Genomic DNA, 1,000,415 nt, shown 5'->3' with positions numbered 1-1,000,415 from the left:
TTGAGTATCCAGGTCTTTATTTTGGCTCAGGTCATGATCTCACGGTCATGAGATTGAGCCCCACCGTCAGGCTTCACACTGGGTGTGGAGACTGCTTGAGATTCTCTCTCTCCCTCTCTCTCTATCCCTCCCCCTCCCCTGCTTGAGCTATCTCTCTCTCAAAAACAAAGAAGGAAGAAAGAAAGAAAAGTAAGTGTTTCACCTCTTAATCCCACCCAGTGATAGTAATCATTGTTCATATATATAGTTCCAAACTTGTCCTATGCATATAAATATATAACTTTTACAAAGTAAAATTATAGTATACCTTCAGTTTTTATTTTTTCATTAAACAATATAAAGTAAATACACCATTTATTGTGGCATTGAATACTCTCTGGCATAACACATCTTAAGAATCATGTAATTAGGGGCACCTGGGAGGCCCAGTCAGTTAAATGTCTGATTTCAGCTCAGGTCATGATCTCATGGTTCATGTGTTTGAGCCCCGCATCAGGTTCTGTGCTGACACACAGAACCTGCTTCAGATTACTGCTTCAGATTCTGTGTCTCCCTTGCTCTCTGCCCCTCCCCCACTTGTTCTCTCTCCCTCCCTCTCTCTCTCTCTCTCTGTCTCTCTCTCTCAAAAATAAACAAACATTAAAAAAAAGTTTTTAAAGAATCATTTAATTAAACCAGCCCCCTATGTTGGGTATTTGGTTATTTTCCAATATTTCCACTGCTATAAAAAAGGTAAAATATTAGCTATTGTAAACTTACAGAATTCGGTGAGCTTTTAAATCACACCTAAGTTCAGATACTAGCACTTGTTTCATCCATTCATTGCACGAATATTTACTGAGAACCTAGTATGTGCTAGTCCCTAGAGATATAAAAGCAAGAAAACAGCTACACTGCCCTACCCGTGGGGCTAGAGGCCAATGTACATTAATCAAATAACATTGAAGGGCCCCACAGAGAAGGGAACAGCCAACAGAGGGGGACAGATCTGGTTCTCAAAGGGTTTCTGAAGAGGCATCTCGGGAAGACACCCTTGGCACAGCACTCTGTCATTCTTGGTAAAGGATGTGGATTGGCCCCTGTATGAACAATGGGTAGCCCTTCACAGTTTACACCCTTAGCTCTATTGATCCACTCGCTGCACCCCCTGAAGAGAACAGAAGATATTGAGCACAGATAAGGAAGTGAATTACCCAGAGTCACCAAGGGCACAGCTGAAATTGAACTCTGGTGTGACTCCTAACCCAGTGTTCTGGGCCACAAATGACACTGCCCTCTATAGACGGGGCTCATCTTTGAAGAACCATGCGGAGATAGAGGCAGAAAACACACAACACTGGACTCTCTGATGCAATAGACACTAGCCACATGTGGCTATTTAAATTTAAATAAATGAAGGGGCACCTGGGTGGCCCAGTCAGTTAAGCGTCTGACTTCGGCTCAGGTCATGATCTCACCGTTCGTGGGTTCAAGCCCCATGTCAGGCTCTGTGCTGACAGCTCAGAGCCTGGAGCCTGCTTCAAGTTCTGTGTCTCCCTCTCTCTCTGCCACTCTCACCTGTTCATGCTTGCTCTCTCTCAAAAATGAATAAACATTAATAAATTAATTAATTAATTTAAATAAATTAAAATTAAATAGGGGTGCCTGGCTGGCTCAGTCAGTACAGCATGTGACTCTTGATCTCAGGGTCATAAGCCCCACGTTGGGGGGAGGAGATTACATCAAATAATTTAATTTAATTTAAAATTTAGTTCCTCAGTTGCATTAGGCATGTTTTAAGTGTTCCATAGCTACATGTGGCTAGTGGCTACCATATTGAACAGCACTGACGTAAAACATTTCTGGGGTGCCCAGCTGCCTCAGTCAGTAGAGCATGCAACTCTTGATCTTGGGGTTGTAAGTTCGAGCCCCCTGTTGGGTGGAGAAATTACTTAAAACTAAAATCTTTTTTAAAAGAATTTAATTACTAAATAAATAAATAAAATATTTCCATCATTGCAGAAAGTCCTATTGGTTAGTGCTGATCTAAAGGAAAAAAAATAACAATAGTATAGTAGTAATAGTAATAATACCTTACTTGTATATTATTTACCAAAGCACTTGCCCTGGGAGATAGAGAGGTCAGTCCGATTTCCCTATGCCTCTCCCTACCATAGGCCAGCTCTACAGAGAGAAGCTGAAGACAGAAAGGTGGCTAGTCATGTTGTTGTGGCTGAGGGGTGGGACATAGGGAATGTTACATCCTTCAACTTCTTGCTGCCATGGTTCTAAATCTACCCACACACCTCCAGTCATTCTCTCCTTCCCCACTTTTACAAAAACCAACTCCTCTCACCAAAGACCAGGTCCTTTTCCTGGGCCTGGATGCTCTTCTTTCCTACCCTCTAAAGAACTTCATTCTTTAATCCACCCCCTCTGTTATGTCAGCCTCTCCCTTCCTTCTGATTCTTTAGATTTTATTGCCCAAATATCTTTTCTATTCTAAGGGAGGATGAAAGGGGAGGGAAGGGGTGGGAAACAAGATTCCCAGGTGATCACATACACCTGACAGTTGAGAAGCATGCCCCAAAATCAGTAGCTACAGATACCAATTGAAGACTTGAAGACCACAGCAGAATTGCTGTCGCTGACATGATTTTTAGAAATGGTGAATAAGGGGCACCTGGGTGGCTTAGTCAGTTAAGCATCCAACTTCATCTCAGGTCATGATCTCATGGTTCGTGCGTTTGAGCCCTGCATCAGGCTCTGCAGTGACAGTTCAGAGCCTGGAGCCTGCTTTGAATTCTGTGTCTCCCTCTCTCTTTGTCCCTCCCCCACTCCTGTGCTCTTGTGCTCTCTCTCTCTCTCTCTCTCTCTCTCTCTCTCTCTCTTTCCCTGTCACAAAAATAAATAAACATTAAAAAAATTAAAAGAAACAGTGAATAACTCTTGGTAGAGTCTGAGCACACCAAGGTATAATCTTCATTCATTTTACATGGTATTTGCCTCCATGGAATATTTTTTTTTTAATTTTTTAATGTTTTCTTTTATTTTTGAGAGAGAGCGATACAGAGTACAAGCAGGGGAGGGGCAGAGAGAGAGAGAGACACAGAATCCGAAGCAAACTCTGGGCCCTGGGCTGTCAGCACAGAGCCTGGCACGGGGCTCAAACTTATGAATCAGGAAATCATGACCTGAGTAGAAACGGACTGAGCCACCTAGGTGCCCCACCTCCCTGGAATATTAAAATCACACTAGAATGTACTTGGTCTCTATGTGAAAGATGGAGTTAGTTGTTAGGCTCAGATCATTGCATATAGGACTTTCACCTACATAAATGTCCAGTGCAACATTCAAAAGCCATATGATACTGTCCATGCAGTACAGGACATTTGGCATTCCTGGCTTCCCCCCCGTAAATGCCATTATGACTACCCATACTCCACCACAGTTGTCTAAAAGCCCAATGTGAGAATGATGGCTCTAGACTCTCATTCAACAGCTTACTCGGACTCAGGGTCTCTATTTGGAAGTCTCAGATGCTACTTGACTGTCCATAACAGCCAGGTCTTTTCCCTAAACCTCAAACCCATTCCCCCCTACTGTTCTCCTTTTCAATTCCCTTATCAAGACTATGGTAGCTACTGATATTGAATGATCAGTAGACTGAAGGTTTCATGTGGGCAGACTGTTTGATTTATTCCATTTGCATGCTTTAGAATGTGCCGGGCATATAGTAGTTAGTTAATAAATATTTATTGAATGACTACCCAGCAAATTTTCCCATTCCCCTTCCTCAGGGAACAAACCCCAAAGAAGACAAGAAAGTAGCAAGGATTCCTGGTCAGGAAGTCCTGGCTTCTTACAGAATTTCTTCCAATATCCCTGATACTTTTATCAGTCAAAGATGCAAAACAGCCCAGAGCTACTGCTTTAACGCTCCCACCAAAGCTGTCTCACAGCAGGGGAGATGGAGACAGCCTCCCTAAGGTCTGGGGATGAAGCCCAAATTCATCAGGCTCAAGTACAAAATTTCTTTGAAGTCTCATGTTTTATCTTTATTACAAAATTTTTTAATGTTTATTTTTTATTTTTGAGAGAGAAGGGGGAGAGAGCATGAGCGGGGAGGGGCAGAGAGAGAGGGAGACACACAGAATCCTAAGCAGGATCTAGCTCTGAGCTGTCAGCACAGAGCCCATTGTGGGGCTCAAACTCATGAACTGCGAGATCATGACCTGAGCCAAAGTCAGACATGTAACCGACTGAGCCATCCAGGCACCTCATGAAGTCTCATGTTTTATCTTTAAAATCCATGCAAATTTTACCTCTTATTCCCATGTTTGTTTTAACATGAAAATAATGTTTCTGATTACTTCTCTTTAGGAGAAAAATTCAAACCCTCTTTTTCCAACTCTTCAAGTAGAAATTCACACTCCATGAAGATGCTCCTGATCTATCCTGTGGCTCTGAGTATTTCCTGGCACACCACCACCTAGCCCTGGTGGCAATTATACTAACAGCCAACATTTATTAAGCACTTATTATATGCCAGGCAGTAAGTATATTAAGCACTTAACATGCATTATGTCTTTAATCCTCACAACAATCCTATCAAGTAGGTACAATTTTCCTCTTAATTTATCATTGGCGAGACTAAGGCTCCAAGAAGGTAAGTCACTGGCACTACATCACAGAGTTGATAAGTTAGAGACCTAGGATTCAACCCGGTGCTCTCAATTAGTATCCTGTCCACCCCAGTTTGAAAAGCAAACTTCTGGACTTTTAGAATACAAAAGCTTTCAGGCAGTGGGAAAGCCCTAAGAAATCACCTAGCCCCAGGGTTTTGCAAAGCAGGGAAAATACGGAGGTGTCTGGATCTCTAGGTGGACACATTTTCAGGGGCCACAAGTTATAGGAGAGGTTTCTAAATGCCTGTCTCAGTTTCAATTACAATCTACAAAAAACAATAAAATAAGCATATTCTGGAGCACTGTGACAGTCACCTTGTAAATGATTCCTGGTACCCCAAATTTAGTGCTCATGTTGGTGTAAAAGTGATTGCCTAAAGTGACAACTGTCATGTTAAATGCAGATACCTTAGATCAGAGGTCAAATTTTCAAGCCAGCAAGAAACTGTCTTCTTTAAAATGGTGATTCTTGGGGCACCTGGGTGGCTCAGTTGGTTAAGCGTCTGACTTCAACTCAGGTCATGATCTCACAGTTCATGGGTTCGAGCCACGCGTCAGGCTCTGTGCTGACGGCTCAGAGCCTGGAGCCTGCTTCAGATTCTGTGCCTCCCTCTCTCTCGGCCCCTCCCCCACTTCTCGAAAATAAAATAAACATTAAAAAAATTTTCAATGGTGATTCTCAAGTAGGTGTAATGTTGTCCCCCCACCCCGCCCCCACACACGTTAGCAATGTCTAGAGACATTTTTAGTTACAACAACTGGCATCCAGTAAGTACATACCAGAGATGCTACCAAATACCCTCAATACACAGGATCACCCCCCATAACAAAGGATTTGTCAGCCCAAAATGTCAATATGCTGCCCAATATGCCCAATATGACATCAGCCCAAATGTCAAATGCTGGGGTGGACAAAGCTTTAAAAGGGTTTCTATAGGATGGGCACCTGGGTGGCCCAGTTGGTTAAGCAGCCAACTTTGGCTCTGGTCATGATCTCACAGTTCATGAATTCAAGCCCTGTGTAGGGCTCTGTGCTGACAGCTCAGAGCCTGGAGCCTGATTCAGATTCTGTGTCTCCTACTCTCTTTCTGTCCCTCCCCCACTTGCGCTCTCTCTCTCTCTCTCTCTCTCTCTCTCTCCCAAAAATAAACAAACATTTAAAAAGGGGGGGGGTTTCTATAGGGGAGAAAATGAACAGAGTGGAAGAGAAAAGATTGGAAGTGAGGCTTCTCTGAATTAGCCTTCTTAGATACCTTTGACTTTGAAATCACATAAGTGATTCATGTAAATATTTAAATTATTAAATCATATAAATTTTTAAATAAGCCCTAAAATGAAAAACAAGCCAAAACGTGGACATGACTTTATAATCAGGTTGATAACATGACCACAGAAGAAAAAAGAATCACTCCAATTGACCCTAAAACAAAGTATTTTTGACCATATATCATTAATGAGATATATTCTAAGGATAAAGTGGGGGGGAGGAATCTTAAACTTTTCTCAATAGTCTTACTGTTAGTAATGATATCAGTGCTGCTACTTTAAAATAGGTGTATCATGGGATAAAACATATTAGCAACAACATCAATGTTGTTAAGATTCAAAATTTGTAGGACAAAAGTGACACAAATGTAATAGCAGAGAAGTAAAAAAAAAAATTTATGATCATTTAAATTGGTAATATCATCATTGCTTGGAAATTTCATAAAAACTGGAGGGTTCTGTTTTTAAAAAAAGTTGAGCATTTATTCTGCCTTTTATTATGAACTAAATTTCAGGTAATCAACAACCCCCAGAGGCTAAGAAAAAGTTCTATACAAAACAATTTCAGCTAATAAATCAGAAGGCATGTTAAAATTAGATCATCGTCATTTTGTAAACCCTAACAATATACCTGATTTAGGCAATGGTCATCAATAGATGGTAAAATTTTCATCAAGGATTGACAGGGAACATGACAAAGAAGAAATAAGGGTGTCACTACCTGAATCCACTAACAAATGTTAGCATTACTAAAGTTACGTGAAAGTACATTCTGTGCCTCCAGGTGAGATGCATTCTAAACTACACAGCATCTCTATTTGGGCCAAAAAGGTTAGACTGAATCCGATGAAGCTTTTAAATAAAACTTACCATCTATAGGAAGTCCAAGGGCTAGAGGAGCAAGTAAATGATACACTATAAAGAAGCAACTGGCTAAATTCAGAACATGTAATCTACAAGACAAGTGGCCCAATTACTTCAATAAATTAATAACACGAAAAAAGAAAAGCTGGCAGTAGGCAGGGGAGGAAGAAGGGATTGTTCTAGATCACAAGTGACTTTAAGAGTTTTAACAACCAGGAATGCCTGACTGGCTCAGTTGGTAGAGCATGTGACTCTTGATCTCAAGGTTGTAAGTTTGAGCCCCATGTTGGATATAGAGATTACTTAAAAATAAAAATCTTTTTGGGGGTGCCCGGGTGGCTCAGTCAGTTAAGTGTCCAACTTCGGCTCAGATCACGATCTCACAATTTGTGAGTTCGAGCCCCGCATCAGGCTCTGTGCTGACGGCTCAGAGCCTGGAGCCTGCTTCAGATTCTCTGTCTCCCTCTCTCTCTCTGCCCTTCCCCCTCTCATGCTCTGTCTCTGTCTCTCAAAAATAAATAAATGTTGAAAAAAAATTTTTAAATAATAAAATATAAATATATTTTAAAGAGCTTTAGGAACAAAATACAAACTGCAATTTGTAAATACAAATACCAAATATATCTCCTTTTGAACAAACTACCAGTGAGAGACATTTTCCAGACAAACATGAAAATTTAGATGTGTACTACATATTAAATGCTATTAAGGAATTATTGTTGATATCATCAGGTGTCATCAGAACCTTGTAATTGTATAATAAAATCTCTCTTTTTAAAACTGCAAACTGAAGCATTTAAGGTAGGGCTGCAAGATAAAATACAATGTTGCACAAAACATACTTATACTAAAAAATTATTTGTTGTTATCCAATTTAACTGAGTGTCCTGTATTGTCATTTACTAAGTCTGGCAACCCTAATTTAGATATGCCATGTTCTAGTAAGGGGGGAAAAAGGTGGGGACAAAAATTAAATACAGTATGGCAAAATGGAAATGATTTATCAAAACTAGATAAAGGGCACATGAAAGTTCACTGTGCTCTCTGCATCTGGGTATGTTTGGAAATTTTTATAAGAAAAGCTTTTTTACATGGAGGAATTAATATATTACTCGGGCTTTAGAAACAACCCAATTCTACCCCAATCACCTTATTCTCAGAAAAGGAAATGAAAGCCCAGGGAGGGGAAGTGATTTGCCAAAAATAAAACGGCAACTGAGTGACAGAGCTGGGACTCAGCTCCAGGTCTCCTGACTCTAAAGATCCAAGCTGTTTCCGTTTCAACCAAGTGGACAAAGGCAGTGCAGGCGTTTCGGGCTGAAAGCTTGGGCAGTCTAGCACCCCTCTCTGAGCCGAAGTGCTCGAGAGGAGGGGCTGGGTTGAGAGAAATGAAATGATGTATATAATAGGAAAGTGTCCAGCTGTAGCACCTATGGGACACGTGCTAGAGTGGTATGTGGTCAGTTCTGAAACATCTCTGAGCATCGTTTCATGTTCCAAAAGGAGTAACTTGGAATTAATAATACTTAATTCCAAGTTGTCGTGAGCAGTAAAATGAAAAGTGCCTAGCACAGTGCCTAGTGTTAGCAAAGATTGATGAAAATGTATGGTATTCTGGTCAGCTCTTTCTGTTTAACAAACCACCCTAAAATTTACCAGCTTAACACAATTTATCATTGTCTCTCATGGTCCTGTAGGTTAACTGGGCTCAGCTGGGTAGTTCTCACTTGGGGTCACTCACACAATTGTACTCAGATGTCAGCAGGGGCTGGATTCATCTGAAGGCTCAATGGGCTGAATGTCCAAGATGGCGCACTCATGTACTTAGCAACAGACACTGATTGTTGGCCGGGGAGCAGCTGAAATGTTAGCTGGACTACCCATATGTAGCCTCTTCATCTATCTTGGGCTTCTCACAGCGATAGCTCTTATAAACTATTAAAGATTTGTTGTAGGACTGGCCCAGAGTCACTTCCCCTGTGTTCAGTTGGTCAAAGTAGTCACAGAACAGACCCTATTCAAGGGAGCAGAGGCATAGACTCAATGGGGGAAGGGGACGCATGCTCTGGGAGGGAAGGAAAGGAATTAATGGCCCATCCAACATGGAGGCCAGCTACCTAGATGGGCATATCAACCCTTCTGGGGCATGTGGAAATATCTTTCCCTTTGTTCACTGCACCATTTAAACCGCTCTCAAATCCACCCCCTTCTCTCTGTCTTCTCTGCCACTCTGAGAGAGTGCTGGCCTCATCTTCCCTCATTCTGTTGTTGGATAATTGTTGCATGCTTCCTGAGAGCTTTCTAGAAGACCAGATAGCCAAGATAAAATGAGCAACTTAGTAAGGTGAAACTACTCACTGGCTCACTGAAACATTTAAAGGAAAGAATTGCCAGGTCCTCTGATTCTGCCACAGCTGGTCACTATGTTCCTTTCCAAAGCTCACTTCTTAAAAACAGGTCACAGAACTCGTCCGTGCTGAGTCCCAGTGAGTTTGGATTTCTTTAAAAATAGCTTGTTCTTCAAGTGCAAAAAATAACATCTGAGACGTTTGTTTAAGTGTGAAACACACCTTTGTCATGACTCAGTACAGGCTGAACGGAAGTTTATTAAACTTTCCAGAAAGAAAAATTTCCTCTTGAACTAAGCAAGCCTGAGAGACGACAGCTCGGGAATGGGGAGGGGAGAGGTGGGAAGAGGCAGGTGGAACAAAAAAAGAAGTAATAGATCTTTCTCATCTCTGAGGTTTTCGCTGCGCTGCGTGAGTTCTTTCCACCTTGAACGACCTTCCTCCTCTAGCCAACCTGATAATGTTCTCCTCCTCCTTGAAGCCTAATTTAAATTTCACCTCTGTGAAGCCTTTTCTGACCCCTCCAGGCAGAGTTACTCCCTCTTTGTTCTCAAAACGCTCTGTACACATCTTTATTAATAGCACATTGTATTGAAGTTGTCAGTTTACAGGTCTGTCTCCCTTCTTAGACTGTGAACTTCTCATCAGCAGGGGCACTGGGTAAGTCACCTGCTAGCCCCTCTGCCTGGCGCCTGGCACAGACAGGTGTTGGGAGAGGCTGTTGATAAGAGATGGCCTCACTGGGACATGCAGTAAGTCCTGAAGGGACTCTTTCATTCCTGTTCTGCTCTCCCGAATGCCTCTCCTGACTCTCTCCACACCCTACTGCAAAGTCTTCCGATCTACCTGCATCTGAGCCCGATCTGAGCCCGTGTGGTCTGCCTCCACACTGGACACAATGGAAGAAGTGTCCTCCCTGCTGCCTTAAGGCCAGCTGCTCCCCCGTGTCCACTGGCTCACGTGCCCTTTGTTCCTTCATTTGTCCCCCTTTCTCCTGCATCATTGATAATTTCCCTTTCTAGTAAACTGCTTCCACAACAGAGAAATACTCCGTACTTTTTCTCAGCTAAATGCACACGCATACACACACACACACACATACAACCTGTCTCTGTGATTATCCTAATTCTTTCCTCAACCCCCTCCACTCTGCTCCATTTAATCTTAAAATCACCAGTGGCTTCCATGTTGCCACATCCAAATGGTTCTTTCTCTGCCTCAGCTTACCTGCCTCCTCGGCAGCACTCAACAGTATAGATCCCCCTCTCTTCTAGAAGCACTCTCTTCCTGGGCTTCCAGGATTCCACACCTCCTCCGTATCTTCCACCTCACTGGCCACTCCTTCTCAGTCTCCTCGGCTGGATGAACCAGTAAATGTCGCAGTGCCCCGGGGCTCAGTCTTCAGCTCTCCACACTGTCAAACTCACTCCCTAAGTGATCCATCCAGTCTCCAGATTTGACGTAACCCTAGATAACACACAGATTTCGATCTGGAACTCCATCCAATGTGGACTCCAGACTCAGTGGCTAACTGCCTACTCAGGTCTAAAAGGTATCTCAAACTTAACATACCTAAAACCAAATGTTTGATTAGTCTCAACTCATTAGTTTCTTCCCCAGGAATACCCCCCTTATCCCAGGGGGGATAAGGTTCCCCCTTATCTCAGTAAATGGCACCACAATTCACCCAGTTGCTCAAGCCAACAGCTCTGGACTTCTCCTTAATCTCTCCTCCCACACCTTATAGCCAATATTTCAGGAAACCTTACTGGCTGTGCCTTCAAAATATACCACTTTCTCCATTCCAAATATTGTCCGAGTAATAACCTCTCAATCAACCCTCCTGCCTTTTCTTTTCTTTAAAAAAATTTTTTTTTCACATGTATTTATTTTTGAGAGACAGAGAGAGACAGAACATGAGCAGGGGAGGGGTAGGGACAGAGGGAGATACAGAATCTGAAGCAGGCTCCAGGCTCGGAGCTGTCAGCACAGAGCCCTACGCGGGGCTCAAACCCGTGAACTGTGAGATCACGACCTGGGCCAAAGTCGAATGCTTAACTGACTGAGCCACCCAGCTGCTCCCCAACCCCTGCTTTTTCAATCTCTTTCAACCCAGTAGCTAGAATGAGCCTTTTGAAAGAAAGCTCAATCTTGCACACAATCTTCCAATGGCCTCTCCCTTTACAACTGAAATAAAAATCCTAAATCTTTATGCTCTACAAAGTCCCACACATTGTGAACCCTGCCTGCCTCTCCTACCTCATCATCTTTTGCTCTCTCCCTCACCCCCTGTGCCCAGCCACATTGGACTGGTTTCAAACATGAAACCTGTTGCTGCCTCAGGGCCTTTGTACTTGCTGATCTCCTCCCAAACTCTAAACATCTGTATGGTTCACTTCACTCAGGTTTCTGCTGCTTTCATTTACCCAAAGAGGCCTTCCCTAACTATTCCATCTGGAAGAGCCCTCTCTAATCCCTTATCCTGCTTTACATTTCTTCATAGCACTTTTGAATTTCACATTATACAGTATATTGATTTGCTTTTTGTGTGCCTCCCTCCCTAGATTGTAAGCTCCACACTAGCAGTACTCTGCCATTGTCTCCCCAATGCCTTGAAAAGTGCCTTCTATAAAGGTAGTGTTCAATAAATATTCATTCAGTGGATATTTACTGAACACTGACTGACTGAATAAATGAATTCACTTTTTTCTGCTGCCCTTGCTTTAGGCCAGGCTTCACCATCTTCCATCTGTGTGGTAGCCTGCAAAATATGGCCACAAACTCATCCTATCAGATGCATCCTCCTTTGCAATGTGACTTTGCCACGCCTCCTATCAAGAGGTAGAGCCCATTTTCCCAGCGCTTGAGTCTGTGCTGACCTTGTGAATTGCTCTAAGAAATGAGGCAGAAGTAACATTACATGACTCCCAAGGCTAGGCCTTAAAAGACCTTGCAGTTTCTACCCTCATTCTCTTAGAATACTGTCCTGAGAGCACCATGCAGAGAAGAAATCAAGGATCAAAGACCATGTTGAAAGAGGTCCAGCTGTTCCAGCTAGGCCAGTCCCCAGCCAAACCACCAACTGAATTCAGCTGCGCGAGTGAGGACAGAGCACAGGTCAGGCCTGAAGAAGAAGTGCCCAGCCAACCTACAGAATCAGGAGAAATAAGAAATCACTGCTCTCAGCCCCTGGATTTGTGGGCTATTTTGTTACCTGGTGTATGGAACCCTCCATGACCCAGCCTCTGCAGATCTCTTCAACCTCATCTGCAAATACACCCTCGGTGGGCTCAGCCCCTGCTGGGAGGAACGGTTCTCATACTCTCTGTACATCAGAACTACCTGGGAAATTGCAAAAATTCTAGTGCTCAGGTTCCTCCCCCAGAGACTCAGATTTAATTGGTCTGAAATGGGACCCAGGCAACAGCATTTTTTAAAAGCTCTCAAGGGGGATGCTAATGTGTAGTCAGGGTTGAGAACCATTGAGCTGTAGGATCTAAAAGTGTATTTTAAAATTGCTGATCTTGCCTTCAAGGAAATTCAAAAGCTTCAAGGAAAGATTAAATTATGCTCAGTGCCCTTTTAGCATTAAGTAAGCAATATTGTGTTCTAAGTTTTGGGAAATTGGTAATAGACTCTATGAGAACATTCTTTAATTATGTGAAATATTGAATTATCAATACTTTATTTCCTCACATTCTAAGACACACCCTTTTGATCTTTCAATGCTTCTGAGGTCAGGCTCCATCTTGTCATTACATGTGTACCCTTAACATTATTTTATTTCACAAAAAACAGTAAGGCTTAGACTAAAGGTGTGTCTTCTGCCAGTGGGGATTATAATCAAGGACACCTCTTTCTGGGACACAGCCTTGTGCCGTGTGCAAAGTGCTATATCCTCTTCGATTCTAATCGATTCTCCCATCAACATCATAAGGCGGGGCTCTTGAGCTTCATTTTATTTATTATAGCTGCTACAATTCATTGGGCATTTACCTTGGGCCAGACACTATTCTAAGTACTTTATAAATACTATCTCATTTAAGCCCCACAGACCCTAAAAGGCGACCACATTTTAGGCACGGGGAAGCTGAGGCCCATCGTCACACAGCTGGGAGGCTTGGGGAATGCAGAGTATTATCCGCAGGGACTCTGAGAATGTCATGGGGTTTTCAGGAGATGGTGCACCTTACTTGTTTCTCAGAATAAAATACAGATGCCTTAAACACAGCATTCAGAGCCTTTTACAATCTGTCCCAGATCTTTATTGCAACGGTAATGAAAAATTCAAAGCCCCCAGGTAGAGAATAGCCATCAGCTGAGAAGAATCCCAGTAGTTAAGGACCTACTGTGTGCCATGCATTTTGCATGTACTATCTGTGATCCTCTGAAGGATTTATTTGCAGGAGACCTGGGTTGGCTTTGCTGCTAAGTGCCTCCTCCCCTTTCTGCTGGATTCTCCATTGGGTATCACTTCTGCCCCCATAGTTTGGTAGCCTCAGTGGGGCTATCAATCAATACGCTCCAGCCTCTCCTGGAGTAGGGGTGTAGGTAAGCCCCATCATACTCCCTAGGGATCTTACCTTGGACAGAGCCATGCACAGTCAGAGAAACTAAGTTGAATCATCCCAGCAACGGGGCCCTGTCAATAATAATAATAATAATAATAATAATAATAATAAGGCATTCCAGACGTTAATTCATTTAATCCTTGATATCTTCTGTATCTTCCCTGTCTAGCAGACGAACTGACCGAGGCAACAAAGCAAAGCCACACAGCCTTTCTGGGCTGAGCTAGGTTCAAGCCCCTATAGCCTGACTCTGGACCGCATGCTTCACCAGAAGTCCATAGCTTCTCAGATACTCTTCTTTAGATTCTGTCCCTTGGGTCTTTTCTTTCTGAGCCCGCCCTTTGTCCTTTTCTCTAAGTCGGTCATTTGCACTGCATTTTCCAATGAACAACTCCTTTTTCACTCAAGAGCCCAAGTAGGTGTCTGTTGCCTCTGACTAAAAAACCCTAATTAAAGTATCATTACTCCTGTTTGAGGTGAGGAGTCAGAAGCTCTTGGAGGTTAAGGAAGTAAAATCACCAGCTAGTCTAGTAAGGATAATAATGGTCATAGTAGCTAGTATTTATTTGAATTATGCAGCGCTGAATGAGTGCTTCCTGCAAGGCATGCTCTGTGCTAGGGGATTTACCTAAAGGCTCTCATTTAAACTTCACAAAAAAACAGATTATGGTTTTTCTCGAGATGTAATACACATACCACAGAATTCATTCTTTGAAGTTTATTTATTTATTTTGAGAGAGAGAGAATCCCAAGCAGGCTCCGTACTGTCAGCCCGACGACGTGGGACTTGAACTCACAAACCATGAGATCACGACCTGAGCCAATATCAAGAGTCAGACACTTAACCAACTGAGCAACCCAGGTGCCCCAAAATTCACTCTCTTTAGTTATATGATTCACTGGTTTTTGGTATATTCACAGAGTTGTGCACTCAGCGCCACTCTCTACTTTCAGAACATGTTTGTCACCCCAAAAAGAAAACCCCCTACTCCTTAACAGCCATTCTCCATCTTCCCTTGGGCCACCACCTAGCTACCCTCCATCTCTATGGGCCCGCCTATTCTGGACATCTCATACAAGTGGAATCCTACACCATGCGAGTGGCTCCTTCCACTCGGTATTATGTTTTCAAGGGTCATTCACGTCGTATTCATGATGTAGCTCATCTTGGCACTTTACTCCCCTTTATTGCTGAATACTAGCCCATTATAGGGGTCTACCACATTTTGCTTATCCTTTCACTCACCGATAGATATTGGGGCTGTTTCCACTTTTTAGCTGTTAGTGAATAATGGCACTATAAATATTTGTGTACAAGTTTTTGTGTGGACATCTGTTTTCCTTTCTCTTGGGTAAACACCTAGGAGTGGAATTACTGGGTCATGTGGTAACTGTATGTTTACCCTTTTGAGGAACCTGGCAGGGCTATTATTATCGTCACATTATAGATCAGGAAATAATGGCCAGAGATGTTAGGGTATTCAGGGCCACAGAGCTAAAAAGTGGTAGCTGGGCTTTGGGTCTGGCCTAGCTGTCACAGGAACAGACATCACTGGGCTCTCTAAGGAAAGCAACTCATTGTTCTAAAAATGATTGCTAACAGTGTGGGATTTTCCAGAAATTTTGACACCTGAGGAACCTAATGCCACCTCAACTCTCAGCAAAATACCCTTTCTTCTTCCTCCTTCCCCTCCTCCCCCTCCTCCTCCTCCTCCTCTTCCTCCTCCTCCTCCTTCTCCTCCACATTCTTTACCATCATTATCATTATTATCAGCTACCATTTGTTGAGTGCCTACTATGTCTGTGGTATTTTATATACTACCTGTTTTAAACTCTAAAACAGATGGGTGCCTGGGTGGCTCAGTCAGTTGAGCGTCCAACTCTTGGTTTCAGCACAGGTCATGATCTCACAGTTCGTGGGTTCAAGCCCCACATCAGACTCTGTGCCAGCAGCATGGAGTCTCCTTGGGGTTCTCTGTCTCCCTCTCTCTTTGTCCCTTCCTCTCTCTCTCTCTCTCTCTCTCTCTCTCTCTCTCTCTCAAAAATAAATAAATAAACATTAAAAAAATAAGCTTTGAAACAGGGAAGCCTAATCGAGTTTTGGGGGTCAGACAACCCTCAGGTTTGTGTCCTGCTCTGCCACTTGGGCAAGCAATATAACCTCTCAGAGCCCTGGTGTTCTTGTCTGTAACATGGGAACAACAGTAGTAACTATTTTACAAATTCATTATGAGGCTCCATGACTTAGCACAGTAGATCAACAAATGCTAGTTTTAGCAAGAGCTTATAAAACCCATCTCCCAGGCAGATTTTCCAGTTGAGAAAACGGAGAGATTTGATGTGGCATTCTCAGGGTCCTGAAGATAGGGGTGGCAAAAATGATGCTTTTTCACCTTTGCTGTTTCTGCTCTTGGACCATCCCTTGCTTTCCCTGCTCCCTCTGTGGACCATTTGCACACCGGGGATTTCTCCATCCAGCCCTTCTTATGAAAACAGAGGAAGGGCAACTTTTGCACTCCCTACTGATTCCTGCTCGCATCCCTTTCCCCTCACATCTGTGTCTCCCAGGACATCTCCCTCCCCAGGAGCTCTGGCTGCACTTCATCTTCTCCGTACCGCTGGCTGGACATGCTCCCGGAGGACAACTTCATGAAGCAGAGAGAGCGGAGGCTCTCTGCCTACACAGTCTTGAGTTCAAATCCAGATCCACCACTTACACAAATAGCTTAATCCCTCGGATCCTCAGCTTCCTCGAACACAAATGGGAAGAATTGTTACACTTTGTGGGATTGATGGGAAGATTTGAGAATGTCTGTGAGGCATCTTGTACAGATGCCTGATGCACCATAGGTACTCAATAAATGTTCATTACCCTGTCTAGCCCGATTCCTCTGCTGCGGTAGCAAGGAGAGGCTGGGGTTTCTATAAGACAAAGCTCGAAGACGGGTTCCACAGGGCTGGGGAAATAGCTTGGCAGCTGGAGTGAGAGCTAGGGAGGATTGGGGGTGGCCTGAGATCAAAGGCTAAATTATGCAGATTATTCCTTTGTTCCTTGTGGTTTGCACTTGCCTTGATGCCTCCTGGGGCGTGAAGAGAGGCAAGCTTACACCATATGCACACAGATACACAAAAGCACGCATGTGCAAACATGCACACAAACCGAGATGCACATGAAATACACCCTACAACACTAACACACACACACACACACACACACACACACACACACGGTCATGGGCACACATGCATGCTCACAAATGCATGTGCATGTACCCAAGTGCATTCTCATCTACATGCTCAGGCAGTCATTCACAAGTTCACATGCCTGTGAACATGTGTAAATGCACAACCACGTGGGTTCATGCAAGCTCAGGCACACGCACGTTCACAACTATAAGACCACACGAGCAAGCACACAAATGCTTATCCACGTGTGTACACTCTCTTTTCAAATCCCCACCTCTAAATAGAAGCATAAGCTGCAGCATATGTGCCTTCCTGCCGTTTGGAGAGAGGAGGCTTCAGAAACACAGCTTTGCAAAATAAGGTAGAGACACTGGCAGGGGTTTCCAAGTACCGGCAGGAAGGTTGAAAGGATAGAGGTTGTCCAGCAGCTGGGTGAAGGGAGACGGAGGACAAGAGGGGTCTCTTAGGGAAAGGACATGACCCCTGAAGTCACCCACCGTTAACCTGAATCCAAATCAATCACAGGTTTGCAGCAGGGGCTCCCAGACTTATTGATGGCTGTTCACAACCAAATAAGGCTTGATATGAACACTTAGTACCTCCAATGGAGTCAGGCATCAGGCACTGTTCCAAACCCTGCATGCGGATTAACTCATTTAATCCTCAACAAAAATAGTCCACAGCAATTATAAGATAGCTATTAATAGTATTACTAGCCTCTTTAATTTCCAGCCTGGGGAAACTGAGGCACAGTACCTGCCCGGCCCAGCTTCTGGCTTGACTCCAACTTCTGAGCACCCCTCTTAACTTGTTTTAATGCCATCTCCAGACTCCCTTGCCCCCTCCTCACTCCTGGGGTCTCTGCCACTCCTTAGCCCTCTGGGCACAGGCTGAGCCTGTGCCCTCACTCATTCATTCATCACCATAGGACATGAATCATTTACTCATACTCATCACATATACCAAAGAAGGCTTATACAGCTTGGAATTGGAGGTGGGGACTGGGGGAGTTCAGGACCTGTCTCCCTGAGAAAGTGACTTCTTTTTTTACAATTTTCTAGAAGTATAATTCATACTCAATAAACTGAACATATATTGAAAATACATGTTTTGGTACATTTTGATATATATTATACCCATAAACCATCACTACAATCAAAATAATAAACCTAACCGTCATCTTCAAAAGTAGAAAATGACTTTTAAGATAAAACATGAGGGGCGCCCGGGTGGCTCAGTCGGTTAAGCGTCTGACTCTTGATTTCAGCTCAGGTCATGGTCTCACGGCTCGTGGGTTCAAGCCCTGCGTGGGGCCCCGTGTTGACCCTGTGGAGCCTGCTTGGGATTCTCTGTGTCCCTCTCTCTCTGCCCCTCCCCTGCTCCCTCTCTGTCTCTCTCTCTTTCTCTCTCTCAAATAAGCATTAAAAAAATTAAACTTGAAGTACAAGTTGCCCAGGTGACAGAGGAGTGGGAAAGGAAATGTTTCAGGGAGAAGGGACCGTTCCAGCTAAAGTTTCTATGGAAAGAAAAAGGAAATTTCAGGTGAGAGAATGAAAGAAAATCTGAATTGCTGAAATGCAGTGTTGGGGGTGGGTGGGTAAGGAGGTCCGACAAAAGGGGGGCAGGAGCGGTTCCAGGAGTCAGATGACAGCAAGCCTGCCCAGGATCCCACCCTTGGTGTCTAGGCTTCTCCAGCCTCCCTGTCCTACTACGTGTCAGCCTGGTCCCCAGGAAAAGGCGAACTGGAAGTGTTTCTTCCATGGATCAGACGAGCAGGGTTCTTGCTCATCCAGGGACCAGGTTGCTGCTTCTGTAGCCTATTTCTGGAGACTAACCTTGCAGAACCCATGGTAGCACTCGCTCTTAGCTTTGAGCCTTCAGGACGGCAGTTAACTGGTGGGTTTTAATACCCATAATCTATTTCAAAATCTGTAAAGATTTTTTACACTTGTTTTGAAAATTATTATTTTGAAGATATTTTAAAATAGCCATAATCCCCACCTACCCAGATATGACCAATATTAGCATTTAGGTGTATATTCTTCTTCTTCCAGACCCTTTATATATACAACATATATCTATAAATATAATATATATAATACAGAAATATATATTTATATACATTTATATATCATATATATAAAACTTGGTCCTTATTTATTTTGAGAGGAGACGAGGGGCAGAGAGAGAGGGAGAGAAAGAATCCCCAGCAGGCTCCATGCTGTGAGTGTGGAGCCTGACATGGGGGCTCGATCCCACAAACCATGAGATCATGACTTGAGCCAAAATCAAGAGTCAGATGCTTAACCAACTGAGCTACCTAAAATTTGTTTTGTTTTTTTTTAAAGGGATCACACCAAGGGAAGGTTTGATCTATATTGAAAACATTTTAAATATGTAATACACATTTCCACATCCATAAATATAGTCTATAACATTACTGTAAATACTCTTTACTAGTATTTTTTTTAATGCTGTGAAAGGCTTTCCTGCTCATAAACTTGTACACAATTCCTTAAGTATGTCTTTAAATTAACTGAGGAATACAATTACAATACAATCTTCTTTTATAATTTTAAGTGTTTATTTTTGAGAGAGAGAAAGACAGGGAGAGACAGAGCACGAGTAGGGGAAGGGCAGAGAGACAGGGGGACACAGAATCTGAAGCAGCTCCAGGCTCTGAGCTGTCAGCACAGAGCCCGACACGGGGCTTGAACCCACGACTGTGAGATCATGACCTGAGGTGAAGTCAGACACTTAACCGACTGAGTCACTCGGGCATCCCTACACATCTTTAAAATCAGGGGCTCTTGGGTGGCTCAGTTGGCTAAGCATCTGACTTCGGCTCAGGTCATGATCTCACAGTTCATGGGTTTGAGCCCCACCTTGGGCCTGGGGCCCACTTCAAGTTCTGTGTTTCCCTCTCTCTCTACCCCTCCCCTGAAAAATAAACAAATAAACATTTAAAAAAATCTTTTTTAATGAACTTTACAGGGGCACCTGGGTGGCTCAGTCGGTTAAGCATCCGACTCCTGATTTTGGCTCAGGTCATGATCTGCTGGCAGCACAGAGCCTGCTTGGGATTCTCTCTCTCTCCCCCTCTCTCTCTCTGCCTCTCCCCTGCTTGCTCCCTCTATCTCTCTCAAGATAAATACATAAATTAAAAAAAAAATAAAACCCACTTTATAGAGAAATTACACATTTGGAAGGATTCTGAGGTAGACTGGCAAATTGTTCTTCAAGAAGCCTGAACCAAATTATACCCAGATCTGCAGCATACAAGTGCTTCTCTTCACGCTGTTGCCAATGCATACTGCGTAACTAGCAGGCTCTTCTTCTAAAGTCGGTCCTTTAAAACATAGGATCACAACAATGCTTTAATTTGCATTTTTAACAATTAGCAAGGTTGAGCCTTTTTTGGGTTTATTAGTTGTGTCATTTCCATTTTCATGGATATCCTTTGCCTTTTTTTTAACACAAAAAATAATTTCATTGCTTTTTCTAATTATTAGAACGCTACATCCTCACTGTGGACAATTTAGAGAATAATAAATATAGGGAAGAAAACAAAATTTAGTGAGATAGCCACAGTTAACCCTACTGTGGATTTTTTTTTTCCAGATAGAGAGGGTTGGAAACAGATCACTATTTAGAAAACCAAAATAGGATCATGTTCTGTATAGCATTATATACTGCTTTTGAATGTATTGCAGAACAGTACTTTTCCTATGTTATTAGGTATTATTTTAAAAACTGGATTTAATATGTGCAAAAATAGAGTTTGACCACAATTAACTTAAAAACTGCCCTAATTTAGACATATACTCTCTTCCACTTTTTTGCTTTCATAAATAACAGAATGATAAACATCTTTATCCTCAAGGGCTTTTCTTTTTTCATTTTTTATTATCTTTAGCATAAATTCCTGGAGGAAAAATGTTTAGATAGAAAGATGCAAAGAATTATTTAAAGGTTTGCCATACATCCTGTCAAACTCTGTTCTGATGCACACTGCCGTTACCATATTAAAAAAGTGACTGTTTACTGACACTCTTGTGAAAGTGGGTTTCAAAATATTAGTGAAACAAGGTGTCTCATTGTTAATTTCAGTCTTGTTCTTTGATTGGAAATGAGACTGAGAGAAACAAGATGGGGATGTCCACTCTTACCACTTTTATTCAACATAGTACTAGAAAAGCTAGCCACAGCAAATAGACAACATGAAGAAATAAAAGGCATCCAAATTGGTAAGGAAGAAGTAACACTTTCACCATTTGCAGATGACATGATGCTATGTATAGAAAACCCTAAAGACTCCACAAAAAAGAATAAAAAACAAAACAAAAAAGTAGAACTGATAAATGAACTCAGTAAAGTTGCAGGATACAAAATCAATGTGAGGAAATCTGTTGGATTTCTACACACTAATAATGAAGAAGCAGAAAGTGAAATCAAGAAAATAATCCCACTCACAATTGCACCAAAAACAATAAAATATCTAGAAATAAACTTAACCAAAGAGGTAAGAGACCTGTACTCTGTAAGCTATAAAACACTGATAAAAGAAATTCAAGGCAACACAAAGAAATGGAAAGACATTCCATGCTCATGGGTTGCAAGAACAAATATTGTTAAAATGTCTATATTACCCAAAGCAATCTACAGATTTAATACAATCCCTATCAAATTCTCACAAAATTCTTCACAGAACTAGAAAAAACCATCCTAAAATTTGTATGGAACCACAGATGACCCCAAATGTCCAAAATATCTTGAAAAAGAAAAACAAAGCTGGAAGTATCACAATTCTAGATTTTCAGTTATATTACAAAGTGGCAGTAATCAAAATAGTGTGGTTCTGGCATAAAAACAGACACATAGATCAATGGAATAGGATAGAAAACGCAGAAATAAACCCACAATTTATATGGTCAATTAATCTTTGACAAAGGAGGAATGAATATACAATGGCAAAAGACAGTCTCTTCAACAAATAGTGTTGGGAAAATTGGACACCCGCTTGTAAAAGATTGAAACTGGAACACTTTCTTACACCATACACAAAAATAAACTCAAAATGGATAAAAGACCTATAGAGGTGAGACCTAAAACCATAAAAACCCTTGATGAGAGCACAGGCAGTAATTTCTCTGACATTGGTCATAGCAACATTTTTCAAGATATGTTTCCTGAGGCAAGGGAAATAAAAGCAAAAATAAACTGTTGAGACTACATAAAAATAAAAAGCTTCTGCACAGCAAAGGAAACAACCAACAAAACTAAAAGGCAACCTATGGAGTGGGAGAAGATATTTGCAAATGACGTAATCTGATAAAGGGTTAGTATCCAAATCTATAAAGAACAGATACAACTCAACACCCAAAAAACAAATCCTTCAATTAAAAAATGGGCAAAAGAACATGAACAGGCATTCTCCAAAGAAGACGTACAGATGGTCAAGAGACACATGAAAAGATGTTCAGCATCGCTCATCATCAGGGAAATGCAAATCAAAACTGCAATAAGATATTACCTCACACTTATCAGAATGGCTAAAATCAAAAACACAAGGCACAAGTGTTGGTGAGGATGTGGAGAAAAAGGAACCCTCATGCACTGTTGGTGGGAATGCAAATTGGTACAGCCATTGTGGAAAACAATATAGAAGTTCCTCAAAAAATTAAAAATAGAACTACCCTACTACCCAGTAATTGCATTACTGGATATTTACCCAAAAATACAAAAACACTAATTCAAAGGGATATATGCACCCTTATGTTTATTGTAGTCATTATCTACAATAGCCAAATTATGGAAGCAGCTCAAGTGTCCATCGACAGAAGAATGGATAAAGAAGATGTGGTACATACATATGTACAGTGGAATATTACTTAGCTGTAAAAAATGTGGGGGGCCGGGCCCCGGTGCCAGGCTGAGACCGGGTCGAGCAATGTTCCCCGTTGACTCAAGCCAACCCGGTGCTTCTCCCTCCCATTCATGTGGGAGACTGGGCCCCGGCGCCAGGCTGAGACTGGGTCGAGCAACGTTCCCTGTTGACTCACGCCAACCCGGTGGTCCCCCTCCCATTCCCCCACTTTCAAGGGCATACGAAAGCCTTGTCAAGGCTGAGAAAGTTAATTCCTGAAGCCTGTGGTCTGCAGGTGTTGGCAGTAATGCTACCTCCCTTTTTCTACCCCGAGTCAGATAGAAACAAACATGGGAATTGTGTTTTGCTAGCAATCTTATCAACAAGGTCTTGTGACCCATCTAGAAAATGCGCAAGAAACACAGAACTAAATGTTTTGGTGGGCAGCAATTATGTGAAACCTGTTTATTCTTAGAATGACCTAACCCATAAGAGTCTGGTTATAAAAGATTGTGTACAGCAACAATAAAGCCGTCACTTGGGCCATCAGCCCAGGGGACCCTCCTGTTCCCAAACTTTCTCTTCTCTCTTTTTTTCTTGCATTCCCCTACCCTCAGGACCCTGACCTCGGTGATTGTCGCACCGGTCGCGACAAAAAAAGAATGAAATTTTGCCATTTGCAACAACATGGATGGAGCTAGAGGGTATAATGCTAAGCAAAGTAAGTCAGCCAGTCAGAGAAAGACAAATGCCATATGATTTCACTCATATGTGGAATTTAAGAAACAAAAATGAGCAAAGGGAAAGAGAGAGAGAGAGAGAGAGAGAGAAACCAAGAAACAGGCCCTTAACTCTAGAGAACAAACTGGTGGTTGCCAGAGAGGAGGGAGTGGAGGGATGGGTGAGAGAGGGGGTGGGGATTGAAGAGTACACTTCTCACGATAAAAAAAAAAAAATTAAAACAAACAAGACTGAGAATGAACTGATCATGAGTCTTCCTTCTCCAATCCAGCTGACGGTGTTGAGGTGGAGAAAGTATGTTCTCTATGCTCAGTATCTTCCTCTGCCACTGGCCATAGAGCTAGGCATGATGTTTTCAAGCCATCTTTGTTACTTACTTAGAATTTTAAAATACTTCTAGTAACATTAATAGCTTTATTTAAAAACCTACTAGTCTTTTCTGCCTCCAGCTTTGCCCTCTTGCAAATCACTCTCCAAATAGCATGAGTGATCTTTCTAGACCAGAGCTCTGATTGTGTCATACTTCGGTCTAAAGCCTTCAATGACTCACTATCGCCTAGAGGATAGAGACCAAGCTCCTTAGCCTGACATTTGAGGGCCTTCATGGTTTTGCCTCAGCCTTTCTTTCCAGCCTCCTCTCCTGTGCATATCCCCCAGACTTCACCTCTTTGACCCACAACTAATCTCTCAGCCACACCAGACCCCAACTTGCTATTTCCCATTCAGATAGATTACCCATACTGTTCCCCCTGTCTAGAATCCTTCTCCCTTCTTCAACTGACAAAGGCCTCCTGGGCCTTTGAGATCCAGACACTGTCCACATTCCTGATTCCCCAAAGAGAGAGAGCTTTGGTCCCACCCCTGTGCCCCCATAACGCAAGGTTTATACCTTGTCACTTGTGGTTCCTCCACTACACTCTGCGTCCTTACAGGCAGGAACTCTGTGCTCACGTCTACCTCTCCAGTGCCCAGACTAGTGCCTGGCAGAGAGTAAAGGCTTCATGCTGAGTCTCTCAGATAATTTAATATTTGATTATAGAGCACACACCCTGACACAAAAACTGTCACTGAAGATGTATAAATTAAAACACAAAACTTCTCATCAAAATGTCTCCTAGGAACAGCTGGGTCAGAGCAGTTGGCTAGCTGCTAAGGTGTTTAATAAAACCCTAGTTAATTAACAAGAAAAAGATTCCTTTGTGGTTTGCTTCGCAGCGGAGGACAGCAAGAAGCTTGTGCCAGAGACGGATCTTGGCCCGCTTCTGCATCCTCTCAGAACTTTTAGAGTTAAGAGACTTACAGGGGAGCCAGGTGCTGTTTCTAACCTAGACCAAGCCACAGAAGGGCTGCCCTAATTCTCCTGAGTTTGGCATCCCCAGCTCTCCACACACTCCTGGAGGATTGGCCGGAGAATAAATTAATTGGTACAATCTCCTCAGAGAGCAATTGGACAGCGTGACAATGTCTAACCACTCTGACCTCGCATCCTACTGCAAGGAACCCACACTATAGAAATACCAGCTCAAGTGCATCAGGGTCTGCATCTGAGGAGGAGCTGTTACTGTGTTGTTCAGGGAAAGAATAAGCAAATGATGCTTTATCCAGGGGCGCCTAGGTGGCGCAGCCAGTTAAGCATCCGACTTCGGCTCAGGTCGAAGTGGGTTTGAGTCCTGCATCAGGCTCTGTGCTGACAGCTCAGAGCCTGGAACCTGCTTCAGATTCTGTGTCTCCCTCTCTCTCTGCCCCTCCCTGGCGTGCTCTCTCTCTCTCTCTCTCTCTCAAAAATAAAGAAACATTTTAAACATTAAAAAAATTATGCTTTATCCAGTGCTAGCATCCAAGCAGATGTTCAAAAGAATAAGGTAGGTGTTTTGTTATGAGATGGCAGCAAAATCCTATACAGGATTCCATTCTACAAAACAGCAACAATAGATTACAACCACAGGGGTGCACACACACACATAGTTTGTAAAGGTAGGGGAGAAGATTAGCAGGTTGCACATCTAATCTCTTGGGGGAGAACCGTGGGGAGGTGAAGGAGTGCTTTCACTTTCACCGTCAAAGCTGTGGGCTGTTTCAATTTTAACAAGCATGTATTAATTTTATAGTTCAGAGGAAGATAAACAAAGCCCTTTACAAAGCTGGCTTCCAACTATCTTTTCAACCTTGACTCATAGGGCCTCCTCATTCCAGGGATGATCGAGTTAGAATAATCACTAACAACTGTAAATTGTGTGTGTGTGTTTAAAGCCAACAATGCACCCTATGTGTTTTGACTGTCACCACAAATCTGTGATAGATACCATTATTAGCCCATCCGTTTCCATCTCAGGAAGCTTGGGTTCATGAGTGCTGGTTTTGAATTTATAAAATTCACGAAGACAAAAATCGCACCCCATGTTCGTGGAAACACTAGAACGGGCACCCTACGTTCTGCTGGTCGGAATATAAATAAGTTCAAGTCCGGGGGGCAATTTGACAATATGTATTAAGATTCTTTAAAGTCTGCATCGTGGTATCCTAGCACTTCCTTTACTAGAAACTTATCCCAAGGACATAATTAAGGATGTACACCGAGTTTCAGCCACAAGGATGTTCATGTAGAAGATGCTTATGATATTGAAAAATTGGGAACCGCTTAAACATCCAAGAATAGAAAATTACTTAAATAAATTATGCGCCATTCATATGAGAGAATACTATCAAGTCATTAAATAGTGGTGAAGAGGTGAAGAAGACTATCTAGTGACAGGGAACGCAGTTCATGCTGCATTTTTAAAAGTAGGTCACAGACAGTATATAGTACATGAGTCCATTTTTGCTTTTTTAAAAAAGAAAAAGAACAGGTATGATGAACATATGCTCATTAAAAGAGGAGGAGGAAACCACACCAAAATGTTAGAACTAGTTACCTCTGGGGAGTGAGGATCCCCAAGACTACCTCCTTTCCTTAATTGTATTTTTACAATTCCCCCTTCCTGCTAAATGTCTTACAACCAAAGTGCATCACTTTGAATAAGACAACATTGTATTAGATTTTATTTTTTTAATGTTTATTTATTTTGAGAGCGGGGGGGGGGCGGAGACAGAGAGAGAGGGAGAGAGAGAGCGAGCAGAAGGGACAGAGAGAGAGGGAGAGAGAGAATCCCAAGCAAGTTCCATGCTGTCAAAGCAGAGCCCGATGTAGGACTCAGTCCCACCAACTGTGAGATCATGACCTGAGCCAAAATCAAGTGTCGGACGCTTAACCAACTGAACCACCCAGGTGGCCCTGTATTACACTTTAAAAAGGAGATTCATCTCCTTGCTCTTTCCCCCTGAAGCAACTTTTGTTGTCCTGCCTTTGTGCCTCTCTCCCTCCCAGATTCCTGCCCTCTCTCTAGATTCCCTGCGAACCCTGCCCATCCTGCAAGGCCTGCTCCTCCAGGAAGCCTGCCATGATCTCAGCAGGCTTCTGGGCTCTCTAGCTCACACTCGGTTTTCTGTCCCACTTGCATGAGATACAAGTGTCATGCGATGCTATCAAACATGCTGGGATGTGGCTCATCAGCCTAGGAAGCTTAAGTCATCTCCAAAGCAACTGCTCAATCCCTGGTCCTTTAAATAGATCTGGCTGCTTACCCAGCAGGTATTTAGGTATCTAAAAGCCCTTGTCTCAGTGCCAACTCCATCCCCTTCACCAGTGCTCTATGTTGCTCCTACACCATCTGATGGAATAGGTGTGAGAGATGAGAAAACGGAGTTTGGGCCAGGTCAAGTCATAGTTCAAGGTCATTTCAGCAGAGCATCAGAGAGGCCTGGGAACTCAGCTGTGAGCAGATCCTGGTCTGGGTGAGGCACTGGATAAACGGGAGGGTCACAAAAGAGGAGAGTCTGGTGTAGGTCAGGAATGGGACAGGGGCCCCACCAGGAAGGCAGAGAAGCAGGGCTGGCCTCCAATCAAGGCAGGAGAAGTGAAAGCTGGGAAAGGAAGCTTCCCAGGGCTTCCTCCCATCCAAAACACCACCCACCTGTCTGGCACGGCACAGCCATTTCTAGATCATACCTGCCACCGTTCCCCTTGGCTTTGGGCTCAGGAACCAAGTGGGGCTATGTCTGCTGACAAGGGTGGAAATGGGGGGCTCAGGGCCTTCTTGTGTCTGGGGTGGGGGTCGAAAAAGCTAGAGCTATCACCGTGTATACCTGCTGGAAAGTGAGCTGCCGTGAGCAGAAGCAACAACTCATACCACTTCTCATCCATTGGGGGCACAACGTAAAACCCAGGTGATTGATCCTGCCTGGGTGCCTCAAGTGACATAATAAATCTGGGCCCCAAAGTCCTTGGCTCAGGTCCTGGCTCTGCCACTAATTGTCCTTGGGACTCTGGCATATCACTTTCCCTCCCGGTGCTTGGGGCTGTGCAATGATGTGTGTGGGAAAGTGTTTTGAGAGCTACAGTCAAGAACAGCTGGTGCAGCCGCTTTGGAAAACAGTCTGGCGGCTCCTCAAAAAGTGAAACACAGAGTTCCCGTGTGACCCAGCAATTGCACTCCTAGGTATCTACCCGAAGAAATGAAAGCATATGTTCACACAAAAACGCGTACCCGAATGTTCATGACAGTATGCTCAGAATAGCCCCAAAGTAGAAACAACCCAAATGTCCATCAGCTGACGAATGAATGAACAAAATATCCTTACAATAGTAGAACGTGATTCAGCCTTAAAAATGAATCAAGGGGCGCCTGGGTGGCTCAGTGGGTTAAGCGTCCAACTCTTGGTTTCAGCTCAGGTCACGATCTCACGGTTCATGAGTTCGAGCCCCACATCAGGCTTTGCGCTGCCGGTGTGCAGCCTGTTTGGGATGCTCTCTCCCTCTCTCTGTCTCTCTCCCTTTCAAAATGAATAAGTAAACTTTAAAAAAAATCATTAAAAAAAAAAGAATCAAGTACTGCTTCCATACTACAACATGTATGAACCTTGAAAACTTTATGCTCAGTGAAAGAAACCAGGCATAAAAAGCCACATATATATGTATGATTACATTTTTAATGTTTATTTATTTATTTTGAGGGAGAGAGAGAGAGAGCAGGAGAGGGGCAGAGAGAGATGGACAGAGAGAGAATCCCAAGCAGCTTCCGCACTGCTGACAGTGGGAGCCTTGTGTGGGGCTCGAACTCACAAACTGTGAGATCATGACCTGAGAGAAAATCAAGAGTCAGATGCTTAATCGATGGAGCCACCCAGGCGCCCCTGTATCATTACATTCCTATAAAATGTCTGGGATTGGCAAATCCATAGAGACAGAAAGTATGTCAGTGATTGCCTGGGGCAGGGGAAGTTGGGGAGAGTGACTGCTAACAGGTACAGAAGTCTCTTTTGGGGTAATAAAAATGTTCTGGAAACAGTGGTGATGGGTGCACAACCTTATGAATATACTAAAAACCATGAAATTGTACACTTTATTTGTTTGTTTATTTTTGAGAGAGAGACAGAGCATGAGCAGGGGAGGGGCAGAGAGAGAGGGAGACACAGAATTCAAAGCAGGCTCCAGGCTCTGAGCTGTCGGCACAGAGCCCGATGCAGGGCTCGAACTCAGAACAGTGAGATCATAACCTGAACCAAAGTCGGACGCTTAACCAACTGAGCCACCCAGGTGCCCCTAAATTGTACCCTTTAAAAGAGAGAACTTTCTGGCATGAGAATTAAAGAAAAAGAAAAAAAGGATAGCTAGCATTTACTTGGTGTTTATTCCTCCAAGCTCTGCATTAAGCTCCTCCTATATTACTTTATTTAATCCTTACAACAAGACTACCAGGGAAGAACTTTCTTATACCTGTAGACAAGGAATTGAAGCAGAGAGAGGTTCAATAACTTGCGAGAGGTTGCACAGCTATGGTGCTAGGCACGTGCAAGTTCATTGGAGACCGCACGTGCCGCCTCTGAGAGCCCACGCCCAGCACTTTGCACCTGTTCACGTGACCAGTCTCACTGTCCATGGAGGCCTGGGGAGCAGACGTCTTATCTGAGGACTCCCTTGCTCAAGGCCTGGATCACAGTCATTTACTGAATGGACGGAGTCTGGTGCTATCTTTGCCCTCTCGGCCGGTTTGCAGAGAAATCGACTTTTCACAAAAGCACAGCATCCGCTGTGACATCTTAAGGCTGCCAGGTGCTGCTTCACACTCACCCTGAGGTTGCTGAGACAGAGGCAAGAACCACCTCAAATCGAGACAAAATGCATTTGTGGTTTTGGAGGAAAGTCGTTAGAAGACAAAGTCTGTCTTCCAAGGCCAAGGTTGCTCCAATTCCGCTTACTTAAAGTAGAAAGAAGATGATCCCTGCCCCGTGAGTCCGAGCCAGCTTGCAGGAAGGAGGGTTTTTTTGCTGAGCATCCACCACTAACCGCAGGAGAGAGCAGACGGGAGACAGTGGGAGCCAAAGCAAACATTCTGAAACCAGAGATAATGAGAGAAGGTAGGAGGAACGGGAACAGGTTTGGAGGCCAAGCAGGAAGCCGGTCCGAGAGGAAGGGTGGGAAGGCAGGAAGTTTTCCACACTTTTATGAAAAGATGGCCCTCCTGAGCTTTGGGAGGAGCCCCCAGGAGCCTGGGTCAGCTGAACAGGGATCCGAACCACAGAGGTCCGGCTGAAACTACTCCCACAGCCTCCTCCTGGGCCTCCCTGACTCCAGCCTTCCCCCTCCACCAAGGTGTCCTTCTCACATACAGATTGCACCATCCCTCTGCTGCTCAAAACCCTCCCACAATGCCCCATTTCCTATAGTTCAGAGACCCCTCCATATAACGCCTTCCAGGCCTCTGTGTCCACGTGCTGGCCCAGCCTTCGTGTCTCTTCTGCCTCCCTTCCCACCTCGCTCTGTGGTACTGCCTCTTGCTCTTCCCTAAATGAACTCTGCCTTTCCCATTTTTTTTTTCCTTTTCAGATATATTGTGCCTTCTCAATTCCTTGAGGGACTGTCTTTTCCACTTTGAGTCACCCTCCGTGTCTAGCTGGTGCTGGCTATGGCCCGAATGCTCACTAATTGCAGCAAGAACTAACCAAGTCACCAAACAGTGGATAACAGGATTCCGGACAATGAACCTGTCTGGTAGGCTCTTACGTAACCTGATGTATTAGGTGGGGTGCCCCAGCAAGCAGACCCAGAGAAAACAACTGGGGTCCAATGAGGCATTTGGGCGGTGAGCACCCACATAGGGTTCTTTCATGAGCAGGTGTCATTCTGAGCGCCTGAGGCCCCATCTCCCCAGAAACTTTGGGGAAATGGGGTGAAACATGGCTTAGAGTTGTTCCACTCCAAGGGGCAAGGGACACTGGGGGTATTTACCTGCCATCTTCCATTTGTCTTGGGTGAGGGCAGATCCCCCCGAGCGTTTACTCCTGGGCATCTGTGGATCTGGAGCCCCACACGCAGGCTCCAGATGAGTGGGAGGGGGTGGAGGGGACAGCTACAGGGGCTGCTAAGTTTGTTAGTCTTCGTCTCAAATGTGGGCCCATTCTCCCAGCCTCTGTGACTTTGCTTATGCTGTTCCCATCCCTGAACTGCCCTCTTCTGGGCCTCTTCTCCACCACCCGGTGAACTAGGACACCTCCTTCACGGCCCAGCCAGATGGTCTCTCTCCAGGAGGCTTCTTCTGACCCACCGTGGAGGAGTCAGTGCCTCTCTCCTACCAGCTCTCATGGCACCAGCCCTGTGTTGTCACCATGTACAGTAACGGCCTGCGGTCCTGCCTGCCTGCCTGCCCATCTGGACTGAGAACCCCATGAGGGGAGGGTCTCATCTGCTTCATCTGTGTCCCTAGAGCACAGCAGTGAGTGAATAATTGAATGAATAGGCAACAGTAATATCAGATAGTTACTGAGTACTTACTGTGTGCCAGACTGTGATTTAAATTCTTCACTCAGGATGACTTACTTAGTCTACACAGCCACCTACCCTAGAGGGAGGTGCTGTTACCATCACCAACTTACAGAGGAGGCATCTGAAGCACAGAGGACTTGAGGAACTTGCCCAAGGCCCCGCAACTCTAGGGACAGAGTAAGGAATGACTGAGGGGCCCCTCCCGGTCCCTCAGGTGCTCCACACCCACCAGGAGCAAGGCCAGGACTGGAGACTGGCAGCTGACCCAGGGCTCCTGGAAGCTGTCTCGGGCTAAGAAAAGGTCTGCTGGAAGGATGGCCAGCGAGGAAAACACACAGGGCTGCAGAGAGGGACCTGGAGCCGGGGAACCTCACCATGTCGTAGATGAGTGAGTTACAGAGGATCAGAGTGTGGGGTCCCACGAGGAGCAGCCGGGGTCAGGCCGTGAGGGTGTCAGGTCAGAGGGCAGTGGCAACAAGAGGTGCTTGTAGCCACACAGCCCCCTAGAGACTTCCCATGTGCTTCTCACCTCACCCCAACGCCATGGCATGGGTTAAATGAGTCTGCCCAAGGTCACAACCAAAGCTGGTACTGGAAATTAGGTGTCTCTGACCCCGAAGGTCACGCTCTTTCCACTGTCCCTAGTTCTCAGTCAAGATAGACCTGGGGGATCAGGCTTTCCTTGAAGGCTGGGGGGGGAGGGAAGGGGAGACAGAGTACCAACATTAAGTAGGGCTCCCAGTCCATACCAGAAAAATCTCAGTGCTTTCTCATCACAACCTTAGAAGAAAATGGTGACCTCTTTCACCATTAAAGAAAGTAAGGCTCAGAGAGGTCAAGCAACTCAGCCAAAGATACACAGCAAGGATGGGGTCCCAGTACAATTAGGCCCCAAAGCATAAAGTCTAGCAGGTAGATAGAAGAAGAGGGCATTGAAGGGATTGTAGAATGGGTTTTGCCAAGATGGATTTGACACTGGACTGTTTACCTACAATCTACTGATCCATATCCCTCATACCCAGAGATCCCGCACAGCAGACAGCCAGCCAACTCATTGCCAGTCTCTGTCAGACATCCGTTCAGAAAGGATGAACATCTCATGGGAATCACAGGGCAGGTTTAGAGAAGACAGTCTTCTAAGTATTATGAGTGAGACTTTGAGCGACAAAGTTAGCTTTTAAGGAATGCTAGGCTTCTCTTTATTACGTTACATGGGTTTGGGATCAATAGGGAATTCAGCATGTAGTTAGGGTGGAATGCACATAACAAAAACCAAAGGTATTTATTTAAAAATTAAACACCAAGGGGCGGCTGGGTGGCTCAGCTGGTTAAGTGTCTGACTTCAGCTCAGGTCATGCATGATCTCATGGTTCATGAGTTTCAGCCTCTCATCGGGCTCCGTGCTGACAGTTAGGAGCCTTCTTGGGATTCTCTTTTTCTCTCTCTCTCTCTGCCCCTTCCCCAAGCATGTATGTGCGCTCGCTCTCTCTCTCTCTCTCTCTCTCTCTCTCTCTCTCTCTCTCTCTCAAAATAAATAAATAAACTTAAAAAAAATTGCCTGGGTGGCTCAGTTGGTTGAGTGTCCAACTTAAGCTCAGGTCATGATCTCACAATTCATGGGTTCAGGCCCCACATGGGGCTCTCTGCTGTCAGCGCAGAGACTGCTTCGGATCCTCTGTCCCCTCTCTCTCTGCACCTCTCCTGCTTGCATTTGCTCTCTCTCTCTCTCAAAAGTAAACGTTACAAAAAAAGCATTAAAAAAAATAAACACCGGAATGCAAACTGGTGCAGCCGCTCTGGAAAACAATGTGGAGGTTCCTCAAAAAATTAAAAATAGACCTACCCTATGACCCAGCAGTAGCACTGCTAGGAATTTACCCAAGGGATACAGGAGTGCTGATGCATAGGGGCACTTGTACCCCAATGTTTATAGCATCACTCTCAACAATAGCCAAATTATGGAAAGAGCCTAAATGTCCATCAACTGATGAATGGACAAAGAAATCGTGGTTTATATACACAATGGAATACTACGTGGCAATGAGAAAGAATGAAATATGGCCTTTTGTAGCAACATGGATGGAACTGGAGAGTGTTATGCTAAGTGAAATAAGTCATACAGAGAAGGACAGATTCCATATGTTTTCACTCCTATGTGGATCCTGAGAAACTTAACAGAAGACCATGGGGGAGGGGAAGAAAAAAAATGGTTAGAGAGGGAGGGAGCCAAAATATAAGAGACTCCTAAAAACTGAGAACAAACTGAGGGTTTATGGGGGTGGGAGGGAGGGGTGGGTGGGTGATGGGTATTGAGGAGGGCACCTGTTGGGATGAGCACTGGGCGTTGTATGGAAACCAATTTGACAATACATTTCATAATAAAAAATAATAATAAAAATTAAAATAAAAATAAAAAAATAAACACCAAAAGTTGCAAGTGTTTTTTGTCTTCACAGTGTTTCCCAAACCCACTCAATTTTTATGATATCACATGATCTGCATAACCCTAATATGGCAGAAGAGTAGGCAGCATTACACTTATTTTTATTAAAACATTTTTTTTAATGTTTTATTTTATATTTGAGAGAGAGACAGACAGACAGACAGAGCATGAGCAGGGGAGGGACAGAGAGACGGAGACAGAATCTGAAACAGGCTCCAGGCTCTGAGCTGTCAGCACAGAGTCCAACGTGGGGCTCAAACCCGTGAGCAGTGAGATCATGACCTGAGCCCAAGTTGGACGCTCAACCAACTGCACCACCCAGGTGCCCCTACACTTTTTATTTTTTAAAATAGCTTTTTTGTTTGAGATATGATTCGCATACCATGTAGCTCACCCATTTAAAGTGTACAATCCATTGGCTTCCGGTACATTCGCAGACTTGTGCAAACATCACCACTATCTAATTCCAGAACATTTTTGAAAATAAACCCTGTACCCATTAGCAGTCATTCCAAATTCCTTCTTTTCCCCGGTCCCTGGCAACCACTAATCTATTTTCTGTCTCGATGGATTTACCTATTCTAGATATTTCATACAAACAGAATCCTATAATATGTAGTGTTACAGGTTGTACTGTGTTCCCTCAAAATTTCCCCTCAAAAGTCAGAGCCCCCAGTACCTTAGAATGCGACCTTATTTGGAAATGGGGTCGTTGCAGATGCAATTAGTTAAGATGAGATCATTAGTGTAGGCCTTAATCCAACATGACTGATGTCCTTATAAAAAGGAGAGATTTGGACTTGGGGGGAAACACTATGTGAAAGTGAGGGTAAGGCTGAGGGCAGTGTTTCTCCAAGTCAAGGAACACCAGTGATTCCAGCAAACCACCAGAAGCTAGGTGAGGGGCATCCAACAGGTTCTCCCTCGTGGCCCTGAGAAGAAATCAACATTGCTGATTCCTTGATCTTGGACTTCCAGCCTCCATAACCATGACACAATACATTTCTGTTATTTAAGCCACCCATTTTGTGGTACTTTGGTACGGCAGTGTACTAACACACATGGTCTTTTGTGACTGGCCTCCTTCACCTAGCGTGTTTCAAGGTTCACCCATATTATAGTAGGTAGCAGTACCTTACCACCTGTTTATGACCAAATAATAGTCCATTGTATGGATTACATCATATGAATATACCACATTTTTTATGTATCTGTTCATTAGTTGAAGGACACTTGGGTTTCATTCCCCATTATATGAAAAACGCTGCTGTGAACACTCATGTACAAGTTTTCGTGTGGATACAGATTTTCGTTTCTCTTGGCTATCTGCCTATATTTCTGTTTTACAGGCGCGGAAACAGGCCTCATGAGGTGACGTGCCCGAAGGTACCAGCTAGAACACGGTCGAACTGCCCCTTTAACCTTGATCTGTTTGAGTTCGAATTCTGAGTTCTTGCAACTGTATTAGGCTCCATATACTCACACTCATGCAGAGACATTCATACATATATGCATCATGCTATAGCAGCACCTGGGTGACTCAGTCGACTAAGGGTTCGACTTCGGCTCAGGTCATGATCTCACAGCTCATGGGTTCGAGACCCACACCAAATGGCCCAAACCTGGCCTTCAGTAGTGGGCACACAACTTCTGTTGATTGCAGTGAGATTTCTGGAAACAAATGCGCTTTACCAGAAGATAGCAGGCAAATCAAGGATGGCTATGTGTAGAGAGCCACATTTGAAATCTGCTCTAACCATCCGGTTACTCGCTGAGGGCAGAGGAAGCTTGCGAAAGCAAAGTCACTTTCGATGGGATTAGTGCAGGAAGATTTGATCTCACCGTTTCTGTGAGTGAGCAGGGTCAGAAGCTATTCTGAGCGGCCTCAAAGGAAAAGCGCCAGAAATCATAAATAAAGAAGAAGTCAAGCATGTCCAGTGGCCATATCAATTGTGACATTCCTAATGAACGTGTGAACATGGCATCTTTCAAGCTGCTGATTCTTTGGAAAAAAAAAAAAAAAAAAAAAGAAAATACCTCGTCCCCAGCAAAAATAGCATTCACCGCAACTGAAACCTAACATAAGGCAAAGTAATTTGGGACAGAAAGAAAGAAGTCACATTTACAGCAGTGCAAGATCCAGCCATTCATTCCACAAATATTTGTTTTTGACGCTCCATGCCTGTCATTCTGTCCCCACCCTTCTCTAGTCCCTCATCCTGCTTCATTTTTTCTCTTACTTGTTTACTGCTACCGGAACAAATATTGTAAGTGTATTGTTTACTTGCTTATTGCCTGTGGTGGTCAATTTTGTGTGTCAACTTGAACTGGGCTCAAAGGTGGCTAGACGTTTGGTCAAATGTTATTCTGGGGGTGGCTGTGACAGTGTTTTTGGGTAAGATTGACATTTGATTCAATAGACTTAGTAAAGCAGATTGCTCTCCCTAAGGTGGGTGGCCCTTTTCCAATCATTAAGGAGATAAGTAGAACAAAAGTACTGAAGAAGAGGGAACTTTACCCTCCTGACTATTGAGCTGGGACATTGGATTCTTCCTACCCTCAATCTGGAACATGCACCGTGGGCTGCCCTGGTTTTCGGGTCTTTGGACTCAGGCTGCAATTAGATCACTGGCTTTCCTGGGCTTCCAGCTTGCCAAACTCAGATCCTGGGACTTCTTAGCCTCCATAACTGCATGAGCTAATTCCTTAGAATAAATCTCTTGATATAGATATATAGATACAGATCTAGATATAAATATCGGTGTAGATAGATCCTGTTGGTTCTGTTTCTCTGGAGAACCCTGACACATTGCCCATCTCCCTACTGAAGTGTGAGCTCTCCCACTTGCCTCACTTCCTGATGATGCCTCCAGCCTCCTCCTTCGTCTGTCTGGTTCTCCTTTCGCCTCTTCCTGTACCATTTCCCACAAACTGGGCATGTCCTTCTCCTGCTTAAAGTCCTGAAGGTTTCCTGTGGGCTACAGAAGGTCGTATAGTGAGAGATGTCCAGGCTCCCTGTTCTTGAGCACCTGACAGCAGGTGGCCACAGATGGAGACACTTTCAGAACCCCTGTCTGACTTAGGTGATCTGATTTGTCTTCAGGTGACCACATGTCTCAGGCCGGCTCACTCTCTAACATCACCCCCTTGGGTGAGAGATCCCCATGGAGATCTTGGAGCACCTGTCAGCCAAGCTGGGCCACTTGCCCCCTTTCCTCCTCACCTTCCTCCAGGAATTCATACCAGCTCAGGCTCACCAAGTAGATCAGCCCTGTCCCTACAGCCTGGTAACAAACTCAGGCATACGCTCAGCTCACTTGCTGGCACACTGTAGGCACTCAAAGACTGCTGGCACACTGTAGGCACTCAAAGACTCGTACTACCTAAATTTGCTTCACAACTGCTTTTTTTTAAATTTCTTTTTTTTTACATTTTATTTATTTTTGATAGAGAGACAGAGCACAAGTGGGAGAGGGGCAGAGAGAGACAACGGAGACACAGAATCTGAAGCAGTCTACAGGCTCCGAGTTGTCAGCACAGAGCCTGATGCGGGGCTCGAACTCACAAACTGCAAGATCATGACCTGAGCCGAAGTCAGACATTTAACCGACTGAGCCACCCAGGTGCCCCCACAACTGTTTTTTTGGGATTGTAATTCACATACCATGAAATTCACTCCTTTAGCTTTTATTATTTTTTTAAAAAAATTTTAAAAATTTATTTATTTTGAGAGAGACAGAGACAGTGTGAGTGGGGAGGAGCAGAGAGAGAGGGAGAGAGAGAGAATCCCAAGAGGGCTCTGCACTGCTAGCACAGAGCCGGACGTGGGGCTTGAACCCTCGGATCGTGACCTGAGCCAAAACCAAGAGTTGGATGCTCAACCAACTGAGCCACATGGATACCCCAAAATTTACCCCTTTAAAGTGCACGATTCAGTGATCTCTTCAGAGTTGTGCAACTATCATTCTTATCTATTTTCAAAACATTTTCATCACCCCCTAAAAACCCTGTACCCATCAGGAGCCCCTCCCCATACCCCCACTTCTCTAGTCCTTGGTAACCATGGATCCACCTTCTGTCTATATGGATTTGCCTATTCTGGAAATTTCATACGAAGAGAATCATACAAATTGTGGTCTTTCATGTCCGTCTTCTTTACCATAATGTTTTCAAGGTTCATCCATGTTCTAGCATATGCATCAATAATTCATTTTCTTATTGCCAGATAATGTTCCATTAAGTGGATATGTCACATTTTATTTATCCATTCCTCATTTGATGGACATTTGGGTTGTTTCTGCTTTGGGTGATTATAAAAATGCTTCTGTGAGTATTTATGTACAAGTTTTCGGGTAGACGTACATGTGGACATGGGTAAATACCTAATAATGGAAATGCTGAGTCATGTGGCAACCGTGTATTTAACTATCTGAAGAAATGCCAAACTTCAAGCGTGGTTGTAGCATTTTACCTTCTCACCAGCAATGTGGGAGGGTCCTAATTTCTCCACATTCTCATCAACACTTGGCATTTTCTGTCTTCTTTGTTGTAGTCATTCTAGTGGGAGTAGCACTTAATATTAATTGTTCGGTCTAGTGTACATTCTGGGTTCAAGAGTCCACCCAGCTTCCCTGTTGCCCATCTTTGACCACACTGGCCCATCTTTGACCCTAGACCTCATACTTGTTTCCACCTAGCAACCCACATCCTTCCCCTGGTTCTATCCCTCACCTTCCTATGCGTGGAGACACCTTTGTCTCTTTGTACCATTGTGATTGCCCCACTCCAAACTAGACAAACATCTAGAACCGTGTAAGGCCACCTGTATGAAGAGCACGCCAGCTATCTGGAGCCTCAGCTCTTAGGAACTAATGTTCTTGGCTACCAAGTCCAATCCACATTGAGCCCAAGTACCCTTTGGGTACTGTCCTTTTAGATACAACAGGGAAGGAGGAGTTAGCTCTGATTTGAGTTGTCCCAAAAAACAGGTAATGATGCATGGTGATAATACTAATATTGGGTAACATTTATTTACTCAGTGCTTACTATGGGCCTGGCACTAGGCTAAGCACTTACACATATGCTCTTTGTTAACCTTTACAGCAATCTCATGAGGAAGTATAGTTACTCCCATTTTACTGATGAGGAAATTCTAGAGAAAGGACAAGTCATTGCTCAAGGCACACATTGCTCAAGGCATGCCAATATTGGAATACAAATCCTGGATTATCCGAGGCAGAATCCGAATGCTTCATTGGTGTGTAGTGTCTCCCTATGCTTCTGCGATGAATTAGGTATGGTCTGGCACCCCACTTCCAGATACCATAATCTGCATCAGTTTCCTATTGCTGCTATAACAAGTTAACAAAACTTCGGGACTTAAAACAACACAGATGTATTATCTTATACTTCTGGAGGGCAGAGTCCCCACTGGGTCTTACTAGGCTAAAATAAAGATGTCAGCAGGGCTGCATTCTTTCTGGAGGCTCTGGGGGAAAATCCACATTCTCATCTTCTCCAACCTCTAGAAGTCACCTGTATTCCTCTGCGTATGGTTCCTTCCTCCATCTTTAAAGCCAGCAATGGCTGCTTGAGTCTTTCTCCCATGTTTCATTTTAACTTCTGTCTCACCTCCTTTGTTCAGTTATAAGGAAGGACCCTTGTGGTCCCATTGGGTACACCCAGATAATCCAGGATAATCTCTCTATCATAAAATCAGTTGATTAACAAACTTAATTCCATGTACTACCTTAATTCTCCTCTGCTATGTAACCTAATATGCTCACTGGTTCCAGAATTAGGACATTAACATCTTTAGAGGCTATTATTCTGCCTACCACAGGTAGCTCAGGGGTTGGATAGAGTGACTGGCATAGATATAAATCCTTTCATCTGAGGGTGGGGGAGGGTCTTAGTAGAAGGAGAATGTGCTGAGTTCCTATGGCCTGAAATCAAAGCTACTCAAGCTAATAATTTCACCTGTCCTTTTCTAGGACTCTTACACCACCTTATTCATGAAACAGTCTTGTCAACGACAACGTACAATCCCTGTATCTTAGGGTTTTGCCACTTCTCCCCCACTGGTTAATATCCAGGATATAAGTGATTTTGGTAATTGCCTCATCTATTGGTGACGGACATGGGGGAAAGACCCCGGGGGACAGAGCTTGTACCAGAGACAGAGATGTCTATAAAGTCTGGATTCTTTCATATTTGTGAGTAGAGGGTCTCAGGATGCCAAGAGCTGTTGAGATAGTACAACACATGTCAGGATGAACAACTCTGAGTTCAGGACAAAGATACAGTGCAAAGCTGACAGATAACGCCTGTCATTAGATATTGTTACAGTTTGGAGGGGGAGCTGAATTTTGGGGAGGAAGGGTTACGAACAGTTGGAATGGAGAAGTTCTGTTCTTTGCCTTTTGATTTTAATAAGCCTTCTAGGATGACCACTTTGGATCTAATAGGACTCTAAGTCTATGGGTCTCTTTTTCACTCAACTCACCCCAGGACCAAAAAGGGCGAAAGCAACCAAATGGGGCTCCAGGTTGTCACAACCCTTAAGTGTCCCGATACATGGAACAACATGGATGAACCTTAAAAACATGCCAAGTGAAAGAAGCCAGTCACAAAAAGCTACATATGGTTTGATCCCATATATATGAAATCTCCAGAATAGGCAAATCTATAGAGACAGAGAGTCGATTCATGATTGCCAGGGGCTGGAGGAATTGAGGGAGAATGATGAGGGACTACTATAGGTATGGGTTCCTTCAGGGGGTGCTGAAAATATTCTGAAATTAGAATTTCAGATTATTCTGATTGTGATTGTTATTGTTGCACAGTTCTGAATGTACCACTGAATTGTATAATTCAAGAGGGTGAATTTTGTGCTATATGCATTATATCTTATTAAAGCTGTTCCTTTCAAAAATGTAAAAGTGTTCCTTTCAAAAGTGTAAAAGGTGTTTTGGGACACAGAAGAGATCTTAGTCAAGCGTGGGCTTTGGGAAAAACTCTTCAGTAGAGATGATGTTATGGCCACGGCTGGACAATGCGTGTCAGACGGTGGAAGATGGGAAGGGCATTCCATGCAGAAGGAACAGCATGGATAAAGACATGGAGGGGTGGGGTGCCTGGGTGGCTCAGTCAGTTAAGCATCCAACTCTTGATTTCAGCTCAGGTCATGATCTTGAAGTTCATGGGTTCGAGTGCTGTGTTGGGCTCTGTGCTGCTGACAGTGTGGAGCCTTCTTAGGATTCTCTCTCTCCCTCTCTCTCTCTCTCTGCCCTTGCCCCACTAGCTCTCTCTCTCTCTCAAAATAAATAAATAAACTAAAAAAACAAAGACATGGAGGGGTGAATAAGTATGGCATCCCAGAGATCCCCTCCTAAGCCCAGTCTGCCTGGACCCAAGGCTTGACAGATGACTGACAGATAGATGAATGGGCAGATGGATGGATGGACAGTGGGTGAATGGATGCAGTGACCACAGAGGGACACATACTCCAATGATCTTATCTAACACTTATCTTAGCCCTTATGAAGCACTTTCTGGATGTTTGGGTCATGTTAGGAATTTAGGGAATGTCAAAGAAGACATTTGCAGTCTATTTGGAGAGAGAGAGTCCCAAGGGCAGAACAAAGGGGTCAGTTGCAAAGCCAAATTACTCTGCTGCTGGGGGACTTCAGGTGAGAGGGACCAATGTTACATTCAAGAGAAAAACAGAGGAACCAGAGAAGGAGCAGAGTCAGAGACATAGAACAGGAAGCAGCATGGGGTACCCTCGCCCCTTAGCTCTGCAGCGAGAAAAGTAGCCCTGGAACAGGCTCTCAGGACACCTCCAAGGCAGCACGCTGTGCAGGGAAGAGTCCCAGCCTGGGACTTGGGAGACCTGGGTGCTTGTCCCCCTTTCTTTGAATTCCTGTGTGACCACGGGCTGGTCACTAACTGTCTCTTTTTTACTTCCTCGGCTATATGTTGATGAATGTGACCTAGAAAGCTTCAAAGGCCCTTCCGTGAGGCTGAGTCGGTGGAGTCTGAGCCGTTAGCAAAGCCAGGGGAGAAACACCGTTTCAAGTCCATGGCGGGCAGTGTGCTAGCGGAAAGGACATAATCCCTGGAGTTCGACGGTTCTGGATTCTTAGCCAGCTGCACCCCTTACTAGTGTCTTGAGCAAGTGCCCTAACTTCACAAGTCTAGCTTCCCTCATTTGCAAAAGCATGTTATTAATGCTTATCTCACAGAGTTGTGAAGATCGAAATCAATTTAAAACTGTATGGACTGTTTCTGAAGCACTCAATATGTCAATTTTTAAAAATGTTAATTCCTGTCCCCCGATCTTAGTTCTGTTTCGTGCACACATTTTAGGTCTTGGTCTGCATTGTCCTCCCTTTTCCCCCTGAGAAGCCACAGTAGCCATATTAATACTACACAACCCTGTTCCCTTGGCTGTAGTTGAGCCAGAGGTGGTCACCTGACCCAAACTGGGCCAGACTGAATTTAGAATTGGGACAGATACCAGTCAGACTCTGCTGGGTGCTTGAGACAGCAAGTGACTCATTTGAGAGTCAAGTTTGCTTGAGGAAACAAGGAGGGAGAGAACAAGGGAGAAGGGGAGGGAAGGAGGAAAAAAGGATTTCTTTATCATATCTTGATTCAATTTGGTCAGCTATTAATCAAGGAGTTGGTCATCTCTGATGAGATATACCTCTGAACTACTCAGGCTGAAGGCAGGTGACATCCTGACTGATGTCACCACATCACAGCAGGGTTCTTCCTGTAGTCTGCCCCGCCCCCAACAGGCACCCCTCTGGGGAAGAGAAGGTTCAAAAGCAGACAAGAGGAAGGCTCCTGCTGAGATGTGCTGACACTGGCCAGAAATCACCTCCGCCTGGCGCCTGGCGGGGCTGGGGCTGAAATGGTGCTGTAAGGCTGCCTTAAGGAATAGAGGACTCAGGTGGTTACTGTTTAGGGATTCCATTGAGGATACCTGTGACAATAAGGGAGATGGGAATCTATGTCACCTGACTGTGTTTTGTGGTGACAAAACCCTGAATGTGCTTCAGGGTCCATTGTTGTTCTAGCGCCCAGGCCACGGGCTGCCATCTGCCAAAACTGTTCTCTGTTTAGGGCCCTTCCCTTGTCTCCTCCACCTCGGCCAGCCTGTTGCTTCCCCTGCCCGTGAACGTCTCTCCCGTACCTTCATTTCATCTCCTGGCTACCACCGTCACTTCCTACTCATTCTTGGCTTCTAGTCACTGCCTTCTCTGTGTCTCTTGGCTTCTGCCCTTGCAAAAACAGAGCGCTGCCTCTCTCTGGAGGCTCACTGTCAAACCCCAAGAGAAAGGTTGTGTTGGCTCCAGTGGTCACTGTGATCTGAGCTGGGGACTGGTCTCTTGCTGTGCCACCTCCAAAGCTGTTGCCACCGTGGAGGGGCTACCTTTATGTCAGGCGCAAACCTTAATCCAGTGTGCGAGGGATGGGTCACACAGGTAGCTTTATTCTAGAAGGGGCAGTGGGTGTGGGAACTCTCAGAGCATAACACATCTCTCCCCAGTACAGATGGAGAAGGAGCAAATGAGGTTGTGAAGGTGGATATGCTTTTGAAAAGTATAATGGGCTGTACTGGCACAAAATATTAATTATTGATAACACTAACAAGGCCATTAGGTCGCTATTTGTGGAAGTTTTGCTTCCCTGGTACTTGTTGGCCAGGAGCCGTGGTTACCAATGGCCATGGTCTTTGATGCCCAAACCCTCTCTGGGGAAGTTGCTAGGACACCCAGCCTCTCCCCGCCTTCTCCCATCAGTGCTGTTCATCTAGAATCCTCCTTACCTGCTTCCCCAGTTCACCGCTGCAGCTCTGGCAGCTCAGGGCTCACAGCTCTCCTTCAGGCTCTCAAAGGGTCCCCAGGTGCTTTCACTTTAGAGCTACTTCCACTGGGAACCTAGAATATTCCAATGGGCTGGGGAATCAGCTTTCTAGTCTTTTCAGCCCTGCCCACAGGGACTTTGGGGAAGGAGGTGTGGCTGTCTTAAAGCCCCCTAGTTCACATATTCTAGCCATTGGGAGAGAAGTCCTCTTCCTCTGTCAAGACCCCAAATTCCAGACAAGGGACCATGACTGATTCAGCTTGGGTCAGATGTTCACACTGGGACAGTCTGCTATAGCCAAGGGCCCCGCAGCACAAACTTGGCTGCCAGGAGTCCACCTCTGTGGCTAGAGAGTGGGCAACAGCGGAGGCGGGGGGGGGGGGGTGGGTTGTTGAGAGCCAAGCAGACACCACTAATGGTACCAGCTAGAGGTCCTCCACACCAAGGACACTGGCATCCATCAGAAGCTGCACTGTGCCTACAGCTCTCTCCTCAACATTGAACTGATGACCCACACTGGCGATGCTCTGCTTCCTTATGGAGCTTCCTGCCCACCTCGGGTTGTCAGAGACAGCCTTTCTCTTCTCCCCTTTTTTCATCTGAGCATTTTTCCTTTATGCCCCAGAGCTGGATTCTCAGGCCCCAAATTCCTTTTAATTGCTTTGGAATCCAAGGAATGAAAGGTGGGGAGGGGGCCAGCTTATCAGACCTTTGGCCCCCAGAGTTCCCAGGCTGATATGTGCCATAGGCTCCTCTTCTCCTACCTCCTAAAAAATATAGATAAATAGATAGATATAGATATAGATATATGTAGATATATCTATATATGTATATGTAGATATATCTATATTTATATCTATACACATAATACTTCTTTTTTGGTAATAGCTTTACTGAGATATAATTCACATACCATACAATTCACTCATTTAAAGTGTACAATTCAATGTTTTTTGTGTATTCTCAACACTTTCCAACATCCCCCCCCCCACCAATCCCCATTAGTGTCACTTTCTCCCCCTAATACCCCCACCTCTGCCCAGCCATAGACAACCCCTCTTCTACATTCTGTCTCTATGTATTTGCCTATGCTGGACATTTCATTCAAGTGGAATCTCATAACATATGATGTTTTATGATTGGCTTCTTTCACTTAAGAAGATTTTCAAGGTTCTGGCCAATAGACACATGAAGAGATGCTCAACATCACTCATCATCACGGAATTGCAAATCAAAACCATAATAAGCTATCACCTCACACCCGTCAGAATGGCTAAAATCAAAAACACAAGAAACAACAAATGTTGGCAAGGATGTGGAGAAAAAGGAACTCTCGTGCACTGTTGGTGGGAACACAAACTGGTGCAGCCGCTCTGGAAAACAGTATGGAAGTTCCTCAAAAAATTAAAAATAGAACTACCCTATGACCCAGCAATTGCACTGGTATTAACCCAAAGAATACAAAAAACACGAATTTGAAAAGATATATGCACCCCTACATTTATTGCAGCATTATTTACAATAGCCAAAATATGGAAGCCACCCAAGTATCCATCGATAGATGAATAAAGAAGATGTAGTGTGTGTGTGTGTGTGTGTGTGTGTGTGTGTGTGTGTGTGTGTGTGTATCATGGAATATTACTCAGCCATAGAAAAGTGAAATCTTGCAATTTGCAGAACATGGATAGATCTAGAAGGTATCATGCTAAATGAAATAAACCAGTCAGAGAAAGACAAATACCATATGATTTCACTCACATGTGTAATTTAAGAAACAAAACAAAACGAAGGAAAAAAGAGACAAAAACCCCCAGAGACTCTTAACTATAAAGAACTGAAAACCAGAGGGGAGGTGGGTGGGGGGATGGGTGAAATAGGTGAAGGGGATTAAGAGTACAATTACCGTGATGGGCACTGAATAATGTATAGAATTGGTAAATCACTATATTGTACACCTGAAACTAATGTAACACTATATGTTAACCATACTGGAATTTAAAAAATAAATCAATTAAAAAAACCCTCAATGTATTAAAATAGGAACCAGGCCAATGTGGCCTGTGGACCATAGTTTGCCAACCCTAAGAATCCTTCTAGCTTCAAAATAGAAAAGGTTTGATGATCTGCCAAAAGAAAGAAGGAAAAAAGACTTTCAAGGTTCAACCATGTGGTAACAGGTACCAGTTTATTTCTTCTCATGGGGGAATCATATTCTGTTGAATGGATGTACCACATTTTATTTATCCATTCACCAGTTGATGGACATTTGGATTGTCTCTACTCTGGGAAATTATGACTAATGCTGCTATGAAGATTCATGTACAAGGTTTTGTGTGGACATGAGTCTTCATTTCTCCTGGGTGTATGGCTAGGAGTGGAGTTGCTGGGTCATACTGTAGCTCTGTGTTCAACTTTTTGAGGACCTGCCAGGTTGTTTTCCAAAGTGGCTGTACCATTTTGTATTCCCATCAGCAATGTATGAGGGCTCCAAGTTCTCTGCACCCTCACTTACACTTGTGATCATTTGTTTTCTTGATTCTAGCCCTGAGTTCTTGCTGTCCATCCTTGAAGGCCTCACTCAGAGGGTCCCTCTGCAGTGATCCCTTCCTCGCTCCCTGGCGTCTTCCTTTGGAGCGCCCCACCTCCCCATCATCATTCCATGTGATGGGGCATTTAAAATTCAAGTGACGCCATGCCAGAGCCTCATGCAGGGGCCAGAGTCAGAACCAGCTCCCCTCTAGCATGTGGTAAGATTTGAAAAGAGATTAAAGAAAGCCCAAGCAAAACCAGATCTCCAGAAGCTGTTGTCACAGGTGGAAGTTTCCATTAGAGGTGCTCTTCTGGGACAAGAGGCTGGCCCTGAGCTTATTCAGGGCTTGACTGGTTGGTCAAACAGAAATTCACTTAACTCCATGTTAGAGATGCTGAGTGTGTGTGTGTGAGGGGGGGACATTCATTCCCCATGGGTCTGGAAACAATACTTCGATTTTTTTTTAAACCATTCTTCATCCTCTTAGTTTGTTTGGTTTAGGTGGGCCTGATCCTAATCCCCAGATCCAGAGGTAATGGCTCACTGTTTGACCAATCACAATGAATGGTTCAGGGTGGTCACATGATCCAAATCTGGGCCAATGAACATTAGCCCTGGGACCTTTACCTGGATGAGCCAGCAAAAACACAGCTCAGCAGAACTAAAAAACAAGAAGCAGATATGCAGAGAAAAAGCAGAAATGGGAGATTGTATGTGTTGGCCTGAGAGAGAGAGAGAGAAATGGAGTCAGAGGAACCTTTCCATTCCTGTGATTTCTGGTTATACTTCCTGCAGTGAATTCCATGCTATCCCCCCTTGCTTTATAATATACCCCATTTGTAGTTGAAATTTAAGATTCAATAATCTTTAGTCAAGATTCATCCAATTTTACATGACAGAAGCTCAAATCAAACCAGCTTAAAAAAGAAAAGGGGGATTTCTGGGCTTATATGATTGGAAGGAAAACTCAAGAGCTGAATCTAAGTGTGGTAGGTTACAGGAACTCAAATGAGATCACCCAGAAACTGTCTTTTTGTTTATGTTGGCTTCATTCTTAGGATTTCCCATGAGGTAGAAAAAACGGTCCCACAGCAACTCCAGGCTGTGTAGGAACCCCTGCAAAAGGGCACCTCTTTCTCAATACTTCAGGAAAATCGAGCTAATTCCCATGAGGCCCCGGATCTGCCACTGCTGGTCATGGCTATACACTTTCAGCCTAATGGGGAGCAGGGTGGGGAGATAGAGAAAGAGGAAGGAAGGGCATATGTTTGTTTAGTATTTACCACCGTGGGGTCACTGTTAGGCCCATTCACAGTCTCAGCTGGCCCCCTTTCAAAGGAGGGTCAATCCTGTTCAAAGAATAAGTCTTTTCTGTGCCTCAGCCCTTCCTGGGCTTACATATGTACAGATGTGCAGTATTTGGGATAATGCCCAAGAAGGATGAATTGTTCTGCGGAGGAGAGTAAGAAGAGAATTTGGAGGGGTTAATAATAATCGTAGTAAAAGGGGCACCTGGGTGGCTCAGTTGGTTGAGCGTCTGACTCTTGATTTCGGCTCAGGTCATGATCTCATGGTTTATGGGTTCAAGCGCCATGTCAGGCTCTGTGCTGACAGCTCAGAGCCTGGAGCCTGCTTCAGATTCTGTCTCCCTGTCTCTCTCTGCCCCTCCCCACTTGTGTTCTCTCTCTCTCTCTCTCTCTCTCTCTCAAAAATAAACACTTAATAATAATAATAATGGTAGTAGTAGTAATGACAAACATCATTGAGCTAACACTGTGCTAAGGGCTTCCCATGAATTGCTTTATGAAATCCTCACCACAAATCCTGTTACCTTCAACTTTTATGATTCTCATAAAAGATAAGCTTGAGGTTCAGAGAGGTTAAGTAATTCTCCTATGATCACACAGCTGATAAGATGCACAGCCAAGCTCACAGAGACAGGCCCTTGCATTGAACCACTGCACTATTTTGCCTTTCAAGGAAGAGACATGCAAACAAGGAAGATAAAGAGCCAGGACTGGCCAGGGAACTGAGTGAGGTCAAAGGGCTCATGAAACTTCCCAGGGGTGGGGTGACCCGAGAACTTTTAAGAACAGGATGTCCAGTGTTCCGTTTGAAGTTGATTTAATTGTAGCACTTGGAACCATCCACCCCACTTCCCTAAATCTCCCTGTGCCTGCCTGCCTTACACACAGATACCTTCCTCCATGGGTTTCTGGTGGAAATAGTGGAAGGTGGCCACTGCATTCCCTGTCTCGGCCAGAGCTGTGTAAAAACGAAACAGCAGGCCTGGGTCAGCTGCCCAATCCAGACACTAAACGAATTTACCAGAAGCCACAGCTCTGATGCAGAGGGGAGTGTGAAGAAACAAACCATTCCAGAACTCTCCAAAGCATATTAAAGATATTTTTGCATTTCCACAGGCTGTGGAATATGGATCTGAACTGGTATTTTTAAAATCGTACGGGACTGGGGGACCCCAGCTGACAAATGGGTTGCCCACAGATGGCCGACTGAGCCTTAGAGAGGCCCTGAACCCTGAGAATATCAGCTCCCATCTGCATCCCTGTGGCTGCAGCCTGGGGCTAGGGTTTGAAGATCCTGACTCCAGTCTGTGTGGCCCAGGTTGGGCATATGTGACAAACATGGGACAGAGACCAGTGCCGGGGGCTCAGTCTCAGACACGGAGCATAAACCCTCGTCAGAACTGGGTGTGAAGACAGACGCAGATGCGCTTGGAAGGCTGAGAGTGCTAGCTTGGTGGGAGGGGTCCCCGGGCCTGGCACGAGGCTGTGTCTGCAGAAGGGGCCCCAACTGGCTCCTGCTCTAAGGAGAGGAGAAGAGAGGGGCAGGGAGCCAGGCAGAACTTGGCGAGAGGCTCCGGAGAGGGAATGAGACCAGGCTGGTAAACTGATGAGGAGAAAGTCTGGAACGTGGGGCCTGAGGGGGAGGGCAGCGCTGGCTGGCCCCGGAGAGCGGCCCAGAGCAGTAGCCGACGCTGGAGGAGGGGGAGGCAGGAAGCGGGGAGGTGAACTTGTCCCGCTGCCCACCTGGGCAGACGCAGGCCATTAGGTTTCCCAGAGCAGCAGAGATGCGTCTTGGCAGCTGCCAGAGGGGGTCTGGCCCGGAGGGTGGCCAGGATCTGGCAGCTGCAGGCTCTTAGGCGAGTTCCTGCAGCTCTTCCTCCGGTTTCCAAAAGTTGGCTTCCCCCAGGCTCCCTTCTCCTCGCTGCCTCTTCTCCTCCTCTCTGCGTTTGCACGTTTGCACCGAGGTTGGAGGCATCCCCCGATGACTCCCAGATTTCTGTCTTCTACCCAAGTTCTCTCCTGAGAGCCCCTGACCTCTTATCCTTCACCCCTGGATATGCCACAGGCTCCCCCAAATTCAGGGCCCAGGCTGAACCCCTCTCTACAGCCCTAGACATGGGGAGCTGGGGGAGGCAAGAGCTCCCTCCTTCACCCCCTTGCTTCCCTTTCCCCACCTCCACCCACAAGGAACTAGACCTCAGGAGTCAGATCCCTGGACTGAGCCATGTTTACCAGCAGGTGGGTGCCAGGAGGAACCCGATGCCTCATGCTGGTGTTCTCCCCTCCTTCCTTCTGGACCCTGTGCTCCACCTCTGCTACCTTCCCAGCCATGCTGTAGAAGTGGTGGGCTAAGTGGGGGCCAGAGGCTTGCTTCTGTTGGCTCCTTCCCCCCTGGAAGGTCATTTGCACGATCCCCTGCCTCACACCCATCCCACTGGGCCCACTTAACAAAGGGATCCTGAGATTTGGGTCTGGCTTTGGAGGAAGCTGGCCTAGGGAGGGCTCGGAGTCAGGCCTGGGAGCAGAAGCCCAACCAATAACACAGTGACCCCGTTTCCCATAAATACGGCTCCCCCAGACCTTGTAGGGAGGGGTGAGTGCAGAGGCAGGTATCCAACCTTCCTGGGTCCCTCGGCCTAGTTCATTCAACAACACCTCACTCCATCCTTATGTCTAATCATCTTTCTCCCTTCAAATCCAATTCCCTTTTGGGGTTCCCTTTGTAAACAGCTTGTTAAGGACTTTCAGCTCATTAGGTTACAGTTATTTTTCTAATAATGGCTACCAACCAACCGGGCCCTGTGAACTCTCCTACCAGTTGGGAGACATGCACCTTTGACAGTTGCTTTGGTCCATTTTTTAGCTTTTAGACCTTTTGGTTATAAAAGAAGGATCAGGGGTGCCTGGGCTGCTCAGTCGGTTAAGCATGCGACTTAGGCTCAGGTCATAAACTCAGTTTGTGCGTTCAATCCCTGAATCAGGCTCTGCACTGACAGTGGGGAGACTGCTTGGGATTCCCTCTATCCTTTTCTCTCTCTCCCTCTCCCTGTCTCTCTCTCTCAAACTTAAAAAAAAAAAAGGTCTCATTCTGGTTAACACCTGATCATTTTTAGGGGCATCTGGCTGGCTCAGTCAGTAGAGCAAGTAACTCGATCTCAGGATCATGAGTTCCAGCCCCATGTTGGGTGTGGAGCCTACTTAAAAAAGAAAAAAAAAAAAAAAACACCTGGTCATTTTAAAACTTCAGGTTCAGATTTGACCCAAAACTTTCTTCTTTTTCCACAAGGTAAGCTAAGCTGGGAGTTCAAGGTAAGCTAAGCTAGGGCCTCAAATTGTGTGTGTGTGTGTGTGTGTGTGTGTGTGTGTGCACGCACAAGAGCACATGCACTTGGGGGAGGGCTGGAGAGGGCAGGGTGGTCTCTGTCACACACACACACACACGCACATGCACACACCTCCAGGTTCACCTCTAGGGTGGAGGTTGGGGGAGAAGGAAGAGGGAAATGGCCGTTCCTCTCGTGACATCTGGCCAGGCTCTGGTTCCCTTGTTGGGAGTCAGGGCTGGGGCGGACTTAGCTCAAAGCCTATAGGTCTGGTGATAGTGGGTGGAGGCTCCCAAAGATCCCACTGACCAGAGACTCAATTCCCGGGCCCTCCCCCAGGCACCGGGGGTCCCTCTCCAGACAAGTCTGCACCTGTCAGCTGGCTCCTCAGCCACATTGCCCCCCCTGCCGAGAGGGCGCCGGGGAGTCTGCAGCCCCCGCTCCCTTTGGCCCTCCACAGACTCTACTCGGCTCAGTCCCTGCTCCTCTCCAGAACCAGGCCCCAGGGCCTTACCCTGGACGTGTGTCCATGTCCCACTCTGGTGACCCTGGGGCAGGTGGCAGCCCATGGCTAAGCGGACATCCAACCAGGGAATGAAGCGTCAGTTTCCCTTTGTGGAAGTCACCCTGAAACTTTGCAAGCAGCTCCCTTGGGCTCCCATTGCTCAGAGATGGGGCGGGAACCACTGCAGGCCCCCCTTTTCCTCTGTAGGGTCCTGAGGGGCAGGGATGAGATCTTTGTGATGGTTCATTCCCTCAAAAGGCAAATTTCTCCAGGCCCCGGTGCTCTCTGGTAACACCTGCCGAACCAGTTTGCCCCACCCCCATCCTGGGGGCACTGAGTCCAGGGTGGCCCTCTCCTCGGAGATCCTGCACTGTTTGGTGACCTCTGGAGCAAAGCTTCCCAACAGGACCCCCCACAGTGCTGACACACCTGCCTGGCAGACAGTGTGCTCCCAGATTCCAAGTCAGGCCCCGGGGAAGCCTGGGAGGCATCCTCAATGCCTTCTTCTTCTCTTCCTGCCCCACAGCATCTGCTCGGTCATCAGACAACCTTCTCTGCTCCCAGTTCAGGGGAGGGGAGAGGTCTTCCTCTCTCACCTGGATGTCGGCACCCCCTCACTGGCTTCCCTGCCACCTCGGCAACCTTCCCGAGACTCCTGAAATGTTAGTCTTTGGTACATCCCTCCTCCTAACATGACTCCCTAACACCTGGAGAAGATTCCAGCTCCTTGGTCCCGCATTCTGGGCCTCTCTCTCTATTTGAACTCCAGCCTTTTCTGCGGCTAAAGTACACCCTGTGCCCATTGCTGAGCCCCTTGTGGCAAATAGGTTTCCTCTAGTGCACAGCTTGACAGCTGGAAGTGACCAGCCCCAGCATTGTGCTGAGGGCTGGCAGGTTGAATCCATGGGAAGGAGAGTGCAATGATCAATTGGTGATGCCTGCCATGGGCCCAGGGGTGACAGGTCTTGCCACTCTATTCCACTTGTACCGAACTGTCCACCTTTTCCCACCTCCACCCTGGGCTCTCCTCCCGCCCCCTCTCCATGGTCCAGGTACCGGGTTATGGCCACCATAAACTCTCCACTTATCCCCAAACTTGCTGCATCCTTGCAAGTGCCATTACCCTGGCCAAGACTCCCTTCTACCTGCCCCTGCATTCATCAAGTCTCTCCTCACTTTTCCATCCTTCTATTGAACTGCGGTGACCTCCCATCTCCGTTTGCTTGGGTTGATGCTGTGCTCCCAGCAGAACTGTTAACAGCGCCCCTTTGCTTTCACACATGTCCCAGTTTGGGATATGAATCGTGTACACTCACTCTGCCTCTAGCACAGGCGATGCTAAAGGCACTCAAGTCAGTTTTAGGTCTGTCTTGTCGGCGCCCAGCAGCCCGGTGTCTGACACAGATCGGGACTGTGGAGCGGAGTGGCACTGAACTGGCAGGAAGAAAGAGACAAAGCAGACAAAGGGGAAAGAGGTGGCCAGTGTCAACTGGCAATTGAGTGGGGGCCCCTTGACCCCAGGGGACCGGTTACCGACTGTGTCGGTGAAGCAGTCAGGGCTTCAGGGGCTTCCGATCAGCCCAGCAGCTCAGGTCTCCGAGGGGAGGGCTGTGATGGAGACACCCGCGGTAGGAGACTATAAAAGTCCCGAGGAAGGCCCAGATACTGCCAGCCCACCAGCCATCGGAAAGTAAGAGTTCTAAAAATACAGCTGGCAGACAGAGAGGAAGTGGGCACAGTGAGGGGGAGGCTGAAGCGCAGCCGTGGCCCTGTCTGCCTGCTCCCCTTTGCCCAGGCCCAGAGGGGGTCCTCCCAGGGCACTGGGGCTGCAGGGTCTTCCAGCTAGAAGTGCTACCGCTGTAAATGTTCCTCCTTCCCTGGACTCTTCCCCCATCCAACTCTTCTTCCCGAAGTTCTTGGCTTAAAGGACACTTCTAGAAAGCCTTCACTGACTCGTCACCTCCTCCCTGCAACCTGGATAGATTAGTTCTGATCTCTCCTCCACAGCTCTGTTAGATCATTACATATGTGATCATCTACCTAACCCCAACGAACCCCCCCCCCCGCCGCCACACACACACACAACTTTGATCAGAGAGGCTGAGAGCAGGGGCTCGAAATCAGGCACCTGGGCTCTAATTCCAGCTGCATCATTTGCAGAGGCTGTGTGACCTTGGGCACATTTTGTACCTCTCTGTGCCTCACCTGTAAAATCTTCCCTTGCCTATAAAATGGAGACAGCTCCAGCAGCCACCTCACTGGGTTGTTATGAGGGTAGTGTGCCTTGAAGCATGTTGAGTGTTTAGAACCTTCCGTGACACATCAGAGTTCCCCTTATTATTAGCATTAGTGCTAGTATTACTCAAGGGCGGGGCCAAATTGATATTCTTATCTCATCCACAGCACCTAGCAAAGTGCCTGGCCTGTTCAATAAGCAACTATCAAATGAACGTGTTTTTATTTATGTATCACCTGGTTCCCAAAAAAGGCTGGAGGCCACATGATGATGCATGTCATGAAAAGTTTGCAAATTTAAAGCACCCTGAAAATGATCATTATTTCTCCTTGACAGTCCAGTCTCTCTGTGTGATAGCTGTGCCTCCGGATGGTGGTCTGCTGCCCGCTAGCTTACACCTGCCGGGACCTGCCTCAGGTAACTTCCGGCCATTGGTCCCAGCTATGCCTTCAAGGCCTCAGCCCCCTCCCCCGCCTTGGCCCAGGAAAACCTCCAAGACACCGCATGATGAAGACGCTCTCAAGTCCTGGATGGACATATGGGTGGGGAGTGGGAGCAGGGGCTGGGTCAGACCTCTGCCTGGCTGCTCCAAGAGGCAGCCCCCCCCGCCCAGGCCTCTGAGGGAAAGTTGGGTGCGTGAGGACAATGGAGCCATGCTTTAGTTAAATCGTTGCTCTTGGTGGAATCCCAGGGAGCCTGAATAATTGACAGTGTGGTCAGCAGCTGACCGCTGACTTCCCAACACGGTGGAAATCGATCTGGTCAACGTTTACTGGCTGGGCCCCCGGAGGCCTGGGGGTCAGAGGTGAGAAATACTGCCCCATCCCGAGTCCTAATCGAGCAGCATGACCGGAGTCAGGCAGACAGTCCATGTGCTCAGTCCTGCCCTCCTCCGAGCCTGTTTCCTTCCCTCTCCTCACAGGCTCTTCACAGAACAGGAGGCGGTATGTACATCAGGAGGAGGGTGCAAACAGTGGGCAGGAGGGGAAGATGATGAGTCTGATTTGGGATGTGTTTGCGTCCAAAGTGCCCACGGCAAAGCCCGGAGGAGAAGGTCCAGTCTCCGGATAATTGCGTCTGGAGCCGATGGGAATGTGCAGCTTGAAGTGGTCCCTGAAGCCACAGGAGGGGAAGGGGCCATCCAGGGGGAGTGCAGAGCGAGGGAAGGAAGCAGTACAGGTACTGAAGGCCACTGATATTTAAGGAATGGCTGTGGGTCCAGGAAGAAGAGACCTCGAGAGGGACAGACAAGGAGCTGCAGGGGAGAAGCAGTGGGGGTGAAGGTCAGAAGGTGGAAGGCTGCCCAGAGGTCGGTGAAGGTCAGGACCTGCTGGATGGAGCCACAAGAAGGCTTAGCAGGGACCGCTGTGGGGGCAGTCGGGGATGAGAGAGGGTGTTGGATGGGATGGAAAGAGAGCCTGATTTTCCTATTAGCAGGGTCTCTAGAGGCAGGGCCATGAGGGGAGCCTAAGAGCACCCACACGTTTGCTCATATAGATGGAGCTCAGGCATCATTAGGAACACTTAGAATTTAGACCTAGATAAGCCACTACTTGTAAAAATCCCAATTAAAAAAAACCTTTTTTTGATGTTTATTTTTTGAGAGAAACAGAGAGCATGGGGGGGAGGGGCAGAGAGAGAAGGGGACAGATGATCCAAAGCAGGCTCTACACTGACAGCACAGAGCCCAATGTGGGGCTCAAACCCATGGACCCGTGAGATCATGGCCTGAGCTGAAGGCAGACGCTTAACCTTGACTGACTGAGCCACCCAGGTGCCCCTAAAAATCCTAATGTTTAATCACTAAATTCTACTCCTGAAACCATTATTACACTATATATTAACTAACTTGGATTTAAATACAATTTAAAAAAAAAACCCAAAACCCTGGGGCTCTGGGTAACTCAGTTGGTTGAGTATCTGGCTTCAGCTCAGGTCACGTTCTTGCATTTCGGTTCATGAGTTTGAGCCCCACACCGGGCTTGCTGCTGTCAGCACAGAGCCTGCTTTGGATTTTACATCCACATCTCTCTCTGCCCCTTTCCTGCTCACACTTTCTCTCTCTCCCTCTCTCTCAAAATAAAGAGGCATGAGAAATAATTTAAAAATCCCAATTTTTAGTCTGATAGTTAAGCCTTTTTCAACCTAGTCTCTGCTGTCTTTTCCAGCCTCTTCCCCCACAGCTGTCATCCAGAAAGCTCCTATTAACCCTTTAAATCCCACTTTGAACATCACCTCCCACCCCATATGATTCCTGACATCTCCCCACGTAGACACACTCACCCTCTCCTCCGTACCTTGTTCATTCATTCATTCTTTCATTCACAGGTGCTGACTGCACACCTACTGTGTGCCAGTCTCTGTGCAGACCCTGGGGATTCAGTGGGAATAAGACAGACAGTGACAAACTACATTTCCAACTAGCTGAGGCCAAAAATGGGGAACTTAAGGAAGCAATGAATAACCATACCTAAATGAATACCAAACCAGCAGGGTCACAACTAAACAAACCATGGGCCAGGATGCAGCCAGCTCCCTCTCCTTCCCTTTCCCCTCCCCTCCCCGCATCCCCCCCCCTTCTCTTTCTTCCTTTCTTCTCTCTCTGTCTCTCTGTCTCTGTCTCTCTCTTTTCAGCCTCTCTGTCCTACTCAATTGGCTTCCCTTACTTTGTGGGAAACTTGACCACTCTCAACTCTGAGCCCCCACAGGGAAGAGTGTAACTGGTGACCCCGAGTTCCACTTTAGAAAACCAACTGCAGAGGGGCACCTGGGTGGCTCAGTCAGTTGAGTGTCCAACTCTTGATTTTGGTTTAAGTCGTGATCCCTGGGTCATGGGATCAAGCCACATGTCCCGCTCCATGCTGAGTATGAAGCCTACTTGAGAGTCTCTCTCTCTCTCTCCCTCTGCCCCTCTCCCCTGCTCATGCTCTCTCTCTCTCAAAAGAAAGGAAAGGAAAAGAAAAAAAGAGAAAGAGAAAGAAGAAGCAAAAGAAAAAGCAACTGCAGAGAAGGGCCTGTCTGGCCTGGCTTGGGTCCAGAGCCCGGCCCTCCCTAACCAGTCAGCTGAAGCTGGAGAGTGGGGTTATGTGACAACATGGCGGCCTCTGCTGGGACCACCTACCTCTAGGGTGGGGAGAGGAGCTGGCCCCAGAAGGAAGTAGGGATCTCTTTCCAGAAAGAATGGCCCCGGGAGGATGGGGTGGTTCTCCAACCCATTAGGGGTCTCATAAAGCAAAGGGGCCTTGCATCATGGAGGAGGGAATCCTGTTACCAGCAGTCCAGGGGGATCCTCACCTTTCTGGCACCCCAGACCCCTTTGGCACTGAGTGAAGACGATGGATCTCTTCTCAGAATAACAGTTTTAAATGCATAAAATACACAGGATTGCAAAGAAAACCAATTATGTTGGTTCTGCTCACAGCCCTCTTGAGAACTTTGGATGTCGAAGGAGTGTGAACAGACAGGTTAATTAGAGATTTGCTCAGAATCTCCTGGAGGAAAGAGCCAGGAGCCTTGGCTTCTCCCTTGAGTGTGGAAGCTGTTAGTCCTGTGTGTGTGTGTGGAGGGGGGGGGGGTGGGATCTGGGATGGCCCTGGGTGAAGCTGGCAGCAAAGGAAATCCTGGAGGGTGTGGGTTGGTGGCCTGGCTCCAGCACGGGCTGCATAAGAAGGGTTCTTAGTAAGAACAGTTAGTAAAAACTGTAAAAACTTAGTTAGTAAGTCAGTTAGTAAAAACTGACTCCAGTTAACCTAAAGGAATTGTCTGGAAAAGTGTCAGGTGGTGCATGCAAGGGAACTGGAGAAACAGGCTTAACGGGAACCCAGAGAGTTAAGGCCCAGCCAAGGTGCCATCTGCCAGCTGGTCCCTGGGGCTCCTGCTGGCACCTTGGGCCATGGAGATGATGTATCACACATCACTAGATGCCATTCTGCTGCAGTGGCCTTTAAAGTTCGACTGGCCCTGTGCCTGTGTCACTGTAAAGATTCAAAGTCCTTGGGGTGCGCCTGGGTGTCTTGGTCCGTTGAGCATCCGACTTTGGCTCAGGTCACTATCTCGCCGTTCCTGAGTTCCAGCCCCGAGTCAGGCTCTGTGCTGACAGCTTGGAGCCTGGAGCCTGGAGCCTGCTTCGGATTCTGCGTCTCCCTCTCTCTCTGCCCCTCCCCTGCTTGTGCTCTTTCTCTGTCTCTCAAACATAATAAATGTTGAAAAAAATTAAAATACAAAACAAAACAAAGTCCTGGGAGGGCACGTCCATTTGGCCACACTCTGGGCCACATGTCCCTATTCTAGCTGACGGGGGTGCAGATATCTGCCCCGATCAGCTTCTGTAATGGGAGGTCCTCTCACCATCTTGGGATCCCCCAAATAGATACTGGTTAACTAAAGTGGCAAATGTGTGCTATAGCTAGTTATTTTCTTTTTTTTAAAGTTCATATATGTATTTTGAGAGAGAGAGAGAGAGAGAGAGAGAGTGTGTGTGTGTGTGTGTGTGTGTGTGTGTGTGTGTGTGAGCTGGGGAGGGGCAGAGAGAATCCCAAGCAGGCTCTGTGCTGCCCGCATGGAGCCCAACAATGCGGGGCTTAAACCCACGAACTCCAAGATCATGACATGAGCTGAAGTCAGACACTTAACCAGCTGAGCCACCCAGATGCCCTGCTATAGGTGGCTCTGAGGGACGTGTGCATACATGCATGTGTGCATGTGCGTGTGCACACACGTGCAGGTGAACTGAGGAGCCAGGCCATCTCTCCAGAGCTGTTCTATTGAGAGCCCAGGCCTGTGGCAGTGTGAAGTGACAGGTGACCTGGGGAGAGAGGCTCCCTCCACCTCCCCTGAAAAGGAAAGACTGCAGAGAATAGGGCCTTTCAGAAAATGAACCAGGCGTTCCAGTTTCTTCTCTGCAGTCTTTTAGAAACAGGGATCGCTGACTCCTTTTGGACTGAATTGGCAAGGACCCCAGCAGTCTCAGACTTATCGTGGGATGGGGTCTCTCTAGAGAGAAGTAAATAGACTTCCAGTGATCAATGGGAGGGAGGGCTCAAAAAGACAAGTCCTTATTCTGAACCTCAGGCTGAGGACATTGGCTGCCTGCACCTGCTACCGCGCCCCACCGCCTCCACGCTGTGAGCCCCAAGAGGGCAGGTCTGCCTTCTTAGCCATCCCTGCCCAGGCAGCTTCTAGCCCAGGGCCAGACACTGAGACCTGGTCCACTACCCACCAGCCTGTGTCTTCTTCCTTCTGAACACACAGCCAGACTACACTTCCCAACCTCATTTGCAGTTAGGTATGGAATATGACTTAGGAATGGCCAATGGAACATGCATAGAAGCAACATGGGCCACTCCCCAGCCTGACATTAATTAAAACAAAAAAAAAGACTCCAGGCACTTGGGTGGCTCAGTTGGTTAAACATGGTTAAACATGGTTAAACATGGCTCAGGTCATGATCTCATGGTTCATGAGTTCAAGCCCCGTGTCGGGCTCTGTGTTGACAGCTTGGAGCCTGGAGCCTGCTTCAGATTCTCTGTCTCCCTCTCTCTCTGCCCCTCTTCCACTCACACTCTGTCTGTCTCTCTCTCCCCAAAATAGATAAGCATTAAAAAATTTTTTTAATTAAAAAAAAACCTGTAAAAATCTGTAAAAATGTGCAATCTTCAGAATTCTTTCCCCATGCAGCTGAAAGTGGATGATTCTGAGGCCCTAGAGGAGAGTGCAGCCACAAGTAAGGAACCTGGGTCCATGAGTCACCATCTAGAAGGCTCATTCATTAACCAGAACACCTGCCATGTGAGCAAGAAAGACAACTCCATTGTGCCACTGAGGTTGAGGGCCTATCTATTACAGCAGCTGGGGCTCACTAATACACTCAGAAAACGGTTGCTGAACAAGTTGTTCTCTGATCTTGGACAAAGGACGGTCCTGGGCCTCAGATTCCTTCACTAGGAGAAGACTAGACCTGGTAATGTCTAGGGACCCTTCCTTCTAAAGAAAGGGAAGATTTAAGCCACGCCCACATATGCTCCTGCACTGGGAGCTGTTCCTGTAAGGACACCCTGGAATGCCTTTCTAGATACTATTTCTCCCAAGCACCCAAAGGAGGACAGCATTCTGGAACCTTGTTTTTAACAGACGTCAGTGTAACAAAAACACACGCTATAGACCAGTAAAATGTGCTGACCAACTCCAGTGACAAAATGTGTTGGTTTATATGTATTTTTATAGTTTACTGGATAATAAAAGGAATTGTATTTTAATCGGGTGCTTTTGCAAATCAGGTGCGGGCCTCCACACGCCTCTCTATGCACCACCAGCACTGCAGGGAAAGGGGAAGAGGCAGTTTTTGTTCTTAGTGCCTTGTGATCCTGTGGGCCTATGTGGCCGTCCTTGTCGCTGTTTTCTCCAGCATCTCCAAGGCTGGCAGGAGGGGGAGTGCGAGGGGAGGACGGGGAACAGCAGAAGTTGTTGTGGAGCTCCCTAGCAGGAGCTGGGGTCCTTCTCCCCTTTCTGATGGGGAGAACAGGCATGGGCTGGGACTTGGTCACGCAGGCCCTTGGACTGTCGTGATGGCTCACACTGTGTGTGCCAGGCACTGCTCTGAATGCTTCACATACGCTAACTCATTTAAACCTCACGATCACCTTTTGTGGGGGCGAGGGCTCATTTTACAGAGAGGGAAACCGGGGCACGGAGAGGTTGAGAACTAGCCCAAGGTCACACAGCTGGTGTGCTCTCACCTGGCCTGGCTTTGGTTCCAGAACTGCCTCTCTCTCGGTGGGGAGAAAGATTTTGATCCTTATCCTAAAAGCCACCAGCAGCAGAGGAGAGGAACAGCCTAGTAAACACAGACTCTAAAGCAGGGGCTCTCACCGGGGCGGAGGGGGATTTTGCCCCCGAGGGGACATATGGCAATGTTCAGAGACATTTTCGAGTGTCACAAGTGAGGAGGATGTGCTACCAGCATCTAGAGGGTAGAGACCAGGGCTAAGACATCCTATAATGCACAGGAGGGCCCCCCACCCCCAAAACAAAGAATTACCTGGCCAAAAAGATGTCAATAGTGCCAAAGCTGAGAGAAATCTGTGCTCAAGTCAGACAGGCCTGCAGCCTCTGCCATTTCCTAGCTGTGTGGCCCTGGGCAACTGACTTCCCCTCTCTGAGCCTTAACATCTTTGGAGAACACTGGGAATGGCAATGAGGAGAGCAAGCCCTGACACATGGGGAGGGCTCAATAAATGCCTCATCTTCCGCTTCCCTGTGCTTCCCCCACCCCTCGCCCTGCCCCAGGCCCCGCCACATGTCTTGAGCAAGAAACAGAGCCCGGCCTTCCACAGTGAGTCTGGGAGAGTTATGAGTTTATATTCCCCTGCTCACTCCTGGCTGTGCCGACGTCCTCAGCTCCTCTAATTACTTATTTAAAGGCTATCGATTCCTTGGCTGCTGCCGGGCGGCCTCGCGGAATTGCAGGTCTCGCAAATAGCTGAAGCACCCGGCAGCCACTGGGGCCTCGGCCTGACATAACCAGGCAGGGGGTTATTTTCGCCGGGGATGCTTGTGAAATATTCATGTGCTGATTTAAATACCGAGGATGTCAGAGCTAGAAAGGGCCACAGAGATCATATCGGCAAAGCTTACCCTGATTCAGAAGAGAATGCAGCTGGATGTGGTTCGGAGGGAGCCGGGCAGAAGCAGAGACCCGTGCACGTAGGTTCAAGACAGATACAAGGCCCCGTGCGCAACGTGGGACCTTGGGCGGGTCGCTTGCCCATTCTGGGCCTTTCAACTGTAGTGAGAAAAAGGGGTTGGTGAGGCTGAACTGAGATGGGTATATAAAAATAAACTCAGCACATAGTAGGCCTGCAAAATCTAATTGCATTTGAAGTCAGCGAACCCGTCTGAGCCTGAATTTCCTCTTCTAGATATTTCCTAGGGTTGTTAAAGCTATATGAGATCACACATGTGATCACCATTTATCAGGCCGGAGGCAAAGTGATAGCTGATAAATTTTAAGTGTGTGTGACTAGCACATATTAGTGCCCAGGTGCTGTGCTAAGTCCCAGGTGCTGTGCTAATTGCTTAACAGGCAATAGTTCTCTGAATCTCCCAACAACCATGGTGAAAGTTGATTTATCGGAGTCCCGGTGGCCGATGTGCTGGTGAACTGACTGTCAGGGGCAGAGTGGGGATGGAAGGGAGGCCGGGGAAATCCTGATTTGTAATATTTGCCAATTTACGTGGTGTCAATACTCCCACCATGGCCCACTCCAAGCTAGCGACATGACGTCACCAAACAGAGTTGCAGTGAGATGTGCACACTGCTGGATGTCTGTTCACAGGTGAGGAAACTGAGGCTCAGAGAGGTTGAGTGATCTGCCCCAGAGAATTGGCTGAAACAGATCTATTCACCCCCTTAAATGTCAGCCCTCACCTGTCTCCCGGGTCAGAGCTGAATGGGGTCACCGAGGCGGACTTGGCCAAGGTCACATATTATGATGGGTCAGCACTAGAACATTCTCCCAGGCCGGGGTTCTTCCCGTCAGGTACTGAGCCAGGCTGGGGGCCCCACGTGACCTCCCCTCCCACCCCGTAGCTTGGTCAGGAAGGTAACGGAACCATACTTTATGGGAGCACCGGCTCTAGGCTGGACCCTGTGTTAGGCGATTGATCCCAGCCAACCTGTGCAGTAGGAATTCTGTCAATTAACAGAGGACACCGACATGCACACAGCTGAAGTGACTTGCCCAAGGCCACAGAGCTGGGATGCTGGAGGACAGGGTTCAAACCCAGGTTCTCCAATGCCTGCAAAGCCCACGTCCCTTCCTCTCTCCCATCTGGCCAGGCCCTCACCCTGAACCACCGGCCTACCGACAGCCTGCTCCTCAGGGGGCCCGGTGTGGAAACCCCACAGGCATTACAGATTAGTTTAAAAACAAAAAAAGAAACACAGTTCTTTTCTCTGTGTCAGGGAGGTATATTGGAATCACCTAGGACTTTTAATAAATCAATCACCACGTCCCATATCAGACATTTGAATCAGGTCTTGGGAAGGAGGTGTGAGGCCCAGGTGGCTCTGGTGGTTAAATACTTTACGGGGAGTAAAGTCCCAGGGAGTCTGATGGGAAGCCTGTCCTGGGAGCCCCTGCCCTGTTTCTTTGTTGCCCTTTGTACCCCTCAGGACAGGCCGACGTGTTAGACCCTAAAGAAGGACCCCCGAGTGTTACTGTTCACGCGGCCCTCGAAGGAGCCAAGAATGTGTTAGCACTGTGTCGTTTCTGGGGCCTGAGATGGACACACATCAGCTTCAGCCTCGTCCTGAATTAGTCCCTCTGCCACAGAACTGACCTCCAAGAGCAAGAGGCCCCAGACAGCCACAGAAAGCAACTTTCTCAGTCCCCTTCCTCGGTAGCCCCTGTCCCACTCATTTTTACTTGCTACATATTTACCAAATGCCTAGTGGGGGCCAAATACTGGGCTGGGGGCTGGGGATACAACAGTGCGCAGGGACATGGTACCAGCCCTGAAATATCACACAGACCCATGGATGCAACTAGATGAAGCAAACTCGCATTCACTACAATCCCGGGAAGAGCCTGGCTTGGTTCAAAAAAATGAGGTACGCTGTGGGAGGCAGAAGGCAAAATGTTGATGTCTTGTTCCTGAAAAGGGAGGAGAGGAAGAGAAGGCAGGGCAGGAGGGAGAGAGGCAGAAGCCAGCAGGTGGAGAAAGCCTGGGGTGAGCTCAGGGAGACGGCTCTGGAGCAGATTCCGGTAGACCCTCCTTTGCGACACCTACAGCAAAGGGCGCGTTGCTTGTGCGTGGTTTGTATGAGGAGCTCAGAGGAGCTTCCACTCTGGGGCCAACATCATGCAGTCCAGGGACCATAAGGAGATGGGGCTGTGGAAAAAAAAAAAAAAAGGTTTCTGCAGAAACGGCAGGGGCAGAAGTCTCTAGCTGGATGAAGAGGGCTCAGGGCCCCAGATGTCATCTGGGTCACATGGTAAGGCAGGCTTTTTATCAAGGAATTGCCCAAATGTGAGGAGGCACAGGAAGGGGAATTGCATGGCCTTAGGAAGTACACCGGGGTTCCCCACATGGTTTGGGGAGAGGCAGATCACAGTTACATTGATGGAACAGTCCTTAGGTGCCATTTTGTGCCACATAAATACTCACCAGCTTTTTGCAAGGTAGCAACTATTATTACACCCATTTTATAGCTGAGGAAATGAAGGCTCAAGGAGTTGATGTGACTTGCCTAAAGACACAAAGCTGTGTGTCACAGAGCCAGGATTTGAATCCAGGTCTTTAGGACTTGAAATGCCATGCTCATAACCCCGAAGCTGTAAAGGCTGCCTCACCTTCTATTTCTCCCTTATTGGAAAGCCCACAGGCCTATGGATAGCGGAAGGGACAGAATTTGCATGCGCACCAGGCCACCCAAAGCCTGCAAGCAAATGTGCATTATCAGGGGCGCCTGGGTGGTTCAGTCGGTTAAGCACCCCACTTCAGCTCAGGTCATGATCTCATGGTTCATGAGCTCGAGCCCTGCCTTGGACTCTGTGCTGACAGCTCAGAACCTGGGGCCTACTTCAGATTCTGTGTCTCCCTCTCTCTCTGCCCCACTCCTGCTTGCACTGTCTCTGTCTCTCAAAAAATGAATAAACATTAAAAGAAAATTAAAAAAAAAAAAAAGAGCATTATCAGTCTAGGTTACAGCTGAGGGACTCCCGGCTCAGAGTAAGGGAACTTGTCCAAGGTCGTAGGTGAGAAACTTGCAGGGCTGGGATTGGAACCCAAGAACCTGGGGCCTTTGCACTGCCCCCCACATCTGTTTGAAGGCAGTGGCCTCCACCTTGACCCAGCCCTTGAGCCCCTGCTACTCTGTCAACTTGGGGGTAGCAGGCAGTCTGGGCTGGGTCTCTAGAGCAGGCCCAAGTCTGGGCCTCAGAGAAAGGTCATCGAGCAGCCCAGGAGCTCACCACCTTCCCAGCCCACAGGGAAATCTTTAAATGGTGTCAGGTTCATTGCCTTTGTGGTAGAAAAAAGAAAAAAGACAAGGCAGAAGTGCAAGGAAGATGGGGCCCAATTCCTGCTTAACTCATCCCGTTTGGCTGAGTCAGCAATGCAGCGAGGCCTCCCTGGCCTCAGAGGAGAATAGCAGGAATCTGCAGATGCGCTGGAATTTCTCCGCACCGGCTGGCATGGGTGGCGATGGTGCCGAGATCAGAGGGGAAATGGGCTGCTGTCGTGATTCTCTGGTTCTAGTTTCTTCCTCTACCCACTCCCACCCTGCTTCTTGCCCATGGCTTTGAAAGGCCACTCGTTTCAGACTTGCACTCGACAGTCTAGAAAGCCCTTACAAAGAGCCCTAAGGTCTCCAAAGTGATTTATGAATTTGAAGTGCCTTTCAGATTATAAAAAGCTAATCTGCAACAGCCTCCTTAATGCGGCAACGTTCACAAAACACTTTGCAAGTCACTGTGTGGAGTACGGTTTGCAACCTCATTTGCAGCCAAAAAGTGCCCGCCTCCCAAGAGAGGACTTTACAGTTTGTAAATCCCAGTCGCACCCCTCGCCTCATTTGAACTGCGGACTGCTCCCCTGTGAAGGCTAATAATAATATCTATCACTTTCGAAGCACTTTACCTATGTTAACACATTGCAGTGGCACGGCAATCGGATGATTGTTATCCCCATTGACAAAGAAGGAGTTCCAGAGGTACAGCGAGACAGTATCACAGGGCTGTAGGTAGCAGAGGCTGGGTTTGAGGCACTGACATTGGATGGGAAGAAGGCAGGTTTTGTGCCCATTTTTCAGATGAGGCAAATAGAGGCCCATTTCTGCCCTGTTCACTGTGTGACCTTGGACAGGACTGTGCACATCTCTTGGCCTCCCTTTTCCTTCTCTACAGAATCAAAGGGATAAGCGCTGCCCTGCTCTCTTCCTAGCTCTGAACAAATGTGAGAGATATGGAAGTGACCAAGGAGGAGGGCCAAGCCCGAGGATACATGGTAACCTCATTCCCTGTGCCACGGCTATTTTTGGCAGGAGTCCACTGAGGCCTGGCTCTGTTCTGCACAGAAGGTCACCTGGAGGCCTCTCCTGAGACCTCCTGTCTCACACACAGGAGAAGGGGGAGTGGGGTAGTTGGGGGAATGGGGCAGGGAACTTCCCCGGGGGCCTGACATAGGGAAGGGAGCTGCAGAGAGGACAGCAGCCTCCCCTTGAGCACCTCTAGTGAAAGGCAGAGAAAAAAATCATGCAGTCCAACCCACAACCCATCGTACAGATGGGGAAACTGAGATCCAGAGAGGGGAGGGACTCACTTATGGTCATGCAAAGGCTTAGATGCAAAAGTGGGACTAGAATTTATTTCTAGGCTCTTCTCATGGCACATGCTGGGAATCTGGCTTTTGATCTAACAACGTCTCAGATCGTTTGTTCATTTATTCATTCATTCATTCTTCCACTTACCCAGTCGGTCAGCCAGTCATTCAACAAACATTTCCTGAGTATGTGTTACATGCCAGACCCTAGAGATAATTGTGGTGAATACAGTCATGGTCCTGGCTCTTGTCAGGGCATCGTCTAGAGCAGTGCTTCCCAGTGGCCAGTGCAGTAGTCGCATGTAGCCGTTGAGAACTTGAAATGTGTCTACTCCAACCTGAGGTGTTGTAAGTATATAAGACACGCTGGATTTTGAACACTTAGTAAGAAAAAAAAGTTAAAAAAAATCTCAACAATTTAAAAAAGCTGGATTACATGAAATGATATTGGAGTCTACTGGGTTAAATAGAACATTAAAATTTGGGGCCCCTGGGTGGCTCAGTTGGTGACATGTCCGACTTTGGCTCAGGTCATGATTTCACGGTTCATGAGTTCAAGTCCCCTCACTGGGCTCACTGCTGTCAGCACAGAGCCTGCTTTGGCTCCTCTGTCCCCCTCCGTCCTTGCCCCTCCCCTGCTCGAACTCTCTCTCTCTCAAAAATAAACACTAAAAAAAACAAAACATTAAAATTAACTTCAGCTGCTTATTTTTTTTTTTAAGTGGCTACTAGAAAATGCAAAGTAAAAATGTCGTAGGTGGGGCATTGTATGGGGCAGCGCCGGTCCGTTGGGAAGGTCTGAAGACGAACAGGGAACCTGCTGGCAGTCTTACCTTTGCCCCCACGCTGGCCAGAGGTGCAGACAGGTTCAGACCGCGCGTGGAAGGCTGGTCCGGACACAGTGAGGGTCCGAGAGACGGGGCCAACTTACTCCCAAGACTTCTCAGTGGGTATCCAGTGCCCTCTGCAGGGGCCCCGGGAGCCCCCTTGCCTCTCTTCCTCCTCCATTTCCTTTCCTGCTCACCCCAGAGCCCAGAGGCCAGCTCCCTTCCACGTCTGTCTCACGCCACCCCAGATTGTCTCTGACAGATCGAAGGCCACTTCACCTGGTGCGGTCATTGCCCGGCCCCGCCCGTGCATCAGAGAGGGGCATTTATGTGACATGGCACCTCCTGAGGGGCCAAGCACTCGGGGGCACCCGCCCTGTGGCCGCGCTGCCCACAGCTTGCCCCGTCTCCGCCCTCACCGGCTGTGGCCGCCACCCCTAACGACCCACCGGGTCACAATGGGGCTTCACAAATCGCAGGGAAAGCACGGGAGGGCCTCAGCTGTGGTGGGAGGTCAGGGGGAGGTGGCACTTGAGCTGAAGCCCCTAGGTAGAGGGACAGCATGCCTGGCAAAGGGAACGGGAGGTACGGAGGCACAGATCTCTGTGGCACAGAGAGCAGGACATGGCGGGAGGTGGGCTCCAGAGAGGGTCAGAGGCCAGAGCACAGGATCTTAAGGGCCTCACTGAGTTTGGTCTTTATCTAGAGGGCACTGGGGAGCCATGGAAGGCATGGAAGCAGGGGAGTGCCTGGAAGCCTAAAGCTCTCTCTGGCCCCGGACGGGGAGTGAGGGAAGCAGAGCCTGAAGCCCGCTTGCTGTTCTTTGGACGGCTGGGGCTGGCCCGTGGCAGGGCTTGCGGGAATCCCAGCTCCACTGCCTCCTCGCTGTGTGACCTTGACCAGACGACCTCCCTCTCTGAATCTGAGTTTCCTCACCTGTGAACTGGGGACGACAGTAGTGATTCTCTGAGGGGGTTTTGGGGTTTGGAGGAAGAATCAGAGACGTACTACTCGTGAAGCTTTTGGCACAAAGTGGGGCCACAAGTGGTTGTCCCCTCTCCTTTCCCTTCCTAGTTCCCACCCCACCTGTCAAACCCCGTGCCCCACTCCTCAGGCAGCAGGAAGCAGGATCCGCGGAATGGTGCTGCACCGTCAGAGTATTTATAGCTGTGTTCTGTCAGCACGTTGTTGTTCAGTTACACATATATTTTTACATTCTCCTCCGTCACACATGGCTTCTCGGTGTGGTTGAGAAGCAGGGGGGTGGGTGGATGCAGAGGGTGGCAGGGGTGGGAGGTGGAGACAGATGGCCCAGGACAGCACCTAGGGACCTGAGGACCCAGCCTGGGTCATTTCTCTCCCAGCTCAGAAACCATCAGTGGCTCCCCACTGCCCTCTGCACAAAGTCCAGACTCCCTCATGGGGCCAGAAGGGGCCCCTCAGGACTCCACGGTGGCATTGTTTTGCCACTTGCTCTCGGCTCCACCCGTCCGAGCAGGGGAAAGGGAGCTGGACTTCACTGCCACTCGGCTCACCAGCTGTGTGACCCAGAGCAAGTCTCTTTACCTTTCTGAGCCAACCCGTGGTTTCCTCTGAGCCGGGGGCACAGCTTCCAAACTCTGGAGCTGCAGTAAGGACTAAACATAAATGTGCCTGGCCGTGGGCAAATAGTCACTGCTACTGGGTGGGCTCCCGTCTCTGGCCTCAGGGCCTTAGAAAGGATGTTTGCTTCCTCTGCCATCCCCACTGAGGGAGGTCCCACAGGCCCACCTCCTCAGGGAGCCCTCGAGGCCTCCACTCCCACGCAGGGCACGCTATCCTCTCTTGGAGGGGGCTGTGACAGGTTTTCACCCCAGATCTTTCTCCTCTAGAAGTGGCCGGCATACTCCTGGCGTGAAGGCTTGCCTGGCCCCGCTCTATTCCCACACTGTCCCCCCGACGAGTGGGCACCGTGTCCCCATTCTACAGATGAGGAAATGGATTCAGGAAGGGAAGTGACTCATACAAGATCTCCAGCCCAGGGCTTTGAACTCAGGGCCCCAGGTCACTGCTCTGGGCAGCTATGAACCCAGTGCCAGATGGACAGTCTGCAGAATAAATGGAAGCAGCCCTTCCCTCGGGTAGGTCTTGGGGCATTTCTCTCAGCCTTGGAGCCCAGCCAGGCCCACCTCTCTGGCCCTGGCCTTCGTGCCCCCAGCCTGAGAGCCCAGGGTCCCCATTCCCATGGGGGGCTTGGGGCTGGCTGCTTGTGCCCCAGCTCTGGCCAGTCAAAGGGGAAGGGGCCGGGGTGAGGGCATTGTTGCTAGGCAACAGCCTGGAAAGACCCCAGGCCATCCTGGGAGCAGAAAAAGCCCTTTTCCTGGGAGCCGGAGGTGGGACAGGTGTAATGGCCTTCACCTCTCCTGCACACCACTGAGACCTACATCTCACCTTGGCTCCCTCTGTCCCTCCTTCAACTCCTTACTTACTTATTTACCTTTGCTCTTATCCATTCACTGGTCGTTACTCACGCTTATCAATGAGTTTGCTGATTTATTTACCTGCTGCTTAGTGAATCACGGCCTTACCCCCTACTAGCCGAGTCTCAGTTTCCCCACCTGTGAAATGGGGCTAATAATCGTATCAACCTCGTAGGGCTGTGCTGATGTGGCACATGGTGAGCACTTAGGATGGTTATTTATTCACGATATTTTCTAAGCACCAGTTGTGGGTGCAGTGTCGTGCGGTGACAGAGGTAAATGAACTCTGTTTAGTGGGAGGGCCAGACAAGACCACAGTGGAGTGAGCATGGGCGCTGCCCATCATATATCCGGATTTCCTCCCACTGTTTGCTGAGCACACTAGGGGAGTTTTTAAGAATATGGGCTGGGATTTGGAAAAAAAAAAAAAAAAAAAGATCACGGGCTGGGATTGAATCCTGACCCTTTACTTGCTAACTCTGTGCTCTTGGGTGACACAGTTAACCTCCCCTGGCTTTGGTTTTGCTGTCTGTAAAATGGGGTCCAGCTGTAAAAATCTTACTGGATCTGGTGAGGACGAAGTGGGGGTCACACATGACCTTCTTGGGGCACACAGCTTTCCACAGTAATCACTACTACTGGTATAGGGTGGGGACCGAACCCCCAGGGTGCTAATGAAACCCCTGAGGACCACAGCTCAGTTTCTCCTCCCTTTTCTCTCCTTGCTCTACCTTCCTGAGTCTGTCTACTATCCCCACCTCCACACGTATGCTCATGCTGTTCCCTTCTCCTGAAATAACTTCTCTTGTGTTTCCTAAAACTCTGATACAGTTCTTGGAGGCTTCAGGCTCCAGCAGGGAAGGCTCACAAAGGAAATCTGGAGGGAGATTTTCAAAAGACCCCCAACCCTCACTTACCTCCCGACTTACCTCCTGCTGCAGCCAAGGAACCCCCATCTGTAGGTGGGCTGGCTGCGGCCTCACCGGGCCAGTTGGCTCCGCTGGGGCATTATTCACCCTTTTCTCACAGCTTCTGTCCCCTGAGGCCAAGCCCATGGGGCTGTCTCAGCAGGTTTCCCGCCCACTAGTTCCCTGGGGCCCAGAGAACACTCCCAAGAGAGACGTCCTTGTTACATCCACTCACGACATCCTGAGCTGCTCTTCCCAGCACTTAGCACAGTGGTGATGCATCCGGGCTTCGTGGGCTGTTTGTTTAACATGTGGCTCCCCTGCCAGCCTGTACACTCCACGAGGGCGGGCTGTGCCCGCTCTGTCCCAAGCACCCAGGCCAGACCTGATCCACAGAGAACGCTCACTGCACAGTTGCGGATGGAGAATGCACGGAAGCGCGGGTGGATGGATATGTGAATGGCTGTAGGAATCAAATAATGGGAACTGGAGGGCCCTGAGAACGGCGGGCTGCCTGAAGCTGGGGCCAGGTCACCTTACACGGGCCCACGGACTGCTCACCACTCTCTTCCTGACTCCTCTGCAGCCCTGGGCACTTGCAGGGACTTGGTGAACAGCTTGTTCAGATGACCCATGGGGCCTAGAAGCCCCTTCTGGATCTTGCTTTGGGAGACCAGTCTCTGCTTGAGCCTAGATCCCACAGAAGCACAGAATGGTCCAGGGTTCGAATGCTGGCTCTGCCATGTCTGAGGCACAAGGCAAGTCATTTCAGCTCTCTGAGCCTCAGCTTCCTCATCTGTAAAGTCGGTCATAATGGAACCTCATGAGGCTGTTCTGAGGAGGCAGTAAGACCATCATGTAGACCCCATGGCACGGTGCCCAGGACACACACTCCTTGCTTGAGAAATGGCAGCTATTAGGATCATTCTTATCATTCTCGGTTCAGATTTGGTTTTTCCGTATAGAAGATCCTGTTCAGTTGTCTCTGAAAAAGCCCTCTCTGGGAAGTGAGATTCTGTGACCCCCCACCTCCTGGCTGACTGGGCTGTTGGTTCATCTTCTCCAGGGAGGTCTGCTCTGGTCCTGTTCTCAGTCTACGCCAGGCTCCAATCTCCTTCAACCTTCCATTTATTATCTCTTACTTCTGCCTTCGGCAATCCTCTGCTTCCCATGGGATACCTGGGCTCAGTGTGGGACGAGAAGCGGAGCTCGGACTGGGGCAGAATGTAGGCTCGGCCCATAAGCGGTACTGAGTACTGGTGACCTGGACTGGGTCCCATTTGAGGCTGAGATTGGGCCCTGTCTGTGACAGATACGTTATGCGGAGTTCCTGGAAACCCGCTGAGCTGGAGGGTTACACACAGGTTTGTCATGGCATGCCCTGGGGAGATACCATGGAAGGAAGGAGGAAGGCAGGACTGGGCAGAGGGAGAGGCTGACCCACAATGAGGCTGCAGCCGAGGCCCCTGTGGAGACCCCTGGGGCTGGGACAGTCCTTCAGGTTGTCCCAATTGGGGCAAGAGAGCTGGGCCTTGGTACCTTCACATGGGTCAGGCACTGGTTCCTGCTGCCCTGGCAGTGGGGGTAACCCAGTGAGCCATCAGCAGTCGATGTTCTGAGCAGCTGGGGTGGGTAATCGGCCCTGGAGCACCCAGTTTCCCCCACAACCAGCCCCGGGCTCTGGCTCAGACCTGGCTTTCAGCCGGATACCGGGGATAGAAGATGAGACACAGGAGACTGAGCATCCCCGCAGGACAGGACCTCTGTCCCCAGCTTCCAGCACAGGGCCTGGCTGGGCAGCACAAGCCTCAGCCACAAATGGAAGAAGAAGGGAACGTGTGAAGTGGGGTGGGCCGATCAGCCTCTCCAGAGGCCCAGAGAGGGTAGGCCACCTAGCTGAGGTCACACAGCTGCTCAGGGCAGAGCCAGGATGGGAACCCAGAACTGGCGGAGTCCAGAGCTTATGTTCTCTTAACAATGCCAGGCCGTGAGCTTATTAGAAAGCAAAGGCTGCGAATGGGAGGAGGAGAGTCCCTCCCCCTAGTTCCCTGAGCAGCCCCAGCACCCGCCAACACTCTGGCAGCCTCTGGCTGGCCCACCAGGACCCATGCCCAGGGGAGGGAGTAGCATCTTGTGGGCGGGGAGCCCTTCTTGGGTAATGAGGCCCAGCCGGCCGTTTGCAGGCCTTACAATGTGAATAATTCATTTGCAACCAAGTCTGGGAATTAGAAACCGTTGCTGGATGATTTATTTAATAGGGGTTGCTTGCTGCTTGGGAGAGGGGAGGACTTTGAGCCCTAAGAGGGAAATGCATGTCTTATAGATGGGCTTAGAGACACTGACAGACCTGGGTTCCAATTCCATCTCTGACTTCTAGCAGCTGTGTGACCTCAAATAAGTGACCGGGACCTCTCTGGGCCTCAGTTTCCTTGGCTGTAAAACAGGGATAATAGTAGAGTTGCTAGAAGGATTAAATGAGTCAGAATTTGGAGAGCCCTTAGAATCATGCCTGGTTCATGGTAAATGCTCAGCAAGAGTTTGGTGAATGAATACGAGAAAGCTTATACATAAATATAGGAACTGACTTACTTGCACATCTGCTTTGTGGCAGGCCCCATGCTTTTAGGTGCACTATCCCACTGCATTCATATAAAGTGAGTATTATTATTACACAACAATTATGGATGAGAAAGTAGAAGCTCAGAAAGGTTAAGGAACCTGCTCAAGCTCACACAGCTAGTCCTGGAAAAGCAGAGATTAGAACCCAGCTGGGTTTCTCTGACTCCAGGGCCCATGCACCTACCCACAGTCTTATACCATAGATCTGGCACACAGCCGGTGCCTAATAAATGTCTTATTTTACTAAAACTTTCCCATTCCCCCCAAAGCGCTGCCACATCCATCATCGAATTTGATTCTAACAACAAACCCGGCAGGTGGTCAGGGAGAATGTGGTCCCTATTTCTCAGATGAGGAAACTGAGGCTCAGAGAAGAATGTGAATTGCTCAGTGGCCCAAGGCCTCAGATGCAACCCAGATCTCTGGAGGCCTCGTAGACATTGTCACAATGTGTAAAACAACAGCACAGCTCTGGGTGTGCCTGCTCATCCCTTAGACTGCACTCCTGGGGGCAGAGGCTTTGTCTATTTGTCTTCGTTTTGCCTGATTCAGAAAATGTTAAGTATCAAATGAATGAATGAAAGAAGGAATCCTAAACCCACATAGTAGCTGAACTCCTCCATCTTTATTCTGCTCCTGTGCCCCCCCCCCCACTAAGGAACACCCACCCACTTACTCCTGTTGGGTGGGGAGAATGTGGGGGCTGAGCTCCCGGCCCCCAGCTGCCTGGGCACTTGCTCTGAATCACTGCCAGCTCTTTCCAGAGGGCGTGGTGTCCTTGGCCTCTTACAGGCCCTTGTCCGTCTCAGATTCCCAGGCCCTTGCAGAGGCATGACAGGGTCTCTGGGACACTCCACGCTGACCTTGGTGCCAGCACAGCCTGGGGGTGAACAAGAGGATATGGCTGTTTAGGCCAGAGTGTTGGCCTGTGGGTCTCATGGGGTGAGAGGTATGCTGTATGTGTGAGCATGTCTGTGAAAGTTTTAGGAGTCTCTGGGTCTGTTGATGCGTGAGTGCTGTGTTTGTAGATGTGTACTGAGGGATGTGTTGGTGGGTTTTTACTTTTTAATTTTAGAAAAAAAAAAGAGCACATGTGAGCAGGGAGGTGGGGGCAGGGAAGTGGTGCAGAGGGAGAGAGAGAATCTTAGGTGGGTGGAGCCTGACGCGGGGCTTGATCCCACGACCCTGGGATCATGACCTGAGCTGAAATCAAGAGTCAGACGCTCAACAGCCAGCCACCCAGGGGCCCCGGAGGGATGTTTTTGCATCTTACGTCTTTCTGTAGATATATGCATGTGTGCCCTGTGTAGGTACCTGGATACATTCGAGGATTCAGATTTGGACTGATGAGATAGTTGTGTGCACAAGCCCCTGTGTGTGTGAATGTGAGTATGTCTGTTTAGGTGTTTGGGTTTTCTGGGGGGGAACTGTGTGGATGTCCGCATACTTCTATGTGAGCATATCTGTGAGTTTGTGGATCTCATATGTATGCAGATATTTGCACGTATGAGTTTTCTTTTAATTTTATTATTTTTGAGAAGGAGACAGAGCACACGTGGGGAAAGGGCAGAGAGAGAGGGAGACACAGAATCCAAAGCAAGCTCTAGGCTCTGAGCTGTCAGCACGGAGCCTGAAACGGGGTTCGAACCCACCAACCGAGACAGCATGACCTGAGCCAAAGTCAGACGCTTAACCAACTGAGCCACCCAGGCGCCCTTGCATATATGAGTTTGGAAAGCATTTCCTGTGTGTTGTGCAGCGGTGTGAGGTGTGTGTGTGGGTGTGTGTGTGAAATGTGTGCAGACAAGCAGCCTTGTACAGAGAGAGGAGACCCAAACTTGAGAGTCAGGAGTCTTTGTTCCAGTTCCAACTTTGCCATATGACCTTGGGTTAGTCCCTGACCCCACCCAAGCCTCAATTTCTCCATGTGGGCAATGAGCGCTATGTTGTCGAAACAGACTTCAGGTTCAGGGTTCTTGGTTCAGCCGAGGAGGCAGCTTGGAGTGAGTTCTGATGGCATTGCGTGTTTTGCTACAGATTATTAAAATCCTGCTGGTATTATTTTGGGGTGGATGTGCTCTTTCCATCAGATTTAAAAGGAAACGGATTTCCTCTTTCAGGATCTCCATTCGTTATTCATTTTTTGTTTTCATAAACTTTAAGAGATTGTACCATTTAGACTCAAGTAGAGAGGCCACTTTTCCAAAAACTGTTCTGCCACTCCCCTCTCTGCAGCTGGAGTGATCCTTTGCAGATGCCAGGCTGTTCTGGCATTGAGCTCTCCTGGCACTGCCTCGCAAGAGGCCTGCTGAAGCCCCCCCACCCTTGCTCTCAGGCAGCATCTGGACTCCCTAATGGTGCCCCCATTCTCCCAGCAGCCTCTGGGCCACTTCCCTGCTGCCTGTACTCCAGCCAACTTGCCCTCTGCCCCATTCCTTAAACCTGCCAGCCTTTCCCTGCCTCCAGGCCTTTGCCTATGGACAGGGGCTCCCCCCCACCCCGCCCCGCCCCACCTGGAATGCTATCTTCTCCACGCCTGGGGGTCCCAGAGGATGCAGGAGGTGGCTCAAGGGATCTTCCCCTCACCCCAGGTTCTTTTAGGAAGAGTCAGGGGGTCTCGTCAAGGTCACTTGCACTATCCTAGTTCAAGAGCCGCTCTGACTTGGGGAGCTCTGGCCCATTTCCATCCCCAGCTGAGGACAGCAGTTCTGGCTGGCATTGGTGATTGGTGTTGCCTCTGACAGTGATGTGAACTCGAGTGGGTTGCTCCCTTTTGCCCCGTGAGAATAGAGGGGGAGGCTCAAGGTAAGACAGGACAGGCTGTCACTGCTGCTTGCCACAGTCCCCAACCTCTGCCCGCCACCTGTTCTCAGCTCAAGAAGTGCCCTTCCCCTCCGGCAAACCCAGTGGCTGGAGGACGGGGCGACCCAAGTCTGTAAGCAGCTGCCCTTGGGCCAGGCCCTGGCGGGCCCCCCAAAGCCCACATCTGAGCAGTGTGGTGTCCTATCCCCTGGGGAAGGGGTGGAAACTGGCAGCTGGCTAGAGAGGGGAGCCTGGCCTATCCTGGAGCTCCCTCTAGTGACTCCAGGGGGGCCTGCAGCCAATCCTGTAGGCTGGGGAGGACTGAGTTTTGGGGGACCACCCTCCCCAAACCATCCTGACTCTTCCCATCTCCACCCTGATCATCGCGGGGTTCACCAAGCGGGAATGCTGCAGTACACGCTGGCCTTCTCTTTCTCAGCCCCAGCAGACCCAAAGGTCTGTTGTTTCTGCCACACAAATGCCCTCCCTTCTCTCCACCCTCGTCCCTGTCCTAATTAGACTTGTGACCTTTCCTGGATTATTTCTACTCTCACCCTCCTATAGTGCATCTTCTACACTCCTCCCAGAGGTTGCAGACCGATCCTCTCATTCCCGTGCTTCAACCCCTCCCATGGCTCCCCAGTGCCCCCAAGGACAAAGCCCAACCTCCTTGGCACCTTATAAGCTCTACATGAACTGTCCTCTGCTGATGCACCAGCCTCACCTCCGATCACAGCCCCTCAGCTCCTGACCTCAGGCCACACTCACCTGCCTGCAGTCCCTGAGGGCACGGTGGCACGGTGCCCTCTCTCACACCTGACCTTTGCCCCCACTGAGTCTTCAGCCAGGTAAGCCTTCTGCCTCCTCTCTACCTGGAAAACTATCCACACCCCAAGGTTCCACCTCCTCTGGGAAACTGCCCTTTGGCGGCTGGCCTCTCTGTCCTTGGGGCTCCCAGCAGGCTCTGAGCGAGTGTCTCCTGGCATTGTCCATGTGTCTGTCCTTCCACTAGATGTGAGTTCCTGGAGGCCGAGGGCTGAATGGCTCTCACCCGCTATGTGTTCTGCCTTAGGATGGTGCGGACCTAAGACTAGACTGGCAACTAAAACAGGTTATGGTCAGTGCTGAGGTCTTCCGGGGAAGCCCAGAGTTCTGTGGGAGCACGGGAGAGGCCCCAACCAAGCCTGGAGGTGACCCAGAACCCAACCCAGCCTGGAGGGGGTGTCAGAACCAGGTTTTAAAGGATTAGCAAGGCCTCAGCACAGCATTGAACCAGGTGGAGGGAGGAGTGGTGGTATTTCCAGGGAGCAGACCCTGGGAGCAAAGACTTGCCAGCAAAAAGCCAACTTGGGGTGTGTGCGTGTGTGTGTGTGTGTGTTCAGTCGGCAGCAAGGAGCAGGGGTTAGGGGAGAGGGCGGGGTTACTGGTACGGGTCTGCAACTGGGGGAAGGTAAGCAGGGAGCTGAATTATGAGGACTTTGGGCATCAGGCTCAGGAATGTGAACTTGTCCTGAGGTAACCGGAAGTCAACAAGCAGGAGACACAATTAGGGATTTGACAAAGTCCTTCTGGCAGTTGCTATAGAACTCGGGGAACTCCTAGGTGCTTTACTGGGGGGATTTTGGGGGTGCTGTCTGCTTTCATTATGACTGGGGGCCACCACCGGCATTTAGTGGGTGGGGCCTGGGGTTCTGGACACCCTGTGACATGCAGAAGAGTCCACACCATGAAGAATGTCCCATATGCCCTTTGACTTCGGAACGTTCTACCAGACATCTAAGTAGAGGAAAAAACACCTGTTTGTGTCTGAGCAAGAGCCCAAGTCTTGCAAATAAATACAGAGCATTTTTGTATGAATATTCTGAATTTCGACATACACTGAAATTGCCAGAAATACAACTCCCATGTAAATTGAGGGAAGATTGCTCTTTATCCTGTTCAGAACCTTACCCTGAGTTGTCACCATTTCGGAAAATTACATACTTAATGTCAACACTACTTATGGTATTTGAGTTGCCAACTTGACATTCTCCTTAACAGTCCACACTTGTGGCTGTCACATTCGGAGGGGCTCTATGTATAGGCAGAAGTGTCTCGTTACTTTACCATGTCTTCTAATGTAGTCGATAAAAGTATTTACAACTTGCAATACACATCCTCTTAAATTACTTTCCTTATTAGTTTAACCAAAACTTGCTTAGCTCTTAATGTGTGCCAGGCACTGTTCTAAGTGTTTCGTGAATAATTAGTAATCCTCATAATATTCTATGCAGCAAAGTGCTGCACAGAAGAAAAAAAGATCCCTCCCCCCCCCCTTCTTTTTTTACTGGAGGGCTAACTGAGGCACAGAGAGGTGAAGTGACTTACCCAAGGTCACACAGCTGGAAAGTGTAGAAGCCACTATTTGAACCAGCATCTGTGCATTTCACCACTAGCCTCTAATGGCTCGTTCTGATATTTCAGTTACGGCATTGGGATGGTTCTCCTTGGGGAACTATATACAAACATATGGCATTTCATTTCAAGGGAATAAAGGGTGATACAAGATATCTGTCCAGGGGGCACTGAAATGGTTAAGACTCACTGGCAGAGAGCTCACAGGTATAAACAGGCTCACCCAGGGAGGGAGGTGTGAGAAGGGTAGGGGGCTGGGAACAGATCCCAATGCACCCCAACATTTTGGGAGGAAAGAGAGCAAGAGAAGGCCAGGAAGGCAGAGGGAAGCCAGGGGAGACGGGGAGACTCCAAGGATGGGGGAGTAGGTGAGAGTGGGGAAGGCCTCTGAGAGATCAGAGAGGTCAGGGCTGAAGGTGGCCCCATGTGGCCACAAAGGGTTACCTTTGAGCAGGTTTGCTCAAAGGAGCAGGGTTACCTGAGCTGGTTTGAGCTGAGGCAGAGGAGGAGGAGGAAGAGGAGGAGGAAGAGGAGGAGGAGGAGGAAATGCCCCGCTCCCCCTCCTCCCTCCCTCTTCTCTCCTGCTGTGCCTCCACTGGCCCCCTCCCAGAAGCCAGAGCGAAGGCAGTCCTCGGGACCAGTGGGGTGGAGGGGAGGAGAGGAGGGATCTGTGTAGAGAGTGGGAGACGGAAGAGTGGACACGGCCCCTGGAGAAGGGAGATGCAGGACCCAAGTGGGGGGATCCAGGGCAGATGTCACCTTGGAGATCGCCTCAGTGGGGAGCAGCCCCGGGCACCATCCCCTCCCCCATCCAGTCCCTGGTGGCAGCAGCCCCCTCCTCACTGTACCCTGAGGTAGATACAATTATCCCAACTTACAGATGGGAAAACTGGGGTCCGGAAGAGTAAAACAGACCAACAAAACTTGCCTAAGGCCACAGGGTAGAACCAGGATTCATACGAAGCAGGGGGGATGCCGAAGCTGGGGCTTTACCGGCATATCTCCCTAGGCTCCAGAGGGGGTGGGTGCCCTCAACCAGGGAGAAGCCAGCAAGTAATTCCTGAGCAGAGTGGAGTGCAGCCACTCAGCCTTGAGTCAAGGATTCAAGGAGTGGAAAGGGCTGGTGTCAGGCCACCCCGAGTTCAAATCCCACCCCTGCACTGACTAGCTAGCTGTGGGACCCCAGCAGCCAATCTCACCTCTTGGAGCCTCCGTTTTCTCATCTGCAAAATGGGGACAATGCTCACCTTGCAGTGCTGTTGAGGGGGTGAAATGAGGTTATGCTGGTTCCCTTTCCCCCTCCTCACACCTGCCCCCCAGGCCGGGAGGATGGGGAAACGGATTCTCCTAAGGGCCCGTCTCTGCAGAGGGGCTGGCCTACTCTCACTGTCTCTTCTCCAGACCCGGACAGGGAGCGGTTTGCCCTGTCTAACCTCCGCCCGCCTGCCATGCCGTGGCTCCTGGCCTCCTCCTTCTCGCTCACGTGGGGCTCCCTGGCCCAGGCTGTTCATTTTCTGCATCCCTCCCTCCCCGTCCACATCCACCCGTCCTCCAGACTTCGCAGGGCACTTCCAGGTCTGGCCACAAGGTGGTGCCCAGCGGCTGCAGGACGCGGGCTGGGGCGCGAACAGGAGTTTGGGCTGGTGTCCTGACCTCAGGGCTCATTGTAAAAGCGTGGATGTTTGTGTCTGTGTATCCAGAGCCCCAGGGGGCTGTGGGAGGCTTGCTGTCCTCCTGTCCGCCTCCTCCCCGGCTGCTTGGATCTCTTAGGAACCTCTGAGACACAGAATAAACAGACGTTGCTCTGCCGCTGCAGCTCATTAAAGAGCTTTACAGGGTGGGAACTTATTTCTGTTTCACAGATTAGGAAACTGAGTCCCAGGGAAGGAAGTCATATGCCGAGGTCACTCTGCTAATCACTGGTAGAGCTGGGTGCAAACTGGGATCTATCCAGCTGTGGGGCCTGTGCTTTTCCCTGCAGAGTTGAGAGGGGCTTGGTGCTGGTGGGGAGCTCCTGGTATCTGTGAGAGGCAGGGAATTTAAATAAAAGTGGTTTGGGAGTGAGGAGGGTCCCAGAGACCAAGGAGCACCTCCCACCCCAGAGGGAACAAGACTCCAGGGTGGGGATGGGGCAGGATGTGGATGAGGGGTCCACCCAGGCCCTCGGCTCCCTCTCTGAGCACTTTGCCAGGGTTGGAGGACCAGCGGGGCCATAGGCCAGGCATGTGGCATGTGATGCCACCACTCTTCTCCCTGCTCTTCTGTGGACCTGCGAGCACAGCGTGAGCTCCCCCAATCAATCAATCAATCAATCAGTCAATCAGTCAGTCAGGTCTGTCTCTCCAGACTGTGCCCTCTGGGTGTCAGGTCACATCCCACAGCCCAGCACAAGGTCTGGGTGGCCAGAGTCCATGGTCGTTGAATTGAGCCAAATGGGGTGCACTGGCAGAGGCCAGTGGCTAGGTTCAGAAAGTCCTTTCAGCAACAGTTTCTTCCTCCCCCGGAGCTGAGTGCAGGGGAGGAAAGAATGGGCTGCTTTTTGATGCTGTAGTGCCTTAGAGATGGCTTGGATTCCCGGGGCCAGGTCCCCCAAAGAACCTCTCCTCTCCATGCAAACATTCCCTTCTCCAGCCGGCAGCAAGCAAACATCAAATGCAGCAAGAGATGGTAAGGTCAGACAACAAGAAGGACTTCCCAGCAGGGGAGAGGGAAAGTTTGCTTAGCTAGAGCTGCCATTCAGTAGAATGGGCTGCCTTGGATTGCAGTGAGTTGCAAACAGCAGAGGCAAAGATTTAGGCCAAGGCGGAGAAACAGAAAAAGTTCAGTTTGGCTGGTGAGGGAGTCAGGGGCCTTATCCTGAGGGCTATGGTATGAGGGGCTGTGTGTGGCAGCGTGGGGCCCCAGGGAGTGAAGGGGAGGGATGGGATTAAGAGACAGTGAGAAGAAGAGCCCCCAGGAGCTGGTGGACTGAGTGTGGGGAGGGGAAGGGGGCTTTGGCCGCAGGGTGGCTGAGGCCTTGTTCAGGTGGGGAGCACTGGGAGGGAACAGGCTGGGTGGGAGGGGCTGGGGCTTCTGAGCAGAGAAGAGGTGTGAGAGGCTGCTGGATGCTCAGGCCTAGGCTGGGGAGGGAGGCCCAGGCTGAGAGGAGATTGGAACAGGGGTCCAGCAGGGTGGGATAACCTAGGACTTGGGAGTAGCTGGCATCATCTGGGGAGAACAGAAATCCCCCCTTCCCCTAGAAGCTGAGGCAGCGGGACCTGAGAGGTGGGAGGAGGGGGGGGTTGGGGGGGCACGGAGATCAGATCCGACTGCAGGGGCCCCTAAGGACTGTCTGGAGCCCTGGGGCCTGGGGAGACAGGGTGGGTCAGACCCCTCCTCTCCAGTCTGTCCCCAGTGGAGCAGCCTGGGAGGGCCTGGGGTGGGGGAGGAGGTGGGAGGAGAGGGAGGGAGGGGCCGGGCCTCTGTCCACGGCATTAGTGCTGGTTGGAGGGAGAGGGGGGTGTGGAGCCAGCCAGGCCGCCTGTTCCCACAGCCGCGAGCTGAGCGTGCTGCCATGGCGCTGGCCAGGCCGGGGACCCTGGCCCCCAGGCCCCCGGCCCCTCTTCTGCTGCAGCTGCTGCTCTTGAGTCCTGCCCTGGCCCTCCTGGGTGGTGAGTTGGGGCACAAGCCTTGGGGGGTGGGGGGCTGGGGGTCTGTCTCCCAAAGCAGACACGCCAGGCCCCGGGGCTCTCTGTGTGGGTGCCAGGATGGACTGCAGGGCTGGGCACAGGCCAAGATGTGGGTGCAGAGGGGTGCGCTGCTGCCGGAACTTGCGTGGAAGAGTGTGCGTCCTGGGACTTGGGGGTTGCTGTGTGGGGTGGGGGTGGGGGGTGGGGCTTTGTGAAGGGATCCTGGGATGGGCTATGCGGCTTGGGAGGGGTGCTGGGGCTGGGAAGTCCTGGGCTGTGAGCGTGGGGGGTTGCAGGTAGTGTGAGCCTCACCCCAGGGTCTACTGTGAGCGTGTGCTGGGCTGTGGGGTGCGAGCCGTGGGTGTGTTAAAGTTGTGAGCTGTCCCGGGTGAGCGGTGAGCCGTTGTCTGAGGCTTTCTGGGTGAGGTGTGCTGTGTCCGAGCACAACTTGTGGGACATAAGCTGTCAAGTGGGTTGAACTGTGTCTTAGCTCTGGACATGGGGACATGGGGACGTGGGGTGGGGGCAGCAGACCCCAGCCCAGTGGATTGCAGTGAAAGGGGAGGAGATCAGGGAAACCCGGCAGCTACCTGCATCCCTCCATTTGTGTATTAGCCTTGCCTGCACTGGGGGGCTGGGGGTGCTCTGGGGCTCCTGGGGGTGGCCAGGCACTCAGGAGCATGTGTGCCCACCGCTGTCCCCTCTTTGGCACTCCCACGCCAAGCTGAAAGGGCTTCCTGAAGCCCGACCCCATTTGCCAAACGGTTTTGCTTTTGTCCGAGCAGATTCATGGATTCACGTGTGCACGCCTGGACTTCTTCCTGGGGGGTCTGGGGGACGCTTTGTCTCGGTCACTATAGCTACAGGGCCAGGCCTGGGAAGTCCCCTGACCCCGCCTCCAGTGCTGGAGGAGGGAGGGGGAGCCAACCTGGGCGGGTGGCCTGGGCCTCACTGCAGTGGGAGGGGAGGCGGTGAGGGGACTCACCCCTCGGACTCTCAGGGTGGGAGGTCAAGCCTCCCCAGGCCCCTGGGGGCTTCCTCCCCATTCACGGGGCCTGCCTCACAAAGGCTTCATCTCCTCCTCTCTGCAGGGCCCCTGGGGAGGACGAGGACCCCATTTTGTAGTGGAGGGCACTAAGGCTCTGGCAGGGATGGGGGCTTACGAGCTGGGCCCGAGGCAAATCTGGGCTCATGAGAGGAGGTGAGGGTCTGCTCTCTGCTCTCTGCACGTGTGAGGGGCATGAAATCCTGGTCTGTGGATCTGCTATCCGTCCCTGCCCTCCAATGTCTGCACTCGCATATGCATGTGCACACAGAAAAATGACAGACTACCTGCAAACACATGCACACGTGAACACACAAATCACACACATGCATGCACACACACACACACACACACACACCTGCACACTGGTGTGGCATGCACAAGGGCACACAGCACCACATGAACAGGTGTCCACACGCACACGCCTGCACACACCAGTGTGCGTGTCGACGTGTGCATTCATGCTGAAATGTATGTTCACGCGAACCCCGAGGCAGAGTCGACACAAAGTAGATGGGTGCTACAGAAAAAACGGACACTGATGTACATGCTCACCTCCGCACAACCCTGCTGGGGTGCCCAGGGGCGGCCTTTCCCACTGTGATTGCTGTGCGGGGGGCCTCCTCTGGGATCCCCAAAGGCTGGGGTGAGGGCACCGTGGGCATGAGCGTTTCTGGATACCAGCACCCGAGGCCTGAGTGCCAGGAGAGGGGCTGGGGATTGTGCCACCTGAAAAGGAGTTTCTATCCCAGAGGGGATGGGGGTTTCTGGAAGCCCTTGGGCCCCTGGCTCCGCTGCTCTTGCTTGCCAGGCCCGGAGCCGAGCCCCTCCACCCTGGGCCCACGCTGCCACAAAAGCCTGGCTGGTTGCTGTGGAGAGGGCCAAGCATCTTGGAGTACAATGGGGCGTGCTGGGCTCTCACATCCCTCCCCACACCCTGGGAGCCCGCTGACAAAGGGACAGCAGTTCAGTCCCCCAAGTCTGGCCCCTCCTCCAACCAGGGGGGGCCGGCGGGCAGACTGTGGGACAGAGGCAGGGGTGGAACGGGGCGCCACACACATGTGAACCAACCTCAAGACTGGCTGGATAGACACCCTCTGCTCCAGGTAAAGGTTCATTGGTCAACCAATAAATATTACCACTGACCGCCACCTGGAAGATGCTGTGCTAATGAACTAACATGATGGGCTTTGTTGTTTTTGTTTTTGTTAAAGATTTTATTTATTTATTTATTTACTTACTTACTTACTTATTATTTTTAAGTAACCTCTACACCCAGCGTGGGGCTCGAACTCACAACCCTGAGATCAAGAGTCGCATGCTCTACCGACGGAGCCAGCCAGGCACACCACAGGATGGACTTTGAATCTCACCATTGCCCTGTGAGGTCGGCTCTCATACCCCCAGTTTACAGAGGAGGAAATGAGGCCCAGAGAGGGTCAGGAACTTGCCCAGAGTCACAAAGCTAGTGTGTGGCAGGGCCTGCATTTCACAGCTGGCTTCAGTGCTAGCCTGTGCAAAGTCACGCCCCTTCTCCGTGCTTCTGCTGAAAGAGGGCAAGCCATGTAGCTCTGAGGGCCATCACAAGAATTTGATGAGAAAACACAGTGGTTCCCCAACTTAGGTTTGACATGGAAGTCCCAGTTTCTAAGCACATTTTAGATGGAGACCACTAATAGTTAACAGTGGCCTGTTTGGGCGGCAGAACCTCACCGAGTCCGTCTGGCCCTCACAGGGGCAGTGTCTCCACGGCCCTAGGGCTCTGAGACCAAAGCCAGTGCCAGGCAGCGGGGAGGCGGTGAGTCCTGACAGCCATCGTTGCCATAACTGTTACCAAAATTATAAATATTTACTCCCTGCCCCCTTTTAGCCTTGGGGGGGTAAACCTTTTTGTAAAAGAGTACTCCAAACTCTCCTGTCTTGTTAGAGTAACTTAGCCCTCTCCTGATGACTCTGAGGCAGTATTTGTATCATATGGTACTGTTATTCAGTCCTGTCCTCGTGGCCTAGTGATATTATTAGATGGACAGTTTTTGCCCCTGTGTCAGAAGCTCCCACATCTTACAAGATCTTGGGCCACTTCTTAGAAATATCCTCTTTCTTGGAGTGCCTGGATGGCTCAGTCGGTTAAGCGTCTGACTTCGGCTTAAGGGCATGATCTCACAGTTCGTGAGTTCAAGCCCCGCATTGGGCTCTCTGCTGTCAGCATGGAGCCCACTTCAGATCCTCTGTATTCTCTGTCTCCCTCTCTCTCTGCCCCTCCCCAACGTGACGGTGCCCTCTCTCTCTCTCTCAAAAGTAAACATTTTTTTTAAGCATTAAAATTTTAAAAAAGAAAATAGAAGAGAAAGAAATTTCCTCTTTCTTGCCTTGTCAAGACAAGAAGCTTCTCAAAATCCACCCATGAGTAAACACTTCCCATGAGTTGTCAGCAGTGATCACTAGGCCTGTTATAAGTGCACGTAAAGTAGGAGTTACTAAGCACTGAGTGAAGGACAGCTCGCTCTGCCCAGGCTGATCCTGGAACCTCTGCACCTGCTCCAGCCTTTAGAGACTTTTTCCAGTGTCTGGGGAAGGTGGGGCGGGAATGCACTAAAATGACAATACATGGCTGGTGATTTGGCATTTGCAAAGTGGGAATTTCACAGGCTTTGGGAGATGTGGACCTTTCAGAAGTCTGGAGATGGCAATCTACTTAGTTTTTTGAGGGATAATTTGGGGCAAGTTTATAACCTCTCCGAGTGGGAAGACAGTTTTCTCACCCGGGGCCCACCTTTCCTGGTTTGAATCAAATGTAATAATGTAATTATAGATGCAACACGTGCACCACAGCCTGGAGCATATAGTACGAGCTCAGTAAATGATTGCTGTTATATTATTATGGTCGTTCTCTCTGGGGAGAGAATTCCCTTCCTGGTGTCGGGATCTGGGCCTTCCGGGGGACAGGGCAGCGGGTCAAAGGGGAGGGGCATGTGTCAGTTAATCCCTCCCCTGCCAGGTCGTCCCAGGCAGCCTGAGAGGTCAGGAAGGATTTGTAAAGATAAGCACAGGCCCCTCGTTGCCCTGGCGACAGGCCACGCCCCCCCAGGCTGGCTCAGGGCCGGCCCCCCTTTGCCCCACTGCCCTCATCTCTCTGCCTCTCAGCCCAGGGCCAGTCTGGCTTTATGGTCTCACTCCTGCAACACAGAGGACCTAAGGTCAGCGGTTCCGTGCCTCGACGTGCAGAGGATTCCCAGGAAGCATGCTGCAGTGCAGATTCCCAGGCCCCAGGCCCCAGAGCTCTGAATCTCCAGGTCTGGAGCAGGGGTCAGAAATCTGTATTCTTAACACAGGCCGGAGGGTCTGGAAACCCCTGGGGTGAAGACCTGAGTTTGGATTCCAGCCTCTTATGGGCTGTGGGACGGTGAAGTCACTTCATCTCAAGCCTCACTTTCCTTAGCTGTAGAACAGGAATAACAGCACCGTCTATCTCCTAAGGTGAACATTAATTAAGATTAATGGGAATGCACAAGAAAGACGGCTGTCTCTCACAGGCAGGCTTTCGGGGCTACTGCATGCCTTTTGGGACAGGCAGCTCCCTCCCTCTCCACCTGGCTCTCACTGGAGGAGCTCCTTCCTCCCCTGTGGCTGGACTGTGTCTCCTGGGGTCATGGGCCACCTGCCCCACGGTGATGCATCACCCGCCCCATTTCCCTCACACACTGTCTCCCCATCCTGGTCCCATCTGCTCTGAAATGGAAGGCTCTGAACTGGGGGCAAAGCCCCAGATCCAGGTGGGGGTCCCTTAGGCCACACGGTAAGGAGCAGCGCCTTGTTGGCATTAAATGAAGGGCCTGCTGGTGCTGGACCCGGAAGCTAGGGCTCCTCAGAGTGGGCGCTATGGTTACTGTCTCCCAGTCCTGGGCTGTGCTGGGTTGACGGACCCTCATCAGAATGGCCACAGCCCTCACCAGGCACCAGGCTTCACGCAGGTCACCTCAGTGGCTCCTCACAACACCCCATGAGGTGGCACTGTTAGAACCCCATAAGCCAGGCCTGTCTGATGCCCAAACTTGTGTCCTTTCCTCAAGGAGCTTGATTCACCCCCACCCCCATCCGGGCATCTTCCCACCTCCCTCAGACCATCTTTCCACCCCCATCAGACCATCTTCCCACCCTCATCAGACAATCTAGCCCTAAAGGACATGGCTCTAAACTGATCAGCCACAGTGGCTGGGGTGGGAAAAAGAAGGATGAGCTTCCCAGAAGCCCCTCAGAGAGACACAGACACGCTGCTCTCACCTACGTGACCTGGCTTGGGAGGGGGGCTGGGGACTGATGCCTCGAGCTGGGGAGGGGCCTGTGGATGCAGGAGTCCTACAGGGTTATGTCCGCCTGCCCCTTGCAACTCGCTTAGCCCTGGGTGGGCACGAGAGCCCCGGTCAGGGAGTGAGGGAGCCCGTGTTGAGCTGTACCAAGTGCTCTGGGCACTCGGGGGTGGGGCTGACAGCCAGGTTCTCTCCCTGGCACCATGGTCCACATCTCCATATCCCTGTCCCCCATCCTGCTGGGCCCTGGCTGGGAAGGGTGGGGGTCGGCCAGTGGACGGCCCTGCCTGGTGGAATGTGGATGACTCTGGAGAGGCTGTTGAGCCTTATCTGGGGGGTGGGGGGGGGTCTTCACCAAGGTGGGGGAAGGGAGGCACAGGGCCTGAAGCTGTTCCAGGCCTGGTTAGTGTCTGGATGACAACCTGGGCAGAGGAGGAGCACCTCTCAGAGCCCCAGGGGGGGGGGGGGGGGCTCCTGCTCGTGGGTGGTTCCTCTCCCCCCATCACTTACTGAGTTCCCACAAGCGAGCAACTGCATACCTGAGGCTTTGAATCCTCCCACATTCTATGAGGCATGCCCTATTATCATCTCTTTTCTGATGGGAGACAGAAGCTCAGTAGGAGAAATGACTTGCTCAAGGTCTTAGAGCTAGTAATTGAGCTGGGATCTGAACCCAGGGCAGTTTTACTTAAAGCCTAAGTTTTTTTTTTGTTCCAAATTTTTATGTAAATTCTACAGTGCAATATCAGTTTCACGCATAGAACTCAGTGATTTGTCAATTACATACAACACCCAGTGCTCATCCCAACAAGTACCCTCAATACCCATCCCCAAACTAGCTCCTCCCCCACCCACCTCCCTCCACCACCCCTCAGTTTGTTCTCTATCATTAAGAGTCTCTTATGGTTTGTTTCCCTCTCCCCCCACCCCCCCTTTCCATATGTTCATCTGTTTTTTTCTTAAATTCCTCATATGAGTGAAATCATGTCAAAGACTAAACTCTTAATCCAGCACTACAGGCTCTCAGGCAGGTGGGGCAGGGGGCGGGAGCTGGCTCTCTCAGTAACTTGGCTTCTAGATCAGCAGGTGACCCTCTAACACGGTGGAGGCAGCACAGTGGCCTGAGCCAGGTGTCTGTCAGCAGGTCTCAATACCTGTCCTGTACCCTGTGACCTTGGCCATGCCAGTGGTCAGGCAGTTGCTGAGGGGAGATACAGTGAGGGCCAGGGATCCCCTGAGAGGTTTCTAGGCCCTAGGGGAAAGAAGAAGGTGGGAAGGAGGGACAGGGAAGGGGCCCAGCTCACAGTCCCTGCCTTTGAAGTCCTTCATCTCCGGTTTCACACGGGGATGGAGCTGCCAGACCCCTAGCAAGAGAGGTGGAGGGGACAGTGGGAGGACACCCCCCCCCCCCCAGGAAACAGAGGAGCCACAGAAGGGAGACCCAGAGCAGACTCCCCTCCCTCCAGGGAGCTGAAACATGTGACAGGCTTGAAGGTCGTCCCAGCGCTAACTTGCTAACTTGCCGTGAGACCTCAGGCAAGAGTCTTTGCTTTCTCTTGAGCCTCAATTTGTTCTTTTGTAAAATGGGCATGACAGAGCCTGCCCCAAAGGGCCCCTGCAGGGAGGGGGTCAGACAGTGGAGCGCAAAGCTCCCAGAGTCAGAGGGTGTCTGCCCTCTAATCCTGCCCGGGTGGGGGTGGGTAGCCAGGCATCCGGGTCCCATTTTTCTGCTACGGAGACCCTCCTGATGCGCGTGGCTTGTAGAGTCCCTGGCCCTCCCTCTATCCTCCTGAAAACAGACAGAGCCATGCTGCTTTCCGGCTTTGGGGTGCGCCTGAGTTGTGGGGAGGGGAACGTCCTGGCTCCCCCCACCCAGCCAACTTTCTCTCTTTGCAGGAACGGTGCCATCGGAGACCCCAAGTGTCTGTGCCTCAGACCCGTGCGCTCCAGGGGCCGAGTGCCAGGCTATGGAGAATGGTGGCTACACCTGTGGGCCCACGGAGCCCCGGGGCTGTGCCAGCCAGCCATGCCACCATGGCGCTCTGTGTGTGCCCCAGGGCCCAGATCCCAATGGCTTCCGCTGCTACTGCGTGCCCGGATTCCAGGGCCCACGCTGTGAGCTGGACATTGACGAGTGTGCATCCCGGCCCTGCCACCACGGGGCTACCTGTCGCAACCTGGCTGATCGCTATGAGTGCCACTGCCCCCTTGGCTATGCAGGTAACAGCCTCAGCCGCCCTGGGAGGAGGTCTGTAATGTCCATCCTGTCCATCCCGTCAGCGGCTCAGGGTGTCAAATCATGAATTCAGCTCCAACTTTAGTGTAGAGACATCCACTCTGGGTCTTGCTACAGAACTGATGCTTCTCGGGCTGACCTGGCAGCTCGGGATGAGAGTACGAACGTGTGAGTGCGCATGGTGCCTGACGTTTAACAGACACCGCACAAATGTTATTTCAGTCCCTTCTAGAGTTCAGTTTGGTGCTGCAGTCTATACCGCAGTGGGGAGCCTGCAGTATAGACACTGCTGGTTCTATGTCAGCCCTGAATTCAGACAACTGTGCTCTGAGGGCAGAAGGCAGTTTCAGGTCACCCCGGAGCAAGGGGTACAGGCCGGAGGGACTGGGTTCCAGGGGAGATGGATCTCGGCACTTTGGAAACGGGTCCCATGTGTCTTTCTCACCACTTGAGAGTCTCGGTGTCTGGAGTATCAGTTGTGTGTGTGGGAGGGAGGTCACGCCAAGGGCCTGTGTGTCTGCCAGCACCTGCGGGATGTCTGGGCTCCCTGAAAGTATTTGTGGGAAACGTAGGTGTGTTAGCAGGTGTGCGTGTGCCAGATGTGCGGTGCTTGGGCGCTTTGGGGGAACACTTTCTGGCTGAGTTGTGGATGTGAGTGGGGGCAGAGTCTGCCATGACTCATTTCTCTCCTCCTCCTTCCGTTCCAAGCCAGGCGGGGGAGGCTGGGATTCCAGGCGGCCAGGGCCTGGCTCCCCCTGGCACAGGGAGGGTGGGAGTAGGACTGGGGTGGGAGGAGTGAGGGGGTCACGGGAAGGAGGGGCCATGCTTTGTGCTCACTGAGCTGGGAAGGGGGGACGTTTCCAGCTGGAACCAGCTCGGCTCCTGGCCCCCCAGAACCAACCCCGTTTAGGGGGCAGGGGGCAGGGCCTCCGGAGTCTACCATGACATGTGGGCTCCCGGATGAACTCAGGCGGCACATCCCCAGACCCTGAAATTCTCCATCTCCCTCTATCTCCACACATCCCCAGTCCCTGGCCAACTGTCTCAGTTTTGGCTCGGACTGAGGGGGTTCCCAGGACCCAGGACTTGCAATTTTCGAAGCAAGATGGTACAGGGGGAGCCAGGAGAGGCTGGTCACTCCAGCATTTCTCGCAGGGGCACGTCCCTCCACCATGGAGACCCTCTCTACACGCTCTTCAAAGCCAGCAGAGTGAGCCTTCTACAGTGTCCACAGCACCGGGTGATTCAGCTGCTTCCAACTTTTAGGATAAGCTCAGATTGGGGGCCCCAATGCCCCAATACCTCCACCCCTGCCTCGCCTCCTCCCCTCTCTCCTTTGCTCCTGCCCCTCCATGCTCCCCTTCCTGAGGGCATCATGCCCCAGCCCTAAGCTACTCCTGACCAGTTCCCCACCCTGGAATCCAGCTGCCATCACAGCCCCATCCCAATGTAGTGCGTGCCACTCATCTTTCAAAAGGCTCTTCTTCCAAGAAGCCTTCCCTGACTCCCAATACCCAAGGCCAAAACCCTGGCTCTTGCTTTTTTGGGATCCAGCACGCTCCCATTGCCGAGTTTATCACAATTAAAAGTCCTCATCTACGTAATACTGGCCCAATCACCGTCTCCCCGGCTAGACCGCTGTGGGCTCAGGAGACAGGGACGTCTGTCTGGTTTCTACCCCATTGCCACTGCTGGCTCAAGAAATACCTGCTCTAGATGAACGGACCAACGGCTTCTCTCCGGAGCCTCAAGTTTCCGCTCCTTGTAACTGTCTGGAGCTGGTTTCAGGGCGGCCTGCCTGGGCCTCTTTCGACCTCCCTCTGGGAGTCCATCCGTCTGTCTGTGTCTTCGGCCCTGTCCAGGGGTGACCTGCGAGACGGAGGTGGACGAGTGTGCCTCGGGGCCCTGCCTGCACGGGGGCTCGTGCCTGGACGGCGTGGGCTCCTACCGCTGCGTGTGCGCGCCGGGCTACGGGGGCGCGAGCTGCCAGCTGGACCTGGACGAGTGCCAGAGCCAGCCGTGCGCGCACGGGGGCCGGTGCCACGACCTGGTCAACGGGTGAGCGGACGGAGGCGTGGGAGGGGGCTGCGCGGGGCGAGAAGGCGGTGGAGGCAGGTGGGCCCCAGGTGCCGTAGGGCTCAGTCCAGGCCGGCCGGGCCTCGCTCCCCGCTCCAGGTTCCGGTGCGACTGCGCGGACACGGGCTACGAGGGCGCGCGCTGCGAGCAGGAGGTGCTGGAGTGCGCGTCGGCTCCCTGTGCGAACAACGCGTCCTGCCTCGAGGGCCTCGGGACCTTCCGCTGCCTCTGCTGGCCAGGTGCGTGCGCGTGCTGGGGCGCACGGGCGCGGCCCCGGGCCGTGGGGCCGGTGTGCGCCTGCGCTCACCTGCCCTCCGAGGGTGCGCGGGTGACTGCAGCTTCTCTGAAGTCAAGGTTTGCAGTAATCTGCCAAATAGGGCTCATCACAGCACCTGCTCCTAGCATTGTTGCGAGGTAGGGAAAGGTGTAATGCGCGTGGAGCCTCGACAGGTGCAAAGTGCTCACTAGTGCTGCTAATAATGGTAACAGGACCCTGTTGAGGGCTGCCACGGTCGTGCCTACCCTCCTCATTGCATCCCTCCCTCACCGTTGGTGCCCCTATTCTGAGTTGTCCCAGCCTGGCCCCGGGTTGGCCTGGCACCAGTGGTGGGGTGCGGCCCGGTGACACCGTGTGATGGGCTGCCCGCGCACGTGTGCCTCCAGGCTACAGTGGCCAGCGGTGCGAGGTGGACGAGGACGAGTGTGCGTCGGGCCCCTGCCAGCATGGGGGACAGTGCCTGCAGCGCTCAGACCCAGCCCTCTACGGAGGCGTCCAGGCTGCCTTCCCCGGCACCTTCAGCTTCCGTCACGCTGAGGGTTTCCTATGCCGCTGCCCTCCGGGCTTTGAGGGTGAGTCCCCCTACACCCTTCCAGGGAAGCAGGTCCCTCGGTGTCCGGATGCAGGCCTGGCCCTGCCACACAGGGTGCCACCTGCCTGAGTCGGCACTTCTTGCCGGGTCTCAGTCTCCATAGCTCTAAAATGGGCCCTTCCAACTCTAGTCTGGTTCTGAGGGCACAGGTGGGAACCGCGGCTGGCCCTCTTGCAGGGGACGAATGTGACGTGGATGTGGACGAGTGTGCCTCACGGCCATGCCTCAGTGGAGGCCGCTGCCAGGACCTGCCCAATGGCTTCCAGTGCCACTGTCCGGATGGCTACACAGGTGCCTGGGGGTGGGCTGGGCTCCGGGGCAGAGCCAGGGCAGAGTTGGTGGGCCTGGGGTGAGAAGGTTCTTCTGGCTGATATGTGGAGGCTGGATTGATGGGGATGACGAGATCAGGAAAGAGGCGGGTGTGGGGGTCCAGGTGACAGCTAAGAGGGGCTGAGTGGGGACTGACCGGGCTTTGGAGGTGAAAGTAGAGGAAACTAATTGGACTGAGAACCCTTAGGAGGGACAGTCTGCCGGCCCTAGGGGTTAGTCCAGGTGTGAGTGGGAGATGTCAGGAATGCTGGCTGCTTCTGCCCTGGGTGATGTTGGGTGAGCCTTGTCCATTCTGAGTCCGGGTGTCTGTGGAGCACCCATAGGGAGGAGCCTGGGTGGGGGTTGGCAGTCCTGGGACTGGGGCCTGGGAAAAGCCAGAGACTGAGGGTCAGGAGTACAATTGTGGCAGCTGGGGCCACGGGTGGCCAAGGCTGTCCGGGAGAATGTGTGCAGTCATGCGCAGAGAGAACTCTAGGCACCTGGCATCCAAGGGCTGGGCAGAAGCCGACGGGCCTGCAGGGAGAGGACGGCAGTTTGGCCAGGACAGAGGAGGTGAAGGGGGGCATCACCACTTGACCTCTGGGGAGCTGCTGCCTATGGGGCAGGAGTTGGGCTGCAGAAAGCCTCTCCCTGCCTTGGGTACCGCAGATGCGTAGACACACAGTTACCCTTGCGCAGATACTGGTGAACCCGAAGAACTCACACGCTCTCTGAGTGTCCCTGCCCCCTCTGGAATGCCTGTGACACTTCCCCCACACCGGCCCACATTCCTGCCTGGGCACACTGCCTCCTCTCCCTGGCAGGTTTCCTGGGCACTGGCTTCCCTGCCCAGGGGAACGAGGTGGTGATTACCGTCCCTCCCACCTCAGCTGCCCAGAGATGCTGGGCTCGATGTCCCCTACCCCCGGGGTGGCCACCACCCCCGGGTGCCCTGAAAGCCCGTCTTCTGTGCCCCGCGGGCCAAGATTCCCAAGTTCTGCCCGGGAGCAGTGGCCTTGCAGGCCCCTGGCACACACTGCCCCCCCCCCCCCCCCAGCACACGCTGCCTCTGAACAGCGTTTCTGTGCATTTCGTTCCCTCCTTGTCACCCCACCCCCGTGAGGTAGGGTTCTTGCACATGAAGTAATGGATGCTTGAGAGAGGGGGTGTCATTTCCCAAGGTTCACCAGCGTCAGCCAAAGCCCAGCTCCTCCCCAAGCTGAGCTCAGCGGACGGGTGACAGGGAGGTCAGGTCTGAGGTCAGGGACGGGGCGGGGGAACCCCACTGTAGGGCTGTGCTGCTTGCCACTGTCCACCCCCATCCTCCCTTTGGGTCGTGCTGGCCTGGGGGAGGCCAGTGCCTGGCATTCCTGAGGCGGTTCTGAAGGAGGCGGCTGGCCAGGCGGGGAGCTCTGCTCCCTGGGCTCAGCACCCACCCACCAGTCTCCGCCATCCATGGGAAAATGCAATGGGGCCGCGGGCTCTGTGGACCTTCCTGGGGGGCCTGTGGCTCCTGGCAGGTATGCAGGGCCTTGGACAGGGTGAGGTGTGGCCGGCTGTCCCCAGGAGGCTGTGGTGTCTGTGGGCTGACTGGGACCAGGATTCAAATCCTGGTGGCTTTTCTGGGCCTGGGCCCCTCCAGCTGGGATATGGGTCGGGTCAAGGGCCAGCCTTGGTTGTTTTATGGAGGCTCTGACTGAGTTGGGGTTGGGCTGTGGTCTCTTGACCCAAACTGGGACCAGAGCACCTCGTGTGGGAGCTCTTGGAGGGGAGGGTGATGTGGCCCCTTCAGCATGGGGCCCTGGGGGCAGAGGGACTGGGGGATGAAGACTGGATGCATTTGCCCACCCCCGCTCCCTCCTCCATCTGGCACTCTGTCCACAAAAGCTGTGCCAGACCCCTTGCTGGGCACCAAGGACGTATTCAGGTCCCTGGAGGAGATCCCAGCTGAGTAAACAGATACTTTCAGTACAGGGTTCTGGGGAGCTGTGTCTGGGGGTGGGCAAGGAGTCGGGAGTGACACAATAGCTTGGGAATCAGAGAAAAAGCCCCTTAGGGGACTGACCCTTTGAATTTGGGCTTTGCAGGGTGAATAGGAGTTTGAAGGCAGGGTCAGTGAGGAGGAGGCGGAGGCATTCCAGGGAACAGTATGAGCAAAGCCCCCAGAGAAATGCTGTCCAGGAAATGCCTGGAGGAACAGGCAGTTGGAGGTGTGTGGGGAGCAGGGTTGAGACTTGAGGGCCTGGGAGGGCCCAGCCCCCGAGGGATGTGGAATGCCAAGGTGAGTGAGTGAACCTTAAGCAGCAGGGGAATCTGGCCGGGCCAGGAGATGGATGGTAGGGGTGGTTGAAGGCAGGCAAAGTAGAGGACGCTAGACTGTGGCCCTCAGAGCTGATGAGGCAGACGGGTGGAGTAGGGGAAAGGTGGGGGGGGCGGGGGGGGACAGAGAGTGCTTAGGGGATTGAATCCACAGGGCATGGAGGCCCACCAGACATGGTAAGGGAAGGGGCATCTTAGATACCAGCCTCCAGGGACTTCAGGAGACCATGAGAAATCTTTTGGGAATTAGGAATTGGTTTGGTTGACAGGTGCTGAGATCCCTGTCCCAAAAGGTGTGTAAGCTCTGCATCAAGATTGTGGTTCTTGCCTTGAGTGCTGAACCTTGGCCTGGTCTCTCCTGAAGGCCTGACGTGTCAGGAAGATGTGGACGAATGCCTGTCGGAGCCCTGCCTCCATGGCGGGACCTGTGATAACACCGTGGCAGGCTATACCTGCTGGTGCCCGGAGACCTGGGGCGGGCACGACTGCTCTGTGCAGCTCACCGGCTGCCAGGGCCACACTTGCCCACCTGCTGCCACCTGCATCCCCATCTTCAAGTCTGGGCTCCATAGCTATGCCTGCCGCTGCCCACCTGGTACCCACGGACCTTTTTGTGGCCAGAACACCACCTTCTCTGTGGTAGCTGGGAGCCCTGTGCGGGCCTCGGTGCCAGCTGGAGGTCCCCCGGGTCTGGCACTGAGGTTTCGCACCACACTACCTGCCGGTGCCTTGGCCACTCGCACTGACACTCAGGACAGCTTGGAGCTGGCACTGGCGGAGGGCACGCTTCAGGCCACACTCTGGAGCCATGGCAATGCCACCGTGCTTCCCCTGGGGCCGCTGGACCTGGCCCTAAATGATGGCCACTGGCACCAAGCCGAGATTTCGCTCCGCCCGGGGGTCCTGGAGCTGCGGCTCTGGCATGAGGACTGCCCTGCCCGGCTGTGTGTGGCTTCCAGTCCTGTGGCCCCAGCTCCTGTGGCTTCCGCGGCCCCGACGCCTGCCAGGTTCTGCTCCGCCCAGCTGGGTGGCGCAGCCTTCGAAGGCTGCCTCCAGGACGTGCGTGTGGACGGTCACCTCCTGCTGCCTGAGGATCTCGGCAAGAATGTCCTCCTGGGCTGCGAGCGCCGTGAACAGTGTCAGCCTCCGCCTTGTGCCCATGGAGGGGCCTGCGTGGACCTGTGGACTCACTTCCACTGCAAATGCCCCCGGCCCTACAGTGGTCCTACATGTGCTGATGGTGAGGAATAAGCCCGGGGGACCCTGGGGCAGACAGTATGCCTTCCCCTCGCTCACAGGCCTCTCACCTGATACCCTCTCTCCCCGCAGAGGTTCCTGCTGCCACCTTTGGCTTGGGGGGCACCCTGAGCTCTGCCTCCTTCTTGCTCCACCAGCTGCCAGGCCCCAACCTCACCGTGTCCTTCCTCCTCCGTACTCGGGAACCTGCTGGCCTGCTGCTCCAACTTGCCAATGACTCAGTAGCTGGGCTAACAGTATTCCTGAGCAAGGGCCAGATCCAGGCTGAGGTGCTGGGCGGGCCCGCTCTGGTGCTCCCTGGGCGCTGGGATGATGGGCTCCGCCACCTGGTGACGCTCAGCTTCGGGCCTGACCAGCTGCAGGGCTTGGGGCAGGAGGTGCACGTGGGTGGGAGGCTCCTCCCTGCGGACGCCCAGCCCTGGGGTGGGCCCTTCCGAGGCTGCCTCCAGGACCTGCGACTCAATGACCTCCACCTCCCATTCTTTCCGCCGCTGCCGGGGAACTCAAGCCAGCCCGGTGAGCTGGGCAGCAGGCAGTCCTGGAACCTCACCATGGGCTGCGTCTCCGAGGACACATGCAGTGTGAGTTCCCTGGGGAAAGGGGTGGGTCCCTTTCTCCAGGGTCTGTCATGCATCACGGGGGGTTAGCATCCCCTTCTACTGGTGAGGAAAATGGCAGGAGGTGAAGCACTGTGTCCAGGTCACCGCTGCTAGAGACTGGATTCACATTATTCTCTCTGGCCCAGCTGCTCTTGCCCTCTCGTGGTCCCCATACCTCCCTCCCCAGTCTTGGTTTGAGACAGACACCCGGGCCCAGGCAGAGGGCTGGCTGAGCCTTTCTGTAGGAGCTACCTGGGGGACAGGGACATCCCTGGGTCCATGAACAAAGCACCAGCCTTGGAATAGACGGAGTGTGAACTCTGGCTCCTCTATTTACTGGCTGGGTGAGTCAGGCAAGTGGCTTCTCCTCTCTGAGCCTCAGTCTGTTGATCTGTAAAATAGGGACAATGGTGACATCCTCTCTAATTGTCTGTGAGGAGTTAATGTGTCTGTAGTGGTTATGGTTATGTAGTGGTGATAGCCCCCAGGCCTGAGCCAATCCCTGCCCTGATTCTTCTTCAGCCTGACCCCTGTCTCAATGGTGGAATGTGTCTCGTCACCTGGAATGACTTCCACTGCACCTGCCCTGTCAACTTCACGGGGCCAACATGTGCCCAGCAGCTGTGGTGTCCTGGCCAGCCCTGCCTCCCGCCTGCCACCTGCGAGGAGGTCCCCGATGGCTTTGTCTGTGAGTGTGTACCGTGGGCAGACCACATGCTGGATCCTGGACACCCAAGCTGAGTTAGAGCCCACTCTTACCCTGAGGGCACATAGTGGACCAGGATGCCAACACCCCCAGCCCAGCATGGTTAGGCCACTGCATGCAGAGGGACAGGTTTTCTGGAGGAAGACAGCATTGACCAGGTTTCCAAGGGCAAGACTGGGCATAGGGGAGGACATTTTAGGGAAGGACAATAGCACCGCAAAGGCCCTGGGGTTTATAAGAACAAGTGAAACATAGTTACAGGTGTAGGGGTGGAGCTATTGCCAGGGGGTCCTTGAAAGCTAGGCCAGGCAGCTCAGGACTTGTTCCCAAGGGTCGTGGGGAGCCATGGGGCCGTTTTAAGCAGGAGAAGGACATGATCAGCATTTTAAAGAGATGACTGCATTTTATTAAAATGCATGATCAGCATTTAAAAATGTGCGTTTAAAAAAGATGCTGGAGTGAATAGCCTCAGTGATGAGACAGAGCCAGTACACTGAGGAGGGAAGGGGGCAGATTTTTTGAGGCATAACTATTGCCTGGTCTGTGACCTGGAGGGTAGGGTGGGCCGTGGTAGGGTAGGGGCAGGTGTCCCCAGCACGACCGGAAGCTGGTTCTCCGAGGTACAGAATTATGAGTGGGTGGAAGCCACAGCCGGAGGGGAGGGTAGTTCCTGGGATTAGATGACAGGCCGGTGTGTGTGACCCCTCGAGATGGGCAGGGGCAGTGGGGACGGCAGGTGTCTCACCCGGGTGCTTGGGCCCGGGTGGAGGCCGCTGGGCCATTCATTCCCTGACGCTCCCTCTCCCCGCAGGTGTGGCCGAAGCCACGTTCCGCGAGGGCCCCGCCGTCGCTTTCAGTGGGCACAACGCGTCGTCGGCGCGCTTGCTCAGCGGCCTCTCGCTGGCCTTCCGCACGCGTGACTCCGAGGCCGCTCTGCTGCGCGCCGCCGCGGGCGCCCACACCGTCTGGCTGGCCGTGCGCAACGGCTCCCTGGCGGCGGGCGTGCGCAGCGGCCGCGGCCAGCCTGGGGCCGTGCTGCCGGCGTCGGGGCCGCGCGTGGCCGATGGAGCCTGGCACCGCGTGCGCCTGGCCATGGAGCGCCCGGAGGCTGCCGCGTCGCGCTGGCTGCTGTGGCTGGACGGTGCGGCGACGCCCGTGGCGCTGCGCGGCCTGGCCGGCGACCTGGGCTTCCTGCGCGGTCCAGGCGCCGCGCTCGTCCAGCTGGCCGAGAACTTCACCGGCTGCCTGGGTCACGTGGCCGTGGGCGGCCTCCCGCTGCCCCTGGCGTCTCCGCGGCCCGGCGCGGCCCCCGGCTCGCGGGAGCACTTCTCGGCCTGGCCCGGGGCTCCGGCCCCGCGCCTCGGCTGCCACGGCGCACGCGTGTGTGTCCCCTCGCCCTGCCTGCACGGCGGCGGCTGCCGGGACCTCTTCGACGCCTTCGCCTGCGCCTGCGGTCCGGGCTGGGAGGGCCCGCGCTGCGAGGCCCGCGCCGACCCGTGTCGCTCGGCGCCCTGTGCTCGAGGCCGCTGCCACTCGCGCCCCGACGGCAGTTTCGAGTGCCGCTGCCCGCCTGGCTTCGTGGGCCCGCGCTGCAGGTGCGGAGGGCCGGCGCGGCCTGGGCTCAAGGGGCCCTGTGGGTTGTCCGGGCGGGTGGGGGTGGGGGTGCGGCCCTCAGGGGTGGGGGGTGGGGCGCCGAAGCCCCCTTGCCCCCCGCCCCGCAGCCGATGCTCTGGTTCTGTGGGCCAGCCACTTCCCTTCTCGGAGCCTCCGTGCCCTCATCTGTGAAATGGGAACAGCGGGCCCCTAGGGTTGCCAGCTAAGACCAGAACAGTTTGAATTTGAGATAAATAACGCTCTCGTCTGGGGGTGCAGGGGGAACACAGGGCTAGGTTTGGAAGAACATCTGGAGGCTTTCCTGCCTAGCTGCCCACCATTCACATTCATGCCCATTAGTCCCCTGAGGATGATGACAGGGGCAGAAGGAGATGGTTGGAAGTTTTGACACTTCCCCCTGTCAGTCTGGTTTTGACTCCCTACTCCGTTCGGAAGCAAGCTTAGGGAGGGTTGTCTGGCCTGACTTCCCCCTTCCCCAGGCTCAAATTTTACGTTTAGGAACATGGTTTTTGTTCCAAGGAGAGTCCTGACATTTCATCAGCTTCTCAAAGGACTCTCTATGTGGGGAGAGGTTCCCATCCAGGGTCTGAAGGTTGTGCACTATGTTGGGGGTGGGGACCACCCTATGCCCCATCCCTTCCACCTCAGACACCACTAAGTCTGTGGCAGGTGGGCCCCGAATTCCACAGCTCAGAACACAGAGGCTCCAGTGGCCTGTTGTAGCCTCAGGGGCTGGGGCCAGGTTCCCCGGATGCTGCCCCCAGCGTAGACATTGTGTTTTCTCCCCAGACTGCCTGTCCTGCCAGAGGCGTGCAGCTTGAACTTCACCTGCCTCAATGGTGGCCCCTGTGAGGGTGGGCCCCGGGCTGCCAACTGCAGCTGCCAGGAGGGCTTTGCTGGCCAGAGGTGGGTCTGGGGGCCGGGGGCCTGGGAGCTGGGCATGGTGGGCCCCTGGATGCCCTCCAACCAGGGCAGGCAAAGTGGGGTGTGGATCCTTGCTCACCATCCCACCCCTCACTGTGATCACAGTGCCAGACAGCCTACCTCTGCCACTCGAGTGCTTTTCTCCTGGGCTTTCCAAGGCCGTCCTCTGTTATGCTGTCACCTGGGGAAGTAGTTGCCTGGTGGTGTTTCTTAGAGCCTCGTCCTCAGCCAGCCTGCCTCGGGTCGCCCAGGGAGACTGGACAGGTGCAAGTTCTGGGCCCACTCCGCAGAGAGGGCATCAGCACACCTGGGCAGCCGCCCTGTGCTTCCGATGGAGCCAGTCATCCTCAGCCATGAGCTGGGGCAGAGGGGGGTGGTGGTGGAGGTCCCAGTATGCTTCAGTCACCTGGCGGGGACAGCCCATGGGGATAGCGGATGGACACCTGTGTATTGGTTGGGGGTGGGGGGAGTGTTGAGAAGCTAAAGCAGATGGGGAAGAAGGCAGCTTCCTCAGCCTTTACCTTCTCTGCTTCCCAGATGTCAGATCCCCTGTGAAGCCAACCCCTGCTTGAACGGGGGCACCTGCCGGGCAGCCGGTGGGGTGTATGAATGTATCTGCAGTGCCAGGTTCTCAGGCCAGTTCTGTGAAGTGGTGGTGAGTGATGCTACAGGGGCTTGGGGGGTGTCCTGTCTTGGACGTTAGCGAGATGATTGGGGGATGGGGGGTGGTGCGGAGAGCATGTACGGCCCACTGTTCCTGGACCAACCCTGTCCTGGGGTACGGACTAGTGGGGAGAGCTTGGGGGGCCCGCCCTCCCTCTGGGGACTGGCAGGGAAACGGCTGGGCACGGCCAAGTCCTATTGGGGATCAAGATTCGGGACCCACAGGATCTTGGAATTCTGGGATTTCAGTTGGCCGATACACGAGCCTGTAATCTCCAGTCGTTTGTGTGCCAGAATTCTAGAGCAGGACGATTTGGAGAGCCCAGGATTCTGAGCCAGAGCTGGCTCTGCTGCCCAAGGCAGCCCGTGACCGCAGGGAGGCTCAGCTGAGGAGGGGCCCAATAGATGGGGCCCAGCAGGCCGCTTGAGCTTAAACCCCCTCCCCACCGAGGGGTAGAACAGGTGCCACAGGCCCAGTGGGCAGTGAGCCCACAGTGGGTGCTAATGGGAGAGACGTAGGCCGGGAGGCCTGGGGAGGAGCCTTGATCTCCACAGGCTTCTGGCAGCCCGGGTCATAAACCCGCAAATCCCCTCTGCTTCTGGGGAATGTTTCCTTTCAAGTTGAGCTTTACGGCCTCTGTCTCCTCCACCTACCCTCCTCCCAGGGCCAAGGGAGGAGATGGCTTTACAGCTCCCCAAGAAGTGCCCAGGGGTGGAGGCTGGTGAGGGCCCACTCGGGGCTGCTATGAATTTTTCTCTACAGCCTTGGATGCCTTTTCTCATTCAGGGCTGGGTACTGGGACTTGGGATGCAGGTCACAATGGGCTGAGAGGCTTCACGGGACAGAGGGAGGGCCGGGGAGTCTGAGACTCTTAGGCTCCAGAATCCAGGAATTTGGTGATTTAGTGGGGGGGGGGGGGGTGGTTAACAATTCCAGGCCCGTAGAATCTTTGATGGTGGCATCCTGGCAGTCTGTGACTGGAGATGGAGAGGTCTTCTGGGCTCCCTAAAGCTCAGTCTCCCTAGCTGGGCAGACCCTGGTGGATTCTGAGCTCCCCATCAGCTAGGTCGGCCTGCCCCCCTCTTCCTGCCCTGCACAGGCCACCTGGCGGGGAGCCTCTCTTACTGCTTCCTGAGAGGCCTCCCACTTTAGAGTTAAGCGTGGTCTCCACAGACACTAAAAAACCAGACCACCCTTTGGGATGGGGAGGGATCAAGTCCCCGTGGCCTCAGACTGGAAGAGTTTACTGCAGGGCGGGGGAGGCCGAGTTGGGAGGCTGGGTGGCAGGGGCCATCTCTGGCCACTAAAGGAAGGGCCTGCAGCTGGAATTCAAGACTGAAGGACGGTGGTGTGGCCACGGCATGGGCACTGGGGGCAGACGGAGGAGACTGCCGTCCTGGCTTGCTAGTCGTGTGGGGGAATCTGGGCAAAGCCCCTGTTTTCTCCTTCAGTACTTACCAAGAGCTACCACGCAGGCCTTGCTCTGGGCACTTGGAATTTACCGGTGAACAAAATAAAGCAAAGATTCCTGTCCTTAGGGACACGAGGGAGTGTCCTCACTCCCCCTTCGTTAGACCACTGTAAGCGTCACGTAAAACCCCACGCACAGGCTCGCACCCTCCTGCTCCCCGGTCTCAGGCCTGGTGACTTGGTCTCTTGCAGAAGAGCCTGCCGCTGCCACTGCCGTTCCCGCTGCTGGAGGTGGCGGTGCCCGCGGCCTGCGCCTGCCTCCTCCTCCTCCTCCTGGGCCTCCTCTCAGGGATCCTGGCGGCCAGGAAGCGCCGCCAGTCAGAGGGCACCTACAGCCCGAGCCAGCAGGAGGTGGCTGGGGCCCGGCTGGAGATGGACAGTGTCCTCAAGGTGCCGCCCGAGGAGAGACTCATCTAGACCTGCCTGGCTGCGGGCTCTGGCACCTGCGAGGTGTGTCTACCGAGGACCCAAGGAAGCCGCTTCCAGGAGCCTGCGGGGAAGTGGCTGGCCTCTTACCAGCCTTGGGGAGCTGCCGGAGAGCCTGAGAGACCTGCTGGGCAAGTGTCACCTTTGCCGGCAGCCCCTGCCTGTGCCCCATTTGTGGACGGGAGAGGGGAGCACCGCGGGAAGCACTCAGGGATGCAGACCGGGGCCTGGCAAGGCCGTGGACGTCTCCATCGGACCTGCCAGCTCTTGCCCCGGCAGGCGGACTGCTGTGCCGGGGAGGGGCACACGCAGGTGCACACGGTGCGTTCAGAAGTGCGTGTGGGCACGTACCTGGGGACTGCTGATCTGCAGATGCCAGTGAGAGTGTTCTGGATGGGGCTCGTGGGCCTGTCCGTGCCTTTGCTGTGGGCGCGCAGGACCGTGTAGTGGGTGCAGGCCCCACAGAGGTGCGGCTGGGCAGCGGGGATACCCTTCGCAGCCCTGGGGCAGGGGCAGTACGTGTTCTCCGGGAGGCCAGGCCAAGGCTTGCCCAGGGACCGAGACCCCCCAGCTCTGGCGTCTTCTCCCATGTCTGAGGCTGTCCCCAACCTGGAGGCAACTGGGAAACCAGAAGGAGGGTGGTCATCGGCCAGCGGCCCCTGGCTCCCAGGACAAATGCTCCTTCTGGCAGCTGTGTGGCAGAGTCGGACCACAGCCAGGGCGGATCTGCGGGAGCAGAGGACGGGCTGCCCCCAGCCGTCCCACCTTGCGGCCTCCGCCTACCTCACGGCGCTGTGGTGAGGATCAGTGGATGACAGCGGGGAAAGAGCCCGGGACGGTGTGCACTACTGGGTTGTTTGGGTCACCCTTTTAGCTTTCAGGAAGGGTTGTCCCTCTGGCTGGAGCCAAGAGAAAGTTGGGGGTGGGCTTTCCCGGGGGCCTGCAAGCGGGCCAGAGGATAAAGGAGCAAAACTTCTGCCTTCCCCCCTCCCCCCCCGCACCAACCCCCACCCCCACCCCCCCGCCCGCCACGTCCCACCTGACCACCTCTGGTTCTCCAGGGCCAGCACTCCCCAGTCACAGCTGCCTGGCGAGGCCACTCCTTCACCTACAGACCAGTCATCTCTCTAAATGGCTGGGGGGCAGGGGGGAGGTGGATTCAGGACTCACAGGAAGTCCTCCGAGTTGTTTGCTGAACTCAGCAAATGTTGGCATGGCCTCTTTGTGTCGGGGCTGGTCCTGCAGACACAGACACAGACACAGAGGAAGAATGTGCTGCTTTCCTTCCAGTCGGTCCCTTCCCTGGTAATGCCATCACACTGATCCCAGAGGAGCACCCGCCCTCCCGGCACCCAGTGCCGGGCCTCCTCCCAGCCCCACGGAGTCCCTTTGTCCCTGACCTGGAGACATGCCCTTCTGTCCCTCCTGTTTCCTTGGCCAGCACCTCCTGTGCCAAGGCCAGGGGACCCCTTCCCAGTTTTAGATTGGCGGTTGACTTTCCCCAGCTCCCCTTGGGGTCTGAGGCAGCTTCCAGAGGCACAGGATCAAATCTGTGGGAGAACCACGTGGTGATGAGGGGTAAGGGAGCATGTGGGCGGCTCAGACTGAGGGGTTCAGCTGAGGCTGGGACAGGAAGGGCCCTGAACGCTAGGGTAAGGGGCTTGATGAGTCCTTATCCTGTAGGAGGTGGGACCTTTCCCCCAACCTTCTCCACTAGGACTCCTGGGAAGGTGGGGGAGGAAACATCTGGTACCAGCACCTTAGCCACAGCTGGTGCTTTGGTTATTTACTTTATTAAATCAGGGATTTGACAAACCTGTGTCCTTTCAGACTCCTAAGACACACGGAACCCCAATAAATAAAAGTGCCACTTTTTGGGGAGCCCTATGTTGTCCTCCTCTCTTGTCCTTTTCAAGGACAGCCCAGGGACGGGGACACGACCAGATGATGGGCACATGAAGGGTGACTGGGTGTGTTTAATACCTACTCTGGGTGCTTGGTCCCAATCTCCCCCAACACAACAGAGGTGTTGGTTTTTAAGGCTCTGCCCTTGCTAATGACCTATCTATGGGGCTGAATTTCCTGCTGTTCCCTTGAACTTGTTCCCTGGAGCGTGGGCACTTTCAACACCACCGGTGACCTGCAGCCCTGCTCCAAGGACTGGCCAGGCCTGGGCATGCCTGTGACTACCCCCTGCCCATGCCCTACTCCAGAGGGAGAAGGACCTGGTCTCAGAGGCTCAAATGGAACAGAGGCTGGGGAGTGGGCCAGGGGTCAAATTCTTCCCTGACTGCTCTGAGCCCTCCCTTTCCCCCAGAGCTTCCTCAGGACACAGGGATACCAACCTTCTCCCCAAGAAGATTTTATTGAACGCACACACAACATTCACCCTTGGGTGCAAATTCAATCCAGCCAGTGAAGAGACAACAATGCTCTCGAGAACATGGAGTGCTCGCCACCAGCCCCCAGCACAGCCGGGGAGACCGACCACGGGGTGGGCTCTGCTTCCCTGGGGCCCCACAGCATCCCTCATCTCACACTTTGTCTCCGACGGGGCTTGGGGGGCCGCCCGGGGTGGGTGGGCGGATCTGGAACCGGTGCGGAAACACCTGAGAATCCTGGAGGTGCCCATGTGCCCAGACACCACGTGGCTCCCTCGCCACCTCAGCGGGCCGAGAACACGCAGAGATTGAGAGAGAGAGAGAGAGGGCTTGCCCAAGGGGCCGTGATCGGCTCAGGAAGGGGCTGTGCGCCAGCAGCTCCTCGCACCTGGTGTCCGAGAAACTCCGGGCCAGCCCTCCCGGCCTCACGGACCCACACAGGGTCCCTCGGACGATGACAAGGCTCCTTGGGGTTCCGGGGGCCTCCAGGAGCCCCCTGGCCCTGTCAGACACCTCTGAGACTGTGTGTCTGACCATTCACAAATAGGAAATGAGAAATCAGGTCAAAATGCTCACAATTTCCTGCATGTCTCAGATGGTTGTTTTCTTAAATGGTTGGGCAGTATTTTAACTCGGTTTATTGAAACTAGTCAATTTTAAGAATCGTCAAATCAATAAAGTAGAAAGGAAAAGATAGATAAAAGAAACAATAACAAAACATTTCAATTTAGCTTTGGTGACGTTGGCCTCAGGAATTTCTACGCTATGTGGGCGGGGGAGGGGGTGGCTCCTGGCCCTTCTCCGGCCTCCAGGCTGCAAGAAGCCAAGTTCATGCACTCCCCCAGGGCCTGGAGAAGGGCTCAGAGCCCCTGCCCATTCCTGAACAGCAGCTGGGACTCTTGCATCAGTCTGTGGCATTCAGCTTGGCTTCCCAGTTGGGATCTGGGTGCCTGCTTCTCAGCTCTTCCCCCGAGGTCCCACGCGACAAGAAGCTGGGCCCCATTTCAGTACATACTAGAGGCAGAGCACAGGACGGCAGCCCCACTCCTCCCGATGCACTGTTTACCTGTTGCTATTTTCTCTTCTACGAATCAAGAGTTGCTGGTGCTCCCAGCCCCCACGCAGGGCTGGCTGCGACTGTGTTTGGCTGTCAGAGGGTTCCCAAGGATCCCTCAGCCCCAAATCCCTCCCAAGCCAGAAACAACTGAAGGCTGGGGTTGGGTGAAGACTCAAGAAAGAAAGAACGAGTGAGGGTATTGCTAGAGAGGGTTGTAAATGCCCTTCCAGGTAGGCAGGCTCTCCAGCCCGGGAGGGGGGCTCCTTACTCCAAACTCCAGACCACATGTGTCTGGTATAGACGAGCTCACACCGAGGCCACCACCGATGCCTGTGCTGGTTCCTGCGGGGGTGTGCAGGGCCGGGCTGCGGCTGGGGCAAGAGAACAGAGCTGGGGAGGGGAGGCCTTGTGGAGCCCTGGGGCTCCCGGCGGGAGGTTTCCAGGGGGACGGTGGGTAGGACTTGGTCTGGGGCAGTCATTCGCCCAGCTGACCTCTTTAGTGCAAAACCTAATCAAGGGTGCAGGGGAGGGGTGATGGCAGGGCTACTGGGGTGGGCGCCCAGGAGCTGGGTCCATTCCCAGGCCAGAACTGGCACCATCTGCTAGCGGCCAGACCTCAGAGATGGGTGGCGTGGAGGGGAAAGAGGGGCGGCAGAGAGGGGACCCATCCCTTCCCACCGGCAGAACCTGGGCGGAAACAGAACAGCAGGGGAAGCGGGGCCGGCCAGCCTCGGAGCACAGCGGTGGGCGGCACAGCGCGTGGCCCGGCTTGCCCTCGCTCTCGGCGCCTGGCTCACTCGAAGGTCTCCCACTGCTTCCTGAGCTGCTCTACTGAGCCTGGGGCCGGGGCCGGGCTCACATCTTGCTTGGTTTTCCGTAACAAATCCTCAAAGGGGTCTCTGGCCTCTTGAGGAGCAGAGGGCTGCAGTGCTGGCTCCAGGCCCTGCGGGGGTCTGGGAGGAAGGAGGGGGGCTTCTCCGGGCCTCAGGGCCAGCTCCTGCTTGGCCTCAGCGGCCCTGGCACTTGAGCGGGCCAGGGGCAATGTTCGGATCCTCGAAGGGGCGACCATTGGGGGGCCCAGGGGCTGCAGGGGACTGGTGTGGGCACCCATGGGCATCTGGCCGAAGAGGTTAGGCATGGAGAGGGCAGACAGGTTGGGCTGAGATCTATGTGGGACACAGAAGCCAGAACTGGACAGCAGGAGGCTGGGGGCAAAAGCTGGCCCCAGGGGAGCAGGAGGGGCCCCAAAAGGCCCGGCTGGTGTGGAGACCAGGGGCATGGCGGGCAGAGCCGCTGGCACGGTTGGCACAAAGGGATTGAGCGATGGCTGTGGAAATGGGGTGGGGGTCCCTGTTGGGGGGAAGCTGAACTGGGGTGTGAATGAGGTGGCTACATTTGGGGCTGAAGGTCCTGGTGGAAGGGTACTGCCTGGCCAGGCTGTGTTAAGTGGGTCCAGGAGGGCCAGCAGGGCGTCACCACTTGTGCCTGCAGCCCCCGGGGCCAGGCTGAGCGGCTGCAGTGGTTCGGTGGGTCCTTGGCGGGCGGCGCTGGGGAGGAGCCCGGGGAACGGGGCTGGACTCAGGGGGGCTCGCCTTTCCCACTCAGCCTGCGGCCGATCTGAGAAGTCCCCGAGGGCGGCGCTGGCCGCCTGAAGTTTGGCCGGGCGGGCAGTGGGGGGCGGAGGCACGATGCCCAACTCGGGGGTCTTCCTGCCCTGAGGCCGGGGGATGGTAATGCTGCCCGGAGTGGGGGTGGGCGCCTCCTCCTTGTCACTGGGGTTCAGGATGCTGTCCTGGGCCGGTGGCCTGCGGGGCAGAGCCAGGGAGCTCCCAAGCAGGGACGAGGGCTTCTCAGGGGAGCTGGCCGGGAGCTTGCTGGGGATGGCCATGTCGTCCTGGCCCAGGCTCCAGAGCTTGTTGTACGGGTGGGTGAGCTTCAAGGCCACTGGCATCCCACGGCTCCTGTCGCTCCTGCTCAGGTCCAGCCTCTGTTGGAGAGAAAGAGGGAGGCAGTGACCAGAGACTGACCTGGACAGACTGGAAGGCAGCACATATCCATCCCCGTGCCCCTCCCGTGTGCCGGGTGGGCGCTGAGACTGGGATCCCAGGCGTGTGGCCGATCAGGTCCCTGGGACTCAGAGCAGCCGGGCCCAGGGCACCAGCAGAGAGCCCGGGTCTGTCCGGACGCCAAGCCCAGGCTTCTCTGTTTCCCTCTTTTCCGACTCCAAGTCAGGCTTTTTTCTCACCGCACAAAGGGATTCCAGAGAAAGCCCTTGTCCTCTTACGTCAGTGTCGCCAAGCAGTTTTAGGAAAATGACTCCATTTATTGACCGTCTACTGGCTGGGCCTTTTTTACTTTTCAAAGCATGTGGGCACTTTTAATCACCTGTGAGCTTGAAGGTGAGTGAGGCACGGGGTCTGAGCAAAGGTTTCTTCCCTGGCTGGCAGGAAAACAGGACTGGGCTCATGTCCCGGCTCTGCCACTCGCAAGCGACACTACCTGGGCGCCACTTCCCCTCTCTTGGCCCAGACTTGGTCCTCAGCGGCAGGGGAACAGGGGACTCCCTGCAGGAGGGTGCGCTCGAATCACTGGACCCACGGGAGCTCTTGTCAGTTCCACAGACCCAGAGACTCAGCAGCCTCCACTTGCAAGTGGGGAGACAGGCGCAGAGAGGGGATGAGACAGATCGGAAGTCGCGATGGCGGATCAGCGGTCCCAAGCAAATAATCCGGAATCCAGGAATTCTGATCCAAAGGTTCTCCAAGGAGACTTGATGGGCACGGGAGCACGCCCACTTGGATCAGGGGTCAAAGCCCCGCCTGGGGGTGGGGCTGGGGGTCCTGGGAGAGTGGAGCACCAGCACACCCCTGCCTGATGCACAAATGGAAGTGAGGGGTGGATTTCCACCAGGTGTAGCAACTTCTACGGTGATCGCTGTGAGGGTGGCTCACTGTCTGGCTGTTGGCCCGGCTGTTGGCCTGCCCGTTGGCCTGCCCGTTGGCCTGCCCGGCAGGGTTTGCAGTCAGACTGACCCTGAGCATCGGCTGAGGACCCTGGAAAAGTCACTGTTTCTCCCTTGGTCTCCTTCGCTGTCACACGGGGGTATCTGCCTCGTGTGTGGAAGGCACCGGCCCTGACAGGTACCCACCCCACCCCGGTATCATACCTGATAGTCAAAGGTTCCTGGCTGCTCCCTCAGGTCTTTGGGGGTCCGAAGGTCCTCCAAGCTCTTGGCCTGGCCCAGTGGCTGCAGTGGGACATCCATGTCCAGGTTGTTGAAGACGTCTTCCAGGAGGTCGATGCTGGCAGCTCGGTCAGGTGGAGCTGGGGCAGGGCCTGTGGGCTCCCGCACTCGCTGCTCTGGGCTCTCTGCCTCGTCACCTTCTGCGCTGTCTGACTCCTTGAGTGTCCGATATGGCTGAGGCCTGGGAGGAGGCAGGGCAGGCTGGATCCTCCTGCCCAGAGCCTCCACGGGAGGAGCCAGCAGCCCCCACCCCCAGGAAGAGTACACCCGGGAGGCCTGGGGACAGGTGAGTGTCCTGGGGTCCCCGTGAGTGCCGGAGTCTGGGCACTGGCAATCTGACAGACCTGGGGCTGAATTTGGGTTCTGTTGTTTATTATGGGACCCTGGGCAAATTGCTTTGGCTCTAATTTGCACTAAGGGGACCCACTTAGTTCCTCTGAAAACCACAGGACCCACCATATGACTGGGGAGGCGGCTTGCAAGCCAGCCAGATGAGGCATGAGGAACGGGATGTGATTAGAAAGGGAACAGGCAGCCTGCCCATTCCTGAGCCCAGTCTCTGCCCTCCCACCTCCCCGTGGCTCATGGGGAACTGAGCTGGGAGACATTCTCCCCCCGGGTAACTACCCAGCATGCCTCAGGACCCTCAGGAATAACTGTCTGGGCCTCAGCCTGTGCTGACCTCTGTTCTAGCTCTGGTCTTGCCATCACTTGCTGTGGGACCTTGGGCAAGTCTCTTAACCTCTCTGAACCTCAGCCTCTTCCCCATTCCAGAGTGTATCTCCCTTGCTGGTGGTGGTGGTGGTTATGTGAACTACCTACCACGGTGCCTGGCAAATGGCAGGCACAGAGGCTGTTAACAGCCTTCTGTACGTTTAACTCAGGCATAGGTGACGAAAGGTTTCTCTAACTTTCCTTTTTCACAAGCCTCAGCCCCCAGGGCACCACTGGGTACATGGAGAACGGTGCCTGGATAAACCCTGACTTGACTCTAGTGAAGACCAGGACAGAGGCTAGGGCTGGCTCTGTCCCCTGTGTCTCAGCAGAAACTGCTCACGGCTCTGGTAAAGTGGGGGAAGGGCGCCACCTGCTGGTCCCAAAGTCACACTTTGCAGGAACCAGGGTAGGGAACCGACAGCAGAGAGAGGGCTCAGCAGTCAGGACTCCATCAGCCTTTAGTATCTTGCTGAAGTTCAGAGAGGCTAAGTAACTCACCCTAGGTCACAGAACAAAAGGTAGCAATGGATGCCGAGTTGTAGAGACTTCAAAAGTTTCCACTGACTCTGAGCCATGTGACCAAGGAATTAAAGACCTTTTAACCAAGCTTGAACACAACCAAGGGGTAAAGAAAAGTCAATGTGCTCCTTACACTTAAGGAAGGAAATAGTATTCTTTAAAAAGAAACCATTTTATTTGGACTTGCGATGGGCCAGTTCCTTGCCTTTCCTGTGTGACTTATTTTTATTTATTTTTACTCCAGTATAGTTAACTTATGAGCCAGTTCCTGTTTAATAACACACACCACACACAAGAACCTCTACTTTTCTTAGGTCATGGCCAAAGGAGTGAGCGCTCTTCACTATTTAAATAATTAAGGCATCAATTAATTTAAAAAGAACGAGACCCCCGCACTCTGTGTTGGGGGGTCCTTGGACATCACTCAGGCAGGGCGTTTTTATCTGCAAGGTGCTTTTGAGTCGATTATGTGGATGAACAGGTCTTATTCCAACGGTTCTACCTTTATTTTAACTAACAGTAGAGATAATAATTGACACATTAGGCCTATGATATTAGAGATATTATTGCTGAGGAGAAGGTTAATTTGTTGAAGTTTTGACAGAAAAATTTTAAAGAGAAAGATTCAAGGTACAGAAAAGGTGGCCTGTGAAACTCGGGCAACACTGACTTAGGCCACCACTTTCTAAGTGAGGACCACGGGAGGGGACTGACTTGCCTGTGGTCACAGGTGAGCTGGTGGCAGAACCCTGCTACCCCAGGGGGCGATGGTAGGAGCAGAAGTGACGGGTTTATCAGGTGCCCTGAGCGGCTCACAGGCCTGGCTCAGGGGAAGGGGCTGGGACGGGTGGAGGGGAAGAATCCCCTCTTCCCTGGGATGGTTTTAATAGCTCACTCCCTAGAGGCCGGTTGTGGCCCCGTGGGTGTTCAGCAAAGGGCAGCTCCCTTCTCTGAAAGGCTCCCATTAAAAACATTACAACTTCGTTAACAAACGCAGACAAAAGCTGTCCCTCTGCTTGAGCCCAGCTGGGAAAAACTTGTGGGTAGAAGGGCAAGAACTGGTAAAGGAGGGGTAACTACCAAAGCTTAACATTGGGCGGTGGCTGGATTGTGGGCGAACCTTCTTTTTTCTTTCCAAGTTGCAATTTATAATTAGCATGAGGCACAGGCTTGATAAACAGCGGTGATATAAATTATCTTAAAGTCAGGCAGATCGATACAACATTTGGATCTGTCAGCAATAACATATATGCTCCATATCAATACGCGTTTTTTCTTTTAAGGTTAAAATCTGACCCTCCGTCTCCGTGGGTCGTTTTCCGAGATGTGCTGAGCTGGAGGAGGACCCAGGCATCCACAACCACTTCCATTAACGGTCAAGTGCAGTCTCCTGGGTAAGGGACAGAGACTCGTGCTCCCATCTCACACCTGTCGGCCCTGCCACCCCCCCGTCACCTCACTCCTCACCACAGAGCCCACGGGGCTGGCAGAATGAACACCCTGGGCAGAGGCACACACGGGGGACACTCACTCACCCTGCGCGGTGGCACAGGGGCACCGGAAGGCAGTGGCTCCAGACAGCCCTCCCCGCACACAAGGGCAAGCAGCACCGGCCCCCTCCCCCACGCGGCCCAGGAGAGTCACCAAGCAGAGCTCAGGGAAATGGAAGAAGGAAGGAGAGACCATTCAAAGGGAGCGGAGAAGAAAAAGCTTTCGGTGAAGCCAGAGCTCGGGCCCTCTTCCCGCTGGCATTCATCGTCAGAGGAGTCTTCGGAGAGGAAGACCGCATAGTGTCGCAAGGGCTTTACCAGGCTGGGGCAGAGGAAGACAAGAGAGAAGAGGCAGTTAGGAGGCACCCTCAGAACTCCATGTGGCCGGTGGGAGGGGGGGGGGTTCTGCGTTCGGCGCCTGGCCCCCGCCTCCCCCTGCCAACCTGGGGTAGAGGCTCCCTGGAGAAGGCCAGAGGGTGCTGGAGGCCTGACCGGTCCCCCAAGGTGAGGAAGCTGGTCCCGAACAGAAAAGAAACCATGAGTTTGCCATAGGTGTCGAGAGCCTTAAACACGGATCCAGCCACCTACGACCTCGCAACCCCACGTCTGTCTAGAAAACCCTAAATGTAGCAAAGAAGGAGACACAAAGACATTCACTGCTGCCATGCTGAGGATATCAAAACACGGGACATCTTAAACTTCCAGCAATAGGAGTCTGCTGGAGTGAATTATGGTACATTTGGCTGAATATTACCCACCCATCAACTATAGTGTGCCTAAGAAAGAAGAATCTAAAAGCCAGGATGCAGAATTGTAATTACACTGCGTTCTCTCGCAGCTACTTACGGGAAAACGCACAGAAAAAAGACTGGAAAGGGAGGTACCTAAATGTCCACAAAGTCTAGCGGGATTAGGGGCGAACTCCCCCCCCACACACTGCCTCTTTTTATTTTTCTGTGTCTTCTACACTTTCTTCAATGTGCATACCTACTTCAATAATCAGGGAAAAATAAAAATAGAAAGTTAAAGAAGAAAGTGAGCCACGTGGAGGGGCACTGGCTAGAAGGCCCTTTTCTGATTAGCGGCTGCTCTCTGGAGTCTCCCTCACATGCCTCTTCAGAGAGTCTTTTTCATCTGTGATGTGGAAATTAAATATTCATTGTTATAAAAAATACATCTCCCTTGTCAGCCACCTGTGAGCTCTACCTCTATAAACACAAACACTACGCAGCCCCGAGAAAGTCCGCGTGGCTGCCATGAATTATACACTGACCAGGGCCCGGGAGAGGTGCGGGCCTGGGAGAGGGGGAGCTGGGCCGGACAGACACGGGGTCACATCTGGGCCCCACAGCTGCTGCTCGGGCCTACACACCGGGCTGGGCATGCTCAGATACCAGTGAGGGGGGCAGAGGTGAAGTTCGGGGGACGATGGAGCAGGAAGCATAGGGGTGCCTGGGTGGGGGGCAGTCTCCTCTCCAACACCCCCAGCCAGAGCTGGCTCCTTTCTCTGCTTTTTTTTTTTTAATTTAATTTAATTAATTTAATTAATTTAATTTAATTAATTTAATTTTTTAAATTTGATTTAATGCTGTCAGAGACAGCACGAGCAGGGGAGGGGCAGAGAGAGAGACAGGCAGACACAGAATCTGAAGCAGGCTCCAGGCTCTGAGCTGTCAGCACAGAGCCCGACGCGAGGCTCGAACCCGTAAACCATGAGATCATGACCGGAGCCAAAGTCGGAGGCTTAACGGACTGAGCCACCTAGGCACCCCTCCTTTCTCTGCTTTCTGATGCAGTTCTTTCCAGCTTTCCTTTCTAAAAGGGCACCGTGTCCATAAGAGTGAATGGGAACCACACCGGAGGGTCCGTGACGGACAGCAGCTATTCCTGGTGGACCAGGAGAGCAGGCTGGGCTGTGATTTGCCATCGCCAGTGCTAAGGCAGTTGTCACCAAGAATATGCTATTCTTTTAAAAGGAGAACCCGGGGCTGGCTCCCAGAGCTGCAGAGCTCCCCGGCACTCGCATACCCAAACCCCCTCACTCCTTGCGTCATCCTGGGAAGTTAGGCAGGCTAAGCGGTTTGTCCTCATACTGAGGTGGAGACCGAGGCTCCCAGAGGGGAAGCCACTTGCCCAGGGCCACATGCAGGAAGGTGGCGGGTCGCTGGGCTCTTCCCCTTGCCCAGGCTGCCTGCCTGGGTGTCAGGGACTTGTCCTTCCCAGACCAGAGATAGCATCAGCCTAGGTGGGGTGTTCTCCTCCGGACTCAGGACAGAGGGCAAGAAGATGTGATTCACAGAAACGAGGCCACCCAGCTCCTGTCACACCCACTGGGACATAAAACAAGGCACAGACGGGCCACCCCACACAGCCACTGGAATCCTGCTCTGATTCACCAACTCAACCTTGTCACTCTCCTGCTGGACACCTGCAAATCTACGACACTGCAGAGCAATTCTGAGGCAGCTGGTTGTGTGGTGAGTAGACCCAGTAAGTGTTAAGAATAATAACATCCAGGTATTCACAGGATGATTTACTCAACTGTTTAAATCCAGCACCGGTCGGCTCTCCTGAGCAGGTGAGGAGGGGTGGAGGGTGGAGAGGAGGGTGGCCTCCTGCTCCACTCTGGGGAGCTCTGGAATGTGCTGGGTGGGCAGGGGTGAGGGCTGCAGGGAGGCAGTGCCCAGCGCCAGCTGCAGGCAGGATAGACACCACGCTGTCCGCCTGAGCCTGTCCACCCCTGCAGCCTCCTCCTGCCGCCCCCCTACACGCCCCGCAGACCTCCCTGACATCTTTTCCTGCTCTGCCTCCTGCACCGACTGAGGTCTTGAAGACTTGGCTCAATGGGCCCTCTAGAAAGTCTCCCTGGAATCCCCAGCTGGAGCTTTCCCCTTAGATGAAGCTAGCTTCCCCTTGGGCTGAATGTTTTAGCACTTCATCCATACCACTTAACCTCTTGCAATTCTCTTTCTAAGTCGAGTTTCTCAAGGGCAGGGGCCTGGCTCCTTCTTCTCTTTATCCCCACATGGGGCACAACATTAGTGCGATGGAGGTTTGCGGTCAAATGTCTGGAAGCCAGTGTGCTGGGGAGATGAGGCAGCTGGGGAGATGGGGCTCCAGAAAGGTGGGAGCCCCAGCACAGCACCTGTCCCTTTCATCAGCTTGGGGCTACGGTATAAAAGTGTCCCCTGAGGTTCCCCATCTATCCTCTGAGACGTTGAGGCTGCAGAGTGGGACCACATTTGGGGGTGAGGGTGTTGGGTACGTAGGAGCAGGCAGGAGTCTTGGAAAAATGTGTAAAATAATATCCACTGTGCCAGGGGCTTTACATGGATTATTTCCACCCCTCCCAACAGCCTAGCAGGGAGGTGTATCACTGTGCTGATTTTACAGAGGATGGGACTCTCATTAGTCCGTCTGTCCGTCTGTCTGTCCGTCCGTCCGTCCGTCCATCCATCCATCCATCCATCCATCCACCCACCCACCCACCCTGCCAGGTAGAGGCACTTCCCGAGTGCTAGGCGAGCACTGGGCATCGCTGTGAAGGAGAGAGAGGCAACCACGTGACCTGGCCAGGGAGTGACAAGCAGAGATTCTAGGCCAGCGCCCTCACTGTCCCGTCAGCCGGGCTGCTGGTAGAGGCGTACGAGGGGACACACACCTCTGCTTAGGTCAACCTGAATGAAGCTCTTTGGTGTCCCTCAAATCCATCCTGAATGCCCTTCCAACACACCCATCCAAGCATGGTCTCCTCCTCTGGCTTCGACCAGAAAGCAGCAATCACAGCTTGGCACGTGAGCCGAATGCCAGGAAGGTCTGGATTCACAGGAGAGCAAGCAGCCTTTGTGCTGGACTGGACCTTGGCTTCACGCAACCCGGCTGCCGTAGTTCACACCCCTGTCAGAGTCCAGGGCCTCCCCACATTGGTGTAGTCGCGTAGCAGGCCTGCGGGGTGAAAGGGGCAGGAGGGAACCACTTTCCCTCTCCAGTCAGCTCTCCCGGCCCGGCCAGGCCAGCCGGGCTGGACAGTGGCTTCCACAAGAGGCCCAGGGTATCTCCGGAACATGCCGTCTGTCTCTCGAGAGTGATGAAAACGCTTGCCAGGTGGCTTGGTCAGATCAGAGTGTTTTCAGGCTTCGGGCCACATGGATGATGATGACGACGCAAGCTAAACGCTGGCCGTACAGTTTCCTTAATTCCTTTATCACGTGCTCACTTGGCAGAGAACGCCAAGGCTCAGAGAGGGCCAGTGGCTTGCCCAGCGTCACACAGCAGCCATAGGTGGAGCCAGGAGTCTGGATCTGTTTGACTCCAAACCACTTTGTGATCCCGCCTCTTCAGTTCTGTGTATCTGAAACAACGCGATAAGGGGCAGGGTGTGCCCCCTTCCACTTTTAATAAAAGGTGAGATTTCAAAATAAACTGATTTAAATTCAGCTGCTCATGTCCTCCTCTGAAACACAGAGTCAGATATTTGTCAGAGATAAAGGATGAATTGTTGAAAATGTCCAGGTTTAAATTTTTTATTAGCTTAAGGCAGAATACGGGGGGGAAAAAAAAGCGTACCTCTTCCCTCATTAACCCAATTCAGCTAGTAGCCTGCAGTCTGCCACCCACCACTCGCCTGGATTTGATTACACACAAAGAGCTGTCTGTGAAAAGGCAGGTCGTGGTGAACTTGGCTACCCAGCGAGGGGCTGCCAGAGTCTTGGCGAGAAAGAAAGGCCCGCTGTCCATCACCATTCAGACCCCATCATCTCCCACGGCTGCTCCCGCCTCTGCCCACCTCATCTCGGAGTTCCCATGCAGATGACTTCCCGAACCCTTTCTAATGTTTGGTTTAACGTGTCGCCAGTTAGCGCACGCGTGTGACAGTGGTGACAGGCGCGGCTGTTCCTTTTTAAATACCATGTCAGAGACACGGCGTCAGGAAGCGGGGACGTGCTCTGTGGCTCTCCGCCGTGCCGGGATCGCATGGGCTTATTTTTTAATGAGGAAGATCTGCATCTCGAGAGTTTTTTTCATGTGTCACATCGCGTGGACAAATCAGCAGCACGTCACGCTGGCCCAAAATGAAATGCTGACAAATGTAGATATTTCAAATTTAATTGACATTTAAATGTACTTGAGATAAGGAAGGGAAAAATCAGCAAGGACTTGGTCTCCAGAGGTAACAAGGGGAGCCGGTGATCATTTTTTAAAGGATCATTTCACTCCAGCACAAAGGATCTTCACTTTGTAAATGGCCGCCCTGGCATCCTTTGATTATAAGGCTCCTGTTGGGCCGATGAGCGGGGACAGGCCCCAGGACAAGGCCAGGTCCTGCCTGCCCAGTAGATGTGCCATTCTGTGCAGCTTCCCATCACCCCCCACTTCCCAGCCAGATGACCTTGGGAAAGTCATTTTACCTCCCTGCACCTCAATATCTTATCTGCAAAATGGGGGTTCTACAGCCCTCCTGATGGTGTTGTCACAAAGTTGAATGAAATTATTCGTAAAGGGCTTGGCCTCATGCCCAGGGATAGTACATACTCAATTACTATCCATATGCCACATTCACCTGCTAACAGACAGAGTCTGGGCATTTTCATCTGGTGTAGGGTCTTCCCTAGGTGTTCAAGGACGAATATAAGGTGGCTCCTGCTTTCAAAGGCTTTCCTGGTCAGGGTTAGTGGTCCCCTAACTGGTTAGGTCAGGGTTAGGTCCCCTAACCTAGAGGGTTCGGGTCAGTTGGGCCTGTGGTAGCACATCACAATTCCCACGCCATGTGTTGGTGGTACAGGGGTGAGCGTAGCTGCCTTCCAGAACTCCCACGCCATCTCTCCATCACCATAACACAGGACCAAGACTCCAGACCACACCCGGGCATACGCATAGATGAAAACAATAGAACAGAGCCCTGAAGCAAGTCAGAGGGTCTTTGGGGGAAACAAGTTGGTGCACAGCCCCCAAGGGAAGCTCCAGAACTGCACTGGAGCTATTCTCTGTGTGACCTGGGTTAAGAGCTAGGACCATTCTCAGGGAGGAAGAACTGGAGACAGATACAGAACCTGCTGGACACTGGATCTTTGCACTCAGTTGTACGTGATGATCTACTCTAAAACAGGAAGACTGAATCACTGCTGTCATGAGTCAAGATCACCAGCAGAGGGTGTTCTTCCTGTCAGGTCAACTGGTCTGGTGGGGATGGGTGGGTGTGAGATCAACTTTTTCTCACCCCACTGGGAACGTGCCCTGCCAGAGGGCAGTGGGGGAGGGGGGTACCCCTGGTTCAGGGTCTCTTGGTTGAGGCTCCATTCGGGAGGTGATGTGGGAGCTGGGCTTCCAATGCTGAGTATGGATGCTGCAGGATGGCCTGGAGGGGTCTCTGGGAGGAGTGGGCACAAGGGGCTTGAGGTCAGGGCAGGAGTTTCAAGAAAAGACTGGCAGGGTTGGTAGGGACCAGGTGGTGGAGGAGGGCCTTGAACCCACAGGAGGACTGAGGTGATGTGCCAGATTAGGGGGTGATGTGAGGACTGGGGAGGGGGCCTTACTGGCTTGGCCTCATCTCTTTCTCTCTTGAGAGGGTTGGCTGTACCCTTTATCTTTCCATTCTTCATCATTCCATCTGTCTGTCAACGTTTATGTTCATTCATTCATCCCTTCTTTTGAAAAATCACTAGTGTCAACTTCACATGTTCCACACCCATCCCCGAGATGCCCTGAGAAGTCCTTCCCAGTCCTTCTCATGGGCAGAGAAGCCCGAACACAGGACCCGGGCTTCACCTTCCCATTCTTCAGGCTCTTTGGTAGAGAGAAGACGGGGGTGGGGACACCATCTACACGTTTCCTACCCAGAAGAGAAACCGTGTAGACTGTAAACAACAAGTAGCCCTCACCCCAAGGACCGCCTCTGCCTGCCCTGAGCCTGAGTCTCCTGTGGGGGCCCTGGGAGCAGTGGTGGAGGACAGGGTGTCTGGTGAGAAAGCAGTGGACGTGGCCATGGGACCCTGCAGACCCAGGTGCACATCCTGGATCTAAGGCCACCATTCCGCCTGTTAGAGCCTTGGTTCCTTCACTGGCTGAACAGGTGAACACACCTGAGCCGTGATGACTTTTGGGGGCAGGTGGGGGGCGGGGAGAGTAGGTTAACCAAGGTGACATGTAGAAGTGCTGGGCCTGAAACAGGCCCTGAGAAAGGGTGACGGGGCTCCTGGAAGAGGGAGGGGCTCAGGAGAGGTGGCGAAACTCTCAAAGGAGGCTGAAAGCAGCAGGTCTTGGGGGTGGGGCACCTTCTCTCCCGGGGGTGCGCTAAAGGCTTGGGTTCTCAGCTGGAACTAACTCTCCCTGTCATGACAGCTCCTGGGAGGGCTCCTTCCCTCTGAGCGGTAGGCAGAAGTGGCTGGGGACAAGGGAGACCTGTGTTTGCCTGGGCCGCTGCGTATCCCTGGGGACTCCTCAGCAGTTCCTTCTTTTCCGGTCTGGGCTCAGGCTCCACATCTGACTTCTGCTGTGTGGCTTTGTCTCCAGGGCCCAGAACCTACTGCTGAAGAGGGGAGGGGGGCCTGAGTGGGGTCAGGGGCCTCTCTCACATTGCTAATTGGGTCTGGGACCCTCTGCTCCAGGGTTTGAACTCTTGGCTGCTCAGGGAGTGGGTCCTGGCAGGCTGCCAGGGGGTCAGTACCGAGACAGCTGTCCCTACCCCTGGGGCCCAGGGCCCAGCTGGCATCTTGGGAGACTTGCTCCTGGGGCTGATGGCAGTTTCTGGCTCTTAGATGGCCTGGGCGGGACAGGTGCTGGTAGCTTCACAGTCACACCCAATCATATTTGGCACACAGTAGGCGCTCTTTCCACATTTGTGGTTAACTGACATCCCTTCCCCATCTCCAGGGTGCTATGAGCTATAAGCCTTCAGTGATTCCCTTGTCCATTCATTCAGTAAATGTCCCCGAGCAGAGCCCTAAGCTAGGCTCCGGTCTGGGAGTTGAAGAGTCAAAGCCAAAGGGCACATGGCCCTTGCCCTGGAGGGGCTCCTAGACCCCTGTGTGTGTGACGTAAAGAGAATACAAGGGGCAGGTCAGTGTGGTATGGGGGGGGGGGCAGCCAGGGGGCTGTGGGCATGGGAGGGAGAGGCAGCTGATGGGGGAGGGCAACAGGGTGGGCATCAGATTGTTGACAGCAGCAGTCCCTGCAGGAGGGGAGACCGCTGTGCCCCGCCAACCTAGCATGCCAGTGTGGCTCCTGTGGGCAGTTTCCCAAATCATGTTCTTTGGGATGTGAACAGGCACTGTGTTTAAAAAAAAAAAAAAGGGGGGGGGGCAGGGGCGCCTGGGCGGCTCAGTTGGCTGAGCATCCGACTCTTGGTTTCGGCTCAGGTTATGATCCCAGGGTCCCTGGTCTTAAGTGTGGAGCCTGTTTGGGGTTCGTTCGTTCTCTGTCATTCCCTCTCTCCCTCTCTCCCCCCCTCTCTCTCTCTCTCTCTCTCTCTCTCTCCCTCTGCCCCTCAGCTCATGCTCTCTAAAAAAAAAAAAAAAGAAGAAGAAAAAGGCAAAAAGTCTTGCCCAGGGTCTCTGGCTGGCAGCTAGTGGGCAAGATGCTGACCCAGGTCTGTCCCTGGCACCAGAGTCCTAGGCCACTGCCCTGGCAACAGTTCACCAACCACACCCCTGGGGCAGCTCTGGGCCTGGGTAGGAGGGAACGGGGCTCTAACCCGCTGTGCTCTGTGGCCAGCACCACCAGGGCTGTGCTGAGCCCTGGTCTTGAGGACATGGCAGGGTGTGGAACATTGTCTTTGGCCAGAGCACGTGTGCACCTGGCCCAAAGAGATACAACTGCAGTGTTCTGAGACCTCGTCTGTGGGTAGAGCTCTCACTAAATGCTTCTGGCAGCTTCCTCTGATCTTATTTTAATCTTCTGGGGCTTTGGGTGCTGGGGTCACGCAGTGCAATTTGGATGATCAGACTCTACAAATTCCAAAGCAGCGGGGGCTGGCCATTTGGTGCACAGACTATGAGCCCAGCCAGCACAGCCTGCGGAATTTCTCCTTGGTCAGAAGGATTCCTGGGGCACCTGGGTGGCTCAGTCGGTTAAGCATCCGACTCTTGGTTTCAGCTCGGGTCATGATCTCATGGTTCGTAAGTTCAAGCCCCGCGTGGGGCTCTGTGCTAACAGTGTGGACCTGCTTGGGATTCATTCTCTCTGTCTCTCTCTCTCTCTCTGCCCCTTCCTCACTCACTTGCACTCTCTAATTAATAAGTAAATAAACAAACAAACAAACTTAAAAAAAGGATTCCTAATGCAGCCACATGCTCCTCTGGGTTCCCCCAGACTCAGATTCGCAGGCAGTCCAGAGTTTTGGTGGGAGTGTAAAGTGGTACAAATCTTTCAGCAAGTTATTTAGCAATTTAGAAATTTGCCTCTATGACTGGGTAAGGGTACAGGGCAGTGACAACCTCTCAGGGTCTCAGCTACTTCTTCTATAATATAGAGCTAATGATACCTTACCCTCACTCCCAAGATTTCTTGCGAGGATGAAATGAAACGGTGTATATAAAGTGCTTGGCCAGCATTAATGGTAGTTGTTAATCATTCCATTCCTTATGACGATATCAGATGAGAAAAGCTTTAAAAGCAGGGGCATTTTTTTCTGGCGTTTCGTGTCTACAGATCCAATCTAGAGCAGTGTACAGATCCAATAGGAGGGGGCGTGGTGAGGCGGCCCACACATGGACGCAAAATGTGATCTTGGCACAGTCACGCACAGCAGGGGTTACAAGGACACGGGCAAGTCCACAGGACGGAATACTGCAAGGACGCTGCAGCTCTACAAGATATATATAGGAAAAAGAGCGGAGGGGAACCTGCAGAAATGCTGGTAGGCAGGGAGGTTCAGAATGATCTTGTCTCTTTTGCCCAACTTCTGGATTGTAAGGTTATGGGGTTATTTTTATAGACAAACAAAATCACTTGAAAAGAGCAGAGGCTGTACAGATCTGGCCAGCGAGGTGAGCAGGGCAATGGCTGGTGGGCCCTCGGTGCCTGAATCCTGACCATTCCTACTCAGTACAATGAAACTTCAAATAAGCGGCCTGCAGCCAGTCAGGACTCCTGTGGGGGTGGTGCCTGGCTCGCCCGCTGGAGGGGAGACAAAGGTGTGCCGTCAAAAGGGTTCAGGCTCTGCAGCTGGTCGGCACGGGGCTCATCTCTGATCTATACTGACTGCAAGCCTCTTCGCCATTAAGGCTCAGAAGACAGCCCTACCCTTCTGGGTTGTCGTGAAGATTAAGCGAGGTGGAGGCTGTACGTGACTCTGTCTGTACCCTCAGCAACTCTGCGAGGGCCACTGCCCGGCCCCCACCACGGGGAACAGATGACGAGCAGCCTGGCCCGCCAGAGGCACCTGGGGACCAGCAGGCCACTCCTCTGTCTGCACACCGAGAGCCATCCTGAGGGGTAGGCGGTACTGAGCCCAGCGCTGCCTTTGAGAGTTTGCCGCCGGCTCCTTCTAAGCGTCACGTTGGATGAGAAATTCTCCGATCCCTGGCAGGCCAAAGGGAAAATAAGTTGGGGCCTGACAGCCATGCACACTGCGGCCGAAATAGCCTTTAACAGGCGGGAGATGGGAAACTCCTCGTGCCCCCCGCAACCCCCACTGTCCTCATTACTCACAGTAACTCATGGTCATACTTAGGTTCGTAACCAAAAAGCTTGATGGTATCGAAGAAGGGGTAGGCCTGTGTTATCAGACGGTCGATCGCACCATTTTCTAGCCCAGAGACCTTCAGCCAGTTCTAGAAGATCTCTCTCTGAGCCTCAGTTTCTCTGTGAGAGGGGAAAGCCACCACCTACCTTTCTCAAGCTTAAGGGATGGTTCAGTAAAGGTCGTAGGCAGAAGCACTCAGGCACCAGGGGACACTGCTTCTTTGCCAGGAAGACGACTGAACGGCTCTAGATCCCAACTTCCAGGAGCCAGACAGAAAGGGTAGCGCGTGGGGCAACTCATCTTAGGACACATTATCACCAAAATGACGAGGGGACCCCGTGGGCGGCAGAGTGTAGCGGAGAGAATGAAATCAAGTAGCATGTGGAGTCCTGGCCCTGCCACCTTCTGACCAGATGACCCCGGGAACACCGGTCAGATGCATTTTCTGAGCCCTAGTTCCCATTCGGTGGAAGAAGAAACAAATACCCGCTGCAGAGGGCCTAGAACACAACAGGCGCTGGGCTGTGCTTGCTGCTAACTGGTCTCTGACCCCCAGCCCGCACTGCCTGACCCCTCCCAGCCCTGGCTCTCACCCTGGGGAATCCTCAGGGCATTCCGGCAGCACGTTCCGAATAATAATGGAAGCAGCTAGTACTTCTGGAGAAGAAATAGTCACTGAATATTAATTAGCTGGTGTTAACTGAAAAACAGAGGGAATGTTTTCCCCAGAAATCTTCCTGAAGTGTTCCTCCAGTTGTCATCAGACGGTTGTCAGGGGCTGGGACACCCACCTTTGCTTCGGAAAGAGCATTTGACATAGGAGAAAATTTCATGTTGGGGAAACGCAAGTCAAAAAAGAATCGGCACGGGGATTCTCTTTAAAGGCCGTCTTTAAAAGGTCCCAAATAGCTCACACCTGGTAGGGTTTTGAAGCTATTTGCTGAATGAATGGATGCATGAATGGACAGATGGACATCATCTGGAAAGAAAGAACTAGAGTCCAACGGGTGGGCCAGCCAGAGAGCTGGCAGCCGATATTCCTGGGCCTTGATGAATTCCAGACTCCGAGCTGCTGCGGGAGGCCAAGGAGACTGTCTTATTGTTAATCAGCTCCATCTTGCCGTCCACAAAGTTAATTATTTAATGGTCTATTTGGAAGTGAGAGTTGGGGCAGAAGCCGGGAGGACGGAACCTCTCGCTCCACTTCAAAGATCTCCTGTCTCTTGCTGCCGTCCGAACCCTCTAAGTTGCCGATGCACTTTGATATTCCCAGCGGAGACAAAGATCCCTGAGTCCAGAAAATCCAGGCCAGATTAAAGGGCCAGGCACCGAGTCCACGTGCCCCACACGGAACCACCGGCAACAAAGGCCCATTAGGATCTGGCTCCTGCCTGCCGGCTTGTCTTCTCGTGTCTCCCAACACAATGCTGACAGATTGGTGGAGCTGCTTTCTTTCCCCCCCAGAACAATATTTTATGAGGAGTCTGTTTTATTAAAATATTTTCCGCTGGATGCTTCCTGTGTTTCAAGAACTTGGTCTTGCCAGCTGGAGCTGATGACAGTTGAGAAAAACACATCCAAGTGCTGTTGTGACATGGCATTTGGAAGTGGAGGAGCACAACGGGGGCGGGGGGGGGGGGGTGGGGGTGGGGAGGTGGGGGGGATGGGTAGGCAGCATGGGAAGAGATGCAGGAAAATACCCTGGTTGCACCAGAAATGTCGCTGGTATTAGGGGAGAACAGCACCCCTCCCCCCACTAAAAAAATACGAACAGAAACTCTTGGAATAACATCCCCAAATGTACTTCTCTACCACCTGCAGGGCTGGAGCTGCCGTGGCGGACAGAGAACCTGCCATTTGCGTTCTATCACTGCCAGTGAACTAGCGCCCGTGTTCCCACTGGTTCATTTCAACCCAAATGCTTCCGGAACAGAAACCTAAAACAAGGCGTATTGCACAAAGAAATGAAAAGTGATACCAGCGCAGTTGGACTAATGACAAGGATGATGGGATGGCCAGACGCTGGCTCTGGGGCATGGACTGAAGAGGCTTCCCCTATCACTGGGCTGGGACAGCAGCGGCGTAAATGAACGAAATCAGGAATTCTAACCTCTAATTGGTGCCCTGGTCACAAAATAGGAAATGGTTTTCAGTAAAACGTGGAGTGTTGCTGGCTCTGGGTGCTCTTGGGCATGCACGGCGACTCTAGGCTTGCATTTCAGTATCTACAGACCCACAACTCTCTATCCCAGCACGGTGTCTAAAAGGTTTAGCCCGGTTTTAAAGACGTGGTTTTAAAGGAAAGTAAACGAATTTCATCTCTTCCTAAGGAGAAATCTTCAGGGTCTGAGGAACTCTGGAGCCATGGAGGACTTTCTCCACACGGGGGCAGTCATAATCCATGCCAGTCAGGGCCAAAACTATTCCTTAAGATTCCCACCGTCCTATTGTGCAGAGGACAAGTTGTACCTACAACCAACTTCAGGACTCCTCTCTTCCACAGTTCGCATAACCAAGCATCTCTCAAGATGTGCGTGCTTGCGCGTGCACACACACACACACACACACACACAGGCCATCTCCCATTGCTTTCTGGGCAAGGTTGTGTAGGCCTAGGTTGGCTGGTTCTGTAACAACACGGTGGCCTCCACCAATGCCATACTGTAAACCAGAAATCCTGGAAGAGCTCAAGTGTGCTGCAACCTGGGTTAGGCCACAGTGGCCATTTCAGAATTTCTTCTTCCTTTTGGCTTCTTTTCTGGCTAGGGCCTGCCATTTCCTTTAGCTTGTTTCCTGACAACTTTTGTGAAGGTAGAGCAGACAGGAGGCACGTTCCTCGCCTCAGCCAAGGGACTTCAGGGTCCCCGGGGCAACAGTTTTGGTTCCCCTAATAAACCCTAGACTGAGAGGCTTTCGTGGACTTTTTCAAAGCATCTCAGGAAGCTGGTGTGTAGCTGCTGAGTTGTCTGGGGACAGCCCCAGGGCTGTGGGCCTTGGGGACAAAGGGAAGCACTCCAGACAGTTCGGGACTTGGGGCCGTGTGCCGCTTTAAGCCTCACATCATCCGGGCAGCTCAATCTCAGGCGTTGCTTGCCCACCTGTCGTCTCCCTCGTCTATCCAGCATCTGTCCTGCACCGATTCTGAGTCAGGCCCTCTGCTGGCTTCCGGGCAGAACACCCAGCGCCTGCCTGCAGAACTCTGGGCCCGAGGGGAAGTGGAAAAGCCAAGCCCTAGTAAAATAAATGCTATGGCACAGGTGAGCAAAAGTACTGACGGGTGTGGGGCGACGGATAAGGACTGTCCTGGGTGTAAAGCCAAGCTTTAGAGACCTCGAGCACCCCAGGCCTAGGAGGGTGGTGGCCCTTGTTAAATGGGTCAGCTCCTTGACCAGGTTCCTAGCTCTCTCCTGCTGACCTTATACCTTTGGCATAAGAAAAGGCCTGGAACCTTCTTCTGAGCCTGTTTGAGTACGCTTTGGGTGTCACCACTCAAAACCCAGCCCAGATGCCTGGCTGGAGGCCTCCGGGGCCTCCCGCCGGCATGAGAACTGCGAGCAAACGCCGATGCGGAAGATCAAGCCTAGCTCCCCGACTGACCTCTTTGTTGAAACACCCGCTCAGGGCTCCAGGAAGCCTTTCAAAGGCCAGGGTTGCAGCGTGGACCCCGCAAAGGCCTGGCCCACTGGGCTCTGGCAGACAGAGGGGAGGCGAGCGACGGGGTACTCACTGCTCGGGGCTTGAGACGGACGTCCTCCGGCCTTCCACCGTGATGTTGCTCTTTGGTCTCTTTACCACATGTGGACGGGGAGGGCGCACCTGCAGCGGGCACAGAGGGAAGTCCCCAAGGAGTGAGTTGGAAAAGCCACACAGGGACATTCCACACATCTAGATGAGCAGCCCCAAAATAAACGTGGAGGCATTTGCATAGTACAGGCTACAAAGCCTCTGCTTCTCGTGAGAACGTGGCACTGAGTGTGCAGCAGATACCCGCACGGGAAATCCGTGGCCTATTTAAGTGGGAAAGGTTCTTCTGAAGAGCTTGGTCTCCTCATCTGCAAGGAGGGGACGGCTCCACCTGCCCCCTCCTTGCGGGGCTGCCGTGGGAGTTCGACCAGACACCCTCCACGCGGGACCGGGATGCGGAGGCCCTCCTTGATGGTAAGTCCCCCCTCGCCTTCTTCTAGAACCCTGAAACTGGTTTCGTACAATGAAAAGGTTTCACTCGGGCTTTATTTCTAGGGTACACGTGCTTATTTCCTTCTTTTTACAACTGAATTACAGGATGCTTATTTTCCTGAGGAGGAACGGGGAATAAAGCAAGTGATAGCCATCACCGAGCACCAATAAAAATCATTTTTCTGTTCCCCAGGTTGTGTCCGTGCAGTCCTCCTGAGCACGGCTCAGCCTGGATGCCACACACCCCGTGGGGCTCCTACATTCACGGGGACCTAGCTTGAGGGTCGGGTCGGTGGTGGGGGTGCGTGACGGGGAAGCATACGGCTTCCTAATCCACAGCTGGCCTGTGGCAACAAGATGTGGGCCCACAGAAAAGGACACCTCCCTCCTCCCCCACCAGAGCCTGTGATGGGAGTTAGGCTAAGAATTTCTAGGTGTCCTTAGAAGGATCCTCGTCTGTTCCAGTCCACGTTACGTGGCTTTAATTTTGGCCCCATCATCTCTGAACACTTCCAGTGCCAGAGAGGGACTGGAGACAGCTAAACCAAGAAAGTCTATCTGTGACTTTTGTTGCCAATAAAAATGCCTGGACGTCCCCATGCAGAGGGCTGGCTCTCTCTCTGCAGATGAAGGGCCAAAGTGGATACAATGCCACAATTTGCTGAGGTCCTCAGACAAGACAAGGAAGAGCACACACATACTCCGTTTATTGCCCCCCCTTTCCTGAGCCCTCTGCTCCCCACCCCCCAGCAATTTGTGGGCAACACAGCACAATGGCTGAGGAACACAGATTACAGAAGTTGGCTGCATGAAAGACAAGTCTTTATAGAGTCTCATCAAGCCCTCAGGTCTCTGCATGTCTGATCTAACCGAAGTTTTTCCTGTGGAGTGGCCAGTCTGATCTCAGCCTTGTTTGGCAAATCAGACACACGGTAACAGCCAAGTGCATTCCACGACACTTGTGGTCTTCCCCCCACCCCATTACCACCCCCCACCCCCTCCACCAGGGTTACTCTGAATGAGGATCCAACCTCCCCCCCACCAGGGTTACTCTGAATGAGGATCCAATGAGATGGTCGCGGGAAAGCACCAGCAAGGAGTCTGGCACCAGCCGGGCTTCCCCGTGACCTTATCAGTAACAAAAAAGAGGAGGAGGGTGGGCTATCTCTGAATTCGAAGATGCCATCCAGGATGACCCTTGCCTAGCATCCTGCTCCGTGTGTAGTGTTACAGTGGTCACTCAGCAAGACTTTGAGGTACAGGTGAATGTTGCTGCTTGGAATCTAAGAAGCGCATAATAACGTTGCTATTATTGTTACCACGGTTATCAGAACCGTGTCTGCTCCGAAGCAGACGTCCAGGCTACGTCCGCTCAAACTCTGAACTGGTTTCCCAGCACAGAGCCAGACTCCTCTCCCTCTCGCTGCTGCTCAGCAGGATCACGGGGTTGGAACGCTCCCCCAGACTGTTCAGCACAAAGGCGGATGTGCAGCGTGGGCTGACGGAGCAGTTCTGCCCTGCCCCAGAGGTCCCGGGGTGGGGGGTTTCGGGAAAGGTCAGATATTAAGGCCTGCCAGCCTGTCCTCTTCGCACACGGCTGCTCCTCGCTACAATAAAGGCGGGTTTGGAATGTGAACTTGTGGCTGAAATGGGGGGATTAAGTTTGTGGCAACTTCAACTGAACTTGCAACGTGGTGAAACATGGGGAAAAAGAACAACAGAGCTAATTAGACGAGCTGAGCTGTCAGAGTGCCGCCGAATGGCTCAGCGCCAACAAACAAAAGGAATGGGTTGGCAATCAGCAGGATCGATGGAGAAGACTGCTTCATTAGGGATGATAAAACAGACAGAGCAGGGAGAGGGGGTGGGGGAGGGGAGCGGGGAGGCAGGGAGGCGGGGGAGGGAGAGGAAGGCACAACAGACCCGGAGACAGTCAGTCACCTGCACAGCTACAGACACACCCAGAGTCACACACACCTGACTGGTGTGGACAAAGCCAGACACAAATTACACTCACAGACAACCATCCAGAGACACGCACGGAGGCCTCCAGGCGCCGGCATTCAGCCTCACAAATACACACTCACGAGAGTCGAAGGTACGTGCACGAATCACACACGGCCACAGACGTTCAGCTGGAGCCGCAACCAGGCACACACACGCGCGCGTGCACACACACACACACACACACACACACACACACACACACAGACAAAATGGTTTAATGAAGCCCGAATCACAAGACGATGCCGACTACTGGCCCGTCAGATTTCAGCGATCACATTGTCTTTGGGGGGTGCTTAGCAGGGGCGGGGGCTGGGGGAGGGGGAAGAAAACACATGCACGCACCACAGCCACCGGCCCCTCCAGTGTTGGGATCCCAGCAGCGCCAGGGGAGAAAATGCTAAACAGGGATTTTGAGCTCTGTTCAAGGGGGACTTGTGGGGAAAGTTGGGAAACCAGCCAATTCCCCACTGGATTTAAAACCTGAGAAATCTAAGTCGGCAGGGTTAAATGTGTATTGAATACAAAAGCACCGAGTACATTTGATTTTAATGGTGAGCAAGAAATAATAAATACAGAGCTTATAAAGTGCTTCACATGCGGCTGGGCACAGCCTGCCTCTCCCCTGCACGCCCCAGCCCACTCCCCCTAGTCCACCAGACACTGGCAAGGCTTTCTTCTGCTCTTTCCTTTCTCTTCTTGTTAAAAAGAAAATCTAAATCCTCTGGTAACATCTGAACTCCAGCCACAGGTGCCTGGCTACAAAGCTTCTTCCAGGAGGGCTGAACGGCTAGCCCCCATGCTCCTGCCACCCCGGGGCCAACGGTCGCACTGCTAACCAGACGTTTGTGGCCAAGTACACGGTAAAGCCCGGCTGGGGGCCAGAGGCTCCTGACAGGAGAGCCGGTCGGGCCATTCTTTGCAAGGCCCTCGAGGGGCCCCGTGTCTCCCAGGGTCACCCGGAGCAACAGCGGTGCATACTGGAAAGGCTTACACGGGTACACTCAGCGGGCAGATTCCGGGGCACGGGGCGCTGCTGGGCCCAGAAAGCACGAGCCTTCCAGGACCCCCAATTTAGTCCCATAGTGACCCTGCTTGGCAGAGGGTGTGTGGGGTGGCAGAAGTGTGGTATACATGCCCACCTCATGCCAGGCACCACACACATGTGATCTCACTACCCTCACCAGGCCGGGGGCTGCTGAACCTATTTTACAGATGATCAAACTAAGGGTCCGAGAATTAAACGTCTTGCCTGAAGTTATACAGTCAGGAATTGCCAACCTGTGATGCAAATCGGGTCAGGCCTCTTCGACTTCCAAGCTCAGGAGAAATGGTTCTGCCAGGCACATTGCCCCGAGGGTACCATAACGCAGGGTGGGCAGAGCCCAGGGTACCGATCCGCTCGCTTCCTACACCAGAGCAGTGGCACAGGAGGGTACTACTCGAGTGTTTCTTGGGGTAACGTTCGCCTTCCCAAGTCCTCAGTTGCCGGTGGGTGTGGCTGGGCCTCCCCCAGTCCACACGGATCCCCACGCTGGTGAGACCGCACAGAATCCACAGGAGCTGTCTCCAATACCTGAGCTTTTCCAGCAGGAGCAGTCCTGTCCCGGATCACGCTTTGCAAGAGAGTCCCTGCCTGCCTTGGATCCCAGGTCTCTACAGGGAATTCTGAGGGCAGCCCTCTGTAGGGCTGGCTGAAGGAGAGGCTGCTTGGTGAGGAGTGTGGAGAGGCAGGCCCGGGCTCCGCGGCCAGCTTGGCCTCTTAGCATCTCTGTGGTCTCGGCTGCCTGCTGGGTAAATAGCTCTGCCTCCTCCAGGCTGTGGTGGGGACACATGAGACCATAATCACACAAGGGCCCAGCACAGTCCTAGGCACGGAAAAGGCGCTCAGTACGTAATTGTTAATTCTCTTCACCTCTGTGTCTTTGCCAAGCCCCAACACTACCCCAGAGATTCCACAGAAAGCCCAGCTCACTGCTAATGATTACTTTTTCTCCATCAAAGGCTCTGGCCCAGTATTTCACACTAAGGCAGATTCCATGGAACTGCAGGTGGAGGGTCCTGGAAGAGCTCAGCATGCCAAAAAGACCAGGGGTTCTAGAGTCTGGTGACCCCTTTCTGCATTTGAGGGACTTGGGTTAGGTTACCAAGCATCAGTTTTCTCATCTCTAAAATGGGCGGAGATGATGTCTACTTCACAGAGCTACTGTGAGGCCCAGCTAGGATTACTTGCTGACTATAAAAAATCCTCGGCAAATGATAGTCACTAAGAAACTGAGTCACTCCTTAGAACTTCTGAGGTTCAGGGGCGCAGGGGTGGCTCAGTCGGTTAAGCGACCGCCTTCGGCACAGGTCATGATCTCCCAGCTTGTGGGTTTGAGCCCTGCGTCTGGGCCTGTGCTGACAGCTCAGAGACGGGAACCCATTTCGGATTCTGTGTCTCTCCCTCTCTCTGCCCCTCCCCTGCTCACACTCTGTTTCTCTCTTTCTCTCTCAAAAACAAACAAACAAACAAACAAACATTAAAAGAAAAAAGGAAGTTCTAAGGTTTAAAAGCCTGTTAAGAGTACGAGCCACTGCTGTGTGGCAGGCACTGTGCTCGGTGCTTTACAAGGATCGTCTATGTTTTCTCTCTCAAGGCCTCTGGGGAATGAGGGCATGTTAGACAGAAGGTGTTTTTTTTTTTTTTTTTAATGTTTATTTATTTTTGAGACAGAGAGAGACAGAGCATGAACAGGGGAGGGTCAGAGAGAGAGGGAGACACAGAATCTGAAGCAGGCTCCAGGCTCTGAGCTGTCAGCACAGAGCCTGATGCGGGGCTTGAACTCATGGACCGTGAGATCATGACCCGAGCCGAAGTCGGACACTCAACCAACTGAGCCACCCAGGTGCCCCCAGAAGGTGTGTTAAAGGGAGAGAGGTGGGGTGCCTGGGTGGCTCAGTTGGTTGAGCGTGCTTTAGGTGAAGGTATCTAAGTCCCCACTGCCCTCGCCCCCCTACCTCCACCCCTGCCCTCTAACTCCTACACACAGGAGGGAAGGGAAGGAAAAGAGCACCACAGAATTTTCCAACATCCGCACAGAGAGCGGCCACCCAATCAATGCTGGGCGTGTGCAAGGATTAAAAACAGACACGGTAGGGCCTGGCCACCTGCACCCCTCGGCTGCCACGTGTCACAAGATCAATTTGGATGTGTGCATTGGAAAAGGGGGAGCAGGGGTTGGGATGTGGGTTTGTGGGGCACTCTGGTCGCAGCTGGATGGGAACCTGACCTCTTGCTGGGCTGCAGGAGCGGTGGCTGCTTTGAACATAGAGACTGCTGCTTTGAGTCTGCTTTGAGACATAGAAACTCTTCTCTTGGTAAACAGGCCTCACCAAACGGTCCTGGCAAGTTTCCACTTTGAAGGAACCCGTTAAAGTGGTTATGCCTCAGCATAGCCCAAGTCTGAGTTTCTAAGGAAAACGGGGCCCCACACCCAATACTTTTCCATGGCATTTGTCTTTAAAAACCTTGGATGGGGGGGCACCTGGGTGGCTCGGTCGGTTAAGCGTCTGACTTCAGCTCAGGTCATGATCTCATGGTTTGCGAGCTAGAGCCCTGCATTGGGGTCCACGCTGGCAGTGCAGAGCCTGCTTGGGATTCTTGCTCTCTCCTCTCTCTGCCCCTCCCCTGATCGTGCTCCCCCCATCCCAAATAAATAAACTTAAAAACAAGAACAAAAACAACTTGGATAGGTCTCTCTGCTTCGCCCACCCCATTCCAAGGTGTCGGTGGGTTTGTCGCCCTGACTTGGGACTTCACTGGGCAAGGTGGAGCTCCACGTGAGGCCTGGAACAGGAGGCCCTGTCTCCATCCGAGCTAGCTCGAGATTCTCTGGGCGTAGCCTCTGCCCTCGCCAAGGGACATCAAACGCATTTCCAAACCAAGAGCAGGCAGGAATGAGACCCCTGCTGCCAGACTTCTGCTTCCTTTGTGAGGAAAGGCAGTTGGAGCTGGGCTTTAAAGCTCACTGGCTAGAAGCAGGAGTCAACCTAGGAGATGTGCTCAAGTGACGCACACACGCACACACAGCAAACACACCACACGGTGGCCCACGGCTACCTACAGCTCTGGCCTACAAGTCGTCAAACTGGTTCGGGGAAAAGGAGACAGAAGCCCAGGAAATGCAAGTTTGGGTTCATGCCACGCAGAGAGGGAAGCTGAAAAACCCAATTCCCGGTTTTGTTTTGCAAGGCAGCTGAGTTCAAACTCCCGAGGTTTAGTCAGGCGGGGAGGACGGCTCAGGCAGTGTTAGGCGGAGGGCAGAACCACTGGCTACTCACGGGCCTCGAGCGCTGTATCTTGGGAGGCGGCGGGCGAGTGGGACGGAGTCTTTGTGGCTGCATTAAAGCGAAACTTAAAACATCAGTACACATGGAGACGGTTTGATGCATTTCCACACACGGCACACGAGAGGACGCACCCAGTCGCCCAAGCCAGACCCCAAGAATCGTCCTCGATGCCTCCCGCTCTCTCACTCCCATGTCAACTGGTCGCCGGACCCTGTGCATGCATTTCTGAGGCCTGGATCACTGTAATCATCTCCCAACAGGATCTCCTCCAGCCATTCTCCACACGGGCCCGGGGGGATCTTCTAAAATGCAATACGACCTTGTTGCACCCCAACCTCGAGACCTCTGCTGCCCTTCCTGCCTCCTTGGGGGACAGCTCAGCAAGGCCGTGGGCTGGCATTCCAAGACCTGGGCTCTCTTGTGCCCCATACAGACCCCTCCCAATCTTCATCCTTGCTCACCAGGCCAGATCCTCAAATGGCCCTGGACTCTCATGCCTCGTTTCCTGCCTGCCCCTTAGGGTCGAATGACCCACCCCATCCTGATCTGCCTGGCAAATAAATGTCTACTTGTCATTCAAGATAGTGGGTCACAGGCTGCCTTCAATGCTCCCTGCTACCTGGGACTTATCACCCGGTGTCTCCCTCCCAGCGCCCCCTCCCCCGCACTATCTTTCAAATGTTCATTTCCTTGAGGGATTCATCCCTGTTCCCTGGGTGGGGGGGGGGGGGGGGATATCTGCAAAATAAATGTCTGATGAACAAATAAAATGGAACAAAACGCTTGGCTTTTGAAATCAGGATTTGAATAAAAACCAAGAGAGCACAGGCTTGTTGGCTGTCTCCTCCGACCCTTTATTTTGAAAGTCAAGCTTTGTCCTTTCAATGGCCTGCGTGCGTAGATGCCCCAGACAGGTGTGGGGGGTGGGCAGGCAGAGGAAGGAAAGGAAGCCTTCACACTAGACCAAACCACGACCCCCTGCAAACCCTGGGAAGCTTCCGGTTGGTTCCTCCCCCTTCACCCAGGAGGTTCACAAAGTCTACACCTGCACTGCTCCCTTCGGCAGCCGATGGCCATGGGTGGCAGGTCTGAATTAAGATGTGCGGTACGTATAAAATACACACTGGCTTTCAGATACTCAGTTAGAAACAAGTATGTAAAGCGTCTAAACAATTTTTTATATTGATTACGTGTTGAAATGAAAGCATTGTGGCTATTTGGTTAAATACCATTACGATTAATTTCGTGTTCCTTTCTACTCTTTCGATGTAGTTACTAAAACATTTTTAGAATTCCACGTGTGACTTGCATGGGAGGCTCCCGCTAGGTTTCTCCTGGACGGTGCGTTAAAGCCTCATTTGGTTGCAGAAATTCTTTGGATACCAGACCTGCCTTGGAGCTCACTCTCTGGACCCAACTCCTGGAGAGTAGGGGCCATGTCTCAGGGGTCCCTGGGTCCCGGCACAGGGTCTGTCAGAGTGGCCCAAGGGGAGAGATGGCAGAGGCACTTGGTAGAGAATTGGGCCCCCTGTAGCACGTCCAGAGCATGTCTGGATGGAGATACACTGAGGCTTTCTGGGCCCTGTGCTGTTTAGCTGGCAGCATGGGCCCAACCGTGCTCACAGACCTGTCCTTGGCTGGAGCCCACCCGGGGGTTGGAAATGCCACCCGGGTGGAAATGCCAGTGAAATGAGCCCGGCAGCCCACTGCACCCTATTTCTTCTCCATCATGTTTACAGGAAAAGTGTGGGGCAAAAGGGAATGGAGCCCCTCAGCCCACACTGATCAAGGGAAAGTAAAAGGACAGGGAGAGGGGTGCCTCCTGCAGTGTGCACAGGCTGCCGCCTCATCCCTCCCCCGCCTCTCCTCGTCACCCCGCCCCCCCCCCCCCCCCCCCCGCCAAGCCCCGCTTCACTTGTTTTTGGCCACTCTACTTCTGGATGACCAGTTCTCCAGCCCACAGTCCTTGCCGCTCATCGCCTCTGACCGAGTCATTGCCACCCTGCAGGCGGGGGTGGCAGAACCCCCAGGAGGCGGCCTCTGGGGTCAGAGAGTCTTGGGCTGAACCCCAGCCCCCCACCCCACCATTTGGATTTCCACAGGCCCATGACATAACCACCTGTGCCTCACTTTCCTCACCTGTAAAAGCAGGTAGTGGATTACCCACCCCAGGGGGCCGTTAGGGAGATTCAGTGAGACATGTTCGCCAAGATCTTCCCACCGTGCCGCCAGCAGACTTTAGCAACCATCACCGTTAGCAGGTCTCTCCCCCTCCAGCCTCTCCCCTCCCCATCCATCTCCACGCTTGTTCCAGAGTGGACTTAAAAAAATATATATATATACACCCAATCGTGTCATTTGCCAGCTTAAATCATCTCAGCGGAAGGCCAGCGTCTCCCAAGGCATCTCCCAGTGCATCCCGGGAGATGCATTGTATGAAGGAAGAAAAGGGGGTTCCCTAGCCTGACACGTCCGGGAAATGCTGCCTACCGCCTCGCTCCTTTTGGAGATTCACAATGCCAGTTAGCACAGCAAAGGCTGCCAAGGCTTGCAGTAAAAAACCCACCTTAGACAGGCAAATCCCTATTAACTTTTTTCTTGTATGTCCTATTTCTCCCAATTTATTTGAACACAGACTCACTTTCCCTATAACAGCTGTTAATCTTCCCTGGAAAACGCTACCTGCAGCGTTCAAAGCCCTCCAGGCACTGGGCACCACCCACAGACCTCTGCTGTCTCCTCCCTGGTGTTTCCCTCCCCCCCCCCCCCCCGCCCACCGCCCCATCCCTCCCCAGCCCCTCTACCCCATCCCACTCGGCTTACCCTCCTGTTCTCCCTGAGTGCTTCAATACTGGTCCCCTTGCCTGAAGCACCTTTTCATTTCCTTGTGTCTCACCCTGGGCGCCTCATATTTGTCCTCTGATGCCTGGCTCAGGTGTCACCGCCCCCAGGAGTCCCTCCCTGCACTTCCCTGCTACCAGTGTATTCACAGCACACAGGGTGTCATTTCTCTGTTTATCCTGGGATCTAGTTGAGTGCTGGTACATAATAGGCGCTCAGCAAAAGATCCTTGGCTTAAAGTTTCTGGCACGTGCAGAGATTTGACAAATGTTCGTTCTCCAGATTTCGTATTTAACTTCTTTCCCTTTGTCACCAGGAAGTGCTGGTCCTTTTGCAACTGAATTTATACATGGTGGGGAGTACGTAGACTCTCGATCACACCCGACCCAGAAGCAGAGTAAGTCAGGGGGATTTAAAGTCACTATGAAAGGGTGATGTGGTACCTATGTTAGGGCCCCACTGCTGGGGTATATGGCACTTCCCACAGGGCCACGCACCAGCGGACACACCACTCCGAGAACTTCCCAAGTCTGCTGGGGTGGGATGGCAGCTGGGGACACAGGCTGGGGAGAGCTGAGTGCCCTGGGGACAATCAGAAGAGGCCACAAGGGTGAGTGGTGGTGATTTGGGTGGGAAGAGGGAGTGAAGAAAGAAGTCGGGGAAGGATAAACTCAACACACCACTTTGCAGAACGTGGCCCCAGTGCGTGGAAGCTGATTCGGGGACTAACTGAACGTGGGGGCAGGGTGGCCTGGGTGGCTCAGTTGGTTAAACATCTGACTCTTGGTTTTGGCTCAAGTCACGATCTCCTAGTTCGCAGGATCGGGCCCTGCGCTGGGCTCTGCGTTGAGGGTGCGCAGCCTGCTTGGGATTCTCTCTCTGCCTCTCTTTTGGCCACGCTCTGATAAGGAAATAAACATTAAAAAGAAAGAAAAGAAAACGGGGGCTCTGGCAGTGGGAGTGGGGGCCCAGGGAGGCTGCAGAGCTGGCCAGGAGCCCTGTCCCCTACTCCCTAAGGGCAGAGACCCGCTCACATTCTTCTCTGCACCGCAGTCCCCAGTCCAGGGCTGGTACCGGCTTGTTCTTCTCTTCGCATGGCCCTAGTGTGAGGAGCATATCTATCTGTGTACAAGGAAACAGACTGCAGCGAGGCAAAGCGACCCGCTCGTGGCCCCAACTGGTACTGGGGAGTCCTGGGAGTGGGTCTCAGGCCTCAACTCTGGAACCAATGTGCTCCCCACCGCTGGAGTAGGTGGAGACAAAACCAGAAGAGCCTTAAATCAGAAGGAGCAGAGCACTGAGAAAGCCAGGTCCGGGCACCTGTGCACAGACATCACGTTGTACGCGGCCCTCAATTCCCTGGCTGGATCAAAATGCGGCTACACTGACTGCTGTTTCTTAAGGGAGTTCAAAAGACTGGGCCTTTGGCAATCTTTTGCTAAGAAGAGTTCCATTCAGCATTTCATCTGGCACTTCCTGAGCTGGGCTAGGGTAGGAGGGATGGTGGGGCTGGAGGTTTTGATCATCAACACATACACCTGTTTTCCTGAAGGTCGTGTCCAATCAGGGAAGCAGATTCATGCTCACAGAGCGGAAGGATTCCTCCTACGTATGTTTGCAGAACAACTGCTTGGGGCCAGGGCCCAGAGACTCAGGAGAGTAAGACACAGTTCCTGTCCTTAAGAAATGTATGGTCTGGTGGCATTTGACCTATCGTAGAAAAACACCTTTCTTAGTTTATAAAGAGTATTTGGGCTAAAACCAAGAGGTATACTTCGAGTTAGAAAGACGTGGGTTCGTGTGTCAGCTCTGCCGTTTTCCAGTTGAGTTCAATACTGGTTCTGCCACTTGGGTGAGTTATTTAACCCAAGTCCCAGTTCACTCTTCCGCAAAATGGAAATAACTCTTGAGTCACACGCACTGGTGTAAGGATGCTACAACAGGAGTGCAGTTGTGGCCTTGGGGGCTTTGGCCCAGCGCCTGATGATGAACAGGACCAGCCAATCCCCTCTACCCCTGTTGGACTGACAAGTCTTCCCAGAAAGGTCCCGTGGATGTGAAGACCTTGGTTTTCCAAGGGAGTGTATTGTCAGCAAGGCACTGTTGAAAGTGACTGGATTTTAATAATAATCTCTCTTATTTATACGATGTGTTTTCCTTTCAAAGCATTTCTGCTTCTCCTCTTTCCTCTGAGACTCCTATCCCTCAGTGAGGCAAGTTAAAGGAGGATCATTTCTCTGCTATAGTGGCAGGAAACAGGAGGCCCAGAGAGGTTAAGGGACTAGTATGAGGTCACACAGCTAGTAGCAGGAACTAAACAAGCAGGTATTCTTAGTGCATTGCACTACAATTGTCAACCCAAATTTCCAAAGTCCTCTGGAATCCCTTCTGATGTGGTTTTTCTAATCCGTCTGCAGACAGAATCTGTTGTTAGAGATCTGTGCCTAGGAGAAAACGTGCATGAGAGAGTGACTCACATCTTCCCCTTCCTTCCTTGAGCATGTCTTTCCAGTGCCTTCCAAAGGAGGTATGAAATTCATTTGTTCATTCATTTAACAAACAGTGCACATCAGTGAAGACGACACAGTCCTGTCCTCCAAGGCCTCCCACTCTGATAGAATGGGTAATGATGCAGGGGGGATAGAGGGGTGTGGAGGTTGTGGAGGTCCACAGGGGGAGCTTCTCTACTGGATAGGGGTGGTAGAGAGTTCGAGTGCATGGTACAGGGGAACTATGGTGGCCCAACATGGCTAGAGCAAGGATAAATGTGAGGACAGGTCAGGCCAGGACCCTGGATGGGCCGGTGGGGTCACATAATATAGGTCCTTGAATATCAGGCTAAGGAGTGTGGCTTTTCTCTTGGGAGCAGTCGGGAGGGATTTAGGTAAGGGGTTGGGGGGACATATCAAAGCCTTGGTGTAGAAGTTGGATGGGAGGAGGAGGATGGGTGGGCTTCTAAGGACAGGCATTCCCCCCCTCTGCCTACCGCCAGCCACAGGGCCCTGCCCAGGCCTCCATGTTGTGAACTCACTGCTCCCGGCCACCTGACTACTGCGCGATGTAAACGTGAGAGAGTAAGCCCGAAAGTGTGATTGACACGGAAGTCCCAGAGAAGAGAGGAACTCTTTGGCCTCTGCCCGGCCCTTGGCGTTTGTATCTGTCAGCCGTGTGAGCCAGGTGAGTATGCTCATTGGCTATGAAGCCCACATTTATGAGGACAGCATCTGATTTGCAGTTAATTTGTTGATGCAGCAAAACACATTGTTTCCAAAAGGTCAGGAGGGGAAGCCGGGTTGGAATATCAACTTAATTACCTGGGCGGCATGGATGAGCGGGTGCCCTGCACAAGGCTCCGGGTGGCAAATGCTTGACTGGAGGCACGGCCCTGGAGCAGAGGGTGCAGTGCGTGCTTGGTGGGGGTCGGGGTGGGGGGGGGCAGCCTGCACAGTAGGCACAGCCAGAGCACGGCCTGCCTGTGTGGTATGGCGTCTAACCAGCTTGCTTGCTTACCGGGGGAATCCTCTGGATGGAAACGAGGGTCATTACCCCATTTCACAGATGAGGGGAAGCAAAGACTTGCCCAGGGCCACATAGGGCAGTGGATGACAGGCCTCCGGAAGAGGGTCAAAGAGCTCATCTGAAGTCAATTGTGGGTCAGGGCGGGGTCCTGTGGTCTAAGTGGGAGGGGCTGGCTGTTTAGGAAGCAAAGCATGGATTTACTCAGTCCCCAAGCGGGACACATCTTGGACTATCCCTTCAACATGCTTCGAGGTCACAATCAGCATCGCCATTTGGCTGCTGGGAATGTAGGGGCAGGAGGGAGTGGAGGGACAGGTGCTACCTAAGGCCACACAGAAGGTGAAATGTCAAAGTCAGTGGGGAGATAGGCCAGACCCCAATCAGAGACTGGTGGCATGACAAGGGAGGCATAAGAACAGAGATGCCGGAGGCCCACGCGATCGATGAGCTTTGTTGAAAGCAGAAGGCTGTGCATACAAAGCTTGGGGTGTGGAGGCGGCCAGGGCCCTCGCACTTCCCCCTTCTGAGGGCTGGAGATAGTGGATGTGCCTGATGGCAGCTGGAGGTCTCGGGTCCTATGTCCGAATGGTGCTCTGAGCTGCCTCTTCCCCGTCAGACTCTGTGTAGCCCATAAGGAAGCTGCCCCAGTGTCCCCAAAGGGGAGGCTGGATAGATGCCTGGGATTTCTCTATCCTAGGGATGTGCTCCAGCCAGGTATGTTGCCAGGAAGGAGAGGGAGAAAGAGAAAATTCACAATAAAACTCTGTCACTGTTTAAGGAGGAAGGAGTTCACCTGGTTAATTTTCCTGGCTAGTAGCCGCATCAATTCTCTGACCTGTGCATGAGACAGCCCTGGTTGGGAGAGGAAGGCAAAGCGTTCTGTGGCTTTACAAAGGGCCTCTGGGCTGAGAGTAGGCCTCCTCTACTCCTCGGGACTGGAAAGCTGCTATTATGCAAGATATGGAAATAAAAGAAGGTTCCTTTTGATATGCCTCCAAAAAGGACCGTACTGGGGCTATATTTTGCGGAGAGCGTCGCCTTTGAAATGCCCAACCAGCTCTTTTGGGCACAGCTCCTACCTGTTTCCTAACTCCTGTCATTACCTGCAGTCCTCTCGTCCACCCTTGAGAGCTGGTCCTGCCTGTGGGAGGATCAAATGCCTGCCTCCGCTTCAGCGTTTCAGCAAGGACAGCTGGAGGGGCTGGGCGCTGGTGTCCCGGGGTACTCGCTCCGTGCCGACAGCGCTGGGCAGGGCCCTGGGCCCCTAGACAGCATTCCGGAACCTTCCAGGCCTGAGCACCTGCAGAGTTACCTCCATGCTCCAGGCTGTAATCTTGGAGGGACGCTCCTTACAAGATGCGGCACAGGGCGGACTTTCTACATCACGGCCGAGGATGAAGTTTCCAACCTGCCCACAGCAGGTGGCAAGGAGGTGCTTGCACATGGGAAAGGGAGGCTGGTGGGGGGCTCTTATCTTGGAGCACCCTGGATGGGCCAGTGTTACTCCAAATATCCCAGTCAGTCCTAAAACTCTGGACAGAGGCTCCATCATGATCCCTGTTCTATAGACGTAGAAACTGAAGCCTCTTGCTGAAACTCACACAACATAGTTAGGAAGTCAGTGAGGCTGGCTGTCGGGCAGAGGAGGGTCTCGACATGCCGTGACTTGCCGTCCCGAGGCATCATCTGTGAGGGGACACTCAGGACCAAAGGTGGTCCTCTGAGAGAAGCCGTGGCACCTGCCACTAGGTCTGTAAGCCATCATCTCCGGAAAGGGGATGCTTAGGTTACGGTCCCCTCAACAGGTCACCTTGCGAGGCCATTCTCTCAGGTTGGTCCCGGGCACTTTCTCCGCAGTGAGTGTGGAGCTGAAAGACATCTCAGCCCGGTCCCGAAGAGCGGTGCGTTCCTCCCTGATGTTGACAGGAGTAGTATTTTGTAGTGGTGCTGGTTAATTTGTAGTGGCATTTGTGGTTTGAAGCCTTGTCAAGATCCCTGATTACCTCCCGTGCAAGGAGCTTGGCTGATGGGGAAGTTCACATGCTGAACAAAAGCGGCGAGGCAGCTGTGAGGAAGGCTGCGAGGGGGCCGGGTGACCCCAGCCGCTTGGGGGACAGAGGCGGGGGTAGAGAGGAGGGCCGGCAGTGGGGTGGGGGAGGGGTGCCTTTTGTTTTTAGTCAGGTGCAGCTGCTCGGTCTGAATAGGTGGCATCCCATTGGTGGCCGGAGGTCGGGCACCAGATGCGGCTGGTGGCTGGGCAGGGAGCTTTGCTGACGCGTACCATTCTCTGCCCAGACAGAAGCAGGAGGCGGGTGCTTCGCTGCTACCTACACCAGGGTAGCCATCGGGGATGCCATCAAGGGTGCCTGGGTGACATTCCCAGGAGGTGGGGGGGTCATGGGGAGGGGCTTCCAGATGTCGGGAGACAGAAGTCCCGCGATATCAACATGGGCTACTGTTTTCTTGGCCCTTGCTACATACCGGGGCCTGTGCTAGGAGCGTTACACGTAAGGCCTCTAATGACATCAACAACCCTGCAGAGAAGGGAAAAATGGGGAAAAATCCCCATTTGGTAGATGAAGAAACTGAGGCCGCATGGCTCAGTGACTTGCCCAGGCCAGACCTCACAGCTAACAGGTGGCAGAGCCAGGATCCAAGCCCAGGTAGGTATGTCTGACTCCAAAGAAGCCCACATTCCTTCCATCAGACCCGATATCCAACTAGCAGAAGGAAGATGCAGAAACGTATCCCCTCAAGGCCGAGGGTGCTCTCCTCTCCCTGGGGAGATCTCCCACACTATCCTTTGAGCTTTTGGCCCTGCTACGTCTGTTCTGACCACACAGAAGCGTTCACCTCTGCAGCCACCTGCATTTCACCGGGCCTGTGTCCTGGCTCGGTGAGGGTTTGCTCAGTGCATTTAAGGGCCAGGGCCAGCTCAGCAAAACCGAGGCTAATTTATCATCTCCGGAATGATGTCCACCCCAAGCAGTACGCCACTAGCAAATTAAAATAAAAATCTTCTCCTGATTTTGCAGTTGTCCAGCTAGAACCGCATGGCATCCTCTGGATAGAGAGCCTGATGTCACGAAAGCCTCTCCACTGCTCTCCCTGGTCCGCTCGCCGCCTAGGGGAGCGGGGCCCAGCCCCACAGACTGTCCTTAGCAGGCTGTCCGAGGCCAGCCCTGCCCCCACCAGCCCCATGACTCACCCCACAACAAGCAGCCCCTTCTGTCTAGCCCCAAACAGACCCCGCCCTGTCCGTCCTGTGCCACCCGTCTTCGCGGTCAAATGCTCATTTCGTGTGCCCGTCTTGCTCTTGCCTCCCCGATGGATCCTTCTCATCCCTCAGGCCCCTGCCCCTTCCCTGGAAGCCACCTGTCTCTTCCTGGCTCTACGGGGCCGGGCTTCTTTCTTCTGTCCCTCTGCTAATGACACTGGGCCCCTCACAGGTGGCACCGCGTCCTGTTCACACCTGGACCACTGGCTCTGGGCACAAGGCCGGCGCGTGGTTAAGTGCAAAGTACTTGCTTGCCCAAGACTGTGGAACCGGGACCAAATGATCAGGGAGGCCATCGCCCAGCATTTGACTCACCCAGACCAACTAGTCATTGTCCCCGGACCCCAGCCGCTATGCCCAGAAGGCCGGCGGCATCTCCGGCATGCTTTTGATCAGGAAAAACTCCCAACCGAGAGGTATCCCGGTCCAACAGGTTGAGCCCCAGGGCCATGCCGAAAAGCTGGAGACTTTTTGAGAGGAATGCGAAAGTGAGAAGCAATACGGTCCCCAGATGTGAAACATCCCCAAGTTTCCCCAGTGTGTCTGTTAAAGAAAGACAGTCAGCTTCAGGAGACAGAGGGTTTTTTTTTTTGTTTTTTTTTTTTTTCCCCCTCCCTCGGAACAAATGGATGGAGGACCTGGTTTTAAAATTCCTGGACCCTGGAATACATTTCTATCTGTGTCAAAGTCTACCCCTCCACCGCCTCAGCAGAGTTTAAAATCCTAGCTAATAGGTTAACAACTGTTTTTCTTCAGCTTCAAATGGAGAATATCAGAAGGCCGGGGGAATATGCGGCTCTCCAATTTGTACGGACTGCACACAGCTCCCTGCAATGTGTGTTTGACAGGACTGACATTTTGTACCGCTGTGAGATGGGAAAACGTGTGACATTTTTATTCATGGTGGCGTACGCCCTTGTAATGATCAGCTCTGGTCGATGTGCTTACCGCAGCAGCCCCAGAGCCCTCGGAGAACAAACAGGAACCCAAGGTGCCAGCAGTTCGACTGCCTTATTAAACACCGCCAGGATCCTAACGAAGACCAACTACTGGAAAATCTCACTGTCAAATCCTCAAGGACATTGTCAGCGCACAGCTAACTGCATATACTTTTCATTTAAAATACTGAAATCCAGCATTGTGCCATTACAAGCGAGGGGAGGGGCGCTCGCTCCAGTGGCCATTCTGTCAGCCGCTTCTTCGGAGCTCCAGATGCTGGAGCCAGATGCCCAGTGGGGTTCACGGCTCGGAAAGGGGCAGCAGAGATGGGGAGCCGACCTTCTGAAAAGCCCAGCCCTACCTTCAGGGCGAAAGGCTGAAGGTTACAGGCCTCGGCTACGCGTCACCCGGAACGTCGACCCACGGGTTCTCTTCGTAAGCTGAAGCGAATCTGCAGAATTTGAAAATCCGCTCCCCTCTCCACCCCCACCCCCACCCCCACCCCAGCCAGCCATCTTCCTGTAGGCACAACCCATTACATCCTGCAACTTGGTGCTAATCAGCCTTCTGTTTGGTGGCAGACCTTAAGACATCTGTAGGAACACAAGGCCGCGGCAGGTTTCAAACCCTGGCAGGAAAGCTGCGTGTCAGGATGCCCACCTGCATCCTCACCACTTGCCTCAATACAAAGGCCTCGAGGTCAGCGGGCAGGAGGACCCCCTCCCTTCCACTGATACACACTGATGGATGGAAGTCAATCACGTGGCCGACCCTCGGAGCTTTTCGGGTTGTTACGCTGGGTGATTTGGTTATGGCTGCATATACTAACATACTGATGTATTTATTTTGTAAATATGTATTATTTATACGGTGCCTCTATTTCCATACTCCAGCCCTGACGCACCAAGGCATGCTCTGCTATTTATTTATGGGGTCCTTGTCGCAACGGGCCTAACAAGACGCCTGTGCGTGGTTCTTGCAGGTTTGCAACAAACCTTAAGTGGTCGGCTAAACAACCGGATGTTCTCCATCCATCACGGGCAGAGGCTTGCATTTTAAGGGGCTGCCCGTAAAGTTTAGCATAATACCGTCCATCATCCTTGGCAGAGATGACCTGGGACACCGGAAAGCTGGCAACCCAGAGAGCAGGAGCCGTAACACTCCACACCCCGGGAAGGGGGAGAGGGTAGAATAAGGTATGGGTAACAGGACCCAGAGAGAGCGGAAAAAGAAAGGCGGCTGGTAGACAGCCTTGGGGCAAAAGCGGGACAGAGAGGGTGGAGGTCACTGTACCCTATTTCCCCCAAGCTGGCCGTTCTGTCCCTCGGCAGAACCTTTCACACTGGGCTACGGAGGGGGATGTCCATTGGGTCTGCACACCCCGACAGATACTCCCACTCTCATGGGCTGTGCCTCAAATCTCATGAGAGCATGTTGGCGGGAGGAAGAGAAGCTCAGCCTGTGTCTAGCCTTGGGTCATTCTAAGGTGAACTTCAATAGCTCTCGCGGAGGGCAGCCAGCCCACCAGCAGGTTGTGTCTCCCGGATCTCTCTCAAACCTTTCCCTCCTCTTCACCCCCATAGGCAGGGTCCTAGGTCAGACTCCCACTAGCTCTTGACTGTGAGTTAAAGGCCTCGTCAGCAGCCTCCCTGCTTCACCCACCTCCCACCCCTTCCCATGTGGCCTAGAAAGTTCCCAGATGCCACTCCCTCAAATACAATCTTCACTGGCTCCCTGACACCCACAAGACGCATTTCAAGCCCCCCGGAGACCTGGGCACTGCCCACCTACGCGGTTTGGCTCCCAGCCCTGCCAATTGCTTCCTGGCCTCTTGCTTCCCCGTGTTGGCCCCCCTCTTCTCTGAAGAGTCAGCTTCTCCTATCCTTACATAGGTCACTCTGCTTCCCTGGAATGCCCTCCTCCTCCGCCTCCACCTAATATACAACTTATCTTTCAAGATGCAGCAGACATGTCACCTCTTCTGAGAAGCCTGCCCTGGTTCGGCCAAACATCTTAGGGCCCCTCTCCAGCCAGTACACTACGTCCAATAGCATTTCTCTCTCCATATGGTTTGGAAAGAATGCCATGAAGGCAGAACCATATCTTATTCCTCTGTGACCCTGGGGCCCTGGACAGGGCTTGCAGCCGATATGCCTCGTTATATGTTGGATAAGTGAAGGAAGGCATTAATGAGGACATAAAAGAACAACTCAGAGTTCTGCCTGGCAAGAAAAAACTCCAAGGCTTCAGGATTTTTACCCCCAAAGACAGAAGGGCGGCAGGGGAAGAAGAATTCTTAGCTGGTCATCATGGCTTGGGCAACTGAAGGTGTCTGGGAGATAGCCCTGGGGCAGAAGCTTCCCTCCCACCCTGCTTCCCCCATCTGTAGAAAGAACAACCCCTTGGCTAGCAGGCCTGGGAAGTGACAGTCTCCTGGGCTTCCTGACTGCTTTATTCCAGCCGGCCTCAAGGCACCATCTTGCCAAGACCCCACCTACTGGCCCTCTGCAAAGATTTTACTGTCTCGTCTCCGGAAAGAGAGTGCAAACAGGGATCCACCTAGAAGGAGTTTGGGACCGGGGCATCCCAGGGAGGGCCGGGATGTACCCGTAACCATGGAACCGGATGGCTGATGGGGAGCAACACCTCAGAAACTCAGTTTCAACGGCTCCCAGGCAATGATAATCCCCGACCACACTTTGCATTTCAAGTGGGATAGAATCAACGATCCCTTGGGAGCAGTCCCTTTTATACGTTCTGTTTTCGTACTTTGATTACATTTTAAAATTCTCTGCAGTATCAACAAACAAACGCACCGCAACACTGCAGAAGACGTGGAACCAAGCAGACTGACGATAAAACCAACGTGGCAAAGCAATAGCTCAAATGAGGGACACGGTCGGGGCGATCCCAGATCCAGTGTGCAGGAGGCTGGCACGCAGCCTTTGCTGCCAAGGTGCCCCAAGGTCAGGGGGCCTGGAGGTAAAGGGAAAAGCAGCTGGGGCTCTGAGTCTGAATCCGTCGTACCAGCCAGGGGATTAGGGTGAGGCCCTTGACCCTACTGAAGAGGAGGGCGGTCTAGACCCCACTGCATCAGTCTGGGTACGATAATGTGAGAAAAGGCAAGCACCCAGTACCCAGGCATTCAGAAGGGCAACATCACTGTTCCTTGTACACTCCTCACTCCATGGTGGTAAGGAATCCGGGACTCTGTAGGTTTATTCTGGGGAGAAAGCCAGGTCCCAAATTCAGGCAGCAGCCATGAGCAGAGGCAGAACAAAGTGCCCTTGACCTCCACGGCCATCCTGTCCACACTGCTGGAGTCTAAACAGGCCCCACGCCGCTGGCAGCTACCACCAGATGCCTCAGGAAACCAGGCAGAAATGACGACGAGAGTTTGACGAGAGGCTCAGAGCGAGGGGAGAGCCTGGTCTCCGGCGTCAGACAGACCTGGTGTGGAATTCTTCCTCTGCCACTTACTGTGTGACCTTGGGCAAGTCGCTTAACCTCTCTGGGACTGGCTTTCTGGAGATAATAATAACTGTATCAATCTTACACGGTTGTTGAGAAGATTAAGTGAGGTGATTTGCCGGTGAGAGGCCCGAATCCCACAGAGTAGGTCCACGTTATAATGAAAACCAACCCAGTCCACCTCACCCGTCCTTATGGTGCCACTGCTCAGTCTGTCATCCCTTCCTTCTCGGCATGGCCAGGTTAATAATTTACCTAGTTCACAGATGTGCTTAGGGATGGACGGGGGACAACATAACAGGCGGTTCCTGGCATAGCACGCTTGTAGCCATGGGGTGGGGACTCCCGGCATGGCCCCTGACACCATTCGAGTCCATTCTCCCAGAGGATCTTGCTGGTGGGAAATAACTTATTTTCAATATTTTATGTTTTATTTCCCCTTCCCTACCGTGATAAACTCCCCACCTTTGGCACAGAGAATTCTAATCTGAGAAAATTCCTCCTCTGGTCTCGCTGAATCAGATTTCCTGCTCTTGTCCTGCTGGGCTCAATATCTCGCTGGCAGGGAGCTGGATTCGGAGCTGCTCCAGCACAAACCTTAAAAGAAATGCTGTTTTTAGGCTCTGGTCAGTCCTCTGGCAAAGAGGCCCCGCTGTCACGCTGCGGAGCGTGCGCAGACTCGGGGGACGCAGGAGGCCTGTCGCTCACGCATGGCACCGCGCACGGGCGTTTCAAAGGGAACACAGGCCCTTCAGAATACCAGCCACCCGTTTTCAGTTTCTCCTGCTCTGCCGAACTGAGCGGCTGCTCGAGGCGTGCACGGAGCTACTCCCACCTTTTCCTGCAATTCTCCACCTTTCACGTACTCACTCAGCACTCGGTCATTCCCCAAACTCTGCCTGGACAAGTCCTCTGTGCCGGGCCTCGTGAGGCTGCCAAGGTCACAGAGCTGAAGCTGATACCGCCCCCGTCTCGGGACAGTGTGTCAGGCATGGGGATGGGGCCGATCCAGAGCAGGGAGGGAAGAGCTCTGCTTGCAGGAGTCAGGGAGGGCTCCTCGGGAAAGAGGGGCTTGAGGGGGGCCCTGAAACGTTGATGGGCTTTTGTCAGGAGGAACAGAGGAGGAAGGACATTCCTTCCTGGCAGTGGACAAAGTAGGAGCTGGTTCACCGAGGGGCTCCCCCCGGCACCCAGCATGGGATCTGGCCTGGAGCAGATACCCAGGAAGAGCAGTGGAATGAACGAGTACAAATTGTGTGCTGGGGACAAGAGGAAAGGATGGGACCCTGTCCAGGTTGGAGGGCACTTAGCAGAGCCTCACAGGGGGAGAAGCACTGGCCTGACGTGGAGGATGGCAGGTACTTCCAGCCCAAAAGGCTCAGCGGTGGGCAGGGGAGCTTGAGAGGGGGGTCATCCCGGCAGAGCCCTGAAGACTGGGTAAGTTCTCCGACCACCAGGTGAGTCTGTGATCCGGGAGGGAAATCCTGGGGAGGGTCCCATATTCTGGAGGGCCAAAGGGGCTGCCTATCTCATTGCTTGCTGATGTTTTCTGATGTCCCTATGCCTCACAGACCAGTTGAGGAGAGCAACATGTGACCCCAGAAATAGAGGGATGTATGGGTACAGTGGGCTGGCGTCCTGGTAGAACTGGGGTGGGGCAGGTTTGGGGGAGGCCAAGGGCAGTGAGAGAAGCTCACGAAACAGGGATGAGGTAAAAGCAGATACCGGGGCGACCAGAACAAAGATGCCGTGTTCTCAGCACAGAGCTGGGGTACAAACCCAAGCTCTAGTCACAAACGACATGGCTTGGAATCCTGACTGTTGCTTCTAAGCTGTGCACCCTGGCTAGGTCTCCATCCTCGCTCTGTCTGGCCCGTCTTCCCCTCTGCAAGGGGAGAGAATACCTGAAACTCCCCCAGGTAGCTGAAAGGATTGTGGGCTAACCTGTGGGTACTGCCGAGCACCGTACCTGGGGTTGGAACACAGTTCTCCGGGTCTCCGCTCAGTGCCCGGCGCGACATGAGCAATTGTCCTCACGCCCCTCCCACAACTGCCCTGAGACCATCCAATGCCTCGCATACAAGAGGTGCTCAAACTGTTGGTAAACTGCTCAAAAGTTCTGGAAGGTGGGTGGTCAGGGAGGGAGCTGACCATCCTCACGTGTGCTGAGTGGAGACCAGGTGCTGTAGCTTAGCCAGCTACATTGCTGTCCGAACCCGGATTTTCTCCTGGCTGCTGACACTTCCCGGCCCTTCCAGGGCGCATCAGGAAATTCACCCCGCAGTGCTGAACTCTCTGGCCTTCTCAAGCTCCCGGTGACGAGACAAATAGCATCTGAGAAGGCTTAATCAGAATTCTCCTGAGTTTTCCACTTGTTATGAATTTCCAGAATCTGAGTTCTCTCTTTGATTGGCAAGGTTCCCCTCCCAAATCGACCATGTGTGCCCAGAGGAGCAAACCCTGGCCTTGTTAACCTTCCATTGGAAAGCTGTCTCTGGGCTAGCCTGGGCTCCTGAAAAAGTGAGTCCGCGTGGAAAGACAGGCCTGCCAGCCACCCTCTCCGGGCAGACCTGACAGACCCACCAGCAATTAGGGGCCTCGCTGCTTTTGGAATGGCAGTGAATGAGTCCCAGCAACTCTGGACAGCCACCCCACCAGGACGGAAGGCAGAGTAGGCTGTGGTCAGGCTGCAGCTGGCACAAAAGCTGGAGTGGAGCCAGAGGGGCTGGAGTGGGGGACCACCACAGCAGCATCGGCCTTCTCACGCACAGGCATGGCTGAGAGAGCAGGAAGAGGGGCGATGGAAAAAGGGGAACCAGGATTTGGAAACAACGGGGACTCTGGACTGTGAAAACACGGCTGACGAATCAGAGCACGAAAATGACTTTGGACTACAGACCACGATGCTCATCGGCTCCCTCCCGTCTGGTGCCTCAACCTGCCCCACAACTTGCCTCTTGTGCTTGCTGTCCTAGTCACATCTGCTCCTTCCGGCGCCATCTCCTGGCCATGCCGCCAGCCCCTCGCCCTCTCTTCCATGAGGCAACCCCTGCTCAGTGGAGGTGTTGGCTTTCCCACCAAGAGCTGTGGGGACACAGGTCAGTCACCAGCGCACACAGGCAGGAAGGCTGCCATTGAGGGGTATGGGTTCTGAGAGCCACGATGATGGTCAGGGCCTGGGCAGCCAGGCTGGCTGGGGGGCCGTGTCAGTGGGTGACCACCAGCTGGCTCTTGCTTCCCCACTGGAGAAATACACGTATTTACCGAGGGCCTATGTGCAGCACTTAGCTGGACAGATAATATCGCACTAAATCCTTACAACAACCTGGGGCATGGGTACTACCATCCCCACGCCCAAGATGGGGAAACTCATTTCACTGAGGTTAGTTAGGAACAGCTAGTTAGTAACAGAGCTGAAATTTAATTCCAGAGCCGCCTGATGCTAAAACCTGTGCTTTGTTCTCTCTACTACCCTGTCCCCCAGCGACCGATTAGCATCTGCCTTTTCAGTAGTTACATTTTGAGGGGTGGGGGGGACGCGGGCTGTGTTTGCTTTTTCTGTCTCTGTGAATGGATGGTATATACGCGTGTGTGTGCACGCATAATATTTTGACCACGCGACTTGAAAGCAAGTTTTAGACATCATGGTTCTTTGCCCCTAAATGTTTCAGTATGCATCTCCTAGGAATAAAGATAGCCCCCCACCAACCATGATATTAACAATAATTCCATCATATCAACTAACATCCTAGTCCATCTTCAAATCTGCCAACTTCCCCAAGAATGTCTTTAAAGCTTAAAAAAAAAAACAAACCCCACCATAATCCAAGTTAAGTTCTTCCTTTGCATTTGGTCATGCAGTTTAGTCTCTTTTATAGACAAAATCTTTGCTTTATGTAATTCAAGGGATGCCAGACTTTTCCTTCCCTTGACTGCTCTCCCTGGCTCCCTTCCTCCCTGGCTCAACCCACCCTGGGAACAGGGGGTACCCCCATTCCTCTGCCTCTTTCCCCTCCCTTCCTTTCCCCAGGCACACGGGACTAGACTTGGGAGCTCATAAAAACACAAAATAAGAGGATCTAAATTCCTATAATACAAAGCTGTTTCCACTTGGAAATAAACCCCTTATTTATGGAAAGTGATTTGGAAGTAGTTTTTGGCCACTAATGGAATATTCATTTTTCTTCTTCACGTGAACAGAATTATAAGCAGAGCAACTGCAATAAAACCAAATGACTGGCTGGACACACCGCAAGTACTTAAACAATAATCAATCAATTATTAATCAATTTAAAAATCCACATCAATAATAAAACGTTAAGATGTTTACGGCACGCCAGTTCAGCGCCAGGTCTTGTGGCAGACTTTCCAGAGGCTCACATTCTCACAGGGGAGGACGCGCATCAAAGAAATAATTACAAGGCTGTGCGAGACGCACGGCGTGTGCCAAGTTCTAGGGTAGCACAGAGACAGGAGCGGCTAACTCTTCCCAGGAGCGGATTTACAAAAGGGTCCTGCTGTGAGGGCAGACAGGTAGACCATGAGGGGCCTTGTGTGCTAAGCCAAGGAAGAAGGGGGAATGTTTGGGGGTGGGGAGGAGCAGGGAGGTGACAAGGCCACTTGTACACGCTTCAAGTGGACCCTGAGAGGCCATGTGGGGTATGTAGTCGGGGGTAAGTCTGCAGGCCAGACGCCAGTCAGGAGACGGTGGGCCAGTCCATCTGAGTGATGACACAGCTTGAACCAAAGCTGTGATGGAGGCCATGGAGAGGAGAGGGACTGAGCAGTGCCCGGGAGGCGGAAGGGAGAGGCTCTGAGGAGGGGGTGAGTGGACCCAGGCTTCTGGAGAGAGAGCGGCCATTCACTGAGGTGGAGACGGAGGTCGAGGAGTGAGTTTGGCGGGGAATGTGTGTGTTCAGACTGCAGGCTTGTGGTTTGAGGCGCCCGGGGATTACGGGAACGTCTGTGGGAGGTGGTTGGGAGGCAATGGCTAACTTGAAAGGAATCGCGGGTGACTTCCAAGCTCAATGGGGCAGAAGGGGTTTCTCAGGGCACTCAGAGCCAACGGTGCTGAGAAGGCAGTCACGGGCTGGGCAGCTTTTCCAGCCTAGTGCGAGACTGGCACTAAATGGCCCAGCTCATGCTTGTCAAGCAAGAGCTCTCCATATGCACAGACGAGCAGGCAACCATATTCCAAGATTTGCTCCCGGGGGTGTATCCAAACCACTCTGTCCCAGATCTCTGGAAGACACGCTAGTGCCTAGTTTGGGCTTCGGTTTAGCCAGCTTTTCAAACTTTATGTTAAAGAGATTTAGAAGCCTCTGCTCAAGTGGGAGAGCAGAGCACCTTTCGATGCGCTTTTGGGGATCTCCAGGTTGGAAGGCAGGCGATCGTGTAGTTTGCAGGACCAATCATCTGGAGGAAACACACGAATGGGGCCCTGGAGGGGGTTTACCATGATGTTTTTGCTGGTGGGGCGGGGGGTGCTGTCCTACTTCTGAGACGCATAGCGTGGCCAGCACGTAAGCAGGACTAGAACCCAGTCACTAGGCTCGTGCGGCCAGTCGGGTCCCGCCAGCCAGGGTGGGGGCCGAGAAACAGAGGTGCCGTTGGCTGCGCGGTGTGAATCAGCTACTAGCTCAAGCACGCGCCTCCCGAGCCTCTTTCCTCATTTGTACAACGGGTGTTGTGCTTTTCTTCCTTACCAGCACCGAGGTGAGAGCACCTAGTGGCCTGTCCACCTTATTAGACACAGGGAGCAAAGCGGTTTCCAGGGTGGTGCTACCTTTGAGGACTTCTCCAAGAAGGGGTCAAGGCAAGGTGTTCTGGCTGAAGGGTGAGCGGAGGACGTGGCTTCTTCACCCCTCCACCGCCACGGAGAGGAGGGAATGTCCATTCCCCCTCCCAGGAAAGAAAAGCGGGGGGGGGGGACCCCTTAGCTTCTCTCTGCACCCCTGCCAGGGGGGAGGAGTGCTTCCCCGGGGGCGGGGGTGTGGAAGAACTGCCCATGAGCTTCGCTCCCTGCACCCTGGCGCCTCCCTCCTGCGGAGCAGCCAGTCGCAGGCGCTGCCCGCAACTGTCCCCCTTCTCCTGTGCGGGGTAGCTCGGTCTTTTTAATTCTGAAGTGAAGTTTTAGCAAGCCCATCTGGCCTCAGGTCTAAAACAGTATTCTCCTTTCAGCCTTATCAGTAAAAAAGCTGGCATGCTTATCTCATTTGACTATCTCCTGGGCCTTATTTCTCAACTATTCCGAACTTGGGAGGGGAAGAAAGAGGTATTTAAAGCCTCTCTAAACCTAAATACTTTCCAAGGTAGGAATGGGCATTGTCAAGTTCTTTGAGGTTTTTGAACTCTTTAAGAGAAAGCACGCATGATCAGGATGCAGGGGCTAACTGAGGATCCATTTGCTTCGCTCTTGTCTGGAACCATCGACACGGCTCCTCAGGAGCGGCCATACGTGCGGTGCGTGCGTCTGCTTTAGGAAACAATCTTAGGAAGCAATCGAATCCTTTGTGAGGTCAGTTTGTTGACAAAACATTTTTTAATTATAGGGCCCAACTTGGGACTGTGGGGAGCGGTCCTCGGGGGGAAGGGGTTGCCTCTGGGGGCCCTGAGAGTGCCCGAAGCTCACCCCACATCGGTGCTCATCACTCAGGGCTGGACTGTCCATTTGCTAGTCTGTCTCCCTCATTACGCCCCACAAGGACTTATTATTGTTTTTTGTACATGGTAGGTCTCAAGACACGGATGAACAGATAGATGCATAAATAAATGGAGGGATGGTCAGAGCCTCAGAGGAGGAAGCTGCAGGGAGGCACAGAGGCAGAGAGCACCTCCTCCCCCCCCCCCCCCCCCCCCCCCCGCAGAGTCGGCTCTGGCCCCGCCCGGCTCCTCGGCTCCTCCTCCTCGAAGGCCTCCCTCTGCCAGCTCCCAGGCACAACCACCCGGGTCCCCCGCAGTGTCCCCACCGACCTCCCCTGGCTGGCCACACGTACTCCTCGAATGTGATAACCGTCTCTACAGTCTCTGGCCCAGATGGAAAGCTAAGCGTCCTCAAAGAATGAGATCCACAGAAACGCACAGCCAAGGCCAACTCTTTCTGAGGTTTGCCTGTACTGTCTGGCTAGTTCAAATTCTTTCGCTGGGACACATTCGCTTTAACAGACACATCAAACAGCTGAAATCCCTGCCTGGTGAGGGAGCCGGAGTGGGCTTCGCAGGTGGACTGTCCTAGGTGCTGGCACTGTGGCCCCGGCCAGGTCCCCCTGGGTCCCCGGGCTTTAGTGCCGGATCCTTAAAATGTGCCTAACGATTCCTTCCTCAAAGGGCGAGGGCACAGATGACACATTTTCCAAAAACAGAATGTGTACTGTCGGGGTCACAGGAGTATTTCAGGTGACGTATGGACGGACACTTAACAAGATTTTTTTGATATGCCTTAGAGAAAAAAACTGGACTGAGACGTCAGACCTGTGATTCTGTCAACGTCATTACTTAGGACGAGGCTAAAGCTGGTACCGACGTCAGGTCTGAGCCTATTTAAAGAAACACAGCAAGTACAAGAATAGCACAGATGGTAGGAGGGTGTGGCCAAAATTTTTGAAGTGGAACTCGAAAGCCTGTTCTTTGAGAATAGAAAGTCCCTAAAATTCCTGCTTGCCAGTAGTAGGCGCTCTAGAAACACCGCGGGTTCCAGTCAGCGGCCCACCAAACCGGGGTGCCTGGAAAAGCACCGAAGGACACCCCAGCCTGGGGGGTGAGGGGCAAAGCCGGAAAGAGTTAAAAGAAAGGGGTCTGCGGTTTCCCCGGCCCATCCCCCCCGCAGCTAATCTGTCACCTAATGAAGAAGCGGCCGGGCCGGCAGCAGTGAGCTGGCTGGCAGTTCACTTACGGCAAACTGATTAAGAATGTTCAACCAACAGCAGACTGTAGACCTTTCCAGAGAAAATAAATAGAGTGTAGACTGTATGCAAATGTGTTTGTCACTTTGACAGCACGTCTCAATTAAGGCATCTCGCGGCTGCGGGTAGGCTCTGTGGCTGCAGCTGTAAGGGAGAGCCCGCTGCATGGCTGATACTTGGGGCTTGACCTTAATCCGCATGCATGCATTAAGAAAAAAAAAATCCTGCCTTCCTGTACACTTGCATAATGCTGGCAGCCACGTGAGGGAAGTGACAAACGGGGAGAAAAAGCCACTTTCATCCTCTCCAGTTTACAGACCTGTGAAGGCACAGACAGTTCTTATTTCAACAGAGTTTGGGGTGGCTTTTTTAATTGTTTATCCCCCACCCGCACACATACACTCTTATTCTGCATTTAGCTGGGAATGACATTAAAGCGTCTCCACTTCTTGCTGAAATGGAAAGAAGGTTTTTCTCCATTTCAAATAGGACCTCCTTTTTTGTGTTTCGAAAATGGAATGTTTAACACCATGAAATCCCTCTCCCCCGCCCCCTCTTTCTCTGTAATGGGCTTCAAACTCCAGCGAGGGGCTCTTTTCATGGGAAGGTTAGTGTGTGCAGGAATGAGGACAAAGGAAAGCAGGAAGCTGGCTCTAGAATGCCACGCTGGCTACAATGGGGGCTGTGCTTTCAGCAAACACCGCCAGGGAAATGGGGTGCAGATGTCTCCAGCAGGGCCTGAGCCCCGGAGGAGGCCGCTCTTGAGGGTGCAAAAGCAACAAACACAATCTGAAGATAAGCATTCAACCAAGGGAGCACTGCCCCCAAGAATGCCTCTTTCTTGTACTACATTTCCATTTTTATCACGTCCCTTTTAAGTGTAAAATCAGGAAAACGGGTGACCCCCCCACAACTTTACAACATATGAACGTATTATCTGAAAATACTGATTACACAGGAAGATTCTTATGTGTCAACAAACTCACCCCTTACAATAATAACCCAAAGCAACCATTTCATTAATTCTCTTCATTCCTAAATAGCTCAATGCCGGTACACAGTAGGCACTTGATAAATAAATGTCTGTTAAAAACAGGACATTTAAAAATGTATCTAGATCCTTTATGTGAGGGAAAAGCAATCATATTTAAGATAAAATAAAAGAGGCTATTTTAATTATGCTCCATCTGATAAATGGCTAAAGAGTCAAGCGATTTAAAAATACATAACCTTGCGAATTCTTGTTACAGTCACATCTTGCTGACAGCCATTTTTCACAAACCAAATAATTATGACTTTTGCTCATCAGGAGAGTCAATTGAAGAGAAATAAGGGAGAGTGCACAATCTATTTCAACTAAAATACAGCCACCGCTTGGAAATAGATTTAAAAATTCCGTTTTTCTACAGAATACAATGTTTTACTTAAGGGGGAAAAAATCAAACAAATAAGACAATTTTTCACATGCTCAGGTCATCAAAAATAGTTGGAGAAAGAATCGCATCTCTAGAATAGTAGCGTGGGTGTTTACTCTGAGAAGCACCACTCCCGATATTGATTTTCAGGAAGTACATTAATAAAGAACTCCTAATTGATTTTTTTTTTAAGACTTCGCTTGTTGCCTTTTATTTGAAGGTGCAAAGAAGGGCCTGGGATGCTAAAGTGTTCTAATGAGATGCTTAGCTAACGGAGGCACCTTAAACGGAGTGCCTTGGAGTGGGGGAGGCGATAGCTGCATTTAATGACTTCATTCAAGAGTTGAGCTAGTTTACCAGCAGAGCCACGCTGTCTCAAAATTTTTGAGAGTTGACCTTAAAAACACGCTTGTAACCAAATAAACGTTCAAAGGTGTGCAAAACTCCACGGAGTTGTTTTGCCAACGAGAGCGGCAGTGGAAAGCCTGTCTGCTGCAGGTGCTATGTATAGCTTCTGCTAAAAAACCAAAGGGCAGGGTACGTACCTGTCCGAAGTGGACAGTGATTGGCCTCCGGTCTTCTCGGAGCTTAGGGTCCTTGGCCTCCACCAGTGGGGACGGCACAGTCTTTGGCGTCTGCTCTTCCATGGTGGGGGCACAGCCATTCTCGGTGATGTCCTGCAGAGAGAAGCCAGTGGAGGTTGGTGTTGGGGTCGCGGCACCTGCTGTGTGCAGATGCTCCCTCCAGGCCCATGGCCAAGGGGCCTGCCCCGGAACACACCCTCTGGGATGTTCAGAGCCCGTTTTCCTCCGGGCGATGGAGGAAGCAGAAGGCTAACTTGGCTCTTTGACTTTTAAGGATTAGAGAAACCCAAATCATACACGTTAAATTACAAAAACCGGGTAACAATTCGTAACAGTGGGGGGAAAGTCTTTTTGTTCTATTACCTTGCACAGCTATTTCCATTTTTACATATTCACTTTGTCCACATGCAGACATTTAAAAATTACTTGCAATCACAGCTCATGCATAATTTTACATTCTATTTTCTCCTACTATATTATAAGCATCTCCACAGTACTAGTCATTTTAATGATAATTTTAATAGATGCATAATATTTCATTGAGTGGCTATATAATAACTTAATAACCCACTCTACTGTTATTGGGCAGTTAGGCTATTCCGTGTGTGTGTGTGTGTGTGTGTGTGTGTGTCTTTCTAAACACCGTAGTGATAAACATTGCAGTTTGTCTTTCTTTTGGATTATTGCTTTTATAGAAATCCCTAGGAATAAAATTACTAAGTCAAAAGATATAAACATTCTAAGCCTTTTTATTCATTCTACCAAATTGCCTTGCAATTTACACCAACTACTGACAATGGATGAGTTATCAGCTTCATGGTACTTGTTAGCCTTATCATTTAAAAAAATGTATTGCTAATTTAAGAGGTGCAAAATTAGACCTCATTGTTGTTTTAATTTGCATACTTTGTTATTTGTGAGTGTGGACGCTTTCTCCACACTTGCTTCCTGATGATGTTACTGTCTGTGAGAATGAGGTGTTTATGCTCTATCTTTCTTAGCCTTTATCTTTCTGGCAAAGAATGACGAGACCGAGACCAGACCCGGGTCTGAGTTAGGATTTTATGACTTGGAGAACACTTAAGGAACCAAAAAGTAATATTTTTAAATTCAGAAATTTACACTGAATTTGGACTTCTGGTGAATGAAGTCAAAGTATAAAGAAAAGAAAAACCCCACTGTGCAAAAGGCAGGGAATGGTTCCTTTGGTTCTTTGGGAGGATGATGGTGCCCACTTGTGCTCTATGGACCATGTATTTTACTCAAGTCATGAACGTTGCTTAGATTCTCATTGGAACAAGGCAGAGAATAAATGTACAAATAAAAAAATTTTAAAAACCCCATTTAAATGATAATAATTTTTTTTTTACCAAGAAAAAATAACTCCCAGTCAGAATGAAATAATAAAGGAAGGGCGCCTGGGTGGTTCAGTTGGTTGGGTATCCAACTTCGCTCAGGTCATGATCTCACAGCTTGTGAGTTCGAGCCCCGCATCAGGCTCTGTGCTGACAGCTTGGAGCCTGGATCCTGCTTCGGATTCCGTCTCTCCCTCTCTCTCTGCCCCTCACCCGCTCATACTCTGTCTCTCGCTCTCTCAAAAATAAATAAACATTAAAAAAAATTTTTTTTAAAAGAATGAAATAATAAAGGAAATTTCCAATTCTTTTCATTGCTAAAACAAAGACATATTTCGGTCAAGACACATGCCTTTAGTACTCATTAAATTCTGCACACAAAAGACTTGACAACTGGTTGCTTTTAACCTAGCCAAATAAAGAGAATGGTGGCCAATGGAACAAAGTGGTCCTCTCTCGGATAATAATGCGTTAAGGAAGAAACACACATAACATTTATTTGTGAGCCTCAATCTCCTCATCTGTAAAATGGGGATATGGTAGGTAGGAGGAGTAAAGGAGATAAAGCAACATAAGTGCGTCTAGAACATTATTACTCAATAATGTCCTATGTACAGCACTTAATAATAATGGCGTACTTACTACTAATAAGGTATAGACTTTATTATAATAAACTCCAGGGATCTATCTATCTATATTCAACCCCACACACTCAGCTGCAGACTCTGGTCCTGCCTGGTGACAACACAGGGAGGTGATGGCCTCTTGGTTTCACAGGAAGGGCTTGCATTAAGTGGCCCCCAAGTCTTAGCTTGGCTGAGGCTGCGTGATGAGAGGCTGCCGACAGCCAATTAGAAAGGGCTCTTTTGGAAAGGGGCTGCCCTAAGGTGCTCAGGTCAAGTGGAACAAAGAGGGGGAGGGGCTCCATCTGCACCAGAAAGTAACAAAGGGCAAAGGGGGCATTCTGGATCCAGGAGGGGTTACTGAGAAGACAGACACAAAGGTTGGGTAAAGCCAAAGAGTAAAAAAAAAAAAAAAAAGAGAGAGAGAGAAAAAGAAAAAATAAATCCACTTTTAGTTCAGGAAAAATATTGTGCGTGTGTGTGAGTGACTGGCTATAAGAAGCAGTAAGGTTACATGGTAAGAAAATATTCACAGTAATAAAATTATAAGATGATAGCCTTTTAAAAAAATATATGTGGTGGTTTGGGGCAAAGTGTCTTAGTTTAAGCTTGTAAGTAAGCACTGTCTTCCAGTTTTGTTTTTACCATCAACTAGCTGATCTTTCCAACCTTTTTGTACCTATTCATTTGTACAACGGGGAGACCACCACCCGCCTGGTGAACTTCAAAGCTACGGGAAGAATGAATTAAAGGAGACAGAACACAAGGGAGCTTGAAAAATGTTACATTCCCGTGCAAACAGAACCTTCGATCTCTATCTCCGGGGAAAAATGGAAAGAGCGCTATCTAAGAGGAGCTCCCTTCGTTGTGTTGAGCGCCCACTATTGGCAGGCACTTTTCCAGACCCTTGACCTTCACCATCGTACTTAGTTTCCACAGCAACCATGAGGTAAACAGGATGATGGCTCTTTTATAGGTGAGGAAACAAGGCTTAAAGAGGGCAACTCACCCAAAGCCACACAAGCTAGAAAGTGGAGGAACCAAGAACTACAGGATTTCTGGCACTTATACTGACATCAACTCATAGCAGCAGCATGCGTGAAGACATCGTGAGCTGAGGAGGTGCTCAAGAGACCGTGAGGTGTGATCCCTGGAAATCCCTACTGTTAACACTGACCTTATGCTGCCGTGCCTCACGGTCTCTTTGCACTTATCTGCTTGTCCCTAAAGACTGCCTTCCTTGGGGTTTGGGTTCTCTGCCCCAGAGCCTGCAATATATAGTAGTACATGCTCTCTAACAAATCTTTGTAAATCGAATTGAACATTTGGAAAGCAAACGTGTCCAATATACAAATGTGCTTGTGTATCAAAAAACAATGCTGCACGTTAATTTTCTTCAGTTAGAAGATCCTGAAGTGCGTAAGACTTCTCACAGTCCCGTGGCTTGCCCCGCTAACTTACTAACTTCTTCACTCTTTCCTGCCGCTGGGGAAGGACAGCTCACTGCTTCCTCCCAGGGAGAGCAGAGCTGGGAGGAGCCCTGGTAAAGAAAGAAATGCGGCCAACTCTGTTGTACCTACTGGCAGAGATCTCACACAGAGTAGAGATCCTGTGATTAAAGAAATTGTGGTCTAAGAACTGAGAAGCTGTCAGCAAAGGGTTTGGGAAAATAGGCACTCCCAAACCCTTCTGGAGGGAATACAAATTGGCAATTTATATCAAAACCTTAAAAGAGGTGCATGCCCTCTGGCCCATTACTTACATTCCTAGAAATTTATCCTAATGAAACAATTAAGAATTCCTGCAACGTTTTACTTATGAGAATACCTGACTAGAAGAAACTGGAACTAACTTAAGTATCCAACAAAGGGACTGACTAATGTATATATGCCCATCAGACAAAATTTTCCGCAGCCACGCAAAACAAGGACGAGCGGAAGAGAGAGACCTTTAGTGGTCTGGGAAATGCTCAGAATATAGTAAGTGAAAATGCAGGTTATAAAACAAGGTCATTTTCTTTTTGCTTGTCTGATTTGTTGAATTGTCTCCAATAAACATGTTTTTTGTTGTTGTTGTTTGTTTGTAAACAGAAGGGGGAAAAAAAAGACTATGGAAATGTCATTTTGAAAAAGCAAAACCAAGAAGCGGACAGGAAGGGTAAATCTGTTCCTTCCTTCCCGAAGGGTCACAGGGGAGGGAGGCACTAGACACAGCTGTAGATCGGAGGCCACCACACGGTGGCGAATCTCTTACCAGGAGCCCTGGGGGCCCTACCAGTTCCCATCTCTTGGTAAAGCCAAGGAGTCAGAAAACAATTCAATTCCCATCACCTTCCCTAAGGGTTTGCTGGAATCAAACAGCATGACTAGGGTCTAACCTCCACCTGTCCGTGGAAGAGGCAGGGACATGTACAGTAAGTCACCGGACAGAGTACCTCTGAGAAGGCAGAAGGCAGAAACCTAGGGGAGGTGGGGGGCGCTGAGTGGCCTTGGGTACAAGCTAGGGAGGGGGCTGGACCCAGAAGGAGCTGAGGACAGGACTTCATGAGGCAGAGATGTAGGTAGAGACTTCCTGGCCCAGGGGTATGTAGAGAGCACAGCCCGGTTAAGGAAGGGCAGGTGACCCGGCGGCTGGGGCATTTCAAGAACCCCCTGGCTGAGGTGGAGGAAGGTTTGAAAAGTCTGAAAGGTTTTAATCAAGAGAGTGACTCAGAGCTGTGGCCTAGAAAAATTGCTCTGGTGGCTGTGTGGATGACCAAAAGGACGGTGACCCCATGTCAGCCATGCTCTCAGGGTATATGCACACGTGGGTGTCTGGGCAGATCGGCTGCTCCGATGTGGGACATGAGGAAACGAATAGGATGAAAATTCCCACTTAATGAGTGGCTACTAAGTGTTGCTGTTGCAAGGCATTACCTCTTCTAATCCTTACAACAATCCAGTAAAAATGAATCCTTCTCCTAGTTATAGATGAGAAAGAACTGGGTTCAGAGAGGTCTAGTAACTTACTCAAGGTCACACAGTTAATATCCTACACAACCGGCTTATCTACCTCAGGAGCTCAACTACCACCCTGTGGCGTCAGGGGTTTAAAGGCGGGTGTGAGGCTGAGCCCTTAATATCTGCGACTCAGATTACTGGTCTCCAAGTTCAGATTCGTGCAGCGCCCTTCTTTTCCAGTCTACCTCACGCCGCAGCAAATGAAAATTAAAATGTGGATATTGATATCGAAACAATATCCAAAGTTGGAAATTTCTGTGAATGAGGCTGCGCCGTTATTTTAATGTGTTGGAGACAGGGAGCTGACAGTTGTGTGATAAGGTGTGAAAATGTCTGTTCTACGCGAGTCTACCTAGATCTGCCTGCCCCACACGCGCTTACTCCCTTCAGTGCACCAGGAGATGTTTGGCCAGAAACTTGAGGCTTCGCTAACCCAGCTGTGAATTTGCTCCTTCCCATCAAAAGCTCTTTATCAACAAGCTCGATTTGTGTCTCCAAGATCAAAGATTTAAAACTTTAAAAAGGGCTGTGAAATGGGCCCATTCGATTCAGTCACTCTAATATGGAAGAAAAAAGGTAATTCTTCAGGGGTTTCCCAGGAGACGACAAAATGACATTCTGATGTGAATATCTTAACGCTCCTTGCAGGTGAGAAGGAGCGTGTGTGCGGCCACTGTTTTCCAAACAGCACTCCGATGCCACCCTCGTGTGACGCTGTAGGAGTGCAATCTGTTGACAGTCACGAGCCCAGCCACACGGCGGCGCTCTTCTGGAGGCCAGGTCTGGTGGGGGCGGGGGGAGATGCTCTGGAGGAAAGCACTACACTCTCTGTTTAGAAAGCGACAGCCGGGAAGCATCTTGGCCATTTCTTCTTCTTCCTAATTTTGAGCTTGACTTCAAAGAAGGCCAAGCTACAGAAGAACTTGACCACCTTGCTGCATTTATCCAGAGAAACATGTTATTATCCATCCTTCTTCTTCTTCTTCTTTTTCTTTTTTTTTTTTTTTTTTTGTTGTTGGGCTGAAGCAGAGCAGGTACGGAATAAAGCCACACTATAGTATCTATTAACAATTATTTGCCAATGGTCACACGGATACCGTGAAAGCTCCTCTTTCAGATGCTTTGAAAATCTGCTGCACAAATGAACAAGGGATGGAAAAGGGGCCCTGTGCAGTCATATTAGAGATGGACCCTCCACACACCATGGTGACCTCTCCGCAGGTCGGCCCCACATTTTCTATTTGCAATTCAAACCCAAGGCGGGAGCGCAGAGGGCAAGATTGGGTTCTTGATTATATCTGCGAGGTCACCATCACTATGCAGAGTTAGAGGAGGCCAGGTGGCAACCCAGTACATTTGAAAATTGGATCTTTGTTGGGAACTGCCTCAATTTCATAGCAGAAACCAAACTTGAGATGTCTGTATTAGACGCATCTGGGGAGCCACACGGATATGTTGCTGTGTGAAGGGGGGTGGGGGGTGGGGGGTGGGGGGGGAGGGGAACAAAAAAAAAAGCCAAGGAAATATTTTCTGCCGCAGTGAGAGAGGTCAGATGAAGCCAAATCCTAAATTAGCTCAAGAAAGGGAGCAGGAGAGCATATCACTGAAGACCAAGTCCTGTCTGCACTGAACAATGCTAGAGTTTCAATTACAAAATAGCTCTTCCAAGAACAACTGCAAAATATCAAGCCTGTAGAAATCTGTAAGACCGAAGGGGGGAAAAGTGAAAATTGAAAAAGGTGCACTAATAGATCTGTCAACAGTCCGATGGTGACAAGCCACATTTCTATAAAATGCCTTCACCATTTGTGTCACCTGAAATGTACTGACACTTTCTATAGAACGTTATCTCCTGAAGCTATTCTTGAAAAGACTGGCAGGGGGAAGAGGAGAAGGGGAGGGAAAAATCTGCTTTAGATACTATCAAGGAGAGGAAGGGGGGGGGGCGGCGTGGAAGGAGCGCGATCTGGATTGTTTAAGTGAAGCTTTGAACAACAACATCACAAAACCGGAGCGGAACCGGTTATTTGCAGAAATGCTACGTATCATAAAAAGGGGATTTTCGGAAGGCCCAGCGCTTCCGTGTACCAGGAGGGAGGCGATGGCCTGCAGAGAGCAGATCCGACCAATAAGGAACATCTGTCCTCGGCCTGAGGAGGGACCCCTTTCTTTACTTACTTCCAGTGGTATTCTAACACCAGCTGAGCCGAGATCAGGTCATCAAGGAGGGAAAATTTGGTGAGAGAACTCCCCCCTCCCTGTCACTCTGTATTTTATCCCACTCAGTTACACGCGGCTGGGGTAGGAGATAAAAAAGTATGTATAGGACTTAACATCCAAGAATTCCACCTGCCGGCCTCTGGCAGGGTGCAACAGTCCACAGTTAAGGTCTATCTGGATTCACACGACAGGAGTTTTATTTCGGGACTTGAATCTTGGCCGTTAAAAATTCACTCTCAGCTGAAACTAGGAATTTAAATGCTTAGTCAGAACAAATTATTTTGCAATTAAAAGAAAGGAATCAATTCCTTTGACCATTGCAAGTTAATGAGAGGTCCTTTCTGACTTCATAAAATTAAAACTGCTTTCAATTTTTTAAAAACTGCCAAGATAGACAAAGGCCCTTGTTCGAGTTGCACACTGGGGGGTGTGGGATAACGAAGTCAAGTGCTCCCAAACATCTTTTGGAAAAGCAAACACTTGTTTTAGACGGGCAGTAAGAAATGCTGTTGTCGTAAGAGCATGGATGCTAGAAATGGACGGGTCTGGAACCTGATCCCACTTCTGTAGGCTCCAGCAGTGTGTCCTTGGGCAAATTCCTTCACCTCCGAACCACAGTCTAGTCTCTTTACACACAAAATAGGAATAATACCCCGCCCCGCGGCTGTTCTAAGGCTTAAATGTAAAAGCCCCCAGCACGGACCATCCTTAGGTAAAGTGGTGACTGAAGGGTGACAACAGTAATACTGATGACATTCATCATAATACAAAAATGCCCTCTGCTATGTTCACCTCCCTGTACAAGGCTAGAGAATCAGGCAGGGGACTCCGGGCCAGCGTGCAGCTGTAGGAGTCATACCATTTTACTGATGGTCCAGGAAGATAATCAAAGTCCTCTCCCTGTCTCCCGAGAGTCTGAAATGGGAACTGCTGGGCTCCTCTTGGTGAACCCACCACTGTGAGGAGAGCCCGCGGCGTCCTCCAGCAACCCACCCTTTGTGCCCTATGTCTGCATGGTGGCCAGGTGCCTGCCGGGATCATGGCAGTCATTTCCCTGGAGATGCTTCTGGGTTTTGGTCATAAGCAGCCCCAGGGCAGAGGTCGGCTGTGGTGCCCAGATGGGGGGCGGGGGGTGGGGGTGGCGCTGAGCCAATTTCGATACAGCCCGGTGAACCCCAGGCCTGGTGGGGTGGGCAAGGGGCAGACTGGCAGTGGGGACTCTGAACTTGCTTGCCTTTGTGGGTTTAAGCCAGTCTTAATGTTATTTGAAGACAGTTTTTTGTCTGTGAATATTTATAACAGTGTGAAAACTCCCGGACAGCTGGTAATGCATTTTGAAGTGTGCTAACAACACTGTATCAAACGGCCCTCTATTGATCACATCATACTTTTTTGTGGCCACGCATTTCATACACGGTGCTTATACATTTTGAATAAGAACTTCAAGTACCTTTTGCTTCAAGCGGTTTTTCACCTCTTTTATTCCCATTTTTGCATGATCTTTTGCCTGCATGAAAAATTAATTTAAGTTAAGATTCCCTCTCTGTTTCCAGCAGGGACTATGCTTGATTTCAATCCGTCGTGAATCACCTTCTCTGATTACTAGAAAAAGGAAGGAAAAATGGGATCATCAAGTCGAAAACATAATGGCTATGAAAACAAATACAATGTTAAGAGGTTAAAAAAAAAAATCCCTTAAAGAGGCTACGGAGATTTTATTTTCTGCATTTTGACGGCACTGATTTCTCCCCCCCTTCCAAAGCCCTTCATCTGCTCTCTATGATTATTTATCTCAGCAGCCCGGTGATAGCCACCAGTAAGTGTCGAGCAGCAGCTTTTGAGGCTGCCAGAATCTGAATATCTATTACATTTCACCAGGGCAGGGCCTCAGGACCAATTTCCTGCCGGGGCTGAATGGCCTGAGCCGACACGTTGCTGGGTGCCCCTAGTGCCGTTCCTTAAATCTCATTTCGGCACACACCCTAGCTTTTATTTTCTGTCGTTTCAGACCTGTGTGGTTCTCTTGGCAGGCCACCCGCCCGGTTAAAATAACTACAGTTTAAGCACGGAAAGGACTAACAAAATTAAAAATGGAAATAAAACAAAACCACCCCAGTTAAGTGGCTCACAGTCAAATTAGCAAGCAAGAGAAACCATGAGAGAAAAAAAAAATACTTGAGGCTTGTAAAAGATGGCACATCGGATCGGGAACTGACGTGTTCTCCTATTTTCTCTCTGCTTGTGGGCATGGGTTTCACAAACAATGCACGTCCTATAGGGCAGTGGTGAGAGAGATTGATGAAGAATTTGGGACAAAAATCAGGGAGTGTGTCCCACCATGAACGGTCTTCAGTAACCAGCAAAGGAGCTGCTTTATTTTGACGTGATAATGGGGATACCCACAGGGAAGGTTTTACCAGAACACTCCGCAGACCACGCCTCCAGGTCCCAGGGACACCGGCACAGAACAGCCAGCATCTTAAGCCACCCAGTCTCTATTTTAGTACAAGCTAAAACCCGTAGCTTCCCATTTCTTGAGGGCAGCAGCTGTGAGCACAAACAGTTCCAATGAAAAACATCACCGACCTGGTCACAAAATATCAACACTACATAATTCTAAGAGCCTCGGAAGCTTTAGGATACAGCCGGCCCCTGATTCACCTCTGCAAGGCAGGGTCAGGTGTATTTAAGGGTTTAGTCATGCTAAGGGACAGATCTGTTTGGATCCTGAGCGCAAGACCCGTACTCACAAACTTATAGACAGTCTTCATAGCTGGGTTCGCCTTTGTTTTCACGGTATTCAGAATGGCTCCGCTTCCTTTCTATAATGAAAACATCAATTGGCAACTTGGACTGAAGAGAACCGTAGGCCAACACCAACAGAAACCTCTTCCCTTTAAACAAGTTAAGCAACATTCCCAGAGCGTGTAATTTAATTAGAGAAACCGGCCTAGATGGTAACTGGTCCTGGGCAAGTAGTTACGGCCATGGTAGAATCACTATGGGTGGTTCTGGGAGAGCAGGGTGCGGATCCAGACACTGATAACCAGGCGCAGGGGGGCCCGGTATTTTGGTTGGCACCAGTCTGCTGGCTGGAAGAAAAGCTCTTCCCAGGCTCTCTGAGGCAAGCTTTCCCCATAGCAATCTACGACTTCTCAAGAAATTCTAGTTTATTTGGCTACCCGGAATCATGTGCCTTCCTTTCCTCACCTTCGTTTTCTGTGTTGTTAGTTTTAATCACTCTGGCAGGCTGCCTCCCTTAACATTGATATCTTGAGAAAAGGAAAGAATGAGTAGCCATCAACATCAATCATGGCTCTCGTACACATCCGACATACCAATTTCTTGGTTTAGGTTCTCTGGGAGAGCGGGGAGAAGAGGAGGAAAGATGGCTTTCCCAGGACACAAAGGAGGCCAAGGGATGGATACGTAGTGCACAGGCTCCAGGTATTTTGTGAGCCCTCGCTGCGGAGGCACCTGTGTTAGCCTTGCAGGATATGGAGTCACGGGAAGGCTGGCCTAAGCCGTCAAGGACCTCCAGTATGGGGGGGGGGGGGGCGTGCCCCAGGGTAAATAGCCGCAGCTGAAGGTCCTGAGGGCCGCACTACCTGTGTGCGCAAGGCTCGTGGAGGCAGCTCATGGTCTGCAAGGTCAGAGAAGGAGTTAAGAGGATGAGGCATTTGGCCTGGTCCATGAGGGATGATGAGGAGCTCACACAGGGGGATAGGATGGGTAAGGGCATTCGAGAGATAGGGAAGAGCACATTAAAAAAAAGTGCAGAGGCTGAAAAGCCATGCGATCCTAGGAAGTGGTCAGTGCATCATGGGAGGAATGGCCAGCGGGGCTGAGGCCAGATGAGGTCAGCTCACGAAGGGCCAGGATATGGAGCCGGCACTCCTGAGGATTTTTAATCAAATGTATCACATAATCTGATTTGTGCTGGTTTGGAAAGATAATTCTAACTGATTCGAACAAAGAGACTGGATCAAGTGGGCATATAAAAGAATAAGATACAGTAATGTAATTATTAGGATTAACACTTAGCACAATTTTTGGTAACAGCCCGTATTAGAAATTTTGAGCTTTAATTAAAAAACATTGCAGTCTGACCCAGAAAGCATTCTGTGTCATCGGACAATATGAAATTTTGACCTGCTCATTTATTCCATACTGCTTTCCAAAATTACTCAGTATCCTATTTCAATGGTCCTTCGGAATATTAAAACTCCTTTTATCAATCAATCAGCAAGTCCTTATTGCTGGTCTGTGATTTGCCAAGTGCAGTGTTTGGCCATACAAGAAGAACAAAAGAGGTCTTTCATTGAGGAATTCCTTACTCTCGGCCAAATGCAGCCACTTCCAAGGGACCTGACTTGGCAGTGGTGTGCTTGGCTCGTAAGCAGAAAAGAACACTTATCACATTATGTTGCAGTTGCCTGTTTACGTGTGCCTCCCCAAGAAGACAGCAAGATCCCCAGGGCAGGGCCTGTGTCTTTCTGCTCCCCACTGTGTCCCCAGCATGGCCTCCGGTACACAGGAAGCCTTCAGCACATGCACACTGATAAACCTGGGCAAAGGCGAGAAGTTGAATTCTTTAGTGGCTTCTGAAGACCTAGGCACCGGGCTTCTAACACAGCCAGAAACTGTTCATAACCACAGTGAGGGGATAAAAAAAATAAATAAAATAAAAAAACCAGTGATTTGTTCTCCACCCTCCTGGGAGCCTTTGCTGTGAAAAACACTGCAGGGCGGCAAGAGGGACACATTTTTGGTTTTCCCACGAAAATGTCCCAATCGTGCTGGTCTGGAAGGAGACGCCCCAGAACACGCTCTAGGATGACAACATCCACTCAACACTCCTGGGCCAGCTTCCTGAGACGAGGAAGCTTCTCCTGGGTCTCCTTGCCCTCACAGAAGGATGCTTCGGACAGACTCCTCCTGCAAGCCTCCACCTGGCACTCGATGGCCTGGCTTTACAAACAGAAGCATCTTCAGCTGAAAGAATGGAGGGCCCAGGCGGGATGACCACCCTGTGGGTGGCAGGGGAGGCAGAGGGCTCCCAGGAGGCTCAGAGGGGCCCGGGTAGCTCCGAGGGGGTGCACACTTACCCGGACTGTGGAGAGCCACTGATGGTAGAGTTTATCGCTGCCTGGGGAAAGAGGAATCAGAGAACGGGTTAATGTCATGTGCCCTCAGGAGTTCCTCCAATTGCTTACAGCGAGCAGGACTTGGAAAGTTCAAAATCTAGAGAAACACGTGAGGCTCCCGTGCTCTACTCCCTGCAGGAGGCAGCCGTGAGTTGCCGCCGCGAGTTTTCTTTCTCAAACTGAGATCTGATCCTATCAGTGCCCTGAGCGCCAACCCAAATCCTCCTCCCCCATTGCCTACTGGATAGAGTTCGGGTGCAACCCCTTAGCAGCCCTGACTCTCTTCTCCAGTCTGGTCTGGACCCCTCCCACATTCAGCTTTTCCATCCCGTACTTGGCATTCCCCGCTTTCTCCATTCCCTCACCAATGCTGTTCCCTTGGAGGCCGCCATTCCCCACTCTCTGTGCCGAGGGACCGGCTCCGATGTCATTTCCTCGCTAAGCCTCTCCCGCCCCTTCCTCTGACCAGCCCTCTAAAACAGGCAACACTCACTCAGAAGTCCACATTCTCTGAAGTTCTGTGAGCCAGCCCAGGGCAGGAACCACAGGGCTGCGTGTCCCCACACTGCTGGACACACACTCAGCCCCCCAACACACCGGGGCAGCGACAGGGAAAGGAAAGGGGGGCGCTGTTGGGGAACTTACTCATTTTATCTGGGGGGGATAAGGAGGTCTTATCACCGGACAGCTTTTCTAGAAGCTCTGAATGACTTGACTGAGTTTAATAACACAGAAAGCCCCGTCTTGTCCTCAGAATTGGCATTCAACTCTGAGAGTGCGGTCTCCTTTGTGAAGCTCTCACGTTAGCATGAGGATTAGTGGAGTCCTAGTCTAAGTGCATGAGAGCCTATTTCTGCTCTTTTTCCCTGCACTGGTTTAATCTGTGTTTGTCTTTAGTTACGCATCTCTTTCTCCCACCAGTAAAAGCTCCTCGAGGGCAAAACCGGGTCCTCGGGTTCTTACTCCATGGGGCTCTGGAAATGTCTATCAGTGTCCACAGACTCGGTTTATTGGGGACTTGCGCTCCCCGTGCAGCACAGGCTGGTCAGGCCTGTAAACGGGGTTTTATAGGTGAGATTCTGCCTGACTCTAGGAGTTGGATTATAAACTCAGTCCAGACCAGACACACACCCAGCAATGAGGGGGCTGACGGCATGAGTACTATGATTTTGCACTTGGTTTTGGCTTCACTGCCAAAGACTAAGGCTTCGGGACTCGGAAAGAAGGCCAGATTGGGATTGGAGAGTCACTAACACCTCTCTGGGCCTCAGATGCCTCCTCCGAAAGAGGAGAGGCCGACCTCTCCAGGTCTAATAGTCTGTGGCGACCGGGCACGCTGTGATGACTGTCACCTTTTAAAGAAATGCCCACTTAGCAGTGAACCTGTGCTAGCATCCTGTCCTGATGGCTGCACGGGCCTTTCCTCATGGACTCTGAGTTAATCTCCACAGGATTCCTGTGAGGTGGGCAGCGTTCTCCTCGGTGCTTAGACGGGGACGCTTCAGCTGAAGAGGGGACATGGCCTGACCAAGTTCTCACCACTTTGCTGGAAGTGGGGGCCCCGATTTGAAGCCAGCTCTTCTAACTCGACATCCTGAGTGCTTTGTGCTGTAGCATGCTGACCACTACACTTAACTAGACTTTGGCCACCCAGGGGAAGCAGGTGACCTCAGGACAGAAGATCTCAGACAGGCCAAGGTACCTCTGTCGTATCAGAAAATGAAGAGGGATTCCTCAAGCATTTCAAGGGTGAAATCAGTCTCTCCCTAACCCCCACTGAAGGGAAAAAGAAGCTAATGTCACTCCTTGCCACGCACACTCTAGTCCCACATAACGGCCCACGGCACGGAAAGGAAAATAAAACGCTTTCTTACCAGCATACTCGCCCATGCTGATCTCCTCTTCAAAAACGTCACTGAAACCTTCGCCAGAATTGAGAAGATCCAGTCTACCATCGATAAACTGTATAAAGAAAGAACAAAAGCGCAACAGCTTATGCAAAGAAACAGAGGGAAAACCATTCAGCTGGGCACCTGAGGGTACAACCAAAGAACCGCTATGTTTCCCAAGACAGGAAAGGGCCTTTGGAACCGTGAGGTTTTTGTTTTGTTTTGTTTTTTAAAGTGAGTTTTCAAAATACTGGCTGCATGTTTATGATAACTTGTGAAATCGAATGGCACATTTGTGAAGGGTCCGTCTGGTCGCTGACCACCCTCTGCACCCACTCCCCCTCCCCAGACCCTGAGCCCTTTCAGGCTGAGCCTCGGTCCATCCAACACGACAGCTGCAGAGAGCCCCGTCGGGGGTCCAGACACGGGCCACCCTCAGGAGGGCCGGTACCTGTTTGAAGAGCTGTAGCTGGATGGCATTCTGCAGGAACTGCCTCATGGCTCCCGAGCGATAATGGGACACAAAGGCTTCTTCACAGAAGGTGATTGGCTCCTCCTGAGAAATGGAGATGGGAGAGGAGGGTTGGAGGCACAGGGCGAAGGCGGTCAGTTCTTAGACTCAGTTAGACACACTTCTCCATCTGCTAATTTATTTAATCCTCGTTTACCTGGCGAAGTGGCTACTGTCATTGAAGGCATTCTATTCTGCGGAAGAGGAGGCGGTTGCAGAGAGGAAAAGCCACCCCCCAAAGTCCCAGAGCTGGTGGGAGGCGGAGCTTCTGAACCCCACCCCTGGCCCCTTCCATAGGAGCCAGCCATATCCCGAGAGCGAGCCGGTGGGATGTGCCTTCCAACGCGATTAATTTCCAAGCTTTTCTCTTCACTTTGGAGAGAATCCTTTCTTCGGGTAGCACCTTGTGCAGATAGAGCCCTGATAGTAAAACTGCCCAGATGCTCTTTGGGAAGCAAGGGGCAGGGGTGGTGGTGGCTGGGCTCTCCTTGCTGGGCCTCCTCTCTCACCCCAGCACCTTTGCAGTCCCTGAGGCCTCGGCCATGGAACACAGTTTGGAAACCATTTACACAGGGCTCTCAACCATTAGCAACTTATAAATTTAAAATATTTACTTATTTACTTTGAAAACGCTTATGAGGGAGAGAGAACGAATATCCCAAGCACACTCCGTGCTCAGCACGGAGCCAGAGGTAGGCTCGATCTCACGACCTCGAGATCGCCACCTGAGCAAAAACCAAGAGCTGGATGCTTAATCAACAGAGCCACCCAGGCGCCCCTAAAATGATTATTTATATTAAAAAGCGGGGATGATGAAAAATAAGATTTACCATCCAGTCAATTGTGTGCTTATGACGTTTAACCCAACTACACTTTATGAGTGAAGAAAATAACACCCTAAGCGGAAGACACAGCCCATCCTTGTAGTCAACACCTCGATCCTTCTTTGAAGGTATCTGGAGTGCTCATCTACTCAGACAAGTCTTTAATTCCAGTGGTGGATCCTCAATTCTGAAAGATCAGACTTTTCTACCTTGAACTGAATTAAAGGGACTCCTCCCTTCACAGACTTGGTGGCAAACACAGAGATGTTTGAAGCTGCACTTTCATCCTGTTTTAATGAGTTGTGTGAGTGTTAAATTTACTGTCTGGTTGCTGTAAATTCCAAGGGTTCCTCCTGCTTCAGTCTAGCCAATATTAGCTCAGCAATTGGGCAGACATTCTACAAAAGGTGCCAGGATGCCCCCCCCCCCCCGCCATTAGGGTGGGGGGAGTGCTTATTTTTATACAGTTAAACCCCACCTAATTTTACAAAGGATTGGAGACAGCCTACACCGGCACCTGAAACAAAGAAAAAAATCAGATCTGAAGAATACGTAAATATATAAAACGTGTTTACTTAGGAAAAGAGTATCTGGATATGCACATCCTGTACATATGGTTCCTAAAACAAAGTTACAAAATTAGCTCTGAGTTTCCTGGCTGCAAAAGCAAGAAGGGAAATGTGCAAACTTTACAATTGTCCATGAGGACAAAAAGCATAGTGGTTCCTCAGGAAAAAGAGCTTTTCATGACACTTGCTACTCTGACATGTATCTACACCTTCCTTGCTGAACAGCTGAGATGGGCTAGTGATAGCAAAGGCCCACCTAACATCCCATCCTTGTGGCCTGCAAGTTCTGCTTCCCATCCTGGGAACCACAGCAGGGCAATGAAGTCCCTCTCCAGGCCATCTCATCCATGAGCAGTGTCACCCATACACGGATGACTCCTGATAATACTGTAGCTTGGCATCCTTCGCTCTAAAACCATATCTGTCTCAATCCCCATCTGGATGGTCCTTTAGCACCTTAAACTCAAAATGGCCAAAACTCTCAATTATAATCCCACCCAGACTTTACCCCAAATCTGTTTCTTTCTAAAACAAATTTTTTTTTAATCTTTACTTTTGAGAGAGAGAGAGCGCGCGCGCGCACGTGAGCAAGGAGAGGCAGAGAGAGGGAGACACAGAATCTGTAGCAGGCACCAGGCTCTGAGCTGTCAGCACAGAGCCTGATGAGGGGCCTGAACCCATAAGCCGTGAGATCATGACCTGAGCTGAAGTAGAACGTTCAAGTGACTAAGCCACCCAGGCGCCCCATGTTTCTTTCTTAAGTTGGCACTGTCCACAGCTACCCATGAACCTATCACACTGCCCAAGTCCTCCTTGGTTTGCCAGGGAAAGGTCTCAAGTTTGTCCCTACTTGCCATCACTGCCTGGCACAGGCCTGCTCACCATGGTGGAGACTGAATTCTATGTCCCCTCCTGTCTACTCCAGTTCTTCAGGATTTCTAAAATGCACGTTAGATCATGCTACTAGCCTACTCAGGAACTGTGACTGCAGAGGGGTTAAACTTCGTGATGATCTGGTTAATGTTCACTTCTTCCACCAGACTATAAGCCTCACGCTGGCAAGAGGGCACCTGTTTCACTCAACATCGCACACTTAGCAGCTCGGGAGTTATGGACACAGGGTCCCGTGTGGGAGAGGAGAGAAACAGTCCTAGCTCCTTAGCTGGGCAGATAAACCCTTCCTAAGCTGAGCCCAGCTTTCTTTTCCAGAGTCCTTTTGTGTCCCTTATTCCTCCCCATACCCCCCCCCCCCCCCCCCGGCAGGTACCTTCTGCTCTAAGTGCATTTCTCCTGATCACATGGCATGTCCTTTTCCACTTGCTTCCTTGCGTTTGCCAGTTCTGTTCCTTGCACCTGGACAATTTTCCTCTTTTTTTAAAAAATTTTTTAAATTTTTAAAAATGTTTTTATTTATTTTTGAAGGAGAGAGAGAGACAGAGCATGAGCAGGGGAGGAGAGAGAGAGAGGGAGACACAGAATCCGAAGCAGGCTCCAGGCCCCGAGCTGTCAGCACAGAGCCCGACACAGGGCTTGAACCCACGAACTGTGAGATCATGACCTGAGCCGAAGTCAGATGCTCAACCGACTGAGCCACCCAGGCGCCCCTGGACTATCTTCCTCTTAAACACAGGCCTCTGTGTGGCAGTCACTCACCCCTGCTCAATCCTCCCACCCTGCCTGGCATACTCCCTGGGTGCTGAGTAATCTTCACTGGTGTCCCTATGACCAGGAGCTAAAGAGGGCAGAGGTCCTGCTGGACTTCGGGCTACACTGCCCAGACACAGTGCAGAGCCCCCCTCTATATCCCCACCTCCACGCCCGCCGCTGCTAGAAGCTCAGGAATGTTGCTTAAAGAACCACAGGATGAGCCTGACCCTGGTTCCTGCCACAGGAGCCCTGTGGTCTTGGTGTGGCTGAGACACCACTTGGCCTGATGGTAAAGAGGTCTCCGATCACGATGCCAGGCGAGTGACACTGGTGTCCAGGGAGCTTAGAGCTCCTTGGAGGAAATGCTCATTGGAGCTGTTAGCATTCACTCCTAGAGCTGTGGCCCAGTATTGCCAGGAAGAAGTCTGCTGAGGGACCAATAAATTCGAGAGAGAGTTTGCAACCAGATTTGTATGTAAGGGTAGCCTGAGGCAGAATTTAGTTGTAGGAGAGCAGAAAGAATCTCAGCTTTATGGAGACATGAACACTTTGGGCCTGTTGCCTACTTACTGGAGGTGACATCCCCCCTGGATCAGATGTCTGCGCCATAAAAATGGACAAAAGGGCACGGATGGGAAAGATTCAGGGAAAATGTGACAATGGGGGCTTTTTCTGTAAAAAGCTTAAAGGACAGCATCAGCAGTGTCAGTTAGACACGGGGACAAATGCTAACATACAGTGTAGAGCTACTGGAGTGGGGTGGGCGGCAAAATGTCCACAGGAGCCAGGAGACGAAAAGGCTAATCCTCCCAGGTAGCAGGCCAGAAACTGTGCGAGAAAGTGGGCACATCTTGGCGGATCCTAAAAGCGTGAACAGAAGTCAGGTAAGCAAATCCCATCTATGTAGAGCAACTGTTTAATTCTAATCCTGGTGAAGAACAGGGACACTGTCACCCCTTGTCCACGTATAGGGGTCTGGCTGGCCACAGGCACAGAGGGCTCACTTCCCTGGAGCTACTCACCATCTAAGGAAATGGTAATCACCACAGTTCACCTAAATCTTTACAGAATAACAGGGAGGGTCACTTGCCCAAGGTCATGAGACCCATAAATGGCAATGGCCTTCAAAGCCCAGCCATCACGCATGAGGTCCACTCCAGGCCCAGGTTGTCTCCGAGGCCCCAGTTCTGTTTGGTCATCTGTAAGAGAGCATGGGACTCCTTCAGGTTGGGACCCCTCATGTTTTCAGGGTCATGAGCTTGACCCTGGTTGCTGCCACAGGAGCCTGTGGTCTCAGTGTGGACAGATGTCCCACGCACCAGCCCCACAGAGATGAACACTCCCAGGGGTAAGCAACCGACCGTGAAGGCTTTCTGTCACAGGTCCAGACCAAGGAAGCTGAACCATTTGCCCCAGCTATTCGGTTCTCCCTCCTGTGGTTGAAAAGGCCACCCCACTCCACTCCCTGCAGCGGAGAGGAGTAAGGGTGGGTGTCTCCTGAAACCCTCCTTTGTAAGAATTGCTGATTTACTTCTCCTGTTATGCTGATTAAACCTTTTGTCTTCTTAGGCGACATTTAGCGATGGGACCACTGGCGGACAGCTACATGAATGCAGGCAAGGCAGACCGTGAGTGTTCAAGCTTAGATCACATTAGTAGAGTTTTCCATCTATGACCCGGAGGACAGTAAAACACAGCTGCTTAACCCTATCAAGGACTTTGGTACCAACAGACAAGTTTTACTCCTGGATTATCTTCTTGACATATGGAACCAATTGAAAACTTCATTACTAATGAATCAATCTTTGTTAACAGGTGAAGTTGGTGATTCCAGAGGTTTTTGAGACTTCTAGAAATAAATGGCTTTTATCCACAGCATTGTGGGTACTGGTGTAAAAATAAAATCCCCTCTTACAGTCTTCTGAGGAGACAACTTTCCTCGTTCTGCTGGTCCATACTTAAAATACTACACTCCTTATTTTCCTGCACAAATTTATCAAAAAATTTTTTTAATTTTTTTTTTTTATGTTTATTTATCTTTGAGACAGAGAGACACAGAGCATGAACAGGGGAGGGTCAGAGAGAGAGGGAGACACAGAATCTGAAACAGGCTCCGGGCTCCGAGCTGTCAGCACAGAGCCCGATGTGGGGCTCGAACCCACGGACCGCAAGATCATGACCTGGGCTGAAGTCGGACACTCAACCGACTGAGCCACCCAGGCGCCCCGATTTATCAAAATTTTATGTGCACATTTACTCTGCAATTCTGAGGGGAAAAAACGAGGCACTCCTTTATGGCCCTTGCTTAAAAAATATATAAATAGTAATTTTGCAAGATTCAGCCATTCAAACATTTAAAAAACACCCACTATGTGCCAGGATCTGTGTTAGAGGAACATAAACATGAATAAAACACATTTCCTGTAAGTAATACTACTATTAGTTGAGGGGTGGGGAGTGGCCGAAGGTGGAGATGATCCAAGAATGGCAGGATGTTATGTTTACAGACATTACTCAAAGTAGCCAAAAAGCCAGAAGCAACCCAAAGGTCTGCAGGTGAATGGATATACGTACAATGAAGTATCATTCAGCCTTAAAAGGGAAAGAATTTCTGGCACATTCCATAATATGTTTGAACCTTTAAAACATCATGTTAAATAAAATAAGCCAAGAACAAACGGACAAATACTGTCTGATTCTACGTATATCTAGAATAGTCAACTTCCTGGGGACAGAAAGTAGAAAGGTGGTTGCCAGAGGCTGGATGGGGAGGGATGGGGGGCTGGTTAACAGGACTTTCCTCTTTGCAAGATGAAAAAAGTTCCAGAAATGGTTGGTGGTGATGGCCGCACAACAATATGAATGTACTTAATGCCACTGAACTGTACATTTAACAATGGTTATTGTGGTGAATTTTATGTTATGTGTGTTTTACTATAATTAGAATTTTTTTAATCTATAAAAGACAGAATGTTTATAATTGTGGAAGCTGGGTAATGGGTATGTGGGAGTTCATTTACTTTGCATAAATTTGAAGTTTTCCATAATAAAAAGTCCAAAAGAAAAGTTCCTATTATCAAGGAATTCCGTCTAGTTCAGGCAACTAAAAACCAACAATACAGTGCGAAAACTGGCGTACCTGAGGGCTGGTTATCTTTGAATACTGCGGGGCGGGCAGGGGGTAAAGGCACTTAAAAAAAAAAACAAACCTTAAAAAAAATTTTTTTTTTTGATCCAGTTAATGTAACACAACACAGTGGAGAGAGAACGTGTCTTGGAATCAGAAAGACCTGGTCTCGATCTGTGACTCTGACCACACTAGTTACGTGATGTCAGGGGACTTTCATCCCTCACCTGTGACACTTAATCAAGCCTGGTCCATCAATGTGGAAGGTGACAACAAATTACAGCAAGTAGGTTTTCCACAAATAACCATTTTCTTTCTTTATTTTTTAATGTTTAATTTTTGAGACAGAGACAGAGCGTGAGTAGGGGACGGACAGAGAGAGAGGGAGACACAGAATCCGAAGCAGGCTCCAGGCTCCAAGCCATTAGCACAGACCCCACGCGGGGCTCGAACTCACGAACCGTGAGATCATGACCTGAGCTGAAGTCAGACGCTCAACCGGACTGAGCCACCCAGGCACCCCAATAACCATTTTCTTAAGGGCAGAGATTGGGTTTTACCAGGGCTGGCAACATAATGTGGGGGACACAGCGCAACAAGAATATGCAGGAAAAAAAAGTGCTGGTAAGTCTATAAGCGCCATGCTAAAATATAAGGCTTTTTCTTTCTTTCATGGTTTCTTTCTAGGCCCATAATGGTGCTTTTTAAGTTTACTATTTAATGTCATTCTATGTAAAGAAAAAATAAAAATTTAAATTATTAGCATGATTGCTAATGTTAGCAATTATTAGCTAATAATATAGCTAATTATTAGCATTATTGCTCAACTTTATATTGTGCAATGTGCCAGTTTTAAATGCTAACATGTGGGATCGTATTTCATAACTCACAAATGCATTTGTGTTTTGTTCTTATCAGCCAGTGGAAATGCTGCACAAAACTAATTAAATGTTTTTATTTCAATTCCTGATATACACACGTTCTACTAACACTCTCTGCCTTCCGCTTACTGATGAGAAAGGAAGAGGAACTATGGTTGCTCCATCTTTTCCTTTCCTTCTTGGTCATCATTTTCACGGTAAGTAGGCGGCTAATACCGCGTGAATGGGAAATGCGATCATTTGAGGTTCTTACAACAGCACTGCCTTCTGCTGGCATTGAAACAAGTTTTAGTTCTAACATAGAACGTGGCTCTCTTGGGGCTGCCGGCGCCCCTCCTTCTCGGTTGTGGACATGACAGCTTTACCTTGTCAGCACTTGGAGTCTTGCCGAACCCCCAGACCCTGTGGGTCCACTGGGACTGTGTGCGTGGGGCTCTGAGAAGTTCTATGTGGCTGGGATGGCAAGACTCCGGGGAGGAAATCTGTACAGGCCTTCTCTGCTCATGCACACGCTCCATCCTGGATGGATGCCCCCTCGGGCTACTTTTACCGAACACAAGTTTGAAGGTAAAATTATTAAGCGTTTCAAGATGGTGGCAGACAAGCATAAAAGTGGGCACAGGCCTGACACTTCTCCCCTTTCCCTTTACGGGATAAATACTCAGTAGGGGCTCTGGAGGTTGACCTCTGTTTGCCATCTGACTTAGTAACAGCAGCCTAGAATAGCTTCAAGCAAGTTTGTGGGCCCATGGAGGTGGGGTTTCTAAACTCGTGCGCAGGACGCTTCCCCAGCTGAATTTTCTGGCTACGACATCCTGTCTACTTCATCCACACACTCCTCTCCTGCCCCAGAGACTCTGGACTGCCCGCCACACCCAACCTCTCCCCGCACACGCACTCCTCTGGCTTCCTTCTTCACTTTACGTCCTCTGAGAACCTTGCCTGATGCCTTCAGGGGGAGAGAAGCCCTCAGTTCCACCCGCCACCTCCACACCAACGCCACCTGGGCCAGCCGACACCCCCAACGCGCTGCAGGCTCCCTGGAGGGCGGGCTACCCTCAGGATCGGGCATGCGGCGTCGGCTGCACGAAGAGGCAGGCAGGGGAGTGGGACGCGGAGCCGGGTTCCAGTCCCGGCTCTGCCCTGTGTGCAAATGATGCAGATGACAGCAGCTCTCAGATCCTCACTCTCCCGCCAGCCTCAGGGCGGGTGCCGGGGGTTACACTGGGAAGGATGCAGTGCTGTGGTCAATTGTGCTCGACGCTGGCCACGCACGGGAATCACCAGGGGTGCCTTTCAAATCCCCATGCCACAGGGCCACGGTTTGTTTTTTTTTTTTAAACAACTTTTTAATGTTTATTTATTTTTGAGAGAGAGAGACAGAGTGCGAGTGGGGGAGGGGCAGAGAGAGAGGGAGACGCAGAATCTGAAGCAGGCTGCAGGTTCTGAGCTGTCAGCGCAGAGCCCGACGTGGGGCTCAAACCCACAAACCGCGAGATCATGACCTGAGCCGAAGTCAGACGCTTAACTGAGTCACCCAGGCACCATTACGAGGCCGCAGTTCCTAAAACTCTCCAGGACTCCAACGTACTCGAGGCGGATAATCACTGCTGTAGGTACAAGAGACTAGCACAGCGCCTAGCCCAATCAACATTCAGTTTTTAAAACGTACGAATGAGGAAAATCGGAAAATCTGGCCCCATCTATCCCCAGCAGTCCCAACGTGGTTGCATCTTGTTTCAATACCTCCACGTTCCTAATAAAACACCCGAGTCCCTGGCTAAAGTGCAGCACAGCCAGGAACCCTGTTCTGAAGTGTGCAAAGGGGGCTTCCACAGCCCCTGGCGGGTAGCTAGTACTACCCCACAGGCCACGCTGGGAATCTCACGCTGAGCCCCCTGCCCAGGGCCATGGTGCCGCTCCCAGAGCTGGGTCCCAGGGGCCGCTCTTCACACGGTCCGCTGTGGCGGCTGCCAAGAAACCAGGGTGAGTTCCCAGCCAACACAGGAAAGGCTTAGCGTGGTGTCTCGCCTAGAGAATGCCGAACCCTTCCTGGAGGCAGAGGAGGAGGGGTGGGGTGGCAGGGTTAGAGTACGATAATTTCAGGTTAGCCACAGCAGCCACGAGTCCAGGAGAAACGGGCCCAGGTCGGCCGAGCTCTCGCCGTGGGCCTACCTGACCCTCACCCTGACCGAATCCTCACCAGAGCTCACAAACGTTTGTACAGGCCTCCCATTCCACAGATGAGGAACGGACGCCCACGCGGGCAAAGTGTTTTTGCTTGAGGTCCTCCCGGGGTGGGTGGGTCCGAACGACTCCCAAGTCCACACACGCTCTCCCCTCACCAAGGTGGGCCTGGCAGGGTGGGTGCGACACGGCTACAGTCGGACGGCTCAGGCTGGCCCGGGCTGAGCCACGGTCTGGGGTGACGGGACCGAGATAGCTTTGTGAACCATTTGTGCGGCGGTCCAGGCACGCCAGGGGCAGACTCCCAGCCTGGGCCCCTGTCACTGTAACAAGCCCTAAACAAAGAATCAATGTGTCCCTGGGAGGCCGCCTCGCCGTTCGGATGACTTAAGTCAGGCGGAATGTGGGTGCCCAACAAGAGCTCCTCTGCTGATTTGCACGGGGCAGGGGCTGCCGGGATGACAGCATTTGCCCGTCCCGGCCAGCCGCTCCGGTATTGACAGAAGCCCCCCCCCACACACTCGCTAGATTACAGTAAAGACATTCAAATCACAGGCGCGTCGGCCCACGCCTGGCTCCTCTGTGCCAGCAGCCCCTTCCTTCTGCATTAACCGAGACAAACAGGGAGAAGTCAGGAAATTCTGATTAGCACGGGAACGGCAGATGAGCGGGGAGGCCTGTGGAAGCTGAGGCACAATGAAGAGGGTCTCCGTGCATACTGGCTTAAGATTTGCTTTCCGTAAGAAATGCAGATGGGAATCGGCTCTACTAGGAAAGCAGGTGCAGTGATTAAAACCAGCTCCTGCTTACTGAGCGCTGCCCCCCGTGCTAGGTGGTTTCACATGCATTATCTCACTTACTGTTCCCGGCAAGCCCACGAGGTTAGGTGGAGGTATGATCTCCATTTCACAGACAAGGATATTGAGGTTCCTGTAGCCGAGTGCAGAGCCAGAGTGGCAAGCAAAGTCACACGATGGCATTTGACCAAGCAGCCGCCCGCGGGGGGTGCTCTAGCAGTTTAAAGAGATAGATCGGAGGGCGGTGAGGAAGAGAGCGGGCTTCGGAGAATCGAGCGTGTTCTGGCTCCACGCTGGGCTTGCGGAAGCCATCTCACCACCTGGAGCCCCTGTCTGCTTCCCAATACGCGGGGAATGATACCTGCCGCGCGCTCTAACCACCCAGTCCCATTATGGTGGCAGGTCCAAGAACGGTGCCCGGCTGGAAGTGAGAGAAAGCTGTTGGCCGTCCCCATGCTGCAGGAGAGAGAAAGCTCCCCTCCCCGGTACGGACCCTGCACCGGACATGCCGAGATCACGGTGTCAAACTCCTGTTCGCTCAGCCATCTTGGCCACACCAGACTTTGCCTGTCACTGAGAGCCAGATTCTGGGTTTAACACAGTGACGGTCACATCCCTAAGTCCCAGGAAAGGAGGTGCTAAACTGATTGGAGAAGAGGGTTTCGGCTTCCTGAGAGCGAGGAGAAGATGACTTCAGGGAGCTTACTGCAGAGACGGTGGCCTTGAAGGCCTGCTGGGTCCCCGGGACAGAAGACAGTGGGCCTGAAAGTGACTGGCAGGAAGGCGTCCTGTAGACGCAGGAAAATGGGGGACTCATGGGTCATGAGGCTAAAGGACATGGAGATAAAACTGAGGAAGCACAAATAAGTCTGTGGGAAGGAAAAATCCCAAGCCTCTGAGGTGAGTGCTGCCCGCCAGTCCCCAGGGCCCTCCGGGTGGTCCTCCGGAGCAGCACTGTCTGCACTCTGAGTTCTCGGGCTCACTCGCTGCTTCACTCAGGATCACCCCTCTCCCAAAGGTCACTGATTCAGGCCCGATCTCTGGTGCCTGGTGGGGGCTCGTGCCCAGGCGGCTTCGGCAGCGAGCTTTTAGCCATGAACGGGTGGCAGCAATGTGAAGGCGAAATAACCCAAGAGGCGTCAAAACACCCAACTCGGCCTTGATTCCTTTTCTTTGCTCAGGCCTCAGTGTCTTCATCTGTAAAATGGGAAGGTACAGAGCTGGGAACGGAGAACGAACTCGAGTGGGAAGGACGGCTCTACTTACTGCATCTGGAATGTGGTGGATAGCCTAAACCCTCTGAGGCCGTTTTCTCATTCATAAAATGGAGGAGATACTTCCCCGCAGGGCTGCGTGGGATCAGCAGGTGATTCACATGAGCTGCTTGGCTCCGGGCTTGACCTCTAGAGGGGCTGAACATTTATCAGTCTTCTGCCCCAAATGACGGTTCTCCCCCCAAAACACGCTTTCAGCCTCGTTTCAGGGCATGGGACGTGCACTGCCTGCCCAGGACACGTGTGGGGGTCGCTGGAGTCAAGACCATGACTCAGAGCAAGGAGAAGAGGCACCACCACCAAAGCTGCCGTCTGCCACCAACCGGGCCCAGCAGGCACAGGCTAACTGTGGTTGAGGGTTGGCCCTGAATAACCCTATTAAGAGAGGCTCTTTTATCCCTCATCTTACAGAGAGAGGGGATGTGACTTGCCCAAGGCCACAGAGCTGGGGAGAGCCAGAACTGTAGTTGAAGTCAATTCTGTCTGACCCCAAAGCCCAGGCAGACTCTTCCCATGACACCCCAAGGCACTCTGAGCATGCTCAGTTGCCCAAACATATTTTTTTTCTCCTTCGGGTTTCTGGGGATTTCAAGATACAGCTGATTTCCCACACAAAAATGTCCTTTTCCACATAGTGCAGCCCCAGTCCAAGGAGTCCGGTATCTCTAGGTGGGGATTATGTGTGGTCGGGGGACTCAAAAGAGGCTCAGTGCAGCCCAGAGCTCCACGAATGGGGAAGCCAGTGAACCTCTGTGAGCATCACTTTCCTCATCTGTAAATTGGGGATATTACCTACGTCCTATTGAGAGTTTTGAAATGATACAGTATTTGTCAAGGTGACACTACTGAGTAGCACACAGCAGGCGCTTAATGGAGGTTGAAGTCCTAACAGCTCTTTCAGATGCCCTGTGGGAGCTGGGTGTTACATTTGTTGGGACCTTTTTTTTTTTTTAGGTTTGTTTATTTTTTTGAGAGAGAGAGGAGAGAGAGAGAGAGAGTAGGGGAGGGGCAGAGAGACAGGGAGAGAGAGACAACCCCAAGCAGGCTCCGTGCTCATGGCACAGTGCTAGATGTGGGGCTCAAACTCACAAAACATGAGATCATGACCTGAGCCAAAGCTGGACGCTTACCCGACTGAGCCACCCAGCCGCCTCTTGTTGGGACCTTCTGTACCTTTCACGCGACAAAAACTTGTGACAGGAGTGCTGAGACGGCACTCCAGGTGGCTCTGTTGGGCGGGGCTGGGGGTGTCCAAGAAAGGCCACATGGGGAAAGAGGTGCCGTAAAAATTGAGGAGCAGGGACTCACTAGATGGAAAAGCAGAGGACAGCGTGAGCAGGAGTGGGGCTGTGACAAGGCCCCGTGACGGGCACAGTGAGGAGCTGGTGTCCTCGGGGCTGGAGGGGCACATCACAGGTGGGACAAGTGAGATCCTGACACTCTCCTTCTTCACTTGGGGGCATCTTCACTGAGAAGCGGGGGATGCCGGACCCCGGAAACACACACATGCTCGGCATATGCCGGGAGCTGCTGCCCGAGCGACCCACCCGGCCCTGAACCAAGCCTCCTGCCGAAGGGGCTTCATTTACTCGGAGCCTTGCCCCTGAAAGCACCCCCTGTAGGCCTGGCCGCTGCAGCGGCCACCACGTCACGCCCCCTTCCCAGCTCCCAGCGCCTGCGCGTCCAGGCGGGGTGCAGAGCTGGAGAGACGTGCTCCGAGCAGCGTGGCCCTGTGCGGCCTGTCAACCGCGCCTCCAAGCCTCCTCAAATGCCCTGCACTCCCGAAACACAGAGCCGGCCGTCCAGACTGCTCGGTGGCTCCCGCCTCCGCACGCGCCGTGCCCTCTGCCAGGAGGGCCTCCTGCTTTCTCAGGCTGCATCCTTCAAGCCTTCAAGCCCTCATCCTTCAAGCCTTAACTTGGGGACGGCTGCCCCGGACGCACCGCCTCGCCTCCCTCCTGCCTGGGCTCGGGATTAGGTGTCCCTGCTCCGGGATCCAGAGCTCCTGTGCTCACCTCCACCCTGGGACTCGCAGCCGTATCTGCACTGCCCGTCTGCCTGTCAGTTCCCTCGCTAGATGGCGGGCTCCTCGACGGTGCGGGCAGCGGCTTATTTGTCTCTGCCATCACCGGTTCCTAGCACTGGGCCCAGGTCAGCGCAGACAATCCCGTGCTTGTTGGATGAATTATTCACCACAGACAAGGCAACAGGAGCATTTCTGAGGAAGAGGCCAACGGGGTGGAGAGCAAGACAGACAGACTGAGGACGGGAAGAAGAGGGCTGGCGGGAGGGAGGAAGGGAGAAGAGAGAGCGCGGTGTGTGCGCGAGGAGGGGCCGAGGAGGGAGGCGGGAGGCCGGGAACACCGTCTAATTAGACCACATGTGCAGAACAGCATCTGGCTCAAAGCACAGCAGTTTCCACCGCTCCTGGAGTTGTCGTGGAGACAACCACATGACCAGCCTGGAGCGGAGACTCAGGGGCAGCAATCCAGATGCACTCGTAACATATTCTGACAGAGAGCAGATGGGCAGCTATTTGCAGGGCCAAAAAATGCCAACTCCGCTCCCCTCCAGACCTGCGTGCCCTCACTGATCATTTTCATCTTGTAAAGTCATTCTCATCTGCCCTGGAACCACCAGTTCCGCCCATGTAGGAATCAGTGTGAAAGCTGCTATTTTTGTAGTTCTCTGACCATCACAACTTCCGGCCTGCTCCTATGGGTGAGGAAATGTCACCGCCTTTAACGGGGGGGGGGGGGGGGGGGGATGCTCGGCGGCTGGGCTCCACTTGCCATCGGCTCCACTCCCCCACCCCTATCTCTTTCTCGATGAAAAGGGTCTAAATTCCTCACTCTTTGGGCCCTACAGAACAGATCCAGACCTGGGAGCAACGTTGTGCGAGTGTGCGGAAAACACGAGCTTTGAGGCGGAGCACTGGCCGGCCAGGTATTCACCTTGGGTATGCACTCGGTCCCTTTGAGCTCAGTTTACTTCTCTGTGAAACGGGCCTCTGTAACACCTACTTTCAGAAGACTATTACAAGGATTAAATAATTACAGAAGATCCCTGAAAATTATTAAACTCTACATACATTTTTTTACTGGGATAAAATTTCTTTACAAACCTCAAAAATTTTAAGTAGAAAGACTTACCAGCAGAGTCCTAGGAAAATGACAAAATCTTAGGCTCCGTATGAAACCATACTTTTTTTTTGCCCACATGTGTGGCAAATGTCTCTCATTAAGGTCTCCGCTGAGGTGAGAAAACACCTCGTGTTGGAGAGTCAAGCTGGGTTTGAATTCTGGCTCTGACACTTAGCGATGTGATCTTGAGCATGTAACTTAAAACTCTGTACAGCCTCAGTTTCTTCATCTACAAAATGGGAATAATCATTCTTATCTCCCGTGAGCTAATTCCACTTGCGAGAATTAATTGGGACGATATATGCAAACTGCCCAGCACGTAGTAGGCACTCGGTAAATGTCAGTTCCATTTTCCTTCTCTATTGGCTGTGTAGTCTTGGGGAAACACTCGTCTTTTCTGAGCCTCAGTGTCCTCTTCCGGAAGAGGAGGGCAAGAGGACCTACCTTGTCATGTTGCTGTTGTGTGGCTTAAAGGGAAGAATGAACATAAAACCAGCCGTGAGCATCCAGCAAGCGACTGTTGCTGTGATCCCCCCTCACCCTTACTGGAGAAATCCTTCACCCTTTTGGGAAAAATCATGTCTTTTATGTGGGTCCAGCCTGGGGCACGGATGCCACACGGTCGCAAGAGAAATGCATTTCATTTCTGATGTTGGGGAAGCAGAGTGAAGGAAGGACCCCGAGCGGAGGTGTGGGTGGCCCTGGGCGCACATCAGGACAGCTGTCCACCCAGGCCCCCTGGCCTGCTGCCCGAGTGCCGTGCAGCAGGCTCGTGCAGGTGCAGGGAGGCTTATTTATAAAGCACGCAGGGCTTCCCGCTGCCGCGTGCTCGCCTGCCATCACAGGTGTGGGGAAGGCCCAGCTAAAAATACTGCTAACGTGGGTTTAATGTCGCCCAGCAGAGACTAATGATTGTTTTAAGTAAATATTAATTATAAGAGTCACCCAGATAGAGTGCTGGAGTTGTGTAAATATTCCCGCATCTACGTATGCAGATGAAGAGACCATTTGGGGGAGACAACTTCTTATACACCTCCTCCAAGGAGTTATTTCATGGCTGGTGGACTCTAAATATTTGGGGGCGACTTGGTTAAACTATCTGGGCAGGGTCTTGATGTGCCTGATATAGGGATTCCCTTATTTGAGAGATGATCTTCTCCAGACCAAATAGCTGATTCAGGTCTGCTGGACCCTTTACATGAGAACTTGTCACAATGGAATGCAGAACCCAGATGTGGTTCAAGGTCCAGCAGTCTGAGACGGTGTTCTGGGTCTAGGGCTTGCTAGCCGTGACCCCTTGGGCATGCTCCCCTCCGTCCCCGAGTCTCAGTTTCCACACCTGTATGGGAAGCTAACTTTGATCAGTGGTTCCTACATCTGGTATCACAAGGAGACTCACCTAGGGAGGTTTTTAATGCAGATTCCTGGGCCACGGTTCAGACCTTTGCAAAGCTGCTTAGATGGTTCTAATGCGTTTGGGAACCTGGGGGGTGGGGGTGGTAGGTATAACAGTAATAAGAGTAACAAACACCTGTGCGTTCTCTGTGCCAGGTACCTAAGCCTTTTACCTACACCCACTCATGTAATCCTCGTTAACAACCCCGAGATGTAGATAATGCTCCTGTCCCACTTTACAAATGGGAGACTGAGGCACAGAAATGTAAGGCGACTTCCCTGGGTTCACACAGGCAGGATTCATCCCGGGTAGTCTGGCTCTGGTCTGTGCCTGACCTAGACTGTATGCACCACAAGGGCAGGGGCTCTGCTCCTCTTTTTCGTCACCATATCCCCGGTGCCCAGGGCAGAATCTTCTGGAGTAGGTAGTGGACATATTCATTAAACACACAGGCACTTTTACATAGGCTGTATCACACACTATCCCAAGGAAGCTGGGATCACATACCTGCATTTTCAGATGAAATCGAGGGCTGGACAGCACATTAAGCAACTTGAGGCCATTTCACAGTGAGGGCGGGACTGGGATTTGAGGCCAAGCCTGGCTCACTCCTTCATCTCCTGCCATAGCCTAGTGGGACATGGTAGCAAATTCCTGGCTCCATGAGATGGATGTAAGGATTAAATGGACATGAGATGCCGTTATAGACTAAATTGCTTTTCAAATCCTTCCGATTGATGGCCTCGGTTTCTCCCAAGGTGGTTAGCTTCAAAGACAAGGGGGCTCAATGAACATTTGTTAACTGACTATAAACATACCAATTGTTACTATGACCCCACATCGTTCTTGGGAAAGAGCAGGTTCTCAGAGTCTTTTATATCCTGGGCTCTTTCACTGGGACATGTGGACAATAACAGTCCTAGGTGAGGCCAAGGCCACCGGTCAGTGCCCCAGATGCTGACTTACTAGAACCTGTACTCATGACCTTTCAGCTCCTGACCTCTGTGCCCCAGGTCCCTTCTGTGATAGACAATGTTAAGAGAGGAGGGTGGGACTGTATCTGACCCAGCAGAACTTGGGACAGACCAAGCCCAGATAACCAAACTCCAACTAGCTCTGCAGAAATCCATTGTGAAAACCCAAACCTCCCTTTTACAGTTGCATTATTGAGTCTTGCCAAGGCTTTTGGACATCGTCAACGGGATGTGCATCCAGGGGATGGGCTGAAGTCTGAAGTCTGTGCCTGGGGGCACCACGGTGGCTGTGACTTCCAGCCATTTCCTTGCCTGAGGCTAGTCCATGAAATAAGGACAGCCCGGTTCCCAGGAAATGGCGGGCTCGTCCTAACACCAAGGCTAGCAGGTGTCTTGTCTTTGGGAATATCAAATCACCACGACTGTCCTCCTTTCCTTGATGATGATGATGATGATGATGATGATAGCAACAATCTACTGAGTGTGTCTGCTATTCATAAAAAGTATTTATTATAATTAGAGATATACATGTTCAATTGTTTAGAGTAAAGGGCTGATATCTGAACTAACTTTAAAATGCAGTGATTAATGGACAGATAAGTCTATACAAAGTGAGCGTAGTAAAATGTTAATGGTACAGTCTAGATGGTAGGCATGAGAATGTTCACTGTAAAACTCCCACAAGGGGACACAGAATATCAGACTTTGGAGGGGCGAGGGTGGTAGCAGGATGTGCTGTTCTGTAGTCAACTTGTCCTAACGAGACTCCAACCATGACACCGTGTCATCTAATTTACTGCTCATCTAGTGACAGGAGGTATTACAAGTGAGTTATAAATGAAAAACAAACTATCATACATCTACTGTGAGCCAGGCACTGTTTAAGCACCGGGCTAGTAATGGCTAAACCAGTCAGGGTCCCTTCCCTGAAAGAGGTGGGGAGATCTCTCTCGCTCTATCACGTGGGCACATACACAAATGTACATGTGACAAGCACATGGAGGCATCTACTCTCTTTTTACAGCTCCAGAAACAAAGCTCTGAAAGGTCAAGGGACTTGCCCAAGACCATGTAATGAGGAGGTGGGGGTGTGGGGTTCACATCCAGGCATGTCTGAGTCTAAGGTCTGGGTTCTTTACTGTTGCCTGCTACCTTTCAAAAGGCCACTACCATCATCAAATCTCATTTGCTTTTTTTTTTTTTTAATATTTATTTTCTATTTCTGAGAGAGAGTGTGTGCATGGGTGGGGGGGTGGGGACAGAGGATCTAAAGTGGGCTCTGCAATGACAGTAGAGAGCCCGATGTGGGGCTTGAACCTACAAACCACAAGATCCTGACCTGAGAAGTCGGATGCTTAACTAACTGAGCCACCCAGGCACCCCAACTCTCATTTGCTCTTGATGAGAGGAGCTACACGGAAGAGCAGCATCCCAAGGTCACTGCCAAATTTCCAGTCCTTCTTTTCAACCTTGCCCCTCATCAGACTAAGTCCCAGCACACCAGCAATTAACAGTTTGCATTCTTTTCCCTTTCACCCAAAGGGAAACCTTTCGGCTTTTAAGGTGGCTTCCCAATCATTACCGCATTTAATCCTCACATGACCCTAAAAGATGGCTCTGGAATTCCCGTGGTAGTTAGCAACCCATTTGAACTGTGACAGGCTGTCTGCTCAGGCCTCCACTTCCCTCTGCCCCAGGGCTCCTGGGGGCTGGTCAGTCTGGAGCATCTGGATGAGAGCTGCCCCGACAGTTCCAGGCCTTTCACTGCCCACTGGGTCTGTCTGCCCCACCAGGACCCCAACGGCCTCTTGCCAATAACTTCTCTACAGGGACCAAAGGATTCTCCCTCTTGTTCTGGTCGTACATCGGGAGCCTCCCACTTCTTCCTTTAGAAAGTAACTGCAGGGTAATCTGTGGTCCGGCCAAACACTTCAAGAGTCAAAACCATTTCAAGAACCCTCGGAAAGAGATTTTACCTAGTAATGATGAGGAGAAGGCAAGTGTCAGCTGAACTCATCTTACTAGCAATTCATTCCCTGTGTCGGGATAGACCAACGCAACACAATACAGCCACAATAAAAGCCAGCTGGTAACTTGGCTATGAGGAACAAAGCTGTTTTAAGAGAAACACGAGATAAGAGATTTTCTGCTGCAGGGCCACCTTCTTTACCTTCTAAAAGCTCTGATCTCCTGAGCCCTCCCTCTGACCTTGTCAGGCTGCCCCGGTTGGTTCGAGGGTCTCCTCATCAACCCCGGACTTTGCTTCTAGGCTCTCTCCACCCAATGTTGTTGCAGCACTACCCCGAGGGATCTTCCCAAAGGGTCCCTCTGACCCCCTGATCACATCACACATGCCTAAAGCCCACACTGTTCCTTGCTGTCTTTGTGGGGGCTCCAAGGCTCTTCGTTGGCCTGCGAGCCCCCCAGAGGCCTCTCCAGCCATATTTCCTAACACCTCCCCCTGCAAACCAGACCCAGACATCTCAGTCACCGCACATTGCCTACAGCTTCGGGTACAGGACACCGTTTCAGACCTTCCTGCTTCTCCCTTTGCCTGGAATGTCCTTTCCTCCCTTCACAAGGCTAACCCCCCAAGCCGTCCCTGTCCCCACGGCCTCCCCACTGTGGAACATCCTCTGGGCTCCCGTGAAACCCGAGCCTGTCTCTACCACATGACATATAGTTACCTGCTTACCCACTGGCCTCCCTCTTGAGGACGTAAGCTCTTTACAGATAGAGAATATCGGTTTGTGATACCTTTCTGAGCACACAGCCTCACGCACAGCGGCACTGACTACCTGCGTGTTGAATGACTGAATGAACTAAGCATCCACAATCTTGTATGGGAGTGAGTCCCAGGAAATGAAGTTGATTTCTGAGAAGTAAAAGAATACCAAGATAGTTCGAAACAGACCTGCGCTATCCCAGAATTCTTCCTGAAGCAGACGGTGTCACAGCAAGGCTGCAATTATAGACGTGTGCACACACATGCACACATTGTTTAAAAAAATTCATAGAATGCACTTAACACTGACTTTTTTTTCCTATTGGAAACCTGTTTACAATCTTGTCCACTGTCAGTCTTAAATGTCACTTTTCAGAGAGATGGCTGCTGCCAGGAGAAATTTATTTTCAAATTGAATCACAGCATGTTCATGCAGAGAAGCGCCTCTTTTGAATCTCCAAATTGGAGGGAATTCAGGGAAGAGAAAGCGAGGTGATTAGAATCTGCAGAGGCTGATTCAGAAGGAAAAATTATGAGGCTAAAATATGCATGGGTGAGCTAAACAGCAGTTATTAGTTGGTGGAGACAGTGAAGGCAGGGTGGCAGCTACCTAGAAACCTACAGGAGCAGCGACGATGCACAGAAAGAAGTGGCAGTGGGGGAGGGGGGAACGAAATGGCGGGGAGAAGCCTCAGCCACAGGAAGCGCACGTTTACCGAATGCCTGCCGGTGCCGGGTGCTACGGAAGATGGCTTCACGCATGTAGCCTCTGCCCCCCTAGGTGTCATTATTCCCACCGTGAAGGTGAAGACACTGTGGGTCTGAGAGGTTAAGAAACCCAAATAAGGAAACGGTAGGTCAGGTTCCGCCAGCCATGCTGCCACCAGCTAGTGACCAAGAAAGGGTTTGCCGTAGGCATCGCTGTCCCGGCTATTTGCCATATGTCGGGGGATCAAGGAAGGCTTCCTGGAGGAGGAACACTTGAACTGAATCTGATTACGCTCCTCTGTCCCTGCTCAGAAAACAGTTGTTAGCTTTTAAGAAAGTGGGTCTCATCTCAGCAAAGCCTCATGAGCAGACCGCCCACCCCCCCCCCCCCCCGCCGCCCCCGGTGTCATGAGGTTTTGAACACGCCTGTCCTCCATGGCGGATTCTGTGCCCCTGCTGAACCAGTGTGGCCGGCACCTGTGAGCAAAGCGAGCTTGGGCCTGTCTGAACCTAGCTATCTCCCCTGGCAACTGGAGCTGATGCCGCCAACCTCAGGGGGACGCCGCCGGGACTGAAAGCACTGGTGTGTGGCATCGGCTCAGTATGTAGGTCACCGTTATGTACGCTGTGCGTTCTATGCACGGTAGCTCATTCCCTTGGTCTGGCAAATGTGTACTCATCCTTCAGGACCCGACTCAAAGGACTCTGCCTTCCCAAGTTTACAGGGTGGTCCTTGCCTTTCGCTCATCGATTCAGCCAGGGTCCTGCTGGGCTCTCACGGTCAGCTACCTGAGGGTAGTAGTCAAGCAACCTCGTGCGGTGCAACTCCCACCTGGGGTAATGGCTTTGAAGGAGTTCCTGCCGCTGGCAGAGCATATGCCAGGGTGCCAAGATCCGGTCTGGCCCGGAGGCAGCAGAAGATGCTCCCGGGGGAGTGATGGGTGTGCTGACAGAGGAAGGCACGCAGGACCTCCCCCAGCCTTGGTGGGGTGGAGGGGCGCAAAGGAGCCGAGAACAGGGCCAAACCAGCTGGGATACAGAAACCGAGGGGCAAGGGTGTGAGTCAGGGCGGGGAGGCAGGCTGGGCCCACATCACGCAGGCCCTTCTAGGCCAAGATGTTTTAAAGCGACGGGGAAGCCCTAAAGCTTGGGGGCGAAGGGGGAGGAGTAGATATTTGCACTTCGGGTCATTCTGGCCCCCGGAATGTGTCTGCCAAAGAGGCACAGTGGAAGCAAGGCGCCCGCTGAGATGCCGCCAGGGGAACGCAGGTGAGAGACGCGGAAGCGAGGGGGCAGGAATGGAAACGGAGGGACTCAAGAGCTATTTCAGGAGGTCAGAGTTGACACGGCCTGGCACGGCCTAGATCTGGCAGACGGACCATCCCCCCTACCAGGCCGAGGGCCCTGGAGAGGCGGGTGGGACCAGGTGAGAGCCCCGGCGCTCCCCTCCTTCCCGAGAGCCCAGCAGAGGCCCCGAGCAGGGGCTGTCGTGCTCACTGCTAAATCCCCGACCCTGAGGGCAGGGCCTGGCACGCAGAAAGTGCTCTCGCACTGCTCACTGTACGGACCAGGGGCTAGCGAGCCGCTCCAAGGCTAGCAGCTGGGCCCTTCTGCCCGGCTGCCTGATGACCCCTCACGGCATCCCCCAGGGACCCAGGGAACAAGCTCCAAGCAGAGCAAAGCGTGTGCCTTGCATGCTTGCCTCTGTGTGCAGACCATCTCTGTCCGGAAAGGATTGCCAGCCCGGTCCCGGGGGTGCTGCCAGGCGCCCCGGTTCCTGTCTGACCGAATGCTTGCACACTCAGTTTGCCAGAGTCTGCCCCGCACTCCATCTGTCACGAAGCAGGCGCCCCGAGTTGATCGGCATCATGTTCCGGGCGGCCGAGGGAGGGCATTCTGGGGTGGCTCGGGCTCTGAGGTGGGACGGGCTGGGCTGAGGATTTCTGCCGTTCACTCTCCGTGGGACCGTGGGAACGTTTTTAGCTCTCCCAGCCTCAGCTTGGCGTTTGTAAAATGGGGATAACACAATCTACCTCACAGAGTTGTCGTGCGGGGCAGATTTTATGCAAAGCACCTGACTCGGGGCCAGACACATGTAATAGAGGCTCGGTGGTTGGGGGCTGTCACTACTGTCCTTGAGACATGGCTTTGTTTTTATAAAAAAAGGTTCATTCTCTCTCTCCTGGGACTATACAGCAAACTGGTTAGTGTCGCCTAGTGCATGTGCTCACTGCATGTAAGCTGTTAGATGTTCTCTTTATTCATCTTAAAGTTCATCTAAATTGGTTAGAGTGACTTGGCTGTGCTGAGTTGGCTGCTCTGGTTTTTGGGAAGCCTGTGTGCCTGTCCTCAGAGTTTCTTACTCAGCATCCAAAGAGCCCATGCCAGGAAACTCTGTTTGCCCTCCAAGACATTTAGTAAGCCCCCATCTAGCAGGCCACACAGTGAAGACAGACAGTTGGACTCCGTGGGCCCATGGGTCTGGGTTTGAATCCCACCCCCCACTACCCAGGGTGGGGCAGCCCAGGGCAACCCTCTCACGCGGGGGCAAAGGCCTGTGGCAAGGACTTGACCCTCAAATCCCAGCGTCCTCTCCTCCATCAGAGCACGAGCAGAGGGAGATCCACCCAGGGATCCCTCCAGCCAGCCCTCACGCACCGTCCCTCCGCTGCCTTAAATCTTTCAGTGGATGTCCTACCTTCAGGCTGGGCGTCCCTCTGTTTGCCAACATTGACCGCAAACCTACTTTAAAAGCTATGCTAGGTCCTGGGGAGGGTGCGGGGACACGGACAGGAAGTCCAAAGTCTTCACCCTGCATCGCAGGGCCTCCTGCTCTGGTCCCGGTCTCCCCTTCCTGCTTTGTTGCCCCATAGCCCGACCCCCGCCCCCCCAACCCTCGACTTAAGCCATACTAAAGGCTGGCAGGTCTGTGGGTGCACGGGGTGTGCTCTCACTTCTGAGTCTTGCTCGGGTTCTTTCTGCTTGGGTAGTCCTTCGATGGTCATCCACCTGCCTGTAACTCCTGCCCGGTCCCAGGCTCACAGCACGAGCTCGAGTCCACCGTGGCCCCCACGGCATGGCGTGGCATGAAACGGAGGCCCTGGGTGAGAGTGGGGAGTACACTGGCCATAGAGGTCAGAACAACTGTCCATGTAGTTTCCTGCCTGTCGTCTCACTAGACTGTGAGCTCCCTGAGGGCAAAAGCTGTGCCTCCGCCATCTAGAGACGACCCATGTGAGTGGCAGAGCCTGGTGTGCTTGAAATGAGCAGCTGTGAGGTCTTGGGGAAATGTGTCTCTTTAAATCAAAAGGCTTCTTGGTGTGGAGAGAGTTAAAATCTGCTCATGCTTATAAACAAGCCCCATCTCCGCTCAGCACTATCACTGGGTGTGAGTCACAAGGCTTAGCAGGTGTGGGCAATAATTAAAGGCTTCAGCAATCTACCTGGGCAAGGTATTTTTGCCTCTTATTCCAAAGAGGAAACTCTCTCTATGGAGAGCAGAGGAGCTCATTAATGAGACTAATTAGGTGTAAAGGGGGTAGAGGCTGGCATCAGCTGCAGCTTGGAGGAGCTAATCATTAAGCTCTGTAATCTCCACCGAACACAAGCAGATCAGGCTCAGGGGCTGCGAGCAGGGCTCCCACACCTGAGTACCTGACCACAGGCTTTGGAGAGGCTGAAGGGCCTTAGCTCTCCCCCCGCCATGCTCCGCCAGGAGACGCACCACAGACGCACCACAGACACAGACACACACACACACACAGACACACACACACACAGACAGCATGGGGTCAGCTTCCAGGGAAAGGAGCCAGACCATCCAAGGAGTGTTCACTTAGTGTTCACTTATCTTTGAGGAGCATGTACCGGAAGCTGCGCATTGGGTTTTTACCACAAGCTTTCCTAAACCTAAGGAATGGATCAAAGGATCTCCTTCTTGGCTTCCACATGTGGAAGATAAAACCCTCATGCCTCAATTTCCAGATTTTCTAGCCACCACGAACGTTTAGCTAGCACTGGGCACATTTCTCTTTCTGGATCTACCTCCTCCCTGGCCTGTGAGCTCAGTGACCCGAGGACAGGGGAGGGATTCCCCCTGGGATCTTCAGTGACCGGCCTCCCAAGAAATCATCAATACGGTGGATGTGCGCGGGGTGGCAGGGAGAGAAGGGATGGAGGGGTTCCGGCACTGCCTCTTTTCTCAGCTCTGTGGTGGCTTTGGTCAAGTCACACACGGGCCCAAATTCCCTCATCTGTAAAAGGAGCATAAGAAAATCACGGCCCAAGAGCATTTTAAAAAAATAATAAATAAACCATTTGTAAAAGTAGTTCACTTACAATTATCGCATGTTTAAAACTCCCGTAAAAGGAGAGAGGGGCGGATCATGACGGAAGGGGGAAAATAATTCCAATACAGCCCCCACACTGGGCTTGAGGTAGCCAAAGGGCAGGGCGTCCTCGGGCAAGGTCACAGGAGCGGAGAGACTTACACCTGGGAAACCGGGATCTGGATGCTGGCGCCAGGGAGGGTCTGCACTGTTTTTGTTTTTTTAATTTTATTTATTTATTTTTTTAATGTTATTTTTGAGAAAGAGAAAAACAGAGTGTGGGTAGGGCAAGGGCAGAGAGAGAGTGGAGACACAGAACCCAAGGCAGGCTCCAGGCTCTCAGCTGTCAGCACAGAGCCCGATGCGGGGCTTGAACTCACAGACCGCGAGATCATGACCTGAGCTGAAGCTGGACGTTTAACCGACTGAGCCACCCAGGCGCCCCTATGTCTGCACTGTTTACAGAGTTCACTTGCCATGGCTTTTGGGCCCTGCCACCAGCCTGCCCAGGAGGCTTCGCATCTCAGCAACATGCCCTCAGAGACTCCTGGGAGGCAGGGAAGGAGGCAGCTTGGCAACCTGTCTCCCCCATGAGATCCACTCCACAGAGCACACCCCACTGATCTTCTACACCTGCAGCCATGTCCAACGGGAGCTCTCAGAAAGTCCTACCAACTGAGCCGCAAGGGTCCAGCTAACAAACTCTGAGGGTCACTTTGCTGGTGATGTCCTCCTTGTCCTTAGAGCCTCAGCTCCGACGCAAGTACCTCGGTGAAGCCCTCCATGATAACTGCTTCTCCCTCTGCCCCACCACTGACCTGCTGTCCGGATGCTTCGTTCCCACATTTGTCTCTTCATTCCCATGTGAACAGAAAGTAGCAAAATCCCCTTTCCCGGCCGGGGTTCATCTTGCCAACCCACACCCAGCCAACGGGTGGGCATGTGACCCTGGCCTGACCAATATAAGGACCCCATCCTCTGGTCACAGTGATTGGTTCAGGGGGGCCCAGATGTGGCCAAGCTGGGCCAAGCAGGCTCCTATGAATGTGCATGCCTCACTTCAAGCTCTGCGGACCACACGGGCCCTCATGCCTCTATCAAAAAGCAAGAGAATGTTTGAAAATAAAAACTGATGGGAAAAGAAGAGCCAAGCAGTGGTCAGTGAGAGATTAGCCAACATCACGGGAGCTCCTGAATCCAGCCTGCTCGTAGTTAAGAGAAGCCTGGGACTTCTCAGTCACATGAGCCAAGAAATTCTCCCTCCTGCCTTTTCTGCCCAAGTTAGGCTGGACTTCTGTCATCTACAACCGAGAGAGGCCAAGCCAGAGTTCAACCAGGTCTAGGGCCGATTCAGTCCGCCCGCAGGTATGTTTTTCTTCCCTCCTCAATCTCACTGCTGCTACTGTCCTAAATTAGAACAGTCTCCATGGTCATTTCTACCCCCCTCCTGTCTTTTCGTTATAAGCCAAAGTCTCAGTTCTTGATATGAGGCAAACAAGGACATGGCAGGGCCCAAGGCTGCTTTCAGATCAATGCCTGTGGCCCCCAAATGGCTCTCCTGGGTGCAGATGTCCTGTGGACACTTTCTGGCCCCACATGCTCCTTATAAAGGCCCCTGTTTGTTTCTCAAAGTTTGTTTGTTTGTTTTTGCCCGAAGATCCCTTAGAACGTTTTCCATCATTTTCTTGGTCTGAACAACAAAAATCACAAAAACATAAATATACACAATTTCCTATAATATCAATAGCTTTCAAATAATTGGGAAAAAGAGGAGGGAGGGGGAACCAAAGATCTGCCCATTGAACAGTATGAAGCACTCTGAAAGCAAATGCTGATATGTTTGCAGCCTTTATGTTGTAACGGATGTATTATAACCCCCTTTTACAGATGTAGAAACTGAGGCTTGAAGAGTGTTAAGTAAGTTGCTTTGTATCACGCTTCTTGGCAAATGCATCCTCCTCCCCTCTCGAGGCCCAGCTCCAGTAGTGTCTCCCACGTGAACTAAAGCCTCTGTCCTGGAATTCCAGCAAAGTCCCCAATTCCTCCAACCAGCGGTTACCACAGGGTATCCCTCCCGTCGGTTACAGGTGCGCCTCTACCATTAGACAAGATCTCAAGGCAGAGACTGGATTTCACTCATCTCCACATTCTATCCACCAGCACAGGGCTTGGCCCAGGGCAGGGTTGCAATGAATGTTTGTTGGAGGAAAGAAATGGATGAGGGAGTCGTGATCTGAACCCTGCTGGTTCAAATGTAAGCCAGCCAGGGCTTCCCCTCCCCCAGCTGCCTCCGTGACTGCCAGCACCTCTGAGCCTCCCTCTTGTTCTCCCCGGAGGGAGTCAGGCTGGGTAGTAGAAGTGGTTACAAGACCAGAGGGAGCACGGACAATGGTAATAAATATGTAAAACCCAGAATTCATTACATCCAGCTGATTCTAAATGCAAAGGACACCACATCTTCTGAGACGGACCCCAATGAAGGAGTCTGGTTTGCAGCGGTTTGAAGAGTGGACCAGAATTGTTTGGTCCGACTCAAGAAATCATGCTCCTCTTGCTGGGCAAGATATTCACAAGGCTCTCCATCCACCACCCCCACCCCCCACAAGCCTGCCTCAGTTTTAGTTCTGTAAGGGACCCTCCCTATGGTCCTGGAGAGGCCTTGTCACCTGATGGTGCTGGACTAGTGACCCTCGTGGCAAGAACTTCAAAATCTTTTATTTATTTGTTCATTTTAGTGTTTATGTATTTTTGAGACACAGCACCAGCGAGGGAAGGGCAGAGAGAGAGGGAGACACAGAATCTGAAGCAGGCTCCAGGCTCTGAGCCGTCAGCACAGAGCCCGATGCGGGGCTCTAACTCACGAACCCGCGAGATCATGACCTGAGCTGAAGTTGGACACCCAACCGACTGAGCCACCTGGGCGCCCCAAGAACTTCAAAGTCTTTAAAGCAGAGGATGTAGTTTTCTTAAAGAGACGGTGTTACAGAGAGATGTCTGCTTACACAAAGTAAGTTCTGTCCTCCCGGAGGGGGGGATGCTTCATAAACTAGAAATAAAGTGAGTGTCCCTCATGCAGTGCACTTGAAAACAGGCACCTTTGTGTGGTGCCTGCCTTCTTTTTCTTCAGCCCCAAAGAAAGGGAGAAAGGGCCTGCCAAGCCACCCAGGAAAAACAGCTAATGCTTACAATTCGGCCAGGCAGGAGGTCTGCAAATGCTCCCCTCTGGCCTCCTACACTCAAAACATTTGTTAGAGTAAAGGCTTCAAAGGTAGAAATGGGAAAAAGATTTTCCCTCTGCCCTATAACAGCTGAGAGAATATCTTTCTGTTCCCTCTGCGATGCATGCGTGCGAGTGCACACGCGCGCGCGCACACACACACACACACACAAACCACGTGCACACAGCTGCAGAAGAGAACCAAAAGTACACGCCTCGCTAGAAAGCAGGGGACTGGGCTTGAGACTGCAGATGAAGGTCACGCCAAACCATGTGATCTAAAGTCAGAGGCTCAATTCCTAGTTCCAAAAAAATATGAAGACTAAAGGAGATTACGACAGAGGGTGTGGGGGGCACCCGGGTGGCTCAGTCGGCTAAGTGTACCGCTCTTGAATTTGGCTCAGGTCATGATCTCACGGTTCATGGGATGGAGCCCCACCTCGGGCTCCACGCTGACAGTGCAGAGCCTGCTTGGGATTCTTCCTCCCTCTCTCTGCCCCTCCCCTGCTCTCACTCTCTCAAAATAAATAAACTTAAAAAAAAAGAAAAGCACACAGTGTGGGTAGAAGTGCTCATTGAACTGCCAGCACCACGGCGGGTACACAAAGGACACGCTCCCATGGACGAATCCTGGCACTTGCTGGATTACACTGACTAGGTCTTCATCATCAACTATGGGAAAGACTTGAGGCCCCTATTCCTCCTCCACTAAGTCTCAAGACTTCTCCCCTGTTGACTCTGCCTTAGCGGCATGAGCTCCAAATAAAGTTCTCCATCTGCCTGTGGTACCGAAGGCCCCGGTTAAATCATGTATTATTATTATTTTTTAACACAAAGGTGAAGTTCAGACCTTACCAGTCATTAACGCTTTAGTGAAAAGGAGTCCATCCATTTGGTGTCTAAAACCAGAAGAAGTCATACCATATTTTGTGTTCCCATTCTTAATAGGGGGGTAAGTCAGCTTGGGGGTGAGACTGGGTGGGAGAAGAGGAGGCTACTTTAGATACAACACAGGCTGGTGTTCATGAGACATCTGGAAAAACCCAGTCTTCGTGTGGGCAGAATGGACAAACATGGGCTGAACAACCACAGCTGGATAATGGGTTTGTAGCTGTTGTTAAAACTGCTGGCCAATGTGCTTGGCGGGCAGTAGAACTCTCTACTTTGTTCTAATCTCGACCAACATCATCGATAGTGACTTAGAAACATAGAAAATGCTGATCAGATCTGTAAAGGAGCTGGTGACAGTAAGGATTAAAAAAATTCTCAGGACACTGGAACCATGGGCTGAAACTAACAAGTTGAGATGTATTTGGGACAAATGTAAATTTCTACACTTAGGTTCAAAAAAATCAACTCTAGATATACTAGTCAAGGCTGACCTGTTTTAAAAGCAGTTTATATGGTAGGTGTAAAAGAGGCAGAATTTTATGTTTGGTATGTGTTCAGCAATGGCCCACGTGTGATACGGTTCAAAAAAAGAATAATGCAACCCGTAACCATTCACAGAAGTAGACAATCTCAGACTGCACTCAAGGGCAGTGGAGTCTAATTGAACAATAAATCGAGTCACATACGTAATTTTAAGTTTACTAAGTAGCACGTGTGGAAAGTAAAAAGAAACGTGGGAAATTCTACACTTGATCTTGGCCAAAAGGCCGAGAAGCAATAGGGAAATTCTAATGTATTATATTTTACCCAGCGTATACAACAATTATAATTCCAACCTGTAATCTATATAGGAAATTATTAATGAGTTTTACATTCTTTTATTCATACTAAGTCTTAGACATCTGGTGTATATTTTACCCTTACGGCACATCTCCACCCGCACTAGCCACATTTCACGCGCTCAGAGGCCAAACACAGACGGCGGCTCCTGTATTGGACATCGTACGGCTAAAGTAAGGTTGAGGGGTCCACTGAGTTCTGTTCTTGTCAGCCACACCTGGAGCATCTGGTGTTCCAGACATTTGAGGTTGGACAATGGCAAAGCATAGCCCTCCAGAGACCAGGTGAAGAACTGGATGAGAAGGCTCAGTCCAAAAGGACTGTGCCCCTCTAGTACCAGTAGAAAAATCACCAACGATACTGACGTTACGTGACTACCAAGGGAAAAAAACAAAAACAAAAACAAAGAACTAGGACCAGTGGATGAAAACTGTAGGAAGATTTTGGCTCTGTAAGAGTAAGTTTCCCCAACATCAGAGGTGTGCCAGCAGAAGCCAGCTGATCCACAAGAGAGTCATACACGCATCAAAGTTGCCTACCAACTCTGCGGTTCAAGGCTTGGAGACACTAAGTACGACCGTCAAGTAAAATGACTGTCTAGCCAACAGACCAGAACATACACACCCAAAGATGTCTTCTCCTTCAAGTAGTCTTCTTGGGAGGGGACAGGTTTATTCTGGCCAAACCTCACAGGCTGCCTGTATAGTTCTGGTTGTGGGAAATAGGGATCGTAGGGCCTTACTTTGTATAGTTCCAGCCCTCAAGGAGCTTGCAAGCAAGTGTCTGCAGTGAACATTCCCAGAGTAATGTTGTCGGCGTGCTGGCCCTCAGCTGACTATGGTGAGCAGAAAGTACTAGAAGGGTCTCTGAGGCCCTCTCCACATAAGACTCTGTGTGAGTGCCCCTCTTGCCATCTCACGGAAAAAGAACACTTCAGTTGCCCTTATGGATTTCCAGGCTGGAGGGGCCTCTGGCTCATCAAAGATCCTGGGAAGCCCAGAGCTCTGCTTTGAAGGTCTCAGTACCCATTCGTCATCTCTACCTGAATGTGCCATGGACACAACAACAGTAACATGTCCCAGACCCGGCTCCTTCTCTGTTACCCCAACCCTCAACTTGTTCCTCTGTGAGTCCAGATTTGGGGGAGCTCGCCATTAAGCTAGTCGGCCCTCTCTGACCTGGGTGCTGGACCTCAAAGCCCTCACGTGGGGGACCTCTCAGGGAAGGACTTCCTTTCCTTTCCCAGATGTTCATGCGGGTCGCTGTGTGTCAGGCTCTGTGCTGGGCACCAGGGACCACCAAGGACGCTAATGAGGATGGGGCTCCTGTCACTGAGGGGCTTGGACATTAGGCAGAGGCTTGCCTGGGCAGAAAGGAGGCCGGAAAGAAGGTGCCCATCCTACCTGGGCTGTCAGGATAAGTGTCACAGAGGAACAGAGGGTGGTAACACTGGTACTAAGCTTGGAAAGCCCGGTTCTGCAGACCCCGCGGGGCGTCTCGCCTACAGAGATGAGCAGGAACGCAAGAGGAAGAGCTGGGGCCTTTGGGAACAAGTGTCTCCACAAGGGGCCTGAGGGTGACGAGAGGAGACCGCGAAGTGAAAAGAGATCGCTGACCAGGTCGTGAAGGTCTCGGATGCCCGGCCAAGGAGTTGAGACACTATCCTGTATGGACCAGGGGACAGAGGAGGGTTTTAAGATCAGATCTGTCAGGAGTAAGTGTACACTTCTTTATTATAAGAATTTTTTTGTCCTGCCTTCATTTTAGTAAAAATGAAGCATTATGGGGCTGGCAAATCACTTCTGCATCCCAAAGACAGTGCGACATGTGATAATGACTGTGAAGCACGGCTAAGCCTGTTAGCAAGAATGACCAGGGAGCGAGAGGCAGGAGTGATGCATTACCCTCCACCATCGTCTCTTTGTTTGAGGATCATTAGGAAGGGAACCATTAGAAAAACGCCAGCCAGGTAATAGGAGGGAAACAGGTCTTGGCAGGGCTGTGTTTCCCATGGAGAAATTAGCAAATAAAATTCAGAGGAGAAAGCGGGGGCTTCTGGGCTCACCCCGTGGGGCTCCTGGGGAATAATGGCACATGTGGCTCCCACCTGAGGAACCCTTGATGAGGCAGCAGACGTGTCCGACATTCTGTGACAGGCTTCGGGTGAGCAGAGCGTCCTTCCCAGGCAGGGCCGTGGTCCCCAGGCCCATCACCCCTGGGGCCCTCTTCCAGGCACCGGGTGATGCACCGGGCATGCATGACGACTAAGGCACCACTTGGTCCCCAGGAAGCTCACACTCCCTGATGTGGTGGTATCCGAGCCTGGAGAGAGGCAGGGCGGGCCTCGCCTCGTCATCCTCATCCCATAACTCTGGGCCATGGCGGGGAGGGATGCCGTTTACTCACACACCCATTCCCTGCTACTTGACTTACACCAGGGTCCTCTTGTCATTGCAATCGTTCAGGAGATCAAGAGCATAAGAGGAGAGGCGACCCACCGGTCAGAATGAAAACCGAGGACTTGGGAACTGCCGTTACGGCAGATGGGGGTTACCCAGGGAGTGGGGCTATCACATCAGCAACTCTCTCTGGCTTCCGGTACCCCCTTATCCAAGAGTCTCCCAGGGCGCCTACCTTAGGCCAGGAGCTAGGGAACACAGAGGAGTAATCACAGCCTGTGCCCTAAGCTGTCCCGTTGGGGCTGGCATTTCTAACCGGGGTATGCATACTTGAAGAAATGTAGCTTGGCCAAGGACCTGATTTCTGGGGGTCAGAGTTGGACACACTGCCTTCAGGGCATCTGAGAAGTGTACCCGGGTGATGAAGAGCTGCCTGAGTTACAGGTGGGAAGGGACAGGGTGTGGAGAGCGACGGAGGAGACAGTAGAGGCCAGGAGACCAGAGGCTGACAGCTTGTACCACCATCACTTCACGAACAGCTTCTGGCCCTCTCTCCTGGTGGCAGTTTGGATAAAAAGCAGACATCTCAGGGGGAAGGAGGGTGGTGATCTGTCTCTGGGACTCTAGGAACAGCCCGCCCCGGTTTCTGGGGAGGTGCCCTCCACCAGAGGTGCTACCTCCTAGGGATACAGAACCGGGCAGGTGGCCAGAGGCTCGTCACATTTCCTGGTAGTGTGGCAGGGATTTTCATGTCACCTTGTATTGCTAGAGGAGATTCCAAAGAGGAGACTGGATCTCCCCCGAGCTTTCCCACTTAGCTGATTCTCACACTGGTTCTCCAAAGGAACCAGGAGCAGTGTGGCATACAGGCCACGGAGTTGGCCTAACTTGAGTCTGACTCTGGATTCTGACACCTACCAGCAGCCAGGGGAACCTGGGCATACGTAACAACGGCATCCTCTTAAATCAAACCTGACCGTCGTGAGGCTGACAGACAGAGCGGGTGCTACCTCCATTTCACAGATGGGAAAAATGAGGCCAAATGACTTTTGGGGGATTTACATGGCTTTTAGGGAGTAAATCTAGGGCTAGAATCCAGGAACCTTATTGCTGAGTTCAAGATTTGTCCACAGCCTCTCGGGAGCATTGGCCAAAGGTGCCTCAAGGTCGCAGAACACACCCTCGAGAGTGCAGCTAAGAATTCCATTCCAGTTTGGTCCTAGATGGATCATTAAGGCAGCTCCTCCCAGTTCAGACCACCCTGCAAGGCAGCCTCTGTCTAGAAGCCCCCGCTCACTTCCTAACTTTGTAGCAAACTCTTACTCGTCTTTCAAGATCAGCCTCTTAGGTTCTCTTCTGAGAAGCCCTCAGGCTTCCCTTCTCTTAAACATCCATCTGTTCCAATCCAGCACCGCCTCATTCTTTCCTTTCCCTTCCCTTCCCCCTCCCTTTCTTTCTTTATGTCTGTCCCTCACAGGACTTGAGGAGCTCAGGGATGAGGGACTGTGCCTGATTCATCTTTTTGTCACCAGCTATCAGCAGTGCTGGACACACGATGGGAGCCAGGTGAATGCTTCGTAAGACTCAGGGGGTTCGGAGAGCTAGAGATACCCCCAGGATGACAAACTTTCATTACCACCAGCACCTCTTCCCTCCATGGGTAGACATTCAGATAGCCCATATGGCTGAGTTATAACCCCACGAGACAAAGGCCACTTTTTCTCCTCAAAGGAAAAATGTAATAAACCATGGGTATTCCACATTGCCACTTTCTCCATTGTGAAAGACCTTTTAGGGTGGGTGGGCGGGTGGGGAGGAGGCAAGATATGAGGTCTGAATGGTCAGAGATTATGATACTTCCTGAAAGAACCCCCAGATCAATACTGAGACAGCGATGCCCCAAATTCCTTTGGAAGGATCTAACCTATTGGTTAAACTTTTGGATTCGTTGGAAGAGAGTCCTGCTCTTAGAGACTCCTCCAGTGTTTGTCCATGTCTTTCTTTCCAACATCCCCCTCTGAGCGGTCTTCATGGCTCATGACTAGTATGGAAAGTAACTCTCCGAGTGTTTTAAAGCACTATTTTTCTATTGTTTTAATGGCCCCAATAAGGGCACCATTGTTCCTTAGCGGTATACACGCTTCATTCTAGTAATTAGCTGTCAGAGAGGACCCGACAGCAGCCTAATGTTGTCCGCTCAAATCATATTAATGAAATGCAATCCACTCAAATGTCCTGAATGCATATCTGTAATTGCATTAAGCAGAGAGACTGGGGACATCAGGATCAAACTTCAGTCTCTGAACACAGCGTTACGATCAAGCACATTAATCCATTATTTCTTCAGAATCTGACAGCCAATTAATATACCAGGCCTTCATACACCAGGCAAAGGATTGATGTCCCTGTCATGATTTTGTTTTTAAAAAAACCATTAAAATGACTGTTTGTACTCAGGGACGTCAAAGTAAATGCTGGGTGTAATGTTTCTAATCAAAATCAATTGCTCAAAGGTGGAAAGGTAAGAAACAAACTTTAGAGGAGCACTGTCAACGCTCCCAAAAAAGGAAATTTAAAGATCTCAAAGTCTCGCTGCTTTCCTCTGGAGCTTTACCCAAAAAAAGTAGCTAAAATTAAGTTCCAGTCAGAGTTCAAAAAACTCCGCTTCATCAAGTGATTCTGAACAGGACACGTTCGGCGCGGGTTCTTTTTTATTTTTCACACAACCAGGTGGTCCTTGTTGAGGATTTCACCGGTATTTACAACTAAGCACATGAACACGCTGAGCGAGACGGCCGGGCCCTGAGTCCTCCCGCTTCCCTCCACAGAACACACTTGGTTAATTACCGAAGCCGCCTTGCACAAACTAGACCTTCTGCCGGACCAGGAAGCAACAATGAGACAAAATACCTCCTCAGGAAATGTGCAGAGCCGCGCAAACGTCCTATGAATCAGCCCCACTTGCAAGTGCGCGCAGGTCAGCGGTGCATCCAGCACCACGATAAAATTTTCATTCGAAGCCGCTATTAGGACGTTGTCCTTCGCATGCTGGGGGGCACCGTTTCGGTGAGGCCGCTCACGCTGGGCTGAAATCCAACTCATTTCGGGTCCAGGACCGGAACGTGCATCCCTAGGTTTCCCAGGATCTGGACCCCGTTTGCTTGTTCCGTGCAGTCTCCCGACCTCTTCTGGGCTGTTCTAGCTACACGGCCACCCGTGCAGCTCGCCTCCATGACAGGTGGAGTGACAACTTTCCTGGGGTGACAACGTTCAACACTGAGTCCCTGCAGCCCCTTTTTGGGCTGGGTTTGGCACGCCCTCCGCGGGGCTCCATAACTTCCGTGCTCCCCTTTACTGGGCAGCTCCTGATGCCGTTTTGGAAGCGTTTTGGGGAGGCTGGCCCCCTTTACTCGAACGTGCGCAGCCAGAGCAGAGGGGTGACTGCTAACGCGGGGCTCGGCACGCGGCAGGGACTCAAGGAAAGCTCGCTGAGTCCGCTGGCATGAGTGTTTTGGAGGCCCTTGATGCGATCTGCTACCGTGCTTCCCTAGACGAGGGCCTACGGGCATTATTCCGATCGTAAAAACAGTACGCTGAATCCATCTTCTGTGGCTAGCCACACAAATATTGTCTGTTTTGAGTTTTAGTTCCGCAGACCCGTCTCCCTCCCACCTAAAAAAACAAAAACAAAAACAAAAAAACCAAAAAACAAAAAACAAAAACTCCACTCCTCAAGTTACATCCCAAACCTTGGGAAATGGGACACGGATTTTATGAGCAGAACCACAGAAGTAGCAGTTGCCTCCTCAAGCCAGACCCCACGCTGGGAGAGGGAAAGGCCATAATTACTGAGCAAGGAGTCCGAAGAATGTACGTGAAGACGGACGTGCTACGGAAAAAAGATGGGTGCGATTTTAGGGTTCGTGTCAGAAAGACACTTTTAATAGAAGAATTTACATGCTGACGCTAAGAGATGGTTTAAATATGTCCAGCCTTGAATGCAATCACCGCGGGGGAATTCTAATTATAAAGAAGGGTTTTGTACAACACGGAAGGGTAGGGAAAGACAAAGGGACACTTGACATTTGCAGAGTCCTTACTCTGTGCACTCGGCACACACTAGCTTTACACACATTTCTCGTTCGCCTCCACGACCGTTCCTGTGAGGCAGGAATTAGTGTCCCTGAAGGGGCTCAGGAAGTAAGGGGACTTGGGCAAGATCACCAGTGCACTGGGCCAGAGCAGAGTCCGAGATCACCAGTGTGCCGGGCAGGAGTGGGGCTGGGAAGTGAAAGTCAGGTCTTTCTTGTTCCGAGCCCATCCTTTCTCTCTCTACCATACTCTGAAAAAGGTCAACAATTTTCCTCTGAGGAAGAGAGCTTTAACTATCAATGAAGCAAAAACACCATTCACAAAATCCCGGAGCTTGGAAGGAGGTACATAGTAAAGATGTGAGCACAGAGGAACGGAGGGAGTCAGGGCTTCGGGGCCCGGGACGCTGGCATTCAACTCCTGGCTCAGCCACGTACGAGGCGCATGGTTTTAGGTAAATCACTAGCCATTTTCAACACCCGGTTTTCTCATCTGGATGACGGGGATAAAACCATACACCAGGAAGGCTTGTGGGGAGGAGCTGAAGTACTTATAATCCGGCATCAGGTACAAGGCAATGGTTGTTTACTGCTCTCACAAGGTACCAGGCAGAGTTCTACTCTCTTTACAAATAGTGACTCAATTCATGCTTACAACAACCCTAAGAGGGGAGAGCCTATTAGCGAGTCGCGTCTTACAGATGAGGAGACAATGTACACGGAGATTAAGGACTTGCCAAGGGCACTCAGAGCTGGCACCGGGACCCTGCAGTTTGCCTCCCAAGCCCACATGCTTCCCCACCACCTCCTCCTGCTTACAGGTTGATGGCGATGGTGGTTCATTCATCCTTCAAGGCTCAGCTCAGTCACTGCTTTAGGCAAATGCTGCTAAGCAACCTCTCCTCTGGCTGAGCTGCTCCCACAGTACTTCTTACCCACAAACACCTCTGACTCCTCTACTCATCTGTGAGCACTTGGCAAGCGGGCCCTGTGCCCCTGTCCTTGTACCCTCAGAGCCCAGCCCAGAGCAAGCATCCTGCCACCACCGAATGAATGGATGAGCAAGGAAGCATGCGATCCCTTCACGCCCGGGCAAACAACACCCCCTCCCCCCCCCCCCCCCCCCCCCCCCGCATTCACTCCAGCCAGTCAGCCCACGTGGGGGGAGGAGGGCGGGCGGGTTTAATTAAAAAGCAGAAAGCCTAATAATTTACTTACTTCTTCCCTAGGTTTCATCATTTGAACGATTTTAAGTGAAGCATGTCACCTGGATACACTAGGGTCTCTAAATGAACAAACATTTGTAAACGCCGCTCAGAGAAGACAGACGTAAAAGGCCTCCACAGGTCACCACATCTCAGGATTCCAATCATGTCAGGCTGGCAGACAGGGTGGGATTAGATTTTTCTTAACAGCAAATCAAGACAACGAGGGCACTGATTTCGAGCTCTGTAGGCATGCTGCTGCTGTTCTTAAGTGGATCATCAACATCCAATCCAAGCGTGAAAAAGAAGCTTGGGCATTTCCCCCTTCGCTGTTTGGCAAACTCCTATTCGTCCTTTAAAACCCATGGCAGACATACCTCCCATGAAGCCTGCCCTTATGTCCCAGATGGAGTTAATTTCTCCCTCTCCTGGGTTACTTCAACAGGTTTCTGTAATTGCACTTAACACATGGCACTGAGAGTTCTCTGTATGGGCATCCCAGCTGACAGCAAGGGCAGAGGCAGGGTTCTGCTCAAGCCTGGGTCTCCAGCTGTGAGCCCGGCGAAAGGCCTGGAGTAGGGGCTTGATAACGTGCGATGTATTTCACGCAACAACTGCTTCACTCAAATCTGGGTTTTGCATCGCCAGTGTCAAGGCAAGGATCGAACCATCGGGCTCAACTCTTAGCCCAGAGCTGGAATTTTGTTGCACCAAAAATAAAGCCCACCCATTTCCTAATATTTTTTTTTAATGTTTATTTTTGAGAGAGAGAGAGAGAGAGAGAGAGAGAATGGGGGAGGGGCAGAGAGAAAGGCCGACACAGAATCTGAAGCAGGCTCCAGGCTCTAAGCTGTCAGCACAGAGCTCGACGCAGGGCTCGAACTCCTGAACCGTGAGATCATAACCTGAGCTGAAGTCAGACGCTTAACCGACTGAGCCACCCAGGTGACCCCCCTAGTATTTCTATAGAGAAACATTTCTGAGCAATTTCTTGAACAACCTCCTCAGAATTATTTAGGGGGAGAAGAGAGCAGCCACACTGAAGTTCAATTCCTGGCTTTGCAATGTCCAGCTATGACTTTGGCTACTTGACAAAAGCCTTAGTTTGCCTGTGGATCAGGCAGGGATAACACCACTTGCTTTATAGGGCTGCTGGGGAGAGTAAATTAAATAACACACAATGCTTTGCACAGTGCCTGGTAGATGGTCAGTGCTTTTAAATGGAGGCTACTTAGGGGAGGCAGGACAGCTCAGTTGTAAAGGCCATGAACTCAGGTTAGTCAGATGGGTTTGAAGCCTGTCAGCCATGGTACATTGGGATAGTCAACCACCCTCTCTACGCTTCTCTTTCCTCATCCAGGTGGAACAGCAGCAGTGCCTTTAGATGGTTTCAAGGAATAATTGGGAGTGTCCGTACAAGTACCTAGCACAGTCCTTGCGCGTAGTAGGCCCTCAAAAATGGCTTCAGGGAGCCACGGAGACTTCAGCATCAGTTTTCACCTCCTGCCTCCAACATCCCAACACCAAGTTCATTCCTGTGCCAGTCACCAAAGTTATCTGTGCGCTCCTGAAAGGCTGCCAGGGAGAGGACTTTAAACGTCAGCATCTGGAGAGCTCCTGTTGGTGGGACTCCTGCAAGGCTCACAAATCAGCGTGGAGAAGGCGTGGCTCGTATCGGGACGGGGTTCTCCTTGAAATGCACCTCAAACAACTCCAAGCGTAACCAGGGGTCTAGTCACCTTCCTGATATCTGTGCCACTGTCCCTGCCATTCTCCCCCAGCTCCACTTCTCTTCCAGGCCAGAATGATCTTTCTAAAATGCAGACCAGATCTTGTATTTCCACTGACCACAGCTCTCCAGCAGAACTCCCCATCTCAAGTTCTCGGTCCTAAAGTTGGCCCCACAGCATCAAGAGGTCTTCTGCTTCAGAAGGGTTCAACAGCCAAAAGACTGAGCAACACTGGGTTAAACCAAGTTTAGCACACATGACTGCTGAGGTGTACGTGTTTATCGTACACTGTCTACTTCTAAAAGGGGAACTAATTCAACTGCATTCCCAGAGTCGCCAAGCCACAGAATCTTTTATATTCAAAGAACGCTCATTACTACCAGTTTGAAAAACATTGAGCACACACCTTAGAATGGAACTTGTAAGAGTTTAAGATTTTTCACAACGCCTTCCTTTCTAGTTTTATTCCTCCCTCGGCCCAAGCCCATGTGCCGATAGTGCAGAACTTACTGCTTTGCCCCCACATTTCTGTGTATCTCTGCCTACAGTGAACACCCATCTCCAACTGGAAAAACTGCATTCACCCTGCAAAGGTCCAGCCAAAATATCCCCGCCTCTGTGACACCTGCCCCTCGTCCCACCTCACCCACCACTCCCTCAGTCCCAGAGTACACTTTTAATAAAGGGCTGACCTCTTTACTTGCTTCTCCTTCCCCTGTCCTCTGCCCAGCAGATAAGCTCGTGGAAGGCAGGGCCACGAATAATTGGCCTCTGTACACCTTGCACTGGGCGTGCACAGGATAGGTGCTCGATTACGCCGAGTCAATGCCCACTGAATGTCAGAAGGAGCCACTGCACGCAAAGTCATAGATTTTTTTTTTTTATTTAACGTGGTTTAAATGCCTTAGGTTTTATAGTCTTAAAGACTTTTTATTTCTCAGAACATAAATCCTTAGCATCTGACTATAAATTCTTAGTGGATTTAAAGCGTCTTGTACTTTCTGCTCTACTGAATGCAGAATCTGAACAAGGCAGAGCCAAGGGGCTTTTCAGGGATCCACTGACCCTGCTCAGTGATTTTAAAGATGAGGAAACGGAAGCCCCGAGATGGGAGGGGCTTGCCCGGGGGCGGGTGCCCTGATGCCCAGGCCACCCTCTTTCCCTTTAGCGTCATGAACTCCACAGCCAAGTCTTCAGAGGTGTAGAGATGACCCATCGGGGTCTTGCAAGCCAGACGCCTCCCTCATGCCCAGCTGAGTGAAGAGAACTTCCCACAATGACACTGAAATGTTCTGCTTGGTAATTATGAACTCAACAGTCATGATGGGCTGCAGCACATATAGAAAAGGCTACAAAAAAGTGACAGCACGACACCAGACCCCCCCCCCCCTCTGCCACCCACCCCCCCAGAAGAGTTGGCTGGTGTTCACTCTTAATGTTAAATGATGAATTCTTTAGACAGTCACATATTTCTTCAAGATAACTCTGAAGGAACTCGGTGATAATTTGGCATCAATATCCAACTTATGTTACCTAACATATTTTAGCAGCTACAACTCCCTGTGTGAGATATTCTATATGGACAGATCTATGGTGATTGGTAAATTACAATATGTACAAGTACAAATGCTTCTAGGAAACGGGGCTTTATGTAAATATGTGATATTTTATATAGAACCCATGCTACCTACATACACAGGTTGCCGTGATAGATGTATCAACAGATAAGCCTTGAAGATGTTTGTCTTTAAAATGACTTGAACTTATTTCTTCTCTAAACAATAGATTGTGAGGTGGGCTTTACAAGTACCCTCTACATCTTGAGGCACGTGGGCAACACAGCTTTAAAAGAGTTAACATATCCCTACCAGAAGTCCTAACAAATTGAATCTTATTTAATTAGATATTGTATTTGGGGGGAAAAAATGAAATAAAATTCTTTCATTAACTAAACCAAACTCCCTTAAAGGCAACAATATGTTCCTCTCTGTCAGGACAGAATGGAATGAAATCTTTATTTTAATTGGGGTCAGACGAGGAGCCATTTGGTTTCAGATGCTTTGTTTATCAGCCCTGAGCTTTATGGCTGAACCGGAACGTGAAATATTCCATTACACAATCGTTCCACTTAAAAGCCCACTTTCCCAATGCTTTTTCATATGCTAAACGCTGTAAATATAGCTCAAACTAGCTTTGAAATTTAGAAATAGCATATTTAGAGACTCCCCAGTGACATGATGATCCCAGATAGCCTTGGGTCAGAGGTGCTATTTCTTCTATTCAGCAACGTGGCTTCCCTTGGACGAGCGCCTTGTGGTCACCAAGAGTGGGCTAGAAATGCCATCTATCGTGCTACTGCCCCTCAGCAGGCAGGAGTATGCCCCCTGTAAATGCCTGAGCTGGAAGGTTCCAGATACGACAGGCACTTATCAAACACCTCCTGCATGCCAGGCTCTGACAGACGACGTAGTATGGTGACCAAGGGCAAGGACTCTGGAGCTAGACCCTCTGCGTCAGAATGACAACCCTAATGCTTACCATCGGTGCGACCTTGGGCAAGTCATTTTCTGCTTCTGCTGTGGTTCTCTCATCCGTACAATAGGAAAAATAATAGTGTCCACTTCACAGGGTTGGTGTGAAGCTAGATGGGTAACGTGTCAAGTGCTTTGAAGAGTGCTTGGCACCGAGTAAGCGTTGTGACCACTATTGTTTTTAATAAATATTTCCACATTTGTCCTCACGACAGTTTACTGAGGTACGGGTGAGTACAGCCCTTTCACAAATGAAGAAATAGGCTCAGAGAGGGTGAGTTATCTGTTCACACAGCCATTTCAACCCAGACATGTCTTCAGTTCAGGCTCTTTTCCACTAAGAGATGTCGCTTCTGGCATAAAACGGAATAAACACCTATTGAAACTTCAGAACCCAGAGATGGCTCCAAATTTCCACATATGCTGAAACGCTTATAATATTTTTGTCTGGGTAACTGGGCAGAGAGGAGTAAGTGTAATCACTACCATTTTCTCTTGCGAGATCCGTAACTTCTGTCCAAAAGGAAATTCCAGTAGATTTTATGATCTCCAAAAAGATGACCTAAGTCATCTGATGTAGCAAATGATTCAAGCACAAAAACTGGCCTCTTTATTATAACGGAGAAGAACAATAGTTACGATTAAGTGTATTAACTCCTTCACTGTGCGTTTATGGGCAAGGCTCTAGGCTGAGAGCCACGCAAGTTGATTCTGTGAGATTAGGATCTTCTCTCCCAAATGGATGAAAGCAGGGAAATATTAACATAGGAAAATAATGTTTTTTTGTCTTAAAATAACTAGTGTTCAGAGAGTCAAAAGACAGTTTTCCATTTCTACAGTGAAATCTCGTTCCATTTTGTTTGGTTTCCCTTAAACTGCGTTCACTCAGAAAACAGCTCTCTTTTTATCTTTCAAGTTCTAACATCAAAATCCATCTAGAGTTTCAGAATTTTTTGTCAAGCGTGTCGGCAATGGGTTAATGATGACATTATCTGACAGTTCCCAAACAGCAGAGGCAAAGAGGGATGGAACTAATCAAGAAAAACATTGCCTCAGTTAGACTTGGCAAACCCAGAGCCAACGTTACACAAGACAAGCCTCCTAAAATGAAACTGGGAAAGTAGCAAAAGTTTTGGCAAAAGGCACATTTTTTTACTTTCATTCTCAGTGAGGACGATAGATTATATTATCTGCACCTGATAGGAAAGAGTTGAATCCCAGTATGTCTTGAAATTTGCATTCACACACGCTTACAGAAGAGAGAGCCATTTTCAAATAAATGCGTCATTCATGGTTTGTAAATTCCAAGACGACACCCATGAAGTTCTCGCTCTACATTTTCCCATCTTCCGTGAGAGGCTCTGTTCTGGGAAATGTAATAAAATGAGCTGTTTCTTGCAACTTCACAGCAGGTATTCTGATTTGATGGTAAATCACTTTTCTTTACTATTTTCACATAATTGTGCCGTGATCCTTTGACACGTTGAAAAAAAGGTAAAGGGATGTCCACATGTATGTAATTCACTAATTGCATTTCTTCAGTGAAGAAAAAATGCTTATGTTAAAGTTATTGATTTTCTTAACCAGAGTTCAAAGCGAAGGTGCCATGAACATCTAAATAAATATCAAGGAAGTGTCAAAGGTAACCAAGGAGGGACCAGGTGAAGTGTGAAGTGTTAATTGTATCTAAAAAAGTATAAAAGAATAGAGGAAAAAGACAGATATACTGAACTTCCAATTATCATAATGTTGCCTTGTTCCTAACACATTTTCAAACTTGAAAAAAAACCCACAGAAGCCAGAGGAATTCAGAGTCGGGGACCCCCGACTGTGGCCTGCATACATCTTACGCTCCGTGTGCACACAGTTCATTTAAATATAAAGCAGAATTACGACTTACATAACGCATATTGACGTCACGATCTACCATTAGCCCTCAGAAGGCGCAGCGAAAGAACCGGACAGGAAATGAAGGAAGGAAACAGATGGGGGGAAGACCGTTTTGCGTCTGTTGGGCTGTGCAGTAGGGATACTGTTTCAAAGGTGAGCAGGGGATGGTTCGCCTGATGATCTTCACGCTCACGCACACACCAGCACATGGAGATAATTTGCAAAAAGAAGGTGCCCGCTGGATAATGAATACACACACGGAATCGCGGACGGGTTCGGCTCTGGGCAAACGTCAGGAGCTTCAGTCTGTCGAAGGCGCTCACCGCTAGACAGCGCACGAGCAAGTACAGCGGCACGGGGAGGGGGTGGGGTGTCTTCTAGGCACCAGTCGGCTGCCTAAACTCGTCTGGACCTCAGTTTCCTTATCTGTAAAGTGGGGATGGCAACACTCACTGGGAAGGGCTGGGGGGGGGAGGCGGATTAGGGGCGCTGCAGCGCAGCATCTCACACGCGGAGGTGCTCGCTCCACAAAGGGACCTGGCAGGGACCGCCCCATCTTCACCACCTTCTTCCCAGCCTTCCCCCCGGGCTGCCGACGGATGGCACACTCCCAGGGAGCGCGCAAGGGTGCCTTCAGTACTCCTGGGTGGCACCAAACAGGCCTCTACAATGTTAGATGAACTGACGAGGGATAAAAACCTTCTGATTCTCCAGCTTCAGGCCCGACTTTCCTCTGAAACTCCAAGGCCTGTCTTCCCAGCACGCTGAGCGCCACCCCTAAGATGACCCACGCGGTCCTCAAACCTGGCACTCCTGTCACTGAAGTCTCTGCCCCGCCACTCAGCCTGTAGGCGTTCCGGGCCTCGGCCAAGAAATCTCCACTCATTCACTCGCTGGGTTCTGTGTTGGCCCCGTCTCCAACTTGCCCGTCTCTGCTCCTCCTCCACTTCTGAGAAGCCACCTACTTCGGATGAAACCACCTGCAAAGTATCTCCAGCTGTCCCTGCCTCCTCGCTCCTTTTTCCTCCTCCTCTCGGGTCAGCAGAGTCGGCCTCTTCAAGGACAGCTCACAAGTCCAGACAAACGTGCCAAGCACCGCGGTCCTCCCCAAGGCCCCAGCAGCACTGCCTGAGGCCCTGAGCCTCCCAGAGTTTCGCTCTCGTGCCTCCTGCCACACTGAGAGCTCCTCATGTTCCCTGCATCTACCCTGGCACTGCATCATTCCGCGGCACTTTCTGCCTTATTAAGCACGCGTCTGCCTGCTGTGTTAGTGAACGGCGGCCACCTGAGATGGGTAGAGTGGGGGGTTGTTATTCCCATCCGACAGGAGAGGAAGTTAAGGGGAGGAGAGTAACCCATGTGAGGTCACACAGCAAAACTGACAGAGTGAGATGCAACCCAGGGCTTGGGACTCCACTTGGCTGGCCTTTCCGAATTTCCCTCCCGGCAGCCAGAAATGCACACACCTCACCTCCAGCTCACATTCCAGCTACTGCTGTCAACTGCTTCCAAGGAGCGTCATGGCCCTGAGGCATTCTCCGATCTGGAGGGGGTGGGGGTGTGTGTGTGTGGGGGGGGGGAAGAGCCTGGGTCCTTTTCACTAAAATAAGCAAAGCTTCCTAACAATAGGAGCATTTTAAAGACGGAACAGTTGCGTCAGAAGAAAGCGAGCTTCCTGGCACGGGAGGTGTGCAAGCAGAGGCTGGAAGGCCTCATGGTGGGGTTGGGGGCGGGCTGTGGAGGATTGTCGTGGAAGAGACTCAAGTGTGGAACAGGTGATAAGATCCCTCTAGTCTTAAGATCCTCAAACGCAAAATACAGATTAGGAAAACAAGGTGAGCCCAGAGCAGGTCAGGAAGCAGGACGCAAAGAAGTCATCTTCTTCCTGTGACTGCCGAACCCTACTCAGCCCGAAGGCCCCATTCGAATATCCCTGCCTCTAGAGAGACTTCCCAGACTCCTTCGCAAGGCAAGAATCCCTCTGCTATGCTTTGTTTCTTTTTTTGTTTTTGTTTTGTTTTTTTAGTTTACTTATTTGAGAGAGAGAGAGAGAGAGAGAGAGAGAGTGAGTAAGCAGGAGAGGGGCAGAGAGAGAGGGGGAGAGTGAGAGAGAATCTCAAGTAGGCTCTGCACCGGCAGCGCAAAGCCCCACATGGGGCTCGAACTCACAAAGCATGAGATCATGGCCAGAGCCCAAAGCCAAGAGTCAGACGCTTAAACGACTGGGTCACCCAGGCGCCCCCTCTGCTATGCTTCTGGCTCTCTGCTAAGAGCCCAGATGTCAGGGGGAGCCAGACCTGACCCCAGTCCCGGCTGTGGCATTAGTAGGGTGGCCTCAGCAAAGCTCCTCTGCCGCTCCGAGCTCAGGTTGCCGCGAGGGTCTGAAAACTAACGTAGGCGAAGAAGTCGGCCCCGTGCCTGGCACGGAGCAAGTGCTCAGGAAGTGGCAGCCATCCCGGCATGGGCAGCTTTGCCGGACAAGCTCATGCTGGGGACAAAGCAGCTGCTCGGCCAACGTCGGCCGACAATGGAAGACACTGACAATTGACCGATGACAGCAGCGGTGGCACCACAGAACACAGCCTGGCTTCTCAGCAGACCTGGGTCTGCTCCTAGGTTGGCCACTTTACGGGCTTGAAACGCTGGGAAAGTCACCTCATCCTTCCAAGCCCCAGTTCTTTCCGTTGAGAAACGGGACCAAAAACTAGTTCTGTGCACCTCCCCCCTTAACAGCGGGCTTTGTGGACCACAGAGCGCCAAGCCATCGGCGACTGCATGACGCAGGGCGAGGCTGGGATGGGGGACAGAAAAGCTGCCGCCCAGCTTGGCTGGGCGGCTCGGGGCTGGCTGCAGTCCAGGGTCCCTGGGCTCTCAAAACAAAACCCCGCAGTTATCAGGGCCTCGTGACTGGAGGGTCTCCACTTCGCTTGTATGTGGAAGCTGTGTGCGGTCAATCACACGGGAAACCAAAATCAGAGAGGAAAATGACAAAGGGAGAGAGAGAGAAGAGTATAGAGGATCCAGTAGGTCAAAGTGTTCCTGGAAAATAAAAGCTCCAAACAAGAACCAGCAGAATGGCAAAAAGGCAAACAGACGATCAAAAGCAGGAGAACAAAATGCAGGACGGGAAGTCAGTGCCAAAGAATTGATTAGTCAAACATATGAATCTCTCATGCTGAAGCAGAAATATCACAGCCCCGGCTCCTCACTGTGGAGCCCTCTCGTCATAATGGGAGCTATGAAGAGGCCGGGGAATAAAGCAACTTTCATTTTTCCTCTGTGAACGCCGAGGGCCAGGCCCCATGAAGACCTCGCCTTGTGCTAGCTTCGGGGGGGAGCGTGGCCCCTGGCCACGGGAGTGGGGTGCGAGTGAATGGGCCGGCACTTGGCTCACTTCACTTGAAAGCTCAGAGGCCTCTATACATACAGATCTCAGGCAAGAACAGCATCCTGGGACGTGGACTTATAGATTCAAATGACAAGAGGTGAGTGTCCTCGGCATCACGGGGACTAGAGTTCCTTCGCTCCTCTTTTCAGCGGCCTTCCTTGCTGCACGGCCCCCTGGCTGTCGCAGCAGCTGGCGACGACAGAGTGCCGCACGGCTCAACAAAGCCGCAGGCAGAAACTTACCAGAAGCGATACAACTGGGAGACTCCCAAATCTGCGGGGTGGCCCCAGAAAGGGTGTACGTAAACTGGGTTGGCAACAATAAAGACCTGTGGGCAGCTTGGAACAGTGGAAGGAGGAGTCGATTCGGAGCCAGCAGATGTTGGTTCTAATACCAGCTCTGCCAATAATGGTTATGTGATCTTGGCTAAAATTATCTCATCCCTCTGAGTCTCGGTTTCCTAAACCGGAAAATGGGGATAATGACACACACCTCAAGAGCTGCTGGGGGGGTGAAGCTAAATGAGATGGGAAGATGCCCGGCAGGGTGTCTGCCTCACAGTTGTTCGGTGTAGGCAATCTGAAGAAGTCATGCTGCCATATTTGAAAACATGTCTGGTATTTCTGGAAACCAGAGAACGAGCTGCATCACTTGTGGCTCTTTTCTGAATGGGCTACAGGAACTTGGATCTTTCAGGTTTATTACCATTGGAATGTCATTCTGAGGTCTGTTTACCTTTTGGCCTTTCTTCTCCAGCGCCCTATGAGGCGGCCCTGGACTGAGCTCCGGATGAAGAGCTCAGGGCAAGTTTCTCTGTCGACTCCTATCCTCAGTGCAGCCCAGGCTTCCTTGTTTACTCCACAGCCACAACAAGAGTCAGCCTGGCACAGGGGAAGGAGCTCAGGCTTTGGGGTCAGAGACTCTGGTTAGAGGCCCAAAACTACCCCTGGCTCGCTGTGGTAGAGGTTGTTTCTCTATACACATTGCATGCATGTGGTACCAGAAATTTCAAGCAGGAAATACTTTTTTTTTTTTTTTTTTTTTTTTTTTAGGGTGAGTCCTACTGGACAGAGGAGATCCAACAAAACTGATACAACCAGAAGATACTCTATAGACTCCAGTGCTACACGATAATTTTCTCAGTCAAGATCTCTACCTCTTTTCCTGGTTGCTAGGAAGCCAATAAGGCCCAGGGTCTAAGGATGTCAGAGCTGGAAGAGTCTCTGGATTTCATCAAGTCCATCTCTTTCTTTTACTGTTGGAGCAAGGGAAGCCCAAAGGGTCAGGCAATTTACCCCCAGGTTACACAAGGAACTGGAAGTATTGGTTGGGGTTGGGGTTGGTGCTGCCCTGCTCTGCCTCTAAAGACAACATACAGAGCCTTGCCCTTGACCACTGGTAGGAAGGGGCTGGTTTGCTGCTTCATGGACAGGATGGGGTGATCAGTACAGCCGGGCTTACTGCTGCCTGGAAGGCTAATGGCCGTGCAGAATAGTGAAACATCTCCCCGCTAAGGATTTTCTGCACTGCCTGCTATAGTGTCTGCTTGAGATAGATCCTGGATGAGAACTCAGAACCTTCCACACCTCCTCACTGTGGCCTTGCCCAACACCTACCCCCAAAGCCTCTATTCTGTAGGATGAAAAAGATAGGAAGGAAACAGTGGGGGTCAAACAGAAGCTATATATATATACATATATACATATACATATGTGTGTACATATATGTATATATGTATATATATGTATATATGTATATATATGTACATGTATAATACTCGAGAAATGCAAGGTCAACAGTCGTTTTATGAATTCCCAGCCTGAAAAAAATATTTGTCATCTGTATCGTAAACAAAGGCATATTAACCCAATACGTAAAAAGTTCCTAAAAATCGAGAAAAAGAATAAATACTCCATAGAAAAATGGACAAGAGAATCCTATAGTTCACAGCACAAGAAACACAAATTACCCTTAAGTGTAAGAAAAGAGATTCAGCCCCGCTTGCAGTAATAGAGCTATATGAAATTTCCCTGAGACATCACTTTGTACCCATCAGATTGGAAATAATCCATAAATTTAGCAACACACTTTACCGGTAAAGCCGCAGGATAAAAGGACAGAATGAAAGAAGATGCAACCCTGTGGAGGGGGATTTGGCAACATCCAGCAGAGTTATATATGCAGTTGCCCTCTGACCCAGCAATCTGACCTACCCCAAACGTATACTTAGGAAAATAGAAAATGATTATATGTAGTAGCTACCTTGTGTGTGTGTGTTTGCGTGTGTGTGTGTGTGTAAGTAATGGAGAGGGGTTAGGAGGGAGTGAAGATCTGGGGTAGAAGGAAGTGGGATGAAAGCCTCGTTTGAATGAACCTTGTTATATATTTAAAATCATGTTGGGGTGCCTGGGTGGCTCAGCTGGTTGAGCATCTGACTCTTGATTTCAGCTCAGGCCATGATCTCACAGTTCGTGAGTTGAAGCCCCACATAGGGCTCTGCGCTGACAGTGTGGAGCCTGCATGGGATTCTCTCTTTCCCTCTCTCTCTCTCTCTCCGCTCCTACCCCACTCGTGCGCATGCTCTCTCCCTCTCAAAAATAAATAAATAAACATTAAAAAAAATCATGTAAAATGTTCACAAGATCAAGGACTCCTAGTTGTAGCCCAGGGGCACTGTAAATGGAAATGTAGATAAGAATGGATGGCAGGGGCGCCTGGGTGGCTCAGTCAGTTAAGCATCTGACTCTTGATTTCAGCTCAGGTCATGATCTCACGGTCATGGGATCAGGCCCCACAATGGGCTCTGTGTGGACAGCATGGAGTCTGCTTGGGATCCTCTCTCCCTCTCTCTCTGATCCTCCCCTGCTTCTGCTGTCTCAATAGGAAAAAAAAAATTACAGACGGTAGTAACAGTTATGGAAAATAATTTAGCAAGTATATTAAGAACCTTAAAAGTATGCTGGTCTTTTAATCTAGTATTGGAACTGCTGGGGGTTTAGTTTAAGGAAAAACTCAAATGCTAAGGAGTCTCTATACAAAATTGTTCAAGCAAAACAATAACAAAAATTTAAATTTTCCTCGGGAGGGGCACAGTTAGGTACATTGTTTCACAACTAGTCAAAGGAATTATACAACTATTTATAAAGACGCTGTCTCTAGGTCGGAGGAAAATCTGTATGAAGAGGGCCACATGAGAAGAGAAGAAAACTGTACGGACTATATGTAAGCTCAATTATGTAAAGAGGCATAAAAACATGCGAAAAGATGCACCAAAATTTAATGCTGGTTGCCTCGGGGTAGTGGGAATGTGAGTGACCTTTTTTCACACGTTCTTCTGCCTTTTTAAAATTTCTGCAGTGAAAACATATTACTTTTATAATCAGAAAAAACAATACACATCATGATTTTTCAGATGTTGTCTCAACCTGGCCCTTCGCCCTGGTGTAAATTTCTATGATTGCTCCTGTTATTATACCAAGAAGATAAACTTTGCAACTGACTGGGTAGCCCTGAGTGGTATTAGGGCTACACCTACGTGGGACGGATTTTAACTAGCAGAAAGGACCCTCTAAGTAGGAACACTCAAAGGCAATTAGTTGGTAACAATATTATAAGTAGAAAAGGAGCCAAATAAATGTTTCCTGGATATCATTAATTTAGTTGTAGAACAGATTCAGAGTTACTCTGATAACCCCATACCGAAGAAGGCACTCATTATAAAGACAGCCGTGTGTTACACAAGGAAATGCAGACACAGACATGGTTCTGCTGTACCCAACGAAGATTCCCACGGAGACAGCACTGCTGAAAATCACCCTTGGAAACAAAAACTCCATCCAGGCAAATGAGCCCAGTGCAACACCGATTGAGTGGTCCCGCCCACCTCTCCCGGAACCCAGCTCCTCTCCTCCCCAGGCTTGGTCTGCATGCTATGACCCAGTGCAGGCCACTTCTTGGAACCTTCTTATTTATAAAGTGGGCATACTAATTTACAAAAAGAAAACTCTGTACACGAGCACAGAGAAGACTGGACGAGAGAGGCATGGGGATGCACTTAGCACAGTGCCTGGCGAGTCTTAGGGACCCCATTTCCCGAAGAACTTTTCCCTCCGTTCCCACTCTCGCCACGAGAGTCCAGGAACCCTCATCTCCTGCCTGGGTGATCACAGGCAGCTTCTAATTGCTCTCCGTGCTTCCATGAAGGCCCCCGCCTCCCAGCAGCCAGCGTGATTTTTTTTTTTTTTTAGAAAGCATACAATTGATCGTGTTACACCTGTTTTAAAAACCCTCACGGCTTTTCACTGACTGAGAATAAAGTCCCAACTCGGTGTGGCCTGTAAGACCTTATGTCATCCAGCCCTGCCTAGATCTCTAACTTCAACTCAGGCCACTTGCCTCTTTGTTCGCTCCATCCTGGGCTCCCCAGTTCCCTTTAGTCCTTCTAAGGTGCTGGGTTACCTCCTTCCCTCTGCCTGGAACATTTTCTCCTCTCACCCAATTCATCCTTCACCTCTTGGGTGAAATGTCAGCTCCAAAAAGACTTCCTTGACCGCCCCGTCTGAAGTAGAATCATGGAAGAACTCGGATGACACGTTTCAAATGATGCGTCTGTCTCCCTGTTTTCTGTACCTATTTTACCAGAATGTACTGTGTTTCTAGTCCCTACTGTTGGCTGCCTCCCCAACCCTCATTCTCTTCCCTCTCTTTCCTAACACAACCCCCAGTTTGTTCATGCCGCCATCCCCCTCTATGAAGACAAGTCATTTAGGTCCTATCCCAGAGGCAGGGGGTGGGTCCTCACAGCCAATCCCAGTGGTCTCATGCCCTTACCAGTGATTGGTCAGGGTATGGGCATGGGACTCAATTCTGCTCAATGACACATGAGAAGTCACCAGGAGAGTTTCGGGCAAAGGTTTTCTGATCTTAAGAGATACCCATCCTTTCCCGGCCTTGAAAGATTGTTGTGAGAAAGTAATGCATTGAAGTGACATAGTCATCTTGAGACCAGGAAGGAAGACTGCCTGATGGCATGACCAACAGGCTGAAGTTACGAGACTCAAGAATAAAAGAACAGAGTTCTTGATATCATCAGTCAATTACTAAAGCAGCCAATCACTGAACTGCCTACCTCTGACCCTCCCATGATTGATCATAAAGGCCACATTCTTTTAATCACACCTGCAGCTGAAAGCTTCTTGGTACAGTATTCTGTTCCTCCATCTGGTGTAGGGTCTAACACATAGTAGGCTCAATAAAACTTATTTGAATGAATGAATCAGTGTTCACTGTAGAGTATTAAGAAAAAAAAAAATCCTGGGGCGCCTGGGTGGCTCAGTCAGTTGAGCGTCTGACTTCGGCTCAGGTCATGATCTCGCAGTTGATGAGTTCGAGCCCCGCGTTGGGCTCTGTGCTGACAGCTTGGAGCCTGGAGCCTGCTTCGGATTCCGTGTCTCCCTCTCTCTCTCTGCCCCTTCCCTGCTCATGCTCTGTCTCTCTCTGTCTCAAAAATAAACATTAAAAAAGAAAAACAATTTAAGAAAAAAAAATCCTGCTGCTAAAGTAGGAGTCATATCATTTCTATGAGACACGTATTCAATTTTTGTTCCTCCTTTTTATGACACCAACTTCATTAAAAGAAAAAGGAAAAAAAACCCGTAAGCACAGTTCTACCATCCTAATGTAGTGCAGAACTGAGCTGTAAAAGTGAAGGTTCTCCTGGAAACACAGGCCCCATGCACTGGGGCAGCTTACAGAATGCAGTTTCCCGGGGGGTACTGGCAGTCCCTCTGTGTGCCGTCTAAGTTTCAAGTAACTTTACACATAGCTCAGGAACAGGAAGAAAAACTTCCCCTTGGTGATTAAGCTTCCCGGAATATTCACAGGAAAAGTTTTCAGTGGATACGGAGTGAGTATCCGTTTCCGAATCAGCCCCAAGGGAGGCCGCCTCTTGGTTACATGGCTTTGCAGTCAGACCTGGATTTGAATCCTGGCTTTGTCACCCCTAGTTGCTGTGACTTTGGGAAAGTGACTTGCCTTCTCTGAGCCTCAGCTTCTCTGTCTATAAAATGGGAACGATATCAAATTCATAGATTTTTGGGGAGGCGTAAGATTAACTGTGGTACTCATATGGTACTGAGCTTGGTATATTGCTAATTCTCAAAAAAAGCTTTAGTTACAGTGAAGCTGCTCCTAGGGCAATCTTTAAGTGTCATGATTCCTTAAAGAAGGGCCTTACAGGTTGAAGGACAGGGGAGGTAGCAGAATGTCACGTGCCACAAGGCAGGTGAGATCTGGATTCCCAGTGTTGCCAAAAGCTGGCCCTCCTCCTGGGAGACGGCGTGGCCCAGTGAAAAGGGCATAGGCCTTGGAGTCAGTCATAGTTGGGGGTCTTATCCCAGCCGTACACTCAATGGCTGTGACCTTGGGTTTGACACCAAATCTCTGCTCTTCAGTTTCTTCATCCGTGACGGGGATCATACCGCCCCCTCCCCCAGCCCAACGTATCAGTGGACTGAGTAGCAGCGTACAAGTGTCTGGGACAGTGCCTGGCACACAGGAGAGCCACAGAACCTGCTAACTCCTGCCTCCGTTCTTCCCAATCACGTTCGGGTTAAAACCAGAAGCTCTCACTACACAGTGAACTGGGTCCCCTGGCAGGAGGGCACAGGAATGGTACCGGTGGCTTGAAAAAGATGACTAAATTGCCCAACAATGGCAACTACATATAATAAACCTATCCCACAAATGTTTTCTTTGGTTTCAAGGCCCTGCTGTGCCTGTATCCTGCCACCCCCTTGAACGTGGGGGTCTGCGCCTCTCGCTCACACAGAGAAAACTGGCAGACCCCTCTCCCCTACTCGGAGCTGCTGCTCGTGCCCTCTGCCCGAGGATGGCAGTGTCACGAGAGCAAGGGAGCTGCACAATGCCCACAGATTTATGAAAATACGCATCTGAAAAAGGGATTGCTGTGCAGAGAGTGGTCGTGTGGGCAGGCCTGGTGCATGGGAGCAATTAGAGCCGGTTTGCAACAACTCAGTGCTGTTCTATTCAACTGCTTAAAGAATTGCCATAGCAACAGCAGCCACACATAGTAAAGTGGCAGCAAGATGGAGCAAACACTTGAAAAAGACTCTCTTGTTAAGCCCCCTCCCCTCCCCAAAAATGAATAAAGGGCCATTTTGTTTCTCTAAAATAGTCTTGCAATCAATGTCCACGCTTCATGCCAAAGTGGGTGACTAGATAGATGCCTACCTTCTTTTCCTTCTTCTTCTTCTCTTCTCTCTCTCTCTCTCTCTCTCTCTCTCTTTTGGTCCTAATAATGATAACAGCAGCTACCTTTTAATGAGCTCCTACTATGTCTTGGGCCTTGCGCTGATGACTTCACTTAATTCCATCAGCTGGCATCTACTGAGTGCAAACTCTATCTGCTCTGGGGACATGAGACATCCCGGATGCTGTCCCCACCTTCAAGGAGCCTGAAGTCTAGTGAGAGAAAGCCATAAGCAAATCTGCTTAGGGGAGGGGGCGGCATCTGAGCCAAGTCTTGAATGAACACTCAGTGGGCATCCACCAAGATGAATAAGAAACTTCCTTTTCCTTCAGAAAACTCACAGTATAGTATGTGTTCCGGGGCGGGGCGGAGGGAAGAAACATGGAGAAAACATGTGAGGCCACATCTAATTGTTAACATATGGAGTCAGGAGACCACAATCGGTAATTTCCTTAACAAAACAGATTTCAGGACGACAATATACCTCCTGTACACGTTACGGCACCAGTAGGCTAGTCCCCAGCCGCAGGCCACATGGTCTGCTCAACACTTCATGTTCCTCGTCCTGTTGAGGCCTTTCTCACCAGAACCATGGGAAGTGATAGTTCTTATTCCATGTGAACAACAGGATATGGAACCAAGGCTAACTAAGTTGTGACTTGCTTTCAGGGTCATACAGCTAAGAAGTTACAGAGTAGTGAACCCAAGACGTCTTGGTAAAACACCCGTAGTGTTTATTTGGTAGGCTGAACGGATTTCAGGCTGACACGTCACTCATTGAAAAGGTCACAGCTTGTTCTTGGAATAGTTGAGCTGAAACTGAAAGATACCTCATACCATTAAATTAACCTACTTCTAATGAAAAGGAGGACTAGTTAAATGGTGGGTGGGGGGGGAAAGAGTGGCAACTCAAAAGAGTGGAAGAGATCTCATACCAGAGATGCTAAGTGGCTGGGCGCCAAGGGCTCTGCTCCTCAGCCTGCCTTGACCCGGAAAAGGCGAACTGCATCCCGGGGTCAGAGTTTAGAATGAATTTACCTGGAAGTACTTCAGTGTATGGGATACTTGTAGAAACTATCTGGGTCTGCTCTATGGAATCAACCTTGCATTCGACAAATTAGAAATTTAGGCCACAAGCTGGAGCTTCTGGGAGGTGATGAAAGCAGGAGCCCGAGACTCCCTAAAAACTAAGGAAATGACAGAGCAGGCCCTTTGCACCTGTAGAAACAGCATGGTGACAGAACGGGTGATCTGAGCATGCAGTCTGAGAGAGAAAGAGAGAAGGATCCGGTGGCGTCTTGGGGATGAAAAGATATGTAAATGGGGAAGTTGACTTGGCAATGAATTGCACCTATCTGAAAGAGGCCACTTATGCTGGGCTTCCGACAGAGGGCACAGAGATGCTGAGAACAGGGTATATATCATACTTGGCACATAGTAGGCATTCATCCAGTAAACAGACTTTGAATGAATAAGTGAATGACATCCCCAACAATACCCTTCGGCAAATACAACAAGAAGATTAAAAAAAACTCAGTGGTGTCTGTGGGGTTAATGGTCAGGCTTACTTCAGGACTGAAACTAGAGTTGATCTAGAAATAAAGGCTGCAAACTCAAAATGTCCTCACGGACCCACAAGGAGCATAATAAATGAGATGAGTGATGGAGCAGGGCGTAAGACAGCAGCGAGTGGTGTAGACAGAGCCGTCACGCCCCGTCTCCGTGTCCTCCTATTTGCAAGCATCCCCCCATAAAGGTTAAAATATAAAATACCACTTGACAAACTACCACCCATAAGTGGGTTTGTTGAATGTGGCCCACAGGCTGCCAGTTTTGACCTCTGACAGAGGAGTGGATGGACCACATTTGTCTTCCTATCAAAAATGCCTCTGCGATTAAGGTCTCAGACTGCCCATGGACAGGGGCCTCGTCTCAGAGAGGGAGTCTGAAGGGCCGTCACTCTGTCATACTGATGAAGCATTTGTACCTTTGGGTCCTTCAGTGCTCAGACGAGCGGATGGCGGTGTGCAACCTCATTACGGAAACTGAGGCGCATAACCAAATGCTTATCTCTGACTTAGCCACCTAGCAGGAGGCAGATGGGGCTTCAACTCAGTATGTGCCCACCTCTGAAAAGCCGGGGATTACTCTTTATTTCAATAACTGGAAGTGGGGAAAGGACAGGGAACAGTCATGAATTTCCCTGAAGCATGCTGGGAAGTAGGTATAATCACTCCATTTTACAGATGATAATACTGAGACTCAGGAAAGGGGGAGACCCATTCAAGGTCACGCTGTGAATGAGCCTCAGAGCCAGGATCTGAAATTAGGCAAGACTTCCTTTCAAACACGTGTTTTATTTCTACAGGGAGACTGGAGATGTCGGTGCAGGAACCCGGCCCAGGAGAGAAGCCCTCTTCTGGGAGAGGTCTCTGTAGGAAGGCTCTTCCCCCACCCTCAGGGCCTGCCATTACGTACGACCTGGCCTCCTGGGTTAAACTCACCCTTGCTGAGGGAGTGGGGGGTTGGCCGAAGGAAAGAGAAGAGCAAGAATTGCGGCCTCCCGTTTTGAGGGCATCCCTGATATATGTGCTAACTGTTTAAACTCCAAGAGAGAAGACACGATTCAAGAGTTCACCTCAACCGCTGTGTACTAACGTAGGTGGTGGGCAAATGCCACACGCCAGAGGGCAGAGAGAAGACTGCTTTAACTGGATCCTTCTCTCTCTGATTGATAACTCACTGAACAATAAGCAGCCCGCATTACGACCCTTCTCCACAGGAGCCACAGGGGAAAAAAATTTGAGACCGTGTTGCAAACCGGACAAAACGAGACAGACCATGGAAAGTCCACTTCCTCTCCACAAGTGGGTAAAGCCCCCAGCATTAGGTCAAAGAAAACCATGAACCTTCCAGGTTCACTCGCCTAGTGTTCTCCACCATTCTCTGTTGAAACCTGCTCCACTCTCCCCAGCCGCTGACCCCTGTTCCTCTTCGTCCTCAACCACTGTCCAACACACACACACACACACACACACACACACACACACACACACACACACACTCTTCACCTGGGTGTCACAAACTAGAGCCATCAGATGAAAGCCCCTCCCCCCTCCACCCCTGTCCTTCCTGGATCTCCACCCCCAGGCTTCCTTCCCCAGTGATGCTCAGGCAGAGGGCCTCTCCCCTGCTCCAAGGCCAACCCACCACTCTGCTTTGCCAAACCCCTTCCATCTCAGCGCCTTGCTTCGTTCTCATTGCATTTCGCTGTGCTCGAGTTTCTTCCGATGTTAAAGAACACACACACACCAACCCTCCTCCCCCAAGTTTTCCCTCATCCCTATAAAACCACATGGGTCTCACCATCTTTCTCTCTGCCTCCTACCAGTCAAACTGCCCACAGAAGCTATCTAATTTCACCCAAGGTTCCCAAGACCTTGTGGCTAAAGCCCACAGGAGATTCTGTCTTTATCTAATTAGCCTCTTCTCAGTGGCTGGACACACATAAGCACTCTCATCCCTTGGCTTTGGTGTGTTATCCTGGTTTTAACCCCTCTCTCTGGATGGACCTTTCCTGGTTCCTCTACTGCCTCCTCTGTCTTTGGTATTTTAGAGACGGATGTTCTCTGGCTTACATTCTCTTTACTTCCTACTTTATACCCTTTCCCCGGTTAATTATTTACCATCCGTATGCTGACATCTCTTAAACTGTGTCTCCATCCTACCCCTCTCTCCTGACCTCATGGAATCATATTCAAAGCTGCCTCACAGGGCGTTTCTTGGTCAGATGTCCACTGACACACTCAACATGAATAAAATTGAACTCCTCGTCCTTCCCAAGCCGGTTCTTCCTCCTTCATCCCAGCGAATGGCCCCACTTAGTCTTGAGGGCCGGTCTTGCTTTACTTTTCTGTCTCCTCTCTGTCCCCTCGGGCACCAAGACCGGTGGATTCCGCCCTTCACGTCTCTCAAGCCCATCCACTTCTTCCATGCCTGTGGTCGCTTCTGCAGGCCAGGTCACCATCCTCTCACCCCTGGATCACATGGTAACCACCTCCCGGGTGGTCTCTGCCTTTATGCTTGTCGTTTCCCTTTGGACACTACCACCACAGCCACCTCTGAAAATGCCTACATATTCATGTAACTTTCCTGCTTCAAAACTCTTCCAGAGCTGCCCCAACTGACATTAGAATTCATCTGAAGCTTCCTGATTTGGCTTATAAGGTCCTCCCTGATCTGACCCAAATCTATCTTTAAATTCCATCCCCTGCCATGCCCTCCCTGGGCCAGTGTCCGCTACTCCCTGTCCTGGGGGCTGCTTGCCCTCCCACTCCTGGCTACCTCTCGCTCACTCCTCAGGTCTCAGCCTGGGTATCACTTCCTCTGGGGCACCTTCCCTCAACCCCGGTTCCTGCTTGGGCACCCCTCCTAAGATCTCCCACATCATCCACTGTTTCCCCTCCAGGGCACTCGCTAGACCATATTATAATTGCCTATTTGCTTGTCATCCTCTCCACTGGTCTGTCTCATTCCTTGTTGCCTATCCAGTGCCCAATCTGCTTACTGACACCTAAGAGGGGCTATTTGTGGTTACAACAATGAATGGACAAATGAGAGAAATCCCAAAGATGCATCTGATAATGAAAAGAAGTTCGAGTTCTGAGTGGACAGTCACAGACTGGTAGAAAAAAAAAATCCACAGATTTGTGGTATGAATCAGCTTCCAACCTTGATTCTGCAACTGATTGACTTTGTGACCTGGGATTGATTATTAAATGTCTTGGAATCTCAGCTCCTCATCTGTAAAACTGGTGTCACTACCTATCTCTCGGGTTGCAGTATTAAATGAGATGGCACATGAAAACTCCTGCCACCATGCAGGGTGCATAATAGGCATCAGAGATGTGTGTGTGTGTTTTTTTTTTAATTAAGTGAAAAAGTCTAATTATTCAAAAAGAACATTTTGAGGCACATGAGAATAGAGCTGGCTGGTAAGACACATGACCAGCACTCCATCTGCAATGATGAAAGAAAGCTAAAGGCAGGAGTCACGAACTCAATATCAAAGCTCTTCTGTGCAAAGGAGAGGATTCCTCCAAAGACGTTAAATCAGAAGAACTAAGTTTCGACACGTTGTTCTCATCACTTTCTTAGCAAGCAGCTGAGAAAGTGAAGCCATTTTTTTTTCCCTCGGGCGGCCTCTCCAGGACGCTGTTCTTGTGGGAAAGCAATATTGTTGGTTCCCTCCAGGACCGGGGATCGCTCGTCAGAAACCAGGGTGCAAAGAAATACCTGTTGGATTTCCTGCTGGAGGCTGATGGTGTCCTCCATCAGGATGGATGTCCCAAGCCGGAGTCCTCGAGAGCATCCTAGCCCACTCGCGTTCCAGCTGGCCCCTCGTTTTTGACAGATTGACTCCACCTCTTCTCACTCTCCTCACATGTGTTCTCTTTGCTCCATTTCCACTGTTTTAGAGTTCTGGGTTGTTTTTCTTCCCAGAGCGATGACAACAGCCTTCTCACCGGTCTCTGCCAGGGTCTCCCCTCCTTCCAGCCAGCTTCCTTGATGCCCCCAGAAATGCAAATGCTCCCTGCTTAAAATCCTCCGCTGTCACTGCCCACAGAAAGACACCCAAATTTCCCACGAAGCAGAGAATTCCACAGACTGGCCCTACCTCTTGGCGATGTCTTTCAAAGACAGCCGTATAATCCAGCCATGCAGAACAGCTGGAGTTTTTTCTAAAGGGTTGCTTTGCTGTCCTCTCAATTTAAAGTAATATTTTGCTTTTGGGAAACTCCTTCAAGACCCATTTCGAGTGAGTATCTCCCCCTGTGGGAAGCCACCCCTAACCTATCTGAGCAGAGCTCATCACGTCTTCTTTTGTGCCGCTCTCTTATCTAGCACGTTTCATTATGCTGCACTGCAACTGCTTTTCGTGTTTGTTTTCCTTATGGGACCGTGAGTTCCCCTGTCAAGTAACAGATGATCAATATAATATTTTTTTTAAATGAGTGAATGACAAATTAATATATGTGTCACCCTCTTCTTTGGCTGTAATGCCCAAGCTGGGTGGTGTGAGCTCCTTCAAAATGTTACCGAACGACTTGAAATAACAACAGATATAATATTACAAAGAAATTTTAAGGGATGTGATTTGCACAGAAAAAAAATTTGTGAGCTTGGACCCTTCCTCCCCGCCCCCCCCCCCCCCCCCAGTGATATTCAACACCCAGCACTCTGTGGGCGCTTAACAAATGTTGAATAATAACAACAATGGACTCTTTTATATTTATAGAATAACATTGTAAACATTTCATCACTTCCCTGTGGTTGAAAAATTCTAAGTTTAACAACATCTGCCCAATAAAACAAAACCAAAATTCTGCCACTGAGAAGAGACAAGTGGTATACAAACAAATCTTGGTAAACAATCTATTTAGACGGCCAAAAGAATGGGAAAGATGGAAATTTGTGTATCATAAAAGACAAAGAGGAATTAAAGTTCTCTTTCTCAGAAACAACTGAGGGTGACGATGGGAAAGAGGCCAAATAAAACTCTTAACCACCTCCCAGGTCTTCCAGCACGTGGCATCCTGCTCAGTCTGGGCTGAAGTCACATTCATCCTCCCAATTACATCCACTCACATGACAGGATAACACAGTGATCTGAAGCGATTTCACTGTTCTGGGGTTTTAACTTTTGGGGATGAACTTATTAAGTCACAGATGATAGAGCCTAGGTCAGAAGTTAGGCAGACCTGGGGTCAAATCCAGGTTCTCTATATTACTAGATATTTTACAATCTCAGGATTTTTTAAGTCACAGAATTAGAAAATGATCACCTATTTTGGAAGATACCTCTGAAGAGTTCAGTCGAACAAAGCAGATCAAGAGGAAAAGAAGAACACGTGAAGGCATGGCTAACAGGTTGGGAAGCTCCAACATATTTATATAAGAGTCTCCAGAATAAAAAACAAAAACAAAGAAACACTGGGCTTGGCAGAGAAGTAATATTTGAAGAGATCATGGCTACAAATATTCCAGAATTGAGAAAATACATGAGCTCTCAGATTGAAAAGACACTATTAGTACCAAGTAGATTAATAAAAATAAACCCGTTCCTAGATATAGTATAGTAAAATTGCAGAACAGAAGATGAAAAAGTTCCTAGAGAGAAAAAATGATATTTTTATAAAAAGAAATAATAGTTGTATTGATAACAGACTTTTCGCCAATAAAAACAGATGAGAAAAGACTAAACTTTAAAGGGCAGCAGGAAAGCTATTAATATATAGTTTCATGCCCAGATAAACTATCCTTTCAAAAGTCATAGCAAAATATATTTTCAGACCTGCAAAGACAAAAATCACCCCAAGGAGAAACAGTAGTGGACACACTGATAAATTATAAAACTAATTACAGTTTTATTGGTAATGTTCTTTTAAAAAGTGAAACTAATATTCTAATAATGATAAGATTTGTACATGGGGGTGTCCAAATAAGTCTAGTAATACAAGAATTCTGTATTATTTAGGAAGAGAATAAAGATGCTAATTTAGAATTGTTAATTTATGTGATTTCCATATATGTAAGTTTATTCTGTTTTTCAGTATTCTGGGCTAGACTCCCAAAAAAAAATCTTCCTGGAAAAGCAAAATGTCTCTCTTTTCCATTTTGTAGATGTAGTCTTCCTATAATATTTTATAAATGCTTGCTTCAAACTCAGCTCATGTTTTAATCTACTCTGTGGAAGGTGTGTTTAGGATCCTCTCCCCCCATCTGCTTTGCTCTTTTCCCCAGATGAGTCCTTTTCCCTTCCCTTTTAATTTCCTTCCTTTTCACATCTGAACTTCAATTAAAAAAATTTTTCCTGGGGTGCCTGGGTGGCTCAGTCCGTTGGGTGTCTGACTCTTGATTTCAGCTCAGGTTGTGATCCCAGGGTCATGGGATCGAGCCCCATGTCCAGTTCTGTGCTGAGTGTGGAGCCTGCTTAAAATTCTCTCTCTGGGGCACCTGGGTGGCTTAGTCATTTAGTGTTTGACTCTTGGTTTCCACTCAGGTCATGATCTCACAGTTTGTGAGTTTGAGCCCTGCACTGGGCTTTCCACTGACAACGTGGAGCCTTCTTGGGACACTCTCTTTCTCGCTCTCTCTCTCTGCCCCACCCCCATGCTCTCTCTCTCTTTCTCTAATAAACTTAAAGAAGATTCTCTCTTCCTCTGCCCCTCTTCCCAACTCAAATGCTCTGTCTCTAAAATTAAAAAACATTCCCCAATACTCTACTCTTTTTTCCCCTTTTAACCTTTTATTTGACATTATTTTGACACAATTTCAGATTTATAGAGAAGTTGCAAGAATGGTATACAGAATTCCCATTTACCCTTCACCTAGATTCCCCAAATATTAACATTTTACCATAATGGCTTTATCCTTCCTCCTTTCCCTTGCATGTACATGTGAACATATACGTACAATTATATATTATAAATACATTTTATCTGCATAAAGCATTTTTTTGAACCATTTGAGAATAAATTTAAGACATGATATCCTACCCCTATATACTTAAGTAGAATCAGTTATGCTACAGTGTAACATACATGCTCCTGAAAAGCACCATGCTTAGGGGCATACTGCTCAAAAACTTCATTGGTGACATGTTAGAAAAAGACCTGAAGTTCACTGTGGAAGTGTGTGTCAGGACCGCAGCATGTGGGCAGACTGTGGCGTGCTGGGAAAAGGATGGAGGGATATAACACTGCTGTGGACAGAACGTGTGGCTCACAACACATGTGGTAAACTGAGGCAGCCAGCAGATACGAGGGGTGTGTGCCGGTGTGCGTTCTGTGTATTCCTACACATCTTGGTTAATCTGGGCACAGTTTTCTGCATTCACCTGGTATTTCTCACGGATGAGATCGTGCATAACCAAATATGAAATTCACATTATGCTGCAACTGTTCCCGAATCTACCAGTTGCATTAGAACAATCTTGTGTTGTCAAAACAGGCATTATAGCAAACTGACTCTGTTTCCTAAAATCAAGAACACATCCACAGTATAATGATCAAAATCAGGAAATTTGACATTGATACAGTAAAAATCTCATCTATGGACTTTATTTGGAATTCACCAATTGTCCCAATGATGTCTTTCCATAGCAAAAGAAAATCCTGGATCATACACTACATGCAGCTCTCTCACTTTCCTTTTATCTAGAATAATTCTTGGGTCTTTCTTTGTTGCAAGACATGAACAGTTTTGAAGAGTACTGGCCAGCTATCTTGTAGAATGTTCCTCAACTCAGGTCAAACCCTCTACTCTTACCTCAAACTATCACTGGTGGCTAAAGCACTAGGAATGCCTAAAATCTTCTGAATGTGATTCAAGTGCGGAGGTGGGGTCTGTAGCTTCTATCATAGCTCTCTTTGAAAACTCATGTGAAATCTGCATCGGGGAACCTAGAAAATAGCAGTTAAAAGAAAATAACTGCCCTGAAAATAAAAATCCCTTCTTTTAAGAGAATTAAAAACTAAAAGACACACAGAAAACCTGCTCACGCCAGAAAGTCATTGGCTTAGCATCACCCAACATGTAGGAAGTACATATTCTCCACTGGCCATTTTCCTAAATCTGACGTTCGGATTAACATTCCAGGAAGGCTGTGGTGACTGACTGGGGAAGGAAGACTGGAAACTGACATTTTCCGAGCATCTACAATGTGGTGATTATACACGTTAGGGTAATATGCACCTCATCCTTCATAACAGCTTCTGAAATTGCTGGTAAGGTTCCACTTTGATAGATAAGGAGACTCCGCCGGGATGGACTCCTGTCTGTTCTCTAAATCTTGCACTCTTTCTCACTGTATCTTCTAAGAATTGCAAGGGTTCTTCCGTGTATTAGTCAACAGGAAAGGAACCAGTAAGTTTGCAGTCTAGGGCGGAAAATGAATCAGAGAAGCAGCATGTGAGATATGGATAAGTAACAGGGAGTGGCGGCCACTGCTTTACCCAGAGGTGGCACTCACCCACGCACGAGTACGTCTAGGGCATTTTATGTGGAAATTGCAGGGCTACAAGTTAATGTTCGGGTGAATTCTCTCATGTCGGCTTCCTCGGTTTCTGCCGTTGCAATGCGTTTCTCCGGCAAAAGGAAGAGCACATTTTCTCCAGAGCCAAGTCCCGTATCTGGATCACAGTTCTACCTCTAACGTGCCACGTGGCTGCAAAGTGCTGAGCTCTGCGTCGAGCACACAGTAGGTACTGAACAGATGTTGTAAAAAAAAAAAAAAGCATTAAAAAATGCTTTTTGGGGCGCCTGGGTGGCTCAGTCGGTTAAGCATCCGACTTCGGCTCAGGTCATGATCTTGCGGTTTGTGATTTTGAGCCCCGCATCGGGCTCTGTGCTGACAGCTCAGAGCCTGGAGCCTGTTTCAGATTCTGTGTCTCTCCATCTCTCGGCCCCTCCCCTGTTCATGCTCTGTGTCTGTCTCTCAATAATAAATAAATGTTAAAAAAAATTTTTTTAATGCTTTTACTCATTTTAGTGGTGGGCTTTTTTTCCCCCAATGGGATTCTTAGCTTGACTAAAAAGAAAATGGCACAAATCCATCTATCCATCCATCCACCAATTCACTCACTTTCCTTAGCACTCCAAGAACAAGGCTAAGGAATCTACAGGAACATTCTGCTATCCTTTGGCATTCTTTTTTTTTTTTTTTTTTTTTTTTTTTTTTTTTTGGTTGAGAGAGAGCGCAAACGGGAGGGACAGAGAGAAAGGGAGACACAGAATCCCAAGCAGGCTCCAGGCTCTGAGCTGTCAGCACAGAGCCCGATGTGGGGGCTCAAACTCACAAACCATGAGGTCATGACCTGAGCCGAAGTTGGATGCTTAACCGACTGAGCCACTATCCTTGGCATTCTGAGGTTTAGAAGAGGACAGTTTTAAATAATAGATAAAAAGAAATGGTGTAATAATACTGTAACTTCTCTACAACAGCGAATTCCTCGTAATTCCTCTAGCTGGCGCCACACTGGAGTCTGACTTTCTCAGATTTTAAAGTTGACTTGCCGTTCTCTGTGCTATAAATGGGTTCAGAAAGATAGACTTCTTGGAATTTTGAGGCTGGTGACCATGATTTGCATGGATGCGTCCTGTGGGGTGTCTGAAGTGTTGGCAACTTGAGAAGAGTCTTCCAGTGAGTCACGTAGTCTTAGAATAGGAGACATGACGAGGCCGCTATGGAGAGGGACCCGGCAGATCATTCTGAGACTTTCTGTTCAAAGCTGCAGGGAGCAATTCATCTGCTGAAAGTATTTCTGAATTCTTTCTTGCTTTTGGCTTTTCTGTGTTTGGTCACCGAAAACCTGGGAGAGAACGTGTACTCACGTTCAGGTTGGGCCACCCCCTCTTTCACAGCCACGAAGGAGATCCACTACCTCAACATACCGGGGGCGGGGGGCGGCCGCATTTTGAGATCCTTTAAGAGGTCTGAAACGTGTTATACTAGAAGGGTCCAGATCTCACAGACTCTGAGCTGGATATTAAACATCATGGTATGAGACTATGGGATTTGGAAATCACTAATACTTTACCTACTTTGTAATTCCACTGAATTTTATTTATCATGCAATTTATATTTATGCACGAAAGACTATATGTAACCTATACTGAGTTGTGCAGCATAATAATAAAATGAGCATCTGTGAACCCACGGCTGAGATTAAGAAAACAGACTGATGTTATCATTGCCTTGTCTTGGTATCCCCTCCACTGCCTCCTCTTGTCCCTCTCCCCATACTCCACAAATTCCTATCCTCAATTCTATGTTTCTCATTCCCATTCTCATTAAAAAAAAAAAAAAAGTTTTAGGGGCGCCTGGGTGGCGCAGTCGGTTAAGCGTCCGACTTCAGCCAGGTCACGATCTCGCGGTCCGTGAGTTCGAGCCCCGCGTCAGGCTCTGGGCTGATGGCTCAGAGCCTGGAGCCTGTTTCCGATTCTGTGTCTCCCTCTCTCTCTGCCCCTCGCCCGTTCATGCTCTGTCTCTCTCTGTCTCAAAAATAAATAAACGTTGAAAAAAAAATTAAAAAAAAAAGTTTTAGCACACATTATGTGGCCTAAATAATAATTAGTTCTACTTACTATTGAGCCTTAAAAATTGGTATCACATTGCAAGTTGCTAAGATTCATCCACGTTGCTGCTTCACTAACTCACTGTTTTTCATGGTGGTATAATAAATACTGCACCATATAGGGGCGCCTGGGTGGCTCAGTCAGTTAAGTGTCTGACTTCAGCTCTGGTCATGATCTTGGTGGTTCGTGGGTTTGAGACCCGCATCAGGCCCTGTGCTGACAGCTCAGAGCCTGGAGCTTGCTTTGGATTCTGTGTGTCTCTCTCTCACACATACTGTCCCTCTCTCTCTCAAAAATAAACAAACATTTTAAAAAATTGGGGAAAAAAACCCTGCATCAAATAAACATACTGTACTTTGCCTGCTATCCTTCAATGGCGTTTGAATTGCTTCCAGTTTTTTTGTCGCTGTGGCAATTTTTGTGCGTGTCTCTTAGCCTAAATGAGCCAGAGTTTCAGTTTTATAAAATTCAGGTACCGATTTTATGCTTCAACCAGCAATATAAGAGCTCCCATGGCTCCACATAGTTACAGACTTCCTAATTTTCGCCAGTTCAGTAGGTGCAAAAAGTGATGGTGGTCTTAATTTCAGTTTCCTTGATTTATTATTATAAAGTTGAGTATATTTTCAGTAAGTTTATGGACCACTGATGTTAATTCTCCTGTATAATGTCTGCTCATACCTTTGCCCTGTTTTAATGTTTCCTGGTTTACAGAAATTCTTTATATACTCTACCAAGGCTCTGTTCAGTTGCAAATATCTTCTTTCAGTCTGTGGCTTGTTATTTTTCACTTGCTTTATAGTATTATCTATTTATTTGTTCAGGATCAAAGTTCTGTTGGATCTTCTCAGAGAAATAAGATTCAAAAACACAAAAAACTGAGGGTGCCTGGGTGGCTCAGTTGGTTGGGCACCTGACTTCGGCTCAGCGGTAATCTCACGGTTTATGAGTTTGAGCCCCACGTCGGGCTCTGTGATGACAGCTCAGAGCCCGGAGCCTGCTTCGGAATCTGTGACTCCCTCTCTCTCTAGCCCTCCCCCGCTCACACTCTGTCTCTGTCTCTCAAAAAATAAATAAATGTTAAAACAAATTAAAAAAAAAAAGACAAAAAACTGGAAGTAGACCAAGAACCTAGAAGAATCCCTGACTCTTCTCTTACCCTCATCCAACCCATTAGCAAGTCCTGTCACCAAATTATACCCCAAATCTGACTACTCCTCTCCATCTCCACTTGGCCACAGGGTCTCTCCCCAATGGTCGGACTCCTTGACCGTTCCCTGACTTCTGACTTCTACTCTGGAGTGCCCACAGCACTTTCTCCACACAGCGGCCCAAACAAGCTTCTTGAACCTTGAACCGGTCATGCTACGTTTCTGCTTAAAGTTCTTCCGCTGGCTTCCACTGTACCTGGCTCAGAATCCAAACTCTTTCCCGAGCCCGAAAGGACGGCGATTCCTTCACGATCTGGCCCTGGCTGCCTCTCTGGCTTTGTCTCCTGGGACTCTGCCCGTGTTTGCTCCACGTCAGCCACACTGCCTTGCACTCTGAGCCTCAAATGGGCCAAACCCACTCCTACCTCCAGTCTCTGTCCTGGTTGTTTGTTCTGCCCAGAACACTCTCATCCCGGGCACCTGTATACCCGTTACCTCCTATCATTCATGTTTTAGTGCAGATGCCCGCTCCTTGGAGAAAAGCACCGAAAAGGAGAGCACCTCCCCTACACCCCTCACACTGATCACTTGCTACCTGTTCTGGTGTTTTCTTTTCTTCACTGTCTGAGATCATATGCTTCCATCTTTTGTTCATGTTTACTACTGGTCCTCCTCCAGTGCAACGTAAGTTCCACAAGGGCACGTCCTACACTTGTGGTGATACATTACCTCCCCCGGACTTCTCAGGAAGAAATGGGAAATCGGAAAGGGGAATTCTGGAAATTTAGTGGTGGTGATAATGGCAGCAGCACAGGTTTTTTGTTTGTTTGCTTGTTTTGTTTTTTTAGTGTCTTCAAATCCCCACCTTTAAAACTAAGGTACAACTAGGTAGTAAAACCTCAAAGGTGCAACACTGATGACAAAACGAGATGAACAGTGGGTCCCAGAATGCAGGCAGGTGAGTGCAAACCATCAACACCGTGAATCTACAGACCTGCTCGGTGCCAGCATCGTCGCTGACAGACAGACACGAGAACAGCTGACAGGATCTTGCAGAAAGCTCGGTGGGCCAGTCTGAGAAAAGTCGGTGAAACTGGGATGGTTCTGACCTCTGCGACAGCAGTGAGCACAAGGGGCCGACAGGAAGAAGGACTGAGCGTTGGATGGGTCCGCCCCAACAAGTCTTAGAAGCCCCTGTGGACACTGGACAAAATGTGTCAGGACCCCGTTTCAAGAAAGGGATCCACGCTGGGGAAAGAAGCTTCTGGGAGTGGAATCAAGAGTGAGCAAAACTGAGCAGGATGGAGACACGAGAGAGGAAGGGAAAAGAAGAGCTACATCAAAGTGGGAGAAGGGAACACAGCCAGAAAAGTTCAGAAAGCAGCTGCAGAATTTTTGAACGCTACCAAAAATGACAGAAGAGGGAGCTCTATGAAGTTAGGAAAGCGTTCTTGAACTCCATCTCATTCTCAAGTCAGGAAAACGAAGTTCACGTAAAAATTAATAACATAAAGGCACTGAGGTCAAATCCTACAGAAAGTTATAAGAAAAAAGAAAGAAATGTCCACAAAAATATACCCTGAACATATGTCTACAAAATAGATTCAAACTGAAATCTGCGGTGTCCAAATGTGCTAAAGACATTAAGAAAATATACAAAGCATCAAAGAGCAACATATATCTGAATCATAAAAACTTAGAAATGAGAAGATAGAATGCAGAAAAGGATTAGAAACAAACTTAGAGGGGATATAAGGGCAAATCAACTGGCCAGATCATGTTTTAACAAAAGAGAAAAATGTTAAAAATAAAAATTAAAGAGAAATTCTATTTCAATAATAATATAAGAAGTTAAAAAAAGAAATAAAGAGAACATTTTTAAGTGAAAAATACTGAAGATAGGCAAGTATGATCAAATACAAGAATAATTGAAACCCCTGAAGAAGAAAAATTAAGAACAGAAGCTAAAGCCTATCATTTGAGAACAATTTTCTTGAAATTAAAAAAGAAAAAAAAAAACTTGAAACTATCTGCTTCACATACATTGTAAGACATTATATCCCTGTAAGACCCAGAATGACCACCCAAGATAGTTTAATAAAATTACTGGACTTTAAAAGAAAAAGAAAAAATCCCTGGCACCTAGTAAAAGAGAACATGAAACTTAAAAAAATTTTTTTGTAATGTTTATTAGAGAGAGAGAGAGAGAGAGAGAGAGAGAGAAACAGAGTGTGAATGGGGGAGGGGCAGAGAGAGAGGGAGACACAGAATCCGAAGCAGGCTCCAGGCTGTCAACTCAGAGTCTGACGCACAGCTCCAGCTCATGAACCGTGAGATCATGACCTGAGCCGAAGTTGGATACTTAACCGACTGAGCCACCCAGGCCCCCCACGAACATATAACTTAACGAATGTTAGGATTATCATCAGACTTTGACAGCAACACTTTCTGTCAGTAGAAAATGGAATAACATATTTAAGATCCTTGAGGTAAGAAAGTATGAGCCAAGGATTTTATATCCAGCCAAACTGACTCATGTGGAAAGGGCACAGGAAAATGATCAATCTTTAATAACAAGAGGGAGTACTTGTTCTCATGAGCCTCTCCTGAGGAATCCACCAGGGAGTGAGCGTCTGATACAACCAAAAATGACTGAAGAGACATCACCATTCAAACTGGTTACTATGACCTGAAGACTAAGACCAGGAGGGCTGAGAGGGAGAGAGAAGGGCAAGTAAAGGCTGAACATTGCAGCAGTGGAAAAACAGTACAACCAGCCAAAAGCTGGGGAGAATAGGGACAGAATATGCAAACAAGGATTAAAAGGTTTTCTGTAATCGTGCTGCTGCTAGCGTTAGTATTGTTTACTGAGGCTGCTGTGTATGAAAACAAATTAGTAATTATGGGATATTCTAATTCTATTATCCACTGTGTCCTTTTGAGAACCAGAATTTTCAGTATGGAAGAAAGGAAATACAAACCTAACAGAGAAGAGGTTAGGAAAAAGTTCTATAGTCTTGAATTTGGATTGGAAGCATCAATATACATACACGTGTGCATGTGCGTGCGTGTGTGCGTGCGTGTGTGTGTGTGTGTGTGTGTCCTAACTCTTCCACTGAAGAGGCCTGGAAACTGACCAGTCAAGGAGCAGCAAGTATACTTAGCACCCAGGTTTTAGTCTTGAGATATTCTTTCCCACTAAAACAAACCCAGGGCTACCTGAAGAAATGTATGATTCCAGGTTTGGGGGTGGGAAATGTCCACGATAAGCCCTGGAACGTCTTGTAATATCAGATAACAAGGGAGCTATCAAAGACTACTAGGATCACGTTTTAAAAAAAAAAAAAAAAAAGTACTCAGGCGCAAACCTGAGTTTGAATTTTATTAATAATAACAATTGTAAGAGACCCCAAACCATCAAATGTTTAAATCCACCAGGTCATAATCTACATATAAAAAAGAACTGGCCCATTTTGAGGGTGTTAGAGAACTAATTCATTATATTAAAACCAGCACATAAAGGGAAAGAACCAAGTATTTATCTTACCTTTGCCATATGAACTGTACCACTGGGTAACAAAATAGTAAATGAGGGAAAATGTCTCTTTGTAAAAATATTCCAGCCAATAAATGAGAATTAAGTGATAAACTTAGAACATCAATCACCATTTTGCAACTCCCAACGAATAAACAGAGGTAGGCTTAAGCATCACTGGCTACTAAGAACACTACAAGAGACACAACAAGACTTTGACATGCTTCTGATCGTCTTGCTAAATACCACCCACAGTCTTGACAAAGGGAGTGAACCATAGTGTATCCAATCTCAGGATCCAGTTGCCAATTAGCAAGAAATACAAAAGACAGAGGAACATGGTGAACAGCACCATGATTATACAACTGGCAAAACCCACCCTGGAAATCTGTAGGTCAGGGGTCTTCAACAGATAAATTGTAATGAAATGAAAGGGGTGGAGGAGGAACATATAAAAGGGAATCAAAAACCATACTTTTTTTTAAAATGGCCAATACTAAATATAGAATCTAGGAATAAACATTTGGGTAATAAAACTATTTTTAAAAAATAGGAAATTTAGGATGGTGGTTACTTTTGGCAAGGGGGAAAGGGCATTCAGGGAAGGGGGTTTCTGTGATGGGTAGTAAAACCTTATTTCTCATCTCAGGCAATGTTAGTCTTATAAAAATTGGTTAAGCTATTTGCGTGATTAAGGCAGTTTTCTTGATCTATTTTACAATACAGTACTTTTTTTTTTAAGCGTATAATATCTATCCAGTGGGAAGAATTGTAAAGATTGAATATCAACATGTCTTTATAAACTGTCACCATGATGAGAATTTTTACCATCGTTTTCATTAAAACACGTATACGGTCTTCACTATGAAAAAGGATACTTCCTATCTACTCTACTGTTTCCTCATAGGATAGAAAGTAGAGAGAACTCAGCTATAAATTAAAGAGTTATTTTTATATAAAAATGAGTATTATTAATGGAGGAGGCTATGCATGCGTGGGAACAGGAGGGATTTGGGAAACCTCGATACCTTCCACTTAATTTTTCTGTGAACATAAAACTGTTCTGAAATATAGTTTACTTTTTAAAAAGCCCAACTAATATGAAGTTCCTTTCATATGCCAGGCACCATGCTGTACTACTTCATTGAATCTTCTAATCCTCTGGGGCAAATAACATTTGTTCTGCCCTTTTACAGATGAGGAAACTGAAGCACAGAGGGCTTAATTAACTTGTTCAAAGTTACATAAATAGAAAAGTGGAACCCAGGTCCAGCTGAATCCTGTGGGCAGGTTCCATACTTGGTCCATCTCTTGGTGCCCAGTACCTACTCATGGAATTCAACTGCCTTACTGAATACTAAAGATCAGGAAACAGAAATTAAGACTACATAAGCTACTACCTGTGACATCACTTTCTGGAAGTAGAGAGAAAAGAGGCAATGAGTTCCTTTGAGCCAGCAGTCACAGGGACCCTCCTCTAGGACAGACTGGTCTGCTCAGAACTAGGGCTTGAGTCCAAGCCGGCAAGATGCTTTCTGCACCAAGATGAAATGTGTTTGGGAAACCAGAGAGATGAAGGAAAAGGCTACATGCGGCTGACAGCAGGGAGTGCAGCAAAAATGTCTTTTGTACCCTTGGAATGCAATGTCACTGCCCCGAAACACTGAATTGTCAAGTCCAGACTGAGAAGCAAAATGTCCGAGTTTATGGTGCTTCACTGAAGCCATCACCAAAGAGGACCAACAGCAGACTGGGACCAGTGACAAAAACATGAGTTCTACAGGCAGACAGACCTGGCCCCCAATCCAGCTCTCTCTCTTATTATAGCATCTACCTCATCCGGGGCTCTCTATCCCCTTCCACGGCTTTCCTTTTATGCACACTTATCGCCACCTGACACATTACATACTTTCATCTTTGTTTCCTGTGTCTGCCTAGAATATAAGGGATTCAGGGGCTGGGACTTTATTTTGTTCACTGTTCTATCTCCAAGCATCTAGAATGCGTCTGGGAGAGTAGGATCTCGGTAATGTTTGTTCCAAGTTGCTGATGTAAATTATTTCAAGTCTCTCTGCTTTAAGTTCCTTAACTATCAATTTGGGGATAATACCATACACGTTTAACCAAGAAGATAAAAATAAAAGGCAAGAAGCACGTGTTCAATAGATGGGCTTCCCCCCCACACTTTTTTTTTTTTTTTTGCTTAACACTCATCAAACGAGGATAAAACTAATGAACTCAGGATAAAAGTTCCCCTTCAAAGGATAATGACCTTTTAAGCTGACAAATGACTTGCTCAGGACAGTCTCAAAACCTGCAGACCATTTTGAAAGGAGGAGAAGAGGAGACTAAAAAGGCATCACAGTGGGAATATGGGCAAAGAAAGTCTTAAGCAAATGGCTTATGAATAATGCCAGTGAGCTGTGACCGACGAGAAGAGGGGGAGCGGAGGCCTGCCAGGTCACATCACCAATAGGGACAGCAAACCAAACACAAATAATCTCCCATTAAGGCTTCCCCCAAATCCTGCCACACCAACGCGCAATGTGGCTGCTGGTGAATTGGACATTCGCTGGATAAAGTGGAAGCTGCCTCCACAGTTTGTTGCGAAGGGCAGAGAACAAGTACTTTACACGTGCCATCTCATTTAATTCTTAAAGTAATTATAGGGGCGCCTGGGGGGCTCAGTCGGTTGTGTCCGACATTGGTTCAGGTCATGACCTCATGGTTCGTGAGTTCGAGCTCCGCATCGGGCTCTGTGCTGACAGCTCAGAGCCTGGAGCCTGCTTCGGATTCTGGGTCTCCCTGTCTCTCTGCCCCTCCCCTGCTTGTTCGTTCGTGCTCTCTCTCTCTCTCTCTCTCTCTCTCTCTCAAAAATAAATAAATACTTAAAAACATTTTTTAAATAGTTTTATGAGGATAGCATTCTTCTGCTCACAAAATAAAAAATCTGTGGTTCAAGAAGGAAGTGATTCCCAAGGTGCAACATCTCTTCAGTGGTCCTTCTCCTGGAATCTCAATTTTCTTTAGCTCGTACTGAATTGGTAACAATAATACACGCAGAGAACCTCTCCAGCACGTGAACGTTCCAGGGCACATTTTTCAAGCTTCCCCCCAATGTCCCCGGGATGTGAATACATTAAGATAAGAAATAAAACACCTACTAGGTAATGACTGCTGCTAATAAAACTTCAGCCAATTCACTGAAGTTCAGAGTGGTCAACTGACATACATGACTTGTGAAACACTCCCGTTAGTTTCACGCTAAGCTCGAAAAGCTGTAAATACCTCGTTCGTATTTCATATAAAACAGGAACCGGCCACGAATATGTCAAGGAGGCCCTGTGGAGGTATCGTTTCAGTGGAGATTCTTTTTCCTATTTCACAACTGAAGAACTAAGGTTCAGAGGGGCAGAATAATTGGCCCAGAGTCGCACAGCTGAGAAGAGGCAGGGTCCAGGTTGGCATCAAGTCCAACTAGAAATCAGGGGTTTTTAACTTTACCAGGTTGTACATTATTTGCCAGGGGTGGGGGTGGGGAGCGTGCTACTACATAGATTATCTGGGTTCTGGTTGCTCCCTGTCTGACCTCGGACCAACTCTCCGCTCTTCGGTTCTATTCTGTGTAGAAGAAGGAAGGCTGATACCCGGGCGCCCAGGTCGGCTGGCTTCCTGCCCATTTGGGCCCATGCGAGGGCCTGTGAGGAGTGATGAGGAGGGGGAGGAGGACAGGAGGGAGAAGCTGAGCTTTTCTCCTCTCTCTCTGCCTGGGTGGGTCATCCAGCAGTGGTTCGCCTCCTCTCTGACTCAGGTGCCCAGTGCCCACACCCAGAGGGTCCAGCTTTAGTCCGGTGACCCTGACCCTCACGCTGGAACTCAGGTACACCACCTCCGTTGTTGCTGATCTCTGGATTACCTCCCTGCCCTGAGTCTCATCTCCTCTATCAGCTGGATGACCATTCCTTTGAATTATTTTCCCTCTTGTAAACATCTGAAGGGGTTTTTGTCATCCTGGATAGATCCTGACTCACACCCTGATCGAGGTGCTGGACTGAGGGGACCAGCTGGCAGCCTGTGATCCTGAACTGAGAGAGTCTAGTGATGGCTGGGCTCTATGTCTCAAGGCCACATGTTGGCCACAAACCTCTGTCTGGCCAGACAAAAAATGCTTTGGAAAAGGAGCACGCTTTTCTCTGAGGTTCACAGCAAAGAGACAGGGGTAAAATGACCACAGTTGGCATCCTAATTCCATGACCTCAGAGTGAGAAAAATTCATCATCAATCATTAGCTACAGAAGTGTTTCCCAAACTGCGGTGAGGATAGTAGATGCGTGGAATGCGAATAGGTATTTTGGTCGGGGAAAGGGTTTTGGAAAAATGCTAGGTTAAACAAAGTTAACCAGATTTCTTTACAGCAAGGCTTCGGTAACGTGCATAGCAAATATCTTAAAGAAAAAAAAAAAGAGTTACAGTATGCGTTGTGCGACAATCCCAAATTTTATGTGATCAGAAAACATAGTATCTTGTGGATCTAATATTTCCAGGAACATTGTTCTAGAAATGCTGGTCTATGGTATTGGTGCAAAGGCTCTTTTGTGACCATCTAGGTCTTTCATGGACTGGACTGACCCCTTCTCCACTTTACCCTGGGTTAACTCTCCTGTCCACGCTCCAGTCAGGCGACAGTCCTCGGCACTCAACCATGCCGTGGAGTTCCAAAGCTCCTCGCCTTTGCGTGAGCTACTCTCTGCCCTGCTCCTGGGGAACTAACTGCTCCTCCTCTCATAGTGCCACATACATGCGTCCGTTCCTGGGAAACTTCCCCTTTGCACCCGGGCGGAGCGATTCACCTTGCATTCGGATGCCTACCACCTCATACGACATTCTACCATCGCAGTTACCACGCCTCAATGCAACTCTCTCTCTGCCCCGCACTGTCTTTAAGCACAGCGATCGAGTCTTAGGCACGGTGTGTGCGAGCCAGTGCCCAGGGCAGGGTGGTTACTGGCCAAGTTTGGGGGGGGGGGGGGGGGCAGGGAAGCGTTGTTTGTCCCAAGAATTTATATTTCTTTTTTTATTTACTTAATTTATCTCTATGCCCAGTGTGGGGCTCAAACTCACAAACCTGAGATTAAGGGCTGCAATGCTCTACCCACTGAGCTAGCTAGGCACCCCCAGTACACCAAGATTTTAAATACTTGTATCATTTTCAGCTAGCAAGGTTGGATTATAATTAAATCTCACATTAAATCAAATAAAAGTTCCATTGTTATGATGCTCCCTCATAAATTAACTTTATATGAATGCAGCTACTTTTATGATGTAAATAACTGATTTTTTAAAAATCCTAAAATCAACGGACTATCAAGAAAGTTCAGCACCCGGATTAACACTGCCATGACAAAACTCACCACTAGGTGTCAGCCCAGGAAAAGAGGAGGGCGGGCTGCCCTTTCAAATGTTTTACTTTTTCATCCAATTATCACCACAAGTATCAAATATTTAAACAACATAATATTAGGCAATTAAAATTATCTATTAAAGGAATGTTTTTTTAAAAGACGTCTAAAATTTTGACATTTCCCCTTTGCAAAAGAATTTATAAACGGTGTTAGTTTAACCTGTATTTTTCAAGAAACATTTGCACAGATTGGAGACATTGACTCCTAAGAGGGAACCAGCTCAGTTTGCTTCTGAAATGCCCTCAAACTGTACGTAACATGGACCATATGGTAATCACCGTTGCGGCAAGTGGTCAGAGGAAAGAGCACGGTTGCTAGAATCAGACAGATGGACGGTCCGAATCCTGGCTCTGCCACTTCTTGAAAAAGTGACATGACCTTTCTTAGCCTTGGTTTCTCATCAGTAAAATGGGGACACTCTCTCCATATGGGGGCTGTAAAAATCAAATAACGGACAGTCTAGCATATAACAAATGCTTTATACTGTTTTCTTTTAAGACTTCAGGTCTTAATGATTTACTTAACAAAGCTATGTTTCAGCTCCCAAACAACTAAGGACATTATAGGTAAGGACTATTATAATGTCACTCCCTCCACAGATAATTATTAAGCCCCTTCTGTGTATCAGGCTCTATGCCAGGGATACATGAGTAATCATGACACTCTGCTGCCTTCCAGAGGTTTCTATTTCTTTGTGAAAGGGCAATGCAAGACTGAATGTGATACAGCCGGGTATTTCTGAGAATACCCACATCCCACAGAAAGTTAGCGTGGATGCATGTCTGGGAGGTGGGGAGAGGGAAATAAATCCACAATGTTATCTTCTAATCATCACAAACACCATAATGTCCTCCAGAGAACAAATCCATCATCACTCTGTCTTAGGTTACTGAGCCACTACTGTGTGCCAGGGGTAGAAGAAAGAATAAGACAGAATCCTGTTCTTAAGCTCACAGTCTGCCTAGTTCATGGAGCCACAGCTCACTGTTGCAGGCTCTAAATTGTCAAATGTTATCACTGCTTGGAAATGGATCAGAAAGGTTTCCTTTTCAGAGTCTCCATAAAAAAGTAAAAGACCCTAAAGTGAGATCATTTGACTTAAAACTCCAATAATAGCAACCACTTCTCTTTGCTGCTGCTTCCACAAAGATACAGTATTGAAAACTGAGTTTATTCCATTAACACACTCACCTCTCGAATGCTCCTAACTAGAACTGAGCATTTACTGCACGTGGCGATTTCGTGCAGGGGGATCTTCTGCAGACCCTAACTGCCTGTGGTTAGCTACCAGGTAGCTGCTGGGTTGTGCCTTTGTTTTACATTTATACATTCACAATATGGTGTTTGTGTCACATTCTTCTTCTCACACTCTAATGGAGCTGCGTTTTGTTTTGCTTTTTAAACTAAGCATCTCTATTATGTAACACTGGAATATGACCACTAGTCTTCCCGATGCACAGCATGGGAAAACAGGTACCATTCATTCATTTGTCCATCTACACATTCAACAAATATTTAATGATCACCTGCTAAATATCAGACTATGTGAGGGACCCCAAGGAGTACAAAATGTGGTCCCGTCCTATAGGAACAAAGTAAGAAAGGAGCCAGGATTATGATAGGAGATCAAGTGGAAGCACAGAACTCTTCCTGGATGGTCTAAGATACACTCGCTGTGGTTTATTTTTTCAAGTATTTTAGGACATACAGGAATTTCATTTTGGTCATATTCAGTGATGTTTTTCGAACTCATTCAGATAAGCTCGGTCATCGTGTTTAAGAGGATTTCCTTCCAGTTCTCATCTTCTTTAACGTAAGGACCTACGTTGTCCTTGGGCAGTCTAGAGCAATGGCTCTCAGGCCAGTGAGCGTTTGTGGTGTGGCTTCAAGATGCCAGCAACATAGGGGTCCCCGCCCTGGGAGGTGGACCGTGGAGATTGGGGCCAATATCGAATGATGGTCATCTTCTCCCAAGAGGCAAGAAACGTTTGAATGAAACAGAAAAAATATTAGCTATATTTTCTCTTGCACATTTAAAGAAAATCGACTCTAATGTATTTCTTAATTTTAAACCCTGGGTACCTACCACCCCCCTATTTGCCTGTAAGTGCTGGTGAGCAATACCATTAATAATTATTTCCTTCAGTATTCACTTGGTATTATGTGTCTTCTTACACATCCTTTATGTAGCATTTGAGATAAAAGCCAAACTTTCAGTTACTTCAAAAGACAGGAATAAATGGGCCGGAATCTCACTGTGTTGTGACTGGTTTCAGGTAATCTGACACTTAAGCAAGAATGGACCCCACTGTTCCAGAAGATGGCATTCTCCTCTTCCTCCTTTACTCCCTTGACCCAGGAATGGTCGTCACTATCATTTAGTTAATATCTACTGTCAGCAGAAACACTGTGCTGTGCTTGACATACATTACTGCTGTTTTTCTCAGCAGTCCTGTAAGGTAGGCATTATTTGCATTTTACAGCTGAGAAAACTGAGGCTCAGAGAAGTTAAGTGGTTTCCAAGGTCATCTTCTGGCAGATGACAGAGCCAGGACAAAAACCCAGGTGGCTCAAGACATCTTCTGTCCATCCCACTCTGCCTCCTCGGCTGCTCAGACCCACAGAGCTACAGTGGTGGTCCCTGGGGTCCCGGAGGTGGTCACACCTCTTCTCTCCCTGCTTCATTCCCAGGGTTGTGATCTCGACCTGGGATGAACACTACACGGAGAAAAAACGGTGACCAGCAAGTCACTAGCCCCTTCTCTAGTCCACTCAAGGTTCCTCTCGTCAATGCATCTGTGTAGCTCAGGACTGTAGGTTTTGGCTTTAATTCCCTATCTGCTTGCCTAAAATAAACTGGAAAAATAAAATCTTTCACCAACTTTTCCTACAGAATATTCATGGGTACATATCCATGCTTCACAAACACACCACTGTCTGCTTAAAGACAGCATGGGCTCTGTGTGGAAAACAATTTGGTGGCTCCTCAAAAATAAAATTATCGTATGACCCAACAATTCCACTCCTAGGTATATACCCAGAAGAACTGAAAACAGGGGCGCCCGCAGATAGATGCACAGGAATGTTCACAGCGTATTCACCATAGCCAAAAGGTGGTAGCCACCCAAGTGTCCATCAACAGAAGGATGGATAAGCAAAATGGGGTATGTACATATATACAGTGGAATATCACTTAGCCTGAAAAAGGGATGAAGGGCTGACACACGTTACAACGTGGACGAACCCTGAAAATGTTATGCTGAGTGAAATAAGCCATACACAGGAGGACAAAATACGGTCTAATTTCACTTACATGATGTATCTAGAATAGGAAAATTCATAAAAAGTAGACAAGAGGTTAGCGAGGGCTGGTGGTTTGGGGGAATGGGGAGCTATTGCTTCCAGGACTCAGAGTTCCTGTTTGGGGTAATGAAAAATGTTGAAAACACATAGTGATGGTGGTTGTACAGTATTGGGACTGTCCCTACCGCCACCGAATGGCATTAGCGATGGTTAAAGTTAAAAAATTTATGTTACGTTTTACCACCAAAAAAAAAAAAAAAAAGGAAGAAAAGAGAAAAGCGTGGGCTTGGAAGACAAGACAGACGTGGGTTCCACGTCCAGCCCTCTACTCCCAAGCTGTGTGGAGAATCTGAGAGTCAGCACAGAGGCGCACACACCGGCCTCTTCCGGGCTTTCTCCTCCCCCACCACCCCCACTTCCCTCACATCCCGACTCTTGTCTTGCAGTACACATTGTTTTGAAGGGTCCTCAAACCTTTTTTTAGCACAAGATGGAGACATAACTTAGTAACACCCTTATATATGTTCTGGGTGCCCTCCGCTCGCCTATGTGGAGAGCAGGCCGCTCACACCACAAAGCGCTCTTCATGCTTCCGCCCCTCCCCGCCCCCCCCCCCTCAGCTGTTAGACGGGGTCAGTGCAAATCTGCTCCTTCCCACGTGGTGACGCGCTGGCACCCCGTCAGGTCCCTGCATCTCACTTGTATTTCTTCTACTCGGGAGCCCTCGAAATGGTGTTTCAGAGCTTTATTCACAAAGATGTTTGGCGCAGTATTAACTATAGCGTTACAAGACTGGAAACGACCTAGAGGTCCGATGTGAGTAGTTCCAGAAATTATGGTAGCTATGCCTGAAGGAATGCTCTGCAGCTATCCAGAAATGCGTGGGAGGTGATGTTAAATGGAAGGGAAACAAACTTCTCACTTAGATTTGACAGCAGCTATGTAGACGCTTTGCAAAATGAAAAAATAATTTAAGAGAATATTACGAAAGGTGGTTGAGGTAGTTGGGCTAGTTCAGTGGGACGGTCGTGATGTTTTAATTTTTCTGGTGTCTAAACATTCTTCTATTTTCTGGCACGCTGAAATAAACACACACACACAGTTGCGCTTTTTCGAAACCATGAGATCAATGGTGTCACTCAACCAGGACACAGATATACGTGGTGTTTTTCCGACCCGTTCCGACACAGCCTCACCCGCTCATGCTTGAAAGCCAGGCTATCAATCTGCTTTCATCTTAACTTCTCCGTCTTTAAGGGTTTTTTTTTAGGTGGATAAATATGACTCAGCAGAATCACGTGCAAAATCAGGGGCTGTAAGGTGGATGATGCCAGCATACCCACAGCTGATCTGGAAGCTGGGCCTCTTGGGCTAGACGAAGCGAGCAGGATGCCTCCCGCATGGCCTCCTGCAGAACATACAACAGTGATGCTCGATCGCTCGGTTCACCGCCTCCACCCCAGCGCCAGCTCCCTGAGGGCAGGGGCTGTGCTCCATTCATGGGGAGGGGGTGCGGGGGGTCTGGCTGGCAGCTGGCCCAGAGAGAGCCGTACCGGCTTGCCGAGTCAACAACTCTCATGGCGCTCCATCTATACCGGCCTTTCGGCAGATGACCGGCCCAGAACAGGAGGCGTCAGTTTTGCTCTCTAACATTTACCAAGACGCGCAGCGGGCCGGAGGGGGGAACGGCTACTTTCAAATGCACTGCCTTAAGATGACTCCACGTGTGAGCTGCGAGAAACTCTGAACAGGAAAAGGGATGAAACGAAAGCACCCAATTCTCTGTTGGAAAGTTCTTTAAAACTGAGGCCACTGTGGTTCGTCTTCCACAGGGAGGGTGGTAGGGTTAGTCTCGTTCAGATTTCGCGATGATATAATTTTAAACAAAGGAGTGTGGCAAAAGTAAGAGTCTTAAAAATTCATTCGTTCGAGGCAAATTCAAGAACCACACTGCTATCACCTATCCTCGAAAAGTTGCAATCTTCCACCAGGCACAGAAAGGATCCTTGGGCCAGCAATTAAAATCATTTGTCTTTCATCCCCTTCTTGCCAAAAAGGACCCCAGCCCTAACTAGTTAATCCCTAACACACACTGCTCCTCCCAGAGTTGCCTGGCAACTGCTAGGAGGCGTGTCAGAGAGCAAGAAAGGCCTAAATAAATGAGCTGGAGCCTGGGCCGCCGCCGCTTGACATGGATAAAGGGGGTTTTTCCGAACGGGGCTGCCTCGCTGCTTGTGGTTCTGTCCTTTAAGTGGAAGAGAGCAAGTTGGCGTGGCCGATACTGTTAAATATCTTGGGCCTTGCGCCTCATATCCTCTGGGTGACTGAAAAATGGGTCCCGTGATCTGCAGACACCCTCCCCTCGGCCAGGTAGCACCAACCTCCAAAGCCTCAGAGACAAGGCAGGATGCGGCGGGTTTGTGTTGAACACCCTGAGCACAATCCTGGCCTCATACACTTCTCTGTTTCTTACTTTCTTTCAACCGTCCTGCCACCTGCTATTCCAGAACATACTCATTGATGCCTGCACTGTGTCATGCCCCGGGCCCAGTGCTGGAAAGGCAGAGACAGAGTCGTTAACACGGAGCATGAGGAAACCAGAACAAAGACAGGCAAGAGGGTGTGGTGGAAGGAACCTGAGTTTTGGAGTCAGGCTGACCTGAGGCTGCCTCCTGGCTCTACTGCTCACCAGGAAGTCACCGGCCAGCTGGGCCTTTGTTCCCGCACCCCCACCCCCCACCCCCGCCCTGTAAAATGGATAGTAAGGGGGCATTTGTAGAGAACTGTTGACATCACAGATGTGGACCGACTTGGAGATGAACCGGGCTCCAGCCTCGTGGGAGGCCGCCGAGCAGGTAGACTTGGCTCTAACTGGACACCCTTGGTGTCTCAGTCTCTGACCCTTGGGAGAAAGACTTCATGGGGGCCCTGAAGAGACACCGCCAGGGAGCCAACGCAGGCCCTCCTGGCCGGCCACAAGCACACGGCAGAAGGCATGGATGGGAGCAGCCTAGCTCTGGCATGTGGCCGGCCTCAGCAGGGGGCTGCCTCCCTCTTCCCTTCCGGGCAGGGGAAAGAAAATGAAGCTCGAGATTCCCCAGCCAGCTGCATTTTGAAATTTTTCCAGTAGGAGAGACAAAAAAAAAAAAAAAAAGGCCAAAGAGTTAAAAGTCTCCAGTGAGCTCTGGGCCCCTCAGCCTGGGGCTCGCCCTCCTCCCAAAGCCAGGGGGGCATCAAGGGGCACAGCAGGAGCTGGCCGCCAAGCAGAGTAGAAAGGAGCACAAGTCTAGTCTGTCATGTCTCGTGTTTTAAAAAACCCAAACGCTGTGACTTTGCGGTGACCCAAGTCCCGCAACTACGCGGGTCGGCCCAGGGTGGGAGGCCGCCACACCGTAGCAGCGTGGTGGTCACCGTGGGCATGCGACAAAGTGGCCATAGCAGACAAGCCACAGGAGCTCCCAGCGGCTGGCTGTGCCCTCCGTCCCGCGGGCTCTCCTCTGCCATCAGCCATGGAATGTTCTCCGCACACAAGGCTGCTGCTTGGGCCCTGTGCTGCAGTCTGCCTCAGAGGCTCTCCCCTCCAGGCTACCGCCTGCTTCTGGCCACCAGCTTTCTCCTCTCCCCTTATGTATCAAAGGCCTCAGTGTACCCCGGTCCTTTGACCGAGTGAATCCACGTCAGGGATTCTGCCTGAGGAAATGATTCAGCCCGTGCACGAAGATTTATATAAAGATGTTCATCACAGTGTGATTTAAAATGGTGAAAGGTTACCGACGATCGAAAGAACCAGCGTTAGGATAATGTGGTGGGCCTCGGAATGGATGGCAGCCTGTGGGAACTTGACACAAGCCTCAGACACTTGCCTTTTTAAAGAGCCCCACAGGTGATTCTGATCCACACCAGGGTTGAGAACCACTGGGGTCATCTGATGCGATATGTGCCACCATTACAAATGATGTTTAAGAAGAGTTTTTATATAATGTGAAAAAATGCTTGCAATATACTAAAGGCATAACCAAATTAACTGGGAACTGTACAGCCTTGCCAGGAATATCTCAACTGTCTGAAAGTGAAAAACCAAAAAAACAATCAGAATGAAACAAAAAGGACCCCCAAACCCTAAAGCCTAGGTAGAAACATGCTAACATGTCTTAATTCCAGACGATGGGATCACGGGTGTTTTCTCATTTCTAGTTCTCTGTTACTTTAAACTTTTTTTTTTTTTTAAACCAAGAACAGGTGCTATTTTTATAACCAGAGAAACAACTAAAAGACAAGTGGCCCCGAGGAGGTCATCCTAACCTCCCTCTCAGCACTGTGCTGACTGCCACCCAAGGCACCATTCCCCACGCCACCCCCATGTGGCCGGTGCTCCCTATCCGTCATCCCTTCTTGGGCTCACATGTGCTTTGCAGTCAATATTTTAATTAATCCCCCAAACAATCTTGCATTGAAAGTGTTGTTATCCCATCTTTCGGATGAGAGGAACTGCCTAGAATTAAATCTATGGTTCAAAAACCATCCAGGTAACATGGTGATGATTCTTGGCCAGAAAATTTTAGGCCCTCTGGCTTCCCTCCCGGCCTTCCAGAAAAAACCTCTTTGGGAGCAGATGAATGGGACAGAAAGCACAACAAATCTGCCATATCTCACTGATTTTAGGACGCAGATTTCTTCACACAGACACACACATCTCTGGAATCTGGATGTGTCTTACAACTGATGGCATCCAATTGTCATCGGCAGCACCCTTTCCTGTTTTGTAATGGTACCTAAAGTAAGGGTGCATTTTACGATCGAACAGCAGCTGAGACTTCACGAAAGATACCATGTTTACAACCAAACTCATTATCCTATCCTCAAAACGCTACTTTTAGCGACTATGTAATATTCTAGCAGATGGATATTTTTAAATTTATTTAACTAGTTGCCTATTCGGAACACTTAGTCTGTTTATGATTTTACCATGATAAATACAGCTACTGGGAACACCTTTGCATTAAGTTTTTTCTTTTTCTACTTATGGGCATCATCATCTTCTCCCAGAAGTCTTGGGAAGCATTTTGACGTTTCTTGCCCCATAATTTTTTATCTTTGCCCTGTATTTTTCACCTTTGTAGACCCATCTAGACATTTCTTCTTCATGGTACCTCTTCCCGGTGTCACCACCAGAGGGCTCTCTTCTGAGTCCCCCTGACGGTCTCCTGGTCCTGCTTCCTGTATTTACTGTTCAAACATATCTGTGCTGAAAAACTAACATTCCCTACGGGGTGAAGTTTACACTTCTAGTCTAGCATCTCAGGCTCTGTCAAATTTGGCTCCGACCTCTCTCCTGCAGCCCCCTCTCCTTACCCAAACTCACAGCCCCAGACAAAGTGGCCGTGAGGGGTACTGCCTCCAAGCCTTTGCTCGCTCAGTTAACTCCACAGCCACCACACCAACGGAGGCTCTTTCTTTTTCCAAACCTAAACCATCAGACCCAGGTCAAGTTTCACCTTCCCTATGAAACGTTTTATGGCTTATTTGATCCTTATAAGCATCTGGGGATGCAGAATGATAGGTATCCTAATCCTCATTTCACAGGTGAAGACACTGAAGTTTAAAGAGATTAAGTGGCTTGTTCAAGGTCGTACCGCTTGGAAGTACACAGCCAGGCTTTGAACTCCAGGGCTTCCGTCCTTAAACCCAATGCCTTTTAGAGCCAAGTGCAAAGTACAACCATAAACTTCTTCTGAGGAGCAACTTGTGCCCAGATCATATATCCAGCAATGCCTACCAAGATTCAACAGCCTTCGGATTCTCGACACATACACGACGATAACGAGATCGTTTTAAAAGTGGAGACACCGCACGTCTGTCAGTTCCCAGCAACACAGGGGAAGGACCGGGCCAGTTATCCCATTCTCCTTCTAAGGATGGGAAGACAGCCAAATTTTTCTTGAATTATACGGGCGCTCAAATCAGCCCTAAACCTGACTGGTTTGGTTGGGCCCGAGGTTAGGACACAGAACGAGAGCTGCCTCGCTTGGAGACCAGGAGGCAGACCTAGAGAATGTGCTTTAACTAAGGGCTTTAGAGGACCTCAAGGAAGTCGTTCACAGGAAGCACGAAGAGAGTGCATCCCTTATGTTACATGACCATGACACTGCCTGAGGCTGAGGCAGCTCAGCAAGTGAGGCCTCAGTGCGAGACGGGAGACAAGGAACAGGAGGCTGGTGGCACGAGGCCGCCGCTCCCTGACCCCCACTTTGCGGACAGTATGTCCTGGGTGAAGGGAAAGCAGGTGTTTGCTCCTATTCTGGGTCTCGCTGAGACACATTACCGAATCAAAGTGGTAAAAAAAAAAATCTTAACATATAACTGTGGCTCATGGGGAAGCATAACCGAGAGTCACTATCAGAGTTTGCACACGAAATGTACCGTCTGACATATACTCACCTGCTGTCATTTAAGACAATAAAATACTACAAGTTAAAACAAAAGACAGAAACAAACAGGCCTGGCCGACAGACAGCGCAGTCTAAGCTGGTCCCTCATCCCCACTCCGACTGGGGTCGGCTGCCATCACCCGCCGGCTCAGGATGAAGGGAACTCTGTGCTCCTGACAGAAAAGGGCTGTCGGCAAGGTTGCCCTCCACGTTCTCTCTTATACAGAGTGACCCAGGTCCTCAAGCCAACTTCTCCATTCTCCTTGGCTAGGAGTAGGCCGGGTAGAGGGGTATTAGATGAAAGCTTCCCACTGAAGCTGGGACAGTGGGTACTTTCTTTGGTTTGACCCGATGTCTTGATATCTCCACAATAACTTCTCACCTCACAGGGCAGGTGGGGGACATGGATGAGGCAACTGAGGCTCAGGAAGGCTGAAGGGCCATGGAGGCGGGTAACACTGTTTCCCAGTCCTCTGCACACTCCACCTTGGCCGCACCTAAGAAGTGAATCCCCAGGACACCTTGCTTTCTCAAGGTGGAGTAGAGTCCCCTTTAAAGGAAAAGGGCACTGGGACAGAGAGGGAAAGCACAGGCTTTGGGACTATCCGGCTCCTCCACTGGTTAGCAAGTCGTGTTGCTTCTCTGAGCCTCAGTTTCCCCATTTGTTAAGTGGAGAGGATCCACAGTGAGAGCAGGTGAGTGTGAGGTCTGGGCACCGTATTTACATGCAGCTGGGGCTACCCGGGAGGGGAGTGATCTTAACAGTCACAGGGGCAGTACGACCTCTTTATGCCAAGAGGTAGGGTGAGGAAAGGGCGCCCTCCTGGCCTCACCACTCTCTCTCACACACACGCACGCATGCACTCTTCTAGGTGAATTCAGCAACCAGATGAAGAGCTGGCTTCTTGTGACCCCTGCGGTACATTTCTCAGCCCTGACCAAACATGGATTTGTAAATGCCAAGAAGCTACTCACCGGCTCAATTTTCAGAGCGTTTCGGTAGCTGCCAAAGAAAGCGGCCTGGGCTTTGAGGAAGGCCCTGGCCACACCATCCCCCGTAGTTGTGGAGACCTTCTTCAGCCGGTTCTTCAGTGAAGAGATCTGGTGACAGAGAGAGAGGAGACACAGGTTGAGGGCAGGGTGGGAGCATGGCCAGCTAAGCCCAACACGCACGGAGCTCCAGCAATTCCCCGGGCGGGGGATGGCTTTCATATCGCCGCTGCTGGGAGGACAAAATTGCATTCAGTATTAGGGTAGGTTCTCCAACTGGAATAGAAGGTCGTTCCTGTTAGAGGGTATCAGATAAGAACAAAAACAAAACCACTTTCTAAGTAGTTTCAATGTACCAGGTAAGTGCTTTCACATCAACTTTCTAATTTAATTCTGTCAACAATCTTGCAAGGAAGGGATTAGTGTTCCTGTTTCACAAGGGGGAAAGAGTCTCAGAGAGGTTAGAATACAGGTCTAGGAACAAATCCAAGAAGTGGTTAATTGGAATATGAATTGAAAGTCTTAGAATCTGAGCCCAAACCACACACATTATCTTGGTGCCAATTCTACTTCCCCTTCAAATTACTTACATATTATTACTTACTTATATATTAGAAATAAATGGCTTATTTAGAACATACAATATATATCTCATACCTCATACTCTATATGTTAAATAAGTATATTAAAAATTGTTTATCAAATGTATACAAATATATGTATAATATAAATTATTATATACTTCATACTCTGAAGAAACAGTAGCAGCTTGTAGATATTTCCTCAAGAGATTTTAAAAAATAGACAAGAAAGCCATGGAACTGGGAAAAGCCGCCAGAAATACTTAGTATATAAATGTAAGCTATAAGGTCTTACATGGTGGCTAGAACTACATTGCAAATTTGACTTAAGGGCCTCCTCGTGGTCAAAGCAAAAAGAGAAACACGAGTTGTGAGATTCTTTGCGTCCATGTATTACAAACAAACCAGCCGAACAAATGAAAACACGTTTTCCTGGAAGTGGGAACTAAAAGAGATTTTTCCCTGTGAATCCTCAATGCGGGAAAGACTGTAATGTGGTGGCTGTTGCCCCCAATGACAGAGACAACATCAAGCTTCCTGGTCTATTTTGAACATGCTTTCCGTCCCCCTCAGGATGCCACACTGTACAACTTCCGGGCACACCATTCACACTGTGTTCCATATGAAAAGTACCCCGGGAACATGGCAATGTGGTAGCCTTGAGTCAATGGTGAGCAGGACCAGACATGGGCCCTGCCCTCATGAAGCTGACATTCCAGTAAGAAAAATACCAATCCGTGTGACCTTGCTACTGTGATGTGTGTATGACAGAGCTGACTAAGGAGGTCAAAGAAGGCTTCCTAGAGGGAATCAGGCTTGAACAGAAATCTAGAGGGTGGGGGCGCCTGGGTGCAGGCTCAGTCGGTTGAGCATCCGACTTTGGCCAGGTTACAATCTCACAGTTCGTGGGTTCCAGCCCCGCATCAGGCTCTGTGCTGACAGCTCAGAGGCTGGAGACTGCTTCGGATTCTGGGTCTCCCTCTCTCTCAAAAATAAACATTTTTTAAAAATTCTAAAAAAAAAGAAAAAAAGAAATCTGGAGGGGGAAGTATAAGTTGGCAAAGAGGGGAAGAAACAGTACCAAACACAGGGGAAAAAACCCGATGGTGAGAAGGAGTTCAGCGAATAGAAAGGACTGTGGGTTCCGTGGAGAGAATGGTGGAGAGTATGACTTAAAATGAGGTGGGGGGCGGGAGGGAGGCAGAGGTCAGAGGTGCTGTGAGTACATTAAGGAGTTTTTTCCTTCTTCTTGAGGGAAATGTAAACCTAATGACAGTTTTTAAGCACACAGGTGACATTTCAGGAAGGTGTATGGGCTTAGATGTAGGACTATGTAATGGCCTGACATTATTCAAGAATAAAATAGAAAAATTAGATGCAGGTGGCCCATGAATCGTCTACAAATTTTAATATGAACGAGTGATGCTCATTTTTCTGGGCATAGGCTCCACAGTTTTCCTCAGATCCCTAAAGGTGCCTGTGAACCTAAAAATATTAAGGATCCCAGATCTGGGATAGATTACATAGACTTTAGAAATGCTCCTAGAACATTATTTCTTATTAACAAGCTTCTCATAAGGGATTTTTTAGTGGTTTATGAAGATATATTTTACATACCATAAAATGCACTCATTTGAAGTATATAGTTCAGCCGTTTTTAGTATAATGACAAGGTTGTAGAACTATCACTATTATCTAATCCCCAAATATTTTTATCACCCCCAAAAGAAACTCATCTTACCGTCAGTTACTTCTCATTCCCGACCAGTCTCCCCCACCTCCCTCCTTCACCCTGTCCTACGTACCCAGTAATTCCCCTTCTTTCTCTATGGATTTGCCTATTCTGGACATTTCACATCAATGGAATCATACAATATGCGGTCTTTTGTGACTGGCTCCCTTCACTTCGCATCACACTCATTATATAAACAAGGTTACTCCATGTTGTAGCACTTATCAATACTTCATTCTCTTTCACAGGTGAATAATATTCCACCATATGGACATACCACATCTTATCTATCCTATGTATTTATCTAAGGAATGGGCACCTGGGTTGTCTCCGCATTTTGGCCATTACGAATAACGCTATGGAGACAGCAGAGATTTTGGAGAAACTGAAGGGATAAAAAAAATCCTCTGTTGCCAGAGCCTATGAAGATGAGCTGGAAGGGCACACGAAGTCATGGAGCGCTGTGCTTGGCACACAGTAAGTCACCATGGAAGGCTTACCGAGCCGAGGGAAAAAAATCCCGTGCTGTTGCTAATGGGGCGTGCTAGGTGTTTGAGCAGTAAACTGAGCGAAGGTCGGGCTACAGCTGATGTCCTTCTCTGGGAAGTCAGAAGCGATGGGAATATTCACAGGGGGGGGGGGGGGTGGTTACCCTCTCTCTGCTTGGAAGTAGGCCAAGGAAAACAGTTTTCCTCTAGAAGGAGTTCTGAGTATGTCTCAACACCTGGGAGTAAATATCCCATTGATGGTGACCTCTCCTGTTCTGGGACACATAAGCCCCGCGCCAGTCGTGAGAGCCCATGAAGAGCAAGGCAGGCCACTCGGCACCCAGGCAGACTCTGTCACGGACTTTCAACTTGAAACAGCAATGTGAAAAAGAAACATGCTTTATTAAAATGTTAAAAAAAAAATGTGTGTGTGTGTATATATATATATACATGTGTATATATATATATATACACATATATATATATGTATATATATATATATATATTGCCCACTTCCCACCCTCCCAGTAACAGAAATGCTGCCTCTCCCAGGGACTAGGGTGACATTTCCATCCTTTGAAATGGTGCACGCCACTGTCACTCTCCTAGCTCCTCAAAGGCCTTGGGCCACCTGTGCTGCAGATTATTCCTCACTTAACCTTCCCCGGCCTTTCCCTTTCATTCGGGAGGTGTTTAATTACCTTGGATTCACAACGCTGCACTTCAGGTGAGCCTCTCCTAATGGCCTCATTATCATTTTACACAAAGAAGTCGTTGCTGATTGTAACTGAGCAAATACGAGTGTGTGCCTTCCCGCCTGCCCCAGCTGGTCTGAAACCAGCCAAGTGGTCCTGGGCTCTCGCTGCCCCCGTGACCACTTAGGCCAAGACTTCGGAAGACCTCTCCTCACCCGGCAACATGGAGAAGCTTCTGTCAGCACTTCCAACTTGGAAACTTCAAGCATATGTGCATCTGATAACCGGTGATAGCATTTTGTCCTTTAAATAAAAGCGAGGGCCGACGAAGGCTTAACATAACCCACAGTCATACATCTAAAACTGAACTTGCCGGGAGTACTCGCGGGGGTTCTGGTCAAATCATGAACATCGGGGTTCGCTGGGCATAATCTGGGGGTGATGGAAATGCTGATGAGGATGGCTTCCTCCTTTAATGAGGTATCGGGAGGAAGACAGAAACAAACAGAAGAGGATACTAAATCGAATGCATCAGCTTCTCCCCCCCCCCCCCCCATCCCATCTTGGTCACTGCAGTGTCACCCAGCTCCTCTTTTCCAGGGCCAGAGGCAGATGTTAGATTCCACACTTCTCCTTCCTCACCCACTACCATCCTCCACCACCCCAAACAGGTCCCAAATCCGCCCTCTCCTCTCCGTGCCCATGACCATGGCACTGTGCCATCCAGCTCCATCCACCCTCTCTGGCCCAGACTGGTGGAGTAGCTTCCTAGACGAGCTCTCGGTCTCCAGTGTCCCCTCAATGCCACCCACCCACAGCTGTCCCAGTAATGTCAGAAACATACGAATCCAGTCACTTCAATCCCTCCGTCAAAATCCTTCAACGCCCCCACCCTTGGCCATCACCACCTGCAGAAAAACATCGCAATGTCTCAAGAGTTGTTGTTGACACTCTGCTCAACTGGCCTCACTTCCCTCAGCCCCACTTAACGTATATTGGACGGGTGGTGAATTACTATCCAGAAGCCTACACCACTGTCCAGCCCATACACATGGTGACTACTCAGACAGTGTGGTCTCTTGTCCCTTCCTGTCCTTTTTGTGAACATCTATGCACCCTCTGAGAGAGCATCCAGATGCCCATAAACGGGGGCCAAGGAAGTAAATTACACCACATCCTCACGATGAAATATTGCATAACTGCTAAGAAGTATGTGATAGTAGTTGAACTGATGTGAAAAGATGTCCACCAAATACTGCCAAGTGGGAGGAAAAATGAAAGTTGCAGAGCAATATATACAGCATGAATCATTTAAAAATTTATATATGCATATACATACATATATGCTTATATATGTAGTAAAAATCTAAAATGCCATGTATCAAACTTTAAGTATGCAGGGATGCTTTTGTTTTCCGTTTTATGCACTTTTGATTGTTTTGATTATCCTTTATTAAAAAGCATATGTTCCTTTTATAATAAAGAATTTAAATGAGGTATTTTTCCTTAATGGTCAAATGAAAGATTGCCCTGGGTTAAGGGAAAAGAGGGAATCCAGATGTCCCCTCATCTGCAAAGCCTTCCCTGACCCCTAAAACAGGGTTAATGACACCCTGCTGAGGCCGCTTGGACCGCAAAGGTGAACTGGGGCTACCACGTCTCCTGCTCGACTGAGTTCCCAGAAGGGCCAGCAGTGCTTGGCTGGTGTAACCATTCCGCCCTTGCTGCTACATAAAGGAACAGGCAAAAGAATGTTTTGATATCCTAAGTGGCATTTCCAGGGGCTGAGCCATTCTGCTTGGAGGAAAGTCTAGGATCACATTCTTCAAGCAGACTGATCACTACAAGAACCTGGTCTCAGTTGGGAAGGACTGGGGGAGAAACAGATACCCACCCATTCCCCTTCTGCAGAAAGCCACCACTTAGATGCAACCAGAACTGCAGGGAAAACGAACCTGCGGATGCTGAAGCAGTTGAGGCGGACAGCCAGCCCAGTCTTAACACTGTAAATGCAACATGTGCAATGACAAAAGCAGGGTTTCCCACCCCACCCCCACCTCCCACCCCTGTACCGTGTTCTTGCTTCACCTGGTCGCTGAAGGCTCTACCTCACAGATCTTGATTTCACCTGCTTCTCTGTCCCCATGCACTCCTCAGGTGGCAGGGTAGCCTGACTCACCAAATTTTAAGATCAGGAACCTGGCTTTCCTACTTTCTTAACCTTTCTGAGCTTCCATTTCCTTTGCTGTAAAATGATGTATCTGCAACCTACTTACGTTGTGAAGATTACAATATAATGGGCGTAAAATGGATAGTGGATGTAGCGGATAGCCTAATTTGCTTTGGTATTCATGCTTCCTCTTACCTGGACTATTGCGACCATCTTTCAATTGGTGACCCTTCTATTTTCACCCTGGTCTCAGACAACCTTTGCGTGAACTTGCCTTTCTAAAACAAGAGGCTACATCATATCACTCCCTTCCTCTAAAATTTTTGATGGCTCCAGTGGTGCTGGGTGGCTCAGTCGGTTAAGCCTCTGACTTCGGCTCAGGTCATGATTTTGTGGTTCTTGAGTTCGAGCCCCATGTTGGGTTCTGTGCTGACAGCTCAGAGTCCGGAGCCTGCTTCAGATTCTGTGTCTCCCTCTCTCTCTGACTCTCCTGTGTTTGCGCTCTGTCTCAGTCTCTCTCAAAAATAAATAAACGTTGGAAACAATTTTTTAATTTTTGGTGGCTCTATAGTGCTCACATAATCAAAGTCCAAATTTCTTAGCACAATATTCAAGGCCTTCTATGGGCCCGGCTCAAGCTCCATTTCCAACGCTGCCTTCTACTGAATTTCAGAGGTCTCCAAAACACCCCTAAGCCTGGGATATTCTTTATCCTATTCTTGAACAAAATCCTTTCATTAAAAAAAAAAAAAGCCCCTTTCTGTGACACCCTCTGTCAGAACAAATACCTCTTTCTTAGGGCACAGTAGCTTACTCCTTCCATTGATCCTAATCTTCGCAGGCCCCATGCTGGAGATGTGCCGGGAACAGGTGCGGATGGCCAGGACCCAGTGCAGGAGAGGTGTCTGTAGTCAGGCTCCCCCAGAAGAGCCACAGGCAGCTTGCTACTACTCCAAAAGGGGCTCTCGGGTGGTATATATCATCATCCTCGTATTCAGCTTTCTGAATAACCAGTATTTTTACATATCTTCTTCCCCACCAGAATGAAGATAACTTATCAGCGCTCAGCAGATAAAGGTTTCTTTTTATTTTATTTTACTTTTTTTAATGTTTACTTATTTTTGAGAGAGAGAGAGACAGACAGACAGTGTGTGAGTGGGGGAAGGTCAGAGAAAGGAGGAGACACAGAACTCGAAGTGGGCTCCAGGCTCCGCGCTGTCAGCACAGAACCCAACGCGGGGCTCGAACTCACGAACTGTGAGATCATGACCTGAGCCGAAGTCGGACGCTTAATCAACGGACCCACCCAGGCGCCCCGGATTTATTTTGTTATTACTCGGTTGCAACTTGTGGGCGGGGAGGCAGGAAGGTGGAGATAAAGACGGCCCACGATTCACCTATCCCCCTCTAAGACGCTCCTATCCGCTTCTGACAGGAAAAGGGATCTACAAAATACTGCCAGACGGGGAAAAACGCAAGTTGCTGAGCAGTATAGATGGCAAAAATCGAAAGCGCCACGTATCAAGCATGAACTATGCAGGGATGCTTTCACTGTCTATTTTATGCACTTCTGATTGTTAGGATCTTTCAGTAGCATCCCCACTGCTTGGAGGATAAAGACTAAAGTCCTAGCCTGGCCTGCAAGGCCCGGGGTGATTGGCCTCAGCCTCTCTCAGATTCGAGGCTCTGCATCCCCTCCATGGCGTCCACCCTCTGGACTCCAGTCACACTGGCCTCCCGTGCACCCCAAGACCTCTGGTGGGCCTGGTCCTCCGGAGTGCTCCCAACACCATGACCCCCTCGCCCACAACCCAGCGCTGTCCAATAGGCCCGTCTGCCAATAATTTATTGCCTGTGTCGTCTGCTGTGGTAGCTGCAACTGAGTGCTCGAAATGCTCCTGGTGTGATTGAGGAACTGAAGTTTTTATTTTATTCCATTGTAATCAATTAAAATTTAAATAGCCACATGCGAACAGTGGCTGCCGTACTGAACAACGACCCGTCATCCTCCAGGTCTCAGCTCAAATATAATCACTTCCTGGGTCTGACCCCTCAGAGTGGACCAAGGTTCCCTGTCACATACTCTCCTTGTACCGTTCCTTCAATGTGAAATGGTGCATGTTGCAACAATCCATAAATGTCTCTTTTCTATTAGGCTGGACGTTCTAGGAAGGCAGGAACCATGACCATCCTCAGGGCTGGCACAACACTTCAAGCAGAGAGTTTTAACAAGTCTGACTCAGGTAGCCTGTGCAAGGGGCCCCACTTCTCGCCTTAACTGCCCAGTGTTAGAAATGAAGTCAAAAGGGGGCGCCTGGGTGGCTCAGTCGGTTAGGCGTCTGACTTCGGCTCAGGTCATGATCTTGTGGTCTGTGAGTTCGAGCCCCACGTTGGGCTCTGTGCTGACAGCTCAGAGCCTGGAGCCTGTTTCAGATTCTGTGTCTCCCTCTCTCTCTGACCCTCCCCTGTTCGTGCTCTGCCTCTCTCTGTCTCAAAAATAAATAAACGTTAAAAAAAAAGAAATGAAGTTAAAAGATTTTTTTGTTTTGCCCAGACATCCAGCAGCACCTGGAAAGAGGCACTAGAATCACACTTTCTTTCTCCCTTTAAAAATGGCCTGTAAGGGGGCTCCTGGGTGGCTCAGTTGGTTAAGCGTCTGACTTCAGCTCAGGTCATGATCTCCTGGTTCAGGAGTTTGAGCCCCATATCGGGCTCTGCGCTGACAGCTCAGAGCCTGGGGCTTGCTTCAGATTCTGTCTCCCTCTCTCTCCGCTCCTCCCTTGCTCACACTCTGTTTCTCTCTCTCAAAAACAAATAAACATTAAAAAACAAAATTTTTTTTTAAATGGCCTGTAAGGACCAAGCCACATTGATTTTTCCTTTCCTGAACAGACTAGATATCAAGGCTGCTATAAGATCCCCCGCGCAATGTCTGGGTCTGGAGAGGAGAGAAGGAGCTATTGCCTTGTTTTCCTATTTTCAGGGACACAGATACATTGGCTCCCTCTACTACCTTCACATGGGCAATGAAAAATGACAGTGTATCTACCAATGCCTTCGTTCTTGCCTCAAATTTGAAGCACAAAGTCTTGATGTGTAAAGGCAATCCCACCCGACTGTCTGAAACCAGGAATTCATTAGGAGAAAGGAAGAGGAATTGGTATTTATCAAGCCCCTGACTAGGTACCAAACACCATGGCAGGTGTTTTCATACCCAGCATTGTATTAAAAACATTACAACTGGGGGCGCCTGGGTGGCTTGGTCGGTTAAGCGTCCGACTTCGGCTCAGGTCATGATCTCATGGTCCGTGAGTTCGAGCCCCGCGTCGGGCTCTGTGCTGACAGCACAGAGCCTGGAGCCTGTTTCAGATTCTGTGTCTCCCTCTCTCTCTGCCCCTCCCCTGTTCATACTCTGTCTCTCTCTGTCTCAAAAATAAATAAACGTTAAAAAAAAAAATTAAAAAAAAAAACAAAACGTTACAACTGGGCTAGACAGGCATGGTTATCCCCACTATATAGATAAGGAAAGTGAGCCACAGCCCCATGTCACATGGCCAGACCAAAGTCAAGCCCAGGTCTGTCTTACTCCAAGTCTGTGCAACTTCATGGATTCTCACTGCTGCCAGGATTTCTTAAGACCAGCAAATTAGATTTGTCCTTGATACTGGTTTATTTCTTCCCCAACTTAAATCTATCTCCATTATTGCTTCCTCTCATTCCTTGTTTTTCTGTTTCTTTCTTGAGAACATGGTTGTACCTTGACCTCAGTTGGCTTTAATTGCTTCTTCTGCATCCCATTTTCCCCTCAAAGATCCTGGTTCTCCATGGGGGAGTGGAGACCGTGCTAGTTACCTGGAGCTCCAAGCAGGAGCTGGCTATGACCCTCGGGGCCCAGGCTGCTGCTCCCCTCTGTCTCTCTCCTGACATCTCACTGGTTGAGCATTAAGTCCGAAAGTTAGAGGCAAGCCTTACAATCTAAGCAGTTTTTGTTAGACAAAAGGATCAATTTTCATTATGTGAATGGCTACTTCACTATACGCTATAATGGCTTTGTTGAGCATCTTAAGAACTATCAAGTCCTTAAAATGCCACTCTTGGAGTAAAAAAGTAGAATTTTGAAACAAAAAGGCCCATTTCCACTATCTGCCTAACAATAGTGCGCCACAGACTAGAGCCCTCCAGCCCCCCAACCTCATGCATTTAATCTAAGTACCCTGGCATTTTAAACTGAAACACAGAAGCAACAACTTTACATTCTTCTACCTATTTGTAATCTTCCTCTTCTTCCAAAAGCCCCCCCCCCTTTTTTTTTTGCCCAGAGGAAGTGAAATTGTCTTTGTTTTCCCTATAAAACAATTTAGCTTTAACACACACACACACACACACACACACACACACACACACACACACACAATTAATGCAGCTGAAAATCCTGCCCAAGCTAAAGGAGGCTACAAGCAAGAGCTGAGCTCTGAGTAAATGTGTATTTATATTATTAGGTGGTCATTCAATAAAGGGATTATTTCTAACCAAATATGTGCATGCAAGTATGCCTATATATATACATGCATCCGGGGAGTATTTTAAAAGAAGGGTTTTATCCCCCATACTTCTGGCAGTTTAGGTTTAAAGGTCAGATTTAAACTATCACCATGTTTCACAATGCAATCTGTGCAGTGCCGCGTAATGAAATGGTTCAGTAAAGGTGCTCGTGGAAATTCTTTTAATTAGGTCTAAGGCTTTTCAGTTGTCAACATGAATAAACCAAGAACCATTCTCTTGCAAACACAAGGCACAAAATACAAATGTAAGTTACCTTTGAAAAAACAGATACACACTTGCAAAAGGGAAGTTATACGTTTTTTTTTTTTACAACATATTTCTCTGCCGATTTTTTTTTTAAATGCCAACATCTTTCAACAACAAAATGGACTGCAAATCAAAAATAAAGGGGTTGGTCTATTTTTAATGAACCAGGACACTAATGCCTGGTTCTAATTTGAAGTATTTGCAGGAAGACTAAAGTTAATCATAACTAAAAATGTTGATCAAGAGATTAATGACGTTCTTCATGGGCAGAAGCCATCTATCCATTTAACTATAATTAATTCTATAGATCAGCGGTATTTCAGTCAGACATGTGAACGTCTCAGAATGACTCCTGCAAATTGAATGATATCTATTAAAAATGTACCAAAAGGCACTTTTGCCCTCACCACCACTATCTGAGACCTAAAAGATGAGTATATCACAGCAGGAACATCATCAAGACTCCTGCCTTTCAAAGCAATGTTGACAAACGAAACTACTCGGACTGGGAATCTTTAGCCATCAGTTCAAAGCTAAATCTAGGGATGGAAATTCTCAAAATGAAAACTGTAAGAACACGGTACCGTTGCTTGGGGAAGTTGGATCATATTCACACTGAGCTCTGATGGAAAAAGCAAAATTAAATAAACAATTCCAAGTACCACCAGCAGCTCAGATTTAGATGGATGGATACAAAGGTGCTTGGTTGCTAAAAGCCAACTGGCTTTTGGACTTGAGGAAGAATGAGGCAACTCAAATGGAAGGACCGCAGCATGTAACATGCACATGTAATGAATCAGTGCGTTGATTGACCAACGAATGAATGTATGTCTAGCAAACCCTGAGCATGAAGGTACCATACCCAAAAGTGTGTTGATTTAGTCTGGGGTCAAATTCTGCTTTAGATGCTGGCTATTTGCTGGTGACTTAACCTCTTCTCTTCATCTATAAAAAAGGGGCAAAATACCCCCCCCCCCCCACCACATTTGTTTCAGAACTGTTACGCAGATTAAATGTCAACATTTTCTGAGCCTCTAGCACAGTGCCTGGCACAGAGTAGGAGCCTCATAGATGGTGACTATTTTTCCATACAACTCCACTCCAAAGCCAAAACAACCCCTAGCCACTACTGTAGCATAAAAATAAAATAGCGGACTCACAATTAACATTTTCTAGGGCATCAATTACTGAAATGTCACTCATTATGCTATGCTAAACCCGGTGGGTTTATTTAGTGACCCAAACCCGGTGTGTATTTGGGAGTTAATGAAGTGCATGGTGTTTACAAAGATAAAAGCGGGATTTGTCTCAGCAACAATCCTGGGCTGGATGGATGTAGATTTCCATGCTCAGGGATGCAGCCAGGCCAGATCCATGGTGGATCACATGGATACATCCCCACAGAGTGAGCTATCTTCCAATGGGATCTGGGCATCTCCACCTCCTCGGGGGAGAAAAAACACAGGAAGGGGGGGGGGGTGGGAAGTGTGTATAATAGATGTGTTTCACAGTGTCCCTGCTGTGATGAACAACTTGATCCACTTACAGTTCCAAACACATGATGCATAAAAGAGCTGACAGAAATTCAATTCTTGCAAAGAAAAGCATCTGCTCTCTAGTGGGAACGGCCAAATATTAAGCAGTTTTAAGGCAGGGCAAAGACCTAGAGGAGCGCACTTCATTATCTGGATAGCCAGAGTAAAGAAATGCAGAGGATTACAAACGGACGAACGAAAAAGTAGCCGAGATTCCAAGCGTTAATTACCCGGAGTACAAGGATTCAAGTTAAATCTTTGTTACGACAAATATTAAACCCAGCTGTGTTTATGTAGCAGTTGTGAAAAAGGAGAAAAAAAGAAACCCGTGTACAATATCTGTGAGCTCTGCCAGTTAATTGAATCCGCTGGCAGCCCTTCCTCTACCACGAGCCAAACATCCTCAAAGATAAAATGTAGCTTTTAAACAGACCTGGGGAAACGGAATCAAGAAATTTCAACCAATAAAACACAACTCTTTACTGGTATAAAAGTAAAGTAAAATTCAGTAATGAAAGGAAGGAAGTCTTTTAAACATTTACTGCATTCCAAAGCTTGGAGTTGCGGTTTATTGCTGAGGTCTCTTCTGATGTCCCACAGTGCCCCTGCTCCAGCATCTTTAATGAAGTCCCATAAACCCCCATAAAATACTTGATTGTTGACAAATCGTACGCACACACTCAGGGCAAAGCCCACTGGGTCAGGATGCTCCTGCCCTCGCTGCATAAAATTTACAAGTCATGGAGTGGACACCGTCAAGGAGAGTGGCCAACACAGAACAGAGTCCTACAGACAAGGACTTAAAAGCATGAGGGATGAATGGTGACAGGTAGACACCTGAAGACATACAAACCAGGAAGCCCAAAGCCCAAACATTCAAGTGTTTCAGATGAGGGGAAGAAAGATGATCTTTCTATCATAAACCTGGTGATAATATTATAGAAAATTTAGAAAAATAGAGGAGAAAAATGTTAACTGATAGCTTTACTATCTTTTGGTTTTTTTTAATGTTTATTTATTTTTGAAGGGGAGAGAGACAGAGCATGAGCAGGGGAGGAGCAGAGAGCGAGGGAGACAAGGAATCCGAAGCAGGCTCCAGGCTCCAAGCTGTCAGCCAGAGCCCAATGCGGGGCTCGAACTCACAAACTGTGAGATCATGACCTGAGCCGAAGTCGGACGCTTAACCGACTTGAGCCACCCAGGTGCCCCACAGCTTTACTATCTTAACACCCTACTGCTGGCAATTTGGGAGATCTTTTAAAAATCTTTTACTTCTGTGTATACGGCTATTTTTCTTCATTGTCTCATAGTAGATGTGTCATTTATTCTGCTTTTTTTCACTAAGTTGCATCTTTAGCATTCCCTGTGTTGCCCACAGTCTCCATAACCATCATTTTTAATGACTTGTAGGGTGCACTCCACTGAATGGCAAACGGATACATTACCTTAATTACTCCTCCTAATTTTGGATATTAAGGTTGCTTCCAACTTTGGTTAACAAAACATCAACACTGCTATTTGGTTAGGTGGCTTTCTCCATTTAGAAGTATTTACCAGATAAAAAATCTTAGAAGTCGAATTATTGAGTCAAAAAAAGAATACACATCTTAACGTCCTATTTAAATATATCATGATATAACAAAGCCTGTTATAAAAGAGCATCACTCAGGCTACAAAAAGCATGGAGTGAAAAAAGGAAAAGAGCAAGCAGACAGTAAAGGCCTCCACATACACGTGCTTACACAAAAGCCTACAAATTTCAGGCCAAAGAATATTAAAAAAAGGGCCCTAACTGAGCCATGGGAAATCTTGTTCCCCAGTAATAAAATGTGGTACGTCCACATCACTGGAAGCCTGGAAGAATTTGAGTTCCCTTTTATCAAGCTTTTTAAAAGCTCTCCAAACCATGTACTGGCCAAGCAGCCTATACTTACTTAATGCTCTTGAAGGAACAAGAGATGTTATTTAAAATTTAGGAGAGAAACAGATGAAGAGTGTTTCGTTAAATGGCTGCGGAGGGAGGGGACATTATGTTTCTGTTCTCAGCATCCACATGGGCTTGAGATAAACATGAAGTCTATAAACGGGCGTGGAAATCAATAAGAGACGTACTATCTTTGCAACATTCCTCCTCTAAAATCCACAGCTGGGGAACAATACAATATTGTCAGTGAGAACGGCAAATCTGCAAGTCTCATGGAACCCAGCAAAATACAATAGCATTAACCTGGTCAATCTGTTTTTCTTTCTTTCTTTTTTTTTTTTAAGGTAGAAAAAAGATAACTGACGTAACATTACAGAAGTTGAGACCAAACTATCTAGGTACCTACTAGAAAGCCAGAACCACCCTACCTCCCAAGTTACCCCTTTCCCCATGTTCATAGATCACATGAAAATCAAGAGTGATGTTCTGAAAGCAACTCGATATTGGAGCCTCCTTTTTAAATTTATTTCCAAGTCCTCTCGTTTTTAAAAATGAACATAAGTCGTAACTGATGTATGATAGAATGCATAGAAAGTACAGCTGGAGGAGTTCTGACAAATGTATGGACCCGTGTAACAACCACCAAAATCAAGACGCAGAATGCTTTCTTCACCCCAAAATGTGCCCTGGTACCCTTGTCAGTCACTCCTTGCCTTCTCCAACCCAGCCCAAGGCAACCACTGATCTGCTTTCATCCACCAAAGACTAGCTTTTGCTCTTCTAGAATTCTATATAAATAAAATCATATAGTATATTCTCTTACATCTGGCTTCTTTTACTCAGGTATTTCAGATTCATCTATGTTGTCGGGCAGATCAGTTGTTTCTTTTTGTTGCTGAGTAGTATTCCATTTTATAAGTATATCACTGTTTATACAATCACCAGGTGAAGGACACCTGGGTTGTTTCAGTTTTTGGCGATTATGAACAAAGCTGCTGAAAACATATACATACAGATATTTGTGTGCACATAAGTTTTAATTTTCTTGGGTGAATACTTAGGAATGAAATAGTTGGTCAAATAGTAAACATATGTTTAACATACACATTTATAAGAACTGTAGTCATTTTATTTGGGTTATACCAGTGGGTATATGGTGGTACACTCATTGTAATATTAACCTGCTCCTTCAAGGAGCATGTTTTTGTGTATTCACTGGCCATTTGAAGATCTTTTACTGTTAAGTGTCTCTTCAAGTTTAACTGGGCTGTCTCCTTATTACAGGGTTTAAGACTTCTTCATATAACCTGCATAAAAACCCATTTTCATATATAGGTAGGGAGAATATTTTCTCTCAGGCTATGGTTTGCCTCTTCATTTTTTCAATGGTGTCTTTTGAAGAGGGTAAGTTTTTACTTTTATTAGATTTGATTGATTGCTTTTGCTTTTATGATGCGTGCCTTCTATGTCTACGAAATCTTTGCCTACCCCAAGCTCATGAAGATTTTCTCCTCTATTTTCTTCTGCTCATTTTATAGTTTTTGCTTCTATATTTACGTCCAGAATCCATTTTGAACTAGAATTTACGTGAGGTAAAAGTAGATTCATTTTGTTTCTGTGTGGATATCCAGTTGCTCTGGTAACATTTGTTGGAAAAACCTATCATCTCTCTATTAAATTACTTTGGCATATTTGTTGGAGATCAGTTGGGCCTAATTCTGAAATATTTGTTCTGTTCTATTGAACTATATATGTACACTTACTGTAATTTTATAGTAAGTCTCGAAAGTAGGCAATGTAAGTCCTACAACTTTGTTCTTTTTCAACATTGTTTTGGCTATTCTAGATCTTTCGCATATTCATATACATTTTAGAATTAGCTTGTCAAGTTTTTTTTTTTTTTTTTAAGCCATCTGGAATTTGGGTAGGGAATATATTGAATCTATAGATCAATTCAGGGAAAATTAACATCTTTAAAATGTGGAGTCTTCCAATCGAAAATATGGAATATCTCTCCATTTGTTTAGGTCTTTTAGGTTTTTTCTCAGAAATATTTTATAGCTTTTAGTATACAAATCTCACATGTTTTGTTAAATTTATTCCTAAATATTTTGTGTGCCATTTTAAATGGCACTTAAAATTTTTCACTTTTCAACTGCTTATCACCACTATATAGAAATATATTTAGCTCTTGTATACTGACCTTATCCTACGTGCTTGCTAAATTAATTTACAAGACTCCTTAGGATCTTCCATACACATGATCATATCTGAAAAAAAGACGATTTTACTTCGTCCTTTTTTTCTTCCTTGTCTTAGCAAGCTGGTTAGAACCACTAGTACATTGCTGAATAGAAATGGGAAGAGCAGACATTCTTTTGGTTGTCATTCTGAGAGGAAAAAGCATTCATTCTTTCATCAGTAAGATGTTAGCTGTAGGTTTTTCCAAGATGCTCTTGATCACAATGAGGAAACCTCGTTTGTAAAGAGCTCTTAACATGAGAGGGGTTGAATTTTTCCTAAAATATGTGGTTCTATGAAGTATTAGCCTTTTTATAGATTGTATTCAATTCGTCAAAATTTTGTTAAAGATTTTTACATCTGTATTTATGAGGCATATTGGCCAGCACTTTTCTTTTCTTGTAGATTCTTCATGTGCTTTTCATGTCAGAGTAATGCTAACCTCCGAAAATAAGGCGGGAGCTGTTCCTTTCCCCTTTATTTTCTCAAAAAGGTTAGTGTAAGGTTGCTATTTGTTCTTCCTTAAATGCATGATAGAATTAACCAAACTATCTGGCACTGGAATTTTCTCTGTGGGAAAGTTTTAATTACAAATTCAAATTTATTTAATAGAAATAGTGCTACTTTTTCTGTTTTCTATTTCTTATTGAGTAACTTTCGGTAATTTGTGTATTCAAAGAATTTGATTATCTAATTTATCAAAATCATAGGCACAGAGTTCTTTATAAAACTCTCTTATTTCCTTTTTAAAAAATATCCTTTTGGGGCACCTGGGTGGCTCAGTCAGTTAAGCATCCAACTTCGGTTCAGGTCATGATCTCACGGTCCGTGGGGTCGAGCCCTGCGTCAGGCTCTGTGCTGACAGCTCAGAGCCTGGAGCCTGCTTCGGATTCTGTGTCTCCCTCTCTCTCTGCCCCTCCGCCACTCATGCTTGCTCGCTCTCTCTCTCTCTCTCACAAAATGAATAAACGTTAAAAAATTTTTTTTAAAGATCCTTTTTATTTTGCAATATTTTTACACTTCCAGAAAAGCTGCAAAGATACTACAGGGAGTACCTATACACTCCACGGTTTGTTTCCCTAATAGATCTTATATTACTAGAGCACATTTGTCAAAACTAACACCAACACCGGCACATTATTAACTAAACTCTAAACCTCATTGTGATTTCACCAATTTTTCCAGTAGTGTTCTTTTTCTATCCCAGTATCCAATCCAGAATTCCACCTTGTATTTAGTTTGTCATTTCTCTTCAGTCTTCTCTGGTCTGTGACAGTTCCTCAGGCTTTCCTATGTTTTTTATGACCTTGACAGCTTTTCAAATTTTATTTTAGGGAAAGAGAGAGACACACATGAATGGGGGAGAGGGAAAGAGAGAGTGAAATTTAGGCAGGCTCCACACTCAAACCTACGACCCTGGGATCATGACCTGAGCCGAAACTAAGAGTCAGACACTCAACCAACTGAGCCACCCAAGGTGCCCCTGGGCTTGACAGTTTTGAAAAGTACTAGTCAGGTATGTTATAAGATGTCCCTCAATTTTCGGTTAACTGAAGTTTTTTGTCATTATTTGGGTTTTTGGAAAGAATGCCTGAGAGGTCATGTATCCTTCTCATCATATCAAGGTTACATAATCTTCACACAACATCACTGGTGACATTAAACTTGATCACTTGAAGAAGTGCTTGACATCTGTCCATTCAAGTTACACTTTCTCCCTTTACAGACTCTGTTTCTTGGAAGTAAGTCCAGCCCCCACTCAAGTGTATGTGTGTTGCAGGGGGTGGGGTGGGGTGGGGTGGGGACGATTAAGCTCCTTCTCCTGAGACGACAATATCTACAGATATTTGGAACTCTTCTATGAGCAACATTTGCCTCTCATCTCCCACCAACTCTCTATTGGCTGGTATTTGCATGGTGTACCTTTCCCATGCTTTTCCTTTTCATCTGGCTGACTCCTTGAGATGAAATTCTTGTGGACAGCATCCCACTGGGTCCTGATTATTTATATAATTACTCTCCTTTAATTGGAATATTTAGACCATGTACATTTAATGCAATAATCAATATAGTGGGTCAATCTCTCATCTTGCTAACTTTTCTACTTGTTCCCTCTGTGTTTGGTTCCATCATCCTTCCCCCTCCCTCTAAATGGTTTGGATCTTCAATATTGGCTTATTGGCTGTACATCTTGTTTTCCCCCTTAGCGGCTCCTCTAAGGTTTACAGTATACATCTTTAACTGACGAGGCTACCTTCAAACAATGTTATACCATTTTACATGGAATTTAAGAATCTGAAAACTATATGCTTCCTTTCTCCATCTACACACTGTCCTCTGTTGTTACCGCTGCCATACATTTCATTTCACTTCTACCCATGTTACAACACACAATACGTTAGTTTTTTTTAATTTAAATACTCAAGTTATCATTTATAGAAATTAAAAATGAAGAAAGAAGTCTAGGGGCACTTAGGTGGCTCAGTTGGTTAAGCGTCCGACTTCGGCTCAGGTCGTGATCTCGCGGTCTGTGGGTTCGAGCCCCCGCGTCCGGCTCTGTGCTGACACCTCAGAGCCTGGAGCCTGCTTCGGATTCTGTGTCTCCCTCTCTCTTTTCACCGCCCCTGCTTGCATTCTGTCTCTCAAAAATGAATAAACGTCAAAAAAATTTTTTTTTGGATACAAAAAATGACGAAAGAAGTCTCTTATATTTACCCACATATTAACTATTTCTGGCACTCTTCCCTCCTTTATTGTTGAAGTTTCTCAATGGTTTCACTTTTCTTTTATCTGAAGAACTTCCTTTAATATTTCTCGTAGTGTTTGCTGACAGTGATTTTTCTCTCACTTTTTTCATCTGAAAAGGTCTTAAATTTTGTCTTCAATTTTGCAGGATATTTTCATCCTGTTGAAGGATATAGATTTCTAGGTTGATAAAAATTTCCCTTCATTACTTTAAAAATGTCATTCCATTACCTTCTGGCTTATGTGGTTTCTTATAAGAAGTCTTCAGTCATTACTTCTTCCTTTTACGTAATGTGTCTTTTTTCTCCAGCTAATGTTAAGCCTTTGTTTTTATCACTGGTTCTGAGTAATTATCATTCTGGGCTCTGGTTTTGTGTGGATCTACTATGCTTGAGGTTCCTTGAGCTTCTTGGAACTCTGAATTTACAATGTTCATCAAAGGTAAAGAAAAATGTTATAATTTCTTTAAATATTTTTTCTTCTGTCTTTCCCCACCTTCCTCTCCCTTCTAGGATGATAGGCATTTTAATCCTCTTGATATTGTGCTATGGGTCCTAGAGGGTCTATTAATCTTTTCCAGTGTTTTCCCTTTCTCTGCCTCACAGTGGGAAGTTTTTATTCCTATGTTTTTAAGTTCATTGATCTTTTATGCTGTGGTGTCTAATATCCTCTTAATCCTATCAATGAAACTTTCATTCCAGGTATTCTGTTTTTCACCTCTACAAGTTCCTTTTCATTCTTTTTATGTTTTCTATTTCTCTTCTCAAATAATTCAGGTCTTCCTTTAAATTCACGAGCATACTGATTTATAATCCTTTACATCTCAAGACCTTTGTCTAATTCCACCATTTCTGAGCTTCTTTACTGATTTTTCTCTTTGTTATGGGCTACATTTCTTCTGATCTCAACACTTCTCATATATTTAAAATAGGTTGCCAGATACTGTGAATGTTACATTGCTGTGTATGGATTTTATTGGCTTTTTTTTTCTTTAAAGTAATCTCTACACCCAACATAGAGTCTGAACTCACAAACCTGAGATCAAGAGTGGATGCTCCAGTGACTGAGTCAGCCAGGTGCCCCTACTGTCTTCTTTTAAAGAGAGTTGTAGTTTATTTTGATGGGAAGTTAAATTCCTTGCATATGAGGTTGAACCTTTCAAGGCCTTTTCTTTTTAAAGAAATAGTTTTAAAACTTTTACTGAAATTTAAATATACAACACACACATAACATTGGTGTTCAGCTTGATGAATGAATTCCTGCCCACGTAACTGGTACTCAGATTAAACAAGAGAGATTATGCTTCTCGAGGCTTGCTTTTAACCTCGGTTAGGGCCAGGCTAAAAGAATCCTTACTCTAGAGCGAACTTAGAGTCCTACCAAGGCATGGTCTCCGGCAGTCTCTAACGACTGTCCTCCTTGAACAGCAAGATCTTACTCTGGCTGGTCAGAGCTTGTGTGAGCGAGAGTCTGTGTGAGCTCCACCCTACACAGGGGCAGGTCAGTCTTTAGCACATTAGTCAAGAGGACTTGAGACAGATTTCTGGAGCTCTTGTGATGAGTGCCTTCTTCCAGTCTGGTACTCTGACCCACAAATTTAAACCATCTCGCCCTTAAGCTCAGCTTTCTGACCCCTCGACTCAGCAAAATTGGTGTGCTTTGCTGGGGACCCCCTCCTGGCACCATGGTCCAGAAATGCCTCAAGGCAAAAAGCCAGGGGAATGGCAGGCCTCACCTCACTTGCTTCCTTTCTCTCAGGAATCGAAGTCCTGCATGGCCTGTTGTCTAATATGTGAAAACCACTGTTTTTTAAAAATTGTCCAGAGTTGTAGTTGTTAACGGTGGGAGGATAAAGCCAGTTCCAATTATTCCATCATGGCTAGAAGCGGGACAGAGGCCTCCTTCAGTAAAATTTCCAGCACGGTTGCCACATTTTGCAAGATTTCATCTACCAAAATAACCCAATCCATGTGTCCCTTCTGCCCTTCTATCTATCTATTCAGTGGATGCTGCATCTCTGGGAAACAAAGATGAATAAAACCTGACTCCTGCCTTTAAAGAAGTCACAATTCACAGGAAAAGCCAGAAGTATACACTCAATTATACTGTTGGGTGAGAAGTAGAATTACACAAGTATAATTACACAATTATACAAGGGGCTGTGAACACAAAGAGAAAGATATAGTGAAATGACCTGTAGAGGTGACGAAAGGTTTTATTTATTTATTTACTTACTTACTTACTTCTTTATTTATTTAAGTAGGCTCCACATCCCATGTGGGGCTTGAACTCATGACCCTGAGATTAAGAGTCACATGCTCTACCAACTGAGCCAGCCAAGTGCTCCAGGGAAGATTTTTATAGTTTTACATTTAGAGTAAGTCTTGAAGATCGAGTAGGAGATTGGCGGGTGGGGCAGGACATTTGGGGCGGGGGGTGGGGGACCATATGCAAAGTTTGAAGTTATAAAATAACATGCAAGGTTTGCAGAACTAGTAACAGTTCCAATTATGTATGGAGTTTGGAGCTGGGAGGGGAGAGAGCTAAAGCTATCAGAAAAACACCCAGGAGAGTCAGAATATGAAAGAGGACCCTGAATGCCATGCTCATTGTAAATATCCATAAATCATCATCCATAATCATCATCACTAACTACCATCTATCACACTCGTAGGATGTATGTTTTACATATGTTACATACATTACCTTCAATTCACACAACAACCTATGAGGAAACTAAGGCTCAGAGAGCCTAAGTAATTTTGATCAAGATCACACGGTTAGTACGTGGAGAAGCCAGGATTGAAACACGCGTCTGTCTGATTTCAAAGCCAACAAAAGGAATTCGCCTCTAAGCTATAGGCACTGGGAGGTAATGGGTTTTTGTTTCGTTTTGGTTTTTTGCTTGTTTGTTTCTGTTTTTTAATTATGTTCATTAATGGAGTAGTTTTAAGAGGGAAATACAGTTAAATTTATTTTTGGAAAGGCTGCTCTGGTGCAAGAGGAGGACAGGCTGGAGTCAGAGGAGCAAGTTCACGGACTGGTGGTTAATGGTGTGGGGAGAAAACGAAGAGCCTGGATTAGGTGGTGGAGGGAGAACGGGAGAAGAGAATTTGACAAACGGCTGAAGAAGCAGAATCTGTCAGACGCCACAAACAAGCACCTCCAACCAAAGGGGAAATTGTGAGGTCAGCTGTGGACATGGCGGTGCCCTGCAAGTCCCGGCTCTGTGCTGAAGGCAAGGGACACGAAGATGCACAGCATGTGGTTTCTTCTCTCAAGGATGTGACAGTTCACACAGCCTTATGGGAGCAAACCTATTCCCCGGAAACACAAATGCCTTATGGACCACATTCCCTATCCATTATTTGGAGTCTTTCATGGCTCTGGAGCCCCATGCTGAACACTGTTGTAGAACGTTCTCAACCCTGCCACAGACCTCGTTTTTGTGTAGGCAGAGGACTTTTAGGGAACATAACTGTCCTCCAACTCTGGCTGCAATGATTAACAACAATTTTATGAAAAACAAATGCAGGTACCATTTATTGAACACTAACAATACGTGAGCACTGTTCTAAGCATTTGAGGAACAAAACCATCTTGTTTATTTGCTACAGCAATCCTAACTACAGGGCTCACACTCCTCCTTCCAACACGGGAGCCTGAGCTCAGAGAGAAAAAAATAACTTGCCTACATTCCTTTGGTTCCCTGAGACCACTGCGACGATCATTTAAAAAGCATCTTGGAATGTGCCATCTTCAGGAAGCCTCTATTTCCGTCTCCCAAATTTTGTCATCCCTGGGCCCTTCTGTGCCTGATTCCTATTTCCCTTGTGACCCCTATTATGCTACATCATGATATATATATCTATATATATAGATATATATATTTATATATTTATATATATATTTTTAACATATCTGTTTCCCCTACTTTCCTCTTTGAAGGAAAGGACTAGATCTATTTCATCTTTGCTGTCTGATGCCCAGCACTGGGCCCGCACACGGCAGATGGGACCAGTCTACCCCACTGTTTCCTAGCTATCTATCAGCCAGTCATTCTGGGCTGTCCCAGGCCCCTGGCCATTCCTAGCATCTGATACCTCAGGCTCACTTACAAAATTCACTCAGGAACTGACAGGTCCATACATATGGCACCCATGGATTAAGGGGAAAGCTTTTCCCTAGGAAGGAACCAGGGTGGAAGCCACATATTCTTTGGACCAATGATTCAAACTATGGTCAGGAGGCCCTGAGATCCCAAGCCCATACCTTGTCCTGACACGAATAGGTAGCCTCATGGTGTCTGGTCCTTTCCTTTTTCCTGCTTCTGCCATCTGTTTGCCTCAGAAGGGGGCGGGGGGCAGGGTACAAGGAGAGGAGGCAGTGTGGGCTTTGGTGCCGTCCAATCTCAGCTCTGCCCCAGCCAGTCATATGACCTATAGCAGGGCATGTGCTCTCTGAGGCTCATCTGCCCTATGTAAAGGAGAGAACACCTACTCCACTGGGCTATAATGCTAACTGCATGCGATCCCTGAATGCAGACGGCCCCTAGAGAGGATGTGGGGCTTGGCAGCTCTCAGGAGAGACAGAGTTGGGTTCACTTCCTGGCTCCTCCTCTTTCTAGCTCTGGGCATGAAGCAGGAATAAGGAAAATGCCTTCCTCAGGGCAGTGTGAAGAGGAAATGAGGGGTCAGTACGAGCTCTTAACATAGAGTTTAGCACATAGGAAGTCAATGAATGGTAGCCATTGTTTAATTAGACTACAAATGGAACACCTTTAAATTTTGTGGGTTTTTTTAATTTTATTTGAGAGAGAGAGAGAGAGAAAGAGAGAGAGAGAGAACGCACGCACAAGAGCAGGGGAGTGGAGCAGAGTGGGGGCGGGAGGTGGGGAAGACAGACTCTTAAGCAGGCTCCACGCACAGCACAGAGCTCAACACAGGGCTCAATCCTGTGACCCCCGGAATCATGACCTGAGCCAAAATCAAGAGTCAGACGCTCAACTGACTGAGCCACCCAGGTGCCCCAGAATATCTTCATGTAGCACAAATGACTTCCCCAAATCTTACACTGAGTTAAGAGTAGGGGAGTTTGAAACCACGTTGCCAGTTGTTCATCAACAAACAGCAGCATCTCTTCCAGACAGCTAACCCCAAAGTGCCACGGGGACCTCCGGCAGGAATGGAGCTCCACCTCCCATGACACAAACCCAGCAGCACAGACCTGATCCCACGTCAGCACATGGGGCCGGGAACATCTACCCCCTTCAGCCTGGAAGTCAGAATAACTTTGTAGATCTTCCAGCAGACAGAGCCATGGAGGTCACACCAGAAACATCAAAACCCTATTTCCCAGTGAGCCCCAGTCCTCCTCATTCCTGTGGACGATGGGGGAGATTGGGTCTGCTTCGCACAGCTGCCCATGAGGCAGCCTGAGTAGCAACGTTGAGACAGGTAGGTGGTCAGGTGTCGGCATGGCAAATGTGGCAGCCGGTTGCTTTTGCTGAAGAGAGCCCACCATCTGTCTAGACGTTAGGTATTTAAGATTTATGGGACAGAGAGCCACATTCAGAGCACTGTCAGCAGGTATCTTGCTACATGGAAAAATGGCTGCTTGATGATGGTCCAGGAAAGACATACAGATCTGAAGTGTCCCATATCGCTCACACAGAAAGCCCTCCGGGGTTGCTCAGGGGAAGCTGTGCTGTCCTCGGGACGCGGCAATATGCTGGACAGGGGACGGCAAGTCCCCGAGGCTCCCACACAAAGAGGAGCTGACTAGACGCTGGGATCACTACACAGCCCCCCAGATGCACGTTATGAGAGCAAAGCAACTAAACAAAATGAACCACCCTCCAACTTTCCTTCACTGAGACAAAGGTGGCAGACGCAGCAGAGAAACAAACTGTAGTTCTTAGGCCAGAGGAAAACCACGACCGTCTCCCCTCCTTTCCGTTCTTGAAAGTCATGTTCATGTCCACTGCCCGAACTCACAGGAGTCAGACCTCAAGAGCTCATTACCCACCACATCATTTGGGAGGCTCTGGAGGTCATCAAAGGGAGTTTCCAGGGTGTTGGTGTCCACGTTGAGGATCACGACATCATCCAGGGCCATGTTTCTGACTTTCTGCAAATAAAAAAATTCCGAAAGAAAAAATAATTGAAGCACCATGAGGACACGGATATTTCTACTGGCCCTCTCCGGGGAAGCGGAATAAGGAAGAACAGTGACATTTGCCAAAGGTTCATTTTGTGGCAGGCCCAATGCTAGGTGGGTCACATCTCTTAGGTCTTTTAACTGTCACAAAAACTCTGGGGGCTCTACAGTCCCCCCCCCCAAGTCCCAGCAGGGGAAAGGGTTTCACAAGAATGAAGATGACTAAGTTAATATGCTCAGGCCACACGGTTAGGAAGAGAGATCTTTACACCTCAACTTTTTTTCTTTTCTTTTCCTTTTTTAACACTAGGAGCTATAGTCTAAAACTCTGGCTGCAGGAATTCTGATGTACAGCTAAGCCCAAATGACACCCTTCAATCTGTCCCCACTCACTTAGCAAAAGCCACTTGCCCATCTCTCTTTTGGATCTTACCATTCTTGGGATGGAATATGGTAGATGGACTGGTGTTACCATGTCAACATTTCCCTTAAACATGGAGTAGGGAGGTCACGCTTTCAGTTGGGTCCCATTTTCCACAGAAACCAGTCAAGGCTCAGAGGCTCTGGCCATGAGCCACTACTCTACTGGCGCAGTAATGGAAAAGATAAGGGAGACGTGCTTATTAGGTGCGCATGTTTGTGCGGGGAAGAAGGGATAGGTAAAATATGGAGAAAGGAAAGGCCCACCCTCTGGGAGCAGCTCTCCATAGTCTGCAGAAGTACAAGATTATGTGTAGCTTGAGTTTTTAATTTTTAATCACACTATTCACCCACTGCTAGAATCCTCCTCCATTTTTCTCCCGCCTACCCACTGCTCCCAATCTCATTCAACCCTCTTCTCCTGTCCAATATCAAAGCTCATTCCTTTAGAGTCTAGAACTTCACAACTGTGTCTTTATCTCACTTGGCCCCAGTTAATTAGGAAGACCTTATCATTTGTGGTCAAAACTGGAACGCTTGTTGGTGTGAAAGAGGGCATAATATGCTAGGGTAGAAGACATCCAATGGGACATACAGTCACCTTACATATATAAGCGATCAATTTATTAGCTACTCTCTGAGGCACCGAATATAACCGTGCAGGTATGTACTGCCCAGGGACGCCCCACCAGCCACCTGGGGCTGAAATCGGCTAAGCCGTGTGTCTGGGTCAGGGGTGGTGGCCGTGGAAGAGAGGAGATAGACGCCTTTTCCTAATTCATCGAAGAGAACTGCACAGCCTAGTGATGGGCCTGGACCATCCCGATGGCTGCTAAACCCCAGGCTCTAGGACATAGCCTGTACCTAAGTAAATGTTTTGAGATTCCTCCCAGCAGGAGGGTGGAGCTGAGCTGGTCAGAAGCCTCCTAGGGTTGAAAAATGGTCCCAGGTGGCAGAGTCCGGGAATCCTTCCACTTAACACACCTAAGAGCCTCAAACTCCTTTTGCTGTTGAGTTTTCCACACCACCAGGGGCTAGCCCGCAAGCCTTTCAATCCATTCGTCAACATGTCCTAAGTGCTCACTATGGGCTAAGAACCACAGAGGAGAGACAAGATTCCCTGCCTACTTACAAGTTTATTCTCCCCTCCAAACATTAATTACAGAGTAAAACTTTTACAGAGTGAAAACTTGGCAGCAAACAGCCTTGATAATAATACAAATCACCAGGGTTTCATAAAGCACAACCCCCATTTTTCAGATGAGAACGTTAAGACTCCTGGTAAACTGTCCGGGGCTCCACTGCCACCTCATTTTTCAGTCCAAAAAGTTTAAGACCTAGCAGTGTGCTGGCAGGAAGTTACAGAAATAGCCTCAACAACAATCTCTTTCACTTATATCACCTGTGGAGCTCACACACATTCTTTCATTGTCAACAACGTAGCTGGAGACAAAGTATCACCATTCCCGTTTGCAGGAATGAGAAACTGAGGCTCAGAGAGGTGAAGTGGCTCGCCCCAGATTATGTGGCTACAGTTTGGCTACCTCATCCGTAAAACTGGTCCAATGACTGTGACCACCGTCCTCTAACCCCTGCCCCCCGGGCTGCTGTGAGGGAGTAGAGGTAATACGTGCGCGGTGCCAGGCACACAGGATTTATAAATAGTGGTTGTTATTATTACTTTCATAATTCACACATATGCTACAGCAAGTCTGAAAGCCGTAGTGCCAATGGCCTAAGGGCAAAAACCGTCTGGCCCCTTCTTGGAGGCTAATGGGCTCTCACCTCAAAGCTGAAACACCAGAAATGGAACTGGAGAAGAGGCCACAAGGAACCCCAAAACTCAGCAGGGGACTCCAGGCCTGGAGGACTGCGCTGAGGGCCACTGCACCCCAGAACTGCCTCTTCTGTCTCATCTGACCTTCTAAAATAGTCCCAAACAGAAGGGGGCAGGGGGCTTGGCCACTGGAGAGAAGCCTCAGGGGCTGAAAGGCCCAGCAAGAGGGATGTTGATTCTGGACCAGAATTGGGCGTTGTTTCTGTGTTCCCAGAGGGGCCCCAGCAGCACAGACCAGCCCTTGTGGGCTCTCCGCGGCCTGGGCTGGAACAGGCTTTTGATTTCTTCCCACTCCTGACTGGAGGGCCTGCCGGTTAAGCTGTGTGGAGTGTTTACTTTTTCAACAATGGCAGCAGGCTGAAGAAGAGGAAAAAACCTGGCCCTTTTTTCTGACTTAGCAGGCCAGGGTCCCCTTAGTAACCAAAATGCCCAAGCACCAGGCTCCAGGCAAGGAGCTGGGTCGGCACAGTTTCCTCTTACAGGACAAAGCTGCCCTCCTGGCAACAAGGCCTCTTCCAAAGAGGCTGGCGTAGACTCAAGGGCCTTCCTGAAGCTCAGTGTTCCCAAGGAAAGAATTGGAGGCCAGCTCAGCCGGATGGTGCCTTATCCCTGAAAGGCTCAAGGAAACAAGAGCAATGAAGAAAGGCCAAACCCTCCCTCGTCAACACACACACACAAAACCAACCCCACAAAACCCTTCAAACTGGGGTGGGGGTGGGAAGAGCTGGTGGAGGAGGAAGCTAGACCATTACTGGGAGCCAGCTCACTGAATCTCACTGAATCCCGACCACGCCAGGAGGCAGATACTACCATCTCCGTGGTAGGGATGAGAAAATAAGGCTTGGAGACGTCAAATAAACTGCCCCAAATCACTTGGCTGGTGAGTGGCAGAGCTGACTTTCGAACCCACTCTGACTCGAAAGCCTCGCTATTTCTGAAGACGTCCCAAATCCAATTGCTCAGATCTCAGAACGAGTATCTGTAGGGCATGAAGCTATATGGATCCTCTCAGGGCCGAGCTTGCTCTTACACACAAAAAAACCACTTGCCTTTTGTATCATAAAAATCACATGGGCCTGTTCAAAAAAAAAAAAATACAGACAAAAAATTTCAAAGAAGGAAAGTACAGTGACGCTCATCCCTCCATTTGGAGATTGCGTTTTGATGTCTCCTTCCATATCCTTTCACCTCAATCCCTACTTTTAAAAATATAGTTAAAATAGTTCTTAATATTTCTTCCCGATTCTCTCTCATTACAATATAGGAATGCTCCACTTCATTAAAAACTTTGTAAAGATCATCGCTAATTGCTACAAAATGTTCCACTTCGTGGAAACAAACTCGACCAAGCCCCTCCCGTTGGCCGTTACCACCAGTTTTTAAATAATTTTTATATATGATATTGTCATGAAATTTGTAGGCATAATGCCTTGGGCTTTAGGACAGGTTCCTAGAAGTGGAATTTCCTTTCCACTGCTTAAAAAGTGTCCCTCTCAAATTCGACTTTGAGGGAGATATCTTTACTTCCAATTATTTTAAAGTCATTTTATCCACAGCTTGTGTTTCCTACTCTAAGTGAAGAAAAATCAGCAAAGACACGAGCAGATGTCAAAATAGTCCTCCAAAAACCCTACCCAATTAAAACACTTACGAGTACCGCGGCACACCGAGACAGCTCTCCGGTAGCTTGTCCCACCAACACGTTCCCTCTCTTTTTAGTTACAACATATGCCAAAGCTCCTGCCAGCTGCAAACCCTCCCCCCACCAGACTCTATAGGCTTTTTCTCAGAATGAAAAAAAAAAAAATACTGACATGCACACCGACTTTCCAAATGGCATTTCTTGCACAGAGAAACACACAAAAATGGCATCCTCCCATAAATATTGTTAATCAAAAATGTCTTTCTCTTTATGCTTTGTCACAGACAGACTCAGCCTGACCCCGGCCTTTCAGGACAGGGGAGGGGAACATCATAGTCGGGAGGTGGTGGGGGCAGCAGAGGGGTTGGGTTCTAACACACAGGCTTCACTTAAAGATTGCCCCCTACCTCCAGGGCTGCCTTAAGGCAATTCACTCAACCTCCAAAATCCTCCAGGTTTTCATCTGTGAAACGGGGATCAAGATAGTACCCCCTCACAGATCTGCTGGGAGGATTGGATAAGCGAATGTACGTGGAAGAGTCGGCAGGATTCCAGGGACACCCGAACAGGCATTCATCAAACAGTGGCTCTCCTGCCTGTCTGTTCCCTTTCCTTTGATGGTTCCTGAGAACTCAGCAAAGCCTGGCCAGCCTCACTGCAGAGGGCCCCGGCTGGCAGTAAGTTTGCCTTTCCCTGTGCTGCCCTGAGGTCATTCCTACAACCAGAATAATATGCCAACCTAGAGTTATTTATAGAAGTATTCAATTCCTCCCCTAGTCCACGGGCTTCTTAGGGTAATAAGACAGAGAACTCTACACTGTCAGCTCCTACTCCAGCACTTGGCCCACAGGAGGCAATTCCTGAACGAATGAATGAATGAATGAATGGACGAACGGGAGGCACCAGAGGCGAGAGGTGAACACAGGATCTGGAAGCCAGTCTGTGAGTTCCAACCCAGCTTTAACACTCACCAGCTGTACAAATGTGGGCATTTCACTCTCTCTGTGCCCCCTGTGTCATCTTCTATATACTGCAGGTGACAACAGTGCCTCCCTCATAAGAATGTGGTAAGGATTAAACGGGTTAACATTTTTTTTTTTAACGTTTACTTATTTTTGAGACAGAGAGAGACAGAGCATGAACGGGGGAGGGGCAGAGAGAGAGGGAGACACAGAATCTGAAACAGGCTCCAGGCTCTGAGCTGTCAGCACAGAGCCCGACGCGGGGCTTGAACCCACGGACCACGAGATCATGACCTGAGCCAAAGTCGGACGCTTAACCGACTGAGCCACCCAGGCGCCCCAACATTTTTAAAGTGGTACAGTGGCACCTGGCACACGAGAAGCTCAAGATAAGTGAGCTTTATTTTGTTAAATAAAAATGAACAATCACTTGGGGCACCTGGCTGGCCCAGCCGGAAGAGCATGTGACTCTTGATCTCAGGGTTGTGAGTTCAATCCCCATGTTGGGTATAGAGTTTACTTAAAAATAAAATCTTTAAAACAACAACAACAACAACAACAATCTTTTGAGGGTGGTGGGAATATTCTATATCTTTACTGTGGTTTATTTTGTTAAATCAAAATGAACAATCACTTGGGGCACCTGGCTGGCCCAGCCGGAAGAGCACGTGACTCTTGATCTCAGGGTTGTGAGTTCAATCCCCATGTTGGGTATAGAGTTTACTTAAAAATAAAATCTTTAAAACAACAACAACAACAACAACAACAACAACAACAACAATCTTTTGAGGGTGGTGGGAATATTCTATATCTTTACTGTGGTGGTGGTGATTTCACAAATGTATGAAACTGTCAAAATTCATTAAATTGTAGGCTTTAAATAGATGGTCTGCACATAAACTATAACCCAATGAAGTTGATAAAAACATTAGTACTATGTCCAGAACAGAGAATAAAATCAGAAAAGATGGCAAAAAATTAATAATGCACGAATGGTGAATGAATGCCATCTGACAAGGTCATTTGTCCCTGCTACATTCAGATTTGCAGCTGAGTTTGGCTCCCTGTTCCTTCTTTTCTTTTGTCTAGCTCAGGAATTTTTTTTTTTAACTTTGCTCTTCCACTCATGACCTCTTAGGATAAACATAAAAATCCAATGCCCCTAGAGATTATAGTATATTTCTCTACATAAAAGTGGAATCTATTTGAGAAACACTCTACCTTTGGTGTTTCCCCTGCAACCAAGACTTTATTGAGCCTCACTTTCTAAAACTGGTGGTCTGAAAACAATGGATTTCCTCCCCTAACATAGAAAGTGGTGACACTAGTTCAAACCACACCAATACCCCCCACAGATGGGGATGATCCTGCCTGTCCAAGGAAGGGATTGGACAACTAGTGACAAAAGTTAGGACCCAACAGAAGCCTGTAAGATGAAAAGCAAGGGTTTGCCCTGGCAGTGTAATCCAGGGGATTCAAAGAGTGGTCAGGAGAATGCGATACTTCCCTGGCCGAGGAAGCTAGGAGCAGGATGTGGAGGAAAGCTGGTCCTAGACATTGAGGAGCAGGGGCCCAGCTCCACTCAGCCTCTTCAGCTGAGCGTTGGGCTGGCTCCCTATCTAGGGTGGAGGTCAGCGAGCCAGCATGCAGTGCATTTTTATTCTTGTCCTTCCAGTAGGACCATTGCCAGGGCAGATCCAGGGCATATATGTCTCTGCCTCTCCAGTGCCCAGCACGGTGCCTGACGCAGGGCAAATGCTCGTGAACCGGAGAGTAAACTAATACTGTGGCTGGACCCACTCTGCTGGGAGGCACGCCTGGAAGCAGATGTCAGTGTAAAGCCCAAATGGACAACGTAAGCCCAAAGTAAGCAAAATGCAATTTGCTCAGGGAAGTGAGAGGGGAATAAGAATAATGATGGCAATGACAATAATTATGTGAAATTATCATGATTAATTAGTGTAGAATTAACTCATAGTTGACACAGGAAGTAAGATAGGAGTTAACACGGTGGTTAAAACCGTGGGCTCCGGAATGAGACGGTCAGATTCAAGCCTTGTCTCTGTGACTGTGTAACCTCCAGCAAGCTCTTTACCTCTGAGCCTCAGTGTTCGTATCTTTAAGATGGGAATACTACCTACCGCACAGACGACCTGTGAGGGTTAAGTGATACAACGTGTGTAAAGAATTAACACAGCACCTGACTGCAGCGGGTGAGCAATACATGGGGGGTGGGGAGGAACAGAAGTGAGTTTCCATCCTTGCAATTTCAAAGTTATGCCAATAAAATAGATTAGAACTGCAAGACTGCGAGAATTTAATTTTTTAAAGCATGTTTATATATTTATTTTTTGAGAGACAGCGAGAGAGAGCAAGCTGAGGAGGAGCAGAGACAGAGGGTGAGAGAAATCCCAAGCAGTCCCTGTGCTGTCAGCACAGAGCCCCATGTGGGGCTCGAGCTCACCAACTGTGAGATCATGACCTGCGCCGAGATCAAGAGTTGGACGCTTGGCCAACGGAGCCACCCAGGTGCCCCAAGACTGTAAGAATGTAAACTGATTTTCAGACCAAAGGCAGAAGCTAGTAAGATTTCAGCCTGATGATTTTGTGCTATTACAATTCAAACCACCACCAATCTAGCGTTCTTTTCCTGGCTTGGTCTCAGGGATATGAGCACATTCTCTGGAGCGCCTGCCTCAGTCTGAATTCCCAACTCTGCCAGTTACAGCTGTGCTACCGCGTGCAAACCCCTTAAGCTCCCTGTGCCTCAGTTTACTCATCTGTTCAATGCGATTCAGACAGGACACCGGGAATAACGGTTACCTTTGGGTCAGAGGGAGAATGACCACAAGAGGACACAAGAGGAGCCTCTGGGGGACTGGTAACGTTGTTTCTCAATCTGGTGGTGGTCGCACGGGTGTACCTGCCTCGTAAACAGAAATCTCGCTGTGCACTTCGGATGAGTGTACTTTGCCCTATCCATTTCATATTTCAATAGTATGTAGACAAAAAGCAAATAACATGGACTTCACTGGATTGTTACGGTGATTAAACGAGTTAACATACGTATAAGTACTTAGGATAATGTTTGGTATATAATAAACACTGGGTGTTTATTATTATTATGAAAAACAAAGTAACAGTAATTACTTTGATAAAAAGGATTCACTCTAGAATGTATTTCACTGTCAGAAAAATCTATCCGTAGGGGCGCCTGGGTGGCTCAGTAGGTTGAGCGTCTGACTCTGGATTTCAGCTCAGGTCATGATCTCCTGGCTCATGGGATCAGGCCGTGCGTGGGGCTCTGCGCTGACAGCACGGAGCCTGCTTGGGATTCTCGCTCTCCCTCTCTCTCTACCCCTCCCCTACTCACACTTTCTCTCTCTCAAAATAAATAAACGTTTCTTAAAAAATTAAAAAAAGAAAATCTATCTGTAAAAGTCGACACCTCCAGGGTACATGTTACTTCTTCAATCTGTCCTGTTGCTTCTCCAGTGAGGATCGAAGCAGCAACGTTATCTGCGTACCTTCCGAGAGACCCCCGTGGTCCTGTGACAGCTCGGTTTGGGGGAGGAGCAGGACCAAGTGGAAGAAGCAGGAGTCATGTGGACTGGGCTTTGGGTTTTATCTTCTTTAATTACTGCAAATGGGACCCAGGGCAGGGAATTTAAATCTCGTTGAACCTCAGGTTCTTCGTTTATAAAATGTGGTTATCACCACATACTTAGCGTTGTGAGAAGATTAAATAACCAGGAAAAAAAAAGAAAAGAAATATTTGTTTGGCAACAGCATGTCCATGTTCCCATCTGACCTGGGCACTGGCCTTGACCACAGGCAGGCCTAATCCCTGCTGCAGTGACCTCTGAGGTCTGCAAGCCTAGTCGCCTCTCCCCAAGGCTGAGGCAGCACCTCTGAGACCAGCAACTAGAGCACCAAGCAAAGGGGACAGGTCCAGACAAGGTCCTTCCTGCAAGGACGTCTTGTTTCAAGATGACGCAGCATCTTCCCGGATCAGAACACAAAATGCTCTGCTTTGGCTCCAAGAAAGTCTAGTCTTTGTCCCTCCGGGAGGGAGGCAAACTGATATGGCTTCTGACACTATGTCTCCCTTAAGCCTGACTGCTCAGCCGCTGTTTTAATTTTGGAAGGTAGCGAATATGGCTCTTCCCTCTTAATAGGGTGTTAATCCAAATGTTATACCACATGATCGATGCTGGGTTCGTGCAGTCCCCTCTTAGGCCAGCCATGTGCCTGACGGGCCAAGCCACAGCTAGGCTGACAGAGGGCCGGCACGGGCCGGGGACTGGGGCGCATGCTCTGCCTCCATCATCGTACAGGCTCTTACAACAACGACGTGAGAGCTGTTAGCTGGTGTGGTCCTCCCACGGCCCAAACCTTTCTGAGTACCATACAATGCAGTGCTCATGACACTCCCGTGGAGAGAAGGAAATTGAGGCTCGGGGAGGAAAAATAGCTGGTCCAAAGTCGTAGGGCTTAGAAGCAGTGGTGTTACACACTGCAAGCAGCTAAACACCAACGCCCAGTTACCCAGTGAATCTTATTAATTGTTCTGCCACTGTTTCAACCAACAAGCATATTGAGCAACTGTAACTTAGCGGAAGTTTGTCAAGCACGTAGCAGAAGAATCAAGCCCTTCATAGCTCGAGGGTTGGCCCAGACTCCGTTAAAATTCCCCAGGGAGAGGGTTTTCTGCAGAATATCATACCCATTTGATGGATGAAGAAACTGAGCCTAAAGAGAGTAAATGGTTTGCCCATGTTCTTACAATGTGGTGTGTGTCAGAGAAAGGATTTGAATCTGGGTTCCACGTGCCAATGTTCTTTCCACTATACAGCACATATAAAATGTGCTCAAATGCATGCGCATATATATGAGCACATAACAAAGAACAGCATGGGAGCTGGTGGCCTCCTAGGAAGAAAGGAAAGAGAAATAAAAGGGAAAGTGGAAAGGACAAGAAGAGGAAAGGCAAACCTTCAGGTACTCTAAACTCTTTATTCCCTCCTGAAATCTCAGATATACACAGAGGCAAGAGTGACATTTTCCTTCCCTTCCTCAGGCCCCAAAGGTCACTGAACTGCCAAGCGGTTGATAAACGCAGTGGTTTTTCTTTGGAGCCAGGAGTCACTGATTTGCTCCTTCCTGCTCCACAAAATTAAAAATCTAAGCCCGACAGTTCAGAGGACCCCTGAAAACACCGCTGGAATTTCCCAGTGTGCTTTAAACAGAAACAGAAGCTTGACAGGGGAGGGAAGTGGTGTAAGCCCCTCATAGGTCAGGCCAAATCCACTCCTCACAAGGTAATAAGCACTGACTCTCATTAACAAGTCCAAGGATTTTCAACCCGGGTCAGCACAGAGCTTTTTCTCCAATGGGCCATTTTTCCTTTCTTGACCATGCATCTCCTGGGCATTCATTCACTCACTCACCCATTCATTCACTCATTCAGTCAGTCATATGTCAGTCGGTCATTCACGTCAACTCCATGCTAGGTTTTAAGGACAGAGAGATAATAAAGCATGATCTCTGAACTGAAGAGGCCCTCGGCCTACCTACGGGACGGCCTGGATAAGGAGTGGTGAGGTAAACTATAACCAAATGGCCTAAGAAAAGGCACAGCCGGGGTGCCTGGGTGGCTCAGTCAGTTAAGTGTCTGACTTCGGCTCAGGTCATCATCTCGCGGTGTGAGAGTCAGAGCCCCACGTCGGGCTCTGTGCTGACAGCTCGGAGCCTGGAGCCTGCTTCCGATTCTGTGTCTCCCGCTCTCTCTGCCCCTCCCCCGCTCGTGCTCTGTCTCTCAAAGATAAACATTAAAGAATTTGAAAGAGAGAGAGAGAGAGAGAGAGAGACAGAAAGAGAGAAAAGAAAAGAAAAGAAAAGAAAAGAAAAGAAAAGAAAAGAAAAGAAAAGAAAAGAAAAGAAAAGAAAAGAAAAGGCACAGCAACGTACAGGGGAAGAGAGCATCTCCATTCACACGGAACTTGCTCGATTTCCTCTGCTGGATGGTCCAGAGCCCAAGGTCAAAAAGTCACGAGGTTGGTGTCCTGGTTCTTCCGCTCACTAGCCAGGTAGCTGCGGGCGCGGCGCTTTACCTCCCTGGGTGTCAGTTTTCTTCCGTGTGACACGGGAGTCACTGTCCTTAGCCTCAGGACTGTCGAGAAGACTAAAGGTTAAGCAGGGCACGTATGTCACAGAGGGCCAGCTAGAAGGCAGGTAGGTGCCGGCAGCCTCTGTGAGAGCCCGGTTCTGCCAGTTCTGGCAGCGCACTGGACAAGCCCGCCCTTGGGCTGGTGGTGTTTTGCCTCCAACTGAAGCACCCTCCCTATGCTGGAGACTCCGCTTTCTCATCTGTGAACAGAAGACGAGGAAGGCCTGTTGCAAAGCACGAACGAGAGACGAAGTGTGGGGCCCTGGGTGAGACGCGAAGACGGCCCGAAGGTCGCCGTCATCATCTCCGTCCCACGAGGCCCGGCTCTTCCACAAAACCTTCCTGATTATTCCTGTCCCACAGCACACTGCCTTCTCAGAGGCCTAAGCGCCAAGCACAGCGGACCACACGGGGCTGGGCCCTCAAAAAACGAAAACGAAAATAAAACTCGTTTAGTGACGTCTCCGTTTCATGCTGCCCCTATCACTTTTCCTTTATTTTCATTAACTTATTTTATTTATTTTAGAGAGCAAGAAGGGGAGTGGGGAAGAAGGGCATGGGACAGGGGGAGGGAGCGGGAGTGTGTGTATGTGGGGAGAATCTTAAGCGAGCTCCATGTTCATCGTGGAGCCCGACACGGGGCTCAATCCCAGGACCCTGGGATCATGATCTGAGCCCAGATCAAGAGTCAGATGCTCAAGTAACTGAGCCACCTAGGTGCCTCTTCTTCTTAGATTTTATTTATTTTTTATTTTTTCCATTTTATTTATTTTAGAAAGAGAGAGAGAAACCAAGTGGGGGAGAGGGGCGGAGGGAGAGAGAGCACTCTGCCTTTAAAATAACTGTTTTGGGGCGCCTGGGTGGCTCAGTCGGTGAAGCATCCGACTTCGGCTCAGGTCATGATCTCACAGTTCCTGAGTTCGGGCCCCAGATCGGGCTCTGTGCTGACAGCTCGGAGCCTGGAGCCTGCTTCGCATTCTGTGTCTCCCCCTCTCTCTCTGCCCCTCCCCCGCCCACTCTCTGTCTCTCTCTGTCTCTCTCTCTCTCAAAAATAAGTAAACATTAAAAAAAGTTTTTTAAATAACTGTTTCAACCTTACTATATCCACAGATACTGCACTAAGGCTTACTACTGTCATCTATAAAGTATAATATAAACACTATTATTTTAAGATACCTTATTTCATCTGATCCTCAGAGCAGTCCCATGGAACAGGCATGATTATTCCCATTTTATAGCACAGAAGACTGAAACTCTTGCACCAGGCCCCGGGGTAACAACAGAGCCAGGACTAGAGCTTGGGGTTGTGCGACCCCAAAGCCCAGTGGTCTCCTTCTCCTGTCTGTGCCGCCCCTTCCACTTTCCTGGCTTAGCAAAGACCGGACAGTGACGAGGTCACATATTTATTTTGTAACCTTCGTGGATAGACTTACCAGAGGCCAGACACCTAACAGCAAACAGACCCTAAAAGTTGGACCAGTATCATGTTCTTCTTTTGTATACACTAAACCACTTCACACAATGAAATAACTGGGTTTGGATTCTGGTCCTGTCATTTTTAGCAATGTGACTTTGGACGGGTCACTTAACCTCTCTGTGCCCAAATTTCATCATCTGTAAAAGGGGGCCACCACTATTGGAACACAGGCTTGCTGTGAAATTAAATAATGTGTGCAATGTGGCTGGCAGTATTTCAAAAACAGCATCCGTCCAATTTGAAACCGTGAAACTTGAATTTAAGAGTTTCACTGGGGGTATAAGGGGATGTTGATTCCCTAGTCCCAAAATGGTTTGGGGTCACCCTCCCATAAAACAGGACCTCATTCCTCCCACACAACTGCCACTTGCCATCATTCATTCATCACTAGGCACAGAAAACCTGGACTCCCATCTCCACCTGCCTTTTATTTGAAATGTCAATTTTTAAAGAGTGGAGAGGTTGGAAACCCAATTTAACAAGCACGCTGAAACATTGTTTATTGCCCCCATAAACATGGCTTAGTGAGAATTACGGACTTAATCAGAGTGAACTTATCTCCCGGTGAAAAGGAACACTTTAAATTTCAGAAATGGCACCTTCACTGTGAAAATCTCTTAACTTTTCAAACAAACTACAGGGGGTCTTAAACATATGGGCAGTAAAGGGGCAGCCATTACTGTGATTTGTCTTGCCCAAGAGCCAAGGAGCCCTAAAGGTCCATAACAACTTTAAGATCTAGCAAAAGTGTTTGGAAAATCATATTCAGGAGACACGTCTCTAAAAACACCCAAATGGTCTGCCGAGTGGGAAGTAATGCCCGTAGAGAGGCTCGGGATGGCCCAAGAGGACGGACCCCGGAGTCATTAGAACAGGGGCTGTTTAATACAGCACTGAGAAAGCAAAGCTTTCCTCCTACGTGTAAGATTAAGCATTCAGCAATACGTAATACTTTGGTGACCTGCTTTTCGGAAAAGAGGTGTTACATAAATCACAAAGGCTGCTAACCGGTCTGTGTGTGCGTGCGTTTAAACCATTCCAGAGGATGAGGTTCTGTGAACCCCAACTTCCCAATGTGAAGCTTCACCAGGGCCGCTCTGATCATTCCAGGGAAGCTTTTCATAAAGACGCCCCATTTTGCAGAGAATGTATCAGCCTGGCTGCCAGAGGCAGGAAAGGCAACAGATATAAAATTTTATTATTTCAATGCCCCAGTAGCAGCCAGGAGGACTTAATGAAATCGCCAAGATTTACAATCTGAAACAGCTATTGCACAGACAGATATGGTTAAGGGAGCTGCGCCCTCTGACCTTTCAACCCTTTGATCCTCACACAGCAGGTGGCCTAGAGCCCCCTCCTGGGCATCTTCCCTCTCTTCCGACACTGCCGAACCTTGATGTGCAATAAGCCTGACCCTACACAGGTGACTCTCACGGTGCTTATCACCAGCAGCTGCTGCTAATGGAATGGCCCAAATCATTTGGCCTCGAGATTCTAGCTCCGAGACGGGGGGGGGGGGGTAGGAGTCGGCTGCTCAGTGTCCAAACGGTGGGTGCCAAAATGATGCTCGATAATTCTGCCCCGAGTCCAGTTGTTTGGCAATGCTTAACGATGTCATTACAAAAAAGCTGTCCTAGAAATGGAACTCTGTCTCCTCCGATTTATACTTTGAGTTAGGGGAGAAAAAAAAAATCACCTTTTAAAAATAAATCACAAATCTCAAAAAAAAAAAAAGAAAATCAACCCCGAAGTCCCAAATGCATCTCTCAGAACTTCCCTAAAACCATGTGCAGCAAATTTATACCAATGAAAATCAAAACAATTTTTGGAAACCTAAAATTGACTGTTTTCAGTTCCATGAAATTTCATTTAAAAAGCCCCATATGCCAAAATGTCCAAATTCTCTTATTTTTAAAAATTGGGATGACTTCCAAACTCATAGCTATCTTTTTCTTCCTTTTTTTTTTTTTCTTCTAAAGCTAGGGATGGGTAATGTGCATATGTACTTATCAAGCTTCATAATTTAACCCATTCGGTCAGTACAAAATATCTGCAATAAAATGCTGAAGAGGCGGGATATAAATTTATTACCATCGAATCATTTAAAAACAATAGATGCCAAAGCTTAACAGGTATTATATTTGGTTAAAGCCATGTCCAGGCCCCTGGGCAGCCCCAGCCTGCGGCTTTTAGTTTCTGTCAGATATTTGTGTCTATGGAGGGAAGAATTTTACGCAGGACACATAAACTACTCTGTGGGATACTGATAGCTTCCAAACACACAAGGAAACTTTAGCGCCACTGTTGATCAGGAAGAGCTCTGAGCCAGTGTTTTACTTCTAACAAATATAATGCGGTGGCCCCACTCTACCTGCAAAGGCCAGAGCTTAGGTCATTAATGTCCGAATCCAAAGGCAAAGAAAAAACTCACTCCTTGTGTAGCCCACATGGCGTAGATCTTATTCAACTTTAAATGCATTTTGAAATCAGCTGAGAATCAAACAATATGTAAAGAGAGGTTTACAGACTCCAATTTTAGTCACACTTTTCTCTATGGGCGTTTAAGTTTAGTACAGAAAGCAGTTTATGGAGAAATCAGTTTAGCAGGGGGGAAAAAAAAGGTACGGTTACTACATCAGAGTTTGACCACTTTGCACAAAATTAGTACTAAGCTATCTTCTTCACAGATGCCTACTAGAAACACTTTATTAATAATAATATCTACCATCCAGTGAGGGTCTACTAACATGCATGGAACGTCAGCCATGTTACTTCTAGCTGTCATCACTTTAAGGCAGGTGTCCCATTTCACAGACGGAGGTGTTAAGGCACACACGCACAGGAGTTCAGTGACTTGCCCGTGTCACACTTAGATAAATGGTGGAGCTGGGATTCAAACTTAGGTTCACTGCCTGCCCCAAAAGCCCATGGTCCACCCATGTCTTCCCCCTAAAAGCAAAAGAATAACACGCAATAATCTGTGCAGAAAATGCCAGATTCCAGCCTGCTCACCTATTGCCACGGCCCATTTAAAGGCCTTCCGAATCAATTATTTTAGGTCATTAAGAGGAAGTTTAATTTGGTTGACAAACACCCCTACTGGGGTGACCTCACATATCAACAACAAATGTCTGATGGTCACAAACTCGGACTGTGAGTCTGTGGAGCATGGTGTTAAACAAAACCACATGTGCCCGGATTCCAAGTGGGATCTGCCTAGGCCAAGGGTACGGCTCTTCAATCATCACGAGACTGGTCTCTGAGCTCCCACAACAGCCCCGCCCCTATTCACTTCCAAGGACTTTAAGAAGTCACCAGTCCCATGTGGCTCTGCTCAGTTAAAAGTGCCTTTGAGTTAATGTCAATTTAGAAAAAGTCACTCACTAAAAAATACAAAAGGAAGCTGAAAAAGAAGGCAGAGTCAAACTTAGGTAGATGCCTTTTAACTAGCTTTAAAGAAGATTTCTCGGTTCTACACAAATATCGATACACATATAGCCCCTTCCATTTATTTGGCACCTACCATGCGTCAGGTACCAATTCCCTCACTTGCTCCTCATTAAAAACTCCCACGAAGTGGGGAACGTACCCATTTTATGAGCGACCTGTCTAAGGCTCAAAGAAGCACCCGACCTCCTGCAAAATCTACACTTCCTTCACGGGGGTGACAACTAGAAACGACAGGGCTCAAGTGCCACGTATACTGGCAGACCTTCACTCAATGGTTGATATCACTGAGTACTTCCAACACGCATCTCTTAAGAAGATAACACAATAATCCTTTTGCACAGAGTGGCCCAACTGTGTGATGCAATGACAACACCCTCCCCGCCTGCCAAACTGACCTCTCAGCTCAACAAAGGAGGTTGTTTAAAGTCATCTGGACTTTAACCAGACGTTAACTAGGGCTAGAATTTGAATCCAGGGCCATCTAACTCTAGAGCCCAAGAGTCCTTTTCACTCCGCCACACGCCCCCCTGCGTGCAGCTCTTTCTCTTAACCTGATAGGATTTTGATTAGTTCAAGCTTTCTCTTAGTAACAGTTTATAAACTAAATTTTCTTTGAAGTCGGTTTTCACATTGCTAAGCGGAACTTACATATAATGACTGGCTAAGTGATGATAGGAAAATTGGCAAACAAGAGCATCAACGATGGTTTCACATTTTCTACTGGGATTCTCCCTCATAAATTACTCAGTTTTTCTAATCTATAACAGAGGCTTATCTCATCTCACAAGAGAACATTTCAGTCACAACAAATTAGACTGAAAATGTACTGACTGCAAGAGATACTTAAATCAGCCAGAATTACTTGTTCCCTTTGATTACATAAATTACTACTAGAGCTTTAAATTGTTTTGTATTAACTAATTCAACATCAGGATAAGTGACATTTAAGAATCGCATTCAGGGGCGCCTGGGCGGCTCAGGCAGTTAAGCATCCGACTCTTGATTTTGGCTCAGGTCATGATTTCACGGTTGTGGGATTGAGCCCTGTGTTGGGCTCAGTGCTGAGCACCAAGCCTGCTTAAGATCCTCTCTCCCTCTCCCTCTGCCCCTCCCCCCAGCCCATGCTCTCTAAAATAAAAAATTCTTTAAAACCTAAAACAATTCAGAAACAAAACAAATCCCACTTATTGTAAATGTAGAAGCCGCTGTGAAGAGGAGAGAGCTTCTGGGGGAAACTCATCAGGCACAGTCCAGGACCTCCTTCGGGCCCCAAGTTGAACGGAGCTTCTGAACGGTCACCCTGAACGCTGCGCGTGTGACAGACTCACATGTGACAATTCTGCCGGATAACAAACAGTATGCTGAGGAAATTCCAGCAAAGCCGAGCTACTGTCTGATTACTTTTTTTCTTTATATAATAAAGCAAGTGCCAGCAAGTGACCTAAACTTTGCTCTTAAGTATAAAGAATCATGTTTGGCGTGGTATTTTTTTTTTTTTTTTACATATAATTTATTGGTGTAGTATTTAAAAAGCCCTTCACATCTGTTATATCACTGAATTCTCACAACTCCTTGAGGGAGCAAATACAATCCTAATTTTACTGACGAGAGAATGACGTTGTGAAGAGGCTAAGTAACCCAGCCCCGGTTACAAGTATAGTCAGAGCCCTTCTCTGGACACACATGAGGCTGCCAGACACGAACTCCCGGGTCCCTTGGCCACCATCCCCCGTCCGTGCATGGCATGGAGGCCACCCGAGAAGGAAAACCTCAGGTGAAGCTGGGCCTCTGCTCAAGACTGAGGCGGGGTTAGGCATGATCCACACGGCCTGAGTAGACGGCACGCAGGGCAGAGTCTCTGGGTCCTCACAACCCCATCGTGGCCGAGGGACTAGACAGAAATTATTTTACCTGAGCCTCAGCTTCCCCATTTGCAAATGTGGATACCCCTTCCTGGCGGAGAGATTCCGAGGAATGCTCCAAAGTGAAAATGGGTAAAGTACCTGGCACCGTGTCCGGTGTTGAGCAAGGACTCAGATGTCCCAACCCTTGGCCTTTCTTGCCAGAGCTCTCCCCGTGAGCCTGCAACTGAAACTCCCAGGTGGAAAGTTTCAGGCAAATATCACCTTCTTACAAAGCAGGACGAGGACTACTCAGCACTAACAAACCTCACCCGGGATTTCTCAACTCCTGTGAGGATACATATACAGGTCCCCACTCCCATCTAGAATAGAATTGTGGCTCCGAGCTCTGCACCAGTCTCAGCTTTAACAAGGGTGAACTACATCTCATTACCCTCTACCTGTGGAGTCCTGCGAAGAAGCAAATGGCACGATGGTGAACAGGAAACACTCCCCACTCATATGAAACTGTTTAAAGATAAATATATATCTTTTAAAAAAATGAATAAAGGATTAAAGGCTTTCTCTGCTGAGGGAAAAAGGGAAAAGAAAGAACTAGTTAAAATTGTGCCTACTCATTTGACAGAAATTCAGATTCTTTGAGATGCAAAGGCAGGGGGGAAGGGTTATTTTTCTTTTCTGTAAATAAGTAAATCCTGTTATTTTGTGTAAAAAGCCGCTACTTACAACTGGGAGCCCCTCTGGCTCCCAGAGACTGAAAGGAGCTCTGCCTTGGCACCCGGGTGTGGCCTCAGGAGCGGTGCCTCAGGGCTGTGCCAAGCACCTGGTGCATCTGCAAAATCAGGTGTCTTTCTAGGAGCTCCCGCCAAGCCTCCCCAGGGAGAGGATGGCGAGAAAGAGAACAGAATGCTGGAAGCCTGGTCTCGTGCCCTCGTGAACCCATCACATGCCTCTTGAAATTGCGACGGTGGCAGAGGTTGCAAGGGGCCGGGGAATTTGGTTTCTGGGTTGCATTCCCCCTGTTCCGACTGCCAGTCTAAATGTCTATCCGCTGGGTGCCTGGGTGGCCCAGTTGGTTGAGCGTCCAACTTCGTCTCAGGTCATGATCTCCAGGTTGGGGAGTTCGAGCCCCACGTCGGGCTCTGTGCTGACAGCCGGGAGCCTGCTTGGGATTCTCTGTCTGTCTGTCTCCCTCCCTCCTTCTCTCTCTCTCTCTCTCTCTCTCTCTCTCTGCCCCTGCCCCGGTCATCACACGCACGCACGCTCTCTCTCTCTCAAATAAACAAACATTTCATGGATTAAAAAATAAATTTATATCCTCAAACTGGGCTGTAGAAAGAATATCGAATTCATGAAAAGTACTTAGAAACGGAGAGGAAAAGACAAAATCTAGTAAAAGCGGTGCTTAAACCCTCCAAGAAAGTCATCGCTGCAAACACCTCGGCCACAGCATGGTAGCAAGGGAGCCGTTCGGAAGCTTGGGTTTGGGATGCCAACACATCTGAATTTTATATATATGGTTGTGGTGTGTAATTTACTTAAGAATTACCTTGATCTTTATAAATATCAATTTACTTTATTAACATGGTTAAGCAGTTTCCAAGCATTTTATATGGAAGGACTGTGTTTCTAATGGCCCAGAAGGAGAAGGCCTGACCATGTCCCTCCCCTATTTACACACTTCAATGGCTCTCCATTGCCCTATAAAGTTCAAACTCTTTAACAAGGCTTACAAGGCCCTGGATGGCCTGGTCCTTGCCTGCCTACCTCAGCTCTGCTCTCTCCCTTCGGCTCTGTGCTCCCGTCACACACTGAGCTACTCCTACTTCCTGGAAAGCTCCATGGTGGTCATTTTAAGTCTTTGCAGATGCTGTTCCCGGTTTCCCTGGCTTCAGCTTAGGTGTTCCCTTCCTGTCAAGGCACAGCCCTCGAGGCTAGATTTGGTGTTTCCCCTACTGGACCCGTGGCCTCCCAAATTCACTGTAATTACTTTCTACTTGCCTGCATCTGCTCTAGACGAAACCCTGTGAAGGCAGGGATTATGTGACGCTCACCATTTCGTACAGAACCCCTAGCAGGATGCAGTAGTTGGTACTCAGAAGGCTCTCAAAACATCACTGTAGAAGGGGACGTGGACCGTGTGCCCGGCACAGACCGGGCACTCACGTATGCTGGACACACACAGGACTCATGTATTTATTTAATCCTTCCCATGATTCTAAAAGATGGGTGCTAACCGCTATTACAGATGAAGAAAGGGAGAGGTAGAGAGACAATGTATCTTGCCCGAAATTACTACAGCAGGACAGTGGTCAAGCAGAGGGTCGAGAGTGCATTCAAATTCTACAAAAGGACCGCTCCCATCCCTGAAAAAGTGTCTCTAGCACCGCAGACCAGGAGAAAATAGGGCGACCACAAACTCTCCTTCCCTAGGTAATGAGGACGATGGCCCTGGTAACCTAAGAGTCTCTGAAACATGCTCCCAAAGCTACCGACTTAACAACGTAAATGGCTTTCAGCCCACTGAGGAAATAAAAACATCAACGGTTGTCGATCTCTGTTGAACTCTTTATGTGCCAGGCACTATGTGAGGCACCCAACAAGCATATCTCACTGGATCTCCCAACAATCCTGTAAGGGAGATGTGGCCACTGTCCTTGTTTCATAGGTAAGACAACAGACGTTAAGAGGTCATTACCTTCCCCAGGATCACGTAAGCAGGAGGTTCGGAGGGCTAAAATCCAGAGTCCACGTTCTAACCACTGCACTTCACTGCCTCTGTGTACAGGTGGGGTAGGATACACAGGCTAACCCGAGCCTCTGTCTGCAACTGTGCCACAGCTATTGCTTCTCCTTCCTCCCTCCTGACCACCGGGATACATGCATACGATATTCTGCCTACATCCCTCGTAGCACTCTGAGGCCTGGACACAAAGCATTGTTTGTGAGGCTTGGAGAGCAAAGTCTTCATTTATCAAAACGGAGAAGCACCATCCACCAGATGTAACCTGGCACCTGCCACCAGACCAGGCACAGAAGAGGGGCGGCAGAAACGTCTCCTGAACTGAACCGAGGTGGAGAGAATGAAAGGAAACAGGCCCTGTGGAATCTGGCCACGTTTCGGTATTTCCTAGCTGCCAGCTAACAAGATCACTCTCTCCAAGAAGAAACTAGGTCCATGCCAATACCCTTGGCTATCCTGCTAACTTACCACTAGCCTCAAATTAATGTTTGCTTAAATGAGAGAAAGAATATAAAAAGGCGGAAGGAGGGGTAAGAATCCGGATTGACTATAAACTTGTCACTTCAGAAGGAAGGCAGACTCTTGAAGGTGACTGGGTTACCATTCAACAAAAAGCAGGGGCACCCTGTTAGAACGGAAGACCAGAATGAGGTCTTTCCCCAAAATAACCTTTTTTTCAAATGAGAACACTAGGTTATAATTTATATTTCCTTTTGTGCAACAAATTTGAGTGTCATAAAAATGGTTAAAAAGTCTTCCTATGGTAGCTTTTTCTAAACTTTTATGAACATCTGCCACATTCATTTGAAGTTTAAAAAATTCTGGCACATATGCAAAGGCATAATAAGGTGCCTATAGCTTTCAAGAAAAAATAACAAGACAGTCAAAAATAAGCCTTTTGCTGAATTGCCAGTAAGAAAACTAGTGTGCGAGAGGAGATGGGCCTTCCCAAGCTCCTTCCTTAAAGAGCTTTCCTTTGGCCCCAGGTACGAGCTCCTCCCCAAGCGTTACAGCCCATGGTGCCTGGAAGAAATCTCAGGGAAGCATTTCTCTCCCTTGAAGAGTATAACAGAACCAGATAAACCCAATCAAAAAGAATGACTAGAGCATTCCGAGTCTGAGCTGAAATCCACGGGAGGAGATTAAGAGACTAAATTCCACGATTTGGTAGTTCACGGCTACCCAACACACCCAGGAAACACGACTTTGCTTGGAAAAGTGGTTTCGCTGGCCTCAAGAATGGGGCAACGACTGATCTGGCTTTTCTTTTACTGCTGATCACACAAGAATTTGGCATGGCAAACCCCTCCCCAACTTCAGTCAAACAGGTCTAAGACTGATCTTGCCCAATGCTTCCTGAACCTTCTCACGTAAAATCCCTCAAAGACTAAGGAAGGAGAGTGGATTTGCACCCATTCACCTAAAGGCAAAACTGTCTCAAGTTTCGGCTTCAGAATTTACGTATATTTTGCATTACATGTTTTACTACCAGAGGTCTTTTCAAAAATTCCTTACGATCATATAAAAAGTAAAAAATTTACTCCACCTTTAAGTAAACTTATGGTGCTGGTTCCCCGGAAACAGTGAGGCTCTGAATGTGTCCTGGAATCCAGTTTTCCAAGCACGCACTCAATCCTTCTTTTCAGAAAGTACGTGCTCGGCGTCCTGCTAGGTGCTGAGGCCACCACATGAATGCAGCACAGTCTTTGTTCTCAAAGAACTCATACTTCTAGGGATGACGGAGAGGACAGAGCAGCAGACAGCTATCATCCGGGGCAAGAAGTACAGTACGTGAAAGATGACAACTGGGGACTTCTGGGAAGAGGTGGAGAAGGGCAAGCTTAGCCGGAGGGAGGGGTGTTGAGGAGGGATGTGGGTGTGCTTATGGATCAGGGAGAGCACTGGCTAGCAAGGGACAGTGAGAGGACAGCAGTGGAGACAGCAGGACATGGGGGAGGGCAGAGAGAGGCTGGAAGGCAGGCTACGGAGGTACGGCGACGAGGCGGAAGGCACCCCACCACGTGTCGGGACTTTGGCCCGAGTTCATGTCCATCTCCCTCTCTCTATGGCCTAGCAAACTGTCCAGAACACAGAGGACTTCATTTTGCTTATCAAAGGAATGAATAAGGCTTCACAGGAATCCAAGAAAGCAAAGAAAAAGGTCATCGAAGGCAGTGAGGAAGGAACAAGTGGAGAGAGATGTCAGAAACCTGGTGACTATTTTGAGAGAAAGAATGAGGAAGAGAGGAGAACTCAGCCATGCTTGGTGTGTCCCACTTTGGTGCCTCTGCGGGCAATGGTGCCACTCACAGACCGGGAACACCAGAAGGTTGTGTGTGTGTGTATGTGTGTGTGTGTGTGCGCGCGCGTACGTATCGCATTGTCTGGGGAAGACTGAGTCTGAGACATCTGTAGTCCATTAGGTGACAATCCATCAGCACTTGAAACTTGGCATCTGAAGTTCAGAGAAAGAGAAGCCAGAGGAAGTTCAGAGCTGAGAGTCACAAATATCACATTGGTAGCTGAAGCAAAAGCCTTATGAGAGATGACTAGAGGGCATGTGGAGAAGAAAAGCAAGCTAAGACTAGAAACGTGGACAATGCTGAAGGTAAAGGGACATGAAAAAGAGTCTGAAAAAGCCTGTACTAGAACAGCCTGGAAGGCAGGAGGAGGGGCCGGAAAGAACTGTGGACTCTGATAGACCAAATGGTCTTTACATTTGTGTCTCAAACTCTGCAGCGACTGGCATGAAAGGTCGGTTAGAAAAGTATTCACTTTCAATTTTTCACACAGGAGCCTTGAATACACCCCTAAACTTGACAAACAAAGGTAAAACACAGAAGAAATCTCTTCAATCTGATCTAAATACACCATCCGAGATCGTCCATAAACTGTGTACTGTATGTGCTCAGGGCTGGGTGACGACAAGGAGGAACTGTTAACAGAATGTAGGAGCCACATGGCCGTCCTGTCAAATTAGAAATTTGAGCAGATTTCTGTGGTCTATTTTGATCAAGATTCTCAATGTCAAACAAACAGGTTTTTCGATAACCAACTTGTTTCATTTTCGTAAGCACAATAGCACAGTGTGCAACAGTTAGTGAAGAAGCAGGTGGTCCTCGTCGACGTGAAATGAAGGCAACAGAAGAAGAGAAGTAGCACTTCCTTTAAGACATGCAAAGCATCATCACAGACGGACAGGGCTCTAGATTTTCCCTCTGGGAGCTCATCTCCTGTGCAAAACAGGCAAGCCCCCCACCTCCCACCCCATTTTGCTCTAGTACAAATTTAAGCTCTCTCTCTCGAGGAGGGAAAAGCTTAAGGTTCATGTCTACAAACCAATGGCACTTACAAAAGCACACAAAAGCCCTTTAAAAGAACTGCTATCTAATTGGTACAGCCATGCAGAAAGCAATCTGGCACCAGATTCCTAGCTTTGACCAAGCATTTCTACTTTGGGGCGGGGGGGGGGGGGGTTCTGTGCTAAAGAAATAAGTCAGGGTGCGGAGAGAGCCTTATGCATAAAGATGTTCACTGAAATGCTATTTATAACAGTGAAAAATGATAAACAACCCAAGTGTCCAACAATTATAGGAAAATGGTTAGGTTGTGGTATATCCAAACAGTGGATGGACAGGCAACAAATTAAAAATTATTCATATTGAGAGTGGATTAACATATGTAGAAATCTCCATGCCATAATATTAAGGGAAACAGACCTAAAACTATATATATAATATGTATACATATATATATCAGTTATGCATATTTATACAAAATATATATTCACAGAATATAGACTAGGAGGAAGAATAATAAAATGCTAATAGTAGTTGAGTCTGAAATAATGGTATCGTGGACACTTTTCAACTTTCTTCTTTATATACCTACCTACTTTTTTATACCATGTTTTTGACAATGAAAAATGTCGTACTGTTACAGTGATTTATAATAAACATCATTTTGAAAAGCAAACAATTTCCCTTCCCTTTCCTCCTGCCTCTCTGAACCTCTCTCCCTCACCCATGAAAACTGACAACCTCCAAGCAAAGCGGAAAAACACTGGAAAGCAGAGCCCAGTGGAAAGGGCCTCTGCCGGATGCTCAGCTCTGTGCACCTGCGAGGGGGCTGAGCATGAGGTGTTGGTTCGACACGCTCCCATGTGCAGAGCTGTGAATCCCGAGACTGTGTCTTTTCCACTGCCGCATAGCAAAACAAAGCCGCGAGTAGAGAGATCTGGGGAGGAAAGGCGCCAACTTACCTCCATTAAACTTAAATGGATTCCTATGAGGTAGGGCATGGGAGCACTGTGAAGAGAAACAGAGACACACAGCTGCTTTAATGTCTGTTGCTTCCGACAGAAAATTACAGATGGTTCACTATTTGGAGAAAAACTGTTTTAATAAACGTATGCACAGTTACATTTCCTTCCACAACAAAAATCTTAATGTGACATTTTGTTCCCAAGCCTAGAAACTTCAGAAGACTTTCAAAACGTGGGCAGCATTAGAGGCAGCATGGGCGGTGTGGGAAGAGCACTGACCTTGGTGTCAATCCCTAAGTAGCCCCATGTGAGCACACAGCCTCAGTTGCCTTATCTTTAAAATGGGATACCGGACTCAAACTGGCAGCTTGTGATCAGAACGAGAGAACATACACGCAAAGCGGTTAGTAGAGTTTGTGGCACAAATGGACACTAGTGACAACAAATCGCCACAGTTACAACAGAAAAAGCAGTTAACAAGGTTGGACGCAAGGTATAATAGGTTTCAAAGAAGACTGATTTTTTTTTTTTTATTTGATGTTTCCTTCTGACCTCAAGAGATGTGATCTAACTGTCCATTCTGACTGGCCTAAGTACATGGGGAACTTCGAGCAAGCTTCCCCTCCCCGACTGCACACACACCACCCAATTCAAAAAGCCCCCTCCGATTGCTTCATTCACAGGGCAATGGTTCCCTAAGTCATCAAATGAGCAGAAGATGAGAACCCAACTCCAAAGCTCTTAAAACCTAGGCACTATGGATTGATCTTCTTTGGTTTCAGGAGCGCGTGTGTGTGTGCGTGGGTGTGTGTGTGTGCAAGCATGCTCGCACACATTGTGTGCATCACATTATGATGCTACTTACCAATAATAAATGTGCTAGGTGTTATGTGAGGAACTGCAAATTCATCTTTCCTAATCCACACCAACAATGGCATCAGGTAGGCCTTATCCCCAGTTGACAGAGGAAAGAATAGCCCCCAGAGAGCTGAAATCACTTGTCTAATGCCACAAAACACAGGAAGCAGCAAACCTGGGGTGGCTCTGAATTTCCTCCTTCTGGGCCACGCTGACTTCATAATACTGAACCTAAAGCCCTGGGACCCACCTCCCATGCATGTATTTCCTGGGGAGTAGGGGACGGCAGTCAAGGAGGAGGAGGAACGGAGTGTCTCTCCAGTATGCGACACATCCTATGAAAGGTCAAGGGTGTTCTGTGGGCGTAGAGGAAAGGTACCTGGCTCCAACCAAGGTGACCAGGCGCCTTCCCTCTGGGGCAGCCAGGAGAGCGGAAGTGCACCTACAAGGATGGCTTTCTTGGGGACAGCGTTGGGAGAACCACAAGGGTAGAAATGAGAAAGGAGAGGGGTGCATCCACTTGAATACTAAGGAGTTTAGGCTTTATTCTGAAAGCAATCGATAGGGAATGAAGGTTTTTAAACATCAGATGTGCATTTTAAAATTGCTCAAACATTTAAAAATAATAGAGGGCACAATTCCCTCATTACCATTCAACAAATAAAATTCTTCAAGCAAAAATCCTTCCCCAGAATATAAAATGTCCTCCTCACTACAGATCTCAGCAGTAATAGATCTTGGGAGCCTGTAAAACAGACTTGAATATTAGCAGCACAGTTTGGGAACTATTCTTCTAGAAGACTTTTTGTGTTTGATAATAGCCAAAGAAAGAATTATGCACACAACTGCACTGAAAGTGGAGTTGTCTTTTCTGTGCTTTCTTCTTCTTCTTCCTCTCTCCTTTTTAAAAAAGGTATCTGCTGTGCACATTCAGCTTCTCTTCGCTTCTAGGGGCAAGGAAATGCCCTGCGATATTTTTTCCCCTTAAACTGTAAACCATTAGTTTAGCTGCCAGTTACACAAATACTCGAACTTCCCAGTGTGCCGGGCTCTGCTGTCCAAGCTTTCTCCAGGGTACGCTGAAATGAATGTGTTTCTAATTAAGTAGCTTCAGGAACACGACAGCTTCAATGTCAAAAATACAAAGTCTGAACCCTGGCAGGAAGTCTTAAGACTGCAAATGTCTCATCTCGTGGAACCTTGCCTAATGTAATGAAAGGAAGCAGGAAGAGAGAATTCCAGAAAAATGGCCACTTATTAATTTGTCCAGCCGCACAGCCTAACACATAGAAGGGAGGAAAAACCCCAATCTGTAACATTTAACCGAATCTTAGCAACTTTTCCAGCTCCTGCATTGACTCATGCAATTGACAAATGACGTGGGGTTTTCATCAGAATTTCAGAATTGAAATTCTAGCCGGTGAGTTAATGTACAGAAAAAGACCATTCAAACAACTGTGAGGAAAAGGTGAAAACAAATACGGAGCAAGTCTCCGTCTACCTCAAGTCTCTTCCCTGAAAAAGAAATGTTTTCTAGAATTTTAAATGCATAGGTTTTAATGCCATGCCCTTTTGTCCTGCAATAAAAATCAACGATAGTTTGAAAGACAGGAACGGTAGTCTTGCAGAAGTGACTGCACGTGCAAAGAGGGACAAAGTGAGACTCACCATTTAGGTATCATTAGGTAGGCATTTTTTTTTTAAGCCCAATAATTTTCCAAAGAGTAATCACGGCCAATCATAGAAGCGCAATTTCTTAGCCAAGTATTCCTAGGGCTGCAGCAGCTCTGTATTTAGAAAATATTGAAAGCACACTTACTCTGAAATCACAGCAGCCTCAGCTTTTGTATAAATGCAAATTTGGACAAATACCTTTTACACTGTCATCATTTGCTTACAAAGCCTCAAATACTTCCCTGAATTGACTGCATTTTCACTAGGCAAAGATACTAATTACAAATTCCAAGTGGGGAGAGGAAAATGGAAGAAAAAAAGAAAAAGAACAGAAAAGAAAAGAAACCCAGAGTCCGCTTAACATCTCAATGTGGCAAATATGTAACTGGGTAATCCTAGGTGGGTCCTGAAAGTTTCTGCTCTCCATAAACCTCAGTAGTTACTGCAGATACTGACTCGTTTTCTTTGGAAATCTTCTTTTCTTTGTCTTTTGATGGTAAGGAGAAATTTAGGGGAGAGGGGATCCCATCACCTGAACGGTACTTTTGTTTTCACGTTTTCCTCACCCAACATTGGCCCACAATAAGGAACATATTTCTATCTTTGAAATTCTAGAGTGCATATGATTTTTCTCTCTCTCTCAAAAATAAACAAACATTAAAAAGGAAAACATTTTTTAACTAACTAACTAACTAACTAACTAAATAAATAGGCAGGCTCTGTTAAGGTGGGAATCCTTCAGGACTACTGCAATAACGCACGAAGTGCCAGGCACAGGAACAGCACGTGGTAGGCTCGGTAACCTATCAAGTCCAGATGGGTTCTCTTTGAGTCCCTGACATGGCAGGTCCCACTGGACCCATTCTCTGAGCGCCCAAAGAATGGTTTGATTGTATCTCAGGAACAAGATACAATCAAACCTCATCTAGTACCTGTCTTCCTTTATTAGGTCCCCAAAAGAACTTGTCCGTTGCTTCTCAAGAACACAGCAATGCAAACATCTGCTCAACAGCAAATGAACAGCATGCTTATCTGCTGTTGGTGCCTTTCAGCATTCGCAGTGACTTTACGTTTTAATGGCGGTTCTAAGTGTGATGTTGAAGCCATTTTAAATGGCATTTAGACGCAACATGTGCAGAACCAATAATGCACATAATTAAAGCGGTGATAATGTTAACAGCTATGACCAAGTTCACACAGAGGCAGGCCATGACAACTGTGTCACAACGACCCTATGGCCGATGGCAACTGTGGGATGCATCGTGCTTCTCCGAATAGCATAACAGGGTACGTCTCTATTAGGCCTTTGTTCTCTGGGAATTACTGCAGTATCTGACTTCATCAGTTACATTCTGGAAGAATAAAAACTATTCTTCCTTCCTTCTTCCCTGCAAAGGGAAGCTGGTGTCAAGGCAGTAACCTTTACCTGAGAGGTATGTTTAATTTGAATCCTACTAAGGGGAAAAAGAACTAATATTTATCGAGCTACTACAACCCAGCTGCTTTTAGGCGTTACTTACACACAGTTCTCAAGACAACACTGCAAGGTAGCACTATTATCCACATTTTCAGACGGGGAAACGGGCTCAGAAAGGTGAAGTAATTTGTCCAACGTCACACAGCTAGTAAACGGTGAACCTGGAACCACAGTTCCAACCTGGGGCTGTCGGATGGCTGTGCCCATGCTGTCTTCCGAAACACACTTGGTACTCAAGCCAAAAGAAGTGCTGATGTCCCAAGGGGGCTACTCACCCAATCCTCCTATGAACTCAGGCCTTTCTTACAGCTGCGTTCTACGCAGGAACTCATTCCCCACACCGCTATGGCTCCCGCAGACTTAGGAATGGTGCTGCGGCCCCGTTCACGATTACGGCACTTCCACAATTTGTTTCATTCCCTTCTCCAGACAACTAGAGCCCTCTTAATTATGTTCCCCTGAGGTGAGTGGCTACTAATTGGAAAAGAGTGAGGTTTAATAAAAGAAGGTTGGCTGCTCAAGACACAAAACAAAGCTTCCCAGGACAAAGGGGGAGGGGCGGGAGGACCCGCGGAGAGGTGGGGGGGCCCCCCCACCCCCAAGTGAGAGACACCTCTTCTTCGACCTCAGGAAGGAATCAGCTACTAGCCCCTGGGGCTGGAGGGGGCGGGGAGGGGGGATGGAAGGTCCACTGCTTTGCTCATCCCCATAAAAATGCAAAGTCAGCACTGGAGTTTGCATGCTGCAGGGCCCAGTGGACCTCTCCGAGGCACACACCTCCTCAATCACATCCCAGACGGACCGGCTACGGGGAGCCCAGGAGTCTTTCCTCAGTCCACTACTTTCAAAGGAAAGGCAAACTCTGAAAGAAGTGTTAATCATTTGAGCTTCTCTTTCTTCTTTGGAAAAGAAACAAAAGCACAAATACAGCTTGCCAAATGGTTTCCAATTCTGCTCTGAAACAGCGGGGCCCGGCATGGGTGGGCAGGTTAAAGGACAAGAGGTGGGAGAAAGGGCTCGAGCGAAGACCTCACAGCACATCTTGTCAGAGAGCGCACACGATCGTAGTTCTGGTCTCCGACGGATGGCGTGCAGGCCGGTATAAGGGCCAGTGTGCACAGGGAGTCGACAACAGCAGCCACCGTTCACCACACGCCCGCCAAGAGCCAGCCAGCATCAGGCTAGGGGCTCACCAGGCATTTTCTCGGCGGCCCCTCGCGGCAGCAGTGTGAGGCAGGCACTACTGCTACTGCCACCATAAAGGTGAAGACGTGAAGGTCATGCAGGTCACACAGCTGGCAAAATGACAGAACAGACCAGAACCCAAGTCTGCTCTGCTGAGACAAGACGTTTCCCAGAAGCCCAGCCTCGGCGAGGCCAGTGGAAGGAGGAGGGGAAGGAGATTAGATCTCTAATCTGCTTTCTGAGGGCCGGTCAGCAGCTGGACCAGGTCTCAGCCGTGTCACATCATGTCCCGTCAACGCCAATCCCCACCTCCCCTCACCAGAGGAATCCTCTTGTTCCCAGCCTGCCTCTGAGCCCTTAGTCATACGGTGTCCCCTGGGCCTCAAGTGCTCTTCCTTCAGGTCCTCCTGAACCTGCGTGCCCATTAAGCACCACTTCTCACAGAACCCCAGTGGTTGCAAACACCTCCCTTCTTAGAGGCTTCTGTGTGGGTTGCCCACTTGGCATAAAGCACAGGTTAATTTGCACAGTTATTCTAGATGGTCAGCCACAGGAGAACCCAACTGTTTCCTGTTTCCCGGAGTCAGAGGGCTGTGCAGGAGGCTTTAGCTACCTTATCTCATTTAATCCCCCAAAGAATCCAATTTATACCATCCATTTTACGGATTAAAAAAAGGATTCTCAGAAACCTGCCCATGGTCACAGTTAATGGTGATTCCAGCTCAAATCCCTCTACTGCAAAGTCTTTTATACCACTCCTGCTAAATATGAACCTCCCTTAACCATTAAGCTAACTTAAAGAAAAAAAAGTCATTGGACAACTGTAATTGAAAAATAAAACAGCAAGTAGATACTCCACAGAATAAATCCATTAGCCTTACTCCCTTAAATGAATTGATACTCTTTTTTTTTGTTCTAAACAAGCTTTAAAGCAGGTTAACACAGCAACAAAAGCAGGAAAGGAAACAGGGGCAAAGGGAAAAATCGCAAGCTGGGGTGAGGTTTCGCACACTGGCTGGGAGGGCCACAAATCTGGCGGTGACACCCCAGCTGCCGACACCCACCCAGGAAAATAAGATCGTAACAGGATTCACGGCGTCAGTAGAGAAAAATAAACTAGCCGCTTAGGAGCTTGAATTTTAAAAAGGCAACTGGGGACAGAAAAGAGACAACTAACATCTGATGGCACATTTATTATGTGCTCAGTGTCTTTCATATGCTGGTCAGTCAACCAACAAATATTACTAGGTGTCAGGCATCACATCGGGCTGGGGACACAGGAGAGAACAGTTCTGGTCCCTGCCTATCTGGAATTTACAGTTAAGAGTAGGCATTAAATAAGCGTATTAGAGTATGTGTATAAAGTGCTATAAGGAAACATACAAGGCGTGGTGGGGCGGACCTCAGATGACCTCACTTCATCGTGGCAGCAGTCTTGAAAGGCTGATCTCCATAATTTACAGAGGAATCTATGGCTCAAACAGATTAAGTGACTCGACAAAGGTCACAGCTGGTAAGAGGCAGAAAATATGGCTTGAAAAGTGGAAGGGGCACAAATGCCATGAGTTAATCAAGGTTCTCTTAGGGGAAAAAGGTATTTAACTTCGTGCCTGGTTTCCACCCCGCCGTCCCTGATTTATGAGCAATAGCCCAGGATGAGGACCCGTGAGAGGACAAGAGCAATCCCAGACCGGGAGAGGAGGCACAGACCGTCCACTTTCATGTGTGCTTGGGTAGCCAGAGCACAGGGCTCACAACAGTGGGGGAGCTGGGTGTGCATGGTTCGGGCGCTAGAGATGGTTTGCTAATGCGACACATGTCTATCGCTGCAGCTGATGCATGAAAGTGGGGAGAGGGGACAGTGCCCTTCTGAGTGGGGCCCCGTGGCTTCCTGGGGTAACCCTGGAAGGGGGGGGAGATGGCTTTCAGAGCTTTAAGCCCCCCGAACCCAACCTAAACGAATACGTGAGCTACAAAGATAACGCCTGGGTGAAAACCTGGAAAGGTCAACATCAAAGCCTGAAGTGGTCCGCCCTTTTGTGCCTCCTCAGTCTACCGGAAGGAGACATACTTGGAAAACATCAAGCAGGGCTCCATGGCTAAGACCGCTGCAGCAGGAGAAGTTAATCACAGAAAAAAAAGGTCAGGAGACAGGGCTCTCTATTGCCCCAGAGAGTTCAATGAGAACCATAACAGCCGGAGCCAGATGCAAAGGGAAATCTCAAGTTGGGATCCACCAACAGCCCGTGAGACTCTCATAGAAATGCAGGAATGAATGAGGGAGGTTTGAAAGAAATGAGGAGAGAAAGAGAGAGCGTGAAAGAGGTTTATGGATAAATCAAAAGAAAGCAAGCCCCTCTCGTCAATGTAAAAATTCAGAATGCAACTAGTAAGTGGGGAAAATTTCTTCTTTTTGTCTTTCCAGGACTAAGATATGTCACGTGTCAAGATGCACGGCATCCAATTACTTCTTAGCCTGGCCTCTCAGTCTTTCAAATATTTAAGGGCGATCACAAACCCACTTTGGTTGAGAGATTATGCTGAGCCTAGCACTGTGCTGGTGGCCCCACGTACTCTCCCTTGTCCCAACAATGGAGAGAGGCAGGGGCACTTGTCCCCAGAGTCCTGCCATGAGGTAACTTCCTCCACTGCTGAGGCATGACGGCACTACTGTGGCTCCTGCTCTATTGGTGTCCAGGAACGTGTCCAGAATCTTTTTGCTATAGAGACCGCTATGCTGTGCCACAGAAGTGCCACAGTCTTCTAAGTACTGGGTCTAAGACAGGCTCCATGTCAGGGAGGAGTGAGGAATCAGACACAGAATGTGTCTCAAGAAATGGAAAGCCAGGCCAAGGCTTGGTCGTATAAGCAGAGGTCAGGGCCAGCTGTGTTCCAGGGAGGCGAGTCAGAAACTGGGGCAAGGGAGGCAAGCTGTGCTGCCCTGTAACACATCAGGCAGCAGGGCGGGGACTGGCAAGGTGGGCCCAGCAGGGCGGGTTCTGCCGCTCAGAGGTATATGTGGCAGCAGAGGGGATGGAGGGCTGCAGGGCGGGTGGGTGAGCCGACAATCCCCACCCCCAACTGCGGAAGGGCCAATCCCGTGGTAAAGGGGCACGATGTCTTCTCTAACCCTGCAAGTCCCTGCCCCGTTGCGGGCACTCAATGCTGAGGCCGGACAAGCTGTTCCGCTGCATCCCTAACGTCTGGGCCAACAGGGGCACCTTGGAGGGGCCAAGTAAAGGGTCTGATGCCAACCACCTACATGGATTGCTCATTTTCACAGGACATTTGCTTTCTGCTGGATATGTTTGTGGAAGGTTAAAAAAAAATGTATGTTTTAAAATAAGGATGAATTACCTTACTAATAATAAAGAATGTATCAAATTTCTAATGGATCCAGGTCAGGATCCATTGATCACTGAGCTCAGGTCATGACCTCGTTTCATGATCTTGGTTCGTGAGTTTGAGCCCCGCGTCGGGCTCCGCGCTGACAGCTCAGAGCCTGGAGCCTGCTTCAGATTCTGTGTCTCCCTCTCTAACCCTCCCCCACTTGTGCTCTCTCAAAAATAAACAAACATTAAAAAATATTTATTAAAAAAAAATTTAATGGACCTGGAAATAGTGGTGATGGTTGCACAACCTTGGGAATATACATAAACCCACTGAATTGTAGAGTTTTAAAAAGGGTAATTTTTGCAGTATATGAATTACATTTTAATTAAAAAAATCAAACGGGGGGGCGCCGGGGTGGCTCAGTTGGTTAAGTGTCCAACTTCGGCTCAGGTCATGATCTCACAGTTTGTGAGTTCGAGCCCCGTGTCAGGCTCTGTGCTGATAGCTCGGAGCCTGGGGCCTACTTCGGATTCTGTATCTCCCTCTCTCTCTGCCCCTCCCCTGCTTGTGCTTTCTCTCTCAAATAAATAAATAAATAAATAAATAAATAAATAAATAAATATTAAAAAATTTTGTTTACATCAAATGGAGAACTTGAACCTATAGAACCTACAGAACCCTACCTTCCTACAGAATCTATAGCATTGATAATACAAAGAGCCCAGTTTCTTCTCTCTGCCATTTTTCCACCAGGAAGACACTTTACTCATAAATTGTCCAAAACTTCCTCCAAAGGCTCTCAGCATTCTCAGTCTTGGGTACTGCTGAAGGAAATGCATGTGCATCTTGACGTAGGGCTCTGATGGTGGAAAGCAAACAAATTTTCAGGTTGTCAGGCTTTTCATGGACAACCATATTTTTAGCTATACTTTGGTGGATGAGGAAACTGAGGCTTGGAGACATTATGTGATTCACCCAAAGTCATATATTCAGGGGGACCAGAGCCAGAATTTGGACCCAAAACTTAACTTGTCTCCTACTCAGCCTCTCTGTTCAAATGTCAGGGTCAAGTTTAGCCAATTCTTACTAAGAGATTTATCTGGAAATCTATAATTTCCTTTTATTCAACCAACACACACAGTGCATTTCCCTGCTTCTTCTATCTGGAACTGAAACCCTGGCCCTTATCCCGTTTCTCCTGCTCCCAGAGGAGCTCCTGGTGTGGTGTTCCACCCTGTCTTGGTGACTTGTTGCTTCTTAGCTTAAAAAAATCTGTTCTCCCATTCTTGCCTGGAGACCTGAGTTCTTTTGTGAAGGACTGTTTTCTCCTACCTTTCTATGCCCAATGCCAACCCAATGGGTTGTAGTAGGCACTCATAAATACTTGCTGCACAATAGAAATGACAGTTTTTGTTCACTTATTGGAATTCAATCTTTAAAATCTTTTTTTTTAACATTTATTTTTGAGAGGCAGAGACAGAGCATGAATGGGGGAGGGGCAGAGAGAGAGGGAAGACACAGAATCCGAAACAGGCTCCAGGATCTGAGCTGTCAGCACAGAGCCCAATGCAGAGCTCGAACTCACGGACCTCGAGATCATGATCTGAGCCGAACTTGAATGCCTAACCAACTTGAGCCACCCAGGAGCCTCTAGAATTCAATCTTTAACAAAACCTACCTATCCCAGGGTTTGGTATATATAGGAGAATTTTAGCCACACCTGTCTACCTAACCTACTCCCATTCTACCTGGGGGTTGTGTATTTCGACTGGATTTTCTTGGGCCATTTATATACATTCGTATTAATAGAACTATAAATACGTATATGTAGTTATTAATAACAAAAAATAGTACGTACTATTTATAGAACACCTGCTTTGTGTCAGTAGTCATTACTATCCATGTTTGGCAGAAGAGAAAGGAGGCTCAGAGAGGTTCAGAGAGGTTCAAGCTAGTGAATGGGGAAGCCAGAACAAAGCCAGGTTTTTCTGTTTCCACCACACCACACTTCATTGATTTTTATTTCTGTCACTAAGAATATCAAGAATCCCACTAACTTGAGAATCAATTTACTCCCTATGCAAAATCTCATGGCATCAATGAAGACAGAGATTCGACTGGACCTAGCTCCGGTCATCCAGAAGTCACTTCATAGCTGTGTCCAGACTGATGCCCTCCACCCACATGGACCGTGCACCCTGGCACATTTCAGACCGTTTGCTAAAAATTCTAGACGGAATGCATGATGCAGCATGTGGGGACCGATTCAGAACATGACAGGCAGCATGGATAAAGGATCTAGAACTGGTATCTCTCACAGAGAATCTGAGCATGCCCAAGCTGAGTGGAAAAACGGCTTACAGAATCCTCTAGAAATGTCAGGAAATAGAATGCATTTTACAAAGACAAATGCAAAATTCACACCTTAATTGTACACATAGGATATAACTTTTTGGTTCAACCGTGTCCTCAGAGAGCATCAGAATTAGCTACTAACGTGGCTCTTGATCTGGCTGGCCCCTGGGGGACAACGTGAACTTGCCCTGATCTGCTCTGGAAATATTTTGTCACAAAGGTGGGTCCACAAGTGTCCAGAATAACCCAAAGACACGATTCAATTTGGGAACTGACTGGAGTCCTTATTTAGGACTACTTCTGAAAGAATAAGGCAGAAAAAGGAATTTATGTGGGAAATACCATGTGGTTTCTATTGGGACCTTTTATTAGCAACATTTAATTAGCATAGTGCCCAGTACACAGTAAGGGCCCTATAAATGTTTTCTGAATGAACAACGTAAGTCTATAATTAGCAAGTTATCAAGGAGCCTACATGAAAAAATTTTTCACCAAATCTTGGTGATGGGTGCAACTTATTCTCTAAAACTTTGGAGGATATTAATAAGGAAAGCTTTAACATGAGGAGGCCTTACATTTCAAGGGCAAGCTCTACCATTTCTTAGCTGTGTCACAGTGGTTGAAATCACTAAACCTCCGTGAGGTTCAATTTCCTAATCCATACAGTGGAGCCAGTACTATTCATTTTATGGCCTGATTTTGAAGATCTGCAATAGTGTTTATAAAGAGTTTGGTACACACTACTCAAGAGATGGTGATTATTATAATGAAAGGAAATGCAGATTCTCATCAGCAAGTTAGTCCTTCTGTCCCAGAAATGGGCAGGCTCTCCCAACACTGGCCAAGGTCAGGGCTGCCATCAGCCAAGGTAGGGGAACATTCTCATTTTCACTTTCAAAGTCAAGAAAATGGTACAGATCTAAAGTAGAAAGGAACCAGCAGCACATGTTTTTAAATATTCATAAGGGCTGGAAATGTCTTACTCCTTTCGTTTTCTCTGCCATCTGCTTTTGTTTCTTTTCTTTTCATTCTTATGCCACAGCTGCAAATGAAAACAACCATACAATAACTCAAGTTAAATAAAAAAAAAAAATCAAAATAAAAACAATCTGAGGGGTAAAAAGAAAAGATGAATTATAAAGTTTTCCCCTGAGCTCACAAAGCAGCAGAAGCAAGAATGTTTGATGTGAGTTAAACCTTCTGGAAACCAAAAATCCATGTCCCATGTTTATAATAACCATGATAAGAACAACCACCATTTACTAAATGGCCTGTGTACCACTGGATGACCAACATCTCTGATTCCTAAAGCTGCTCTTCAAAGTAGGTAAATTAAACCCACTTTACAGAAAAAGATATTGCAGATCAGAGAGATAAAATAGATTTTTAATGGTGACACAGCTAATAAGAGATGAAATTGAGATTTGAACCCAGGTCTGTCCGAATCCAAAGCCTCAGCACTTTCTTTACCACCCTCTCCAAAAATGGGAAGGGAGCTGAAAATTTTAATTTGGGAAATATTCAGGGCAGACTATTTGTACTAAACTGATTATTCAGATAATTAAAATCTGTGATTATACCTCTAATTAAAGTTAACTCAGATAATTGGTTGCTGTATTTGTGAATGTGCAATTAGTCCACATAATTGCAGGGATTTCAGCATCATACTTTCCACACATTCACCACATCCCAGAGCTTTGGGCTCCTGGCCTCTGTTCTACACTAGGCTGCATTAGAGCTCTTGGGGGCTCTGGGCCCAAGCACCATGACTTGCGATACCAACAGCAGGATCTGGACTCAGCCTCATTTAACATGTCTTTGTCCAGAAGTCAATGAACACCTCATCTTCAAGTGCCATGTAAAAAGCTCTTACAGCCTACACTGTTGTCCTGAAAACCCCGAGCAGCATGTACCTGAAGAAAAACTGGCAGCAGTGGTCCTCATGTGTTAATTACACTTTCGAAGTCTATTATGCATAGAAAGGGCACCTGCTGGCAGTGAAAATGACTAGAATCTGCCCTTCCTGTGCAGTGAGTAAATTGAGAGTTCATTTCTACAGGAGATAATAGTTTTCAGATTCCATTTCGTGTATCCCCTGCATGGGGACGTACTTAACATTTAAATCATCTGCAGAGGAACAAACCTCCTTCAAATTTACATGTTTCAAGCTCCTAGCACTTTACTCAAAATGCTAGTTATCCCTGCTGGCTCTTACCACCAAGGATTAAACTCAACAGTGGTGAAAGTCACCGAGCACAATAGAATAAAGTTATTAGCATTGACTCAAATTTCAGGACACTTGTAGTTTCTGACCAAAGCAGTTGGTAGCAGGCTGAAGGTGATCAAATCAAGCCTTGAATGGAGGATCTGTTTTTCCTCTTGGGGTCTTTTATTTCATCATTCTTACATCTTGTAGTTAATAAACAGATACCAACCCCCACTGACCTGCAATCATCCTCTGGTCAAATGTCAAAAAAAGTTCTGTGAAAACAAGAGACCAGGAGAGGGACCGCGATCACATACACAGAAACCTCTAAGATGGAGCCTAATCAAAAAACCCACTCAGGCTCTGAAAAAGACAAGTCTTCACTTGGATTTTGTGGAGTGCAAGGTGGGGGAGACAAGGGCTTAATAGTTTTCATTGTCAAGTCTCCCTCTTAAGGAAGACCTGTTGGCATCATCGCTCTCGGACAGGCCGCTACCACAGCTCATGAGAGGGCTGGCGTTGAGAGAGGAAGTTGGAAAGAGGATCTGGGATCACCTTCCACAGCAAAGAGCAATACAGCCGATAAATCCTTTAAGCAAACAAGAATGGAGGGCTGGAAATAACAACTGGCTAGAATAAGTGATTTTCTTAAAGGGAAACTTGTAAGCTATGGAAACCATACTTTTTCACTGGAGAAACAGAATAAAATAAAACAAAAATCATGCAGCATTCTTCTCCCTCTTCCCCATCACCAGTCCCTGCTAACACCGTGGTGTATGTCCTCTTTGATTTCTGCCTGTGTGTATCTGTGTGTGTCTACATATATCCACAATCATACATCTACATATGTACATATATCCACATTTTTGTGTTTTATATGCACACACGTTTGTTTTTATAAAAATGGAATCATACAGTACACGCTATCTATATTGGAGCAAGTTACTAAACCTCTTGGGGCCTTGGTTTACCTATTTGTGAAATGGAGCTAATAATACCTGCCTTATGGGGTTGCTAGAAGAATTAAGTGACATCACAGACTGGGGCACAGGAGATGTTCAACAATGGCAGCTACTGTTATCGCTTTAACTGACAAAGCATTTTTCTCTGCACGGTTCTGGGAACGTAAGCTGCTAGTTTTAAGCTAGCTGACAATTTAGCCACCAAAGCTTCCCAAATAATGGAAAAAAAAAAGTTGTACTATTTGGGAGGCAGAGGAACTGCAATGACTCTGCCCCCTCCTACCAATACCGTCACTCAGAAGCCCACCAGTGCTCCTATCTGAGGCTCAGCATCAAGACACACGGGGGAGTCTCTTCAGGGATAACCTGAAGGCTTCTTCTTAGAGCACATGCCTGGGCTGAGGTGTGCAGGGGGAGTCTGCAGGTGGGTGGGACCAGAGACACAGGCATAGGGAAGGGACCCATGTCTGTGTGTATGTATGGGTACAGGGGGCCCCCTGTCTGTGTGGGAGTAGGTGACTGACACTATTACATGGTGGGGGGCAGGAGGTGTGCTAAGGAAACTGTGTGAGTCTTAGGGAACACATGTCCCCTTTCTACCTTTTCCATCTACTCCCCTCACCATCCTCCTCCACCTCCCCTGGCTCTGTGTCTTGTCCTCTTCCCCCCTCTCACTCCCCCTACCTCTTTCTTCCTTTCAGAGCGTCACGGTCCTCCTCCACCCAACCCCCCAGTCTTTCACTCAAACAACAATAAACTACTAGATAGCAAACACAGTCCTCTCCTCTGAGATATGTGGCAGAATGGAAAAACCAAGAGAGTTGGTTTAGAAGCTCAAGAGGAAGCGGCAAGTCTAAGCAGAGGGACAGTCCCTTAATTTCTTAAGAGGTGGGAGAAAGGCACAGATAAAAACATTCCCTCGCCCGTTCATGCTCTGTCTCTCTGTCCCAAAAATAAATAAACGTTGAAAAAAAAAAATTAAAAAAAACAAAAAACAAAAAACAAAAAAAACACACCTACCCTGATAAGGTACTTAATGCCCTGCACTGCCCTGGAGAAGGTGACTGATTTTTACTTGATGGCTCTGAGTTACATCTTGGTTGTACACATGACTTGTTGGGATGAGAGCGAGCACAACACATTCAGATTAGGAGTCCTGCGGAATACCTTTAAGCTCCCAGGACAATTTGACTACCTTGACGAACCTTTTCAGTGACAGGATTGCAAAATGGGCTGGAAGAACCCAGCAAGAATTATGACCTGGGCTCAATTTGAACTGATGGCAAGTATCCTAAATCACCTTTTTTTTTTTTTTTTTTAATGTTTATTTATTTTTGAGAGAGAGAGCGTGCGCGCACGTGAGCAGGGGAGGGGCAGAGAGAGGTTAGGGGAGTACCGAGAATCCAAAGCGGGCTCTGCGCTGACATTAGCGAGCCTGACGCGGGCTTGAACTCACAAACCAGGAGATCATGACCTGGGCTGAAGTCAGACACTCAACCAACTGAGCCACCCAGGTGCCCCCTAAATCATCTGTTCTTAAGTGACAGGGCTGTGATCCCTCAATGGGTCCTTTCCTCCTGAAGCTCTTAATTTCTCTCAGGCGGTATTTTTTCCTATACGTGTACAGTGCTCCCTTATCAATGTCTGCTGACTTGAGCTGTCTGGAGACAATGTCTTTAGTAACATTACACCAGAGAAAGAAATTATTCAGAAGAAAAACAGATCCAAATCAGTTACAGACACACACTTTTTTGGTAATCCGTGGAGGACAGATAGTGACAATGTATCTGCAGAAACATTTTGTGAGTGCCTACCATGAGTCAGGTTTTCTACATCATGTCCTTTATTCTGCTGTATCATTTATCTTCATATATTATTTATGGAACAACTTCATTTTACAGATGAGGAGACAAAGGCTCCTTAGGCTGAGCGACTCGCCCAAGGTGACAGAGCGGACTCTAAGGCCGCGTGCCTTCCACTAAAATACATTTCCCCTGAACAGCGAAACTCCCGTCAAAGAAGTGCAGAGGGCTTTGAAGTCTGGCTTGTGCTCCCCAACCACAGGCAGAGCGACTCCTACAGAATGTGCCAGGGTACGGCCGAAACGTGAAGACCTTGGGTACCTCAAGTGTTCTTCTCACCAGTCCCCAGTCCATCTTGGGGGGAAGAAATCACACCACTACTTGGTGCTTTGGTTTCCCCAAAGTGAGAAATGGGAAGTATGATCTACTGCCTTGAACTTTTAAGAATGCCATCACATAGATGAGAACAGTTTGGAAACAAAAGGGCCATGTAATCGCATGGTCGAAAATCCACGTCATTTTCCAGTTACTATTTCTAGTTTAGTCACCAGCTGCATCACAAGTTACAGACCTAACATCCTCATCAGTTCCTAGAGAAGGAACAGCAGAGGACAGGGGGAGTAGCAGCCTTACCAGCAGTAGTCCAACAGGTGTGGAGGAAGGACGGGGATGTACACGTGCTGCCAGAACATGGGATAGAGCATCGCGGCAGACCCGTGGATGCAGGCAGTCAACTGCAACAGAAGCAAATCAAAGAATCAGAGCTAAAAAATCACAGTGAGGGGGCACCCGGGCGGCTCAGTCTTTTAAGTATCCGACTTCAGCTCGGGTCACGATCTTGTGGTTCTTGAGTTCAAACCCCGCATCGGGCTCTCTGCTATCAGCACGGATACTTTGTCCACCCCCCCTCTTCCCCTCCCCCACTCATTCTCTCTTCCTGTGTGCGTGTGTGTGTGTGTGTGTGTGTGTGTGTGTGTGTGTCTTTCTCAAACATTTAAAGAAAATCAAAGTAAGGAGATGCTGTCACTGGAGTTGAGCAATAAAATTAAATACATACTTTTCAACATATTTAAAATTGTAAGCTAATCCAATCACTCTAATTCAAATTTAGTGAGAGCTTGCTTTTCAAAAGAAATCTCCCCCCACCTGCCCCGATTATGAGGCTGATGCACAATGGACAGTAAAAGTTTTAGAAAATGGAGACAAGGGATAAAAGAAAATAAAAGTCTTCACCATCTGAAAATAATTTGACATTTTGGGGTATTACATACATTGGCACTTTTATTTCCTTTTCTAATAAAATTAGGATTACTGTAAATACAGTGCTCGTTTACCTTTTTTTAAGTTTATGTTTATTTGCTGGCATTTTCCCACGTCCTCAAATATTCTTAGGAAACATTATCTTCTAATGACACTCAGTGAATTTCCCAAACTACATTTAACTACTCTCCCACCATTATGTTATATAATCAGATCATGTCCATACTTTTTTTTTTTTTTAATTTATTTATTTGAGACAGAGAGCCTGAGCAGGGGAGGGGCAGAGAGAGAGAGAGGGAGAGAGAGAATCCCAAGCAGACTCCATGCTGTTAGCACAGAGCCTGATGCAGGGCTCAATCCCACGAACCAATGAGATCATGACCTGAGCTGAATCAAGAGTCAGACGCTTAACAGATTGAGCCACTCAGTCTGCCCCATGTCAATACTTTTTATGCACGGTTCCTAAATATAGGATTCAGAGACAAAGGTTATAAATATTTTAAGGCACTTAACTATAATATAATAAATGTAATAATATAATAAAGAATGGAGTCTCTTTGCACTCCACAGCCATGTACTAGAATGTTCTCTCCATACTTCACCAGCACTAAGAACGTAGTCAAGTTAGTAGCTTTGAAAGTGTATCTATCTGGATTTTCTTATTATTCCTCTGATCATGACTAAGGCTTAACCTCTTGTCACTGTTCTTGGTAATATTTCTTAGGTAAATGGTCTGTTCGCATTCTTAGTATTTTGAGCATTAGTATTTTGAAAAAGTAATTTACAAGCAAACACTGGATATACAAAGGATGCTAATCCTTTGTAACATTCCTGAAAATAATTTATCCTTCTGTAATTTCCTTTGCGCTTCTGGGGGAAGAGAAGGCTTAAATAATTACACAGACAAATCTTTTCTTTCGTGATGGTTTCTACTGCTGTTATACTAAGAAAGTCCTCCAAATTCTTCCCCAGTATTTAACTCTTTGATCCATCTGGAATTAATTTAGGTTTAAGGATGGAGGTGAGAATTTATTTTTTCCACATAGTTAATCAATTGCCCCAACACTGTTTATTGACTAATCCTTCCGCTCCGTCTTCTTTTGACATATTCCTTCTTTTTCTTAAGAGCTAGACACATCATCTGAGGATTTGAGAGAATTAAAAATTAGGGACAAAGATATAATGGAATAAAATTGCTACAAAATTCAATATAGAAGGAAAAAACCCAACACCTTTGGAGATATGGCTATGAAGCGACAAAAGCCAACAACACATGTTTCTTTCTGCCTTTCTTCTTTAATGTTTCTTTGGTTTCTGGGAAGCCTGTTCCCATGAGGACTTTGCTTCTTTTGGAAGCTGTTAACTGGCCTTTGCTGACAGAAGGACATTTACGTGGCGAAAGAGTGACGTGCCAAGGCCCAGTTAAAAGAATCCCAGAGGTTAGTGTAACATGAACAGCTTTAAATTGGATATTCTGCTGATGTTTCACAGTTGTGAAAGCTGTGTATTAAATCCAGGGCCGCTACTTTCTCCCCCGCCTCCTTTTCCCTCCAGACCCTGTTCTTTAAATCAGGTACATGTCATGAACAGGAGCTGATCCAGCAAGCTCTCAAGAGCTGTTCCCAGCGACTCCGCCAAGGCTTGTAGATTTAATCCATCCCTTCTCAACCCATTTCAGTAGGATTCCATATAAAGAAGGCTGTCACATTTTACATGACTAATCTCTTCAGGGTTAGAAGAGATGAAAAATCTTTGCTGGTGTCGTATGAATGGAAAATGAACCAACTTCACTCCAACTGCACCCTGAAGTCAGGCTGGAGGGCTACCCTGGCTTTGGGCCCCAGCTCTTCCTGCCCATACTTTAACCAGCTGCCAAAGTACTCATCCTAAAATGCAGGTCCGGTCATGTAACATCCTACTTGGAGTCTTTGGGGGCATGTCTGGAGCAGGCCTGTCTCCATCAACTTTCAGTCTACCTGTAGAGCAGCTCCATGGTCTTTACTGCCTTCTCCAACTTTATCCTTTGAATAAATCATTTCAGACTTAGGAGTAGCTATGTACTCCTTTCCTGGATCTGTGCCCCTAGCAAACTCCTCCTCTTCTGGGTCTCTGCGAAAGCACTACATTCCCCTCACGGCTCTCCTGGGTGTAAGCCCCCATTATTAATGGGACTAGACCTGTCTGCATATTTGTCCTCTCACTGTAAGGCCCAGAAAGACCATGTCTCTCTTCTTCCCCATGTTCTCTCAGTGGCACAGCACAGATGTAGGTGGAAGTTAATGCAATGTTTCTTCCATAAATAAAAAAACAATTCCAACTTAAAATATATTCACAATATAAAGATAGTGGCCTGGCTTTCAACTATCGGACCAACATTTCCATGAGTCTCACAGACTGGGGTATATGACTCAAATTCCAAAAAAATAATGGCAAGCCCAGACACACAAATATGCCACTTTTGGGAAATCGTGTCAATGGATTCATTCATCCATTCATTCAACAAATGTCTATTCTATAACTCTGCAACACATCAAATAAGTAAGTAAAAGCCCTTCAAAATCTATAAGGTGACATACAAACATAAGATGTCCTCATCACGCGAATTCACTTGTAATTCTCTTTGAAAAAGTCATTCAATAGAATGTTCCTGGTTGAGATAGAACTTGATTCCCTGCCTCTCTTTAGCTTAAGTTGGTTTGAGTCAAAATCCTATTTCAAGCAATAAAGTGGCAGAGATCTTAGCTCCAGACAATGTTCTTTTCATGTCTCCTTTTCCTTAAAAAAACAAAAAACAAAAACCCTAAAAGTTAAATGTCAAGATTTTAAAATTACCTATCTCTCATAAAAATCAAACTTTTAAGGTGTTTCATCATCATCTTCATTGGGAGTTTTCTAAAGGCCAAATCTCTGCAATTGAAGTAAAATGCATTTACCCATTTGATTACGAAAACAAACAAACAGGAAAACTGTTTGACTCTTTTCCAAAACACTAAGTGGCAAAACAATGTACATCGTTACTTAGGAATAGTGGTGAGGCAACCACAAGAAAAGTGCTGGGATTTATCAGAGCTTCATCAGAAATAACATTATATCCCATAAATTATCATCAGCCACTTAATTTAAAAACACCTCTAAGGCCAACTCCATTTTTAAAACTAAGGTTCCTAAAAGCCTATGCTCATTCCTTACAGAATACAAAATTTCAAAGTAATGGAAGTATACAATTTGGATTATAGGCAACAAAGGGGCATTGTGAATATTTAATTGAAGTGCAAGTTGAAGAAAATGATCCTATCAAAATCTCACTCAGTGGGAGAATAGAAAGATAGTATGTGTAAAATTTGCCCAAAGTCATTAGTCACAATGAATATTCATCAGAAGCCAATTATCAATCCCATTTAATGACACCCCAAAAGATTTTGCCCTGAAGCAGCTGAATAGTCTAAGACTCCAGACAAAACTAGACAAATTATACAGCCAACAGCCAGTCTAGCCAGGACACAGATTGTAAAGTAAACCACTGGTGGGTTTCTAGACGCACTTTTAGTAAATTCTGTCCTCAATTAAAGGTGCACAAGGTCAGTTCTATCTTGGAGCTTTCTGTATGGCTCCATTAGTTTTCTCTGAGGCAAAGGGAGAGAAAGAAAGAAGGCAATAGGGATAGGACATGGAGAGTGATCAATGATAGAGCTGGAAAAATCAGAGAGAGAGAGAGAGAGAGAGAGAGAGAGAGAGAGAGAGAGAGTGTGTGTAAAGATTCCTAATGGCAGCTCGGCAGTTCAACATGAAACAAAAGTAAGACTCTCTCCATGGAAAGAAAAAAAAAAAAAAAAGGAATCCCAACAATGTTATGTGCCAGGTACCATGTTGGGGATTTTAGGATATTGCAAAGTATTGTTTAAGAAGTGTGCAAGTTTACATACATATACAGTCATCACCACATTTCAGATACGGAAACAGCCTCAAAGGTGAAATAACTTGCCCAAAGCCACACGGCTCATAAGTGACAGAACTGGGACTCACATCCAGGTCTGTCAGGCTGTAATAGCCGCTGTGTTTCCACAACATGTAAGTTAACTAAAAAAATTTCTGAGTGTCTACCCTGTGTCTACACATCATACGGAGGATTCTGAATTAGGCAAGATACTGTTCCTATCAGTATGGCCACGTTATGTAGAAATACATTTGCCGTGCTGTTAGATGACCAAATCATCTGGTAAAGTGCCAATTAACAGAAAATAATCATTTTTAAAACAAACACAGATGTGATAATTTCCTGGGGATTAGTGATACTTAACTAAAGTGTTATACGGTCTTCAATCCACTGGAAATTCTAGACAGTGGCATAATGATTGTTGGTCAAATGGAAAGGCTTATACCCCAATCTGGCACACCTATTTGAAAGCCCGGCTTTCTGTCATGTTCCCTTTCATATACTTCCATGGAGCTTCCATTAACTCTTTTTGATCTGAGCAAGCTGCTTCCTCTCCTGGGTCTCAATTTCACCTACATGGAAAACGAGAAGTTGGACTCTGTAATCTCTGTGCCCTCTTCCAGCTCTGACAATTTCTGATCTAGAGGAACTGCCATCCTTTGACGTGAAGAATGTGCCCCCTTTGCCCCAGCTCACCTTCCTCAGCTATACTGACTAAGCTATGACTAAGTAAAACAGGGTCTGTCTCAAAGCTAGTCTTGCTTTTTCGTGTCTACGGTTATAGGGGTCCACCTGGAATTCATGTGCTACCTCAGAACCACTGCAGCCTTATCACCTGACTGTGGAGGGCACAGCCTTCCTCTGTGCTTGACCTCCAACACTCTGGATATCTCAGAGGTAGATGATCTTAGGAGACCAGGGGCGTGAAACCAAAGATGTGAGTTCCTCAAGGGCAGAGACCACATTGGATTTCCCTTCCTCTTCTCTTACTATGCTGGACACAGAGCAGGTGCTGAGCAAATGCTGGGGAATGTTAGGATGCCTTCAGCTTCACATCATGAGGAACGGCAGTCAAAATTACCACCATTTAACAAATTGTAATTGTAATTGCTTAAGAGATCACAATTGAAGGTGCACATCTCTAAAAGGTATTGAGATTCTGAGTTCCAAAGGCTGACAGACAATCAGATGGGCACAGTCACTCTTCACAGCCTAGAACTCAGGAAAGATCAAACTGACAACTGCTTCATCACGGGGTTAGTCAGAGGCAGCATCTGGATCTCCCCTCTGAAGCCAAACACCAGGAAATTGATTACAAACGAACAAACACAGAGTACAGAAAGAATACCAGATTTCTAACTTTAAAGATAGGTCATTTTTAAGTCGACTCATTTCAACCAAGAACTTTCCAAAGCAGGACAGTTGCAGAAAATGTTGTATGCCTTGTAGAAGTTGTCAGCTCTCTCAGTTTGAGAACTAGATTCTTCTGTGTAATTATAAACCACCTTTGTAGTCATCAGGAAATAAACGGTGCCGTGAATCAAATAGTGTTGTGGATTTCGTTTGTTTTTGATTTTTACTTATTCTCAAATAGAAAACCCACAATGAAATCAACAAAAAGGTTTTTTGCAGGGACTATGAAAGTTAATCTACTCAACCCTTCCAAGGGTATAAGAAAAACCTTTCATTACAAACGGTTCAGCTATGATCACATTGTGTTTACTATATTTAGTGAGGGAAGAGTTGGCTTTTAAGAAACTATCAAAGATGCTTTAACATAAAGACAACTTATAAGGCCTCAGAAATCAAAGACCTTCAGCTGGTCTAGACAGATGCCAGACATGTGCGTGGAAAGAGGGAAAAGAGCAAAGAAAGTCCTGCTTTTCTTAGAAGCCAAAATGTAATGCTTCTTTATTTTATTTTTTTGCAGGGGGTGGAGACAATCTTTCTTCCAGTAGTTTCTCTTTTAGTTGGATGGAACTCATTCTACCTCGTTTCTCCACTATCCTCTGGGGAAAGGAAAAAAAAAAATCCAACCCACCAACATGGAATCAAGCAGAGTGCGTTCCTCTGAGAGCAGGAGCAGCCAGTCAAGAGGAAGCTTTCTCAGGCAATGCCCTGCTTAACTACTTCTGGCTCCCCCCCCCCCTTTTTTTTTTAAGCTATCTACTAGGTAAAGTAATTAGAGTAAGTTATTAGCCAGGACGATAAACTTTTGTGTCAAGATGTGACACTTCAAAATAGCAAAGCAGCTGAAACTGCCAGAGTAAAGCTCTAGCTTCCAAAGCAGGGGCAGAAGCTATGGTATGGTAAACTATTACGCCAATAGGCCCCTAGCACCAAGAGTGAGGAAAGTGAAAGAGAAAAAGGCAAAGTTACATGGGGATTGATAATTCATTTAAACACAGGGACAGCAAGGCGCTGTCTTCCATTCTGTGCCTGATGGACATGAGTAACTACGGAGTCAGGCCACGGCCTGAAGATTCCTCCAACCACGCAACCATTGCCAATGGATCCAAGCTGGCACTCAAAAAGAAATGTGCCGCCTCAATTCTTGGGTAAGTGGGTATTAACAGTTCTTTGAAAATATTCCTAAGCTCTTCATTTATGTTTAGCCAATTTACACTAACGCTCTAATAAAGGATCACATTTTTTAAAAAAGAATGATGGTGTAACTGAACATGGAATCATGAGTACCCATCTCTCAGGTAGCCATACGTGAAGAAACTGAGGAAACCTCAGGTGGTGGGAGTTACTAGATATGAAGGCATGAGGGGGTGGGGAGAATCGCCCCTGTAGCATTTTTTTCAGGCAAATCCAACCTTAGAAAGTACCAGTCAACTCAGATAGATTGAAGCGATGCTCTAGCCACCACGACCACTTCCTCTGTATTCACTACCGCCAAGCACTGTACTAAGTGTTTCTATATACTCATCTCATCTTCATAATACCACTGTAAGGTGGGTAGCCGCAGTGTCCCCACTTTACAGATGAGGAAACTAAGGTGACTACATACTTAAGGAGCTTGTGCAAGGTCACAGAGCTAGTGCCAGAGCTAGGATATGAACTTAGGGAGTCTAGCTCTGGAGCCTGTGCTCTTAGCTCACAGGAAACTGCCTCTGTGCTAGGATCTGTATTAATCTGACAATTACTGAGAATCCACTATGTGTACAAGCCATGCCCTCAAGCAATTCAAAATAGAGAGAGAAAGATCAAAATGCCAACAATCAACTTCAACACAAAGGCATTACGAAAGAGGTGCTATGATAGAGGTTCAAGTGTGTTAGCCTATGAAGAAGGAATCATTAATTCTGCCTGGGGCAAGAATCAGGTCTACTTCAGAGAGAGAGAGACAGAGAGACAGAGAGACAGAGAGAGACAGAGAAATCAGAGCCTGGTAGGATGCAGACAGGAAGCTGCTAGACCTCTCCCTGGGAGCCTGGTCATGTGGTAACACTGGGTCAAGTAAATACAGCAACTTTTTAGGCCACTCAATCTCTATGTAGTCATGCCTGTGGAGACTTGAACAAGAAATGACAATTTAGTCAATGACTAAGTGACTAATGAGAAGTGGGTAGATATGGAAAACCTCATGAGTTGCCATGACTATCCTCTGTTGCCTAGATTCATTCAACATCTACTATTACCGTTTATACAAATTAAATCCTCACAACACTTCCAGGATCTCTACAGCCTTCTTTACTTCTAAAAGTCAAATCAGAGTTGGCTGCGCTTTGGAGCCCACTTACTTCTGCTGACTGGGCGGTATGTAGCCAGCACTGGGCAGCGTGCTTTCATATCTACGACCACTGAATTCTTTCAACAACCCTAACGTGGGTGTTACTACTGCCCCCATTTTTATTTTATCTCTTTAAAGTTTATTTGAGAGAGACAGAGAGAGCTCAGGGTGGGGGCAAGGGCAGAGACAGGGAGAGAGGGAGAATGCTCTGTCCGTGTGGTCAGTGCACAAAGCCTGATGTGGGGCTCAAACCCACAAACCATGAGATCATGACCTGAGCCGAGATCAAGAGTTAAACACTCAACTGAATAAGCCACCCAGGCGCCCCAATACTATCCGCATTTTTAATAGGAAAGGACAGAAAGATTCAGAAAAATCAAGTAAGTGGCCCAAGACCAGATGGGTAGGCAGGATTAAGTACACAGGTAGGAACTGAACATCACCATCCTGATTTGAAGTCTGGTACTCTCTCATCCAGCCCTGCTGTCCTTTTTCTTGGGAAAAGATCACCAGCACGCTGGCTGAATCATCTAGCTGGCAGACTACATAGCTATCAAGATAGCAAAAGAGAAAAAATGTGAGTTTTCATAAGATCTGTAGCAACCCAACAGCACAGCCTAATCTCGCATCGCATCAGGCTCTAGCTCAAAGTGACCACACTTTCAGCCTACAGACACCGCAGGAAATCAGGACTCCTTGTTCTTGCTGACTTAGCACCTGGTAGGTGCTCAAATTTCTTTAACAACATCAATATGACATCTGCCAACATGGGTGCCATTTAGGGCTTTTCAAGCATATTAAGATACCAATGACTTGAATACATTACCCATTAGTGCTTTGGGGTAGAGATTTGGTTCCGAAGAGGCATAATAAAAAATAAGCTATAATCAGTCCTATAACCTAAAGAATATACTATTTCACAAATTGACCACACCACTAAAATAACAAATAAAATTCTCTGCTGTGCTCTCAATGCAATGGCTGGAAAGAAACATCACCTCTCTCTAGGTCTCCTTTATACACACGCACCCCAAATTACAACTGCGGAATGAATGCATCAGCAACCAACATTACTGACAGCTTAAATAGGTTATACTTAGCTGTGTCCTATCCTAGACTCACTAGTGCCAAAATCAAAGCTCTCCTAAAGAGAAACATGGAAACAAAGAATTTTTTAGTGCTAGTCTATACTCACATCTTCTAAACAAACTTAATCGGCCTCCATTATGCAGTCTCAAAATGAAAATTAGTCTAATGAGGCAAAATAACAGTATTCAAAGAAAAAATATTGGTTTTGTCTTAGAGAACAGTCTATTCACTGTTTCCGAATCTGGCTGTGTATCAATCATTTAAGGAACGTTAAAAAAAAAAATAGACTTTTGTGATTTCATGCTAGACCTTACGAACCAGAATGTCTGGAGATGGTGGCCAAAAAACTGAATTTTTAGATGAGTACTCTGGGCCATTTTAACACAAATAACCCACGGATGAGCATTTGGGAATCACTAGCAATCTGAATCCTGTATCTTGTCTAAAGCAGGTGCTTGATGCTTACCAAAGCAATGGGAGCAGAAGCAGGAGAGGTACAGCAAAAACTAGTCAGGGATACCAGGGTTGGTTGAATCACAGCAATTTTTTTTTTTAAATATTTTCTTATTTTTGAAAAAGAGAGCGTGAGCCAGGGAGGGGCAGAGAGAGAGGGAGACACAGAATCCAGCAGGCTCCAGGCTCTGAGCTGTCAGCACAGAGCCTGAAGCAGGGCTTGAACTCAAGAGCCGTGAGATCATGACCTGAAGCCAAGTCAGACGCCTAACCGACTGAGCCACCCCGGCGCCCCAGAATCACAGCAATTTTTCAAGTCTCACAAATTAAACGGTTGATTCTATATTACGTAGCCGCTGTAACATCTCCAGGTTCTTCTTTCTAGTTACAGCTCAACATGAACAGGAGAAAACCAATGCACACGTAATTAAATGAAGAACACAGTTCAAAAAGCAGGTAATTGTATTTACGTTTCAAAACCAGAGAAAAACCCACATAAAGAAAACATACCAATCTTTTCTCTCCTACTTCCTGCCAGTGGAAGTTCCTTTCATTTCTTTCTAAGTTTTTAATATTCTCTGAGCCACAATAAAATTTTATGTGATGAAGATTAGAGAGGCTACGCTGTTTGAGAGTTTGGCTGCAGAGTCTGTATTTCACGCCACTTCATTACATTTTGTTAAGGATTTCCCTCTTCACCAAGAGGATTAGTTTTCTTCTCACTTCTTTGAATACTCTTCTTAGGTTGTGAGTGTGAACTAGGTTAATCTCTCTTTTTTTAACATATAAAAGATGAACAAACAAAATGTTCGATTTTATTTTATTTTTTAAATAGAACACTAAATTTAGTCTTAGAATTCTCTGTTTGGTAAGTTTCCAGTTACAAGGTCTTGGCTTCCCTTGAGCACAGTTTGAAACAAAATAATGCAGTTTGTTCCTACGGCTGGAACATGCAGAGTGGAGTGTGCAGGCAGAGAGGGCCTGGCTCCGGTCCAGTATTTCCAACCTTCTTAAACTGCCACTCTCCTCTCTGCTTCAAGAGCTGCAGATAAGCAAACAGGATTAGTTATTTCTAGGCCAGGAGAGCTAGGAAAGCTTTACACACATCATTCGGGTACCCGTCCCATGCATAGTCAGGAACAGGTAGAGTTCATCAGGAAAGGAGCGAAAATGAAGCCAGGTCTGAAAAAACAGCCTCGTGCACAAACTGGCCCTCTTAGGTGACGAGACCAGGCGGCACCAAGGTAAATGGATGCTGTTAGCGGGGAGTGCGTAGGAGGGGACTGGGGCAAGGTTGGGAAGGTACCCGTCTCTGCACACCTACGACACTCAGTATCACTCACCCACGTCCTCCACCACTACACTTAGGAAGAAACTGACAGGGAGAAGACATTTGGCAGTTTTTCTCCCCTAAATGAGGTACTATCAGAAAAGTAACCATTCTTTTCATAGTTGTGAGTACTACACAAATAATTAGATGTGGAGGCTCAATTAATTAGGTGATGGTCTTGTCACTCAACTGTGCTTCCTTCCTCAGAAATTGTTTTAAAAAACGTCTGCTGAGGGGCGCCTGGGTGGCTCAGTCGGTTAAGCGCCTGACTTCAGCTCAGGTCATGATCTCACGTTTCGTGAGTTCCAGCCCCGCACTGGGCTCTGTGCTGATAGCTTAGAGCCTGGAGCCTGCTTTGGATTCTGTGTCTCCCTCCCTCTCTGACCTTCCCCTGCTCACGTTCTCTCTCTCTCTCTCTCTCTCTCTCTCTCCCAAAAATAAATAAACATTAAAAACAAGTCCGCTGAATAAAACAAACAAATTAATTAATTAAAACAAATAAAATACTTTCCTTTAGAAAGTAAATATGCCTTTGTCATCATTTACTGGATATTCTCGGTTTACAAAACTTCTTGCACTACCCCTAAATTATAGAAGGAGCGATTAGGGCCAAGATGCCCAGGGGCTGACAGGAACTGCAGTAATAGAGGCCTGAAGCCACAGTGAATTGGGGAAGATACCGCCCAGGGACCCACCAAGGCCGCGCTCATGGCTGGGGTGAGGCTAGGGGACGGGTGAATGTAACAACCACAGACACAGTGGGTTCAATCTGAGCAGTGCTCATGGGCGAGTGCGTCAGTTAGAAATTCACGTATCGCCCTTCTTTTTCCCTGGTGCTGGGTGGGGCCGGGCATATAGCAAGTGCTTACAAAATCTGAAATAAAATGTTCTGAATGTGCATTCAAAGGTGATGGGTTTCCATCCCATCTCTGCTGGCAGAGACAAGCATCTTAGACAAGACACTGCAACCTTCCCAGGGCCAGATACTCTCATCTGCAAAGGGAGAAGAGAACCAACCAACTAGCTCCTAGGGTTGCTGCAAAAACTAATGAACACACACACACAGGATTAGCACAATGCCCGGCACATCGTAGGTGGTTGAAAAAGGTTAACTTAGAAGAATTTTAACAGGGTGTGAGGGAGAACTGGGGACCTCCCTTATAAAACACAGGGGTATGAATCTGAATGAGGGCGTTCTACACACTTAGTCCACTGATGCGGTCAACACACCTCTTTGGCAGTCTTGGAACGATTTACAAGCTACACAAGAAGTTCCTCTAATTACTATACAATCAGGGACTTATTTTTTACCCAAACCAGTATTAACCAGCTCCATCAGCCACCTTATCCTTCAGACTGGGCTCAGACTATTTCTTTGGCTCTCTAGGAGAATTCTCAAATTCCCTCAGTGGGAGGATATTTTAACAATGTGCCTCTGGCTCCTTTGACAGTTCCCACGGCTAGGGTTCTGATAATAGTTTGAGGTGACACCCAATAAACATACCTGATCCCCAAGGCAAGCGCTGTGAAGGGACTATGAGTCATTTGTATGTGTCATCCTCCTGGCTGTTTCTCCCTTTCCTGAAGCCACACAGCATCCTAAGGCCCTAAGGTCCTAGGACCTAACCTTGGTCAGTTTACTTCATCTCTCTGAGGGGATGAACCATTCTGTGAAATGGGGATAATACTGATCTTCCAGGACTCTTCTTGGAATTACAGGACACCATGTCCATAAAGGTCTTGTCTTAGACCGACCTGCTATCCATAAGACTTACAAAAAGTAATAAAAAAAAAAGCACCAGGAGTTAAATTCAGATATAAAAATCTGGAAGAAAAATGGGGCCTTTGTGCCAGAAGAGATCACACTGAAGTATTTACATTAGAGAACAAGATTTAGGTAAGCCTTCCCTATTTATCATTTATAAAGGAAAACAATCAATATGCATTAACTGAGCAAAGAGAACAAAAACTCACATTTTTCTTATATAGAGTATCACATTATTGACCAAGAAAAGCCCGAAATGAGTATTACTTGACTCTGAACTAAATATTGCTGGGTTCATCTCTATTGACACAGTCGTCTATATAGAAAATGGCACTCTGGAGTGTTCGACATTTTTCATCTTTCAGATGCTTGATGGTCCTGAGGAGGATCAAGCCTACATCTTATCAAACAAAATTGAGAAAAATGTGGTTTGCCAAGGTAATGATAGGCCACATCTTGGTTTATCAAGAGAGGGCCATCAGAAACCTCAGGCAAGAGGGGCACCTGGGTGGCTCAGTTGGTTAAGCATCCCACTTGGACTCAGGTCATGATCTCATGGTCTGTGAGTTCGAGCCCCGTGTTGGACTCTGTGCTGACAGCTCAGAGCCTGGAGCCTGCTTCAGATTCTGTGTCTCCCTCTCTCTACCCCTCTCCTGCTCATGCTCTGTGTCTCTCTCAAAAACAAATAAACATTAAAAAAAAAAAAAAAGAAGAAGAAACCTCAGGCTATTAAAACAACCTTTGCATTCCCCGTGTCATTGAAAAGACAATGAAAAGTCACTACTAAGGAAATAAAAGGCAACAGTTAGAAAACTTTAGGGGCACCTGGCTGGCTCAGCTGGAACAGCAGGCAACTCTTGGTCTCAGGGTCATGAGTTCAAGCCCTACGTTGGGCACAGAGATTACTTAAGTAAATAAAACTTAAAAAAATAAAACACTTTAAATTCTTAAGTTGGAGAAGTACAAAGGCTTGGATAAAATTGATGTCTGCTCACCTACTGTATCCCTGGAGAAATTACACATCGGGATGCTGTTGACCACATGTGAGATATAAGAAGAACCACCCCCTTCTTCCTAAAGAGGTTTCTACTATGAATCATTAAAATTCAGAAGTTATTTAAAAATCAACTGTTTTTAAACAAAAAGTTTAAGTCAAAGTGATACATGTATATAGCCTTAAAACAAAACTACAAAAAGCTCAAAAAAAAGTCCTTAACCTTAATTCCTAGTATTCACATTCAACACAGTATTTATCTATTTCTAAATAACGATTTCCTAATTTTAAACAGTATTTTACTTCGCATTATAGATGTTATTAACTTCTTATAAATATATATATTTATACGTATAATATATATATTTATACACACACACACACACACACACACTATAGGCCAGACTCCATTCTAAGGACTCTGTAAGCACTAATTCATTTGAATTTTACTTGATATGAGGTCATCGGTGCCCTGAACAAAGTGGTTTCAGTGGAAAGGATGAGGCTAAATCCTAACAGCAGACTGGGGAGAGGGGAGGGGGAGAATTAGACACTTAATAGAAGTAACTCTCAAGGAATTTTGTTCTAAAAGGGAGAATAAAAATGGGATAAAGGGGATGTGGAAGTTTTGTTTTGAAGTTTGGGAGCTATTCCACCATATCAGCAAGCTCCTAAGAATAGCCAATAGAGAAGCAAACAGACACATCAGAGAGGAGCTCAATGTCAGAGGAATTCTCTTAAGGTAGTAAAAGGAACCTGTAGCATCACCTTCCGAATAAGGCATTCTTTGACCATCGACCTAAAAATGCAATGCCTTACCCTTCCCATTCAGTCTCCTTCTTCATTTTGTTATACTCCTTAGTATTAATCATTAGCTACCGTACTATATATTTAACTTAGTTTACTGAAGGTCTACCTACTAGAACGTAAGCTTCGTGAGGACAGGGATTTTTGTCTGTTGTATCCCCACTGCCTTAAAATGGGGCCATGAAAAATACCAGTTGAATGAAGTCAGGTGGATCAGCAGAGTTGAGGGTTGGCCCTCAAGAGAACTGATGGTGTATCCACAACCGAGAAGGCAGAGTGGAGGAACAGGGACCTCAGGAGGTTGATGAGGTATGGTAGCGGCTTCCATTAGACACACACGGAATTTCAGGTGAGAAATCATTTTTCCCCGAGAAGCACCAGATACTGCTGCACCATCTTCTGGGTTCTAGAACTGCCCCTGCCAAATCTCATGCAATTTTAATTCTTAACCTTTGCATAAGAACTGCTTTGTCTCTATCTCTGTGTTGTAACATTTCACTATGAAGGGGCTTGGTATCTTCTTTTTCAACTTTTCAAAAATTCTGAAATATATATACATATAAAATTATGTATATCATATAATCAACGTAAAAAAAATTTTTTTTAAGTTTATTCGCTTTTGAGAGACAGAGTGAGAGTGGGGGAGAGGCAGAGAGAGGGAGACACAGAAACCAAAGCAGGCTCCAGACTCCCAGCTGTCAGCACAGAGCTCAACGCAGGGCTCAAACCCATGAACTGTGAGATCATGACCTGAGCCAAAGTTGGACGCTTAATCGACTGAGCCACTCAGGTGCTCCCATATAATCAACTTTAAAAAAAAAAACAAACTTAAGAATCTGAAATCCAGCACCCTGGCTTCATGGTTGGCAAACTACAGCCTGAAGGCCAAGTCTGTCCTGCCTATTTTTGTAAATAAAGTCTTGCTGGAACACAGGCTCTCCCACTAGTTTACGGATTGTAAACTATAAGGTTGTAGTCCAGTAATTACAAGACGGTTTGGATTACAAAGCCATATTTACTATTGGACGCCTGACAGAATAGTTTGCTGATTCCCTAACCAAGCTCAAGACAGAAAACAATACTGTTGATGTCCCTTGTATGCCTCTTTCTGACTATACTGTTTTCACTCCTTTTGAGGAAACTGCTACCTAAATTTTGTGTTATCATATCTTTTGCCCCCATGCAGTTTGTATGTATCCCTAAGTAATATCCCTTTTAATTTCTCTTACTTGAATTTTATGTGAATGAAACCATACTGTATATTCTTCAGTAGCTTCTTTCACTCAAAAGTCTGTATTAAAGACCTAATCATGTTGGTAGGTTAGTTCTTTTTCAGTGATAACAGGACTCCATTGTATGACTATACCATAATTTATCTGTTCTCTGTTGGTGGTCATGCAGCCTCTGTCCAGGTTTAAAAAACAAAAGCAAAAGACCCAATGCTGCTATGAACACACTTGTACATGAACCCCACTATAAATGACCAATGAGTGTGTGTAGGTAGGTGTATGCACACACACATGCATGCACACGTACACACACACAAACACACACAATTCTACCCAGGGATGGAAGTGCTGAGTTTTGAGTGTATGCAAATAATTGTGCCACATACTTTTCAGAGTAGTTCATGAATTCCCCAATGCAATTTCGATAGAACACTTGACTTTATCAGACATCGCATTTTTGCAAACCTAGTATTTTAATCATTGTAATTTTAATTTGCTTGTCTATGATTACTAAGGCAGTTGAGCATCTTTCCACATATTTTATTAGCCATTTTCTTCTGTGAAATGCCGATTTGTGCTTTTGGCCAATGTTTCCATTGATAGACTTGTCTTCTGCTCTTCAACTGCAGTAGTTCTTTACATATTTCAGATATTAATACTCTGTCAGTTGTTACATATGGCAAATATCTCAACTCCAGCTTGTGATGTATCTTTTCATTCTCTGAATATTTTTTAATGAACAAACTTTCCCAATTTTAATCTTTTCCTTTATACAATGTACATTTTGGATTATTTGGTTAAATTTCTCCCTACTCCAAGATCACAGATATTATTCTATTTTGTCTTCTAGAAGTTTTAAAACTTTGCCTTTCACACTTAAGTCCTTGACGCATTTGAGATTCGGTTTTGCAGAGAGTGTAAGATAGAAATCGTCTCCCTTTTCTTCCCCATGTGGATAATCAATTATTGAAAGCTCCATCCGTTCCCTCAGATTTTACAATGCCACTTCAGTTGTCTATCGAGAGCCCCACACACATGGCCTGTTTCTGCAATGTCGATCCTGTTCCGTCAAGACGATTTGTGTATTCCTGTGCATTACTAGCATCTTAATTACTACAGCCCTACAAAAAATGTTGATAGCGGGTAAAGCAAGTTTCCATGACCCATTCTTTTTCTTCAAGTATGTCTTTGCTCTTCCTTGGACTCTTCTGCATTAATTTTAGAATCAGTTTGCCAAGCACTGTGTAAAATCCTAATGGGATTTTCAATGGAACTGTATGCAATCTATATAGATCATTTTAGAGTGGAATGGCATCTTAAATACATTGTCTTCCTATTCATGAACTTACCATGCTTCTCGGTCTATTGGTGACCTTATGAATCTTCCCTTTTAATATGTTAATGTGGTAAGCTATACGAACAGACTTTTCTAATATTATCAACCTTACATTTCTGGAATAAACCCAACTTAGTTATTATGAATTATATTTTTCATACATTTGCTACCAGTTTCTTTAAAACTATTATGTTTATGACTGAGATTGGCTGATAAACTTTCTTTCCTGTATTATCTCCTGTGTGGCTGCATGTCGAGGTTACACAATTATCACAAGAAAAGGTGGAGTGTATTCCTTCTTTCTAGACTCTCAAGAAGTTTGTCTAAGACTGCAGGGATCTATCTGTTCCTTGAGATGTTTGACAAAACATATCTGTAAAACCATCTGAGTGTTTCAGAAAAAAAGAAATTATATACTGACTCAACTTCTATAAATTAAATGACCTATTCAATTTTTCTTTCTTGATTCAATTTTGATAAATTATGTTTTACTGTCCATTGCACCTTAGTTTTTAAATACGGGCATAACACTGATAATAGTATTTTCTTATTATTTTTAAAAATCTCTGCTTCATCTGCTCTTTGTGCTTGTTGATTTATTCTTGAATTCATTTTAGTTTTGGGAAAGAACAGAAATAGTTTTGTGTGTTTAATCTATTATATTTACCTAAACAAAAAATCACACAGAAGGTACATTCTTCCTTATCTATAAAAAGGAGGCAATACCGGAACCTACCACACACTGTTTTAGTGAGGATTAAATGAGTTAGTAATTGCAAAGTGCTTAGCACAGTGCCTGGCACATATTAAGAGTTCAAAATATCATAATTTTATTATAGGGAATTTAAATTAAATCAATATGATGTCTTTTTGTTCTACTGAAATTTAATACTCCAATATAACAGTAACTGGTTATGGACTACACTTCAAAAAAATTTTTAGTGTTTGTTTATTTTTGAGACAGACAGAGACAGAGCATGTGGTCGGAGTGGGGGGGAGGGCCAGAGAGAGAGGGAGACACAGAATCCAAAGCAGGCTCTAGGCTCTGAGCTGTCAGCACAGGGCTCGAACCCATGAACTGTGAGATCGTGATCTGAGCTGAAGTCGGACACGTAACCGACTGAGTCACCCAGCCACCCCTAATGTTTCTTTATTTTTGAGAGAGGGAGCAGGGCAGGGACATAGAAAGAGGAAGACAGAGAATCCTGAATAGGGTCTGCACTGCCAATGCAGAGCCCAATGCGGGGCTCGAACCCACAAACCATGAGATCATGACCTGAGCCGAAATCAAGAATCAGATGCCAAACCGACTGAGCCAGACAGGCACCCCTGGACTAGACTCTTTCAACTGTACTTCTATTCTTTTTTCATTTTTTTCCCAAAGTTTTATTTAAGTAATTTCTATACCCAACATGGGGCTTGAACTCACGACCCCGAGAGCAACAGTCACATGCTCCTCCGACTGACCCAGCCAGGTGCTCCCTGACCGTACTTTTATTCTCATTGGCCTCATAAAGACACAGCGGCAATCCTCTAGTTCTGAAACTCAGTCTGGGTGTTCAGGTCCTAAGATTATTAACTGCACTCCTACTTTAAAATAAAATGCAAAACAAAGCAAGAGGTCTCCTCTGGGATGTTTTCCCCTTGAGGGCAAGGGCCATGCTTTTCTCACCAAGCATATGCTATGAGCCTGGCACAATGAAAAAACTGTGAGTTCTTGACAAGCAAACAACACCAAAGAAATAATAAAATAATGAAGTTATGATGAAAATCATAAAGAAAACTCTAATAGCCTCACAAAGTTTTCATTATTAGGTGCCTTATAGTAATATGTAAACACTCAACTGATTTTATCCATAGACCCTTCATTAGGGAAACTCTCACTATAAGAAGGTCTTTCTACCCTCTCTAACAGAGAGGTACCTGTTAGGCATTCCACTCCCAGTCAATTTCTGTATGTAAGTTTAACCTCAAAAGAAAAATAATACTATAAAGAGATATTGAACTTCAGTTAATAATAAACATGCTCAATTATTTAGGCGGATGTATACTGATGTCTGCGATTTACTTTAAAATGCGTCATAAAATATGATGGATTGATGGATAGCATGTGGGATGGGCAGGTAAATAAATATGTGCCAAAACAAGCACAGTCAAGTGTTAATGGAAAAACCTAGATTGAATTCTATGGGTGTTTACTGTAAAATGATTTCTACTTTCTGTCTTTGAGAATTTTCCTTATGAAATATAGGGAATGATACAAACTCCTATACTTGGCAAGTTAAAAACAAAAAACTAAAATAAAAATATGAAAAAATGTTTATATTATACATATAGCAAAAGCTATTACAATATAAAAGACCTCATTCCAATTTACTAAAAAACAAAAAACAAGAGTCCTATAAGGTAAATGGGAAAAGACATTAACAAAATATAAACAGAAAACAAACCCATGGAAAATATCCAGTAACCTGTAACCAAAGAGAAATAAAGCAAACCTGCAATACCATTTTATACCTATTTTATTAGCAAAATTAACACACAAATGCATGAACACACACACAATTCTGGCAAGGCTGCAGCAGAAATGGTAACTCATATACAGCTGGCAACATTCACTATAAACAAATACAGCCTGTTTGGCAAGTGGTCTGGCAGTCCCTAAGTCACAGTGTTCATCAAGTGCTTTGACCTGATGGTCTAACTCATTCAAATACGAACTGCATCCGTCCAAAGCAGCCACAAGATGTTCACTGCAGTATTATCTACTAAAGGATTAAACTATGAACAACCTAAATGGCCATCGAGAGAAGAAAGATCTAGGGAATGATGACACATCAATACAATGGAATATGATGCAGACATGTAAAGAGAATGACAATGACGGAAGCTTATGTGAAAATATGCAAAGTGTTCATGACACGACCAAATGGAAGACTATTTATAACTGATTGTGAAGCTATAAGAATAAATGAAACATGCACTGTAAAGAAACATGAATAATTAATGAAAATGACATGTTGAGGGGATTGTGGCTGATTTTCTTCTAAAATTGTCTTTAATCTTTCTGATCCATCTTTCAATTACAGCAATTAAAAAGCCCATCTCATGAGTCTACTCACAGTGCTGAGTTTGCTGCAGATGATGAGAATCCGGCGTTCATACAGCATACTGGCATACAGATGTAACATGTTGTTTACATCCACAGCCACAAAATATTCTGTCAGATTTCTCTAGGAGAAACAAGAAGGGGAGATCGTAGCTTATTTTGTTTGCTCTTGTTACAGGCGGTATCTAAAAAAGCATGTGAAGCAAAAAATCATCAGAAAGTATACTCTCCTCTGCCCCTGTCCTATTCTTTCCACCTGGGAGGCTGAATCCCACTGTGTGTAAAATCATGAAATGCAAAGTTGGAAGAGACTTTAGAGATGAAGCACTTGTGTGTGGTGACTACAGTTTAAGTGAGGTCACAGGCAGCACTGTGTTGCTTTTCTTATCAGTTCCAAAGGGTGAGCAGGACAGGAAGTCTGCAATCTTACAAATGAGGAAACCGAGGCTCAGAGAGGGATGCCAAGATCAAAGAGTCTCATGAGCAATAAAGACAGGACTGCAGCTCCGATCTTCTGACCCCAGATCCTAAGACTTTCCCAATGCACTGCACCATACGCGTAGTCAAGAGAAAGTACCCAAGGACCAAAATGCTTTTGGCACAGAGCCCATTTCCGTCCAACAGATCCCACCCGCAAAGGCTGGGCACGCTCCTCTCTTGTCATCACTGCTGGCGTCCCCCTCCTCCACAGTTTACACTCTCTGAAAGGACTCGGCAGGAATTGGAGCAATTTTGAAGATTTACAATTTCCAGGTATTTCACTCAAAAGGCAAAAAAAATTGCAGACAAGCAGCAAGTGGTGACAAAGCAGTGTTTTAACCAGCTTTTGTCTGTAGCCGGGACTTCATTTCTTTAATTAGTACTCTAGATTGGCCCTCTTTAGGTTTCAGAAAAAATACAATGTGTTTCATTTCTGCAATCCTTTCTATACCCACCTGACCTTAATAATATACATGAATATGTTAATTTCCTCAATGTTACAGGTTTTCAATGCCACACAATATAATCCTCTGAAAATGAAGGGGGTCAGGGAGGTAACACTACTGCCAAGGGGTTGCAATGTATAATGATGAAAGAGCCATAGCCCATAAATTCAAGAAAACCAGGTGGATTTTCCATGCAAAATAGCATAAAGTGCTTTTCAACAATATTACGGGTTGGGAAAAAGAATGGGCACTTATCTTATGATTTATTGTTGTTTGATTGGAATACCAGGTTAACCAGTGACCTTTATAGTGAGTGAATTAACAGTTCCATATACTGACTACCTACCAAGTACCAGGTACTATAGCAGACACTTTGTATGTGTGATCTTACGCACTTTCCACAAAACTCCAATGAGGCATTTCTCCCCCAATATATAAAGTACGTCTGAGAGAGATTCAGTAGCTGGTAGAGTCAGAATTTGGACTCAGATCCAACTACAGAGCCCATATATTTTCCCTTACGTTACATTGACCCACTTAAACATTTTTAAACATCTACAATACACACAGCTTTACATACGTTATTTCATTTGATCTTGAAACCACTCCTTGAACAGGTATTATCGTCTCTACATACAGATAAGAAAACAGAGGCAACAGAGAAAATGAAGTAATATGACCAAGGTTACACACTATGTACATATTCAGTCTTGGGTGAGTTTGTCTCTAAGCCTGTGCTCATCGTTTATATCACCAAAAATTGTAGGTAAAAGTTGTATTCAGGAAAGAGAGCACAGCACAGGAACAGAGCAGGATCAAAGTATGCCTGCTGAAAGAGAAACACTGCTGTTAAGAACTGTTATCCCATTTACTGAGTAATCCTTATGTGCTGGACAACAGGTACTTTACCTGTGTTCTCTCTAATCTTTCTCAACAACGCTGAAAAAGGCAGTTTCATTTCCATTTTACAGATGTAGAAACTGAGGCTCAGGAGGGGTAAGTAGTCTGCAAAGGTCACCCAGCTAGAAAAGGCAGAGCCCAGTTTCAAAACCAGGTCTCCTGAATCTGAAACCCTTGCTCTAACCACCACGCCGACTTGCCTCTTAACAAACTTGAAAAACAAAAACAAGAAAGGCAGTCTCAATGAGTCAACAAGTGCATCTCTTGCCCGGTGGACTGAGGAGTGCTGAGCTGATGATGTCAGGGTGGGGTTTGTTCTGAAGACCGTGACATGGCAGAGCTATTCTCGCAAACAAAAATACAAGGCCCTCAGCTGAGCATTTCAGTAAAATGCTTAACTGCTGATGAATTACATAAATTTTTCTTTTAGGAGAGGATGGAAGTAAAAAGAAAATAGAAATGAGGAGCTTAAAGAAGGCCAGAAAGCCCATTAGCACTTTTGACAGATCCAAAGATAACTCTGAAGCCACCAAAACGTGGCCTCAAGAGTCTGCCAAGAAGCTTCACGCTGGGTAGAAATATGTTACACAGCTTGCCGTCCAAATAAGGAGACACAGCGTCAGAGACAAATCCTGCACCTTATTTTGGTGGGAGAAAAAAAAAAATCATAAGGATACTTTTGTGGATGGGGAAGGAAACATTTCTGAAATAAAAACACCACTTGGTTGAGGCATAACCCCCAGGCCCAATCGGGTTCAGAGGGATTCAGGTGCTTGTTCCAAAAACTCTACACAGGTATGTTAAAAATATGTAACATTTAGCCAAATTCTCTCTAAACTGTCATGTACTTTTTTTGGTATTTCTCATCCCATCTGTGCTGATTACCAAGATATTTGTGTCTAAACAGAAGCTGTCTTTCTTATCTGCTTCCTCCCCTGCCTCTTTCCTTCTGGGAAGCCACCCGCCCAGGCGGGTGGGAGTGGGTGGGAGTGGCGACAGCCCCGGGAACTTCACTCAGCCTTGGGAGCACCTGTGGGGCAGAGCAGGCCATGGGAGCACCTGTGGGGCACAGCAGGCCTTGGGAGCAGCTGCAGGGAACATTTACAGTTTCCACCATGCTTCATCTCTGAAGAACACCCCTTGGAGAAAGGGGTTTTCTCCCTTGTGCCTTAAAGGATCCAATGGCTTAAGCCCCACCAATCCCCAATTTCTCAAACCTGCCATGCCTTTTCTTACCCTCAGGTCTTTACTTCTGTTGTTTCCTCCTCCTAGAATGCTCTTCTCCTCCTTGAGGACACCCATTTACTTTCCAAGACCCAGCTGAGATGTCACCTCCCCCTGGAAGTCTTCCTAGATTCCTCATTTGTCAAGCTCCTCCACTTTGAGCAGGCATGGTGATTGGTCTCTATCTTATAACCACTCAGTTACAAGTAGGTTTCTGTCACTTCACTGAGGTCCCTCTGGGTATAATGACATATCCCATCACCTAGCAGTTTGATGAAAGAATCAATAAGTAGAGAAAGCAGTGACTAAGACTCCTTAGCTGGACTAAGAGGAACACACCAGCCTGGAAGACAGACAAGGTGGTATATTAGGAAGAACACAGCATTGACGTCAGAAAACCTGGGTCTGAGTTGGATGAAGTGATCAATGGTGAAGGGCTCATGGAAAACAAAATTGACACTAGCAACTCACAAAGTCAGATAAAATGGCAGGGGGGTGGGATTGGGACTTGTTTAAGGTGTGTGTGGCTCTATTTATTAAAAGTGTAAAGAAATAGGTGGTTTGTTCATCAGGTAATGGGGGAGGGGCTGCATGCAGAAGCAGGTGTTTATTTCACAGCCAGCTCAATCATGTATGTCTGATGGGTAAGACAAGAGTGTAGGGAATAACGAGAAGAGACGACTTCCATAGCAAGTTGTCCTAGGTCAAGACTGCAGCCAGAATATACCGTGAGCTTATATTTATAAAGGACACAAGGTATACTACTCTCCTAGCACTTTCCTTCAGTGGGACTAAATCTTCAACCTCCCATTTCTGTCTCCTGTAACCAGCCAATCAACAAACGTACTTAACTCCTACTATGTGTTTAGTACCAACCTGGGAGCTGGGCCTGCAGAGATTAAAGGAAAGATGATCCCCATTTCCCAGGAATTTAGCCTGGGGATGGCAATGGCATCAGTATGGTGTGCAAAGTACTGTGGTCCAGGCCGCACACACTCCAGGGCTGCCTGAGAAGGGCAGATTCAACTTTGCTGGACCGATACGGGAGGAAGGCTTGACAGAGGAGAAGATATTAGGTCTGGGCCTCCCACCAACGGTTCACTCAGTGGACACAGGAAGAAGCGTATTCCAGGCAGAGACAGAGGCAAGGAGGAGAGAGGAGCTCTTAGCAGTTCAGTAAAATGAAGAGCAGGGTTTAGAGCAGGGGACATGCTGGGGCAGGGGAACTGGGTGCAGATTCTGTGAGAGCCTAGACTTCCCTTGTGGGTCAGAGGGAGTTGCTGAAGGATCATGATATAATCACATATGTGTTTCGGAAAGATCTTCCTGGAGGTCCTATGGAGGACGCACAGGAGAGGGCAAGCAGGAGGCAGCACAATCAGTTAACAGGCTGGCGCCATATTCCCAGAATGAATGACTACAGCAAAAAAACTATTGAGATGAAAGCTTTGGATATGGATGCGACAGATCTCTGTAAAGTGGAATCACAGGACTTGATAATGAATTAGACCTGAGAAGTGGAGGGGGGAGGAAGAATCTCAGACAACGCTCAGGACTTCCAGGTTACGGAGTACCACACTTGTCCACTTGCCCGGTTTTTTAGAGGGAGAGTCCACTCACTTAATGTGGGATCAGTCCTCCTTGTAAAGAACCATCAATCCTGTCAAGCAAGGTGTTGCCGCTCACCTGGTCTTGGGCCTAGTGTCCTGGATTATAATGCCACCAAGGCTAAGTCTAAATCACCATTCCCTTTATTCCCTGACAATGAATTCTCTGTGTGACTCACCTACTGGGAAGGAAAATCTTGCTTAGAGGAACTATTTCCAGTGTCCAGACTCAGAAGGGTTCAGTTTTCTCAGTGCCAGTACGTTTTTAGGTTTAAGGACATTCTGTTTCCATTCATAGAGCTCAAGCATTATTTCAGTTACATATCAATGATGTGCCTTGTGAGCATTCTCCTATCTGCCTAGCATGCATTATGGGCTTACTCTGTAGGGCTGGGTAGCAGGGATACGAAGCTGACCACTACTTGGGCTGGGAAGGGCTCAGGTCCAAGGAAGGTTTCTAGTCAACAGGGCCAAAACAGCCTTGAAGTTGAGTTTCGGAAAAGGCGTGTGCTGCACAAGCTCCTTAGCCTCTCCAAGCTCCCGTTTCTCATCTCTACAAAGAAATGACGGTAAAGGTCCCTTCCAGCTCTAACCCTCTGTGGCTCTAAATCCAGACAAAGAGGAGGGGAAGGCACCTGACAAACCTCATTTCCCCCAGGAGAAGCCCCATAATAGCTGCTTACTTCTAGCCATCCCTGCTGGCTCCTGTGCCGATCCAGGTGGCTGGGGACTTCAGGCTCACTGTGATCCACGCCCGGGGTTAGGAAGCAGGTGGGGGTTTGGGGGGATGGGCCAAGGATGGGAGGGGATATAGTGGGGCTTAGAGAAAAAGCGTCTTAGGTTCAATACCTTGGGGAAATGAGATAATCCCCAAACCAAAGAACCGACTCTAAGCTGGGTACTCCTTGGAGCCTTCGAAACAGATGCTAATCCGCCCCACGGTCTGTCATTTTATTAGTCTTTGTGACTTTCAGCTTCATACACAGTACACATGATAAAGACTTACTGTACTGTGTCTGGAGGAGGCTTCTAAGGCAAGAGGCTTGGTTTTGCCAGTGGGTCTTATTTCCTGAAATAACTCTTGCTCAGATTATTTTCCCATAACGTAAACCTTTAGAATCCTCAATTGATTTTTTTTTTTTTAAGAATTTAGGTTACTTTAGTTGTGTGGGATTCTTAAAAGGGAATTATAAATTTGCATTCTAAAATAATCTAAGAATTCCACAAACTCACTTAAGCAATCACATCAGAGAAGTATATTATAGGAAAGAAGGCAGGGTTTACCCAGAGGTCAACTTTTATCCCTCCTATGTGAATGGAAAAACCATTAGAATAAACAATTACCTGACAACCCTTAAGAGCAACAATGGAATTCTCTACAATCTCAGTACTTGATAATAGGCCTTCTAGTACCACCTCAACTTTGTTTATTTTTCAAAGTCACGATGAGTTCATAAATCTTTTCTATATCATGGTACATCTTTTGACAAAGTGGAGCCTGGGCAATGTTATATGTAACTGTCCATTCTAAATGCTTTTCCTGCATCATTAACCACTTGGTATGACACTGACCAGATAATTAAGACAGGTTTGTTTAATATCCCAAATGAAGGTCTATATGATTATCCATTAATCAAAAGTAAACTTCAAAACCTGGGTGCTTAAAAAAAAAAAAGTCCCTTACACAGCCAGTTTACAATGTTATTATTACTACCCATACCTATTATTATTGTTCCTGATCTGGGATTTCTTTTTAGTGCAGGTCAATTGTTTAAAATTTATAAAGATGTATGCTCATTTGACTATTGCCTGTATAAAATTCACTCCTACATGTGTTATCTTGATGGAGAAAAACCCTGATGAACAATTACCTAGTGATGCTTTTTCAGTGAAAAGGAAGAAAATATTTCGATGCAGAAATTGCAGGATTAATGAGAATTAACTTCAATAGCGATCTAAAAGTGGAAAGAATTTTCTATGTTTGCTTTTCATTAATGTCTTGCAGACACACTGACCCAAAAGCCAAGTGAGAAGAATTGTTATTTTCCCTTTTCCGCGGGGTGGCTGCATTGCTCACTCATTCACTCAGCCAGCCAGCCAACCATTCAGTCATTCTATAAATATATATTGACAATCTACTATGTTCTAGGTAAAGTGCTAATTACAGAGATGCAGCGACGAAAAAATACTAATCCCTCTCATTCTGGAAGGAGAAATGACATTAAACATGTTCACAAAATTAATGACAGAACTGAAACTGCTGATGAGCAATTTCTTAGAAGGGCGTAGGAAGCCATGGAGCCTAAGGCCCAGGGCTCAGCAGCATCTCAGCACTGGGATCAGATTGACCTGCGTGTGATGCCCGGTTTTAGCATTTATTGGCCGGCTGACTAGGGGCAAGTTACTTCAGGTCTCTGGGCTTCATTTCTTCTTCAGAGCAGGGAGAGCAACCATACCACAAGCTGCTGTGAAGATCCCATGACATAACAAATACTGCCTGAACTGATCCATGGTAGGTGTTATCTCTTTCTTACATTAACCGTTCTCTGAAGCTGTCCAGAGCAACAGGATTCTCTGGCGGCAGAATTAAGTTCCATGTGCCAAAGTCCTTCCATCCTTTTCTTTGCTTATTCTCTTAAGTTCAGTATGCCCCTTAGAGGAGATAGTCAATAAATGTTTACAGAAGCCCCCATGTGGTAGGCACTGGAGTCCTGGACTTCATTCCTGGCACCATTTCTAAGCTTCAAAAATTACGGTGTCAGTGGAAGCTGCTAAGAGACTTGTGTGGTCAGACACACACTCCATGAAAGGAAATGATCTTCACAACCCAGAATGTTAGCAAAAACCCAGAGAAAGACAAGCCCCCAGAAGTAATGTGCCCTAGCCCGTAGCCACAACACAGACCTCAAAAGAGGTTAAGACTAGGATTGTAGGAAAGCAAAGAGAAGAAGGGAAAGAAAAGGACCATCAAAAGCTGTATCTCTCTTGCACCAAGCATTGAACTTGGAACTTTACATTCAATGCTTCATTTGTTCCTCCCATTTTTTTTTTTTTTTTAAATTACATAAGGACACTGAGGCTCTGAGAATATATGTAAGTAGTCCAAGGTCCCCAAGTGGTGGAGCCCAGTGTCTGGCTGTGTCCACAACTCATGTTCCTTCCACTACCGCAGACTATGTCATATTAACAACCCCGTGGTTACTGCTTGTTTCAATCTGCAATGCACCAATTTAGTCATTTTAAATTAATCCTTGAAAAATCACCAAGAGATTAAAATGCAAATTTCAACATGGCTAGAGCTCAGTACTGACTCTATGTCAAAAATCACACAAATTGGTCCTACAAAAGTTCAGATTCTCCTTAGAGGAAAAGCGTTCCTGCTTCACTTCATATTTGAGACATGAAAAATAACTTTTTTCTCTTTCCTCATGAATATCAAAAGCCAACTGCAGGGAGGCAGGCTGGCGTAATGAAAACAAAATGCTTGGTTTCCTTACCAACCTCAGTCACTACACCCCACTTAGGTACAGACCTTGGGCTGGTAACCTCAGGTCTGTGAGCCCCGGGTCCCTACATATAAAATGGGGCTCACGTCTACCTCTCACAGAGGAGCTGTAAGGACTTAAATGGAACCATGTATGTTAGGAGTCTGGCAGATTGTTTTTATTATTCCCGCTTAGAAACAAACAAGGCCAGCCTTTTACCGATTTGCAAAGGAGGATTTAGGGGACAATGGGTCATACACAGGGAATTGGTTCATTAGTGGCAAAACCAGCAGAGGGAATGCAAAAAAAAAAAAAAAAATTTTTTTTAATGGTGGGGGCAGTGCAGACAGGAATTGGAGCTGAGGCTATGAAGAAGACAGGTTTGTTTTTTCCTCCTAACCTATTTCTAACCTTAGTTACAGCAGTTTTGAAAATTAAGAAATTATCAGAACTTTCAAGTACCTTAAATTTAAGTTCTTAAGGAATTCTCAGTCCTTAAAATTAAAAAAAAACTAAAATAATGAACCTCACTTAGGCAATAATTGTTATAACATTATTTATAATAGCAAGACATTAGAGACCATCTAAACGTCTATTAGTAGGAGAGGTACAGTTAAAACACTAGAGGGACTTCCAGTAAAATATGGCAGACTAAACACACATATTTGTCTTTACTTTCTGATACCATCCCTCCCCAATAACCCCCAGGAAAAGTCACAGTGAAAGAATTTTAAAAGACGTAAACCCCAAAGAACAAGAGAAAAGACATTACTGGAAGAGAGAGGTCAAATTTTTAGAAGCCAGAAAGCAGATGTTACTAAAGAAACGGTTCTCAGGCTGGGTCATTCATCCCAAGAGACATGTGGCAATGTCTGGAGACATTTCAGCTGTCACAGCTGGAGAGGTGTGTGCTACCATCATATCACTACATGATCTCAGGAATGCTGCTAACACCCCACAACACACAAGACCATCCCACAGAAGAAAGAATTATCTGGCCCAACGTGCCCACAACACCAATCACAGCACCAACTGAGGTTGAAAAACTCATGGAGGGTGACTTGGAAGCTGACAAAGGGCTGAACACGAAAGCTGGGACAGAGGGACAGGGCGCAAGCTCAAGCCCAATTCAGGCCACAGAACTCCAAAAAGGCTCAGGAATCAGAGACATCCAGAACCTCTGAAGGTTGGAAAAAGGGTGCCAGTGAAAATAAGATTCTTCTCTCTCAAGAGGCTCACTCTGACACCCCTCCAGCAGAAAGGCACTGAACCTTTCTGGAGGCACTGAACCAGAAAATCTTGGGGACACCAGGTATAGTTAAGGACAGAGGATAAAGCACTAAATAAAAAATGGGAGGGGGACTTAAAGAACACATCCTAAATGTTGATATCCCATAACTCACCACCCTCCTCAGCTTCCAGAATGCTGGTAGGTGAAGCTTATGCTCACAGACACAAACAAAACTTACTAGATCTAAAGAAAAGATTTTGATACTGACATTTGAGAGCTCCCCCATAGACCCCCTAAGTAACCAGACCTCTGATCCATCATCTACAATAAAGGCCCCAGGTAACAAGCCCCATTCATGAACACAGACCTTCCACTTAGCTTTTTAGTGCCTCAGTCTAAACAGGGCTGGACAGCCACTTGAAGAAAGCCTCTACAATCAAAGATATAGAACGAAACAGAAGAGAGAAAACATTGAAGAAAAAACATGCAAGAAGAACAATTTTTTAAATCTATACACAATAGTCTCAGACGAGAAAAAAAATATTGCACTCCTAAAACAAGATGCCATTAAACAACAAGTTATTGAACAGAAACAAAAGACTCTTCAATAAGAAGGGAAAGAAAAGGACCATCAAAAGCCGTATCTCTCTTAGACCAAGCATTGAACTTGAAACTTTATAATCAATTCTTCATGATATCAACAATGACAGCAGAAGAAATTCATCAGGGAAGAAAGACTCATTGGAAAAAGGAAAAGGAAAACTAAAAGGGAATGACAGAAAACAGAAAAGAAAATTAGAGGATCAACACCAAAGTTGAACATCCTACCATAGAGGCCCCAGAGAAAAGAGAAATATAAAGAACAATTTTTTCAAAGAAATAATGTGACAACACTTCCCAGCTCTAAAGGACATGAGTTTCTAGACTGAATGAACCCACCAAGTGCCCAGCACAGCAGATGAAAATGAGCCAGAGCAAAGCAAATCGTTGTACAATTTCAGAATACCAGAGACAAATAAAGGATCCTAAAAAATAAATCAGGAATCAGAAAGGCTTACAACTTCCAAGTTTTAACAGGAAAACTAGAAGTCAACACAGTTCCATCTTCAAAATTCTGAAGGCAAACTTCCAACTCATTCCGGAGTAGGATAATCATTCTCAGTGATGGAAAGTTTCAAAATGTTGCCCCCAACATAATACTTTCTGAGGAAACTACTGGAGAATGTTTCACCAGAAGGGAATAAAATAAACAGGAAGATGTGAAATCCAGAAACTCTTAATTGACAAAAAGTTGTACAAGAAAGGAAACGCAATCATAATCGAATGTCTCCTTCCGCATGCTTATTTATAAACATTATGGATTTAAAATTTTTCCTGAAGATAGAGGAAAAATGGGGGAGGGAAAACATGCAAGTGATAAAAAGTTTTTTTTTCTGGGGAGAGAGGGGCTCAGAGATGGTAAAAGACCTAAACTCTCAATTTCCATAAGAAAATTAACAGGTGATATCTGAGACAGAAAAATTAAGAGGTAGCCATATATACACATTGGTTTAAAACACGGACAGAAATACTGCAATTGCTAAAAACTTGAAAGTAGCTGCCTCTGAAAAGTGGAAAGTAAGGAGAATTTGAAATTTTCATCAACAATTATGTGGTACTATATGATTTTTTAAGGCATTAATAGGCATAATTTTCATAAGAATAGTAATACCATTAAATTAAAAAATCATTAAAAAAGGATGAAGTAAATATAAACAGGTTTTAGAATACACTAAACTAAAAAAAGTGAGTTGTAAAACAATATGAATAGTATCACATTTATGTCTTAAAAAAATGTCTACAACACACCCAGGTACTCACACATACGACAGACACTGCACATACATAGAGAAAGGCCTAAAAGGTCTGGAAGGACATACAAACTTGAGGGAGAATGGGACTAGGGGTAGGGGACGGACAACGGTAATTCATTTTCTATATGTACTTCTTACTTGTTCAATGTTTTTTATAACAAAGATATTCTATAACAAATTTTAATGACAAGGGTAGATGTCCATAATACACTGTCATAAAAAAAAAGTTGACATAAAGGTATATATTTGGTATGATCCCCACTGTGTTTATTTTTTTTTAATGTACATTTATTTTTGAGAGAGAGAGAGAGAGAGAGAGAGAGAGAGAGAGAGAGACAGAATTGAAGCAGGCTCCAGGCCCTGAGCTGTCAGCCAGAGCCTAACGCGGAACTTGAACTCAAGAACTGTAAGATAATGACCTGAGCCAAAGTCGGACGCTTAGCCGACTAAGCCACCCAGGTACCCCTCCCCACTATGTTTTTTAAAACGTAGCTTCTAAAACTATTTTTTTTTTAATCAAGAGGACACTTTTATCTCAAAGTATTATCTAATTCCCAACTTAAGTGGCTAGAAATAAACTTGCTATGAATAAAGCAGGAGCAGTGACCTGTGCTCTGGCCAGCCAGACACCTATCTCCCCCCAGCCATCCAGGGTCCTATAGCAACCTTGGGGCTCTAGGCTGCATAGTGTGAAAACTGGTACTATTGTAAAGAGGAAGGGAAGAAAAATTTGGAACGTGACTTTCTCTGAGATATGGGATTACAAGTGATTTTTTCTTTTGCTTTTGTATAATACATATACGTACATACCTTTCCTATGATTTGGAACAGTTTACATAATATCTGCTCCTTAACAAGCCTATACAACCACCTAAAGCTGGCACATTTGTAACAGCAGGGTGTAGAGATGGCCAAAAAATCTTCATTAATCTTTTCAAGTTCTGGTTCTATATTCATATTTCCTGTTTCTTAGGTTGACTTCAATCACTTATATTTTTCTAGAAAATTTTCTACTGCCTGTTCCAAATTTATTGCATAATTTTAATTTTACTTTAGTTTTCTTTTCAAAAATTCAGTTTTTAAAAAGTCTTATTTTTCAATTCTACTTTAACAAAATTTTTTACCTACACCGTAATTCATTTTTCTACTTTGGCTTTTTTATTGCTATTCATTTTCCAGCTTTTTGAGCTAAAAGCCAAGTTCATTACTTTCTAAGTTTCTCATTTATAATAAAGCATTAGAAGCTATCAGTTTCCCCCTGAGGGTAGTTTTAGCTGCATCCGTTGGCTTTTTGTTGTTTGTGTTGTTACCATTAATATCTAAATAATACACAACTTTAATGTTTCATCCTCTTTCACCCAGTCACTATTTCAAGTAGATGATTATTTTTAAATTTTTATTTATCATTAATTTCTAGTCGTATGCATTGCCATAAAAGAGAGTGGCCTGTAAGACTTTGAGTTTCTCTCTTTAAAAGTTTTCAGTGTGATCTGGGACATAATCAATTTTTATAAATGTTTCATAGCATTTGAAAATAATCCTGCGACAAACAGCCTTTTGCTATTTGTCCACAGTAAGACCCTGCTTCTTCTCTTCCACAGGATTTTTCTAGTTCTTTTTTGGGTTCTTCCATTGTCTACTTACTGACTGCTAAGTATCCATAATCATCTCCTTTATGTTGTGGAAATTCCTGAAATTTTCTGGTGCATGGCAGCTCCCTCTGGAACTATATTTTATAGTTCTTTTGTCATTTCCATGGAATTTTTTGAGAAGTGAAAGGTAAAATTGTGAGCTTGAAGTGTAGCATAGCATATGAAGGCTCATCTCTAGAATCAGAAAGACCAATGTTTGAACTCTAATCCTACTACTTCTTGGCTGTAGAATCTTGAACATGTTACTTAAATTCTCAGGGCCTCTGTTTCCATATATAAAATAATAATTATGATAGTTAGCAACTAAGCTTATTAAGAGTGGTAAATGAAAAAATGCAGGTAATCACTGAATACATCATTTGACAGGCAGTAGTACCCAGTAATATTAGCTATTGTTGCTGAAATGGGAATGACAGTCCAAACTTTTTACTACTTAATGTCAAACAAAAAGAAAACAGTGTTTTACACCAGAGCCTGATCATATGGATAATAAATTTTATGGATATATTTGATAGTCCCAACTGACTAAGATGTTTACCTAAGGACAATTCTACAGTCTAATAACTTCATTAATAAAGCATGGTTACTTGACACTTATAATTTATCTGTTTTACAAACATTTAAAAGAATTTCCTTTCTGTGCATCTGAAGTAGTTATAAAGAAATATACCACTTATTCCAGTACTTTAATAATCAAATATATACCCAAAAGAATGAAAAGCAGGGACTTAAACATCTAGACATCTGTACACCAATGTTCACAGCAGCATTATTCACAATGGCCAAAATGTAGAAACAACTCAAGTGTCCATCAATGGATAAACAAAATGGAGAGGGCTGTTATGCCTACAGTGGAATACTACTCAGTCTTAAAGAAGGAAGTTCTGATACATGCTACAACATGGATGAACCACAAAGGCGTGATACTAAATGAAATAAGTAAAACACAAAAGGACAAATATTCTATGGTTCTACTTAAAGGAGATACCTAATCAAATTCATAGAGAGAGAGAGAGACAGACAGACAGACAGACAGACAGAAAAAATAGTGGTTGCCAGGGGATGAGAGGAGAGGGTAAATGGGGAGTTGATTTTTAATGGGTACACAGTTTCAGTTGGGAAAGATGAAAAAGTCTTGGAGATGAATGCTGATGATGACTGCACAACGATGTGAATATATATACACTAATGAAATGTATACACAAAGATGGTTAAAATGGTAAATTAGATATTACATATATTTTGATACAATTTTAAAAAAGTAATCAAGTGCCTACATGGTGGTGAATCTATATTTAATTCAACATAGTATTATTTATTTATTTTTAAATGTTTATTTATTTATGTGTTTATGTATTTATTTATTTTGAGAGAGAGAGAATGAATGAATGAATGAATGAATGAATGAATGAATGAATTCCAGGCAGGTTCCAATGTGGAACCTGGTGCAGGGCTCGATCCCATGAACCATGAGACCACAACCTAAGCCAAAATTAAGAGTCAGACACCCAAACGACTGAGGCACCCAGGTGCCCCTACATAGTACTATTTATAATCAAAGTAAAACATTTTGGAAATATGTCTTAAGGCTAGATACATAATTCATCTTGTTCAGAGGGCAAACATTAACCTCTGCTCCCTCAGACTCAAGTTCACTGCTCCAAACTCTTTAAGAGGTGGGACTGGAGGGGCCTCACACTCATACCCACAAATATTTTCTTTTACTCTCTTAAAAGCGAATATAGAACCATAGTAAAATTGTACTTGAGTAAACCTACCTGAATAAAAAAATCTTTACAGGAAAGTTCTTCATATAGAAGCATTTTCTTTATAAGAGAAAAACTAAAAACCATCTAAATATATGCGATAGGTGATTTTAACTATGTGAAACATACATTCCCAAAAGAATAGAATGAGACATCAACATGTTAATAGGGGATTACCTTTGAGAAGTATGAGGAATGATCCCTCCTTGTCTTTACACTTTCTCTTCCTTTCAAATAGTCTCTATTTGCCTTTGCTTTTGTAATGCATTATTTTTATAATGGGAAAATGTATCCTTTTACTTTATTTTAAAACTAAGTAGGGGCGCCTGGGTGGCTCAGTCAGTTAAGTGTCCAACTTTGGCTCAGGTCATAATCTCATGGTTTGTGAGTCCGAGCCCTGTGTCGGGCTCTGTGCTGACAGCTCAGAGCCTGGAGTCTGCTTTGGATTCTGCGTCTCCCTCTCTCTCTGCCCTTCACCTACTTGTGCTCTGTCTCTCCTTCTCTCAAAATTAAATAAACATTAACAAAAATAAAATAAATTAAGTAAAAACCGAGACGAAAAACTTAACTTTTCTCCCCAAGTACTCACATTTTCAGGTATGCTGGGAAGTTCTCTGGTGTCAGGCACAGTAAAATAAGAATGCTGGAAAAGAAAAGCAAATGCTATTTATTTTTGTAAACATATGCCACAAGCACATTACTCAGAAATCCAGTAAGGGATCTGAAGATAGTTCCTTACTCAATTGAGGAAAGTTTCACTCATAGGAAACGACCACAGAATATTTTCTTTGGATAATGTTGGATTACAGCCAGACATGTTAAATCATCAGTTTGGTAGACGGAATTCTTTTCTATGAGAGATGAACATCTTTAGGAGATATAAATGAACAGCTCAACGAGGTTAAAGGCTAAACTCCCCTACAATGTTTGCACATTTCTGAACACATGAAAGCTGCAGGCTTCATAATTTATTGTTCAATGAGGCAAGTGGACTCAAGGGACCAAGTATCACTAGGTTCACTCAGCAATGGTCTTACCAACCAAACCTGCCATTTCATTTTAGCATCTGAGGTTATATCCATATACAAGCTGCAGGCAAAATCTGCCCCGAAGGCCCAAGTGACGTTAAGGACAGCTCTAACTGAAGGTCTGCTGCACTGAGATCACTACAGATGGCTAACAGTGGAGAATTCTGTCCCCTATGCAGGCTCTGCAAATAAGTCTCCTGACTTCCAGTGTAATCTCCAGTGAAGGGAGTGGGAGACTCAATGGAGCTGAAAGCCTGACCTGTTCAAAGAACTTTCAAGGAGGCATCCCCATGTATGTAACGAGCATATGTCCCTGAGTTAAATGACAACAGGCTGAACTGATGACACCTCTTCTGTGCTACTAAAGACAAGGAGGACAATGGCAAGCAGGACGGGAGAGGCTGGTGCTAGCCAATTAAAAATGGGATTGTGCAAAGGGCAGGAAAGGTCGCAGCAGAGAAGGTCAGCTTAGCCACGGCCAAAGTTCAAACCTGGACCCCCAAGTGACATTTCAGGAAGTCCCTCCCCTCCATTCTTGGATAATTGCAAAATAAGTAGGTCTCAAGAAGAATGGGTTGTATAGACTTCCTGAAATGAAAGGCTGGGTGACAACTGCAATAATGACAACAACAACAATAATAGTATAAGCTACTTGCCTGATATTCAACAGATACTGACTGTTGGATACTGCTACATGGAAGGCTTTATGTCAGGGAGTTGTATAAATGTTATCTCTAATTTCCATAACAAATTTTAAGATGATATTATCTCCATAGTATAAATGGGTAAATTAAGGCTAAGGGCACACAGCTAGCAGGTAACAGAACCAGGAACTGAAACCAGGTCCAGAGAACGAGAGCTATTCTTTTCCCACTGAAACAGATTGCTATACCTACACTTTTTATGAACAAATTATAGCTAAAGCCTCTTGAATTAAAGTAAACTAAAAGGCAGAAACAAAAATTATGAAAAGACCACTTAAAAAAAACACCCCTCTCTGCAAAGCATCATTCCAAAAGCTGCATGTCTGTGCCAAAATACCACCTATGAAGTCTTATAATAGAGACTATGCAGCATGAAAACTAGTTAACAATTGGGGCACCTGGGTGGCTCAGTCAGTTAACTGTCCAACTCTTGATCTTGGCTCAGGTCATGATCCCACATTTGTGAGTTCGAGCCCCTCGAACTGTCAGGCTCTTAGGATTCTCTCTCTCCCTCTCTCTCTGCCCCTCCCCTGCTCACAATCTCTCTCTCTCAAAAATAAATAAATAAACATTTAAAAAAACGCTAGTTAACATCCGATTCAATTTAACAATGAGTTGTAAAATACAAGGTTAAATTTGATGTTATGAGATACCAACTTCTATCACAAACGGCTAGGGGGAGTCCCGGGAAATGTTCAGTAACGGATGTCCACATGGTGATGGAGTGACAAAATAGTGGCCGGCACAGCAAGGGAGAAGGAACAAGGACCACAGAGTCACCATTTAATAGTTACGTGAACTTAGTCAACTTCGCTTGATAGCTCAGAACTTCAGTTTTTGAACCTGTAAATGGGAAACCTGAGGTCTCCTTCAAAACTGTTCTGAAGAATAAACGTTATACACGTGAAGTGCCTAGCATTCCATACATTATATTTTAATAGAAAATTATTACTTCTCGACTGCTAATTTGCATTTGTATTTTTTCCTCAATTGTCTCTACCAGACACACAGAAGTAGTCTCTTCTGGCCAAAGACACAAAGTCTAGGATTGCCATTTTCCCACATTTCAGGTTTTATAAGCTGAATGTGACTAGCCCTTCAAAATCCGAAATGCAACATGGAGAGAATTCCTCCCGAATAGGAAAGAAACAAATATCTGCCTTTACAGATGCAATGGATTGTAAACAGTGAGGCAACGCAATTCCAAAACCAAGTAGTCCCCAGGCTGTCCTTTGAGATTCTGTCTTGCTCCATCACCCATGAAATGCAGCAACCAGAGGAGGTCAGAAACATTCCTAGGAACCACTGGCACGAAACAGCTGCACCTCCTCCCCCCAACAGTTTCTCCTGCCCCTGGGATGGCTTGTCCTTGAGGTCTGGCAGCCACTCAGGGGAAGGAGTGGCCCTTCCTCCCCAGCAGCTGGTGACCCAGCCAGGCTACTCCACAGCTACCTGTCGGATGTCATTACAGACTGAAGCGGAGAGATCAAGCTGCTTGAGGAAAAGGGACAGGGACAAAGGCAAGGTTGCTTAGCTATCTGGCAATGACCCGAACAGGTTTAAAGCTCATTTCTTCATCATCTTTTCCGTGCAGTCTTCCCTTCAAGAATTTCTCTAACAAGGTTCCTTTCCTTCTTCTCTTCTATTAGAATGAACAAAAACCTCTATCAGACCAGTTTCTTCTTTGCTCCCTTTCTTTCAACACTCATGGCCTAGTGGAAAGAACATGGGCTTGGAAGTTAGCCCTGGGTTTGAAAACCCCAGTCTTCTCACTTATTAACCACACAGCCTTGGGTGAGCAAGTACCTTTTTCTCTCTAAGCCTCATCTATGAGACGAGAATGCTACTATCTGTTCTGTAGAGTTGTTTTGAGCATTAGAGATGCATACTTGGCAGAAATTAAGAACTCAACGAAATAGAAGATCTATTATTAGTTATTGGTAGTAATACTGCTTTCAATTTGATCATTAAAAAAACCCTGTGAGATATGTTTTCTTTATGAGGGCAAATACACTAACCACTGAATACCAATGCTGCACCTGGTCCTAGTGAAGCTGAACAACAAAACTTTCTATTATTTCAAAAATAAATCTTCTTATCTACCAGACCGGTCGGTCAGTCTGTCTGTCTGTCGGTCTGTCTGTCTGTCTATCTGTCTAAAGAAAGGCAGACTGCCACATGCAACACCTCATTTGGATGTACCTAGAGCCTTGGAAGCTTAACTACCCCATGTTCTCCTACAAATGGACCTTGAGAGCTTGTTTGGAGATTCTAGCAGGAGAGCACAGCTACTCCTATGCCCTGGACTAAAGAACGATCCTCCTCTATCAGGGGAAGGTCGTGCTCTTCGACCGAAGGCACAGCTTTGGGAGGGACACACATGGAGAGGTGAGGGAGGAAGGGGATGGGCAAAATCAGCTGGATCCTGTGATCAGCGGGGTGACAGATGTCACATCACACATCCAACACAATTTTTTAAACATTCAGATCCCACAACATAGGGAAAATAGCCCCAGGTAATCAGTCAATAGCTGGCCAATGGGTGTCCATCTGAGAATTCTGATGAAGGTGGTGGCAAAGGTTTGACCTGAAGAATCAGAGAACTCCAGTAACTGAAATATGAAAAAGATCCCCTACACCTCTTCTGACATCTTATCCGATCAATGAGGAGCTTGGGACCCACAGGCTAAAGGTTTTAAGATCACCGAGGTCACCGGCAAAACTACAGCTAGACTGAAACTTCCCAGTGTGGAGGGTTTTCAGCTGAGCGCACCACACATCACGTAGCGTGTACTTAAAAGAGTTCAAAGAAACAATCATTCCTGTGGGCCAGGAACCATGCTAGGCTCTCTCCATTCCTGTCCTTGAGGGGCTAGTGGCCGAGACCAGAGAACAGATGTGGTGTGACTAAACACTGCAAAGCGTACAAGATGCTCGGGGCAAAGAAGAAAACCTCGTCTAAGCCTTGTGGAGAGAAGGGAGGCAAGGGGAGGATTTCTCTATAAATAAAATCCAAGGTGAGTTCTGAAGGATAAATGTGGGTTACCTTAGTTAGGAGGAGAGAGGAAGTGTTGAGGGCTCAGGGGCGACAGCATGGGCTTCAGCAAAGGGGCATGCACAGCAATGACGAGAAGGGAAGGAAAGCATGAGGCAGGGGGCTGAGGAGGCGGGAAGGGGCCAGCCATCACACCCCAAGCCCGGCACCTGCCATCCAGGAGATGCTAGTGATGGGATGCCAACCAGGAAGAGGGGAGCCTGGGGACACTTGGGACCCATTCCTCATGGAATCCCAAAGAAAGGGAAGAACTTTAACTCTCTGGCCTGTCTTGAGTCCAGAGGCTTCAGAGGCAGGGCTGGGGAAGGTGCAGACAACAAAAGACGATCCTGTTCGGCTAACTCCATCTTACTGTTAATGATGAAATGGTTTCTCGGCGATTGTTAATTTTCTGCCCCCACTTACCACACTGAGATGAACAGACACTCCTGGGTCAGGAATGGGAAGTTTGTGCAGAGTTTCAAGAAGCTCATTCCACTGATTTTCCTGAAAGAAATAAAAGGCCTAAGTAACAAAAGCAAGGCTGAGCCCTCAGTCAGAGGCCAGCAGGGAGGTCTGGGCACACAGTGAGCTGGAGGCCCTCCTGACAGAGGGGGCTGGGAGGTAGTGGCCGCAGCATAGAAACAGGCTTGATATTCAAGTAGGTTGGACAAAAGACACTGCTTTATGGCTCAATATAAGAGCCAAACAGATCCTCCTACACGAAGTTTGACATTTTCTACTGAGTAAGACACCTACCATGACCGCCTTTTATGGATCATATACCATAAGCTCTCAGCAAACCTACCCTCTCAACTCCATAGCAACAACTTTTAAATGCAAACAATCCCAGCTTACAGGGCGGGGGTGGTTGGGAGAAACAACGACGACACTATAGATCTTGTCTTCATCATCATTACCCTCAATTAATTTTATTGAGTGCTCGCTGGATGTACACAGCAGCATCCAATTATGGAAAGTTAAAATGAACTACATACAACAGCATGCAATATAGTATGGTGGCTGTGCATTTTAATTAGTGAAATTGAGCCACAGAATGAAATACAAAGCAGTACAAATTATTCGATTGAGAACAGATTCACTTTTAAAATGCTCAAAAGAACACTGCTTATAGAATTATGCAAAAGCCATTTCTCCCACTCTGTGGAATTCTCTGTGCTGACAGAATAGTATTAAGCTTGCAGTTCTATCCATTTGTTACCTGTTTGATCCTCACAACTACCCCACTTCACAGATTGAAAACTGAGGCTCCAGAGGGTGCAACAACTTGGCTCAAGTCAGCCAGTTAGTAAGTTGCACAGCCAGGAGCCGCATGCAAGTTTTCTGTGTTCAAGCCCAGAGGCCTCTCCGCTGCTCTATGGCAGTCTTTGGAATAAACTTAAAGGAGAGGGAAAAGAGGATGAGTCAGATCAAAAACCTGTTTCAGGGGCACCTGGGTGGCTCAGTTGGTTAAGCGTCTGACTTCGGCTCAGGTCATGATCTCGCGGTCCGTTGAGTTCAAGCCCCATGTCAGGCTCTGTGCTGACAGCTCACCTGGAGCCTGCTTCGGATTCTGTGTCTCCCTCTCTCTCTGCCCCTCCCCGACTCACACTCTGTCTCTCAAAAATGAATAAATGTTTTTAAAAAATTAAAAAAAAAACCTGTTTCATTCCGAACTCTGATAAATCGTTCCAGTCTCTCACAGATAAATGAATGTGTGCACATGCACACGTTTACTTCTGGTCTGCAAAAAATCTCGAATTTACAGAGTAATTGTAAGACAGCAATTTTTTATTTCCTGAACTATGTACAAGTGAGTTGCTGACATTATGCCCCATCATCCATATGTACAAAGGACATTCTCCTGTATAACCACAATTAATCATCAAAATCAGGAAATTAATATTGATAGAACATTCCCATCTAATCCTCAGATCTCATCAAGTTTTATAAATGTGCCCATAATGTCCTTGGTTAGCAAAATAATCCAATTCAGAATCACATGTTGCCTTTAGTTGTTAGGATTCTCTGGTCTTCATCAGTCTGGAACAGTTTGAGTCTTTCTTAGATTCATAGGCACTTGACAGTGAGTCCAGTCATTCTGTGGAATAACTCTCAATTGTTTGATGTTTTCTATTGATTCAGACTTCAATTTGTTCCATGATTGATGATGTTCCACTTTGATCATTTCATTAATTCATCTGAAGTCTCTATTATGAAGGTACTCATTTTCCCTCTGTGTTTAGCAAGCATTTTGTGGAGTGATACTTTAGGTAAATATCCCATTCCTCATCAAACTTTTAATTTGTCTGTACACACACACACACACACACACACACACACACACGTAAGGACACACAGTTTCCTATTTTACTCAATGACTGCAATCCTTTGCTATTGCTATTTGTTTTGATGCTTGAAATTGTCCCAGATTGGACCAGTGGGAACCTATTATGTCTTTCAAGCTCATTTTTTTGGTCTTTCTGACATGTCCCCATCATGTTTTGAGCATTTCCTTTGAGCACTTTTTGGCACAAAAAGATATTCCAGGCTCATTTTATACTTTCCCTGCTCCAGCCCTGGAATTAAGACATTTCTTCAGAGTTCTGGCTCCTTTTAGTGGAAAATGTTATTAGAAACCACAATTTACACACTAGATGTGCTCACTGCTACTGGGTATTGCTGATCCCAGACTCTCTTAGTGGTTAGAGCCAGAGAATATACCACACACAGAGAGATCCACAATATACACATCTTTATTGATTTCTATATCTACCACATATATCAAAAGCCATAGGGTTCATACTAATGGGTCTAATTCCAATCCAACATAGGAATCCTTCTAGTTTCCTTCCTTTTCATATTTGTAACTAAATTCCACAGAAGTGAACAACCGATCCTATTTTCTTAATATACTTACTAATTTGTATGTAACCTATCTTTTACGGCTGACCCTATCCACCCAGGGGCCCTTCTTGCCCTGCTTGAATATGGCTATCCAGTGCTAGGCCACCACTGTTCACTCTTTCCCAACAAAAAAGCCCTCCCCACCCTGGGTTCCAACCCTCCAGTGCTGGGCCACTGCCGTCTCCTTTCCTTTGTGGATCCCTCTAGATCCTCCCAGCATTCGGATATCTGCTGCCAAGCCACTGCCACCACTATCCCATGTAATGAACCGTTTCCTCCCTCAGGCTCCAACACTCTCAACCAGGCTGCTCTCTGGCTCAGATGCCCTCTTCAACCCCTGCCAACTCTTCCACAGGGATGCCCTCCATGCCCCATCCACAGTCTGATAACCAAAAATAACCAAAAAGGGTCAGCGACCCAGACAGACACCCTCATCATGTAGCTTAGGTTCCAACACTCCACTCTGAGCCATCATGGTCACCAGCCACACCTAAGCCCCCCAGCTGAAGCCTAACTTCCTAGTGACTTTTGGATTTGGGGAGGGGATTCTGTTCTTTTAATAAAAGCTCTTCCTCCCCGTTCTAATCTGATAACCCATGGCTTGCCGACAAGTAAGCCAGTTGTACACAGATTCCCTTTCATCTGTGTCATAATTCCTTTAACCAGAAAGAATTTAACAGAAAGAGTATTAGGTACAGTGGAAACAGACTCCACTAAAACATATCACTGATCTCAACTCTTCACTCCAAGAGGCAGGGTCCTTCCTGGGGCAATGGCCCAGAGGACTGGTACACCAATTTTACAGGGCAATAATCCTATCTTCTCCTATGCATGGGTTGTGCACACCCAATCTTTCCTGTATCACAAGACATGTTTTTAAAAGTCCATTATGTTTTAACTGACTGAAGCATGAATATGGAAGAAAAAAAATTACATGAGCCAGTCTCCAATTCTAAGACTGTTAAGAGCTTACATGTGCTGCCATTCTATTTACTAAAGACATCTTTCAAATTTGAGTGAAAACCTGAATGTTTGAGTGAATTGTGAACAGAAATCGATAAAGAGACCCAAGATGGCTTCTGAATTCATTCATTAAAGAATAAATCACTTCCTGTGTGACAGAATTCCCTGATACCTAAGCACCCTTTCAGAGTCATTTCTATTGGTTATTCCTTCTGTTTACTGTGGCCTCTGGAATATATTGCTGGCGAGTAAATCTAACTTGAAGGAAAGATTTGATTACACACACAATTTCCACTTTTTCTCCAAAACAGCATTTCCTAAAGTATGTTCCAGGCAACACTAGTATCTCAGAATATTATTATTTGTCATGGAATAAAAAGGGTTTGGGGCCAAACAGGATGGGAAGCACTGAGTAACATACATTTCTCCACTGCAGGACCTTCTTAGAACCACCAGGACATGAATCTTAAGGAGACAAAAATGAAACACAACGTTCCCTCTCCCCAACCGCAGTATTACTGAACTATGGCACCTTTTTGCATGGAGCATTTCTCAGAACTAATGTTCTGTAGAAAGTATGAGGGGAAAAAATTTCTGTAGCATTGAATAATAACGTATCACCAATTAAAAAATCTAACGCCACTTACAAAAAGGAATATATAAGAGGTTAGATATATGGACAAACATCCAACTCACTAATAATCAAAGAAATGCAATGAAAACAGTGGGACTATTCACTTATCAGATAAACAGTGAATTCAACCAACGATACTGGTGAGAGCTTGGTGACCAGGCATTCCTGTATGTTGGCAGCAAAGGGTATCTTTTAAGAAACTGGCACAATTCTTTTGGAAAACAGTTTGGCAAATAGTTTTTAAATGTTTATGTGCACTGCCCTTAAAAGGGCCCATCTGGGGGCGCCTGGGTGGCGCAGTCGGTTAAGCGTCCGGCTTCAGCCAGGTCACGATCTCGCGGTCCGTGAGTTCGAGCCCCGCGTCAGGCTCTGGGCTGATGGCTTGGAGCCTGGAGCTTGTTTCCGATTCTGTGTCTCCCTCTCTCTCTGCCCCTCCCCCGTTCATGCTCTGTCTCTCTCTATCCCAAAAATAAATAAAAACGTTGAAAAAAAAATTTTAAAAAATTTAAAAAAATTAAAAAAAAAAAAAGGGCCCATCTGAGATTCTCCTCTTAAGTAAATAATCCAAAATGAAGGAAATGCCTTACATTCAAAGATGCTAATGGCTAATGGCTTACAAGCGGGGGGGGGGGGGGGGGGGAATCCCAAGTAATAAAAACTCCCAACAGTAGGGAAATGCTTCCAAGGTCCATAATAAAATGCCATGCAGCCATGAAAAATATTCACGATGTTTTTACTAGCATGGGGAAATGCTTCTGTCGCTATTGCACCTGAAAACTGTGAGCTATGAAAGTCTAAACACAGCTCCCGTCGACCCTTCACATCCACAGAAGACCTTCAGCCTATCATTTCTTCCAGAAGTACAATAAGGTACAGATAACTTTTTAAGTAATTCCAAGACCCTTAGAGAAGTTACTGAAAGAGCACAACAAAGCCTTATGGAAATGGGAACTTGGGACAGGTGGCTAGGTCACTTGCCAGTTAAGTGTTTTATTCACAGATCCGAGCCCTGCAAGCATGACATGAGCAATTCAAATTCAGCAAAATTATAATTTAATACATGTCATGAACTTTCAGGGCTGCTTGGGAATATCAGATATTGTGAATATTAACTGTGAATGCTACAGGTCTATTTATTTTTTAACTCAAAAAGCAAAGAAAGAAACATCTCCAAATACTAGTGATTCTTATTTTAGGGAGGGCGGTTAGGGGGACATATTAGGAGTGATTTTCTCTTCCTTCCTAGTTCCCGAATTTCCCAAACGTTCTATAATGGGCATGCATTACTTTTTGGTAAACATTTTGGTGACACATAAGGCATGTATTACTTTAATAATCAAAATGTTAAAGTTACTTGCTAAAAAGAATAAAATATAAGGTAAATACCTGGCCTTTTGTCGTGTAATCCGCCAAGATGTTAAGCAGCTTATAAAATACTTCGAACCAAGGGAGATAGCTGTGGAAAGAAGGGCAGAAACACGAACTATTAGTATGCAGGTCAAAAACTTTAACCAGGAGCTAATGCAAGACTGGTAGGTTTCAGATTTTCTTCTACATCCTGAAAGAGGCTTCCCGTCATAGGCTCCTGGAAACACAGACTAGTAGAATGCTAATTATTTCTGGGATTTAAAAAAATTGTCTATGTAAGGTAGAGGATTGAATGTCCATTATAAATTATTCCCATGCCTCAGAGCTAGAACAGGTTCACAGAGAAGAAATTCAAAGCAGACTCTGCTATCAGGAACCATCTCTGAATAGGCCCCCAGGCCTCTCCCACCACACTCGCCCTTTCCAGGAAAGCCTCTAATCAAGTGCCCGTGACTGGACACACACGGACACACAAGCAAACACACAGCACTTTGGTGTCCCAAAGGCCCCACGAGCCCGAAACCAGTCATAACATTAAATCAGACGTCCCACCTGTACCGCACGCCCTCCATACTTACTGCAGGACCAGTTCTAATTCTGTCCCCACTGGCCTCCGCTGGGTCCTCACCATGCTGCTCCTTCACTCTGAGGACAGTCTGGTCCTGACCTGACTCTCCCCTCTGTGGGGCTTCAAGAATGCTCCTTCCAAAATGCACATCTAAGCGGGACGCTGACCCAGCTCCTGCAGTGGTGCCCCATCACTACCGGACTTTTTAGGTTGATGTTGGAGACTCTTCACTGTCAGGTCCTCGACTGCTCTCTGGCTGCCCTCTCCACCTCCCCACATGCACTCTTCTCTCACTGCAGCCTCCCTCTGAGAATGGCCAGGCATCCTGAAACCTGCCCGACCTTGCAGACACTTGGCCCTTCCCTCCCTCTGACCTTCATGGTCTACTCTAGCGGGTTTCCACTCACCCTCCTGATGTTCCCCCTTGCACGTCCCGTTCCCACCCCTGATGCCCTAATTCCCTCTTCTCTGTGCTGCCCCGGTCACATGCATATTCCCGTTATAACATTCCACACGCCATGTGGCACTCAATGGCCTGTCTGTCTTGCTAACACACTGTGCACAAACAGACAGGAAGGATCACATCTTTCTTCACTTTGTCTTTCCAGGGCCAAGCATGGGGCCCAGCGCTTGGTGTTGACTGAACAAACAGAACTATACAAAGACTACGAGCAAAAAGCACGTTAATGTTACAGAATTGTTGTTGAACGATCTCCCCCCCCCCCCGCCCCGCCTCCCAAGAAGTATTGTCACTTCATTGAAATGGCTTTGTTTTCCATAAGAGACTTTTCCAAAGCGACAGAGAGTCAAACGAGGAGAGTGGCGTACCAGGCAAGCTCTTGCTGTCCTGCTCACGTCCGCCCTGCTGAGCTCACAGGGTCTGTTCCTGATAGAGCTGGACGCGCAGAGAGCGCTGATCCTGCCGGCGGAGGGAACTCAGCACCCCGCACAGATTACCAGCTGTACGGCCGAGGGTAATAGATGAAGTGAGAGGCAATCCAGGGGACAGATAAAGTGCACAGTTCTCCATCATTAACGTCTGTCTGAAGCCAGCACATGCTACTGTAAAATTTAAGTAGCTTATCAAAATATACTGATAAGCAACTTAACTTTTCACTTCTATGACAGTATTATCACTTCTGTTAATATGTTTCAATCAGCCCTGGCAGCTGCATATTGACTATTACACAGCAAATGACTGCTGCCACTTTACGCAGCATTTACTTTGGCAGAGCAATGTAAACATTCAAGAGGGATTAGGGAGGAGATAAGTTTCTCCCTTCCTATTCTGTTAAATAAACCTCGGCTGAGTTAAAAGCCATTATAGTGGGAACAATAAATCCCCTCAGACGAAAACTCTTGCCCAGATTAGAGGACTCTTAGTAAACAAATTCAACCAAGGCTTACAATTTTTTTTTTTTTTTATCCCTTGAAAGAAAAAATGCCACTAGTTAAATCCAGCAACTCCAAGTCAGGAAGGAAGGAGGGGAGGAGGGGGGGTGGGTAGGAAAGGAAGAAGAGAAAATATTTTCTCGCAAGGAAACCACGGCCTCAAGTAAATGAGAGAAAAACTGAAGTCATTTTAGGAATGCTTGATGAAGTGATGGGGCAGGCCGGATTCTCTGGGAAGTCAGGACCGCAGTATTCGTGCAAGAGGCTTTTGCCGCTAGGTTCAGCTGATCAACTAGCACGGGCCCTGACCCTCAAGCCTCTACGTGCTCCGCTGCTAGGGGACGTGGCCAGGCAGCACCCAGCTTCTCACGCTGGGCCTCCACCTCACCGAATCAATTCTTCTTGGCTACACTAAGCAGAACCCTCAGTCCTGGGAGGTTTTGCAGTTACCCTGGAGATCAGCCATTTCTTTCTCCCTCTGGCCTGACCGGACACAACTGTTCCCCACATGTTGTCCCCTGTTCACTGACAGATGAATATCCAGTGATGGCAGTGTTAAGGTCTTGAAACCAAAACCCAGCTGTCTTCTTCTTCAAAGGATCTCTCTTTTTCCCTGTTGGGAGGCCAGGGTTCACAGCTGAACTTTATCCAGTGGCGTTTCCTGTATCGCTTCATTAGTGCTGGCACAACGGCTTTGCATGGCCTGCGAGGTTGCAGGTGAGGATATGGAGACCCTCCACTCCATTCTGTGCGTGTCTGTCATCATGGAGTAAACACTACTTCCCGGTCCAGAGACAGGAAACAAACACTCCATTACACTGTTTGTCCCTAGACATCTAAAGCAGTTCCAAACATCCTTGGGCCTGCTCTGCTCGCTACCTTTATGCAACTGCTTGAGTCTGCGATGCAGAGCATCACTGTGCGGTGGGCTCAGTCCAAGGCCAGGGCACAATCGCCAGAGGACAAAGGGTCCCTGCATTCAGGAAGGCCATGGTCCTAGCAGGGAAGAGAGACGTACACAACAAAATAGTTTGGGTAGGGGGAGCTGGAATTCTTTTCCCGGGGCTTTATTCAGCTCCCACTTTGGATCAATTTATAAAGCTATCATAACCAACCAGCAGAGCCTCGATGGGACAAAGCCAAAACAGGACAAGCTCGCTTCCAAGGCACTGGCCATGATCCATGCTTCTCTCACCAAACTGTGGTTCAGGTAACCTTGTCCCTGGGGCTCTGCCGTCACTCCCTGGCCTAACAGTCAAATGGACAACAGGCTCTTGTTTTGTGTGAAGCAATACAGAGCCTTAAACTTGAGAACTCAGGTAGTAGCCGAGTATTCCTACATACACGGCCTCACTGCATGGGGCCATCACAGGCCCTGGTAGGATGTGCAGGGGTAGGTTCCAGAGACCGTGCTTAGAGTCAAATGGCCCACAGTAAAAATCACCTGTAAAAGGTCCTTAAATTACCCCCAACATAGAGCAGACATGGTTTTGTAGACACCAAGTAGCCGGCCTGAGTTTGGGGGACACGGTGAATGAAAACTCTGTTCCAATCTGTCAGCTTGGAGAGCTGCTTACCCTCCGGCTGAACTCAGGAACCAAGTCCAACTGAGGACAGATGACTTACTTTTCTAATCTCGCTCCACTGAATGGACTGTCAGGATAATCGTTCCCACTGTTTTGTGTGTGTACACGTGTCTAAGTGACCTTGTGTAAATGTATGTATGATGGGATTCCACGCCAGTGTCGTTAAGCATTTAGATAGAAAGCCATCACAAATTTGAAAGAGCTCTCCCCACATCTCTTGCTAATAGTTCAGTTCAGAGACATCAGACGAGCCCAAACAAGGCAGGGGTGTGCATGATAGGGAGCAACAGAGGCAGCCACTGACCAAGCTGAGGAAGGTGGCCACCTGAGAGAGCAAAAGCTGTGAGCAGGAGGTCAGAGTTCAAGCGTGAGGAGGAGGGGGAGGAGGAGAGCCTCCTTCAGGGGCAACCCGGCACAGAGTACTGGGGTCTGAGTGGGGTGAGGAGGGTTCCCTGGCAAGGGAAAGCCAGGGCTCCAGCAAGATAAGAAGAGCATCCACACAGAAGGTGGCCTGGCTTGGAATGTCAGCACTCAAGAGGGGGTAAAGATTTAAGTAGGGGCAAAGGCCTGGTACTGGTAGGAAAGCATCTAGGTCAAGAGAAAGAGGTTGGCTAGACTGGTATTGGAACCTAAGAGGAGCGAAAAAAGCATCTGGAAGGCAGTTCAGTGTGGGGTGTCAGAGCCTGACTGGGTAGAAGGGCTTCCATGAAGGGTGGTGAGGCAGAGTCCAAGCAGTCGAGAAGAATGTCTACGGTAGGAGGAGGCGGCAGAGCCTCAGAGGTCAGAGTCCAAACAGAATAGCCCTGCCTAAGATGTCAGAGTCCAAGTGGGGTGAGGAGGGCGGCCACGGAGGAAAGGACCTGCAGCGGAGCGAGTCCGATCAAGTATGTAAATGCATAATGGAAACCATTACTACTATCAGAGAAGAGAGTTACAAATATGGACCAGGAAAAAACAAGAATGAACCTATGGTGTCACGTTGGAATTCGATGAAACTGTGTGAAATCATGGAGACAGATAAAATGGGCAGAAAGACAAATGTATGTGTGTACATAATGTGCATATACACCCTATATGTACATATATTCTCTAGCTCTAGCCACTGAGGGGGCTTGGAAGCAGAGACACCCCAATTACGATGAGCATGCTTCGTGTCCAGGTGTTGGTTTCTAAGGACCATCTGCCACAAAAAGGAACCAGAGCTCCTTGAAGAAATGTCTGACTCCAAGGCTGGGGCTGGGAAATATCTTGTTGTACTAGAAAAAAGGCAGTGCTCAACACATGATCAGGGCATGCCGACAGGACACAAAAGCCAGTTGGGGGAGGGGGGTTCTGGCTGACAAAATCTGTGACAATCTGAGCACCAAAACAAATTATGATAGAAAGAGATAATAGAACAATAAATAAATTAGGAAATCGTGAGTCTGGGCTAATAGGAATAAATGAATTGAAAGTTTGATGAGGATGAGAGAAGATGAGGATATTCACAATACACTTTTGAACTACAAAGGGAAAAAGAAGGAAAAAGCCTGGGAGACATGACCTCAATCAAGTAACGGGACGAACTGAACTGGTGTATCAACTGGCAGAATGCAATGAAACAGGACAGAATACTTCCATCGCGTTCTAGGCACGGAAGGAAGAAAAATCAGATAAATCCAAATCGAGGGACCTTCTACAAGCTAACAGCCAAATGTCAAGTTCACAGAAGTGTAGGAAATGTTGAGGAGCTCTTCCAGAGTAAGACGAGAGAGGCACGAAACTAAATGCAACACGTGATTCTAACTACAGCTTGCGTCTCCACGTATACAGGTGGTCCAAGTGTTACATGGCAGCACTGTATCAAAACCAATACTAATTTTCTGATTGTGATGATTATAATGTAGTTATGTAAAAGAATGTGTCCTTTTTAAAAAATACACGAAGGTATTTGGGGGCTACTGGGTATTATTTTGGCAACATCTCTCAAATGGAGCATTTGTGTTGTATTCACAACTTTTCTGTATGTTATTGTTTCAAAATTGTAATAAAATGGAGAGGAGAGAATCAAAAAGGTCTTTTTGTATCATCAGAAATACTGTAAGTAGGGGCACCTGGGTGGCTCTGCTGGTTAAGTGTCCAGTTTCAGTTCAGGACATGATCTCAGGGTTGGTGAGTTCAAGCCCCGCATCAGGCTCTGCACTGACAGTGTGAAGCCTGCCTGGGATATCCATCCTTCCATCCTTCCATCCTTCCATTCCTTCTTTCCTTCCTTCTCTTTCTTTCTCTCTCAAAATAAACAAACTTTTAAAAAAAAAATAGCATACGTAGACCAATTAGAGTATACAGAATAATAATATGAGCTAGGAAAATAAAAAATCTAAAACCATGGCTATCGGGAGGGGCATGCAATAGAACAGCTGCTTGCAATGGGGGAAGTCAATCCCCAGGGCACAGAGAAGGTTGAGCAACAGCTACGTTTTCCAGAAGTCGTTCTCCATGTATGGGAGGAAGGCTGGCAGGGGCGGGGATAAAGAGCATTAGAGACAGAAAAAAATCTCAAGAGCAATGACTCGCAGGCTTGTCCCTCAGGGCCCGATTGGAGACCTGTGCGCAGCTGGAGGAGCCAGAGAGAAGGGGGTGCTGGCTGCAGGACCCAAGGCAAGGTAGGGGTCAAAAAAGCCAGACTCCAGAGGGCCTGTCACATGCCGAACTGGTGGGCCTCCCCTTCATCCCTTCATTCTGTTATCACTGGGAAACCAAAGCGACAATTAAAGAGAAGTAACAGTCTGAGGACGAGTATTTAGAACTAGGTGGAGAGTGACGGTTTCCCCCTCAGCACGGTCCAGTGGATCTCAGCCTGCCCAGATCATGTCCACTTTGTTACCCGAAAGTCTTTGATAATCTAGTTATATACCTAATTTTTAAGACAATCAAGAGGATGTTTGGGCTCCAATATAAATAATAAAAAGTACTTTATAATAAAATTTTAACATTTAAACACTGATACACCATTATATTAGAAATACAATGAAGTAGCACCTCCCTGAGCACTCTACAGATGCTTTTAACTGACGTCTGGAATGAACTTAACGCTAAAAAGAGTGACACAATTGAATTGAATACGCTTTTCAATTTTTCTCAGTGATTTCCACTGCCTGAGGAGTTCGTAAAACTCCACGTTGGGTACTTGAAGAGAAGAGACATATCCCTCTTTTCCCTGTTTCCTGTCAGATGTTGCCAAGATTCATCGGATGACAAAGCATCCTTTGGTTAAGGCTATCTGGCATTCAGTATCTAAAGTTTTCAAAAAACCACCCCTGGCCCACAATTAAGAAAAAAAAAAAAATGCAGAGCAGGGCGGCATGTGCTGGAGAGAAATAACCCTGGGTCAATCTCAGTTCTGAAACTTTCTAGCTGTGCCGCCTCAGGAAAGCAATCTCTTGAAGACTCGGTTTCTTCTTCCATAAGAAGATATACGCCACCTAACGAATGTAACTGAGGGATGCAGACGCACCCAAGTCTGGTGCCTGGAATCTCTACCTAACGTTCTCGCCCATCTCAGCTTTGAGAAGCTCTTTTTGATTCTGTCTGGGGCAGAGGTGCCTTCAGGACTCTGTACAGGAAATCCTCATGCCCTGCAGTCACGAGAGTGAATAGGAGAGCATGAGCCGTTACGAGAGGAAAAACCAATGATGTGGCCACTTAAACCAGTAAGTCCCCACTCACCCCTTCTGGTTTCACATTGTATCTATCCCTGCTCCTCCGTCAGGGTCTTGGTGGCCAAACATCTACGATAAAATGTAAATAAAACCACAACCATTGCAAAGGATGCAGGATTTCATGAAGCCCTGGTTTAAGATGCTGGCCACGTGCTTGGATTTGAGGAAAGTAACCCACAAATGAAGACGTGGGAGCTTCAGACCAGATAACAAGGGACAAAGAGAAAAGTCAAGAAAAGCAAGGATGGAGGCACCACAGTCACATCAAAAGAAGATGAATTCAATATCAAAAGATTAAGAGAGGCCTTGGGGAAATTGATAAAGTCTTCAAGTACTTTTGGAAAAATGACTTTTTATGACTATGCTGAGAAAGTCAAACATAGAGTGTCATTTTGTCAGAAAAATCACAACCTCTCCCCTAAAAAAACAAACAAACAAAAAAAAACATTGTGGACTCATTACTCTTTCTAAGAAAGAATGTATCATTGGTATAAAAGCTAGGTTTTGCCAAACTCAATTTATTTTCAAAATTTGTGTTTCATTTCTTTCTAGATAAAATCCTAAAGGAAGTTTCCCCTAATTTTTACTATAAAATTTTGGTCCCCACTTAAATAGAGATTTTATTCCCAGAACGTTAGGCCCTCTGGGCTCACCCTACATGCAGAGTCACCATGGTTTATAATGTATGCTTTCTTTTCTTTGTCTTCTCCGTTAGTGTCAATTCCATGAGAGCAGGCATCACGGCTGTGTGTTGACTATTTAATCTCTAAGGTATGCCTGGCACATGTTAGACATTCAGTAAGTCAGAAGTTCCCTTGACAGTTGTAACTCATGACTGCAGTTTCTACTAAGGCCACTGGCACTAGAGTTAACAGTCAATCAACAATTACTGAAAGGCAGGGCATTTGGGTTAGGAAAATGATCCAGAACCAAAAATGACCCCTGCCAGTGGACTGCTGGAGTCTGTGACAAATAATTGGAGTAAAAGTCAAAGTAGATCACGAAGGACCCACAAAGTTACGATTTCTTGCCCTTAGCCCACCCATCTAATACAAGTGAACACCAGCACCTACTTTTTTTTGTTCCGACTTCAAGCACTGTGGGGAAAATGTCACAAAACCAAGCTGATTGTTTCAATTTGGCCACTTAATTTTTCAAGCACAGGTGAGCCTTTAGAATTACTCAAGAATCCTCTGTCAGGCCAAGTTCCCCAAGAGAGTCTGCTCTAAACTTTCCCTTCTTTTACCATCTCTAACCCATTTCTCCGGCTCTTCAGAAGATACTCTGGTCTCCACACTTACCTGCAGAGAAAAGCTCCACCATGAGTTTTCCTCTCTTCCACTTCTAGACTTTTCATGCCTGCCCTCCTAACAGGAGCTGGGAAGTAGAGAAGACCCTAGATCCCAACTACACTGCCTTCTAGAAGACCTATCTTCTTAGCACTCCCATCTGTACACATAACAAAACCACCATGTGTGCCGGTCCACAGTTTTCAAACTACAGCTTTAGCACCAAAGAGTCCACATTCATCCTTATGAGAAAAGCACACCACATCCTCCTGAGCTAACCACATTAAGCTTCAATAAATGCTTTTCTGGAATTTAAAACCGAAGTGACGTTTACAGTCCAAACATCACACGTTTCCAGATCATTCATTCTGCAAATGTGACAGTCAATCGTCCGTCAAACCACACATTTCTCCACACTTACTGAGGCCCATCCAGTAAATGCCTGGCATTGTATCAGGTACACGGGGAAAGAGACCAAGGTCTCAGCATCTGGGGAGCCCACAGTCTAAGGAAGGAAAAGCAGACACATGGGCAGATGACGTCAGCAACACAGGGCCTGTGTGAGGGCAGAGGTGCATAAAGGGAACAGAGGAGAAGTTCTGGGAAGGCTTCCCACAGAAATGACCTTGCTGATCTCTTTTACACAGAGTGCAAAGTCAGAAGACTGACCTGGGTCTGAGTATCACTTCTGTCCCTAGCTGTGGCCTGAGGCATTTTTCCCCCTTCCATGTATAAAATGGGGATACACTACCTACGCTCACACAACTGTTGTGAGGGTGACATACGTGAGGGTGCCTACCACTGTGCCTGGAACGCAGTAATCAATGTTTTTCCCTGCCAAGACCACATCGTAGCGCTAGGAAGATCAGAAGTCAGAGGAACTTGACTAGGGCAACAAACAACCCCCTTTGGGAGATCAAAGCTAGTCTCACTCAATGTGAGCATTCTGCTTTGCTCACAGCTGCTAACGTCGAACTGTAAATTTATTACGGTAGCCAGTTAAGCTCAAAAATCTCTGATTTATGTCCATAATTAGCATCCCATTGTGATACCTACTACATCTATGCAGGAAAATATATCGCATGTACTGAATGAGTAGAAATATTAATTTGCATTAGGAAAAAACACAAAAAGTTCCCATAAAACATCTGTGCTTACATAAATCTACCCAAACACACACTTGGATTTGACTTTGGTAAGAAGGCTCTTTTCTCTCCTGATGGGTATTCAATAATTGTTGCTTTTAGAGAGCAGATCTGCTGTCGTCTTCTCGATGACAGCGTCGCTGTGATTGAGGGAGATTGCTCAGGAGGAAAGCACAGAGGCACTTTTCTGTTATCACCGGTGAAGTGTTGGTAACAGAAGATCTTTGGAGTAATGACACCTGCACTGACAATTGAGTGTAATTCTCAGATATTTTCCATTGAGCCCAGAGAGGGCGAGCGCACAGGCCTTTCATCATTTTCCTAAGAGAGCTTATGATGCAGCCTGCTCCTGTATTCACACACCTACAAGTTTTTTCCCCCCATTCAGAGCATCTTATTCTATGGTTTTAAATTACTACCATAATATAATATAATGGGTTAGGGAGGTTCTAACCAAGGCCCACCTTACAGAATCTTTCATAGACTAAAAGAGAAATACAATGTCTCTACTGAAAAAAAAAAAACCACAGCCAGGAGAAGAAATGGCTACACAAGAAATCCTGTCCTACTTTCAGGAGTAAACAACAAAATTAATGAACCCACTGAGACACCGTTTGATGATATTCTCGTTTCAGAGCGAAGAAGTGGAGAAAGAGGGAAAACATTTACCAAGCTTCAGGAGCTCTGAAGTATCATTCTTTACAACTCTAGAAGATGGATCATCATCCCATTTTACAGGTGAGAAAAACGGAGTCACGGAGAAGTGAAGTGACCTACCTGGGACAACACAGCTACTAAAAGCACAACGCAAGACACAAAACTAGTCCCGTAGGATTTCTGCCCTACCCGCTCCACGCAACACATTATTAATTGCACAGCACGATCCCATGCAATGATCAATCCTGAAATTAGGATTTAGAATTCTTACCTGTGGTTCTCACTGTGATGCCCTGATAAATGAAAGCCTGCCTCCAAAAGTCCCTCTGCTGGAAGTGTTCTGAGCAATCCAACTTTGGCTTCCTCCCAGCCATTCAGCATGTTTTCTTACTCTGCCAGCTCCAGGGACACTAGTCATGTGTCAGCTCTTTATTGCTTTAGGTATTAGTGTACATGTTAGATCCAGAAACACAAATATAAATGGCTGGATTTAAAATGTCTTCGGTGTTTTCAGTTTTTAAGTTTCCAGAGCTTCATGCCAAGACCCAATGCCTCTGCTACCTTAGATCTGGATTTCTAAGAATTTATCTAGACAAATCATGGCCCGGGTCACAGATTCTTAAACAGGCTGTGTTGCCTTTTTAAATTTAGAGTATAAAGCTTTAAATGTATGCTTATGGTGACAATTAAGGAAATGCTGGATTAGACAGTGCATCAGTTTTCCACGAGTAGCACATTTGAGCTCAGGTCCGCCCCTGATCTCTGCTCGAATGCTGTATCATTCCATCGCAAATCTCTCTATAAAAGTGTCTGGCTGTCTCTTAAACCCATTTACGCTCTATGCTTCAATGCCTTTCCTTGGCAACTTTTTCCATATGCTTCACTTCTTTCAGGGCAGTTCTGTCTCAATTCACAGAACAGCACACCAATCACGACAAGCAGGCAGGCAGGTAAAGAAAGGAAGAAGGACAGACAGGCACACGGAGAGAAAGTAGGATGTGAAGGTAGCCGGTCCAATAAAAGTAATGTTTTAAAAGGCAAAGAGATTTTAGGCCCAAAGAAAACCAACCGGGCATCTAACCTCAAGCAATCAGAGAGCCCTGAACTTGAATTTATAACCCAAACACCCTGTACCATATGCAACTTGAGACACACAACTGGTAGTGCTACTGGGGATTTATGACTTATGACTTGTTCATATTTAATTTGTAACCAAACACTTCCCCTTCCTCTTAGCTACCTTAGAACTCTTGATTAACTCTTGTTTTCACAGGTCAGAGGTTAAATAAAGGAAGGGAAGCATTCTGGGGTGAGATTGCCCAGAGCACCACATCCAAGAGTGACCTGTGCAAGGAACATTAAAATAAGTGATAAGACTAGGGATTGTTCGAGACAACTGATGTTCAAAGCCTCCTTTGGGTACAAAGCAGGACCTTACTAAGAGCTAGCAACAAGGACAGACAGGAAACTGCTCTCAAGTTACCTTTTGTGACAGAGCAACTCTCTCACCAAGAGGTCTCTCCCAAGATGTTCTTGGAAATGAGGCTAAAGGTTTTGAGGGAAGGAAAAAGGAATTTGTGCAAGCCTGGCAGCCCTTCCCCTGCTTCATTCTGCCACAGGCCTCTGTCTTGCTCATGGGATTCTCTTACCCTGGAGAAAACCTCTACCGCGATCTCATTTAGCACACATGGGCCAGGCTGAGGGAAGCAGATTTCTTTATACAAAATTAATCACACAGAGACACAGCCACCCCGAACAGGGTAGCATCATCTATCCAACTGCAAGACCCATCTAGATCCAAGAAGCTTTACTGCTGTGCTCCTTATCGTGCACCAAACATAAAAGTAATAATGGTAGAGACCACCAATATTCCAAAATTGCCATGTGTCAAGAGCTTTAGATGCATTTGCCTATTTATTCCTCATAGTAATTCTATTAAACAGGTACCATTAAATCTCCCCAGTAACAAATAAGAAAACTGAAGCACAGACACGGTAAGTAACCCGCTCAGAGTCCCGCAGCCACAAAGCAGATCAGGGTTAAATTCAGGTAGGTGTGTGTGCTTTACTACACCAGCAGGTTCTTTACTGAAAAAAAATCTCTCAGGGAATGGTATCAATGAAATGGCATCAGTGAAATGCCATAGATGACACGTGCACTTGACATTTGATTAGGTGTTTTCAAATTGTCGCAACAGAACAACCATTAAACTCATCTGCTCTGTAGCTAGCTCTCATTCATCCAGTCACTGCCTAATATAAGCCAAGCACTGGGTAGAGGCGAATAAAGGGTAGCCTCCACGCATGCAGGTCCCTGGGTTAGATTTGTATGTGAAACCACTATGGCGTTAGGAATGATCTGACAGAGACAATAAAAACACAACTTGAAAATTATGAGTAGCGGTTGGGCCCCCCTGAGAAGAGGTGAGGTGTGCATTTCCTCATAACCACATAACACAGCCATAGCACGAACCAGTTTCCTCAGGTGAGCCCTTCAACAGGCTGGGCAGACCCCATCCTGAGCCGAGGAGGAGCTGAGGATCCACTAACAGGGAGACTGAGTTGAAACAACACGCCATCAATCACTCTCTGTTTTGTTGCCCTGATTTAAAAACAACAATAAATACAAAAACAACCCTACACCTCCCAGCCGCTCCTTATTTTTTAAATAATATTGGTGCCTATGACTGACTGATTTATTATAAACCTAGAAGAGCAGTCGGCAATGTTACAAAAGCCTAAAACTGGTGGTGTTAAACTCACTCAAAACATGGTAGCTTAGAGGAAGGTGAAGTGTTTGGTTAAAAAAGGCGTAAGTCTTAAATCCCCAGTGACAGTACCAGTTGTGAGTCTTCCTCAAAAGAGTCCCTAAAAACTAATCTTTAGAGAAAGGAGGCTCAAACAGCAAACCTGGAACAAACAGGTTTCTTGGATATAAATTCTTAAACTCACATAGTTTGAAAGAGAGCAGTAAAGTTGTCCTTCAATGAGTAACTACTAAAAGCAGAACATTAAAATGAAGGTCCAAAAATGTACGCATGAATTATTTTTACTGTATTTTCACCAGCATTAAATGTTGTGGCTTAATTTTGGGGGGAATATATTTTAAACAGTAGTTCTTTATTATGTATAATAGCAATACATTCATGCACACACCTAAACATGTGCTAAGAGAATGGTTAAATTAGGTTAAATCCAAGAAACAGAAAATGAGGTTTTAAAATGTCCTTAATGAAAAGAGCCTAAATGTCCATCAACTGATGAATGGATAAAGAAGTTGTGGTTTATATATATAATGGAATACTACTTGGCAATGAGAAAGAACAAAATATGGCCTTTTGTAGCAACATGGATGGAACTGGAGAATGTTATGCTAAGTGAAATAAGTCAGTCAGAGAAAGACAGATACCATATGTTTTCACTCTTATGTGGATCCTGAGAAACTTAACAGAAGACCATAGGGGTGGGGAAGGAGAAAAAAAAAAAGTTACAGAGAGGGAAGGAGGCAAATCGTAAGAGAATCTTAAAAACTGAGAATAAACTGAGGGTTGATGGGGGTGGAAGGGAGGGGAAAGTGGGTGATGGGCATTGAGGATGGCACCTGTTGGGATGAGCACTGGGTGTTGTATGGAAACCAACTTGACAATAAATTTCATATTAAATAAATAAATAAATAAATAAATAAATAAATAAATAAAATCCTTAATGATACAGGAAGATATCCATGACATAATATAGATTGAAAAGAAGCAATGTCCACAACTATGTTTCATAGGTAATCATATACATTCATAGGAAGACTAGAAGATAAATTAACAGTGGTTATTTCCAGGTTATGGAATTTGTAGACAATTTTTGTTTCCTTTTACATTCTTTTCTCCAATTTCTATGGCTTATGTACTAAACATGCAGTGTCTTAAAAATTAGAAAAAAAAAAGTCGGGGCACTTGGATGGCTCAGTCAGTTAAGCCTCCAACTCTTGATTTTGGCTCAGGTCATGATCTCATGGTTCATGAGATCAAGCCCCACGTCAGGCTCTGCGCTGACAGTGTGGAACTTGATTGGGATTCTCTCTCTCTCTCCCTCTCCCTCTGCCCCTTCCTTGCTCTTTCTCTCTCAAAATAAGTAAACTTAAAAAATCTATTAAAAATTAGGAAAAGGTTGTTTCATCTTTTAGTACTCTGTACTGTTCGTAAGGGCAAGTACTGGGGCCCCTGGGTGGCTCAATCGGTTAAATATCCGACTTCAGCTCAGGTCATGATCTCACAGTTCATGGGTTCAAGCCCCATGTTGGGGTCTGTGCTGACAGCTCGGAGCCTGGATCCTGCTTTGGAGTCTGTGTCTCCCTCTCTCTCTGTCCCTCCCCTGCTCATGCTCGCTCGCTCTCTCTCTCTCTCGCTCTCTCAAAAATAAACATTAAAAAAAATTTTAAATAAGTGCAAATACTTGGAAGCAAGCTAAATGTACAGTAGTTCACAATAAATTATGAACTATCCAAATGATGGAGTTATATATTCATTAAAATCAGACTACAGGAAAATATTTTAACAGAAAAATATTTGCAATAGATTTAGATATAAAAGCAGGCTCTGTAATATGTACAAATAGTTTTTCATTTTTGTGTTTTCCTATATTCTCCAAATTTTCTACAATCAATACATATTACTTTTATTAACTTTCAGGAGTCAGATGCCCAACCAACTGAGCCACCCAGGCACCCCTACTGTTATTAACTTCTAAATTAAAAAATAGCCACATGTTCAATTCCTCTCTGCCTACCAACTTCCAAGTCATCTTGCTTGGTGGTAGGGAAATGAATTGTTCAGGGAGTGGAATCAAAAGCCTACCTTCTTATTTCCTTAAGCATGCTTAATAACTATGATGACCCAGTTCCTCAACAGGCTCTCTGGATGAAATGGAAGTTTGCACTCTTTACTGGTCATGCCAGAGTCTGTGCTCTTTCCACTGCACCATGTTTATCAGAGATCTCGGTTCAAGGGAAGGGGTGGTTGGCTAATAAGGTTTTCAGTGACCTTCCTTCATGTGGGAACAGTTAGTCTCAATAAACTCTAGTGGGCCTCAGAAAGTGAGACCCCCTCACTTATCCAAGGCTACCCTAAGTTGAGAAAGGAAAGAAGATTTAGATCGTGAGGCCAAATCTTTAACACCAGGGCATTTATATGAACATTTAGTAAGCATCAATACATGCCAGCCCTGTGCTCAACAGCCAGGATAAATACATGACACAGTGCTGCCTGTCCCCAGGGGACATAGGTCTCTGAGGAGAAGACAGACATGTAAACAGTTCATCACAATGCAACATGAGGATGCTGTGATACAGGTGGGCACCAAGCATTATGGGAACGTGGAAGGAGAGAACATCTTGACTAGACCAGGGTGTCAGCCAAACGAGGAAAGCCAAAGGAGCGCTTCCGTCTGAAGGGAACAAAATTTTTCAGAGGCAGAGACAAGGAACCATAAATGACTTGAGGTAGTTGGATCCCACCTACCGGTGGGGCGAGAGGGTTCTCTGTGTAATGTTTTGTGAAGTGGGGGAGGGGCAGGGAAATCCTGGCAGCAGATGACCCAGAGAAGTCCAGAGAGACCAGCTTATGAGTTTTATGTGTGAGACTAGGGAGTTTAGTTCTTTTCCTGAAAGCAGAGTTTTAAGCAGAGGAGGAATTTGATCAGATTTATCTTTTTATAGGGTATCACTTTAACAGAGTGGAAGTCTGGAAGCAGATAAACTCAAAGGTCTTAAGACCCATGTAGCTGGCCTAAGTCCTCAAGGAAGAAGGAAGTTTCTGAAAGTAAAGGCTTTTGTCAGCGCCCTTTTAATTACTTAAAGAAATTACTAAATGCAATTAAATCCTAGGATTTGGCTCTAGGAGAAGAGCTAAAAAAAAAAAAAATGAGCTCCTTTTAGGCAAAGGATGGCCTAAAGAGGGAGCATTGCTGTGTGACACGGTGGGAGAAGAGGTTGATGTGGACAGCCCAGAACAACAGGTGTGGTTCCCCCACCTACCAAAGGGCCCCCCGAGTTGTTCTTCACCTCTCCAAGCCCACTTTCTTCTACAAAAGGATGCCACTTCCTATTGACCCAACAAGGCAGAACAAATTAAGCAACTCAATAACAAAGTAACGTAAATAATACCAAGCGCCCACTACAGTTCACAGACCATATCAGGTACTCAAAATAGGTAACTCCTGTTACGATTATTGGGTAGAGGAGGTCTACTTGCTCTCTCAGGCCACGGAGTGGTTCTAAGCCGTATTCTGGATTATTCTAAATGTCTTTAAAATGCTAAGGTGCCACAAGCCTATGTATATTCTTCACAGTTACTTTTAAGATTGTATTTGTCACAAAAGAATGGGCTAGGTCAATAGGGATTTTATTAATATTTCTCTACTTGATGCAAGATAAAGATTTCATTTCAAAGACAGAATGAAAGCAAAAGAAAAAAAGGTAGGGATCATAACTGTATCACCAGTATTTTTTTTTCCAATCATTCTTCAATGAATGACTCTTTTCAAAATAACACTGCAAATAATTCCTTGTGCTTTCCTGACTGAAGGAATACCATATATTGTTCCTAATTAAATAAGACTTAACCCTATAAGATTTAGTATGCTATGGTGATATAAAAGATAGCAAAGTAAAGACTACAAGAGCTATCATTAAACAAACAAACATATGGATGTTAACATTTTTACCTTTCACAAATGTTTGAACTTAACTTTTATGGGTAGAAAATAAAGCAGCTTCAGCTAAAGACCAGTTCAGCATACTGAGCCATTTGTGGGATGGGAGTGAAAATATCTAGTACACCTCAGCTATGTTAGGCATCGGACTACACAGTTTCAAGGCCATTATCTCTCCTCACCTCAGCTACATGACACAGGTATCTTCAGCTGCGACTGACAGATTAAGAAATGTAGGTTCAAAGATGCGTAGCAATCACCAAGGTAGTTAAGTAGCAGTCAGGATTTGAAGTAAGGTTTTCCTGTTCCAGAGCTCATAATCCTCTTTTTTTTATAAATCAACTTTGAATTATGGTTTACATATAATAAAACCCATCCATTCCACGTGTGCACTTAGAGGAGTTTTGATAACTCTGCACACAGCTGTGTGCACCACCACAATCAACACATAGAACATTTCCAGGACCCCAAAATGTTTCCTTTTGCCCCATCTAAGTCAACCCTCCTCACCCCGTATGGGGTGTCCACTAATGTATCCCAGGTCCTACCACACTATATTGAGATCATCTGTTTACCACCTCTTCTGACCACCATCTACCTTTTTAAAGTTCGTATCTTTTAAATATCAATTAAAATTCACTCTTTTGGGTATGCAGTCCTATAATTTTATATATGATCTCTTAAGCCACACCATATACTTTAGCCTTGTCCCCAGTGCTGACCAATGAAGGACACATTTTAATAGTAACATATCCCCGTGGGCATGCCCGTGTATCACAATTTCACGGTGTGAGCTATCACTCTATCCCAAGTGAGGAGATATTACAGGAATACCTCCAGTCCACCTAACGTACTAAAACAGTGTAACATTCACAAGCTTCATTAGCTATGTAACTTAACATTAACAGATGACTTGAGATGCATCTCACATGTGAATGAAATAAACCAGTCTGTCTACACTGGGGTGGTAATGTATTGTACCTCCGTATTGTATCATGTCTTCTCCTAGTTAAGAAACCATGCCCAGTCCAGAGGTTTAACTATAGTACTATGGGCGGTGGCAAGGGGTTGCTCCATGATCAGAAAAGGTATAACAAAAGTTCTCTGCCACCTGACCCATGCATGTGACACAAAGGAGGTATAAGAGCAGCCAGCCGTTCTGAACTACTCAACACTCTTATTTTGTAGCAAGAATGGGAGTTAAAACCCAGAGCCACACATTTGCACAGCCAAAAGGACATCCCGACAAACCCAGAAGTAGTTATCTCTGTCCCTAATGCATGGCCCTGCAACCCCCTGGTATTATTCTCTTTTTTCTGCTGTACCTCCTACCAAGAAGAGTGAAAAACAAAACAAAACAAAACAAAACAAAACGAAAAACAACAACAACAAAAAAAACATGGATTCTCTTGTCTGAGAGAATGTAGAGCAGCTGTGGTCTTCAATACTTAGAATTGTCCTGAAACATCAAAAATTTAATTGGATTCCACATGGTATTCCCAGAGTCCTTTACTAACCAGGATTTAAAATAATGCCTGTTTAGCTCCAAACACGATGATCTTTCTGTCTACTGTGTATTTTGACATCTATTCTGACCCCCATTTGCCTTTAGTATTCCATGGCTCATTTGGTCATCAAACATTCATTGACTGGGAGGCTCTTTGCTGGGTCCTGGGGCTAACAGGTACCACAGTCTCTAATTTTAAGGAGCTCAGTGTCCAGAGGGAGAATCAGATGCATAAATCAACAAGTGTAATTACCAAGATAAGTGCTGTGAGAGAAGTATGCACAGGCACCAATTATCTTTCTCATGAGAGCACACACACACACGTGGCAGATGACCAACTCCATCAGATGTGACAGAATTTCCTTAAGCCCTAGGAGGGGTTGTTAATAATCCTAAAATCAAACAGAAATGGTCACACTAGAGGATTCTTTATTTTATAGAAGGACAGTTGAGTAAAAGCTACTGGCGCACAGAATCCAATAGTGACCCCCAAAAAGAGCTCACCTGATTTTTATGAACAATTTTCTTCTTCCTTTTTCTGTTAATATAAAAAACTGGCACCTTTGTCTGGGTTGAGAATGTAAAATCAGGAAATAAAATGGCGAGTCTTACAACTGTGAACTTCAATCAGCTCATTACAAACCAAAGAGACATATTTGAATGCATGTTGCTATATTCATTTACCTATTCTGCCAAGCCATTCAATTACACGATTTCAGATTTTGTACGAAAAATACCACCATGTTTCTTTCAAAAGCTGGTATTTGGAGAAAAGTGATTAGAACAGCATGCTATGATACGTTAATACGGTGGTTTCATTTAATGGACAATGGCAGTTTCTCAAATGCTCTCTGTATTTTAAATTATTGCACTTAGAATTCACGACTACAACATGTCTCAACTTTTTTTCTTTCTGCTGCACAGTGCACTCCACTGCCACTGTGAATACAAACAAAACACATTATCAGAAGGGTTTTATTAGCATCTGTAATCTTAGCAAAAGTCATTCTTTAAAGGTGGGGGTTGTTCAAATCGTGCGAACACTGAAAAGGATAAAGCATCCTAATTGAGGAAAGGGTGAGGAAGGGAGAGAAAAAGCTAAAGCAGGAGAAAAGTCTTAAACCAAAATTTAACATCCCCTTGGAGAGAGAGGGCACAGAAGAGATGGAGTTTATTCTAACCAGAAGCAGCTGCTGCTGTTCGAATTAGGAAGCATTCCTAATGAATCAGCAGTTCTTATAATAAATATACTCCCCTTTGAAATGTGAGGATTCTGCTATGAGTCCTTCTTTTGATATATTTTTTACATGAACTCATTAGATGGAGAAAGACAGGGATCGAGCATGTTCCTTTCTAAATTACGATGGCTATTTTATACATATCATGTCCCCTTAAGGTTACTTAAGGCATATGAAAACAAGAAATAAAAACCACAAAGCTCACCAGGACCCTTTGTGGCTCACTCTAAACAAACTTTTTAAGATGCTACCTAACAGTATGCCTTACCAAATACCTGCCACTACACTAATTTAACCAAGCCCATTAAATTTAAAATGGAAATCAGAGCTAAACAGTGAAAGAGGCATGCCTTATGCATTAAGAGGAATCCCCAAATTCCAACAAGGTAAAGATCTGCTTGTAGAAGAAGTACATTCTGTTCCCCAGATATCCTTCTTGCCATTTTAGGAAGAGAAAAGGAAGAAAGCATGCATATTTATAAACATGCACACATGCATAATTATTTAATCTCCACCTAGGTTCCATATTCCTCTCTTCTTGCACTTAAAAACAATCATCTTTAACAGAGGTTTCTCTAAGCAAAAGTCACCACGGCTCTATTAATATAGACAAAATTTAAAAGTGCATGCTCCCATCAGCAGAAGTGAGTACAAGTGGATGGGCATTATTCTACCTACTAGCTAATCTTCTCCAACTTTTAATTTATCAGGCTTTCTCCTCCTCCTCCTCTTCTGTGGTGGGTTTCTGAGATTCTTGGCGCCTTAGTGCAAATCCCGGGAACTGCAGAAGGAGTTATAGACTGACACCAGGTGTAATGGACAGTTAGAGTTGTCTTTATCTTTCCTCCCCTAACACCAAGGGTGGGTACTTAAGCCTTAAACTTGGAAATGAAAATGAAAGGATATTCTAAATGTAAACACAATCCTTAGGCTGCTTAAAAACAATCTTTTCTATAAACTTAGACGTGACCTCCTATCTCACTTGGGTCTTATGATCTCAAACAACAGGTTAAGAGAATGCAAAGGATAACAGACCTGCAGATGACAGAAGTCAAGAACCAAGAAGATTTAACTCCACCATTACCATGTCATATGGAAGAGGCTGAACTGAGTAACTCCTCAGAGGAAGAAAGACTGGCATCATATGAAAGCGGGATTACCCTGCTTCTTGTACCCTAATGGGGGGGTAGGACCAAGAAGATTTAACTCCACCATTACCATGTCATATGGAAGAGGCTGAACTGAGTAACTCCTCAGAGGAAGAAAGACTGGCATCATATGAAAGCGGGATTACCCTGCTTCTTGTACCCTAATGAGGGGGTAGGACGTGAGGGCGGCAGTGTGTGCACTGGAGAACAAATCAAGGACTCTTGAGATCCTTTTGTTTAGAAGATCAGCATGTGTTTGTTCTACATTCTGAGATATTAGAAAAGTGGGGCTGAGCCTCAGGAAATGTGTGTGAGATCACTTGATAAATGTTAGGGCTATATTTGAATCCAGCTCTCTTTGGATCCAAAGCCAAAACACCATGTTGCCTCCTTAGTGTCTTCCCAATCAAGAATTGGTAAGGTTTGGCTCACTGGGAAACACTCCCTCCTTAGGACACTTCACTTGGTCATAAAGCTATAAACCTAGTGACCTTCTCACAGACAGAAAACAAATCAGAGAAGAGTTAAGTGACTTGACCAGCATGATGTAATTCCATTAAAAAATTTTCTTTAATGTTTATTTATTTCGAAGGAGAAAGAGAGCATGAGCAGGGGAGGGGCAGAAAGAGAGGGAGACACAGAATCTGAAGCAGGCTCCAGGCTGTCAGCACAGAGCCGGACACGGGGCTCAAACTCACAAGCTGTGAGATCATGACATGCTCTGAAGTCAGACGCTTAACCAACTGAGCCACCCGAGCGCCCCTGAAATGTAGACAATGATTTAAACACAAACATACCCAGCTCAGAGCTTCTTATGATGGCAAAAAATTGTAAAGAGAATAAAAATTGGCAGTCTGCTTTTCTCAGGGACTGGAATAAAAGAAATTTGATTATAAATCCAAGCTTCACACATTAGAGACAGGCAAGTTACTTAAACCCTTGGTTTCTTTTTCTTTAAAAATTTTTTTAATGTTTATTTATTTTTGACAGAGAGAGACAGAGAATGAGCGGGGGGAGGGGCAGAGAGAGAGGGAGACACAGAATCCGAAGCAGGCTCCAGGCTCTGAGCTGTCAGCACAGAGCCTGACACGGGGCTCGAACTCACAGACTGTGAGATCATGACCTGAGCCAAAGTCGGATGCTCAACTGACTGAGCCACCCAGGTGTCCCTCTTTTTCTTTAAAATGGAGCTAAATATCTTAAAGTTGTCATAAGGATTCAACAGTAACATTCATGTAACATGCTTAACAGTTCCTAGGTAGCGAGTAACCAATAAATAGCAGCTACTATTACTATTATTAATTTCGACGTGAAGGATCAGTGAGGTATGGAAACACCTTCATGATTTAGCATTATGTGGCCATTAAAATGTCCTTCAGGAAAAAAATGTCCTTCAGAGAGGACACTTTAATATTACAAAAATATGTAAAAAGAGAGTACGATAAAAAAGGTACATGATCTCAAATATGTAAATTTTCAAATACGTACATGTGTACCATATGTATATTACATGTATCATTAGAAAAGATCGGAAAGGAAATACACAACAATTTCTATTTTAGGATGGTGTTAATTATTTTTTGGTTCTGTACTGAAAAGAAGTACATTCATTCATTCAAAAGTCACTTTCATTTTTCCTCTGTAGATCTCCAATTGTTCCATTGACATTTTTTAAAATGGACTATCCTTTCCCCTCCCCACCCATGAATGACTCTGGCACCTTTGTCAAAAACAAACAAACAAACAAACAAACAAACAAACAAACAAACAGATTCTCTATTCTGTTCTACTGATCTGTATGTCCATCTTTGTGCCAATACCACAATGTCTTGATTACGACAGCTTTACAATAAGACCTAAAATCAGGTAATGTGGTTCTTCCAACTTCATTCTTCCTTTTCAAACTTATTTTAGCTAAATCCTTTGCCATATAAATCTCCATACAAATTTTAGAATCAGCTTACTGAATTCTAGAAAAAAAGCCTAGTGGTATTGCACTGCACTCCATAGGTCAACCTGGGAAGAACTGACATCTTTGTAACAGTACTCCAGGGAAAAACCGTATCGATAGGGGGTGTGTGTGTACACACACACACACACACACACACACACACACACACACGGAAAGATTTATTTTAAGGAACTGGTTCAAAATCTCTAGGGCAGGCAGCAGGCTAGAAACTCAGGTAAGAGGAGATATTGCATTCTTGAGTCCAAAATGTGTAGGGTGAGCCAGCGGGCTGTAAACTCAGACAGGATTTCTATGTTTTAGTCCTGAGGCAAAAATCCCTTTTTCTCAAGGAAAGCTCAGTTTTTCCTTTTAAGGACTTTAATTGGATGAGGCCCAACCAAGTACTGGAGCATTATCTCCTTTATTTCAAGTCAACAGATTATAAATGTTAATCACAGCACCACCTAGACTAGCGTCTGACCCAACAACCGGGCACCACAGCATAGCGCAATTGATATGTACAATAAACCATCACGACATCCTGACAACATTGAGTTCTAGAATCCATGAACATGGCTTATCACTTCATTTATGTAGATCTTCTGTGAACATTTCTCAGAAAGGCTTCACACCTTCCGGTGTCCAGGGAATGCAACTATTTTGTTCAATTTACCCCTATTTCATTTTTTTAAAAATTAAGGTTGACACAGAATATATTAAATTTCAGGTGTAAGTATTTCATATTTCAGTGCTACTAGAAAATAGTATGTTATTAATTTCAATTCATAATTTTTAATATCAATTTCCTTACCTCACATCAAATATAAAAGTAATAGAAATAGATCTCTAAATATAAGAGAAAAATCTATGAAACATCTATAATATAGGAGAAAATGTTTGTGTTCTTGGGTCATGCAGAGATTTCATAAAATACACAAAACAAACACGAACCATTAAAGAAACAATTGGGGAAAAACTGGACTCTGAAATTAAGAAAATGTTATGGAAATTTAAGAAAAGCCACAGATTAAGAGAAAATATTTGCAAACCACATATCTAATAAAAGGTTTGTAGCTGAAGTATATAAAGAACCTCTACAACTGAGTAACAGTAAGACAAAGAACCCAACTAATAAATAGTCAATAGATTTGAATAGACATTTCACCAAAGGAAATACATGATATAGTTATCTTCTAGGAAATAAGCACATGAAAAGACTTTCAACATTGTAAGTCATCAAGGAAATGCAAATGAAAACCACAATGAGACACTACCATGATTTTAATAGAATGGCTAAAATGAAAAAGATAATATCAACAGTTGATGAAGTCAAGGAGCAATTGAACGATTATATATTGTTGAAAAATTTGACAGTTTCCTATGAAGTTATTATACTGCAAGACCCAGAAATCATACATTCATACAAAAGCTTAAACATATCACTTTTATTTAGGGTAACCAAAATCTGGAAACAACCCAAATGGCCACCAACGAGGGAATAAACGGAGATATATCCATACAATGGAATACCACTCTGCAATAAAAAGGAACAAACTATTCATATACATAACAACATGGATGAATCACAAAAATGTTAAGGTGCACAAAAGAAGATGGACGTAAAAGAGTACATAATATATGATTCCAGTCACATGAAATCCCAGGACAGACAAAGCTAATCTCTAGTGAAGGAAAACAGGTCTTCAGTTGCCGAGGACCAAAGTTGGGAGGGGATGACTGAGAAGGGGAACGAGGAACTTTTCAGGGTAACAAATGTTGTGTATCTTGACTATGGTAGTAGTTACACAACTGTATACTTTTGTCAAATTTGCTGAACTGTACACTTAAAATCAGCGAATTTGTGCTTGTGTGTGTTTGCATATTGTTAGGTCTTCCATTTTGGCGTACGGAAGATTAGATGTTCGGAAAAACAAATTGCTAATCTGGCAAAAAGGAAATACTCCAGAGAGCAGAAGATGAAATGGAAACAGGAACTCAGGTAAATTAGCAACAAAGCTGGCTTTTACCCTGAAACCCTTTACCAAGCTGTGGGCATTTTGAATTCCCAAATGATGGAGATACAAGGCAGAAGTGAAAAGAGGTAAAGCCTAGAAACCTCCTAAGTATACTACAGCCTAAATTTAGGTGCTTGAGGGCTACATCTTTAGTGTAAAAATTTTTAAATCTGCATAAATTCTGCCAGCAGAAAATGTTCTATTCTGGATGCTCTTGCAGGGTGGAAACAAACATCTCCACTGAGAATTTCAAACTAAAATATGCTCTCACATGGATTTGTAACCCAAATTCACCTACTATGGTCTCATAAAATGGCAAACAGATAATTTATAGGGCAGCATAATTAATTATCAGTACATCTAGGTGACAGAAGCATAAGTGAAATACAGATCTAGTGTAGAGGGACTCAAAATTTAACCAAGGCCTCAAAAATGTCCTACAAATATCACTTTATAGACAACTAAAATAATCAGAAACAATATTAAAAACTGTTCAATATGTTTAAAAAATAAAAGACTGAAAATGAGTACAAAAGACTATAAATAGCCAAGCAGATCTATAAAAGAATAAAATGGAATTTCACAAATCGAAAAAATTAGACACATGTAAAGGTAAAATTAGTGAACTGAAAAATAAACCCAGATATGTTACCCATAACACGGTCTAAATAGACAAAGAGAAAAAAATTACATGTGAAAAAGAAGATAGTCTATGGCCATACCACTCTGAAAGTCTGCAAAAGATATGCAACTAAGAAGAGAGAGTGAAAAAGCCTAACTAACATATTCTAATCAGATTTCTAAAAGAATGTAATAAAAACAATGGAGAAGAGGCAAAAGTCAAAGAAATAATGGCTGATAACATTCCAGAACTTCTGATCCAGATATCCCAAGCAAGAGAAATAAAAGAAATCTATATCAGAGATAAAGCATTGTGAAATTACAGAACTCCAAAGACAAATCAGGAAGATAGAATAAGCAAATTCATTTAAGATCAACAATTAGACACACTAATTTGTGGCAAGTAAATGAAACAAACAAGTAAAAGCAAATCAGAAACACAAAAGAAACTCTTTAACCTAATAAATAACTAATTAAGACCTATCTTACTGGAGGAATGTTAAAATACTCCTTAAGGTCAGACACAGTAAAAAAAATCCACTATCTTTAATTCTACTCAACACTGTATTAGAGATACTGGACAGCACAACTGGACAAAAAAAAAAAAAAATGAAATAAAGGGTATAAAGAAGAGGAAAGAGGGGCGCCTAGGTGGCTCAGTCGCTTTAGCATCTGACTTTTGATTTCGGCTCAGGTCGTGATCACACAGCTCCTGAGACTGAGCCCCAGGTCAGGCTTTGCACCGACAGCACAGAGCCTGCTTGGGATTCTCGATCTCCCTCTCTGTCTGCCCTTCCCCAACTCACATGCACTTGGGCACCCATGTGCGCATTTGCTCGCTCTCTCTCAAAATAAATAAACATTTTTAAAAAGGGAAAGAAGACAAAATAGTCATTTATAAATTACATGAATTTCCATCTGAAACCCAAAAGAACATGGAATAAATAACTAGAGTTAATTAGGTACATGGGCCAAAGATCAAGATATTAAAAACTGAATTGCTAAACAACAGAAAATTAAAGATACATGCCATTGATAAACTCACACACACAAAAAATAAGTTCTTCTGGAAAAAATGACTCAAAGATGTGCAGGACCACTATGGAAGATATGTTTAGATGTTATTAGAAGATATTAAAATGAGACCTAAAAAAACCGACATCACATTCGAAATTGGATAGATTCATTAACATAAAGATGTTAATCCACCACAGACCAATCTACATATTCAATGAAAGTCTAATCAACATCTCAACATGGCTTTTATGAAACTTAGTAACACAAGTCTAAAATGTATATGGACTAAGAAAAGCAAGACATTTTTGAAGAAAAGAAGGTGAGGAAACCTTATCGACAAATATTAAGACTACAGTAACCAACACAACAAAATATTAGCATAGGGATAGACAAAGTAGCTAACAGAATGAAAAACCCGAAATAAGACCTGTAGATAAAGGAAAACTTGATATAGATATATGACGAGGTGGACAATGCAAACCCCTAGGGGAAAGAATGGCTATTCAAAGCACATTACAGGGGCAACTAGATTTCCAAATGGAGAAAAAAAAAATGAAATTGGAATTCAACTGCACAATACCCATAAAAAAGCAATTCCAGGTAGATTAAAAATTTAAATGTGAAAGGCAGAAACTTCAAACATCCAAAAGAAAAATAACCCCAATAATAATACTGAACAAAGATATTTAAAAAATATAACCTAATATCTCTCATGAACAGAGACAAAATTTCTACACTAAATATTCAACAAAGTCCAGTAATATATAAAAAGGATAAAATATTATCAAGTGGTTTAGAACATTTAAAAGCAATTGATTATTTACCATTTTATTTTTTTAAGATTACTTTTTTCAATCTTTAAATGTTTTTATTATTTATTTTGAGAGAGAGAGAGAGAGAGAGAGAGAAAGAATGAGCAGGGGAGGGGCAGACAGACAGAGGGAGAGAGAGAATCTCAAGCAGGCTCTGCGCTGTCAGTGCAGAGCCCAGTTCAGGGCTCAATCCCACAAACTGTGAGATCATGACCTGAGCCAAAAATTAAGAATCAGATGCTTTACCAACTGAGCCACCTGGGTGCCCCTGTAATTTACCATTTTAAAAGAATATAGGAGAAAGACAGGTGTTCATAGCAATAGATGCAGAATAAAAAACAAAGGTCAATACCCATCCATGATAAAAAACAACAACAACAACAACAACAAACACCTCTGTTAACTCGGAATAGAAGGAAGCTTCCTCCCTTTAAGGGTATCTCTAAAAAAAAATCTACAGTTCTTTGTTATACATTATAGTAAAACACTGAAAACAAGATAAAGATATTTGCTCTCACCACTTGTGTTCAACATTCCACATGGCACTGGAGGTCCTACCCAGTGCAATAAGGAAGGAAACAAAAGTTAAAGGCATAAAAATCCAAAAGGAAGAAGTACAACTGTCTCTCTATATATGCAGGATACATGATTGTTTATATGACCTAGAGAATCTAATAAAGTACTATAACGGCTAATAACTAAAATCAACAAGGTCACAGGATACACTGTCAATATACAAAAAAATCAATTACATGTATATCAAACAACTGGCTAATACAATAAAATAAACAATTCTGTTTACAGCACTGTAAAACGAAACAAAACAAAAACCCTAAAATACCTAGGAATAAATGTAATGAAAGACATGTAAGACCTTGAAACTGAAAAGTAAAAAATACCGCTGAAAGAAATTAAAGATATGTATAAATGGAGAGATAGGCCATGTTCATGGATTAAAAGATTCAATACTGTTATGATGTCTTCTCTCTAAACTGAGCAATAGATTCAATAGTTGCAATCAGATGTTTTTGTAGAAACTGCCACACTGATTCTAAAATATACATGGAAATGCAAATGATCTAGAATATCTAAAGCAATCTAGATACCACAGTTGGAGCATATATACTACCGGTCTTCAATAGTCACTTCAAAACTATAGTACTCAAGACTGTGACATAAAGATAAATAAATCCAACAATGGCACAGAATAGACTCACACTTACACAATCATTAAGGCACCAGAGCAACCCAACAGAGAAAACAGTCTTCACAACAAATGATGTGGAAAGACTGGATAAACATATGGAAAGAAAAAAAATGAACACCAAATCCCCACCTCATTCCGGGTACAAAAATTAATTTAGGACAGAGAACAAATTTAAATGCAAAAATTATAAAGTTTCTAGATGAACGCATAAGAGAAAACATAACAGCAACTTGAGGGCAGGCAGAAGTTTTGTAAAGCAGAGCAAATATTGATCATAAAGGGAAAGTATTCACAAACTTCATCAACATAAAAAAAACCCTGTTTATCAAAAGAGGCTATTAAGAAAGCAAGCTCTAGACTGGGAGAAAATACCTGTGAAATATATATATCTGACAAAGGATTGGTATTAAAATATATAAAGAATTTCTACAACTCAATAAAGAAAAAGTCAAAGGTTTAACCAACTTTCTGCACTTGCCAATAAGCACATTAAGGGCTTATTAGTCCCCAGGGAAATGCAAATTAAAACCACAGTGAGATACACCTACCAGAATGACTGAAAATAAAGAGACTGACAACACAAAATATTGGTGCGGATGCCAAACTGGAACTCTCATACATGGGGGGAGTGCAAAATGGTACAACCACCTTAAGAAAAGGCCTGGCAATTTCTTATAAAACTAAATATACAACTATCCTATGACCCAACACTTTTACTTCTTGTATTTCCGAAGGGAAATGAAAATATGTGATCACAGAAAGACTTCTATAAGAGTGTTCATAGCAACGTTGCTCACAATAGTCAAACACTAGAATGACCCAGCCGTCCATCAATAGGAGCAAGGATAAACAAACTGGGACATAATCATATAATGGACAAATATTCATCAATAGATAGCAAAGAACTGTTGATAAACCAACACCACCATGGATATCAAAAACATCACAATGAGGAAAGAATCCTTACACAAAAGAGTACGTGAAGTTTTAGAACAGGGAAAACTCGCCTATGGAAGAAAATAATAAAAGTAGCTTCCTTTGGGGGACAGGTGCAGGGTTTGGCTGTGAAAAACCATGAGGGAACTTTCTGGGGTAATGAGAATGCTCCATATTCTGAGAAGAGCTTGGACCACACAGGTGTATGCATTTGTCAAAACTCACCAAATAGTTGACTTAAGATTTATACATTTCATTGTACGTAACTTTTCTCTAGGAAGGGTGGGGAAAGAATGATAAACAAATACTGAATTCTAGTTAGTAATACATAAGCAGAAGTGTTTAGAGGTGAAGTGTACTAATGTCTGCAACTTCCTCTGAAATGCATAAAAAAGATGTATTGATGGATGGATAGACATGTGGTAGAGCAAGTATAGTAAAATGTTAATTTTAAAATCTAGGTGATGAATATATGAATGTTAAAAGTTGAAGAAAAAAGCACAAAATGAAGTGGGAAATGATAACAGGAAAATCAAGTTTCCTAGGATAATGAGAGCAAATGGAAGGATGAGAAAAAGAGAACTGAAATAGCATGAAACAAGTAAGTCAAGGAAGGGGGATGAGGTATATAAAGGGGTGATTTTAAACACAGGGGTCAGAGAAGGTCTCACTAAGCAGGTGACGTGAATCAGAGGTGAGAGCAAATCATGTCATTATCTGGAAGAACACTGACCAGACGAAACAATGCAGGGGACAATATGTTTGGAGCAGAGTGAGTGAGAGGAAGTGTGAAATGGAATGAAAATAAGGAGAGGTAAATAGGGGACCACATTACCTCGGGCCTTGTACTGTAAAGACGTGGCCTACAAAACAAAACCACTGGAGGATGGGGCCAAGGAGTGGTCTGACAATTTTTTTAGAATCCCTCGAGGTGCTGTGCCTACTGTAGACACTGTCATTCTCTTCTCAAAATTCTAAGGAAAGAATTAAGCCTTAATGCACTGTGGTAATCATTTTATAATATATGCATATATCATTGTATTGTGTGCCTTAATACAATGTTGTATGTCAGTGAAACTGGGGTGGGGGGACGCTTAATGCCTTAAGTATTCCTTTGTATGTAAAGGATTAACTACACTTCTATATATCAAGAATGATACTATTTATGTTCCCTCCTTGAGAGAATTGAGAAAATAGTCATTCAAACCCTTTTCTGCATTGTGGGATCAGATGAGGAATGCTTTTTGAGGAAAGTTGCAGCTAAGAGGTTAAGACTGGGGGTGCCCCGGGCGCCTGGGTGGCACAGTTGGTGAGAGTTCGACTTCGGCTCAGGTCATGATCTCACAATCCATGAGTTCGAGCCCCGCGTCGGGCTCTGTGCTGACAGCTCAGAGCCTGGAGCCTGCTTCGGATTCAGTGTCACTCTCTCTCTCTGCCCCTCCCCTGCTCATGCTTTGTCTCTCTCTGTCTCAAAAATAAATAAAAACATTAATTTTTTTTTTTTTTAAACTGGAGGTGCCTGGGTAGCTCAGCTGGTTGAGCATCCAATTCTTGATTTCAGTTCAGGTCATGATCCCAGGGCCATGGGATCGAGCCCTGAGTTGGACTCCACGCTGAAAGTGGAGCTTGCTTGGGATTCTCTCTCTCTCTCTCTCTCTCTCCCAGTCTGTCCCTCTCCCCAACTCATAGTCTCTCTCTCTCTCTCTCTAAAATAAAATAAAATAATAAATAAAATAAAATAAAATAAAATAAAATAAAATAAAATAAAATAAAATAAAATATAAAAATATTTAAGAGGTTAAAACTGAAAACCAGGAAGCCACTTGTAGTAATCCAGCAAGAAATGGTTATGGCTTGGGCCAGGGTGGTAGCAGTAAGGTGAAGAGAAGTGATTACATCCTTAAGATATACTTGAATAGAAGCGAAAGCTGACCAGGAGACTAGATACAGAATGTGTGAGCAAAAGAGGGAGGTCAAGGACAGCTCTAGGTTTCTGGCATGATCACAAGGCAAGATGGCATTACTATTAAGTAAAATGGGGAAGACTGAGAGAATCAGAAGCTGAATTTTGGATATGCTATAAAAAACTGCCTGTCAAACAGCCAAGCAGAGCTGTAGACAACTGGAATTCACAGGGAAGTCCAGGCTTGAGATTGATGTTTAATTTTAAGAGCTGTCAGATGGTACTTAGAGCCATCACATGACACTGGATGTAATCAGCAGATTAAATACATTTCAAAGAGAAAGAAGTCAGTCCAAGGACTGAGCCCTGGGGCACACAGATGTTGAAAGATTTGAGAGACCATACAAGAATCAGCAAAGGAGACAGAAAAGCCTGGAAAGTAGGAAGAAAACAGGAAAATAGGGTTCCTTGGAGATCAGATGATGAAAGATATCAGAACTTGGTTCAGGGGTGCCTGGGTGGCTTAGTAGGTTAAGCCTCTGACTTCGGCTTGGGTCATGATCTCACAGTTGGGGAGGTGGAGCCCCACATCGGGCTGTCTGCTGTCAGCACAGAGCCCGCTTTGGATCCTGCGTCCTCCTTTCTCTCTTTGCCCCTCCCCCACTTGCGTGTGTGCGCGTGCTCTCTCTCTCCCTCAAAAATAAACATTAAAAAAAAAAATTTGATCCAACAGAGTGATTTCTCACACCCCCTCTAAGATGGGGGAAAACAGCCACACGCTTGTACAATGAGGGGAGAGACAGAGTACAGAGCGAGGTAAGCGATAATATAGAACAGAAAGGGGAGAGGTGATGGAATCACATCTTGAGTAGGCGAGAGCGGATGGAACCTAGCAGATGCGGGTTCTCCTCTTGCCAAGAATCTGGACAGTGCATCCATGAGAGCAGGAGAAAAAGCAGAACTCACAGACAAATGTACAGATGGGTCAGAAGATGTGGTAGCAGCTTCCAGGCTTTCTCTTCTGACCGTCCATAATAGTGTTTGTTACAGCAAAATAACAACAAACAAGTGAAAAACAACTGGAAACAGTCCACGTGTCCCACAGGAATAGTTTTAATGCCAGTGGCCATATTCTTAGGGCAGCAGATTCTCAGGTATTCAATTTATGACACCTTATACATGTTCTGTTCTTTCATATGCATCACATAACACATGTAATAACTATGCATAAAAGTGATATTCTGGATAGAGAAGTGGAATTGAAGGGTTGTCAACTGTACCCTTTTATTAACCTGTATTATCTCAATTACATATATTAACGATTTACCAAGAAAATGTTGATATACTGCTTGCTTAATAGTTTTGGACATCTACATTCTCAGGGTAGAGGGGATTATGGGTCACTTTCTTCAATTTTGGCATGCTCTACATTTACGCGAGAGCCTAAATATATTCATGACAGAAAAAATAAATTTTAAATAACCATATATAAAATATAAGTACATGAAAAACACTAAAAGAATATGTCATAATTGTTGCATGCAGATGGTAGGGTTGTGTGGGTTTTTTTCTTCTATTTTCTTATAGCACCTTCAATTTGCTAGGGGAGTAGGCTGAGCAATGAGCGTATATTGATTATATAATCAGGAGTAAAATTAAGACAAAACAAAACTCCTAGAGCCTTCTGCTTCTTTCCACCTCTTTTAACATACCCAAAACTGAGTTTTGTTTTTAACTGGATTCTAATCTCTTAATAAATGATCACTTGATTTCTTTGTGATGTCATTGGTTTTGACCCTTCATTCTCAGGTATTACATAATAAATGCGTGACCCTGGGTTAAACATATGACTTGAATTTCATTTACAGTTTTGTGATAACTACTTCTGTCTCAGCCTCTTTTGGCTATCAGTAAGTTTCCCACTGTTCCCCTGGAATCAACCTTGAGGCAGCTGGTCAGCATATCAAGAGCTGTCGTTCCACAACCCAGCAGGATGGAAAATGGTCAGATCTGTTCTCTGTCTAAAAGTGGAGATGCCAAGCATTATGCAACCCTATCAGGGGGGAAGGCCTAAGTGGAGTAGACAAGTCTCCTGTCAGCTCAGCGGCCCCTCTGTATGAGGTCTCCTTAATTCCAGGGACTTCTCTTTCCCAGCCCTGCCCCTGCCTCTGGCCCCTCTCTGAGCACCAGTGCCCCCGTTTCCAGGTGAGAAGGTATGTTCTTTGTTCTCATGCCTTTTGGATGGAATTGTTGTAATGATCAAGAACTGACTCACATTGGGATCAACTCTGCTCTAAAGCCTTCTCTGTCTCATTCTCCCCAAAGTGATTTCCCTGGAGTCTCTATGCTTGGCCTGGCACTGCCTCTGCTTTGCTAACTCCTGAACTTGACCTCAGAGGACAAATGTCAGAGGCCTCTTACTCCCTACACCTCTCCCCTGGGCACTTCCCTAGTCCTGTTAAGCGTTCTGCAAATACCCACCTTCCTCTAGCATCAAGGCTTATTTCTACCCCCTTGGTGCATGGCCGCCTCAACAATGGCTACTATCCACCCATATAGGTCAATCTCTACGAGGGTCAATTCTGGCAAATATCCCTACATTATGAACTGTATTTCGGATAGTACCTACTGAAATTTCTCCTAAAACTTGGCCACACTCATGAAAGCTGGAAAATGTATGACAAATTTTCCACTTAGAATTTTTTTTTTTAAGTTTGAGAGAGTGTGCAAGTATGTGAGCAAGGGAGAGGCAGAGAGAGAGAAGGAGAGAATCCCAAGCAGACTCTGCACTGTCAGCACAGTGGCTGGACTGTGGCTCGATCTCACCAACAATGAGATCATGACCTGAGCCAAACCAAGAGTCGGATACTTAACTGACTGAGCCACCCTGGTGCCCCTCCACTTAGGATTTCTAAGGAACTTGAAAAGCCAAAGTTTCCTCAAGCCAAATGATCTAAAAATCACTGGAATAATGGGGAAAATTAATATTTGTTCAGCAACTACTACCTGCCAAACATTTACCTACACAAGCTATTTAATCTGTGTCACAACTCAATGAATTAAGAATTACCATTAAAGAACCCATAGCACTCGGTAGAGCAAGTTTTGAACTCAGGTCTTTCTGATTTCAAGTTAATGCTCTTTTCATCAAACCAACATACTTATGAGCTACCAAAGCATTTGCAAGTTCCTTACCTACCTATGTAAATAATACTCAGATTTATAAACATTTTATATTCGCTAATCAAAAAGCATGCATTTAAAGTTATAAAAACTAAGATAAAGTAATTACAGAGCATTCTGATGCAAGAGTCTTTTGTTTGTCCTGTTCTGTTTTTTATACCACCAACCAAATTTTCTAACAAGGCACCACGTATCATGAGTTTCGACAGCCTTTTTTTCAGTTGCAAGCAACAAACAATCGGGATATCATTATCAGAGTTGGAAAGCCAAATGTGCAAGGTTCAACAAAACTATTGCTCTAGGGAATACTTTCTGGTCACTCACCAGCCAATGAAAGATAACCCCAAAGTGCAACTGCCCTGCATCTAAAAGTACCTTATTTTTTAAAAAATTCAGTATTATAAAAATTTGGTTTGCACTTTTTAAAGTTTTTATTTATTTATTTTGAGAGAGACCAAGAGAGCAGGTGCAGGGGAGGGGCAGGGGGGTGGGGGGGTGGGTGGGTAGGTGGGGAAGCAGGAGGGAGTATCCCAAGCAGGCTCGGCAGTCAGTGCAGATCCAGACATGGGGCTTGAACTCACGAACCGTGAGACCATGACCTGAGCTGAAATCAAGAGTCGGACACTTAACTGACTGAGCTACCCAGGCGTCCCTGGTTTGCACTTTTAGAAAGTTCTGATAATCTTTAAATGTTGCTAGGGACATCCCACCTCCTTGAAAATTATAATATAACTAAAACACCTTGGAAGAGGTTGTTTCCATTCGTCTCCCTCACCTACTGGGATGAGTAATATGTACCTGAGAATGTTCATACAAAAGGGAATAAACAAATATACATCAGTATTAATGATTCCCCTGCTATTGGGAAATATTACCTAAAAACAGAAGTGCATATTTGACTGCGTCCAATACCCTGGCCTCTCAGGAGTTTCAATGACCTGTCATCTTTCTGACCATCTTCTGTACTGTACCTCGGCCACCTTCTGTACTGCACCTTCTGTACATCTTCTGTACATCTTCTGTACTGTACCTTCTCCTTTAGTATCCCTCTGACCTTACCACTCCCAAACCTCTTCTGCCTCTGAAGTCACCAATTCAGAATCCCCAATTCTGAAACCAGTTTCCTGTCCCTGGTGCTTACTCATCTCACAACTGTTACCAGACCATACACCTCCCCATGTGTTAGACCCTTCATTCTTCACTGCTGCCTCACCTAGCTGAGTTCTGTGGTCTATCATGTTTCTTTCCGTTTCATCACATATGCATGGAAACACCTAATTCCTGAATGAATACAGCTAGTTACCTTCTCTGTGCCTACATTTGGGCTGATAAGCATGGTCGGGAAAAAAAATTCCCCACAAACATATTGTGCCTCTAAAAATTCCACACTTCCAGAGTCTACAGTACCAACTAAGCCTTCAACACCATCCAGCAATTCTGTTTTCACCAGTCAGCCTACATAACTATTTTACATCTCCTCCATTCTCCACTCAAACATCTCATCTCCACACACACTCTTCTTCACTCTCAGTGTCTCATCTCACCACCTACTTCACCAAGAAAATAGAAGCTAACAGACAGGAATTGCCTCAACTTTCCAAAAACACATTCATTCAATAAATATTTATTAAACGCCACTGGATGGTTGGGCTCTGGAACCAGATCACCGAGGCCCTTATTCTCTCCCTTGTCCTTTGGGTAAGTCAACCTTTTTGTGCTATTTATTCATTTCTAAATGGGGGATAAGAGTAGCACCAACCTCACAGGACTGCAGGAAAGTCAAATAACATATTTGGAGCATTTAGAATGGTGGGTGGCACAGAGTAAGCATGCCATAAATATCAGCCATTACCACCACCAGGACGGCAGCTACATGGCCAGACATGGGATGTACATGCAAATGTACGTTCGCCTCGTCTTCCTTCCCTTCTGCTAAAACATAGGAAATTGTCTACGTCTCCTTCCATCTCAAGCCAATACCTCCACTCCCCTTCTTTTCACTGGGTTTGGGGCAGGATGAAAACAAAACCACTGCAACAGCCTAATGCGAGAAGCCTCAGAAGCCGAAATACTAGGCCAAAGTCATAAAGCTGTTAAGATATACAGCTTAACTTAGACATCAAGTCCAGCCCTGTAATGGACTTACATACTTACATACTTAAATACTTCCCATCGCATTTAATCTGACAGAATGTTCTACCGAAATACCTCAACTCCTGCTACAGAAGTGAAGCTCAGATGTGACACACGAGAACTTCCCCCAAAGTGAATGTGGGCTTTGAAAGGCCTGAACCTACAAGTATGCATAAAACACTCTAAATTATGGGAGAGGGAGGACTGGATTCTGAAGGTGTTCAGGGAAGGTTTCCTAGCCCACGGGATGCCAACAGGAATACTGTGAACAGAAGTATGCAGAAAATCCCAGGCCGAGAGTTAACAAGGGGCAGGGAATGCCTTGATGGTGAGAAAAAGTTAGAGCTGCTACCGGCAGGAAATCTCCTGGACATGACAAAATCTGTTTAATAAAAAAGGAGAACATATTAAAAACTATTTGGCATGTGGGCTCGAATCAAACAGTACAGCATGAAAGTCTGGAGATCACCTGAGGACTAAAAGCAGCGTCCCTTCAAGTAGGGAGTTAGAGTTCCAACAGCTGTCAAGGAACCCCGATCCTTCAAATACTATTAAAGAGGCGATATAAAAGAACTTTAAGGAGTAACCGTGGAGGTGGCAGATAAGAGATTTCACAATGTTCAGAACACCTGGAATCACTTAAGAGACATCTGTTATCATCTGGGAATCAGAGACTAGAGCACAGGACCACTGGCTCAGGTCAATTCAGAATAGCATTTCCATTTCTTCACAGCAACTGTTCATAGGAGCAGGGCAATGGGTCTTCGGTCTTTTCATCACGGCTTTGCACAAACTCCTTATTATGGCATTTCGAACTACACAGTTTTCCCACAAATCACGGTAAAGACAATGAATACATTTTAAAATTTAAACTAAAGAGAATGAGAACATGAAAAGGCTGGACTCTCCTAAGCATCACAATCTGCCGATATTTCATATATACATTATATTTAATTCTAGCAACAATGAGAGGGGATTAATTTGTTAATTAATTAATTGGTTTTCTCTCGAAACAAGTTTGGAAGTGAAATATCCTGCCCAGGGACACCTAGTTCATAAAAGATGAGCTGAGGTTTGAGTCTAGACATGACTTTGCTGCTCTACTTTTTCATATAGGGAGGGGAGGTTAAAAATAAATCATAAGATGATGTCCCTTTTTAAAGCTAGACCCATGGCTTACAAACAAAAGCTATCCAGAAATTGAAATTTACTTCTGAAATTGCTTAAAAATTAATGTGTATAATTAAAAGCATTCTTGCCTATAGCAGGCACGTTAGAATTGATCAAGTAAGCAAAAGGCAAAGTACGGGCATTATCATATGCTGGAAAACGTACATTTATAGTGGGATCAGCCTGGGCGGCGGTAACCAGTGCCCACCCTCGAATACACCAAAAAAGTCATTCTGGCAGGCTGGGACTGGTGTCCTCTTGAATTTTCACTGAGCCTGCTTGAGTCACAGACATCAGCCCCAGAGGTGTGGGAGGCTGTGCTGGTGACTTCTTCTGGGCCACCTTGTTTACCAGCAGGCTGGGAGGACAAAACCTCTCCGAGCCAGCCCTTCTTGGAGAGGGAGCCAGGAGTGCTGTGGCAGGAGAAAAGCAGCATGCTTTCACACACTATCACATGCCTGTATGTTACCACAACTATAAAAATGGTGAAAACTGGGCTGGGGTAGGGGGGAGAAGGGGAGGGACAGATAAGTTGAAAATGGATTCCCTTCTAGGCTCTAGCTCCGTAAGAAAAGTCTTCAGGTTGGTTGCCAGGAACAAACATTTCTCCGTAACAGATTTCACTGACTTCTTAAAAATTCTTTTTTTTCACTCACTTCTAAAATATATTTTGTTCACAATTTAACTTTCTGGATCGGCAAGAAAAATGAGAATACAAAATTATTGCAAAAAAGTAACTCTGTGGCTTAGAGACCCTGGGGTGGGGCCATATCACATGAGGTTCCAGAACTCCTATAAAAACTGCCTTGGTCAGACCATCCTTTGAGGGACTGGGAGCTACCTCAAGACAGAAAGTGACTCACCCAAATAATGTCCTTCCCTCCTTCCTTCACATAAATGCCTGAATAAGTAGGTACTTAATACATGCTTGGTTAATGAGTAGAATTATTTAGCAAATGACCTAGAGTTGGCTTTCAAATCTCTGGATTTAAAGTAAGCTAAATCTACCCTAAGGTACGAGATTCCAGGGTCATCAACCGTAAGACTGGAGCTCAGGGAAATTAGTGCTGAAGCACTGGATCTTAAAGCCCACAAGAAATGCCCCTGAAGAGCATGACTTGCACTGCCCTGGACCACTCCAGGGAACAGCCTCTTTTAGTATACATGTGCATCTGGCCACTACCTAAAGCACAGCAGAGAAAAAAGCAAGTGTTCATCTATTCCCTTCACAAAGACACCATAAGCAATTCCAGAGGGTGGTGGAAAGGCCCTGCATAAGAACAAGGGAAATTACTTCTCCTGCGATCACTGTTTTTCAGTCAGCATCCTCCCAGATCGCTACTCCTGGGTCAAATTCGATCTGATCAAGTAGAGAGGGGACCCATGGACAACACTTACCTTCAAAGAGGAAAGAACACTTACGATGCTCATTTGCTTTTACAGGTTCCCATACACTAACGGTATTAAGCTCTCATTTTCAGCATTAGCTGCAAGACTGTTCAAAGCCTTGGAGGGGGTTGGGTGGGGGGGCCGAGGCGTCACAGCTGCCGTGAGAGCTGGAGGACCGCTGTGGTCACAGCCCATCAGTTTCTTGCCTGCGGTTTCCTTTCATTCTCAGAGTCAATTTAAATTACTAATAATCAGGAAACCTACATGACAAGACATCTATTAAAGACAACTACTAATAAAATCAAAACTAAATATCAAATCGGATCATGGTAGGACTGGCTCCTGGGTTATAATTTAAGCTTGCATGAAGTGCAAACGAATGCAGTGGAGGCACTGCTCCGAAGAACAAAATTAATTGCCTTTGTGAGTTCTCCCAACTCGCAAAACTCCTTTGGGGAAGTTACTGCTTTGTTAACAAACAGTAGCCACTTAAAATCCCAGATGCTCTTAGTATCACATGCATTCTTGGCGGGATGGAGGCATGAAGAATACATTTTTATGTTAACTTCTCAATAAACCATGCCAACAACTTTAAGACAGGGCCACCCCACTGTAATCACACGAGCCACAAATGCACCATCTAGTTTTTACGTCTGATAAAACAACTCCGGCTTAGTGAGTGAATGCATGTGGCTGCTTTTCACTTCTTACAAAATTAATCGAGAAGCCGCCAGATTAGTCAGGTGACCCAAATACGACTCTCAGATCTGGTCAAATAATCTGGGCAGGCAACACCTTCTCTGGGACTTACTGGTAAACTGGGGGAAAAAGGGGATCTGACACCAACTGTGGCAGTAAAATTTCCTGAGAAACGCCAAGCGTCTGGCTCACCACGGTAGTCCCAGTACTCGTTTGCTGAAAAAATGTATGGAATACATATCATGGGCCAAGTTCTGACCATAGATGTATATAATTCATTCAACCCCTGCAACAATCCTATGGGGGAAAGGATTACCCCCACTTCATAGATAAGGAAAGGGAGTTCAAAAAGAAAGCAAGCCAGCTGTGTAAAATCACACAGCCACCGGGTAGAGTGGGGATTTGAACCTAGGTTTGTGTAACCAAAACCTAACTTCCTTTCGGTGAGAGAAAAATACTACTTCCTTGAAATGGAATTATTTTATTTCACTTACACCACACATGCCCCAAATCATTTCAGTCCATTCAAGTAAAGAGAATATATCATTTTAAATTCCTAAACCCTATTTTAATTTAGGACTTTTACCCCATGTTTACATTTACGGAATTGTGAGTAATAGGGGACGGAACACTGCGGGAGCCCTTGTCCGTCTCCTAGAGGCTGCCTTTTGGCCACTCCATTTCCTCACAGCTTCTGCTGTGAGTTTATTCTCTACCATGCTAATCCATCACTGAGATGCCAAGCAGTGTGTCGTTGGAATGGCCCCTATCCCTCCAGCATGCATGGTCCAAATTTTTGTAAAGCAGCTACAAAGGCAATTTTGGAAACATACAACTCTTCACAGCTCTCCCATCTGGTTTTCACACGGGCTCCTTCCTCCATAAGCCCACAGAAGTCACAGTCAGCTCCTGTTTTCTGGGAAACCAGCAGTCTTTTCATCTTGCTGGGTGTATGTTATGTCTGTCTGTCAGCAAATTGGGAAATGGCCTCCATCCTGACAGATACATTTTGTAAAGCCTTAAAAGCACATACACTAATGTGAAGGAAAAAAAGGAAATTTTTCTGGTTTTGGACTCTGGTTATTTGCTCTTTACGGCTTATGTGTCAAGGGAATGGGATTTCCCAGGTAGATGTACTAATGTAAAATGCATTAGTGTTAAGGTGGGGGCTCCCAATCCAGGGCCAAAGGGTTAATACAAAATGACAGAATTTAATGACTGCTATTATGGTTGCCAGGCAACCAAGAGAAGGTGTGCCATAAAGGCCTAATTAATGAATGAGGTAGCAAGAGTTTCTGTTAAGTTGGTAAGCAGTTCACAGTTCACCATTGGTTGGCTTTGCCCAGATGGTAATACTCTTAAGCTTTCTTAGCTCCACTGAGCAGCAGCAAAATAATGTGATTATAGTTGCAGCTCTGGCTAAAGTTCCGACATCCTTTCCATACTCAGTGCAATTTCTCAAGGCAGTTGAAACGAGAGTCTCCTACCAAGATTCATATCGAGGATTATATGTTTGCATTTGATTCCTCGTACATTCCAGGTTCAGAGGAACACTGGAATGATTATTTTCTGGGCGTGCTTCTGTTGCAGCAACGTTGAGAGTAATCAAAATTTGAGGCCAACGTTGAATTTGAATTAGGGGCTTTGTTGGGGAAAAAAAAAAATGTTTTCAAAGGGGAGTCCAGATGACATTGACAAAGGTCTGCGTTTGGGATGCCCATGACTTGCCAAGGTCTGGACTAGTGCTGGACGTTCACCATCTCAGTTTCCACAGCCCTTTAGGGGTGGAAATCGCAGCCCTCGCTGTATAAGCTAAGGCTCTGGGAGGCGAAGTGCCCCCTCCTCAGCATCACACCCACCGCCAGAATGTGGCTTCAGGTTAGGACACACACCCTGTCCTGACCCCGGGTCCACTCGCTCCACAGGGCACTATGCTGCCACCGCTGTGGATGACAATCATGAGGACAACTGTCCTACAGAGAGTTCTCACTAGGTGTCAAAAACAGAGCTGGTACTCAATATCTACTATTTTATTTGACTTTCATCCTTTTCAACAACCGAGATTTTGCTGGTGTTATTAATTCCCATTCTAAAGAGAAGGAGAGTGAAGCCAAGTTAAGTATTTGCCCAACGTCACAAATCTGTCAATGAGGAAACCAACACTTGAACTCAAGTCTGTGGAGTCAAAGCCTTCCCCCTTTTCACCATGGCACACTGCCTCAGTAACTACCGCAGCTCTTAATTAAAGGCTGGCTCTAATTTAATTTCCATCCTGAAAATGGACAATATACTCAATTACTCTATTCCCTCCATGCCATGATCATCAATTAAATATGTGAACTCTTCTTTAAAGACTGCACCTTCTACATCAAAATGTAACTCAAAATCACCATGTACTCAAACAGGGGAAGGTCCCTGAGAGCAGTGTAATGGATTGACGAGAGGAAAAAAGGTTTTCTTCACCCCCTCAGCTAAGTCTTAAAGAAGACAGAAAACAAGAGGGGCTGGGGACGGGGGGCGGGGAGAGAGAAGGGGCAGCTGTCTCAGATGGCCTGAGCTCCAGGGGAAAATGCTCTTATTCTTTAATGGAAGAAGGTCTGCCCATGCTGAGGGACCAAAGAGGGGGGCCCCAAATGAACAAAGGTAAAGAGAAGAGGAAGAAAGATTGGTCTGAGACCAGCTAAAGTGTTCTCATTAATGGGCCTGCAACTTCAAATGTCATCAAAGTGGAGGACTCAGTTCAGCCTAGCAAAAGATCAGAAGAATTGCCCCTCCGATCCTTTCATTCAGCAAAATACGGTCTTTTGACCAGGCCCAGCAAACAGTACAGACACATGCTCACCTTTCTGTCAGGGCGATTCAAAACACATTCAACCTATTTTCTGACTAATCTTAGTAGAATTAACTTTACCATTCCTTCATGGTTTGGTCCACGATAATTTACAACTCACTCTTACTTATCATTGGCAAGTTTCGGAAGCCAAGATTGGCTTCCTGCTGCCACCCAGGATCTGTGTGCGTTATTTCAGTTCTGTGGTTTGTGAGCGTACACCTGGGAAACACAAGATAGGAGAGTTCAAGCAAAATGGAATGAAAAGACTAAATCGGCCACCTTTGCCCAAAAGAAATGGTGTTCATTCTTCCAACAAACATCTCATGGGCATTTAAGAGACAAAACGCTAGGAATGTAGGTATACAAAACAGGACTTTTCAATTATTAGCCTTCAAGATTTCTAGATCATAAATGATAGTCTTTCCAAGTGTGGAAGTGACGGCCTGTCTCTCACCTTCGACCGCAAGCTTGCTTCCTCGCTCTCCTCTACCCCTCGGCACTAACACAGGTCAGGAAGCGAGGCTTGGGACCCACATCAGCATCTCCACACTGGAGTGAAAAGGATTTTCTCAGACACAAATCCGATTATGTCACTCCCTTACTTAAGATTCCCCAGGTCACTCTTCACTGACTTCAGGTTCAAGTCCAAAAGCCACGACATGGCATGTGAGGTCCTTGCTCTCAGGCTCCCCCTGCCAGAGGCACTCTGCTGGAGGCACAGTTAATGACTTGCCACTAGGCAGAGGCACCTGGCCGTGCCTAGCCGCCTTGCTGCCTGGCCTCTCTGCTGTGTGATTCAGTCTGCCTCTAATGCTCTTTCTATTCCCCATTCCTACCCCTGCTCCCCAATTCCCTGGGTTAAACATGCTCACTTGCCCTGTCAGTCTCAGTTTACTTCCCACCTCCCCCGGGGCTCTCCTCTTTCACGCACTCACCACGTTGAAACTGTTGGCTTGACCACATTCTCCCACAAGAACACCTTGTCTCCGCACTGCTGCTTCGTGTAGAACACAGTAAATGTTTACTGAACTGACGTTTATTGAATGAAGGAATAGACTGTAACACTAACCATATTCTGGTATGATCTTTGTGCCTGCTGCCCTGATTGAAGAAAGAAAGAAAGAAAGAAAGAAAGAAAGAAAGAAAGAAAGAAAGAAAGAAAGAAAGAAAGAAAGAAAGAAAGAAGAGGAAGGAAAGAAAGAGGAAGGAGAGAAAGAGGAAGGAGAGAAAGAGGAAGGAGAGAAAGAGAGAGAGAGAGAGAGAGAAAATTCCAGATTTCCCTTCCTTCTTCTTCTCAAAGGCACTGAACTAGTCTAACCTTTGTAGTCTCAGCAGTAGGCACTCGCTCCCATTTTTAAAGTCAATTGAGTTGCTCCAATTAACCTGCATTTCTCATCCTAACCCCCAGAGTTGGAAACTGAGAACCACAATATAAAACCAGCACCACTCATCAGGGCAGACTGGAAAGAGGGAGGGCCAGGGTCACAGATGTGGAGCATCCAGTCAGGTTCTAAAACCACACACACCTAAACTTTCCTCGTAAGACTTTAGCATGAATTTCATCCTTTAGTGGTACTGAAAAATAAACACTGCCTTCCCAATGCTGGCTCCAGGCCAAATCTGTCTTCAACTTTGGCACTGAGAGTTAACCACCTGGAGTGAGGGGGAGGAGAGGGGAGGAGAAGAAAAAAGTGAGGAGAAGCCGGAGGAGCACAAAATGGCGCAAAAAAAAAAAAAAAAAAAAAAAAAAAAAAAAAAAAAAAATATATATATATATATATATATATATATATATATATATATATATATATTTATGGAGCAAACTTCAGAAGAAAAGCCGGGTTGATTTCAAATGAAAGCTAGGATACAGACAGGAGGTGGCAGCATGGACTTGACGTCTGAGCATCAAAATGCCTGGCCAGGCCTCCCCACCCAGCCTCTCCTTCAAGGCTGGGCCACAGACGCCGGATCATAACCTCTCTGAGCACATGTCTGTCCTCTGAAAAAGGAAGGAGCAACTCACCTCTGTTCATCTACAGGATGCTCTAAGAACAAAAAGACTGAGAGGATTAGCAATTCTTCAAAGAACCAAGCTGTAAAAAAAATTACAAATGATCCCTAAGTGTTCTGAGAGTGGATACAAAATTGTCAAAATGTAAACGTGTCTTCTAATTTTGCCTAATATTCTAAATTGGTTTCTAATGACTCAAGACCACGAAACTGGCTTTACTCTATACCATTTCAGTCTGGTTCAAAAGCCATTAACAAACGCATCATCGGGAAAATTCTCAGCAAAGAGAAACTCAAAGGCAACTCTTCATTCGGTTCCGAAATCTCATTTTCAAGGAGTTCCAAGTTTATAGTATATCATCCCGGCAACTGTAATGCCATTCAGACCGCAATGATAACCAATTATGCCCCAAGCCTCACTAACTATTAAAGCTTTAGATTTAGCTAAAAATGTAGCTGCTGCATATGAAACTGGCTCATGACCCTCATAATATCTTTGCTCAAAAAGTTCCCAATATTAGTGCATAATTGTGAATTAAATGCAAAAATTCAGTGACGTTCAGAGACAACTTACAAAGCCTTTTAAGACACTTAAAAGCTGAATGGCTCAGGTCTTTGATGTGACTGAATGCTTTACAAACCAACTTGGGAAAAGTTTCCTTCGCTCCAGTATGCAAAGTCAGCCGCCCGTGACTCCAGGTTCTAGAGTGTGATTTGGAAGCATTTTAGCATCACACTCCTCATAATTCAAATCCTGGTTTGTGTCTGTCTTTGTATAGGTCATTGTTGGCCAGATGGAAAATATTAAGGAAAAGATATTGCAACGAAACCAGCAGGCTGCGGCACACAGTTGCAAGGTCCCAGCTAAGCTCGCGCAGACCGGCAGGCGGGCTCTGCTCAGCCACAAGCAGGGCCCTGGTGCCTCCTCTCTCTCTGCCCAGCGGCAGGAGGGCCCCAGGCCAGCTGAGAGCGGCCACTGTGCCAAACAGACTGTGCGAGTCTCACTGCTCGGATGCTTCCAGAGAAAGAGGGAGAATCGATGGGCTCCTTTTGTAAACAACTTCTTGTGCTCTCAGGCTGTGACTGACTTCAAAGCTGGCATAACTTAATCCTGTCACAAATTATGCCATGGAAATCTTGAGGCAGTGTTCGTCCCGAGGAAATACCTGTGTGGTCACTTAAAAACTGGATTCTCACAGGTCAACGGCACACGACAAAAGAAAACCGAGGGCAGCTTTTAGCAAGGAAGAAAAACTGCACAGCCAAATAGAACTTCTCCTCACTGTTTAAACCCATTGTCAGTAAAATCTGGCCGGATGTTAGCAAATACAGACCTTAAATACCAAAGTTTCTGTTGCGCTAGGCTACTGCTCTGTCTCCATTAACAGGTCCCGACTCACAGCATTGACTCACCCTCAAACATTTTAGAATAAAAAGTCTTAATTGCTAATAACAATGAAACATTAATAAAGGCTAAGTCTGCAACAGTCATTCTTCTGAAGACTTTATGTGTATTAAATTTCTAGAAAAAGTCATTTTTTTTTTACCAGGAAAAGCTCTCATTTAGAAATGACGTCAGGTAGGTGCATGATCATTATTCCCTTCACACAAAGGCCTAGAATAACTCAATAATAACCTGCCTAAGATTTAACCCAGGGGCTGACTACAAATCCAGATTCTTCCACTCCTCCATGCTGCCTCTCTGCATCATTGGAACAAACTTTAGCCATTCTAAGCATGACTATTTCCGAAATGCACTAGACCATGAAGCCCTTGAGGATAGGGTTTTATTCACAGCTGAATCCCCAGGGCCAGCACAGACCGAGAACGAATGAAGAAAAAAAAAAAAAAACCAAAATGAATGGAGCGAGTAGAAGGAAGTGAAGACAGTAGGAAGAGGCGCCTGAGGCCTTTCCCCCTTGCCCACAAGCAAGCATCCATGCTGGGGAGGGTCAATGAGCATCCAAGTGTCACAGGAGAGAATACAGCACTTGGGTGGCTCTTGGTAACTGGAAAAAAGAAATTAGTGTGTAAAGAGGAAGTCCTGAATATGGTTCCTGGAGCTTTCAGCAGATTTTCAAAGGATTCCCATCACCCCAAAGGTTAGCCCCACAAAGTATTAAAATTGGAGAAGATATATCTTGAGAGAGCAGAGTAGGAAGACCAGGAATCCTGGTGCTGGGGGGTGGGGGGGGGGGGGCTGTGTTCAAGTCATGCCCTCCGGCAGCCACTCCACATTGGTCATGTCACTGCTGACCTTCAGGTCAGTGCTGTCATCTGTAATTTACATAGTTGCCAAAAGAACTAAATCAGACGATGAGTGTTGAAAGCATTAAGGCAGGATACGTCCTCTCTACCTGGTCGCACACCAAGTGCGTATGCTATACAACAATAAACCATGAACAGGAGATGGTACAGAACCACTGAAGGAAATACAATGGAGGTAACAGCTGCTGTTATTTTCCCTGAAACTATTCTCTTCTTAAGTCATCTAAGAGGAAAGATCCGGAAAACACCCTCTTTTTCCAGAGCGTATACTACAAAGCCTCATTCTAAATCAAGCTAAAAGTTAATACACATACTTTAGACAAGATTTTGAGGTAAAAGAAGTTGAGTTGTATTTTCATAGGCATAGCAAAACAAAAGAAATTCTAAAATGCTATGACACCAACTGAAAGAAGGAAACATGGATTCTGTCTCAAAACTAGTCCACAGAGAACCCTTTTCGGATCCTCCCAGATGTATCCTCTGAAGCTTCTGCTTTGACATCATAATTACAAAATGGTGTAAGGGCCATGAAGTCACAAAGAGATGAAGAATCAGAGAACAAACATCAAGAAACAATCTTTTACTCGCTAAAGACCTTAAATGATAGGAAAATACCTTCAGAAAACAAAGATTCTAAGTTAGAGTGAAATTAATGAAAAAGTAGTATTTAATTTTTTAACTATACCATTTGCATTAGCACCTCCTCCCTCAAAAAAGCCAACAACAACAACAACAACAAAAACAGGAAAGAAACATTTAGGTATAAATGTAAGAAAATCTGTATGGGAATTGAATGCTGAAAATCTCCAAATACCAAAGAAAGAAATTAATTCAGTCCTAAATAGATGGAGAGATGTACCGTGTTCATGGAAGACTCAAACATTGTTAAAATGCCAAATCTCACAAACTGATTTGTACATTCAACTCAATATTAATCCAAATCCCAGTGGATTTATGCAATAAGGCAAAGAACTAGAGTAGCAAGCACAATTTTTAAAAAAAAACACAACTAGAAGAACCGTGCTGATTTCAAGACTTACTCTAAAGCTACAGTAATCAAGACAGTATGGTATTGACAGACACAATGACCAGTGAAACAGGATAGAGTTCATAAACAAACCCATCCAAATATAGTTCATTTTGACAAAGGCATAAAGGTAATTCAATAAAGATGAACTTTTCAAAAAATGGTGCTGTAACAACTAGACATCCAGATGCAAAAATCAAAACACCAAAAAATCTCAACCTCATACCCTTAAAAAAAAAAAAAAAAAAAACAACAAACCTCAAAATGGATCACAGATCCAAATGTAAACTATAAAACCACACAAAATTCCCAAAAATAAAACACAGGAGAAAATCTTTGTGGCCTTGAGGAAGGCCAATCGTTCTTAGATGTGACACTAAAAGCATGATCTAAAAAGACTGATGTGTTAATAAACCTTCCCAAGATGATAATCCTTTGCTTTGTGAAATAACCCTGAGAGAATGAATAGACAAGCCACAGAAAGAAAATATTTGCAAATTGTAACTGACAAAAGGTTTGTATCAAGAACACTTTAAAAACTCTTAAAACTTAACAATAGATGAACAAACCAATTTTTTTAAATGGGCAAGACATTTGAATAGACACTACCAAAAATGATACACAGATGGCAAATAAGCCATAAAAAGATGCTGAAAATCACTAGTCATTAAGGAAATGCAAATGAAAGCCACAACAGATCCCACTAACACCTAACAGAATAAAAAGTAAAAAAAAAAAAAAAAAAGTGACAATACCAAATGCTGGTGAAGATGTGGAGCAACTGGAACTCTCATATGTTGCTGGTAGAGATGCAAAATGATGCAGCCATTTTGGGGAAACAGTTTGGCAGTTTCTTGTAAGGTGGAACATAGAGTCAGCATATGACCCAGCAATCCCACTCCTAGATGTTTACCCAAGAGAAACAAAAACTTGTGTTCACACAGAAATCTGTATGCAAATGTATGTAACAGTCTTCTTCATAATCACAAAAACTGGAAACAACCCAAAAGCCCTTCAATAATGAATGGATAAACAAACTGTGGTTACATCCATACAATGGAATGCCTATTCAATGATAAAAAGGAATGAGTCACTGATATGCACACCACATAGATGTATCTCAAACGCATTTTGCTATGTGAAAGAAACCAGTCCCCAAAAGAAACAGATCATATGATTACGTTTTAGTGGCACTTCAGAAAAAGCAAAAATCAGGATGGAGAACAGATCAGTCATCATCGGGGTTAGGAACAGGAGGAGGATTTGACTATAACAGGCAACACAAGGAAATTCGGGAGGGAATTTGGAATTGTCTGCATCTTGACTGCAGTTTAGATATAGGCCTATGCACTTGTCAAACTTTAAAACTGTACATTAAAGAAGTGAATTTTATTGTATGTAAACTGAACAATTTTTAAATTAGTCATAGTATCTACTTTTTAATTTTATTATTATTATTATTTCTAAATTTACAACCAAGTTAGTTAACATATAGCAACAATGATTTCAGGAGTAGATTCCTTAGTGTCCCTTACCCATTTAGCCCATCCCCCCCTCCCATAACCCCTCCAGCAACCCTCTGTTTGTTTTCTATATTTAAGAGTCTCTTACATTTTGTCCCTCTCCCTGCTTTTATATTTCTTATGCTTCCCTTCCCTTATGTTCATCTGTTTTATACCTTAAAGTCCTCATGAGTGAAGTCATATGATATTTGTCTTTCTCTGACTAATTTCGTTTAGCGTAATACCCTCTAGTTCCATCCACATAGCCACAAATGACAAGATTTCATTATTTTTGATTGCCAAGTAATATTCCATTGTATGTATGCATGTGTGTATACATGTATATATAGTGTGTGCGTGTGTGTGTACATACATACACGTATATATACATACACACATGTGCGCGCGCGCACACACACACACACACCTACCACATCTTCTTTATCCATTCATTCATCAATGAACATTTGGGCTCTTTCCATACTTTGGCTATTGTCGATAGCACTGCTATAAACATTGGGGTGCATGTGCCACTTTGAAACAGCACACCTGTATCCTGTGGAAAAATACCTCCTAGTGCAATTGCTGGGTCATAGGGTAGTGCAATTGCTGGGTCATAGGGTAGTGCTATTTTTACTTTTTTGAGGAACCTCCATACTATTTTTCAAAGTGGCTACACCAGTTTGCACTCCCACCAGCGGTGCAAAAGAGATTCTCTTTCTTCACATCCTCCCAACATCTGTTGTTGTCTGAGGTTGTTAATGTTAGCCATTCTGACAGGCATGAGGTGCTATCTCAGTGTGGTTTTGATTTGTATTTCCCTGATAATGAATGATGTGGAGCATTTTTTCACATGTCAGTTGGTCATCTGGATGTCTTCTTTGGAGAAGTGTCTATTCATGTCTTTTGCCCATTTCTTCACTGGGTTATTTGCTTTTTGGGTGTTGAATTTGATTAAGTTCTTTATAGATTTTGGATACTAACCCTTTATCTGATATGTCATTTGCAAATATCGTCTCCCATTCCATCGGTTGCCTTTTAGTTTTGCTGATTGTTTCCTTCGCTGTGCAGAAGATTTTATCTTGATGAGGTCCCAATAGTTCATTTTTGCTTTCGTTTCCCTTGCCTCTGGAGGCGTGTTAAGTAAGAAGTTGCTGCGGCCAAGGTCAAAGAGGTTTTTGCCTTCTTTCTCCTCTACGATTTTGATGGCTTCCTGTCTTACGTTTAGGTCTTTCATCCATTTTGAGTTTATTTTTGTGTATTGGTGTAAGAAAGTGGTACAGGTTCATTTTTCTGCATGTTGCTGTCCAGTTTTCCCAGCACCGTTTGCTGAAGAGACTCTTTATTCCATTAGATATTCTTTCCTGCTTTGTCAAAGATTAGTTGAACATCCTTTTGTGGGTCCATTTTTGGGTTCTTTATTCTGTTTCACTGATCTGAGTGTCTGTTTTTGTGCCAATACCATACTGTCTTGATGATTACAGCTTTGTAATACAGCTTGACGTCCAGGGTTTGTGATTCCTCCAGACTTGGTTTTCTTTTTCAGGATTGCTTTGGCTATTCAGGGTCTTTTCTGGTTCCATACAAATTTTAGGATTGTTTATTCTAGCTCTGTAAAGAATGCTGGTGCTATTTTGAGAGGGATTGCAGTATCTCTTAATTTTAAAAGGAAATAGATTTAAACTTCTCTAATATCCTTATTTGATCAAGTTTGTTTAGAAATGCAGGCTCTAGGGGCACATGGGTGGCTCAATCGGTTAAGCATCCAACTTCGGCTCAGGTCATGATCTAGCAGTGGTTTGTGAGTTCGAGCCCCGAGCCGGGCTCTGTGCCAACAGATCAGAGCCTGGAGCCTGCTTCGGATTCTGTGTCTCCATCTTTCTCTGCCCCTCCCCCACTTGTGCTCTCTTGGTCTCTCTCAAAAATAAATAAACATTAAAAATTTTTAAAAAGAAATGCAGGTTCTAGAATCAGAAGAATCCTGTCATTTTTTTTAGTTGTATCACTTTAGGCAAACTACTTAATCTCTCCAAGTCTCAGTTTCTTCATCTGTACAATGGAGACCATAGCACCCTCTCCTAAGGTCCTTATAAGGATTAAATGAGAAGTGGCAAGTGCATGGAAAGCATTCAGCAAATATCAAGTATTTAATAAATATGAGCTGTTATTGAATTTGTATGCATATTTTAGCAAGTTTTTTAAGTTATGGAAATAAAGGATGTTGCATTCACTCAAAAACCAGAACTACTTTAAGGTTATAAGGCTATATAATATGATACCTGAAAAACCAAAAGAAGTCAGTTCTTCAGAGGAAATTGTTTAAAATACACAGATGACAACCATTTACACAGTCATCTAATATTCTGTGTTTTTCTTAGCAGTGTTCAACATTACAACTGATTGGTTATGTGTCTTCCAATCAGACCCCTGGGCCTCCAGTGGCATATCCAGACCTATAGACACCTAATAATTGTCTCCTTAACCTAACCCCGATAAGTCAGAAAGTATGGGATGGGGGCAACAGAGAAGAGTCGAATGCATACAGGTTTTAGAATCAGATGAGCTAGGTTCAAATACTGACACTATTAGTTAATAACTAACATTAATTTATTAGCTAATAACTAATGTCCAAGGCTCCTTTTCCTCTTCTATAAAATGAAAATACAGTTTCCCTTGCCGGACTGTCGTGAAGACAGAATGGGACCATGTTCATCACCATACCAAGCACTCAGTTCCCAAAAAAAAAAAAAAAGGCTTGCTTCTACCTCTATGGCAAATTTCTATCTCATTCTCTTATATTAACACATCCAAAACATGGCGTGGGAAAAATTTTTAAGTAATAAAAATTAAAAGCCATATTAGATTTCCAGTTGGTCACCAGGTAAAACTTGTATAGGGATCAGTACTACAAAGTTGTATCATGTTATTTTTTTGATACTCATAACAATCCTTTGAAGGACTTATTATATGTCCTTCATATAATGAAGGTATATAAGGTATGTCCTTCATACCTTATATAATGAAGGTTCTCATTATATAGATGAGGAAAAGAAGTCCAGAAAAGTGAGGATATGCTTATGGAGATGTAGCTTAAAAAAACAAAAGCTGGGACTTGAACCTTCTGAGTTTATATTCTTGGCTTTTTTTTTTTTAATGTTTACTTTATTTTTGACAGAGAGAGAGCACGCATGCACATGAGTAGGGGAGGGACAGAGAGAGAGGGAGTTACAGAATCCCAAGCAGGCTCCAGGCTCTGAGATGTCAGCACAGAGCCCAATGTGGGGTTTGAACTCACGAACCGTGAGATCATGACCTGAGCCAAAGTTGGACACTCAACCAACAAGTTAGCCAGGCACCCCTATTCTGGGCTTTTCAACCCAGGAGAATCAAGGAACAAATAAAAAGATACAGCCATCTAAAGGCTCAGTGACCTTCCCAGTATTAACCAGTTGATGAAAATTAAAATAGTCCAATTGCTACTATGATCACTTCTCAATGCTCTACACCTGTCAATCCAGGGAGGCATGCATAGTTACCATTCAGAGTCCCTACTATTTACCAGGCACTCTGCTGATTTGCAAATACCGTCTCAAACAACAACACCTTGAGGCAAATCTTTATGTCTGAATTTCAGAGATGGAGGAAAATGGTTTCAAGCGGTTAGACAACAAAGATCATAAGCTGTCAAGTGGGGGACTGGGAAGCAAACACAAACCCATCTGATTCCAAAGCTCCCGTTCTGCCCACTATACCACAGTGCTCACTTCCGGAAGCTTTAGGATGCTATTATGATTTTTAAATTTCCAAAGGGGCCAACTTCATGATTTCCTTACATCACCTTCACTGCATACACAAGCACTGAATATTCGCCTGAACATCTAGAAATTATCCTTTCAAAATAGTAAGCGTTGAGATGTATTTCCTTTAGAGAAGTTTTTATTATTAACCAAGAATTCAGAATTGCCAAAGCAACATCTACCTTTTAGAAAAATCACTGAAGGCAGTTAGACTGCACCTTCTCCATAGGTACTCAGACCTAGACATGCAGTTCTATTGAGAGGCAAAATTCCTCACAATAAGTAAACACACCAATAGCAATTTTGTCTTAATTGAGGCTGACGGCACGAATAAATGAAAAGAAGGTCTTCAGTAAGTGTTTGAGAACAGGACCTGTGAGCTTGGAAGGGCTAACATTATCATTTCCATTTAACAGAGGGAGAAAAATCCAGCATCTTAACCAAAGTCACACAGCCCATGAGTCTAAGCAGAGTCTAGATCAAAGGTCTTGACTGTTCTTATGCAGTGGTCTTCTCTTACTACATCAGGGTTTCAGGCTAGGTCATGTTATGTTGTTGCAAGGAGAAAGTCCCTTGCTCTCTTCGTTTCCCCAGGGAGAGCTGTCAGGGGGGAAAAGATGATGACAACATAAAGCCACTGTTTCTACCTACTTTAAAAAAAAAATGGATGAGGTCTCATATTTAATGTTCCATCTAAAAGTTACGAAAATGCTAATAATCAAATGCAACTTTAAAAGTTTTAAACACTGCCACACATTAGCAAGAATGTACTAAAATTTCTATAATCCCTCTGATCATGAATCTCAAACACATTCGAATAAGGAAATCATCCAGGAAATGTGCATCACGGCAATAAAGCTCTAATAAGCTCATTGGAACTTAATAAGATGGTGTGATTTAAAAAAAAAAAAAAAAAGATCACAGGGGCACCTGGGTGGCTCGGTCAGTTAAGCGACTGACTCTTGATTTTGGCTCAAGTCATGATCTAGGGGTTCATGAGACCGAGCCCCACATCGGGTTCCATGCTAACAGCGCACACCCTGCTTGAGAGCCTCTCTCTCTGTCCCCTCCCACATGCGCATGCACGTGCTCTATCAAAAACAAATAAATTTTTTTAAAGTTATAGAATATTTGAGTCTTAAGGTATGATGACAACTATGTAGTCCAACTCCTTCATTTTACAGTTGAGGATGATACTGGTCCCATGTCACCTGGCCTATTAGTGCTACATGTATGAAACTCGAACCTGGATATTAAACCTAATCTTTTCTATACATATTAAAATGCTGCCAACGAAGACTGCCTTAATTGATTAAGATCAGTAGCCCCGCATTGGCACTTAAAGTTACAGAATGTCAATATAATTTATTCAGCATTTTTAAGACAATTTTGTTAAAGCCAATGAGGAGACCTAAAGGAGCACAGTAGTTAATCCTGCCTGAGTTAGGATTATAATTATATTAGGTTTGAATTAGTGTTGGCATCTAATATGGAAAACATTTAAAAATTTTTTAATTTAACCTTGAATTGAACTCCGTCCTGAAAGGGCAGCCCACCATATAATTGAGTAATTTGAATGAAATTTCCTAAGAAAACCTAGTTGTGTTTGGAAGAAACATAACAGAAGCAAAGATTTTTGTGTGCATCCCTTGATCTTTAAAATAGGAGTATGTGACAACAGGACATCCTCTCTCCAACCTCTGAAAACAAATTTCTAACCCCACTCTCTTCAGGGGACTTAGCAGCCATTGGAGCACTTCAAAGGGGGCCAAGGGGGCCAACAATGGATTGGTGTAAATTATGAGCAATTCCCATCCTTTGAAAATACTTTGAAAACAATAGTCTTAAAACAAATACACCTGACTTCCAAGTAAGTAAAGAGACTGCCGTTTGGTAGCTGTTATTGAAATTTACCATTTACACTTGAAGCTATTATGTAACCAAAAAACACAAATATCCCTCTGGGAAATTTACATGAGAAAATTCTTTCAAAGACCATATAAAAGAGTCCATGAGTTTAATGATCTTAGCTGAGAAAACTTCCTATAAGAATAAGAAATTGAAGTAAGAGGAACAATACCCAGAATGAAAAGCGCTGAACATATTAACATTTATCAGGGGACTCGTAAACAGCATTTGTTAAAGAGGATTTTAAGATTAATAGCTAAAATGAAATGAAATTTAATACATATTTAACCTAATCTATATGTTTATTTGTTACACAGGATTTCAAAAACAGTCACTAAATGGAACTTACAACCCTAAACAATTGTTTGCGGATTCTCCTTTTACAGAGTAAAAACCTGAAGATAAATAATCATCACAAAACTGCGCATTGCTGACATCTGGGCCAGATTACATCAAACACTGCATTTCTGTTCAACATAGCGCAAGAGAATAAAAAATTTTTTCCCAATTTAAACCTGTCCCTAGAGCCATAAAGAATGAAAATCTGCCGAGTCAACAGCTTCTGGGTTTGTGTGTGCGTACATGTGCATGTGCGTGTGAGTGAGTGGGGGGTGATGTTTTTGTTTGCTTGCTTGCTTTTCATTTTTTGCTTCATGCATTTGCAATACATCTATGTACTTTTCTCTCCCAACCCCCCTACCCCCGCTGCCCCACCATTTGTTGGCTACGTAATGCTCTGAAAACTTGTACTCTGATTTATTATGGAACAAGCCTCATATGCTAAAATGCCAAAAGAATTGGCTCCTGGCTCAGAAACCATTTGAAGGACACCAGTAACTTTTGTTAAGGCTATTGTTTTATAGTTAAATACCATTCACAGCAACTTGAACTGGATGGACCTTTCTGCTATCAAAGAGAGCAATTTAGTGGGTTGCCTGGGATTTGGCTGGCAGGCCATCCTAATATTTATCTGGGGACAACCTTCACCTTTGGCTAGAAAATACTAACACAGAGCTTGAAATTGACCTAAGTAAGGAAAGTAAATACCATGGAAAAGGCTTAATCTGGATTTGCTGTGGCTATTGACGGAAATGATGGAACCCATAAGACTTTGTTATAACATGTTCATGTGTGTGTGCGCGCACACATATGTACAAAAGCAGCTAAAGATACTTAGTATGGCTTTTAGCTAGAATCTAACATTCCAGCCTTTACCTCAGTCTACAAATGTTTTCAAAAATAAAATCTAAAGGACCCAATCTGTTGTCCTCCCATACTCTCAAAAACACTGCCAACCACTCTGACTTTAGTGTTGCTTTTCACTAGCAAAAGGTAGGAGAAAAGGAATTTGTGAATTTTCAGAGCTGACTTAAGTTTTAAGTAATTATCTTGCAGACACTAGGCCAGGCAGTGCAGTTAGGGAGTATGACAGCCTAGCCCAAAACTAGGAGAAGAAGGAGGGAAAAAAACAGGCACACCCTAGGCTTTGTTCCTAAGCTTCGGGATTCCTTATTTTCTCATTAAGAATAAATTCTAAGGCATTTATCATTCCTAAGCTCTACAACTAACTTCCTATACTAAATAAAGATAATCTTCAGATATAATAAAGCTAAAGGGGGGGCGGGGGGCAGACTTTAAAGCATCTGGAGTGACAAATTGAGAAAAGAAATGTGGTAACCCATGGAAAAATCTCAGTCCGGCTTAGATCTGACTTGTAGCTGAAAGTTATCTCAAGTTTTCAGGTCCTACTCTTCTGAGATGATGAACTCATACTATCATTTTTAATGAGAGGCTCATATCTGCCTTTGATGTGTGAAAGACACTCCCAGCTGGAGGAGAGTACAAGAAAGATCTAAAATATTTGCTTCAGCTGCAAAGAGCTATTAATGAAAGTTTAGAAAATGAGGTAGCATTAGAGGGGCAAATCTTTAGAAAAAAAGATGACATACTCTCATCTTATGAACTCTTGGGCGGGGGGCAGGGGGGAGAGGGAATATTCCAGTAAAATGAAATCTGAAAAATAATCTTCCTTTCTCTACACACCAGAATTCCTCACCCTCCTCCACCTTGTCCAGAGCACATTCTTAATCCCCTGATATGTAGGAGACAGAAAATGGGCTTCCTATAATTTGCTATTCACGCAAAACACCAAGAGTGAGACTCACACAATAAATACAGAGGTTATGAAACCCAATGGATTCATCAGCTCAAATGGAGGAGACTTTTAGAATTCTTATAAAGCAACTTTTAAGTGTGTTTAAGAAAGAGATAATTTATAGTGAATTCCCATACGAAGGGGAACTCAACACAAATTTGAAGAATTCTACATAATTCTCTGTACTGCTTAATGTTCTGAGATTACTATCATTTTTTTTTGTCAAAAAAGCAATCAAACATAGAATCTGGCTTTCTTAATCACCTATTAATCTATCTAAATATCTTGTCTAACAACATAATCTATTCTTAGTATGGTAAGCAACCATTAAACAATTTCCACAGTCCACTAAAGACTTTTTTCAATTTAATGCAAGTAATAACTATTTCTTGTATTGACATGTTTATAAAATACTACAAAGTGAAATATGACTCTGATTCACCGTATTACACAAGAGCTGCCTAAGGCAAGAAAGTATATGGAAAAACCATCTACTTCTGTCTTTGGTACAGAAATCTACACAAATTGCAGCATTTAAATTTTCCAATACAAAGTATGAAACACAGACAAAGATGCAATCAGTAATGTCATGAAAAGGGGCTCTGTAACGATTTTCTATGTAGAGTCTGGGACATTTTCAATCATTCTTAGCTGGTCTACAGAGTAACTACATTCCCTGAATGAGCAGTGAGAGTCACAGAGGCAGCAAAGTATTTGAGACCTTTTCATTGGATTCCCTTTGATAGAAGGAAAAGAGAAGCAGATGATGAAAATATAAGTTCCTTTCTGGAAAAAAAAAATCCACATTACTAACTCCCAAATTAGATGTTTTATATAACATTTTTACCTGTATGTTAACAACTTTACAAAGTAGGTCTCATTATCTTTATTTTATAGATATGGAAAATGAGGATCAGAAAAGTGTTCTGATTTGTCACATGGCTAAGAAGTCAGAACTTGAGTCTAGTTCTGACTAAATCTAAAAGCTTTTCTTTAGAACTTTAGGTGACTCAACATGAGAGCATCATCTATCTTCTGTGGGAGGAATAAATGCTCTAAGGTAAGGGTGGTGAGGAAGGGAAACAGAGACTGGGAAATAACTTATTTCACCCACTTTATTCATTCAACAAATACTTACACAGCGTCTTCAGATCAGGTACATGTGAGTGTTCTCTCTTAATTACATCTAAACTCTTGTGAAGTCTCTAGGAAATCATATAATTTCTCTTTCCAGAGTTGTCATGTTCCTAAGGCCTATGTGCCATTGATTCCTAGGCCAACATGACATCCCCTTTTTTCCCCTCACACATGCCTGGCTGAAATCACACCAAATCTCAGCAGCTTTTAGAAGTGATGGGGTTTGCTAGAGCATTTATGTTAAAAATAACAATTTCCACAGCATAATGGAAAAGAAGTATTATTTCCCAACCACCAAAATTTAACAAATGGTTAAGTAGAGGGAGAGAGAGAGAAAGAGAGAGAGAGAGAGACCGATGGATATGACTGTGTATCTCAGGATGACAGCTGATAACTAAGATAGATTCCCTACCCACCATCAACATGTTGCGGTATTAAAATAAATAAACTTTGTAAGCAGAATAACTGTTTCCTCTTTTTATAGGATTAACTTACTCATTTTTCAACGCATTTTATTTGCCTCCCTGTCTTCAAATTCAGATAATGTAGTCTTTGGATTAAAGACAAGAACTAGGAAAAATACTGGTTTTTTTGTTTAATTAAGATGCTGGTTTGCAGAGGCAGCCAATTGTGTAAGGCCTGTTTTTAGGATCCTTTTTGATAGAGAGCTTAACCTCTCCATGCCTCAGTTTCCTCAATAAGTAAAATGAAGAGATACTCTGGCTGCCCCTTCAGCTTCAGTTTTAGAAACTAAAATCTGTCACGTAAAGCTCCTGAGTGGGGGAGGGGTACCGCTCAGCACTAACAATTCTGCAATCTCAGTTGCAAACTCTTACTCTGTATCTGAGCAACACAACACAGATGAAAAGAAGATTAAATCAAGGGTTTGGAGGGGGAGAAGGGAAAAGCTAGGCCTAACACCACTGAAAAGAAAGGGCAGTTTTCTTTTCCTCCCTCATATGGAGAGAGAATCCAGAGTGGTCCCAGCCAGAACACTAGGAAGACATGTCCAATTCAGGCCAGAGTGTGGCTTTTGGAGTGAAGGGGTATCGCAACGCTCTGGAGTTCAGTCTCCCCTGCACATACACAAACACAAGTGCACAGCGCCCCGACGCTGTTTGTCCCCTCGGCCTCAGAGCCCTGCCAGTTGGCAAACCCAAGCCAGGAAGTTGTCAATTCCAATTGCGTTTAAGGCCATGTAGTCCTATTAAAGAAGCCTTGCTGGTTAAGGGGCGTCCTCTGTTTCCAAAGCATGGGAAAAAAAAAAAAAAAAAAAGGCGCTCTGCTTAGATTGGAGCTGGCAACTTTCACTGACTAGAGTTTTCAAGGAGCTATGAATGAGTTTAACAAAGGAGGTCTGTGGCTAGTTTCTGGCTGAAGTCCATGTCAACAGTTTTTAAGGTCACAGGCCACACTAACTAACATTTATTCCCAGCAGACCCTGTTCTAAACACAAGCTGTAAGTAGTACAAATTTGGAATTTCTCTGTAATCCCTTGAGATATTCCTGATCCTTCCACATGTTTCTGCCCAATTAAAAACAATTCTCACTTTGCACCACAAGAGAGGCCGAGCTCAGCGATCTCAGTCCATCCTTAGGGTAGATGAACAAAAACCTGGCAAATCAAAGGGCTCGAGTGGGGAAGGGAAGGAATTCAGCTGGATCACACTGAAAAGTGCAGACAGCTCCCCAGGGGCTCAGTTTGTGAAAGAATAAAACGGGTTATGACAGAGATCCTGAGGCCATAAAAAGCAGGTTTGAGGCACGCATTGGGAATAGGCTCCTAGTCCCTTTACACAAATAAGATAGAAATTTCTGAGAAAATTAAAAGGTCAACTAGGTGACTGGAGAATAGCAAGAATCTATGGGACAGATGCTAACTATCCCGCTGTGAAATTAATACAATCATTTCTCAGTTAAGATGAACTCTAACTCACTTTTAACATTTTTGAATCAAGATGCTTCTTGAAAGCAAGGAAAAGCCATTTTCACATCAACGGCACATTTCATAACTGATGGTCGTTATTTTTTAATTTTTTAACATCCATTTATTTGTTTATTTAATGTTTGTTTATTTCTGAGACAGATAGAGACAGAGCATGAGTGGGGGAGGGGCAGAGAGAGAGGGAGACACAGAATCCATGGTGGGCTCCAGGCTCTGAGCTGTCAGCGCAGAGCCCTATGTGGGGCTCAAACTCAGGAACCGTGTGATCATGACCTGGAGCCAACGTCAGAAGCTTCACCAACTGAGCCACCCACCCAGGTGTCCCTTGATGGTGGTATTTTCAATCTTGCAAGGCAACACAGGAATAAGGACTTTGGATTGAACATCAAAAATCTCACTTAATCCTCACACTGCCATGGGAACTATCTTCTATTCTGCAGACCAGGAAACAGGCTCAAAAAGGTGATATGACCTGCTTACATTCTGATCTAGTAAGTGGTAGAATCAACATTTGAACACAGGTCTTCCTAGGGCTCAAGTCTATACCAAAAACTCAGGGGGAGAAAAAACCCACTACAGCATTAGTCATCCATTGGGTACTTAAAGCACTACTGTTTGTAGCATTCTGTATTTGAAATCATGTGCTATATGATGGTAGATATCATTTTTCCAAGTTAAAAAAAATCTGTAAACTGTGGTACGAAGAACATTTGGATTGGGTATGACGAGAGAGACATAAAAGAAGAAAATTTTTTAAAGACAAAAAAAGAAGAAAATTAGAATCCTCATAATTCTATTACCTAATTATTCTTATTGTTAATACTTTGTTACCAAATCAACCCATCGCTTTTCTAAAAATTTCTTACAAAACACAGATCATACCATAATTCATCTCTTGCTTCTCCTGCATAACATTATGTCGAAAATGTTCTCTAAGTCATTAATCACCAAAAAACCATCATTTTAATGGCTATATTGTAGCTATCGCCTCTCCACAAATGGTTTCTAATTTTTCATTCTACATGCTAATAAGCATCCTCATGCATGTTTCTGTACATATATTCCTGAGTTTTCCTTAGGAACAGAATCTCAAAAGTGGGAATAATTGAAGGGTTTTGAATATATACTGCCAACTGTTTTCTAAGAATGCCGAACCTTTTTATACCCTCAGCCACAAGTTTGTAAATGCCTACCTCATGGCCACCAAGTGTCATCTTTATGTTGACATGACCAGGTTCATGTAGACTTGGTTGTGTACATGCCCACACAAACCACACCTATGCCAAAGACATGTATGTTACAACTGGCCTAACCTTCTAGCAATAACTCTAGCACTGTGTAATACTGGAAGGTGCCAACAACTGCCTTGCCAACATCTTTGCTTATATTAGCTCTAATCCTCACCAAAAGAGTGGATAGGAGGAAATTAAGATTCAAAAAGAGTAAATGGGGCACCCAAAAGCCCACACCCACACTGGCAGCACTAGGATTTAAGCCCTGTACAGACCGCTGACCATGCTCTTAAGGCCCCGCCACCTCATAGCTCATTTTACCTTTCAGGGACGGTTGACCTTCCTCTCACCTCCCCAGGGACTGCCTCCTTCTCTAGGAACGCCTCTTTAGACAATGAGGTCAATGAAGAAGGACAGTTCCTGGATCTCACAGGCTTTGAGAAAGGAAAGAGCATGTTGCATGTCTTTAAAAAGCAGGATGTAAGCAGCAGCGTGGGACTATGGCGACTCTCATACACAGCTGACAGAACCATAAGATTCTAATGCCGCTTTAGAAAACAATTTGGCATTATCCAATAAAATTGAAGATACACATACCCTATGACATAGCCATTCAGCTCCTAGGTTTACACGCCAAAAAACCTAGTGTCTGTACACAGCGAGCTACCTGTTCAAGAATGTTCATTAAAGCCATGAACCAGAAACAGCCCAAATGGACACTTATAATTGCATGCTCAAACACAATGCGGAATGCTAGATAGCAAAGAAAACAAGCTACAACTATAAGCAACAGCATGGTTGAATCTCAAAAGTGTTCAGCAAAAGAAATAAGACTTACCAATTCCAAACTGTAGAATTCATTCATACAGATTTCAAAAACCAGACAAAACTATACCAACATTATTTAGGAATGCATATGCAGCTGAAAAAAATTATTCTGGGGTACAGATTTCTTACAGGAGGATTACATGGATATTTGCTATATAATTATTAGTGTGTACTTAGTGTATGTGTGTGCATATATATAAATATGTATATATTTATGTGTATGTGTGTGTGTGTGTACGTATGTAAACTCAATGCACTTTCCTATTTGCAGGTTATATTTCACAATTTACAAAAGGAAGGCACAAGGTTGTAATTACACATAGTAAATACAATATATAAAGAGCTTTATCAAGTGTTCACTATTTAATCTCCTACCACAATATTCTGAGTTAGTATTATCCTCAATTCACCACTAAAGTAACAGAGACAAAAATGAGTGACAGATAAGTAAAAAACATGTTTATTATAAATGCAATTCTTAAGAAGATTTTTTTTTTTTTTTTAACTCATGCAGCGCAAGTGTTTTCTATCACAACACAGGGACTGAAATCAAGGAAAGGACAAGTTCAGGGAGGAGCTCCACCATATGAAAGTTAAACTACCTCTTCAAATAAAAAGATCTAAAATTATAATACTTGGAGATATATATAACTGGGAAATATTAGTGAATAGTAAAAAAAACAAAAACAAAAACAAAAAAAAACAAAACAAGTATAGTCTCCAGTGGTCAGGAAACATTGGTTATCTTTAATGAGGATGATCAACATTTGGTATACTTTCTTTTTAATTTTTTTTAATGTTTATTTATTTTTGAGAGACAAAGCACAAGCAACAGAGGAACAGAGAGAGAGGGAGACACAGAATCTGAAGCAGGGTCCAGGCTCCGAGCTGTCAGTGCAGAACCCAATGCAGGGCTTGAACCCACAAACCGCAAGATCATGACCTGAGCTGAAGTCAGACGCTTAACAGATTGAGCCACACAGGCGCCTCTAGTATACTCTCTTATACTAATAAAAAGGAGAAAGTACAAACTAAAAATTTCTCTAAAATTGGTATCCAAAATTCATTTTTTTTTTTTTAAGCAGAGGGGACCATAAAAATCCTAACTTAGCAGAACTTAGCAGAATCCTAACTAGACACTAGGAAACATACTTTCCTAGAGTCTTTGGGCTTGGAGTTGTTTTTGCTTGCAGTGGCTTTTTGTTTTTTGCTTTTTATTCCCCCAAAGACTTCTTGCTTTCCTATGGGACTATATTTTAAAAAAAGAAAAAAAAGGAAACCAGTCATTAAGAGCTCAGGCAAAAAAGTACAGGGCACTAAATTTCACCCAACTCCGTTTTCCATCACACTTTTTAAATAAGGTTTTTTTTTTTAATCTCAAGTTTTTTAGAGCCAAGGATTTTTTTGCCGCATTTTGGGCTCATTAATACAAATAAAGAGCTAGTTAAAATACCAGACTGAATAAATGAACAATGGGACAATTAACCCCACATACAAAGCTCCACCCACTTTACTTCAAAGGCATCTGAAATAGAATGGATTAGAAACCCTAAACGATGCCTCTCAGAATTAATTTTATAATAAATATTGCTTTGTGTTATAGATAAGGGATTAAAAAGCTCCAGAGTAGCAGCCTAACACCTGTGAACTGAGTTAAAGGGCAACTGACCTTGGCTGTACTGAAGATTGCCAATAGTTTCATGACCCATGTCTAGGAAATAAAAATCTAGGCAATTTCCACTGCATACTAGAATGCAGAACTTAATTTTGCCTACAATGTTTAAAACTTCCGTACAGTTTTACATAAAGTCTTGAGATATGTGTAATTAGTTCTCATTCAGAATGTGTTGCTATCTAACTTTAAAAGTATTCCCTTTATGCCACATTACTGTTTTTGCCATTCACAAAACAACTCATACTGATGAAAAGGATTAAAGACGTAAATGTACAAAGTGAAATATGGAAAGGAAAAGTAAACTAAGTACATTATTTACCACCTGATTTAATGAACACTTTGACACTATTTCCATACTTTTATGTTCATTGTTTTCAGAAGCTAAGAACTATCTTCCCTATCGAGAATCTGGTAATATCTCACATGTGAAGGCAAAAAGTAGTTGAGGGCTTTTGGGTTGTTTGGGTTGTTTTTACGGAATTACCAAAGTAATTAGCGCAATGACAAATTCACTACAGCAAATGCATTTTTTAAAAGAACATAAGTCTTGACAAAAAATACTTTCTCAGATTTTACTAAGAGCTTTCTTCCCTTGTAAATCAGCCTCACACAAAGTACACAGTCAAAAACATTCCCAGGAAAGAACATTTAACGATATGCAAAGATGCTTACAATATACTAAGTGAAAAGGCTAGGTACAAAGCTCCACCTACAGCATGATCCCATGCAAGGAACAAAACACCTCTAGTCACTATTAGAGTCATGGGATGATAAACTCCTTCTCTTCTGTAAGGTTTTCTAAATTCCTCTAATGAGGAAGTATATCTTCACAGTCTCATAAAACAACATCCTAAAAATCAATGGCTCATAAGTGATTACGAGAATTGTGGCATCTTCAAACTTTAGATGGCACAATGATTTTTCTGTTTGACATGATATAAAGAGGTACACAATTATCTCAGTCTTCTGGAGCTTCTCCACGAGGGACAAATGCTAGGCTTCCCACTGCTTCTAAACTGATCACTGGAAGGGCCAGACAACCTAAATTCAGACTCCTCTTTGTATTCACAAATCTAACTTGCTCTTAAAATAAGAGTGCAGCTTAGATCCAAAGGGCAATTTTAGGTGTGAAGCATATTGAGTTATTTTCCTTTCCACTTCCTGCCCAGTGAAAAGCAAAGATAAGGCTCAAATAAATGCCTTCTGCTTGTTGTTGCTGTTATAGGAAAGTGGTGTGCTTGCAAGGGGAGGGGGTTGGGGGTGGGGGTCCAAAAAAATTGCTGACACTCAAACTCCACCAAAAAGCATCAATTGGCTTCTCCTATAGAATGTTTTCCAACTCCCAAAAAGAGTCCCTCATGTGGAATTCTTAAGACTCTTTCTTTCAGAAGGCAGGCTCAGTTTTACTGGTTTTCCATTCAAACAGACTTTGCATCAGATTTAAACAGAGCGGATCATTTTCTTTACTCTATAATCATATGGTTGGATTGTTCACATAGACTGCAATGATGCTGGCCAAAAGGCAACGTGACTCCTTGATGCTAACTGGAGGTTACGGAGTCTTAAAAAAACTTTAGGTCCAGGTGGCCTTGGCCTTATTCTCCTGAGTTGGAAGAATCATTGCCATATCCTGGACAAACTCTGGACTGGAGTGGGAGTGGGGGGCAAAAGATTGCTATTAGCCAGCTAAAGAACTTGGCACAACAATCTCTCTTCAGGTCTCAGTTTCATTATTTATAAAATGAGGGTGGGCTGTATGTAGTATACTGATTTTTGCAAGCTCACCTCTGAAATCCTGGAGTGGCGGCAAACTACCCATCATGGCTCTTTTAACTAAATATACACAGACAAAAAAACTTTTGAAACTCATAATGGTTGCTCTGGTGGCAAGAAAATAAAATTTGAAACTTTGAATCAGAGCCAAAAGGAAGTTATGAGAAATAAGCCCAAAGCTGTTGAGCGCATGAGCTTTGGGTTGGATTCTGGGTTCCAAACCAAATTCCCTCACTTACTCCTTCCTGGTGAGATCTTGGCCAAGTCACACGGCAACTCTTTCGGTCTCAATCCCTACTTCTCTATAATGGACATAATTTCATCAAGTTGCAATAAGAATGAGAATTATATAAGCCACCTGCCTTATTAAATAAATGCTAACAAATGATCATTCCCACCCCCACCCCTGCTCCTTTCCAAATCCTCTGTAATGAGTTCTCCTGACTTAGTCTATCCATCTACGAAATGGTATAACAACACTAACCGTCAGCAGTAGCTGGTGGAGGTGGCAAGATGAGTGACATATGGGGGAAACTAAGGAAAGAACCAAAGTGCACTCCTGGAGTTCCTACTTAGGGTGGTTTCACTTGCTGCCCTATGGTAAGCTTTGTGATCATTAAGACAAGGAAATGTTCTGCTTTCAAAACAGATCAACAAGGGGCGCCTGGGTGGCTCAGCCGGTTAAGCGGCCGACTTCGGCTCAGGTCATGATCTCGAGGTCCGTGAGTTCGAGCCCCGCGTCGGGCTCTGTGCTGACAGCTCAGAGCCTGGAGCCTGTTTCAGATTCTGTGTCTCCCTCTCTCTGACCCTCCCGCGTTCATGCTCTGTCTCTGTCTCAAAAATAAATAAACGTTAAAAAAAAAAATTCAGAACAGATCAACAAAATACCGTGTCTCTTGTCATTTCCAACTCATTCAGTCCCAAAAGGAGAAATTTCTTGTAGCCAAAGTCTTGAAATTTCAAATACCCACAATGCTGGGCTCAGGTTGCTTGAGGGAAGGCTGAGCCAGGCTGGGGTCCTTTGAAAAGGACCAGGAGGAGAAAAGAAGCTTCCTCCTACAGTGGACAGCCCTGAGGCTGGCCGCTGCTAGAGAAGATACACCTGTCCTTCCAACTGCCCAGCTTCCCAGCCCTCAAACAGCAGGCTCTGCTTGGACAGTAAGAGCAGTTTCGTTTATGTCCCTTTCTTCTCTTCAAAGGTGACTTTTTTTAAAACTGTACAGCTTGTTACTATTGTTGAATTGTGGCTCCCCAGAGGATTATACGTTTCTAAGCATGGAGGCATCTGTGTGGCAATAAAATGTGCAACATTCCCCAACCAGTACATTTTTTTTAATTAAGAAAAAAAAAAAGTTATCACATCCCACAAAATGATGTCCTGATGAACACATTCCCCGTGCAGGCCTTTCAAAATACTGAAGATGTCAGAAAGGGTCCTGAGGCTACTAAACCAGAGCCTTCACAGGACCCAAGCCATGGGTTCAATTCCTGACAGATCCACAACGGGTGGAATTATAATCTGCCATAGCAACTGGGTCTTCTCCCAGCTGACCATTCAGAAGACAACACTGTACCCTACCATACTTTTAAGGGGGAGAAATTAAGAAGAAATCAAACAGCTCCAGAGAGATGGAAACACTTGAAAAGCAGAGGAAAGTTCTCTGTTAAATAGTATGAAAGATCCAGGTTTCCCAAATGGTATTTAAGGCATTGGGAAGAAAGGCTGATTTCTCCCAGAGGGGCCCCAGCTTTGATGCCCAAACTGCCCTCAAACATCAGGCTGTGTAGTTTTGTATAGCAGGGTACCCTCAGGCGAGACAACCATAAATAGCTTAAAACAAGAATAGGAGATTCCATCTGTTTCTGGAATATTTCAGCAGCACCTGCTTTCAAGGTAAAAATCTGGGAGCCGTCCCCACTGCCTTCCTTCCCGACTCCCTTCCCCACCCCCCATACACTTATTTTAAACCAAAGCAGCTAACACACAATCCATCCAAAAGGGCTCTGCCACCGCACCTGCTTAAGGAAAGAGTCCTTTGATTTTTCTCCTGAACTATATGTCTTGTTTTAAAAACACTAGAACAGTTAGGGGGAGAAACCAAAGTTCTTAAAACCACACTATTTTATTACTTCTAGCTTCTTTTTTCTCTGTGAAAACTGAGCTCTTCTGTGTTTATAGTAGAAATGAGTACAATTCAGATGAAAAAGGACGCAATAGTTGTTCCTGCCATTAAGTCAGAAAGTATTCCATAAGGAAGATGGGTTATCACTTAACACAATTAATGTTGAAACACAAGCCCATATGCCAATCTGCATGGAAAGGACAGTAATTCCCCAGCAAGGTCCCAGAAATGTATTTCGTTGTTATAGTTTAAAACAAACAAACAACTAAAGTTGAGGCTTAAAACTTCTCATCTAAATCAGAGTGCTACCCCCAAGGTGATGTGCAGCAACCCTTCTAACACTATCCAGAAAATCCCAAGCATGTGTAAATACCAGTTACATGTATAAAAAGCCACTTTCCTTTTGGTCTATAAACATCCATATTTCTAACGCCTGCCCTATCATCTGAGCATGCTCCATTTGCTATGGGGTAAATCCAAATTCTTGAGCATGTCCCACAAGGGCTTTCCCAACCTGGCCCCAAGACATTTATGGTATCATCCCCTACCATCACATCAGTATTCCATCTTGCTATATCCTTCATTTCTCTGGGCCTTACATGTCAGTTCTCACTGCCTAGAAAGCTCTTCTCCAATTCTCCTCCAGACCAACCCCCAGTGATCCTGTAAGACCTAGTTTAACTGGAAACTGTCAGCAACACTTTCTCTGATTCCAAGCCAGAGATGGGCACTGCCTAATCAGTGACCCCAAAGAACCTCGCACATACATATTTTTGATTTAAATAGCACTTATCACATCATATTTTCCTTGTTTACATAGTCCCTTCCCAAAGACTTAGTGGCTCCTAGGACAGTAAGCGTAGCCGAACCGAAACAGGAGGGGAAGTAACAAAATCAGAGGTGGTCTGGGAACGGTGCACCCAGAAGCATATTAAGTTTTAAATTTGGTAAAGGACCAAAAGTATATATTGTTTTCAGTTTGTAAGACCAACTTTAAGAGTTCAGCTCATCAAAATCTTGAATGATATATGAACATGATATCTGAAAGGTTCTTACAGAGAACTGGGGAGAGATCTTTACCTCTGTATCAAGGGAACTTGAAGTGAATAAAAAGCCAAAGACCAAGTGTTACACATTGTTCACTCCTGGTTTATACTACCTACTAAAATACTCATTAATTGAAGAAAAATCTTACATGTTAAACTAAAAAAAAAATTTAGATCCTGTCTTGATGAAACAAGTTATTTCTTCCCAAAATGTATAATAGGGACTGAACAGTTTGATATAGGTACTAAGGCAGTTACTCAGGGGCGTCTGGGTGGCTCAGTCTGTTAAATGCCCAACTTTGGCTCAGGTCATGATCTTATAGTTCATGGGTTCAAGCCCCACGTCAGGCTCTGTGATAACAGCTCAGAGCCTAGAGCCTGCTTTGGATTCTGTGTCTCCCTCTCTCTCTGTCCCTCCTCCACTGGCTCTGTCTCTGTCTCTCTCAAAAATAAACAAACATTAAAAAAAAAAAAAAAAGCTACTCAAACTTTCTCAAGAGCTTAAATAAGATTCCCACACATAAGAAAATTGTAGAACACAAATATGAACCTGGACCACTTTCTTACACCATATACAAAAATAAACTCAAAATGGATGAAAGACCTAAATGTAAGACAGGAAGCCATCAAAAGCCTCGAGGAGAAAGCAGGCAAAAACCTCTTTGACCTCGGCCGCAGCAACTTCTTACTCAACATGCCTCCAGAGGCAAGGGAAACAAAAGCAAAAATAAACTCATCAAAATAAAAGGCTTCTGCACAGCAAAGGAAACAAACAGCAAAACTAAAAGGCAACTGACAGAATGGGAGAAGATACTTGCAAAGGAAATATCAGATAAAGGGTTAGTATCCAAAATCTATAAAGAACTTATTAAACTCAACACGCAGAAAGCAAATAATCCAGTGAAGAAATGGGCAAAAGACATGAATAGACACTTCTCCAAAGAAGACATCCAGATGGCCAAGCGACACATGAAAAGATGCTCAATATCACTCATCATCAGGAAAATACAAATCAAAACCGCAATGAGATACCACCTCACCCCTGTCGAAATGGCTAACATTAACAACTCAGGCAACAACAGATGTTGGCGAGGATGTGGAGAAAGAGGATCTCTTTTGCATTGTTGGTGGGAATGCAAGCTGGTGCAGCCACTCTGGAAAACAGTATGGAGGTTCCTCAAAAAATTAAAAATAGAACTACCCTACGACCCAGCAATTGCACTACTAGGTATTTATCCAAGGGATACAGGTATGTTGTTTCGAAGGGGCACATGCACCCCCATGTTTATAGCAGCACTATCGACAATAGCCAAAGGATGGAAAGAGCCCAAATGTCCATCGATGGACGAATGGATAAAGAAGATGTGGTATATATATATACAATACAGTATTACTCAACAATCAACAAGAATGAAATCCTGTCATTTGCAACTACATGGATGGAACTAGAGGGTATTATGCTAAGCGAAATTAGTCAGAGAAAGACAAATAGCATATGACTTCACTCATATGAGGACTTTAAGATACAAAACAGATGAACATAAGGGAAGGGAAGCAAAAATAATATAAAAACAGGAAGGGGGACAAAAACATAAGAGACTCTTAAATATGGAGAACAAACAGAAGGTTACTGGAGGGGTGGTGGGAGGGGGGATGGGCTAAACAGGTAAGGGGCATTAAGGAATCTACTCCTGAAATCATTGTTGCACTATATGGTAACTAACTTGGATGTAAATTAAAAAATAATTAATTAAATAAAAAATTTTTGTTAAAAAGCTCCTTTTGGGGCTTCTGGGTGGCTCAGTTGGTTAAGCGACCAGCTTCAGCTCAGGTCACAATCTCACGGTTCATGAGTTCAAGCCTCAAGTCAGGCTCTGTGCTGACAGCTTGGAGCCTGGAGCCTGATTTGGATTCTATGTCTCCCTCTCCCTCTGTTCCTCCCCCACTTGCACTCGGTCTCTCTCTCAAAAATAAATAAAGATTCGAAAAAAATTTAAAAAGCTCCTTTATAAAAAGTAAAAAATTTAATTATTATGTGACATATCTCCCATAATCCACACCCACAAACAACACAGTTTTGGCTTTGAACTCTTATGCTCCTTCTGTTTCTCCACAACCAGAAGTTGGCTATAAATAACATATTTCATTACAGTTTTAGCCTTGATGAAACATGTGCCATTTGGACAAGTCGGAAGTCATGAAAAAAGTATGGTTCTAGGTCACTTTATGATACTTGAAGGATTTCAGAGGTAAATGCTTATACCATAACAGACTCAGCTGGTGCTACCTGAAAATGCTAATTCTGTCTCACATTCCTGGGTTTATAATGAAGAAGGACGAACTTACCCATATCTATTGCTCTCTAGCTGTGCTTTTTTAATTCTTTTAATGTTTATTTTTGAGAGAGAGACAAAGAGAGAGAGAGTGACAGAGAGACAGAGGGGGAGCAAGGGAGGGACAGAGAGAGAGGGAGACACAATCCGAAACAGGCTCCAGGCTCTGAGCTGTCAGCACAGAGCCCAATGCAGGGCTCAAACTCACGAGCCATGAGATCATGACCTGAGCCAAAGTCAGATGCTTAACCGACGGAGCCACCCAGGTACCCCCATCCCCAGCTGTGCTTTTAATCCAGTATTGACTACCATCCAGCAAATAGTTAAATAATATTATGGCGAATCTCAAGGAAAAGTAAAATGCCTAAATATAAAGAACTAGTCAACCGTGGGACAAAATAATGCATTTGAACTTTACAAACCATGGTATTTGTGTTAATGAGACTTGTTCATACCCTAGCACAACTACATTTCTGTCAAGGTTAGCTGGTGACAGAATTAAACCTGTGTTAAAAATAAACACAGGGCTTATTCATCAGGAATTCTTTCCTTCATGAAACAAGTATTACTAAGTGCCTACTATGCATAGCCATTACTCTATACGTTGGGTATATTTGGGAACAAAACAGATAAAAATTCCCAGGCTTCATGGAGCTTATATTCTAGGGGGAAGGAACAGACAACACTTCTAACAATGGACCCAATAACTTATATTGTATGACAGGTCTCTAAGAACCTTTCATTGTGAAATTAAGTTTAAAGTTTCTAATACTGATGGCCTAGTCCTTTACGGACTTTATGGACACAATGCCTGTCATTCAACACTAGATCTCCACAGTGAGATTCAAGAGTACCTCTTGTAACTAACAGAAATAAGTCTGGGAGTATGAACCACATCTCTCTACTACTGTATTTCACACTTTCTCTTGAACTGGTGTCCCATGAGGCCTGTCCTGTCACTCAGAGCCTTCAGTGTCCTATTCTTGCATTCAACTGGAATACATCTCCATGTCTGAAGGCCATGCACACAGTATGTTGGCCAAGGACTGCACTAAGTGCTGGAGATACAAAGTTGCTTAAGACACTATCTTTACCCTTAATGAGTTCATTTTAGAGGAAGAGGAGGAAGAGGTAAAAGGATGATCCAGGCTTATGAGCATGTAACTGAAGTATGCAAAGCATGCTAGGTGCCCCCAGAGGTGAGGATGATTACTTCTGCCTGGAAAGGGCTGCTGTGGGTGGATGGATAAAGGTGTGAAAGCAGAAAGGCCCAGAGACTCATATAGGCCAGGAAGCGCATGAGCTTGGGAGAGCAGTCAGAGAGGGAGCGATCCTAAGAAGCCAAATCCTAGAACAGTGGAGACTATGTCTGCACAAGACACAATCACTGGGAGCTACCCAGCCCTCCCCACCATGAGAAGAAATGGAGAGCACAAGTAGAGGTGGCTCATGAGCACACGAGCTAGAGCACCGGGCACACTGCGAACAGACACTGGACCTCAAGGCACTGGTGAACTAAAGGGAAAGCATCTATGGCTGATGAGGATGTGGAAAAACAGGAACCCTCTTGCACTGTTGGTGGGAATGAAAACTGGGGCAGCCTCTCTGGAAAACAGTGTGGAGGTTCCTCAAAAAGTTAAAAATACAACTACCCTATGACCCAGCAATTGCACTGCTAGGAATTTATCCAAGGATACAGGAGCGCTGATACATAGGGGCACTTGTACCCCAATGTTTATAGCAGCGCTTTCAACAGTGGCCGAATTATGGAAAGAGCCCAAATGTCCATCAACTGATGAAAAGGTAAAGAAGATGTGGTTTATATATACAATGGAATACTACATGGCAATGAGAAAGAATGAAATATGGTCTTTTGTAGCAACGTGGATGGAACTGGAGACTGTTATGCTAAGTGAAATAAGTCAGTCAGAGGAGGACAGGTATATGTTTTCACTTATATGTGGATCTTGAGAAACTTAAGAGAAGATCATGGGGGAGAGGAAGGGGAAAAAATAGTTAGAGGGAGGGAGGCAAAACATAAAAGCCTCTTAGATACAGAGAACAAACTGAGGGTGGATGGAGGGCTGGGGGAGAAGGGAAAATGGGTGATGGGCATTGAGGACGGCACTTGTTGGGATGAGCACTGGGTGTTATATGGAAGTGACTGAACCACGGGAACCTACCCCAGAAACCAAGAGCACACTTTACACACTGTATGTTAGCCAATTTGACAATAAATTACATTAAAAAATAATAATAATAATAAAGGAAAAGCATCTGAAAAAAAAGCAAGGAGATGAAGCATCTCGAAAAGGCAAGGAGACTGAAAATGCTAATAATAGAACCTAGGCCTAAATCGCACCTGCATTCTCCCGGCAGACCTCTCCACTCTCCACTGAACATGCTGCCAACTGGTCACCCAAGGTGAACAGCAGACCCTTCCATTCAAATGCCAGTCTCAATTCAGCAATGTTCCCAAACGAAGGCCACAGGGGGAAGTGGCCCTGTGCATGCTTTTTGCATATGTACAACCTGGGCAAGGGAAATGAGCTTTCCGCCCGCCATGCTGAATACCCGTGAAACGTGTGTCCCAGACTTCATCTGGACTCTATTTTTAACCACAATCACTATCCTCTGGCCCTAGAACATCAATAGTAAGGAGACATTGTGCCGCAGAACCGTCCTATGCTTTATATATAGCATACTACAGCATGATCATACTTCTCCCGTTTGTTCTGGGAACTCCTCTAGGGCAGGGACCAGCTAATAGTAGGCACTCAAGTAAGGGCTGACGAACAAATGAATGAATTAACCCACCAAATTCTTCCCACAGTTCCAAGCTGGGATAACAGAGAGAAAACAGTCCAATTGCTGCTTTTTTTTTCATTCTAAATGATGGCAGCATGAAGGCTAATCAACCAGCTTCTTGTAAGCATGCCATCCATGACCCTACGCACAGACACACAAAGTCAAATACACACTGTTGATGTTTTTACATCAACAGTTTTCCACTCTCAGAAATTTCTTGAGTGAACGAGATAGTGCCAGTTCAGAGTCCCACCAAGCCCCCCAAACATGCACATCCCAGCTTTGAAAGGAAGAAACATCGTAAACCAAAACATTATGCAAAAACAAAAAACAACAACAAAAAAGCCTTTCTGCAAAACTTTAAGAACTTGTCTTAAACCCCCATCTCCTCTAAATGACTACATAAATATCAGCGCCCTAGCCAAGTCTAAAATGCAACGTTAGGCAAAATGGAAGAGAAAACTTTGTTTAAAAAGAAAAAAATAATCCAACATTGCTGAATCAAAATGTAAATCATCATTTACATCAGACGCTAATGCTCCAAGTGGGTAACCCTTGGGCCTGGGCTCCTGAGCCAGCTTGAGAGCAGTTACACACATTTAATCTCACAGAGCATCCGCATTGTACCTCCTTCCCGTGGTCTTTCCAGCGGTTGCCCTCTAGGGCCGAATTACAGACCTTATGCTTGGTGAAGAAGAGAGCTGACTTTGCTGATTAACAACAACAATAACAACATTTGTGCGGAGAAATGTAAACCAGACTGACAGTTATTGAGCAAAGGTACTTCAAAAGTCAGCCCCTCTTTCTCCTATGGTAGGAGTGTGTATGTGTTTGGGGGGCTGGGATGGGAGGTCTTTTCTTGGTGAGGAGAGGAAGAAAGTGCAAAAACTAATGTACCAGAGAACCACTCTTTCTGGAATTCATAGAGTCTGGCCTTTTATCCCTGGGCACAAGCCCAAGACTGGGGACCCGGGTTTTGTCAGGGGCGCCTCCCTGCTGTCCTGCCCGGGGCTGCTCCACACGAGCAGAGAGAGACAGGAGGCAGGCCCCTCTGACACCTACTTAACCGAGGCAGATGGAGAGGAGAGTGTGTGGGATGCCTTTACTTCCCCCTTAGGAGGCGCCCAGCAGGAGCCCACAGAGCCAGCAGCTCCAAAATCGGATTTCCACACATCCTCCCCCTCCTCGCCTCCTCGGAACACACCTTGGCCCTCTGGCAGGAGGAAACAGAGCATTAGGCCAAGTGTGGTTCTGGTGTACAAAGGGGTTTGGAAGACCTAAAGAAGCCTTCTTCCAGGATCCCATACTTTTTTCAAACCTCTAGAGAAGTAGCCCAGTTGGGGAAACAGTTACTCCCTCACTGACCCAGAGAGGGCAAGGGTGTTACTTTGAGGAGGACACAATCAGTGTCTGCAAGACGTCCTGAGCTGCAGACACATACTTTATTAATAATCTTACATACACAAAATGTCCAAGGGAAAGCCTAACAGGCGAATTTCTGACAGCTCCAGATAACAGCGGGACAAACCGAAGCCATGCTGACTCCCCAGCTTCCACAAACTCCACAGAAGCCATGATCCCTTTCCCACCCAAGGGACGTGATGCAAATAAATAAATACAATTATCTGCAGAACTTAGAGTGCAAGAACAACGCTGTGGAGTCCTTCTCCCCGAATGCAGTGACTTGTGGGAAACAGATAGGAAAATAAGGAGAACAGCTGGAAAATTTAATTGCAGAGGAACAACGTGGAGGCTGACATTGTTTCACGGAAGTAGCCAAGAGCCAAAGCCACTCTCCCTTACCTTAAGATACAGAAGCAGCTCTTCGCCCCTGAAGATAAGCGGCAGAACCCGAATCTCTGTTTGCTGTCAATGTCAGTGAGCACGAACGTGAAGTTCTGGCCAACTTGGCTAACTGTGAGGCTGCGGCAAAGACAGAACAAAGGGAAAAACGAATGTGCAGTGAGTTTCTTGAGAAAGTATCTAATCACGACAAGTCGTTGAACCTGTAACATTTCCTTTCTCAGTGAAACTCTTTACAAATGAACTCAAAATGTACACAATTGAAGGGAACAGACTGTGAGCTAGTAAAAAACAAACAAACAAACAAAAAAGATCGCAAGCAGCCCATTCTAGTGACCACCTCACTACCAAAGTAGCTACCAAACCTTCCATTTACGGAGTTCAGGCAGGTAACCCTGTTAATCATCTCATCAAATCCTGAAGATACATCCTATTAACCTCATTTTATACATAGTGACCGCCTCATCACCTCATTGGAGCTCCCATGCCTTCCACAGATTGAGTTCAGGCAGGTAGCCCTGTTAATCATTCCACCGAATCCTGAAAGGAGCATTCTATTAACCTCATTTTATAGACAAGGCCACAGCCTAGGGCAGCACTGCCTAAGGTGCCAGCTGGTTAGCTGCAAAAAGCTGGGTTTTAAACCTAGGCCTTTGTGACGCCAAAGCCTACCCTGCCAGCTTGCTGTTAACGATGTTCACCTGACCATTCCTCTAGTTCAGAAAACAAAATGGCAACAGAACTTAAGCGTCTACTGTGTGCCAGTCAGCAAGCTGGACACTTGATATATTCCATCTCATTTACTCTCCAAACAACCCTGGAATTTAGATGATGTTCCCATTTTACAGGAACGGCAACTATGGTACGGAATAGGCATGTAAGCGAATCATGCTCACAGAGCTTCCAAGGGGAGGAGGTGGAATTCAAGAGGGCAAGGTTAGTTGCTACTGTCCTGAATTCTTGTATCTTTCACAACATTGGGGTTTGGGAGGAACATGTATGTTACAGGACAGAAATACCAAATGTCTTAACAATGCAAGGTGCTAAGAAATGGAAACAGGTTTTAAAGACAAACAGTAAAGAAAAAAAGCCAAAAATTCCTGCATCGACACAAAAATCAGCAAGCCACGCATAAAACATAAAATAGGAAATATGTTTCAAGAGATTAAAAAGCATGTTACTAATCAGATTAATCTAGAAATGTTTCTGGCGTTTGCAAAATGTTTTTAAAACCCCCTTTTTAAAATCAGTTTACCACTTAGCTTGGATTCCTTTTTAAAACCTTAAATATTCCAAGTTCTAATACACAAATCTATGCTACCATAATATTTTAGAATTTGACACTGAATTATTAAACTAACTCATTAACTTACACTGTATTTTACATATATTGTATTTTACAAAATATACTCAAATTGATAAATATTCAAATCAATGCTCTCGCCTGTAATTTATTTTATAAGTTGCCAGCAGAAATGAAAAATCATTCACCAAGCCCCTTCCAAAGGCAGATAGATTTACTGAGTCTTTGGAATAAGATATGTAGTTAATTTTTCAAATATGGATAGCCTTCATTTCTAACACTTCCTTATACAAACCACACAAGAAAATTAAAATGAAAGAGACTTTCAAGGTATCCCAGTACAACAGGGTCAATGGACCCTACCTGGTCATGTTTAAGGAAACAATTCCATCCCCTAGAGGGTGGTTACAGAGTACAAGAAAATAATTCAGAAAGAAAAGAAAGTTTTCCACTCTCCCTTCTTAACTAGGAAGGTGAGCGAAAACAAGGTGGCAATTTAAAAGCAACGTGTAATAAAACAGGTGTAAGTAATGCTACCCCTCCACCTTACACAAGCCAGGAGAAGGAACACATTTCTATAAAAGTTACAGAGCTGTCCAGGGGACACCAAACTCTACCTTCCTATGGCTGTTATGTTTTATCAATAAAGCTTGGATACTGTGTTACTATGGTGATTTAATACTATGTTTTAAAGGGGGATTATATGATTAATTTTAACAAGGTTGAGAACTGAAGATGTGTGAGAAACAGGATTCTAGCTCACATAATTAAAGTGATTGGAGAGAAAAGTGGGCCTCACTGGGGGGAGGAGAAAAAAACTTGAATTATTAAAATATTTAAAGCAACAGGTCACAATGATTTCTAAATTACAAATAAGGTCATGCTTTTGTGACATACTATTATGTGATCATATAAAATGTGACTGTTCATTATTTTAACTCAGGGTGCGATTTCACTTCTAGAATGTTTAAAATGAGGCATCTGAGAAGGAAAGGGTATTGATAGGACTGAATGAAAAGAAAACACCCGGGATCCTTAGGAAAAGGACACAGAATGAACACAACTTGGTTTGTGAAGTGAGTGTCATTAATTTCCCTATTTATCTTTTCACCACCATTAAAAATGCTGAAAATGCTTTTAGCGACATCCTAGGCTCAAAGAAAGATTCATTACTCATTTACTTGGTTCAAATCCCAACTCAATCACTTGCTAACGGGGCCTTCATTTAGCAAGTTACTTAACCTCTAAGCACCTCAGTTTCTTTACCTGGAATAACAATGAGAGACCACTGCTCAACCCAAAGGAGGTTTTGGGAATAAGTGAGGTAAGCATTTACCATAAAGGCCAGTCCATAATAAAAACAATTAATAAGAGAGACGCAAGCTGTCAAGTTACCTACCATCGGAAGGAAAACAAAAATTCATATTAAAATCATGCATTTGCTCAGCATCTTCCTGACGGACTCATTTTTGTAATCCTTACGAGTGGAGAAAGGAAGCCTGCCTTTCTCTCTTCTCAGTTGCATCTTTTCAGTAAAGGACAGTCCTTTGGGAGACCAAGGGAGCTGTTCATGCTTACAGTAATGTAAACGAGTAAAGGGACACAGCTTAGGAAACAACATTTGTTATTCTCAGTTGATTCACCGTTTTTATCCTAACAGGGTAGGGGCGCCTGGGTAGTAGTAGCTCATTCAGTTAGGCATCCAGCTTCAGCTCAGGTCATGATCTCGTGGTTTGTGGGTTTGAGACCTTCATCAAGCTCTGTGCTCATAGCTCAGATTCTGCTTCGGATTCTGTGTCTCCCTCTCTCCGCCCCTCCCCCAATCGTGCGCACTGTCTCTCAAAAATAAGATAAAAAAAATTTAAACACTAATAAAGTACAAGCCACTTAAACAAACAAGCAAAAGGGGTCCTAAAGCAGCAAACTCTCAAATCTCTTCTCCTTGGACAATCTGCAATAAACTAAAAGTTAGGCAAGGGTGCTCAGAGGTTAAGTTGAAGGGTTCTCAATCTCTGAGGAATCTTGTCATTCCCTCTCCACTTGCTGCTGTACTCTGGGAGAGTTTCACTCTTTCTCCATAAAAATGACTTTGGGGAAAGGGTCTGCTTCATTAGACGCTGCAGGGTTTGTGTCTACCTCCAGTATCAGAATCCAGAACTTTTTAACAGGGATCAGAGATTTCACAATGATTAAAACGGGGAGGAACTGCAGAAACCATCTGACTCGAGTCTCTTGCTTTATAAGATGGGAAAACTGAGGCACATGGTCTTTTTGTTTTGTTGGTTTTGTTTTCTCAAGGTATCAGGACTAAAACGAAATTCCAAGCCCCATTCTGCTTCAAAGCCCTCTCCATCCTGCCAGCCTCCACTAAACACGATGAAACCCTTCCCTCACCTCCAGCGTTCAACTCCACTGAAGGAACTCAGGTATGTGAGGGATCCAGATAGTTGTCTTCTCAAACAGACCCACTGCCCACTGAGCAAGGGAAACCAAATTTGAGTATTTCCAGAAATAAGCCCAGGAGACCAGGGCCAACACCACCCTTCACTGCACTTCCCAAGCCTAGATGACTATGGAAAACAAGGGAGAAAAGCAACGAATATTCAAACCAGATGTTAACATTCAGGCTGACTTGGAAATGCCTGTGAACCATTCAAGGCTCCTCCAGCAGCATTTTGCTTAATCTCGAAGTTATTTACAGGTTCAGTGTATAAATGACAGGAAGCATGTCAACAGACAGGGTGATTTCAACCTTCCAGGGAGAGATGGGATTTTCCGTATTATCTCACTTTCAGTTTAGCTGTCCATCTTACATGAGCAACTACTAGACTGCTATCCCGTAAAAAGTGCTCACCATCTGTCCTGCTACAGAGATTCCCAGCTAGCTGGAAAGGAATAAACAAGTGTACCACAAAGCATACAGCTTGTACCAGTGTTTTATGAAACCAAAGTAAGAACAAGGAGGAAAGAAAATGCAAGAAAAGGCAAAGCCCTATTCAGACAAGGAGGTTAGAGACAGCTTCTCAAAGATGACAAAGGACGAGCTGGAGCAATGACTTCAGAAACAGGGGACTGGGTGTTTCAGGCAGAGGAATGAGCAGGGCAAAGATTCTCAGGTGGGAAAGAGCTAGGCATGTTCAAGGATCTCAAAGGACACCAGTGCAGCTAAGATACAGGAGCTAAAGGGAAAGTGGCATGATAGGAAGTTGCTAGATAAAAGCAAAAGCCAGATCATACAGAAAGCCGCATCGGTCATGGTAAAAATTTGGGATTTTTTTTTTTTTTTTTTTTTTTTGTAAAGGTGATGGAAAGCCACTGACAGGTTTTCATCAAGGGAATAACAGTCTAAACCAATTGTAAATGTCACATGGAGAATAGTTTAGGAGAAGGCAGAAGTAGAGGCAGAGAAAATAATCAGGAGGCTACTGGACTAGTCCAGGTGAGACAAGGTAGAGGCTTAACTCATGGTGGGAAGAGTGAAGGTGGGGTCCAGGTGGAGAGTTCCAAATTACAGCCAGCTGGTGTGCATAATGACAGGCTTGCAGATGTACGGAGAGTAAAAAGACAGCAAATTACTCTTTCATGATACAAAACACCAGTTTGGGGGGAGAGCTAAGAGTTCCATTCAGGATATGGTAAGTCTGAGAAACCCTGAGATAGAAATCTCAAGTACGTGGTTGAACGTACTACCTAGGAAATCAGAGGGAAGGTTTGGGTTGGAGCTATAAATTGATGTCGTCTACACCCAGATGTATTTAATGTCACTGTAAAAAATACAAGGTCACTTAGCGAGAGCATTCAGAGAAACAAAAGAGGATCAGGACGAGATTACCCATAGATAAAAGACCATCAAATGATAAGTGGAGAACAGGCAGGAAGGAATGGTCAACTGTACCCATGAATCAAGATGGGACAGAAAAATTGAAGTGAGCGATATACAGGTTGCAGATGCCCTTGATAAGAAAAGCTCGAGGTGAATGACAGAGGCAGAAGAAAGACTGAAGAGGGCTGAGGGGTAAGCTGGAGTGTGTAGCTAACTCTTCCAAGAAGGACAATGAACGGGAACAAGAGGATAGAGAAATAGCAGAACTGGTTTTTAAGCTGCTCTTGATGATTCAACAGAGGCAGAGATTCATGACGCAGGAGCGGGAAGAAACAGGTCTTTGGATTCGAATCCCAGATATGCTGGTCATTAGCTCTGGGAGGGCAGGCAAGTTTGTACCTCTCTGACCCTCACCTACAAAATGAAAATACTTTGCAGAGTGGTTTTGGGGAGCAGAAACAATGTATGCAAAGTAACTAGCATATAGTAGATACAAAGTGAAAATAATCGTTATGAAATTATAAAATTCGAGACATGGAACCTAACGTTCTGTCATCCTCAATTTAATATGGCTCACTAACAATTACCTGTCAAGCACCACTGCAGGGCCCCCCTAGTGCTGCTTTTCCTTTCCTTCTGTGCATACAGGACATCGGGCAGGGATCAAGTTTTATCATACTACCACATCTCAACCTTAAGTTACATGAGCCTCAAAGCTTCCTTCCATAAACCTTTCATCTGCCTAAGACTCAAGTTTCTCACATTCCAAGCTCAAAGATCCAAGTGGCAAGAATGGCATTGACCCAAAATGTCTGGGGACCTAGAGTAGGTTACACACTGCCAGATACAGGGCAATACCTATATCTGCTCGAGAAACTCACCAGATGATTTAGAGAGATCTCTCCTCTCCTTCGCCTACATGAACCTGACAAAGCAAAACTGAATCCTAAACTGGAAAATCAAAACAGTATCAAAACCAGAAGGAACAGAAGAGATCTAATCCAGTCCCCTCATTTTACCCATGAAGAAAACTAAGGCCCTTAGGGGAAACGTCACTTGCCACACATCAGGGACCAAGTCAGTGGCAGAACAAAAAATAAAACCTAGGTCCTCCAGGTTGCTACCCCCAATGATCTGCCCACTAAAGCCCTGCTGCTTCACTGTTGTCACATGCCGTGGACAGTGACCACAAGGCACGAGGAGCAAAACAGAGGTTGCAGATGACCTTGGTAAGAAAAGTCACGGGACAAAACCAAAGACGACAGATAGGGATGAAAGTGGGCCAAACGAATCCGGTTTCACAAAGCAGAATATGATGAATGTATAGACGCAGAATAAGGGCCAAGGTCTGGGCAGGCAGAGACTGACACACTAATCATGCACATTAGTTTCATTTTCTGCCTTAGGTTTCGTTCTCTTCCGTTATTAGAATTTTCTGCTTTTCTACAACAAATATACATTGCTTTGAAAGAAATTTTGACCTTTTTTTGGTATTTCTTTATTTCTTTTTAATTTTTGTAATGTTTATTTTTGAGAGACAGAGAGAGGACGTGTGCACGCGTGCACACAGGGGAGGGGCAGAAAAAGAGGGAGACAGTATCCCAAGCAGGCTCCGTGCTGTCAGCAGAGAGTCTGATGCGGAGCCCGAATCCACAAACTGTAAGATTGTGACCTGAGCCAGAACCAAGAGTCAGACACTTAACCGACTGAGCCACCCAGGTGCCCCTGGTTACTTTATTTCTGGTGTGATGGATCTAATGGAAGTGGTGTGATAGAGAAAAAGTAAGGTGGAATTGGAAGTCAGATAAATGTGGGTTCTGAGAGCTGCTCTACCACTTACTAGGAGTGGGACCTCGGGCAAGGTTTTGAAGCTCTCTGAGCCCGTTTCCTCATATTTGGCATTATGGTGATGGTAAGCTGTCAAATGTGTAAACCTTTAGTGCAGGAGAACACAGCACACTGCCTGGCACATAACAGATACATAACAAAACAGCAAACAGCGTGTGAATCCCATCTGCATCCCTGGTTACATCCTAAACCAACAAACTGCACCTTCCCTTGACCTTTAAAAGATCATGTCATTTCATCCTGTGCTCATGTCATCTGTGTGTACTGGGGTACAGGATGATTTATAGGGCAATCGAACGGTAGCTGACTTGCTGGGTTCTGAAAGAGGAGAAGCACAAACCTGGAAGGAAGGAAGAGCTTTTCCATCCTCCAGCGAGTCTCCTGAGTGCTCCGATTGAAGCAGGTTGCCAGCTACCAAGGGCAAGCAAGTAGCACCACGGTATGAAATGGCACATAAATCTTTTTTCTTCCCTTTTTTAAAAAAAATTTTTTTTAATGTTTATTTTTGAGAGAGAAAGAGAGAGGGGGAGACACAGAATCCGAAACAGGCTCCAGGCTCTGAGCTGTCAGCACAGAGCCTGACATGGGGCTCGAACTCACGAACCGCAAGATCATGACCTGAGCCGAAGCCCAACGTTTAACCGACTAAGCCATTCAACAGGTCACGTCAAGACTTCTTTCCACCAAGAGCCTCAAGTACAGCATAGGGTGGAAATAACTCTGCACTAGGAGTAAGAGTATGTGTTTCTTTCCCAGCTGTGATTGCTTCGTTGTGACCATAAGCAAATCATTTCACCTCTACCAATCCTGGTTTCCCTTCTGTAAAATGGGACGTCTGAACCAGATGAATTTCATCTTGCTCCCACACACTTTCAAGGCCTCCTGTAGCCAGAGCCCAAGCTATCACGGTACACGTCACCCTCTCCCCAACAGGCTCCATCTGCTCTGGCTGAGCAAGCTCTAGGCTCACTCGTGGTTTCTCCTCTGCTTTGCTCTTCAGCACAGATGGGGAGGGAGGCTCTCCCTTCCACTTACCCCCTTCTTACTGTCCTTGCAGACTCAACCCCCGTCTCCCCCACCGTGAGAAGTTTTCTCTGACCATCTCAGTCTTCTCTAACCTCACTGTCCATTTGGAGAGATACTCTTTAACGCGTGCTTGTAATACTTCCTGAACTACACTGAGAAACACATGGTGGGCGGGACCCCAAGTCCAATACCATTTCCATGCCGCCCGACAGAGGGCTACACATTTGGAAACTTCCTTTGCTCTTTTGTAAAAGAGATACCACCATCATCCATCTTTTAGAAGAAACAAATGAAGTACCAGTGTGGACGTGTCTAGCACGCTGACTAGAGTCAATTAAGGGCTCAAATACAAATTTCCTTCCTTTCTGCTCTGTTTGGTGACTGATGCTCCCACAACAATGTTCTAGAAAAATGTATTCATTTGGGAGATGGACATCTACGTTGTGCCAGCAGCCTAAGGGGGCTGTGGGCAAATCCTAACTTCTCTGCAGCTTAGAGTTTGTTCAAATGAGGATAATAGCACCCGTTCTCATCTCTTAGGATAGGAGGATAAAGTGAGGTAACACATGAGAAAGCACTTTCTTTTGAAGAGCCACTGGCATTATTATTTTTCCTAAGTCCTAGTTTCAGAAAGAAAAATCTTAAAACAACACAAGAGACAGTAAGATGTCAATGTTAACGGGTGATTTGATGATGACTGTGAAAATCCCACTCTTGATATAGACTAGAAGTGTCGGAAAGTTGTATTACTGTTCCTTGGGGTAGAAAAGTACAAATACTAAAAAGATTAGGAAGCTTTCTTTTTTGAACGTAATCACCTAGGGCATTACTCATCTCTCATGCTGACATATTTTCTAAAGCAAATGATATCATAAATACATTGGGGGTGGGGGGGTTGTGGGCCTCAGAATCTGGGCATATCCATTCGACAGGGCCAACTGCAAAGTAATAAAAAAAATAGTAACATTAAAACCTTTGTGTTTATTGTAAGTAAACTCCATCATTATTATCTCTTCGGCATTAAAGTATGCAAAGGTTACAAGTGGGGAAAGAGAAAAAAATACAGTCCCCAAAATAAAGTGAGGTGGGTTTTTTTTTTTTATCAATAAAAGTTATCAACACTTACAGGGTGTGGAACATAATGAAACGTAAGAAAGAACCATTATAGGGGCACGTGGGTGGCTCAGTCGACTGAACGTCCAACTCTTCATTTTGGCTCAGGCCATGATCTAACAGTTCATGAGACTGAGCCTGCATTGGGCTCTGGGCTGACAGTGTGGAGCCTACTTGGGATTCTTTCTCTCCCTCTCTCTGCCCCTCCCCCACTCATGCTTTCTCTCTCTCTCTCTCTCTCTCTCTCTCTCTCTCTCTCAAAATAAATAAACAAACATTAAAAAAAGAAGATCCATTATACAAGGCAAGGGTTAAAGCAGATCCATAAAGGGACATGTCTGTCCCAAATCATTCTGTTTAAAAATATGAGAAACCTGATTAGGGGAGAGTGATCTAAAGAGAAGCATTTTAGAAGAAAAAAAATTTTCTAACAACAGAAAAAAAGGTATCAGGGGATTGGTGACCAAAACAAAAAACCTTTAGAACTATTTAAAGACTCTGCTTTCTTTCAAGAATGTAATCACCCAGACAGGTAGGTAAGTAGAGGGGTGTGGTTGCCATGAGAGGAAAAGAGGGGCATACTAGGCTGGATCTAATCACATTGTGCATTTCTTCCAAAGTTCGATTTTAAAGTCAGTTAAGGAATACCTCTCCCAAACTGATCACCACTACAAGAAGTCATGTAAAAACGTGCTCTCTCATTTTTCTTTGTTAGATTCCTAACCACATTTTAACACATTTCAGCTTTAGGGCTCCAGGCCTGGCTGGTTCAGTCACCAAAGGGTGCAACTCTTGATCTCAGGGTCATGAGTTCAAGCCCCATGTTGGGTGTAGAGATTACTTCAAAAAAAAAAAACAAAAAAAAAACTTTAAAAACTTAAAAAACAAAATAAAAAAAAACTGAAATAAAAACATCTCAGTTTTATTAATTTATATAAATATGTCCTTGCCATAATTTGTAATACATTTTATAGACGACTGGAGGAAATTTCATGCATCGCTAATTCATACATATAAATGTGAAGTTTGCATTAAATGTCTCTCAAGAAAACCCTACCTCCTTGCCATTTTAAGAAAGAACAGGATAAAGAAGAGACAAGAGGACTCTCATTACAAAGACTGACCCTCTTAAAACTAAGGCTATTCTGTTTTGAACATGAATCCACTGCTAAAACAACATGGGTACCAGGATTTAAAAAGGCCCAAGTCTGGAAACACTACAATGGCTGATTGGCTTAAAAATAACATGTTAGAACCAGGGAAAATAGTGATTATAAGTAGTTGGCAACATTCCAGTGCTGCTTTTTAGTACTCTTTTTCCTTTTAATACTCTTTTAAACTCCTTTGGCTACCAATTCTCATCTCACACCATTTTCAGGTTGCTGCCAAACAAAGCGGAACGCCCCTCCTACCAAGTGTAGAGAAGACCAAACAGCACACTCCCCACATGCTCTCTAAACCCCCAAAACCCTTCAGACCTGCCTGGTTTGGGCACACTAAAATACAAGACAGAACCTTCCTGAAGGTGGGCCATTGTATAGTTTCCTTAGAACACATTATGGCAGCTATTACTTATAATGATATTTTCTAAAAGCCCTGTCACTGAAAGTGGGCTTTTTAAGGCATAATGTAGGTTGCAAAAATAATGCTTAAACTGTAATGAAACACACAGGAGACATTTCTTGAAAATAAGATTAAGAAGACTGCTTCGACACTTTATTAATATTGTTAGTCAAGTATAGTTTTTATACAGTTAAAAAAAAAGTTCTTCCAAAATTGTTACCATTAACTAATGTTTTTTTTTTCTTAACCCTCGGACTATTCTAATTATCTTGGAGTTCTTATATCGATACCTTTCCAACAGCTTACCAGAACGCAAAATCTAAGGTACTATTCAGATGGTTTTGTATGTTTTTAGTCTAGAAAGCTATAGAAAATGCTTATTTGCCCATAGATGCCATTCTTAGCCACCTAAAACGCAAGATGCTATTTAACAACATGTCTTTTAAATAGCTGAACACCTTTAAACAAGATAGGCCTGTGATCATTTAAATTTTAAGTTGAATCAAGGAAAAACAAAGTCTATATAATATTCATAAGGCCATGGAATAATGCAACATTGCTTAAGTTAAATATATTCATATTTAAGTAAAATTAAATAGCATTGGAATAAATACCAACCATTCTTAATCATGGTTTGAGACTGATAACCAAAATCAAAAATTTAATGCCGTGTGAAAAACATCTCACAGACTGACCAATGCAAAGCTCTAAGCTTTAAACTTTTTGATAGTGTCAATAAAATCCCCAGGAAAGGAGAATATTGCAACTCTCCTTCAAACATAGATGTTTTAAATCTTGGTTAAACAGACAGAATGTTAAGAATGGTGTGGTTTTTATTTTCCATAGCAGGTTTATTGGCACTTTTTTTTCTAGTAAAGTTTGAAAATCTGACACTACCTGTCCACATAGAAGGGGAAACAAAACTTGGTCAAAGTCTGTAGAACTTCCTGTGGAGAGAAAGAGAGATAATTTATACATCTAATGGGACCAATAAATCTAGCATTAACCACGGCACACAATCTAGCAACTTTACCCTAAAGAAAGAGGAGACAGATGAAGAAATATGGGCTTTATCAATTACATGGGAGGAGTACAGGCAGTCAATCATGAGAAATAATAAACATGATCAAACTTCATTAAAAATGAAAAATTAATCAAGAATCACACATGGGCGAGCAGCAGGAGCCGTGCAGGAAAGCTCTGAAGGGAGGGAGGTGGTTGGGTTGCTGAGTGTTAACACCCCTCCAGGGACCATCTCCAGCCTGACCATATGGATCAGAGTGAATAACACCGAGCCACATGGGTTTGGCCTGGCAGGGCCGCTGTTGCTGGCACCGTTTTTGCCTGTTACCTAGGAACAGAGGGGGCCGGGATTAGACAACGCTTCCCTACATCAATAGGCCAAATCGCAAGCAGAAGAGAAAGCCAACTTGACGGTAATTGTCCCTGAACATTGTCAACTACATTTTTTAGAGTTTAAAACTTCATTTACTTACTTTATAAAGAAGCTGCCATCTCTGGCATAGATTTATTTTGTAATCACAACACCAGCAATTTTAAGTATGCACTATTTTCAGTTAAATGTCATTATAGTTGGGCACACTTACCTGCTTGTAATTTGTGAAAATCCGAAGCAAACTACCAGATTAGATACCTTTTTACAAACGTGTACATAAAACCAAACATAATATTTATGGGAAGTGTACAAAAAGGGAATAAAAAGCAGAGCAACATTGTGAAGATTCATAAAGGAGAGGCTTCTGACATTAAGACCACCACTACATAAGACACAATACACTGTGTGTGTGTGTGTGCGTGTGCGTGTGTGTGTGTGTGTGTGTGTGTGTCTTTTCCAAGAGACACATTTCCACATATATGGCATATATACACATAGCTAAACACATATACAAGTAATTAATTATTACTTCCTTCATAAAATTTTCTCTAGCTTGACTTAATTTAACTGCAGACTTGGACAGCCCACAGTTGGTGCTTATCATAAGTTCACAGACCAACGTTATAAATTTTAAAAAAGTATTCCTCTCATGCGTTTGATTTGCTCTTTAACTATTTAAAATCCCAACCTCAAGACAAAATGAAGAACACATTGTTTGGCCATTGAGAAGCTGGTTCAAATTAAAACAAACCTGCCCATTGCAAATCCTAATCCAAGTGATAAATTATAGATCAGTTTACAAATGTAGCACTTTTCTAACCAATAATAATGAATTATCAATGCTAACTGAATTGATGCTTCTCGCTTCATTTATTTTTAAAACCAGTTCTATCATTCAAGAAATAAACCACATCAATCTAATAACCCACTCAATGAAGCAGAAAGCACACTGACTTGCTCTGCCAGGCATGTTCCGCCTACATAATTCAATTGAGCATATCCTATTTTTTAATATCATCTTGGACTGCTACTGTGTATATCGCAGTATTGTTAAGGCATGTCATGAAAGAGTGAAGGCAGAGGAAACTAAAAAATGAAAAAGAGTGGATAAGAATACTTCAGCATGTTCTATGAGGCATCACTGACACATCAGTTAATTCCATAATGTGGCATTCAGAAGTCCATACATATTGTTTTAAAACCAGTCATGTTTAAATGAATTGCAAAAGCTAATTGAGAGTCAGAAAAAATGAGCCATTTCTTAGTGCATAATGTCAGTATCAGGCAAATATTGGGAAAACGGTCACAGAAAACATTCAACGTCTGCGGCCTTAATTCTAAAACATACTCTAACCCACGTATACAAAACTCTTATGATTTACATGCAAAAAAGAAATCCTTGCAAATTCCTTTCCCATCAAGTTCCAGATACCACAAAGCATCTCCTGACTTCAGTATATGTACTGAGCATACTTTAAAACTCAGTACCCGGTGCTCACTCACGGCCAACATCAGCTACAAAGACAGTTATCCTCTCCCCTCAGAAGTGACAGGTGCAGAAGTGCTTCTCTACTCTGTGCTGGAGTGGAGCTGCCAAAAGGCCTCAAGATTTTTGAAAGAAAGGACCCCCATGGCTCCGAGGAAGCATTGTGCCCTACAGCAGAGTCAAAGGAATCTAATATGCCCAACTTATTACTCACTACAATATAGAAACTACTTACCACTTTCTAATGTCAAGAGTAATAACCAACCGTGAACTTGTCTGTCAGATAATATTAGAACAAATATCAAAATACCCAATGTGGGCTGGGTATAACCCACCTCCCAAGAGCTTTCCTTTTACCCAAGAAAGCAGTGATAAGTCTAATTAAGCAATAGGGCAGGAGAAGGGGAGGAGGGAAGGGAATATAGGCAAATGTAGGCACATGTTTGTGCATTACAATATGTTTCTTCATGTTTGTGATATTACAAGAGCTTGATATTCCAATTTAAGTCAAACAAGACAGTGGTGTGCTGTCAGAGGAGAAAACAAAAATGAGCATCTACTCTGTGTTAGGCATATTCACACATTATCTCAATCAGAACTGAAAAATCTACGTCTTAGTTTGGGAAGGGGGAAACAAGCAATGTATCTCATACGTAAAAACTGCTGAAATAGACCAGTTTTCTTAATACTGATTTTTCCCTATATATACACATCTAACTACCGTATCATCCTTTTCCAAAGGAAAAAACGCAATTACCTGAATAGGAAAAGTACCACTCCCTAATAGAGGGGACTTCAAAACCCTGATATAAATATATTTTGAGCATTATATTTATGGCAGAGTGTCTTTCAATGTTAACTCTACTGGCCAAAGTCACTAGGCAGTTTAGCAACCCCTTTTTGCCCTCTCTGTGTCTTTGGCTGGGAACTTTCTTTGTAAATGGTAATCTTCCTGTTTTCTCCCCTTTTTCTCTCGCCTACACAAGCGAGACAACCAGCCTCAGTACAACCTCAACTACTGCCACATAAATCAGATCTTCAAGATGTAGTACGGCTGATGAAATGTAAATGACCTCATTGCTAAGGCAGGGGGTGGGGAAAATCGTGCCAGCTCTCCAGATCAATTCCCAAGTTTATATTTTCACAAATCTTTTTATGTACAGTTTGATTTCTTAACATTTTAATGAGCAAAAAAAGTGCATCTATAGTAGCCAGTCACCACAGTTAAAGTGCAGGGCATGAACTAGATCCCAGGAGAGAACCAGTCCACCATGTCACCGCTGGCTTTAGGACATTCGCCACCTGGTTCCACGTCCCCAGGTTCCAACTCTTTTCATAATCAAAACACTGCTGACATTATAAACCCCAGACGGGTTTTCTAAAATCCTTCCCAATCAATATATCCAACACATAACTTATTGGAGACAACACCGAGCTCATTGATTAAGGTGAGTTCAGTAGCAAAGTTTTCAAAATAAATGAGACAAGAATGCAGCATTCAACCCCTTGTGTCACCAGACAATTTATGAAATAGGCAATTTCTAAAAGGGCTTTTCTTCCTAACAAAATCAACGATACTTCATGTGGGAGGAAAGCAGAGCAGAGGGGGTGGGGAGATGCATGGAGGAGAGACAGTTGCACAAACCTTCAGTTATGCATATATCAAACAGCAGATCGCACAGTATAGGAGAGAAACAACAGCTACAAAGCTCTGCCCACAAGGAGATACCAAGCCTCAGAGTATGAACCAAACACGAAATCAACACACCTAACACTGGATTCACTTGCAAATGGAAATCAGAAAAGAACTCGAGATTCACGTCAGTCTCCTTTGGATTCGTTTCCCCCAGTGTGAATTCTCATCTGGCGAGAAGGCCCATCGAGGGGACTTGCTCCAATCTGGATAAAGTAAATTGAATTTTCGCTGAAACTGACATGTGCTCTTAAAAACCTGGTAAAGTTTACGGGGCGCCTGGGTGGCTCAGTCGGTTAAGGGTCCGACTTCGGCCCAGGTCATGATCTCACGGTTCGTGGGTTCGAGCCCCGTGCTGGGCTCTGTGCTGACAGCTCGGAGCCTGGAGCCTGCTTTGGGTTCTGTGTCTCCCCCTCTCTCTCTGCCCCTCCCCTGCTCATGCTCTGTCTCTGTCTCTCAAAAATAAATAAATGTAAAAAAAAAAAAAAAAACGGTAAAGTTTTTAATTTATAATATTATTCATCATAGAATTCTATCTGGAAGCAAAACTTCGAAGACTACATTTGATGCAGTCAACTGAGATTATGAATAATGAGGCTAACCAGTTCACTCTGAATTTGGGGTGTGGGTGGGGAGATGTACGAGGTCCTGCAACGGCCATCAATTTGGATGTCAATACTTTGTTTTCATTGCTTCACTGAAACCCATAAACAAAAATTAGTTGTATTCAGCAGATGAAAACCACCGACAGTCAGACACAGACATACACACCCCACAAATAAATGCCATCTGAAAGACAAAAGTGCAGGCTGACTATAATGTCCACTGGGGTTATAGAATGCTGGGAGATGAGACACATTTTCAATAGTTCAAAAGGAAAAAGGAAATGTGTGCAGGCAAACATTCAAATAAAGGAAGCAGACAGCTTGAGTAAATGAATGTATATTTTAAAACACGGAGAGCTATAATCAGCCCCTCTTGTAGCTTGCTGAAAGCTCATACAGCGGTTGATAACTTACCTTTGTCCAAAAAGAGTTAAGGAGGGACAGACAGGGAAACAGAGTGGGAGAACGTTTCCTGAGTTTTTTTATATACAATTTATTTGTTCATTTCAAAATATAGACTGTGATGAAAAGATCAGTGGAGCTTAAATTCCTAAAATACTCTATTTCAATGTTTAATTTTTTGTTTTTAATAGCATGAGGGAAATGCTGACCGTCCAAGTCCTGCAATTGAGATGAGTGGCACTGACTTGAAAGAAAAGCCTTTGATTGATGATCTTAAAACTCAAGTTGAAAGTTAAAAACAGAACACACACAAAATCCAAACACGCAAAAAGCTAACAAAATTTCTATTTTAAACCATTTCAGGTTAAAACCAGGGACTCCAAGTAAAAGCTACCAGAGGTTTTAGTGCGTACGACTGAGAAGGGTAAAGCAGAATGGTAACAAGTTTTTAGAGGCCTAATTAGCACCAAGTTCAAGAATGTTGATCAGAAATTTCTAAATATGAAAAGAGGAAATACAATTTTTTTCTTTCTCTGTAAATGTCAAATTAAATCCAAGATCCATATTATACTTACAACCAAACTTTAAAAAAATGTTATTCAGTGAGAAAAATCTTTGCATAAGGGATTTTATAGAAAGGCCTTTCAACCTAAACATAAAAGCCAGGTCAAATTTCTAACAGTGCTGCTCCAATGCTACAGAATCTGCTTCCTTTCCTTGGTATATTTCAATATTTACTCCTACCTTACTCTTTTTTTAAATATAAATGTTAATTTTGAGTTCTACCTATGTTATCATGCTAATTTGTGCAATACCTAATATACACATTCGCTGTTGTCATTCAAAGATAAAATTACAAAAGAGTACAGAAATTCATTATATTCTGTAACATGTATCATATAAATTTTATATCTAAATTATCATGGATAGTAAGTACATCGGTGGAATGCTAACAACAGCAGGAGAGCCACCTCTCTTCTAGAACTACTTTTAAGTACAGAGCTTCAGGAAGTGAAATCCAAAAGTAAAAATACTGGATCTTATTTAAAAAAAAAAAAAACCAACAAAATTTCTCTTTCTATCCCTCTTTTTCTTCAAAAAAATTACTTAAAGTCGTTCCCAAATTACAGTGTTATGTAAAATCCTCTGTTCTAACATTTCATTTTATTAATGTAAAAGCTTATAGCAGAGAGGTGAAAATGAGAGAGCTATATTTTTAAGGTCAGTATTAAACACCAATAAACTTTTTGACACTTGTTTCAAATACTTAGAAGATGGACAAATGATTTGGTTAGAATCTCTTACAGTTAACATTTGGTGGCACTGGTTGGCCCTAACATTATTACTATAAAATATTTTGCCTTGTTTCATTTCCTTAAACATTTTAAGTCCTGTCATCTGAACATTTATGTTATCAATATACCTAAAAGGAAGAAAGAATAGGGAAAATGGGCGAGGAGGGAATACAAGTCAACACCTACCAAAGGAATAGAGTCCCAACAGTAAAACTGCAAACGTGATTTCACTGAAGAAGTAACTGGCCCTCAGGAAGATGCTATTAAAAAAAAAAAAAAAAAAAAGAGCACTGATAGAAATAGTATTTTGTAAGCATATTAAAAGCTGTCAGCTTTTAAATATTTTAAATGCACACAAAAATGTGCACAGATGGGCAACTTTTCTGCTCACATTAGTCTAGAAAAAAAAATCTTTCATTATCAAGCTCAAAGTCCTTGAATTTTTTAAACTTAATTGTGCCTCTATTTCTAAGAATTCACACCCAAAGGCCAAAGCTCTCCTGCCACCAGTCCTTCAAATCTGACTTGGACATTACACGGGAGGAGGCTCCAAGCCTCCCTGAGGTCTCACTCCTTTTACAACACACGAAAAAGCAGTCGATAATGGGCCCATGCTGAATTCACTGCTCTCCACGTCTCCTCTTGGGACACAAGCCTAGCAGATGTGATAAAAACTGTGTCAGAGAAGTGGCTCTAGTTTGTGCCTTAATGACAACTTAAGCCTCTAAACCAATACAACCAAAGGACTAACAGAACTGGCTGTTACCTCTCTCTCCTGCCAATCTTTGAATATCTCTGAACTGAATTAGCACCTCTACCCACAACATCCCCTGCCACCCCACAAAATCTATTCTAATTTTAAAAGATAAATGAATTCAGCAAAACATGTCGGCGGCACAAGTGTCTGGGCTGTGTGTGTGCGTGTGTGTGTGTGTGTGTCCTATAATTAAGCCCTAACACATATTTCGTGTAGTTTATATTTTCTCAAGGTATGATTGTGCATTCAGATGTCTTGAAGGAGTGTCCGATTTCCTCTGATCACCACCCCAGTAACCGTATTAAACACGCACAACTGGTAGACTTGCAGTTTCCAAAGAGTGCCTCCAGGTCCAAAAATTATTTTTAAATGTGTCCAACCGTAGGAAAGACCAGTGATATTCTGAGTTACTGAAACGTTCTGATTATTAAAATGTATACAGAAGAATTGTTAAAACCGGTGGGCAGTTATACTTTTAAACTTGTAAGCACTCTTTGTCTTACCTAATGACACGGTACCAAAAAAATAGATTTAAATGTGTACTTCTGATAACATTTTCTAAATGCTATGATTCGGCCTTCAGATGATAGGCCTTTTTACCCAGTATCTTGAAAGCCTATTCAGTCACAATTGCATACCCACTTAATCAGCAATCATTGTTCTGGGATGCAGGACTTTGTTGTCCAGACAAGCACCAAAACCTTAAAAAAATTTTTTTCAGAACTGGCATAAGAAAAAAGTGATCTCTGTCAGACAAGGACAAATTTATGCAAATCTTTTATAAACATTCACAAACATTTATTTAGCTTTTGAAATGTTGGCCTCATTTGAGAGCATGAAAATGAGGGGGAAGTAGGGAAACGCAAAGGACAGCTTAGAAGCTGGCACACTACATAAATATTCAGAAGGAAGATTATAGGATTCGTGTTAGGCTGTCTTAGGCTTCTCCAAAGTCCACACAGAATAGCAAAGAACAAAACTAACGAGAAGTACAGCAGATGTTAGACAATGCATCAGCCTCTTTCCCTCTCTCACTTGGCTATACTTGGACGCTTTTATATTTTCTTTCAATATGGTTAGGTCATTCAAGGATTCTCCTATAGACTCTGTATTGTGGCTGCAGATCTATAAGCTGGAGGTCTGTCAGCTTTCCAAAAGTTTCCAATGAAAAGGCATTATGCAAATTCTACCTCTCTTACCCTCTTTCAGGGGGGAAAAAAAGCCTCCAGTATGCAGTCATCGGAGTATTGGAAGCCCCAGCCTTCATTTCTGTATAGCTGTGTTTGCCTCAGGGCCACGCTGCTTGTTTTGACAGTGGATCCCCCTAGATAGTTGGGATTAGTCGAGCTTGTTTAGATAAACTTGAAATCAAGGCCTTCTCTAGGTAGACAGCTAGATGTAGCTACCGAGTTTCCAGCTGCCTCCTCCTTTCATCCCCAAACAACTGGAGATTCACAGTAGCTATCACAGCCACAGGCTATGTCACATACATAAGTACAAAATTAAAGGCTGCTAAAAGAAGCCTTTGTAAGTCTTAGTGCTAAAATAAGGAATCTGTACTGCTTGGTTTATACAAATTATTCTAGCACTACCAGTATGGAACTGAAATCATCAGTTAACAAGGCATATTAATCAAGGTTCCCAGCTTCTTTGGATAGGCAGGATCATAGTTTGATAATATATCTAACCTTCTGCTTCTCAGCTCTTGTATGAGAGTAATCGCTTAAAACGTTGAAAAGGAAATAATAGGCTTTATTTATCCAGTGGCAGGAGATGTCAGACGCCATCAACAAACACTGGGAACAGACTATGAAGATCAAAATGTAAATATCAAATCTGCTTTTGAGAGAGAATTATTTAGCAATTGATTAGACAGGGCGTCACTGAACAGTCATCTCCAATTACAGAACGGTTTCAAATCAACTTTTATTTCCCACAACTTGCAGATCCTAATAAAATGGTATCAGGAGGACTTGAGAACTGAGGAAATTTATACTCAGAACAGATCAATGACATCCCACTATACAGACAGAAGGCAGGTGATATGAAACAGTATTGAAATTAAAAAATGTATGCAATTTAAATAATTCTCCAAAATCTAATACTCAAGGATTTCTTTCTTTTGAAGCTAGAGACAGCTCGTCAGAGGGCCAGCAAAATGTAAACAAAGAAAATAATTCCACATATATGTTTTATTTTACTTTACATATCTTGCTCTAACATGTGGATGCCAGTGTTTACCTGAGGCTGGGATAAACTGTAAACACAACAACAGTATCTGAATAGACTTAAACACTTTTCAGATCAATTCTAGAAGATACCATACAATCTTGAAAGCCTCCACCCTCTGACCACACTATCAAGTCACACAAGGCAGTTATCCATCAGTCAAGTGTTGATTGATTGACCAACGAAAACATGTTCTCGTAATTCAACAGCTAAGTCACTATTTAAAAGAAAAGCTTTATGACATGCAAGACATTCTGGAACAACAATCATCAATTTGAGGTTTTCCTAAGGAATTTTTGGTTCATTTCACTTACAACTTACCAAGTAAAGAAGGAGTTGGCAAACTTTTTCTCTAAAGGGCCAGATAGTAAATATTTGGAGGCTCTGCAGGACATTTATGGACTCCATCAAAGATTCTTCTAGGGCTTTTTTTTTTTTTTTTTAAATAACTCTTCATAGGAGCACCTGGGGTGGATCAGTCAGTTGAGTGACTGACTCTTGAATTAGGCTCCGGTCACGATCTCAGTCATGAGATTGAGCCCCACATCGGGCTCCATGCTAAGCTTGGAGTCTGCTCAAGATTCTCTCTTTCCCTCTGCCTCTCTCCCTGCCTTGCACTCTCTCTCTGAAATAAAAATTAAATTAAAAATTAAAAAAAAAAAAACCTCTTCATAAAAGTAAAAACCACCTTAGCTCAAAGGACACACATAAGAGCCACCCCAAGGCAGTACTTGGCCAGGTGGCTGTAGTGTGCCAGGCCCCAATCCAGAAATTTCTGAAAGGTCAAATGGGCATGCCAATCGTATTGGCTCTATGGTGAGCCAACAATTCACACATGGATATTGCTAAATGGCCAAATATCTACTGCATTCCAACATGCTCTCTTTTTAGAAAATTATTTAAAATACAGAAACAGAAACAGGGGCACCTGGGTGGCTCAATCACTTAAGTGTCCGACTCTTGGTTTCATCTCAGGTCATGATCTCATGGTTCATGGGTTTAAGCCCCACATCGGGCTCTGCTTCTGAATCAATCTCTCTCTCTCTCTCTCTCTCTCTCTGCCCTCCCCTGCTCATGCTCTCTCTCTAAACAAAATAAACTTAAAAAAATTGTCAAAAATAAAAAACAAAGAATTACAAACCAACCATATTTCACTATTCAAAATTCACAACTGTTTTTTGGCACAAACCCTTCAGAGAAACAACTTCTTAAATTAACAGTTCACTATTACTACAGGTAAGGTTCAGGGTTTTCTTAACAGATAGACTGATGTTCTCCGGATCATGGACAGCTCTTCAATTTGAGAATTATTTTGTTTACAGTATCACAAAAAGCAGTATTAAAAGAAAAGTCTTTTCTAGCGCTTTACTCGCCACTCATGCAAACAACATGTTACGGACCCAACGTGCTATTAGATATAGAATGTACCAGGGCCTTCTCACCACTTAATTTCTGGCCCTTCTTTCAACTTCTTCCCCTTAAGTGTGTTTTCCAGGATATTATCTTCTTTCTTCTAACTCTGCACTCTCCTCCATTCATAGTCTATTTACACTTTAATTCCAATTATCATTGCTTTGTAAAAGAGTCCGATTCAAATCTTCACTTCCTAGACTACATCTAGCACCAGGCTCTATTCCAACTGCCTTTTGGACATTTCTTTTTCTCTTTTTTTTTAATTAAAAAAAAATTTTTTTTTTAACGTTTATTATCTTGAGAGAGAAAGAGAGAGCAAGCAGGGAAGGGGCAGAGAGAGAGAAACACAGAATCGGAAGCAGGCTCCAGGCTCTGAGCTGTTAGCACAGAGCCCAATGTGGGGCTCAAACCCAAAGACTGCGAGATCATGACCTGAGCTGTAGTGCGCCGCCCAACTGACCGAGCCACCCAGGCGCCCCGCCTTTTGGACATTACTGCCTCATGTCCCCTAAGTACCTTAAGCTTAACATGTTGAAAATCCAGATGCATCATCTAGGTTCCTGGAACCCCACCACTCATTCAGCTCTTTCACCCCATTGAAACAAGAACAGAACTCAGGGCACCACTATTACTCACTGGGGGACAAACGATCCATTTGTGTGACTTAGATTCAACTTATTTGCCATGGTTGTTGAATTTTGAAATAAATCCGTGAAGAGAAGCTTCCAACTCCTTAAAAGCTTCTCCAATGTTAACAAACAAGAAAGGAGACACAAGGGAGCCCCTGGAATCAAGAGCATTTCAGTCATCTTAGAAGAGGAATATTTTTAGAAGATGTATTTTAGAAGAAATATTTCAGTCATCTTAGAAGATGAAAAGGGTTATTTTTCCCTAAGCAAGATAATCTTTTCAAACCGATGTGCTAAAGGCCCCGTCTGTGCGGAGCTCGTGATCTGGTTGGAGAGATGGATGCCTCGCAAAGGTAGAAGGTGACTGTGGCAGGAGCTATGACAGAAGAGAGTGCTCTACGACAGAATGACAGGGCCTGAAATTAGATGGAAGGGTCACGAAAGGCATCTCAGAAAGTGGCATTCTCAGCTGGGATGTTAGGAACAAGGAGGTGTTCACCAAAGATTGGAAGAGGAACAGGGAGAGGCAAGGCAAAAAAAAAAAAAAAAAAAGTAAAAGCATGAGCAGGAGCCACTGAACAAGAATCTGGGCACGTTCAAAGAACTGAAGTCAGCCTAGCATGTTGAAGCAGAGGCAGCAGGGAAAGAGAACGCAAGAAGATGAGGTTGGACGAGGTGGCAGGGGCCAAATCATGAGGGGCCTTACAGGGCATGTTAAGGAGTCTGGACGTTATTCTAGAGCACTGGAAGTCACGAAGAGGGTTTGAATCCTTTACATCCATTTGCATGCTGCTTTCTAACTTTGCTGCCACCCGCCAAGTCTTCCAGATTGTGAGGGGTTCAGAAGCTACCCTCAGTGAGCTCTTCACCTGAGCTCCCACGCCAATCCTACTGCTATCATTCCTAGCATTACAGTGACCATAATCTTAGGACCCTACATTCTTTCAGGACGGTAAAGACACACAATTGGGTGCCTGCCAGGTCCCTGAGAAGGAAGAGGGGCCTCACACAGGAGCCTTAATAATAACCCAGAAGCATGGAGAGGGATTGTAGTTGAAGAGAACAAAAGATGTGTGACAAATTTGAACACAGGATCAGCTTAAATCTCTCTTCAGAACATGCTCCTGATAACCTGTTATTTCTTGAGATTCCCAAAGTCCATTTTCCCGTATACAAAGAAAGCAGACTTCTTACTGCGGTAACCTGTTGTATATCATTGCATCTAAGAAGCCACTGATTGTAAGACTATTATCTTTCAGTACCACTAGGGGAAAAAATGGCCATAAATGATCCACCATCGACTCTAAGATGCATCCCAATTTCAGAGACGTTAAGATGTTAAGATGTGAAAATGTGTGCCTCTTAGAATTGATGGAATACATTTATTTACAGATCTGTCTTTCCCACTAGACTGAGCTAAGAATGCTAGGGATTACACCCACTGCCAGTGTCCAGTGGAGTACCCAGCACAGAGGAAACTTCCAGTGAAAGATGGTCCTGAAAAATGATTGGGTGATACTAAGGGGATTTAGAAGAAAAAACATAGCATTAACTGAGCACTTGTTACTACCAAGCACTGTGCTAACAGCCTACATGTCTTCTTGTTTAACTTTCATAGGAAACTGTGAGACCAAATGGGCCAAAGGAGACCGGAATTTACCGGAGAATCAATATTTATTTTTGATATAGAAAATGAAAGGAATGGAAGAAATGATTAATGTTGGTATAAATGTAGTATCAGTCATTTCTGTCAAAAGCTTACCATCTGTGCCCAATAAACACAAGAATTATGTATATAATTTAGGGGCACCTGGTGGCTCAGTCAGTTAAGTGGCCGACTCTTGGTTTCGGCTCAGGACATGATCTCACCTTTTAAGAGTTCAAGCCCCGCATCTGGCTCTCACTCGTAGTGTGGAGCCTGCTTGGGATATTCTTTCTCTCTTTCTCTCTCTCTCTCTCTCAAAAATAAATAAACATTAAAAAAAAAGAATTATGTATATAATTTAAAGTATCTAATTGACCTATGTAAGTCTCTTCTGATCCAGCCTTCATTATGTTCCTCATATACCAATGGTCATCTGCTCTCTGGAGGGAGTAAAGTGACCAGCGGAAGGAGACTGACAAAGCAGCTAATACACTGCACAACCTGTGCTAGAAGTACAGATGCTCAACGATCCTGCCAGTAATCTTATGTATTATAACGATTATCAACTTCTTACGCGTGAACTGAACTTTGAAAGCAGAATAACATTAGTTTCAGATAGAAGAGTGAAATAACTTGCCTAACTGCAAGTAGACAGTGAATGGACAAGCCAACATTCAAACCCAAGTTCATCTACCCCTGGAGCTTAAGCTCTTCCCACAATTCTCAGCTTGCTGCTTTGCTGACTACAAAGGAGAGTCTCATTCTTGGTCCCTACTTGATTAGGATTCTGTCTCCACAGTTACAAACACTCACACAGCTACACCTTTGCAGTGGTAGCCCTCCACGCCAAATGAAGCTAAAGCCTCTCTCCCACCTCACTTTCCAATTGCAGCAGTGGAGCGAAAGATTCATGTTGTTGGGTCACAGGCCCTTAGGTAGGGGAGTCTCATGTGCCAGCCTGCCCAAGACATCCTGGTCTGCTCATGATTTCTGTGTTATCATGGTGCCCATTTCACTCTCAAAAGTGCCCTAGATGCTATGGTCATCAGAGTCTTAGAGAGAAACCCATGGCTTGTCAGGAGGGTAGTGAAAGAACACACAGCTGTTCTATCTGCCTTGTGATGGGAAACTGGGGAGAGAGGTTAGAATAGTTTTTATCACTTGACTCTAGGCTCTTTATCCACATTAAAAACTTATCTATATTCTAGGACATCATCATCAATTACACGGAAACAGGAAAATCTTCTCTTTGCTTCATTGTCCTCATGCTACATCAGATAATCTTTATCGAACCAGGCTAATCCAGGTGTTGTGTATGTATCATGCCCACTTCTGTCAGTTCTACAAAATTACTACACTTCCCGTTTTAAAGATGAAAAAAAAAATAGGCTGCAAAACTAAAGCCTTTGCCCAACATGACCTTTACAAAGCCAGACCTCATCTAACATGGGCATACCTGCCTTCTACTTTTCCTTGGGCCAAATGTACACACAAAAAGGGGGGGGCACTTAAAATTTGAAGGGGGGATTATTGTTAAGATGGGGCGCACCTGGGTGGGGCTCAGTCAATTAAGCGTCCGACTCTTGATTCTGGCTCAGGTCATGATCTCACAGGTCATCAGATCGAACCCTGTGTTGGGGTCTCTGCTGACAGCTCAGAGCCCACTTGGGATTCTCACTCTCCCTCTAAGCCCCTCCCCCCAGTCACGCTCACTCACTCTCTCTCAAAATAAATAAGTATAATTTTACAAAAGAAAGAAGTGAGACATGAATAATGCAAAGATTTTAGCTGCCATTAAATCTGTTTATTATAACAGATATATTTTAGAAATTTAGAAACACTCAATTTACCAGCGGTTTAGAGCTCTAGAGATGAGAAGTATCTGGGAGGTTGGAAGAGTTCTCTGATAAAAATGATGCTCTCAACAATTTACAGTTTACACTTCTAAAATTAGATGTTACTAAAGAGGCATCCTGTTTGAAATACATTCAAATACAAGAACCTTAAAAGCCTCTGCTAGGTAAGATAGGATTCAATAAATGTGGGTTTTGGTTTGTCCTACCTCATTCAAATTCTGAGCCCAAGATCAGAGTGGGAACGTTATTCAAACAATCATTTATTATTATATAGCAAATATTTGGAATACATATACCCATACACAGTACCAGGTCCTAGAGATATGGATAGGAAGCAAGTAAGATTCCCTGACTTCCTGCCTAGGGGAGGAAGAAGATACACGCATGAAGATACATGCAATAAAGTGTGCTGGGTTTTCTGACAGAAAGTATGGTCAAGGAATAAGGAAGGTACTGTCAGGTTCTACCAAGGGGATGTGGAAGACTCCTCAGAGGTGGTGACATGTGACCTGACTTTTGAGAGATGAGTCAGTATTTATTAGACAAAGTGCCGGGTAAGAATGTTCCAGGAATAAAAGCAACGTGAAACAGTATTATATCACACATTTCACAAGGTTGATATATAAGCAAGTGACTCTGGTCAACTCAATGCTCTTTCAAAGACAATCTTAATTCTTTCATAAATACCATTTCATTTCTACCCACCAATCCCCACTTGCAAATACACACACAGGCACACACCACAGAGTAGTCCAACAGTCTGGGCTTCGTGCTAGTTCACATTTGAAATCTGAAACTGACCAAAGTTGACAGTTTGAAATTATGGTAGCCACAAGACTCTTAACTCTGCTGCATGTAAGTACTTAAAAGATGAAAGCTAACACAATAGTACAAATCACTATATGCAACAAAAAGGGCTAATTCACAAGGACTGTGGGCCCCGTTACTAAATTTCTGGGGTTTTGAACATGGAAAGTCTCAAAACAGATTTCATGATGGAAATGAAATAAATGAAAAATAATTAGTTATTTGAAACCCCTTCATCACCATTACAAGAGTTTCCACATTTTCAGTACGTTTTAGAACATAAATACTCAGAAACGGTTTCTGATTATATCTCTTCATCTCTACTTGACAAAGTACTCTCTCTTCCTTTTACAACTTCTCTAAATTTTGCTCTGGAATAGCACAGGCTTATGAAGGAAAGGTTTTCTAGAATTCTTCTTAGGACCTGTCAAATTCTAGAGGCAAAGCTCATTACATATAACCCTAATACCTGACAAAACAAAAGTACCCAAACCGGGGTAACTGCTACCTTAAATCTGCCCCCTAGAAGGAGGAGGCACTACATAACTATTGGTTATTAGATGCCTGTTCTCATTCTGAGCACTCTTACACATTTCAAAATCACTTAACCCTCACAAAAGTCCTAGGAGGTCTTTACTCTGATTATCTCTAGTTCATAGAGAAGGAAATGACATCCCAAAGAGGTAAATCCCACTAAATGACAGAGCTGGGATTCAAACCCAATCAGTCTAGCTCCAAAGTCCATGCTCTTGATTACCACTGTCATGCACCTGTAGCCTCCTTTCTGGAACCTGGACTCCTTAGCAATTATGTCTGTGTATTACATACTTCATATTCACAATTATTCACGGGCCTATAATTTATCCAATCTGCTGAAAAGAGTCTCTAACATGGACTACAGTCATTCCTATACTTGGAAGAATTCAGATTGACAGACAATAATACAGTGTAAGGAGTCAATGTTCCAAGTGCTCTCCAAGTGCTGAGATGGAATAACTGATCAGTCAGGGCAAATTTCACAGAGGAAGTGATATAAAGCAGGGCAATTAATGCTGAACAGAAGTATACCTGGGGGATACCTGGTGGGAGCTTGAGGAAGGCATTTCAACCATAAAAACAGCTTGGACAAAAACAGAAGTGGGAGAAAGCAAACCATGTTGGGAAACAGTGAGGTGTTCTATGTCTGCTTATAAAGTGAAAAGTGGTAGGACAGCAGGCTGGAGGCTGAGTCAAGGTCAGGCTGTGAAGGGCCTTAAATCCAAGTTAAGAAATTTGGTGTCAATCTTGAAGGCACCAGGGAACCATCAAGAGTTTTGACTAAAGAGAAATGGTGTGATTTGACGTAGGTTTTAGAAAATTATCTTTGGCCATCTTATGGAAGGTAGTGATTATAAGGACATTGGGTTGTAGGCCATTAGGAAGAGTCCACATGAGAGAAGTTGAGAGTTGAATGCAGAGAGAAATGGCACACTAGGGAGACTGGAGAGCACCTTAGGAGGGATAATGAATGAGACTGGATGACTACAGACTTGCCCTATGTGTAACAGACTGGTTACGTGAGGCTAAAGTTAAGACTCAGACTACAACTCTCAAAAACAGCCACAGTCCATTTAGTCATAATCATGGAGTAACTCACCAGAAACAAGACCATCCAATAGTATTCACAGATGTCTAAAATTTAGTGGGGCTTTTTTGGAGCCAGAATAAAACCAGAAGAACACTTCTAATAAGAGTGTGTAAGTAAGGATTGCATAATTACCATTTCCTGGCGTTAGATTCAAGTAAGTAGTAGTACAACGTAGCTGCATAGCCTGGCGCGCTTTCAGAAAGAATAGCTCAGAAAGAATTTGTCTTTTTAATGAGTTCCTTCTATATAACTGTAACAGCTGGGGAGTGACCAAATTGGGAAGAAATCTTCAACTTAAAAGAAAAGCCTTAAGTCAGAAAATGTATCAATTTTTCAATTGAGTTCAGCTACATGTTTAAGGTTTTGAAATACAGTTTTCATTAAGAAGTCAGCCCAACCCTATCCCATTCTTAAATTCACCCTTTTCTGGAAATGGGGGAGGGGGGAAACTCATGATATAGATATGACAGGATAGCTGCTCTTATATACAAGGTGGCTTTCTCTTCAGCACACACTTTAACAAGCATGAATTTTGACATTCATCCAAGGTGATAAATTTGACTTGTAACAACACTGGGAGAAATAAAAGCAACACGTGACAGATTTTTTTTTTTTTTTTAGGATTATTGTTTACCCATCCGTGAACCTATACTCGAAAAAACATTAAAACCAAGACAATCATCAAGAACAGGACACTCTTAAACATATACAAGGAAGCAGATGTTTAATCTGGATTGCATTTATACATCTGCAATCTATCAATGAATCTTTTCAAAATCTGTAATGTGGTCCATCAAAATGGCTACACTGGATGGCAATCGTGGATACTGACGCACTACTTGAAGAAAGCTGCTTCAGCGGGGTGCTCTGTTGCTATTATGCTAAACAATCACCTCCTAGGGTCTAAAGAGATTGAGAGTTTATATCTGTGGATGAGAAAATTATGTTTCCATCTACAGTCCCAGACTGCCAAGTTACTAAGAAATATGGAAACGGACCTTTTTGAGCAAGAGGTGGAAAAATCCATAAATCAACAGTGACTCTTGGAAAAAGCACACATCTAAAACAAACTTAAAAGATGATCTTTAAGGGCAGCTTCAGGACTTTCCACTTGGGTTTCTCTGTACTACTCTGATTAACTTTATTACCTTCTACAGCGTCATAACACAAAGGACAAGAAATTGGAGGAATGTGATTACATGGTGGCATCCCTACCCAAAGGTCCTAGTTTTCAGAGACATCCCCAATTTCTGGTCATGCCATTGTTCTAACAGTCCAACAAAACAACCCCTGTAGCCTACTAGACCATAAGGTCTAGACCCCTACTAGACCCCATTACCCCTGTAGCCTACTAGACACTAAGGTCCTTCAGGGGAAGATGGAATCTACTACTTCTCTCTTCTTTACCTGATACGGTATCTGGCTCACAGTGTGCAGACACTACACTTATCAATCTCTCATTCAATTAATGCATAAAATCAAATCTAGTCTCCCAGTTTCTGCCATCAAAGGCACAAGGGGGAAAAAAAATCAGAAAATGCAGCCACTTATAAGTTAGTCTTTTAAAGGTCGGGTTGTAGAGCCATTTAAAAAAAAAATTTTTTTAACATTGATTTATTTTTGAGGCAGAGAGAGGAAGAGCATGAACAGGGGAGGGTCAGAGAAAGAGGGAGACACAGAATCTGAAATGGGCTCCAGGATCTGAGCTGTCAGCACACAGCCTGACGCGGGGCTCCAACTCACAGACTGCAAGATCATGATCTGAGCCGAAGTTGGATGCTTAACCGACTGAGCCACCCAGGTGCCCCTGTAGAGCCATTTTAAAGTGTGATCTATTTGACCCTTTGGCTGAGATTCAAATGAATCAATATATTCTGTTCCCATGTATATGGTTTCCAGGACCAAACTTGACCTCACCATTTAAAGTGGATCAAATCTGAGCAGATTATATGAGCAGACTGGAAGTATGACAGCACCCACACCTTGGAGAAGAATGGGGGTGGGGGGGAAGGAAGCTCAAGTTTCCAAGACAAATGGGATATACCCAGGTCTGATTCTACTCTTTGTGAGTTTGGTGAAAGCAAGGCCCAAAGTCTCAATTCCAATTTGAAGATTCTACAGCTTAGATAAGTCACTATAGAAAGACTGGCAGAATCCTTCTGGAATCAATGTCACATTTTATGCAAACCAGGCGCACAGCAGTGTGGTTCTCCACCTAACAATAATGAGAAAAATCAAATTGTGTCATTTGTTTTAAATCTTGTGTGAATATTACACATGTATGTCATATTATATAATGTCAGTATGAGACTTCCTTTCACAGTAACAGAAAATTTAGGAGCTGTGGACTATGTCTGTAATTTTCTGTATTATTATACATTATATTGTTACCATACCTGTATTCTTTCAATGAATCAGGGCATGAACAAGTTTTGAATAGAAATGTTTAGTCTCTGGCTTATCAAGATTTAGAAAAAAAAAATAACACAAAAGTTTTTAAACAGGAGCTCACCAAAAGAACTGAAGCCATCACCAACATACAGGTAGTTTAAGTCTTGAGTAAATATTATCTCTGTTGTCTTTCTAATCAGAATCTTCCAAACCATTTACATAGGTTACACTATGAATAATTGTGAGCTTAAAAAATGTTTTCTTTAGAGCATACCTGAAGTATGAACAGATGAAAACTCCATATTTAAGCAATTACACGCAACTCACAAATGCCAATTTCCATCACAATTAGCCTAAGTTATGCAACATATTTTTGTTCCTTTTTAGTATATAGGTGATGTATGTTTTTATAATTTGCTTAACTGCCTATAGTGAAATTTTAAAATCACACAGACCATATAAAACCATAAAAGAAAGGGTACCTTTTTATTTTTCCCAGTGTCCCATGTTTCTACATTGCTTATAGAGCTTGTACAAGAAACACTGTTAGTTTCTATATAAAGATTTCCATAAAATTTTTATAGTTTCTATAAATGCATAAAGATTGTTGGTTTCATTATAACCTCTGTTTCAGTGCCAGTGGAAAGAAAAATTACCTGCAACTCTAAACAGCGAACAATATAAATAGGGTGAGTAAGGGTGCTCAGACCTCTATTCAAAAACCTCTAAGACACTGGCTATATTTCACCAAAATATAGATGAGCACACTGGAGAAGCAACTTCTCGTACACCCCCTCTAAGCACTACTCTTGGAACAAACAGGCTGTAAAAAGTGCAACTGTGAGAACAAATTATTAATTCTTCATGTTTTAGGACAAGAGGTAATCGTATTATAACTAACATGTTTTAAAATGGTATGTGTAATGCCTATTACACTTGACATATTACAAGGCTATTTATGGAAATCTTCTGATAGGTTACCACAGCTTTACTCCAAATTATCCCATAGTACATGTTATAATTACTAAAGGCCCTTTTTAATCTGGAAAAGCATATAATGTTTTGAAACCAAAGATGGGATTTTGATGAGAATGGTTGACCATAATTTGCTAACATGTTAACTATCCTTTCCTCCCTTAATTCAATTAGTATTCATTAAAACTACACTAATCACAATGAATAAAGTTTTACTAATTATTTCCATAATTATGAATGAATACAGTAAACAGAATAATTATAAATCTACTTAATTAACTACAGGCTGTTTCCAATAAAAAAAAAGGTATTCATGTTTTGTATTTTATTTTTAACGCTAGACTGACATGCTGATATCTTTGAGAACCATTTCTAGAAATGAAAAATAATCTTATTGCGATTCTGGTCTTTTTTAACAAATTTTTCTATGGTCCAGGTTTTATTAAGAACTTCATTATCTAAACCTGGAGTGAGAGATTGAAAAGAATGTGGTTTAAGCTACCAAAACCAAAGTAACCAAAAAATCATATCTGTGATTTTGGAATCTTAACACCACCCGCCCCCCCCACCAAAAAAAATTTAGACTACTTCATATTACGCTTAGGGACACAATTTTTTAAATTCCTTAAATACGTTGTTACAAGATTTATTTTTTTAAATGCAGGATTCAAGTCAGGATCCTATCAATGTTGATGTTTTAGTACTTAAACCAGCTAAGCATTAAACAAAAGCAGATGAATAAATAATGTGAACTCTGAGAAGCCCTTGCTTTTGCCTTTTTGGTTTGTTCCTCTATTTTCAAAAATACAGGAATTGCATATGTCTTTCCGGAATTAACAAAGCCTATACTTTCAGGTTTCAAGATAGCAGGCTTACCAGATTTTAAATGAAATATTGAGTGCTACAGTGATTTAATGGTTTTAAACCATAGATGTCGTTGCGGTCTGAGGGTGTCACAGACAACTTAAGGAAGAAAAAAAAAATGGGGCACAGAGAAATCACTTTGTCAGTAATTACAATCAAGAGTCCTAAGATGTGGCTCAGGCTGCTCATTACTTCTTCTTTCTGAATCGAGACCCTTATTTACATTTCAGATTACATTTTTTATGAAACAGTAAGATCTATCAGAGCTGAGAGGAGCGAAATAATGAGGGGAAAACATTTTAATAAAACGTGTTGGGTCTGCATTACTTCCGTGTCAGAAAGAAAGGCTACTTCTGTAGTGATGGATCATTTATTCTGCTTCTAAACGAGAAGCAAAAAGATGAAACTGATGAACTTTTACTGCCCATTTGTCTTTAGCAGACAATTAAGACAGAGAAGATCAAAATGGATTATCATACCACGCAGACAACTGGCCCAACAGTAATACATCTCCGGGACCACAGATTTGTAACTCTCTTTTATCCCTCCCCTTTCTTCTTACTTCTTTTTCCACTCTAAAGGCAGTGCTAGCTTTGTGGCTCAAGGAGAGCCAAAAGGCTGGTCATCATTATTCAGTCACAGATGTCAATCTAACCTCCCTTTTTTCTCAGTTTCTAAAGCAGTGAGCCACAATAATTTGTGACAGATTCTTTTACTGTAAGGTACAAAGAACACACAGAATAAAACATCTAGCAGCAGCAAGTGTCTCTGATCAAGTGTGCTGGTACATGGGAAATACACTATATGTAAAAACAAGCACTGGTAGGTTAGGCGAATGAGGAGGAAAACTGGAGGAGGGAATTTTGTGTGCGTGCGTATGTAGTAACAAGCACTATGCTTTGTGGTGAATTAGCTCCCATATTCCTTACGAATTACATCATAAATGTTTTAATACTAGAAATGTTGTCTAGATCAAGCACATATTCAGCATTTAAGGTTTCTATGGAATAAAACATTTCTAAGAACCCTTTAATATAGCACACCAAGGGGAAAGATAATTTGGTTTAATCCAAAAAATGCTGAGAAGAGGAGGAAAAAATAGAAGATTGGCACCCAACTGATAAAAAGGTAAATAAGAAATATGCAGGTCTCATTCCCTTGACCATCCAATCAACTGTCAAATCTATTTCTGGGAACGTGGAGGTAACTTCCCCAAAAGCAAAGCAGACCTTTCATTCACCCTTCGTTCTCGAGTTATATGTGATAAGGAAGGGAAACCACGTATGCCGAGTTGGAAGAAATGTTAAATAAGACTCTCCTAAGTCTGCATCTAGCCCATGAGTACCGTCCTCCAAATTTTAACATTATGTTAACAGATCTAAACAAAGAAAACAAGTAACTATCCTGTGAATACTTTAAAATAGCTGAAAATCATCATTTTTTAAGGTTCTTACCGTAATTTTAAATTATTCCAACTTCAACATATGAAATACTTGTGATAACATCCATTAACCAAAGTAAAGGGAACTAAGTTCATAACATAATATTTAATCTCTAAACTGAGTTTCACATGCAACAGAAGAGTATTTCTCTATATACACACACATACTATATATATGGGGACTGTACATTCATATGTGTATATACACATATGTGCCTCCCAAACATACAAACATATACTCAGAAAAACAAACATGGGAAGGTAAATACCAAATTGTCATAGTGGTTATCTCTGAGTAAAAACTATAGATGAATTACGTTTGCTTTCTTTTCATTCTTTTTTAAACTTATTGCTGATTTATCCATATTTCCTAAGTATTTTGTCATGAACATACTACCCATGTGATTTTTAAAAGTTACACCAAAAAGAGGAAATAGTCATTTTGGTCAAAAAGTTTCAGATATAGCAAGAAACTATGTTTAAAGGAATAGATGCAGATGTTAACCATGTTATTTTCAGGTTTGTCCCACAAAATTTTCTCTTGTTGGCTAATTCAGAACCTGGGACCACAAAAGTTATTTACCTAGACAAAAGATTTTAGAATAATGATTTTCTTAAGAGCTATGGACTCAAGTCTATTCAGAACCACACTTTGAGATTTTTCACTCTTTAGACATTGTTTGATGAAAAAAATTATTAATAATGAGGTCTTATAATCTTTGGATTGTGCAGTTTAAATCCAATGGGTTCAATCAATCACACAGCAATTTAAGGCAAGATAAAAATGTAACTCTCCTGTTGGAAGACGAAGCAAGGGTTAGAGAAGATTAGTATTTTTAAAATCTCATTCAAGAGTCTTGAGATCACACACAAAGGAAACCATACCAGTTCTCTTGGGTTCTTTTACAATAAAATCTCATTACAAAGCATCTCATTATACTGATTATCCAGTTATATTCCTGGTCACATTATGTCCCCTGTATTCATAAAGATGTCTCAGATACCTTGCCCTCTATATAACAGGCCACATTGCAAAGGTGTTACGACTATTGTACTGGATATTTCTATTCCATTGTACTTATCCTCATTCAAGGACATTTTTTAATAGACAAAATCCAATGGAGGTACTTCAGAAACATGTTTTTATTGTGTACAATATTCTACATGTGAAAGACCTTATAATTGTTTTACTCAGTGTAATCAAGGATGCTTCTATCTTGAAATGGCTTTAAAAAGCATCCCAAATTGCTTATTTGAACTAAAAATGTAAGATGCCCCCCAAAGAGCTATAAAACATCTCTAATATTTCTTAAGATAGACACTGGAATCCAGAATGTATAACCCGGATCTAATTATCAAGAGTAGAGCAACATCACAACTTCAGCGCTATTCTGTGACTAAAATATTTCCTTTCACTTCACTCCATGCTTGCGGGATACAGGAAATTCGAGATGGCAGGGCCAACCAACCAACCTCAACTTTCACTACCATCATTAGAACTAACCTCACCCTGAAGACCGTTCCTGAATGCGTTATCTTCTTCTTGGAGTACTACCATAACACACAGCTTCATAATCTATTTCAAATTCCAGGAAATGTTATAAACTTCCCTCCACATCCTCTCTTTTTTTGTTATGCTGGTTCTTGACTGCTTAAATAGCATTTAAATAAATAAATAAATAAATAAATAAATAAGTAAGTAAGTAAGTTCACAGGCAGCCCAAAAAGGATTTCCTAACGAACTGCAGACTACAGCATACCTCAAAGTAAAAAGTAAAAATTTGTGATAGGTTTTTCTTCCTTACTTTTTGTGCATTTGTTCCTGAAGGTTAACACCCCAAATCTAGCACCAATATTTTCAATCCGATACCTCATCTGTTTTTACTTTTTGTCTTGGGTTCCTAATTGCTATTTCTCTTCCCTCTAAAAATTCATTTATCTCTTTCAGTAAAAAGAACAGTAATAATATGTTGAACAACTCTGAAATAAATTTTGTCATGTAAAAAATTAATTACGCATTCCGAACCTGGTCACTGTAGTCCTCCGGGAATTGCCTCTGCACCTCAGGATCTGTAAATAATTGACAGATAATATTAATTGGCTTTGGATTAGTGAGCAAGCAGAGGATCACACATTAATATTTGATCAGAAGATGATAGCAGCCCTGGCAGGGGATCCAAGGGGGGCAGCTGAGGCTGCTATGTTGATGAGCACAAGGACGGACTCGGCAAGGCACTCCCATTACCCTCCTCCAGAAATATAAAAAAGAAAAATTCTGAAGACCTGATGCTACGGTTAACTTTAGACTATTACCTAATGCAAAAATCTTGCCCGCTGCAAATTGCACTCAATATATTTTTCCAAAGAAAATGAGTCTTAAACCTGGCTTGACTTTTTTTCTCTAATCAGAAGCCTCCTTTTCACAGTTACAGATGTGGGCTTGATAAACCACCTTAAACACCAGTTTCAGATTGCATGCGTGTGTGTGTGTGTGTGTGTGTGTGTGTGTGTGTGTGTGTGTGTGTGTGTGTGTGTTGGCGGGGGTGGGGGGGGGAGTAAGAGAAGAATTCTTTCAAGGAACAAATGCAAAACTCTTTGCTTTTCAAAATAAAATATACCCTTAGCAAAACACTCATGAACTCTTGAAAATACAGATAAAACCAGATGAAGTTTTCTTCAAAACAGAACCAAACAATAGACTTTTGGCTTGGCAGTGCAGACAAAATATCATGAAATGAGATATTATGTTCTACTGAACATAACAAGACTTGCATAGAAACTATAAAAATACATAGGTGAAAACACCTTTTATGACCATCTGTTTAAAATGGAATTACCAAAGGGTTCACTTGATTCCTCAATCATAATTGCAAGATAATCCAATGCCATCGTCTGTAAGTCAATACAGAAGTGTACTAATTAAAAGCTATTAGCACTCCATTTGCTATTGATTAGGAAAACATTCAATCTTTTCTAATAAGAGTAAGACTTGGTTCCTCAGAGACACATTATGGGGGAGTGATAATAATATTACATATTTGAGAAATCACATATCAGTGCAAAGGCTTGTGGAAAAGCATAATATTTGAGGGTCCCCTCGCACATTAATCACAAAATACACTACTCGGTTTTCATAGCTATCTTTTTTTTTCATAACTACCTTTTAAAACATCAATTTACTTCTCGATGAGTGAATCCACATTAAAAGTTAAAACCCTCCAAATCACAACACAACAATGCAGCCAAGAACCTTTCTGCAGCAAAGAATCAAAAAGGGAGAAAACAAAGAGCCTATTCACATACTACATTTAAACCCTAGAAATACCAGTTTTCAAGTCATTCAAGTCAATGGATGTTATTTTTTCAAAACCCAAGACTAGTAACAAAAGCAGGAATATTCAAAAAGGCATACCAAAAAAACAAAGCTTCCACCAATGGGTGATGCAAAAAAGCTGAAACTATTTGTAGACCATTTCAACTCTTCTTGAAGGATCTTCTGGTTGACTTACAAACTGGGGACCAATTTCCTTCTTAACCTTCATCTGCAAGTAGTAGATGGGACAAAGGACCCGTGTAGACTGTGACCAGCAGAATTCTGGAGTGACCCTCTCTGAGGTACTGTGCACGGCTGCCCCAGTAAGCCTGAGGAAGAAGCTGTTGCTTCTCTCCGGCCGGAAGGGCTGAAATCACTCAAGAACTTGGCCCTCTTGGGACAGGAGGCCAGAGGGCGCTAACGGTGTGGGCTGAGCAGCACTAGGTCTACAGGGAAGAATTAGTCAGCAGGATGCAAAGATACAGCCAGATGCCTATCAAACCTCTCAAAGTGTGCTGCTGGTGTGGGGGTGGGGAGAGCTTCCATAAGAGGCAGTGGTTCCAATTCCTAAAACATACGTACGTCACCCTGGTGCAGAAAAAAACTGGCATATTAGGATTTAAAATTTGCGCCCAAAACTGAAACAAAAATGCACTTGTAAGCAAGCCACTGAGGGAAATGGTGAAAAACAAGTTCAGAAAGCCACAAAATAATCTAAGGCTTCTTTTTCTTCCAACTGTCATGTGATTAACACTCTTTAACCAGAAAACCTCATATAGAAATGACTCACATGTACATCTTTAATATCATGTCCTCTTTCTTGCAGTAGTTGATGCTTCTCAGGAACCACAAAAATACTCATGAAAATAAAGATGGCAAAAAACACAAAGACTTATCTTTTTATCACCATTCTCTGAGGGGACAAATGTCAAAAACCAAAATTTGTGATATATTCTTCAAGTTAAAAAATAAGTTTCCTACTCATGGGTGGGAGAAGGAAGGTTTTTACATCCTTGGTCAACTACGTTAATAAGAAACTACATTAATAATTAGAAAATGTATTTTACTCATATATGCAGTCTAGAACTTTAAAACGAGAAGAAAGCATGGATAAAAAGAAAACTCAACTTATTTTAATATACTAACGGTAAAGATGACCATGGAGTGCCAAGATGGAACTCATTCAAATCATGCCATCCTCAACACTGCCTCAGTGGTAGGCATAATCACCATCATCATCAAATTCCTTCAACTGTCCTCAGACTAACCCCAAAGTGAGATGCCCAGAGTTTTACAGAATCACGTTCCAAGAGAATACATGGATTATTATTTACTACGATCCAAGCATAAAGCTTGTGCTTTCCTTTAAGGCCTTGAGGGTCACAAAAGCAAACTTCATGGGTTCTTAACATTCTCTAAAGCAATATTTTTTTTAAAGCAGAATGGGGGCAGATAGGGAGGGCAATGCTTTTTAAAACCCAAAGCCCAACCTACTAAGTCCCATTCAATTAGCTAAAGATCCGATCTGATAAAACACTATGAAAGGAATTTTGTAAAAATTAACAAAAAAGACGAAAATAATTGATTTGCGTTTCCTTAAAATGTCTATTTTGCACAGTAGAGTGAAATCCTCTTTTTTCACATTGAGTCGATCATAATGCCATAATGTCACCAAAATATCGACATTGGAAACATCTGAGTTTAAAAGGTCCAAATACAATCTGCTTTTCTCAAGCAACACAACACCCGCCTTACTAACAGTTTCAGCATGGCACATTGTGCAAAACGTAGCACCCTGCAGTTAAGCAAACCGCCTTTAAATTTTCTGTCTGGCAGCAATCCACTTGCGTGTCTGTATGTTTTTACAAGGACTCTATGTATTTCATTGCATCAGCTGCATTTCTTTGAGTTTTAAATGGTCTGGGAACATTTTATGAAATGTTCTATATCTTTATATGGAAAATAACATACACTGGAAAACTGTGCATCGGTCTAATATTTATATATCTATTTCTTTATCCACCATCCAATACTGTAATTGCTAATGTTCCAAAACACCTTCTCACATTCATACCCTCACCGCCAAATGCAGTGTCACCAAACAGCTAACTTTCAACACAAAAATCTGCAGATCAGAGAACTACCAAGGAAAAAAGCAACAATTTGCTTAGGCAATTGGCAGTAAGAAGAGAAGCATGGGCATATGTCAAGCTTTTTCTCTAAGAATTGTCCCCCTGAAGGAAAATTAAGAACATTCCTTTTCCTTCTCTCTCGGCAACTTTCTCCAGATTTAAGTGGCTGATTCTTAACAAAATTAAAAACTAATTTCATCATCTCTCAGGAAAATACTTTTCGACAAAAAATATATTAAAAATATCTCGCCACAAGACGCATGGTATGGTAGAGTCCATACGTCTCTTAACTACATACACCTCAAAGAGGCAGCTGGCTCTGGGACAAGGCTTTGCATTATGTCCATGTGATGGGCTACTCCCTGCTTCCAGCACCATGGCCCTGCAAGAGGAGGTCTCCACAAAGACACATGGGCACCACTTCCCCTGGAAGCCACCAGAAGCATTTCCATACTTAGGACATTTCACAGCACGGGAATCCCAACAGCACGATCTGATTCAGGCACCGAACATGACCATGCTTAAGAGGCTATGTCTTCACAGCGGGGGGGAAAAAAAAAGTCTCAGAACAAATATGTCTTGATTTTTTTCTTTAAAGAAAGGTTAATTTTCTTCACCCTCAATTGTTCATGTTTTCGAGTCTTCTACCATAACATACTTTAAATCTTTAAGATATACCAGATTGCCACAGGATGTTTAATTAATAGAATAAGAGTTTGGGCAAGACTTGCTGGAACGGTGCTATAAATTATTTTACACAGGCTCCAAAACCTTGAGTTCTGCCTTAGGCTTCAAGTTCCTAGAAAACGTGGTAGACAGATCTTTTACAACAGAAATGCAAAATAATTCATAAAAGTACTGTGGTTATGTATGAGGGCTCATTTGTAGATCAGGAACTAGTATGTGTGCACACACTCACACCTTACCAAGTTATTTGCCTGTTTTTCTCTGTCACACCAAGGACTCCATTTGAAGGGTCAAGGCGTGACACTTTAACTGACTATCGAAAAATACACTGACTTCATTTTTCTATGAAATGTGTAACAACGGCACACTAACCAAATGTCACAATCTTCTAGAGCTGAAGCTCTTTTAGGAAATTTCAGAGAAACTGCAAATGTAGCCGTTAACACGGGAATCTACGTTGCTTTCACTTTTAACATGGTAGGCATCAAGGCAGAAAGCATTACATTTAATGCCCTCTCAGTTTATCCAGTCATTACCTCTAGGATATTTCAGTCAGTAAGAAACAAAACAGTGAACATATTAAAGCTTACAATTATAAAAATCTTCCCTTCAAAAGGTAGCCTTTAAAATTAGCTATAAACGATATAATCTCATTGTTCAATTCCATGTTGTTTAAGGTACCATCTTCCTCTCTCCCACAACCGTAAATGTTAATCCAAGCTGTAATCAGATTTAATTTTCCAGATGAGAAGATGAGAATATGCTGCAAATGGGTAAATAGTCCATTACCCTGCTCTTTCCCTAATGACATTTTCAAATTTTATACACTGAAAATGGTCACTCTCAGAAAGTAGTCTGAGAAGTCATATATTTTGAGGACGAGTTCAATCTTCCCCAAAACGCACTCAGAAATAAACTTTTTTTTTAATCTTCATGAAGAAAAGTTCTTTTTTTTTTTTTTGTATAATGTAGCATTAAAGTTTCTGGACAGTATGAATGCAAACTGGACTGCACTGAAACAGAGCTTTAAGGACACTACCTATTAAACTCATTACTGTTATAAAGAGTCAGTTTCACTTACTTTATATTGCAAAATACCTAAATCATTAGTATAGCATTTTAACTAAATACAATTATTCTACTAAACTATTCCACTTATCATAGTTAAAATTTACTTATTAAAAATAATGTATTTTTGAAAGGAATATTACAAATGTTGTACATAGTTAAAAAAAACCATCAACATGATTTCCTTCTTCTTAACAGTGGAACAAAATAATTTATGTTGTCTTTCCTTTAAAAATGTTTTTAAATTAAAAATTACTTCTTCTCAAAAAATTATTGATTTCAAAATGCAGGTTTTACCCTGAAATTACAAAGGAATATAATTCACTATTATAAAAAGGCATTTCAAAGTCCTTTAAATGAACATTTGGTTTCCATGTAAAAGTGGAATTTCTTAAAAATTATTGTACGTTTTAACTTTTTGCTCTAAAACATAAAGGTGGTAAAACAGAAAACTTTGAGTCATCACTGGTTTTAAAACTATGTATCCAGTCTAGCCTTTTCTCAACACTGGCATTTAAAACACATTCAAATACTACTTAACAGCAGCCAGCTTGATAACACAAGAACAGGTCACTGTCTACACCTACAACAAAAACCCAAACAACATTATTCAGGGAAGGAGAGCACGACCCACCTCAGAAGGGTAAGCAATGGGACCATTCACGTGCCAGATTCCTCCTCAAACTGACAGATTCTGCCTTTCAGACATATCCCGCTCTGATGTGACTATTTATGCATAAACAGCAGACACTGACCTATTGTTTTCAGTTGTTGGACTTATGAATGTAGTACAGTTACCAATTAAGTGAATCAGCAAGTCCTAAATGCATCAACTGTTCTACAAATAATAAGTCCACTGACATTACGCAGTAAAATCTTGGGAGTTTCATCTCTCTTTCTAGGGAAGGGTGATAGATTTTTGACTAGCAAATGCCGCTACTTACCAATCATTTGAAATATTTTTCATAATTAATTCCATCCACAAAAGGTCTAGGAAAACCTGATTCTCAATCAAACTTATGCCACATGAACCCCAAAATCAAACACAAGTCGAATTCCAAAGGGGGCTTTATTTTTTTTTTTAATGTTTGTGTGTGTGTGTGTGTATGTATGTATGTGAGAGAGAGACACAGACAGAGATGGAAAGAGAGAAAGGCAGAGAAGCAGAGAGAGAGGGAGACAGAGAATCCCAAGCAGGCTCTGCACCGTCAGTACAGAGCCCAATGTGGGGCTCGAACCGATAAACTGTGAGAGATCATGACCTGAGCTGAAATCCAGAGTCAGACACTTAACCAACTGAGTCACCTAGGCAACCCCCAAAGGGAGCTTTAAAATGGAAAAAGGGGGTGTACTGGAGAGACGAAAAAAGTCAAGAGAATACGTGCACTTATACTTCTCTTTTTTGCCTGCTGAACATCCTAGTTTTCAACTTTCATTGTTATTTAAATATTTAGGTTCTTAAAAATCAGTTGTAAGTTTGGAACTAATTGCTAAAATCTATCAAACTGATACATATTGATGAAGGTCCTTTTTGGTTTTTTTAACGGTTAAAATCCCAGGTTTCCATTTAACTTCCCTGTAAGTTAGGACTTGTTTTAGCCCCTCTTTTGAATGTGTACCATAAGTGTCCGACTTTTATTCCAATGTGAATAACTATTTCAGACTCAACCTAAATGAAGCTGTGTCCTTTGTGTACTACAAATGTAACATCACTGCATACAGTCTTTTCACAAATAGATAGAACACCTCTATCAGATCCAGGGGGGAAGAGAGAACTTCATCAGTTATTCAAATACAACGACTGACCATGTACCCACTATGTGCCAGGCTCTGTGATAGGAATTTAAAATAAAATTTCTAATTTTATCTTCATAACAAAGCTATGACATTAGGACTATCATAAGTGCATCATCGTTAAAGAAAGCAATAGGTTACCATTTGTCCAAAATTAGAAAATCAGTATTTATTCACGGCATAAATATGCAGAAGTGACTGGCCCAGATGAGGAAGGGGCCAGTCCTTGCTCTCTCAAGGAGTCTACAGTGTAACCCTAGCGGAGAATCCGCAGAATTAAACAATAACCACAGAGCTTGCCAAGTGCTGTGCCAGGATTAGAAGAAGGGCATCGAACCCAATTTTCACAAGGACAGGAAAAGCTTCAGGGAAGAAGTGACAGAGCCAGACGTGGAATCTAGGACCAGACCATGCATGGTTCATCTCGTGCTACCACAGGCCCCCTTGTGAACAGTCCAGGGGACAGGGAGTCAGTATCTGGTGAGGCCAGGGCCCATGTTCTATTTAGCTTGGTCTCCTGCAAAAGGTCTGCCCTGTTACAACTGCTCAACACATATTTTGGCAAAATAGAATAAACAGAACACACTCCTTAAATACCCGCCTCTCTAAATGGATAAAAGGCCAATTTTAAAACATCCCATTGAAAACAAGCCTCTGAACACTACAGGCTTCCTTCCTAAAGACACATTGGCATATAAGTAAGCACACAATAAATATTAGTTGTTGTTTTATTATTAACCCCAGTGGAGAAATAAGCAAGCACTATAAATTAGATGGCTACAGATGTATAGGTATGCCTCAAATTGGAAGTACATGTGTTCCTGAAATAAACTTTTATAAACCCAATTAAAATTTTCCCATTGCCTGCCACTACGTACTTAGAGATGTTATAACTTTATCAGAAACTGCTTTTCTCTTCATCGTCAGTGGTTCGAAAATCCTTAAGCTACAGTTTATTTGCCTCCTGGCATCTGTTTGCTAATGATCTGTAAACATCAAATGCACTAGGGACTCTCCCAGATTTACAGAAACCCTGAGGTGAATCTCTGTATAAATGGAAGGACCTTTCTGCTAATTTCTTTGCGTTCTAAGTTTGCATTCCGGGGTTCAGAAACAGTTCCGTTAAACATTTTTGCAGTAATAATTACAATATTACCTACCAGCTACCATTTACTGAATGCCTATGTATCCCAGTTGTTGCCAGAGATGGTTTATTTTATTATCTTAATTAATCATAACAACAACTCTGCCAGGTAAGTACATGTATCCCTGTTTTATAAATAAGAGAAGTGAGGCTAAGAACAAATTCAGTTAAGAAACAAAGCTGGGATTCAGCATGGATCCATCAGACTCCCAAGAATCCAACAGTGGCTTTCTTTTTTGGCTTTATTTATGTATGTCCTCCTGTGGATCTGTCTTCTAGTTATTATTGTGACTCAACAATAAGAATACATCTGGACAAATAACCAAAACATGTTGTCATGAAATAGGCCTTAGCAGATTATGAATGAGAGCTTTCCAATTTCTCGATTTAAACTCCTTTGCCAAGTTGAGGATATAAATAAAATGACTCCAAAGTAACTAGCACTCAATTCAACTAGTAAATATGATAATTAAAAGATGAATTCCAAGGGGCGCCTGGATGGCTCAGTCGGTTAAGCGTCCGACTCTTGATTTTGGCTCAGGTCACGATCTCGAGGGAGGGATCTGCCCCTCCCCTGCTCAAACTTGCTGGCACTCGCTCTCTCTAGCTCTCAAAATAAATAAACATTAAAAAAAAAAAGAATGAAAAGATGAATTCCGATGAATTTTGAGTATTTTTATAGAGTGGAGGTTATCCTTGGATTATCTACGAAAGAAATTATTTGCTAAACCGAATGAATAAGAACACAGAGAAAATGTTTTCCTACTTGGGAAATGTGTTTCCACTGCCTCTAAACCATACTGAGAACCCCAATGCTAAGGCCAAACTACCACATTAGTACTGATAGAGCTGACACCTCAGCAAGGGATATATACTGTGCCTGTCAACCAGAAGACTTTCTTATAGACAGAATTCTGCCTCTCTTTCCCTGGAAACAAGCTATTGCTGCCTAGTCCTTGTCTGTACCATTAAAGAAGCAGCACCTATATATCCTATACCACTTGTGGGGGGTGGGAGGGTAGCAGAGAGTAAAATATATATATAATTTGCCATTTTAACATTTTTAAGTACACAATCCAGCTACTGAATTACTGTACAACCATCACTATCATCTACTGCCAAAACTTTCTCATATTTCTCTAACTAAAACTCTGAACCCACTAAATAACTTCCAATTTTCCCCCCTCCCCAAAACCCCTAGCAATCACCATTCTACTTTCCGTCTCTAGGTGCCTCATATAAGTGGAATTATACAGTATGTATCCTTGTGTGACTGGCTTATTTCACTCAGCACAAGGTCTTCAAGGCTCATCCATGTTGTGGCCATGTGTCAGAATTTCCCGTTTTCCCCCTGAGTTTATATATTTATTTTGAGAGAGACAGAGATGGCGTGAGCCAGGGAGGGGCAGACAGAGAAGGGAGACAGAGACAACCCCGCTCGAACTCACGAAACTGAGATCATGACCTGAGCAGAAACCAAGAGACAGATGCTTAACCGATTGAGTCACCCAGGCGCCCCTCCCTCCTTTTTAAGGATGAATAATACTCCACTGAATGGGTATACATTTTATTTATCCATTCATCTATCTGTGGACACTTGAGTTTCTTCTAGCTCTGGCTATCGTAAATAATGCTGCTATGAACAGGAGTGTACAAATATTTGTGCAAGTCCCTGTTTTCACTTCTTCTGGATATATACCCAAAACTGGAATGGCTGGATCATTTGACAATTCTGCACTCCATTTTTTTGAGGACCTTTTCCACTTTTAACATCTTTCAAGACCTTTGTGCTGTAAAGCTAGACTTGTCTAGAATCCTTGGCCTGGCCATTAAGACCAAACCACCCAATTTCATCTCTGTTTCTTAAAAATCAATCTCCAAACCTAGCCAGCCTGATCAATTGGCTTTGCCACAAAACGGGACATGCTCTGCTCATCTTTCTCCTCCTCCCACATCCAAATCCGACCCTTCCGGTTCATGCTGTCAGGCAGCACAATCTACAAACATGGCCAACTGTATATTCTTCTATGAATTAACATTCAATTACACTGGCACTTCAAAAAATTAAAAAGACAGAGAACCAGGTCCTCCATCACAAGTGCAATGAATTTGAAGTGTAGCTGGCAAAGGAACAACAAAACTGGCACACTCACTGAAACTCCTTCACTCGCCTTCTGGCACTCCTGGTCAGTGATCAGTAGAATTCTCAATCTCTTCGCACTAAGCTCCCTTCCCACTCTTACGTTCTCACCCTGACCTATTGCTGGCTTCCTCTGGAGCCCTCTCCACTGCCGAATGCTTCCTCTCCATCCTGGAAGCCTCTGTTCCTTGTTTCCACTTCTGGGCCTTTTTCCCTCATCGTCCAAAATTCCAGATTTTAACCTGAGGTCACCAAACTACTCTCCAACTACACTCCCCAACCCCCACTCTGTTCTCATCTACCAGTCCCGGGGTTACTCCTCGTTCCTTGAGTCACACGGATCCTGGTGCACGGACACGGACTCCACTGCCACTCCCACCACAAGTCTTAGTGATTCCACTATGCACACAGACAATCCTTCCGAATCCCTGAATTCTTGATTCCTTGGCCTCCTCCCTGCCAAGGATCTGATCCTCTACCCAATCTCAGCTACTCACTCCCATGGTCATACCCAAACTCTGCAGTTACCAAAAACGGAAAATCCCTCAATAATCAGTTTCCAGCACCTAAGCCTCCAACCATGACCTTCCCTTCCAGTTCAGTCCCTACAGTATTGTCTTCATTCCTCAACCCCACAGGGACACTCTACTAATCTTTTCACTCCCCTTCATCCACCTCAGGTCCACACTATCCTCCTCACCCAGTTTAAATTCTATTTTATAACCATTCTTTTCCATACTTCGACATCTTTATGCCTCCCTTACTTTGTCAACCTTACTTGGCAAAAATCCAATGATCCACCTGCACCCCGGTACCGGCTAGAGAAAAACATCCAACTCTGCTGACTAATCTAGCTTTAAATTTGGATTCTTTACTCTAAGTGAGCTTAGGTAATTATACCACATTCTCCTTAATTCATTCACTCTGTTGTTCTCCACGGTGAGGATTTCATACTTTCTTCTCTCCCCTCAAACCTTCTCCATCCTCAATTGCCACTAATTACCTCGTTTGCCCCTTCACTGAGAAAATTAATCGGAAGAGAACTCCCACAAGCCTCCGCCACGCCTTCTAGCCACGTGAGATCACTGACCCACAGACTCCGCCTTTGTCCTACTGATACGATGAACTGTCTGTGCCCTTGCAAAGGCCCTTCTTCCACTTGTGCACCAGGACCCCATCCCCTCTCGCCAACTCAGACATTGCTCTACCAATTCTATGTTATTAATTTTACCTCTCTACTGGATCTTTCCCATCAGCATGCCAACATGCAGTTATTTCTGCTATGCTTCTTTAAAAGGTCAAGCCCCTGGGGCGCCTGGGTGGCTCAATCAGTTAAGTGTCCAACTCTTAGTCTCAGTTACAGGTCATGATCTCACGGTTTCATGAGTTCAGACCCCACTTTGGGCTCTGTGCTGCTGGTGTGGAGTCTGCTTGGGATTCTCTCTCTCCCTCTCTCTCTGCCCCTCCCCCACTCACATTGTCTCTCTCAAAATAAATAAACGTAAAAAAAAAAAGTGAAAGGGCAAGCTCCCCATAGCTACCACCCCATTTCTTTCACTGTCTTTACAGCCATATACTTCAAGAGTATACTCGCGCTTGCCAATTCCTCTCTTCTCACTCTCTTGGAACCCATGGCAACCAAGCTTCTATGCCCCAGCACTTCTGTAAAACTGCTCCTGTACTAATGACCACACCAACTCACTTCTTACTCCTAACATCAATTATCAGTCCTCCTTCCTCATCTTACCTGGCCTATAAGCACCACTCGACACTCTTCCAGAGCGTCCCTCTGACTCACGGCTTCTCTTTTAAGCTCCTTGCTAACCTCTCCCTGCTGAAGGGCCCCAGACCTCAGTCCTTGGACTTCACTTTTCTTTCTTGATGTCCTCCTTCGCCAGTCTCTTTCAGTCTCATCACGACAAATACAAACATGCACTGTCAACTTTACACTTATTTCTCCAGCTCAGGCCTCTTCCAACTCCAGTCTCATTTATCTCACTGTCTACTCAACATCTCCACTTGGATGCCTTAGCAGACATCTCAAATTTAACATGTCCAACGCCAAGCTCCTGATCCTTCTCCCACATTTCAGATCCAATCTGTCAGCCAATCCTGTCAACTGAATCTTCAAAATAAACTCAAGTTCTGACCATTTCTCTCCATCCCCACCACTATCACTCTGGTCTAAGTCACCATCATTTCCACCTCAACAGTGTCCTAACAAAGGGTTCTCTTGCTCCTGCCTCTGATTCCCTACAGACTGTTCTCAATACAGCAGCCAGAGTAATCCTATCACTTAAGTCAGGTCGTCCTTCACCAGCAACCCTCTGACCTCACTTCTTACTAGCCTGCCCCCGACTCTGTTCCAGCCATACAGATCTCCTTGCCTTTCTGCAAACACGCAAGCCATGCTTCCACTTCACGGCCCTTTCCCTCACTGTTCGCTCTGTGAGATAAATACCCAGGAATGAAGCATGTGTTATCTGTCTTCATTCACAAGTTCCTTTCCCAGCGCTGCCTTGCCCAATCACCTTATTTAAAATTATAATTTCCCTCTCCCCACAATTCCTTGTTCTCTCTCCCGGTCTTATTTTTCTCCTTAGCACATTTTATCATCCAACATACTACATACTTTCTTATTATCTGTTTCCCCCTACTAGTGTGTATGCTTTCTGATGGCAGGGAATTTTGCCTATTTCATTCACTACTATATCCCCAGAACCTGGAATAGGGCCTAGCACATAAATACTGAATGAGTCAAAGAGAATGAAGGAAGAAAGGGAGCATAAATTCAACCACTCCTTCCAGCAAATAATTTGGCAACATGTTTCCTGAGCCCACAATCCATACCCTCGTAATTCCACTTCTCAGAATCTATCCCAAGGTAATACAATTGCTTTTATGTTTTTTCAAACATCATTTCCAAAATTGGGAGTGTTAATAAACTCAAGTGACCCAACACCTATATGCCACCATCAAAATTAGGTTTTGTCTATAATAACATGGGAGAATGCTAACATCACTGCATTAAGAAGAATTAACTCAATGGAATATAAAGATGTATCACACCGTAACAACAACTGCTATTAAAAAAAATTTTTTTTTCAGAAGACACAAAATGGAAACCCAGCAAAACTTCTAGCTATGTGTCTGAGTTGTGGAATTACGGGGTTGTTTTTTTTTTTTTTTTTTGCCTTATTTCCTGAATTTTTCACATTTTTAAACAACGTTCATAATTTAAAAAGAAAAAGAAAAAAGGAGAAAAAAAACTCTGTAAATAAAGGAATATGCTCCTGAGAAATTTGACTTAAACGGCCCACATATAACGTCCCCATCTGCCTCTTCCAGGAATCTACCCCTGATTACTTCAATTCACAATGACTGATTTCCTCTGAGCTTCTGTAATATTTACTGTTTTCGTAGCATCATAAATTATTAACACCTGACTGTGCATCTAATTATTTTACTATCTTAGACTGTTACTTCCCTTGTCTAAGTACTTGTCTTCTTAATAAAATAAGCAGTTCCCAAGGCCAGGACCCACATCTCTCTACCATCTGTACTCTTCCCAAGAATCAAGGCACCATGGCATTCAAGCACAGTGCCAAACACAGAGCAGACTGCCTGCCATAAATGCTTTCTGAATTGAACTCTACTCTGAAATGCCTTTATAAAATTTCCCAAGAAAGATTAATTTAAGGGTGTTTCTCATCAAGTCTCCTCCAAAAGACTTTATGCCCATCCTGCGTCCCATCTGTGAGAGGCACAGACCCGTGTCACTGAAGCTCAACAATTCTGCAAGTATTGTTATCCCCAGAAGACCAGGAGAGGTGACGTCACTGGCTCTTAATCACACAGATGGGCAAATGTAAAAGCCAAGATTCAAACCCATAGATTTAACTCAAAAATCTATAGATTTTAATCATGGTGCATATATAGATTATGCCCCCCACCAGCCTCTTCCAGGAATCTACTACCGCTGACTATAGGTCTTACTCACTGGACTAATACAGCAGAGATTATGAAACTTGGGTGTGCATCAAAATCACCTGAACGGCTTCATTCAGCTTCTGTCTCAGTAAGTCTGGGTGGCACCCAAGAAATTCCATTTCTAACAAGTCCCAAAGTCGTACTGATGTTGCTCGTCTGAGGACAGAGCTCTGAGGATAGCTATTTTACAGACTTGATGAATACCAGCAACGGGTACAACGTTCCTCAGAAAAGGTGAGACAGCTTCAATTCCATCTTTGAGTCTCAGGTCAGGTACTCCTTTCCGTGAAAATTCTCTGGCCTTTCTTTCCCACCACTAGCAGGTTAATTGCCCTTCTCAGGCCTTGATCCCAGTTAACTATAGACTGGCTCACTCTACTTTGAGCATTATGTTACAATTACATTACGTGCGTACACAATGTATTATATAAATCATGTGTTCTATATATTATACGTATATATTACGTTGTTATATGTATATATTACATTGTTACTATTACTATGTTTTGTTTGTTTTGAGAGACAGAGAGCAAGCACCAACAGGGGAGGGGCAGAGAGAGAGAACCTCAAGTAGGCTCTGTGCTAACTGCACAGGGCCTGATGCAGGGCTCGAACTCATAAATTGTGAGATCATGACCCAAGGCGAAATCAGGAGTCAGACGCTTAACCGACTGGGCCCCCAGGCGCCACGTTACTATTACTAACACTATTACTAGTAAGACCCCTACTATAATCTCATTCTATGGGTCCTCTAGTATTATAAAGGCTGGAAAGCTAAAAATTTTATTTCTCTAAGGCCCCTGACACTAGGGTACCAGCTATGATTTGGGCTCCACCAATCAGATCCACTTGGTGAGACCTGAAATCAGAGCACAGGCAAGAAGAGAGCCAGGAGGGAACAAAAAGTTTTTTTTTTTTTTTCTAATGCAGAACTAGCAGGAATGGCATGATGGCTCTGGAGGCAACAAATTTGTTAGACACTTCCTAAGCCCAAGTGGTCAAAGGTGGGAATACCCTGGGGCTGACATTTGGGATAGCAGCTTCCAGAATCTTCCAGCTACCTCTACAGTGTGACTCTGAAAGTCATTCCTGGAGACTCAACTTAAAGCGTATTCCTACACTCAGGATTTCTAATGATTCCGTAAGACTGAATTCTCTGTATTCACTCCTTTTCTGATAGAGTGGTTTCTCTTATCTTCAACTAGACCTTGACTGATACGCTTCCTGTGCATACCTCTGTGCTATTATCACACTGGACAATCTTCCATGTACTTGCTGACTTTCCCTACCTAACCCTACCCTTCTTGAACGTAGAACCACTTTTATTTATCTTTGTGTCTTCTGCACCTAGAACAATATCTGACTCTTAACCCACAATCATTTTCAGTAAGCTTTCAGAAAATTGCAATAACCATTATAACATGAAAAAGATTTAGCACGAATACTAAAGTATCAGACTGGGAATCAGCAGGCCTAGATTCTGCCACTATGTAATCATAAGTAAGTCTTTGAATGTGAATTCTCTGAAACATAAACTGGAAGTGTTGACTAAAAGAGTGTTTTGTACTCTAAAATTCTGTCATCCTATGATCTAAAATCCTCAGACAACTCACTGCTTTGGTAAAACATCCATATCTACGAGTATCCTTTAAAGGAAAATGGCCCTGAGGAAAGCACTTCTTTCTGGTTTTCCCTGTGGCCAACCATCCTACCGAGTTAACAAGACTCTCATAAAAGAAAACAAAATAAAGTCCTTTCAATGAAGTAAAATTTTAAATTTAAGCAGTAGTGGCTAATACTGAAATACCATTCTATATAGGCCCTTTTTACGGATTTAGGAAGTCTGCACACTGAAATATTTATTTTCCATTAAGAAGCAATTAACTCAGGGCACCTGGGTAGCTCAGTTGGTTGAGCATCTGACTTCGGCTCAGGGCATGATCTCACTGCTCGTGAGTTGGAGACCCGTGCCAGGCTCTGCACTGACAGCTCAGAGCCTGGAGCCTGTCTTGGATTTTGTGTCTCCCTCTTCCTTTCTGTCCCTCCCCCGCTTGCGCTGTCTCTCTAGTAAATAAATAAACTTAAAAGAAAAGAAAGAAAAGAAGCAATTAATTCAATAACTGTCCTAAACTAGACCGATACACTTGACATAACAATGAGAATTTTAAAGACTCCTTTCATCCTCTGCTTGGTTCCACGACTTTGCTTCTGTGGTTTCGCCTCATTATCTGGAGGGGTTTCCTCCCTCCTTCCATTACTATAAAACCTGCATTCTATAACGGCCCAGCCTCCATTTCAACCAATAACACTTTGTAGGAGATAACACAAGAATTCTTGGCTTGGAATAATGCTGTGAGATCTCTCCTCCTCCACTTGCATTTCCTCAACAGTCTTAAAAGCACAACTCTCTTCTGGATGAAGTTCACTCAGGGTTTCCCTACGCTCTGGACTCTGCATCCATGCTGAATCACAAGGGAAGGCAAGCTCTGTAGAGCCAGGTGAGGAGCCAGGGCTGGAGAAACAGGACCCACAGGAAATGTGGGCCGGCAGGGGAGAGAAGGGAGCAGTTAAGAGGGCAGCACACAAAACAAGGTGTGTTTTAAGAGGCTGGTACACAAAACAGACCCTATGCAAACCCTATAGTGCCTAAAGCTAACCACTGTCAAAATTCCAGTAAGTTCTTCAAGCTCTTCAAGACCAAATAAACTAGGGTTCTCAGAGAATTAGTCTGTGCTCAGGGCACATTGAGATAAAGGTGTAGCAAAGACAGTTATGGCTCTTCTCTCAGACTTGCTCACACAGTCCCTCACATAGATACCTTTGTATAAACAAGCAAATCATCCCCCAAGAATAGGAATGGGACTTTGTCAGGGTTGACTCTTCCCAGACGCAACAGGGGGCGGGGGTGAGTAACTGAGTTCACAGGATGCAGTAAACTCTGGCTGTGGAGTGTTATCTCAGGAGTGTTGATCAGGCCTTTCTCTCTACACATCCTACTCAGGACGAACCTGCCCCACACCACCATGGCCCTCTCCTAGGACTTACACAGTCCATCTCACCTGATGGAAGACAACCCATATAAGTAGCTTATATGGGTTAGCTCAACATACACAGCCAACTCTAGATCTATTTCTTCTGGAAGCCCCTGGCACCTGCAGGATTATGCAAACGGTGAACAGTAAGGTGATCCCTGTGCCTGACAGGAGAAAGCTGCAGACCCTCAAGGCTAATGAAGTTGTTTGGACACCATCTGGGCAAGATCACTCCAGACTACAACCTGAGAAGCTGGCGTGAACTGGATTTCGACACTTACTCTTCTAGTAATCAGCTGTGTGACTTTGTGTTGGCTACTTAACCTCTCTGGGCTTCGCTTCCTCATCTGTAAAATGGGGATTAAGACAGTATCTGTTTTATAGGGCTGCTATGACATAATAAATGAAATAATGCACTTAAAGAAGTTGAACTAAGGGCCGGCATGTGTAAGCTACCAGTATATATTAGGCATTACTATCATTTTTAATATTTTTCATAATCGTGTGGCAAGCAAAAAAGAGAATGAGCACTGAACTCAGTCCTAAATTAGAATCTTGATTCAACTACTTATCAGCTGTGTGATCCTGCACAAACCTGTTTTTCTGAGCCCCAGGGCCCTGATCTATATATAAATTGGGCATAATAATTATCTGCCTCACAGAATTTTCAAGATTAATAGTGGATGTGAAGCACTTTGAACAGTAGCTGGCACCTAGCAGATGTTTAATACTCGTTTTCCTCCCAAGGCCCCCATTATGCATAAGGCAGATAAAAACACTAAGAAGCTTTGGGGTGCCTGAGTGGCTCAGTCAGTTAGGTGTCCGACTCTTGATTTTTGGCTCAGGTCATGATCTCACAGTTCAGGGGTTCAAGCCCCACATTGGGCTCAGTGCGGAGCCTGCTTGGGATTCATATTCTCTCTCTCTCTCTCTCTCTCTCTCTCTCTGTGTGTGTGTGTGTGTGTGTGTGTGTCTCTGTCTCTTTCTCTCTCTGCCCCTCCCTCACTTGCACTGCCTCTCTTTCTCTCTCTCAAAATTAATAAACTTAAAAAAAAAAAAAAGACACTAAACAGCTTCCAAAGTAGCCAATGATTCAGTTCCTCTCTGCGACAGTCTGCTTACATATGATTGGAGTCTTCACCTCAGTTCTATTTCTGAGCTCTACTTAAAATCCTGACCCTTCCTGGTCAGCCCTGCTGTCTTAGTGCTCCCCTTCCTTTCCTGGTAAGACGTTTGATCTTTTACATTTGTCCTATTATCCTGGTTCAGCCAGACAGGAGCCTTTGCTAACCCAAACTGGGCTCCTAGCCTGTCCTGGCCCTCAGTTGATCACCATTGGCCCTCTCCAAGAAGGTCTAATCTTGAGCAGTAATACGAGGTTGTCAAACTATCCTGATATTGCCTTTCCAAGGTGATAAAAAAGAGTCTTTCAGTGAAGGAGTCATTCACTGAAAAATTATTTTTTATACACCCACTACTGGTAAGCAGCATGTTAGGCACTAAGAGGGCATCAAGAGACATGACCTGTGTTCTCTCCCTCATAAGAGGTAACAAATACTCTGCCAAAGTTGCTCAAGTACAACAGAAATTAGGACAGTTTTGAAAGAAAGGGTCAACAAGGACTCTCATTCCTACTCAGATGAGGGAAGAGAGGTGGCACCCTCTGCCAAAGAAATGTATCTGCTCCCTATCCCACACCAACATAGTCCACAGTTATCTAGGTAGCCAATATTTCCATTTGAGCTTGAATTTGTTCACCTTTCTTGCATGAAGCCTTGACTAGATCCTGTTAAGCGATCGACCTGGCCTTCCTTCCCCTCGCAGACTCCAAAACTGAAAGCATTTCCAAAGGAGATGGGACACCAGGCCCCATACCTTACCACCCTGCAAGATGCCAGAAAAGGGTTGGAAAGAGGTGCTGAAATTTTACAGTCCCATAAGTCCTATCATTGTCTTCCCCTCATCAGGTAAGCAAAGGTTAAAAGTATGGAAAACTTCTGGAGGCCGAAGCATCTGGGGAAAGAAGCACTCTCACGCAGTCAGCAACAGAGAATGTGGTTGGATGGAAAGTAATTAATTATAATTTTTCAGAAGCACAAATAGAATCAATTTTAAATGCCCATGCCTTTTAAATCACCAATTTTACTTCTAGGAAAGCATTTATAGAACTCATGGAAGCCACTGCCTTCTACAAAAAAGTTCATTAGAGTGTTTTTCAAAATACTGTAACTATGAAACCACCCAAATATCAATCAACAGGGAAATGGGTAAATAAATTATGGTAAACCCATGCAACGGAGCCATTAAGAGTGGTTTAGGACGATGTGGAGCAACCAGAACTCATATACTGCTAGAGGAAGAATAAGTTAGACAACCACTTTAGAAGTTTGACAATATTTAGTGAAAGTCACATACACCCACCTCATGACCTAGCAATTCCCTCTTAGATATATACCCAGGAGAACCAAATGTATATGTATACCAAAAGACATGTACAAGAATATTCACTGTAGCTTTATTGCTTATTGTAGCTTTATTATAAAACAAAAGTGTCAATCAACAGAGGGATGAACTGTAGTATATTTACAGTGGAAGACTGTATAGCAGTGAGAAAGAATGAACTATATGCAACATGGGTGAATCTCATAGACATATTTTTGAATAAAACTATATGAGCCCACTTCTATGAAGTTCAAAAATAAGACTAATACTTGGCAATAAAAATCAAATCAGTAGTTGTCTTTGAGGGCAGGAGAAGGGAGGACGCTAAGAGGAAACACAACAGAGCCTTCTGGGGTGCCACACAGGATGTTTCACCCAATCTTTATAGTGAGGTATAACTGACAAACAAAAAACTGTATATATTTAAGGTATACAATTTGATGTTTTGATATTCTTATATGATCACCACAATCCAGCCGCACAACATATCTATCACTTTGCACAGTTACCGTTTTTGTGTGTGGTGAGAACACTTACTGAAGATGTCTCTCTTAGCAAATTTCAAGTACATAATTCAGTATTGTTAACTATAATCACATTGCTGTACTCCAAATGATCTTGATCTAGGTAAGGGTTACAGGACTATATACATTCATGAAGCTATATACTTACTTTCGTGGATTTAACCTCTTTCTAAATCTCAATACATTTTTAAAAATAATAAAGTGATCTGGAACTGAAATGACATGAAAAAGTGTCCTTTTTAATAATTTTTTTTACAGTTTATTTCAGAGAGAAAGAGAGAGAGCGTGCATGCATGTGCACAAGCAGGGGAGGGGCGCAGAGAGGGTGAGAGAGACAGAATCCCAAGCAGTTTCCGTGCTGTCAAGTTTGAAGCCCAATGCAGGGCTTGATCCCACAGACCATGAGTTCGTGACCTGAGCTGAAACCAAGAGTCAGGACACCTAACCAAGTGAGTCACCCAGGCACCCCTTAATAATTTTTAATTGGACCTGGAAATACTTTCATATTGACTGCTACAAAGATTTAATATTAACTTTTTATGGGGTGACTTCAGTACATTTTACACATGGCATAATTCACCAGTTTGAACTGTATACTTCGATGATTATTAGTAAATTTACCAACTTGTGCAACCATCACCATAAATCAGTTTTAGAACATTTTTATCACCCCAATGAAATCCTCATGCCCCTTTACCATTAACCTATTTTCCTACCCTTAATCTGCTCTATCCTTCTAGCTTTGCTTTTTCTGGACATTCACCTAAATACAATCGTACAATACCTGGCCTCTTGTGTCTTGTTTCTTTCACTTGGAGTAATGTTTGGGAAGTGCATCCACGCCGTGGCATATATCAGTAGTTTCTTTATATAGCTGAATACTTTCCCATTATACGAGTCTAACACATTTTATCTATTAATTCACCAACCGATGGGCAGAAACATTAACTTCTGCAACATTTCTATTTACAAATCTAGCTAAAGCACTGCCTCCTACACTCATCCCATTCTCCTCCTTCTAGAGAATCACCATCATCTTGAGGTTAGTGTGCAGCCTTCCTTGTACAAGCCTTGCTTGTACACTGTTAATACACATGAATGCACGCATGGCAAAAATATAGAGTTGTTTTGTGGTTTTAACGTTGACATATCTGGATACTGCCTTTTCAGCTTGCTTTTTCACTCAATTATATTTTTTGAGATTTGTCCAATTTGGATTCATTCGTTTTAATGGCTATAAAATTCTCTGATTACACATAAGTCATAGTTTATCCATTTCCTCTACTGGTGGCCATTTAAGTTTTCAATATTTTTCTATTTAAAAAATGATGCTATGAACATACTGATTATACCTCCTTGTGCATATGTGAGAATTTCCTTACATTATCTACTCAAAAGTGAAACTGCTGGTTCCTAGGGTATGAGCACCTTTCACTCTACTAGGTATTACCAAAAGAGTTACGAGTTTTTGTCCGCCCACATTTTCACCAATACTTGGTATTATTCAACTTTTAAATTTTTCTGCCACTCTCATGTAAGAAATGGTATCTCTTGGCATTGATTGGTATTTCCCTGATTTTTAATGATGCAATCTTTTTATAGGATTATCAACCATTTGGGTTTCTTCTTCTGTGACCTGTTTAATACTTTTTGCCTGTTTTCCTATTTCTTTCTTCCATATGTTCCCTTATGTATTTGGGTCCCAAGCATCACAAAAATTTCCCTTTAATCTGAAATTTTTATTTTGTTTATAGTTTCTTTTGCCATACCAAGGTTTTAAATTTTAGGTGTGGTTACATCAAGTCCTTTCCATCAGGATTTGTGCTTTTTCATATCTTAGTCAAGAAATTCTTTCCTATCTATAACTCTAAAACTATTCTCACATTTTCTTCAAATATTATGAACTTTTCCTTTTTTAATGTAGGTCTTTAATCCAACTGAAATTTATTTTTATGAAGGCTATGAGCAGGCAACTGTTTTTAAGTGGATAGTCAGTTGTTTCTCCAAAATAGCAGAACAGTCTGATCACAGCCATTTACTCCTAATTCCTAAGGGCTCTTGGCAAAGCCCTCCTCATCAAAAAAAAAAATGTTTAAAGAAAGGGTTGGGTATTTTTTAATATCCCTTCAACATGGCAAGCCATAGCTAGGGATATTTGGTAGAACAGAACATACTGGGTCAACTTTTCTTAGACCCAAGAAAAAAAGACCAATATGTCTTTATCCAATAAAAGCACAAGGAATCCAGATACAAAACCATCTAGCAAGTGAAAATACTGGGCAATGAGCAAAGTGGTCAGACATTCCTACCAGCTTTCTTTAACAGTCACGAAATACCAAATTTTAAGAGTTTCATGGGGACACAAACCCCAACTTTTACCTAGCCCTCAAAATCCATAATCTCATGGCTTTCCTTTCTTTTCCAAAGCTTAGATTTAGAAAAGGGTCACTTAAGTAATGTTTATTTCAATAGTTACAACATGAAGAAAAGAGAAATGCTTACTTGCTACTGCTGTAATCATCACTAAACTTCATTCACAGTGATATTCTTAAATAACAAAAATTATTTCACTGGATAGAAATCCTCATAACTACTACTACTTTATAACTACTTGGGAGGCTTTTACATAATTTTACATTTACCATAATAATTTACATAATATAGCTAGTATCAAGCAGTTAAATGTAAATTCCTTGTTCTCTTGAAAAAGGGAAAGAACACCATTTTAAGTTAATGATATGTTTCTGAATATGACACTCCAAGGCATTCTTACAAAGGTATGTAATACGGAGATTGATAATTTACCAAATAAATTCACTGTGATCAATTCTTTTATAAAAATTCACAGGAACTATTAATGAAAGCAAATGTTAATTTAATATTCTTTACCCCTTCCTTCTGCCATCTATTAGAACTTATTGAGAATACAATTTTTAGCAGTATTTCTTTGGAAATGCTATAATGCAACTGCTGTATAATTATCTTTTAGGCTGCAAATTTTCAGCATTCTACCTACTTTATAGTATATTTTACATATACTTAAAAACGTAAACTCAATGGTCAAGGAAACAAAAAAGGTACTCTTTGGCTTAAAAATTCATTAAGCATTATCAATTCAATTAGACACAGTATGAGGTTTTCCTCAAAGCCATACAATAATAATACAAGTTTGTATTGTTCAAATATTCTCATTGTTATACAGGTTGTCACATTTCACTTTTAATAGGAACTGACTCAAAGAGACCTTGGAACAAAAGTATCCTAACCAAGTAGCAGTTCCCAAAGTGTCATGCTAAAAAAACATTACTCTCCAGTTCACACAATTCAAACAATCAAATCAGAGAACAACCACATCTTTATTAAGAGAACAATGCACGTTAGTTTCCTGTGTCCAAGTGATGCTACCTAAAAGATATTTAAACAAGAAAAACCAAAGATGCAATAATTGGAATAATATTAATACTAATAAAATATGTTTAAAGCCAATCAGTTACAGTCTTATTCACTGATATTTGTGTGAGGTTAGCAACAGTTCCAACTTCAGCTGAAAACAAATGAATTAAAATGTCTTACAGGAATTCCTAATGCTGACAATCTTCTTCATTAAAAATATAAAACTAGAAACGATTCAACCCATAAAGACTAAATCCCACTAGAAAAGAAGTGATGTGGTTAGGTAGGAAATTAAAATCTTATTGAAAGTAAAACGATGGAGATAAAATGGTACCTTCATTACAAAGATATCACAAACAGCTGTATTCTTTAAAATTATTCGTTCAAGATATAATTTGCTCTCCTGCAGTGTCAGATGCTAATGCAACCAATTTTATACCATCTAAGCACTGTCTACAGATGCACCTTCTGTTTTTAAATCAGCAGGAACCATTGACCAGCATAAGCAGTATTCCTAACTAGATAATCAGCAAATGTGTAAAGTCTGACATCCCCCTTCCCAAATACACATTTGACCACAGAACTGCTTCAATAAATTTGCGTGACTATAAACAACTGCACACACTGAACAAATCTAATTCATAAAAGGATCAAAAAGTCAGTTATTGCAAACAGCCATCGTGCGGCAGATCAGGAATAACTTCTAGTACCTAAAATGGGGTAACTGTTTAATTAATTAAAAGCATGTTTTCTAAGAAAATTCCTAAAGATACACATTATTATGACCTACCCAATTTCCAAACTGACTTTATTCTCCTTTATTACATAACATCTACCAATATGAAGAGGCTAAAATATATCTATAATTTAGTTGTTCAGGGCAATCTAGCAATCTGTACCAAAAAAACAAAAAACAAACAAACAACACCCACAGGTATTGTAGTAACTCAAAAAGAATAGGAAAACTTACAACAATATATTCAGAGGGTAAGAAGAAAGAAAATGATTATTGAGGACCTGTTTGCCAATGGGCCCCAAACTGACTTCACATTTTCCTTTTTCAATCTTCACAGTCATCCTATGAAATAGGCACAATCATTCTTTATGGAAGAAGAAAGCACATCTCAGAAGTTAACAGACTTCCCCAAGGTTACGCAGCTAAGGGACAAAACCGAGATTGAACCTCAAGTCTGTATGACTTTAAAATCCAAACTGTCATTTGCACCAAGTTCTCCTCACCAAAAACAAACAAACAAACAAACAAAGGATGAAATGGCCTGTATGGACTGGTCTGAGAAATTAAATGCTGTGGATGAAGTTGTGTCTAAGGAGACTTATAATTCCAAATACATATTTTATAAACTTATTTAAATGACCCCCTCTTAAATTGGGAACATTTGATACATCAAAAATCCATGACAAAGATCTGTAACAAAAATCTGTAACAAATATCAGAAAACAATTTAGAGGAATATAAATAATTACCTGGCTCTCTAATACTAACTATCCTCGGGGACCATTAAGTGATTCTTCCCATTAGTCTCTGAATAGAGCCAAACATCATGTTACTTTGAGTTCAAAAAAGACTATAGTTTTCAAAGAGCTTTCACATGTTTTAGCATTCATAAAATCCTCAAAACAATCCAGTGAAAAGATTAAAGGAATATAGCGGATACCTAAACAGGAAAATAAAGAGAGGTATTCTAAACACAGGCAAAAGTAGTCATCAGTCCCAAGCTAACTCTATCCCCCACACCCTCTCAAGGCAAAAACATGGCCACCAGAATAAAAAGTGCAGTAATCCACCAACTGGTCTCTCACTGTGATCCTCCCTTGAGGCTCACACAAGGAGGTGACTTCAGGCAGAACTCCATGGGCTATAGCAAGAGAATATGGCCCTGTTCCATAAATACCCACTCTCTCTACATAAACAACTCCAAGGGTTACTGTCATTTCAGAAATGACAATCAGAGCTTAGATTTTTTTTTTTTAACGTTTATTTCTTTTTGAGAGAGCGAGAGAGACAGAGTGCAAGCGGGGGAGGGGCAGAGAGAGAGAGAGGGAGACACAGAATCCGAAGTAGCTCCAGGCTCTGAGCTGTCGGCACAGAGCCCAACATGGGGCTCGAACCCATAGGCAGTAAGATCATGACTCGAGCCAAAGTCGGACACTTAACCGACTGAGCTACCCTGGTGCCCCAGAGCTTAGATTATTAATGTAGTCACAAAGTAAGTGGCAGACATGAGATTCAGATCCAATCTTTAGCCTTCAAGATTAGAAATTATCCCCAGAAGAACTGCTTTGAAAGATATCTTTATGTCAAATTACAACAGGAAATGAAAATTACAGAGATTTCACTATAAGATTATAAATGATAAACGGCATGTTGGTCCACATGTTGGGAGGGTTGAGGAAGACATGTTTAAAATCTATGTGCAATGCTTTTTTAATATATTGGAATTTTTACATCCAAAGGAGTACTACCCTCACAAAATAATAACCTTATGTTGGCAGTACATTTATTTCAGTTACATTATTTTGAGAGTCCCATTTGGAAACGTCCCTCAGAGACTTTGGAATGTTCATTTACATCTCTCATATTTTCCTCGTTGGGAATATAATGAATACAGTCTTCTGGCATATGATTAGGATTTACATACTAGAGGCCTTAAGAATGTAACAACCCTTTGGGGCACCTGGGTGGCTCAGTCAGTTGAGCGTCCGACTTCGGCTCAGATCATGATCTCACGGTGTGTGGGTCCGAGCCCCACGTCAGGCTCTGGGCTGACAGCTCAGAGCCTGGAGCCTGCTTCGGATTCTGTGTCTCCCTCTCTCTCTCTCTGCCCCTCCCCTGCTCATGCTCTGTCTCGGCCTCTCAAAAATAAAGAAACGTAATAAAAAAAAAAATTAAAAAAAAAAAGAATGTGCCAACCCTTTGACCAGGTAATTCAACTTCTAGAAATATATTCAAATGAAATACTAATAAATGTACATGATGATCACTACCATATTGTTTATAATAACAACACTAGATACCTGACTTATATGGGATTGACTAAATAAAGTATGACACATTAATGTAATGAAATACAATACCTCCATTAAAAATCATATTGTAGAGGGGCGCCTGGGTGGCTCAGTCGGTTGAGGGGCCAACTTTGGCTCAGGTCATGATCTCGCGGTCCGTGAGTTCGAGCCCCGTGTCGGGCTCTATGCTGACAGCTCAGAGCCTGGAGCCTGTTTCAGATTCTGTGTCTCCCTCTCTCTGACCCTCCCCCATTCATGCTCTGTCTCTCTCTGTCTCAAAAATAAATAAACGTTAAAAAAAAAAAATCATATTGTAGAACAGAAGTTCTCAGAGTGTGGTCCCCGGCCCAGCAGAATTGTAACTTAGAAATTTAAAAATACAAGTTCTCAGGCCTACACCACACCTACTTAAATTTTGGGCTTGAGGTCCAGCAAGCTGTGCTTTCACAAGCTCTCCAAGTGACTGTCATGCACACTAAAATTTGAGGACTGTGACAGAATAACATTTGTCACCTACTTACTAAGACCATTTCTTCATCCTAAACTTAAAAATTTTTTTTTTAATGTTTATTTATTTGGGGTGGGGGTGGGGGGTGGTGCAGAGAGAGGGAGACACAGAATCCAAAACAGGTTCCAGGCTCTGAGTGGTGAGCACAGAGCCTGATGTGGTACTCGAACTCACGAACCACGAGATCATGATCTGAGCTGAAGTCATATGCTTAACCAACTGAGTCACCCAGGCACCCCTCCCCATCCTAAATTTTAAAGAGCAGCATTTCTATATGATCCTCTGCCTCCTTTGCTTAAAGTTACACACCATACAAACACACACACACACACGTATCTCATCTTTCACTATGCAAACTCTAACCATCCTAACAGAGTCAAATAATGTTTAAATGAATCTCTAGTAAATCCAAGTTCTTGCCATTTGTCATACAAAATTCAGGAACCAGTTATTACAAAATTAGATAAAGCAGAAGTCCTTACCACTCTAACTCAAGAAATAGATTCAGAGAACAAGAGATGTTTGATATAAATTTGGGGGTATACACACGTGTTAACATATACCAGAATGTTACCAATGATTATACCTAAGAATTGGGAGCAGAAGCTAATTTAGTTTTGTTCTGGTTGCTTCTCTGAGTTTTGTAAATAATCTTCAATGTAGGTAGTCTAAATTGAAACTTCAGAGATCACTCGAAGAAATATATATGTCAACTGTGCAAACTAACTAATACATTATTTAGAGATACCTACATATGTGGTAAGCGATCATGAAAAGCAAGACAATGAAAACAGTGGGGGGAGGAGCAGAGGTTATGCGGGACAGGAGTGAGGGACAAGAGGAGGATAAATTCAGGGAAGGAGCACACAGAGGGCTTGCAGATCTTAGCAATGCTCTGTTTAAACTAATATGGTAGACTATCCTCAGACATGTCCCTCGCCTCTGGCACACGCCACCTCCCCCCCCCAGCCATGGAGCCTGCTGCCGTCTCCTTCAGTCAGGCTGCCTTAGTGACTTGCTCTGAACAACCCAACGCAGCAGAAATTACACAGGTCCACTTTGGGACCTGGGCCTCTGCAGGCTTGGCAGCTTGGAGCTGTTTGCATCCTTTTGGAATCTGGCCGCCATGTATCTCAGGCTGGGCTCCCGAAAGGAGAGGGGCCATGGAGAGAGAAAGGCCCAGTTTGGACCCAGCTGTTCCAGCCACCCAGGTGAAGCATGAGACACAGTTGTGAAGCCATCTTGGACATCGGAGCTCCGAGCTGAATGAGTGGCTCCAGCCAACAACGCATGGAGCAGAAACGCTGAGGTGAGAGCCCAGCCAACCCACAGAAGTGTGAGAAATAGTAAGTCAGTACTGCATCACGTAAGGCAATTTCGAGGTGATTTTGAGAGGCAGTCACAGAGAATGGAAAATAAATTTTTTATTGCTGTTTTTGATATCTTAGAGATGATAAATCATCTTTTGTAGGATAAAAGCTTTAATGTATAAGTTATTTATATCTAAAGTGAATAATGTAATAGCATTTTATATTCAAAATATAACGAAGTTTATTTTCTTGTGGGATTTCAAACACATGGCTGGAACACCACCACGACTGCGGATTATCCAATGTCAGTTTTCCTTGTCATAAGACCAAAAAGAAAAGTACAGACTGATCTTATCTTTTTGTCCAGCATTTTTGTATTTGGGTTACAGCAACTTAGCAAGATGAAGAAGCAAGACATCGGAAAGCATATTTTAGAACAATTTAAATAACACAGGCATCTTCTACACAAAGATGTGAATACTGACTAGCTAAGCCATCTGGAACTAGCAACTTTTTACGAATAGTGTTTTGACAACTTTATCAAATTCCTCCATGCACATCACTCCAGGTAAGTGTTCTACCTCTTCTTCATCTACTTTGGTAATGTATTTTCCCTAAAAATATTCATTTCATCTCAAATTTATCAGAAAAAAGTACACGCAGTATTCTCTCATATGTAAACAGACAGAGACTGAAAAATATACGTTATAAAATAACAGGAACTTACCTGAGTGTTGGGAAAATTTTATATTGCATTTTAAATATCCTATTTCCCAAATTTCCCAAAACAAGTGGCACACTTTTAAAATGAAAAATGTGAAGAGTAAACAAGGAACCACTGTCTGGCTCCTGCTCAGAGAACAGGACCACACCGAGCTCAACAGTCTGCAATGGCTGACAGAGACCAGTCATGAGAAAACCTGAAAACTAAACTCTGTGGCTTGACTGCAATCTTTCCTTATGGGGGGTTAGAGGTAACAATGTGAATTATTTGAGCATTTGCCACTAATCCCTACAAAACAGATTATCTGTGAGGAAGGAGACAATCTATGCTTGCATCAGATTTCCTAAGATCCCCAGAATAATTTTGGTCCATCAAGTCTATAAGAGTTCCAAACAGATGAACAGGACTACTCTCGTGCCTTTTAAAATTCATTGTTGTCTCTAGCTTTGCAGGGAACGGGATCCAGTTCTCAGCCCAACAATCTGCAGAGGACAAGCACACAGAATACACCATCCCAGTGGACACAATAAGGCAGCAGCAACCACAAGCTTCAGCCCTCCTCTTGCTTCCATTATCATAATTTATGCATCCTTGGAGACCTGAGTATAAAACAATGATTAATGCTGCGGAAGCCAACAGCATCAAAGGTTTGGAAGTGACCACTGGCCTTAAAGAAGAAAATCATAGTTCAGTTACACAAATGCTTATCAAACCTGTATTTTAAAAATTCATTGAAAAATGAAATCACTTACCAAGCTACCACAGTCATAACTATTACGGTCTTAATCTTGAAATGCTTTGGTCTCCTTTCGTCTGGGTGTTTCTATGACCATACATATAATCTGGGTTTTTATTTATCTGTACAGCGCTTGATTTTATCAAACTAGTAATACTAGCCTATAAAGTCACTAAGGCAATAAAATTTAATAAGAGCAATACTTTGAGCTATTAGAGAATGCCATTATAACATAATGTTATCATCATCACTATATGGTTTATATAAGACAGATGTCACCGTAATAAATACTAACAATACTGGAGCTATCTTTTCAATACCCTGGACGAGGTCATGGTGCATAACATACAGAAGTAAAAATTACTTTCAAAAAATATGCAGGTTAGAGATAGATAGTTACAGGCTCTATACAAAAGGGAAAAATTAGAAATCCCAGAAGTTTTGGTGATAACATTGATGCCTAAAAAAGATTCCAGGGACTTCAGCAATACTAACAAGTCAGCAAGAGTATATGGAATTACCTTTCTTTAAGAACTGGATAAATTCACATTTAGCTGCCCTAACGTAAACACTGAGTTGCTCAGAAGCTATATACTATATTGTGTTACAGCTGTAATAGTGGCTTCCAAACTTCTTTTGCCCATTAATTACCCACATTAAGAAATATGTTATATCTCCACTTGTACACACATTATGCCCACAGAACAAAAGTTTCAGGAAACAATGCTTTTCCATACTAGATGTTATTTTCTCTGAGAACTGCTATTTAATTTTTTTTTCATTTACTTTAAGATCCACTGAATTGATATCATTACCCACGAGTGGGTCACAACCTAGTTCATTTAAAAACTACCAGCAGGCCTTTTGTGATGCTTAGGACGAAGGGGAAAAAAGAATAATACCACAGACCCACTATGTGCCACCTAATAATATGCAATAAGATACAATTTGTGTCCTAATTCTTACACCAACCCAATAAGTCAGGTCATGTTTAGTCATTTCAACAAATGTAACTTCCTTTCAACAAATTTTGACTGATCGCTTATTCTGTGTTAGGTACTAGTGCTAAAAATCTGGGAATAACCGAGCAATGAACAAACCCATACAGTCTTTGCCCTCAAAAAACTAGATTCCATGGAAGGAAGACCTTAAATGGGAGGTAAGTGTTACAGAGAAAAGCATGGCATGCTATGACGGTACCTAACAGAGAGATCCAACTTAGAAGGAGAGATTTTAAAAGGTTCCCAAAAGAATTATCACAAGAGCACAGACTTCAAGGATGCAAAGGAATCAGGCAGACAAAAGTAGGGAAACGTGGTATGGGTGGAAGGAAGGAACAGTGTTGACGAGAAGCACGCTTGAGACAGGAAGGAATTTGGGTCAAGAGAAGAAATAAAAGAAGGCCAGTGTAACAATCGCTGAGCACAAGGGAAACAAAGCCAGAAGAGCCTGGTGCCAAGCCATGCAGGGTTTCACGGGGCACATTAAGGGCTTTGGACTTTATTCAGGTGTACAAGGAAGCCACTGAAAAGTTTTGGACAAGGACTGGGAGGTAGGGAACAGGATCAGATATGTTTCCCAAAGAGTACTCTAGCTGTTTTGTGGAGAATTAACTGTAAATAGGCAAAGCCTGAAGTAAGTTTAGGTAGGCGGCCACAGCAATCGTTGGAGTGAGAAATGGGAGGGGCTTTGATGCAGGGGATGGCAATGGAAGACAAGTTAGCAGACTTGAGATGAGAGACAGAACTGGACATGAAAGATGAATGAGTGAGCGAGAGGAGAGATGAAGACAGAGAGAATGACTCCCAGGTTTCTGATACAAACAACTCTAAGATGGGAAAGCCGTAGAAGGAGCCAAGTTTGAGGGAAAGATCCTAAGCTCGGTCTAAGATGTCCATAAGGAGAAATTCAAGAGGAGCCTTCAAGTAGACGGTGTGATACCACACACCTAATAAATGTCAGAGACAGACTGGAATCCTGCCAGGTCTACCTGACATCAAAGTTCTCTCACTACACTGAAATGCAGATGAGAATTATGACGGTGATAATGAGGAATACGATACAGCATCAACAGTTACTGAACTTCTACAGTGTGCTAGGTACTCACAACCACAACCATGCTTGGAGTGGTGAGGAACATTGAAGAAGCTGACAAAGGAGCAATACTGGGATTTAAACTCAGATCTAGACATACTGCAGAAGTTATGCTCCTAACCTCTAAACCACAATGACGCTGAAATCCAGAGTGGGACCGCCAAGACCTTTAACTCCCAACCACCTGCCAACAAGATATTTAAAGTTCTATGAAGGCAGGGGCGCCTAAGTGGCTCAGTTGGTTAAGCGTCTGACTTCGGCTCAGGTCGTGATCTCACGGTTCATGAGTTCGGGCCCTGCATCAGGCTCTGTGCTGAGAGCTCAGAGCCCGGAGCCTGCTTCAGATTCTGTGTCTCCCTCTCTCTCTGCCCCTCCTCTCCTCGTGCTCTCTCTAAAATAAACAAACATTAAAAAAAAATTTTTTTTAAATAATAAATAAAGTTCTTTGAAGGCAGAACAGTGCTCAGCTTGGCTCTGTAAATTCTACCACAATGCATCATTAATGGTTTGCTGAATGGAATGTCAAGAAGGCACATTCCCTCGATTTGCTGTTAAATCAAGTTTTAGATTTGGAAAATCACCAAGAGATGGCATATCATTAACTTTTATAGATAATGTATGTAATTTAAATTCAAAACATAAAGGTAACTTCAAAACCGAGAGGGCTACAAAATGAAATAAAAAAGATGTCAAAAATATTCTTCCAGATGTGTTCTTACATGTATCATCCAATTGTTTTCTGATACCGGCATACCCCCCCAATCTACTACTATAAACTTATTTCGTTTCAAAAGAGAAGGTTTTAGCCACCTACCCCAATATAAGATTAAATTAGAAAAATAAAACAGGGGGGCCTGGGTGGCTCAGTCGGTTGAGTGTCTGACTTTGGCTCAGGTCACGAACTGACCTGACCTGGTTTGTGAGTTCAAGCCCCGCGTCGGGCCCTGTGCTGACAGCTCAGAGCCTGGAGCCTGCTTCGGATTCTGTGTCTCCTTCTCTCTCTGCCCCTCCTGCACTTGTGCCCTGTCTCTCAAAAATAAATAAATGTTAAAAAAAAAAAAAAGAACACTAGTATAACTAATCCATCTTTTATATATCTTACTTAAAACTAGAATGAATAAAGTTAGTTCAAAATTAATCTCAAGGCATGTACTATAAAAATTCCTTCTAAGAAAGAAACTTCGGCCCCATTTACCCAATAAATACTGAACATTTTTTAAGTATGCAAGAAACAAGTTTTTGTACTTCAGAGAATCTCAGAAACCACTGAGAGTAAGATGCACCAGTCTATCACTATCCCAAAAGAAAGGAGGGAAAATTAAATTACGGCGCAATGGTTTCTTAAGTAAAAATAACTTCTTCAGTTTTTTAGAACAGAGTTTTTAATCAGACACTACTGTGCATACATAAAACATAAAATATAAGCATGACAAATTAATGAAAGTATTCCTAAAATGTTTCCACATTCAGAGCGCAACTCTTCTGAACCACTTTTCAACTCAGGGTCCTCCATCCAGGTTTTCCACACAGTATGATCCCTTGTTGCCAGGAGCACTTGATAATGCAGCTTTTCTATAACAAAATTAAATGTTTCTCTATGGCCTCTGAGACCTTTTTCCCAAGTTGCTGACACTCATCTCTAATAGATGCTGATCTTGCAAAAGGATGTCAAGAGAAAGTTTTCAGATTAAAATCACGCCTCGTATTACTTTCTCAAATGATCCTGAAAGGTCAGTAGTTGCAGGTGTCCGATCGTACCACCAGGACTCACAGCCAAGTTCTTCCATGCCTACGCAATGACATCACAACAGCTGTCGGGCTTGCAGCAATTATAAGATCCCATCTACTGTAGACGCATCATGATTTCAGACATTAAACTATGGGAGAAAAGCCATCCTAGAACCAGTAAGGTAAACTGGCTTGAATTCTACAAGATCATCCATTTATCATATGAAAGTCTCATCTGGAAAAGAAGATGTGGCTGATTGTAAATTTTGTCCCCGGTTTTCACTGCTCCTTCCTGGAGAGAATTCTGCATCCCTGCCTGTTGGCACATGACTTGCGTGGCCTTCTCTGTGGAAGTCGTGGCCAAAGAAATGTGAATGCAGATTTTGCATCAGACATAAGGTCCAAACAACAACTAGATTCTCTTAGCTGGAGATCTACCAAAAAGTACTTTAAAAATTCCTCTCTTGAATATTACTCGGTGATCAAAAAGAATGAAATCGTGCCATCTGCAACAACGTGGATGGAACCAGAGTGTACTTTGCTAAGCAAAATAAGTCAGAGAAAAATATCATATGATTTCACTCATATGTGGAATTTAGCAAACAAAACAGATGAACACAGGGAAGGAAAGGAAAAATAAGATAAAAACAGAGAGTGAACCAAACCATAAGAGACTCTTTTTTTTATTTTTAATCTTTATTTATTTTTGAGACAGAGAGAGAGTGGGGGAGGAACAGAGAGAGGGAGACACAGAATCCGAAGCAGGCTCCAGGCTCTGAGCTGTCAGCACAGAGCCGGATGCGGAACTTGAACTCACAAACCGCGAGTTCATGTCCTGAGCCGAAATCGGATGCTTAACCACTGAGCCACCCAGGTGCTCCCATAAGAGACTCTTAAATACAGAGAACAAACTGAGGGTTGCTGGAGGGGAGGTGGGTGATGGGCATTAAGGAGGGCACTTGTTAAAATGAGCACTTGGTGTTGTATGTAAGTGATGAATCACTGGGTTCTACTCCTGAAACCAAGTACTACACTGTATGTTAACTAACTTGAATTTAAATAAATTAAAAATGAAACGAAATAAAATACAATGTTTCTGAAAAAAAAATTAAAAGTTCCTCTCTCAAACTGAATGTGATCCCAAGCAGTATGGAAACAGACAACAAAGTACAAAGTACAACTCTAGAAATAATTTAAATGTGACTGAAAGCTGGAAAATAATTTCTGTAATTCTAACACACCCAGGATTAATCACACAGTATGGACTGAAAATTATACAGAGAGATTCAACAAGGAATCAAAGCTTGTAATGTATGACAAATACTTGGAAGATGATTTTTACATTGAAAAATAGCTAAATACTACTCAACTGATTGTGTGGGAGGATTCACACCCAATTATTCATGCATATGAAATTAATTATAGGTTTTCTATAGTCTACATTACATATATACACCCACATAACACTCATCTTCTTTGGACTCGTTTCTCTATCACTTAGATTTCCTGTGTACCTGCCATACAATATCGAGGTACTTGCTATCCTAAAGTTCAAAGTCTGAAAGAGAAGTACGCCTGGAACAGAATTACTTAGTGTCTCAAGGTAACAATTTTGTTGTGACCTTAGACAACTTCATTAACCTATTCAGGCATAGGTTTCCTCATAAGGAAAATGGGGATAAATACCATCTTCCTCAAAGAGCAAATGTTAGGATTAGGATACATTATAACAAACTTAAACCACTGCCCGAATAAAAAGGGCTCCTTTTTAAAAAGCGAGCTGGATTTCCACTCCAGTTAAGGTGAATTAGGATTTAGATCAATGTTCCTATTGAGAAAAAATAGAACAGATGAATAAAATATAAAAAAAGAGCAACTGTTCAAAGGCATCAAAGAATTACCAAAAAAGTAGCAAATTACACTGAGCCGAGATCCCGGAGAAGAAATCTTCAAAAAAAAAAAAAAAAAATTATTCTAGCGTTTGAGGCCACATTTCGCCTAAAGATACAGACTGATTCCAGGAGAGTAGGAGGCTAAAAGCTGATCAGAGTTTTCAAATCACCAACAGGTTAAGAGGACAAAACTGGAATTCAGAGCCTATAAAGGGAAAAAGGTCCCAGGAAGCACATCAGGTTTTGGTTTGGGACCTTAGATAATTACAACTTCTCATGAGAAAGTAAAAAGGAAATAGGTGAACCCTCACAGATCTAAATCCCTGATTGGGAGAGAAAGAAAGATGGCAGACTGCTAATGCTCCTAGCCTCAATGCCAAAAATAAATGTAAATCCTTACCCTAGGCCTTAAAATAGATCTACATTTTTGAATAGCTAATAACTGGTACTCAAAAAATAACCAAGAAAACAAGAAAAGCAAAATGACTGAAAACTAGAGGGTCCAGAGGCAAGAAAAACAGACTCATAAAAGATTCAAATAATGGTGTTAAAAGACACAGACACTAAAATAATGTTGCCTAAGGGTGAAGGGAGGAAGGAAGGAAAGATGGAAGGATTCTGCATAGAATTAGAAACAATAAAAAACAGATTTGAGAACTGGAAACATAATTAAAAACTCAATGGACAAGACCTGAGCCAAAAGAGAGTCAGACACTCAACCAACTGAGCCACCCAGGTGCCCCTCTGGACAAATTTTAACAGTCAAATAAGGTGAAAAGTTAGTCAATTGCTAGATAAACCAGAAGAAAATCTCCAGATTAGGCCAAAATAGACAAGACTGGAAAATAAAAAATAGAGAATAAAAAAATATATGAATTACTATAAATAAGTCTAAATTATATGTAATTGGACCACCGGGTTGGGGGCAGGAGGGGTGCAGCGTGAGGAGAGACTAGGATTACAAGCAATAGTTAGGCAAATAATGGTGAGAAAGGCCCAAAACAGTTGAGAAAAATCCAATCCTAGATTCAAGAAATACTCCAGACTTCAAGCAGGACAAATATAAAGCAACACAACACAAATATAAAGCAAGCACAACTGTTGAAGACAAAAGATGAGGGTTCCTGGGTTGCTCGGTTGGTTGAGCGTCCAACTCTTGATCTTGGCTCAAGTCATGATCCCCGGGTCACGGGATCAAGTCCTGCATCAGACTCCATGCTAAGCTTGGAGGCTCCTTGGCATTCTCTCTCTCTTCCCTCTGCCCCTCTTCTCTCTGCCCCTCTCTCCTGCTTGTGCTCTCTTTAAAATAAAACAAAACAGAAAAACATGAAGAGGAAAACCTTAAGGGCAGCCAGAAAAAAGAAAGAAAATTACCACTGAAGGAACAACAACAAGACTTAAGGCTGACTTTCCAGTAGAAACAATGGAAGCCAGAAGACAATGAGATAATAGTTTTAAGATTCTGGGGGGGAAATAACTGCAGATAACTAGATTTTTATAGCCAATTAAAATATTACAGATGAAGAGGATATTCTGGGGAGGAGGCTGGAGGACAGCAGCTTAATTTTTGAAACTCTGAGTCCTCATATAGGGCTCTCTTCCAGGATACGGCCCTCCACTAAAGGGAAACTGCTGCAGCGGAACCAAAACTGGATAGGAAGTTATAATAAGACAAATCAGAATAAGATTCAGACCGATATCCCTACAGCCAGAAAAACAGGACCATGAGAATCAAAACTGTAACTTTCTATTTCAAACTAGTTAAAATACATTAAGAAAACTGTATAGACATGAAAGAAGACAGAACTGTAAAAGTGTACAAATGAGGTAATAAACTCAGGAAAGAATCAGAATTAGGAAAAAAGGATAGGAAAATGAATCAGAGGAAACACAACCTGAAGAGAAACAGAAGGTAAGGAGAAAGGGGAGTCATTGCCAAAGTAAGTGAAGAAACAGATGAAAAGAATTCAAAATAAAGTAGCAAATATTGAAGAGAGGCAAAGAAAATCAAACGCATGCATAATAAAAGACAAAAAGAACAAAAACAAGGAAATACTAAAACAATTCAAGAAAACTTCTCAAAATTAACAACAACAAAAAAAGACTTGAAATTACATATTGAAAAAGCACACCTAGTCCCGGAGAATACTGACCTAGAACAACCAACCATCACATAGTCTAGTAAAATTACTTGGCTTTGGCTCAAGACGGAATAACGAGAGATAGGATTCACCTCCTGCTGGACCAACAACAACCACAACAATAACACAAAAACAAAAACATGAAACAAGAGTTTTCAGGAAATGAACAAAAGTGGCCCCCTAAAATGGCAAACAAATGGAGTAAGCCTACAACTGCACCAGCTTGCTGCCTATAGAAGGTTTCCAGGCCAATGCACAGGAGGATCCCATCAGATACCTTGAGTTGAAAAGACACAGCTAAGGGTGTAAAGGGAACTCAAAAGTGATTAGAGTTAGCATGGAAGTATACCAAAAAGGAAACAGCTGCACAGAGAACTCTAGAAATCTTTGAAGGCTCCCTTAAGTATTCAGAACCCTGCTGATCTACACATGCACATGAGGAAACTACCCAAAGATGAGGAAAGAATCAATCACCCAAGAGAATTGGAGGGAACAGTGCCCATACTAATACAAGGTCAAGAATAGTGACTGCTCTTCCAGTGAGGCTGGAAAAATACTCATGATTCACTGGGCACCAGGTAGGGTACAAAGAAGGGTCTAGCCTCAGTCCCAGATTAAATGGTGCTTTGGCCCTAACAAATCTTAAGAGTAAGACCCAAAAGGATCAAATTGCTTCCCATTCGAACAGTAAATTACCTATGTCCCAGAACAAAGATCACTAATATTTATAGGAATACAAAAATATCCAGCACTCGACAAGGTAAATTCACTATTTCTGGCATCAAATTAAAGATTATCAGGCCATGCAAAGAAGCAGAAAAATACAAACTAATTCATTATCTTGAAAACTGGTAAAGGGAAAGAAACCACCATTATCCAACCTTTATCATGAAGAGTAACACATTTAGCAAATAGTAAACAAGGGATAGTGTCTCCTTATAAAAGTAGTCCTACTAATAAGTAGATCTAGACAGTGGGCAACAACAGCTGTTAACATAAAAACAGAGGTCACTAGACACTAGATGTCTCCGCATGAAAAAACATGCCACCACCTATGCCTTGACAATGAGATCAAACATAATTCCAATCAAGCCTATGGACCCAACAGCCAATTTGTAGAAAATACAAAGAGAAAGGAACATGTTAAAGTGCACCCTGAGTACACAATCAGCAAAATAGAGACTATGGGAAACTCTATTAGTCACATGACTGGTATTCATTCATCAACAGATAAATATCAATAAAAACAAAGCAATGAAAGGTAAGTTTCTAATGTAGAAGAAATTTAAAGGGACACATTAAAAATCTTTAAATGGGCAAGATTAAACTATGCTCCCTAGGAGGTACGTTCAAGTGATAAAATGATAAAGAAACACAGAAAGTGATTACTGTAGAGTTATGATAGTGATTATTTTAAGAGAAGGAATGAAGATTAGGGTGGGCCATATGAAATGTTATTCAGTCATAAAAAGGAATGCAGTGGTGATAAATGCTGTAACATGGATGAACCTTGAAAACATGCTAAGTGAAAGCGGACAGACACAAAAGGCCACATACCATATGATTCCATTTCCATGAAATGTCCAGAATAGGTGAATCCATAAAGACAAAAAGTAGACTAATAGTTACCAAGGGATGAGGAGAAAGGGAATGGGGAGTAATTGCTAATGGGCATGGGGTTACTTTTTCAAAGATAAAAATATTCTAGAATTAGATAGTGGTGATGATTGTACAACTTGTGAATATACTGCGAAAGCACTGACTAGTACACTTTAAAATGGTGAATTTTGCGGCATCTGGGTGGCTCAGTAGGTTAAGTGTCCGACATTGGCTCAGGTCATGATCTCATGGTCCATGAGTTCAAGCCCCATGTCAGGCTCTGTGCTGACAGCTCAGAGCCCGGAGCTTGCTTCGGATTCTGTGTCTTCCTCTCTCTCTGCCCTCCCCTACTCACGATCTGTCTGTCTCTCTGTCTCTCAAAAATAAACAAACATTTAAAAAAAATTTTTTTAATGGTGAATTTTATAGTATATAAATTGTATCTCGATTTTTAAAATATCAGATGAGGTAAACCTTAAGGCAAAAACCGTTAATAAATATAAAATTCATTTCATAATAAAAGGATCAACTTACTAGGAAGAGATAATTCTAAGTGTACAATGCCAATACCACATAAAATATAAAAAACAAAAATTGGGAGTGCCTGGGTGGTTCGGTTGGTTAAACGTCCAACTCTTGATTTCAGCTCAGATCATGATCTCACAATTGTGAGATCAAGCCCCGCATCTGGCTCCACGTTGAGCATGGAGCATACTTGGAATTTTCTTTCCCTCCCCCCAGCATGTACATGCTGTCTCTCAAAATAAACAACCATTAAAAAAAAGAAAGTTGACAGAACTATAAGCATAAATGAAAAACAACCATAATCACAGAATAAAATTTTAATACACATATCTTCTGCAAGCAACTGAAAGAACAAGAAGACAAAAAATTGGTCAGGGCATAGATAAATGGAAAAACACCTGATCTGATGTAGATAGAACACTGTAAGCACAACCACACAATATACTTTAAAGTACACATGGAACATTTAGAAGAATGTACCAAATTCTGAGCCGAAAAGCAAGTCTCAACAAATTTCACAGAATTAAGTAATATAGAGCAGGGGATCGGCAACACTTTTCTTTGCCCCTGCCGCCCTATCACTCTATACCTCATCGTGTAGATGTGTACACACACACACACACACACACACACACACACACACACACAATTCCAGGTGAGTTACAGACTATATGTGAAAAGTAAAATTAAATGTTAAAACCTCAAGAACATAATATAGGAGAAAATCTTTTAAATCCCCGGAATAGGGAAAGAGTTTTAAAACAGGACACAAAACACGAAGCATAAAGAAAATTATTAATAAATTGGATTTCATGAAAAGTAAAAATTTCTGTTGAGCAAAAGATTTCATCAAAAGTGGAAAGACACGGGGCACCTGGGTGACTCAGTTGGTTAACCATCCGGCTTCGGCTCAGGTCACGATCTCAGGCCCCATATCGGGCTCCACGCTGATGGTGCAGAGCTTGCTTGGGATTCTTTCTCACTCCCTCTCTCTCTACCCCTCCTCCATTTGCGCTTTTCTCTTTCGCTCAAAATAAATGATTTTTTTTTTTTTAAGTGGAAAGATAGAGGGCGCCTGGGTGGCTCAGTCAGTTAAGTGTCTGAGTCTTGATTTCAACTCAGGTCGTCTCATGGTTGTGAGATCCAGCCCCCTGTCAGGCTCCATGCTGAGGGTAGAGCCCACTTAAGATTCTCTCTCTCTCCCTCTGTCCTTCTCCACAGCATGCACTCTCACTCAAAAATATAAAAATAAAATATATTTTTTTTAATTTTAAAAAATGAAAAATGTTTTAAAAAGTGGAAATATAAGCCACAGAATACAAGAGGACTATAACATATATAACCATCAAAGGGCTTATAACCAGAATACACAAAGAAAAAAAAAAGATAGCCAAATAACCAATCGATATATTAAAAGATGTTCAATGTTATTGCTAATCAGGAAAATGAAAACTAAAACCAAAATGAAATACATTATACACTACCCAGAAAAGTTAAAATTGGACAGATACTTTATATTAAGTGTTGGTGAAGATATGGAACAATAGAAACTCTCACACATAGATGGGATGCAAACTGGTTCAACCACATTGGAAAACCGCTGCATTTTATGCTAACGTTAAACATGCACACATATACCACGGCCTAGCAATTTCACTCCTAATTATATTAGCAGAACAGAAATGTGAGTACGTAAGCACCAGATATAGTCACAATAATGACATATGGCTACATTACTCGAAATAGCCCAAACAAGAAAGAAATATTAACGTCTGTTGATAGTGGAATGGATCGATTATGGCATATTCATATAATGGAACACCGTATAGCAATGAATGAAACGAGCAAATCACAGGACCACACAGCAAAGATAATCTCACGAATTTAACGTTTAGCAAAAGAAAACAAAATTCACTCATGACTCTATTTAATGATTCCACTTACAGATATTCAAAAATGGGCAAAAATGATCAATGCTCTTAGAAGATAATGTTTCTCTTTAGAGAGAATGGAAGGGTAGTGATTGGAATGACATGTAAGAATGGTTTGTAAGACCTAAGCAATGTTCTATTTCTTGGCCTGGATGGGAGTTACATGGATCTTTTGACTCTGCGATAGTTCATCAAGTTGTTAAAGTATGCAGGGAGAAAAAAATTAGAATGTGACATGTTTTGTCAGCCAATTTCTTTTCTGAAATCCTCAGGGAAGGGGGAGTATTTCCCCTAATGATCAAATGAGGACCCGATTAATTCTGAATCACTAGGACACACCATGAGGTTAAAAGGCGTAATATAGGATTTCAGAAATGGAGTGGCTGAAAGCCACCATCAGCTTCACCAGCAGTGAAGATTTCCTAATTTGCATCCATGTTTGATTTAACTGGCAGGGCGGGATGCAGAGGGGGCAGGGGAACAGCTCATGTATTTTTTTGCACCTAAGCTTTCAAGTGAGCAAATGAGAGAAATTTACCTTTCAAAATGTTTTAAGAAATCACTTGTACTGACAATCCACATCAGTGGGTCTTAAAACCACAGTTTTAAGCAAAATACAGTTGTTTGTTTCTTATTATCCTTCTTAAAAGAATGAGTGCTTGAATTTTATATCCTTGACACAAACCGAGACCTTCAAAATTCCTTTGCCAAAAGAAAAATAGATGAAAGGAATCTACCTACTCCAAATTTTAGCAAAGCACCCTAAGAATTTGTTCAACATGACATGATAATGAAAGTAGTCATTATTTACTGAGTCTCACCAAGTGCTAGGCACTGGCTAAGCATTTAAGATATTCACTTTATTATAACAACAGCACTACAAGAAAGATCACTTTCCCCATTTTACAGATGAGAACACTGAGGCATAAGGAAGTCAAACAATTTGCATAATTCACACAATCAGTTCTCTAGTTTGGTGTGAAAGATGTTTTCTATTTATATTTTCTGCTTTGTGTCAATTTTTTTTTATCTTGAGATTTGTAAGCCTTAAGTACTATGTAGAGCAGGGAACTGCACATACACGTACAGATATACACACTTAACGATGGTTTTAAAGACGAAAAACTATACTCACGTCTGCAAATCTCCTGTGTATCACTGCACCCGAACAGAGCTTAGGTTTGCTCCAAGAAACAAAACGGACTTCTCAATGATAGCCGAGCAAGCCAAAGCACTGCATATAGTAAGTCCACAAAGCATTAACTGGATTAATTAGCAAGGGATTTGAGAAGCAGCTTGGAGCTAGGAAACCAAAACACTAAATTGTTTAAATACTTTGGCAAAAGATCAAGGTTTCTAGGCAGCACTGGGTCTCCTTCCATCCTTTTCATTCCATGTTTTAACACATTTAACCTGTCTGAGGTACTTTTTCATGAGATATGAATGACATTGTCAAAATACCAAAAAGAAAAGTGAATTAAAAAAATTCTGCAAGCTGTTACCAATTCTGCCAACATGTGAGAGCCCAGGCAACATTAATTACAAATCAATCGCTTAGGACATAAACAGCTCTTATCACTAGTAAACTCTCTCTCTAAAATAACTTGCTTTAGAAAAAAAAACAAAGAAAATGTCTCCTCTATTATACTTGGTGAACTCATCAGGACAAAGAAGTGAAATAAGACAGGAGAAAATGCACCAAATAGCAAACATGAAAAAGGAATCCTAGCTAGCTGAATGTCTGGAATGCTCCAGAGCAGCACTATCATTTAGAAATAACGAAGAGGAAGTGGTCAAGGCAGGGACACTTACTGAATGGGTTTCTGGTTTCCAGGAAGTAAGAATTTTTACAGCGCAACTGATTTTCACAAACACATATGGCAGCAAAATGATAAAAGAAAGCTTTCAACTATACAGTCATGGAAGGAAAACAAAAAAATCTGTTGTCCCTCTGGTTTATGAGGGCCAAGCACACACAGGACCACTCCCCCAGCCCCACCACACAAATATCCAAGCATAATAATAATAAACTCAAAAATCCAACGGCCCTTCCAGAAGTCTGGTTAATCTAAACTCTGCCCACAAACTACTAACTTCCCTCACTCTTTTGTCTTGGATATCAATGTTTTCCTCTTCATTTTCATAAGACATGAGAGAAAATCTAAGTACCTTTCTCCTGTTCCTCCACAACACATTTCATGTACTCCAATGGAGAACACAAAACAAAAAACTAAGCAGAAGAGAATCACTAACTTTCCATCAAAATACATTCTGATTTCCATTAGCTCCATTGGGGTTGCTGTGAATACAGAATATAAAAGTGGGGAGAGCTCCAGCTATGAAGCCTGGCAAAAGCAGTGTGGCTGGGGCAGTTTTCTTCGCCTCCATCAAATGACAAATATGTTCCATGTTGCTGTGATGAGGATTGAAGATCCTATCTGTAAAGTATCCAGCAGTGTGTCTGACACACAGTAGGTGTTAGCAGTTACGATCATGATTTCTTCTAGACTTGTGGCACACTCTAGGTTAAGTTTCAAGGATAATAAAAAGTCTTTGCTGAACCAGAAATTTTACTGACATAAACAAGGCACCGGCAGATTATGGTACTTTGTTAGGTGCCAACTGTGAACAAAATTTACCCCAGTAGGTCCAAGGCACTGCGTCTCCAAAGAGTTCACAACACTCACTCACACACCAATTCTGACTTTCACAAAATAACTGTGAGGAAAGGCTAATGGGCAATGATAGCCCTGGGTTCACTCACATATGAAATAACAGGACTGGAGGAAACCTGGGAGTTAACGGTGTAACCCAGCTCATGCAAATTAGCGGACTATGGGTGTTTCACTCACTAGCCTTGGCTGCCTGTGAGAGAAAAGAAAGTAATACAAATTTATTTTTTCAAATAAAATTATAAAGAAGAAAAAGGTGGCTTAAGAAAAAGAGCTAATATAGTTTTGTGGTTTTTTTTTTATTAAAGGGGGAGAATCTAAAGTACAATTTCCAAAGAAAAGTGACCCAAAAGGTAAAATATATTCTACTTTGAGTCTAAGCTTTTAAATATTTCATATTACAGGATTTTTTTAACTGATTTGACATAATCAATTCATTTCAACTTTGAGAAATGTATTCATTTCAACTTTGAGAAAATACTACTGCAGTATAACAAATTTTTATACAGGTGTACATTACTTTTTTAAAAATAACTTTTAAGGCTGTCTTACAAGTGGTTATTCACATATAAGATTCGCCAGACTTTTGCAAAAGAAGTTCCATTTCTTTTTCACTTGACAGTGACTTATTACAAAAACAGTAACAATGTGAAATTATTTGGAGTATTTATTGCACAAAACACATTACAAGTGTATCTCTGTGATCTTCTCTAGTTCCCTTACTAAACATTTATTAAATACCTACTACGAGTGAGGCACTCTGAATACATCATATCATTAAATTTCTAATGTCATGAAATTCTCAAGAGAACTATGTGAGGCAGACGAGGATAATTCTGTATTATTGGTGAGAAAACGGAGACTCAAAAAGATTAAGTGCCTTGTTCAAGTCAGTTTACTGGCCACTGAAGGGCCAGGATTTAAATTCCAAGCTGAGAACAGAGCCTGTACCTTTTACACAGTGCATGCTGTTTTCTTCCCGTATTACTATGTTTTTGTAATTAAAATAAGCAAAGCAATACACTGCCCCAAAGCATTCAGACACCAGTGTCTCATCACTCAAACAGTCCACAATTAGCACCCCCTTGCTTGCTCCTGAAAGGACTGAGTGTTTTTCAACAAACCAGGTGAAGTTAAAGGAGGAGAAAACAAAACTTCAAAATAGTCTTGTTAGATCACCACAACCCAGAAGCGACTACATTCTCCTGTCCGGGGAGTAAAAATATGGATAAAAACATACATACATATATAGCTTTTCTGAAAACTGAAATACAAAACTATTTTTAAATTATTTTTCAAAACTATGTAATTTCTACAAAGAAAGGCAACAAGCATTAATTCAGGAGGCCTTACCCTATCAGTGCCAATCCTATCCTAAACCTCAAGGTCAAAACCTCTCTTCCTAAAGACCTCCCCCCAAAAAAGGCAGAACTTAAAGTGGAAAATCTGCTCAAAGGTAAAGACCAAGAAAAACAGCATTAATCTACTTTGAATTCACCTAATGTAACTTGGAAGTATAAAATATACAAACCGATGCAACTTCTACATTACTTAACACTCCTCTCTTTACCAATTGGCTATGAGCGAATTTGCATGACAGAAACACATGTGACAAAAACCGTACTAGATCCTTTATTCTTCATACCAAGCCTCTAGGACAGGCCCATTAATAACTGCATTTTACAAATTAAAAAATAAAGAGCTAACTCACACAACCTATCATCACACAGCTTATAAATGGCTATACTTGAACTTATGCTTTTATAGCTGAACTATACTGGAAAAACAAAACAAAACAAAACACCTTGCTCCATCAGAGAAGCTGAACATTCCAGAACACAAATGAACCACTATCCTTAACCGACTGAGCCACCCAGGTGCCCCTGAACCGCTATCCTTAAACAGAGATATCACAGACATCGGTGTATATTTTTGGAGGCAGCGTGGTAGAGTGGGGAAAAAATAGATCTAGAATCAAATCACCAATCCACTACTTAGTGGCTCAATTACCTTAGGACAAGTTACTTAATCTCTCTGTGCCTTTGTTTGCAACAGCTGTAAAAGGGAGACAAGAATTCATACCTTATGGGCTCTAGGAAGAATAAAATACACACACGTGTGTGTTTATATACAGCAAATAGAAACTCAACAAATGTCATATCTGATGTGGAAATGCTGGGGTCTGGAGCAAATGGTCAAGAAAGAATTGAGACCTCTTGAGTGCAAAATGGTGTTTTTATTAAAGCACAGGGACAGGACCTGTGGGCAGAAAGGGCTGTACAGGGGTTGTGAGGGTTGACAGATTATCATATATACTTTCAGGTTGGGAGTGGGTTAGGGACAGCACAAGCCTCCAGGGAATTTAGGAAATAAGATTTCCAGGCCCCTGGGGGGAGGGGGGGGTAGGCTAGCTATTGTTAGGAAAAGGTCATTTATTACTGTTTAGTAAACCCTCAGTCAGGAGACCCTTCAGATGTTTATTAGTGCGCCCTATGCCTAGAAGACGAATGCTAACATATATCTTGGGGGTAGAGATAAAGGAAGTTGCCAAAGGAATTTCTTTATGTTAAAGCAGACTTACAGGATCCTAGGGGGTAGGGATAATGTTAAGCTAAGATTGCCTTTTGCCCTTAGCAAAGTGTCAACATGGAGGCAGCCGAGCTCCCAAAAGGAAGGTCACTCTGCCTGTTTCAAGGACTTGTCAATGGGTTGTAGGTACTAAGGAAATTTAATTTTTTCTTTTGCCTCTGTTTCCCACATCAATATCCACAATCTTTACTACCCCCCTGGAGTTTGCTCCATTTCAAGGCTCAGTTATAAAAGAAGAAAGATGAGGAGATGATGGTTGAAAAGCAAATGCAAAAATCTACTAGTACTTTAATTAGGTCATTAGAAAACTGAAATGTTGACAAGTAGGGAAAGAGCCATATCAAGAGTCATTAGCCGCAATGGACCCAACTCCAACACTGCAAAACTTCCTTGAACTGTATCAGGTACTTCGGCCAACTGTTCAGTGCTGCACACACCTGAAAGGAAAACCCAACTAAGAAGTTTTACTTTTCTTTCTAAACTCGGTTTCTTTGCACAATTGCAGGCAGGATCCAATTAAGGATCTGGACCCTTGAGGAGTCCTACCTCGGAAATGTCATTCCAAAAGAAAATCATTCCATCTGCCCTCAATGGTAACCCCCAAGCCCTGCCACCATTTCCTCAGTCTCCAAACATCACAGATGACTACAAAGTCCATCCGTTTTTATTTACAGGGAAGTCCTCAGCACATTAAGTAGAGACTATCGTTTTTATGTGCACCATCATCCTCACAAAAGGCTGCCCACAGGCAAAGGCCATGTCTTAACGATCCGGTTACATTTCACTCTCCACTCACCCACAGGTGAGGCATGGAAAGGCATGCAGCATGACACCTGGGTGACCACAGGGATCATCCAGGGCCTGAGCTGAGCCACATGCTCTGTGCTGGGAACAAACACAAAAATGTCTGTTAGCCATGGGAAGCCATATGAAAGATCATATAGTCTGCGTGCATCAATGTGAACCGTGTCGTGACAGTAACCAAGGAAGCCGGTGGGGGATGAGAATGAGGAAAGCCACAAAGAAAGAGACAAAGTCACTTGGTCCATGACTTTCCAGTCCTAGTCTGTCCTCAGGAACCCCAGCCGTATTTGGCTTCCTGTTCTTCCCTCTACAACAGATCCCTCCGTTTCCATCCCTGCTCTTCATGAGCTAGTTTTAGTGAAATTCCTCTCCTTGCATTCAAAAAAAGCCTTCACAAGGACATCAGCCCACGGCCTAGCACACAGAAGGGATTCCGTTAAACGCATTTAAAAAACAGAAGCACAAACCTTACCAAATACCTGATGTTAGGTGGGTATTCCTATAATTACAGTTCCCTCGACAGACAGGCCAATTTCCCTTAATCCACTTATCAAATAATTGTTAAGGAAATAAACAGTATTTGACACAACATGACACTTTATTCTAACTTATCATCTAATAATAATTAAGCATTCAAAGCTTACAATGAAAGCACAGCTCCGTAGTTCATATTGTTCTTTTAAATTGAATAATTTGGAATCCTGTGAAGAGTTCCACCTTACAGCATATTCCCTCATTCTTGTGCAAATACAATCTGTCTATCAACATATTAGCATTTCAATCACCCTTGCTTTTTTTCATAACTGGGAGAAGCTGTCTTCATTTATTCCTATGGAGCATCTACCTCCTATGAATTATTTCTAAAGCTAAGCAGTAAAATTGAATTTAAATCCAAGTAAATGAGAAACTGAAACTATTTTCAAAAATAAATGGAGGACCTTGGTTTCAGTTACATACTCCCAAATATTATAAATACACTCTTCAATGATTCATTTTACTTTAAGCTGAGAATAATTTCCTCTGAATTAAGTTGTCAGAATAGTTGGAAACAGGAATTCAACCCCCCACTTCAAGAGTTTTTTGTTATTTATTTTTTTAAAGAATTCTGCATCAATTTATATTCCCAGGGTAAATGCATCCACCATTTTAAGAAAAAAAAATTTTTTTAAGTCCCTGTTAAGCATCCCTTTAAGGCACTGACCATAAATGGTGTAATTTGCCCTGGACATCATTAAAATGTAAAGTTAATGAGGATTCAGCTGAAAACAGAAGGAATGTAACCTATTTTCAGGCAAAAGTTCTAACACAGCAATCAGAGGAAAAAGCTCTTTGATGTTTCTTTGTCTCTTCTCATTAATTTTTTTTGTCTCAAAAAAAAAAGGCTATTTAAACTAAAAAAAAAAAAAAAATACACACACACACACACACACACACACACACACACACACCCCAAAGTTTAAACATGATAATTATAACAGAACTCTAGTGAGGTCATTAGAATTTTTTTTATGACATAAACAAGAGTCAGTCACATATACATGGGGATAACACCACCTACCTGGGAGAGTTGTTAAGGTTTAGATTTTAAGTGAAGTGTGTAGCAGAGTAACTGACACATGGAAGGTATTCACTGTTATTAATTCTCTCCCCTTTTGTCCCTCCCTGGTCCCCAAAGACCCAGTACAGTGCTGGCACAAAAATAGTGCTCAAAGAGTAGCCATTATTATTATCACATATGATGTATTCTTTTTTCCTGCTGAAAAATTCACTATATTAACCCTAACCTTCTTTTCAAGATTTATGCAAGACTCAGCACCTCCTGTCAGTAGGCAGGTGGGGCATTATCCAAATAACCAGCATGGAGTAAACAGTCCCGTGTGACATTTTATCATGTGAAGTGCCTGCACAGGTATAAATATTATATCCTCTCTGGTTTTATTGCCTCATTTTACAATTATACTACTAAAGAGCAAAATAGCATGCAGAATGTTAAGTGGCATTCTGCTGCTTGGAATTTCATCCCAAGGCTCCATTCAGAATAACAAATGTGGGAGCTTTCTCATCTCTGCTCTATTGTGAAGAGAGTCATCACCTTTACTTGAATATATACGAAGGTTTGGCTTTCTGCAACCCATTTTGTGCTAAGTGAAATCTTAAACCAAATGTGATTATTACCAAGAAGGTGTCATTTAGGAAGTCTTATAGTGTTTTCTAGAGAGACCTTTCCATACCCTTTGTTACTGTCATACTAACTCCATAATCCAAGTAAACAAAATCTAATCAGTAATGAGTCTATCCAAGATGATCCACCATGAAGTATCACCAGACCTTGGAATTTCTCTACACCCAAGCAAAATACTGTAAATTCAATAAAGTAATCACAGTTATTCTAAATGTTGAGATCATCAAAATAATATGTGTTTCTCTAGCAATGTTCATTTTAAAAGTATTTCCACATAAGTTAGCTCATTTTCACTGGTTCATTCATTCTGTATTTATTAAATCTTCTTAGTATTCAACACTGGCCATACAGCAGTAAAGAAAACAGAAGGTAATCCTACCCTTACAGACTTGTAGCAGCTTAACTGCAAGCTATGATAAGTGCTACAAGAGCATACAGTGTAAGGAACAAGTTTACTTTGGTGATCTGAAAAGGTTTCCCTGAAGATGTAATGTATGAAGTATGATCTGAAGGAATGGGAGTCACCCAGTGAGAAAAAAAAGGCGGGGGGGGGGGGACTTAAGGATAATGATAGCAACGAAATACCTAGTTTTGGGGGTGTCTGGGTGGCTCAGTAGGTTAAGTGTCCAACTCTTGGTTTTGGCGCAGGTCATGACCTTGTGTTTATGTGAGTTCGAGCCCCGTGCCAGGTTCTGCACTAGTAATGAGGGGCCTGCTTGGGATTCTCTCTCTTCCCGTCTCTCTCTGCCTCTCCCCCACTGGCACTGTCTCTGTCTCTCTCAAAATAAATAAACTTAAAAAAAAAAGAAGAAGAAGAAGAAGAAAGAAATACCTTGCTTTTAAAGACATTTAGGTAGGGGCGCCTGGGTGGCTCAGTTGGTTAAGCGTCCGACTTAGGCTCAGGTCATGAGCTCTCAGTTTGTGGGTTCGAGCCCCTCATCGGGCTCTGTGCTGACAGCTCAGAGCCTGGAGCCTGTTTCAAATTCTGTGTCTCCCTCTCTCTCTGCCCCTCCCCTGCTCACACTCTGTCTCTGTCTCAAAAATAAACATTAAAAAAAAATTTTTTTTAAGACATTTAGGTAAATCAATCAAACTTTTCTTATATATTGAATATGGAGGATGAGTGAGAAGATAGGCGACCAGGACAAAGCTAACAGGTTTCTAGCCAATTATACACTGGATTAAAAAAAAAAAGTGTTGGTCACCAGAAGGGGACCAGATCTTCAATGGGGTTAACCTGATAAAGGGCATCTTCAAAAAACCTACAGCTAATATCATACTTTAGGGTAAAAGATTGAATATTTCCCTTTAGGATAAAAAACAAGACAAGTATATTCACTCCTGCAACTTCTATTCAATATTGTATTGGAGGTTCCAGTCAGGGCAATTAAGGAAGAAATAAAAGTCATCAAGATTGGAAAGCAAGAAGTAAAATTATCTAGGGGCAGCTGGGTGGTTCAGTCGGTTAAGTATCCAACTTTGACTCAGCTCAGGTCAAGAATGTCAGTTCTTGAGTTCTGTGCTGACAGCCCAGAGTCTGGAGCCTGCTTTGGATTCTGTGTCTCCCTGCTTGTGCTGTTTCTCTCTCTCAAAAAAAAAAAAAAAAAAAAAGTAAAATTATCTCTATTCACAGATGACATGATTTTATATAAAGAAAATCCTAAGAAATTCACTAAAAACTATTAGAACTAGTAAACTAGCTCAGCAAAATTGCAGTAGGATAAAGATCAATATACAAAACTGAATTTTTTCTATACACTACCAATGAACGTATGAAAGTGAAATTAAGAAAATTCCACTTACAATAACATCAAAAAGAGTAAGATACATGGGAATAAATTTAACAAGAGAATTTGCAAAACTTCTACTCTGAAAACTACAAAACATTATAGGAAAAAATAACATTATCAGAACAAATTGAAAGACATTCTATGTTCACAGACTGAAAGACTTGATGTTGAGATGGTGATGTTAAGATTCAACTTAATCCTTATCAAAAACCCAGCTGTTTGTTTCTTGCAGAAATTGATAAACTGACCTTAAAGTTCATATGGAAATGCAGGGAACCCAAAATGGCCACAACCACCTTAGAAAAGAACAAACCTGGAAGATTCACACTTCTCAATTTCAACATTTAAAGCTACAGCAATCAAGACAGCACAGTATTTGCATAAGGATGTGAATGGAAGAGTCTAAAAATAAATATTTACAATTGTGCACTGTAACTGCCAATGTTTAACAAAGGAGCCAAGACAATTCAATCAGAAAAAGAACAGTCTTCTCAATAGATAGTTTTTTCTTTTTTAAATTTATTTACTTTGAGAGAGACAGAGATAGTGCAAAGTGAGGGAGGGGCAGATAGAGAGGAGACAGAGAATCCCAAGTATGCTCTGCATGACCAACACAGAGCCCAATGCTGGGCTTGAACTCATGAAACCGCAAAATCATGAATGAGCCAAAACCAAGAGTTGGACACTTAAAAGACTGAGCCACCCCAGTGCTTCTCAACAAATGGTTCTAAGACAACTGGATAGCCACATGCAAAAGAATGAAGTTAGACGTGCTCTTTATACCATACTCAAAAACGAACCCAAAATTGATTATGGACTCAAATGTAAGAAATATAACTATAAAAATCTTAGAAGAAAACATAGGAATAAATCCTTGTAACCTTAGGATGGAAAATGGTTTCTTAGATACAACACCAAAGCACAAACAACAAAACAAAAAATAGATAAGGCATCATCAAAATTAAAAACTTCTGTGCTTCAGAGGGCGCCTGGGTGGCTCAGTAAGTTGAGCTTCCAACTCACGGTTTATGACTCAGGTCGTGATCTCACAGTTTGTGAGATCTAGTCCCTCAGCGCTGTCAGCGCAGTGCCTGCTTGGGATTCTCCCTCTCTATCCCTCTCTGCTTCACATGAACAGACATTTCTCCAAAGAAGACACACAGATGGCCAACAGACACATTAAAAGATGCTCAACATCACTCGTCATCAGGGAAACAAATCAAAAATACAATGAGGTATCACCTCACACCTGTCAGAATGGCTAAAATCAATTAATACAAGAAACAACAGGTGCTGGCAAAGATGTGGAGGAAAGGCACTATTGGTGGGAAGGCAAACTGGTGCAGCCACTGTGGAAAACAGTATGGAGGTTCCTCAGAAAGTTACAAATAGAACTACTGCATGATCCAGCAATCACACTACTGGGTATTTACCCCCCAAAAGACAAAGACACTAATTTGAAAAGATGTATGCACCCTTATGTTTATTTATTGCAGCATGATTTGCAATAGCCAAATTATGGAAGCAGCCCAAGTGTCCTTCAATAGCTGAATGGATAAAGAAGATGTGGTGTATATATATAATGGAATATTACTTAGCCATAAAAAAGCATGAAATCTTGCCATTTGTAACAACATGGATGACACTAGAGAGTATAATGCTAAGTGAAATAAGTCAGCGAGAAGACAAATACCACATGATTTCACTCATATGTGGAATTTAAGAAACAAAACAAATGAATAACGGGGAAAAAAGAGTGAGACAAACCAAGAAACAGACTCATAACTAGAGACGACTGATGGTTATCAGAGGGGAGGTAGGTGGCAGGGTAAACAGTTGTCCCCAGATTACCCACAACTTCTGTCTGGCTTGGCCAAAAGCAAAGGTTCCCTTGACCTCCTCCCCTTTGAACTGGATTATTTGCTAGAGCAGCTCACAGAACTCAGGGAAATACGTTTACCAGTTTATTATAAAATAAAAGGTATGATAATGGAGACAGTGAAATAGAGACATAGGGCAAGGTCTATGAGAGTCCCGAGCACAGTACCTTCCATTCCCATGAAGTTAGGGTATGTAACCCTCCCAGAACATAGATGTCTTCATAAACTGGAGGCTCCCATACTATTTTTGCAGAGGTTTCATCACCTACACTCCATCAATTACTAACTCCATATCCAACCTCATTCTCCTCTCTACAGAATGGAAGTTAGGGTTGAAGATTCCAAGCTTCTAATCATGGCTTGGTCTCAGACCAGCCCCCATCCAGAAGCCATCCAGGAGCTCACTCAGAGTCATCTCATTAAAATAAAAGACACTCCTATTCCCTAGGGAATTCCAAAGGATTTGAAAGCCCTGTGTCAGGAACTGGGGTCAAATCCACATAATAAAATAAAACATGCTCCTAGTGCTCTTATCACTTAGGAAATTACAAAGGTTGTAGGAGGTCTGTGCTGAGAACTATGGTCAAAGACGAAACATGAGAATAAAAGATTCTCCTAGTATCTCTACTTACAAAACTTTTAGGAGGCCTGTGACAGGGACCAGAGGCAGAGACCAATATGTATTATTTCTCATTATTTCAAAGAATGGAAAACGGTGCATCTGCTTTTGAAAAAATTTTGGCAGTTTCTCAAAAGGCTGAAAATAGAATTACCATAAGATCCAATAATTCCACAGCAATACCCAAAGGAATTGAAAGCAAGGACTCAGATACCTATATGTTATTATTCATTGCAGCACGATTCACAACTGCCGAAAGGCAGAAGCCCAGGTATCCATCAACAAATGAATGGATAAACAACATGTGGTATGGACATGCAATGGAATATTATTCAGCCATAAAAAAAAAACCCAAAAACAAAGTTCTGATACATGCTACAACACAGACAAATCTTGAAAACATCATGGTAAGTGAAATAAGCCAGCCACAAAGGATAAACATTGTGTAAATCTGCTCATCTGAATAACCTAGAATAAGCAGATTCAGAGACAGAGTAGATTAGGGGTTATCAGGGGCTGGTGAGAGGGAGAATAATGAGTTACTGCTTCATGGTTACAGAATTTGTGTTTGGGGTGATGAAAAGGTTTTGGTAATAATAGTGATGATGCTTGCACAACAGGGTGAATATAATTAAAGCCACTGAATTGTACACTTAAAATGGCTGACATGGCAAATTTTAGGATAGATATTGCCACAATTTAAATAGATTAATGTAATACACCAAACACCACTGAATGGTACTCCCTACACAGAAGAACTGAATGATATGTGAATTATATATCCCCACAAAGCTGTTAAAAAATAATTAAACACTAAATTGATGGCTTTAACAGCAATTAGACACAGCTGAAAAGAGAACTAGGAAACTGGAAAAAGGAAAAAAAAAGACTGGAAGTGATAGAAAACACAAAATAACATGGTTTAAAATTGTGAAGGAAGGGGTGCCTGGGGGGCTTTGTCATTAGCATCCAACTCTTGATCTCAGCGCCTTCAGTTCAAACCTCATGTTGGGCTCCATGCTGGGAGTGAAGCCTACTTAAAATAATAAATAAAAAAAAAATTGTGAAGGAAAAAGTGAGAAGGAAGGAGAGAGTGGGGAAAGAAATGAGAATCAAATATTAAAAAGGTCTCAGTCCTCAGATTCAAAGAGCTAAATTTTAATCAGGATATTGAGAAGAAAAATCCACTGCCAGACATAGGTGATTGCTAAACTGGATAAGTAGAATGCAAAGTGACTTCGACAGCACCAAGAGAAGCCAGAAGACAATTAAAGGATATCTCCAACGTGCTTAAAGAGGGTAACTATCAATCTTGGGGGGGGGGGGGGGACAAACACAACAATAAACTTTTCAGGTAAACAAAAACTGAGAGATTTGCCAGCAACAAAGGAATATTACTCAAGATAGAATAAAAGTACACCAAGTAGAAAAACTCCAAGACACAGGAAGCCATGAAGAAAAAGGAAAATGGAAAGTATGTGGGTAAATCTAAATAATCGGCTATATAAAAATTAATGTCATATAGGTTTAAAGTAAAATACACCACAATAAAAGCATACAAGCTGGAGAGGAGGGATTAAAGTTTAAACAACATCAGGTCCTTTACATTTTTCAGGAGGAAGGAGAATATGCTAATTAACTTGCTAAGTTACATAAGCAAGCTAAAATTGCTCAGAGACTACATGTTTATTTTAACGAACACCATGGATTCTAAAGGCATGCTATGTGAGTAGTGTAGTACTAGAGTAGATCTACTACTTGATAGCTGTGTGGCCTTGTGCAGATTACATAACCTCTCCATGCCAACTGTTTCCCCACCTGTAAAATCGAGACAATGATACTATCTGTCTCACGGCATTTTAATGAGGATTAAATGAGGTACATACATGTAAAACGCATAGAACAATGTGTTTTACACATTGAACACACAGAATAATAGCTGTTATTATTTTTAGTGTAACTGTTAAAAATATAGAGGGGTGCCTGGGTGGCTCAGTGGGTTAAGCATCCGACTTTGGCTCCAGGTCATGATCTCACTGTGCGTGGGTTCGAGCCCCGTGTTGGGCTCTGTGCTGACAGCTCAGAGCCTACAGCCTGCTTCAGATTCTCTGTCTCCCTCTCTTTCTGCCCCTCTCCCACTCGCACTCTGCCTCTCTCTCAAAAATAAATAAAACATTAAAAAAACACTAAGTTGAAACTATGAGAGAGAACGAAACAATAAAAATGCTTGATTAATCCAAACGAAAGCAAAAAAAGAAGAAAATATGAAACGTAAAAAAGCATTCTCTCAGTGAAAGATACAGATAATCAGACTGAATTGAAGAAGATCCAGCTAGGGGCACCTGGGTGGCTCACTCGGTTAAGCATCCGACTTTGGCCCAGGTCATGATCTCACGGTTCGTGAGTTAAGGCTCCACGTCAGGCTCCGTGCTGACAGCTCAGAGCCTGGAGCCTGGAGCCTGGAGCCTGCTTCAGATTCTGTGTCTCCCTCTCTCTCTGCCCCTCCCTAGCTCACGCTCGCTCTCTGTGTCAAAAATAAATAAACTTAAAAAAAAAATTTTTTTTAAAAGAAGATCCAGCTAAATGTTACTATAAGAGACACATTTCAACACAAGATTGAAAAAATAAGAAAATAAAAGGACAGAAGTGTACAATTTGATGAGTTTTAACCTATTTTTTCACTGATGAAACCATGGCCACATCAATCACTCCCCCAAATTTCCTCCTGCTCTTTTGTAATCTACCCCTCCCCTCTACTCCGCACTACCCATCCCTAGGAGACCACTGATTGTAGATTAGTTTGCACTTTCGACCAGATTATATAAACGGAATCAGAAAGTACGTATTCTTTCTTGTCTGGTTTCTTTCACTCAGCATCACCAGGTTGAGATCCATTCATGTTGCTGAGTGTATCGATACTTTGTTCCTTTTTATTACTTACTAGTATTCTATCACATATGCATATAAGTCAATTTCTTTATCCATTTCTAGCCTCTCCAGATGACAAATGATGTTAAACTTAAAGAAATGGCCTCTGAGCAAAGATCAAATCCAGGGCATTCCTAGGAAAACACTGTCTAAAGATGAAGCTGAAGGAAAAAATTTTAAAGTCTTTGTAAGACCAGTGAAAGATCCAAGGTGCTATTACAGAGAACCATTCAGTCAAACAAGAGGGCTTTTTATAAGATTAAGAGTATAATTCCCTCAGTGGCCTCATCAGAAACCCAAAGCAGAAACAGGCTAATCTCAAAAGACATTTGTGGATATGAATATAACGTGAAGGAGTAAATTCCAAAGATTCAGAGGAGAACCAAGGACTTCACAGAAGTGTGTTGGGAAAGACACTGCCAACTAAAACTAACAAACACAACACAAAATGAAGAAAAAACAAAACAGGCATTGGAATCACCAAACTCTACAGGCAAGAAACAGGCTGCAAAAACTGAGTTACAAACATTCCCTTTTAATTAAAAAATAAAATAAAATATAAAAAGATAACTCAGAATCCAAAAGCCTAGAAGGTGGGACTAAGAGCCCTGAAGAATCATTCTCAGGAGTAGGACTGAGTCTCCATCAAGACATTTCTGATATTTGCCAAACCTTATTTCAGAACTGCTATGGAGCAGGGCCTTCTGAGTGCTCCTGTGTGCCTTCCACTATCCTGCTTCTAGAAGAAAGGTGTCTACAGTAGTCATCCTATGACTGTCTCATCATTATATTTTGGGGTGGGGGAACAGATAACTTCTCTTAGTTTACAAGTTAGGGGGCACCTGGGCAGCTCAGTTGGTTGAGCTTCTGACTTCAGCTCAGGTCATGATCTCACAGTTCTTGAGATCTCAAGCCCTACATCGGGCTCTGTGCTGATGGCTCAGAGCCTGGCGCCTGCTTTGGATTCTGTGTCTCCCTCTCTCTCTGCCCCTCTTCCACTTGTGTTTTGTCTCTGGCTCTCTCTCTCTTTCAAAAATAAACAAACATTGAAAAAATAAATAAATAAAAAATTTTTTTAAAAAAGTTAGAAGGACCTGTGCTTGAGAAGCTGTACTTCAGGAACTGTATCTAAGGTGCCTCATCCCCATCTAGGCCTGATCTAGTTCAGGGGATAGAGGGCTCTGAGCTGAGGCTGTAATGCAATGAAAGAGGGGAGGGGCTTGAGAGATGCTGGGTGTACACAGATTTCCATCACAATAGGGTGGACAATTGTTTGCTCCCTGCTCCCTCTATTAAGCTCCCACAGCACTCTAGCCTATTTCCTTTTTTAAATTATTTTTTTAAATGTTTATTTACTTTGAGGAGGGAAGGGGCAGAGAGAGGGAGAGAGAGAGAATCCCAAGCTGTCAGCACTGAGCCCAATGGGAGGTTCAATCTCATGACTGTGAGACCATGACCTGAGCTGAAATCAAGAGTCAGACACCAGGGTGCCTGGGTGGCTCAGTCGGTTAAGCATCTGACTTGGGCTCATGTCATGATCTCACTGTTCCTGAGTTCGAGCCCCATCTCAGGCTCTGTGCTGACAGCTCAGAGCCTGGAGCCTGCTTCAGATTCTGTGTCTCCCTCTCTCTCTGCCCCTCCCCTGCTCGCACTCTGTCTCAAAAATAAATAAACATTAGAAAAAAGAAATTAAAAAAAGAGTCAGACACCTAACCACCTAACCAACTGAGCCACCCAGGCACCCCTGGGCCTACTTCTAATATACTTATCCCAAATATCTATAGTTACTGGTTTAATGTTCGTTTTCCTCACCAGATTTAAACTCCTTAAAAACAAAGTGTTTTATTTATATCTCCCACACTTACTGGTCCCTCAAATACCTGTTTGAATTACATCAGTCAGTATACGAAGAAAGCCCAGACCGTCAGGGAGTCAGACCATGCAAATCCATGCTGACGGCAATGACACCACATCGTGAGTGCACTTGTGAGTCCCCAGTAAAACATTTTTAGGATCACTAAGCGATTAAAAACAAGAAGGGTCACTTTGTGGACCACAGCAGCATATGCAATATTGAAACGCAGGACTGAGTCTCAAGAACATCCTGAAAACATTGCCCTATGAACTGTATCTTAATAGCCTGACATACTCAAAAATATTGTCTGATCAGAATACAATTGGTTAAGAAAAAAAGTCCCAAAGATGATTATCTTCATTTTAAATTTGACTATAAACAACCAGTGATAGATTATGCACAGGGCAGGGTAGAGATGACTCCCCCAGATGTTGTGTAAGAGAAAAGAGAGGGATAGAAGGAAATACCTCATTTAAAACAACACTTTCATGAAAGGCCCTGAATGGAAGATACTGAAATTATGAGTTCTAGCTAGTTTACTCTGCTAATACTCAGGTTTTCAGGAACAAATTCTTCCGTGAGGGTTTCTAAGAGATTTCTTCCATGACACAATAAGGGCTAATGACAGAGTAAAGAAACCACTCAGTATCACTCTAGGGCAGCACTTAGAGACAGCTTTCTGTCTGGAGATGTCCGCTTCTCCACAGGCTACTGTTCCTCTCTCACTGGGCTGGAAAATTTCTCAGGTTAAGAATCACCTCTTTCAGATACTTATTACAATACACCTGAATGAGCTACTTCTGAAATAAAAATTAAGTATACACCTTCAACTTCAAGTCACTTGTATTATCTGAGCGTACAATCTGCAGGAAAAAAGAAACCCACGGGGACACAAGTATTGGGCAGCAATAACTCAGGCAGGTGGAAGTATTTACAAATCAGTCTTGAATTTGTTACATTATCTCATTTTAAGCCTGATCATTCATAGTACTTTTCTTCTGACAATCAGCCCTCCTAGTCTCTCTGAACAAAATGTTAAGTAGTGAACATTCACTCCAGCCCTGGGCTAACTCTCCTGCCCGTGAACCTGAGACTATTTCTTGATCCCAATCACAACCTTTCTAAAGAACTACTGCAGGGTGCCTGGGTGGCTCAGTCAGTTGAGCATCTGAATTTTAATTTCTGCTCATGGTTCGTGAGATGGAGCCCCATGTCAGGCTCTGTGCTGAGCATAGAGCTTGCTAAATATTCTCTCTCCCTCTCTCTCTCTGCGCCCCATCCCTGCGCGCGCTGTCTCTCTCTCAAAAATAAATAAACAAACAATTATTGTAAATTATAGGACCCTTGAGGTTACAACTCTGCCTAAGAGCAAAAAACTAAATTCAAAAAGCAAAATAAAAAAAAATCCAAAAAGCAAAATCAACCAAAAAACAACGAATTGAACAATTTCACCAATTAGGCAAATGGTTAACAATCTAGGTGAAGTCTGTCTCCCCTCTTCTCTCAGTCAAGCATATCTTTATCAGCTACCTAGATAGTGGCCTACTGCATGCATAGTGATAATAAATGCAATGGATGAGAAACAGAAGGTAATGAGCCAATCTTTGCTACATTCTAAATCTCTTTTTCACCCTGCTAGGAGAAAAAAGGATAAATCCATGGAGATATTCTAGAAGTAAATGTAACTATAGGTAAAACCCCAGTCTAAAGAAATACAATTACAGTGTCCAGTCCTATGTAAATGGGGCTATTTCAAAAGCTTCACAAACAACCGATACTAATATTGCCTTGCTTATTTGGACAAAACAAATCCCACTAACTGAGAAATACTCTAAAACAAGTATTTTTAAATATCTCTTCATTTAGCAAGCTACTTACTGAATAGGGCAATCCTTTGGAAAAGACTTTGGACAATATGGTTCCTGCCCCTAAGTATAATAGGAAAAGACAGTTATAATACAATATGCAGGGTACCAAGAGGAAAGTCATCTTACCAAGTCTGCATGGGGTAAGGGAGAGGGAGAAGTAAGAGAGACAATTAAGGGCAGCCTTCTAGAAGAGGGGGTACCAGAACTGAGTCCTAAAGGACAATGTAAGTATATCAGGAAAATAAGGAGAAAGACAATGGTACACAAAGGAGAAAGCAAGTGCCAAGGCATGGAGGTAGAAGAAATTAAAGTGATTCAGCTAGAGCACAGGTCAATGCCAGGGGTTGGTGAGAAATGAGGGAGAAGAGGTCAGCCAAGTCATGAAGGGCTTTGTATGTCATACTCAGGAGTATTGCCCAGTAGGTAATGGAAAGGCGTTACAGAGTTTAAGCAAGGGACAAGCATGATCATATCTCTTTAATACATACTTCTCACTAACTGCAAGATGGAAGATAGATAGAAATGGCAAAGACTCCAGCCAAGAAAACCAATTAAGTGGCAAAAATCCAAGAAAGAATAAGAAGGGCCAGAACTAAGACAATGGAGTAGGATGACAAAAAAGAAGATAGGAACGAGATCAAGATATTCAACTTCCCCTTTCCCTTCCCCTCTTCCTAGTTGACTATTTAATTCTAAGGGCAAGGGACACATCCACACTTGCAAGAGTAGCCATAGGGGTCCAGAACAGGTTAAGGACGGTACCTACAACAGAAGGCACCTAACATGGGGAGACAGAGTCCAAGCAATATGAGGAGGGTATCCTTGTTGTAGGCACAGGGTGTCAGAACCCAAGAAGAGTAACAAAGGTGTCCATACAGGGGGAGCTGCCCAGTGCTGGAAGTCAGAGCACAAGGAGGGACGAGGCATCCACAGGGAGCAGCTGCCTGATGTGAGGTGTCAGAGCACCTGAGTAAGCTAAAGGGCCATCCATGCACAGTCCGCTTAATATAGGGTGTCAAATCCCAAACGGGATGAAGAGGGCAACATGGAGGGAAGTGGCAGTCATGTATGGGGTCTCAAAACCCAAGAAGAAGAAAGCATGCACAAGGAAGGACCAGCCTGTCATGGGTTGTCAAAGCCCAAGCTGGATGAGGTGGGCATCCAAGCAGCTGAGGCAGAGTAGCATTCAGTATCAGAACCCTTGTGGATAAGGGCATTCGTGCTGGGAAGGGGGTGGTGGCAGCCATGATCGTCATATACCAGAGATTGACAAAATAAGTAGATGTATTAAGTATAACGGGAACCAGGCTGCTTGCTGCCAAAGGAGGAAGTTACAAATATGCAAAGGGAGAAAACTAGAATGAATCTCGTGGTGTTAGATTGAAATTGGAAGTACTGGCACGAACTCACACTTTTCAATATACACAGATGGGTACAGAAATACATACAAATGTAAATGTGTGCGCACATACACGTCACATACTCTCTAGCTCTGTCCACTAAGAAGGCCTACGGGCAGCAAGACCCAAACAGCAATGAGCACACCTACCATCCAGACTTTGGCTCTTAAATAGCCTCCTCCACTAAAAGGAACTGGAACTCCTTGGAGAAATGGCAGAGGTCAGGTCTAAGAAAAGGAAAGTAAAAGATGACCACAGAACATCTTATGCCAGAAAGCAAAGAATGAGGAGGACATGTCAAAAGAGCATAAGAGCTCCTTCAAGCTGGCTCCTGCTGGTCAAAGCTGGAACAGACTGAATAATGCAATGTATTCAAATAATAATGTGAGTAATTCAATAAGAGCCTTGAATTAAAAAAGGAAATGAGTCCAAACTCAAACAAATTGAAAGTGTCATGGAACATCTGTATAATTTCAAAGTACTGTCCTCAAAACATTTGTTAATTACAAAGCAGTAAAGAGTAACTTTTCAATAAAGAAGGCTGGCAAACACGATTTTAATCAAATGATCATCATCAGTAATGGGACAAGTTGAAATTGTCCCATTATCCGATACGAGAACAGCACAACATCACTTCTATGATTTTTCTGCCAAAGATCCTTATTGACCTATATCTAACCATAAGAAAACATCAGACCGACAAAAACAGGAGGCCTGAGAATCTTCAGATATCAAGGTTACGAAAATCAAGGAAAGCTTGAGCACTCTTCCAAGCTGAGACTGAGAGAGAACGAAGACACATAAAACGAAATGCAGTATGTGGTCCTGAACGGAGTCCTTTTGCTTTAAAGAACATTACTGGGACAACCGACAAAACTGTGAGAATTAAGTGGCAGGACTGGATCAGTGTTCGTGTCCTCATTTTGATGGGTATACTGTGGTAATACAGGAGAGTCACCCGGTTCGTGGCAAACACTCACTGAATTATCTGAGGGTGAAGTCTGCAACTCATTCACAAATGGTGCAGGAGAAAACAAGTTCCTTGCAGTGTAATTGTAGCTTTTCTCTAACTCTGAGATTATTTAAAATACTTTTAAAGGCTTTTAAAAACATGAAAAAAAAATACGGAGATTTAATTGGATGTACAGGATGACTTTCAGGTTTCTGGCATGAGCGAGTGAATGGGTATTAATACCATTCAACAAGACCCCAGAACAGAAGGAACAGTTTAGGACTGGCTTTTCAGTTTTGCTTTGCTGGGTGGCCGCGGGGAGAGGGGTGGGGGGTAGAAGCCTGGGAGGACAGATGTGTTGGGGCGGGGGGTGGGGGTGGGGTTGTTAAATTCAATGTGAGTTACCTGTGGCACATCTAGAAGCAGCACTGGCAAAGGATCCAAGCCTGTCACTCGAGAGTCTGGGCCAAAGACACAGACTGGGCAACTATCTATCGGTCTGTAGGTGAAAGGAGAAACCAAGGTAGGACTAAGATCACGCTGGAAGAGTTTACACTCCGCCACATTCTAGAAACAATTTGAGGTATCTTACAAAAATATATATAGTTCAAAGGATAAAAAATACACGTGTAAACTAAGAGGCTAAGAATAAAAGGAGGACACATCAAGCCGGAGATCATAACAGCATACAAAAATGCATAATATCAAAAAAAAATGCATACAAAAATAATAGCTTACCCAAAGAGCTGCATGTAGTTCACAGAACTGGAAGGCAAGAAAGGCTCTAAGGTTCCTGAGCAGCAACCCAAGGAGAAGGCAGAGCAAAGACAAGCCTCTAAATGCTACATGTGAACACCAGTTTACCACAGAGTGTGTGCTTCCTTTGTTAGCATTTACTAACAGTATAAACCTGACATTTTCTTCATGAAAGAAAACAAGGGTATACTGTTTTCTGTTTGCTATCAAAGTGGGCTTATATTTTCACACGGTATGAATAAAACAGTTCTGATGTTCTTTCAGTCATTAAAACACAAATCTATCTATATCCATGAATGCTTGCTCTTCCTTTATAGGACCTGGAATACAGTAAGGATATTCGCAGCAGAAACCAACATTTGCATGGGGTTTATAGTTTGAGAAGCATTTTTATTCACTGCGCATTCTTTCGCTCAGACCTCACACCGTCTAGCGTGACAAGGAACACCAGTACACACCTAATTTTACAGATCAGCAAATCGGCTGAGAGGTCAAATTACTTAATCTAAAATTACATGGCTAATTAGAAGAATTTGGACTGTCGCTCCTGTTTTCTGACTCCACAGTTCGCTCATTCGTTTATTCATCCATCCATTCAAATATTAAGTACCTCTCAGAAAACATGGCCTATTCTGTATTGCTGCTGTGAGAAGCAAAGAAAAGAACACGGCGCTGTTTACAGGGTGAAGCCTATACACGTTAGCTGTTTTCAAAGCATCAGCATCAGATCCCCCCTTTAAAGATACCAGCCTTCTTACATTTTGGGGAAACCAGATAGGACACAGAAATAGAAAACATGCATGCACTTTGCTTGGGACATACTGGAAGATGCCTATTTAGCAGGGAATGAGCTAGCCAAGATGATGCTGGGATAGGCAGGGGATAGATCACTGAAGACCTCATTGGCCCGGCTAACGAGCCTGACTTGAGCTTGTGGGGATAAGAGGACACGGAGAGCTCTAAGAATGGGAATCCTGTGGTCTCAGCTGTGCTTCTGAAAGAGCTCTCAGATGACAGCATTAAATACGGATGTGAAGGAAAGCATAAAGGCCAGTGAGGAGGCTATCATAATAAGCTGGGAAAAAGAGAGTAGATGCCTAAGCTAAACCGAAGGTGGCCACTTAACTTCATGCTAATTTTAATCCGCAACATTATGTTGTCTCTGGTCTCTAACACCCTTGGGGAAACTGAGGCAGCCTGGGAGGCCCTCAGAAAAAGCAAGTTTTAAACAACCTATACAGTCATACTATGGACACCTGCAAAACTAAAACAATCATCCCTGGGATTTTGTTTCCACAATGAATCACACAGCATAATTACCATTCATATTAATCTACAGGGAGCCTACTTTAAAGTCATTAGTTCATTGTTTCTTTTTAATCAGAATGATTCTCATTAATTAAAGTTTTTTTTTATCAGTTACAGAATTCTCTATAGTGAAACAGAACAGCTGACTTCAGATGTATTACGCTTTAAGCAAAAAATAACACTCATTAACAAGATTACCTGTTGTGATTAAATAAATACAAACTGTTTACAAAGTTTGTAAATGAGTACAACAACAGCATAAAAGTAAAACTTACCACTTAGCACAAAACCTTACTTTGTTAACTCTTCAAGCCCATGTACGAAACAGGGCAGTTCCCTCATTTTTCACAGCTTACCATTTCCCCCCGCTGCATTGCCTAATAAACACCTCTACTTCACTCTCTGCAGCTTTAACTTCCTCAATTGTATCTGCTAATAATGCCTAAGCATGTTGAACAAAGCAGCAGCACATGAAAGAAAGCCCGTGTCCTCTGCTTTACAGTGCTCACGTGGCTCAACAGAGTTTCTAATAGTGCATCAGGTCGTAAAAGATGTATATAGTATGAAATCTCTAGATAGCTATTTTGTGACAAACGCATCAATTATATTTACAAAAAGCTCTTAACCAATCTTTAGTAAAGGCTGCAATTAATTTATGGAGCCATGAAAAGTCTACAAAGGGATCAATGATAGTAACAAAAGAGGAAGGAGTTTCATCTGGCCTTAAACTGCTAAGTTCATGTCTACTTTGGTAAGCGGCAGACCACAGACTCTTTATTAAACTTGGAAGGGACCTTAAAGGTAGTCCAGTCAAATGCCTATGCCCCAGCTCCAAGGGTAAAACCCTCCTGGGAGACCCAGCCTGACCAACGCTTATGTTAGCCTATTCTGCTACCTCAATTTATTTAAGAAAAAATCTCCTTCACATATTCAAGTTTCGATTTGGCAGTTAATTTCAGTCTGCAGTTAAAAGGCACTAGCTGTCAGTCAGATCTCTCACCCAGCTCCCTCCTGAAAAGAAAAACTGACAGATCACAGGAGCTTTCTTTTGTAAACCAATTCTGGAACTTTCATGCTTCTTATTTGTTAGGTTAAAGGTTAAATTGCTGACCTGTGCCCTCCTGCTTAGCGGCCTTCCCCTTTTTCTGTAAAGCTTTATTTTGGGGCTGTATTTACATGGATTAGTCCCTTTTCACGCTAAGAAGGAATCTGTTCACAGCCAAAGCCTTAGTTCTGGTTGTACAAAAAGCAGCCACAATTATTCACCACCAGACAATGACCATATTGTGGATTTACAAAAAACCCACCCCAGCCATGGAAAGATCTGTTCTTGCTGCACAAAACAATAGAAGAAAAATCTTATCAAGCATTCAAGAGAAAGCAAACAAAGCAAGCCCACTGTGAACTTGATGAAGATGTCAAGCTCCTTTAAAATATATATATATAAATCAACAAAGAGGGGTTTTCTTGTAAAGTCTTGGGAGTGAGACTTTTTCTACTCTGAGTTTCCCTTTCTGGTTAAACACAGTCAGTAGCAGCAAGACATTGACAGCCAAGACCAGCAAATGCTGCCATTTTCTAAGCATGCTTACAGACACTTTTCTAAATGCACAATGCAAAGAGGCTTTCCTTTCCAAATATGCCCAGTGCAAATGCCAGGCAAATCATTTTCAGGCTGGTCCCTAACTACATAAGCTCTTTCAGCAAAGGCAAAATTCTTGTCCCAATCTCTAAGGAATGAACACAGGTTACCTCCCCAAACCCTGACTAAATTCCTTTAAGGAAAAAAAAAAAAATACACACACACACACACACACACACACACACACACACACACACACAACTGGGTTTAATTAAACTATAGTTCCAACAAGATTTCTTCATCTGACACCTAGGAAGTATTATACACACGCTGTTTCTTTGGGGTGGGTTTGAATGACGGTCCCAAGTTATAGAAACAACCGTTCACTGGGAACATTTTATGTAAGGTGAGGACTTCACAGCTGCTACAAAAGCTAACTCCAGTCCAGGACACAGCTGTCTTAACAAGACATAAGAGCAAATACAAAGAATTTCTCCCACCAACCAGTCTTTTAGGTAGATGGTTCCTATTCTCTTTAAGCTAAAATGACCTAAATCCACCAATGGTCCTCAAGTAAAATAAGAAAATAAAAATCAGTGATAGAAGCATGCATTAAAAATAACCCAAGAATCCCTAAAGTCTAATTTTTTAAAAGAATTTGTACTTTAATCCATGATAGAGCAAAACAGAAGTATTTTTTTTAATCTCAGAAAATGGCTCAATTTAAGGCTTTTTACAAGATGTAGAGTTAGGAAAACATTTCCATCTGTAACAGTTAATCTTTGGCAAAGTCCTCGTCAGCTCTCTGTTCTTCTACCTGCCTCTCCATGTCCCCAACCCTTCTCTGTCCCACACAGCTTAAAAAAAAAAAAAAAAAGGCAATACCAAAGATTTGGTCCCAAAAGTCCATAAACTTGTGAGTAGTATTGTCTTAAAGGGGGCCGAATTTGTATGTGTAATAATAGAGAAATGATTAACAAACTGGAAGAGCTTGAGAGAGCCTTCAAACACTGATCAAAATGTTCATGACAAATAAGGTGTTACTTTCCCATTTAAAATTATACACCAGTCGCAACGACGTCAACTGGAATATTCAAAACTCTGGGGTGGGAATGTGACAGAGGTGATTTTATCTGCTCTATTTCACACTTCCTTTAATATTCTGTCCTTTTTTATGGTATTTTTTAGTGTGGTAATCCGTGCTGTGAAAACAAGGACCATTCTGGCCAGTGGCCCTGCTCAGAGAGCTGTGACAACCACAGAAAGCATTTCCAAGCAATGCCAATGCACATTGTCTCCGAAGTTTGCTTACTTTGAATTAGGAAATTTATGATCCCGGAGAAAATTAGGATGGCACTACAAGGACCAGAACACAAAGTAGGAAGTACTTAAACTCTTCACCAGCTTCTAGGAGGAACGAGATTAGGGCACAAGCTACACTCAACGCTGATTCAAATGTAAATGTTCTGCTTCCTCTCAAACAATGATAAACTCCCTCAGAGTTAATAGTTTCTCCCTAAGAGATTCATCTCTCTTTTCAACTTAGAGGTATGTTTTGGAGAAAAGGAAGAAACACACGGAGGGGCTTAAAGCAAAACCTTTTAAATTCTTTGTCATAAAAGCTGCAGAGTAAACTACATTTCCTTTACTAATCCTTCCAACGCTTGTTAAACTTGAGTGGGCTGACAACTTTGCCACGGCAATCACATTTTGGTTCCTAACAAGTTAAAGAAAAATACTCTGGCTGTACTAAATTGTATTACCATCTTCCTTGAACACCAAGTGAGAATTTATGCTGCCTTCAAAAACTGTTGAAAGAGACACTCCCTAGGGAGAAATAACTTTTGGCACATTGCTCAGAAAGCTAAAGTTACAAAAGCAGGCTAAAATATCTCTTTCACCACACATATTTTCATTCTCTCTCTCTCTCTCTCTCTCTCTTTCTCTCTCTCACATACACACGCTCACTCACTCACCAACACATAAACATGAAAACATGCTATGCCCTCTATAGGAAGCAGAGTATGGGCATAGGATCAGCCTTGGAAGATCCTTACTTTAAAGGCCACATTGTGGAAAACTTCTAAATTAAGTATACGAGGCGGTTTTGTCGTTGTCGTTTTGTTTTTTTTTTTTAACGTAGCTTCTCCATGTTTTTGGAAATACACTAACAAAACTCCACATTGCTTCACCAAATACACACACACAGAAAATTCTTATCGAGTGTTCCAAAGACTAAGTTGTCCGAGCGAGGAAAAATATGGGTGTCCTTTTGTGTCAGTAGGATAAGAGTGGAAAACAATGATTTGATGTGACAGAAGAAAGAAAACTAACAAGGCACTGTTCATTATTTTGCTGTTAGTGTTTGATTCAGTCCGCACAGCAATCTTAAGCATTATCGAACTCCTATTTGCAATCGAGGAGACTCAGCAAAAATGATGAAGAACTTCCTGAAGGCCAGAATGCTATTATTAGTTGTGGCCAAAATTCAGATGCCAAGGCCAGAGCTCCTGCCACTACACCCGCTGCCTCTCCAGGAGGAAAGGGTGGAGAAAGAGCTTTCAGTGAGACAAATTCCCATGATGCCAGACCACCAGGCAGTTTCCCAGGGGTGGCAGAAAAAGCCTAAAATGCAGAAAGTACGGGCTGCCGCTGAGGCCTTGGGTAAATGCCTCATTGTACTCTGGGAAGTCTGATGGACACTCACTAAATGAAGAGGAAAAGGCATTCCTCGCCTAGTGAGCCGAATGTGAGTGCGCCTTCCTTTAAACTTTTCATCCTGAGCACATCTGCTCACAGAAAAGGCAGAAAGAGCTCTTCCAAAAAACTGCTGGACGAAACTAAGACAACTCTTGCTTCTACCATAAATACCCTCCCCTAGTGCTGTCCAAGAATTTCCATTAAAAAACAGAATATAGTGAATTGAACAGCCATTAGCTTACTGGACATGACTTATTAGTCTGCAATGAAACCGCAGAGATTCATCAAAATATCAAGGTTCACAGCAATCAAAGGATCCGATCATCCTCAACTTGGAATTGTGTTAATTCATTTTTCCAACAGATACAGCTACTACTATGCAGCACTCACTGTTCTAGGTGCTTGGGACGTATCAGTGAACCAAATAAAGATCTCTGGTCTTGTAGAACTGCCAGGCTGAGTGTGATTATACAGGGTCTCCTCAAATTGATCATCTGGCTAAAAATCGTATTTTTATTAATTAAAAAAAAGTAGCCCTCCATAGCTTTGCAAATGCTTTGCCTTCTGTCTGGAATCCCCTCCCCAACCCCACCCCACCACCTATCACACCACAGGCTTGTAACCAATATTGCTGGAGGAATGTAGGTTGATATAAAAAGATCTCCCTAAACAAAAAGGAGGAAATATAACAGTGGTCAGCCTTAAATCGCAATTTAAATTGGTCTAGACCTGAGCTTTTATCCTGCATCAGATCCAGAGAAGCCCAAATAAAACCTGAGTCAACTCAATCTCCATTCAGCAAGAGAAAATAGGTCAGCTTGTTCCAGGGTCCACCCCAGGGATTAAGAATTTTTTAAAAACCTAAACCGGACTTGCAGGGGCGGCTGGAGGCAACAGAGAAACCTAGTCAAGCCTCCCAAAGGCCCTGGGCCTGGGCCTTCCTTAGATCCAGTCTTAATGCCCTTCCATCCCGAATACAGAAGGAAAGAACCTACAACAGGAGCAAGTGACATTACCCCAGTTCAGCCCCGCAATGATCCTCAACTTTTAGTGCGAAGAATCAAAACAAACCCAACCTATTTTTCTTTAATGAAAGCTCAAACTGAGAAGTACTCATCCTATGTTTAATTCTTTAACTTTTATTTCTCATTTAACCTTTACAACAACACTAGGAGATACTATTATCATCACCCCATTTTATGGTTTAGGAAACTAAAACAAAGAGAGAGATTACGTAATTTGCCCCAAATCACATAGGGATGGAAGTCGTAAGTGGTGTAACTGAAATCTGAATCCAGATGATCTGATTCTAAAAACCATGCTCTTAGCTAGATTTTGCTGATTATATGTTTGAAATTTGGGGCGGGGGAGGGGGGCGGGGGGAGGCAGGGAAGAAACTCTTATTAACCAAAATATTTGGTAGGAAGAGGGAATAAGGTAAACGTTTTGCTTAGTTGATTTTCTACCTCACTGACAGCCACGATGAAAACATCCTTCACTCCAGTCTTTATAGAAAATCTTTCCCAAATTCTTTTGTCAATTTTCCTTTCATAGAAGTACAATCTAACAAACTAATAAAACTCTTTCCTTTCGTGTTTTAGAACCCAATTCCACCATTCTGAATATCAGTGATGATTACTGCTAAGGACAGAGAATTGAGCTGCATATACATGAACTATACACCAAATTTCAGAAATGGGCTGTTAATTATTAAGTCCCTGATACCAGTTTATTTTCTTGGTATCTGGCTCACCTCACAAAAAGCCAGTTCAAATAAGAAACTCTGGTAACTAGAATTGATCATTGTTTTTGTTAAAGTTTAACATGTAAGTAGAGGGAAAATATATATAAGTTAATCATTTGAAATTATCCAGAGTATGCTTTTCTGGAAACCCAGAGTAAATCCTACATTTTCTGAAAGAGAAAACTGGTCACTCAGTTTTCTTTTCATCAAGTTTCAATCTTCATCCTACTATTATTCTGGTATTTGAATGATTTTTTTTTTTAATGTCTATTTATTTTTGAGAGAGAGGGAGGGAGAGAGAGGGAGAGAGAGAGGGAGAGAGAATACCAAGCAGGCTCCGTGCTGTGAGGACAGAGCCTGACTCAGGGCTCAAACTCACAAACCATGAGATCATGACCTGAGCAGAAATCAAGAGTCAGACACTTAACTGACTAAGCCACCCAGGCGCCCCTTGAACCCTTTCAAAAAGGAATTTAAATTAATTCTATCAGAAGGAAGATTTAATCTCTTAACAAAATCACAATTGCAGGAAGTTTTGTTGTTTGGTTTTGGTTTGGAGTTTAGGTTTTTTGTTTTTCATTTAAGTATAATGTTGAATTAAGTCACTCCAAGAATGCCTAATTTGTACAAGTGTCTATGTTAGACATTTAAATACATATTGTTTCTACTTTACAAAACAACCTGCCAAATAGATATAAGTCCCATTTAAACAATGGCCAAGTTAGAATTCAGTTTAATAACTTCCCCGAGGTCAAACAATTAGTGAGTGGCAGAAGAAATCTGATTTCAAAGCCTACAGTCTTTCCCATTACATTGTTTTTATTACAAATTATCCATGAAGATACTTAATGACATTGTTATAATCTAGACAGCAATTCATCTGCATCTATTTTCTCTTCAAATAAGGCTTTGTGATAGCATAAAATTCTAATGCCTGTGAACACATTAAAGGTAAGAAAACTGTCTTTAAATCAAGCAACTTATTACAGTTTCCTGCTGGGCAAAGCAAGCTCATAGTGAAATCTTCAGTAAAGCTTTCTTTTTCTAATGAAAGCCTCTGAGCACACCGCATGCTTTCAATGTAACATAAAGAAGGAAATGCAAAATGTGTTGTGAAATAATACCAGAGAAGTTCAAAAGCTGGAATACAATTTCCTAAAGGTTTAAAAAAAAAAAAAAGTCTCTTAAGCATTTAAAATATGAGGTCTAGTTCCTGTTTTATAGAGCTTACACTCCACTTTCCAGAGAGTCTAGCACAGTGCTGAACCTAAATGTGAGTGCTCAAAGAATAAGTGATTAAAGAACTCTAAAAATTAGATGGATGATGATAAGATCTCAGTCACAGACTCCTGGGGAATCAGGCTTATGTGGCAATTTTTGAAAAAGCTGAAGACCTATACTTTTAAGCACTGAAACATTTTGGTTGTAAATCTTTCCAAGCTAGATTATACATCTCACTGCTTTTCTGAAAAGAATATTTTGAATAAAACATTTTCTTGATGACTGCAATGGACATCTGTTTTGGCTGCCTAGCATCCATTCTCCCTTCTTCTGCTAACAGCACCAGATTTTCTCTGCAGAACTCCCCTGCCCCACTATCAGGCTACGGAATCCAGGTGGCACTGAACAGGCCCCCACAGACGTACTCCCTCAACACCCAACCAATATTTCAGAGTCCCCACCCAATCTCTTGGTGATTGGTTCACAGATCAGCCTATGATCCAAACTGGGCCTGTCACAGTCAGCCCTGGGACTATGGCACAAAATAATGTAAGACCCTCTTTTTCCACTTGGGTGACTAGACTGATAGAATATAAACTTGGATTTGCCAGTAGCCGTCTCTGGCACTGCCCAGAAATGAACCCAACACACTAGACAGAAAACCAAGAGATAAAGAGGTGACAAATCTCTGAAAATGCAAGTAGATGACCTAGATGTACCAAAACCGAAAGCCAGCTTTACCACTACGCTTCGCGGTACTGAGAAGCAAAAAATCCCCTCCTTTGCTCGAGCCAGATTTCACTGGGTTTCTGCCACTTAAACAAAAAGAATCCTGACTAATACAATGATACAATGTCATCAATGTGATCAATAACCCTGCTGAGCAATCAATATAATAGAAAAATCCTTGGGGCACCTGGGTGGCTCAGTCTGTTGAGCTTCCGACTTCGGCTCAGGTCATGATCTCACGGTCTGTGCATTCGAGCCCCGAGTCGGGCTCTGTGCTGACAGCTCAGAGCCTGGAGCCTGCTGCGGATTCTGTGTCTCCCTCTCTCTCTCTGACCCTCCCCCACTCATGCTCTGTCTCTCTCAGTCTCAAAAATAAATAAACATTTAAAAAAGTTTAAAAGAAAGAAAGAAAAGTCCTCAGGGCAAACCAAAGCACATAGGGCGTAAGTAAAGGGCTTTTCCGTGAATAAAAGATTTAAGTTTAAATGCATGGATTCTGAGAAATCTACTTTGGCTCATCACTTTTATTTACTTCCCATTTTTCAGCTGTGTTAGCTTGATTAACAATTGCTGAATAACAGTTCTATGCAGACATGAACTCTTGACTTAAAAGTAGTATTTTAAAATAAGTTACTTAGGTATACATCTAACAAATGTACAAGAACTACATGAGGAAAACTATAAAACTCTGATGAATGAAATCAAAGAACTAAATAAATGGAGAGAGACTGCACGTCCATGGATAAGACAACTCAATGTCAAGATGTCAGCTCTTTGTAATTTGATCTTAGACTCAACGCAATCACAATCAAAATATCAGCAAGTTATTTTCTGGATACTGACAAACGGACTTGAAAGTTTACATGGAGAGGTAAAAGACCCAGAAGAGTGAACACAATATTAGGGAGAACAAAGTTGGAAGACTGACACTGACTGGCTTCAAGACTTACTATGAAGCTACAGTCACCAACACAAGACGGTATTGGCGAAACAACAGATCAAGAGAGAACCCAGAAAGAGACCCACATATAGTAACTGATCTTTGCCAAAGGAGCAAGTTAGTCCACAAATGATGCTAGAACAGGTGAACATCCACATGCAATCAATTGAATCTACACACAGACCTTCCTTACGCCCTTCACAAAAATTAACTCAAAATGAATCCTAGATCGAGGCACCTGGGTGGCTCAGCCAGCTAAGTGTCCAACTCTTGATTTTGGCTAAGGTCATGATCTCACAGTTTGTGGGATCAAGCCCTGTGTCGGGTTCTGCACTGACAGCACAGAGCCTGCTTGGGATTCTCTCCCTCTCTTTCTGCCCCTCCCCTTTTTGTGCATGCGTGCTCTCTAAAAAACTTTTGAAAGTTTTCCTTAAAAAAATCGTTCATGGGGCGCCTGGGTGGCTCAATAGGTTAAGGGTCCGACTTCCTCTCAAGTCATGATCTCACAGTCGCAGTCTGTGAGTTCAAGCCCCGCGTTGGGCTCTGTGCTGACAGCTGGGAGCCTGGAGCCTGCTTCGGATTCTGTGTCTCTGTCTCTCTCTGCCCCTCCCCCACTTGTGCTCTGTCTCTATCAAAAATAAACATAAAAACGAAAATATTTTTTAAAAAATCATTCATAGATCAAAACATAAAACACACAAGTATAAAACTACTAGAGATAACATAGGCAAAAATCTAGATGACTCCGGGTCAAGGAATTTTAGATATACCACCACAGACATGCTCCATGAAAGAAATAACTGATAATCTAGACTTCTATTAAAATTAGAAACTTCAAAAATAAAAACAAAAATAAAAATAAAATTAGAAACTTCTGCTCTACCAAAGACACTGCCAAGAGAATGAAAAGACAAACCACAAACTTGGAGCAAATATTTGCAAAAGACACATCTGATAATGAACTGTTATCCAAAATATACAAAGAACTCTTAAAACTCAATAAGAGGGGCACCTGGGTAGCTCAGTCGGGTAAGTGACTGACTCTTCATTTTGGCTCAGGTCATGATCTCAGAGTCATGACATCGAGCCCTGCATCAGGCTCCATGATGCGCATGGAGCCTGCTTCAGATTCTCTCTCTCTCCCCCTCTCTCTTCCCCTCCCCTACTCATGCACATGCTCATTCTCTTAAAAAAAACAAACAAAAAAAAACTCAGTAGGAAAACAACCCAATTTTTTAAAGTGAGCCCAACACCTTAACAGACACCTCACCAGAAAAGATATATAGATGGCAAATCAGCATGTGAAAGTTCCATATATGTCATCAGGAGACGCAAATTAAAACAAGATACCAGAGAGCCCAGGTGGCCCAGTCAGTTGGGCGTCTGACTTCGGCTCAGGTCATGATCTCACAGTTTGGGAGTTCAAGCCCCGCATCAGGCTCTGTGCTGACAGCTCTGAGCCTGGAGCCTGCTTCGGTTTCTGTGTCTCCCTCGTTCTCTCTCTGCCCCTCCCCTACTTGCTTGTTTGGTTGCTTGCTTTCTCTCTCTCTCAAAAATGAATACACATTAAAATTTTTTTAAAAAATAAAACAAAACAAAACAAGATACCACTACACATGTATTAGAATGCCCAAAATCTGGAACACCGACAAAACCGAATGCCAGTGAGGATATGGAGAAGTAGAAACTCTTATTCACTGCTGGCAGAATACAAAAGGGTCCAGCTACTTTGAAAGACAGCTGTGGTGGTTTCTTAAAAAAACAAAAACAAAAACAAACAAACAAAAAAACTAAACATACTTTTACCATCCAGCAGTCACACTGGTATTTACCCAAAGAAGTTGAAAATTTACATCCACCCAAACACTTGCACGTGAATGTTTAGAGCACCTTTATTCATAATTGTCAAAACCTGAAAGAACCAAGATGTCTTTCAGTAGGTGAGTGGATAAATACTCTGTAGCACATCCAGACGATGCAGTGTGATTAAGCACTATATAGAAATGAGCTAGGAAGCCATGAAAAGACATGGAGTCACCTTAAATGTGTACTATTGAGGGACAGAAGCCCATCTGAAAAGGCTACATACTGTATAATTCTAGCTATATGACATTCTGGAAAAGGCCAAATCACGGAGACAATAAAAAAGGTCAGCGGTTGCCAGGGTTGGGGGTGCATGAAGGGATAAACAGGCAGAGCACAGAGGATTTGGGGGGCACTGAAAATACTCTGGATGATACTGTAATGATGGGCCCATGTTACTATACATTTCTCTAAAACCACAGAATATACAACACCACGAGTAAACCAGGACATAAACAATGGACTTGGGGTGGTTACGATATGTCAGTGTAGGTTCTTGGATAGTTAACAAATGTCCTGCTTCGGTGGGGCATGTTGACAATGGGTGAGGCTGTGGAAGCCTGGGGTGGGGAATACGGGAAATGTCTGCAACTGCCTCTCAGTTTTGCAGTAAACCTAAACCTTCTCTAAAATAACTTTTAAAACAAATGATAAATAATAGCTCTCATTTACTAAGAATTTTCCATGTCTCATGCTCGGTGCACTCCCATTTGACCTTTCAACTAAATGAAGTAGGTACTATTAAGGCTTCCATTTTATAGTTGACAAAATGAGACTCAAACTGTATTTTGAGGGAACTAAAATCTGTATCAACAAACTTGCTGCTCACACGCATTTTATGGTTTAGTAGATCAATGAACTGCTGTTCCACCTAGAGGGCCAAAGGCCTTACACTGTGAACCACAAATGCAGCACGAATCATACGGCCACAAATTACCAAAAATCCTGAAACTCTCCTACACTGTAATTTACACCCGGATGGCCCCTAAATTGCACACTTTAGGATGAAATCTGGAATCAGCCTCAAATAACTAAATATTAAGAAAATATGTGGCTCAACTTCTGTGACTTTTTAAGAACAGCAATTCAAAGTCATTCTACCTCACCAATTTAGAGCATCAGCATAGTGTAAAAAAAAAAAAAGCATAAGCTTCAAGCAAGCATACATAATTAAGGTAAAACTCAAAATGTAATCTCAGTAAAGAAAGGCAACTTGAGAAGGGATTCAAAGATACAAAATGTTCTATTTCCTAAATTGAGTGGTGGTACGTACATTTTTGTTTATTCTTTAAGCTGTACTCACACATATAATTTGCATGACAGTTTTCATAAACTTGTGTAAAGAACACAGTCAGACTAGACTTCAAATCCCAACTCTTGGGGGGGCATCTGGGTGGCTCAGTTCAGTTGAGCCTCTGACTCGATTTTGGCTCAGGTCACGATCTCACGGTTTGGGAGTTTGAGCCCCACTCCATGCTCACAGTGCAGAGCCTGCTTGAGATTCTCTCTCCCTCTCTCTCTCTCTATCCCTCTCCCACTTACACACGCGTGAGCTCTCTCATAATGAATAAATAAGCTTAAAAATACACACACACCCATTCCAACTCTGTCCTTTGGACAAGTCACTTCTTATTTCTACGCTTTAATTACCCAATACTTATTGAGGGCCTACTATATGCCAGGTACTGTTCTATCTGCTGGAATATACAGATACAAGAAAGTAATTTCTGCCCACGTGGAATGCTACTTTTCTTAGCTATATAATTCAGCTAATACTTTTTACTTCATTAGGTGGTAGGCAAAAACTTTAACACAATGAGCTCAACTAGGCTCAACTATAGTTTAAAGAAATATTCCAACAATACTAAAACATAGGCACATTACGATTCTCAAAGGTACCCCTTTTGAAAATCAGCTTCAAAAGTACACTGAGGGGCGCCTGGGTGACTCATTTGGTTAAGCATCCGACTTCAGCTCAGGTCATGATCTTGAAGTCCGTGAGTTCAAGCCCCATGTCAGGCTCCCTGCTGACAGCTCAGAGCCTGGAGCCTGCTTCAGATTCTGTGTCTCCCTCTCTCTCTACTCCTCCCCTGCTCGTGTTCTGCCGCTCTCTGCCTCTCAAACATAAATTAAAAAAACCATTAAAAAACTAAAAAAAAAAAAGTACAGTGAGATGAGGTTCCACATCTCTAGCCCAAGTAACAGGTTTTCCAACAGGCATGTCAAGTACTTAGGAGTCAGGAAAAATTACAAAGACTTTTAGGGAATCCATATCTTTTGAGTGAGTGGTAATCTGTCCCTACATTACTGCCAATCATGGTTCATACCTTAATACTCCATAAAAATGGACTCACTTTCACCGGAAAATTTAAGAGAAGAACAAGAAAGAAAAGCTAAAGTAATCATGCTGACTCGTTTAAAAAAACAACAAAAAGAAAGAAATCCTTGTACAGCTCATGAATGAAAACTGCCCTTCCCCTGATTTTCTGTACAAGCCTGATTTTTCTTCCCTCCCAATATCTGATGTTTCTAATTACTGCATATGCAGGTATTCTTAGCCAGTACTTTTTGGGACGATGCTACAAGAATGAAGTTAAAATCCTGATTTTACAACTTGGTGGTTGTCCAATCCAAGCAAGCAAATTAACCTTTCTGAGCCTCAGTTTCCTCAAAAATAAGAGCCATCTTATAGGGTTAAGGTGTAACAAAGTAATACTATGAAAAGTCAACTTTTGACTATGAAAAGTCAAATACTATGAAAAGTCAATACTATGAAAAGTCAGTAAAAGTCAGCTTACTTTATCACCACTCTTCAAAAGCTTGCTATGATTACCTTATTACTGAAAAGAAGATAATAAATTTAGCTAGTACCTCTAATAGTATTTTAATCTGAAGTAAAACAACTCTCAAAGGGCTTTTTTTTCCCTCCGCTCCACTTCTAAAGAGACAGCGTAAATTGTTATTTTTCTAAATCAATTTTTTAAAAACATCTAACAAAGTTGATGGGGCGCCTGGGTGGCGCAGTTGGTTAAGCGTCCGACTTCAGCCAGGTCACGATCTCACGGTCCGTGAGCTCGAGCCCCGCGTCAGGCTCTGGGCTGATGGATCAGAGCCTGGAGCCTGTTTCCGATTCTGTGTCTCCCTCTCTCTCTGCCCCTCCCCCGTTCATGCTCTGTCTCTCTCTGTCCCAAAAAAAATAAATAAACGTTGAAAAAAAAAATTTTTTTAAAAACATCTAACAAAGTTGAGTGTCCACTGGGGTCACAGATCTAGGCGAAGTTCGTAGAATTAGGAGTCCTGCAAAGTGAGAGCTCAAATTCAGAATATAACAAATCGGGCTCATTCAATCCCTTCAGTTGGATGAGACTCAGTTTTCTTCAGGATACTGCTGATCCAGAAATGGGAACAGATATTCAAGGGACATTGTAAGGCCAGGGTTTTTGTTGGTTTAACGTTAACGGATTAGAGCTGCAAACTTCAGCTAACCTCCTTCCGAGTTCCCACAAGTGTCTCAACTGGGCCGTCCACTTCTCTTTACCAACCGGCCCCTGGGCTACTGCCTTAGGACACTGGGCGGGGAGCCGACACTGCAGGAAGCCGGTGGGGGCACGAACAGCCTTGGAGAACCTGATGCTGCTGCCAGTCTCCGGGGCCAAGCGGCTGCCCACGCAGTGGCCCAGGGATGCCAGCTGTAAGGAGACACTTGTGTCTGGAATGCATTCCAGAGTTTCAGCATGGCCAGAACCATCTGATCATGGGACCGGCCGGCTCATCCCTCTTGCAAGAGCACCCTCTTCCGAGACCTTCTGTCAGACAGGCTGAACTCAGCTTCGGCAGCTTTCACGGCTCGAGATGGCTCTGTTCGTTTTCCGGGATCCCTGGGTAAAGATGGGCTCTTGAACAAATGCATAAATTGGGAGTACACAAAATGGGACACAGCCAAAGAAGCATAAAAATGAAGAGCAAAGTACATCAAATCTCTACTCGAAATGTTCCAGCTTCTTTTTAAAATCACACACCTAAGTAGCGAGCACTGTACAGAGATGTCTGCCGGCATTATTTACAAGAGAACTCTGGAAACAGTCTAAAGATCCAATTATAAGTTAATATTGTTCATTAACATGATATAATAATTCACAGCAACTGAAAGGATTTTCACAAAACTATACAAATAATTTCAGAAAAAGCTTAATGATTTGGGGGAGATGGCAAGGAAAACACACATACAGCAGGAGTTCGGGGAAAAAGTTTATAGGTGTTATTTATACACACCCACCCACAAAAGAAGACTACAAGGAAATAAGTATACCAAAACATTAACAGTGTTTACCCACTGAGTGAGGATTTTTCTCTAATTTTTCAAAAATGTCTAAATTGTACGCATATTCAAACCCAATCAGAAAACTACTAAAAATTTAAAGAGAAAGAAAAAAAAAAGCAACCACACAAGCTAGGATAATCAGTCAATATGTACTCAAATAACCTGAGAAAATTTTTAGGTTTTTTTTATTTACAATGAGGATATAACATACCACAGTATAAGAAAAATTGTAAGAATGAAACTCCCACAGAAGTTTATAGAACAAAATGTATACTAAATCCTCCAATTAAAGGCCCGTAAAGTAGTTTCAGTGCTTTCTAACCCACCTTCTCACAGCAGGGAATTAATCCCTCTGGGGGATGCAAACAAACTTCAAAGAGAAGATTATGCCCAGACACCAGTACTGTAGAGCATAAGGTTTATACCTAAGTTTGCTCAGATACTTTGGCAGAGATCAGAGATGCAGATCCAAGGAACAAAGACTAATCTTAAGGGAGATTCCTTGTAATCATTTAAAGTGGCAGACAATAATACACTCAATAACATCAGAAAAAGGCAAACATAGTAAGTTTTATTAAAAACAAGAAGATTGTAGAAATAGACAAAGGGTACCTTAAATCAAATACTAAGTGACAGCTTAGTTCCTGGTAATAGCAACTAAGAAGTCTTACAAACTCCCAAAGAAAGCGAGCGGCACCGTGAGTTCGGTTTGTGTTCCCAAACCTTACTGGCACAATGTTTCCAAGGTGTCCCATTCAGTGTCATGGGTCTTGATGCACTAAGTGAAACTGACAGATCACATGTCCCTTCCATGGATGTCATGGGATGCTCTTCAGAGCACAGCACACAGAGAGCTTACGATACATGTCTTTTGTAATGTAGACATGTAATCGAGGGGAAAAGAACTGTTCTTAAAGTTTAGTAATTTTTCTTACTGGCCTTTCTCACATCTGTCATTTGTGTGGGGGAATTTTTTTTTTTTTTTAGGTATGATTTTGAAGTACCTGATCATTTTCTTTTTCTATGATTTTATTTTTGAGTAATCTCTACACCCAGCATGGGGCTCAAACTTACAACCCCAAGATCAAGAGTTACACACTCTACCCAACCAGGCACTCCTAGAAGTAAGTACCTGATCATTTCCTTAAGATGTTTTAAGTAAAGGAGTAGCAGATCCCAGTAATTCATCCTTATTTAGTTTCCCAATTTTTTTTTAAAGTAGGCTCGGGGCGCCTGGGTGGCTCAGTCAGTTGGGCTTCCGACTTCAGCTCAGGTCATGATCTCACAGTCTGTGGGTTTGAGCCCCGCGTCAGGCTCTGTGCTGACAGCTCAGAGCGTGGGGCCTGCTTCAGATTCTGTGTCTCCCTCTCTCTCTGCCCCTCCCCTGCTCATGCACTGTCTCTGTCTCAAAAATAAACAAAAACATTAAAAAAAAAAAAATTTAAGTAGGCTCCATGCCCAGTGTGGGGCTTGAACTCACAACTCTGAGAACAAGAGCTGCATGCTCTAATGACTGAACCAGCCAGGTGTCCCTATTTAGTTTCCCAATTTTTTTTTCTTTTTTTGAAGCAGGGGGGAGCAGAATGAGAGGAAGGGAGAGAATCTTTTTTTTTATGGTTATTTTTGAGAAAAACAGTGACCACACACACACACATGTGCGCTCGTGAGTGGGGGTGAGTCAGAGAGAGGGAGACAGAATCTTAAGCAGGCTCCACGTCCAGTGCGAGCCTGAGCCCTATGTGGGACTCCATCTCACAAACTTGAGATCATGACCTGAGCCGAAATCAAGAGTCAGACACTTACCTGACTGAGCCACCCAGACACCCCCAGTTTCCCAATTTTTAAATCAGCTAGTCACCTAATAGAAAACTAAAATCCTTAATAAAGACTTAAAGGCAAAACTATAAATTTCTTAGAGGAAAACACCTTCATATCTGGAGGGTAGGAAAATATTGATCAACTCTACTACATTAAAATCTAGACGTTCTGATCAAAGGTAACATAAAGAGAGTGAAAAACCATACAGTGGAAGAGGACATTCCTAATACATACAACCAGATAATCGGCATCCATAAGACAAAGATAATCTTATAAATCAATGAGGAAAAGGCAGAAAACTCAGTAAGAAAAATTAGCAAGAGACTTGAACAGGCACCTAAAAAAAAGAAGCTATTCAAGAGGCCAATAAACAAAAGGTGCTTGGTTTCATTAGTCATCAGGAAACTCAAGTAAAAACAACAAGGAGATACTGCTAAAGAACCATAAGCTTGGCAAAAATCAACACATCTAATCGTACGAAGAACTGACAAAGTTGTAGGCCCATAAGGAGTCTCAAACACTGCTGGAGGACGTATAGACTAGCACAATTCTGAAAAACAGTTTAGTATGATCCAGTAATTAAGTATGGTATCCATCCTAAGGAAATATATGTTTAAGTGTGCCAGGATTCATGTACAAGGAAAGATCACAGAAGTATTGCTTCGGCAAATAACAGCAAGTGTTTTCAACAGTGGAATGGATAAAATGGATATAATCCTAACATGCATTGACAGTAACGAAAATGAATGTTGTGCTACACACAACATGAAGGACCCTACAAACCTAGTCTTGAGCAAAAAAGCAAAACTCCACAAAAAATCATCCTATTTCTACAAAATTCAGAAACAGGCACTAAGTTATATTTTTCAAGGAGGTATCCTTATGTTGTAAAACTGGGAACAAAAACAAAGAAATGATTATCCTAAAAGTCAGGATAGTTGTTACTCTGGAGAAAGCAAAGGAGGTACCTCTGGGGTGCCAACCAAACCCACCTCCAACATTTACAGGGCCTCAGCAAGAGTACAAATAGAGGCCCACATACCCCATGGGTAAATATTTAAAAGATATGAAGCAAGCTTACAAACTATTACATAAAATCTGATCTATCTTCCTATCATGACAAACATACCTTTATAATTGCCTGGAAAGACAGACTCATACAGAGAATTTTTGGATTCCTTAGCATTCCATGCAGAAACATGGTGGTACAGAGAGAAACAGCCACTGGCCCACTGCTCATCACCCCCTTCTCCATCCCACACTGCAAAGGACCTCGCACCTCCACTCACAAGTCCAAGCTCCACCCCATACCCTACTCTCCACAAACAGCCACACTTAGGCCATCTCTTGTCTACACCAGCATCCTAGTCCACCCTCAGAAGGACGGACCCTAGGAAAGGGACCTACACAGGCTCTGGAAACAGGCTCAGAGCCATGTGGGCAAGAAATTCTGAGATCCTAGGTACTTAAGTGTGGTCTACCATGGAAGGGTTCAGGTTCTAAGTGGGCATGTCCCATGGGCTCCACAGACTCTCTGCCCCACAGAAGATGGCCAAAGCAAGGCCCACTGAAGCACAGGGCCAGGGAAGACTTCCTCTTGCCAGGAACAATATTTCCTTAGACCCATGCAACATTCTATTTCTTAGCCTGGACAGCAGTAACATGGGCACTGACTTGCTAATTGTTTGTTAAAATGTACATATAAGTTTCATGTACTTCTTGCCACAAATAATGGGAGAGACATCATGTGCATGCTGATCTGATACACAATATCACAAAGAGACCCCTGCCAAAAATCCATAACCTGAATCTAATCATGAGATGATCAGATCCAAATCTAGGGACTTTCTGCAAAACAACAGACCTAACTTCTTCAAAATATGTCTGTCATAAAAGGTAAAGAAAGACTGCAAAACTATTCTTTACTGAAAGAAACTAAATATATGTGAAACTGAATGGACTGCATGATCCTGAATCGGATTCTGGATCAGAAAGGAAAATGCTATAAAGGATACTACTAGGACAACTGATTACATTTAAATATGGACAACTGACATTATATCAACATTAAATTCTCTGATTTCAGTAATTGTACTAGAGTTATGTAAGAAAATTCTTAGGAGATATATGGGGAAGTAGTTAGGGGTAGAGGGTCATTATGTCTGCAACTTATTCTCACATGGCTCAGCAAAAATAATATGTATACACATACAGCGTGTTAAAGCAACTATGACAAAATGGTAACAACTGATGAATCCAAGGAAAGGGCATACGCACTTGACCATTCTTATAACTTTCATTTTTTTTTAATATTTTCATAATAAGTTCTCAAAATACAATAAAGGGTTAAACAAGAAAGACGCTGTCTATGGGAAGAGGAACTAGGTGACTGGGTAAGAGAATTATGATAAAGACTTTACATTTTGCCTATTTTTCCATCATATTGGTACGTTTCGCATTTTGTTCATATTCGAAAAAAATTTCATCTTAACTTCGGGGGGGGGGGAGAAATCCTAGAACATTGCAAGAGGAAATATTAGCAACTGCAGAAATAAGAAAAGGTTTGTCCTTAAATCTGTCAAATCATAGCCATCGTCAAATGGTCACTCTGTAAAGTGAGCCTACCACTCTGTAAAGTAAGCTGCTGAAGGGGCATACCTAATAGCAGATGCAGAATAAGAGGCATAACTTGACATGGATATTAACATTCTACTTCTGGAATGACCACAAATTTGTAACCTGTTTCACAGCCTTCATTCCATAATCCAGAAAGTGAAGCACACAGTTATCTCACTTTTGATATTAAGAGAAATTCATGCATTTTAATATTAGTGACCTTCTGCAAAGCCCTGCAGGTGACATGAAGAGACGTGCCCCACATGGTCACTGCCCTCAACTTAGCAGAGTAAAGAAGACTTGAACCAAAAATCTTGGTTATCCCACACAGTAGCTATGTGATCTTGGGAAGTTATTTGACCAGAGATTCCATTTTCTCGTAGGTATAATGAAGATGCCACCCAGCTACCTTTAGAGGGCCGTTGTAAGGATGGACTATGTAGGTCAAGCACATAGGACAACAGAACAACAGAGACTGAACGAAAGGCAGCTATGTCAGGAGTGTTACAGTCTGACATAATGAAACTGAAAATCTTGCATAGCCAATTAAGAGCATAACTATCACTGGAATCCTGATTATTCCAAGTTTCTAATCCAAGTAAATTCACTCCCCTTAAAACACCAAGTAATATAACACAATCGTCTGTGTGTGTGGACCAAGAGTTGCTCCCTGACTACCTCTGGCAAATGCATCACTCTCTTACTCACTAAGAAAAAGAGCACGAGGTTAGAGGGTTATTTTTTTCTCATTAACCAAGAAAAATTTTAGGTTGAGAAATAATATACTCAGCCTTTGCAAGATACTCTTACTTTATCAAGACCCTGTTTGTCCAGGAATACATGTCCAAATTATTCCAAAAACTAAAGCCAGAGGAGGTACTTCCTTCAACTAATTTCCAACCTTCTTTTACCTGCAGACAAAAAACTTATACTACATTAAATCCATTTCAAACATCTTCCAGTTTAGTGGCCGCAATTGCCCTTTATATTATTTTGTAACCTAATTCTTAGCCTTCCTCATTAGCAAGGTGACAATAGTTCATATTGAACAGCTGACTTCCAGGCATCTGTGAAAGATACAAACCGAAACCCAATGGTTACAATGAAAAGAGCCATGTTTCAAGCCTCTTATAGCAGTGACTCTAAATTGTTCACTGTGCTTATTCTCCATTCCTTGGGATGATGCGGGCACATATAAAAGGAAAAACAACTAAACATAAAGATAAACCACAGTTTGAAATATCTGCATACCCCACATGCACAGCTATCTCACACAATAAACATATCATAATGGAACGTGCAAATACCTGAAAGAGTGCCACCTGTCCTAGGATAGGCCACTTCAACATACACTTCAAACGTGGTCTCTGGGTTCTGCCTACAAAAGAAACAGATCGTGATTACTGACAAGGATTGAGGCAGCGTGGTATAGAACATGTGGGCTATGGTATAAAGCAGACCTTCATCAAAATCATTAGCTCCACAACTTAATAGCTTTAGCCAAGGTCCTCAACTTCTCTGAGCCATGCCCTTCCTCATTTCTAAAATGAAAATACCTAACCAGAAGAATTATTGTGAAACTTAAAACACACAAAAAGTGTCTAGGTTCAATGCCAGGCAAATAACAGGCTAGCCGTTACTATGATTCCATAGGTGTCGTATTTTGAATTTACACAGCTGTATCTCCAAAGCCACAGGTAGAATTCTGAGGAAACTCAAACCCAGGCAACACTAGCACAAAGTAGCTTTCTCACGTATTCCAGGATACAATACATATGATGAAGTCAGCTTGCTTATTTTCACTTAAAGACTGAACCAAGAGAAACAGTACCCTACACCACTAGGCTATTACGAAGACAAGACGCTAATCTAAATAAAAGATACCATTCCTGGGGCACCTGTGTGGCTCAGTCCGTTAAGCGTCCGACTTTGGCTCAGGTCATGATCTCGCGGTTCATGGGCTTGAGACCCACGTCGGGCTCTGTGCTGACAGCTCAGAGCCTGGAGCCTGCTTCGGATTCTGTATCTCCCCCTCTTTCTACCCCTCCCCTGCTCATGCCCTCTCTCAAAAATAAACACTAGAAAAAAAATTTTTCTTAACGTAACATTCCCACAAAGGGGGCTTCACCAGTATCGGCAATGGCAAGCATATGAGTGTTCATTATTATATCCTTTTACCTCTTTATGTCATAAATATTTCATAATAAGTTTGAAAAAGATCACAGCAGTAACAGGATATTAACAGTTGTTAATTCTGAGTGACGAGAACATTGGGTTATATTATCTTTGAATTTTCTCTTTGATTCTGAAACTATAGTAAAAAGGTATTTCCAGATTGAGACACTTGGGTTGCTAAGTGTCCACTCTTGATTTTGGCTCAGGTCATGTTCTCTCACAGTTCGAGAGATAAAGCCTCCGAGCTGCTTGGGATTCTCGCTCCCTGCCCCTCCCCCACTCTTCTCTCTCCCTCCCCCGACCCCCTCCCTCTGTCAAAATAAACAAACATTTAAGGGGCGCCTGGGTGGCTCAGTAGGTGGAACATCCGACTTAAGCTCAGGTCATGATCTCCAGGTCCGTGAGGTCTGAGTTAGAGTTAGAGCCACATCAGGCTCTGTGCTGACAGCAGAGCCTGGAGCCTGTTCTCACTCGCTCTCTGTCTCAAAAATAAACATTTAAAAAAATGATTAAATGAAATTCAGATTGACTAAATTCCAGATTGACTGAAAATCATTCAGAAGAAAATGTTATACTTTTAATTTTTAATGTTTATTTATTTTTGAGAGACAGACAGAGCATGAGTGGGGGGGGGGGGGGCAGAGAGAGAGGGAGACACAGAATCCGAAGCAGGCTCCAGGCTCCGAGCTGTCAGCACAGAGCCCGACATGGGGCTCGAACTCACAAACCGTGAGATCATGACCTGAGCCGAAGCCAGACACTTAACCAACTGAGCCACCCAGGCTCCCCAAAAATGTTATACTTTTAAATGTCTGTAACTGAATTGTATTCTAAACCTGGCAAGGCTCAGAGAAGAAACTGAGTCACCTGGTCAGTTCTAAGGGTTAATTTCAATCAAATAAATACTTTGAATTTGCTCAGTATACTCCACGTTTCAAAATAACTCTCATTCATCTCATTTCAACCTCACTATAATCCTATGAGGGCAGGTGGATCAGTTATTACTATTCTCAACATACAGGTGAGGAACCTGAGGCAAAAAGATTCTATGTGACCTGCCAGTGGTCAGAATTCACCCTCCTGGTGCACAAATTCCGTGCTCCACTGATTCTAAGATGAATTTTCCCCACATTTCCACACCTCTTACAATCTATTGCATCTTACAATGCTAAATGGCAGCATTTTTTTTTCTTTCTTAGAAATACATATAACAGTGCATTTTACAAATAATGGCATCTTAGAAGTAAGAGAACTCTGTTTTGTCGATCAAGGGTCTATTTAGTTGTCTTGTGAAGATCATCACTCCTTCACTAAAGAGAAACTTTAAGATTTTGCTTTAAATAAGTACCTACAGTGAAAAGAGTTGGCTGCTCTAAAGTTCAAGGTATTTAAATACACATTGTCAAACATAGTTTTAGAAGCAGATAGTAAAGCAGACTATTTGAAAAACTGAATAAAACAAAGTAAACTGAAGTTTTAAAAGAGCCTGAAGGAGCGCCTGGGTGGTTCAGTCAGTTAAGCTTCCCACTTTGGCTCAGGTCATGATCTTGTGGTCAAGGAGTTCGAGCCCTGTGTCAGACTCTCTGCTGACAGCTCAGAGCCTGGAGCCTGCTTCAGATTCTGTGTCTCCCTCTCTCTCTGCCCCTCCCCTGCTCATGCTCTCTCTCTCTCTCTCAAAAATAAACAAACATTAAAAAATTTTTTTAAAAAGAGCCTTAAAATTTTTTGTGCTTTTTTCCCTGCAGGAGGGTACAAAAAGCTCTACCAGGTCAGCATCCTACGGCCACCAAATATTTGTGGAAAATGTCATATGGAAACATGCCCTTCATTCAAAGGATCTCAAAGTGGAGTGTTTGATGAAAGAAAAGGAATGTTCTTAGGTCATCTAAAGAACATCAGGAAGATTCCTTCTAAGACCTAAACAAAGTTTTCTTAAGCCTATTTTGCAACTGGCTTTATTTCATCTCAAAATTTCATTTGGAAAATTAAAATAACAAATAATGCGCATAGAAAGGTGTTACATACCAAAGTTTTAAACACTGGAGCTCTGATACACTAACCTGTGCCACTAGCTTGAGGCATTTTGTACAGACCTACTAAGTGAAGAGTGTCCTAACGTTGTCTATACGGTCTCTGCTGCTTCTCCTCCCTTTCTCTAATCCACTTCAACCAGGCTTCTGAACCGACCACAACACTGCAACAACTTGTCACGATTACCAATGACCTCCACATTGCTAAAATGTGCTAAAATGACCAATTCTCAGGGTTTGTCTTAATCTCTCAGCAGCATCTGACACAGGTGATCGATTTTTCCCTACTTGAAACACTTTCTTCTCTTGCCTTCCAAGATATCACTCTCTCTATTGGTTCTCTTCCTACCTTACTGGCTGCTCCGTTACTAATCCCCTTGCATTAGGGTAATGCAAGAGAGGGTAAGCTCTCCTACCCTCGAATTTAGTCCTGGACCTCTCCTGGTCTCCACTCATTACTTAAGATGATCTCATTCAGCCTCATGGCTTTAATTACCATGCAAATACTGACAAGCCCCAAAATCATGTCTCCAACCTTCCCCAACTCCAGACTCCCTTATTCAACTGCCTACTCAACATCCCCACTTGGATAGACATTAGAAGCATTTCTAATTTAACAAATGGTGCTTTTCTTCCTTAAATCCGCATCACCTGAAATCCACCAATTATTCAGACCAAAAAAACCTGCTATCATCTTTGACTCCTCTGTTCAATATACCACAATCATTTACATGTCATAAGCAGCCAATACCGTTGGTTTCATCTTCAAAATATATCCAGAATCTGAATGCTTCTCAGCATCCCAACCCTACTATCCTTGCCATGTCACCATCATCTCACCTCGATGACTATAATACTCTCCTGACTGATCTTGCTTCCCTCTTGCCCTCCTTCAGTCAGATTTCACCTTAGTGGCCAGTAATCCATTTATTGTAAAGGTCAGTTTATGTTAGGCCTGTGCTCAAAACCTCCCCAAAGTGTTCCATATCACACAAAGTCAAAGTCAAGTCTTAGTTCTGGAGATGGATGATGGGGATGGTTGCACAACAAGATGCACATATTTCAAACTACTGAACTGTACACTACAGAAATGGTTAAGATGGTCAATTTTATATGTATTTTATCCTAATTAAAAACAAAACAAAACAAAACAATACAAACCTACAACCCAGCAATTGCACTACTAGGCATTTCTCCACGGGATACAGGTGTGCTGTTTCAAAGATACACATGCACCCCCATGTTTATAGCAGCACTATCGTCAATAGCCACAGTATGGAAAGAGCCCAAATGTCCATTGATGGATGAAATGGATAAAGAAGATGTGGCACATATATACGATGGAGTATTACTCCGCAATCAAAAAGAATGAAATCGTGCCATTTGCAACTACGTGGATGGAACTGGAGGGTATTATACTAAGCAAAATTAGAGAAAGACAAAATCATATGACTTCACTCATACAAGGATTTTAAGAGACAAAACAGATGAACATAAGGAAAGGGAAACAAAAATAATATAAACACAGGGAGGGGGACAAAACAGAAGAGATTCATAAATATGGAGAACTGAGGGTTATGGGAGGGGTTGTGGGAGGGGGGGATGGGCTAAATGGGTAAGGGGTACTAAGGAATCTACCCCTGAAATCATCTAGCATATGTTGCACTATATGCTAACTAATCCGGATGTAAATTTAAAAAAAATAAAAAATAAAACAAGTTAAAATTAAAAAAAAAAAAAATCAAACAAAACTGGGGCACCTGGTGACTCAGTCTTTTGAGTGTCCAATTCCTGATTCCAGCTCAGGTCATGATCCCAAGGGTCCTGGGATCAAGCTATGTGTTGCACTGCACATGGAGTCTGCTTAAGATTCTCCCCCCCTCCTCCTTCCCCACTTACGTGCACATATGTGCACACGCACACTCGCTCTAATAGAAAAGAATTTTTAAAAACTGAGGAGGGGAAAAAAGTCCTTACAAGGGTCTACATGATCTGGCCTCTATCTCTCCAACTTCATTTCATACATTTCCCCTGTGCTCACTGCACTCCAGCCACACTGGCCTTCTTCCAGCTCCTCAAACCACCGAACTCATTCCTATCTACAGTCTTTGCATCGATCTTCATTAGGGTGACCCTTCCTGCCATTCAAAACTCAGCTTCTACTTGACCTCCTCAGAAAGGCCTTCCCCAACACATTCTCTACCATCTAATTTTAATTTTCCACAGCATACCTGTCACAATCTGGATCATTGTCAGTTTCCCTCCTTTGAATGTAAACTGCAGGAGAGCAAGGATTTCATTGATCATACCCACTAGTGTTTCCCAGGTACCTAAGCAGTGCCTGGCACATAATCAGAATCAAACATTAAGTAGAAGGAATGAAGGAAGTACAGACTAGCCTTCCTGGGGTCTGAAAGATTTCAATAAATGACAGAAGTGATTATACACTTCCATGATTGTCAAAATGTGAAAAGAGAGATTTCCAGCCCCCTCCAGAGTTTGGGGACTGCGGGGGGGGGGGGGGGGGGGGCAGGGTAGGACCCAAGCATAAGCATTTCTAACAAGTACCCAAGTATTTGTTTACTAACAGGTAACAGCAACGCTGCTGGACTAGTGATCTCACTCTAATGAACCACTGATCTAGTTAAATGGAACTCTTCTTCCAAATAATTTAGTACATACAACATAAAATAATCCTAAGGTATACCTCAAGAATCCATCATTTCCACAGCGCTTTTGCAATAAAATGATTTCAAAGAAAAGCAGCATTTGTAGAAGCACTGAAGCTTGCTCCTCTTCTCTTCCTATCCATGGTTACTGCCTCATCCTAATGAGTAATAATAAAACTACCTAAGTTTTTCACTCAGTTCAAATAGCTGCCAGAGTTCTTATTACATGGAGCCAAAGATTATGACAGTTTCTTTAAAAAAAAAAAAAAAAAAAGCAAAAAGCTGACTAAAAACACTAAGAACAAATTGGACTATAATTATAAGTTATAGTCATGCTTATCCATGATCACTTACATGTTGCCTTATGGAAGAAGTGGTGACTAATGTTGTGACAAGTTATATAACATACCAACAAATATACATAAGTTATTTTAAGGGCCAGTGAAGCCAATGCAGATGGAAGCATTTTCTACTTCTCTGCAAATCAAAAAAAAAAAATTTTAAAGTGTCTCTTCTAAATGCAAATGGCCAAGAGACTCTTAATATTTTCATTAAGCCTATAAACAACTAAGCCTATAACACTTTCCAGAGAGTCTCTGGGACTACCTTGAGACTGCTTATTTCCTCCATTACTCTTCAAGATGCTCAATATTTTTAACTACTTGGCTAAAGGAACCGAAAATCCTATTTCTGTCCTATTAACACTCACTGCTAATTCAGTACACGTAATGATGCTGAGAATACCATATTCGGAGCCAATTTTCCAATATGGACCCAAGTTTTCCCAGAACACTTCATGATCTAGCTTAACATATTACCATGGAAATGTCCTGGTTCTGCCATGATATCCCACTACTAATTGCCTTACATTCGTATACCTCAATGATCTGGAACCCTGCCCACCTGCCAACCAATATTTTTGCCACCCACCCTGATCTCCTGCAGTCTTGTACCCGAACATCCAGCTGGACAGAACTACTTGCAGCCATCTGAACAAACCATGCTCTGGTTCTCTAATAACATCGTTACTGCACACTTCCACTAGTGACTGTTTCTATGTGCCAGGCGTGATGCTAAGCACTTTGCATGCATTATCTCAGTTAACCTTCAACCACCCTGTACGTGTTGTTGTCCCATTTAAAGAGGAGGTACCGACACTCAGAGGATAAACTAACCACAGTCAAAGCAAGGGAGCAGCTGAATCAACACGGAGCAGCCAAAGGATGATCGAACCACTTTACCATTCGACATTATTCAGGTGCTCTTCTGGGAGGAATAGTCTTTCCGGTCTTTTGCCCTTGACAAATGCACTCATCAAGCCTCGGCTCAGCACTTCCTCTTTTCTGGGAAGCCTTCCTCAATGCCCCATACCCATAACCCAGACTAGGTTAAGAGCCCCTCCTCTACCTTCCCAGGGCTCCCTGTGCTTCCCCCACTCTTGCTGTCCTTACCATATTCCACTCTGATGCAATTACAATTACCCGAGGGGCTTTTTTTCAAAGATTATTTTGAGAGAGCGCGCGCACATGCACACAAGCAGGTAAGGGGCAGAATCCCAAGCAGGCTCCACGCCATCAACACAGAGCCCAACGTGGGACTCAAACTCAAAAACCGTGAGATCATGACCTGAGCCAAGATCAAGAGTTGGATGCTTCCAGGAGCCCCACACGAGGAGCTTTTAGAAGTCCTAATGCCCAGGCCACACCCCAGAACAATTAAATCAGAATCTCCAGGCATCAGTATTTGTCTAAAGCTCCCCCAAATTATTCTAATGGGCAACCAGTGGAGAACCACCCATGTACCTCTAATTAAATATCCATCTTCCCCACTAGACTGGCAGCTCCATGAGGGACCGACTGTCTTCTCATAACCCCAGTCTTACACCTGGCATAGTAAGTGTTTGACGAATGAGTCTTCCTCCAACATCTGACATGTGGTTTCCAACTCCCAATAATTGTTTCTCTCTCTGACAAGAGGTAACTTACTGAACACACTGCTTACACATGACTGTTACTCTTTAGAGATATTTTTCTTTGGAGTCAAAGGTATCAATAAGTCACACCTGCTGACAACAGCCTTGGCTCTTAAATACAGAAAAATGACACACAAACAGCTAAAATGTGTTTGAAAGAAGGGAGGTCTGTTCAGTTCTTGCTTCTGGGAGAATGAAGCCTGAAAGTAAGCCAAGAGAGCATTTCTATTCAATACCACTCTTCTGAACACAATTCTCAGTGATTCACTGGAAGGGCCATGCTCAGTGCTCAGGGCCATGTTCTCAAAATGATTAAGTACACTCAGCTTGAAGTCATGAAACAGACAAAGGCTTTGACAATATTCAGGCAGCAGGAAAGCTTAATGGGTTTTTTTGTTGTTGTTGTTGTTTTAGAGCATCATGCTATTGATCACTCTGCTGGATCATCAGCTTTCAATTAGGATCTACTTTTCTTCAATTACAACGTATTATGAGATTAGGAGAAAAATATAACACTAACTCCTCACAAAATGAATCTTCCCCGCATATGGTAACCATGCTATAATGCTAGGCCCTCATCCCTTCAAGTGTTACTTTGAGCTACAAACTGCAACACAGTGTTAGGGCCCCTCGCCCATTTCACAGCATCAAATCTTCACACACTAGATAGCTACTATCTATCAAGCAAAATAGCAACCTAGTCTAATGATCTGACTTTACCACACTGTTTCTTTAGTTACAGACTTATATGCTGAGGAGGCTAAGGTATATTTCAAAATTCATACCAGTTGAACTGTCTTCAAGTTGACAACATAGTCAAGAGAAACTGTATACGCTTCAGAACATGCTAGCAAACATCACCTACTGAACATTGATTCCTTTAAGCCAGACAAACAAGCAAAAGAGTAGTGTTAATATTTCCAACAAGTCTCCATTTGTTTCAGTGCACTCTGAAATTAAAGCCGTTTTCCAGGCCGAAAATGCTGTATCAAAGGGTGCTTTCTAACCCATAACAAGTTAACACCTCCATAGAAGAATGCAGTCATTGTTGAGACTTGTTAGAAAATGATTAACTTAGTTGTGTAATTATACAAACAAGTCGTTTCAAGATTTTACACTTAACTTTTCATTTCTAATAATGCTCTCAGGATCAGATTAATAAAGATACACAGATCCTGCTGTGCGAGGACTTTCAAAGTTTCACTTTTCCATATATGCCTATGGAAAGATTCTCATGCCACTATGAGCAAAGCAAGCAAATGGAAGAAATTTAGCTGGATTTCAAGAAAAACAGTGCCTGCACACCCCTCAGCCATGTACAATACTCCATACAGTTTTAAGAAATCTCTGCCGTGCTGAGCTGCAGTGTGAAATAGAGTCTTCAACCATATTTATAACATGTGCAAAGATCGTATCTATTTCACAACTGATAAACTTTTGTTCTTAAAAAATACTTAAAAGCCTCCCTTTCCCTAATGTTTCCTCTGCTCTTTCTGAACAGTTTAGTGCTAAAGTTATTACATAGGCAAAGCAAGGTAGATGTCCATGTGGACAATGGCCCAGTGTGGGGTGTCAGAACCTGAACATGGTGAGGAAAATGTCCCTCAAAGACCCTGACAAGGCATGTCAGAACATGAGCAGGGTAGGAGGACATCCATCCTAAGGGATGGCCTCGCAATACAATGCAAAACCCAAGTGGATAAGGAAGACATTCACTCAGGGGGAGCCAGAACTTGAGTGGAGGGAGAAGTGTGTTCACACACAGGGGCAGCCGGGCCAAGGATATTGAAACATAAGTGGAATGAGGAGTGTGCTGCACAGAGGTACATGGGTGTCAGAACCCAAGAGGGTGAGGAGCATGTCCAAGCACAAGGGCACCCTAGAGTGGGGTGTGGAAGCCTGGGTAGGTATAAAGAGGTTGGCCATGTGGGGCTGGGTCAGGCTTGCTCAGCATGATGGAGCATCAGAGTCCAAGCAAGGTACCCACAGGGTAGCAGGGACGGCAGTGGCATTTCAAACCACCAGAGTAGGTGCTGTGATCCCAGGAAAGCAAGGTGAAAGAGGAGAGCATCCACATGGGGTAGGGGTGAAGGGGCAATGTGCCTAACTGGAGCCCAAGACCAGTAAGGAGGGCCTGCTTTCTTACAAGCGAAGTTAACAAGAAACCAGAATTCTGTAGAGTTAGGTTTGAATTGGAAGTATTACTGTGAACTCAAAGTTTTCAATAAATATATCCATAAGGAAATAAAATGTAAATGTAATCTTTTTTTTTTTATAAGGGAAGTTTCTTTTAATGTTTATTTTTGAGACAGACAGAACGAGAGCAGGGGAGGGGCAGAGAGAGAAAAGGAGACACAGAATCTGAAGCAGGCTCCGGGCTGTCCGCACGGAGCCCAATGCGGGGCTCAACTCACGAACAGTGAGATCATCACCTGAGCTGAAGTAGGATGTTTAACCAACTGAGCCACCCAAGAGCCCCTGTAATGTGACTTTTGAACATACACATATTTCCTGGCTCAGCTGGAAGCAGCAACACCCAATAGCAATGAATATACCTAGTACCCAGACATTAAGTTCTAAATACAATTCTTCTCTAAAAGGAACCAGAACTCCTTGGGGAAATAGCCGATTGCAGGGCTGGGGCAGAGAAAGTACAAGATAAGTTTGGAACATCTTATTGTGTCAGAAAGCAAAGAAGTGCTCAAAGAATGATAGGAACTGTCAAAAAGACAAGCTTGAAAAGGTTCCCGCTGGCCAGATCTGGGGTCATTTGAGCATCAAGTTCAATAATGACATTAACAGATTACTAACCCATCAAATAAAATAGGAAAATGAGTCCACATTGGCATAAGTAAGTGAATAAGTTGAAAACTGAATGAGAAACAAAACACATAGTTTCAAAGTACCTTCCCACAAAATACTAATTGCAAGAGGGAAAACAGTACCTTTTCAGTGTAGAAGTTCAGCAAAACCTACCTTAATTAACACGTTAAAGTGATCAACTTAAGTAATGAGACAACCTGTTAGAAAGCAATGGGAAAACTAGCATCATTTCCGTGATATTCCTGCCAAAGATGCTTGACCAGCATCTAATCTTAAGAAACCTCAATCAAATTCAAATTGAGGGATCTTCTAAAAAATATTTGGCCTGTAATCTTTAAAAGTATCAAAGTCATGAAAATCAAGAAAAGACTAAGAGTTCTTCCAGACTGATGGAAACCAAAGAGACATGACAACTAAATGCAATGTGTGATTCTGACCTGGTTTTTTTTTTTGTTTTTTTTTTTTTTTTGCTATAATAAAAAAAATGTTATTGGAATTACTGAAATGTGGATGGGGTCTAAGGATTAGAGTTGTAATGCACTGATGTTAATTTCCTGGTTTTGAGGTTTAGATTGTGGTTTCATAGGAGAATGTCCTTATTTGTAGGAAAAGCCCACTGAATTTTTCAGGGGGCATTAGATCATCACCTCACTTAAAATTGTTTTGATTTGGGTTTTTTTTTTTTAAGTTCTTCATATTGTATTACCAACTTTCTGTTAAGATTTTGGTTGTTTAAAACCAAATAAAAAAACTTAAAAAACCAAGCCAAGGCGGAAAAACTCACAATTCATAGTGCATTGGATAGAAAAGGGTATTACCTTAGGAATGGGGAATAATTGGCCGTAGGTTGATTGTTGCTTCAGTCCCACCTAGCAAATCTTAAAGGCAAGACCCAGAAGGATCAAACTCTTTCAAACTCAACTAATGTAACGTATGAAACAATGTTTTTCAAGATATCAGGCAGCAAAGCACAGCAATCCCTTGAGAGATGCAAAACAAATGAGAAGACCCTTCAATTGCCTCCAATCACTGCCTTAAGGCCAAGATTATTCAGAAAAATAAAAAATACCCCACACCCAACAAAATTAAATACACAATGGCTGGCAGTCAATAAAAAATTACCAGACATGCATAGAATCAGGAAAATACGACCCATAACAAGGAGAAAAATCAACTGAAGACATCCTAGAACTGACACAGATGTTAGAATCAGAAGACAGGACATTCAAACCATTGTTCTAACTGTATTCCAAGCGTTCACAAAATTAAGAGACACAGGAGATTCAAAAAAGACCCAACTGAATTTCTAGAGATAAAAACTACAATGAAAAATCCACCGAATGAGATTAACTGCAGAGTAAACACTGCAAAGGAAAAGATTAGTGAACTTGAAGATCTTTAGAATATACCCAAGATGAAACACACAAGGGGAATGGGGAACAAACTAACAAACCCAAAGCATCACTGACCTATGGAACAACATCACACAGCCTAATATATCAGTAATTGGAATCCCCAAAGGTGGAGAAGAGGCAGAAAACCTATTTTAAGTAAATAATGACCAAGAACTTTCTAAATTTGATGAAAACTATAAAAGCACAAATCCGTAAAGCTCAACAAACCTCAAGCACAAGAAACAGGAAGAAATCTAAGGCACATCATAATCAAATTGTTCAAAATCAGTAATAAAGAGAAAATCTTAAAAGTAGAACAAAAAACACATGTTACATTCACAAGAACAAAGATTAGAATGACAGATTTCTTGTCAGAAGCAAGGCAAATGAGTGAACAGTAGAGCAACATCTTTTAAGTACAGAAAGAAAGAAATTGACAACCTCAAATTCTATTCCCAGAGAATATTTCAAAAGTGAAGGCAAAATAAAGATTTTTCAGACATCACAAATGCTGAAAGAGTTCATCAGCAGCAGACCTACACTACAAGAAATGTTAGAAGTCCTTCAAGCAGAAACAAATGATGCCAGATGGAAATATGGATCTATACCAAGAAATAAAGAGCATCAGAAATGGTACTACAAGAACTATATAAAAAAAAGTCAAATGATCATCTCAATAGATGCAGATGGTTTCACTGGAGAAATCTACCCAACATTTAAAGAATACCAATTCTACCTTTTGCCTCGTTGCACCCAAGAGAGCAAGACATCACCAGCAGCTCTCCTGGAGCCATCCAAGGAAATCTGGCGAGGGTTCTCATCCTTGCCGCATCTACTCAAATTGGCACAGTCTGATCCAGAAATAGGGCCTCATTGTGTGCTGCCAGTGTTTCCGTCATTACACGAAGGATATAAGCTTCATTAAGTTGGGTTAAATGAACTTCCTTGAAGGGTCTTCCAAGATGCCTCCCTTACTACAGATACCCCAGATACTTTAACTGCAGACACCCAAGATACCTACCTTAATAACTCACTGTACATAGAGATACTTTAATGTAAAAACAAACAAACAATTCTTTACAGTATCTTCCAGAAGACAGAAGAATCATTTCAACTCATTTTATGAAGCCAGTATTATTCTAATACCAAAACCAGACAAAGACACTACCAAAAATATAACTTCCACACATACACACAATATAGGTCAATATCCTTCCCAAATACAGACAAAAAAACTCCTTACCAAAATAGTAGCAAATAGTAAATAGAATTCAACAAGATACACCATGACCAAGTGGAGTTTATTCCAACGATGTAAGGCTGGCTCAATATCGATAAATCAGTCAATACAGTCTATCCCATCTTAATAGGCTAAAGAAGAAAAATCACAATTCTATCAATCCACAAAAAGCATTTCATAAAATTTAATACGCATTCATGATAAAAAAAAAATTCAGAAAACTAGGGATAGAGGAGATCTTCCTCAACCTAATAAAGAACCTCTATGAAAAACCTACAGTGAACCTTATACTTAATGGTAAAATACTGAATACCTTCCTTCCAGGATTAGAAACAAGCCAAGGATGTCCACCAACACCACTTCACCATTGTCCTAGACAGTCCAGCCAGGGAAATAAGGCAAGAAAAATTAAAGGCATATGGACTGAAAAGGTCATGTTGTCACGTAGACAACAGGACCATCTATGTAGAAAGGAATTTGGAACTGAAATTAAGATAATTTCATTCTCTCTCTTCCATCTACAACTCTTCCATTTCCATCTAATCTCCTTCTCTTTGAACTCCTTCTCTGATAGTGTTCAAAGCCCAAACCATAGATCTGGATAGCGAAGGATAGGAGACTTCAAAAGCACAAACCAGTGGGGCACCTGGCTGGCTCAGTCAGAAGAGCACATGACTCTTGATACTGGGGTCGTGAGTTCAAGCTCCACGTGGCACGTATAGATTACTAATAATGAAAATAAACTTTTTTAAAAAGAACCATAAAAAAAATCAAGAGGTTTGATTACATAATAATTAAGAGTTTCTGTCCAACAACAGAAAGTTTTACTTTAAATGGAAATATTCTGTCCATTTATGGGGGGGAGGGGATGGGGCAGAAAGAGACAGACCTGGGGAAAAATATCCAGCATCATTCAATTTTAACAGCAACTCATGGAAAACCAAAGTTCTATGGGAATATAGCTTGAAAACTGCTATAAATTCATCCATCACTAAGAAGCAAAATATAGGACTATTCAATTAGAAAAAATACATGGACAAGGATTGAGAATAAGTTGAGTCAGATTCTCTCTCCTAAGAATCCAGAATGAAACCTCAGAGCTAATGTCAGTTATACAACTGTTCTAGAACTTCGGTCAGTGAACTGTTTGAAGAAAATCACCTGAGGAAACTTTTTGAAAATACAGACTCCCAGGTGTCCCAGAGGTTCTGGTTCAGAGGATCTACAGTGCCCCCCCCCCCAAAAAAAATTTTTTTTAAGTTCCCCAGGTGATTCTGGCGCATAGCCAGCCAGGTTTAGGACCCACTTAAATAACAGTGCTTAAAAATGAAAGACTAAGACAGAAAATCCAACACAAGAGTCTGTATGGTCCCTGAGAGACTAGAAAAGCCTAAACACTGTCAGAATGTTTTGAGAACCTAATTGCAGAACCTTAGTTCCCAAGTGAATGTTCAGGAGCATGCAGGCTCTGTGTGACCAGTCATGGACACCCATTCAAGGGTCTGCCATTTCCTTAATATAAAGACTATTAACAGAGAGGAAAACAACTTTAATTTTCCTTATGATTTTCAGCTATGGTGGGTCTCCTTACTCACCCAGGTAAATAATAATACCCGCTTTTAATTTAGAACATCTTTATTTTTCATAGTTTACCTACATCCTAGATTTATGGATAGACGGTTATTAATCACAGCTATTAAAACTTAACAATACAGGAAAGGCATCTTGGAATACCTAATCAGCCCAAGTCCCAATCCTTAGGTACTCTCCGAGAGCTCTAAGATCAATCAGGAGAACAAAAAACAACCCATAGACTCACCGAGTAAACTTTCAGAGCAAAGTCAACATTAAAGCCAAGAATACATACTGCAAAACAGCAAGAGGTAGAAGCAGCAGGACTCCTAGAATGGTGAAAACTGTCTACTTGCCCTGCTTCTGGCAATGAACTGGCTATGCCACTCTGGGCAAGAAATGAGACAACACTGGGCCAAAAGGTCTAAAACACGAGCATGGGGACTGGCTATAGCACAGCTTTAAAGACCTGCCTCTGTAGAATCCAATTTCCCTATCTATAAACAGATCACTAAGATCTTTTCTAGTTCTGACATCTTGTAGCTCTAGCATTCTAAGTCAAAAAGATTTGCATCCGACTTTGGTTCATATCATGATCTCCGGTTCATGGGTTTGAGCCCTGCAAGGGGCTCTTTGCCAGCAGTGTGGAGCCTACTTGGGATTCTCTCTCTCCCTTTTTGTCCCTCCCCTGCTCATGCTCTCTCCCCCTCTCTCAAAATAAATACATTAAAAAAAAAAGATTTTGCAAAATCTTTTTTTGGTAAAATACAAAGTTATGTTTTAATTAACATGAAGGCTCATGATTTTTTATCAAAATATTTAGATTAATACAAATGCTAACTTCCCAACTTTCATAAGTTATTTGTCCTGAATATCAATTCAACGAACAAGTGAAAGATGGTCACTTTTCTAGGGCAGTGGTTTTCAGTGTAGGGCAGACATGTCTCAGAGGCCTTAGGGGGAAGGGAAGAGACCCATCATATAGATCTACTTTTACTGCTTTTTATTCTAAATTTTAAATATTTCTTCTGACACCTTTAAAAAAAAAAGTAGCTCAAAAAGCATATATGCAAACAAACAAACATGTAAGATAGGTTAATTTACAATCCAGTTTACCAGTGAAGAAACTAAGGTACAGATAGGTTCAAGTACCTGTCTGAAGTCACACAATTAGGAAATGAGGAAGCTGGGACCCAGAACCCAGGCATTTTGGCTTCAGAGTCCATGCTCCTAACTACTGTGCTAAGCTCTACATGTCACAACACGGTTTAGTCAATAAAGACAAAAACATAAATCTCCAAGACTCCCAAATGCATTCAAAATAAGATACTGGGGCACCTGGCTGGCTCAGTCAGTTAAACATCCGACTCTTTATTTCAGCTCAGGTCATGATCTCACAGTTCGTGGGATGGAGCCCCACATCAGGCTATGTGCTGACAGTGTGCAACCTGTTTGGCATTCTCTCTCTCCCTCTTTCTTGGCTCCTCCCCAACTTGTATGCCTGTTCTCTTTCGCTCTCAAAATAAATAAAAAAAATAAAAAAAAATAAAAAAAAGAAGGGTACGTGAGTGGCTCAGTCAGTTAAGCAGTCGACTTCAGCTCAGGTCATGATCTCACGGTTCCTAACTTCCAGCCTCAGTCGGACTCTGTGCTGACAGCTCAGAGCCTGGAGCCTGCTTGGGATTCTGGGCCTCCCTCTTGCTCTGCCCCTCCCCAGCTTGCACTCTGTATCTCTCTCTCTCTCTCTCTCTCTCAAAAATAAACATTTAAAAAAATTTTTTTTTAATAATAAAGATACTAATTAACATGACAAGCAAGGTTGTTTCCAATTGAGCCCCAGCCAGACCCTTCAGCTTCTGCCACTACTCACTACCAACACACACACACACACACACACCTCCCATGTTACAGTCACATTCAGCTTCTCATCAGGCCTCAATCGCCCATGCCTTGTATGTACTTACTTTTTATTGAGCTGTTTCAGAAGGGCAGGGAACTGTGCTAAGTATTTTATATACCACACCTCATTTTATCCACATGACGATCCTGTGATGTAGGGAGTGTCTGTGGATTTTACAAACCAGTCTTGTAGATGGGGCGCCTGTGTGGCTCAGTCAGTTAAGCATCTGACTTGAGATTTCAGCTCAGGTGATGATCTCACAGCCATGAGATCAAGCCCTGAGTTGGGCTCTGCACTGGGCATGGGCCTGGGATTCTCCCTCTCCCTCTCCCCCTCCCCTGCTCAAGCTCTTTCTCGTACACATGTACATACATACGTACATACATAAATAAATGCCTCGTAGAAATTAAATAACTTGCCCCAAGGACAAATATCTAGTAAGTAGCAGTGTATGAACTCAGACCCAGGTCTGTTGTTCCTTCAAAGGGTATGTTCTTGATCACAATTTTCCTTCCTAAAATGTCCTCTACCTCCAAACATCCTGTTTATTCAAGATGCATCTAGAACAGTGCTTGGCAAATAATAGGGACTTGAGATTATTTGCTGAATCAATGAATAAATGAACAAATGCCTCCTCCTCCTCTCTGGAGGCTTCTCTGACTCCCTTACAAAACTCAGTTGCTCTCTCCACATTGTCACAAGACCAGTTTCAAAGCTCTATTAAAAGGCTTCCCAGGTGGTATTCCATGCTTTCTACTTTTGTGTACATATTACCCACTAGACTGGAACCTTGTTTCACTTCATCTTTGTATTCTCAGCCTCTAACAAAAGGCCTGGCTTTTAACAAGCACTCAGTAAGTTTGTTAATTGAATGAATTTCCCTGAGGAGAAGGGAGATGAGTAAGAGACTCATGATTCATATTAGAACTTCTTTTTCCTCAAGAAATAAACAACATTCAAAGCTGTGATATACTCAAATGTGTGCTCTATAAATATTTCTAGGTTTCAACTATCATCAGAGGCATCTAAATTTAACTCATTCAACACATATTTATGAATAATCTAAATACATACATATAATGGCTCTTAAGGAGCTTACAACCCAGTCAAGGAGATAAAATATAATCAAATGTAAAGGTATGGGGTGCCTGGTGGCTCAGGCGTCCGACTTCGACTCAGGTCATGATCTCGCGGTTCATGAATTCAAGCCCCGTGTTGGGCTCTGCACTGACAGCTCAGGGCGTGGAACCCGCTTCAGATTCTGTGTCTCCCTCTCTCTCTGCCCCTCCCCTGCTTATGCTCCAACTCTCTCTCAAAAACATTAAACACTAAAAAAAATTTTTTTAACAAAATGTAAACAGTCAAACATGAACTGCCATGAGAAAATACATGACTACGTGTATGCCACATAATTGGTAATAAAATGCTGTGGGCTTGCAAGTTGAAGACCTCATCCTGGCTGAAGGCAATGGGTCCAATTACCTGTGGACAGTCTGCAATGAGGCTATTTACAGTCAGAAGCAAAATGAGGGGGAGAGCAGGGACTTTGCAGTGTGGTCTCCATATAAAAGTGTTTAATTCAATTTTTAAAACCGTCCTTAATCTGACATGTTCTTCCTGCTCTTTGCTGTAAAAATGTCATTTCTTTTCAGAAATAATGATGGGAGATAATCATTTCCATGTGGTTCCACAAAACTTGTTTTTGAGATTTTATTGGTACAAGCATTCCAAGCAGTTGGGAAGTACTGAGCTAGGGCATTCTGTGATGCTTCTCCTGAAGAGGTAGAACTTGAAGTGAACACCGGACAGTGAACAGGATTTGGCTAGGTGGGGAAAACAGGAGATTTTAAGCAGGGGAAACAGCCTGATCAAAGTACTGAGGCATAAGTGTTCCTGTAAAGTTTGAAGGATAGTAACTAAAGCAGGCTGAAACTTGGAAAAATTGCAGCTGTGAATTCTATTTCTGGCAATATGACAAGCTAAGTAACTTTCTGATCCTCTACTGAAAATAATTACAAATAATGGATGTTTTTATCTTCTCCAATAAATACATTAATGAGCCTGGAAGAAAATCAGGAAGATTCAGATGAAGAAGAACTAAGTGCTGAGAGAAACCCAACAGGGTAAGCAAAACACAAAAACTAGCTTTCCCCCTGAAGGCATTTGCATAGTTCAATGCAAAATTCATTCTCCCATTTAAAAGGGGCTCAAGGAATACAAGACAAAAGTAACATCCAGCCTGAGGCAGAAAGAATAACATATGCTCCCCACCTCATAATTTAAACTTGGACTACAAAGGTGGTCAAGATAGAAACCCATCCACACACATACACATCAAGAACTATAATGAAAACCACTACTCTCAAAACTTGGCAATCTTCCTGCAAGTTCAACCACAAGCTGGCCCTCACAAGGGGCTGCTACTGAATGGTCAAAAACCTCAGCCCAGGAATTCAAGCTGAAGTGGTCACAAACTGAAAGTGGCTGCAGAACACTAACAAAAAGTATGTAAATCTTCTCTGGAAAAATTCACTTCAACCTTGGCCTAAACACACACACACACACACACACACACACACACACACACACACACACACACACAAATACACACACATACACAGCTCTAAGAAATACGCGTTTGTGGGCAAAAATTAGAATCCTCAGGGAAACAAAGCCCATAAACAAGAACCTCAGAAATACAAGATGGCAAAATCCGACTTTTGAAGATTTCAGATATTACAATTACAAAAGACAGGATATGGAATAAATGTTCAATAAGCTTAAAGGAAAAAAAAGGATTGAAAATTAGTAAAGAGTAATAAACTATGACATGACCAAGCAAAACTGAAGAAGAACAAAGCATTTCTCAAAATAAGAATAACTCTATGGTTGGTTAAGAGCAGAAAGGTCACAACCAACATGAATTAGAGATACAACCAAAATGAGTTCAAGAATTTACAGAAATTACTTAGAATAGTGTTCAGAGACAGAAATTATTAAAGTAAAAGACAAAGGTAGACACAGAAATTATGAGACTAATTAATACTCCAGAAGAGGTAAAGAAAATGGGGTACAACCCAAACTGGTTTTAATGCTCTATTTACCTTTTTTGGGTTCCCATCTTCACTTAGTTCTCGGTCTGAAAGAAAGCTGACAATGTTCCAAAACGGACAACAGATACACATTCAAGAAGTCCAATCAACGCAGAGCAAGATAAAAAGAAATGTAGAAGTTCTGGTTCCAAATAAAAATATAGTAGGCATACTCTACCTGGTCTCTCATAGCTACACCTCTCTACAACCAGGGCAAAATTCATGGAGCACCTGTCTGAGGAATCAAGAAGGGAAATAATAGTATATGGATTGGGGTAGAAAACTAGAATTCAGTTTCACCCACCCAGTGATAAACCATACATTTACCGCTTTCTTTCCTCTGGCATCACTCAGCATGGATGTAGGCAGCATAAAAACTGGAGTTGACAACAGCATAGACAGAGTTCCAGGAAAAGCACTCTAGTTCAGGCTCAAGGAGTGGAAAAGAAGCAGGGGGATTAACAGGTACCTAAAGCAGTGTGTGAAGAACCTTCCTCTCCAATCAGTAGTGCAACCTTAAGAGAATGGGGCAAATCCCAATTACTTTCTTTTCCTCTGTGTCCTCCCACTGCTAGGTCTGGACTACAGATGTAGTCGTGGGAAGTGCCCAGAACAGGATAAACAAAACCCCAGTTTTCTGACCTGCAGAACAAACGGAGAGGCCCAGGGAAACAGGGAGATAAGAGAAGGAGAGGAGCTCAGGAAAATGACCCCATGAAGTGGGTTTTGATGACCAAGGCTCATCTGAGTCTGTCAGCAATGCATGAGGATGCCAACTGCTCCACATCCTTACTAACCCTTCATAGTGTAAGTCTTTTTAATTTTAGCCACTCTTCTGGTTGTACAGAGCCTTCCAAAGGTAGTTTTAATTTGCATGTTCCTAACGACTGATGATGCTAAGCATCTTTTCATAAGCTTATTTGCCATCTGTAGATCATCTTTGATAAAGTGTTCAAATCTTTTGCCCATTTTTCTTTACTGGATTTTCTTATTGAGTAGCAAGAGTTTACAAATTGAGTTTTCAGAACTTGATGGCTTGTCTTTTCATTTCCCTGAAGAGAGTCTTTCGATGAGCAAAAGATTTTAATTTTGATAAAGTCTAACGTATCCATTACTCTTGTATAGTTTCACTTTTGTGTCCTGCTTAGGAGGGTGAATTTGACAGCACTCCCTCATTGTACTGAAGGGACAAATGATATGGGAGATAATCAAGGACAACTCCTAGATTTCTGCCTTGCGGGAGTGAATTAGTGGAACACCACCCTGAGACCATTTTCTCAAAGGACATCCACAACCCACTGTTAAACCAAATCATCTTCTCTGGATTCCCATTTCCACTGAGATCCCAACAGCATGCTATGCTGCTTATCTTGGTCTCTCCTCTTTCCTCTTAGGTTCAAACCCTGAACTGTGCTTTGCTATATTCAGTCTGAAAACAACGCTCATAGCTTCATGTTTCTCATCCGTGCCAATAGTTTCCAAAGCTCTACAGTCTCTTCCTGGTAACAGTGCTATCCAGTATTTTTCTGAAGGCCACACTATGTGATAGGTGCTAAAGCTACCTTCTAACTGCCTGTTGCATTTTTCTCGTTGACCGGTCATTAAGTTTACCGTCAACTGAAGTCATTCTTCTTGACCTCACTGCCAGTTCTCCCTCCTGACTCACCAGTTTCTGTCAGTGGTGTTTTGATGCTCCCAAATTGAAAACCTTGACATTGTCACCTTCTATTTTAGTTCTCTCTTCTCTCCCCCATATTCAATGAATTTAATAGTTCTTCAGCTATGCTACTTAAAACACTGGAGGTTTGGGAACTAGACTAAGAGGCCAAAAATGGCCTCTTCTCAATTTGCATGAGAAAAATAATGTAATCTAATTTTAAGTTTTCCTACCATAAGTTTTTCTTAAACCTTTCTCACCTGCTATTCCCTGTCCCTTCTAAAATAGAATATAAAATAGTATCAGATTTAGGGAGGGGAAATGTAGTTTGACATTTAATGTATAAATATTTCAGAGTATTCCACACAATACCATGACTTTCAGGCACTCGATCACCTGAACACGTTTGAGCACCACTGAGCTAATAATGTGCAACTCATATTCCTGCTAGATTGTTCTTTCCTACGCAGTGTGAAACTTTTCCAATGAGGAAGTCAGTCCAAGATGGGAAAGGTGAGACCAATTTGCCTGAGAAAAGATTAAGAAGTAGGCCATCAGAACACTCTATAAATTTCTTCCTCTTTAATTCCAGGCTGTGAATGCCCATCCTCTGGCACCAAAGAGAATAACCATCTTACAAGTAGAGTAGAAACAACTTTCAATGATCAGTATAAGAATAAATGAATTTATACTGTAGTCACCACAAGTGAGGCACATCCAGGCTGCATCCTCCAGTTAAATCAGCACTTTCTGGACTTTCTCTGCTCCAGGAATAAAGCATAACAATATTAGTCTCCAAAAAGTAAATATTTACAATCCCAAAGGGAATCTGCCAAAAACCACATGATTTGAGGATCATCAGTTATTTGGAAAAATCATCAATAGTTGGGAGTTAAAGATACGAAAAGACTACTGATTATATACTCTTTAAAGATGAAACCTGGTCAACACCAAACTTCTACGCTGTATTAAACATTAATTTTTCAATCTGTATTAACTGAGTACTCACTATGTGCCATGTACTGTGCAAGTCCTTCAAAGTTTAATAGTGAGCAAGGCTCTCACAGTACCTGACTTCATGAAGTTTGTACTCTCTGGGGAAAATCAACAACAGTAACAACTAGGGCTGATGGGCAAAGCTCCTCCAAGTGCAGCAGGAAAGGTAAAGGGGATGCTCAGAGGTTTCTCCAGAGCTCTATCTGAACTAAAACCTGAAGAATGATTGGAAGTGAACCAAGGGTACATGCATGTGTGCTTAGAAGTAGGACATAAGGGGTACTAGAGATCAGGCCAGGGTCAGACAGAATGGAGGAGAAAACACGCTCAGGGTCACAGAGATCTGGGATTCAATCCCAATTCCACCACCCATAATCTGTGTCATCTGGGCAAACATCACCTCTGATTGGAATTACTTCATTTGTAAAAGAGGGTAGCAATACTTACCTCCTAGATTTATGGTAAGGACTACATAATATACAGTAGATGCCCCTGGTCAGCTCTGTCACCTTAGGCAACTGGAAATCTCTGTGTCTGTCTCATCTGCAAAATGTGGATCATAGCAGTACCTTCTCCATCAGGTTGTTAAGAGTAAATTGAAAGATTAAGTGTGAAGATTCAGGGAGATAACACATATCAAGTACTTAGAATAAATACTAACATTCAAAAGACTTCAATAAATGTTAGTCGCTATTTGTATAATAACAGAGTCAAGATCTCAAAGGGCCTCATAAGCCATGTCAGGTGTGTGGACTTTAATCTGGAAGCGTGGGGAACAACTAAAAGATTTTAATCAGTGAGTTGACAGGATCAGATTTGCCCTCTGGAAGGCTCACTGTGGATACTGCAGAGATAGGACTGGAGAGAGGCAAGAGTGGTAAACAACCCAGTCGGGAGGGATTACAGCCACTATGGTGAGAGATGGTGGCTAGGACCAAGAGGACAGCAATAGAGAAGGAGGAAAGTACACACACACACACACACACACACACACACAACTTGATGTTTGGATTTAGGAGGTAAGAGGTCTTACTGACCCTTCCCTTCCTCCGGCCCTCTATCTGCCTGCTAAAGATTCATGAAATGTCTTTAGTTCTTCCTGCTCACCACTCTGTAGCCAACTCGCAAACTCTATCTTTAGCTCCCACCTTTCCAGTGACCTTCAGGTCCAAGATTACAACTGTCACTGGAGAGCTCCACAGGGACAGTAACCTCACACTCCATAGAACCCAAATCAAACCAATAAAAAATCAAAACCCAGAAAATCTCAATTTTCCTCTTCTTAAAGCAAGTTCTGTCACCTTTTTCTTGGTCACCCAAGTGACAAACCTTTGAGTCATCATCCATCTAGCTGTGAAGACTTTCTCCTCTTCTGATATTACTTCTTGACAACCGTCACTGATAGCCGGACTCTTGAAGACAATGTGATGTAAACCAAAAGGAAATACCCAAATATCAGTCCTCATTACGGCTCTTCTATTATAATGGGTTACCTTTATTCACCGTGCCCTTCAATCCTGGTTATAGTCATGGATCGTACACACACACACACACACACACACACACACACACACACACACACACATTTTAATAGGTAGGTAGAGCCATTTATCTCTTGAATTACTTTTAAAATGAGTTATACTGGTTATAATAATTGCACACAAAAAGTACGGTGAGAACAGAGACAAGAACAACTCTAAAGGAGTATACTTTGAGAACTGTAGTTTTTCTGTATATCATTAGTTTAAAATAGGAGAGTATCAGGCAGTGAGGGAATAAAATTCTACCTCAGTGGCAAAAATGCCTGCTAGTCACAGGAATTCAACAGGAACAGCGAACATGAACCAGTTCTTCAGCTGCAAGATCTGAGAAGGGGACCGGATAGTCACCCAGGGCACAAAAACAGTGCCCATGGTAACCCATTCACCCCGCTTATGGCAAACAGCAGATCTAGATAGGGCTCACCTAGCTCAAGGCCATGTGGAAAATAAAAGACCTTTTAAAAATGGAGGAAAGGGAACATCATCTCTTGGAAGAATATATCTCTGAAAATGATTAAGAAATATGTTTCAGGAAACTGGTATCCTTAAATAGAACAGAAAAAAAAAACCATGAGTTTCACAAAACAGGAACAGAAAGCTACAAGAGGATAAAAAAGATGACAAATAAAAGCCTTTAAAAAAGGGGGGGGGGATGGAAGAAAAAAGAGTAACAGAGTAACTCCAAAGAGAATAAAAATGCATTATGGGCACGTGAGTAGCTCAGTCGGTTAAACACCCGACTCTTGATCTCAGCTCAGGTCTTGATCTCAGGGTTGTGAGTTTGAGCCCCATGTTGGATGTGAAGCCTACTTAAAAAAAAAAAAAAAAATGCATGGCATTAGACACATTACCTATTGTTTTGTTGCCAAAATGTTTAAACATGAACTTAAGCATGAGAAAACAATGACACAAATTCTAAATCAGAGACATTCTATAAAACAACTGGTCTGGATGCTTTAAAAAGTCAACTTCAGGGGCACCTGGATGCCTAGGGGGGCTAAGTGTCCGACTCTTGATTTCAGCTCAGGTTATGATCTCATGGTTTTGTGACATCAAGCCCGTATCTGGCTCCACGCTGGTAGCACAGACCCTGCTTGGGATTCTCTCTCTCCCTCTCTTTCTGTCCCTCCCCTGCTCACACACTCTCTCAAAATAAATAAACTTAGAAAAAAAAATTTTTAAGTCAGTTTTAGAGGCAAAAGGTGGAGGGCAGAAGAACTGTTCTTTAATTTTTTTTAACGTTTTATTCATTTTTGAGACAGAGACAGAGCATGAACGGGGGAGGGTCAGAGAGAGAGGGAGACACAGAATCTGAAACAGGCTCCAGGCTCTGAGCTGTCAGCACAGAGCCCGACGCAGGGCTCGAACTCACGGACGGTGAGATCATGACCTGAGCCAAAGTTGGACGCTCAACCAACTGAGCCACCCAGGCACCCCAGAACTGTTCTAAGTAAAAGGGAATAAGAGACATGACAACTAAATGCAACATATGATCCCTAACTGGACCCAGGTTCAAAAACAAACAGCTGCAAAAGACATCACTGGCACAAATGGGAAGATGTAAACTTGGATTGTTTATTGGATAATGTGGTGTATGAAATTTCTTGATGGTGACAAAAGTACACTCATTATATAGAAAAATACAGGTGTTCTTAAGAGACATGCACCAAAATACGAACAGATGAAACATAATGATGGCCTTCACCTGACATGGAATTATCCAGCCAAAAAAAGTAAAATAAATATGTGTATATAAGGAGGGTGGGAGAAGGGATTACTTACCCCCTCATATTATAGGGAAACACAAATAAGCACTGGGGTTAAGGAAATGCTTATGAGTAATGTTTAATTTTCCTAAATTCAATGCTCATCCAAAAATCTACAATCACCAATAACTTATTATACTAAAACCACACCACTTCTGTAACAGTTTTTTAAAATATTTCCTATCCTTTTTGTGATGCCAGAATGACCTTGATACCAAAAACTAACAAGACCATTACAATAAAGGAAAATTACAGCCAAAATCTCTTATGAATATAGATGTGACCATAAAATAAATATCAGTAAATTGAATCCAGCAGTATATATAAAAAGAATAATACAACATGACCAAATGGGTTTGTCCCAGGGATGCAGAGTTAGTTTAACATTTGAAAATAAACATCACTTACATTAACACATGGGAAAGAAATCCTGTGATCATCTCAATAGATGTAGAAAAAGCATTTGATAAAATTCAACCTCCATTCATGACTAAAGCTGGCAACCCATAAATCCCAATTGACGCAGACCAAAAAAACTCCAACAAAAGTCTGCCAAAGGGCCAGCCTAACAAGTCAGAAACCTTTTAGGAAAAGAAAAACAAAGACAAAAATCCACCACCAAACAGCAGCCAAGCACCCCAGAAAAACCTGTTCAGCCTCACCTTCGCTCAGGTCAGCAAAGGACAAACAGGGAAGAAACCAAATTTCTACCTTGGCGGGGCTGTCATCAAGAATCCCATCCACCCACCACTGCCAAGAAAGTCAAGTAGGGGGCTGGGACTTTCATCATCCCCAGCAGTAATGAGGAGCCCCTCGATGTGGCTTCGGTGGAAACTGGAAAACCTGGACGTCCGCTCACCCGTGGCAGTCACTGAGGCCATGGGGAGAGCAGCAAAAAGGCACCACTCTACCCAGCCAGAGAGGTGTCAGCAGAAGCCTCTTGGGGAATCAGAACTCCCACCTACTCCCTAGGTAAAGGGAATTGCCTACCCCGAGTGTTAACAAAGCCTCAACAGGGAACCTACACATATACCCTAACAGTCAACAGGAGGACAAGTACTCCCTTCCCCTTCCGAAGCAGTGTCAAAGGAAGTCAGGTGAAAGCGGGAAACTTTCTTCAAGTTCTGTGGGCAATTTTTTCAGCCCAGAACTCTAGCAACCATACAAACTACTGATCAGGTATAAGAGAGTAGACATTTTTCAGACATGCAAAAACTCAAATGCATCCTTCCTGCAAGTCCACTGGTGTGGTTGTCTCTTACAAGAACTTGAGGGGCTCCTGGGTGGCTCAGTTGGTTGAGCATCAGACTCTTGATTTCAGCTCAGGTCATGATCCCAGGTTGTGGAATCTAGCCTCGCATCAGGCTCCAAGCGGAGCGTGGAATCTGCTTAAGATTCTCTCTTTTGGAGTGCCTGGGTGGCTCAGTTGGTTAAGTGTCCAGCTTCGGCTCAGGTCATGATCTCGCAGTTCGCAAGTTCAAACCCCACATCGAGCTCTGTGCTGACAGCTCAGAGTCTGGAGCCTGCTTTGGATTCTGTGTCTCCCTCTCTCTCTGCCCCTTCCCCACTCATGCTGTTTGTCTCTGTCTCCATCTCTATTTCTCTCAAAAATAAACATTTAAGGGATGCCTGGGTGGCTCAGTTGGTTAAGCGGCCCACTTCGCCTCAGGTCATGATCTCACAGTTCACAAGTTTGAGCCCCATGTCAGGCTCTGTGCTGACAGCTCAGAGCCTGGAGCCTGCTTCACATTCTGTGTCTTCTCTCTCTGCCCCGTCCCCACTCATGCTGTCTCTTTCTCTCTCAAAAATAAACATTTAAAGGGTGCCTGGGTGGCTCAGTCAGTTAAGTGTTTGACTTCAGCTCAGGTCATGATCTCACAGTTCACAAGTTTGAGCTCCATGTCAGGTTCTGTGCTGATAGCTCAGAGACTGAAGCCTGTTTCAGATTCTGTGTCTCCCTCTCTCTAACCCTCCCCCACTCATGCCCCGTCCCTCCCTCCCTCCCTCTCTCTCTCTCTCAGAAATAAACATAAAAAATATTTTTTTAAATAAACATTAAAAAAGATTCTTTCCCTCTACCCGTCCCCTGCTCTCTCCAAAATTTAAAAAAAACAAAACAAAAAACTTGAATATGTACCCCAGCAAATAAATTAAAAGAACACAGGGGCCAGGAAATAATGAAATAGGGACATTCCAGGATTACAACAAAATAGCTAGCTTTGCACAGATCACAACAGGAAGATGGGAAGAAACCAAGAAGGAAAAAAAAAGAGCCTTAATAAAACTGCAAGTAGGATCTCAAGTTTGAAAAAATTAACGATGTGATAAAGCAAATAATGCAAGAAGAGAAAAAAGACTAGAAACTCAGGGAGAAGGGGAAGAAGAGACTTATGATTTTAAAAAATCAAAATCCAGATATAGCTCGTTCTTTTCCAGTCTCAAGCACTTTCTGGGCTGCGGGCAGCAATGCAGACACAGCCAAGTCCAAGAACCACACCACACATAATCAGTTGCAAAATGGGTCAGAAATGGCATCAGGAAGCCCTAATCATAAAGATACACTTTGTCAAGTTCCTGAGAACCTCAAACTTTGTCAAGAAAACACACGAAGGATCTAATGAAGATGCGGAACAATAAAATAAAACTAAGACCATCAGGGCACCTGAGTGGCTCAGTTGAGCCTCCGACTTCAGCTCAGGTCATGATCTCACTGCTCATGGGTTCAAGCCCTACTTTGGGCTCTGTGCTAACAGCTCAGAGCCTGGAGCCTGCTGTGGATTCTGTCTCCCTCTCTCTGCCCCTCCCTCACAGAGAGACACTCTCTCTCTCAAAAATAAATAAACATTAAAACAAAATTAAAAAAAAAACAAAAAACTAAGACCATCAAGGCCTTTGTCAAGTTCAATGTTCTGAAAGGCATGGGCCCCAAGCTTAAGAAACAAGCTTATTACAACACTGCCAGGGTGCCAGCCTCTCTCTGCTGTACTGAGACTACCAACAAGGTCAAAATCAAAGCCAAGGCTCATGCTCCCAAAAGTGCCCCAGCCCCCACAAGGACTGCAAAGTAGAGACTTCTGTCTGCCAACATGAGGATGGCAGTACTCACATGACACCTTGTGCTGCTCTCTATACAGGGGAGATGTCCCCCTGTGTTTTTTGCGCAAATAAATGCAACACTAATGTATGTATTAGCATATAGAGCATAATTTTTTATTCTAGATGGATTATATGGAAAAAAGTTTCTGTGACCCTGATGTTAAAAACATTCTCCCTCAAACGGGATGGTAATGCACCAAGAAGAAAGAAAAGGTTATTCCAGCACCCTACCCAGCCTATGTTGAATAGTATTTAAATACTCATAACATTTAATTTTTTTTAATGCTTTAAAATAATGTTTATTTTGAGAGAGAGAGAGAGAGAGACAGAGAGCAAGCAGGAGAGGAGCAGAGAGAAAGGGAGACAGAATCCCAAGCAGGCTCCACACCATCAGCACGGAGCCCAGTGCAAGGATCGAACCTATGAACCGTGAGATCGTGACCTGAGCCAAAATCAAGACTTTGGCACTTAACTGATTGGGCCATCCTGGTATCCCAATAACATTTAATTTTTAAGCTTAACCTAAGGATATATAATAAAAGACTTGGAGGGGTACCTGGGTAGCTCAGTTGGTTAAGCTCTGACTTCGGCTCAGGTCATGATCTCACGGTTCGTGGGTTCGAGCCCCATGTCAGGCTCTGTGCTGATGGCTCAGAGCCTGAAGCCTGCTTCAGATTCTGTGCCTCCCTTTCTCTCTGCTCCTCCCCCACTCATGCTCTGTTTCTCTCTCTCAAAAATAAATAAAGATTTAAAAAAATAAAAAAAATAAAAGACTTGGTTCTGGCCATGGATCAGAACTAAAATAACCACATAAAAGTATAGCTTAGAAGAAACTAGAAAAAAGGTATCCTTCCCTTAGAGAGTAAGGAATTAAGAGACATTATTGAAAGTTAATGGAATAAAAAGGATTAAGTAATTATGTCAAAATAAAACCATTCTAAGAATTCAAAATAATATAAATATCTAAAACACTAGAAGAGGAAAAGATAATTACTATAAAGGTGCTCATCGTCTTTCACTTCAGGGAGTTAACAAATATTGCCCGCTTAAGATTCTCACTCTCTGTCCCTCTGTCCTTCTGCCCCTCTCTCCCATTCACACTCCCTCTCTAAAATAAAAAGGAAAAAAAAAAAAAAGGAAATGAGGATGACCCCTAGACACTGCTAGAAGGGACTTCTTTACAAGGTATAAAATGAGAAAAAGAGAGAAAAGCACATTCAGAATGCTATCATTACCTGAAGGACTGGTGGGAGAAGGTGTGAATACACATATGTATTTACCTTTTTTTTCTTAATGACAAATTAACATTTTTTTTAAAAACTACCTATGAAGGAGGGAAGGAACAGAGTGATGAGGGAGGGATAGAAGTTAAACATTTTTTTTTGTTTTTTGTTTTAAACGCTACATTAAAACCTTGTTTATACTATGTTTATTTTTGAGAGAGAGAGAGACAGAGACAGAGACAGAGACAGATAGCATGTAGGGGGAGGGGCAGAGAGAAAGGGAGACCTGGAATCCACAGGCTCCAGGCTCTGAGCTGTCAGCACAGAACCCAATGCAAGGCTTGAAAGAATTGCCAAATTAAAAACAAAACCAACCAGTTTTCAGTAATCATATTGTTTATAGTAATGTTGGTGTTGCTGCTGAGTTATGTGGGTCTTGTGTGATAAAGCAAAGATACTTATGTTGGTGTCACTGGAAATCGGCACTTTTTGGTACGAATGACAGGAGATTCAGATACAAGAGTGATAAAGTTAAATAACAATGCTATAGACTTGAACTGGAAATATCAATATGAAGTTTACCTTTAACACACACACACACACACACACACACACTCACAACTTCCTAGTGCTGATCCCTGGAAAAGTCTAGAATAATGACTGACAACAGTAGTCATTCAAAACAAAAACAAAAACAAAAACAAGAGTCCTAAAACCCAAAGTGAAATCTCTAATACCATTTCCCACTAAAAGGAAACAAGACTCCTTAAAGAAACAGGAATACAGGTCTGGACCAGGAAAAATACAAGATAAGCCTAGAACATCTTGTCATACCAAAAAGCAAGGGAGATATTAAAAACTACTGGGAGGGTTGCCTGGGTAGCTCATCGGTTGAACTTCTGACTTTAGCTCAGGTCATGATCTCACGGTTCATGGGTTCAAGCCCTGAGTCGGGCTCTGTGCTAATGGTGCCAAGCCTGGAGCCTGCTTCAGATTCTGTGTCTCCCTCTCTTTCTGCCCCTCCCCTTCTCACACTGCCTCTCTCAAAAATAAACATTAAAAAAAAAAAAAAAAAAAAAAAACTACTTGGATCCTGTCAAAAGGATTCTGGAAGTTAACTTGAAGCAGTCACTAGACAAAGGACAAATTAAACATCATTGAGAACTACAGTAGATTCAAATATAATAAATAGGTTTAAATTCATGTGTTTAAAGTGACACTTGGGAAAAAAACAAAAACAAAAACAAAAAACAGTCCCCTCTGGAAAACACTAGCCAATTAACTCAGTTTGAAAAATGATTAAAGGAAACAAATATTTATCCTGCTTTTCCTAGATAAACTATACCTCAGGGTAACCAAATAGTGGATATGGTAAACTTTTTCTATATAGAAGTATTCTAGCTAATATGAAGCAATGATAGAAGCAAAATATCACCATTTAATAGCCCCTAATAAATTAATGGACCAAAAAGAGAGATAATCAGACATAATGTGCCTCCTGATGGAAGTACCTATCACATTTTAAGTATGCTTGCCAAGAAAATGAACTTGCATCTGATCAAGTAACTAAATCTAACTACCAATTTGTAGGAAATAAAGGGGACAGAACATATTAAACAGGATGCAGTGTAAACTACATAGCATAAATAACACACTTCAATAAATAAATTGCAAAAAAAAAGATACACATCAACCAATTGAAAAGTATGATCTTCCTTGATTTAAATAAATCAACCCTTAAAAAGAGATGTAACTAGAAAACTTTTTAGTGACTATAGATATTTGATGACACAAAGGAATTTTTTTTTAGGTGTGATGTCACCTTTTTAAAAATAATGTCTCTCTTTTAGAGACACATATGGAAATATTTAAGAATGAGATATGACAGTTGGGATTCGCTTCAAAATAATTCAGAACTGGAGGGCAGAAGGAGTTATGGGTACTTACCTATAAATGGAACTAGATACGCCATAAATTAGTAAGTGTTGAAACAGTGATGGTCATTTGAGGGCTCATTATACTATTCTCTCTACTTTTGTAGATGTTTAAAATTTCCCTTAAAAAAGTTTTACAAACAATCATTTTAAGCACCCAGGAAAAAGAAATCAGCAGTTAAAGAGTAGAAGTGAACAAGCATAAAATACCTAGGAATAAACCTAACCAAAGAGGTGAAAAATCTGTACAATGAAAACTATACAAAGCTTATGAAAGAAATTGAAGACCACACACACACACACACACACACACACACACACACACACGGAAAAATATTCCATGCTCTTGGATTGGAAGAATATTAAAATATTGATACTACCCAAAGCAATCTATATATTCAATGCAATCCCTATCAAAATAACATCAGCATTCTTCACAAAGCTAGAACAATCCTAAAATTTATATGGAGCCAGAAAAGACCCCAAATAGCCAAAGCAATCCTGAAAGAGAAAATCAAAGCTGGAGGCATCACAATTCCAGACTTCAAGATGTATTACAAAGCTGTAATCATCAAGACAGTATGGTACTTGCACAAAAACACTCAGATCAACAGAACAGAATAGAAAACCCAGAAATGGACACAAATGTATAGCCAACTAATCTTTGACAAAGCAGGAAAAAATATCCGATGGAGCAAATACGGTCTCTTCAGCAAATGGTGTTGGGACAACTGAACAGCGACATGCAGGAGAATGAACCTGGACCACTTTCTTACACCATACACAAAAAATAAACTCAAAATGGATGAAAGACCTAAATGTAAGACAGGAAGCTTCAAAATCCTAGAGGAGAATGCAGGCAACAACCTCTTTGACCCTGGCTGCAGCAACTTCTTAACAGGTCTCTGAAGGCAAGGGAAACAAAAGCAAAAATAACTACTGGGATCTCATCAAGATAAAAAGCTTCTGCACGGTGAAGAAAACAATCAGCAAAACTAAAAGGCAACCTATGGAATGGGAGAAGATATTTGCAAACAACATATTGGATAAAGGGTTAGTAGTCAATCTATAAAGAACTTACCAAACTCAACACCCAAAAAACAAATAACCCAGTGAAGAAATGGGCGAAAGACATGAATAGACACTTCTCCAAGGAAGACATCCAGATGGCCAACTGACACATGAAAAAATGCTCAACATCACTCATCACCCAGGAAATACAAATCAAAACCACGAGATACCACCTCACACCTGTCAAAATGGCAAACATTAGCAACTCAGGCAACAACAGATGCAGGCGATGTGGAGAAAGAGGATCTCTTTTGCACTGCTGGTGGGAAGGCAACCTGGTGCAGCCACTCTGGAAAACAGTATGAAGGTTCCTCAAAAAACTAAAAATAGAACTACCCTACAACCCAGCAATTGCACTACAAGGTATTTGTCCAAAGGATACAGCTGTGTTGTTTCAAAAGGGCACATGCACCCCAATGTTTATAACAGTGCTATCAACAATAGCCAAAGTATGGAAAGAGCCCAAATGTCCATCGATAGATGAATGGATAAAGAATGTATGGTACCTACGACCCAGCAATAGCACTACTAGGAATTTATCCAAGGGATCCAGGAGTGCTGATACATAGGGGCACATGTACCCCAATGTTTATAGCAGCACTGTCAACAATAGCCAAATTATGGAAAGACCCTAAATGCCCACCAACTGATGAATGGATAAAGATGTGGTTTATATATACAATGGAATACTACTTGGCAATAAGAAAGGATGAAATCATGCCATTTGCAGCAATGTGAATGGAAGAGGAAGGTATTATGCTGAGTGAAATAAGTCAGAGGACAGATAGGTTTTCACTGGTATGTGTATCTTGAGAAACTTAACAAAAGACCACGGGGGAAGAGAAGGGGGAAAAAACAGTTACAAACGGAGAGGGAGGGAGGCAAACCATAAGAGACTCATACAGAGAACAAACTGAGGGTGAATGGGGGAGTGGGGGAGAGGGAAAATGAGTGATGGGCATTGAAGAGGGCACTTTGGAATGAGCACTGGGTGTTGTATGTAAACGATGAACCATGGGAATCTACCCCAAAAACCAAAAGCACACTTTACACACTGTTATGATAGACAATTTGACAATACATCGTATTAAAAAAAAAAAAAAAAAGATGTGGTATATACACACAGTGGGGTATTACTTGGCAATCAAAAAGAATGAAATCTTGCCATTTGCAACAATCTGGATGGAACTAGTGTATTATCTAATTGAAATTAGTCAGAAAAAAACAAATGTGATTTCACTCATATGTGGAATTTAAGATACAAAACAGACGAAGCTAAGGGAAGCAAAAAAATAGAAAAACAGGGTGGGGGACAAAACATAAGAGACTCAAATATAGAGAACAAACAGGGTTGCTAGAGGGGTTGTGGTTGGGGGGATGGGCTAAATAGGTAAGAGGTATTAAGGAGGACACTTGTTGGGATAAGCACTGGGTGTCACACATAGGGGATAAGTTACTGGATTCTACTCCTGAAATCATTATTGCACTATATGCTAACTAACTCGGATGTAAATTAAAATTTTTTTTAATTAAAAAAAGGCTAGACGTGAACAACAGCACCAGCTACACAAAGATAAATATAAGAAGGTATAAATCTTATGTAAAGGTGAATAAAATCTTCAAATAGTTTGTGAGAGAAGAGACATGATGTTAATCACTATTGTTCTAATTATTTGTATGCTTCTCTTATCTCTCTCAGTGGACTTTGAGCTTCTTTTCTCCCAACCAGCAAGAGGAACAGTGCCTTGCATAGGATCACAAACCTTCAAATAAATTCAGTAAAATGTAAAACACACCATCCTATCATACTCGCGGAGAGCAAGCAAATACTTTCTCTCTGGCTTTTTAAAAAAAAAAAAAAAAAGCCTATAAAAAAGAACACTTGCTTTGACTCCAGGTGGTTCAGACAGGCGTGCTCGTCCTCTCCAAGCAGTAGTAGTGACAGCTGCCATTTACTCAACAATCCTTTCTCCACTGAAGGTGAGATGCAAGGTCGCTTCTAGCCCTCACAACCACCTTACAGGTGAATCTGTTAGCTTCAGGACTCAGATGGGGACTGCACGGGTCTCCAAGGCCCACATTTCCCAACTCCTCTCACACCCTGGAGTACAAGAACTGTTTGCTCGGAGTCAAACAGCATCTTTCTCTACATTAGTTTCCTTCCTCCTATTTATTCATACAGCCTAAGCGAGATCAATGAAACATCCCTGAAACCTTTCCTGTGGCTCAAGTGAGTTCAAAAGTTTATTTCTTCTCTAACATCTAACATGGACAGATTTCCCTTCAGCAACTTGGCTCAGGCCACTTAAAGTCTTACTCATCAAATGAAGCACACACATTCACTACGAGGCCCTTAAAAGATTTCTTCCCTTCTCGCCGCAGACTAAAACGCCTTCTCCCAATTATAACTTTCCACTTTTCCTCAGAAAAGCAAACACATTACATAACTGGCCCTCACCTTCCAAACACTCATTTCTAATGTAACTTTGCTAACCTCGGCAAATCGTCTTTGATTCTTCTCTCGCCCCTTACATGTAATTTGTCACCAAGTCCTGTCAATTCTACCCAAAATCTCTCTCAAATCTGTCCTTTTTCTTTTGACAACTAAAACCTCACATCAGGCCTTGATCTTCTACAGCATCTGTGACGCAGTTCCATGAACCAGTGGTCTCCAATTTTTTTTTCCATGCACTCCTTCTCTATCAAAAAATTTAAGCATACATTTGATACAATGATTTATAAATTATAAGAATGTCTTACTATACTAATATATACACTTGCAAACACAAAAGAAAATTTTGAAAACTGATAAAAAAACACATACATATAGAAGGGGTACTTGGGTGGCTCAGTTAGTTAAGCCCCCAACTCTTGATCTCAACTCAGGTCTTGATCTCAGAGTCGTGAGTTTAAGCCCACGTTGGGCTCCACACTGGGTGTGAAGCCTACTTTAAGAAAAATAAGAATAAAAACAAAGATAAGTTCTAACATATTCTTTTCACACCCCAGTGCATCATCTTGTACAAGCCTGAGATATCACTGTTCTAAACTACTGCTGCCACAGTAATCTTCCTAAAAACCCAAATCTGATCATATCACATTCCCAACTCAATCTTTCAATGGCATCATGTCCCGGTGGCATAAGCTTACTTTTTCAATTTCACCCCTAACCTTTATTCACATATCCTATATTTCAGCTATACCTGTCTTTTACACAGTTCCTTCTGCCTACAAAGTCTTTATCTTTGACAACCACTGATTCATATATAGTAACATGTCTCTAAGAAAAAAAAAATACATTCTAAATACTGTAACCAATTTACAAATGAATTTTGGGAAGGTAACCTATCTTTTCTATAGGAAGTCAAATGTTTTGAACATACCTTTTGTTACTTCCTTTATTTGGCTCCTTTTCAAGTCCTAAATACTTGGAAAGAATGGGTATGGATTCCAATAAAAGTCAAGGAGACCAACTTTATTTTTGTTTTCTTTGGTTTATTTTTCTTCCTTGTTTATCTTTCCATTTCCCAACAAAATCCTTTTAAGCAAAAGGATGTTGTAAATCCAGAGATTAGTTCCCTCTAGGGCCAGGAAAAAGGCTGAATCTTTGCAACCCACAACTAGAATTCCAGCTAGGAGCTTACACACAGATGTAACAGTCTGAAACATATTTTCCTAAAGCAACATTCCAGGTTTTACATTCCCTGTTTCAACCTTCCTAGCTGCTGTGCAAAACCCTTGAAGTTGACTGCAACGGGCTAAGACGAGAATGACAGAGTGGCACGCAATACACTGTTCAGAAAAGTCATGACAATTCAAGTGACTGATTCTGGGTACTGACAATGGGGAGCACGGTCTGCAACAAGACTCTCATTCCGCCACCCTTCGTACCATCTTCCACGGGGACTGGCAGGGGAGCACTGTGGTGGCGAGAGGAAATAGAAGAGACAATAGTGGGAGAAGCCCTGGAGGAAGGCACATATCAACTTCTGCTCTCATCCCACACTAGGGAGACATGTCAGCCATGCTACCCACAGGCCTCACAAAGAAGGAAGTCTGTAGTGTATTTTGGTAATGGGATCCTTTGAGGAGCAGTCTGAAAACAAGACTGGAGCCGAGCTATCCTAAGAAAGCAAAGCTGCTTCTCTGTACCAGAAAACAATAAGAAGGGGTTCTCCCACTCCCAAGTCATAAAACTTCCGCTGTTCTTCCTCTAGGAATGCCTCCTCCCTTCTCCAAATATCACCTTTCTACGAGAAGGCCAACATGGCGGAGAAGTAGGGGGATTCGTACTTCCCGCGTCTCCCAAACAAGGGCTGAAGCCAAAGGACTTTGAACCCCAAGAGTCTGGGAGGAAAAGAGACAAACATCACCTTTCTTTCAGTTCAAGTTCCAACCTCTGCTGAGAAACCTATCTCTTTCTACGCTGATCTTTTGTTTTCCACGCAACTCATCTGAGCCAAATCAAAACCACAAGGAGATAACCACTTTACACAAAGTGGTACAATTGCTTCGGAAAACAGTTTAACGGTTTCTTAAACAGAGTTACCACATGATCCAGCAATTCCACTCCTAGGTATATACCCAAGAGAAAGGAAAACATATGCCCACACAAAATGTTCACAGCAACATTATTCATAACAGTGGAAAAGTGGAAACAACCCAAATACCTAACAACTGATGAGAGGATGAAAATGTGGTTTCTCAATACAATGAAATATTATTCAGCAATTATTGTATGATTCCACTTATACGAAATGCCCAGTATAAATCTACAGCAACTATAAGTAGATTAGTGATTGCTCAGGGCTGAGAGGGTTTGGGGGGAATGAGAAACAAATGCTAATGGGCATGAGGTTTCCTTCTGGGGTGGATGAAAATGTTAAGTTGGATAGTAGTTATTGACCACACTTTTGTGAGCAAGCTAAAAATCATTTAATTATACGTTAAAAAAAACAAATGTTATAGTTGTGTGAATTACATCTCAAGTTGTTTTCTGACTGCCATGGCCTACAAGGCCCTACTCAGGACCCAGTCTTGATCTCAGACCTTACAACAAGGCTCTGTCCCATCAGTCACTACCCAAACCTGTGGACTTCTAGCAGATCCTGAAACGGGTCTAGGATTGTCTTGCCTCGAGGCCTTTGTATATGCTCAACTCTGTCCTGAATGGAAAGTCTTGCCCAGTCTCTTTACAGGACTAATGATTTCTCATCTTTGAAGTCTCAGCTCAAATGTCAGCTCTACAGTAAACCTTCCCTCACTGCTTTGAAACAGGACAGCCACCCTGCATTGTCACTCAGCATCTTGTTTCCTTTCTAGCACATCCACATAGCTTTATGGGAATTGATCTGTGATTTTTCATGTTGGGTCCACCAGACTATAAGCTCCATGAGAGTAGGAATGAATATGCATTATTCAGCACCGTAATTCTCAGTGTCTAACACAATTCCTGGCATGTGCCTAAAAATGGTAATTAACGTTTTTATTTTCTTAGTATGCCACATCTTCACACATACTGCTCCCTCGGTGGGGACTACTGCCACCACTTGCCCTTTTCACACCCTTATCACCTCTCCTGTCTCAGCTAAAACAGCTCTATGAAGCCACCTTGGCAGACAGCCTCTCCATCCCTTCACCTACTCAGCACAAGCTGCATCTCTACCATAGCACTGCTCGTACTGTATCATACTCGGGTTTTTTGGTGGGGAGGGGCCCCAGAGGGAGTTTGTTTTATTTTGCATTTCTGTCTCACTACTATTTTGGAAAACCTTAACGTGAAGGAAAACCTTTATTTTTTATTTAGTTTTTTTTTGTTTTTGTTTTTGTTTTTAAGAAAAACCTTTATTTTTGTATCCCGGGCACTCAGCCCACTACCAGGCACATGATATAGTACTACTAATTACAACAATACTAACATAATAATCACCAACATTTTGTGGGTGAATGTTCAATACGTGCTTTACACTTAGTTCCACAGTGAGTGAATGAATAAACGGATACGCTTCTGGGTCACCAACCTCAAAGAGGTCACAGTCTGACAGGGACAGAAGACAGGTACACAGGCTAATGCAAAATAAATACCACCACAAGGCCAAATGAGCTGCTCTGCCCTGTCCCTATGCCTTCAAATCTTAGAGTATGCTCTTCTCTGCATCCATAAATGTCAGGTTTCCTCAAACTCACTTAGAATACTTCCTTCGATTACTTACAATCCACTTCCTGCCCTCGGTGCCTGGAAACAATTTCTAAGATGTCACCACAAGCAATATTAAACTGCCACACAGTTTCCTGCTATATGTCTGCATTATCAGTTAAATTGCTTCACATTAACCACATTCTAGTCCACCGGGATCACTCAAACACTAAATAAGATTTAAACATACCTGTCGAAGACTGCCAGTTACCCCTGCTCCTTTCATCCCTCTAGATAAAGGTCTGCTTTCCAGGGTGCTACCTGCATACTGGTGACATTTTCCTTCCCTGGTCAAGTAAATGTTTGGTCTGAAGCCAGACGATATTCCTTTACTTAAGTGAACATGAACTAAAAAACACTCTTCAGAAAAAAATAAGTAATTCTCTGCATAGACCAGGGCAACTTGACTTAAAAACATAAAAACTCTTGTCCTCAAAAGTTTAGGTAGCAAACTATTCTTTTAACTCTACGTGTACTCAACCCAGAGCCTTAGTTAGGATCTTAACTCAGATCCTAGCAGACTTCTTAAATCATTCCATAAATTCTTCCTAAACAACCTTATATGGCAGGTACTGGGTCTGACACAGAGAACTCAAAGACAAAGAGAGTCCCTGCTCTCAAGTATGCCTGGCTTAATGTGGAAGACGGTCAAGGAACTAACTTTAGTGCTGTGATGGCGATAAACACAAGGGGCACGTGGCCTCGGCTGGGCAAGGGGTGCACAGATAAAGGGCACCTGTCCTAGGCTGAAGAGAGGACACACAGCTGAGGGGCACCCAGCCTAGGCTGGGGAGGGGGATGCAGAGAGGAGGGCGGCTGGCCTAGGCTGGGGAGGAGACTCAGGATGCAGAACCAGCATCAGGGCAGGCTTCCTGGGGATGGCATCTAATCTTAGGCAATAAATTCCCATTCTCTCATTTGAAAAATGTGGTTAGTAGTACCTACATCATTGGACAGTTGTGGGATCTGATAAAATGGTTCGCACAAGGCAATACCACCACGCCTGACACAGAGATTGTGCTCAACCAGCCTTAGCCTCAAAGTCTGATCAAGCACTAAATCTCAGCACCTGTGCCTGGCAACGCACCTGCTTTACTGATGATACAAGAGACACCAGCTGCACAATTACACACATTGTTTTTAATCAACTTTTATTTTTTAATAATGAGAGTGTTAAGTCCTGCTCTTCGCATTAACAGTCTAATTCCTTGATCATCAAAACTTTCTTCCATTTCTCATAGCATGCCATTCCCTGACATTCCTGGCATAAAACAGACTGGTTTTCTTAGGGTTTTTTTGATAGAGAAGGTATAAAAGAAAACTAACAGTTACTGAATTTTTAATCCGGGCCCAGCAATCACGTGGACACTGCATTTATTTGTTCATTATGACTCTGCAGCATTATAGTCTCCCCCATTTTACCCTCAGGGAAACTGAGGGTGAAAGTAGTCTGTGCCAAGTTTCACAGTCAGTAGACAAAAGAGCTGGAATTTGAACCCAGATCTGATTCCACATCGTCAGCCTGACTGGGCCACACGGCAGCAAAAAGTGGGAAGCCTGGCAGCCACAATGCTCTCCTGCCCAGAGGGGCCCCACAGTGCTTTCTGTTCCACACTCCCCCTACAAATCCGCACCCCCCCTCAACTGTCCCTACACAACAGAGCCTGTACACTTAGATTTCAACTCAGGCAGCTCAACACCTTGAGCGAAGTCTGTTCTTTCCTGTCAGGGTGCGACAGGCAGTAGTGGCCAAAGCTCTGTTTCCTCCAAAGACTAGGGCAGCATCGAAGTAGATGGTCCCAAGCCACCTGTCCATCCCCATTCCCAGCTGCACACAGACGCTGCTTAGTCAGAAGTCACCGTAAATTACAACTACTTTTCAGAGCTCCTCTTCCAGTCTCACCACAGGTAAAGCAAACATATTTCCCCAAGCCTAAGTTTTTTATCCCAGAGCAGTCTAGTTTCAAGACCAAGAACGTTATTCTTTATGCTAATTTCACACCTTAGTAAGTTCCCTTGCCCAAGTGCTCAGAACATTTATGGGTTCCACAAAACGCGCCTGAGATGCACGTTAACCTGCAACCTTCAAGATCAAGAGACCTGATGCCCCGTCATCTGACCTTCCACTTGTTGGATTTTCACGCTAGTTCTGACACTGACCGCCTCAGGTCGGCCAAGTTTCTGAACGTTTCTGTAACAAGGGTAAGCATCCTCACAAGCATACTCTGCGACCGTAAGGTGGCTTTTGGGGAAGTGTTTCTAAGTGCTATCGAAATCCAAGTTCACAACTCTTACTTGGAAGCAGGAGCTGAACTTGGAGTACCTCCTTAATCCCGAGGCTTCACACACCACGTCTTTTTACCTCCCAAACCCCTTAAGCTCTTGTTTGGAGCACACTTGTAACTTTCTCCCCTCCTTTCCACAAAGTCAAGAATGAACAGTGGGCTCCCGCACCTCTTCCGTTTTCATTATCATAAGCAAACTTTCGCAGCTTCACTTAGCGCATGTCTCAGGGCTGCGGCAGCACAGGAGACATTTAGTGAATGGGAAGCCTGAGTCAATCAGGGGACTACAAGGATGGGCAAGGGTCACGCTGCAAGGACACGGACTGCACCTGAGAGGCAGCGTTTGAATAAGTAGGAGAGTTCATCCTCAAGGCCCTTCCCCTTTCAAACTTCCCAAGCAACATTCTCAAAGCGCTGAAATAAACACATTCCGCAGACTTTCTTGTAAGCAGGTTTCAAGTGTCCTATGAAAGCCGTTTAGGGAAAAGCCTATGCTGTCCACTTTAAGTGCCCTTAAACAATTCTATTACTCATAGAGAAAACTGAACATTTGTTAGTGATTAGAGATAAGGCATCTCATGCTCTGGAGCTGAGGAAGGGAGAGGCCGAAAAAGGACCCGGCTGGGAGGGGAGATAGAACCCAAAGCAACACACCCAAATTGGACTGCATAAAAGTTTGCACTTTCCAAAGTCAACTTCTAGGTCTAGAAGCAAAGGCAACAATGTTTCCACGGGTTCTGAAGTTCCATGTATCAACAACATCCCCGGAAAACGAATCCCCCACTGAGGATTCCAGGTGAATGAATGAGTGAAGGAATTTGCCAGATTGGATTACAAAGCCTTTCCAACCACCATCAGGATCAGGTGCTCAATTACGACACAGAGGCATCTTCATAGCCTTTGGCCCTTGCTGTGTGGAGACTTTCACAGATAACAGAGCTTTTAAAGGAGGAAAGAGAAAAGGGCCCTCCTCTCTCGGGCCATCCAGACCTTAAATCCACGAGTGGCCCCTCCGAAAACCGCAGGCCCTAAGCAGACCTCTCAGGACCTGCCCAACTCTCAGGGGAGCCCCAAACACGCCCATTTGGGGAGTTGCTTCCGGAGGTTTCTCGCCCTCCCCGCCCCCAACAGTTGTATGAGCATTTTCAGAGATTCTGTTACCCCAGGAAAGGGGCCACCTCGTAATCTCTGCGGCTCCCGCCCTCAGGTGAACAGGGGACACCTGACCACCAGAGCCCTTCCACCACCACCACCACCACCCCCCCCCCCGCGTACCCCGCCCTCGCGCCTCCCTGGATCGTCATGGCAACCGTCCCCCTCCCCGCGTGACGCCGGCACGCGGGGCGCCCCTCAGGCCCCGGCAACAAGTCCCCCGCGCCGCCCGCGGCCTGCAGCCCTCGCCCGGCCTCGCCGCCCCGCGCCCGGCCCGGCTCCGCCCGGCCGCACTCACTTGATCCTGGAGCCCATGGTCCCCGGGCCTCCTCATGGGCCCGCGGGCCCCGCTCGGCGCTGCGCTGCCCGCCCGCCCGCGGCCGACCGGCCTCCCTCCGGCGCTCTCCCCGCCCCTTCCTCCCTTCCCTCAGGCTGGGCCCGCCCGCTCGCAGCTCGCTCCCTCGTCGCCGCCGCCGCCTCCCGGGGTTAATGTACTCGCTCCAGCCCGGCGAACGCCATGGTCGCCGGCGCGCGTACCCGGCGCGCACCGCCCCCTCCGCCTCTCACACAGCCGCCTCCTCCTGTCCGCGCCGCCGCCGCCGCCGCCACCCGCGGGGGCTGCCGGGAAGTGTAGTCCGCTGCCGGGAGGCGGGGCCGCCTGAGGGCGGTGGGGGGCGGGAAGGGCGCGTCTGTCCGCCGGCCTCGCGGAGCTGGGGGCGCGGTGTTCCCGAGGGCCTCCCCCACTCCGACTGCGCTCCGGTAGAGACCTTACAGTCCCCTGAAGAGAGACCCTCGTCCCTTAGAGACTCCCGAGCTCACCTGAAGAAGCCTGCACCCAGTCCTCCCCTTGGAGTCCTCCCGCTCAGTAGTTTTGGCGTTGAGATCATGTCTCCCAATCAGGCTTCCGTGAAAGCACAAGTTTTCCCTTTTTTAAATGCCATACCTTCCAGTAAGTTCCTTAAGGGAACCGCAGACCCTCTCCTCTAGTACACTATCCACTTCCCCAGCATGGTGCTTGATGGAAGCCCCTTCCTCTCCCCTTAGATCTGTAAGGAGACCTCACATACCCGCAGGAACGCCACCTGGGGGCTTTGTACTACCCGTTTAGTGGCTCCGCTCCGCCCTACCCATGAGGACCTCTGCCTCCCTTTATAAGCCATTTGGGAGGTTCCCATGCAGGAAGGTCGTGTCACCGTAACGGCCCCTGACAAAGAGTAACAACGCCAATGAACGTATTTGAGTCAAGCACTAACATGCTGCCTGCCTCCTTTCCCCCTTGGGGCTACTTTCATGAACACCTCAGTATCCTTCCCTCTAAGCCTGGAGGAATCACAGAGGGAGTAATAAAGACAGCTACCAATAGCTACTGTTGGCTGAGTGGGTGAGTGAGTGTTCTCACTGAGCCGGGCACTATATTTCCCCTACATGGTTAGCATCTCACGATAATCTAGTGAGTTTACAGCACCACCACCCCCCCCCCCCCCCATCTCTCAAAGAGGAAAGGTTACATAACTAGCAACTGGTGGACCGGAGATTAGCATCCAGGCTGAATAATTCCAAACACATGTGACACAGTTATGCTTTAGGATGGCACCTTTGGCCACAAGTCAGAAAACATGCCAGGTTCATGGTTCACTTTTGAAATTAGTCTTTTCTTTCTTCTCCTTCTTCCTCCACTTCTTTTTCTTTTACAGTCTTCTGTCCTAAGATGCCATTCACTCTTTCTGCCGTTTTGGCTCTTGTAAATTTGTGAAGTGTCCCCCCACCCCTCAATCACTACAGTAACTGGCCCTAGGTCCCAGCCAGGCAGGGAGCAAAGAAAGCAAGAATAACTGCTTCTTTTGGAGTTGTATTCAGTATAAAGGTAATTTCTCTCTTTGACCTATGCCCTTGAGATTGTTAAAAGAATAAACTTTTTTGAATTAAAGCAAAAAAGAAAAAAGAAAGAAATTGAAAATCCAAACCGCCATTTTGAATTCCAAGTCTTCTGCACCCAGACACCAACACCGACTTATAAACACCCCCAGGAGCAAAACTCTGCTAGACGGGCAGGGCCTCTGTGGTGTTTATTCACCTTGTTTCTTATGGACCCTCTCCAAAGAACAGTTGTTATCAAGATCTTCCCTGGAATGAGCAGCCAGTTCAAAAGCTCTGAGCAGGAGACTATAAATAAAACAAAGTTATTTGGTGGAGGGCAAAGCTGGCTGCCTTTCAAAGGAGGTTGTAGCCATCCTGGCCACAAAAATGTCTGGGTGCCTGCTGGGTGGTGTGTGTGTGTGTATGTGTGTTGGAGGGGAAGACTGGAAGTGGGCTTGGGGGGTTATGTATTTGTCCAGGTGGCCTCTGAGACTACAGGGTGGTCTAGGGAGAGAGCATTGAACTGGGAGTTAGGAGTTTGGCTTCTAATGCTAACTGCACCACTGTCTGGGAGAGCAATTTAAAGCAAATGATCAGAAAATTGCCTGCTTCGGTTTCCTCCTTGGTAAAATGGCTATAGAGGACGAGGAGGAGCTCACATCATAAGAGAGAGTATAATGTAGGAGTTAAGAGCCCAAGATCTGGAGCCAGGCTACCTGGGTTCAGATCGCAGCTCTACCTCTCACTAAATGTGTACCCTTGAGAAGGTATTCACTCTCTCTGTGCCTCAGTTTCTCTGCCTGTAAAATGGAAACGATGGTCATAGATCTTGCTGAGTTGACCTGAGATTTAAATGAATACATGACATCTATAAAGTATTTAAACAGGGAATAGCTTATGAAAAGCACACAAAAGTTATCAGCAAGTATTATATGCACAACTCGGCCCAGTTTTGCTTTCATGATTAACAGTAATAATCTTCATAATCAATAGTCCTGTACTTGGATTCGGGAGACCTGAGTTTCCAACCCAGAATGCAATTGTTTATATTCTGGAGCACAATTTAGTTCAACTGTAAATGATGGAAGACTCAAATGACAGTGACAGAAAAAAAAAAAAGAAAAGAAAAAGAAATTTCTCTTTCACCTAAGGTCTGGAGCTGCACATTCCAGAGCTGGCATGGCAGTTCTACAAAGCATACTCTAGGATTTGAAGGCACAGAAACAGGACAGGGCAGCTGATTTGGTGCTGTGGTAGTGTTTACTCTGCATTAGCCTGTGTACCTATCCTCTGTCTGTGTCAGACTCTTTGGGTGACCCGGAAATCTAGCATATTGCTCCCCTGTTCTCCCAATCTTCTACCTCGTGGTCCAGGAAAGCTGCTTGAACTCTGGCCATCTAATCCGCAACCCAGCCAGCAGGAAGAAAGGAGGTCATGCCCATCCCAACCCACCTTTAAGTACACTTCCCTGTAGTTCCTTCACCACTTCCATGTACGTTCTATTGGCCGGAACTTAGCTATACAACCACATCTCGTTAAGAAATATAGCCCTTTTTCTCAGACAATCATGTGCATAGCTGAAGGGGGTCATTTCCAGGGAAGAAAGGGAGAACAGACAGTGCAAGACAACCAGCAGTCTCAGCCAAGCTGGGTGTGACTATATGACCTTGGGCAAGTCACTGTGTTTCTCTGGGCCTTAGTTTCCCTATATCCAAAGTAGGAGAAATAGGCCAGACGACCGCTCTTCAAAGTCCTTACCAGTTCTAAAAGTCTATCATTCATTGGCTTATTGTTTTATAAACCTAGGTAAATCTGGTGTTCTTCAAATAAAAGGAGGCCTCTCTGCCAAGTACATGGCATAATCAGTTGTTGGAATTGAAACCTTCCGGTGATGAGGAAGGGCTTGGGAACTTTGCCTTCTGGACTGTTGTCAAAATAGGCTAAGTGTACCTGGCAGATAAATAGTCCAACGGTGTGTGTGATACCACCCGCACAGACACTTTGATGCTCCTGTTTCCAAGCTTGCCCCCACTCTCTCTCTGTACCTGTTAGGGTTTTGCTGCTTAGGATTTTGAGATCTGTATCTGCTTAGGGAAGGACCTGCAACCCCAAAGATTTCTAATACCTCATCAACAATACAGTATGAAACACCGGGACCAATGGGTCGGTGACATGTTGTTCCTAGCACACTTAGTTGTGATTATATATTTTTTTAAAAATGGAGATAGAATTCCCATGCTATAAAATTCACCATTTTAGGGGCGCCTGGGTGGCTCAGTCAGTTAAGCATCCAACTTTAGCTCAGGTCATGATCTCATGGTTCGTGGGTTTGAGCCCTGCATCGGGCTCTGTGCTGACAGCCCAGTGCCTGGAACCTGCTTCGGATTCTGTGTCTCCTGTCTTTGCCCTTCCCCTGCTCGTGCTCTCTCTCTCTCTCTCTCTCTCTCTCTCTCAAAAATAAACATTAAAAATTTTTTTAATTCACCATTTTAATGTGTATAAGTCAATGGTTGTTAGTATAATCACAGAGTTGGACAGCTATCACCACCTTAACTTTGTAACACTTCATCACGCCCCAGAAAAGTCTGTACCCATCAGCACACACTCACTTTTCCTGCCCTCCCTCCAGCCCCTGGCCTTGAATCTACTTTCTGTCTTTATGGATTTGTCTATTCAGGATATTTCATACAAGAGGAATCATATAATAATGTGGCCATTCTGTCTGGCTTCTTTTACTTACCATAATGTTTTCAAAGTTTATGCATCCTGTACTACCTCTCAATACATCATTCTTTTTTATTGTCGTATAATATTCTATTGTGTGACTAGACCACATTTTGTTATTGATGGACATTTAGGTTGTTTCCACTTTTTGGTTATTATAAATAGTGCTGCTATGAACATTCACATATAAGCTTTTGTGCAGACATATGTTGATAATTCTCTTGGGTGTTGTGGTTATATTCTTTGGAGAGAATCCACAGCTCATTAATAGGGGGTACTGCTCCCTTCACCCAAAAAAGAAGACATTATATAATGAAGTAAGTTTGGGATATACAGAACCATATCAAGTTAGTTTTTTTCCCCTGAACATCTCATGGACGTTCATGTGACAAAGTGTATTGGGGATCTCCTAAGAGGGGAGCACAGGCACTCCCAGTAGTTAAGAGAATGGACACCGGAACCAAGGAGACCCAGCTTGCTAGTTGAGTGAATTTAGAGAAAGTTACTTAAACTCTTTGAGCCTTAATTTTCTCGTTTTTTATAAGGGGATGATAATACCCACCTCATGAAGATGAAATGAAATAAATAATGTAGGATTCCTGCTGTGTATATATTTGGTATTCGATAAATGGAAATATTATTGTCGTAAATGCCAGATTGATAAAGACAGAAACCACATCAGGCTCATTCATACCTAGACCTCAATATACAGTACAGAGCCTGGCATGCATGCAGTGACCAACAAATATTTACTGAATAAATAAATGACCTCAAAACCTTCATTTTGAGGCTCATCTCCTAGAAATAATAAGCCACAGAATAAGATTTGGGAAATGCTTTCTTTCTTAAATTTGAACTTAGTGTATTAAATTAATATATTTCTTTACTTTCTATTTTTTTAAGTTTATTTATTTACTTTGGCGGGGGGAGGAGCAGAGAGAGAGGTAGAGAGAGAATCCCAAGCAGGCTCCATGCTGTCAGCACAGAGCTCAATGTGAGGCTCAAACCCACAAACCATGAGATCATGACCTGAGCTGAAATCAAGTGTTGGATCCTCAACTGAGCCACCCAGGCACCCCTTATCTTTTCTTTTTAAAACTGTGATAAAATATACATAACATGTTGGGGCACCTGGGTGGCTCGGTTGGTTAAGCGTCCGACTTCGGCTCAGGTCATGATCTCACGGTCCGTGAGTTCCAGCCCCGCGTCGGGCTCTGTGCTGACTGCTCAGAGCCTGGAGCCTGTTTCAGATTCTCTGTCTCCCTCTCTCTCTGCCCCTCCCCTGTTCATGCTCTCTGTCTCAAAAATAAATAAACGTTAAAAATTAAAAAAAAAAAAAGAAAAATATACATAACATGAAATTTACCACTTTCACCATGTTTAAGTATACAATTTAGTGGCATTAAAGATATTCAGAATGTTTTCCTGCCATCACCACCATCCATCTCCAGAACTTTTTTTAAAATCTCCCCAAACTGAAACTCTGTACCCATTAAGCAATAACTCCCCATTCCTCCCTTCTCCAGCCCCTGGCAACCACCATTCTACTTTCTGTCTCTATGAATTTGACTACTTTAGGAACCTCACGTAAGTAGAATCATACAGTATTTATCCTCCTGTGGCTGGTTTATTTCATTTAGCATAATGTCCTCAAGGTTCATCCATGTTGAAGCATGTGTCAGAATTCTCTTCCTTTCCATTTCATGTGTATACCACATTTTGTTTATCTATTCATCCGTCAATGGACACTTGGGTTTGCTTCCACCTTTTCGGCCACTGTTTTTTAATGCTGCTATAAACATAGGTATCTGAATATCGTGAATCCCTGCTTTCGGTTCTTTTGGGTACATATGCAGACGTGGAGTTGCCAGATCATATGGCAATTCTATTTTCAATTTTTTGAGGAACCCCCATACTGTTTTCCACAGGGGCTGCACCATTTTACATTCCCACCAGCAGGGCACAAGAGTTCCAATTTCTCCACATCCTCACCACCACTTGCTGTTTTCGTTTTTTTCATGGTAGCCATCCTAATGGGTGGGAGGTGGTATCTCACTGTGGTTTTGATTTGCATTTTCTTAAAGATAGCAATGCTAAACATCTTTTTACATACTTGCTGGCTGTTTGCATATCTTCTTTGGAGAAATGTTGATTCCAGTTCTTTGTTCATTTTTAGAAAACAAAATGTTTTTAACATTTATTTGTTTTTGGGAGACAGAGCACTAGTGGGGGAGGGGCAGAGGGAGGAGGGGACACAGAATCCAAAGCAGGCTCCAGGCTCTGAGCTGTCAGCACAGAGCCTGACGCGGGGCTCAAACTCACAGACCACGAGATCATGACCTGAGCCCAAGTTGGCCGCCCAACCGACCGAGCCGCCCAGGCACCCTGTTCATTTTTTTAAATGGGTTGTTTTTTGTTGTTGTCATTGAGTTACAGGAGTTATTTATATATTGTGGATTTTTTAAATTTTTTTTAACGTTTATTTATTTTTGAGACAGAGACAGAGAGACAGAGCATGAATGGGGGAGGGGCAGAGAGAGAGGGAGACACAGAATCAGAAGCAGGCTCCAGGCTCTGAGCCATCAGCCCAGAGACCGATGCGGGGCTTGAACTCATGGACCGCGAGATCGTGACCTGAGTCGAAGTTGGATGTTTAACCGACTGAGGCACCCAGGCGCCCCATATATTGTGGATTTTTAACCTCTTGACAGATATATGATTTGCAAATATATTCTACCATTCTGTAGGTTGCCTTTTCACTCTGGTGATAGAGTCCTTTGATGCAGAAAAATTTTAAATTTTGATGTAATCCAATTTATCTATTTTTCCTTTTGTTACATGTATCTCTGGTGTCATGTCCAAGAAATTATTGCCAAAGCCAATGCCATAAAGTTTTCTCCTGTGCTTCTTTTCTATGAGTTTTATACTTTCAGCTCTTACATCCAGGTCTTTAATGCATTTAGAGCTAATGTTTGTATGTAGTGTAAAGGTCTTTACCTTCTTTTGAGGGCAAACGGGGATTGAACCCTCCCTCTCATGTGATTAGTAACCCCAGCAAGAAAGCTCACCTGCTCTCTGAGTACAAGGTTCATTCTTTTTCTAGTGTTTAATAATATCACCTTGTAAATACTTAATGGTTTCGATTTTTCTAACTGCTCAATAACTGGGAAGAACTGTTATCCTTGCTTGCTGATACACAGCTGGCTTAAGCGACTTCCCTGAAATCAAACAGCTAGAAAAGAGAAGCCAGGACTCAACTCAACTTCCCCAGCTCCCACTTGTGGGTTTATTTGTTAGTTCCCTAGGATACAGTGTTTTATCTCCCTCTGCTTTTCCTTCGTTGATTTATTCATTAATTCATCAAATACTATTTTTCTTAGTGATATTAATCATTTTAAATTATTAAAAAAATTTTTAAAAGAATAAATAGCACATACAATCCCTTTGCAATCCTTTCCTGGCTCTACATGAATTTGAAATTATGTACTTAAGTCTTTTCTGGTTGAAGCTAAGAAGCATGGACTCTGGAGCCAGACTGCCTGGCTATGTGTGTGAACTCGGACAAATTACTAACCTCTCTCAGACTCAGTTTCCTCATCTGTAAAGTGGGGATAATAGTACCTTCCTCATGGGGTCGTTGTGAGAATTAAATGTGTGAATATATATGAACCACATAGATCAGCCTTGAATTTAGTAATGGCTCAATGCGTGCTGTTATATAGTGTCTTCTTAACAACAAACTCTAAAAGACAAATTTTAAGAAAGGCCAATGAGAATTGATGATTTAAGGCTTTGCTTCCCATAATGAGCTCTGTGCATCAGCACCACTGGTGAAGCTTGTTTGTAATGTGGAGTCCGGAGTTCTGGTCCAGGAAACTCTGATTCAGAAGCAAGATCAGAGCCTCTGTATTTTAACAAGTTCCACAAGTAATGCAGATCCACAACCAGGTAGGGAATCACTGATTTAAGCCTTACCCAGATGCCAATAAGAATTGAATTCCCATTAGTACCTACAGAGCTCAGCAAGACACCTGCTCCTCTCCCAAGATTCACCAGCCTCCAGCTCTAGATCCTGCATTCCACCTGCTGGCTTCCTAAGACAGTCAGTGCATTGGGCTGAGCCTCGTTAGTACTCGGAGACCCAAGGGAGGTGTCATCAACAAACAATTCACTCATGCACCAAATTCCTCCTTCGTGCCAGGTCCGGTGCTGAGGACTATTTCTCTCTCCCAGCTGAGGCCCATCCCTCTCCCCACCCCTGTGGTGTAGCCTTCAGCAAACATTCCCTGTGAGATTACTGTGTGGTTGATCCCCATGCCTGTGCTAAGGATACAGCTACAAATAAGATGGTCAGTAGATTAGACACAGTACAGGGTCTGGCCTGGTGTGATCCCTACAGTTACCTTGCTTCCTCCTGGTGTCTCATGCTGGACACCCTGCAAAAGGACCTCTGTGTTCTGGAACTTGCTTCCAAGACCCTTACCCCTGTCCTGGTCCTCAGATCTCTGAGCTCTCTGGCTCACTCTCTTGCAATGTGTTATTCCACATCCTCCTCTCTGCAACTCTGGGATTCGACACCCGTTGTCTTCCCAGCCCTGACCCTTTGTCCTAGGGCTGCTCCCATTTCCATCTGTTTAACCCAGTCTTCTAGGCAAGACTCAGGCCTGAACTCCAGAGGCACAGCCCTGTTCCTCCCTTCCATGTTGAAGATGGTAACCACGGGCCTCTACCCTTTTGGAAGTAAACCAAAGAGTTTGCAGGACTCTGCCCCATTGTACTCTTGGACTCTCTTGCCAGTTTTCCTTTATTTTATACTTTTCCACCCCATATGCATGCATATATATATATATATATATATATCATTACTATAGGTATTATATGTTATTTTTCCCTCTTGATTTCAACTACCCTTTCTCCTAAACTAATATCTCACCTAACCATTTTAGTGTTTTGGTTGTGAGCAAAAAATCCGCTGAATTCTCAAGTTTCAGTCCTAGCATTCTTCCCATTTCCCACATCCAGGCACACAAAATGAGTGACAGTGGTGGCCTGCCTAGCATCCGAGTGGAGATTAAGACCCCTGTTCTCTGACCTCTTGGCCTGAGCAGAGCTTCCACTGGTCAGAGTGGCCACGGTATTAGAGAGATCCTCTGACCCAGTTCTGTGACAGTGTTGTTCCTAGTTTGTAGGGAGCTTTGTGAGGTTCTCAAAGGAGATTCTTCCCCCTAAAAATAATGACCCTCCTGTGAGCTCTGCTTCCAGTAGTGAAAGTCCAATCTCTTTAGGAGTGATGCAGGCAGCATTGAATGGTGGTTAGGGCACAGGTTGCCTGGGGTTGCATCGTGGCCCTGCAAGAGCAAATTACTCAACCTTAATTTAGTTTCCTCATCTGGAAAATGAAAATACTGTCAGTACTTGCTTCATGGTATGGTGATGAGGATAAGATGATTATATCCATAAACACCGAGAACCCAGTGACAATGAGTATTTGATAAATGAATAATTATCATAGGTACAATGGGTAACCAGTGACCACATGCTTTATTCACATTATCCTCAGTTTTTACAACACCCCAGAAAGGTTGGTACGGTGATACACATTTTTCCAAAAGGGAAGGTGATTTGCCCACGGTCACCCAGCCAAAAGCAGTGAGAACTGATAGTAATGTTAAAGGGCTGTCTGATTCCCAAGCTGCCTCTTCTTCCAAAACAACTTCTACCAAGCTCCATTCTCTCACCCTCTCTCTCAGCTCGGCTAAAAATATCTAGAACAGCATCCTCATCAGCTAATATGCATACATTATTTTTTGCTTTTTTGAACATAATCAGTTCATTCAAAGAAAAGGCTCCCACCACATGAAGGAAGGAGCTGAGCTGTTCCTTTCCTTGAGTGAAAACTCATCTGAATTCAGAAAAGGGAGCTGCCTGTTGAACCCCCCCCCCCACTTCCAGGCTTGTGTCTCTAGCTGGATGGCAGCATAGCAGAGTGGAAAACAACCCCCCATCATTCACACATTCCCACCACATTTGGGCAAGTCCCTACTCATTTCTCAAGAGCCAGTCTCCCTGGCTGTTACACTGAGCTCATAGAAGCACTTGCCTCAGAGTTCTGGTGAAGATTGAGTAACGATAATCCATGGAGCCTGACATGTAATATGTGGTCCGTCAAAAGCTGGGAGCTTCTGTGATACAGGCCATGTGCGTGGAGTAAATCACCAACACTCACAGGAGAGGCAGGATAGCCTCGTGGTTAAGTGCACAGGAGGGGGCTGGATCAGACCCCAGCATATAGCATGCTCTGGTTCTGTGACAGTTTCTTTCTCTCCCCAAGCCTCGGTTTTCCTAGAGTAAAGAAGATATAATACATATAAAGAGCTCGATAATGAACGGTGGCTGCATTCACAGCAAGCCTTCCCAACCAGATCATCTCTCTAATAGCAGTGGGAGTAATTGATTTCTGCTTCTAGGGCAACGCATACACGGACACCACAGAGTGTTCATCCTGGGGTGGAGCACACGTGCTCCGGGCAGCTAAAGCCGAACTGTCTGCCCTGGCTTCTCCTGCTGGTAATGCGGCCGATGACAGCTTAATGGACTCTTTACCCTTGAATGCTAAGGAGAAAATAACTCATGGCATTATAACATATGAATGTAATATGGAGTTTTTCTCTTGAGCAATGTGGAGAGAAATTCAGAAACATATGTGGACTTGAGTCTATACTCTGAATCTCCCTCGTCCCGGCCCTGTCTATACAGGGAGAAGATTTAGCCACTGCAATCACCCAAATCATTCACGTTTGTAAAGTATAGCCATATCCGTGTGTGTGTGTGTGTGTGTGTGTGTGTGTGCGCGTGTGTGTGTGTTTGTGCTTGTGTTTTCTGGAATGATCTGAGGCTAACAAAACAGAATATGCAGTCAGTTTATAGACACAGGACTGTGAATGCCCCTAAGTTATTGACTTTCCAGGGGCAAGCATTTCCTCTCGGAATGGATGGGTAAATGTACATATTCATGCATGCACACACACATGCACACACTCTCTTTGTTGTCATGGGGAAGCTGGTCCAAGATGCACCCGCACGAATTTCAGAAAGCCATGCCACCCTCACTAGGCAGATGGGGGGCCCCCACTATGGGAAGTTAAAACTTTCTTTAGCCTCACAGTCTGAGAGAGGAGGTCGTTAGTGGCAGCCGCAGACACCTCCATTAGACTAAGGAACTGGGTAGGCAGGAATGAGGGCAGGGAGAATTATGTGGGAGAGTGGGGGGATCAGAGACCTGAAGAGTCAGGTGGAACGGGGTTCAAACCCACCACTTTGACTTTGGGCAAGCCTCTTTCTCATGTCGGAGCCTCGGTTTCCCCAGCTGTGAAATAGGTTTCATAACAGCCATCTTACGCGGTGCTTGAGAACTAGTAATAAAGCAGATAAAGGCCTGGCGGGACATGAGGCACAGTGCCAGGCTCAGGATTGTGCTGGGTACAAGGTGGCTCTTCTCCCTCAGGAGGAAATCCAGGCCAGGTGGGAGGGGTGCCCGGTCCCAGCTACCATGCAGCGCAGGCAACGTCCTTTCCAGCCACCCAGAGCCTTGCCGAAAAGGAAGCGTGGGGAAGCACGGCTCTCCATCTGGCTAATGTTCACTTGTGTTTCCTACTGGAGAGCATCGCTTTTTTCACCTCACCTGGTTTGTTTACCCAAACAAGCTGCTCATTAACAACACGAATTGCATTTTTTGCAATTCTGTTGACAGCACAAATGTCTGCAGTCAGCTTGGGAGTTTGGTGGGAACTGTCGCCGGATCCCACCCAGCCCAGCCTGCACAGCTTCTGAGGAAAGAAATCAAGGCCACGCTGGGGTCTGGCGGGGGGGGGGTGGGTCGGGGGGGCACTGGCTGGGGCCCACCGGCAAGTCCAGCCCAAGGTCTCCAGCCCCTGAGTGGAGACAGCCCTGGGCCTCCTGGGAGAAATGAGGCACTTTCCAGAAAACAAGGAGACGAATTTTCAAGTAAAGGGGAGGAGCCAGACATGAAAGAGTGGATGAAACCCCAGGCAGAGGTACAGATCTGGCAGGGGGGGAGGCAGGCCTCCAGCAGAGAGACCCTGAGGGGCTTTCCTTGTGGACTCAGCAAAGCCCACAGTTCGTCGGCCTTCAGCACCTACGGCAACAAGAAGCGGATGAGAAAAATAAAAAATAATTATCCCTCTACTTGGTTTGGCCCCAAAAGGCTGAGTTCAGCCTGGTTTGCCAAAGCACCGCTTTCTCGTCTCTGCTGAACAAGCAGGAGGAAAGACAAGGGTTTTTAATGTGCGTGTTCATTTATTTCATATTATTGCCCTCAGAATGCTTTCTCTTCTGTTCATTTCCTCACTCGATAGGGTTCTATAGAGACCTCACTGATTGCTATGCAATTGTTGCCAAGGGATATGGACCTGAGAAGAGACGCCTCCCCTGCCCCTCCCAGACTTGGCAGTCTAGCGGCGGGTGGGGGGGGGGAGTAGTAGTGATGTTAAATTATGTGACAAATAATGGCAAATCATGATGAGTAGGATGAGGGAGAAGTCCACGATGTTAAGGAAACAGGGGACCTGACCTCTGGCATGGGCCATCAATGGCATCTTTTAGAAAAAGTGAACTTTAAGCTGACATCCCAATTAATAGGAGAAGTTACCCAGCCAAAGAGCAGCAGGGGGCAATGGACCTAAGTGGTTGCTTTCAGGTTTCATCAAGACATCAAAGAAAGTCTTTGGTTTTCTCTTCTGTCTGAGGGAAAGCTTCTATGGCACCTGGGAAGTCAATGGTACCTGCCTTACTATTTGAGCTAAGCTCTAGGAAGCAAGGACCCACTCAACATCGGTGTCCGGCCTATAGTACACGTACATGCATATTTGTTAATTGACAAAGAAAATAGCAGGGCTGGCATGGGGGTTGGGGATTCCATGCAAGGAACAGCATGTGCAAAGGCTCAATATGTGCCCACCCCTCTTCTCTCTTGTGAACATTAGTAAGATATCAATAAATAATACTGTTTAGGGGTGCCTGGGTGGCTCAGTCAGTTAAGCATCTGACTCTTGATTTCAGCTCAGGTCATGATCTCACGGTTTGTAGGTTAGAGCCCCACATCAGGCTCCACGCTGAGTGTAGAGCCTGCTTTGGATTCTCTCTCCCTCTGCCCCTCCCCTGATAGTGTTCTCTCTCTCTCTCAAAATAAATAAACATATAAAAAATAATGCTATTTAACATGCACCTGTATATATACATGCGTGTGTGTGTGTGTCTCTTTTGGACACACACACACACACACACACACACACACACACATATATATATATACATATATAAAATCAGAGTTCAAACTCACAACATTCAGTGAGGTTAGGCACCATCTTCACAGCTAGGGAAATCCCAAATTCCGAGTTCTTCTATTCTTCCATTATGATGAGTCACCATTCACTCATGTCCCACTTGACCTTGGCAGACTAGGTTCTTGACACAGCTCTTCTCTCAGGATTGGGTGATGCCAGGTATCAGACCAGACCCCCGCACCCAGAGGTAGAACAGACAACACTGGGTCCTTCCCCTCCCTGCTAGGGGATCAAGTGATCCTCATTGTGACTTCTACTCTCCCCACCATCCCAGCAAATGACTGATTCATTTTGTATAGCCTCCTGATCCAACCTAAAGTCAAGAGGAATAAGATAATATTTAAAAAAAATTTTTTTTTACATTTATCTATTTTTGATAGAGACAGAGCACAAGCGGGGGAGGGGCAGAGAGAGGAGGAGACACAGAATCCGAAGCAGGCTCCAGGCTCCGAGCTCTCAGCACAGAGCTTGACGCAGGGCTCGAACTCACAAACTGCGAGATCATGACCTGAGCCGAAGTCACACGCTTAACCGACTGAGCCACCCAGGCGCCCCTTGGAATTAGATAATATTAACAGTGGAGATGTATTGAGAGCTTACCCTGTAGCAGGCACTGTTCAAAGTCTGTTACCTGTATTAATTCCTTTAATCCTCCCATTCACCTGATGAGGAAGACGCCTGATCATTCCTCTTTTACAGATGAGGAAACTGAGGCATCAAGCTATTAAGCAACATGTGAGTGACAGCACCCATCATACCTCCCCACCGCTTGTTCCTCCTCAACTCTTTCTGGTGGTAGGTCAACTGTTGACATCTGTGCACCAATATTCATACACTGCTTTGTTTAATCCTCACATGAACCACCGGGTGGGCAGAGGTCCTTACCTCCATGTACAGAGGAGAAAATGGAAGCTCAGAAAGAGAAGCAATGCATCCCAGGCTCCTGGGTTAGAGCAGATCTTGAACCCAGGTCCGCTGGATTCTGAACCCCGGATGCTCACACAAACTCCCAAGTCAGGCAGATTCTAATGCAAAGAGCACAGAATCCATAAAAAACGTCTCAGTCCTTTCTTTTTAGCCCCACTCTTACCCATTCTGCTGCCTCCTGCAATTCTCACCCTAGTAGTATATCCACGGTGGTATCATCACCCTTCACACAGTTAGGAAATGCTAAGACAATGTGGGAGAAGGAGCATCCAGAAAATGTGAGAGAAAGAGGCTAAACTTCAATCCCTTCACTTGAAAATGGAAATAAAAATCCCTAAATCCTAGGATTATTTAGCAGATTAAACAAGACATGTCTCTTAAATACCGGGCACACAGAGGCGCTTGAGGAATCCTTCTTTGCTCCTTCTCCCAGTTTGTTCTTCCCAGTCATTCAGACAGTCCTGGTTTGTGCCAGTCCATTCAGTTCCTATGGGCACCCATTCTCACCACCAGCCAAGGCAGGATGTCCCTTGAGGGCGGAAACTTTGCCCTCTGTTCCAGTTTCCTCTGGGCATTGTAAGGGGCTGTATACACCTACGGCCCCATACAAATAATCACTAATAGTGGCAATAAATCCCTCAGCTTTCATTTGCCGCCAAGCACAACGTATCCTGACACGTCTCTCCAGAATGGCAAGCCTGTGGCTGCACAGACACGGGAAGTCATTTTCCAAATGGGCATTTTCTTTGGAAGAACTAATTTAGCCTCATTTCCAGCAGGCTGCATTCCTGAGGTCCCTAAGTCCAGAAATTCCAACTGGCTGGGTGCATCCGGGGCTCAAGCGGGGGCCAGTGTTCAAGAGAAAGAAGGCTATCGACTCCAAGAAGCACGCGTTGGCTGGAGCGCATCATACAGGTGGAGAAACCATACGGAAAAGCAAAGCAACAATAGCAATCAGCCTAGCTTCTGTTTACCTAGCTGAAGAGGACGGTAGAGACAGTTCCAGAAAACTCTCCTCCAACAGGAAGCACCCACCAGGTAGAACCATCTAAATGAGCCTAAACATTCTTGAGACTGGTAATGAAAATTTTTCAGCCTTTTCAGAAAGCAGTTTCGTGTACACATCAAAAGACTTTTAAAAGTTAATTCTCTTTGATATAGTAATTTCCCTCTCAGAATCTGTCTGACATTAACAATCAATGCTGTAGACAAAATAAATGCATAAAAATGGTCACGGCAGCATTTATTTGTCTCGTTTTTTTAGTTGAGCACCTATTATATGTCAGCTAATGCATGATACTGTCCTAAGGTTGATTAGGCCTCAGGGTACCCACAGTCATCAGTCCCCTCCTCTGGAAGGTAATGTGGCAGATTAGAGGGCACTCGGGAATTGCAAAAACCTGGATTTCTAGTTCTTTCTTTCTTTCTTTCTTTCTTTCTTTCTTTCTTTCTTTCTTTCTTTCTTTCTTTCATTTGCTAATTCATTCCATAAATATTTATGAAAATCCCCCACATGTAGACATGGAATTACCATCGACCTCGCAATTCTACTACGTAGATAACCAAACTAATTGAAAACAGGTATTCAAGCAAACACTTATGCATGTTCTTATCAGTATTATTCATAATAGCAAAAGGTAGAAACAACAAAAATATCCATCCACTGGCCAATGGATACACAAATTGTGGTATATCCATACAATAGAATATTATTCAGCCATGAAAAGGAATGAAGGACTGATGATGCTACAATAGGGAAGAACCTTGAAAACATGATACTAAGTGACAGAAGCTGGTCACAAAGGCCACATCTTTTATGAAATGCCCAGAATAGGCAAATCCATAGAGACAGAAAGCCGACTGGTGGTTATCAGGGGTTGAAGGCAGGAGGGAATGGGGAGCGACTACTTAGTGGGCACAAGGGACACTTCTGGGGTGATAAAAATGTTTTGAGACTAGATAAAGGTGAAGGTTGCACAACATTGTGAATGTACTGAATGCCACTGGATGGTCCATTTAAAAATGGTTAATTTTATGTTATGTGAATTTCATCTCAAAAAATAAAATCCGGGCCACCGGGTTGGCTCAGTCAGTGAGGTGTCTGACTCTTGATTTCGGCTCAGGGCATGGTCTCGTGGTTTATGAGTTCGAGCCCCACATCAAACTGCACTGTCAGTGCAGACCCTACTTGGAATTCTCTCTCTCTCCCTCTCTCTCTGTCCCTTCCCCACTCTTGCTCTCTCTCTCTCTCTCTCTCTCTCTCTCTCTCAAAATAAATAGATTTAAGAAAAAACTTTGAAGGAAAAAAATCCTAGGGACATCTGGGTGGCTCAGTCAGTTGAGCATCGGACTCTTGATTTCAGCTCAGGTCATGATCCCAGGGTGGTGGGATTGAGGCCCCATCAGGCTCCGTGCTGAGTGGGGAGCCTGCTTAAGATTCTCTCTCCCTCCCTCGGCCCCTCTCCCCTGCTTGCTTTTGTTCTCTCTCAAATTAAAAAAATAAAATAAATAAAATAAAATAAAATAAAATAAAATAATAAAATCCTTATGTGATTTTTAGGGGCTTAGGCATTTAGGCGCTTGTTCTAAGAATGAGACAAAGCCCTGCTTCCATGGAGCCTAGGACAGGCTGTCAACAAACAAGCAAACAAAACAAAACAAAAACAAGGTGATGGCAATGCAAAGCAAGGTAAGGAGCTAGAAAAAACTGGATGGGGAGGGGGGTGTTCTAGGTCAACACTCAGGCTTTCTGAAGAGGTGTCACTTAACAAAGATCTAAATGAGGTGAAGGAGTAGGGGATGTGGCTATCTGGGGGGAAGAAATTTCCAGGCAGAGGGAAGGGCAGGCATGAATGTGCTAGAACAAGGATGAGCCTGGCAAGTTCTAGCTGAGCAAGGAGGCTGGTGTGATGGAAGCAGAAGGAAGAGGAAGAGCCTGGGAGGGGTGCCCACGGTCTGCCGGGGCTGTCTTCTCTGGATCGAATCCTCATTTCTAATGGGGCATCTGGGTGGCTCAGTTGGTTAAGCATCTCTTGACTTCAGCTCACATCGTGATCTCACGGGTGGTGAGTTCGAGCCCCATGTTGGGCTCTGCTCTGACAGCGTGGAGCCTGCTTGGGATTCTGTCTCTGTCTCTCTCTCTGCCCCTTCCCCCACCAAAATAAATAAATAAACTTAAAAAATTTTTTTAATAAAACTGGGGCCAGAATTCCTACCTTGAAGATCAGCCACAAGGGTGGGAAAAGATCTTTGGCTTCGATGGCCTTGAGGACAATGCATTAATTAGTATGCCAAAGTCTTCTCTCTCTCGTTAAGAAGTCCAGGCTTTCGCGGTTGCAAAGCGGTTCTGGGATTCTCAGCGCGCCTACGTGTGTCTGCATCACAGACCTGGACGTTGCTCGCTATATCACCCAGCAGGGTGGGACCCACACCCATCCCTGCTGCGACCCACACCTGCACAGAGGGGCACTTCAGGTGCCTCTGGGCCTATGTTTGAGCCACCATCTAGGGACCAGGAAACTGGAAGCCCCCCTCATGACCCTTGTCAGGTGAGAACAAGCCTCCTGTGTGCTCAGTTGGTGAGAGCGGGTCCTCAGAGCAAGGCTGTTTGAGCCCTGAGAGTCACAGAAGTCAGCGAGGTATTGAAGTTCTTTCCATTCGGGCGGGAACAAAGCCCTTTGCTCCCTGGGGCAACCGCAGGACGAGTTTTGTTAGTGCCTATGTTCACCTTCCTTGTAAAGTCTCACTCATTATGCCAAACCACTTGATGTTAAAGTCTCTCAAAGCCCTCATCCTTACCCTGCAGTGTGGCTTTTGCAGGGTCTCCATCACCCAACCCTATCTTGTCTGGATATGTCCAAACCTCCGTGGTGCTTGGGATTCAGTGCGTGCTGGGAATTCTCCGGGTACTCCCCAGATCCGCTCTCCACTCTGCTCTAGGCCCTGGAGGCTGAGCATACAGACTGAGTCCGCCAGGCTCCCTTCAGGTCCAGCCAATGGGAAACACCAGCAGCAGATTGGAGGGCGGGAGGGGGAGGGGTGGGGCTGCATGTGGTTTGGCAGAGGCTGCCTCTGGTCTCCAGGGCCACAGGTTCTATCGGTGACATCTGTCCTCAGCTACTACTCTCATCAATTTCTAGTAACTTCCCCTTCTCCTTGCCTCCTCACACCAAAGAGAGTAATGTCGCCCTGGTGTTGCCCCTGTGGTGTTTCACCATCCTCAATGCTGCCCGTCCTTGGAAATAGTCCCTTCACACCAAACTCTTCTTAAGCATTCCCTTTTGAACACGTCCCTTCTTCCCATCCTGGCCCGTGAGTGATATGAAGTCTTTTCCCCGGAGCTCCCCAGCTCCCCTGCAATCAGCGAATATAAGTAAACGTCACCATCCCAGGGCCCGTTCTCGGGCCAGACAAGTGGCCCTGTTCCTTAAAAAAATGAAGAGGGAGCTCTTTCCGATCCAAGTTAGAGATGAAGAAAGGTTAAGTAAGGTGAGGCACTTGGAAACACATCTAAGGATGAGCTCCTTTCAAAGCACATAGAGCTTTGGATCAGTGGTAGGTTGTGTTATGACTGGTGAAAGCAGGGATGGGCTACAGCTAACAGGAACCTCTGCTGGGTTCTCAATGTCATGGTTCCGACCCACAGACATTAGGGACCGAGAGGAAGGACTGAAACCCCAGGTCTCACTGCCGGAAAAGATGGCAGGATGCAAGCATGTTGGAAAGGCCCAAGCTAATAGTTTGATGGCTCTCAGCTTTTCACAGGGAAAAAGAAGCAAAGGTGAGATGTTTATTTTCAAAGCAAGCAACATTTTTCTTATGTTCTTACATTTCTTATGACAATATCTCCACTTAATGGCCCCATCATGTCTAATAACTTAGGAGATAAAATACGTTTCTTTGATCTGAGCTAGTCAAGAAGAGTGACAGCTGGCATTCTGCACAAAAATTTAGTGCCTTGTCTAATTGTGTTGACTTCTCATTATTGCAAAGTCTCACAACCAGTAGAGGATTTTTTTTTTAACTTTATCAAACTGTTAACCATTTTCTGGCTCCCATCCCCTCCCGCCCCCACACAGCTCCACTTGGAACTGACACCCTTTTAAGAGAGGAGTCAAAGTTGAGTATGACTCAGCTATGGGCTATGATTTGCATGAGGGGCTCTGGGGAATTTCGCTAATCAAGAACTCCTCAATCCCGTGTGTATCTTCTCTTCCAATCTGAGATGGTTATGTCCATTTGAACGTGATGCGAGCATTCACCGGGACTGACTTTTTAAAGGATGTGTGTGATTTTTTCACCCAGCCATCAGAGGTCACACAGCACTTGTGTTTCAGGCCCACTTGTTTATAAAGATGAGAAAAAAGGAACACATCAGTCAGTCTTGGTCTCTTCTGGGAAGGACTCACTATCCAGTGGAGGGATAGACACGTAAGAAATTGCACTACTGTGTGCTAATAGCGTTAGAATCCTGGCCCAATTGTTTCCTCCCTAAGTGGTCTTGGGGATGTCACTTCCTCTTTCGAAGCCTCAGTTGTCCCAAAGGAAAACAGTTTCCTCAAAGGGGAGTGGCTTGCCAACTCCGGATTACATTGGAATCACTTGGAGGTAAAGCACGGGTTGCTGAGCCCTGGAGTTTCTGATGGGGTAGGTCTGGGCTGAGGCTTGAATTTGCATTTCTAACAAGCTCACAGGGAGACCACACTTTGAGAGCCACTTCCGTGGCCTGATGGGGCCAATTCTGTGAGCTAAGGTGTATGCAAGGCCCGGTGCAGTGCTCAGTAAGTTCTCTGTAGAAACCATAGAGCTATGTGGGCCAGTGTGACAGGGGGCTGGCCAAATAGGAGAGGCGTCTTCCCAGAGGTCATTTGGCAACAGAGGCCAGAAGGAAGAGGTAGGCTGCGAAGCTCATTTGGGGGGCTAGCCAGCCCTCTCCTCTGCTCTTCCTCCCTCTCTGCTGAAAGCCATTCACCATTTGCCTCTGGAGGCATTGGCTTTTTACTGTGACCCACTGGAAGAAATTTCTTTAACATTGCAACCCTGAGCACACACATGCGTATGTATTATAGCAGAAACATCAAATAGGACATTTCCCTATTCTGTGTGATGCACTCTAACTTCTGTTTTATTTGACATTATAAATATTGATTGCAGAATTCACTTAATATTAACTAACTTAAACATATTCTGTAATAGATTACAGATAAGTCAGATTTAGAGAGGCATTTAAATCGGAATTGGGGCTGGGGCAGGAAGGAGGCTGGGAAGTTTTCGTATAATAACTAACCCTGGGAGGTACTTACTATGGGTCAGCCTCTGTTATAAAATCAAGCTAAATTTTACGTGAACAGATTAAAACACACACACATTTATTCGTGTGTGTGTGTGTGTGTGTTGACTCAATCTTCATACCAGCTCTTTAAAGTACATAATATCATCATCTTCATCCCCCATTTTATAGACAAGTTTAAGTGATCTGTCCAAGGTCAGGCAATCAGTAGGTAACAAACCTAAGATTCAAACCTGAGAAGCCAGGCCCCAGACTCCCAGCAGCTATGGCATACTGTGTCTCCATGCGAATAGACTGCAAACCACAAGGTAGAAATCTTTCCCCGGAGACCCTAGCCATGGCCCACCAACTGGGTCAACAAACATTTAAAGAGCTCCTAAGTGCCAGCCAGAGTCGTGCATGTTGGCCCAGATCTAAGTGGTCTGATTAATTTATTTCGTCTTTTCTTGAGTTCCTAGCAGGTGCCATGCTTGATGCCGGGTACTGGAGTACGTGCAAATTAATTAATTCACTTGCTCACACGCTCAACAGGTAATCACTGGTACCTGCTCTTTGCCCAACTCTGTGCCAGAGCAGCCACGCCCGGGCTCAACATCCAGGGTTTAGGGGTCCAGGAAGGATCAGGGCGCCCTCCCTCAGTTTTCCACGCACTGACTGTCCGATCCATCCGATCCTTTCTCTTTCCTTGAAGACACAGAATGTCAGGACCCTCCTCTTGTTTCCCCCTCCCTGGAGCTTAGACACATAAAATGCCAGGCAAGCAGGGACGATTTATAGTAGGTATTCACCAGGTCAAATTTGCGGTAGGTGGTTTGGGTGCAGTCACTCCATCGTGTGCACTGGACAGCAGGAGCCCCCGGGAAACACCTATTAAAGGAATTCTGTGGTCCTGTCTCTGGCCCTCGTCCTGCTGACTTCCTGCCTCTACCAGGGTGCTCTGCAACAGGCTTTGCTGCCAGGGTGTGAGCAGTCTGGCCCTTGGAGGGACCCCCTCTGCCAGTGGCTAAGCCAGAGCTTAGCTTGATGGCTTTGCATGACTCCCAAGGTACACACTCACCAGCCTGAGTCTCTTCCTTACTGAACAGATTACCCGGACTTTGGCTGTGTTTCGAGTAGATCATGCTGAGTTAGTATTCTAAAGCTGTAAAGCCAGTTCTCTGTGCTTTAGTCTTTTTTTCTCCCTCTGAGCTTCTTATTCTCTGTGTGCTGATGTGATTTGGAACATTGGACTTCTTTCCGATAATTTCTTTATGAATGGTAAAGACTGGGGCTTTGAGTCAGACAGACCTGGGGTGGAATTCTAACTCCACCCCCTACTGGCTCTGTGACCTTGGCCAGGGACTTAATTACCTGACCCTCGGTTTCCTCAACAGAAAATGAGAATAAAAGAATGCACTTAAAGATTTGCAGAGACTAAGGAGACATGACTAAGTGCAATGTCGTGTCCCGGATTGAACTGTAGGACAGAAAAAGGACATTAGTAGGAAAGCTCATAATATCTGAATAAAGTCTATCATTTACTTAATAGTTTCATACGAATATTAACTTACTTTGACAAAGGTGCTTTGATTACATAAGACGTTAGTTAACATTAGGGGAAAGTGGAGTGAAGGCGATACAGGAGCACTTTGTACTATCCTTGCAACTTTTTTATAAATCTAAAATTATTCCCAAATAAAAAGTTATAAAGCAACACAGATAAAGCCCTGAGCACAGTACCTGGACCCAGTAAGTTCTTGAAAAATATTAGTTATTATTTTCACCACAATGGCAATCTCATTTATTCCTCACAGCAAGCCTATGAGGTAGGTACGGTTATCAGCCCATGTTGCGGACTCGGAAACCCAGAGAGGTGATATCCTCACCCAAGGTCACGCGGCCAGGAAATGGCAGAGCCCAAATTCAAATGCAGCTGCAATCTAGCTCTAACATCCATGCTTTTACCCTCTCTGCCTCCCACTCCTCCGTACTATCATTACTATAGTAAATGATGACAAATAATGAGGAGGAGTAGAGAAGATCGGGTATAAAACAAGCATAGGTTTTAGACCCAGAAAGACTTGGGTTCAAGAGCCACCTCTTTAAGGCAAGTTGTTTAATCTTTCTGAGCCTCGATCCTTTATCATTCACATGGAAATGAACTCTCAGGTATAACCTGAGAGGGTAGTAAAGGGATTAATACAGAGGAGGAGCTCTGTTAATATCAGCTCTTGGAACAAGAAAATACTTGACCACCTGGTTTGGACACCTGCCTGGCTGTCGGAGCACACGCAGGGGAAGGGGCAGGTGCTCTTACCTGACTGTCAGGTCTGACTCTGCTATTTACTCATCGAGCAGCCTGGAGCAAGCTACTTCACACCTGAGTGCCAGCTTGCTCCAGGATTAACTGAAGATAGAAGTCCCTGCTTTGGAGGATTGTTGAAGGCAAGAACAGATACATCCGAAAAACCCTCAGCACAATGCCTGGCATGTGATAAGTACTCAATGAATGGTGGATACCATTTGACAAATATTTCTTTTTTTATTTTAATTTTTAAAATGTTTATTTGTTTTTGAGAGAGAGACAGAGCGTGAGAGGGAGAGGGGCAGAGAGAGAGGGAGACACGGAATCCGAAACAGGCTCCAGGCTCTGAGCTGTCAGCGCAGAGCCCGATGCGGGGCTCGAACTCACAGACTGCGAGATCATGACCTGAGCCGAAGTCGGACGCTTAACCGACTGAGTCACCCAGGAGCCCCAACAAATGTTTCTGATTCTCTCCACTAACAGGCACACAATAGGCTCACCTTGACCCACTGGTGATTGCTTGGGCCATGTGACATGTTCTGGCCCACAGAATTGTGAACAAAAAGTGACATGTGTCACTTCCAGGCTAACACAGTTAATTAACCCTCGGAGACCCCCTAAATCCCTTTTTCCCCTTGGATACAATAATCATAAACAAGATGGTGGCTTATCCTGACTCCCTCTGTGACCGCAGTGAACAGCATGTTCTCATGTTGACCCATGATGAACACGGAACATGAGTGAGAAATAAACATTTGTTGGGGTGCCTTGGTGGCTTAGTTAAGTGTGTGACTCTTGATTCTGACTCAGGTCATGATCTCCCTGTTTACGAGTTTGAGCCCTGCATTGGGCTCTCGGCTGTCATTGCGAGCCCACTTCAGATCCTCTGTCTCCCTCTCTTTCTGCCCCTCCCTGCTCATTCTCTCTCTTCCTCTCTCTCTTTCTCTTTAGAATATAAAATGAACATTAAGAAAAAAGAAATAAACATTTGTTGTGTTAAGCCACTGAGTTTTTGGGGTTGTTTATTATTATAGCAAAATCTAGCTTATTCCAACCTGTATTGCTGTTATATTAAATAACTATTATAATTTTTACTTCCTACAATTCTAAAAAGGAAGTAAAAAAATAACACACCAAATAATTTACAAAATATGTCATTATTCCAATAAGCCATGATTGATCTCCACTGTACAGACTCAGACATGGAGGTCAAGGACACTTGACCAAGGCCACATAGCTGGAAAGTAACTGAGTCTGAGTTGGAACCCAGCTTCAAATCTTCAAATCTGTCTATTTACAGCATGGTTCCCACCCACAAGCTATACCATTGAAGGTGAATTTGGGTCAGAAACTTGGATCCTTGAGAAGTTTCTGGAAGGTGGTGACAAGGCTGAAGTTTACTTTGTTCTCTTTCCATCTCTGCCTTTCACATCTTGCTTTGCTCTTTCATAATTTTAATATCTGAAACCTCACACCGGCCACGTTAAGTGATGTGAATGTTTTCAGAAAACATGTGCTGGGCATATGATTTCGGCTTAAATTCTAGTGCTTTTGTAACATCCGTATTTTTTCAGCCAGAGGGATACTTCTCCACTCTGCAGCTCCGTTGGATGTTGTGTCTTCCCTGTGAGTTTATTTTGGAGTCTCGCCCAAGCTCCAGCCTCTTATTCTTCCTGTGGCCCTAGTTCAGTTACCGCACAAGCTTCATCTGTGAAATGGGATCATGAAACCTACCTCCTCCGTCTGATGCAAAAGACAGGCATTCTGTAAACTCTGTAGAGCACTACACACATCTTAGTGATTATCTAGCACTTTATGTGTTTATTCAACAGCAAACACTTATTGAGCACCTACTGTATACAGTGCTGGGGGGCTGGAGAGAAGAAATGAATGAGATGCCATGCATGCCCTCAAGGAGGAAGTATGTTGTCGTGGCTAAGAGCACAGATGGTAGAGACAAAAAAACCTGGGTTCTGTTGCTTATTCTGGCACTCATTTTTGCCCTGAGTCCTTTTTCTTCAACTGCAAAATGATGATGATATTAATATTTAACCCAAAGCCCTTTTGTAAGTTTTTTTAAAGTTTTTTTTAATGTTTTTACTTATTTTTGAGAGAGAGAGACAGAGCATGAGTGGGGGAGGGGCAAAGAGAGAGGAAGGCACAGAATCTGAAGCAGGCTCCAGGCTCTGAGCTGTCAGCACAGAGCCCAACGTGGGGCTCGAAGCCACGAACTGTGAGATCATGACCTGAGCCGAGGTCGGACATTTAACTGACTGAGCCACCCAGGCGCCCCATCTTTTGTAAGGTTTAAATGAGATGATGCCTTGAAAGTGCAGTGGTTGACAGATGGGAAATATCAAATAGTACCATTGTAATTAGGCAGCGTTCAGAACCAGTAGAAGTTCTATTAACGTCTGTTGAGGAAAAGAATGAAGAGCGTTGAATGCACACGAGTTAATACGAGCAAAGATCCTGGTTTTCCGTTAGGGATCTGGCCACACTGACTTCCACATGCGCTAAGATGAGGCCCACGGGCCTAGACCCAGGAAAGGCTGAGCAGTGTCTAGATTTTCCACAGCAGAAGCGCCGCTCAGGGGTCAGGAGCCCTCAAAGCTACCAGGACATTCTTGGCCCCACCAGGGTGCCTGAGAAAACATGCTTCTAGCCAGCACTCCCTACTTGGGTAAGCAAGGGTTAACATGAGAAGCGAGAAATGAGGAGTGAACATATGGAATGCCAATGTAATACAGAAACGTGGGATTAAACAACTCAGTGGCATGGGAACAGCCACCCTCCAGGCTCCAATGCTCTGCTGGGCTCCCTCTTTCTCTCTCTGCTTGCATTGGCAGTTACTGCACGTTCCAGTTCTGGAAAACAAGCTTCCGTGCAGGGATGAGGTCACGTGTGGGTGACCCCAGGGCTCTGGAGTCAGGAAGATCAAGGTTTGAATCCTGGCACCCCACTTTCCCTCTGCAAGTTATGACAAGACACATCACCCCTCTGAGCTCAGATTCCTTATTTGTGAAATGGGAATGATAACACCTTTCTCCCAGGTTTTGGTTGTGTTATTATGAATGGCTAACATTTATTGAGTGCCCTTTATGTACATTTCCTGAATCCACTCAATTAACACTGACAATAACTCTTATATGGGTGATTCTTATCCCCATTTGACAGGTTAGGAAACTGAAGTTCAAAGAGGTTATATAACTTGCTCATGGCAGGTGAGAGGCTGTGTCAGGATGTGAACTCAGGTCTGTCAGACATTAACACCCATGCTTTCTCCACTTTGCCACTGGAAGACATTTGGCCCACATTTTCTCCACTTCTGATATCTCTAAATCTAGGAGGACATGGTGGGGGAAGAAACCCCATTTTTTTTTTAATTACCAATTTGAATAATTACATTTGGCAGCAGAAAGCTTGGTATCAGAAATACATTTCACCACCCGATTGCTGAATCTGTTTAATGCATTTGAACCAGCCTAGCTCGGCTGGTTAGGAAATGGAGTAGGAGTTTCAATTTGAAAGTGGCAGTGAGGGGTCACATCTATATGTTGTTCAGGGAAGTCTGCGTTCAACCCTGGCTTGCCACAGGAGTCATGGGGAGGTCACCCTCACCTCTGAACTCATCCGGGGCTCTTTAAAGGCAAGAACAGCAAGAGAGAGGGCATGAAGGAAGACTTGAAGAAAGCTTTGCGTCTCAAGCCATTTATTTCCATAACAAGCACGTTTCATCTTCAAAGCCCTTTACAAGCCATAATTAATCTTTGCAACACCTTAGTGAGGTGGGTGCATGGCATTACCTGGGTTTTATAGGCCAAGGTGGCCCAGGGGAGGCCTTTGGATGGTCTGGCAGGCCAGTCTCAGATTTCCCAATCCCAAGCCAGGCCCACTCGATTAATCTTCAGAAAATGTTTCCTGATGTGAAGAAAGGTGGATAGGAAGAAGAGGCAGAAAAACTGGGGACACATGCAGAATGTAAGTCCTGGTGTTGTCGTCATTTAAATATGTTTCATTTTAGGACACCTGGGTGGCTCAGTCGATTGAGCGTCTGACTCTTGGTTTCAGTTCAGGTCATGATCTCACTGTTTGTGAGTTCGAGCCCCACGTTGGGCTCCACCCTGGCAGTGCGGAACTTGCTTGGGATTCTCTCTCTCCCTCGCTCTCTGCCCCCCCCCCCACTCTCTCTTTCTCTCTTAAAATAAATAAATCTAAAGGGGTGCCTGGGTGGCTCAGTCGGCTGAGCGTCTGACTTCGGCTCAGGTCATGATCTCGCAGTTCGTGAGTTCGAGCTGCGGGTTGGGCTCTGTGCTGACAGCTCAGAGCCTGGAGCCTGCTTCGGATTCTGTGTCTCCCTCTCTCTCTGCCCCAACCCCACTCACGGTCTGTCTCTCTCTCTCAAAAATAAATAAACGTTAAAAAAAATGTAAAATAAATCTAAAACCTTAATTTTTAAAATAAGTAAGTTTCATTTTATTGGGATTATACATTGCTGGTTAATTTCACTTAAATAACCATGAGTAATGGTTATTTAATAAGAGTAATAAGAACTCCCATTTGTGTATATATATATTCAGCATTTCCAAGGGCCTTTCGTATGCAGTATCTCAGCTGATCCTTACAAGAGTCATTCCAGTCAATATACATTTATTGAGTACCTACTTTGTGCCAGGCTCTGAGAGCTTGGGGATGGAGTGCCTTATTAGGGAGGGTTGCTATTATTTCACCTACCCCCCCTTTTTTTAACAGATGATGAAATTGATGCTTACGTTCATGCAATGAATGGGTGGTACAAGTTGAACTCCTTCCAGGATTGCGTAGCTTCTGTCCTAGCCGGGCATAAAGATGCTCATCACAGTGTCGTTTAAAATGGCAAAGGACCGGAAGCAACCTGTATGTCCATCAGCAAGGAGATGAGTAAGTCAAATGTGGGAAATGCATGGGATGAAATACGACACCTGTCAAAGGGAATGACTTACCTCCACTTACAGATAATGTCAAAAGAAGAAAGTAAGAAACAGGATTAGATGCACACCGATATCACCTCTGTAGAATTTTAAAAGTGCACGCAAAGTAATGCTATATATTTACGTACATGTGAATAAAGATACGGAAGATGGACTGAAAGAACACACACCCGATAGGCAAAGGTGGATGCCTTGGGGGCAGGGTCAAGGTTATGAAAGAAAGGTAGTGGACCAAAAAACTAGGGGCGGGGGTCATACTAGATGAAGACAGTGGGATGCCACGAATCTGGGGACCTGGCCGAACGGACTCAATGCACGTATGTACCTTCTTAGGGTCCCTCTAAGATCAGTAACATCACAAGACACGCACGTCGTCTGCTCTTTTACAGGCTATATTCTCTCCCCTCGATCTCAGTGTTGAAATTGCCTGTCGAACTTGAACCAGCCAAAAATCTAAATGAAAAACAGGAACAAAAAGAGCAAAATTTAAAACCAACTTGAGAAGTGAACAGTGTCTGTTTGGGCTGCAAATGGGTGCTGTTGAGTGTGTGTGACAGCGTCATGGAGCAGAGACCAGTAAGCAGCGGAGCTGTGAGCCCTTCTCTGGCTGGGCCTGGCCCGAAGGCCAGGTCGGCCCCGATGGCACAGAAGCCGGGAGGGGGGCAGGGGAGGGGGCAGCTGAGGAAGTCGTGGTTGGAGGTTGCCCACAGAACCTTGCTTATCGACTTCTCAAAGCCACACTTGCCTGCTTCTTTGTTGGTTTCCTGCCACAACATGATCGATTCTTACAGATATGTTTTCTAGAAGTCGAGTTGTGCCAGGCAAACCATGCCAAAGCAGCCTCATTTCCATGTGTGGTCGGGGTGGATTGGGGGAGGCTGTAGGCAGAGTGAGTCTGGATTTCAGCAAGCCGCTCGAAGGAGGGTCTCGCCTACCTGGAACTCCCTAAAACACAAGTCTGACCTGGCCCTCCTCTGCTAGAACCCACAACTCCACATTGCCTGTAGGATAGATAGTGAACTCCTCAGCTGTGCATGTAAGACCTTCAATGATCCGGTCTCTACCACACCTCCCGGCCTCCTACCCTGGTGCTCTCCCCGGCCCTCCCCTTGTCAGCTACACTACAGAACTGCAGTTGCACAGAACATCCTCACTTCTATTCCTCCAACATCTTACAGAGGCTGCCGCTGCCCGCTGCACCTTCTCTGCCTTGTTGCCATGGTTAATCTGCGCTCCGCTTCAGGCTCAGCTGAAGCGATGATTCCCCACAAAACTTCCCAGGCCTTTCCCTGTCTCCTGCTCCCCCCAATCGACATATCCACTAAATCACCCACTTCACATAAAATGCTTAGGACAGTAAGCATCAGGGCTGGGTGGGCCTCGAAATTCGGAATTTTCTCGATCTTGCAAAATATATAAAGCTCATATACCATATTGTATACAAGAGCTTAAACAGAATATGGAGCAGGTCCCCATAACAAAACTCATTAATGTGTCTGCAGTGACTGCATGAATATTCACACTCTAAATGAGGACTAAAATAGCTTCGTGTCAGGTCAGGTGAGGTTTTAGTCAGTTCTGAAAGAAAACGTTGGTGTGTTGGTGCTGTTTTTCAGGGCATTTAGGATTTTTGAATTGGGGGCCTGGATGATGATGATGATGATGATTCCATCTTTGGTTCTCCCGGCGTAATAATAACGATCTTTAGGATGAATACAATGGCTTGCTATTCACTAAGAATTATGCAAAGCAGTTGACATAAATGATCTCATCCTTATGGCACCAGGAGGGATGAAAAGTCTCAGTAACTTGTCCTAGTAAGTTAACAGCTGAGACTTGAACTCACAGCCTTTCTGATGCCACGGCCCACCCTCTCGGCCCCACCTGAACTGCCGTTCCTTGCTGCACTTGACATCAGGGTGCTCAGTTCCTTGCTGCAGTTCATTCTTCATGAGTTTCTCTCTCCAACTTGGCTGTGAGTTCCTCAACTGTGGGGACTGGAGCTTAGCCATCTCTGCCTGTGAATGAATGAATGGAATTCATATGCACAGGGTGGTGAAATGCTGTGAGCTTGATAGGACTCCCTTGGCTGACTGTGTCACATGTTAATGAGTGGGTTGGTGCCGCCCATGTGTTCACGCACCAACAAGGATCGCGCACCTGACTGCTAAGGGTCCTAGAGTCGGGCAAAGAAGCCAAGCCAGAGTCCTTCCCTTCAAGGGGTTCACAGTCTAAGAGGAGAGACGGGATGCATCTCTGTGCCACTGTAACATAAGATTGAGGAACATCCTCACTGGGAACTCAAGGCTGGAGCGCCCATGCCACTGGGGATCACACAGGGCCTCGGGGATGTATCCATTAGGTATTTTTGCCTAACACATCATCCCAAACCTTAGACTTAAAACAATTTCTTTAGCTTATGAGCCTATAGATGAGCTGGGCAGTTCTGCTTCAAGCCAGCCTTGGCTGAACTTTGTAAAGCTCTCCAGTGGCTATGAGGTCAGCCTGTGGGTGCACTGGGGGCTGGTGGTCTTGGGTGGCTGTGGCTAGGTGACTCGGCAGTCTTCTACATGAGCTCTCTCTTCTTCCAACAAGTTAGCCCAAGCTTATGCATATGGCAGAAATTGGAGGCCAATAGACACTGAGGAAGTGTATAGGGTGCCTTAAAGCCTAAGCTCTTCTCTAATGCTTCTGGGAGGATTAACTGAGCTGATGCAGGGAAGGTGTGATGGTTAATGTTATGGGTCAACTTGACTGAGCCACAAGGTGCCCAGATATTTGGTCAAACATTATTCTACGTGTATCTGGATGAGATGAGATCAATTTGACTCAGTAGACAGAATAAAGCAGATGGCCCTCCTTAATGTTGGTGGGCCGCATCTTGTCAGTTGAAGGTCTGAATAGAACAAAAAAGCTGAGTTAGCAGCAACTCCTTCTGCCTGACTGCCTTTGAGCTTGGACTTCAGTCTTTCCCTGTCTTCTGACTTGACGTGAAACATGGCTCTTCCTGGGTCTGAGCCTGCCAGCCTTCGGACTCAAACTACACCGTTGGCTCTCCTGGGGATTTAGCTCGCCCACGGCAGATTTTGGGACTTGTCAGCGTCCATAATCATGTGAGCCTATTCCTTATAATAAATATATATCTCTTGTTGTTTCTGTTTCCCTGGACAGCCCTGACTAATACAGAAGGTGTCAGGCACAGAATAGATTATTGGTGGCATGAGAGTCATTTATGCATGTCTCCCCAACAAGGTTAGTTTTTTTTTCTTTTTTAACTAAACTTACAAAAAAATTTTTTTAATGTTTATTTATTTTTGAGAGAGAGAGAGACAGAGACAGAGTGTGAGCAGGGGAGGGGCAGAGAGAGGGGGAGACACGGAATCCGAAACAGGCTCCAGGCTCTGAGCTGTCAGCACGGAGCCCGACACGGGGCTTGAACTCACAGACTGTGAGATCATGACCTGAGCTGAAGTCGGAGCTCAGCCGACTGAGCCACCAGGCGCCCCTAAACTTTTTACTGAAATACAACAGGAACACAGAAATATTCACAATTTACAAATCATAAGCTTGATGAATTTTCTCAAATAAGCACCCCAGTGTAACCATCATTCACAAGAAGATAACCAAACATTACCAGCACATCAAAACATCCTCACTGCTCCCTACCTGCTCCCCTAAGATGACCATTTTTCTGACCTCTAACACCATAGGTTCATTTTGCTTGTTTTTGAACTCTACGTAGATGGAAACCGGCTTCCTTCACTCAACATTCTGTCTGTAAGATTTATTCCTGTGGTTGCTTGTAGCAATGATTTATTCGTCCTTATTGCTGTAGAGTGGTAGTCCCTTATACAGAGTTATCACAATTTATTATCCATTCTATTCCCTTTTGTTTCTGATCCATTCTATTCTGAATGGATATTTAGGTCATTTCTAGGTGGATGAATATGAAAAAAGTCGCTCTGAATATTCTTTTCTTTTACTGTGGCAAAATGGACATCATAGTGACCATTTCTGCCATGTTTCAGTGCACAGTTTAGGTCATTAAGTACATGCACGTTGTTGTGCAACCATCATGGTATTCATTCCCAGAATGTTTTTATCTTCCCAAACTGAAAATCTGTACCCGTTGGAAGATAGTTCCCCACTCTCACCTCCCCAGCCCCTGGTAACCACATTCTACTTTCTGTCTCTGAATCTATGAACATTGTTGTACATACATTTTGGTGCATCTGCGCTGTCATTTCTATTACTAAATACTTAATAATGGCTATGTTAAGTGTGCCTGTGATCAGCCTTTGAAGATAATGCCAGTTTCCCAAAATGGTTGTGCAAATTCACACTCCCACCGGCAGAGTACAGAATTCTGTTGCTGTACATCCTCACCAAGACTTGAGAGTGTCAGATTTTTATTTTATTTTATTTTATTAATTTTTAAACATTTTTTAAATGTTTTATTTATCTTTAAGAGAGAGAGCACAAGCATGGGAGGGGCAGAGAGAGAGGAGGGCAGAGGATCCGAAGCGGGCTCAGCTCTGACAGTAGAGAGCCCGATGCAGGGCTCAAACTCATGAACAGTGAGATAATGACCTGAACTGAAGTCAGACACTCAACTGACTGAGCCACCCTGGTGCCCCAAGAGTGTCAGATTTTTAAATCTTAGCCATTCAAGGTGTGGGGTGATATCTCACTGTGATGGTGACTTCCACCTCCGTGATTTCCTCTTTTTTTTTTAAGATTTTAAAATTTTTAAAAAATTTGTTTAATTTTTTTTAAATTCATTTTTGAAAAAAAAATAAAATATAAATAATTCAAATAGAAAACATGAAAGCAAAAAAAATTTATTTTTCAGAGAGAGAGAGAGAGAGAGAGAGAGAGAGACAGAGTGCGAGCGGGGGAAGGGCAGAGAGAGAGGGAGACACAGAATCCGAAGCAGGCTCCAGGCTCTGAGCTGTCAACACAGAGCCCGATGTGGGGCTCGAACCCATGAACCGTGAGATCATGACCTGAACCGAAGTTGATGCTCAACCGACCGAGCCACCCAGGTGCCCCAGATTTTAAAATTAAAAAAAAAAAAATCTCTATGATCAATGTGGGGCTTGAACTCATAGCCCCAAGATCAAGAGTTGCACACTCCACCGACTGAGCCAACCAGGCACCCCTCCACCTCTGTGATTTCTAATGATACTGAGTATTTTATCCTACGTTTACTGGACATTTGGATTTCTGATTTTGTTAAGTGTCTTGTTAAGGTTTTGGTCCAGTTTTCTATTGGATTATCTGGGGAGTTTTTTGGTATTGATTTGTAGAGCTCTTTGTATATACTAGGTAGAAGTTCTTTGTTGGATAAACACATTGCAAATACTCTCAGTTCGTGGCTTGCTTTTTACTCTCTTCATGATGGGTTTTGATGAACAGAACTTTTAGTGAAGTTCAATTTATCAATATTTTTCTTTACGGTGGAAGGTTTTTATGTGTCCGGTTTTAAAAAAAATCTTCGCGAACCCAAGGTCATGAAGATAGTCGCCTTTGTTTTCTTGGGGAAGCCTGTGTTTCAGCTTTCACATTTAGAGCTGAATAAAAGCTACTTTCCTCTGTGAGCTTTCTGACTCCTCTGTGCCCACGTCCCCTCTCTTTCCCCGCAACATCCTCCATCACCTTCCCTCCTTACCTTGTCCTGGCTGATGGAGGAGGAGAGAGAGGATGTCCTCCTCTCCAGGTGGGCGAAGAAACTCAGGACCCCGGTTGGCGGACATAGCGGGGAGAGAGATGCTGGCTGGACCGGCAACCATCACAGCTGCACGCGCTGCACCTGCCGCCCGTTTTCAGCTCAGAACTGCTCAGCAGGGAAGCCAAGGCTGCCCTTCCTCAAACAGACACTCCTTTCCCCTTCCAACCCGGTGGGTCCTCCTAAGGTTGGCGGAGCACCGGGCGTAGATTTCTTGCAGGTCCTATGTGAACAGTCTGGGTCCCTCAAAACCAGCAAGTCAGCATCATTTTGGTGGCCTAATCTCACAAGATTCTGCAAAATTCTGCATTAGCCACCAGGAATGACTGGCTTGCCAGGCCACCTTCCTAGAACTGGAGTCTGGCCAGCCCGCATAAGCACAAGAGTTGAAACTCTCCAGGCATCGGACTGAGGGAAAGAAATGGTTTCTGTGGTCCACAAATTTCTAGCCCGAGCTCAGGGTGTCCCAGGCAGATGACACAGCCAGCTTAGCCAGTGCCAGCCGTGAGAAGGGGGCCCAGAAAATGTCAAGACACCCCAAAGCATGTGCCGTTCTGGGTCACACCAGAGTGCCAACAGCGTCCCTTGGTAGGCCTTTCCTGATCAAACCTTCACAGTTCCGTTTCTCTCTCCTGCTCGCTTTCCCCTGGCTTCCGTGTCACCTGAAAGTCCCGTGGACCAGCTGAGTTCTTGGTCCACTCGCTGCCTAGCTCCCAAGAATCACAGCGTCATGTCCATTTCTCTTTTGGGCAAATGTTGCCTACTTCCCCCACCCCCACCCCCGCCTTCTCCTCTCCATCCCACCTTCTCTTTCTTCTTTCATCCTCGATCACTCTCTTTTTCTCTCTCCTCCTCCTTTCCCTCCTCATTTTTCTCCCCTGCATCCCCTCGGTTCTCCCCTCCTCCTCCCCGCACCAGGCACACACACTTTGAGCCCTGCAGCCCCCAGAGCCCTCCCGGCTCAGCCCTTCTCCTGGGCAGGCGGGCAGGCGTGCAGACCATATGTGGTGCCAGGAACAAGCAGAGCCTGGCGGATGTGGCCTGGCAGCCTGGTAACCATTTGGTTTCACCTGGTCCTCACGCTGCTAACAATGTTGGAGCATCTCCATGCTTTAACCCTCTTGCTGCCAGTCTCACAATCTTGAAGGAAAAGCGGCAGAAGGGAGAGACTTTGAGGGTCTCTTGTCTATTATCCATTCATTCACTCAGCAACCATCGCCCGAACGGTGACCTGCCCTCCACGGGGCCTGGCGAGGCTCGGGGGGGACGGCGGTGAGACACCCCCAGTCCAGCCTGAGAGAGGAGCCGCTCATGGTCTAAGGAGGGAGACACACAGAAAAACAGTTCAACTCCAGCCTGATACACACAGTGACGGAGGGAGGGGGCACGAGACACCAGGGAGGGCACCTAACCCAGTTTGGGGGTCAGTGAGTCTTTCTGGAGGAGATGTTGCCAGAGCTGAGTCATGAAGGTCAACGTGAAGGAGAAGTAGGAGCTAGCTGGGTGAGGAAGGGGGACAGAAATTTCTAGGCAAAAGAAACAGCACATGGAAAGTCATAGAAGCTTAAGAGAGCTTCCAGGAAACTGTTCAGAATGGCAGTGTGTATGTGTGTGTGTGTGTGTGTGTGTGTGTGTGTGTCTGAGTGTATGTGAGTGTGTTTGAGTGTGTGTTTAGAGTGGGGGTGGAGGATATGGTCAGAAATGATCCTAGAGAGGAAGGCAAAGGCCAGGTCAGAGGACCTTGAACGCCAAGATAAACAGCCACTACTTTATTCTGAGGGCCATTAACAGAGAATGAATGGTAGAGTCGGGTTTGTGTTTTCAAAAGACCCCCACGGCTTCGGGGTACAAGAGGAGTGGGAAGCAGGGAGAGCAGAGAGGAGCCTCTGCCTCTCTCTAGTGCCCCTGGCCCTCCAGTGAGGACCGTGGGCCGTCTTCTATCACCCTCTGCCTCCACCTTGGGCTTGGTGTGCCAGAGACTAGCTCATTACGAGGTGACCACACTCCCTTCTCCAAGAAGGCCTGCAGGACTGGCCAGGAGGGGCCGTCCCACACAGGGCTGTCCTGACCCCAGGCATAGCCTTGGCCCACAGTGCACCAGGCTTCTGGACTTGTCTTGACCAGGGCGGGGCGGTGGAGGGAGGGCACAGACACCTGCCCTTTGGGCAGGTGGAGCCCAGGAGCAGTCTGGCCATCACCCATCTGGTACCCATGTGTCTGGGGGAAACTCTGAGGCCCCAGGTGCACCCTGGGCTCAGCTCTTGCCCACCCACCTGCTGGCTGAGGGTCGGCTTGGTAGGAACACCTCAACATCAGGCCACAGAAGGATCTGGGTAGTGGTATCATGTCCTGTAGGGGCTTATGAGTCAATCCGGGTGTAGGGCTTACAACAGTGTCTGCTACATAATCAACTCAGAATATTATCTTCTTACTGGAGTTTCCTGCCTGAATTGTACTATTTTCTCCGGTTTGGAGCTGGCTACTGAAGCCAAGACCCCTGAGAGCCAGCTTGAGTCTGAGCATCCCCCAGGCTCGTATTGGATGAGGAAGTGTGCCTGGTGGGATTATACCTAAGACGTTTCACAATCCAGACTCTTTGGGCAGTGAGATGTCGGTTTTGTTCGGTGAACTGTCCAGCTGATTTCCACACTGGGTGACAACCACAAGTCACTTCTAGGTTCGAGTAGTTCGCTCATGTATTGGGTCAACAAACTCCGATACCTTCTCTGTGGCAGAGAGGGATGCTGAGCAAAGCACCCTGAAATCACCACTTCTTATCAGCAAGCAGGCGGGTTCCTGGATTTTCCCAGGTGGATGATGTAAGCAAACTCCACTTCCCTGCAAGAAAACCCAAGAGCAAAATTGTTTCTCCTCTTCCAACGGTTCCATATGATGCTTCCAGGTCTGGCAAAGGCACTCCCTCCATTTAAAACCACCGAGTTAGTAGCTTTCCAAGAAAACTCTAAGGTAGCATTTGCAGACGACCCTGTGAGGGAGAGATTATTAGATCCTTCCCACAGAGGAGGAAACTGAGACCCAACAATCCATGCAGATCGCCAGCTCGAGAATGGCAGAGCCAGGATCGGAACCCGCTTCTCCCCAACTTTGAAGTTCACACTCTGTTCACTGCACCATACTGACATTTACAGACCTTTCCACTCCCTAATTACTGTGATTCTTGGCCTGGGTGGAAGGAACTATGTCTCCCAGAAGGAGGATTCCACTCTCTGAATAAGCCTTGATTCTGGATGGCTGGATAGTCACAAGAATGGTCGGCATCAGATTCCACCCCCCCCCCGTCTTTATTTTTTCTTTTTACCAAGGTATTGCGTGTCTATTTTTAACAATTCAAACATTATCGGAATGTTTAAAAAGTGAAAGTCACAGGTATTCCCCTCCCCCCAAATAACAGCTGTTAACAACATGCAACATATTCTCCCAGTCTCTTCCCATGCAAATATTAATAACACACACAAATAACATAATAATTGTTAGTGTTACAGAAATTAAGCACACCATATTAAAAAAAAATTTAACACTACATCGAGAACATCTTTTACTGTCAGCATATTTAATGTGCCTCATTCTTTTTAACAGATTGCTATAGACCCAATGTTTGTCCCCCCCACCCCCCACCCCACTGCCAAATTTGTAGGTTGAAGCTAATCCCCACTGTGAGGGTACTGAGAGGTAAAGGTTTGAGAGGTGATTAGGTCATGAGGACAGGGCCCTAATAAGTGGGATTAGTGCCCTTATAAAAGGGACGCCGGAGAGCTCCCTCAGCCCTTCTGCCATGTGAGGACACAGCAAGAAGACAGTCATCTGTGAATCAGAAAGTGGGCCCTCACCAGACACCAAAGGTTCTAGCACCTCGGCCTTGGACTTCTCAGCCTTCAGAACCGTGAGAAATGAATGTTTGCCGCTCATAAGTCACCCAGTCTATGGGACTTTTTGGTTATGGCAGTGCTCACGGACCAAGACATAGGTGCATGGGAATCCCAAGTCATGGATGCACCCCAACTTCCCTTGCCGCTAACCCGTGGATAGATACCTGGGCTGCCACCTTTCTTCACTTGCAAAAGCATTGCTTGTACCTTGTCCCACCATGCCTTGCGTTGCTCACTTAAAGGACTTGGTATAATCTCAACTAAGGAGCTCTGTGAATGGCTGTTCCACTTTTCTCTCCCCCACTAAGCTCTGAGATTTTTAAGGCATCCTAAGGGATCACGTCTGTGTGTTCATGAACACATTCTTAGTACCTAGTTCAGTGCCTTGCACCTAATAGGACCCCAACAGTTCATTTTATGTGAACAGTAAAGGAACAACTTCCCGTACGAATCAACGCATACTTGTATTAGCTTCTACAGGGCACAGTCCTCAGGAGACCCACCAGGTCCCAGGGTATGCATTTTCAGAGCATGTTCACGGGTTGCAAAGTTGACCTCTGGAAAAAGTGAACCAACGTGGGGGAATGAGAGGGCTGGTTTCCACACCGCAAGGAAGACACTTGGAGCGTTCGAGAGAGTATAGTGTATTCCACTTAGTCCCATACAGGACACGGGGAAGCCAGCCATGAATCTTCCCGATGCTTCCTCGTGGCGCTCTCACCTGCTACCGAGAGAAGAAAGCAAATACGAACCTGCTTGGCCCCAGCAGGGGAGACGGCCCCCTCCCCGACCCCAGCACGTGCAGCACTGCCCGATGCAGGCCGCACCCCACCCTGCCCGCAGCCCCTTGGCCTCCGGCTGCCTGGCAACGAGCGGTTAAAGAAGCGGACTTTGAAGTCTGTGTCTGCCTTGCCAGCCGGGCTATGGCTGCCCCGTGCCCCGTCCTCTGAGGAAGAACAGCAGCAAAACCCAGTCTGGCTTTAAAGCCCGGGGCTGCACCACAGCTGCTCGGGGCCGAGAGCTCGGGCAGCAGGCAGCAACGCGGCCCGGGGGCCAGGAGTGAGGTGAGTGAGGAGATGGCCCGCGGGACCTCTCTGCTCCGAGTCAAGTTCTTGCTTCTGACCGGAGGGATGGCCCGGTGGGGTTTCATGCGTGTGCCTGTTGAGAATGTCAATGTCCTCGATGTGCAGACATCTCACGGCCTGCTCTGCGGCTCACCCACCTTTAAGGAAGCAGTGGGGGGGCGGGGGGCAGGAGGTTCAAGGCCTGTGGCTTGATTGGCCTGTGGCTTTGCTGGCAGGCGGGGAGCAACGGAACCTCCCCCCCTTGTTTAAGCTGCCCCACTCTTAGATAATGGCTCACATTGTACCTTTCCCTCATTCATCCAACAGATAAGAACTGAGCACCTATTACGTGCCAGGCACCACTCAGCGCCCCAGTGACAGCAGTAGGAAGAGGTCAGATAAGGTCTCTGCTCTCATAAACTTTGTGCTTTAGAAGGAGGGAGCAGAACAGAGGAGCAGAGGCAAATAAAGAAACTAAATAACTTCAGAGGAAGTGTTTTGAACAGAATAAAACAGAGAGTGCGCTAACGAGAGCAGTGGAAAGTTGCTTTAGACTGGGTGGTCAGGGAAGTCCTCCCCGAAGAGGCAGCAATCGAGCTGGGGCTAGAATGAGAAGAGGGAGCCAGCCCAGCGATGAACTGGAAATACGGTGTTTCAGGAGGAGGGCATGACAGGCGCCAAGGCCCTGATGCAAGAATGAACTTGGTGTTTTGGTTGTCTGCAAGATGAATAGAACTGAACATGGTGGGCCAAGGTCAGATCAGGCAGGGCCTGGGAGGCTATGGAAAGGGGGTTGAATTTTATTTTGCCTTTTCTAAAGATTTTATTTTTAAACAATCTCTACACCCACCATGGGGCTTGAACTCTCAACCCTGAGATCAAGAGTCACTTACTCTACTGACTGAGCTAGCCAGGCACCCCTGGGTTTTATTTTATTTTATTTAAAATTATTTTAGGGGCACCTGGGTGGCTCAGTCGGTTAAGCGTCCAACTTCGGCTCAGGTCATAATCGCGCGGTCTGTGGGTTCGAGCCCCACGTCGGGCTCTGTGCTGACAGCTCAGAGCCTGGAGCCTGTTTCAGATTCTGTGTCTCCCTCTCTCTCTGACCCTCCCCTGTTCATGCTGTCTCTCTCTCTGTCTCAAAAATAAATAAATGTTAAAAAAAATTTTTTAAATTATTTTAATGTTTATTTATACTTGAGAGAGAAACAGAGTGAGCAGGGAAGGGGCGGGGGGTGGGGGGGGGGGAGACACGGAATCCAAAACAGGCTCCTGGTCTCTGAGCCGTCAGCACAGAGCCTGACATGGGGTTTGAACCCATGAGCCATGAGATCATGACCTGAGCCAAAGTCGGATGCTTAACTGACTGAGCCACCCAGGTGTCCCATCCCACTGCATTTAAAATAAAATCCAGGGGCACCTGGGTGGCTCAGCTGGTTAAGCATCTGACTTCGGCTCAGGTCATGATCTCATGGCTCATGGGTTCAAGCCCCGTGTTAGGCTCTGTGCTGATGGCTCAGAGACCAGGAGCCTGTTTCAGATTCTGTGCCTCCCTCTCTCTCTCTCTGCCCCTCCCCTGCTCACTCTCTCTCTCTCTCTCTCTCCCTCTCTCTCAAAAACAAACATTAAAAAAATTTTTTAATAAAAATAAAAAATAAATGCAGTGGGAAGTCATGTCCATAAGTTGTATGCACCTTATCGGACATTCATTCATTTGCTCATTCATTCACTCAGCCAGTTGACTGGTCAGTCAACAATCCTTTTCTGAACACAAGCACAGGGAATGAGAATATGGAGATGAATGAGAGACAGTCCTCGCCCTTGCAAAGCTTATAGCCTAGTGGGCAAATACAGTGTGGACACAGATACCCGGAGGCCAAGAGGATAAGCAGAGGACTATCCAAAGTGCTGGGAACCCAGAGCAGAAAGCATTTGTCACTCAAGTGAGAGAATCAGGGAAAATCTCCAAGAACACATGATATATTTGTACTGAATCTTGAAACACCACGCACTGTGCTGGCACACCGAGGTGCTCAGTATATATTTATGAAATGAAAGAAGGGAGGGAGGGAGGAAGAGAAGGAAGAAGGAAGGATGGGAATTTGCCAAGTGCTAAAGAGAGAAAGGGCATTCGAAGCAGAAGGAACTATGTGTGCAGAGTTTTGGCAACGTCACAGTGTGAAGAAGGGGTAACTGAGCCCGGCGGGAGTCCCCAGGGACACCCCAGGGGTACCGCGGGGGCAGAGCACTTCCCACCTCCCATTCCAGAACTCCTACCACACACGCCACATAGTAGGTGCACAGTAAATGTTGATGCGTGTGGTTGTACTTCGTGCTACTTGCTAAATATTTCCGTTGCTCCGCTTTCAAGGCACATGCTAGGATTGCACTTCTCTGCCAATTTGTAAAATTAGGTTACGTGACTTGTCTTGGCCAGTGAAATATGAGCAGAAATGACATGAGTCACCTCTGAACAGAAGCTTTAAGAGCTAGCGAGCGATTTGTGGTGTTGGCTTTTCTCTGCCTCAGCAATCATAGGGGCACAGAGAAGGAGCCCTCCTGAGCTTGGTTCCCTGAGGAAGAACAATGTAGAGAAGAGGTTCCCGGCCACCCCGCAATGTGCACACAGAAGGAGCCACTGAAATTCTGGGGTGGTTGTTACTGCAGCAGATCTTATCCTATTCTGACTTCCGGAATCAGTAAGGAAATGGAGCGGAACTAAGGGAAGGTTTCTGGGTTTGGACAGGGGCACGAGGCCCCTTCAGAAGTTATGAGAGTATGGGGTGCCTGGGTGGCTCAGTCGGTTGAACATCCGACTTCGGCTCAGGTCATGATCTCACGGTCCATGGGTTCAAACCCCGCGTCGGGTTCTGTGCTGACAGCTCAGAGCCTGGAGGCTGCTTTGGATTCTGTGTCTCCCGCTCTCTCTGGCCTTCCCCCCGCTCACACTCTGTCTCTCTGTCTCAGGAATAAACATTTAAAAAATTAACAAAAAGAAGAAGTTATGAGTGTAATGAAGCTGTCAAAGAATTAGTTGTCCCAAAACCCATTAAAAATATTTCTTGAAAAAGAATCGTGGGGCATCGCTTTTCATTTAGCCAGTCAAAAGAAACTGGAATCTCCCTCCAGCCACGCTGACCTCTCCCTCAGGCTTTTGCTTCTCTCCTTTCCCAGGGACAGCATTTTGAGCCCCCCTTGACCACATCCATAACCTTCGTCTATCCCCTTGGCTCATCTGTTCTTTTCCAAGCATCTCACATGCTTCGTCTGTACTGCACCCTGTGCTAGGGACAGAGAGCTAGAAGTGGAGGTAGAAATAAGAGAGAGAGGCCGGGGCCTGAGCGGCTCAGTCGGCTAAGTGTCCAACTCTTGATTTCGGCCCAGGTCATGATCTCACAGTTCATGAGATCGAGCCCTGCATTGGGCTCTGCACTGACAGTGTGGAGCCTGCTTGGGATTCTCTCTCTCTGCCCCTCCCCCTCTGTGCTCTCTCTCTCTCTCTCTCTCTCTCTCAAAACAAATAAATAAACATTCAAAAAGAGATAAAGGCAGGAATAGAGGTAGAGAGAGAGACAGATATTAAGAGAGAGAGAGGAGATGTCCCAGCAGGAAAGATTGAGTTGGTTTCCCTGATGTCTGAGCTCGGTGCTGAAGAATGGACAGGAGTTCGCCGAATGGGAAAAGCAGGAAGGGGATCTCAGGCAGCTGGATCAGCATGTACAAGGGCACAGGGCTATGGAAGAGTGGTGAGGCTCTCAGGAGGGGCCGAGTGGCAGGGAGTAGGGCTGGGGGGTACAGGGTTAGACGTGGAGAGCTTAGGAAAAGCCTTGTGTGCCAGACAGGGGGTTGTACTTTGTCCCAGCATCAACAGGGAGCCAGCAAGGGTCTTTGGGGTGAGGGACTAGGTAAGAGCTGCGTTTGGCTGTGAGAAGCACCCAGTGGGGTCCTCCAGCCCCCTGTTTCCACCTTGGTCTCTGGCAGTGCAGCCCCAAAGAGACCAGTCCCTGCTCTGTTTCCAGTCTCTCCTTAGTGAGACTTAGCAACCTCCTGTAGACTCCACTACCTGCCTTTCAGATTGCAACGAAGTCCGGCCTTGGCCCAACTGATAGGATCTTTGCCCCCATCCCCTTGTCTAGCCAGGAGATTTTTTTAAAGTTTATTTATGTATTTTGACAGACAGAGAGTGAGCAGGAGCAGGAGAGGGACAGAGAGAGAGGGAGAGACAGAGAATCCCAAGCAGGCTCCACACTCTCAGCGCAGACCCTGACGCAGAGCTTGAACTCACGAACCGCGAGATCATGACCTGAGCCGAAACCAAGAGTCCAACGGCCAAACAACTGAGCCACCCAGGTACTCCTAGACAGGGTCTTTTTAAACAAACTGAAAAGTGCAACAGCGATAAGTAAAGGATCTAGAGCTCACAGACCCAGATTCGAGCCCTAGCTTACCAGTTCTCAGCTCGATAACTTCGGCAAGTGAAGTAACCTCTGGGAGCCTCAGTTTCTTCATCTGTAAAGTGGGACTAGCAATTATACATGTCTTGATGTTGTAAAGAGAATTTGTCCAAGGAAAGAACTTAGCAAGGTGCCTGGCACGCAGTCAGGGTTAAGAAATGAGAGATGTGATTATTATTAACAAAGGGCGACATCGGAAGGGACAAGAGTGACATTTAATGTGTGTGCAGAGCTGAGAGGGAAGGAATATGACATATTCTCAGCTACTTGGTGAGCCTTTGGGACTCATAGCTTGCATCTAGTATGCCTTGAATCTCCTGAAGTTCCCTCACTTCCCCGTGTCTTGGGGGGCAGACTAGCGAGGTGGATGGGAGGTCTGCATCAGGGACATCTCCCTGAGCACAAGATCTTGTGTCTGCGTCACTCTGGTTATAAACTCTGCAACCAGGGATGGGCAGCTTTGATGTGCGGCTACAAAGGTCCACCTGCCCATTCCTGAGGTGATGACACTCCAGCCATTTTGGAGGGTGTCTTTAATAAGGGGTGTTGGAGATGCTGGGTGTGTTCCAGAAAGTCCCGAAGGCTGCTTCTGGAAGGAACCTGGTTAACATGGGCACAAAACAGACCTGGAGCTTTGGTTACACCCAAGTCCTTTGGCTAATTGGGATAATGTCCCCCTTAGGCCCAGAGAGGAAGGAGTGAGCCTTGGTGTGGTGCCCACCACACCCACGGGCGCTCGCACATCCAGAATCCCACCCAATCCCCTCAGCACCCTTGCAGGTCAGTCTCCTTGTCCCTGACTCACAGTGAGAACTATAGGCTCAGAAAGGGCCAGCCACCTGTCACACAGCTTTAAGAAGAGCCAGAGAGGAAGCAAGGCCCATCCGACCCCAAACCCAGTGACTTATTTCTATGAACTTAGGGGGGTCATGTTTTATGTGCCCCCTACGGAATCTCTTCTGTCAGTCTCAGCCCCGGCCATGCTCTTTCCAGAGAGTGAATCTGGTGATGCCACCTTCTCAACCTCACCTTCAGTCGCTCAGAAACTTGCCGTGGCCCTCTTGGCCTACAGATGGCGGCTCCCTCCACCCTTCACTGGCCAGTGCCCACCCTCCCCCAGCCTCCTCCAGCCCCAGCAAGTGCCCAGTCCTTCTGATCGATTCGCTGTTCCTCAGTGGTGCCCCCATACCTTTGCCCACGCCTCTTCCGCTGCCTGAAGGATGTCCCTCCACCTAAATCTCTGCCTTTTCTCTCCTGGTAAAGCTCCAGCATTGCCTAATCCGGAAAACCACGCTTGGGGCTCCCACCAGGACCCCCCTACCACAGCCTTCTCTGTCACTGTCTATGAAGGGCCTTTCTCCCCCATGGCACCATAAACTCCTTGAAGGTCAAGGTACTTATGCCTCAAACTTCTAATTCTGGAGCTCATAAGATTTCTTTTTTTTTTTTTTTAAGTTTGTTTATTTTGACAGAGGGGAAGGGCAGAGAGAGAGAGGGAGAGAGAGACTCCCAAGCGGGCTCCTCGCTATCAGCACAGGGCTCAATCTCATCAACTGTGAGATCGTGACCTGAGCCGAAATCAGGAGTTGGACGCTTAACTGACTGAGCCGCCCAGGCGCCCCTGGAGTTCAAGCTTCAAAGGAAGCTTGAGGGCTATGATGAGGGCACATTTACCCCAGCATATGGTACCTACAATTTGCTAAGGCCTCACAATGAGTGAGTGTGCCAGGCACTTTATGTAGAATCTCCCATCGACTCCACACCCCTTGTGAGGTAGGGCCTTTTATCATACCCATTTTACCCATGAGAAAACTGAGTCCTGGAGAGCTTGAGCATCTTGCCCAAGGCCTCTCCAGCTGCTTAGTGGCAAATCCCAGATTGTTAACAAAGTCTGAATGTATTTTTTTCAATTAACCAAAATGTACTGAGGGCCTGCTCTGGGCCAGGTGTTGTTGTAGGCCCTGGGGACGCAACCGTGAACACTAGAGAAGGTCTGTGTGAGCGTGCGTGTGAGTGTGTGAGCACGTGAGAGTATGTAAGTGTGAGCGTATGTGTGTGTGAGAGTGAGTGTATATATACAAGTATCTAGGAACATATGTGTGGTGCAGGCTGCAGGCGAGAATCGGGGAGGGCTTCCCAGAAGAAGTGATGCGTTAGCTGAGTGAGACCTAGGAATGAGAAGTGATTAGATCAGCAGAGAGGGGGTGTGAGGGTGCCTGTGGGAAGGGAACAGCAGGGGTAAAGACCTGGGGAGAGAAAGAGCACAGTGGCTTGGGGGAGTTGGGAGGAGGGAAGACAGAGGCTGGTGACAAATGAGGCTGCAGAAGCAGGCAGGGATCTGTGCGTGGAGGGCCATCCCAAGAAAAGTCACCTTCACAGATCTTTAATGAGTTAATCACTCCAGTGCCCTTTGGGGCCGGAAGAGGATTTCTGTAGTTTCAATGCCAAAGAGATTTCCTGGGCCCACAGCCCTGCTGGGTGTTCCTCTTGCTGGACAACCAGACAGGGGGCCCCCAGAGGCTGGGAGGGAAGCAGCCTCAGCCCTCAGAAAGCTCCAGAGTGGAGGGTTATATCTGCTGGGTCCTGGGCCAGAAGCCAGAAGCTAGTTTTGGGCCTTGGGAACTGACCAGCTGTGTGGGCCTAGGCAAGTTGCTTTACCTCTCTTAGTCAAAAGTTATTCCAGCTGAAATAAAGAGACAACTTGCCACATAGGTGCCCTAAAAAATGCTTGCCCCTTCATTTCCTCCCGGAGAAAGGAGCTTATTTTGCCCAAGAGAGCCAGCTCAGGATAGAATAAAACATTTATTGGACATGCTCTGATTCCTTGCAATTCCCAGCAGGCAATAAAACACGGGGAGGAGAAGCTGCCCCAAGGACTTTTCTAAGATACAAAAAGGGTGTCCGCCATAGGAAGGGCTCCCTACCGGCCTCTCATAGACCCTCTTTGCCAGCCCCTGGGCTGCCTGTCCACCCTGCCTAGAGGTCAAGTATGCCAAGGACTTTGACTTCTCCCCGCTTTTCACTCTGCCTCTGCACCAAAAAGAGTCTGACAAACAGGGCTGCCACTTTAGGCTGTGCTTCTTTGGGCAAGTCCCCTGTGTCAGTACATGGGCTCCGGGCACCTGGGTGGCTCAGTCGGTTAAGTGTCCCACATCGGCTCCGGTCATGATCTTGTGGTTTGTGTTTGAGCCCCATGTCCGGCTGTCTGCTATCAATCAACACAGAACCTGCTTCAGATCCTCTGTCCCTCCCTCCCTCTGCCCCTCCCCTGTTCATGTGCTCGCTCTCTCTCTCTCTCTCTCTCTCTCTCTCTGTCTGTCTTTCTAAAATAAACAAACATTTAGGGGCACCTAGGTGGCTCAGTGGGTTAAACGTCCCACATTGGCTCAGGCCTTGATCTTGCACTTCGTAAGTCTGAGCCCCGTGTGGGGCTCTGTGCTGACAGCTCAGGGCCTGGAACCTGCTTCAGATTCTGTGTCTCTGTCTCTCTCTGTTCCTCCCCCGCTCAGGCTCTGTCTCTCTGTCTCTCTCTCTCTAAAACAAATAAACATTTAAAAAAACTGTTGAAGCAAATAAAAATAAATAAACACACATTTACAATCACACACAAAAAAGGGAGTCTGGGTGGCTCCGTCCGTTAAGCAGCTCAGGTCTGACTTCAGCTCAGGTCTTGATCTCACAGTTCATGAGCTCGAGCCCCACATTGGATCCTCTGTCCCCCTCTCTCTACCCCTGGCCTGCTTGTGTGCTCTCTCTCTCAAAAAATAAATAAATATTTTAAAAAATAAAATAAAATAAAATTAAATTAAATTAAATTAAATTAAAAAGTCACAAAACAAAAGAGCACAGGCTTTAGTTACTTCCTAGCTGTAAGGCCTGGGGTGTATCTCTGTGATACTCAGCCTCCTCACGTGGAAAACGGGTACCGCTGTGACGGTTCCAAAGGACTAAACAGATGATGCATGGAACTCAGTTGCCACGGTACCCGGCACACTGTGAGCCCTCACTAAAGATCACACTGCACAGGGGCCCCTGGGTGGTTCAGTCAGGTAAGCATCCAAGTTTTTGTTTGTTTGTTTTTAATGTTTATTTGCTTTTTGAGAGAAAGAGAGACAGAGCACGAGCAGGGGGAGGGGCAGAGAGAGAGGGAGACACAGAATCCCAAGCCGGCTCCGGGCTCCGAGCTGTCAGCACAGAGCCCGACGTGGGGCTTGAACCCACGAACCGTGAGACCGTGACCTGAGGCGAAGTTGAATACTTAACCAACTGAGCCACCCGGGAGCCCCAAGCATCCAACTCTCGATTTCGGCTCAGGTCAGGATCTCGAGATTCACGAGTTCGAGCCACACGCTGGGCTCTGTGCTGACATTGCAGAGCCTGCCTGGGATCCTCCTTCTGTCCCTCTCTCTACCCCTCCCCTGTTCTTGCGCTCTTGCTCTCAAAATAAATAAATTAATTTTTTTAAAAAAAGATTACATAACACATTGTTCTTGATTTTTGTTTTTACCTTTTCATCTGGGAAGACATTTTATTAGAAATAGGGGCGGAGTGACTGGGTGGCTCAGTCGGTAGAGCATGCAACTCTTGATCTTGGGGTTGTGAGTTCGAGCCCTGCACTGGGTGTAGAGACTACTTAAAAATTAGATCTTTAAAAAAAAAAGAAGTAGGGACAATGTCAGCTTTGGTTTTTTTAATGGTGTTAAAATATTCATAATTTAGAATTTATCATTTTAACCATTTTAAGTTTTCAGTGCCATTAAGCACATTCACACTGTTGTGCAACCCTCACCACCATCCATGTTCCACTTTCTCATCTTCCTAATCTTTTTTTTTTTTAAGTGGGCTTCATGCCCAGTGTGGAGCCCAAAATGGGGCTCGAACTCACGACCCTGAGATCGAGACCTGAGCTGAGATCCAGAGTCAGACGCTTAACCAACGACGGGGCCACCCAGGTGTTCCTCTCATCTTCCCAATCTTCAACTCTGTCCTCATGAACATGAGGACTCCCCATTCCCCGGTCCCCAGCCCCTGGCAATCACCATTCTGTTTTCCATCCCTGGGAATTTGCCCATTCGAGGTACCTTATATAAGTGGGTCCGTACAGCATTCATCCTTTTGTGTGACAGCTGAATGTCAGCACAATGTCCTCGAGGCTCATCCGTGTTGCAGCAGGGGTCAGAATTTCTTTCCTTTTTAAGGCTGGATAATAATCCACTGTATGCAGAGACCATATCTTGTTTGTCCTTTTGGCTGTCTATGGACACTTGAGTTGCTTTTACCTTTTGGTTATTGTAAATAATATTGTATGAACATGGATGTTAGAGTCTCTGCTTTCAATTCTTTTCGACGCATATATCTAGGAGAGGAATTGCTAGATCATGTGAAAATTCTTTTTTTTCCAAGTTTATTTATTTATTTTTAGGAGAGAGAGAGAGAGAGAGAGAGAGCATGAGCACAAGTGGGGGAGGGACAGAGAGAGAGGGAGAAAGAGAGAATTCCGAGCAGGCTCTATGCTGTCAGCACAGAGCCCGATGTGAGGCTCAATCCCACAATGTGAGATCTTGACCTGGGCGGTAATTCCATGTTTCATTTTTACAGTGTGTGTTTTTTCATGTTTATTTATTTATTTTTTGAGAGAGAGAGAGAGAGAGAGAGAGAGCACGAGCGAGCCCCGGGGGGGCGGGGGCAGAGAAAGAGGGAGACAAAGAATTCCAAGCAGGCCCCATGTTGTCAGCACAGAGCCTGATGCGGGTTTTGAACTCACACACTGTGAGATCATGACCCAAGCCAAGATCAAGAGTTGGACGTTCAACCGACTGAACCACCCAGGCGCCCCTATATAGTGTGTTTTGCAGTCTCCATTTCTTCAGCTTAAACAGAGCCACGATGGCCAAATCGAGGCTCTTCACCTTTCCCAGGGCCGGCACAGAGTTAATGCAGGTTCTCCCCACCACCAGGCTTTGCACCCAACCCAAGGCTCCTCTGGACCATGCTGACCTCCACTATGATGGTGTCGTTGTGTGTTCCTGGCCCTCCGCTGACACACGCCATCCAGCCATCCCACGTCAGGAGTTCCTGCTTCTTGCTCTCTCTTCAAAGGGGAATTTAGGAGCCACCACCTGTTTCGTGGAAATCCCTAGAGGAGGCTGAAGCATAGACACCATGGAGTCCAATTGCCTCAAAGCGCCACCGACTGGGAAGATTACATCTTCCTGCTGACAGCCCAGGGAACCCCACTCCCAGGGCATCATTGTCTTCCAGCCCCACCGGCTCTCCAGAGTGTGCACCTAAGCAGCTTAGTGTCCTAGTTACAGTCATGGGCTCCGGGACCAGACAAATTTGGGCTTGACACATAGTTCTGGCAGTTGCTGGCCGTGTGACTTGGAGAAAGTCACTTCTCCCTCTGAGCCTCGGTTTCCTCACCTATAAAAGGGGACAGTGATAGGCTCTGTTAATAAGAAAACTGAGCTAATCCAGTGAAATCCCTAAGCCCTCTGCCTGGTACCATAAATGGAACTTTCACGACCAAGGCCATCATCTGGTCACCAGACTGAAGGAGGTGAAGCTTCCAGATGGAAGAGAGCTAAGATGGCAAGACACTTCAGGGTCCCAGCTGAGGACATTTGGAAGCAGATCTGAGGTTGGCCAAACCTCTCTCCTCTGCACAGGTCTATCTATCTCCATTTAATTTTTGTCAAATGTTTATTTATTTTTGAGAAAGACAGACGGCACGAGCAGGGGAGGGGCAGAGAGAGAGGGAGACACAGAATCCAAAGCAGGTTGCAGGCTCTGAGCTGTCAGCACAGAGCCTGAAGGGGGGCTCGAACCCATGAAACCATGAGATCATGACCTAAGCCGAAGTTGGACGCTCGACTGACAGCCAAGCAGGCGTCCCAGGCCTATCTCCATTTAAATTCCCCTTCCTTAATATAAACCGATGGTGGGGAAGCAAACACACATTTATGTAATATCGCTAGTATGCCTTGTGTCTCACAGAAAAAGTGTCAGTCCCTACAACTTAATTTATCCTTCTTTAATTGAAGAGAAAAATTTTTATCAGAAAATTGGTCCTGTTTTTTGCCACTAAAATATGACTAAAAGGGCATGAGGCAGTCATACGGAGGTTGCTTTCTTATATTTCTTTAATTCCCTGTATTTGAACAGGGCTTTCTGTTCAGTTTTTCTGTTCAATTTTCACACAATTCTGTCACATGGTGCGTTGGTCATCTTGGCCCACTTTACAGATGGTAAAAATGAGCTTCTGAGATGGGCGCCACAGAGAACCGGAGTTGGAAATTGCTCTATTTCAGGCCACCCTCACTAAGTCCGTGTCGTGTGCCAGGCACTGAGCTAGGTGCAGGGCCTGGGAGATGGTGATGATGTGGGTGTGAGTCTCTCCCTCCCTCCCATGTAACAGGATTTCTTCTGTCCTTGGCCTGGGAGTAGACAAGTTTCCTAGAAGAGTCAGTGGCTCTGTATCTCCAACCCTCCTTGCCCCCCTCAACCCATGCTGCTCTGGGGTGGCTTCTAGGGCTCCTAAGTCACGGTCAACTGTATCTTGGCCTGGGGTGAGGGAGGAGGACACCACACTGCCTCCCTCCCAGCCACCCCTGCCTCAACCCTTGGTTTTCCAGGTCCCACAATAATCAACAGTATGATTCTGAACCTTCCTATTCTTGCCTCCGGTTGTCCTTAGAATCTTTACCACTCCTTGTCCCCACTTTCAAACCCTCTTCTATGCTACTCTATAGAAGTGGAAAGGCTCTACATGAAATTAGAGGGTGCAGGTCAGCCAAGGTCCAAGCATGGCAGGGCCGGAGGACCCCCCCCCCCCCAATCAGTGCCCTCTCCACTTCACTTGGGCTGCTATTGGCCAGGTCTCCCTTCTGAGCTGATGCTGTCGGTGCTTTGGAGCCAGGGGCAGGTGTTCATGTTTTCCCCTGCCTCCCCTCATCTTGTAAACCCCATCCTGTTGAGATCATTTTGGATGCTTATCACACTAAATGTGCTTGTATGATTTCTCCACTGAACAGTGAGCTCTATAAGGGCAGGTACCTGTCTGTCTCTCTGTCTGATTCTTCATTATTCTACCAGAGCCTAATTCAGGTCCTGGCATAGTAGGCACCCCTCTACTACTCCCCCATCAAAAAAAAAAAAAAGAGTGTTATCATTCAGCAATCTCTGGTTCTTCCTTCCCGAAACCATCTGCCAGTGGGACAAGCAGGCTGTCCAATGATCGGCACCATCACATGTGACTTGGATGGACAGAACAGGGCCTAGTATAGAGGAGCTAAGGTACCCCACTAGAGTTCTTTTTCCATGAAACAGAGACCTGTCAACACCCTTTGATTATGGGTAGTCAACTTCCTAGTCATCTTCAAATCCATCATACGTCTCTCTGTCTTGTTCGTAAGAACACAGTGAGAGGCTGGGCTCACTCCATTCACCACATCCTTCATGATCTACCCATCCAGTGACTCCGGCAAAGAAAGAAATGAGACTGATCTGGCACACCTTGTTCTTAGGGAATCAGTGTGCAGTCCTGAGAATCACTGCCTTCTCTTTTAAGTGCTCTTGCAAGCCCCGAGTTTTCTGGAAAGCTGCTCAGAGTAATGTCAAGCTCACCACCACTGTGTTTGCTGAATCTCTTGGCCTGCAGTCTTTGAAAATGCAAACCACCCTTGTCCACTTCTTAGGGTCTTGAGCCTTCTCTGGTTCTCCCAGATTCCCTGGGAAACCAGAACAGTGGCTTGGCAATCCTGTGTGCAAATTCTCTTGTTGCCCTGGAATGAACTCCTCCCAGCCGGGATATATTAAATTCTGTGCCCCCTGGTGCCCTCTCACACTGCCTCATCTTTCCTGGCCTCCTGTTTCTAATCAGCAATATTCATTCAGGTCTCTCGGGGTCTGGTGATCATTTTCCTTGCTGGTTGCAGTGGGTTGACCCCAAAAAGTCACGTCCATGTCCTGGAACCTATGAACGTGAACATATTCGTGAAAAGGGGTCTTGGGAGACATAATTAAGGGTCTTGAGATGAGATCATCTTGTATTACACAGGTGGGGCCTATATCCAATCAATGGCAGGTGTCCTTCTAAGAGACAGAAGAGAAGACACGGAGGAGAAAAAAGCCACGTGAAGACGGAAGTGGAGATGGGAATTAGACAGCCACCAGCCAAGGAACACCTAGAACCAGCCAAAGCTGGGAGAGGGAAAGAAACATCCTCCCCTACAGCCTTCAGAGGGAGTCCGACCCTGCTGAGTCTCGAATCCGACCTCCAGCCTCCAGGGTTGTGAGGGAATACACCTTCCTCGTTTTCAGCCACCCAGCTTGCGGTGATCTGTTACAACAGCAGCAAGAAACTTGCGTACTGGTGGCGACCAGAGCTCCTAGCCCTGCCTGCTCTTCCTCATAAGCCGTCTTGGGTGGCTTCATCATAAGCCAGCCTCCCCTCTGGCCTCCTTGCCTCCAAGCTCACCCCCTTCCGTCGCTCGGCTACACCGTGACTGACAGAGTGATGTTACTAAAATACACATGGTGTCACATTCCCGTTTGAAGCCTATCAGCTAGAATTTCCCGTTCCAAGTGACGGAAAACCCAACCCAAACTGGCTTACACAAAAAGGAATTTATTGGCTCACGAAACGAGGGGCTAGGGCTAGCTAGCTTCATCTTGGCTGGGCTTGAAGGCCAAACGATGTTACTGGAACTCCTTTTGATGTGTGGTGCTGCCTTCTGCTCTGTTGGCTTCGGTGTCGAGCTCTGCGTGGCAGCGGGAGGGTGGCAGCAGCCCTGGGCCCTACATCCTGCTGTATCAGAGAGGGACAGAAAACTCAAAGACCTCCCCCAGGCCCTTGAGCCTGAGCCCAGGAGCGGCTCTCCCCCGTTGTCCATCCCTCAGCCAATCACTGTGGCCACAGGAATGGAATGTGCTGATTGGCTTGGGCCTAGGTCACGTGCTTCCTCCGTTGGCGTCTTGGTGGCGTTGCTTCTACCAGAACCAGGTGGACTGGAAAGGAAGAAGGAGAAAAAGGCAGGGAAGCACAATTCCCAAAGAAAAGTGCCAGTCCGAGGATAGCAAGTGCATGCTGAACAGGCACAAACAAACAAACCGTAAATGCCCGCCCTGGTGCTCGTCAACGGTTATGCCAAGACGCATCAAGATTCGAGCCCCTGGTCTCCTGCCTGACCTCAATTCCGATTCCCTTGACATCCCAGATGTATCCTGCCGTGTCTTGCCCACATGGTTTTGCTCATGGTCCCCTTTACTCGGAAGATTCTTTTCCCCTTCCCCACACTCTTCATCTGACTGATTTCTACTCCTCCTTCAAGATTGCTCAGCTGGAGGCTTTACCTCCACTCTGGATCCCCCACAGCATCCTGAAGTGCGTCTGTACCGACCCTTACTCCACTGGAGGAAACTTGACTGCTAATGAATGTATCTCTTCTTTCGAACTCTGTTCTCCATGAGGGCAGAGATTTATTTTATTTTATTTTTTTATTTTTATTTTATTTAACACACACACACACACGGCCCTATCCGGGGCCAACCACCATTCTAAGCTCTTTACAAATATTAACTCAGTTAATCCTCATAATAAACACAGAAAGTAGGCTCAATTATTAACCTCAGCTTAAAGATAAGGAAATTGATACAGGAAGATCATATCTGATTCATCTCTATTTCCTGGGCCCAGCTCAGGGCAAGATACATGGTTGGCATTCAAAAAATATGTCTTTTAGGTTGTCTCTCCTGGTTGTCCAATCTTACCACAATAGCCATATCCTCGCATTGCTCCATTTCCCAAAGTGGCCCACATTCTGAGTCTTCCCAGCCTGGAAAGGGGCGTTGCTGAGGCAGCCTCAGCCAGAACACCCTGAGCTGTATCTCTCTGGCTAAGCATCTGGTGCCCAGGCTGGCGACCCAAGGGCTGGTACAGAAGTCTATGAAATGTGAGGGGCACCTGGGTGGCTCAGTTGGTTGAGTATCCAACTTCAGCTCAGGTCATGATCTCACAGTTCATGAGTTCGAGCCCCACACTGGGCTTGCTGCTGTCAGCCTATCAGCACAGAGCCCTTTTCAAATCCTCTGTCTCCTCTCTCTGTCCCTCTCCCGCTTGTGTTCTCTCAAAAATAAATAAAACATTAAAAGAAGAAGAAAAAGAAGAAGAAGAAGCCTATGAAATGTGGAAGGGACTACAGTCTGGACCCTTTCGGCCCAGCAAATCCCTGTCATTAGAGGATGAGCCCAGGAGACTCCCCAGGGTGGTCTTCTTCCTCATCTGTCTCAGTGTCCCCACCCTTCTGTGTTCCAAGAGCCCAGTCCTGGGGTCCCAACCTGATGGTCACTTGCCTGAACAGACTCTCAAGGATGGCTTCTGTCTCCGGAATCCTAGCCTGAGACCTCCTGAGCTTTAACTGGCTCAATATTAACAAGCATCCACCTCTGCAGACCCTTCTGGTTCTGTCTCTTTGTCTCCGTCTCCCTACTGGGCTCATTCTCCATCCCTCCTCCACCACCCTATCCCAGCTGCCTCTTCTTCACAGGTCCTGTCTGACCATCCATTCCTGTCCTTGCTCTGCCCCTATTCCTTTGTCTCTTGTCCCGGTCTCTTTCTGTCAGCCTATGTCTCTTTCTCCTGTCTCTTTCTCCTGGACTCTTTTCTACTATGTCCCCCAGTGTGTGTCCAGCTGTCTGTGTCCCCTGGATCTCTGCCTGTCTCTCTCCCCGTCCTTGGTTAGTTGGGATGTCTGGAAATAGACCTGGGACCTCTTGCTTTCGCATCAGAGTGAGAGAACGCCTCTGTAGCAGGGCAACCTCAGGATCCCTCACTCAGGACTGTCTCCCATTCTATGAGCTTCCTCCCTGCTCTCTCTGTTCCTACAGGCCCCTCTGCCCAACCCAAGAGGCAAGAACCCTCAGGGCCACATGGGCAGGGTGGCCGTCTGCTGCCCTGAGGACCCAGGCCGCAGCGGCTTTCCTTAATGAGCGCGCCTTCAGTGACACATTCATTATTCCTGTTTGGTCGCTGAGAGTCAAAACTGATTAGTTACACTTACCGCTGCAAAGATGTAATGATTTTATTGTTTATCTTCAATTTATTTTGATTAACATCTCCGTTCTTTTCATTGCAAGAGCAATTAGGTGCAATCTAACAGCGACTACTTTAATTTTGTTGAAATTAAGATGAATAAGTGACGGCTTATGGTGCTTTGTTTAACAAATAAATCATAGTTAAGAGGAGCGTATTAGTAATAAATGAAAAAAGACAGCTTAATTAAAATGCATGGAGCCAGCCTCTTGATGTACATCCAAAATCCAAATCTGAATTCCAAAAATCAGAGGGAGCCGAGGGTTAGGAAAACCCTTCGCCGCCGCTCGAGATGGTGATCACGAGATGACAGTGAGTGTGGTTTGGTTTTGAAGCCACTGCCCAGAGAAGAGCAAGGTGTATTTTTATAATAAGCCTTGGGAGATGGTCGCACCTGGTCAGCAAATACCACCAGGAACCCTGGCAGAGACCAGGCTTGGGAGGACACAGGAAGAGAGGCCTTATCCATCCAGGAGGAAGCTGCTGTCAAGCCCACATCCTGAATCCTCCCTGGGGACCCACTTAGGGCAGGGGGCAGTTTGCCCTCACCCCACTGAGGTTGCCTTGGGAGGCTCCCTGCCTTGGGAGGTTGCCTTGGGAGGTGGGGGAGCCCGGTGCCAAGTGGGGAACCCCAGGGCAAATCTCTCAGTGCGATCTCCTCCCCGCTGGGCTGAGAGGGACTTCCCCATCTCTTGATTTGGAAACAAAGTGCAAGAAGTCAGCCCTGGAAAGTTTCCCGTGTGAAGTTGAAAAGCGCTTGTGCTGAGGAGGCTGGCTTTGAAGCAGCTTGCCGGGGCCCCTCGGCAGGCTCCTGCGAGTCAGAGGGCCGGCCTCGCCTCAGATCCGCTGCGCCAGCCTCTGCAGGGCTGGGAAATGGGAATTGTTTTTAAGCGGAAAAATTACTCGTGGAGCTCACTCCTTTGCCACAGCTCTTCTTTTGTTCTCAGTTATCTCTTTCCTCTGCCTTTTCCCTCCTCTTTTGCTTTCTTCTTTAGTGAAGGAGAGCGGGCGGACCTGGGTTCAAGTGCATATGCAGTCTCTTACTAGCTGTGCAACCTGAGCCCAGTGACTTCACGTCTCTGGGCCCTAGCGCTTATTCAGAAAATCGAGGTCAATAGTGCTGATGAGGCAGGGGCACTGTGGAGGTCAGCTAAGGTAACTGCACGAAAGTGCCCAGTACCCGCCTGGCCTGGAGAAGCTCAGTAAGCATTATCTCCCTCCCTGTATACAGACTCTTGGGTCTCCTCCCGTCTGTGTATTGCTACTAACCAGATCTCCACAGGCAAGTCTCCTTATCCTCGCTTGGCTCACTGAACTCCTACTTGTCCTTCACCCTTAGTTTAACTATAGGATCATTTAAACCTTAGTTTTCTTTCTCATCCTCTCAACACATGTCACCGAGTGCCCACCTTGTGCCACACCCTTAAGACCACACCAGGAAAGTAAACCTGGGACGGGCCTGCCATCAAAGAGCTTCCAATCCCACATCCCAACTTCCTGTGGGACTCCTTCCTGATGGCCATCCTAGTCCTGTCTGCTCCGAAGTGTCGTCCCCACAAAACGAGCACTTTGTGATGGCAGGGGCAATGCCCAGCATAGAGCCCGGCACACATCAGGCACTTGGTAGCTACTGATTGTTCAAATATCAAATGCCAGCTGTGGGCACCTCCTGTGGGACTGACTGTAAGGGCCCAGAGAGGAACCAAGCCTGGGTGTGTGCCCAGGGGGCGGGGACATAGGTCCCAGGGACATAGGGGCAGGGACATAGGTGCCAAAGCAGGCGATGACACTGTGGAGTGGACAGTGCTGGGACAGAGCAGAGGAGGGGACAAGAGATGACATCCCCAAGAAGGACCAAAGGCAAAGGACGTATATGCGAAGTGGGTCTGGCTTCAGTCTTCCTTCCACTTCAGAACAGGAGAAATCAGGACTCCTGGGGTTCCCCTGTACCTTGGTACAGGCTCCTCCTCAGAATCTACAAGCCCCACCCCCTCCATGCCTGGCTCTGCCCACCTTTCCAGCCTCATCCCCACCCTTTTTAGCCTCATGCCCCTCCTCCCTTCTGGTCCAGCTACACTGGCCTTCCTACCACCTGCCAGGCTCCCTCCTGCCTCCCAGCCCTGTCACCTGCTGGTCACTCTGCCAAGAACAGTCTCCCTTTAGCAGCTCCTTTCCACTTCCTGCCAACTGCAACCCTCGCCCCACACCTGTCTTCAGGTCTCAGCTTCTATGGCACCTTGAGAAAACCCTTCCTGAGCCCCCACCCAGGGCAGTTTCCCTGATGTTAGGTCTCACTGCACTCTGTATTCCCCCATGGCACTTGTACAACTGTTGTGAAATAATTATGGAATTACTGTTCACAGTCTGTCTCCCTAGCTAGATTGCAAATTGCACGAAGGCAGAGACCACGCCTGCTTTGCGAATCGCTGTGTCCTCAGTGCCAAGCAAAAATACTTAATAAGTATTTGTTGAATAAAAGCTGAACAGAACGAATAACCTTCTATAGGCAGGGCACTTTATGCATACTACGGATAATCCTAAAATAATCCTAGAAAGGAGGTAGTTATTGTTCCCATTTACAGATGAGGACACTGAAGCTTAGAATGGTAGGACTAGCCCAAGGCCATGCACTAGGTAAGTGGTCTTGACCCCGAATCTGTCTGACTCTGAAATCACACTCCATCCAGGAAACATCTTTGAAACTTAAAGTCACTCATGGTGTGTGTGTGTGTGTGTGTGTGTGTGTGTGTGTGTGTGAGCGCGCGCCCGTGCGCGCACGTATGTGGGTGTAAAGTCAGGAGAAATAGGTTTTCTCCTGCTTGGGTCTAAGGACAGGAGAGTACCGCCCCTCTGCTTGGTGTCAGTGAGGGAGAACCAGCAGGTGACAGAGGCTGAAATGTCGGTTCCAGCTCAGGGGAGGTGGAGAGAGGTGGCACAGAGGCTTCCCAGGAGGGACTTTGGGGACCCTAAAAAGCCCTTGACTCTCTCTGCTCAACTGGCTTTCTGGTACTCGTCCTGGCCCTCAAGGCTGGCGACAAGGGTTTTGCGGGGCACCCGTGGCACCCCAGGAGCCCTGGTTCCAGGCGGCTACCACAGTGACTGCTGCCTCCGGGTAAGTATGAACTCGAGAGGGGAAACCAGAGTCACTGAGCACCTCCTGCGTGCCCCCCACCCAGTGCCCCTCCCAGCCTCACCACCAAGAGCGGCTTAACGCCTTTTAGAGAAAAGGACACTGCAGCTGGGAGGAAGTGACTTGTCCGAGGTCTCAGCGGAAAAATGACTTAAGCTGCATTCCCGGGCTGCCGTTCCAAGAAGGGATAGAGGGAGGGACAGCGAGAGAAGGGTGGAGAGTGAGGGGAAGGTAGCAAGAAGGAAGAGAGGGAGAAGATGGTGGGAACGACCGAGGGGAGAGGGGTAAGACAGTCAGCACCACCATCCAAAGAGAAAAAGAGAGGCGCAGTGAGCAGGAGCGCTGGGGACACAGTGAGAGACCGGCAGAGGAGGGCAGACAGAGAGACGCGACAGAGACCGGGAGATGAAGAGAGACAGAGGGAGGACGGCAGGGACGGCCAGATCCAACAGCCAGAGCTAGTGACAGCGACCGGGGGCTTGGGGGCCCAAGAGCGCGCGGAGCGGGCGCGGGACGGCGGCGGGCGGGGCGGGGGAGGCCGGGGAGGGTGCGCCGCGGGGCCGCCTCCTCCCGCCCCCTCCCGGCGCCGCGCCGCCGCCCCCGCCCCCGCCCCCGGCCGCACGCGCCCGCAGCCCAATGACCGCAACCCAGCCGGAGACGCGCGGCCCGCGCCCACTCGAGGCGGCCGGCAGCTGGCGGCGCGGGGCCGGCCGGGGAGCCGAGAGCGCCGCAGACACGGTGCCAGTCCCCCGGCTCGGCGGGCCCTGATTGATTTGTCAGCCGAGGCGACAAAACAGCCCCTCTGATCCGCGCGCCCGGTCCTCGGCCGCCCGGGCGCCGGGCCTCCCTCCCCGGCGCCTCGGCCGGCTCCCGGGCCGGTCCCGCAGGCTGGAGCCCCCCGCCCCCCGGCCCGGGCCCCGGCGCCCCTCCTCGGCCTCCCCCATCTCGCACCTCCTCCGGCTGGGCCGGGCTCGTCCCCACGCCCCGGGGCTGCCAACTGCCCCGTCGCCCCCCCTGGGCACCGTGCCAGCCCCCCCCAGCTCTCACCCTGCCGCTCCCCCCCAGCCCGGCGCTCCCGCCCCCTGCCCCCCGGCCCCGACCCGGGGCCGCCCGCAGAGCCGGCCACACCCGCTGCGGAGGACTCGGAAAGGTAAGGAGGCGCCGAGGCTCGCCCCAGGAGTCTGGGGGCTGCGCGGGGGTGGGGGTGGGGGCGGCGCGCGCAGGGGCCCAGAGGGCACCCGCGGACTCTGACCCGGAGCTACCTCTGCCACCGAGCCGGGGACGCGCGAGAGCCCCGCCGGGGCCGGGAGGGCTTTGGGAGAGTTAGAATTGCACAGGGAGGACCTGGTGGGAAATGGGTGAGGTAGTTACCCGTCCTTCCGTCCTGGGATCGGGGGCGAGGGGGTGGGGGTGGGGATGGGGGGGTCTTGCTCTCGGGGACAGAGATCTCTGTTCTTGTCGTTTATCTTTCAAGGAATCCTCATCCTCTCTCGCCTTCATCTCTGTGTCTCTAAAAATTTATGGGACCATTTTCCTGTGTCTCTTTTGAGGATTCAACTCTTTGCCTCTCTCTTTCTCCGGCAGAAAGAGACTCTTCTCGTTTCTTTCCCCCAATTAAGCGTATTCTCTCCCTGCTCCGATTTAGGATTTTCTTCCTCTTTCTCACTCCCCAGTTTATGAGGAAGTTCTCTCTCCTTACAATTTACAACCGTCTTGTGTCCCACTCTCCCATTTTGAAGCCTAGATCCCCTTCTCTGTCACCTTTTTAGCCCACTTAATTCTGAGTGTGCAGACTCAATTTGAGGTTTCGGCCAGGGGTTGGACCTTGTGTTTCTCTGGTGCAGGGGCCAGTTATGGGGACTCATCACCCAAAGCAGGGTACCAGCCATCCATGTTAGCCTCCAGGCAACGGGCAACTTCCCCAGTGAACCGGGCATTTGTTTCCAGGGGCAGGGAGGGAAGACTTTACCCAGAAACAAAGAATTGAGGGCAAGGAGACTGTCCCAGCCCCTTCGAAGGCTGAAGAATCCCAGCCTCTGGGCTGAGGGGCCACATCGAGCCTCCCTCCCCCATCCCTTTAACTTGAAAATAGTTTAATGAACACAGAGAGAGAAATCATTTTTTTTTTTTCTGCGTAGTGAGCAGGCTACAAAGAGAATGGGGAAAGGAGAGAGAGAGCTTTAACTCTGATCCCCGCAATTAGTTCCCTGGGATTGGGAAGGGGGGGTAACCGGGGAGCCTCAGTTCTTCAGATACAAAAGCATTTAGATCGCTTTAGACCGGTTAATCCTGAGTCTGGCTCGGGTCTCTTTTGTTTCCCAACTCCATTGTGGGTTTTGTGCAGTTTCTCTCTGTTCGCGTGATTGACTAGCCAATGGATGGTAATTATCCAAATGTCCCCTCTGTCCTTTGACTGACTTCTCCGTATTATGGGCAACTGTCATGCATTCTGTCATTCCATATCATATTACACGTATTATCATATGAAGTCTCCCCCCCCCCCATATAAAGGAGGGAGCCTCAGCCCAGATGCTGCTGCTTTTAGAAGGAAGGGCCCCAAGAAATTTGTCCCGGGCACGGTTCGGAATACAGAGCAGGGGACTCCCGAAATGGGAGGTTCTGCAGGTAATATGTTTCACTGGCTGGGAGAGGGGGGTGAGGGTGATCTCTGGAGCTGGGGTTAGATGACTGTGCTGTAGCCTTGGAGCAGGCTTGCCAGCTGGTATTCCTGGGCTGGACCCTTGGAGCAGCTTGGACAGATCGGGCATACCTTATGGAGAAACTTAGAACCAGCCTTCTGACCCCTGAATATCAGAAGAGTCTGCAGGTCTAGGTCCTTTTTGGGGGTACTGGAGGTTACTGGCACATGCTCAGGACATCAGCTCTTGAGATCCCAAAATACACCTCTTCTACTTGTGGCCCTTTGCAAGACAGACCCTTTGGACTCTTGTCCCTGTTTGCTGCCAAGCAGACTGAGGATAGAGGAGCCAGCCACGTCTATTTCAAACCCTCACAAGCTGATGCTGGAGGTCTGAGAAGGGACAAGCTTCCCCAATGATGCTTTTGCACAGATAAACTTAGTGCCCCTTGGTGCAATTGTGCGTGCCATCACTTAAGAGGGAGGCAGGATTTATAACAAGGAGGCTTTGCAGACGGAGACTCTGGGGTCCTCTGAATCTGTGGGCAGGACTAGCCTTTCTTCTGCTAAAATGGGAAAAAAGTGTTTTATTATTGCAATGGATATGAAGTGCCACCCAGATGTACAGCCTCGCAGTTAATTACCTTGTTCTTCATCAAATATATGAGCAATAAATTCTCCAGAAGGGAGGGGTGTGTGTGTGCGTGTGTGTGTGTGTGTGTGTGTGTGTGAGTAAATAGATGGATAGATAGATAGATGAATGCAGAAGAGAGAAGCTCACACTCTTTTCAAGACCACAGAAAAAGGCAGGCTATTTTATGGGAAGCTTGATACAGTGCTGCAAGATGCTTTGAATTTTTTGATGATCAAATATACATGATCAAGCTGTGCATGTTAGGGTGTGGGGTTCACTGACGGTCAATGGCTATTGATCAGGCTGTTAAGTATTTCTGCTCGGTTTTATAAATATAGATGGATCCCAGATGATTTAAAGAATTGGATAGTTACAAAAACTGGCATTCTGCATTTCTTTGGAGAAGTAGAAATAGCTGGTCAGTTACAAAAAACACAAACCATTGTTTAACTGCCCCCCCACCACCACCAAGTGCTTTGGAAAATGTGAACTTCATTTGAAACGGTGTTCACAAATAGGGTAACGATATTCCAAGTGTTTTTGGGGGAGTCTACCCAAAACAGTCACTTTATTTGAGGCTTATTCACAGACTGGGAGTACACTTCCTTCTCTCTGTCTCGGTTTCTCTCTCTCTCTCTCTCTCTCTCTCTCTCTCTCTCTCTCTCTCACACACACACACACACACACACACACACTGGTAGCCACAATTTTGCTCCAGACTGATGTGCTATTAAAGAGATGGAGAAGGTGTCATTTCTGGGAGTGGAGTCTAAGGTCCTTAAGACCTTTTTGGTTAGGAACAGGGTGAACTGGCCACAAGTCCTTTCCAATTAACTAATTTCTCGCTAATCTAAAGATCTATTTAGAAAGGTGTGGAAGGGGTGGAGGGATAGAGATTTAAAGATAACCTCTAATTGGTCTAAAAAAAATCAGTCGACATCTAGAAAACCTTTCCCTTTCATTCTTTTCCCCTCTCGCCTCCTCTCCTACTCTCTTTCACATCTCTTTCTCTCCTTTTGCCTTCTAGAAGTTAAAAGTGGACTTTGGAAGGAAGGGGTAATAAGAAATAGTTGGGAAGGGGGAGGAGAGAGAGCAAACTTTTCATTTTTTTGATTGAGTTGCTTGGCAATCTTATTTGCAATCATCCAATTAGCTATTTTATAGAAGGATCATGTTCAAGAAAATCAGCCTTCACCCAGATCAGTGAAACTTAAGCATACAATTTATAGTTAGGTTTTGGTTTCACATCTTAAAAAGACAGAGTGTAGATTTTAGATTTCTCTATCTGCAGAAAAATCTTTTCCAGCTAAGAGCCGCTCACTGGGGGAGCTCAGGCATTCCTATTGATAAATCCTCCCTGGAAATAGAACTGAAATTGGCATCCCTCAAAAAAGTTGATCCACCAAGAAATGGATGAATCAGTCCTGATTGGGTGGACATGCCCTTTCACCTCATTGTGTCTGACCTATCACTTAATTAATCTCTCCCAGATGCAGAGCTGTTGACAATGCCAAAGATAAGCAGTATTTTGAACAAAGCAGGACGCTTTTTAAAGAACAAGGCATAGTGAGGTTTGAGGCTCTTAAAAATGTGTAAATCATCAGCATTTAGATGGAGAGTTTGTTATAACATAGCTGGAGCCGAGGTGGTCCCATCTCTGCACAAAACTTTCTGTGTCTTTCTTTAACCACTGATACCTACCTACATTCATTTTCTGCCTCTCCTCTCTGATGGTCCCCTTCCTTCTGCCACTCCTTCTCTGGATTCAGACTATCCATGGTTGGTTTACTGAAAATTGTCTTCTGCTTCCCAGCCTTGTCTCTGAGTCTTCAGATCCTTTTTATAGCTTTAGGACAATCGAGGCGGTCAGCTTCGAAGGCTTTGGGTGACAAAATATTGACTGCATTTGCTAGTACCTTGTGAAGGAGGACATTTGTACTGGAGGCACCTTGGTGACTTACAGGGAATAGTTCATTAATTAAAAGACTTGCTAATTGCTACTTGAATTACTGTACAGAGAGAATGAAATGAGTTTATAAAAGATAACAATTTGGAGAATAAATGTGTGGGGTTTTTTTGTTTTTTTGCTTTTTGCTTAAAATATTTTTATAAACAGGTCCTAGAAAATGTGTTGCTTTTACTCATGCCTCTATCGTCAACTATTCAATTGAGCCTCAATTAATGATAATATATGGTCCGGGATCCTTAGCTGGGTTGACTGATGGAAGAGCTTTGTTGAATTTGGTGCAGGTGGCACTGTTTAATAAGCACAGGAAAGAGTGAATAATGTAGTGCTTGCAAAGAGAAGTAAATGCAAAATAGATGGCTCTAATTATGGCAGCCCCCAGAAATGGAGATCCAAGCTGAAATGGCCAAGTAGCTGAGAAATTCCAAATAGAGCTGATTGTCCCCTGCCGTTTTTTTTTTTTTTTTTTTTTTTTTTACTTTCGAGGACTAGCACAGTACTGTAAAAGTGAATTTGGATCAGCTCATCTGACTCAACACAAGCACAAATTCAAAACCTGTGTCTGATGACCTATCAATGTTTGCCTTAACTGTCTAGAATCCTTTACCAGGTAGTAGAATTCAGCTCTAAAACGGGGGCCATCTGAACACTTCTAGTAAGAGATCAGCACAAGCTCGTTACTACTAGTCTTCCTGCTTTATTGCAAAGTGTCAGGAGATTTTGTTTTTGTTTTTGTTTTGTTTTGTTTGAATTTCTTTATGCCTGAGAAAATGAGTCTATTGGAAATCAAAGTGTGAATACTTAAGCAAACAGAATTTCCGGTATACCTGCAAGGGCCCATAATGATTTTCATTCACGCAAAGATAATCGATGGGACATTAGTTGTTTTAATTAATGGAAGAATAAAAATGGGGGGGGGGGGAAGGCATGAGGAGCTGGGCTTCAGCTGAAACATGTGGGAAATGACTGTTCCTCGCCTAGAGAGACAATGCCAGCTTCCCAAATAGCAGTAGAGATTTGCTAATGGGTCCAGTGGGAAGTTGGGCTGGGGTAGGGGAAAGGTTCTGCCGGAAGTTCAGGGTGAGAGATGTTGGCCACAGTGAGCATTTTCCCTTCCTGCAACCTTACTGCTCCCCTCAGAAATGTACATCCTACATCACCTCACAGAAGAGGAACCTTCTTACCTCGAAGGAAGGTGCAATTTCTTCTAGGAGCCTAGAATGTTTTGTGATGGTAAAATAGTGCCAGTGGCTGGGAAGCCAAAATCAACATTCTTTAGCCTAAATTAAGTAGACGCCTGCGCTATGTGTGGGTTTCTTCGTGAACTGGGCTGAGAAACGTACTGGGTCTGCTAGACACAGGGTGATCTATACAACAATGCCTATAGCGAGTGTGTAGAGACTCTCATCCTATGATTGGGGACCCAAGGAGGAGCCACGTCCAGCATCTTTAGCCAAAAACCCCTCTTTTTGTTCTCTGGAAATGTTTACCAAACCCATTCCCTGGTATGGTCAGTGCTGGCTGGGCACCCGTGTCGATTAGTGTATGTAAAGCTCATAAAATGTTTATGGGGAAACCTTCGCTTAGAAAGAGTTTAGGGGTATCCTGCTGTCAGAGAGGGATGGCAGAGATGCCTCTAAATTAAAAAAGACTGTGGTGGGAAATACTCCCAGTCTCCAGGGCATGCATGTAGATACAAGAGTTGCCAGCTAGTCGAGAGTTCAGCTTCTTCCTCCCCCATCCCCCTTTTTTTCACACAAAGTCTTCCTGATTTTCCTTTCAGCAAAACGTGGTTCCCTGTGTGAAGAAATTTATTGCCGTTTATTTGTGTTTCAACCTAAAAGGCAGTGAGATTAGCAAAATGGCCCCTCTAGGACTGGGTCGTATTCTGGGTTAGATTAAAAAGAAATTACCCTCAAGGAATGGCTGTAGTTATACCGGCTGAAAAAAAAAAATTGACCATCTTGTTGCAATATTTACTGTGTGTGTGTGTGTGTGTATGTGTGCCCCAGCCCAGGGCAATCTACATCTTTGCATGGAAATTAGTAGGTGGGGGAGATACAATCAGCTATTGTGTATTTTGTTACAAGTGTTCTTTAAGAATAATCTGATATGACAGATTTACATTGTTGACAATGTGATTTAAGCAGGACCCAGATACAAACTTTCCCCACCCAAATCAATAAGGGTAAATCCGTTTGCTGGGGTGAACCGTCTCTGACCTAGTATTCATATTTTTTTTTTTACCGATTCGCTGTAATAAAATTGAACATTTTGTCACCACTTTGAGAAACACTGCCAAACACCTTAAAACACATGTCACACGCCAGCAGCCCCTCATTTCCCTCCTCCGGGAGTTTCTACATCTGGAATCATAATCACAGATAAAAACCTTGACAAAATTGCATCTGAGCATATTCCTCTCCGCAGCCCTTACTTCCTCATAACATTTAATACAATATTAATACCTGCTACCGAAATGCAGGAGGGAGGAAAGGGGCTGCCAGCCTCCACGTATCCTGATGCATCATGTTCAAACCTGAAATTCACACTTCGTGTTTCATTTTAAGTTCTGTGCATTTAACAGGGCCCTAGAGAGAGGGCCCTGGTTAGTTCCCCAACCTGCTCAGCTGACGCCCAGGGAGGCGGTTTCGGAATTGTTCAGATCGCTGCAGGGAGAAGGGAAGGAAGAATTGGGCTTTCTCTGCCTGAGATGGGCATTTATCTGTCCACAGACATGAGGTTCTTCTTGGAAACAACTAAGGCCCCACCAGTTTTTATTATCGATAGCGGCGACCACCGGATTTTCTCTAAGGTGTGACCAAGGCAATGAGCTGATTTCATAAAGAGGTAGCCATGCCTGAGCTGATTTGCTGCTGACTGACAGCCTCTCACATCAATATAAAACACTCCCCCTCTTTGCTGAAGGAGGCCCACAGGCCTGGGAAGGGAGGGGGGAATCCTTGTTGAAGATACGGGGCTTTTCTGCCATCCCTGTGACTTGGCCTCACCCCATCTTTTCTTGAAGATGTCCACAACCCCACATTCCTGCGCAGTAGCAAAGAACCACCATTAATCCCTGTGCTGTATAAACAGGAGACAGAGGTTAGAAAGGGGAAAGTGCAGGAAGCCTACCCCACTGGAGGGCGGCAGGGGTGGGGGGGGCAGATCCTGGGGGCTAGTGTGATACCTTCGAAGTGGACTTTCAGATGTTGGTGGCTTTGTTCAGTCCCTGCCATTCTCTAACCAGAATTAGGGTCAAGACAGACTATAGCAATCCCAGGGAGCAATGCTCCCTCTTCTTTTAAAATTTAAACCTTCAGGTTTCTGGAAGGAGTAACCAGTACTTCTAGTAGCAGCCTCACTGTAGAGGGACACACACACACACACACACACACACGCACACACACACACACACACACACACTCCCCTAAGCAGGACCCACTCCCGGGAGCAAGGAATATAATTTGTTGAATGGTGCTACTGGAAAAAGCAGCGACATTACACTTTACGCAGGCAACGGAGGCAGGCAACTGGCCTTGTGACTGCAACCAGCGGCTTTAAGAACACAGTCCTTTCTGCTTGAAGGCAGAGAAGAAATTGTTTTTGCCTCTTTTTCTATTTGCAGTTATTATCCGAGAGGCTTCCCCGACCCCAATCCCCGAGACCATCCTCAGAGTTTCAGGTCATCCACTGGCAGTGCCCAAAGGGGGGGCCCTAGGCAGCCGGTCTAGGGCCAAGGAGGGCGGCTCCCTCCGCGCGGAATCCTTCCCTACTGACTCCCAAATCCGGCGATTTCTCTGCCTGCCTTTCCCTCGGGGGAGACTCTCGGAGAGGCTGCAAAAATCTGGGCGCCCGCTCGCTCGCTTGTCAAGAAGCAAACTGTCTTCACATTCTCCAAGAGCAACATCCCTGCCTAGGAAAAGGAAGGAAGAGGCAAAATAAATAAAACCAGTTAATGTTGTAGTTAACTTGCAAATCAAGTAAATCTGTTGGTGCCGTATTTGAGAAATAAACCATCAGAGCGTCACAGCAAACACACACTTCTGAACGTCTTCATTTTGATTTAATGGTATATCAGCGTCAACTATCGCTTCCTCTGCTGGTACACACGGCCTGATGCCGCGGGAGGAGGGTGCCCATGTTTATCACCGAGTGAGATGACTAATTACACCTTGTCAATCACCGGCTATGAAGACATAAAACCAGCGCGCACAATGAAGTAGTTGCCTGCAGCGTCAATTAGTTGGCGATTCGGAGGTTATTGCGTGGCCCTGCTTTGGCCGCCTCTAATAACGGGACCGAGCGCCGGGAACAGCGCACTGATCAATCACCCTCCTTCCGCGGCTCCCCGGATCCCACCCCCTCGTCCCCCGCCCCGCCCGGCCTCACTTTCTCTGGGCCGCATGTGCTTCCTCCCTCCGCGGCCCAGGCTCCGTGGCGCCGGCAGCCCCGGGAGCCCCGGGAAGTTTGCGCGCGGCAGCTCCGCAGCCGGCAGCCGGGAGACCCGCAGCCTTCGGGGAGCGCCGGGGCTGGTGGCCCCTTTGTTGGAAGAGGCGTGGAGGGAGCGCTTTTGTTCTGAGTTAGTCACGGTGGCCGGCTGGAGGCTGCTACCTCATTATGCGCCGGGTCTGCTTGTCTGCGAGGAAGCAGATGGTGGGGAGGTAGGCAGCGGCGTGAGTAGCCAGACCTGAATCCCGTTCACCTGTCACCTCCCACAAAAGGCAGGTTCTGGGGATTTCGGGATTCTTTTTCCCTCTCTGGGGGAGGGGCGTCGAGGGGCCGCCGTTTCCGACGCCTCGGAATATTACTTTTACCTGCTCCCCCTACCCCCTGCCTTCCCCTCGGCTGCGGCTTCTCGCACCGTGTAAATGTCACTCACGTGTCAGGATGTGTGTTTACAGCCTGTTCCTTTCCTTGTTTAGTCTTCACGGACAGGGCTCAGCGGTTGTGCGACGTCCCCCCCACCCCCCACCCCCGCCCCGCCGCTGGGGGAGATTAGCAAAGTTATTCGCCTCTGAGCCCAGGGCTAGGGCACCCAGATCCCGCCCCGCGGCGGGAGATGCTTTTGAGTCTCTAGCGGACCCGGGCGCGTCCCAGCCTGACACCTAGGGATGCTTAAGCGGGCGCACCGGCGGGAATCTTGACTGCCAGGGAATTTGGGGTCGGTCAGGGATGGGCGTGGGCTGCAGGTCGCACAGGCGATAAAATCGTGTACTTACATTTGTGAGGGTGGGGGGGGAGTGAAGAGCCGCAGGGTGCGTTTCCCTGTTTTTTGAGAAGCCCGCGGTAAGAGTTTCCGAGTGCTCCTCCTCCCCCACCCGCCCCCCTCCTCCTAAAGCAGCCCCTAGAATTCTCCAAAGCGTATTGTATCCATCTAGCCTGGGCGCGGAGCTGCACCAAGGACACCCTCTCCAGCGTTGTTACAATTTTTTCTACCCTTTGGGCGACCTCCAGATGAACCCCGGTGACTCCCAGATTAGGTTTTCATTCCTTACTTTCTTTGAAAGAAAGTGCCCCAGATGCGTCGGTAAAACATGCCTGTGTATACGTGTAGGCGTCCGCGTGCCTGGGCGCGGGCCGTGTGCAGGCGCCAAGGCACACGTCTGTGTGAACACTCGCGCACGCGCGCGTCTTTGGGTTGATGGTCCTTCCGTCGCATTGGGGCATCTGTGCATGTGCAGCGTGTACACACATACTTGTAACTTAAGGAGTTTTTTCAAATACGCAAAACGTGGCCTCGGAGAAGCGCACGCAGTGATTTAGGTAGTATTGTCTGAACATGCAATTGCATGTATAACATGCAATTTACCCGTTTACAAGTGCATCCTCCCGCCTGGCACTGGACACTTACACTTGATGTGTCTGTGTAGACCCTAGCTCTACATTGCTGCCGGTCGTATTTTATGCCAACAGAGATGAACATGTGTGTTTGCACACACGAACACTAGTGCATGTGCTTGGGCAGTACAAGCACACATATATTTATGTTTGAAAGTTACGTCCGGTAGGTAGAAGGTAGGACTTTGTGCCCCCCCCCCCGAAGCTCTGCCCTGTAAGATGAACCGCACAGATCAGACTGACCCGCCTCCAAAGCAGACCCAGAAAATGGGACTCTGTCACTGACTTGCTCACTGAGTTTTTCCCCACAGTCACTTTTTATCTCCTAAATCTCAGCTTCACCACACACCTAGGTGTCATCCTTGAGTCCCCAAGAGACTAGGTTGAGCCTGAAGTCTGGGGGCTGGGGTGGCAGTTGAGATTTACCCACAGGCCGGGTTGTTGATCTTGCAGAAGTGGTGCAGTCAGGCGGCAGGGTGGACGTCTGTCAACAGCTGGGTCTGTGGCGTGATGCAACCAGCCAGCAGAGGATGGGCCTGTGGTCTTTAGGAACCTCAGGAACGCTGAATGTATGTTGCAGTAGGAAAGTTTTTAATAGGGGGAGATGGAAAAAGAAAAAAGGGAGTGATGAAAGTTTGGTGAGTGCCTACTGTATTCTAGGTACTTTAAATCCATGATCTTTTTTTCTCCATTACATCTGTGTGGAGGGTGCTGTCTTGGCCCTCGGTGGAAAGATCAGAAACAGGCTAAAGGAAGTTAAGTCACTTGCCTAAGGTTACATTGCACGTAAATGGCAGAACTGGGATTCGAACCTATTCCTTTCCTAGTCCCTAAAGCCATGCGCCCGTCCACTCTTCCAGGCTGCAGAGGGACAGGGAAGTGCAGGAATGAGCTACACGCTCCCATAAAGTGGGCCCTAGCTTGCTTGGAGCGAGGCTATTCCGGCTGGCCCTCCTGTCCCCGGAGTCTTAACAGCTCCCGCTGGCTCTTGCCGCTCTGGCTCAGCCCGGTCCTCAGGAGGCCTGCGCGGCCGCCCGCAACCCGCAGCGCGGAGCCTGGGCCGAAGGCTGAGCTCCGCGGGAAGCAGCCGAAGGCTCCCGCAGCTCTGCCCCAGGCTTGCCTTCCCAAGCCTCCCCAGCCGGTGCCCGAGGCGGCGACTCTGGGCCGAGGGGAGACCCGAGTGAGAGCTCCTCAAGCATCCTCTGGCTGCGCCTTCTTAGGATGGAGACGGCGGGGAGAGAGGGTTTAATTTTCCGTCCCAAAGAATCGCAGGAAACTGTTCGTAGCTTAAAAACTCCAAACCCCGCGCTCTCCCTCCTCCCTCCTTTCCTCCCGCCCCCTCCCTCCAGCCTGGCCCACCGGCTCCCACCATCTCGTCGCTCCTCTCCTCCTCCTGCTTCTCCCCTCCCTCTCGGGTCTCCCGCCTTCCCGGAGCACGCGCTGCCAGGGCCCGGGGTGCTGGGCGGCCAATGGCGCGGCGGCAGGACGTGATGTAAGGCGCGGCTGTAGAAAAGGCGCGGACGCTTGGCTGGCGCGGACTGCAGAGCCGGGGCTGGGCTCGGCGCGCTCTTGGAGAGCATTGCGCGCGGCTGGGCCCGCGGTCGGCGGCTCCACCTCCCACTCTGCTCCTCCTCCTTTTTCTCCTCCTCCTCCTCCTCCTCCTCCTCCTCCTCCTCCTCCTCTTCCTCCTCCACCACCACCACCACCACCACCACCACCACCACCACCACCACCACCATCACCATCACCACCACCACCACCTCCTCCTCCTCCTCTTCCTCCTCCTCTTCAATTCTCTCGGTGTCTCGGCTCGGCTCGCTGGCTTCGGAGAAACCCGTACTACAGTCGCCGACCCAGCGCCTAAGCGGGTCGCCTAGGGCTGGGGGCACACCCCAGGGAGGGGAGAGGTCCAGGCAGCTGGGCCGCCGCGGGCACCTAGCCGTTCCCGAGTGAGCCCCGACCGCAGCCGTCGCCGCCTCGGGCAGAGTTTGCGCTCCTGCTTTGCGCCCGGGGCGCTGAAGCCGGGCGGGCGATGCCCGCGGCGTGAAAGCGCCCGCGGCGGGCGCCGACCTCTGCCCTCGGCTTCCCCCTTCCCGCCCCCCCCCCCGCCCCTTGCCCTTGTGACCCTGGCTTTGGCGCCGCCGCCCAGGCGCCCCGCGATGTAGCTGCCCCTGCGCCTCGGCGGGAGGCGTCCTGGCCCGCGGGCGCCCGGGGCCCGGAGCCCGGCCTGGGGGCGCAGCCGAGCTCGGGCGGGGCCGGGGCCGCGGTGGCGATGCACCGGGCCCGTTAGCGCCGGGAGCGCCAGGCAGCTGAGGCGGGGGGCAAGCCCTCCCGCGGAGGAGCCGCGCCCCCGGCCCCGCCGGTCCCGCCGCGATGCTGTTCCACAGTCTGTCGGGCCCCGAGGTGCACGGGGTCATCGACGAGATGGACCGCAGGGCCAAGAGCGAGGCTCCCGCCATCAGCTCCGCCATCGACCGCGGCGACACGGAGACGGTAGGCGCACGGCTGCGGGGTCGGGGCTGAAAGCTGGGACGGGGCCGGGTCGGTCCGCGCTTCTGCTCTCCGAAGTTTGGGGGCACTTTGGGGAGCGTCCTTCGTGCCGCACGGGACTGGGCGCTGGGGATCCGCGGACAGGATGCAAGGCCCGTAGCTCCCGGCTCGGGGGAAACCCGGCTGCTGGGGCGGAGGAGGGAAACAAGGTTTAAACCGAAATTTCAGACCCCGAGGGTGCAAGAGAGCATTTCTCCCGAAGTGGGAGCGAAGTCCTACCCGCGTCCCGGGATGGCCCTCTTCTCACTACACCGGGCCCCTCTGGTCGCCAGCTCCGCGTTCCCCTCCACTACTCGGCTGTAGCTGCTGGCGGCGCCGCCTGCGGCGCTGGGAAAGGCGAACCAAACGGGAGCACTGGGGCTCCAGCCGGCGTGGGCCGCTCGCGTCCCGCCTCCTGGCAATCGGAGTTCCCTCCCCAACACAATTTCAGGGGTCCAAGTCTTCTGGGCCAGTGCTTTTCGTTGATCACGCCCCTGGCCTCCTGGCCGACCGACCTGGCCAGGCCAGGCCAGGCCAGGGCTGGGACTTCAGGCCCTGGCCTGGCTCTTGTGGAAGGGGAGTCCATTTGGATCTCCACACCTGGCTTTGCCAGCCCAGCTCCAAATAGCCAGTTCCTCACCTCAGACCTCCCAGAGGGCCAGGCAAGCAGTCACTATCCAAGTTGGGCCCAGAAGTGACCTTTAGAGGCCAGGCCGAGGAGGTGGAGAGGAGGGAAGCCTCTCCACTTGGAAAGCAAGGGCAGCAGCCTCAGTGCCTCCGGCTTCTGAGTTCTTCTTCCTGGATTAAACTCTCATTCTGTCCTGCACTCGGAGACTTTGAGGGTGCCTCTGCACTCCACTCACCATCTCCCAGAACCCAAGAGGGCCCCAGCCAGTGTGGCCAAGGTAGTGGAGGGGCAGACGTGGCTGCGACCTGTCCTGGCCTAAACCTTTGGCATATGGATCCAGAGATCACTGGGGCTCGGGGCCAGGAACTCTGTGTGTCTCCCGAGAGGAGAGGAGTCTGTGTAGAGAGAGGGGGACTTTTAATGGTCATCTTACCCCTTTTCCTGGGGCCCAGCAGAGTGGCTCCTTTAAGAAACAGTTTTGAGAGAGCTTTTGGAGGGCTTGACTGGAGTAGCCACTGCTGCCCCAGCCCTCAAACACAGCCCAAGCCTTTCTGGGAAAAGGGCAGAGGGGGCAGGAAGGGGGAGAACTAAGGAGGGAGATCCGTCCAGGCCAGCAGCCAGGCCTGGGCCTGTGGCCGGCTTGGGCTGTGTGGGCGGGCCTGGGTTCTGAGCCTCCTCACTATGGGCCTTTTGGGGATGAGGAAGCCACCGCACACCCCGGCGGCCCTCTCCGGGTTTAGGGCTAGCCCGAGCAACCGGGGGAGCTGAGGGTGCCCGTTTCCAAGCGGTGGTGAAGTCGCAGGCTGACGCAGGCGCTGCGGTCTCCCGCCTCCCTCCCTCCGCAGACCATGCCGTCCATCAGCAGTGACCGAGCCGCGCTGTGTGCTGGCTGCGGGGGCAAGATCTCAGACCGCTACTACCTGCTGGCGGTGGACAAGCAGTGGCACATGCGCTGCCTCAAGTGCTGCGAGTGCAAGCTCAACCTGGAGTCGGAGCTCACCTGTTTCAGCAAGGATGGGAGCATCTACTGCAAGGAAGACTACTACAGGTACCCCCAACTCAGGACCCTCTGCCCCCCAGGACCCCCTAATCTCAGACACAATCTGACCCGGTCTTCTTGGCCTCCAGTCCCAAGGGAGGGTTCCCCACCTGGGTCCCCCCTTCTCCAAGCCAGTACAAATGGGGTGACAACCTTTTCAAACAGGAATTTGAGGGAACTCCTGGAAAGGTCTGAGAACTATAGGGACCCAGAGTAAAGGGCTCTCTTCTGAGCTTAGACCATAAATAAGCTTGGGTTGGAGGGGGGGGGGTCTTTGCACCCCTCTCCCTTTGAAGTTTCTTGGGTCAAGCAGAGGGAACAGAAACAGGCAGCACCACCTCCCCCCCACACCAAGCCCAGGCAGCCTGGGCTGGTGTGCGACAAAGTTGGAGGGAGAGCTGGGGGATCAGTTGGGTGCGTTTCCGGGTCTTTTGTGGAGATGGGGGTGAAAGCTGCCTGTAGGGTTAAAGAGCCAGAGTCACTAACAGGCTACAAGTTTCTTGTTTCTCCCCTCTGGTTTAGGGTTAGGGTCTGTTTATATTCCTTCTCTCTCTCTCTCTCTCTCTCTCTCTCTCTCTCTCTCTCTCTTTCTCCCTTCCCCTCTCTCTTTTTCCCTGTCTCTGTTCCCCCCTCCCCCCTGCCAAATTACAAAAGTCTGTAGGATTGTCAGGTACCGGTATGGAGGGCAGGGGTAAAGGTTGAGAAAGGGTAAGTGGGTAGCCCCCCTCTCCCTGCGTTCCCAAGCAAAGGCTTTCCTGGGGCTTGCCCAGACTCTGGCTAAGGTCGAAGCATTGTGGACATACATATGCTTAAGGGAAACTGTATTTTAGGGTAGGACGAGACCTGGGCCAAAATCTAGTTCCCTCTTTCCCCATCCTCCAACTTAAGACTGGTTCCCATTTTAAGGGGTAGATCTCCCCCCGTGGCAGCAGCGGCACCTGGAGGAGGGATATGGGGGGTACCCAACCGTGTGTCCCCACAGTCCCTCCCTCCATGGTCCCTACAGGCGGTTCTCTGTGCAGCGCTGCGCCCGCTGCCACCTGGGCATCTCGGCCTCGGAGATGGTGATGCGCGCTCGGGACTTGGTTTATCACCTCAACTGCTTCACATGCACCACGTGTAACAAGATGCTGACCACGGGTGACCACTTCGGCATGAAGGACAGCCTGGTCTACTGCCGCTTGCACTTCGAAGCGCTGCTGCAGGGCGAGTACCCCGCGCACTTCAACCACGCCGACGTGGCGGCGGCGGCAGCCGCAGCGGCGGCGGCCAAGAGCGCCGGGCTGGGCGCAGCCGGGGCCAATCCGCTGGGTCTTCCCTACTACAATGGCGTGGGCACGGTGCAGAAGGGGCGGCCGAGGAAGCGCAAGAGCCCCGGCCCCGGGGCGGATCTGGCGGCCTACAACGCTGGTGAGTTCGAGGCGCACCGAGCGCCCCCGTCGGGTTGGGGGAAAGTGCGTGGCTGACCACCGCCTGAAGCCGGAGTGAATCTCAGTGTGATACGCATATGTATATATCACTCTGGGTGCTCTAGTCCTTAGATTCCCCAGACCCTAGGTGCCACAGGACCTAGCAGAAGGGACGTTTAGGCTCCTCGGCTCCAGCCTCCGCGCACTTGGCTGGGGTGGAAGGAGAAGGTGCATTAGAGTCTTGCTGACCCCGCTGCAGGGCCTCGTCGCTGAGAGAATTTTTAGAGGCAGTTTTTTGGTTTGGGCCTCTCCCCCACTTTGTTGGTCAGAAAGCGTGAGGATAGAGAAAGCAAGGAGGAGCCGGCACCAAACAGGCTCTGGGTTGGCGGGGCTGAGGACAGGGAGCTGTGGCGATGGATGAAGGAGGCAGGGCAGCGACGGTCCCAAGAGAAAGGACTGGTGGTGGCCTGGGGTAACTTGCTGGGCCTGGCGTTGGGCCTGTCAGGTGAAATGTACTGAGGGCAGCAGGCTCTGGAAACTTGGGCCCAGGACCCTTATGAACAAGAGCGGGTCACTGTGCCCCGCGGATCCTCTGGCTCCGCCAGGTCTCGATTTTCCCCGGGCTCCTTCCTCGGAGTTCTGGGCGCCAGCGGGGTGCTGGGATGAGAGCGGCGACCCTTGGAGGCCGGCGCCCGGGGATGAGAAGACCGGAGTAGGCCTGGCCTCTCACGGAGTCGGGTGGAGGGCTCATTTCACATTTCCGGCATCTCAGAACCCCAAGCCTTTCCAGGAGAGGCTCTGCCCCCCTCCCACACCCCTCCCCGCTCTGGACAGCTGTGGAGGTTCTGGGGCCCGGCAAATTGAACCGTCAACATCTGCCCGACGTCTGCAAGGCCGGGAAAGGTTTATGACTCCCCGGGCTTCTGAACTAGATAGAGTTTATTTGCAATTATTTTCTTTCTTTCGTTTGCGACAGAATCGGATTCCGGGATTTTGTTTTCTTCCTCCTTTTCCCCTTAGTCTAATGCGCAAGTGGAAACAAAACAAAACAAAAACCCAGGATTGGGGGGAGAGGGCAGCGTGGGGAAGAAGTCAGGGTTATTTTGATCTTTAAAAATCTGAGCTGGCTGGGGAGGAGAATTCAGCCAGGGGCAGGGTGGGGTGGGGGTTGTCCCCTGTTCGATCCAACGAAGTTGCTTGTTGGAAGATGGATGGGTGTATGTGTCTCAGTGTGTGGAGTTGGGAGGAAAATGCAGCCCCCAGTCTGGTAAATGGTGAAGTGGCCGCAGACAGGTCTGTGGCGGCAGATTAAAGATTTGTCGAAGGTTCTGCCGGAGATGCCGGCTCTCAAAAACTTCCATCCTTCATCTCTCAGCACCCTGAAAATAAACTAAATCGGGTCCAGGCCGGGTCCCCCCCCCCCAACAAAGCCACGTCTATTTATCAAATGGGGTCGGCCCCCAGTAGGAAGCAGCAGGCTGACTCGGCCGCAGAGCGCGTGGGGAGTGGGATCATGTTTTTCTAGGTAGGCAGGTTTGCAACTGGGTTTGGAATTGAAAGGCAGAAGAGTTTCAGAAATTTATTTGTGCTTCTTGCTGCTCTGCCGCCTTCGCTGGCGAGGTCCGGCGGCACCGAGCGAGAAGATGTGGCTGGAGGCTGAGTTTCAAGGGATCTGGCACCACTACAAGGCATTCCCCACCCATGCCATCTCCTCGGTTTTTGTTTTTTGTTTTTCTTTGACCCTTCTCTCTTTTTTACCTTTCAACTCTCTCGATCCCCCTTTCTCTCTGTCTCTCTCCCTCTGTGTGTTTTTGTCTGGGTTTCTCCGTTCCGGTCTTTTTCTCTCTCCCGGCGCGCGTCTCTGGCCTTGACTCAGGCGGAAGAAACCGCACACAGGCGCGCCGGCGGCGGTGGCCGCGCCGCTCGCGTATTCGGGGCTCCCGGGGCCCGGTTGGGAAAAGGGGGCGCCTCCCTGGCCGCGCCGGGCCCAGCCAGGCCTCCCCGGGTCTGGCTGCCGTTCTCCTCCTCTCCCCGCACCGGGCAGGAGAGAAATGGCCGCAGTGTGGGCCGTGGGGCGGCTGGAAAGGGCACCGTGGAGGGTGGAGGGTGCACTGCGGGTCGTGTGTATGGGCAAGAGCGTGTGTGCGTGTTTCTGACCGTTGAGGACACGAGCTTGCTGGTGTGCGTGTCCCACACCCGGGAGCCCAGCTACACCGACCCCTTGCAAAGCCCTTCGCTCTGTGGGCCAGTCCGGTGGCGGAGCGGCGGCACCTTATTCCAGGGCGGCGAGCTCGGGCAGACTGGGGAGGGACGGCCGTCGGTGCGCCCAGCCCGCCGCCTGGGGAAGGGCAGCCAAAGCGGCGGGGCCGCAGGGTCGGAAAGTCCTTCCGGGGCGGTGGCCGCGGCAGCCCTGCTCCGGCTGCCCCTCGGGTCCGAGAGCGCAGCCCCGGTCCCAGAGGCAGAAGGAAACCCCTGAGCGGGGTTGCCAGCGGGCCGGGGCGCGGACGAGGCCCGGGCCGCGCACTTTGCGCCGGGGTTTGTAAGCCACGGCCGCGGGAGTCCCGCGCGGACCAGCCGGACGCCCGGGCCTCCCCCAGCCCCAGCTTTTTGTGTGTGTGCCTGGCGGCGTAATTACTGATTTGATTCCAATCCATTATTTAGACAATTGAACCTACAATCTCGTCTTTAGTAAAATGAGGCGAAGTCAGATTTGATTACAGGTTCAGTCCCAGCGACAAGAGCTCGAAACCCGATGGGTTAATAACAGATCACGAGTAAATTATTCATGATTTTACGAGCTCTTTAGCTCCATTGAATCGGCCTAATTGAGAGGAAAAAAAAAAAAAAAAGGAGAGAGAAAGCCTGTTCCTCCCCCTCCCCTCAGCCCCTCGCTCCTCCCCGGATCCGATCTTGGGGAATCTCGACCCGGCCGGGGCGTGGGGAGGGAGGCGGGAGTGAGGGCGCCTGGGGTACCGGACAAATCTGGACTCAACGGCTGCTTCCCGGCTGCTTTCACTCCCCCAGCGCAGCCCCCCTGCCCGGGCCACTGGCCACCTCGGCCTCCCAATCTTGGGCCAGCTCCTTTTCTGCCCTCCCCTCTTTTCCCCTCTCTCCCCTTTTCGCCACTCCCCGGCCAGTAACGGCTCTGGAATACGCTTCCCCGAAGGGACCTGGTTTCCTTGAGATCCGGGATTCTGTTCCTTAACCTGGGCCCTCCACCACACAGTCCTCCTTTTTTTCCAGGCCTCGCTGTCCCCTCAGGCTCTCTCTGTGTCTTTTCCTGATTTTTTTTCTGTCTTTGTAGCTGTCTCTCTCCGGTTCCCCCCATCTCCACTGTTTCCTTTTCCTCCGTCTCTCCTCTCTTTCTTCCTGGCCCTGTCCACCTCCCCTCCCTCCCCCCTCTCCTTTACCCTCTCTCCCTTCTGTCTGTCTTTCTACCTCTGTGTCTTTCTCTCCTTTCTGTGCCCTTTCTGTCTCCCTCCCCCAAACCACCTCCTCCCATCTAGGCTGCACTCCGGGCACGTCCCTTGGGTGAATGGGGCGCCGGGGTCCCCACGGAGCTCATTAAGAGCAGCAAGACCCAGGCGGGGACTGGGCAGAGGGATGGGCCCAGAGATCCCCCGTGGGGAGGCCTGCCCCCCCCCCCCCCCCCCCCCCGTGGAGCTGGGGACTGGGGGCAAGGAGAGGGTCGCTCCCTGCAGTGGGGGCAGGGCAGTTTCCATGGATTCTGTTTGGAGTCATTTTCTGATCCCTTTTAAATTGCTGGACCCCCGTTCTTCACCCTGGGCGCTCTCAGTGGGAGTACAGCCTTGGTGGGGGACTTGGGTGCCTGGGTGCATGTGGGAAGGGACGCTTAGGAAGTGTAGCCACTTGCTGACAGCTTCAAGATTTGTGACAAGACCAGCATCTTGCAAATTCTTTCTGCAAGGGACTGTTCCCCACCTGAGCAGTGGGTGGAGTAGGTCACCAGGAGATCGGGAGTACTTCTGAAGTGGTTTTGCCAGATAAAATGCAGGACATCCAATTACACTTGAATTTCAGGTAAACAACAAATACATTTTTTAGTGTGAGTATCCAGTGCAGTATTTGAATTTTAAATACATGAGTAATTTTTTAGTGTAATTGTATCCAATGCAATATTTGGATTTTAGGTAAACAGCAAATTAATTTTTCAGTATAGGTATGTCCCATGCAAAATTAAAGCCGTACTAAAAAACTGTTCGTTGTTTATCTGAAATTCAGATTTAACTGGATGTCCTGCATTTTTATTTGCTAAATCTAGCAGCTCTGTTACGGGCATGTGATGGGGCACAAGACATATTCCCAGTTGTCCGCTTTAAGGGGACTGAATTGATCTCTGAGGTTTTCCCCAAACTAAGACTTTACATGTAGGATGGCTGGGGATGTGATGAAGGAATCTTGGAGTTCTTGATGTCCCCATCAGGCACCAGGTTACCAAGCAACTTTCTGAGGCCTTAGGTTTCCACCCCTGTCCCTCACCCCCATTGCCTTCCAGGCATTGGCAGCCAGGCCCCAGCTGGGCCCCTTCTGGATGGGGACCGGCTCCCCAAAGAGTCGTGCGTCATCTTTGCCTGCCTTTGTGGCGTGGTGGAAGGAAACGGGCAAGGACTGCAATACTGAATCTAGGCTCAGCCCTTACCAGTGGTGTGGCTGTGTACACATGGCTTCATTTCCCTTCGCAGGAGTTTCCTCATCTCAAAAATGGGATGAAAAGCAGTAGCCACCTCTTGGAGCAGTAGTGAAGGCCCTATGATGTATGTAAAGCCAAAAGCATACCCTCGGTGTCAGATACATGTCAATTGCTTCCTCCAACTTCCTTCTCTTTCGGGTTAGAATCCTACCACTCTGTGAGATTTCTAGAGATCGCTTAACCTCTCTGGCCCCTTCAGCCCATTTGTGTAACTGGAAAACAAGTACTTCCCAGGGCAGTGGTGAGGATGAGGATTAAACTGCAAGATACAATTTCCGACCTTAGCCCAGTGCTGGCGGCCCAGTGTCATCCAGAACTTCTGGTTTGGGGAACCGATGAGGGTGAAATCAAAGTGAGTGGAGAGATGTCAGTCAGTCATCCACTTTCAGGTGCCGGGTGCCGACACTGTCGGGGGGAGACAGCCTCCCTCCTTAGAGAGTGCAGGGGGAAACAGGAAGAGTGTGGGCCCAGGAGTCCTGAACACTGCTCTGTATTCAAGTCAAGTGACTCCCGTTTCTAATCCTCAGTTTCAACGTTTGTAAAAAGGAGGAAATAATGCTAGGCTCTTAGAGTTGTTTTAAGGATTCGGTGAAAATATATAAAGCCTTTACGCACATCATCCATCTGGAGTCGAATAGCCATCAACAAGTTGTAGCTGTTGGTTGTTATTATTCTGACACGATGGCACAGAATGGTTTTTGGATTCTCTTAGAGCTGGGTTTGAATCCCGCCATTTCCTAGCTGAGTGACTCGGGCAGGTGGCTCTCGGGGAGCCTCAGATTCTCCTATAGATCTAGAAGATGGGGATAATATTTTCACCTCAGCGCGGTGCAGTTCCTGCTGTGTGGTCCTGAGGCTAGAAACATTTGGTGGTAGGTGGGGCGGTGTAGGGGGCAGGTCAGGAGGTTCACCCGCCGCCTCTGCGTCCCCTCCCCAGCGCTGAGCTGCAACGAGAACGACGCGGAGCACCTGGACCGCGACCAGCCCTACCCGAGCAGCCAGAAGACAAAGCGCATGCGCACCTCCTTCAAGCACCACCAGCTTCGGACCATGAAGTCTTACTTTGCCATTAACCACAACCCCGACGCCAAGGACTTGAAGCAGCTTGCGCAAAAGACGGGCCTCACCAAACGGGTCCTCCAGGTCAGCTGGGCCGGGACAGGGGATGAGGGCGGGGGCACCTGGGGCCTGCAGGGCCTGCGGCTGAACCCCGTAGCTGCCATGGGCTTTGGAAGGACCTTCCATTCTATGTGTGCCCTTCTCTTTGTCACTCTCTACCCTTTCTCCACCTCCTCAGACTCTAGCTGTATTTCAGGGATTTTTTTTCTTTCTAACTTTTCCTCTTCTCTTCCAATTTTTGTCTAATCTTTCTATTTTGTGTATGTGTGTCCCTCTTCCTCTTTGTCTCTACACTCAGCCTCTTTCTTTCTTGTAAACACTTCTTAGTTGCTCTTTATTACTAGAGTGACACTCAAATATGTTCACGTAGTAAAAGGTTCAAGCATTTCAGATAAACCCAGCGCATCCCAGGATGGCTGTCCAAGCTAATTGCTGTTAGCTCTTTCCTCCTTCTGCTTCTTTTCCTGACTTGCCGTCTCCAGTTTCTCTTTCTTTCTCTAGATTTTTCTTCTGTCTCTTTGTTGTTTCTTAGACTCTCCCAGAAGCAAGGTTGGGGGGGGGGGGTTGTGGGCTGATCCCCTGGGTGGGCCCAGGAGGCTCATCTGCCTGCAGGGAGCTGGAGGCAGATGGGCACCTCTGAAACTGCGCAGAATTGCACTTGTATGTGAGGGCGCTTTCCGGATAGAGGATCCAGAGCTTTCCCTAGACTTTGAAGGTCCCGTCCCTACCTCAGAGATGTTAAGAAGCCCAGTTTGGGGAGTCCCAGGCTCCTGTTTGACCCAGATTCATGGCAGGGATTTGGAGTAGCACTTCTCAAATCTTTAGCTCTCCCTGTTACTCGTTTCACAGTCCTGGGCAAATCATTTAACCCCTCTGGGCCTCAGTTCCCTCATATGTGAAACGGACGCAAGAAATTATCTTGCTGCAGGCTTATTTGAGGAGCCATTGAGATGAGGAGGTGTCCACCACGGTAGCTGACACGCATCTGCTCAGTGGATGGTAGCTAAGAATAACATGAGCTAGGTTAAGAAGTCAACTGGTATTAAGTAGTAGGAGCGATTCTTCTGGTCACTGGACTTCAGTTTCCCCATCTGTACAGCGATAAGGTGGGACAGCATCTTTCTTTATAGCACAATGTAACCAGTTTATTCTTTAGAACCTGTGGCTGTGGGGAGAGCAATTTACATTTGGGGGGGAGGAAATCGAGGGAGGAAGATCTGACCAGAGTCTCACAACTGGAGGGGAGGTACTGAGATTCAAGTCCAGGCCAGTCTGATCTCCCCCTCCAGCCCCAGGTGGTTGGGGACTTAGGGCTGGGGGACTGCAACACTGCAGGGGGGGGGGGGGGCGGGGGGGGTAGTGAGAATGACGATAATGGAAACCAAGGGCTGCGCAGTCACCCTAAGATCTCCTGCGAGTCTGTCATGGGGAGGGGAAGCGTTTTGGGTGTGATGGCGGCAGCGGGATGGACTGTGACTGGGGCGCTGGTTGGTTGATTCCTGTAGTCGGGCCTGCACCCCTGCGCAACGCGAGGGGAGCCCGTCTCTGGAGGGCTCAATGACGTAGCTGAGGGAGTTGAGTGCTGGCCAATGGGGCGCCGATGCGCCTCTCTGGGCCCGCCCCCTACCCCGGGGCTCCGCTCCTTGTGGGTCGCTCCCCTCCTTGCGTCCCTTTTGTCTGAGGGGTCCCTCTGGCCTGGGCTTGAGAAGGAGTGAGGACGTTGCTGCGCCTGACTGGGTCTCAGATTCCCCCTTGTCCATTTCCCTTGGACTTGACCTTCTTGGGTTAAGTCTGGGGACCCTTCTTGGCAACCCCCCCCCCCCCCCCCCGCCATTCCTCAGCCCTGGGTGAATCTGGTCATCAGCCTCTTCTCTGGTTATTAGGATACTTTGTCCCTTCCCCTCTCTAGAGCCCCTTATGGCGTGTTGGTGGGGGCCATTTGGTGAATCAGGTCAGGACAGGAGCAGGCACTTGGAGTCAAGCAGAGAGCTCGGTTCAGGAGGGCCTCGGTTCAGTTCTGTCCCTCTACTCGCTCGCTGGCTGTGCATTTTAAACAAATTAGTTACCCTCTCTGAGCCATAACTTTCTCACCTATATAATGGGCACCATTAGGACATATACCTCTCCCTGTTATCCTGACTAAATGATAGAGACTAAGTGTCCATCGTTGAGTCTGAATCCGCATAAGGAGCCACACTCTGCTGGCCTTTGAGGCAAGAGGCTTGGTTACCTGATTTAGGAACAAATCGGATTTCCAGTATCGTTGTCTCTCATTCTTTCATCTGGCCAAATATCTATTGGCACCTTGGGGTGCCAATATCTATTGGCCTTGGAGACACAGAGATGAATGAACCACAGTCCTGGCCCAGAAGAAACTCACCTATTAGCTGTAGAGACAGACCCACATTCGGTTTCTCCGTAGTGTGATCAGTTGGGAGGGGCGTTCTGTTGGAGACCAGAGGAAGAACTAACTGTTCTTTGTTTAAGGGAAGGTTCACCAGAGGGACCTGGGTGAATGCTTGCCCTGAGCCTTCCTCCCCTACAATCCCGAGCCAGGCCTGCTCACACCTGTGTGTCCCCTCTACCATGGGGACTCAGAAAAGCCAGGGACATGGAACTAGCTGAGAGAGAAGAGCATGAACAGTCATGGTGGGTCTACCGATCAATGAATGTTTGAGTGTACTACTGTGTGTCAGGCACTTTGAAAGGCCCGTGAAATACATTTGCTCATTGAGTTCTCACTGGTAGGCATCATGATAACCTCCTCCCCACTGCACAGATGAGAACATTGAGGCCCAAATGCTTTCCACTTGCCCCAAGTCATACTTTGCTAGTAAGTAGCAGAGCTGGACCCAAATCCAGGCCTGTCTGGTCCATGGATGTAGCTCTTTCTCCACTAAGCCAACCCGGCAGTGCCCGCTCCTGAGTGGGAGGATCATGTAGGGCCTGTATGTTGCTGGGAGTGGGGGCGTACTAGACCACTTTTCTCCCTCTTCTCAGACATCCAGGTCTCATGCACTGATCCTTAGTAGTCCCTAAAGCACAACTGTTCATGATTATGCAGCAGTTTGCAAAACATTATCTTTCCAGCCACTCATCTACCTTCCCTTAATGTTTTCCTGCCCATGTTACAGATGAGAAGCTTAAGAAGTAGCGAGATGAAGTGATTTGCTGGAGGTCTCAGGAGCCAGGCATTGGCAGGGTGGGGCTCTCTCCCAGGGGTTCTAACTGCTGCCGGGCCAGCTGGGGGAGGCGGGGTGAGGGCAGTTTGGGCCAGGCAGGTGGTGGTGTGGCTTTGGAAGGTAACAGAGTGGTTCAGATCCTTTTGGACTTACCAGAAGTGTGATTTAGGCACTTTAACATCTCCTCCTGGAGCCTGATTACTTATCTACGAAACGAAGGTAATAATAGTTTGTATCTTGAGAACTGAGGATTGAGAAGGCGTTGGCAGCGTGCTGCCTGCTACAAAGTAGGTGCCCATGAAATGGTTCCTCATCACTTGTCTGCACCAGCTTAATGGTACTAGGCCTTGGGGGCCCCGCGGAGGTGGTGGTCTACCTCCACCCTTTGGAGAGAGTCTGTGTGGCAGGGACAGGTTGAGATTGAGACTGTGTTCCCAGAGGTCGGTGATATAGGGTGTGTGTGTGTGTGTGTGTGTGTGTGTGTGTGTGTGTGTGTGTGTAGGTTTTCTGGGCTGCTCCTAGATCTGTAATGCAGAAGCACCATCAATATGGGAGGCCTGGGATGCAGTAACCTTGCTGGAATTTGGAGTCAGTTGATGTGAGGTCCAGGCTCAGCTGTCTCACCTACTTTCTGAGCAATATTGAGCAAGTGACTTAACCTCTCTGGGCCCCAGCAGCCTCAGCTATAAAATGGAGACGATACTAATACTCACTGGGTGTTTGCAAGGAGCCAATGAGATGACTTCAAGTGTAATGTATAAAGTACAGATTAGGGGGGCGCCTGGGTGGCTCAGTTGGTTGAGCGTCTGACTTCGGCTCAGGTCATCATCTCACAGCTCGTGAGTCTGAGACCCGCGTCAGGCTCTGTGCTGACAGCTCGGAGCCTGGAGCCTGCTTCAAATTCTGTCTCCCCCTCTCTCTGCCCCTACCCCACTCATGCTCTGTCTCTCTCTCTGTGTGTCAAAAATAAATAAAAACATGGGGCACCCGGGTGGCTCAGTTGGTTAAGCATCCAACTTTAGCTCAGATCATGATCTCACGGTCCGTGAGTTCTAGCCCCACGTTGGGCTCTGTGCTGTCAGTTCAGAGCCTGGATCCTGCTTCAGATTCTGCATCTCCCTCTCTCTCTGCCTCTCCCCTGCTCATACTCTGTCTTTCTATATCAAAAAATGAATAAATGTTAAAAAATAAATAAATAAAAGCATTAACAAAATTTACAGATTAGGGAGGACTTCACACACACTTTTATACAGTAGGGTTCAGTCAACCTACCTCATACACAATAAAAAAATTTAATTATCTTTATTTTGCAGATGAAGAAACTGAGGTTCAGAGAGACTAGGACCCTAGCCCTAAGTCCCACAGCTAGTAAGTGAGGAAGCCAGGAGTCGAGCCTAGATTGGTCTGATTCCACAGCTCTTTCCAGCATCGCCCAGTGTAGGGCTGTGGCCCTCCCGCCTTGGGTCTAGCTGTAGAATGCAGCGGTACAGGTGGAGAGAAGGGAAGGGAAGGGGCGGGTCATAGATGCCATGTCTTGGTAGCAAAGCATGGATCCTGCTGTAAAGCCGTAAATGCATAAAAAGTGCTCAAAATTGTCATCACGGCACGGCCACCACAATTCTCACATGCTACCAGTGGGCGAGGTCACTGGGAGAGAGAATGGTCCCTTGGACAGAGGTCCATGAAGGCCTTAAGCTTTGTAAATGCTTGCAGACCTTCCCGCAGCACATAGATGCCCGTCTGAGCAGTCCCTCTTCCTTCCTGGGGAAGGGTCAGGAAGGCAGAGTAGGCCAGGCTTCGGGACAGGGGAGGTGAGCTGACTGATTTGGGTGGCTGAAAGTCTCCTTAGGGCTTCCCGGTGTGACTTTGGCAGAAAATATATTTTAGCCACCAACAGCTTAAAAACATTCTTCAGATGACTGGTTAGTGGTCACTGACTTGTGTGAGAACACAGGAACCGAGAATGCTAGCTTTTCTCTGGCCACCCATTTGTTCAACAAATACGCTGACCTTCCGCCATGTTCTGGATGGGGTGTGACCCAGACAGTGAATGGGACCCGCTGGAGCTGGAACTCCAATCCAGAAGGGAGACAGATATGCAACAAAGAATTGCAAATGGCAATTGTGTTCGCGCTCACTTGTGGGGCGCCCGCGTGGCTCAGTCGTTTAAGTGTCTGACTCCTGATTTCAGCTCAGGTCATGATCTCTCGGTTCTGTGAGTTTGAACCCGCCTCGGGCTCTGTGCTGACAGCGAGGAGCCTACTTGGGATTCTCTCAGGTTTTTTATTTTATTTTTTGAGAGACAGAGAGAGACAGAGCATGAGCAGGGGAGGGGCAGAGAGAGAGGGAGACACAGAATCCACAGCAGGCTCCAGGCTCTGAGTTGTCAGCACAGAGCCCAACACGGGGCTCAAACACATGAGCCGCAAGATCATGACTTGAGCCAAAGTCGGACGTTCAACTGACTGAGCTACTGAAGTACCCATCAAAGTAAATAAACTTAAAAAAAATAATGTTAGCGCTCACCTTGTAAAGCACTAATGAGTTACTATGTGTGAAATGCTTAAAACTCTCCTTAGACAATGCCTGCTACTTAGTGAGTGAATATTATTTGTCGTCATTACTTTCTTTATGAAGTTGCTGTACCAGAGGACAAATTCTCTCTCTCTTTTATTTAAGCTTTTGTTTTTAAGTAATCTCTACACCCAAAGCGAGGCTTGAACTCTCAACCCCGAGATCAAGAGTCGCACACTTCACCGACCGAGCCAGCCAGCCGGGCTCCCCAAGACATAGCCTCTTTATTCTTTTTTTTTCTCATATAACATTCATCATAAGACATTACCCCTGCAACTGCATGGAGTGTCTGTGTCATGATTTCCACTTGCCCCATCTGGTTGGACACTTTGCACGCGGCCATTAGTTGATGTTATTTAAAAATACCACAATGGAAAAATGAAATGTTAATAAAGCCGGGGGGGCAGGGTGCTGGGTGGGAGGGGGAACGGTGCCCGGCTGGCTCGGTCAGTGGAGCACACAACTCTTGATCTCCGGGGTTGTGGGTTTGAGCCCCACGTTGGGTGTGGAGATTACTTAAAAATAAAATCTTTTTTTTTTTTTTTAATGCCACAATGGACATCTTTGGGCATAAAGCTTTTGTCATTGGGCTGGTTCCCTTAGTGACCCAGAAAGGGATTTGTGAGGCAAAATGGGTTTTCCACTTACTCCCTTGGTCCCCTTGATGAAAGAATTTTCAGGAAGGGAATTTGTGAGTCAAAACACAGTGTGCAGGGCCAGTGGGTGCCTGAGGAGGGGCATGCGGTAGTGTGGGCTTCTTCATTCACCCAGGACTTACTGGGGGTCCCCTGGGCACCAGGCGAAGGCACTCCTCGTGGATGAAGAAAAGGGGCTGCCGGTTTAAGAAGACGGGTGGGTGGGGCAGATCATCTTGCGCCTGCTGGAAATCCCAGACTGTCAGAACCCCAAGGGCCATAGAGGTCATGAGGGGGTGGTCCGGCCCTCTTGTGCAGGTAGGGAAACCGAGGCAGACCCAAAGGTAAGGGACTAGCACAAGGTCACTGGACTGGTCAGTAGCAAAACCAGAACTGGAAACTGCAGCTGGTGCTCTGTCCACCTCACCACAGTTGCTTTTGTGCTCATTCACTCATTCACTCACTCATTCATTCATTCATTTATTTGCTGACTCAGGATCATGTGGTAGGGAGCGTATGGACTTAATGGCAGATATTCCTGGATTCCAGTCTCAGCTTGGCCTCTGTGTGACCTTGGGCAAGTGACTTCACCTCTCTGAGCCTGTCTGGTTTCAAATCTATAAAGTGGGGATGCTTGGCTTATCTTGAAGATAACCTACGACTGCATGTTAGAGGGTGGCATGGTGCCTGGGACATGGTGGTCCACAAATGTTATCTATCATCATTGCTATTAATTCAATGCATATTATTGAATCTTAGTCCTTGCCGGTCCCTGTACCACATCCCAAGGACATGAAGTGGACTTAGACAGGGGGCCCTGCCCCAGCAAAACGCTCAGGAGGGGACTTTGTAAAATGGTCAGGAGAGAATTCTGGTGAAGCCCTGCTTCAGGTGAAAAACACAACACCAAACCCCACAGCAACCCGGCTTCTAGTTGAGTTGTTGATTTTCACCCGCCAGATTTCCAGCGCCTCAGATTCAGTAAAGCAGAGAGGGCGGTTGTGGAAGATGGTGTCATTGTTTACAAATCACTGTTAGGGGCAACGCAGGAGAAAGAGCAAACAGCTGGCAGCTAACTGGTTCCAGCCCTTCCCGAGGGCTTAGAGCCCTGGACCTGGGAGCCGTGCACCCCACCCCCGGGGCTCCCTGCTCCAGCTACTGCTTGGAGAGAGACACACAGGCCAGGACAGAGGCAAAGGGTGGCCCCAAGGCTCTCGCCTTGTTGGAGGCTGTGAGACTTTGGGGAAGTCGCTTCCTGTCCCTGAGGGCCTCTGCAGACTTTATCCATTTTACCATCGGCCATTCCCGGGGCCAGCGAGACAGTCTCACCCCTGCAGACTTCTGCAGGCTGGGCAGGGAAGGATTCCCTACCCTAAGAGGAGCACGTTGAGGGTGGTCTTAGAAGCACTATACTTATCTGCAAACCTCCAGAAGAGGTGATGGGCTTGCTTTGGGCAGAAGGCCAGGGGAAAATGTGCTTTCTTCCAGGGAAGATCCAGCATGCTGGGGAAAGAGCTTTATTTCCTGACTTCACAGGGTCCAAGTCTCTCTCCTTACCCCAGGATTCTCCTGGATGTGCTTTTTAAATGAGCACAAATCTTACCAGGCAACTAGAAAGGCTAGTTTGACACCATAGGCCCAAGTCGTGGGGTGGTCCCCAGGGGAAGGTGGGGCCAGGGGTGAGGTCTTCCCACCCCTGCCTGAGACACTGGGAAGACAGGCAGATGCAGGCACATCTGGAAATATGCAACTGGACACCCCAGAATCCGTAGAATTCTCTAAGGCCCTTTGTTTTATGGGGAGGCTTCTGGCGGGTGTTTTTCTCATGCAAAGGGAAGTGAAGGGGCCCAGCCTTTCAGGCTTTTTTCTTTAGGTGACACCACTCCCCCCCCCCCCCCACCCCCAAGCCCCACGGTGGCCTGGATTTCCTAGGCCTCTCTCAAAGTACTCTGAGGACCTCTGGGTACAGCTAGATCTCTCTGTGCAGTTAGACAGGTGGTCATAGTTGGGGGAGGGGGTGCCATGGAGATGAGTTTCCACACATGTCTTCCTGAGAGCGAACAGGCTTGTGTGCAAAGGTATGGGTGTGGATGGGTGTGTGTGTGTGTGTATGTGTGTGTGTGTGTGTGTCTGTGTGTGTGTGTCTGTGCCCAAGGAAAAATGAAAATAAACCCTTATTCTTTCTCTTTGGTATTCTTTTCATACCAAGCTCAGTTCTTTTTAAAAAAATTTTTTAATGTTTATTTATTTTTGCAAAAGAAAGAGAGAGCAGAGGAGGGGCAGAGAGAGAGAGAGAGAGAGCAAGCGCAAGCAGGGAAGGGGCAGGGAGAGAGAGAATCCCAAGCAGGCTTGGCACTGGTAGTGCCATGTGGGGCTACAGTTCACAAACCATGAGATCATGACCGGAGCAGAAAACAAGAGTCAGATGCTTAACCCACTGAGCCACCCAGGTGCCCTTCTGTTGCCTGCTTAAAGGTGACTTTCAAGGGGGAAAAAAAAAAATCTCTCAACCATTGTGAACAATGATCAAGATTTGATTTGTGCACATCTTCCAGAACAGTGCTGTCAAATAGAAATGCAACGTGAGCCACGTATGTAATTTTCCATTTAAAAATTTTTTATAAAAAAAAAATTGAAAAAAAAAAAGGGGGTCGTCTGGGTGGCTCAGTCGGGTAAGTGGCCAACTTCAGCTCAGGTCATGATCTCATGGTTTGTGGGTTCGAGCCCCACGTCAGGCTCTGGGCTGACAGCTCAGAGCCTGGAGGCTGCTTCAGATTCTGTGTCTCCCTCTCTCTGTTCCCCTCCTCTGCTCATGCTCTCTCTCTCTCAAAAATAAATAAATGTTAAAAAAAAATTGTTAAATTTTTTTAGCAGCTACATTCAAAGCACAAAAATAAGCTGATAAAATTAATTTTAAGAATATATTTCATTTAGCCCAATATATCCAAAATATTATCATTTCAACATATAACAGGTAGAAACATTATTATTGAGATATCCTACCTTCTTTTGTCATACTGAATCTTCCAGTGTAATTCTGTGTTTTCATCTACAAGGAGCCACTTTTTGGCTAGTCATACTTTTTTTTTTTTTAAGTTTATTTATTTATTTTGAGAGAGAGAGAGCGAGCACAAGCAGGGGAGGGACAGAGAGAAGGAGAGATAGAATCCCAAGCAGGCTCCCCGCCATCAGCACAGAGCCCTATGTGGGACTCGAACCCACAGAACCATGAGATCATGCATGACCCAAGCTGAGATCAAGAGTCTGAACATTTAACCGACTGCACCACCCAGACGCCCCCTAGTCATACATATTTCAAGTGCTCAGTAGCCACCTATGGCTAGTGCCTACCATGTTGTTTAGCTCTAGAACCTTCTAACAGAAAGGGAAACCCAGTAATAGCCAATTAGGGCAAAGGCAAATTTTATTTTATGAAGAGCAAAATATTGCCAGCCCAATTTTTTATCTGCCCCCCCCCCCCCCCCGAAAACCCAGATTAGCATCCCTGGGGAATGCTCTGCTACTCTCCAGTCCCTGCCTCTCTTCCCCTAACCAGTCCTTCTCTCTCTCTCTCTCTTGCCCCACGCAGGTCTGGTTTCAGAACGCCAGGGCCAAGTTCAGGCGCAACCTCTTACGGCAGGAAAACACGGGTGTGGACAAGTCTACGGAGGCAGCGTTGCAGACCGGGACGCCTTCAGGGCCAGCCTCGGAGCTCTCCAATGCCTCGCTCAGCCCCTCCAGCACGCCCACCACCCTCACAGACTTGACTAGCCCCGCCCTGCCAACTGTGACGTCAGTCTTAACTTCTGTGCCTGGCAACCTGGAGGGCCACGAGCCTCACAGCCCCTCACAAACGACTCTCACCAACCTTTTCTAGTGACTCACGCCCTCCCCACCACCCCCCCCGCCCCACAATTTCTTTAAAAAAGAAATTATCTTTAGTTGAATTCCAAGTGTATTTTAAAATAGAGGCTTTGAGCAACTAACTAACCACATTTTAGGATCTCGCCTGGAAACAGAGGAAGAAAAAATTGTGCGTCCGGCTAATGCAGCGGTGTGGATTGAGGAGTTACTTGGAAAATCTATCTGCAACACAACATTTGTGTCACTGTACAGTTTTGTGGACTGAGCGAGGAAAAACAACAAATAATTTAAGTTGGCTAGAGCTTCTGTATTTTCAAAGACTGCCACGTGCCTTAGGAATACTGTTTTATGTCCATACTTTGGATGACTTGTTCATTTTTCTCTCCCTCTTTTTCTCTCTGTATATTTATGACCAGAGCAAAAATGCAAAAAAAAACAAAAAAAAAAAAAGTTTGTTACTTTGAATAGTCCTAAAAAAAGAAAAAAAAAAAAAGAAAAATCAAACCCCCTCCAACGGTCGCTTTGTTGTTTTAGAATTTTAAGGTGGAAGTCTGTTCGAATATCAGAATTTGTAAAATCTAACCAGTAATAAAACCACTTATTGAAACTAGTTGGTGTCACTGCCGTTTAGTTGGGCGCGAAATTCACAGGACTTAACCGTCTTACTGAAGTCCAGACATATATCCGGGGTCTACCCTTATTTATCTATAATATTTATTTTTAATGTGCATGGGGCCCCTTCTTCTGTGCCAGGCTTTGGAATGCCAGAAATTTGGATCCAGAGACGAAGTCCGTACAGGCCCTGCCATTAAGGAGTTTAGAGTGGAGGCAGAGACAGAAGAGATCACCTTTTTTTTTAAGTTTATTTATTCATTTTTGAGAGAAAGCGAGCAGGGGAAGGGCAGAGAGAGAGAGAGAGAGAGAATCCCAAGCAGACTCCGTGCTGTCAAAGTGGAGCCCTATGTGGGGCTCAAACTCACGAACCATGAGATCGCGACCTGAGCCAAAACCAAGAATCAGATGCTTAACCGACTGAGCCACCCAGGCGCCCCAGAAGAGATCATCTTAACATGGTGCCATAGGTGCCGAGTGGAGAGTATATCCACAAAGTATATCATTAGTTCATTCATTTCAAATATTATGTACATCCTGCTGAATATAGAAGTCAAAGGTCATCACATCTGCCTTTTCTGCTCTTCTTTGGGCTGGGAGGGTGGTTCAGGCAACGAGGAAGGCCTATCCCTATTAGGAGTGAACCCTGTCACCAAAGGGCAGCTTAAACTCCAGTTTTCCTAATGAATAAAAAATAATTCATTAAGTCAATAAATCATTTGCCTAGAGGGCAGAAGCAAATGAATTTAGCTCCTTTATTAAGGCTTCAGGCAACCTCAGAAACCCACAGAAAAGACACATCCAGGGAGGACAGAGGATTAGCGACAGGCGGAATGAGGTTGGAGTCTCTCCTGTTGCAGTGTGAGCTGAGGGAAGTCACTTTACCTCTGTGGGCCTCCATTTCCTCAGCCGGAAGATGAAGATAGTGACCTTTATAAACAGCTCTAGTGAGGACGAGGCAAGGTGTGTTGAAGGGCCCAGCAAAGGGCCTGGCCTATCGTAGAGGCCCACTATCTCTTACTGGGTCACAGACGTGACTCATGAGGATGTTGCAGGTGGAGAGCAGGCATGTGTGTATCCAGGCATCGCCTGCCATTGCCGGATGCATCAAGCGGGTGTGGTATCTGTCCACTGGGCATCTTACATCCCTGATTTCTTGCTCTGAGCCCTGCTGCAGCGCATCTTGTTCCCAGCTTCATCGAATGCCAGCAGTTACCTAGCAAAATGTCCCTTAGTGGCCTGCCAATGTGAAAATCCAGAGGGAAAATCAGAGCTGCCCTCAGGAGAAAACAGCCAGGAGAGATTGGGCAGGGGAACAATCCAGCCCAGGACTGGGGTCTCCCCTGTCCTCCCTGTGCCATCCTGGTTGGGACAGGATTGGGGAGGAATGGGTTGGGAGTGCTTAAAGCCTGGACTGACTCACTTCCCGAAATGTTAAACACACACTCACGAACACTACTGCGGTTATTGCTGTTGAGAGCCTGGAAAACGGCAGGAGCTCAGTAAGTTTTTGTAAACTATTCTGTTGATGTATAATGTACAGAAAGTGCCCACATCTGAAACGAACAGTTTGATTAGTGTTTTCTGAAAGAACAGCAACCATGGAAACACCACCCAGATCAAGATATAGGACATCGACAGCACCCAAAAGGCTCCCTTGGGCCTCCTCCCTGTGAACCCCTCCCAAGGTAGCTCCTATCCTGACTTCTAGCACCATGGATTAGTTTTATCTGGTTTCGATCGATACATTTCTGCTGAATGAATTCAGGATTGTTCAGGATTAGCCAACTTGCCTGAGGTCAGGCGGCTAGTGGTGACGAAGCCAGGATTTGAACCAGATCTGTCTCCAGACCCCAAGTTCTGTCAGACAGGATAATAGGATCTGCACCGCACGGATGGCTGCATGAGAGAACGCGAGCAGGGGGCCTGGCGTGTTGGACGAGCACAGGATACAAGTCCAGGTACTCCCGGGGGCTTGTACACGTGCCCACAGACAAGTGCACGTGTCCGCTCTGGAGACGCTCATGGAGGCTGCTTACACCCAGACAGCCCTACATACAGACACACATACAAGCTCGCAGACAGACATAAACAGGCCCAGACACTCACAAATACATCTAGACAGACACCCAGACCACCCCACACAGGGAGACCCGCACACAAACCCAGATGTGCACACGTGCAAACGTTTGCAGGCACCCAGGCGCCCCCGCATAGCCTGGTTGTGCCCCCTCGCTCAGGCCCGGACAGAGCCGAGTCCGATCCCTATCTCGTCTGTCAGCACTGCCACCCAGATGGAGCAGACCCTGGAATGATGCCCGGGGGTCCCCCTCCCCCTGCATGGGAGCAGCTTTAGAAGCAGGGCCTACTGTCAGGCCAGGGATGGGGGCGCTGTGGAGGAGACACTGCTTTCCCCAGAGTCAGAGACTGGGAGAGACACATACACAGAGACTCGGAAAGATAGTGCTCGAGACAGGGAGATAGGGAGGGTGGCAGAGAGATAGTGCAGAGTCTGGGTGACAGAGAAAGAAAAGGACAGTGACAAACATACAGGGGGCAGGAGGCAGAGACAGACGCATCAACAATAGACAGACTTTTGAAAAGAGAGAAACAGCAGCAGAGTAGTGAAGAGGCAGAGAGGCAGACAGACAAAGACGGGGGCCAAGATTCAGAGTGTCAAGGCACAGAGGACAGATGACAAGACAAAGAGACTGAGAAGAGAAGCCTCAGAGATAAAGGCAGACCCCGGGACAGATTCGGAGGCCGAGAGAGGCCAAGACAGAGAGAGCCAGAGAAACAGTGAAGGGCGCTTAGAGACTGATAAAGGGAGACTCTCAGAGAGGGAGAAGGGAGACAGAGTCCCAGGCCGAGGGAGAGACAGACATAGGAGGGCAGGTGCTTAGTGGGGAAGGCGCTGAGGCTGCCAGTCCAGCTCGGTCTACCTGTGCTGGGATCGAAGGAGGAGGTCCTCTCAGCACTGCCATCTGTGGCTCTGGGGCACTGTCCCCACCTCCCCTCATGCTGCCACAGAGGAGACCGAGGCACCGTCTCCAAGACCCTCTGGGCTCCCCACTTGTTGTGAATATGGGGAGTCTCTTGGTTCTTGGGACGCATGCCCAAGATCGTCATTAGGCAATCTATAGGAGCTGAGGTCTTGGCCGTGACTTTCTCCCCGTCCTGTCCCAGCCCACCGAGTCTCCTTTTCCCCATAGCGGGGAGGTCTGGGGCAGATCTTCCAGAGTCTTCTCTGCTTTGAAATAATTTTGGCAAGGTACTTAGCCACTCTGAACTCCAGTGTCTGAATCTGTAAGATGGGGCCAAGGGTATCCACTTGACAGGGGCATTGTCAGGACCCATGTGTACGTGCTGTATTTGAGTACATGTTGTATTTGACCAAATACAGGGGGGAGCCATGGAGGAGATGTGAGGAAGCGTCCTGCGAAGTGGGGAGACTCCAAGGAGGAGATGATATTTGAGCTGGAAACTTGGATGAACCAAATGTGACTGGGTGGAGGAGGGGAGCAGGGGAGCACTCCTGGCTGGGGAAACAGCCAGGGCACAGCTGAGAGGCCACAGAGCACATTCAGGAGTGGAGAGTGATTTAACGGTGGGGGTGCCCCTGGACAGGTGGGTGAAATTTCAGCACAGATAACCTTGAACACCAGGAACTTCGTCCTGGGGGCTATGGGTAGCTGCCTCTGACACCCCTCTTCTCTCCTAGGCTGCGGGCCCTACAGGCCCCCTTTCCCACCTTGTGTTCAGGCTGGAGTCCCACATGGGACTTTCTGAAGAGGAAGTGTTTGCCGCTGTGACCTATGTGTCCTGCTGTAAGAGTGGAGGCTGTCAGGCTTCATCTGCCAGCGGAAGCCCCAGGGAGGGCCACCTGGACCCTCTGGCCCCTGGGGACTGTAAGCGTGCCAGTAGGCCCTTCATTTCTCCCTTTCCACCTTTCCCTTCTTCTGCCCCCCCACCCCCGCCCTTGGCCCAGTGCTGGGCATTGGGGACCGGGGACATGGAGATTATCTGGCCAACAGCCCCTCCCTCTGGCTCCCGGGGCTCTCTGGTCAACAGCCAGCCACTTCCCAACATGAGGGAATCCCAGGGGGTTACAGGACCCCCCCCCCCGCCCCCAGGAGGGAGAGGCTGACTCTGCATGGGGTGACCATCTTGCCACACAACTTGCCACACCTTTACAGTCATGATCTCACTGAGTCCTCCCCACAGCTTTACGAGACAGGGATTATCATCCATTTCACAGAGTGAGAAGCCAAGGAGAAGCGTTTTGCCCAGGATCACACAGTTTGGGGGCCCCAAAGATACCTTCATCGCGATTCAGCCAATCCAGTTGACCCGTACCAATTCCCCCGCCATGCCAGGCACTGTGGCGGGGGGGACCTTGACATTTCAGGCCCAGGCTAGGATCTCACAGAAGCAGACCGGGTGCGAGTGTAGCTGGGACTGGGGTTTCCAGATGCAGGGGAAGCCCAGAAGAGGCTCCTGGCAGAGACTGATGTTGGGGTGGGGGGGCTTTTTGAGTTGGAAGATCAGGCGACTGACCTAGAAGTATTTGGGGCCACAGGGGGATTAAGGGAGAGGACAGAAGCGTGCGCTCAGGGTGTGGTATTTTTCCACCAGTGAACGGCACTCACATGGGCAGGAGAGAATCACTGCCAATTTTTGGAAGCAGCCTCAGAGAGCCTCTAGCCAGAGACGTGCTTCCAAACCGTTCCAGCAGCTTCTCCCAAATACCCTTACTAGCTCTCCACCACTCACTGGGGAGGAGCCCTGGCTGGCGTACCCTATAAAAAGCTTTTTATTTTGAACAATTTCAAACATATACAAAGTAAACAGAAGAGTGTACTGAACGCCCGCCCGTGCGCTCACTGCCCGGCTTCCGGAGGTATCAACATTCGCTCAGTCTTGTAACGACTGTACCTCCATGCACCCACCACTCCCAATTCGATGATGTCGATGGTGGTCACCTGGGCGGTTTTGAAAAGTCCCTCAGGGATTCTGATAGGCAGCGCCACTTGGGGACCTAGCGCCTTCATTTTAGGGAAGAGCAGTGTAAGCTCACAGAGGGGAAGGGACTTAGCTAAGGGTGCCCGGTCAGGAAGCAGCAGAACTGGGTTTATCCTGTGTAAGGACCCTTATTGAGTGGCAGGTCCTATGTCGGTCACTGGGGATACCAGTGAATGAGATGGTCCTTGCCCTCCTAGTAGAGGGTCCTTGCCCTCAGAGACTAGTGGAGAATACAAATGTCCAACAGCCTCGAGAGTAACTTCTTAATGATGTCTGTGATAAGGCATATGTGGGACCGTGACCGCGTATACACACATGAGGAAAAGGACAGCTTCCTGGAGAAAGGTATCACTGAGAAATCAGACAAGCGAGTGGCAATTAACTTAGCAGGTGGGACGGGGAGGTGGAGAAAAAGGAGTAACGGTGTGTGCAAAGGCCCTGAGCCCAGCTGGTCCAAGGCGTTAAAAGGTGTACCCCTCCAGTGTGGCTGGGGCTCTCAGAGGAAGGGCCAGAATGGTGGGGAGGGGGGGAGGTGGCTGAAGACACAGCCATGGGCTTTCCTGGCAGCATGCTTAGGTATTCATTCTGGTAGCACCAGGAAGTTGGGAATGATGAATCAAGGCAGGAGGGGACAGGGATGGATGAGAGGAGGCTCTTGAGATCAGTCAGATGATGAGGCATCTGACTGGGTGGAGAGAAGGCAGACTGGCTATGAGGGGGAAGGAGGGAAGCGGGGGACAGAGCCATAACTGGGTAGATGGTGATGCCCTTCACTGCAATGGGAGAAGTCACTGGGGAAAAGGATGTTGGGGGGGGTGGTGGAGGGACAAGAATTAAGGATTTGGGGTTGGGACTTGCTGAATTTTTGATGCCTTAAGACATCATAGCACTAGCTGGTTCTTCCCTTTGGGGCCTCCAAGCCACATGAGAAAGGCACAAAAGAGACCTGGGACATTTGCCCATTGCTTCTCTTCTTTGAGTTTCCCATCCCTCCTGAGCAAGTTGGTCCTTAAGCTGGTGTTTGAGACTTGAGCACAAGCTGGTCCCTGCCCACCTCTCCGGCAGGACTTGGGACCCACCTGTCTCTGGGCTCAAAGTCAGCCAAGTGCACCAAATTCATCCAAGCTTTACATGGCAGGTGGGCCCTCCCTGCCACGGCCAGCACCTAGCTCCTAGTAACACATCTTTAGTAAGTGAGCCAATTAATGATGAACTGTAGGTGCGTATTCTGGGACTATTTTACTATTTTTCCTGCCACTGTAAGTTCCATGACTCAGTGCGTCTGCCTTTATATTACACCCAGACGATGCCTGGCAGGTAGGGGGTGGGTCCTTAAATACTTTCTAAATCCTGCAGAGAAGAAATGTTAGTAGGGGCAATCACTGTGGTTGAGGGTCTGTCTAATCCTTAGAAATTTGGCCCTAGACCCTGTCCTGCCACCTCATGCTCCAAGGATCCTGTGCAAAATACGTAACCTCTCTGAGCTTCTAGCGTTTTAAATCTGCAACACGGGTAATGGTAACACCCGCTTCCCAGGGTGTTGTGAACACTGTTAGAACTCAGGCAGCCGCAGCGTCGAGCAGGGTGCCTGGCACGCACGCAGGAATGCGCTGCTCATGGGAAACGGCGCGTTCTTTCAGTTCAGGCACCTCTATGAGTCTCTGCGTGCGCTGTGGGATGGTCTCCGAGGTTCTCAGAGCCCGGGGTGGGGGTGGGCTTGGGGCGGTTCCGGGCCGAGGGGGTGGCCGCGGGCCCGGAGCTGTTGGAGATGGCCCCTGGGGACCAGGGAGGGGGCGGAAGCCGGAGCCGAGGTCGGATCCGGCGGGGTGGGGAGCCGAGACATCCTGCGGGGGCGCCCGCCAGGACCTAGGGAAGCTCCCAGGGGAGCCGCGGGGGCACCGCGGGCACCGCGGGGCTGGGAAGAGGGACGCCAGACGCGAGGCGACTGAGCCCCCGCAGGGGCTGGGCGGAGGGCGCCCCCTGGCGGTGCACCGCGGCATAGCCCTGGGGTTTCCAACCCCCCTTGCCCGCCCCCGACACTCCTGGCCGGGAGGTGTCTACACTAAAGAAAACTCGCAGGAGAGAATCAGAGACCTGAGATCTATTCCAGGCTCCGGACTCTCTCCTCAGTTTCAAAACGGGAGTGATAATTTTGAGCCCCTTAACGTGTGTGTCCGGTCTAGTGGCTGTGACAGCATATGGAAGCCCACAGCGCAGAGACTGGCACACAGTAGGTCCCCCCATTGCCCTCCTTTTAGGTTCATTCCTGTGCTCCTATGGGCAGCAGTGTTGGGCTCAAGCCTGAAGAGCTCCCCAAGTACGGGAAGGGGTGAGGAGGTGCAGTTCCAGGCACTCACCCTGGGCTCCCCGAGGGGCTCACTCTGCCCTCCAGTGGCCTCCTTGAGCACTGGAGCCCATGTGTGATGGGGGCGGGTTGTGGGGCGGGGGTTGGAGATGCAGCTTGCATTGAGGTGTGGTGGGTGTAAGGGGGTGTGTGCGATCATGTTGGTGTGGGTGTTAATTTGGGGGCACCTTTGTATTGTTGAGATGTGTGTGTCTGTGATCAGGTGTGTGTGTGTGTGTGTGTGTGTGTGTGTGTGTGTGATCCGGGGTGTGTCTGTATTCAGGTGTGTGTGTTAGTGTGCCTCTGTGTGTTCGGGTGCACACAGGCGTTCAAGGTGGTTGCTGTGTACTGCAGGTTGGGAGGTGTGTGTTGGGGTTCAAGGGCGATCGGGGCCTGTCCCTGGAGGGGGTGAAAAACCCTAACCACGTTTCCACCCAACAGAGAGGTGGCCAGGCCCCCGCCCTGTCCCTTTGCTGCAGCCCTCTCAGGACCACTATCTTCTTTTCCTCTCCCTTCCTAACCCTCACCTGTACCTGAGTCCAGCTCTCTAAGCCTCATTTTGGAGATGAGGAAACCGGGCTTAGAGCCGGGAGGGACGGGCCCAAGGACCCTCCACCAGAAAGCAGTGGAGCCAGGGTATTGGTCAGACTCTTGACTCCCGCCTGAAGTTTTTCCTCTCCCAGAAGGGCACTGCACACCCTTTGCCCAGCCCGGGGCAGGGGTGGGGACAGGTTTCGGGGCTGGGCCGCGTGGGGAGCAGGACACAAAAGGCCCAGTGTCTGCCCTCGCCTCCCCTTCCTGGCCCTGCCCTGCTCCAAGAGCCGAGTGGGTGTCCAGTGACAGACTGGGCAAAGATGGCCACTTGTGACATTCATGCTCCCCTGGGAGCCAGCCCAGCACTGGACCCACTAGCCTCACCACCCCATGGGCTGACTGTCATTGGGTGTGACCAGGAAATAAAACTTTGCCCACAGTTTAGGCTCCTGGCACCAGCTCTCAGCTGGCACCCACCCAGGGCCGGAGAGCTCCAGCTTGCCCTGCTCGAAGAAGGGATTGATGAGTAATTAAGATCGTGATGATATCAACACATATATTAATAAAATCATAATAACGGCTACTGTTCGCTGAGGCTGGACCATGTGCCATTTCTAAGTGCTTTACGCAGCTTCGGGGAGGCAGGGAGGCAGGGTGGCCAGGACCTTGGACTCCAGTGCCAGCCAGACTGCCAGGATTGTTTCCTGGCAACACTTCCCAGCTGTGTGACCTTGGGTAGGTTGCTTAAAATCCCTCTGCCTCAATTTTCCCAGCCGTAAAATAACAGTGGACAAATTCATAAATAAAAATCACTTTAAAGCCTTGTCTGGCATTGAATAAGTGTGCAACAAGTACTATCTCTTACTCTGATTTTCTTGGCTCCTCACGGCACCCTGGGAGATAGATATTGTTATCCCCACTTCACAGATGAGGAAACTGAGGCTGAACCATTAGCCGTAGGTCACAAAGCAAAAAGGTGTCCGGACTGGGTCCTGAGACCAGGTCTGATGCCAAAGCCTTGTCCGCGGCTGTATTTGCCCCACTGGCCTTGATAGGATAGTTTGTAGCTGATAGAATGAACCCTCTGAGAGCCTAGAAAGTGCTTCCACCTGCATCGACTTGTTTGAATCCCACTGGAGCCTCCCAATGGGTCATTAATAATAGCATCTCCCTTGATAATCAGAGAAACCGAGGCCCCGAGAAAGAGTACTTCGCTAGAGCTTACACAGCAAGTAAGCGGCAGAGTCAGTGTTTCATTCTAGGCCTTTCCACTATTAAATAGTATTGCTTTCTGTAATTAAGGTTTTGGGGGTGTACCTACTGTGTGTCCCGCTGCATGCCAGTGCTCTGTGCACGTGATTTCATTGTAATTCCCATAACATTCTTAGTGATGTCCAAATCCACTGGGTCTCCTCATTGCCCCTTGCTCTGTGTACCCATCTTTACCCCACCAGGCTAGGAACCCCTGGAGGACAGGGCCAGAATGTGATTTGCCTCTGGATGCCCAGGGCCAGCACGAAGCCTGGCACACAGCGGGTGCAGAGTCTGATGGAGAAGACACAGGTCTGGGGTGGTTACGTGGGCGAAGAGGGCTTCCAGGAGGAGTGGAGAAGGGGGACTTGGGAGGGAGTATAACTGGGGCACCTGACCTATGGCGGGGGTCAGGAAAGGCCACCCTGTAAGGCAGATGTCCATGCTAAGATGGAAAGGCGGATATTTACATCTACGGGGACATGCTCCTGTGTGATATTCTGCGCCAGACATTATGATAGGCATACTTTAAGGGTTTCGTATTCATTATCACATTTAATCCTCAAAATGTCTCCTTACGGTCTCAAAACTTGAGGTTGGTACAAGAATCAGCTTCATTTTATAGATAAAGAGACTCGGGCATAAGGTGATGAGGTCGTGCCGCTGGCAGAGCTGGGATCTGAACCCTGGTCATCTGCCTCCCTCCTGGCAAAGATGGGTATGGGCTGGGGAGGGGGGACGTCCTCCTCGGTTGGTTGTCTCCTTTCTGCCTTTGACAGCTCCGTGAAGGTCTGCCTCGGCTCTCCTTCATTCTGAAAAGCCAGAAAGGAGGCCCCGCGGACGGCTGCGATTCCCCGCTAAGGTCCTCCTAGCACAGGCTCATTCTCGGCTCTTTCCCGGTTCCCATACCTCCATCGCCGCCGCCCCCCGGAGCAGGGCCGGGCATGCAGCGAGCGCCGGGTGAAGCGGTGCTGACAGATGCCTGAAGCGGCCCCTCCTGGGCTCCAGGCTGGGGCGGGGAGAGGAGGGCCAGAGCCGCCTCCCCGGGAGGCCCAGGCCGGTGCTAGGGCCGGAGGGAGAGGGGTGAAGACCCGCACTGATTAACCGCCTCCTGCATGCTGGGCTCAAGGGCGAGGCGGCCTGGGCTTGGCGGTGGGGCTCTGGGTGGCCCCCTAAGAGCCAGTCTTCCGGCACAGGGGACCCCCAGAGTTTCGCCTGAGCCCCCCGGGGAGCTGTCTGGACGGAGCCTCTCCGGGGTGAGCCAGCGTCTGGGGCCCGCGGCTCCAAGCAGGCCAGGAAACGCCTGCTGGTGCATTTGTTTTTCCATCAACAACAGGCTTACGTAAACTCCTCGCCGGCTCCGAGGGCTGCCAGCGCGGGGGAGGCGGCCTTATCTGATGGGGGCTGGGCCAGGGCCGGGGTTCCCTGCGTGTCCCGGCACAGGCCCGGCGAAGGGAGCCCTGGCGGTGGGTGGGGGGCGGGGTTTGGCGCCTGGGGCTCTGCTTCTCTCGCTCAATCCCGAGGCAGAAAGCGCAGGGTCCCCTTCCCCAGTCTCTGTCCCCAAAGCCCGGTTCCCAGTCCCCTGTCAGGCAGGTGCCTGAAGGGAACAGGGTCCTCTTTACCTGCGCCCTGGAGGGAAGCGGCCAGCAGTGAGATGCTGGGGTGGCCCAGTCACCAGGCTCGGTCACCTGGCTTCTCGCCCCGCCTACGTCCTGGTCCGGTGGTGCTCAGAGTACAAGGGTGCTTGGGAGAAAAAGTTGGTTTGCCAGCCTTACCTCCAGGGGTTCTGACTTAAGAGGTCGGGCGGGGACACAGGAATCAGCAACTTTTAAACAACAACAACAAAAAACCAAAACACTTTATTTGGGAAAAATTTCAAAATTGCAGAGAAGGCGATAATACAATAACGCCATGAACCCCTTTGGAGATTCACCAGTTGTTAACCTTCGCCACTTGTGTGCCTTCTCTCCATCCTTAGGTGGGCAGTGTTACCATTCTCACTTTACAGCTGGGGAAGCTGAAGTTCAAGAGCTGAAAAAAAACGTGTCCAAGAAAATGGTGGAGCTAACAGTTAAACTCCGATCTCAGATGAAAACTTTCACTTTTTGGGGCTTTCTTCAGGATTTGTTGTTGTTGTTTGTTTAATATATTCGATTTCTTTTTGGATGAGGAACACCTGTATGTGAAATAGGAAGGTTTTAAGTATGTAGTCACCTTGATCCAGCGTCCTGTTTCCTTAATTAAAGGCAGTCTCTGTTATTCATGTTTCCTGTATCTTTGGGGAGACGTTCTATGCCTATGAAAACACGTCCACAAAGTAGGTCTTACACAAATGGTATTATACTGTCCGTGTGGTTCTGAGCTTTGCTCCCCGCCCCCCACTCCCGGCTTTTAACTACATATCAGAGATTTTTTCCACGTCAGAAATAGGAAACTGCTCCATTTTCAAAACGGTCCATAGTATTCCACAGAATGGATGTTCCAGAACTTATTTCGCCAGTCCCCTCCTGATGGAAAATTAGTCTATTTCCAATCCACTGCTACATTACAAGCTGCAATAAATATCCATATCCATAGTCAACTTGCCATGCGCATGTATTTTGTATGGTAAATTCCTAGAAATGGGGTTGTTGGTGGAAGGGTATGTAGATTTCTAATTTACTTAGATATTGCCAAATCCGCACTTCAGGGAGATCGGACCAATTTGCCCTCCCACTTGCAATGAATGACAGAGTCTGTTTCCCACAGCCTTGCCAGCACAGCATGTTATCAAACTTTTGGATCTTTGTCAATCTGTTAGATAGAAAATGGTATCTCGTAACTGTCATTTCATTTCTCCTGCTACAAGGGAGGTTGACCATGTATTCGTATGACTAAGAATCATTTACATTTCCTTTCCTGGGAACTGTTTGTTTATATCCTTTGCCTATCTTTTAATTAGGTTGTTTTTTTTTTTTCTTCCTGATTATGTGGGAGCTCTTAAAATAGCAAGGCTATCAGCCCTTTGTCAGGAACATGTAATATGTCTATAATATGTGCCTTTTGACTTTGTTTATATTACTTTTCATAAAGAATTAAACATAATTTTGTGTAGCCAGATTTATCAATCTTTTCATTTATGGACTCATTAAATTGTTTTATATTTCATAAGGCCTTCCTTAGTCTAAGAACACTTTTGAAATTACTACCAGGTCTTACTCACTCTAGAATTTGTTTTGGCGTAAGGTGTGAGGTAGGGGTTCAGCTCTTTCTCTGGTTGGCTACCGAGTTGTCTCAACATCTTTACTGAATAATCCATCTTTTTGGTACTGATTAGCAGTATCGCTTTTGTTCTAACTAAATTCCTATACACATTTAGCTACTGTATTAATTTCCCAGGGTTGCTGTAACAAATTAGCACACAAACTGGGTAGCATATAACAACCGAAATGTCTTCTCTCAAAGTTCTGGAGGCCAGAAGCCTAAAACCAAGATGTCAGCAAAGCCAGACTCCCTGTGGTGCCTCTGGTGGGTCACATCATGCAATTGGACTGTCCTAGCTTCTGGTGACTTCCAACAACCCTTGCCATTGCATGGGTTGTTGCAGTGTAACTCCAATATCTGCCTCAGTGTTCATATGGCCTCTCCTGTGAGTTTATGTCAGTGTCCAAATTTCCTTCTTCTCCTAAGGACGCCAGCCATTGGATGACGACCTAATCCAATATGACTTGAATTCAATATGGCCTCATCTTAATTCGATTATATCTGCAAAGACCCATTTTCAATTAGGTCATATTCACTAGGTTAAGACTTGATCATAACTTTTGGGGGGACACAATTTTATCCACGACAAGTATGCTTTCAAATGTCTTATTCTGTTCTATTGGTCCATCTATCTAAAATTAGCACACTGTTTAAAATATTGTAGTTAAAAAAGAAATTTAACGTTTACTTATTTCTGAGAGAGACAGAGTGTGAGCAGGGGAGGGGCAGAGAGAGAGAGGGAGACAGAATCCAAAGCAGGCTCCAGGCTCTGAGCTGTCAGCACAGAGCCCAAGGCAGGGCTCGAACTCACGGACCATGAGATCATGACCTGAGCTGAAGTCGGATGCTTAACCAACTGAGCCACCCAGGCGCCCCTTAAAATATTGTAGTTTTATATTATGTTCTAATATCTAAGACTGGTCCCCACTCATATTCTTCTTTTTTCAGAATTTTTCAGAATTTCCTTTTATTCACATTGCCATAAGGACTTTAGAAGGAGCTTCCTATTAGCCTTTTACCAGAATATATGTATTATATGTATCCAGAACATAATACATATATTCAGAATATATATGTACATATATATATTATATACAAATATATAATATGTAAACTAGGAAAGATTTGGTATATATTTGTAATGTTGAGTCATCTAATCTAAAACCATTCTACGTGTTCAAGCTTTCTTCTAAGCCCCTCAGCAATTTATTAAAGTCCATTTCTTTCTTTCTTTCTTTCTTTCTTTCTTTCTTTCTAGTTTTAAATTTTATTTCCAAAAATAAAATAAAATAAAATTTAATTCCAGTAACTATACAGCGTTATATTAGTTTCAGGTGTAAAATACATTCCTAATAATCTTGTATATGTTATTTTTGTTAAATTTATTTCTAAATATTCTATCGTTTTTGCTTCTATTGTAAACAGGGACTTCTCTTTCATTATCTCTTCTCACTGACTGTTTTATTTTTATGAAGGCTTTTCATTTCAGTATATTAATTTTGCACCCAGCCATATTACTGAAGTCCCTTATTATTTATAAAGGTTTTTCCGTTGATTCTGTAAGTAATGATCAATTTTCCTCCTTTTTGATTTTTATACCTTTCGTTTCTTTTTCTTGTCTAATCATAAGGGTTGGTATCTTCAGACTATTTTAAATAATAGTGTTGAAAATAGACACGCTTTTCTTATTTTTCATCGTAATGGGAATGCCTTTAAGGATTTCCCCTAAAAACATGACACTGGCTTTTGGGTTAAAATAAATATATTCTAGAGGTGTCTTGCTGGCTCAGTCATCTGAGAGTCCAACTCTTGATTTTGGCTCAGGTCATGATCCCAAGATTGTGGGATAGAGCCCCACGTTGGGCTCTGGGCTGAGCGTGGAGCCTGCTTAAAATTCTCTCTCTCTCCCTCTGCCCCTCTCACCTGCTTTCTCTAAAAATAAAACTAAAATAAATATATTCTATTGCATTTCAGTATTTTCCTATTTTATCAAGAAAAAAAATTCTTTCTAAACTGCCTCCTTCTCTGGACTCTTCCACGTACAGCCTAGACTCTGTGGTACAGAATCCCTCGTTAATCCCTGAGCAGCTCTGTTGTTTCATGCTTTCTAGTCCTTGCCCCCAAACTAGTCCCTTTCACGGGACACCTTTCGCCCTGGCTTCTCTTGGGCCCCGAATGAAGTCACTTCCTCTGGGAAACTTCCCAGGTCTTTCCCTCTGTCTTGTCTCCTCACCACCTGTTTCATGCTGGACTATAACTGCCTGTGTCTTCCTCTGCTTTCCACACCAGCCTGTGAGCAGCTTGGTGTGTGGGGGGTGGGGAGGAGGAGCATGTCTGGGTTATTTGTGTGTCCTCAGTGCCTAAACTGGGGCCCAAACAGACTAAATGTACGATAAATGTTTTTGAATGAGTGAATACTAGAATAAAAGCTAAAGTTTATGAGTAGTTACTAGATGCCAGACCTTATATGAAACATTTCCCATTCATTATCTCATTTAATATGTACAAAACTCCCGGGAGGTAGATGCTTATTATCTCCACTTTGAGAAGACCAAGTAGAAGCACTGAGAGGCTAAGTAACAAGTACAAAGTCACACAGCCAGAATGTGAACCCAGGTTTGTCCCGAAGCAGCGCCCAGGCCTGAACGTCTCTAGGCCATTCTGAAGGGCTATATGTAAATGTATGAATGAAGAAATGCTACGCTATCAGGCCTGGGGTGGCGGCTGGGCCTGGACGTGGTACCCCAGGGAGAGGATCCCTGAGACGATGTCTCCTAACTGGCCCAGAAGGTGGAGCTAGGAACGGGGCGACGAACCTCCTGGTTTGCTCCAGATTGAGGGCTTTCCTGGGACACTGGACTTGCAGCACCCGAACTGGGAAAGGCCCGGCCAAACTGGGACAAGTTGGTCACCCTAGTGATGGAGCTACAAGCCACGGATTTCCTCTCCTTGAGAGCAAGGACTTGTTTAGTTAGGACCAGTTAGGGAGAGGAGAGGTACCTTGGAAGGTAGTAAGCCCTCCATCATGGGAGATGTAAAAGCAGGAGGTGGAGACTCCTTAACTTTCCTATTTTTCTCCCTAACTCTTTGGGATTCTTGAGTGATCTTATCTTGGGTGGAGGGGTGGGATCGTTGCTTTGTTCCAAGTTCCAGGGTCCCTGGAGAAGACAGAGACAAGCCGAAGACTCAGTTGCTAACTGGTGGCTGAATGTTCCTCTGTATGGCTTAGGAGGAGCATGAGTGGGCAGAGTTGGCCTATATGTCATGTGGCTAGTGGTGCTCCTGCCAAGCCCGGGGGTGGGGGGTCCTCCTCCTCCTACCCTTCCTGCAGAAAGGGCCCCAGAAAGGGGGACAACAATCTGAGGAAACTGGGCCTTGGAAGGGTGGGTATGGAGGTGGGCTGCAACTCGTCTCCTGCCTCCATCAAATGAATGGTGGGTTTCTGGGGGCGCCTGGGTGGCTCAGTTGGTTGACCATCTGACTTTGGCTCAGGTCATGAGCTCATGGTCCGTGAGTTCGAGCCCCACATTGGGCTGTCTGCTCTCAGCACAGAGCCTGCTTTGGATCCTCTGTCCCCCTCTCTCTCTGCCCCTCTCCCGCTCTCGTTCTCTCTCTCAAAAAGAAATAAAAACATTTTTAAAAATGAGTGGTGGGTTTCTGGAGGCAGGGAAGTCCTCCTGGTTCATCTCCCAAGAATGTTCCTCCAGACGGACTCCAAGACCCACAATGGAATCTGACACTCAGCAGGGAAAAGTGGTTGGTGTTGGGAGAAGGAGAGCTAGAATTTGTTTAAAGAACTTTGCATTTGTCAACTCCTATCAGTGACCGTGAGCTTATTTCTTCTTTATGTTAAGTAATCTCTACACCCAGCACCGGGCTCGAATTCACGACCCTGAGATTAAGAGTCACATGTTCTCCTGACTGAGCCAGCCAGGCACCCCCATGTACTTTTATAGCTTATATACACTGAAAACATTTTTATTTTTGAAAGTGGCATTACACGCAGTAACGTGTGTAAAAATGTATGGTTTGGTAATCTTTTTACTTATGTACGTACACCCATGTAACGACCCAGGTCAAGGTGTGGGCATTTCCAACACCCCAGAAAGTGCCCCTACGCAGTATGTATCTGCCCCCAGAGGTAAGCGCTGTCCTGTCTTCTATTGTCTGTAATAGTTTTACCTGTTCTTGAACTTCATGTGTATGGCATAATACAGAAAGTCCTCTTGTCTGTCTGGCTTTCTTGGTTCAGCATAATAAAGGTGTGATTCATCCGTGTTGCTGCACATGTCGGTGGCTCATCCCCTTCTTACTGCTGTGCAACGCCTCATCGTGCAAACACACGACTCATTTATCCCTTGATGGCATTGACTTGTCTCCGGTTTGGAGCCATTCCAAACAAGGCTGCTGTGAACACGTGTGTCAGGTCCTTTCGTGGCCATACGCACTCATGTCTGCATACACGAGTAGGGGTGGAATTGCTGGGCCGTAGAGTCGGTGTGTATTTATTTAGCAAAGCATGTACCACCTTTGTTATAAAAGAAATTTGGAAGAGTCGACAAGTGATTTAATATCACTTTAGAAGGAGCACATAGAGAGTGCCACATGGAAGGTGAGCCCGCAACCTTCAGGGGCCCCAGTTCCAGCTTCTGGGTATGTGGCTTGGATTCCAGAGGGGAAGGTCAAGCACAGGTATTTGGGGGGTGGGCTGGGAGATAATTAGCTGTGCCTGGGCCTTCTCAGGTCCCCTTCCAGGGAAGAGAGGACAGGGTCTGCCTGTATGTTTTCTCCAATGGGCAGATGTGATGGGCATTCCTGTAGAGTCCGATTTGGGGCCTCACTCTCCCTACCTGCGCAACGGGCCGGAAAGTGGTGGACTCAGTGACTTCTGAGGCTTTGGGGTCTTGGCAGTCTTCTGGCGGCCTTCTCTTTTAGCCCCTCTCCTCCGACCCCCTAGGCTGCTGTCTGTGGCAGTACTGACTCTGGCTGGTTTTAAGGGGTGGGGCAATGCCCTGGGCCCCAAAGTTCTGCCAGGGTAGGCTCTGTGGAACTGGGCCCCAGAGGCTTCCTCCTACCCTCAACCTGGCCTCAGCTGTGCCTCAGGCTCCCTGGGAAGTGGGAGTGGGGGGTCTGGGGGAGACAGGGGGAGAAGAGGTAAGGTGTGCCAGCCTCAACTATTTCCATGGAGTCAGAACAGCTGCTGTGTACTTTGGGAAGCCATCCTGCCAGGGGGGCACCCAAGGGAGGTGCCAGAGCCAGGGCCCTGGCCACGGCTGTGTGCTCAGTTCACCCCCGGATGAGCTTAGGACTTGCACCCATACCCAGCCACTGGGCAGAAGTGCTTACCAGCGTGATCAAATACTCCTCGGCCTGGCGACCAGAGTCAGCAGTGCGTTGAAATGACTCTGCAGCCCAGTGACACCACTCACAGGCGGCTGAAGACACTCACTAAGCCTGGAGTGGTGCGTATCCATCCACAAGCACTCGCTCTCTTGGAAAGCAACAAAAACTAGAAACATTGGACTGGTTCTGGGTTCACATCCTGGCCCTGCCCCTTCTTGAGCTAAACTTCTTCTGTAGGGATATTCACTCCGTGTGTGTGTGTGTGTGTGTGTGTGTGAATGTGTTTACATTTATTTATTTTTGAGAGGCAGAGAGAGACACAGTGCAAGTGGTTGAGGAGTAGAGAGAGAGGGAGACACACAATCTGAAGCAGGCTCCAGGTTCCGAGCTGTCAGCACAAAGCCCAACATGGGGCTTGAACCCACAAACCATGAGATCATGACCTGAGCCGGAGTCGGAGGCTTAACTGACTGAGCCACCCAGGAGCCCCATGGGATGGCTTCTTTGAACAAAACACACATGCATTACACACATTACACACAGCTTGAAACATCATGCGACCCTTCAGGGTATCTTTTCAGGTGTACTTTCTGGTTTTCCTTTGACTGTGTCTTAGAAAGCCCTGACCCCTACGCAGATCCATTTCTCCTTCTTTATCAACAACAGCCACCATCTAGTTTTTTCTGGGCTCTGGCTTCAGAGATATTGGATTTGAGCCCTGTGTACATGGTTGATTACAGTGTATTAGGAGTTGTAGTGACACTACTACTAATATCAATATAATTGATAGAATTCTCCCCTTTTATCTTTTTCCACATTATGAAGAAGTAGCCACATGAATTGTTTGGAGGGTATGTTTGGGATGGTCTGACTGGGTGTCTTTGTCTGTTTGGGCTGCTACAACAAAAATACCATAGCCCAGGTGGTTAATAGACAACATAAATTTATTTCTTATGGTTCTGGAGACCCAGAAGTCCAAGAATAAGGAGCTGGAAGATTGCGTGTCTGGTGAGGACTTCTTCCCGGGTCATAGGCAGCCATTTCTTGTTGTGTTCTCACATGGTAAAAGAGGTGGGGGAGCTCCCTGGATCTCTTTTATATGGACACTCATCCCATTCCTCAGGAATGACCTTATGGCCTCCTCAAGTCCCCATCTTCAAATACCATCACATTGGGGGTTAGGATTTCAACATACGTATTTGGACAGGTGGATACATCCAGTCTAAAGCACTTGATGTCCACCACATTACTCGAGTGGTTTAGGACGGGGGGCATGGGGCAGGGTCAGAGAGATGGGCATTACCCATCCTTGTCCTCCAAGGCTTCTCACATCAATGGTTATTGACAATCCATTGCTTGCTGATTGGGAGGCCATGTGTATTAAAATGGCAGAGAGAACAACTGGGGTTTAAACATGAATTCCAGATCAGCAGTCACTAAGGAAGTCACTGAATGTGGGTGTTAATTTATAATCAAGCTGCTTCAAATGCTGGCAACTCTGTATAGCTGCTTCATGATAAATAGAGGCAGGTAGTGATTTATTTTACTATGGGTTATTATCTCCCCAGCTAAGCAGGGGAAGCCACCCGGTAAACATTATAAGAGCCAGCATCTGTTAAACATTTTCTCTGTGCCCGGCACTGTGCTAGGCCCTTTTATGCATTTTATCTCCCTGATTTCTCGAAATAACTCGGGGGATGGATGTGATCATTAGTTCAGAGAGACTAAGTAATTTATCCAGCTAGTAAGTGGTAAATCTAAGACTCAAACCCAGGTTCACCTGTCAGATGGCAAAATCCGTGCTCGAAACACATAGTTTACACTGTGTCCTGACTGGGTTCTGTAAGTCAGCAAGTCCAAAGCTCCCCATCTTTCTTGCTGGAACTAGAAAGAAAGGGATTGAGGTTGCTGGATATGACATTAACATAGAAAATCCATCATGTGCTTATCTACTAGGAACCAATGAGACTGCAAATGTAACAGAAAAAAGATAGGATTTTAAATGGTCTAGTAATGAACGAACAAAGAATGTGTAATAACTTAGTGAAGAAAATACAAAATATTATTGGAGAACACACACACATACACACACAGGCACACACACAGAAATGAAGATATGTACCATGTTTACGGAAAGGAAGACTCAATTTCCTAACTACTTTAATTCTTCCACAATTAATTCATAAAATCTACATAATCTCGATTAAAATTCCCCCAACAGCATTTCTCATCAAACTTGTTAAGCTGATTCTAAAATCCACCCAGAAAGGTAAAAGTGCATGAATAGCTAAGATCACAAATAAAAACCTGAGGATAAATCTGAGGAAGAACAAGGTAGGGCTCTTATCCTAAACGTATCCAGATTTATTACAAAGCTTTGATAAGAATGTATCCTGGTGATTAGCACAGGAGTGGACTAATAGATCAATGGAACAGAAGAGAAATCCCAGAAACAGACCCAACTTATATGGGACCATAGTGTAAGTTCAAAAGGCATCACAAATCTGTGAGGGGAAGGGATAGACTATAAAAAAATGGGGGTTGGAGAAGCTTTCTGTATGGGAAAAAATGAAATCAGGCCCTATCTCACAGTGCACGCAAAATAAGCAACATGAATTAAGGCCTTAGATGTGAAAAACAATCTTAAAAGTTTGTAGAGAATGAATACGAGAATTTCTCTATGACTTGGGATAGGAAAGGAGTAAATTATAAAAGCCAGAAATCATAAAGGAAAATATTATTTGCTTTAGGCTCAACCAAATCCAATACTGTAGTGCAATAAAAGGCCCTTTGCAAAGTTAAAAATCTGAGCAAGAGTCTGTGGGAAGACATTTGCAGCATACATAGGATTGATGTCCACATATGTAAAGAACTCTCATAAATCAATAAGAGAAAGACAAACCGATAGAAAAACGGGTAAAGGCTATGAACGATTCACAAAAAAAGGAAGCAGGAATGGTGAATAAGCATACGAAAGACACTTAACCTCACTGCTTCGAAGCAATGCACATTAAACAGCAGAGATTCCATTTCACACCCATCGATTGGCAAAGGTTCAAAGCTTGACGCTATTAAGTGTTGGTGAAGATGTGGGAAAATGTGAACTCTCAAATACTGCAATTTGGCAGTAACTTACGCAAGTTGGAAATACGCATACCAAGTGGCCAGCCGTTCTGCTCCCCAGAACGCACCCCAGAGAAATCCCTGCACGGTGGTCAAGGAAATGTCATGGATATTAAACTAGGATACAACTTGCGTATCTCTCAATAGAGTAATTAAATAAATCAGTATTACCTATTTATAAAAGAGAACATCATACCGTACACCAAAGGGCCTCGCCTTACATCTATCAACACTGGATAAATATTAAAGAGTATAATTTTGATTTTTAAAAGTGTTATGGAGGGGCGCCTGGGTGGCGCAGTCGGTTAAGCGTCCGACTTCAGCCAGGTCACGATCTTGCGGTCCATGAGTTTGAGCCCCGCGTCAGGCTCTGGGCTGATGGCTCGGAGCCTGGAGCCTGTTTCCGATTCTGCGTCTCCCTCTCTCTGCCCCTCCCCCGTTCATGCTCTGTCTCTCTCTGTCCCAAAAATAAATTAAAAACGTTGAAAAAAAAAAATAAAAGTGTTATGGATTGAATTGTGTTGCCCTGAAAGATATGTTGAGGTCCTACCTATGAGCGTGGCCTTATTTGGAAACAGGGTGTCTGCGGATACAATCAAGCTAAAGTGAGGTCATTAGGGTGAGCCCTAATCCAATATCACCGGTGACCTTATAAGAAGAGGGATATTTGGACACAGACACGCTCAAAAGGGAGAATGCCAGGTGAAGGCAGAGACACAGAGGGAGATGGCCACATAATGACAAAAGCAGAGGCTGGAGAAATGCAGCGGGAAGCCAAGGACTGACAGCCAACCACTGGACATCACAAGAGGCCAGAACCTCAGAGGAGCACAGTCCTGCCAACACTTGATTTCAGACTTCTTGCCTCCGAAACTGCAAGAGAATAAACTTCTGTTGTTTCGAGCCGCCTGGCTTGTGGTACTTTGTTAGAGCAGCCCTAGGAAACTCATACATAAAGTAAGTTGGAAAATGCTAAGTATAACATGACATCATCTGTGCAAAATTTTAAAACTCACACAATACTATGTATTGTTTGTGGGTTTTAAAAAACGGCCTGGGGAGGAGACATACCAAATTCTTGATGGTAGTTGCTTCTGCATAAGGAAGGGAAATAGGGCTGGGGAGGGGTATCATAAAGGACTTCAATTTAAAAGTCTTCAACATCGGTTTCTTTCATAAAAACCGTCTAAAGCAAAAATGATTCATTGCATCCACGTCTTAACTCAAGGTAGCAGGTGTGTGTGGGTTTTGTTACACTATATTCTCTGGGTTCTCTGTTCCTCCTGACTGTGTATGTGTGACCACATATGTATCATGCACATATGTGAATTTCGCATCTTTGCTTAAGGGATATGCGCATCTCTGTGTATTTCCCATGTTCCTGTTTGCTCTGGCTGCCTTGCTGGCATCTTCTGCTGCTGTACACATCCTTGTGGCATGGTGGGGGCAGGCTTGCTGGGTCTGCACCCAGTGACTTGGGTGACAAGGACAGCTTGATGGTATATCAGAGACCTACTTTGTTCATACCGCTCCTGAAGTTTCCGGATAACCAACAGCCCCAGAGTGGGAGGCTACAGGGGCATGAGGCTCATCGGGATCTGGCAGGAGCCTGGGCAGAGGCAGGGGCAGCCTCCCACAAGCTTCTCAGTCCACTCTGCATAAGTTAATTCCTAGAAAACTCACAGATGGGGAAGGAAGCACCAAGAGAATTTCTCCCCAAGAAAGCAGGAATGATCCAGTGCCAGATGGGGGAAAGAACCTGGCCTGGGCAGTGTCTGTCTCCACTGGGCACCATCTATGTCCTTTGAGACCATGGGCAAGTGGCTCCCATCTCTAAGTCATACACTAAGTTAGGGGGATGGGTGAGAACGGGATGACCAATAACACTTCTGTGTTCATGGAACACCTCGCTGATCAATCACAGCACCTTTTCTGTCTGAGGTCCCACATAGCCTCTAGCAGTCCTCCAGGGCCAGTCCGCCCCAGCTGCATGGGAGATGAAACCACTCCTGGGGTTGGGGAGCCTTGAGGCTCTTTCCGACTTGAATGTTCTGGGATCCTGACCTCTGGGTGGCAGTAAAACACCCTGGAACTTTCTCAGTTATCTCATCTCGAAAATGGGGGCGAGAACCCCGCTGAAGTCTGCTATTAGCCTAAACGAGGTAGGAGACAGGAAATACGCGCATAGCGGACAGTACTGAGCATGTGGGAAGGACGTTCGTGTCCTAGAAAGTATAGGAGAGGCTGGTAGGGAAACTGGGACGTTCCCAGGTCTCTCCTCATGTGTCTTCCCCCGCCTTCTCCCCAGGCTGGGAGGGGCAGCCAAGATGTCCCGGGCTCCTGTGGGCACTGTGCTGAGTGCATTTAATTTCACGTTCACCTAAACTCTGCAATGTTAAACATAACGATTATAATGATGATAATCATAATAACAAACAGCTATAGATTTATGTGTCTTGCATGTTTATTCTAAGTTTTTACATACATTAATTCATTTTACCTTCATAACTACGAATAAATAGGTACTATTATCAGTCCCTTCTTATACATGAGAAAAACTGAAGCACAGGATGGTTAAGTCACTTGCCCAAGCTCACACAGCGAGCAAGTGTCAGAACAAGAGCTTGGACCTAGAGAGTCCTGAGTGTGAGCCTTTCCCTGCCTTTCACAAGGGGGTGCCTCCGCTCCCATTGAACAGATGCAGAGAACGAGCTGTGGAAAGGGCAAGTGCCCGGGTTGCCCAGGCCTCCCTGAGTGAGTAGTGCTGATTTCAACCCAGGCTGCCTGGTTTTTCTCCTGCACCATCCTGATGTGCCCTGGAACCCACATACCCCCAGGAAAAATGGCACAGCGTAGGGGTTCCAAATTGGGGGTCCTTTGAGCCCCCAGGTTTCCCATGAAGAAGCCAGGCCCACTGCCCCCGGAAAAGGGTGAGGCTGCCGGCTGGAAAGGTGGAGGTCCCCGGCAGGCCCAGGTGGGCAGCCTCTTTGGGCTGAGGAGGGGGCCGGGCTTGACATTACCAATACGGCTGGGCCCTCCTTGGGGTGTAGGACTGGGCAGGGCCGACCACCTTTTGACCCCTTGGGGCCAGGAGGGCAGATGAGGTGGGGCCATTTCTGGGCTGTGCCCTGATCACTTATGTCCAAGCGTTCTCCTTGGGTCCCAGATCCCTGAGGCTCCCTCTGCCAGGGTTATTTAGACGCGTCTCTGCACGGGGCAGGCGCCCCTCTGGAGGTCATGCTGCTGGGACCCGGACTGGCTTCTGAGTGTAGTTATCAGAGGAAACTCGAGGAGGTGAGCCAGGCTGGCACCGAGGCCGTGTCAGGAACATGTGCATGCGCACGCGCGTGCGCGCGCGCACACACACACGCTCATCTACACACATACACATATGCCCAGGACTTACACTGTCTCACTGTCACCTGCAGACACTGTCACCACACCACCCTCCGCACACCCATTCTCACACCCACACTCACACAGTCTCCGCTTCGCACTCAGTGCCCCCACCCACCAGAGGCCGTGTGAGGGGCGGGAGGATCTTGGCTCAGGAGCTGCTCAGGCCCGGGGTCCAATGCCAGCATTTCTTGGCCGTGTGACCTTAAACAGGGTACTTTGCTTCTCCTGCGTTACTCTCCTCGACTGTGAAATGGGCATAATAATAACCCAGTAGAAACCTCTCAGCTAACAAGTAGTTGATTAGCGGGGCATCCGGGTGGCTCAGTCGGTTAAGTGTCTGACTCTTGATTTCGGCTCAGGTGCTGATCTCGTGGCTTGTGGGATCGAGCTGCAAGTGGGGCTCTGCACTGACAGCGTGGAGCCTGCTTGAGATTCTCTCTCTCTCTCTCTCTCTCTCTCTCTCTCTCTCCCACTGCCCCTCTCTGCTTGAGTGTGCTCTCGCGTGCTCTCTCTCCCAAAATAAATAAACATGAAAAACAAAACAAAACAGTTGATTACGTAATCGAAAGGTCGGCTGAGAAAGGTAGTCACTATAATGGATTTATAAATACTTTAAACACTTTATTGTAACATAAAATAATCACAGGGGGCTGGAGCTGTGGCCCCGGCTTCGAATCCTCTGGCTGGAGTTCTCCTGTGCCTGTTTGCCTGCGGCCACAGAGCCCTGTGAAAGATTTCCAGCCCCTTTTTCTTTCTAAATGGATCGTTAGAACCCTTGTGAAGCCGTCTGAATTTGTAATTCTACATTGTTATTATTCCCTCCCACCCACCCTACATCTTCCCCCAAACTACAGCAACAGATCTAATTTTAGCAATCCGTCTTTATTGTCTATTTCCAAAGCATTGGACTTAGTTGTTCTCAAAACATTACTTCCTCTCTCTCTCTCTCTCTCTCTCTCTCACAGTCAGATTTCGCTTCTTGTTTTATTTAGCTAAATTACATAATTATAACGATCAACGCAAATTGGCCAATCCTTTCTGGAGACAAACTCTGCAGATTCTGGTAGCTCACAGCTCAGCCAGGGGGAGCAGAGCTCAGGCAGGGTGGAGAAGGCTGCAGAAGGTTGAGCCGTCAGCCTTGGTGGGCAGTGTCAGTGTGTTTCAACCAGGGAAGGGAGGGTAGCCATCAGTCCCGCAAATCGGTTAAGTGCGGGTCGGTTTAGATAACTTCTACCTCGCATACGTCACAAGGCCCCAGGGAGGATCGGGAACATTCAGGCCTCTGCCCAGCGTGGGAGGGCCCTTGGCAAACTGTTGTTCTGGCCGCTCCCCTGAACCCCAGGTCCCTTGTACGTCCTGTCACGGCACTCGTCACCCTGGCTTGTGAGGGTTAGTGACTGACTCCTTACACTGTGGGGGCTTCTCTGTTTCCTTAGAGCCCAGTGCTGGGGTTTGATATGGTGTCTGCCTCCAAAACTTGTGCCCTTGACCGCTAAACCATACGCTGCATGTGCACACAGGTACTGGGGCACAGTGCCACTATTCAGTGCCAGGCATCCTTCCGGACACCAGGGAAGGACCCAGCCTTTATCACCCAGTTTCCAGGTCCCTCGTGAGCGCCCTGTGGAGAGCCCTGCAACTCAGGTTGGGCCCAGGCAGCTGTGGGTTGACCTGCTCTCACGTCTAGAGCTTGTTCCCGGCCCTGAGTGGAGGGAGGGAGGCAGGTGGGCTAAACCCTCCATCTGGACACCCCGCGTAGTCCCTGTGGTTTGTTCCTTTCCTGTGACCTTCTAAGATGGCATGCCCCAGGCTCCCCCTGGGTAAGTCTGGGCAGGTGTGCAGGGGGAGGAGATAGTCTGGGGCAGGACAGAGGGTCCCATTATATTCAACAGCCTAGCTGCCAGGGTTCCTTTGCTGGAGAACAGGTGTTGATATCGCTGGGTCTGCTCTGGCCTCCTCCCCCAGGCAGATGGAGGGGTGTTTGTCCATGTTGAGGCGGGACAGGAATGAGAGAGGCAGGAAAGGGGCAGGGAGAGCTTTCACTCACTAGAGAGGAATGGTTACTCATCCAAACTCTTTTTGTTTTCTTATTTTTTATAATGTTTATTTATTTTTGAGAGGGGGGAGGGGCAGGGAGAGAGGGAGACACAGAATCCAAAGCAGGCTCCAGGCTCTGAGCTGTTGGCACAGAGCCCGACGTGGGGATCGAACTCACGAACCGTGAGATCATGACCTGAGTCGAAGTCGAACGCTTAAACATCTGAGCCACCTGGGCGCCCCCGTTTTCTGACCACAAAAGTAAAATGCAGTCTAGTCATTAGGGAAACGCAAACTAAAGCCACAAGGAGATGCCACTTCACACCTACTAGAATGGCTAAAATACACAAAACAGATAATAGCAAGTGTTGGTGAGGATGTGGAGCAGCGGGAATGCTCATATAGCACTGGAGGGAGTGTAAAATGGTGCAGCCACTTTGGAAAATAGTTTGGCAGTCTCTCAAAAAGTTAAACATGCACTTACTATAAGACCCGGCAAATTCACACCTAAGCATCTTCTACGCAAGATAAATGAAAATGTATGATGTCTACACAAAGACTCGTACATGAATGCTCCTAGCAGCACAATTCATAATAGCCCAAAATTGTAGCCAACTGAAATGTTCATTGACTGGTGAGCAGACAGACAGAACGTCGTATATCCGTACAATGGAATAGTATTCATCAAATAAGGGAACAAATGACAGGCACATATCATATTATGGACAAACCTTAGAAACACGATGTTGAGTGAAACATGCCAGATATAAGAAACCACATATTGTATGATTCCATTGATATGAAATGACCACATAGGGCAAAAATATAGAGACAGAAAGAAGAGTGGATGCCTGTGGTCAGAGTGCTGTGAATGGGGATCAGCAGTAAACAGGCACGAGGAACCTCATGGAGAAGGAAATTGTCTGAAAACTGATTTATGATGATGTTTACACTGGTCTGTACAGTTGCTAAAAATTGTTGTATTGTACACTTGAAATGTGTGAATTTTATAATATGTAAAAATATGTCTCAGTAGAGGTGTTGAAAAAGATAAAATGCATCTACATCATAAAAATGCAAATATCACACAACCGTATACCAAACAACGTGTGTTGGGTACTTACTATATGTCAGTTTATATATATAAACTGTATAAACCGTAGTTTACAAGGTAGTTGTATTTAAGGGCTGTTGTACTAAGGTAGTTAAGTTCATTCTCATCTGATGCATGAGACAATCGAGATACAGAGGTTAAGTGACTTGCCCAAGGCTTCTGAGCAGTGGAACAGGGGATCCAACCTGTTGGGTCTGCCTGGCACAAACCCTCAATGTTGAACCTCTACGCTTTGCAGCCTCTGGGTCCACCGGCTCATTTTAGTCCTCACCCCTCCCTGAGATAAGTAACCATCATTCCCACTTTACAGAGAAGGGGATGGACGACTGTCGAACACCTTGCAGAGGTCACTCTGCTTGTTGGTGTTGCAACGGGGCGCTGTCCCATCCTGGGCAGTGAGACTGTAGTGTTGGTTCTTATTACCCACTGCATAGACTGCCTACGGACACTAATATAGTAAGCAAATGTTTCCCCGTGGCTTTGCCTGGCAAGAGAAATCTCTGTGAATATTTTGCTGTCTAATCTTCTAGACAGCTTTTTCTATGCAAAATGAAGATCTGCAGTAGTAATGACTTTTTCAAAAAATGGCGTCATCATTCCATGCACACTCTTTTGCAACTTTCTTGTTTTCGTATAACGATATGCCATGATCATTGTACCCTATCTGTAACGACTTCATTTAAACAAAATTGCGGCACAGTATTCCATGGTACTGATGTCTCAGAATAAATTTCACCCCCTCCACTTACTGAGGGACATTTAAGTTGTTTCTAGTCTTGCCAAGTTATAAGCAACACTGCAATGAACATCCTTATAAACATATATGTTTGGTCTCTTGTATTTCTGTAGGATGAATACCTAAAAGCTGCACCACTAGGTCAAAGAGCATACACATTTTTAATTTTAATAGATATATTTGGATCAGAAGTGTAAGGGCAGCCTGGCCACCTTGGACTTCACTAGTCTATAAAGACGAAGGCTATGTCATCGACATTAGCCCCCAAGTCCCAGCTGGCCCTGGTCTCTGCCTCATTGCTTGCAAGGCTTCAGCTGTGCCATCAGCCTCTCCACTTGTTTGATTTGTCCCCAGGGATGGGGGGACTGGCAAGTGCTCAGAATGCATCCTTCAGTTCCAGGTGCCACGTGGTCATTTGCCAACCACTCAGGGAGGAGCAGCCACAGGTGCCCTTCCTGTTTCCTTAGTTGCTCTCTTAACCATGGATACGTGTACATTCAGTAGGTGTTAAATACATTCACATCTCTGTGCCACCAATCCCCGGAACTCTTTGCATCTTGTACATCCCAAACTCTGTGCTCGTTAAACAACAACTCACCGTTCCTTTGTCCCCCCACAGCCCCTGGCAACACCATTCTACTATCTGTCTCCAAGAATTTGCTGCAGCACATCATGTTGAGTGGAATCATACAGTATTTTTTGGGGGGACTGGATTATTTGCTTACCTTAATGTCCTTAAGGTTCACCCATTTTGTGGCACGTGTCTCAATTTCCTTCCTTTCTAAGGCTGCATAATATTTCATTGTATGCACATAACACACTTTCTTTATCCATTCATCCCTCAGTGGACACTTGGGTTGCTTCCCCGTTTGGGCTACCGTTAGCAATGCTGCTATGAACATGAGTGTTAAAATATATTTTTAAGAGCCTGCTTTCCATTACTTGGGGTATACAGCCAGAAGTGGGACTGCTGGATCATATGCTAATTCTATTTTTAATTTTTTTGAGGAACTTGCCTACTGTTTCCCATTGTGACTGTGCCATTTTGCATTCCCACAAACGGTGCACAAGGGTTCCAATTTCTCCACATCACCTCCAATACTTGTTATTTCATTTTATTTTTTTGCATAGTAGCTATCATAAGGGGATGCATGTGACGTGGTATCTCGTTGTGGTTTTGATGACTTGCATCTCCCTAATAAACTCTACCTCGTCTTCAAAGCCTAGACCAGTTACCTCCTGCATGTAGTTTTCCCCTCTCTTCCTGTTTTCACACAATTCCTCTTCGACTGTGACCTCTCTCTCTTTCCCCTTCCCTCTCCCTCGTCCTCTCTCTTCCCCACCCCCATACCTCCTCTCTCTACTTTTCTCCTTTGGTTCCTAGTGTCTATTGTTTGCATCTCGTCGAAGGTCCGGAAGATGTGCCTGCTTGACTACCTCTGCCCAGAATCCAACGGAGACTTTTGTACAGAGTGGATTCAAAGGGTTTTTGCAGTGACTGAACCGATGCGTGGATGGATGTGCAGATGGAAGGAGGCAGAAGCATGAAGGAGTGGTGGAAGTTTGGGTAGATGAACAAGATGGGCGAAAGACGGAAGTGTGAATGTTAGGAGGAAGTCAGGTTTCTCTCTGTTGAGTGCTCTCCTATCACGTCTAGACACCGAGTGCCTTCACGATTCTGCCTGTGGGACCTGCAAAGATTGCCTCTGTTAGGAGCTCTCCTGCTTCTCTTGAATCAATACAAACTGGCCTTTTTGCTCTTCTGATTCACCTTCCTGCTCAGGGGGACCAAGCAAGGGGAAAAGAAGGCTCAAAGTCCATCCCTCATTCTTCTTGCCAAACCTCATGCCCTGGGAAGAGCTTCATCCATCAGTAGGAAGGGACATCTTTTTTTTTTCTTTTTTTTTTACACACAAGCTTCCTTGCAGCTAAGCTTGTAGGGCTGCGATGGCTCAGAGGGGTGACTTTTCCTAATATGGACGAAGACACGTGTTAGGTAACACGAAGCTCTGTCCCCACAGGCTCTCCCTCTTCTTTTTTTTTTTTTTTTAATGTTTATTTTTTTGAGACAGAGAGAGACAGAGAATGAACGGGGGAGGGTCAGAGAGAGTGGGAGACACAGAATCCGAAGCAGGCTCCAGGCTCCGAGCTGTCAGCACAAAGCCCAACGCGGGGCTTGAACTCGCAGACCGCGAGATCATGACCTAAGCCGAAGTCGGACGCTTAACCGACTGAGCCACCCAGGCGCCCCAGGCTCTCCCTCTTCTACCCCTGTTTCTCTCCTTTCCTTCTTCTTCCTTTCCCCACTTTCTCTCTTCTCCCCACTCCTGCTCACTGTTCCCCTCTTCACTCTTCCCTTCCACGGCGTGGCGGGGAGAAAGAACCAGGATGGTGGATTGATATTGACTTTGGTTTTAAGCTGCTATGTCTTTGATAAAGTCACTGCATCTCTCTGATCCTCAATTTTCCATCTGTAAAATGGGGCTCACAGTTCCCGACCAGCAGGGTTGTTTGAATTAAATGACATAATGTGTGCAAAGTGTCCTATAACAGGGACAGCAAAAATGGTACTCATTGCTTTTATATGCCAGTCAAAGGCCCATGGTGGCATCAAAAGAAAGAAAGAAAGAAAGAAAGAAAGAAAGAAAGAAAGAAAGAAAAAAAGAAAGAAAAAAGAGGCACCTAGGTGTCTCAGTAGGTTCAGTGTCCGACTCCTGATTTCAGCTTGGGTCATGAACTCACAGTCGTGAGATCGAGCCCCGAGTCAGGCTCTGTGCTAGGCATAGAGCCTGCTTGAGATTCTCTCTCTCCCTCTTCCTCTGCCTCTGTCCTACTTGCGTTCTCTCTCTCTTAAAAAAAAAAAAAGACAAAAGGAGAGTCTTTCTGCTTCTATATGCTTGTTATCCAGCTATTCAACAGTATCTGTTTCTACTAAGAAAGCCTCCCGATCTACTCTCCTGCTTCAGGGAAGTGTGGGTGTGTAGGGCCAGCCCGTGGGTAACTTCATGAGGGTGGGGCTTGTGCTGATCGATCGTCTCTGTAGCTCCAGGGCCTGGGACAAGACCTGGCACACACACAGAGGCTCCCGTAAGGATTTATTGAATAAAGGGATGAAAGGTGTGGCTGTTGGGCACATGCTGTCAGCGGCCTCTCCATGTCCCTTCAGCTTATCCCAAGGTCACAGGCAGACAATTCCCTACAAGCTGGGAGCCTGCTCTCTCTACCTGAGGCTGTTCTCTGGTCATGCTCTGCCCACCTGTGGGCACGGGGAAATGCTGGAGAGTTACTGCCCTAGCAGCAAACCTCAGCAATGAGGGGATGGAACTGGTGGATGAATCCCCCAGCTTCTTGCCCCTCAGCTGACCCTTTGAGGCATGTTCCATGCCCTTGCTTGAAGATCCCCAGGTGGACTAAGCCCAGACTGCCCACGGTGGTCACCCCTGCAGTAATGCACCGTTACCGGCTTTGTTCCTTTCTCTGACCCGCTTCCCTGCTCCCTCACCATCCTCCTTGGGACCATCTCTCAAATAAGCTATTTGCACCCAAATAGTTGTCTCGAAGACTCCAAACTAAGATAAATAGTATGAAAATTTTGTCTTTCAGCAAATGAATCACTCAATGTAAGAAAGCTAATTTATTTGAGTCCTTCTGAATCAATCCATTGCTCGAGAGACCAAAAATAGTCCTGGTATTTTATCCTGGCATTCATAATTTCCCCCCTGCCCTCTAAATGCACTAGAAATTTTCTGTATCTAAGAAATCTGAACAAGCCTCACTCCAAATTATAAAGTGCATCTCAAGTAACTATCACAGGGTGACTTGAAACAAATAAAGCACTTCCAACGAGTGATTGCATGAGGATTGTATGTGTGGATGGACGTACACACTGGCTCACCAGAGAGGGGCAGAAAGAAGGCAAATTCTGTAACTGAACAAGACTGGCTCAAATCCCAGCTTTGCACCTTCCCGCTGGAACCTTGGGCAAAGACACTGCATTTCTCTGAGTCTCTTGGGATTCTGTGTGTGTGTCTCTCTCTCTGCCCCTCCCCCCATTCATACTCTGTCTCTCTCTCTCTCTCTCTCTCTCTCGAAAATAAATAAACATTAAAAAAATAGAAGAAAATTAGATTCTTACATTTGTTTTTGGCATTCTATCTATTGTGATATGTTGTTTTGGTTGAAGTATGTAAGAAAACTCTGATCTCATGCAAATAGTGGTTGGGAAAAGGAGGAGAATTTTAATAGTTTTTTCAGATAACTATAGATATATTCTTCGATACTACACTAAAACTTGAGAAGTAGTAGTTTTTTAAAAGTTTATTTATTTATTTTGAGTGAGCGAGAGAGAAGGGGAGGGGCAGAGAGAGAGGGAGAGAGAGACAATCCCAAGCAGGCTCCACAAGATCAACACAGAACCCAACGCGGAGCTCAGACTCACGAACTGCGAGATCATGACCTGAGCAGAAATCAAGACGCAGCTGCTTAACTGACTGAGGCACCCAGGCGCCCCGAGAAGTAGTAGTTTCTAAAAAGCTCGTTGCAATGTTTGCTCTGAATCATAGCAGTGAGTTTTTCATATTCTGCTTCATAAAAATCCACTGGTCTATTTTGCATTTTTAAAATAAAATACGTCTATTTTTTAATTTCGATTTTGAAAATTTGAGTATAGTTGATATCTTGCATCTTGAATGGAGCTTTTGTATAATTTTGTATTATAACTCATTGTCATTTGGAAAATATTGGTTGACTGTACTGTGCAGAGCTTGCAAATATTGACACATCTTGATATACAACATCAGAAAGCTGCACTTGACGACATCTCGTTAGTCTTTAAGTATAAGGCGGTTGTCAAACTCGGTTTTCACTTGAATGCTCAAGTTTTGATCGTATTCTATTTCTATTTTGTTATATTTGAATTATAAGTCGGATTGCTTTCCCAACATCCAAGACAATCCATCTCAATGAGAGTAATGGAATTTTTCTGGAAGCTAAGGGAGAAATAAGAGGTCACTCCAGAGCCTTGCTCCATCAAGAGACAAGCAGCCTGGTAGATGTTCTAGGTATCGGTGAGGTGCAAGACAAGTGTGAGAATGGAGTCAGACGGGGGCCATGAAGGGGGAGAAGTAAGATCTCAAAGACACAATTGGCTGAATTTTATGAATTGCTAGAGGTTGACCTCTTCATTTGACCTGGAATACAATGCCATGCTGGTGTCATTCTTTCCTTTCACTTCTTCAGGGCTATCCTAGCCTTTTGGGCCAGAGTTTCTGCCATGGTCCATCAGTAAGTCGTTGTGCAGGATATTCACTCAATAAACATTTCTTCAAGACCTTTCTACTTCAGGCTCTGAGTTGGATGCTGGAGATACAGACACTGCTCAGCCTCTGTTACTGCCTGATGGCTCTTGATCTTATAAAGGAGTCAGATCATCAAATATAACTCATTGTGATGAGGTTTGTGACCAAGGGATGTCCATGAGGCTGTGAGTCCAAGAACAGCTCCCCTACCTGTTCCATGATATTAGAGTGGGGCCTTGAAGGATGAGTAGGAGTTTGACAGGCAGGGAAAGGTCCTTCTAGGCAAAAGCATATGCAGAAGCATATGGAAGTATGAAAGACCCTAGTTTACTCTGGGAGAATGAGAAATTATAGGATTAATGGGAAAAGCATGGAAAGTGAAAAGAGACCAGGTGATGAAAAGCTTTGAATGTCATTGAAAGGAGTTTGAACGGGGAGGAGAAGTCAGCCAGGTGGAGTCAAACTCAAGCCATAGTTTGCATAACACTCAGTTAAAGGAGTAAGAAGTCCCCTGACCTGACCAGGCACATCATATATACTCCCTGATGGAGTAGAAAACAATTCCAGGATGTTGGAAGGTCTAGAGGCAGCTGCATAGCAAGCAATGTGATATTCCTGAGTGTGAAAGGCAGGGATGGGATAAGGACAATTCAATGCACTTCCAAGTCATCCAAAGCAACGCAAGTCTCATTTAGCAAGTATTTGTTTAGCTCCTACTGTACGCAAGACAGAAGCTCTCGGTGTGTTCCAGCCAAAGGTCAAATACTCATCCCTGAGAACTGGATTCTATTCTGCCGTTGATTCGCTGCATGAACTGGGGCACATTTCTTCTCTCGTCCGGGCCAAGGTTTCCCCATTGATGCACTGCAGGAGTTACATTTGAAAATTTTGACTGTGACTTCTAGCTGTCATGTTCTGTGACTCTGACTTGGTCTTTGATCTTGGACAAGCCCCTTCCCCTTTCTGGGCCTCAGTTTCGTCATCTGTAAAATGGGACGTAAGGCTAGACTTAGCTCGAGATACGTGGAACCTGTGCAATAGACACCCAAGTCTCTCCCTCCCCCCAGCCCGGGGTCCCGAGCCATCCCTGCAGCACACTTTAGCTTCCTCTACATTTCTCATCAAGATGCAACATACTTTAAATAGCATCTGCATGACTGGCTGGTTTTTTTCTTCCCGGAGAAGCTCTCTACAAAGTGTGCCAAGTGGCAGCTGTCAGGGCCGAGGTGGCATTTCCCTCAGTGATGCTGACAGCAGCTGTCCCGGCGCAGGCTGAATGGAATGGAAATGACATCATGTTTATTCAGGAAAGACGTTCTCAGACCCAGATCAGTGTCAGCAAGATGCTGGGATGCTCGAGGAGGGAAAACACGCCCGAGACCAGTCCCTGGATCTCCTCTCCTGGAACACACGCTATGCTACACATCACGCACCCCCCCCCCCCAAACACACAGCACACATCATGGCTCACAAACCCATGCCACTCCACACAAACAGATCTCCATATATATCGCAACCCCTCACACACACACACACAAACACATACCAACACAGGACTTACGCTACACATACCCCCATGTACACACACATATCACACAGACATATCAGCACGTGCTACAATGATAGCATGCACCACATGTTCACAGACACACAAACATCCAGAGACACATGCAGATGCCCATGGTCACTCCCCACCTCCATATAGGCAGCCGCACATCACATATGCACTCGGGTGGGGGCATAGCAGTTAAAGTGGGGAAGAAGCTATAGGCGCTGAAGTGCATAATCTGATCTTTCTTTTCCTTCTCTGTTTCTTCTCTATTAGGTATTGCACCATCCAGTGCTTAGGGCTGTTTCAGGGGCTGAACAGCAGAAGCAATATCTTGTGCTAGGAAGATCCCAGGCTTTGGAGTTAGGCAGACTTTGAATGGAGCCCAGATTGTGAATTCTAGCTATGACCCCGGGTGTGTTATTTAACTACTCTGAGTCTCAGTTTCTACATCATTAACATGGGATGTTTTGAAAAATGGGATGCCCAGAAAGCCTTAAAGTCTCCAGCAAAAAAACAAAACAAAACAAAAAAAAACTGTTAGAATAAACAAATCCAGCAAAGTTGCCGGGAACAAAATCAACACAGAAACATCGGCTGCATTTCTATACACTGACAACAAACAACAAACTCTTTGAAAAAGAAATAAAGAAAATAATCCCCCTCACAATAGCATTACAAACAATAAAATGCTGAGGAATACACTTAACCAAGGAGGTGAAAGATCTGTACAACAAAAACTGTAAGACACTGATGGAAGAAATTGAAGAAGACACAAACAAATGGAAAGGTATTCCATGCTCAGGGATTGGAAGAATTAATATTGTTACAACGTCCATACTATCCAAAGCAACCTGTAGATACAATGCAGTCCCTATCAAGATTCTAATGACTTTTTTTTAAAGAAATAGAAAAAACAATCCTCAAATTCATATGGAACCACGGAAGACCCTGAAAACCCAAAACCAATTCTGGAAAAGAAGAGCAAAGCTGGAGGCATCATGCTGCCTGCTTTCAAAGTATGTTACAAAACTATAATCAAAACAGTATGGTACTGGCATAAAAATAGACCAATGGAACAGAGTTGAGAGCTCAGAAATAAACCCAACAATCTATGGTCAACGAGTATTTGACAAGGGAGCTAAGAATACTCAATGGGGAAAGGATAGTCTCTTCAATAAATGGTGTTGGAAAAACTGGATATTCACATACAGAAGAATGAAATCAGACTCCCACCTTACACCAGTCCCCCAAATTAACTTGAAATAGATTAAAGGCCTGAAACCATAAAACTGCTAGAAAATAAAACCTAGGAGAAAAGCTCCTTGACATTGGTCTTGGCAATGATTTTTTGGATATGATATCAAAAGCACAAGCAAGAAAACCAAATACAAACAAATGGGGCTACATCAAATCTAAAAGCCTCTGCACAGTGAAAAAAACAATCAACAAAATGAAAAGGCAACCTATGGAATGATAGAAAATATTTGCAAAATATACATCTGATAAGATGTTGATATCCAAAATATATAAGGAATTCATACAACTCAATGGCAACAAAACAAATAATCCTATCTCAAGATGGGCAAAAGATCTGGACAGACATTTTTCTGTCTGTCACCATCATTAACCATCAGGGAAATGCAAACCAAAACACAATGAGGTATATCACCTCACACCTTTTAGAATGGCGGTTATAAAAAGACAAGAGATAACAAGTGTTGGTGAGGATGCAGAGAAAAGGAAAACCAGTATAAATGGTACAGCTACTATGGAAAACAGTATGGAGAGTCCTCAAAAAATTAAAAATGAAACTACTCTGGGGTGCCTAGGTGGCTCAGTTGGTTGAACGTCTGACTCTTGATTTTGGCTCAGATCATGATCTTGTGGTTTGTGAGTTCAAGCTCTGTGTTGGGCTCCACTCTTAGTGTGCAGCCTGTTTGGGATTCTCTCTCTCCCCCTTTCTCTGCCTCTCTCTCTCTCTCTCAATAAATAAACTTTCAAAAAATGGAACTGGGGCTCCTGGGTGGCTCAGTCAGTTAAGCATCCAACTTCAGCTCAGGTCATGATCTCACAGTTCATGGGTTTGAGCCCCGCGTCGGGCTCTGTGCTGACAGCTCAGAGCCTGGAGCCTGCTTCAGATTCTGTGTCTCCCTCTCTCTCTGCCCCTCCCATGCTCATGCACTGTCTCTGTCTCTCAATAATAAATAAAAATTTTTTTTAAAAATTAAAAAAAAATGGAACCACCTTATGATCCAGCAATCCCACTTTATGTGTATATCCAAAGGAAATGAAATTACTGTCTCAACGAGAACATCTTCATGTTCTTTGCAGTATTATTTACTATAGCCAAGACATGGAAACAACCTAAGTGTCCATTGATGGATCAGCCAATAAAGAAAATGTGTTAATATATGTATATATACATGAAAATGTGATATATATGTGTATGTACACATCTATTACACATATAATGGAATATTATTCAGCCATAGGAAAGAAAAAATCCTACCATTTGAAACAATGTGGATGGGCCTTGAGTACATTATGCTCACTGAAATAAGCCAGACAGAGAAAGACAAATACTGTGTGATCTCACTTATATGTGGAATCTTAAAAAACCTGAACTCATAGAAAAAGAGAGTAGGTTCATGGTGGCCAGGGGCAGAGGTGTGGGAGAAATGGTGAAAGTGGTCAAAGAGTACAGACTTCCAGTTAAAAGATCAAGAGATTCTGGGGATCTAATGTACAGCCCAGCGACTACAGTTAACCATAATAACTGTGTTGTGCACTTGAAAGTTGCTAAGGGAGTAGATCTTAGATGTTCTCACCACACACGCTCACAAGGCTAACAACATACACATGTATCACATTATCGTGTTGGACACCTTAAACTTACACAAGGTTCTATGTCCATTATATCTCAATAAAGGTGGGGAAAAAATAAGCGCTCCCTGGGTCAGTGCTCACTGCAAGGTGGGTCAAAGAGAGCAGGTGTTGGATTGAGGGTTGCTGGTGGCGGGGATGGGGATATCTTTCTCTATCCTTCTGCTGCACACAGCTGGGGATAGCATAAAAACACAGGGTCTGAAATCAGATGGTCCTGGGTTCGAACTCCAACATTGCCACTTCCTTGGGCAAGTGACTTCACCTCTCTGGGCCTTAGTTTGAAAAGTGGGGATAATCAGAGCACCTACATCATGGGCTTGCTGTGAGGATTCAACAAGATAATATATGCATAAGTAGAGAGCTTAGCATATGGTGGTGGTGGGGTGCATAAATGAAACAAGATTAGCAAAACATCAATAGCTGTTGAAGCTGAAGCATGAGTACATGGGGGTTCATTATACCATCCTATTTTTGTACGTGTTTGAAATCTTCTATAGTAAAAAATGTTTTTAAAGAGTTTATCCCAGTTGCCTGCCACTAACGTAGCTATTATTATAAGTGAAGCCCGTTCTTGGAAGGCAGGGGTGAGGCGGAGGTGGGCGAGAGTGGGAGGAGCTTTTTCATAAGAGGACCCCACCCTGCTGCAGTTGAGGGAGCTGGGAGTGTCATTATAATGCAAGTGTCACTTTAAGACAGGCACAGCCACCCAATGGGACAAGGGTAACTAACTGTTAAAAGATCTCACTGACTTGCCATCTTTGTCTAGTCTCCTGCTTGTGCCTCCATACTCCTGATAAGGTCCCACTTGTCACCCACCCCTACTTCAGCCTGGGTCCTCCTGGCTTCATCCTGTCACTGCATCATGAATGAAAAGATGATATTCTGGCTTCATTCCTTCTTTATTTCCCATCTGTTTTCTTCTTTCTTTTTTTACACAGCTCTATTGAGATATAATTCACACACTGGCTACTGGATAAATTCTTTGAAGAAATATCTATTTAGATCCTTTGCCCAATTTCTAATTGGGTTATTTGTCTTTTTAGTATTGAGTTGTAAGTATTCTTTGTATCTTCTGGATACAAATCTTTTCTCAGATATATGATTTGCAAATATTTCCTCCCACTTATGGGTTCCTTCTCTCTTAAGTTGGAGTCTCTCATTCCAGATGCTGCTCTGATCTCAGCTCTGCTAAATCCATGGGAAATGTTCCTTTTTGACTGTGTGACCTTGAACAAGCAACTCAGCCTCTCTGAGCTTCAGTTTCTTTACCTGCAAAGGGTAGGCAAAAATGCCTGCTTCACTGGGTCTTTGGGAGAACTGGACATGGTGAGGAAATGAAAGCCATCTGGAAAACAGAGTACCCAACAGCCATTACAATTAGAATCTGCCTTAAACCTACTTCAAATTTGTAAAAGTGTTACCATTTGGTGGACAGTCATTTACTTAATGTAAATTGTAGATACTGAATTATCTTATTCTACAAACTTACTTTATTTAATGCAAAGCCATTACTCTTACTGTTTAGAACCTGTAAAATGTGGTACCCATTGGTCATTCTTAGCAGAATCCAGGCATTCAGCACTTCAAGTTTAAGATGAACCACTGGACCCATGCCTTTGTCCCCTATCTTTGATCCTGACATACCACAGAAATAAAAGAAGAAGAGTTAAGTTAAAGAAAGAATATGTCCACAATAGCAAATGCTGGGGTTGGGGAGGTTCACCATCTTTCTCTTAAAACAACAGATTCAGCAAATGTGTAAAAGGTAGAAAACAGATAGGAGAGGGTTGATGGGTAGAGTGGGCCCAACATAGAATACACTCCTAGAGGGTCACAGAGAAGATGGCAGTGGAGATCCATGGGCACATTCAGTCCTAGAGTCAGCAGGTTTGGTGGAGGACAAAAGAGAAGAAGGGGCTAAAGGCAGCATGTTACCTGTAGGCCTGTACATGGGATTACATGTATGTCTCTTCAGCCCTGTCTTTTACCTTGCGTAGAAAGCAGGCTGCAGCATTTACCCCAGGCCAAAAAACAGAAGATTGATTGATTGATTGATTGATTTGAGAGAGACCATGAATGGGGGAGAGAGGCAGAGAGAGAGAGAGAGAGAGAGAAACTTAAACAGGCTTCACGTTCAGTGTGGAGCTCAATGCAGGGCTTGATGCAGGGCTCCATCCTGCGATCCTGGGATCATGACCTGAGCTAAAATCAAGAGCTGGACACTCAACCAACTGAGCCACCCAGGCACCTCTGGAAGACTCTTTTATAAAGAGCTAAGAAAGTTGTCTGGGAAAGCTAAGTCTCCTGGTATGCGTTTTAGTGACCTAGAGTGAAAGTTTTCTCATTATAACATTTGGGGGCTGACTCTTGGCATACTTGCCTTAAAACAAAGCCTTGCCAGTCACACACTGCACCCTACCATTTGCAGAACATGCAGTCAAAATCTTCAGTTGGTGGGAGTCCCAGTAGAAAACTAAACTTATTACAAAAAAGCAGAGGAAACCCACTGTCCTTTTATAAATATTAACAGACACCCAAGGAGCAGCAAGCATATGAAGGGAACCAACATTATTAAATTTTCAGAAAAGATCAAGCTAAACAGAAAAACTGACCTGAGAGGAAATAGAACTAATTCTGAGAACAGAAGAAATTTTTAAAATATCCTCTAATTAATATACTCAGGTTATAAAGTATTATGCCCATAAAACCAAGACAAGTTGTCATGAAAAAAATTAACAGAGGATAAGAAATAACTCTGAAGGATTAAAATTATGATTATAAAAAAATTCACGAGACCCTGAAACACATAGGTATGTATGTCTTAGAAAGATAAATCTATGGACCAGTTTGAGCCTTAGAAAGAGTGGACAGAAAACAGAAGGGGTTGGAAGCAGCCAAAGAAATAGGAGCACACAATTTTGCAGATAATCTTTACATTGAAAGGACCACCAGGTACCCAGCACAAAGGATCAGAAAATACCTGCACCTAGGCACATCTTTGTGAAATATCAAGGTAAAGGAGAAGTCCTAAAAATTTTCAGAGAGAAAAAGCAGTCCACCAACAAAAGAATGGAGTCAGATTAGCACTAGCCATTTCATCAGCAACACTGGGTTCAAAAAGATGAAAGAAAGATTTTTTAACATTCTGAAAGAAAATTATTTTCAACTTAGATGCAGTGCCCATCATTATTTACCAGTCAAATGTGAGGGAGAGACTATTTTTAGGCATGCAATGACTCACAAAATTTTACTTTCCATGCACCCTTTTTCAGGAGGTTATTTGAAGATGTATTAATAAGGAAATAAACCCAGAAAGAAAAAGGCATGAAAATTAGGAACAGTGAGTCCAACCCCAAAACAGAAGAATGACAGTGCGGTTCTAGGGTTAGAAAGGAGAAGAGGAGAATGGGTGGGTTAGAAAGAGAAGTATCTGAAGGAGTGGGGATTAATTCAACAGATTAATGGATAGAAATAGAAATAGAATATATAATAGAAATAAATAGAAATATATAATAGAAAATTTGAAAAAAAATGGAAGATGTAATGAAGCAAAAAAAGAAAAGAAAGGCAATTATAAACTCCAGGAGAAGCAAACATTTGTAAGAAAGTCATGGTCCAAATACAAAGTACACTAAACTGTGGCAATGTTTTTAGTGTTTGATAGATCATATGAAAAGAAAATCGATTTGACTGTGATGTTAGGAGAAGTTTCCCACCAGTGAACCAAAGGTCCTGAAATTTGATTTTAAGAGCAGTGAGATCCTAAGATATCACTTGACTCATCAGTAAGTAATATCTATACCATGTTAATAATTTAAATGCTATTTCTTGACTCTCGACCTACAGTCAAACTGTGGGCCAAGCACAGAGGTATTAGTTGTGGTCGAAGATCAGAATGTAAATGCTAGTGACAATGTGAATATAAAACAGAGTCTGACAGAAAGGAGAAGCAAAGGGCAGGAGTGCAAAATACTTTCAAAGTGAGGAGTCAATAAATATTTTTTTAAAAAGTAGTTTATGTGTTGTGAACAAGACACAATGGTTTTAAGTAAATTATTCACATATCATTTAGTTTCAAAGGTAACAAATAAGGGGTTTAAAAATAATTAAGCACCACATATTGGGAGAAAAAGAAAAAAAGAGATAAACTAAGTGAGCCGAATTCCCATCTTTTCGATCATGGAGTTGATATTGTACAAAGATGATAAACCAAGAAAGAGAAAGAAAAACAAATTAGCTAGAGAGAGTTAGAAAGACAAACTATTTTTTTTAAAGTTGTTTTTCCCCGGTGGAATTGGGTAGGTGGGAGGGGTAGGAAGGAGTGGAAGACTTGCTTTTGGTCACAACCATTTCTGTACCATTTGATTTGTTGCTGTGTGTGTGCACATAGTGCTATGGTTCAAAAGGGATTGTTTAATCGGGGAAAGAACGATTTCAGGTATTCTAAAAGAAACAACTCAAGTGGGTATCAACACTCCCTGTCTGCCATATGGCTGCCATTTAGACAATTTCCCCTTCTGTTGAAATCCCAGCTTTGCTTCCTGACAGTTCTCTGATTTGGGCATGTCACTTCTCTCTGCCTCAGTTTTATCCCTGGTAAGGAGGGAACGATATCCTTACCTGGTCAAAGTAGCACAGACTACATGATGAGATAGAAACATCCCAGTGCCTCCCTCCTTCCCTCCCTGCCTCTCTGCCTCCCTCTCCACCATCCAAGGGGGCTGTTTGGAACCTGAGGTGTAAGACTGGCTTTAAAAATTCAATAGGAAAAAAAAAAAAAAAAGAGGCCTCAGTGTCTGAGAAACGGTCTTTGCAGCACAGCGGTGAATGGATGTTTTGCCTCCGTGCTGCTACAGCCTTCCAAGGAACGGTCTGGACCAGCTGGTGTGTGTGCGCGCGTGCCTGTGTGCGTGTGCGTATGTGCGCGCGCACGTGTGTGTGTGTGTGTGTGCATGTGTGTGTGCATCACAGCCTAGTGGTCCCTATTTAATACTTGGGAAGGGGGTGTCAGCTGGAGGCTGCCATGCAGCAGGCTTCTCACTGAAAGCGGAGGGCAGGGGGGTGACTGCTTAATGACTAGATGTTAAATGTTCCAAACAATTTATACATTTAGAATCCTAAGTTTTCAAAACTCAGCCCGCCGCGCAGTTCTGCAGATCTTGTTTATAACACATTTGGCTAAAATTATCTCAGCGCATACTGCACCTCCTATAGCACAGATGCTCCGGAACCTGAAGCTCTGTTTTGATCCCAGATATTCGTGCTGAAGCTATTTGTGTTCGCCGTAAATGAAACACGAAACCGAGGAACAGTGGCTCTGGTGATTTTTATAAATATATGCCTAATCTTCGCAGCGGGCACAGGGGTTCAAGTTTTATTTATGTGTGTTTTTGCCTCCTGGTGCCCCAAGGGGCTTGTTTTCCCGTGTGCCTACAGGGGCTGCTGCATGCAGGGAGGAAGAGCCAGGATGCAGCCAAGTTTCATTCCTGAGGACTATCCTCGTCCTTGTCCCAGGAAGCAGCTTGGAGCAGGACAAAGATCGTGGGCTTCGGACTCTGCCACTGCTTTCGGCAATTCTTCTCCTGGCTGAGCCTCACCTGCCTCGTCTGTGAAATGGGAACAGTATTATTTCATACCTCACAGGGTCGTTGTGAAGATTGTATGAAATGCTCAATAGATGTTCGTTCATTCATTCAAGGGGTGTCTACTGAGCAGACCGGGGGTCCGTAAGCTCTGTTGTACATTAGGATCACGTGGGGAGTTTTAATGCTCCAGGTCTGCAGGCCCCACCTCAGATCAAGTACATCAGATTCTCAGGTTGAGGAGGCCTCGGTAGTTTAAAAGATTCCCCAGGACTTACCAAGGTTTGAGAATAACCGACCTGAATGAGGGCTTCCCAGACTTGTATGTGCACATGAGTTCCCTAGGATTTGTTAAAACACAGAATATGGTAGACTAGGTCAGGGGGTGGGGCAGGGTTGCTAAGACCTGCATTTTCTTAATGTTTATTTTTTGAGAGTCAGAGACAGAGCACGAGTGGGGGGAGGGGTAGAGAGAGAGGGAGACATAGAACTCGGAGCAGGCTCCAGGCTCTGAGCTGTCGGCCCAGAGCCAGACGTGGGGCTTGAACTCATGGACTGCAGGATCATGACCTGAGCCAAAGTTGGACGCTTAACTGACTGAGCCACCCAGGTGCCCCAAGAACTGCGTTTCTAACAAGTGCCTGGATGACGGTGATGCTGCTGGTCTGAGGACCACACTTTGAATAGCAAGGCTCTGGGCACTCTGTTAGGGGCTTGGGTACCGAGTTAGGCTGGGCAGAGGTAGTTACTGCCCGCATAAATCTTACAAAGAGTACGGGCAATTCAATAGGTGATGACAATGACAAATGTTATGACAAGGGAAGAGTGTGTGGGGGACCATTGGACCAGGCTTTGGGAGTGGGGGTGGAGGGATCATGAACGACTTCCTGGAGTAAGCTAAGTGTTAGCCAAGAGAAAGAGGAGGGATCCCGGGGAGATTGATGCAGGCAGAAAGAATATCATGTGCAAAGGCCCAGAGGCAAGAGAGGGGAGCAAAGGCTAGTGGTTCAGGGTGATTGGAGTTTCCAGGTGAGCTAGAGCTGTAAGCAGGGCTCAGATCAGGTAGCAACTCATCAGCCCTTAACATTAAGGGGCTTGACCTTTATCCAAAAGGAAATAGATGGGGAAAGCAGTGAAAAGCTCAGAGAGGGGAGAGATGTAATCAGTGTGACCTTATGGAATTATCAGCATCCGTTCACTCCTGCTTCTCACCAAGCCCCATCAGCAGAGCATATCTGCAGAATAAAACTGGATTATCAGCAATCAATGAGGAGGACAGTTAAAGTCCCTACTACGTGCAGAGCTCAAGTCTAGCTGCTGCTGGGCAACACGGAGATAACCCTGACCCCATCCCTGTCCTCTAAAAGCCCTCAACCTTCGTGTGTTTGGAGGTGTGGGGGTGGTGGGAGATCCACAGAGAGAACGTGAACATGAGGTGGATTCCAGAAGATTCTGGCAGCATGAAGCATGCTGGGAATAAAAGGGACAGAAGGGGGAAGCCCATGTAGACTGGAGGTTCTGAGAGGACTTCTGTGAGGAGGAGGCTGGCTGGAGGCTGGTATGAGGTCAGAGAAGAAGGGCAAGGGCATTCCAGAGGGAAGCCCACAGGGGGCCCTGGGAGAATGCACAACCTATTAAGGAGTAAGAGGGCGGGCCCAGCACTGTCTTCAACACTATTGATCTCAGCACCTTGCACAAAGTTGGCGTTCCACAAATGTTTGTTGAGTGAATGCTGATAGTAAGGTGGTATTATGGACTGAATGTTTGTGTCCCCTCAATATCCACATATGGAGCCCCTAAACCCCACTGCAGTATTTGGAGGTGGGGCCTTTGGGAGATGATTAGGATTATATGAGGTCATGAGGGTGGGGCTCTCATGATGGGATTAGTGCTCTTATAAGAAGAGACCTCAGTGAGCTTGCGGCCTCTTTCTCTCCCTTAGCCATGGGAGGACACACTAGGGAGGCCACGTAAGTCAGGAAGAGAGATCCAGGAATCAAATCAATTGGCACCATGATCCCAGCCTCCAGAACTGCAAGAAAATACATTTCTGTGGCTTTAGCCATTCAGTGTGTGTGGCCACCTGAGCTGGCTAAGAGGTGGAGTCTGAGTGTAAAGGCTCCGGCTGTATCGGCTTGGTCAGTTCTGCTGGTAGGTATGGCTTATTTGCAGCTGGCATCTTCTTTAGATATTATGACAACTGTTTGGTTGGTAACTAGTTGCTGGCCCAAATCCCTGGCAGCAACCCTTGCCCACTCTGATACCAGGCCACCCTGGCTCTTTCCGGAACTGCTAGATCTCTCCATTCTCAATTAAAAGGTTAATGTCCTGAAGACCAGAGGACCTTGGGACCCTGCTCCAGGAACCAATGCCTCTGATTGTCAGGGTCACATGGCCCAATCGTGATATTTGGAATCTCGCTTCTGGTTGCTAGTAAGGAGGGGCACCTCTAGGAGACTCAAGTCCAAGAGAAGGAGAATTAGAGGGCCTGGCCAGTTCCCTGAGGGCACGTGTTGGGTGCAGACAGAACCAGGGCCTGACATCTCCAATAACCAACCCAGGAAATGCTCTCTGTCTTACACCCCACTTCCCTCTAGGCTTCCAGTCTGCTTTCTTCCCTCTGACACCTGGCCTTTTCTTCTCCTGGGTCATGGCAGGGCATAGCCAACAAGGCTGTTAGGTTTCTGTGTCTTAAGGTTCAGCCATCCAAAGAGCCTGACTTTTCATTTCAGCTCCAGGTCTAAATTTCCATGCAAGTCCTCTGATTGATGCAGCTTGAGTCATTTGCCCACATCTTGACCAACCGATCGTGGCTCAAGGAAGGGTCATGTTGACTAACACAACTGCTCATGCCAGAATCCTGTGGATGGAATGCACGGATGTGTCTGTTAGGGATGGGAGATGAAGAAGTTTCCAGAAAGAGGACAGGAATCCCAGAAATAATAAGTGTCCACTACACTACGTTAAGGAATGTGGGCTTTGTTAAACAGGCCATGGAAGCCATGGAAGGTTTCGGAGGAATAGCATGATCAGAGTTAGGAGGGATTATTCCCCTAGGGGTGCAGAGGAAGAAGGGAGGAGATGGGGAAACCAGTGGAGGCCACTACAGTTTTCCAGGAGGGAAGTGACGGGGACCAGCATTAGGGGTAACAAAGTAGGCAGAAGAGGAGTGGGATGCAGGTAAACAGTGGGGAATGTGTGGTAGGAAGCAGTTGGGACGGACCCAGTCTATGGTCCCGGCGATGTGGGGCCCATTCAATACTGCGTAGGGTGATGGGAATGAGGCTTCCCATCTGGAATCCACCTGAATCCCTTCCCAGGGTGGCTGAAGAGAGAAGAGGGCCTGAGATCAATTCTCATCACACGGCAGTGAGTTTGATTCTGTTAATCTCGCAAAGGGCCCCCGAGACTGATGTTTGCACGGCTATCTTTGCCAAGAGGCTCAAGGAATTTCTTAAAGGACAGACGATCTTCTGTATCCACAAATCATGCCTGTCTTGTAAAGACAGTTGATTCGAACACAACCCGCTCATTCATTTATGTATTGTTTTGCCTGCAAAGCCTAAAATATTGATTTTGCTTTCTACGGAGAAAGTTTTCAGACTCTTGTTCCACACCGATTTGGCCCCAGCTCCTTCTCATCACCATTGTCACCCAGCCCCAGAAAACAACGACTTCCGCAGAGTGGGACTCGGACAGCCCCCGAGATTAACAGATAACGATCTCCATTTTTAATTCGAAACTGTGAGTCCTGGTTTTTCCTGGACCCACCTGTCAGTTCCAAAGTCATTACCAGGTTATCTCCCTGGAAGCCTGGTGAGTCCTCATGCAAATAGGATGCCCGGGTGTTCCCAGCTGTCCCCACATCCTGCCAGGCCCCACATCAGACTGCTCCCTGGCTTTCCACTTCCTTTGGAGAGTGGATGTCAAAGAATTTGCAGGAAGGCCAAGGCTGGTTATTAAGTTGCAGAATGAGAGGGCAGAGAGGAAATTCTGACAATCTAACCGCGAGGGGGCCCATGAGGAAGGGGACATCAGCAGGAACAACCCCAGTGCGCTACCCAGGGAGGCAGGAGGAGTGTAATTAAGAAGGATCCAGAGGAGCGCAAGAGGGTTTTGAAGGTTTGAAGGCTGGGGAAAAGTCAAAGCTTGTGAAAAACGTCTGCAACAAACCGAAGGTGCTTCGGGGGTGTGTCTGGGGAGAGAGACACAAGACACAGACTCACTGCTTGTTGGGAATGTAATGCTGACAGAAAGACAGAACATTCTGGTTTTCTTCCTGCCCCCTCACGAAGGAGAACATTCTTCACAAAGGAGAAGGAGGAGCTAGTCTTAATGGGAGTCGCTATGATGTACCAGGTGCAAATCAGGCATTAGGCAGTCTTCTGTTATCTTTACATTTTTTGTGTGTGGTGGTAACACACGCATACGAAAAATTGCACAAACAGGTGCACAGCTCAGTGACTTTTCACCCACACAGCCTGCACCTCTTGTGTCCCCTTTCCAGGCACCATCTCCCCCAAGGACAGCTACTGCCCTGATTCCTGACACTGTAGGTTGGTTTGGCTCCTTTCTGAACTTCCTACAAGTGGAATCACGAGGTATGTTCACCTCTGTGTCAGGCTTCTTTTGCTCACTGTTGGGAGATTCACGCCTACGGGTGCACGTGGCTGTGGTCGGCTCTTTTTCATTGCTGTTTTGTGTACGCACAATGTGTGTATCCACTCAATTCTTCTTTTTTTTTAATGTTTATTTTTGAGGGAGACAGAGACAGAGCACAAGCAGGGGAGGGACAGAGAGAGAGGGAGACACAGACTCCGAAGCAGGCTCCAGGCTCTGAGCTGTCAGCACAGAGCCCAACACGGGGCTCGAACCCATGAACTGTGAGATCATGACCTGAGCCGAAGTCAGACGCTTAACCGACTGAGCCACCCAGGCACCCCAACCCAATTCTTTTCTTTCTTTTTTTCTGCCTTTACTATAGAGTCCACGTTCAATCAGGATTAGATTTCTTGAGTAAGAAAAGGTATGTAAGAGAATGCCCTTGCATTAAAAAATGTGCGTGCGTGCGTGCGTGTGTGTGCGTGCATGCACGCGCACACACACACACACACACACACACACACTGAGAGAGAGAAATGAAGGAGAGAGAGAATCCATTCTATTCTGATGAACATTTGTGTGGTTTCCATTTTGGGGGCTGTTATGAATAGCTCTGCTGTGAACATTCTATAATTGTGCTTTGATGGACATTTGTACGTATTTCTGTGGTCTACACTTAGGAGTGGAGTTACTGGTCAGAGGATAGGTATAGATTTAACTGTAGTTGATACTGATTAGGAACAATTCTTACATTTTATAAACAAAAGGATGCAGAGTCAGAAGATTTTGTCCAGTTCCTGGGCTCCAAAACCTCCACCATGCCCTCCCACGGAATTGGCCTTCGGACAAGTCTCCAGTGGTGTGCCATAAGGCTCTGTAATTTAATTTAACATTTTCAGACAATTGAATAAACTTGTCAAAGACAACTGGAAAATTGATCTGTGCTGATCTGAAGTTGGGAGGAATGGTGCAAGTGTTGGGACTTTAAAAAGTGTCATGGATTTCACTTTAAAAAATCATTGTCACGGGGCGCCTGGGTGGCTCAGTCAGTTAAGCATCTGACTTCGACTCAGGTCATGATCTCACGGTCTGTGGGTTCAACCCCTGCATCAGGCTCTGCACTGATGCAGCCTGGAGCCTGCCTCGGATTCTGTGTCTCCCTCTCTCTGCCCCTCCCCTGCTCGGTCTCTTTCCCTCTCAAAAATAAATAAACATTACACAAATTAAAAATAAAATAAATTGAAAAAAGGAATTGTCAAGGGCTCCTGGGTGGTTCAGTCGGTTGAGCATCTCACTTCAGCTCAGGTCATAATCTCACAGTCCATAAATTTGAGCCCTGCGTCGGGCTCTGTGCTGACAGCTCGGAGCCTGGAGCCTGCTTCGGATTCTGTGTCTTTCTCTCTCTGCCTCTCCCCTGCTCACACTCTGTCTCTCTGTCTCTCTCGAAAATAAACACTTAATACAATTTTAAAAGAAAACGAAAGGAATTGGCAGTTCACCGGGTGGGTGTTAGACTGAGTCCAGGGTCCAAGGGTGGAGTCTGGGGACCAAGCCCCTGTGGACGCTGGGAAGGTGAACACGTGGAGAAGAGGTAGGACTGAGCGGGATCAAGAGCTGGGCAAACAGGAGAGGACTTCAGAGGCAGTGACACTGGGAACAGGTGCTGGCCAGTGGGTTTGCTTCCAGTTTCTGAAGGTGTTTGGCTACCTTTATTTTTTTTTAAGTTTACTTATTTTGAGAAAGTCTGACTGGCGGAGGGGCAGAGAGAGGGAGAGAGAGAATCCCAAGCAGGCTTTACACTGTCAGCACGGAGCCCGATGTGGGACTTGATCTCACGAACTGTGAGATCGTGACCTAAGCCGAAGGCAGATGCCTAACTGAATGAGCCACCCAGGTGCCCCCACCAGAGCGATTTTAGTGTCCAGGCCTCACCTGTCTGACCAGGCTAGGCAGAGCCTCCCGGATGGCCTGAAGGCTGCTGAGTGTGTATACAAGGGCCGGCAAAAGGGGTTGGTGAATGGGCTCGTGTGGTGTGTGATCTCTGAGTGCGCGCATCCAACGGTGGGTAAACGAATGTGAGCAGGTGTGAACAGACCCAAGGGTGGCCGACATTCACACCTGTATAATCTCTTCACTTTAAGTGTCGTGGCGTCTCTGACTTACTTCTAACCGACAGAACATGGCAAAGGTGATGGGATGTCACTCCTGTGATTAGGTACCGCACACACACACACACACACGCACACACACACGCACAGAGCTCTGGCTGGCTAGCCCAGACTAGGGAAATCCTCCCGGCTGGCTCGATGAGCTTAGTGGCCACGCCGAGGAGGCCCGCGGGACAAAGAACCACGGGTATCTTCAGCTAGCAGGCAGCAGGGAGCCGGGCCCTTAGTCATAGTCCAAAAAGAACCTCATTCTGCCGACAACCTGAATGAGTTTAGGTGGGGATTTTCTGGCAGCCGAGCATCCAGGTAAGAATACAGCCCGGCCACCACGCTGACTGCGGCATCGGGAGACCCAGAGCTGAGGGCCCAGCCGAGCCACGGCCAGACCGCTGACCCGCGGAAACTGCGAGGTAATAAATATGTGTTGCTTTAAGCCAACAGGTCATTTGCTGAGCAGCAAGAGAGCACCAGAACAGTTGGGGCATGGGTGAGTGTGTCTCACGTGGTGTGGGTCACGTGGTGGGTGTGCGACAGTGGGTAGGGATTTGGATGGCGTGTGTTCGTGTGTGTGCATGTTGGCAAGGGTGTGCTAGTTCACGCATGTACCTATGAGTGAGTGTGTGCGTGCACACACGTGTGTGCAGTGCCCCCCCCCCCCACATTTATGACTTCCTCCCTGGGTTTGATGTTGTGGGTGAATAAAATTTAAAGAGCTCTAAATTTTTTTAGAAGAGCCCTAAAGGGAGCCGAGCTTTCTGCGCGTGAGTCATTACCAGGAACACCTGTGAACTGTTGATTTTAATTGGGCCACAGCTGTCAGGTTGCTGAGCAGGAGGGGTTGGTCCCTTGGCTTGTCTGTCCCCAGCCCCCCACCTTCTGTCAGATCTTTGGGCAGGCAGTGGGCCCAGGAGGGCAGGAGGGCCCTGGGAACCCCGGTCTGGCTCAGGTCCTCCGTCCTCCCAGGAGGCAGCGGGAAGGGGCTCGATGCCTCCGGGAGAGGAGCCGGGCCTGGGTCTCGCCTGGGGCGTTGGCTTCAATGCCCGGCTGCAGGCCTTAGGCCTCCCGTCCATCTGTCTCTGAATTCCTTGTGCCGGGAGTCCCCTACCTGAGACCGGGGACTCCCGCCCCTTCACGAGGGCGTGACACACTCACGCTCATGCTCACACATGGGTGCTCACGTAGGCGAACTCACACTTCAGTAATAACAATAGCAAACGTGGACACGGCGCTTAACGCTTTCCAGGCGCTCTCTTGGGTCCACGCCAACCATCTCATGGGGCCCTCGCCGCAAGCTACGAGGTGGGTACTAAGGATCCTCATTTCACCCCCGGGGAAACTAAGGCACAGAGGGGTTGGGTAATTCGCCCAAGGTCTCCCGGTGGATAACGCATAGCCACGGCGACCCGCAGACACGCACCCACACACGGAGACGTGCGTATGTCTGCGTCCCCCAGTTAAGCTCCACCCTCTGACACTCGCAGATACTCAGGGACATTTCCCAGAGACAATCAAATGCTTGTCCCCCCTCCCAACCGGTGCTCACACGCACCGACCGATCCTCGCACGTGCACACACCCAGTTACACACGCAAATGTGTACCTTCAAGCACACGCGTGTATCCCCCCCTTACCCCCATTCACGCTCAAACACAAATATGCCACATCCCCTCCCCCCCCCCAAAAAGCCTCACAACAGGTACCCAGCTGCTCGAACTAAGCCTAAGCGTGGTGAAGGATGTGTGCCCGGGACGTGACTGCAATCTCCAAACTCCCCACAGGCTGACATCTTACAATTCTTAACACAGACCGTGGAAGTTCCCCCACAGATCCGCACCACCCCCCCAACCCGCTCACTGAGGGCAGAAGCTGTGTTTGCTTCTTTGTGCGCCCACGGTGTGCAGCCCACAGAGGCCCATGGTGGGCCAGCTGAGCTTTTGAGACTCCCACCACTGCCGGTCTGCGGGGGCTGGAGGAGGCCAGTGCCTCTTGGCCCCAGAGATGGCTGAACCCGTCCACCGTCCATCACCAGTCCAGCCCGTTATCTACACCCATGCCGGTGAGATGAGACCTTTTCTGCCACGTCACCAATGTGACATGTGACATTCATGTGAGCCACTCACTCCCTGGCACATGCAGGCACTGGCTGAAATGCCCACCCCTTCTCTCCCACTCAAGAAGTCAAACAGAAAGCCAGAGAGTGGGTGGGATGTCCTCACGGAGATGACCCTAAGCCACGGGGGACGTAACTCGTCATTAGTGCTGCCCTTGGACCTCCAAGGCCTTTGCAACCCCGGGGTCACCCTTAGCCTCAATATTGAAACAAAACGACCACCCTCATCCCATGAACAGCAGGACCTAGCCCCCTTCCTGCCTCGTTCTCACATTAGCCCTGCCCCTAAAGGTCACCTTGTCACTTTCTTTGGGGAAAGGGGTTGTCTCAAGACCGCGCGGCAGCCTGTTTCTCTGATGCCCCGCTCCCTCTCAGGCCACTGCACCCCAGGCTGTGAGCACAGCGTGGAACCTTGGCACTGCTCTCCCTCTTCCTCATTCCCCAAAGACCTACCCACCCAACTTGTCGTTGAGTGCAAGAGGAAGCGCCTTCGTCTGGAAGTCAGACATGGTCCCTGCCGGCTGAGCTCAGGCCCTCCCGCCACGGGAACTGCCCTCGACTCCGCTCTGTTCAGCCTGCTGGATTGCATTTGTCCCCTCTCCAGACCCTTCTCCCCCAGGGCCCCTCCCTCTCAGTGCCCACGAGCAGCTATGGGCAGAACCACTGACTCCTCACTGCCTGACCTCCTCCCCCCTGAGCCCTACCTGACCAAACTGGCCCGCGGGGGTGTTTTGCCTTAATAAGGGAGCAGGGTTCCCCCAAGAAGGGCTCTGCACCCTCCCAAGCCAGCCGGCTCACAGCTCCTGCCACCTTTCATAAAAGTAGTTTCTCTGGTCTCATCACATCAGCACACGACTTGCCCCTCAACAATCATGCCGTGAAGAAATGCTGAGCTAAGTCACCTGGCTGAGGCCACACCTCACTCGACTGAGGCTGTGTCGGGAGCTGGAGAAGAAACTGGGGCATGAACCCACACCCCGAAGTGCAGGGAGGCCAAGCAGGTCTGTGCTCAGAAGGAAGATTCCCGCCGCCCTAGAGAGAAGGGCTCGCCTCTCCCTCTCTGCTGATGGTCAACTCGCTTCCTTCATTCAGCAAACCCTCTGGGAGTCCTCTGTCCGGAAGAGGCGGGAAGAGAAGACCCAGAAGCCATGAGGCATGGAGGAGACCGAGCAGTGGGGACCCAGAAGGCTTCACAGATGTGTGCAGACTGAGCACAGAGGATTTCTGCAAGGTTCCTGGCACTTGTCCCGAAGCCCCTTCTTCCCCTCCTGCTCAAGAAACCACACGAGAAGGCAGGTGAGGGGGAGCTCACCGTGCTGGACACAAATGTCTCGGGGTCTCTCGCGCGCTCCGGGATGATGTGTCCGATGGCTAATGAACTGGTCGTATGGTGCCGGGTGTCTCCCAGCCGACGCGGAGCCCATCACCCTCCCTGAAGCCTGCTTGTCCTCTGCTGCCTCATTTCTGTGCAGGGGTTCTGGAGTGATGCCAGAGGCCACCTTGCACGTGGCTGAGTGGGTGTAACTCCAGGCTCTCTCCCTCCCTCCACTCTTCTGTCCCAGAGGAGGCAGAGTGACAGTTCCAACTGATTCACGTAGGGAGAATAAACTGGACCTGGTGCTTTCCTTTTATCCCTGGGAGCAAGCTGACCACAGGGAGCGGGAGGTCTCATCTGCTCCCCCTCTGGGCCACCAGAGCCTCCTGGGCAGGCTCCCCACTTCAACACTTCCCAGGGGGCCCATGGGCCTTATTTTCCAATGCCTACCAGCACGTTCTCTTGGACCTCACCATTTCACTCCACCACCACGCCCTCCCCTTGACTAGGGCATCGCTGCGTCCCACGTCCAGAGCAATCACAGCCTCCTCACGGGGCTCCCCACTGGCACTCTCGCTGCCCCTTGTCCTCTCCTCTCCTGGCCACGTGACAGGTGCCCAGAGTCCGCCTCTGTCCCATGGACCCTCTCACTACTTGAGGAAACATCCACATTCTATTTAGAGAGGACCATTCCTCATGTCTTCCCCCCCCCCTTTTTTTTTTCTCACTTTCCCTCTGGACAAGGAGTCTATTTTTATTTTATTGCATGGAATTTGTCTTTTGAAATAATTAACCACCTTCTTGTAGCAATTTTTCTTCACCCAGGAATGCAAAATCACATAACACGTTGGAATATTTTTTAACACCCACTTTAAATTATGCAGTTGCTGTATTGTGATAAATATATAGATCAGGGGAAGTTGGGGTAATACGTTCTGAGCCTGAAGCTGGACTCCATCTATCCCGGTCCACAGAGGAGGTCGGCTGGAGGTGGGCAGGGGGTGTCAGCCACCTCCTGCAGTGGCCAAAAGCGAGAACTATCCCCAGCTTTTTCTTCCTCTACAAACCTGAGACCCAGATCACTGGCCATTCAACCAGTCCACTGCCCTCTTCTCCTGGGCAGATGTTTTGTGTGCCTTACCTCACTTCGTGCTCCCAATCACCTTGGAATCGGGACTCCACGTTTACAGATGTGCAAACCGAGGCTCAAAGTGACTGAGCAAATTTCCCAGGGGCACGTGGCCAGGAAGTGGGCTCTCGGAAGTGGGAAGTGGGAAGAAGTGGGTTACACCGTCCAGAAAGTTTCCTGGGCGAGATGACGATTTTCTGACTCCAAGATGATTGCTGTATATCTTTGTCTTTCTCCTCGCCTCTCTGGCTCCCTTTCCCCCTCCTCCTGGTCAGCTCACCACCTCACCTTCTTGTTTCACTGAGAGCATGAGGCGATCGGAAGACAACTGCCTCTTTGGATTGGATGTGTTGGAAAAGGTTCAGCAACCGGCTGTTGGATAAGGCGGCCCTGATTTCTGGGGCAGCTGGCTGGCTCAGTCTGTTAAGTGTCTGATTCTTGGTTTCAGCTCAGGTCATGATCTCATGGTCTGTGAGACTGAGCCCCGAGCTGGGCTCTGTGCTGACAGCACAGAAACTGCTTGGGATTTCTCTCTCTCTCTCTCTCTCTCTCTCTCTCTCTCTCTCTCTGCCCCTCCCTGGCTTGCTCTCAATCTCTCTTTCAAAAAATAAATAGGGACGCCTGGGTGGCTCAGTTGGTTAAGGTCACGATCTCGTGGTTTGTGAGTTTGAGCCCCGCGCTGGGCTCTGTGCTGACAGCTTGGAACATGGAGCCTGCTTCAGATTCTGTGTCTCCCTCTCTCTGCCCCTGCCCCACTTGCGTGCTCTCTCTCTCTCTCAAAAATAAATAAGCATTAGGGGCGTCTGGGTGGCTCAGTCAGTTGAGCATGACCTTCGGCTCACGTCATGATCTCGCCGTCTGTGAGTCTGAGCCCTGCATCTGGCTCTGCACTGACAGCTCAGAACCTGGAGCCTGCTTCGGATTCTGTGTCTCCTTCTCCCTCTGTCCCTCCCCCACTCGTGCTCTGTCTCCCCCTCTCTCTCTCAAAAATAAACATTATAAATAAATAAATAAATAAACATTAACAATTTTTAATAAGTAAATAAGTATTAAACATTTAAAAACAGAAGGCCCGGATTTGTAGCACCTGCTGATTTCCGTGGTGTAAATGTTCCCACTACAGCCTACTTCCAGCTGCCGATGGCTTAATAACCAGCTCATGAAAAGTCCTTAAATATAACCATCTGTTCTTCCGAGTCGGCACCAGTGCAGCACAGGGCTGGGTCGACACGCCCCAGTCTCCCCAACCTTCTTCCACCCTTCACTCGCTTTTCCACCTTCCCTGCTCCTTGGTGGGGCCAGGACCCGCGTGGAAATGCCCCCAGACCCTCCCATCTCGCCAGCAAGGATCTGACCTCTGCAGTGACCGCCCCTGCTTCCTGAGCCCTCGCTCTCCCCCTCCACTGCATCACACCCATCACACAAACACGTCTGATATCCCCCGGAAGAAAACCTTCCCGTGACTCCACATCCCTTCCAGGCACCACCCTACTCCTCTGACCTCCTTTGGAGCAAAACTTCTTGCCAGAGCTACCTGCAGCTGCAGTCTCCATTCCCTCTCCCGTTCACTCCTCAGCTTTCCAGGTCAGACCTTCATCCCTACCCCTCCTGAGGACACTCTGGTCAAGACACCGAAGTCCAGGAACTGCGGCTTCTGGATCCTTGGCCTCTGCCCTCTGGAGGGGGTTAGGAAGCAGCTATAAGTCAGCCTGTCACCCCTGCCAACCCTTTGCTCCTGCTGTTCCCACCACTTGGAGTGTACTTGCCCAGATTTTTGCTTGACTCAATCCCTTCCCTTCCTCCAGGTGTCTGCTTCAATGTCATTTCTGTAACCACCTGATCTAAAAAAAAAAAAAAAAGTATCCTTCTCTCCATCTGTGTCCTTTCCCCTGCTTGACTTCCGTCCACAGCTCTTATCACAACCTTCCATGTCCATATTTAGTGATGAATTTGTTTATTGTGTATGGCAGAACGGAGGCTCGCTCCAAAAGAGCAAAGACTTTGTGTTTGGATCACTGACGTATTCCCAGTGCCTAGAACACATAGTAGGTGCTCAGTAAATATTTGCTAGCCAAGCAAATCGATAAAGGCATGAACAAAATAGTGGAGCTAAAATTCATACCTGGATCTGTTTGACTTAAAAGCCTGTGTACTTCCCTCTCCTCTATGGCCTGCTTTGGAGCTGTTTCCATGAGCCAGAGGCCTCAGGGGGCCATTTCCAAGAATTGTTTGTTCTGTCATCGTCTTGTTAGGTGTTTTGTTTTGTTTTGTTTTTTCCTTTTGGGTACCTGTACTTAGAGAACTGTTTCTCTCTTGCTTAAAAATTTCGACGGCACTGCATGGCCTTTGGAAAAATCTAAAATCTTGAGCCTGGCATGCGCAGTTCCCCCATCTTCTGGTTCTGGCTCCCTCTCTAGTCTTGCCCCCGCCCCCCTGCCCAAGACAGCCCACAGCAGCCAAGCACTTGCAACTCCTCACACTTGCCTTAGGCCTGCCAGAACATGGTACCTCAGACCGGATGGCTTAGACAACAGAGATTTAGTTTCCCACAGTTCTGGAGGCTCGAAGTGCAAGATCATGGTGTTGGCAATGGTAAAGGAAGGATCTGTTCTCTCTTCTTGGTGTATAAATGGCCATCTTCTCCCTGTCTTCATATCATCTTCCCTCTGTACGTGGCTGTGTCCTAATATCTTTTTCTTATAAGGACACCAGTCATATTGGATTAGTGTCTATTCATATGACCTCATTTTACCTTAATTACCTCCTCAAAGACCCTTTCTCCAAATACAGTCACATTCTGAGGTACTGGAGGGTTAGAACCTTAATGTGAATTCCTGGGGGACACAATTCAGCCCATAATACTTTGCCTGGCTGACTCAACTCCACGTTATTCCGCTTCCCTGACTCCCCACCCCGCAGGGTGCATTGGCTACCCTTCTCTGCACTTCCACGGTCCCTTGCCCTGCCCACCCTGCCCCCACAGGTCATTCTGGGTTGGAATAGTTGTTTTTTCTGTCTCCATCTCTCCTTATCGGACCTTGAGGTCCTTGGGTTCAGCTAACAGACCCACCTGGGAGCCAGTCTTTGGCCCTAGCACAAGGTTATGCACACAGTGGATATTTAGGATGGGTCTGAGGATAAGCTGGAGGAGGCAGGGAAGAAATAGGTTTTTGAGGAATTTCTCCCTGTTGCTAAAATCTCTCTGCTTCTTACTATTTCCTGAAACAATACCCTGGGGTAAGTGAAACGACAAACTGCCAAAAACTACATCTTTCCTGAGCCTATAGCCAAGGACGAGAGTTCAGTCTGGCTTTTTCTGGGGGCAATTGTGTGTTGAGAAACTGAGGCCACTGAGACCCCTTGGATCCAATTCTCACTGCCTTCACTAATCAGCTTTGTGAGCCCTGGGCTGCAGCTCACTTCACCACTGTGAGCATCAGTTTCCTGATAAACGGGCACTATACCCCCTGACCCATTGTGAAAATCAGAGAAAACAATGTGTGGTTAAGGGTTTGGAAATTTTCTGCTCTGTCCAGATGAAGGGATTCTATAGTTAGGTTATTGCTATTGAATTCTAAATGGTGACATAGAAATTATTTCCCTTGAGTATTGGATATATTGCTGTTAAATAATAGAACTTTCCTGATTTGGAATAATTGGAGGGAGGGTGTTGGTGAATTAGTGATAAGTCTGAATTATAGAACATTGCAAAATTTTTATTACTTTTAAATTAATGCAAATGAATGGCTAACATTGTATTGTCAAAAAAAGGTCCCTCAGGAGAGTTGCTTTAATGAACAGATAAGAATCTCGGGTAATTAAGCACTTACTGTAAGCAAGGGGTTTCAATCTGGGTGGTTTTAAAAGTACTGGGGAACTTTGTCTTTACAAAGCTAACCATATTCCCAGTACCACTTATGTGCTTGGCAAATCTTTTCACAATCCCTTGCCTAGGTCAGATTGTGAAAAATTCTGAGTAAGCAGGATTGTGAGTCATCGAAGCATGGCTATTCCCAAAACAACGGGCTGGGAATGCTCCTCAGAGTGGCAGGTGCTGGCAACCAGCAACTTCGTGAATGGCCCCAGATGCCTCAAGCCTGCAGATGGCTAAAGAGCTGGCACCATGTCTAACAGCTACACCCACACACACATACACACACACATGTGCACAACCTCACACACACTATTGTTCCTCATTTGCACATGTTCTTACGTGCCATATTACATGTAATTCCATAAAAAGTTACCTACAATCACATGACATACCTATTTCTACACTCAGATATACATACTCATAATCTTGTGTATGTTTGTGCGCACAGACACACACACACACACACACACACACACATACACACCCCAAAGCAAAAACAACCACAAAGGCTGAACATTCCCCTTAGGATCGCAACCCTAGGTAAGAGATAAAGGTCCCAGAGGACTGAGGATGTGCTCCGTGCATGTCTTCCCCTCCAGAGATGAAAGTACACCAGATGAGCTCCAAATACAGATGTACACTTTGCTTCTGAAGAGAGGACAGCAGCTGGGGATATGATTCTCTACTCTCCAGCTTGTCATAGAGAAGGCAGAACATCCCGAGAAAAGAGTGGTAGAAGCAAAAATCAGGAAGTCAAGAAGAACGATAATAAGGACAATAGGTATTGGGCACTTGCCATGTACATCTGTGCTAAGACCTTTAATGCATTTTCCCTTTGCTCCTTGCAACAATCTCATGAGGAAGGGGATGTAGCCATCACCATTTTATAGATGAGGAAGCTGAGGCTAGAGAGCCTAAGTGACTTGCCCGAATTCAGAGCCAGCTAGCAGGTGCAGAGCCAGAATTCAAACCCAAATTTGCCTGTCTTTCTCAAATAGATATTAACCAAACTCTGTACAGGATGGACTTGAACCAAACAAGAATTGATAAAGACAGGGAGTGAGAGTGGGCAGGTGTTATCCTGAACAGATAAGTAAAAAGAAAGGAACTAGTATCCTGGGAGGTACAACAGCCCATGCTAGTAGAAGGAAAGCCAGGCCTCCATGACAGTCCCCAATATTAAGGGGTCTGCAGCTGACTTTACTGGAAAGGACACATGGTGATTGGTGTTGCCTCATTGAGAGATTCAGAGTCAGATGTCTGAAGTAATGATAGCTACCAATTAGTTGAGAATTTATTGAGACACTACTAATCATTTTAGGAACAACATCTCCTGTTGGTCCTCCCAATAGCCCTAAGGAGGAGGTACAGTTACTAACTTCACTGTGTAGATGAGAAATCTGTGGCTCAGAGAAGTTGCCAAAGTCATAGAGCTGGTGAGGTAACACAGCTGGGACTCAAACTCAGGTCTGGCAGAGTCCAAATCCTATACTCTGTTGTGTGTGTACCTGTGATTCATCCTGCTAGAAGATGTGCTGAGAGAATCATCAAGGGTTTGACTACATCCCTGACTACAGTACTGGGACTGAGAGATCCAGGAGGACAGGTGCTTTTTTTATACAGATTATCATGACTGGAAAAGAAGAGGAGACAAGAATTTTTCAAGTCTTGATCTCCAAGACCTCTGCAAATGCTACAGTGGTCAATGACATGAAGCAAGGGGGAGAGAATAGCAGATTGTAATCTTTTATCAGAACCGTGGACAGCAGCCAAGCAGGCAAGGGTGGGGAGCTGTCCCGGGTACTAGTGCTAACAGCTGGGAGAAGAGGACATTTATCATATCGACTAAGTGCCAGGCACCATTCCAATGGTGTACATATGTCATCTCATTTAATATGCCCAATGGACTTGAGATGTAGATGTCATTTCCCCCATTTTGCAGGTGCAAAGACTGAAGATCAGTGACACAGAGCACCTTGTCTATGTGTACACAGCAAGTAATAGAACTAGCATTTGAATCTAAAATGATTTGGCTAGTGATCTAGTCCCTCTTTCATGCTGCTGCCACAGATCTCAGAGACCTCCCACTCCCCATCCTCACAAGGTGGGGAGTCCACCCCGGATTTCATCATCAGGCAAATCATCAAACACTGGTGACCTTGGGTCCACGCTGGTGAAGGGTTGAGTTGTGAGTCTTTTTGTCCTAGGAGTATCTGGGAAATGGACTGTCCTATTCATTCCCAACCACCCACCTGTCTTCCACCCAGAGCCAAGGTTTTGGTCAGCGGGAGATTATGGCAGCCCTAGTCAATAAAGTGGATGAGGTGTTATGCAGGTCACCTAAGAAGGAGGCACAGAGATCTCCACCCACAGGCTTGGATCCCCCATCCCAGAGCCCTTTCAGACTAACAGAGGTTGAGACCGCATTAGTACCCTCCCCTAGTGGGTGCTGCTCCATTGACATCTACCACCTCCTGCTCTCTGAGCCTTACTGCTGAGCTCTTCCATGTTCTGTGGGAAAGATAAGGTGGAGAAGCTTGACTGAGGTCCACTTTAGAAGAGTTTTGAATTATGAACTATAGAATATTACATTATTTCCCATGGAAAATATGGAGCCCCCTTAAAAAAAATCACCATCCATAGAGACTCTACTAAGAACCGGGCATAGGGCTTGGCCATTTCCATACATTTTCTAATTAAATCCTCACTACAGTTTTGTAATGAATTACCTTGAGATAGTTATAATCATCCCCTTTCTTCCAGGTGATGAAACTAAGGCACAGAGGAGGGAAGGGACTTGTCCGAGGTCACAAAGCTTGTTCTGGGGCAGAACCAGGATGAAAACTCTGGTTTTTGTACCTCCTAGTCCTTTCTCTCATGGCCAAGGGTCATTGACTCTCTATAGGCCAAGGGCCTGGCTCAGGAGAAGGCCTGAGCTGGAGGCTGGGCAGAGGGGACTGCAGCGTCTGTTTCATTAGGAGTGTAGTCACCACAGTTACAGTCATAAACCCAACTCACAGGGAAATTACTTGGGAACCATACAAATTAATGGAATTTTCTAGGATTCTTAGAAAGTTTTATTTAAGACTGTCAACATGGACATGGGGGTGGGTAGTCTCTGGACTCTCAGGGAGGGGGTTGAAGCTGGGTATGGCATGAAGCAAAGCAAAGGAGTGCCTTTTAGGTCACACCAAGGATGGGAGACCCACTCCCACCCAGGAAGTCCAGCTTCGGTCTCTGGTCTCTGAGGCCCCTTTCTCTAGGCCCCTCAGCCCCACTAATTCTCTCCTGTCACTGCCCTCACCCCCACCCAGATAAAAGCACAGGCTTCCTAGGCTGCTTTCCCAACCACACCCAGAGGGATCTTTCTCCTCATGGCTAGCTCTGGACAGATCATGCTCTTGCTTTACAAATTCACCTCTTCAAGGCTCAATTCCCTCACTTGTAAAATGAGACTACTAATACCCACCCAAAAGTGTCACTAGCTTGGCTCATGAAGGTGAGACATGACCATTGAGTCATCTGAGCAAGTCCTGGGCTGCCAGGTGGCCCTAGGACAGTGAGCCAGTGCTCTGGGTCCAAGAGCATTCATGGAGGCCTGAATTAGTGGCCGCTCTGGCAGTTGCCCAAGGCCTTTGTAGTTCTGAGCTCACCTCTGTCTCCCAGGGAAGGCCCAGCCTCCCCGCACACAAAGCAAAGCTTTTGATCATTCTGGAATCCTCTTCTTCCCGTCAGTCATGATGAATCAATTGCAAGTCCCCGAAGGTGTTATTTTCTCTCACTTCTGGGACTTTGCACACACTGCCCTCTGCCTAAAGTTCTCCTCTGCTCTGACTCATGCACTCATTCCCATTCTACCTTCAGGTTAAGAATTCAGCTTAGATGCCTCTTTCTTCAGGAAGCTTTCCTCGACTTCCAGTCTGGCTAGGTATTGCTGCTCTGTGTTCCCTGGGGCCCCACATGCACCAGCGTGTGGGGGGGTCTTGGGGGGATGAATGGAAGGTGAGACACAAGAGGTAGGAGGTCATTGCCTCCATAATCCACACCTGCGACTGCAGAAGGTGCTGCAAAGCAGCAGGAGCTGTGGGCTGAGTCTGGGGAGAGACACTGTGGCGGCCACCTGGAAGTTTTCTTGAGTTCAGACTCTCCTGGGTGGGGGCCAGGTGTGGCGCTTTGTGATGCTGGCCCCAAGGGTGGTTCTGCTTACCTGATGGATGGGAGCAGGAGGCAGGAGCCTGTCCCCAGAGGATCTGAGCCACCAGCTGGCAGGGCTCAATGCAGCCCTGCCCAACCCTGCAAGCACTTGCCTGCCAGGAGGGAGCAGGGCAGGCAACAAGGGGCAGGAAGTCTATGCCAGAACCTAGATCTAAGTCTTAGATTCAGCTCCGTACGGACTCATGTCCATAAGCTCAGTGTGTATGAATGCGTGTGGTCTACATTTAAATGTGTGGCTATGAGTCTGCTGGTATCTGACTGTATGTCTGTGTGTATATGTGTCTCTGTGCACAAGTATGCCATATGTGGGGGTCCATGTGCGTGTGTATGCCTATAGGTGTGAATCAATGTGTCAGTACATGTGATCTATGTGTGAATTCACAAGTATGTGATGTATGCAGTTGTGTTCGCAAATTGTCTAATGATTATGTACTCTGGTTTCAGACTTTCGCCCACGGACGTTCAAATCTCAGCTCAGCCACTTCCTAGCTCCGTGACCTTGGGAAGTGAAGTGATTTTTCTGAGCTTTATTTTCCTCATCCGTAAAACAGGGGTGAAAATTAGAATGCCCATATTGGTTGATTTTTGCAAAGGGATTAGTAAAGCAGTGCATGTAAAATACTTAGCACCATACCTGGATTGTAGGAAACAGTTAATGAATACTGGCAATTATTTGTTTTATGTGTATTTATGGGTATATGGTTGTCTTTGGATTTATGCATCCATCTAAGCAGGTGTTTAGGGGCCAGTCTGTGGTTAAACACATAGTATTGTATGTTTATGTGTAAGCATGTATGTCAGCATGATGCTGTATGTATATTGCAGCTTAAAAAAAAAACTTCCTATGATCCTCTGAGAGCTCAAGTGCCAAGGAAACCACTAGAAAAGAGATTTATGCTCCTGTCACCCCTTAAAAGCTCCTTCCCTGACCCTAGGACTTTGAAAAGAGATGACTGTTCTTTCAAAAAGAATCAAAAATTGAGTCATCTGAAACTCAGACACACACGTTTTGAACCCCCAGACCTAGGTAACATATTTGTGGTACACGCGTGTGCCCACGCATATTAGTAGTACATCCCAGCCCACAGCCCAGGAGCCAGTGTAAGCAGAAAGAGTTTGTGGTCCCCTGAAAAAAAAAAAAAAAAAAAACAAGACACAAGAAAAGTCATTTCAGGCTCCTGCCCATCTGTGATATGCCCAACCAGCACTACTTACCCAAAGCGCCTTTCTTGCAGAACTTCCTGGAATATGTTGAAATTGCAGAAGAATAGACCTCAGTGGATAATGCTTTTAAGGGAACAAAAGAATGTAAGAACAAACAGCCACTATCAGGCCGGGAGATAGCTCAATCACATCAGGAACAATAAGTCAGTGGTAAAACTCCCAAGGCTGATTCAAAAGTAAAGATTGACCTGATGCACATTCTTGACCTATCTCTGCAGGATCTAAACCCCTTTGAGCACTCAGATACCTGACCTACTAAAGCCAGAGAATTGACCTGGACTCTGTCACCTTAAGATGACTTTTGTTCCAATTCCATGCTGAATTTTCTGTTCGAGGAGACACTGCTTTGGCAAATATCCGCAGTATTCTTTTTCACTTGTTGTAAGTGAAACCTTTCCTTTTCCTATTCCTTGGCTTGGTTGTGTCTTTTGGCTCAACACCCACCAAGAGAACCCAGTTTCAGGTAACACCAACACAAGGCAGACAACAACTAATACTTCTTGACCAGTGACCCCACCTTGAACTTGGAAATGAGTAGAAGTCTCTGCAAGCCATAAAAATCCTGAGCATGACAGCTAGAGAGAGGCAGGCCTTGAGTTCTGTCTCTAACACAGGGCTATTGTTACTGTGCGTATCTTACAGCAAAGAATACAAACCTGGAGCCAGACAGATGTGGGTTCAGACCCCTGCTCCCCCAATAGTCCCCAGACAGGATTGCACTGAGTCCCTTGCCTGGGCCTTCCCCCAACCCCAGTTAGGGGATAGTTAGGGGCTGCAATTAGAAAAGACTCAAGCCTAGTGCTACCGCAGAGAGCCCTACATCCCAAACAGGACACTCCAGTGGGTGTGACATAGCCAGGGAGTTGTGGGAGATAACTGGGGGCTCAGGAAGCGTAGGATCTAGCCAGCCCAGGGAATGGGCCAACTTTGCTACCAAAAAGGCAGACTAGGGAGATGGATAATAAAATTGAGAGTAAGTGCTTAGCAAATGGACAAAATAGTTTTCTGTGTGTTAAGTCTAATAGTTTTTCAAAATAGGTCTTGAGGGGCGCCTGGGTGGCTCAGTCGGTAAGCGTCCAACTTCGGCTCAGGTCATGATCTCGTGGTTCATGGGTTCGAGCCCTGCATCGGGCTCTGTGCTGACAGCTTGGAGCTTGGAGTCTGGAGCCTGCTTCAGATTCTGTGTCTCCCTCTCTCTCTGCCCCTCCCCTGCTCATGTTCTGTCTCTCTCTCTCTCTCAAAAATAATAAATGAAATAAAATAAAATAGAATAGAAAAAAATAAAATAAAATAAAAATAGGTCTTGCATTTGCACACCAACGTTCATAATGGAATTATTCACAACAGCCAAAAGGTGGAGCCAACCCAAATATCCATCGACGGATGAATGGACAAAATGTGGTATAACAACGAAATATTATTCAACCTTAAAAAGGAAAGAAATTCTGTCATCTGCTACAACATGGATGAACCTTGAGGACATTGTGCTGAGTGAAATAAGCCAGTCACAAGAGACAAATACTGTATGATTCCACTTATGTGAGGCACCTAGAATAGTCAAATTCATAGACACAGAAGCACCATGATGGCTGCCAAGGACTGAGGGAGAGGGAAACGGGAGTTGTAATTCATGGGTACAAAGATTCAGTTTTGCAAGATGAAAACGTTCTGGAGATGCAAGGTGGTGTTGGTTGTACAACATGACTGTACATTGTGAATCAACTTAATGCTACTCAATTTTACACTCGAAAAGGGTTAAAATGATAAATTTTGCATTGTGCCAATTTTAGCACAGTAAGAAAAATGGAGTTGGAGTTTGCATTTTTTTAAGAGTTGGATTTTTGGAGCTAATGTACACACAGTGAAATTCACCCTTTCGACTGTATAGTTCTGTGAGTTTTGGCAAATATGTATAGTCGTGTTACTTCCACCGCAATCAAGATACGGAACATTTCCTTCATCCCCCAAAATTCCTTCATGCTCCTTTGTCATCAGTGCTCACCCCCGCCCCCCTGCAATAACCCGGCTCTTGTAACCAGTTACCTGTTTTCTGTGTTTATAGTTTGTTTCTTCCAGAATGTCATATAGACCAGCTCATGCAGAATGCAACCTTCTTTCATTTCGCGTAACGTATCTGAAATTCATCTATGTTGTGAGAATCAGTAGTTCTTTCCATTTGTTACCGAGTGGTAGTCCAATGTATAGATGTATCACAGTTTATTTATCCAGTCACCAGTGAGGGGCATTTCAGTTGTTTCCAGTTGGGTGTGATCATGATAAAACCACTGTACGTGTTCTTGTACAGGATTTGTGTGGGCGTATGTTTTCATTTCTCTTAGGTATGTGCCTAGGAGTGGGGATTGCTGGGTCACATGGTAAGTGAATATTTAACTTTACAAGAAACTGTTATTTTCCAAGGTGGTTTTTCCTTACTTTGTTTTCCAATTCCCCCCCTAATTTTATTGCGTTTTACAACAGCACTTCTTCATGATGGGCTGAAAGGGAAAAACCCCAACTTGATCCCATCCCACAGTTAGTTTGAGGAGTTTTCCTCTGGGAGGAGTCAGTAGGAAGTACTTGGGGTAAAGGCTTTTTGGCAGAGAGAACAACATGTGCTAAGGCCTGGGGAGAACTGGGAGCCCAGGGTGAGGGAGGGGGGCAGCTAGTGAGCCAAGAGGCTGGTATGGGGTCAGGGACCAGACAGTGTACGAGGAGGCTGAGATGGCACTTCATCTGGAGGGACAAATGGGAGTCAATGAAGGATCTTAAGCAGGAGAGGAAAACGATTGGATTTACATTTCAAAAAATTTCCTCTGGCTGAAGAGTAGCAGCTCCCTGGAGGCAGGGAGCTCCTGGGCCGGCATCCAGGCCATGAGGAAACCAGGACTCGGACTGGGGGTGGCATTGGTGGGGCTCAGAAGGCAAAATGGATAGGATTTGGGGGTGGGCCAGATGTGAGTGGGGAGTAAGGCTTTGAGAGGAGTGAGGGGCTCCAATTTCCCTGACTTAGGCCAGATGCCCCTGTACGGGAGTCAATGGTGGGCTGGGGGGAGCTTGTTGGGGGTGGAGTCAGGCAGGAGTCTGGACACGACCAAGCTCTGTGGCTATAGGGCCTGCCTCCAGGAGTGCCTGCCCCCTGCCCTTTCTGGACCTGATTCAGCTGTCACTCAGGCAGGCCAGGCCTTGAAAGGCCCCCAAAGAGCTGGTGATTTGTGCAGGCCTGGCTGGCCCATTGTCCCCCTGGGATTCGGTCTTTGCCAAGAGTAACAAAGAGCTCAGCAAAGAGCTGGCTCTGGGCTTGGAGGGAGGGGTAGGGAAGAGGGGGGAGGCAAAGGGGGAGGGGCTTGCCTCTGGCCTAGGCCAGGCCCAGAGTGTTGCTTTCAGCCTTCCTTACAGGCCAGTGTGGGTCTGTGCCTGTTTGAGCTTGCGTACACAGAGCTCTAAACTGCATGCAGGCAGACGTACACGTGTGAGCATGTGTGCATTGTGTATCTTTCTGTGTGTGTGTGTGTGTGTGTGTACCCTAGTGTCCTGAGTGTGGGCATCACCACACATGCACAGATGTTAGACATACTCTGTCCCCCTCAGACTTGCTCTCCACCCTGTGTCATGCCCCCCAAGACCCCGACCCTGGGAACACATCAATCAGACACTTGTCTGGCTTCTAGTTGGGTTTGGTCAATGGGAAACCTGGCCAACAGATTGCAGGGCAGGGGGCTGGAGAGGTTGGCTCCTTCCCCATCAGGCTGTGGCTCAGTAGTGGCTGTGATCTGATGGTTTGACTACCACAATTTCTATTGGGCAGTCCGCTGCAAAGCGACAGCTCTCCCTGACTCCCACATGGCTCCTTCCCCTGACCCTCCAGGCTTAGGCTTGGCAATCTGGCTCCTTGCTATTGCCAGCGCCCAGGTGCATCACTATTGCTTCCAGTTTCCCTTTACCCTACCCTCACCTTTGTGAATGGCCCCTTTATTAAATTCTATTCACCTTATTTGAGTGTTCCAACTATTTCTTGCTGGAATTCTGAGACAGCAGATGCATACATTTGGATATGCATACATTGGATACATACTGCATCTTTTAGTAGAGCTGTACGTGGAAGGACCTGTGTACACGTTTCTATATATTTGTGCACACATGTACATGTGCTTTGTATATGTGAGCATGCTTATACGTGCACGTGTTACCTTGTATCAATAGGGCCACATAACATGTATGTCCATGAGCGTACACACACACGCGCGTGCATTTTTTATTGAATTTCTGCTGTCCCTCCCTGGGTGTGTATTTCAGCTGTGTTCGCTGTTCTTGGGTGACACCGATTGTGAGTGGCTATGAGTGTGTGCTGGCAGAGGCACAACAGGGAGGAAGCTTGATGGTGTCAGGTGCAGTCTCTTCCTACAGCCTCCCAGGCAGCGAGGATCCAGAGTTGCCCCTCCCAGACTCCCCCTGGGGCCTCTTTAAAAGCTTGGCCCTTCCAGAGAGACCTGCTCCTGGGAGTTCAGCTTGTTTTGTTCAACAAACACCACTGGGGGGCCCTCACTGCCTCCATCATCATCCTCTGGGATGCCCCCCTTTTTAGTGCCAGGCTAGGGGGAGGTAACCTCTTTTGGCTGCAGTCTCAGGACCTCAAATGGCAGCATCAGACAATGTTCAGAGAGCAAGATCCAGCCTTACTGACAGGGTTAATGCCTTTATTTCATAAAGGGCTTGTGGAAGAAAAACAGGAAGCCCAGAAGTTATAAAGCAAATGATAAAGAGATCGAACTCTATAAAAATATTTTTTTGTGCAGTGAAAGGAATCAAGGAAATTTAAAGGATAAACAAATTGACTGGAAATAAGCCTCTAAAATTTATATTATGGACAAAGAGTAATATCTATAACATATAAAGAGTTGCTGTAAACAAATAAGAAAATAGCAGCAATCCAATAGTACAATGGGCTAGATACATGGTCAGGTATTTCAGAAAGAAATATCACAAATGGCCAGTAAATGATGAAGAAAGCTTAAGCTCACTAACAGCAATTAAAACTAAAATGTGTGAGGAAACCACTTTTTGCCCAACAGATTTACTAAACTAAGAAGCTTGATGATATTCAGTGAGGGAGTGGGTGTGGAGAAGTGAGCACACTCAAATGTCTATCAAAATATAAAATATGTATATTCTAAATCCCAGCAATTCCACTTGTAAAAATCCATCCTACAAAACTACTAGCACATGCAGGCAAAGATATATTTGTAAGGTTATTCCCTACAGCATTGCAGTAATACAGAAATATTTAGAAACAACTTAAATGTCCTTCAGAAGAATTATGGTTGAATAAACTGTGGCGTATCTATACTCTGGAACAGGAGAGCACTGTTTTTTAAAAAAAATGTAGCTCTGGGGAAGCTGGGTGGCTCAGTTGAGCGTCCGAGTCCTGCATGGAGCTGTGCATGGAGCCTGTTTGGGATGCGTCCTCTCTCTCCCTCTCTCTCTCTGCCCCTCCCCTGCTCTCCCTCATGCTCTCTCTAAATAAATAAATAAATAAACTTTAAAAATGTAAAAAATAAATTAAAAATAAATTTGAAAACAGATCTGTATTACTAACATAGAATCTATAATATGCTTTCTAATGTAAAAAGTACATTTTTAAACAGTATGTATTAGATAATCCCACTTGTGTTTCTGAACCATTCTGTGTGCAAACTGACTTAATGGTTTTAAAAATGATCAATGTAATTTTTAAAAATTTTCTGATCTTGGCAATGGTTCATTAGGGAACATCCATCTGCCTTGGGGGAATTAGGAATGTTCCAGAAGAAATAAGAGAAAGACAAATTTCAGCTTTGGACATTCAAAAATAGGATTTTGTGGCCACACAATAGTCAACTTCTTGTTGGTCCTATTTAGCAATTAAATATATAACCATATGGATAGAGCCAGGAGAAGGGATGTGACATTGAGGAAAGCCTGCCCCAGAGATAAAAGTGGGAGAGAAAGAAAGGCAGAGAAGGCAGAGACACAGTGAGAGATGAGGGCCCTAGTTCCTACTTTTTGGGACCTGGGCTTGGAGGAGGGTTACCAGTCAGTTAGTTAAGGGTGTTAGTCAAAGGATGTTATCACTAACAACAAAGAGGCTATGGCCTCCATTCCCCACTTGTTGCACAAAGAAGAGATTACCTAAGGTTGCTGCTACAGAACTTGAGCTGTGATAGCCAGCCTCCAAGATGACGTTTCACCTTCCTGGGCAGTGCCTGTTGGGAGACAATTCACCTGGAGCTAGATATGGACTGAATTGTGTGCCTCCAAAATTTTTATGTAAGAGTCCCAACCCCCAATGTGACTATATTTGGAAATAGGGCTTTTGGGAGTTAATTTAGCCCTAATCCCTTAGACTGATGGCCTCGTAAGAGATCTCTCTGTCTCTTTGCTATGTGAGGACACAGTGAGAAGGTGGCCATCTGTGAGCCAATGGGAGAACTCTCACCGGGAACCAAATTGACCAGTGCCTTGATCTTGGACTTTCCAGTCTCTGAAACTGAGAAATCAAGTTCTGCTGTTTAAGCCCCCTAATTTGGTATTATGTGACAGCAGCCCCAGTTGACTAAGACAGAGCTCTCACATTTGGCATGACTTGTGAGCCAGGCACTGACTATCCTCTGTTCTGGGCTCTCTTGTCATGGACGGTTGTGTGGCAAACCCCCTAGAAGACATAGTGCCCCCATCTGGGGCAAAGAGCAAGTGTGCTACTGCCTGTGATAGAAGATTTGGGTCCCCTAAGCTCAGATTTGCTCCTGTAACACAACCCACTGTGTGTACAGGTGATTTCTAGGCCCCTTCATACTGATCTGTGAGAATCAGGGTTCCTCTGTTATAATCCTGACTATGGCTATTGTTGTGAGTATCAAACTTCTGGTCTGTTTCACGTCCTCTGCCAGCACCCAAGAAGCAGAGGCAGGCTAACTTATTAGCATGCAATTAGGGTAAAATTTCAAACTCTGCACAGTCCTTGACAGTCCTTCCTTTGCAGCCAGTAGAATACCATGGAAGTGCTGCTATGTTACTTCAAGACCAAGTCATAAAAGACAAGATAGCTTCTGCCTGGTTTTCTTGGGGTGTTCACTCTTGGGTCCCAGTACCCGTGCTGTGAGGAGGTTCCAGATGCCTTGAGGAGAGGCCCACATGGAGAGGGATTGATAAGTCTTGCCAGTTTGTCAGACACGTGAGTCAACCAACTTGCAAGTAGACGCTCCAGTCCCAGTCCAACCTTCAGATGAGTGCAGCCCCTCAACATCTTATTGAAAACTCAAGATCAACAAGCAAGACTGCCCAGCCCAGCCCAGCCCCAGATTCCTGACTTAAGAGAAACTGTGAGAGATATCAAATTATTACTGTTGTTGTAAGCCATTGCAGTTGGGGACGATTTTTGTATGGAATAGATAACTAATACGTAGGACATGGGTCTCATTCCCCCTGTGCCACATTATCCAGCAAAGGGAAACTCAGGGCTTTCCTGAGCTCCCATGCAGTGTGGAAGTTGATGTCAAAGCCAGCAGACCTGCCACAGGGCCTTAGAGCCTCAGTTTCCCCATCTATAAAATGGAGGATGCTAGTAACACCCCTTTCTAGGATTGTGGCAAACATCCAATGAGATAATCCACATAAAGCACTCAGCACAATGCCTGACATCAATGTTCACTTTTATGTATAATAAACTCTATCACATGCATGTATTGCTTTTGTTTAATTATTTTGAGAGATTAAAAATTCAGAGAGGTCAAAAGAATAGTGTAATAATCACTCTTAATCACACCAACCAGATTAACAACAAATTACTTTTTTTTGTCACATCTGTTTCAATTCTTTTTATATGCAGTAATATATGTACGTATTTTCCCCTTGGGAAGTAACCCAAACATTACAGGTGAAGCTGAGAGCCTCCCGGCCCGTCCCCAAGTCCCACTGCTGCCTCCTTTCCCTGGACAAGCCTCGGCAGGAGTGTGGTATACTTACTTCTGGTCCAGCTTTTCTCCCAACAGTGAGTGATGGATGGCTACATCTGTGGGACCCCCGAGAGTCAAGCACAGATGCAGAGAGATGCCAGGGGAGCAAGGCAACAGGAAGTGAGCAGAACAGAACAGGAGCCATGGGCAAGAGAAACCCTAAGAAGGAGGCCCCATGAGCTGCCCAGAGAGACAGGGAATTAGAAGCTGGGTCAAGCTTGTGACAGACTATAGGGGCTGCTGTGGCTTCCTGACCTTTGGTTAGTCACTGTCACCTGCACAGTCACAGGGCCACTCGCTATGTCACCTGCGCAGCTAGCCCCACCTCCCAATGTCACCAATAGTCACACGCAGTGTCACCTGCACGTAGTGAAGCTCACTATGAACAGCCATCACTCACTCATGGTGTCACCTGCACACAGCCACACGGTGTCTCCAGCTCAGTTGCACACAATCCCACAGAGTCCTACAACGAGCCTCAAACAGTGATCTGTTGTCCCTTACTCTATCAGTGATGCCGGGGATATGACATCACACGCTATGTCACATGGCATGGGCGGACCCCTCCCCCCACAGAGCCCTGCCCACAGGTGTCACCGCACATTGGGTGCTGTTGGGGCCCAGGTTGTCTGACTCAGCGTCCTGGGCCCCGGCCCTGCCCCTGCCAGCCGGACCACCATTCGCCGTCCATCTCCAGGAGCTGGGGAGGCGGGGGCACTGCAGAAGCAGAGCGAATCCAGAGCAAAGGCTTTGTTCTTTGTGGGCAGGTCATTAAGGGGAGCCAGAGCCCTCTGCCAGCCCCTCCCCCCCAACAAAGGAACAAAACAGCAGCTATTTTTAGCTTCGTGTCAAACTCTCCCTCAGACCCTGGGGTGGGGAGTCCCGTGAGAGAGGCATCTGTGAGGGCTCTAATGAGCAGCAGCAGACCCTCCAGGCAGCTGGCCCCCATCTCTGCCAGGGGAGGAGCGAGCCCCGGATGCTCCTCAGACAAAGAGAAGGCCGAGACAATGAGAACAACGCCCAGCCTCCCGGACGCCTGCTTCCCTGGAGCACCCCCCACTCTGGAAGGAGGTCCCACTGGGCACAGGGCGTGAGTGTCAGGACACTCCCTCCCTTGCTGAACCCACTGGCACCTCACAGACCCCGTTTCCCAAAGGAGGCTACCTGGGATGAGAGGCTTGCCCGGGATGGGCTCTTCCTGCCACACAAACCTCAGGCGATGGGAAGCTTTGGAATCATCTACACCTAAGAATGAATCCCAGCTCTGCCCCCTACAGCTATGTGGGCCTCTCAGGCCTCAGTTTCCTTGCCTGTAAAATGGGGACGATAATTCTCACCTCCCAGGACTACTGTGAAGAGTCCAGAGATAACTGGGTCCATAGTAGGTCCTCAGCCAGTCTAGGAGCCCTGGACTGTGTGAGCTCCAAGCAAAGCAAGGGCCTTGTCTTGTTCAACACTAGGCAGGAGAGCTCAATACACTGCTTGGCACACAGTAGGTGCTCACTAAACTTTGTTGAAAAGACTAAGGGTCTTTACCAGACTCCCACCCTATAGGCTTGCCCCCACTTGAGTCACGTCTTTCCAAGCCCCGATCCCAGTGTCCCCTCAAAAAGAAATTTGCCCTGCTAAGACCAAGCCAGCGGTCAGGGGGGTGAGTCAGCCTCCTGGACCTGGAGTCCTGTGCTGCAGTGACAGAGTCTGGCCACCAGGGGGCGCAGTCTCTTAAGGTTTCAGCGCCGGTCCCGAATCCTTCCCACCACTCAGGGCCTGCAAGGATGGAACCCGCACCACCCACCAGGTGGGGTACCTGTCAACCCCCTCAGCTGGAGACTGGGGCCATTCTCCTAAAACACTGGAGGAGCAGCATTCCCACCAAGCCTGTCATCTCACAGTGGTTAGAAGGAAGCGCTTCTTCAGGTCTGCCTCCTCCCGTTTGCCAGTGTCCTGTCCTCACAGACTATGGTGGCCCATTGCTCCCCAGTGCTTGCCCCACCAGACTTCAGGATTCCGTGTTCTATCACCCTCGCCTCCCCAACCAAAGAAGCCCAGGACATCAGAGCCAGAAGGTCTTCGAATTGATGTGTTTCCCATCCCATTTTACAGATGGGAAAGCTGAGGTCCACAGAACAGAATCATTGTCTCAAGGGTACACTGTGGGGACGTAGCTGGACCAAGACCAAAACGTAGGTCTTCTTTTTTGACTTGTGCTACCTCACACATGCATTGTTTTCCTATTGTTTTAGGGGAAGGGAACAAAGGAGAAGGAAGATGATCTTTGAGGCCTTCTTATTCTGTTCTGGATCTTTGGCCTTACTCTATACCTGCATTATTCCATCGACCCCTACACCAATCCCTTAAATAAAAAGTTCTTATTTGTATTTATGGATAAGGAAAGTGAGACCTGGTGAGGTTGCCTGGGTTTCACAGCTATAAGCAATGGTAGCACGGGTATTTGTCCCAGGACTGATTCCCGAACCCACATTCTTTCTGTTGCATTAGGTTGAACTATATAAACTTGCCATTCCCATAGGTCAAAGTTTTACAAATATCTGGTATGCTTAAGTTTAATGCTATGACAAGGGGACTCCCTTATCCTGGAGGAAGGAGTCATTAATTGGAACATTCTGGTGGCGGGGTGAGAGGGGGAATCTCTTTGGGAGCAAAGCCTCCTGAGGAGATGACTGGAGAGATTGTCCCCTCCAACCCCAAAGCCCACATCAGGATTGTGGCCAGATGGCGCAAGAGGCCCAAGTTCAATGACCTCTGGCCACAGAGGGATCGTGTACCTTGGGTAGGAGATTTGGGGGAGGCTCTTGAGGGGGCATGAGGCTTCTCTGGCTACACCAGGGGGCCCCTCAGAAGAGAGGTATAAATTTAGAATGTCACAGAATGCCACAGAATATCACGGCTAGAATGCCATAGAGTGCTGTTGAATGTCAAGGAATGTCGTAAAATGCTCTGGAATGTCAATGTCACAGGATATCGTGAATTCTTGTAAATGTCACAGATTGTTGTAAATGTCAAGACATGTCATAGAATGCTGTAGATGGTTGTAAATGTCATCAGATGTCAAGGACCAACCTTCCATGTCATCTGAGAAGGCTGTAGATGGCTGTAATGTCACGGAATGACTTAGAACGTCATCCTAGACCGTGTGGTTGGCTATTATAGAAATGTCAGCATCACAGAATGTCATGGAAAGTTTGAGCCGGCTGGAAGGGACTCTGGGAATTGTCCAGGTTCAGCTGCTCATTTTGCAGACAGGAAAACTGAGGCCGAGAGAGGGGAAGGGCCTTGTCTGATAGAGCAGACAGGCGTTGGCAAATGTAGATTCGACAGCCAGGTCTCTGGACTCCCAGCCCAAGCAGCCTTCCTTGGCTGAGGCTCGTGGGGACCAATTAACCCTGTGATGGAAACAGTGGTGCCCAGTGGGTATTTAGTAAAACTCTCGATTCTGGCTGGCACTAGCCCTAAGTCAGGATGGGGAATTAACTCCATGCGTGGGGCTTTCTGGGCTGGAAAACGAAATAATGAGTTCTTTGCGCTAAAATCAACAACATCCTTGCTCTGCAGCAGAAAGATGCAGAGCATCTTTGGGGGAGCCCTCAGAGGCCTCTCCCAGACCCTGTGCCAGGATGGGGCCTCCAGGCTGTCCCAGGGGCCACTCCTTGCACAGCCAGGGACTCAGAGGTGTCCAGTCTCACAGACAATTCTTGGCAGAGACTCTGGGGCCTAGGAGGCTGGATGTGGGTCTGAGAGGCAGGGCAGCAAGAGGGGAGGCTTGGAAGGAGAACATCTGATGTCACACTGGGTCTTTACAGCCAGATGTCAGGGAGGGAAGATGCCGCTTTAGCTAAAGTGATCGCAGTGAGTGGATGGAAGTTAGCGGTAAGAATCCAGAGTCCTTCTGCTCTCTTGGCAGATTCATGGAGGTGGGAGCAAGATGGCAACATGCACGTGTCTTCAGGAGGTGGTCGTCTCTGGCTTCTACATCCAACAGGAGACCCTACCCATAATATGCTCTCTTCTTCCCTCCTTTTGTCCCCAAGCCTCTCCCTTCCTCTCTCCCCCACACTTTTCTTCCCTCATGTAGATTCCCAGAACCAGCCCTCCCCTCCTGTCTCCTGACGCTGTGAACCACCCAATAGGTTCTCTGACCCACACAAAGGGACAGAGCCCTGGAGCTCCCCACCCTGCAAGGGGAAGTGAAACAGGGAGAATTCCAGGGCTCTGCTCACATCCTCACTGATGCAGAATCCCCTTCTCCTGGCTGCTGGTCTAGAGACCTTTCTGGGCGCAGAGCCCAGAGCCAACCCAGACTGTCCCCAGCCCCGAGGGGAGACTTGGCAGAGGTACTGAGCCAGCTTGCCAGGGAAGGTCCCTCCGGCAGGCCTCAGAGCTGGTGCAGGCTGACCACAGCCACCATCCCAGCTGAACAGGGGAAAACTTTGCCCCTCTAGGCTGGGCTGACAGTGACTCAGAACATTAGGTACCCACCCTCTTAGCAAAGCCTTCCCTTCTCTCTGAGAGTTTGCTCCCTGCAGCTGTAAAAATAACAAGGTCCCAGCAGAGCCTGGTGGCAGAGCTGAGTTCAGGAAAGGGCACAACGAAAGAAATGTGCAGGGGGGAAAGGGGGTGGAGGGTCTCAGGCAGGGGCAGGCCCCAGTACTGGGGGGCCTGGGAGGAGTTCAGGGCCTTGGAGGACCACAGGGGGAGCAGTGGGGTTAGCCTCACTCTTGTCCATATTAATGAAGCTTTTCTAGTAGAGGGTGCACACGTGGGTTGCTGAAGACTATACTGTGTGTGGACACGTGTGCCCGGGTGTTGTGCTCGCCCCTGTGGACGCGTGCACCACTTGGCATCCACAGGTTATTCTGCATGTTGGAGTGTATAGATGTGTGTGAATCTAGATATGTTTCTGTGTGGATGGATGTGATTCTGCGTGTATATGTGTGTGTATCTTAATATGAATACAGTGGTCTCAGCATTGGCTGAAAGAAGATTTAGTTTAAAAGACAGGAGAGCTGGGGTTCCTGGGTGGCTCAGTTGGTTAAGCATCTGACTCTTGATTCAGCTCAGGTCATGATCTTATGGTCGGTCATGTGAAGCCTGTTTAAGATTCTCTCTCTTCCCTCTCCCCCTGCCTCTCTGTCTCTGTCTCTCTCTAAAAAAAAGAGAGAGAGAGAGAGAGAGTAGTGTTTAAGAGCTGTACCCTGACTTCTTCAGATTCTGTGTCTCTCTCTGCCCCTCCTCCTCCTCTCTCTCTCTCTCTCAAAAATAAATAAACATTAAAAACAAACAAACGAACAAAAGAGCCATACCCTGGACTCAGGAAGATCTGGGTTCAAATCCTGCCTGTGGCACCTTAAGCAGGTGATTTCGTTTCTTTCAGTTTTTCCATCTGTACAATGGGGACTATATTAGTCTCCACCTTCCCAGGGTTATCATGAAGTTCTAGTGAGACAGGGAATACAAAAGGGCTTTGTAAACTATAAAAGGCAGACGTCATGGGAAAAGACAGGTGTCACAGGATTGCTGCAAGACCTGAGGATAAATATGGTAATGATATGCAAATTGTGCACAAGACCAGTGTCAGGAATAAAAGACTAACAGAAAGTGCCCGGTTCCCTGTGTACGTGGGGGGGATGATATTTATCAATGTGCCAAGGTCAGGTACATTCCCTACCCCTGCCCTGTTCTCCAACCATCATTTGCCAACCTGGTTCCCCGGTTCTGAAGAATCGGAAGAATGGGCATAGGGGATAGGAGCAGAAAGAAGGAAGGAGACAGGTGAGAGGTTAAGACAATCTACGTGATAAAGAACTGGGAAGAAGGAAGGAGAGAAAAACAGAAACCTAAGGGGGATCTTGGGGATTTGGTGTGTGAAAGACAGTGGAGCAGGTGCTAGTGGGGGCAGGGAAGAGGGAAGGACAGGCAGCAAGTGCTGCTGTGAGTTCTAGTCTGGATTCCTTCATTGTTCTTGACATTCAGGTGAAGGCTGGAATTCTTTTTAATTACCTATTTGATGGCTGTGGTTTATGTCTTTGCATCTGATTCTGTTCTGAGACTGGACATTCGGGGCCACCGCCTACAGTCTGATCAGATGTGTCCAAGGGAGCTGGTCCACCACTGGACGGGAGAGCAGTCTGGAGGAGAAGGCCTTGTGAGCTGGGCAGAGCCCTCCAAAAGGCATCTTCCAACAAGGGGCACTCCTGACCCTGGGTGCCAGGGCTTCCTCCCACAGCAGGTGCTTCTCTGTCCTCCAGGGAGGCAGATGGAAAGGCTAAAGAGGATCTCGGGGCCCAGGAGAAGGGCCACTTGGCATTCCCAACCTCAAGTTGGGTGTGGCTCGTCTGCATATGGTCTCTGCCTCGAAGAGCGTATATTCTAGTAAAGGAGACAGATGCCATAACTCCACCTTGCATTGTAAGAGTAAGGATAAAGGATAAAGGCGTTGCAAGGCAAGGGTGGAGGGGAGAGTGTTGGCTAATTCACCTTGGCAGAGAAGGGGAGCCACAGAGGTGGTGAAATTGAACTTGAGTCTTAAGGTCTGAGCTGGAGAGTGCCAAGTGGACATGGTGGGGAATTGTGTCCTAGGAGGCAGGAACTGCATGTGCAGAGGAGAGGGTGTGTGAGGAGCCTGGTAGGTAAAGAAAAAGGCCAGGGAATGGAGTGTGGGATGTGAGAGGGAGAACCCAGGGCAGGAGGGGCAGAGGAGGAGATTTGCCAGGGACAGAACATCAGAGGCATTATCAGGGAGGCCTTGAATTCTGGGGGAAAGAGAGAGGATTTGTCTTGCAGCAAGGAGGAGACTTGGGGAAATGTAGAATGTTTTAACCAGGGAATAATGGGATCAAGATGGCTTTTATTTTTTTAAGAATTGATTTTTTTTTTTTTTTAGAAAGACTACTCTGCCTGCTGGGTGGTGGGTGGGACTCAGCAGGGGAGGTGGGAAGCAGGACACACCATCAGCAATGAGATAGTAGGTACCGTCCATTGAGCCTTACGTGCATGGCTTCCTCCTACCTTCTCCACAACCCGAGTTAAGATCAGCGTCTCCATTTTACAGATGGAAAAACTGGGCCTCAAGAGATGAAGTGAATTTCCTAAGGCTACACAGCTTGCAAGCTCCGGGGAGCTTGGCAAGAACCCAACTGACCTGGAAGATTCTAGGCAAGAAACTGGGAGATTCCAGTCCAGACCTAACAGATACCAGAGCCCTCACTCTCGGTCTCCAAGCCTGGATCCAGGCTGCCTGGATTTGAATCCCATCCTTACCGCAGCATGTGACATCTGACATAATGTGGCAACTGACATAACAGGTCTGGGCCTCAGTGTCCTCATATGTAAAGTGGGGTTAATAATAGCATCACCTCATGGGGTTGTGAGAACAAAGTGCTTGGCAAGGTGCCTGCAGGCAGGGCACTGTCACTATGTCATAGTGTCCTGGGGGAACACATGCCTTCCATCATGGAGTCACAGCAGTTAACCCTCAACGTAGCAAAGAGGCCTGGATGTGGAAAGTAGCTCAGGGGTGGAGAGAAATGGGGAACTTGAGAGATGTAGGGGGGTGGAATGGGTGAGACCATGGAGAGGGAAAAGATGGGAAAGGAAGAGTCAAAGATATATCCTCACTCTGTCCTGGTGGGGGTGGGGCCTGGGAGGGTGGCAGTTCTGCCCACTTATTTGGGGGACCTGCAGGCTGAGCAGGTTTGGGGAGGATGATGAGTCTGTGGCTCCTGTGAGCCCCCCCTATCCCCAGCCTCCAGTCCCCACCTGTCCTGCAGCCTGGGAGGAGACCCATGGGCTTCCTCCCACCTTTGACTCTCACCAGATAAAGTCCCACTCCGAGCTGAGCCTCCAGGGAGAGCTTCATGTCCCTGACAGAGTCTAGGGACCTGGCCAGGTCTCACCAGAGGCTATTGCCTCCACGGGATCCCAGGTTCTCACTCCAGTCTCAGAGATTCTTCCAGGTCCCTACTGGACTCCCGGAAGAAATCCGTATGGAGTGCACCTATAACCCCTGACGGAAAAATACTTTACTTGTGTTTGCTGGTGTGAGGTGGAGGGGGTACACAGCTTCCATGCTCTAGGTGTGCCATCCTCTTGACACCTTGGAGGTCCTGTCACTGGAGACATGAAGAGTGAAGAAGCCAGTGCCAGAGGGTGAGGCCCTGAGTGTTCCATGAACATGGGCCACTATGAAGTGCCGGGGAGTGAGGATGTGCCTGCCAGAACCACACAGCTGAGATGAGGGCAGGAGGACAGGGCTGGTTGGGACTTGGGGACAGGTGGCACGGGCTTGGCATGGTGACTGTCTGTGCTTTATTCTTTTTTCCCCCTAAAATAAAATTGGCTTTAAAGAAATAAAAGTAATAGTTATTTAAATGATTCAATGCAAACAAAAAGATTCACTGTGTAAGAGTCAGATAATACAGAAAGGTAAAAGGAAACACAGGTCAGAAAAAGCCCACCTTTTTATTATAAAAATAAAACATAGAGACAGAAGCCACAGTAAGATGAATGTATAGCTTAATGAATTATGATCAACACCATTGTGACCACCACCTGGTTCAAGACAGAGGACTTGGCCAGCCTCCCTAATGCCTCCCTGTGCCCTGCTGGGCCACAACTGTTCCTTACACCCCAAAATAACCACTGTCCTTATTTTATGTCAATCAGTCCTTTGCATTTCTCTGTGGTTTTGTCACCCAAGTGGAAATACTTAGACACCGTAGTTAAGTTGGCCATTTAAAAAAAAATTGATATGTCATTGAAGTTCTTTTCACCTACAGGTTTGCCTCCTCCCTGTCCTTCTCTGACTGTTAAGAATCTGACTGTTAAGAAATCTGACTGTTAAGAAACGCTGGCTGTTTGGCCTATAGAGTTTCCCACAGTCTGGGTTTTGTACAGTGAAATTCAATTTGTCCCTTGTCTTCTGCAATTCATGCAAATTGGCTTTATTTTTAATGGTTGCATAGTAATTTGTAACCAGTGCCTTCTGCTTGCCCAGCATATCTTTTTGAATTGCTATAATTAGCCACGCTACGAGGAACATACTTGCACACACTCCCTTGCCTGCTTGTGGATACCTTGTTCTGATAGGGCGTGGTTGGGACACCGGTCTCACCTTTGGTCCAGGCCGTCCAGCCCTTGAGGGCTGTATCAGCAGCCTCAGCCTGTCAAACTACTGCCTGGAGCTACATGTCTTCGCACTCTGCATCCCACTCCCTGTCTGAGTTTGATTCACTGGGTGCCACCTGGAGACCCTCTCCATGTGATCCAGCTTCTAGCCCTTCCACCGCCATATTGCTGAGGTCCTAGCCACTTTGGGAATGGGCCCACCCAAAATATAACAAGTGTATTTTTCTTAGTATGTGGTTGAAGTATTTACATATTGAAAAAAAATGCAACAGAGCCATGCTATTTGTGGCCCACACCATATCCGCTTGACCCAACTCTAAGTTCAATTGCAGCTATGGTGGCCACTTAGGGATTTTCCAAGGCAGCTGGGAAGTCTAGGGGAGTTAACAGTCCTGTGGTCAGCTTCTGCCAATAGGGGGAGGGAAGCCAGTGGACAAATGTCTCTACTGTCTTTCAGAGAGACCATTTGCAAGTGTGTATTCTACATATTTCCTTAGAGATTTCCCAGAAGACTCTGTCACTTGTCCAGTCTAATGCAACCCCTCCCTGGCGTTTCCTACCCCTTTCCCACTCCCCTTCTCCGTTACTCCAGTTTTGTGATATTACCTCAGCATGAAACTCTTGGTTCCCAAGTCCTTGACTCTGGCTCTACTTTAGGGAGGAATACAAATTAAGACATTAGAATCATTTTGTGAAGTCCCAGCCTGGTGACTGGGCTAACCAGAATTCTCCAGAAGTGGTCAGCTTGAAAACCCCCGAAAGAGCTAACACTCACTGGACCTCTACAGTAAAGACAGTCTCCTGCTCTTGAGAAATAGGCTGCAAGTTAGGTGCAATCTGAACAGGAGGAGATTTGTACCTTCTGGAAAGAAGGGAACGTAGCAATATTTTTATTTTTATTTTTATTTTTATTTTTATTTTTAATTTTTTTAACGTTTATTTATTTTTGAGACAGAGAGAGACAGAGCATGAACGGGGGAGGGGCAGAGAGAGAGGGAGACACAGAATCGGAAGCAGGCTCCAGGCTCTAAGCCATCAGCCCAGAGCCCGACGCGGGGCTCGAACGCACGGACCGCGAGATCGTGACCTGAGCTGAAGTCCGATGCTTAACCGACTGAGCCACCCAGGCGCCCCCATAGCAATATTTTTAATTTGCTTGCTCCAAGGTGATGGCACTTAGAATGGCCACGTGGAGACCTGAACTAGCAGAGAGAGAGACGAAGACAAAGTGTGTATGAATCCATGAGGAATAAGTCACCAGGAAGAAGTTACCTTATGTGAGGCTTAGTGAACTTTGTCTTTTTTGTGATTTGTCTATTACTTTCTTCATTTCGGTTTTGAACTAACATTTTTTTAAGTTCCTTTGACAAGAAAAAGAGTTATCTTTAAACTTTAAAGAGCTCATTTGATCAATAAAACTCTCTAAAAAGTCAATGGAAAATGGACCAAAGACCTGAAAACTAAATCATTGTACAATAAAGACAAATGGTCAATAGGAAATGAAAACATGTTTTTCCTTTCTAGTGAACAAAAAATGAAAATTAAAATGACAAAATATGGGGCACCTGTGTTGCTCAGTCAGTTCAGCATCCAACTCTTGATTTGGACTCAGGTCATGATCCCATGGTCATGGAATCAAGCCCTGTGTTGGGCTTCACACTGAGCTTGGAGTCTGCCTTAACGTTCTCTCTCTCTCTCTCTCTCTCTCTCTCTGTCTCTCTCTCTCCCTCCCTCCTTCCCTCTCTCCCTCCCTCTGCCCCTCTTCCCCACTACCACTCTCCCTCTAAAATAAAAAATAAAATAAAATAAAATAAAATGACAAAATACCATTTTTTGCTTATCAAACAGGCAAAGATTTTGAGATGTTTAAAATGCTTAGGCAATGTGACAGACTGCTATTTATTCCTTCAAACACATCCTTTTTTTCTGCCATTGTAGCAGAGTTACAGGTGGGCACATGGACTCACAGCTGTAGACTATATTTCCCAGGCTGCTTTGCAGCTAGGTATGGCCATGTCACTAAATTCTTGCCAATGGAAGTGCTAGAAGGGATGTGTTTAACTTTAGTTTCATTTATTGTACTAGTCAAGGTCCCAGTAGGAAAGAGATGGCACCCTCAAATCAGGTAAATTAAAGGGAGCTAAATATAAGGATAATTACAAAAGTACAGGCAGAGTGTAATAAAGAATTTGGCTGGACTTTGTCCCTCGTTCCTGGGAGGTACCACCTAATCCTTGGAATTTTCTGGGTAATAGGAGTATCTTTGTTATTCATGATGGGCCCCTCAGAAATCACCTGATGGCTTACGCTAATGAGGTGACTTATAGACCCCAAGAAAGTTTATGCTAATGAGAAGACTTAGGATGGAAACTGAGCATTCCAGAAAGTCAAGCCATGTGATTAGAGGGTTGGGTCTTTGAGCCACATGATAAAGAAGTAATCATGAAGAAATAAGTATCCATTAGCCAATAAGGATCGTTTCAATTGAATTTCATCAATGTCCATATAATTCTTTGTCACTCACCTTTCCCAGTGCCTGAATTTGGTTCTGATTTCCTGTGTCTGAGATCTGCTTCATCTTCACTCTCTCTCAGGTGTGCTTCAGGTTGAAAACATTAGATTCTCACTCCCCCACATGCACACCGTCACTCATAGTTTGCAGGATGCTCTAATGTTCACCGAAGTTTCTCTGATTCTGACTGCCACAATTACCTGGGTTCTGGTTTTGTTAGATCATACCTTATAACAAATTCTAACACTTCCCTTTCAGAATTAGTTATTTCAAAACTGTTCTTTACTCATCCTTTAATATAGTCTGGGTCCTGTTTATTTACAAGGTACATCTCTGGCAGCTATAGGAAATTTGGACCATGTGAACAGTGATGGCAGGGTAGGAAGTGGCAAGATCCAGGGACCTACAGGCAAATGGAGACTACTTTTCAGCACCAAGGAGAGCTCTGAGGGAGCTGTACTCCTGGATGATCTGGGGACAAAAGCCTTTTATCGTGAGAAGTTCATGAATACCCCTATAAGTCACATCCATAGGGAAGAATTATATAACCCTGGGGTGTCAGATGGCTTCACTTTTTATGCCAAGTATAAGGAACTGGTAATAGCTGCCCAATGTACTCTTTTGGACAGAACTGTGAAAACTTGTAAAGGTTCAGCAGGAAATTGTTCTGAGATTGATTAATGATGTCTGCCACAAGTGGAAAATCAGTAAGCCATGAGACGTTTGCTATTTGCGTATTCTAGATGAGCCCTTAGGGTACATATAGAATTTTATATATGTTTTGCCATATCTATCTTTTTCTTTTAGGTTTACTTTTGGTTTTGGTTTTGGTTTGGTTTTTAATGAGGGTTTTCCTGCCATGAGATTTTGAAAATATTCTTTTACTTTTTCTTCTAAAACTTTTATGATTATTTTTTAAATCCCATGTGTTTTGTTGGTTCATTCATATCTTCCCTCATCAATACCATAATGTTTTAATAACTATAACTTTATATTTGTATAGTTTATAAAGATTCCATTGTTGTTCTCTTTATAAAGTTTACAAAGTTTCTTTACTATCCTTGTACATGTTTCCTCCTTCAATAAACCTTAGAATCAGTTGGAAAAATTCCAGTAGAATTTTAATTGGGATTGCATTGAATTTATAAACTAACTTAGGGAAATGGAGTTGTTTTTTGTTTTTGTTTTTGTTTTTTTTTGGTGACATAAAGCCTTCCCCTTTAGGAATGCTGTGTGTCTTTCTTTAAGTCTTCTTTTATTTACATCAATAAAGTTGTGTACATTTCTTCATAGATGTGAACAAATTCCCTGTTAAGTTTACTCCTGGGAATTTTTTAAAATTTTATTTGAGAGAGAGAGAGAGTGTGTGTGTGTGTGTGTGTGTGTGTGTGTGTGAGCAGAGGGAGAGTGGCGGGGGGGGGGGTAGGGAGAGAGAGAGAGGGAGAGAGAGAGAGAATCTTAAGCAGATTCCATGCTGAGTGTGGAGCCTGACACAAAGCTCGATTCCATGACCCTGGCATCATGACCTGAGCCAAAACCAAGAGTTAGATGCTCAACGAACTGAGCCACCCAGGCACTTTATACTCCTAGACACTTATTACCTTTTGATACTATTGTGAGTGGGGTTTTCCCTGGGAAGTGTTGTAATTGGTTAGTACCAATGGCTCAGAAAGCTATGGGTTTTTGTGTGTTGTTTTTATATCTGCCTCTTTACTGAATTCTCTTATCAGTTTATAATAGTTTTTCATTATGTTCCTCTTGGATTCTCTACTTTTATTGTCTTCAAAGAAGGATAGTTTTAATTTATCTGGAATATTTGAAAGATATTTTCACTAGGTAGATAATTCCAGGTTGCTAGTTATTTTTCTTTAAAACATTAATGATGATATTCTAAGCGCTACTGGCTTATGTGGCTTCTGGGGGAAGTCTGCTAGATCCCCATCTTTGTTCCTTTGTATGTAATGTGACTTTTTTCTCTGGCTGCCTTTAAGATTTAAGGTTTTTCAGTTCATCTTTAATTTTCAGCAGTGTGAATATGATGTAACTCTCTTTTAAAAAATGTTATCCTCCTTGTTGTGTTCTGAGCTTCTTGGATCTTGGTTTGTTGTCTTTTATTAATTTTGGGAAATTCTCAGTTGTTATCATTTCAAATATTTCTTCTGACCTGGTTTTCCTCTCTCTTTTACTTCTGGAATTTCAGTTACATGTATATTAGACCATTTGATATTGTTCCATAGCTTCAGGTCTTAAGTTAGTCCTATGGAAAGGTAAAATATATGACAATAATACCAAAAAGATCAGGAAGTGGTAAATAGAGTCAAACTGCTGTAGTTTTCTTATATCCTTTTATCATTTTCTGAAGGATGTAAGAAAATTATAGCAGTTTAACTCTATTTACCTCTTCCTGATCTTTTTGGTACTGTTGTCATAGATTTTACCTTTACATAGTTTCTAAGGTCAAAACACATTTGCCTCATCGTTGTTATAAAGAGTTTTTAGCCTTATGTTTATCTATTTTCTTCATTCTTCATTCTTTCCTGTAGTTTCATACACACATCTGAGCTTACTTTCCTAGTCTGAGAAGGCTTTCTTCAGTCTGAAAAGTTTTCTTCAGTAGTTCTTGTAGTACAAATGGTCTGGCAATGAATTTTTTTACTTTTATTTATTTTAAATGTCAGTTTTGAAGGCTATTTTTGTTGTGATAGCATTCTATGTTGACAGGTTCTTTTTTCTTCTATACTTTAAAATTTTCATTCCATTGCCTTCTGGCTTCTGTGGTTTCCATTGAGAAGTCAGCTGTCTTACTGTAATTCTTTGATGGAAATGTAGTAATGTGTGTCTTCCCCTTCTGTGTCTCTTTCTGTTTTTGAGATGATATCAATGCCCTTACATGTGGTTTACCTGTTTTAATCTCCTTGTAGTTTGCTGAACTTCCTGTATTTGGGGGCTACTAACTTTCCAGTCTTGAAAAGTTCTTAGGCATTATCTCTCTGGATATCTTTTCTCCCTCATTTCCTCTTTTCTCTCCTTCTTGAACTACAGTTATAATAGAGAAAAGGGAGGGGCGCCTGGGTGGATCAGTCGGTTAAGCATCCGACTTCAGCTCAGGTCAGGATCTCACAGTCTGTGAGTTCAAGCCCCGCGTCAGGCTCTGTGCTGACAGCTCAGAGCCTGGAGCTTGCTTCAGATTCTGTATCTCCCTCTCTCTCTGCCCCTCCCCTGCTCATGCTCTGTCTCTCTCTGTCTCAAAAATAAAGACTTTAAGAAAATATTTTTAAAAAAATAGAGAAAAGGGAGATAGACTCCCTGTTTTCATTGTATCTCATATGTCTTTGTCTCTTTTCTGTGTATTGCATTCTTTGCCTCTCTCCATACCTCTAACCTATCTGAATATTTTCTTCTGACCTATTCTCCACTTCACTAATTACCTCATTACCTGTGTCTAAACTGCTGTTAAGCCCATTTAATGAGTTTTTATTTAAAAAAATATTTTTTAATGTGTATTTATTTTTGAGAGACAGAGAGAGACAGAGCATGAGTGGGGGAGGAATAGAGAGAGAGAGGAAGACACAGAATCCAAAGCAGGTTCCAGGCTCTGAGCTATCAGCACAGAGCCTGATATGGGGCTCAAACCACGAACTGTGAGATCATGACCTGAGCCTAAGTCAGACACTTAACTGACTGAGCCACATGCATCTCTTAATGAGTTTTTAATTTCAGTTTTCATATTTTTATTTTAGAATGCTCATTTGATTATTTTTATTAATTTCAAATATCGTGAAGTTCTCCATCTTCTCATTCATATTTCCCATTTTTTCAATGATTTAATTTAACATATTAATCATAGTTATTAAGTCTTTGTCTGATAATTCCAATATTTCATTCATCTACGAGTTTTTTCTATTGTTTATCTTTTCCATTGATTATTGGTCACATTTCCCTGCCCTTATACATGTTTAACAATTGTTTTAAAAATGTTATGCCACACACTGTGTACAAAACAATCATAGATGCTCCAGATGAAGGCTTACCCATCCCCCTGTTAGACAAGATGGAAGCTGATCAGTTCAATACAATGAGGAATTGAGTTGGATGAGGGCTGAGTTGACTTTAAAATTTTTTTTTAATGTTTTATTTATTTTTGAGACAGAGAAAGACAGAGCATGAATGGGGGAGGGTCAGAGAGAGAGGGAGACACAGAATCTGAAGCAGGCTCCAGGCTCCGAGCTGTCAGCACAGAGCTGGATGCGGGGCTCAAACTCACGGACTGTGAGATCATGACCCGAGCCAAAGTCGGACGCTCAACTGCCTGAGCCACCCAGGCGCCCCCTCAGTTTAGAAAGTCTCAGCCTATCTCTGATTTATTTCTGTTTTTAGGGTATCGCCTCCTGAGCTTCTGATTGAGAGACTGGAAGGTCTGTCTCCTCATCCCTACATGACTGAGAGATCCTATTCTTCTCTCTGGAGGTTTGGCCTCTTGATAGAGAGAACACTAGTGTTTGAGGCAGTCTCCTCTCTCTATTGGGACCAAGTACTGTGAAACCACAGATTTCACATAATTCTTAAGAAGATTCTGGTCTAGCCAGTCAGCCTCCCACACAGCCCAGACCTCAAGAAATGTTCTGTGGGGACAGTGCATTGTGGGCTTCGACAGTTTCCACCTACCACACTGGTGCTACAAGACCACCAAAAGCTTTGCTGTTTTTTCTTTGCTTCAGTAAAGCCTCTCAGCCTGAGCCAAACAGGATCCTCAGACAAGCATCCCAATTCTGGGAAATATTCCCAAGGCTGATCACCAACTCCTCTAGAAAGGGCTCCTCCTGCTCTGGGTTTTAGCTCATCTAGTCTTCATTCCCACAGCTTTGTGATGTTTTTAATAGTATGATTTTGTAATCTATCTTTTTTTTTCCTAGCTAATGTAGTGAGAGGCTGACTTGCCTTAGCCACTATGCCCTACTCAGAAAGAGAAATCTCCTTCTTTTAACACGTATTTAAACTTGCACTTTTCTATATATGTCTAGATCTATATCCTCTCCTTGAACAAGTTAAAAACACTTTCAATCCCCATCCCCACTCCTGAATACATCTTACATTGAGATCACCTGGAGTGCAAGTTTCTGGGTTGTTATTGCTGTTATTCTGTTGATGCTGCTACTGCTGTTATATTAAGCATCAAAATTTAGACTTAACTACAAAGTTTTACCGCTTTTTAAAATATTTTTATTTAATTTGCATCCAAGTTAGTTAGCTTATACTGCTTTTTTTTTTTTTAATCACTGTTTCCCATACCCCATGTCTTTTTTGGTCTTGTATTCATTTTATTTTTCTTTTATGGCAGTACATCCTTGAGTAATTCTTTTAGAGAGTCTGTGAATAATATATTTGTTCAGAGACACTCTGTCCAAAATATCTTTGATCCTCCCTCGCTCTTGAAGGCCAGTTGAGTTATGCACAGAATCTTAGGATCAAAACAATTTTCTCCAGAAATTTGAAACTCTTTTTCCATTGTTTTCCAGTGTTGCCAAATAGAAATCATTTGCCAGTCTGAATCTTATTCCTCTGAGAATAAGCAGTGCCCTCCGTCCCTCCTCTGTCTTTTAAGACTTTTCCTTCTGAAATTTTACCAACTGTGTGTCAGGAATGAGTCTTTCTCCCTCCCTTTATCTTGCTTAGCATTTGATTGATCCTCTCAACTTCAAGTCTCTTGCCTGTCTTCAGCTTTGGGAAATGATCTCCTATTGATTGATTATCTTCCCCAACCCCACCTTCTGCTTATGAAACTCCTACTAAGTACTAGAAAAATGTTGACACTTCAGTATCTAGTTTCTATGTCATTTAACTATTTTTTTCATTCTCCATATTTCTTGGCCATTCTACACCACTGTCTTAGTGAATTCCTCAGCTTATTTTTAAGTCACTAATTCATTATTTCAAAAACAATTTTGAAATATTTCAATAATATAGAAAAGTATAAAGAATAAACAATATAACAAACTAGTACACATTAGTACACACCAGATTTGTCAGATCTTAACATTTTGCCATATTTGCTTTACATTTCTATTTCTAAGAAATAAAATATTATCAATAAAGTTGAAGTTCTTTTGTGTTCTCTTCCCAATTCCTTTCTTCTTCTTTTCTCCCCATAGGTAACAACTATGTTGAATTTTGTCTTTATGATTTTTAAATTACCTTTATATTAAGGTATATTTATATACTATACAATTCACTTATTTTTAAGTGTGCCATTTGATGAATTTTGGTATTTGTATGAAATTGTGTAACCACCATCACAGTCAAGATATAAAACAATTCCATCACCCAAAAAAGTTTTCTTGTGCCCCTTGGCAGTTGATTGCCTGTTTCTACCCTGGCCCTAGACAACAACCACTTTCTGTCACTATAGCTTTTCCTTTTTCAGAATTTCATATATGGGATCAGATAGTGCATACTCTTTTATGTTCAGTTTATTTCACTTAACATAATATTTCTGAGATTCAGCCACATTTTTGCATGCATTATTCATGTTTAATTACTTTTTATTGCTGAGTAGTATGTCTGTACAACAATTCATTTATCCATTCACCAGTTGATGAACATTCTAATTACTTCCAGTTTGGGACTATTCTGAATAATGCAAGTATGAACATTTGTGTTCAGATCTTTGTGTAACATATGTTTTAATTTCTGTAGGTAAATACACGAAAGTAGAATTGCTACATTATGGGGTAAGTGCATGTTTAACTTTATAAGATGCTAACATACTGTTTTCCAAAGTGGCTGTGCCATTTTGCATCATTCCCACCAGCAACCTACGAGAGTTTCAGTTCCTCCATATTCTTGCCAACACTTGGGATTGCCAGTCTTTTTAACTATAGTGTGTGTGGTGCTTCATTATTATTTTAATTCGTATTTCTGTAATGACTAATGAAGCTAGGGATTTTTAATGTGATTATTGCCATTTATTTATCTTCCTTTGTGGAATTCAAATCTTTTGTCCATTGTTACTGGATTGTTTGTCTTACTATCACATTGTAACAGTTCTTTATATATTTTAGATACACATGTTCCAATTTTAATGTACATTTTCTTGAAATATGACCATCAATGTTATACTGAATTCATAGAAAAAGCATATACTATTGTTTTCATATTTTAACTTTATATGATAGTGTACCAATCTATCATTCTGAAATTACCTTTTATTCACTTTGCATTATATTTTTGAAATTGATCTCTGGGACACCTGCGTGGCTTAGTAGGTTGAGCATCTGACTTTGGCTCAGGTCATGATCTTGCAGTTCCTGAGTTCGAGCCCCACATCAGGCTCACTGCTGTCAGCACAGAGCCTGCTTCAGATCCTCTGTCCCTGGCCCCCTCTCTCTGCCTCTCCCTCTCTCAAAAATAAATAAAACATTAAAAAAAAGAAAGAAACTGATCCCTGTGGAGTCATGTAGCTCCAGGTAATTTATTTAACCTGTTGCATAGGATTCTGTAGTGTGAACAAGCCACAATTTACTTATCCATTCTCTGTTAGATTATGGATTGTTTCCAATTTTTTGCTAATACAAACAATTCGACAGTAAACACTCACATATTTCCTTACATACATGTAAAAGTTTTTCTAAGCATATACCTAGAAGTGGTATAGGGGCTGCATGTCTTTGAATTTATTCCAGTTTTCCCTTTAGCTGTATTTTGTACTATTCAGCCAACCTACTGAGTTTTAAATTTGAACAATTATTTTAAAATTCCAAGATCTCAGTGCTTCATTTTAGTAACAGCCTGTTCTCAATTTATGGATATGATATCTTCTCCAATCTCCCCAGGGATGGTAATTATACTACTTTAAAGTCTTCTTTTTTGTGTGTTTGCCCTCTTAAGTCTATTCCCTTGAGTCTTAGGTCTTCCGTTTGTTAAATTTGAGTCCTCTCTTTCGCAGTGTTGATTTTCCTCAAATGCTTGGGCCTTCTTGGTTTTCTGTGGTGATTTGCTCTATTTGCTCTCTCTGAAGGATGGTTTTGCACAAGAGCTTGTCTCTGGTGATCACTGTGGCTGAGTGTTGTCAGTGGTATGTGATGGAAGTTGGTCTTCTTCCCACTTCCCAGTGTGTCACTAGATTCCCCAGGGCATGTCCCTGACTCTCAGAGCTAAATATGTCCATTCGCTGCTTTGGCTTATGGGTAAACTCCCCTGCTGTCAGCTGCTCAGCACGAGCAATGACGGGGGGCGGGTGGGGGGGGGCAGTTGGGCAGGAATAGGCCAGCCTGTCTGCTCCAAATGCAGCTCTCAGTTGCTCAGTTTGATTATTGCACTGGCTCCCCTGTTGCTCTGGATAGCCTGTGGTCCTGTTGACTTTGAGCTTGGAGCATTCCTGGAACCAGCCCCACTTTGCACAGTAATGCTATCCTTGTGCGTTTGGGGCTATGGGCTCTTCTGTCAATCCAGGCCTGTCTACTTTCCATCTTTCAGGAATTGCACAGAGTTTCTGATCCACGGAGGGCTTTCTTGTTTTCTACAACTGTTAACGATAGTATATACACTTACATCAATACATATATTTTTTCTGTTGTAACTGGAGATTTGAGGAGAGTGGACTGGACCCAGTCTATCATTTTTATCCAATCTCCCAAGCGTCTTATTTTGTTTCAGTTCTGTCCTCCTTGGATCTCTCTGACCTTGGGTCTCCATGTGTCTCTCTATGTCTGTCTGGCTGTGGTTCTGTTTCTGTGTCTCTCTGTGGCTCCATTTCTATTCACGTCTTCCTCTCTTCCTGGTTTCTCTAATCCTGTGTCTCACCCTCCCTATCCTCAGTGGCTGCTCCCCATCAGGGAAAGGCTCTAGCCCCCATGGCTGGCTGGCTCTGGAGCAGTTTGTGGGTGGGGGAGCCCCAGATTGCTGCAACGTGGAACAAGGATTTCCAACACATGCTCCCTCTGGCAGTCTGCCACCACAGCTCACTGCCTGCCAACATCACACTTCAACTTAAAGAGGGAAAACTGCCAGACCAATGTTTTAGCTACAGCCCCGTGTCAGGGTTGCATGGGGAATCTCACAGCAGCCCCTGCCAGAAGCTTGAGCTGTGAGGGGATTGGGGAAGGGGCTTGGGGCTGATTGGTGTTGGTGGGGGGTCCTGGCTGCCACCCTCCCGGCCTCATCAGTTCTGAGTACCAGAAAGTTGCTTGGAATCCACTCTGGGCTCTTCCCTTCCTAACCCACTCCTGGGCAGGTAGGTGACCAGTGGTCCTGCTTCCTCTCTCCATTATCTCGCCCCGTCCTGTGCCACCCACAGTGTGGCCACTTCCTCTACCTCTGGACAAAGTGGCCCTGGACTGTGAGCTGAGTTGCCTTAAGTTGAGGGAATGGTCTGGGACTTTGGAGAAGTCAGTGGAATCGCTCTGGTTGTACTGGTCAGGGGTCAGGAAATGTCAGAGAGCAGTGTGGAAGCGCTCATGCTCACCGATGAAGAAACAACCATCTCTTTCAGTACAAAATCTCCGTTCTTTTCTGGGATTTAGCCCTGTCGGCATAGAAGGGCCCATCCTTGCTAATGTAGACATGCCCATCTATACAAGCGCTCATTCTAGCAAATGTAGGGATTCCTATTCACGTGAGTGTCGACGTGCCCCATCTCTACCTGTGTGAGGCACCCTTCCCTGCCAGTATAGACTCACCGGTTCTTTCTTTCAAGATAATCATACCCATTCCCGTCCATGGGGACACTCCCAGCCCAATCACTGCAGATACTTTTGATGTACATAGAAGCACCCACAGCTGTGAGCTCCATTCCTGTCGATATAGAAGTGCCCTCTTGCTAACTCCCACCCGGACCCAATTTAGATGTCTCTTCTTCCAGGCAGCCTTCCCATTCTTCCAGTGAAGATGCATCCTCCCTGCATGTGCAGAGGGGCCCTCAGCCAAGGCAAAGGGGAAACATGCTCCTCTCTGCAGTACAAACCACTGTTTATTATATCCTCCAATGTGGATTTCTTCAGTATTCCAGCAGGAATGAGCCCATCCCAGACTTGGAGCAATGCTTCCTTTTTGGAGTACAAAAAGTCCTTTTGGGGTACAAAGTATCCTAGAGCTGCAAATACAAAACATTCATGCAAATAAGCATAGAAGTCCTCATTCTAACTACTGTAGAAATAGCCATCGTTGAGGATACAGAGGTTCCCAATCCCACCAAAGTAGAAGTGCCCATCAGTATGGAAGCATCTACCGGCGGGAGAGTGGGAGCTCCCAGCCTGCCGACGTGGACGCACCCATCTGCTAGCGGAGGCAGGCAGTTCCCTTGAGACACTGGCAGACCCAGAAGTTATCAATGAGGGGAGGTAGCGTGAAGAGGTGGGGTGGGCAAGATGGAGCCACTTGATCAAACTGACAGCCTGGTGAAGTTGGCTGCCAATATAAACAGATAAGCATTAATAATCACTCTTTCTTAAAAGCCCCACTTGCGTGTCCCATTTTCCTGAGGACGTCACCTGCACAGCTGCTCCTAATCAAGGACCATTTAATTCGTTCCCAGATCATTGTCTGCATTAATTGTCTTAAACAAACCGAAGTTCGTCTCACCTTATTCCCCAAGGGCCTGAAGGGTTTCTAATTACCTGTAGGTGGTTCTCCACACAGCCCCGCTTCATTAAAGATCACAATATGTTGCTCTAATAGGTTTCCCATTAAAATCCAATGGGTTCCCATCAAAATGAGTTATGTCCCAGAGAAAAAAAAATCCACTAAAATATATTTTAATTAAAGTGAATTACATATTGCACATGTCTGTTTCTGCCAACAGGTTGCACTTGAGACTGATGATGGTGGAAAGCAGAGGGGAGAGGTGGAAAAGAGGGGGACGGGGAGGGGGCAAGAAGACTCACTCATGGGCGAAGAGCTCTGGAAGCAGTGGCTTTGCTGCTCCCAACTTTGGACAAGTCACCTCACCTCTTTGAGTTTAGTTTCCTCGTGTCTAAAGTGGAGACAATAATCCCTAGCTTACAATTTGCTTTTGCTGTGATTAGAGACGAAATATATAAATAAAATGCTTCATGCGTAAGAAGTCCTCAACAGATGCCACTATTATTGTATAGTATTATAAATAAATACCGTATTAGTCAGCGGTGCTGTGTAACAAACTCCCCCCAAATCTCAAAGTGTCACAATAACAAATCTTTATTTCTCATGGGGACTGCAAGTTAGCATTGCCTCATATGACTTCTTGTTCTGGAAGGCTGAAGAAATGGCCCCTTCTCTGCGACATGTCATTTTCATGGCAGAGGACAAAAGTGCAAGAGAGCAAGCTGAACCATACAACCGCATTCAAAGCTTGTGCTAGACATTTGGAGGCCATACCGCTTACTTTCCGGTGGTCAGAGTAATTCACACTGCCAAGCCTGGCAGTGGTGCCAAGAACTATGTTCCAGCCTACCAGGGGGTAGGGCCAGGGTGTGGCGATACCATCCTCTTATCAGGAAGGGAACAAATAATTGTCAACAATAAAAGAATTCATTACAGTCCTATCACTAGGTGTGATAGCAGGGTTTCCCAAGCTTGCCTGACAATAAAAATCTCCTGGGGATCAAAATATAGAGACCTGAGAGGTGCCTGGGTGGTTCAGTCAGTTAAGTGTCTGACTCTTGATCTCTGCTCAGGTCATGACCTCAGGGTCCGTGAGTTTGAGCCCCGCGTCGGGCTCTGCATTGACGGCTCGGAGCCTTGAGCTTGCTTCGGATTCTGTGTCTCCCTCTCTCTCTGCCCCTCCCACCCCCCCTCTCAAAAATAAATATTTTTTAAAAATTAAAAAATAAAATAAAATAAAATAAATATAAAGACCTGAGTCTTAATTCAGAGCTAATAAACCAGGTTCTCCAAGGGAGGGCCCCGGAAATCTGTATTTTTTAACAAATGTCAGATGATCATCTTTATTATCAGGAACATTTGAGAAATGCAGTTTTATACAATCATGGATAATATCATAGGCTTGATTCAGACAGATCTGAGATTGCAAACTGTCTCCACCATGTATTAGCTATGGAATCATGGGCAAGTATTTTAACCTCTCCGAACCTCAGTTTCTTCATTTGTGAAATAAGATAATGTATGCAAATCGCTTAGCATAGTGTCTGGTTTAGGACAGGCCTGCAATAAACATTAACTCTTCCTATTTTTAAAATAACAACAATATGGGTGCCTGGGTGGCTCAGTTGGTTAAGCATCCAACTTTGGTTCAGGTCATGATCTCACGGTTCGTGGGTTTGAACCCCACATTGGGCTCTGTGCTGACAGCTCAGAGCCTGGAGCCTGCTTCAGATTCTGTGTCTCCCTATCTCTCTCTGCCCTTCCCCTGCTCACGTTCTCTCTCTCTCTCAAAAATAAATAAACAGTAAAAATAAATAAATAAATAAATAAATAAATAAATAAATAAATAAAATGAAATCACAAAAATAATAATGATGTTGGTAATGAATGTAAAGTGTCCAGCTCAATGAATGGGCAATAAATGGTAACTTTAAGAACAATAGTATTAAATAATAATAATGATAATAATTATATACATAATATAAATATATAATAATAATATACTCGGAAGGATTCAAAGAAGAACTATCTTAAGCCTCAAACACTTATGCTCTGAACTCCTAAGTATGAGTCTTGGACTCCAGCTACACATTAGAATCATCTGTGGAACTTTAAAAATTCCCAGTGCCTTGGCCCCACACCTGGAGACTTTGATTCTGAATCTAGGGTGTGCTCCATGCTGGTCAAGTTCTCCAGATGTCTTTCCTATGCAGCCAAACCGCTACCCTAAGGACTTGCTACTCAAAGTGTGGTCCAAGACCAACATCCCCTGGGAGCTAGACATGTGGAATCTCAGGCCCCTCCCTGGACCTGAGGGCTCAGAATTCACATTTTGACAAGACCCCAAGACAAGTCTGTGCACATTAGCATTTGATAAACGGTGCCCCCAAGGACCTCATCCTCTTACCCTCAACTCCACCCCTTGATGGAGCATCCCTCAATGGTAGCATCCCTCAGTCTCTCAGCAGGCATTCAATGTTGTTGAATAGTTCAGGCTTGAAAAACTCCCTCCCTCGCCTTCCATCATGCCACACCCTTCTGTTTTCTACATTTCTGGCTCCTTCTCATTTTTTTCCTTGATTCTTGTCTTCCCCGGACCTCTGAATGTTTGAATGCCCACGGCTGTATTGGGTTCTCTGTGGCCCTCTATCCCTAGGTGTCTTCACCTGATTCCATGGTTCGTCTAAAACCATCTATTGAAATATCATCCACATGGTGCCTGAGCTGCAAGTCATGCTGGGAAAATCAGTGCCTCTGTCAGGCCAACTCCAAGGACATGTGGCCTATACAGCCTTGTGCTTGGTTTACTGGTGTGCTTGGTTTACTGGTCTGCTCTTGCCATCTTTTGAAATTCATAATTTCAAAATTTCAAATGCAGACTCTGTCTGCATTTGCATTGGTAGAAGTCTCTGCTCCCACCAAGACTCCCAAGGTGGAAAGCTTTCCAAAGGAAGGAAAAAGCTTAGTGTAAAAAATGGTAAAACACTCCCATAATAAGCTTCTCACCCCAACTCATTCCTCTCCCAGGTCCCCCCACCCCCTGCCACCCACACACACACACTTTGGTAAATGGTGCCACCATCGCTCCATTTTTCAGACCAACCATCTTGCCAGGATCCTTGATGACTTATTTCTCATCCCCTACATTCACCCATGTACCTCCAAAATATGTTTTGAGTCAGTCTCCCTTCTCTTCAGCTCGAGCCCCATCTGGCTCTTGCTGGGACATTAGTAACTAGTCTCCCTGACCCTCTTTTGCCTCCAGAGCAGCCAGAATCTTGAGGGGAAGGGGTATCTGATACAGCAACCCTCAGCTCGAAAGCCCCCGACGGCTTCCGACCACTCCTTCAGGCTCCTGCTGACTCTGTCATTTTCTCCCCACCCTCCCACCAGACTGAATGGCCCTCATTCCTCCCACCTCTGGGGTCTTGGCACAGGCTGTTCCCTTGCCTAGAATCCTCTCCCTTCTCCTGCCCTGGGCCCCTTCCTCCATGCTTCCTGCAGCCCTCAGCTTACAGACCCTTCCCCTAGACAGCCTTTCTTGATGCTCCCTCCCCACTGGGGGTTCGATGCTGCTTCTTAGGGCTCCCCAGGGCTCTGTGCACCCCCTCCAGCCCTTCTCACAGTGTATTTTCTCTGCCTATTTCTATGCCCACATCTATCTGACTCCAAATTCCCTGAGGGAAGGGAAAATCAGTGTTTGTCCTGTTCTCTGCTATAACTCTGGTGCCCCGTGCATAGTCAGAGCTCATTAACTGCTTGTTGATGAATGAATGAATGAATGAATGAAACCTCCCCCACCTTTGCTGCTAGTGTAGCTCTGCTTTCAGCCCAGAGTTCTGAGAAATGGACTGTCTCCTTGTTTGCCAGACAGAGGCCTCACGAGTGTGGTCCCCTGGGGCACAAACACAGGCCCACGGCAAACCAGGTATTGCTGTCTCTTCTGGCTCCTTTAAACGGAACTGCCACCCCTGCCAAGTTCCTGCAGTGATACTTTGGGAGTATTACCTTGACCCCCTCCCCTCCCTTCCTGCCCCAGGTCTCTCTAGGCCACCTGCCAGGGCTCCTAGTCCTCACCCCCATTTCCTGGTTGGCTGTGCTGGATGGAGTTGGCTGTCTTTCCAGCTGTCTCTTCCCCGGGACATCTGTCGGTAGCTTGAAATCAACCACGGGGGGAATATTTACACCATGGAAATTGGCAAATGCTACAAACTGCCAACAAATGCTTGGTTGTAGTTGACAAGAGGGCGGGTTTACAGAGCATCTGTGGATTCTAGGCTGACAGCAGCTCGGTGCTTGCTCTGACTCTTTGGGCTTTAACGTCTGGGTTCTGGCCCCCATTTGCCTGGCTCCTCTGTTTCAGGTACCCTCCCCACCCTCCCTGTCTCCCTTTCTCTCCCCTAAGCAGCTTTCAGATTCTCTACGATCATGTCTTTTCTCTGCCATTTTATGAACACGTGGCCAAATACAACCAGTCTGACCCTGCTTTATGTTTCATTTCAAATAGCTAACCAAAAGGCAGCCCAGCATCACTGACCCTCAGTGCTAAGTTGCAAAAGAGAGAAGCTGATTGGCCCAGCCTGAGTCAGCGTTCACCCCTGGTGCCATCAGGGGGCCAGAGAGGTGGGCCGCTAACAGGGCCTGTGGGGTGCCATCCCGGGGGAGGTGCAGGTCTCAGAAAAGGAGATAGAGGCTGGAGGGCCACAGAGGGTGTCTGCCATGCCTGCCCGCCCAGCTAGACCCTCTCAGAGATTGGCTTGAAATTTGAATGATTGGCCGGCCGATCGGCATTCTCTGAATTCCAGTACAAGCTACTTCCCTCCTCGAGTCTCAGCTTCCTCATCTGCGAGACGGGGACAGCCTGCAAAGCAGGGCGGTTATGAGATCATGTGGGCAGAGTGCCCAGGGCCCGGCTGGTCACAGTAGACCATGACACATTTGACTTCCCTAAAGTCCCCAAAGGTCCCCTGCTCCTCACCAGCCACCACCCTCCTCCCTTCTTCTCTTGCCACCACCAGGCTTCACCTCTGCCAGTGTGGCCCCTGGGTGCCCGATCATGCCCAGCGAGACATGCCGCCCACCCCTTCCACCACACGCATCTCACTAATTTGGGGCACGCACCAGAGTGCCTGTGATTGGCCACTGAAGCCACAAACTTGACCACATTCTCTGTCACTGAGCCTCGCGGTCGGACTGGCTGAGCTCCCTGTGGACCAGCCAGTCCCCCAGAGCCCCGCCTGGAATCAGTGGGGCACCCCAGGCAGCGCGGGGAGGGAGGCAGGGAAACACCTGGGCCTGTAAGACATCAAGTGCCCCAGGTGTTTTTTAGGGTCTCCTGGGACACCGTCCACACCCTGTGGACAGAAGCAGCTGCTGTTGTTAAGTTTCTTGTTGTTCGTATTATTATTTTCTTGCCCGTTGAGCAGACTTCCCCACTGCCCACTCTCTTCTGACCCGGGGCTGGGCACAGGGGATCTAGAGACACAGCAGATGTGGGTACTGAACCTGGGATCCTCAGCCCAAGACATAAGTCTGTCCAGGTCTCACCAGCCTATGGGTACAAAGAGATCACACCCAGCCCCCCCAGGCCCACATCCTTGCCCAGACCTCTGGTCCAGCACAAACCCCTGCCTGCTACTTCCCCTGGGTAGTTCTGGCTGTCCTCCAGTGGGGCCTTCCACAGGCCCATGAATCTGACCGGGCGGCATCGGCCTCAGTTGGCCTCTGCCCCTCTGTTTGTGTGGTGGACCTCTCAGGGCCTGCTGGGCACCTTGGCCGTCCTCTGAGGCGCTCAGTCTCCTGCACCAGCCTCTGCTCCACCTAGACTCTGCCTTGGTCTTGGCCCGGCTTCAGACCCTTACCGAAGGTTCCAGGGCCTGAGGCCCAGGCAGCTCCCAGGTCTGTGACAAACACTCTGGTCAGTCAGGAAGTCCCTGGAGTAAAAGTGCTTAAGTCCTAATATGATGCATAAGTTGATGAAGTTGTTCTTTCACAGAGAAAGAGATGATGATTTTTATTTTTTTAAATAAGCTGTATATACCCAGTTGGGGCTTGAAGTCATAACCCCATAATCAAGAGCCACATGCTTGGGGTGCCTGGATGGCTCAGCTGGTTAAGCATCTGACTTTGGCTCAGGTTGTGATCCTGCGGTTTGTGAGTTTGAGCCCCACGTCGGGCTCTGTGCTGTCAGTGCTTCTGATCCTGTTTCCCACTGTCTCCACCCCTCTCCCACTCTCTCTCTCAAAAAATAAATAAACATTAAAAAAAAAAAAAAAGAATCACATACTCCGCTGACTGAGCCAGCAAGGCACCCCAGTGAAGCTGTTCTGTTAGTTCAAACCCACATGATGCCTTTCTCCCTTGGGTGTAGCACATATCTCGCTAGGAGAGTGGAATTAGGGGGCTTTCAGTTTCCAGGCACTGCCTCAACTCTGGGACTCTGCTTTGTGCTCAGGCCCCGTCACTTACTCCAGAATCCACGTTTTCTCACAATTAATTATCCCTAGGAGGCCACGCAGCCGCTCCCTGCACCCCGCCTTCCATTGGCCATTCTCAGCTGGCAGAATTTCCTGTGTCACAGAGGAGGAAGCCGCAGGGAGAAGGGGCCATTCTCAGGTGCATGCCTCTGTGATAGGCTGGAGTAGTATTGGTCAGCAAATATTTACTGGCCTTCTTTCCCCTGGGGAGAATGTACATCCCGACCTGCTATGTTGGGCCCAGCCTGTGGCTTTCTTTAGTCACTGGAATGTAGCAGGCATGACATGAGCCAAGGCCTTAAATGTGCTTGTGCCAGTTGGTTTGGCCTTGAGCTCCTGTGATCTGCTGGGGAAAGAGCTGTCCCTGGTTTCGCTGCGGCCCCTTCCATAGGGCCCCAGAATAAACACATGTGGAACAGACTGGAACTTGACCCACAGCCTGAAGCAGAGTGGCCCAGCCCAGCCCAGCCTAAATTAGCTGAACCGTGGTGAACCTGCTGACCTGTGACCTGTGAGCACGCAAACACATGCCTATTGTCAGTCACTGGGTTTGGGGAATGGTTGTTTTGTGGCATTATTGTAGCAATTGGGGATTAGTACAGATGCTCTTGGGGGTTCACTTTGTCCTCAGGCCTGTGCCCTCAAGTCTCAGATGGGTGCTGAAGGTCAGGTGGCCACACAGCTACATGGGCAGGCAGAAGAAGGTTTTCTCCACGTAGCTTTTTTTTTTAATCAAAAGGGACATCTTTTTCCAGAAGCCTCCTCCCCCAAAAACATCTCCTGTCTCATGGGCAGAGTCTTGTCACAGGCCTGTCACCCACGCCCTAGTTGATCACTGGCAAGAAGGATGGAACCACTGTGATTTGTTCATATTAGTGCACGTTTCCTCCCTCCTTGTGGTGGGGAAGGGGTTCTGTGAATCATAGGGGCACCCGGTGGTCAACTGAAATGTGGGTTCCATTAGCATGAAAGGAAGTGGGCCATAGCACTTGAGTGGGAACCCACAAGGTGGCCACAGCCTCCTGCCGCCCCAGGAAACCAACAATCAAACACAACATTCCTTAATGCAGGTTCCAAATGCATGAACGTTAAAATAGCGCTGTGATTCTTATTTCTCTGCGATTCCACTAGGTCCTCTCTGAGTTTGCAAACTTAAGGCCGTGGAGGATGGCCAGATTTTTAGTGGCAGACTCATTTAAAAAATTTCAGCATAACTCAAACCATATGACAGATAAAGACAGAAATACTCTGGTTCATAGGGGACATACATTCGTGGCAGTGGGGGTAGGGAAGAAGGATGGGGGTGGGGAGCTCCAAGCCCCCGTCTGTTTGGTCCCACCCAGCCAGGACCCCTGAGATATTGTCAAAGAGCCCCAGGATTCCACCAAAGTCACTTAGGAAATCATTACATAAAGAAAACAGAACTCGCGTTCATTGACTATCTACTATGTCCGAGGCAATTGGGTTACAGTTGTGTCTTGAATCCAACAATATCCATGATGCCTACTTTCAAGAGAAATGAAGAAGCTGCCTAAGGTCATACAGTAAATTGCAGAACCAGAATTAGAAGCCAGATGTCTGCCCCCAAAACAGTGTTTGGTCTCAGACACAGAGCAGTGCCCCATTCCCTACCCTCAACCCCAAGGCAGGGCTGGCCTCAGGACGGTAGCCCAGGTTGGTGGGTGTTTGGAAAGGGCACTCATTCTGGAGTTGGGGTGGTGACTTTTGGAGAGGCCTGGGTTTGAGTTCCAGCTGTGAGTCCAGCTGTGGGGCCTGGGGCAGGTCTCTTGACCTCTCTCCATTTCAGCTTCTTCACCTGCAAAACAAGATACTGGGTCCTCACAGCTTTGACATCTTGGGACCTAAATTTAGCCCACCCAGGTGGCCTGGATTGACACCTGCTGGGCAAGTCCTCCCCATCAAAGAGACAGAAACTGCAAGAAAGGGCCCGGGCCTCTACGGGAGGAAGCGGAACCGAGCCCTCTGCACCCCCACCCGCCCCCACGCCCTGCACCATCTGACCTGATTAAAACCCAGCCGGAGGGGCCTGCCGGTGACTCAGCCCCTTGCCCGATCTGATTGTCAGAGTCAATTCCTAGAAGTTGAAAGTCACTTCTCTTCTGCAGCCATTGCTACCACCTCCCACCACGAGGCAAGTTCTAATTCTGTCCCTCTACCGCAGAGCCTCGGCAAAGGCAGTGAGGGCACAAGGGGATTTCAGGGGAAAGTCCGAGTTGGAAGTCTGGAGGCCGAGTTGAGCCGGAAGGGATGAGAGGCGCAAAGGACTGTCTTTGGTCATGGGAGGAACTGGGATGTGTGAAGCAGTCAGGGGGACAAGGCCTCCGCTCTGCTCTGCAACTGCCAGCCGTGTGATCTCGGGCACATTATGTAATTTCTCTGCCTCCATGGTGTGTTAAAGGAGCAGGAAAACCCTGTTCCCAAAATCACTTCTCCAAAGTGATCCCTGCTAACGGTTCAGAGGGTGTCTTTGCAGACTCTTCTCTTTCAAGATGCAAACCCAGAAGAGAGAGAAAGATAGAAACCAAGAGGGAGAGATGGAAAGGCTGGGATGACCTTGGTCATCGTAACCCCAACGGTAGGATCATACTGTCCCAGGAGGTCATTTAGATCCTAGGAGGGTTAAGAGCACAGGGTTGCTGCAAAGAACCGGTTTTTGAAGCACTTTCCACCCCCTTCACTGACCTCGGAGAGACTGTGCGCTCAGTAAGAGCAGGAACGTGTCCTGTCTTGCCACATCCCCAGCACCTGAAGTAGGGCTGGCACACGTAGTGGCAAGAGGTGGCAAAGCTGGAGACACGGCTGCTACCCCCTGACAACATAAGTCAGCAGCTAAGTGACCACAGACGGGGTCGCAGTAGCGTCTCACGCTGAGCCATTACCTTCCAGGCGTGAAATGAACATGTCCGTGGCTTCAGTCCCATCTTAGCTAAACCTCTCAAACCGTCCTTCTCACGACCCGAGCTACCCCAGAGATGCAGGAAACGGAATTCTGGGAAACGTGGATTCCACTTAGTTAGGCTGACGCAGGCGCCAAGCGAGCCCGGTTCAGATGATCAAGATCCCTTCGGATTCTGTGGTGACAGAGCAGGAGAGTTCCCATAACCTCGGTGACAGGGAGAGCAAGGGTAAGACACTGAATGCGCACCGCCCTCTGCCCAGGTGACTCTGAAGTGCTTCTGCCCCTCCCGTGTGTCCCGTGGGGGTGGAAGGTAACATTCCGCAGATCAGTAGGCGCTTACTAAGTGCCCGAGGCGACGCGATTGGCAGTCAGTGAGATCGAGGCTCCCGCACGTAGTTGAGATTGTGCTAATTCCCCATCATCTCCTGTGATCCTTCAGGTTTTACAGGGGCTGTACGCCCGAACAAAATGGGGATCTGATAGGAACCAGCACTCCCGCATTCTTTACGTCCTTGAGAGCGGCTCTAATCTCGGCCAGCCTCCCAGAATGTGGTATGGCTCTGATTTACTATCTTGGCTGGGGTGGGGACAGTTTTAGGGGCCTCCACTCCACGTTCCCTATGAGGAGGCCTTTTACACCACAGGGTAAGGAACCACACTGAGGGCTCTGCCAGCTGTTGAGCGTGTCCAAGCCAATGCCCCACGCAGGGACTGGGGAAATGACCACGGGTGGGTCTGCGGACCCACGAGGCTCGGTGCGAGATGGACTTAGGCCAGCACTCCACGCGTTGCCTCGGTACGCCCAGCATGGCACATTGGTGAATTCGCTGGTCTTATGTCGTACTATGCCCATTGTGATAAGTCCACCTCTCGGAGCCTTTTGGTCCCCCCTTGGTGCTCTGCCACCACAGTTTTATCATCTCCATCTCGTGTACTGTGGACTGACTTCGTATCTAAGCCGTTGGAAGCCATCCCGGCGGCACCAGGAGATGGGCTCATGCGCTGAGTCACGGGAGAGTGCTCCCGTATCAGTCATCTCCCCATTCAGCCTTACAGCCTCGCTGCCCTGGTACAGGACCTTCAGGACCCACTCCTGGGGGTGTTCTCCTGGTTCCCGCCACTACGCATCAGCCAGGTCTGGCAGTTCTTTTGGTAGAGTCCATTTCCTCCTCCTAAAGAGACAATCCCAACCCCCTCAGGCCACGCTGAAACCTAGTTATTGGTGTGGACCACAAGGAGGAGGAGCCGGGGCGGGGGTGTTGTGGAGGGGCCCACACCGTCCAGCGCAGGTGCAGGTGAGGCCTCGGCATTGTGTCTCACCCACGGGAAGCTCTAGCAAAGAGGAGGGGCCGCTTCTCCCAGCCCCAAGGCTCAGGTTTGTCAAGCATATCCACACGAACATTCCCATCCGAGGTCTCACGGCCCCCGCTTCTCTCTATCAGCTCGCTGACTTCAACACAGAAGGCCCGCCGGGCTGAGAATTTAGCCTCCCGCGTGCCTTCTCTACTCCTCCGGTTCAGATCTTGGGTCTGATTTTCGGCACAGTCTGCCCTCCAGCTTTGGGAATGAAAGGTCTAGTTGAGCGCCCAGGCTTCTGGCTTTCGCACTGGGTCCTAGGTTGATAGAGGGCTGACCAACACTTTCCTCCTTCAGGGCTTTCACGGCAGTTAACCTCACCTAAACAACTCTGCAGTCCTGAGTTACCAGCTTTACCAGCGCCCCCCCCCCCCCGGCTCCCCTCCTCTCCGATGCTAGGGCCGCGAGATAAACCAGGGCATTCTCTCCCACCCGCACCTCTTCCTAACCCAGTCAGGTGAGAGAATCTGCACACCAGGGGCTGGAACCACTCTGCCCCTACCAGCAATGTGGTCCTTGGTGCCAACTGGCCGGTGAGTGATTCAGTCCCAGGGGCCCATCCCGAGAGTCTACTTCCTAGGACCATTTGTATCACAACTGTCTTTGGTTGAGCTCAGGAGCAGATCTGAGACAAGGATGGAGTAAAGCAGCTAGCTTGTTTTAAAGCTGATCCCCAGGGGAGCCTTGGTGGCTTAGTCAGTCAAGTGTCGGACTTCGGCTCAGGTCATGATCTCATGGTTTGTGGGTTTGAGCCCCACATCGAGCTCTGTGCTGACAGTGTGGAGCCTAGAGCTGTCTTCAAGTTCTGTGTGTGTCTCTCTCTCTGCCTCTCCCTATCTCTCTCTTTCTCTCAAAAATGAATAAACATTAAAAAAAAATTAAAGCTGATCCCCAGAAATAGCAGTAAAGAGTGGGGAAGGGACACAGAGAAGGAAGGCCGATAATGTGTGTATTAATGAACAGATGCCCACTGTGGGCAGCTGAGCCTCAGACTCACTGGGGACTGGCAGAATAGAACATGCCCAAGAAATGTCTGACCCAAGGGACACACCCAAGGGTGTCCCATTCCCACGCACCCTTGGCTAAAGGGTGCTCCTGGAGGTGTTAACCACTCAGTGCCTCTGGCCCACGTTCACCAACTCTGCACCGGGTTCAAGAGGAAGGGCTCAGGCTTGTGTCGGACACCATCACCACGTCTGGGAAAAGAGAGTGCACAGGGGATATGGGTTCAACACCCACAATGGCTGCCGCAACAGGTCTTTTGAGAATCTAGGATATACGTGTATTCAAATTACCACAGAGCAAAAATAGCTACATTACTGAGAGCATACTATGTTGAAGCCCTTTATATACTATTAACTCATTCCATCTCCACTGGTGGGGTGACTACTATTAAGATCCCCATTTTACAGATGAGGAAACTGAGGCACAAAGATATGAAGCCAAGATCCTGGCCCAACATCCCGCTAGTAAGTCACTAAACGTCAAGCTCCACACAAGCCATAACGGTGCTGGGTTTTGTTTAACAATGTGCATGTTACTATTTAATGATAGATGTACTACATTAAGAAAATGGTGAATTAATTTCATATTTACATCCAGTGAGTCATTTGAGAGTGGGAATCAGATCTTTTGGCCTCAGTGTGGAGAGCATCTAGCCCATAGTTGGCACTCAACGGGAATTTAGCGATTAAACGAGTGAATGATGTAAGACATGATTAAAAACCGGAAGTTTCTTCTGCAGCCACAGATAACGGTGTGACCTCGGATAAGTCTCCTCTCCAGCCTGGCCTCAGTTTCCCACTCTATAAACACCCCACACCGACACTTGCCTCACTGCTCAAGCACCACCCCTCTCGTGGTTCTGGGATTCTTGTGGGGACTGCCATCCATTCGATTGGTTCCCTTGCCATTTGCCATTGGTTCCGTCCAGTGGTTCCCTCCTGGCATTTCTGGTCTTATTCAGCCCAACCATCGCATTACTGGGTACTCTGGAGACCTGTGCTATTGCATGTCAGTGAATATTGTAGGAGAAAATCACACCCCGAGCTGCCGGGTTTCGCTCTAAATTCGTGACCACAGCCCTCCAATGGGCCCTTCAAGCTGCCCCCCCAGAGCCCCCTGTGTTTTGCTTCTCTGGGGTGACCATGCCCTATCTTCTCTCCTTTCAAACTCGCCACCCCCTTGCCACCCACCTCGCTGTCAGTAGGTGACCTTGTCCCAAATGTCATTGAAAGAACAGGTGCCACGAGATGTGACTGCCACCCTAGTCTCCCCCGCCCCATCCCGTGGACCTATTGTATGTGCCTTGGTCTTTGCTGCCTCCCTCCTGACACCTAAAGGCTGCGACCCTTCTCCTCTCAGAGGCTGATCTTGCCACTTGTGCCCCCGGTCCTGTTGCTTCTCACCTTTTCAAGGACTGGAACCCTTCATTATCTCCCTTTCCCTTCCATCAGCAGCACCTCCCTCCCTGCCAGTCCATGCCCATCCGCGCACAGATCAGCTCCAGGGTCTTGCTTCTTTACAAAGCCTTCCCTTGGGCCCCACTGCATCTCCTCTCCCCCCATCTTCTCAGAAGAGTCTCTTCCTCCTCCTCACCTGCCTGATCTTCTCCCCAGCCCAACCCAACCGGCCTCTGTTCCTCAGAGCCACTCACCCAGGGAGGTGCTCCAGGGGCTGGGGAGGGAGGCGAGGAACGCTGTGTCCGCCAGAGCCTCTGCCTCCGGCCTCAGCAGCAATGGGCTCATCAGTCCCGACAGGTCTGATCCAGCCTGACCTGCGCCCAGACTCCTGTTTGATCACCCCAAGTGGAATCTCAGCTTCTCTTCCCTTTGGGGCTCCTTTTGGGGGCATACCCCTTGGCTCTAGGTTGGGGGCTAATTTCAGCCAATTGCAAGTGGTTTGAGCTGGTTTAGGACAAATGCAACCAGCCAGGACCAGCTCCAAAGGGTCTGAATCAGCTGCTTCCGTTTGTGGAGCTCAGACGAATTCCCCTGATCTGGCCTGGCTGACACAGGCCAACTCGAGGGCTTGTGGACAGTTACTGTCAGGGAGCCCCAGCAGGCAGGATGTGGCTTGAGCCAGTCCAAACCTGTTTGCTGCTCCCATCCAACGTGCTCTGGTCACGGTAGGCTTTGTAAGTGTATTGGGGGGCCCTGTAAATGTTGGGATGGAAAAAGAAACAAAGTCACCGGGCGGAATGATTGCTAAGATGGTTTCCAGGCTGCTTTCCATGGTGTTGAGAACTGAGAAAATGACTTCTGTCCAATTACTAAAATTAATTTTTAGAGCTTTAAGGTTAATCTTAAGTGTTCAGGGTTTTTTGTTGTTGTTGTTGCTTGTTTGCTTTCAGGTTCTATTTTATTTTTGAGAGAAAGAGAGCACAAGTGGGAGCAGGGGAGGAGCAGAGAGAGAGGGAGACACAGAATCCGAAGCAGGCTCCAGGCTCCGAGCTGACAGCATTCAGCCCGATGTGGGGCTCAAACTCACAAATTGTGAGATCGTGACCCGAGTTGAAGTCTGACGTTCAAACAACTGAGCCACCCAGGTGCCCCTTAATCCTAAGTTTTTATTTTTTATTTGAATTTTATTCTTTTAAGTTAATTTATTTATTTTGAGAGAGAGAGAACGCAAGCAGGAGTGGGGGAGGGGTAGAAAGAGAGAGAGAGAGAGAGAGAGAGAGAATCCCAAGCGCCCGACATGGAACTGGACACGGGGCTCCATCTCATGTCTTCGAGATCATGACCTGAGCCAACATCAAGAGTCGGAGACCTAAGCGACTGAGCCATCTGGGTGCCCCTATTTTTCATTTGAATTTTAAATATTTAGATTTCGATTTTCAGAGCCGTTTGGGGTTTAAGACGGAGCAGGAAGTACACAGAGTTCTCCTATAATCCCCCCATCGGCTTCCCCTGATATTAACCTCACTGTGGTACATTTGCCACCACTGATGAGCCAGTATCAATGCATTATTATTATCAACTGAAGTCCGTAGTTTATGTAGGGGCTCACCCCTTGTGTTGTGCACCCTACGGGTTTTGGCAAATGTGTAATGACATGCATCTATCACTACAGAATCATGCAGTACCGTGATACTGCCCCCAAATCCTCTGAACTTAGGCTCTTCAACCCTCCCTCTCCTCCCCATCCCAAACTGTCTCCGCCATTTTGCCTTTTCCAGAATGTCCTACAGCTGAAATCATATAGCAGACTGGCTTCTTCCATTTAGCAACATGCATTTAAGATTCCTCCAGGTCTTTTCATAGCCTGACAGCCCATTTCTTTTTTCTTTTTCTTTTCTTTTCTTTTTTTTTTTTGTGGTAAAATATAAATAACATAACGGGCGCCTAGGTGGCTCAGTCAGTTGAGTGTCCAACTTCGGCTCAGGTCACGATCCCGTGGTCTGTGGGGCATCGGGCTCTGTGCTGACAGCTTGGAGCCTGGCGCCTGCTTCTGATTCTGTGTCTGCCTCTCTCTCTGCCCCTCCCCCACTCATGCTCTGTCTCTCTCTCTCTCTCTCTCTCAAAAATAAATAAATGCTAAAATTTTTAAAAAATATATATGTAGCATTAAACGTTTTCATTTGAACTCTTTTTAAGTGTACGGGTCAGTGGCCGTAAGCACAGTCACAGTGTTGTGCAAGCCTCCCCACTGCCTCCAGAACTGTTTTCACTTTCCCAAGATGAAACTCCATACCCATAAGACAATAATGTCCCATTCCTGTAGCTCATTTGCTTTTATCTGCGAGTAATAGTCTGCTGTCTGGTTAGGCCACAGTTTGGTTACCCGTTTCCCTTACTGAAGGATATCTTGGTTGCTTCCAGGTTTGGGCCGTCATGAATAAAGCTGCTATAAAGTTTTGTGTGGACCGAAGTTTTCAAATCGTTTTGGTAACTACCAAAGAGTGTGACAGCTGGAGCTCTAACTGGGGTATGGCGACAGCCGGTCCCAATGCTGTACAGATGTTATCTTATTTAATTGCCACAATAACCCTGGAGATAGATGGGTGCTGTCATCCCCAATTTACAGACGAGCAAACAGAGGCTCAGGGAAGTGAGAAAACTTTAGAGAAACGTGCAAGACTTGGGGAAACGGGACAAGGAGATGATTTCCAGTTTTTTCTTTTTCATTTAGCTTTATTTTGCTCCTTTTCTCCTTGTGACAAAACAAACACATTTGTTTTCCCATCTGATTGTTGTTAGAGGCGTGTTACTCTCTGTTTAATTAGAACAGCTCTCTGGTTCAGAGGCCAAGGACCTGCTTTGGCTAATAAAGGCATCCCCCACACGTACACTCTCTTGTGAATCCTTTTTCTCCCACAGCCACGGTCTGGACTCACTTCAAAGCAACAACTCTTGGTTGTGAAAAAACAAACACGTTCAAGTGGATGAATCCCTTTCTCTTCAAATGGGTGACATCCTTCTCCCCAGGGTGTCCCATGGTTGTGGGGTCCCTGGGGAGAACAGGAGCGGGTCGGCACGTAGGGAGCCACAGCAGGCGGCAACCTCTGTGGATGGCTTTCACCGTGGTCCACGGTGGACAACAGAACCCAGGTTCGTGGGGTCACGTCGCTCTGGACCCAGTGGAAAACTCAACCAGAGAAAGGACTGGGCCCACCCATGCCCACAACTCACCTTCCAGACCCAGGCAGTACCCCCCAGGTGGCCTCCCATCCTTCCCCACCCCCTGCCCGTTCCCTCCATCCCCAAGCCCCCTTAAGTACCAATAATGGAAGTGCTTACTAGGCCCCGCAACAATTCACCCTTATCTTTTATTTATAGCTGACAAAGCTCCAAGCAGGAAAAATATAATCACACTTTAAATAATGGAAGTTGTAGGTATTAGAGCTACACGGGCAGTTACCGGAGGTGCGGCGATGTCTCCCTGCAGACCCGCTGGGGCGCATGCCGACTGCATTTTTAATTTTTAACACATATTTCTTCCCAAATTATTCCGCGTTACAGAGGAGCCACATTTATGGGGGTGATAAATTACTGTAATAAAGTGCCTCTTCCTCAAATATATAGGACGAAGCCACGCTGAGCACAGCCCAGCACAGGCGGCCCCGAGAGAGTGGTGAGAAGTCCCACTGCCTCGCTCCTCGCTTTAATTATTTGGCCAATGTGTCCTACATTTTTAATACAGTCACAAGTTTTCTTTAAGCAAAGAATTCGAAGCGACCGCTAATTTGTATTCACGTGTGCCGATGTGTGTGGATGTGCACGCGTGCCGATGTCTGTGCACACGTGCAAACGTGTGTGTGTGTGTGTGTGGTGGCCTCTGGATGCCCAGATGCATGCACGCGTGTGTGAACAAGCCTCTGGGTGCGGAGGGCGTGCACGTATTTACACACTTAGGTGGCTACGGTGGCATTTAGTGAAACACACACTTTTGTGTAGACTTGGGACAAATGCGTGTACGTGGCATTCATGCTAAAGCACACTGGTGTGGAAGTGGGGGGGAGGGTCCAGGCATTTTTGGGGGGTGCTGACCTGCCTTCTCTGCCCAGGCCCTCACGTGCATTTGAATCCTCCCTTCTGCATCAAACCGACACCCGTCCTGCCTTCCCTCCTTCCGCAAAGAGTAGAGCACAGAAGCCGAACCACAGGCTCTCGAGGTCATGCTGCCTGGACCAAAATCTCTACTTCTTACCTGTACCACTTCGGGGGAGCCTCTTGGTCCCTCACTTTCCCCATCTGCAAAATGGAGTTCAGATTAAGAGTATCCGTCCCAGGGCGGATGGGAAGATGAATGGACTTAATATGTGTGGAGCAGCTCGAGTGCGGCGAGCACAAATGTTAACTATTGTTCTTCCTGCCTGCCTGCTGCGCACAGCCCAGGCTGCCGGAAGCTTCCTTGGAAAGTTACACACAGGAGAGAGCCAAGGGTGGGGACCCATGACTGGATGAGGAAGTGGCTTAGCTCAGCACTTACCCTCCTCTTGTCCCAGCCCACCTGGTGGACAGGTCGTGGCCCCCAGGAGCCCGTGTCCATCTACGCAAGTTAGCGGGCTCTCGAGGGCAGGGCTGTGCCTCCCTTATCTCACGAGGGTCTGGCAGAGTGGGTACCATTCATATTTGCTGTCTGGACAAGCGCGAGAGCAGGTGAGTGGGGTGGGGGGACATGGGGCAGACGATGGGAGCACGTGGCTTCTCCGGGAGGCGCTAGTCTAGGGAAGGAGGGGTGAGTGGGAAAGTGTGACGGGGAAGAGGGAAAAGCCAATAAGGGGGAAAAGGGAGCAGGCTACCCAGTGGGCACCTGGGGCTCGGCCCCCCTGGGGGTCCACTGAGCGACTGTGAGCAGTGTGCCTAGAGCCGTCCTACCCAGTGACCGGTAGGCTGGAGTGTTTGGTCACTGGCCACCATCCATCACTGGGTCAAGGCTGCCCCCGTGAACATTCCGGCCCTGGCGTTTCTGGGTACCCTGTGGGAAGTTGGCTCCTGTGGTGCCAGAGAAAGTTCCAGGCAGGGAAGTGGAGACATGACGGCTGGGGACGGGATAGGGGGTATCCCCCTTTGCAGTGCTCATTACGGAGCAGGGGACCTCAGAACGAGGGAATAGGGGCAATGCACGAACAGCATCCGCTCCGGGTAAACATTGCACGTGTGGACTCATGGCTGGACATGAGGGTGGACAAGGGGTCAGTGAGCTGGGGAGAGAGGAGCTGGTCAGTGGGGTGACCCTAAGGACCACATCTTCTCCTGCTTCATTTCACCGGCGAAGGCTTCTGAATTGTCAAAGCTAGAAGAACAGGAGGGAAGGCAGCAAAGGGTCATTGCCACGGGCTTTCCCAACCCAAAGACTGATGTCAGGGACTGCCCCCCGACTGAGACTCTATGTCCTACACTTGCCCTGCACACACACAGGGCTGCCCCTCGCAGACACTTGTCCCGCAGGACTGAAGCTGCCGCTCGGGGGCTGGAACCCAAGAAGAAAACCAGAAACCAGGGAGCTAATTCTTCAGCCTCCTCCGTACTGCTCCTGGCCCACAAACTCCCCCCAGATCCACAAGCTCCTGCTTCCTGTCCCCTCCCCACCAACATCCTTCTGCCTCTTGACTTTGCATGTGCTGTTCCCTCTGCCCGCAATGCACCCCCACTATGATCAATGTGGAAAACTCCTTTAGGAATCCATAGGGCTCTGCTCAAATGCCAGGTCCTGCACGAAGCCTCTGGTCCCAAGGAACGTCTCCTTCCCTTCTGCTCCCTCGAGACTTCCCTTAGATCCCAAATGTTACACTTACCAGCATCCTTCTGGAGTTCTGGGGTCCTGAGGAACAAAGACCATCCCCGTGTCACAACTGCATGCCTGGCGCCCAGCCCAGAGCCTGGTATGGATTCAGGGCCTCAGTTTCCTCATCTGGAACATGGGAGTGATCACGGCACCTACCTCATCATGCTGTTGTGAAGTTCAGTAGCTGTATTCAGAGCCACGCCTGGTACAAGGTGAGCGCTAGGCAAGCTTTAGCCATTGGCATTATCAGTGTGGTTCAGGCTGAACTTACGAGATCCAGGTGAAGACAGAAATAGAACTGCCTTGTGCAGGACCCACAACTGCTCTTCTGTCACCCCATTTTACACGTGAGGACACAGAGACTCCAGAAAGGTCACGTGGCTAGAAAGGGGCAGAGCTGGGACTTGGGTCAGAGTCTGTTTGACCACAGTCCTGTGTTCTCTCCAGCACTGCCCTGGCTGTCAGTCTGTCAGTGTCAGTCTCTCATCCTTCCTCCCTAATGCCCTCCTCACCTCAGTGGCGCTACGAGGGGCTGCTGAGGGTAGGGGGTAAAATGTGGGTATTGATTTTTGACAAATCTGGGTTCAAAGGCTAGCCTTCCACTCCCCAGCTGTGTGGCTGTGCAGAGCCTGTGATGTCCTCTCTCTCTGCCTCAGTTTCCCTCCCCACTGTCTCCTGAGGATTTGGAGGAGCCTTTCCAAAGGCAGATTTGCAGGACGCTGAAAAAAAAAACAAACAAACTTCGGGGCTTCTCCTCACTAAATAGAAATTCACTTTCATAAGCAAATCTGTGTTGGTGATTCTGTTTTTCTTTCTTTTTTAATTTTTTTGATGTTTATGTAAATTTAAGAGAGAGAGACAGAGAGAGACAGAATGTGAGCGGAGAAGGGCAGAGAGAGAGAGAGAGAGAGAGAGAGAGACACGCACAGAATCCAAAGTAGGCTCCAGGCTCTGAGCTGTCAGCACAGACCCCAACGGCGGGGCTTGAACCCACGAGCCGTGAGAGCATGACCTGAGCCGAGGTCGGACACTTAACTGAGCCACCCAGGCGCCCCTGTGATTCTGTTTTTCTTAAAGACAGACCCCCAAAATATAAGCTCTGGCTCCCCAAACCTGACCTGCCTGAGACCCTCTCTTTGCTTCTTCCAGGGCATATCCAGCCCCACCCCCTTTCTGCCCAGAAGTCAGTGCCCGCCCCGCCGCAGGTCCCAGAGCCCCGATGGGGACCTGGGGCTTGGAAGATAAAGGGACCGGGACATCGTCCAGTAAGTTAGCATCAGAGCGGGGCTTGAACCCATGTCTTCCAGTGCCTAGTTTGCAGCGGGGAAGGGGTGGGACCTGACCCTCACCCATAAGTGCTTTGGGCTGTGACTCAGAAGAATAGCCTGGTGCCTCTTCAGGGGCCCAGAGGGGCAGGGGCAGCTGCGGGTGGGGGTGTCCAGGGATCACTGCTAAAATAAGTAGCAGCTTCCTCTGAAACGCCTCTGTGGTCTGTGCAGGGGAAGGAAGTGGAGGCCCAGAAACGGGAGGGGGCAGAAGGGTGAGAGCTGCCAGCATTTCAGAGACCGAGCTGGGGCAGCCCCCACCCACCCAGATCCAACAGTCGGTTCCAGCCAGGCTGCAGCGTGGAGGCCCCAGGAGCTCAGGCCTTCCCTCCAGGCCACTCTTGGCCCGGTCCCTTCTCCTGCCCCAACACACTCCCCACACTCTAACGGCGTCTGGCCTTACCCTTTCCCCCACTTTCTCCTGTAAGACACAAGGCCAGTGTCACCTCTTCTGGGAAGCCTTCCCTGACCATCCCGTAGACAGACATAGGCCCAAACACGCGAGCACAGACGGGATCAGGCGCCCGTAGACCCTCATCGTAAACAGGAGTATTTATTGTGACAGCTGGCATTTACCGAGCGTTTCAATGTTGACAATGTGCCGGGTGCTCTGCCTGGCTGAGCTCATCGAATTCTTACAGAAACACGATGCTGTAGTTGTTATCAATAGCTGCATTTTACAGATGAGTAAACCAAGGCTCAGAGAAGATGACCATCTTCCTTAAGGTCACACGGTCAGAAAATGACCAGGAGTGTAATGGAGGTCTGACTCCACAGCAGGGTCATTTAACCAGGATAGGAATGGGGGCCCCGGAAGTTGTATGATGCACCTGCACCGAGGAGGCTTACTTTTCAGCCTTGCCCTTCCCCACTCCTTGGAGCAGCTGGGGGTTAGAGAGTGCTTTAAAGGGAGAGAGGAAGCCAGGTTGTAATGAGGAAGTATTTCTGTGTAAACATTTTTGGTAAACTGTGTGAAGAGATCCCAGAAGTATTTCCAAGGCTTCCCTACGGTACTGGGCTTTCTGTTTATGGGTATACTGAATGCCATCAGTAAGGACGAGAGGCGTAATTCCAGGTTAAACGTTCTTAGACCAATCTCCCTGTGTGCCAGCCTGTGTAGAAGACTGGTCATTTGGAGAGAGTTCGCCCAGCCCAGCGCCAGACAGGGAGCCCCAGGAGCCCTCCTGCCACCTTGCCCTCTGTGGAGACAGCCCTCCAGCCCCTCAGGCCTGGGCCCTGAGCTCTCAACAGGGCCCATGACTCGTCCTCCTGGCCTTCAAGCCTCCAAGGAGGCACCTCCTTTCTGCAGCTGCAGCAGGTCAAGAGCCTCATCCGAGGAGGAAGTGAAAGCCCCGCGTGGGTGAGTCATCGAGGGTCCTGGCCTGGAGGGGCCTGCCGGGAGTGGCACGGGGCGGGGAGAAGAGCCTGGCAGGAAGGGGTGCCACCACGAGGAGGGAGAGCTAGGAGGCCACCGAACGTGAAGGACGTGAAATCACCTGCAGACCCTGGTGGTCTTTAGCGGGAGAGGATGTGCAGAGATACCATCCACAGTCGTGTCTCTGAGGGCTGGCGTGGGGCAGAGCAGCCAGACAGGGAGGTCACAGAGGTGACCTAGGCAGTCACCTAGCAGTTAGGGTGGCCACTGGCAGGCGGGGAGGTGGGCAGGCCGTGGGCTCTGGATCTCAACCTCCTGCCTCGGGGCCCCGGTCCTGCCTCTCACTAGCTTCGTGACCGCAGGCACACGGCTTCCTCTCTCCTTTGCCCTGCTTCCTCTTCCGTCAAGTGGTGAGGGTCCCTAACCTGGACATTAGCCTCTGAAAGGCACCTGGAAGCGTCCCTGGTCCAAGGAAACCGCAACAAACAGCGACTACTGTACCAGGCAGGGTCTCTGCAGGAAAACCAAAACACTCGGTTTCTAAATTATTTTCAACATTTACTTACTTTTGAGAGACAGAGCGTGAGCAGGGGAGGGGCAGGGAGAGAGGGAGACACAGAATCCAAAGCAGGCTCCAGGCTCTGAGCTGTCGGCACAGAGCCTGAAGCAGGACTCGAACTCACGACCTGTGAGATCATGACCTGAGCCGAAGTCAGACGCTTAACCGACTGAACCATCCAGGCGCTCTTGAAACACTAGGTTTCTAACAGAAGGAAGTCAATACAGGGACTGCCAAGAAGGTTAGAAGAAACCCAGCGGGGGGATAGTGCTGCTACCCACAGATGAGCGACAGCGGGAAGCTGGTGGCACCTCCAAGCCTGGAGGCCAACGGGAGGAGGTGACTGATCAGAGGGAGACACGAGGAGAAGGGCACTTCACGTCACGGCGGGGATGGGTTGTGCTCACAGGGTGAGCAAGCAGTCTGGGGGACCAGGCAGGGAAGGAAGGGGTGGGAGAGGGTGACACAGACTCAGCACAGACTTGAGTCATATTCTACTTCCTAGTGGTGCCACCTGATTTACCTCTCAGAGCCTCAATTTCCTCACCTATGAAACAGAAATAAGAATAACACATAATAGGAGCAAACACTTCTTCAACTTTCAGTTCTCACATAGCCCCATGGAGCAGGGACTATCACTATTATGCCCATTATACCGATGAGGAAACCGAGGCACAGAGATCCAGTCACACAACTGGTATGTGGCAGGGCAGATCTGACCCAGCCTGTTGGGTCCCCAAGTCCTGCTCTTTGCCACTCACGCGATGCTCCCCAATCGGCCATCCGTGGCTCTCTCCCCAGCCCGTCTCACCCGGTTCAACGCCTCTCTCCTCCTGAGAATTTTACCCAGTGCCTCCAACCCAGGCTGGTTGTCAGCATCTGCTCCCAACAATAGCACCGGACGGCAGACTTACCACTTTCCTCCTAGGCCCTGGGTCCCTGGAGTCACACTGACGTGGGTGTGAGCCCTGGCTCGGCGGTTTTCCAGCCGTGGCGCCCGAGAGAAGCCACTTCCCTTCCGAAAGCCTCAGTGTCCTCGACTTTGGTGTGAGGGCCTTGTCCTAAGTTCATTGGGCTCTGGTGGGGACAGCGTGAATCCAACGTTCAGGGGGCATGCGGCCCAGGGCAGGTGTGTGTATGTGTGCGTGTGTGTGCACGCACGAAGCCCATCGAACTCTTATCAAAACTTAGTCATATCCCCAGTCTCGGGGACAGTGCCAATTATGTCTTTGCTTTTCCCGAGTTCCCAGCCCCTGCAGAGTGCAACATGGGGAAGTACTGGGCATTGTCCGTCTGCGCTCGCTCGCGACTGCCCGTCTCCCGCAGCCTGCTTTTCCCAGGCTCCTTGCGAGGCCGGGCCAATGGGAAGTGCTGGGACGGGACTGGAGGGTGGGGGAAGCCAGGGTTCCAGCGCTGACTGCTGCCTCCTTCCTTGTCTTCAGCTCCCGCAGAACCACCCATTCTCCTGTGGCTCAGCCCCACGGCGATCCCCGCCATGATTCAGCCACCCCTGGGCGGAATCATCATCTCCTCCCTGTGCTGCTCCGGCCTGGAGTGGTAGTAGCTCGTGCCCTAGCTAGACTGCCTTCCCATTTGCTGTAGGGCTTTTCAGCTCTTTCCTCTCCTGTGGAATCAATCCCCCGTATTAAATTTCCCCTGTTCAAAATACCTAGAGTGGTTTCTGTTTTGTTTTGTTTTGTTTTGTTTGTTTTGTTTTGTTTTTGTCTCCCACTGGACCTGACTTTTGCAGGAGACCTCTAGGACTTTCCTTCCCATGGAATCTCCTCCCTCTTGTCCAAGCCCAGGGTCCCTGTCCTGGGTGGTTGGGGTCAGGGTCCGAGCCCAGCAGGCGTGCCACACCAGGACTGGACAGGACTCTAGCTCCCTTGAGCTCTTTGCAGTGAACCTGCTCCCAGCAAACAGAACTCTCTAGTGGTACCCCTGCCCTTTGTGTGACAGACAGAGTGTACCAGGATGCTGCGATGCTTCCTCTTTGCTGCCCTGCACAAAGGCTCGTCTGCACGAAGATCTGGGAGGACTGGCTGGGAGCTGGGGTAGAAAAGAAAACAGTGAAGGAGGCAAAGAGCACCCCATCCTGCCACCCCTGCAGAGAGCCTGGACAGACCTGTGTATCAGCAAGTGTAACTTTTCCTCCAGCTTCAGGATCCTCCCTGGGACTCAGGCCAAAGCCTTGAATTTTAAAACTCGGGCCAAAGCTCTGAGGGGAATGAAGGCTTTCTCCGTGAAAGGACAGCCACCCAGGGCCCCGCTCCTCAAGGAGCAAAGAAGCCAGGCCAGACTCTTTTGAGTGAGTGGAGGGGTGTAGTCCTGCCTCCCAACCAGTGCCCCCTGAGGCTCCTATTGGGGGCTGCTCACAGAGGTCCCCTGGCCGTGATCCCCCTACTCCCTTCTTCCTTTCCAGAGTCCGGGGTAGAGGTCACTCCAGGCAGTCCCCTGCCTCTAGGCCACAGCAGGGCCTGGTCAGAATCGTAGCTCCAGCAGGTCCCCTCAGGCCCTTTCTGGGAGTGCCCCATCCCAGGCTCCTGGCCCTTGGCCTCACCTATTCCTTTGAGGCCTCCTTCCCCTCACCCAGGGGCCAAGGTAAATCCCAGGATTCCTGGGCTCTCGATGCCCTCATGTTGTGCGTGTTCCTTGGGGTGACTACACAACCCCCCCAAAGTAAGGAGGAGCCTGATAGCTCTAGTCCAACCTTGCCCTCCGTGATACAGGTAGGGAAATTGGGGGTCGGAATGCAGACATACTGGAAGCACACAGCGTCCTTGGCAGGTTGGTGGGAGGGGGTGGGGTGAAGCAGGTGAGGAGCTGGACCAAGACCCCGGGGACATGTGTCCTACGCGAGCACTCGCATGATCGTCCAGACTTCCTACGCACACACGTGCCCCAGAGGCCACACATGTCTACAAACCGTCACCCCCCCCCCCCAGAGACCACGGGCTCAGCAACCGGGCACTTAACACATGCATAAGCACACGCACACATGTGTACCCCTAACGGGCAGACACGACCACCCACACGTGCACACATACATGGATCCACGCTCACATGTGCACTCATCAGTACACACTCAGAGCCACGCAGCCCTCACGTGGCCCCGTGGGATCACAACGGTGTGCGTCATCTCACATGTATGTAATCTGCAGCATATGTCCCACAACGTGCACGCACACCACAGCTAACACGTGCGTACATCGGCTCACCAAGGCGCCCTCAAACACATGCAGACTGGTGCGTTTACTCCCGTGCACCCAGCCGGGCCTACCATTCTAGTATAACTCCCCTGATGACCGTGACCATGGGGATCACCGCGTCACATGCAAGGCCTCCCCCCAGCCCGCAGGAGCTGCTGCCCACACACACATGCACACACACACCCTCACACAGACCCTCCCCTTGGCCGGCTTCCTCCTCCGGCTCCCACAGCATGTGGGCCGACCCCTCTTGCTGAGACCCTCTTCACGAACCCAGAGCCGCCTGGTTGCCCCTGGGACTCCGAAAGCACCCTGGCCACTCCCCCAGCCTTGTCCCCTAAGCTGGGTGGCCTGGGGGAGGGGAGCGGGCTGCCCAGAGCTCAAAGTCCTGGGGCCAAAGTCTTATTTGCTGGCGGAAGTTGCACAACCTACCCCAGGCAGTCAGGGTGACTCTGGCTTATTGTCTGTGCTTCCCCTTGGCCACAAGCCCAGGCCCAGCCAGCCACCCTATTCCTGGGAGGGGAGGGGGGGGAGGAGGATGGGAAGAAAGGTGGCTCCTTTGCCCTGGGAACGGATGGCCAAAGAGGACTCCACTGGTCCCCAGCTGTGTGTGCCACACGCCAAGGCAGAGATGCACAGAACTTATAACCCAAACTCTCCTTTCCCAAAGGGGAAGCTGAGGCCCAGGGAAGGCAGGGAGCCTGCCCAAGGTCACACAGCAAGCTGGAGGCCCAGTGGGGCTTGCATCCAGGCTCAATCTTCTTTCTAAACCTAAGAAGATCATAGTGAAGCCCCATAGTTTAAACACAGATGAACAGAAGCACTCTGGATGAAAGGGGCGGGGGGGAACCCGAGAGTGCGTGAGGAGCGACCACCTTTCGCCCCCCGACCCCCCACCTAGACTGAGTTAATTCAGCAGAGAATTGGTTTGCCATATCACCAATTCTTGGGGCTAGCCACACTTAGCCTGACTTAAAATTTGTTTCTTTAACAATGTGCAGGAGATGAATTGGCAAGGCCTTCAAAGGGCCACCAGAAGCCAGGGTCTGGGGCCCTCAGATCCCTCCATCTCTGGGATTTGCCACGCAGCCTGGGGTGCGGCCCATTCTCCCCTGAGTCTTTGTTCTAGTTCTTTCCATCGGGGAGGTGGGGTAGAGACAATGTGAACATTCCTATAAATCCCTGCAATCTGCTAAAGCTATAAAAACCATCCCATGCCTGTCGGCCTATTTTTCTCTTTCTTTCTTCCTCCTGCCTGCCTTCCTTTCTCAGTGCATCCCATTGAAAGTCACCGGGCAGGTGCTGGTGGCCCTGGTGAGGCCAGAGTTAAAATTGGGTGGGACCACAGCCTGGAGGGTCAGAGGACGGGTATAGACAGGGGATGGAGCAGATGAATCAACCACCGCAGGTTAAAGGAGGCAGGTTTCTCGCTGACAAGGGAGGCGTGAATGTGGAAAGGAGGACACTGAAGAACCCTGTGGTGTTGGATTGGAATTGGAGCTGTTAGCAAGAATGTGTCCTTTAAAGTGTGTGTTTGTGTGTGTGTGTGTGCATATGTGCAGGTGTGGGCTGCACACGTGTGTGCATGCGTATGCATGTGTGTGTGTGTGTGTGTGTGTGTGTGTATGCCCACATGTGTGTGCATGTGTTTTTCTCCAGCTTGTTCACCAAAAAGGTCTGGGAGAAGCAACATTCCAGTAACAAGCACACTGAGCACCAAGAGCTTGTTTTCCAAATACCGTCCTCCCCCTAGACAGAAATCAAGCTCTTTGGAGGAATGGCTGGCTCTGAGGCGGGGCCAGAGTAGTACAAGATGCGCCTGGTGTCAGAAAGTGAAGGAGTGCCCGGAGATCAAAGGGACAGGTTGAAAGGGCACAAGAACCAGCTGGGACCAAACCTCATATAATTCAAATATCAAAACAAATGAGCAATAGAGCATAGCCCATCAAACAAAATAGGAATCCACGTATCCACATGGCTGTGAACAAACAAATGAACAAATGTGCAGAAGAGAAGGCTTTTCCTTACAAGAAAATACCAAACAATAAAGGAAGAAGAAAAATCACCTCTTGGCAGCTATGATCGTGATGATGATTTCAAGTAAGTGACCACAAGGAAAGCTAAACCTAGGGGCCTAAGTGAAATAAGGAGTGGGGTTCTTTTTTCAATTTTTAAAATGTTTCAAATTTATTTTTGAGAGAGAGAGACAGACAGACAAAGTGTGAGCAGGGGAGGGACAGAGAGAGAGGGAGACAAAATCTGAAGCAGGCTTCAGGCTCTGACCTGTCAGCACAGAGCCTGACGTGGGGCTCAGACTCACGAACCACAAGATCATGACCTGAGCCACAGTCAGGTGCTCAACCGACTGAGCCACCCAGGGGACCCAGGAGTGCTATGTTTACATAGTGCTAAAGTATCCCCACCCAGAAGCTCGTTCATACAAAAATAACACAAGCCCTCGGCAATGGAGAAACCGGGTCAAATGGTGAATTGATTGAAGTTAATACCACCAGTGGGAACAAGGTGACATTGAGTGGCACCTGACGGGGCAGTGAGATAGCACAGTGTCTCTCCTGTGGAGCCCTGCCCTGAAATGCACAATCCTGGCATAATTACCAGGAAACACAAACAAACCCAAACCGAGCAACGTTCTGCAAAATGACCGCCCTGTTATCTTTAAAACATCAAGAGTGTGAAACCCAAGGCAGGATGGAGGAAAGGACGCTGGGGTGGTTCACTTTCTATAAGTCATATCATGGGGCAACTGGTGAAACGTGGGTGGGCGTTTGGAGTTCTTGGCATCATTGTTGCATCTTTTCCTTAATTTGAAGTATCTTAAAATTATTTTGTTTTTATTTTAGAGAGAGAGAGAGAGAGAAAGAGAGAGCAGGTGAGGGTCAGAGGGAGAGAGAGAAAATATCAAACAGTCTCCACGTTCTGCTATGAGCCCAATGCAGGGCTTGATCCCATGACCCTGGGGCCATACCTGAGTTGAAATCAAGAGTTAGACACTCAATGCACTAAGCCACCCAAGCACCCTTAAAATTCTTTTTTAATCCCACGCAGCACAACTTTGTAAAAGTGCTAAAGGAGACTGCTGGTGTATATCTCTGAGAAAAAGAGGAAGCTGAGGGTTGTGTGATGATCGCATCTCCTGGTAGAGAGTTTGGAGTTAATCGGGATGGACACCCTGAAACCAAGCAAGCAAAAACCAGGACGATGAATAACTCCAGGAGCAACAGAAACATGTACAAGAAAGTAAATGCAACCATAGTACTCTCCGTGGCTGGGCTATCAATAACATTTACATTATCACAAAATAAACTGTGAATATTTATCTAACCCAAAACTATGATCTGATCATATAAGGAAGATGTTACCAGGAGAAGCAGGGAAGGGGATCGTATGGGAAGGAAACTCTTATTTGTTAAAGTAGAAAATGCAGTAAATTCAATCTAAAACTGATAATCAAGGGGCACCTGGGTGGCTCAGGTGGTGACGTGTCTGACTTCAGGTCAGGTCGTGATCTCACTGTTCGTGAATTCCAGCCCCGCGTCCGGCTCTGCACTGACAGCTCAGAGCCTGGAGCGTGCTTTGGATTCTGTGTATCTCTCTCTTTCCGCCCCTGCCCTGCTTGCTCTCTTTCTCTCTCTTTCTCTCAAAAATAAAAATAAATAAATATTAAAAAGTAAACTTCGTTAAAAAAATGAAAATAAATAAATAAAACTGAAAATCAAGAAATAAAAGGGAACAAGGGCACCTGTCTGGCTCAGTCAGTAGAGTGTGCAACTCCTGATCTCAGGGTCATGGGTTTGAGCCCCACATTGGGTGTAGAGTTTACTTAAACAAGGAAACAAAAAGGACTAAGAAAAAAAAAATAAAAGGGAATAGAGAGAACCCATTATTATGACTTACATCCTGCCTTTAAAAAAAATTTTTTTTAATGTTTATTTTTGAGACAGAGAGAGATAGAGCATGAACGGGGGAGGGTCAGAGAGAGAGGGAGACACAGAATCTGAAACAGGCTCCAGGCTCCGAGCTGTCAGCACAGAGCTCAACGCGGGGCTCGAACTCACGGACCATGAGATCATGACCTGAGCCGAAGTCGGACGCTTAACTGACTGAGCCACCCAGGCGCCCCTCATCCTGCCTTTTTAAAGATGATGGTATATATTGTGTGAGATCCCTTTGTATATACATTGATATTTCATACATTCAATTCGATAAAGGATTTTTCAACAATAAACAATGAATTCATATAAAATTAAAAAAAAAACCCAATATGAGCATGTTATTTAGAAGCGCAAAAGTAAAAGAAACAGAAACTGCTGTGTCTTGTTGAAAGCGGTTGCCTCTGGTGGCTGGAAATCGAGGGCAAAGAGATTAGATAGGACACTGCACTGTAAGTCTTGCAGAACACAGGGCATGTACAATTTTAATAAAAATTGAAATCAAAATCGAAAAATATAATGAACAGAAACACGTTTTGAGCAAAGCAATGCAGTTGGACAATTTGTGGAGTTGCCTATTTAGCAAAATCTGCAAAAGAATCCCCCAGATGCTAGAGGCCTGAGAAAACAGAAAAGGACTTCTTAAGGGATTTTTTCAAAATCAGTCTAAAATGAAAATTTCCCCTGTGATACAATGAAAAAATATTCATAGGATATTATCTTAAAAGAAGAATAAGCTAGAGGAGTTTGGGTCTTATGATGCTTAGCTTTGGTCACATTGAATAACCCCTGACACGCCGCCAGGAAGGGACTAGATCCATTAGAAAAATGTACGCTTCTGACTTCACCTCAGGTCATGATCTCACAGTCCATGCGTTCGAGCCCCGCGTCAGGCGCTGTGCTGACAGCTCGGAGCCTGGAGCCTGCTTCGGATTCTGTGTCTCCCTCTCCCTCTGCCCCTCCCCTGCTCATGCTCTGTCTCTCTCTGTCTCAAAAATAAATAAAAACATTCAAAAAAAATTTTTTTAACAGAAAAATGTACGCTTAACACAACTGAAAAGAATATCTCTTAAACAAGTTTTTGGGAAACCGGACGATTTGGTAATATGGGGCAGTGGTCCCTCAACGAGCCTTTGGAGGACTAACTTTGGCCAAACTGGCCTTGGGAGGTTTGGTGGTTTCCCCTGCACCCAGACCCTCCCCAAAACACAGGACATTCCCACCGCAGTCCAGCCCCAGTCCCCCAGCAGCACCCTGGGGAGGACTCACCCTCCTCACCACCGCCCTGTGTGGTATGAATTTACGGCCCCATCTTACAGATGAGAAAATGAAACCTTGGGAAAATGAACTGGCTCGCCCAGCGCCTCCTAGTCAAAAAGTAGCCCAATGGGACTCGGCACGCAGGTTGATGAACTCCGAGGCCAAGGTTCTTTGTTCTTTCCTTGCTCCCTCACCCCTTGGCTCTCCCACCTGCTGGTGCCAGACCTAATTAGAGCCTTGCTGGCCCCTGAGATGGGCTGGGAGGCTGATGTGTCATTAGAGCATGAGATGCTGGAAGCTCCCGCCATGTGTCATTATGTCTAATTACACGAGTTCAGGCTTCTGCGTGGGCTGGTGGAGCCAGAGCGTCTCTGGGCCCAAGTGGCCAGGGAACTTCTTCAGCTGAGTCCCAGGGCAGGGGCTGCCAGAGGAGCTCACAACAGCCCTGGGAGCAAGGCCCATGTTCCCTGCGTCCGCTGGAGAAAGCCAAGCTCCAGGCTCTTCCCTGAGGTTGTGGGGAAGGCCCTGGTGAGGAGGCGCTGTCTGTGCCTGCCTCCTGGCCAGGGGATGGAGTAGAAGAAGATGTCTACACAAGGACACGGCCCCCAACCCCCTCATCCCAAGCCCAGACAGATGCAGGCACGCACACACACACACACACACACACACACACACGTTGGACAGAAACATGGCTTAGGAACTTACATATGAGCCTTTGAGTAAACAGCTGCTCACACTTCCATCAACTCCACTGTATGTTCGCTTTGAGGGAAGTGAGAAGGAATGTAAAGACGAGGTCCGTGTCCTCTCTGGGCAGAGATGACCAGCGGAATCAACCTTCTGCATAAGTTCTTTTAACAAACGGATACTGAGTTGCTTCTGGGTGCCAGACACTGTTCTAGATGCTGGGGTCGTCAAGTCCCCGGTCTTAAGGACTTCACTTTCTACAGGGTGAGAGACAATAAACGTACGAATAAGTATATAATGTACCAAATGGTGACAAGTGGCCTGATGATGACCTGGTTGAAGAAACAATCAGTCAGGCCCCTCTCCCCTGACTCGCCCAAACCCAGAGGCTAGAGATAGAGAAACAGCTAGAACAAAGGAGCCCAACACCCCAGTAGCCTCCTCCTCCTCTTCTACTTCCCCTCTTTCCTTAATATTGCTTTCCTTTCAAAAACTAAATATTTAAAATGTGCAGAAATTACAGAAGATTTTATGACAAACACTCACGCACCAACTACCCCATCAAAGCTCCCTTATTAGTCAGGAAAGACTAGGTTATGCAAACAATCCCCAAACCGCAGTAGCTTTAAATTAACAAAGGTCTATTTCTCTCTTGTTCTCTATATCCAGTGAGGATTGCCTGGAGAGAGCTGTATTTATTGTAGTCTCCCAGGACCCCAGGCTGATGGCTGCTCTATCATTTTATGATGCTGTGATCTCAACAAGAGACTCCAAGGCTCACCATGCAGGGAAGGGAGCACGAAGACTCACACATTTGCTCTTAGATGTTTCCATTTGGAAGCGGCATATGTCACTTCTGCTCACGTTTCATTGCCTAAAGCAAGTCATATGTCCCTGTACAACTTCAAAGGGTCAGTGAAGTGTAATCATTTCATGTGCTCAGAAGAAGAACTGAAATGTTGGTGAGCTTTGTTAATATCTACCGCTTCTTCTATCCTATTTCCATCTGTCACTCAACTCCCAGGGATAGGCCCCATCTGGAAGCTGTTGTGTATCATTTTCGTCTACGGATTTTGTTTTGACTTTTAATATACCTGTATGCATAAGCAAATAATAGGTGGAAAGAAATCACAAAGAAAATTATATAATATTTGGAACTGAATGACAGTGGAAACACAACATATCAAAGTCTGTGTGATGCAGCTAAAGCCGCATAATAGAGGGAAAGTTATAGTATTAAAAATGAATATACTCATTTTCTTTTTTTTTTTAAGTTTATTTATTTTGAGAGAGAGTGAGAGAGAGGGTACACACGAGGGAGGGGCAGAGAAAGGGGGAGAGAGAATCCCAAGCAGGCTCTGCATTGTGAGCACAGAACTCGATACGGGTCTCAAACTCATGAATCATGAGATCATGACCTGAGCCAAAATCAAGAGTTTGATGCTTAACCAACTGAGCCACCCAAGTGCTCCAAAGTGAATATATTCAAGAAGAAGAAAGTTCCAAAATCAATTACCTAAGCTTTCATCTTAAGAAACTAGACAGAACAGAGCAAATCAAACCCAAAGCAAGCAAGAAGAAGGAAAAAGCAAAGATAAGAGTAGAAATCACTGAATAGAAAACAGAAAAACAATAGAGAAGATAAATGAAACCAAACACTGGCTCTTTGAAAATGTAAATAAAATTGATAAACCTCTAGCCAAACTGATCAGGAAGAACAGACAGACACACGTTGCAATATCAAAAAGGAAGCAAGTACATCCCTATAGATGCTAAGAACATTGAAAAGATAATCAGGGAATGTTATGCCTAACTTTATGACCATAAACTTGACAACTTAGATGAAAGAGGAAAATTCTTTGAATGACATAAAATATAATACTATAAAACTTCTAGAACTTCTAGACTTAATGAAACTCATAAAATTTCTATAAGGGGGAGTTGGGGGGGGAAGGACTACGAGGGGGCATGGAAGAGTTTGGGGGTGACAGAAATGTTCTGTGTGTTGATTGTGGTGGTAGTTACAAGACCATATTCTATTTTCAAGGGTCTTCAAATCCTACACTTAGAAGGCATACGTTAATCATATGTAAAGTATATCTCAGTAAACCTGACGTTCAAATAGCTCAGAGGAGGGGCACCTGGCTGGTTCAGTCAGTAGAGCATGAGACTCTTGATCTTGGGGCTGTAAGTTTGAGCCCCACGTTGGATGCAGAGATTATTTTAAAAATCAAATCTTTAAAAAACAAGACAAAAGACAAATAGCTCAGAGAAAAAGAATATGCTTGTGTGTTTCTTTGTGCATGCCTCCTACATGTATATGTATATATGTATGTATGTATGTGTATATATCTATATATGTATCTATATCTATACCCCTACAGAGATTAGAGGGGTAAGAATGATAAAGCACATATATGTGTTTATATAGTGAGGAGACGCTGACAAAGCAAACATGGTAAAATGTTAACACTTAGGGAATCTGAAAGTATACAGACATTCTTTGTTCTATTTTGCAGCCTTTTCCTAAGTCTGAAATTGTTTCAAAATAAAAAGTTAACGGCCGCCTGGGTAGCTCAGTCAGTTAAGCATCTAACTTTTGATTTGGCTCAGGCCATGATCCAGGGTCATGGGACTGATTGAGCTGTGCATCAGGCTCGTGCTGAGTGTGGAGGCTGCTTGGGATTCTCTCTCTCCCCCTCTCTCTGCCCCTCCCCTGCTCACGTGTGCGTGTGGCCACATTCTCTCTCTCTTTCTCTCTCTCTCCGTCTAAAAGAAGTTAAAAATTATATATGATTGCTTTTGTATGATAAAATGTATGACAAAATGCACATATAGTATTTAGACTACATACAGTCTTTCACAACTTGATTTTTTTCATGGGACACCATGTTTTTGAAAAGTGTTGCTACATGCACAGGGAGTCATGCACTTTCTTGTCATATAACAGCCCCCGTGCACATGTTCCGCAGTAGAAGGATTCTTTGCTCTGCTGAGGGATACTAAAGTTGTTTCCTTTTCCTTTCATCACCCTTACTTCATTTTCTTGCACAAATGCAAAAGCCCCTCGGTTTTAAACCGGGAGTGGAACAGCTAGGTCTTTAGACATGTGAATCTTCGCCTTATTGCTAGCGATCCTAAGGTTGCTGTCCTCAGTGTTTGAACCACGTGTCCCTCTACCTCGTGTCTGCTCAGGGCCTTTTGCTGCCATGCTCCACCCCGGCTCTGACCTCAGCTCCTCCTTCCAGAGATGTCCCATTCCCACAGGCAGACATTGACCCTGATCCCTTGAAGCAGTAACCAAGAGTTGAAGGAAGAGAAAAATGGTTTCTCTTTGGGTAATAAAAAATGCCCTCAAACTGGGGCACCTGGGTGGCTCAGTCAGTTGAACGTCTGACATGATCTCATGGTTTGTGAGTTCAAGTCCCACCATCGGGTGCTGTGTTGACAGCTTGGAACCTGGACCTGGCTTCAGATTCTGAGTCTCTCTCTTTCTCTCTGCCCCCGCCCCTCACGTTCTGTCTCTCTCCTTCAAAAATAAGTAAACATTAAAAAAAAAATTTTAATGCCCTAAAATTGACCTTGGTGACAGCTGACCTATCTGTGACTATACTAAAAACCATTTTAAAATTTGTTTTGTTTCCGGCTGCATTGACATGTAATTGACATACAACATCGTGTAAGTTTAAGGTACAATGTAAGGTACAATGATTTGATACAAGCATATATTGCAAAAGGAGTACCACAGTCAGGTTAGCACATCCATCACCTCACTCGGTTACTGTGTGCGTGTGTGGAGGGAGGTGAAAGCTTTTTAAGATCTACTTTCTTAGCAACTTTCAAGTATACAATAGAGTATTATGATCTATAGGTACCACACTGTACTTCAGACATCCATCTTATAACTGGCAGTTTGTACCCTTTTTATACACAAAAGTTATTGAATTGTACACTTTTTTAAAATGTTTATTTTTGAGAGAGAGAAAGAGACAGAGTGTGAGCAGGGGAGGGGCAGAGAGAGGGGGAGACACAGAATCTGAAGCAGCCTCCAGGCTCCGAGCTGCCAGCACAGAGCCTGACGTGGGGCTCGAACCCACAAACCGTGAGATCATGACCTGAGCTGAAGTCAGCTGCTTAACCGACTGAGCCACCCAGGCACCCCTGAATTGTACGCTTTGAATGGGTGAGCTGTATGGTATGTAAATTATATCTCAATAAAGCTCTTCTAAAAACTGAGCCTCATAATTCTTCTCTTTCCTCCCCCTCTCTGTTTTCTTTCTCTATAATTTCTTTTTTCTCTCCAATAACTATTTCTTGGCTGTTCCCAGGCAATCCCTGCTCTGAATTCCCTATCTCTGAGTCTGCTTACCAAATGTTTTTATTCTGCATCAGCCCATGAACAGGACTGCCAAAGAAAGGATTCTCAGGGGCAGTGGTGGGCAGAGAACTTACAGAGCAAACACAGAATTCTCTCTTCCACGGAGGAGACTGCAGACACCAGGACCAGGGTGAGAATGGGTGGCTGAGGCACCCAGGCGCAAAACGTGTGCGCACAGGGTATGCGGGATGGGTCGGCACCCAAGAGTGACTGCTTCCTTACATTTTCTTTTTATTGTGGTGAAATACACACGACATAAAATTTACCACTGAAACCATTTTAAAGTGTACATTTCAGTGGTTTTGACTACATTCACACTGTTGTGGAACCATCTAGTTCCAGACAATTTTCATCACTCCCAAAGGAAACTCCCATCTCACCCTTCCTACAGCCCCCGGCAACCACTCATCTGCTTTGTGTCTCTATGAGTTTGCCTGTTCTGGACGTCACACAATATGTGGCCATTTGTGACTGGCTTCTTTCATTTGGCAGAATGTTTTGAAGGTTCATTCGTGTGGTCACTTGTATCGGTGCGCTTTATTTCTTTCTCTGGCTGAATAATATTCCATTGTATGGATATAGCATATTTCATTTACCTACTCATCTGTTGATGGACATTTTAACTGTTTTCACCATTTGGCTATTGTGAATAGAGCCCCTGTGGACACCAGTTCTTTGGGGGTACATACCTAGGAGGGGAATTGTTGGGTCATATGCTAATTCTGTGTTTAACTTATCGACAAACCGTTTCCTTACATTTTGCGCCTTGGGCGTCTAGCTTGTTGCATCCTAGCCCAGCCCTGGTGCACACGCACCCACCTATGACCTTCATGCCCATGGCACCTTTCCCCATCCACATTAGCAGCTTTGAAGCGTTCACATAGGTGATAATTCTAAGTCACATTTTGGGGGCCAGGAGGGGTGTTCTGTGAAGCTGGAACACAGATGACGCTGGGGCTGGAGAAACCGGTAGATGTCAGAACGCAGCTTGTCATTCTCAGGAGTTGAGACTTCACCTTGTTGGTTGCAGGGAACCCAGAGAAGAGAAACCAACTCTATGGGAGCTGGAGGAAAGGTTGCAAACTCTGCCTTAAGAGACGAGTTCACAGGGAAAGGAGAGAGGTCACTCTAGTCCTGTTGGGTCCTAACTCTGTGTGGGAGTAGACGTGAGTTTCTTCCACTGTGCGGGCTTTGGTTTTTCAGATTGGAAAATGGAGATAATAGGGGCGCCTGGGTGGCTCAGTCCATGAAGCATTGGACTTCTGCTCAGGTCATGAGCTCATGGTTTTTGTGGGTTTGAGCCCCGCATTGGGCTTTCTGCTGTCAGCACAGAGCCCGCTTCAGATCCTCTGTCTCCCTGTCTCTCTCTCCCTCCTCCCCCTCAAAATAAATAAACATTAAAAGAAGAAAGAGGAGGAGGAGGAGGAGGAGGAGAAAGGAGAAGGAGAAGGCGAAGAAAGAAAATGGAGATAATAGTTTCTCTGGTGAGTTAGGTGAGATGCTGGATGTGTGCTGGCTTCATCATCGGTGAAGCTCAGGGTAGAAGCGTTCACTTGAGATGCCTGTTCAGGTACCTTCCAGCATGCAGTAGAACTTCAGGAAGACTACTTTATTTGACTCTACGGAGGCATCTGAGAAGTTGTGTGTGGTTTGCAATTCTATAAAGGGAGACCCATTTACAATGTAAGTAGGGGAGCCGACTACTTAAATGAACCCACCAGTGAATCCCCAGGCGTGACTTTTGTATTCAATAAATTGGAATTTTCATATATTACGTTTGCAGCTCAGCCAGATACTGAAAAGTTTGTCCAAACCACATGGAGGTGGAGGTGACAAGACTCTGCTTTCTGTTTCTTGGAGTACAGGGACTTTCTCTCAAGCAAAATCTCATCTAAAAGAGGCCCAGGGCCTCCCACATGGGCTTCAAAGGAGAGTGTTCTGGACAGAGGGAAAAAGACTGTGCTTTCCCCACCCACAAGCCTGAAGGTCAAACCTGGTTATGTTAAGGAAGGGGGTGTGGTGCTCTTACCTGGGGAATTTGTAGATTTCTGAGACTGGAGGGAAGGAGACTAGGGACCCTCTCTGGAAAGACGGGAATATTCTAGGCTCCCAGTCAATCCCCATTGTAGAGGAAACGTCAGCCCCATGCCAGGCACTTGGTACTAATCACCACGTTTAATTTTCCCAATAACCCCTCACCTTACAAAGCCAGTAAGGGTCAGAAAGGTCAAGTGGCTTGCCAAGGTTATAGGGCAAGTTAAACACTGGAGTGAGGATTTGAACTCAGATGCCATGACCCAAGGCTTGGGGCTGCTTCCACCAAGCCACCTTGAACTCCTCTTGAAAGCAACACAGAGCTGGACATGTGGGTGGCATCTGGGACAAAGAAGATCTTCTAAGGGCTCTGTGCAAATGTAACCCTGTGGGAGGGTCATTTGTGCCTTTGGTTCATTGGAAAGCCCCACAGCTTCTGCAAAACCGTTTCCTAGAATCCTTGTCTGGAATGTATGTTAAGGGCAGCCAAAGCCAGCTTGACCTAGAGGCTTGTGATGGGGGGCTCACGGCAAAGGGTCAGTCCCACTTCTGTGACCCCCCTGGCCTGGGGCTGCTGCAGGTGGGGAGAGTGAGTGTATGTTCCTCAGTTCCCCATTGTGAGCGTGCCCTTCTCCACGCAAGGTTGCTTGGGACTCAGCGACTGCATGGAAAGAGTAGACAGTTTAGGTTGAGACCAGGGTTCAAATCCCAGGCCCGTCACTTACTTAGCCAAGTTTCTTTATCTCTTTATACCTCGGTTTCTCTATCTGTAAAGTGGGACCAACTCCTGTCAGCTAGAAGGGGTGGGCTGATGTGAGAGCACACACGATGTGAGAGCCCGTAGGATGCACCTCCTGTCAAAAACGGGGACAATTCGAAGTGTCCTGGTGCTCCTCCAGCTCCTGGCAGTCACCTCCAGGGATCAGCACCTGCACCCGAAGGGCTAGCGTGGCCGCTTGGGCATTGGCATGACCTAAGGAGACACCACGATGACCAGTCAGTGTCCCTGCCCTTTGGGAGCTCACCATCTAGGGGGGAGGCACATACAACCATGCCAGCCAGGGGGAGAAGGGCTACAGCAGAGGGAGGTACAAGGGACCCTGGGAGATGGAAGGATGACCCTGTCTAGGGTCAAGGAAGACTTCAGAGAGGGAAAGGCTAGGAAAGATCCTTAATATTTAAAAACCTACTTGTCCTGGTCACTGACCAATCAGAAGGATACTGGTTGTAAATAATCCATAGGACCCCTCAGTGTGATTATTAATGCCCCAGGAAGGGTCATTTGATGTGGATCCTGATGGATGAATAAGAGTTCTTCAGACAGGTAAGGAAAAGGACACTCTAGGCAGAGGGAACAGCATGTGCTAAGGCCTGATGACTAGAAAAAGCAGGGTCCACATAGAACTGAATGGCTGGAGCATAGAATACATATGGGGGAGAGGGTGGAGAAGAGAGGGTCTTAAATACCATATTAAGTTTGGGTGACATGGTTACCCAAGACACCTCTGATGTGGCATTCCACACTGGTGACTTTGACAAATGGGGACTGCAGTGAGAGCTTCCAGGGTGTGAACACTATTCCCACCCTCATGACATCTCCTCCGATCTGTGGGGTTGCTTGGGGTCTGGGAGCAGGCTCCTTTCTCTGGGAGAGGGGCCGTCAAGGGCAGGCCAGGAGAAGAGTTCCTTCAAGTGACTCCAGAAAGGTCTGTTGGACAAGGAAACTAAGACAGATACTTAGTTGTATGGGTGGGACCAACACAGGGTGGGGGTGGAAACACTGGTGACCGAGGCTTCTCTGGCTTTCTCCTCGAGTAGCACCAAGCCTTCTTGTCTGCTCAGGAAAAACCAGGAATGTTTTGGGATTAAGTGTGCCTGGTTCTAGCTCAAGTTCTGTTGTTACGCGCTATGTGATCTTGAGCAAGGCACAAACCCTCTCTGGGCCTTAGGGTCTCTGTATGTAGCATGAGGGAGCTTGTTGGTTTCTTGTTGATTCCTCTCTTGGAAATTAAGGATGTGCCACGCTGATCCTCTCCTTCCAGTCACTCTACCTGATCTCATGGGAAACATAAGGGGTGTGGACTCACGCAGAGCTGAGTCTGAGTCTCCATTTTGGGATACACTGGATGTTTGACTTTGACCAAGTGTTAAGCTCTGGGCCTTAAATTTTCTCATCGAGAGAATGCAGACTGATTGGCGAGGTCACTACTGTATGGAATAAACGAGAAAACTCTCAGGTGCTGGAGACAAGACAATAAAAGTGCTGGCAGAAGACCCTCGTTCTTCCCTTGCCTTCTAAGGGTGCCCTTTGCTTGCAAACCTGCTAGGCAGAGGGGCCCTGGCTGACCGGAGGTCGGCAGGGAGTGAGGAGGAAAGCTGGGGTATTTACTGTTCTCCCAGGACCCTTTTGAGCATGCAAGGGGGCGCTGTTAGTAATAAACAGACTTAAGCCAGGGCTGTCCGGAGGAAACCAGAATCCGTGACCCCCTGGTGACAGAGGAGTGTAGAAATCCGGGAGAGGCCGAGGTGAAGAGAGACATCCGCAGGAGCTGCGAGAAGCAAACTTTGGAGAGAGGGCGTGCTGTCTGGAGCTGACTTTAGGAAGTCTCCCAGCAGGACGTGCTGATTCCGTGTGTCTCCATCCGCCGTGCTCCAGAGGGCTTCAGTAAAGAGCCGCTTTGCCTTGCAGAGTTTGGGAATTGGATTTGGGTTGGATAATCTTTTTTTTTAAATCCTATGCATTTGCTTGCGGGTTGCTTGCTTCATGTTTTTCTTGGATGTGACTCCCTGCTGAGATGGGTCGTGGGCTGGGAGCAAGAGGGCCCAATTTTATAGCTGGGTTACCCGGGTAAAGAGGCTTTCTGATGCCTGGAAAGCAATAGCTGCTCAGTAAATATTCGTCCCTTCTCATATTCACCATCAGGCGCCTTTGACCAGGACCCTGTCCGCTCTTGTCTCAAGCCCCCTGATTAACCAATTCCTTCATTCTCTCCGGCTGGTCTGAGCCCTCCCAACTCCCCACCCCTCCCCACACAAGAATTCCTAAGCCAGAGCACAGGAACTCCTCTGAGAGCCTGCTGGATTGGCTTCCTTTCCGCTTCCTTTCTCCTCCTCTCCAGTGGGGGCTGGGCTGGGGCGCAGCTGGCGGGGCTGGGGGGGCTCTCTCTCCAGACTGCTTCTCAGCACAGCCCCTCAACCGTCACACCCGGGTCTGCATTCCTCCATCCTTAATGCCTCCTCTGGGAACACAGGCTTTCAGAAACCTGAGAAGACCAGCCAGCCGGTGCAGGCCAGAGGGAGGTGGGCCCAGACTGGCGGGGGTGGGGAGGGGGGAGGGACTTGGCTTCTGCCTTCGCTGGAAACAGAAACCTCAGGCCTTCCCCTCTGCTTTCAGCTGGTTTGGGCTTCCAGACTGGGGAGCAAAGAGCATTGGCTTTTGCTAAAATCCACTTGGGGAGACGGGGGCTGGAGAAGGGAAGGAATCGTGGTAGTTTATAAAGACGGAGGATTTTTGCCATTTTTACCGGCAGCAAAGGATTCCACTTTGGGACCCTTCATGGCCCCTTTAGGCTTCCAGGACAACAGGGCAGGCTTCTAGCAGCACCAAAAACAACCCGGGAGGTGAAGCTCTTAGCCCAGGATCACATAGCCAGGAAGCGGAGGGGTTGGGGTTCAGATCCAAGTTGGTTGTATAACACCACCCTGATTCCCAAGTACACGTATCCCAGGTACGTGTTGGCACTATGCCCTTCCTGCGTGCGTCTCTCCCTGGTTAATGGGAACAATTCTTCAGGGATGCATTCAGCCCATTGATATGAGCACCCATCCCCACTGAGATCCCACTTGGAATCTTAAAATTGTGACTCACTGAAGCCAGAACAGATCATTAGATATTGATCCACCCAATTCCTTCTCCTTATGGATACAATAACTGAGACCCAGAAAGGGGCAATGACCTGTTCACGTCAGACCCAGATCTACTTGGACACAGCCTGCTTCAGTGGAAAGAATCTGAAAAAGAAAAAAAGAAAGAAGGAAAGAAGAAGGGAAAGAAAGAAAAGGAAGGGAGAAAGGAAGGAAGGAAGAGAGAGAGAAAGGGAGAAAAAAGAAAGGGAGGAAAAAAGGGAGAAAGGAGGAAAGGGAGAGAGGAGAAGGAAGGAAGGAAGGAAGGAAGGAAGAGTCTGGTCAGCAGGCAAATTGGGTTTGAATCCTGGTTCTGCCATTTACTTTCTGGGTGACCTTAGCCAGTGGATGTTACTCTTCTTGAGCTTCACTCTTCCCATCTATTAAACAGAGATCCTAATACCTTCATTGAGGGGTTGTTGCAAAGATAAAAAGAGGTCCTAGGTTTGGATGTAGGGGCATAGCTCCTGGCACACAGTAGGTACACAGGACAGGCTGGCTGCCTTCCTTCTTCCCTAACAGAGGAAAATTGGATATTAAGGCACTGACACCAGGGCCACCCTTTAGAACCTGGAGAGGGGGATAGATCGGACCAGCAATGTGCTGGACAGGTTTGCACTGGCTGGCGAGAGCTGATCCTTAAGAACCGGTGGCTCAGTATTTGGGAACTGTGAAGGCTGTTGTCGGTAGCTTTAAATCAGCCATGGTGGGAGTACTTTATACCATGGAAATTGGCAAGCGCTACAAATCAGGGATTTTTTTTTTTTTAAATAAAGGCATATAGGATGGGATTTGCCAGAAGTGGGAAGTGATTCATGGTATCATTACGCTTATTTTACAGATGAGAGTCTGGGGTTAGCTGTGCCAGCTCAATATATCTGCATATCTATTAGAAGTTGCAGCTTCACTCTTTCCCCCTGGCTGCGTGACCTTGGGCAAGTCACTTTACCTCTCTGAGCCTTTTTTTTTTTTTTTTTTTTTGGTCTGGTGTAGAAACTGAGGTAAATCCCCAGCTGTGTGGGGAGATAACGTTGGCACTCATTTCAAGGGCTTGTTGGGATAATGAAATGAAATGACACATGTAAAAGGTAAAGTACAGGGCACCTGATTGGCTCAGTCAGTGGAGCACCCAGCTTCAGTTCAGGTCACGATCTCTTGGTTAATGTGTTCGAGCCCAACGTCGGGCTTTGCGCTGGCAGCATGGAGCCTGCTTTAGATTCTCTGTCTCCCCCTCTCTCTGCCCCTTCCCTGCTCGTACTCTCTCTCTCTTCCTCTCAAGAATAAATAAAAGTTAAAAAAAATTAAAATGTAAAGCGCTAGGTCTTAAGTCTGATAAACCATTGACGTTAATGTTATTTTCAGCCACGTGATGACTTGGTATCCTCACCTAATCATGACCTGGTGAGAAAGAGGTCATCACTTCCAGTCTCCCACTGAGGAAACTGAGGCTCTGGTTAGTGAGGGACTCGTTCATGGCCATATGGCTAGCAGGTGGCAAACCAGGCTTCGAACCCTGGTCTGACTGGCTCCGAGGTTGGGTTTCTGCCAAGCCCCTTGGCCCCAGCCCAGTTCTGGGGGGCTGAGAAATGAGACCAGGTTGTGCTATTTGACAACCGGCTTCGGGCGGAAGGCGTGGGGTCAGCATGGCTGCCTATCCCGGGGGTCTGCCAGAGCGACTCCCTTCAGTGCCCAAAGCCTGCATTCCTGAGCCAGGCAGTGCCCACATATGTCTCTTTCTTCAGGGGTTCTGGAATCCCCAGACTGACTGCTTCTCCACTGGTGTGCTCCTCTACCCATGTATCCTGCCTTGGGGGAATCACCCCCAAACAGCAATGGCCACCCCAAAACCAAGTCCCTCAGAATATCATCGGATGAGGGAAAATGGATTTTCTTTCCCAGTGACGGGTTAGCCCCTTGCTGCCCCCATTCCTCGTACAGAGGGCCGGTCTGAGGATGTGGGTAGGGAGTGGCAAGGTTCAGACTCGGGCAAGCACCTTCTCAAACAATCAACCCTTTTCTGATTCCCTGCCCTGCCTTCTTTGTCCTCACTCCCAGTTGCCAGTCTCCAGTCTCCACTGGTTCCTCCTCTTTGTGTCCCCAAGATGCGCCTGGCATGTCCTGATGCCTGGAAAAACTGTACCTGTTCCCAGAAAACTGGGGGTGGGGAGGGGCAGGGCTGAGAAATGCAACAACCGAATGCTCGTCTCCTCCTTAGGAACACTCCCTACACGTCTGGGATCTGGGGTTGATGGATGGATGGCTGGTGTCATCGGCCCTAAATCCAGAGGGCCCCTTGCCTCTGTCTGCTCTGAGAGTGGCCAGCACAACTAGGCATGCAGGGGAGGGCCCAGAGGAGGCTCACCTTAGCCACGTGCTTTTAGAAGGATAGTTGGACCCCTCATTTGGCACCCAGAGCCAACTGGATGCCTGGATGCCTGGGGGAGACATACGGCCAGCCTGGGACCTGCTGTCTGGGTTCAAAGCCGAGTGGGTGGCAACACAGACTGTGCAACCATCAGATGCCCCCTTAAACCGTGTTTTAGACGCACTGGCGAACCTCATCAGTTTTCTCTTCTGTAAACTTTCTCATCGGGGACACTGTTACCTACATCACAGAACAGATGCGTGGACCACACCAGTGCCTGACTCTGTACCCGCTGCAGGTGATGATTGATTTACTCACCTGGACAGTAATTGACCCATTTGAGCTGAATAACAAGGGGGCCATATACTTGGTTGTTGATCTAAGTCACTTTGGAGAAGCAAAGGGGACACTAGTAGCCTGGGTGGCTCGGTTGATTAACCATCTGACTTTGGCTCAGGTCATGACCTCACGATCTCATGGTTCATGAGTTGGAGCCCCACATCGGGCTCGGTGCTGACAGCTCAGAGCCTGGAGCCCATTTCAGATTCTGTGTCTCCCTCTCTCTCTGCCCCTCCCGGGTCTTCCGGGACTGGCCTGTAGTACACCCGGAATTGGCGAATGTCACTGCCAAAGATGGAAGGAGATAACTGTTTAACAGCTCCTATCACAGGATCAGAAAAGCACAAAAAGCTTAATCAGATGCTTCTCTCTGGCCAGGAAGAGGCACGCTAGCCTCACTTAATATTCCGTTCCTTACAGCTGCATCAGGCTCCCTGCCCCTCCGGCCCAGGAGCATTTCACTCTTCATCAAGCCTTTTCAGGAACACGATCTCACGTGACTACCACCGTCCTGCAGAGAGGGCGACTGCCCCCGTTGTACAGATGAGCACACCGAGGCCCAGAATGAAGAAGCAGAATGCCTGAATCTGCACTCCTGAGTTTTCAAGTTTTAAAGCACCCACGTCGGGGCTCTTCCAACAGCCCTATCCATACCTGGAGCTGGAAACAAATTAGCGCCAAAGCCAAACCTCACAAATGAACTTGGGGATCATTAGAGAACCTGTGCTTCTTCATCCCACCAGTATTTTCGGTTTTTCTTGTCTCCCAACCACACTGTAAGTCCCTGGGAGCTGGAGCCATGACCAAAACTTCTGTTATCTCCCACTGTGCTTAGAACAGTACACAGAGCAAATGCCAATGTAAGGGGGATGAAATGCAAATATTTTGGAGTACTACACAGTCATAAACAAAGAAGTAGCTCTTTGCGAGGTGATAGCAAGCAGTCTCCAAGGAAGTGAAGAAAACACAAGGTATACAGCAGTGTGGACCAGACACTATCATTTGTACGAAAAATGAGAAAAACACACACACACACACACACAACCACACAAAACACACTGCCTGGGAACAGAGTGTGTTTGGCAATACTGGTTACTTCCAGGGAAAAGAAGAAGGTAGCTGGAGGGGAAAGGAAAGGAAACTTTTCACCGCGTACCTTTCCGGCACCTTTTGAATTTCGAGCTGTGGGTATTAGCTATTCAAAAAATAAATTAGAACACTATTTTAAAACTTAAAATAGCTAAAAATGAGGTATGTTGTTTTAAAAAAAAGTGAACCGTATGATGGCCTGGAAGGGAAGGAGGCTCCCTGCATTCCTGGTCCTTACCAAAATTGTTAGTTGGTTTCCCAGCATGCACCGGGCAATGGGAAACCCTAGAAGGTCAAAGTTGACAGGGCTTTTGGAGATCTGCCCCTCACTTTGCCAGCTGGGAAACTGGCCCAGGGTCACACAGGGAGTAAATGGCAGAGCTGGGGTGGGACAGAGTCCTGACACACAGCCCTGACTCCTTCCCCAGCCAGCTGGGTTTGCTACTCTTAGAAAGGTCCATAAACTCTCGGTTGGAAGTGCAGTCATCAGGATGTGGACAAGGCCCCGCAGACAAGGGGCCCCCATTTTGCACCGCATATAATGTAAAAACGGAAACCCCCAATGCAGTGACGTTTGCACACAACCAGGTGACCCTAACGTCGATCACCCGAACCGAGACATTCTTGGACTGAAAAGGGATGCTGTTAACAGTAATCTCGTCCAGACAATAAGCAGAGTTGAGACTTCCTGGGAAAACCGAGATTGTCCCCCCACCAAAAATTCCCATCGTTGGGAAGCCGGCAAGATGACCTTGTGTCCAAGGGGCCTGGTTCTGATTCTAGTCTCTCAGGCCTTCTCTCGTCCCCCACTGCTCCCTCCCCAAATACTGACAACAACAGCAAACCCGGGTTCAAATCCTGGCTGTGTTCAAACCACTCTATTACCCTGAGCCTCAGTTTCTTCATTTGTAAAACAGAGAGCACGGCCCTCATCTCGAGGCGCGCTGGGAGAATGAAATGCCTCATGCAGAGCTGGGTGTGGAGAAGGGGCCAGCAATGGTAGCTTCTCTTCCCCTAATGCAGAGAAATAATGAAACGACATGGGCTTAATCCTGAAACTCTCGGGGGTGAACAGAGAGAGGCTTTCTCCCAGACTAGATTCACAAATGCCACCGTGGGAGGAGGTGTCAGGCAGCGTGCGCAGGGAGATGCTGATTCTAATTCTGGGAGTCATTTTGCGAAGCACCTCTTCACGGTGACTCATTTGGGGACTCGCTGAAAAATCCTTTGAGTTAAAAACAAAAGTCGAATGGGGCTCAGGTTGCACCCATTTCCCTCTACCCCCTACCCTGGCCAACATAGTGGGAGGAGAGCAGGGAATCTGGAGGGTCTCTGGGCTGAATTTGACCTGCTTTTTTTTGCCCTCAGCGTATCACCTGGGGCTGGGACCATGCCAGAGGGAAGGAAATGGGTGAGGAGGAGAAAGGCCGGGAAAACAGTGAATGCTCCACCCTGCCAGCTCCTGAATTATAGTCCAAGAGGGCAGGAAGGGGGCGGGGAGGTGCACAAGCCTTCTTTATCCCCCTAACACTCTGCATTGGCGTCAGCTCGCGGGAGGTGTGAACCATCTCTGCTGATTGCAGCTGGCTGTGTGCTGTGTGACCTGGGGCATGCTGCTTGACCTCTCTGAGCCTCAGTTTCCTAATTAGAAAATGAGGATATTAGGAGTACCTGTTAAAGGGGCTCCACGAGGCTGGGGTAGGGCTTTACAAACTGCAAAATCCTACACCAGGGCTTCTCTTCCTGGAGGTCTGACACTGCTCTCAAAGTTTCCTTCCAAGGGAAATTTCAGGTTGTCCTGTAGCCTACCAGGACTGTTCTTGGAACCTCGGGCCTGTCCTACATACAGAAGACCTCTCATCACCTCCCCTCTGCTCAAGTATCACTTCATCAGAGAGGCCTTCTTCCAGCACCTTCTATGAAAAAGCACCCCTGTGCTCTCCTAGCCCTTTCCTATTTTATTTTCTCCACCAAACTTATTAACCACACCATGCATATTAGCAATTTCTTCTCCCCACGCCCCACCCCCAGATTGAAGCCCCAGGAGAGTCAGGGCTATATTTTGTTCCCAAGCATATCCCAGGGCCTAGAATAGTACCTGACCGGTATCAGGTGCGCAGAGATAGGCGTCGGGTGATTGAATGAAGCAATTACTGTTTGCTGAGTGGATGTGGTCAATACCACTGATCTGCTAGTAACCCTGCAACACATTGTCTCAGAACTTCTATTTATTTCTATTACTTTTTGCAATGTTATTGCTTATAGTTACCTCTTCGATCTACCTGATATTTATTGTCACGTATATCATGCGAAGTGAGGTTGTAAATGAGTCCCCAACTAAACGGCTAACAAATGTGCCGAATGATCCACTCTGCTCCTGCTGGTTTGTGGAAGGGCTGGGACTGAGCTGGGTCCTCTGGGCCAGCTGCCTCCCCATCTGTCCTCTCTTATACCGGCAGCCCAGGGCTATGTTGTTCACGTGGTAGGATTGCCTAGATTAGCAGGCACTGGAATTAGACAATCTGTGGCCCAGCTACCTGTTCAACCGCTTACCATCTGGGTGACTTTAAGCAAGAGAATTTGTTTCTTTCAGCTTCTATTCTAAACCTCATGTATCCCTTCTGTAAAATGGGCACGAAAGCAGCCTCATGCCTCCTTCACAGCATGGCTGTGCGGTCGTAAGACTGGCACACAGTGGGTACTCGGTTGGTATCATTGTTGTTACAGATCACAGCCAGGTGCAATACTGGCGTATCCTCTCTGTGCCCAGCACGGTGTTGTGACCAAGCTGGACAGTAGTCAGTCAGTGTCAGTCCCTGGTTCCAGTCCTCCTCGGGAACATAGCACAATTTTGCATGTGGAGGAGAAGCAGCCAGTGTGGAAACAGGAACCGTGTAAGCTAGAAGCGTCCCCTCTGGGGATGGGGGGTGGGGTGGGGGAGACGGGTTCCCTTAGGAAGTGAAGCAGGGAACTGAGCAGCAACCTTTGGGGCCCCATGGAGACTCTGTCTCCTAAGCATTCATTAGTAGAGCCTTCTCCCAGAAAGCTCTGCACATTGACTCTTACTAGTCCTGGGGTCCACAGGAAGTGGGGAGCTCCAGATGAGATGTTGGCACTTTGAGGGCAGGGAGCAGCACCTTTGCCACATCAAGATATCCTTGGAGCCTACCTCAGTGCCTACATGCAGTAGGCGCACAATAAGCGCTGGTTGACTGGCCAGTATGCCCAGGGCCGTGAAGGGAGCAACGTTAGGTGATGGGTACACAAGAATGGATGGGAGGGGTCCACGAGTCCTCTGATCGCGGACCCTAATCCTAAACGTCTAGAACCCGAGGAGGGGTGGAGGGGAGTCTGCTGGGCCTGACTCGCTGTGAGAGTTTGGGCCTCAGTTTCCCCATCTTCGAAGTAGGGCGCGGGGTAGGCTCGGCCGAGCGGATCACCCGCGGTCCAAACGGCTCGGGGGCGCGGAGCGGTCCCGGCGCCGGGCGGTAGCCGCGGGGCGCCCCCCGGGCCAGCGTGGCGGCAGCGCGCACGAGCGCAGGGGGCGGCGCGGCCCCGCGGTGGGGAGGGGCGGGAGCGCGCGCGGGCCCGCGCAGGCGGCGGCGGAACCGAGCGGACGGGCGTGCGGCCGCGGCGCCACCGACTCGTGTGGGACCCTCCGCTCCGGCCGGCCGCCCGCCGGGCCGCGCGCCGCTCTTCCCGCCGGCAGCCGAGCCGCCCGCGCGCCGGTGAGTGGGCTGGGGCCGGGGCCCGGCGGGATCGGGCCGGGGAAGGGGCGGGGGCCGGGCGGCGGGGCAGTCACCCGCAGCCGGGCCGAGGGGGGTGCGCGTGCTCGCGCGCGCGGCCGCGACTCTGCGGGGGACGGCGGGCGGGGGTGTACGCGGGAGGCCGGGACGCTAGTGTACGCGAGAGCCCGAGTGTGTCGGCGGCCGTGCGTCCGAGCGTGCGTGGGCGGCGTGTGTCCGTCTGCCCCTCGGGGTGTGCGCCCGAGTGTGCGCGTGCACGGCGGAGGGTCTGGGTGGTGGGGTTTGCGGTGAAGGAGTGCGGGGGACGCGCGCGTGGCTCCCTTTTGGACGTTTATTGTTTACTGTTTGCCAAGGAGTGTGCCAAGCGCTTCACGTGGGATCCCATTTTTGTAAAGGAGTTGTGTGGGTTCGGGGAGTACGTGCGCGCACGTGTGTGAGCGTTCACAAGTGGCTTCTGTGTGCATTTGTGAGCCTTTGAGGACTAAAGTGTACAGACGTGCGTGTGGATGTGTATTTTGTGTCCGGGAGTGTGGGAGTGTGTTTATTATGGAGGCCGAGGGCCCCCCTTGGCACCCACAAGGCGTTTTGCATGATGCGTCAGCCCCTGGCCCCGATGCCAGGGAGCCCATGGAGAGAAGTAGGCCAGGGGTGGGCACCTGGTGGGTGCTGGGCCTTGTGTGGTGAATGAGGGCCAGCGGTCAGACCGGTGGAGCCAGGCTGGGCCTGGCAGAGAGGGAAGCCTCAGAGCCAGGCGTTTGGTGGGGCCCGCTGTCGGGACCCTGCATGGGGCCCCAGGGTGCCCAGGCTGGGCTGGCGCTATGGTGGGTCTGGCAGAGCTCCTTGGCCTGGTGTCGGAGGACTTGTGTTCACTTCTTCCTAAATACTCTTTCTGGGTCTCCTGGCTTTGTTCTCGCCCCTCTCCGGCCCTGGCAGATTTTAACCTTTCCCCTGTGCCTGGGGGGCCTGACCCTGGGGAGACTAGGGGTCCCAGGATACTAGTCTGTGTATCCGGGGGTCTCTCTGTCTCTGCTTACTCTGCTAAGTAGATGAATACTCGTCCAGTTGATCCATCTGTTGAGCCTGGGCTCCAAGCGTGAGTCCCCAAGACAGTAAGAAACAGCACAGCACGCTGGGGATGCTGATTTCCAAGGTCTGTCCTGCAGCTTTGAGGGACGGTTTTTGGGGGGGCTTTAGAAATGTTGAAAATCTCTGCAGTTGAAGGTCTCAATTGCTTCGAGGCCAACTTTAGAAACTCCGGAGCGCCCTAGTTCCCTGCGTTTTCAGAACTCAGCTTGCCTCTCTGAGGGGAAAATGTCGCGCGCAGGCAAATCTTGGAGGCACATTTAAAAATCCGTGGTGTTAATGGAAGAAGAATTTCATTGAAAGGGATGTAGAGCCGGCTGGAAGCGCCCGTTCCCCAAGCAGCAGCTTACAGAGTGAACTTTGGACGTCTCTTTTAGCAAACAAAACCTGGAAGGAAACAAAAAGACCCACATTCTTTTTCTTTTTTGTCCTAAAAAAAAAAAACCCAAAAAAACGAAGAAAACACCTTCTGGGTTTGCTGGAAATGCTGCCTCTCCTTCTCCCCTCAAGGCCAGGCCCTCCCTCCATCCCCCACCCCCAAATAAAATATGCCTGTGGGGAGCTGTAGATGAGTCACTCCCTGGCAGAGAGCCCCACGGGCAAACATTTGGGAAGGTTCTTGCCTAACTTCCCAGAAGAAAAGGCCCAGGATTTAAAATGGTCCCTGTGGTTTGTCAGCCACTGCCGTCCCAGTCTGCTTCGGAAATGACTAAAAAGTAGTTTCTGTCCTCACAAAACAAAGTCTCAGACTGAAGCGGTGGCCCAGGTTGGTCTGGGCTTGGGGTTTCAAGAGGGTTTGAAGAATCAAAGCTCCTGGTTTTGCCCGGTGGCGTTTCCAGTGGCTCCGAGCAAGGAGGGGGCAGGGAAGGGGGAAAGGAAGCCATGCTCACGGAGCCCCCTACGGTGCCCTGATCACAGTTGTGCCACAGAGAGGTCGAGCCTGTGTCCTGGGACTGCTGAAAGGAGGTGGAGGCAGGATCCTGTCACCTGCCTGACTTCAGGCCTGTCCTCTGAAGGTGCGCGGACGGGGTGCTCGGTGTTTTCACACATCTATTCATTTAACCTTCATGAGGATGTAGGGGGTTATTATCTCCATTTTACAGGTGAGGTAACTGAGGCTCAAAGAGATGAAATGATGTGCATAATTTTCTGTAGGTAGCGCTACAATTAGGGGCCACCATTTATTGAGGGTCTCCTGTGTGCCAGGCACGATACTGAAAGCTTTAGGCTTATTTCCCTCAATCCACTCAGCAACACTATGAGATAGGAACTATTTGAATACTTAAAACTTTTTTTTTGAGAGAGAGAAAGAGAGAGAGAACACGCATTTGTGCAGGGGAGGGGCAGAGGGAGAGACGTAGAGAATCTTAGGCAGGCTCCACGCTCAGCATGCAGCCTGACAAAACACAAGGCTCAATCCCACGACCCTGGGATCATGACCTAAGCTGAAATCAAGAGTTGGACCCACAATCGACGGGGCCACCCAGGCACCCTTAGATGGGAACTATCTTGATGCCCATTTTACAGGAAACTGGGGACACAGATTAAATAACGTGCGGAGGATCGTGGACTGCCATGCGGTTGACCCTGGAGTTGAATTCAGGCTGGTCTGAGCAGAGCCAGCAGTCTTCCCACTGGACCTGGAAAGTAATGGTCACTGTCTTCCAGGTTCCTTCAGGGCTGGGTTTGTCGGCCGGCTCCAGCCTCCCGGGACAGGGCTTCCTGAAGGTGCTGCCCTCCTTCCTTGTCCACTCTTGCCCTTCTGCTGTGGACGACCCACGCCCAGGGCCAGGACTGTCAGAGAGAAAGGTCTACAGTTCACATTTTTTTCTTTGCTCATGAAGTGCCAAAGATTGGTTTCAGAAGGGAAGTGTCAAAACAATTGTCGAAAAGAGAAGAATATTCCCTTCCTCTTCTCGGGTCAGACCAAGCAAGGGAGTTAGTGGGTGGGGAGTGGAGGACCCTGGTGAGTCATCCGAGATTAAACATGGGTTGGCATCTCTGGGCCTGTGTGGGGAGGGAGCAAGCTGGGGCACTGCCCTCAGGCAGAGCCCAGTGCTGGACCCCCAGTGATGGCGCGTTACCCCCAGGGCCCCGACTCCCAATGCTGAATACCTGACAACAGGATCATTTCCATGTAGGCTGCTTGTCACTTGCCATTTTAGCCCCGTGCCTGTCTCTCTTCCTTGTTCGTTTTCCTTTTTATCACGGTTTATACTATGCTGTTCTTGAAAGGAATGTTGTGCGTGCGGACCTGTGCCGCTTGGGGTGTGTGGGGCCCCTGCAAGTGTCCTTTGATGTTGGGAAGGAAAAGGCATTCCTCTCCCTTCTGAGCGTGTTCTGCACATTGATGAACATTTGCAAATTGCTTTGAGATGCGTTAATTTAAGGTGTGAAATAATAGATCTTGTGTGAAGGCTCAGCCACATTTCTGGCATTGATGGATTTCTCTCCCGTCTGGCCTGCGATTTGGGGAGGTAAAAATAGTCCTTGTTCCTACATTTTTATCTTTATTTATTTATTTATTTATTTATTTTTGCTGATGTCATTCTTAGGAAGCGGTGTGCACATACCACGGGCCTTTCTTTTGGCCGTCACTTCGGATGGTTGCCAGAATGCTGGTGACCAGAATGTGGAGCTTTGGGGAGCAAGGCTGCTCCTGGCATGTGTGTGGGGCGTCATCTGGGGTGGTCTAAGCACCTCCCGGGGGGTCTGGGAAATGGCTTCGAAATGCGTGGGTGATAGATGATGACCAGGATTGGCCAAAGATCTTCAGTGGCTTTTTGGTATGTGACCATCTTCTAATGTCTGACTTTTGGGTAGTGACAAGATGGCCTTTGGAGAAAAGGTTTTATGTTTTATGTTTATTTTTTTTTTAGACTTGTATTTTTTTAAGTTAAGCCGTATGCCCATTGTGGAGCTTGAACTCACGACCCCGAGATCAAGAGTCAGATGTTCTACCGACTGAGCCAGCCATGTGCCCCGAAAATATTTTTATTTTAAAAAGAAAAAAATCAGGTCAGTGGCTTCGCCCATTCTTGTCTGAGCTGGGTGACATACTCGCAGTCTCTTCCTTTGGCCCAGACTGAATTAAACCAACAGCCTTCTCAGACTCAGCTTCCAGACAGGAGCGGACATTGGGGCAAATCAGTTGGTGGTGTAATTTCCTGTGACGTTCAATTTGGGAACTTGAACAAGGAGTGTGATCTAGCAGTTTGACATCTGTCCTTCCAACGGACTTGCTTGTGTGGAAACAGACCCACATATACAGCCTCTGCTGTGTTGTCTCCAATTCTGGATTTTTCCACAGACGACTGCTCGGGTGGTCTGGTGGCAAAGGCCCGGTCTTCTGGCTGGGCCTCTTGGCATCCACCAGCAGGATCACCGCACCCCAAACCCAACTGGTTGCTTTGGCTGGATTCTGGGGGACGGACGAGCGAGGGGCCAGCCGAATTGAAAGGTGGTGCAGTCGGGATCTGAAATGCATTCAGTTCCAACCGCCTTGATCCGCATGGAGCCGATCTTTCTTTCTCTTAGACATCTGTGTGATGGTGACCTCATAGAAGAGAAAAAGGGGCTTTATGTAGGAATTCCATAGAGTGTGAAGGAATTTCTGCAGGGGAAGGGGGAGGGAAGCTGCCATTGAGAGCCTGCGGTTCTGCATTTCCTCGAGTTGTCGAAGCCCCACACTTCAAAATTAGGCTGGGGGTGGGGCGGTGCTTGACCTTGACAAACGGAGCTGGCGCCTTAGAGGAGAGCTCCCCAAAGCCCCCACGTTGTAGTTGAGGATATGGGGTTGGTGCCTCAGAGCCCTTGTCACTGCAGGTGAGTGGCAGACTTGGAATTTGTCCACCACCCCCTCCCCAAGGTCTGCCCTGCCTTGTTCCTTGTTGTCCCCAAAGTCTTTGAAACTGGGAGTTGTCAGGAAGAGACGTGCAAAGGGGTACCCGTTGCCTTGCAAATGACCTTCAGCTCTGGTGAGTCCAGAGCAGTCCAGAGAAGAACCACACGCCCATTTTACAGAATGAAGACTGGGGCCCAAGGAGGGGAAGGCACTAACCCACGATCACATTAAGGACTTGAGCTTTGGCACCAAATGGAGCGAGGTGGGAGTCCCAGAGCAAGCCATTCACCTCCCGGAGCCTCAGTTTCCCCAACTGGGGAACAGAGACAATATCAGGACCTCATAACGTTTGAGGGAAGAACTACAGGAAACAATGGATATAAACCCCTCAGCGCATGAGTGGCACCCCAGAAGTGCTACCCCGAGATTTTATGGGAGGTGAGGAAACTAGTTGTTCCCTAGGGTCACCGGGCTGGGGTCACTGGGCCAGGAAGGTTGTTTCTCTGTCCAGAGCATTTTCAGCGCCCCTGCCTACTGAGGCCCTAAGTGAGGCTGAAAGCAGTGTCAGGGGCCGCTGAAGCACTTCCCCGTGATCATGACCCTCAAAATAGACCGGGAAGAGACGCGCGGTTTGGACCAAGGCGGGCTTTAAGTCCAGGTGCTCTGGGCGGCCCAGGAAAACGTGTAGAAGTCAGTGTCTTGTGCTGCCCTCTGTCCGCCCCCCCACGAGGCTCGGAAAGGGAGCCTTATAAGGTTTTGACGCGTCCTCTTGGAGTCGGAGGGTCTCGGGAGGCCCCGAGAGCTGTGTCAGCCACAGTGTGTTATTAAGCAAGGCAGATGTTTTGTTAATTATTTACACAGTGTCGGGCCCCATCAGAGGTCTGTGCTGACAGAAGCGGCTGTCACAGCCCCGGGCCCCGGGGCAGGGAGCCCTTGCGGAGGGTCCACACAGCGAGGCCCGGGCCCCGGGTGGGGGCGGGGAGAGGCCGTGCGTGTTTGGCGCTCCCTCCTAAGACATTTGGGGTTCTGTCGGGCTGGCTTGTCCCTAAAGGGGGGGGGGGTCCTTGTCCCACGGAAGTGGCCGCCCTCCTGAGGCAGCTTCCGTGGGCCACAAACGCTCTTCACACCTGAGACCCTGCTGTGCTGTGTGTGGGGAGGGGAGAGCCTCAGCGGACTCCGGAGCCACCTTGGAATATTGCACCTCTACCCCCATCGGGAAAATGGGCCAGTAGCACCAGGCTTGAGGCCCTTGATTCTTGGACACTGTTTGGCAGGGAGGAGGGTGAAGGGGGGATTTGCCTTAGAAATCCAACTTTAGGGCGCCTGGGTGGCTCAGTCGGTTAAATGACACCCTCTTGATTTTGGTTCAGGTCACCGTCTCGCGGTTTGTGATTTCGAGCCCTGCGTGGGGCTCTGCGCTGACAGTGCTGAGCCTGCTTGGGATTCTCTGTTTCCAGCTCTCTCTGCCCCTCCTCCCCCCAAAAAATGAATAAATAAACATTAAAAAAAAAAAAAAAAAGAGGGACGCCTGGGTGACTCCATCGGTTAAGCGTCTGACCTCAGCCCAGGTCAGGATCTCAAGGTTCCTAAGTTCGAGCCCCTCGTCGGGCTCTGTGCTGACAGCTCAGAGCCTGGAGCCCCCTTCGGATTCTGTGTCTCCCTCTCTCTCTCTGCCCCTCCGCTGCTCATGCTCTGCCTCTGTCTCTCAAAAATGAATAAACTTCCAAAAAAAGTTTAAAAAAAAGAAATCCAACGTTAGAACCAGAATTGTGAAAAGAAAGGGGTCTGGGATCAGAGCCTTCCCTGAAGGGTCACCAAGGGAGAGGGACTCTAGCTGGGGGGGCGGGGGGGGGTTGTCGCACAGGGCAGACCTGTCTTCCCACAGCACTAACCCCGTTACCTGTTTTACATAAGGAGGCTTCGCACAGGAGTCATTTTAAGACAAGATTCTTGGGTCGCCTGGGTGGCTCAGTTGGTTAAGCGTCCGACTTCAGCTCAGGTCATGATCTCACGGTCCGTGAGTTCGAGCCCCGCATCGGGCTCTGTGCTGACAGCTCAGAGCCTGGAGCCTGTTTCAGATTCTCTGTCTCCCTCTCTCTGACCCTCCCCTGTTCATGCTCTGTCTTTCTCTGTCTCAAAAAAAAATAAACGTTTAAAAAAAAAAAAAGAAAAGATTCTCATATGAAACATCCATGATCTATAAGTCCATGTGGGGACAGAAAGCAGATTGGTGGTTACCAGGGGCTGAGGGAGGGGAGCATGGGGAAATACCACTTAATGGGTACAGGGTTTCCTTTTGCGTGATGACAATGTTTCCGAACCAGAGAGAGGTGGTGGTTGCATAACACTGTGAATGTGCTAAACGCCGCCGAATTGGTCACTTCAGAACGGTCAACTTTATGTTACATGGAAAAAATGTTCACAAGGTTCCGATGCTTAAAAATAAAAGCATGAAAGCCTCTCCTTTTACAGATGGGGAGACTGAGGCCCCGAGAGACTGTGACCAGTTCCCAAGGTCATGGACGCTGTCCTGCTTCTCAGGCCAAGGCTCTGGTCATGGTGCTTGAGCCTGGGCTGTGGGCGAGGAGTCCGATGCAGAAACACAGACCCGTGCACAGTCGTGCGGGTGGAGTGGACTCAGGTTAACCAGACCTGCCTGTGCCGGCTGGTATGCGGCCGTCCGTTCACTAATTGATTCGAGTAATACATCCCAATGTCTGGGTCAGGCCTTATTCTGGGAGCTGGGTCCCAGAGACCCTCTCAGGGCCCCACCCCACAGCCTCTAACAACCTGGTAAGGACAGAGGTTGTGTCACGAGCTCCTCTGGGTGCTGGTGAACATCTGCAGTAGGCATCTTTCCGGGGCTCGTTCTCTGGGGAAGCAGGAACCCTTTCCAGGAGGGAGGGCATCCGAGCCAGCCTTGAGGGAAACACGAGGTTTGCTTGGAGGTCTCAGAGGGCTGGGGTGAAGGGCAGGTAGACCACAGGGTGAGTGGGCTGCGGGATGGGGTCGTGGGCTATGGGCAGACCCCCAGCAGTGTGAAATCAGAGACCTCTGCCACTTCCCCAGCTCTTGACCCCTTCCATAGACCTGGCACCTGCTGTATGCGTCATTCCATTCTAACCCTTTACGTGGATTTTTTTTTTTAAACGTTTATTTTATTTTTGAGAGGCAGAGCGAGAGAGACCATGAGCATGGGAGGGGCAGAGAGAGAGGGAGACACAGAATCCGAAACAGGCTCCAGGCTCTGAGCTGTCAGCACAGAGCCCAACGTGGGGCTCGAACCCACGGACCACGAGACTGTGACCTGAGCCGAAGTCGGACGCTTAACTGCCTGAGCCACCCAGGCGCCAGCCCCACCCTTTACGAGGATTAACTCTTTTGGTCCTCCCAGCAGTTCTCTGATGTAGATGTCATTATGCCCACTGTGTGAACGAAGAAACAGACACTGAGCATCCAGGATATATGTGCTTAGTTAATTACCATCAGCATGTGTGCTGGATGGAAGCCGGCCGCATCGGGGTCTGGTCTGCAGAGTCAGAGGGCAGAGGCTGCCATCTGGAAGTGCCTGTCATGTGGGCTGTGAGTTGGGGCCCAGGTCCAGGGCCTGGGAGAGGGCCTCCTAGGCAGCTGGAAGGAACAGCACGTGGCAAGGAGCAAATGGTGGGAAAAGACACTGCTGAGGCCTGCAGGACCTTGGCGGTGGGGGGTGGGGGGGGCCTTTATTGGAAGGGCAGTGGGGCTCTGCTCCCTCTGGAGCCTCTCTGCTCAGCAGTGTTTCTTTTGCTTGCTATGCTCCAGCCATGTGGCCTCCTTAAACCTTTCCTCAGACGGGTCAAGCAGATACTGCCCTCTGTCCCCTCTCCCTGAAATCCTCCCCCTCCCCCCCCCCCCCCGCCCCAGTGTTCCCCTGACTTGCTCCTAGCCTTCATTGAGGACACCACAAAAGTCACTTCTCCAAAGTGATCCTGTCAAAATGAGTCCCTCGCTCCTTTACTCCTCTTTCCCTGACCTGGCCTTACTTTTCTTCGGGACCCCTACCCCTTCCTGATTTCCTGTGTTTGTTGTTTCCCTCCCAGACTGGAACGTAAGCTCCATGAGGGTAAGACTTGACCTGCGAACCACCACTGTATCCCCCGTGCCCAGCACTAGGCCTGGCACGTAGTCGGTGCTCAATGGATATTTACTGAATGAATGGAAAGTTTCAAGTGGGCAGGTGGCAGGATCCTTGAAGAGTGTCTGTGTGAAGTTACTAAACCTGTTAGCAAACTTTGCTTCTCCCAGTGGACAGACAAGGGCTGAGTTGTGTCCAACTGACCCTTCTCTGTTCAGAAAAGGTTGCTTAGAGAAAGGCTCAAATTATTCCAAGGGAGAAACCTACACTTATAGAGGGCTTGTACCTCCCAGAGTTATTGGGGTCTTTTTCTTTGCTCCTTCTCTGCAGGGGCCATTCTTGATGCCCGTATAGGAGCAGCATTGGGTTGGATTGAGTGGGTGCATGTCTTAAAGCTACATTTTTTATCAGGCGTACTTCTTTTTCTCAGAGCACATATCTTTTGGGGTTTGCTTAGGGAAAGGGAGGTGTTTAACCTTCCCAAGCCACCTCTGGGCACAGACACTGCTGTGCAGCAAATGAGCAGAGCCCCCAGAAAATGGGGGGTTGGGAGTTGAAAGAGGAAGTGATTCCCTAGCTGGTGTGGCCTTGGCAGGCCACCAGGGTGGGTGCCCAGATTGCGGGACCACCGAGGACCACATGGCAGACATACAGGGAGCTGGGGAAGAGGGAGCCCACCCATACGTTTGGCGGGTCCGGCTGAGTCCAGCCGGATTTAGTTACACTAGCATCTCAAGTGCAGACTTGGTGTGCCTGACTCAGTGTGTATGCATTTCCTTCGTTCATCTCCCCCAGGAATTTTAGTGGCCTTTTGTGTTTGTTTTAAATGCCAGCCTCCTCAGCTAACCCAAGAGGAAATGAAGACTGGATTTTTCTCTGTGGAGAGGCTGGGGACAAGGGTGAGGGCTGCCCACTCTTAATGGTGACAGCACAGCATCTGGGAACTAATGCACAGAAAATACTTGTACTTCAAGCTAACAACTTTGGTTTGCACATGCTTTTGTGGCATCCCAGGCCTTCAGATATCACCCATGTAGAGCTTAGGCACATGATGAGCACAGTTTCCAAACTCTCAAAAGGGCAGTGGTGTGTACAAGCATTTTAGTGACATTTGGGGACAAGAGAGGCAGTGTGGAAGATGCTCTTTGGTCGCTAGTATGTAAGAAGTTCATGGATGCTTGAATGGCTTACGGGGCGGCATCTTTGAAATTGCACGGTGCTGAAAATTCTAGGACATATGGTCACTGTGATGTGCTAATGTTAGCAATCGAGATATTTAATTACCCAGAAAAAAACCCTTTGCCTATCCACTACGGGTTACTGGAGAGCCTTTATTTCTCAGGAGGAAGGTCTCACACTGTGTAATCCGGACCAGCAGACAGGGAGTCATTATCCCTCATTAATTTATTAGCTAATTAAGTGATTTATCTGGTCACGCGTTATTCTTTCCATTGCTGTTCATTGGCAACATTTGCCAGGTCCCACTCTGTGCCTGGACTGGTGCTGGGCACTGGGGACAGAATGAAACAGAAGAGCAAATGTTACCGAATCCCCGCTGGGTGCCAGCCCACTGGGTGGTGGTGTGGGCTACAGGTGAATTCATTTCCCTGTGGTCGTTTACTGAGCACCTACTATGCACAGACCCATAGAGATGCTGAATGAAAATGATCCAGTGCCTTGTCGTTTGAACTCTCACTGCATTTTGATGGGGTCTTTTGGTCCTGGCCCCCGGCTTCCTGTGGCAAATCCAGCCAGCCACCATTCACAGGCCCTGGAATGAACCAGAAACAATCCAGATGCCCCAGGAACCGACGTGAGAACAAGGCATCTCCTTCACACGTTGCGTCTCAGTTCCGCATCTTGCCGCCACCCAGCATTTTGAGACAGAATGTGAGATCTCGTGGTTGGCTAAATACATAAATATTTTATGTCTCGATATTCTGAAAACGAAGCCCAAATGTGCAGAACTGCAGCACATCAGTGCTATAGATCATATGTTATAATAATCTGATGACATGTTGTTTAAATATTTATGGACTGATGCGCCATGACAATGGGGGGAGAGTGTAGTCTTGGAGCAGAGTCGGGGCAGATGCTGGAAAGGAGGGAGCGGATTCACGCGATCCTGGGAAGCACCACGCGACGCTCAGGGTTTTGATTTGATGTTTTCGAGTTTTGTGACAATAGCAGTGGCTGACATTTATTGAGCACTTGCTGTGAGCCATACCCTTCACCGATGTCATTTCATTTGATCCTCAGAGCAACCCCACGAGGATGAGGCTCTTGATAATCCCACGTGACCTAGGGGACACCGAGGCCCGGGCAGGTCAGATCTGCCCTAGACTCCACAGCTGGAGGGGCCCAGGACCAAACCCAGGCTGGCTGCAGTCTGAGCTCATAGTCACTGTGTCTTCTGCTCTGCCCGTGACCAGTCCTGTTGGAAAAGCTGCCACTGCCACCTGGTACCGACTGGACTTTCTGAATCACAGAAAGAAAGATGACATCTGTGACATGTCGGGCAGGAGTAGAAACCCTGGGAACAAATGTCTAGCCCAGCAGGGGCGACTGTGTGCCAGCAGAGCCACCAGGCCACGTGCCTGGCATGAGGCGGGGACGCAGGAAGTGGCAGTTCTGCCCCTCTGCCATGCTTTTCTCTGTTGGCTTTGTGGTCATTCGGGAGGGGGCTGTCTGCAGTCCGTCCTGGGCCCCAGCCTTTACCTGAGCCTTACCCTGTCCCTGCAGTGCGATGCGGGGGTGCTAGACACAGTAGGCTCTGGGTCTCCCGATAGCCCTGCGAGACAAGCCCTGGGTCACCACCCTACAGATGAGGGGCTCCTGCCACCTCCCAGAGGCCACGCCCCACCTCGGGAGGCAGTGCGCCTGTGCGGACCATTCCTTCCCTGCCTCCCCGAGGCTCCACTGGACAAGGCTCCCTCCACCTGTCTGTGCCACCATCGGCCCTGCCTGTTTTTGTCACTGCTCGGCATCCTGTTGATCGTCACATCCCCAGCCCTGGAAACTGGGCCTGGTCCACAAGACAGCAGTAAGTGACCAACTACAGGGGTTCCAAAAAGAAGGTCTGGGGGCAGGGGTGAGGGAAGGGCCAGTGATCGTCGCAGACTGCATGGTGTCTTCTAATTCTGTGGAGGCCTAGGGATGTCCCCAAGGGCCTCCAGGCTAGGGGATAGGAGTTAGAAGGTCGTATAAATGGAAGGTAGGGTCAACTACATAATTTGTGAAGCCCAGCACAAAGTGAAAATGCAGGTCTTCTTGTTTAAAAAGCAGGAAGAAAACCTGTTCCTTGTCAGTCTCTCTCCATCCGTCACGGTGGTTTTTATTGGCTGTTAAATGCCGTTCTTCCTTGGGCACAGGGACACTCACAGGGCAAGGACAGACCCTTGCAGTTACCCTGTGGCACACCTGACCCCCTGATTGTACTCGGGCCCCTGCCAAGGGTGGAGGGTGGCAGGGGTTATGAGTTAGGGGTCAGGAGCGGAAGTCCTTGTAGGCTCGGGCCCCAAGCCCCCAGGACGTGCACCACTATTCCACCAGACTTCACTTAAAAAACACAAGTTCAAAGGTAAAGTGAAGACTTGAAAGGCAGCGGACACAAGTATGAAACTCCCAAGCACGGGGCTCCCTTCCGAGGGCGGGGCAAGACGAGACTGCGCTGGTCACGTGCAGTGCGTGCAAAGCTGGCCCCAGTGGGAGGGCTACAGCCTCCTCCCACCGAGACACCAATTTCAACAGCACGGCCCCTGTATCGTCCCCGCACGGGCTTGGGGCCGGATCTTACCCGGGGGAGAAGCTCCCCTGTGAGGTGCTGTCTGCAGACCACTGGCCTGCAATGTGAGTGCTATCAGCTGGCCAGCTGGTCCCTCTCCTCACCCTGGGCCTCTCTTGCCAAGCCCACACCATAGACATGGACACGAGCCAATTGGAAATGCCACCCCTTCCCCGATTTCACTCCTCATGTTGTTGCCAGATGTTATCGTACCGACAAACCCATCCCCTCCACCTTCTTATCCTTGAGTGACAAGGGTCAGAAACCAAATGACAAGGTCCTGACCCATTCGCTCAGGAAGAATGCCAAGCAGGTGGTGCCCCAGAGATCAGAGAGGGTGGGGAGCTCAGATTCCACCAGCTTCCCACGCTGTTCTCAGCCCTGAAACTGGGGGGCCTGGCAGCTACAAGATGTGGACATCTGGCCACTCTTGAAAACACGAATGAGGGAGGCTTGGCAAAGTTAACTATTGCTTATTGTTTAGTACCTACTGTGTGACGGCAGCGTGGCCAAACGCTTTATCCGTGTTACCTTAGTTAATCCCCACAACTTTGGGCTGGCCCCATTTTTCAGGTGAGGATAACTGAGGTTCAGAGATTGAGGCCACCAGTCTAAAGCTATAAGCCACATGGTTTGGAAACTGAGACTTGAAGCCAGGCCTGGCTGACCCCTAAAGCCAGTGAGTGCTCTTCGGCTGGGTGGCTGGGGCCACCACCTGGCTGAGTCTTCTGCCTCCACTATCCGTTGCGTGTGCACGGGGACGGGACAGGAGCCAGACCCTGCTGCTTGTCAGCTCCTGCCTCTGAGCAAACACCCTTCTTGGCAGGGAGCAGGTCCCGAGGCTCTCGCTCCAGCTCTTCCCCTCCGAGACCAGCCACCGTGCGGCGGTCTTAGGTCCAGATATGGAGGAGGGAGGTGGGGGGGTTAACCTGGACACCCTGGATATGAGCCACGCCTCCGCCTTTTGCTCACCACTCTCCTTGACTTGTTGCTTCCCACCGGGGCGTCAGTTTTCTCACGTGGCAGAGCGAGGGGGAAATCTCAGTTCCTGTCCCTGGGGGAGTTTTCCTGACCCAGTGAGGTAAGCAACGCACATAACAGCCATTCAGCAGTTGGAGACTGTTACTGTATTGACAATAAGCAACCCTGTGTGGGGCGAGGACTGTAGTTTGGTGTCACCTGTGATGTTCAGGAGCTCCTCTGCACAGGGGGACCACGTTAGCCATCACTCAGCCCAGAGCTGCCCTCCCGGAAGAATTCGTCCCTTCCTTGCTTTGTTTCGTCATTCATCCATCCAACAGAGCCAGGCACTGTTCTAAGGGGCATAATGAACAAAAGAGACAAAACGGGGCTGGCATTCTGGTTGGGGAGAGCCGTCACAAGCAAGAAATGAGTCAAGTATGTCCAGTGTTACTGCCTCCGAGTGTTGGAGGCAGATGAATGGGAGTTGTGGTGTGGGGAGGGGTGAGGGTGCCCCCCCCCCATCCCCGCCATGAGGCTCCCTCCTGGGGTGATGCTCCTGCAGTCTCTCTCTTCCCTCCAAGAGCAGTCTTCTGAGAGTTCACATACTGCCTGTTGTTCTAGGTCCCAGCTCTCCCGGGAGGTGCTGGGATGGCATCACGGGGCTTGCTTTGAGAAAGTGGTTTTCCCAGCTAGAATGTGGGAATTTTCCCTCAGGCATTCCCAAGACTTTGAACTGCTCGGTCTCAGGGCTGCTGGTTAGCAGGGCCAACCTGGGCAGGCGCTGGCCACGTATTATTGCACTGACTCCTCTTGGTGACCCTGTGAGCCAGGCTCTTTAGTCCCATTTTACAGACAGGGAGAGGGAGGCCGAGCGAAGCTGAGTCACTTGCCCAGGGGCACACAGTGGGTCTGTGGCCAACTCAGGATTTGAACCCAGGCCTTTGGCTCCCAGAGCACACATCCTAAACCACTGTGTTCTAGTGTGGACGGGTGTTTTTGTTTCTCTGGGCATCAAAAACCGTGTGCTCCACCCAGAGCAGCAGATGTTCAGCAAGCACCTACTATGTGTCAAGGCTGTGCTGGGTGCCGCAGGAGGGCGTGGTCGAGAAGAACGCTCAGATCGGCCTGAGAAGTGATTGCAGTTACTCTTTCCTCCACGCCTGTGAGGCGGGTAGTGTTAGCCCCGTGTTAGGGATGAGGAGGCTGAGGCCCAGAGAGGTTCCTCAGCTTGCCAAGGTCACACAGCCCCAGCTGCCTGCCTCCACTTGCTCAGCCTGTTATCAACTGCCGCTGTCTCCTGCCGGCGTCACCCTCCACCCTCATTTTGCACTTGGACCAACTGAAGCCCAAAGAACAATTCAGCGGCTTGATTCTGAATTGGAGGAGGGTGGGTCCTGGCGAACTTTTGGAAATGGACACCCTTTCCACAGTGAAATTGCTTTTGAGATGCCCCTGACCCTCAGGGCAGAAGACCAGAGAAATTATAGCAGTTGACGAGGGCCTGGCAAGCGTGGGCCTGGGGACCGGGCCTGGGGAATGGAGGCGAGGGTAGGTGATAAGATAAGGTGTCAAGGGTCCTCCCCGGACTGACAACCAGGGCGATAGGGTTTCCTGACATCAGGGACAGACAGGCCTTTTCAAAGGAAATGCTTCCAGGACTGTCCCGTTCCTCCATTAGCAGACAGCCCTCAAACAGCAAGGAAACTGCCGTATATTCCATAGTCACGAAATGGTGAGCCGGCGATCAGACCTATTTATTTAAACCCGGAGACGACGAGGCTAAAGACTTGAGCTCTGAGCGGGCGCGCCACCTCACTGCAGCAGGGGAGCCTAATCTGCAGGGTTTTCTTCCCATTTACGGGTTTTTTTGTTGTTGTGTATTTGTAAAATGAGGCTTCTGCTGGCAAAAGCAGGTTTTAGCGAGTGCGGCAGCTCTTTCAAGACCTAATAAGGCCCCAAAGGAGGGTGTGTTCCGGCAACATTTTCCTTCCCCCCCCCCCCCCCCGGGGGCGGCCCGATTCCTTGCCTCCTGCACTTTGGGCACCATGAACCATCCGTCTTGCTTCCCATTAACGGAATTACCGCCGTCACTGCTGCAAGGACAAGATGGGCCCGTTCGAACTGCCTTGGGGACAGAGGCAATTTTGCTTAGAGGGGAAGGGAAAGAAAAAGAGAGAAAAACCAAACTCCCACAAATGGCTGGTTCCTTAGGTCTTAAGAGCCTGGGCTCAGGAGGAAAGAGGCAGCCGGGCGGGTTCAGCCCTGCTTCCTGCTCACATTCCCGGGCAGGAAGTGCTGTGAGCCTCTCAGAGGAGAGCAGACGGCACAAGTGATGGGGCCTGGGGTCGGCAATCTGGGATCCTACCTGGAGACCCTGTGTCAGGGAGCAAAGCAGTTGGGGCTGCAGGTTAGAAAGAACGTTCCACCGTGGCTTGAGCTGCTTCAATATGTCAGGAGCGACTTCCTGATGGGCAGCTGCGGGGGGAGGGGGGCCAGTCTCTCTGTTCTCATCAGTAAAGGGAGGGACCATGAGCTCTGTGCCCTTTGAGTCTCCTTGGTTGGCCCTTGATACCTGGCTTTGGGGTGAGGCTAAGGCCCACGAAAGCCATAGGGCGAGGCTAGCAGCCAGAGGGAACGCAGAAGAATTACAAAGCAGTCATGACCCTGCAGCACATTGAGGCATCTCTTGGTCCCTGGTTAGCTCAGAGTGAGCTTGGGGCCTGTGTGTCACTGGGTTGTGTTCAGGGGGGGAAAGTTCTGCCCCTAGGCCTCCACCTAGCCAGGGGTGGAGGCCCCCCCACCCTGTGCCCAGCACCTCCTCTGCCAGTGCCAGTTCTCTTAACAGTGTGTTATTTCTATAGAATCATCAGCTATCTTTTCCTAAACAGCTTCTCCTCTTATTGCTATTAGTACTTTTTCATCAGAGCACCCCTCAGGGGTTCACATTGCTATCATCAGCTAGTCTTCACCTTTAAACAGCTCCATTGTGTAAGTGAATCCCAGGCTCAGAGAGGTAAAGGGACTTCTCCAAGGTCACACAGCAAGGATTTGGACCCAGATCTGGTTCCTCTGGGAGCCCGTGTGCTGATAACCTGGGAGGATCTTCAGGGGATAGTCGGGTGGAGAGGGCATGCTGGGTGGAGCACTGGGGGTGGGAAGCAGGGGTTGCGGGAAACCAGAAGACGCTCTCTGGGGCCGACGTGGTGGATGACAGGTGCCACCTGGGATTGGGGTCCGACAGGCAAGGAGGCCTTCGATGCTAAGCTCTGGAGTGATGGCTTTACCTGGCTGCCTCGAAGGCTGACACGGGAGGGGTGGTGGTGTTGGCGGCGTGTGTGGAAAATGGCTTGGTGAGGGTAGGTGATAAGACCAGGAGGGGGTGAAGAGGCGCCGGCGTGGATGACAGTGTGGATGGTCTCCGAGCCTCTCAGCCACCTGAGGCTGCAGTCCCATCCCTTTGACTCGACCCCAGCTCCCCACCTCCCCACCCGCCACCCCAGCCCTTCCTGCTGGGTGTCTGGTGGGAGGCCCCTCACCTCCGCACCCCAGCCTCCCTCACAGCTTTCTTGTGAAAGGCAAGGCCAACGCCTAGGACTTGCTGGGGACAACGTGAGAATAAATGATAAAATATGTAAAGCTTGCAGCACTGCTCTGGGAAGGGGGGGCAAAGGTGCCATGGGTGTGTTATTTTCCCTAAATCCTATTTCTGCTTGTCATTTCTTTCCTCCCCGTCAGAGAAGCAGTTCTGATTCTTGGGGATGAGAGAAGTCGGAGTTCATGCCAGTGCATCAGCCAAGGGCCAGGCCCATTTGAGCTGTCTGTCCCTAACTACATTTGTTTCCCGATTTCCAGGCCATCTCATTAATCTGCAGGATCCCTGGTTCTAACATGCTTCCCAGGGATCGAGTTGTGTTGTCACTGTGATTGAATTCTGGTCCTCCCTTGATTGATTGATTGCTTGGTCGGTTGATTGATCTGGAGAAGTCAGAGGCAAAGCCGTGAAAGAGGCAAAGTTCTCCTGAGTTCTGCGTTCTGTGACATGTGGTGTGTGTTGAGGGGCGGGCTGGGGCCACAGCTTCCCCCCCTGCCCGCTGGGAGTCGGCCTGTCTGGCAGCCGACGTCAGCCGTGCAGTGAGGGGCACTCACAGCCTCAGGTTGGGTGTAAGGCAGTGTGTGGTGTGGTAGGCGCGCCCGGCGGAGAAGCTGGCTGTTCCTGGGATCTGTCCAGGTGTAGTTTTCCACGGAGGCAAGATTCCCAGGAGGGTGAGCCCGGGCTAGCCCAGGAGCCGCTGGGTATCATCCCACGGAGCCAGGTGGTTCTAAAGGAGACTGGGTTCTGCCTGCCATTAAGGGGCTCAGCCCCCTGCCCACCAAAGGGCCTAGCACCTGCTGGGGATGCAGTCTGAGTGTTTTTATGTTGAGTGGACAGAGGAGGGTGAGGAGATAAATGTGTCACTTACTGGCTGGGCGACTTCATGTATCTAGGGTCTCATTTTTATTATCTCCAGAAGCCATATTTCAGTTGGGGAGACTGAGATTCAGAGAGGTGAGGATTGTGGCCAAGACACCCAGCAGAGAAGCCTTGAGGCTGGTCTGCCCACGTGTGTGAACTTCTGCTCCCAGTAGAGCACTGGTCCCTCTGTCTGGCCTTTCCTTCCGGACACCGCGCTCCCCCAGGGCTGGACGTGGCCTGCCCAGACCAGGCCTGCGCTCCTGCTCCTGCACCAAGGCCCCTCCCTCCCGTAAGCCCCCCCTCCCCTCAGTGCTGGGCGGAGATGGGGCAGGTGCACCTCCTGTGTGCCAGTCACACCCTGCGGACTTGATCTACGCCACGTCATTGAACAAGTGAGCCTTTTAGGTAGGTCTCCTCCCCATTTTCAGATCATGAAAGCGAGGCTCAGAGAGGTGAATGAAACTCGGCCAGGGTTTCCCAGCAAACAAGTGATGGGGCCCAGGTTCAAATTCAGGAAGGACAGTCACCTGCTGGATAGAGAAGGGGTGGCTTTGACCCGTTACTGTGGGCATGATGTCAGAGGCAGAACTTTCCCACGCAGAAAAAGCAAGGAGTCTGCCAGGGTTGGGCAGGGTAGGGGGGGGTGGCCCCTTGGTTCCCCAGGAAATGTGGGGCTAGATAGGGCCCCAAACCCACTTGGTCCCCGAGCACCCACCCAGCCCACCTCTTTCTGGCTTCGGGTGCTCTACCTGGGCAGTGGGAGGACGGGAGGACCTGGCTTATCTGAGTGCTGATTACATGCTAAGCAGTTTGCTACCCAGTCTGAATTAGTTGTGCCAGGGACCGTGTGAAGCCACATGTCCTTATTTGCATGGCCTGACCCCTTCCTCAGCTACACTTCCCCCGTAGCGCTTACTGCGGTCCAATGTCTGTGTCCACCACTTGACCCCTGGGGGAGGGATGGGTAGGGTCTGTGCCTCAGACAGCGCTTGGCTTTGTAGGCTTCTCAAGAAGTACTTGATGCATGACAATGGGATGAAAAGGAAACTGAGGTCCGTAGAGCCCCGGCCAGTCCGCCGCCAGCTGGGGCCTTGCTCACTGGCCGGCTCTCAGCCTGGAGTTCCAGGTGTGCCTGTCTGTGTCCCCACAGGTTCACGCTGCCCAAAGAAACTTCCAGTCTGCGCTTGTGGCTTTGGATCAGCTCTGAAAAAGCGTGTCCTGTGACCGCTCAAGGAATCTGGGCCTTTCGCCCAGAAGAGAGTGTGTTTCCTGGCTTCCTGAGAACTGGGGCCCACCCTGCCCCTGGCCGGGGCTTGCAGAATGGGAGGGAGGGAGCGATGGGCTCCGGCCCGGAAAGCGACAGCATCAGACCTTATCATCTGAGGTTGGCCGCCCTGTGCCCGAGACTGTCCCGGCAAGGCCACCCCTGCATGGCCGTTAATCCTAGCACTCCAGGCAAAAGTTTCTCCACTTTTGGGGCATCTTCTGCGGGCGAATTAGCGCTCTTGAGTTACTGGAAAAGAAGCATTCCTCACGCTCATACAAAGCTTTATCCCTTGGACGGCTCTCCCAGCACACCTCACGGGTTACCACGTGGCACACGTGGGTGCGACGTTCATGAAGCACAGGGTGACTGGCTTCCATTGGGTCATCAAGCCGCCAGGGCCAGATGTTTCGAAAAGCTCCTTCTGGAGTGCCTGGCATCTGGCCTTTCCCTCTGAGGCCGGGTGCGGGTTTACGAGGTGTCTTTGAAGAGAGCTGGAGTCATCCGGCCCGTGATGTCTGTACATTGAGTAATTTCACGCTTTGGTTTTTTTCTTTTCAAAAGAAGGGTCTGGGCTTCTTTCTCCTTCCCCTGCTTTTTCCTTTGTATTTTCTGGGCTTCTTTCTCCTTCCCCTGCTTTTTCCTTTGTATTTTCTTTTCCTTAGGACCCTCCCTCACTGACTGGCCTGGAATGCCTCCTCCCTGGGGCTGGGAGATCACCCAGTCTGGAATGACCCACAGGTTAACTGGGGTATATTGGGCAAATTTCTGAGAGGGAGAAAACCTTTTTCGTCCACAGAGGAGAGTGGGGGAGGCCAGCCTCACTTCTTCTCGGCCAGGATTGAATAAAAATAATCACTCGGGAGGGCACGCTGGCTTGAGTTTGCCGGTTCCCCAATGCCAGATCCACGCCAGGCCCGGAGCTGTGTGAGATTCTCACCCATCTATAGGAAATGAGAAAACTTAAAGACAGGCCTGGCGTCAACTGCTTTCTTATGTCAGGTGTCCTCTTTCACGCAGGACGGTGATAATAGGTGGGAATTTTATCGTAGGTGCCAGAAAAAAAGTTGGCAACCTTCTAAGGTCCATCTTCAGAATTTAGGGGAAACGCTACAGGCCTGTGAAATCCCCAGACCTGGGAACCACTGATTTATTTCCTCTGCAGCCTGAGAAACAGAAGTTGAGCCTGGAGTCTTCCAGGAAGTCTTCAGTGCTTGGGGAGGCTGGGGAGCTGGCGGCCTGTGAACAGCGGCCATGCTTGGGGGTGAGGTGGGAGTGGATGAGTTACCCAGAGGCCCCATAACAAATCACCCCCAAACTGGGGGCTTATCACAACGGCAGTTTAGTCTCTCACAGTCCGGGGGCCAGAAGCCTAAAATCAAGGTGTTGGCAGGGGTTGGTTCCTTCTGGAGGTTCCGAGGGAGAGTGTGTTTTACGTCTCTCTCCTGGCTGCTGGTGGTTGCCAGCGATGCTTGGCGCCCCTTGGATCATAGACTCATCACTCCAGTCCCTTCCTCTGTCATAACATGCCCTTCTCCCTGTGTGTCCCTCTTCTTATAAAGACACCGGTCGTTGGGTTTGGGCCACCCTAATCCTGTGTGACCTCATCTTCCACTGATGACATCCACAAAGACCCTATTCCCAGATGAGGCCATATTCCCACATTCCAGGTAGACACGAGTTTTGTGAGGACACTGTTCAGCCTGGGACAGGGACTTGAGGGGGTGAGGAGGAAGGCCTGTTCTGGATAGGGCATTGTCAAGTGTTCATACTTGGGAGTGTCTGCCGCTGTTTGAGTTAAAACAGGGTCCCCAAGATGGACTGCTAAGGCTGCCTGTGATTGCAGGACCCAGGTGGCCCCAGCGTCCCTGCTGACGTGCTTGCTGGAGGGGACAGATGCACTCAAGGACCCAGGTCCAGGGAGGGAGCGCCGTCGCCACAGCCAGGGCCAGGTCGTGTGACACCCTCCCTAATGGACAGTCTCATGGGAGGGGACCTAGCCACCCTGCACTCTGACTCCAGAGTCTGTGCTCTGCGTCCTAGACTTCTTTCTGTCCTTTAATGCAGGCACCACACATGAGTGGATCGGTTCACTTCAACTTTTTGAAAGACAGGCCATCAGTATCTAGTCTTTCGGTGGCACCTGCTAGGACACCTTGGCACCGAGAGCCCCCCCCCCCCCCCCCCCAGTGCTCTGCATAAGCCTGGCTGTGCTTTTGGCGTGGAGGGGGCCCCTCCCGGCAATGACAGGGCCCTGCCACTCCCAGCAGTACCGCCAGTGAAGCCTCTGCCTGCTTTGTGGATAAAAGACTGCCTGTGTGGCAGGGAGGAGGGATCCAGTCTCTTCTCTTCCTCCAGGGACCCTTATCTAGTTTGGCACAGGCTCTGTGGTCAGACGTTTCTGGGTTAGCATCCCAGCCCTGACACCTCCTCGCCAGTGATCTCGCTCAAGCAAGTCCCAGGGCCTCTCTGAGCTCTGCATCGCCCCCACTGTGAAATTGGAGTAATGATTCTAGCCCCGAACGATTAGGAGATGGCTGTGTGACTTAGTGGCTTGTAACCCCCTTTTGTGAATCTTCCCAGTGCCTCGCACGGAGCCTGGTGCACAGTAGGTGCTCAATAAAAACAAGCCAGATAAGAGAGAGTATCGTGGGGCCTGAAGTACACTTCACAGCACTCCTGAGACCTGGTCCCAACATAGTCCCTTGAGAGGAAGGTTCTGTAGGCATTTCCTTGCTCCTAGGGATGGACACAGTTACCTGAGCTAACCATGGTAGGCGTGAGGAGGTCAAGTGTGTGCAGTAGCATTGGCAGAGGGAAGGTGCCGCTAAACCACATGTAGGGCTTTGATTCCTCACGTGATGCATTGAGTAAAATTATACCTGGGCTTGGTGCCGTGGGAGGCAGAGGGGTGTGCAGAAGAGCACTGGAAGGGGGTCTGGCTTTGCAGCCCTTATGAGCCCTGTGTGCAGATGCTCACGGGCCCTCATCAGTCCTGCTTTAGACTTTCTGCTGTGGACCTGAGGCCACTGCTGTCATTTGGGCCTCTGTCCCACAGCTGATGCCGGACTTGCCTAGCCGTCAGGCCTTTGCACCTGCTGTTCTCCCTGCCTGGAGTGCCCTCCCCCTGCTCCTCTGCTCAGAGCTGCTTCCCATTCTGAGATGGGACACACAGACTGCACATACCTTTCCCTGGGTCACCACACCCTGGGCATACACAACAGTGATGTCGCTGGGCTGTAGGTGTTGGTGTGAGACTCCTATCTGTAAACAAGGAGCCCCGTTGAGGACAGAGGCTGGTCATAGTACGTGTTTGAAAATTGAGTGAACAAATGATTGAACGTCCTTGGACACTTCTCTGCTCGGTACCTTGGTTTCCGGTCTTGAAGATATAGGATGTGGACTGCTGGCTTCCTTGGGGCCCTTCTGAGGTCTCTGATGAGACATGAGCTCCCGAATGGATTCAGAGTTTCTCCTGCTCCCAGGAATAAACAGAAGTGTGGCAATAGCACACGTTGGGCTAGCAGTTGCCACGGACGTGCAACAGTTTGAACGTGGTATGGGGGACTTTCTGGGTACTCAGTGCAACGTCCTCAGTTAATGGATTCCGGTGTCTTTGAAAAGGCAGGACTAAGGCAGCCTCGCTGGTCGTTTTAATTGCGGTCATGGCGGCCCTTCCCGCCCCGTTCCCTCTGCAGGACTTATTCCCAGGCCTGTGGAGGGATGGAGGTGTGGAGAACTCTCTCCTCTTCCACGTGTGCCAGGCCTCCTGGTGATGTATACAGCAGGTTCCGCTGGGTCTGTCCCCAGCTCCCTCCGCTCCAGGCTGGCACCGGATTTCAAACCTCCACCTCCGCGGTCTCCCAGCTGTGCAAACATCTTTCTCTCCGAGCCTCAGTCTCCTTACCTGCAAAATGGAGATAGTAATTCCCACCCTGTGGGGATGAGCAAGTGGACGAAATATGTGGCATGGTGTGTGGCCTGGGGTAGGATCACATGATACGGTGGCTGTTCTTAGCCTGAGTATTCCTTACGTTAGAGATCAGGGTGAAACAGATCAGCAGTCTGCTTGCTTAAGCCAAAAAATGTCTGTCGTCTGAAGAATTTTGTTTTGGAAGACAGGTTTTGGGTCAGAACCTGATTCCCTCAGGAATTTCATGGTTGAGCATCCAGGCGTTATTTTATAAGCTCGGTGACCACCCAAGCCTTTGAGCCTTCCACGTGGACGTTCCCAGGTCAGGCTTTTCGGGAATCTCTTACACAGCTGGGCTGCCTGTCACGTCGGTAGCGTCATTTCCACAGAGCGGGCTCTGTCTGGCTATGAATAGATGTTTTTTCCCTCTTTCTTGGATGCCTGAATGGCAAGTCTCCCTCCTGCGGTCCCAGAGGCCGACCTGTGTGTAAAACTCCAAAATGGACATCAGAGCGGGGCCGTCCATTCCTGCTCTGACTCCCGGCACCCAGGGAGGCTCAAAGAGATGAGTCGATGGCTGCAGTGACCTGGGAGCCTCCCGAAGCCCCAGGCTGTGGTTTTAAAGGCTGCTGAGCAAACAGACACAATCAGAGGTCACAGAAAAGACAGCAGCTCAGAACGACAGCCGAGATTGAGGAGGATGGCCCAGTGTCTTCAGAAACAGGCCTGCTGGCATCCAAGCCCCAGATGCAAAGCCCCTAAAAGCAGGATGCCCGCTGGAGATCAGCATGCTGCAGGCGAGAGGGCCTTGTCATTGGGAGCGTGGGTTCTGGAACCGCATCACCTTGCTCCAGATCCCAGCCCTTCACCAGCACAGCGTGCCTGACCTTTTTATGCCTCAGTTTTCCCCTTCTGTAAACGGAGATAATAATGTACCTATGAGGGGTGATTCACGTCACTTAAGTGGCGTTAGAACAAGGCTTGGCACGTGGTAAATGAATAAGGGTAAACTGAGGCCCAGAAAGGGCAAGGGACTCGTCTGCGGTCATCCAGCAAGTCACTGGGGCAGCCAGGCTGAAACTCATGATTTCTAGTCCCGTGGACATTTCCCTCCTCCCCCTTCACCCTCAGTCAGACTTTTTCAACTCTGCCTCTTGCAAAGGAAATCGCGTGACCCTTCAGCCCGCAAAACTTCAGACTGCACAGAATTTCGGAAACCTCTTTGGGCTGGCTGGGGGCCTTGCTGCAATTCTGTTCGGCTGCTAGTTCTTTTTTCTCCCTTTTTTTTTTTTCTTTTGAAGCTCCAGAGGATTTCTCCTTTCCTGTTTCCCCAAATAGAAAAATTACCCTTTTGGTAAAGGAGTTTAAAGACTTTAGTCCTACTGTGTATCCCTGAGCCAGCCCACCCACCCCGCTTCCCGGGCCTCAGTTTCCCCATCTGTGGAATGAGAAGTTTCCGTCCCTTGACAGGTGGACGGCCCCCACCTGCCAGCCTGTGATGGCCCTGGGGGCGGGCGGGCCAGGAGGTACCACCCGAATGCAGGTCCATGCTGACCGTCGTGTGACGGGCGCAAAAGCTGGTGGCACATCCTTCTAGGAAGTGAGCTGAAGCCCACCAGGCATGCCACCCACTTCCGCCCACCTCCTGTTGCAAAGGTTCTTTGAGTCATCAGTGTTGCCTGTGTTTTTTCTCACTCCCCTGTTTCGGCAAAATGCTCTGCCGTCCCTCTGGGCTGAGTCCAGGGTAGCCAGGAGCGTCACATCTGTAGGCCTCCAGGGCGTCAGAACCGAGGGGCTTGGCGGCCTCCTGATCTCTTCTGGGGACCCCAGCCCTGAGCCCTGGATACTGCCAGCCTGGGGTCACCCCTCCGAACTTAACTCTCCTCACCTATGAAATGGGTAGGTGAGCCCTGCCCAGCAGGGTGAGTTAGCAAACCCAGGGTAGCTGGGTCGGAGTCCTGTGCCGTCTCGCTCCCCTCTTTCTTCCCACCCACAAGGCCCTGGCTTACCTAGGACCCAGCTGGAGCATAGGAGGTGTTGACACACCCGAGTCCTCTCTGGCTGTGGACAGGAGGGGACACTTGGCCAAGCCAGGAAGCCTGGAGACAGATGCTGGCCCATCAGGGCCAACAGCGTCCTGAGTGCAGCCCTGTCAACCTTCTGATGGAGATCCTGGGGCCCAGAGGGGAGGGCCTGGAGCAGGGAGGCCGCGGAGCCGAGACTAGCGTCCAGGATGCTGGACCGGTGTCGTCTCGCTCCTAGTTCTCCTGTCTTCTGTGTGTGGGTTCACTCTGAGGTCAGCCGGGCACCATCGGGGGGCCAGCCCAGCTGAGCCTGGGAATTCGGAGATGGGTGCCACGGTGGACCTGCAGCAGGAGGTGGGGGATTCAAGGCTGAGCCCCACCTTGCTACCCCCACACAGGGGCCTCAGGCAAATCATGCCCACCCCTGAGCCCCTGTCTCAGAAATGCCGCTCTGCCCACCTCTCCAGGTTGTCATGCGGCTTCATAAGATGGTGTGGGTATAAATCCCTGTGCAGACGTTCAAGAACTGTCCGGATGTGAAGAATTAAATATTTATCCCCCCACCCCGGGGCATTTACGTATCCCCCACCCCCACCTCAGTGTCTGGTACAGAGTAGGTGCTCAGGTAGGTGTTGAATGAATAAGTGACAAAAGTTACTGTTTATTAAGCACCTGATACGTATTAAGCACGACACAGGAGGGTTTCCCATAAGGTGCTCTAAGCCTCGCAGCGGCCCTGGGAAGTTAGGTATGTCCCCATTTTACCAATAAGAAAGCTGAGGTTCAGAAAGGGAAATAACTCCTCTCCAGCCACACGGCAAGTGGTTGAGGAAATTAGGATCCACACCTGACTCTGAAGTTCCCGTACCCCACAGTGGCCCACTGGGTCACTCCCTCCCCGAGTCCGCTGCCAAGTGTTGAACAAACAGCTCCCTGGGAGGGGTGGAGGGAGGCACTTGTCCAGAGCCCCGGCGCCTAGTGTTTGCCAAATTCCACGGTGTAAATCTTCCTCCCGTGTTTGATTTCAAGCAACCAAAGTGATAGCAACTGTCTCCCGAAATCCCTGAGAATGTAGCCAGTGGCCCTCACGAGCCAGCAGTGGCTCCAGCGCCCCTCTGCACCCTCCCCTGTGCAGGCCCAAGGCCACAGAGTTAGCAGTGTCCCCGGCCTGGGACCCCAGACTGGAGCCAAGCAGATGGCTTGGGGGTGCGTGTGGGGGATGATAGCTGTGCCTGGGACACATCCCCAGCCCTGTCCCGCCGGAGCCCCCGCGGCTCCTGGGGGTCTTGGTGTCGCCCAGAGACTTGGGCGGGATGGATGAGCCCCGGAGACACAGCCGCTGTGCGGCGACTGCAATATTAAGGCCTGCCGGCCCCACTGTGTGCGATATTCCTGCCAGGCCCGGAGCAGAGCCCTGTAAACGCCAGGATATAATGGACAATAAAAGTCGCCGGAAAATAGTGAGTCTCCTAGGACCGCCGGCGTCCCTGCCACACGCCGCCTGCCGGAACCACGAGCCCTGTGATCATGAGGCACGATCGTCATGTAAATATATAGGGTCTCTCGCCAGCCGCGGGCCAAGATTTATTTTATTGAGACGGTTGGGGGAGGCGGGCGGCTCAGGTTCATCGTCCTGGTAACTTTGTGAAACGCTTTGCCATCACTTCCCAGCTTCCGAGAGAATGCCGCAGGAGCTAGCGTGGCCTCGCCCGTGTTTCCGGAAAGGGGGGATCCCCCAGAGACCACGGGTGCCTCCAGCCACATCCGCAGGCCCAAGGGCCCGGTTGGCCATGAGACTGGGGTCCCCTGGAGAATGAAGACTGGCCTTATTGTGAACAGTTGGTTTGCAGAGTGAGCTGCCAGAATGGTTTGCTGTTGAACAAGCACTGTTCTTTTCACGATGATAACGAGTAATCATAATAGCAACAGCCACATTTATTGAGCTCTTGTGTGTTCCAGGGTCCTGATAGTCCTAGGCTGGTATTTTGCCTGCATGTCCTCATTTAACAACCCTAAGAAGTGGGTCCTCCCCAGCCCCCTGTTTACAGAGGAGGGAACGACAACGAGGTGACTTCGGGACTGGCCTGGAGCTCATGTGGCTGGACAGAGGCAGCACAGGGTTTGAACTTGGGGCTCTCTGACTCTAGAGCCTGTGCCGGGCTGCCTCCTGACTCCCTGGCCCTCTGGTCCCAGGTGGACCAAGAGCCACCACCTCCCTGAAGCCCCCTTGATTGGCTCAAGTTAGAAGCAGTGGCCCCTTTTGTGATTTTGCAACATTAGATAAGCCCTTTGCTCTCGTCCCCTCTCCACCACATTTGCCTTTTTCCCTGAGGGCAGGAACCTAGTCTATACACTGCAGGGGATGTCCAGGTGAGCGAGGATTCAGGCCTGCATTTTTCATCCAGGGTCGGCCTCTCCAGCTGGGATGCCTCCGGCAAGCCACGTGACCTCTGAGCCTCAGTTCTCCCAACTGTCAGATGGATGCAGTGTCTGCCTTGCAGGGTTATTTTATGAGCACACGAGTGGCTCGAGTGTGTGCAGCTCTCACTCCAGAAGGACCAGGCCCAGCACGCCGCACTTAGGGGGTACTCTGTGTGTGATCCTCCCACATACGTACTCACCTCCGCGGTTGTGTGTCTGGGAGCCCGGGGCCGGGGGGGGGGGGGAGGGTGTGTGAGCCATTCCCCCATATGCTGTGGCTTGTCGTGAGTGGGGAAGGGCAGTGTTCAGGGGGCTTCTGAAAGTCTTCTCGAGCCAGACAGGGTGTCCCCTCAGCAATTCCAGACCCAGAAGTTCTGGTTTTCCTCCCAGCAGTACACACATGATTAGATACAGGATCCCTGAGCTCAGCCGGGAACGCCAGCAAGGCCTCCGTCAACCTCCTACAAAGCGTCAGCACAGAAGGAGCCCCTCGACTGTTGGCGCCGACCCACTATGTTGTAGGTGGGGAACGGAGGCCCAGACACAGGCCGAGATTTCCCCAAGGCCACGCAGTCCTGGGAGAGTCCCAGGCCCTAGCCTCCCCCCACCCCGACACCCCCTCCCCGGCCAGCCACCATGCCACCTGCCACCGCTCCGAGCAGGAATCACCTGTATGGGTCACAAATGGCCTTGCGTTTCCCAGGCCCTGCTTGGGTCAGCGAGGATCCTGACACAGGAAGGCGCAGGGACCTCACCTGTCCCAGAAGGTATGGCCCCAGAAGCTGTGATTGTCTGTTGGCCAACAACTCCGTGCCGGGTGGCAGGACTGGATGGGGAAATGGAGCTCAGCCTTGTGGAGATGGTGCCGGAGGCACGTGGTAGCTCAGGAGGCCCTGCAGCTGACAGAGGGGCTGGTGCACCTGTCGGCCCCCCCCACCCCCGGCACCGCTCTGCCCCCTCTTCCGTGTCCCAGGTGGACAGGTGTGGGGAGCGACCAGCAGTGAACATGAGTGTTCGAGGGCACAGGGGCTGAGCAGAGCTGGGTTAGACTTCTGGAGGTTTCTCACCACCTCGGGCCCAGGAGGAAGAGGAAGGCTCCCTGGGGTTGGCTCACACGGTGTGAATCTGTTTTCCCTGGGCGCTGTGCTGTGTCCCGAGGGACAGGAGCACACTCTTCCCTCAGAAGCAGCTCTCTGCCCTGGAGAGAATTTCTCTCCAGCAGACAGGATTCCAGAAGCAGAAGAAAAACATTAGACAGTGCCCAACTCGGGGACCTGGTCCAGCCAGTCTGGAGCTTCCTCGGTGAGTCAAGGCCGATGACACCCCCATAGCGAGGTTATGGAGGACGGTCCTTGAGTGCTGTACGCACCAGGGCCTGGGCACAGAGTCTATCCCACAGGCCTGTGGAAGGCTGGCCTGGACCCAGCAGCGGCCACCCAGGGGCCCAGCACCTGGCATATGCCCGACAGTTGGGCCCGGCCGGCAGGGAAGGTATGCTGGCAGGTGGCCCAGCCATGGTGCCAGGATCTGGCTCCGTGTGCCCTCTGGGGCCTCAGCTGCCATATGCCTGTGTCAGTCCCAGCGGTCGAGCTGCAGATGGGGCATTGGTGGGGGGAGGGGGGGTAGTTTGCCCAGGGTAGAGGTGGCTCTTGTTCTGGAGGAGGAGGCAGGTGCTGGCCACAGGGGTGCTTTTTGGAGACCGAGGTCCGGGGCTGGCCTGGAGCCTTCCCAAGTTCACATCTGCTCAGGTCCACCAGCCTCCGTGCCCTTGATCCCACTGTGTCCCTTCCCCTCTGCTCCTAAACCTGCCCATCCATCTAGGCCACCTCATACTCCACCTATTGTAGAAAGCTGTCCATGACCTTGCCTGGCCCAAAGTGAGAATGCATCAGTCTTTTTCCTGGAGGTACCTTTCATGTTCTTTTCTGGCCTTTGGATCTGCTTCTGTGTTTTGGGGGTTCTCTCCTGTGGAGACTATAAAGGCAGCAGGGTTTTGTCTGAGTCACCTCAGGGTGACCGGCCATCAGCCTAGACCCTGCACACACAGAGCAGCTGAGAAGACGTATGGAAGAAGGGAAGGCAGGGACACGCTGAGTCCTCAGCTCCAGGATCCACAGCCTTGGTGGGAGAGTATGGGTCCCGAATAAGGATGTAATAATAATCAATAGTAACTCCATTGATTGGGTGTCTATTATGTGCCGGGCCCATGGCTAAGTACTTTTGATTCATGTAACATCACGGCCCTCTCCAGCAGCCCAGGGTGGTAACGCTGGGGTACCCGCAGCTGGGACATGGCAGACCCAGGACTCCGAAGCAGGGCCACCTCCTACCAAAGCTCTCCTCTCTCGGGCAACAAATATCTTTGTCCCAGCTTACAAAGGAAGAGACTAGAAAGGGTTAGGCTTTTCAAGGGACAGCAAGAACTTTTATACTTCTTAGCGTTTGCTGGGCCCCAGCAGGGACGGGTGGGGATGGAGTGCAAGGGACAAGGGAAGGGACACCTTGTCCTTCCCAAAGCCCAGGCTGGTTTAATCCTGCCGTCTGCTGGCAGTGTGCCTGGTTCTGGGTTGGGGGAAAGGGGTTCATAAAGAGCCTGGAGAGCACATCCCTTTGCCTGAGCATCGTAGGGTATGGAAGGGGTTAGGGAGGCTGGGTCCTGGCCACATGCTGCCACTGCTGTGCTCACGGCCCTAGCCAGCCTCTTGTCCTCCAGCCTCAGTTTCCCGGAAGGTAAAAGGGGAGCAGGCCTGGGCGATCCCAGAGTGCATTCTGACTGCATTCCCCGCCTGCTGGTTTGGGGCACGCTTGTGTTTTCCTAGGCTGTCTGGTGGCCGCTGCCATCAGATTCCAGTCCCTGGTGAGCATAGGGCTCCCCGGTGGCTGTGACAAGTTCCATTCACCACGGAGGTGGCAGCGGAGTTATTTCTGGAGCAGCGGGTGGTGGGGGAGTTTCCTTTTGGCAGGGACTGGGGATGGGAGTCTCGGGCAGGGGAAGTCCCACACCGAGACAGGGCCGGCCCCTCTTCCTTCACCCGCCCTGGCACAGAGAGGCCTCCCAGATGCCCAGAGGCCCCTGCACCGCACATACCCACCCTTGACCCTGAGCTGAGCAGCACTTCTCCCGAGCTTCTCAGGAGCCACTTTGCAAGGTACTGGCCTCTGCCCTGTCTCCAGCCCCGGGGAAGCCCTCACTCTTTCCTGCTGCCACCTTTGCCGCAAGGGTGTGCACAGCAAGTGGCAGGGAGGCAGGCAGGAGAGACTTCTGGGGCCTGGACTCCTGGGGCACCTGACCTGGCTGTACCTCTGTCACGGCTGCTCACTTGATCGTCCGCCTGGGGGGGGCTGCCAGCAGGGTCAGCACCATCTCCAGCCCGGCATGACTTTTGCCACCACCCAGCTTGCGGGGGAGGGCAGTTGTCAATACCAGGTTTCACACTGCGTCTTCGCGGGCTCTGCCAGAAGCCCTGAGGTTATGAGGGAGGCAGAAAAAATTCTTTTATTTCTCCCGGGTGAAGTTCGGCTGCCTGGGCTCGTGTCTGATGTCTGAGCAGTGAGTTCTCCGCAGAAGATTCTCCCGCCAGGGATAGCTCTCCCTTCAAACCTTAAGACGGGGGCAGGAAACCAAATAAGGCAAGGCAAGGGGGTCAAGAACGTCCCACGTGTGGAAATCCCTGGGTGGGATTATGGTGGCTCCCAGGGCACGCTTTTCCCAAACACCGAAGCTGGGGGCCGCTCCGCTGGGTTTCTTCCTTTGGTTATTGGTTGTCAGGGCAGTAGTTATCGTCTGAGACAGGAGATGGGGGTAGAGGAATTTCTCCCTGAAATTATCCATTGCCAGTGGCCCCTGGGATGAGCTGGCCCCAGGACCTCAGGCTTCTCCTTTCTGGCCTCGGGCGTTTACGGACTAGATGAGAGCCATTTACCTGGCCCTCCCTTTGTGGCCTGCTGGGGCTGCAGAGATGAGTGGCTTGGTCTCTGCCTTCAAGGAAATAAATCTTCATCTGGGGAGGGAAAAGCATGTGAACAGGCAGCAACAACACGAGGACAAAGGCTGTGGAGCCAAGGAGTAGCTGACTGAGGGAGTCCAGGAAAACTACCTGGAGGAGGTAGCCCAGGTTGGGTTCTGAAGCAGGAGCCAGGTTTGCCTGGAGGCAGTTCATGCCAGGGAGGGGGAGCAGAGTCTGCGAAGGCCTTGAGGAGAGACTGAAGTCATTTATCTAAAGGACAGGGGTCCTTGGGATGGTGGGATTGCCCAAGGGGTGAGTGAGTGAGATCCCAGCTTCCTCCAGCTCCGAGGTGGTCTCCAAGGATTGCCCCAAGCGAATGAGAGTAAAGCCCAGACTTTGGAGAGAGTTAGGTTTCGGTTCAAACACAGGACTTGCCATCCTGCTGGAGGCCGGGGCTTGGTGGGTCACTTCTCTGTGCCTTGGTTTCTCCTTCCGTGAAATGGGGTCATTGCAGGCCTCACGGCGGGGATGTGCTGAGGTGCCGCGTTGGCCCAGAGGAAGTGCCAAGTGTCTTCCTCTTCCCAGCGGGTGGGATGAGGCATGGCCTTCACCAGGTCCTGGAGCCAAAGGCCTTCCTGGACAGAAACGAGTTGCCTCACTGCTCCTTTAACTGAAGGACGAGATGTGTCCCGCTCCTATATATATATTTTTTCTCCCCAGAATTGAGTTTGATTAAACAAGCAGGAGGAAATGAAAGGTGATTAGGAACCTTCTCAATTTTAAAAAGGCTCTGGGAAGCCCTGCAGTGTGAGGAGAGGTCTGTTTTGAGTGGCTCGGTGATTTCTGTCTGATCGGAGACAGGGGGGCCCTGCGCACCAAGGCGCACGTTTCTTGCTTGGGTTTCAGGAGCGTGGGAGGAACCACCGGCTTCCCCGCCCTGGCTGGTCAGAAGTTTATTCAGCCGGCTCCCTCCGCCAGGCCCTGGGTGAGACACTGACGGTTTAGAGATGACCACACAGATGGGTTTCCTGTTTGAGAGGCCAGCAGAGGAGGAAGAGAGAATGACCAAGAAATCAGTTAGACGCCAGCAGATGGGGAAGGGGGGCCTTGGTAGAGCCCCACTGCCCCTGCGTGCCCGCTCTTCAGGGTTCGACTGTTGCTTCTCTATGGATGGAGACATCTGAGGTGAGACTTTACCAAGACCTCCCAGGAAGTGTCAAGTCTGAGTAGGACCCAGGATCTGGTCCTGATGTACGGGTGGGACTTTGCTACACGGGTATGTGGTCGGGAAGGGGAGGCCCTTCTGTTCAGAGGCCTGGGGTGGGGTGGAGGAGTTGGGAAATGCAGGAGGGCAGGCCCATGCCGCCTGGGCAGGACTTGGAATGCCGTGTCCAGGCACGTGGGCCTTGGCCTGGGGAGCTGTGGGTGGGAAGCAGCAGATTGGGATTTGTGTGTTCAGGGGAGGGAACCTTCCCGTTGTGGGCTGGCGGTTGGGTTACGAGGCAGGAGATCAGCTGCCGACCTCTAGGTTCTGCAGGCCCACGCTGTACAGAGGTCCTGCCATCCTGGAAGGACGGGGCTGGTCGTGGTCCCGTGTCTTAGAGAAGACAGTCTTCTACTGGTCCTGGAGCTGAGGAATCGGAGCGGCATGTGTGGCTTTGGGGGTGGGGAGTGAGGGGACATAGGACCAGTCAGGAAACCAGACACCATCTGTGGCTCATCCCCTATGGCTCCCAGGCCCCCACAACTCTGGCCTGAGATCTGGCTGCTTCCTGTCAAATGATGAATGGGTAACGTCTGCTTATCCCAAGACCAGAAGAGAAGTGAGGCCAGGGTGGGGGAAGGACGCAGCAGCCAGAACCAAACCTCTGGGCCAGAATTCACTCACTCACTCACTCATTCATTCACTCACTCTCCCAAGGCAGTATGGACCAGGGGAGTCACACAGACTTGGCTTCAAGGGTCAGTTCTGCCTGTTGTGTGCTATGTGACCTTGGGCTCATCACGTAACCAGTCTGAACTTGTGTGTCCTCTTCTGCACAATGCAGATTATAGCAGCCGCCGTAAGGTTGCTGTAAGGGAGCAGGGTACGCACAGCACTGGGCACGGGCTGGGTACAAACACGGCACATGTTCAGTTAGTGGCGGCTGTTATGTTCTCCCCACCAGCCAGTCTGCGTGGGTAGGACATTCCTTACGGCCCCAGGCCTCGTCCTGGGACATGAAGTCAGTGGAGTTTCTTTGGTTGTTCACGGCCTTGCTGGTCTGAGAAGCACGTTTAAATGGCAACATTCTCTGATGTGTAGATTCTGGCAAGGGCTGTTTCTCCTCAGAGCCTCAGTTTCCTCATCTGCAAAATGGGGGTGATGGCACCTCTTGGGCTTCTTGGGAGCTGTTCAGGTGACTCAGCTCAGGGGAGGAGCTCGAAGTGGGTGTTATGGTGCTGAAGCTGGTCTAGCCTTGACCCCACCAGCGGCCAGGCTCCGGGGGCTGCCGCGTTTCCTGGCTGGGCCTCGGATCTCCGTAAGTGAAGGGGTGTGTTAGGCAGTGCTGGCCTGTGGTGTCTCTCCTCTCTGGGTTGGCCGACGGCTTCGGGCGGTGGGCATCCATCCTGGGCTTCTGCCACCGGGAGCCTGCTGGACAGACGGAAAGTCCCTGGTGCCCACGCTGGTGTTGGGTCACTTGTTCAGGGAGGAAAGGGGAGGGTGGAAAGTCACAGCGATAGTTTCCTGCATTGGGAAAACAACCCGTAAAGCTGTTCACTCTGCTGGAAGGTCCGAGAGGGGCCTTCCTCAGGGAAACTGGCGTGGGGGCTGGCTTCCGGTGGAGGCTGAGTCTCAGAGGCTGAGGGCCTGGCAGAGCCTGGCAGCCGGGGAGCCGCGTTGGCCTTCACCACTCCCACCCCCGAATGAGGGGCAGTGATGCCCCTGTCTCAGTTGACAGACCCAGAATGTGGCCGGGCTCAAAGTCTCGCGGTCATCAGGAGGACCCGAACTGCGTGCACACGTTTTGAGAAGGGCAGGCAGGACACGCTGTTTCTGCCTCAGGGTCTGGGAACAAAGTGGGGTATAAACACATACTTGCGCCCATACGGTGTAGGAATGCACCACCATGAGACCCCCAACACACAGATCCTCACGCGCACAGACCCCCCTGAACCCGCCCCAAGCCGGAGCCTCGCCCTGAGCCTTCCTGAGCCTACCTGGAGTCTTGAGTCATCTTTCACGGGGAGGGCAAGGGCCCCACTGAGCTGCCAGCCTCCGCGAGGCGTGGCATTTGTCAGTAGGGTAAGGAAGGACACGACTCTTGTAGGTGAAGTTTCCAGAAGTTGGGAGGCAAGGTCCAGGTGACAGTCCTGGTCAGAGAGGCCACTGGAGAAACCTCACTACCCAGCCCAGAAGCCAATCCCTTCCAGGGAGCGCCCAGATGAAACCCAGGCCCCATATTAGTAAGAGCCTTGTCCAAAGGCCAGGGCTTGGAGGAGAGTTTCGGGGGGCTTTGCGAAGGTAGCCACGCTTCACATGAGTGATAAAAGCATTTGTTCCAGAGTGGTCCTGAGGAAGATGTGCAGTGAGGCAGAAAGAGCAAGATCTGGGGGCCAAGAGCCCCAGCTCTGTCACTTACCAGCTACGTGACCCTGGGCAAGCCCCTACCCCTCTCTGAGCACCAGTTCCCATGTCTGTCACATGGAGGCGATCACTCAGCCCTCTGTTGCCCAGTGAGGGTTAGTGATAACCATACTGGGAGCGACTGGCATCTCAGAGGGCCTTCACCTGTGTCGGGCTCTGCTGTAAGCATTTACATCTGGTAACATGTTTAATTCTCTCAGTGACCCTAAGAGGAACATCTTACTTATTAGCCCCATTTTCCAGATGAGGAAACTGAGACACTGCGTGGTTAAATGAAGCCAGGCCAGGATTTGAACCTAGGCAGTTGGACTCCCCAGCAGGCCTTGCTTAAACCCTTAGATGCATCCTGATTCGGTCCCCGGGCACCTGGTAGACGCACACACATTGAGAACCCAGGCTGGGAGCCACACTGTGCATCCCCCCTGCCTTGGAAATGCAGAGCCCTTGCTTCCTGTAGAAGAAAGGCCCTTGCTTCCTGTAGAAGAAAGGCCCTCTTTTAGGTGGCCCTCAGTGTGGTCTGTGCCTGGGTCTCACATTCCACGGATTTTTGGCCCCTGACTTGGGCTTTGGCTGCCTGGGCCTCATTGTTCTGCAACTTGGCGGGAGCCACCAGGCACAGGCAGCCAGCTTGCTCCCTGTGCTACCCAGAGATGCCCATGAGATGCCCATGAGTGCTGAGGGACTTTCCCTGCTCTCTGTGTCTGTGTGCCTCGGCCTTTCTGCATCAACACTCCCTAAGAAGCAGTTTTTGGCAGGAATTTCCAGGGTGAAGGGGTTGGGTTTCCACTGAGGTATAGACGGACAGAATGCAAAATCTCTGAAATCCAGCACCCCTGGAGAGCGAGAGGCAGTGGCTATCTTGGACCCAGGAAGGGCTTTGGAGTCAGTCAGTGAGAGTAAATCTCCCCATGCAGCTTACTGGCCACATGACCTCCAGCCTCCCCTCTCTAAGCCTGTGTCCTCATCTATAAAATGGGTCTCCCAACAGCCCCAGGATGCAAGGGAAAGATCTGGCCCACTGGAAAAAACTGAAGGTTCTTTTCAGAGAACCTTCCATGCCTTTCTCCCAACCATCCCCTCTTCCTTCTCTACCTCCCTCCCTCCCTTCCCACTCCTTCTCTCCTCCCCCTTGCTCCTCCTCCTCTCCTCCCCACCTCTCCCCTCCCGCGTTCCCTCTTCCCTCCTTCCCCTGTGTAGTGTCCCTCTCTGACACTTGGGACTCTGTGGCTTGCAGAGTCCCCCTTGGCTGCTTCTTTCCTAGAACAAAGGCCCCTCTTCCTCACTGGGGAGGACATGGAGCCGCCCTTCCATTAGGTTCTGGACAGAACCGCTCCGAGGCACAGTAATTTACCAAAGCTCCAGGGGGTTGGCAGAAAAGGTACTGGGGACGGCAGAGCTGAGTCACCACGGTGCCGTCCCAAAGGGCATGGACCCTGGGGGCTCCTGTCTGTGGGGCCCCTGTGGGGGAAATGGCCCCTCGTGCCCCTCACCCCTGTCCACCCAGCACAGGTCCTGTTTTTGAGGGGACTGTTTGTTCAGTGGGGAGACAACATAGGAAGTTTTCAACTTTGTATGTAACAAAGAAAGATGATGAATTGCCACTGAGAGCCTGTGAGGAGTGCAGCGTGGTGGTTTTAGGCAACGATGCCACCGTGGGTTTGAGTCCTGGCTCCACTGCTGTGGATCTGGGAAAAATCTCTTAACCTTCTTGTGCCTCGGTTTCCTCTTCTGAAAAATGGGACAATAATAGACCCTATCTCATGGCGTTGTTAAAACGAGGTGGGCTAAGAGGTGAAGTGTATAGAGCAAGGCCTAGCATAAGAAGGGTACATAATCGTTGACTGATCATTATTAATTACTCTTATTTCTGATGAGGCCAGGGACCCCTGGACAGTGCCCCCGGAGCCCCGTGTGAGGTCTGGGGTCTCCCGAGAAGCCCTGAGAGCGTGCAGTCTGCTGCCTCTGGGTGCAGATGTTGGGAGGGCGTTGTTAATACCACACGAGGTGGGGCGGGGGCGGGTAGGAATGACCCAGGCAAACGCCTGCTAAGCTTCTGCCCAGTGTGGCGCCCAGGCTCCTGGCTGGTGAGTGACAGTGTTGAGATACAAACCCAGGCCCACGGGCCCCCACAGGCTGGGTGGGGTGTGATGAGGGAAGGGGCATCCGGAGTCAGCAGGTGGGCGGATGAGCAAGTACGTGCGTGCACCTGGCCTCTAGGCCACTCTGGCACCTTCTAAGATAAAGACAGAACCTTCTTGCTGAAGACAGTTCTTCTCCAACCTTTCCCTGGAGGTCTCCCTAAGGGCAGAGGACGGTGAACATGTCACCCTGAGGGGTCTGGGGGTGCAGCCCCGAGCAGCCGCAGAGCCTGCAGGAGTCTCCGGTTTTATCTTAAAATGCATGCGCATTTTACATTCTGTTCCCTCCAAATCCGGTTTATTGTTGCACACGTTTACCCCCCTGAGTAACAGCGCTGCCTCGGGAAGCTGCTCGTGTTTGTCTGTTTATCCTGGGGCTCTTCCTCCTGGTCCTCACCCTGTCACCCTGGGGGCGTGCGCTCCGGTGTGGGATCTCAGGCACAGATGGCCGGGAGATGCCGAGGGGGCTGTGGTCCCATCTCCGGAAACCTCCGTGGCCCACGTGGAGCGGGGCTCAGTGAGTGGGGCACAGGCACTGGGAGACCCAGGGACCCAGGTGGGAGGTGAGTCCCGCGCTGGGACAGAGGGAGGGGTTTGATGGGGGGAGAGGCCTCAGAGGTATAGACACCCCCACCTTGCCCTCCCCCTGCTGCCTATTCGAGATAAGAGAAAAAAGGGAGCAAGATATCTATCACATAAAATGCCATGTTTGTGGGTCAAAACTGGCTCCGTCTTGGCAGCTTCACAGACAGGAGACAGCACGGACTGTGCTTTGGCGGGACGCAGCCCCCACCCTGCATGCCCTCTCCGCCGCCAGAGGCTCCCCCTGCTAGCCTGAGTTGGGTGCCTTGATTTCTGCCGTCTACTTGGTGTGCCGGAGAGCGGCTTTCCCCCCGAAACAGCTGAGGAAACGTGTGAGGGAGGAGCTGGGCCCGTCTGGAGGGCAGAGGAAGCATGGGAACTGGACCCCATCATGCCAGTGTGCAGGCTCTAGAGTGGCCGGGGGTCCCTTCGGGGGCAGAGCTGGGGAGGCAAGCATCGTGGGTCATTTGGGGCTTGGTGGACATGCTTTGATAGATCAGAAGGCATCACAGACATCCCTGAGACTGGGAGGGCTGGATGCCACCCACTGTGGCTGGAAAAACCTACGGCGGGGAGGAAGGAAGAGATTCCCTTCCCGCAGCCCAGACACCCCTGTTAATGGGGGCATGTGTTTACTTAGGAGGTATGTACCGCAGCTTGCTGAGCCACTAGACCAAGGGAAGCCTCTCTGGGATTTGGCTGGTATAGATGACCAGGTTCAAGATTGAGAGAGACAGAGTGTGTCCGGGGAGAAAGTGATGTCTTAGGTTGGTTCCCCAGTAGCAGACCCGGAGAGGGCCGAGTGGGGAAGACCATAAGGGAGTGGGGGAGGCCCCACCCAGGGCTCTGGAGTGTGGGTTACACCTCAGAGTATCCTGACCCAAGGCAAGGGCACTGACTTTCATCTGGACCCCTTGGTCATTGACTGAGGTCATTGATTCCTAGGGACTCTGGCTCTCCAGAGGATATAGACGAAGCTGCTCCAATAGCCTGGGCCAGTCCTCAGGGGCTCTATTTGGGATGTGTCGAGTCCGTGGGACAGCCAGGGCGGGGTCTGGTAGAAGCAGAGGCAGCCAGATTCGGGAGCCTTCACCTTATGCCTGCAGTGTGACGGGTGCCTCCTGGGCGTCAGCCCCTTTCATCCTCCGCAGGCCTGGCCCTGGACAGACAAGGCGCTGCAGAAATGCCTGTGGGTGGAGGAAAGGCTTTCCTCCCAAGGAGGGTTTTTTCCCTTGCATCCAGGAGGCTCATGGTAGCCAGATGCTGGCTCTCCCCTCCGGCTGTACAGCTGCCTCTGTGTGCCTCAGCCTTGGTCCCTGCCCCCGAGGCAGGCCTCTGCTAGGGAGGCCAGCAGAGGCTGCCTGTGACCCCGGGGGTGGAAGGGACATTGGGAGTGATTCTTAGATGGCATTTAGCGCAGGCCTGGGCACCTAAGTGGGTGCTTAATCAGGAGCAGCTGCTGTGGCTAGCGTCCTTGACTCTCCTGGGGGGCCTCTGACGTGGCAGCCCAACCCCTGGGGGTAGAAGGGGCGGTTCCCCTGTACAGAGGGCTCTGTGCCTGCCCCGAGGTGTATGTGGCACTGTGAGGGGCCCCCATGGCCTTGGCCTTCCCAGTGCTTTGTGCATCAGGGCCCAGCGAGGATGGAGAGGTTGGGTCCTTCTTGCAGCCGCTGCATGCAGTCTGGCTCATGGTCTCTCTCCTGACCACCCAGGCTGCCAACCTGGGTTTTTGTGGGGGTGGTAATGGGGGACGGGGCTTTGTAACTTTCTGCCAGGAGGCACGGGGTGGACAGTAATGTGGAAAGAACAAGGCTTTGGAGCCTAGCACTTGTGGGGTTGAATCTGGCACATCCTTGGCTGGCAGGGGGGCCACCTTTAGACTTTTCCCTGCACAGAGCATGTTTCCACCTCCTCTATCCAGTGGGGAGAGATAACCCCAGCGACCTAGTCAGACAGGATAATGGAGGGAAAGCGTGTCATGTCGGGTATCGAGTCTTAGCCCAGGCACTGCTGGGCTGGATGGCCGCCCAGCACCTGGGCTGGTCTATCTGGAAAATGTAAAATCTGACAGTCCCGCCTCATCCCAGTGCCATCCGGCAGAGAAAGCAAACAGGCGTGTGTCTAAGAAAGCCCTCGTTTTCTTTTGCAGCCTGTGCCTTGTGAGGCTGGCATGCAGGATGGCCGGACAGCCCAGCCACATGCCCCACGGAGGGAGCCCGAACAACCTCTGCCACACGCCGGGGCCCGCACACCCTCCTGACCCACAGGTGAGGCCTCTTCCTTTGTCTGCAGAGCACTGGGGATTCACCGAGGAACACAGATCCCTGAGGCTGCTTCATCCCGGGCACTGGAGGACGCCCCTCAGCAGCCACTAGACAGAGTCGCTTCTCGAATGCATCCAGGGGTGGGAGTGGAGCTCACTGCCCACCAGCTCAGCCCTTGTTTCAGTCAGCAGCACTCAGAGAAGCCTTCTCTGTGCCGGACTCTGGTCTGTCCCCGGGATTGCCGTGTGCCTGGAACAGCTTTATTTCGGTGGGATCCACGCTGGGTAGAAAGGCCATGTTGTGGAGGCCCCAAGGAGAGAGTGAGGGGCTCTGGGGCAGCCTGTGCGTGAGGTCGGAAAGTGCTTCCTCGCTCTGAGCTGAGGCCGGCCTTCCTTTTGGATTTAGCTGTGCCCTGGCCCTCTTCAGCCTCTTTGTCTAGAACCAGCAGAGCTTCAGGACGCTGGTTTCCTCACACCTGCCTCGGCCTTGATGTAGATCCTTGGAGAGCCAGGCAGCCACCTGCAGCTTCCCTGAAGACAGTTTCTGGGGTTCCGAGCCGCCCTCACACTCCGTGCCTTTGTGCACACTGTTCCCTGGGCCTGGGTGCCCTCCCCAACTCCTCCAGGCCTCAGTCCAAATGCTGCTGCTTCTAGGAAGCCTTCCGGCTCCACCCCACTCCTTCTTCTGTGCCGCACAGGTGCTGGGTTATGGCCACGGCGTCCCGCTGGGGAGCTGGTTCCTGAGTCTGTCTCCCTTCCTAAACAGAGGACCTTCTGGGGCGAGGCATCACTGGTCACATCATCCCAGGCCAGGCACAGAGGATGCCTGCTGACTGAATGAACTACAGATACGTGTAGTATAGCCCTGCCTGGCGGTGTGTGCGACGGACCCAGTTCTGCTCCTAGAAAGCACACAGCCTCCTGGGGGAGAAAGATGAGCTGGGCAGAAGAAACTCGGGGGCCCATGGAGCTCGAAAAAGGCACACGATCCAAACTAGATGGCCAGAGAGGCTTCTTGAGGAAGTGGCATACAAAGGCCTAGGGGGGACAGAGAGCCAGGGCCAGGTGCTGTAGGGTCTGGTGCACAGCCTGGAATGATGAAAAGTCAGGTCCAGGGTTGGCTTTTTCCCCAAAGCCGTGAGACCTGAATCAGGGGGAGATTCGGAGACAGCTACCTCCTTGAGCCACGGAAGGCTTGTACCAGCCTTTACTAACTGCCTAGTTCTTGTCAGAGGACTTCAGGTGGGCTGGTGTTTGACCTGCTTGGCCAGGGTTGCCATGTGCAGTTGTACAGGTGCACGCTGCACAAAGGCGCCTGGCCAAGGAGGCAGACGGGTCTGAAATCCTTCTACACCCGAGCTCCCATCAAGCCATGCTTCCCAGGGTAGAGCTGCGTCAGCCCAAGGGAGGGAGCACCTTTATAGGTTCACGCAGAGGCCAGATGTGTGAACTGGTAGACGCTGTGTCTGTGTGTGTGTGTGTCTATGTGTGTGTGTGTGTGTGTGTGTGTGTCTGTGTGTGTCTGTGTGTGTGTACCCATGCTCTTGCACTCGCAGGCTGTCCAAGCACATCTAAACTGTTCGTACTTCGTTCCCATTACTGGATGGGATGCGGGCCCATTTCCTACGTGGAATTTGGGGACGCAGATCCCAGAAAGCCCAAAGGCCTATGGACACGGCTGGTCCAGAGTCCACCAGGACATCTCACTGATGGCTGGGGGCAGTGGGGCCTCCTCGGGTGATGTAGCAATTTGTCATATTAAGTCATTCACTAACAATTGAGTCCCCCTTGATTAATCTCCCAGAATTAGCCAGTTGCATTTTGAGCAATTAGGGTTAATTACAGCCTCATTTGGCAGAGGAGAGAGCCCCGTAATTATTTCACGAACAAGGCGAGGCGGCGGCGGGCTGCGGCGGCCGCAGCGTCCGGGCCTCTCGTCGCACATGCTGGAGTGGGTAATGACATAGTTAAGTGTAATTAGACGCGATTACTCGTCGTTGGGCAGCGGCTGTCGGTGAAGGTGCCCCCACACCCACCAGCATCTGGCCGGGTTTGCAGAACTGGGGTCCACAGCCGTGTTCACACCGGCACTGTTGCAGGTTCGGGCGGGAATGAAGACAGACGCTTCCTCTCTCCTCCACTCAGGAAGCACCGGTATTTAAACACCAGCTGGGGAGACATCAGGGCCCGAATCTTGCCAGTTTCGGGCCATAGAAACTCCTCAAATTGACCACAGAGGCATTTTCCTTCGGGGCAGGACACGCTGCTGTTTCCCTGAAATCATCCTTAGAGGAAGGAGCCAGGGCCCACAGTGACAAAAATACTGTGCTCTAGACCAGGTGGGGCTCACTTCCCAACTCCATCCGTCACCAGCCAGGTGACATTGGGTAAAAGACCTGTCTGAGCCTCAGTTCCCGCATCTGGAAAATGGGGCTGTGAGATGGTATACTTTAAAGCATCATGGCATCTGACATTGTGGGTGTCAAGGAGATGTGTGTCACTGATTTTACTCTTTTTTGAAAGTTGACTTATTGAGAGAACATGAGTGTGAGTTGGGGAGGGGCAGAGAGAGAGAAGGAGAGAGAGAATCCCAAGCAGGCTCCTCACTGTCAGCACAGAGCCTGGTGTGGGGCTCAATCTCACAAACCGTGAGATCATGACCTGAGCTGAAACCAAGAGTCCCCCCACCTTAACTCACTGAGCCACCCAGGCACCCCTGTCACTGATTTTATTCTCATATTTTAACATTCATTTTAGTTTTCACGACTCAGGAGCCCAGAGTTGGAAATACCCACAGTGTCAAAAGAACAACTTAACAAACACTCAAAACTGGTTTCGTTAACTTTCTGTGCTGCAGGCTAATGGTTTGTCATTTCAAGGAGCTTTCTAGCTGTGAGAGCTGTCAGCTTATGAAAATATGTTTGCTGAACCCAGTGGAATCACATGTGAAATCATTGAGATTTCAGATGAATGAATGAATGAATGAATGAGTGAATGAATGAATGAATGCAGTTGAGAAAAAGAGCTTTAATGTCCCGATGCTTTATGATTTTACCAGTGTGCTGCAGACCATTTTCGTCTGGAATGAAACATAGCTGACCCACTAAGAACCACGTGAATTTCCAAGAAGGAGAAAGGTGCTCTTGTCTGAGAAAGCCCTGGTTAATGTGTCTTCCATCTGGAAAGTCTTTGCAAACCTGCTTGGGGCACGCCAAGTTCAGTTACATTCGGCCCTATTCAGAGAAAGAGGAATGCGCGTTACTTTTCACGGGATGGATAGACAGCTGCCTCTTAGATCTGAATCACACAGGCCAAAATCTTTATAAAAATCTTCCCAAAGCAGTGTTGGTAGTTAGGTAAGATTTAATGGCCAAATATTAACAGCTTTTAAAATTCAAGAAGTGTTTGCCGACGTGTCATAAATTCAGCAAGGACCTGTCTCATTTCTGGGGCTAAGGAGCCCCACACAGAAGTAGAGACAGTCCGTATGAGAGGTGGAAGGCCCCACGGAGGGATGGGAAGATGCTGAGGGAGCCCAGAGGGTGGGGTGGGACGGGGGAGCTCTAGAGGGATGATGTGTGGGCTGGCAACGATCAGGAGTGTGGGGCAGGACGGAGAGGATGTCCCAGGAGGAGGAAGGAGCCAGTCTTGAAGGTGCAGGACCAGTCAGGTTAGGCAGGTGTTTAAATGCCAGTGCTTCCTGGTGTTGATGAAAGGCTGTGTCACCTGGAATTGAGTCTATAGTGAATGAATGATGAGCCCATTAAGGGTCTTAGGTGGACAAGGGAGTTTGCGTTTTTGAAAGAACACTGGTTGCTGGCACTCAAGGCACAAGTAAGGTGAAAATAGGAGGAAGCCTGCCTTCCCTGTCCTTCCCTGTCTCGGTCTTAAACGGCTGAACACAGGGAGAAAAGATTGCAGAGACTTCCGGGGTGGGGGGGAAGGCAACTGCACTTGGTAACTGAAGGGATGAGGGAGAGAGAAGTCGAGGATGTATCCAACCTCGTGCTGGAATGACTGACGCTCTCTGTGCCTTTCCCCTTTCAAGTCTTGGCTCGTTAGTCATCGGGGCTGGTTCCCAGATTCTTTTATGTATGTTTAAGCTCAGCTTTCTCTGAGCTCAGTTAGTGGGAATTGTCCTGGGGGACGCACCGCAGCTGAGATGATTCTAGGTTTGTTACCAGGTGACTTCCAAGTTTTGGGCATCTTGCTCACTGTTCCCACGCGCCTGTGGCCCTCGGAGCAGAGTCTAGACTTTCAGGTTGGGACAGTCATGGTGGCCATGGTGCCAGTAGTGACACCTGGCATTGACCTCATTCCATCCTCCTCCCGACTCAGAGAACCAGGTCTTATTCAGAACTCTGTTTCGCAGGGAAGGAAATCGAGGTAAATAACATGTGTGTTTTGCTCTTGAGGGGCAGAGCCAGGAGTCACCCCGGGTCCTGGGGCCCCACGGCACCCCTCCTTCTCGTCACGAGATCTACGAGAGGGAAGATGAGCTTTGGGCTTGAAATTAGCCAGATTGTGAAGAGCTGAGCAGGGATGGCCTCGTGAAGAGCCTGACAATATGGACTCTCTGTAAATCATGCCCCTCTTCTGTGTAACACAGATTTAAAACACATCACCGTATACACGTATACCAAACCCATTAGAAGTTCCCTACACACAATGTCAGATGTCTTTAAAGGTGAAATTCGTTTACAGGAAATGTCATTCTGATGAAGTATGCTTTTTAAAATCACAGAAACAGTTGCCTTAAAATTAATGATGCATTGCAAATATCAGGGAAAAAAAAGACCCATTCAGTGTAAAGATGATTAAAATTCAGGTCAGAAGTCTGACTTAGTCAGGCTAAATTTTTTAATGAGATTTCAGAAAATTAATTGGGCGAATGCATTTTTATTCTTTTAACATGTAATTTTATGCTCCCTTTTTTTTTTTTTTAAAGGATTTGTCGATGGCTGAGCTGAGGCTTATTGTGGTTCAAACATTTTAAACTCAACTTAGCGCAGGGTGGGAGGTGTTCGTGGCCTAATTTGATCTGACTTGCAGAAGAGAGCCTGGGTTTCTCTGAGCTTGCTGGGGAGGGGCTGTCCTGGGGTGGTTCACCAGCCCGCCATGTCTGGCCTTGGCCTGAGAAGGCTGGTGGTATTTCTTGGGGGAGGGATGGGATCAGGGAAAGAGGGGACTCCTGGTTCAGCCGAGCCTCCTGCTGCCCAGGGAGTCGCCCAGAGGCTCTTCTCTCTGAGATGGTGTTTCCCCGGCGGGCTCACTGCAGCTAGCACCAGAGCGGGTCAGCACCCCTGCCGCCGCCTCCCGGCCTCTCCGCCCATCTGCTCCTCCTCTGGGGGAGAAGTAAGGGGCTCCCACCCTGGGGAAGGGGGGTGAGGAGTCAGAATTTCCAGCCACATTTTCCCAGTGAGTGGCTCACCGAATAGCCCTCCAAAGGGAGGCGAGCGAGCCTGTGGTCTAGCTCAGTCCCTTGGCAAACAGTCCTGGACGACCTGTGTAGGGGACCATGAAGTCAGAAGGCTACAGGGGCACGTCCACCTCACTGCTTTACTGCAGTCAGGTGACGATGGGTAAGTGACCTCTCTGAGCCTCAGTTTCCTCATCTGTAAAGTGGGGCCGTGAAGACTGAGATGGTGTGTATATATATATATATAGAGAGAGAGAAAGATATAGATATAGATATATATATTTTTTTTTTGAGAGAGAGCATGAATGAGCGAGGACCAGTGAGAGAGGGAGAGAGTGTGGAGCCCGAAGTGGGGCTCAAGCTCACAAACTGTGAGATCACGACCTGAGCAGAAGTCGGATGCTTAACCGACTGAGCCAGTCGCCCCAAGATGGTATACTTTAAACCCCCAACGTGGCGTCTGACATGGTGGGTGTTAAGGAAATGGCATACCATTGATCTTATTCTCCTATTTTAAAATTCATTGTAGTTTTCACAGCCAAAGAGCCCACAGCTTGAAATAGGCCCAGTGCAGACCTTCCGTGGGTTGGGGATGATGGTGATGGTGATGGTGATGGTGATAACAACAGCCACGACCTCGCTGCCTCAGCTCGTCCCCAGCCCCCTAGGAGGCAGGCGCCGACCTTGTCCGAGGTCCACACCTCGGACAGAGCAATGCCAATACCAGTAATGACATTAACAACCCTATAGCATCTCCCACGTGCCAGGCGCTCTTCCAAGAGCCTTCATTCGGTAACTTTCTTACCCCCTAGCAGCCCTCTAAAGGAGGCACTATTATTACCTTATTTGTCCAGTTGAGGAAACTGAGGCCCAGAGGGCTTCTCCAAGGCCCCCGGCCAAGAAGTGGCAGATCTGGGATGGGAACTCCAGCCTGTGCACCCCAGTGTCCGTGTCTCAGCTGATGGAGCCAGAGCAGGGGTCACCCCTCTGCCAACCCGTGCTCCAGGGCTGGTGCCTGTTTTCCCCAGGAGCCAGCGTGGGGTCCAAGATGTAACGGGGGGCAGTGAGGATTATTAGACGAGCAGTTTTCAGAAAGGCCATCAGGGCTGGGGTATTACCTTGACGTCTCCATAGTGCAAGCTGCTCGTCACCAGCCCCCGGTCTGCCCCCCCACCCCGGTCTGCCCAGCAGCTCAGAGCTCCCTGGATGGTTGGCACCAACATCATCTGGAATCCTCCGAGGAATCCTGGGGCTGATATCACTAACGTCCCCCTGTTGTAGAGGACCTCAGCTGTAGGGCAAGATCGAGCTGGCTGAGGGCTGACCCAGCAGGGGAGGAAGCCTTGGAGTTGGCTGAGGAGAGAGGTGTGGCCTTATGGGGCCATGACTCCTTTCACCTCTTCCTCTTCTGCTCACATCCCCTGAGTTAAATCTGAGTCAGGGCTCTCCTGGCTCGGGCACTGCACCGTGTGGCCCGCAGTGTGGCCCGCGGTGTCCTGAACAGAGGCCACCCTGGGGACAGGTCCCCATCCCCACACCTGTGAGGATGGTGGTGGCCCTGAGCCTGCCCAGACTGTCCCCCTCACAGGCTGTGCTGCTGCCAGAGGAACCTGCCCCCACCCCCCCACCCCCCTCTCCCCACCCCCCTCCCCCCACCCCCACACAGGAGCTCACTCCTCTAATTAGGTCGAATGGGTTGTGACAGGAAATGCAAATCTGGGTCATCGCATATGCAGATGTGCATCTGGAGTCTCTGGATGCCAGCCGGGATGTCACCTCTGTCTTCTGGGAGTTTCCTCTGGGCAGCATGGCCTTCAGGGCACATCTCTGGGGTGGACAAGAGAGTGCTGGGGACTCCAGCCACTTGTGATGGCTTCTCACCTAGTGTTTGCAGAGCAAGGACCCTAGGAGATCACCTCCTCCAAACTCTTCGCTGTCCCAGGGGGGAAACTGAGGCCTGGAGAGGGGAGGGGCCCTTCCCATGTCACCTCTCAGTGCAGCTGACTCTATGTGGTCAGGGAGTTCAGGTCTCAGCTCCCCACTGACCAGCTGTGAGGAGACTTAAGTCACAAAATCTGTGTAGGCAGCTAGTACAGTAACTGATGCATTGTAGGTGACTTTTTCTGAGGGTGTGTGATTTCAGCTGCACTCACAAGTGACAGTGGCTGCATCACCAAGTCCCACAGTGCACCAGGTTGCTTTGAGCCCGTTCCATTGTGTCATTGGACACATGTGCCCTGAGCACTCGCTCTGGGCATGTGAGGGCCTCAGCTCAGGGGACATGGAGGGGACTAAGGGGCGCAGTTTTGGAGAGGCCCCTGTTCGGGGGACAGGGTGGGGCTCAGGTGACTGGAAGCAAGAAGCAAGAAGCCTAGACCTGGCCAGTCACGGGATCTTGAAGGAAAAGCCGAGGAGGAATCTGAGTTGGGAGTCCACACAGCATAGCGCAAAGGGCGTGGACTCTGGAGTCTCGGGTCCCAGGCTCAAATCCCTCTCATTACTCACTGCGAGGTCTGGAGCTGGTCACTGCCTCCCCTCTGAGCCTCAGTTTCCTAAAATGGCGATAACAGTGATGCCTACTCACAGGGTCGTGGGAAGTATTCTGCACGGTACCTGGCACACAGTAAGTGCTCAATAAATGCTTGTACTTTCTTACATGGGCACTTTGTATATAAGTAGGTTAATTGTTACTGAACAACTTACTAGACAGGCACTGGCATATGGTGGATAAGATTGTGGTCTTCCTCCTCCACCAGCCCTGCCTTCTGCTCAGCGCCCCCCTAGGAAGCATCTTCAAACCTCTCACCAGGAGAGGTAATTATGCCTCAAGACTTCAGAGCCAAGGTTGGCCCCACCGTTACCTTGCTGAGGGAAGGAGGCAGCAGGCTGTGAGCCTCGGACTTCCATCGCTCACTCCTGGCAGGCGGGTGCTGTTAGGGTTTCCTTGGCACAGAGCTGGGTCTGGGCAGGTTCAGAAAGGCCGGGGTGAGGAGTAGCAGCTCAGGGCCCCTCTCTCCTGATCCACCCCCACTTGTCAGTAATAAAAACCACTGAGCACCTACTGTGTGCTGGGGGTGGTACTCAGCAATCTCACGTGATCCTTAAAGCAACTCTATAAGACAGGCATGCTTCTATACTTCTGCCTTACAAGGCAACTGAGACCCAGCAGCTTGTGTAATTGCCCAAGGTCACCAGTGAGCAACCCAGAAAATAGGCATAAGGAGATCTACATAAGGATGTTTATCGCAACGTTATTTGTAGTGATGAGAGACTAGAAACAAGCCTACTGTGGACTGTATTTGGCAGTTATTTAAATCATTGTCAGTGGACAATATCCATCAGTTACTGAGAGGGGAAAGCAAGTCTTAGAGTAAAACGTTCACACCATTTTGTGGAGTTTTTTAAAGTTTATTTGAGAGCGCACGCGCGCGCGCGCGCGCGCGCACACACACACACACACACACACACACACACACGTGAGTGGGGGAGGGGCAGAAAGAGAGGGAGAATCCCAAGCAGGGATCCGCACTCTCCGCGAGGAGCCCTGTGCGGGGCTCGAACTCACAAACCGTGAGATCATGACCCGAGCCGAAATCAAGAGTCGGATGCTTAACCGACTGAGCCACCCAGGCACCCCACGATTTTGTGTTTTTCGAAAGTACACCATCTCCATATATGTGAATATTTGTTCACTGAACAAACATTTATTGAGTGCCTACAGCATGTCACATCGTTTTGCGGGGCATACCTTCTTGTGGTCGGGACACAAAGAAGATAACTAAGTAAAATATGGGATTTGGAATGCTGGAAGGTGAACACGAAGGGGGAAGAGTCGGAAGTGTGGAAGGGAGAGAAACGGTGAGGCGTCCGAGGGTCATTCCAGGCAGAAGGCCCAGCGAGAACAAAAAAGGATAGTCAGTGTGGAAGGAGCGAAGTGACCAAGAGAAAGTCATAAAATAGCAAGGACGCAGAGGTGTGAGGATGTGGGTGGCCAGAGCACGTGGGGTCTTAAAGGCTTCGTGGGTGGTTGTCAGGCGAGGACTTTGAGTTACCATAACAGGTTGCTAACTCTACTCACCTCGCCGCGATGGCATGCTCTCCTTATCTTCGCCTGTTTCACAGTTCAAACTGAACACATTTCGTGTACCAAAGAAAAAGAAGGAAAAACTTGAGGTTGATTGAGAGCAGACGTACTGAAACGGATGCCAGCCCCCCAGGGCTCCGCAGGCTCCTTCCGGGGCTTATTTGTCTAAAAGTTGGTATTCGGGTGAAGGAGAGTTCCAGAAGGCAGCCCAATAAAGTTCCTGATCTTCCACCCTCTTGGATGCTTCCGGCCCAAGTCTGGAAGAGGCCTTTTCGCATCAGAAAATTCAGACACTTGTCCCTTCCTGCCTGGGTGGGGCTCTCTGTGCCTCTTGCCTCACCCTCACCCCCTAAAATGAACTCCACAGATGTTTCTGTCCCCCTTCTATATGTGAGACCCTGTCCTCACACCGCCACCCAGCCGGGGCGGGTCCCCAGTGGCGGTGACCCCCTGTCCCAGAGTGGCGCGAGGGGGCGGGTAGCAGGAGGAGGACGTATTTTGGCAGGCCAGTGCGGGGCAGACCTGAGCCAAGGCATCCTCGCCGTCCTCCCCTCCTCTTCCCCTTTCCAGGGCCCAAGAAGGCACCCCCTCCTCTCCTTCTCCCCAGAGCACTTTGCACGTGTGTTGCGGGGGGCGGGGGGTGGGGTGGCAAGGGGCTACGTGGCCACTGCTGCCTCACTGGGCAGCACCATCCCTGGGCAGGTCATACTGCTCAGTTGTGGGTTTCTGTGCTGGCCCCTGGAGAGTCACCGTGAAGTGTCTGGATCCCTCCTGTTGCCATAAAGGGGCCTGTTTATTCAAAGAAGGGGCTCGGAATGGTGAGACTGCAGATTTAATCTTGGTTTTCTCATCTCTTGGATGGGATTGGCTACCCCGGGAGGGGAAGTCACATCTTACAATGACTTGTAGGGTTAGGGTTGGGGCCGACACGTGGAGGGCCTTGGGGCCAGTGAGACCCAGCGGGGCCTCGCCCTAGCTGTGTGATCTTGGTGGGTCACTTCCTTCATACCTGCTCTGCTTGCTGGCTCCAGCCTGGGCACAAGGGCTTCAGGAGTGAACAAGGTGGGCGAGGCCCTGGCCCCAGGGAGTCAGCTTTCTGGGAGTGCGGGACATAAACAAGCAGATGATCGTGGGATCAGGTAATGAGGGGTGGTGCTAAGTGCCATGGGGGAAACCAGCAGCCTCAGATTCTCATCTACAGAGTGGGGGGTGTTGTGGTGTGGACAGCACCCAGGGGGCCGAAGGAGTCTCTGACAGTGAGGTTGGCATTCAAAGTCTCTCCGTGGCCTTGGAGGAGCACTGCTGGAGTTGCCGGGTTCTGGAAGGGGCCCCAGCTGCCCAGGGCCCGGCCCCTCACCACAGCCTGGCTACTGATACCCCTCTGTCCGTCTCCTCCAGAGGCACCCGAACACCCTGTCTTTTCGCTGCTCGCTGGCAGACTTCCAGATCGAGAAGAAGATAGGCCGAGGACAGTTCAGCGAGGTGTACAAGGCCACCTGCCTGCTGGACAGGAAGACGGTGGCTCTAAAGAAGGTGCAGGTGAGCCCATGGGGTCAAAACCACATCACGGGAGCCAGCTTTTGTGTCTAAACATTGTGGCCCTCGGCCAGTCCTCGACCCTTCCTCTGAAATCGGCACCCAGCTCACTGGGCTGTGGGAAGGATTAGGTGGGCTCCTGTTGATGAAAGCTCATCGTGAGCCTTAGAGGAAAAGGCAAATGAGCATGCATTGAGCACCACTGTATACCGGGTCATGTCTTGAGAACAGTCCTGTGGGTGAGGGTGGTCACCCCATTTCTCAGATCAGAAGAACCGCAGAGGCGTGAGTATCCATCTCACCGGGCCCACAGAGCGAGCTGAGGGGGAGCTCAACCTCTGACCCACACTGACTCAGCACTTGCTGGTCGCCTCTGGGTTTGAGAGCCTTTCCTGACCTCCGTGTCCCCCCGAAATGGAGGAGGGGGCTCAAGCAGATGGGTTGGCAGCCGCAGAGTCCTGCCAGGATGCGTTTCAGTGAGAGCCACTGGGCACGTTTGAACAGCACGTTGCCACAGAAGGTGGCTGTAAATCCCCCAGCAGAGTTTCCCGACACCTCAGTTTGCTCATTTGTCCTTCGAGAATGAGCCTAACAGCCTGGGCAGAGGAGGGCACGCAGACGCAGCCACGGGTGGGGACCCAGGCGACAGATGGTTTCTTTACTGGTCTGTAAACCGCACATGTGGCTCCGGGTCGCTGGAGGAGAGGCGGGCTCCTCTCTTTAGAAAAGGCCCATTTTCTGCTCTGATTTGTCTTCCAAGGAGGGGCTTGCCTGGCCCTCTTTGTCCTGCTTTTCTGTGCCATGTCGGGTTTTGTAGTGGGGACCTTCTGTTTGTTGCCGGGAGTCAGAAGGTATTCTGAGGGCCCACGGCGAACGGGCACTGAACAGGCGCCGGGGTGGTGGGGGGGAGGGTGTGCAGTGGCAGGTGCTGTGCTTACACCCTCTCACTCAGCCCACGTGACCACCTGGGAGGTCAGGCCAGGCTATTGGCCCCATTTCCAGAGGTGAAGACTGAGGCTCCAAGCACGTTTCCTGGCCTCCCACTTACCAGTGGGTGACCTCAGCAAGTCACTGCATTTCTCGGTCTTTCTCTGTAAGTCGGCACCAGTAACCCCTGCCTCACGGGAGGATTCAGCCCAGAGCGCCTGGCATAGGATGGGCACCCGGTAAACAGCCGTTGTGTTTATGGCGTCCCTCGGCGAGGAGGTGGGAGAGCCAGGGTGGGAGTTCCCATTCTTGTGGCTCCCGGTGGGGGTCCCGGGAGCTGGGTTTTGACCACTCTCTCTCTTTTTCCTCTCACCCAAGATATTTGAGATGATGGACGCCAAAGCCAGGCAGGACTGCGTCAAGGAGATTGGCCTCCTAAAGGTGAGTGCCCTGGGCTGAGCAGGAGCCCCTTGCTTCCTTGCGGTGGCCTGGTCCCCACCCTGGGCCACCTGTTGGCTGTCACAGACCGCAGCCGGTTAGGTTCAGAAACAACACCCTTTTGAGGGTTAGTGGTCCATTTGTTTTCTCATGAGTGGGTGGGCGTGGGCCCCACCTCACCTCTGCCCAGGCCTCATGGCGCCCCCCAGACTGGCCGTCCTTGCCCCACATTGATTCTGTTTATGGACACCAGCACCTGGCACCAAAGTCCTTCCCCTGAGGGCACCAAATCACTGCCACCCGGGAGATGCCCCCACCCGAGGTGACTCAGCAAGGCCAGCCCGGGATGCAGGAGAGGATTCACAGCCAGTTGTCTGGCCCGGGGCTCCTGGTGCTGGAGGGTTGTCACCCTGTTAGCTCTTCCCAGACCTACCCAAACAGGAGGCTGGGGGGCGGGGGTGGTGGTATCTGTGTCCTTTCCTTTCTCCTCCCCGCTGGCTTCCTCCTTGGTCTCCCCAGAGTCAGAGACAACAGAACTCTCTGGACTAGACTCGCCCCCAGACTAGGGCTGCTTTCTCCTGGAGATCCCTCCCTACTCCCCAGGCTTGGGATTCTGCCTGGGGTCTCACAGGTGGTGGAGGAGGAGGAATGTTCCGTGTATCAGAGGCCCAGGAGCCTAGGTTCAAATCCTCATGTCTTCATTTACAAGCTGTGTGACCTTAAGCAAGTGCCTTAGCCTCCGGGAGCCTCAGTTTGCCCATCTGCTCAGTGGTGAGAATACCTGCCTCACGGGATACGGGCAGTTGGAGAAGATGAGGTAAAATAATATCCGAGGAGGGCCCAGCACAGTGGAGCACATAGTAGGTCCTCCCCTTTCAGGAGACAGAGGGCTTGCTCCACACCTTCCGGTAAAGTGGGGCTGCAACGATGCAACGTTCCGCAACGATGCGGAAGCCCCACTGTGGGATTTCTGGTTAGCGGTTTACACTGCCGGGTCTGCCCTGGGCTCTCAGGCCTGGTCCCTGCCTGCCCTCAGCCGCTTCCAGGCAGCAGCCGGTGTGCCTGTGTGAGGGATGCCGGCTGACCCAGGGCCCAAGGAGGGCAGGGTCCTGTCCCAGACTCTGGAAGGCTGGGGGATCCCCGCAGTGTGGAATTGGGGAGCCAGGTGGTGGCGGCCTCGGTCACCACCCTTGGGATGTGGGACTCGAACGCGGGAACGGGGAGGCCCCTGAAATGGCTGAGAGCAGGGGGGGATGCAGCCTGATATGATTTGTAACCCTGCCTATGATGGGTCCCAGGGAGGCTTACAGGGAGGTGTCCTTAACTCCAACTGTTACAGGTCCAAAAATCCCCTTCGGATAACCTTTTTAAAGTTTTACCTTAGCAGTCAACTTTGGGACCCAGGTGTGGTCTCAGGACTCAGACTGATTTCCCAGCCCTGGGACCTGCTGTCATGGTCACCCACCCTCTCTCCTCTCTTGTGGCCAAGAATGCACATGTGCCATTCACAATGAGTAAGGAATTGTACGTGTGCTCGTACCGAGCCAGCTTGTTCTGGGTCCCTGGGCTTCAGTGAAGTCATAGGTGAGGCTTGGTGCGACCTGGGCCTATTCCGGGGACTTCCTCAGGCTGCAGTGTGGCCGTGTGCCATTGACCATGGCTCTGGAAGTGGGCATACCCCTTACTCAGTAGCTATGTGGCTGTAGGCAAGCTGTTGACCACTCACGGCCTCCGTTTTGTCATCTGTAGAAGGGAGTGATGATAACAGGACTGTCCTCAGGTGCCGGGGGAATTAGAAAATGGGTTGGAAGGGCTCAGTGTAGCATCTGTTGTGTGTAAGTGCTCGGTCACAGGCAGCCCTTGTCATCGTGGTCACAACCTCTGCCGCTCACCGCCAGCCCTTTTCCAGAACGCCGATCCAGCTCCCCGCCTGCCCAGAGGAAGTCAACAGGATGCGCCAGGGCGTGAGGTGTTTCCTGCAAAACAAAGGGAACCACAGTTCTCAGAGGGCCCACTGGGCAACATCATTCACGTCATTCATGCCAGGACCCGAACCCCAAAACCTCCCAGTGCAGAGGCCCCCCCAGATGTGGGGCGGGAAGGCGGACCCTGTCGGAACACGGGCAGAGATCATGTGTTCATATAGTCAGCACAGTTTTGAGCAGCACTGAGTGCTGGGCACAAGGTTGCAGCCAGCAGGGAAGACAGATCCTCACAGACTGCCATGTCATGTCCCAGCGGGGCCACAAGTGGGACGGAGCAAAGCCCCTGGCGGCAGAGATTCAAGGGGGGGGGGGGGGGGACCTGAGCCCTTTACTGTCACCTCTGCCTTCCTTCCGTCTGGCCATCTGTCCGTCGTCCATCCCTCGGCAGCCAGCACAACCGCCAGGCATGGCGCAGGACCTCGGGGACAGCCCCACCCTGTGGAGCTCCAGGTTGTGAGAGAGAGAGAGACATGGGCGTGGATTGTCGGGACGCCAGAGAGCGAGAGGGTGGCCGATGCTGCCAGGAGGAGCTGCACTGGAGATGAATCTTGAGGTGTTACTTACCTGAACCCTAGATACACGAAGCCAAAGCAGCTACCCCTCCCCCGCTCACAAACCATGAAACCCCACCACTCGCATCTTTGGAGCACTTCCTACATCCTTGGCCCAGGTGTGTCCCCTTTGAGACACGCCTGAGCTCCCCAACAGGCTGCAGGCTCAGAAGGGGACTCTGGGTGGACAGCAGTCCTCGGTTACTGGACCAGGTTCTGGACCCAGCTTCGTCCTCTAGAGTCAGTCCCTTCCCTCTCCAGGCCTCGGGGATTGCCCCCAGCTGACCTCTGGGGGTCCCTTTTTGCCCCAGCCTGTACCTTTGTAGCCTGGCGGGGTATTCGAGGGAGCCCTTACGTCACCTGCCCTCCTCAGGCCTGCCCTGGGAGCAGGGAGAGAGGCCTCCCCCTCCTCCCCCCAGGAGCCAGCACCTCGAGGTAACAGCCCCCTTGACTGAAGCTTTCATTCCCACCCAAACCCTCTCCAGTCTTCCCAAGTCATTTGAAAAACTGTGCTGCCCAGTCTGCTGATGACCTTGGTGGGTGTCGGGGAGGCCTCCCTGGGAGGATGTAAGGTTCCCCCGGGGAGGTGGGGAGGTGGGAAGGTGAGCTCCAAGAGTGGGCTGAAAGAGCAGGGGACTCTCGTTTATAATAACAACAGCGCTGGCACGTCATAAGGTGCATTCGAGACTTCAAAGCGTTTTCAACTTGATCAAGTGCCAGCATTCCACTCGCTTTGATATTTTTTTTGGTAAATGGAAAATATCAGCTGATGTGATGGCCAGCGTTCGCTCCGGGAAGGCCTCAAAACAAAATCCGGGTAAAGGTGACTTTTGACGAAGGCACCACAACAGTTCAGTGGACGAAGGAAAGACTCTTAATCCAGATGCTGGGAAAACTGGACGTCCAAAGGGACAGAAGTGAGCCTTGACTGCTGCCTCACACTGTACATAAAAATTTATTTGAAACGGATCATAGCCCTAAATGTAGAGGCTAAGACTATAATCATGCTGTTTGCTGTGCTGACAAAGGGGGTGAGGCCCAGGACAGGGGGCCTGAGGGCCCGGACAGGCAGTGGACATCAGGATAGAGTGGAGTTGAGGGAGGGGCAGACACATGGCCAGCGACAGAGGCCACCTGTGACTTCTGATTGAGGGGTGTCTGCGCACCCAGACCTGGCTTGGGAAAAGAACAAATGGCAGATAGCACAGCCATGTGATGTCTGCCAAGGTCCCCCTCATTTTAGAATCCGAAGACAGGCACAGGTCGGCACACAGCACAAATCCACACCCCTCTCACAGCAACTTCCAGGTCTTCTAGAAAATGTGTGCGACGGTGGCCTCTGCTTGTCTGCTGACAGCCGCCCCCGTGGACTTGGCCGACCAAGCCCTGGCAGAATATTTGAGTCCCCTTTGCTTTCCCAGACTCTGGAATCATCTGGTGGAAACAGTCAGTCTGAGTTATAAAAAGTTGCCAAGGTCTGTCCCCTCTTAGCCAGGCGGGGGCTGACTTCCAGCTGGTGGGGAGCTGTCCTGTCTGGAAAGCACGTGGGCCATGGTGGTCAGGCCAGAGGCAGGGCTTCAGCATGGAGCACGCCAGGAACTGTTGGGTTTTTTTTCAGGATTTCACAAGGATGTGTCAAAATGAGAGGAGGGAGGAAGAAGGGAGATGGGCGCACTTGGGAGCACCAGCACAGGCCTGCTGAGCACAGCAATAGGGCGGTGGGGGCCCAGCCCTGCTGCCGAGGGTCACAGGTGGTGAGGAGGAGGAGGAGGAGGAGGAGGAGGATCCTGTCCACAGGTGTCCATGGAGTCTCAGGTCCAGGCAGTCACCAAGTTAGACATTGTGTTAGAGGCCTCAGCGCATCTAATGCTCACTACTACTCATGAATACATTATGCCCATCGTACAGATGGGGAAACTGAGACTCAGAGATGCAGAAAGGCATTCCCAGTGTTGCCTGGGTCTGCCTGACTCCCAAGCACAGGCCTTTCCCCCAAGACACTCCCCTGTGTAGCAAAGCCAGGGCCCTGCTAATGAATACGTGCTGTGAGCCAGCACGGGGCAGGCACAAGGCTGGACCGGCCCTCATTGGTTCTGCCTCCCCCTCTTTCTCTCTCTTTGGACAGCAACTAAACCATCCCAACATCATCAAGTATTTGGACTCGTTTATTGAGGACAACGAGCTGAACATTGTGCTGGAGCTGGCCGATGCGGGTGACCTCTCGCAGATGATCAAGGTGAGTGAGGCCGGCAGGCAGGCCGGCCCCGGGGGCCGTCCAGACACAGGGAGCCCAGGATCAGGCAGCCCCTCGGCCTGGAGTCTTTGCTGCTGTGGCCTCGAGTGGAGGCTGTCCACCAGGGCCACTCAGCCTCCCTGGCCAGTGCCTCACAGCCTCAGCCTGGAGGGTGCCCGCTCGGGCTCTGGGAGAGGGTCAGCCATGGACAGAAAGCACGCCTCTGGCTGTCCCCACTGCCCCAGGCTGCCCACAGGCTGCCTCACGGTAGAGACAGGGATAGAACCCCATGTTAGGTCAGACCCCAGCTCACAGAATCTGGGAAAAGGTGTTGTGCGTCCAACTTTCCAAAGGGAAAACTAAGCCCAGAAAGGCTAAGAGACTTACCCGAGGATACCCAGTAACATGGGGGATAGCGCCGTGCCTGTGTGGCGCTGCTCTCTGTTTCCTAGCCAGGGCCTCCAGGCATCAGCACCCAAGTGATCCCCCTGGGGCCGCTCCGGCGCTGGAGGGACACCTCACTCCATGCAGTGGCTGAGGCGGGAGTCTCTGAGAGGTTGAATGACTTACCAGGTCTGGCTCTTGCTCTGTGTCCCACGGCAGCCCCCATACTGCCCTGCCCCCATTGCCCCCCATCCTGAGGCCCAGGCCCAGGCCCAGGCCCACCGAGAGTCTGGACTCAGGAACCATCACAGCTCCATCGCTGGAGCACCTCCTGTGAGCCACAACCGTGCTGAGCACACACATCACTCGCTAAGCACACACCGTCCTCAGCAGAGCTCAGAGAGGTTTAGTTGCCTGCCTGAGGCCACACAGCCTCTCTGTGGGACCCCCAAGCCCCAGCCCTCAGCCCCCCACCCCGCTCTGTGCTCCTCCCTCAAGGCCCTGACTCCCCTGCTGGCTTGACCAGCCTGCAGGCTGTTGGCCATGGGCCCCCACCGCCTCCTTTCCCCAGCCCAGTCCATCTGCTTCTGAGCGAGGCCAGCTACACCGGAGCCCCCACCTTGCTCCCGGCAACACTTGCAAAAGGGGCCAGACATGGGTTCTCCGTCTTTCCCACCAGGCGCTGGGGATTGAGCAATTGCTCAGCGCTTGCTCTTCTGAAATCTGGCTCCTAGGAATTCGGGCGTCGTTGGGAAGCGGCATTACTTGAGCTGTTATCACCTGCTTTTATATTTTCGTTGACATATTAATGTGTTTGCCGGGATGTTAATCTCCACACAGATCCCTGGTGGGAACAGATGTGCTCTATCATGTCTTAGTTCTTCCTTCTCCCCCCCACCCCCCCCCACCCCGTGTTTCTCCTTCACATGTCGTTCTCTTGCGGAACACACACGCATCCAGCACCCGCTGGGTGCCGAGTCCTAGGCGTGGGTGCTGCCCTCAGGGAGCTTGCCTTCTAACAGGAGGGCAGACCCATGAACAAAAAGTCACAAGTCCATGTGAGCGAGCCAAGTTCAGGACCTGTGGGAGCCAAGGAAGGCTTCCTGGAGGAGGTGGCCTGAGCTGAGACCTGAAGGAGACAGCGCAGGGGGGAGGGGGGTGTTGTGGCAGAACAGCTTGCAAGAACCCAGTGGGATGAGCAGTCCAGAGTCCACAAAGTACTGGGTGAGGTGGAGGCAGGGAGTGCGGGGGGAGGTGGGGCAGTCAGGTCGCCCAGGGCCTCACCGTCTGGGCCCAGGATTCGAGACCTTGCCCCAAGGTCAGCAGGGAGCTTCCAGGGGACTCATGGTGGGGAGTAGACATGGTTTGTATGGTGTTCTAGAAGAAAGACTAGATGCCCAGCAGAAGGTGGGGTGGAGGGTGGGAGTGGAATCCGTGAGCAGGAGGTGGAGGGGAGACAGAGGAAGGGCCCTGGGACGTGGCCCATGGCGAGGGTGCTGCACCCTGAAGCCCCTGCAGACCCCAGGCCCCTTGCAGCATCTCAGTCAGCAGAGCGGGGCTGGAATCAAACAGTCGGGGGTTGGCGACTGGGCAAATCAAACCCCTTGCCCACAAAGCCCGGTTTCCATCTCTGTCCTGGGGGTGCGTGAGGGACTGCGGGGTGGGGGAGGGGGGTGCTGGGTGCGGGGCTGGGTGCAGGCTCCTTCCGGGTGAAAGAGAGAAGGGAGGCGTGTGGGTGTCCAGCACCTTGTGCCTGGCCTGGGGGGTGGGGTGCCCCCTCCCCAGCTGCCCTCCCCTTCTCCCTGGCCTCCTCAGGGCCCACACCAGCCCAGAGATCATGTTGGTCACATACCCGCCGGGTTTCTGGGGGGCGGCCTCCCGGCCCCATCTCAGGAGCCCTCCCCTCCTGACACGGTACCTCCTCTCCCTTGGTCACAGGGCCCTCCCCCGTGCCTGTTCCTGTTCCCTCTGCTGCAGTGCCAGCCGCTTCCCCTGCAGGGCCCTGGCTGGGTGCTGCCCCCAGCAAGCGGGAGAGGCAGGGCAGGAGAGACACCCTCGGTCTGGAGGCAGACACACCTGCTAGACCCTCCTCCCTTGGCGGGAAGGGGGCCTTATGCCTCAGTTTCCCCATCTGTAATACGCTCTTCACGACGCCTGGGACTTGGTAGGAGCTCAGTTTCCCCGAGTGGCCTTTCCCACTCTCTGGCTGCCTCTGGGTACTGAGGGGAACTGGGGACCTTGCCGGGGCCCCAGGCCGGGCTGCACCACGGCCGCCCCATTGGGCTAGCCTGAAGGCTACTGGCCTAGGCCCTGTGTCCCAAGGGCCCGCAGCCTCAGGCCAAGCAGTGCCACCACCGCCACAGCGCCAACGTTATTTATGACGGACAGTGAAGCTGAGAGTTGCCGCCACCCCAAAACCCACCAGAGACTCTGCGCCTTCCTGCTAAATGTCACACGGCGCTTATAGGACGTGACATTTAGAAAAGCACCATTCGCAGCCGAGCTTAAAAGCTGTAATGAGGATTAACCAACATCACAGCGTAAACAACGTTCCAGCCCAACCCACCACAGAGACCCGGGGTAGCGTGGAGGGGAGTGGGGTCCTGTGCCAGCGGTCTGTGCCGGGAGCCTCGGCAGCTCACCCGTGAGGTCCCTGTCCCAGAATGGAGCCTCGGGAGAGCCTCATGGGGCTTTACTGCCAGGCCAGGGGCTTTCGGCCATGACCGTCCCATTGTCGGAGGTGCCCAGATCAAGTCCCCGCTCTGGCACTCCAGCTGCATGACCTTGGGCAAGTTCCTGAACCTCTCTGAGCTCGGTCCCTCATCCAGTGGTTACTGGTGTCATTCAGAGTTAATTAGAGTTAAGAGCTTGGCCCTGGGAGGTTGGGGTTGAGCCATGACTGCCCCTTACCAGCTATTGTGTGGCCCTTGGTTTCCTCGTGTGTAAGATGGGTGCAGTCACCCCTGCCGAGGGCCCAGCACAGTGGCTGCACAAGGCGGGTGCTTACCCGTGTGAGCCCAGGTCCTGTCTTCCGCCACAAACTCCCTTCCCTAGGCCAGGAGCGTGTCCTGGGGCGGCCACTGTCTTTCTTCCCTGTACCCAAGCGGCTGCCCGAACAAATGGGCCTATGGCTTCGCCTCTGGCTGCTTTGGAAAGGGTGGTTGTTCTGAAGCGAAAGCCTCTGAACAAAAACCCAGTACTCAGGTTACCAGTGTGTGTGAGTCACTGCCCCACCCCCCACCCCACCCCTCAGGCCTGGCTCACAGGAGACTCCCCGGAGGGACATGGGTGAGGACCTTTTCCCCGTGTGCTCCTTCCGGGACCTTTGGTTACCTACGGCTCACTCAGTGCAGCTTGGGTGGCATTTTGGGTTTCGTTCTGTTTTCTGGAGCATTAAATATGTTTTTTCAGGCAATGAAGTAGATTAGTGCCTATTGAAATTGGGGGGTCCATTCAAGAATGCCCTGCCATTTCCTTGCTGCACTGAGATTTGCCGATTCCCAGGGACAGGGCAGCTGGGATTTAACCACCAGGCATCGGGTACCCCCATTCTGGGCCAAGCTGAGACGAGGGGCAGACAGAGTCTGTGCCTGTCGGCTCCAGCAAGGAGCTTCCCCATCAGACTGTGTGGGAGACGGGCATGTGTCCAGAAAATGCCAGAAAACGTGTGATTGAGAGAAGCCTTCAAGATGCAGACCAGGCATCCATTCTGCAAAGTCCTCTAGGACCTTCACTCTGGGCCAGACCTGCTCCACCCGCAGGGAGGTCAGCGCTGGGTGGGGGTGGACCGGTGGCCACGGAGGGCCCTCTGGGGCTGAAGTGTAGACAGGAGCACAGCACCCTCTGTTCCAGATGTATTGTTTGTTCAGCAGCCTGACCACCCGCCCCCATGCCAGGTGCCAGCTACCACTGGGGACAGGACAGGGGCACTGCCCCGTGGCCACCTCCCTTGTGGCTCGTCCCCCAGGCCTGTCTGTCTTCCCCACTGCAGTACTTTAAGAAGCAGAAGCGGCTCATCCCCGAGAGGACGGTGTGGAAGTACTTCGCACAGCTGTGCAGCGCCGTGGAACACATGCACTCTCGCCGGGTGATGCACCGAGGTACGCGTCCACCAGAGCCCGCGGGGTGCGGGCACCGCCACTCCCCCCAGAGCCCGCGGGGTCCGGGCACCGCCACTCCCCCCCAGAGCCCGCAGGTACCCCTGGGGCCCAGGAGGCAGCGTTCCCTGCTCTGGGGAGAATGGTCTGGGGACATCCGTGAGGAAGTTGGACCACTTTGTACTCCCCGGACAGGGGCGTGTGAGCATCTTGCCTGGCCTTCGGGGAGTCCGGGAGTCCAGCCCAGGGCCTCGCACGTGCCCATTCTCTGATTCCCCCGAGGACCCGCAAGATGCTCGACACTGTGGGTCCTGCCCTACCCGCCACCCCCCCAACTTCTGCCCCCACACCAGCTGCCTTCTTCCTCTGTAGACATCAAGCCTGCCAACGTGTTCATCACGGCCACGGGCGTCGTGAAGCTTGGTGACCTCGGCCTGGGTCGCTTCTTCAGCTCCGAGACCACCGCAGCCCACTCCCTAGGTAAGGAGGCCTGTGCACACAGCCCAGCAGCGGCTGGCGGTCCTGGGCGACCCTGCGGGGAGATGCGAATGTTCACCCCACAGGGCCTTTGGTCCATTAACGCAGGAACATACCTACCTGAGCCCCAGTCTTTACTCACCTCTTCACAGTGACCCAGAGCGGGGCGAACTGAGAGGCCTCGGCTGGGGGTCCCCTGCGTCCTCACGCTGCCTCGCCGCCCCTTCCAGGAAAGGATGGCAGAGTCCGTCCGGGACGGTGGTCCCGTCTTTCTCTTTCTCCTGTCGTGTTCCATCCCGTGGATGCCCCACGCTCGGTCCAGTCCTCCTGGTGGGGGACACTGGCACTCTTTCAGGTTTTGGCTTTTACACGGCAGTTTTGAAGCCGCAGGGACCAGGTTACCAGGGTCTCACCCAGCAGGAGGTGACATTGTCGCTGGACTGTGAAGGGTGCAGGGGAGCTTGTGGTGCAGGGAGCAGGGGACGGGTGAGCCGGAGAGTGGGGTGCGCGGGGGCGCCGCAGACGGGGGCGCCTAAGCGCCAGGCTCGCTGGGCCGGTACTATTCTGGGAGTTGGAGAGCACCTGAGGGCTGGACTTGGGGATACACTTGGGCATGCGTGGGTTTCGGGTTCCGTGAAGCAATGCCAGTTCCGAATCCATACACCGAGTATGTGACTGGGTATGAAACGTGGAATGTTGGAGGATGAGGAGTTTTCATTTGATTAGGAAAGAGAAACCGGGAGGCCCCCAGTGGAACACAGACGTGGGGGCCCCTGTGCCTTACAGCAGGGCATATCCGCATTTAACCAGGGCTGGGTGGGAAGGATGCAGATGTGGCAGGGGCATCCTGCTCCCAGCAAGCCTGTCCCTGGTTCTTGGAGGTGGCGTTTGCTGGGGAAGGTGCTCCTGAGGCTTACCTGCCCTGTGAAGGCTGACCCCCTCCCTTGGGAACCACTCTTTTCTCCGCAGCCCCAGCCCATGTGTCCCCCACCCTCTCCCCGAGTGCCTGCGGCATGCTGTGAGTACAGACAGCAGCTTCTGGTGACAACGAGGTGTTCTCCCGGAGACACACTTTCCTGGTGGAATCTGTCACTGTTCATACAGGTCCCGATGGCTTTAGAGGCTTTCGGGGTAAAGCACACGATCAGGAGAAGTACACTAAGAGATCAGCAGCTCCGACCTGAGCGCGTGTGTGTGTGTGTGTGTGTGTGTGTGTGTGTGTGTGTGTCTGAATGTGGGGTGTGGGCAGGGCTTGAAAGGACGTGCCCTGCGTTTATGACACTTTACTCACACCTTCAATAGCCGTGAGGGTCCACAGGACCCTTCCTTTGTGCCAACGAGGAATCTGGAACCTGGGAGCTTGAGGGATTCTTCTGAGTCACATAGCAGCAGAGCCAGGACTCGAACACGGGCCTCCCCTCCGGAGCCCACGCTTCCTCCAGAAGACCAGGGCTGGGCCGTGGAAGCCGTGCTGGCTCTCCCTCCAGAGCCCCCCAGCCTGCCGTGCCGAGAGGAAGCCTTGTTCCCTGGCCCCCTCAGACCCTTCCTTATGAAAATCAGTGCTTCGGTGAGTTTGGGACTGTTTACCTCTCTGGTTTAAGAGCTTCAAAAGGCCAGACATTCAAGGGCAACTGTCAAAGAGAAGAGTTAAAGCCACTGCCTCTGTCCCCTGTCAGTCAGGTCCCTCCTCTCGGTCCCTCCACGGAGGAGACTGCGCGCTCGTCAGAGCCAGTTAAGATCACATCATTAGGAACGGGCAGAAATACGGGCTCGTCCGACAGTGTGAGTTTATCGACTCGGACTGGTGCACTTATTATATTAATGAGAAGGAATTGGAACTGGGGAAAAGGCTGCTTGCTAGGCCGGGGTCTTCCCAAGGCCTCCGAGCAGCGACCGGGCCCAGTGGTGGATGGAAGGAGCCCTCCTGGGGCCTTGTGCCCGTGTCCAGGGGACGCCAGGGAGCTGAGAGGCCGCAGGGGGCTTGGCGAGGCCCTGCCCCCAGGACCACTCTCAGAACCGAGGGCTGGGCTCCACCACAAGACGGCACAGAGCTGAAACCCAGGGCCCGAAGTCCCCCCCCTGACGTGGGAGAAAGGCCCGCTCTCCACAGTGCGGGTCTGCCACAGCTAAGTCTCCTGCACACATTTGCTCCGGCAAGATATCAGACTAATTGCCGTTGCATCGTGACTCAGAAAGGGACTCGGGGGTCAGGGCTCCTTCACGCCCCGCGCGTGGGTATGAATTATGTATCTGCTGTCCCTGCACACCTACTATGTGGGGATGCTGTGGCGGGAGCCACGTTACCCTGGCAACTACCTCCTCTCCTGAGACTGCTGACCCCCTGGCAAGGCTTATGCAAATCACATCCCCTTCTGCCTCTCCCTCCCCCGGGCCCCTCCCCGCCTCTGTATTTGCTAACACGAGGCTGGCATGAAAGGGCATTAGTCATGCCATGGCCGGGCTGACAGGTGCGGTACCCAGCGGTGGCAGAGCGGCTGCCTCGGTGTCAGGAATAGGAGCCGTAATTAGAGCGCGGAACAGAATGAGCGTCAGACGAATTACCAGGCAGCAGATCATATTTGTCAGGAAGGATTGCATACATAAAAATTAAGTGACAGTACACGCCGGCGTAATGAAAGAAAAATGAAAGATTTGCCCATACACAGCTCACAAGCTACAAGCAAGTGTCTGGCTCCGAGCAACGGCGGCAGCTGCAAGACAAATTGTAGGGCCGGGAGAGCAGGCCCTGCTTGTTCGGCGGCAGTGACAGGGCGGCCGCAGGCTGGGATCAGGGGTGGGCAGGGAGGCAGCCTGTGCCCAGGGCGCGTGCCGGGCCTCAGCCAACTCGCAGGGTCCGAGTGGGGGCAGCCCAGACAGGTACAGCGGTCAGGGCACGCTGGCTTTCCCAGGCTGTCAACCCCTGGCCTGACCACAGGGCAGAACTTCCTTCCTTCTCCCTTCTCCTGGCCGACCGCCCTGGCCCAGGGCTGGGTGCTGGAGATGGGATCCCGCAGCCTTCCCTGCTCTCAGGAGGCCCCCAGACACAGCCAGTCCCAGGGTGGTGTGGGAAGGGGCAGGCAAAACTGTCCCCTGAGGGCCCCTGTGTACGGGCTGGGTGCCGGGCTCCTGTCTCTAAACTGTGCCCTGACCAGCCCTGGGGGGGGTCCGGGGCCATGCCCGATCCTCCCAGGGCTGCCCCTTTGCTTCCGTTTTCTGTAGTCACCGACCTCACCGAAGACGTGAGTTAACAAAGAAGACAAGGCTTAAAAGATGTCTGAAACGTGTGGCTTTTTAAAAAGTCATCCCAAACGAGGTTTATTATCTCCATTTGACAGATGAGGAAACTGAGGCCCAGAGGGAGGGATACCACATCCCTGTAGTCACCTGGCCCACAGGGACTAGAGCTCCTTGAGGTGTCCGCTCCTCTCCAGGCACACCCACGGCATCCTGGGAAATGGGCTTGAGTCCAGATGAGCTTTCTGGGTGCCCAGCCACTCAGGGGAGAAGCTCATCTACCCTCCCGGCAGGGCTGCAGGCGGGGAGGATGGCCTCCGGTCCTTGCCACGCTGACAGTCCCGTGAGCGTGCCCACGCTTGGCACCGGGTGGGCCCTGGGGAACAGCTGCTGAGTGGGCACACGGACCTCACAGCCAAGCGCCCCTGGGGGCCCTGCTTCGTGTAGATACGTCCCCTGGGCCACCTCCTGCCCGTTCCAGCAGCCAGGACGCTTGGGAGTAACTGGCCTAGAAAACCTGCTTCGGCAGGTACATCTGGTTTCTGAACTCTGATCTGGTGGAGGTCCCGGGAGATCACACCTGGCTGGCAAGGGGCACCTGGCTTGTCTGCCACACCCTGGCATTTTTCAGGGCACAGACTGTTCCTGGTTGAGCTGACACCAGAGAGGGAAGGAGAGGGTCTCAAGAGGACAGCACAGGAAGACGGGATCCTGGCTGGGAAGCAAACTGCAGCTCACCTGTTTGTCCGCACATTCACCTGGGGCCGCTCACCAGGAAGGCCCCTGCTCTCTGGAACTTACAGCCTGGGGGCAGGAGGGGGCGCGGGTTGCGGAATCCACTTAGAGTCTCCCCCGTCCTAGTGCAGTTCTAATAATTGTACCCCGGGTGTTACAGGCGACAGTGCTGCAGCCTCCCTGGGGGAGGGGAGCATCCCCGTCCATTAACAAAGGAGGAAGCCCGGGTACCGCCAGGTGAGCACCTTCGCGGTGCCCGCGGGGTGCTCCAGCCAGAGCCCAAAGCGCGGCCGCCCGCCTTCCCATCCGACACCCCCGGGCCGTCTTGGGTGAGACCCTAACACCTGGATAACAGGGTGCTGCACAGAGTGGCAGGGAGGTGCCTATGTGGCTGCCCAAAGATCCAGTGTCGCGGGGAGCAGGGAAAGTCTGGAGAGGCCTCGAATGCCAGGCTGAGGACCTGGCCTTTCTCCCTTGGGGGGATAAGAAGCCAGCCAGGCATGGGGGGCAGGGGCCCCCGCCTTGGGGCAGAGGAAGGGTGGGAATAGGCAGGACAGGGAGGGCCAAGCCAGTCGGTGGGTGGAGGGGAGGGGAGCACTCTTAGGATGTGGGGGCCTGGTTGGATGTTGGGGTGGGGAGGGAGTTTCACAAGACAGGTCACAGTGAGATGGAAATGTGGGTCACAGGGCCCAGCCCGGAGGGAGCCAGCCACTCCTTGGGTTCCGGAATCTGGTCCTCACTCCCTCCTGTGTTCTTCCCCCACTCCCTCACTTGCTTGCTCGCTTTGCCCCCTCCCCCGCCCTCCTGGCTGCAGTCCACCTCTCCCTCTTGGGGCCCAAGGGGGCCTCCCAGAGCCCCTCCACCTGCACCTGTGGGTCAGTTGTCCTGTCCCCGTTTTCCAGAGAGAGAAGCCAAGGCTCCACGAGGTGGAGCAGAGGCCTCTGGGAACCCTCAAGTGCAACCCCTCTGTTGCACCACTGGGGAAACTGAGGCTGGGAGAGAGAATTTCAGTTCCCTCCTGCTGAGGGGTTGAAGCGTGTGCCGCCTCGAGTCCATGCGGTCCCCACCTCTGCCGCCACGATTGCACACGGGGTCCCAGCCCCCAGTCACACCTGGCGGGTGGGTGTCGGGCGGGGACCCCCATCTCTCCAGCCATTTTCAAAACTGCCGAGTGGGGAAGAAGTGCAGCCCACAGACACCAGCGTCTCCTTCATGTGAAATCTTTGCCTTTTTCATATCTAATGAACACGTTTCAAACACGGCAAGCATCTCCAGACGCAGCAAAGTTTGTTTTGACAGGAGTGGCGCATCTCTGGGATGCGGCCCCTTTAATCAGCCTCCGCTTTGAGGTCCCACGTTCTCCTCTGATATCCACCCGGTTTGAAATCCGGGAGTTCTAGGCAAAGACGCGGGGAAGGTCGGGGTTTGTTAGGCTCCTGTTTCACACGCCAGCTCCGTCCCCCACTGCAAGGAGTGAGGGTGGGGGCTGGCTGGGATCTGGCAGGGCTGGGGCTCCAATGGGAAGGCTGCTGGAACGGGGCTTGGGCCCGCCTGAGTGTCTCAGAGTCTGCGCTGCTGCTTTGCTGGCAGTGACCAGGGGCCCCTGGGGCAGGACTGGGGGCCCAGTCGGCTGTGGCCTTCAGGGCCCCTCCTCTTGTTGGCTTCTCCCAGTCTTCCCCAGAATCACCGCTCCCTTGGGGCTTGGGGATGCATCCTCCAGGGCCAGCCACAAGCTTGGGATTTCTTTGAAGTGTCTCATTTTATCTTTAAAACTCATGCAAGTTGTGTATTATGCTTCGTTCCGTTTGAGTATCTGTTGTCAGTATAGAAAGCAGGTCTTACAGACTTATTCCCAGGAAAAGCTGACAAAACAGGAAGAGGTGCTGTGTTCACCCGGCGCAAGCTGAGCACCCCAACTTTAAGGCTCACGGGTGGGGTCAAGAGATCTGGAGAAACGGCCCAGGGGTGGGGGCACGAGGACCCAGTGCCCAGCGGGGACAGGCCAGATTTCCCTAAGTTAACACTTCGTAAGCTTGGTTGCTCTGCAGGTGTCTTGGCATCTGAAAGCATGACCATGGGGGGGGGGGGGGCAGCCCCCCAGACTGTGACATGTGTCAGCATCTCCGCGGAGCTAGGGAGAGATGCCGTGTCCCGAGCGCTGGCCCCAGAGATTCTGATCCCACAGGTCTGGGGATGGGCCGGGGTCCACATTTTTAACAGGTTTCTACAAGTGATTCAGCTGCAGCTCCTGGTCACCCCAGCCTTTCTCTGTGTCCTTCTGGACACTTTCGGGGACTGGAAACTCACTACTTCCTGATGGGCCCACTCCTGGGAGGGCCCAGCACAACATCAAGGCTCAGTTAACACTGGACGCAGGAGAGATGAATGGGTGGACTGATGGATAGATGAACAGACCATAGATAGAGTGATGGATGGGTAGGTAAGCAGACAATAGATGGGTGATTATGGATGGATGGCATCCATAAGGCCCTAAAGGCCCCTGCTTTAGGGCACCTGTCGTTTTCCAGCTCACTGAAAGGCCTGTTCTTCCTCAGGGTCGCGCATGTTTTATGATGCAGGACATCCTTCCATCGCAGGTCACAAGCCACATGTCAGGCTCAGCCTCTGCCGAGCTGGACTCCGGCTCCCTTTTTTTTTTTTTTAAAGTTTATTTATTTTTGAGAGAGAGAGAGAATGAACGGGGCGGGGTGGGGGGGTGGGCAGAGAGAGAGGGAGACACAGAATCCGAAGCAGGCTCCAGGCTCCGAGCTTCCACACAGAGCCTGACGCGGGGCTCGAACTCACAAACTGCGAGATCATGACCTGAGCTGAAGTCGGACGCTTAATCGACTGAGCCACCCAGGCGCCCCTGGACTCTGGCTCCTTACACAGACTCTGGCTGGAGCGGCAGCAGCCACCATCATGTCCAGATGGCATCTGCAGGCCAGTGGAAATGTTCTCTGTGTAGCAACCTTTAAGGTCTGATCGCAAAGCATCCAGGACAGTCATCCTCCAAATGGACTGGGATCAGAGTCTCAGACCACAGATCTGTTTACAAATCCTGACTCTGGGCCCTTCCTCTGCCCCGCCAAAGCAGCCCCTCTGCTGCAGTTTGCATGCCTCTGGTGATGAGGAGCTCACCTCCTCTCAGGAAACCCTCTCATCTTTGTACAATTAATTCCGCATCGTCAAGGGTGTGCCCCTCTGCTTTTTAACTGAATTCTCACGTATATACATATCCTGTTCTTGATAAAAATGGAATCAGATAGCGCATGCCCTTCTGTCACGGTTGCTTTCACTCAACACCGTGTCTGCGAGATCGATCAGTTTCGTGGCTCCTGTTTGTTGATGTTTACTGTTCCATTGTGTGAACAGGCCACGTTAGCAATTTATCCATTCTGGCGTCGATTGGCTTTTGCTTCTAGTTTCTGGCTATCGTGAATAAAGCCACTTTGCACATTCTTGATCGTGGCTCTTGATGGACAGAAGCACTCATTTTTCTTGGACATTGGCCTGGGAACAGACCTGGCAGGTTATGGGATCAGCAGCGTTTTCAGCTTGATAGATGGTTTTCCAAGGTGGGTGTACTATTTTTTTGTCCCCATCGGCAATACGTGAGGGGTTCCAGTTGCCCCCCCACAGCATCAGGCTTGGTTTATATGTGTCTTTTTAACTTTAACCTCAGGTGGGTGGATGGTGGTAATTTGCTGTGCTTTTAATCTGTGTTGCCTTGATGAGTAATGAGAAAAATATCATTTCATGTGCTTATTGGCCGCTTGGAAATTCTCTTTTGTGAAGTGCCCTTTCAAGTCTTTTGCTAACTTGAGAGAGGGGGTTGTTTGCCTTCTACTTACCGCATTATAGATGCTTTAAAATATTCTGTGTATGGGGCCGTTGTTGGATATATGTATGGAAGGACTGTTTTCTCCCAGCCTGCAGCTTGCCTTGACTCTCTAAATGGTCTTTTGGGGAACTGAAGTCCGTAATTTTAGTGAAGTCCAATTTATCAGTCTTTTCTTTTATGGTTACTATCTTTTCTGTCCTCGGTTTGATTTAAGACATCTTGGCCAACCCCAAGTCTGGACATGCCGTTTGGTGCCAGCCAAGGGTAGTGGCTAAGAGCTCACTTCCTGGAACCTAAAGATCTGTGTTTGAACTGTAGTCCCGCCGCTTTTCTGAGCCTCCATTTCCCCATCTGTAAAGTGGGTATGCCTCCTTGGGGGACTGTTAGGAACACGAATGTTAGGTCAGCATTAACAGGTTTTTGGGGTTTTTTTTTTTTTCCTTCCCACTGTTGAGAAATCTGGACTCTTCTAGGATTCAAGCACTCACCCTAAAGGACATTTGATCAGTTGCTTCCCAGAGCCTGGCCACTGCATCCCACACCCCCGGGCCCTTGGCAGAAACACTGTCCCCAGCTGCCCAGCCCCCAGGCTGATTCTCAGGTCTGAGGAGGTCCCTGTCCCCAGGGGCTTTAGCACCCTACCCGGTGTGGGAACTCCAGTCCTGTCGTCTCCTCTGGCTGAGGGGGGACAGGCGGAGAGCGAGAGGGGGCTGCCCAGGCGCCCGGGAAGACCAAGGCTGGATCTCTCCCCAGCCTCCACAGCTTCCCCTCCCTCTTATGTCCTTCCCCGCACAGAGCATAAGCACCCACCCCTCTTCTGTCTTCCTGTGTTGCAGTGGGGACACCGTACTACATGTCACCAGAGAGGATCCACGAGAATGGCTACAACTTCAAGTCCGACATCTGGTCTCTGGGCTGTTTGCTGTATGAGGTGAGTGTCTGCCTCACGGCTCAGCGGCGTTCAGGGAGGCATGCGTGTCAGGGACCCAGCCGGGGCAGGGCTCCCCCGACCAGCTCAAGGTGGGAACCCAGGGATGTACGGTGTCCACCTGTGACATGGGCACCATCTGGGTCCTGTCCTTCACCCCACTCAGCCCATCGTCTGCCTGAGTAACACCATTGGACTGGAGGACATTGTTAGATGTGTGACCAGTGGCAGACTGGGTTCCATGCCACCCTTGGGCAGCTCAGAGGGAGACAGACTAGAAACAGAGTCCAGTGTCTGCTTGTGGCACAGGCAGGGGGTCTGGTTGCCCCAGTTTCCCTGGTAACCAGGGTGTTCCTGTCCACTGTTTGACATTCACCCATGCCTCAGGCTTCTGTTGGGGACAGAAGGGGTCAGCTCTGGCCCATGCTTCTGAAGCCCTCGCCACAGAGGGTGTCCACACTCTCCTGGGCTCAGCAATATGGGTCTCACCAAAGACCACTGTTCCCTCCCATGAGCCATGAAATGGAGCCACCAAATGGCCACTTCCAGATGTGGTGGTCAATCTGGATGGAAGGACGGGAATATTTCTGAGTCTTGGCAGGCTCAGACATGAGACGCCATGAACAAATAGAAGCTCCCGCTCATTCTGGCCAGCCACCCTTGGGGGTCTGGGAGCATAAGCCATTCTTAGCCATGAAGCTGTTGCAGTCGCCAGTGGGAGGGCAGGGGGCCTGAGCCCTCCCGTGTCTTCACGCTGGCAGCCACACCCTCCAGCACCCTGGCCCTGGCCCCGTCGTGCCGGGCAGCTCTGGGATTCTGTGCATCCTGCTGAGCCCGCCTTTCCATCTGTAAAATGGGAATAGTACCCATCCTGCACCGTCACCATCCAGATAAATGCAACAACAGATGTGAAAAGCTTTGACAATCCTCCAAGGGCCATGAGACCAGAAAGCACGGTTTGCTTTCAAAATTGGAACCTTGATTATTTTTCTGCTTTCCCCGGAGCTGACTTGAGCACATGTGGGGTCTGGCTCAGAAGTGAGAAGCTGAAGAGGCCCCTTATCACGCTGACGTGGCCCGTGACCGCCAGGGCGGCAACGCTCAAGGTAGCAGCCGGGGCCACCGGGAGTGTGTGGGTGTCACGGAGACTGGTTTCTTGGCTTCCTTGGGACTGTTGCCTCTGGGAATTGACCTCACAGTCCTTGGGCGTGAACTTAAGGAAAAAACTGCCCACTGCTGATCCACGTGGGGACCGTGGTTGCCTCTGTGGTTAGGGCCTTTGGCAGTAGGGTCCCCCCCCCGCCACGTTACTGATTGAGACTCTGAGGTCAAAACTGATCCCTTTGCAAGGTTGAAACTTCGCAGCAACTCAAATGCTTTTAAGAGCAGCAGACATTTCATTTTAAATAAGCAACCTAGTGGTTAAAGAGGAAGCCAGGTGGCATTTGTGCCTGGGACCCCCTTCTCCCGGGGGTCAGCAGTGTGGGCCACCCACGGTGTCATCTTGAAGGTCTGAGGGGGAGTCGGACCCTGACTGTCAGAGATGGGGAGCAGACCTGCTTTCCGGGACCCCACAGGGCATCTGTGGTGGGAGGAATTCTTTTAATGGCCACCGAACGGGAGCAGCCGGGGTGTGGTGGTGCCCACCTGGTGGCCGCAGTGGATCAGGGAGTGCAGGGCAGTTCCTGGCCCCCTCAGGCGGAAGAGGGCTGCGTTCTGTATCCTTCCCCGTCCCTGTCTCCCTCCACAGCCCGGCTGCCGTGGGGTTTGGGAGTCAGAGTGGTTGAGCAGGGGGGTGGGCGGTGACCTTGGGAAGGACAGTGGGTGCGGGAGGGAATGTGGAGGGGAATTGGCGTCTTTAGCAACAAGAGAAAAGAGATGAAAGTCGGAACTCTCCTCAGCAAGGATGACAGGAAAGGAAAGAAACCCGCTTTTACTGGGTGCCCCACGTGCCTGCACATTCGTAATGGCCCCAGAGGGCTTGTTCGGTTGCGTTTTGCCTACAATGAATGAAAGCCAGGTGGGCAAAGCTCCGGAGTCTCAGAATCTCTGGCACCGGTATCTGCCTCCCAAGATGAATCATGACTTCGGGGTCTCTCCAGCCATCTCTCCAAGTACAGTCTCTTCTTCAGGTGAACACCAGGGCCACCAGGGCTAAGGCCAGTGACAAAGCCAAGCCCACCCTCCCCGGGCTCCGTGCTCCTGTACCTACAGCCCTGCCCCACTGCCCCTCTGAGGAGGGGGTTCCAGCCCCCCACTAACCGGGCGTTGTCCACCCCGGGGTCAGTCTTCAGGGGGCCGGGCTGCCGCTCCCGGTCTCCCCAGGACCAGGCAGATGCCCTCCGCGTAGCAGGGGGCAGGGCGTGCGAGTTTGAATCCAACTGTGTGCACGCGTGCATGCAGCTAAGTCACGTGGCTGCGGTAATTTGGGTGAGAGCGTACAGGATCCTGGTGTGGGGCCACTTTGGGCAGAAGGACCTGCGTTCAGAGCTCAGCTGCCCCCTCACCCCATGAAGGCCCTGGGGCAAGTCAGCGTCTCCTTCCAGGAGCTTCCGTCGCCCCAGTACAAAATGGGGTCACACCGTCCCTTGCTGTGAGGCACCAACAGAGCGTGGCTCAGAGAAAGCCCTCTGGCAATGGCAGGCAGGTCACTGAAGTTCATTATCCCCCGCCCCTCCCCCCCCCGCCACCCGCTGCCTGGAGCTGCTGACCCAGTGCAGGCCGATCAGTTGGCATCTACCCCACAATTGGCCACGTTTCCCTTTTTGCTTTGGCCAGCAGGAAACCAGAGTGCAGCTTGGCCCCCTTTTCCATGGAGGACTCAGCTTTGTCCCCCTGCCCTCATGGATATTGTCCCTGGTCCAGATGGTTTGGTTCTCTTATTTTTCCATTCCGGGCTTGGGATTTCCGTAAGCCGCTTCCTGCCTCTGTGAACCCCGAGGGTCTGCAAACATAAACAGACAGACACGCAGGCCACCGACCAGGGTGTGAGCCCAGGGTGGGTGCGGCAGGCGGCAGGCTCATCTCCCCGGGGCCAGAGGGTGGCAGCTGGCTCCCTGTGCTTGTGCCAAGCCCCGGGCACAGAGCCGCCCTGCTCCCTGCCCGAGCCTTTGTCTCGGCTTCTGGAGGCCGATGCCCACCCAGGCCCGCCACACTCGGCCCGTGGGTTCCCGGTAGGCGGTCCTCTGGGTCTCGGTGGCACCTAAACACGCGTCTGAACAAGGCAGCGTCCGCGTTCGTGGCTCACCAGCACCAGCCTCTCGTTCGGCCGAGCTGATTTACGTGTCGGCAGCATGGGGGGCCGCACAGCTGGCAGCCAGGGAGGGACATGTTGGCAGTGGGAGATCAATGAAATCAGTCAAGTCCTTCGGGCATGGACATCCTTGGGGACAGCGGGCACTGATCTAAGGACCTGGGCCTCCCACAGAAGAGGGCTAGTGTGGCTGATGTGGCCAGCCGTGGCCAGCCTCTCGGAGGATGTCAGGCGGCAGGGGCTCTGCTGCTGCAGGACACCACCCCTCTCCCCACACCCCCGGCCCCGCGGGGAGCGGATGTTTTCCCAGCAGACAGGGAGGGAGATGCATCTGTGCCCAGGGCTTGGTAATTGGGAGGAAGCATCCCGCAGACACGGCTGGAGCTCCCGCTAAGCAGCCTAGGGTGGGTTCCAGGAGCGCCGGTGAGAGGAGCTGTCACAGAGGCTCCGCGCCCACGCAGCCCCTCCAGACCACATCTGAGGATTCGGCGTGGCTCCAGAGGGACACACCTGAGCCCGGTGGGGGCGGGGGGTGCGTGAGGTCTGGGGCAACAGCACAGAGCGAGAGAAAACCTGCCCGATGCGGCCAGGCCTGCCCTTCCCGGAGCCCCAGCATGGACTGGAAGTCTCAAAAGCCCCCCGTGTGAGTTTCCTCTGGCTGCTGTAACAGGTTATCACGAAGTCGAAAACAACATTATCCGCTTACCGTTCTGGGGGCCGGAAATCCAGAATCGATTTCAGTGGACAGCACGTGTTGGTGAGGCCGGTTCCTTCTCCAGGTTCTAGGGAGAGCCCATTTCCTTGCCTTTTCCATGGAAAATAGGTGACCTGCATTCCTTGGCTCGTGACCCCCTCCTCATAGCACTCTGGCGACACATCTCCTCCTCTGCAGTCAAATCCCCCTCGGCCTCCCTCACGTAAGGACACTTGTGGTTACATATAGGACCCACTTGGACCACCCAGAAGAACCTGCCATCTGGGGTACTTAATTCGATCACATCTGCTGACTCCCTTTTGGAATTTAAGGTAACACGTTCACAGGCTTCAAGGATTAAGAGACGTTTCTGGGAGCCTTTATTCAGCCCACCATGCCCCTTTCACGGCATCCCCGTATCCAGGGAGGAACTCCTGAGGTCACTTTAAGATGCTGATGTTGGACCCGTGGCTAGTGAGGAGCTGCCACAAAGCACCGGCTTGTGTCCCCCAGGAGTGGGCGCAAACCGGGATCTGTCTTGAGAAGGTCAGCACCAGGAGAAACCGGCCAATTGGCTCAGCAGCGGGGAGCCCCGCCAGGCCAGCGCCGCCCGGGACGTTGGGGTGAATCAGGGAAATCACGTTAGGCCAGTCCCTGCCTGGCTCTGTGGGAGGAAACTGAGGCTCGGAGAAGTGGAGAGACTTCCCAGGGTCACACAGCAGGAAAGTGGCCAGGATGGGCGCTTGTCCCCAGGCTGCCTGTCAGAGCCCACTCCCCTGTGGACAGGAGCCAGGCCCTGGCCACGCAGGACGGGTAGGCCTTCTGGAGTAGGCGCCCCTGGTGGAGAAAGGGACCCGGGCCTCTGCCCAGAGCCCCTGGGAGACGAAAGACCAGGTTGTGAGGAGCCAGGAGCCCCAAGTGACTTCAGCAACCTCCCCTCTGTCCCAGAGATGCTGGGGCTTGGCCTTGTTAGAAGGCCCGGGGCTTTGTTTTCACTACAGTCCGGCAGACTGCCTGGGCTCTGCGGAATTTACTTATTTACACGAGAGCTCAGCTCTGAAGCACGAGCTGAAGGAATTGGCTCATCCGGTGCCAGCCTCAGGATCTTCGGCAGGGGACCTTCTCACAGCAGCCTCAAGGGACTGAGACCCAGCAAGAAAGCAGTCGGGGAAACAGACCAAGAATCAGCCGCCCCTGGCGCAGAGGCGCGTTTGGAATCATGGCTTGACCCAGAGCGTGGTCCTGCTGCCCTTTACCTCGTGGCGGAACAGGGCCGCAGACCGCTTGGTGATTGGCCTCTAGGAGACACTAGGTGACAAGATGGGCGTCGGAGGCCCCGACAGAGCAGGAGTCAAAGGCAGTTGCCCTTCTTCCTGTGACATCTCAGATCGCACACCAGCCTCTCCGAGCTCCCCCGGCGGGGGCGAGTGCCGGCACTCTCCCAGGTCCCCGGTCGTGTGTCATCCCGATAACACCGCAGAGGGACAGTTCTGCATTTGAGGAGCAGCGCTGAGAGCCACGGCTCCGGCAGCCCCGACAGACAGCCAGGATCGGCCCCAAACGGCGATTCCTCCTCCCCGTCGCCCGTGCAGACGTGGGTGGTCGCCGGTGCGAGGATCTCGTCGTTCGGGGTAATCGTTCTAATCCCAGCCTCTCGGGCAGCCCGAGGTTCCTTCACAGCCCAGTGCCCTGATCCGGGTGGAAGGCCCAGGGCCCGCAGCTGGAGGGGCAGCGGTGGGGGGACGTCGCTGCCACTAGAATCTGCCTGTGTGGATGGAGAAGCCGCTGTCAGCGGGGAGGCTGGGGCGGGGGGCGGGGGGAGGGCTTCCCTGGTGGAGCCGCTGCCGACCCCGGTCAGGCCTGTGTGGGAGGGTGCCGGAAAGGAGGCAGGGGTGCACTGAAGGCCACCAATTTCTGGGGCCCTTTTGGACTCCTAAACAGCAAGGTTCGTGCAGATCAGGTTGGCTCGTCGAAGGGCTTCGCCAGCCTCCCAGCTCCAACACATGGAAAGCCAGGGCCTGTGTTAGTGGACCAACATTTTAAATGTCCTTTCTACTCTGAGCAGAAACACTTTCCAGGAAAATCTGTCTTAATCATCTAGCCACGACTCGCGGGGCACGCAGATCACCCCGAGTGACCGCCCCGGAGCCTCAGCTGCTCTCCGCTGTGGCAACAGATGTCCTTTTGAAGCTGCCCAATTAACCCTTTGCACCCGAGGCTCTCATTTTAACTATTGGAAACGCATCACCCGAGCGAAGCCATTTTGCACACTCAGTGGTAAAGGCAGCTCCCTGTCAGGCTGGCGGAGCCTGCGGCGGGCAGGGCCTCCACGTACACAGCCTTCCCTGCCGAAGACCAGGGCCACTCCCCACAGCCCTCCTCAGGGGGGGTCGGAGTCCCTGGTCACGGGAGGAGGGGTGAGGCCGGCCCCAAACGTCCACCTGAAAGCTCGAGCGTGGCCCAGGCACCTGGGCGCACAGGTGCCGCCCCGGGCAGACGCCTGGACCGGGGTCAGAGGAAACCAGTCTCCAGGTCACGCTCGGCTGCTTCCCCAAAGGCCGCGTGTAGACCCAAGGATGCTGCCTGGGTCTGAAGCCCCCTGGGCCCTCCTGAAGGAGGCCGCCCTGCCCTGGGGGCCGCCAGACCTGTTCACGGGGTGAACAGAGGATGGGGGGGCAGACCGGGACACTAAAGCTAGCGGGCACCCATAAACCCAGCACCCATGGGCTCCTTCCTGCCCTGAGATCGCGCTTGCTGGCCTGTCCTCCGGGGCCCGAGGACAAGTGAGGAGTCCTCGGGTAGCCCAGTGCCCCGGCCAAGGAGTCTGCACAGAGTGGCCTTGGCAGCCCGGCTCCTCGAAAGGAACCGAGGCCAAACGGACGGGCAGGCACAATTACCCAAGGGCACTTCATCAGCGGGAGGCGTTGGGCCGTCTCTCGGAGGCAGGCGACAGTGAGTGGGAGTGACAAGAAGCACTTGAATCCCATCGTGGATTAATCAGCAGACGGGGCCGGCAGGCACTGCGCTGGGCCGCCACGCGGCTGCCTGACGGAGCTGCCCGTAGCTCCCACGTACCCCCTCTGAAGACACCCCGCCAGTAGTGCCCTGAACGGTCGGGGTGGGGAGTCTGGGAAGCCTCAGCTCCTGGCGCCTCTGGTGCCAGCCATGCCTCACCACAGCCCTGTGCGTGGAGCGTCTTTCCGTTTTATGGACGAAGAGGCCAGAGGGCAGAAGACAGAAGACGCAGCAGGCAGAGCACAGAGCCGGGCACTTGCTTCCACCCTGGAGCTTCTGCCGAGCGGAGGGTCCCAGGCCCCTGCCGTCGGCGGCCAACGGCCAGCCTTCTTCCTCCCGCCCCTCCTCCCTGATGATGTCTGGGCGTCCAGCTTCCACAGAGAACCCTGAACTCACAGCTAGCGAAATAGCCAGCATGCAAACCAAATCCTTACCTCCCCACCACCCCCCAACACGCTAGTTCTCGGGTAAGTAATTCCCTGAATGTACTCCTCGGACATCCTCCCACGGGTGTCTTTGGAATTGCTTCTTAGAAGTAGAAGACAGGGTACCAGAGCGGGCCTGCTGGGCCCCGATCCCGGTGAGCAGAGCCTCTTTCCGTCTGCCGGCGCGGCACGCACGGCCAAAACTCAGGCCTTGGGAGCTGAGGTGTGAGGCGGGGTGTGCCTGCGCGCGGCTGGCCCCGCCTCGTTGCCCTTCGGGTTTTGTCACTGAAACCCTGTGCCGCTTGCTTAAGACGTTAAAACTGCTGCTTTCTGTTGAATCCCAGCTTCGTCGGGGTTGTGAAGACAGCCTGCCCGACAGTCGCAGCAAGGACCAGAGAAGGACCGTACGGCCATCCGGAGCGGTCCCTTTTGTCCCCGGACCTCAGGGCTGCAAACTCACGCCTCTCACCCTCTCCCCTTGCAGATGGCAGCTCTCCAGAGCCCCTTCTATGGAGATAAAATGAACCTCTTCTCCCTCTGCCAGAAGATCGAGCAATGTGACTACCCACCTCTCCCTGGAGAACATTACTCTGAGAAGGTGGGTTTGCGGTCACCAGACCTGGGGACTCCGATGGCCAGCAGTGGCTCACGAGCAGAGGCATCTTGTGGGGTTGAGCGGGGGTTCACCTCGCCGGGTGGACATTTCTGGGAAAGCGACTCAGTGAGGGGGCAAAGTAGATTAGTTTTACGGGAGAGCTTTCACAGACACCAGTGTGGGCCCCCAGCAGCAGTCTGTGGCCTGCCCACAGGCACCGAATCCAGCAGGAGCTGGCCGGGGAGGCCCCGTGGGCACACTTCTGCCCATTTGGCTCCCAACCTGGTGCTTGAGTGGGACGCTCGCCGCTGCGGGTCGCGGAGACGGGCTCCACGTGGTGTCGGACAATAGGAACCAGATCCGGAGGCGGGAGGCGGCGGGGCCTTGGCTTGCCCCGTAGCCCGGCCGGCCGGCTGCTACTCCGCTCCCACGACCGGAAGCCACGGCAAGCGGACTGGTCTCCCTACTGTCACAGACCTGAGTCACACCTTGGGTTCTTACCATCAGCGTTCTGCTCTGGGTACAGACGGACAGGTCTGGCATTGGGTCGTGGCAGCTACTGGCTGAGTGTCCCCTTCCTCAGGTCCGTCTTCTTGAAAATAGGGCTAAGATTTCACCTTTGTGAATCAAATGTGAAGATGAAAGGGCAGGTTTACGACACAGCCTGGCTGAGGGCGTAGACAGATGTGTTCACTTGCACGCTCCCTTCACTGCTGTCGGGTGAGTCCCTTCTGAGTCTCCGTTTCCTCGTCTGTAACGTGGCGATGATCCTAGACTCTACCTCACAGGGTCGGCGTAGGGATGAGGGTAATGCACGTGATGCGCTCAGTTTAGCACCAGGCTAACACTGACTGGAAGCTACTGTCACGGTAACAGCCCACGTTTATGACTTACCGTTGAGTCCTCCCCGCTCCCCAACTCCCATTTTACTGAGGAAACCGAGACACGGATAGGTTAAAGTAACTTTCCCAAGGTCACGTAACTTGCGAGTGGTGGAGGCAGGATTTGAACCCAGAGACTCCGCCCCCAACCACTGTGCCAGCGTATCTTGATGGCACATGTCTCCAGTACCCAGGTGTCCAGCTGGGATGAGGCGCCACCTGTGCAGCTCGCTGCGATCCCCATCCCGAAGGTTCTGAAAGGGGCAGCCCTGGTCTCCCAGGGGCTTGAGCTGCAGAGACCAGTCTCCCAACGTGCTTGAACCCCATGTCCAGGCAGGCCGGCCAAAAGGGTCGTCAGCCACCCTTCTCTTGGCAGCCTTCATACTTAAGGCCGTGCTCACTGGCTTTGCACGCTCCCAGAGGAGAGAGAGAGGACCAGGAGTACACATTCCTTGGGTTGTTCAGTACACAGTCTCATGGCCTTTGCCTCAGTGGTTTACAGAATTCTTTTACGTATCGTTGGAAGAAGTCAAAGTGCTCTGGAGTGGAAGTTGGCAGGAAAGGAAAAACTAGATTTCTTAACCAAGTTAATAGTTGCATTTGGTTTTTCTTTCCTTACCTTTTTTTTTTAAGTTTATTTTTGAGAGAGAGAGAGAGTGTGTGCGTGTGTGTGTGTGTGTGTGTGAGGGAGAGGGAGGGGCAGAGAGAGAATCCCATGCAGGCTCCATGCTCATCATGGAGCCCGACGAGGGGCTCGATCCCATGACCGCGAGATCATGACCTGACCCAGTATCAAGAGTTGGATACTTAACCAACTGGGCCACCCAGGGGCCCCTCTTTTCTTACCGTTTTAAATTGGGAGGGGTGCCTGGATGGCTCAGTCAGTTAAGCATCCGACTTCAGTTCAGGTCATGATTTCACGGTTCACAAGTTCCAGCCCCGTGTTGGGCTCTGTGCTCAGAGCCTGGAGCCTGCTTCAGATTCTGTCCGCCCCCCCCCCCGCCCCGCCCTCAAATAAATAAATAAACAAACAAATAGCATTTTCAAAACTTTAAAAAATAAGTAAATGAACAAATTTGGAACTCTGTACCATTTAGAAGCTTAGACTTGCAATTTGGAGATCACAACTTCTCTCTGCCTTCCAGACAGAAGCTGAAATGAATGAATCTGCTGAGTAAAGCCCTCAGCCCCCTTCCCTCCCAAGTCCATCATTCCAACTCCGTGACCTCGTACTCCCCAGGGCATCTGGCTTTCACCTCGTACACCAAGCATTTCTAGGCAGTGTGTTAAGGAGAGATGCTTCTTAGCACTGGAGTCACTCAGTACACCTCACTTTTGAAGTTTACATCACCTCTTAGAAATGGGTATAAAGACACTTTGTTTCTCTTGATTTCTGAAGTTTACCAAACTTGCTCTTCTTGCCAACCGCACAGTCCACTCACAGAGGAGTAACTGGGAGTCACAATGACTTTACCCTGATGTGTTTTTCTTGGGTACATTAAGCTGTCAGGGGCCAGCCGCCACCTTCCCCTGACTGCTGTCGGGCTCTGAAAAGTACGTGCTTGTCGTGGGCAGCCTCAGACTCCAGGCGTGTTGGGCTGACCGCAGACTCGGCCTCAGCGCCTGTCCGGGGGGCTTCCCGGTGCCGAGAAAGCAGCGGAACCCCAAAAAGGCGGCACGCGGATTGGAGGAGATGCTCCCAATGCCCTACCTGGAAAAACCTCGTCTGCACCCCGAAACACCTCAGGTGTGAAACATGGAGCACGTACAGTAGCCCTGGGGCCTCCGCGTGACCCCTCCGCCCTCCCCAGACTCCCTGAGCGTGGCCACCGAGTCCGCACGAGCCCCCTTATTGGGAACCAAGAGTCTCTCCGCTGTTGCCCCCGACCCCAGGGCCAGCCAGCCCCTCCAGCACCAGGTATTTAAAACTGCAGCGAGCCCAGTGATGCAAGTTGAGACGTAGGCTTTTTAAGGTCATTATTTTAATTACCATTAAAATAATTGGCACTCTGGCTATCAGAAGAACGAGGCGATCAGAGGCTCAAGGCGCCCCTCCCCCACCCCGAGGCAGGAGCAGCCTTCGGTGTCTGTATAATTAAAAGCTCTGTCTTTCATGAGCACAATAAAGAGGCCAGGGGGTGGGCAGACTGCAGCCCTGCTGCATGTTAATGCATTTATTATCATCAATAAGCCCTCGCCTTGAGTTTGTCCTCTGGTTTGGGTATCTGCATGACCGACAGCACGCGCGCGCGCACGCACGCGCGCACACACACACACACACACACACACACACGCACAGCAGCGTGGGCAGCTGGAAGTTCATGATTGGACGTACCCGCTCGCGAGGTCTCGGAGCATGGCCTTCGGGGCCGGACAGGCGCAGGACTGGTCTCGGCTGGCTCTCCGCGGTGGCCGTGCCTGCACACCCGTCACTTACCGGAAGTGCCATCCCTCACCCCCCAGAGCCGCGAGGGTTGAAGGAGTCAAGACAGGTCAAATGCCGGCAGAGCCTCAAGAGGCTGCTGCTTCCTTACAAGTAACACGCAGCGTTCTCTCTCTTACAGTTGCGAGAACTGGTCAGTATGTGCATCTACCCCGACCCCAACCAGAGACCGGACATCGGATATGTGCACCAGGTTGCCAAACAGATGCACGTGTGGACTTCAAGCACCTGAACGTGGACGCGGCGTGCCTTATCAGAGCCGCACCACTTTGCCTTACTTGAGTCTTCTCTCCAAAGTGGCCGCCTGGTAGCCTAGATCAACTAAGACAAGAGGGTTCAGCGGGTTCCCCGAGGGGGCCGGGCTTTACAGCAGATGCCGAATGCAGAGCAGCTGGGGGGAGGGGCACTGGTCACACGTTAACTGGTGGTCAAATTCGAAAGTCCTTTCTTTAAACTTTTGTGGACAATCTCAACTGGGTTGTTACCAAGGGTGAGTGGTTGGGCGAGCCACTGACGCGCCCCATGTGTCTGGACTGTAATGTGAATCTTGAGGATAATTCCTTCAGTGACCTGTCAAGGTTTGTAAGAACAGGGGGGTTGCAGGAGACCGTGTGATTTGTAGTGAGCCTTTCAAAATGGTTAGTAGCAAGTTCGGTTTAGCTCTTAGAATCTTTTTTAAAAAATCAAGCTGTGTGCTTGCTCTGTTGTAAAAGGATAAGGTGGAAATAATTTTTTTTTAAGCAGAGTGATTTTCCTAATATTTTATCTATGTTTATAACTCGATGAATGACGATGAGGAGAACTCAGCATCTGGCACAGAGCTTCAGAAGGCAAATAATGTTGGGAAGCCACGTGTGCCTTCCATGCAGTCCGGCTCAGCCACCTTCTCCTGAACACCTGCCATGTAGCAGGCACTTCTGTCACCTGCTTCAGTGCTGGCAGGTCACTTAACAATCAGTGTTAAGCGTTGTCCTCTGTGGGAAGGAAGCATGGGGTACCAAAAAACAAAAAAACAAACAAACAAATATAAAACATGCCCTTGGGCTGTTCTCTGTGCAAGTTCTGGTTCTGCAACTTCCTGCCGCGACCCTGGGCATCTTCCTTAGCCTGAGCCTTAATTTCTTCATCTGTAAACTGGGACTAAGACTATCTACCTTCAGCGTTGCTGACAGAATTTGAAATAAAATCTGCAAGTTACCTAGCATCATCGCCTTGCAGACGATCCCAAAATGGTTGCCACTCCCCCCTTCACAAAACTGACCCATGGACCATGTAAGTCAAGAGTTAACATACAGCTGTATTATGCGTAGGAAACCAGAACTATGTTCATTTATTTGTTCCCAAATAGGATTAACTGTGAAGACTAATTTATAAATGTGAACTTAAGGAAAACTCAAGCTCTGAAGGAAATCGTTTGCTTATACTCAAGTTAATCCTCAAATGGTCTAAGTTGTCACCCGCTGACTTGGTGACAGTTCAGCCCTCCAGCTAGATAGAGACATGCCCGCCCGCTCTGTTAGCGTTCTGGTCAGGTGGTCCGCTTGCAGCCAACTTGCTGACCAGGGGCCCAGGCCTCGCTGGGGATAAAGGACTTGGGCTGGGCCACTGCTCTGTTTCCGTGTGTGAACTCTGTTCTACTGTAACACTGTCGGGTTTGAGACATTTTCTTCAGATGCAACCTTTGCTTTGTACTTGTTCTCCATGTTTGAAATAAAACGGGGTAAGAGGGGTCACTTCTGTGAATGTGTACAATTCATGGATTCGTAATTTTACAACAGCTTCGTGTGTCAGCAACATTTCTTGAGGCGCCTTTAAAAAACATTTCTCCGACTCCAGGCATTCTGAGTAATCTTGGAATTTTCTTCAGCTCCCCAGATAATTCTGACAATGGTCAGCCACAACGCTGCCCTAAGTAATTGCATTGTTCTCCCTACCCCTCTCTCTGCAGTTTTAACAAGGGGGGGCTGGACCGAGAGTGGGTTCCTTCTGGAAGACCTTGGTGCCGGGACTCTTTCTTGTGTGTCCCAGCACGCCATCTCTAGGGGAGAGTCGAAGCCCTATCTTCCGCCTCACCTCTACCACTGAAGGTTTTTCTGATTCCACACAGGTTCTTTTAACACCTACTCTTTAAGGCTCTGAGCCTCTACTGTGTCACCCTTGGCAGAATCCGCCTCAGACCCAGATGAACTTGCTTTCTGCATGCCATCTACGTCCAACACTATGAGAGCAACACCGCCTACTCCAGAACGCTCTGGAGGCGTGAGATTTCAACCATTCAGCAGGCCTGAGTGCCTGTGAAATGATGGTATCCTACTCATTACCGACAGCCCCAAAGCGTTCCTCTGACTTCGTGAAACTGGCCCAAGTGGAGCGCACCCAGTTGTACACAGCCACGGAGAAGCAAACCGTCCACCTAACCTACCTGCATTTTCTGGGTACTTAGAACTGATCGTCTCTACTTTCTTCCTATTTGGCTGCTGAGGTAAAAGGCTGTGCTACCCTCACCCTAAAAAAACAAAACAAGAAAACCTGGGACCGCCCTGAAGAAAGAGAAGTAGCACAAGGGGTGGGGAGAAAGGTCCATCTGACTTCTGCAACGGATGAGGCCTCACCCGCTTTCAGGAGGGTTATGTTGCTCTCACGCCTGCTTGAACGCAGACTGGCACTCGGGCCAGGTCACTGAGCCTCGGTGGCCAAAAAAACCACACGACCCCCAGACCTCAGCCACTCAGTTTGGTTTTCATTTTTTATTGGGTTTCATCAGCACACACTGCCAAATGAATGTCTTACGGGGGAGCCTCCACTGCCCCCCGTCTGGTAGAGCAGTAACCCCGCCACCCCAATCCACGGACACCATTCAGGAAGTGTCCATCGTCTGCACGGTTTCTTCCAGCACCTCGACTTCCAGGCTAGTGACCCTTTCCGTGAGGACTGCGGTGGTCCCTTTCTCACACCTGTACCGGCCAAACCTAACGGGACAGAAACAAAGGCCGAGTTAGGATCTCCTCAAGGGGCCCCACACGGGGCCGGAGCGAGGGACGTGCGTTCAGGTAAGGTGGCGAACAGCCCGGACGCAGAGCCTGGCTCTCCTGACTCCCTGCTCTGTAGCCTGGGGGGGGGGGGGGGGAATTCATTCAGCCGTCCCAAGGCTGGCTCTCCTCGGTGCTCAAGTGCCACAAAATAGGGACGCCTGGGAGAGATGTGCATTAAAAGCACTCCTGCAGAGCACCTGGCACTTAATGGGCACTCAGATTTCCTTCCCCACCACCTTACCATCCCCAGAAGATGCTGGAAAACACTTGGTCATTTGCCTTCGAGCATCAACCTCCCAAGAGCACCTTTCAGTATCAGCGGGAAGCAGATCTGTTAAGCCGCCATCACCCTTCTCTTGTATAGAAAAAAGGATGACTTAAATGTTATCTTGAACACTTCAAGAACATTTTAAGTATAAAAATGGCCCACAGCCGCACTCTGGGCTTGTCACTGTTGACGACACCCTTGAGCCTCGAGGAGGGTGGCCTGCTGCCTGTGGCGGCGTGGCAGATCACCGCGACGACACTCCCCACACCTCTCTCTGAGTCGACAGCGGTTTCTCTGAGCACAAGCGGTCTGTGAGATCCACATTTGAGCTGCTAATTCTCACACTGGGGCCAGGAATTATAATATCGTCAAACAGTACAAATCCAACTGTTCCTCTGGTCTGTCCCCAGCTGGGACATTATTTCTGTCAATCTGGCACGGACTAACAGAAGGCTGCTAGCTGTGCCATGACCACGTGCTCCTCGAAAATCACCCCCTCGAATGGGCACTTGTGCTCAAACAGGGAAGCAGGAAGCAGAAAAAAGTGGGTGACGTCAGAGGAGCCTGAGCAGCAAAGAATGGCTGGCCGCGTTTCTGCCAAACCTTCGGGTCCCAAGGAGGGACCAGCAGCACCTTTTAAAGATGTGCCCCACCCGCCCGTGCCGGTGTGAAGACGTGGCTCCCTCCCCCAGACCGGCCCTTGGCAGCCTGTCCTCTTGGAGCCAGAGCCCCACGTGGCTGCTGCGCCCAACTCCTCCGAAGCACAACATCTGTGGGAGGCCTGGCCGCGGGAGCCGCCCCGCCACCCTGGTCATGGTGCCCGGTGTCGGCATGCAGAGAGGGCTTCCTTCCCGGAGCAGGGCTGCGGAGGGCTGGGGGCAGAGCCGAGAGGAAGGTGCAGGGCCGGGTCTGCACCTGCCCAGGCCTGAGGCTCTGCCCCCGCGCTCTCCCCCCGGACTGCCCACTCTGGGAGAGGTTCCCCTACCCCAGGGAGTGCCCCAGCGATCAGCCACTGGCAGAAAAGGTGACGGGAAGATCCCAGAGTACACACTGTCGTCACGGGGCCTGACGCCCCATGGCACCTGCCTCAGGGCCCAGGCACCGAGGAGCGAGCAAGCTCCGTCTAGAGAGCAGGCTGCCCACACCTGCCACGGGCCCAGCACCTTTCACACCACCTCACTGAATCTTCACAACCAGCCGACGGGATCATTTTGTTTCTGTTCTCGTTCAGTCTCCTTTCCAGAGGAAAGCCAGCGTCTCCAAGAATGAAGATGTGCTACTGCTGAGCACAGGTTCCTTGTCCAACACAAATACTTTTCCGTGGCTCAAACATGGCTTCCGGAATCCTCACCCAGGACACTGTTCAGTCTGGATGGAGTGTAACCACGCCCCCTCCCCGAACTCTTCGCCATGGACTTGTTCAGCTCACGAAGCATCTTGCAAATAATGGGGGAGGCAGTCCATCAGGGAGCTTGGCAAAGCCTGCTCCCCCAGTACGGCGCCAGGCACCCCACAGGTCGTTAGAGATCACCTAATCTAGCTCCATCATTTCAAAGACTGGGACACTGACACGCCCAAAGTCACACGCCAGGCAACGACATTTCTCCAACCCCTGAGCGAGAACTTCTTGCTGCTGAGCTGCCCTACCCTCCATGAGCACACGGGAGTTCCCACAATGCCGAGCGCAGTGCTGGTTCTCAATGTTCTACTCTTTCCTTGGAATTAATCCCGATTTGGAACCTGGGTATGAGTAGTGAGCGTTAAAGTAAGCATTCCAGAAGGTGCTTGCCACACTCTGGGCTAGATGTGGGGCGAAACGGAAGTGGTCGAGTTTATAAATCCTGCCGTGCTGCATTCGCACGGACACGGCTGGAAGCAGAGGTCAGGAGCCACGTCTTGAGCCACGCAGGCCACAGAAGAGGCCGGGAGCCAGAGGACGGCCGGACGGCCACGGGAGACCGCAGATGAGCAGCTCGTCTGCATGCTCCAGCCACGAGGGCTGGAAACCTTCCACTTCTATTCAGCAAATCGTCTAGAACCCTGTCCCCCAGTCCGAGCCCGGGCCGCACCACCGACACACAGAGCCTGCTCGGCACATGGCCACGGGCTAAAGGACAGGGCTCCCTGGAGGGCAGGAGGCACCAGTCAGCTCCCAAGACTTTCAGAGACTCCTAACGAATGGTTTATAACTGCTTGCGACTCCTGGACCACTCTGAGAAAAAGCCATGGGCTGGTGTCCCCAAAAAATGCTTCTCACAGAATTTCATACAGAATTCAGGGGCTTCTTTAAGAGACCAGAGAGAGAACACCAGGCGATTCAAACCTCTCCCCCACAACCCTCCAGGGTAGGGCTCTTTCCTGGGCCCTGCTCTCCCTCTCCCACCAACATTTTCAAATTAAATCACTTTTCTACACCTGACAGCAAATAAAGCAAATAATGACTCACAGGTCTGTTGTGTAAGGCCGGCCCAGGGACACTGGATTTACTTAAACCTAACGTGGCTAACAGTCAAGAAAACCCAGTTGAAATGCCACGGAGAGATTGAGAGTGGTCAAGGAAGTTAGGGCCACAGGCAGAATTTCATCTCCTTCACTCACCTAGTCCCCTTCTTGTTGGGCACGGAGTACGGGCGGAGAAAGTCCAGCTTGCTCTTGCTGATGACACAGAGATCAATGTTACTTCCAGACCCCAGGTCATTGAAGATGCCAGCTGCAATGGCTTCACTCACCAGTTTCTTGGCTTCCTCCTCCTGAGAAAGAGAACAGCAGCAATAATGTCCACAGTTGCTCTGAGGGCCTGCTCGGACATCCACAGAGTGCTTTCACAAGCAGGGCACAGAATCACCTGTGAGGCAGACATTTTCCATGCCCGTTTTATAGATGAAGAAGAGATCTCACAGTACCACAACAATGTGCTGAATGTTCCTCGAATGGCAAGTGCTGGAACCAGGTGTTTCAAACCCTTTATGCACGTACCCCTTCTTCAACATGCTGCTTCACATCAGATAATCCCTGCATAACCGAGGACTGTGGGCTAGCAGACAGCAACGGGTCATCTAAAACAGGGGTCAGTACACTGTTCTCGTAAAAGGCCAGGAAGTAAATATTTTAGGTTTTGTAGATCTACTGTCTCTGTCATAACTACTCAACTCAGTCATGGTAGCACAAAACAGTCACACTCAATATATAAACAAATGTGTGTGGCTGCGTGCCAATAAAACTTTATTAACAATAGGCGGTGGGCCAGATTTAGCACATGGGTTGTAGTCTGCTAACCCCTGGTCATAAGTGTGCAATAATGGTTGGAACCTGCCTCCAGGTAACATAATGAAGAAGTCAGTATCATGGGGAGGGGGGGTGGTAGGACACACACCAAAACATTATAGTTCTAGAAAAATGGTGGCAAAGCCAAGGGCAGGACCTCTTACCCAAGAAAATCTACTGCCTTCTAATAAAGAGCCTACGAATTCACTGAAGTGACTCATTTCTTTGAATCACTCTCTCTTCTACTCATTTTAGAAGCAAGTGTAAGTCACCAACAGTTACTTAAGTGGATTAATTCATTTCTTACCCGAGAAGGCCTCTCACAGGCCAGGTCCTATGCTAGAAGCTAGGGCTGAAGAGATGGATGAGGCCCCAAGGTCTCTGCCCTGTAGGGGTTTAGAGTCCGGTGGGGGTATGAGACCTAAGGAGCTACAAGGCAAGTGTGATACGGGCTAACAGATAACTGAGAAGGAGCCGTGGGAACACCAGCCGGGTCAGCAAAGCTTCGGGAAGGGCTGAAAGGCCACGTGCCTGGCATGTAGAAAACAAGGCAGTAAAACCGAAGGCAGGTAATGGAGGCAGCACAGTGGGACGTGGAGAACATCAAATACAAGTTCTTCAGGCAAGAAGGACAAAAACAAACCATTCTCCCAAGGAAGGGACTCTAACCTGTGCTGCCTCTTCCTAATCCACCAGCACGTGAGTGCCTAAGCGTGCAAGCTGAACTAAAGAGCTCATCTAAATACCACCCTTTGAGAAATATCACTCCCTGCCCCAAAGGCGTCCTGAGATCGCCAAAGGGCAGATTGCTGACTTTCCCTGGCGAAAGGATCTGAGGCACTCAGGGCTCCTGCTCCTCTGCCTGCCCTAGGCCAGGAAGTGGGATTCCAGTGACATGAGCGCCCTCTACAGACTCGGAGAAGGACAGAGAGGGCTCTGCTGGAAGTGGGATCCTCAGCAACCCAGCAGTAGGAGCTGAGGGGTTATCTGGATCTTTACGCCACCAGGTTTTTTTCACTTCCTGAGTGGCACCCATGTGGGACCAACGGAGCTGGTTTATCTCTTGTGCATTTACGGCCCCGTGAGAATCCGTTCACAGAGGATCCTCTAACCAGGAATTCTCTCCTGGGGCTCCCAAGAGGCCAAAAGCCAGTGAAAGTGGTAGCAAAGCAAGCATCTTAGGGAGATGGCTGCTGCTACCAGACAGCAAAAACCAACCAGTAACTTAACACACTTGCTTGTTAAGCCTCATTCCAACTTGTTTCTCTTACTAAATGGCTAGATTTGCACATGTGCGCATGCGCGTGTGTGTAGGGCACCTTCCTTATTCCCCTGCTCCTGACCAACCCTCTCCTCTTCCTTTCTCTTCTCTGTTGTTTGAGGATTTCCTTTGCTCTGTCATCACGGCTTTTCTCGTCACTGCTGCCGGTGCCTCGAGCCAGCCAACAGCACCCGGTGGGTGTCACAAACCCTACTGGCAGCACTCAGGACTGAATGCAGATTTTGGGGACGGGGATGGGGGAAGACTCCGAGGAAACGGAGATCTACCCATGATATCAGGCATGCATATCTAATGTCCATGAATTAAACTGGGCACACAGATACCAGAATGCGACAGTGCAGAGATCACAGGTGAATCTGCCTCTATTTTGCAAATATTCTGTAATGTAAATAGATGAACTTAAATAACTTAAAAATGTACAAAATGTACTATGTATAGCTTGATTTATTGATAAATTATCGTGTGTGCTATTGTTTAAGTATAAAAGGCTTTTAAAAATTGAGAAAATATGCCTTTTAAATTCTTCTCCTCCCCACCAATTCTAGAGAAGATTAATTCCTTAAGGAAGAAAATCTCACAAGCCTGCAATCTTATTTCCAGTCCCAGCCCCATCTCATGTACACAGGATTGAAGCTGCCATGAAATGGAATGAACCTTACATTTTATTGAGCACCAACTACAACGTGTCAAGTGCTGAGTCAGGCATACTGCCAATCATCGTTTTTACCTCTGCCCTTCACCCTCTTGTGAAGTTAGTACTGAAAAGAAACTATAGCTGAGAGGGTGAATGGCCTGCCCACGGTCACCAAGCTAGTAACCAGTAAAACAGGTCCACTGGACTTCAGAGCCAGAATGCCACAGCACCACACCTGCTCACAAGTAACCTGCTCAGCTGGGGGCTGGGGACTGCTTGGTGACTTAGGGACAGTGGACAGCAGTTCCCTGACTCGGGGTATGTCACTCCTCAATCACCTAGGATCTTTGGAAGCCGGGGATGTTCAAGAGAAGGATGGTGGCTGCCAACTAATCTCTGGGCCAACTAGCAGTTCCTCCAGTGGTCATTTCCACAACTGGTGGGGGAGCACTGTTTCCCTTGCCCACAGACCACGCCTTACACATTTCTATACTGTAATAATATGGTAGAGATCAGTACTAAGAAGCCATGTCTTATTTCCCATGTTCCCCACCCCCACCAAAACCTGTCAAAAGGCGAACAGGGTGAAAATTACCAAGGACTTGTTGTCTACCCGTTACTTACACAGTTAATGTCTTCAACAAATATTTAAAAGACACCTACTATGTTCCAGGAAATGCTTCGTATGTCGAAGACTGTCTTTTACCACTGTATTTCCATACTCAGAATTCTAGACACATATGCAAATATGCTACTGGGCATATTCATACTGTGTTTTCTTTATAGTGGAGTTTCACAATTAAACAACTCTTGTCTTTAACAAGTTCTACCAAATATTTAAGAATACCATCGAGAAGAACCACAAACTAAAAGCAAGAGCTGGGGAAAACACCACATTTTTATCCATCTCTGGCCCACAATAAATGCAGGAAGCACCGTTTCTTCCTTTAGGATTCATTCTTTATAGAGAAATTGCAGCTCCCTTTTCTGGAAGCCGTGGGGTAACCTGAGTTCTGAGGAGCATCTGCCCAGGGACAGCTGCTACAGAGGGGCTCTGACGAGGACCCTGCAGAGCCCGTGACCCCAGCTGGTCAGGCCCAGGTGCCATGCTCTTTCCCACTGCCAGGCCGGCGTCCTCCCCCAGCCAGCTGCTCATGGATTTACGTTGCTAGTCACAGGGGAACTTGGATTCAGTGTGCACACCAGCCAGTAGGACTCATCCTGGCTTCCGGAAAAATGGCCCTCTGGCCCAATGGCTGCTTCCTTTTACTTTGAGACCCTCAGCCAAAACACCACCACCTGGTGATTAAAAGTTAATCTGGCAGAGGTGGAGGCAGAAAGACTGGGTCTGAACCCCGTTTCTTACTTACTGCTATGCAAACATAGACAAGTCACTTCACCTCTCTGAGTTTACTCTCCCCTCCCTGTAGTACGGGGATGACAAATTAGGATTTACCACAGGACTCCTGCAAGAATTAGAAATAAGGTATAGAAAGCACCTATTATAGTGTCTGGCATATAGCTGTTGCTTAATAAAAGGTAACTTATTTAATGAAGCAAGCCAGAGGGCTCCTGGAAGCACAGAGACCGTTTATCTCTAAGCAGCAACCGCCTGGACCAGACCCCAGGCCAGGAGAAGGAGGTCCAAACAAACCTGCTGACGAATCTGCACCCAGTTCTGTGAAGAAGTTCCTGTAATAATTAATCCAAGCAAAAAGCACACTCCCTAAAAGTTCAGAGAATATAAAAGGAGCACTTCCTGCTTTATGGCTACAAAGACCAAACTAACTGGGAATATCAGTCCCCCGGGCCACCCCGGCTTCTTAAATGAGATTACAATAAGAGTGATGTACTGTACTACAAGTCAGCTGTGACAAGCAGCACTTTATAGAGCTATCTGTTTGTCTCCATCACTGCATCGTGCAATGTGTCCCTCGACTCCAATGTGCAGCTCCATTTACCACTACATGACAAATGGGCAGCACTTGTAAAAGGCACAAAGAGGTCCACGTCGGCCATGTAATGGTCACCACAGCTGTACCCGAGTGCTTGAGGGGACAAAACAGACCCCCAAGTTCATTAAACTGACCAGTAATGGATCTTTCAAAAAGTGCCTTAGGAATCGTACAGAAAAGGCTAAAATAAATAACTCAGCATGGAAGGCTAATCTGAAATGGTGTTTGATAAATTATTTATAACACAGGCGATTGTCTGCATTTAATATTGGAGCTACTAGTAGCATCTTTAAAAGATGATTTATGTGTTGTAATGCCATTAAACTTTATATTGGCCCACTGCTAGCTATAAAGTCTGCTGAGATTTAGAGAATGAGTTTTAAACTGTCACTGCAACATCATAGGAGATGGAGACTGTATTAAATCTTTACTTTAAACCTGTTATCTAGAGAGTTGCATTTTGTAGACACTCACAAACTGATAGATTACCTCGGCATCCACTATGGTGCAGGTCCAAAACAGTACTGCAAAGAAACTTTTCCACATTATCCTTGCCTACGGCTACAATCGAATTTCTCTTCTCACTTAAGTGATTTTTAGATTGGGAATGTCGCCAGAGGAAAATGCAGGTGCCCCAGCCAATGGGCACCCTGGACAGTTCAGCATCAAATTACTACCCTTTAAATAAACCCTCTACGTTCTACCATTCAGTTACGCGTGCTGAGCAGCGTTTTACATGCATTAGGGGCGGGCGAAACATTAAATGTGCATCTGATGGGAACCCTGGCACGCTACTTTTAGATACGGCTTTGGAGTGTGAGAGCACCTGTGATGGCAAGCCATCCGAAACAGCTGACTTGACCTAGAACTTTTTTAAGAATTGAGAAAGAAATGCAATGAGTTATTTACTGGGAAACTTGGCCCGTTTGTGTGGCTGAGGCACTGAATGAAAAAGGAAGAAACACTCAGCCTTCTTCACGAAGAACAGGGCTGCCCTGGCTCTCCTGGCTTTGGGGTACCGCAGGTGCCTCCCTTTGCCCTCCACCCCACCGTCCCACGGGAGTCAGGGGACAGTGACTGTCCTACCTCTGCTCCGGGGAGAGCTGTGGATGGCGACACAGCTGAACTCTCTCACAGCTTCCATCACTTTTCCTGTTTGCTAGGAAATCTGCAAGGACCATTTAGTTCATGACAGTTTGCTCCTTTACTAAAAACTAAGAATTCTAGCCAAAGAGAACTGAAGCAGTCCAAATTCATCTTGGGAAACCTGCATTATCTTTTGTCACTTCGATTTTCTCGAAACGGCAAAAACTGTTATTGCTCTGATGATCTGCAGCCGAAAAGATTACAAGTCCAGGTGTGTGGTGAGAGCCTGGGTTCAAACGAAAGGACCAAAATCACCCCGTCTCCATCCCCGGATCCCAGGCTGCTAGCACGGGGCTTGGTGCGGATGTCGACGAATGAAAACATGAAACACCAACTTCAAACGCATTCGTGGCTTTGCCAAACTCAGAGATGAAAGGAGTTATGAGACAGATCAGACCAAAAGGGATAGTTCCAGAAGTGCACCAGTCCCAACTGGGGACCAGGGAACAAGAGCACTCAAAGACCCTTAAACACGTGAGAGGAAGAGGTTTAAACATAACGTTCCACAGTGGCCTGTGGACACGCCGGGGTTCTGCCTATGCCACTGATGTGGCCTGAAGGAGTCATTTGTGGCTGATGGCTGAATAAAATTTAAAGAGCTCAAAAAAGTGTTTAAAACAGTCCCCCCCTCACAAGCAGAATGCTTCCCGCACTGTGTAACAGATGTGACGTACCCCACGTGTAGCCACATATTTTACGGTGGAAAAGGTTAATTTTTTTTCAGACTGGGCTATGTGACAAAAGCAAAGGTGTCCAAGTTTTGGTTGTGGCTCGAGCTGTTGGGGTCCACGGGGCCCGGCCCGCCGGTGTGATCCTGCGGGCTGTCAGGCATAATAACTGAGGTGCAGCAGGTGGGGAGCGAGGCAGTGACTGTGTCTTTAAGGTCTACAGGGTGCTGCCACTTCTTTCCCCCACAGCTGTTTGGGCACCCAGGACCCAGGTGATGCAAACAGGGAAGGACCAACCTGTGGGGAGTGCAGGAGTGATTTCAGAGGTTTTCAGCAGGGATGGGAAGGGGTGTTCACATTCAAGGAACTACCAACAACGCCACTGCCAAGCTGGCCTGTCCCAGATCACTGAAGGATGCAAGAGCCTGATCGCAACTCAGGGCCAGGAGAAGAGAGGTCTGAGGCTGCAGAGCCAAAATGGGCCAGAAGCTGCCACTACGGAAAGAGAAAAGCCAGGACAGCTGGGTCACTGACGGACACGGCACTGAACTCTGGGAGCCACGGGGCGCCTGTTGGAAGAACAGAGTTAATGCCTCTGTCCAGGGGCTGTTGGGAGGAATAAAGGGACAGAAACGTCCCCGACGCACAGACTTTACAAACAAAATTGTTAGCAAGTTCTAGGGTAGAAGGAGAGGCCAGGGTGTGAGAAAACAGGGGAACCCACCACGTCCCTGGGTCTGAGCCAAATGTTTACGTTACTTAGTTAATCCTCCTCATCGTCGCCTGAGAGCAGAGGAAACTGAGGCTCCAGAAAGGCTGGCTGACGCACTCATGGCACACGGCCGTGTCTGACTGGGAGTCAGGGATGGGTGCCAGGTCAGTGCCTTGCATCACCAAAGCCTAGGTGCTCCTATCCCGCCACAGGAAAATCAGTGGGGAGCAAGAGGTCTTGCTGGATTCTGAGACTGTGAATGGAAGGAAAAACACCTAAGCTTCCAGAGGGAAAAGGACCAAGAGAGACAGGAACATATTGCTTTCTGCAAGAAGAAGAAATCAGCGTTCACAGCATATGTGTATACAAATATATATTTCCAAGGCTGCAGTGAATCAAATATAATCAGGGAAAAAAACAAGACTGGATTTAAAGAAAGAGTAAGAAATATGCTCAACAATCCTCCAAATGAAAACCAAGTTGCCCCAGGTAGTAATAAGATCTTCATAATATTTCTCTCTCTCCAGTGGTCAGTGATAACTCTGCCAATAAATTCCTGCAGATGAAAACAGAGGGGGGAAAAATGAACTGAATTTGTTCCTTGGGTCACAACCAAGATAAAAAACAAGAGCCACACTCACATTGAGCCTTTCCCACCTCCAAAGTCTGGAGGACAGAAAGCACTGCAGAGTGCAGGGCACATGTGGGAAGGTTATTACGGGGCCTGTGTTATAGCACAATCCTGCTTCTAGAGTCTCACAAGGATTATGAAGGACTAGAAGGAGATCCATCGTAATACAGAGCACCTTTGTCTGAGGAAGTTTAAAGATGACCACGTATGAAGCAAATTTCAAATGATGCAAAACCTCTGAAAGAAATGTACGGGTCAGCTTGGTTCAGCAAACATTTACTAACGCTGACACTCCTATGCTCCGCAGACACTGTGCTAAACACTGGAAATAAGGTCTGAGCAAAGACCTTGCCCAAAGTGCAGAGTTGAGAAGGGAAACAAGAAGATAATCTCACTACAGGCCTGGGTGGCTCAGTTGGTTAAGCATCCAACTTCTACTCAGGTCATGATCTCGCAGTTAGTGAGTTTGGGCTCCATGCTGGGCTCTGTGCTGACGGCTCAGAGCCTGGAGCCTGCTGCGGATTCAGTGTGTGTGTGTCTCTCTCTGCCCCTCCCCACTCACACTCTGTCTCTGTCTCAAAAATACATAAACATTAAAAAATTTTTATAAAAGAAGATAAGCTCACTACAATGTGGTAAGGAAGTCTTAAGAGGCAGGCCTGGTGGGAGAACTATAGGTACAGAGGTGTCATGGGGCTCGGGTGATGAAGACTGGGCTGAGTCTTGACATACAAGTAAATGATAGCCAAGCCAAGGGCAGAAGTGATGGAAGGAGTAAAACCATGACAGTGGGGAGGAGGAGAAAGGTGTGGTCAGGTAGGTAGTTCAGTGTGGCTGAATGCCAGAGAACCTCACGGGCCCTGCATGTGAGGTGGTGAGAGGAAGTGGAGAATTTTAAGCCGGCAAACGATGTAGTTAGGTTTGAGCTTTACGAAACCACAACCCGGAAGCAGGAGGGGAGAAGAGGCCAAAGCAGGCGAAAGTGGAGCAGGTGATTACAGCGTTCTCAGTGAGATGGTGGTGGGCTGGCAGGGGCAGGGAGAGGGACCATCAACAGCACTGGGAGGCCGGCATGGCGAGGAGGAAACGGTGGTCAGGTGGGAGTGCAGGAGCCGGGAAGTGGAGGGTGCCGCCCGGACTTCCAGCATCAGTCACGGGCACTGACCCAACTCTCAACAAACTCGGCCACCACAGAAAGGCCTTTTAGAACTTCCTGGCAGCCGTTTTTCTGGTAGGTTGATGGGAGGCAATGATTAACTTAAATTATATATTCTAGGCACCAGTAAGCTCCTGCGGTAGGCACCCCTAACAGGTGTCACCAAAAACAGACAAGATAATGGTAGAGCCAGTAAAAGCTATTGTTCTGGAAAAAAACCAAAACATTTGCCAACTTTTAGATGCCACTTCATTGGTGGCAGGGGCTCTCCAAGTATGCTTGTCTGGCCTCTGGAGTGTGGCAGAAAAAGTATGGGGGTTCGTCAACTGTGGGGGCAAGAGCCAAAAGAATGTGAAGTTCTAAGGGAAAATTGTGGTCATGAGGTTTTGGCCGTGTGCAAAGTAAAGTTATAAGGAAGTAAAAGTGAACAGACCTAAGTAAAGCAGACAGACAGCAGATGAGGGGAGTTATGGGGCAAGAGGTGGGTGGAGATCGTGCGGAGCTACCAACTCAGACACTCCTCCGTGAGGCTCCCGGCTGATCACCTTTTCCCGGGATCCCAGGCACACACGGCCTTCAGATACCCTCTCAGTTACTTAAGGGTGTTAGGAGGGAGGGAGGGAGGAGCCGCGGCAAAGAATTTAAGAAAATGAAGACCCAGGAGATCCAAGTCCTGTTACTTATGAACTATGTGACCCTGGTGGTAAAGTCAACATTTTTAAGTCCCAACTTCCTCATCTGCAAAAGAGGCCTAAAACCATCTGGCACCGGGGTGGTCATAAGGATTAAACCAACGTACTCTATGCACAGGAGAAACTGCTAGCACAGTGCCTGATACGCAGGAAATCCATGATAGATGCTAACCTGATCTCATTCTCCCCCTTTCTCTAATGTTCACAAACACCGCTACCAAAAGCCTAACTCGTGCAGAACTACTGATGCAATGGGCAACGGATCGTAACTCAGTACTCTGCTTTTTCAACCCCTAGTTCGGAGCAAATCAATCATGAGTAACCATTACACTAAAAATGAAATTCAAAATGATGCCATAAAACCCTGTGTTCACATGAACACCTTCCATACAGAATTTATTGCCATGTCAATAAGAACTGTACTAAGTAGCACATTTTCACTTATTGTATTTCATTAGAAATTATATCCTAAAAGAAAACAGTAAAAGAACTTACATTACTGTGTGCAGACACCGTGCCAAGTGCATTCTTCCACTTACTATTCCGAATAACCCTTTAAGGTAGAAACAATCCTTACGTCCAATTTACAAATCCAGGAGACAAAGGCTCAGACCGGGAAAAGGACTAACCCAAAGGCACATGGCCAACAACAGAAGGTCTGAGATTCTACACAGTTTTGTCGGACTCACAAGCCCATGTATTTTTTTCACTCAAGACGAGAACCTCAGAATGACTGGTCTCCAAAATCAATAACGATGCTCGCCTAATCCTTAGGTGTAACTGATGACCGCTCACGGGTTCACCTTTTTAAAATAGTTCACCTCTAAAATTCTTCAAAGCTGCAAGCTTACATAATGCCACTCAAACATTCCAGCAATTCATCGTGCTTGTTAACAATTGGTGAAACTAAGAACATCCTGATGAATTTCTCTAATACAGAATGTACACTCCTCAAACTCCAAAACAACAGCCTATCGATTCACCACATCAGTACTACATTCAAAGGTTTTCCTTTGCCTACATGGATAAAACCTCTCAGCAAACAGAATGAGTCGAATTGTTTTCCAACCACCCAGTATATCAAAAAAGATACCATTTAACTTTATTTTCCCATCAGGCCACGGGTTGATTATAAATCTTAACCAAAACTGATCAAGAAAGGCAAGTGTAGTTTCATTTTCTTTTGACATTTCAGGGCAAGTAGTAGTCAGAGGATAAGAGAACAAACTTTTGTTAAGCTGAGTGCAATTTACAAACCAGGGTCCTCCTAAGAGTACCCTCAAGTACTGACTTAAGCCCGTTTCACGCCTGGATTTTGGATTTCATACACTGGGGCTCCAGGGGTTACACAAGAGGCAAAAATCAATCTTTGCGCCCAGACATCTTCAAAGCCCAGGCACACACTTTCCATGGTGCCTCGTTTTTGCTCCTCTGTCACCCCTACTCAATTTACCTCAGTTAAAAGAAATCACTGTACTTGTCAAGGAATCAAAGTCAGTGAGTCCTTAAATCTCTTCAATATTCTGGTATCACCGCAGTTCCAAGTTTAGAAAAACCATATTCCAACGTTATGACAGGGTGACAACGACTCCAAGTGCGACTCTGCTCTACACGCTGTCCGCCGCAAACAGTTTCCAAAATCTGTACTACCGGGTAGAATTTTAAAATATCAATTTAGCACAACTTCATACCATTTTCTTATTTTTGTTTCCACACAGTTTCAGGGTTAGGGGAGACCAGTATAAATTACCTCACAGAAACCCACAAGTAACATTACCCATTAAGGTTAAAACTTTAACTACCTTCCTGAGGTATGCTGCTGGGGTCTCATTACGGCAGGTAATCTCACATTCCACCATGCACAACACACTAAGTACCAGCATCTCCCAATTACACTGCCACGTAAATCTCAAAGGACATTTGAAAAGTCTACGCAGCTCCTGCACCCACTGCCGAAGCACAACCACCTCTAATGGAACGTGGCAGCTTTCTACACTAAATATTCACACGCAGGGACAGGGATGCTAGGCTCGGCCTTATCCCACACTGAAGAGCGGATGCTAATTAAAAGGCCACACTGACTCAGGAAATGACCGCCCAGACAACTCTGGACACCGTCTGGAGTTTCGTTTTCCTATTTCCAAAGATCTTCAGCTGTCCAAACTTCCAGGGTTATACAACTGAGAAAAAGTTACAGCAGGAACCTCTCCCCACCCTGCACCTTTGTACGTGACACGATGCCCCTTGGCTGGATGGTCTCTCCTTTTCTGCAGGCTCCCTGTCCCACCTCTTCCTCAAACCCCAAGACGAAAAAATTCAAGCGAGGAGTCACATGTGCTTTGAGGTCATCTTAAAGTACCGAGACAGATCCCACCAATTCCCCTCCTGTGTTACCTGTGTGCCCCCCTTAGATGTTGCATTCTTGTGCTTTTCATGCCCTACTTTCAGTAGTGGCTCGTAGGTCTGTCCGCCCCGCTAAGTTATAAATGTCGCTAAGGAAGGGACCATGGCTCATACCCAGGCACAGAGCTTGGCACCCATTCAGAGATCAAAATACGATTTAGGTGAACGGAACATAAGGCCACCCTTCGCATCTCTGAATGAGGCCCGCGTCTCAATACTTTCCAAGGGTTCTCATGGTGACTCAATGGGGATGTAAAAGAGGTCCTTCTGATGACGTAGGTACCCAGAAACTTCTCGTTTCTTCCCGCACTACCCTTCCGCCTTTGCCAATTTTGGTGTTTTTGAGAAAGCACCATTTTTTAAAGCCTTCATAACAACAGAAGGTATCCAGGGTATATTCGTTCTGACATAATCATCTGGCTATTTTTGGAACAGTTTTTACTTCAGCTAGCAAAACCTAGACTAGGCTGTGACGCAAAAAAACAAAACAAACAAAAAACCTGTCATAACTGTAGTAATGGCTTTGAGATATCTCATCTAAGCCAACTTTACTCTCACGCCTCTTAAAAATTGCTAATCTCTTCAAATATTGGCAGTTCCATTTATTCAGATCTTCCGATACATAATATTTGCTGATTTTCCCCCTTGAGTTGATACAGATATATGAAGAGTGTGAAACAAAACTTCTGTGCCCATGCAAATTACAGGGGCATTATTAAATTCCCATCCACTCTAGATCAGAAGGTAAAACTAGGACAGCAGCCCATGAAAACCTCCCAGCCCATGAAAGCTGACAGATCAACTGCTCAAGTTCCCCTACTCTTGTGCACAGTGGTCCCATTTAACATTTAAGTATCTGGGGCACCTGGGTGGCTCAGCTGCTTGAGCATCTGACTCCAACTCAGGTCGTGATCTCACACTTCGTGAGTTTGAGCCCCGCATCAGGCTCTGTACTAACAGCTCAGAGCCTGCAGCCTGCTTAGGATTCTGTGTCTCCCTCTCTCTCCACCCCTCCCCCTCTCTCATGCTGTCTCTCAAAAATAAATAAACATTAAAAAAATTTAAAAAACATTTAAATATCTTGTGTAAGTTTACCATCTTTGTTTTATGTTCATTTACATGTATAACGTAAATGTACACAGGTACCACATTTAAATATTTAGCCCCAAATGTTCTTTTACACTTCATTTTTCCACAGAGCTATTTCATTTAAAAAAAAAAAAAAAAAAAAAAAAAAGATGAAACTTTCCTAAAATTCTTAATCACACTGAGTGTATATGAGCGAATGTGTAATGTTTGGCTGCTTTGCACACCCACAAGCCCACCACCTCTCCCCCTGTCTGATATCACACACCACACAAGTATAATAAACCATGTTAATATTTCATACCACTGTGAAATATGCTGGAGTATCAATTCAACATCTGCTGTCTTTAGGGTCCGGGAGTCCCGCAGAGACACTTTCAATTTGTAATTGAGTTCTATGCTGAATTAATCAGCAGTTTATCTTTTTTACTAAAATAACGTCTTCACCACTAACCCAGATTTACATTAACAATTTATGCCAAATTACCTGCCAAGGCAAAACTTATAAGATTCTAAGCTACCATCCAATAACACTCAGTCCTATATTTCATTTCTTATATTCCTCTAACTTATATACAAGAAAAGTGGAAATCCATTGTTTAAGAGCCACGAGCCTCTAACCACAGACAGCCTCTTGGATTCCTGACACACAGCCTTACTTGACAGTGAAATTCAGGGGAGTTTCCCCCTCTTCTCCTGAAAGCCACTGTTCAGTAAGTAGCTACGATTCAAAATTTTTATAAAATAAGAGTTCCAGGATGGAAAGAAATCAGTGAATAATAAAAATAATAAAAGAGTTTATTTCTTTTTCCAAGGAGCTATGGCAGTCCAGTCTTGGCTTGAGTAACAGAAAAAGACAACCCAGATAAAGGGGACATTTTTAGTGTCTTAAATTATGTCCCTGAGACCCAAGTTAGCAAAGACCATTTAATTTGGTAAGAGACGGATAAAGAAGTTCATTTTTTCTCTTTGATAACATGATCCAGAATACTGTGTTAACAATAATAACTTCCTATTAATTCTACCCATGCAGTTGAAAGTCACCAAACATTTATTTCTATTCAACATTAGAAACTAGCTCTTGCCTCTCTCTGATTGAAGAGTTGCCGGTCACAAAGAAGTTACATTTTGCCTGCTGGATCTTTGCCACAGGTGCAGCAAGCAATATACTCTGAAATATTTCTCCTGTATGGAATATTTCCCCCTGCCTTTCTCAGTTACAGGAAATATGTAAAGTGAAAACATTTCAAATGGGAACACCTGCTCCAAAGAAATGCATCATAAATAATTACCTATATACCACAGAGTAAAATAATCCCTCCTTTTCAATCTACTTTGCCCATAGCTGTATAAGAACGTTCCACCATCATACAGAACAGCCTCCTGCAATCCTACCTCTGGATCGCAGCACCAAGCGTCGTGTAATGTCTCGCATTCAGCTGGTGCCCAATAAGTACCTGCTGATTGATTACATATTGACTTTACAAGAAAATGAAATTCAGTGTACATAAGCACAGTGGGAAAAATTTTTGCACAGAAATGTTTTTGGCAGAAAACCAACAAAGAATTCTCCAAGCCAGTGACTGTGGCAGTGTGGCACCTGCAGTACTCTCCACACGGCCTCAAAGATCTGGAGGTAGAGGACTTCGCATTTTACACAGGATCACTTCCCGAAGATCTGCGGACTACTGAAGCCTAGAGGCCTGGCCCCCAGAGGAGCCCATTCCCAGCACGCCGGAGATTTTGGTAAGCTACACCTTTCTTTCGGGGCCTCCTCCCATCCAATCCCCTTTTATTTCCTGAAACTAAGTGGGAAAAATTAAGACACCCTTTCTAAAATTTCCTTTGCCCCTTCCCAGAAATATTCCACTCTGAACTTCAACTTGTATCACAGACAGAAGAAAAACAGTGACGGTGGACATGATGGCCCGCCACCACCATTAACTGAGGGTCTGAAGACAGAGAGGCGAGGAGGACAAACAGACTCAGCCAGATGAATGGACACTGAAGTGGCCATTCCTAAGTCAAGGGAGACTAAAGAATCCCACAGAATCAGGGGGAGAGAAGCATTTACTTGTGAAATCCCAAACTCTGTACCATAGGGAGCAAAGTCCTGCTCTTGAATCATCAGGAGTAAGACCAAACTTCCATCTGCCTTATAAAACATCACAAAAGGAAAAGATCCAAGGGAGTAACCTTAACTCAAGAAGTCCCTTTGTGCCTCTGCAAATTAGATTCACTAGTGTGCTCCAACTTAAGAGAACCTACTCACTTTGTAAACGGGGGACAACTCAACATATCTGATCTGGTAAGAAGCTTTAACAACCATCAGTAGGGTCTCCTTATCATCTAAAGGTTTAATAGTGATTCTCCTAATCACCCATGGAATCTAACGCCAACTTCACTATCTGTTTATTTCTAAAATTAACTGTTTAACTCCACTGGAAATCGCTACTTAAGAATTCTACACAGGGCCCTGGGGATTATATTTTTGGGTTCTGACATCTCTAAAAAAAAAAACCTAATGCTTTACATTAAATACAGCCAGAGACAAAATTATTAAGGAACATTAATACATGTTTTATTCAACAATAAAGACACAACTAATGCACATCTAGTGACCCAGCCCACTTTGGAAACCAGTCTGATGGTTCCTCAAAAGGTTAAACGTAGAGTTACCATACAACCCGGCAATCCCACTCCACGGTATGTATACCCAAGAGAAATGACAGTAGATGCCCCACACAAAAACTTGTACACAAACATTCATAGCATCATTACTCATAATAGCCTAAAAGTAAAATCAATCCACATGTCCATCAACGAATGAATGGGTAAATAAAATGTGGTTATGTCCACACAATGGAATAGTATTAAACCATAAAAAGGAATGAAGTACCAATACATGCTACAACATGGATGAAATATTATGAAAACATTGGAAGTTATAGGAGCCAGTCACAAAAGAGCACATGTTGTATAATTCCTATTATACAAAATGTCCAGAAAATGCAAGCCTAGAGAGACAAAAGGTAGATTAGTTATTGCCCAGGGCTGGGAAGGTTGAGGGTAAATGAGGAGTGACTACTAATGAGGATGGGATTTCTTCTGCAGGTGATGGAGATGTTCCCAAAGTGACTGTGGTGATAGCTGTGCAACTCTGTGAACAGCCCAAAAATCACGGAACTGTACACTTACAGTAGCTGAGCTGTACAGATGTAAATTATGTCTTGAAGAAGCTACTATTTAAAAAAAGGCCTGCAACATTTTTATCTCATTTACTTATTTCAGAGAGAGCGAGAGCATGAGTGGGGGAGAGGGGCAGAGGGACAAAGAGAGAGAATCTCATGCAGGCTCCAATCTCAGCACAGAGCCCGATGCAGGGCCCGATCCCACCACCCTGGGGTCATGACCTGCCTGAGCTGAAATCAAGAATCGGACGTTCAACCGACTGAGCCACCCAGGCATCCAACATTTTTAGACTACAGGACCTAATAAAGAAGAGTCAAAACATCCTGTGACACATCACAAGTCAAAGAACTCACATTCTAATAGTATTTTTTTCAAAGCTAGAGATCACAGTAAACAAAAACGTCAGCACAGATCCTTAAAAGCATTTAATATGAAAGAATTTGGGCTCTAACTATATATATTTTTCCCAGACATACATAAGACCCCTAAACAGATGTAGCAACCAGACAAACGTAAAATCTGGAAAAGTGCGTCAAGTTCAGCTCATTAAGCTGACACCCATTAAAGTGTAACAAGAAAAACAGTCTTAAACCCCATCAATATCAATACAGGACAGAAAAACCATTGTTTATAAGAGCTAGCGAAGGTCAGATTTTTTTTTTTTAATTTTGCATTTACTTAAAACTCTGTTTGATGCCAACAGGGTTCAAGTCGCACAGGAAGGTGCTTTGGCTAAACACTGATAGTCTTCCTTGATCTCCATTGTCTGCTGTGTGGGTTCCGCCAGCAACCCTCCCAGCGAGTGGTCACCTACCCATGGAGTCATTAAACCTCTGAATGTCAGCTGGCGGGATTAGCCAGCAGCTTCCACACCTGAGCCCCCGTGGCAGGGACAGAGGCATTTGGATCAAGATCACTAATGAATACAGAATTCATATGCCGCTTGTCAGGGCTCCTGAGCTCAGAGTCGCACAGATGTAACCGAAATAAGACGGAGGACAGAACAATTGTTGACGAAGATTAAAAAGTTTTGGCAGTTGGGAAAAAAAAGAGCACCTCATTATTCAAATATGATAGTCTTGCTTATTTTTTTTTATTTTTGTTCAAGTTATTCATGATTTGCCTCAAATGGACAAATGCCATTCACCAATATTTAAGGAATTCTTGGTCTCATTACTAAATCTGAAGAGGCTTATGCCAGCTAAACGCTACCTATATAGAGAAAACAGCTCCCTTGTAAATATCTGAAAACTTGCGGGGGAAGAAAGCCAGTCACGGGGTATTTGGGGTGAAGAAGGGTTAAAAGATGAAAAAGTCCGATGAATTCAAAGAGGAAAAAAATTTATTTTTCACAGCCAAGTGACTTTTTTTTATAGATCCCAATATCTCTGGATTTCTAAACTTCCTTGCGTCTTTCTGTTCCTGGGCTCCTTCCAATCGCTGAGCTCACCGAAGAGGTTTACGCACCTCCACTGACATTTGTTTGGCTTCCTGCCGTCTTCACAAGACCTCATCAGAGAAAAGGAACAGCCCGAGCAGCCCAGACCTCTGCTCACCTGGAGTAAGATGTCTTCCCCACTCTGTTGTCAGAGAATCTCAAGCCTAGCAAAGAGGCAGAATGGCACAGTGACGGATCGCGCCGGAGGGCTCTAAAGCCAGACCGACAGACCGACCGGGATTCAAATGGTGACTCCACTGCTGACTAGCTGTGTGACCCGGGGCAAGGTATCTGACCTCCCCACATCCTCATGTTCCGCTCCACAAAACAGCGCTAACAAAGTACAGACCCCGCACAGTTATTGAAAAGTAAAGGAGAGAATGCCGAGGAAGCGGTTAGAAAAGTCTGGCACAGTGTGCCAACACTCAACGAGCATCGGCTACCGTGATTACTGGATCTTCATCACCTCCTCCCCCGTCACCGCAGAAAGGCAAATCCTTCCACAGCCCGTGGTATGTGTTGAGCAGGCTTCTTCTACTGTCATTGTGACCTCCCCATAAGTCTGTCTCAGATTTTAAGCTTCTAGATGGGAAAGAGAAATCGCCTCTATATTCTGCTATAATCTCCAAGCCTGATGCAAGTACATATAATCGTATCTAGTCGTTGCTATGTGAGGTTTGTATCCTACCACTGAGTAACTAAAAGACAGAAGCAGCTGCCATATTTTAGAGCCAATTTTGTGTGAGCCACCATATAAGGTGTTTTACAGACCACATCTAATCCTGACAGCGACCTCGAGGCAGGTCTCTGGATCCCCATCTTCTAGATGAACAGTCTCGGGCCGTGGCTTACTCAAGAGTCATGCCCTGAGGACAGTGGAGACAGGCTCACAGCCCAATCCTCTAGCTCCCAAGCAACCCTGCCCCTTTCCACCTGACCACACTGAACCCATCCTCCATGTGTTCCTTGGGGACCCGTCTATGTGCCAAACTGAAGAAATTCTTCTTTTTAATCAAAATAATGCAGCTCACTTACACTACTGTCCATCTGCAAAGGACAAACGAATCTGTAACTTCAGTATCTTTCTACTACCAGACTTAAAAAAGAAAAAAAACCCCAACTATAGTTACTTCCAAGATTTGCTGTCAGGACACCATATTGGTATGAACTCTTTCATTATTTAAAGTGGATCTATAGCTGCCTGCAATGACAGATTAATTCTGTTTCTTCGGTAGCTAGGTGTTTGGCATCACGTCTGTGAGGTAACCACAAGCCTTTAGGGCGATAGCTGCTCACATCTTTAGCAATCTATAAGGGCTTCTCTAGAGGCCAGCACTTGCCGAGCGATGAAATATGACTCCATAAATCAGACGGCTGAAGTGGCACTTGTATACGTCACCATCTATCTTCGCGGCTTCCCTCTGAAGGGTACAGGGTAAGAGCTCATCCCTCGGTATTGTGACCAGAGAAAGGACCATCAGAGTTGGCACTGACTAAGCATGTGCTACTTAAAACTGAAGACACACTAAGACTGGGGGAAAAAAAAGATCCTGCTGGTGTTAGCACGCCTCAGGCAGTGGTAGGAGCTTCAGCAACTCATCTTCAAAAGGCAGAGCGCCAGAGCTCTAGAAACCTGCAAAAATTGGCTAAGCCTGCAGTCTTCATTTCTTTAAGCTGAGCATCTTCAAAGTCTAGAATTCTAACTGTAGGGCACAGCAGCTGCCACTGCAGATCTGATCCTCTCCGCTTTTGGCAGCTCTCAACTTGAGATTCTAGCAAAAGAATTTTTCAAGTTGCTATTATTGCCTGTCATGGATTTATAAATATTGTGCACTATCTGCTGTGGCATGGCTCTCATGGGACGCGAGAGCATGCCAAATGCATAACAGAATGAAAAACAGTTTCTATTCTTCAAATAAATGCTAATTTTTTTTAACTGTGCTCACACGATGTGTTTGGTGACCAACTTCAATAGTACAGAATATGTATCAGAGAGGGGGGAAAAAAGCTGATTGTCTTTTCCAGCAGCATTCAGCTGCTACTTTCATTAAGCTTGTTTAATTAGATTCCAGATGCTAATTTGCAAGTCGATACCAGAGGGTGCAGGACAGTTTGCCTTTGAATCATCTCCCTGTGATGTGAGGGTCCTGCCGCACACCGCTACCCTTCAGCGGCCCTCGCACGCTCTTCTGACAATTAGTGCAAAGAGGGGACAGTATTGATCTTGACAGACTAAATATTAATCTTCTACCCGTTTTAATGAATTATAATCTTCAAGAGTTTAAATTTCTCACTGGGCAAAATGAAAACATTCCTTCTTACAAAGAAGTGGGATGGAAAGAAAACTAACCCAAGTTATCTGATGGATTCCTTTCATTCCTTCCCCGCCCTAAAATAAAATGTTTTTATTTCAGCAATTGTAACAATTTTCAAGATACATACCCTCACAAAGCTAACACCATTATTTCCAGGTATTTCAGTCAAATCCCTTATACTTAACTGGAAAATGGACTCAAAAGGCCACAGTGTGGTTATCACAATTTTTCCTGTCTAGCCAGCCTTGGGTAATAACCAGGATCAGGGGCTTAATTCTTATCCCAGCTTTAACAACAGAAAAAAAAAAAAATCTGGGGGAACGGCTCCGTGCAATTCATCATCACCAAAAAAAACCTCTAACGTAACTGACCCCTTGTCATTAGGTCCACTCACACATTTCGAGATCCACTACCCTGCTAATACAGAGCAAATAAGCACCTTTGCTGATAAAAATAAAGCGGGAATTTATCACAAGTAATTCAATTTTTTCCTGCTTTCATTTCTATCACAGCTGAGTACTACGAACACCAAAGGTGAAGTTATCAAACCTCATCAAAGGAGGGTTAATCTGGGAACGATGAAGTAAAGCAGTTTTTGACACCTTTTCAACCACTCACTCAGCAAATGCTGGTTTAATGCCCACCATGCCCCAGTTACCATGCTAGGTGTGAGGAAAGAGAAATGAAGAAGCACAGTTCCTGCCCTCAGAGGACTTCCAGACGAACAGCAAGAAGGACGAGAAGACGAAAATTGCAAGACCACTGAAAGCAGTGTCAGGGTCACAACCGGGTTGGGGATTTTTTTTTTTTTAATTTTTTAAATGTTTATTTATTTTTGAGACAGCGAGCACACAAGTGGGGCAGGGGCAGAGAGAAGGGGACAGAGAATTCAAAGTGGGCTCTGTGCTGACAGCAGCGAGCCCGACGTGGGGCTCAAACTCGGGAACTGTGAGATCATGACCTGAGCTGAAGTCAGACGCTCATCTGACTGAGCCACCCAGGTACCCTGAAGATTTTTAAAGACTCTACTTGTCCCTTAAACTCACATGGTTAGCTGACAGCGTCTGCGCAACCATGAACCAGGGCTTCTACCTGAGGCAAATCATCAGCTCAGATAACTTGAAACAGCAGAGGCCTGTCTTAGCCATTCATGAATCCCAGCTGGGTTTCATTGCTCTGCTTTTTGGCCTATAATTTCCCAATGAGCATCTGCCCTTTGCTCCATCTTTGTGTCGCCTGTGTACTTAATGGGGTGTTTGCTCTGTTGACTCTGCCCAACGCTGTATGTTATTTGAGAACTGTAGTAGTTATCTTCCTCCGTTATCTCAAACAAACGTTCAGCACTTTCCAGGTCGGAAGAAGAGAAAGTCCCCTCAATTTCCCAAGTGGTTTCTGATGACTCAGATTTTACTTTAGTGCAGGGTTATTCTGTCTCAACTCAACAAACACCTACTGAACATAAGAAGCTGAAGAACAGAGATGATTTCATGACCTCTGCCCTCAAGGATCTCCCCCTATCAAGGGCAAGTGAGGGAGATGTCCCTGAAAACAGCCATAAAACAATGGGACAGGTGTGTACAACGGAGGACAAGGACACAAATAAAGGAAGAAGCAACTGAGGGCATGCATTGCTGGCTGACACCAGCAGTGAAGATTCAATGACAAGCATGTACACCCTGTACTCAAAGAACAGCAAGCCGGGGTGCCTGGGTGGCTCACTCAGTTAAAACGTCTGACTTCGGCTCAGGTCATGATCTCCCAGTTCGTGGGTTCGAGGCCCGCGTCAGGCTCGGCGCTGACAGCTCAGAGCCTGGAGCCTGTTTCCGATTCTGTGTCTCCCTCTCTCTCTGCCCCTCCCCCACTCATGCTTGCGCTCGCTCTCTCAAAAATCAATAAACATTAAAAAAAAAAATTCAAAGAACAGCAAGCTGCCAAGACGGGCTGTGGTGGAGTGGAAATGTAGCCCTACATTTCCCAAAGTTTAATATTCATACCCCTGGGCTGCCACACAATGGGTGATGCCATGAATACATTTTTAATTTCTATTAATAGTGTGCACTCACTTTCATGTGTTTTGGGGGGAAAAGTAACCAACACATCAAACCCAGGATTTCACAGATACAAACTATATTTAAAAACTAAATTTATATTAAAAAGGTGAACTGAAGTGGTTGTAGGGAAGAAGAGAAAGGGAACTGACAAGAAACGAAATGAATCACAAATGCCAAAATCTGGGGTGCCTAGGTAATGCAGTCGGTTAAGCATCCCAAACTCTTGATCTTGACTCAGGTCATGATCTCACGGTTCATGAGATTGAGCCCCGCATCGGGCTCGATGCTGACAGCGTGGAGCCTGCTTGGGATTCTTTCTCTACCTCTCTCTCTCTGACCCTCTCCTGCTCACACTCTCTCTCAAAATAAATAAATAAACCTTAACAACAAAAACCCAAATGCCAAAACCTCTCTGACTGTACACTTAATTAAGATCTGTGCATTTTATTACATGTAAATGGTAATGTCTCAATTTGTAAAACAGTGAATTCATTTTTAAAATATTTTTCAAGAAAAATAATAGCACAGGGGCACCTGGGTGGCTCAGTCAGTTAAGTATCCAACGTCAATTCAGGTCATGATCTTGTGGTCTGTGAGTTCAAGCCCCTCATCGGGCTCTGTGCTGACAGCTCAGATCCTGTGTCGCCTGCTTCAGATCCTGTGTCTCCCTCCCTCTCTCCCTCTCTCCCTCTCTCTCTCTCTGCCCCTCCCCCACTCACACTCTGTCTCTGTCTCTAAAGAAATAAATATTTAAATAATAACAGTAGTAGTACAGGTGGCACCTGGATATGGCAGAAACCTTAAATGTGATGTGCAAATGACAAGTTCAAGAAACAATGCTATCCCAGCCCTGTCCAACAGAAATAATGTGAACCACCTATGTAGTTTTATATTTTCTATTAGCTACATTTTAAAAAAAGTAAAATTAGGTGAAATTAAGTTTTAGTAATTTATTTAACCCAATATACTTAAAGTAGCACTGTTTCAATATGTAATCAATAGAATATTAATGAAATTTATTTTCCAATCTTTTTATACTAAGTCTTTGAAATCTGGTGTGTATTTTCCACTCAGTGTGTTCTCAAGTCAGACTAGCCACATTCAAACGCTCAGTAGCTATGTGGGGTTGCTGGCTACCACGCTGGACCGTGTAGCAAAAGGCAGTAAGAACACGAGGTTTTTGAGGAGACAGGGGCTTTCAGTCTACAAATACTATAGTCTAGGACCAGCACTGTCGGAGGCACAGGTCTGTAGTTTTAAAAAAGAAAAAAAGGAGAGGGGGGCTATGGAGTACCTCTTATTGATTTGTTTTGACAATAAAAAAGCCAAGAGTTTGTTCAATGAGTCTGGACTAAAAATGACTGTCTGGCAAAAAATACGTAATTATGCTAGCCTAAAATGGCCCCTTCCCTACGCAATTCGGTGACAATTCGGTGACGTGTAGAACGGCTACCGTCCTAGCAATCCACGTACACTCTGAGAGGCAGCAACGCTCTCCTGGGTCTCTGCGTGAGACGTGTCCATAATCCTTTCTCATACTGGAAGGAAATAAGCGGATTTAGCCACCCGAGCCTGCAATCTCTAGACAGGCAAGAAAGAAAAGTCACGGAAGGCTTCTTGTCACGGAGACAGAAAGCCTTCCCGGAAAGAAGGAAAATAAAGTTGGGAAATCTGAGAGCAAAATGTTTCCACGAGCTCTATGCAAACCAGAAATGACACCTTGCTGAATTCTTTCTCATAGCAAAGAAGTCACTAAAACTCATCCTCTCAACCTTGACTGGCAGTCTCAGCCTCTGCTGAAACCACATCACATAATCTCCATCAAAACAAAGCAAGGTGGCCAGCAGTCAGCTGCTCAGTCTCTATAATAAATTCTCTTGGTATCTGTTAACGTCCCGTTAGAGTAAATACTATCCACAGACAGTTGTTATACTATTATTTGCTTTCTATTTACATTTAAACCCACTTCACTGGGGAAACAGGTTACTACCTTCCTCACAATGAAGTGATTCTGTTCACTGTCCATCTGTGTCAAGTTTCAACAACTTCAGTGAACAAAACCAGTCACCTGAAATTGGGAAATTAATTAATCAATCTGAAATGGGAATCTGGTCAGGCTGTTTGAAGGTCTCATAGCTAATACAGAACACTAAGTGGTCTGAGATGCATACAAAATTGATCTAAGGAACACATTCTTCAGACTGATAATAGCACAAATTTTATTGAAGGGATGACCACATTTCCCTTTACTTCCTCGAATCACATCAATATTAAATTCATGGCCTTTGAATCACTTCAAATCCAAACTCTAAATAATGTAAAATTACTTTAGCAGAGGGTTAAAGTCACTTTTAATATACGTCATGCTTTCAACTTTTTCTGCGGTTCCCATTTTTCTCTAACATATGGAGGTTCCAATCAATTGGAAATAGACAAAGCTTTCAAGAAAATTTGAAAAGATTAATGTGGTTTAAAGGAGGGTTTGACATTACTGAGGTGATTTTCTAAACAAAAATCATCGGAGTCTTTCTCCCCATACCTTCGTTAGTTCTAATAGATTCGTGAAGCCTCAGGAACTCCTCTCCTTTAGTCTGGAGACTGGGAGACCTTTTTTTCTTTTTCTTTTTAAGTGACCTAGTACATCTTATTTTTTCTCAGTACTTAAGAACCCCAAACAGAAAATAATGCTGATCTGGGAATAAATTTTCACATTGAGAAATGAGAACAGAATCCTAATCTCATTTATAGTTGATACTTAGACCTGCTTACTATCCTTAATTGGAGCAAGACTCTATTATCTTTACTATGAAACACCTAGCTAAATCCTATCTTTAGTCATTATGTTTCAATTCCAGCAGATGTCCAACAAAGGGGAGAAATCTAGCGATCTGTGACGAAGTCACTTGTGTGTGCTAACGTCACGTACCAAGGGCAACAAGGCTTCTGGCAGGAGACCCCTGTCCTGCTTGGGCAGCATCCATAACCCTACATCCTCTGGCTCTCAGGGCACTTGGCCCAAACCTAAAGGGCAGAGAGAGAGCTTCAGGGTTCCAATGACAGCTGGTGCTCTGATGACAATGAGCTGGTGGAAAAATCAAAAAGTTTTAACATGCAATCTTCTCCGAAGATGATGAGGCATAAAGCATTGTCAAAAAGCAACTCCCAGAGACATCTTCTGGTATCTAAAGAAAACAATATTGCGAAGGCAGAAACGGCAGATGCCTACCTATTAAAGAAGAGGGTATAAAGAGCCTACTAAATTGTCGAAAACAAGTTGCTACTCCCTATCACAAAATTACCAACTATCAACAGACCAAGAGCAGGTAGTGAAGGCTGCCTTCAGGACCTCTGTGCCCACAAGCTGGCTGAGCAGCAGGGACAAAGCACAGTGGAGGAATAATGCAGTCCCATGCACACAAGCATACGGAACACTCCTTCGAAAGGGACAATGGAAGACCTGTGGGTTTGTTCTTGGAGGTCTGGGAGACAGGGAAGTTGCTTAATGGTGGGTACATCTATCACTAAGGCAGACAGGTGGAATGCCATTCAGAAGGTACCACCCTCCCCCACCACCAAAGAAAATATAATACGGAACCTCCTAAAAATATATTAGAGACACCGGAGCCTGATCACCCTCTGAGCATGGTCCACTACACACGCGATCTTGTCCCCATCTTCTGCCAGATGCAGAACCATCTATAGGGACTTCTTAAGCGGCCTCCATTTTCAGACCAGGTCTGTGTGACATGCAAAGATATACACAGTTTCTCTGTTCTCGGTGAGAAGACAAACAAACAAACAAACAAACTTGTCATTTTAAGATACCGTGACACAGAAAGCTGAGTGCACACAAAAACATTCCACGGTGCAGCAGCATCTACAGCCAAGAAGACTCCCGGACAGCCCAGAGGCCAGAGCAAATAGCTGAGGGGTGCTGCTGGCTCCCCAAGCCTGAGGGAGGGCACGGCAGGGCCACTCCAAAACGAGGCTCTCGCAACCAACCTGTCTTCTCAGCAAATATGCTTATCTGCGCCGAAGAGTGTTCCAGCTAACAGCAGTGCTATCGGAGCTCTGGAGGAATTGGCAATCGATCTGTAAATGTCCAACATACAACTGGAAAAACACGTGAAAGAGAAGAAAACTGCAGGGACCGACATACCTCCATATCTGGCCTAAACTTATCTTCAAACACAGCCATTGCTGCCAAGGAACCAGAACCTGAAAGAAAAAAGATGCATTTTTAGTGTATTTACCAACTCCCAGCTTCTCCATGTCGAGTTTACTTTGGGGCAGCAAAAATGGCAAAATACGCCCAGCGTCCCACTCAAGCGCGGTGTAAATATTAATCCTACAGGGCCACATAAACCAGGTAAACAATGCTCTTCAAAAGCCTGAAGTCACACTTACCACTATCTCGGGTAAACCCGCAACTGGCCCAACATCCACCACTGACAGGAGTAATTGTAAATTATTCACAATAAAACGCTGAAGCATGAAAATGAGGTTATGGGGAATTTGTATTTTTTCAAAAAAGTGAATGGCACATAATTTCATACATCCTACGCTGTTGAGACCTGTGCTCCACAACTGTGCCTTGGCAGGCTGCTGGGTACAGCGCTAAATACCAGGCCAGTTAGAAAGAATAGATTGTTTTAATGAGCTGGCCCTGGTAGAGTCACCTTGACACACGGGGAAGAAACCACAGCACCGGCAATGGTAATAGGCCTGCGAGCCGCAGCCACCAGGTTATTCCGGCTTCAACTGTAAAACACTTTATTATGTGGCATTTATTTGGAGCTATTATTTTTAGTTCGCACTTTGAAGAGTAACAGCTGAGTAGACAAAATGACAGACAAAGAAACAAAAATTTATTATCACAATAGCAAATGGCTGAAAGGTTATGCTGCATAGATATTAACAGACAGCAAATTCTCCCTACAAAAGTAGGATATAAAGGCATTACAAATAAGCGTGGGCCCCCTTTGAATGAATGTAAAAGGCAGCTCAGCACTATTTGAAAATTTAAACTTGCTTTGTTCAGAAACCAGAGAATCTTTAGAAAACCATCATCTTGTCTTTACAGAGTCCTGGCAATATTTCAGGATACTGTACTTTTGGAGAGAGGATAGAGTTGCCCACAATTTTTTACTCCAATTAGAAGATTTTTTTGGCATTTATTACTTTTTAACTTGTTTTGCATAACACTATCTATTTAGCTGGGTCACAGAGAAAACCATATTTTCTATTTAAAATGATTTGTGTACATCGCTTGACCACCTCAATGGTTTTAGCAAAGGAAAAAGGCAGCGATTAAACAGTTTCAAATGAGGTGTCCTGCTGATTTTATCAAGTCTGCTGAATGTATAATGAAAAAGGAGAAGCTGACAGCCACGCTGCATTGAGAAAATACAGACTACCTTATCTGAACCATTTAAGGAGGTCCAATTATAGATCAAATTTAAAGGGTAGAAACAGCAGATTTACAGACACAAATCAACGAACATGGTAATCCCGATGAATATGACAGATACTCCTGTTATGGAATATTGCTGTGGTTGAGGATCATTACCTTCCCAGCACCGGATACATCACATCTAAAGCAGTAGGAAGCGTCAAGTGTAGACCGGTATTACAAGCAATGACTATTCATTTAGGTTTGGGAGCAAAAGGCAACCCCATTCTCCCCTCTTACCATTTTTTTTCTCCTTAAAAAAAAGGGGGGGGATTTAAAGAGATATTAAAAGCCCTTTGGAAAGGAGAGAAATTAAACAGCTATAAAACCAGTGCATCCAAATAAAACCAGCAGATAAGCAAGAGCAAATTCACCAAAGCCAAGCCTCTGAATTTCGTTAATAAACATGTCCTTGAAAACCTGAAAATAGAGTCAAAGTCCACCAACGTTCTGTGAGTCACTCGTTTACTCTGAGATTCAGGGATCAAGAAGAAAAAGTAACTCCAGTTTTAAGGCCCAGGTGAGAGCCAGTCTTGGACTTCAGTAAAAAGACAAGCTGGTTCTGTGCGGAAAACAGAGGCCTGCTCTCATGAAGAAACAAGAAAACTGCCAATAAGAAAATCTCGGAAGAAAACATTTCTAGACACCAAATGTGCCCAAGAGCAGCCTTGCCTAATCCAATCTGGCTCAAGCATCTCCCTCTGAAGAGCTACAGGTAAATGTACCAGAGGCCTGAAATAAACGTTAGGACAAGACAGGGAAGGGCAGGGAACCTAAAAGCTAACAACTTTGTGGAAAACTGTAATCAATTACTGTATAAGAGAAAACTAAGCTTAAGCTTACCTTAAAAGACATTTTTCCTTAAAAATTACCAGCCCTGTTCTTTTTCTCTCAGGTCACCCTTTCTTTGGCAGTTCACCATAATAAACAGGTTAACTTTACTCTAATTTTTCCTGGGCACATATATTTCCTTCTGTTTAGCTTCATCTAATATTTTAAAGAATGAAAAGTACTTTCCTCTCAATGTAATAATTCTTCCCTTATCAAAAATATTATTTTTCCTGTTAGGGAACAGTGCTGCAGGCAAAATTTCTATAAGCAGAAATTATGTACTATGTCTAAACTGTTGCCCAAGAGAGTCTCTTCAGTGTGGGGATGCTTCTCACATTATCAGAGAGGATGACTTTTTTCAAGAGCTGGAAGCTGCAGGTGAGGTCAACGTAGAAAGGACACGGGGGTATTTATCCCGCCGTATTTCCACTTCCCCTTTCACACCATGCCCCCAACACACACACTCCAACCTACAGAGCACAGGCATGGTATGGAGAAGTCTTCTGGAAGGCAGAAGCTTGCTAAACTGCCTGATTCTGCTGCTCCGGAGATCAAAGATAAGCAGACTCCAAATAAACTTGAAAAGAAAGGGAAATTCAACATTAAAAACAATTTCTAAATCACTTGCAAATTAGCTCCTGCTCCCAGCTTTTTAGGAAAGGAGGACTCTGGCGCCCCCTTTTCAGAAATCCGTGGAAGCGCTAGGAGACGGAGAGCCGTGGACTTTCTGTCAACAGGTTTCTAGGAAACCCTGAACGTGTGTCGGCTATTTAGAAAACTGAAGTCAGAATTTCAAAAATGACTGCAATTGCCCAAAGTGGCCAGAGGACAAGATGCAAATCCTCACATAATTTCAAGGCAATGCAACTGGGGGAAGGAACGGAAGCTGGCCATTCAAAAGAAAAAACAGATGGTAAACTCCAGGAGACCAGTATTCTTCAATAATTTCACTCAGGTTTCCTAGATCTTGCTTCCATGCCACTTAAAACTATATACAGTAAATCACGTAATGCCACACTAGTGTAGCAGCCACGGACCGACAAAATGTTTAAATATTATATCCCATTTTTAAGCCACAGTAATGCCCTGATACATTCCATTATTTCAGCATCAACCTACCCAAACGTGGCACTTCCAAATCCAAAACCAAGGCAAACGATCTTCTAAGGAGCATTTACACTGGTTTTCTATTCCAAAACCAAGGTCACCTTAGACAATTAGTCAGAAGCACCCGGCTTCCCGTTCAGGAATGCATGAACAGAAAGGCCAGGAGACGAGGGCCTCTGCTTCAGACGGCAGGCATGTCAGGTGAAGGAAACACAGGTCAGAGGGAGGATGCTTTCCACAAATGCAGGATGGGCTCAAGGAGCAAGAGGTGTGAGGCCTGACCTCAAAGAGCTTATCTAACAGCAGGGAGGAGAAGGGAGCCAAGGAGGAAGAAACCAGGGCACACTGAGCACCCGCCATGGGCTACACATCACGTCATGCCATTCAGTCACCCCACTAAAGCGGTAAAGCTTCTTGTCTGGCATTATAGAATAAACACACGGCAGGACTCTGTCTCAGGCGTGACCTGAGGCAGTCACTCTCTCCTACCACAACTGGCCAGAGCAGACGTGCATGACCTTCCACGATCGGGTCTCTGTCTCCCTCGACCCCCTCCTCAGCCCTGACACATACACTTGACATCCCACCAACATAAAACTGATAGTAATTTCCTAAATTATACCACTTCAAGCCAATCCCACCTTGGCACATGCTATGCCCTTTGCCCCCTTGACGGTCTACAGGATTCCTAGTCACCTTTCAAACCCCAGCCGAGAGACTGCTTCTTCCCACAAGCTTTCCCTGACCAACCCCCACCACGAGGGTTCGTATCTGCACCCCCATCCCTAGCAGTCTCAGCCACACAGCAAGCACTAAATAGAATCTGCTGAATTAAGCCAGGCTGATTTGAGGACACCTGTCCAAATGAAGGAGCTGGGGAAAACTCTGAGCTGGCCCTGAAGGAGTGATGATAGCAATAAATGCCTTGATAAAGTGGAAAAGACATTTATTGCCTAATTTACCATACTGGGGTGAATATAAGACAAACTCAGATGTGAAGCAAGTTCAGTGTTCAAAAGGAAAAAAAAGGCTTTAAACCCACAAAACCAGGTCATATTATATGTCCTGGTCTGGTCCAAACCTCTGTGATACCACAGGAGTAAAATACCTTCCGTGGGCTCCTGCATTTTACTAGACAGCCCGTCTCATTCGTAGTCTCCATGTAGCTGCTCCTTAGCAACCTCCACCAAGGCTGCCTTTTGCAGCCCACCCACAGTTGCTGAGTAGCCAGTGTTGCTTCCAGAACGAAGCTCTTTAAAACAGAAAAACGAGGGGCGCCTGGGTGGCTCAGTCGGTTAGGCGGCCGACTTCGGCTCAGGTCATGATCTCGCGGTCCGTGAGTTCGAGCCCCGCGTCGGGCTCTGTGCTGACAGCTCAGAGCCTGGAGCCTGTTTCAGATTCTGTGTCTCCTTCCCTCTGACCCTCCCCCGTTCATGCTCTGTCTCTCTCTGTCTCAAAAATAAATAAACGTTAAAAAAAAAAAAGTTAAAAAAAAAAAACAGAAAAACGAGGTGCGATCAGTGACCAGCTTTTAGAAAGACGATGGTGCGGGGCACCTGGGTGGCTCAGTTGGTTAAGCGTCCGACTCTTGACAGCGACTGAAGTCATGATCTTGCGGTCGTAAGATCGAGCCCCGCTTCGGGCTCTGTGCGGACAAGCAGGAGTCTGCTTGGGATTCTCTCTCTCCCCCTCTCTCTCTCCAAATAAATAAATAATAAATAATAAAAGAAAAAAAGAAAGAAAAAGAAAAGAGAATGGTGCAAGACATAGTGGTGGCTCCCTATCCACTGACTCACCTCCTGCACCCACCGTATGTCCCTAGTTCACCTCCCACCTCCTCCCTGCTCAACCCCTTGGCACTCCCAAACCACCCAGCAGCCAAGCTGTGGAGACAGGGATGGGGGAAGGATACAGAACGCAGCCCTCTTCTGCCTGAGGGGGCCAGGAACTGCCCTGCGCTCCCTGATCCACTGCAGCCACCAGGTGGGTACCACTGCACCCTGGCTGCTCCTGTTTGGTGGCCATTAAAAGAATTCCTCCCACAACAGATACCCTGTGGGGTCCCGGAAAGCAGGTCTGCTCCCCATCTCTGACTGTCAGGGCCTAACCCGCTTCAAGATGACAGTGGGGGCCATCCACACTGCTAACCTCCAGGAGAAGGGGGTCCCAGGCAAAAATGCCAAGGGGCCACACCTCCAGCCAATCTTTTAAAATGAAGTATCTGCTCTTATTAACAGCAGGCCACTGGTTTGGGGGCGGGGGGGGGGGGGACCAACTTCTGTAAACAATGTAAAATATAGGCTGTGAAACTCAGGAAAATATATGCAACATGTAGGGCATCAATAAATAAAAAGGGCTCACAGATAAAGAACACCAATATGCCAACAGAAAAAAGGACACAGCAGTTGACAAAAAAAGAAAAAATGTGACAGGCCTGTACATTTAGAAACACTGTTCAAGTTCACTAGTAATCAAAGAAATATGAATTTAAATTAAATAATCATTTTTTTGACTTTTACGTTTAACAAAGATTAAAAAAATAATACCCAGGGCTGACAAAGGTGTTGTGAAACAGGCAAATCTAACACACTCGTAGAAGCAAAAATGAATAGAACTTTTTTATCAGGCAACTTAGAAACATCAATCAGAAAGGATAAAGTTATACATCTCCACCAGCAATTCCACTGCTAGAGTTATTTTAAAGAAATAAATGGATAAGTACCCAAACTATGTATATAAAAAGATCACTGTTTAGATTAGCAGAACAAAAAACAAAACAAAACAAAACACTAGCGGTAAACAATCAGACAATAGGAAAAAATAAACAATATTATGTATACAGTCATTAACACAATATTTTTTTGGCAATAAGAAGATGTCCATGATAAAATATTCAAGAGGGGAAAAACATGTTCCAAAGCAATGTTAACACAGAAGCTTCTATGACACATACTACACAAATCTAGAAAAATATAAGTCAAAATATTATGCTTATATCTGAGTGATACTATTTTGTTTACTCACATTTTTTTTTTATTTTTCTTCAAAAGACCAGACATTACTTACAATTTTTTTAAGGTATAAACTTGGAGAAAGTAAGAATTTGACATGGTACAGAGATGGAAAAAGCAAAAAGCAAAAGCAAAAACCCCAAGATCTTGCCAGCTGTCACCATCATGCTAAGAGCAGCAGCATGCAGCTGATTCCTGAAATTTGTGTCCAGGGGCCTGAAGGTCAATCCATGCAGGAGTCAATACTTCCAAGGAACGACAGCAATCAATCATCTCAAACAAATATACACACCGTGTCTACCACCGTCCTGAGGAGGGCCTCCTTAGTACGGCCTTCAAGGTAAAAGCATCTTTATCATGAAGTCCTCTGAGCAGATCAGCCCCAAGCCAGCTCCCACTTATCCAGAAGTCTACACTGTGGCACACAAATCACTAAACAGACCACAATAACACAGTACACATAGTGTTTAAAAAATTTCAAAGCACAGTCCCGTTGGTTTTGTCTGCTCTTCAGACATGGCAGATCGGAGTAGTCCCATCTTACAAAAGGGGAGACAGAATCTAGGAGGTGAGGAACTTGCCCACATCACATAACCAATCTGATAAGCAAATCTGGGATTTTGAACCCAGATCGTTCTGATGCTCCTTCCATTCCACCACGTGGCCTCTTACGTAGCAAAACCAAACGCGTGAAATCGAGATTAACAAGTAAGCCTGGAAACAGCTATATTTTCTTAGCTCCCCACTGCAAAAAAAGCATGCTTTCTAAATTGCTTTTTCTTCGTATTTCAGCAGAATGATTAGCACACATCTGGGTATGGTTAATTTGTGCAGTTTTGCTTGGAAATTCAAATGGGATTGAAATTTTAGTTAAATGTTTTAAATGATTAAACGATGCCGTTCACTGTTTAGCAATGCCACTCAAGAACCTGTTCTATTTATTTTAAAACAAGCCCATTCAAAAAAAATTTTTTTAATAAAAAGAACAATGAAATTAGTCTCCATTTTCTAAAACCTCTGAAGGTATTTCTGATCTTAGCTTATCAGCATCAGTGCTTCAGTGAGTGCGGCCTTCACTTTTTCAGAAGGAATTCAGGACAAAATAGGAAGGGTATCAAGAAAATTTTACTATCGATCACTTTTACCTGTTCTGTATATTCAAAAACACCTGAACTGATAGAGCTTGAGGGCAGAAGAATTTTGTTAAAAAGCCATGAGATGTTATTTTCATAGTGTTCTTTAAAGCACGAAATCAAACTCAGCAATTCTAGAATCTATGTTTTTAGACATGCTGAAGAAATTAAAGACTGAAAGAATTTTCTAAAACCCAATGCTCTAAGTCCAACTCTTAGAAGGAACTGAAAGCCAGCAGGCAGAATTTGCTTTTTTCTAAGAAGGTCTATGCTCACAAAATCCCAGACAGGAAAAGGGGAAAGCATTTACTGAGAGCCTTCTAGGTCCCAGACCCTGAACTCAAGCGATGTAGGTATTTCCTCTCTTTACAGGCAAGGAAACAGGCTCAACTAGCAAAAGCAATACAGTCAATAAGAAGTGGAGCCAAGATTCAAGCCCAGGTCTCGTGGCTCCACGTTTCAGAAGGGCGACTTCCCCTCCTTCCTTCAAACAAACCATCCCAGGAGCCCGCCAGGCAGCGGGATCAGAGGGCACACTGCTGTGCAGGAGGGGGCACAATTCCGGCACTTCACCGTCTGCCCCAGCACATCACTGAGGCGCTGAGAGCCCCGCCCCGCAAGGCGGCCAAGCTGATCCAGGACGCACCATCACTCCGAGCCCAGTGCGACTGTCGCCCGAAAGCTGCAAGTATGGCAGCCACGCAGCCCTGGCCTTAGCTTCCACCCCCGTACAATGTACAACGGAGAGGACGGCAGAATGGATCTTCCTCACTGCGTGGCTGGGAAGCTTGAAGGACACAGAAAGCAGAAGGCCTGGCACTCAGGAAAAGCCCAATAAAAACTAGCTATTGTAATTACTCTAAGACAAAGTCCCCGTCCTCCAGGAGCTATTTTATATAATCATCCTCAACAAGTTCCAGGGTTGGCAGTTTTAATGGAAACAGAGGTCTTCAAAATTTCTTTTCTCAAAGTCATGAAGTTCTGACAGGCAGCCGGAAATGGATTTCTACTGCTTTTCCCCCAAATCAATTTAACCAGAGCTTTTCAGGAAAAAAGCTGCTCCTTCTGCTAAGGAGCGGTCTGTTTTAAGTGCCCAAGGACCTGTTTGCCACCGTGGCCTGCCAAGGTGTAAGATGTATGCAGCGATAAGAGAGTAACACACAGAACATTCTAATCCATCAGTGTCAGATCTCCCAGACAGAGTGCTTACTCACACTTGCTCATTGTTTGTCAACTGGCTACTCGTCCCGGGTAAAATTCGGTGCTTTCCGCAGACCCATGGGTTGGGATCATTTTTCACTCCGTTCCTGTCTACAAGGACTAGTCTCCTGGTGTTAGTGCCTGCTCTGGAGGCCAACACTGCCAATGTATGAAGAGCTGATTTATGAATATAAAGTAATGCTGGCGCTAGGGGACCACATTCAGCCACTAGAGAGCAGTGGAGCACCTCACATCGCTCGGGGAAAACCCAAGACACCGACTTGAAATGGTTTAATTGTATGCGTGCATTTCATTATAAGTCCTGGCCAAAAGCTTCCAGGCGAGGCAGGCCAAGCAATCAGACAATCTTGCATGGGTTGCTGAAATCCAGATTTGTCCTTTGTCAGCATAAACAGTTTAATTTGATGTTTTCACTCCTGAGTAAGCACTGAGTATTACATTTAAACCCCTCGTGAGGGGAAAGAATGCTTCCTTTTCATCAGCAAATGTACCTCAATGTCAAAGAGTCTACCTTTTATTCCCAATGAATAAAAAAAAAAAAATTCCATTTAATATGCTTAGAAATAGATTTTTAAAGCATCCAACGACATTTTCACTCAAAAACTAATGTCCCAAAAAAATGCAGTTCCTTTTCTAGATATAGTCAAAAAGGAGTTAAATTTTACTCTAAGTAAGTAATTTAAAATGCCACTTGAAGGAAACAGGGACTTTTTTTTATAACTGCAACTGCAACATCTCACTGACCTGACAGGCTAAAAACACGAATTCTTAAGACTAAAATCAGGGCATCCAGGCCTCCAAAGTGAAAGTTTCATTAACGTATTTTTAAGAAACGCCACGGTATGAGGATGGAAATGGTTCTCCTTTCAACAGAGGAGCCACCTAACCCTATGCTTCGGGGATAAGACGGAGGATGAAATCCTCGTAAAACAGGCCTCTCTCACTCAGTCTCCCGCAGCACTAGGCCCCCCCAGGACACCGAAGCTCACTCAGCACCGTGGGCGCGGGGCACCCATTCCTCCCTCCTGCTGGAGGAGCTCAAGGCAGTCCGAACGGACGGGTCTTTCACAGGCATCCTTCACTCTGGTCCACGTTTCAAAACAACTTCCCAAATTACAGGTTGTCCCACTTTGCAGGCCTTTCTCAAGTTTTCATGTCCCTCAGACCCACCACAGAGTTTAATAATTTGTAAGACACACCCGGCCTGAATCACCAGGAAAGGTTTATCTGGTCCACAGAGCCTGTGAGCAAATAAGAAATCCTACAGGGTGGAAAAATGCGCAAAGCACGGTTACATGTATTTTCTCACTTAGTCCATCTGGGGACGAGCTGGTTTTACCTCCATTTTATAGACTGAAAAAAACTAAGTCCAGACAAGTGAAGGAACCTACCCAAAGTCACACAGCTGGTCATGACAGATACAGCTGACAGCAAATCCCTGCTCTAATGAACTCCACAGTGAAAAGTGTTCCGATGCATAAAATGACTTTCCGCTTAGTCTGTCTCGTAAGTAAAAGACCATCGAACACTAGGTTATAAGAGAATAAAGGCCCTTTCCTGTAGCAGGGCCAATTCTGGCCCACTCCTGAAACAAGAGCAGGTAAAGGTGAATTAGTTAGCCTCACTCTCTCTGCAGCAGGGTTTAAAGCAAAGAAATTAAAACTCCAAGGGCTGCATTTCACTGTTCTGAAGAGTACTGCCGGCAAGGGCTTTGACTTGGGGGTAGACGAAGGACTGAACTCAAGTCAGAAAAGACTTTGACGGTAAAATGTCAGAGCAGGAAAAAAAGAGGTGGAATAGCACCCTATGTATTAATTCAATTCTACCTAGAGGAGACATTAAATATTTTTTTACACGGAACCAAGAACAAAGTCCACTTTAATTAGAAAAGATTAAGAGCTGTGGAGGGCTGGCTAGATAACATCCCCTGCAACAACATGATGAATTTTAGAAGGAAACATTTTTCTCTTTTTCTTACATAACGGCACCATCTATTGGCTTCATATACCACCTTCATAGTAACCAGGAATCAAGATGCATGATCCCACTTCCGTGAATCTTTGGTTTCCAGTGGTTTCGTTTCCTGGTATTCCACAGCAGCACAAATGTTAAAATACAAAATCCATGCATTGTACATTTTAAATCCTCTGAAATGCACCGTACTTAATCGAAGGAAAACTGCCAGAGAAATCTTAGTGTACAGAACTGCACACAGGGAATGTATTAGCACTAAAATAATCAAGATATCGCGCACTGAACACCTTCCCTGGGCTACGAAGAATGTTTTATGTATGGTTTCCCATGGGAGAGCTCCTCTCACCCCCATTCTACAGATGAAATCAATGCTCATGGTCAAAAGCTAGTAAATGTTGGACTTAGATCTGAACCCAACTGGACTCCCACACTACCTCGAAAAACAATGTCAAGAGCACCAGATGCACAGAAAAATACATGGTTTCTTACAGAGTGTTCACACACAACGTGACACTGCAGCATCCCCATAACCCTGGGACCTTCCCAAGTCAAAAAAAAAAAAAAAAATGCAGTTTCTTTTTTGAAATGAGGGACTTGGGGTTCAGAAAGGTTAGGTGAGCAGCCCTGGACAAGGAGGACTAGGACTGAGCCAGGGGCTCCGCCTTTCTCTAGGATTCTAGGTTATGCCTCAGGTGGTTTACAGAAATGCCGCTCTGAGAAGTCCCTAGCTGTCTGACAAAGCCCCCAACAGCATGGGGTGCCGTCCACTGCAGAGCCCCTGACCTGCAGAAAGCAGGGTCTGAGCATCAGTCTAGGACTGACAGAGACTCATGTTTGTGGAACCCCTACACAGTCACTCAGCCCACACTATTAGGAAAAGACTCCCCAGCAATGCTGGAGCCATGAAGTCCACACGGCCTCCGAAACGACTTTTACATAGGCCTATGAACCACATGCGGTGATGCTCAGTCCACACCTGATTTAAGAGTTGAAAATGAACATAGAAGCAACAACTGCTGGGGCACCTGGGTGGCTCAGTTGGTTAAGTATCCCACTACGACTCAGGCCATGATCTCACAGTTTGTGAGTTCGGGCCCCACATCAGGCTCCATGCTGACAGTGTGGAGCTCGCTTGGGATTCTCTCTCTCATTCTATCTCTCTGCCCCTCCCTCACTTGCACTTTCTCTCACTCTCAAAATAAACAAACTTTAAAAAATTTAAAAAAGTAGGGGCACCTGGGTGGCTCAGTCGGTTGAGCGTCCGACTTCGGCTCAGGTCGTGATCTCGCGGTTTTTGAGTTCGAGCCCCGCATCGGGCTCTGTGCTGACAGCTCAGAGCCTGCAGCCTGCTTCAGATTCTGTGCCTCCACCTCTCTCTGCCCCTCCCATGCTCATGCTCTCTCAATAATAAATAACCGCTAAGAAGAAAAAAAAAATTCTTTTCAATAAAAAAAATAAAAAAAGAAGAAACATTTGTCATCTTGCAGTGCACTAATTTGATCCAGAGCAGGAAAATTTTCAAAATCAAGTCATGCGGAGATATCAAAATGCCTGCACAAAGGTTGCACTTTAGTGTAAAAATACGGAGAAAATGGCAGGTCTGAATTCCCTACTGATGTTCCAACTTAATTCTAAGACTCGTTTTTTTTTGCCCACAAGGTGAGACATCCAGTACGTTTACTACCCTGTCCCAAATCTTTTTAATTGCTAGGGGGCTCTGTAAACTGGGGCTTGAGAGGTACATTCCAGTAATTAGGAAATCCTACAACCAGTTTACCTAGAGATCAAATTTTACCTGGATGGCCTTGGCAGTGACCCCAAGTCTTCCCTAATGGTGCATACCAATGTTTATTCCTTAAGTTAGTATTCCTAAATTGTCCAAGGGCCTCATTTCCAGGAATGTCATGCTTGAAATTGTATTCATATTAATTCTTATGTGAATAAGTGGGCAAAAATAAAAATTTTATATACCTTGCCAATGCCGCTACAAGGAACACTGCCAAACTAATAGCAAAAGATGGTCCCCAAGCTTCTCCTGACACTACTTCAGTTTGCCTAATAAAGAAAAGCTGGCAAGTTAAAAGAAAAAGCTAATTAATCTGAGAATTAAAAGAGCCCCCATTTTGTCTATAAAATAATATACAACCCAAACCCTTTTCCCTTTCTTAATAAAGAAAAATCAAAGAATCCTGCCTGGCTTTCAACAATCACACTAATCAGTCACCTGCAGTCTCTTGCAAATTATTCTCTTAAAAAAAATAATAATTAAACAAAACCTAAGGGGCCCTGTCCTTTGAGAATGCACCAAATCACATTTGGTCTGGACCACATGCCACACACCATTCACAGCAATAATACGGCCAAGGGAGAAAAGTCACAGAGGCTGGGGTCCCCATCCCAGTTCACGCACACCCTGGCTGTCTGCCGTGAGCACACCTCTCTGAGCCTCAATTTCTGCACCTGTGAGACAGGGACGATCGTAGCCGCTTCACAATGTTGCAAAGATTCAATCAGTAAAGCATCTCACGACAGCTGCCGGCAATGCAACGGGTAAGCTGCTGACTGAACGTTGCTGTCATTACGGTCAACATCACGTCCACAAGAGGTTTTAGGACAGAAGCTGTCCAAGGGCCACACCACAAGGAACTGGATACATTCTTCTCCCAAGTAAATCCTGAGGAAAGCAAGACCTCAGAGAGGAGCTCCTGGACTCCATGCTCACTAAGCTGTGCCAACATGTTAAAGATGCACAAGACAAGACAGGTGTCTTCTATTCCATGTAAATTAAGAGTAGCCTTCAGGCACCTGGCTAGTGGCCAATGCAAGCCCATGGGTAGACAAAATTTAGACACCCTTGTCTTACGGGTAATTTGTAGCTTCCAGCTCTTACTGTCAAATCATTCAGGGAAAAAAAAAAAAAAAGAAGATTAATTACAAAGTTTTGTTATTTCTCGTAATAAAAAACTCGTAACTTAACTAAAACATGGGAATTTCCATGAAATATTCATTTTCTCACTTAAGCTACACTTAGGAAAAGCCTCAGTTCCACAGTGGATGCTAATGCTGCATGGGACATCTCGTTCAGGAAGGCCTTCTATTGTGTCTGTAGTTTGACGTTTGGTTTATAGCTCACCCCCAATAACAACAGGTTTGAACCGTATGGGTCCACTTAGACATGCATTTTTTTCTGATACAGGGCAGCACTTTAAATGTATTTTCTCTTCTTTAGGATTTTCTTAATAACATTTTCTCCAGCTTACTCTATCGAAAGAACACAGTACATAATACATACAAAATATGTGTTACTGGACTGTTTACGTTATCAGCAAGGCTACCCAGTCACCAATAGGCTACTATGTACTTAAGTGTTGAGGGAGTCAAAAGTTACACACAAATTTTTCAGGGGCACCTCAGTGGCTCAATCAGTTAAGCTGAGGTCACGATCCCACAGTTCATGAGTTCAAGTCCTGTGTCGGGCTCCACGCTGATGGCGTGGAGCCTGCTTGGGATTCTCTCACTCCCTCTCTCTCTCACGCAATCAACAAACATTAAAAACAAAAGTTGCATGCAAATTTTTCAACTGTGCCCGGGGGGGGGGGGGGGGGGGGGAGGGGGAAGGGGTTTGGGGGGTGGGGGGCGGAGTGTGTCAGGACCCTCAATCCATGTCCTGCCCCTGCTGTCCAAGAGTCAACTGTAACATGAATTAAAACAAGATCCACCAAATTTTGGCCATTGCGGGGTTTTTCCCTCAACATCCAGCTCCCTACCCTCTCAAAAAAAAAAAAAAAAGAACTAAGGAAAGGAGAAGGGAAGGAGGGAAGACGACAGCAACGACTGGAAGCCAGAAGAACTGGCTGGTTAGGAAGAAAGGCAGTGCCGCACCTGCCATCGCCATAGGGAGAGACGCGAGCCAGCCCTGCTCCAAAGGGAACGATGGCTAAAAGCAACTTAAAAAATGGCAAACACCAAGCCAGGGCAGTACGAAAACTATGTTTTATTTTATATTCTCTGCTAAAGCATTCCTCTTCACAAAGGACTTGGATTGGAAAAAATAAAAATCAAAAAAATAAAAAGCATGCTGTCTTGGATGGTAAAACTGTATAATTTTTAAATTTTTCCTTTGATACTACAAAGTGGTTTCAGCAAATACCGTTTTTAATATGCAGGATAGAAAATCCGCACACAGGCAGTCGAAAATAGGCAAAACAAATAAATGCCCTTTGGGAATCTGTAGAGGTATTTTCAGTATTCAGAAGCAAGGCTTAATAGCTTAATGAAGTAACATCTGTAAGAGGTAAAATCAAAGCAGCCGTGTTGTACCAGGGCTGCCTGAGCCGGAAGAGTCCAGATCCCAGCTTTGCCGCAATAACAAGCAAGTTACTACTTAATCTGAGTTCAGGCCTCTCGTCAATAAAACAGCACATTGCAGCATCCCTCGCATAGAATTTTAACTGAAAATAATGTGACAGCACTAGAGCGCTAGGAGACTCTGGCACAAAGATGCTTTAAATGTGAAATGATACTGAGTTTTAAAGGGAAAAAAAAAAAAACCAACCTTACCCCAATGCTTTGTGCCATTCTCTCACAGCGGACCTCAGGCCCCCCGTATGCACCACAACCTAAATCATAAATCAACTCCATTCCAAGAGTACTGGAAACTGTTCATCAAAAATAACGAGTAGCTAAGGTTTCTAACGCTAAGTTTCAGATACTCTTTGACACAAGCCAGTTAGCGAATCAGAAAATTATTTCGCCATCAAATATTCACTGAGTCACACAGGACTCTGGGGCACTGGAGGCAAGACAGATTCTATGCTCTGAGAGATTTCAAACATTCGCCAAACATTCGCATGCGCGGAAGGCATAAGAGCTGGGCCGAGCAGACAAGGCGGGAATCCTGGAATGCCCCGAGAGGGACCTGCTAACCCAGCCTGGCGCAGTCACGAGGGACTGGCTTCTGGGCTAGACCCCGGATGAGCAGCAGAAACACTGGGGGCAGAAAAGGCCTTTCGGAAGGAAGGCAGCACTACAACAGCGGGGTGTAGGAGCCAGCCCAGGGGAGGGCGAGAGGTACAAGATGCCTCTGTTACAACAAAGGCCTAGGGGACAGGTAGAGGAGGAACAGGAAACGAGACAGGAAAAGGGGCCTACAGCCCAACTGGAAGGGAGGTGACCCCAGGTGAAGGAGCTAACTGCGCCACTGCAGTCAAGAACCAGGAAGGAACCGGCATTGAGAAGTCAGGAGAGGATGGAAGCCAGACGCCTGCGATCTGGTCTAATGGTCAGCTGGTTACCGAGGGCTCGCTGTGAAGACAGTGGCCACCGCTACTGTCACCAAACCCCGCCACACGCTCAATATTTCTGGCCAGACACAATCTCCATCTCTGCCTCAGACTCCCTCATGCCAATCCTCCTTCCGACAGCCGTAAGACTGATCTAACAAGCAAACCTTATCCCATCCTTCTCTGGCGTGAAAACTTTAGATGGGAACCTCCAGGACAAAAGCCAAACAACTTGGCCTCTATCACTGAGACCCTCTCGGGCCTAGCTTTCTAGTCATACCTCTACTCCACCTTCCAGAAGGTCTTAGCTTCAGCTCTGCCCCCTGCATTGAGCACTCCCCCCACCCAGAGCACTTGCCTCACCCGTCCAGCAAACTCTGGCCCTTTAGTTCCTCGACCGTACAGGTCCCTAGTGCACACAGGGCCTGAAGTCTCTCCTTGGGGACAAGGAGCAGGGCAGGAATTCCTGGCAAATTTCTACTTACCATTCAGGTCTCTGCTTACGTGCAGAGACGTATGTCTTCCCATCTTTCACCCATCAGACTGGCACAAATACCCAGTGTTGGTAAGGTTGTTAAGAGAACGGCAATCTCATTCTCTTGGTGGGAATATAAACTAGTACAATCTTTTCGGAGGGCAATTTGGCAACAGCTCTCAAAAAGCAGAATGAGCTATATGGCCCTTTGCCACTTTGCTGGGCTGATCAGTGGCAGTGTGTATAGTATGACTCCCTTCCTATTCTGGGGAACCCCACCCCCTTAGGAGCGAGTGACCAAACTTCACCAATTAGAAGCATCCCTGCCCCCCCTCCTCCCCCCCCACCTCTCCACCCCCCCCCCCCCCCCCCCAGCCAATAAGGAACTCTCCGGCAGTGGTGAAAGGGATGTCAGGAAGAATCCGTTCCAGAAGAGTCAGGGAGGCTGAGCCAGGCCCCAGCAGCACCTGTGGCCCCAGCACGGTCTGGAGCACTCTGTGCTCGCCTGCGGCAGCCTATGCCACAGAAGGATTTCTGACACTGCTCGCGGCCCCACATCCAGCTCCTGCCCTCCCAGCTATTCCATGAGCCACCTACTATCCTTTCCAACATATTTCTCTTTTCCTTAAATGATCCAGTAATTCTGTCGCTTGCCACAGAGGACCAGGAACAATACATACACATACCCTCATCCTGAAATTCCACTGCTAGGAATTGATCTGAAGTACAGAAATATGCATCAATAGAATAGGTTAAGTACTGATACAGCCATATAATGCATTTCTATGCAGTTGTCATTGTGATACAGATCTACATGATAAAGAACTTCTTTTGTGCTGATAAAGAACCTCTCCAAAACAAGTTAACAGTAAGGGAACAGTGTGTTTGGTATGACTTCATTTGTGTATCTTTAATAGTGACAGACTGATACAGATACATGAAGCGGTTTCATAAAACATTATCTGGAAAAAAACACCAAAAAAACCTTAAACGTGGTTACTTTGGAGGAGGAATACGAAACACACTTATTTTTCATGTAATATTCCCACTTGAATGTTTTGTCATGTTCGTAAATTACTATCATTAGAAAATGTTTTAATGTCACTTGCTCAGTAAGGACCTCCCAAACAGCCATTATCCACATATTCCTGCCTGTTACTTTCTCATATTACTGTTCTTTTCCTCCAGGGCACTTAGCACAGCGCATTCTTTCAGATGAATGTGTACTTACTTTTTAAATTCCTGTCTCTCACATGAGGCTCTAAGCTCTGAGGGCAGGTGCTGTGCTGACCACTGTATTCCCGCACCTAGCACAGTGCCCAGCACACCGTGAGTGCTAAGTAAGTATCTGATAGATGAATGAAGGTAACTTATGTTTCTTTTAAGATTCTGTTCATGTGAAGCAAAGCTTTTCCTGAGATCCTCCTATTTCCATGTGATCCCTTCTCCCTCGGGCCTCCACTGGCCTTGCTACCTACTGCCCTTGTCAGTTCATACATCTGGTTCCCTCACTACACTGCGACTATATCGAGGGCAAAGATCCACGCGTTCATCTCTATCTGTGGAGCCAGCCACAGTGCCTAGACAGAGAAGGCAAGAAATAGTTGGCACATAAATGAACAGATGAACAAACTGCAGCTCCAAGTAATCATTTACTCGTGTATTCATCAGATGTTACAAATGTCTGCTCCTTAATCTGGTCTTTCACGGTAGCAAAAGCAGACTCTGTAGAGCAAAGATCTCTCAACAGAAGTAGGCCACGTTGAGTTCAGGCTGAGGAGCATCACCCTGGAGACACGCTAGACTTGGAAGAGCAAGTTCACTGTCGACCGGGAGGGAGAGTACATGCGGCACAACTGCCTGACTGCTCACTTTCAACAACTTTTCCTGAATTCGGGATTGGGCTCAGAAGACAAATTACTACAGTTCAAAAGCAAAAGAAACAAATTTTCCCAGCTTAAAACCGAACCTGCTTTGTAACAACGTTAAATTTCCTGACTGTGATGATTTTATCAAGGTAATGTAGGAGAACAAGGCAAAGGATTCAGAGATGGATAATGGTGTCCGCTACTTACTCTCAAGTGACTCCACACAAAAAGTTAACGGTAATAAGGTCTGAGAAAGCGAGAACAAGTGTCCTAAAGTGTTAACTGACACATATGAGTAAAGAGTACATATGACCGTCCATTGTACATTACTGTTACTTTTCTGCAAGTGCGAAATTCTTTTACAGTTAAAAAAAAGGAGAAAAGCAACTACTTAAGAGAAAGAGCTAATTCATCTTTACTACCATTTAAGGGCATCAATCAAACAGGGAGAAATAAAAACAGTACTTCGATGGAGATAACAAATATATTTGAATAAAGCAGTTCCGAACAATTCCAAAATTACTGTAAGTATCTTCATTTTAAAATAATTACAAAGACTCGCCCAGATGGTATCTGGGGGTAAATCATTCTCCCCAGCAAACAGGGAACATCTGTTGTCTAAAAACCCTCTAAGAGGCTAGAGAGCACGATGGAATAGCAAGGTCTCAAACTGGCAATTTCCAAACCATTCAAGGCAGTTTTCCTAGCTCTTCAGAGCCAAGACCAAGACGAAAACCGTAAGAGGTAAACAACAGCTGGAAGAACACCAGCTACACATGACCTGTTCAAATTTCTGCACCTACACAATTTGACTCAGAAATTTAACATAAAAGTCGTAATTTGAAAGTCCCAATTTTATCACTCCTTTGTGTGTAAGTGTGTGCACGCACGTGTGTGTGATCATTAAAAGCAAAAATCACTCTTGGGGCGCCTGGGTGGCTCGGTCGGTTAAGCGTCTGACTTCAGCTCCGGTCATGATCTCACGGTCTGTGGGTTCAAGCTCCGTGTCGGGCTCTGTGCCGACAGCTCAGAGCCTGGAGCCTGCTTCGGATTCTGTGTCTCCCTCTCTCTCCGCCCCTCCCCTGTTCATGCTCTGTCTCTCTCTGTCTCAAAAATAAATAAACGTTAAAAAAAAAAAAAATACTCTTGACTAGCCTTTAGAGCTAAATACAAATGTAGAAAGCTAGTCTGAAAAGAGTAACCACTATTATAGACCAGGCATTTGACCAGATGCTTTATATACATTACTTCTAATCCTTACAACCTGGTGTATATGGCAGATATTATTGATACCATTTCACAGGTGAGGAAATCAAGGTTCAGAGAGGAATTAAATGCCTCTGATCTCTCAGAAATTAAGAGGGGCCCCAGTCACCCTCGCTTAAAAAAAAAAAGTCAATGCATGTACTAGACGTGTTCCCACCACGAGGCTTCCACTCTAACTTCTCTCCGCTGAAACCTGACCCTGAGGCCTACTTTGTTCTATTTAATACTATAGTCTGACTTCCACTCCCACACTCCAAAGCCCCCTTACCCTGCATTAATTTTTTTAACCTTTTGTTTTGAGATGATGGTAAATTCACATGCGGATATAAGAAATAATACACTGGGTTTCTATACGGCCTCAACCCAGTTTCCCCCAAAGGTAGTATCTTGTGTAACTGTAGTACAGAATCACCTGCATAACTTTTTCTCCTAGTATTTATCACTTTCTAAAATATTAATATATTCATAACAGTTGTTGTTACTGTCTGTCTACCCCCACTAAAATACAAACTCCTTGCAAGCAAGAATCTTTAACTTGTGTTCACTGCTATATCCCAAGCACCTAGAACAGGGCCTAACCCATAGGAGGAACTCAATAAATGTTGCAGAATGAATCAAAGCACTATATTGCCCTGGCTCCTCTAATGGGAAATAGCCCAGCTCTTTAAGAGACCACCTTGGCAAATAAGAGGATTCTGAAACATCAGGGAAATGTTACACTCACCCATCGTGACATAAGGCAACTTATCAGTTGATCCATGAGGATAGATGCTGTAGAGGTGAGGTCCAGTAACATCTACTCCCCCCAAAACTAGGGCTGCACCAATGTAACCTTGATACCTGGTGATCAGAGTATGTATAAGAAAAAAAAAAAAAAATGAGTCTACAATGCATCACTGTAACTTACCCAAAAGCTGTATGAGAAGTCAGACAACAAAAGGCTTTCTTACACTGCTACTGTTTCATTAAGTGGTTACTGTCTGATGGGAACAAAATGTGGACTGAAGGAACGTGAGTTGGAACACCACTATCAGCCCATAAAGACTCAATTGTGTGAGGCCCTCCAACGTGCCTATTTCCTTAGACACAGAACTCCCTTTAAAAGAGGATCATTCTCACTTTAGAGAAGAGAAAACGAACCCGAAGACCTTAAGTGCCAGCCCAATCTCTCAGAGCCAAGCTTGACTTACTCCAAAATTTATCGGCACCCTTCCCATCACACCTCGCAGTGATTAGCAGATAAGCTACTTTCAAAGTGAACTCTGAGGAGCAGCTAAACTCAAGCTGTTCAAATTCTCAACCTCACCTCACCGCAGCCTCACAGGAAGATGGCTCATGTCAAAACACCTTCTCTTTTGAATAAACCCACAAAATTATAATCATAGATATAAGCTCATATTGGGTAAGAGAAAAATATTTCATGATACATGGAAGTGAACAGCGGAATAACTCCACAATACCCTATAAAACCCACTGCCGCTGCCCACAGGATGAAGCTACGCCTCTTCAGGAACATGGCGGGGGATACCTTTCCCACCCCACCCTACCTCCGTGTAATTGTGCACTTATCTCCTCCTCTGTGTCCTTTATCTGGTTGGTTTTCTACCTCTACAGATTGCTTTCCCTGTATTTGTTCCATTTTTTACCATTAGAATTGCTATGCTAGATAAATGTGCTAGATTTAAAGCCCTCCACTATGTGCCTTTAGCTCTTTGGGAAGAAAAATGAAATGAGCACATGCTGAATTTGCCTAATGATATAATTGTTAAAACTGATACAAATAAACACAAGAACCAATCAAAGCCCTAACTATAGACTGTTTGACACATAACTACTCATCACGAAGTGCTCTAGGTAACCAGAATAGTCAAGTCCAGTATTTCCCCCATGCCTGACTACCAAACTGTTCTTTCAGAAAGAATCTTCCAGGAGTGCCTGGTACAGCGTGTGACTCCTGATCTTGATCACTAGGTATAGAAATTAAAGAAATAAAATCTTAAAAAAAAAAAAAAAAAAAAAAGAATCTTCCAGTTAGAAGTGAAAAATTAAAGAGCAGGAAAGGATTTTAAAACAGTCTTAAAACAGAGGCCCAGGCAGAGGAAAAGAAACAAGTCCTAAGCCACATGAGGTAATAGCAGGGTCAAGACTAGCTCTCTGGGCTCTGGGATAAGGAGGGGGAATTACCAAACCCACCACCCCCAGCAAGGTCCAGTGCCTGACCCACTACCCCAACTGCCTATCAGACATAGTGTTTACATAAAGTCAACAATAATCAGTTAGTTCCCTTCCAAGCTAAATATAACCTCTGTCTGATGTCTTTAAAAGAATCTAAAATATTTTGGCAAGTTATTGTAATCCTCAAAAACTGACCCAGAAACGCTACTTCCAGGAACCAAATTCTAAGGATATACTAAGACAGATACACAGAAATAAATGCACAAGGATGTTTACTGCAACAGTTTATGATGCCAAAAAAGCGGAAACAGAACTAGCTAAACAAACTGATATATATAGCTATGCAACAGAACACTACACGATCCAGATCTGTGTGACGTTTTCTCATACACGATTTTTGTTAATTTCAAGTTTTTATTTAAATTCTAGTTAACATATACAGTAAAACTGGTTTCAGGGTGTGCAATTTAGTGATTCATCGCTTACATATAACACCGAGTGCCCATCACAAGTGCCCTCCTTAATACCCATCACCCATCTAGCCCATCCCCCACCTATCTCCTTTCACCAACCTTCAGTTTGTTCTCTATAGTTAAAAGTCTCTTGGGGCGCCTGGGTGGCTCAGTTGGTTAAGCAACCCACTTAGGCTCAGGTTATGATCTCGTAGTCTGTGAGTTTGAGCCCCGCATCGGGCTCTGTGCTGACAGATCAGAGCCTGGAACCTGATTTGGATTCTGTGTCTCCATCTCTCTGTCCCTCCCCACTCCCCAAAACAAACAAACATAAAAAAAAAAAAAAAAGTCTCCTAAGGTTTGCTTCCAACTCTCTTATCTTCCTTCCCTTATGTTCACCTGTTTTGTTTCTTAAATTCCACGAGTGAAATTATATGGTATCCGCCTTTCTCTAACCGACTTATTTCACTTAGCATAATACATTCTAGCTCCATCCACGTGGTTGCAAGATTTCAATGGCAAGGTTTCATTCTTTTTGATGGCTGAGTAATATTCCATTGAACATATATACCACATCTTCTTTATCCATTCATCAGTCAATGGACATTTGGGCTCTTTCCAGAGTTTGGCTATTTCTCCTACACTACTGATGGTAGTGCAACTTAGTACAACCTTTCCAAAGGGTGGTTTTGGCAGTATGTATCAAAATGTTCAACATGCATACCTTTGACTCAATAATCCACTTCTAGGAATTTACTTTAGAATACAGCCTGAGAAATCAATCACACAAGTAAGTACCTAAAGGTTCTATGTTTCAAAGGTTCATGGACTACCTTAAAACGAGCAATATTGTTAAAATTCAAAAACTGGTTAAATTATGGCACATCTAGAGAATGGAATACTGCGATACCACCAAAAGTTAATACTGATGGGTCATAGACCCCTTTGAAAAACGGATTCATATTGTGGAACCCTGACCCCATAACAATGTACACACAGGTTCTACTGTTTTGGGAGGGTTACAGGTCTCCAGAACACCTCTGTGGGCTCAAGGTAAAAACCGTTCTACTACTGGGAACAGCAATCACGATATACTATTATGAGAACAGGTCAGTTACAAAACCACACACAGGAGTCCATTTTGGTAATAAATGAGCACATAAGCAACAGTATAAAACGTCTGGAAGAAATAATTCTCAAAGGTTTACAATATCTGTGTCTAAGTAACGAAACATCACCGTAACATTTACTTCCTTCTTTTCACATTTCCACTGTAGGAATTTTTTATAATCATCGCATGTTACTTTTACAAAAATTGTTTCAAAGGTGATATTCATTTTGAAATGCTCCAAATGGAAACTATGCAACATGAACTGGCAGATGGGAAGATTAGGTTGTATTCTAGGATAGAATATACAACTATGATCCCATTTTTATGGAACAAAATATGTATTAGTAAATGGAAAAAAAGCTTGAAAGGCATACAGTGACCTGCTAGCACCAACTGCTTATGGGTAGTAGGAACTCAGATAATTTTTGTATTTTTAGTTTATCTCTTATCTTCTGTCTTAAGTTTTACTGTGAACACACACTAGTAATAAGGAAGGAAGCAAAGAAGGAACAAATGAATGGGTGAACAAACAACTTAAAAGAGTGGGAGTACACACACCCAACCAAAACATGATTCTCCCTGAATTGTAAAATCTTTATTTTTTCCTTTGGGCTTTTCAGTATTTTCCAACCTTTTTACAATGTATATTTATTCTTTCCTAAGAAAAAAAAGCACCACTAATATAATAAATAAAAGAGTCTCTATATATTCAAAGAGTTTCTAGAATACAGAACCACAAAGACTTCTATTAGATTCAACTAGGAGGCTCATGCTCAAAAAGAACAGCAGTACATCCAGCCATCATACAAGTAAAATAAAAAAACTGCTTAAATGAGGGAAAAGATGTCCACTTCTATTTATCAAACCCCCTTTCTTCACCAACTCACCTACACAGAAATGGGTCACTTTGGGAAAAACAGAACAGTAATAGCACCTTGACTACATCTTGTTCTCTTTCTCAGCCTCTGAATTTTATGGGGATCTAACTGTGCATCAGGCCCTGTACTAGGCATTATTGTCAGCCTTGCTTCTTTATTCATTTCCTCCTCAAGTCAGAGTCAGAAACTATTATCCTCGTTTTACTGAGGAAGAAAATGAGGTTAAGAAAGCTCAGAAGAACAGCCCAAGGTCACACAACTCTAAGTGCTTTAGATGAGACCTGAACCAAAACCTCTAAAGTCAAATCCCCTTATACCACTTTATTTTTTGTAACTCATTTTATGTAACTCAACAAAAATGTTAGAAGATATAATGAACCACAAGCATCCTGGTTAAATTTTTAAATGTTCCTCTCAAAACTTTGGTAAAATTTAATTTGTGCAAAGGAACTAAAATTTTGCAAATTTTGCAAAGTAACTAAAAACATTAAAACATTGAAAAAAGTGAATTTAGAATTCCTAAAACACTCTAAAGAGATTAACAGAAACATCTGCTAGGTTTAGCGAGATGACTGGAAAGAATCTTGAACATTTGCTATTAACTGCAATTTTACAAGTTTAAAAATTGTTTTAAATGTAATGCACCACACAAACCACCAGAGGGAGCTTTAAATTTAAAATCAAAATCACAAAGGTCTTCAGAACACTTGATTAACAGATGTGCTTTAACAAGTTCTCGCCACTGTCCTGGGAAAATTTATTTGATAAGCGGTAATTCTCCAGGATTACAACGATGACCATGGACATAAACAAAAGGAAATCACTGACATAAGGGCTCAGTACAGCCAGAGCACGGATTAGGTAGATACGACTAGACTTCCTACCCATAAACTTCTAAGTCCTGGTCTTCCCACCTGCAAAATGGGAACTATGCCACAGCCCTTGCTACACAGCTACGCTGTGCCTCACAGCCACGTGCTGAGAGCCCAGGGCCATGCTAGACTCACAGACAAAGACCCACAAGTTCACAGGAAGGCAAGGGCCAGGCAAGCAGGAAGTGAAACCAGGCAAGGACCGGCAGACCACAGCACTTCTGCCACTTCTAAAGGCAACATCTGCCACTCAGTTCCAGAAGATTACTGCCACCTATCATCCCACCCTCTTTCTGAATTTTTTCAAAAGAAGCCAGAAAAAATAAAAAATTTTTTAAAAAGCCAGAAATCCAGATTTTTAATTCCAATCTCCCCAATTTAGATTTATTGACCACTATAATTTTTTTTTAATTTTTTTTTCAACGTGTATTTATTTTGGGGACAGAGAGAGACAGAGCATGAACGGGGGAGGGGCAGAGAGAGAGGGAGACACAGAATCGGAAGCAGGCTCCAGGCTCCGAGCCATCAGCCCAGAGCCCGACACGGGGCTCGAACTCACGGACCGTGAGATCGGGATCTGAGCTGAAGTCGGCCGCTTAACCGACTGCGCCACCCAGGCGCCCCTTGACCACTATAATTTTAAAGACACTGTGACCCAGATATAATTTCTCTACAAGCAGAACATGGCCTGTGTGCTGGCAGCTTACAATCTTTGCTTTCTATTCCTGCTTCCCTTTAATCTTGCAGGCCTCGATACAGCTGCTGCTGCTAGGAACAGAGATAAAGAAAATGTTTTTTGTAAGCTGCTTAATGAATGAGGAGGACCAGAATAATAAAGGCCTCTGATCAACTTCAAAAAGAAAAAAAAAAAGAGAGACAGAGAAAGAGAAAGAGAGAATCTATTAAAGGTAATGCAGGTCTCCAAAAGAGAAGCTGGTATTCTAACCCATGACTAAATGCTCAGGCTGTTTCCAAGCTCTGCTCTAATACACGGTCTCTCTTCTCTTTACAAGGAGCAAATGAGAAGCAAATGAGAAAAGAGACTTAGGATTTGAAAACCAGGAGACCTACACAAACGTAAAGTGATGATGTGACTAAGGAAAAAAAGGAGACAAAACTGAGAGGAGCTGTGGGTGGGAGTCAGCATGGCATGAAGGTCAGATCAGGCAAGTGACTATACTTCTGTAAGCCTCAGTTTCACTTAAATATTGATGTTAACAGTCCCTATCTCAGAGTTCCAAGGATAAAAGGAGATCGTGCATAAAGCACGAAGCACAGGACCCAGCAAAAAGAGACAGGTAAATGTGGGTTAATATTAATGTTATTAGACCCACTCACAGCCAACTACAAATACAATTTTTTATTTCACTGCTACTTTGTCCCTACAAGAGAGAGAAAAAAACCAACTGTCTGTGTCTGTGTTCACAAGATGAACTCAAAGGTAACTTTCTTTCTATAAACAAAAGAGGACTGTTTGTAATCCAGTAATACCCTATGCCTCAGGAAATGACTTGGTTGGTCACATGTGTTACCTTCATGGGGGAAAAAAACAGACCCCATAAATTCAAATACATAATCAAAAGCCTTCTGAAATTAAAATGGTTAACAACTGATTTCTAGAATAAAATGTGTATACCTGAATGCTTTTTCTGTAGTTTCTAGGTTCCCAGATGCCAAACACCTAAGACATAAGAAAAAGATGCTATAGAAACCCCTATCCTGGAATCTTACCTGAAAAGCATCTGCTTCAGCATCCGATTGGCCGTCACAACCCTGGGAAGGCGGCCAGTGGAGAGAGAGTGGAGCTCCAAATTGGAAGAAATGAGCTGGGTTGTCATGTCTGTGTCTGCAGCTGTCCCAGCACCACAACAACTAAAAAATACAATTAGAAACTTAGATGAAATTCAATTACCAAAGGGCTCAATTAGAAGTGGAGCTTCTTGGATAACTTCCATCAAGTTTAGGTACACAGAGAGATGTTTTTGCGCATATTCTGCACTGTTAACTACTCTAATCTTACATAAACGTGAAACTGAGAACACTCATCTTGTTATATGCAAATATATTTTCTGTGCCTCAACAGAACATTGCAAATCATTAGCTTCTGTGCTCTTACCAGACTGAGCATTTTACTACTCCTAAAAACATATCTGAGTTGTACCAAAGAGCAAGACATATTAAAAACCTTAAAATTTAACATTCACCAAGCATTTACCACCAGGTACCAACCATTCCAAAGTGCTGAGAATAAAGAAAATATGAAACAGTCCTAGTACTTGATTGCAAAGTTGAGTGCAGGAAACAAAAGTAGGCAAAATTTATAATACCTTATATAATACGATATAGTAGCATTAGCACAAAATGCTATGGGAAACTGGAGGAGAGAGCGATTAATTCTGATCTTTGAGAAGAGGTTTCATATGAGCTGGATTTGAAAGGATCACATAAGAAACACTGCAAAAACAAGAGGAAAGGGCAATTCTAAGCAGAGGGACTGGCAAAAGCAAAGGTGAAAGAGCTTAGAGATGAAGCGAACAGGGACGGTCTGGCTGTAACTGGAACACAAGACAATGGCAGCGAAATACGCTGAAAAGGTAAATTTCTGTGACATTGTGCAAGATCTTAAATATCATGCTACAGAGTTTCAATTTTATTCTGAAAGCAGTGTGGAAATGTGAAAAGTCTCTTGAAATGTTTTTAAAGAAGAAAAGGACATAATCAGATCTGTGTTTTACAAACTTCAATATGGCAAAAGAACAGATAATAAAGAGACCAAAGGCAAAGAGGCCATTTAAATGACAAATGCAGGGGCACCCGAGTGGCTCAGCCAGCTAAGCAGCTGACTTCGGCTCAGGTCACGATCTCATGGTTTGTGAGTTCAAGTCCTACAACAAGCTCTGCACTGACCCTGCACAGCCTGCTTGGGATTCTCTCTCTCTGCCCCTACCCTGAGCTCTCTCTCAAGGTAAAAAACGATTTGGGGGTTTTAATCTGCTATAAACAAACAAACAAACAGATAAATGACAAATGCAATAGTCCAGCTGAGAAACAAGCATATGAACTAAGGCTTTAGCAGACGGAACAGCTGAAACAGAACTGGGACCAAGCGAATTAAAGACTAAAGCAAAGAGAGAACGTGAGGATAACCAGCTCAGGTGACAGGCAGATGAAAATACCATTTAAGGGAGATAAAAAGAAAATACAAGATAAACAACAGGTTTTAGTAAGGAACACAGTAAATTCCATGTTGGCTCTGGCAAGTTTGAAAATATAAGAGCTATTCAAACTAACTGATACTTACTAAATGTTAGGAGATATGAAGTGTATTTTTGAACAGTTCTTGTCAGCAACAACCATCCCTTCAGTTGCCCTTGTATCTGCTCCAAGAACTATGCCATCCTATTTTTAAAAACATATATTTTAAAACAAGTTCACATATACAAACCCACACCTCTCTACTCTAGGGAAAACAATGTTAGCCGTCCCCTGCTTCCCCCAAACCCTTGAAGGGTTGGTGAGATGGAGCCCCAAGTCCGGCTCTGCACTGACAGCATGGAGCCTGCTTGGGATTCTCTCCTTCTCTCTCTGCCCCTCCCTTGCTCACGCATGTGTGTAAGCTCGCTCTCTCTCTCTCAAAATAAATAAAGTTCAAAAAATAAAATAAAATAAAATATGCCACCCTTTATCTTTAACCACGATAACCATCCTCTCTTTCGACCTTTCAACAATTTAAGGCAGGAGTTACTCTGTTCATTTGATGGGCAGGAAAGCGTGGCTGTGAGAAGTGACTTGCCCAAAGTTGGAAGCAGCATCAAAGTTAAATGGCTACATACACCTGTCTGACCAGAAATCTTGTATTCTCCCATTATATCACCCTGCTTCCCAAAGCAGTACGTTAAGACAGAAAAGTATTGGTCTCCTGTCAAAAATTCTGCAAAGTGAGAAAAGAATATAAACTGTTGATAAACGCACAAAACCTCCCGACAAATCCCAAAGGCCCTTTTCCTGACGTTCTTTGAGATATGCACCCTTCTTGACAGAGCCCAGAGAAGCGAAAGGAGGCCAAGTGGCCTGCATCCCGTGATCAGCTGTCACTGCTGCTGCTGCCGGCCTATCCCTGCTCACCTTATAGACCACCCCCGCGATGGTCGTGCCAGTCTTCCGGGCCGTTGGAAGCTTGTACCCTTTCTTCGCAAAATCAGCTTCCAAGACGGCATTTCTGAAAGCAAAGCAGAGAATAAAGCGTCGAAGGGCAGGACCACCTTGCGCCGCACTGGCACGAAGAATGTCTAATAGGGAACTCAGGAAGAGAAAAGCTACTATTCGCTTTCCATCCCTCTGTTCACCGAATCCCCTCAAGATCAGGACTAGTGTCGCGTTATTCGGCATGCAAAGCGTCAGAGAGGGGCCGCATCTCGCCCAAGGAGGCAGAGATGGAGACTGGCCGGCTGCGCTGGGCAAGCGGAAAGGCAGACTCGGCTTTGAGAGAAACCCACTCTCAGGCTCTCATTCCCCTGAGTCACACGGGCCGCGGGGCGCAGGCCGCAGGCCCCGCCGTTCACCCTTCATTTGGACTTCCCAGATCAGACCGCGGCCCAGCTGCGACCCCGGCACCGCACTCCCACTCCCGCCCTGAACCTGGCCCCGGGCATGGCCACACCTGCGACAGTTATCAAAAGAGAAACCTCCGACCGGGGACTCATAGACCGACACAGCCGCCATCTTCCCGAGAAAATATTTCCGGAACACGGGCGGGAACTAGCAAAAAAGAGCAGGTCACTTCCGGCGCCTGCGGCGACCTGGCCTGAAGGGGCGGGGCAAACTCCGCGCCTGGGCGATTGATCTTAGCGTTCTGGACTCCTAGAGGAGCCCGGACGTGTTTGGAGTATTTCGCCCCAAGTGGCGCGGAGGAGTAACTAACGCTGGGGGCCAGGAAAGGACTTGTCCAAGTTGGTGGCACGGGAGACCAGACTCCTGCTGACCACACAAGAGCTGTGTCTACTGTTGATCAGACTCCATGGGGGCTTAGGACACAGACACACGCGAGTTCCAGGCACAGTGCTACGTCCTCCTTACACTGAGCGAGTCCTCTCAGTTCTGAATCTCTTTCCTCTGCTGCCAAATGGAAATAACAGCTATCTCAAGAGACTGCTGTGAAAATGAACAAGAAGCACATGAGAAGATGCTCAACATCATCAGTCATTAGGGAAATGCAAGCCAAAACCACAATGGACACCCGCTAGGATGGCTATAATTAAAAAGACAGAAAATAACAAAAGTTGGCGAGGATTATGGGGAACCCCGAACCCTCATACACACCTGGTGGGAAGCAGTTCAGCGGTTGCCCAAAATGTTAAACATAGACTGAGCAATTTGTCTCTGAAGTATATACCCAAGAGAATCAAAAGCATATGTTCACAAAAACGTGTACACAAACATTCATAGCAGCATTATTCATAATAGCCAAATAATAGAAACCACCCAAATGTCCATCATTTGGAAACAAAATGTGGTACATCCATACAACAGAATATTGCTCGGCCATAAAAAGGAATGAAGCATTGATAAATACTACAACAGGAATGAACTTTGAAAATACTACACTAAGTGAAAGAAGCTCAGCACAAAAACAAAAACAAAAAAATCACATGTAGTATGGTTCCATTTCTTTGAAATCCATAGTAGGCAAATCACTAGTTTCCAGTGAGAAACTAGATTAGTGGTTGCTAGGAAATGGGGGGAGGAGAAAATGGGGAGTGACTGTTTGAGAGGCACAAAGTCTCTTTTTGGAGTGATGACAATGTTCTGGAATTAGGCTGTAGTAATGATTACATGACATTGGAATATACTAAAAACCACCGAACTGCACGGTGCATTTATGTTAGATTAATTTTATTTTGATTTGTAAAAGGCTGCTGTAAGAATTGAAAATTGTACACGGAAAGCTTGTATCCCTGGCATATAGCAGCTTTTCAATAAATAGTACTTAATATTAATACATTCATTTCATAGCAAGTAAGCGACAGCCTCGGTAACTGTGGAATGAAGTGACATAATCTGTCACAACTGTGTGTTCAATAAATATTTGTCAAAGATTGAATTCTCTTTCATTACTTTTCTGGGCCTTTTGTGTGGAATTAGGAAAATGAAGCCTCACCTACCTACCTCCACAGGAATCTACTGATGAAAAAGTCTGAGTGTATCCTCTGGTGATTGTCAAAAATGAGAAGATCTGAGCTCCGCTCTAGAGAAGTCCATTTCCTGATGACAGAGACTCATCACCATAAGACCAAGACAGGACAGTTTGACATGCCCTGGATGCCGTGGGAGTCAGGAAATAATCCTAGAACCGCCTCTACAATATTCATCAAACTCTCTCACTCCTGCCCTGGGCCCAGCCTCAAGGGAATGAACACAAGATGAACCAGATGTACCTCCTCTCCACATGTTAGGGGCTGAATTTTGTCACCCCAAGATTCTTTTTTTTATATATTTTTTTATTTTTTAATGTTTCTTTATTTTTGAGGGAGAGACAGAGCATGAGCAGGGGCAGAGAGGGGAGACAGAGAATCCGAAGCGGGTTCCAGGCTCTGAGCTGTCAGCACAGAGCCCAATGTGGGGCTCGAACCCACGAACTGTGAGATCATGACCTGAGCCAAAGTCAGACACCCAACTGACTGAGCCACCCAGGCGCCCCTGTCATCCCTAGATTCTTATGTTGAAGTCCCAACCCCCAATACCTCAGAATGTGACCTAATTTAGATGCAGGGCCTTTACAGAGGGAATTAAGTTACAGAGGTCATTAGGGGGGTGCCTGGGTGGCTCAGTCAGTTAAGCATCCAACTTCAGCTCAGGTCATGATCTTATGAACCCCGCACTGGTTTCTTTTCTTTTTTTTTATTTAATTTTTTTAATGTTTATTTATTTTTGAGAGAGAGCCAGATGGAACGTGAGCAGCGGAGGAGCAGAGAGAGAGAGAGAGAGAAGATCCGAAGCCTGGTCTGAGCTGTCAGCACAGAGCCCGGCATGGGGCTCGAACTCACGAACTGTGAGATCATGTCCAAGCCGGAGTTGGACGCTCAACCAAGTGAGCCACCCAGGCCCCCCACACACACACACATTGGGTTTTGAGCCCCACATTGGCTCTCTGCTATCAGCGCGGACCCTGCTTCTGAACTTCTGTCTTCCTCTCTCTCTGCCTCTCCCCCTCTCGCACTCTCTCTCTGTCTCTCTCTCTCAAAAATAACCATTAAAAAAACAACAAGAAAAAGGGCATTAGGGTAGCTCCTAACCCAGTATGACTGATGTCCTATTAACAAGGGGAAATTTATGGGCGCCTGGGTGGCTTAGTTGGTTAAGCGACGACTCTTGATTTTGACTCAGGTCATGACCTCATGGTTCTTGGGCTCAAGCCCCACATCGGACTCTGTGCTGATGGCACAGAGCCTGCTTGGGATTCTCTCTCTCTCTCCCTCTCTCTCTCTGCCCCTCCCCCACTCGCATTGTCTCTAAAAAAATAAATAAAGGTGGGGCGAGTTTACAGACAGACATTCACACAGGGAGAGCTTTGTGGACTTGAAGGCAGAAGTGTGCGATGCTTCTACACGCCAAGGAACGTCAACGATGGGCAGTCAATCACCAGATACAGTGATGACTCGAATGCGATTGTGGCAAAGGAAGCACAGCAGCCCACAGCCCCCAGAGGGCGGTGGCAGGGCGCCTGTGTTGCCATAGAGTCTGGGTGAGACCCAGAGGAGCCAGGAAAGGATATGGAAATGATTTGTGATCTCGGTTTGTCCCGGGGCATTCCTCTTACGTGGATCTCTTAGGTACCGTTATCGCTCTCAGACAGCTGGAGGGGAGGCATCGCCTGTCTTGGGGCCTCTGGAGGTGGCCCAGCAAAGACAGTTGGAGCCAGCAGAGGGCGACAGAGAGCCTCCAGGCAGCCTGGGCCTGGCCTTTGAGAGGCTCAGCCCAAGGCCAGGCAAGCTCCACTCAGCCTGTGACAGGGCCTCGGTCCCTTCAGTGGTTTGAAGGGCAGCTCCCGGTCCCCAGCACTCAGAGACCCCTGCTTCAGCCTCCCTGTCCAACATGACTGCTGTCCCCTGGGACTGCAACCCTGTCCAGAATGCCCTCCCCAGGGTGTGGACACAGTCCCACTTAATCCCCAGCAAGGGCCCAAAAACTTGACAGACCAGTAAAGCTCTGGATTTGGCTGTGTGATCTCAGGGGAACCATCAAGCTCTCTGTGCCTCAGTTCCCTAGTAATATAGTTAACAACCCACCTTCCCTGAGAACACCCAATCTGCTTTGTACACAGGATCTCCTGATCATCCCAGGCGCTGAGACTGTGCCAACACTGGAAAAACAAACGATTAGGAGACAGATACTGTCCCTGCCCTCTCGGGGAGCTAGAGGTCCCCAAGGACCGGGCATCACTGCCCCACTTTACAGATGAAACAGCTGAGGCCCAGAGAGGTGAAGCCAATGATTCAAGGCTGCACAGCTGACAACTGGCAGTCAAGATATAAACCACATGCCTCTCAGCCCCAGACCAGACACAGAACCACACCTCCCTTCGATTACGGCTCAGCTGGAACCCAAGTTCCCATGTTCCCTGGGGCTTTGCCCGAGCAAAAGCAAGGTTTCCTCCCCAAGGATTCTCATCCAGACCAGCTATTTCCCAGCTGTGTGATCTCAGGCTGGTCTCTTCATGTCTCTGAATCTCAGTTTCCCCATGTGTAAAATGAGAGAACATTACAATGTTTCCCTTACCTCATGCGTCCTGAGTAAGACCATGCACTTTGAATGAAAGCACTTCATTTATGCGTTCATTCAGTATTTATTAAAGCCCCTCCTTGGTGCCAGGCTCTTGGCCAGATCACAGCCTTAAGGAGTGCTGGTCTGGGAACTACACCTTCAGTTCACTGCACTAAGTGCCCTTTAGGGGCATCAGATCACAGCCAGAAGACGTTCCCAAGAGGGTCTGAGGCAGCAGGGTGGGCACCCACAGGACAGGAGTCAGCACCGAGACTGAGAGACCAGAGCGTGCCTTTCCACAGAGAGTTCAGCTGTGCGTGGCCCCCTGCACCACCCCGGGTTTTCCAAGGGCCTGGCAAGCACCCTCCCTGTCTTGGGGCCTCTGGAGGTGACCTGTAGGCTGCTAGGAATCCAGAGTGGGACAGGCCCTAGAAGGTTCACCCCCATCCTCTGTCAGGATACACACACATCCGGGGGTGCCCCCCACCGGGAGTCTTGGCCAATTTCCCACTGCAGGGAAAGCAGCCCATGATGCTCCTGGTTGCTAAGGCAACTGGGCCCTTGTTTTTCCTTCTTCATAAATAAGCTATAAATAGACAGGGCAAACCTGGGCGCCTTCCTTTGCATGAATTAGAGCAGCTGCTCCAGGCTTCAGGGCGCCTGGCACAGCGCCCAGGTGCCAAACCTCGCTGCCCAGCCACAGACGCCCAGTGGGAAGGCACAGTGGGCCCACGGCCGTGTCCCAGCCATGTGGATTCCCGCCACCCACTCCGGACTCCCCTGAGACACTTAGCGGATTTGGGGTGCCCTGAGGAGACCCACAAAATCCCAATCACTGAAAACAAGGCCTGGGATGGGTGTTTCACTACCTAACCCCAGAGAATGAAATGAGCCCTTGTGGAGTGACCCCCCAGCTGACAGTGAGCAGGAGTGGGCACCACCCCCCCCCCCTTTTCCCATCTGGAGCTTGTACAAGTCTCTGGGAAATCAGGGAATACCTCCCGCTACCGTAGCACGTTAGAATTTATTATAAATCCTTTCTCTACCTGGTTTAATCATCATGGTCAACACCCATTGAGAGCTTTCCAGATGTAGAACAGGTGTTCTGTTAAGCACTTTACATGCCGCAACCTCATTAATCCTCCCAGCTACCCAGGTGGTGCTGTTAGATTTCCAGCGCAAGGGTGGGGAACTGTAAGCTGAGAGAGAGGAGGTGCCTGGCCCAAGGTCACGTAGCTGGTTAGCAAAGGAACCAGAATTTGAACCCAGGCCTGTCCCGGCCTCTCCTTTCAACATATGATCCTCTTAATAAACCATGAGGGCAGGAATCACAGGGGGGATGCCCTGAGTGGGAAGGAACAGAAAGAGCAACTGAGACTCAGAGTGACAAGGGACAGGCCCATGGCCACAGGGAGGGAGAGTCAAGGCTGAGACGTGGGTCCCTGGAGTGTGGGCTGCAGAAAGTGGGATTGTTTGCATCACAGAGGAGATTCGGGTAGATGTGAGTACCTGGTCGGTGAGGGCAGGCCTCCTTGGGGAGGTGAAGCTGACACCAGGTTTTTGAGGAAGAGAGTAGAGAGAAGGGAAGAGCTTTCCAAAGAGAAGTACAGCCCATACAAAGGCGTGGGGTGGGGGGGCAGGTTATAGGGCTTGCCAGGTCTGCAGAAGAGCAGGTAGGTGGGTGTGGCCACAGGGCAGGGGTGAGGTGGGGAGGTGAGGATAGTAAGCTGGGTGGGCTCCAACTATACGGGACAGGTAGGCTGGCTCTGAAGCCTGGGCGTGTCCCGAGGGCCCTGGGGAGCCATGGCAGGCTTGTGAGCAGAGAAGCAGCACATCCTCTCTTGGGAGAAGGGGCTGCTTACTTGACAAAGAGAGTTTGAGCAGAGCATGTCACCCAAACAAGGCATCCTGGGGCTGCTGGACCACAGCTGACGGATGCTTTCTCCAGCTAAGCCTACCTCTGAATGTGTCTCCAAGGCACATCCTCCTCTGTATCTTCTCTACGGTCCTAGACTTGCCGTGTCTTTCCACAGTGAGGCAAATGCTACCTCATTCATTCATTCATTCATTCATTCATTCAGACATTCCTTGAACAAACTTCACTTCTGTGTCTGGCACTGTGCCGGGCACAGGAACACAAAGACTCTGCCCTCAAGAAAAATGACTACAGAAATGAATAAGAGAGTTAAAAGACCAGAAGTTTCTGATAGGGACTGCACAGGGTACAAAGAAGTACAAAGAAAGAGAGGGCAGCTCCCCCAGGGGAGGAAAGGCGTCTGCGAGTCCTTTAAACGAAACGTGGGAGTACGAACAGAACTTTGAGGAGGAGCAGGAGCTGGCCAGCTGGGGTGGCAGGAGGAAGAGAATGTGCTCCCGAAGGAAGGGACAGGCTGAGCAGACCTGTGCAGGCATTAAAGAGCCTGGCATGTGGGGAAGCATTAAATGAGAGGGGTTGGGGGCAGGGGAGCTGGACACTCGGCAGGAACCAAGGCAGGTGGGACCTGGGAGCCCTCCTCTGGTATTAATCAGGGGGATGACGCGATCACACAGCGTGTTGTGAAAATCAACCTGGCAACTGGTCAGAAGACGGATGGACAGGGAGAGGCCGGAAGTAGGAGAGCAGGGAGGAGACGAAGGTGGCCTGAACTTGAGTGATGGCAGTGACCTTGGCAAGAAGGGAACAGTTTCAAGACATACTACAGAAAGTCGGATAGACGGGATGTGGTCAGAGGTTGGAGATAGTGACATCCTCCAGGGCTCTGACTTGGGGGGGCAGGAATTTCCACGTGGGTTCCCTTAGGACATCTTGCCTTGGAGGGCTGGGCTGGGGAGAGGTACAAGAGTTCTTGAGAAAGTGGTGCAAGTTCCGAATGTGGATAAGATGCCACAGGAGGGTGGGCAGAGGGAGAGAGGGGAGCCAAGGACAGAGGCCAGGGACAGTAATTTATCAGGCAAGTAAAGATGAGGCACGGGCGAAGTGGGGAGAGAAGGCACAGGCAGGGAGGCAGGCGGGGACCAGGGGAGAATGACATCACAGCCACCACGACGGGGGAGAAGGCTGGAGATGGAGGGAGGGTCCCGATGACAGTCAGGCAAGAGAAGGACCAAAATGTGTCCACCGGACCATTCTCACTGACTGTGCTGTTGTCACTATCAAATCTAGCAAAGACATTTTTTCTAATAATAACACTCCATGTTAGCAATGATGTGCCTAACTTTTGTAGTTTGTTAGTGGGAGTGTAAAATGATACAAGCTTCCTGAAAAGCCATTTGCCAAATAGTTCAGAATCCTATATGACACAGCGCTTACGATTCACAACACGGTATTGTGCACCTCAAAATTTGTTTAGAGGGTAGCGCTCACGGTGAGTGTCCTTGGGACACACACACACCCCATAAGAAAAAAAGGAAACTATTGGAGGTATATGGATACGTTTACTGCCTTGATTGTGGTAAGGGCATCACAGATGTATGCATACACATGTCCAAACTCATCCAACAGTGTGTAGTAAATCTATACAGTTTTTTTTCTGGTGTATCAATTGTACCTCAGGAAAGCTGGATTTTTTTTAAGTTCAAGATCCTTGAAAAAGTTCAGGGCATTTAACCCCAAAATTCCACTCCTAGGACTCTTATCCTCAAAGATGCTCATTGTGGCGTTATTTAAAATGGATTATATTGAATTTTATAATGTATTATATATTGGGTCTATATTAGATAGTGGATTACACATATTAGATATTATACTGGATTCTTTATATTATAATATATAGCAATAATCTAAAGAAAATCTGGAAACTGCTTTAATGTCAAACAACAGGAGAGTAACTGAATATTTTTTGATGGAACATAAGAGGCCATTAAAAAATGTGTTTTCAATGCATGTTTAATGACAGAAGAAAGAGTGAGAAGTGAGCAGAATATACGTGGTTCCAACTTTATAACGTATGTGTACATTATGTATGTAAAAAAAAAATCATGTTACTAACAGCTATAATTCCTCACTGGTGGGATATCAGGCTATTCCCATTTTACTCCTTGTGCCTCTCTGCATTTTTTTTCAAATTCTCTACATAGCCATTATTTTTCCCCAACTTTTTATGTTGGAATTTTTCAAACCTTCAGAAAGTTGCAAGAGTAATGCAATGAACAATCCCCCCTCCCCATCTCTCCGATGAACCAATTGAAAGTTACACAACTTTACACAACGATCCACCCCTAAAAACTACAGCATGAATCTCCTAAAAGCAAGGACATACTCCTACCTAACCACAATACCATTGTGTGGATGCAGTATTGTTCTCTATTATTCAATCTACTTTCAAATTTCCCCAGTTATCTCAATAACAACCATTATGCGGGTATCTGGCTGGTTCAGTT

The 1,000,415-nt window shown here is 46.9% G+C and overlaps 5 protein-coding genes and 3 long non-coding RNA genes across 31 annotated transcripts; 5 read left to right on the top strand and 3 right to left on the bottom strand.

Annotated features, from left to right (window-relative positions):
- Window positions 1-81,402: 81,402 nt before the first annotated feature.
- CRB2 (crumbs cell polarity complex component 2) lies at window positions 81,403-103,411 on the top strand. The gene is made up of 13 exons (XM_027035063.2): window positions 81,403-81,567; window positions 88,834-89,157; window positions 91,036-91,231; window positions 91,349-91,488; window positions 91,913-92,098; window positions 92,296-92,409; window positions 95,111-95,986; window positions 96,076-96,584; window positions 97,125-97,290; window positions 98,120-98,903; window positions 99,712-99,828; window positions 100,384-100,501; window positions 102,173-103,411. Exons 1-13 carry the CDS (start codon window positions 81,471-81,473, stop codon window positions 102,395-102,397), a joined length of 3,852 nt encoding a protein of 1,283 aa, XP_026890864.1. The 5' UTR covers window positions 81,403-81,470; the 3' UTR covers window positions 102,398-103,411.
- Window positions 103,412-104,752: 1,341 nt separating this feature from the next.
- On the bottom strand, window positions 104,753-612,876 carry DENND1A (DENN domain containing 1A). Of its 20 annotated transcripts, none has more exons than XM_027035064.1 (24): window positions 612,794-612,876; window positions 569,498-569,568; window positions 483,206-483,249; window positions 458,566-458,615; window positions 446,993-447,112; window positions 370,840-370,909; window positions 365,376-365,456; window positions 360,773-360,826; window positions 345,553-345,663; window positions 325,128-325,228; window positions 308,640-308,685; window positions 283,685-283,786; window positions 258,723-258,848; window positions 171,639-171,743; window positions 171,173-171,260; window positions 169,260-169,300; window positions 166,902-166,973; window positions 165,602-165,658; window positions 156,916-157,047; window positions 132,999-133,055; window positions 126,223-126,311; window positions 112,008-112,136; window positions 109,011-109,269; window positions 104,753-107,831 (listed from the first exon to the last, which is right to left on the bottom strand). In XM_027035064.1, the coding sequence occupies exons 1-24, from the start codon at window positions 612,859-612,861 to the stop codon at window positions 106,638-106,640; spliced, it is 3,267 nt and encodes a 1,088-aa protein (XP_026890865.1). In that variant the 5' UTR covers window positions 612,862-612,876; the 3' UTR covers window positions 104,753-106,637. The 20 variants fall into 20 exon arrangements, 19 of the variants coding, with proteins under 19 accessions (XP_026890865.1, XP_026890866.1, XP_053060612.1 ...); XM_027035065.2 differs by lacking the exon at window positions 612,794-612,876 and adding an exon at window positions 612,273-612,425; XM_053204637.1 differs by lacking the exon at window positions 612,794-612,876 and adding an exon at window positions 591,416-592,658.
- LOC113592866 (uncharacterized) lies at window positions 449,243-502,649 on the top strand. 3 transcript variants are annotated; one of them, XR_008290954.1, is made up of 3 exons: window positions 449,243-449,371; window positions 450,594-450,721; window positions 502,447-502,649. It is a non-coding gene; the product is annotated as an uncharacterized LOC113592866 (long non-coding RNA). The 3 variants fall into 3 exon arrangements; XR_003412849.2 differs by lacking the exon at window positions 502,447-502,649 and adding an exon at window positions 476,130-477,262; XR_008290953.1 differs by lacking the exon at window positions 502,447-502,649 and adding an exon at window positions 471,192-471,433.
- A 66,514-nt stretch (window positions 612,877-679,390) lies between the features above and the next one.
- LHX2 (LIM homeobox 2) lies at window positions 679,391-704,120 on the top strand. The gene is made up of 5 exons (XM_027035081.2): window positions 679,391-684,313; window positions 685,823-686,025; window positions 687,023-687,426; window positions 693,074-693,279; window positions 703,236-704,120. The coding sequence occupies exons 1-5, from the start codon at window positions 684,194-684,196 to the stop codon at window positions 703,521-703,523; spliced, it is 1,221 nt and encodes a 406-aa protein (XP_026890882.1). The 5' UTR covers window positions 679,391-684,193; the 3' UTR covers window positions 703,524-704,120.
- Window positions 704,121-813,950: 109,830 nt separating this feature from the next.
- Window positions 813,951-818,025, bottom strand: LOC128312107 (uncharacterized). The gene is made up of 3 exons (XR_008290949.1): window positions 817,696-818,025; window positions 817,435-817,550; window positions 813,951-816,932 (listed from the first exon to the last, which is right to left on the bottom strand). It is a non-coding gene; the product is annotated as an uncharacterized LOC128312107 (long non-coding RNA).
- On the top strand, window positions 815,987-822,024 carry LOC106966040 (uncharacterized). The gene is made up of 3 exons (XR_001428725.3): window positions 815,987-817,636; window positions 818,574-818,689; window positions 819,861-822,024. It is a non-coding gene; the product is annotated as an uncharacterized LOC106966040 (long non-coding RNA).
- A 25,444-nt stretch (window positions 822,025-847,468) lies between these two features.
- Window positions 847,469-931,975, top strand: NEK6 (NIMA related kinase 6). Of its 3 annotated transcripts, none has more exons than XM_053204636.1 (10): window positions 847,469-847,625; window positions 887,951-888,068; window positions 898,966-899,106; window positions 900,409-900,471; window positions 905,130-905,240; window positions 909,613-909,721; window positions 910,091-910,198; window positions 918,845-918,939; window positions 926,808-926,921; window positions 930,364-931,975. In XM_053204636.1, exons 2-10 carry the CDS (start codon window positions 887,979-887,981, stop codon window positions 930,472-930,474), a joined length of 942 nt encoding a protein of 313 aa, XP_053060611.1. In that variant the 5' UTR covers window positions 847,469-847,625; window positions 887,951-887,978; the 3' UTR covers window positions 930,475-931,975. The 3 variants fall into 3 exon arrangements, with proteins under 3 accessions (XP_053060611.1, XP_014916804.1, XP_014944069.1); XM_015061318.3 differs by lacking the exon at window positions 847,469-847,625 and adding an exon at window positions 878,633-878,655; XM_015088583.3 differs by lacking the exon at window positions 847,469-847,625 and adding an exon at window positions 880,474-880,638.
- A 999-nt stretch (window positions 931,976-932,974) lies between these two features.
- Window positions 932,975-992,094, bottom strand: PSMB7 (proteasome 20S subunit beta 7). Its single transcript, XM_015061327.3, has 8 exons — window positions 991,936-992,094; window positions 991,401-991,494; window positions 990,577-990,674; window positions 989,007-989,147; window positions 982,512-982,627; window positions 962,327-962,385; window positions 936,141-936,292; window positions 932,975-933,211 (listed from the first exon to the last, which is right to left on the bottom strand). The coding sequence occupies exons 1-8, from the start codon at window positions 991,995-991,997 to the stop codon at window positions 933,100-933,102; spliced, it is 834 nt and encodes a 277-aa protein (XP_014916813.1). The 5' UTR covers window positions 991,998-992,094; the 3' UTR covers window positions 932,975-933,099.
- Window positions 992,095-1,000,415: the final 8,321 nt, after the last annotated feature.

The sequence above is a fragment of the Acinonyx jubatus genome, chromosome D4, assembly GCF_027475565.1.
Source record: "Acinonyx jubatus isolate Ajub_Pintada_27869175 chromosome D4, VMU_Ajub_asm_v1.0, whole genome shotgun sequence".
Classification (NCBI taxonomy): domain Eukaryota; kingdom Metazoa; phylum Chordata; class Mammalia; order Carnivora; family Felidae; genus Acinonyx; species Acinonyx jubatus.
Note: the sequence above shows the minus strand (reverse complement) of the source record. Positions and strands in the feature narration are given on the sequence as shown.

Coding starts and splice junctions, on each gene's coding strand:
- LHX2 (XM_027035081.2), top strand. CDS start 684,194: ATGCTGTTCCACAGTCTGTCGGGCCCCGAGGTGCACGGGGTCATCGAC. Junction 684,314..685,822: donor ACCGCGGCGACACGGAGACG/GTAGGCGCACGG, acceptor CTCCCTCCGCAG/ACCATGCCGTCCATCAGCAG. Junction 687,427..693,073: donor TCTGGCGGCCTACAACGCTG/GTGAGTTCGAGG, acceptor TCCCCTCCCCAG/CGCTGAGCTGCAACGAGAAC.
- DENND1A (XM_053204637.1), bottom strand. CDS start 591,573: ATGATCCTCAAATCATGTGGTTTTTGGCAGATTCCCTTTGGGATTGTA. Junction 569,569..591,415: donor CTGGATGTGCCTCACTTGTG/GTGACTACAGTA, acceptor TTTCTTTTGTAG/GCAGAACCCAGAGACCACGT. Junction 447,113..458,565: donor TTCCCCTTCTATGTGGACAG/GTAGTGTCAGAT, acceptor TCTTTGCCGCAG/CCTCACAGTTAGCCAAGTTG.
- NEK6 (XM_053204636.1), top strand. CDS start 887,979: ATGGCCGGACAGCCCAGCCACATGCCCCACGGAGGGAGCCCGAACAAC. Junction 888,069..898,965: donor CACACCCTCCTGACCCACAG/GTGAGGCCTCTT, acceptor CGTCTCCTCCAG/AGGCACCCGAACACCCTGTC. Junction 905,241..909,612: donor ACCTCTCGCAGATGATCAAG/GTGAGTGAGGCC, acceptor TCCCCACTGCAG/TACTTTAAGAAGCAGAAGCG.
- CRB2 (XM_027035063.2), top strand. CDS start 81,471: ATGGCGCTGGCCAGGCCGGGGACCCTGGCCCCCAGGCCCCCGGCCCCT. Junction 89,158..91,035: donor CTGCCCCCTTGGCTATGCAG/GTAACAGCCTCA, acceptor GGCCCTGTCCAG/GGGTGACCTGCGAGACGGAG. Junction 92,410..95,110: donor CTGTCCGGATGGCTACACAG/GTGCCTGGGGGT, acceptor TCTCTCCTGAAG/GCCTGACGTGTCAGGAAGAT.
- PSMB7 (XM_015061327.3), bottom strand. CDS start 991,997: ATGGCGGCTGTGTCGGTCTATGAGTCCCCGGTCGGAGGTTTCTCTTTT. Junction 990,675..991,400: donor TCGCGGGGGTGGTCTATAAG/GTGAGCAGGGAT, acceptor TTTTAAAAATAG/GATGGCATAGTTCTTGGAGC. Junction 936,293..962,326: donor AGTTTAGGCCAGATATGGAG/GTATGTCGGTCC, acceptor TCTCTTTCTCAG/GAGGAGGAAGCCAAGAAACT.